General features: G+C 40.7%; 3 protein-coding genes and 4 long non-coding RNA genes across 19 annotated transcripts; 3 read left to right on the top strand and 4 right to left on the bottom strand.

Annotated features, from left to right (window-relative positions):
- Nucleotides 1–47,153: 47,153 nt before the first annotated feature.
- On the top strand, nucleotides 47,154–48,548 carry LOC138753097 (clumping factor A-like). The gene has a single exon (XM_069915686.1). It carries the CDS (start codon nucleotides 47,154–47,156, stop codon nucleotides 48,546–48,548), a length of 1,395 nt encoding a protein of 464 aa, XP_069771787.1.
- Nucleotides 48,549–271,908: 223,360 nt separating this feature from the next.
- Nucleotides 271,909–273,591, bottom strand: LOC138752640 (uncharacterized). The gene is made up of 3 exons (XR_011350799.1): nucleotides 273,485–273,591; nucleotides 273,244–273,306; nucleotides 271,909–272,074 (listed from the first exon to the last, which is right to left on the bottom strand). It is a non-coding gene; the product is annotated as an uncharacterized lncRNA (long non-coding RNA).
- Nucleotides 273,592–342,976: 69,385 nt separating this feature from the next.
- Nucleotides 342,977–1,034,031, top strand: LOC138753096 (CUB and sushi domain-containing protein 3-like). Its single transcript, XM_069915685.1, has 5 exons — nucleotides 342,977–342,998; nucleotides 343,772–343,994; nucleotides 525,944–526,056; nucleotides 855,676–855,870; nucleotides 1,033,820–1,034,031. The coding sequence occupies exons 1-5, from the start codon at nucleotides 342,977–342,979 to the stop codon at nucleotides 1,034,029–1,034,031; spliced, it is 765 nt and encodes a 254-aa protein (XP_069771786.1).
- LOC138755143 (uncharacterized) lies at nucleotides 679,906–803,190 on the bottom strand. Of its 12 annotated transcripts, none has more exons than XR_011352057.1 (6): nucleotides 799,845–803,160; nucleotides 796,402–796,475; nucleotides 757,998–758,093; nucleotides 744,822–744,926; nucleotides 732,819–732,991; nucleotides 729,177–729,593 (listed from the first exon to the last, which is right to left on the bottom strand). XR_011352057.1 is itself a non-coding variant. In XM_069920533.1 (6 exons), the coding sequence occupies exons 2-5, from the start codon at nucleotides 759,210–759,212 to the stop codon at nucleotides 732,960–732,962; spliced, it is 273 nt and encodes a 90-aa protein (XP_069776634.1). In that variant the 5' UTR covers nucleotides 759,213–759,266; nucleotides 760,778–760,897; the 3' UTR covers nucleotides 729,177–729,593; nucleotides 732,819–732,959. The 12 variants fall into 12 exon arrangements, 2 of the variants coding, with proteins under 2 accessions (XP_069776632.1, XP_069776634.1); XR_011352055.1 differs by lacking the exons at nucleotides 796,402–796,475; nucleotides 799,845–803,160 and adding exons at nucleotides 759,164–759,266; nucleotides 760,778–760,897; XM_069920533.1 differs by lacking the exons at nucleotides 796,402–796,475; nucleotides 799,845–803,160 and adding exons at nucleotides 759,173–759,266; nucleotides 760,778–760,897.
- On the top strand, nucleotides 803,342–805,031 carry LOC138755147 (uncharacterized). The gene is made up of 2 exons (XR_011352061.1): nucleotides 803,342–803,501; nucleotides 804,755–805,031. It is a non-coding gene; the product is annotated as an uncharacterized lncRNA (long non-coding RNA).
- Nucleotides 908,899–912,583, bottom strand: LOC138752639 (uncharacterized). The gene is made up of 3 exons (XR_011350798.1): nucleotides 912,417–912,583; nucleotides 911,317–911,454; nucleotides 908,899–909,215 (listed from the first exon to the last, which is right to left on the bottom strand). It is a non-coding gene; the product is annotated as an uncharacterized lncRNA (long non-coding RNA).
- On the bottom strand, nucleotides 967,212–1,026,361 carry LOC138752638 (uncharacterized). Of its 2 annotated transcripts, XR_011350796.1 has the most exons (6): nucleotides 1,023,387–1,026,361; nucleotides 1,019,530–1,019,686; nucleotides 1,015,933–1,016,089; nucleotides 1,002,409–1,002,461; nucleotides 987,256–987,346; nucleotides 967,212–967,443 (listed from the first exon to the last, which is right to left on the bottom strand). It is a non-coding gene; the product is annotated as an uncharacterized lncRNA (long non-coding RNA). The 2 variants fall into 2 exon arrangements; XR_011350797.1 differs by lacking the exon at nucleotides 1,002,409–1,002,461.
- Nucleotides 1,034,032–1,153,433: the final 119,402 nt, after the last annotated feature.

The raw sequence follows: 1,153,433 nt of genomic DNA, 5'->3' as shown, positions 1-1,153,433 counted from the left end.
CAGATCACGGGCTTCTTCTCTCAAGGTGGGGGTAGGGGTGAGTTGATGGTCATTCCCAGGTCAAGTGGTCTTCTTTGGGGAGGCTATTGAAACATGGCGGATGTTCCCTCCAGTCACAGCTGGTGAGATGCACAACTCCCGAAGTTTGAACAGGCAAGTTTTAAATGTCTGTGCTGCTGGCTGCAGACAACTTGCTGATAAACGACCACTTCAGTGAAATGGAGTATGGGGTGCAGTAACATTCTGGAAAAACTGAAGCTCTAATGCCAGGCTGCGTCAAGCAAAAACATGCAGCCTTTTGATGTTTGCAGACAGTTTAAAATGTTACTGATAACCATAAGATTGCTTAATAAATACAGATCTGGTTCCAAAGGAAAACCCACTTGTATAATTTTTGTCAAAATTTCTGCCAAGTCATACAAAAGGATCTTACATTCACACATAGCCAGGTTGATTGTACAAATGTTCCAACCTCCATTCCACACCTAAAACACAAGTCCAGAATTTCAGATTTTAAACTGTATAATTTTTGCAGTGTAAGGTATAATTGGTGCATAACATTGTATATCTGACATTAATAAATGATACCAAATTAACAGAGCAGAATTTTGACCAATATTGTTCTTGAATCCTTTTCCCCAAGTCCAACTCCCACCTTTCCATTGATTTGTGCCAACCCGGATTCAGGCTATTGATCTGCAATAGGAAATACATCTTCGATATAAATTTACGTGATCCCCTTAGGAAGAAGAGCCTTCATGTCATTACCCAATGGGAGGGTCATGGCTGGTCCTAAACTATCTCTTCAAAAAGATCTTAATTGAAAAATAGCAGAAGAAAATTCTATTTGACAAATCATATCTTTTTTTAGGTGTTCAAATGTCATACATTGTTTGTGTTCGTAACAATCCTTGATACATTTAATCCCTTTACATAAAAAAGGAATGAAGGGATTTCGGGAAAAGTCAGGTGAGTGGAATTTTGTCAATGATCAGATCAGCCGGGATGGGCCAAATGGCCTGGTCCTGCTCCTATTACTTATGTTCTTAATCATGCCAAGTGTCCAGGATTTTATTGCCTAATGCCGTTGGTATTAACTCAATTTGATACAAGGGTGTTTTTGAAGATAGCCCCGCTTTTAGACCTATACGTTTATTAATTTGTAAGAGTAAATTGGATAGGAACATGGATGTGAGAGGATTGGAGGGTTATGGTATGAGAGCAGGTCAGTGGGACTAGGGAGATGATGATCAGCAGAGACTTGAGAGGCCACATGGCCTATTTTCTGAGCTGAAGTGTTTGACGGTTCTAATCTGTTGCCATATCCAAATTATGTGTTTTAGATAAGGTTATCTGTCTTTCCAGACAATGTTAATATTCCATTTGTAAATTAAATCTTATACTATCTCAGAATGTTGTTTATTAACTATAACATAGCATCTGCAAATTTTCTTGATTCAGAGCACTGGTAGGACTGTTTCCCCAATTACAGTGAAACCTTATTAGAACGCGATTCTTTAATCTGCGAAATTGCTTATAGCGCGGGTGTCTGTGGACCCCAAACATTGATATTAGGATGTCAGGCTAACAGTGGTCAACAGCCACAAACTCAAACATGGGCTCTTATGACTCATTTACAAGATGTGTATGTTAATATGTGGAGTTTAAAGGTCTTATTAAAGGGTTTTATTCACAGTATTCTGTTTTCCTGCTTCCTGAATCATGACGTATATGCATCTATTCTGCGACTCTTCTGTAATGCAGTATGAAATCTTGGACCTCCAACTACCACGTTCTAACGAGGTTTTACTGTATCTGGTAGACTAACTACACTTCTGTGAGCAGCTTGTTGAAAGTGCAAATATGGTATGGCACCAAGGAAAGTGAGGCACAGGGTTGGAACATTGATACAATCTAATTGAACCCAATCTCCTGTGGTAGATCCACTGGTTAGAATCATTGCTTGCAATGTCATGTTGATGATGTGAAACAGGAAGGATTTTGTGAGTGCATCTCAATTTAAGAAGAATTCTCCACGTTTTCATTTACGAACACATACACATCTTCACACATGCAGAACACAGACATATTCAGATACTCAAGGCCCATGCACATGCGCGCGCGCGCGCGCGCGCACACACACACACACACACACACACACACACACACACACACACACACACACACACACACACACACACACACACACACACACACACACACACACACACACACACAAAACCAGTTTTCATTGTCTAGTCACAGATTTAAAATTAAATATTTACTAAAGTAGAACAAAATAACTAACACATTATAATTTCTCTAAGAAAAAATTGGACATAATGCATGAATGCAAAGTTTTATACTGTGTGCCATCATCAGAATATTATTGAAATCAAATTAAATTGAAATTAAATTTCCAGCAATAGGAATGTTGGCAGTAATCTGCATTGGAATAGTATTATTTTTCTTTTGAGAGCTTTTCCCAGTCTTGCCACAAATATAATCATCACTGAATCACGAGGTTAGCATTTTACCCATCTGCAAAAAAACGTGTTGATGAAACCTAGTTTTCGTAAGTGCATTCAATAGCTAAAAATAATCTCAATTTTAGCAATGAAGCTACCCTGGCAACTCTCAGTAATAAGTGGTATATTTGCCTTACCTGGATTCAAGTAACAGTTAAGAGGGAAATTGTAATCACAGTTGCAATAGCTGTCAGTGAAGAAGAAAAACAGATGTTAGTATATTTTAAGCACAGTCAATCAAACTAATCAAAACTACAAGAAGAATCTGCAGAAGAATCTTCATCCATTATTGCTCTCCAAAGATGAGTTGTTCCAAGTAATGACCAGTAATTTTATTCAAGCACGTGCAACTATCTGCTGCATGTATCCATATATTGATCTCTTTAATGGTAAAACAAAGAATGAGGAAGAATTATTTAAATTAATAATGGCTAATCTCCTCTGGTAATGGCCTTACATCTATGGACCATTTTAATTTTACTATGAAAATTCAACTGAAACCTCAAAAAAAAAGATTATATTTGAAGAGCAATTAGTTCCGAGACTAATTATCCAACTGCACGAAAACCAACAAGGTCGGGTCAGATACAGCAATGAGCTCTCTGAACCCTTCTCCATTAACAATGGCGTGAAGCAAGGCTGTGTTCTGGCACCAACCCTCTTTTCAATCTTCTTCAGCATGATGCTGAACCAAGCCATGAAAGACCCCAATAATGAAGACGCTGTTTACATCCGGTACCGCACGGATGGCAGTCTCTTCAATCTGAGGCGCCTGCAAGCTCACACCAAGACACAAGAGAAACTTGTCCGTGAACTACTCTTTGCAGACGATGCCGCTTTAGTTGCCCATTCAGAGCCAGCTCTTCAGCGCTTGACGTCCTGCTTTGCGGAAACTGCCAAAATGTTTGGCCTGGAAGTCAGCCTGAAGAAAACTGAGGTCCTCCATCAGCCAGCTCCCCACCATGATTACCAGCCCCCCCACATCTCCATCGGGCACACAAAACTCAAAACGGTCAACCAGTTTACCTATCTCGGCTGCACCATTTCATCAGATGCAAGGATCGACAATGAGATAGACAACAGACTCGCCAAGGCAAATAGCGCCTTTGGAAGACTACACAAAAGAGTCTGGAAAAACAACCAACTGAAAAACCTCACAAAGATAAGCGTATACAGAGCCGTTGTCATACCCACACTCCTGTTCGGCTCCGAATCATGGGTCCTCTACCGGTACCACCTACGGCTCCTAGAACGCTTCCACCAGCGTTGTCTCCGCTCCATCCTCAACATCCATTGGAGCGCTTACATCCCTAACGTCGAAGTACTCGAGATGGCAGAGGTCGACAGCATCGAGTCCACGCTGCTGAAGATCCAGCTGCGCTGGATGGGTCACGTCTCCAGAATGGAGGACCATCGCCTTCCCAAGATCGTGTTATATGGCGAGCTCTCCACTGGCCACCGTGACAGAGGTGCACCAAAGAAAAGGTACAAGGACTGCCTAAAGAAATCTCTTGGTGCCTGCCACATTGACCACCGCCAGTGGGCTGATATCGCCTCAAACCGTGCATCTTGGCGCCTCACAGTTTGGCGGGCAGCAACCTCCTTTGAAGAAGACCGCAGAGCCTACCTCACTGACAAAAGGCAAAGGAGGAAAAACCCAACACCCAACCCCAACCCACCAATTTTCCCCTGCAACCGCTGCAATCGTGTCTGCCTGTCCCGCATCGGACTTGTCAGCCACAAACGAGCCTGCAGCTGACGTGGACTTTTTACCCCCTCCATAAATCTTCGTCCGCGAAGCCAAGCCAAAGAGAAAAAGAGTTCCGAGACAAGAATCAATCTTGCTGCCTTTTTGAATATGGTTTCCATGCATGAACTTGTGCAAAAGAAATGTCAGAACATATTTACAGCTGCTCAGTAATTGTTACAACAACCAGGTGAATGCTTTGGTTCTAATTGAAGAGTGATATATTTGTTAAAATTGTCTTTTGATCATTTTGATACCACTTTAAATCTGCTGCAAGAATGTATCTTTAAATTAGGGTTGAAATAACATATCAAATCCCTTTTAGTCACGAACCTCAGATTGAATTCAGGGAATATGGAGAATTTTCTTACCCACTTCTATCAAATAATTACCCCACTAACTGTGCCTATTTTCTCACAGGTTTCAGGGAATAAGTTAATACAGTCAACCTCCAGCAACTGGCAAAACTAAGGAGCAAAATAAAGTAATTAAAATAAATTTTTAAATTGCCAATGTTCTCTGGTACCACATAAAGCTTTGGTAAAGATGGAAGTCAATATTCAGCCGGCAGAGGTCCTTGGTCAGGATTTGCTCATAGCAGCTGTTCCAATAAAGTTGTCTTCAAACTAAATGTCATCACGCAGAATGAAAGTGAAGTTTGTTCAGTGTAAGTACAGTGTAGTATTTTTGTCTTTTAAACTGTTTACTCTTAATGCAGATGTATTAATTAGACATTATATGAATGAGTCTCAAGCAACCAGAAAACTCACTATCCAGCATTTTCCAGTCCCTGTAGGTGTCGAATACCAGAGGATTTACTGTAATGCTTAGGTCATGGCTAATGAATGTGTGCAAACTTTATCATCTGCATACTGTTGTCCAGTAACTGACATTTTTCTCTGTTTAACTTTAATTCATATTTCTGGATGTATTGTAGCACTTTGATGAGACTCTCGTATTGTTTTTGTGTGGGTCCTGTTATGAAATAGGTTAATAAAATTAGGATAGAATATTATCTTAAAAATGTATAAATTGTGGGGGTTTAGTTAAGGTCACACTTCAAAACTAAGATCTCAAGTGCCATGGAGGAGGGACATCATGTCTCCAAATGGCTTTGCTGATACAATGGGAGAGTACTTGGAAGTTTCCCACGTAGGTGTTAATTGAACAGAACCCAGGCACAAGAATTGAAAATCTTTTGCTATTAAGACTGGTGCCAGAAGTTTAAAATTGCTGATTCAAAGTTGCTGTTCCAAGAGGGCTCATGCGGTTTTGCAAATAGAGAGAAAATATTGATTCTTTGGTGGGGGTGGGTGGGGGAGGGGAGAGAGAGAGAGAGTGTGTGTGTCAGTTTTTACTGCAGTAGTTGGTGTTGAAGTCTGCAAGATTTGCAGACCTGCTGCAAGACCCTATTTCAAAATGGGTTTTGAGTTCCAAGTTCAGCTTATTTTAAACCCTTATGGTCAATTACAAGAGGATGTGGCTGGTTAATGTCTTTCTCCTGGAATAGGGGAAAAAGAAGAACTCTTTGTGGTAACCTGAAAGAAGGGGGTTATCTCTTGGAAAAACCAACAAGGGGATGTGTTATATAGAGAATTTAGGTTAAAAAGACTTAAGTTAAAATGTGATGATTAATCATAAACAGGGAAGCCAGAACGGACAGAGAGTTTACTAGCAGTCAAGGACAGAAGGGTCTGCTGAATATGTTTTTTTAAACCTATCTTTTCATGGTCATAGTGAGAGACATGCAGGAGACAAAGGATTGATAAGAAGTGTGAGAAACAGAATTTAGTGAATGTAGAGTTCACAGCGTACGTAACGAACGTGATAATTAATAATGCAGTTATACTTAGAATGTTTTTGTAATACTAACCAATTAAAACAGTATTAATAAGAAGGGGAAGGGCAAATAATAAGGGTATAAAAATCAATGCACTGTATGTATCGGGGCTTAACTGGTGAGAAACCAGTTGAGTCCAACTCTGCAGACTTGTAAATAAAGCTTGTCGTGTCATCAGTTTTAAAGAGACTCATGTGTGAGAAGTTTTATTTCTGACAAATGGGGGCTCGTCCGGGATCTACACTCCGGCCGTGAGGGGAGGCGAGAAGAGGGACATCGGAGGCGGTGCACCCCGCTGAGTTCAGCGGCTCCTAGTCCCTTGCTCGTCGCTTCGGGCGGCTTGAGCGAGTGGTATCCGGACAGGGTGACACGACAAGACGGAGAGGAGAAGGGTGACGGTTCAATCCCCGGGAAGACACCGGTAAGTGACGACTTACGATTGTGGTGTGGGGATTGGGTAACAGGTGTAACGGGATACACCTGTTTGGATAAAAACCTAACGGAATAGATTAAGTATAGATCTTTTGTCGTGGTGTGAGGACCCTGTCGCGGGACTCTAGGATAGACCCCAGGGAAACCTCGGCGGTAACCGAAGGAGGGACAGCACCTCCGACGAAGTGCCGAGAAGAGAGGGGTCAACCCCAGGAAAACCTCAGCGGTAACCGAAGGAGGGACAGCACCTCCGACGAGGTGTCTGAGAAGAAGGGAGTAGGGTCCAGAACGAGAGGGTCCTCAGCAACGAAAAACAGATCTAGGTGGGAAAATGGGAGGATCAAAATCTAAGGGCTCGTCTGAAAATTCAGGACAATTCCTGGGAGTACCCCTTGACAGCCCTTTGGGGAGAATGTTTGAAAATTGGGATAGTAAAAGATATCGGGACAAAAACAAGAAAAAGATGGTCCAATATTGTCTCCTTTGGTCAAAACAACCTATTAAAGGTTCCTCGGTCTGGTGGCCGAAATTTGGATCTGATGAGGATTGGGTTAGACAAGCATTAAACATATATGTAAATTCGAGACCAAAGGTGAATCACGAAGAGTCAGCATATGCATTTTGTTGCGTTCCCTGGCCAGGATCCTTAACAGAATGTTTTAAATTGAGGATAGCAGGAGAAAAGAAATGGGAACCTCTGGACAACCTTCCCCCTCCTTATATTCCCCCGGTGCCTACTGCGCCCGAGGAAAGCTTATTACCGGAGGGGAAAGGTGATGAATCTGATTGCCCCGAAGGGGGCCGGGGAAAAAAAGGATGAATTAAGGGAGTCGGACCCTAAACTTCCACCGGTAAACCGACCCTGGACAAGATCCCAGACTGGTCCAGGACCATCAAAGTTTTCAATAAACCTAAATCCCCTGAGAGAAGTTCCTATGGGAGGACCGGGAGGGGGAACGGGATATGTGAATGTTCCCCTAACTAGTACAGAGGTGCGGGGATTTAAGAAAGAAATGAAAAAGTTATTGGAAGATCCTATAGGACTGGCTGAACAGCTTGACCAATTCTTGGGACCAAACACATATACGTGGGAAGAGATGCAGGCAATAATGGGAACATTATTTTCACCCCAGGAGAGGCAGATGATTCGACGGGCTGCCCTCCTCATGTGGGAATATGAACAACCTGGGGACCCTAGACCCCATGAACAAAAATATCCCTTAAATGAACCCAGGTGGGACAAACGAACACCCGAGGGATTGGCAAGTATGAGACGATATAGAGAGTGGACAATTAAAGGGATACGGGAGGCTGTGCCAAAGGGTCACAATTTTACCAAGGCATTTGGGAACCACCAGGGGAAAGACGAGTCCCCTACTGATTTTTTGGAGAGGGTGAGAAAGAATGTCCAACAGTATGCTGGTGTGGACCCTAGTACACCAATGGGTGAACAGCTTATTCGAATTGAATTTGTTTCCAAATCATGGCAAGACATTAGAAAGAAACTAGAAAAGGAGGAGGACTGGAGTGAAAAACCCCTAAGTGAACTGTTAAAAAAGGCACAAAAAGTATATGTGCAGAGAGAAGAAGAAGATCAAAAGAAGGCGACAAAGGTTATGGTACAGACTATCCGACAGATGAATGCTGAATCCAGAGGGGAAAGAAAACAAAACTTTCCTCTAAACAATCCAAGATATCCAAGAGAGGGAAGACCCCGGAGGTTCGTTAAGTGCTATTACTGCAATGAGGAAGGACACTTTAAGAGGGAATGCCCCCGATACAAGAGGGAATTGCGTGCCCTCGAACTTATGGAAGAAGATTAGGGGTGTCAGGGGTTCCAAATGTTAGGGACCAAATATAAGAGGGAACCCCTGGTAAAACTAAAAATTGGTCCCAAGGGAGAAGAGGTGGTGTTTATGGTGGACACAGGAGCGGAACGAAGTAGTGTAATAACTGTGCCAATCGGAACTGAGCCTATAAAAAGTAATTTGACAATTTCTGGGATAGAAGGGGCTCCCAGAATGGTATCAATAATTCCCCAAGTAACAGTGAAACTGGAAGAAAGAGAAGGGGTACAAGACCTCTTGTTATTACCTTCGGCTGGATTTAACCTCCTAGGAAGGGACTTACAGGCTCTCCTAGGTTTGGGTGCTCTCCCTGTGGACGGAGAAGTGCGAGTCCACCTCTGCGCTTTAAAGGAAGAGGATGAACGGCAGATTGACGAGAGAGTCTTGTATAAGGAGGGAAATCGAGGAGGTCTGGACATCCCACCTTTACATGTCACATTAATACCAGGTCATCAGCCGGTAAGGAAACGTCAGTATCCTATTTCTTTGGAAGGGAGAAAAGGACTACAGCCGGTAATTGAGACTTTAATACGAGACGGACTATTAGAAGAATGCATGTCACCTTATAACACCCCTATACTCCCAGTAAAAATGTCAAATGGATCCTATCGCCTAGTTCAGGATCTAAGAAGTTTGAATGCTATTGTTCAGACCCGCCACCCAGTGGTGCCTAATCCCTATACTATTATGAGTCGGATTCCCCCAGACCATGAGTGGTTTAGTGTTATCGACTTGAAGGATGCCTTCTGGACGTGTCCATTAGAAGAGGAAAGTAGAGATATGTTTGCGTTTGAATGGGAAAATCCATGGACAGGTAGACGGAGACAGTTTCGGTGGACTGTATTGCCCCAAGGGTTCACTGAATCTCCAAACCTGTTTGGACAAATGCTAGAACAAATCCTGATGGACTATCCACAATCTGATGATTCCCAACTAATGCAGTATGTGGATGATTTACTATTATCAGAACCCAAGGAACAAGAAATGAGGGGAGAGACCATTAGACTCTTGAATTATCTGGGGAAAAAGGGTCTACGGGTGTCCAGGAACAAGTTACAGTTTGTTGAGAAAACTGTGATATATCTGGGACACCAGATAAGTAAAGGACAGAAACGGATTACCCCTGAACGAATTGCGGGAATCACTAGAATGCCTTTACCCCGTAATAAGAAGGAAATAAGACAATTCCTGGGACTCTTAGGATACTGTAGGTTATGGATGGAGGACTACTCAGCTTTGGTGAAGTTTATGTATGATAAACTGACAAATGAAAATGACTATCCATTGAAATGGACCCAGGAGGAGGAGGGATGGTTCGAGGACTTGAAACATCGCCTAACACGAGCCCCAGTACTCACTCTGCCCTCTTTAAAACAGCCCTTCCAGCTATTTGTCACTCATAACCAAGGAACAGCTGTGGGAGTTTTAACACAGGAAAAAGGCGGTCAGCGACACCCAGTGGCTTTCCTTTCCAAAATGATGGACCCAGTGTCTCGCGGATGGCCGACGTGTATCCAGGGAGTAGCGGCTGCTGCTCTGTTGGTAGAGGAAGCATGTAAACTTACTTTTGGAGGAAAGATGACTGTGTACACCTCCCATTCTGTGAGTGTTTTATTAACACAAACTGCCCATCGATGGCTGACTGATTCTCGCATATTAAAGTATGAAACCATTTTAATGGTTGGAGAAGATTTACAGTTTGCAAAAATTAATAGCTGCAACCCAGCTCAGTTTTTATACGGCAGTGAAACAGAGAAAGAGGTGGAGCATGACTGTGTCGAGTTGACAGATCTTCAGACCAAGACCCGAGAAGACCTTTGCGATACTCCGCTGGGAGAAGGATATGAATTCTACATTGACGGCTCCGCCAGATGTGTTGACGGAATGAGAAGAAATGGGTATGCTATAATAGAAGGAAATACTTGGAAAGTAGTAGAATCCACGAGACTACCCGGAAGCTGGTCAGCACAATCCTGTGAACTATATGCCTTGCAAAGAGCCCTCAGAATACTGGCAAAGAAAATTGGAACGATTTACACAGATTCCAAATACGCATACGGGGTAGTGCATACCTTTGGTAAGATCTGGAAGGAGCGTGGTCTAATTACATCAAGAAGAAAGGAATTGGCACACGAACAGATGATTACTCTGACTTTAGAAGCCTTAACATTACCCCAAGAAATAGCAGTGGTCTACATACCAAGCCATCAAAGGGGAGATAACCCGACAGCAATTGGAAACAGACTGGCTGATGAAGAAGCCAAAAGAGCAGCCATGCAACAAGAAGTCCGTTTGCTGACTTTAATCCCAATAAGGCAAGGCATAAAGACAGCTCCCATTTTCACTGCTAAGGAAGAAAAGAACATGGATCAGCTGGGCGTAAGCCAGTTACCTGATGGAACATGGAAAACACCAGATGGAAGAATGGTTCTAAATAAAGAAATAACTCGCAATATTTTAAAACACCTGCATCATCAGAGCCACTGGGGCACCCAAGCCTTATGTGACACAGTGCTTCGAGAATATGTGTGTAAGGGAATCTACACCTTGGCCCAACAAGAAGTGCAAAATTGTTACCTATGCACAAAAATTAATAAGAAGATAATGAGGACAGGGACCATGGGAGGTCAACCATTAGCCATACGCCCTTTTCAACGTATCCAGATCGACTTCACAGAGTTACCTCAAATTCAAAGATGGAAATATCTGTTGGTGATAATAGATCACTTTACCCGATGGGTAGAAGCCTTCCCAACAATAAATACTACAGCCTCTACAGTAGCTCGCCTCCTCCTAGAGCAGATAATCCCCAGATATGGTATAATGGATTCTATAGACTCAGACAGGGGTCCACATTTTTCTTCAAAAATCCAGCAATTGATTTGTAATGCATTACAAGTCTCTTGGAAATTACATACCCCTTGGCATCCACAAAGCTCAGGGAAGGTTGAACGTATGAATGGAACACTAAAAATCCAATTGACAAAGTTAATGGTGGAAACTAAAATGCCTTGGATAAAGTGTCTGCCCCTGGCCTTATTGAGAATTCGTACTGCCCCACGAAAAGATGTAGGGCTGTCCCCTTATGAAATGATGTTTGGGCTTCCCTTCTGGAGTACAGTTGAGGGGTGTCCCACCTTGGGGGAAGGGGATATATTTGTTAGGAACTATTTACAGGCACTGTCACGCTCTCTTACAGATTTACGAAAGAGAGGACTATTGGCACAAACACCGCCTCTAGACTTTTCTTTACACAAAGTGGAACCAGGAGACTGGATTCTCATCAAGACCTGGAAGACTGAAAAACTCCAGCCCCAGTGGGAAGGTCCATACCAAGTTCTCTTAACTACAGAAGCTGCAGCACGAACAAGAGAGAAGGGGTGGACACACGCATCCAGATTTAAGGGACCTGTAGAGGCGCCTCAGGACCCTGATACGAACTCAGATTGGACTTGTATTCCTGGAGAAAATCCTCTTACCTTACGATTTCGCAAAAAGACTTAATTCACAATGTTATTGTTATGTTCTTTGATTTTTCTTAGTTTGCCTATGTCTTTATCAGGTGTGAAATGTAAGAAATGCAGAGATACAGTGGTCCTGTTTCAGGACCACATTTGGGGAAGAAAGGAAGGTAATTTCATTTCCCATACCTCAGTTCCTGAGAAATGCTGGGCAGAAAATACCACCCAACATCCATATACCCCTTGTGTGGAAAAAGAAGGAAATAATATGGGTCATTATATACAGATTCCTAATACCACTCCTTTCCCTCTTAACGGTTGGAAAGGTGACTCAAGCCCACCATGCCCTGATGGACTCTGGTTTTGCATACACCAACGTACTGTTCCAATGAAAAGTTACACTCCACACTCGAAATTGCCTGTCCCTTTAAGACAGCCGGACTTAGTTCGAGTCCATCCAAATAACCATGTAAGTTTCGGTAATGCAATTGGGGGAGATAACCTTTTTGTAGATCTGGCAACTAAAATTGCAGGAACTTTTAAGTAACCAATTGTTGGGTCTGCGGGGGTCCACGGATGTCAGAACAATGGCCTTGGTGGGGGGAACCCCTCAATTCATTGACCATGATTTCCCGGATTTGGACAACTAACCGAACGAGATCAAGAGAAACCTGGTCTCTCTCTAACATCCCCTCTGGTTTTTATTGTCTCTCACGAGCCGGCAAATACCCAGTAGGAGAAAGTCCCTGCAAGGCTGTATGGATTCGCATTTCCCCTGGTGTTTTCACTTGGTTTCCTAAACCTCAGACTTGGTTCTTATCCACTGTTTTTAAAACTAATTGCCTACCCCTGTCTAATAGCAGTATTCAGTTTTGGAATTGTACCACTTCCACCATCACAGGACCATACCAATCAAATCCCGTTCTTAAAAGAGTTTGGGAAAGGGGGTATGGAGTATCCCCAAATGGATTATTCTGGGTATGTGGTAATAAAGCTTATACTCGTCTTCCCTCACAGTGGAGTGGAACTTGTTTCCTAGGAATAATCCGCCCAGAATTTTTCCTTCTACCCCACGATCACGGTCATAAATTAGGCGTGAAGGTCTTTGATACATTACATCGTCAACCCCGCTCTACCACGGTACATTTGGGACAATGGAGAGATGATTGGCCTCCAGAACGCATAATTCAATATTATGGTCCCGCTACATGGGCTCAAGATGGATCCTGGGGTTATCGTACTCCTATATATATGTTAAATCGTATAATTCGCTTACAAGCAGTCCTTGAAATTGTTACAAATCAAACAGCTATAGCCCTGCAATTACTTGCATCCCAGCAAGGTCAAATGCGCTCTGCTATATATCAGAACCGTCTAGCCCTAGACTATCTCCTAGCCACGGATGGAGGTGTATGTGGCAAGCTTAATTTGACTAACTGCTGCTTACAGATTGATGATAATGGAAAAGCCGTTCGTAAAATCGCTGATAATATTCGTACATTGTCCCATGTACCGGTTCAAACCTGGCATCCTTTCCCACAATTTAATTGGATGGACAAATGGTTTGGAGGAACCTGGTGGCGTACCTTCTTGTGGGTCATCGGAGGTATTTTATTCCTCCTACTTATTTTGCCCTGTATTATTCCCTGTCTACGCAGCCTGGTGATTTCCATGGTCGAACAAGCTATGCAACCAGGGGGAATGGGAGACCCTGTAAGACTTTTATTTCAGCGTGAGATTAATGTATCATAAAACATTTCTCTTCCCTAGCTTAGAATCCCCATTCATATCTATACATATATTCAACACATTTTAAAGAGAGAAAGGGGTGGATTGTTATATAGAGAATTTAGGTTAAAAAGACTTAAGTTAAAATGTGATGATTAATCATAAACAGGGAAGCCAGAACGGACAGAGAGTTTACTAGCAGTCAAGGACAGAAGGATCTGCTGAATATGTTTTTTTAAACCTATCTTTTCATGGTCATAGTGAGAGACATGCAGGAGACAAAGGATTGATAAGAAGTGTGAGAAACAGAATTTAGTGAATGTAGAGTTCACAGCGTACGTAACGAACGTGATAATTAATAATGCAGTTATACTTAGAATGTTTTTGTAATACTAACCAATTAAAACAGTATTAATAAGAAGGGGAAGGGCAAATAATAAGGGTATAAAAATCAATGCACTGTATGTATCGGGGCTTAACTGGTGAGAAACCAGTTGAGTCCAACTCTGCAGACTTGTAAATAAAGCTTGTCGTGTCATCAGTTTTAAAGAGACTCATGTGTGAGAAGTTTTATTTCTGACAGGATGTTTCCTTGGCAAGCAATGAAGTAGCTGATTGAAGGAGATCAGTTTATGTAGGTCCAATGAACAACAAATATCCCTCTCTCTCTGAAACCAATGAAAATCATCCTTTGTGGAAACAATTTAAGTTAAAGCACCAGAGCCTGGTGAAGATCATAAATGTTAAATTCTGTGCACAGTGTGGACAATTCCTGATACCAGTGAACTTGGAGAAAAGTGAAATGTGAATGACTGAACAGTGAAACAAAGACCTTTCCTGAACACATAAACATTACATACACATTAGGGTGCGCTTAGAATTAGAAGAGGGTTAAATTAGGTTAAGTTAATAGTAGCAAGTTAAATATTTATCTTATTTTTATGGATCAAGAAAATTAAAAATATTTTTGTTTAAGTAACCATTGTCTTGATCAACTTCTGAGGCTGCTGGTTTTTGGGGTCCTCTAGGCTTGTAATAATCCCCATAGGATCATGTCATCCATGTACACACATACCCCATTTATGATGCACTCCATTATCCTGCAGAACACTTCAAGAGTTGAGGAAATTCCAAAAGGGATCCTCAAACAGAAGTATCAGCCAAACAGTGTATTAAGTGTACACCATTTTATGCTATCATCAGGCAGTTTTGTTTGCCTGAAGCCCTGGGATGCATTAATTTTGGTGAAAAAATTTGCAACAGCCATCTCACTTGTAATTTTATCCCTGGTTGGAATCTGATGATGATCTTTCTTTATATTGGCATTCAGGTCTTTTGGGTCCATGATCATGTGTAGGTCACCATTCTTTTTGACACTCACCATTGAATTCACCCATTCTGCTGGCTCCTCCACTTTCTTGAAGACCCCTTGTGTCATCATTCAGTCGAGTTACTGCTTGAGCTTTCCTTTTAGTAGGCTGGAACCTGCCTCACGGCATGCACTACTGGCTGTGTGTCCTCCTTTAACTGTATCTTATTGATGAATGGTAGAACTTCAAACCCCTTGAAGATGTCTGGAAATTGATCCAGTATTTCCTCTACACTGTTCCGTGCATTGTTACTGTTGATATGGTACACCCTCTTGACTAGGGTTAAGTTTTCACATGCTGTCACCAAGCAGTGAATAATGTCCATCTGGGAATACTGTGAATCCAAGGTGGTGCTCTTTTATCTTTAACTTTCACCTTGAGTTTATATGTATCTTTCATGACAATGCTCTGTCCATTATAGATTTTGAGCAGTATAGGATTTGCATGGATATATGAATGGATGTAAGGTTTTATCTTCATTGCCCTGATATTGTGCTCACAGATCAAAAGACCTTTGCCCGTGCCCAGCTTGAAAGGAATATTTGTTCCACTTTTATGTAATGACATAGTTCACTTATCCTATTTGACACAGTTCACTTATCGTATTTGACACTGTTCACTTCTTGCATTACCATGTATCACTAAGATCAGTTTCTTCAATAGTGTGTACAGTTTTACTTCTGTCTTGTTTCCCTTTGGAAAAATAAACAATGCTTTGCATAGTGATTCTACCTTTTGCACTTAATAAAGACTTTCCCATAAGATGGACATTGCTTTGGTGCAAGTTTATTGTCACATTGTTTACAATTGAATGTCTCTCCTTTTTGTTGTTTCCTAGGTCTTATGTGTGTGTGTGTGTGTGTGTGTGTGTGTGTGTGTGTGTGTGTGTGTGTGTGTGTGTGTGTCCAGACAGCGTGGGGACAAGTATGTCTTTATTTTCACTGAGTTTTACACTATCACCAATTTTTTTCCACGTGCTGCAGAGCTAATTCAATGGCATGGCATATCTTCACAGCTCCAGCTAAGGTAAGCTCTGATTCTTGCAGCAACCTCTCTCTCACTTCCTTATCATTAATTCTGAACACAATTGGATCACAGATTATTGAATCTTTCAGCGGTCTGAAATTGCATGTTTTTGGCTTTTAGTTTTAAGTCAGTTAAAAAAGTATCAGAATTCTCTCCTTGCATCTGCGTGGACAAGCAAACACATACCTCTCAAAGGTTTCATTTTACTTTGGTGAACCTTATTGAATTTGCTCTGGTCTTCTGCCTCAGTAAAAACAAATGTGTTGAAAACCTCTCGAGCTTTAGGACCTGTCACACTAAGTAGCATTGCACTTTTCTATGTATCTGGTTTTCTATTCATTCAAATGGCTTTCAGGTGCAGCATGAATCTTTGTTTAAACAGCCTCCACTCATGGTTGACATTTCCAGTGTTATTAATCTTTTAAACTCTCCATATTTTCCCTGCTGATATCGACTATTACTCACTATGCACACTGTGGTGTTTCTTTCATTGCTATGCACACTCCTGGTGTTTCATCCACTCCATGTGATGTTTTTTTTATTACAATAAAGAAACTTGGGTTATTTTTAAACAACTAGATTTATTAACTAAGCAAACAGCTCTAAGAACAGAACACACAGTGTCAAGACCACATGTGGAGGCCCCCATTTTTAATCTACCTGAGATTCAACAGCATTCCCAAGATGCAACATTCCCCAGATGCCACACACTCCATTTTCAACTCCTCATAGTGGTAAAGCTCTATCACTACACCATTCTTCTATTTACTTACATTTGCTTCCAGTTTCTGTTCTCCTGTTCACTTCCATTTCACGTATTCCTGTTTACCTACCTCTTCACCCAGTTCCCGTGCACCCTTTAAACTCACTTATTTCTGTTTCCCGCCCTCGTTTGAACCTGATCAATGCTAAGCTTTGTTTCCTGCACTCCCATTAAACTCATCAAGTTCAGTGGCAAATTTATTATTCCACCATGTTACATTGTTAAATAACAGGCAAATTGAAAGTAAGTTGGAGTATTTATTGGAATAACATCCAATCGTCTGATACCAGCAGAGTCATGGAATATTGGAGTTTTAATGTGGATGGTAATTGAAGCTGCAGAATGCTGCCTCTTAGTCAGATACTACAATTTGGCCAATGCTGAATAATTTTGTTTGGTTGCTTTAATAACCAATTGTTCAGTGCATTGAAGGAGCAGCTGAAGCCTTTAATGTTATTTTTGGTCATCTCTTTAAGTACAGCAGTGCACTGGAGATGAGGATTTTCCAAGGGGGTACCTTCTGATCTCATATATTGAACATATCATGGGACAATGGGTGGAGATATACATGAGGCAATTGATGAATGGATTCATTGAGAGTACTGTGACAGATTATGTTTTATTGTATATAGATATGTTTTAAATGGAGATAAATTGTGGCAGATTTTTTTTAGGCTAGGTCACATGCAAACACTTAAAACAGACCTCATTTAAAATGCCAGAGCTCTGCTCAAGCCAGACAGTTCAGGCTCCGAGTGCCTTTGCACAAACTTTGAAGGATGCCTGCAAGTAGGTGTTAATTAGACATACTGTGGAGTAATGGATTATTGTTTGGGAAAGAAAAGATAAAGTTTAGATCCGGAGCCACAGTCTGTCTGAGTGCAGTTGGCTAAGAGCATCATGTGGTTTTTTCTGAGTGAGAGAGAGAGAGAATTCAGTGCTACAGGTCAGTAACAGCTGCTGGGACTGGAACAGGACGAGCTGGCAAGCTTGAGAAAAACCCCATTTTGAAGATGGGTTGTGAGTTCTTAGTTCAATCTGGTCAAAGTCCTTATGGCCAATACAAGAGGAGAGGACTGGCTGCATAATGTTTCACTTGAGATAAGGGAAACAGAAAATAAATTCTGTGGTGATCGGAAAGAAGGTTATCTGGAAAACCCTGATGGGGAAAGATTCTTCAGCAAGACACCGAAGTGGCTGATCTAAAGGAATCAGTTGTGGGTGTCCAGTGAGCAACAAATCTCTCTCTGAAAACCGACAACAACCTTCCTGAGCGTTAACCATTTACTTATCAAGCACCAAAGCTGGTGAAATCCATACATGTTAAATTCTGTGCACAGTATAAGAAATGCCTGCAACCAGTGAACTTGGAGGAGTGAGAAGTGAGATTGGACTGTGAATCAAAGAGCTTTTCTGAACATTACATTATATAGATGTGCACAGAATTAGAAGGAGATTAAGTTAATGGTAATAAGTTAAAGTTTGATCCTGTTTTCATGATTAAAGATAATTAAAAGCAACTTTTGTTTAAGTGACCATTTGTCTTAGTGAATTTCTATTGATGTTGGGTTTTAGGATCCTCTGGGCTCATAACAGTACCTTCACCCATCATGTTTAAAGACCATAAATTATCTTGTTTTGAATTTTGTGATGCTGATGCTTTAAAGAACTGAGCTCTTTCTGGAGAATACTAGGAAATCTTATTAATTGTTGGAGAAAGCCTATCACACATTTCCATCAGAGAATCACAAGATCGTAAGAAATGGAAGAAGGGAAGGCTCATTCCACTGCTCCACTATTCATTTAAATCATAGCCGATCATTTATTTCAATGCCATGCACCTTTGCTGACATCATATCCCTTGATATCATTAATATCTGAGCATCCATTGATGCCTATTTTAAATATACTGAGTGATTTAATCTCTACCTCTCTGTGGGGTGGTGAATTTCAGAGATCCACCACCTTCTGATGAAGAAATTTCTTCTCATTCATGTTCTGAATGATTGTCCCTTTTTTGATTTAGACCCCTGATTCTGTTCACTCCAGTCAGAGAAATGTCAATTCTTCATCTACTCAGTCAAGCTGCATAAAAAAAACTTCTTCCATGTTTCAATTAAATTACACTTAATTCATTAAATCCAAGAGAGAACAGACCTACTCAGTTAAATCTCATACAACAATTCTGACATTCTGTTACTCAATATGATGAATCACATTTGTTGATTGAAGTATTCAATGTATTTGTGACTAATATAGTGATCATGGTTGCAAGACAACTAGCGATGCCTTACTGTTTGATTATACTTGGCTGCCACCAGGGGATGACACAGAGCAGGGAACACGCAGTATACAGATCTGTAATGGAGGCTTGCAGCATCATGTGCTGTTCATAACAACTTTAAAGTAAAGAACTTTTTCCTTCATCCATGTGTTGTCTTAAAAACTTACACAAACAAATGTGATGCCTTCCTGGCATCACAAAATGTCATAATGTCAAAATGTCATATTGGTTAGGAGTGCATTCAGCATTCAGTATTTCACTGATGAGGAGCTTAAGAATTCATATCCTTCTCAAAAGAAGTAACCGCACAGTTGCCTGGATCCATTGAATGTAACTGTTGAAGGAGCATTTGTTGGAATGGATATGGATCACAATTCAAATTGTATCTTTTGGAAATCATCTCATTTAATTTAAACTGAAAGATACTGCAGATGTCATAAACTTGATATTTGAATGAAAAGTGACTGAAATAGCCACACAAGCAGAAAAAATGTGAACATTTCAAGTCAAAAAACTTTTGACCAAATCAAGAAAAGTGAACACAACTTTACCTAAAAATCTGAGTGAATTCCCAAGTGTGTGTTAGACAATGAGATAGACAACAGACTCGCCAAGGCAAATAGCGCCTTTGGAAGACTACACAAAAGAGTCTGGAAAAACAACCAACTGAAAAACCTCACAAAGATAAGCGTATACAGAGCCGTTGTCATACCCACACTCCTGTTCGGCTCCGAATCATGGGACCTCTACCGGCACCACCTACGGCTCCTAGAACGCTTCCACCAGCGTTGTTGTCCGCTCCATCCTCAACATCCATTGGAGCGCTTACACCCCTAACGTCGAAGTACTCGAGATGGCAGAGGTCGACAGCATCGAGTCCACGCTGCTGAAGATCCAGCTGCGCTGGATGGGTCACGTCTCCAGAATGGAGGACCATCGCCTTCCCAAGATCGTGTTATATGGCGAGCTCTCCACTGGCCACCGTGACAGAGGTGCACCAAAGAAAAGGTACAAGGACTGCCTAAAGAAATCTCTTGGTGCCTGCCACATTGACCACCGCCAGTGGGCTGATAACGCCTCAAACCGTGCATCTTGGCGCCTCACAGTTTGGCGGGCAGCAACCTCCTTTGAAGAAGACCGCAGAGCCCACCTCATTGACAAAAGGCAAAGGAGGAAAAACCCAACACCCAACCCCAACCAACCAATTTTCCCTTGCAACCGCTGCAATCGTGTCTGCCTGTCCCGCATCGGACTTGTCAGCCACAAACGAGCCTGCAGCTGACGTGGACTTTTTACCCCCTCCATAAATCTTCGTCCGCGAAGCCAAGCCAAAGAAGAAGTTAGAATAATGACTATGCAGTGTTTTATTTTTTTGATATCCAAACATATCAAGCTTCTATTGCAATTGCGATTTAAAAAAAAAACTTATTTGCAGGAAAGTGGGCACTGCATATTTCTGCAGTTGAAAATACCTATCTCATGCTCCTGTCCTAAGGCCAGGCTCAGGATGTTGGGCACCATCCTCCCTAGTCATGTAACAGAGTGGATGTCTTTTGGACCAGCAATTGGTTAAATGATGGGAAGAGACTAGGCAAGGACAGTTAGTGCAGCATTGGTCAGCACAGTTAGTGTGATGTTATTTCTGCTCCAGCAACTTGGGTTTGAATCCAGCTCTTTCTGTAAGGAGTTAGTATATTTTCCCTGAGACAGCAAGTGTTTCCTCTGGGTGCTCCGGTTTCCTTCCAACCTTCAAAATTGTATGGGGATTGTAGGTTAATGACTGTAGTTGGGGAGCATGGGCTCGTGGGCCGGGAGGGCCAGTTTCTGAGCTGACCTCTAATTTAAAATTTGAACAGAGACACATGTATGCATGTGTTTTATCACAGTTGTTCCTCTGTGTGTAAATATGTAAATAGTCTAAGAGTAGCATTGTATTTAGGGGGGCTGATGAGGTCTAGGCCTGATGTCCTGCTAACCCTAGGAAAGTTCATGCATAATACATCGCCTCTCCTTTCTTGGTGTTGTGATCGCCGCGTGACAACTGTGTCTGGCTTGCCAGACAGGAGGTCACCGTAAATGGCCTCTCCTACATTACTGTGTCTGTAGCAACACATTCTTGTTGATGTCTCCCGTTTTCTCTGAGTTTACTACGACATGACGCGACCAAGTATCCAACGGTATAACTGGGTGGGGTGGGTTGGGCTCATAAGCGGCAGCCAAATTAAGAGAAGGAAAACTCTTATTTCAAACCTGGGTAGATGGGGCACATTAGCCTCATCAGCCATCCATCTAGGAGAAGGCCACTCTGACGTAACATCTATGACCTGAGGACCTGGCTGCCAGGTCATGGCAGATAAACCCCAGGTGTAAAGGGTGGGGGCCAGAACTGCTCACATTGCAATCCACCTAAAAATTCCATTGTGCAGCTTGAAGGACATGCCCAGGTCTACAATTCTTCCCAAATTTCTGTTTGCGAAGCCAAGCAATGATGGAGCATTTTATTTGTGATTATGTCACCACATGTGTCTCTGAAGTGACAATTGTGTTGGGGTTGCAAGATTGACATGGCGAGTGATCAATGCCGTTTTCCATCTTCTGAAAAATGACCTATAAATAGGGATTATTATGCTTCCTTTATGGGAAAATCAATTTTCAATTGCATCATTCAAAAAAATGGTACTGTGCTACAACAGAGTTTCTCAGCAGTTATGACATGCAGAGAAAGTGGTAGCAGAGAAACAAAAGGCTGGTCTATGACAGGGTGGCAGGGAGCATAGATTAAATGTTAAAAAGCATGAAGGTACAAGTGAAAATGTTGGGCAGAAAAAGCCCAAGAAGCAAAATATGTGTCTCGGGAGTGCGTAAATTGGAAAAGAAAAATCATGCTCTGGATTTAAAATTCACAGCACAGAAAAAGGCCCGCAGGCCCAGCTTGTCGAGTCCAAACAACCTATCCTCCAGCTTTAGTCCCATTTGTCAACATTAGACCCTGCCATTCAAGAGTTTCTGAAAGGAAACTGATGTTCCTGCCTCTATCATTATGTCTGACAGCTACTTCCACAGGCCCTCCACTGTCCCTTCATTTCCCTTCTAAAACCCACCAACTTATGCCTTTTGTTTTTGATTTTCCAATTCGACGAAACATACTGTCACTTTTCATGAAATTTATGCACCATCTTCTCTCAACTTTTACACTCTGAAGAAAACAGGCTGAGTTTTTTTTCCAGTCTCCCATGATAACTGAACTTCCCTTATCCTGGAAACAAGTTCATACACATCTTCTATACTTTTTACACCTTTATAATATCCAGCGGAATATCTATGCAAAATAGCGCCTATGGCAGAGGTGGTCAATGAGTCAAAATAAACAGCGACAAGATTTTGCGAGATTTGGCCTTGGTGGCCATTGTGTTGTATTTGCTGCTGTATAATTGAGAGTGAACGCTAGGAAGTGGAAAGAGGACAAGTGTACTGAGCATGGAAGAAACTGGTTTGTGTTCTTTGTATGTTCGGGATAGCTTTGGTGGCACTCGGCTGGGGTGGGGGGGGGAAGCACGTGTCATGCCCTAGATATACCCCTGATAATATCCTAATATCCTTACTGTAACAAGCTGAACACCTTTTGTGCTCGATTTGAGAAGGAGAATGCAACAAAACCTATGAGAATCCCTACTGAAACTAACGACTCTGTGATATCTATCTCTGAGCTCAACATCAGAACATCCTTCAAGAGGGTGAACCCTCACCAAGTGCCAGGTCCTGATGGCATACCTGGCAGGGTGCTGAAAATCTGAGCAAACCAACTAGTGGGAGTGTTCACGGACATTTTCAATCTCTCATTGCTGCAGTTGGAGATTTCCACTGCTTCAAAAGGGCACCTGTCGTCCTGGTGTCCAAGAAGAGCAGGATGAACTGCAAATAATGACTATTGCCCAGTAGCACTCACATCTACTGTGATGATGTGATTTGAGAGGTTCATCATGGCCAGAATTAACTCACACCTAAGTAAGGATCTGGACCCATTGCAATTCGCCTACTGTCACAATCACTCAAAGCAGATGCAATATCACTGGTTCTCCACTCAGCTCTGGATCACCTAGACTACAGCAACATGTACATCAGAATACTCTTCATTCACTACAGCTCAATTTTCGACACCATCATGCCGTCAGTGTGAATCAACAAGCTCCAAATCCTGTGCCACTGCATTCCCCCAACCCCCATGTAACTTCTTCATCAGAAGTCCACAGTCAGTACAAATCAGAAACAATGTCTCCTCCTCACTGATGATCAACATAGGCAAATCTGAAGGATTCATGATTAGCCCACTGCTCTACTTTTAAAATAAACTTTATTTATTCATTCAAAATACAGATAATAAATAACATATATAACAATAAACAAAGCATGAACATTATATTTTATATATATTAAAAAACAGAAAGAAAAAAAGGAAAGAAACACCCCCCCTCTGTCAGCCAATTCTCCTAAGGAGAGCCATAAAGAAAAAATAAAAAAATAAAAGAAAAGCATACATATTAAAATCTAGTCAATATAAGTCAAAATGTAAATATTCTGAATATAACAACCACCTATTAATAAAAAAAAACTACAGTTATCCACGAAACATATGTAATTTTTTCCATTATTGAACAATATTTCATCTCATTATGCCAAAAGTTTCAAATTTAATCATTTCAGGTAAAATCATATCTCTACCGAACACATGTTTTACCAAAGATCGAACTTGATAAAAATACGCTTACGCTTTATCGGACTGTTTAAACCCCGAACATTAAAAGTAGCAAACTTCCACTTTGACATATCCACTAATATTACTAAAAACTAATAGTATCAATATATAAAGACTCAGATCTTTATATTGGCCCTCCAATAGGAGAAAAAGAAACCACAAATTAAAGACTAAATAAAATGAAAATAAAAAAGGATAAAAAGAAAAAAAAACAAAAAATCTACCAAAAGGTAGTAATCCCTAAACAAAAGTTGGGTGTGGATCACCCACCAATGGCTGATGACTAGTAGAACATAGAGCAAATTTCTCTCTCCCCAGCCAAACAAAGAATAACAACAAGATATCATAATGACATAAAAAGAAAATAAAAATAAAAAAAGTTCTTCTATTCATCCAAGAAATTCCAGACTTGGCGACCCCATTTCAAGGAAACGGACTCTTTCCATTCCCATTTCTCCCATTTCTGCCATTTCTTCCATTTCCAGAACAACCAGATTTTTCTTTAGGAGACAATGATGGGCTACGTCTTTGTCCTCTTACATCTGGCAACGAGTCAGCAAAACTCATTGCTTCACACTCATTCTCAAAAAATTGAGATTGAAAGTCACCACAAAACACCTTCAACACTGCTGAATAGCGAAAAGTAGACTTATAACCTTACGCCACAAAACTTCTTTAACTGGATTAAATCAACGCCGATGCTGAATAACCTCTTGACTCAAATCAGGATAGAAAAAAACTCTACTATTCTGAATCATTAACGGAGCTTGTCGTTGTTTCGCCTTTTGCACTGCTAAACGAAGTATCATTTCTCTGTCCAAATAATTCAAACATCGAATTATCACTGGTCTCAGTGGTTGACCAGGCAGAGGTCTTCTTCTTAAGGCTCTATCAGCTCTTTCCAATACCAAACCTCCAGAGAAAAATTCCTACCTCAGTATTTGTGGAATCCATTCGGTAAAAAAACGAAAAGGATCCTGTTCTTCCATACCTCTGGCAAACCAACAATCTTCACATTATTCCTTCTACTTTGATTCTCCAAATAATCTACTTTCCTCTCTAACTCCCTCTCACGTTCTTGCAATTCTTTTACGGATTCTTCTACCTCCAACACTTTTTCTGTATTAGAAGCCACTTGTTGTTGACATTTCAAAAAAGCAGCTGAAATTGTTTAAAACCCTCACAAGATGCTTCCACACATATTTTAACTGTATCCAGTTCCAAACTGAGTCTCTGAGACATTTCATTCAGCATAGGCTGAATGATAAGGCTTGGCTGTTTACATTGTAATTCAGAAAAGCTCAGCCCTGCTTTCTCTTGCGTAGTGGCAGAACCAGGTAACTGCAGCTCCTGCTGCATCTCAACAGGCAGTTTAACAGTTTTACTACGGGTCTGGACTCCCAGCGACGGCACCCCGAATTCCTCAGGGGGCCGACGCTCTTCTCCCCCCGCAACCCGTTGTTGCTTCAAAAACTCACAAAAAAGACCAAAATATTCAGATTGGAGTATATCCTGGGGTATTTCAAGCAATGGAGTCGTCTTCTTGCGTGCCCCCTCCGTTAAAGTTGGCAGACTGCCAGAATCAAGATCTACATCGGGGGCACACGCATCTTCATCCTGAGAAAGGGTAATTCCAGCGATGTCCTTCTCCTGGTGAGTAGTAGTCAATTTTTTCAGCTCCCACAGGCAATCTCTGTGGTTTAGGTTTGAAAGAAATGAAACCTGAAGTTGTAGCAGACTGTTTATTCTCTAAATCTTCAACACTCCGAAAATGTAGTTTCTTCTGTACTTGAGGTTTAATATTTTTACCATTAATAGCCATAACAATTCCTTGATACTTTAAACTAAGTTTTAAAAAATTTAAACCTGAGAACAAAGAGTTAAAAATGGGTTCGTAAAAGTCTGGCCAGAGAGGTCGAGATTACATGTCTAGACTCTACGCCATCTTGCCACGCCCCCCCAGCCCACTGCTCGACTTGTTATACACTAATGCCATCTACAAATTGGCTGATGACACCACAGTTATTGGTAGAATAACAGATGGCAATGATGAAGCGTACAGGAGGGAGATAGATCAGCGAGTTGAGTGCATTCTGGCTGGTTGCATCACTGTCTGGTATGGAGGTGACAACGCACAGGACAAGAAAAAACTACAGTGTTGTGAACTCAGCCAGAGCCATCATGGGCATCAGTCTCCACTCCATCAAGGACATTTACAAGAGACGTTGTTTTAAGAAAGCAACCTGAAGTACTCTCACCACCCGGTCATGCCCTCTTCACACTGCCACCATTAGAAAGAAGGTACAGGAGCTTGAGATGAACATCCAGCAACACAGGACAGGTTCTTCCCCTCTGCCTTAAAATTTTTGAATGGACAATGAACCAGAGACCCACTCTCATTTTCTCTTATTTTGCAGTAATTTATTCATTTTTAAACGTAATTTTATTTCAATAGTTGGACTGTGACACAGCTGCAAAACAATGAATTTCGTGACATGTTCATGACAATAAATTCTGGTTCTAATTCTGAAATCTGCAAAGAATATTCCAAATGTGGCTTCACCCACATCTTGTCTAACTTCAGCATTACATCCCAAAACTTGTCGTCAATTCCTCAACTGATGAAGGCAAACTTTCCTCACCTCCCACCCCTGCTTATTCTGCTGGAATATTCATTTAAGATCTCAGTCAGAGGAAGATGAATCATACAGGGAGGAGTGGGTGATGAGAAGACCAAGGTTGTCAGTGTTGAAATCTGACAAGTGGAGAAAGTAAGTATAAAGTGAGTCAAGATGCAACTGAAAGGAATGGTGGGGTGCTGGGGATGCGTGGGGAAGAGTTGAAGAATTCGGTTGGAGTTGGGGATGCATAGGGAGATGAAACCAAAGTGGATGTAATCAAAGGGATTTAAGTAGGATTTTGGTAGTAAGGGATCGGAACATTTGGGAGTAATTTTAATGCAATTCTAGTCTATGTGCATGATATTAATCCACTGATGAAGAAAATCCACTTAACTGCTTGCCAGAATGGGAGAAAATTCTTCACGACCAGAATATTGATGCATCTTAGTTGGCATTCCTCTCCTCATCATTCATGGTCATCACGAACAGGTCACTTATGACATCAGTGTTAGTGGGACTTGGCTGTGTGCAAAGTGGCAGTGAATTCTGTACATATGGTTCAACCACTTCACTTGAATGCAGCAGATTGCTTGGGAAACATTTGTTTCCAAAAGATGTGACCGATCTAATTTCCTGATTTTTTTTTTGGGGTGGGGAGGTTGATGGCTGAGCCTGTTCAAAGTGGAATCTGCTGACTTGGCCTGCAGAAAAAAAACACTTAATTTTGGATTCATCCTAATGAAGCAAATACTCATGTGAACATACTGGCTATAGGCAGTGTGTGTTTGAAAACCTAATAGAGCAGTCAGCTCTGACTACATTTCAGGGGGGGCCTGCAGCAGTAATTTTTGAGCAAAGTGACAGATATTCCAAAAGAGAAATCCAAAAGATTCAACCAGGAATTAAAAGAAAGGCACAAACCTTCCACAATTTCTGCCCAATACCTTGCATTATTTCTCATCAGAAAATGCACTTTGGGCTTCTTTAATTTTCTACCTTTAATTTCAGGGTAATTACTTCAAAAAGCTTTCAGTTGTACCTGAGAAACCGTCTGGAGAAGCCATGTATCATTTCTGTTTCTTTACAGTCACAGGTTTTCAATGAAAAAAATCTAAAAACATTAACAATTATTTTTCTTCTGCTTATATATCACTAATTAACACTTGAAATGAATGCCCAAGTCTCTATCAGAAATCTTTGGCCTGTGGGTTTTTTATCCATTATATATTTATTATATATCAAAACAACTTTGATCACCTTCTACAGATTGATGTTATGCTTCCCCCCCTCCAGTTTTTAACCGAAAAACTAGCACACGTATATATGATTATAAAAGTAAATAAATACTGTCCCTATATAACTAGAATATTCAAGTAAGGAACAAAAACACAAAAAGAAATTACAAAGACCCGCAAATATATACAGAGACCCTACCCCCTGACCACCTTGTCTTATTTGCTGAACATCAGAATATTTTTCTTTGGCTTGGCTTCGCGGACGAAGATTTATGGAGGGGGTAAAAAGTCCACGTCAGCTGCAGGCTCGTTTGTGGCTGACCAGTCCGATGCGGGACAGGCAGACACGATTGCAGCGGTTGCAAGGGAAAATTGGTTGGTTGGGGTTGGGTGTTGGGTTTTTCCTCCTTTGCCTTTTGTCAGTGAGGTGGGCTCTGCGGTCTTCTTCAAAGGAGGCTGCTGCCCGCCAAACTGTGAGGCGCCAAGATGCACGGTTTGAGGCGCTATCAGCCCACTGGCGGTGGTCAATGTGGCAGGCACCAAGAGATTTCTTTAGGCAGTCCTTGTACCTTTTCTTTGGTGCACCTCTGTCACGGTGGCCAGTGGAGAGCTCGCCATATAATACGATCTTGGGAAGGCGATGGTCCTCCATTCTGGAGACGTGACCCATCCAGCGCAGCTGAATCTTCAGCAGCGTGGACTCGATGCTGTCGACCTCTGCCATCTCGAGTACCTCGACGTTAGGGGTGTGAGCGCTCCAATGGATGTTGAGGATGGAGCGGAGACAACGCTGGTGGAAGCGTTCTAGGAGCCGTAGGTGGTGCCGGTAGAGGACCCATGATTCGGAGCCGAACAGGAGTGTGGGTATGACAACGGCTCTGTATACGCTTATCTTTGTGAGGTTTTTCAGTTGGTTGTTTTTCCAGACTCTTTTGTGTAGTCTTCCAAAGGCGCTATTTGCCTTGGCGAGTCTGTTGTCTATCTCATTGTCGATCCTTGCATCTGATGAAATGGTGCAGCCGAGATAGGTAAACTGGTTGACCGTTTTGAGTTTTGTGTGCCCGATGGAGATGTGGGGGGGCTGGTAGTCATGGTGGGGAGCTGGCTGATGGAGGACCTCAGTTTTCTTCAGGCTGACTTCCAGGCCAAACATTTTGGCAGTTTCCGCAAAGCAGGACGTCAAGCGCTGAAGAGCTGGCTCTGAATGGGCAACTAAAGCGGCATCATCTGCAAAGAGTAGTTCACGGACAAGTTTCTCTTGTGTCTTGGTGTGAGCTTGCAGGCGCCTCAGATTGAAGAGACTGCCATCCGTGCGGTACCGGATGTAAACAGCGTCTTCATTGTTGGGGTCTTTCATGAATCAGAATATTACCAATTATGCTAATACATACAGATTTAGATTTATTGTCAGAATACATACTGTACATGACATCACATAAACATGAGATTCTTTGTTCTGCGGGCAAGGCAGAATTACCATTTACTGGTAGTGCAAATAAAACTGTACACAGCATATACAAGTGAATAAATAAAAAACTGTAAACAGATAATAAATGTAAACAGACTGTGTGATACAGAGAGAATTTTTAAAAAAATCAATAAAGTGCACAAGTAAGAGTCCTTAAATGAGTCCCTGATGGAGTTTATGGTTGAGGAGTCTGATGGTGGAGGGTAGCAGCTGTTCCTGAACCTGGTAGTGCGAGCCTTGTGGCATCTGTACCTCTTTCCTGATGGTAGCAGTGAGAACAAGGAGTGGGGATCCTTGATGATCACTGCTGTGTTTCAATGGCAGTGTTCGCTATAAAATTTTTTGATAGTTGGGAGGGCTATGTCTGTGATATCCTGGGCTGTGTCCACTGAATCTTTGAGGGCTTTATACTCAGGGATATTGGTATCCCCATACCAGATCGTGATGCAGCCAGTCAGCACACTTTCCACTACACTTCTGCAGAAATATGCCAGAGTTGCTGGGAGAGAAAGTGGAGGTGCTGACGTGCTTTCTTCACAATGTCATTGGTGTGTTGGTGCCAGTAAACATCCTCTTAGATAGTGACTCCCAAGAACTTAAATTTACTCACCTTCTCCACCTCTGATCTCCCAATGATCACCTGATTGTATACCTCTGGTTTCCTCTTCCAGAAGTCAACAGTCAGCTCCTTGGGTTGTTGTCAGTGCACCATTCAATCTCCCTCCTGTATGCTGACTCACCACCTTTCTTTATACAACCCACTAAAGTGGTATCGTCGGCAAATTTGCAGATGGTGTTATTGTCGTACCGAGCTACACAATTGTATGTGTAAAGTGAGTAGAACAGGGGGCTAAGAATGCAGCCCTGTGGTGCTCCAGTACTGATGGAGATTGTGGAGGAGATGTTCTCACCAATCCTCTGATTGTGTTCTGGAGGTGAGGAAATCCATGATCCAATTACAAAATGGGGTGTTGAGTCCCAGAACTTGGTTTACTGATTAGTTTTGAGGGGTGATGCTGTTAAATGATGAAATATTGTTGATAAAGAGCATCCTGATGAATGCATCTTTACATCTTTTTATCGAGCCAGTGAGATGACATCTGCCATAGATCTCTTGCTATGATAGATGAATGGGAATGTAACCAGACTGACATTCAGACAAGAGCTGATATGCTTCAACAGCCTTCCAAAACACTTCATCATTGTTGATGTAAGTCATCTTTATCCATATATTATGCATTCCCGTTTCGTTTAGTGTGAGTATCACTTTAAAGGCTAGAACAGGCTGCAACCATTCACAGCTGTGGAGAGACTGGATGGCAACATCTAGTACAGACTATGCCCAAAGTTGATACTCTGGAGAAAGAGAGAATATCTGTGGCTTTATCCAGGGACACAGGTGGTGAGAGAGTCATAGAAGTGGGACACTGGAGGAAACAGCATTCATTATTGACCACCAGCCAACTCATAAAACACTGAGGTGAAGTGAATCTGTGTGAAATGGACAATTCAGCTGATTTTCCCTGACAGGAATTATTGAACTGCACTTTGACCAAAGGAAAGGTCACTTCGACTGTCCCAAACCTGGGTTTTGGAAGCAGATTTGCTGCATTGAATTGTGATCAAGTTAATGGTCATCTTGATTGACCCATACCTGGGTTGTGAAACCATCATGGTGGTATTACGAGCCCAGAGGACTCCAAAACCCAGCAGCAACAGATATTCACCAAGACAAATGGTTACTTAAACAAATGTTGCTTTTAATTTTCTTTAAGTATGAATACAGGATCAAAGTTTATCTTATCACTATTAACTAAACTAACCTAACTTATCCCCCTTCTAATTCTAAGCGCACGTGCAAGTAATGTGAGTGTAAGTTCAGAAAAGTTATTTGATTTACAGTCCAATCTCACTTCTCATTCTCCAAGTTTACTGGTGGCAGGCAATTCTGATACTGTGCATAGAATGTAACATGTATGAAGTTCACCAGGTGCTTGAAAAGTAGTTACCGCTCAGGAAAGTTCTTGTCAGTTTTCAGAGAGAGATTTGTTGTTTAGTGGACACCTACAACTGATTCCTTGTAACCAGCCACTTCACTGTCTTGCCAAAGAAACTTACCCCATCAGGGTTTTCCAGATGATAACCTCTTTCTTTCAGGTCACCACAGAGTTCCTTTTTGTTTCTCTTATTTCGTGAAACATTAGGCAGTCAGTCCTCTCCTCTTGTATGAATCACAATGGCTTTGACCAGGCTGAACTAAGCACTCACAACCCGTCTTCCAAATGGGGTTTTTCCACAAGCTTGCCAGCTTGTCCTGTTCCAGACCCAGCTGTTGCTGCTGAACTGTCAAACTGCTGAACTCTCTGTCTCTCTCTCAGAGCCTGTTTGATTCTCTCTGCTTGCAAGTTTTAGAACTTTGCTTCCTCAGACTTGAGACTGAATATACTCCCGAGTTGTTAATGATATCCCCTCCCCCACCACGGCTCCCATTCTCAGCACTTTCTGTGCTTTCTCATTCTTGCCGTCCATGATTTTATTCTTTCCCAATTCCTCCTCCTTAGCTGTCCTCCCTCCAGGCTTTCTCCTCTTTCTCTCAAGGGCTGAACATCAGTCACTTCTGGGAATGCTGCAGCCCAGCATCTTCCTTTCGGAACCAGCATGATGGGCAAAATGCTAATCATATGTGAAAACTTCTGGTTTTCCCTCTCAATGTTTCATTTGATTCTCTTTTTACAATTCAAATTAGACTGTCACGTAGGAATGTTTCCATTTTCTTCATTGTGATCATGTTGGTATAACTTGTTTCATTTAATAAGATTAAGCAATTCCAAAAAGTCATAATGTTTGAGAAATAAACTTTCTGAATACATTTTATCAGCATTATGCATTTTTTCATTGATATTTAGAGCAGAAAGCAAATGATAGTAGTATATTGAGGAGAGAGTAAGAACTTTGTAATCAATTCAGAATAGTGAGTGATATTACACTTTCTACTTAGTTTATTAAAACTTCTGTGACATGGTCAGCACAGTTAGCGTAGTGGTTAACACAATGCCTTAACTGATTGGAACCGGGGTTCAAATCCTGCACTGTCCGTAAGGAGTTTGTACATTCTCCCCATGTCTGTGTGGGATTTCCCCCGTGGCTCTGGTTTCCTCCCATCATTTGAAACGTCCTGGGGATGTAGGTTAATTTGGTGCAAGTCGAGCAGCAGACACATGGGCTGAGATGTTCCCGTGCTGCATGTATACATTTTTAAACATTTAAATTGAAAAACAGTGTATGTGCAACTGACATTGTACAAAGAAACTTGTGATGATGGTCAAGATATCAAGAATATGGTTAAATGTTTTGATTAAAATATTATCTAATGTCATTTGGCAAGAAGTTGTTGGTTCATGTGTATAAAATATTTTTCACTGAGTGAGTAAACTTTTTTCTGTGGTATGGGTTGTGAATGGTAACAAGGAAAATTAGCATAGAAACTAGTTTAATAGCTGTTGTCAACAGAGGGCACCCAACAGCAAAAGGAATGTGAGAATTTGGTTATATTTTCTCTTAACATTTGTACGTTTCCTGAAATAATTGAACAAACTTCCCTTTCAAGCCATGGTTACAGTAAAATAGTGTCAAAAGGTATTGAAAGCTCTTAAACTACGATTGCATTGGGTTCCCGACAGCAGAAGAGATACGAGAACTGTGTGATATAAATAATCCACATTTCTTGTCCTCATTTATTGTCTAATTTCTTGAAAATATTGAGTGGATCCAAAATATTGTAATCAACCAGTGATTTACAGCCATCGTCTTGCATTATTCTAGTTATTTGAAACTCCCCGTGTTATACTAATCAGGAAAAAAACAATGTCTGCACTAAGGCACAGTGACTTTTTTTGCACTAGGTTAACCGTGAATATTGGAATAACTAATCAAAAGTGTACTTTTGCAGTTGCGTATGTCGTTTTTTTAAAAAAAATTACTTGTTCAGCCTCAGGACCGATAACTTTTCTGTGCACATTTACATTGTTCAATGTATTTGACAATAAACTTATTTCATACTTGAATGTTAGCTGCCTGACTGCAATCACGCTTGTAATCCAGACATTGTTCTTACGATAGAAGCACACAGGATAATGCTTGTCACCATGATATTCCCTCAGAGGAAGCTGAGTTCATCTTGTCCAAGGTGAAACCATTATTGTTCACTTCAGGGCAAGTTAGACTGGGACCTGTAATGATATGGTTTATTCTATGTACTCGCCAGTACAGGCATGGGCTGGCCCGTCCTCATGATAACATCCTCTCCTCGACTCCTCCTTGGACTCCTCTCCTGTGACCTAGGCCATAAAGATCGAGTCACTTCTTCCTTCCCTGCACTTCCCTAGCTTGGACCAGGGCCAGCCAGTCTTGTGTGTAATAAAGCCTATCATTCCCCTAAGTCTTTGTGATTATTGGGGCAACTGGTAGTGCCCAACAATTTATTACACACAAATATTTTAACGCCTCCAATAATGGAGAAGTTGCTGTGCCTCGATCGGCTAGAGGTAGATCCCTAAGTCCCTGGTGCATCAGAACTCTTTGAACAGTTGTGAACTGCTTCAATAACTTCCTCAAGGCCACCATTGGAGTGGTCAATTCAGACAAGAAGAGGCTGAAGGTCCTACAGGCAAGAGTGTCAGCTAGAGGGCTTTCCAGGCCATCAGAAGCAGCACGACCTACACTGAGGGAATGGCTGAACTTCGGGTGCTATACAAGCCCAAGGTTAACAAAGTCTACTCCTGTTACCTGCTGGCATCCTTAAAACAGCAGCCTGGTGAGTTGGTTGAAGAGTTTTTTTGATCTCTGGTCACACTAGGAAAAGACTGTTAGGGGAACCCCTCGGACGTTTGTGTGTTGGGGTTGAGGTTGGATTATATCTGATAACGTCTCCTCAAGAAGGATCAACTCCCACTAAAAAGGAGGATCCAACTGGCCAGAAGCTTAGATTCGGTCCAGCGCTATGTGGTCGATTGTGGGCAGAAGCGGGCCTACCACGTACGTACTGCCGCGAGGGCCGCCATCCTGGGAATCAGCATCCGGGGTGACTGAACTGACCACGGCTGTGGTGATGCTGGCTTCGTCGAGATGCAACTTCTGCAGGCAGGCTAGACACTTGTGATATCTCTGCCCAGCGAAAGGAGCTACCTGCTCGGCTGCAGGAAGAAGGGTCACTTCCAGAAAGTTTGTAAATCCAGAACCCCGTCCAGGAGCAGCACAGCGTGTGCGACCGAAGAACTTCCGGTACCGTCCGCATGCACGGTTAAGGGGGATGCCATCTTACTCACTACTGCCCCCATCCTCTATGCCGTGGCCTACCTCATTGATGATATAATTTTCACCCTCCATGATACTACTTCCGCCTTTTTCCTCGACGATGGCAGCGTGGTCAACATGGAGGCCACCATCTTGGGCGTTGGGCCTCCCCACCAACGACGACAAGGAGGTACCTATCCTGGCATCAGTTATCCTGAATCAAGCCAGCCCTCACCTGATCACGAACTCCATGATACAGATTGAGGTTAATGGGTGCAAGACGAATTGCCTCTTTGACAGAGGAAGCACTGAAAGTTTTATCCACCCCGAGGTGGTCCACAGACTCTCCCTTCCTGTCTGGCCAATGACTGGATCAGTATCGATGTCAACGAAGGACCAACAGACTTGTATCCGGGGGTACTGTGTAGCGTCTCTGACGGTGGGGTGGGGGTGGGGGGGGGGAGTGTTACAATGATTTTGTATTGTTGATCATGCCCCTGCTCTGTGCACCGATCCACCTGGGCCTCGACTTCCAGAGTCAGTTCAGGAGTGTGACAATGGCGTTCGGGGGCCCCCAACTGCCGCTCACTGTTCACAACCTCCAGCTTACATATCCCACTCTCCAACCAAGCACCCAGTCTTTGGCACCATCCTGCAGCCTCACCACCCCGTGGGTGGCCCCTCTGTTACTATTTGCAAACCTCACCCTGGACTGTAAACTGATCGCCACCAAGAGTAGGCGCTATAGCACTGAAGATATGGAGTTCATCCGGGCTGAGGTTCAGCGGCTCTTGATGGAGGGGATCATCGACCCTAGCTCCAGCCCCTGGAGGGCGCAGGTTCTCATGGTTAGAGGGGCAGGCTAGCCCCGGATGGTGATTGACTATATTCAAACCATTAACCGCTTCACTCAGTTGGACGCATACCCGATATGCCGGATAGCCGACTTGGTCAACAAGATCGCGCAATACAGAATCTTTTTGACCATTGACCTCAAGTCATCAACTCCCGCTCCGCCCGAGCAACTGAATCTACATGGGATTCGAGGCCGACAGCAAACTGTTTCACTTCCTATGGGTGCCTTTCAGAGTTACTAATGGTGTCTCTGTTTTTCAGAGGGTTATGGAATGGATGGTGGAGGATCACAAGCTGACGGTAATGTTCCCATACCTTGACAATGCCACCATCTGCGACCACGACCAGCAGGACCACGACACTAACCTCACAAAGTTCCTATGTTTGGCCAAGTCCCTCAACTTGACATACAGTAAGGACAACTGTGTGTTCAATACAGATCACCTGCCCCTTCTTGGATGCATCGTGGCACATGGTGTCATTGCCCCAGACCCTGACTGCATGCAACCACTAATGGAGCTCCCAGTCCCATACACCCTAAAGGCACTGAAGAGGTGCCTGGGGCTGTTTTCCTATTATGCACAATGGGTGCCCAATTACGCCGATAAAGCCCACCCCCTCATTAAATCTGCTACTTTCCCATTATCGGCGGAAGCACAGGCTGCTTTACACCAGAATCCGAGGTGCCACGATGTATGCCATGGATGAATCCATCCCGTTCCAGGTGGAAAGCGATTCCTCCAACTTTGCACTGGTCGCCACACTTAACCAGGCAGGCAGGCCAGTAGCATTTTTTTCCCGCACCCTGCATGGTCCCGAAGTATGGCACTCCTCCATCGAGAAGGAGGCATGAGCTATAATTGAGGTATTGCTCCACTGACAACATTGCCTGGCCGGTAAAAGGTTTACCCTGCTGACAGACCAGAGGGCTGTAGCCTTCACGTTCAATACAAAACAGCGGGGTAAAATAAAAAATGACAAGATTCTTAGGTGGAGAATCAAGCTATCCAGCTATAATTATGACATCTTGTATCGGCCAGGTAAACTCAATGATCCCCCAGATGCCTTAACCCAGCAGACATGAACCAGTGCGCATCTTGACCGTCTCCAGGCCCTACACGATAATCTGTGCCACCCCGGAGTCACGAGGCTGTACCACTTCGTCAAGACTTGGAACGTTCCATACTCCATAGAGGATGTCCGGTCCACGACAAGATGCTGCCAGATCTACGCAGAATGTAAGCCGCAGTTCTACTGGTCAGAAAAGGCACACCTCATTATGGCCACATGTCCCTTTGACTCGGTGTCGATTTCAAGGACCCCCTTCCTACCTCAAGTAGGAATGCCTACTTCCTGACCGTGGTGGATGAGTTCTCCAGGTTCCCCTTTGCGATTCCCTACCCGGATATGACCTCGATAATGGTTATCAAGGCGCTGCACAGCATCTTCACTCTGTTCGGGTAACCCAACTACATTCACAGTGACCGGGGGGTCCTTGTTCAAGAGCAAGTAATTGCGACAGTACTTCCTAGCCAGAGGCATAGCCGCTAGCAGGACCACCAGCTATAATCCCAGGGGTAATGGCCAGGTGGAAAGGGAGAATGCCACTGTTTGGAAGGCGATGCTCCTGGCCATCAGATCCAGAAGCATGTCAGTGTCCCGCTGGCAGGACATTTTGCCTGAGGTGCTCCATGCCATCCAATCGCTACTGTGCACCACTACTAACACCACCCAGCATGAACGCCTCTTTGCTTTCCCTAGGTTATCAGCGAACGGTTCCTCCATCTCTCCTTGGTTGAAAACCCCAGGGTCTGTCCTGTTACGGAAGAACGTCAGGGGCCATAAGACAGATCCACTGGTGGAAGCGGTGCACCTCATTCACGCCAACCCCAATATGTGTTCGTGAGGTACCCTGATGGCTATGAGGATACTGTACCAATCTGAGACCCCGAAACAGCCCCGCCTGCTGTCAACCAGCCTACAGATCTGATCTCACTACACTGAAGCACAATCCTGGAGTCCGAGCCGACTGGCTCCTCCCCCCAGGAGTCGGACCCCTGGGAGAAATCGTACCACCCATCCCCCTGGGAGTTCCCCATCATCACCCCGACCCAAGCTATTCCCACCCCGGCCTCTCCCGTGACAGCCTCCCCACCGAGGAGCAGCGCATGGACATGCCGCCCCCCCCCCCACCCACTCCATCGGTCCAGCAGAAGGAGGATGTCACCAGTGCGACTAGTCAGAGAGAGTTCTCCTTTTCACATTTTTTTCTTCTTCTTTCTCTCCCTTTCTCGTTATCGTTCCCTATAGTCTCTATTTAAAAAGATGGGATGAATAAAATGATATGGTTTATTGTATGTACTTGCCAGTATAGCCATGGGCTGGTCCAGCCTAATGATGACATCCTCTCTTAGTCTTCCCCACCCACCACCCCCCACCCCCCGTGACCCAGGCCATAAAGGTAGAGTCACCTCGTCCTTCCCTGGGTTGGACCCAGGCCAGCAAGTCTTGTGTGTAATAAAGCCTATTGTTCCCCTCAGTCTTTGTCTCTGTGATTATTGGGGCAACTGGCAGTGCCCAACAGGACCAGTGTCAATATATGGGCATTTCCCAATTACGCTCCAGCACTCTTCCCGCTGAAGCCAAAGGAAAGATTGACCCTCAAGCCTATGATTCACTTAGCATTTCCTTCAATCACCTGCCATACCTCAAGGGATATTCCTTTTAGAACTAGAGTTGTACAATGGGGCAGGGATAATAAATGCTGATTAAAAACAAAATTTTGCTGAATATTGGAAGTAAAAAAACCCCAGAAAATACACTTAACAGGTCAGGCATTATAGACATAGGGAGAGATGCATAAATATTACATACAAAACAACGCCGATTATCCGAAGTCGGATTCTCTAAAATCCTCACATCCGAATTTATTTCGGTCGAGACTGACAGGGGACCTCGGGCTCTCAGCAGCGGCAGCTCCTCAGACCTCGGGCCCCCGCAACGGACCTGGGGCTCCAAGCGGCAGACCTCGGCCCCCGCCCACCCCCGAAGGCGTCAGCTACGGCGACCTCGAACCCCTCAGCGGTGGCAGCGGCGAACCTCGGGCCCCCAGGGCATGAGCAGGGCCTCGGTGGTCGGCGGTGGCCAGCAGTTTTTTTTTGGTGAGAATTAAACTTTATTTTAATGGCTAAAAAGCCATTACCTTGTTGTTCGTTGATGTTGAAACATTGTTACCAATGGTTTGTTACTGGGCTGTTTTTTTTAAATGACCAGTTCTCCCCAGTACTGTGGGGAGAGGAGAGAAGGTGGGGGGGGTGAGAGAGGAGGGGGGGTGAGAGAGGAGGGGGGGAGAGAGAGGAGGGGGGGAGAGAGAGGAGGGGGGGAGAGAGAGGAGGGGGGAGAGAGAGAGGAGGGGGGAGAGAGAGAGGAGGGGGAGAGAGGAGGGGGGAGAGAGGAGGGGAGAGAGGAGGGGGGAGAGAGGAGGGGGGAGAGAGGGGGGGGAGAGAGAGGGGGGGAGAGAGAGGGGGGGGTGTAGAGAAGGGAGAGTGACACAGAGATAGAGAGAGGGGACAGACAGACAGACATGGGAAGGGGGAGGAAACAGCTTGATGCCCTGTTTCAGAAGCTTTCATCAGTTTTCAATAAAAGTTCATTGCGATGAAATAGTGTTTTTACTCCAGATACTCCCTGATCTGCTGACTAGTCCCAGCATTTTCTTTCTGTATTGCAAAGTTGGTGATAAAACATGAGATCTTCTGGGCAAAACTGGATAGGATATGCAAGTTTTTTTTTGTTTGAGCTTTGGTTGAATTAGGAACCATGGCTGTTACATTCTGTAATGTTAGTGTTTTCTCTACAATTAGATAAAATCCTGTGTATTCAAAAGAAGTTTGGAGCATTTATAATATTATTTATTTTTAGCCATGTTTAAATTTTTGACGCCTTTGGCAGATAGGATAAGCAAATAATGTGATCACTAAGAAATGCTTCTGCTGAAGTTCAACCTATTAATATTGATAAATGTATTTTGTGCTGTATCCCATGCATTGGATGTCATCCCAGAGCATTCTATTTGTGCCAGAAATGCTACCATTACTGACCAACAAAAATTTAAGAAAGCTGTATTCCAACTCAAAAATATCAAGCGAAGTGCAGAGTGAAATCTTAAAACTTGGTAGTCAAGAGTTTTTGTAACAAATTGAAAACAATCCATAATGGGGCAGAGGCAGATACATTAAAAATGCTCTAATTATGGCCATCTTCCAGAAAGGAGATGTCTGACCGTGGTGGAGACAGAGGCGTCACGCTGTTCTCTTCACAGGGTAAGTCATCACCTCCTCCACCACCTCCTTCCAATGACCAAAAAGCTGTTTCCTGAAACACTGAATGCAGTGGCACAGTAAAGATTACTTGCACCACACAACTTCTCCAAAGTAATACAAGGTGCAATGCCAGTCATAGCAATGGCATTTCTTAATTTCACTAAAGCCTTTGACTCTATCATTTGGAAAGAACCCTGGAATCTCTTCCTCTAATATTGCTGCCTATAGAAATGTATCTGCCCCTTGTAATTATTCCATGATCACATGTTTGATCTAACCAGCAGGTCTACCACAGGGCTAATCTTAGTGAAGACCCATGTCAAATCGAACTGCATCTTTGCTTCTCAATTATATAAGTTTCTATGGTTAGTAATCAGTGGTGAGCAGAGTGCCTGAGGACTCTGTGCTAGGCCTACAGCTGTTTATGATATACATTAAATATTTGGAAGATAGGACCAAGTGTAGTGTATTTAAGTTTGTGATGACACTAAATTGAGAGGAAAAGCCAAATTATGCAGAGAATCTGCAGAAATATAGGTGGGTTAAATGAGTGGGCAAAGATCTGGGCAGATGGAATACAATGTTGGTAAATGTGAGAACTTTCACTTTGGAAGGAACAATAGAAGATCAGATTTTGATTTAATTGTGAAAGATTGCAGTTGTTGTGCAAAGGAACAGAGGTGCTTATGCATGAATTGTGAAAGGTTGGTTTGCAGGTGCATCAGGTAATCAAGAAGGCAAGTGGAATGTTGTCCTTCATTGCTAGGGGAACTGGATTCAAGATGAGGAAGGTTCACCTGTAACAGTACAGAGTATTGTTAAAGCTGCTTCTAGTCTCCTTACTTGGCTTTGGAGGTAGTGCAGAGGAAATTCATCAGGTTGAATTTGGAGATAAGGGGATTTGACTAGGAGGAGAAATTGTATCACCTGTAACTTCTTCCTTGCTGGAATTCAGAAGAATGAAAGGGGATCTGAGAGACATAAAATTATGAAAGGGATAGAAAACAATCCTCCCCACTGATTGTAACTCTCCTTCCAAGGGAAAACAATACGATGTCTATGCCCCTTATCATTTTGTAAACTTCTGTGAGGTCACCTCAGCCTCCAAATCTCTGCTTAAATTAGATCATAAACATGATTATTGTTTTTATTAAGCAGAAATTGAAATATTATCTAATTGTTTAGAGACTTAAATCTAGGTGTAACAATTATCCAACAATTGTGTACATCAGCTTTCCAATTCAGTGTTTATGATGCCCTTTATGACCTTCCTGCTGACAAAGTGAAGTAAACATCAGCCCTTTTTACACAGAGGTCCAACCACACTGCCGTAAAGATGATCCGTCATTAAGATGGCTTTGCTTATATGCACTGAAGCAAACAATGCCAACATAATGTATTTTACACAGCAAGCTGGCATCCTAGGAGCAAAAGAGGTTGGACTTGTGGAGTCAAGTGTGACGTTTAACGTACACGCAGACATGCTTTCCCGTCCTGGTCCCAGCTTGACGGCTCTCCCTTTTCCCACAGACATCGATTTGGCGCTGTGACTACCTTCACTGCTGGCTTAAAGGCGGGACTACAATGGCTCCCCATTCTATTTTTGTACCTTTTACACAAAAGGCATGGTGCAATAAAGGCACAAAATTCCCGCCTCGAAGTGGTTGTGTAAAAGGGGCTATAAAAATGCATGTCTTCATTGCAGCATGTGTATTTAAGTTACCATAAATTGAGTTGGATGGACAAAAATGCAGCAAGCTGAGCACAGCATTTAGAATTGAGAACCCTGTTGTCAAGGCACAGAATAGGAATAGCTAATACAAAATTCTACCAATCATGATGCTCTTTTCAATGTGGATCAGTTCCCTTTGTTATATTTAATTATCATCTCATTTGGAAATTATAAATGTAACATGCATCTGGCACAACAAGCTGGTCACCTTAACACAGGAGAATTTTGTCTGTCATGTACTTGAGGCAGATGAAAAGATTGAAAATCTTCACATCCATTGTCACAGAAATATTATTCTGCTCTCTAAGTTTCTGAATATGATGAGTTATAGGATCCTTGAGAGGCAAAGCCTAAAATCTATACAAACAACACCAGATGCTTGCATCCATAAGACCATAGGATTTGAGTCTGCTACATCATTGAAACCACAGCTAATGTATTTTTCTTCCCAATCCCATACACTTGTCTTCTCCCCATCACCTTTGATGCCCACCCTATTCAAAAACCTGTCAACATATGCTATAAACATACTCAATGACAGACCACAGCTGCCCTATGGCAATGATTTCCACAGATTCACTGCCCTCTGGCTCAAGAAATTTCTTATCATTTCTGTTCTAAAGGGAAACTGTGTCCACTGGTACTAGACTGTCCCATGGAAAAATCTTTTCCATGTCCACTCTATCTATCCCTTTAAATATCCGGTAGGTTTCAAAGGTATCTTCCTCCTCCTCTAAAGTCCGCCTTCTCCATATGGAGTCAACCTCAACATTGTATGTTGAAGACTATGATCAATGGACAGGTTAAGAAGCCACAATCCAATGACAAGGACAAGCAAAGTGTCAAGAAGTACAGCAACTCTGCTATTGAAGGGCAGTATAGTCAATGCATAGATGGAATTTTTGGTTCCAAGCTTTGGGCTGCAGGTGAGCCGGGAAGCGAAGGGAACTCGAGCTTCCTTCAATATTGGCAGGTGAGCACATGAGGATCGTAGGAAGGTTTGCTCTTTGTGTAATAAAGCAGAAACAGCCAGCAGGTTGGATCGCATCTTCAGAAAGAAAAAGAGAATTTTAACACTTCAAGTTAAAAACATTTCTGACTTGAAACTCTGTTTCTCTTTTCATAAATGCTGGCTGGTCTGCTGTTTTCTGCTCAATGTCTTGTTTTAATTTCATATTCCAGCATCTGAAGACTTTCAATTTTCCATTTGCTGCTTGTATCTTAAGCACTTCAGCAAACAACCAGCCAGAATCCCAGTACCTCACAAGTCCAATGAGTTCCAATCAGGGAGGATAGAGACGAAGGTACAAAACTCTACTTCTCCACAATTGGCAATCAAGTGACAAACTGGTTAAAAATGGCATTAATTTTACAATATGAAGTTCTGTGTGAAGATTCTGGACATCACTGCTGAACATTTCTTCCGCATCACTGTTAAACTCTCTTGACTGACTGCCCTTCTCCTGTGATTCTATTCAGCTGACAAGGTGTAGGTGGTTTTTCTCTGCCTCCTCACAGAGAGGAGAGAATGATAAACAGAAAATGCTGCTGAATGAAAGCACGATCAGACACTATCAGTCAATATAGGCATGAAAACTGTTCATGCCTTTGCACAGTTCAGATGCGCTCTGCTTCATGCGCTCTTTCTATTTATTTGTGTTTTCTGAATTTGCCACAGAGCATTCCTCTCATTCAGGCCTATTATTTCTGCAAGGTTTTATCAAAATTACCCAACACAAAATTAATTTCTGTTACTTTTTATGTGTGATGAACGCCAGCCTCACTCATAATGGAACGAACTCAAAGAAGGTTCTAAAATTAAATTTATTTTTAAATCAAAGCCATCAGCAGGAATTTTAAAAAAGGCTTTGAAAATTAAAATGTTGTTAATTTACAAAGTATATCACCAATGTATACTTGTAGTTATCAACAATAGTCATCTATAATTAAGGTCATGTTCAGTTACTTAAAATCAGAATATGACTCAGTGGGACTTGTAGCCCACTTATGAAAAATGCTGAACTAATTTTCAGCATTATTAGTCAAAATGGCTTCTTAAAACTGCCAAAGATTCCATGATATCACATGGGAAAAACAAAATTATTTACCCTGCCACAGTGCCTGATTGCAGTGCTTTATGGAAATTTTTGCGCTTGCCATTATGAAATTATCTTTGTCCAGAATCTTCACACAGAACTTCATATTGTAAAATTAATGCCATTTTTAACCAGTTTGTCACTTGATTGCCAATTGTGGAGAAGTAGAGTTTTGTACCTTCGTCTCTATCCTCCCTGATTGGAGCTCATTGGAGCTGATTGGAGCTCATTGGACTTGTGAGGTCCTGGGATTCTGGCTGGTTGTTTGCTGAAGTACTTTCTCTGCCTTTTCAGTTAAGGGATCAGGAATTATAATTGTAATTTTAATTTTTAATTTGGAGATACAGCATGGTAACAGGCCCTTCCGGCTCACTCAGTGGTGCCACCCAAATGCACCCAATTAATCTACCAACCCTGTATGTCTTTGATACATGGAAAGAAATTGGTGTAAAACCCACACAAACACTGGAAGAACATATAACCTCCTTAAAGGACAGTGCTGGATTTGAACCTGGATTTCTCATGCTGCAATAGCATTGAACGATCTTCTAAGTTAACCATCTCGGCAAATTAATGGCTAAATCAATGTGTTCCAATGGGATTCATGATCTGGAAGAAGACATTTTCAGGTTCACTGACTGAAACTAGGAGGCAAAGAATAAAAGAAATCCAAAACCTTTAGTAGATGTTTGCTGTGCATTGCTCGCCTCCCTTACTTGGCTTTACCGGAGTTCTTTAAGCTTGAATGGTAACAGGTACTTCTCTGGTAACTGAGGGCTATCCCTTTACATACAAAAGCACATCAGACTTCCATGACTCCTGCCACCAACATGATTGTTACTGCATTATCATTTCTATTTCTTTTTCATTTGTTAATAGTTGCAGTTATTGGGAAGGATTTATTAAACTGATAGTTTAACTCCTTGCTATGCTTACATACTTGTATTAAATCTGTTCTGTGAAGAAATTATTTTAACTGTTTCTTTGAACAGAACGATGAAAAAAAAAGCCAGATAACAGTAATAAAACAAACAAATGTTTTTTTTTGAAAGAGCAAGGTCATATGAGGAGCAGGAGTCCATCTCCTCTTTGTACCTTTCTCCCCTCCATGAGTCTGTGTGTACGTAGAACATCTTTCAAGGATGGTGAGAACTTTCTTTGATTTTGTACTAATGTCTTTGATTTAGAGTGACTGCTAGACATGACCTAGACCATCTCAATCCTTTTGCAACCATTCTTCCACTAAAGGAAGACAGGGCTTCTCACATAAGCTCTACTGTTCAATGGCCTATCTGTCGAGTACAGGAGGAGAAGTGCCCTTTGCCGCTGGCACCCCTTGTGAATATTAATTACAATGAATAATAACTATGATAAAATCTTACTCTGTTTACACTTTAAAACATTTTACAGAGGACTCCATAATGTTTGTCAGTGTGTTGCAGGTGCACATATTATTCAGCCAAGTTTAGAGCAAGCCAAGAACCCTTCCTTTTTCGGGCCCTCCAAGGATAATTAACAACCCCTTTTCATGTCCTGAAAATCTTATTAGGAGACTTGGCATTAACTTGTATGAAGCCTCTAGCTTAAAGTAAACTCAGCACAAAGAGCAAACAGGATATGAAGTCCACTTCTGTGTGTGATGTTCATTTAAAGCAGTCCCACGATAATTAACTATCTCAAAATCTGGGAATAAGTCTACTTTCTGTAAATTTTTTGAATGGGTCCAAAATATCAGGGGACAGAAAGAACAGGACTTCCACGTCCCTCGATGTATTCGTATGACTTCCCAAACTGTGCATCCTATCGTTGTCTAGGGCCAGTTTTAGCTCATCAGGGTGCATTGGAATTTGGAAGAACTACTCACTGCCGGACTGGCCTCTTACACAGTGGGACTAATCACAGTCAAAACGTCATACAGCACAGAGACATGTCCACTTCAGGTACTTAGAAAAGGTCCTTCCATTTTATTTAGTTTTCTTACCTCCACACTTGTTATGTTGTGAGAGTTCTTGCATCCACCACTAAAATTTCAACCACAATAATGAAAAAATTCTTCCTCAGATCCCTTCAGAACTTGTTACTGACCTATACCCTTCTGTCTTGGGTGGAGGGGGAGGGGGGAATCCTACAGCTATTCTACCTTTGCCATCTTCCCTTCCTTTCCATCATGAGTGTCAGAATGACCTCTCTCTCACTCTCTCTGTCTTTCATTGGCACATTCACACCCACTGTTTGACTGAGCTTTCATTTCCTTCCGTGGATTGACCCCTCATATCCCATTGTCATGCCAATATCCACATTCCCTCCTATTGCCAGTCCACTTCTACTGTCAAATAGCCATCCCCACTTTCCCTATTCCAGCACCACATCTCCATTGTTGATGTTGAAAGTTGATGAGAAATGCCTGCTCTGCCAACATTGATTGGCTGTGAAAAGATGCAAGTTTTAAATGTAGTCTTGAAAGTTTTACAAGCCTGTGATTTGGATAGTGGAGTAAGCAAGGAATTGCTGGAAGAACTCAGCAGGTCAGATAACATCCATGGGCAGATGGGACGGCACAGTTAGCGTAGTGGTTCACATGATGCTATTGCAGCGCCAGCAACCCAGGTTTGAGTCTGGCACTGTCTGTAAGGAGTTGTACATTTTCCCTGTATATGCCTGGGTTTTACCTGGGTGCTCTGATTTCTTCCCACCATTCAAAATGTTTGGGTTTGTATGTGAATTGGCTGTAATTGGGCAGCATAGATTTATGTGGCTGGAGTTGGCTTCTACCATGTTGTAAATAATTTTGTTTTCAAATGGCCACTTAATATTTCAGTCTGAACTTTTTATCAAGGCTAAGAAAAAATTGGTCAAATTACATTCATACATGGAGAAAGCAGCTGGGAGAGGGGATCAGAGATTAGTATAGGACAGAAGGTGTGAGAAGCAGAGACGGATAGAGGGGGAAACCTACTGGAAGGGAGGGGGGTAAAATTTAAAGAGAATGGGATAAAAACCAAAGTAAGTAGAGGATTCAGTAAAGAAGAGAGGGAAACACTTATCTGTATGAGATTATTGAAAACCTTCCAAAATCTTGACATAACAAATCCACTCGCTCCCTCTCATCTCAATCAAACAGATATTCAATAGATACAAGAGATTAATCAGCCCTATAATTTTTATCACATTCTTCACTTTGGATTTCAACATTTTCCAAACTGTTGGTCAGGCTAACAGGTCAATAGATTCCTCTTTCCTCTTTCCTTCCTTCCTTAAGTAGTGAGGTTGCATTTGTTACCTTCTCATCTACTGAATTTTGTGAAGTGATCACCAGTATATCCACCATCTCCATATTCACCTCTGTCTAAACTGTACAGTGTAGACCAGCAGGTCATTGGGATTCATCTGATTTTACACGCGTTAACTTTTCTAATTTGTATTTTCTTACTAATATTAATTTCTTTAATTTTCTTATTCAGGATTGTATTTATGATTTTTCTATGAAGATAAACAAAAATATTTTGTCTTCCATTTCCTTATTCTTCATAACAATTCTCATCTGTTCATGAAAGACTCAGATTTGGAACTGCCATTCTTTTCCCCTTCCTACATACCAAATGAGGCTTTCAGAGTCTTTTTGGTTTTTCTCACTGTTTTACTCTAATCTTCTATTTTCTTCCTCGATTTATATTTTCCACATCAGTTTAAGATGCATGGTGACACTTACTATATTGAATCTCCCATTTAAAATTTAGAGCATAGTTTTAAGTGATGCTGATCATTCTTGATAGTGAGATCGCTACTGAGCTCGATAGTGAGATCGCTACTGAGCTCGATAGTGAGATCGCTACTGAGCTCGATAGTGAGATCGCTACTGAGCTCGATAGTGAGATCGCTACTGAGCTCGATAGTGAGATCGCTACTGAGCTCGATAGTGAGCTCGCTACTGAGCTCGCTACTGAGCTCGCTACTGAGCTCGCTACTGAGCTCGATAGTGAGCTCGATAGTGAGCTCGATAGTGAGCTCGCTACTGAGCTCGCTACTGAGCTCGCTACTGAGCACGCTACTGAGCTCGCTACTGAGCTCGATACTGAGCTCGATACTGAGCTCGACAGTGAGCTCACGACGGAGCTCGACAGTGAGCTCACGACGGAGCTCGACAGTGAGCTCACGACGGAGCTCGACAGTGAGCTCACGACGGAGCTCGACAGTGAGCTCACGACGGAGCTCGACAGTGAGCTCACGACGGAGCTCGACAGTGAGCTCACGACGGAGCTCGACAGTGAGCTCACGACGGAGCTCGACAGTGAGCTCACGACGGAGCTCGACAGTGAGCTCACGACGGAGCTCGACAGTGAGCTCACGACGGAGCTCGACAGTGAGCTCACGACGGAGCTCGACAGTGAGCTCACGACGGAGCTCGACAGTGAGCTCACGACGGAGCTCGACAGTGAGCTCACGACGGAGCTCGACAGTGAGCTCACGACGGAGCTCGACAGTGAGCTCACGACGGAGCTCGACAGTGAGCTCACGACGGAGCTCGACAGTGAGCTCACGACGGAGCTCGACAGTGAGCTCACGACGGAGCTCGACAGTGAGCTCACGACGGAGCTCGACAGTGAGCTCACGACGGAGCTCGACAGTGAGCTCACGACGGAGCTCGACAGTGAGCTCACGACGGAGCTCGACAGTGAGCTCACGACGGAGCTCGACAGTGAGCTCACGACGGAGCTCGACAGTGAGCTCACGACGGAGCTCGACAGTGAGCTCACGACGGAGCTCGACAGTGAGCTCACGACGGAGCTCGACAGTGAGCTCACGACGGAGCTCGACAGTGAGCTCACGACGGAGCTCGACAGTGAGCTCACGACGGAGCTCGACAGTGAGCTCACGACGGAGCTCGACAGTGAGCTCACGACGGAGCTCGACAGTGAGCTCACGACGGAGCTCGACAGTGAGCTCACGACGGAGCTCGACAGTGAGCTCACGACGGAGCTCGACAGTGAGCTCACGACGGAGCTCGACAGTGAGCTCACGACGGAGCTCGACAGTGAGCTCACGACGGAGCTCGACAGTGAGCTCACGACGGAGCTCGACAGTGAGCTCACGACGGAGCTCGACAGTGAGCTCACGACGGAGCATGCAGCCAATGAACTGGATAATTAATTACTGCAACATGCTGCAATCCTGTAAATGAATTGGATGCACAAGGGGCTACTTGGATCATATGCAATGGATGCAGATAATTCACACATCACTCTTTCTGATGTTCAGGACTACTTTACTATATGACCTTGCACTTCTTATTTTACTGTCTTATTGTCTTTATTTTGACTGACTGGTAAGCCAGTGTGATGAGTGCCCAAACAAGGGGAATCCATGCCATGAAGCCCACTTAGATATTGAGAACCACTGTCTTGGAATTTAGAGTAAGCACCTGTGCTCCTAACTGATGGTAATGATGAGCTGCATCGTGGCTATCACCAGTGGATCCCAAGACCAGAATGGCCTGAACTTCCTGTAAATAAGTAAAAAATTGTTAGGTGGGATTTGGGATTTAAAAATGGGTGTTCATTAGAGGACAAGAGTAATAAATTAAGATGTTAGGCTAAAAAAAAATATTGATTTGATGTGGATGGCATTCTAACTGCAATTTTTGAAATCCATTTATAAAAGGCCATCAAAGCAGATCGAGTATGTGGCAGAGATTCAACAGGATCATGCCGAGAATGTCAATTTATTTTATGAGGAAGTATGCTGAATACCAGGATTATTTACATGGAGTAAAAATGTTAAAAAAAATCTCATTATCTCATTATCATTATCAGAAATTAAATAAGGTAAAATAGAAGGAAGTTATTAAAAATGTTGCTTAATGATTAATGATTTTCTACAACAAAGTTTTTGGAAATTTCTTGGATTCAATATGAGGTAATGAGTTTATTATTATATACATTGTACAATGTGTATACGCATGCACGCACGCATATAAACTGAAATCCATACTTGGTGCAGCTGAAAAGTCAAAATTTGACAGAAAGGTTCGGAATAATATCGGGTACTCAGAACAAATACATTAACCTATGGGACCAAAAGTGTTTGAGCTTATTAGCAGGAATATGAACACCCATTCATTAACGACATCTGTGTTAAGCACTAACTTATTGTAAGGGTTCCCCATCACCGTTCGCAAACTCTTCTCGTTGCTACCTTTGGGTAAAAGGTACCCAGGTCTGAACACCAGCACCTTTAGGTTCTAGAGCAGTTTCTTTCCAAAAGCTATCAGGCTTTTGAGCCTCCCCATTATACTTACCATGGACTGCTCCGAAATCGCATAAAGACTGTCTGCACTATTCTAACACCATATTTTATTACCTCTTGCACTATGGTAACTCTAAATATATATTAACTACCTATTTTGTGTACTTATTATCTGTTTTAAAAAAAATTGATGCATATTATTGAAGCATTTTCATAAGTCACCTGTTCGGCTGTAGCAAGTTTCAGTCTATACATATATATTCTACAATGAATAAACATTACCTAATTATCTCATTCAAATAATTTTCCCTAAACTTTGTTATAGAAGATAATTAATCATTAAACTTAACATGTTTAATAACTTACTTTAATTTCTGATTATGATATTCTTCTTTTATATTTCCAGTGGCTATTAGGCTCTTGAACGTCTCTTTGTTACATTCATGTAACAAATGCCATGTGCAGCCGGTCATCTTGGACAAATGCTACAAAGCAGAGGACACAGTCTTCAGGAGATTAATATGACGCCGAGTACTATTGGATGGAAGGACACACCAGACTTGCTTCCCTACGCATGAATCAGGCGAGTCCACACAATTTATCTGATGCCACTGTGTGCATCAAAATTAATGATGTCTGGGTAAATTGCTTAATAGATAGTGGAAGCACTGAAAGTTTTATTGACCAGGGGTTAGTCAACCGCCTTGCCCTCCCCACGTGCCCGAGTGAGCACCAGATCCTGTTAGCAGCCAGCAGCCTTGTGGCTGAGTTAAAACTGTTTTGCAGGGTTACTCTAGAAATCCAGGGCACAAAATACGAAGGGTTCAAATTATTAGTATTCCCTCACCTCTGTGCCCCGGTACTATTGGGGTTCGATTTCCAGTGCCAGTTAGAAAGCATTACAATATTGCACAACGGGCCTCACCCATTTCCCCCCCCCCCCCACACCTTTCGAAGAAACAACACTGCATCCTGTCTGTCTTGAACATAGAACCCCCTCCACTATTCACACACCTGACCCCAGAATGCACACCAATAGCCACAAAAAGCAGGAGGTACAGCCCGAGGGACAGAGCCTTCATTAGGACAGAGGTCCACAGGATACTACAGGAGGGCATCATAGAGCAGAGCACCAGCCCCTGGAGAGCCCAGGTGGTTGTAGTAAAGTCAGGAGAAAAACTGCGCATGGTAGTGGATTACAGCCAGACAATCAACAAATTTGCACAACTAGATGCCTACCCCCTGCCAAGCATTGCAGACATGGTCAACAACATTGTGCAGTATAAAGTGTTCACCATAGACCTGAAGGCAGCATACCACCAACTGCCCATTAGAAACAGCGATCGCATTTACACGGCATTTGAGGCAGACGGCAGGCTGTATCAATTTCTGCAACTCCCCTTCGGTGTCACCAATGGAGTGTTCCTGTTTCAGAGAGAAATGGACTGAATAGTAGATGAGTTCCAACTGAAAGTGGTGTTCCCCTACTTAGACAACATGACAATCTGTGGCCACACTCAGGAGGATCATGACACGAATTTAAAATGTTCTTCCAGGCAGCTGAGGAAAGGAACCTAACGTACAACACGGACAAATGCGTCTTTAGCACCAGGAAGTTGCCAATCCTGGGCTACATAGTGCAGAATGGGGAAATCAGCCCAGACCCAGACCGTATGCGCCCTCTCCTAGACCTCCCAGTGCCACACACGCTGAAAGCACTAAAAAGGTGTTTGGGGCTTTTCGCTTTCTATGCCCAATGGGTCCCCAACTATGCCGATAGGGCCCGCCCACTTATAAAAGCCTCAGTTTTCTCACTGTGCCCAGCAGCCACCAGAGCATTCAGGGACATTAGGGACCATATCGCTAAAGCTACCATGCGGTCCATAGATGAGTTGATCCCATTTCAAGTAGAAACGGATGCATCCGATGTGGCTCTGGCAGCCACCCTAAACCAAGACGGACGACCGGTGCCCTTTTTCTCATGAACCCTACAGGGGTCAGAAGTAAGACACTGAGATCACTGAGAAGGAGGCCCTAGCCATTGTGGAAGCAGTAAGGCACTGGCGACATTATCTGGCATGCTAACACTTCACCCTCATCACAGACCAATGGTCTGTGGATTTTATGTTCAAAAACTAGAACGGGGGAAGAATTAAGAACAACAAAATCCTGTGCTGGCAGATAGAATTGTCTACATTTAACTACAACATTCTATACCGCCCTAGGAGACTCAACGAGTCTCTGGACGTGCTGTCCAGAGGCACTTGTGCCATTCTTAACCACATGTCCCAGTTGCAGAACTTGCACAATGAGCTGGGCCACCCGGGGTTGCTGGACTGTTTCACTTCATTAAAACCCAAAATCTCTCATTTTCAGTCGAGGAAGTGAGGTCAGTGAACAAGAGCTGCCCCATCTGTGCGGAATGCAAACCACAATTTTACCGGCCAGACAAAGCCACCCTGATAAAAGCTATCAAACCTTTTGAGCGCCTCAGCCTCAATTTTAAAGGCCCGCTCCTGTCCAATAATAAAAATGTCTATTTCCTAAACGTAATCGATGAATATTCCCGTTTCCCCTTCACAATCCCGTGTTCTGATGTATCAGCAGCCACTGTTATAAAATGCCTCCAACCCATCTTCAGCATATTTGGGTACCCGAACTACATACACAGACAGGGGTGTTACATTCATGAGTGCAGAAGTACAGCAGAATCTCCACGAGAGAGGGATTGCTACCAGCCGCACTACAAGTTACAATCCCAGGGGGAATGGACAAGTTGAAAGGGAAAATGCCACTATCTGGAAAACAGTCCTCTTGACTTTAAAAGCAAAAGACCTGCCTGTTATGAGATGGCAAGAAGTGTTGCCAGAAGCCTTACACTCTATACGTTCTTTGTTGTGTAATGCCACTAACATGACTCCACATGAACGTATCTTTTCTTTCACAAGAAAAGCCATGACGGCCATAGTGCTGTCTAAATGTATGATGACACTGGGATCTGTTCTCCTCTGGAAGCATTGCAGACCCTACAAAGCGGATCCGCTGGTGGATCAAGTGGAGTTGAGGCACGCGAACCCTCAGTACACCTTCATCACATTCCCAGATGGAAGAGAAGACTCGGTGGTCACCAGGGATCTCAGTTGGCCGGATGTGTGAACAACGCGGAGGAAACACAGATGTCTATGGATCAACAAGGAGCGCAACAGCAGTCACTAGAACAGTCGTCCATCAAGTCACCCCAGAGGACTATATCACCCACCCCGGAAATCAGGGCCCTGGGTACGCCTACCCCACAAAATATCAGCACCCTAGACTTGATGGCAGGACCTAATCCCATACAAGAGGATCCCCAGCCCACACGGCCACATGACCAACCAGTACTTCCCACTCCCACTCCTCCACCAAGAAAGGCCGAAAGGCAGACCACACTCCCCACCCCTATACCACTACCGAGGAGGTCAAGAAGGGAATGAAAGCAATGAAAAATTTGGACATGAACATACAAATAAGGGAATAAATGGTGGGGTGGGGGGGAGGGCGATAACAATTTTTAAAGGGGGGAGTGAATGTGGTGATATGTAATTACACTATTAGGTCACCAGGGGTCATCCCAGTGACCTTGTATATAAAGCAGTCTAGAGCGACAGTCTAGCCTTCCAGGTTTGTCTTGCAGAGAGACAAGACCTCTTAGTGTACATAATAGTTTATTAAAGCTGTCTTATACTCGCACTGCTGTTGTGGTTATTGTCAGTACACAATGGACTAGGCTCAGTGGCTGAAGGACTAACACAGGCTGAAGGCTGCTGGTAACTTGTGGTGAAAGGGCTCATTTAGACTGTGTGGTGTTCGAAACCGGCCCATGGGTCCCAGGCATCGGAACTGGGATTCAAGAGGGTGCTGAGGGCAAGAAAGGCTCCTGAAGGGCCTCAGCAGCTGAAGGCTTCCTGATCTTATCGGAAGTTTGGATGTGGAGCTCAGGTTGCCAATGGTTTGAACTGGAGTCTGTGCAGTTGCAGAGGTTGCAGGAGCGCTGGGGGAAAATCCACCATCACTCAGTCTCTGAAGGGACTCTTTTGCTTCTCTTGCTCCTATTGTTAGGCGTGCCGGACATTGCTTATGGAGACTCTTTGTTTGTATGCAGACAAAAGTTGATGTATATCATGTATATTACATTTTTAATGTATTATTATGCGACAATGAAAGGAACCTTTGACATTCGACTTTAGCTGGAACACCACAAACAGGACTGTTTTGCGCAACAGTAACTGTGAATATTTACTATTTATTTTAATTTAAGCTATACTTTTTTTGTTTACACAATACCTGTTTGTCTGCAGCAAGTAAGGATTTTGGTGCAAATATTTATGACACAATATAAATGACAATATTCTCATCATCATTAACCTTTCCTAATTAACACGGAAATATTTCAGAACATGGTCACAAACTGCATCAACTCATTCCAGTCCATAATGAATTCTTTCCAATTTTTTCAACACTTAGAACTTAGTTTTTTTTCTGACATCTGTCATATGCATATTTAACATCCACAACATTTGTCCAGAAGACTAGCAATATATTGTGTTTTTTAAAAGAAAAATCATAACTACACTGCCAATTATTTAATTTCTTGATGCACATAAATATTTATAAAATCCAAATCTTAATGTAATTAATGTTTAACTCACCATCAAGATTTATCTGCAGGTATTTCTGTGAAGATCATCCTAGGTATTCAGGCTTCTAGATTTAAATGGTGTGGGATTCCAACTTTAAATTCTTGATATCTAATAGATTTCTCCTTCACAACATAGATTTTGAGTCCACTATTAATCTGCCATGAGAAAGATGAGGGAAATTTCTTTATAATATTTATTGATTGACCATGAGAAGCTTTGTTACAGGGCTGGCTGAGCCATAGATGATTATTACCATTGAATTAAAATTGGATTCACTTTGAAGCAGTGGAAAACATGATGATATGGAAATAGAAAGAGCCTGCTGGGACAAGTGGCCTTCTCCCATGTCATGAATATTCTTTGAATCAATTACTTATCTATAACAGCATTCCATCACAATTGACCAGCATAGTAATACAACTGTTAGCAGAGAGTATCTGAAATACTGTTTGAACTTAGCAATCAACACACTGACCTTGTGTTGCAGAAGTGCAATGATTCATGATTATAATGCAGAGGCCATATTTCCCAGAAGACAGCTACTGAGTTTTCTAAACGACATGCTGCAATGCAACAAGACAAATGAATGATAGGGTTTTCTGCAAAAGCAATGTCAGTTTTCTCTGGACTGAAAATCACCAATCTGAGCATTAAGAGAATCAAACCCTTTTGAATTGTGCATTCCATACGACTGTTAATCAAGACTCCAATCATTACATGCATAAATTACTCTGTGATCCCCTAAAAATCAGCCCTTGTTGAGTTTGGCATTGCATGTGATGTTACATTAATAGTTAAGAATTTAGTATGTATGATTCTTAATGCAATAGAGCTCAGTTAATCCAACATGCTAAAGACTTTGCTGGCACTGGACTGGATGATGTTTTTGGACAATTAAATGTTGTTCCCCTTAATATTCATACACACGTTCAGTTCACTATTTTAAGATATTACATAGAAGTGCAAGAAATTTTCCAGTGAATGCCATGAATTTAAAGGAGGTGTGTGAAGCAGGGTTCCAGCATGTTTATAGGGAGTGTAGGAAATAGAACTCAATTTCAAAGGAATGCCGTGGGCCTGGTGAGCCATAGGGCTCTCTGAATAATCAAACAGTGGATTATCGGAGTTTTAATGCAGTAAATTAGCCAAATGACATCTGCTTTGACACAGAATTACAAGTGGCAGTTTCCTTAACTACCACAAGGAGTAAATTTCTGTTGAAAACCTCAGGTACTCGGTTTGGTGGAGAAATTGGTCAGAACAAAAACCTGTGGAGAGATTCTTCTTTTACAGGGGCTGCTCCACCATGAGTTAGCAAGATGCTTTTCAGCATGCACACATAAAATGTAGCAGCATACAGAGTGGATGCAAAGAGACTATTTAGCCTATCCTCCTATGACAGCCCTTTTAAAAAGCTACAAATTAGACTCAATTTATTTATAATCTTGAAAATTCACTCATCCATCCAATGCTTTTTTGAAAGTTAGATTTAAATTTAGACATACGGCACAGTTACAGATTCTTCTGGTCCATGAATTCCTGCTGCCCAAATACAGTAAAATTCCAAAAATCTGGATGCCAGAAATCTAGACCACCCAAGAATTGGGGCTTCTTGAAAACTCTCAAACTTTTTAAAATTTAGTAGGCTTTTGTGTGCAGGCATGCTTAGGTGCCACAGAAGCATAGAAATCACAGAAATGAATGAATAAATATATTCTGGTGTCCAACATGTTTGGTGTTCAGGCGAACAGGCTCTGAAGGTAACACGCATGCAGTCGGAGCAGCCTACACGAAGATGGCGCCAAGCATGTTCCCCTTCCCCTCAAGGAAAGGGCCCACACACACGAAGTATGAATAGATGCCAGTCAGCGATGCAACTTCCAGTTCCCAGCAGTAGGAAAAGGAAGTGCCTTTAAAACGCTCAGTGAGTAAATGATAAAGCAACGAGATTGGGAATGAACCTGCCGAATGCCAGTCTCATTATTCGCTCCTTCGCGCGAATGCTACATTAATGATCCCGCTGATCCAAAAGATATTTTGGACCCAACATCATGGATACTGCAGCAGTGAACTCTGTTGCATTCAAACTTCCTACCTTCTGAATGCTGAGACCCCACACTTGGTTCAGTCAAGCGGAGGCACAGTTTTGGATCAGACACATACCATTGGACTCCTCAAAGTACATAGTAAGCTTGGACCAAGAAACAGCTGCCAGGGTAGATGATTTCATCCATGCCCCACCAGAGGAATATGCAGCACTAAAAATGCTGCTGCTCGGCACCTTTAGACTCTCCAGATGCAAAAGAGCAGCCAGGCTGACGCACCTAGATAGTCTGGGCAACAGGACCCTGTCAGCTTTAATGGATGAAATGCTAGCACTGGCAGAGGGACACAAACCCGGTCTCATGTTCGAACTGGCATTCAAAGATAGGGTACAGAAGCCCGCTGCTGCCGACCACCCTGTGCATTTCATGGAAATGCCAGGGCCAACCATTGCTGATGGTTTCAGCAGCTGGCCACCCAGACAGCCTGCTGCTCGTGTGGGACAAAAGATCCGGGCACAGTTTCCTTCTGCACACGGGGGCAGAAATCAGTGTCATCCCACCCACTGCACGAGAGACAAGGACCAGACAGCATGGACCCGACTTGAGAGCTGCAAGCAACAGTTCTATCAGGACATCCGGCAAATGCAAGACCCAACTACAATTTGGTGCCAACACCTTTAAATAGGACTTCACATTGGCCGTAATGGACAAACTCTCCTGGGGGTGTACTTCATTAGGGGCCATGGTTTGCTGATCGATCTCTCTCTCGGGGAAGCTAGACTGCCTGCACTGTACCTGGACTTAGTCGCGTTGCCAAGCAATGAGTACAGCAAGCACCTTGCTGAATTCCAATCAGTACTCAAAGCGCAGTTCACCTTGATCATGCTGAACCACGGAGTGCACCACCACACCTCTACACAGCAGGGCTAGAAGACTACCTCTGAACAAACACCACCTGACCATGGAGGAGTTCAGGCACATGGAAGAGGTCAGAATCATCTGCAGGTCCAACAGCCCCTGGGCCTCACCGCCACACATTATGCCGAAACAGCCGGGGGTTGGCATCTATGTGGGGACTATAGATGGGTGAACAAAGCCACCATGCCAGACCTCTACCTCTTACCACACATCCAAGATTTTACAGCCAACCTATATGGAGTCTGCATCTCCCCCAAAAGTTGACTTGGGACATGGCTACCATCAAATCCCTGTGCAGCCAGACGACATCCAAAAAACCGCTTTGATCACCCCCTTTGGCCTTTTCAAATTTCTGCGGATGCCTTTTGGGCTAAAAAAACATGGAAGAGACTTTTCAGCACCTAATGGGCGCAGTGAGCTGGGATTTGGATTTCCTATTTGTATACCTGGACAACATCCTGATTGCTAGCAGGAACCGTACGTAACACTTATCCCACCTCTGCCAGCTGTATACCTGACTGAGTGGGTTTGGACTGACCATTAACCCAGCCGAATGCCAGTTCAGGTGGGAGACCATCGATTTCTTGGGCCACAGGATCACAAAGGACGGTGCGGCTCTGCTGCTGAACAAGGTAGAAGTCATCTAACAGTTTTACAGGCCTACCACAGTCATGGGGCTGCATGAATTTGTAGGCATGGTAAACATCTCCAACTGCTTCCTCCCATCAGCAGCTAGCATCATGCGACCACTAATCTACCTGATATTGGATGAAAAGAAAGACATCACTTCGAACCTGGAGGCCAAAGCAGCTTTCATCCAAATGAAGGAGCCCCTGGCAAATGCTGCCATGCTGTTAGACCCTAGGACCAATGTTCTGACAGCTCTCACAATGGATGCATTAAACAGGGCAATTGGCGGAGTACTGGAACAACTCGTGGATGGACACTGGAGGTCCTTGGCCTTCCTTAGTAGGTGTTTAAGACCACCCGAGTTGAAATACAGTGCTTTTGACAGAGAGCTGTTAGCACTCTACCTCGCGATACAGCACTTCAGATACTTTCAAGAAAGCAAACCGTTTACAACTTTCACCGATCACAAGCCCCTAACCTTTGCGTTCAACAGGTATCAGACCCCTGGTCATCCCGGCAGCAGCAGCAGCACCTTTCATATATATGTTTGAATTCACAACTACGATCCGGCTTATCTCCGGTTAAGACAACGCCGTGGCAGAAGCTCTACTCAGGTCAACCATCCAAGCATTGGCACAGGGGATCAACTACTCGGAGCTTGCAGAGGTGCGACGAGGAGACACACAGCTATAGGACTGCAGTCTCAGGCCTGCAGATGCATGACGTACCCTTGGGTCCAGATGAGCGGATGCTCTTTTGCGATTCAACCAGGGCCATCCCCATCGTTCCGGCAGCCTGGAGGCAGCATGTATTTGACTCTGTGCACAGCATAGCAAACCCCTCCATCCGAACCACAGTCTGAATGGTTTGTTGGTTTGTGTGGCACGGACTTGAAAACAAGTCAGCGACTGGGTGAGGACATGCACTCAGAGTCGGACAGCCAAAGGCCAGAGGCATAGTAAAGCAGCACACAGCCCCCACAGCAGTTCAATATGACCACATCCAGGTCAATATTTTCGGGCCACTGCTGGTATCACGGGAAACACGGAACTTCCTCACCCTGGTGGACCACTTCACCAGATGGCCAGAGGCAGTTCCCCTTACAGACACTACCACCAAATTCTGCACCAGGGCCCTAGTTGCAACTTGGGTAGCATGTTTCGGCATTCCAGCCCATATAACATCGGACAGAGGGGCCCAGTTCACATCAAGCCTGTGGGCCGCCATGGCCAGCTTTTGGGGATCCAGCTGCATCTCACCACTGCCTATCACCCGCAATCTATGGACACTTGAAATCGGCACTTTTGGCCAGGCTGAAAGGCCCAAATTGGGTGGATGAGCTTCCCTGGATCCTACTCAGGGATCTGCACAGTGTCCAAAGAAGATCTGCAATCTTCTTCAACCGAACAGGTCTACGGAACCCCCCAGCAGTCCTTACCTGCCCTGAGGGGGCAAGAAGCAGACATCATGGTGGCCCTGATCAAGCTCTGAGAAAGGCTACATAACCTGACACCTATCCCGACCTCCCGACACCATCGGTCAGCGACCTCCATTCCCAGACAATTAAAGGACTGTGAGTATGTCTTTGTTAGAAATGGTGCACATAGTAATGGCTATATGAAGAGCCGTTTAGAGTAGTGAAAAACAATAGGCCTACGTTTGTGTTCGACGTGGGGGGTAAAGAGGGGATATTCATGATTGACCAATTAAAGCAGGCGCATGTGGACTTAGAAAAGTCGGTTAAGTGCAAGCACACAAGCGTAGATGCAGGCCGCCCAAACAGAAGAAAGTGCAGACTTTGGGTTGTGGGGTGGGGGGGGGGGGAGGGTGAAATCGCAAGTTCTGGGGGGAGGGGTTGGTTGTGAGGTGACCAACGCATTTGGTGTTCAGGCAAACTGGCTCCGATTGTAACGTGCGTCCAATCGAAGCAGCCTACACCAAGATGTCACCGAGCATCTTCCCCCTTTCTCTCAAGGAAAGGGCCCGCACGCACGAAGTATGAATAACTGCCAGTCAGCGATGCAACTCTGGTTCCCAGTGGCAAGAACAGGGAGCGCCTTTAAAATGCTCAGTGAGCAAACTATAAAGCAGCGAATTTTGGAACGAACCTGTCGACTGCCTCCGTAACGTGAACGCTACAATTTTTTTCGTACTTACTTTATTCAAGAAACATTTTTTCTATATAAAATACAATCAAAATGTAGCTGTTTATCTCTTCTTTATTCTCCTTTTAAAATTTGAATTTTAAAAATCTTGCCCGAGAATTCGGAAAATCTGTAAATCTAGACTGACCCAGTCTTCAAGCAGTCCAGATTTTAGAACTTATACTGTAAATCAATTAACCAACAATCCCCATATGTTTTGAAAATTGAGAGAAAACCCACCCAAATGGGGAGAATGTATAAACTCTTTGCAGACAACACCAGATTTGAACCCGGGTTACTGGCACTGTAATTGCTTCCACTATTTCACAAACCATGCATTATTGTTGGAATGTGTTCTCATCTCCCCCTCCTGCTTTTTTTCCTAACTTTCTTTCATTAGTTATTCCTGGTTATGGTATCAGTCCTGGATCAGTGGGTACTGCTCCTTCCATCAGGTTAAAAGGATATGGGCTTCTGTTTGACATCAGAGACCTGTATACAGGAGTTTGGGCTGACACTTCACTCGGTATTAAGGGAATGTTCACTTTTTACAAAATCACAAGAAATAGGAGCAGAAGTAGGTCCATGATCCAGAGTCTGCTCCTCCATTCTAATCATGATCTGTTCCATCCTCCCACTCAGCCCCACTCCCTGGCTATCTCCCCATAACCCTTGATGCCCTGACTATTCAAATACCTGTCAATCTCTACCTTCAACACAACCAATGCCTTATTTTCCATAGCTACCTGTAACAACAAGTTCCACAGACTCACAACCCTCTGACTTTCTGCAACTCTGTTTTAAATTGACATCCTTTTATCCTGAAATTATGTTTTATGGTCCTTGACTCTCCTACCATGGGCAACATCTTTGCCACATCTACTCTTTCCAGGCCTTTCAGCATTTGAAATGTCTCTAAGTGGTCCCTGTTGATCCTTCTGTAGTCCAACAAGTACAGTCTGCTACTTGGAATGGTTCTTAATTCCTGCTCCTACGGAGAGGAATGAAAAATCCCATTGTCACTATTGCAAAAACACTGACCAAGTATCCCCTATGTCCAGGCAAATATTTACTGAGGAGCTAACATTACAAGATCACTTGAATGGGCATCCTGAAATGGATGTGTATCAGTTTCCCATCTACATTTTGCATGCTGAGTTTCTCATTATGCTGCAGTGACTCCAGGAGAAAAGAACTTCATTAGGACGTAAAGAGCATCATATTATCCTGCAGTTTCAAGGGATATAAAGTTTTTTTTTTGCTGTGTTCTTGCAAATGGGAACAGTTTCTTCCTATTTACTTCTGCAAAATAATTCAAAATGTCAGTTCATTTCTTTAACTCTCCAGTCCACCTTTTCTGCACAAAACCTACTTTATCAATCTTGGTCCCATTCCAGTACATCAGTGAATAATACAGTGTTGAAACAAGCCAACCAATTACTGTCCCCATGCCAGCCTTCATGTATCCTATTACTCTGCACTGGGCCCATGTCCTTTAATGCCATGTCACATTCAAGGGCTCATCTAAATACCTACATTTTGTGAGAGCATCTGGCTTCACTATACCTTCAGGCAGAGTGTACTGGATTTCAACCATGAGGGTGTAAAAATTCATGAAGTACCTTCTACATCTATCCTTCACCTTGAACCGATATCCTCTGGTCTTGGACACACCTGTTTTAGGGATTTGTTTCTCATGATCTCTCCTATTATTGCTGCTTTTCAAATTAAAATACCTCAATCAGGCTCCCATTTTACCTTCCAAGGAAAGTAACTACATCCAATCCGATCTCTCCTCATGGCAGAAATCATCCTTTCCAGGCAATATCCTCATAAGCCTCCACCACCCCCTCTCCAGTGGAATTCTGTCCTTTATATCATTTGATGACCAGAATCGCACGCAGTACTCCAGCTGTGACTGAACTAATGATTTATACAGTTATCCCACAATCTCACTGTTCTTACAATTTATGCCTTAGCAGTGGAGGCAAATATCCTGTGCCTCTTCTTCACCACCTCAATCTCCGATGCTGCTCTCTGCAGGGATTCCTGAACATATGCACCAATGCCCTTCTATGCCTCAGTAGCTCCTAAGATCGAAAGACCTTGATGCATACTGGGTCAAACTGTTCATTTTTATCCTTCCAAAATGCATCACTGGCATTTTTCAGGATAAAATTTGCATCTGAATTTTCTTTGGCTATTTTGTTCCTATTTATGTTCGGCTCCGAATCATGGGTCCTCTACCGGCATCACCTACGGCTCCTAGAACGCTTCCACCAGCATTGTCTCCACTCCATCCTCAACATTCATTGGAGCGACTTCATCTCCAACATCGAAGTACTCGAGATGGCAGAGGCCGACAGCATCGAATCCACACTGCTGAAGATCAAACTGTAGGTCACGTCTCCAGAATGGAGGACCATCGCCTTCCCAAGATCGTGTTATATGGCGAGCTCTCCACTGGCCACCGAGACAGAGGTGCACCAAAGAAGAGGTACAAGGACTGCTTAAAGAAATCTCTTGGTGCCTGCCACATTGACCACCGCCAGTGGGCTGATCTCGCCTCCAACCGTGCATCTTGGCACCTCACAGTTTGGCGGGCAGCAGCCTCCTTTGAAGAAGACTGCAGAGCCCACCTCACTGACAAAAGACAAAGGAGGAAAAACCCAACACCCAACCCCAACCAACCAATTTTCCCTTGCAACCGCTGCAACCGTGTCTGCCTGTCCCGCATCGGACTTGTCAGCCACAAACGAGCCTGCAGCTGATGTGGACATTACCCCTCCATAAATCTTCGTCCGTGAAGCCAAGCCAAAGAAGAATCAAAAACAGTATCAATGTTTCATCTGCAGACTCACTGATCAAACAGCCTCCATTCGCATCCAGATGTTTAGTGTACATAATAAATCATTTTTAGTGTGCATAATAAACAACAAGAGGCACAAGAACACTGGTCACAGGCTTCTAATTACAAAAATGACCATCTTCAGAATGTGTGGTACCTAGAATTGGTGCAATTGTTCACCTTGGGCATAATGTGTCATTTATGATGGCTTACCCAGTGTTCTGTCTTTTTTCTTCTATAGCATTATAAATAAAGGAAATATCCTGTTTGCTTTCATGACAATCTGTCAATTTGGCTTGTCATTTTCAAAGATATGTGTAAAACACTGCCATGTTTTTCTGTTACAACAAATCCTTTAAACCTCCATCACTTATGTGGTGTAAGGAAAAACTTTCCCTGGTATTTATGTGTCTTTATTTCTATCCTATCAATGTTTTGTCTCCAATGATAATGGAGGATTGCATAAAATTAAGCTGATTTGTGTTTGTTTTCAGTGAAGGTAAAATTATTTCAGTTGCAATTAGTGTTCTATAGAGAACACCTCTGTATAGCTCCTCACAACCCCCAATGGAGCAACAAGATGGAAACACTGAAACACACTACAGTCCTTGTCAATCATTTCATCCATTTGTTTTATGATCCAACATTTTGATTTCAGAAATTTAAAAAAAGTGATTAAAAATATTCAATCAATTGAGCAGCATCTGTGGAGTTAACATTTCAAGTCCATGACATTTCATTATTTTCTGTTTACATTTCACATTTCCAATATCTTGAGATCTCAACAAGCACAGCTCAAGGATGTGTACTTGGCCCACTGCTCTACTCTATACACCCATGACTAAGTGGCTGGGCACAATTCAAATGCCATTTACAAATTTTCTAATGACACCACAGTTGTCAACAGAAACACAGATGGCAATGAGGAAGCTTACAGGAGTGAGATAGATCAGCGGGTTGAGTGGTTTCCCAGCAACAGCCTTGCACCCAATGTTAGCAAAACTAAGGAAATGATTGTGGACGAGGAAGGAAAAACTTAGAAAACACCAACAAGTCCTCATCAAGGGGTCAGCAGTGGAGAGGGTAAAGAATTTTAAATTCCTGGGGGTCAACAGCTCTGAAGAGATCCTTGGGACATCATGTTTATTCAATCATGAAGGCTCTTCAGCAGCTATATTTTGTTTGGAGCTTGAGGAGATTTGGTATGTCACCAAAGACTGGTTGCATCCCTCTCTGGTATGGAGGACATACAGGTCAGGAAAAGGCTACAGAGGGTTGTTAAATCAGCCAGCGCCATCATGGGCATCCACTCCACTGAGATTTCTGAATGGGCAATGAACCAGACACGTCCTCGCTTTTTTCTCTTATTTTTCACAAATTTATTTATTTTTAAATGTAATTTATAACAATTTTTGCATATGTAGCACACAATACTGCAGCTGCAAAACAACACATTTTGTGTCGTGTTTCATGACAATAAAACCTGATTTGATTCTGATTTTTGATTTTGTTTCTTGCATCAGTTTTGCAAACACCTGTTGTTCAAAATTCCATCTTGAATGAGCCCATTTTGTAACATTGGATGTTCATCTTTATGCTCCTGAACCTCCTTCCTGATGATAGCAGTGAGAAGAGGGCATGGCCTCAGTGGTGGGGGTCCTCAATGATGGAGGCTTCTTTCTTGAGACACGGCCTCTTGTAGATGTCCTCAGTGGAGTGGATGCCCATGATGGTGCTGGCTGATTTAACAACCCTCTGTAGCCTTTTCCTGACCTGTATGTCCTCCATACTAGAGAGTGATGCAACCAGTCTTTGGTGACATACCAAATCTCCTCAAGCTCCAAACAAAATATAGCTGCTGAAGAGCCTTCATGATTGAATAAACATGATGTCCCAAGGATCTCTTCAGAGACGTTGACCCCCAGGAATGTAAAATTCTTTACCCTCTCCACTGCTGACCCCTTGATGAGGACTTGTGAGTGTTTTCTAAGTTTTTCCTTCCTCAAGTCCACAATCATTTCCTTAGTTTTGCGAACATTGGGTGCAAGGCTGTTGCTGGGAAACCACTCAACCCGCTGATCTATCTCACTCCTGTAAGCTTTCTCATTGCCATCTGTGTTTCTGTTGACAACTGTGGTGTCATTAGAAAATTTGTAAATGGCATTTGAATTGTGCCCAGCCACTTAGTCATGTCTGCAGGTAAATCCTCCAAGTTGTTACATTTTGTTTGTGAGGCAAGTTGAACATACTCATCCTGTGGAACATCACTTAATGTAACAGTTATCAAAGTGCAATGTTGCTTTAAATGTTGGGCCATGAAATGTTTTGTTTGAATGGGAACTTAAGATGTTGATTCTACTTTCAATTGGAAAGTGGGCAAGTGTGTACGGAATAATTAAAAAAATTAATCTGCAATTTCAAAAACAATGCTGGAAAGAATTAGCTGGCCATAAAAAAAATATTTCATTTAAATTTTTTTTAGAAAATACATGTAGTCAAATACAAAATTTAAAAAAAACGAATACATAAGTAGAAAAATTTATGCTGCATGATGGTTGTAACACAAACCCGCCCCACCTCAAAGACCCTGAAAAAAGTATTGTGAGAAGAGAATAAGAAAGAAAGATAGCATGGAAAAATAAGAAAGGTTGCTGGAAAGCGTGGCTCACTCCACAGATTTCAATTCATTATTTAACTAGTCTTCTTCTTTGGTCTCGAGGACTGGAAGAACTAAAGATTTACGCCTGAAATCTGTAAATAGGGTCTCAATATTTGCACAAATATGTCATACTTATTTCTTAGGTTGTAATTAATTTTCTTAGCCTATGCATTTCTGCATTCTAGCATGCCATACCTTGATGGGAGTCTGACTTCCGAGTAACTGCAATACATTTTCTCGTCACTGCCAATGCAATTTTAACAAATTCAACTTGATATTTACATTATTTCAATTTTGGACTTATCCCCATAATATTTCCCAGTAAAATGAATTATGGGTTTGTGGAAATGGAATTCCAATAATCTGTTCTAAAGTATTTCCTAAATCCACCCAAAAAAGTTCTCACTTTGGACCATGACCAAGTCTCTCCACATCTAAAACACTAATCTGTTAAGTCTGACTTTAACTTATTTACTTTCTGTGGTGTGGATTATAACTGATACAAAAAAATTATATTAATCTATGTCTTACATTTATTGTATTTGTCATTCTGTCCTTACATAAATCAGAGCAGTTTTGCTCATCAATACTTACATATAAGTCTGATTCACATCTCTGTCTAGACTTATGAACCCCCCTGTTAGGGGGTCCCATTTGAAGAAAGAAATACGTTGCCAAAGTGAATTTCTTTGTGATTCACTTCGGAATCAGAATCTCCACATCACTACACTTTGATTAAAACATTGTTGGCCCAAATTTTTCCCTGATGTATGCTCTTAATTGAAAATGTAGAAGATTGTGTTGTTGTATTCTATATTTATTTTTTAATTGTTCAAATGACCTAAGTTTCCTCTGCTCATAGCAATCCTCAATATATCTGATCCTTTTACGAGACCGTCTCTAAAATTTTATTACCCATTGTAAAAGGGGATAAGTTTGTTTTGAATCAGAGGTGTTTAAGGAGATAGGCCTCCTTTTGTCCCAATCTCATTATTTATTTTGTATCAAATATTAATTATATGTTTTAACAAAGAGGCTTCTTTCTCACCAGATATTAATTTTGCTTCCTATTTATATATAAAATTTTCTGCTATTCTCTCTCCTACTTTTTCAAGTTCTCTTTTCTATTTCTATTTCCTTCCTCAAAAAAAGGATGTAAGAAATCTCATCTGGGCAGCTGGTAATCATTTTTAAAATTTGGGGGTTATAAACCTCCCAAATCATATTTTCATGTTAATTTTTCTATGGAGATTTTTGACATCTTTGCATTCCAAAGGAATTTTCTGATATTTATTTAATTCCTGTAAAAACCTATTTGTTAATGGAATGGGAAATGTTTAAATTAGGTACTGAACTCTTGGAAATATATTCATTTTGACATAATTAACTCTTCCAACTAATGATATTGATAAAGCTGTCCACCTGTTCAAGACTTCTTCAACTGCTTGCAGAAGCAATTCAGCGAGATTCAGGCATGGTCAACCAGGAGGAATACAAGATAAATTTATTTGCTGATGATGTAGTGATATATTTGACAGAGCCAGTAACTTTGTTACAGAAACTGTACAAAATTGGAAGATTATGGGAAAGTATCATTTTACAAAATAAATTGGGATAAGATCAAAATTCTGCCACTTATAGTAGGGGATTATACTCAATGCCAAAGAGACAACCAATTTAAGTGGCCATTAAATGGGATAAAATGTTTAGGAATACATGCAGATAACTATTTAAAGAATTTATATAATTATTAAATTTGAATTAACTTTAATTTGAAGTTCTTGACTCAATCCACTAGTGAGTCCTTGATGAGGACAGGTTTGTGTTCTCCTAACTTTCTCCTGAAGTCCACAATAATCTCCTTGGTTTTATTAACATTGAGTGCAAGGTTGTTGGAATGAAACCACTCAATGAGTTGATCTATCGTCCTCCTGTACGCTTCCTCGCTGTCGTTTATGAATCTGCCGATATCCGGTGTCATCAGCAAATTTGTAGATAGTGTTGAAATTAGAACCATAGGACATTACAGCACAGAAACAGCCCTTCTAGTCTGTGCTAAGTCATTTTTTTTGCATTGTCCCACTGACCTGCACCAAGTCCATAGCCCTCTATAATCCTCCCATCCATGTACCTAACCAACTTCCTCGTAAATGTTAAAATTGAGCCTGCACTTCAGTTGGAAGCTCAATCCACGCCCCTATCCTCTGCATAGCCTTGATGGAGAATCCTGTCCTGAAACTTTCCTCACTTTGTTGTTTCCATGCCCTTCCTTCGGAAGTTTTTTTTCTCGCAAATAAAACATGAGGGAAATATGTGGTACAAACGCTGGAATTACTGAATATCTGTAACTGTTCTGTGTGTAATGTGCCTTGTCAGATGAGGAAGTGCAGTTTGCTTTAATGGAACAGTGCAGGAGTTTGTATACATGGATTAGAGTGTGATGGAATATTAAATTAACAGGAGACTGGAAGCATGACGGTTTTTGCTGCATTTGTGATGGCTCAGCATTTTCTGCCTGAGGTAGTCGACATAATCTTCAATGTTCTAGCCATTGTGATAACGTCATGAATGTTCATACTGCCCTAAACTCCAGATATAAAACTGCCTTAACTTGTATTAGATGATCTTTAAAACAATCCCTTGAGGTTTGGGGTCAGAAATTTCATTCTTCTTCTACAAGACATTTCTGAGGATGTGAGTAAGAGGTCAAAGACAGGTCACAAGGGCAACGCAGTTGGTGTTAGGGCAGCGCAGTTAGAACAATGCCATTGCAGTGTCAGTGATCAGGACGTGGGTTCATCCTGTGGTGTCTATAAGGAGTTTCTATGTTCTTCCCGTGTCTGTATGGGTTTTCCCTGGGAGCTCCTGTTTCCTCCCACTGTTTGAAACATACCAGAGGTGTAATTGGGTAGAAGGGGCTTGTGGGCCGAAATGGCGTGTTACTGTTCTGTATATTTATTTTTTTTTTAATTACATGTAATTTTTTAAAATTACATTTAATTTTTTTTAAATTAAAGAATGAGATTAGGGGGAGTAAAGAATAAACTCATTGTAGGTGTTTATTAAGCTTTTTATCCAATATTGGGGAGACCAATCTCCATGAATATTCCATGCAATGCACTAAATTGGATAAAGTACAATTGGAACGACTATTTGTTAGAAAAGGTAAAGTAGAAGATAAGCAGGCACTTTTTGTTTGCAAGGGAAAGTGCCACAAGATGGGTGTGATTGTTGAAGATGGTGAAAAAGTAAATGGAAATGTTTAACATTTGGAATGTTGAAAATGGAAGTTGCCCTCCTTGATCTCTGATCCCTGTATTATCAACATTTTCTTCAATTAAAGTTTTCCTGTTATATTTTTGAAATCACAATTCAAGTATGTTTTTATCTCTCTAACTCCCCTTGTTCCTGTATTTGGGTTCCTTCAGATAGATCATCAAAATTGTTTTGCATTCATTTTCTTTACCAATTCAACAGTGAAAGCAATTGTCACCAGGGAAACCTTAGATTTTTTATTTCTAGCATTCTTTGTTTTCTCCACCATTTTACTTCCTTGGCAATTTGAAGTTGCCTTGTTTTCTTTTTCTCATTCAAAAAATGGCAATTGAACTGAAATGTTGACTTTGAATATCCTCTATGATTGGTTTTTCTTGTGACAAGTGCACCAAAAAGTATGTACCTCAGCATGGTTGGCGTGTAACGGTTAGCACAACGCCTTCACAGCGGCAGCAATTGTGACTGGAGTTTGAATCCGCACTCCCCATGTCTTCATGAATTTTCCCCAGGGGCTCCGGTTTCCTCCCATCATTCAAAATGTTCAGAGTGTAAATTGGGCAGCATAAATTCATGGGCCAAAATGGCCTGTTATCGTGCTGTATATCTACATTTAAAATTTAGAACCAGATGTGGCCAACGTTGATGCAGGCGTTGATCACAATGAATACCTGAAGGTGTGATCTTGTCAGTAAAATTTCACAGACAGCAGTGGGGATGCTTCCTTCCAGCAAGTAAGGTGGCAGGCTTGCTGTAACATTGGAATCAGTTGCAAACAGTGACAATAGATGCAATAGTTAATTTTGTACCTAAACACAATAAAGAGGAGGAAGAATAAGCCCTTTCCCTCTGACCCTTTCCTGCCTGGTTTTCTATCACTGCTTCATCTTCCTGCACTACCTACACATCCATTGGTTGCCTTAAAATTAAAATTTCAATATACTTTGAATGAATTCAGTAACCAAACCGAAGTAGGCTTCTCGAGCATAGAAGTCCAAAGATTCACCACCCTCTGAGTGCAGAAACTTTTAATCTTAGTCCAAAATGGGACCTGAATATATAGAACTGTATGGGTCAGAAAAATCCTTCGACTTGTAATATGCTGAACTCTGCCAAGTTGTACACAATCCCATTAATGTAGCAATCTAGTAATGGATGTATGAATGTGACACCAAGGATGTGAAAAGACTTTGCAGAGTTTTCCTTTGTACACAGTTTAATTGTGAATAAAGTTTATTTTGAGGGTGGGGGGGAACCTTTTTTACCTGCACACCCATGAAAGCAGGCGAGCAAATATTCATTACACTGCTATGTTATCCAAGATGTTGTTGGACGTTGTTGCAGACAATGTACCTGAAATATGCCTCTTGCCTTGTGAACTTTTATTTATCTCAAACCTGATGATGAGCACAGTCCGTCTTGCCTAGTGGGACTTGTTTGTATTCCTCGGGAATGAAATCCAATACATGAGCATTGCAAAAAGTACATGGCAATACTTCTGTTAGTTAACTGAAAGAAGCAGATTCCAGCTATATCAGTCAAATAGTGTTAATGTGTTGCTGAGGTTGGTGCTGGATCACTTTGCTCCTTCCATTAAACTATCCATTATGCCAGGAATAACAGAAATGTCCACATTTCTGTCATGCACAGAACAAACTTCTTCTCAACAGCCATTTGGCACCCAAGGAGAAATGAGTATGAGACTGGTGTGCTAAATGGAACTTTTGACAATTACTGTTCCGTTACCCAGTGTTTCAGCTCATTGCTAATCACAATTAACTCTAACTTGGGTTTGAACTCTGAGGTGGAAATAAAGACTTTCATTGGAATAAAAGGTGGAAAATGGCATTAATGAGCTTAGTATAATGCCATTATAATAGTCATGTCAAATTAATCCAAAAATGTGATTGATAATGGTTGTTTGCCTTGTCAAAGCAGCTCAACCTGATGCTTGAAGTTTTTTTTTGCTCTTTTATTGTGTGCTATTTCTGCCTGCTTCAAGGGAAACTGCTTGATTTGGTGAAATGAAGAATGATGCTGACAAGGGAGGAATCATTCCAGTCTGGTGCCTAATTTGGTGCTCTCTGTACAGTGCTGATTTGTTTTTGTGCTCTTGCTCCTCTTGTATGAAGACTTGAAAGTAAATTTCCCTCTGTGCTGCTTTATAAAAGGCGATTGCTTAGGTTGTGTGTAACTGAATGAATGAATCAAGAATGAATCCCTGCTATCTACCTGGCACTCTCATGGATTTGAACTGCTCACAGTGGAGAGGCTGCTTGTGAACACTGGTGTTGGGTGAAGCAAGCTGAGGAGTGGGGTGTCCAGCATTGACATGAGTCAGTTGTCTGGATGGCAGTTCATTGGTGGGGACGGATTGGCTGCACGAGCTCAAAGAACGCCATTGAGCTGGTTGCTGAAGAGAAACCGTATCTCAGCAGAACAGTGTGACCAATCATGGGCAGGGGAGGCTGCTTCTATCACCTCCTACAGAAGGAAGTAAGTGTGACTGAATGATGTGGATAGTCTTTCCATACATGAAGCAGCTGCTGCCAATCCCGAGCAATGAGCACATTCTCCAGGGTACTACTGCTCTTATCCTTACAACTGCTGGATGGCTGCGCTGCTCCTTCAGCCTCATCAAGCTATGGGCTATTTATTGCTGGATCCCAGTTCCCCAGGACACAAGTGTTGTCATGAATGCATCTTTCTCTGTAAACAATGCTGTAATGAACCCTTCACTAATGATCCCCTGGTATTTTCATTCATGGAGGATGTTCCGAGCACCCAGTGAGGGACCAGCGCAACATGATGAAAGAATACAGACAAAAACAAGCAGTCTACAAAAGTTCAAGAAGCATTCCAAGAATGCTTGGAAATCCATTAGTTAAAGCAGCAAATGGTGTATTCCTTGATATAACAAATGGCACAAATCTAAGGGGCATATATTTAAATAACAATGGCTTATGGTGAAGAAGCTTTTTGGGATAAAAATTAACAGGACATTCACAAATGAATATTTCTTTTGGATCCAGTAACTTGGTTTTGGTGATGACATCAACCGTAAGATTTGGATTATCATTATTGTGTTCAATTGGCAAATTTCCTGAGTCAACGGGTTGCAAATTGCAAACCTTAAATTTTTTTACTGGTTTTGTGTTCATCAAGATGACAGGAAACATTGAACACTCTTTTATTGAATCAGTCTTTGGCATAGCCAATCCAGTGGACAAGATCCTCAATGTTTACTTGAACCCTTCAATACCTGTTTATAAAATCAAGTATCAATTTCCTTTTAGTTAGTCTTGATTCACAAACATTTTTGTGGTGGGGTTGTCTGCCAGGAATTTCCCAATCAAACCTCTTGAAAGATCAATGACACTGACCCAATCAAACAAAATTGAATGAAATCTAAATCTATTGAGGTGAAATAATCAGTGATGTGGGTGTGTTAATTTTATGATTGCTCCCAACTAACATGGCTTTTATGTAAAGAATGATGATTTAAAATGTTATTTCTAACTCTATCTCTTCACCTCTTAAGATTACAAATGTGTGCTTAAGACCAGAAATGTATCTGGGAGTAATACCAAAACGTGGATGACAAAGGCTTTTACAGATATTTGTGAAAATATTTTTGTACATATAATGAAGCACTAGTGGGACTTAAGTGGTGTTTCATGATCTTCAACTATTAAAGCTCAGACAGGCTGACAAGCTCATCAGAGTCTGATTTGTTCTGTGCATTGACATTCCTTTATGTCTGCAGAAACCAGCTGGACTATCCAACCGATGAAGCACCAGTATTTTTACTGTTTATAAAAACTAGCAAAAGGATGATGCTTGAATTTCTGCTTCATTCATCTGATCATGAATTTCAGGCTTTTCTTTTCAGGGGACATGGGTGTGGGTGGAGGCGGGATGGGGTGGGGGTGGGGGAGAGAAGATTTGAATGATCCATTCACTATACAAATTACTGCTAAAATTATAAGTATGTTGTAGTCTGGTTGCACAATATCTGAATTCTAGTTGGTCATGAAATACAAATCAACATCTTGGGCACAAATTATGTTTTCTGCCTGCTTTTTCTTTCCAGCAAAGTTGATTGGGAAAACAAAAACCAAACAGCAAAGAGTCTACCACTTTGTGCTCCGTGGTGAATTTCCTGGAGTAATGTTTTAAAGTATAGTTAACTGTAAATTGTAAGTGTGATATTTAAGCAACTCTCACTTGTCACACTGTGCTTTTTGTTAATGGATCAATATCAAGCTTTATATCTTCCAAAAACTTAAATTGTTTATTAAGATGGATGTGAGATCAGTATAAATTTGGCTTTCATTTTCCTCCTTTCTCTTGCTGAAGCTCAGTTTCAATCAATGAGGATCGATAGCAGTACTTCTATGATCATCCCCAACCCTGGGGCATCACATCACTCAGTCCCCTGCTATACACTCTGTAGGATGACAGCACAGCTGTAATCAGGATCTGTAACAACATGTACAGGAGAGGGACTTGGTGCCAAGACAACAACTCTCTCGATGTCAACAAGATCAAAGACAGGTGATGCTCACTCTCCAGTCCACATCAATATTGGAGATGGAAAACAACTCAAAGTTCCTCAGGGTAAACATTTCAGGTGATTTTTCCTGATTCACCCACCAATGCAATGACAAGAAAGTGCATCAGCATCTCTACATCCTCTGGCACTTGAGGAAATTGGTATGTCACTTGCATCCTTTAACTTCAACACGTGAGCTGCTGTTAGCCAGAATCAGACACACACAAGGTAAAGACTGTACAACAGGCTTTAATCCACAAAGACTTGCACAGAGCCAGGCTGGCTGTGGTTGCAGCAACTCAGTGTGATTGTGGACTTCAGAAGGAAGTCAAGTGAATACGACCCAGTCCTCTTTGAGGACCATAGTAGCGAGGGTCAAGATCATCATATTCCTGGGTGTCAGCATCTCTGAGGATATTCAGTGAACCAAAGATACTGCCTTACTTTTCATGCAGTATTATTATTTTTTATTTTTATTTATAGTAATGTTGTAAGATGGTTATAATATGAATGTTTGCTGCGGCAAAACACTGAATTTCATGACTTGTTCATGACAATAGATTCTGATTCTGATTAATGACAACAGGCAAAGACAAGAAAGGGACAGAGGTTGGTTAAAAGGACCAATTGATCAATGTTACATGCAAATATAGTGAACAGTAGCTGCACAATGCTTGTAATCTCATATATAATTGCTTTGATTGTTGTATGGATGAATGATGCATAAATGCATGAAGTGAGTTACACTTCAAGAATGAGAAATCAGGAAAACGACTTTAATATCTTGATTATAACTGATGTGTGCCATGTTTTAAAGACATTGAACAATTGACCTTTGTGTGAAAGCATTTGGTGTTCCTGAGCAAAGTTCAGGGGACAGCGCATCTTTGGTTATAAGTTTTCCAATTGAAGATTGCTCATTTCTGAGAATTACCATAAAATGATCACCTGTGGTTGAGGTGAAAATCTTTATAAACCTTTGGTAACACAGATCAACCTTAAAATGTCCAGAGCTGCTCGTTGCATGCAATAAATGGATGTCTAGGACTCAACCATCCTATCATTTTTTTTAACCATTATACCCATTGAAACCATACTGACTCCCAGAACAATCTCCTCAATCTTATTCACCCCCCATCCTTCCTTCCTTGTAACCCATTCTCTTGCACATGTGCCTTGTTGCTAATTCTCTCCACCTGCGCATATTAAGTGCAATTTACCCAACATCCAGTGCTGTTTTTGTGATGAGTGAAAACTAGAGAACCCAAGATAAAATCATGCAATAACAGGGAAAATGTGCTATGGAAAGTACTTAAACATAGTCAAGGGTTGAGATTTAAGCAAAAATATCGACTGGCTTGTGTATATTGCATTGATGATCTGGTCTTCCTTATTCTTCACTCAGTTTCTTGATAAGGTAAGTATATATATTTTTTAAAAATGCAATGCATCTTGCATTTGTAACATTGGATAAGTTACTTTCCTCTGTTAATATATTTTTCCAGAATATATTCCACAAAGAACTTTGTTTACTATATGATTTACCAGCTGGGAATGATAGTTCCTTGGTCTTCAGAATCTTAAAAGACATTTGTATCAATGTTGTTCTTTTAGAATAGAACTACTACCAAATTATTTTTAACTGGATGTACTTCTAACAACCATTTAAATGTAAGCATTTTCTCTCATCACGAGCTCAACATGAAGTTATTAGTTGAATTAACTTCTGTCCAATAACAATGGAAGAGGGTAATTGCCTCTAGGGTATTTAAACAGAAGATGAAGATTGCCTTTAAAAACAAAATATTGTGTAATTGTGAAATGCTATCCTAACACTATCCTCTTTAATAGTTTCATCAATCTCCGAAACACATTTTTCTGGTCCTGATCCCCATCATTGCCATGGTAATAACATAACACCAGTTTGTTATTTCCAACGAAAGATCATTTTTGTATCTTGTATTGAAATCCAACAGGCAATCTTGTTAATCTCAGCAATCAACCAGGAATTAGCAAATTAGCATCTTGTGAATAAATGAATCCACTTTCACCAGATCTGTTCAAACGAGTGAAAAATTGTGGCTAGTGTATGAAGCCATCACTGTCTAAAAATATTTATTTGCAAATGTTTTAGTTAATTTTGGATGAGGGTTCTAACTTGAATGTTGAGGAAACAGTTGAGATTAAGGTAAAAATTCATGAATTGGATCTGGTGGAATTTTTAGAATGCATTTTAAAATTAACAACGTGCAGTTGCATTGCTATAAATACAAAATATAATGGTCCTCAATAGATGCATTAAAGCTGATGTAACAGAACAACTCGTGAAGGAATGGGATGCACCAGAAGAGAATATGAATGCCATAGATGTACAAGAGCTCATTGAAAATGAATGATAATTAGGGCAAAATGTAGAAAGGGTTTTAATATCCTATATAACTCCTTTCAAACTTGTATGTGTTTGAGGCAAACATGCATACCAGCTATCAAAATTAGTGTAATATCATGTTTTAAAAGATAGCCAATTAGTTCAATATAAATGTTGGTTGTATTAAATATAATGCATCACATTTTGCTGCAGGATTTCTAAAGGCCATTAAGAGTACAGATAAACAGGGATTGAGTCACGTGATGGAGTAGTGGCCGGTAGTAGAATACCAGCCCTCTCCAGAAAAGAAGGAAAAAAGTAAAGAAAAAGCAAAGCTCCAGACACACAAATCACAACAAATAAAAAATAAAGGTGTGGAGGAAATGGCACCAAAGAAAGAAAAGCCAAAAACAACGGGAAGAAAAGAAGAAGGAAAGACCCATGAAGAGAAAGGTGAAGGTCTTACCTGTACGAACAAGCAGGGACCCGCAGTGGAAAGAGGAGCCCACTCCCTGAGGTCAGTGGAAACCCCGCAGGGTCACGACCCACCAAACGCAGGACTGCAAAGATGGCTCACGGAGCAAAACAGAGGTGCACAACTGCACACCACAAAGATAACACCGACGGGAGGGAGGGGGGAACCAGCTGTAGAATTCCCAGTGGGAAGATACAAAAAATAACAGGAACAGGAGGGATGAGAATGAAAAAAGGAAACCAGAGACACAACAGATAACAATCCCAGAAGAAGAGGACCAACATCAAGACATCATAAAAAAAATACCCAACAAACTGAGACAAACACCCCAACAAGAAAGTCAGAAGAGATACAGATACAAGGAAGAGAAGTAGAAGACACAAACCCTAGAGCAGACACAGAAGAAGAAGGAGAACATCAAGCTCTGCACAGAGAAATAAAAGATAAGGAGAATGGACAGTACATAGATAATAAAAAGAAGAATAAAAGGTACAGAAGAAAAAGTGAGTAGATTAGAGCTGGTCATGACAGAAATAGGGAAAAGAGTAGACAAGGTGGAAGAACAAGAAACCGCCTTAGAAATGGAAGTGGATGACTTAAAAAGAAAATTGGAAGAAACTGATTTAAAAAAAGTTAAAGAAACACAGGAGTTGTTAGCTCAGAGATGGATATAATGGAAAACTATAATAGGAGAAACAATATAAAGATAGTGGGCCTTAAGGAAGATGAAGAAGGCAAAGATATGAAAGAATTTATAAAAGAATGGATCCCCAAGGTCCTGGGAATGCCAGAAATACAGGAAGGAATGGAAATAGAAAGGGCACACAGAACATTAGTCTCAAAACAACAGCCACAACAAAAACCAAGATCCATTCTAGTAAAATTCCTGAGATATATGACAAGAGAAAATATATTGGAGAAGGCAATGAAAAAAATGAGAGAAGACAAAAAGCCACTGGAATACAAAGGGCAAACATTTTTTTTCTACCCAGACATAAGTTTTGAGCTCCTGAAGAAGAGGAAGGAGTTTAACGCAGCAAAATCGATCCTATGGAAGAAAGGCTATAAATTTATGTTAAGATATCCAGCGGTGCTTAGAATAGTTATCCCGGGGCAGCAAAGCAGATTGTTCTCGGATCCGGAGAAAGCACGAGAATTTGCAGAATGCCTGCAAAACAAAAAGAGAGACGAAGAGATAGAACAAGAATGATGACAAACTTCATATAAAGAAGAAAAATAATGTATAAGTAAGAACTAAGGAGGGGAAAAAAAGGGAAGAAAGGAAGTAAGGGGGGAATTAAGAGGGTGAGCTTTGTTATATGTGAAGATAAAAGTCTTTTCTGGAGGGGGTTGGGTGGGAGAGAATAAGAGTCACTGCGAAATCAGTTGACGCTTGCGAGTGGGATCGCAATCCAAATGGAGAGGGGAGTTGTGGTTGCCCGGCAAGGGACAATGGACAACTCAGAGGGGGGGGGGGGGGACATTTGGATTTAAGGGAATTTTAGATGTGGGAATAGTGGAAATATTTTATGTTTTAGAAGTGTTGTCTTCCAGTGCGTTCAAAAAAAGAAAACAGAAATGGATATGGGGGAAAGGTGGTGATGAGGAAGTGGAAATGAAAGGTAAACAATGTATGAAATGGCTATGTTGAACTATATGACTATAAATATTAATGGAATACATAACCAAATCAAAAGGAAGAGGCTGTTAAATTTACTGAAGAAAGAAAAAAATTGATACAGCATTCGTGCAGGAAACACATCTAACTGAAGTGGAACACAAGAAATTAAGGACAGACTGGGTAGGGCACGTAGCGGCAGCATCATATAATTTAAAAGCCAGAGGAGTAGCTATATTAATCAATAAAAATGTACCAATCAAAATAGAAGAGGAAATAATGGATCCAGCAGGGAGGGATATATAGTCAGATATATTCAGACTTTTGGAATTTGCTCAATATTTATGCACCTAATGAAGAAGATCAAAAATTTATGCAAGATATCTTTTTGAAGATTGCATATATGCAGGGGAATATACTGATAGGAGGGGACTTTAACCTTAATTTGGACTCAAAGATGGATAAAACTGGACAATAAACTAGCAGAAAGAACAAAGTAAACAAATTTATGGTTAAATCGATGCAGGAAATACAACTTTTGGATATATGGAGGAGACAACACTCAAAGGAGAAGGAATACTCATATTATTCGAGTAGACATAAAACATACTCAAGGATCGACCTGTTCTTATTGTCAGCCCACTTCCAAAAGAGAGTTAGGAAAACGGAATATAAAGCTAGATTGTTATCGGATCACTCACCCCTGTTATTAGCCATAGAGCTGGAGGACATCCCACCAAGAATGTATAGATGGAAATTAAACTCCATGATACTTAAAAGACAGGATTTTAGAGAATTTATTGAGCGCCAAATTAAAATGTATTTTGAAATAAACACGGAATCAGTGAAAGATAAATATATATTATGTGATGCAATGAAAGTCTTCATCAGAGGGCAGATAATAAGTTATGTAACTAAGATGAAGAAGGACCACAATCGGGAAATAGAACAGTTGGAAAGGGAAATAGTAAGTACAGAAAAAGAACTAGCAACAAGGGAAGATACAACAAAAAGAAGAGAATTAGCGGACAAAAAAATAAAATACGAAACACTTCAAACGTAAAAGGTGGAGAAGAACATAATGAAAATAAAGCAGAAGTATTATGAGTGAGGAGAAAAAATGCACAAAATACTAGCTTGGCAGCTTAAAACAGAACAAGCTAAAAGAATGGCATTGGCATCAAGGAAAAAGTACAAACAAATTATATTACAACAGAGATCAATGAAAACTTCAAGGAATTCTACGAGTAATTATACCGAACTGAGAGCGAAGGGAAAGAAGACAAAGTAGATGAGTTTCTAGCTAAAATTGAACAACCAAAATTGATAAAACCATTTTAAATAGAGGAAATACAGGATATATTAAAAAAAGCTACTGAACAATAAAACACCTGGAGAGGACGGACTCCCAATAGAATTCTATAAAACATTTAAAGACTTATTAATTCCTCCTCTCCTGGAAGTAATGAATCAGATTGAAGAAACACAAAACATGCCAGATTCATGTAAAACAGCAATAATTACAGTAATACCAAAGACAGGGAAAGATCCACTAACACCAGCATCGTATAGACCAATATCTCTACTTAACTCAGATTATAAGATAATAGCAAAACTATTAGCAAAAAGATTGGCCAACTGTGTACCAAAAATAGTAAAACTAGATCAAACTAGATTTATTAAGAAAAGACGAACAACAGACAATATCTGTAAGTTCATTAACTTAATCCATGCAGTACAAGGAAATAAGATGCAAACTGTGGACGTTGCTTTAGACACAGAGAAAGCCTTTGACAGGGTAGAATGGAATTATTTATTCAAAGTTCAAAGTACTACAGATGTTCAACCTACCAGAGAAATATATTAATTGGATTAAAGCATTATATAAGGGACCATTGGCGAAGGTGAAAGTAAATGGATATATATCGAACCAATTTAAATTAAGCATGTCAATTAGGCAGGGATGTCCACTATCTCCCTCACTGTTCTCTTTAGCTATAGAACCCTTGGCAGAATTAATAAGAACAGAAAATAAAATAAAGGGGATAAAAATAAAAGAGAAGGAATATAAAATCAGTCTATTTGGAGATGACATCATAGTATACTTAACAACCAGAATTATCAATAAAAGAATTTCATAAGAAATTAAGGGAATATGGAGAAATATCAGAGTACAAGATCAGCACAAATAAAAGTGAAGCGATGCCAAAGAATAATGCGGATTATACAGAATTTAAAAATGAATCACCATTTAAATGGCAAACACAAGCAATCCGATACCTAGGTATTGGACTAGATAATAATCTAGGCTATCTATACAAATTAAATTACCAGCCATTAATGAAGAAATTACAAGATGACTTAGAACATTGGAAAGATTTACCACTAACACTGATAGGAAGGTTAAATTGCATTAAAATGAATATCTTCCCAAGGGTACAATACCTATTTCAATCGTTACCAATTCCCTTAACAGAAAAATTCTTCAATGAACTAAAGAAAATAATAAGGAAATTCTTATGGAAAGGGGGGAAACTGAGAATAGCACTAGATAAATTAACAGAATGGTACAAACAAGGGGGCATACAGCTACCAAACTTTAAGAAGTATTATAGAGCAGCACAATTAAGATATCTATCAGATTTTTATCAAACAAGGGAAAAACCAGATTGGACCAGTTTAGAGCTAAATAAAATAGGGGAGAAGGTACCAGAACATATACTTTATAAGTGGGATGAAAAACTGGTGCAATATAGAAGTTCACCAGTACTGCACCATCTGCTCAACATTTGGAAGAAGAGTCACGTAGAAAGGAAAAAAACCGAATCACCAACTACCAAAATTATTATTGACGTAAAATCAACTAATCCCTTTCACAATAGATGACCTTTCCTTTAGAGAATGGGAGAGAAAAGGGTTCAAAAGAATAGAAAATTGTTTTTTGGGAAATAATTTATTATCTTTTGAACAAATGAAGTACAAATATGGAATAACTCATAGCACAATGTTTGCACTACCACCAACTGAAAATCTACTTAAAGGACAAATTGGGAAGCAGGCTGAGGTTACCAGAAGGAAGCAGCTTTGAATATGTGATTACAGATACAATGATAATTAAAAGATTTATAACAAACATGTACATCAAGCTGCAAGAGAAAGAGAATGATGAAATAAGCTGTAAACTCAAACAAAAGTGGGAACAAGACCTAAAAAAGGTAAAAAATGAAAAATGGGAAAAGCTATGCACCGGAACTTTGAGAAATACAGTAAACAAGAGGTTACACATGATACAATATAATTTGTTACACAGGCTAAATATAATGCCCAAAAAGTTAAATAAATGGGACCCAACAGTATCAGAGAGATGTTTTCGCTGTAAGAAGGAAAGGGGAACAAGAGTGCATGCAATTTGGGCATGTGAGAAAGTGGAAAAGTTTTGGGAAGATCTAAATCAGGTATTAAATAAAATCACAAAAAGCAACATACCAAAAACTCCAGAGATCTTTCTCTAAGTAATATAAGAAGTAAAGAATTAGGACTCAAGTTGGATGAAGCGCAAAAAAGATTTATTATGATAGCCTTAGCTGAAGCAAAAAAATGTATAATATCAACCTGGAAATCAGAAGAGAGCCTGAGAGTACAGCAATGGTACATAGAAATGAATAAATGTATCCCACTGGAAAAAATAACATATAATTAAAAAAATAAAGTCACATTATTCGAACAAATTTGGGAACCGTACATGGAACACAACAGACATCCACCCCCTAAAATGTTAGAATGAGAAGAAGACGAAATGAACTGACCCAGTGTGTAAAAGTAGATGATACAATTTTCTTGTTTATTTTCATTGTGTGATGACATTGTTTAATAGGTTTATTGTAAGGTATATGTTGAATGTTTAGTGGGTAGGGAGTGGGTGGGAAGGAAGGCGGGAAGGAAGGGGGGAAAAAGGGGAGAAAATGACACTGTGTATATTCAAGAGGGAAATGTTTGTGTGTATTTTGGTTAATGTGGTTCATAGTGTGAAAAATTAATGAAGATTAAAAAATCAGATTAAAAATTAATGATTAATGAAGGCCAAGATGCCAAAAGCTTTCTTTTCAACCCCATCTACCTATTGACGCAAAATCAACTAATCCCCTTCACAATAGATAACCTTTCCTTTAGAGAATGGGAGAGAAAAGGGATCAAAAGAATAGAAAATTGTTTTTGGGAAATAAATTATTATCTTTTGAACAAATGAAGTGCAAATATGGTATAAACTCACAGTACAATGTTTGCATACCACCAACTGAAAATCTACTTGAAGGACAAATTGTGAAGCAGGCTGAGGTTACCAGACAGAAGCAGTTTTGAATATGTGATTACAGACACAATGATAATTAAAAGATTTATAACAAACATGTACATCAAACTGCAAGAGAAAGAGAACGAGGAAATAACCTGTAACCCAAAGAAAAGTGGAAACAAGATCTAAACATAAAATAAAGAATGAAACCTGGGAAAAGTTATGCTCCGGAACTATGAGAAATACAATAAACATGAGGTTACGCATAATACAATATAATTGGTTACACAGGCTATATATAATGCCCCAAAAGTGAAATAAATGGGACCCAACAGTATCAGATAGATGTTTTCGATGTAAGAAGGAAACGGGAATAACAGTACATGCAATTTTGGCATGTGAGAAAGTGGGAAAGTTTTGGGAAGATCTAAATCAGGTATTAAATAAAATCACAAAAAGCAACATACCAAAAAATCCAGAGATATTTCTTCTAAGTAATATAAGACTCGATTTAGATGAAGCACAAAAATGATTTATTATGATAGCCTTAGCTGTTGCAAAAAAATGTATTATGTTAACCTGGAAATCAGAAGATAGCCTGAGAATACAGCAATGGTACATAGAAATGAATAAATGTATTCCATTGGAAAAAATAACATATAATTTAAGAAATAACATCACAGTATTCGAACAAATTTGGGAACCTAACATGGAACACAACAGAGAAGTCCTACTGCGGACCTCCACCCCCTAAAATGACAGAATGAGAAGAAGACAAAATGAACTGACCCAGTATTTAAAAGTAGATGACACAAATTTCTTGTTTATTTTCATTGTGTGATGACATTGATTAATGGGTTTAATGTATCATATATGTTGAACGTTGAGTGTGTGGGGAGGGGGGTGGGAAGGAGGGGGGAATAGGGGAGAAAATGACACTGTGTATATTCAAGAGGGAAATGTTCATGTGTATTTTGGTCAATATGGTTCATAGTGTGAAAATTTTTTTAGCAAGGGTACAGATAAACACATGGATAGAATAAAGAGAAATCCTGTTGGTACTGTATTTGATGTAAGATACCTGAATCCTTTAGTTCTGACATGTATACAAATAGCAATATTTTATTGTTAAATTGGCTAATATGGCTGTCTGATTCTTAGAAACCAAATACTACAGAACATGTGGAAATGATCAAAGTGTGCAAGCTTTTAGCTGATTTAGTGCAATGAAATAATAAAGTCAATGTAAATTAGTTGATTCCACTGCCGAAAATGTGCAGAGAAACCTTTACCTCCCCATCTCTGCCTCCTTTCACTATATAGTTGACATTTTAAAATTCCTTGGGTTGATCAATCATCATTTGGCCAGCTGACCAGACTTACTGCTGGTAGTTCTGCCCCTGCTGGCACTCATTCGGTCTGGATGTGAAACAACATCCCTCTGCCCCCCTCACCACCAAACTTGGAGATATTAGACAAAGTTTCAGTAACTCACAGATCTTGGAGCATGTATCAATGTGACCCTGCCTTCGTGCACACTGACAACATTGATTGAAGGAAGAGATGCTCATAAAGTGCTTTTTTTGTTTAAATTAAAATGTTAATAAATCATTCTTGACCACAGTACCATGAATCTATACTCCTTGCTAATATTGCTGCTCCTTTACCAAATCTTACTGGAGTAGAATATAAAAATAGCTTCCCACAATAGCTCTGCAAAAGAAAAACTGAAATAAAAGCAGAAATGCTGGAAACATTCAGCAGGTTAGGTAGCTTTGTGAAATAAACAGTTAATATTTCAAATCAAAGATCCTACATCAGAACTGTAGAAATGTGGATATATTTGGCATGACTGAAAGTGCAGCTGGTCTGATTGAGACCCACAGCTATTGATCATGCAGGGTCTATTGGATGTTTTTAACCTGATGATATGAATGATGACATGAAACTATGTATTTGGACTGACCTGCACAATTAGATTGTTAAGTAAATAATAAACCATCAGAACTGTACAATATCAACATTTAAGCAACATTTCTCCAGCAATACTTTGGCAAACCTTTTGCTTTACATTGTGAGAGGAGTAATTTAGTCAGTCCTTTGAGTCTGTTTTGCCATTTAATTGGTTCAGGCTGATTTGCTTCCTATTTTATTTATCCCCCTTGGTTCCATGTGCCTTTATTTTCCTTGCTTGAAAGCATTAATCAATCTATCTTGATGTAGGTTCTTTAGTACTTTCTTAAAGCATGGAATAAGTTCCAGGCTTGCACTTCACTTTGCATGAAAGGTTGCATTCTGACATGATTTTTATGTTCTGATGGTGTTCCTTTGGTCTTAACTCGCTCACTGGTGTCCTTCTTGCTTTTAATTTTAAATCTCAATTAAAACACCCCTTAAGGTGCACGAGAGAGCAGAATTTCATGGTTGCAATGGCGCAGCTGGTAATTCACTGCTCTTTAATTTATAAAAGGACAATTTAATCAATATCAAATCCATGAGGTCACCAGATAACTTTAATTTGTAGGCAAATACAAACATCACATACTTTTGTCGAGTAATTTCCTTCTACTAACCAGATTTACCAGTTTGTAGCTTCCTTGCTAATCCCTACTGTCTCTCTTTAATGTGAACAATATAATTATCCCACATACCTATTCCCCTCCTCATGAAATAAGGATATTATAAAAACCTGTCCTAGTAGGGAAAGGATTGGAGTTAAGGAAATTGGACATGGCACAGGTGATGTGCGTGCTTTCCTTTTAGCCCTTTTTCTGTTGGTTTATTTTAGTTTTGTCTTTTTTTTAGTTTTATTTTCTTTTATTTCTTACTTGGGTTATTCAGTTAATTAGGTTGTACCTGTTTTTTTTAAGGTCTTCGGTAGGGGCTCTGAAACTGTCTTGTATTTATTTGTATAATTGGTATGGTTATGTGTTTGGGGGCAGGGGAGGGGGTGGGTTGGGGGGGGGGGGAAGACAAAGCACAGGCTCTGTACGTTCCATGAATGTCAAAAAATATTGATTGTTGAAATTACTTTGAGTCTTAAGAAAAAAAATAAAAACAATATATCTATCATCTAGAATGTCACTTGTGGCTAAATATGATGCAAAACAGGGTCTCAGCTTACTCTCCCTTGCTTCCCATAACAAATAGGGATCTATTTCATGAGAGTCTTGGGATATACTCATGTTGTTGTGAATGCTATCTCTATCTTCCTCTTTTCTGATGCACAACTGCCCCAGTCTATCAGTATACTCCTCTCTTAAACCATTCTTTTCCAAGTTTCCTGTTCTTTCTTAATATTGAGACTCAAATTCTTGAGACTTTTTTTAAACAAAGTCCAGCTGGGTGGTGTGGTTTAAGTGTTCATTGCAGCTTTGCAATACCTCAGAGTTCCTTACAGATTCAGCCTGTCCTGTGGTCTTGTCTGTAGCTGTGACCATCGCAGGGTCTGCTGTGGCTCTGGGGTTACTGAGGTTGTTGTGGAGAATTTGGAGATGATCCAACTGCATGTTGGCACATGTTCCCCGGGATAGGGCATCAGGAGCCTCGTTGAGCTTCCCAGACTGGTACAAGATCTCTTAGTTGTAGGTGGATAGCTCAATTCTCCACCTCAGGATCTTGTCATTCTTAATCTTTTCCCTGCTGTTTGTTGTTGAACATAAAAGTGACTTCACATTGGTCAGTCAGCAGGGTGAACAGTGTTCCGGCCAGGTAGTGCCTCCAATAGCACACAGCTTCCACTATGGTATGGGTCTCTTTCTTAATGGCTGAGTAGGGGCCTGGAGGGTTCTGGAAAAGAATGCCATGGGACTGCCTGCCTGTTTCAGCATGGTGGCCAGGGCAAAGTCGGATGAATCACTCTCCACCTGGAAGGAGATGTATTCATCTTCAGCATACATCGCCACCTTAGTGATGTTGCACGATGCCATTTGGGCAATGCCAACGGGGGAAAGTGACTGATTTCACCAGCAAGTGGGCTTTGTCCACGTAATTGTGGACCCACTGGGTATAATAGGAAAAGAAGCCCAAGCATCTTTTCAGGGATTTAAAGGTCTGGGGTAATGGGAGTTCAAACAGGGGGTGCATGCAGTCCGTGTCTGTCCCTATGATGCCATTCTCTACCATGCAGCCCAGGATGGCCAGCTTTGAAGTGCTAAAGATGCACTTCTTTTGGTTATAAGTCAGGTTGAGCCTTTTGGCTGCCTGGAGAAACTCATGGAGGTTGGTGTCATGGCCGCAGATGGTTACATTGTCCAGGTAGGGGAATGTGGCCTTGAGACCATCGTGATTGACTATGCAGTCCATCTCCTTCTGGAAGACAGAGACCCTGTTGGTGACTCCAAAAGGGATGCGGAGGAAGTGGTAGAGGTAGTTATTTGCCTTGAAGGCAGTGTATGAGCTGGCCTCTGGCCAGATTAGTAGCTGGTAGTAAGCCGACGAGATCAATAGAAAAGAAAACCCAGAACTGGGCAATCGTGTAGACCGTGTTGGCGATGGTGAAAAGTGGGTAGGTGTCCAGCAGGGTGAAGCAGTTTATGGTCTGACTGTAGTCAATGACTGTGATAGTACAGACCTATCATCAATGTATATAGTTACAGTATCTAGAGTATAATGACTGTGCTTACAGCAATTGGCTGAGAGCTTAGCCACGCCTACTGTCTGGGCCTTAAAGGGTTGTGTCCCTAGCCAGGTCGGATCATTCCGGACTGGTCGGCCACCTGTGAAGAGCTCCTGTCTTTTGCTAATAAAAGCCTTGGTTTGGATCAACAAGTCTTTGGTTTTTTTCAACGAGCTCTACAATGACCATGCATTGTTTCTCTCTGCTCTTTATTACCACTACTTGGGCCCTCCATGGGCTGGTGCTGGGTTCTATGACTCCCTTCCACTCGGAGCCATTTGACCACTTTAATGAATGCTCTGTCTCCAGGGCTGTACTGTGCTCTTGGTGGCTGCCAGCTTGGAGTCGGGGGGTGAGGTTCTCAAACAGGGGTGGTGGTGAGACCTAGAGAGTAGCAAGGCTACAGGTCATGTTCAGGAGGTTTGGCTGGTTGGTGTTGCAGACCAGGAGGGGTGGATGTGGACTGTTGAACTGCATGCAGATGCTCTGCAGCTGGCACTGGAAGTCCAGACCCAATATGACTGGCATGATCAGGAGTTTAAAGTTCCTGTGCCTCTTTGTGCCTCGCATAGTCAGCATCACTGTGCAGCAGCCACTGATCTTGGCCAAATGGGATTGGGCGGCCAAGGAGACCTTGCGTCCTCCACATAGCGGTTGCATTACCAGAAGAGAATGCCTTGGTGCTTCGTTATGCTGTCTCCAGTGATTTAGTCAAGTCCTCTAATTCCTGCAGGTTCCAATCGTCCTTTTCTAGGAGTCTGTCTGATGTAGTCAGAGCTGAATCTGGCCCTGCTCGCGACCAGTATTAGGCCTTTGAGTTGGGTAGCAGCAGAGACTTCTCAGCAGTTGCAAGCCCGCTCCAGCTGCCACAGTGCCTCCATATACTCATCAATCGACTCACCCAGCGCTTGTTTTTGGCTGTCCAGGAGGAATCGTACAAATATGACTTTCGTTGGGGACCTGGACTGCTTCTACAGGAACTCCATCGCTTCACAGTAAGTAGTAAGGTCTCTTATTGCTTGGAAAACCCGGTGGCTGACTTGAGTGAAGAGCACTTCCCTCTTATCTTCACTCTGCACATCGTTATGCCTCATGATTGTGTTGAGGCAGTGAACCTACTGGTCAAATTTAGTCAAGGTCTTTGGATCCTTAGGTTAGGTGTCTAATCTCTTCACCTGTATTCCTTGTGCATGGTCTAAAATTAAGGTGATTAAATTGTACTATCATTCAGACACAATCAGTCATGATTAATAGGCTTTAATCACCTTAAAGTGTCAGTACAGCTTACATGTTCCTGGCCTGGTTCCAAGGCAGGTACTTAGGGAGGGGTTTGGTATAACAGCCTTTATGGGGATATCTGGGAGGGAGGAATCACAAGTTTGGGGGGGAGGGCAGGCTAGCCCATAAAGTGCATACATACATCTATATACATAGTGGTAGCACCACACTCCCCCATGCTCGAAATGGAAAATTAATTGGTCACTGTGATACTGTATAGGCAAATGATAGTATCTAATGGGAATGTGGCGATAATTGGTTATAGGAAAAATTAGTAATAGACACCAATTTGGGCAAAAAATGTTACCTTTAAAAGAATATATTGCTTGAGCTGAGTACTTTCAGTATTTTTGTTTTCTTTTTGATATCTTCAACAACAATCATTAAAAGGGAAAACTAGATATAATTTTTTTCATAAATTAAACTTATCATTGGATTTGTCTGTCAAATTCTACTTCAAACTAACGCATTGCTTTAGGACTGTTTGACTGAACCTCTCCCATCCATGTATCTGTCCAAATTCTTCTTAAATGTTACAATTTAGCCTGTGGCAACCCACCACCGTAGAGATTGAGCTGGCACATCGCGCGGCACGCACGGTAGTAAACAGCAGCATAACACACTTTAACATGTCCCTTAACACAGCGAACCGGCGTGGTTGAAAGCTGGAGCAGTACAAGACCAGCAGCCCTCAAATGGCACTGGCCAAGTTGCTCAGCTAATAGATGAATAACAGGCCGGGGAGGAAGGGTATTCACATGCAAGAATGTTCCTGCCCACTTATTCATGTGGCTGATGTCAGCCAATCAAACAAATGGCGAGAACTCCAACTGTATAATAAATTATTTTATTATACAGTCTCAATAAATTTCAGATCTTATTCTCCCACACTGCAAGTGTGTGTGTGTTTCTTTGTAGCAGTCGGCTACAAGCCCACCTTTAACACTGAGTTAGAATATAATATGAATTTAACATGGAGCTCATTCGCATTTCTGAATGGTGAAAATTGCACCAGAGCTGCTTTCACTTCAGCTCATGATTTTGGTCGTTTTTCCTTGACTCAAAAACCAAAATGAATCACATGCACATGTTGCTATTTCTGTCAAAATGGGTCAGTTTTTTTCTCTTAGAACAATAGTACATTTCAGGCCAAAAGCAGGCCCTTTAGCCCTTCTAGTTTATGCCAGACTATTATTCTCTCTTGTCCCACTGACCTGCATCCTGCCATAGTCCTCCATACCTTTCCCACCCATGTACCTGTCTAAATTTTTCTTAAATGTTAACATTGAGCCCTCAGCAGGCAGCTCATTCCACACTCCCACCAAATACTGCATGAAGAAGTTTCCGTTCATGTTCCCTCTAACCCTTTCCGTTTTCACTCTGGTTTGTATCTCACCTACCCTCAGTGGAAAAAGCGTACTGTGGTGGTCAGCAATTGTGGAGATCGGGTCGGCACATTGCGTGGCAGCAGACGTGAACAGAGATTGCTAAAATGACTCTCAGGATAACGAACTGGCAGGGGTAGAAGCTGGGGCAGCATCAGACCAACAGCCCTAAAATGGCATTGGTCAAGCTGCCCAGCTAACTCAGCAGAAACAGGCTGGGGAAGAAGGGAATTCATATGCATGGATGTTCCCGCCCTCTATTGTTATTCATATGGATGACTCAGTCAATCAGCAAAAATGGCGGGAACTTGAACAGTATAAAAGCAGCCTTTCTAGCCCTAATAAAGGAGTGAGCTTAACCTGCCACACTGTCTATGTGTGTGTGTGTGTGTGTGTGTGTGTGTGTGTGTGTGTGTTTGTGTTACTTTGTAACGGTTGGCTACAGTATGTACATTCACTCTGTCTATCTCCCTCATAATTTTAAATACCTCTGTCAAATCTCTCCTCATTCTTCTATGCTCCAGGGAATGAAGTCCTAACCTCTTTAAACTTACCCTATAACTCAGTTCCTGAAGTCCAGACAACATCCCAGTAAATCTTCACTCCACTCTTTTTATCTTATTGATATCGTTCCTGTCGTGAGGTGACCAAAACTGCACACAATACTTCAAATTTGACCTCACCAAAGTCTGATTCAACTTTGCCATGGCACCCAAACTCCTGTACTCAATACTTTAATTTATGAAGCCCAATATGCAAAAGCTCTCTTTACAACCCTATCCACTTGAGATACCACTTTCAGGGAATTATGTATCCATTTTCTCAGGTCCTTCTGTTCTACCTTACTCCTCAGTTCCCTATGAATCACTGTGTATGTCCTTTCTTGGTTTGTTCTTCCAAAATGCAACACCTCACACTTGTCTGCATTAAATTCCATCTGCAATTTTTAAGCCCATTTTTCTTGTTGGTTCAGATCCCTCTGCAAGCTTTGAAAACCTTCTTTGCTGTCCATAACACCTCCAAACTTGGTGTCATCTATAAAGTTGCTGATCCAATTTACCACATTATCATCATTATCATAGATGACAAACAACAATGCTTCCAGGATTGAACCCTAAGGCACACCATTTATCACAGGCCTCCAGTCTGAGAAGCAATCATACACCACTACTCTCTGGCTTCTCCTGTCCAGCCATTGTTGAATCCCATTCTCTACATCACTTGTGTCTGAACCTTCCAGACTAACCTCCCGTGAGAGACCTTATCAAAGGTCTTACTAATGTCGATGCAGCCAACATCCACAGCCTTTTCTTCATCAACTTTCCTGGTAACCTTCTCGAAAAACTCTGAGTTTGGTTAAACACAACCTACCCCACACAAAGCCATGTTGACTATCACTCATCAGTTTCTTGCTATCCAATTAATTGTATATCTAATCTCTTAAGAGCATCTTCCAATAATTTACCGACTACTGACATCAGGTTCACCGGCCTATAATTTCCAGGGTTAATTTTGGAGCCTCTTCTAAACAACGGTGCAACATGTGCTACCCTCCAATCCACTGGCACCACACCTGTGGCTAAGGACATTTTAAATATTTCTGTCAGAGCCTCCACAATTTCAACACTAGCCTCCCTCAAGATCCTTCCCTTATCTACTAGACCAGACTCAGTGCCAGAGAACCGATAGCCATGGCTTGTGCTAGTAAGTCATCGCTCACAACAGTATCCAAATGTTATACTTGTTATTGAAAGGATTAGCCATAGGGGTCCCTGCACTGCCTGCTGCCTGTTCCCTTTCCCTCTCCTGACTGTCACCTATCTATCCTCCTCCAGATCCTCAGTGTGATAGCGTCCCTGTCCCTGTAACTCCTGTCTGTGATTAGTAAAGGATTACTTAAGGTGGTATGTGAGAGGGGAAAAAAGGTTGAGAACCAAGACAGTTTTATTAGCCATGAGACTGCCAAAAATTATCCCTTGAAACAATTTCAAGTTTACATTTGCAAAAGCATTCAGTGTGCACATACTTCTTCACAGCGAAAAAAAATGCACAACATAAGATTTTTGCGTACACTGACTGCTAAATAATTAGAGCAAACATTGCCTGTGAGGGGTGGAGGGTAGAAGCAGATATAACAGTAGATACTTGGGATATGCAGGGAACAAAGGGAAATACTGTATATCAAGTACAAGCAGCAGAGTTTCAGTTTCATTTAGTTAACAGTGGTTCTCAACCTTTTTTCTTCCCACTCACATACCGCTTGAAGTATTCCCTATGCCATAGGTTCTCTATGATTAGTAAGGTGGTATGTGGGTAGAATTAAAAAGTTTTAAAACCACTGTTTTAATCATACCTAATTGACTCGTTATGTGCAAGGTTTCATAATTCCAAAGGAAATGGGCTAATGACAATTTTTCCTCAAGCAAAATATTTCAATAACAATTGAGTCAAGAGCAGTAATTCTCAACCTTCCCTACCCACTCACATACCACTTTAAGCAATCCCTTACTAATCACAGAGCACTGATGACCAATTAAATTGGTGTGCGAGTGGAAAGAAAAAGGCTGAGAACCACTGATTTAGTGTCATGTTCCGCAAAGAAAACATGGATGTTCTTGTATGTGGCTGAATCTCAGTGAACCAGGTGAATGGACGAGCACCAGCACAAGGCAGATATATGAATTGTTCAGTTTCAGGAATAGATTGTCCTGACTTTGAGAACTTGGAGGTCCATCATCCTGGTTGATTGCCCAGGGCTGATGTCATAAATAGGCTGTAAAATATAATAAAAATATAATCTGTCTATGAAAACAGTAAAATACTAGAAATACACATTAGGTCAGGCTCCATTTGTGGGGAGAGAAAAAGTGGTTTTCAAACTTATTCTTTCCACACACTTAGCACTTTAATTAATCCCTATGCCATGGATGTTCTGTGATTCGTAAAGGATTACATAAGGTGTGGGGTAGAAAAAAAGTTGAAAACCATTGCTCTAGACCCCATTGTTACTGAAATATTTTGCTTGAGAAAAATTGGCATTGGCCTATTTCCTTTGGAATAATGAAACCATGCACATAACGAGTCAATTAGGAGGATGAAGAAAGAAACCGACCAGTAGGACTTGAGGGCATCAGTTTGGAGGAGGTGAGATTGGAATAAGAGAGAAGAGTGGTGAAGTTGAGATGATCGATATCCCTGGGCAATTGGAAATAAAAAAGATGTGGAGTGGGCAACTGGCCAGGATGAGGAGTCCAAGTGAAGTGGGGGTTGGCGAATTCGATTTGTGGAGCCATCCCTCTCCCCCCCCCCACTCCCTGTTTGCTGGTGTTCCCTCCCCTATTAGCTCCTGCCTGTGGGACTGTGCTCCTCCCCTCCCACCATTTTGTTCTTGTGTCTACATTTTGCTCAAACATTGATGAAGGGCTCATGCCCAAAACAGAGGTTATGTATCTTTATTTTTGCTACATAAAGTACACTGTTTGACCAACTGAGTTTCTCCAGCTTTGTGTTTTTACTTTTTACGAAAACAACCAGTAATGTGCACAGGTTGAGCTCTGTTCAGTTATTTGCTCTTAAAAATAATTGAAATGAAAATTCTGATGTAGATAAGCCACATACTGGAGCATAAACGATTTATTTGTATGTAAGCAGTTGACATACTCTAATTACCAGGGCCTATGTTTAGTTCTTGTCACTCCTCCTGTGTGAGAGCAATGTCAGGTCTGAGACAAGTGTATCCACCTCATTCCAATTTACCTTGGCAGTGCACCAACATTCTCTGTGATTGTAGAATTGCAGTTATGGGTCTTTTTTGCCGCTCAAAGCTTGGCTTCCGTGTTTTCATGGCTTGTTTTTCTACGCGTGATCTATTTGGAGAGAGTTGTTGGATCAATCACCTTCATTGCGCATCAACTGATTTGCCCGGGGGAGGGGGGTGGAATCTCCACATCCTTCGCTCCTCATACTGGCCATGGAGATCATGCAATTTCTTTCCTCCAAGTTTAACTAACCCTTCCGATTCGGTGTTTCAAGGTTGCCACGTCTCCCCGTTGCAGCGCACCTGGATCTTGTGTATTCGGGATTCTGAGAATCCATTATTGTTTGAGCTGAACTCGAAACGCCCAATCAACTTCAGGACATTTACAAAAGACGAGACAGAATTTGGTGCAGGGTTGCAGACGGCAGAGGAAATAAGCCACCATCATTTGAATGGAACGACACGGTGACCCAATCCCATTTCTGTCAGTGAATGAACTTGTTGGGTTGCGGAACTTGCTGAATTGAAACGCGCGCCAGCGGTGGGGGGACGGAACAGGCATTTGCAACAATCCGATGAAGCGCTGTTTCTTGTGGAACAACTAGGCAAGAGAATGAGAGAAAGCATCGAGTCCTCCTGCAAATGCAAACTTCAACCCAATACCCGCTGAGTTCCTTCCTCAGATTGTTGTTTTGCTTCGGATTCCAGCAGCTGTCTTATGTCTCGCCAGCTCTTCGCTGCTTTCCGACTGCGCAGGCCCCAGTATGGGAAGTTCCCTGCGTTAAACTGTTGAGAATCGATATAACGGGTTCCCTTTAACTTGCAGCGCCGACTATTTTATGAGGCCAGTTCTGTTTCCACTTTTTCTGCGTGATTACATTGGCATGCACAAGGCAAAACCGGAGAACACGATGACATGTTCCTGGTTATATGGTTACAAAGTAGAGGGAATCTGTCATAACCAAAAAAATCTAGCTTGTCGAAGTTGCTTTTGAAACCTCCTTGCAGACTTTCTGAATGCTCGACTTCATCAAGACTCTATAAGGCAGTCTGGTATTTCATTCATTGCATGTTCACCGAGGCAACCAAGAACAATCAGAAATGTATTCCGTGAAGTCCATTTCAAACTGTGGGACCTTCATGCTTGGGAAATCTGTCATTAAACACAAGGTATATTAGAGAAAATAAACCCTACGCCACATTATTAACTTTTATGGTATTAGGGTCTTGCTATAGGAAGTAGTATCCCTTATCTCCGCACTCTTATCCTCGTTTTCATTCCACACTAATGAGGCAACATGGATTAAATCTGAAGGTTTCTACTGTAGTTTGTTTTGCGAAATTAGCTGACGTTCTTTCAATGAGAAACAATTCAAATTATTTGAGTGCATTGTTTATGGTAATACACCAACAAAATTAGGCAGGTAAAATGAGGCTCTGCGTGGATGATCAAGGACTTATTTTTTAAATCCACAATTATGCCAAGAAAGAGGTATTTGTCCAGAAATAAAGCGACAGTCGCTTCAACTAAGCAAATGCAACATTGCTCGAGGATATACACACGCTGTCAAAGGTGGGGTTCCTGTGCCATTCGAGGGTAAGTTTCTGCAGCGAATTCATTTTGTTGTTTCAGTCAAAGACCAATTTGGCAAAGAGGCAGAAAACATGTAGTCCCGCGAGAGACAGTTTCTCACGCTGTTGCATAGAAGCTTTTCCCGCAGGGGATTAATTTTAGAATCATAATTACTATTTTTTTTTGGTGATTTGAGATGGGCATGGAAAATGGGTGAAGGATCATTTCAAACTTTGCAGGTAACAAAACACCTGGGGATATAGAAGGATTTTAATCGAGTTCTGAAGGATAGAAGCGCATCATCGTTGCACGTGGATGAAATTTGATGTGTTTAACTGTGAGGCGATTTATTTTGGGAAAAACTATGAGCAAGGCGGTAATGTTTGAAACTGGAGAAAGGAATAAAGCAAACTTTTTTTTATCTTAAGTTTGGATTTAATATTTGATTTCTTTTGTGGATGAAGGATGTAGTTCCATCAATTTTTTTTGTACTTGCATTTTTATGACACGATTTGTTTTGTGCTTTCCTTAAAAACACTTTTTGAATGTAAGTTTATAGGTGAAACTCAATAAAAAAAAAATAAAAGATGCCAGACCTTGAGGTGGGATATAAATTGAGAAGGTTGTTTCAAGAAGCACATGTGAATTGTTGACTTCATAAAACAAAGTAAGAAAGCAAAAGGAATTCGCAAATTGTTCATAAAACTACCCGTTGTATCCAGTTTTGAGTCGCCCGCTTTATAATGGATATCGATTTACTTGGAACAAAGCAGATTTATTCTAATCTTCCCATGGACAGGGGTCGAGTTACGCGGGATGGGGAGGGAAGTACGAAGCATTAGATGAACTAAACTATGGCCAAAAAGCTGAAAAGGGCACGGTCAGAAGATCAGCGGCGTCTGACGATTTTCCCTCCACGAACACTCGTCTATCTGGCAGAACTTGTTCTCACACCTAATATTTTCCCTTTTCACGCCTCTCATTTCCTTCGGATCAGTGGTATAGCCATGTCCCTCGCATAAGTCCCAGCTATGCCTGGCTTTTTAGCTACGTGGAGCAGTCTTTGTTCCGATCTTATCTCCTCCTTACTTTCTCCGAGACGTTGATGACCGAATTGGGGCTGATTCCTGCACCCGTGCAGAACAAGTCAATTTTATTAACTGCAATGAACCCCTACCTCACACACACTGCTCCGAAATTAACTTGGACTACTTCTGAAACTTCTTTCCCCATTCGAGATCTCTCTGTCTCAATCTCAGGAAGCAAACAATATGCTGACATACAATGACACCTGTTGCTACCTCTACAACACCTCCTCCACACGATCTCCTGCGAGAATGTCGTTTCTCTTCCCCCAGTTTCTCTCGCCTTCGCCGCATCAGCTCAAGATGCGCCTTCCATTCCAGGACGTCTAAAATATCCGTTCTCAAGCAACGTAACTTTCCCTGTGTCTGTGCATCATCCTTAACTTTTCCATGGTCCACCAATCCTCCAGTCCTGGTCCACTTGCCCCAGTCTATCTCTCCCATCCTGACCTCATGATTACCAATTCTCTCTGCCCTGACTACAGGCTTCGTCCTGCACCATTGACCATTCTCTTCCACACCACCCTCCCCCCTCCCCACCGTTGATGCTGCTGGATCCATTGAATTCCCCCCCCCCCCCCACCCCCCAGTCGATTGTGTTTGGTTTCGGGACTCAGCATCTGCAGTCTCTTGGATCTCCAGAGGATAAAGTATGCCGGTAAAGGCCATATAGGGTCAACTCAATCAGCACAGGTTATTTTGCCAACGATAACGATACCGGTAAGTAATTTGTCACTTCGAACGTCTATTTAAAGAGAGCAACGACTCTGATTTGAATAGGCGAGGTAAATTCACACGTTTTGCAGCCAATAAAGTTTGTTTTTCACTCAAGATTACTTTGCATATTAGCAAACTCGTAATCTCCCACGAACAGATGCAATTTAATCGCCTATGTAAAATCAGTTATTTTTACGGTGTTTGAAGGGTGCAATTTGAGTGACTGGTGAACGTGTATTTAACACAAGAACAACATATTAATCAGTCTCCGTGTCATCCTTTTTGAATGATTCCGCTTTGAACAACTCGAAGAAGAACGTTTTGCCAGCTATATAATCGGCACTTTCTAAAACTGATTCCAGTTGACGTCGCTTTGGCGTCCAAAAAAAAACGTTTTGGTGTTATCTGAAGTTCTCCATTTAGGGGGGAAATTCCTTCGAGTGGGCATCAACTGCTTGGCAAGATGCGTTGTAAAATTAGCCACAGGAGGAGGTGATAATTAAGATATGTGTCCAAAGAAGCTACGAGGAGATAACAATTAAAATGATTGTCGTTTATTTCCAAAGGCTACCAGGCTCATGAATCTCCCCTTGTTAAATTAATCAGAACCCAATTTAGGCCACCCGCAAATTGGAGGAAAGATACCTCGTATTCCAGCTGGACACCCTCCAACCAGATGGCATTAACATTGACGTCCGATTTCCGTTGTTAACAGGCCACTCAAAATCCCATCTCTCTGTTTCTCTACCCTCATATCTCCTTTCCTCCACTCTCCTCTCCCCTTGACTCTTTCCCCATCCCTCTGAGCTCGCCCCCCTTCCCCATCAATCCTCAGCTTTTCTCTCTTGCCCCCCTATCCATGGCCTCTTGGCTCTTGGTATATTCTCCTCCCCCTGCTCCTTCTTCCTCCTCCCTCGACCTTTTCTGCTTTTTGCTCGCAACCTAAAGCAGCGCTCAGGCCCCGAAAGTTGGTTATATAACTTTGCCGCGTCTGGACGTGCTGGGTTTCCCACCACTTTTGTGCATTTATTCCAATCACAGACTTTCTTGTTCACAGGAATCATGATAGATGTTAATAGAACAGAAAGACGGCCACTTTTTTTCTTGAACAAGCGTCACTGTGAATTTTTTGTATCATTTTAATTGAATGAATGGTATTGTATATTACGCTGTAGCAAGCAGGAATTTCGGTACAAATTGTACAATATAAGTGGCAACACACGAATGATCAAAATTCAAATTAGAAATTTCCCGAGAAACGCTCAGTCAATGACCTGCTGACATATGCTACTTAATCTATTGAACAGATCTTTACCAAAATTTATTGTTTTCATGGTCCCCCCATTTGCCTGATATTTTCAGTGAAACTAAAAATAAATAACAGTACTAATATAAACCTCTCGCAGATTTTGACGTTGGTCTGCATTTTCCTGAGAGTAGCATTTTTTGAAGGTAAAGAGATGTGTAAAACGCTGCATCAGGACCCAACGATTCTTCAGCCATTTATTTTTTTTATCCAGATTACTTCAGTGCTGAACATGTACAGCAGGTCTTCACTCAAGTAGTCGATATGTTCTTGGGAAGTGCAACTTTAAATTAAACAACCTTAAACGAAATCAATTTTGCCAAAGGCTCAATGATTTTAAAAAAAACTAGAGTTAAATTCCTATGGTTTACTTCTGATCACAAAAACACCACAGAACTTCTAAATAACGAACCAAAACACTTATAATATCAAATAGTGACATAAATGTGTGCTGTACAGACACTTAAGAAGGATTAATTTAAAAAAAACATCCAAATTATATTTTATCAGTTTTGGTGAATCAGTGAGTGTTTGGTAGTTGCTTGGATGGGGAGGGAGGATACAGGGATCCCTCAGAGATCATCATGACTGAAGGGCAGAGAAAGATCTTGATCATTATCAGTGAGGGTGGGAGTGTTGCAGGAAATTCCTGTGGGCCCCGGTGTTGCCTGAGGTTGGGGAGGAGTGTTAGGTAGTGTTGATGATTGTGGTGTTGCTGTGGCTACTCAAACTTCTTGATATATGGGATTTTTTTTTAAAGAAGACCATGTCGAAGGTTTGTGGCTGTGCAATTTTTTTTCTTTGTTTATATAACTTCAAATTCCTGGGCGTCAACATCTCCAGGGATCTGTCCTGGTGCCTCCACATTGATGCAATCACAAAGAAGGCTCTCCAGCTGCTATAATTTGTGAAGTGTCTGAGACAGTTTGGTATGTCACCGAAAACTCCAAACTTCTACAGGTGTACTGTGGAGTGCATTCTAGCTGGTTACATTGCTGCCTGGTATGGGGGGGGGGGGGGTGGGGGGGGGGGTTCCAACTCTTAGGACAAGAATAAACTCCAGAGGGTTGTTAACTCAGTCCGCGACATCACTGGTATCAGACTTTACTCCATCGAGGACATCTACATGAGGGAGTGTCTTAAAAAAAGCAGCCTCTATCCTCAAAGACCCCACCACCCAGGTCATGCCCTCTCCACTATACTACCATCAGGGAAAAGGTACTGAAGCCTCAAGACAAGCACGCAGAGGCACAAGGTCAGATTCTTCCCCACTGCCATTAGATTCCTGAATAATTAATGAACCAAAGACATTTCTTTGCTTTTTATACACTATTATTTTTATTTTTAACAGTAATGACATAAAATGGTTATAATATGAATATTTGCACTATAATGCTGCCACAAAACACTGAATTTCATGACTTGTTCATCACAAATTCTGATTCCTTGTAGCAGTTGTATCCATTCATTATCATCCTGTTTGCTTCTGCATTCCTATCTCTTTGAGAATCTTTCTCAGTGAAAATGGCCATAGCTTTATCTAACAATTCTTTAGTTGATAAAATTTGTGATGTTCTTACTTCCTTAGTTTCATCACCTTCCTCTTCGGCATGTTGCTGTCCATCACCATAAGGTTCTTATTTGATGTTTCTTCCCTATGTGATTCAAGTAACTGCACTGCATTTTCTTCATTTATAAACCATTGGGATAAATAAAAAGGTTGTACAATTCCAAACAGCAAAGAGTGATATAAAGTAAAGGCTAAATTTTGCCATTGTATAAATGAAATTTTCCAATCTTAAACTTTTTAAAACTATAATCCCTAGGTGGTATTAAGAAAATATGGGAACAAGACTTTCAACAACCATTTGCCAAAACTACATGGGATACTGTTTTGAAATGTGTTCACTCATCTTCTCTTTGTACCAGGCACTGATTAATTCAATTTAAGGTAGAGCATCGAGCACACTTTTCTAAGGTTCAGTTAGCAAAATTTTATCCTAATACTTCTTCAAAATATGATAAATGCATAACTGAGGAAGATACTTTGTGTCACATGTTTTGGCTATGGCCTTCTCTCATTAATTTTTGGCAAGGGGTATTTTGTACTTTATCATTCATTCTTAATATTAATTTGACTCCTAGCTCTTTCATTGCTATTTTTGGTGTGAGTGGATCAATGGATTTAATACTGACTGTTTCACAATCCCATTTAGTGGCTTTTGCTTCCATCATTGCTAGAAGGACCATTTTGCTGAGATGGAAAGATGCTGTCCATCCAACTCATACTCAATAGTTGTCAGATGTGATGCAATATCTGTCTCTAGAAAAAAAAACAATTAGGTGTTGAACTACTAAAATGGATCTTAATATTCTTTCTCTTTGGGGTCATTCTCTTGATTATTTTCAAAACTTGTAGATCAATATCTTTGGTCTTTTATTTTCACTCATGACCCCATAAATATTACTATCAGTAGTAGACACCTTAACTTAACCAGTAACTTTCATAGGGTGACATTTGATTTGTAATAGACTTCAATAGGTATTTTATCTGAAGACGGTGCCTGGAAAATGGAGTCAGGTGACTCAGACAATTGGATTTGAAAGCTCAGATCAGCAGGAAGCTGAGCAATAAAGATCAAGTGATCTTGTGACACAGGGTGGTATTAATTCACTTCAACTCAGCAGTCTAGGGAGATGGTACTATTGGCTGGAGTTCACATAGTTCATGCATTAGTGAGTAGGAAATTTTCAATTAACTAGTTTTTTTCTATAAATTTTTAGACTAGGAGCATATGTGGTTTTTTTTTCTTTCCATTCAATAACATTGGTTTATATGTACCCTGTTACTTGAAATTTGATATTAATCTACTTTATCATTATTATTATATGTAGCTATGTATTTTTCATATGGTAAAGCTATTACAATTCTTAAGTGATAATTTTGGACAGTTTATGGCCCTACCTGTGTACTGCCTGTGTGTAGTGACATTGAGATTCAAATTAGAAAGGGGAATATGAATAATTTTATCTCTGTGATGTATCACCCATTCCAAAGTGAGGGCCCGAAGCCAGGTTTACACAAGTTGATCTAGAGGTGGGAGTCGGACTTGGGGACAACAATTCATGAGCAATGCTGATCAGACCTGTGTCTGGACAGTATGGCAGGAATTATTAATGTCGGGTGCAGGTTGGTTGGTGCAATACAATTTCCAGCATCAAATATACCTCATACCACAAAAATTACATAAAGCCAAACCAGAAATCTTGGAAATGTGCTTTAGGTCTGGTGTGGAGATTGTACACAGCCAGGTTAAATGGATAAAGGTTTCAAAGGTGAGATCCTTCTGGGAGGACCTGGGGGGGACATTCTGAAAATCTTACAATGGTGGATTTTCCATAGGATCTGGAATTGTACCTTCTGGAAAACATTATGGACATAAGTGTTAAACTGTCCAGATACCAAATTTATTTTGTGGAAGTGGCCTTGTCAGTAGCCAGGAAGTTTATAGCATTCACGTGAAATTCTGATTCCCAACTAAATATTACACGATGGAATATGGAAATGCAGAGTTGTATTCTCCTGGAGAAAATTATGTGCAATTTGAGGGGCAGCCCTATCTGCAGCACATTGGTACGCAGATGTAATTATACCCTTTTTAGATAAAGTGAATACAATAATGGTACCAGTAGTGGAATGCTTGAGATCAATGAAGTGGGGCATGATGCAGGTGATGTGTTCTTGTATTTTGTTCCTTAGCTTTTATATTTTAGGTTTCTTTGGGTTTTTCTTCATTTCCCTAAAAGGTTTGTGACTTTACTGATATTTGGTTCTTTGTATTTGTTTAATTTGTATAATCTTTTCTTTGTTGTATTAGGGTATGGGAGGGAGGAGTAGGGGAAAATATTCTCTGTATGATATTCATTATTGTTGGAAAAATGTTGTTTATTTGGATTTATGTCTTTGAACATCAAATATTAAAAGATTGAAAAGGAACATCTGAGTAATGTGATGGGAGGAACGTTTAGTGGAGAAATCAATGGTAAGGTTTTTTTTAGAGTATTTGGTGCCTAGAATATATTGATAGAGATAATGGTGGTTCAAGTTTAATGATTACAAGTACAACCTGACAAAACAGGTTCTCCGGTCCCCAGTATGTATTTACAAATGTTAAAATAACTAAATATTATTATCCAACAAATAAAAGAGTCACAGAGGGTTTGTAGACTATTGGAAAGGCAAATGGATACAACAGATGGGTTGTGATTCTGAGGTAAAGAAGGTTTAGCTTGTTGAGAAGGTATATATGAGTCGGCACAGCGTTATGGACCGAAGGGCCTGAAAATGTTATGTTTTATGTCGATGAGGGAGAACGGGTTTACCACGAGGGTAAAAAATTGCAATTCAAAAAACGTTCAAGTTATAGCAGGAAGATTATAATGGGAAAAGCGATCGAAGGATGCAATGCAGGTCAAGAGTAAATCCTTAGGACAGTTGGAATGAGTTTTAGTATGGCCAAATATTTTCCTTATTAGAATCATCAAACTGGAACGTTCTAACATTCTGACGTCGCTTGCAACATGTGGATTTTATTTTGCGATGAGTGTCCGGAAGAAGTCAACTGTCTGATCTCCTTATCAACAGTGTATGTTCCATTGTGCTCAGCAGAGGCGCCTCGGGTCAACATGTGAACTGCAGCACAATGGTTCGCTACCGCATGTTTAACAAGACGTGGACCAACTTGACCTCACTGCTCGCAGCTTTCGAACTGGATTGTTTAATATTCAATTATTCAGGCGACGCGACTACGTGCCTTCTGCAAGTAACCTGATCTCACTAATGTGGCTCGCTTCAGAATTTCCAATGCTTAACGTGTGGTATCTTCATAAAGGACCATTTTCTAAACTAATTGTGCATTTTCAGGCATTGTCACTGAAAATCTATTCTGCCATTTGATCTCTGAACTCTTTAGCAACGGGTTTTCATCCATTCGATCTGTTACTGAGCAATATTTATACCAGGAAGGGGCAATTGGCGCGAGTTAGGGAATAACGCTGATTAGGGAAATACGCTGATTCTGTGGAGGTGGGAGGTGGGGGGGGGGAAGAGCGAGCTCCATGTGCGCGCAGAAGAGTCACGGGAGAAGGGAAACAAAGGGTTCCGCTTGGGTCGAGGTAAATAACTTCATGGGTGGGTTCAGGGTAAAACCCGTCCGCGTGAAACAAACCAAATCAGGCGGTGTCTAAGACAGATACATGGATTTATGATGGAGACTAGGCTGTGTAAATGACGCAGATCATCTGGACCGCTTCAAACAGAAGTCAGGATGAGCTGCTTTAGATAAGTTGCTCTGAGAAATGGATTTGATCTGTACATCACTGAATGCGCGTCGGAACAATCGTGTTTTACTAACAACGGTGACACGATTGATTTTTTTTCTTACAGATTTCTTTATTATCTGATGCAGTACACAGACAACTTCAGGAAATCAATTGCAAAAATTGTTTTTTACGTCACAGAATGTTTTTGTAAATGGTGTGTGGATCAAAGTTACGCGATGCAATTAAATTTATGGATCTAAGAGCATTTCCATCACCAGTGTACAGCTAACCAGCCCAATACGGGTTCAAGTCAATAGAGATTATGCTCCTCGGTAAATCTGTGTGAACAACGGAGATAAGGATTTTTTTTAAAAAAGCTCCACTCATTTGTGGAATAGCACACAAGAACAGAAACATCGATTTGAAGATTTTAAAATAATGCAGAGACCACTATGTTCCAATAAAATCTGAACTTTAAACTGGGTGGCCGGCTGGGTTGATAAGGAATAGCGGGGCATTCAAAGATCCAGCACAGACGGAATGGGTTGAGTGGCCTTTGAGTAACCACTGGCTGCAGAAAATACGTTCCCGATTACTGTAACTCTCAGCCATTTCTCCGGCTTCACGTTGTTCAAAGGTATTTCCATTAAATATTTCAAGAGAACAGTACTGCACCTTGAACATGAATCCATTCAGTTTTACCACTTCGAACTCAGGATTGTTTGAAGGTCTCTTGCGACTTTTTGAATGTTTAAATTTTAATTTTACACCCAATTTACCTACAACCTTAAGGATGTAGACTCAGATTCAGAATCAAACCCCTACGTTTTTTTTTAAAGAAACCGGAGCACAAGGGACAGCATACACACTTCTCAGAGACAGGGCCGGTTTCGAACCCAATCACTAGCGCTGTAAACGCATCGCGCTAACCATACCTTCCCAAAGACACAACACGCTCTACCGGACAAACGTCCAGCTGAAGGGTCTCGATCCCCAGACGTAGAATGACCACTTTCACCTGTCGAGTTCTTCAACACTAAACACGGGGAGCTGCAGTGACCTCCAGCTTCTTGTTCATAGATTCCTGGGTGTCAACGCTGCCCAAGAGTCTATCCTGGAGCCTTCATCTATGCAATCACAAAGAAGACTCGCCAGCGGCTATACTTTGTGAGGAGTTTGAGGCGTGTCACCGAAGACTCGCGAAAACTTCTACCGGTGTTCCATGGAGAGCTATTTTAGCCGGTTGCATCAAAGGTGCCCAAAGCTCAGGACAAGAATGAACACCAGAGGGTTGTTAATTTGGGCTGCAGCATCACGGGCACCAGACTTCACTCCATGGAGGACATCTACAAGTGTCTTTAAAAAAAAAGCAACCTCTATCCTCAAAGATCCCCACCGCCCACTTCACTCTGCTACCATCGGGAAAAAGGTACAGGACCCTAAAGATGGGACATGAGCGGCATCTACAAGTGTCTTTAAAAAAAAAAGCAACCTCTATCTTCAAAGACCCCCACCGCCCACTTCACTCTGCTACCATCGGGAAAAAGGTACAGGACCCTAAAGATGGGACATGAGCGGCACAAGGACAGCTTCTTTCTTGCTGTCACCAGATTCCTGAAAACCTCGACAATGAACCACCCACACTGGCTCACTTTGACTTTTTCTTGCACTTTTAAAACATTAATTTCTGTTTGCACTACGATGCTGTCGCAAAACACATTTAGTGACTTGGTCTTGACAATAAATTCTGATTCTGGATCCCAACACCTGCGGTTATTGTTTCTCCAGCAGTTTGTTCTGTTATTGCTCCATATTCCAGTCTCTGCAGTCTTCTGTGCTCGGGGAAAGTCCCGTCGTGCCCTCATGCCCCCTTCCCCAGAGTGGGGGGGGGGGGGGGTCTGAGCCAGCGTATGCGCTACACGCTTATTGGAACAGGAAATCTGCGAATCGAGTCCAGGCGATTTCTCCACACAAGGACTGCGATCAGGTCATCGCTTCACAGCCTGTAGGTGGCACAAGTGTTCTTCTGCTGAACTCAGTTAACCCTTCGCACGAACAGTTGAAGCGTCGCACCTCGTCAGTTTATTTTTGTTATTTTCGAGCGGTAAGACCGACACAGGGATGGACATCGCTGTGATGAGTTATTTCCGGGGGGGGGGGGGGGGCAGTACAAAAAAAACTAATTAAAACACCAACTGCATATTATGAACTTGATAAATGCAAGACTTTACATCGGCTGACTGTTGCCCCTTCCTGCGCTCAGGAAACTTGGCAAGGGGACACTGGAGAAGCTTTAGCAGACGAACTAACGTTTCCACTTCATACTGACGGTTCGTTTGAGCGAATCCCACCCCTTGTATCCTCCTGCCCGTTTAGCGAGAGAGAACAGAGTTAAAGTGAACCATTCATTCTCACCATCACCCCTTTAACTTGCAGCACATTAACTCCCTTGTAATGGTTAAACTGTATCTGCGTGCTCTTTTAAAGCCGCTGGCACGGCGCTAGGGCAGAATCGACCCGCAGAGTGCATGAATTTTAAACATCTCTCCGCTTCTGCTTCCAAATTAAATGTTTAATTACACCCCATTATTTTCTCCCTCTCCCAGCCCTTTTGGGTTATCTTGGAGTTTGGCTCGTCACCAGTGAGACATTTCTCTCTCTCTTTCGGATTTAGACAGCCAAGCAAGAGGGAAGGAGCCTGGAGTTTGTGCCCCCGTTGGTTGAGATGGTTGAGTCCTCGTTCAAGGTTGCTGTGGTATCCCAGAAACACATTCACTCGCAGTAGTGTTGGAGCGCCGCGGACCAACAAGCAAAACTGATCGGCGACACACCACCACCACCTCACTACAACACGCACACACACACACACACACAAACACACCACGCACACGCGCACACCCACACACATACACCCCCCCACCCACACATATGCACACACATACACACACAATTACAACCGGTATGCAATCGAACTGCCAAATACACGGGATTTCGACTCAAGATTCGCTGACAACCATTTTTCGGACAGGATGCATTAAATGCAGCAGGCACGGGCTCTCTTTCGTCTGGAAGGCAATGGGCACGCAAAGTGGAGTTATATTTTCATACCTTGTCTTTTTATTGACGATCACATGTGTGAAAGGTAGGTTTTGTCTTTCACTCTTCTCTTTCCCCACCCTCAGCCCCAAATCCCATTATCCCTCAGACACGAGGGGACATGGGGAACCACCTGCGCCGAATGGGAGGGAAAATAAGGAAGTAGGGAATGTGTGGGGTTTTGTTTGAGAGGCATGGAAACCGGTAGAATGCATCCGATTTGCCTGGGCTGGCGTTCAATGCAGTAATCGGGCTTAGGCTCAATAAATATTCTTGCAGAATGCTCAGTCGGATACGTGAGTTGCCTCATATATCCCTTAACAATTTGAATTTCGTGCAGCATGTTATCGGAACCCGTTATCATAGATTTGAGGGGAGGGAGGGGAATTGGGGGATTTCCTGGGTTAAAATGCTTAATGACGGTTTACTGTGGTGATGCTTGATTTACACTATTTAATTACTGACGCGTGTGACATCCAATTTGGGAACTGATGGGAGAACGGATGGTGTGTTTTCGGTCAATTTTTACGAATGTGATGTTGTGAAGTCTATTGAAATATATTTCTGCATGGGGGGGGGGGAGAGAAGCTCTGTTACACTAAGATATCAGAATTCATACAAATTGCTTCAGCCCTTTTAATGAGACGTGTTTAGATCTCCTTTCAGACAGTCGAACGGTTTAGATACAAGCGTAAGGTGTCATGTATTAATGGACAAGATAAGAGATCGCCGAATCGAGGCTCCCAAAGTCGAGTCCTTAAAAAGAGATTGGGATCAGGGGAGTTTATTGTTAATATATATGAGCAGGTTCAAGAAATTAAAATTTAGGTTTTGTTGTGATTACGACCACGATAGAAACTGCAATAAAAAAATAACTTTGCTTTCTTATTACGAATCTTGGCATGCAGAATGTCAAATTTCTTCAATCCGTTTTTGTCTGAAAAAAAATCCAAGCAACAGGGACAGAAATTACAAAAGCATCGCTGGATTTTCATTGCATGTCGAGGTGCGGGATTCAGGATATATATATTTTTAATATCTGGGAGTATTTTGTGATTCGTGGATCCCTTTTCTGGTTTGTGTTAGTCCTGTCCTGCTCAAGGCTTGGTTTGAATTATCCATGCTTGGGATTTCTCTTTCTCTCTCTCCTGGCACAAGGGGCATCGTCTTGAACTGGATTCAAGTTGTTTCTGTATAAAGCGGGTTATTGTAATACTTGCAGCTGGCTCTTGCAGCGAATAAAGCAGCGTATTTGCCTTTCATCGCTGTCAGTCCGGGTTCCACGCATAGTGGGATTTGGGGAAACCAATGTAGGGAGAATCCATCAAATTATGGCAACGCATTGCCGCATATTATTGGAATGCAATTGAACTTTTAAAGCCAAAGTTTATAACATGCAAAGTAGGGGGATGGGTGGGGGGTTGAAAGGATGTCCAAATGCTGTCTTTGGCGAGCAATCGTATTTTATGGAATCAATGCTATTTACTAAACTGCTTAATAGTTTCATTTTAACACATCAGTGGGGGCTTAACGGAGATATCGCCGCCCGCTGGTTGGCAGATTATTTATTCACATCAAAAAGCGACACTCAACGATGCGACATCGGCACCTTCTCAAATGACAAGTTAAATAGTTGTGTCAAGCCGCTCTTGGTGGGCATGAACGTGGCTCAAGGACGAGTACCATTTTTCCCTTGGTAAAGTTCGGAAGCGCAGCGGATTGAGTAGGATTCACTGGTCTGCGTCTGGCTGACAGCAACTTCATTTTGCTCAGGATCTAGATGGTCTTGCACACCCTGCTCGAAGTTGACGTTGCCAGAGGAGCGCGGCTTTCCAGAATAGTTGTTCGCTTGGAGGCACCAGGTGACTCAGTCGGTCTCTTTCACCGGTTCATGTAATTATGTAGGAGGGAGGCCATCCCACCTCGTTTACTGGTCTTTGTAACCAGAATCCACAGCTCCAACCCACCCCTCTCAACACTTTAATCGTTTCAGCCACGGATGTCCAATATTATAACGTTTCCCCTGAAGTCAATTTAAATCAGTTAAAAAAAAGAGATTCTCAGTAATAATTTTTAACAGCTATTCGCCGGTGTCCGATTGGTTTCAAGAGAAGTCTTTGAGATCGCGGTATGCATACGTCTCACAGAGTTTATAATCTTTCCATACATATTGTCCTCTGCACCACGGTGGAAGTAATGAATACAGTCAATATGCCGACAAATAATGGGAAAAGTGTTACCTGTTAACTACTTCAGTGATCGTTGTTGTATCCTAACCTTTTCTCAAAACCACACTTCCCTAATTCCTCGATGCAAAGACACAGACACCCCCTTCTTTATTGTGCAGACATACAGATCCTCATCACACACATACAAAAACTCGCACCCTTATGCAATCGTAAAGACACACAGACTTTCACAACAGTCCTGAACAAGGTTCAAGCGGCAGCCAGGCTCGTAGTTATGCGGAAAAGCATGCCGAGAACGATTAAGCGGAGGAGTCGCGGAGGTCGACGAACAAACAGAAAGGAACTCTTCAGTGTCGACTGGAACAGGTAGCACTGAAACGGAATCTGACAAGGTAATACACGCAGCCTGTAAAGACAGCGATGGATTTCGTTGAGAGTGTTTATGGTGTCTTGGGGGCTTCACCATGCGACGTACTTTCGGGTTTCACGTACAATTTGATTGAGCGACATGAAAGTGGTTTTGACCATTGTGCCGTTTCTTGAAGGATACACGGCGACGTATGAAAGGTCGGGAGCGTTATCGCCCGCTACATGGCGACCAGCCAGTTTAATATTCCTAAACCACCCGCTGTAAATACGATTACAACTACAAGAAAAAACATATCAGGCGATGTATCTGGCTTGGCTTCGGGGACGAAGATTTATGGAGGGGTAAAGTCCACGTCTGGCAAAAGTGCAAAGCCAGATTGAACCCCTCTTAATTCATGGGAAATTATTTTGGCAAACATGAGAGGTCCATGCGATTTCCCCTGAAAAGACAGAAGGGACCAATTGTTCCAAGTTTGGTGCAGATGAAAGGGAAGCGTCTTCGTCTGGACCATTCGACACGTTGGAAGCCGCTTCAGGCCGCCCCATGCGACAAGATTCAAATCCACCAAGCAGTCTGAGTCCCAAACGCGCGCAGTCAGAATTAAGTTCACTATTTGGACAGGAAGGGGTCTTCTTCAACCTAAACATGCGGCCGTCTGCCTCCAGCCCCGGTTTGCTTCACAGCTACTGGTGTTTCCGCTCATGCCAGCAGATCACCTGGTGAACGTGCGTGGAAAGAGGAGGGGCAGATAAGGAAGACACTGGCAAACTGGCTTCTTCGGGGTGACGGAGCCAAATGCGCCTTTGACGCATTTTATAAGAGATGTTTGTGGAGAGCGGACAGCTTGCTTGAGCTCCATCACCAGGAGGGTTCTTGTACGCGGGCACTTTGCAATGTTATCTGCAAAAATCAGTGTTGTCACCAATCTTAGGGAGGATTTTCGCACTGTTGATGCTTCATCACCTTGTAAATGCGCTGCAGCGAAATGGGACCTGAAGGTTCATCGTCAATTAATGGATGCATGCAGGTCTAAGGAGCATTTGGGGATGCTGCGCCACGCTCAGCGGGAAAAATTACAAATGGATACAGTTAAACAGGAATGTCGGCGGATGCTGTGATTGTAAAAGTGGTGGAGAAACTCAGCAGGTTACGCAGCGTCCGGAGGAACCAGATACATAACCAAGGTTTCAGGCCTGAGCCCTTCGTTGAGGCGGGAGCAAAAAGCAGGGAGGCCTGAATAAAAATTAAAGTGGGGGGTGGGGAGGTCCTCCAGATGCCAGCCTTCATTTTGCTGATACCTTGACAAAGGAATCTGACCTGAAACCTTGGTTAAACATTTGTCCTTCCCAGGGACGCTGTGTAAACTGCCGAGTTTCTCCACCACTTTTGTGTATTACAATTGCATAAAACCTCTATCTCTGCCCATCACAGACATGATTCTCTGCAATGTTTTGTATATGAGTAGTGAAGTTATTAACTTGTATTTCGAGAATATTTCCAATAAAATAGAGTGGAGTCCAAGACTTCAAACCATTCATTAAAAAATATTTCCCAAATATATTGTCACTATTTGTCACCATTAACTCTTCCCCTGCCTTTTTCAAGGAGTGTATTTTTTTAAGACACTCGGTCACATGGCCTTTTGGCCCACGAGCCCATGCCACTCAATTACACCCATTTAACCTACAATCCTGGTACGTTTTTGAAAGGTGGGAGGAAACTGGAGTCCCTGGAGGAAAACCCACTCAGACAGGTGAACTTACAAACTCCTTACAGATTGCATGGGATTCGAACTCCTGTCCTGTTCGCTAGCACTGTCACAGTGTAACACTCTAACTGTGCCATCCATTATCTCCTCTCGTGGTCAAAAGCTCTGATCGTGAAAGAAGTTTAACATTTGTTGAAAAGTCTATTTTTAAACCAATAGATGACATAGCAGTTTCCAAAAGTAATTTTCTGTTGCATAAGTTTTAGAAATGATTTTTCCATAGTTAGAAACATTGCCAGGTGATCCATGTTTATAAATTATAATTAAATGCAAGTTGGCATCAATATAACATATTACAATATAACTCAAAGCTCATTATAACCAATTAACTGACCAATCAAACTTTCAAATGCATTAAAGTGCAAAAAGTAAGTCTCTGTTTTCTCCAGCAATGAGAGCAGGTAAGTTTTCCAATGAAAGAATCCAATTCAATACTTATTTTTAAATAAAAAAAGTTACCTTTTAAGAGAGATGAGAATATTGGAGGCAGCATGAAGCAGTTCACCAAGATAGTTTCTGGGATGAGAGAATTGTCTGATGAAGGAATTGTCAGCACCGTAGATGGTGCAGAATGTGTGAACTGCATGTAGGACAGTTTCTTGAAACAGTATATAGATAGTCTAATCAGAAAAAGGGGCTATTTGGAGTTTGTGCTGGGGAATAAGGATAAACCTGTAGCTTCTGGGAAATTATTAAAGTGGGGGAAAGATGAGCTAATTGAGAGCAGCTGTAATTGGCAAGTACACAACTGATATTTGGCATTGTTTACGGACCAGATAACTGGAGTCTAGGACTAGCATGTTTCAGTATGAACACACTGGATGATGAAAGAGCTTGTGAATTTAGTCAAAAACAAAAAGGAAGCATACCTGCATTAACCAAAGATGAGGTCCCAGAGTACCAAAGAGCATATAATATTATTTTTTGCCAAGCAGGAAAATATCAATTACCCAGGAAGTTACAGACTTGTAAACCTCACATCAGTTGCAGAGAAGCTATTGGAGAGGATACTTAGGGTTGGGATTTACACAGATTTGGATAAACATGATTAGATTAGGGATGGTCAGCGTGGCTTTTTGTGGGTCAAGCCGTGTTACAAATTTGATTCTGATTTTTTTAGGAGATGATAGAGGTGGATAGATGTTGTTGATATAGACTTTAGTAAGGCTTTTTACAAGGTTCCTCATGATCAACTAATGCAGATAGTACAAATGCATGGGAATACATTATTAATTGATGGTTTGGATTCAGAATTGGTTTGCCCATTAAAGACAGAGCATAGTGGTAGAAGGGTGTTGTTTTGGCAAGAGATCAATGGTCAGTGGTGTTCCACAGGGATCAGTGTTGGGGCCCCTGTTGTTTATGATATATATAAAAGGCTTGGATGATAATGTAGATTGATGGGTTAGTTAGTTTTCAGATGAGACAATGACTGATGGAGTTGTGGACAAAGAACACAACAGAATATAGATTAACTACGGATGTGGGCAAAGAAATGGCAAATGGAGTTTGATGGGCAGAAGAATGTGAGGATTCATATCTTTGCAGGAGGCCACACAGGTGATATATATAGGGTGGTAAGTAAGGCATATGGCATATGCTTGTCTTCATTGGTCATGGCATCAGTCATAAGAATAAAGTTCTATTGCAGCTTCATCAAACTATGGTTAAGCCACATTTAGTATATTGTGTGCATTTCTGGTCACTCCATTAAAGGAAGGATGTGGAAGCTTTAGGAAAGGCACTGAAAATGTTTACCAGGATGCTATTTGGTTTTGAGGGTATTAGCTATGGGGAGAGTTTAGACAAACTTGGAGGTGTTTTTTTTTTCTGGAGTGTCAGAGGAGACCTTTGTTCCATTATAAAAATTCCACACAGAATTAAAGTGAAGGGGAGAATGTTTAAAAGAGATGTGTCAGGAAAGGGTTTTACGGTGGTAGGTGCCTGGAATGTGCTGCCAGGGCTTGTGGTGGAAGCAGACAGAAGAGCAATATTTTAAGATACTTCAGGATATATGGATATGTATGTGGAGGAAGGAAACTTTTAATTTAATCTGCCATCATGTTTGCCGCTGACAGCATGAATCAAAGTGTCTCTTCATGTGCTATGCAACAATAGTTTAGAATTTCTCAGAGTTTTGTAAAACAAGGAGTGACTGTATTCAAAAATATAAGATCGTAAAGACTTTGAGGGTAAATGTTGATATAATGTCACTACTGGTAGAGTTATAAACAAGGAGTTTCAAAATAAGGGGTGTTAATTTAAAACAGGGGTGTGTAGCAATTTCTTCTCACGGAGAATCTCTGGAATTCTTCGTCTCCTCTAGGTTGGTGAAGGCCAGATATTTAAGTTGGAGATGGATAAATATTTGAAAGTTTGTGGGTTATGGGAAACCGGCACAGAAGAGCAGTTTGAGCCTCCATTGATCAGACATGATCATGTGGAATTGCAGGGATGTTGAGGGGCCCAGGGCTTCTGCTTGTGCTTTGCTGGGGTGGCAGGGAAAGAGTTGGTTATTTTTATTATTTTTTTGATTTCATTTCATTTTTTTAATGCTACATGTTGGAACAAACTGACCAGTTTGGAGAGTTTAGAAAGAATGTAAGCCAAAATGGCACATTATTGACCTGAAGTACCTTGCATTCACTGACACCAGTCACGACTGTGACTGTGAATCCAGTTTCCATTCTCTCACCTGATTATTACACCTGTTTATTACAAATATTAAAACTGTTTCTAAATGCTTAATTTAATACATTTCCAAACAATTCATTGCAACAATGCTGATTTCCAATCTGAAATATTTAGATGGTTAAGGAAAGTTTATTAAGGTTGATGAAGATCTGGAATAGGTATATTTTCAATGATTCACTAGATATTATATATTCAGGCTCACTGTAATAACATGTTTTGAAATAGAGACCACATATTCAACCCCATTAACCCCAATATATTTCCATGACTTTGTTCCTCTTTATCAATTTCTATGTTTGAATTGGTTCTATATTAGCAATTTTCCTTAATTTTTGGAACCCTCTCCACCCTCAGCAAAGTCCAATATAACAAGCCCTGGAACTGCTTTCCAACCAGTTCAATGGCACTGAAAAAAAATCTCAGCCTCCTACTTTGTATCCGATCCCTATCTCATGTATTCCTTTCTATCCCTTCCATTTTTATAAGATCTGAAAATGCAAGTACTTAACTAAATCACACAAAATGCAAAGTTCTGTTTATTCTTTTTACAAATTTTATCGGAAAATGCACTTCAACTCGACAAGTGGATGTATAAGAAGTCATGGAAGTTCTTGGTGAAAGCTGTCCTTTTCTATTATTTTTGTTATTACAATTATTACATTACTTTTATGTTGTCCAGGGTGAATTAAAATAACTTTTTTTTTCCATTGTTTTTCTCTGCCTTCTGCTGATATTAAAGAACTTAGTCTATGTTACAAAATGATAGGATGATAATTAAGAGACTTCAAAACAGCCGAGTTAACCATTAAGCTAAAGTATACATCATCCAATAATGAATGTAAACTAAGATATGATATTGGTTTGAATGGAAACATGATGAAGGTTCCTTCAATGTTCAAATTACCTCGGTTCTTAATTTTAAAGTTTAATTGAAACGCCAGATTCAATTCTAGATTCCCTACTTTTCTTGAATGCTACATATTTATATTTGTGATCAAACTTACAACTTCAGTTTTGTTCATTGAGGAATATTACAATAATATTTCAGGCAAGTCAGGAAAATAAGACTCCTTATGATAATTTGGCAAAGAAGAATTAACATAATGAAAACCAGTAGATTCTAACCGATACAGGGAATGACATTTAAACTATTAAAACATTTCATTTTACTGCTTTTGTTTGTATGTTGAATTTTGAGTATGACTGGATATCACAGTTCTTTTGTAAGTATTGTTTCATTGTATCTTGTTTAACTATGATGACTTTATGCATTAAATTTAATAGCTGGATGAAATGTGATATAAAGAATAAGTCGAATGTTGATTTGATGATGTTAATGCAGATTTGCAGATTAATAATTTTCAGCTGACTGTATCCACACAGTACGATTACATTCACTCAGTATTCATGTGGTATAACAAGTAAGATGGAAGACACGATACATTATCTCTTTCAATTGAAGCAAAATCAGTCCACCAATAATATTTGTATAACATAAACTCGAAATTCATAGGAACCTATGTACACATTACCTCAACACTGTAGTTATGTTTACACATTCCTCCATCTACACCATTTAAACAAAAAGAAATTGAACACTTATTGATTGGAATATATATTCTTATGTACAATTTCAGTGAAGGCATGAATTTATGGATTGTTGCAAATTACAGTGTTGCAACTTGAAGTAAAATTGTTCGGCTACGGGAGATCATGAATAAAAAACAATAGAAGTCCCAAAGTATTTTTAAGAGCTGTCAAGTATTATCCCATTTATTGAAAAAGAAGCGACTCCTTTCTGCTAGCTTCAACAATATCCTGGAAAGACATCTTCCTCATCATGTCATTTGTACAATTACATCTGCTTATGTGATGGAGACAAACATCATATTTCATTCTGATTATAGTATTTAGAACAAAACATCATCATCTTTTTAGCGCCAATTTTATATATTTTTGTTCCTTGGTCATCATGATGAAGAAAGAGCAGGGCTAGAAAAAAAATCTTCTTTAAAAAAAATTTGAGTACATATTGTCAGTATTTGATATACCAAGGTCGGACAAAGCTGTACTTGGAACAAAATTGAATTGTGCTTTCTAAGCTCTAGCATGAGTCTTTATATTTTTTTCACTCCAACCATAAATGTATTATTTATTTTTACCATTCTGACATAAATTAATCTAGTCATAAATGTATGTAATGAATGTCCTTGCAGCTAAATGACAAAGTAGGATCTATTTTAATAGCTTGTTTTGCATTTGATCACAAATCTCAAATATAAGGGCCAGTGCCAGATTAAGCTTGTTCGGGGCCTGGAGCAGATGTTATAAAGCGGCCCTAAATTTTAAAAAAATACACATAAATAGTAAAAAAAACACATATCTTTTATTTGCATAGTAAAGTTATTCTTTTTCATTTGCTATGCACCCACTGTACTACAAAGTCATCTTCTACTGCGTGCAGTTAAATACAAAAACTTTAGCCCTATATTTGTTACTTTTCTTGTCTCTGTGTCCCTGTTACATAGCAGCTCATCCCCATGGTTCTAATTTTGCCCTATCTGCCTGTCTTCCCACACAAGCTTTGCATGGTAGGGGGACAGCGAGACTGTGGCAGCGTCACCTGCAATGGAGCTCATCTGCATTCCATCCCCGCTCCACGTTACTCAGGAAGCCGCTGCTCATTCAGTCAGGGAGAGATCTTTCTGGCAAGAAATACCAGAAGTACCTTCTGCCAGAACTGCTGCAACCCTCAATCTCCAACAACAAGTGGGTGGCAAGTTAGTCTGGAATTCACTGCCTGGGAAAATCATGGGGACACAATCAATTGTGACCTTCAACAAGGAATTGAATAAACAGTCGCAAGGGGCAAAAGCAGCGCTATGCGGGGAGATGGAACTTTATATTTGCTCTATAAAGTAGGCTGTTTGACCTGCTGACTTTCTCCAGCATTGTGTTCTGACTTGTAAACTTTTGTTGGAGCAACATGAAAAATAGACCCACTGGCTGTCTGTGCTCTAACACTCATGAATGAATCTGCCATCAGTATTGGAGTAAAACATGAACGTCTGCAGACACTGTGTTTTAAGTAAGAACACAAATGTAGCAAAGATATAGACATACCAATGTTTCATTAAGGTATGATCAAGGGCTGAAGCCCAAAAGGTTGGTTATGTATCTTTACCTTTGCTGTATAAAGTATACTGTTTGACCTAAAACAGTGACACCTTGATTGAGGTAAAACACAACGTAAAATCTTCAATCACAGTGTGTGCAAACTTTTGTGTTTTACATTGTTTGACTTCCTGAGTTTCTCCAGCATTGTGTTCTTACTGCCTTCAGTATTGTACGTGTCCCACACAGAACCCAGTCTTGTTTGTATGCAACACTACATCAAGGCATTTCCCTTGGATGAAATACTAATATTCAGAATCCATTCTTCAAGTTATGTTGCCTTGAACTGAGTTTCAGACTCAATAGCGCTTTGCACTTCACATCAACTTCAGACTAATAACATTTCAGAGTTGATCCTTCGTTTCACTTTGAAATATCTGATTAAACTTTCTTTTCAACCTTCATGTGTTTTCTGGGTGACATTTAGACTGGCTGATAAGCAGATTTATCCCTGAGGCCAAGTATTGTTCATATACTTCACTGCGACTATTGACATAAATAGTACTAGGGAAAAAAATGCCCCTCAATCATAAGAACTTAAGAAAAAAATGTAGATTGTAGGTCGGGCTTATTAACAACATTGTGATGTGCAACATTGTTGGGGATACAAATTGAAGGCTTGTTTCATTTTCCTTATGGCTTTAGTATGAAGAAAAACAAAATTGAAATATTTACCCAGTCTGTAGATTGCTTTGATTACTTCTATGAAGTGGAAATAGATTTCTTCAGTGTGCACAATTAAGACTGGACAAATATTTTTATGTCCAGATGACCTGCGAAACTCATTATCCCCAGCTGTAGTGAGATTGGGCAATTAAACATTGTTAAATCACCCGATGTAGCCCTGAGATGAGAAAGACATCATGATGGTTACAGAAACGATGGATATTGAAATTGTTCTCTGTTAGTGGAAGAACATTGTAGTCTTGGAATTCTCGAAGAACTCGTACTCGAATTTTTAACTTGCAAGCATTCAGCGCGGGGCCCTTGAAAATGCGGGGCCTGTAGCATGTGCTACTTTTGCTACTATTTAATCCAGCACTGATAAGGGTAGTATTTAATGAGTGAAATAATTAGAATGGAAAGGAGCCATTTGGTGCAACTTCTGTTTATACGATTCTCAGGCTATTCCATCAACTATATCTCAGTCTTTCAACATATCTTTCTATTACCTTTCTCTCAAATATGTTCAAATTCTCTTTTAAAAGAAAATAAGGTAATGTCCTCAACCACGCTCTTTGGTAACAATTTCTACTTTCTATCCACTCTTTGTATAAATAAATCTCTGCTTATCTTCCTGTTATATTTAAGTTAAGTATCTTACATGTGTGTCACAGTTATATGTAACTCTGAAGAAATGAAAACAATCAGTTCACTTCACTTTGAATAGTCCTTCCCTAATTTGAAAGATGTCCAATAGAACATCACCTTCTGTCAAATGAATTTAGACAGACAAATATACATCACGGTAACATTCCGGCCCATGAGCCCATTCTGCCCAATTACACCCAATTGACCTTCAACCCTGGTTCATTGTGAAGGGTGGCAGGATACCCATGCAGACATGAAGTGTCTCAATCAGTTTGATCTTTCCCAAAAACTGCTGTCTCTCATTTCCAGTGCCACCTTTATTCATTTTGTTTTTTGTTTTACATGTGTTTCTAAATTTTGAAAATACACTGGCACTAACTCAGAACTCTAAGTGTAGTCTGCCTGTAATCCAACAGCTTCAACGTCAGCTCTATGCTGTTAGAAATAAATCCCGGGACTTTGAAAACAACTTGGTTATGTTGCAGATCCATGAAAACTGCTTCTAGTAATTTATTTACTTCTTCCTCATGCTCTGTTTAACTTCTCCATTTTGTGGATTATATTATTTTTCAACATGTAGGTAGTTTTCATGTTCCTTATCAGAATTTATCAACACTAAAGTTCACTTGCTAGTTCACAAGTGCCAAGAAAATAATAGTCATAGAGGGATTCAGTGCAGAAATAGGCCCTTCAGCCCATTGAATCCATGCATCCATATAAAATAATCAAATACAAATCTCATTTTTATTCTCTCCCCATTCCCATCAATTTACCTGGTATTCTAGCATACACCTACACAGAGTCCAACCGAATTGCACATCTTCAGGATGTGTCAGGAAACAAGAACACACGGAGGAAACCCTTGTGGTCACAAGGAGAATGTGTTGCCTCCACAGAGACAGTATCATGAATGAAGACTGAACCCAGGTCCCCAAATTTTCAACAATTCAATCGAAGTTCTGTCACAACAATATGAAGGAAAATTATTCTTATATATTTAGTATTTTATTTTGATCATTTCTGAGCATTTTAATTAATTTTGAAATATTGATTATTGCCAGCAATTCCAACAACATTTAAATATTTGAAAATGCAGATATCAAATATCTGCAATATGAAAATAAGGTGGAAGGATGAGCAAAATATAAACAAAGATGAGAAAGCAAATTGACAGGTTATTAAATACTCCAAGTTACCAGAGACAGATGAAGGATATAAAGAAAATATTTGTTTAGAAGGGACAAAAACAGATTAAAAATAAAATGAGAAGGATTAGTAAAGAGACCAGACAAACCTGAAGATGATAAAAACCACTGGTCCAGATCGATTTTATCTTCTCATTTTAAGAATCTGGACAAGTAATAATCTGTTGAACAAGTGAGTTAATTTGTTTGAAAAATGCCTGATGCTGTAGGACTGGCTGATACCTAAACTTGTATCTATTGTGTATTCTTTCCGTAAAAATACACTCGCACAAGGAGAAGTGTTGTGCCTTGTTCATTTTTTATTCAAAGATAAAAATGGTTCCCTGCAGTCCCACAATGCAATGCTGTTTGTGATGTTACAGACCTGCGTATACCCACAAAAGTCTTCCACCCGACCCCCCACAAGATAAATGTGTAACTTAATGGCTCATAGCAATAAGTATTCTAAACTATGATAAGACTAATTAATACAAATATACTAATCAAGTTAATTACTATCTTGCTCAATAACGTAAATAGAAGGACGTGAAATACACTAAGTCAGGATGCTTTGGAGAACATCTTTCCCTTTTGGATCTTCTTGGAGATGAAGAATCCAGAGGAGGACTTTTTGACTTTTCAACTTTTCAGGTAATGCCTCCTTGTCTGCTGGCTCTAGGTGCTGTGAGCTCAGTGCATGGTCAGCACCATCTGGAGTCTGGTTTGCATTGCCCTTCTGAGCAGCCCACAATGAAGGTGCTTCCACACTTGGTAACAGAGTTATCCCAGGAGTGTCACCATTCGAATGTCCCCAAATGGGGTGTTTTGGAGATCGTCTGTCTTTGAAATGGACACTGGATCATCCACTGGTCTTAACTGGTCAATGTGTCACTTCTATATCTTGCATCTCACCAGTACAGAATATGAACATAGCCTCTTAACCATGTTGCTTTATTTTTTTGGTAATTTCTTACCAGGACTTGATCCCCAATTTCCTGAGATCTGGTTGATATATTTGAAGATGTTGATTGTGTATAGAAAGGTTAATGTTTCAGTGCACTGTAGTGGGTAAGTTATGACCAAACATCAGTTCTGCTGGCATTCGTTTCATTGTGGAGTGCGGCGTGTTTATATACGTCAAGAGAAAATGTGCAGTTTTATGATTCCATGATATTTTTAGTGATTTCTTCATCTTCAGGCTTTTTAAAAAGTCTGCACAAAACATTCAACTTTGGTTGTAGGGTGCTGACAAAATGTGTCGAATATTGTTATTACGTAGAAATAGTTTAAAAGCATCTGATATAAATTGAAGTCTATTATCAGAGACTAGTTCTATCGGTAATCTACGTCCTGTGAACATATTCTGTAGTCTCTTAATTGTCTGTCCTGTTGTTGTTGTTCACGTATATGATACTACTGGCCATTTGGAGTGCTTATCGACAACAATAAGAAAATTTTCACCAATAAATGGACCAGCGAAATCAATATGAATCCAATGCCATGGTTGTGATGGCCATTTCCATGGGTTAGCTTCGATTTGGGGTGCTTTGAGTTGCATTTCCTGATAAATGTATCATCTTCTCACCAACTGTTCAATATCGATGTCAATTGATGGCCACCAGACATACATGTGTACGAGGGCTTTTATTCAGACCATCCCTGGATAATTGGTGTGGAGCTCTGATAACATGGTCACTTACCATTTCTTGGGAATGATTGTCCTCGTCCCTCACAATAAACAACCCTCTTCGATCGACATCTCATTGTGCCATGTTTAATAAGCTTTTAGTTCTGGAGAAATAGTTTTGACCTCGGACCACCCATTTAAAGTGAAGAACAGGACCTTTGACAGTATTGTTTCTTTCCATACTTCTTTGCTGTTAGTCTGCTGTAATCGGTAAGTGATGAATTCGTTCCTGATTAATAGCTGTTGCTTCTGTTGTCCAGTTAATCATCTCATCTCTTGGTTCAGTCTCAGGGAGAGGTAAGCACAATAATGCATCTGTATGGCTGGTATGTTTTAAATTGTAATCATATGTCACAAGCTCCACCTTTGCGTTCTTGTTGCAGCTAGCACTGGAGTGCCCTTTTTAGGGCCTAAAATTAAGCGCAGTGGTTTGTGAATGTCACTAAGGTGAACTTCCTACCATACAGGTCTTGGTGAAATTTCTAGAGACCAAAAATTATGGCAAGTCCTCCTTTTTCAAGTTGTGCAGAATTAAACTCACAAGTCATCAAAGAGCAGGAGGCACAAGCTGCAGGGTTGTTCTCCTGTTCCTATAACCTGCAAGAATGCAGCACCCAAACCTACTGGCAAAGCATCAACAGCTTGAGTCACTTCTTTTCTGGTTCCCAGTGGACAAGAACATTATCACTTGAGGTCAATATTTCCTTCAAATGATCGGACACTTTGTTCGTCTCCACCTTCCAGCACCGTTTCTGATCTTTTTTGACAATTGATTAAACAGATTGCACAGCCTTGACATGTTGGTGATGTGCTTTCGATAATGGTTAACCCAACCCAAGAATGATTGTAATTCAGCTCAGTTTGATGGGCAAGGGCCTTGGTGCCAGCCGCATCCATTCAGGCTCCTTCACTAATTAATTGCAAATCCCAAATATGTTACTGAGGGTGCCATAAATGTGCATTTGTCTTGGCGGAGATGGACTTTTGCTTGTTGAGGTCAGGCTAGGACCTTTTCCAATATTGTTCAATGCTCTGTGTCGTCACAACCTGTAATGATGATGTGATCGAGGTAGCATCCATCAGTTATTCTGTGCAATAATTTGTCCATAACTGCTTGAAACATGGCTGGTGCTGGTGATATTCCATATGGCATTCTAATTTAAGTGAACAATCCCAAGTGACTATTGATTGCCACATACTTTTTGACTTAAAATCCAATTAAATTTGCTGGTATGCTTGTGTTAAGTCCAATTCTGTGAACTTTATTCCCCCATTCAGAGCTTGAAATAATTCCTCCACTCTGGGAACGAGTTATTCAAGTATTTTCAGAGTTTGATTAATGGTGACTTTATAATCACCACAAACTCGAATTTCACTGTTGGGTTTTCTGACAGGCAGGATAGGAGCTGCTGAATCACAATACAGATGTTTTTCAATGATTCCTTTGTTTTCCAATCTGTTGAGTTCCGACTCAATCTCTTTTTTAATCACATAAGGTACTGTCCTTGGCTTGCAGAATTTGGATTCAACATCAGGATTCAATTACAATTTGACCTGGACTTCTTGAATTTTTCCCAGGCCCATTCCAAAAACTGTTTGGTACTTTTGAAGTATTTTCTCCAGTTTCACGTTTGCACCCCCCCCACCCCCACCCATCCCCAACTCACTGCTCCAATTTTCTTCCCATCCAGTTGGATGTGCGACAACCACTCTCTTCCAAACAATACAGGTATCTTTGTGTAGAGGAGTAATCCTTCAGTGTCTGTCCCTTATAGTCAATGTTTACATTTCTCTAGCACTTTGACGTTCTTCCCCTGTGACCATCTTCAATAACCATGTTGGACTGTTTCATTTTAAGATTGGGTAATAGTCTTGTTTTTAGATTTCCCGGCCTTAAGGACAAAGCTGCCTCTGTACCCAGCTCCATCTGATCAGGTTCATTGTTAATTTTAATGTGAACCAAAATTTCTGATTTCTTATCCATTACATTATTTCCATTGAACAGTCTTCCTCGGAGTCACTAGGGTCACTGCTAGGGTTTTTAATCATTCTCCACAACTTATTCATTTTGAACAACTGTTTATTTTGTATCTCAGCTTCTGACTTTTCTTCCTTTTCTCTACTTCCTCTTTTCCTTGAACATTTGGATTTGATGTGTTCCTCCTTGTCACCTGGCTGTTTTGAAATAACTGTTATCAGAACTATGGTTTCGCCTCCCACAGCGGAAGCATTCTCAGTGATTTACTTTTCCCACTACGTGTGGTTTCCCTTGTATAATATCCATGTTTTGGTTGGACATTTCAAAACTCAATACTGGATCATACGCAGACTTAATGTCTAAATTGTTTTTACTCAGCAATTGATGTTGAGCGTTGCGGTCAGCCAAACCAATTACCAACCTGTCTCTTAAAGCCTCATTCAAGAAATCTCCAAAATTACATTTTTCAGGCAGTCTACACAATTCAGCCAAATATTTACCCACAGTTTCACCTGGTTTTTGCTTTCTGATGTAGAATTTGCATCTTTATGCGATCACTACTGGTTTCAGGGGTTGATGCTTTCCAACAACGGCACACAAATCTTCATAAGGCCTCACGATTGCCAAGGGAGATTCCATCAGGCTGTATGCCCTTCTCCCCACCCTTGCTTAGAAACAGTGCCTGTTTCCTTCTGTGGGCATCTGTATCTCTTATATTACGGGCAACACAGAACATATTAAACCTTTCCACGTAATCATACCAGTATTCCGATTCTTTGTATTCTCCAAAACGTTCTTCCGCCATTTTAACTCTTTCTTTCTTTGTTCCCGTATCTTTTTCTTTGTTCCACTGTGAAAGAGCCTGTGTGGCTTAATATAGCTCCAGTTTCATTTCTCCACATTCTAATCTCCCCTTCAATGTTCAGAGTGTGGAATAGTGTATGTTTTTATCCTCATCACCTGTTTGTTGTGTATTCATTGCTTAAAAATACACTCACACAAGAAGTGTTGTGCCTTGTTCATTCTTGATTCAAAGATTAAAATGGTTCCCCGTAGCCCCACAATGCAATGCTGTTTGTGACATCAAGCACCTGCGTATACCCACAACGATATCCTCATTACAAAAATAATACATCCAATGAATCATAGACCAGTCAACTTGATAGTGACCATAGGAGATATATTGAAAATGATGATAGAAGAGAAAATTGAAAAATATCTATCAACCAAATATGAATATTTGCATAAATTTTAATGGGGAATGAACTGCTTAATTAGCCTAAACAAATTATTTGAATTGTAATAGAGTTTTTAAAAAAAATTTTTTTAGATTCCAAAAGACCATCAAAAAGAATCCTCTGGCCCACAATTTCTGAGCTGAACATGATGCCAGATATTGAGGCCACATCGAATAGAAAAGGTTCAAACTGACAGTGTCAGGCAACAAGTAGCTTGCTGCTTGACAGAAAGTGGAGAATAGGAGTAAAGGATAGCTGTTGGGCATTGCAGACAAAGAAAGGTCAATTAAGCAACAGTGCTGGGACCACCATTATGAGAAAGTAGCTTTCAGAAAATGATTGTTTTAGAAAGTTGTTTGGAAGCGAAAAAGGCAGCTGCTTATCCGCGCTGGATTCCTTTCTTGTTATCTGCTTGGGAGCCGATAAGGAGCTCCTTGTTCGGTTGGGTGGTTAAGGTAGAGCGAGACGAAAGAACAAATCCAGAGATAACTCTGGTGGAGTGTGCTTGTATGAAGCAGTCAGTTTGAATGTTCCAGCAAACTAGAGATTAAAAAATATAAAGGTGGACTTATGGAGTGAACTACTTTACTACAGTTATTTTTGTGTTGTATTTTCTGTTAATTTCCATGTAAATCATTTAAAAAATGTAAGGATTTACAATCCATACCATGATCCTTGTCAATTCACCTGCTTGTTTTAAGATGGACAAAATACGGAAACTTTGACTTTATCCTCTTTAAATGTTGATACTTTTCAGTGGTTTTAATCCTTCCATTTCTAACTATATCAAAACTCTGTCCAAGCTTGTCTTCTCAAAAAGTGACCTGTTCATTATTTTCTTTAGCGACAGTTTTACAGTGCTACCAATCTGATTCTGTGAACATATTTCAGTTTAATTGATTGGGGAGATTTTGTGTTATTTTCACAACTTACAACTTGCCTTTTATAATTTCTCGACTTGGAATGACACTAGGTTTGAAGAGATCTCTGCTGTCAGCAGGCCTGAACCGTATCAGTGAGATAACTGGCACCATTCCTTTTGTGGTGACTGTTAGATCCAGATTAATAAAAGTGGATTCCATTATTGATTGTACATATTAACAATACTTTCAAAAAATGGAAAAGAGATCTATTGACATCATGTATATTGTTGATTACTTTCATTTTTAAAAAAATTTGCTGACATTAGTGCGTGTTCGAGGCAGTGAACAGTTTTTTTCTGAAGTTGAAATTGCTTCATTTTTTAAGGTTACATAATTTAAAGCATTCACTTTGAAATAATTTGCTACATTTATTTTATAATATATGGATACATTGGTGAGGGAAGAACAGTAATTTTATTTATTCAAATATTCACAAGGCAGTCAGAACTTTATGCTTATCAGAGATTTTCATGCAATTTCAGAAATACTCTCAAATGTGCATTAAAGATTAAAATATGCTTCCATGTGGCACAATGAGTAAACTGTATTGTTTGGTTAATTTTGGAGCCTGCTTGAGTTTGATTCGTTATTTTTTTCTCAGCTGGAGATGTGGTTAAATACATGGGACAAACATATTATCTGACAAAGTCGGGTATTTGGATCGGAAACACTTGGCAGGATATGGACCAAATGCAGGCAAATAGGACTATTTTGGATATACAACCTGATTGTCATGGTGGGTTGGGCTACAGGGCCTGTTTCCATGATGTATAGGTCTCTAACTCTCTGACTCTCTGACCTAGATAGACAATCTCAGATGCACAAGATGATTAACATTGGAGAATTGTGCAGTGACACAATGAGGGATATTCTGTGGAGCATACAATTTTTGGAATGATAATAGATAGAACTCTATGTTGCATTCATGATGTGCCACAAAGTGAAAGCTTCATGTTGCCTTTGATGCCAAAAGTGGGTAAAATAATGACATTGACATATGGCATTTAATATATATTAAAAATTCCCATTGTGACAATTATGCCAGTCAGTTACAGAGAGCTGCAGAGACAATAGTAACACTACCTTTGGCCTTTCTCTAAATAAAAGTTCAATGTCGGGTGAATGTGCTTGTGAATGATTATTCATTACATTCATTTTTTGTGACGCAAGTGTATTTAAATGTACTGGTGGTGATCACAGACATGCAGATCCACAATATTTTTCCTCTCAGTGCTACTTAGTCATAATTATATATGTAATATCGAAGTTCAATTTACTATGTGGAGAGAAAAGGGAAAACTGAGTTTCAGAGTAGCGGCAGGTGGATTATTAAGATCCTCAGATTATTTAAATGATTCTGTTTTAACTTAAGTATAAATTAACTATTTCTGAAACTGTCATGCAATGGACTTCTCACTGGTAATTTTCCTGTGCCTTGTTGGTGTGGAAGAGGAGCAGATAGAGGCCAGTAGATAACAGGAACTGATCATTTATTGCCCACCAATACTTCCACATACATTGATCAATTGTATCAAATTTTGCTTCCAAAACTTTTGTATGTTTCCACCTCAAGCACCACATTATTTGGGACTAATAAGGTCACAATTGTTCCATAATTTTATGTGATCATTTGATTTAAGTCTTCATTGGGAATGCCTTTAACACTAACCAATCAAGCTGTGCAGATAGTGTTTGCAGAAACAAGCCCTTTCATCTAAATCTCTTTGGTATTCCTACCGATCTGAACAAAATCAATTCACTGGAACCAATGAGTTCAATGCATAAAGTGCTGACATTAATTATATTGCAGTTTAAATATAAGAGATCAAGACTCTGAAACATCATCTTTATGGAGGAACTGTAGTTTGTTAACTACTACTCCAGCCTGAAGATAGTTTTGCAAATGTTCATGGCATATCACAGAGCCAATTGCTATCTCACCTGGACACTGCTATTAAATTCCACAGGCAGACCTGCCATTTACTTTCTTTGGTGTTTGCATGTGCAGTATATATTAAAAGCAGGCTTTGTGAGTTCTTTTTCTCCCTCTCTGAGAGGGATCTATTCTTGCTCTCCAGTTGGAAAAGTTTTCTTTGTTTTTTTTTCAATCCCAGCTCATCCCAGTTATCCTATGTGGATCTCATCAATCTTGTCCTCCTACTCTATCCTTCTCTCCTACCAATCATTAGAAAATAGCCCTGGTTTTTGTTCGGGAGGAGTGTGGGAATGACAGCATGGAGTGTGGCAGTGTTAGATGCACTGGGACAGGTTTACCTCTGGACAAAGGATGATGGAAGTATCATGGTTTTCTTTTAAACTAAGCTTTCAATTTCAGTACTTTCAGATTTGGTTCGCTGATAATCTAAACAATAAGATTGAAGACATAAGGTTATAGGGAACTCACCGCTGATGCATGACATCCACAAGTTCTTTACCAGCTTTCGTCCTTATCGCCGCTGAAAGGTTACAGGCTGCAATTATTTCCGCCTTTATGGGTAATCGATTTCTAGAAGAAAGAATGGTGAAGAACAAGAAGATTTTTCTTTATTCCAACAAGATGCAATAAACTGAGATACTAATTTGTGGACTGAACACAGGCAGTGAAGTGCTGGCACCAAGCTGTGGCATGCATGGTGAAGCACTCAAATGAAGGAGGCACCAAAAGTTTGTGCCAAGGAATACTTCTGAACCATTGTGTAAATGGTACCATTATGGACATGGTTGGAAAACTATTCGAGCATCTTAATGATTGGTTTTATGTGGCAGATGAGATCATAGAAACGTAGAAGACCTACAGCACAATACTGGCCCTTCAGCCCACAACATTGTGCCAAACATGTCCCGATCCTAGGCTTACCCATAACCCTTTCAAAGGGTCCCAAAGGACCCTTTCATATCTGCCTCTACCACTGTTGCCTGCAGCCCAGTCCACACACCCACTACTCTCTGCATTTAAAAAAAAAACATACCCCTGACATCTCCTCTGTACCTACTCCCCAGCACCTTAAACCTATGTCCTCTTGTGATATCAAAATGCAAAATTTGGAAGTGTTTTGAGCTTCTCTTACTCTGTATAGCCAGGAAAGTTTTTTAAAAGGCCACCATAGAAGTAATAATATGTTGACTGTAATTAGCTGCCTCTTATTTCTATACTGTTTACAATGTGAAAGCTCTCCTCAATTTCAAAGAAGCCTTTTTCATATGTAACTGATAGTATTTATCTCCACCCCTTGCCAATCTTTCTCACAATTTGGCCTAAGTTATAGGTGGTCTACAGGAATGTGGCAAAGACAAGTATCACTAACAACAAACACTTGATACAAGGTTGTACATTTGACCACTGAAAAAGTGAGATACTTACAAAGTGTTCGAACCAAACTGAAATAATTATCCCAATGTTGGCTTGGGATGAGGATCAAGCTTCGCAGCCTCCTCTCTTCCACCCCTTTGGTGGTCCGTGGGTTTTGTAAAGGTGGATCACGGTATATAAAGGAAAACTTAGTGATCTGTTAGAGAGAAAACTTCGATAAATGCTGTTCTAGGTACCAGGGGTCATGTTGTTCTTGATCATTCTGCAACCTGAGAAGGAAATGCATCTCAGTCAAACAGATTACTATGACCTAGATGGGATTGAACATCTTGAATGGTGCTGGATGAATATTCAGCTGTCAAGTTGTAAGTCCTGTGTTAAATGTAGAAGCATCAAGAGTTTTTTCAAATGATCTTCTCTGTTTCCTGGCATCTATCACCATATGTTTGTCTGTATTTTAATCTGCATATGAGATATAACCAGTAGAAGAAACTTTTCTCCTGCAACAAATATATTTTTCTTTACAGTGAAGTAATGTACATGAACTTTCTTCATGGTCAGATATTGATTTGCCACTTGGTCTTTTGGGACCATTACTGCAATTGAATAGCACAAATATAACTGCTAGCATTGGGCTGTGGCGGCGCACATCTCTGTAAGTAAACCGGCCCCATTTGTATCGCCTCACTGGCGGGGCAGCTGCTGAAGATGGCGCCGTCGGGGCTTGCTCGTTGCCTCATGGCTTAGACCATAGCTTACACCCCGGGCCATTTGATGATGTCACATGGAAATTGAAATAAACAGTTCTACTGGAAACCCCACCAAGTTCAGTGGTTTGTTTCCTACGTTGTAGCAGCCACTACATTGATGACCCCGCAGAGCGCAGTCATTATCTGGTCTCCCAACATGGATTCATTAGTGATCAGCATTGTCTCTGTGAAACTCCCCCCCCCACCCCTTTGGACTCATCGGCCGTTTCAACTTCGGCAGATCACCTCGGACTCCATCATGTTCTACCACGTGGTGAGTGTCCTCGATGAAGAAATGGCAGCCAGAATGGACTACCTGATCCACGATCCTCCTGAGGAGGGCAGGTATATCACCCTCAAAACCCTCCTCCTCAGCACCTTCGGTCTTTCCCAGCGGCAGCGTGTGGCCAGGCTGATGCACATCGATGGCCTGGGGGACAGAGCCCCGTCTGCCTCAATGGATGAAATGCTTGCACTGGCAGAAGGTCAAAAACCCTGCCTGATGTTTAGGCAAGTCTTCCTCGAACAAATGCCAGAGGACATCCAGCTCCTACTAGTGAACGACAACTTCTCGGACCCAGGGAGTTTGCAGCCCATGCCGATGTGTTGTGGTGGACTAAACAAGAGAACGAGGCCACCATGAACCAGGTCACCCACCCTGGACCCAGCCGACCACAGCCCGCCGGCAGACAGAAGATGGAGGAGCACTAATCAACCTGGTGCTTCTATCACCAATGCTGGGGAGCGCAACCCCGCAAATGCCGCCAACCCTGCTCATACCAGGGAAACGACCGGGCCAGCTGCTGCTGATGGCTGCGACGGCTGACCACATGAACGGCCTCTTGCATGTGGTTGATAAGACCAACGGGCAGTATTTCCTGGTGGACACCGGAGCAGAGTTGAGTATGCTGCCCTCAACTGTCCTGGAGTCCCGCATGAGAGCATGAAGCCCCACCCTGCAGGCAGCGATCGGCACTGACATAAAGACCTTCGGCGCACGAACTGTTCAGGTACACCTCGGGCAGGATAAATACTGCTGGAAGTTTCTACTGGCCACCATGAGAACTGTGCTGTTATGAGCCGACTTCCTCTGAATACACAGCCTGCTGGTCGACCTGAAGGGTAAAAGGCTCGTGCATATCCGTACCTTCCAGACCCTCCGTCTAGAGCCGTCCAGCGCACACAGCCCAGGGATAGTAACTGTCTGCACACCCAAGGACAAGTACTCCTGCATCCTTGATGAGATCTCCATCATCTTATAGCCACATTTCACCGCCACCATGCCCCAGCATGGTGTCTGCCACCACAACTCCACGCAGGGCCCTCCACTCCACGGCAAGGCCAGATGACTGCTGCTGGAGAAGCAGGAGTTAACGAAAGAGGAGTTCTCCCACCTCCAGGAGTTCAGCAGAGTCTGCAGGTTGGACAGCCCCTGGGCCTCTCTCCTACACATGGTCCCCAAGGCCTCTGGAGTTTGGTGCCCATGCGGGGACTACTGCCGACTCAACAACGCAACCATGCCTGACCAATATCCCATCCCCCACATCCAGGATTTCACGGTCAACTTGTACAGTGCTAAAGTTTTCTCTAAGGTCAACTTAGTGAGGGGTTACCATCAAATCCCCATACACCCGGATGACTTTGGCAAAACCACCATCATCACCACATTCGGCCTTTTCGAATTCCTTCGGATGCCTTTTGGCCTAAAGAATGCAGCCCAGAGAGGAGTCACATGATGGACTAGTGGCCGGTTGAGAAAACCAGCCCTCTCCAGGAAAATAGGAAAAAAGTTAGGAAAAAGCAAAGCATAACAAAAATAAAATGTAATAAAAAGAAGATAAAGATACAGAGAAGAGAAAGAAGATGGCTCCCAAGAAGGAAAAAGTTAAAGCAACTGGAAAAAAAGAAGTAGAAAAGTCGCCAGAGAAGATAGAAGAAAGCCTTACCTGCACGAAGGAACAGGATGCTGTAGTGGCAAGGAGCACCTGACTCTCAAGGTCAGTACCTGCCCTGCGGAGTCACGACCCACCAGCTGGTGCACTACAAAAATGGCTCTCGGAGCCAAACAAAAGTGTACAGTGCATAATCAAAGGAGAAAGAGGACATCGGTAGGAGGGGGGACTCAGCAGATGAGCAGGCTGTCACAGAGCGAACAGCTGAGCAATGCCCAACACCAGGGCTCTCACCTGGAGGACAAGGAAGCCAACAGAAGAGGGAGCGATGAAACAGACGAGGGAGATAGCCAAGAAGATCAACGTCAGGAAGCACAACAGACGAGCAGCGCAGGAGGGGAGGACCAGCAAGAAGAGGCCCGACAAAGAGATACAAGTAGCTCATCAGGAAAAACAGAAGAGTAACAGACACAAAGAGAAGAAGACACAGAAGAAGAGGAAGAAGAAGACCAAGATCTTCACAGAGAAATAGAAGGTAAAACTGATGAACAGAATATAGATCAAGTCTGTTTTGAAGAACAAATGAGACCAGTAAAAGAATGGTTATCATGAGAGTTTAACGCAATTAAAAGGAAAATGAAAAGAACAGATAAAATGCAAAGGTTAGAACTGGTAATGACAGAAATAGGGAAAAGAGTTGAGAGTGTGGAAGAGCGGGAAACGGCTTAAGAGAAAAATTGGAAGAAAGTGACTAAAAAAATTAAAGAGACACAAGAGTTGTTATCTCAGAAAATTGATATGTTGGAAAATTATAGTAGGTGAAACAACATAAAAATAGTGTGCCTGAAGGAGGGTGAAGAAGGCACAGATATGAAGGAATTTATAAAAGGATGGATCCTGAAGGACCTGGGAATAACAGAAATGCAGGAAGAAATGGAAATAGAAAGGGCACACAGAGCATTAGCTCTGAAACCACAGGCACATCAAAAACCAAGATTCATCTTAGTAAAATTTTTGAGATACACGACAAGAGAAAATATACTGGAACGGGCAAGGAATAAAGTTAGAAAAGATAATAAACCATTGGAATACAAGGGTCAAAAAATATTTTTTTACCCAGACATAAGTTTTGAACTCTTAAAGAGGAGGAAGGAGTTTAATACACCGAAATTGATTTTCTGGAAAAAAGGTTACAAATTTATATTAAAACATTCAGCCATGCTTAAAATATTTATACCCAGGGAGCAAAACAGACTGTTCTCAGATCCATAGAAATTTGCAGAATGTTTGCAGGACAGGAAAAGAGATGAAGAGATGTTATAAGAATGAAGAAGGGCGATAAAGTATATAGATGTAAAAACAATGTATATGCAAAGAACTAAAGAGGGAAAAGAGAAGGGAAAGGAAGGAGTTGGGGGGAGGGGAAGAGAGAGCTTTGTTATGTGTTTTTAGAAAAAAAAAAGTATTTTCTGGACAGGGCTGGGCAGAGGGGGAATAACCGTCACTACAAAATCAGTTGACACTGCGAACAAGATTGCAATCCAAATGAAAAGGGGAGTTGTGGTTACCCGGCAAGGGGTATGGGGCAACTCAGAGAGGGGGGGGCTTTTGGGGTTAAGGTATTAGTGGATGTGGGAACTGTGGGGATACTTTGTTTTAAATGTGTTGTCGTACATTAAGTGTAATAAGAGAAAACTAAGAGATGAAAATGAGGAAAAGGGGGTGGAGGTGGTGAAGAGGTGGAAAAGAGGTATATGCAAGATATAAGATGACAATGTTGAACTATATGACTATAAACATTAATGGAATACATAACCAAATTAAAAGGAAGAGGCTACTAAATTTATTGAAGAAGGAAAAAAATAGATTAGCATTTGTGTAGGAAATGCATCTAACTGAAGCAGATCATAACAAATTAAAGAGAGACTGGGTAGGACACATAACTGCAGCATCCTATAATTCAAAAGCAAGAGGTGATGCCATACTAGTTAACAAAAATGTACCAATAAAAATAGAGGAGGAAATAATAGATCCGGCAGGGAGGTATGCAATGATAAAGTGTCAGATATACTCAGAATTTTGGAATTTGCTCAATATATATGCACCTCACGAGGAGGATCAAAAGTTTATGCACGATATTATTTTGAAGATTGGAGACACACAAAGAAATATATTGATAGGAGGGGATTTTAACCTTAATTTGGATCCAATGTTGGATGAAACTGGACAAAGGACAAATAAAAAGAATAAAGTAGCCAAATTTATGGTTAAATCAATGCAGGAAATTAAACTTTTGGATATATGGAGGAGGCAACACCCAAGAGAGAAGGAATTTTCATATTATTTGAGTAGGCAAAAAACTTACTCAAGGATTGATATGTTTTTTGTTGTCAGCCCATATTCAAGGAAGAGTCAGGAAAGCTGAGTATAAAGCTAGACTACTATCAGATCATTCACCCCTATTATTAGCAATAGAACTGGAGGACATCCCACCAAGAACATATGGATGGAAGTTAAACTCCATGCTACTTAAAAGACATGAATTTAGGGAGTTTATTGAATGCCAAATTAAAACATATTTTGAAATAAACACAGGATCAGTGAAAGACAAATTTATATTATGGGATGCAATTAAAGCCTTCATTAGAGGGCAGATAATAAGTTATGTGACTAAGATGAAAAAGGATTACAATCGGGAAATAGAGCAGTTGGAAAGGGAGATAGTAGGTACAGAAAAAGAATTAGTAAAAAGGGATGATATCACAAAAAGGAGAGAACTAGCGGACAAAACATTACAAACGTACAAGGTGGAGAAGAACAGAATGAAAGCAAATCAAAAGTATTACGAATTAGGATAAAAAAACAAATAAAATATTAGCCTGGCAACTTAAAACAGAACAAGCTAAAAGAACTATACTGGCATCAAGGAAAAAGGACAAAAAAATTACATATAATCCAATGGAGATTAATGAAAATTTTAAGGAATTTTATGGACAATTGTATCAAACTGAGAATGAGGGGAAAAATGACAAAATAGGGGAATTTTTAGCTAAAATTTTATTGCTGAAATCACAAGAAGAGGAACAAAACAAACTAATAAAACCATTTGAGATAGAGGAAATACAGGATATATTAAAAAAGCTGCCGAACAATAAAACACCAGGAGAGGATGGATTTCCAATGGAATGCTATAAAACATTTAAAGAGTTATTAATTTCTCCTCTCCTGGAAGTAATGAACCAGATAGAAGAAATGCAAAACTTACCAGATTCATGTAAGATAGCAATAATTAACACCAGCATCATATAGACCAATATCTCTACTTAACTCAGACTATAAGATAATAGCGAAATTATTAGCAAACAGATTGGCCGATTGTGTTCCTAAAATAGTAGAACAAGATCAAACTGGATTTATTAAGAAAAGACAAACAGCAGACAATGTCTGCAAACTTATTAATCTAATCCATGCAGTCCAAGGAAATAAGAAACCAACAGTAGCTGTTGCTCTAGATGCAGAAAAAGCCTTTGACAGAGTAGAGTGGAATTGCATTTAAAGTATTACAGAAGTTCAATCTACCAGAAAAATATATAAATTGGATTAAAGCATTGTATAATGGACCATTGGTGAAGGTAACAGTAAATAGATATGTATTGAGTCACTTTAAATTAAGTAGGTCAACTAGACAGGGATGTCCACTATCCCCCTCATTGTTCGCCTTAGCAATCGAACCTTTGGCAGAACTAATAAGAATAGAAAATAAAATAAAAGGGATAAAAATAAAGGAGAAGGAGTATAAAATCAGCTTATTTGCAGATGACATCATAGTATACCTAACAGAACCAGAGGTATCAGTAAAAGAATTATATAAGAAATTGAAGGAATATGGAGAAGTATTGGGGTACAAGATGAATGCAAATAAAAATGAAGTGATGCCAATGAGTAGCGCAGACTATACAGAATTTAAAAAAGAATCACCATTTCAATGGCAAGCACAAGCAATCCGATATCGAGGGATCAGGTTAGATAATAACTTAAGCCACTTTTACAAACTAAATTATCAGCCACTAATAAAGAAATTTCAGGAAGACTGTGAAAGAATTACCGCTAGCGTTGATAGGAAGGGTAAACTGCATTAAAATGAACGTGTTCCCAAGGATACAATACATATTTCAAACATTACCAATTCCTTTAACAGAAAAATTCTTCAAGGAACTAAGGAGAATAATAAGGTAATTCTTCTGGAAAGGGAGGAATCCAATGGTAGCATTAGATAAATTAGCAGAGAGGTATAATCAAGGTGGTTTGCAGTAACCAAATTTTAGAAATTATTATAGAACTGCACTATTAAGGTATTTATCAGATTTTTACCAGACAAGGGAAAGCTGGTGCATTATAAAAACTCACCAGTACTGTATCATTTACTTAATACATGGAAGAAGATCCACTTAGAAAGGAAAAAAAAATGAATTATCAAATACCAAAATTACTATTGACGCAAAATCCGCTAATCCCTTTTACAATAGACAATCTTTCCTTTAGAGAATGGGAGAGAAAAGGAATCAAAAGAATAGAAAATTGTTTTTTAGGAAATATTTTTTTAACATTTGAACAGTTGAAGTACAAATATGGAATAACTCACAGTACAGTATTTCCATATCATCAATTGAAAGCTTATTTAAAAGATAAATTGGGAAACAGCTTGAGATTACCTGAAGGAAGCAGCTTTGAATATGTGATTACAGACACAATGATAATTAAAAGATTTATAACCAACATGTACATCCAACTGCAAGATAAGGAAAATGAAATAAACTATAAACCTAAGTTGAAGTGGGAAAAGGATCTAAACATAAAGATAAAAAATGAAGTATGGGAAAAGTTATGTTTCTGGAACTATGAAGAATACAATAAACACAAGGTTACGCTGGATACAGTATAATTGGGTAAACAGGGTATATATTACTCCTCAAAAACTAAAAAAATGGGATTCAACATTATTGGATAGATGTTTTCGCTGTAAGAAGGAGATGGGGCCAACATTACATGCAATTTGGGCATGTGCAAAGATAAATACGTTTTGGGAAAATATTAAATCAGATACTAAATAAAATTACAAAAAATAACATACCAAAAAACCCAGAGATATTTCTTTTAAGTAGCATAAGAAGTAGAGAATCAGGCCTCTAATTGGATAAAATACAAAAAAAATTCATTATGATAGCCTTAGCGATAGCAAAAAAATATATAATGTCAACTTGGAAAATGGAAGAGAGCATGAGTATACAGCAATGGTACATGGAAATAAATAAATGTATTCCATTGGAAAAAATAACATATAATTTAAAAAATAAAGTCACAATGTTTGAACAAATTTGGGAACCATACATGGAAGATATCAGAGAGACCTTGCCTATGACCTCCATCCCCTAAAATGAGAATGAAAATGATAAGAAGACAAAACAACTAGATTCAGTGTGTAACGAAGAGATGGCGCATTTTTCTTGTTTATTTTCCTTTGTGTGAAAAAATGATTTTTGGTTTTATTGTATTGTATATGTTGAATATTTATGGGTTCTGGAGGGGGGGTGGGTAGAGGGGAGGGAGGGAAAGGGGGAAAAAGACCACTGTTTAAATTTAATGAGAAACGTTTGTACATATTGTGGTTGATATGGATCATCGTGTGAAAAATAAAAATTATTAAAAAGAACGCAGCCCAAACCTTCCAGTGGCTCATGGACGCAGTGGGTAGAGACTTGGACTTTGTGTTCATCTATCTCGACGACATCCTCATTGCCAGTCGAGATCACAGTGAGCACAAGACTTATCTAGCACACTGTTCACCCACCTGGCTGAATTCGGCCTCACCATCAACATGGCTAAATGTTAGTTTGGGAAGGAGTTGCTACAGTTCCTGCAGGAGTTCACCAGGATGGTTAACTTCTACTACCGCTTCATCCCGGGGACCGCACGCATAATGCGCCCACTGTTCACTCTGATTTCCACTAAACAAAAGATGCTCGAGTGGTTGAAAGAGGCCGAGACAGCTTCTGTGCAGACCAAGGCCGCCCTCGTGGGCACCATCCTACTGGCCAACCCACGACCTGACGCCTATACAGCACTCTAAGTGGACATGTTTTCCATGGCCATCGGGGGCATCCTGGACAGTGGGCAGTGGTGCACCCTGGCATTTTTTAGCCATCACCTCCGACCACCTAAGTTGAAGTACAGTGCATTTGACAGGGAGCTCCTGGCCTTGTACTTCTTGATCAGGCATTTCCACTACTTCCTGGAGGGCAAACCGTTCACCGCCTTCATGGATCACAAGCCACTCGCTCAGGCCCTCTCCATGGCTAAAGATCCCTGGTCGGCGCACCAGCAGTGACATCTTTCCTGCATCTTGGAGTTCACCACCGACATCCGACACCAGGCAGGTAAGGACAATGTCATTGCCGACACACTTTCCAGACTGACCATCTACAACTTGTCCTCTGGCCTGAACTACGCCTAATTAACTCAGGCCCAGAGGGATGACGAAGAGACACAGGCTTTCTGAACCACCATCACTGGCCTGTGACTCGAGGATCTGAAGCTGCCGGGCAGCCAGGACATGGTCCTGTGCAATGTCTTGACTGGCTCGCCGCGACCGATAGTCCCCCTGCAGTGGAGGCAGGAAGCATTCCGGACTATCGACGACCTGGCTCACCCTTCAGTCAAGACATCGGTATGCATGGTGGCGGAACATTTTGTCTGTCACGGGTGACAGTGGCCCAGGTGGCGAGGAACTGCACGCATTGCCAAGCATCCAAAATCCAGCACCATGTCAGAGCCCCAATCCAGCATTTCGGCCTGCCAGCCAGGAGGTTTGACCATATCCACATTGACATAGTGGGCCCCCTACCGGTGTCCAGGGACGGCCACTATCTCCTGACTGTGGTTGACTGGACGATGAGGTGGCCAGAAGATATCCCCATCAAGGACACTTCTGCCTAGTCCTGCGCCAGAGCCTTGCTCGCTAACTGGGTTGTCCGCTTCAGTGTTCCAGCCCACATGACGAGTGACAGGGGTGCCCAGTTCATCTCCGCCATCTGGGCACAACTGGCAAACTGCTTGGAAATCAAGCTCCACCACACTACAGCCTATCATCCCCAAGCGAATGGACTTGTAGAACGTTTCCATTGGCACCTCAAGGTGTCTCTCATGGTGTGGCTAAGAGGACCCAATTGGACAGATGAACAGGTCCTGCTTGGCATTTGAATGGTTCCAAAAGAAGACCTCCAGGCTTCATCCGCAGAACTCATCTACGGTGCACCACTGTCGCTACTAAGGGAGTTCTTCGGAACAGACACCGAACCCAGAGGTGAGACCCCGACACTGCTTGTGGACCTCAGCACCAAGCTCGCCTCGCTAGCACCCCTACCGCCCACCTACCACAGCAAGCACCCGGTGATCGTCCCCAAAGAGCTGGACTCAATGGAGTTTGTGTTCGTCTGGCGTGGCCCGCACCCCAGCCCCCCTGCAGTGCCCATACGAGGGCCCATACAAGGTAATCCATCAATCGGGAAAGACTTTTAGTCTGGACGTTGGGGGTAGGGAGGAACTTTTCACAGTCGACCGACTAAAACCGGTGCATGTGGACTTAAACCAGCCCGTGCAGACGGCCCAACCTAAACAGAGGGGCCGGCCGCCCAAGTGGCGGGATGCGTAAGCCGGTTCTGAAGGGGGTTATGTGGCAGGGCACATCTCTGTGAGTGAACCGGTTCCGTTTGTACCGCCGTACTGGCAGGGCAGCTGCAGAAAATGGCACTGTCGGGGCTTGCTCGTGGCCTTAAAGGGGTGCGTGCAAAATTCAAATAAACAGCTCTACTGGAAACCCCACCAAGTTCAGTGGTGTGTTTTCTGCATTGTAGCAGCCCTACAATGGGCCAAGAATTTCATAAGTCACAGAACCTTTTTCTTAAAATTCCACGAGAGAACATTCTCGCAACTTTTACTATTTTTTACTCCAATAATATGTGAGGACAGAAAAGTAAAAAGGCTTCATGAGGAGAAACACAAATGTTTGCAGATGCTGTAGTTGTAGAAAAAGCACAGAAATCTTGAGGAACTCAGCAGGTCTCACAGCATTTATAGAATATAAAGGTTTATAACCACCAATTCAGGCCTGAGTCCTTCATCAAAGTATGGACAAAATGCAGGCAGGTGTTTGAATAAAAATGATGGAGGAGTAGGGAAGAAAGGCTAGGAGGAGGAGCATAATCCAAAAGGCTATAATTGGACAAGTACAGGAGGACAGGAGAGGAAAGGTGAGAATTCATTAGGGGAGGAGGTGGCTGTATGAATGCAGAGCTGGAAGAAAGGAGACAGAGAGAAAAGGAAAGAAAGGGAGAGAGACACAGAGGGGAAAGGAGAAATAGGGATAGAAGTTGGGATGTAACAGAAACTTGAGAAGAGGATGTTAATGCCATCAGGTTGGAGGGTGCCCAGAAGGAATATGAGGTTTTGGTCCTCCAATTTGTCAGTGCTCTCTGTCTGGCAATGCGTGATCCTATGGTCATCCATGTCGGCATGTGAATAGAATGGGGAACTTGAAGTGGGTGGTCACTGGAAAATCCCCGCTATTGTGGTGAGCAATGAAGTGATCTCCCAATCTGTGTGCAGTCTTTCTGATGTAGAAGAGACCACGGTGGGAACACCAGATGCAGTAGAGAGCTCCACAAGTGAAGTATTGCTTCAACGAAAAGGACAGTTTGGGCCCATGTGCTGTGGGAAGAGCTGTGGATGCAAGTGTATCACTTCATGCAGTCACAGGAGTAGGTCCCAAGTGATGATTGGAGGGAAGGAAAGTGGACCAGTGAGTCATAGAGAGAGTGCTCCCTGTGGAAAATGGAGAGGGGAAGGTGTGTCTGGTGGTGGGATCATAAATTATGTGGCAGAAATAGTGGAGGATGGATTTATTGGTTGTGGAAGCTAGTGGGGTGGTAGGTGAGAACAGAGGGAATATTGTCCTTTTTGCATGTGTGGGCAGAAGGGGCCAGAGTAGATGTGCGAGTTATGGAGGATATATGGGTGAGGGCTGAAATTATGGTAGTAGAGGGGAAGTCACATTTTTTGGAGAATGATGACATTTCAGATGATCAAGCATGGAAGACCTTGTCCTGGGACTAGATGTGAAGGAGGTGGAGAAATTGTGGGAAAGGAATGGATTCTGACAGGGGACAGAGTGTAGTTAAGGTAGCTCTGGGATTTGTTGGGTTTGCAGAAAATGTCTGTCAAGAATTTCCCAAGACAAACAGACAGGAGAGAGTGTTGCTTGAGATTGCCCAAGTGAATTTGAGGTCAGGGTGGAAGTTGGCAGCAAAGTGGATAAATTCGATGAGTTCATCATGGGTGCATGAGCCAACACCAAAATAGCCATCAATAAAGTAGATGGCACAAATTTCTTGTTTATTTTCATTGTGTGATGACATTGTTTAATGGGTTTAATGTATCATATATGTTGAACATTGAGTGGGTGGGGGGGGGGTGAAGGAGGGAGGGAAGGGGGGAAAGGGGAGAAAATGACACTGTATATTCAAGAGGGAAATGTTTTTGTGTATTTTGGTCAATATGGTTCATAGTGTGAAAAATAAAAAAAATTATGGTTTATGGTTTTTCACATTTATATTCTGATTCATTCTCTTTAACGAGGCAGAAAATGTATTGACAGTTTCACAACAAGTGTAACTTTTTTTACACACAGTGTGCTACTAAAATTTGCTTTAATTGAAGTCAATGGGATTAAATGCAGGAATCAGAGCTCTTTGTGCAAATGGTGCTGTACACTGCACATTTAGTGTGTGAAATTGAGAATGAATTTCTATCTCTGTGTATTCAGATACGACTGGATGGAAATTCATCCTTCATTGCATATCAGCTTCAAGCACTTGGCCCAACTGATAACATTTCAGTTTTACTCTAATTCAAAATATTATGCATTAACCAGTTATCAATGAAACACTGCATGAATGACACACAATATGACTCAGAGCTTTATGTGGGTACACATCTCATTCACATTTTTCTTCATCAGACTTCCAAGCTGCTTCATGCATAGACACACATCTCTTGCCTCTGCAGTTTTTCCAATTCTACTTCCTCATGAACCTTTATGACAAAACCAGTGTAATAATATTGTATTTTCAATTAAAGCTTCATAGGGGGTTGAACAAAATTTGGCATCAAATGATAAATGGAGTTTTTTTGGGAAGATGATCAATAGGTTCTCCAAATTAAAATGCTTCAGACTTAAAAGAGCAAAGAGTTGTGAGGAAGCAGAGGGATTCAAGAGGAAAGTTTCAGAAATTCCATGGAAGTTCACTTTCTCCCCACTATTAGTAGTTATCACTTCAAGATAGGGGAAATGTCCTGAAGCATTCCCTTTCGGAAGTCTGTAAGTCATTACATTCTCTTTAAGGCTAATATCTTGGCTAATACTCTTTGGAATGAGCATTATTTGAGGTTTTAATCTTTGAGATCAGCGTTATTTTCCATGATGCTTGTGGTTTAAGGATTTGGGGCACTTTCCCATTGAGGCACTATAAATATAAGATTTTCTTTACATATATTATCACATCCTTTTCTTCCTTTCCATTCAAGATTTTGTGTAATATTAATCAATTTGGGACTCTGCACTCTTTTTAAGAGTTTACCAGGCCGAGATATCAGTATAAAAATTTTACTCAGCACTTAAAAGAGTAATTAATTTTTTTAAAATATTAAATACATTTAGAATTGGCATTGAATACTTTCCTATCCTGGGAATGTGCCCTCTCTTTGGATTGAAAGATCATGATAAGTGTTACTACAGTACCTGTGATTCATCTAAATGTGCAGCTTGATGTGATTTGCATCTGAGACAATGGTTGGAACAGAGAATGTTTGTAAGCAAATCTCCCATCATAGGATTTTGCACTGGAAAGATAATTTGATGTAAATTAATGCAGTCTTCGCAGCCTACTAGTCATGTAAACAAGTTTGATATGGAACGATAATGCGAACATTTGCTGTGATTTATCATTCTTAATCTAGTTTAGGTAATAATGTACAAGACCATAATAATCAACAGTACTCCATCAGACCAGTTTTAGTCAAGTGAATACAAATAGGTCTTGGGCAATGTTTTCAGTGTATGCAGAATTGAACAGGTCGAGGGAGGATGCTCTATTGTTGTCTTAGATAAAGTGAGTGTTGCCAATCTTTTGCCTAATTAAAGATGTTGTCTTTAAAAACAGCAAAATTATCTCATGTTTGCAACATACTGAAAAGTTCATCAAAATATTTTTTAAGCATTTAATTGCATTTATTTATCAATGCTACTCTGGCTGGAGAAACAGGCATGGTTCACTATTAAAATTCTCAGTCTACTGAGGTGAGTGATGTGATTGGTTGTAATGCCAGAAATAGATCTCTCAGGGCAAGAGTTCAGTTTGTGGGTGACAGTTGGTCTTGGTGAACTCTTTCTTAGTTTCTACTGGGGTTACATTTTCCTTGGCTTGTCATCAACTAGCTGAATGTTGTCCAACGTTGTCCTTGGAAGGGTAAAGCTTGGGAAATCTTCATGTGGCTGTACAAAAAACACAGAAATGCTGGAGAAACTCAGCAGGACTTGGAGCATCTGATGATATATTAGCGATGTTTCGGGCTTGAGCCCTTCACATAATTGGTGATGATTGCTATTGGCCAAGGAGACCCATCAATAAAAATGACACATATCCATTTGCTTTCTTTTAGGTTCAATGTTAATTTTATTGTCATATAATAATACACTAAGAATGTAAATATTAAAAATTTTGCCTGCTGTAAAGCAGATAAAGAATCACCATTAGGAGTGACCAGTGCCCCTTACAAAGCAAAAGAGTCCTTTCAGAGACACTGAGTGTTTGTGGATTTGCTTCCAGTGCTCCCACAGCTTTGATTCATTGGCTGCCCGAGCTCCAGATCCAAACCTCCAACACGATCCAGAAACCTTCAGTACCTGAGTCCCTTCAGAAGCCCTTCTTGCCTTCAGTGCCCTCTTGGATCCCGATTCCAATATCTAGTTCCCAGGAGCCATTCTCCCTGACCACCAGTCGCCAGCTTCTCACAGCCTGTATTCACTTGTGGGGGAGTACTTATATCTGATGCTCGGCTCCTTCCTTTTTCTGACCTGAGCCTCAATATTACTTGTCATGGCTGGTTCCCCAAAGTTGTCAGCCTTGCCTACACCCTAAGGAACATGCTTTTATTGGATGATTGGTCCTATATCTCACTTGTGGTGTTAGGTGGTAGAGTTTGTACTGTATCTTACTGATGGTGTGGGGGATTGTCTTGTGAGAGTGCCTGTATCACCCAGATAGTAGTGTTGGGTGTGCCTGTATCTCTCTGTTAGTGGTGCTGGGTGAATCTGCATCTGACTAAAGTGCTGGGTATGCTTGTATCTCACTGATGGTGGTGCTGGGTGTGTATCTCACTGATGTTGGTATCTAACCCAGATACAGAAGCTTATCAGATTTCAGATTTATTGTCAGAGTATATACATGACATCACATACAACCCAGATTCCATTTTATGTGGGCAAGGCAGAATTACCACTTATTGGTAGTGCAAAAAAACTGTACACATGTAAACAAATAAAGAGATGTAAACAACTGACTGTGCAATTCAGAGAGAAAATAAATAAAATGCACAAGTAAGAGTCCTTAAATGAGTCCCTGATTATGTTTATTGTTGAGGAATCTGATGGTGGAGGGGTACATCTGTTCCTTAACCTGGTGGTGGGAATCTTGTGGCATCTATTCCTCTTTCCTGATGGCAGCAGTGAGAACAGAGTGTGTGCTGAGTGGTGTGGATCCATGATAAATGCTGCTGCTCTCTGATGGCTGCATTTCCCATAGATGTTCTCAATAGTGGGGAGGGGAGGGTTTTGCCTATAAAATCCTGGAGTGTGTCCACTACTTTTTGCAAGGCTTTTTACTTGGGGGTATTGGTCTTCCCATACCAGACCATGATGTAGCCAGACAGTACATTTTCCGACACACATCTGTAGAAATTTGCCAGTGTTTCCAATGTTACACCAAACCTCCGCAAACTCCTGAGGAAGTGGAGGTGCTGATGTGCTTTCTTCCCAATGCTGTTAATGCAATGGGTCCACATCACTTACAAAATATGGAATTATTGGTAGACATTTCTGGTTTATTTATAACATATTATTTACATATACAAATAGTTAAAAAGACAGAAATTCTGGAGGAACTCAGCAGATATTGCAAGGTCCACAGGAGATTATGGTAAGAGAGGTACACATTATATTGTTTAATGGGATGGAGAATTAGTCTTTGCTGCAACAAAGTGGTGAGAAGACAACAAAGGCACCCTTTAAGAAACAGATATGAAAACTATAAATGCTGACAATAAAGGTGATATTAGTGGATTACAGTAGGTTTTTGTCTTCTAAAATGGTTTAGTCATAGTATTAATAGAGATGTTGGAGACATTCTAATTGGAATAAATGATTTTTTTTTAAAGTACTGAAAAGAGCATAATTTCCCTTGTTCCAAACCAAATACAAAATGATTTCTGTGGATTTGTTAATGCAAGTGTGCAGAGAAAACTACTGTTCAGCAAATGAATAATAGTGGACTCATTTTTAAAATAAATAACTTATTTGGTCACTTTAATTTGATCAGCAGAGATAACATCTGTACTTATAGAAAATAATAAAATGAGAATTTAACTACAGTCTATATTTTGCTTCATCAAATGCAATATTTTACTGAGCTGACAAAAGTAGGATATCCTGTATTTTAATGAATTACACCTTAAATGAATATCCTTTGTGACAGAACTGTGCTATTATTATTCTTTAGTTATAAAGTATATATTTTTCAAAAAGACATTTTTGTGGGTTTGGACAGAAGAACACACAGACACACACAATTACACTCAGAGAGAGAAGCCATTTTCAGGGTTGCAAAGTCTGTTAAGCAACCCCGGTAAAACTAGGGGTATTTGTTCATTGGAATATTTAGCACAATGGGGTTGCTCAAGGAAGATATCTAATTAAACAAAAGGCTCTTTGATTTTTTACTTATATTGTTAGAATGGAGACTCAGAAGGCATCTGTGTAAACAGAAACAGGCACTTGCTTGTGGTCAGCAGACATATTGCAGGCATTGGCTCGTAAAACCTTTGGAAGAAATAAATTTCAAAAGACAGGAATGATGTCATGTCATGTGGTAAAGGCACCAAGACAGAAAACATTTTTCAATATTAAGGAACTAATTTCAAACTAAAGCAGAAGATGCCTTACCTCCTTGTAGGTAACACAAGATTGAAATTGTGACAGAGTATGATCAAGTTGGGAAAGGTTTGTTAGAATAGATTGCATACAAACACTTTAAAACAGATCTTAATTGAAATACTGTAGCTCTGCCCATGTTAGACATATCGGCTCCACAGCTTTTGCAAGAGCTGTGAAGAGTGCTCAAGAGACTTCACTAATGGATTGTTGTTTACAAAAGGCAACAGTTGAAAAATCTTGTTGGAGCCACAGATTGTCTGGAAGAAAACTTGTTTTTCTAAGAGGGTCATGTGGTTTTGCAAGCAGAGATAGTCAATCAGGCTTTCTCTGAGAGAGAGAGAGAGAGAGAGAGAGATTAGTTGAACAGTGATACAGGGAGCAGAGGCAGCGGGGATTGGAACAGGACAAGTTTGATTTGAAAGCTTGTGGAAAGCCCCATTTTGGAAGACAGCCTGGTCAAAGCCTTTGTGGTTCATGCAAGAGGATAGACTGGCTGTCTAAAGTTTCACTTGGAATAAGGGAAACAAAAAGTAACTCTGTGGTGACCTGAAAGAAAGAGGTTATCACCTGGAAAACCCTGATGGACAAGTTTCTTCGCCAAGATACTGAAGTGACTGGTTACAAGGAATCAGTTGTGGGTGTCCAGCGAACAACAAATCTCTCTCTGAAAACCGACAAGAACCTTCCTGAGCAGTAACCATTTACCTTTCAAGTACCAAAGCCTGGTGAACTTCATAAATGTTAAATGCTGTGCACAGTATAAGAATTGCCTGCAACCAGTGAACTTGGAGGAATGAGAAGTGAGATTGGACTGTAAATCAAATAACTTTTCTGAACTTGCACACACATGACATACATGTGCGCTTAGAATTAGAAGGGAGTTAAGTTAGGTTAAGTAAGTCAATAGTGATAAGTTAAAGTTTAATTCTGTTTTCATGTTTAAAGATAATTAAAAGTAACATTTGTGAAGTGACCATTTGTCTTGGTGAATATATATTGCTGCTGGGTTTATGGGTCTTCTAGGCGCATAACAAAATGCAGTAACAAATGGCTGCTTGTCTTCTCCTTATAAAAAGGAGGAACAGCAAAAGAAAGTGGTTTTGAAGAAAATAGCACTTCCGACTGTCTCTTTAAAAGAGAGAGGACCGTCTTGTGTCCATTGAAATGGTCACTTTGGATTAAGATTATTTTGATAGCCACTTCTGACTGTCTCTTTAAAAGAGAGAGGACCGTCTTGTATCCATTGAAATGGTCACTTTGGATTAAGATTATTTTGATAGCCACTTCTGACTGTCTCTTTAAAAGAGAGAGGACCGTCTCGTGTCCATTGAAATGGTCATTTTTGATTAAGAAAGCAAAATTAATCTTGCATCTGAAGCATTACCATTTTTAAATGGTTACTTCATTAAACCCTTGCCTGGTTGCCTGGGTTTGTGAAATGATTGTGGAAGTAAAAAAACAAGTACTGAAACCTTCATGCAAGAGGTGAAAACCATTTGTATGAAGAAACATTCTCTGAAAACGACTCTACAAGAAATCTGTGAGTTTTGAGAAGTCTGACGCCTCACACTTACTCTATAATTACTGTTGAGCAACAATTTAAAGAAACTGAGTTTCAAAACAAAACTGACTGAACGTTAAAATTATCTGTTTGGAATTAAGGTTTTGGTTTTGCCACATGCACATACTGTATATACATTTGCGTAGAGTGGGGTTAAGTTAGAGTTAAGTTTAGAGTTAAGTAACAAGTGCTCTGTTATTAATAAAAAATGATTGTTTTGAAGATATCATTGTCTTGGTGAATTTATATTGCTGCTGGTTTGGTAATGTAACAACTTGCACAATCAAACTGTTTCATCTGCTGATATGCAGAAGTGTCAGTTGAAGATTATAGCCACACAAATTTGTTCAAGGCAGAATTTTATTGTACAACTTGTCATCTTATTGCATGTTCTTTTACAATTTGGCTTTCTAATAGGGAGATGACCCACAAAATTTATATATCTGTAAGGATATAAGTTTGAGCCCATTTGAGCAGACAGTATCCAAAGGATCGCTCACCACAATCATATGTTCAGATGAAGAGATTGGAGGATCCTCTGCAATATTGAGTACACTTCCTTGTTGGCACCTAATCTCAGATAAATCCCAGAAGAAGAGGTGGAACAGAAGATGATCCTGGTTCTTGTGAAGTTAAGGGATCCACCTTCTTACTCTTGACTCTATAATAGTGATAAGGAGAGGAAATGGAAGAGAGTTTACAATCTACACACAGACTGCCTGGATCAGAAATGGGTGTGATACATTTCATCCCCAAACAATTCCCTTTAACTGGCAGTCCCATGCTGTACTCTCTCCTTCGACATAGACCATCTCATTTGACATTTTGTTTTATCTGTTCATAAGATGCGGCATTTATTGTCCAATCGTTGTTGTGCTTGAACTGTAAAGACTATTTAAAGCCAACTATGTTGGTGGGTCTGGAATCAAATTGGTCAAAGGCAGAAAATTTGCTCCCCAAAGAGTATTAATGAACCAGATAATGGTTGACATAAATTTGAAGGAAACCTCATCAGCTTTAACAATATAAACTCTATTAATTCCAGATTTAGTTCAGAAACTATAAATTCCTCAGTAGTCATGGTGAGATTTGAACTTGAACCTCTGGTTCACTGAATGGTCCTGGATTCTAGATATTTGTCCTGTGGCTTAATCACTATGCCACAATACTTAGTAAATCAGATAAAGGAAATTGTTACTAAGGGTTTCTGAGGCTATTTGAGGATATAGGAGAGGTCTTAAAAAGAAAATAAAAGTCACACTAAAAAACCAAAAGATTTTATAAATGTATCAGAATAAAGAAAGCAGCTTGAAAAAGAGTAGGTACCCTCAAGGACCAACAGGGAAGTTCTTGGGTGGAGCCAGGATAGTGTCCATTTGTCTTCACCAGCGAGAAGGATGGGTAGGATTGACAGTTAGGGAAGGTGTATGTTGAAAATCTGCAGCATTTGTGTATAAAGCAAGAGGAAACATTTGACATATTGATGGTGGGTAAATCCAAAAAGTCTCATGAAATATACTGTATCCCATTTGTAATGAAAAGCAAGAGAAAGACATTTGGAGGCATTGATGAAAAGTTTTACATCATCTCTAGCCACGGGTGACATACCAGAAGGCAAGAAGGTGGTTAGAAATAAAATACAAAAATCTGTAGACACTATGGTTGAAGTCAAAACACAATGCTGGAGAAACTCAGTGGGTCAAGCATTATGCTTTATATAGCAAAGGTAAAAATTCATAACCAACGTTTCAGGCTCGAGCCCTTCAGCAAGGAATAGAAAAATGTCGGCAGGTGTTTGAACAAAAGAGTAGGGGGAGGGGTGTGGTTGCAAAGGCTGGAGAAGGGAGGGAGAGGACAGCACTAATCAAGCAGAGGAGGAATGGCCAGGTGAATAGAGGGGGGAAAGGGGAAGGCAAGGAGGGAGGGAGAAGAGGAGAGTAGGTTAGCAGAATCTGGAAAAGTCGATAATGCCATCTGTTTGGAGTGGGCCCAGACGGAAAACCAAGTGTTGTTCATCAAATTTGCGGGTGATCTTGGTGGGACAGTACGTAAGGCCATGAACAGACATGCGAGTATGGAAGTGTGACGTAGAACTGAAATGGTTGGCTACTAGGAGGACTCTGGCACTTGTGTGGAGGGAGTAAAGGTGCTCAGCGAAGCAATCTCCAAATCTGCGGCCAGTCTCTCTGATGAAGAGAAGGCCTCAAAGGGAGTACCGAAAGCAGTAAATCAGTCCTGCAGATACACAAGTGAAAAGTTGCTTTACTTGAAAGGCCAGTTTGTACTATTCTCATATTCAAGTAGGGCCATAGGGATTAGCCAAGAAATTATAGGATGATGAACCTTATATTAGTTGTAGGAAATTACTGGAAAAGATTCCTAGTGATAGAATTCATGATCACTTGGAAAAGCAGTAACTAATTAGTGGGAATCAGTATGGTTTTGTGCATGCAAAATCCTGTCTCACATATCTGATTATGATTTTTAAAATGCTGTTAAGAAAATTGATGAAGTTAAGGTGTTAGATATGGTATACCTGTAGCTGGATTTCAGCAAAATTTTTGACAAGGCCCCATGCTGAAGTCTGGTCCAGGAAATGAGAGCAGATGAGATCTATGCTGTTTTGTCAAAGTGGATCCAAAATTGGTTTTGCGATAGAAGACGCGGTTGAGGGCTATTTTTCCTACTGTAAGTCTGCATATAGGGGTGTATCACAGTGAATGGGAGACTGGTGCTGGGACCAATGCCATTTATATCATCATCACCATGGCTATCCTTCAAGGTCGAGGATGATGCCCTTCATTCTATTGACCACGGAGTGAAGACGGTTGAGTGTGCATTTGTTTAACATGTACTTGATGTTGCACTCCAAGAAGCACACGATACTTCACAAATCAACCAACTAATTCCAATACCATGAAATCATAAAGATTGGAGCTGATGGATTTGTTGAGGCCTTCATCAATCTTCATAGGCTTTGAGTTCAAAGTAATTTCATCTGCCTGCTCCACCATTGAGGACTTGGTTGGATTGTTCTTTGGCAGGGACCTCACCCTTGACTTTACTGCCATGGGTAACCCTACCAGGAGCATAGCTCAAGATGGGATCACTCTCAGGATCTCAGGACCACACATGCTTCTCCACCATGACAAGGTGACAATCCATGGAAAAGTCATTTATATAAACATATGGACAATATAGCTTTGATGAGAATATATCTGTGGACCGCTGAAGACACAAGGATTGGTGGAGTTGCCGGAGCCGAGGATGGCTGCTTCAAGATAGTTGGAGCAGAGGCACAATGTATTCAATCCAGACAAATGTGAGGCCATGCATTTTGGTTCATCTACCACTGGGCGGACATACACAGTAAATGGCAGGAACCCTAGAAAAATCAGAGATAACTCCCTGGAAATGGTGTAACAGTGAAGAACGCTTGTTTAGCTGGTTTGCCTTCAAGAGTTGGGTCATCACTTTGTATCTGTATAAGGCATTGGTTAGCCCACACTTGGAATTTTGTGTGCAATTCTGCTGTCAACGTTAGAAATGAGATAGCACTGGGAAGTGTGTAGGGGTTGCTAAAAAGAGGATTGGATGGAATTGTTCTAATGGGAGCACAGGAGGTTGAGGGGGTGACCTTATGAAAGTTCATCCTACTTTGAGTGGAATACATAGGGTAAATAGCCACCCTTCTCCAGTTTTAGAGTCCTCTACCTTTTCTAGCTGGAATCTAAAATAGAGGGCAGAGGCTAAAGGTGAGAGGGGAAATATTTAAATGGGATCAAATCAGTGAGTTTTTTTTACATTGAGGGGTTAGGTATATGGACAAGTTGCCAGATGAGGTGGTGGAGAGAGGTGTGATCACAGTATTTAAAGAGCACTTGGATAGGTACAGGCTAGAAAAGGGAGAGAAGGATTATGGGTATTTGTGGGAAAATAGAATTAGGTTGGAATGCTTCCATAATGTATGATTTATATAACATTGATTATTGTGCTTTTGATAGACTCCTCAGATCTCCAACGTTTATTGCTACCCTACTCCATAAACTTTCTCCAGTCCTCTGCAGCTGAACTAATGTCTGGTTAGACAATGCAATGTGGGCACTTGTATTATTTTGTTACTGGCTACAGGTGCAGCATTTTTGTTCCAATTGTCCCCCTATTGGCTTTTATGCTGCAATTGGAATGTGTCAATATTTGGATCAGTTGATGTGATATGAAATTATGAAGTCGTGTCATCACTCTCTGCTTGAACTCTCTCCTCTTGCATGCTATGATTATAATTCACTGAATTCTGTAATTAAATAAAAGGAAAGCTATAGTGCTATGTGAAGAGATGGGAGGAAAACATAACAGAAATAATAGCTCTAGCTTCAGGTTTTTTATTGAAGAATGAGTGGATATGAAGTTTATCACCTTCAATATATTCAGCTGTCTCTTGCCATGGCCTCAGTAATGACACCCTGGTAATTGGCAGCACCATTCTTGTCACAGGAAATTAGGTTTTGCAGGCAAGCCTCCTGCGACTGCATGGTGCATGTCACTTTGGTGTGCGGGAGATGGAGCACTGCCCAATCCATTCGGGGTTATGATGTGGAATACATGGGCATTGGGAGAAAATTGTAGATATGGGTGTCAACATTGCCGATAGTAAGGATAAGAATATTAAATGTGGTACCTTATTGAGAGAGATAATTGGTGAGGGTACTGAAAATAAAACTATAATTGGATCACTCGTCCATTAGCAGATGCAGCATTTGAACATGAAGTCACTGAAACTGGCTAATCTTTGCCATAGACTACTTGCAGCAAGTCTTGTGGCTGGTCCTTTGGAATTTACTGCTCTGGTTATGCGATGCCAGAACATCAAGTGTAAACTCAGAAAAAAAAAACTTGGTACTCATGATGTCTCAAAATCAACCATTGTTTTTCATTGAACAGCACTATTCCAATTGACACCAGCATGACCAGTGACCATAATGTTCCTCCCCATTGTAAACTCTAGGAAAACCTCAAGCACCAATGACGTTGGGAAGCTACACAATTTGCAATTTGCATATAATAATCATTATTATAAGGAGGCAACACAAAAATAACACCCTCTCTTTATTTCTTTGAAAGGCTGTGGTTCGCTATGCATTGTTTCAAGAGTTTATCCAAATAAGATCCCAGGATTTAGACTCATGTTTGTGTCAGTTTGATAGATTATATTACATTTTTAAATTCTTATAATTAACTGCACCCTGACCTTGACAATTGTCTCAGAGAATTAATCAAAGAATGAATTAATCACCATATTTAGTTTTAGTATGAAAAAGCATCATGAAGACCCAAATAAAATTGGAAAATTTCATTGAGTCAGGGAAATGAAGGATCAATAACCTAAAAATCTGACCACAGATGCTGCCGGACCTCCTGGGAGTTTCTGGCATTTTTAATTTTATTTTCCATTTTCAATACCTGCAGGTTTTTTTTAGCCACCTGTTGCTTTAATTAATTTAATTGAGTAAGATATAATACTGTACAAATGGGATAGATTATAGACAATATGACAGCATTAATATTTCAAAACAGGTAACATTAGTCATACACTAATGGTGCTAGCAATAACTCAGCTATTAATTTCCAAATATAAATGAGCAGAGTATCCACACTGCAATAATTGGATGTGCATGACCTCTCGAGGGATAACTGCATTGTAAGAATGAAACTTCATTCAGGTGAGTAAATTGTCTATTTCCTTCAATGAAACTTGATTCTACCCATAAATTGAAATTATATTAAAGTACTAAATCCAACATTCGTTCTTCAATTTGTTTTTGAGCCAAAACTTAATTTAATTCCAATTTGAATAGTTGAATGCCACGAATGATTGTCAAGATGTCTGTGGGTGGCAGACTTTCCATAAATTGTCTGTTCTAAGCATAGAGTATATTCTTAAGCGGAGTTGTACATGAAAAGTAAAAAGGAAGCAGAAAGATCAGATGTTAGCAAATCTCCATTGTAATGTAGCATTTAATTATACATTATGGTCGACATATTGTCACAGTTATGTACAAAGCTGAAGGAAAACATTTTACACAGCCATCAGCATAAAAGAACAAAAGTGGTTACAAAGTATTTCAACTTGATTTAATAAATTTTAGTAAACCTGTCAGTAAAGAAAATAATACTGCATTCTGCTATTAGTAATATGGAAGACCGGTTGAAATAATATTGCTATAGTAACTTTGGCAGTGGACTGATCTGGGCTTCACCTCTAGATCTGACCACTTTTTACACACTTTCAGAAACCTGAAGATCAATTCCTTGATCTTTTCTTCAATGAGAACTCATGTAGCCTCCTTTCTAAGACCCTTTCATTAAATTCCCAAGGTCATTTAATAAATTTGTATTCTCAGACTGTCAGCAGTCAACAATGCATTACCATCATTACTTTTCATTTTATGTCCATTAATTAGCCGACAGCTAATGGTCAGGGAAATACAATTCCTCATGATTCCCCAGTAAATTTCTTTGGCTGGGCTGCTTTTCAATGCCGCAACGGGAATATATGAATGCAATTTTTTTTGTGTGTGTGTGGAATCTACAGCTTGTTCTCTGAAAGTGTAATTCCTGATGCACAGTAAAGGCAGGAACTTTGTGACGGCAGGTGGTGCTTGAATTGAATAAGGCAGTTCAATGAACAACAATGTACGGAACTAAAGGATTTTCATTCTGAGCATAATGGCTCTAGAGCTTTGGTCCAAAAATATTTCCACAATCTCTACTAGCATGATCTTCACTCAAGGAAACCTCTCTCTGATATGTTTCCTCATTCCACAATCAACATTCTATAATTCTTATTGAGGGTATGTGAGTTTGGCAAATGAGATGGATAATGCACATTGGAAAGCAATGATATAGGTTAAATATTCTGTGACACATAATGAAGACAGATGAAAGCAAACCAACAGTCAGTTTTACATCTTCAATTGTTTTAAATAGAACACAGAACAATAGAGCACCGTACAGGTCCTTCAGCCCTTGATGTTGTGCTGACCCATATATTCCTTAAAAAAATATACTAAACCCTCCCTACCCCACAATCTTCTATGCTTCTCCATTCATGTGCCTGTCTAAGAGGCTCTTAAATGCCCCATCAGTTTCAGCTTCCACCACCATCCCCAGCAAGGCATTCCAGGCACCCACAACACTGTGTATAAAGAAAAAAACTTACCCCTGATATCTCCACTAAACTTCCCTCCCTTCACTTTCTGCACTCTCCTCTGGTGTTTGCTATTCCTGCCCTGGGAAACAGGTTCTAGCTGTCCACCCTATCTATGCCTCTCATAATCTTATAGACCTCTTAATACTCTCCTCTCATCCTTCCACACTCCAAAGAGAAAAGTCCCACCTCTGCTAATCTTGCCTCATAAGAATTATTTTCCAATCCAGGTAACATCTTGGTAAATCTTCTCTACACCCTCTCCATGGCTTCCACATCCTTCCTATAATGAGGTGACCAGATCTGAACACAATACTCTAAGTGTGGTCTCATCAGAGGTTTGTAGAGTTGCAACATGACATCTCTACTCTTGAACTCAATCCCCCATTAATGAAGCCCAGCATCTTATAGGCCTTCTTAATTATCCTATCAATCTATGCAGCGATCTTGAGGGATGCATGGATTTGGAACCTGAGGTCCCTCTGTACATCCACTCTTAAGTAACCAACCATTTACCCTGTACTCATCCTTCTGATTTGTCCTTCCAAAATGCACATCACCTTATCTGGATTGAACTCTATATGCTATTTCTCTCCCCACCCCCCCCCCCCAACTCTGCATCCTGTCTATATCCTCTTGTAAACTTTAGTTCCATCCACAACTCCTCCAACCTTCATATCATCTGCAAACTTTCTGACCCATCCTTCTCCCTCTTCATCTAGGTCATTTATAAAAATCACAAGGAGCAGGAGTTCAAGAGCAGATCCTTGTCTTCTTTGGCTTGGCTTCGCGGACGAAGATTTATGGAGGGGGTAAAAGTCCACGTCAGCTGCAGGCTCGTTTGTGGCTGACAAGTCCGATGCAGGACAGGCAGACACGGTTGCAGCGGCTGCAGGGGAAAATTGATTGGTTGGGGTTGGGTGTTGGGTTTTTCCTTGTAGTACTCTATTAATTGCTGACCTCCAGGCAGAATACTTTCCTTCCACTGCTACTCTCTGCTTTCTACCTGCAAGCCAAATTTTTATCCACATAGCCTGTTGTGTTGAGAAAGTGTCAGATTCAGTGTGTTCACAGAGAGACAAGTGTGGGCACAAGGGTTTGCAAACACACACATCTTTTACTATCACACAACAATTTATAGGAGAGTGTGGGAGACGTTATGGGAATAAAACACGTGCACAATTTATAAAAGGGCAAGGGAAAATGTTAAACAGTACACAATTATTAATTCACACAGGTGGTGCCGGTATTTGCATGCTATAAGCAGGGATTTTAAACACCCTCCTGGACCCCTGATCATCAGGAAGCGGCTTTGGCATAAATGGTACCCACAGGGGTATACACACACTCTCAGACCCCTGATCGTTGGGAGGTGCAGCTCTACTGTGAGCATCGATCTATAGCAATTTGAACTATAGCGGCACTACACATCAGCTTCACTGCACACCTTACCCATGATCCTTCCGAGCAACATTCACACAGATGACCTGGCTTGGAACGATGTCCAGGGCTGTCATCTTGAAGCAGAAGAGTGAAACATGCCCTGCATTGATGCTAAATAGAGTGATAATCTGTGTGTCTAGCCAATAGTGACACTGCATGATTTGAATTAGCCAACGGAAAGGTGTGCATTAATCAATGGCAGGAGCCCAACCTTGGTTGACAGATGATTTTAATTAATGACTTCTGAATATATTATAGACAGGGAGAGGACACATGACCACCTGCATTACACACATTCCAGACAGGGACGTGGCCACATTTCCTCCACACACAACACTCCACACCTTGGAAGCCACATCATTCTGGAATGACTATGATGACAAGCAATGACTTTATGTGTTTGTAATAACTAGAAAAAAAACCAAAAAGACGGTCCAACAGAAAAAGAAAAAAAAAACTATACTAATCAAGCAGAGCATATATATACATTGATTTCTAAATGTTCGACAAGGCACATAATCAAATTTAATTGCATCCCCTCACCAGCATCCTGCCCTCCCCGACCAAACAGGGTTGTGGTGTTACCAATGGAGCAGGGTGCTGTGGGAGCTGGTCCCCAGTGTTAGACAGGAGGGTAGCAAAAGGAATTTGTTTGGTCACCGACTCTTATGCCAGCTTGGCTGGCAAATGTGAGCACCTTTCCCACCAACGTCCGTGAACAGGTGCCAAAGCCCTCTCTTGGCTTGCACATCCCGCGCCTTGGCCTTCCACTTGGGCACTCCCTTCACACAGAGCCCAAGTGTCTGTCGACATGCTATCCATGATGAGGTTGGGTGGGGGAGGGGGTAGGGGTGGGCCAGCAGGCATTAATCCACGGGGTAACCGGAGCATCCTGTTTTTCTGGGTTCTTGTTTGACACTAGGATGCCATTTCTGCTCGCATTCTGTTCAAACGGGTGCCTCAAGTGCCTGTTGTATCCCTGTAAAAATAGCTAGGAGGAATCAGGACTGAAAGTTAGCAAATTTAGTGTTTTTAAATAAAAGTTCCCGAAGCTTCCACTTCATAAGGTGTTTTCTGTTAATGGGAGTTCTGGGATGATGTGTTTCTTTCTATGGTTTGATTAAACACACTCTGTGAATAAATGGTAACTTTGAATCTATAAATTGTAACTATGAAGCTATAACTAGTAATTCTGATTCCCTGACACTACTAATAAAACATCATGACTTCAGCTCAGGATGTTTGAAAAGATCATTAAAAAATCACAAAAGAACCTTTATAAAGTCCATGCTTGTAATGCAAATCACAATAGGTGCAATTGAATGTCCAGTGATAACATTTCCATGGCAAAAGCTGCTGCCCATCTTACAGGAAATTAATTTGCATAGTAAGTGACAGAGCTGGAACTTCTGCATAATTAGTGATTCAATCACAGTAGTCTGTTGATTTGAGCATTTTGTTGACCCTCACATCAAGAAGAACAGCTGAAGGCTGAAGGGGGGTGGGGTGGAAGCTCAATATATTTGTCGGTGGGGGGAGGGGGGGCATCTCCCGTGGGAGAAGACCAGAGTTGAGGCTGGATCAGGTCAGAGTGGGCAGCACATGGGAAGCTCCATCCCAAGGTGCTGCCCCCCCCTGCAATACGCTGCACAGAGAGCACACGTCTCTGTAAGTCACTGGCAGGGTGAATCAAAGAACCTCCCTCAGCCCTAAAACCTCAAGCAGGAGGTCTCTGCTTCGTGTACTCCATTCCCTCCAAGAGGGCAATGGCTTCCCAATGAGAAATGGGAGCTCTCTCATCTCCTAACTGAAGTAGCGGCAAGGCTGAGTGTTCACCTGGCCACTGGTGGTATTGGTCCCCTCAACCAGTTTGCCCCTTACCAGAGTAGTCTTGGGGCTCTGTTATGTCTCTGATGTTACTTGGGAGGCTTCTTAAATAACTCAGAGATGCAAGATTCAAATTACAAAAGAGACTTTACTTTCTGACACCTCCCACCATTTCACCACACACACACACACACACACACACACACACACACACACACACACACACACACACACACACACACACACACACACACACACAATTAAGCCCACAATGGTGCACTAGTTATTGAAAAAATTATTTTTCCATTGGCATAAAATTTAAACATATACTTCATCTTGAATAATACAATATAATAAAAAAAATGCAAAATGATACATAGTTTGAATTTTTATCCCCCCATCTTCCCACCTCCCCCCCCAATAAAGAAGAAAGAAAAGAGAAAAAGAAGAAACACCTGAATAATTTTACATCAGTCAATATTTATATTTTCTAACATATTAATTCTATCTTGAATGTATTAATTAGGAGGAGTGGGTGTAGCAGACGGTATGAATGGACTTTTATCAACAAAATCCACATAGGATTTTCAAATCCCATAACAATTTTTTGGTTTATTCCTTAAATTATAAGTAATTTTTTCTAATGGTATACAATTTTGTATTTTCACATACCTTCTATCCAACCCTACAATATTGTCTGACTTCCATGTTACCTACATACACTTCTTAGCCACCGCTATTGCTACATTCAGAAACTTTCATTGATACTGGTCTAGCTTCAATTTAATATCTGTTTTATATAATTCACCTCATAAAAATATTCTGGGATCTTTTGGTATTCATATCTTCACAATTCATCCTAATAATACACACAAATCTTCCCAAAACATTCCAACTTTTTCACACAACCAAACTGCATGCAGTAAGGTACCTATTTCCTTGCTACATCTAAACCACTTATCAGAAAATTTTGAATTAAGTCTATGTAATTTATATGGTAGAATAGCTGGTGCAAAAAATATATATTGGACCATTTGATATCCAACATTAATTGCATTATTTACACTCTCTTGACACATTCTTGATCATACCTCATCTTTTCCCACTTTTGTTTTGACTTTTATAAATCCTTTTTTTTTCATTGTCCGGTAATTTTATATATATATTAGTAATAAATGTATTTATAAATGAATTAGTTATTAAATATTCAAATTGGCTATGTTGCAGAAGTCTAAAATTCTCACCTTACTTAATTTTTAATTATGATTTGAGGTGAAAATATAATAAAATTGTATTATTTGGTATATTATATTTCTCCTTCATTTGCTCAAATGTTAAAAAAACCTAGAAAACCCAATCTTTTATCCCCTTTATACCATTATTATGCCAAATATAAAAAAAGATTAGTTAATGTTAAAGGAATAAGTGGGTTCTGCTTTAATATCATTTTGGCTATTTGATAATTCTTTATTCCTGGTTTCATGAGAATTCTGTTCCATATCTTAAGCAAATGTTTTAAAATTGGTATATCTATTCTTACTTTCAAAAGTTCTTTATGCCATTTATATAAAATATGTTCTGGATCTATTTTTCCTATTTTACTCATCTTAATCTGTAGCAACTCTATCTTTTCCCCAGTTTGATCACAGGAAGTCAAAAATCTTAATTGCACTGCTTTATAATAATTTTTTAAAATTTGGCAATCTTAGTCCTGCCTGAGCAAATTTCCAAGACAGTTTTTCCAAAGCTATCCTTGACATTTTATGCTACCAAATAAATTTTCTTACATTTTTATTTATTTCTTGAAAAAACTCCATTGGTATAGGAATTGATAATGATTGAAACAAATATTGTATACTCAGAAAGCTATTCATCTTTACACAATTTATCCTCTCTATTAAAGTTATTGGTAAATATTTCCATCTTTTTAAATCCTCACTAATTTTTTCAATAATTGCAAATAATTAAATTTTAAATAAATTATTTAAATTCCTGTCAATATTAATTCCTAGATATTTAATAGCTTCCTTTTGCCATTTAAACTTCATTGCCTGTTTACTTTTAGTATAATCCCCATCGTTCATAGGCATCACCTCACTTTTTCCTTCATTAACTTTGTAACCTGATATGAAACCATATTCTTCAATTGTACATTCCTTTCATGATATTTCTGGTTTTGTAAGATATAGTATAACATCATTTTTTATCTTCTATCTGAAATCCTTTAATTTCATTATCATTTCTTATCAGCAGCCAATGGTTCTATAGCCAGTGCAAATTAAAATGGTGATAATGGATATCCTTGCCTAGATGATCTTTCTGATAAAAAAAGGTTTCAATATTAGCTTATTCGTGACAACCTTCACTTTGGGGTGATTGTACAAAGTTCTTATCCAATTTATAAAAGTATTTGGAATTCCAAAAGCATTTAACACTTTAAATAAATAGTCCCATTCTAATCTATCAAACACTCTCCACGTCTAAAGCTATAGCATCAGCTGCTATCTTTGCTTTCTGGGCAACATTTAGTAAACTTATAAACTATTGTTTGCCAATCTTCTATTTTAATAAAGCCAGCTGATCCATATTTATCAATTTGGGTAAACATTTAATTAACCTATGAGCTAATAATTTGGATACAATTTTATAATCCATATTTAATAATGATATTGGTCAATAAGAAGATGGTAACAAAGGATCTTGCCTTTTTTTGGAATAACTGCTATTAAAGCTGTTTTAAACGATTCTGGTAAATCATTCGAATTTTCCATTTGATCGAATAATCCCATAAAAACAGGAATCAATAACTCTTTGAATTCTTTATAGAACTCAGCTGAATGTCCTCTACCCATGCCTTGTTATTTGATAACGACATTAAAATATCATATGCTTCAACATGCATAAAATAATTTGATAATTCCATTTTTTTCCTCCATATTTAACTCAGGTAATATAACTTGTGACAGACATTCATCTTTTTTCTCCATATTTCAAAGAATCAGATTGATATAATTTTTTATTAAAAAATTATAAAATCATCATTAATTTCCTGCATTTTATATGTAGTTTGACCAGATTTCCTTAATGTTGCAATTATTGTTCTTGATATTTGTTATGTTTTTAATTGCCATGCTAAAATTTAATGTGCTTTATCCCCAACTCATAGTATTTCTGTTGTGTACCTTATATATTTCTGCTTTATAAGATTGTTCTGTATTAAATTTCAATTTTTTTGATTCCATTAATCTTCTTTTCTCATTATTTTTCTGAACATGCAATTTCTTTTCTAAACACAATATATCCTTATGCAATTGATCAACCTCTCTCATGTACTCTTTCTTTATTTTAGATGTATAACTTATTATTTATCCTCTTAAATCAGCCTTCATCAAATCCCATATGATAAATTTATCTGAATCTTCGATAGTATCTAGAAAATATTTATCTGCTGTCTCAAATTCACAAAAATCTTCCTCTTTAAAAGTGCCACATTAAATCTCCATCTTTAACTTACATTTTGTTCTTCTTCCAATGTAATTGACATAACTTAAGATAAATGGTCTGATAATATTCTTGCTTGCTATTCAATCTTTTGAACTCTAGCTTGCAATTGTGTGGAGATTAAGAACATATCTATATGCGAGTATGTCTTGTGTCTGAAAGAATAAAACGAGTAATCTCTATCATTAGGATGAATTTTCCTCCAACTATCAATAAGCCTCATCGCCTTCATAGAATTTATTACTGTTTAACTACTTTATTTTTAACAACAGTTCCACCAGATCTATCTAATTTTGAATCAAAAGAAAGATTAAAATCTCCACTCATTATTATTTTCCCCTGAGCCTTCGATAATTGCATAAAATATCTTGTATAAATTTCCCATCATCTACTTTCAGAGCACATGTTCATTAATGTCCAATATTCTGAGTAAATTTGACAATTACTCATTACATATCTTCCTGCTTTATCTATAGTCATATCCAATATTTTAATTGGTAAATTTTTACTTATTAATAGAGCTATTCCTCTGGCCTTGAAAAGGTGTATTCTTATGCAGTTATAAAATAGTTCACATTATCCTGACTACATAACATCCCTCCTTTGCAAGATAAAGAAAAATTATTTTTATCAGTTTTTTTTAGTGCAACTTAAGTTACTGAACCTGTACACTAATTTATTTAAACAACTATTTTTAAATAGTTCTTATCAACATTGCTCTGGGGGCAGTATGTTGTTTTGCCATCCTGTGGATTTGGCTCTGACCGTTGGGCTCTGTGTTCCTGGTACATGTGTCGGTGATGTAGGTTGTTGTGCTTCACCTGACAACTGCTGTGTTGATGTTTCAGTATTAGTGGTTGTGGTCTCTTCACTGGATACCTCACTTTGAGATACCTCATATTGGTGTTGCAGGCTTTGTTGGTATTAAAGGTTTCTGCTTCATCACATTTTGTTATTTCCAAGAGCTGTTGCTCCTGTGCTGTCTCTTTAAAAGGGTCCCTGACCAAACAATGCACTGTGTTTACATCATGTTGGTCACATGGTCACTACATCTGTGCATCCAAGCTCTCCCTCTCTCTTCAGAAGTATCCAATTTGACTACATGCTGTCCAAGTCAGTCTCTCAAACTTGCAGCTTGATTTATTCTCTTAAAATGGCAGTCTCATGCAAATGAAAATGAACTGAAAATTGAAGCACGTGACATTAACACACAATCACTTATAGAAGAGCACGTGAAAATCATAACAGGAATAAAACACATACGTGCACAATTTATAAAAGGGTGTGGAAAATGTTAAACAGTACACAATTACTAACTCACACAGATGGTGCCAACATTCGCACACTATAAGCAGGGTTCTACACACCCTCCTGGACCCCTGATCATCAGGAGTTTGCTCTGGTACAAATGGTACCCACAGGGGTATACACACACCCTTGGATCCCTGATCATTGGGAGGTGCAGCTGCACTATGACCATCAATCTATTGCAATTTGTGCTGCACACCTTACATGCAACCCTTTCAAGCAACGTCCACAGTCGCAACCTGGCTATCCATGGTGTCTGTGGCTATCACCACAGGGTAGAGAGAGTGAAATGTGCTCTGTGCTGGTACTAAATGGAGTGCTAATCTGTGTGTCTAGCCAATAGTGACACTGAGTGATTTGAAATAGCCCAATGACAAGGTGTGCTCTAATTAGTTGCTGGAGCCCAACCTTGATTGACAGTTGATGTGACATCCGAATACATTCCAGAGAGGATGGGCATGTGACCACCTGCAAAACATACATTCCAGACAGGAATAGGGCCACATTTCCTCCACATACAACTCAGCCAAAGTTTCATGGATCCCATACCTCAAGATTTTCTGAATGAGTCTCACATTAAGGTTTCATCTATTAAATGCCTTTCTAAATCCATATAGACCACATCTCCCACCCTACCATCATTAATTTCTTTTGTTACCTCCTCAAAAAACTCAATTAGACTCATGAGGCACTAATTTTCTTTCACAAAGGCATGCTGACTATCCTTGAGTAGACTGTACTTCTCCAAATATGCATAGATCCTATCATTAAGAATCCTCTCCAATAGTTTGCACACCACTGAAGTAAGACTCACTGGTTTATAATTCCCAAGGTTTTCCCTATTACATTTTGTAAATGAGGGGACTACATTTGCCATTCTCTAATCCTCCGATACCTCCCCTGTGCCCAAAGAGAATTCAAAGATCATAGCTACTGCTCCAGCTATCTCTTCCCTCACTTTCCACAGCAACCTAGGACATATCGTGTCTGGACAATCATGATGTTTTTAAGAAGATCCAACACTTCTGTTCAATTTTGACCTCACCATGGTCAAGGTCCTTTCTATTGTGAATACTGATACAAAGTATTCATTTAGGACCTCCCCAATGTCCTCTGCCTATAGGCACATGTTGACTCCTTTATTCTTTAGTGGCCCCACCTTCATTCTTGTCATCTTTCAGTTCTTCATTCCTTTGGATTCTCCTTAATCCTACATATCAAGGCCTTCTCATGCCCCCTTCAAGCTCTCCTAATTCCTTTCTTAAGCTTCCTCCTGGCTACCATTTACTTCTCATGAGCCCTTTCTGTTTCCTGCTTCCGATATCTATTGTATGCTTCCTTCTTCTTCCTGACCAGCTGCCTCACCTGCTTTGTCAACCATGCTTCCCTGTTCCTACCATATTTTCCCTGTCTCAGTGGGACAAACCTATCCTGAATCCAGTACGAGTGGTCCCGATACTTCCTCCACATTACTTCTGTGCTTTCACCCTTCAACATCTGTTCCCAATTTACTCTGGCTAGTTTCTGCCTCATCCCAACATAATTTTCCATTCCCTAATTAAACATGTTCGCATTTTGTCTTCTTTTATCCTTATCCATAATTAGGCTAAAGCTCATGTCATTCTCACCAAAATGCTTCCTCACCGAGAGGTCCACCACCTGACCAGGTTCATGTTCCAGAATTAGATCCAGTGTGGCCTCTCCTCTCATGGGCTGGTCCACATACTGTGTAAGGAATCCATCTTGTACACACCTGTAAAATTCAGTCCCTTCTTTCTCTCTTGCAGTCAGGAGGTGCCTGTCAATATTAGGGAAGTTGAAATCATCCATAACTACAACCCTGTATTTCTTGCACCATTCCAAACTCAGCCTGCTTATCTGCTCCTCGGTTTCCCAAGGACTATTTGGGTGGGGGGGGGGGGGGGGAAGGGGCACTATAGACTACTCCCAGTGCAATCATCGCTCCTTTCCTATTTCTGACTTCCACCCACTCAGTCTCAGTAGACACTCCCTCTGCAGTGACCTTCCTTTCAATAGCTGTGATACTATCCCTGACCAATAATGCTACTCCTCCACTCTCCTACCTCCCATCCTTTTCCTTTTATGACACATAAACCCTGGTAACTGCATCAGCCAGTCCTGCCCTTCCTCCAGCCAAGTCTCTGTAATGGACACAACATTGTAGTTCCACATACTGATCCTTGATTTAAGTTCATCCCTTTATTCCTAATATTCCTAGCATTGAAATGGACACATTTCACTCCCTCTAACTGGTTACATTTATGCCTGTCCCTCCTCACAAAATTCAGAACACATCGCATCATAATTTTGTCCTTCTGCCCTATTCTCTGCACTCAAATTCTGGTTCACACCCCCTGTCAAACTAATTTAAACCCTCCCCAATAACTCTAGCAAACCTCCACACCAGGATATTGGTCCCTTTCCAGTTCAGGTACAGCTCATCCTTTTGTACAGGTCAGACCTTCCCCAGAAGAGATCCCAATGATCCACAAACCTGAATCCCAGACCCCTGCACCAACTCTTCAGCCATGCATTCATCTGCCACAACTTCCTATTCCCTCCTTCTCTAACACGTGGCATTGGCAGCAATCTCAAGATTACCACCCTTGATGTCCGGTCCTTCTTTTTAACTTCTTACCTAACTCCCTATGCTCCCTCTTCAGGACCTCATTCCTACTATGTCATTGGTCATCATGTGCACAACATCAGGCTGCTCATCCTCCCCCTCCAGAATGCTATGTACTCGATCAGAGACATTCCTGACCCTGGTACCTGGGAGTCAACAAACCATCCAGGAGCCTCGATTGCATTCACAGAACCTCCTATCCACTTACCTAACCAATGAGTCCCCGGTCACCATAACTCTCCTCTTCCCCCCCTTCCCTTCTGACCTAAAGGTCCAGCCTCTGCACCAGAGACGTGATCACCACGACTTGTACCTTGTCTCCCCAGACAGTATCCAAAACAGTTTACTTATTGTTGAAAGGAACAGCCACAGGTTTGCTCTGCACTGTCTTCCTATTCCCCTTCCCTCTCCAAATAGTCACCCAACTGCCTGCCTCCTGACATTTGGGGGTGACCATCTCCCAGTAGCTTCTTTCTATCATATCTCTGCCTCCTGAATGATTCGCAGTTCATCCAATAATGGGGAGAAGTGTAGAAATGTCTGCTCAAGAGGCTATCATTCATTGTAAAACTCTGAAAAAAAAAATTCTTACCTTGTGCGTTTAATACTGAACCTTGAACTTTTGTTATAAATAGGTATCTATTACCTGAATCCAGGGTGCACATTGATGTCTGTGGTAAGCAATTGTTGCTTCTCAGCAAAAAACATTAGTGATCCACAGTACTTCAAACTGTGAGGATTTAGATCGAAAGGCTTGGAATGCACCCAATATTTAAAAAAATTTTTTATGCAAGGTTAAGGGAATAAACATTTACTGAATGGTAATGAGATTGTAATGACGATCTAACAAAAGTCTAAACTGATGAATCTAAATAAATTATTTCATGATAGTAGATTGTAATATAAGTTTAATATTCCTCCTCCGATTTTTTTTCAGCCTGATTTTTTAATTTCAATTTTGAATACTTAATACAAGTGTGATGGTGCTTTGTTCAAAGGAGAATTATTCTTTTGTTGCTGTATGTCCACAATCTCTTTGTGGTAGGAATGGAAACTAATCAGTGAAATGTTATTAGGCCATTTGTTACATATTAAAAATGAGCAAGAACTTCTCATTTCAGATGCAGTCAAAAATGTGATAATGAAGTTGGGATTTAATCCAACCTGGTCACACTGCTTTACACACATTGCATCTGGCTGTCTGATCAAAACTTTAACTGGTTATGGATTTAATTGCTGAAATGGTGATGTGTTTTTTACAAAGCAAAATCAAAGGCAAGATATATGTTTAACATTTCTTCTTCAAAGTACATGCTTTAAAAAGTCCTGAACCAACATTTTCTGGAATAGATGCTGGCAAGTGGTTTCAGAAAATACCCTCAAATCTATCAGAACTTCTAAATCCACCAATATTTATCGTAATGCCATGGATTAACACAAGTGCTGGTGCAGCCATAGAGTTTGCAAGGAATCTAACTTTGCACAATTTAGAGAGGTCACCTTTACAAATGAGTACATGGAAATTTAATAGCTTTCCAGGTTGGAATGTCAAAAGCAAATGCTGTGACAGTCAAATGATGCAGTGGAAATACAAGCAGTCCCCATGTTACATAAGGGTTCCATTCCTGAGAATTGTACATCAAATGAATTCTCTATGTAAAAAAAAACCCAATTTCTATGGCTATCTTTATCACATCACTGTACATACGCATTTAGGAATTTACCTTAACTCTATCTATAATTAAATCATAGAATGTATACTATATCCATCAGTCATGGATATTTTTATTATTATTACCTTGAATTTAAAAAAAAATTGGAAAATGTACATAAATGCAGATGTATGTTATCTGGGGGAGATTGTATGAATGTGGTGAATAAAATAGGATTAGCATTGGATGATATAGTCATCTGATTTTATTGTCATCAGATGTAGTTGCATTCCCATGAAACCAGGAGTTTAAGCAGAGATTTAAAAAAAGACTAGTCAGGATTTAAATTCCTGCCTCTGCCAATCCTGTTAGCACCAATTTTTGTTCGATTGGCATTATGTGTTAGAATGAGTATTGCTTCTTTCTTTTAAAAAAATTAACAATTGGAGTTCTTTTTATTGTCATTATCTGTCATTCTGTGATGCTATAACTTTGCTGGTCCTTCTCTAGCTTCCAGCTGGGGGCTCAAACTCTGCTTCATGCACTTGCTCTGCTAACTTATGTGTGTGGCACTGTTGTTCCTGTGCTCCAACCAAGTTGATCCTCAAAACCTTACAACTCCTATTTGTGGGACACTTAAGTCTTTCTGCTCCTGCTGCCAGTTCAAATTCTTTCACTTAAACCTTCTTACTTACCCCTGTGTATGATTCTGTGGCAATGTGACACCTACTTCTAACTTGCTTCCATAGCCTCATTCTTTTGTACCATCTATTCCCATCAGTTTGTGTTTAATATGAATATTTTTAGGAACTTCTAAATTAAGACAATTTAAAAAAAAGTACAATAAATGGAAGGAAAGCAGTCTGTAGCATTCATCTCTGATTCCATATGCTGATGTAACTACAGTAAGTCCAGCCACCACCCAGACCCTGTTTACAGTATCCGGAATTTACACCTTGCTGTTTTCAGCCTTTCCAGAGATACCTCCAGTTCTTGTTTGGAAAAAGTACAGCAAATTAGTGATAACTGTACAAACTGGCATACTGTTCCCAATCTCTGGAGAAAAGGAAAAGGAGGAAAAATTTATTGTTTTTTCTAAATCTCCGGTTATATTAATAAAAGCCCATGATAGATTTTTAAAAAAATGAAAATAGAACCATGGAACTTCTAGTCTGTGCCAAACAACATTTTTGCTTCATCACACTGACCTGCATCCAGTCTATAGGCCTCCATACCCCTACCATCCATGCATCTTTTCAAATTCCTTTTAAATATTAAAATTGAGCCTGCATTCACCACTTCAGCTGGAAGCCAGTTCCACACTCTCTGTGTGAAGAATTTCCCCCACATGTTCCCCCTAAACCTTTCCCCTTTCACTCTTAAACCATGTCCTCTGGTTTGTATCTCACCTACCCTCAGTGGATAAAGCCTATCTACATTTACTCTGTCTACCCCCCCTCATAATTTTAAATACCTCTATCAAATCTCCCCTCATTCTTCTACATTCCAGGGAATAAAGTCCTAACCTGTTTTATCTTCCCTGTAACTGTTCCTGAAGTCTGGGCAACATCCTAGTAAATCTTCTCTGCATTCTCTCTTGTCGATAACATTCCTGTAGTTAAATGAATAAAACTGTACTCAATGCTCCAAATTTAGTCTCACCGATGTCTTATGCAATTATTACATAACATCCCAACTCCTGCACTCAATACTTTGATTTATGAAGGCCAATTTGTCAAAAGCACTCTTTACAACCCTATGCACCTGTGTCACTACTTTCATGGAATTATGTATTTTTATTCCCAGATACCTCTGTTCTACTGCACTCCTCAGTGCCCTATCATTTCTGTGTATGTCCTTTCTTGTTTTGTCTTTCCAAAATGCAACATTAAATTCCATTTGCCATTTTTCAGCCCATTTTCCATCTGGTCCAGATCCCTCTGCAAGATTTGAAAACTTTCCTTGCTGCCCACAATGCCTCCAATCTTAGTATTATCTGCAAACTTGCTGATTCAATTAAACACATTATCAACCAGATCATTAATATAGATGACAAACATCAGTGGTCCCAGCACTGATCTCTGAGGCACACCAATAACCACAGGCCTCCAGTCTGAGAAGCAATCATCCACCACTACTCTCTGGCTTATCCCATCGAGCCATTGTCGAATCCAGTTCAAGTCAAGACAAGCCAAGTCTATTTATCATTCATACAATGCTCACATGGTAGGACAAGATACTATTTATCCAGACCGTGGAGCATATTTATATAGATATAAGTTAGAAAAGCAGTTAACACATTAAAATATTAAGATATTAAAACATATGCTCTGAAAGTCCACAGTACCCTATACACATCTGAACTGGGGATTCAAGAGCATGATGGCTTTGGGGAAAAAAAACTGTTTCCCACTCTGGACTTGAGGGCTCGAGTGTTTTGGGTACCTCCTGCCAGATGGCAGAAGGGAGAACAATTTACATGCAGGATGTGTGGAGTCTTTTTCAATGTTTATTGTTTTCCTTTGAGTGTAGTAGATGTCCTTCATGCCAGGAAGAGGTTCCCCAATGATCTTTTCTGCTAACTTCACTATCCTCTGCAGGGACTTGCTGTCCAAAGTGGCACAGGATGATACAGTTGCACAGGATGCTCTCAATACATCCTTTATAGAGTCTAATGAGGATGGAGGGTGGAAGATGGACTTTCCTCAGCCTTCGTAGGAAGAAGAGGTGCTGCTGAGCTTCTTGGCTATGGAGCTAGTATTAAGGGGTCAGGTGAGAATCTCTGCCAGGTGCACTCCAAGGAACCTGATATTCTTGGATCTCAATAGTAGAGTCACCAATGATCAGGGGAGCATGATCTCCCCGAGCCCTCCTGAAGTCGACAACCTTCTCTTTTGTTTTTTTTAAATGTTCAGATACAGGTAGTTGCTCTGCACCAGTTTTTTAGTGTCTGCACTTCGTCTCTGTATGCTGGCTCCTCATTCTTACTGATAAGGCTCATAATGGTTGGTCTGTCATGAGCAAACCTAATGATGTGGTTTGAGCTGTGTTTGGCTGAACAATCGTAGGTCAGCAGAGTGAACAGGAATGGATAAAGCACACAGCCCTAGGGGGGCCCCCGTGCTCAGTTTCATGGTCTTGGAGGTGCTGCTTCCGATCTGGACTGCCTGAGGTCTTCTTGCTAGTAATTCGAGAACCCAATTGCAGAGGGAGGTGTTTATACCCAGCAGGCTCAACTTCCTATCAGATACTGAGGTGTTATCATGTTGAATGCCGAAATGAAGTCAATCAACAGCAATACGAGTCTTTATTTTCCATGTGGGTGAGGGCTGGATGGTGGCGACAACATCAACCGTGGTGCGGTTGGATCTGTACGTGAACTACAGGGGTCCATGAGGCGGGGAGCAGGTGCTTGATGTGCCCCATGATGAATCTCATGAAGCACTTTTATGATGATGGATGTGAGAGCGACAGGGCAGTAATGTTGAAGCATCAATGAGTTCACTAATTCACTGTGATTACCTCGCGTCTGAATTTTCTTGACTAACCTCCCATATGAGACCTTGTCAAAGGCCTTACTAACGTCCATGGAGATAACATCCACAGCCTATCTCATCAATTTTCCATGTAACCTCCTTGAAGCACTCTTTAAAATTGACGAAACATGACCGACCATGCACAAAGCCATGTTGTCTATCCCTTATCAGTTTTTAGATATCCAAATAATTGTATACTTTATCTGATCTCTTAGAACACCCTCCAATCATTTACCTAATATTGGCATCAGGCTCACTGGCCACTAATTACTTTTGGAGCCTTTCTTATACAACAAAACAACATGAGCTACCCTCCAATCATCTGACTCCACACCTGTGGCTAAGGACATTTTAAATATTTCTGCCAAAGCCCCTGCAATTTCTACACTAGCTTCCCTCAAGGTCTAAGGAAATTACTTCTTAGTCTCTGGGGATTTATTCACCTATATTTGCTTAAAGACAGCAAAAACTTCCTCCTCTTTAACCTGTATATGTTCCATGACCTCACTTATTGTTTTCCTTACTTCCCACGACTCTGTGGTCTTTTCCTGAGTGAACACTGATGAAACAAAAACTTAAGACCTCTCCCATCTCTTTTGGCTCCACACAAAGCTGACCACTGTAATCTTCAAGGGGACCAACTTTGTCCCTTGCTCTTAATATACCTGTAGAAACCTTTAGGATATATCAAAGTCAATTTGTTTATCTGACTATGTTTCTCCCAATTATTTTTTTTTAATTGTGTTCATTTAGAAGTTCTTAAAATAATACATATAAAAATGGGTAAAAAGAACCTGACAAAGTAAGGACAAGATACATGACTGATTTTTGCAGTTTTACCTTTCAAGCTCAGCTTTCAGCTGATCCGATAAACTTGCCAAAATCTGCCCTCCAAGTTATTTCCAGCATAAAATAAACTGGTGAATGATGTAGAAGTTAAAAAAAAAAAACCTGCACATTCTGGAAAGCTAACACAGAAAAAAAATGCTGGAAAGATCCTCCAAGATACTGACTCTCTCGAACTTAAATTTGCTCACCCTCTCCAACTCTGAATCCCTCTCCACCTCTCATTTCTTGGAGCGTAGAAGAATGAGGGGAGATTTAATAGACATGTTTAAAATTTTGATGGGGATCGACAGAGTAAATGTAGGTACTGAGGGTGAGTGAGGTACAAACCAGAGGACATGGGTTAAGGGTTAAAGAGGAAATGTTTAGTGGAACATGAGGAGGAAATTCTTTACACAGAGAGTGGTGGGTGTGTGGAACAAGTTTCCAGCTGAAGTGAATGCGGCTCAATGTTAACATTTCTGAAGAATTTGTACTGGTACATGGATGGGAAAGGCATGGAGGTCTATGGACTAGGTGCAGGTCAAAAAAATGGTTTAGCACAGACTAGAATGGCTGTAATGTTCTATGTTCCCCCCAATGATCATTGGATCCTACACCTCTGGTTTTCATTTCCAGATGCCAACCATTTCCTTGGTTTTGGTGACGTTGAGTGTGAGGTTGTTGTTCATGCATCATTTGGCCAAGTTTTCAATCTCCCTCTACTATACAGACATATCGCTCATTTTTATACAACCTACTTTGTAATACTGCCTTTGAAAGAATTATTCAAATTTGACTTACAAATTAAGATTCTGACTATTAAATGTTCTATCAACAGAACTTACATGCGACTTTGCTTCTGCAAAGATGCCACCCGCACTAACCATGTCCCTTACTATGGCTGTAGGTTGCTTAGAATATGTACTGATCCCACCTCAGGATCTTTTTTAGTGGGTACAGTATCTGAGCTTGATGTGCATGGGAAATAGAGGAACGGTATGTTTTCATCCTTGTGTTCTTGCTCTTCTGCTCTCCCTGGCTTAAATACATTGTTTGGCTTATCTGTAATGAGAACTGGACAAAACATAGCAGCTGTGGAAAGTAAGAAGTGAGCTTGCACATCTGGTACTCATGAGCATGAAAGAGTGCAGGTTTTTGGAAAGATGAGCTCTGAGAATAAGGATTAACGTGAATACTGTGTACTCCATAGGGCTTAAGGCATGTAAACATGCCTGTACATCCTGCAGGTAAGTCCTTCTATCTCTAGTGCTCAACCCTTTGCATTTTGAGAGTGGTGAGTATCTGTAAGAAATATTTTAATATCCAAAGTTCAGTTTTCAATTGATGTTGGCAGTATCAAATGTTAAAATTGTTGTGTCATTCTCAGTATATTGGCTCCCCTGGTTATGAATGGTCTGACTTAAGAAAATATGACTTTTGGCAAATTCTTTTGTACATTTTTAAAGCATTTAAAGCTACTAATAATGAAATGTTTCATGATATTCAGTATGCATTCCAGTCGATTAATAGTGAACAGTGTATGGGCGATTATTCAATGAAATGAAAGCAATGTCAAAAGTATCAAGTTCAAGTTTATTATTATCTGACTGTACATAAAAAAAACTGATGAAACAGGGGGTTTCTGGTTCACGGTGAGCAAACATGCGCACACATTGCACAGCAGTGTATACAGAAAGATACAACATTGTGGTAGAAAAAACAAACATTTCCAACTTATAGAAAAATCAATTTGTAGTTGATTCTCGAGAACAGAACCTTTGTGAAAAATGGGAACAACCTGTACCTTTTTGGGTATTAAATTCTAGAAGTGGCAGGGCTGTTTTAACTTTTAGAGGAACGAGAAAAAAAAATTGTCCAAAAATTTTGCTTGAAAGAAATGATGAAATAAACAAGTGCTCAGAATGGAATATTTTGTCAGTTTTATAATACAAATATAAAAGTAATGCATACACTAATAATGTTTATAATTCCTTGTTGAGTTATTTTTGCTCATTTTTTACTCCTGATCTTATTTTTTATTATAATTTTTAATTGCTTGAAATTCAATGACTTATTAAATGACTTATTAAATGAAAATGCATACAAAGAAAATCAGACTAACTGTCCCAGTGTTGAGGATAGACTACACTTATTCATTTAATTGTTTTCCACCTGCAGTGGTTAAAGGCCATGAGATCTCAGGTTTGTATTGAGAAACTACAGTGCCAATCTTAAGCACAGCTTAAGCATTTGAATTGATATAATTTTGCAGATGCCAGTTGCGCTGAGCCATATTTTCTCGTTTTACTGTGATATATGCCACATTTTGACCAGGTTTTCACAGAGGGAACTGATTAAAGAGACAAAGTGTTATTTTAGGAGGTATTTGTGAGCAGAAATTAAGGAATTTGGACGTTTTTCTTTTTTTTGTTATTTGCTGAAAAAAATAAACAAAGAGAATTGAGGCTGCAAGGCCTATCTTTTTAAGGGTAATATTTAAAGAGAGTTGGATGGATTGCAGTGGTCTCATATTGTTGAAATGATTGACTTCATCTATAATTTACAGCATCTTAAATTGGAAGAGTCCACCAAAGGAAAAAAGCGGAAAAATTGTATACAATTTCCTCAATCTGTTTAGATTTATGAATTTTGCCTTAAAATTGCAAAATATCAAAATCACCATTCTTTCAGAGAACGAGGGAGAACATTGAAAATGTAGTCATGTTCATTTATCAAATAATAGCAGGAGACATTTGAAAGAAGGGGCTTAGATAAGTAGAAGCTAATATAGAAAGCGAGTATGGTTATCATGAAGAAAGCAGATCAGCATCTCCATTTTCTAAAGAGTTTGTGGAGGTTTGTAATGACATTGAAAACATTGGAAAGTGTGTTGGAAAGTGTGCTGACATTCTTCATCACCACCTTGTATGGGGCACCAACACCTCTCAATGGAATACTCTGCAAAAGGTAGTGGACACAACCCAGTTCATCAAAGACAAAGCTCTCCCCACCATTTAGAAAATCCACATGGAATGCTGTCATCAGAGAGCAACAGCAATCATCAAGGATTGACATCACCCAGGATGTGGTTTGTTCTTGCTGCTACATCAGGAATGAGATATAGGTGCCACAAGCCTCATACCACCTCTTTCAGGAACGGTTGCTACCCCTCCACCATCAGACTCCTAAATAATAAACTCAATTAGAAACTAATTTCAGGACTCTTATTTGCTTATTATTTATTATTGAATATTTATTTCACCCAGTCAGTTTGTTTACATTTATTTCCTAGTTGACATTTTTCTCTTTCATGTGTGTATCTTTTCTTGATAAGTAAAACTTCTGCCTGACACCTGTAGGAAAAGAATCTTGCATGTGATGTCCTGCATGTACTACGGCAAAAATTTGATCTTTGAACATTTTTTTGGAATATTTTATTTTTGAATTTACAGACCCAACAAACCATAAATAAATCAACTTGATTACACATTTACAGAGTATGGTTTAATCCCATCTCCTTTCTTCCCCTCCCTTATACAATTAATGAAACAATCAATAAATTTATGTTAATACAGAATCAATGAAGAAAATAAAAACATACACATGATGTCTTCCCACATCTTCTTCTTCGCTAGTTGGAGGAAGTAATCAAACTGGGTGCTAATATAACTCAAATAAGGTTTTCATATTTTAAAATATGCATCATAATTCTGAACTTTGATGACAAATAAACATATTTTTTGCAATCATTTAACACCACCAAAACCTAGATCCTGAGCAGAAAATTTTATCAAACATATGCCAAGAGGCTAAAGAATGCTAGCCTTTTTCTCAATGAGCATGGAACACAAAGTTGAGAAGATGATAGTTCAGTTACAAAACATTTGGATAGAATTCATCTGGAATACTGAATTCAACTTTAGCACTCAGCCTCAGGAAGCATATGATGAGTTAATTCTTCAAGTATGCACACTCCAGATTAACCAAAATGGGAGAAATGGTTATTATGGACAAAGTGAGAAGAATAGGTTCTTTCAACTTCACTTGTATTCCCTTGAGGAGTTGGAGGATGAATTAATCAAAGTAATTATAATGATGGATGGATTCAATAAGATAGATACAGGAGGGCATTTTCCTGCAGCAGGAGGCATCCAGTATAAGAGAAGACTGTGAAAATAAAAGCCAATCAGAAGTGTAAAGGCAGGAAGCACACATTCACTCAGAGGTAGTGAAAACCAGGAATTCCATTTCAGTAGAGACTGTCAATCAAAATATTGAGACAACAACTCACAGACTTTTATGAGATAAGGGATTCTAAGATTTTCATCGGACAAGTGGAATTCAAGTGCTGTTCAGTTATGAATTAATTGACTGATGAATACATAACTGAAGACTTTAGAGACTAAATGGTCTATTCCAATGAATGTCAGTATCCATTATGCAGAAAAAAATATTGGATCTCTTGCCTCTGGTAGCCTCTCCACTTAGAGCATGAGAAATTGCTTTGAAATTTCATAACTCTTATTAAAATAGAAAAGCCCCAAAGCAAACAATGTAAATATGTTTTTTTTTCAGGTGCTCCTGTTTCTTCCCATATCTAATAAAGTGTGGGATAGCAAATTAATTAACCAGTGTAATTACCATTAATATACAGGTACTACAAGGTCTCATTTAATTTTTTGTGACTGTCACTTTAAGGGTTAACAAATCAAGCTGCAACCCTGCACAGCTTAAGAGAGACTGGAGGTGGCAACAATGTGTACAGAATGTACCAACTTCACTACCTCCAAGGAGAAGAGAAGAAATATGTTGCTTTTCCAGAGATACTGATGGGAAGAGTCATGTGAGAGACATTCTTAAAGGAACAGGTGCTGTGGTCAGGAGCCGTTTTAAAGGGAGCAACACTGAATGAGCATCAGCAATTTGAAGGAACACTGTGCTGGAGTGGTGCTATGTGGTTATCAACAATTTGTTTGTTTCTCCCTGTCAGGAGAATATTTGATCCCCAGCATGGCCAAAGGAAAGGTAATTTTTAAAGGGAAGTTAGTGCACTTCGCCCTAACCAAAAGAAAAGTCATTTTGAAAGGGAATTATTGAACTCCACTATGACCAGAGGAATGGACATTTTTGAAGGGGACTTGTTGAACGATTGTGACCAAAGTAAAAGTCATTTTGAATGGGACTTTTTAAACCACACCATGACCAAATGTAAGGTCACTTGATGACCCATATCTGGGTAAAGGAAGCAGTAGGCTTGCCTCATTGGATCGTGAACATTGTGCTGGTCATGTCGACTGGCCCTTGCTTCATAGAAGTCACACATTTTGGTTCCCCTATGAAATGAAAAGGGGTGTTGTGATAACCACACGTCTGTAAGGACATTCGGTCTGGAAGCAACTCAACCCTGATTTGTGAGTTTTCAGAAATACAATCCTTTAGTCTCTTCCACCACATTCGTAATTATTTCTTCGCATTAGTTTAAAAGTTTTTGTGTCAACACTGGAGGTCTAAGACCAACTTTGGAATGACTTTCCAGAATTGTGCCTAAGCTGTAATGGTTTTGGATATCACATATATAAGTCTATTCGCGCATAGTTCAGGGCTAAGTTTAGATAACTTAGATAAAGTGTTATATTATTAGTAATTAATAATAATGATATTTTTAAAATAACACTGTCTTGGTGAATTTCTATTGCTGCTGGTCTGTGATGTTACACAGGGGTGACTAATGATATAAGAGGAGAATTTGTGGGGATGTCTAGATAAAAATGAAATTTCAGTAGGGATTAGTTAGATGGACATTTGAAAGTCACCATGGACTTTTTGGGCTGTAGAACCAGTTTCCATGATGATGGGTGATAGAAATTCAATAAATTCAAATACATTTTAAGAGAAATGATGCAAACCATTAATACTTGCTTCATAATACAGTAAATGATCAAATTACATATCTCTCAATGAATGGTGGTTTTCTGAAGGGTAAAATGGTGTTATGCTGATCTTACCATACTGATGGTGTGAATGTGATATGGTTGCAGACGATGAGGATAAAGTTGATTTAGTATCATCTATTTTGCAGCAGGTTCTATATTATAATAAAAATGTAGCTCTTTTGGAAAATATAAAATTCCATACCTCCATGACAGCTGTTGTTTATACTCAATGAAATAAGTCCAGTATATACAGTGTGAATATGACAGAATTAATTTCTGGTTTATTTTTACTTGGCCAGCATGTTGGTTATCATAACTTCCATTTATTATTCAAAATAGTTGGGATGAAGCAGCTAATTCAATGCTTCCAAGAGAAATTCGGGCTTTGGCCAAATTTCTGTCTGTTGATATTTTTAATTAATGAGACAAACTCCAGTTTGGTGCTTGGAATTTCAAACTGGAGTGTGATGATAATATCCAAATGCATAGAGGAAACAAAATGATCAACCAGAGCCAACAGTAATTTATGAAAGGAAAATAAAGTTTTGTGGCGGCATGCCACGAGGCAGGAGAACCGGCCCCGCTTGTAATTCACACAGCGGAGCAGCCGGCCAAAATGGTGCCCTTCTTCTTAGCAACGGTCTCAGAAGCCCGCGCTGGGGGACCATGTGATGCCCAAGTGATGTTGGAGCCTCCCCCAGCGCGGTTCTCAGCCAGGTCCGGGCTGGGAATATAAGTCCAGCTTGGCAGGCAGCAATCAACCAGTTTTCTGCTCACTGAGCTCAACCCGTCTGGTTGTGTGTTCTTTCAGTAGCAGTGTAGCTGCCGCTACAATTGGTGACCCCGACTGGTTCAAACGTCTTTGAACTCAAAATGCGCCAACCTGGGATCAGTGCTATAGCCGTCAAGCTGTCTGACTTCTGGGTTCAGGAGCCGGAGACCTGGTTCGGTCACGTTGAGACCAAGTTTCACCTCCGCCAGATTTCGTCCGACACAACCAAATTCTACCATGTGGTCGCCACCCTGGACCAGGCCACCACCAAATGGGTGCTGCACCTCATTCAGCACCCGCCCGCCGAAAACAAATACGGAACCATCAAGCGAGTGCTCACCGGATCCCTTAGATTATCCAGGCGTCAGCGTGATGCTCGGATGCTGCACCTCGACGCCTTGGGTGACAGGTCTCCGGTGGAGCTGATGGACAAGATGCTCACACTCATGGGTGATCACTCCAACTTTGAGCGAAATTTCCTTGACCATCTATTCGACGACATCTGGCCATTACTGGCCCAAGAGAGCTTTACCGACCCGAGGAAGGTTGCTCAGAAGGCACAAGTGCTATGGCTCGAGGGATTCCCGGAGGGCTTGGAGGTCCAGCAGGTCACAAGGCTTGGGCATGACCACGCCAAGCCTGCCTCTAGCACTGCAATAGAACACCCAGCCCTTGTAGGGGCCACCAAGAGCATAACCAGGGGCACGGCATCCGCTCTGGGCAGTCTGCTTCTTCCACCAGCGCTGGGTAGCCAAGACTCAATTGTGTCGTCAGCCCTGCTCGTTCCAGAGAAATAAGCAGGCCGACCAATGTTAATGGCTGCGGCAGCTGGCCAAGGACAGCCTCCTCTACCTGTGGGACTCAGTCAGCTGCCGGCGCTTCCTTGTCGACACTGGGGCCAAGATCAGCATCATCCCAGCCACGGACATCGAGTCCAGGAACCGACCTCGAGGGCCTCCCTTCTTTGCGACCAACAGAACAGAGATCCTGATGTATGGGAACAAGACAGTCCACTTCCAGATCGGCCGGCAAAAGTTCTCGTGGAGTTTCACCGTCTTGTCACTTCCGACCGCCACCCTGGGTGTCGACTTCCTCCTCGCCCATGGCCTCCTGGTGGACATTTGAAGTAGGCACCTGGTAGATGCCCGGACTTTCCAAGCCGTTCGCCTCGACGCCTCCCGCACAGAGGAGCTGCAGATGGCCATGATCAGCACGCCCAGGGACAAGTTCCAGCGAATCCTGGACGTGTTCCCAGCCCTCCTCAGGCCACATTTCTCCCCTGCCTCACTGTGCCATGGGGTGTTCCACCACATCTCCACTCAGGGTCCACCGGTTCCCGCCAAGGCACGCCGCCTCCCGTCTGACAAGCTCCAGGTGTAGAAGGAAGTGTTCTTGCATCTGCTGCAACTGGGGATCATTCGGCACTCTGACAGCCCATGGGCCTCACCACTCCACCTGGTCCTGAAAGCCTCCGGCAGCTGGCACCCCTGCAGACAGTATCGACAGCTCAATGAGGCGACAGTTCCTGACCGTTACCCCATCCCTCACATCCAGGACTTTATGGCCAACCTGCATGGTGCGAGGGTTTTCTCCAAGGTTGACCTGGTGCGCGGGTATCACCAAATCCTGGTGCACCCTGAGGACATACCCAAGACAGCCATCATCACCCCCTTTGGCTTGTTCGAATTACTTTGCATGCCGTTCGATCAAAAAAACGCTGCTCAAACCTTCCAGTGCCTCATGGAGGGCAGGGACCTGGATTTTGTCTTAATTTACTTGGATGACATCCTTGTTGCCAGCAGGGATCGGGTGCAACACAAGGCCCACCTTCGTGCCCTCTTCTCCCGGCTGGCCGACTTAGGCCTGACTGTCAATCCAGCCAAGTGCAAGTTTGGGAAAGAGTCCATGCAATTCCTGGGCCATACCATCACGGCCGAAGAAGCCATGCTCGCCGCTACGAAGGTCGTCGCTATCAAGGAGTTCCACATCCAGGCAACCTCAAGGAGCTGCAGGAATTCATGGGTATGGTCAACTTCTATAACCGATTCATCCTAGGAGCCGCATGCATCATGCAGCCGCTATTCACCCTCATCACAGCCAAGCACAAAATGCTCACCTAGACCCCAGAGGCCTGCAGTGCATTTGAGGCCACCAAGGATGCCCTCGTGAAGGCCACCATCCTTGCCCACCCGCACACTGACCTGCATATGGCGCTCTGCATCGATCCCTCTGCCACAGCCACCGGCGCCGTCCTGGAGCAGCAGGTGAATGGACAATGGAAGCTGCTGGCATTCTTCAGCCGGCTTCTCCACCCACCAGAGAGCAAGTATCGCGCCTACGACCATGAGTTACTGGCCATGTACCTGGTGGTGTGGAATTTCCACTATTTCTTGGAGGGGAAGACTTTTACTATCTTCACTGACCATAAACCCCTCACTCAGGCACTTGCGATGGCAAAGGATCCCTGGTCGGCTCGCCAGCAGCGTCACCTCTCCTTCGTGTCGGAGTTTACCACCGACATTTGGCACAAGGCGGGGAAGGACAATGTGGTTGCCAATGCATTCTCACAACTGGCCATCTGTGAGCTGACACCCGGCCTCGACTTTGACCAGCTTTCCTGGGACCAGAAGTCTGACGTGGAGACGTGAGCCTTCAGGACTGCCATTACAGGCCTGCGGTTCTGAGACCTCCCGACTCCTAGCAGCGAAGGCAGTGTCCTGTGTGATATCTCCATGGGCACCCCATGGCCAGTGGTTCCCCAGCAGTGACACAGGCAAGTCTTCCATCACATCCACGACCTTTCACATCTGTCTATCAGGTCCACGCTCCGTATGGTGGTAGAGCGGTTCATGTGGCATGGGCTGCGGAAGCAGATCGCGGGCTGGGCCAGAACATGCATCCATTGGCAGATGTCCAAGGTGCACAGGCACACCAGCGTACCCGTGCAAGAGTTCGAGCACGTCTGGGAATGGTTCAGCCACATTCACGAGGACATAGTCAGGCCCTTTCCAGTTTCCCAGGGCAACCATTGCCTGTTCACGGTGGTAGATCGCACCACTCATTGGCCCGATGCAATCCTGATGCCAGATGCCTCCATGGACTCCTGCTCCCGAGTGCTGTTGCACAGTTGGGTCGCCCGATCATCAGCGATCGGGGCGCCCAGTTCACATCTGCACTCTGGGCACAGCTCGCCAACAGTTTGGGGAAAGAGCTACACCACTCCATGGCCTATCACCTGCAAGCCAATAGGCTGGTCGAGCGTCTGCACCGCCACCTTAAGTTGGCACTTACGTTCCCGACTGGGTGGACGAAATGCCTTGGGTACTCCTGGGCATCCACTCCACACCCAAGGAGGATCTGCAGGCATCATCAGCTGAGCTGGTCTACGGCGCACTGCTGGCAATGCCTGGTGAGTTCATCAATGTGCCTCACAACCCCCAACGATCGTCGCACGAGCTACTTCCCCACCTCTGGGCCCATTTGGACTCCTTAGCACCCCCACCGCCGCTCAGACATGGCACACGGCCATCTTATGTCCCCAGCGAGCTGCAAACCGCAGAGTATGTTTTTATTCAGTGGGGCCCGCCCACGGCACCTCTGCAGAGACCTTACGAGGGGCCGTACAGGGTTGTCCAATGTTCAGGGTCTATGCTCACGCTGGACATCAGTGGCAGGCAGGAGCTGTTTATGATGGACAGGCTGAAACCAGCTCACCTTGACCCCATCGAACCAGTGATTGAGGCCCAGCCCAAGAAGTGAGGCTGCCCAGCTAAAAAGGACATTGGTGCCGGTTCTGGGGGGGCGGGGGGGAGGGCTGTGTGGCGCCATGCCATGAGGCAGGTGAACCGGCCCCACTTGTAATCCACACGGCGGGGCAGCCGGCCAAAATAGCGCCGTCGGGGGTTTCCCCTTCTTCTCAGCACTGGGCTCAGAAGCCCGCACTGAGGGATCACGTGACGCCCGAGTGACGTCGGCGCTCCCCAGCGCGGATCTCAGCCAGGTCCAGGCTGGGAGTTTACGTCCAGCCCGGCGGCCAGCAATAAACCAGTTTTCTGCTCACTGAGCTCAACCCGCTGAATGGAATAAAAGATCAAATCCAAAATAAACAGATCCTTGATTAGTTGTATTCAGTAAGACACCACAGGGATTGATCATTGGGCCAACAGTTTGTATCAGTGATATAACTCTGGGGACCAAATGAAAGAATTCCAAGTTTGCTGATGGTATAAAATGAAATGGGATTGGAACTAGGTATACGGAAGCAAAAGCATTCAAGAGGAGACAAATAATCTGACTGACTGGGCAATGGGGTAAAATGAAGAAAATTGTGAGGCTGTCTATTACGGTGGTAAATGTAGAGAAACTGAACACTATTTAAAGATTTAAAGGAGAAATCTGAATGTATTGATGATGTTCAAAGGGATCTGCATGTCCCTGGACACAAGTAAATAATAGCTGCCATGTTGGTTGAATACATCATTAGGAAGGCAAAAAGAATGTCGAATTAATTGCTGGAGGAATTAAATGCTTTAGTAACAAACCTTTGGTTAAATTCTAAAAAGCCTTAGTGAGGCCACTCTTAATCTAAATCTTAGAACCTCCTTTCTAGCACCACCATTGAGGTTATTTCACCAACAGTGGCTCCAATGCCTTTGTGGAAGAGCAATAAATGCTGACCTTGTCAGTGAGGATTATTGTGACTGAAGACTGAAAGCTGATCGATAAACAAAACTTGTTTCAATTAGTATGCATTCACTTTTATATCTTCTTGATAGATTGGTTCTTCTTTGAATTTATGAGCTCATTAATTAACTCATAATTCCTGTGTGACCCCGACAAGGTCGACATCCTAAAAATGACTAAACAAAAACAACGTGTGAGTGCAATGGCTCAGTCATTGATTTCAATCAACACTGAGTTTGATAGATTTGTGGATAAAAGTGGAATCAAGAAATATAAAAATGGGGCAGAAAAAAATCTTGTTTCAACATCTTAGGGCATCTAAATAAACTTCTTCTGTTTCTATTTCTTAAGTTCTAATATAGCTTCTCCTAAACAATTAGGCAGAGCAGGCCAGAAATGAGCTGTAGTTGGTTCTTTCCATAACCATAAATTTGCCAGAGTGCAGCAGCGATCTCATTTACACATTCTGTATATAAAGTTACCGTGGTGCATTCATGAAAATGACAATGACAGAGCAAGAGTGAGTTGTGCGTTGAATTACTTAACATCAAAACTGGAATTTGTTCAAGCTGGTCTCGCTGATCTTTGCAATCCATGAAATCAGCTTTGTCAACTATTCTCTTCTCTCTCAGATGTTAACTTACCTTCCTCTTGGCACATATTTCAACAGACATATTCTGAATGTTAGAAAAGTGAGTATTCATTAAAACAGAATTATTTGTTTTTTTTTGTGAGTTCATATGAAGGGAGCTGATCAGATGGTCTGTATTAAATTAGCTGCTCACAGTAAATTTCAAGGAAGCAAACAAACATGGGTCTTGCTAAATTAGGAAAATAGATCAAAAGCAATTTAAATTGCATTCAATTTCAATAAATTCACTGAAAGACTAAGTGAACAGAAGTGGCACTTTTAAGGTGCTTCATTTGGGGTTTCAAAGATTTCTATAACTTCAAACAAATGGTTAGTGAGGTTAATTTTTAACTCTGAGAATTTTATAATTTATTGTCATTGTGTTGGGAATGGTTGTGGCTGTCACGTGACAGCACTGCCCGCGCCCCCCAACCAACCTAGTCAGAGGACACACCAGCTGCAAATCAAGGTTTTGTTCCGCCCCACCCATTAGTGCACAACTTGCTGTTGGGTCCAGGTTAATTACCTGCACTAGACTCTCCAGCCTGCTTATACTTAGCCTTGGGCCATTGGCTGTTGTAATTGGATTAACTCTTCTGGCCATTTGACCCAGCAAACTATCTGGGCTTGACCCTCCAGCTCTATAAAGGTGCCTGTCATGATAATGAATATGTATGAGATGTACCGGAAGTCATGTGGTATGAGAGAGAGATAAGAGCACAAGCAGGAGAACAAAGGAAAACTGGAGAATAAAGACACTGAGAAGATGACATGATAAAACTTGTGTTTGATGTTTTATTAACTTCACATTTCGGGCCACAAATGTGACATTGGCAACGAGGATGAAAGAAGCTTGAAGAAAATTAAAGACTAAACAAGATTACAGAGGATTACAGACAACTTCAAGGTGATAAGAATTTTCTGTTTAACTCAGTACATTTGGGACTGGAATATTTCCTCATGGCTAGTGCAGACGGTGACTTTCTAACACATAGTGGAATTGCTCATTTTGACCCAATGGGTGATGCAAGCATTGTAAGTGTGAAGTGGAAGGCATGGCTGGAAGAATTTGAATCCTACGCCGACAGTCGTGGCCTATTTATAGATACCGGTACAGTTGAACAAAAAGCGCAGAGGAGGGCGTTACTTCTTTTCACTGCGGGACCCGCAGTTCGGGAAACATTTAAGACACTTTTGAATACTGGAAGAAAGGACGAGTACCGGAAAGCGGTAGATGCATTAAATGCACACTATGTAGTGACACCGAATGCTACATTTCAACGCCATTTGTTTCAGAGAACGAGACAAGAAGATGGCCAGACAATTGCTCAGTACGTGACGAGACTACGCCAGCTAGCTGTTGGATGCAATTACATGCCAGCTGATTTGGACAACCAATTATTGGATCAAGTCGTACAGCACTGTAGATCAGATAAACTCAGAAGATGTCTACTGGAAAGAGGGAGTGAGTTGGAACTCACCGATGCTTTAACCATTGCTGCTGCATTAGAGGCTGTTGAAGGGCAATTTCATACCATGACCCTGAAAGACAACTCAAGCCAGCAAATTAAGAGGCTCTCACATCGCCATAATCAGCCAAGATATACGTTGACACAGGACGTGGAGTGTTATCGATGTGGAAACCGAGGTCACTTTGGAAAAGACCCATATTGCCTGGCCAAAGGCAAAGTTTGCGGAAAGTGTGGAGGTAAGGACCACTTTGCAAAGAAGTGCAAAAGCAAGTCCAATGCAGACCAGAAGAGGAAGAGTACAACTTCCAAAGGCAAAGCCTGGGGGAAAGGAAAGTATCCTGGAAAGAAAGATACCATTCGCCAGATAGACGGTGACGATGATGATACCCAGGAGGGACAGAGTTGTTACCAATTTAGGTTGAATGATATACATCATGAGAAAGTCCCAGTGATCATTGGTGGAGTGACAGTGCAGGTCATTGTAGACTCAGGCAGTGACAGTAATGTGATTGATCGACATTTATGGGAGAAGTTGAAAAGGAAAAAGATCATCTGTACCTCAAAGAAGTGTTCCAAGAAACTGTATCCATACACAGCAACCAAGCCATTGCAGACCATTGGATGTTTTACTGCACCTGTTGAAACTGGAGATAAGTACACCAAAGCAGAGTTTATGGTCATAGAAGAGAGGGGAGAACCATTGCTGAGTAGAAGCACAGCGCAAGACCTGGCAATACTTCATATTGGAGCTTGTGTTAATTAAATTCAGTCATACGAGGATATGAAGCAAGAATTCCCCGCAGTCTTTCAAGGAGTAGGAAAGCTGAAAGGTCGACAATTGAAGCTAGCGGTAGATGAAACGGTCAAACCCAAGGCACAACCAATGCGCCGAACTCTGTTTGGACTTCGTGGGAAAGTCGAAGCCAAAATTAAAGAATTGATAGAACAAGACATTATTGAACCGGTGGAACATTCGACACAATGGGTCAGTCCCGTAGTGATTGTGCCCAAACCAAAGGGTGACATAAGACTATGTGTTGACATGAGAATGGCCAATGAAGCTATAATTAGAGAACGACACCCTATACCAACAGTGGAGGAAATACTTCAAGAACTAACTACCAGCAAGGTATTCTCAAAAATTGATCTGAAATGGGGCTATCATCAATTAGAGCTGGATCCAGGTTCTCGAGATGTAACAACATTTGTGACTCACTGTGGATTGTATCGTTACAAGAGACTATCATTTGGAATTAATGCAGCTTCGGCGATCTACCAGTATGAAATCCATCGAGTGATTCAAGGCAATCCTGGAGTTGCCAACATTTCTGACAACATCATAGTCCATGCACCAATGAAGGAAGAGCATGACAAACGGTTGAGGCGTGAACTATCTAGACTACAGGAGGCAGGCCTTACCGTGAATGGAAACAAGTGCCAGTTCGGTGTGTCAGAAATGAACTTCATGGGACACAGACTGACACGGGAAGGACTAAACCCTGCAGAGGCCAAGGTGAAAGCTATCGCAGAGGCACGTGCACCTCAGAACACAACAGAGGTGAGGAGTTTCCTGGGATTGGTCAATTTTTGTGCAAAGTTCATTCCTAATTTCGCTACAGTGGCAGAACCACTAAGGAAACTAACCAGGAAAGTTGTACCATTTAATTTTGGATCTGAGCAGAAGAAAGCGTTCACAGCGCTAAAGCAAAGCCTGACAGATGCAAAAACTCTTCGATATTACGATCCGGCAGCATCAACCAAAGTCATAGCGGATGCCAGCCCGGTTGGTTTAGGAGCCGTGTTGGTCCAGATACATGATGGAGGACCAAGAATCATTGCCTATTCCAGCAGATCGTTATCAGATGTGGAAAGAAGATACTCTCAGACAGAGAAATAAGCACTCGGACTTGTATGGGCCTGTGAGAGGTTCCATGCATATTTATACGGCATTGAATTTGAACTCATCACAGATCATAAGCCATTAGAGGTGATCTATGCACCTAGATCCAAACCATGTGCCAGAATAGAGAGATGGGTACTCAGACTACAACCCTACAAATATAAAGTAATCCACATTGCAGGGAAAACAAACATTGCAGATCTGCTGTCCAGATTGGTGAAGGATGGTGGTCCACAATCCAAGTCAGAATTGGGAACAGAAACAGAGAGCTTCGTACGCTTCATAGTTATTCAGTCAACACCGAAATCTGTGACTACGAAGGAAGTTGAGAGAGAATCCGAACGTGATCCAGAACTCAGGGAAGTAAGAGAATGCATACAGAGTGGACAATGGGACAAGTGTACTGACAAGGCTTACATTCCCATTAGAGATGAACTTTGTTGCATCGGACAGTGTGTCTTGAGAGGTTGCAGATTGGTGATACCGCAACGATTGAGACTGAAGATCGTATCCTTAGCGCATGAAGGACACCTAGGTATTGTTGGTACCAAGCAAAACCTCAGGACCAAGGTATGGTGGCCAGGTTGTGATAAAGACGCAGAGAAATTTGTTAAAACTTGTCACGGATGTCAAATCACAAGTAGGAGTAATCCGCCAGAACCGATCCGGAGTACGCAACTTCCGACAGGACCATGGATCGACGTAGCTGTTGATTTTCTTGGACCTTTACCAACGGGTGAATCAATTATGGTAGTGATAGATTACTACAGCAGATACTATGAGTATGTGGTGTTGAAGTCCACAACCACTGAAAAAACAATACAAGCGTTAGCAGAGATATTCGCAAGATATGGATTACCTGTTACATTATACTCTGACAATGGTCCACAATTCATTTCAGAGACATTTGCGAAATACATGAGGACCACAGGTATCCACCATCATAAAGTAACTCCAAAATGGCCGCAAGCCAATGGAGAAGTAGAGAGACAAAATCAGTCCATTGAAAAACAATTGAGGATTGCACACGCAGAAGGACAAAATTGGCGAGAAGCATTGCTATCTTATGTGGCTGTCTATCGAGCAATTCCTCATGCAACCACTGTAAAAAGTCCGGCAGAAGCATTTTTTGGGAGAAAAATCCGCAGAAAAATGCCAGAAATAAAGGAAATCCGAGACGACCAGGAGATGAGGGACCACGATGCTGAAAAGAAAGGTGCAGCAAAGGTGTACACAGATTCGAAACGTGGAGCCAAGTACTCAGACATCATGCCAGGAGATAATGTTCTAGTGAGGCATGAAACTGGTGGTAAGCTAGACACACCTTATTACCATCAACCCTATACTGTCGTATCCAGAAGTGGCAGTATGGTGACAGTCAAGTCTCCAACTGGAGTCCTGTATAAGAGAAATGTATCAGGTGTAAAAAGGTACCAGTCCAGAGATACATCGAGCGAAGAGGTTGAAAGGCCAACACGAGATTCTGAAACTGAGAGACCTAATGATGTTCCAGAGGCAGTTACCAGCACTCCTGATGAAGTGACTAGAGCGCCAGAAACACCCGAAGCCGTGGCGAGCAGTATTTCCGACGCTGAGAGTGAACAGCTGAGAAGCGACGCAGGCAGGCCGAAACGAAACCGGAAAGTGCCCAAACGATATGAAGACTTTGTGCCATAGTTTCAATAAGAACTTTGGGAGAATATTTAATCTTATATCATAAAGTGCATGTATGAGTGCTGTTGGAAGTCAATTTTATGTAGTTGAGTTATAGTATTACCATTAGTTACGATGTTTGTATGTTTCCGAGGGATATTGGTAAGTGAAGGTAAAGTTTATTTCTGATTAAAGGAGGGATGTCATGATAATGAATATGTATGAGATGTACCGGAAGTCACGTGGTATGAGAGAGAGATAAGAGCACAAGCAGGAGAACAAAGGAAAACTGGAGAATAAAGACACTGAGAAGTTTACATGATAAAACTTGTGTTCGATGTTTTATTAACTTCACATTTCAGGCTACAAATGTGACAGTGCCATGTGCTCTTTGTTTTCTCTCTCTTTGTCAACTTCGGACCACCCTGCTTCACTCCAGCCCAAGAAATGTGGAAGGGTGCTGGAGAAACTGTTGGTGAGATGTGCATTGTTAAAAGGGTTGGGAGTGTTTAATTACTACCCCTTGTAGTATAGAGCTGTGCCTGCACTGAGCCAAGGGGTGGTGGGGCATCAAAATGATTTTCCTTGATAGTTGTATATACCAGTTCATTAGTGTGGGTGTGTGTGTTTGTGTGGTGGGTGTGTGTTTGTTCCCACACTATTTTCCCCATTTTTGTTATTAATTGTCCGCTATTTCTTTTATTTCTTTTCCACATCTGCTGTAAACTCTGTGTCTGTGTCTGTGTCTGTGTGTGTGTGTGTGTGTGTGTGTGTGTGTGTGTGTGTGTGTGTGTGTTTCCATTTCTCACACTTGACTTCTGTAAATAAAAATTGTTCCCTACCAAAACTATGTTCAGAGTCCTTGCCTTTGAGACCTACCAAACCTGTTTTCTCACTCAGAGCAGTTATCTATGCAAGTACAATGTTCCCAGTATCACTGCAGCCATACAGGTACTTAAGATAAACCAACTACAATTATTAATAGGAAATCCCCTCAATCACAAAGAGAACAAAGATAAAGAATAGATAGATAATACATATTCATAGTTGCAATTAGTGCAGGAAATAAAACTGGCAATTCAAAACTGCAAACAGGTCTATTTGGTAGTCTTGGAGTAGTTTAATTTGAGGGTTGAAAGGGGAGGTTCAAGAGCCTGATCGCTGTTGGCTAAAGAAATAAAGAACAAAATCTACAGATGCTGGGATGAAGTGCCATAAAATACAGCACTGGAGAAATTCAGCAGGTCATGCAGCGTTCTTTGGAATGAAATGGTATCCAATGTTTCTGTCCTGGGCCCTTCATCAGAAAATAATAAAGTATCTCCATCTCCAGATGTAAAAATATATTTAACTGCTTTGGGAAACTCTGGGGGGAAATGTCTTAGACCTCGAGTCTACCACGCAAACTGGAATCACCATGGTGGAAATTCAATGTGTCTGAGAGGAAAAACTACCTACATTTATTTTTAACTTACTGAATTCTTAATGGGTGCATTGGGTAATAACAGTTTATTCTTATTATTTTTAGCTTTTGATTTTATCTCACAATCCCATGTGGATCAAAGTAAATGTTCCATTTCATGATGTACCCAGGAGATGGGCTTTTAATATTGTGCAGACATGGCAACAGGAGTGCAATTTGCAGTCTATTTTGAAGAGACATGATTTTTTTGCTTGTTATTCCAGAGAGAGACAAGTGTTACCAAGAGTTATCTTTTTGCAATAGAAAGCTCTTTTTGGAATGTTTAGTGTTGTTTCGATATTTAACTGTTTTATTTGCGTGAGTGGAGACTAAAGTTCAGCTGGTCTGCTGAGGTTGAGGCAGCGCATGCTTGTTCAATAAATAATTTGTATATTATCTGTTCTGTTGTTTTATCATTGAACCATTGAGAAGTGTTTCCTAAAAAAAATTAGGGTCATTTTTAGTTTCAAATTTTGTCAATTTTGTGTGAAATGTTTGTCATTGATGATGACGTAAGAATGTAATTCCGATGGAATAAAACAGTCAGAGCAAGAATAGAGTCCAGACTTGCAGATTGATGTGCGATGTGTGCTGGATTTATTATTTTTTTCCCAACTTTAAGCATTGTTTTCTACCCACTGGTAGCTGTGGTGTGCATCCATTATGAAAGCCAAATAATGATCATCTACATATTGACTTTTAATTTCTATGATAGTCCATTTGGAAAGTCAAAAGAAATTAAGACTAAGAAGCTATTATTTTTAAATTGCACTTTTCTGAGTGCAATGTGATTGAAATTTCATTGAACCCAATGATTTGTGGGTCAATCTGCACCAAATGGAAAATTCCACTCAGGATGTCCACTTGAGAATTGCACTTGTGACTGGGATGTGCTGTTTATATTAGTGATAAGATCGTGCCATTTTCCAGGAAAAATTGTGAGTCGGATTTGCTGTTTATATTACTGACGAGATCGTACCATTTTCGAGAAAAATTGTGACAAGGATATGTTTTATATATTAGTGATAAGATCGTGCCATTTTCCAGGGAAAATTGGGACGAGTATGTGCTGTTCACATTAGTGACAAAGTCGTGCCATATACCATGAAAAAATGAACGATTGTGCTGCATATATTCTTGATGAGATCGTTCGATTCTCCAGGGTAAATTAAAGCAACGTAGTGTTTCTTTGAGTGACGAAATCGTTCCATTTTCCAGGGTAAATTGAAGCAATGTGCTGTTTCTTTGAGTGACGAGATCGTGCCATTTTCCAGGGAATAATATGACTAGTATGTGCTGTTTATATTGGTGATGTGATCATGCCATTTTCCAGGGAAAATTGTGACTAGCATGTGCTTTTTATATTAGTGACGAGATTGTGCCATTTTCCAGGGAAAATTGTAATGAGGATTTATTGTTTATATTAGTGACAACATCATGCCATTTTCCAGGGAAAATTGTGACTAGGATGTGCTGTTTATATTAGTGACTTGATTGTGCCATTTTCCTGGGAAAATTTTGAATTGGATGTGCTGTTTATATTAGTGATGAGATAGTGCCATTTTCCAGGGAAAATTGTGACGAGGATGTGTTGTTTTTATTAGTGATGAGATCATGCATTTTTCCAGTGATAATTAGATAAAATTGTGACTAGGATGTGGTGTTTATATCAATGACTTGATCGTGCCATTTTTCTGGGAAAATTGTGACATAGGATGTGCTCTTTATATTAGTGACGAGACCGTGCCATTTTCCAGGGAATATTGTTACTAGAATGATGTTTTTTTTATATTAGTGACGAGACTGTGCCATTTTTGCGGGAAAATTGTGACAAGGATATGCTGTTAATATGAGTGACGAGATCATGCCATTTTCCAGGGAAAGTGGAACCAATGTGCTTTTTTAAATTAATGACAAGACTGTGCCATTTTCCAGGGAATTTTATGACAAGGATTTTTTTATATATATCTTAGTGAGGAGACCGTGCCATTTTCACAGGAAAATTGTGATTTGCATGTGGTGTTAACATTAGTGATGAGACCGTGAAATTTTCCTGGGAAATTTGTGACAAGGGTCTGCTGTTTATATGAGTGACAGGTTCGTGCCATTTTTCTGGGAAAATTGTGACTAGGTTGTGCTGTTTATATTAGTGATGATATTGTGCAATTTTCCAGGGAAAATTGTGACTAGGATGTGCTGTTTACATTAGTGACAAAATCGTGCCATATACCATGAAAAAATGAACGAATATGCTATATATATTAGTGATGAGATCGTTCCATTCTCCAGGGTAAATTGAAGCAATGTGGTGTTTCTTTGAGTGACAAAATCGTTCCATTTTCCAGGGTAAATTGAAGCAATGTGCTGTTTCTTTGAGTGACGAGATTATTCCATTTTCCAGGGTAAATTGAAGCAATGTGCTGTTTCTTTGAGTGATGAGATCATTCTATTTTCCAGGGTAAATTGAAGCAATGTGCTGTTTCTTTGAGTGACGAGATCGTGCCATTTTCCAGGGAATAATATGACTAGTATGTGCTGTTTATATTGGTGACGAGATCATGCCATTTTCCAGGGAAAATTGTGACTAGCATGTGCTGTTGATATTAGTGATGAGATAGTCCCATTTTACAGGGAAAATTGTGACTTGGATTTATGGTTTATATTAGTGACTTGATCGTGCCATTTTCCTGGGAAAATTTTGAATAGGATGTGCTGTTAATATTAATGATGAGATCGTGCCATTTTCCAGTGATAATTGTGGCTAGTATTTGCTGTTTATATTAGTGACGACATTGTACCAATTTTCAAGGAAAATTATGACTAGGATGTCATGTTTATATAAATGACTCGATCTTGCCATTTTCCTGGGAAAATTTTCAATAGGCTGTGCTGTTAATATTAGTGATGAGATTGTGCCATTTTCCAGGGAAAATTGTGACATAGGATGTTCTCTGCATATGAGTGATGAGATCGTGCCATTTTCCAGGGAAAATGGAACCAATGTACCATTTATATTAACAAGACAGTGCCGTTTTCCCAGGAATATTTTGTAAAGAATTTTTAAAAATATTCGTGATGAGACCATACCATTTTCACGGGAAAATTGTGATTGGCATTTGGTGTTTATATTAGTGACGAGACTGTGCCATTTTCCAGGCAAATTTGTGACAAGGATGTGCTATTTAAATGAGTGACGACATCGAGACATTTTCCTGAGAAAATGGAACCAATTTGCCATTAATGTTAGTGTCAAGATCGTGCCATTTTGCAGGGAAAATTATGATTAGGTTGTGCTGTTTATATTAGTGATGAGATTGTGCCATTTTCCAGGGAAAATTGTAACAAGGTTGTGGTGTTTATATTAGTGACGAGACTGTGCCATTTTATCGGGAATATTTTGAAAAGGATAATTTTTAAAATATTAGTGACGAGACTGTGCCATTTTCACAGGAAAATTGTGATTTGCATGTGGTGTTTATATTACTGATGAGACCGTGACATTTTCCTGGGAAATTTGTGACAAGGAACTGCTGTTTATATTTATAACAAGATCGTGCCATTTTCCTGGGAAAATTGTGACCAGGTTGTGCTGTTTATATTAGTGACGAGATTGTGCCAATTTCCATGGAAAATTGTGACTAGGATGTGGTTTTTATATTAGTGAAGTGATCATGCCATTTTCCACAGAAAATTGTGACTTGTATGTGCTGTTTATATTAGTGAGCTGTTTATATTAGAGACGACATCGTGCCAATTTCCTGGGAAAATTGTGACTAGGATGTGCTGTTAATATTAATGATGAGATCATACCATTATCCCGTGATAATTGTAACTAGTATGTGCTGTTTATACTACTGACGACATCGTACCAATTTTCACGGAAAATTGTGACTAGGATGTCATGTTTATGTAAATGACTTGATCTTGCCATTTTCCTGGGAAAATTTTGAATAGGCTGTGCTGTTAATATTAGTGAGGAGACTGTGCCATTTTACCGGGAATATTGTAACAAGGATAATTTTTTTAATATTAGTGACGAGACCGTGCCATTTGTATGGGAAAATTGTGATTTGCATGTGGTGTTTATATTAGTGACAAGATCGTGCCATTTTCCTGGGAAAATTGTGACTAGGTTGTACTGATTATATTATTGATGAGACCGTGCCATTTTCCAGGGTAATTTCTGACTAGGATGTCCTGTTTATATGAGTGATGTAATCGTGCCATTTTCCAGGGAAAAAGGAATGAATGTGCCATTTATGTTGGTGTCAAGATCATGCCATTTTCACAGGAACATTGTGAATTGGATGTGCCGTTTATTTTAGTGACGATATCGTGCCATATTCTTGGGAAAATTGTGACTAGGATGTGCTGTATGAGTGACGAGATCATGTCATTTACCCGGGAATATTGTGACTAGGATGTGGTGTTTATATTAATGATGAGACCGTGCCATTTTCCAGGGAAAATTGTGACTAGGATGGGCTGTTTATATTGGTGATGAGATCATGCCATTGTCCTGGGAAAATTGTAACTAGCATGTGTAGTTTATATTATTGACGAGACCGTGCCATTTTCCAGGGTAATTTGTGACTAGGATATCCTTTTTATGAGTGACGTGATCGTGCCACTTTCCAGGGAAAATGGAACCAATGTGCCATTTATCCTAGTCATTTACCAGGGAAAATTGTGATTAGGTTGTGCTCTTTACATTAGTGACGAGATTGTGCCATTTCCCAGGGAAACCTGCGACTAGGATATGCTGTTTATATTAGTGTCGAGTCCGTGCCATTTTCCCGGGAAAATTGTGACAAGGATGGGCTGTATGAGTGACGAGATCATGCCATTTTCCAGAGAATATTGTGACAAGGATGTGCTGTTTATATTAGTGATAAAATCATGCCATTTTCCCGGAAAATTTGTGACTCAAATGTGCTTTTTATTTTAGTGAAGATACCATGCCATTTTCCCGAGAATATTGATAGTCGGATGTACTGTTTATGTTGGTGGTGCGTTCGTGCCATTTTCCAGGTAAAATTGTGTCCTGGATATGCTTTTTATATTATTGACGAGATTGTGCCATTTTCCAGTGAAAATTATGACAAGGATGTACTGTTATTATTATTAAAGAGATCGTGCCATTGACCATGGAAACATGTGACTAGTATGTGCTGTTTATGTTAGTGATGAGATCGTGCCATTTTCCAGGGAATATTGTGAATAGGATGTGCTGTTTATATTAGTGATGAGATCATGCCATTGTCCTGGGAATATTGTAATTAGGATGTGCAGTTTATATTATTGATTGGACCGTGCCATTTTCCAGCGTATTTTGTGACTAGGATGTCCTGTTTATATGAGTGACGTAATCGTGCCATTTTCCAGAGAAAATGGAACCAATGTGCAATTTATGTTAGTGTCAAGATAATGCCATTTTCACAGAAACATTGTGACTTGGATGTGCCATTTATTTTAGTGACGAGTTTGTGCCATTTTCCAGGGAAAATTGTGACTAGGATGTGTTGTATGAGTGATAAGATCATGCCGTTTTCCAGGGAACATTGTGACTAGGATGTGGTATTTATATTAGTGAAGAGATTGTGCCATTTTCCAGAGAAAATGGAACCAATGTGCAATTTATGTTAGTGTCAAGATAATGCCATTTTCACAGAAACATTGTGACTTGGATGTGCCATTTATTTTAGTGACGAGTTTGTGCCATTTTCCAGGGAAAATTGTGACTATGTGGTGCTGTTTATATTAAGTGGTGTGACCATACAATTTTCCAGGGTAATTTGTGACTATGTGGTGCTGTTTATATTAGTGATGAGACCATAAAGTTTTCCAAGGAAAATTGTGACTAGGTTGTCCTGTTTATATTAGTGTTGATATTGCGCTATTTTCTATGTAGAATTGTGACTAGTATGTGCTGTATATATTAGTGACGAGATGGTGTCATTTTCCATGGAAAATTGTGACTGGTTTTTCTGTTTGCATTAGTGACGAGATCGTGCTATTTTCCAGTGAAAATTGTGACAAGGATGTACTGTTATCATTAGTAAAGTGATCGTGCCATTGTCCATGGAAAATTGTGACTAGTATGTGCTGTTTATGTTAGTGATGAGATCGTGCCATTTTCCAGGGAATATTGTGACTAAGATGTACTATTTATATTCGTGACAAGATCGTGCCATTTTCCAGGGATAATTGTGAGTTGGATTTGCTGTTTACAATAGTGACAAGATCTTTCCATTTTCCAGAGCAAATTGTGACTTGGATTTGCGGTTTATATTAGTGACGAGATCGTGACATTTTCCTGCGAAAATTGTGACTAGGATGTGCTGTTTATATTAGTGATGAGATCATGCCATTGTCCCAGGAATATTGTAATTAGGATGTGCAGTTTATATTATTGATGAGACCGTGCCATTTTTCCAGGGTAATTTGTGACTAGGGTGTGCTTCTTATTGTAGTGAAAATACCATGCCATTGTCCCGGGAATATTGATACTGGGATGTGCTGTTTATGTTGATGTTGCCTTCATGCCATTTTCCAGGTAAAATTGTGTCCTGGATATGCTTTTTATATTATTGACGAGATTATGCCATTTTCCAGGGAAATTTGTGACTAGGATGTGCTGTTTATATCAGTGTCAAAATCATGCCATTTTCCATGGAAAATTGTGAATAGGAGGTGCTGTTTATATTAGAGTTTATGTCATGCCATTTTTGAGGAAAAATTGTGACTAAGATGTGTTGTTTTTTTTTTAGTGATGAGATCGTGAATTTTCCAGGGATAATTGTGAGTTGGATTTGCTGTTTATAATAGTGACGAGATCTTTCCATTTTCCGGGGAAAATTGTGACTATGAGGTGTTGTTTATTTTAGTGATGAGACCGTGCCATATTTCTGGGGAAATTGTGACTAGGTGGTACTGTTTATATTAGTGTCGATATCGTGTCATTTTCAAGGAAAAATTGTAACTTGGATGTGCTTTTTGTATTGGGGATGAGATCATGACATTTTCCAGGGAAAATTGTGACTAGGATGTGCTGTTCATATTTGTAATGAGATCGTGCCATTTTTGAGAGTAATTTGTGACTAGGTTGTGCTGTTTATATTAGTGACGAGACCATACAATTTTCCAGGGAAAATTGTGACTAGGATATGCTGTTTGTATTAATGATGAGATCGTGTCATTTTCCAGGGAAATTTGTGACTCATATTGCTCTTTGTATTAGTGAAGAGATCTTGCCATTGTCCAGGGAAAAATGTGACTTGTATGTGCTGTTTATGTTAGAGATGAGATTGTGCCATTTTCCAGGAAAATTGTGACTAGGAAGTGTTGTTTATATTCATGATAAGATCATGCCATTTTCCAGGAATAATTGTGAGTTGGATGTGCTGTTAGTAATAGTGACGAGATCTTGCCATTTTCCTTGGCAAATTGTGACGTGGATTTGCTATTTATATTAGTGATGAGATAGTGCTATTTTCTGGGGAAAATTGTCACTATGAGGTGCTATTTATTTTAGTGATGACATTGTGCCATTTTCCTGGGAAAATTGTGACGAGGAGGTGCTGTTTATATTAGTGTCAATATCGTGCCATTTTCCTGGGAAAATTGTGACGAGGAGGTGCTGTTTATATTAGTGTCAATATCGTGCCATTTTCCAGGGAAAATTGTGATTAGGAGGTGCTGTTTATATTAGTGATGAGTCCGTGCCATTTTCCAGGGTAATTTGTGAAAAGGATGTGCTATTTATATTCGTGACAATATCGTGCCATTGTCCAGGGATCATTGTGACACGGATGTGCTGTTTATATAAGTGATGAGATCGTTACATTTTTATGGGAAAATTATGACTTGGTAGTGCTGTTTGTATTAGTGATGAGATTGTGCCATTTTCCAGGGAAAATTGTGAACAGGATGTGCTGTTTGTATTATTGATGACATCGTGCCATTTTCCAGGAAAAATTGTTACTAGAGTGGGGTTTTTTATATTAGTGACAAGACTGAGCCATTTTTGTGGGAAAATTGTGACAAGGATGTGCTGTTTTTATGAGTGACGAGATCGTGCCATTTTCCAGGGAAAATGGAACCAATGTGCCATTTAAATTAATGACGAGACTTTGCCATTATCCCGGGAATTTTGTGACAAGGATCATTTTTTTATATTAGTGATGAGACCGTGACATTTTCCTGGGAAATTTGTGACAAGGATCTGCTGTTTATATGAGTGACGAGATTGTGCCATTTTCCTGGGAAAATTGTGAATAGGTTGTGCTGTTTATATTAGTGACAATATTGTGCAATTTTCCAGGGAAAATTGTGACTAGGATGTGCTGTTTATATTGGTGATGAGATCATGCCATTGTCCCGGGAATATTGTGACTCTGATGTGCTGTTCATATTAGAGATGAGATCATTCTGTTTTCCAGGGAAATTTGTGAGTAGGATGAGCTTTTTATATTAGTGATGTGACCATGCCATTTTCGCGGGAAAATTGTGACTAGGATGTGCTGTTTATATTAATGTCGAGACCGTGCCATTTTCCAGGGCAAATTGTGTCCAGGATGTGCTGTTTATATTGGTGTTTAGATGGTGCCATTTTCCCTGGAATATTTTGACTGGAATGTGCTGTTTATATTACTGACGAGATCGTACCATTTTTGAGAAAAATTGTGACTAGGATATACTTTTTATATTAGTGATAAGATGGTGCCATTTTCCAGGTAAAATTGGGACGAGGATGTGCTGTTTACATTAGTGACAAGATCGTGCCATTTTCCTGGGAAAATTGTGAGTAGGTTGTGCTGTTTATATTAGTGATGATATTGTGCAATTTTCAGGGAAAATTGTGACTAGGATGTGCTGTTTATATTGGTGATGAGATCATGCCATTGTCCCGGGAATATTGTGACTCTGATGTGCTGTTCATATTAGAGACGAAATCATTCTGTTTTCCAGGGAAATTTGTGACTAGGATGAGCTATTTATATTAGTGACGAGACCATGCCATTTTCACGGGAAAATTGTGACTAGGATGTGCTGTTTATATTAGTGATGAGGTCATGCCATTTCCAGGGAATATTGTGAGTCAGATGTGCTGTTTATATTACTGACGAAATCGTACCATTTTCGAGAAAAATTGTGACTAGGATATACTTTTTATATTAGTGATAAGATGGTGCCAGTTTCCAGGTAAAATTGGGATGAGGATGTGCTGTTTACATTAGTGACAAGATCGTGCCATATACCATAAAAAATTGAATGAATGTTCTGTATATATTTGTGATGAGATCATTCCATTTTCAGGGTAAATTTAAGCCATGTGCTGTTTACATTAGTGACGAGACCGTGCCATTTTCCCGGGAAAAGTGTGATGAGGATGTGCTGTATGAGTGACGAGACTGCCATTTTCGAGGGAATATTGTGACTAGGATGTGGTGTTTATATTAGTAACAAGATCGTGCTATTTTCTGGAGAAATTTGATCCAATGTGCCTTTTATGTTATTGACGAGATCGTGCACTTTCCCTGCATAATTTGACACTAGGATGTGCTTTTTATATTAGTGATGACACTATGCCATTTTCGCATGAACATTGTGACTTGGATGTGCCATTTATATTAGTGGAGACTGTGCCATTCTCCAGGGAAAATTGTGACTAGGATGTGCTGTTTATATTGGTGATGAGATCGTGCCATTGTCCCGGGAATATTGTGACTATGTTGACAAAGTCGTGCCATTTTTAAGGGAAAATTGTGACTAGTATATGGTGTTTGTATTAGTGACTTGATCATGCCATTTTCCTGGGAAAAATGTGACTGTGATGTGCTGTTTGCATTGGTGATGAGATCGTGCCATTGTCCCGGGAATATTGTGACTAGGATGTGGTGTTTATATTATTGACAAGATGGTGTCATTTTCCAAGGAAAATTGTGACAAGGATGTACTGTTTATATAAGTGAGGTGATTGTGCCATTTTCCAGTGAAATTTGTGACTAGGATGTGCTGTTTATATTAGTGATGAGGTCATGCCATTTTCCAGGGAATATTGTGACTTGGATGTGCCGTTTATATTAGTGACGAGATACGAGATCCTGCCATTTTCCCAAAAAAAATGTGACAAGGATGTGGTGTTTATATGAGTGTCGAGCTCGTGCTATTTTCCAGGGAAGTTTGATTCAATGTGCATTTTATGTTATTGACGAGATCATGCACTTTCCCTGCGAAATTTGACATTAGAATGTGCTTTTTATATTAGTGATGACACTATGCCATTTTCACATGAACATTGTGACTTGGATGTGCCATTTATATTAGTGGAGACTGTGCCATTTTCCAGGGAAAATTGTGACTAGGATGTGCTTTTTATATTAGTGACGAGACCATGCCATTTTCACGGGAGAATTGTGACTAGGATGCGCAGTTTATATTTATTGACGAGACCGTGCCTTTTTTCCGGCAATAGTGTGATGAGGATGTGCTGTATGAGTGACGAGATCGTGCTATTTTCCCGGGAAAATGCAACCAATGTGCCATTAATGTTAGTGTCGAGATCGTGGCATTTTCCCGGGAAAATTGTGACTAGGTTGTGGTGTTTACGTTAGTGACGAGACCGTGCCATTTTCCCGGGAAAAGTGTGATGAGGATGTGCTGTATGAGTGACGAGATGGTGCCATTTTCCAGGGGATATCGTGACTAGGATTTGGTGTTTATATTAGTGACGAGATCATGCTATTTTCCTGGGAAAATGCAACCAATGTGCTATTAATGTTAGTGTCGAGTTCGTGGCATTTTCCAGGGAAAGGTATGACAAGGTTGTGCTGTTTACATTAGCGACGACACTGTGCCATTTTCCGGGAAAAGTGTGATGAGGATGTGCTGTATGAGTGACGAGACGGTGCCATTTTCCAGGGAATATTGTGACTAGGATGTGGTGTTTATATTAGTGACAAGATGGTGTCATTTTCCAGGGAAAATTGTGACAAGGATGTACTGTTTATATAAGTGAGATGATTGTGCCATTTTCTAGTGAAATTTGTGACTAGGATGTGCTGTTTATATTAGTGATGAGGTCATGCCATTTTCCAGGGAATATTGTGACTAGGATATGGTGTTTATATTAGAGACAAGATCATGATTTTTTCCAGGGAAAATTGATCCAATGTGCCTTTTATGGTATTGTCGAGATCGTGCAATTTCCCAGCGAAGTTTGATACTAGGATATGCTTTTTATATTAGTGATGACACCATGCCATTTTCGCAGGAACATTGTGATTTGGATGTGCCATTTATATTAGTGACGAGATACGAGATCGTGCCATTTTCCCGCAAAAAAATGTGACAAGGATGTGGTGTTTATATGAGTGTCGAGCTCGTGCTATTTTCCGGGGAAATTTGATTCAATGTGCCTTTTATGTTATTGACGAGATCGTGCACTTTCCCTGCGAAATTTAACACTAGGGTGTGCTTTTTATATTAGTGATGATACTATGCCATTTTCACATGAACATTGTGACTTGGATGTGCCATTTATATTAGTGGAGACTGTGCCATTTTCCAGGGAAAATTGTGACTAGGATGTGCTTTTGAAATTAGTGACGAGACCTTGCCATTTTCGTGGGAGAATTGTGACTAGGATGTGCAGTTTATATTATTGATGAGACCGTGCCATTTTTCCGGCAATAGTGTGATGAAGATGTGCTGCATGAGTGACGAGATCGTGCTATTTTCCTGGGAAAAGCAACCAATCTGCCATTAATGTTAGTGTCGAGATCATGGCATTTTTCCAGGGAAAATTGTGACTAGGTTGTGGTGTTTACATTAGTGACGAGACCGTGCCATTTTCCCGGGAAAAGTGTGATGAGGATGTGCTGTATGAGTGACGAGACGGTGCCATTTTCCAGGGAATATTGTGACTAGGATGTGGTGTTTATATTAGTGACAAGATCGTGCTATTTTCCGGGGAAATTTGATCCAATGTGCCTTTTATGTTATTGACTAGATCGTGCACTTTCCCTGCAAAATTTGACACTAGGATGTGCTTTTTATATTAGTGATGACACAATGCCATTTTCGTATGAACATGGTGACTTGGATGTGCAATTTATATTAGTGGAGATTGTGCCATTTTCCAGGGAAAATTGTGACTAGGATGTGCTGCTTATATTGGTGATGAGATCGTACCTTTGTCTTGGGAATATTGTGACTTTGATGTGCTGTTTATATTAGTGATGAAATCGTTCCATTTTCCAGGGGAAATTGTGTCTAGGATGTTCTGTTTATATTGGTGAATAGATTGTGCAATTTTCCCGGGAATATTGTGACTGGGATATGCTGTTTATATTACTGATGAGATCGTACCATTTTTGAGAAAAATTGTGACGAGGATATACTTTATATATTAGTGATCAGATCGTGCCATTTTCCAGTGAAAATTGGGACGAGGATGTGCTGTTTACATTAGTGATAAAATTGTGCCATATACCATGAAAAAATGAACAAATGTGCTGTATATATTAGTGATGAGATCGTTCCATTTTCCAGGGTAAATTGAAGTAATGTGCTGTTTCTTTGAGTGATGAGATCATTCCATTTTCCAGGGTAAATTGAAGCAACGTGCTGTTTCTTTGAGTAATGAGATAGTTCCATTTTCCAGGGTAAATTGAAGCAATGTGCTGTTTTTTGAATGACGAGATCGTTTCATTTTCCAGGGAATAATGTGACTTGTATGTGCTGTTTACATTGGTGTCAAGGTCATGCCATTTTCCATGGAAAATTGTGACTAAGTTGTGCTGTTTCCATTAGTAACGAGATTTTGCCATTTTCCAGGGAAACCAGTGACTAGGATGTGCTGTTTATATTAGTGAGGTGATCGTGCCATTTTCCAGTGAAATTTGTGACTAGGATGTGCTGTTTATATTAGTGACGTGATCGTGCCATTTTCCCGGGAAAATTGTGACGAGGATGGGCTGCATTAGTGACGAGATCATGCCATTTTACAGGGAATATTGTGACTAGGATGTGCTGTTTATGAGTGATGACACCATGCCATTTTCTTGGAAAATTGTGACTAGTTTCTGCAGTTTATATTAGTGATAAAATCGTGCCATTTTCCACGAAAATTTGTGACTAAGGTGTGCTTTTTATTTTAGTGAAGATACCATGCCATTGTTCCGGGAATATTGATACTAGGATGTGCTGTTTATGTTGGTGGTGCGTTCGTGCCATTTTCCAGGTAAAATTGTGTCCTGGATATGCTTTTTATATTATTGACGAGATTGTGCCATTTTCCATGGAAAATTATGACTAGGATATGCTGTTTATATCAGTGTCGAAATCGTGCCATTTTCCATGGAAAATTGTGAATAGGAGGTGCTGTTTGTATTAGAGTCGATGTCGTGCCATTTTCGAGGAAAAATTGTGACTATGATGTGTTGTTTATTTTAGTGACGAGATCGTGAATTTTCAAGGGAAAATTGTCCCTATGTGGTGCTGTTTATATTAGTGATGAGACCATACAATTTTCAAGGGAAAATTGTGACTAGGTTGTCCTGTTTATATTAGTCTCGATATCGCGCCATTTTCTATGTAAAATTGTGACAAGTATGTGCTGTTTATATTAGTGACAAGATGGTGTCATTTTCCAGGGAAAATTGTGACTGATATTGCTGTTTGTATTAATGATGAGATTGTGCCATTTTCTAGTGAAAAATGTGACAAGGATGTACTGTTATGATTATTATTAAAGTGATCGTGCCATTGTCCATGGAAAATTGTAACTTGGATGTGCTTATTGTATCAATGACAAGATCGTGCCATTTTCCAGGGAAAATTGTAACTTGGATGTACTGTTTATATTCGTGACAAGATTGTGCCATTTTCCAGGGATAATTGTGAGTTGGATTTGCTGTCTATAATAGTGACGAGACCTTTCCATTTTCTGGGGCAGATTGTGACTTGGATTTGCAGTTTATATTAGTGATGAGATCGTGCCATTTTCCGGGGAAAATTGTGACTATCAGGTGCTGTTTATTTTAGTGATGAGATCGTGCCATTTTCCAGGGAAACCTGTGACTAGGATGTGCTGTTTATATTTGTGACGTGATTGTGCCATTTTCCAGTGAAATTTGTGACGAGGATGGGCTGTATGAGTGACGAGATGATGCCATTTTACAGGGAAAATTGTGACTAGGATGTGCTGTTTATATGAGTGATGACATCATGCCATTTTCGTGGAAAATTTTGACTAGTTTCTGCAGTTTATATAAGTGATAAAATCGTGCCATTTTCCAGGAAAATTTGTTACTAGGGTGTGCTTTTTATTTTAGTGAAGATACCATGCCATTGTTCCAGGAATATTGATACCAGGATGTGCTGTTTATGTTGGTGGTGCATTCGTGCCATTTTCCAGGTAAAATTGTGTCCTGGATATGCTTTTTATATTATTCATGAGATTGTGCCATTTTCCATGGAAAATTGTGAATAGGAGGTGCTGTTTATTTTAGTGATGAGATCGTGGCATTTTCCAAGAAAAATTGTGACTGGAAGGTGCTATTTATTTTAGTCGATGTCGTGCCATTTTCGAGGAAAAATTGTGACTAGGATGTGTTGTTTATTTTAGTGACGAGATCGTGACTTTTCCAGGGAAAATGGAACCAATGTGCCATTTATTTTAGTGTTGAGATCATGCCATTTTCAAGGGAAACCTGTGACTAGGATGTGCTGTTAATATTAGTGACGTGATTGTGCCATTTTCCAGTGAAATTTGTGACTAGAATGTGCTGTTTATATTAGTGTTGAGACCGTGCCATTTTCCTGGGTAAATTGTGACGAGGATGGGCTGTATGAGTGACGAGATCATGCCATTTTTCAGGGAATATTGATACTAGGATGAGCTGTTTATGTTGGTGGTTTGTTCGTGCCATTTTCCAGGTAAAATTGTGACTAGGATGTGCTGTTTATATCATGGTCAAAACATGCCATTTTCCATGGAAAATTGTGAATAGGAGGTGCTGTTTATTTTAGTGACGTGTTTGTGCCATTTTCCAAGAAAAATTGTGACTGGGAGCTGCTATTTATATTAGAGTCGATGTCGTGCCATTTTTGAGGAAAAATTGTGACTAGGATGTGTTGTTTATTTTAGTGACGAGATCGTGTATTTTCCAGGGAAAATTGTGACTATGTGGTGCTGTTTATATTAGTGACGCTAACATACAATTTTCCAGGGAAAATTGTGTCTAGGTTGTCCTGTTTATATTAGTGTCGATATCGCACCATTTTCTATGTAAAATTGTGATTAGTATGTGCTGTTTATAATAGTGACGAGATGGTATCATTTTCTAGGGATAATTGTGAGTTGGATTTGCGGTTTATATTAGTGACGAGATCGTGCCATTTTCCAGTGAAAATTGTGGCAAGTATGTACTGTTATTATTAGTAAAGAGATCGTGCCATTGTCCATGGAAAAATGTGACTAGTATGTGCTGTTTATGTTAGTGATGAGATCGTGCCATTTCCCAGGGGAAATTGTGACTAGGATGTGCTGTTTAAATTCGTGACAAGATCGTGCCATTTTCCAGGGATAATTGTCAGTTGGATTTGCTGTTTAGAATAATGACGAGATTTTGCCATTTTCCGGGGCAAATTGTGACTTGGATTTGCGGTTTATATTAGTGATGAAATTGGGCCATTTTCCAGGGAAATTTGTGATGAGGATGTACTGCTTATATTAGAGACGAGAACATGCCATTTTCCAGGGAAAATTGAACAAATGTGCTGTTTATGTTAGTGTCGAGATCCTGCCATTTTCCATGGAAAATTGTGACTAGGATATGCTGTTGATATTAGTGATGAGACCATACCATTTTTGAGGGAAAATTGTGACTAGGATGTGGTGTTTATATCAGTGTCAAAATCATGCCTTTTTCAATGGAAAATTGTGAGTAGGATGTCCTGTTTATATGAGTGACATGATTGTGCCATTTTCCTATGTGGTGCTGTTTATATTAGTGACAAGACCATACAATTTTCCAGGGAAAATTGTGACGAGGATGTCCTGTTTATATTAGTGTCGATATCGCGCCCATTTTCTATGTAAAATTGTGACTAGTATGTGCTGTTTATTTTAGTGACATGACCATGCCACTTTCCTTGGAAAATTGTTACCAGGATGTGCTGTTTATATTGGTGATCAGATCATACCATTTTGCAGAAAGAAATTGTGACTTAGGTGTGCTGTTTTGCTTAGTGACGAGATCATGGCATATTCCATGGTAACTTGTGATTAGGATGTGCTGTTTATATTAGTGACAAGATCGTGCCATTGTCCAGGGAACATAGTGACTAGGATGTGCTGTTTATCTTAGTGACGAGATCGTACGATTTTCCTGGGTAAATTGTGACCAGGATGTGTTGTTTATTTTAGTGACGAGATCGTGAATTTTCCTGCGAAAATTGTGACTATATGGTGCTGTGTATATTAGTGTTGAGAACATACAATTTTCCAGGGAAAATTGTGAGTATGTGGTGCTGTTTATATTACTGACGAGACCAGACAATTTTTCACGGAATGTTGTTACTAGGATGTCCTGTTTATATTAGTGTCGATATCGCACCATTTTCTATGTAAAATTGTGACTAGTATGTGCCGTTTATTTTAGTGACGAGACCATGCCATTTTCCTTGGAAAATTGTTACCAGGATGTGCTGTTTATATTAGTGATCAGATCATACCATTTTGCAGAAAGAAATTGTGACTTAGATGTGCTGTTTATCTTAGTGACAAGATCGTTCCATTGTCGAGGGGACATCGTGACGAGATCGTACGATTTTCCTGGGTAAATTGTGACTCGGATGTGCTTTTTATATCAGTGATAGGATTGTGCCACTTTCCAGGGAAAATTGTGAGTTGGATGTGCTGTTTATAATAGTGACGAGATCTTGGCATTTTCCATGGCAAATTGTGGATTTGCTGTTTATTTTAGTGATGAGATCATGCCATTTTCCAGGGAAAATTGTGACTAGATGGGGCTGTTTATATTAGTGATGAGATCGTGCCATTTTCCATGGAAAATTTTGACTCAAGTGCTGTTTGTATTAGTGATGAGATCGTAAATTTTCCAGGGAAAATTGTGACTATGTGGTGCTGTTTATATTAGTGATGAGATCGTGCCATTTTCCAGGGATAATTGTGAGTTGGATTTGAGGTTTATGTTAGTGACGATATAGTGCCATTTTCCAACGAATATTGTGACTAGGATGTGCAGTTTATATTAGTGATGAAATTGTGCAATTTTCCAGGGAAATTTGTGACTAGGAGGTGCTGTTTCTTTTAGTGATGAGATCATGCCATTTTCCAGGAAAATTGTGTCTAGGAGGTACTGTATATATTAGTGTTAATATTGTGCCATTTTCCAGGGAAAGTTTTGACAAGGATGTGCTGTTTATATTAGTGATGAGATGGTGTCATTTTCCAGGGAAAATTGTGACTGGTATTGCTGTTTGTATTAGTGACGAGATCGTACCATTTTCCTGTGAAAATTGTGACAAGGATGTACTGTTATTATTAGTAAAGAGATCGTGCCATTGTACAGGGAAAAATGTGACTAGTGTGTGCTGTTTATGTTAGTGATGAGATCGTGCCATTTTCCAGGGAAAATTGTGACTAGGAGGTACTGTTTATATTAGAGACGAGATCGTGACATTTACCAGGTAAAATTGTGTCCTGGATATGCTTTTTATATTATTGACAAGATTGTTCCATTTTCCAGGGAAAATGGTGATTAGGATGTGCAATTTATATCAGTGTCGAAATTGTGCCATTTTCAAGGGAAAATTGTGACTAGGATGTGCTGTTTATATTGGTGGTGTGTTCGTGCCATTTTCCAGGTAAAATTGTGTCCTGGATATGCTTTTTATATTATTTACAAGATTGTTCCATTTTCCAGGGAAAATTGGGATGAGGATGTGCTGTTTATATCAGTGTCGAAATCGTGCCATTTTCAATGGAAAATTGTGAATAGGAGGTGCTGTTTATTTTAGTGACGAGATCATGCTATTTTCCAAGAAGAATTGTGACTGGGTGGTGCTGTTTATATTAGAGTCGATGTCGTGCCATTTTCGAGGAAAGATTGTGACTAGGATGTGTTTATTTTAGAGATGAGATCGTGCCATTTTCCATGGAAAATTTTGACTCGGAAGTGCTCTTTATATTAGTGACGATATTGTGAATTTTCCAGGGAAAATTGTGACTATGTGATGCTGTTTATGTTAATGAGGCGACCATACAATTTTCCGGGGAAAATTGTGACTAGGAGGTACTGTTTATATTAGTGACGAGATCATGACATTTACCAGGTAAAATTGTGTCCTGGATATGCTTTTTATATTATTGACAAGATTGTTCCATTTTCCAGGGAAAATTGTGACTAGGATGTGCTGTTTATATTGGTGGTGCGTTCGTGCCATTTTCCAAGTTATATTGTGCCCTGGATATGCTTTTTATATTATTTACAAGATTGTTCCATTTTCCAGGGAAAATTGGGACAAGGATGTGCTTTTTATATCAGTGACGAGATCGTGCCATTTTCCAGGGAAATTTGTGAATAGGATGTGCTGTTTATATTCATGACAAGATTGTGCCATTTTCCAGGGATAATTGTGAGTTGGATGTGCTGTTTATGTTAGTGACGAGATCGTGACATTTTCCTTGGAAAATTGTGACTAGGATGTGCTGTTTATATGAGTAATGACACCATGCCATTTTCGTGCAAAATTGTGACTAGGTTCTGCAGTTTATATTAGTGATAAAATCGTACAATTTTCCAGGAAAATTTGTGACTAGGGTTTGCTTTTTATTTTAGTGAAGATACCATGCCATTTTCCCGGGAATATTGATACTAGGATGAGCTGTTTATGTTGGTGGTTTGTTCGTGCCATTTTCCAGGTAAAATTGTGACTAGGATGTGCTGTTTATATCAGTGTCAAAATCGTGCCATTTTCCATGGAAAATTCTGAATAGGAGGTGCTGTTTATTTTAGTGATGAGTTTGTGCCATTTTCCAAGAAAAATTGTGACTGGGAGCTGCTATTTATATTAGAGTCGATGTCGTGCCATTTTTGAGGAAAAATTGTGACTCGGATGTGTTGTTTATTTTAGTGACGAGATCGTGAATTTTCCTGGGAAAATTGTGACTATGTGGTGCTGTTTATATTAGTGATGAGATCGTGCCATTTTCCAGGGATAATTGTGAGTTGGATTTGAGGTTTATGTTAGTGACGATATAGTGCCATTTTCCAACGAATATTGTGACTAGGATGTGCAGTTTATATTAGTGATGAAATTGTGCAATTTTCCAGGGAAATTTGTGAGTAGGATGTCCTGTTTATATGAGTGACATGATTGTGCCATTTTCCTATGTGGTGCTGTTTATATTAGTGACGAGACCATACAATTTTCCAGGGAAAATTGTGACGAGGATGTCCTGTTTATATTAGTGTCGATATTGCACCCATTTTCTATGTAAAATTGTGACTAGTATGTGCTTTTTATTTTAGTGACAAGACCATGCCATTTTCCTTGGAAAATTGTACCAGGATGTGCTGTTTATATTGGTGATCAGATCATACCATTTTGCAGAAAGAAATTGTGACTTAGGTGTGCTGTTTTGCTTAGTGATGAGATCATGGCATATTTCATGGTAATTTGTGACTAGGATGTGCTGTTTATATTAGTGACAAGATCATGCCATTGTCCAGGGAACATAGTGACTAGGATGTGCTGTTTATCTTAGTGACGAGATCGTACGATTTTCCTGGGGAAATTGTGACCAGGATGTGCTGTTTATATTAGTGACAAGATCATGCCATTGTCCAGGGAACATAGTGACTAGGATGTGCTGTTTATCTTAGTGATGAGATCGTACGATTTTCCTGGGGAAATTGTGACCAGGATGTGTTGTTTATTTTAGTGATGAGATCGTGAATTTTCCTGGGAAAATTGTGACTATGTGGTGCTGTGTATATCAGTGTCGAGACCATACAATTTTCCCGGGAAAATTGTGAGTATGTGGTGCTGTTTATATTACTGACGAGACCAGACAATTTTCCACGGAAAGTTGTTACTAGGATGTCCTGTTTATATTAGTGTCAATATCGCGCCATTTTCTATGTAAAATTGTGACTAGTATGTGCTGTTTATATTAGTGACGAGATTGTAACAAGGATGTACTGTTATTATTGGTAAAGAGATTGTCCAGGTAAAAATGTGACTAGTATGTGCTGTTTATGTTAGTGATGAGATCGTGCCATTTTCCAGAGATAATTGTGAGTTGGATTTGCGGTTTATATTAATGATGAGATAGTGCTATTTCCCGGCGAATATTGTGACTAGGATGTGCAGTTTATATTAGTGATGAAATCGTGCCATTTTCCAGGGAAATTTGTGACTAGGAAGTGCTGTTTATTTTAGTGATTAGATCGTGCCATTTTACAGGGAAAATAGTGACTAGGAGGTAATGTTTATATTAGTGTCGATATCGTGTCATTTTTCCAGGGAAAATTGTAACTAGGATGTGCTTTTTGTATCAGTGACGAGATCGTGCCATTTTCCACGGAAAATTGTGAATAGGATGTGCTGTTTATATTTGTGACAAGACCGCGCCATTTTCCAGGTATAATTGTGAGTTGGATTTGCGGTTTATATTAGTGACGAGATATTGCCATTTTCCGGGGAAAATTGTGACCAGGATGTGCAGTTTATATTAGTGTCGATATCATGCCATTTTCCAGGGAAAATTTTGACAAGGATGTGCTGATTAAATTATTGATGAGATCGTGCCATTTTCCAGTCAAAATTGTAACAAAGATGTGCTGTTTATATTAGCGACAGGATCATGCCGTTTTTCAGGGAAAATTATGACTTGGATGTGCTGTTTATATTAGTGACGAGATCGTGTCATTTTTATGAAAATTTGAACCAATGTGCTGTTCTGGATCTGCTGCAAAGAAAAACAAACCTGCAGTTAGGTGTAAAATTTTCGTCAATCATTGGGCCCTTCTGTCACCTCACATCATTGATTCCCTGCTCTCTTCCAATTTGTTGATCTTCCTTTCTTCCAGATATATAGCCAATGTCACCCCTTCTCACCAGTAGCTCCTCTGCACATATGGAGAATTTTCAACTTCACTGATGAAGCCATCATTGTTGGCTATATTTATTGGGGATGGAACAAATTAAGGATACAAATCAAGGATGGAGATTGCGAATCTGGTTATGTCATGCCAGAACAACATTCTTGTTCTCCACATCAACAAGAACAAGTTGACCATGTAGTTCAGGAAGGGGAATGTTTGGGCCATATGTATGTCTTCAATGGTGGGGTGGTTGTTGGAGAGGGTATATTAACTTCAGGTATTGGATATCCACATATTGGAAGACCTTGCCTGTAGCTCGCTCACTGAAAGAACAATGCCTCTACTTTCTAAGATGTTTGAAGAAGGCTTGTCTACTGAGGCTATATGTGTGGAGCTGAAGAATGGGAACAGTATGACCACACTCATGCTCCCCCCCGCCACCGTTCCTGCTGTGAGCCCGCGGCGCCCCCGTTCCTGCCCTTGCAAATGCCAGTAAATACTCAATAAATCAGGAAGGCGAAAAGAAGTCATGAGGTTGCTTTGACAAAGAATGTGAAGGAAAATCTTTAGGATTTCTACATGCTTATTTTACGTATGGCTATCAGAAATTCACAGCAAAAATAGATCTCCTTTGATGGTTCAGAGCACACACGTCAAACTCTGGCCCGCGGGCCAAATTTGGCCTGCGATATAATTATATTTGGCCCGCAAGATCATATTAAATATATATTAGAGTTAGCCCGCTGGCCACCGCGCCAGTATAGCACATGCACACTGAAGGTGAAAATGAAGATGCCGGAGGTGTGGAGGGATCTCAGAGTCCCGAATCCCAGGGATCGGAGTGCCGCACTCAGCCCGCCCAGCTCCCGGACACACAGATGCGGCTGGAGTTGGGGACCATCCTCGCTGGGTCTGCGCTTCAGCGGCAACGCCAGACCGAACGTCTCGTTGGCAATGCTTTCCCCCTCACTTCGTGTGCGGCGGACCCTGCCTCCCGCTCCTTTTGTTGGAGACGAGCCTGGCACCGTGAGATCGCAGTTTAATCCCTCTCCAACCATGGGAGGGGGATGGGAGCAACACGCTCTTCTCAGCCAATTCCTCCACTGCTCCGGACGCCGGTGTTTCAACGGGGGGGTTTGGGTGTGTTCGTCAGGCGACCGACCTGTTGGTCCAAGACAAGGGGAGAGCGTACAAACTCCACACAGACAGCACCTGAACTCGGGTGAACGTGGAGCTGCGACCCCACATTCCACATCAGGACTGTGTGTAAGATTGGGAGCAACGAGAAGGAAGCTTATTTTGTTCCTGTGATTTAAGCCTTTCTTGGGGTGGGGGGGGGGTCCTTCTCTGACCACTTGCCTAACAATTAATCTAATCAGATGTGGAGTTACCACAATACAACAGTTCTCAACCTTTTTCTTTCCACTCGCGTCCCTGTGCCATTGGTGCTCTGTGATTAGTAAGGGATTGCTTACGGTGGTCTGTGGGTGGAAAGAAAATGTTTGAAGACCACTGCTTTAATCATCCCTCATTGACTCGTCATGTGCACGGTTTCAGAACGCTAAAGGAAATGGGCCAATGACAATGACAATGAAAGAGTTTATCCAAAACTATTATTAAACATTTATTTTAATAACAAAAAGTTTAACATTATATATGTTGAAAGAAGAGAAAACATGCAGATGTTGTTGAAAATTTTCAATAAATATTTAGTTCGGCCCTCGACTTAGTCCAAGTTTTTAATTTTGGCCCTCCGTGAATTTGAGTTTGACACCCCTGGTTCAGAGTAATCGTGTTTTCTTCTATCCGGATTTGAGTCAGGAAATTATGTTTCAACGACGTGAATTTAATTCTGTGAAAGAATTGCTGTGGAAAAAAGGATATAAGGCAACATTTAGGTACCCTGCGGTACTGAAGATTTTTCAGGATGGATATCAACCAAAGTTCTTTGACAATCCTAAAGAAGCTATGGATTTTACTCAGTCTTTGCAAATTACGCAATTCCAGGAACGACGTAGTCCTCCACGGTCTCCAAAGAGGGCAGAGCTGCAAGATGGGAATCAGATTTCTAGAAGAAATGGAAGAAACGGTGGTCGCAATGGCAAAGTTGATTAAAAAAAATAATTAAAAAAAATAAAAAAATTTTTGTTGAGAAGATTTCAAATAGTGATGGGAGTTGGAAGAGGGAACTGGGTGGGCACTAATTCCCAGAAGTCATCAGCTGCGTGTGAGTTATCTCACACCCAATATTTTGGGGGAGTTACCGCATTAGGCGGTTTAAACAGGAGGAGGTAATTGTGACCGCTGACCTGTTTTTTTTCTTTCTAATTTTTGGGTTAGGGAGTGAAGCCTTTTTTTATTATCTTTTTTTAAATAATTAATTTTTTTATATATAATTTTTTAAAAATTTTTTTGTGTCTCTGGTTGTAATTTCAAAGGGGAATTAAGGGTTTTTTCTTTTTTATTTCCTTTTTGGGGGTTTCTTTTTTTTCCTTTTTTTCTCTCTTTTTTTCCTTTTTTTTGTTTGTTTTTTGTTGTTGTGTTTTATTGAGTGTAGAAATGTCTAAATTGAAGATTGCTTCTCTTAATGTTCAGGGTTTAAATAATCCTATTAAGCGTAAGAAGGTACTTGCTTATTTAAAAAAAAAATTAAAAGTTGATGTTGCTTTTTTACAGGAAACTCATTTAACAGATAAGGAACATTTGAAACTCAAACATGAATGGGTTGGGCAAGTTTTTTATTCTTCGTTTAATTCTAAGGCAAAAGGTGTGGCAATTTTGGTACATAAGAATCTACCATTCCAGTTATAGAACAAAGAGAAAAATGGTGGAAGATTATTAAATTTAAATTGTACAATCTTTAATGAGGCATGGACTTTGCTTGATGTTTATGCTCCTAATGTTGAAGATACAGTTTTTGTTGTGGATATGTCTTTATTACTTAGACAATCGAACTCTAATGTGATGATTGGGGGAGATTTGAATGTAGTGTTGGAGCCTTTATTGGATAAGTATCCAAGAGTAATTAAGAAGTCTAAGATGGCAATTCAAGTGACTAATATGATGGCAGATTTGAATTTAATTGATATTTGGCGAAGAGTTAATCCTATAGAGAAAGATTTTTCTTTTTATTCCTCGCGACATAATTCTTTTTCTAGAATTGATTATTTTTTAATATCAGCACATTTGCAGGATAGGTTACATTTTTCTCTTTGTTCTGTAACTGGAATGGTAGTATAAGGCTAGATTGGTTTCGGATCATTCATTACTATTATTAGAATATTTGAGTTCACAAGATGTTCAGAAAGCTTCAAGATGGAGATTTCATATTATGCTATTGCAAAAACCAGAATTTATTAGTTTTTTAAAACAGCAAATTGAAGTTTTTATTGGTATTAATTGTAATTCTGTTTCTAGTCATTTTGTTTTATGGGATGCAATGAAAGCTTTTTTGCGAGGCCAAATTATCAGTTATGCCTCTAAAGTAAAGAAGGAGAGAATTAAAGAGATTGAAGACTTAGAGAAAAAGATAACTGCTACTGAAAAAGAATTTCAAAAACATGCTACCGAAGTGCAAAAGAATCAATTAACTAATTTAAAATTTAAATATAATGATTTACAAACATATTGGTTTGAATGTTTAATGAATCGAACTAAGCATAAGTTTTATGAATGGGGTGAGAAAGCTCATAAAGTTTTGTTATGGCAATTAAAAAAGGAACAATTATCTAGCATTGTACCAGCGATTAGAAAGAAATCAGGTATTACTTTTAATCAAAAGGAGATTAATGAGGAATTTTGTAATTTCTATAAAGAATTGTATACTTCAGAATGTAAAGATGTAACTGGAGACGCAATAGATTCTTTCTTGAAAATATTAACTTGCCACACTTGAATCAAGAAGATAGATAAGAGTTAGATAAACCTTTTACAGATGATGAAATAGAAATGGCAATAAGAGATATGCCAAATGGAAAGGCACCTGGTGAAGATGGGTTTTCTATAGAGTTTTATAAAGTTTTTTATGCTGATGTATCTTCTATTTATAAGGATTTATTACAACAAACTTATAATACTTTTCAATTACCCGAGTCTTGTTCTAACACAATAATTACAGTTATACCAAAAAAAGATAAAGACCCTTTACAGGTTTCTTCTTATAGATCAATATCGTTGTTAAATGTAGATTATAAAATTGTAGCTAAAATTATGGCTAATAGATTAGCTCAATATCTGCCTAAAATTATACATGGTGATCAAACGGGATTTATAAAAAATAGGTATGGGTCAGATAATATTTTACGGTTAATAACCTTGATAAATAAATCTAAATTTCAGTTGAATTATCCAATAGTGGTTTCATTGGATGCAGAAAAGGCTTTTGATAGAGTGGAATGGAAGTTTCTGTTCAAAGTACTTGAGAAATTTAGTTTTGGTTCTTCATTTATTGGATTGATAAAGGCTTTATATAATAGCCTGAAGGCTAGAATTGCTGTTAATGGCCAAATTTCAGAATTTTTTAGTTTGACAAGATCTACTAGACAAGGATGTCCGTTTTCACCTGCTTTATTTGCTATAGTTATTGAACCTTTAGCACAATTAATACCTCAAAATGAAAATGTTAAAGGTATGAGAGTTCTGAATGAGGAATACAAGATTAATTTATTTGCTGATGATGTTTTATTATATTTGGTGGATCCGGATAGTTCATTACCTGCAATTCAAGAATGTTTAGAAATTTATGGCCAATTATCTGGTTATCAAGTAAATTGGGCTAAAAGTGAAATTTTGCCAATTTGTAAATATGATTATTCAGTGTATAAAAATATTACAAATTTGAAGTGGACTACACAAATTAAATATTTAGGAATTAATGTTAATATGAAATATCAAGAATTATACTCAATTAATTATCTTCCTTTAATAAAAAGGATTAAATTAGATTTGATTAGGTGGAGGGATCTACCTTTGGGTTTACTAGGGAGGATTAATACCATAAAAATGAATATTTTTCCTAGAATACAATATCTGTTTCAATAATTCCTTATTTAAAAAAAAGTTTTTTTTAAGGACTTATATAAAGTGATTAGAGAATTCTTATGGAAGGGAAAATTTCCGAGAGTAGCAATGAGAAAATTGATGTGGGATTTTAAATTTGGAGGTTTCAGATTACCGAATTTTCAGCATTATTATGAAGCAGCTCAATTTAAATTTCTTAGTGCATTAATGAATATGGACAACCCACCTAGTTGGGTAAAGATAGAAATGGCGGTTATTTTAGAAAAATTTCCTCATGAGTTTTTGTTTCGATGGAATAAAAATTTACTATGAACTTACGATGTGCCAATATTGAAACATTTATTGAATTTATGGACAAGTAAACTTAAAAAATTGGGACTTAAAAATATATATTCTGGAAGATTGCCATTATATAATAATCAACTTGTTCCTTTTACGGTCTCCAATGCTACTTTGAAACAATGGGAAAAGAAGGTAATAAAAAATTTAATTGATTGTTTTTCTGAGGGTTGTTTTTGTTCCTTTGATGAATTACAAAGGAAATATGGTATTAGTGGAAATTCTATATTTGTATATTATCAATTAAGATCTTTTGTAAAACATTTATGTGGTCGACATATGATTTTATTACCTGAATCTAGTTTTGAAGAATATGTACTTTCAATACCAAAAAAGGGATATATATCTGATTTGTATTGTATTTTACAAGAAAATGATAGTAAAAAAAGACTGGGATAAAGATAAGTTGAAATGGGAAAAAGATTTAGGACATAAAATAGCTGAAGAAGCTTGGATGGAAATTTGTCAGAATAGTATTCAGAAATTAATTAATGCTAGACTAACAATGATTAATTATAATTTTATTCATCAGCTATATTTAACGCCAGAGAAATTTAAAAAATTTGGTCTTAGTAAGTTGGATTCTTGTTTTCGATGTGATCAGACGGCCAATACTTTTTTGCAGACTGTTTGGCTTTGTGATCGATTGCAACAGTTTTGGAAAGGTATTCAATCTATTTTTAACAGTTTATATAATATCCATCTTGTATTAGATCCTGATATATTTTTTATTAGGGAACATGCAATCATTAATTGATTTAGGTTTAGAGGATTATCAGATTTCCTTTATCTATTTAGCTTTAATCGTGGCTAAGAAATGTATAGCACTTACTTGGAAAGATAAAAATATATTAACTTTAGATAAGTGGTATTTGGAGATGAAATTTTGTTTGACTATGGAAAGGATATCTTTTTCAATTCAGGATAGGATGTCTTTTTATAGGTTGAAGTGGACTCCGTTTGATAATTATATGCATTTAAGTTTGATTTAAATATATGTTTAAGTGTGATATTTTAGTATTGATAAAAATTATTTTTGTTGTTAGAATTTTTTTTAGGTTAAGTTTTATCTTTTTTTGTAAGTGGGTATTTTTTTCCATATATAATGTTAATTTTATTAACTCTTCACTCTTTACTTTGGGGGGGAGGGTTGGACTAATTTTAAGTTAGATTACTAATATTGTGTTACAATTAACGGAGGGGGGGTTATTTTGTGTAGTTTTCTGATGTAATATTGTAATCATACCATTTTAATTTTTTAAAATTTTTCTTTAAATGTAATTCTCTATTGTATTCATGTTATAAAATTTTAAATAAAGTCTTCAAAAAAAAAGGAAGGCGAAAAGAAGTCATGAAGTTGCTTTGACAAACAATGTGAAGGAAAATCTTTAGGATTTCTACACGCTTTTTAAGAGCAAAAGGAAACTTTGGGAAAAAAATAATCTGCTGTGTATGGAGCCAGAAGAGCTGAAGGAGATCTTTAATGTTTTTTTGTTTTCATCAGTATTTACTTAGGAAAGTGGGACAGTATATAGGGAATTTTGGAAAATAAGCAGTGAGTTCATGGACACTATACAGATTAAAGAGGAGGAGGTGTTTGATAACTTAAAGCAAAAAAGGGCCTGACAAGATATTTCCTTGGACCTTAAGGGAGGCTCATGTAGAAATTACAGGGGCTCTGGCAGAAATATTTAAAATATCCTTAGCCATAGACATTGTGCAGGAGGATTTGAGACTAGCTCATGTAGTTCTGTGTTTCAAAAAGGCACCAAATGTAATCCTGGAAATGATAGGTGGGTGAGTCTAATGTAAGTACTAGGTAAATTATTGGAAGGTGTTCTAAGAGATCACATGTACAAGCATTTGGATAATCAGGGACTAATTGAGCATAGTCAACATGGCTTTATGCATGGTTGGTCATGTTTAACCAATCTTGTAGAGTTTTTCAAGGAGGTTACCAAGAACTTTAATGAAAGAATGGTAGAGAATGTTGTCTATATGGACTTTATGAAGGCCTTTGACAAGGTTCCAAATGAAAGGTTAGTCAAGAAGTTTCAGACGTTTGGTATTAATTGAGTGGTAGTAAACTTGATTTGACAGGTTTGTTGAACTTGGGGAAAAACCTGGTAGGATAAAGAAACTGTGTTTGAAAAATAGGTGAGGCAACTAATTAAGAAGAAGGAAGGATACACAAGGTTTGGAAGCCAGAGAGTGATGGTGGATGATTGCTTCTGAGACTGAAGGCCTGTGACTAGTGGTGTGCCCCAGGGATCAATGTTGGGACCATTGTTGTTTGTCATCCATACCAGTCATCTGGATGATATTGTTATAAATTGGATCAGCAACTTTGCAGATGACAGAAAAATTATTTCTTTCTAATTTTAAGTTATCTTTTCTCGAGGGGCACAACTTTGCATTTCCCTATTCCAGTGAGTAATAAGTAGAGGGGAGTCAGACTTCTGTGTAACAGCGATACATCTCCTGGCTACTGCGAGTGCAATCCCACGTATTTGTTATTTTAATAGTTTTGTGCCAATAACCATCAGTTTGCTCAATAAATACAGTTCTGGTTATAATGGAAAATCCACTTCTATATTTTTTGTCAAATTTCTGCCAAGTTGTACCAAAATTATCTTACTTTCAAGCATAGCCAGATATAATGTATAATTGTTTCATCCTCTATACCACACCTAAAACATGAGTCTGGAATTTCAGATTTTAAACTGTAATTTTTGCAGTGTCAGGTATAATTGGTGCTTAAATTGTATTGTACCGATTTATATCTGATATTATTCAATGACGTCATATCAGAGGATGATTTTGACCAATATTGTTCTTGAATCCTTTCCCCAAGTCCGACTCCCATCTTTCCCTCAATTTGTCACTGAGTGATTTTTAACCTTGGATGAAACGATAATATTAATGTTTCAAGCTATGTTCTTCTGGAAAGAGATGAAGTTGTCAAAATGAGTCTCAGGAAATTCCTGATAGGATGAAAAGGGAAACCGAAGGTGAACAAAGTAAAAGAGATAAACAAATTCTCTGCAAGTAAAGAGCAGACATCTTCAAGAGAGGCATGCAAAGAAGAAAAATTAGAGTGAATTAATCTCTTAAACAGTTAGTAGGTATTTGCTTGCACAGTTAGCTATGCCTTCTCCTTAGAGTGCTCCAGTAAGAACCTGCACTTGCCAATTAAATGCAAATAATTATCTCTCGCTTGTCAAAATCTTATAGGTTATGAAAGAATCGATGGCAATAATACATCCTGGATTATCCTTTGAGTCAGTAGTGATTTGTAAGCATTTAAATTGAATTGAAACAAGGCCACATTTTTTTTTTTGTTGAGACATCAAAAGTCAGGAGCTGATATCAGCTGAAATTTAATTAAATGAAGTGCAGATTAATCAGCAGATGGATATCATTCTATTACAACAATTCTGTAATTCTGCAAAGCCATTTTTGTTTTTAAAAGCATCTTTTTAAGAGATATAAATGGATAAAAACAATTGATATTACCTCCATTAAGTTGATATGTAATCACAAATAATTTTTAAAATTCTCTCAATTATTGCTCATGGTGAAGTAGTCAAATAAGATAACATTAAATATTTGTCGTTAAAAACACAAAATTCTGGAGAAACTCAGCATGTCAAACAGTGTCCTTTATATAGCAAAGGTAAAAATATATAACCAACATTTTGGGTTTGATGAGTGGTAATAAACTTGACAGGTTTGTTTAACTTAGGATAAAGGTGGTAGGATAAAGGAACTGTGTTTGAACAAATAGGTGAGGCAACTAATTAAGAGGAAGAAGGAAGGATACACAAGGTTTAGGAAGCCAGAGAGTGATGGTGGATAAGATTGCTTCTCAGACTGAAGGCCTGTGACTAGTGGTGTGCCCCAGGGATCAATGTTGGGACGATTGTTGTTTGTCATCCATACCAGTCATCTGGATGATATTGTTATAAATTGGATCAGCAAGTTTGCAGATGACAGAAAAAATATTTCTTTCTAATTTTAAGTTATTTTTTCTAGAGGGGCACAAATTTGCATTTCCCTTTTCCAGTGAGTAATACCTTCATCATGGTATGGAAAAATGTCAGCAAGCATCTGAATAAGAGTTGGGGGAAGGTGTGATCACAAAGGCAGCAGATGATAGGTGGAGAAGGGAGGAAGGAGCAATCAAGACGAGAGATGGTAAGTGAATAAAGATGGGAGGGGGAAGGGGGTGGTGGAAGAGGAGAGCAGGTCAGCAGAAACCAGAAACATCTATGTTAATGCCATCGGGCTGAAGTGTTTTTACTTGAACCTTGGTGTTTCCAGATTTTTGTGGTTTCCTTTTAAATATCTATAGCATTTTTAATATTTAAACTAAGAAAACTTCAAAACATCCACTCATGCTACCACAAACAACAATATCAATTTTGTAATTAAAATATTGGAAAGACTAGTAGGTTACCATCTATAATATTCAACTTTTAAATGTTTTCATCACCACCATTACAATATTTGCTTCATTATCAAGGGCCGAACTAAATATTTATTGAAAATTTTCAACAACATCTGGATGTTTTCTCTTCTTTCAACATATGTAATGTTAAACTTTTTCTTATTAAAATAAATGTTTAATAATAGTTTTGGATAAGCTCTTTCCAGAAGCATTAACAAATGAGAAATAAAATATTCAATAAATAATATTTCTCTATAGAGGATTTGTCAAATGTTGCTAGTGTGCTGTCGAATAGTAAAATCTGAGGGCTATTGAGAATGTGGGAGAATAACATGATTCCTGAAACAATCAAATGGGTGACTGATTGTGGGCATGAACTCTAGCAGGGTTATTTGCCATGCCCTTTTTCCATTGGTACAGATATCCTTTGATTTACACACTTTTCAAGTTTTATGCCTAATGAGCTTGTATCCAGGTGCAGGACCATTTTTAACCAGGAATATATTTATCACTGTGACATGAAACTATTGGAAGATCGTTTTATCCTGAGATTAAAGTTCATAATTCTTACTCAGGCCTGTGTGCGTGAGGGCGGGGTTTGCGGGCAATCGGGTTGGACAACGACAGTGCAGGGGCATCGGCTCTCGCTGCAGGGCGGCATCGCGGCAGATCAGCGGCCCCGTCACCGTGAGTCGTGGATCGGCCTGCGGCAGGGAGGGGGAGTGGGCAACGGTCCTGGCGAGGTCAGGCCCGAGGCCTCCGGTTCCGGGCGCTGGGAAGCGGCCTTGGCTTTTCCTGACACCAGCCAGGCCCCAAAACCAGAGTCCACGGTGAGACCCTGCAACGTAAACAGAGGAGGTGGGGGCGATTAGCAGGCTGACGCCAATGTATTCTGGGATTTGTTGTATTACTGTGCATGCGCTATACTGGCACGGCGGCCAGCGGGCCACCTCTAATACATTTTTGAAATGATCTTGCGGGCCAAATATAATTATATCGTGGGCCAAAGTTTGACATGTGTGTTGTAGATAGTTAATCATTTTTGGCATCTTGTTATATTTTATTGGGCTGATTAATGTCTTAATTTAAATCGCTGTAATATATTGCTTCATCACTTCATTTATGAAGATTTTAAATAATGTTGGTGCCCTCTTTTGTCATTTCACTTTGAAACCAACAAATCCTATCTGTATAATGTAATGTAACTAAATACAATTGCAAAGTAGGTGACAAAAGAGTTCAGGGCCTTATCAAAATGAGTACCTTGAAACAAACTTTAAATGCCTTCAGGTTTACCCATCCAATGTGAACAGGATTCTGTCTAGCTGGACAAAAGTGCTGTAAACACTCAATTGGTCACATATCTGTCCAAAGTCGAGGAGAACCAGCTTCTTGCCAGAGCCCTTCATCAAGATATGAGAAAAAAAGCAGGCATGTGCCTGAATAAAAAGATTAGGGAGGAGGGGAAAGGAGGGAGGAAGGGGCAAGGGGACAAATACAGGGTAGCAGATGGATGAGGGTGGGAGGATAAAAGAGGAAAAAACTAAGAAATGATGTGGGGAAGGGTAATTGAATTGAGAGGGAGGGGAAAGGTATGGGGAGCCTGAAGGAGGATATGGGGAGCCTGAAGGAGGGTGTGGGGAGCCTGAAGGAGGGTGTGGGGAGCCTGAAGGAGGGTGTGGGGAGCCTGAAGGAGGGTGTAGGGAGCCTGAGGGAGGGTGTGGGGAGCCTGAAGGAGGGTGTGGGGAGCCTGAAGGAGGGTGTGGGGAGCCTGAAGGAGGGTGTGGGGAGCCTGAAGGAGGGTGTGGGCAGCCTGAAGGAGGGTGTGGGCTGCCTGAAGGAGGAAAACAGAGGGAAAGATAAATATCAGGGGAAGGAATTTAACAGAACCAGCAGGTTGATGTTAATGGCATCCGACAGAGTGCCCAGATGGAATATTTGGCAACCAGAGGAGAAACCATACTGGATCTAATATTAAGTAATGAAGCTGGTCAGGTGACAGACCTCTCAGAGGAGGAGCATTTCGGTGACAATGACGGCAACTCCCTGATCGTTAGTGTAGTTATGGACAAGGATTGCAGTCGATAAAATTATAGTGTTTAATTGGGGGATGGGTGCATGACAATGGGTTGAGGCAGGAACTTGGGAGAGTAAATTGGGAACAGATTTTCTTAGGAGAAAGCACAGAAGTAATGTAAGGATATTTAAGGGCCACTTGTATCGGGTTTTGGATAGGTTGGTTCACTGAGGAAAAAGATGGTAGGATAAAGGAACTGTGTTTGAACAAATAGGCGAGGCAACTAATTAAGAGGAAGAAGGAAGGATACACAAGGTTTAAGAAGAAAAAGTCAGTAAGGGATCATAAGAATTACATGGTAGCCAAGAAGGACAATACAGCCAAAAGGAGGCATAAGAAGGCATTATAAAGAAAGATTAAGGAAAACCCTATGGCACTCTATGAAGAAGAATAGGATGACTAAAGTGAAGGAAGGATAAAGGAGGTTGCTGAGAAGGTAGGGAAGGATCTACGTGAACATTCGTTTCAGTGTTAATCAGAAAGAAGGGCCTTGGTCAATGAAAGGTCAATGTAGAATAATTTTATTTAGTGGAGCATGTTGAGGTTAAGATAGGAAGTGCTGGATCTTCCTAAAATTATTAGGATTCACAAGTGCCTGGGAGCGAGCCAGAAACACCCCAAGTTACAACGGGTGGTGAGGAAGGAGATTTCTGGAGCATTAGCAATGATATTTGCAGTTTCCCTGGCCACGAGAGGTACTGGAGGATTCATGAATGACAAATGTGATGTTTCTTTTATTGCAATAAAGAAACAGGTTCTTTTCAAACAACTATAGTTTATTAGCAATTGACTCAAGTCCATGTGGTACATCCATTTTGAATCTAATGGAAGCTGTAACAAACTATGACTCCATCTAGTGGTCAGGAGGAGCAATAGCATTCTATCACAACATCCCCTTTCCTTGAGATGTTTAATCTAACAACATGGCACATGTATACAGTATTCATTTCAATTTGAAGTTCAACACAGATGTAAATGAATATCAGCAGCACAAACTTATAAAGTGTGAAGTTACTTTTCTTTTAGATATTCAGTCTGTCAGGTGCTTTGATAACATGTGTGGATCTTCTTAACACAGGTTCTTGTTTCAGGTCTGCTGGTCCACTACTGTCCAGCACTGGTGGTGTTTCCTCTATTGTTATGCAGGCTGGACCCTCTGTATTTGTCTGTTCCTGCAATGTGTTGTCAGCAGGCTATTTTGATTCCTCCCCAGTATTTGTCCATTTGTTCCAACAATGTAGGATCTTGGATTTACTTCCTCCAGTACGGTAGTATTTTTGTCCCGAGTGTTGGAAACTGACTGTCACTGTGTCATGTTGGCCAGTGACATTAAGTTTCTTGTTGAGTTGTCATAACTTGCATTTTGTCTCCATTGCAGATACTTTTGTTTCTGTTTAACATCTTTGTTCTTGTTTGGGTCTGAAAAGTAGGGAAGTCTACATATCATCAGAAGCTTATCCATGTTCAAGGGCAAAGCTTTGTAATGCATTAGAACTAGATAAGGATCTGAGCCACTGTCTGATGCTTTCTTGAGCAGCTGTTTAACTACATGAACACCCTTTACTGCTTTTCCTTTCGACTGCGGATGAAGAAGATTTGAAGTCACTGGACTTCTGCAAAGTTCGGCAATTCTCTCCAGCTGTAGCATGGTCAATTGTCACTGTAGATTATTTGAGGAATTCGTGTCTTGCAAAGTTTGAATCCATATATTTGATCACACAAACAACAGACGTGTTAGGAAGCAACACAATCTCTGGACAGTTCGATAGATAATCAATAACCAGTAAGTAATTTAGATCAGTTCCAACTTCCAGCCATGGTTTTGCTGGTACGTCATTTATTATTATTCATTCCTTTGTCTGTTTTGTGTGATGTTTCAAACAGGTCTCACCACTGGAAACAATCCATTCAATGTCAGCATTTATCCCAGGTCAATAAACAGCAGTTCTGGCCCTCCTTTTGCATTTTTCCATTCCAAGGTTCCCTTCATGGACCCTTTTCACCAACTGAAGCTGCAACAAACTAGTCTCCAGTTCTCTATTGTGATCAGGTGTATAACTGGCACTCTATCACTACAGACGTACTGGATCTTCTTAAAATAATTTGGATTGATAAGTGCCCAGGAGCCAACCAGATGTACCCCATTTATGACAAGTGGTGAGGAAACAAATTGCTGGGGCATTAGCAATGTTCTTTGTGGCCTTCTTGGCCACAGGGAGGTAGTGGAGGATTCTAGTGTGACAAATGTCCACTTGTGAATAAAAGGTAATAGGGAGAATCCTGGAAATAATAAACTGATGTGTCTTTTATCAGTAGTAGACAAATTCTTGTGGAGCATTCTTTAGGAGAGGATTTCTGAGCATTTAGAGAAGTATAGATTTCTCAGGGATTGTCAACAGAACTTTATGATGGACAGGTCATGCCTCATGAGTCTAACCGAGTTTCTTTGAGGGAAATGACAAAAGAAATTGAAATTAGGCTAGTAGATGTGGTGTATATTGATTTTTGGTAGGCATTTGACAATGTCCCCCATCGTAGACTTATTCACAAAGGATCCATGAAAATTTGTGTGGATTCAGAATTGGCTTGCTTGCAGAAAGCAGTGGGTAGTAGTAGATGGAATGTTGTCTGCCTGGAGGTCAGTGACTAGTGAAATTCCAAGGGTGGTGGGGGGTGTGGAATCTGTTCTAGAATCCCTGTCCTTTGTGATTTTTATAAATGACCTGGATGAAGAAGTGGAAGGATGGGTCAATTAGTTTGCAGGTGACACAAAGGTCAGAGTTATTATGGATAGTATAGAATATTATATGTTTAAAAAGGATACAGACAGGATGCATACATGGGAGAAGTGGCAGATGGAGTTTAATCTGGATAAGTATGAGGTGAAGCATTTTTTGAGGGTTGAACTTGAAGGCAGGGTTTTTAACAGTTTGAAATGACAGAGGGACCCTGCAGTCAAAATCCATAGCTCTCTCAAGTTTGCCAATAGGTTGATAGGATATTTAAGAAGGCTTATTTCATGCTGGCCTTCATTAGTTTGGGGATTGAGTTTAAGAGCTGTGAAGTAATGTTGCAGCTCTATAAAATTCTGCTTGGACCACACATGGAATTGTGTTCAATCCTGGTGGCCTCATAACAGGAATGATGTGGAAGCTATGGAGAGGATGCAGAAGAGATTTACCAGGAAGTTGCCTAGATTGGAGAACATATCTTTTAGGCAAGGTTAACAGAGTTCTGGCTTTTCCCTTTGGAGCCAAGAAAGATGAGAGGTGACTTAATGGAGATCTACAAGATTATGGGAGGGATAGATAAGGTAGACAGCCAACATCTTCTCTGGGGTGATGGTAGCAAATATCAGAGGACATCTGTTCAAGGTAAGGGGAGGAACATTTAGTGGAAGATGTCAGGGATATGCTTGTTACACAGAGGGGAGTGGATACCTGGAATACATTGCCTGGGGAGATATGCATGCTGCTAAAAAAGGACATTTAAAAGACTTTTTCAGGTACCTGGATGCAAGAAAATGTGTTAAGGGTGTGAAGTAGGGAAGTTTTAGATTGTTGAGTAGGTTTATGTAGGTCAGCAGAACATTGTGGGCTGAAGGATTTGTTCCGTTCTGTAATGTTTCATGTTCTATCTTCATCCAATTAGTGGATAATCTCAGTGCATGAGCCCATGAATTGGATGAACAACACCTAATATTCCATCTCAGCACTCAACCAGACAACATTAACATCGATTTCACCAGTTACTGTTAAAGCCCTCCCTTGAGTCTCTTTTCCTATCCTTTGGTTTCTTTTCCTCCAGCTCCCTACCCCCTTCCCTCTCTATTTGGAGAGCAAACCCCCACCAGCTCAGCTTTTTACTCTTTTACCCTCCCACCCATATCCACCTATGACCTCATCTGTTAGCCTATACCCCTGCCCCTTCCTCCTCTCCTCCCCTCCCCTCCCCTCATCTTTTTATTCAGGTGCCTACCTACTTTTTGCTCAAACCTGGATGAAGGGCTCAGGCCCGAAATGTTTTGTTACCCTTCTGAAAGATGCTGCGTGACCTGCTCAGTTTCTCCTGCAGTGTTGTTTATTACACTACAACCACCGCATCTGCAGAATTTCCTGTTCCTCTCTACCTGATTGGATTCTGAATTGTAACCGTTAGTTTAGATGTTATCATATCTATCAACTGTCTCCTGCCAGGGAGGACAGGAGTTCCACTGGCTATAAGTGTTCAAGGGATGTAAGGTGAGGTACACCAGAGCAAAAATTTAGTAAGATTTATGCCAGTACATTTTGGTGCCAAAGAAATTATTTCCCTGTGTCAGCTAAAATTGTAAAACTAGGAAATAGGAGCCAGGGATTTTTTTGTAAAAAAAAAAATTAAGTGGACTAAACATAATCCATAAACTTTCCCAGGGTAGATGTCAGAGTGGTGCCTGTAAAGGTAACAAAGGTGAACTAATAATTGTAGACGTGAGCTGCTTTCCTGTTGGAGACCAGAAACTATTGTCAATTTTCTGCTGATGGAAATATCAAACAATATGAATATGAAAGTTTCTAGGCTTTTTCTACTCATAATAATTGTTTAATTGTACAGTTTCACATATCCAATCTCGTGCAGAATGCAATTGTATTTTGTGTGCAATTAACAGAAAAAATAAACTGCAATTAGACCTTTAGTATTTTGGAAAGTGAGCAAATATGAGCCGTCAATCATTATCTCTATTCTCTCATTAGAAAAATTAGCAAATACCCTGATATCTGCATAATAATGTTGAGATTCTTTGTCATCTATCAATGAATAAAATTATCAAGCATAGAATATTTATGGAAATTACAAGAAATTTCTGGATCTTCAAGTACCCTTGAAAGAAAATTGGTTGACACCATCTTTAGAGCTGGAGAATTATTTGACCTAAAATGAACTTAAATTGTAATCATTTGAATTTTAAATTTCAGAAAGTTATTGGAATTAAGTATTTTCTGCAATTCTTTCTCAGCACTAATAGCTGAGATCATTCGCGAGCAGCCAACATTTGTCACGATTGTTTTTGTTTTTTTTCATTTGAGAATTAAAAGCCATTGTGAGTTCCACTAAGCCAGGGAATGTTTTTCAGCTCAGAAGGATCGAGAACTACAAGTTTATTATTTACAGCATCAAACAATCCGCTGGAGGAAGTCAATGGGTCAAGGAGCATCAGTGGGAGAAAAAGAATGGTTAACATGATCAGCTAGGACACTTCCGTCCAGACTGATTTTTGGTTCCAGGCCACAACATCAACAATTCTTGTCCTCCCACTGATGCTGCTCGATTGAATTAGTTTCTCCAGCAGATTGTTTGTTGCTTCAGATTCAAGCATCAGCATGCTCTCGTGTGTCTCCTGGGTAATTATTTAGTTTGTTTTGACTTTATAATATTCCAGGAGAGAAACAATGGAAAATTTGGTCTCCAGTTTGGAGATAGAATCTCAAGCATCTTGTGTTTTCAGAGGTCAAACAGTTCTCCCTCCCCCATTCTGGCTTCCAACCATATTACTTCCAACTGTTAACACCCAGTAAATAGATTTTACTATTTAGGATAACATCATATTAGGTGAGCTATATTCAAACATACTCAGCATGAATGTGGTAACTGTCATCACAATATATCTTTGTAAGTAGCTTTATAAATTTTAAAGATTTCAATGGACCTATCCACTCAAAGGACTGACCTTGGTTACAGTAGGCTTTTAAAAATAACAACAGAATTCAGATCTGATGTAAGGAGCAGAATGAATTCAGAGTCTTGAAACTTTGAATGGGACAATACAATAAATTCATATCATGCAAATGATCAATTCTTGAGACCTTTAGATATCTCACTTGAATTAATTCTGCAATTATGCAACATGGTAATTAAATAGACAGGAAACACACTCTTCTCTCTCTTCGGCTTGGCTTCGCGGACGAAGATTTATGGAGGGGGTAAATGTCCACGTCAGCTGCAGGCTCGTTTGTGGCTGACAAGTCCGATGGGGGACAGGCAGACACGGTTGCAGCGGTTGCAGGGGAAAATTGGTTGGTTGGGGTTGGGTGTTGGGTTTTTCCTCCTTTGCCTTTTGTCAGTGAGGTGGGCTCTGCGGTCTTCTTCAAAGGAGGTTGCTGCCCGCCAAATTGTGAGGCGCCAAGATGCACGGTTTGATGCGATATCAGCCCACTGGCGGTGGTCAATGTGGAAGGCACCAAGAGATTTCTTTAGGCAGTCCTTGTACCTCTTCTTTGGTGCACCTCTGTCATGGTGGCCAGTGGAGAGCTCGCCATATAACACGATCTTGGGAAGACGATGGTCCTCCATTCTGGAGACGTGACCCACCCAGCGCAGCTTGATCTTCAGCAGCGTGGACTCGATGCTGTCGACCTCTGCCATCTCGAGTACTTCGATGTTAGGGATGAAAGCACTCCAATGAATGTTGAGGATGGAGCGGAGACAACGCTGGTGGAAGCGTTCTAGGAGCCGTAGGTGATGCCGGTAGAGGACCCATGATTCGGAGCCAAACAGGGTATGACAACGGCTCTGTATACGCTTATCTTTGTGAGGTTTTTCAGTTGGTTGTTTTTCCAGACTCTTTTGTGTAGTCTTCCAAAGGCGCTATTTGCCTTGGCGAGTCTGTTATCTATCTCATTGTCGATCCTTGCATCTGATGAAATGGTGCAGCCGAGATAGGTAAACTGGTTGACCGTTTTGAGTTTTGTGTGCCCGATGGAGATGTGGGGGGGCTGGTAGTCATGGTGGGGAGCTGGCTGATGGAGGACCTCAGTTTTCTTCAGGCTGATTTCCAGGCCAAACATTTTGGCAGTTTCCGCAAAGCAGGACGTCAAGCACTGAAGAGCTGGCTCTGAATGGGCAACTAAAGCGGCATCGTCTGCAAAGAGTAGTTCACGGACAAGTTTCTCTTGTGTCTTGGTGTGAGCTTGCAGGCGCCTCAGATTGAAGAGACTGCCATCCGTGCGGTACCGGATGTAAACAGCATCTTCATTGTTGAGGTCTTTCATGGCTTGTTTCAGCATCATGCTGAAGAAGACACTAAAGCTTACTTAAAAGTGTTGTGTTGTACGCATGCATATGGTGATACAGATATTGAATGTTGCAAGAGTTATAGTATCAAAATATAAAGCTATCCAAAAAAACAACCAAATGAATTGACTTTTTAAAAACTATGTTGCCTTGGAAACTGATGCTTTGGACTTCATTAATTTATTCTTATTAAGCAGTGGATGAAATTGTTCTGATATTTGGGTATGGCACCATAGAAATCTTTTGTGTGCAGAATTCTCTCCTGTGGCCATCTTAGAGTGAGGTAAACTAATAAAAGATAATGATACCCAAATTTCCTGACTTACTACAGAGATGCAGCCAATGTGAGTTGTAAAATCAATACCAGGACCCTATTTTCTGTGTTTCTTGGCAACACATTCTGAATACCTGCTGTCGTAGTTGCTGCACAGACCTTGACCAGACCATATGAGAGTTGCAGTATCTATAGTCTCTGCTTGACTTTAATGTGAACTGTTGGATAAATTGAGTAAGACCTTTGAGCTTCAAGAATTAACAACTCTAGGGGTGACTTTTGACATTTTCAACAACCCAAGAAACAATCACCCATCTACCATGGTAGCATCCTTAATACTGCAGGTATTGCAAGAATCAAGTAAAAAATATTCTTCTTGTTAATCAATCAAAACAGATTGTTTATTTTAAATCAGCCTATGCTTTTATCCTGCTATTAATTTGAACAGAAACAGAACTCATCTTCTGAGTAGTAATGGGGTTGGATAGGCAAACTGGGCTTTGGACTGAGTCCAGAATGATCTAGACCAATGTAGCAACTTCTAAATTCACTAGAGTATTTTATGATGATTATATACTGATAAAACAGTTTTATTTTTCAACATTAATTCCTTTTATTATTTAATATCATTCTTTTAGATCACCTACAGCTATTAGATCACCTCGAGCTTAACTAAACATTTCAGATTTATTGTACATATATGACATCACATACAACCCTGATATTCTTTTTCCTGTGGGCGAGGCAGAATTATCTCTGATTGGTAATACAAAAGTAAAAACTATGCACAACATACACATGTAAATAAACAGATAATGATGTAAACCCACTGTGCAACACCAAGTGAACAAAACATCAATAAAGTGCAAAAGTAAGAGTACTTAAATGAGTCCCTGATTGAGTTTGTCATTGAGGAGCCTGATGGTGGAGGGGTAGCAACTGTTTCTGAACCTGGTGGTGTTATTGTGGCAGCTAGACCTCCTTCCTGATGTTAGGAACGATTTCAGAGCATGTGCTGGTTGATGTAGATCCTTGAATGCTGCTACTCTCTGATGGCAGATGTTCTCGATGGTGGGAAGGGTTTTGCCTATGATGGACTATTTCCATTACATTTTGGAGGACTCGGGGGGTATTTGTGTCCCCATGCCAGACCATGATTTTCAGCACACATTTGTAGAAATTTGCCAGTGTTTCTGATGTCATACCAAACCTCAGCAAACACCTGAAGAAAGAGATGCTGATGTGCTTTCTTCATGATGCCACGAGTGTGTTGATCCAGGAAAGATTCTCAGAGTTGGTGACTCCCAAGAACCTAAATTTGCTCACCCTCTCCACCTCTGATCCCCAAATGATTTCTGGATTTGTACCTCTGTTAACTTCAAGAAGGGAAAATCAATCGGATCCTTGATTTTGGTGACATTGAGTGCAAGTTTTTTGTTGGTGTGCCATTCAGACAACATGAAAGCCATTTACATGTTTTCATGTTACTTTTCATCTGAATTTCTTGTATGGAAAGCATCTTTTAAGTTTTGTCCATATAATTGACTCATCCCTATTAAATAGAAATTCAAGATGTTAAGAAGATGCCAACTATGCGCAAGATTCATATAGATAGAATAATGCATTGCTAATGTTCCTGGTATAAAAGCTAGCATATGTTTGTGATCACTCAGAATTATAAACATGATTGTATGCATACTTCAGTCATCTGCATCTGAAGCCCACATTCTCACCATTGTTGCCTCTAGAATTGAATTAGCCCGTACATTTCTAGCTGTCCTCTCACGTGAACTTATCCAAAACTCTGCTCTTATCCAAATTCCTGCCATGATCTCTTCACCGTCACATTAGCACTCACTGACCTACATTGACTTAATTTTGAACTTTTGTCCTTCATTTTCAAATCTGCAAGATTATAATCTTCCTTCTCATGTCCTACTTCCTGTCCATCCCAAAAATGTCTGGGAAATTGATTGGGAAACAAGTCTTGTGAAGCAAGGTCAGCATAGCTGGGTTTTTTCACTTTGGAGTGTAGAAGGATGAGAGGAGACTATTAAGAGGTCTACAAGATTATGAGAGGCATAGATAGGGTGAACAGCCAGCACCTGTTTCCTAGGGCAGGATCAACAAACATTAGAGAGCATATGTACAAAGTTAAGGGAGGAAAATTTAGGGTGTTTTTTTGTTTGTTGTGGGAGCCTAGAAATGCTGTGGTAAGGATGGTAGTGCAGGCTGAAATATTGGGGGCAATTAAGAGACTCTTAGACAGACACATGGATGAAAGAAAAATAGAGGGTTTATAGGGTAGGGAGGGTTTAGTGCTTGTTTTACAGAAGGAATATATGGGTTGGCACAACATCAAGGGCTGAAGGGCCTGTACTGTGCTATATTCTAGGTCTGTTTTCTGATTTACACTCTGTGCAAATCCTGAAACATTCCTTCCTACCCTCAGCATCACCTTTCCTTCCACTGAAATGAATCACTGATTTGTGCTAAGTTGTGGTCTTTGTTTTGCAATTCACCAGTGATTGCTTCAGATATGGTCACGGCTCTGTGCTCGAAAGTGAAAAGTCAATAGATCCAGACGTATTCCTTGCCTGTTGCTTTTACTGGGGTCGATTATTTATTATTATTATTTTTTAAAGACATGCAGCGTGGTAACAAGCCCTTCAGGCCCATGAGCCCCAACCATCCAAATATTCCCAATTACCCTACAAATCCTGTACAATTTGTCAGATGGGAAGAAACTGAAGTACCTGGTGGAAACCCACGCAAACACGGGAAAAAGATACAAATTCTTTACAGAAAGCACTGGATTTGAACCCAGGTTGTCGATACTGTAATAGTGTTATACTAACTACTAAACTAACTGTGCCACCTTTGATGTCTTTTTCAAAAGGTATTCAGTGTCTTGTGATCCATACAAGTATGCTGAATCTGATAGGGGAGAGAGAGAAACAGCTCTCTTGCTGGTGAGTTTAAAACCAGTGGTCTGGGCTCAGGGTGGGGACCTGGCTACTTAGGAACGACATCAGAGGGAAGTCTCAACCTGAATATATTCAAGGCTGGATTGAACAATGCAAAGCAAAGGACTTGGGGATTTGACAGCAGTATCTATTTGAGGCACAGAATTCTCTCTATTCAAAATATAATGAAACAGCAAATTGGTTAGAGTCAACTCGATGCTCATGTTTTGAGGTTAAAAAAATAGTGAATTGTTCATGCTATGGACTTGGGGAGTCACCAAAGGTGTGATGGCATGGAAGGGAATAATAATAGATGCAAACCATGTTTGGTGTGAGTATTATTTAGAACAGAGCACAATGGTGGAAGGCAGGAAAACAAGTTTGAAGTTGTACACGCTGATCTTGATGTGAAACTTCTGGGGACATTGCATCCTTTAACCTCAGACATGTCAATGACTTTATTCATGAATTCTTAATTCTGCTTCTTTGCCATCTGCCTGAGTCTATTACAGGTGGAGAGTTTCCTTTTTTCCAGTTCTTCATCCATCTATAAACATGTCTGAAAATCATGAGTCCCATTCCCTCATTTGCCCAGCCCAATTATTCCTCCAAATTCCTGGAACATGGCAGGCAGGAGACTGATGACAGAAAAATGAATGATTGATGCTTTGAGCCAGAACCCTTCATTGAGATTGGGGTCAATTAAGTATTCGCACTTGAAACATCAACGATCCATTAGCTCCCTCTGATGCTGATTGACCTGCTGTATTCATCCAACAGAATTCACAGAACATGTGGAGTGATTTTCTGCATTGTTAGCAGGCACAGACAACATTTAAAGCTTCAATCGGCACTTGCTGGCATCAGTTGGTAGAAGCTATTTATAAAATTGGATCACATAGCTATGCACAAAGGAAACTCCTAAAGTAGAATAATGAAGCCAGAGTATACATTTTCTGTGCTTCCTGACCCCAATTAATTTTCATACCACTCCTGTCTTGTTATCTTAACTTTTGATTCAACAGAAAATTTAATTGTTTTCCAAATCCGAGCATCTGAGAAAGCATTTTTTCATGTTTCCTCTCTGCATATTTTTAAAATTGCATTTGAGATCCTCCCAACTCTAGATTCATTCATTTTTTTCTTGTAGTGATCTGATACATTGTCAAATACTCCTAAAGTCTACGCACAACATCCATTTTGTTTCCTCCCATCGACCATAATAATCATGTCCTTCCAAAACCAAAATCAAAGTTTTCTACCTTGAACTTCCCTCTGACATCTTCTCTTCATTGAAACATGGAGTCCACAAGTTACAGAAGTTTGCCAAAGTTTTTGATGCCATACTAAACCTCTGCAAACTCCTGAGGAAGTAGAGGCACTGATGTGCTTTCTTCACACTGTCATTAGTGTGTTGGGCCCAGGAAAAGTCCTCCAAGATGGTGACTTCCAAGAATATAAACCTACTCCCCCTCTACCCCTGGTTTTCCCAATGATCACTGGATCGTACACCTTTGGTTTTCCCTTCCTAACATCCACAATTAGCTTGTTGATTTTGGTGACAGAGTTTGAGGTTGTAACATTGTTGTGGCTGACACGAGGATAGGATTGGCTGATGCAAATACTGGGGTTTGTTTTAAAATGGATAGGATGGGTGATAAAAATTCTGTGGGTGGAGTTGAGGTAGTAATACTGGTTAAGGTATCCCAGCTGCGGAAAGGGAGGATGCTGTGGTGGAAATGTCTACTGAGTCAGGGTGGTTGTATTGGGAGCAGTCTTATAGCCCCCCCCCCCCCCAATAGCCTTTTGGAGATACTGAGGAACAGATCATTTACTAGGCAGATTTTGGAATGGTGAAGAAACAAGGTTGTTTTTATGGAAGACTTCAACTTCCCAAATTTTGACTGGCACCTCCTTGCAGCAAGAGGGTTTGATGGGGCTGAATTTGAGATGTGCAAGAAGAATTCCCGTTACTGTATGTGAAACAGCTGACAAGAGGAGAGGCCACACTGGATAGAGTACTCGCTGATGAATGTGGTCAGGAGATGGATCTCTCCGTAGATGAGCATTTCAATGACAGAGACTGTTGGCATCAGAGCAAGTATATTTGGAGACATTAGGTAACATTGGGTGGGGGGGGGGGCGCACAACTTAATGTTCGAAAACTCACTCAGTGGGGGTTGGGTGGGGGGAGAGGGTGCCATACCTGTCATGAACCTCCTCCTTGCACTGCCATCTCATTTCCCCCTCCCTTTGATGTAACCAGCAACACACATGCATATAGTACGTGGAGATAAACCCACATGGCATCAGTTAACTAGTGCTGTGGGTGGGTGGGGCTCAATTACTAATTTAGGGCAGGTATGGCCCATCAATGCCCTCCCTTTGATGTGCTAAAGCTCAGGGAGATGTGGTCTCTATCCACATCTAACACAATGGACAAAGAGAAAAGCAGACAAATGGTAAAGTGAGGAAGAGCTAATTATGAAGGGATGAAGCTGGATGTTCTAAAGATAAAGCACCAACATAATGTGGAGGATGCTGAGGGATCACACACAGGGTTTTGGATAAGACAGGAAAAGTGATTCATGTTGGAAAAAATTCAGGAAGAAAGAAGCATATATTAGGCTTAGGAAACAAAATAACAGGAAGGGCCCATGAGAATTATATGGTAGCCAGGAAGAAATTTGAGAAAGAACTTTGCAAAGTTGGAAGGGGGCATGAGAAGGCCTTGGCAATGAACAGGATTATGGAAAATCCTAATGTGTTCTATGCATTCGTGAAGAATGTGCCTGGAGGTTGGGGAGGTTCTAAATGAATATTTTGCTTGACTATACACCAGAGAAAAGGACCTTGGTCAAGGTGAGGTCAAAATCGAACAAGCTTATGCTGGACCATCTTGAAGTTAAGAACAAAGAAGTGCTGGACCTTCTTAAAAGGTTTAGGATTAATATGTCTCTGGGACCAGAAAGGATGTATCCCAAGTTGCTATGGGAAGGGAGAGAAGAGATTGCTGGGGCATTGGCAATGATCTTTGTATCCTCCTTGGCTACAGGGGAGGAGCTAAAGGATTGAAGAATGGCAAATGCAGTCCCCTTTTTTTTAATAAAAAGATAATGGGGTCATCTGGGAGTTATAGTGGGCAAACTATTGGAGATGATTCTTAAGGACCGAATTATGAGCATAGAGAGGTACCGTCTTCTTGGCAATAGTAGGTTTGGCTTTGTGAGGAGAAGGTCGTGCTTTGCAACCTTAATTGTATTTTTTGAGGAGGTAATAAAATAAATTGATGAAGGTAGGGTGGTAAATGTGATGTGTATGGATTTTATTAAGGCGTTTGACAAGGTTCCCAATGGGAAACTTGTTCATGATAGATGGGATCAATGGTTGTGAGAATTCAGAATTGGCTTAGAAACATAAAATAGGTGTAGGAGGTGGCCATTTGGCTCTTCAAGCCTTCACTGCCATTCATTTTGATGATGGCTGATCATTTACTTAGTACCCAGTACTTGCCTTCTCCCCATACCCACTGATCCCCTGAGCTACAAGGGCCAAATCTAACTCCCTCTTAAATATAGATAAGGAACCAGCTTCAACTATTTTCTGTGGGAAAGAATTCCACAGATTCACCACTCTCTGAGAGAATTTTTTTTTCTCATCTCAGTCCTAAAAGGTTTCCCCCTTGCCCTTAATCTATTACCTTAATCTATGGTTCTGCTCTTCCCCAACAATGGGAACAACCTTCCTGCCTCTTGCCTTTCCAATCCATTAGGAAATTTTGTTTCTATAAGATTCCCCCTCAATCTTCTAAATTCCAGCGAGTATAAGCCTGGTCGATCTAGCCTTTCTTCATTCCTGGTATAAATCCAATGAGCCTTCTTTCCTCAGATAATGAGACCAAAACTGTACACAATACTTTAGGTGTGGTCTCACCAAGGCCCTGTGCAACAGCAGTAGAACCTTTCTGCTCCTGTACTCAAATCATCTAGCTATGAATGCCAAAATACCATTTGCTTTCCTCACTGCCTGCTATACCTGTATGCCCACTTTCAAAGACTGGTGCACAGTGACACCCAGGTGTTGTTGCATCTCACCTTTTCCTAGCCATTTAGGTAATCTTCTTCTCTCCTGTTCTTGCCTCCAAAGTGGATACCCTCACACTTATCCACATTATTTTGCATCTGCCATGCATTAGTCCACTCACCTAACTTGTCCAAGTCATCCTGCATTCTTCTACACAGCTAACCTTGCCACCCAGCTTCGAGTCATCTGCAAACCTGGAGATGCTGGTTTCTATTTCCTCATCTAAGTCATTGATGTATATTGTAAATAACTGTGGTCCCAGCACAGAGCCTTGCAGTATCCCACTAGTCACTCCCTGCTATTCTGAAAAGAACCCATTTATTCCTACTCTTTGCTTCCTGTCTGTTAACCAATTCTCTATCCACCTCAATACCATGTGCTTTAAGTTTATACATTAATCTCCTCTGTGGGACCTTATCAAAGCCTTCTGAAAGTCCAGATATCCCACATCCACTGGTTCTCCCTTATCTGCTCTAATAGATACAGCCTCAAAAAAATTCTATAAGCTTTGTCAGACATGATTTTCTATTCATAAAACCACGCTGACTCTGATACGACTACTTTCCAAATGTGCTGCACTCGCATCTTTAATAACTGACTCTTGCATTTTCCCCCTACTGACGTCAGGCTAACTGGTCCATAATTTCCCATTTTCTCCGTCCCTCCCTTACAAAGTGGGGCTACGTTAGTCACCCTCCAATCCTCAGGATCTAATCCAGAATCTAAAGAGTTTTGGAAAATTATCACTAATACATCCACTATTTCTTGGGCTACTTCCTTCAGCACTCTGGGATGCAAACTACCCAGCCCTAGCGATTTATCCGCCTTTAATCCTTTCAATTTACCTAACCCAACCTCTCGACTTACATTTATTTCCTTCAGTCCTTCCCTCACATTAGATCTTCAGTCCCCTACTATTTCCTGAAGATTATTTGTGTTTTCCTAAGTGAAGACAGAACTAAAGCAGTTATTCAATTGGTGTGCCATGTCCTTGTTCCCCATGATCAATTATCCTCTTACTGACTGTAATGGACCCACATTTGTCTGAACTAACCTCTTTCTCTTTACATATCTATAAATCCTTTTACAGTCATTTTTATGTTCCCTACCAGCTTTCTCTCAATATCACTTTTACCTTTCCTAATTAATCCCTTTGTCCTCCTCCGTGGCACTCTGAAGTTTTCCTAGTCCTCAGGAATACTGTGTGTTTTTTTCTGGCTAGTTGATATGCTGCTTCTTTGAATTTGATCCTCTCCCTGATTTCCCTTGTTCACAGATGCACTACCTTCCTTGATTTATTCTTTTTTCCAAAGTGGGATGTACAATTGTTGTATTTCATTCAAGCTATCTTTAAATGATTGTCGTTGCATTTCCGCTGTTGGTCCTTTAAGTATCATTTTCCAGTCTATCTTAGCCATTTTGTGTCTCCTATCATCAAAGTTGCCTTTCTTTAAGAACCTTTGTATTTGAATTAACTATCACTCTCCATATTAATGAAAAATTCCACCATGTTGTGGTCAATCTTGCCCAAGGGGCTTCTCACAACAAGATTGCTAACTATCCTTTCCTCATTACTCAATACCCAGTCTAGAATGGTCTGTTCCCTTGTCGGTTCCTCCACACACTGATTTAGAAAACAATCCCACATAAATTTTGAGAAATCCTCTTCCTCATTACTCTTACCAATTTGGTTCACCCAATCTACATGTAGATTAAAGTCACCCATTATAATTGCTATACCTTTGTTGGGCTCATTTCCAATTTCCTGTTGGATGCCTTTAGAAAGTAAAGTAGTAGTAGTGGTTGCAAAGTATTCTGCCTGGTTGTCAGTGACTAGTTGAGTTCTCTGGGAATCTATTCTGGGACCTCTGCTCCTCATGCATTTTTTAAAATGACCTAGAGGATAGGACAGTAAGTTTGCAGATGATACGAAAGTTGGAGTTGTTGAGGATAGTATTGAAGATTGTTGCAGGTTCCAACAGGATATAGCACAATGCAGAGTTGGCCAGAAAAGTGACAGATGGAGTTCAATTCAGTTAAGTGTAAGGTGATGCATTTTGGAACATCAAACTTGAAGGCTAAGTTCATGGCTAATTATTAACAGTGGGCAGAAAAACCGAGAGACATTGGGGTCTCTCAAGGTCGCCATGCAGGTTGATAGGGTAGTTAAGAAGGCCTATGATATGCTGGTCTTCATTAGGCAGGAGATTATGTTCAGAAATTGTGAGGCAATATTGCAGATCTATAAATCTCTGGTGAGACCCCACTTACAATATTGTTCATTTCTGGTCATCTCATTAGAGGAAAGATTCTGGAGTTTATTAAGGCATCAGATAAGGCTGCACAAAACACCATTTTGTATGGCCTTTCTAAAGATTAGCAGAAAATTAGTTCCCAAGTGTCAAGAAAACAAAATACCATACAACCTAGAGTATATGTTGACAAATTAGATATTATTGGTAGGCTCCAATAGGTGGTGGTGGTGAAGGTAGTGAGGCATTGGTGATTGGCAACTTGTAATACTGGTGTGACTTGCATATTTACATAATCACATTATGAAATTATTCTTGGGAGAAATTTGCTTGTTTTTAAATGTATTTATTCATGATTTGTTGAACTTTCTCAGTATCAAAATTTATTGTTGAGAACACGTCACAAAATTTGGTGTTTTGTAGCACCGTTACAGTGCAAACATTCATATCATGAGCCATCTTACAACAATAAAATATATATTTAAAATTCTGTGATATTAATGGATATTATTAACCTATAGCTGATAAGAGTAAGACTAAAGATACTGAAACATAAGCAAAATGTTTTCCTAAAATTCATGTCCCCATGAAGGTGAAGTGATTTATGTACCAAGATAATTTTAGGTCAGTGATCTCCAATTTTAATAAGAGCAAAGAATTAAAGAATGGAAAACTCTATTAACAGAACAATCACTAAGCAATATTTCTGAGCAGGAAATGCAACATGATGAAAGATTAAAATTTATATTAAGTAAAAATACAAAAGTGCTGGATGAACTCAGCAGGTCATGCATCAGCCATAGGAGGTAAAGATTAATAAGGGGACATCCTGGGCCTGAACTCTTCAAGGACTTGGCAAAAAGCAGCCAGGTGCCTTAATAAAAAAGATGGGCAGAAGGGAAAAAGAGACAGGCCAACAGGCAATAGGCGATAATTGACAGCAGGGAGTGAAGAGGAGGAGCAGTGGGAGAGACTCTTGCACACGTCTCATGGAAGAGAGGAGGAGGAGGTCGTCTTCTGTCTTGACATCCCTTGAAGGGAGATAAAGTCTTGTTTTTATTTACAAATCCACTCCAAAGCATTTTTGGCTGATTTATTCACAACCTAGATGTTGGAAGTGTTTTGAATCTGTGTTTAAATAACTGGGATTAGGAAGGAAGGAAGACCAGGAGAAACAGTGCAGACTGTAGACGCTGGAATTGGAAGGTAAACAAACTCACTGGAGAAGCTCAGTGAGACCAATAGCATCCGTGGAAGAAAAAGAATGGTCGATGTTTTGAGCCAGAAGACTTGATCAAGACATGATAAAGAGTTTTGGCATGAAATGCCTACCATATTTATTCTCCTCCTGATGCTGCTAAACCCATTGCTTTTCCTCCCATGGAGGTTGTTTCGAGGAAATGTGGAAGTTGGCAATCTATTTTGAAGTAAATATTTTTTACTTGCTTGACGTTAAAAAGATGCAATAGGCTTTTGCCCAAAAATCCATTTTTGGAATTGAACCACTTGTGTCCCACCACTGCTGCGGATTCTGATATCTTGTCAGCAAATAAGAGGTGGAATTTACAGTAAAGAATCATTGAAAAGTAAATCACAAAATTCTGCAAACACCATGGTTGAAGTAAAAATACAAAATGCTGGAGAAGCTCAGTGGGTCAAACAGTGTCCTTTATGTAGCAAAGGCAAAGATACAGAACTGACATTTTGGGCTTGAGCCCTTCATAAAGTATTGATGATAATTGTTATTGATGTGTATATATTCCAAATTCATATCTCCAACTCTTAATATCTCACCCAGCACTTCTGGTTTACCTTACCCTGTGTTCCATTCCACCTCTTAAGAAATTGAGAGCAACAGCATTTGTGTGTCTTTTGTTTACTTAAGGTTTTCTTTCCTGAACTTGCATTATCAATGTTTTTATGGTTCCTTGAACACAAAGGCAAAATGCACCTGGCTTGGATGGTTCCACTAGTAACCTACTGAATGAATGAATTGCCATTTGTTTTCTTTCTTTTTTAATCTCCTTGTTTTTTGACAATTTACTTTGGCCAAGATTAATGTGAACCCAGGTTTGTGCCACTTGATGTCCAATTGGGCAATGTCCATCCTTAAATACAGCATGGTCCAATAGGGTTATAATGGAGTCCAGTCAGAAATCCCGATCAGAGAATGGGACATAGCAGATGTAACCAGAACTGATGAAGAGGCAAGGGAAAAGGAAACTGTAGAAGGAAAAGAAGAGGTTCTCTGTTAAAGGGTTAGCCAAATTCTTTGCAGATTTCAACAGCTTGCTGAAGAGATGGACCCAAAGACTGAACGCTTTTCACTGATAGAAAGAAATGCTCCTGCAACATTGTGCACAGGCATATAAAGAAATTTGAAGAAAAAAAAACAGGGATGTGAATGATCCTAATTCGCCTTTGAAGAAGACCACAGAGCCCACCTCCCTGACAAAAGACAAAGGAGGAAAAACCCAACACTCAACCCCAATCAACCAATTTTCCCTTGCAACTGCTGCAACCGTGTTTGCCTGTCCCGCATCGGACTTGTCAGCCACAAACGAGCCTGCAGCTGACGTGGACATTACCCCTCCATAAATCTTCATCCGCGAAGCCAAGCCAAAGAAAAGAGATAGGGTAACAGAGTTTACATCAAAATTTAAAGTGGAACTTTTAAAAAATTCAACGCAAGTTCAATATCCCATATAGTTTTGCCAAGTACTGTATATACAGTAATATGGTATTTGCACAACATCCACATTGCATAACACCCAGTTTTATGGAAAGTATCATGGATGTTAAGCAGCTCATACCTGTAGTTTAAATCTGTCCCTCCTAGATCTTGTTAAGACTAAACTTATGGATTTTCTCATCGCAATGAAAAATCAAAAAGCTTATTCCAAAAATCAGATGCCATCAGTTGTGATTAAGAGACAAAGGACGAATACAGAGCATCACTGCTTCTGACATTATCATCCATGTGCTCAGATAGCAACACTTCAGTCAGTGGAAAGTATTGTTAGGGCAGGATTTGTAACAAGGTGAGTTGACCAAGGCTAAACCCACAAGAAGGGTAGCATTTTTACAAGTATCCTGAAAGTGAGATCACATGCCATTTCTATTCTGAAGAACTGAGGAATATGGTGAGGCAGCAGGGAAATAAAGGTATTTGTGAATCATTTAGTCTGATAGGATGAGGTGTCCAGGAATGTTAGAACTCCAAATCCAACCTGGCACATGAAGTTCTGTGGGATTGAGTTTCTCCATCAATCCTGGTGCCTGTAGACTTTAGTGTTTTATGCCCATCCATTCGAAATGGCAATGACAGCAAACCCAATGCAAAACCTATGGATCTAACAATGGCGTAGTTTCTTATGGCAGAGGCCAAAATATGGGTGGAAGCCAAGAGAAGATCTGACTTCTGGAATCTAACCTGAATATGCTGCCCTCATGATGCTGGATTCCACCAGTGGTATAGAGGCTGTGACAGTACTCCACCAAGATTCCTTTCTTGTTATGTAAGAGCATAGAGCAGGTAATATCACACAGAATTGTATTCTGTCTGTTGTAAGGCAGACGAGGAGTCACTGTTTGGGTTGCCTGCCACACATTACACTACGAGAGAAAGGGAAGAAAAATAGTCCCTTCAGTGACTGAGTGTCAGTGGATTTGCCTCTAGTGCTCTCTGTCACTGTAGTTGCACAGACTTTCATTTGATTCCTTGGTAACCCAGACTCCCAGATCCAAACCTCTGACATAATCAGGAAGCCTTCAGCACCCAAGGGCCTTTGGGAGCCCTTCTTGCTTCAGCACTCTCTTGAATCCTGGCTCCGTTACCTGGTTCCCGTAAGCCAATCTACCACTGTCCACAGCCTGTGCAGATCCCCCAAGTGCAAGTCACTTGCAGCCTGTCTGATTTGCTTAGCTGCTAAGACCCTTGGTCACCTTCCCTGAAAGATCGCCTCCTCTCCTTCTCCTTCTCAATGTGAGGGAGAGGGGTGTTTTTCCCATTTCAGGTGCTCTGAGCCTGTCTGCTGCTCCCTGGAATCTATAACACCTCATGGCCTCTGCCAAACACAGGCTTCTGCATCTTGGGCACAGACCCCCCCCCAAGGTGGCAGGATTTTACATAAAAATGCTGTCAGCTCCTTGAATAGGTCATTTGAAGCTTGTAGGAAGCCACTGATATAGGAACAGGTGGTAAAACCCTTTGGAGCAGTGCTGTGTCTCCCAGGTCTGCACCAGTGGCAACATACCGGAGCTCTGGTAGTGCTGGCACTCAGAGATTATTTAATCTTCAATCCAAGCAGTGCGTCTGTGGACTTCAAATTTTTTGGTATTTCTCAGAATGACCGTATCTGTGAGTCCACCACAGCTACTCCAATTGTGCCTGTCTCATAGCCAGACCAGATTATTGTCGCCCATGACAAAGCAAATTGGGCCAACAAAACACACAACTCTTGAACCTACTTTGCTTAAGATCACTGACATTTATCAATGTTAATGTACATTTATACATTGAGTTTAATTGCTTTATTCTATTTACATTTAAATTTACATATACAGTGTGGTAACAGGCCATTTTGGCCCACGAGACCAGGCCAGCCAATTACACCAAATTAATCTGCAGCCCTGGTACATTTTGAATGATGGTAGGAAATTGGAACCTCCAGAGGAAACCCACACAGACATGGAGAATGTAAAAATTCTTTACAGATAGCCCGGAATTCAACCCTGCTTCCAATTGCTGGAGCTGTCAAGCATTGTGCTAACTGCTACACTAACCATGCCATCCAGAAATCTTACAAAATTTGTTCATGTGATCAGAAGAATGACAGAATGTGATTGTGTTTGTCTGATTTGTTATTACTGAGGGGTGTTGGGCATCCTAGCACAAGTTAGTATGTGTGGCTCATCATTCTTTGCTCATTCTTGGAAGAGGGGACCCTCTCCAGTATTTGTGGTGACATTGCTATAATGAGGAAAGTGGAACATTGTGAAGACTAAAGCCTCAGCAAGAATGAGAGATACATTAATCAAACTTCATTCAGGTGAGGGTGACTTGTTTCTTGGAGAATGACAAGGCAACAGCTCTGCTCATCTTCTAGAGAAAGAGAAAAGCTTTCATTTTGTTGCTAACATCCAGTTTGAAAGGTTAGTGTGGCTCATAGTGATAGCGTTGCAGTGGCTACTTTGCATTAAATGCAGCTGTTCATTCTTCATTATCTTCAAAGCTACACTTATTGAGGCAAGGATAGACGTTACTTCATTGTGTTCAGGGCTCCACTCATTGAGGCAAGGATAGACGTTACTTCATTGTGTTCAGGGCTCCACTCATTGAGGCAAGGATAGACATTGCTTCATTATCTTCAAAGCTACACTCATTGAGGCAAGGATAGACGTTACTTCATTGTGTTCGGGGCTCCACTCATTGAAGCAAGGAAAGATGTTACTTCATTGTGTTCAGGGCTCCACTCATTGAGCCAAGGATAGACGTTACCTCATTTTGTTCAGGGCTCCACTCATTGAGGCAAGGATAAAACAGTATTAATTGTCTTCTGGGATGTATGCAAAGTGTCCTTCTATTACCTTTTGAAGCTTGGCTGCTCGATACTTAATGCCAGACACCAGTGTTGCACAATGGTAACTTGCCACAAAAATTTCTAAACCAGATAGTGGCAAACTGCTTACTGTGCCCTCAGTGATTGGAGTACAATTTGAAAGTGAATTGCTGCTATTGGATTGATCTATTTCTCCTTGTCTTTAAACCAAGAGCTTCCATGACATTCGATTCAAATTAATGAACTGAAAACTATGAAATATGGCAATGCTGCTTGGAATGATCCAAAATGGACATTGACAATGATCTAGTACATCATCAGAGCAGTGGTCCCTGGTTTTCTTTGCTTCCATGTCATGAGTTCATTATATTTGAATGATGAATCAGTTTCACAGTCGAACTGAGTGCTTCAGAGTAGGTGCGTTATACACATAGAAGGACTGGATGGAATTGGGTTATGCGGTCTTGGAAATGTTTTGTATTCAATTTCTCACCTCAATTGACTTGCCCAGCAGTGCATAAAAAAAACACATTTCCTGAGTAACTACCTAGGCTACAATGAGGCACATACCAATAAAGGGTGAAAAGCAATTTTATCAACCAAATTTATTTTTTTTCATGCAATATTCTACTGTCACAGTAAAATGACACACAAATGAATTAAATTTCAGTGTCACATTATCTCAATAGATAATACTATTTGTTCCATGTTTCATATTCCATTCCTCTGGTACTCCAGAGTACAATATATCCATCATTCACAACTGTGCGACTGATGTCATTTTCACATTGGAAACAATCGCATTGGAAATAAATATGATCCTGAAAATAACATTACAAATTGCCTTAATTTTTATCTTACAAATTTCTTTCTCTCCATCATCACTGAACGGTGAGAACAATGAAGGAAGATTTGTGGCCGATTGGATCTAAACTTGTTTGTCACATTTCACCTCCCGTTGGTCAGCCCTGAAAATGCCATTCTTTCAACTCATTTATTAAAATATGTCTGCCTGATCCATTCTCAGCATTCTTGTTCCAAAGAGAACAGCCACAACTTCTCCAGTCTATGTACCTAATAGAAGTTCCTTATCCGTGTAATTATTTCAGAAACTCCCTTCTTCATTTTCATTGAAGTTGTCACATATTTTCTGCAGTGCTGAATGCAGAACTGCTCACAATGTCAAATTGTGACAGAATTAGCAGGTTCATAAAGTTTCCAAATGAGTTCCTTGTTCTTCGATTCAGTGCACCTGTTTAATGTCTACATTTGTCTCTACTTTTTAAAATTATTTCCTCAGTTCTCCCTGTCATTTCAATTAATATTTCTCCTCAGTTCTCTCTGCACTTGCACACCATTGAGAATTGTACTCCTTTCAGAATTATACAGATTAGTTGCATCAGGGTGTGAGGCACTGCCTTAAGAAGGCAAAAAGATCTTAAAAGACCCCTTCACCCTGGTCATGCTCTGTTTTTATTACAGATCTGGTCCTCAGGATGAGGGTCACATTGGGTATGTCATAGACCAGGTTGTTTGGTGACTTGTACATGACAACACTTTGGAGCAATTCTTCCTGGATCCCCAAATGAATCGGAAGATGACTCTTGTTACCATCAGGGTGGAGGTGTAGGGGATGGATCACACCTGCACCATCTACAACAGAACTGAGAGCACCTCACACCTGCTGGCCAGCTTCTTTCCTGTTATCCTGAGAAGGAGTGCAGTGCCCACAGACCCAATGTCTGATGGATCTTTGTGATCCACTTTGATCAATGTTTGTTGCATGCCTTGGCCCCTCCAAACCAGTCAGACTGCCTCCACTGCCTGGCAATGTAATTTCTCATGCCCCCGTTCTTATTGATGGATTCAGCAAAGGTTTCCATGCAGAAGAATAAGGATTTATTGTCATGAACATGTCACAAAATTTGTTTTGCTGCAACATTATGGGTGCAAATATTGCTATAAATTACCTTTTAAAAATAAATTGGTGCAAAAGAAAAGAAAGTGAGGTCATGTCTGTGCTTCGTTGGCCATTCATAAATCTGATAGCTGAGGTGCAGAAGCTGTTTCTGTGGCACTCGGTGTTTGAATAGAAATAAGACTGGAAAGAGCAGACAACTCTGCCTGAATACAGACTTGATGGGAAAGCTTCTGTTTCTTGGAGCTGCCATTGATTTGAACTGTGCTACCAATGTTAGTGCAGAGTGGTTTAATCCAATTTTGGATTCCCTCCCCAAAGCCCTTTCATCATGTACATGTGTGATATCTGGTTGAAAGCCATCTCCTGGTCTAAGTTGACTAGGCAAGTGCCCACTCCTCTTGTCCTGCCTGTTGGCAATAGTGCCTCTGAGCAGCATGAAGCTGTCAGAGATTTTCTTGCCCGGAATCATGCAAGTTTGGTCTGGGTTTATCATCTGCCCCAGAACAGACTTGACTCAATTTGTAATGGCTTTGGACATTATTTTGTTGTCAATGTTTAACAATAATACAGGCCTCCAATTCCTGATATCCTCGTTCTCCTCTTCTTTGTAAAGGTGAAGGCACTGACACCCTTCCTTGCCTCCCCTTCACCTCAGTCTAATTTGCTGCATAGAGTTGTATACTTACATCGGGTCCAGGCCCACGCAATCTCACAAGCCCATGTACAACTCAGCCAGTAGGCCATCACTTCCAGGAGTTTTACTTGATTGGATGGAGTTCGTCAGCTATCCAGAATAGTTGGTTACTCCAGATTCTTCCAATTATGTCCTCTAAGATGATGTGATAATGTACACCAAGTCTATGGAGGCAATTCTGTCTGTAGCCTTTGTGTCATTTAATTCGGCATTAAAGGCTTATCCTCTATATGCCCGTCTGTGAGGATGTGTCTGAGTCATCTTCCTTAAGGTTGTAGATCAGAGCTCCCTCTGTGAACCTTTCGAAAGAAATGCTCCACTGTGTGGACTCTGGATTGGAAGATGATTTTGGAGGTGAATAGCACAACATGCTAGCAATTCACATCTCGCAGTTCCTCTCTTTCATCCATCCCTCAGAACTGGAGAGTGGAGTAGTTACTCAGGTCTGTCTGGAGTTGGCTCAGTGGTCTCTGCCTCTGTGTTGCTCTCCAAACACATTTGAGGACAAAGAACTTCGATGTTCTCCTCTGTCGCTTCCCACCAGTTCACTGGGGAGTCAAAGAAGGGTTGACAACCAGTTCAATGGGGAGTGAAAGGACATTTATCCAATCAGCATGCTCCTTCTTTAGTTCCTCAACATTCTCTGGGGTCAGCAACTTCACATTTAGCTTCCATGTTCCCCTGCCCATTTTCTGCTCCTTGTATACGTGACAGAAGGCTTGAAGGAGCCAGTGGTAAAAGAACAGTACCAGCATGATGTCAGTGGTTCTGTCTGTGACAGCCTTCAGCACAAAGACAGTCTATCAAAGACGGTTGAGCCATCCAATCTCGACAAGGTGGGCTACGGCTGTGCTCCATCTATAGTAACAATGAAAGTGTAGCACAGCTGTGCATCCATTACCATCTGCATCAGATGTCTGAAGGAACTCTCCAGGCTGCTGAAAGCACCACCAGATTGTCCAGCCACATCAATGATGTAGTTGAAGTTACCAGCCAGAATGACCAGCCTGGACTTTGCCAGCAATGGTGGGAGCTGTTGGAAGATAGCCAGTCTCTCGCTCTATGTGGGCAATGTGTGCAGAAAACCATAGAACAATACAGAACAGAAACAGGCCCTTCTAGTTCACGCTGCTCAATTTTTCCGCTGTCCCTCTGACCTGCACCCAGTGCATAGCCCTCCATACCTCTCCCATCCATATGCTTGCTTTCATCACTTCAGCTGACAGCTTGTTCCATACATTTTGTCCTTTACTACCTTTTTGCTCTTAATATACTTGTAGAAACCCTTAGGATTTTCCTTCACATTGTCTGCCAAAGCATCCTCATGTCTTCCTGATTTCTTTCTTGACTTTTTTATACATTTTTTAATACTCCTCAACTTCCTCATTTGTTCCATGTTGCCTATACCTGCTATACACCACTCTCTTTATCTGAAGCCTAATTCCCCAATATCCCTTGAAAGCCAAGATTTTTTATGCCTGTTATTTAATTCTGACAGGAACTTATAAACTCTGTACTCTCAAAGTGTCACCTTTTGAGGTCTCCCACCCTTGCCCAAAAACATCTCAATTCTATATCCTTTCTCATTTCCTCAAACTTGGCTTTCTCCAAACCTGAAGCCTAAACCTATCCTTCTCCATAGTTAATTTTAAACTGTTGACATTGTGATCATTAGACCCAAAATGTTCGGCTACACATACTTCTGTTACTTGACCTGTCTCATTCTCTAATGGAAGATCCAGTATTTCACTTTCTCTAGTTGGTATCTCCATGTATAGATTTAGAAAACTTTCCTAAACACATTTGACAAACTCCTAGCCATATCACCCTTTTACAGTTTGGGAGTCCGCAGAGTTCACTCCCAGGTCCACATCAATTGTGGATATGTGGAGGTAGTAGACAGCTTTAAGGTTCCAGATATAAAGATATTGTTCAGCTAGATCAGGGTATTGTAGTATGTTAGGCCTATCATGAGGAGCTTTCCCCCCCCCTCCCCACAAGGGAGTTGCCTCCCTGCAGAAAAATATTGAGACCCAATACATGACATTCGTTCCTCCCTGACTGTATAGACAGATCATGGGTTCATGATCATCTCTTCTAGTTCGTGAGGTATGGAACCTCATGCTCTATTATGAAAGTAACATCATTTCAGGCATGTGTTCTTTGTCAAGGTATGACCAAATCTCAAATAGCCACCTGAAGAAAATTGCTGGGGGAGTTGGGAATAAAGGGCAGAGGGAGGAACACCATCAAACAGGCAATGGGGAAGGGGACGGAAAGGAAAGGTGAGAATTGGTCAGTGGAGGGGTGTGGCTCTGTGAATGCAGAGCTGGAGGAAAGGAGAGAGAGGAAAGGAGGTTCCAATACTCATATAGCATCTACAGATGTTTTTTTTATTGCTATGAGCAAGATCTCTAAAAACAATAAGTCGGAATAAAGAAGAGAAAGACTAAGGGATGGTGCCAGGACAACAACCTCTCCCTCAATGTCCAGAAGAACAAAGAGCTAGTTGTAGACTTCTGGAAGAGGGACAGATCCACATCAATTATGAATATTTGGAGGTTTCAGATGTAAACATCTCCAATGACATGTCCTGGTTCATCAAGTCGATGGCCAAGAAAGTACATACACACCTGTAATTCCTCCGAGGCCTGAGGGAATTTGGCATATCACCTGCTTCCTTTAACAACTTCTACATATTCACAACCAAGATGAATCCTTGTGTGGTACTGAACTATTCCACCCAAGACTGCAAGAAACTTCTGAAAGCTGTGAACATTGCTCAGGTCAACATGCACACCTCTTCCACTCCATCTATTATTCCCACTGCCTTCGAAAAGTAGTTAACATATTAAAAGACTCATCCTTACCCCACTTCTCCACACCAATACGAAAATTCATGAGATCACCCCCACCAGATTCAGGGACTGTTTCTTTCCTGCCATTACAGACTCCTGAATGAACCTCAAAATAGTAAAGTTCTACTGCGTAGCAGCTGATCCCATTCATTGTCTTACCTGTACTATGTCTGATTGACCTGCTCGCAAAACAAACACAATCGCTGCATATTCATGTACCATAAAATAAATTTGAATGGGAATAGACAAGACACAGGAAATAGCAATGTTAAAATAAAATAACCTTAAAGCCATTGCATCTGTGTCATTTTCCTTTAATTGTACTTCTTATTCCAGTATCTCCAGAAGGTCACTGTATTGAGCATACCATTGCAAACAAATCAACATGGAGCAACACTCTTCTCTGACTTCTTGTTAAATTTATTCACTCATCCTAACCTGTGTTTAACTGGGCAGTTGCCATCTTTTCTGATTGGTGGATTAACACTGATCTGGTTCAGAATGGATCAGATCTTAAAACATTATATTGACCTCCTATGATAATTACATTTTGAAACATCTAAGATATTTTTTGTGCTGATCTTAGCAGCAAAATGGTTAACATTGCAGTAACAATTCTGCCCAGCGCCTTTGGAAGACTACACAAAAGAATCTGGAAAAACAACCAACTGAAAAACCTCACAAAGATAAGCGTATACAGAGCCGTTGTCATACCCACACTCCTGTTAGGCTCCGAATCATGGGTCCTCTACCGGCACCACCTACGGCTCCTAGAACGCTTCCACCAGCGTTGTCTCCGCTCCATCCTCAACATCCATTGGAGCGCTTTCATCCCTAACGTCAAAGTACTCGAGATGGCAGAGGTCGACAGCATCGAGTCCACGCTGCCGAAGATCCAGCTGCGCTGGATGGGTCACGTCTCCAGAATGGAGGACCATCGCCTTCCCAAGATCATGTTATATGGCGAGCTCTCCACTGGCCACCGTGACAGAGGTGCACCAAAGAAAAGGTACAAGGACTGCCTAAAGAAATCTCTTGGTGCCTGCCACATTGACCACCGCCAGTGGGCTGATAACGCCTCAAACCGTGCATCTTGGTGCCTCACAGTTTGGTGGGCAGCAACCTCCTTTGAAGAAGACCGCAGAGCCCACCTCACTGACAAAAGGCAAAGGAGGAAAAACCCAACACCCAACCCCAACCAACCAATTTTCCCCTGCAACCGCTGCAACTGTGTCTGCCTGTCCCGCATCGGACTTGTCAGCCACAAACGAGCCTGCAGCTGACGTGGACTTTTTACCCCCTCCATAAATCTTCGTCCGCGAAGCCAAGCCAAAGAAGACATGCATTTAAGTGGAAAACACAAAAAAATAATCAAGCCCAGGTCACAGCGCCACAGAACAACAACAAAAGGATATTTACTATAATTCTTTTTCAAGAGGGTTTGTAAAGAGTTGTTGCAAGGTAGTTTTATTCTTTAATGACAATGAACCTCAAGGCATCAAATTGCGTTGAAACTTTCTGACTAGCAATAGTTCCCAATTTTTAGTTGCCTGTGTATAAGTTGATTTTATTATATGCTTTGTTTAAAAAAAAATTTTGTTGAGATTTCAATCTTCAACTGGTTGTGAATGGCTTCAGAGTAAGGCTAGCATTTCCCACAATTTCTTGAAATATTTGTCTGTTTGAGCATTTTAACAATGGGAAATAATTTTGGGGTGATGACAGAAAATTATACAATCACTCAGCAGGATGTTCAGGAACTTTAAGGAGGTAAAGAGAGGGTTAGTATTTCAGGAATATGGACTGAGAGTTTGTGTTTTTAGCCAACCATATGAAAACGCTGAATCTCCTGCAGCATTGCCAAGAGGGAGACAAAACCAGATCTAATCTTCAAGTTAAATGGGGTGGATAGATGAGATAATTGAATGAGAATCTGAAGACACAATTTGATCACTAGAAATGAAATTGTCTTTCAGCACTAAATGACCAAATATGAATCTAAAGCTCACTTTATATCTGTTTGAATTTTTTCCCATTGATTTCAAATCAAATTAACTAAGTCTGATTGTCTAAGTCACCAATGTGTTGCCAAGTTTTTTTGCATAACCTAAAATAATCAATTTCATCACTCTCCAAGCCCCTCCATTTTAGATTGACATCATGATTCTATTTACAAGATAGTTTGCACTGTTAACCAATCACATTGTAATTGCAAAGTTTTGCCATTTGTGGTGCTATTGAACATCCAGGTGGAATGCCTTCCATTTACTACAGACATATGACTCATTGAGAATCACACTACTACATTGCTGTTGTCCAATCTGTAATATCATTACAGATCAAAAGTGCAACAACTATCCTTTAACACACTCGAACATGTGGTCACAAGAATACATTTTGAGATGGTGAGGCTTTAGTTATATAAAGCTTTGGCTAGGCTGGACTTGGAATATTATGTGCAACTCTGGCTGTCCCATTACAAGAAAAATGTGGGACTTTGGAAAGAATGCAGAAGAGGTTTATCAGAATGTTTCCTGGATTAAAGAGTATGAGCTATGGGGAGTGTCTGAACAAACTCTGGTTCTCTCTGGAAAATCAGAGGTGGAGGGGAGACCTGGCAGAAGTTTATAAAATAATGAAAGGTATGGATAGGATATGCAGTCAGAACCTTCCACTCAAGATAAAAATGTCATATATGTCAAGACACAAGTTTATGTTTTGGGGAGATTTAAAGGGGATCTATGAGGCAAGATTTTTAACAAAAAGAGGCAGTTACTGGGAAAAGTATTTATGTAGGACATCAGGCACATATGTCTAAAGATAGGTTGGCCCATATTTTCTCAACCTTGTGATAGCTCAGTGGTTCTCAACCTTTTTCTTTCCACTCACATACCATTTTAAGTATTCCCTCTGCCATGGGTGCTCTGTGATTAGTAAAGGATTGATTTTGTGGGTGGAAAGAAAAAGTTTGAAAACCACTGTTTTAATCATACCTAATTAACTCATCATGTGCACAGTTTCATAACTCCAAAGGCCCCAAATGGGCCAATGACCATTTTTCTCAAGCAAAATATTTCAGTAACATTTTGTTCTTGAGCAATGGTTCTCAACCTTCCCTTCCCACTCACATACCACCTCAACCAATTCCTTACTAATCACAGAGCACTAACGGCATAGGGATTACTTTAAGTGAGAACAAGGAAAAGGTTGAGGACCACATTGATAGCTGAAGTAGTCCCTTTAACTTGTAGGTTCTAGTCATGTTCAAAGCTAGATAATTTCTGGAAAGTTTTTGGATTAGAATTATAATAAATCTGTTCACAGCTAGTTTTGGAATAATACATCTATTCGCAGCTAGTTTTGAAATAATACCAGTGGAGACTGGACATATGCCTGTCTCTGCACAGTGAATAATAGTCTTTCAACAGTATTGACTAGAAAAGCCATATTACTTAAATGGAAGGATACAAACCCACCTACTGTACTTAAATGGCTCTCTGCTGTCCTGTCATGTTTAAGTTTGGAGAAAATTAGGAATTGGATATTTGATATATCTTTTAAATGTGAAGTTTGGTGACCGTTATTCAATATTTCCAGATAATTTAAGAATCATAATTTTATACAGGATTATCTCCTAGTTCCTTATGGATAATTTGGTTTTAACCAGGAAACACTTTGTTTTCCTACTTTACTGTCAGAATGGACTGCCCAGTCCCTCTCTCTCTGCTGCCTCCAACCCTCTGGTCACTGACTCCACCCTCTCTCCATGAGCTCCCCCCCCCCCCCCAGACTCATGACCGCCATAGTCCACATTTCCTGTCCTGCTGCCTTCATCTATGCCCTGTCACAATCTGTGAATCTAAACAACCATACACTGGCAGGTTTACTGCCCATGAACCTAGTTGAAAAAAATCCTGCTGTCCTGATCTTACTTTGCTCAGAGCATCCAGGAAATGCACTGTTCCATTTTTCTTGTCTAGAAGTACTATGTCCACCCATCGAGGCCCATTTCACTTTGGCCTTCTAGAAATACTGCCAAGGCTCAAATATGCATTAATCCAAAACTGCAAGCTTGCTGTCCACATTCCAAACCAGGAATATATGTGGAAAATATCTGACTATTGATAAGATGCATCCTATTTCATATCTATTTTGAATAATTTATTGATCAAAACTGATAAATATTTCATGATCTCACTATACTTCACCATTATCCTCTATAAAATGTGAAATAAGACAAAGTCTATCCTGTCTGTCCTACTGCCTCACACATGATGCTAGACTGTGACAAAATGGGATATTCAGGCTTTACTCCAAATAATAAGTCAAAGTTCACTGGTCTTGTTCACTTTTTTCTTTATTAAGGAATACCCATTTTTTCAATTAAGATACTTTACAAAGTTTACTGTTTTTTAATCTATTTTAGCATCAAAATTGTAGCAAAAGTAAGATACCGGAGGGAGTGAGTGTTCCCTGGTATCATGAAATATCAGAAAATGCAGGAACTATTCAAAGAGAGGAAGAAGACATGTTATTGCTATGGGCAGGTGATTTTTATTCAAAGAACATTCATGGCATAAATTTTAAAATAATTTTCAGACATTGTGGTCATTTCACTGATTTTCAACAATTGTCAAGCAGTTAATCAACTTTTTAAAGAACCTTCAGCATCACCTCAGGGCTTCTATCTTGTGCATGATTTCAAGTACCACACCAAGACTTAATCAAATCTTAGGGGAAGGTGTACTGCAGTATATAAATAATTTAAAATATAACTGTTTGAAAATATGACTTAATTACTTCATCATATTTATATTTCTTGAATATTAATTACTTGAAATTACTGGCTGTGTATTTTCATCTAGTTTAAAAGGGAAATTTACTGGAGGTGCACACATTAATGAAAGATATTGATTGCAGTGGAGAGAAAAGAACTATTGGAAGATTGGCCAATTACCAGGCATCCCTGATTTATTGGCTCTGTAGGACTGGAGGAGTCATCTCTGCTATAATCTGGACTGCATTATCAGAAGGGACAATGGAATCGTAAGACCATAAGATGTAAGAGCAGAAGCAGGCTATTCAGCCCATCGAGTCAGCTCTGCCATTTCATCATGAGCTGATCCATTCTTTCACTCCACTCCACTCTCCTGCCTTCTCCTCATAACCTTCGATACACTAACTATTTGGATACCTATCAATCTGCCTTAAATACATCCAATGACTTGGGCTCAACAACTGCCCGTGATAGCAAATCCCAGAGGTTAACCACTCTCTGTTTTAAATGGGTACCCTTCAATCCTGGAGTTGTCCTTCACTTTTCTTACATGGGAAACAACTTTGCCATGTCCACTCAGTCCAGGGATTTCAACATTCAAAATGCTTCTTTGAAGTCCCCCTTCATTCTTCTGAACGCCAAGAGCCATCAAATGATCTTTGCACGCTAATTCCTTCATTCCGAAGAATAATTTCTGTGTATTTTCTCTGAATGGCAAAACATCCTTTCTTAAATAACAATCCAAAACTATATCCTGTACTCCAAGTGAGGCCTTATCAGTGCCTTAGAAAGCCTAAACATCACTTCCCTGCTATTGTATCCTATTCTTCTGGACCTAAATGCCAACATTGCATTCATATTCTTCACCACTGTATCAACATGAAGGCTAACCTTTAGGATATCCTGAATGAGGACTCCCAAGACCCTTTGCACCTTTGAATTTTCTCCCCATCTAAATAATATCTGCTCTTTTATTCTTTCTACCAAAGTGCATGGCCATACACTTCTAAACATTGTATTTTATTTGTCACTTCTTTGCCCATTCTACTAATCTAAGTTTCTCTCTGCCTTGTTTTCTCCTCACTACCTGTCCCCCCCCCACCTATCATTCCATCATTTGCAAACTTAGCCACAAACCCATTTATTCTTTAATTCAAACACTTAACATACAACATAATAAGATGTGGTCCCAACACCGATTCCTGCAGAACATCACTGATCATCAGTAGCCAACCAGCCTTTATTCCCACTCTCTGTTTCCTGCCAATCAGCCAATGGTTTACCCATGCTAGTATCTTTCCTGTAATTCCGTGGGCTCTAATCTTGTTAGGCAACCTCGTGTACCTTTTGAAAAGTGAATCAGAAAAACGTTGATAGTGGAGGAGTTTACTTGAGTGAGGGGAAAGAAAAATGGGCTGGAAGAAATGTATAAATCTTTCAAAAAGTCAGGTAGGCTCACGGGATTGAACGGTTTGCTTTATATGATTATGCTCCATTTTTCTTGTTAAAATCACCTCCTTAAGTAAATCAATGACGAAGATGTTTTTTTCTGATCAATTTGCATGCATGGTAATGACCCTTGGAAGCCAATTGATAATACGGAACCATAATTAGAAGATGAAAACGGCTCTTTAAATCATCAGACAATCCAGATTGGATGGAATGTACTGAAGTCCAGAAGCTTGCAGCAAAGTCATCTCATTCCAAGGATTTTAAATGTCACTCTTGCATTTGTTAGTTAATTCCTTAGCTGCATTACAGATTTAATTCAATTGATTCAATCATTGACTTGAAAGTAAGCAGTTTCTTTGCATTATGATCAAACAACTTGTAATCTAATTATATTTTAATACCAAACTTCAGCTTCTAAGGAATATAAAACAATAAGTCGCTATGTACATTTTCAGGAAATGGATTAAACTGTCCCAATAACAAGCAGCAAATGGTAATATTTCACAACTGAAAACTGATATCTCCATAAATCAGATTTTAAATTCATCAAAATGTTTATTATAATTTCTCATTAATATATATTTAAAATCAACATAATATATCTGAGTAAGTCTCTTGCCATTACATGTTAACTGTTGGTGGGAAATGTAAAGGCAAAGAAAGGTCTGTTTAAACCAATCATCCAATATAAAGCATTTCTCCTATTTCTGAATGATATAGACGAAGGCCCTTCGATCCCATCTATCAGGTCCACACACCCATATATCTCCTTGCCTCCTATTCTTTCTGACATGTCGATCAACTCTCCTCTATTGGTCTGGCAACATTAGTGGTAATTTACAAAATCTATTTATCCTGCCTTGATAAGAATTACATAAGCATTTTTCACTTAATTGATGAGATGATTCAATTAAATTTAGTCATGAACCAGTACTTTATATGATTGCTTAGTGACTTTCAACCTAATTCTCCTGACTTTGAGGTCATTGTGAAAATGGCAATTTTGGCTGCTTTCACCAACAAATGGAAAGATTGGCAGCAACTAATCTACTCTGGGAGGTGTCAATTATGTTATTTAGACTGCAGGCATGTAACAGCACAATCAAGGAATTTTTCCTACATGGGCAGTCTAAAAAGGAAAATTCCTGCTCCATGATTTATCCTGCAGGACCTGTACAACGTTTTGGAGGAAGCCTGCAGTGTAAATCAGACTGGAAAAGTTCATTGTCGGTCATCCACTCAACTGCAAGTCCAACCACCGGGACTGTTGAACTCAGGTACTTGCAGTCTAAAAAGGCACCCAGTGTGAATGACCACACGGGGAATAATTAGGTTAATTTTTTTCCACGATTTTCCCGACATTGCAGTCTAAAAACCACAAATGAAATCATTTTCCTGATCCATGTTCTGGAAATACAGGAAAAATGAACTGCTAGCAATGCATGCAAGCTGTGAAGTGTGATCTTGAAGGTATGTAGCAGTGCTATGTACAGTATATGACAATGTTATGAGGCCATTTTTTTTTATTGAACGAAATGAAAACAGAAAATGCTGTTCATATTCAGCAGGTCACACAGCATTTGTGGACAGAGAAAAGGGAGGTAATATTTTTGGATGGTGTCCATCAAAGAAGGTGGGCTAAAAGAACATTTAAAACAATGAGTTTTGATACATTGATGAGGATGTGAGGAGTTGGCAGTTGATGGGACAAGACATCTGAAGATGTATTCACTGAACTTAATGATGCATGCAGGACATTTAAAAATTACAATATTGCATTTAGTTTCTTGATGCACTACTCTCACATTTCAGGTTTCTTGCCAGAGTACATATATGAAACCCTGAATTTTTTTTTAAACTGTGGGCATGGTAAAATTACCTCTAATTGGTAGTGCAAAGCACAAAAAAAATGTACACAGCATATTCATGTAAACAAAGGACTGTAAACAAACTGACTGTGCAATGCAGAGAGAATAAAAAAAGTTAAGTACAGAAATAAGAATCCCTGATTGAGTTTGTTATTTAGGCATCTGAAAGTGGAGGGCAAGCAGCTGTTCCTGAACCTGGTGGTGTGAGTCTTATGGCACCTCTACCTCTTTCCTGATGGCACCAGCAAGAACAGAGCAAGTGCTGGGTGGTGTGGATCCCTGTTGATTGCTGCTGCTCTCCAACGGCAGTGTTCCCCGTAGGTGTGCTTAATAGTGAGGAGGAGTTTGCATGTGATGCCCACTCTTATCGTTGACCTGTGATATTAGTTGCTTTCAAAAACTTAAGACTGTATAGATGGGAATGGTGAAGGCTCTTGGTGTCAGGAGCATGGAAACTATCTCTCCTACTCACCATGTCCCTCATCAATGCCTCAATGGTGTCTGAGAATTCTGCACCCTCTTACATAGTGTGATGGAATATTTGGAAATGTTTTTGGGAGATAAATTGGTAAAATTAGAGTAGGTTTGAAGTACTGAAGAATTCATATTCAGTGACCTTACAGAAAATTGGAGAATGCTATGCACATTTCACAAGTAGGGTCTAATTGCAATGATGTCATGAAATGAATAGACCATTGTCTTGGAAGAACAACTGGAGTCAGATTGGCTGTGTTGGAGATTTTTTGGCAAGACGTTTGACCTCTCTGCAAAGTGCTCACTCAAAGGTAATTGAAAGGTTTGTTTACCTAAAACAACAGATGAGAGCAGAAGATTAACTCCTTTTGTTTACTGGAGAAGATGGGGGGGGGGTTACAAGTGAGAGGGAGAAGGACATGTGGCTGGCAGTTTGAATCTCAGATGGAGAGAGAGACACACAACTGAAACAAGCCAGGAGAAGCTTGTTAGAACTGAAACAGAAGCTCCAGAGTGGCGGATGGCTGGAAGTGCTATCTGTCGGTTTCTCTTGGAATAAGTGAAACACAAAGGTAGTCTGTGGAAGCCTGAAAGAAAAAGGTTATCATCTGGAGAATCCTGATGAGGCAAGTTTCATTGGCAAGACAATGAGGTGACTAATGGTGGTATCTCAGTTGTGGAAATCCTGGAACAACACATCTCTCTCTGCAAATCTACAGGAACCTTCCTGAGCAGTAAACATTTACGTTTCAAGCACCAAAGCCTGGTGAACTTTATACATGTTAAATTCTGCACATGGTATAAGAATTGCCTGCAACCAGTGAACTTGGAAGAATGAAAAGTGAGATTGAACTGTGAACCAAAGAACTTTTCTTAAATTTACACACATATGACATACACGTGCGCTTAGAATTAAAAGGGGATTAAGTTGGTAAGTTAAGTTAATAGTGATAAGTTAAAATTTGATTCTGTTTTCATGTATAAAGATAATTAAAAACAACATTTGTTTAAGTAACCATTTGTTGTGGTGAATATCTATTGCTGCTGGGTTTTGGGATCCTTTGGGCTTGTAACAACAGTTCAATTTGTTTATATCTGTCAGACTAACATATGTTACAAAAGGTACGTTACAGGCTACAATCACCCAGATAACAGACTTTACGAACTTTGCCAGTTACGTAAAACAACTCAGGTGGAACAGGTTAAATTTGCATCATAACATCCCTGTCACTTTCAGGGGCTATCTGCTTTAGTTCAGCATTTTAAATGTCAACTTCACACCTCCAATCGCAAGTGGCCCAGTCAGGAGCACCACTTTATGTTGTGCTCAGAATGAATATCAACAGCACATTTATTACTAAATGGGATCACCATGGAATTATGTAAGCATGAGCCATCACACCACAGTGGCATTTTAAGTGGCATTTAACCTTACAAATAGTCTGGATGGCAGTTCGTAGCAGTGACTTTAACTTATTTACCTAGATAGCTTTCTGTGCTAATTGCTTTTCCATATTTATACCTGATGTATCAGACCCCGTGTGTTGCACTGAAATGATAATGCTTTACTTATTTCATCATTTTGACTGAGTGGTTCTGCTTAACAATGCCAGTTTAATTGCAGAATCATTTCAAATTTCACAATGTAGTGTAATAGATTTGCGTTAATCTTTAGTTTAATGTTAAACTATATTTATCATCTATAAAAAATGTCTTAGTAAAGTAAATTAGAGATTTAAAATATTGTACTGTAATCTTACTTAGTTGTGGGCTGTTATAGGGTCACACACAGGATACAGACTCCAAGAATAAACTCCTTTTCACTCTATAAACATGCTGTTTCTGGGAAGGACAGAGCTAATGGATTTGAAGTGGGTCTTGATTATTTAATAAGAACTGCTGAGGAAGCTGTCTGTTTTTAAACTATATCACAAGGCCTCTCGAACAAGAGAAATGAAATTCCAACCATTTGAGTGATATACTTAAGCCTTTGAAGCAGAAGTGAGGTATCTTTCAGAGTTGTGCTGTCTACAGGACAAGTATGAATATCACATGGTTTACAAGAAACTGAGATTGGCAACTGTTTAGCATTCCAGTAACTGTCACATGATATGGAGAAATATATTCTCGAAATGAGAGACAAATAAAAATAGTTCAGTTTAGAGCTGACAGTCGTCAACATCCAGGGGTTGAAACCGTGTGAAAAACAGGGTTGAGTTACAGTAACCAGAATTGGTGCAGTTGTGTGTGTTATCCCTGGTAAAAGGGGAACAGAGAATCAGTGGCTTTTTAAACAAGGAAGACCATTTCACTGTCTCTTTGGAAAAGAGGACAGATTTTTACTGGGTCTATTTTTGTCTAGTCGCTTTGTTCAACCCTTCTCTGGTTTGTGACTTCATTGTGGAAGAGAATAACCACATTTGCTTAATCCTGGCCTAGGTTTGTGAATTCATCATGGAAGGAAATAGCCACATTGTGAATAAAGAGCCTGAAGATATGATATTTAAAAGCACTTTATAATGATTTCTGAATTGAGAATTTAAGATCTTCAAGCAAGACTAAAATTATGCTGAACTTTTAAAGATTGACTTTTCAGAGTGGGATTTTATTACACACAAACACATTTACATTTGCAAATAATGGGGTTAAATTTGAGATAAGTAAGAAATGTTATGTTATTAATAGTTCAATTAAAGAGAATAATTATTTTGAATTTACCATTTTCTGGTGAATTTTCCATTGCTGTTCTTGTGTTAGTACTAACAAAATAATAGTCCCAAAAATAATTAAAAGTGTTGTTAGTTCATAACACTAGAAACATAATTCATTTAAACATATTTTGTATTGTTCAATAACTATAATTTTAATCTGAAATGAGACTATTTGTGTGCTTTATTTTTTTTTTGGAAATGCAGCAGAGAAACATGGTAATGAGTCCATGCTGCCCAAATACACCAATTAACCTACAAACTCCATATGTTTTAGGAGGGTGGGAGGAAACTGGAGCCCCCTGAGGAATCCTGCATGGCAGAACATACAAAATCCATACAGATGGTGTGGGATTCGAACTAGGTCACTGGCACTGTACAAGCATTTCATGAACCTCTACACTAACTTAGCCTGTCTCTTTATTTTGATTATGAATCATTATCCAATGGGATTTTTGTCTTTGTTTCTTTTGTCTCTTTTTCACTTCTGACAAAATGTCTCCTACCTAAAATATTGATTGTATTTTTCACAGATTCAGCCTAACCTGACTGAAAATTTCTGATTTTATGGTCCTGGATTATCTGTTTGAATATTCTCTTAGTGATGGATTGGCAGTGCATATAATCTCAGCCCAATATTTACAAGGACCAAGGCAGGAACTGGGATGCATGTTTCCAGCTGATAAACATTGAAAGGCATATATTGGTTCTGCAGAAATTCCTGGCTGAATCCTGTTAGCATTGTTGTATTCAGTTTCCAAGCTAGGAGCTGGTGAGATTACTGAAGATCCTGGCATGAGAAAGCCAGCAATGGAAGGCCACAGGCAGAGACCTCATGGCTCAGATCCCAGCAACATTAGAGATTGGCAGGTGTCTGGAAGGATCTGCTTCAGAGTTAGTCGGTGTAGCAGAAGGGAGAGATCATGCACTCACTGCAGACAGTTGGGTTGAGGTAAATTGCTGAACATTCTCTTGAGGGATTGACAGTCTAAGTGTGGCCAGTGAATAACTGAAGGAGTCATCATCCTGCAGTCATATACTCTGCTTCAAATCATAATTCCCTGTTGGATCTAGTAGCTCCTACTAACTCCAATTTCTAGGGTTATAGGAATTCTCGCTCAAAGCCTTTTGAGCCAAAGGATTCCCAAAATTTTACAAATTGAGGCTCATCATTAAAAAAAAATGATTTCTTGATCTCACAAACCAACCCTCATCATGACCCTTTGCAGTGTTTAAATTGCACATTTCCTCTGTAATACTATACTCTGCAGCTTGATTTTATTTTTACATTGCCTATTGTACTTATGTATGGGTTGACTTGTCTCTGGAGGATGCTAACATGTTTTTCACTGTATATCAATACATATAACAATAAATTTCAAATTCAGAATTTATTTTCATGAACAAATTTGGTGTTTTGCGCCAACTTATAGTGCAAATAGTCATATTATAACCATCTTACAACATTTACAGTTAAAAAAAAATAAAAATAATAGGGCACAAAATATAAGGCAGTGTCTTTGGTTCATTCAGGAATCTGATGGCAGTGGGAAAGAAGCTGTCCTTGTGCTGCTGCTGAGTGATCGAGTTTAGGCTCCGGTACCTTTTTCCTGATGGAAGCAGTGAAGAAGGCGTGGCCTGGATGATTGGGGAGGGGGGGTGGGTTCTTTGAGGAGAGAGACTTCTTTTTAAATGCACTACCTCTTGTAGATTTCCTCAATGGAGTGGTCTGGAACCTGTGATGTCGCAGGCCAAGTTAAATACCCTCTGGAGTTCATTCTTGTCCTGAGAGTTCAATTCAATTTTGTTCATAACAGCTCTGACTTGGTCACACAAGGGCTCTTAAGCCAACTTCAGTTAAACCATTATCAGGTGTTTAGAATAGGATTCCATAAATTGCCAGTTAACTGATCCTTCACACAACCCTCGGTACAGGGGCAGGTAGTGTATAAAGTTATGCTTCATCAAAATCAAGGCTCATGGGATTGGGGGCAAAGTATTGATGTGGATTGAGAACTGGCTGGCAGGTAGAAGACAGAGAGTTGGGATAAATGGCTCGTTTTCTGAGTGGCAGGCGGTGACCAGTGGGGTACCACAGGGATCTGTACTGGGACCCCAGCTGTTCACAATTTACATTAATGATCTGGATGAGGGGATTGGATGTAATATCTCCAAATTTGCAGATGACACTAAGCTAGGAGGGGTTGTGTGCACGGAAGAGGGGGTCAGGAAGCTCCAGTGTGATTTGGATAAATTGAGGGACATGGCAAATGCACTACAATGTGGATAAATATAAGGTTATCCACTTTGGTAATACAAACCGGAGGGCAGATTACTATTTGAACGGCAATAGATTAAGAGATGGGGAAGTGCAGAGAGACCTAGGAGTACTTGTACACCAGTCTCTGAAGGCGAGCATGCAGGTACAGCAGGCGGTTAAAAAGACAAATGGTATGTTGGCCTTCATATCAAGAGGGTTTGAGTATAGGAACAAGGATACCTTACTGCAGCTGTACAGGGCCTTGGTGAGACCACACCTGGAGTATTGTGTGCAGTTTTGGTCACCTTATCTAAGGAAGGATGTTCTTGCAATGGAGGGAGTGCAGAGGCGATTCACCAGGCTGATACCTGGAATGGCAGGAATGACTTATGAGGAAAGATTGCGCAAATTGGGATTGGACTCGCTGGAGTTTAGAAGATTGAGAGGGGATCTCATAGAGACATATAAAATTCTGGCAGGACTGGACAGAATGGATGCAGATGGGATGTTTCCAATGATGGGAAAGTCCAGAACCCGGGGCCATGGTTTGAGGATAATAGGCAAACCATTTAGGACCGAGATGAGGAGGAATTTCTTTACCCAGAGGGTGGTGAATCTGTGGAATTCATTGCCACAGAGGGCAGTAGAGGCAGGTTCATTAAATATATTTAAGAGGGAATTAGATGTATTTCTTCAGTATAAGGGTATTAAAGGTTACGGAGAGAAGGCGGGGACGGGGTACTGAACTTTAAGATCAGCCATGATCTCGTTGAATGGCGGAGCAGGCTCGAAGGGTCGAATGACCTACTCCTGCTCCTATCTTCTATGTTTCTATGTTTCTATCAAAAACAAGGGACAGCAAACAATTTAGGCTCACAGTATGATGCCCTTCCTGTGGAGAGATTGACCTTTCATAACTCTTAACGAGAGGCTGCTCAGATGGACAGAGGAAAACTCATTGAGTACTTTTCAAAGACAACCAGGAGAGGCTCTGATAGCTCGGTGTTTCGAGCGCTGGCATTGTAAACCAGCGGTTGTGAGTTCGTTCCTTGCTGGGGCCTCATTTCTTTCAGGGGCATTAGACAAAGTTAAAGAATTTTATGTATGTTACATTCTAAATGTAGTATTACATGACAATAATTTAAAAAAAAGTTGGTAAAATCTATCCTTCAACCCACATTAATGATAAAAGCAGATAATCTAGAAAAAATGATCTGCACTAAAATAATTCACAAATTGAACGAGCAATCTCAGCACTACCTGAAAAAAGGAGTTGGTACGTTCTCCCCATGTATGCATGGGGTTCTTCTGGATGTTCCAGTTTCTGCTCACACACCAAATGTGAATGGTGATGGTAGGTTAATTGGTGTAGTTGGATGGCACAGGATTATGGGCTGGAAGGGCCTGCTGACATGCGGAATCTCTGAAATTAAAAAAATTAAGTTAACATTATCAAAGTTTTCATCCCTTATGCAACTGCATGAAACCCTTTTTCCATTCTTTCTGTGCTGATTTAAAATATGATGCCGAGACTTGAATATCAAAGCAGAGGGAAATGAATGCTGAGTGAACAACATTTCTTTGTGCTCCCATCACATGGGGAGATATGTGATATCAGATGTAGCTTCAGTCACTTGCAAAACAGATAAATTTGCAAGTCACTGAAGCTACAACCGATATCACATATGCTCATGTCAAAATAACAAAGCAATTATGTGAAAGTAAAGGTGAGTGATCTTCAAGGCTGCTCACTTTCAAACATTTTTGTTCTGTGATGTGAGAGAGTTGAAGTAATGGGCTTAATCTTGTTGCCCTCAGATCTGAGCCCATCTACAGATGGCTGGACAGCCTGATAGGGGCTGTTCTTGCTGAAGTCCAGCGGCAAGATCTGTTGGTGACCAACCCTCAGTAAAGTCGGATTAAGGGTCATTGCCAGAATCACATGACAGGCTTTGACAAAGGGAAAAGATGATGAAACATTGAGGAGAAAAATCCCAAGTTGGTCAGCACAGGTGTGGCTTCTTGTCACTAACAACTGGGACATGTGGATATGTCCCAGTTCTGCTCCACCGACCTGGAAAATCTCATGATCAAATGTTGCCCATTCTAACTGACGAGGGAGTTCACTGTGATCATCCTGGTTGCAGTGTACATTCAGGCTGGCACTGGAGGGACTGAGCACTAATAAACAGCAATGAGACAGCACATCCTGATGCCTTCCTGATCATTTGAAGGGGGGCTTCAATGAGGCTAACCTGAGAGTGTCTGACAAACTACCACCAATATGTCACGTGCAAGACCAGGGAAACTAACACACTCGACCACTGCTACACCACCATAAAGAATGCATACAGAGCCATACCATGACTGAACTTCGGCAAGTCTGAGCACCTGGCTGTACATCTACTCTCTGTGTACAAGCAGAGGCTGAGAACCACATCACCAGCTGTGAAGATGGCAAAAGTATAGTTAAGGGAGGCGGAGGAGCGACTGCAGGACGGCTTTGAATCAGTGGACTGAAACATATTTAAGAACTCATCCATAGACTGGAATGAATATGCAACAGGTCACTGACTTCATCAAGACCTATATGGATGAGTGTCTGCCCATACACACATACCGCATGTTCCCCAACCAGAGGTCGAGAACATTTAAGGCTGGTGATTGGGAGATATATATATATATATATATATGTCCAAATATGACCTGTGGTAGGCCATCTCTGAAGCAGTGTCAATTCCGGTGGAAGCAAGAGACAGAGTCATACACACCAGCTATGGCAGGGAGTGCAGGCCATTGCAGCTCACAGAGAGTGGGCAAAAACTATAGATGTCTGTGATGCTTCATTACCCGATGAGCTGAACACCTTCTAAGCCCAATTTGAGAAGAGCCAAACTGTGCTTTCTATAATCCTTGAACAGGCTGAGTATCCTGTTATATCTGTCTCTGAGGGCTAAAGCAGAACATCATTCAAGATGGTAAACCCTCCTGACAGTGCACCTGATAAGATGCTGAAAATCTGTGCCAACAATGTAGCTGGTGTTCATGGACATTTTCAACCTCTCATTGCTGCAGTCAGAGGTTCCCACCTGCTTCAAAAGGGAATCAATCATCTCAGTACCAAGAAGAATAGTGTGAGCTGCCTCAACAACTATCACCCAGTAATACTAACTTCTTCTTTGAGGAAATGCTTCGTGAGGCTGCTCATGGCCAGAATGAACTCATACCAAAGCAAAGATTTGGAACCACTTTTATTCGCCTATCGTCACAATCGCTGCACAGAAGAGACAATATTGCTGGCTCTCCACTCCGGTTTAGATCACCTTGAAAATAGCAGCTCAGCCCTCAATACTATTATTCCCTCAGAGCTGGTCAAGAAGACAAATTCTAGGCCTCTGTACCTAATTCTGCAACTGGATCCTTGATTTTTCTCATTGGAAGATCACAGTCAGTATGAATTGAAAACAATATCTCCTCTTCACTGATTATCAACACAGATGCACCCCAAGGATGTATACTTAGCCCACTTCTCTACTCATCCTACACCCATGATTGTGCAGCCAGGCACAGTTCCAATGCTATTGATGTTTGGCGATTGAATCACAATTGTTGGCAGAATCATAAATAGCAACGAGGAACCGCACATGAGGGAGATAGATAAGCTCCTTGAATGGTGTAACAACATCAATCTTGCGCTCAACATTAGCAAAAACAAGGAGGTAATTATGGAATTAGGGAGGATGTCAGAGGAATATGACCCAGTACCCATCCAGGACTCACTAGTGGTGAGTATCTAGAACTTCAAATTCCTGGGTGTCACCATCTCCGAGGATCTGTCCTGGATGTTGATTCAATTGCCAAGATGGCTTGCCAGTGGCTATACTTTGTGAGGTGTCTGAGGAGATTCAGTATGTCACTGAAAACTCAAGAACTTCTACAGTAGAGAAAATTCTGGCTGGTTGCCTCACTGCTTGGTATGGACGCGCTAACTTTCAGGACCAGAATAAACTTGAGGGTTGTTAACTTGGCCTGTGACATCACAGGCACCAGAGTTCCCTCCATTGAGTACATCTACATGAGGTGGTGTCTTATAAAAGCAACCTCTATCCTGAAATACCCCCACCACCCAGGCCATGCCCTCTTCACTCTGCTACCATTGGGAAAAAGATACAGGAGCCAAAAGATGAGCGCTCAATGGCTCAAGGACAGCTTTTTTACCCACTACCATCAGATTCCTGAATAATCAATGAATCAAAGACACCGCCTTACATTTTGTGCTCTATTATTTTAATTTTTTTTAAAGTGATGTTGTAAGATGGTTGTATATGAATGTTTGCTCTATAATGCTGCCACAAAACACCAAATTCCATGACATGTTCATGACAATAAATTCTTATTCTGATATGGTTTGATTAGTTTGCTAATTAGATGATTTTTCCTACAATGCTTTTTTATGGGGTCATCAAATTCTGTAAATTAACATAAAAGTCACTGAATGTAAACAGTGAAACATGAAAGTCTACAGACATCATGATTGTAGTGAAAATACAGAATTCCACCAGTTCTGCCTCTCTTTCTCTTTCTTCTTCCTTTCCCTCTGCCTCCTTTCCTCCAGATCTGCATTCACAGAGCCATCCCCTCTCCCTACCAATTCCCACCTTTCCTGTCCTCTCCCAATCATGTCCATTTATCATCTTTTGCCTGATGGTCTGTCCTCTTCCCCTGTCCTTTCTTTCCTTCTCCACAGCCTGTTAATTCAGGTACCTACCTGTTTTTTACTCATACCTTGAAAAAGGCCTCAGCATGAAATGTACTTTATATACCTTAACCTCCAATGGATGCCATGAGACCTGCTGAGTTCTCCAGCATTTTAGTGTTTTCACATTGAATACATAGTTAAAAATGATGAGCAATTTTGTCAGTAGGTGAACAAGTTGGTAATAATTTGAGACCCAACATTATAATTAGTTTCATTTAATTATTAATTTTTTGGGGGTAATTCAGGCAAAGTTGGCATCTGTTACCCATCTCTAATTGCATTTGAAAAGATCGTGTTAAGTTACATCCTACAATATTTCTACAAACTCAATCGGATTTGCAACAAACAATGTTAAAGGGACAACCATGTATTGCCAATTCTGGATGGAAGGAAATCTGCAGGTCCGTGGTTTTCCTAAGCAATATCTGTTCTTGTCTTTGTTAGTGATAAAAATCATGGGTTTGAGATGTGCTGAGTAAATGAGGCAGGTCACTGCAGTAGGGAGGTAAAACATGAAAGACTGCAAGCTAGAGGGGTCAAATAGCCTGTTTTCTGTACTGTAGCATTCTATAGTTCTATGGTTCTATGTGAGATTGGCATGATGTGCTCATTATCGCAACCTGAAGCATCTCTGTGATTTTCATGAGCACATGCTAAATTTAAGACTTTTATAGGAGCAATACTTCAGCTTTTATTCCCAAAAATTTACCCCACAAATTTAGTGAACCTTTGGTGGAAAAGTACACTTCAATATTAGATTACTACATCTGAATCTTGTAACTCCTACAGCATGTGTGCTATCATGAAATGTGGAAAGAATGACACACACACCCAAGAAGTCGAAGACTGTTTCTTTGCACTGGCATTTGGGCTTGCAGGAGTGACATCACGGCAGCGCCAGCCTCGGCTTGGTCGGAATTCTCGCCATTGCTCATTGCTTCCTGCTGTGTGGGTTGTCACCTGGGACGAAGGTCGTTGACTCCCGCGAGGACTGTGTAGTCACTGTGTTCATCAGTTATCTTGTGAACTGGGTCGCATCCCAGTTAGTGGGCCGCTACACTATTGTAATTTTCTATTAATATAAGAACATAATAAGTAGTAACAGGCCATCTAGCTCGTCAAACCTGCTTCGCCATTCAATAAGATCATGGACAGTGCCACCTACAGTAAAACCTCGTTAGAACGCGGTAGTTGGGGTCCAAGATTTCATACCGCATTACAGCTGAGTCGCGGAACAGATGCATATGCATATATGTCATAGTGCCCCATGCCGGCCGCCCCTGCCCTGAAGTCCGCTGCCTGTCAGCCCCCCTCTCTGCTGTCCCTGCCCCCCCGGCGTGGGACGTCGGGGCAGCGGCTGCCGGCGCCGGACATGCCTTTCCCTGTAATCCTTCCCTACTAAACAAAAACTAACTATGCCTTAAATATTTTTAATGAGGTGGCCTCTCCTGCTTTGGGCAGATAATTCTTCAGATTCACTACTCTCATGGCAAAGCAGTTCCTCCTTATTTTCATCCTAAATCTATTCCCCTGCAACTTGAGGCTATGTCCACTAGTTCTAGTCTCACCTACTCATGGAAATAACACTCTTGTCTTTATCGACATTCCATTAGCCTTTTTTTGATTATCTGTTGTACCTGCATCCAACCTTTTGAAAATTACGTACAAGCACTCAATGTGAATGGGGTAGTCCAAACAGAATGGACTAACTTTTATTCCAATTCTGCTGTATGGCTTGGATCCTGATAAATTGTTTATATTTATTTTTCACTTATAAAGTGGAGAGCAGAATTTATTCCCAAGGGGGAGATGAGAATGTGTTTTATAAGAGCAGCATCATTCTCTGGAGTTGTTTCTATGCATTAACCAACTAATCAGAAAGCTGACTTCACTATATCATACAAAGGACACATTGAACTTTATATTTTAGAATCAACTGACAATCACAAGCCAAGTCAACTTCCAATTAAAACAGCTAAAGTACATGTCACCAAAATCCTGCATTTGCTGACCTTACTTTCCCCCATCTGAACACTTGTTTATCAGATGCCAAATTTGATTTTATTGCTCCATAAAACCATTTAACCATGCAATACATCATACAAACCAATATTTTCTGAAAATGTAAAAACATAAACTAAACTTTGAAGCACTTGATTTTTGAATACAGGAAACAATTCGCTGCTGTAATTTTGCTTTATCGCCAGGACCTTTACAAATATACACAATGGATGCTAAATGCAATATGAAAACATATTGAGACAGATTTCCTGTTGCCCTGAGATTGTTTCCTGCCTGCAGGCACAAGTGTTCCACTGCAAGTTCAGCTTCTGGTACTTTGGTATGGCAGAGTGCAGTGTGGTGGCTACCTCAACACAGACAGTGGACCCAAGTGCCATAACCCTTGCGCATTCAGAGGTCTCAGTGTGCCCAGGTAATGAAGTGCCAATGAATTCCTTTGACATTAATGAAAATTTTGTCACAACTTGGAATCTGTTCAAAATAATTGATTTTGATTTAATATTTAACGCTAAAGATATATACATTCAACACTATTATTCCATGATCCAATCTACTGGACTACTTACAATGGTCACACTGTTATCTTCTCAACATTGGAGAACCCAAAACAGATCGGGTGCTCTGTGCTGAACACTTCCATGCAATCTGGAAGTATGATCCAAAGTTTCCAATTTCCTGAGTCTTTAATTTTTCATCCCACTGCCATTGAGTCTATCCAATTTTGATATCCCATGGTGTTTCAATTAAATCTAATATACGGTTGAAGAACAACACCTTATACTTTGACTAGGCATATGACTAGCTTCTCCTTTCAACACTGAGTACACCAATGTCCGTTAAGCAGTTATTCCTCCTGCCTCACTAACAATTTCAGCTTTCATTAATCCAATTATCTCATCTTATTTACACACCTACTTTTTTGATACTGGCCTGTACCTCCCTCCTTCAGCTAACACCAGCAATATTCCCTCATGTTCTCTTTTCTACCCTCTTTCTTTGCAACTTGTAACAATTCCTGTCCTGAATTATTCCCCAATTCCGACGATAGATCAATCAGAAATATCAGCTCTCTTTCTCTATTAACAAATTTGCCTGGTAGTTAAGAATTAATAAATACTCACACCATTAATACATTTTACCTCTAGACATTCTGCATGGTTACCGGGCTTTCTGGCCTACGAGCCTATGCTGACCATCTTTTCTTTGGCTTGGCTTCGTGGACGAAGAATTATGGAGGGGGTAAATGTGCACGTCAGCTGCAGGCTCGTTTGTGGCTGACAAGTCCGATGCGGGACAGGCAGACACGGTTGCAGCGGCTGCAGGGGAAAATTGGTGGGTTGGGGTTGGGTGTTGGGTTTTTCCTCCTTTGCCTTTTGTCAGTGAGGTGGGCTCTGCGGTCTTCTTCAAAGGAGGTTGCTGCCCGCCGAACTGTGAGGCGCCAAGATGCACGGTTTGAGGCGATATCAGCCCACTGGCTGTGGTCAATGTGGCAGGCACCAAGAGATTTCTTTAGGCATTCCGACCATATACTACATCTAAAACCCCTTGCATATTTTGAATGGTGGGAGGAAAGTGGAGCACCCCAAGAAAATCCCATACAGACATGGGGAGAAAGGTCAAACTCCTCATAGACAGCACCAGATTCAAATCCATTGCGCTAATTACTATGCTGACTATACCATAAATAACAATTTTTAAAATTATTTTTATTCAGATTTCAAGCAGCTGCAATATTTTATTTTGGGTTCAACAACATTGAGACTAATTTAAAATTGCAATGTAAAATAACTTCACTCACCATGTTAGCTTCTGCCATTGTTTTCCATTGGGAAAACCTGACTGGGATCAGCAATTTCAACTTGCAGGGGCTTAGCAGAGACCCTCTTTAGCCTTCAAGCTAGGAAACCTGCAGAAGATTGCAATGCCCCATTGGATTCAATGATGCAACATCACTAGAGCAACATCAGGGTAGTCACAGCCACTGTTGTAGAAGGGAGGAAGGTACCATCACTCATTTGAACCCATGCCAGTACTCTAAAATCAAGTCAAGTTGCCTTTATTTGTTGTTCATACCAAGGATTGCACGGAAAAGATGAAATAGCATTTCTCCAGGACCAGGAAGCAGATTCATATAAATATAAGTTTAAATATTAAGACATATACAATAAAAGTCCATGGTACACTATCCACATATAATCTGGAAGTTCAGGAGGCAGATGGTTTGGTGGACAAAAACTGTTGCCTACTGTGGACATAAGGGCCCCGAATGCTGGGGTACCTCCTGCCAGATGGCAGAAGGGAAAAATGTTTACGAGGAGTGTGTGGAGTCCTTCACAATGTTTATTGTTTTCCATGTGCTTTGAGTGCTGTAGATGTCCATCATGGTAGGAAGAGATTTCCCCAATGATCTTTTTCTGCTGACTTCACTATCCTCTGCAGGATCTTACTGTCTGAGGTGGCATAGCTTCCAAGCCAGGCAGTGATGCAATTGCTCAGAATGCTCTCAATACATTCTCTGTCGGATGTAGTGAGGAAGGAAAGTGGGAGATGAACTTCCCTCAGTCTTTGCAAGAAGTAGAGGCGCTGCTAGGCTTTCTTGGCTATGCAGCTGGTGTTAAGGGACCAGGTGAGATTTTCCACCAAGTGCACACCAATGAATTTGGTAGTCTTGATGACCTCAACAGAAGAGCTGTCAATGGTCTGTGGAGAGTGAAATGTGACTTCCATAGGGCAACACAGTGTAAGCAATTGCAATTATTTTACCCTAATAGCCTATTCATCATCTATAACACATTTCACTTTCAGAATTAAAATAACATATTAATTATTTTTAGGATAATTAAAAAAAATCAACCAAATAATTTAATAATGACATTCCATATAATGTGATATGCATTAAATATTTGTTAGGGAACTATAAATGTTTGAATAACATTCCAAAAAAATGATTGAGTGCCCATGAGAACAATGGCAGATTGTATCATTCTTAACTATTTTCGGAATTGTGCAATTGAAAATTATTCACTTTTTTTTTGATAGATTAGGACTGAGACAACATACCAGCCTCCAAATGGATTGATAATGAATCAAATCAAAACAATAATAAATCAAATGAACTTATCCCTGAACAATAACTTCTGCACTATGTACCTTATGAAGCCTTGCCTTCGTTCCTCTTAGAATTTGAAAGGTATGCATAGCCACTCGAATTATCTAAACAGGTTTGAAAATATAGTCATAATACTGTACATGGCTTTTTCTGTATATAACCTAACAAGTATTCACTGTCTCCTGCAGGGTAAATACATACAGAGGGTAAAATCAGACTGGATATTGAGGAATATATCATTGTTTATATTTTGAGATCATCTGCATCACCTCTCATCTTTACCTTTCATTACAACCTCCTCTGTAAAGGTCCAATTAGTCAGAATATTTTCCATCCCCACACATTAATATGTTGGAATATTATGGTCAATTTAAAAGTGCAAAATGACTTTGAACTTCTTTCATCTTTAAAAACATCTTGTTGCTTGGAAACTAATGAGTTTTGATGTTCCATGCCTTTGTCATAAAGTCTTTGTGATTCACTGTTAGAAGGTGCACATGTTGAATAACTTGGAACTGGTGTGTATTCCATAACATTCTCCATTCAATGTTGTTCAATCACTGCTTGTAGGTGTTTAATGGTGACCCTTCCTTCTTTTCCATAAAGCATTATTTCACTTTTGCCAGAGAAGAGATGAGGACTTAAGTAATTTCAACTGAGTCTGACTGGTATTCATTTCATAGAATTCATTTGAAATATGAATTGGAGCATGTCGGCATTCAGCTTGTTATTAATAAATTTATTGAAGACATTCATGTCGATGTAGTCAAACAACTTAATTATTTTTCACAGTTTGCAGTGCTAAGATGGCATATCTTCAGTTAACAGTAGCTGTAAGACACTAGATTGACAAAGTATTTTGTTTTGAACACATTAGTCATTTCTGGTATCCAAAGAAAGCTCATTCCTTTTTCCTTCTATCTTGTTCTTTTCCACAGATATGCATGCTTTTATGGGAAAAATATGGATCAACAACCAGCACCTTTGGGCTCAGGCCCAAGATGTTGTTGATCCTTTTCCTTCTATTGAAATCTTTCTATTGAAAGCCATGAGATCTGCTGGAGTTTCTCCAGTGCTTTTGAGTATTATACTCCAATCCTAGCATCTGCAGACTTTCCTGTCGAACTCCAGGGCCTTACCAAGGCAGAACTGCATTATCAGAAGTGCAATATTTGGATACAATGTGAAATCCTACAGGATGAGTCAACATTTGAAGTACCTTATTGATCTGTTCACCAAAATAACTAATTGTTATAGAATTTGTTGGCACATTATGCTTTACTTTCTACATCAATATCATGATGCAAAGTGTGGTACATCCAGTGTAGCTTTTGGTTGCTGTGGTTTTATACAATGCACCTGTGTCTATATTTTTGGGTGTAAAATATTTTGATGCAGCTCATCCAGGGACATGAAAGGTTCCACACTCATTCATGTTTTTAATGGGTTGCAGGAAGGTTGCTATTTTGGAGGGAGTTAATGATTAATTCAGAGCCAGCTCTTCAGCGCTTGACGTCCTGCTTTGCGGAAACTGCCAAAATGTTTGGCCTGGAAGTCAGCCTGAAGAAAACTGAGGTCCTCCATCAGCCAGCTCCCCACTATGACTACCAGCCCCCCCACATCTCCATCGGGCACACAAAACTCAAAACGGTCAACCAGTTTACCTATCTCGGCTGCACCATTTCATCAGATGCAAGGATCGACAATGAGATAGACAACAGACTCGCCAAGGCAAATAGCGCCTTTGGAAGACTACACAAAAGAGTCTGGAAAAACAACCAACTGAAAAACCTCACAAAGATAAGCGTATACAGAGCCGTTGTCATACCCACACTCCTGTTCGGCTCCGAATCATGGGTCCTCTACCGGCACCACCTACGGCTCCTAGAACGCTTCCACCAGCGTTGTCTCCACTCCATCCTCAACATCCATTGGAGCGCTTTCATCCCTAACGTCGAAGTACTCGAGATGGCAGAGGTCGACAGCATCGAGTCCACGCTGCTGAAGATCCAGCTACGCTGGATGGGTCACGTCTCCAGAATGGAGGACCATCGCCTTCCCAAGATCGTGTTATATGGCGAGTTCTCCACTGGCCACCGTGACAGAGGTGCAGCAAAGAAAAGGTACAAGGACTGCCTAAAGAAATCTCTTGGTGCCTGCCACATTGACCACCGCCAGTGGGCTGATAACGCCTCAAACCGTGCATCTTGGCGCCTCACAGTTTGGCGGGCAGCAACCTCCTTTGAAGAAGACCGCAGAGCACACCTCACTGACAAAAGGCAAAGGAGAAAAAACCCAACACCCAACCCCAACCAACCAATTTTCCCCTGCAACCACTGCAACCGTCTGCCTGTCCCGCATCGGACTTGTCAGCCACAAACGAGCCTGCAGCTGACGTGGACTTTTTACCCCCTCCATAAATCTTCGTCTGCGAAGCCAAGCCAAAGAGAAGGGAATGATTAATGAAGGGTGTGACTGCTTCTCCCAATTTTACAGATCAAATGAAATAAAACTATTTGCCTTTACTGACCTTTCTTGTAGCTTGGGCTGGTTGCACAGCAACAACAATTTCTTCACACAAAATATCTGTCAATTCCTCACATCGTCAGAATCAGTTTTGACATTACCATTCTGCCAGGCATCCTATCTGCTTACTTTGGCCAGCTGTCCAAAATCAGAGCCTGGAGGCAGAGCAAGATCTCGGTGGTTAAGGAGCATTGGTGATTCTAACAAGTTGGTTCTTGAAATAGAGCAAGCAGTGAGAGTTAAAATTGGAACCATTCTTGTTGAATGTTAAATAAGTGAATGTGAGAATCACTTTTCAAAGCACTTGCTTTATTGTGTCGGTTTGGTTATCTCGCGACATTAGCATTTTCAGGTGTCCTGCTATCAACTTAAATTCCTTTCCCTATTCCTGGAACAATGCCATAATGCATTGGATGGTGGCCTTTATTTGACGTTCAAAGTTGTCTTTTGAGGTGATAAAAGGAGGCGATGAACATCTGAACCATTTTTGTGGGCCACATTTTGCAGCTAATGTTAATTCTTAAATCTTTGAATGCAATTTAGAAGGAAAACATTGATTTTTAGTTCACTGGCCACCGATTCTGCTGATGCAGCTGTAATGTGCTATTGAGCATGCTGGTGACCACTGAGCATAAAACACCTAAAATTTAAAGATCAAAATAGTCAAATTACTTGTCTTATGATATAATTAACATCCCCCCCCCCCCCCCAGCTTTGAAGCAAAATGAAAATATTAACCAGTACAGGGAAAATCCTTGTTTGCATCTTGTTAAAAATGACGTTCAGCTTGGGAAAAAGATGGAGCTTGCTCAACGTGCAAATGTGTCATTTCTGCTTTGCCTGAGGGCACAGAGACCCAAAGGATCTTTGCTGAGGATGTAATATTGAAAGACGAACACTGATTTTATTAAAGCAGCTTCAGGGAATGGGTTAGTGATGTGGATCAAATTTTCCCTAAAGCTCTGTTAACACAAGTGTGAAATATACATATCAGTACGTTAAGTGTGCAACCCAAAAATGTTTACATTCTCCGTCAGCATGCTGAGAAGAAACCCATTACATCTCTTCAAACTGTTTCTCTCTGTTTGGTGTACCTATGGATGTAATAACATTTTGATGTAGTCACAGTACCAGAGCACATTGGTGACAGACAAACGTGGACAAGGAAACATGTGCCGCATTATCTTTGACTACCAATTGACCTAATACTACCTACTGCTTCTAGATTTTAATTGCACTTTAATTATGATAAACTTGAGAAGAAAGTATAGAAAATAAAAATTCAGATTCTTTGAACAAAATCTGGGTGCACTCAGAAAATCAGGGATCAATTATCGGGAAAAGAGAACATTCTTGATTTATCGTTGGAAGTCCTTTATCAGAACTGACCATTTCTTCTGTAAGTTATCCATCTGAAATAGTGGTTCAGTTTTATTTTGTTTTTATTTTCCCTTTCGATTTGCACATCCTAACCGCTTCTGTGCAACAAATCACAATTCTTCAGCACTCTTTAACTGTCTCCATTAATAACCCATTCCCCCAATATCTCCGGCATCACCTAATCAGAGGCAGTTCTTATTTACTAGCCATCCCTCCCCCTAACTTTTTGCAATTTGTTTTTCTTCTCAGTGCTGAAAAAAAATGTCTTCAATATGAAACATCAACCCTATTTCTAAATTTTACATTTAGACATAAACCATGGTAACACGCCTTTCCAGCCCACTCGCCTGTGTTGCCCAATTGCACTCAATTTCCACAGATGCTGTCTAAATAGCCAAGTTTTCCAACACCTTATGCCTTTTGCTGGAGAAGAAATATTGCTTTTAATCATCCAAATAATTGCATTGTAATTGTTATTATTTATGTGTGGACAGGAGAAACCAGATTTCTTTTGAAATTGAAAGTCATGGAGTAGTTTGTTAAAATCATGTCTGGCTTGAAACTCTGAATTTCACTGGGCTAGCAGAGGTTTCGCTAATCTTTCTTTGGCTTGGCTTCGCAGACGAAGATTTATGGAGGGGTAATGTCCACATCAGCTGCAGGCTCGTTTGTGGCTGACAAGTCCGATGTGGGACAGGCAGACACGGTTGCAGCGGTTGCAAGGGAAAATTGGTAGGTTGGGGTTGGGTGTTGGGTTTTTCCTCCTTTGTCTTTTGTCAGTGAGGTGGGCTCTGCGGTCTTCTTCAAAGGAGGTTGCTGCCCGCCGAACTGTGACGTGCCAAGATGCACGGTTGGAGGCGAGATCAGCCCACTGACGGTGGTCAATGGCGGTGGCTAATAGATTACTTATAATAAGCACACATCTGGCTAATGCCTGATCAAGAGCAGAAATCAGAGCAGTCTTTGAAATAATTTGATAATAGTTGATGACTTGAAGAGCAAATTAAGAGTCTTGTTTTAAGAAAGAAAGCAATGTATGGTAAACCTTTTTAAAAGCTTCTTATAATGATAAGTGTAGCAGCTTTACTGTGCCAGCAATCGGTTGCGGTCCGGAGTTTGAATTCTGCGGTGTATGTGAGGAGTTGGTACGTTCTCCCTGTGATTGTGTGGGTTTTCTCCTGGGGCTCTGGTTTTCTCCCTCTGTACAAAATGTGGTTAATGGGGTGTAAAGTAGGAGGCACGGACTCATGGGCTGCAATGTATGTCTAAATTTAAAACAAAGTCAACCAAGAACGAAAGTAATCAATCTGTTTTTGTCTCAGTTTAAGTTACAAATAAACTGATTTATGCAGATGAATCATATCAATAAATGTGTTTGTGCCATTTTAAAATTATCATGGTATTCAAATCAGATTCCTTGCAGACATTTGACACATCAATGTGTTTTTTCACAAAGCACATTTTCAAGTGTATTCTACTTGAGATGATCACTATTAACCCCTGTGGTGATACACCACTAGCCTACTGCATGGGGCAACCTGTGCACTGGAGGACAAGGGCCAGCTGTCAATCAGCCAAACTGAATGGACCAAGACCCACCCGGTCGGCTGCCAATCACCCTCCAGGATATAAGCTAGATCAGGCCCTTCGAAGCCAGACTCAGTGCCTGCAACAGCATTCTCACAGCCAGCTCTGTGGAAGGTTATACTGAATAAAGCCTGTAGAACAGAATTTATGTTTTGTGTGTTTGTTTCTGTTCGATAGTGCACCACAACCCCCCCACCCCCACCAATATTGGTGAATGCAAGAAAAAAAAAACAATTTTTTGTGATGAAGAAAAAATGAATTTGAACCCTAAAATCTCCTTGGAACTACACTCTTTCAAGAATTTGTTACTCCTGAATTGCAAAATACTTAGATTGCAATGATGCTATGCCTTTATTTATCTTCCATTTTGATGACTTTATCAACGCTTCTGTGATAGTACAGATGTATCACCAATGTACATAGTGTATATAGTTACTGTATCTAGACTGTGCTTACAGCGATTGGCTGAGAGCTAAGCCACACCTATTGTTTGGGCCTTAAACGGTTGTGTCCCTAGCCAGGTCGGATCATTCCGGACTGGTCGGCCACCTGTGAAGAGCTCCGGTCTTTTGCTAATAAAAGCCTTGGTTTGGATCAACAAGTCTTTGGTTCTTTCGACGAGCTCTACAATTTTATTAGCAAAAAGAATTTTTTTTGAAAGGGATGGAGCGTTTAACTCGGCCAGACAAACTTGATATCGACCCACAGTCAGCTACAGCCTTCAAAGCCTTTAAGTTCTGGCTGCTGAACTGAAAACTTCCTGAGATTCATTCAGGTAGAGGAGGATAACCAGCGTCTAACAGCATTGCTGTCTATGGTGTCCTTGAGAGTCTACGAGAACATCCAGGATGAGACCACTTACACCGCAGCCATAAAGGTACTGAAGGAACTGTATGATCAACCGGTGAACAGAGTTCATGCCCGGCTCATGCTTGCGTCGAGGAAGCAACAGCCCGGCGAGTCCAGCAGGGCATATTTACAAGTATTAAAGGCATTGGGCAAGGACTGTAACTGTGTGGACAAAACTGCTGCCGAGATCACTAGCGACCTCGTCCGGGATGCCTATGTGGCCGGGCTCCGATCGAACGAAGTGAGGCTCGAACAAGGGGTAGAAAAACTAGAGGACGTGGCCCGGATTGCAATCACAATGGAGGATGCAGCCTTAAAGTCCACCGAGCTCTCTAGGGACTGGACCCCTCGTTCTGATGTGAGTAGAGTGCCCTTCTACCCTACCCCTGACGGCCTGTCGGCTGCTGCTACCCTGCCCCCTGCGAACACAAAATGTTATTTCTGCGGGAGGGACAAGCACAGCAGATCCCAGTGCCCAGCAAGAAAAGCCAGGTGCCAGAAGTGCCTTAAAAAGGGCCACTTTGCTGCAGTCTGTAGGTCTAAAATGGCCGCCAGCAAACACAGTGCCTCGTGTGAAGCTCAACCGCCACTATCCCATTCAAACTCTTCTTCCCCAGAGCTCTCGTCCAATGAGAGCGAGGGCTCCCCTGCACGGCAACGCCTGACGTCACGGAGACGCCGAAACCGGAAGGGGCAACCCACCGTCGCAACCATGGTGATGGCCTGCCTCTCGCCCCCGTGCGGAACACTTGACACTACCGCCGCCGCTGTTCGATTGCCTTATATGTCTCATCCAGGGTGGGAACCTCATCCAGCTCTAGCCTTAGGGGCTGTTGAGGGAGCTGGAGCAGGGCGGAATCTTGGACTGAGCGGTTGGCACTGAAAAGAGATTGGAAGTGTTCAACCAGTTTACCTATCTCGGCTGCACCATTTCATCAGATGCAAGGATCGACAATGAGATAGACAACAGACTCGCCAAGGCAAATAGCGCCTTTGGAAGACTACACAAAAGAGTCTGGAAAAACAACCAACTGAAAAACCTCACAAAGATAAGCGTATACAGAGCCGTTGTCATACCCACACTCCTGTTCGGCTCCGAATCATGGGTCCTCTACCGGCACCACCTACGGCTCCTAGAACGCTTCCACCAGCGTTGTCTCCGCTCCATCCTCAACATCCATTGGAGCGCTTACATCCCTAACGTCGAAGTACTCGAGATGGCAGAGGTCGACAGCATCGAGTCCACGCTGCTGAAGATCCAGCTGCGCTGGATGGGTCACGTCTCCAGAATGGAGGACCATCGCCTTCCCAAGATCGTGTTATATGGCGAGCTCTCCACTGGCCACCGTGACAGAGGTGCACCAAAGAAAAGGTACAAGGACTGCCTAAAGAAATCTCTTGGTGCCTGCCACATTGACCACCGCCAGTGGGCTGATATCGCCTCAAACCGTGCATCTTGGCGCCTCACAGTTTGGCGGGCAGCAACCTCCTTTGAAGAAGACCGCAGAGCCTACCTCACTGACAAAAGGCAAAGGAGGAAAAAACCCAACACCCATCCCCAACCAACCAATTTTCCCCTGCAACCGCTGCAATCGTGTCTGCCTGTCCCGCATCGGACTTGTCAGCCACAAACGAGTCTGCAGCTGAAGTGGACTTTTTACCCCCTCCATAAATCTTCGTCCGCGAAGCCAAGCCAAAGAAGACCGCCGCCGCTGCTGCCGCCGCCACGGACACCCCCGGGGCCGACGCTACCGCCGCTGCTGCCGCCGCCGCCACGGACATCCCCGGGGCCGACGCTACCGCCGCTGCTGCCGCCGCCACGGACACCTCCGGGGCCGACGCTACAGCCGCTGCTGCCGCCGCCACGGACACCCCCGGGGCCGACGCCGCTGCTGCCGCCGCCACAGACACCCCCGGGGCCGACGCTACCGCCGCCGCAGCCACCCCCGCGGCCAACCAGGTGCTCACCCTAGCGTCCATCACTGACGACCGCCAGGGCCCGACCGCCGAATGCGAGCAACTACAAACCCCACTACTTACCATTCACCCGCCACAACAGCACTTCCGGGAGGTTCTCCAACCTGCTCCTCGAGCGTTGACTACGTCATCCCGTTGCGTGACGTCATCCCGTTGCGTGACGTCATCGCGCAAAACTCGCCTGTCAACTGCTTCAATAACATTAAACCAGCAATGCTCTCATCCCCTCACCAGAGCAATGGAACTGATTAAAGTGCATGGACACTACACCAATTGCTTATTTGACTCTGGGTCAACTGACAGTTTTATCCAGCCAGATCTGGCCCTCCGTTGGGGACTTGACATTATCCCCACTACCCAGAGGATCTCATTAGCGACGAGGTCGCACTTGACTGGGATAAAGGGGTATTGCATCGCCACGCTGGAAGTACAGGGCGTGACGGTCACCCACTTTAAATTATTCGTCCTTCCCCAATTGTGCGCCCCAGTGTTGCTGGGATTAGACTTCCAGTGTCAGTTCCAAACGGTGTCCCTACACTTTGGGGGACCCCACGCCCCCCTCTCGGTCTGCCATCGCCCCACTCCCGAAGCACCCGAGCAACCCGCCCCCGTGCCCCGGGGCCAATCCTGCGGCCTTTCCACACTCCGGATTGCCCTGCCAGCACTCTTCGCAAACCTCACCCCTGGCTGGAAGCCTGTGGCCACCAAAAGTCGGCAATATAGTTACGAAAACAGGCAATTCATTAGGAGTGAGGTGCGTAGATTGCTGGATGAGGGCATCATCGAACCCAGTTCAAGCCCCTGGAGAGCCCAGGTGGTGGTTGTCAAGAATGGGGAAAAACTACGGATGGTGGTCGACTATAGCCAGACCATTAACCGCTTCACACTCCTGGATGCGTACCCCCTGCCACGCATCACGGATGTGGTGAACCAGATCGCCCATTACCGCATTTTCTCCACTATTGACCTACGTTCGGCCTACCACCAGCTCCCGATCCGCTGCGAGGACCGACCATTCACGGCCTTTGAAGCGAATGGGCGGCTATATCAATTTCTCAGGGTACCATTCGGGGTCACAAATGGTGTCGCGGTCTTCCAGCGGGAAATGGACAGGATGGTGGACCAGAACGGGCTAACCGCTACCTTCCCGTATCTGGACAATATCACCATCTGCGGCCACGACATGCAGGACCATGACGCCAACCTAGACAAATTTCTTCAAACTGCCCGTCAGCTAAACCTGACTTACAATTTGGACAAGTGTGTTTTCCGGACCACACGACTCGCTATTCTAGGTTGTGTGGTGGAAAATGGGATAGTCATGCCAGATCCTGACCGCATGCGTCCCTTAATGGACTTACCCCCCCCACATACCCAGAAAGCTCTCAAACGCTGCCTGGGCCTTTTCTCGTATTACGCCCAATGGGTTCCAAACTACGCCGACAAGGCACGTCCTCTTATCAAGACCACCTCTTTTCCCCTCTCGACCGAAGCCACAGCGGCTTTCGATCGAATCAAATCTGACATCGCTGCTGCGACGCTGCACGCGATCGATGAGTCTGTCCCGTTTCAAGTCGAGAGCGATGCATCCGACTTCACCCTGGCAGCCACCTTGAACCAGGCCGGTCGGCCTGTAGCCTTCTTCTCCAGAACCCTCCAGGGTCCGGAGAGTAGACACTCCTCGATCGAGAAGGAGGCCCAGGCCATAGTTGAAGCGGTACGTCGTTGGAGACATTACCTCGCTGGGATGCGCTTTACACTGTTGACTGATCAACGCGCGGTCTCCTTCATGTTCAGCAACACCCAGCGTGGTAAGATAAAAAACGACAAAATCGCCAGATGGAGAATCGAACTCTCCACCTTTAACTATGACATCCTGTACCGGCCTGGTAAGCTCAACGACCCGCCTGACGCGCTCTCCAGGGGGACGTGCGCCAGCATACAGATGGACAGACTACGGAAACTCCATGAGGCGCTCTGTCATCCAGGGGTCACTAGGTTTGCTCACTTTGTCAAGGCGCGCAACTTACCCTACATAGTTGAGGAGATCCGCTCCATGACCCGAGCCTGTTCGGTGTGCGCCGAATGCAAGCCCCACTTCTTCCGTCCGGATAACTCCCACGTCATCAAAGCCACCCGCCCCTTCGAGCGTCTTAGCGTAGACTTTAAGGGACCCCTACCGTCGACCAACCGTAATACCTACATCCTTACGGCCATCGACGAATACTCCCGCTTCCCATTCGCTGTGGCCTGCCCAGACACCACTGCCACCTCAGTGATACAGGCCCTTCACAGTATTTTCACCATCTTCGGGTACCCCAATTCCATCCACAGTGATAGGGGGTCCTCATTCATGAGTGCAGAGCTGCAACAGTACCTTCTGGAGTGTGGTATTGCTTCAAGCAGGACCACGAGCTATAACCCACGCGGTAATGGCCAGGTCGAGAGGGAGAATGCCACCATATGGAGAGCGGTTACACTGGCTCTCCGGTCTAAAGGTCTCCCCACCTCTCACTGGCAGGAGGTTCTCACTAGTGCCTTACACTCCATCCGCTCCCTCCTATGTACTGCAACAAATGCCACCCCCCACGAAAGGATGTTCCTTTTCCCGAGGAAATCCGAATCGGGAACCACTGTACCGGCATGGCTCACCGTCCCTGGCCCCGTCCTTTTGCGACGCCACGTCCGGCACTCAAAGAACGACCCCTTGGTCGACCGAGTGACTCTACTCCACGCGAACCCACATTACGCATACGTGGAGTTCCCAGACGGGCGGGAGGACACTGTTTCGGTGCGGGCCCTAGCTCAGGACGCGGTAGACCCAGCAAACCCCCCAACTCCTTATGCTCCAGGCCCCGTGCCGCAACAGAAGGACCAACAGCTCCCCAATGACTCGGGCCACCCTGCCGACAAAACGACTGGGGAATTGAGCGACGGAGCAGTCGCACCCGATGAGCCCGCTGGCGACACCACTCCAGCGACCCCAATCCCGGCACCACGGCGGTCACGCCGGATGGTCAGACCCCCTGACCGCTACAGTCCTTGACCTACCCCTTCCTTTTCATTCTCTCCCTCGTTTTTGTTTTTTTTCCCAGGGTCAATTCTCCAAGAAGGGGTGAATGTGATAGTACAGATCTATCACCAATGTACATAGTGTATATAGTTACTGTATCTAGACTGTGCTTACAGCGATTGGCTGAGAGCTAAGCCACACCTATTGTCTGGGCCTTAAAGGGTTGTGTCCCTAGCCAGGTCGGATCATTCCGGACTGGTCGGCCACCTGTGAAGAGCTCCGGTCTTTTGCTAATAAAAGCCTTGGTTTGGATCAACAAGTCTTTGGTTCTTTCGACGAGCTCTACAGCTTCATGATATTTTCAAAGTTTTGGTTCAATAGAAAATTAATACTCAGTGCTTTTTTTACTGCAACTTATCTTGTACTGTAGGTTGTAGATTATTATACAATAATAAGTCTATTATCCATGTGAATGTGATTAGTTCACTGAACAGTAGTCAATACAAGTGAGGCTTGAGATGGTTAAAAAAGTAACTGTGTAACCATAAATTGCAACAGGTAGGCAGATTTGAGATTTAAGACCCTTTCTACCTTTTGATATTTAACGGATTTGAAGAGATGTTTACAAGTTTCTAAGGCTGTTAGGATGTATCGAGGCTGAGGGGAGCCATAGCTCCCACATGAAATATACAAAAGTGAGGGGAAAGTAAGTTTTATCGGGCATTATCAAGGAGCCCTTATTTGTATAGCTCCCCCTTCCTCCCTCCTCTCCTCTCCTTTTCCCCCTCCTTTCATTCAGGTGTCTACCTGTTTTTTTTCTCTCCACCAGATATGCAATGAAGGGCTTAGGCCCATAACATTGATTGGTTTTACTTTCAATGGATGATACATGACCTTTTGAGATTCTCCAACACATTTCTGAATTGCATGGGACCCCAGCATCTGCTGGTTTTCTTGTTTAATTCACAGTCACTTTAATGTTGATTGATAAAACCTTCTGAGAGCCACACCCCTGAGGTTTGAAGAAATGCACAATTAATTTTCAACTTGGCAGCATAGTGGTGCAAGCAGTCAGGGCAGCTGCCTTCAGCTGCATAGACCTTTCAATTTGTATCTATTGTGCTATCTGTGTGGATTTTGCACACTCTCCCTATGACTGTGTGGGTTGACTCCAGGTGCTCTAGCCTCGTTTTCCATCTAATGATCAGCTGATAGGTTACTGACTCCTGGAAATTACCCTAAGTGTCAGTGAGTGGTAGGAGAAAAAGGGGATACAGTTGACTGGCATGCTGGTAAGAATAGGTTACCGATAAAGAATATGTAGTGGAATTGGACTGATTGAATATTCTGAGAACTGACCTGACAGGTCAAATGGTTTCCGAAGTCGTAATGATATCTGAGAAACTGAGAAATATTGTGAATTATATTGAGGAAGATTTCAGGTTTTATAAGTGGCACACCCTCTCTGTAATTGCATTTCTCTCCGCATTCACCTCCATTTTCAATCCAAATGAGATTGCAAAAGACATCAATGAACATTTTCCAAGAAGAACTATTTCAACTTCCTTCATTCTACATGAATTGTGGACTGATTTCTGAAACATGTCAATTTATTTTTGAACAAAGAAATATATTTTCATTGAGGATCTTCATTCACCTGTTTAAATGCATGGCTTAAATGATGATTTACAATGGGCAATTAGAACAGGTTAATGGCAAAATACTTTGGTATGGGATTTGATTGTAGAATCTTCTGATTCACAGCCAAGACTGTTTCTAAATGCAATGCAGAAAGCAGAGCTTATCTCAGTTGGTAAGAGATGGCAGGAAGCAGTCAACAATGAGTGATCCTTCTTTTGTCCATCAAGTATGCATGTTGGTTTCATCCATTACCTGTACCTGCTGTGGTTTCTATATTCCAGAAAATTAAGTTCCACCTGAACAAGTACATCCATTATTTCATTTGTGCCTTGTGACAACCAAACCTATTCCAGAAGAAGCAAATTCACTGATATATCTGCTTTTAGTTGATGTCTGAACACAATGAAGGTTTTGTCCATCATGGTTGGATGGAACAGGCATCACATGCAGCACTAACTGTGCTCAAGAATGTTTCATTTGCCTTTGAAGCAAATTGAGGTCATAAAGAAATATGTTATTTCTTTTTGCAAGGCAATTAAAGTTCAAAGAAAAATATAGCCTTATTTATTACCAAAATCTTTTTGGATACATTAGTAAGGATGCCGTGAAATTAAATGTATGTCACTAATTCTAACAGTAATATGAAAATTCACCACTTAGTCCTTGATGAAAAATTGACTCAAAGTTGCCTGTTAAAAGTTAGCCTCATTGTGCAAATCTGTGAATAATACACCGACATGGATACAATGACCAAGAAGCAATTCAAATTAAGGCCTCCACTAATTCTACAGAACAACTCATAAAGAGTGATAAATGCAGCTTTGTCAATTCACCCACATCTTTGAAGTGAATAAAAATAATTATAATTTTCTACCTGGAATCCACATTTTCATTACATTACTTCTTATGGTATTTGCTGACTAGCAACTTATTTCTGTTGCCAAAACCTAAATAACTCTGGCGATGATGAAATTGTTTCTTTTTAATTTTTTTAAATTTGAGAGGTAACATTGGAAAAGATAAATAACAGTTACAACAAATGATTGGGGTGATTGGTGGAACTTTGGATGCATCGTTCTCTTTGATGTGTACAGGATAATGCTGGTCCACTACTAATCTTTCCTCTGGTGATACTCCCCGCAGGAATACGCAGAAACTCCCAGCAGAATTCACCACTGTGAGAGTTTACACCGACATGTCATCATCTGAAGTGGCCAAAGGAAGCTCCACTCACAAAGTGAGTGAGTGAAAATTGACAGCAAGCTAAACAGGCCCAAGCTGAGCTAAAGCTGTTCAGTCCTTAAATATTATTTAAAAATTTAATATTTCTGATACAGCATGTATCAAAGTCAGGAGTCAATAATTAAAACAAAACATCTTATAGGCAAAAAAATTCTCAATAATTTAAAACTCTTTTCAAAACCAGTGAAATGTTTAAAATATATAAATTAGCAAACCAACTTGAGATTGCAACAAAATTCTAATAAGTATTCTTAAACATTAAACTTAAAAACTTAATGTCTTTATACAGTTAGTACCATTCTCTATATCTCCAGGCTGAGAACATAACTTTTTCTTCACCTCCTTTGAGCTCCTTTAGATCTGGCACAGAGTTTTACAGCGGAATGAAAATGCCAGCATACGCTATTTAGTCTAAATTACATGAATTAGATGTGGGGATTTTGCTCTGCTTTGGGTATATTTCACTTTTAGAAACATAACTGAGCCATCAGGCCATGTTAGCTGCAAAAGATAGATTGACATATATTTAATATTTGCATTTTGTCTTGCTTTAATTCTGATCATGGAGATATTAAAAATGACAGGTATTGTCAGACATGCAATGCACCAGACACAAAATCTCAAATCAATAAACTGAAACATTTCAAGTTCTGTTGGGAATTATCTATTATGTGTGTAAAAAAAAACATAAATGCTTTTAAAATGCCATATACTGCCAATTCTCCAAATATCAGCATTTGAATTGCTTGATCAGATTGCTCATATGAACACAGAGAAAAAACATTCTGTTTTTGGAAAGGTGTGATAAATGCATGAACAGTTTATATTCACTAACCACCTGACTGAAAAATTCTCCTCATCTCTGTACTGAAGGAACACTCACTCTGGCGTTGGAATCACCTACAGTTGGAAACATCTCCACATCAATCCCACCTTTTCAGTATTCACCTTGCTTCAATAATTTGTTTTCTCATCCGTCTAAATCCCAGCAATGACAGGGCCAGAGCCATCAAACAGTCCTTATATGTTACCCGCTCATCCCCGGGATCGTTCGCGTAAACTTCCTCTGCATCCTCTCCAAAGCCAGAACATCCATCCTTAGATATGGAGCCCAAAACTGCTTGCAATACTCCAAATGGGGGCTGAACAACACCTTATAAAACCTCCGCATTGCATCCTTGCTTTGATATCCTAGTTCCTGTGATGCACAGTAAATCACTGAGTCACTGATCTACAGACTTTTATTCACAATGGTAAAGGACCTCGTCCTGTGCCATGACCCGGGCTTTCTGGGGAAGGGTCAAGGTGTTAGAGGCTTTATATAAGTTCTAAATAGGGATGGGCCACAGGTACAGTCACAAGACAGGGCTGAACCAGGCAATCAGGAATACAATAATTCACCATTTTCAGCCCTTGTTTTTTTTTAATTGTCTGGTGCGGTGATGTGAAGCACAAAGTCTTAAAGGTTAAGCCAGCCTGGTGGCTTGATCTTCCATATTGACTTGCAGAGCGCCGGTTGTGGAGTTGTGGCCACTGTCTTATCTTGGACCTCCAGTGCTGTGTCGGTCTGCTGGGGACATGACAGCTCGGCCAGACTGACTGGGATGGGGTGAGGGTGCAGTGGTATGTATGAATGTCCACAGAATGTGGGGGGATGCTGCCAGGTGAATGTGGTCCTCAATGGGGCCCCCGTGTCTGCGAGGTCCTGGAAGAAGACTATTTTGTCGCGCCCATCCGGTTAAACTATTTGTACGTTTTGTGGGTTCGCGTGGAGGAGCTGAACCCTTTCAACCAGGGGGTTGGTTTTATGGCCTCTCATGTGTTTTTGTAGTAGGACTAGTTCTGGAGTTGTCAGCCAGGAGGGTCGGGTGGTCCTCGACGTGGACTTCCTGGGGAAGGAGAAAATTCTTTCGTGAGAGGTAGTGTTAGTGACAGAACATAGTAGAGATCAAGTGGCATGGAGCACCTCTGGAAGGACTTCCTCCCAGTGAGAGATGGTCAGCCCCCTGGACTTTAAGGCAAGGAGGATGACCTTACACATGGTGTCATTTTCTCTCTCTACCTGACCCGTTCCCCCCGGGGGTTGTAATTCGTGTTTCTGCTGCTAGCGATACTGCTAGCCAGAAGGAATTGGTGTGGACCTCTTGTTGCTGTGGATGTAGGATGGGTACCTAAACAGGGTAAAGAAGTTGTGCAGGGTCCCAATGACTGTGATGGTGGTCATGTCAGGGCAGGGATGGCAAAGGGGAACCACGAATACTGTCGATAACCATGAGGAAGTATGTATTGCGGTTGGTGGTGGGAAGGGTGCCTTTGAAGTCCATGCTCAGGTGCTCAAAGGGGCATGTGGCTTTTATCAGGTGCTCCCTGCCCAGTTGGTGGAAATGAGGCTTGCCATTCTCACAAACCCTGATGTCCCTGGTCTTGTCTCTGACATCTTGAATGGAATATGGCAGATTCCGAGATTTGATAAAGTGAAAAAATCTCAAGACACCGGGGTGGCAGAGGTGTTTGTGGAGGGCTTTGAGGTGATCCACCTGTGTGCTGGCATATGTGCCTCATGACAGGGCATCCGAGAGTTTGTTGAGCTTCCCCAGCTGGTACAGGATGTCGTAATTGTAGGTGGAGAGCTCGATCCACTTTTTCAAAATTTTATCATTCTTTATCTTACCCCACTGTTTATTGTTGAACATGAATGCCACGGCCTGTTGTCTGTGAGCAGGGTAAAATATCTGCTGGCCAGGTAGTGCCTTCAGTGCCATACTGTTCAACTATTGCCTGAGCCTCTTTCTTCATAGAGGAACGTAGGACTTCAGGGCCCTGTAGTGGGCAGGAGAAAAAGGCAACATGTTGGCCTGCCTGAATAAGGGTGGCGGTCAGGGTGAAGTCAGATGCATCACTCTCCACTTGGAAAGGGGCAGATTTATCCAGCGCATATGTTGTGTGTTCCGTGAAGTCCTCCTTTATGCAGCAGAAGGCTGCCTGTGCTTCATTTTGTAAAGGAGGAAGGAAGTGGACCTGATAATGGGACAGGCTTTATCTGCATAATTTTGAACCAGCTTGGCATAATAAGAAAAGAACCCCAGGTACCTCCCTCAGGCTGTGGGGAAAGGGGATGACGAGCAGAGGCCACATGTGGTCAGGGTTGGAGCCAATGATCCCATTCTCCATGACACAACTAATGATTGACAGTCGGGTAGCGTGGAAAACACACTTATCATTTATAGTTCACATTCAGCCATTTGGTGGTGATGAGGCATTTCTGGAGGTTCGCATCATGGCCTTGCAGATCGTGGCTGCAGATCATGACATTATCCAGATATGGGAAGGTGGCGTGCAGCTCATTTTGGTCTACCATCTGGTCCATCTCATGTTGGAAGATGGAAACGCCATTGGTGACACCAAAGTGGACCTTGACGAAGTGGTAGAGGTGACCGTCGCTTCAAGCTGTGTACTGGCGATCCTCAGGGTGGATGGGGAGTTGGTGGTAGGTGGATTTCAGGTCTACTGTGGAGAACACACAATACTGGGTGATTTAGTTGACCATATCCGCGATGTGAGGGAGGGAGTATGCATCCAACTGTGTGTAACGATTAATGGTTTGAGTGTAGTCGATCACCATTCTGCATTTACCCCCACCCTTGACCACCACTGCCTGAGCTCTCCAGGGACTGGTGCTTGCCTCAATAATCCCCTCATCCAGGAATTGTCGTACTTCCATCTTTATAAACACCCTGTCCTCCTTACTGCATTGCTTGCTTTTTGTAGCGACTGTCTTACAGTTGGAGGTAAGGTTGGTGAACAGGAGCAGGTGGTCAATGCAAAGTGTAGAGAGATAACATGGTGGTTTGGCCAGCGGGGGAGGGAGGAAATGGGGGGGGGGTGCAGAGCAGCTGGTTAAGGAACTGCAAGTTGCTGAACGTGAGGAGTGGGAGAGGGCCGTCATATTGCATAGTGATACTCTTTAATTGGTACTGGAAGTCTAGCCCAACAGTACCAGCGTGCAGAGCTGCGGCATAATGAGGAGCTTAAAGTCTCTATGTCATGTCCCGCATGATCAGCATCACCGTAGAGTAGATGTGTATTTCTACGGAGTGAGACTTTGAGGCTAGGGCGATTTTGTAGGCGACCAGTTTTGCCTCAAGGGAGTAATGTTGGACAGTTTCAGGATGAATAAAGCACTTGGTGCTCCCGCTATCAAAAGGACATATAGTCATCTGGTCATTGACAGAGATGTCTATCATGGAGCGGGCGATTTGGTGAAGGCTGTTCTGGACCAGCACCGCTGAGGCCAGGTTCAATCTGTGGTCTGACATGTGCAGAGTCTCCATCTGGGGACATAATGGCAGCACCCACACAGTATTTTGGATCTCCCCGGAAGATGGTGACCCCCCCCCCCCCCCCCATGTTGTGGAATGGGCATCCCTGGAAGATGCCAGCATCCAAGATGGTAGCTACCATGCCACACACACACAGCAGTGCTGGGGCTGGAGGGCTGTGATTGGCTTGCTCTTGCATAATAGCCCTTCTTCCTGCTCTTGGATCACATCACATATCTCACTGGGCAGCGTTTTCAGGGGTGTTTTGCCAGGCCACAGAAGTAGCACTTCGGGTCCTCCTGCAAGGCAGTGGCTGTGGTGGGCTCATTGATCGGGTGCGGTAGCAGACCAGTGGCCTGTTGACCCGGGTCCTAGTGTGGGCCCATTTGCAGAGAACACTTCTGCATTGCAGAGGGCGATTTCTTGCCACTTTGGAAGATCGATCGCCCCTTTTAAGTCTAACTTAGTCTGCTTGAATAATCTCTGGAGCATGTAGTCAGACCTGATGCCTGTAACATAGGTGTCCCAGATCATGTCCTCCATAATTTGGGTTGCCAATACCACCTGGAAGTTACATACCTGCGTGAGTCCCCGCTGGGCCCGGACGAACTCATTGCCTGATTCGCCCAGTCGCTGACTGAGAGTGGCCAGCATGTGCCTGGCTTATACTTTGTTAACTTTCTCCCTGTATTGCCCCTTGAGTATATCCATTGCTTCCATGTACATGGTGGCATCCCTGATCATTGGGAACACTTGGGGTCCGACCCAGGAGAAGAGTAGATGCAGTCTGTTTGCACCGGTGGCCACGATACCAGCTGAGTTTTGTAGGAAGACATTGAAACAGCATAGCCAAATTTTGAAGCTGTCTGAGGCATCAGGCAACTGTGGATCGATCTCCATCATGTCAGGTTTGAGGAATTGGTCCATTGTTAGCAATGAAAAGAAAAAAATTGTGAATAAAATTGACACGCAGTAAATAAGTCGAGAGAGCCACTGATTTACAGGCTTTTATTCACAATGGACAAGAACCTCATCCTGTGCCATGACCCAGGATTTCTGGGTAAGAGTCAAGATGTTAGGGGCTTTATACAAGGTCAAAAGAAGGAGGGACCAAGGGCATAGTCAGAGTACGGGGCAGAACCAGATAATCAGGAATATAGCAGTTCACCTTATCCTGCGAAATGAATACCAACATTGCATTTGCTTTCAATGTGGCACTTTTTAACTGTACCTCTGCACAGGTGACAAACACAATCAAATCAATATATTTAATAAATATGATTGACATGGGGAGACATGGAAAAACTGAATTAATTGAATTAATAAAATATTTTCATTATTAAAATAATGAACAATTCAAACACATCAATGTATATGTCAGTAGATTAAAGTTAAGTGTTCAAAAATAGAAGGTTCTGCCTCCCTAGTATTTGTGCTGCAGATCATGGTCCATGACCCTGCAATTAAACTGAACTGGCACAGGATCTAAGAGACAATTTCCTGGTGAAATGCTGAGGAAACTCAGCAAAATTTGGCCCCATCATGAGAGTCCAGCAGCTCAGCAAACTGACAGACTTGGCTTTCTGGAATTGTGAACTACACATTTGACAGTGCATGCAGAATGCCCTAGACTTGCTGCTGTTTCGACAGCTGAACAGCCAGGCTTCCGATCAGGGCCATCTCCAGGAGTCGGCAAGATCCAATCTGTCTAGCAAATGGAAAATCAAACTGAGATAAGCCTCAACAGTTCTCCCATGTCAGAGGATTCACTAGGGAATTATGTGCTCAATGTTATTATGGAACATCTGATTTTCATTTCATGCCCCTGTCGCTGGGCAGCCTCCTTATATTTCTAATGGTCAATTTGTGAAGAGGTTACTGGAAAGCAATGGATTTGGTTTCATTGGAGATTTCAGACTTTAGACCGGATTGATTGTGATTAAAATTGCAAGATTAATTTCATAGTAATTTTTATAAATTGTACACATTTTTCCAAAGGTAAACATGAGAAATACTGATATAGGAGATCAAAATTAAAATCTGACAATTAAAGATAACATTGAGTTTTTAACTTTTAATTTTAACTCTGGTTAAAAAGCAAGTCATAAACAATTTTGCGGTGCTGATTGGAAGGTCGGTGACCATTAAAGAAAACTATGAATTTGGTACATGGTTGTTGGTTGCCCATTGATCATTTCCTTCCTATTTTACTCCCCACCCCCACACCCCAATTTTTCTAAACATTTAATATTCCTTCGGAAGCATTTTACATTTAATTCTTATACAAGTCCCCTGAACCTCCTCTTCATATTTAATTTGAGATAGAAGCTCAGGTATCTTTTGTCTGTATTATTACAGTGTATGGTAAAATTAGATTATTACTTCCCATCAGTACAGGCATCAACCATCTACTCAAAATCTCTTCAACAATTCGCACAACTTGAAAACTGAAAGTTATTATCATTTATCTCTTTTCAGTCTCTTAACTACTAATACAGTAATACAACATTACAATTACACCAGAAGTGTAATAAGTATTGGTGCATGTTCCAATGTTGACCATTATGTCCTTTTGATGTGTTAGGTTTGATAGTTTATCCCCTTTTGTCATCAAGTGATGTTGGCTCTTTTCTGATATCCTTATCTGGTAAATACAATGTACCCAAAACTGAAATGGCTACAGCCATTTCAAAAAAGCTGATGGTGTCCTTGAAAAGTTGAAACTCTTCCAAAATTGTGCTTCGTTATAACTGCCCTAAAATAACTTGTTTATTAAATTTCACAATTTACTATGTTTCACAGTGAAAGTGAAACCTGATGGCCTTAAGCATAATTTATGAAAATTGCCCTTTCATGGTTAGGAATTATTCAATGGATAAATATACCAGACCAAACAGATACTGAGATGTATAAGCCTGAAAAAACTTTCAAATCCATCAATGGCAGCTGTAAAATTTATATTTGGTTAATAATCTGGAATTCCATAAACAAGGAATTGAGTTATTAGTGATAAAAATAATTAAAACACTAGATGGTTGAAAAATCAATTTGGTTCAATAGTGCACCTTGGAATTTTGAATTTTATCCCTATCTCAATAATAGTTTTCCTGTCTATTTCTTGTACCAAAGTTTATGATTGTATACTTCCCAACATTGTATTTCATCTTCCACCTCTTTGCCCATTCTCCTAATCTATCCATCTCTCTGCAGCTTTTGATTATCCTCAGCACGGCCCACCCTACCGCCTACTTTGGTATCATCTGCCGATTTTGCCACATGATCAACAGTTATCATTCTGGTATTTTGCTTTGTGCACAGCTCCACAAAAACCTTCTGACTGGGTGGATTGGCACACAATTGTGTTTAAATTAAATTTAGCCACCAAACAAAATCTTTGGAAAAATTAAAGCTTCCAATTTTAGAAAAGTGTGGGGAAAAATTACCAGAGCAAGCTGGAGATATATCCCAGACCAGGCAGGATCTGAGGAGACAGAAACAGAATTAACGTTTCAGGTTGATAACCTTTCATCAGTTGAAAACTCCTTGATAGGAAACATTAACTGATTCATTCTCCAACAATTATTTTCATTATTTCCGAAGGAATGAAGAGTGTAGTTTTGTTTGGATTTCAATGGTATAGCTGATTCAGCTTTATAATTCAACACTGTGTTCTGCTCAGGTTTATACCATATGCATTTTTGAATTACATCCAATCTTATCAATCTTATGGATTGACTTAATCCATCATGCGTTATAGAAAGATTAGCTCTGGCAGTTGTGGCTCAGTGAAACTCTGAAATATTAAATATTCAGAAAAGAACAGTAATTGGGGTTTTACTTCTCAATTCAGAAATAACAAAACAAAGCTTTTTTTTGGAATCCACATTTATTCATGAGCCGTTCCCGAATTAGGTATCAAGTCAAGTTTAGTATCATCTGATTGCACAAGTACATCCTGATGAAACAGTGTACTCAATGCAAAACATAACGACACGAAACCAGACATAATGCACATACAGATATTCAGTATGCAGTATTCATATGTATAAATAAATAGTTTCATGAAATTGAGAGTCTCGGATGGTTACTATGAGCTGTTCCTTTGGCCGTCCAGCATTCCCACTGCCCATGGGAAGAAGCTGTTCCTCAGCCTGGCAGTGCTGACACTGATATATCCTGTATCTCGTGTGTGTGTGTGCGTGTGTGTGTGTGTGCGTGTGTGTGTGTGTGTGTGTGTGTGTGTGTGTGTGTGTGTGTGTGTGTGTGTGTGTGTGTGTGTGTGTGTGTGTGTGTAGAAGGGGTCCTCTGTAGCAGTGCTATAGATAGACTACCACCCCCAAAAGTCCAGCGAACTGGCACAGGACGTCATTACGTGGCGTGCGTGGTTCATTGTCTTAAAGGAATATGCGCATGACTCAAGTAAACGAGTTCTGATTTACTTGCAACTGTGCGTGTCATTATTTCGCATTACTGCGTTTTCAGTGGCTACAATTGATGACCACAACAGGTCTAAAATGAGCTTTTGGACCATATGGATCCTGCATCTGTTGCTGTTAAGTTACTGCCCTTCTAGATGGCAGAGCCAGAGCTGCGGTTTCGACAGGATGAGGCAAATTTTCACCTCAGGAAGATCAAGGTGGATTCAACTTGCTATGACCACCTCACCAGTGCCTTGGACCAAGCCACTGCCAAATGAGTCTGTGACATCGCGCAATACATCAGATCCTGGAGAGCACAAGTATGATACTTTAAATACACTCCTGTTGTGAATTTAAAGCATGTCCCACAGAGAGAGGATCAACAGACTGTTACACATGGAGGAGTTGGGTGACTGAACCCCATCTGAACAAATGGATGACATGCTGTGAATGGCATCTGGCCAATGGCTGGATATGTTATTTGAACAGCTCTTCCTGGAGAGGATGCCACAAGACATTGGACTCTTATTAGCACAGAGTTCTTTCAAAGATCCCAGGCCAGTAGTGGCTGGCAAAAAACACACCAAAATGTCTTTGGACTATGTCACTGCATCACAGCTGTCCACACCCAGCACCTCTGTTGTTGGTACTTCTTCTCAAGCCATCACTTTAAACACACCAGCTCCTATAATGAGGCAACGTCTCAAGTCAGACAGACAGCCTGTAAACACTTCCACCTGGCGTTTTTACCACTAGCGTTGGGGAGTCCGTGCACATAGGTGCCTGCTACCCTGTGCATTCTCGGGAAACACCTCATGAATGGCTGCGACAGTTGGCCGAAAATCTTGAACCTTCTATATGTTTGGGATCAGCAATCCCAACATAAATTTTTGGAGGATTGGAGGTGAGTGTTTTTCCACCATCTGGTTTTGATACATGTTATCCTACCCCTAACCTCAGCAGTCAATAGTTCCAACATACCCACGTACGGCACCAAAAAAAAATGAATGTTCAGTTTGAGGAGAACATGTCCTTTTATTACAGTGGTAGTATCATGACCTGTCCTGCATCGGACTTGTCAGCCACAAACGAGCCTGCAGCTGACGTGGACTTTTTACCCCCTCCATAAATCTTCGTCCGCGAAGCCAAGCCAAAGAAAGAGTATCATGACCATTACTCAGGACTGATTTCTTTCTAGCTCATTCATTCATGGTGGATTTAAAATGGCATCAGCTGGTGGATAGTACCACATTTCAAACTAATCGCCTGGCAGAATTGCATGTCCTGTGTGATGCCTTCAAGCCCTGCATAAGACTGTGGATAAGGTCTCTAGACTTGTAGAAGATTTTCCCGAAATTACAACTCTGCAGTTTTCAACCCCCACCATGAAACATGGAATAACTTACCATATTTCAACCAAGGGTCCTCCATTGAAGCTAAGGCATGTCACTTGCCTCCCGAGAAACTGTAATTAGCTAAACAAGTATTCCACAAAATAATTTACGGGTCCAATAGATTTACATTACATTTAGTCCAAAAATGCACCAGAGGGTGGAGACCTTGTGGAGGTTATAGGCAGCTCAACGATACCACTATACAGGATCACGACCCTATTCCCCATATTCAAGATTTTTCAGTGAATCTGAATGGGGTCAAATCTTTTCAAAAGTGGACTTGGTGCACGGATGTCACCTGGTGCTAGTGGAACGAGACGACATCCCAAAAACATCAATAATTACACCTTTCAGATTGTTTGAATTTTTACATATGCCTTTTGGGTTAAAAATGCAGCTCAGACCTTTCAATGAGTTATGGACGCAGTAGGACATAGCGTGGCCAATGTCTTCCTTTATCTAGATGATATATTAGTCACCAACAAAACTAAAGAAGAGCACATGGAACATCTGTGTACACTCTTTAGACGTCTGCAAGAACTTGGACTGACCATCAATCCAGATAAATGTGTTTTTGGACAACAGTCCATAGAATTCCTAGGGTATACAATCACTGACAAGGGTGTGATTCCTCTTCCTTCCAAGATCAATGACATTACAGAACATTCCAGACCAGCCACAGTCAAGAGTTCTTGGGTATGGTTAATTTTTATCGTCGATTCCTTCCAGCAGCAGCTCACTTTATGAAGCTTCTGTTCAATCTGTTAATGCTTAAACTATTCCGTGTACAGATAAAGACAAATGAACTATTAGTTCAAGCAACTTTGCTTAGTTATCTAGTCCTAAACACAACCACTGCCCTTTCCACAGACGTGTCTGATGTGGCCATAGGGGGCACTCTGCAGCAGTAGGTAGATGGACGATGGAAGCCATTGGCATTCTTTAGCCGCCACCTCCATGAGGTTAAGAAAAAATACAGTGCCTTTGATAAAGAGCTCCTAGCCATATATTAGTCCATCCGCCACTTCTGTTACTTTTTGGAAGGCAGGCACTTCACCATGTTTACAGACTATAAACCCTTGTCCTTCACATTTTTGAAGGTGTCAGAGCCCTGATCAGAGGTAAGGCAGAAAAAAGTAGCAGATTGGAGGAAAAGAGGTCAGGTGCCCTGAGGAGTGGCAGCAGAGAATTTAAAAGGGGGCAAGGCAGCAGCAAGAAACTGATTTTGGATTCCCTGCCAGAATAATCCACATTTCTGGAAAAAACAATGTCGTGGCTGATGCACTTTCCCATTCAGTTGCACTTAAAATATCAGCTAGGGACCACGGTATTGACTACACAGATCTCGCCACTGCCAAAGCACAAGAAGGAAAGATGGAGTCGTATCATACCTTGATAATGCAAATCAATGGGGACAGCAAGCTGCTTTTTTGCAACATGTCAACAGGATATCCACAGCCAGTGGTTCCATCTTCATGAAGACATCACATTTTTGATTCTGTCCATGGTCTTTTTCATCAATCCATCAGATTGACCATTCATCTAATTTCAGACAGATTTGTTAGGCATGGTCTGAAGAAAGATGTCATGCAAATGACCAGATCTTGTGTAGCTTGTCAGAAAGTCAAAATCCATCAACATACAAAAGCACTCCTCCAACCCTTCCCACCAGTAACTCGCCACTTTGATCATGTCCACGTGGACATTGTGGGACCATTTCCAGTTTCAGGAGGCTTCCGCTATCTCTTCACAGTGATCGGTAGGTTTACAAGATGACCTAAGGCAGTCCCCTTGGTGGATGCTTCTACGGACTCTTGTGCATGAGCAGACCTTAATCTCTGGGTGGCTTGCAGTCTTAGGTGTAAAGCAAGTAGAGCAGGGGGCTAGGAATGCAGCGCCATAGTGTTCTGGTACTGATGGCGATTGTGGAGGAAATGTTCTTAACAATCCTCATTGATTGAGGAAATCAAGGATCCAATTATAGAGTGAGCTATTGATTACCAGGTCTTGGAGTTTGGTGATCAGTTTTGAGGGAATAATGATGTTAAATGCTGAACTGTAGTTGATAAAGAGTATCTTTATATATGCATTTTTGCGAAGAGACCTTCAGAGCTGAACATCCAAGGATACACAGTTTATCAGAAAGGATAGGCCTGGGTCTGCAGGAAAACAACAATATCAAATCATTGGAGCAAAAGGATCAGAGCAGGTACAATCCTTATGGGTTGAGTTAAGGAAGACCAAATTTAGGAATATTGGGAGCAGTTTTGACCCCTATATCCAAGAAGGATGTGCTGATATTGGAGAGGAGGTTTACCATGATGATCCTGGGGATTAGTGCAAAAGGAGCATTTGATGGTTCAGGTTTTGTACTCTCTGGAGTTTAGAAGTTGTCCTCCCAGCTAGTGTATCTTTCCATTTTATTTTGGCTAGCTCCTCCCTCATAGCTACATAATCCCCTTTATTTAACTGCAGTACAGATGCTTCCGACTTCCTTTCTTTTTCCCTTTCTAATTGCAGCTCAAAAGTAACCATACCATGGTCATTATTCCCTAATGGCTCCCCTACATCGAGGTCACTTATTAACTCTGCGTCGCTGCACAGCACCAAGTCCAGAATCGACTTCCCCCTGGTAGGTTCCTCCACTAGCTGCTCCAAGAAAGTATCTCGTAGACATTCAATAAACTCACTCTCTTGTGTTCCTGCCCCCGTCTGATTATCCCAGTCCACCTTCATGTTGAAGTCCCCCATAACTACCGTATTGCTACCACTTTGACATGCCACTCTTAATTCCCGATTTATACTTCTACCGATATCTGAGCTACTTTTCGGAGGCCTGTAAATGACCCCCATTATGGTCCTCTTGCCTTTACAATTTCTTAATTCTATCCAAACAGACTCTACCCCACCTGTTTCAATGTCTTTCCTTTCAAACGCCTGAATTTCATTACTTACCAACAAAGCGACCCCACCTCCTCTTCCTAACTTTCTGTCTTTTCTATAGGTCGTGTACCCGGGAACATTTATTTCCCAATCCTGCCCTTCCCGCAGCCATGTCTCCGTTACTCTGACAATGTCATAACCTCCCATTGCCATTTGCGCCTCAAGCTCATCCATTTTATTCCTTACACTCCGTGCATTCATACACAATACCTTGATACCATATCTCCTTTCTCCCTCCACCTTTGTTCTCGATGCACTTGCCCCTACTCTCCTATCACTTTTAGTTCCCTTTTTCCTTATTGTTTCACCGTCTAACGGAACCACCCCTATATTCACTCTCCTATCTGCTTCCCTGTCAGTCCTGTTCCCTTCCCCCTGCCAAATTAGTTTAAATCAAATCCGACAGCATTATTAAACCTAACTGCCAGTATATTGGCCCCCATTGCATTCAGGTGTAAACCATCCCTCCTGTAGAGGTCTTGTCTTCCCCAGAAGAGATCCCAATGGTCAATGAACCTGAATCCCTGCACTCTGCACCATTCCTCCAGCCACACATTTAACCTCCTGATTTTATTATTTTTCCCCCCACCCACGCACAGCACAGGTAGCAGCCCCGAGATTACAATCCTGGAGGTCCTGCTTCTTAACCTCCTTCCGAGCTCACGGTAGTCCCTCTTCAGGATCTCCTCCTTCATCTTATCCACGTCATTTGTACCCATGTGTATCAGGACTTCTGGCCGATCACCTTCCCCCCTATCCGAGACGTCTCGCACCCTGGCTCCTGGGAGGCAACACACCATACGGGAACACTTGTCAGGTTTGCAGAATCTTTTGTCTGTTTCCCTGACGATGGAGTCCCCAATGACCACCTTGTTCCCCTTCCTTCCTTTCCACACCACCGGTTCCCTTGGTGCAACCTCTGGCAGGTCATCTTCCCCAACTACATCCAATACACTATATTTGTTGCTAAGAGCAGTAGCCACCGGGGTGCTCACCACAGAGCTAGCAACTTTCCCCCCTCCCCTGACAGTAGTCCACTTACCTGACCCCCCCAATCCAGGGGTAAGCACTTCCCTGAGCGTTGTATCTATAAATTCTTCACTCTCCCTGATAAGCCTCAGATCGTCAAGCTGCAACTCCATTTCTTTAATTTTATTCTTTAATACTTGTGTCTCGTTACATCCCCTGCAGGTATGTGCTGTGGGAAGATTTAAGGTCCTGTCACTTACCTCCTCACTCTCTCTTGCGAGCCTAAGGTCATCAAACTGGAGCTCTAGTTCATCAACTCGGCCCCTAAGGAACCCCACCTCTTCGCACCTGGCACAGATATGGTCATTTGGGAGGGTGGAGGCCACCCATGGCTCCCACATCTGGCAACTTGAGCAGAGCACTAACCCCATAGGCATGGCTCAGCCTTTTAATGTAATGGAATGTACAGTGCACTCACCTAGGAAGGGCTAATAAAAACAGCCAACCTGCAGGAGGGGCAGCAGTTGAACTTTAAAAAAGGGGTGAGGCAACAGCAAGATATTGATTGAAGGAAGAAGTTGAGTATCATTATAAAAGTCATGTTCAGTGGAGCGGTAAGGTTTTTGCTCAACAGGCTGTGGTGAGGACCTGCAAGAGTTATAGTGTGGGTAAGTGACTTGCATATTATTATTATTAAACTGTTAACAGACTAGGCTAAATGTCTATAAGGCTAGTGCTCTGTGGTGAAAACTCCAAGCTTTCATGATGCCAACATCTGTGCCAGGTAAATTGAGCTACAGCTCCTCAGAAATCACTTTAATGAACTGTAGCTCCAGCTTGATGACCTCGTTGTCCACTATCAGTTACCCCAATAATTACAAAGACAAAGACTGAGGGTAATGGTAGCTTTATTGTACATAAGACTTGAGCAGGCCTGGATCCAAGCTAGGGAACTGCAGGGAAGGGAGAGGTGGCTTGACTTTTTTGGTCTTAGCCACAGGGGAGGAGTCCAGGGGAGAATGTCATCAGGGGGCGGGCCAGCCCTTGCAACTTCCTCCTTCTGCGGGACCTATGGGGGTCTTAGCCTCTATGTGGGGTGGTCTGCTCCGTGGGAATGATCGGTGGTGGGCAGGGTAGTTTTGGGATCTCTGGCCTTCACCAGGTCTCGGATAGGCACAGTGTCCTCGTGGCCATTTGGGGTATCTCACAAATGCGTATTGAGGGTTGGTGTGTATGAGGTGTATTGCTTCCACCAGTGAATCCGTCTTATGGCCCTTCGCATGTCTCCATAGTAAAACCAACCCTGGGGTTGCCAGCCAAGGAGGAATGGAGGAACCATTCACTGATCTCCTAGGGAAAGCAAACAAAAGTTCATGCGGGGTGGTGTTAGTCATGGTATACAGGAGCGATTGGATGGCGTGGGGTTCTTTGGGCAAAACGTCCTGCCAGCAGGACATCGGCATGTTTTTGGACCTAAGGGCCAGGAACACCGTCTTCCAGATGGTGGCGTTCTCCCTTTCTACCTGGCCATTACCCCTGGGGTTATAGCTAGTGGCTATGCCACTGGCCAGGAGGTACTGTCGCAGTTCCTCACTCATGAGCAAGGACCCTTGATCGCTGTGGATACAATCAGGGTAGCCAAACCATCACCGAGGTCATATCCATGCAGGGAATAGCAAAGGGGAACCTGGAGAACTCTTCCACCACTGTCAGGAAGTAAGCATCCATATTTGTGATGGGTAGGGGACCCTTGAAATCAACACTGAGCCATTCAAAGGGTGTTTGGCCTTAATGAGATGTGCCTTTTCAGGTTGGTAGAACTGCGGTTTACATTCAGCGCAGATCTGGCAGCGTCTGGTCATGGACTTGACGTTTTCAATGGAATACAGAAGGTTCTGAGTCTTGATGAAATGGTACAACCTTGTTACTCTGGGGTGGCACAGACTGTTGTGGAGGGTCTGGAGGTGTTTGAGATGCATGCTGGCTCATGTCCCCTGGGATAGGGCATCTGGTTGGTACAAGATGTCATAATTATAGATGGAGAGCTCAATCCTTCACCTAAAAATCTTGTAATTTTTGATTTTACCCATTAAATATGAAGTCAATGGCCCTCTGGTCTGTCAGCAGGGTAAACCGTTTACCAGCCAACTAATGTCGCCAGTGTCGCATCGCCTCAACAATCGCTTGGGCCTCCTTCTCGGCTGAGGAGTGCCGTACCTATGGACCATGCAGGGTGCAGGAGAAAAATGCTACTGGCCTGCCAACTTGGTTAAGAGTGGCGGCCAGTGCAAAGTCAGAGTCATCAATCTCCACCTGAAAAGGATGGACTCGTCCATGTCATGCATCGTGGCCTTTGCAATGTCTCCTCGGATCTGATAGAATGCAGCTTGGGCTTCCGTTGATAATGGGAAGGTTGTGGACTTAATCAGGGGGTGGGCTTTATTGGCATAATTGGACACCCATTGTGCATAATAGGAAAACAGCACTTCTTCAGTGCCTTTAGGGTGTTTGGGACTGGGAGCTCCATAAGAGGTCACATGAGGTCGGGGCATTGACACCATGTGCCACGACACATCCGAGAAGGGCCAAGTGGTCTGTGTTGAATGTATTGTCCGTTAAGTTGAGAGACCTGGCCGTACATAAGAACTTTGCAAGTGTGCGTCGTGGTCCTGCTGGTCATGGCCACAGATGGTGAAATTATCAAGGAATGGGAACATTGCCTTCAGCTTGTGTTCCACCACCATCCGATCCATAACCCTCTGAAAAGCAGAGACACCGTTAGTAACACTGAAAGGCACCCGCAGGAAGTGAAAATGTTTGCTATCGGCCTTGAAGCCCGTGTAGAGCCGATCGCTCGGGCGAAGGTGAAGTTGATGATAAGCCAACTTGAGGTCAGTGGTCAAAAAGACCCTGTATTGTGCAACTTTGTAGACCAAGTCGGCTCTCCGGGGTAGAGGGGTGAAGTGGTTGATGGTTTGACCACAATCACCTTCCAGGGCTTGCCTGCTCCTCTGACCATGAGGACCTGTGCCCTCCAGGGGCTGGAGCTAGGGGCAATGATCCCCTCCGCCAAGAGTTGCTGAACCTCGGCCCGGATGAATGCCATATCCTCAAGCTCTAGTGCCTGCTCTTGGTGGGGATTGATTTACAGTCCGGGGTGAGGTCACGAATAGTGACGGAGGGGCCACCCGCAGGGTGGTGAGGCTGCAGGTCGGTGCCAGAGGCTGGGAACTCGATTGGGGGGAAGGGGGTCTGTAAGCTGTGGTTGGCAAATGGTGAGCGGCGGTTGGGGGCCCCCGAACTCGTCAAACTCCTGAACTGACTCTGGAAGTCGAGGCCCAGGAGGATCGGCGCGCAGAGCTGGGTATCCTGCACAAGGACTCCTTGTGCAGGATACCCTAAAGATTAACCTCCAGGTTGAGTTGGTGGTGAAGAAAGTGAATGCAATGTTGACATTCATTTCTGGAGGAATAGCATTCAAGAGCAGGGATGTAATATTGAGATTCGATAAGGCACTGGTGGGACCCCACTTGGAGTACTGTGTACAGTTTTCAGCACCTCATTGGAGAGAGTTCAGAGAAATTTTACTAGAATGATACCAGGGATGAAAGGGTGAGCATATAAGGAATGTCAGCTCTGGACTGTACTCGTGGGAGTACAGAAGAATGAGGGGGTACCTCATAGACATTTCAAATGCTGAAAAGCCTGCACAGAGTAGATATGACAAAGTTGTTTCCCATGGTAAGAGAGTCGAGGAGAAGAGGCCACAATTTCAGGATAAAGGCGTGTTAATTTAAAAGAGAAATATCTTTAGCCAGAAAGTCGTGAGTCTGGAAATTAGCAGGTATTTGATTAGTCAGGATATCAAGTGTTATGGGAAGAAGGCCAAGGAGTAGGGCTGCTAAGGATCAGCTCATGATTAAATGGTAGAGCAGACCCAATTGCTCCTAGATCTTGTGACATTTACATTGGGCATGCCATTAAAAAAATTCTTGCACTTCGGAAGGTATGAGAAGGCATTATAAGAATCTTTCTTTTCCCTTTATCCCTCATGGCTTGGACCTCAGCCAAACTCCATCACTTCTGTATTAATTACTATCCTGCGAGTTAATCCAGGAGTTCTGGAGAACCAGTTGGTCATCCTTTCCACCCCCCCCCCCCACCACACCCCTCCTCCGCCACACCCCCCCCCCCCGCCAACTTTAGCCTTGGTCTTGTTTGACCACCAGCTGACATTTGCTGCTAATTACCCAGGTTGCTCTTCCCTCAAGGTTAAGTGACATGACATTGAAAACAAAAACTTATCAGCCATTAACAATTGAATTTTTATTTTTTGATCCAATGCTGTATTTTAAACTGTCTAATTTAAGTTTTATTTTAAAGGACTCTGAATATGAGCTCTGATTTTTATAGTCAGAGACTCGTGTGTTGTGAGTATTATAAACTTGTTAATAGGCAAAAACTTGATAGTAAAGAGAAAAAAATAAGACATGGTCAAACTGGCAAATACAGTCTGTGTGCCTCTGAACTGCAGTCATGTTCCTGATTTGAAATTTGTGGGAAGTCATTCAGGTGTCAGAATATGAGATGCTTCTGGCCTGTTCACCCAATCAAACAATTTACTTGGCAGCTGAACAATGACGCAGAAGTTGTTTGTGATACCGTTGAATTTGAGGAAAACATGGTTAATGCCTTTTTTGCTTGAGATGGCCATTGCTCACCATTTATATAATACCAATGCAAATGTTATTATGGTGACAGAATTTTGCTGAATTATCAACAAAAATCTCCTCTTTTGGCCATAAGATATCAGAAAGGTCATTGAGGCAACTTGACATTACTCACAGGACGTTACTCTAAGAAACTTGTGCATCAAACTTCTGAGACATGGCTTCCAATGCTGAGTCAACTGATTTCTGGCGGAAAACTGAAGTGTGAAATGATTCCTACTGCTTCCTTTATGACTTTCTGTACAAGTAGTCAGAAATTAAGAATTTTTGTGCTGGTGAGGCTATTCATGATCATGACCTCATTTCTCCAGGCTTCATCTCCTTTTCTCTGCCAGTTCCCAGTTGCTCTTTAATTTCTAACCCCTCAAATGTATACACTTCCCTTTTAAATACCACTTATTTTCTAAGCTGATGTTTCCATTAGTTGTTAAAAGTCTTCTTGTCTACAGTAGTTGATTGATGGCACAATTTTGCATGAGGTTTGTGCCAAACCTTTATTGTAAATTCGTAAGTTCATTAATAATGGAACTACTTGTATTATGCTCCACTTACATCCTCTAATTGCAGAATCATTCTGATGCTGTGGTTAGATTTGTTTCCTTGTTTCCATGCTGTTAATTAGAGTTTGGCCTTCAATACATTTTCAAGAAGTTTATTTTTATTTAAATAATTTCTTCCCTTGGTTGGTATCCACCCATGCCTTGCCCCATCTCTTTATCTGCATCCATACATACTGATCCAAACCTGGGCCCTTTTGTGATCCCATGAGGCAGAATGGGATACAAATGCAGCTTGGATTCATGTGGCAGATCCTGAGACCCACTTCTTCACTATCTGATGACATTTTGATAACTCACTATTAACGGCCTATTTTATTATATTTCTCACTTTCATAAACATAGATCAAATACTGTTTGAATATTTTACCAACTTAAATTAATCATTTAATGATCTCATAAATTTAGAAATAGACAAACTTTTAAACCTACAGCATGGTAATAGGCCCTTATGTCTCTCAAGCCCATGCCACCCAATTGAACTACAACCCCCAGTGTGTTTTGAGCAATGGGAGGAATCCATAGCCCCAAGGGAAAACCAATGCAGACACAGGGAGAACATACAAATCCTTTAAGATAGTGTGGGATTTGAACCCAGGTCCCTATCACTGGTGCTTTAAATGCATTACACAAACTGCAATGCCAACCATGCTGCCCTGAATAAATGACATAGCAATATTGGTCTTTTTGCAGGCCACAACCTCCTACCCTCCACTGATTCCATCTATAACTTCTGCTCCCTTAGAAAATTAACCAACAAGCTGAGTCTCAAATGACCCTGGCCACACACTTTTTCTCTTGCCTTCATGAGTATGAGATCGCACCTCCAGATTCAATGACAGTTTCTTCCCTGCCACTATCAGACCCCTGAATGAACCCCAAAATAATACAATGTTATGTTTGTACCAACTGAACTCTCTCTGTAAATTTGCATCTTTAACTACTTTTCTTTGTCTTGTACTATATGTGTAAAGTTTCACTGGCTTGCTTGCAAAACTTCTTTTATTGCTATTGGTACATGTGGCAATAGACAAATGAACTTGAAGTAGGTCGGCATTTCCATTCAGGAAAATTCCATCACAAATTCAGTGCTGGACATGACTGAACTGGTCTCTGAGCTCCGCATGTTAGCACTCCACTACTGGTCTCGTACTTTCTTATGACATGAGAGGCCATTTGGCCCACCATTTTGACATTTAGAGTAATGCAATCAATCCCATTGCTCATCTTGTTTCCCTGCAGCTATTCTCTCTTACATGCCAAATAACTTGCCCCAATTCTCTTGCCAACCATTAGTAATTTTTGCAATAACCAACCTGTATGCCTTTTGAATGTCAGAAAAAATGGGGGAATTGTCACAGGGATAACATGCAAGGTCCATACAAACTGCACCTAATGTCAGGATTGAACCTGTGTCACTGTAGCTGTGAAGGGCTTTGCTGAACAAGGATGGCACAAATTTTTAAGTTGATGGCCTTTCAACAGCTATTGCCTTTGAGTTATCTTGTTTTTCACTCCAGATACTGCCTGACCTACTAAGTATTTTTCATATTTTATATTTTTATTTCAAATTCCCAGCCCTAAATTTTAATTTTTTTACTTTTCAGTTATCTAATGAATAGGTGAAAGTGTATAAATTGTTAATCATCTGTACTGTACTGATGAAATTCACTGATATGTATCAGCAAAAGGTTGACAACCCACTGATTAAGCATTAGGTTTCTCCTCCAGTAGGGAGTTCTTTGCCTTGATGTCAATTTATTCTACGAAGCTGTTTGGTTCATCTTTCATCACTACAATTGTTATTAGATGCAATTTTCTCAGCATGAATGAATTTACGCAACTTGCAAGGAGTACTGCAATGGAATATGAAAATGAAAGCATGAGATTGGATAATTTGACAGGTCAGAACCTAAATGAGCTAAAGCTGATTGAAGCATGGAGGATGGGAGGGGAGGCACAGTTATAATCATTGTCTCAAGAAGGTCTTAGAATGGTAAGTTCTTGATACATGGACAAAGTGGGCAGTGGATAATTGTGGTGGTGAAAAGAGGCAGGTTTTCCAATGGCGAAAATACAATGTTAAAAGCTTGGCACAAGGCTGCGAAACAAGCAGTGGCAGGATCTTCCTGAAATTTATAATTCAACTTGACCAAAGATGGGCATAGATAATCATTCTTACCAACACAATGGAGGTGGGAGGTCAAGGAAGGGAGTGCACAAGTAGAGTTCAGTGTACATTTAGTGGCCACGAAAGAGTAAAATGCTTGAAGAAAAGGAGGGGACAGTGCTTTCAGACTTGGTCAGCAGAAATTAATAAAGCGAGGAGTGCTAGTGAGGAATGGATGAGTGTGGTCGTCCACACACAGTTACATAATGGAATGAAATTACACCTCAAGATGTGAATGAAGATGGAGCTTGTACCATGTCTATGGAAGTGATGGGTGCAATTTACAATTTTGTAAATGATCTTATCTGTGCAATGGTTCCTCGGGGATGGAAATCTGAATGGAAAACTTCAACTAGGGAAGCTGCGAGAATAACAGTTATAGATGTGAAATAAGATTTTAGAGGGAAAGGGGGATGTTTCAGATCTGCGAGGATAAGCTTTTGAGGATGGTTTTGTTCAGGATCAGCTGAGTGAGACTTCTTTGAAAGGGAAGGGAACAATAATTGAGAAAATCAAACTATTTTTGATGTCAAAGTAGAGGCCAGAATGGGAAGCTGGGATGTCAGCAGCAGAGATATATTGGTCAAGAGAGCATTATGTGGATGCACAATGACAAAGATCAAAGTTCCATGGAGTCTCCTGTGACAGCATAGCTTAGCTGAACTCTTCCAATTAATGATCCCCCACTTCCCATCATCATCTCAGCAAGTATCAGTTTTATCAACTTGCAGTCTTAGCAAATTCTTCAGTATGATTTGTCTGCCAATAGAGATTTCCTTCAGTTCCTTTTTCTCAAGTTTCTTATTTCTACTATATTTTTGGAGGTTTTTAATGATATTCCCTTAATTTCTGTTATTTCCTTATTTCACACCTGTGTTGTCCAGTGTGTCTGCAATGGACTCACTTCTTCATGTCTGTATACCTGAGGAACCTTTTACACATGATTTTCATGTTACTCATTTTCTATCCTTTTTGATGAACTTCTTGATTGTTGTTTGTTAAACGCAAAAATTTTCTGCATCCTTGATTTATGTTTATTTTGCCAACTTTAGAAGTACTTCCTTTAATTAAATGATCTTTAATTTCTCCATTCAGTTTCTTGTTCAATATTTGAATTGAGGGAGTATATCTATTTGTTAATTATGTATTATTTATTTGAATACTAGCCCTTTCTATTAATTTAGTTTCCTAATCAATCATATCTTAGCAATAGCTTATTTAGCAGTCAGATCTGCGTTGCAATTTGAACAAAAGAAACTGGGTGTAAAATTCTGTCAATTAATCTTTTCTCGTTGAATAATAATGGTTGTAAAATAGACTTTCTCCTTAGTTTCTCAGTGTTAAACTACTTTCCATGATTTCATCCTCTACCTGTTTACTAATTTGGTTTGTCCCGATGCAGACTGACGTCCCCATGGTTACTATATTATCTCTATTTCATGCATCTAATTTCTTGATTTGCATCTAATTTCTTGATTTACGTCGTGCCCAGTATTCAATTACTATTTGATGACCTCTAAATAACTCGCATTAAAGTTTTCTCCCATTGCCTGTTTCTGACCTTCAGCAAATTTGATTTTAATTGAACTTTAAGATTTACTGAACAAAGATAATTTCTCACAATTGTTAATCTCCACTCTATTTGATAGCATTTCTCTTTTTTTCCTTGGATCTGTCTTCCTGAACGATAAACTTTCTTAAGCAATAATCTCCCAGCTCTAGCCACCTTGTGGCCATGATTCTGTCGCTGAAACATGATTACATCCATTTACAATGATCCCTGCCAACATCATTGACCTTGTTGTGAATGTTGCATGCATTTTTTACTTTGACAAATTAGCATACTTTAACCTTATTTACTGATACTTTTGTTTCTCCTGTGCTTACAGTTTTAGCAACTTACATTTTCTGGTTTGTTTCTCCTTCCTAAATTCCCTTTAAGCCTCCTATTGCTCACTTCAACCTTCCCCGACAGCCTGACAACCTTTTCTTCAAATGCCTGTCTCTCGAGTTGTTAGTGGTTTGATTTTTTTTTAACTGGTCACTTGCTTACCCAAGAAATGGAATGAATGGACAACATTTAGCATCCTCTAATGTCTACCTCTGCCACTATTTGCTGTCCCTTTCTACTTTGTACTTGCAGTACAAAGTAATCCTTAGATTCTATTATTAGTCTTGCTTTTTAACCTCTTGGTTCCCTAAAAGCTGCACGCATGACCTCATTTCTTGTTCTACCTTTGTCGCTGGAAATGATATTTACCAAAATGTTTGGTTCTTCACCCTCTTTTTTAAGGAATCTGCAATTGTCCATTAACATCCTTCGACCAGGGATATAACATTTCATTCCGGAGACACATCGATGGCAGCAGAAATGTCTTTCTGACCTCCTAACTATTGAGGCCCAAACATTATTCCCCTCTCAGTTTTTTTCCCCTACTTTCAAATAATTCAAAAAATAAATGAACACATTCTAATTAAATAAAAATAAGCTAATATCAAATTCATAGGAAATCTACTCGGCTCCACGAGTGCTTGTCACAGATCCAAATTAAATTATTCTCTCTACACAATTTAAATGTGCATAGTTTCAGTGCACTTGGTATTTATAAGAGACTTGACTCTGCATTTTTTTAAAGTGTTTTTGGATTTGATAAGACCCAAGTAAAAAAATTTCTGTCATTACAATATCCTATCCCAAAATCTTCAATTAGCTTGTATTCAGAAAAACAATCATGAACCACAACACACTGGCATGACTGCAAAAGAAAAAACAATTGCAAATAGTTCCATGTAGGTGCCATGAAAATTTATTTTTGTATTCAGCAACATGAACACAAACATCATCAAATAAGTAGGTTTTAATAGAGCAGGAGACAGTGAGAAAGCACATTTCAGGCCATGTAATACATGGGAAGCAAAATATTAAAATGTACAAGAGGTTAAGTTGAATGGATGAGAAGGAGGTGGGGATGAGTACACTTAAAGCTATGATGCCATATTACTTTTTTTTTAAAAGCAGCAAAACCTAGTTGAAAAGAACAATACATGACAAGCATGGAGAATTCAGGAATGGACATTAGGCCTTGAGCTGTTTGCAAGGATTGCAGGTTAAATTAAAAGCATTGCATATATTTCATTATTTGTTCCCTGTACTTTAATATCAGACAAGGTGCAACAAGTCAGGCTCCTCTTTTTTCCATTTAATTCAATTTAACAGCTAGTTGGTTTCACCTCCTCTTGGAGTTTGTATATTTTATTTCTTCACTGTGGCTGGACAGAATCTTCAAACAGATTTGCTTCTCATATGCATCCATCGTTGTTTTTAGTTTTCAGTGTTTTGTTTTGTTTTCCATATGGCGAAGTACAATTGGTGCTCCTGGAGAAGTTCCCTCACTTGCCAATTTAAAAAAAAATTTTAAACTGGAAATAAATGGCACTGGAGCATGTCTGATTTTAGTCAGCCCTCAATGAGCATGTTGATATCTCACATTCCCTCATAAAATTAGAGACAAAATTGTTGCTTAACGGCAATAAAACATAATAATAGAAGCAAGTTGCACCAACTGACGCGATTGAGTGATATTTGATGTTTGAGGATCCAGCAATGAAAGAATGTGCTGTGATGATCATCCAGTGATGCATTGCAGGCAGAACCTACTTATCTGCACTGATTCATGTTTCATAGAATCACTGAAAAATGAATATCCTTTAGTGTTTGCAATGATTTGGTCATTGGGAGGTGGGGGTTTACGTTTTGAATTTTGATGACGGAGATGGAACCAGAGTGCCCAGACGGAGACCCACGCAGATACGGGGATAATGTACAAACTCTTTACAGACCTGTGCCGGATTCGAACCTGGGTCACTGGCACTGCAATAGTGTAGCGCTAAGCTAACCATGCTGCCCTACTGACTCAACAATTTTTTTCTTGTCTGGTTAGAGTGACAAATCTAAAATACTTCGGAGAAAGCAGAAGAGCGAGAGGAAGAAATAAAATCAATATGTGATTGTAGAATAATAAAACTGTTCCATTGAGCTAGAGGGTGGTCATCTAAAACAAACTACATCTGTTTGAACACTATCACAATAAATCTTTATGCCACTTATGAGTCCCTTGGCATTGTTTAGAGAGGTCCTCCTGCTTTGACTGATGACTCAGACTTCCTGGCAATTCTGAATTCACTGATTTGCTGTTCTCTTGTATTTTCTCCTGCAGAAGCACGTAAATAAGAGACAATTACCCAACAATCAGAACTTCGTGAGAAATAAAAATTATCCAAAATGACAAAACAAATAAGAGGGCAATACAATGCAGTGTGATCTATAATATTTGCAGTTATATAGTGAATTTACTTATCTAAACACTGCACAAATTCAATTTTGTTTTGAAGCACGGTGATATTTATAGTTAAAGGTAAAAGTCACTCTCCACATACAATGTCTCAAACTAGATAAGATGAATGACCATTAGATGGATTTGGTAATATCTGCTGGGGGGAGGTGGAAGAGAAGAGAAAGGAGGGAAATGTGTTTGCCAGGTTCTCCCAAGGAAAATGGCTACCCTGCCCCCACTCATGATTTTCAAATGCAATTTGAGGAATATCTGGTGTTCAGACACAGTTTCACTTGCATCCTCTTGACAAACACTTTAATTTCTACCACATGATGTTAAACTCAAATTATCGAGAAATGATGGTTTTTCATCATCTCAGACCAAATCTTTAAAAATTTAACAATGGCCTGCAATTATGCTTGTTGCATTTTAATAAATTTAACATTTTATTACATTAGTCTTTTATCCCATGTTTTGGCAAACAGAACAAAAATGGTAGGTGATCATTTTTCCTTTGAAGAACCAAATTTAAGTAAAATATCCTTAATTTGCAAGAATACAAATGTACACCATCACAATGAATAAAGAGTCGGCAAAACTATTTCAAATATTTCAAAATATTTGAATCATGATATTTATCAGCCAGCACTCTACAAGATGTCTCTAATCTTATTCACATGGTGATTTTTTTTTCAATTTATGAATGTTTTGCTTAATTTGTAATGTTTTTGATTGGTCCCACAAGAAAACAAAACAATTGTTAACTCTCACTGACCATAGGCTACAGAGGATTGAATTGTGAAATTTTTATAAATAAAAACAAAAGGCGTGTCACTAGCCTGCCTCCCTTTTTGTGTCTTTTGAAAATGACCTATCTTGAAGTGGTGGGGCATGATTTTTATAATCCTAAAATATCCTTCCCATTGTTCATTTGGATCCCTAATTTAAATTTCATGGCTTTTTTTGTTGAGCTGAGGAAAACCTGTGGCAACAAAAAATCAACAAATGGGGATGGGATGTACCCAGCTCCTGAAGACTGCTGTAAATAACATTTGTTCCTTGTGACTCAAAAAGAGAAAGACAGCTTCCGCTTGCCCATCTGGGAAATGATCTCTGCAGTCTTTGTGGCTGGAGGGGGCATAGGTATATTCATGAGCATTGTCCCCCCAAATGAGTTATTGTATCCCCAGATGTGATATAAACAGCACATTTGTCGGAGGGAGAGGGAAGTGTAACAGCGGTGCATGGAGGAGATTCAAGGCAGGTAGGCATCAACCCCCCCGCCACGATTAGACTTGTTCTGACGCTGACCCTGACCATCTTGTTTGAGTCATGTGCCAAATCACATGTAGTCGTGTGAATCAGCAAGCTAAATGAATGGTTCAAAGAGTGGTGAGAGAAGCTGTGCATGGGAGAGTGATGCAAGGGCCAAGAAAAGGGAGAGGGAACTATTTAATAGGGAGCTGAAAAAGTGGACAACTTGAGCTGCACGTAGTTTTTTTTTTAAAGTGGATAAATTTCAGTGTTGGGGAAGTGTTTTTTTTTTAAATGGCCAAAGAACTACTGTGTGTTATGGCAGCAGACTGTGTCCTGAAGTTCAGAGTTTAATGGTAATAAGAGAAATGCCCTACTGCTGCAATTAAAACTTTCTTTGTGGGTCAGTTGAGTAGAGTGCAGTGTCCCTTCTGCAACTTTAAAACCCCTTTTGTCCATCAGTAGTGGGTTTTTTTTTTAGCAATTACTGATGAATGCTATATTAATATAAAGGTTAAGAACCTGGTGTTTTTGATTCTTTGGAGGTGGTCTCATTCCTCTAAGTAAAAGGAGGAAATCTAACAATTCCTTCTCTAATCACACAATGAGGCGAAGTAGGTTTCTCAATCCTACCGGGGAGATTGAAGAGATGTTTCCCTTTTCTGCCTTCTTAAAATGGCCCCTGAGCAAAACCATATATTCAGCCTGAATTTGTTGATCACGTGGTCTCTGCACCTGGGTTTTGGAGACACTGCCTTGTTTCTCTTTAAATGTATCCATTTATGAATGTGATGTGTTCAAAAGCTTCCTGCTAGTTTCACAGTCACTTCAATCCTGCAGGCAGGTTGTTAAATCTGTTCTCTTAAAGGGACAGTCCCACACAAATAAAATGAACTGGAAAATAGGGGAAATGTCATAGTACCCTTATGGATCCCAGACATGTCTGTTTTGTTGGCTGTGTACAGCAATCCATGCTGCAAGGCTGCACAGGCAAGGCTCCTAAACCCTTCCTCCATTATTGATGATGACTTGGTATGGCCTCATGTACACATGATGAGCTTGTCAACTTTATCCATTTCACTGCTAACTATCTCCCTGACCTCAAATTCACTTAGCCAATCTCTGGAAACATTCTACTCTTTCTCCATCGCTAGTTTGGAAAACAAAAAAAAAACCTGGTATTCCATTTACTGCCATCGACTCAGCCCTTACCTGCATTTCCTCTATTTCACTCACATATGCCCTTGGCCCCTCCACCCCTAGATGTAACTAGGTAAGGATTCACCTACCTTCTCACCAGACTCCTCTTCCATTCTCAACCCCTTTCAATGAATGCATTAGAGACTACTGTATGGATCAAGACATCATGAATTAAATGGTGAACAGGCTATTTTAAACAATATCTTGCATGGTGAGGATGTAAACTACCTATGATTCTAAATAAAACAAGATAAGAAAGATAAATTGAGCAAGATAGATTTGAAAACTTGATTAATGGTAGTTTGTAGTGAACATAATCATCTATCTTTTCGGGCTTTGCAAAAATTGGTGGAACACAGTTTTTTATAATGGTCATATCGTAAATACTTGTGTAATCGTCAAATTTCTTGGGACCACATCTTCAGGCGAAAAAGGGTGGTGGGGGTCAACTTTTACACAGGTCAAACTTTTGACCTCCTAACTACCTGAGTCATTCTGGGATGGCTGGGACCAGGTGATAAGTCTGTGATCGGGGAATCGGGAGGTTGCATGGGTGGGCAGCTGGGTTGAGTATCCATGGTTGGCAGCTCAGATGGCGGGTGGCCATGGTGTCAGGAGTTCAGATAGGCAGGCAAGCAGGCAAGCTTGGATGGGTGAGTAGCTGGGGCCAAAAATTGGGGGGGGGGGGGTGGCAGGCAGTAGGGGGAGGGGTTGATTTTTACACCGGTCATACAAAAACACCCTATTTTTGGACCAAAAAAAGGGGAGGGGGTTGACTATTAACACAGTATTGATGATTACATGATTATATGCAGTATTTTAAGGAAGACGATGAAAGGCTACTGCAGAGGCTTATTTCAATCGCTGACTGTGCTAACTGTAAAATGTATGAGTAGTATTTGTTGTTATGGCAGAGCTCTGCTTCTTGGTCCTAGTACATTGGAAGCTTTAAAATGTGTGGCTTATTTTTAACAAAATAGATGGAATTTGGCCAAAAATGTGGATGATCACTTTTTCAGTGCAATGGATAGTAAATTCCATCATGATATTGTGTGCTGCTGTTCATGTGTCAATGTACTGCCAAAGCAGGTCTTGCCATTCCTGTCTACACCAAATAGGCAGGGGAGATCTTGTGAATGACCATGGGTGGGAGGGCAGAAGAGAAAAATCTGAGAAGTGATATCTACCAATAACTGGCCATGTTAGGACTTTGTACAACCTCTGTGTGTTAATTATGTGGTATTGGCTTGTGGGCCAAAAGGGCCTGTTTCTGCGCTGAATGTCTAAATTTAAATTTAAAAAATACATCTTGCCTGACAGCCTGTGCCCTTCTTCCTTCCTCCCCCCTATCTTTGTATTCTGGTGCCTACCTTGTTTCTGCTCATACCTTGACAACGGGCTCAGAGCTGGAACATTGGTTGGCATGCTTTGCTTCCTATGGATGCTGCCTAACTTGATGAGTTTCTCCAGCACTTTTGTGTATTGCACTACAACCATAGTATCTGAAAACTTTCCAGTGTAACTCTGGGAGAAGAGGTTCCTCTGCACTTCAGTTTTAAAAGATTATCCCCTAATTTTGTAATTCTGTCCCCTCATTTGCAATTCAAAGTGAAGATTTATTTTAAGAGGACATGTATGACATCGCATACAACCCTATGATGCCTTTTCCTGCAGGTCAGACAGAATTTTAACTTGTTGGGAGTTTGGGTAAAAAAAAATCAAAAAAAGTTTAAATATAAAAAATGTAAACAAGAAGGCAGTGTAAACAAACTGTAATACAGAAAATAAATATCCAATAATATATAATTTGCTAAGTAAGAGTTCTTAAATGAATCTGAGGTTTTGTTGATGAGTCTGACGATGGAGGGGTAGCAATTGTTCCTGATCCAGATGGTACAAATCATGGCATTGATACCTCTTCCCTGATGGGAGCAGTGAGAAAAAAGCATGTTCTCGGTGGGGAGGATCCTTTGTTTGCTGCTGCTCTCTGACAGCAGCGTTCTATGCAGATGTTCTCAGGTGGGAAAGTTTTGGCTGTGATGTTTTTCAGGACATTCTGCTCAAGCTAGTGATACAGCTGGTCAGCATGCTTCCCACTACACATCGAGAAGTTTGCCAAGGTTTTCAATGTCATACCAAACTTCCAAAAAAGTAAAGGTGCTGATGTGCTTTCTTCATGATGATATTAGTGCGTTTTGTTCAGGAAATGTCCTCAAAATAGTGACTTCCAGAAATTTAAATTTGTTCACCCTCTCCACTTATGAACCCCCAGGGATCACTAGATCTTACACCTCTGAGTCTTGCCTTCCTTTTCTTAAATTTTTTAAAAATTTTCACACTATGAAGCATATTCACCAAAATACACACAAACAGTTCGCTCTTGTATATATGCAGTGTCATTTTCTCCCTTTTTCCCTCCCTCCTTCCCACCCCCTCCCTACCCACTAAATGTTCAACATATACAATACAATAAACCCATTAAACATGGTCATCACACAATGAAAATAAACAAGAAAATTGTGTCATCGACTTTTATACGCTGGGTCAGTTCATTTCGTCTTCTTCTCATTCTGTCATTTTAGGGGTTGGAGGTCCGCGGTAAGCCCTCTCTGTTGTGTTCCATGTATGGTTCCCAAATTTGTTCGAATAATGTGACTTAATTTTTTTAATTGTTTGTTACTTTTTACAATGGAATACATTTATTCATTTCTGTGTACCATTGCTGTACTCTCAGGCTCTCTTCTGATTTCCAGGTTGACATTATACATTTTTTTGCTACAGCTAAGGCTATCATAATAAATCTTTTTTGTGCTTCATCCAATTTGAGGCCTAGTTCTTTACTTATGTTACTTAGAAGAAAGATCTCTGGATTTTTTGGTATGTTGCTTTTTGTGATTTTATTTAATACCTGATTTAGATCTTCCCAAAACTTTTCCACTTTCTCACATGCCCAAATTGCATGCACTGTTGTTCCCGTTTCCTTCTTACAGCGAAAACATCTATCTGATACTGTTGGGTCCCATTTATTTAACTTTTGGGGCGTGATATATAGCTTGTGTAACCAATTATATTGTACCATGTGTAAACTCATGTTTATTGTATTTCTCATAGTTCCGGAGCATAGCTTTTCCCATTTTTTCATTTTTTGTCTTTATGTTTAGATCTTGTTCCCACTTTTGTTTGGGTTTACAGCTTATTTCCTCGTTCCCTTTCTCTTGCAGTTTGATGTACGTGTTTGTTATAAATCTTTTAATTATCATTGTGTCTGTAATCACATATTCAAAGCTGCTTCCTGCAGGTAACCTCAGCCTGCTTCCCAATTTGTCTTTCAAGTAGGTTTTCAGTTGGTGGTATGCAAACATTGTACCATGAGTTAAAACATACTTGTATGTCATTTGTTCAAAAGATAATAAATTATTTCCCAAAAAAACGATTTTCTATTCTTTTGATCCCTTTCCTCTGAACTATTGTGAAAGGGATTAGTTGATTTTGTGTCAATAATAATTTTGGTAGTTGGTAATTTGTTTTTTTCTGTTCTATGTGAATCTTCTTTCAAATGTTGAGCAGATGCTGCAATCCTGGTGAACTTCTATGTTGCACCAGTTTTTCATCCCACTTATAAAGTATATGTTCTGGTACCTTCTCCCCTATTTTATCTAGCTCTAACCTGGTCCAATCTGGTTCTTCCCTTGTTTGATAAAAATCTGATAGATATCTTAATTGTGCTGCTCTATAATACTCCTTAAAGTTTGGTAGCTGTAAGCCTCCTTGTTTGTACCATTCTGTTAATTTATCTAGTGCTATCCTTGGTTTCCCCCCTTTCCATAAGAATTTCCTTATTATTTCCTTTAGCTCATTGAAGAATTTCTCTGTTAAGGGAATTGGTAATGATTAAAATAAGTATTGTACCCTTGGGAAGATATTCATTTTAATGCAATTTACCCTTCCTATCAGTGTTAGTGGTAAATCTTTCCAAGTCATCTTGTAATTTCTTCATTAATGGCTGATAATTTAATTTGTATAGATGGCCTAGATTATTATCTAGTCCAATACCTAGGTATCGGATTGCTTGTGTTTGCCATTTAAATGGTGATTCTTAAACTTTGTGAAATCCGCATTATTCATTGGCATCGCATCACTTTGATTTGCGTTGATCTTGTACCCCGATATTTCTCCATATTCCTTCAATTTCTTATGTAATTCTTTTATTGATAATTTTGGTTCTGTTAAGTATACTATGATTCCATCTGCAAATATACTGATTTCTTATTACTTATCTTTTATTTTTATCCCTTTATTTTATTTTCTGTTCTTATCAGTTCTGCCAAGGGTTCTATAGCTAAAGTGAATGGTGAGGGAGACAGTGGACATCCCTGCCTAGTTGACCTACTTAATTTAAATTGGATTGATACATATCCATTTACTGTCACCTTCGCCAATGGTCCATTATATAATGCTTTAATCCAATTAATATATTTCTCTGGTGGGTTGAACCTCTATAGTATTTTAAATAAATAATTCCATTCTACCCTGTCAAAGGCTTTCTCTGCATCTAAAGCAACCACCACTGTTGGCGTCTTATTTCCTTGTACTGCATGGATTAAGTTAATGAACTTACAGATATTGTCCATTGTTCGTCTTTTCTTAGTAAAACTAGATTAAACTGGATTTATTATTTTTGGTACATAGTCGGTAAATCTGTTTGCTAATAGTTTTGCTATTGTCTTATAATCTGAGTTAAGTAGAGATATTGGTCTATACAATGCTGGTGTTAGTGGATCTTTCCCCATCTTTGGTATTACTGTAATTATTGCTCTTTTACATGAATCTGGCATGTTTTGTGTTTCTTCAATCTGGTTCATTACTTCTAGGAGAGAGGAATTAATAAGTCTTTAAATGTTTTATAGAATTCAATTGGGAGTCCATCCTCTCCAGGTGTTTTATTGTTCGGCAGCTTTTTTAATATATCCTGTATTTCCTCTATTTCAAATGGTTTTATCAATTTGTTTTGTTCCTCTTGCAATTTCGGTAGTTCAGTTTTAGCTAGAACCTCATCTATTTTGTCTTCTTTCCCTTCGTTCTCAGTTCTGTATAATTGCTCGTAGAATTCCTTGAAGTTTTCATTGATCTCTGTTGGGTTATATGTAATTTGTTTGTCCTTTTTCCTTGATGTCAATACCGTTCTTTTAGCTTGTTCTGTTTTAAGCTGCCAAGCTAGTATTTTGTGTGTTTTTTTTCTCCTAGCTCATAACACTTCTGCTTTGTCTTCATTATGTTCTTCTCCACCTTATACATTTGTAGTGTTTCGTATTTTTTTTTTGTCCACCAATTCTCTTCTTTTTGTTGGATCTTCCCTTGTTGCTAGTTCTTTTTCTGTACTTACTATTTCTCTTTCCAGCTGTTCTATTTCCCAATTGTAGTCCTTCTTCAGCTTAGTTACATAACTTATTATCTGCCCTCTGAAGAAGGCTTTCATTGTATCCCATAATATAAATTTATCTTTCACTGATTCCGTATTTATTTCAAATTACATTTTAATTTGGCGCTCAATTAATTCTCTAAAATCCTGTCTTTTTAAGTAGCATGTAGTTTAATCTCCATCTATATGTTCTTGGTGGGATGTCCTCCAGCTCTATTGCTAATAACAGGGGTGAGTGATGCGATAACAATCCAGCTTTATATTCCGTTTTCCTAACTCTCCCTTGGATATGGGCTGACAACATGAACAGTTCAATCCTTGAGTATGTTTTATGTCTACTCGAATAATATGAGTATTCCTTCTCCTTTGGGTGTTGTCTCCTCCATATATCCAAAAGTTGTATTTCCTGCATTGATTTAACCATAAATGTGGCTACTTTGTTCTTTCTGCTAGCCTTTTGTCCAGTTTTATCCATCTTTGAATCCAAATTAAGGTTAAAGTCCCCTCCTATCAATATATTCCCCTGCGTATCTACAATCTTCAAAAAAATATCTTGCATAAACTTTTGATCCTCTTCATTAGGTGCATATACATTGACCAAATTCCAGAGTTCTGAATATATCTGACACTTGATCATTACACATCTCCCTGCTGGATCTATTATTTCCTCCTCTATTTTGATTGGTACATTTTTATTGATTAATATAACTACACCTCTGGCTTTTGAATTATATGATGTTGCCGTTATGTGCCCTACCCAGTCTCTCCTTAATTTCTTGTGTTCCACTTCAATTAGATGCGTTTCCTGCATGAATGCTATATCAATTTTTTTCTTTTTTCACTAAATTTAATAGCCTCTTCCTTTTGATTTGGTTATGTATTTCATTAATATTTATAGTCATATAGTTCAACATGGCCATTTCATACTTTGTTTACATCTCATATCCGCTTCCTCACCACCACCTTTCCCCTTTTCCCCATTTCAATTTTTCAGTTTTCATTTTTGAACGCACTGTATGACAACACTTCTAAAACATAAAATATTTCAACCATTCCCACATCTAAAATTCCCTTCACCCCAGGTGTCCCCCCCACCTCTCTGAGTCGCGCCTTTTCCCTTGCCAGGCAACCACAACTCCCCTCTCCATTTGGACTGCGAACCCATTCGCAAGTGTCAACTGATTTCACAGTGACTGTTATTCTCTCCCACCCAACCCCCTCCAGAAAAGACTTTAATCTTCACATTACAACAAAGCTCCCCTCATTTCTTCTCTTTTCCTTTTTATGTTTTATTTATTTATTATTTTTTAACCCCTCCTCTTTTTTCCCCCCTGCTCCCTTACTTCCCTTTTCTTCCCTCCTTTAGTTCTTACTTATACATTATTTTTACTTGTTTATTTGTAGTTTGTTGTCATTCTTTGTTCTTGTTACATCTTTTCATCTCTCTTTCTGTCTTTCAGGCGTTCTGCAAATTCTCATGCTTTCTCCGGATCCGAGAAAAGTCTGTTTTCCTGCCCCGGGATAACTATTTTAAGCACCGCTGGATATCTTAACATAAATTTATAGCCTTTCTTCCATAGGATCGATTTTGCTGCGTTAAACTCCTTCCTCTTCTTCAGGAGCTCAAAACTTGTGTCTGGGTAGAAAAAATAATTGACCTTTGTATTCCAGAGGTTTTTTGTCTTCTCTAATTTTATTTATTGCCTTCTCCAATATATTTTCTCTTGTCGTGTATCTCAGGAATTTTGCTAAAACAGATCTTGGTTTTTGTTGTGACTGAGGTTTCGGGGCTAATGTTCTGTGTGCCCTTTCTATTTCCATTCCTTCCTGCATTTCTGGCACTCCCAGGACCTTTTGGGACCCATTCTTTTATAAATTCTTTCATATCTTTGCCTTCTTCATCTTTCTTAAGGCCCACTATCTTTATATTTTTTCACCTACTATAGTTTTCCATTATATCCATCTTCTGAGCTAACAACTCCTGTATTTCTTTAACTTTTTTTGATCACATTCTTCCAATTTTATTTTTAAGTCGTTCATTTCCATTTCTACTGCCATTACACATTCTTCCACATTTTCTAATATTTTCCTACATCTGTTATGACCAGCTCTATTCTACTCACTCTTTCTTCTGTACTTTTCATTTTACTAAATTCTAGTGACAACCATTCTTTTAATGTTTTCATTTGTTCTTGAATTTTTTTAAAATCTATGTACTGTCCATTCATTTTGCCTCCTATTCCTCTGTGCAGAGCTTGGTGTTCTCCTCCTTCTTCTTTTGTGTCTGCTCTTGTGTTTGTGTCTTCTATTTCTCTTCCTTATATGTCTCTTCTGACTTTCTTGTTGACCTGCTTGTCTTAGTTTGTTGGGTATTTTTTTTCCTTTGTGTCTTGATGTTGGTCCTCTTCTTCTGGGTTGGTTATCTGTTGGGTCTCTCATTTCTTTTTTTTCATTCTCACCCCTCCCGTTCCCATTGTTTTCTTTATCTTCCAGCTGGGAGCCCTGCTGTCAGGTCTCTCTCAGCTGTTCATGCTGTGGAGTTACACTCCACAGCTGGTCCCCCCTCCTGTCAATGTTGTCCTTGTCGTGCGCATCGTGCATGCGCAGTTGGGCACTCCTGTTTGGCTCCGTGAGCCATTTTTGCAGTCCTGCGGTTAGTGGGTCGCAACTCTGCGGGGTCTCCACTAACCTCGGGGAGTGGCCTCCTCTTTCCACAGTGGGTCCCTGCTTTTTCGTGCAGGTAAGGCCTTCACCTTTCTCTTACGGTATCATTTTTCTTTTCTTCCCGTTTTTGGCTTTTCTTTCGTAGGTGCCATTTTCTCCACACCTTTATTTTTTTATTTGTTGTGATTTGTGTGTCTGGGGCTTTGCTTTTTCTTCACTTTTTTCCTTCTTTTCTGGAGAGGGCTGGTATTCTCCTACCGGCCACTATTCCATCACGTGACTCCTCTGAGTCTTGCCTTCCTGAAGTCAATAATCAGCCGTTTGGCTCTGGTGACATTGATTGTGAGTTTGTTGTTGGTACACCATGCATGGTGGTTCATTGCCCCCTTCTATGCAACCCCCAGAAAATTTATAGATGAAGTTATTGCTGGGCTGAGCTACATAGAGTAGGTGTAAAGTGAGTTGAGCAGGAGGCCAAGAATGCAGCCCTGTGGTGCTCTTGTACTGATGGAGATTCTGGAGGCGATGTTCTCACTGCGACCTTGATCTCAGAAAATCCAAGATCTAATTACACAGTGGGGTATTGAGGCCCAGGTGTTGGAGTTTGCAGTTCAGATTTGAGTGGTGGGGTGGGGGGGTGGTGGTGATGGTTTTGAATGCCAAACTTTCGTCAATAAAGAACATCCTGACGTTTGCTTATTTGTTGTCCAGGTGTTCCAGAGGCTTTGTGTAGAGCCAGTGAGATGTAGCGTCTGGCGTAGACCAGCAGGCAAATTAGAACAGATCCATATCACCACTCATACACCAACCTCTCAAAGCACTTCCTCTCCATGGATATGAGTGCCACAGATGAATAGTCATTCAGGCAGGTTATTAAGCATAGGTACACTTGAGGCCTGTTTGAAACAGGTGAGTACCACAGAGTGAAACATTAGTCAGTTGGTCAACACAGGTTTTCAATACTCAGCTGAGTACCATTATACTCTTGTCGCACTCTCTCAATAATATCACCTCCCATTCTTCTTCCTTCCATCCATCACTAAAATAAACAGATGGCTGACAATGTGTTCTGCTTCTGGTACTTGATTTGACACATTGCACTTCTTCCATGGATTTGATCATTGGTCTCAGTGAAACTATATTCTGTCATTTTCCCTTATTTGCTGCTAAAAATTGCATGTCAAGCCTTAATGCACAAGAGGGCACAGTAAGCTGTGTGACACCACGAGCCCTATCATGAAAGAATTATTTCTCCACAATCTTGTTTAATGTTTTTAATTATTGTACCATGACAGACAGGGTGTCACATAGAAAAGAAATCAGATCAACGAGGCTTGAGCAGAAGTAGTGGCTAGAGGAATATTCACACTTGGTTTACAGTAATGTAGAGGAAGTTTACATTGTCAGTGGAAAGCTGGAGTAAATAAATGGCGGAGAATTCGTATGTGTTAGAAGCACATTAGGATTTTTGCCATTTAGTATGCTGCTGTAATCTCTTAACCAGGAAATAGTGGACTCCTCAACAAGGTCTATGATATCTGAATCCCTGGGCACTTAGTGGAGAAAGGATTTTAGTTGACCCTTTGAACACTGGCTTCCCTTCAGAATACTGGCTGCACTGGTACCATTCTGCTCATTGGCCCTCTTCCTCAAAGAAATTTTCAACATCGCTAGGCTCTACATTGGGAATGTCATCGATTTGCAGCAACTCCTATAGAGACCCTCCATATTTATGCCTGAACTTTGTGTGTCAGGAACACTCCTGCTGAAGCTCAATCCCCTACTTATGGTCAATAAAGGGGAATGAGTTGAAGCAGATGCAAGTTGGTAGCTTCCTCAAGTATAATTTTGTCAGTTAAATGTTTTGAAGTTAGAAGCGAATTGTTAGAAAATGTGACTAAAGGTACAAGGGGAACGAAACTCCTAAATGACAAGAGCTGCATCAATATTTCAGACTTCCCTGCATAAAGTTGCTGCAGCATGTGGACGAATCGTTTCACATGAGTTTAAAGTGTTGCCTCAGTCATATTTTTCTCAGGCTGAAGGGAAGCCCATCGTGACATAAATAATTTGCTCATTGTTTGGGATCACACATGAAGGATAATGAATTGGAATAAGGTGGAAGAGAAATCATTGAATTGCACTCCAGTATGAGACACAGTTTGCAGAAGAAAAAATGTCAGAAATAAAATATTTACAATGTGTGGTGCGCAGTTGGTCAGAAGCAAACACACAAAACCAAAAGACTGTACAACAGGCTTTATACGATATAAACTTCCACAGAGCCAGCTGTGAGGAGAGCTGCTGTAAACTCTGAGAGCAACTTCGAAGGGCTAGCTCAGGCTTATATCCTGGAGGGTGATTGACACCCAACTGGGTGGAGCTTGGCCCATTCAGGTCAGCTGATTGATAGCCGGCCAGGTGTTGTTTTGTCCCCATGATCCTCTGCAGGTACAGAGGTTGCCTCTTGCAGTAGACCAGTGGTGTACCACCACACAATGCATATGAAGATGAATTTGATAGAGTATAATAAACCTGGGCAGGCAATTGCCTTTTGTTCCTATTTGTGGGCATGGTATTAACTCTGCCTGTTGACTCGTGCAAAATAGACTGGGAAGGTGACCAAAATTCTGAAGATGACAATCCCTTTTATTGTTCTCCTCTTCCTTCAACAGCTCTAGAATAAAGATCACTCTGTCTGCCACAGGGATCTCCCAGTGGCTAATCATTTTAATTCAATGCCCCACTTCTGTGCTGACATGTCTATCCATGATATCGTACTGTCAAGCCAAGATCACCCTGAAATTGGAAGGCAACACCTAATTTTCCATCTCAACATTGACAACTTTGGTTTCTGGTAGTTGATTCCCTATTCTTTTCTCCATCTCTCTACAATCTTCCCTCTCCATTCACAGAGCCATTTCCCATGCACCCCCAGCTTACTGATGTTCCCTCTCTCTCATCAATCCATTGCCTCCTGCCTGTGGGGCTGTGCTCCTTTTCCTACCCCTACCCCTCTCTCCCCACCATTTTGTTCAGACATCTGCCCACATTTTGCCAATACCTTGATGAAGGGCTCGTTCTATTATCAAGGACCACCATTCCTTCTCTGAAATAATAATATTGCTAGACTCTACTCCCCCCCCCCCCCACCAGTGCACTCCATGTAATATCAAGAAATGGGTAAAAGCATTGGATGCAGCAAAAGCTATGGGTGCTGGTATTTTTGAAATTGCCCTAGAACTTGGTCAAACTGTATGTTTCTCTATACAGAAACATGTATAACTCATCTGATGACTTTTGAGATCTTAATTCACTAAATGAACCATGTGGTATCCTCAAGCAAGATGGAAGATGTCTGTTCCTAATCAATGTCTTGTGATGCTTGAACATGGTAGTCCATGTTGGCTCCTGTTCCCTGGGACATTTAATGGTCAGACGTTGTCCCTTCTTCCTGCCACAAAAATTCCACTCAACTCTTCTGACAACAGGTCATATTCACTGCCAGGCAGACATAAAGCTAACACTCAATGAACTTTCCAGCATTACCAATAGTCTTTAAATAAAGTATTCCAAACTTTGTTCATCATAGCTGGGGACTTCAACCAGATCAAGAGTAGCCATTCTCAATCTTTTTTTTGTCTATACCCCCTCGAGGATTCTGCTCAATGTTTATAGGTCTCCTGAACTGTGAAGCAGTCACATTTTGTTTTCTTCTGTACTTTTCTCCTACTGAATATATAAAAAAAGTTATGCAAGGTAATTATTTTAAAAAAACACAAGGCTTTTACATAAATGTGCTGTGATCACACTCCCCATCCCCCACCTTGGGCATTACAAAAGTACCAATAAAATATGTCCTGTACCACCAGAGGCCCAGTCTGCCTTGACCATTGCCAAACAGCCATCAAAAATGCCTGGAGAAGGGAGGAGAAATTTCTTCACCCAGAGGGTAGTTAACTTGTGGAATTCATTGTCACAGATAGCTGTGGAGGCTGTCATTGAGTATATTTAAAAGAGGTTGATAAGTTCATGATAAATAATGGTGTCAAGGGGGATTATGAGGTTGAGAAGAAAAAAGTGATTTGAATAGTGAAGCAAACTCAACGGGTCAAGTGGTCCAATTCTGATCCTATGTCTTGTGGTCTTACTGTGGTCTACCATTCAATTCACTGACCACGTTTTGGAAAATCAGACAATTGGGCTGCCCCTCCTCCATCCTTGTAAGCAGAAGTTGAAACATGGATTCAGGGGCAATCTAAATGAGCCACCACAAACCACCAGCAAGAGTGTAGAGGACTGTGGTAGAAAAGAAAATATAAGTATCCCAAACAGAAACCATGACTGAAGACAATCAGGTATTCAATTTGGGTGATCCTGATCTCAACAATAAGTGCTTCATTAGGCCAAGGATCCATACCAGACCAAGGTGGGTCCCAGACACATCTCAGATACCCAGCTTTTGTGATAAGGTGCATGCTGTGTCAGGCGAAAGAGCAAAATTGGACAGAATAGTGGGCAATTGAACATCTGTCACTGATGAACTTGGCCTTTTTGTGCTCGGCTGAGTCACTGTCAATCACTACAATTGTCTCAGGCACAGGTATATCCACAGTGATGCCACAGACATCAGATCAGTCTTCCTGAGAGTGAACCTGTGGAAAGCACATGCTCTAAATGGAGTCCCAGTTGTGTCGTTAGAACATGTATGACCAGTTTCACAGACATATAGTATTTTTCAAAAGTCTTCAAGCTGAACATTAAGATGATTTCAGATTTGTTATATCACGTATGAAGTTGGAGAAACATCAAATTAACTTTTATTGAATTTAACATCATTAATAATGATGCTGACACATTGTTTTTTCAACTAACCTGAAAATATTTTGTAACTAATTTTCATTTGTACTCATCATCTGCTGCCTCTTGCATCAGTGTCCAACAATAATCAACAGCATTGATGGATTCCCATTGCTGATACCGTGTTTCCATGGTCTCAATGTGCTGATAAATGTTCGTCACTGACTACACCAAGATCAGCAGGGAAGAAGTCCAAATGTGAATGTAGAAAAAAAAATTCAATTAAATGTTGCAGGAAATCACAATAAATTATATCTAAAAACTGGTATAAGATTTTTTTTTAAATTAAAGTAATTTTTGTGATCAGCATCCCCAAATCCATAATATTTACACAAAAGTGGTCAGGAAGCAAAATCTTAATTGTCCAGTGTAATCTCTCCATCCTACAGTCTGAAGTTCCCACCTGCTTTAAAAGGACCCCTATCATCCTGGGGGCTCTGACATCTATCATGAGGGACTGGTTATGGGCCACAAACTCCAGCTACCCAAGTAACCTCAATTCACTCTAATTTGCGTACTATCATTGCATTACCACAGCAAACAACATTGATCTACACTTAACCCAGAACACCTGGAATAACAGTAACACCTATTTAAGATTCCTATTTATTAACTGTAACTCAATTTTTTAACACCATTGTTCAAAACAAACGTGTTTCTAAACTCCTGGACCTAGGTCTCAGCACTATCCTTACTTCCCGCTCCACAACTGGATCCTCAACTTCTCGATCTGAAGACGTCAATCAGTGAAAACTCCCTCCACACTTCCTGCTGCCTGCAGAAGGCACCCAATGAATTAAAAGACCCATCCCACCCCAGTCACACTTCACCTCTCTCCTGTCAGCATGAAGAAACATGATTTAATAGACCTCTTGTGTTCAGAATAGGTTTGATGGGTTCAAAGGGTGTCAAGGCTGGACAACCATTATCAGTGAACAGTGGTCTTTGTTTATGCACAGGGGAATTCACAAAATGTCACAGACCACTCTGGAATATTACAGAAATAACTACATATCAGGTGCAAATAAATTGCTGCTAAACATTGCTGAATCCCAATAGGGAATGCAAGGGTTAAGCACACAATACCCATCTATCCACAGGCACAGCATACTAATGAGCACAAAATGAATTGCAACTCACAGGTATGAACATGGTTTCCAGCTTGGACTATGGCTTGGGATCTGGGATAGGCCCATCAAAGTTGGCCCTCCAGTGCCACCCATGGCTGGCAGTCTGGACTTCACTAATGATCTCAAGGCAGCAGCAAAATTACAGATCAAAACTCCACATGCTCTGCTTTTTCAATGCATAGCCCATCCATGTGTCTTGAGAGGACCAATAATGTGTCAGCCTCACCTGTGGGCAGAATTACCCATTGATTGGCACCTGGGGGACCAATCACACCTCAGCCTCACAGGGAGGCAGATCTAACCCTTGATTGGCAGGTGAGGTGACATCTGACTAGCTTCCAGATGGAGAGGTCACATGATCCTCAACAATCCAAACTACACCTCTTTATTTGTGAAATGATGCCATATTTGCACTGTTTTAGCTTAATATTTTCTCTGTAATGCTATACTACGCACTCTTTTTCATTTTATAACCCTTTTGCAATTCAAGACTTGCCTGAATAGCACATGCAAAAGAGCTGAACTCCAGCAGGGTATCAACGAGCCCTAACTAAACTTGAGCTAATTGGAATTAAGGCGAACACCCTCTGCTGGTTGGAATAATTCTGCTAGCAAAGGAACATGGTTGTGGCGGTTGGAAATCAATCTTCTCATCCATAGCACATCTCTGCAGGAGTTTCTCAGGGCAGACTTGGCCCAACCATCTTTAACTGCTTCATAAATAACCTTCTTTCAGTGACAGGGTTGAAACTAGGGATATTTTCTGATGGCTCATCACAATTTATAACTCCTCAGTTAATGACACTGCTCACATCTAAATACAGAAAGATTTGGGAAATAACCAGGCCTGAACTGATGAATGGCAAGCAACATTCATGCTACACCAGCAACAACAACCAAGAAGAGAAAATCCAACTATCCAGCAACACTATCACAGTGCCAGCAACCCAGATTTGAATCTAACACGGTCTCTGAGGTGTTAGTATGTTCACCTGGTGACTAGTGTGAGTTTACTCTGGGTGCTCTGGTTTCATCCCACCCTCCAAAACATACGGATTGGTAAGTTGTCGGTTTGAGGCTGGAAGAAACTTCGACTGTGCTGTATCGCAACAACAACAACCAAAAAACCCCTGATATTCCATTTCATTGCCATCAATGAATCCCCCCACTTCAATATCTTTGGCGGGGGTGGGGGGGAAGGTGGGGGGGGGGGGTTAGTTGAACAGAAACTGAACTGGAGTATACCTATCTATACACACAACCTGGCCAAGAAAGCAGGTCAGAGGCTAGATATCCTGTGGGTTTTTTTTAAACTCACTTCTCTCTAAAACCTGTCCACCATCCACAAGGCTCAAGTCAGGAGTGTGATGGAATACACTCCACTTGTCTGGAATGGTGAAGTTTCAAGAATACTCGATACCACAAAGGACGTTGCAACCATTTAATTGACACTCTACTCATAACCATCCCCTCACCCCAGTGTGGACCATTTACAGAAACTCACTGACTCCTAAAACTGTATGTTCTGAACCCAAAACTCCAGCTGGAAAGGCAAAGGCAGCAAAAGCATAAGGTACACCACCAGTTGGAACTTGGCCTCACTGTCTCACAACATTCCTGACTTGGAAACAAATCAATGTTCCATCATTGTTGTTGGACCAAAATCCTTGAACACACCCATCCCCAGCACCATTGTGGGTATACCCCCCTCCTCAGGGAGTGTAGTGATTCAAGAAGGCAGCTCTCCATCATCTTCTCAATTGACAATGGACACACAAATGTTGTCTTGGCTTGTGAAGCCCATAAAAACCGTTTTTACTGGATTAACTCATTTGACCATGCTTCATTATTTCTTAAACATGAGAAAATGGTTGCCACTCCCTCTAGATCTGAACACCTAGTCCATCCTAAATCCTAGTATTCCCAAGTTTTTGAATACCTTCAATCATTCTCAAGCCCTGATATCCTATCCTGACAAAGCAAAAATGAAAACTAATACTGACTTGGCATAACACGAAGGTTTAAATCATGTCTTGTGCTCACATGCACATGTGAAAGCTCCTCATTAGAACTGTGTATTGAAAGTTAAATAATTTGTTCATGTTGATCAGTTCATTCATTTTTCCATTAGCAGAGAACAGCTCCACCAGGACTGACAAGAGTTCTGTTCTGCCTTCTGAAGGATCTTTTTTTAAGAACTGGCCCTTGTATTTAGACAATTTTAGATGGATTCTGAGGACTATTTGCATGCTCAAATTTGGAAACTAGTCAACTGCATTTTATCTGATCACTAACCCTTTGAACATTTAATATTTTGCGTATAATGAGATGTGCACCTTAAATATTAGGTTAAACAAACTCACACATCACCATTTTCATTGGGGAGGTGGGGGATAAATGTTTGTTTCAAAACCAAACAACAATTTAGCTTATTTAATTTTGCATGAAAAAGAACATTTGTGCATCAGGAATCTGTAGTTTCATTCCTTAATTCAATTAATGGAAATAAATTACCATCTATTATATGAACAATCAATAATTATAGATCAGATTGAATTGATTACAAAATAATTAATGTGTTGGTGTTATTGTTTAATATCCAATCCTTCCAAAGTGTGACAGAGAGTCAATGCTCTGCATTTACATAATAACAGTACTATCAAAAGCAACTCCGCTTGATGAATGTTGGTATCATAAGCTGAACTAATTATTTTCAGACTTGGGAGGATATTCTCACTGTACACAAAAGCTTTATGGATTCAGTTATTTAAACGCATTCTATAGAGAGCTGCATGAGAGCATAAAATGTACAGGCTCAGTTAAATTTTTATTAATGAACAATTTACTGAGATACTTTAAACAAATGGGCATTATTTTCAACGCTCAACCTTGAACTTCAGTCGATTTTTGACAATTAGCAACATTGTGACTGACCCTTATCATACATAACTTGAATAGGATTTCCATTTAGTCTTGTTAACCAATATGTTTATTGTCATACATTGTACAATGTGCATTTGCACCCAATTCTTATTTGCCGCAGCTGAACTAGTACTCTGATAAAAAGAAAAAAAGAAAAAATAGTATTCGTTGATTTAAATTAATACAAAAGATAGATTGATAGATAGTAAATATTCACAGTTACCATGGTGCAAGAAATAAGTAGCATTCCAATAGTATAGACTGGCCTTTTTTGGTGTCAGAACAATCCATGATTAGTGTAACAAAGGTTCAAGAGCCTGACAGCTGTTGGAAAGAAACCGAACTTGAACTGGGAGCCTTCAGGCTTCTGTACCTTCTACCCAAAGGTAGCAAAGACAAGAGGTTGCGACAAGGGGAATGGACGTCTTCAAAGCCTTCAATGGATGAGAGTTCAGAGACTGTGATGGACCCGGCTATTTTTGCTACCTTCTGCAGCTTCCTGAATTCCTTGGCACTTGGGGTCTGTGCCAGACTGAGTGTTAGAGGAGGGCATTAGGGTAATTGGGTGGGGCACAGTCCTGCAATCATAAACTTGCTCAGCAGGGGTGGGAGTGGGCTGATGGCGGCAGCCTACCTGCTAAGCAGATGTAAACCTCCTCCGTCCCTCTGAAGTAGCAGCCAAAAGTACTGCTTTTATTGCATGGAGAATCACTAGCTTGCATTAAGATGGATGTTAGTGATGCTGGACTAGTGACATGGGTGGGGGAAGGTCTGATGGTGAACGAGGGCCATGCCCGCAAATACCCCCTTGGTGCTGACCATGTCAGCACTTAAATTACCAAACCAGGCTGTGATGCAACCAGACAGTATACTTTCCGCTGTGTACCTCGAAATTTGATAGAATAGCCAACTACACATCAAACTTCCTCAAACTTAATTAAGTTATTGTAGTACCTACTTTGTGAATGTTTGGGGGGGGAGTGGGGGGAACCATTCGAGTGGATTATTTTTCTATCTTTGACTAAACTATAAGGAGACAAAATGAAGCTCAACTGATAGCTACAATGACAGAGAGATTTTAGGTTTATTATTAATTGAAAACTTAACCTGAAATTAAGAAATGCATAAAAATCAGATGGAGGAAATCCACTGGCTAAATTAGCAGTTAATGTCCCTGAACAGCTGTGCAACATTTTGATAAGTATTATAGAGAAATATATAATATATATAATTCATATTCAAGGAGTTTAATTCCCAGAATAATTTGAAGTAAATAACTTTTTTAAATATGTAATTAACTGGATGGGCCATCTTTAGTTTTTTTTTCCAGTTCATGGATTGTTAATATTAGCTGAGTTACTAATTAACTTTGTAATTGAATGGAGAACCAGCTTTAATAAAATTGTAGAGCTCGTCGAAAGACTTGTTGATCCAAACCAAGGCTTTTATTAGCAAAAGACAGGAGATCTTCCGACCAGTCCGGAATATCCAACCTGGCTAGGGACACAACCCTGTAAGGCCCAGACAGTAGGCGTGGCTAAGCTCTCAGCCAATCGCTGTAAGCACAGTCATTACACTCTACATACTGTAACAATATATATTGGTGATAGGTCTGTACTTTCACACTTACATAGCGTCTATTCTTTGTAAATTGGAGAAATATTTAATTGCAGTGGACTCTGTTTTTGATCTCTCTGTGACATTCCTGAAGAAGGGCTCAGGCCCAAAATTTTAATTGCCTTTTGCTTTTCAGTGGATGTTGTGTGATCTGCTGAGTTTCACCAGCACTTTTGTGTATGGATAGCATGCATAATTTGTACTTTTGTTTGTTGATGTATCTTAAATATCTGTTTGACTGCAGCCAGTTAGAATTTTGATGGATCTACACATTGTATTTAAGCACATGTCAAGAAACTTGTACTCCTCTCCTACCTTGAATGTGAAGTGACATGATTACCATGGTAAGTATGATAAGAGACAAAAATGGCATCTCCAAGCTTATCCTGCATTTTACTCAAATTCAATCTGGAATGTATAGTTGAAAGGCAAGTGCCATTTTAATCTTTGCCATTCTGCAAACAAGTTCTGTTGTCTGCTGTAATAGGATTTAAAAATTGTAATTGATCACAGGCAAGAAGATTTCAGATTTATTTTGAGTTATCAGTTGGTGATCCAAACATTACTTTACCAAACCCCAGTCAAAAATCAGAACCAGAAAGGATGGTTATGTTTGGGAATCAAGAGAAGCAAACTTTAATTTTAACCAGAGTTTGGAATAAGATGAAGTACAGTGGTTTAAGTTTTAAATGTTACTTTAAATTAAGATTCAGTGTTGCATATGCACAGAAATATTAATGAAGCTCTGAATATTAGAATAATGAACTTACTTTTCGTGCCTGAACTGACAAGCTAAATGGCTATTAAAAGGATTTTCCTTTTCCTTAGTGTGCTGATATACAAAAAGATTAATTTAAATGGAAATCAAATGATGCATGAATTGCTGATACCTTTTCAATTGTAAAATTACCCTGCAATAGAAAAAATAATTCCTGAATTATTTAAAAGGGAAACCAAGAAGAAAGGCCAGGGGACAGAATGCAAAATGAGGTGAGATTGATCAGGAGGTGGTCCAGACAATGGCAGGTTTAGGTTTTAAGAATGAATGAGAATGATTAAATACACATTCGTGAATGTGAGTGAAAATAGAAGAGAGAGATTGTATGTGAGTGAGAGAGAGAAATTAGATCAAAGCAGAAATTGCAGGTTAAACTGCAGTTTCCATTGTTTGCGATGTTTGCCATAAAACTTCCTGTTACAAAGAGTGGTTCTAAAAGGATAAAATTAAATGTACACAAACATTTGGCAAACCTAGAGAAAAGGTAATCTTTGAACAGATTGAAGAAATTGAGAGAAAAATCATAAGATGGAACTGTCCTTGGATCTTGTTTCAACAATGAAGAATACATTTTTTTAGACCGAGTAAAATAAAAAATCATTTAGAATTTGCAGCACAGATAATTGCCATTCAGCTCCCAGTGTTGTTCACAAACAAAAATGGATTTTAGGTTGATTGTACCATCAAAAAAGGTCATATAATTTTGCTGGACATCTCCAATAAAACCTTCAGAAAGAGCACTGTGTGCAGAACTTGCTGAAGGATGGAGATGAGAAGCATAGAGTTAGTGAGTGAAAAAACAATCAGCAACAAATATCCCAAGGGAACAAAGGGGAGATTGAAAAGATGGTATGAAACTGCAAGAAATTCAGAATTTCGTGCAGTTCTTCTGAATGATTGGAGAGTATCCTCTATATCAGAGTTTCATATGATGAATTAATTCAATGTTAGTCAAATTTGAATTAACCAAGGCATTGGAAGAAATTAGTAGAATTATTAAGAATCGCAAAGGAAAAATGGACATGATTGTCCAAAGGTAATGCCAGACCCATAGAAAGGTAGCAATCAGTGTCAGATAGAATGTGGCTAATTGGCCTTTATAAATCAAAGTATTTGAGTATAGGAGTTGGGATGTTATGGTAAAATTGTATAAGACATTGATGAGGCCAAATTTGAAGTAGACTGTGTAGTTTTGGTCACCTAACTAGAGGAAAAAATATCAATAAGATTGGAAGGGTGAAGGAAAATTTACTAGGATTTTGTCTGGATTTCAGGAACTTAGTTACAGGGAAAGGTTAAACAGGTTAAGACTTTATTCCTTGGAGCATAGAAGAAATAGGGGAGATTTTTAATAGAAGTTATGAGGGGGATTGACAGAGGGTAGATGAGATACAAACCAGAGGACATGGGTTAAGGGCTAATGTTTATGGAGAACATTAGGGGATCTTCTTCACACAGTGCGTCGTGGGAGTGTGGAACAGCTGCCAGCTGGAGTGGTGAATATGGGCTCAATTTTGGGCTACAGACTGGGTGCACCTCAGTGGGACAAGGCAGAAAAAATAGTTCAGCATAGTCTAGAAGGGCCGAAGGACCGGTTTCCATGCTGTAATATTCTATGGTCCAGAAATTGGTACCACAGACCCACAGATCATGCCACAGAATCTGCAAAGTGCTGGCTTTTCGCCATTGCTTTTAAAATCAGCATTCATTATTCATCTTTAAATGCATCTGCAGTTAAAAGTCATCATCGATGTTCCTGGAATCATGGTTAGACTGTGATAAGAGAGGCAATGATCCTTCCCTCAAGGGCACAGTGAATCAGTAATAAAGCATTCTGTTTTCTGTTTCCTGAGATTATTTTTCAAATTTCTGTTCGAATTTGGATCTCTGAATGTGTGATCCAGACATCCACCATGCAACATGAAACTAAAAAAAAACGGATTAGAGTAGGAATTTCTTTTGGATGTTTCAGTGAACTCAAGGATTTCCCAAAGGATAATTGCTTCAAAGGAATACAAATAAGATGTGATTGAGAAATTAGGCAGATCAGGTCTGTGAATGATTTTCTGAGATGCCCTCCATTACTAATCTGCTGACTTTATTCAGAGATGCAGGATCTCTCTTCTTCTCCTTTCCCCTCAGGTTTCTGAATGGACAATGAACCACAAACACTATGTCACTTTATTCTATTTTCTTGCACTATTCACTTATTTGTGAAATGCTATTTGTAGCAATATTTGCATTGTGACGCTGTTGGAAAACAACAAATTTTGTGACATGTTCATAACAATAAATTCTGATTCTTCAAATACCATCTCAACAACAGATGTGCTCAGTGCTCCGACTGACAAATGCAACAACTCAGTGCTGCCTTCTGTCCACCTGTGTTTTGTCACTTTTAGGGAATAATGTCACTGTACCTCTAGGTCGCTTTGACTGCTATTTACCGTAGAAGTCCTTGCTTAGTTTGATTTACTGAATTGTTCAAATTAAATTCCATTTGTTTTGGTTTTTTTTTGTCGACTTCTCCTGATCCATTTGTATTCCCCATATAGCCTTCTTCCCCACCCACTGTTCCACCAATTGTGGTATGATCCATATACTCATCAACCATGATGACGACATTGTTATCTAATAAGTTAACATACATAACAAACCACAGTGGAGCCAGAACTGGCCCTTCAAACAAATGAGAAGTCACAGGTCTCCTATCTGTGGAAAAAAACAACCCTCAACTACCTCCTTCTACCAAGCTAATTTTGATGCTAATTGGCTATCATGCCTTGGATCCAATACAATGTGACCTTCTGAACAAGCCTACGATGCAGAACCATTTAGAAGGCATTCATAATATCGACCACCTTGCCCTCATTACTTCACTTCATAACCTTTTCAAAGAATGTGTGAGACACGATTGTGAGACACTAACCATCTTGCCCATCTGAAGATTGGTAGATTCTGTCTCTCAGAATCTCCTCCAATAACTTTACCACCACTGAAGTTAAGCTCACTGGCTTGCAGCTCCCTCACTTGTTTTGCAACCCTATGTGACAAATATCTGAACAAAGGGCCAACATCACAAGAATATTCTGCTTAAATCTAATGACAGGTTTTAAAAGATATGTATTACAAGAAGACCAGAAATCAGAGAATCGAAGTCAATATCATATGGAATGAAGACCTTCATCCCACTGATTTCAATGCTAACGATACATTTACACTCATTCTACATTCATTTTTTTAAAAATTCTGATTAATTCTTCCTAAATTTAACAACCCACCTAGACCTTGTTCAACCTAATCAATCAACCCACCTTCTTAGGAGATGGCAGGAAACTTGGGCATCTAAGAGGTCGCAGAAAGGCAATGCTGGAGGTCAGGATTGTGCATTGAAAGACCTATTTGAGGAGGTGGAAATGAGGACTTGTTAGATATCAGCCTTGTAATTGTTATTCCTTGCCACCTGGGGCTCTGGATACACTGTCAATGAAATCATGAAAATATTCAAAGCCACTGAGTACCTTCTCACCGTCAGTAGCACTGATGCATTCAGACACAACTCAACTTAACGCACCACATCACTATTCTTCTTTGGCTTGGCTTCGCGGACGAAGATTTATGGAGGGGGTAAAAAGTCCACGTCAGCTGCAGGCTCGTTTGTGGCTGACCAGTCCGATGCGGGACAGGCAGACACGGGTGCAGCGGTTGCAAGGGAAAATTGGTTGGTTGGGGTTGGGTGTTGGGTTTTTCCTCCTTTGCCTTTTGTCTGTACTATATCCAAAAGGTAAATGGGCATGTAACGTTTATTCAATCCTGTGTGCTCAACTCTTCTTTTTCTTTAAAAAAAGGAATAATTTAAAAAAATGACTGTTAAAAATAACAAATAAAGTTTATCAGAATGATATCTTCTTTGGCTCGGCTTCGCGGACGAAGATTTATGGAGGGGGTAAAAGTCCACGTCAGCTGCAGGCTCGTTTGTGGCTGACAAGTCCGATGCGGAACAGGCAGACCCGGTTGCAGCGGCTGCAGGGGAAAATTGGTTGGTTGGGGTTGGGTGTTGGGTTTTTCCTCTTTTGCCTTTTGTCAGTGAGGTGGGCTCTGCGGTCTTCTTCAAAGGAGGTTGCTGCCCGCCAAACTGTGAGGCGCCAAGATGCACGGTTTGAGGTGATATCAGCCCACTGGCGGTGGTCAATGTGGCAGGCACCAAGAGATTTCTTTAGGCAGTCCTTGTACCTTTTCTTTGGTGCACCTCTGTCACGGTGGCCAGTGGAGAGCTCGCCATATAACACGATCTTGGGAAGGCGATGGTCCTCCATTCTGGAGACGTGACCCACCCAGCGCAGCTGGATCTTCAGCAGCGTGGACTCAGAATGATATAGAGAGGTAATTAAAAGCTTGGTAACCGTTTGAGGAGATTGAATTATTTGTGAGGTATGCTCTGTACAGGAGATGCAGTTTATGCTGACCCAGATGGAGTCACTGTTCCTGGAAAGGTATGATCCATTCTGCTGATGTACTGTCTTATCAGCAGAAGTGAACAACTGGTGGAACAGTATAAAAATAATTGTGAGAGTAACATCCTCAGTGTGAAAATGTTTCCACCCCTATCCCTTATATTGCTGTATGGCTGACAAGGATAGCAAGAAGATAATCGCCAATGCAGCCCTGTGTGATTACTTGTCAAACTAATTTAGAGAGAAGATTACATTGAAAAATTGAATAATAATAGTCCCCAAATTAATAGCATTGAACTTTAAGGTCATGTCTCTTCAATATTTACATAAATTTTCTAAGCCATTGCATTCTTTGCTTGACATTTCATTGGAAATAATTCTTCTCTTTCCTCTCAACCCTGGCCAGACTTTCAAAAAAATATAAGAGCTCCATTTTCAGCTGTATTTGCAAGGAAATTTGTAAGATTGTCTATCACAGAGTCAAATTGGTATATGGAAATCATTGGACTGGGAGAAAAATGACATGAGTGTTTTGCATGCTTTTCAACTTTGTTAACACTTATTGAAAAGACAAAATTGTTAACATCATGGGGTATGATGTTGTTTCTTCTTTCAGTTGTTTAATTTCTTTCTTTGGCTCGGCTTCGCGGACGAAGATTTATGGAGGGGGTAAAGTCCACGTCAGCTGCAGGCTCGTTTGTGGCTGACAAGTCCGATGCGGAACAGGCAGACCCGGTTGCAGCGGCTGCAGGGGAAAATTGGTTGGTTGGGGTTGGGTGTTGGGTTTTTCCTCTTTTGCCTTTTGTCAGTGAGGTGGGCTCTGCGGTCTTCTTCAAAGGAGGTTGCTGCCCGCCAAATTGTGAGGCGCCAAGATGCACGGTTTGAGGCGATATCAGCCCACTGGCGGTGGTAAATGTGGCAGGCACCAAGAGATTTCTTTAGGCAGTCCTTGTACCTTTTCTTTGGTGCACCTCTGTCACGGTGGCCAGTGGAGAGCTCGCCATATAACACGATCTTGGGAAGGCGATGGTCCTCCATTCTGGAGACGTGACCCATCCAGCGCAGCTGGATCTTCAGCAGCGTGGACTCGATGCTGTCGACCTCTGCCATCTCGAGTACTTCGACGTTAGGGATGAAAGCGCTCCAATGGATGTTGAGGATGGAGCGGAGACAACGCTGGTGGAAGCGTTCTAGGAGCCGTAGGTGATGCCGGTAGAGGACCCATGATTCGGAGCCGAACAGGAGTGTGGGTATGACAACGGCTCTGTATACGCTTATCTTTGTGAGGTTTTTCAGTTGGTTGTTTTTCCAGACTCTTTTGTGTAGTCTTCCAAAGGTGCTATTTGCCTTGGCGAGTCTGTTGTCTATATCGTTGTCGATTCTTGCATCTGATGAAATGGTGCAGCCGAGATAGGTAAACTGGTTGACCGTTTTGAGTTTTGTGTGCCCGATGGAGATGTGGGGGGGCTGGTAGTCATGGTGGGGAGCTGGCTGATGGAGGACTTCAGTTTTCTTCAGGCTGACTTCCAGGCCAAACATTTTGGCAGTTTCCGCAAAGCAGGACGTCAAGCGCTGAAGAGCTGGCTCTGAATGGGCAACTAAAGCGGCATCGTCTGCAAAGAGTAGTTCACGGACAAGTTTCTCTTGTGTCTTGGTGTGAGCTTGCAGGCGCCTCAGATTGAAGAGACTGCCATCCGTGCGGTACCGGATGTAAACAGCGTCTTCATTGTTGGGGTCTTTCATGGCTTGGTTCAGCATCATGCTGAAGAAGATTGAAAAGAGGGTTGGTGCGAGAACACAGCCTTGCTTCACGCCATTGTTAATGGAGAAGGGTTCAGAGAGCTCATTGCTGTATCTGACCCGACCTTGTTGGTTTTCGTGCAGTTGGATAATCATGTTGAGGAACTTTGGGGGACATCCGATGCGCTCTAGTATTTGCCAAAGCCCTTTCCTGCTCACGGTGTCGAAGGCTTTGGTGAGGTCAACAAAGGTGATGTAGAGTCCTTTGTTTTGTTCTCTGCACTTTTCTTGGAGCTGACTGAGGGCAAAGACCATGTCAGTAGTTCCTCTGTTTGCGCGAAAGCCGCACTGTGATTCTGGGAGAATATTCTCGGCGACACTAGGTATTATTCTATTTAGTAGAATCCTAGCGAAGATTTTGCCTGCAATGGAGAGCAACGTGATTCCCCTGTAGTTTGAGCAGTCTGATTTCTCGCCTTTGTTTTTGTACAGGGTGATGATGGTGGCATCACGAAGATCCTGAGGCAGTTTTCCTTGGTCCCAACAAAGCTTGAAAAACTCATGCAGTTTGGCATGCAGAGTTTTGCCACCAGCCTTCCAGACCTCTGGGGGGATTCCATCCATACCTGCTGCTTTGCCACTTTTCAGTTGTTCGATTGCCTTATATGTCTCATCAGAGTAAACTGCAGTACCATGAATTTAATAACATATTGTAATGGATTTGTGCTAATATTAATCTTTAAAGTTAAGATCTTTGGTTATAAAATATATTATTCTTTAGTTTTAGGTAGACAAGGCACATTTTCATTTTACAGACACTATAGACCCTAATACACTCAGAGAAATGGAAGCTGGCATATCTTGAAGATGAAAAGTGTGACGTATTGTTCTGCTGGAAGGTAGTTTGCTCTAAAAGACTGACTTGGTTTCTTAATTGAAACTCAGTGGGTGTTAGCTGAAAAGCATTCTGCTGGCAGCTGATCAAACAAGCAGGACTTTTAATTCAATGGTCCGCAGACTGACCAAAGTGATTTCATAAGGCTATGATTCATGCTTTTGGAGATGTGAAATAGAAACGATGTCATGTGATGAGACTTTTGGAGAGAAAGATATTACTGGAACCAGAGGCATTTTGAACGTAGTTGGCCATCCTGTGAGTAACACAGGATTGAAATACAGAAACCATAAAAGGTACTATTGCATGTTACTCCTGGTCAAAGATGAACACAGAATAAGTGGCTTTTGGAGGAGGAATACCCCTTCTGACTATTCCTTTAAGATAAAGAGGACAGTTCAACTGTGTCCTTTCCTATGTGGACACTTCATTTAACCCTTGTCTGGGTTTGTGAAATCACCGTGGAAGAAAATAGCCTCTTCACAAAATAGGATAGACTTTATCTTGTGGAATACAGATTCCAAAATCTCCATGCAAGAGTGAACATTTTTTGTATGAAGAAACATTGCTCTGAAAACAACTTTACAAAAAACAAATTGAGAGTTTTAAAGAGGTCTGATGGACTTGGTGTTTCAACAGACTTCATTATTGCTTTTGAGCAACAATTTAAAGAAATTTGATGTCTCACACTTATTCCATAATCGCTTTCTGAAAATAAACTTTAAAATCATCTTTAGAATTACAGTTTAAATGGTAATTGTTTGGGTTTTAATGTACATACATTTGCACATAATGAGGTTAAGTTTAGAGTTAAGTAAGAAGTTTTAATTTTAATAATAAAAATTGTTTTGTCAATACCATTGTCTAGTCATTCCCATTGCTAACACCTATAAACTCAATATTCTTTTTTTTTCTTTAAAAGTGCTTAGTTTGCAAAATTTACCCATGTGTCGGTATCAGACGTAAAAACAGAATGTTATCAACAGTCAAGGCAATGAGCAGATTGGTGGAAATTATTCCTGTGAAATGTTTGTTTTGCTTTGTTGCTGTGTGGTAATCATATCTGTGCTTTGAGAGGTGAAGAGCAATCTTATTGAGAGATAAAATGTCCATCAGAAGACTTTGACAAATTAAAAACCATGGTAGCATTCCATAAAGAGAGCCTTATGTTGTAATTTCATTATACAGGAAATACAATATTTATGATTTTAAAAATATGTACGATACAAGAGCTTCCATTCAGATGCTCTTGCTATGTGCATCAGTCATGCAGGGCTCATTTCTGCATACTAATTCATAGACTCTGTACCAACCTATTCACTGAAGGTGTGACATTCCCATTCAGTGTTCATCAACTAAAACAATTTTAAGAAAAATGAACCATCAAATTATTTGAATTATAAAAGGTATCTTGTGCAGTGCCATGAGGAGATTGCAGAATTACTTTAATTATTTTTTTTTAATGAATGGATTGGTGGCAAAGCTATCATAAGTTGTCATACTTCAAGATTAAATAAGATGCATTAGGAATTAACCTAGTTGGCCCTATTAACCTCAATCCATTTTCTCATCTCCTTTTCATTGCAGGATTTATTTATACATGTGGAGGGACATTACAAGGACTAAATGGCACGATAGAAAGTCCTGGCTTCCCATATGGGTATCCAAATGGTGCAAACTGTACATGGATCGTTGTAGCAGAAGAACGCAACAGAATACAGATTGTGTTCCAGTCATTTGCTCTGGAAGAAGAGTACGATTATCTGGCATTGTATGATGGACAGCCACATCCTGCAAACTTTAGGACAAGGCAAGTAATAATTTACAATGGATTATGATTGTACCATAACCATATAAGATTCTGTTATTAATCAGATCAATTTCTCCATTAAGAGCTGCATCCATACAACAAAAAGCTGTACTGCACTTTTTAAAATTTATTTTCTCATTGAATGTATTTGCATGTTTCAAGGGATTCATATTATTTTCTTAAATTACACATTCTCCAGTGTTCTTTTTAAAAAGAAATCCTGATTAGTTTCTTCTGTGTTAGCTTGTGGAATTGTATTGTTCATAATTTAATTAAATTTTGAACATGTTAGCTTGCAAGTATCACCTTAGAAAATAAATCCACCTGTAATTTAACCATTTCAAATGATCTATGGCAGATACAGCAATTACTTGAATTTTGGAAATTCTCTCTTGTTCACAATCCAATCCATCGGATGTAGGGAATATTCTCAAATTTAGTGAGAAGTTTTATCTTGTAATTAGAAATTTGAAAATCTGAATTTTTTAAAATATCTGTGCACCATGATGGAGGTGCATTTGTAATCATTGACCATTTTTTAAATTTAGACTTGCAGTATGGTACAGGCCCTTCTGGCCCACAAGCCCATGCCACCCAAATACTTCAATTAACCTGCAACCCCTATACTTTTGAAGGGCAGGAGGATAGCGGTTACACCCAGAAGAAACCCACACAGATGAGGGGAGAACGTTAAACTTGTTACAAACAATGCCGGATTTGATCCTGGGTCGCTGGCACTGTGATTAGTGTAATGTATAACTGTAATAGTGTAACTGCATTGCCCTCAGTTTGATGTGACCAAACATTAGATGACAGAACTGATTTAAATCAATTAAGCAAGTAACAGTTGTGATATTTCTCTTTGATTAAAATTAGTTTTTGGCTTGCATTCCTTTTGCAGTAGCTTTGAGAGCAAATGGTAAAATAAATTTTATTTGTAAGAACTGTTGAAGCTTAATTTTTGTCAGATAGTACATTGAAGTCCTAATAAAAATAAAACAGGGCATCAGGAAATCTCACTGATTTACTCATGGGTAAACATTAGATGGTTGAAATATAACAGACTGCTGGAAATATTCAGTGAATCTTTCACTAAAACTGGACAAAGTAGAACTCCCAAGAGGGTGATCCTCAGAAAATGTCCTGCCTAAATTGTGTTCCTTGCCACATCTTCTAAACATATGTGGACTGAAACTTTTGCAGGCAGATTCAACCTCCTGATTGCTAAAGTCTAATGTTCCCACCATTTCAAAAGAACATCCATCATATTGGCACCCGGTAAGAACAAGGTGTGGGTAAAGGAAAAAAAAAACAGGATGAGGTCTGACAAGACAAATTTTGGGAGCTTAAGAGATAAATTAAAAATTAGAACCTCAAAGATAGTCATCTCAAAATTACTACTTGTGCCATGTGCTCGTTAGAGTATGAAAAGCAGAATAGATTGGATGAATATGTAGCATGAGCAGTGGTGCAGGAGGGAAGGTTTCAGATTCCTGGGACATTATAACCAGTTCTGCAGGAGGTTAAACCAAAACAAACCAGACAGTCTATGCCTGGGCTGGATCAGGATTAAATCTCTTCAGGAAATTGCTTACTGTGCTGTTGGGGGTGAGGAATTCATGTAGAAAGGCAAAAGATGTAATGCAGTGACCAAAGCAAAAGTTAGAGAAGTGAAAAATAAGAGTAGAGTACCTCTTAAACCACCAGTTTGCTCAGGAATACTTCTTTGGTAATAGTGATTGTATAAGAGATTCTCAGCACCCATCCATAACATCTGTCTTTGGCATGATAGATGTCCTCTACTGTGAAGACTGATACAAAATACTCATTCAAAGCCTTGACCATTTCCAGATTAACCAATATTAATTTCCCCTTCTAATCATTCAAAGGACCTACATTTATTTTAGCCTCCATTTTCTGCTTTATCTAATTATAAAATTATAATTGTAAAACTTTTAATGTGAGATTTTAGATTTTGTGCTAGTTTATGATCATAATCTTTCTTATTGCTTGCATAGTAACTCTTTTTAAAGTTTTCCCAATTTTTCAGTTTCCCACTGTTACGGATTTAAAAAAAAATACGCGGCACCTTATCAAATGCCTTCTGAAAATCTAAGTGGACAACATCTACCTGTTCTTCTCCATCCACAGTATTCATTTTTTCCTCAAATAACTCTGGCTAATGTGTCAAAAACGATCTGCCCTTCCTGAAACCAGGTAGTATCTGCCTGATGGAACAATTTCTATCCTGGATGTCTCGTTTCTTCCCGAATGATAGCTTCAAGCATTTTCATGTTAAGCTAATTGGCCAAAAGTTACCTGGCTTTTACCCACATCCTGTTTTAAACAGTGCTGTGATGTTTGCTCTTTTCCAATATACCAGAACCTGCCCAGAGACAAAAAAAAATGATAAATTATTTGAAACACTTCTAATATAACTCAAGCCACTCTATTAGGACCAGCGGACAGGTAGCAATTCCATTGCGATGAAGTGCTTTCAGAGGGTGAAATGCTTAAATCAACTCCTGGCTCAGGAAGGTTTGGACCCATTTCAATTCACTGATTGACACAACAGTTCAGCAAAAGATACCATTTTATTGGCCATCCTCTCTACATTGGACCATAAGAATAAATCCATCAGGCTAAGGGGAAGTCGAGGAACCAGGAATCTCTCCTTATTTGGGGGGAACAGTGGTGGTCAGCAAGTTCATGGGTTTCCACATTTCTGAGGATTTCTCCTTGGCTCAGTACACCAAGCCAACTATTTAAAAACAGCCACATCAATGCCTCTAATTTTAAGGAGATTTGACATTTCATCAAATGCCCCATCAAGGTTCTACAGGTGCAGTGTGGAAAGTATACAGACTGTTTGCATCACAGATTGGGAACTCAATTACCCAAGAATGCAGAAGACTGATGAAGTGACAGATGCAGCCAATTCAATCATGAGTCACATTATACTCCAAACAGTGAAAAGGGTTTGTTTGGTTAGCAGTCTAGAAAGTCAACTCAAAGATGCATATATCAGTCCAAAGTAGAAAAGTAATAGAACAGAGTAAAACTCTTTCACTTTACACTGTGCTCTTACTTTTCTACTTTGGACTGATATATGCATCTTTGAGTTGACTTTCTAGACTGCTAACCAAACAAACCCTTTTCACTGTTTGGAGTATAATGTGACTCATGATTGAATTGGCTGCATCTGTCACTTCATCAGTCTTCTGCATTCTTGGGTAATTGAGTTCCCAATCTGTGATGCAAACAGTCTGTATACTTTCCACACTGCACCTGTAGAAGCTTGATGGAGCATTTGATGAAATGTCAAATCAAATGTATTCCATTAGAAAAAATAACATATGATTTAAAAAATAAAGTCACAGCATTCGAACAAATTTGGGAACCGTACATGGAACACAACAGAGAGGGCCTACTGCAGACCTCCACCCCCTAAAATGATAGAATGAGAAGAAGACAAAATGAACTGACCCAGTGTGTAAAGTAGATGACACAATTTTCTTGTTTATTTTCATTGTGTGATGACATTGTTTAATGGGTTTATTGTATATGTTGAATGTTTAGTGGGTAGGGAGGGGGGTGGGAAGGAGGGAGAGAAGGGAGGGAGAAAAGGGGAGAAAATAACACTGTGTATATTCAAGAGGGAAATGTTTGTGTGTATTTTGGTTAATATGGTTCATAGTGTGAAAAATAAAAAAAAAAGTACCAAACAAGAGCAGCATGGGTCACTATGGTGAGATTTATTCAGGAACCTGATACCATTCTGTTTTTCAGATTTCAACCATCTGCAGTATGTGAAATTTTCAAAGCTTATAGAAATGATTAAATACTTTACAAATCAAAACTTATTCATGAAACCTGTATTATTAATAGGTTAGGAACCAACATAGAGTTATGGAGCTGTACACCACATAAACAGGCCCTTTGACTTACCAAATCATCTCTGACAGTTACATGCCTCTTCACATTAATCCCATATTTTATTCTCACACATTTCCATAAACTCCTCTCGCAAATTCTACCACTCACTTAGAAATCAGAACCGATTTACAGTGGCCAATTAACCCACCAACTCAGAGTTTTTGAGATGTGGGCAGAAAATAGAGCACTTGGAGGAGACAGACACAGGAAGACCATGCAAACTCTAAACAGACAGCATCCAAAGTCAGGGCTGAGCTCAGATTACTGTGAGGCAGAAGCTTTACCAACTTTCACCACTGGGTATGCAATACCTGATCTAATTCCATTCAGTAGACAAAAACTACCTGCTTGATGAGCTCAATTTGAGCAGAGAGCGTAATTGATTTATAAAGAATATTTTGAAACCAAGTGAATAATTTAATTATTGAAGTCAAGTGGTGGGTTAACTTTCAGTCAGTAAAGTAATAATTATGCTAAAATTTGTTCAATGGAAAATGCTAGTAATTTGTTTTAATTGCTGGATATAATACATAGATTGGAAATCAAAAGCCTTCAAGCTATTTTGGGGAAAAAAAAAGAAACATTTCAAAATAGATTTGGTAATTGATGCAAGCCGAGAAATTACCTTTTGTGATAATAGCTTGTGAATGCATCATAGGGTTTGTATGGAATTAGTTTGTGACTTTAGCAGAGTTATTAACCAATTTGAAATTTACCATCTTGCATCTGTTAAAATAGGATAATAGCTTCACATGAATGAACTCTGTCAGTAATCTTGTTACCTGTTTTAGAATGTACACTATATCTTGTTTTTGCACCTTTGAATGATGACATTTCAAAGTGCTTCCATGATTGCTGTAATGGAGCTGACTCATGACTTGATAAAATACAACTCATTATCTTCAAAATTATTAAAAAGCTTCAATATCTCAATTTTGTATTCAGAATAGGAGGTTTACATGAAATATTTACCCCCATCTCTGTCTTCCATTGACATAACTATATAATGAACTTGTCTATAATTTTTTAAAAAATTACATAATTGATGGCAATTTTCTGAACGGGATTATTGTGCGTCGATCTGGCTGTTTCCTGAGTAAGAGCACAGTTCCAATGGAGGGAGTGCAGTGGAGGTTCATTAGTTTGATTCCTACGAGGAGAGATTAAGTGGACTGAGCCTCTGCTCTTGAATTTTGGGAGATAGCTTTTTTGCCAGAATTGATGTGGAGCTGTTGAGAACCAGGGATCACATTCTCAAAATAAAGGGTTGGACATTCAGGACCGCAGTTTCGAAACCCAGCGAGTAATGACTGGAACTTTCTGTCCAACGTGAAAGATTTTTTGAAATTAATGTATTTTGGGAATATATGATTAGTGTTGAAGTAAGAGATCAAACACGATCTTGTTGAACATTGATGTTGAGGGGATGAAGGTCCTCCCCCACTTCGAGCTCTTATTTCAAATTCATTCAGTATATTATGTAGGATATTCATTAACACTGAAGCAAAATATTTTAGAGTGTTACATGGAAAAAAAACAAGCCTTAATTATTCATCAAAATGAATGTAGATGCTGGGAATCTGAAATGAAAGCAGAAAGTGTAGGAAATATTCAGCAGGTCAGATGGCATCTGTGAAAAAGGAAAAAAAAGCTTATCTTTCAAGCACTAACCCTTTATCAGAACAAAATTCAATGTAAATAATTCTACTGACCCAGTAACCAACACACTAAAATCAAAAATGGTGTCGCTGCTTAGATTTGTGCATGGATGAAGTTGACATTGAAATCAGAAGATTGTGGCGGCACACCACTAGGCAGGCGAACCGGCCCCGCTTGTAATCCATGCGGCGGGGCAGCCGGCCAAAATGGTGCTGTCGGGGGTTTCCCCTACTTCTCAGCACAGGGCTCAGAAGCCTGCACTGGGGGACCACGTGACGCCCGGGTGAGGTCAGCGCCCCCTAGCGCTGTTCTCAGCCAGGTCCGGGCTGGGAGTATAAGTCCAGCCCAGCAGCCTGCAATAAATCAGTTCTGCTCACTGAGCTCAACCCGTCTGGTTGTGTGTTCTTTCAGTAGTAGTGTAGCTGCCACTACAGGATGTTATTTTAAATTTAGATTGATGACCAATATTTCAATAATTGAGTATGTGGTATGATGCGTAATAGTAACATGTTAATGAGATAGACAACAGACTCGCCAAGGCAAATAGCGCCTTTGGAAGACTACACAAAAGAGTCTGGAAAAACAACCAACTGAAAAACCTCACAAAGATAAGCGTATACAGAGCCGTTGTCATACCCACACTCCTGTTCGGCTCCGAATCATGGGTCCTCTACCGGCATCACCTACGGCTCCTAGAACGCTTCCACCAGCGTTGTCTCCGCTCCATCCTCAACATCCATTGGAGCGCTTTCATCCCTAGCGTCGAGGTGCTCGAGATGGCAGAGGTCGACAGCATCGAGTCCACGCTGCTGAAGATCCAGCTGCACTGGATGGGTCACGTCTCCAGAATGGAGGACCATCGCCTTCCCAAGATCGTGTTATATGGCGAGCTCTCCACTGGCCACCGTGACAGAGGTGCTCCAAAGAAAAGGTACAAGGACTGCCTAAAGAAATCTCTTGGTGCCTGCCCCATTGACCACCGCCAGTGGGCTGATAACGCCTCAAACCGTGCATCTTGGCGCCTCACAGTTTGGCGGGCAGCAACCTCCTTTGAAGAAGACCGCAGAGCCCACCTCACTGACAAAAGGCAAAGGAGGAAAAACCCAACACCCAACCCCAACCAACCAATTTTCCCCTGCAGCCACTGCAACCATCTGCCTGTCCCGCATCGGACTTGTCAGCCACAATCGAGCCTGCAGCTGACGTGGACTTTTTACCCCCTCCATAAATCTTCGTCCGCGAAGCCAAGCCAAAGAAGAAGAAGAATGGACAGAGGCAAAACACTGAATTCTTCCCCTGGATCGAATGACAACTGTACAAATTGTATGGGTTGTGTTGAAATGAAAATTGACTGAAAGATATTTCTTGAGTGGCTCGGTTTAAGGTAATATCATTTTGCTTGGGGAACCAGCTGCAAACTCAGAATTTCAGATCAAATGTTTTCTCAAATAACCTGTTCACACTTGGCTCAATTCATAAATTTTCTTCCAATTTCTCTGATGACTTATGCCAGATAAATGAGTTCAGAATTGTCATGTTTCAAAAAGCACCTCCCATTCTTTTAATCTGTTTTACACCTGTATGTCCTCCATTCTTTATTTGAACAAGTCTTTTTTATTTATATAGCTTACTTTAAAAATTGAATGATCTGATTGTAATTATGAAATTTGGTTTTTTACAAAGCAATTAATGAAATTCATTCATTTTTTTGAAATATTGTCATTTTTACAGAGCTAATGTTTCCGAATTTAACACCGATTTAAAGATAAAGTAGGCACAGTAGAATTTACATCAGCTACAAGGTATCAAATATACTTGAGGGTGCTGTGAATGAAACCCTGCTCTTCTACAAGGTGTGCCTGCTGAACTATAATCAGGTGGAATCAATTTTTAATCACTGATTTGATGACACCTTCAGCTGTTAACAAAATTGAAAGCTGAACATTCAGACTCTTCCATCGTGATAAAAGAGATTACTTTTTGATAACATCCACAAAATAAATGGACTGCTGAATAAGCTCCCTGAACAAGGACAACCAATGGGGCTAATTTTCTGTTCTAACATGCAGATTTAATAACTATTTCCAAATGAGTTGCTGTTTCTTTCAGTGGTAGCGGCCCAAATTGTTGCTGGCATCTTCTCTCCTGCTTAACAATGGCTGTTTCAACCCTTGCATTGAACTGAGAATTGTATACTTCCATGGGTTTCTCTTTGTCTATTCTGGTAAATCTGCTCATTGAGCCTTATATTGGCTTCAGTCTTGTACAAGCTATTCAACTCAGTGAGGAACAAGTTTGTTGGAAGAAAGGAGAGTGGATGTCCTTAAAATTTAATTTATTTTTAATATCAAAATGTTTAACTAAGTTTAATATGAATGTGTTTTCAATGGTTTACCTTTGTATAACAGTACCTTTGTTTTGAATATAGATCAATAATGTCATGTAATTAAAGCAAAATGTAATATTACTAGAAATTGCATTTTGTCTGTCATAACACAGATAAAGATGCTTCATTATCAATGTCTGATGACCCTTTAACCATATAATCGTTTACAGCACGGAAACAGCCCATGTCGGCCCTTCAAGTCCGTACCGGTTCACTTGAACGACTCCACTAGCTCCTCCGCAAAATCCAGAGATATGAACTTTGGTAGTTTATCGTTGTCTTCTGAATAGGTTCGAGAGTTTCAAAGAGACCTGTATAATTACATGTGTTATGAACAAACTTTATTTACACACAGAAGTCACAGACTAACATATACAGGTCACAGGCACAGTACACCAAGAAATAAGGGTTTATCTTGTTCACCACCTACCATCTAGAGGAAGGGAATACTGAGAAATGAGGGTTTAACTTGTTCAGCACCCACCACCCACAGACACAGTATACCACATGATAAATAAACCTCACTAGAATGCAATTTGTTAATCCGCCGAATCGCTTATAGCTGAATATGGACCCCAAACTTTGCAAATAAGTTGATTAAAATTCAGAATACCAATGTTAAAAGAATGTGCTTGCTTTCTTTCATTGAAATTGTTAGTTATAGATAGCGGATCCTTTTAAAACTGGTAATATTTGGGTTTGATTAACCGTGGGCGCTCTGAGATATATGCATCTGTTCCGCGACTCGGCTGTAATGCGGTATGAAATCTTGGACCCCATCTACCGTGTTCTAATGAGGTTTTACTGAAAATTAATAAACCTGGTCTCCAGTGTAGGTTCTGCTCGGGATCTGGGACAGACCAATTGCAGTCAGCCTTTTGGAGTTGTCTGCAACCGCATAGGCATGCAATACTAATATTTTAGGCACTGGAGGTCACCAGAAACAGCAAAAAGGAGATGCCCAGGTAGCACTCCGTTGAGCTCCAGCAGTGCTGCACCCCTGAACCAAGCTGATCAATGGTCATAACTAATAAATACATAAATATAAACCTAGTTTCAACTATTGACCACTGCTCAGGATCCGGGACTGCCGCATTGCAGTTAGCCCTCCAGAGCTGCTTGGGCATCAAAGATGTTTTTGTGGTGGGGGTGGGGGGGGGGGGCGTGGAAGAAGAATGAAAGAGAGATTGCATATGCTAGGATTTTCTTATGCAAGACTCATCCATGTAACCTATGAAGACCAATTACGCATCAGCCTCACTTGTGGGCATTGATTGGAACCTGGGGGAACAATCAAATGTCAGCTGACAGGGCCATTCATTCACAGGTGGGCAGATGATTGTAGGTGAGGTGACTTCTTACCAAGCTCTATCTGGAGAGGTCACATGACTCTCCATAATCCACACTACACACTTACAGTCAGTCAATCAATGTTAAAGATTGATAGCATCCAATGACCACCATCAAGCTATCTATTTAAAAAAAACTGGCAACATAATTCTCAGTTGGACCAGATGGGTCCTACGTGGTACTTTAATAGTGATCCAGAGCTGAGTGGAGAGCCAGCATTATTGCATCTGTTGTGGAGCAATTGTGACGCTAGGCAAAAGGGCCATGTCAACCAGTGTGGTGGTACACCACCGGCCTACTGCAGGGGGAAACCTCTATACCTGCAGGAGTGTAAGGGGACAGGACAACACTTGGCCGGCTGTCAATCATTCGGCCTGAATGGATCAAGCCCCACCCGGTCGGGTGTCAATCACCCTCCGGGATATAAGCCTGCGCCAACCTCCCGAAGCCTCACTCAGAGTTACTGCAGCTACAGCCAGCCTGGCTCTGTAGAAGTCTTTGTGGATTAAAGCCTGTGGCACAGTGTTTACCTTATGTGTGTCTGATTCTGGCTAACAGCGCACCACACATAGGTTTCATCCATATAGAGACAGGATGCATAGTTGCCAGAGAAATGATAGATGAATTTCAATTTGGATAAATGTGAAGGGATGCTTTTTGGAAGGTGGAACTTGATATGGTTAATGGATTCTTAATAGTGTCGAAGAAGAGAGGGTCATTGGCGTCCAAATCCATAAATCTCTGAAGGTTGCTATGCTGATTGATAGGGTAGTTAATGAAGGTGACCTTCATTAGCAGAGGATTCAGTTCAACAGTCGCGAGGTAAAATTACAGCTCTGGTTAGACATCTGGAATATTGTAATTGCCTCATTACAGGAAGGATGTGGAAGCTTTAGAGAGGGTGCAGAGGCGATTTATCAGGATGTTGCCTGGATTGGAGAATGAGTCTTATGAGGTAAGGTTATTCTCTTTGGAGCAAAGAAGGATGAGAAGTGACTTAATAGAGGTCTATAAGATTAGGAGAGGCCTAGACAAGATGGATAGCTAGCACATTTTTCCCAGGGTAGTAGCAAATACCAAAGAATGTCTGCATAAATTGAGGGGAGGAAAGTTTAAAATTTAACATTCAATTTATGGAATAAAAAGTGTCATATTACACAAAATTGCTTTTGCCTGCTGTTAGAGATTTATTACCAAATCCCTCTAACTAATCTAAAATAAAAGAGGGACTGGGCAGTCCATTCTGAAAGTAAAGTAGGAAAACAAAGAGTTTCCTGGTTAAAACTACGTTAACCTTAAGGAATTAGGAGAGAATTCAGTATAAAATTATGATTCTTAAACTACATGGAAATATTGAATAAATGGTTGCCAAATCTTCAAATTTAAATGATGTATCAAATGTCCAATTCCTAATTTTATTCAAACTTAAACATGACGAGACAGTAGAGAGCCATTGAAGTAGAGTAGGTGGGTTAGTATCCTTCCATTTCAGTAATATGGGTTTTCTAGACGTTAATGTTGAAAAGACAATTATTCGCTGTCCAGCGACAGGCATATGCCCAGTCTCCGCTGGTATGATTCCAAATATAGCTGTGAATAGATTTGGTTGTAATTTTAATCCTAGAACTTTTGTTAGGGTTTCAAAGACCCCTTTCCAGAAATTAGCTCGTTTTGAAAATAACCAGAAAATATGAGTTGAAGTGGTTTTTGCTCCTATCACAAGAAGGTTTTATATTGGGAAAAATATGGACCAACTTATCTTTAAACATGTGTGCCTGATGTACCACCTTCAACCGAATAAAGGAATGGCAGGCACAAATTGATGAAATATTTACCGGTCAAAAAATATGATCCCATTGATCGTCTGGAAGCAATTCTTGAAATTCCAATTCCCAAGCACCTTTAGTTTTATTGTTGGAATTCTTGGATAACCCTTTTTAAAGGGGATACACCTCGGAAAGGGTCTCTATCGTATCAAGAGTTAGCAGTGGGAGAGTTTGGAAGTCAAGTATGCAGTAAGTCCCTAATTTTCAAATTCCTAAAAAAAAATATTTGTGTCATACTCAAATCCTATTTGTCTGTTAACTGATTGAAAGACATTAAGCAGTCTCCTGCAAATAGGACTGATAACATTATTACTCCTTTAGTTTTCCATATTGAAAATGCCTGATCAATTAATGATGCTTTAAAAAAAGAAAATAAGATGTATTTTACTCGATAAAACAGAATGATTAAACCCAAATAATTTACAAAACTGGAACCAAATCCTTATTGTATGTTTAAGAACTGGGTAGAGGAGCTTATTTAATGAGTATCTAGACGTTAATGTTGAAAAGACAATTATTCGCTGTCCAGCGACAGGCATGAGTATCCCCTAACTGAATTCCTCCCCAAATCTACCCATAAAGGATATACGTACACATCTGACTAATAAATCCAAATTCTAATATATCAGATATTAATAACCCAATTTTAAAAATCTAAAATTAGGGAAACCCATTCCTCCATCTTTCTTTTGTTTCTGCAATAAATGTTTGCTCAATCTAGGATTTTTGTTATTCCAAATGTAAAAAGCTGTCCTTGTAAAAAAAAATTTAGGGATGAAGGAAGGTACTACTTGAAAAGTATATACCTTCAGCCAGTTTTGAGACAGTCTCCAGCCCTCCTCAGCCTGGTGAGAGTGCCTTAACCATGGTCTCCAGCAGTCCACAGCCTCCATGGGTTTTTTGTGTCTCCAGCAGCCCATACCTGTGTGGTTTCTTCAGCCGCAGAACCTGTCACCGGACAGCCACTATGGTCACTGTCCTGTGAGTTGTCTCCTTCGAGATGGAAGTTGGTCTCCCTGTGTTTTGGGGCCCTGCGCCAGTCTTCTGCTTCCCTAGAGTCTGGAATCCCTCGCCACTGCTGCTGATCATAGCTGCTACCATCTTGGGTCAGACCTCGCAGTTGCAAATTTTTAAATTAAATAAAGAATATGTTTAAATAAATTAAAGGATATGTCAAGGGTAAATCTTTTAAGACAGAGAGTAATGGGTGCCTGGTATTTGTCCAGTGTGGCAGTGGAGGTTGGTCCAATAGGGACACAAGAATGTAAGAAAAATAAAGGGTTATGGGATTGAGGTAGGGAACATTAAGCATTGAGCAGGCTTTTGTAGATTGGCACAATATCATGGGCTTTAGGGCCTGTACTAAATGTTCTATATTCTATCATGTTTAGTGCAGACATTGTGGGCCAATGGGACTTTTCTTGTGCTGTTTGTTTTATGCCTGTTATACAAGTTGAAGAAACAGATTACTATTGCAAAACTATCAGAAGTCTATGCTTTTGTGATGGACCATGTGAAATTCAGTAATGAGGTTCGGTAAGACAGTCAGATAATCACTCTGAAACTTCTTCACTTTCATATTCATGTCACTGGCTCTGAGATTTTTTTGGTTCATGGGTCCTCTACCGGCATCACCTACGGCTCCTAGAACACTTCCACCAGCGTGGTCTCCGCTCCATCCTCAACATTCATTGGAGCGACTTCATCCCTAACGTCGAAGTACTCGAGATGGCAGAGGCCGACAGCATCGAGTCCACGCTGCTGAAGATCCAGCTGCGCTGGGTGGGTCACGTCTGCAGAATGGAGGACCATCGCCTTCCCAAGATCATGTTATATGGCGAGCTCTCCACAGAGGTGCACCAAAGAAGAGGTACAAGGACTGCCTAAAGAAATCTCTTGGTGCCTGCCCCATTGACCACCGCCAGTGGGCTGATATCGCCTCAAACCGTGCATCTTGGCGCCTCACAGTTCGGCGGGCAGCAACCTCCTTTGAAGAAGACCGCAGAGCCCACCTCACTGACAAAAGGCAAAGGAGGAAAAACCCAACACCCAACCCCAACTCACCAATTTTCCGCTGCAACCGTATCTGCCTGTCCCGCATCGGACTTGTCAGCCACAAACGAGCCTGCAGCTGACGTGGACATTTACCCCTCCATAAATCTTCGTCCGCGAAGCCAAGTCAAAAGAGAAAAAGAAAAGATAGATCTACAAACAAATCTTTGAGGACTGCTGTAAAAGATTTACAAAATTAATTAACAATAGTTCGACTGTTCTGGCTGCTTGGTGTACATCTTGTATCTACTGGTGAAGACAATAAATTTTTGGGATTTATGACATATGCAGCTTCCCTGTTGACCACAAAATCTGGAGCACGAAGATCTCAGCAATCGCAAAAGAATGGTGATACAGGAGAGGGTGGTGAACAAAATACTCCAGTCCAGCGTGGATATTGAACTTTGTTTAAGGCCCTTTTATTCAGACATGAACTCTTGACAAGTACCATGTGAGCCCAAATATAAATAAATAAAGAAAAGAATTATTACAATTGTTCACGAACTTTTGAAATGAAGGTTAAAACATTTTTATTGTAAGTTTTCTCATACATAGAACAATACAGTACAGTACGGGCCCTTTGGCCCTCGATGTTGTGCCAATTCTTGAAATAGTACTAAACCCTACCAACCCCATAACCCTCTACTTTTCTGTTAAATATCCCCAATGTTTCAACCTCCACCACCATCCCCAGGAAGGTGTATGTGTGCATTTGTTTGTTTGTCAATGGTGAATTGAAATTAATAGAAGTGATTTTAACATGAGTTTAGGCATGGGGGTGAAAAGAGTGTTCAAAGTTAGATTGTAAGAATGTGGGGAAGCTAGCTCCAATTTACCAATAAGTTCAACCTGATTATGTTGGACTGGTTGTGAGCTAACACTTGGGAGAAGTGGGCTTCCTGTTAAACTCTGCTAATTGCACAATTGAAGTAATACTTCAACACAGTTAAATTCAATGTTTCCTTCAAGGGTCTCAGTCTTCCTAAAACTTGCCAGTAAAAACAAGACCAGAGTCCAACAGCAAAAGTCCTGATTAAACATTCTGAAAGTCTTCAGTCAATATTCAATGAAACACGAATGTCTGTGTGATAGTACAGATTCTATCACCAATGTGTTTATGTAGTGTAGGATGACTGTGATTGGCTTAGAGTGTGGCCACACCTACTGGCAGGTCTTAAAGGATTGCTCCTCGCCAGACCAGGTCATTCTGGACTGGTCGACCTACTTGTGATGGTCAGGCCCCCTGACCGGTACAGCCCCTAACCTCCATCCACCCTGGGGTCGGTTCTCAAAGAAGGGATGAATGTGATAGTACAGATTCTATTACCAATGTGTATATGTACAGATGGAAGTGTAGGATGACTGTGATTGGCTGAGAGTGTAGCCACACCTACTGGCAGGTCTTAAAGGATTGCTCCTCGCCAGACCAGGTCATTCTGGACTGGTCGACCTACTTGTGATATGCTCTAGTCTTCTAGTTAATAAAAGCCTTGGTTTAGATTAACAAGTCTTTGGTTCTTTCGACGCGCATTAGAGTCTGCAAATGCTGTGATTGTAGTAAAAACACAGAAATGCTGGAGTAACTCAATAGCGTCAATAGGAGTATAATATGTAACTGATACTTCTGGCCTTTCTTCAGAATATGAGTAAAAACAGCCTCTTTACACATAACTTGATGAAGAGCTGCGGCCTGAAACATCGGTTATCCTTCCATTGACACTGTGGGACCTGTATGAGTTTCTACAGCTTTCTTATCTCTCTGAGGGAAAAGAGTTTGTTCCCTTTTGGCTGATGTTGAATTTTCTCCAGTATGGTATTCTGGATATAGAGTATGGTATATGGAGTCCCATTAGAATTGGTGTATTTTTGGCTGCTTTTCACTGAGACCTCACATCAGGAGAGATAGCAGCTATTGTTGAGGTGAGACATTAATTGCTAGTCACTGATGCCTCTTATCTACTGAATATTTACAGGACCTTCTTTATCATGCTTAATGAATGACCATGCATTTAATGTCAGTGGCTGACTTCCTATTTTTGCAGGGTTTCATTGAGTGGACATAAATTGCCAATCTCCATTAAGCCTTTACTTCATCAATATGCAACATGAAAATGACATTTATATAGGCGTGCGTAAGACTCAGAAAGCTGACATGACACTTTCCTGGAACACTCCAATCTCTGCAGATTTGAAAGTACCCTGAGGCAACTCAGACGTCCATTTAAAAACTTCGATGATGGCACCAATTAGAAATAAAAATGGAACCCACTGGAAGTGCTCAGTGGATCAAACCGCTTCTGTAGAAGCAACTTCAGTCAATGGCTCCGTTTGTTAATACTCTAGCTTGTGGTTTAGATTTCTGCTCCAATTATATCTACATAGGGCCAAACTGTTCATCAAGACTAAAGGTTGTTCGGGCAATACTGAACAAGAGGAGGAATGGGAAATAATCTGATCATTAATTTGTGTGAATGCCAGGTTTCCTCCTTGAATGTGATGTGAACCAGATGGGATTTTATGATAATATTGTAGAAGATGCTCATTTTCTACTGAACATCTACAATCTGAATTTAAATTGTAATGATCTGAACCCTGATCCTCAGATTGTTATTCCAGTCCAATGGATAATCAACTTGTCATTTAGTGATTGCTGATACTTTGCTTGTGAATATTGTGGTGTTTTACAGCCAAAACTAAATCAGGGATCTGACTCCTGCATGGTGAAAATTGGTTCAGATTGTACTGCACGAAGTTTATTACAATATCCATGGATAGTAATGCCATGACTGTAACCATGAAATATTAGCCCATTTATGCAACAGGCTTAGTTTTCCATCTGCTGCAATCATTGAGTTTGCAATTTGATATTGTCACTTGAATGTGACATGTTTTGTCCAGCTCAACAGAGGTTGGAGATGAATGTGTCTCAGGAACTCTGCAGTAATCTATGAAACCATATCTATTTTTACTTGCTTCTGGCCATGTGGTGAGGATCTGTTCTAATTGTCCAAAAAGATGAATTGAGTTGGGGCTTGATATGCATGAATTCTCTGCACTCTCTCAGGATCTTCCTGCTCTGAACATTTTGGCTTCAGAGCGCAATGACCAAACACACCAACTTGTTGGGCAACACAAGGGCTTCAGTGACCCATGCGTGATCATGATGTCTGGAGCTCCCTCCGAGGAGTTGCACATACTCCCTGTGACCACGAGGGTTTCATCTTGCACCCCAAAAGACTTGCAGGTTGGTAGGGTAGTTAACAGCACTAAGTTTATCCTGTTGTGTGGTGAGTGAAAGATCTGGTGGGGTTTAACAGGAATATGGGGAGGATAAAATGCAACTGATGTAGGATTAGTGTAAATGTGTTTTATTTATTCTTGCAGATTTGAGCCTTGATGCTGTGATTTTTGCATTTATATCATAATCCTCAACTTGCTGGTATTTACTGATGGATGTGTGAGCATTATCAGCCATAATCTTATTCAATAGTGGAGCAGGATAAAGTGGGCAGAAGGACTTCTCCTACATCAGTTGAACACTAATTGTGCAATGAGAGCTGCACTGTGCCACTCCTATCATGGGACGATATTTCAATTATAGTTCAAATATAACCATGTCCAAATTTTATTTTTTAATATTAACCTGGCCAAGAGATCATTCAGTTGTGAGTTGTTGCAAAGAGTTCCTCGAGAGCAGAAGAGCATAACCTGAATGATCCTTTAGTCTCTTTGTGTTTTGCCACCACCTTTGTACGAGGTTTATTATTTTTAATTTAAGTTTAATTAAATTACGTGAGCATTTGAAGAAGTACAGAGTACTCAAGGATAGTCAGCATGGCTTTGTGAAGGAATGGTCCTGCCTCACGAGTCTAATTGAGTTTTTTGAGGAGGCAACAAAAGAAATTTATGAGGGTAGGGACATTGATATGGTCTACATGGATTTTAGCAAGGCATTTGACAAGGACCCCCATGAGAGACTCATCTCGAAAGTCATGAGGCACAGGATCAGTGGAACATTGGCTGTGTGGATAAGAAAAATGCGCTTGTAGGAAGAAAACAGAGAAGGTATTCTGCCTGGAGATCAGTGACTAGTGGTGTGCCACAGGAATCTGTTCTGGGACCCCTTCTCTTTGTGATTTTTTATAAATGACCTGGATGAAGAGGTGGAAGGATGGGTCAGTAGGTTTGTAGATGACACGAAGGTTGGAGGAGTTGTGGATGGAGCTATAGGTTGTTGAAGGTTACAAGAGGATATTGACAGGATGCAGAGTTGGGCAGAAAAGTGGAAGATAGATTTCAATCTGGTTAAGTGTGAGGTCATGCATTTTGGAAGGACTAACCAGAAGGCTGAGTACAGGGTTAATGGTTGGTTACTTAAGAGTGGATGAACAGAGGGACCTTGGGGTGCAAATCCATACAAACCTGCAGGTCGTCTCACAGGTAGATAGGATAGTTAAGAAAGCCTATGGGATGCTGGGATTTGTTAATGGGGGATTGAATTCAGAAGTAGAGAGATCATGTTTCATTTATATAAATCTTTGTTAAGACCACACTTAGAGTATTGTGTTCCTTTCTGGTCACCTCACCTCATTATAGGAAGGATGTGGAAATCATGGAGAGGAGATTTACCAGGATGTTGCCTGGATTGGGAAACAAGCCTTGTGAGGCAAAGTTAGCAGATCTGGGACTTTTCTTTTGGGATGAGAGGAGGTCAACAGGATTATGAGAGGGATAGATAGGGTGGACAGCCAGCACCCATTTCCCAGTGCAGGATCAGCAAACATCAGAGGACATGAGTACAAAGTTAAGGGAGGGAAGTTTCGGAGAGACATCAGGGGTAAGTTTTTTTTAAATTACACAGTGAGTTGTGGGTGCCTTGCCAGGAATAGTGGTGGAAGTTGAAACATTTGGGAGCTTTTAAGAGACTCTTTGACAAGCACATGGTACGGGTTGGCACAACATCAAGGGCTGAAGGGCTTGTACTGTGCTGTATTATTCTATATTCGCTATTTGTGAAATTGTGATCATAGTTGATCGCCCCTTCCTTCATTGCTACGTTCTAGAATTGAAGTAATATCCCAACTTATTGTTCATCATTGTTCTGATACAGGCACTGCTAACTTCGTAAGCAGTGGTTTACATGGATTATGGTATTTTAAGACCTTGCATATGAGGATTAAAACAAGTCATGTTGAGTCCATTGTCATGAAGCTACAGGGTGGAATAGCAATTGAGCCTACTTTTGGTTGTGGTCAACTCTAATTTTAAAAGATTCCAGCTGTGGTTGTCTAATAACAGTCTCCTGTTAATGAGAAAACCTACTAGTATTCATTCTTTTTTTTTAAATTAGGAACTAGTCAAGTGTGTGATGTGCAGGCAATAATTAGTTCATTGAGAACACATGGAAAGGGAGGAGAACCTATGAAGGTAACTATTCAATCAATTTGCTCAAAAATAATCTGGACTTCCCAGCATCTTATTTAGCTGGTAGTTATTCCATTCTGATCTTTGGGCTTCAGACTGATGAACTGAGTGGGTGGGTCACTTTGTTGGTAATTTGCAGCTTCCCTGCAATACATAAATGTGCTGGAGAAACTCAACAATTCATATAGCATCTGGAGAAAGTAAAGGGTAATTTTCAACATATCAGGTAAGGATTAATATCCTGGTGATTTCATATTCCAGAGACATTTAATGATGAGAGCTGTAAATATATAGGGTTACCTCAAATACTAAACAGATTAAGTACATAGCAGAAAGTCAGCCATGCAGTTTTATACACTTAGTTATCAGTGCCTTTATACAGTTTATCATGGCATTTTAATTCTGCTTAAAATAACTGCTCATTGTAATGAAGTGCAACATTTTATTTTCAGTTTGAAATCTGATACTTTGAATTGAATTGTTTATTGTTACATCCACCAAGGTACATGAAAGGTTTTGTGTGTTACCTAGGTAAGTCAACCTATTCTTGCAGTTAAAAAGGTACAGAAACATAATCTTTTGCAGATGATTACTTCAGTTAAACCCATCAAAGGATGCCAGGGTGAATCTAAAAATGATCCCCTTGTATAACAACCTTCATCTGTTAATCAGCTATTTTCCACTTTTGTATATTATCCTATTTAATTCATTGGGAAAAGTTAAGACAGAGAGGACCAATTGTCAAGAAACAAATCCTTGTAATTTCATTAAAATTCAAATAGAATATGTATTTGAGCAAGGAATTACACAGACATGTTTATAGTTTCTCAATGCAATGTCTAATCTGCGACAGTTTTAAATTTTACCCACCTCTTCTGAGGCAACCAATTCAACAACATAATTTGTACTAATATTTTTAATTTAAAAATTATATCGCAAACCATGAAGGACAAGCCAAGGAAGGACACGTATGGTAACTAGTAAGGTACTGAGGAGTGCAGTAGGACAATGGATCTGGAAATAGTGACAAATAATTCCCAGAAAGTGGTATCATATGTAGATAGGGTTGTAAAGAGAGCATTTGGCACACTGGCCTTCATCAATCAAAGTTTTGAGTATTGGAGTTGGGATGTTATGGTAAAGTTGTATAAGACATTGGTGAGGTCACATTTAATTTTTTTTTTCTTTGCAGTTTTGGTCACCTAACTTCAGGAAAGATATCAATAAAATTGAAAGAGTGCAGAGATTTATGAAGATGTTGCCAGGATTTGAGGAATTTAGTTACTAGGAAAGGTTAAACAAGTTGGGAGTTTATTCCCTGTTGTATAGAAGGATAAGGGGAGATTTGATAGAGGTATACAAAATTCTGATGGGTGTAGCTAAAGTAAATGCAAATAGGCTTTTTTTCCACTCCGGTTAGATGAGATACAAACCAGAGAACACGGGTTAATCATGAAAGGGGTGAAGTTAGGGGGGATTTTTTCACAGAGAGTGGTGGGTAAATGGAACAAACTGCCAGCTGAAGTCATGAATGAGGGCTCAATTTTTATATTTAACAAAATTTGGACAAGTACGTGGATGAGAGGGGTATGGAGGGTTATGGACGGAGTGGGTTAGTAGGCCTAGGCAGAATAATTGTCCAGAATAAATGAAAAGGTTTGAGTGGCCTGTTTTCTGTCTTCAAATTTTCTTTGGTTTTCCATTGTGTTTATGGAGGTACAAGCAAAATCTGGGTAATGCAATCCAGAAGAATCTAGGAAAAGTACAAATTATGACTGGATGTATTGGGCCATTTTGTCCATTTTTTTTATTCATCACAGCTCTCGAGCAACCATTACCCACCAGCAATATTTTAGTGGCTCCAATTTCTTTATCATCATACTGTTTTAATCCCACTTTCTTGTCTTGTATAAAATTGATCTCCCGCATCTCTTCCAGTTTCCAAGAAGTTTAATTTTTTTTCATTCCAAAGCAATTCAATTCTAAACAGGAACATTTCATATGTGTCTTCTATTGATAGTTCATCCAATAAATTTGCCACTCTCACCAAAAGATGCATTAACAAAATTAAGTAAAGTATGACAGACTGAAGTTATCAATAGCATCTTTTACCATAGTAATTATATTTTATCCACTTCATCTTCTCTGCAACTTGTGTATGGTGACTATGCAATGCATCACTTCTCTATTTATCTAACACATTCTGTGACTGTAGATTTTTCCAATGAAGCTCAAAATCTGCTTGGAAAAACACTATCAGATTTTTTCATACATGGCTTGATTTTGAATTAAACAGTTTCAGATAACTAGGTTTTCCAGTTTATATCACAGTAGCCAATTATCTGTAATATTATCCAAGCACAATATTAACTTTGTTTTTCTTCTACTGCATTCTCCTTTTGGTTTCAGATTTGACCCGCATTTCCAGATTTTACATGCTCCTTTGTTTGTATTCACTCTCGAAATTAACTCATGAAAGTTAGGAACAAGGGGCTTGGAAAACAACGCAGGAAGATGAACAACTCTAGCCTCACCCTATTGCAAGTATTCCATTTGCCCAATCAATTCACCTTGCTATCTATCAATCCGAAACATTGTTTGCAACAAGGATGCTGCCTGATCTGCTGAGTTTCCAGCTGTTTCTGGTTTTTATTTCCGATTTCCAGATTCTGCTGTTCTTTTATTTTCAATTAGCTTACCTCCCTGTTACCTCACTAAGTAGAATTCCCCTAATTTTGGATTTGTATAGAATGAAAAAGAGCTTCTCTTTGTTTCTAACATTCAGTTTCACCTAAGACACTGTGTTCTCCAGTTAAATATAAATGTTAAAACTAATATTTTCAGTGCCTGGTTTGAATATTTATATTGATTCTCTTTCTTTCCTTGGCTGTTTTCTCAGACTGAACTGGACTAATCATTGCCAACAACTTAATTATTTGTATTTGCATAATGGATCCATTCAACCAATGGGACAATGTGGATCAATTTCCTTAGTTACACGCTCCCTCAATTCCTTCTATCCATGTAGCCCAATAGTGGAAGGGTAATTTAACATGGCTAATAAACATATCAACACATATTTTAAGAAGTGGAGCATTGAAGTGACCAGATGGAGCATAGAGCAGACAGGCGGGGTGACCAGGTGGAGCATAGAGCAGACAGGCGGGGTGACCAGGTGGAGCCTGGAGCGGACGGGCGGGGTGACCAGGTGGAGCCTGGAGCGGACGGGCGGGGTGACCAGGTGGAGCCTGGAGCGGACGGGCGGGGTGACCAGGTGGAGCCTGGAGCGGACGGGCGGGGTGACCAGGTGGAGCCTGGAGCGGACGGGCGGGGTGACCAGGTGGAGCCTGGAGCGGACGGGCGGGGTGACCAGGTGGAGCCTGGAGCGGACGGGCGGGGTGACCAGGTGGAGCCTGGAGCGGACGGGCGGGGTGACCAGGTGGAGCCTGGAGCGGACGGGCGGGGTGCGCAGGTGGAGCCTGGAGCGGACGGGCGGGGTGCGCAGGTGGAGCCTGGAGCGGACGGGCGGGGTGCGCAGGTGGAGCCTGGAGCGGACGGGCGGGGTGCGCAGGTGGAGCCTGGAGCGGACGGGCGGGGTGCGCAGGTGGAGCCTGGAGCGGACGGGCGGGGTGAGCAGGTGGAGCCTGGAGCGGACGGGCGGGGTGAGCAGGTGGAGCCTGGAGCGGACGGGCGGGGTGAGCAGGTGGAGCCTGGAGCGGACGGGCGGGGTGAGCAGGTGGAGCCTGGAGCGGACGGGCGGGGTGAGCAGGTGGAGCCTGGAGCGGACGGGCGGGGTGAGCAGGTGGAGCCTGGAGCGGACGGGCGGGGTGAGCAGGTGGAGCCTGGAGCGGACGGGCGGGGTGAGCAGGTGGAGCCTGGAGCGGACGGGCGGGGTGAGCAGGTGGAGCCTGGAGCGGACGGGCGGGGTGAGCAGGTGGAGCCTGGAGCGGACGGGCGGGGTGAGCAGGTGGAGCCTGGAGCGGACGGGCGGGGTGAGCAGGTGGAGCCTGGAGCGGACGGGCGGGGTGAGCAGGTGGAGCCTGGAGCGGACGGGCGGGGTGAGCAGGTGGAGCCTGGAGCGGACGGGCGGGGTGAGCAGGTGGAGCCTGGAGCGGACGGGCGGGGTGAGCAGGTGGAGCCTGGAGCGGACGGGCGGGGTGAGCAGGTGGAGCCTGGAGCGGACGGGCGGGGTGAGCAGGTGGAGCCTGGAGCGGACGGGCGGGGTGAGCAGGTGGAGCCTGGAGCGGACGGGCGGGGTGAGCAGGTGGAGCCTGGAGCGGACGGGCGGGGTGAGCAGGTGGAGCCTGGAGCGGACGGGCGGGGTGAGCAGGTGGAGCCTGGAGCGGATGGGCGGGGTGAGCAGGTGGAGCCTGGAGCGGACGGGCGGGGTGAGCAGGTGGAGCCTGGAGCGGACGGGCGGGGTGAGCAGGTGGAGCCTGGAGCGGACGGGCGGGGTGAGCAGGTGGAGCCTGGAGCGGACGGGCGGGGTGAGCAGGTGGAGCCTGGAGCGGACGGGCGGGGTGAGCAGGTGGAGCCTGGAGCGGACGGGCGGGGTGAGCAGGTGGAGCCTGGAGCGGACGGGCGGGGTGAGCAGGTGGAGCCTGGAGCGGACGGGCGGGGTGAGCAGGTGGAGCCTGGAGCGGACGGGCGGGGTGAGCAGGTGGAGCCTGGAGCGGACGGGCGGGGTGAGCAGGTGGAGCCTGGAGCGGACGGGCGGGGTGAGCAGGTGGAGCCTGGAGCGGACGGGCGGGGTGAGCAGGTGGAGCCTGGAGCGGACGGGCGGGGTGAGCAGGTGGAGGCTGGAGCGGACGGGCGGGGTGAGCAGGTGGAGCCTGGAGCGGACGGGCGGGGTGAGCAGGTGGAGCCTGGAGCGGACGGGCGGGGTGCGCAGGTGGAGGCTGGAGCGGTCGGGCGGGGTGCGCAGGTGGAGGCTGGAGCGGACGGGCGGGGTGCGCAGGTGGAGGCTGGAGCGGACGGGCGGGGTGCGCAGGTGGAGGCTGGAGCGGACGGGCGGGGTGCGCAGGTGGAGGCTGGAGCGGACGGGCGGGGTGCGCAGGTGGAGGCTGGAGCGGACGGGCGGGGTGCGCAGGTGGAGGCTGGAGCGGACGGGCGGGGTGCGCAGGTGGAGGCTGGAGCGGACGGGCGGGGTGCGCAGGTGGAGGCTGGAGCGGACGGGCGGGGTGCGCAGGTGGAGGCTGGAGCGGACGGGCGGGGTGCGCAGGTGGAGGCTGGAGCGGACGGGCGGGGTGCGCAGGTGGAGGCTGGAGCGGACGGGCGGGGTGCGCAGGTGGAGGCTGGAGCGGACGGGCGGGGTGCGCAGGTGGAGGCTGGAGCGGACGGGCGGGGTGCGCAGGTGGAGGCTGGAGCGGACGGGCGGGGTGCGCAGGTGGAGGCTGGAGCGGACGGGCGGGGTGCGCAGGTGGAGGCTGGAGCGGACGGGCGGGGTGCGCAGGTGGAGGCTGGAGCGGACGGGCGGGGTGCGCAGGTGGAGGCTGGAGCGGACGGGCGGGGTGCGCAGGTGGAGGCTGGAGCGGACGGGCGGGGTGCGCAGGTGGAGGCTGGAGCGGACGGGCGGGGTGCGCAGGTGGAGGCTGGAGCGGACGGGCGGGGTGCGCAGGTGGAGGCTGGAGCGGACGGGCGGGGTGCGCAGGTGGAGGCTGGAGCGGACGGGCGGGGTGCGCAGGTGGAGGCTGGAGCGGACGGGCGGGGTGCGCAGGTGGAGGCTGGAGCGGACGGGCGGGGTGCGCAGGTGGAGGCTGGAGCGGACGGGCGGGGTGCGCAGGTGGAGGCTGGAGCGGACGGGCGGGGTGCGCAGGTGGAGGCTGGAGCGGACGGGCGGGGTGCGCAGGTGGAGGCTGGAGCGGACGGGCGGGGTGCGCAGGTGGAGGCTGGAGCGGACGGGCGGGGTGCGCAGGTGGAGGCTGGAGCGGACGGGCGGGGTGCGCAGGTGGAGGCTGGAGCGGACGGGCGGGGTGCGCAGGTGGAGGCTGGAGCGGACGGGCGGGGTGCGCAGGTGGAGCATGGAGCGGACCAGGCGGGGTGACCAGGTGGAAGCACATTCTCCACACATACAGCACTTGAGGTTAGAATCAAACCCCACACCTGGAACTGTGAGACGACAGCAGTAAGTACTAAGCTTGGCTTCAGGTGTCTCAAACACTACCTCCGTCCGTCTCTTACCAAAGTCCATATCCTTGCTTTGGATTCATTCCCTACAGGCCCTCCCAAGTGATGAGTACTCGACTGGATATCATTTGCACCATTGGGTTAGATGGCAAATATATGGAAGAAGATTCACTAAGAAAGGGATAAAAATAAATTACCAGCTACCAAAATTATTATTGACACAAAATCAGCTAATCCCTTTTACAATAGATGAGCTTTCCTTTAGAGAATGGGAGAGAAAAGGAATTAAAAGAATAGAAAATTATTTCTTGGAAAATAATTTATTGACACTAAGAACGATCTGTTGATCTTGCAAACCTACCTAATTGCAGCCCTTGCACATTTTATCTGTCCATCCACAATTTTTTTTTTCAGTACTTTTGCTATACTTGCCTATTGGTTGATATCCCTGAATGGCAGGCAAAGTTTTTTTAAACTGTATCTTGATACTTTTGACAAGAGTAAAAATATTCAATTTGTTGTTTTTATTTATTATTAAAAATCTTGAGACATTCACTAACCGCAAGCGTCATTTATTTAGCAATTTCAAAGTAAGAAAAAACATCAATTTTGGGACATTATTTCAGGAGATCACAAGTTTGGTCGAAGAGTTAGATCATGAGATAATTAATGAGAAAGGGCTGATGGGGAGAGGGATGGACTTGGTAGGGTTTAGAAGTATGGCTATCAATGATAGACAGAATTTAGCTTTTGACCTTTGCTGGTCCCTGTCCCACAAGGAGTGTTTTCATTCACAATTGCCTTTAGCTTTCTGTTGCCAAGTCAGGTCTGACTTGCTAATGTGTTATCAGATGGGCCATAATCTTATTTAAAACCAGCTTGTCAATTGCCTTGAGAAGTGTACAGGAATTGATTAAATTTACTAATTTATAATGCATGTTGAATGGATGCTGGCAGATTGTGATCAATGATATGTTTGTGGCAGCAGACTTGTTTGCTACCTTTAAGAGTACTCTGCAACTGAGCTATCCTTGCATCTGATGAAATGGTGCAGCCGAGATAGGTAAACCAGTTTACCTATCTCGGCTGCACCATTTCATCAGATGCAAGGATCGACAATGAGATAGACAACAGACTCGCCAAGGCAAATAGCGCCTTTGGAAGACTACACAAAACAGTCTGGAAAAACAACCAACTGAAAAACCTCACAAAGATAAGCGTATACAGAGCCGTTGTCATACCCACACTCCTGTTCGGCCCCGAATCATGGGTCCTCTACCGGCACCACCTACGGCTCCTAGAACGCTTCCACCAGCGTTGTCTCCGCTCCATCCTCAACATCCATTGGAGCGCTTACATCCCTAACGTCGAAGTACTCGAGATGGCAGAGGTCGACAGCATCGAGTCCACGCTGCTGAAGATCCAGCTGCGCTGGATGGGTCACGTCTCCAGAATGGAGGACCATCGCCTTCCCAAGATCGTGTTATATGGCGAGCTCTCCACTGGCCACCGTGACAGAGGTGCACCAAAGAAAAGGTACAAGGACTGCCTAAAGAAATCTCTTGGTGCCTGCCACATTGACCACCGCCAGTGGGCTGATATAGCCTCAAACCGTGCATCTTGGCGCCTCACAGTTTGGCGGGCAGCAACCTCCTTTGAAGAAGACCGCAGAGCCTACCTCACTTACAAAAGGCAGAGGAGGAAAAACCCAACACCCAACCCCAACCCACCAATTTTCCCCTGCAACCGCTGCAATTGTGTCTGCCTGTCCCGCATCGGACTTGTCAGCCACAAACGAGCCTGCAGCTGACGTGGACTTTTTACCCCCTCCATAAATCTTCGTCCGCGAAGCCAAGCCAAAGAAAAGAAGAACTGAGCTAATATCCTATCAAATACTTTCTGACAATTACTTCTCATCGATGATTTGGTCATCTTAATTTCATATTGGAATTTTTTTTTTTAAATGTTAAAATTTTGTTGCTCAGAACAATAGTTGGTGCGGAAACAGAATGTATAGCCAATATTTGTGTAAAAGCAATGACAATTATTGGTGAACAAGGAATTATCTAAGTTGATCAGAATGTTCTTCTGTTGTGAATATCTCCAAAATATAAAATTGCATCAAGAATTCACCGCTGAAAGCTCTTGCCTCTCACTACACTCCTGTTAGTAGATAAACTTCCACATTATTTCAGCATTATTTTCTGTGACTCTCTGTAAATGATCAATAATACCAAATTATTTCTGATTACTAAAGTTAAACATTATTGTAACTAATTTCAGCATAATCCTGTTGAATTTAGACCAGGTATTGATTTTTTTTTAAAATTAATACCTGCACCCTTCAACTGAATATTGGTTTATATTAGGTAGTCCAGTCCATGTAATGGAAGGCACGGCAGTCAATGGCCTTTGTGTCAGGTCTGAGGCCTTGATCTTTAAATGCACAAATTCTTAATGGTCTAAATGGTATGCTGGTACATTGAAGTTGGTTGTAATTTTCATCTTTGACTGCCTTTGTAGAGGTGACTCTCATGATAGTGAATGGAATATTTTCCAAGGACTCACTGTGAATCTTTGTCAGAGAATAAAGTGATGGAGAAGAGGCAGATTAAAAGTTTGTGTTACAAATGGCAATCATGAGGTCTACCTTCTAGTATGTGTCAGTAGGAACATTGATGGTGTGTTCTAGTATGTGTCAGTAGCAACATTGATGGGGTGTTCCAGTATGTATCAGTAGCAACACGGATGGGGTGTTCCAGTATGTATCAGTAGCAACATTGATGGGGTGTTCCAGTATGTGTCAGTAGCAACCCTGATGGCGTGTTCCAGTATGTGTCAGTAGCAACATTGATGGCGTGTTCCAGTATGTGTCAGTAGCAACATTGATGGCGTGTTCCAGTATGTGTCAGTAGCAACATTGATGGCGTGTTCCAGTATGTGTCAGTAGCAACATTGATGGCGTGTTCCAGTATGTGTCAGTAGCAACATTGATGGCGTGTTCCAGTATGTGTCAGTAGCAACATTGATGGGGTATTCCAGTATGTGTCAGTAGCAACCCTGATGGCGTGTTCCAGTATGTGTCAGTAGCAACACTGATGGCGTGTTCCAGTATGTGTCAGTAGCAACACTGATGGCGTGTTCCAGTATGTGTCAGTAGCAACACTGATGGGGTGTTCCAGCCTGTATCAGTCGCAACACTGATGGGGTGTTCCAGCCTGTATCAGTCGCAACACTGATGGGGTGTTCCAGCCTGTATCAGTCGCAACACTGATGGGGTGTTCCAGCCTGTGTCAGTCGCAACACTGATGGGGTGTTCCAGCCTGTGTCAGTCGCAACACTGATGGGGTGTTCCAGTCTGTGTCAGTAGCAACACTGATGGGGTGTTCCAGTCTGTGTCAGTAGCAACACTGATGGGTGTTCCAGTCTGTGTCAGTAGCAACACTGATGGGTGTTCCAGTCTGTGTCAGTAGCAACACTGATGGGTGTTCCAGTCTGTGTCAGTAGCAACACTGATGGGTGTTCCAGTCTGTGTCAGTAGCAACACTGATGGGTGTTCCAGTCTGTGTCAGTAGCAACACTGATGGGGTGTTCCAGTCTGTGTCAGTAGCAACACTGATGGCGTGTTCCAGCCTTTGTCAGTCGCAACACTGATGGGGTGTTCCAGCCTGTGTCAGTAGCAACACTGATGGGTGTTCCAGTCTGTGTCAGTAGCAACAGTGATGGCGTGTTCCAGTCTGTGTCAGTAGCAACGGTGATGGCGTGTTCCAGTATGTGTCAGTAGGAACGGTGATGGCGTGTTCCAGTCTGTGTCAGTAGCAACGGTGATGGCGTGTTCCAGTATGTGTCAGTAGCAACCGTGATGGCGTGTTCCAGTATGTGTCAGTAGCAACCCTGATGGCGTGTTCCAGTATGTGTCAGTAGCAACCGTGATGGCGTGTTCCAGTATGTCAGTAGCAACAGTGATGGCGTGTTCCAGTATGTCAGTAGCAACAGTGATGGCGTGTTCCAGTATGTCAGTAGCAACAGTGATGGCGTGTTCCAGTATGTCAGTAGCAACAGTGATGGCGTGTTCCAGTATGTCAGTAGCAACAGTGATGGCGTGTTCCAGTATGTGTCAGTAGCAACAGTGATGGCGTGTTCCAGTATGTGTCAGTAGCAACAGTGATGGCGTGTTCCAGTATGTGTCAGTAGCAACAGTGATGGCGTGTTCCAGTATGTGTCAGTAGCAACAGTGATGGCGTGTTCCAGTATGTGTCAGTAGCAACAGTGATGGCGTGTTCCAGTATGTGTCAGTAGCAACAGTGATGGCGTGTTCCAGTATGTGTCAGTAGCAACAGTGATGGCGTGTTCCAGTATGTGTCAGTAGCAACAGTGATGGCGTGTTCCAGTATGTGTCAGTAGCAACAGTGATGGCGTGTTCCAGTATGTGTCAGTAGCAACAGTGATGGCGTGTTCCAGTATGTGTCAGTAGCAACAGTGATGGCGTGTTCCAGTATGTGTCAGTAGCAACAGTGATGGCGTGTTCCAGTATGTGTCAGTAGCAACAGTGATGGCGTGTTCCAGTATGTGTCAGTAGCAACCGTGATGGCGTGTTCCAGTATGTGTCAGTAGCAACCGTGATGGCGTGTTCCAGTATGTGTCAGTAGCAACCGTGATGGCGTGTTCCAGTATGTGTCAGTAGCAACCGTGATGGCGTGTTCTAGTATAAATGTCATCAGCTCAATCCAGCTCCACTCATTTGTGTAGTCTTGGTATTTGAGCTTTGGATTGAACAGTTTTCAAGATCCACTCTGCTCCCAAGGGAGGTTAATTGAAGATGAGATGAAACATTGGGATAGAATGATTGGAACAATTTACTGGGAACCTGATTGTCTTTTTGATAGTCTTTACTGATGTTTGTTCCATGATCTGCACAACCCACAATGGACTTATCAAGTGTTGAAAACTATCTCCACAAATTCTCCAAGTTCACTGGAAGTCAATGAATGGAAATAAAAAGAACACAGCAGCAGTTGCTGGAAATGTAGATGTAAGGGTTAAAATGATTTGTAAAGATATTTTTGCAAGAAACCAGCATCTAGAATATTGTTTATGAATTCTATGAGTATGTCTCCATAGTATCAGCCTTAAAGCCAATATCTCTTTCTGCTTATTTGAGATAAACAATTTAGTTTTGCATTTTCTTTTGTACTGAATGAAGTCAGTCAGAACAATTCTTTTTGACCATTCTTTTGAATGTATTAACATTTCATTGTCTATTTTATTGTTTTAAGTATAGTTATTTTAAGAGTTCAAATAAACAGTGAAAACTCAATGCTACTTTAGAATGGAATTTTTATTTAACAAATAAACAACACCATCTGTATGCTGTCCAAGTGATTATAGTAGAAATAAAGCAGAAAACCTTTGAGACACTCAGCTGGTTAGGCAGTGTGTAAAATGAAACAGAGTTAATCTTAATGAGAACTGTGCAAGATCTTTTTCTGGTTTCCTATGCCTTCTATCACTTTCTCAATTCTGACAAAATGAATTTGACCTGATATATTAACTCAGTTTGTCTTTCCACAGATGTTGAAAGACCTGCTCAGTATTTTCAGCATTTTCTGTTTATAATTTGATCCAGTGTCAACGTCCTCATCAGCAATGAGGCCCTGGTTGCAATTAATTATTAGTTTCGCTGGGCAAGCAATATCATTGACATTCCTAACACCAGTCTCCTGAAACATGTACTCTGGAATCTGTCATAGGAAAAGGTTATCTGGTAAATGGAGGAACAATGTGCTCAAAGCTTCCTTGGAGGCATAAAACAAAAAATTAAAACTGGGTTTTAGAACATCACTCTGACAAAGTTAGTAAAAATTGCAAATGACAGATACAGGTAGGAAAGGATTTTATAGGACATTAGCTTCACTATCATCATCTACTTTCACCTCCAGAACATGGCCTTTCTCTGTCCATGCTAAACCCTTGTCTTGACTTGACTATTTCACTGCTTCCCTGGCTGGTTTTCTCATGCTTATCATTCACAAACTTGAGTTAATATTAAAAATTTTCCCTTCAGCCACCTTGTTCATTGACTCTGTTCACTGATCTATATTGATCTAGCAATACACTTACTTTAATATTCTTGCTCCTTCAATTCCCTTCTGTCCCCAAATATAAAAATTACAGAATTCTCTGACTTCCTCCGTTCCGATGGAAGATCACTGTACTCCTCCATTTCTGACATTTTTCCATCTTTAATTTTAATAATTTAGCAAACTTCAAAGGCCGATAAATTTTCTCTCCAAAAATCTCTCCATTACTGTATCTCATTTTCTCCTTCATTAAGAGTCCACAGAAATTATGCTCAGGCAAGGATCATCAATTTGCTGCATTGCCTGCTAAATATCTCTAATAAAATAAAATTTTGGCTTAATACTTAACAACTTCTAATTTTTTGATAAAACAACGACAAATAGGATAGTTATCATTAAAATCATAACTGGCAGGTAGCTATTAATTACAAATGGTGGGGGGAATCTTTGATGCTTAATTACATAAGCATCTGATACAGATGAGTTTGTTTCTCTGCTGTGGGTTCAGTGATATTAAATTAATTGGTTGCCCATATTTTTTCCTTTTGCAATCCTTATCAATCAACATAAGTTGGAGCCAAACAGAAGGCTTTTTTTTAAACTATAAGATTGACTGTTCTCTACTGTTGACCTGCAAGTGTCATTTCAGTATTTGCTAACAGCATAGAACTAAGAATCTAAAATCAAGATAAATTTATTGAATCTGTACAGTCGAACCCTGATTCAATGCGAATTCGGATATAACACGATGAGTCATTGGACTCTGGCTTCAAGCTGCCGCCAGGGGCGAATACAGGTGCTTTGGCCTCGGGCTGCCATAAGTAGTGGGGACAGTACTCATAATTTGTGTTTTAATTTCAACTGAATCTACAATGATTTATTGAAACCCCGATTTAACGCGACCCCACTTTTTCCGCAAAGTTATTGTGTACCATTGTGTATAATAGGATTCCTCTGTAGTTCGCAAAATCACCAAAATACTTGGGGCACTTCAAGAAATTGCCAGAAGCAAACTTGAACTCAGTTTAGCTGATGGATCCATCATAGAAACATGATGGCAAGGTGGGCATGATTGGGTATCAGGTAGTACGAAAAGATAGACAGGAAGGCAAAGGAGGCGCTCTTAATTAAGGATGAGATCAGGGCAATAGTGAGGGACAATATAAGATCTAAGGAGCAGAATGTTCAGCTCATCTGATAGAGATTAAGATCAGTAAAGGAGAAAAAAATCACTGGTGGGAGTGGTCTTTGGCCCACCAATTAACAATAGCACAGTGGCACAGACAATTGACCGAAAGATAACTAAGGCATATTCGTTGTCGTGGGGGATCTTAATTTCCATGTAGATTGAGGAAAATCAAGTTGGTCAAAGTAGTCTGGAGGATGACTTCATAAAATGCATCAGGGATAGCTTTCTTGAGCAGCATGTTAAGGAACCAACAAGGGAGAATGCTATTTTAGATCGCCTATTGTGGTAACATTTAACAATCTAGTAGTTATGGACCCTCTTGGAAAGAGCAATCATAGTTTGATTGAATTTCTTGTGCAAAAGGAAGGTGCAATAGATATATGGAAAACTAGGGTGTTATGCTTGAACAGGGGAGACTACAACAGGATGTGAGGAATTGGTCAGCATGGACTAGGAGCACAGGCTAGTTGGCAGAACAGTAGGGGAACAGTGGAAGACTTTCAAAGAGATTTTTCACAGTGTTCAACAAATATATATTGCTGTGTTTTTTTTTTAAAAAAAAAAAAGGGCAGTTAGAGGGGAAAGAACCAGCCTTGGATAACTAAGTAAATGAAGTATAAAATTAAAAGCTCGGGTACAAAGTCACCAACAGTAGTGGGAAATTGAAGGATTGGGAAAACTTGAAAGGGCAACAAAGGACAACTAAACAAAAAATGAGAGGAGATCTTGTCGAAACATAAAATTATGAAAGGGATAGATAAGATAGATGCGGTAAAATGATTTTCCCTGTTGGGTGAGACCAGAACTGGGGGACACAGCCTCAAGATTTAGGGTGGAAATGAGGAAAAACAGATTTTCGAGAGAGTAGTGAATCAGTAAAATTCTCTGCCCAGGGCAGCAGTTGAAGCTACTTCATTAAACATATTTAAGGTTCAGTTAGATAGATTTTTACATTAAAAAAAAAAAAAAAATATTAAGGGGTATGGGGAAAAGCCAGGTAGGTGGAGTTGAGTCAATGATCAGATCAGCCATGATCTTATTGAATGGAAATGCATGCTTGATGGGCTGAATGGCCTACTCCTGCACCTATTGTCTTCTTATAGCACAAATAATCCACCTTTTGTTCTTGTGATGACCCACGCTTTTGCAATAATTTTAAGTCTGCCAAATCAGACAAAAGAAATATGTCCTGCTGTTGCCATCTTACACTGATAAACAAAAGGATTTCTGTGGTACTTCATTCAATTCATTTTCCCATGCTGATATAACACCTGCTGCAATTACTCCCTCACATTATTTATCCATTTTTTAAAATCCTGCTTCCAGCAGGCTAAACCTGTTAGCCAATTGTGTGCTGTATTCAATTGATTTTAATCATGAGGAAACTGGCAAGCTGCAGTCAAGAGCAGATATGAAATGCAAGTTTAAATTATAAATTTAGACATATAGCATGGTAACGGGCCCTTCCTGCCCAAGAACCTGTGCCTCCCAATTCACCTACAATCCCCGTACGTTTTTGGAAGATGGTAGAAAATCGAAGCATCCGGAGGAAACCCACGCAGACATTGAGAGAGTGCATATACACCTTGCAGTGCAGGGTCTGAACCCGAGTCGTTGGTGTAGTAACAGCATTACGATAACTGCTGCACTAAATGTGCTGCCCTGGTCTGAATACATGGCCTGAATTTGAACCTTTGATAGATTATTCATTAGACTCAGCTGCTAAATAATGTGGAATCAGTGCAGATGAATAAAAGTAAGGGAAGGTGATCAGTAATCAAGTGAAAGCGAGGGCATGAATGGTTTCCCCAATTCATTAGTCTGTTTGATGCCCACAGTGGGCAAAGTTGATAAGGGAGCTGGGTATGTTATGTAGAACTAGGTGTTAATATCCCTTACTGCATTCCTGAGACTTGCTGCCTACACTTGGCAGGGTAGCCAAGTGAGTAGTGGCATCTTCTGGGCTATCAAATGGGCACCCTCCTTCCTCAGTGTTTTGCCTCTAGATCCACGACCCCTTCAGAGGGTCAGCAGTGAATCCCAGTATCCTGGGCTCACCCTCACTCAGTTGGGGGCCCAGGTAGAATCCTTTCTCCTCATCCAGACCCTCAGCCTCCCCTTTTCAGCAGTCTGGAGAGACCTTTGACTGCTTTTGGTGTATATTTCCTTGCACTCACAACTCCCAGAGTAGTCTTGATGTCGCTACAAATCCTCTCCAGCTCATTTCAACCGGTCGGACCCTTGCCTTCCAACCATGATGCTGCACATCAGCTGCAAGCTCAGCGTACCTCAGTTTCTTGCATGCATAGGGCTCCTCCACTGCATCCTCCCAGAGCACTGTAAACGCGATAATATAAATGAGATGGAACGAGGCCGTTCATAGCACAAGGTCTGACATAAGGTTTCTGCTATTTCATTTAGGAAGCAAGGCCTATGGCTTAAGTCTGCCTCCATCTTCCAATCACATGCCTCGGCTTACTGCCTGGAGCTTGATATTGATGTGGCAATTCTGGTTTGCCCCTCACCTTCTCACACAAATGCTGTTAACGGTCAGTGAGATAAAAGGGGAGATGGAGAACTTGTCTGCCGAATTTTTTTTTTCCCCAGCACTACTACAAGACACCATAGCACCTGCTTGTGACACCAGGTGTATTGTCCTTGAATGAGGCTCAACTTGCAGCCCACCAAAATACATTTTAGTGTTGCTGAAGTCAGCCAGCTCTCCAAACCACTGTCTGAGATTCGTGGCAGACAGCAAGACATCGTAAGCTTCCCTGGTGGTGAAGCTCACTCTGAATTTCTCAATCTTCCACAGCTCTTTCCAGGTGATCTTCCTTTTCTCCATTCCCTCCCATCGCATCCATTTCCCTTGCCTGAGTGATGGCCTTTGCGTACCCTTGCCACCTCCTCCACCCGAAGCATCTCGTGCATCACGCCTGTGTCTCTGAGATGGAGCATCCTTGTTCCAGGCTGGTGTACTGACCCCAAGGCTATTCCTTCCTTGCTTCACTCTGCCCATGAAGTCCTTGTGCTTGAGTGCAACCTTTGCTTGCTTAATTGCTTCTGATGGAATCTATTTCCTCCCAGTATTTATGAGCTATATATAGATCACTCACCTCTGTTAACTTCATCTCCAGTCTTACTTTGGTGCATTTATACTCCTCTGGAAGTTGGTAGCTTGAGGACTCTTTTGCCATAAAGCCGATGATGCTGAGGCACCTGGGAATACCAAGCCACTTCCTTGCATATGAGTTAATTGGGTACGATTTTAAAAAAAAAATGGTTCTTAATTTCCACTCAAATGCCACTTTAAGTATTCCCTATGCCATAGGTGCTCTGTGATTAATAAGGGATTGCTTAAGGTGGGATGTGATTGGAAAAAGGTTGAAAACCACCTTTTTAATTGAATTGTTATGTGCAGTTTCATAACTTCAAAGGGAATGTGCCCAATGACTTTTTCAAGCAAAATATTTGCGTAATAATTTGTTATAGAGCAGTGGTTCTCGACCTTCCCTTTCCATTCACATATCACTTAAAGCAATCCTTTACTAATCACAGAGCACTTATGGCGTAGGGATTACTTAAAGTGGCATGTGAATGGAAAGAAAAAGGTTGAGAACCATTGGGTTCGGAGAAGGAACAAAGAAATAGCAAATGAAATACATTGTTGGAAAGTGTATGATCATGCACTTTTTGTAAAAGGAATAAATGGGCAGGCAATTATGGGGAGAAAATTAAAAATTCAGATGTGCAAAGCACTTTGGAGTCCTCATGCAATATAGTCTAAAGAATAGCTTCCAGTTTGAGTTGGTTAGTGAAGAAGCTGAATGCAATATTAGCATTCCTATCTAGAAGAATAGATGGGAGTAGGGATGTGATGTTGAGGCTTTATAAGGCACTGGTGAGACCTCACTTGGAGTGTGGATTGCAGTCTTGGGCTCCTTGTATAGGAAAGGATGTGTTGGCATTGCAGAGGGTTTGGAGAAGATTCACAAGAATTTCTGCAATGAAAGGGTTAGCATTGCGGGAACATTTCTCAGCTCCTGGAAGTACTATTTCAAATTCAGAAAAATTAAGGGAGAGGCATCATAGATTGTAATGTTAAATGCCTGGACTGAGCAGGTGTAACAAAGTTGTTTACCATGGTAGGGGAGTCTAGGAGACGAGGGCACAACTTCAGGATGGAATGGTGCCTATTTAAAACAGTGAGCCAGAGAGTGGTGGATCTCTGGAATTTGCTACCATGGGCAGCTGTGGACGCTGAGCTATTGGGTGTATTTACGCCAGTGATTGATAACCTTTGATACCCTGTCTATTCTGATAGTTATGGCAGTGGAGTGGGGCTGTGTGGGAGAATGAATCAGCTCGTGATGCAATGGAGGTGATCCAAATAGCCTACTTGTGCTCCTGCATCTTATGAATATTTGGCACACTTTTATAATATCCCTTTGACACCCAACCCAAAGGCATTCCCCACAATGTAAGTAGCATCTGTTTAAATATTTTACAAATATAAACAATAGGATCAGGAGTGGACCATCTTGCCCCTCAGATATGCTTGCCATTCAGTAAGATCATGCTTCTCATCTTGGTGTCAACTCTACATCGCTGCCTCTTCCACATTACCCTTGACCCTATTGTACTATCTTAGTCCAATAAAAAATTAAATCCCTGCAAGATATCCAGTAGCTCCACTTTTAAAGCACTCTGGATGGAGAATTCCAACAATTTGTGAACTTTTCAGAGTTTATTCCTTCTCAACATGTGAAATTATGTCCGTTACTTCTAGGTTCCCACATGAGCAGAATCCTTCGCTTAACTTGGGACCAGTCAAGGACCTTTTAAGTGTTTTGTTTCTCATGTGTATTGACCCAATCTACATTACATTTTCTGTTGAACAATAATTCAATCTTGAAGATCAACCATATGAATCCTCTCTCAACTGCCTTAAGCAAATAAAGTAAAACCCCTGTTATCTGGCACCTGAGGGAATTGGTAATGTCAGATAGTGTATTTTCCAGATCATTGAGACTATTAATACAATTCCTATTGAATATATTTGCATTAAAAATAAACAATTTAAAAGACAAAACACAAGAATACTATACTGTATTTACACTGAACAAACTTCACTTTCATGAATATATAAACCTTAAAGCATTTTACTTTATTTTCAGTCACATTCTTTGAAAGCATTTAACTGCCAGTGCATCTGCAGGTTCTTCCCATTCCACAGAGTGGGAAGCGAATCATAAAACCATAGAATACTACAGCACAGAAACAGACTCCTTTGACCCTTCTAGTCTGTGTCAAATCATTTTTTTTGGTCTGGTCCCACTGACCAGCATCCAGTCCATTGCCCTTCATCCCTCTCCCATCCATGTACCTGCCAAAATTCTTCTTGTATGTTAAAATTGAAAGACAAACAATAACTTGGGGATAGTTTAAACCAACCCCTACCCTCCAATATAACTGGGGTGACTCTTACTAAGCAGGAATAAGGAGACACTTTAAGTGAATCACTCTTATGGCAAATTGGCATCAACCAGCTCTTCATCCTGGGTGAAGCCACTGCTGTTTTACATAAATTTATTCAAATAGCTGCTATGTGCAAAGCATGACCAAGACACTCCGCTGGGTGAATATTTGCTCTCATCTTCACTAAAGGTTTATGTTACTTCAGAAAACATTTACTTTTACAATTTTAAATGTGTACTTTTACCTGTTATTATTTTAATTAATTTTAATATTTTTCATTTATTTTCCTCAATCATTTTTTTGAAAGTTGCATGATGCTGCCAATTGCTAAGTTTCTTAATACCAGAAGTTTCAAAAAGATGCCTCAACAGTTTGTTGCATTTCATGCATTTTCTGACTAATGCTTTGCCCAGTTGAAGGAAGGCTATCTTTTTTCATCTCATCCCAATTGTGCTGAAGCCAGCACTGTATCTGTCTTCCTATTTGCTTGCATGTTATATGTGCTTCCTGTGCAAGAACACTCAAATTCCATGATACAGTACCATTCTGCAGTCTTCTACCATGGTAATATTTTGTAATATGGAACTGGTGCTGTCATGTGCAGGAGTGAGATCATTGCTTTAAAGCATATGCTGTAAATCAATAAAACTTTTTGTACTTCGAATAAATAGAAGTTATTGGATGGCTTTCAGTTTTTTTTTGCCAATAACTCCATTGTAGTTTTACAATCAGACCATAAAGTGCAATAATGATGTTTGGATAAGATGTCCATTAAATTTATAAATTGTGCAACAGCCTGAAATTCTAAGAATATTATGGTTCTAGGAAAACGAAAAAAAATTTGTGCATAGATGTTGACATTTTAAATTAAGAACGTGATAAGACTAAAAGTGATTGTTTCTGCGTGACAAATAGAAAAGCAAATTCTGGCAATGAAGTGACCGTTTCAATGTTTATTGACAAGCTTGCACCATTCTTTTTTTTAATTGACTCTGCCGATAAATCCGCAGCCACTGAAATTACCACAATCTCCTGAGTGTGGGCTTTTGCCTAGTAATTCTGTATTTAAGTCAAAGATTCAGGCTTGTGCACTGAAGATCACATTGATTTTAACAGAATGAGAAACTGTTGTGTCTGAACCACTTTGCTGTGAGTTTGGAGAAGAGAAGATTTCTTATTCTACAATTAATATTCGAGATTTTAAAGTAGAAATAAAACAAATCTGCCAGATCATTCATATAAATGCCAGGAGCACTACTGACGCTGATCACTGGGGCTTTCATGGCAACTGAAGCTACTTTGCATTTCGTAAACTTCCATTACCAGCAATGACCAGATAATCTACTTTGTGGATGTTGTATGAGAATCAAATATTTGCCAGAATTCTTGGGACAATTAATTTAGTGTTTTCTGAAATGTTTTATAGGGTCCTTTAAGTTGACCTATAACACTTTTTGAGAGAGGCAAGAATGTGACCGAAAATTGATGAGCATTTTTTTTTTGACGTGTAAATGAACAAGGAGTACAGCAATAGGATAAAAAGATGACAAGAAATAGGAGCAAGTATCAGTATCTAGCATGTTGAGCCTGTACCATTATTCAACAAGATCATGGCTGATCTGGCCACTTTTCCACTGCAATACAAATAAAAGTGGTCTCACTGAAATGTATAGCGATGGGCCTCTTGCTGAAAGTTTTAATGGCGGCGTTGTTGGCTGCACACAGGGTGGGGCTGTGCGGTCTCTTGCGTGTCTCTAGCAATGTTGGGGAATGATGCTTATCTCCACATCAGTGTCCTTGATGAATCTGTGGCTCGAGATTCTGTCCCAGACGTGGAGTAGGCTGTTCAGCTGACCAGTCGCCAAGGCCACTAATGGCTGCTGGCACGGTAGTTTTCCTGAAGCGAGCATGGTTAGTGGCACCTGCATTCTCTTATGCTCCACTGTTGATGATAGAAGTACCATTTTGGGGTAAGACTTCTCATTTCGTGGGTGTGGGTTTTCTGGTTCACATGTTGGGCTGGCCTTGGTTGTTGGCTTGGGCGACAGCCTTATAATGCGGTTGATTGTCTCTGCGGGTTTGTTTTTTGAGCATTAAAGGAAGTCTGCCTGTGCTGCGACCTTATGTTGGTCACTGGAGTCCATATTAGCCAACAGCAGGTTAATGTCTTTGAGCATTTACATGAGGAATGCTTGCTCAAACATGAGGCAGGGCCTGTGCTCCTCTGCCAAGGTGAGCATCTTGTCCATGAGAGCGGATGGTGTTCTGTCCCCTAGGACATCTATTTGAAGGAGCATGGCTGCCCTGTTACATCTTGAAAGCCCGTTAGCATTATTGAGGAGGTTCTTTAGAGCTATGTATTCGCCTTCCTCTGACTAGGTAATCTGATCAGGAACTCGGCCTGTTCATCCAGAATGTGGGCAGCTTTAACATAACAGCACCTAGAGCTGCAAGGTCCATTGTGCAAAATCTTCAGAATATGGAGACTCATCAGAGTCATTAATGTATTGGGTGTGCGCGAGCGCAGCATAAGAACTGAGACAGCAGGCTGTAAGCTCGTTTAGCGCAACTGATTTTCTTTGAAGTTTGTGCTGCAGCCTTCAAGGACAACTGGACCCAGCCCCTTGTGTACTGGAACTTGTGTCATGCTAACGTAACCGTGTACACATACCAGAAGAGAATGTCGTGCGACACCATCTTTGCCATGGCTGCCCCCTGACCGCACATGACAAGCGGGGCCAGTTCACCGCTGGAAGTATGCACACCATTGCACCATAATTAAGACAATCACTTAAAAATTTAAGTGGATTTTCAGGGAAAACTTTGAAAATGGGATTTGGTGGAAGTGTGAAATAAAGTAAGATGGGAGGATGATCTTAAAATGTATTCAAAATCCAGGCTCAGTATTGATGTATTATGTACCAGAAACTTATGTATTGCTCATACACAAAGATAAAACCAGTCTTAATGATGAATCAGATGTGCGTAGAAAGCTCATCTTGAGAATAAGGGTCAAACCTTGTATCCATGTCTCTGAGAAACAAATAGATTAATTTATATTGCATACATTTGTTGAGCTGAGAAAATTAGCATTTGATGTTAAATGGAATGACATTTGACTCCTTCATGTCCTAATGTCACATAAGTACTTTGCAGAATAATAATATCTGCAAAGCTTGACAATAATATTGACTCATTTGGCTATGTAAATTATGTAAGCCAGAGGTGACCTTTCAAAAATAAAATCCTTGAACTGTGTAATGACTGTGGTATGATAGATGGGTGCAAAACAATGTTGAGAGCAGGACTATAAAAGTTTAAATAAATTAACAATTTTTACTCCATTAAAAGGAAGATTGTAATAGAATATTATCCATCATCTGTGTACGTTTAAATATTTATTTCCCCACCTGTTTTTAGTACTATTGTTTATTTTTTTCCTTTTTAGATGCAACATGATAATTAGTCTCACAAATATCACAAAATGTCTGCTTTGTATCCCAGTGAGACATTTTGACCTGATGTTATTTTACTGAAGCAAAAGCTCTGTGTTACAATAAAACATATTCATTAGTAATTACATTTTATAACAGTTAGATACATCAGTCCAAAGCTGCAGTCTGCAAAGATAGTAAGCCCTACAATTTGTGAGATTGATTCATTTTTGATCAGTTTCTTTGGCTTCAATATAGGACAATTTAATTAGCAGATTTATCATAAATTAGAAATTAATATTTTTATATTGCCATTTGATGATGGTATACTTCATTCTCATCAGATGTATATTCATCATCTACCAGGTCTTATTCAATGTAGGTTAAGCAAATGCTTCACATTTGTATCAAAATGCCTCCATGAATTGCAAAAAAAATTTGGAAATGATGCAAACAGTCAGTGATGACTCGAGAGCCACCACAAAGTATGTTCAATTGAATCTATATGCATTTGTACCTGTGGTAAATCACATTCTCCATTATTATGAAGGGCTCGATGAAGCAAGACTAAAAATGTTTTTTTTTCTCCATGTACAATGCTCAATCTTTAGTAGAGGATCATCGGCAATAAATTCCATGGCAAATTTTAGAAACATGAAATCATCATTGTGTATATGGAGACTTCCCAGCCCATTTAGTTGAGATGGGTGTTTCACATCCATCCAGTCCAATCCATTACCCAGCCCTTAATATATCACCCCCAATTTTTCTCATTCATTTATCTGTTAAATTTATTTTCAATTGATGATGCTTCCACAATCCTGTTAGGCAATAGGTTCAGACCATTGTTCCATAGAAATTCAGCATAACCTTCTTGTATTTGTACTCCTTCCTGATATTAATAAAGTCCTGGATCTCATTTTTGTTTTAATTGTTCTTACCTGTGCTGCTACCTTTATAAAATTGTGCACATATGTATTCAGCTATTTTGATATCTTCCTCTTTGCCCTCCCCCAACCACACACCAAACTTTTGAAATCGTAGCTACGTTGTATTTTTTCATTTTTTCTGAAGAGGTATCATTACATTTTTTCTCTGCACATATTACTACATTTGGTAGCCTGGTCTGTTTTTGTTCTACTAGCCTATGTCCTCTCAGATATATCATTATTATTCAGTAAATTATTATTCTCATCACCATGAGTTCAGGTTAGTCGTCTGAGAGCTACTGGTACCATGTAATCTGGCACTACCTGTCGCATGGTCAGGTGGTTGGTGACTAAACTGGCTGCCCCACCAGGCTTGACTGTGTGGAGGGTGGCTAGACACCCTGCAGGATGAAAAACAAAACCTATCAAAGGGTGGATAGGGTCAATGGCCACCTAGATAACTGGTGCAATGAAATGTAGATTCTTTAGTAATTACATGTTATAATAGTTAGATACATCAGTCCAAAGGGCACAGAAAGGGCATCTCTTGCATCGAAACTTGGTCTGGCCATTCACTACAACAGAACTTCCCCCAGCTGTTTTGGTCCTCACCATACCGCTGGTGTCAAGAGAGTGGGTGTAGATCTGTGTAAATACTACTTGCCTAAAATCCATTCACGCACATGCTGTTCCTTTCATATCAGATCCCACAAACTGACTGAAAGGGATGGATAGCCAGAAGAAGATGATTCTCGTCATATTTCCAACTTTTGTTCCACTTGTACATTTTGAAATGGTGACTAAAACTTACCCAGATCCAAAATGTCAACATAAGCAAACAAAAATATTGGTCATACAATGAGTTTATTTTGAACAGCATTGTATGCCTTCCCTAAAATGTCAAACTAATGACCCTTTGCCAAGACTCAGTTTTCTGTCCAGCATCCAATCTACATTCATACTTCTGCCCAATGTGTTCCATTGTGCTTACTAACCACCCAAAGTAGTACAGGTACACGATCCTCTATCTGTGTTCTGAATTTCTGATTTTTCAGGATTTCTGAAAGCCCATCCGAATTGTGCTGCCATATCCACCCCACCCCTTTCCAGTTGCCTGGCCGCCTCCCTCAACTGCCAATCCCTTGGCCATCTGACAGTCTTCCCCCGACCACCGTCCCCACTTGCTGGATTTTGGAGCTTTCCAGATTTTAGATGACCAGATAAAGGATCATGTATCTGTAATGAGTATGCACAATTTCCACATGGAGTAGGTGAAAGAAATGTCTTCGGTATCTTGAGTGGGTTCACATGAAGCAAACCATCAGAATAGACTTGTGCTCAAAGATTAGATGATCCTGTATTTTCTTACTATTCAGTATAAAATAAGAACAAGCAGACACTGAAGCATAGAATCAGGTCTGTTAGACATTTGGTCTGTGCCAAAATGTTATACTGCCTAGAACTGCTGATCTACACCTGGAGCATATCTGCCCATAACCCTCCATTCCATGTACCTGTCCAAATTTTTCTTAAATGCCATAATCGAGCCCGCATATCCCAATTCAGCTGGAAGCTTGTTCCACACTCCCACTGCTCTCTGCGTGAAGATGTTCCCCCTCATGTTCCCTTTAAACCTTTCCATTTCATCCTTAACCCATGTTTCCAAGTTTTTTTTCCTCTTCTAACGTTAATGAAAAAGCCAGCGTACATTTATTCTATCTCTACCCATCATAATTCTGAAAAATATCTAATCTCCCCTCATCTTTCTATGCTCCAGGGAATAGAGTAGTAGTCCTCATCCTTTTTTCACCACCCCCCGCCCCCCATGGGTGCTCTCCGATGAGTAAGGGATAACTTCTGGTGGTGTGTAAATGGGGAAAAAAAATGTCAAGAACCACTGGAATAGAGACTTACTTTGTTGAACATTTCCCTGTAACTCAGTTGTTGTTGTCCTGGCAATGTAAATCTCCTCTACACTCTTTTAATTGCTATCATTCCAAGAGTTAACTAATCAAAACTACTCACAATACTCCAAATTTGTCCTCACCAATATGTTATAAACTTTACTATAACATCCCAACTCCTATATTCAATTCATTGATTTATGAAGGCCAATGTGTCAAAATCTCCCTTTGGCCCTTGGATATCTGATTCAGTTTTCAGTGAATTATGTCTCTCTATTCCACAATGCCTTTGTGGAATGACACTTCTGAGTGTCCTACCATTTACCATGCATGTACTATCTTGGTTTGTATTCTTAATTTGTATTTTTGGCTTGAATTATTTGTTCTTTTAAAGATTATTATCAGGTCTGTAATTTGCCGGGCTATTGATCTATAAAAAGAAGTGCAGGTTTTAAAGTGCAAGCATTGGTAATTTTCTTTGAACAGCATGGCTTGGAAAATATTTCATGTTAGGTTTGAAAATTTCTATTTACTCTTAGTTACTGTAGTAATAGAGTGCTAGTGATCCTCCCGACCACTAGAGGGAACTGGAGACTAGTTTGTTACAGCTTTGTTTGGATTCAAGATGGGTGTTGCCACAAGGTCTGTCATGAGTTCTTTCGCTTACAAAAAAAGATGTTTTAAAAGAATCCAAGTTTCTTTATTACAATAGAAAGAAACTTCACCTGGTACCAGAATTGGAAGAAACACGAGAATATTCAGAGAATAGTCATTATCTGCAGAGAAATGGAAGGTGTGAGGGATCCTGATGCAGTAAGTTGGACTGGAAATGTTGGCCATGAGTGGAGGCTGTTCAAATTAGCCATTGGAGTTAATAGCAAAACTGATCCACAGAAGATTGCACTGCTACTTACCATGGTGAGATCTAAAGCATTCAAGGTTTTCAATACATTTGTATTTTCCAAGGTAGAAGACTAAGGCAAGGTTATCAAGATGTTTGATGAACATCTGTTCACCAAAGAAAGATTGTACTTTTTAGATGTATGTTTTGCTCACACATGCAGTTGCGTGGAAAGGCTTTTGATACTTTTTCAAGGACTTGAAACTAAAAGTAAAATCATTCAATTATGGATCATTGCAAAATTCAATGATCTGTGGTCAAATTGTGTTCAGAATTAGTAATAAGAAAGTGAGGGAGATGTTGCTGTGAGAGCCAGAGCTTACTTTAGCTGGAGCTGTGAAGATATGCCACACCAGAGGATTAGCTCTGCAGTACATGAAAAAGTTAAATGAGAGTGCAAAACCCAGTGAACATGAAGGCATAGCTGTAGCCACAGTTTTTTGTCCACATACACAAACAAAAAGATGAGACTTTGGAAACAACTAAAAGAATGATGTGGCACTCAACATGCACCAAAACAATGCCCCACCTATGGAAAAGTCTATAATAAGTGCAAAAGGCAGAATCACTATGCAAAGCAATGATTTTCCAAAGAGAAACAAAACAAGTGAAAGTGTACACACTATAGAAGAATCTGCTCTCAGTGATGCACTCTTCATGGGCATGGCAGTGCAGGAAGATTCTAAATCAGCCGACACTGAAGAGCCAAGCATGAAAAGATTTGAGCAGGACAAGTGAATTATGTCATTGCATACAAATGGGACAAATATTCCTTTCAAGCTAGACACGGGGACAGGTCAATTTGATCTGTCAGCACAACATGAGGGCAATGAAGATAAAGCCATACATCCATGCAAATTCTGTACAGCTCAAACCTAAAATGGCCCAAACATCGACACCAAAGGTACATGTAAACTCAAGGTGAAAGTTAAAGATGAAGAGCACCACCTCAGGTTCACAGTACTCCCAGGTGACATGAGTCACTGTTTGGTGACAAATCATGTGAAAACTTAAAACCTAATCAAGAGGGCATATGCACCTGGGAAACCTATTATGTTAGGTGATGTGTTATCCAGGTCAATGACACAGAGAAGCACTCAATAAAATTTCCACAGAGACAGATGTCAATCTCCACGTGAACCAGATCTTTGAATCTATTCCTGTATCTGACATGAAATCCAAGTATATCACAGCTGAAACAGAAAAAGGAAACCGTTCTACTGAAGGTCGTCAAAAGTCAGAATAAAGAATTGCCTAGAGGTGAATGTCGGCCATGCTGTAACAGAAGAGCTGAGCTGAGTGTTGTCAATGGGCTTTTGCTCAGACAGAGCAGAATTATCATTCATCAATCACAGCGACAAGAGATGCTGAAAAAGGTTCATGAGGGGCACCTTGGAATAGAAAAATGCAAGAGGAGGGCCAGAACTGCTGTTCATAATTCTGGCTTTGACAGGATGGTTTCCAGCTGTGAGACCTGTTTGAAACATCATACACAGCAGACAAAGGAACCCATGATAATAATTGACATACTGGAAGAACCATGACAGTAAGTTGGGACGGATCTGTTCCACATGAATGGAAATGATTACTTGATGGTTATTGATTGTCTATCAAACTATCTGGAGATTGTACTGCTTTCTCATACTGTCCAACTTTGATTATCCAAAATCAGATTCTCTGAAATCTTTGTTTATCTGAATTTTATCCATCATCAAGTAGAGCTGCCTCCTGGGCCGGGCCGGACCAGGACCTTCAGCTCAGTGGTGTTCCCACCCTTCCCCTTCCCTTCCTCCTTTGCACACCTGAGCTGCTTGCGCCAATTCTGAACCCTCCCCTCAGACGACTACCACACACTCACACTGGACTCCCAGTGTCTGGTGCAGTAGGCCTGGGGAGGATTTGGAGTCAGGACTTGGATGTCGGGAGCTCCAGTGACTGAGGAAACGGGAGCCCACCGACTCGCCAGTGTGTGTTCCACTGGTCCGGGTAACCTCCCTGGAGGTCAGCAGCAGTGGTGGGGATGTGCTGGGCATTGATAGTGGTGATTGGGAGGCCTCAATAATTGGTGGCAGTGTTGTGGCCTCCATTTTTTAGGTGAGAATTAAAAATTATTTTAATGCTTAAAAAGCCTTCCCTTGTTGTTTGTTTGTTGTTGCTACTGTTTTTTAAATGACCATTTATGTGGTGGGGGGGGGAAAACATTTATCTGACATTAGTCTGGTCCCGACCATTTCAGATAATCACAGTTGTACTGTATGTCTGCTGCTTGTGTGATTAAATATATGAAATAGATCTTTCCAAGATTTGGAATTCCTCATTGTCTTCAGTGACAATAGACCATGCTACAGCTGTGGAGAATTCCAGGTCTTTGCAGAAGAATATGATTTTTGGCATGTGACTTCGAATCCTCTGCATCCACAGCCAAATGTTAAAGCAATGAAGGGAGTTCACATAGTTAGAGTTGCTCAAGAAAGCACAAGACACTGGCTCAGATCCATATCTAGCTCTATTGAGTTACGGAGATTTGCCACTTGAATGTGACATGTCACCCGTTGAATTTCTGATGGGACGTAGACTATGCGCCACACTTCCCTACTCTGCAGATCTAAACAAGAACAGAGCTGTTGAACAGAAACAAAAGTGTCTGCAAGGGAGACAAAAAGCAAATTATGACAAGTCAGCAAGAAGTTTAGGGCCACTGGTACAACATGCCACAGTGAACACTCAGATTCCAACATTTGGGACAAAAAGGCCACTGTTCAGGAGGAAGTAAATTCAAGATCCTACACTGTCAGAACAGAGGATGATCAAACACTGAGGAGGAATCGAAAGAGCCTGCTGAAAACATGAGACACTGCAGGAACAACAAATGCAGAGGATCCAGCCTGCACAACAACAGAGGAAACCCCATCAGTGTGAGACAGTAGTGGACCAGCAGAACCCACACAAGTACCTGGGTTACCTGGTATGGGACTGGGAAGGGAAACTTGAGAATCACAGCTCTAGACCCAATTATTACTGAAATATTTTGGTTGCGAAAAATTGTCATTGGCCAATTTCCTTTTGTGGTGGTACACCACTGGCCTACTGCAGGGGGCAACCTCTATACCGGCAGAAGAGCGTGGGGACAAGATGACACTTGGCCGGCTGTCAATCAGCCAACCTGAATGGGCCAAGCCCCACCCAGTCAGGTGTCAATCACCCTCCGGGAGAAAAGCCTGAGTCGACCCTTCGAAGTCGCTCTCCAAGCTCACAGCAGCACAATCTCATTCCTGGCTCTGTGGAGTTTTATGTCGAATAAAACCTGTTTTACAGTCTTTTGGTTTTGTGTGTTTGCTTCTGACTGACAGCACCCCACACCTTTGGAGTTATGAAACCATGCACAGAACGAGTCAATTAGATGCAAACTTTTTCTTTCCACCCACATACCACCTTGAGCAATCCCTATGTCATAGGGAATACTTAAAGTGGCATGTGAGTGGAAGTAAAAAGGTTGAGGATTGCTGGGTTATTGCATTCCTGACTTCAGATTTTTGTATTTCTGAAATGTCTATCATATGAAATCACTGCTGTCTTTTAAGTTTCTTCAGAAGTATAATTCAAAAGTAAATGAATTCTCTCTATCTATTGGCCACTGAATCAAAAGTCCTCTTTGTGTACACGGGTCTTTTTGTTTCAGCAATTGAATGAATCATTCAATTCTAATTTTTATTGATCAACACAATTCTATCACATTTATGATGGACAAAATCTCCACTAAAGTTGCAAAGGAGCTCTTTACTATTGAAGGGAAGGGAAACCCTTCAGTTACAGTCGTTGGACATGTTCCCTTCTTTAAAAATGTTCATGGTAAGGTTCTCTGTTGTTTCTTCATCTCCTATGCAATTACTGCTCATGAAATCCTTTATGCCCAGATAAATAGGAATATATAGTTGATAAAGTATACCTAGAAATTGCTTGTTCAAACACATGGTTTAATTACTTGCACCATATTTTTGAATTGATGCACATTCACGCAGAGAGAACCATAAAATTCCAAATCTTGTATAATGATATCTCTGTAGTTCTGAAGTTAGTTTCACAGTTTGTCGAGTAGAAGTAAACTAAAATGGAGTTAGATCCTCTCAAATAGCTTGCGATTGTGCTTGACTTTGTTTTCATATTTGAATGGTTTGGAATGTCACCAGGAAACCATTTCCCTTATTGGTTTTCCTTTAAAGTAAAATGGTCTACTGATCAATTTATCATAAGTTAGTAATCATAATTGGAGCATGGAATAAAATAGAAAATGAGAGAATTATCATCAGGATGGGCATCTGTGTTGTGCACGAAAGAAAAGTTGATGTTTACGATCAATGAACTGAGTTCTGATGGAAGACTAATGTTGACTCTTTTATTCGCTCCACATTAGCTGCCATGACCAATGTTTTCAGTTTTTTCTGCTTTATTTCAGATTTTCTGCATCGGTCATGTTTTCACTTTGAATCACCTTGGAAATGCATGCTATTTCCAATAATATCTAGTTGACCCAAGCCTCCTGAAGCAGTGGGTCATTGCATACTCCTTGATTCTTCAAAAAATCATTTGTATTCTGAATGAATAGTCAAATTTAAGCAATATATTCAATGATATTGTTTCCACTTCTCTCATGCTTACATATTATTAGGTATTAGCTGATATTAGAATAGTAGTAGCCTGACTCCAATCTATATTATAAGTAAAATGATTATGAATTTATTAATTCCAGAGGATAGTTGTGTATCCATTTGTATTTCTGCCTCAAAACATGAGCAGAATGAAAAATTGTGGGCATGTTGCTAACAGGCAGCACCAAATCACATCACATAAAATGGCTGCTCAAGAAATATTCAAATAGCTTTTCAATGACATTCAAATAGAAGAATGACAGGTAGAAGGATTGGATGGTTATCGTAGCAGTTAATGCAGCGCTATTACAGCGCCAGCAAACTAGGCTCAAATCCGGCCTCTCTGCAGGAAGATTGTACGTTCTTCCTGTGTCTGTGTTGGTTTCCTCTGGGTGCTCCTGTCTCCTCCCCACTTTCCAAAGAGGGACAGGGTTTGAAGGTTCATTGGCTGTATTCGAGTGGTGGAAGGGCCTGTTACTGTGCTGTGCAGAATCGCTAAACTATATTTTAAAATGAAATGATCATTTTAATTTTGCTCACATTTGATTATATTGTAATTTTCTGGTGGAGTGAAACTACCCACGCTCCCTATTCCTGACGACTTGTCTGCATTTTCTTCTGGTGGATCATTAAGCAGCAATTTTCTGTACAAAGCTTCCTCAACCCAGTCGGCTCACTTTGTACAGAGTGTACATGATTTGACTATTAAAATTAATCACACTATTAAAAATTTAAAATTGATTTTCTAAAATTATTAATGTAGTTGAAGCATTTAATTTACTTGAATGTATTTAATTTTAAAACCGTGCAACTGATGCATACCTCATCTTTCTCCCACATGTGAAATAAATGAAATCTCTGCTGGGCTCATTGAGGAGTCAGGAAATCCTCCTCAGATGTGACTCTGGAAATTCAGAACTTTGGGTTCACACAAATTTTCTGAGGAAACCCATGGAGCTTCCTGACACTATGGAGAGAGGTGGTAGTGCTTCCACACTGAGGTGTTATTATTTCACAAAAATGCGCAGCCATTATCTTGTGTTTGGGAACATGAACATCTTGCAGGTTTCCATCCAGGTTCATGTTGACATTCTGTTCCACTGTACAGAAGCCCCTTTGGCTTCCACATTCTTCTCTACGCAAATCTTGAGAAGCACCTATTTGTCAGAATCCTATTCAGTAAAATTCCCGCTATCCGGAGTTCAAGCAACTGGGAAAAATATTGTAGAAATTAAATAGGTAAAAAATACAAAAGTTTAAAATAAGCGCCCCCAGCACTTAGTTTGCCAGTCATGCAACACACAGTCTCAAGCAACTGAAAAATTCACTTCTCTGGCATTGACCAATCCTTGTAGTGCTGGATACCAGGGGTTTTACTGTATCCAATTTCTGTCATCAAGACTTATACTTTAGACTTCACATCTATTGTTAATAGTGTGGAAATATTCTCTCCTTTCTCAGTATATATTTCCAGTCTCCACCTATAAGCTCTGTTATTAACATAAATATACACAAATAAACAAACACTCTATTGAGCAATTATATTTTATCTCTTTTGCAATTTTGAAGGTTTAAATGACAAGATCATTAAACCTCAGAAATGGTTTTGTGATTATCTGTGTGTGTTGCATGATCAGTTTTAAAAAAAAACAAAACTCTGATGAATAATCTGTTTTCTAATGCCAAGCAAAGGAACATGTAATATATTTTGCTGTCAATCACAATACAAGTGCTTTTTTTTTGTGCTATATTTTTTTGTGTGCTGCTTTTGTTTCAGATATTCCTTGAACCATCATTGTGATACCTATTTATATTACTGTTTGATATTGGAATCTAAAGCAGCTGTGAAATATTTTAAGAAAAATAAAAATACTGAATTCTCACAGGAGCAGAAAATGGAGCAGCAGTTAGTGCTGTCTGGGTGGAGTTTACACATACTTTCTGTGACTGTGTGATGTTTTCCAAGTGCTTTGGTTTACCCTCCCACAACCCAAAATTTTTAGGTTGAACAACCACAGCAAATAATCCCCTTGTATTTGTGGATAGTTTAAGAATCGGAGGCATGTAACTGGAAAATAGATGGAGGAAGTGGATTGCTCTGAGGGGCAGCATCATCTCAGTTTGAATACCCACAATACCCCTGAGTGCAAAGCCCTGCAAAAGGTGGTGGACACAGTCCAGGACATCACAGGCAAAACCCTCACCACCATTGAGAACCTATACAGTGACCACTGCCATTGGAGAGGAGCAGTGGTTATCAAGGATCCACGAATCAGCACACGTTCTGTTCTCACTGCTACCATCAGGAAAGAGGTGACACAAGACTCACACCAGCAGGGGTCAGGAACAGCTGCTACCCCTCCACTATCAGACTCCTCAACAATAAACTCAATCAAGAGCTCATTTCAGGACTCCTATTTGTGCACTTGATTTTTTTCCTCTCTATTTGTTTACATGTGTAAATTGTACATAGTTTTCATTTGTACTACCAATAAGTGGTAATTCTGGCTCTCCCACAAGAAAATGAATCTTGGGGTTGGATGTGATGTCATGTATGTATTCTGATGAGAAATCTGAAATAGTCCTTCAATGCCATAGGGAAATATGAGAAAAGTCACACTTCCTTGCATTTGATTGATTGGTAAGTTGTTAAGAAGCACACACACCTTTTGAGTTGCAAAATATTCAGTGAAAGAATTGTAATAATTTAATGGATGTATTTAACTATTATTGTGAATGCTCTTGGAGTCTTAAATATTAGCAGAGTCATTGCCAAAAAAAAGGCAATATAAATAATTTAAAAACAAGTTTTTGGGAGTCTCGAAGGCTGACGATACTATCCCAAAGTAATATCAGAATTTATTGTCCTGAACTAGTCATGATATTCAGTGTTTACAGCTGCAAACATATTTTCCATTTCTGGTAATGTATGATGGTTATAATAAGGGAGTGTCTTTGGTACATTGATTATTCAGGATTCTGATGGCAGTGGGGAAGAAGCTGTCCTTGTATTGTTAAGTGCTTGTCTTTAGGCTCCTGTACCTTTTTCCTGATGGTACCAGAATGCAAAGGGCATGGCCTGGGTGGTGGGGGTCTTAGAAGATAGAGGCTCTTTTATTTAAAAGACAACACCTCATGTAGATGTCCTCAGTGGAGTGAAGTCTGGTGCCTGTCATGTCGCAGGCTGAGTAAACAGCCCTCTGAAGTTTATTTTTGTCAGGAAAGTTGGGACCTCCATTCCAGGCAGTGATGCGACCAGCCAGAATGCTCTCCATGGTACGCTGGTAAAGTTTTCCAGCATTTTCAGTGTCGTGTAGAATCTCCTCAGACACTTCACCAAGTATAGCTGCTGGCGAGCCTTTGTGATTGCATCAATGTGGAAGCTCCAGAATAGATCCTCAGAGATGTTGACACCAAGGAATTTGAAGTTCTTGACCCTCTCCACTACTGAGCCCTCGAGACTGGGTTGTGTTTTTATGACTTCCTTTTGAAGTCCACAATCATCTCCTTGGCCTTGCTGACATTGAGCGCAAGGTTGTTGTCATTACACCATTCAACGAGCTGATCTATCTCCCTCCTGGATGCTTCCTTATTGCAGTTTGTGATTCTGCTGACAACTGTGGTGTCATCGGCAAACTTATAGACCATAGAGTCATGGGCGCATAATGAGCAGAACAGAGGGCTAAGCGTGCACCCTTGGGTGCATCTGTATTGATAATCATTAAGGAGGAGACATTGTGACTGTGGTCTTCCAATGAGAAAGTCGAGGATCACGCTCGGAGACAGATATCACAGGGTCCTCAGCCTTTTCAGGGATTATAGTAGGCACTGTTTGTTTCTTCTTCTCAAAGCCAGCATAGATGGTGTTCAGCTCATTGGTAATGAAGCATCACAGCCAACTTTAGTGTCTGCCCATGTTTTGTTGGCTGTAATGGCCTCCACTCCCTGACATAGCTGGCATGTATCTGTCTCAAGCTTCCTCCGGAATTGCCATTTTGCTTCAAAAATGGCCGCCTGCAGGTCATAACTGGACATTGTAAAGATTCCGATCCCCAGCCTTAAATGTGCTTGTTCTTGCCCTCAGCAGCTTGCAAATTCTCTGATTAATCCAGGACTTCTGATGAATATTACTTTATCAATAAAAGGTGAGCTTTTGTGTGTTGTATATTATGACATATTTAATATGGAAATGACAAATTGGAGCAACATCTTCAACTTAATTAATTATGGTGTGTACTTAAAGAAAATTTCTAAATGAAACATTAAATGTGCATATAAACCCAATGCCTAGCTAAACATGGAAAAGACTCAATCTCCTATCCAAATGGCTTCATTCCTTTAACTATTTATTTCTCTGCACCATGAGCCAAAACCATTTGTAAGGCAAGAAGTTTGGACCATTTCATTAAATCTCATCTGTGATGTGTGGATCCAACAGGGACTTTGAATCACGACTTGGCTGGCACATGATAGGGAGATTATAAGATAGCAGGTGTTTCTGTGGAGATTGAAGAGAATATTCTGTGATATTCTGCTAAGTGAGGGAGAGGTTAAAACTGTTGACGGTCAGGTAAGGGGTCATCGGAGTGTTAGTGAATAATTTCTGTTTTCACTGGTGGTACTCCTGGTAAGTAATTGAGCTGAGATGTTTACAGGATAGAGAATATGCATGTATTAATTGTCAAACTTACTTTGTTTGTATCACTAATGATTCTTTTAATATGGGTTGATGTGACTAGTGATTGCAACTTCCTTTCACTTTGCATTCAATTATAATCCATTCAAGAACTATCATAACCTTAATCTGACAGCTGGCAGCTAAGCACAATGGACAATGATTCTGGGCAATAGATGAGATCCAGAAGCTTCAACCCATGTTGCATAATAGGTCAGAAACATAGGCTTTACTCTTGGGTCAGAGATTTTAAAAAAACATATTAAGCTTCATTCCATGCATTTCAAAAATTACTGCACTATTGTACCCTACAAGGAATGGACTAGTGATCATGAAAGATTCAGGGATTCAAAGCCATGAACTGGGATGTTCAATATATTTAGTGGTAATGAACCTATAACAAAAATGACTTGCAAACATATTTTTGCAAGAAACAAGCAGCAAGAATTTTTGTTTGAATTTCATAAGTATGTCTCCACAGTAACAGCCTGTAGCCAAGGTATTTTTTCTGCATGTTTGAATGTATTAATATTGTTTGCTTTATTAATTTAAGTATAGGTTAATTGTTTTAATAGTTCTTATCGCATAAAGTTCAAATAAATTGAAAAAGCTCAATGATACTTTAGAAAGAACTTCTCATTTAATGAGTCAAAACAAAACCATCTATATGTTGTCTGAGCAATTATAAAGGGAGATTAGTCAGAATAGAATCTAATCTGCTGAAGGACCACTTGGAATCATTGCATTGCCCAGGCTTGGTTGGAAGAAATTGGGGAATTCATTCATGCATCATTCATAAATGGTCTGTAGCTCCTTCCCCCATCTCCAGAGGAGAACCTGAATCATGAAGTGTGAACCAAATGTTTAATGTGTTCCATTTAGTGTTTGTAATTATTTAGACAGCAAATATCAGGAAGGATACTGAAGAAATTCCAAGTATATTAATGGAAAAGAACACAATGACTTTTGATAGTTTTTTGGCAAGTAAATATTTTTCTTCACTTAACTCCAGAAGCACCCCTGATAATATGGGATGACCCTTTAATTCTTCTGCCAAATCTTTGAATGTTTGCTGGACCCTATTTCAAAAACTTAAACTGTAAGTCAGTAGAATTGAGAATGGGAAGGGGTGATGGGGAGATGATGGATGACAGTGCAACAGGTAAATAGAATTTGTTCTGACTGAACTGCAGCTTAATGTTGAAACTCTTTAGTATAATTGTATTTATGTGGTTCAATGGCCAAACAGAGCAATAGATGATACAAGTATGTGTCTGCATATACACATATACATGTGCATAAAGGGGGCGGAATACTTTTGTATTAATGTCTAAACATCATTTTGAGTTTCGCTTATGATCCATTTAAAATCAATGGTGATGTATGGGTTTGGATGTAGTCCAAAATCGGCCCTCAAGACTGATTTTTTTTTTAAAAAGCTAAATGGAATTTAAAACTATTTTTGTGAAAGGTAAAGTCGTAAGCCATGAATTCCTAGACTTTTATAAGGAAATCATTATTACCTTTTAATTGTTTGGGAGCCATTGGAACACAACTTTAATATTATTCAGCATTTAAGGTTTACTTTGTGAATGATTAAAGTAACCTGTGTCTCGTTGTGTAGTTAATATAAAACATAGTTCATGTGAATGGCCCGCCACAGTCAATCTGGCTCTATCCCACAAAATAGTATTAAAAAGTGTCAATTATTCACAAGAAATGGCAGCGAAGAACATTGCCTGTTTGACCCCACATGGTCATTATTGTGTAAACACTTCCGGTAAGCCTTTATACTATTATTTACAAAATCAGCTTCCAGTACTTGAAGTGCAGTATTTCTGATTCTGACAAGTCTTGCTGTGGTGGAAAAAAATCTCCTCGACTCCCTTTATAACTTTTTTGCCAATAATTTTGAATCTACGATGCCTGCATTTAGGTTAATGAAGGGAATTGCATTTTGATCAATTTACATTATCAAGTTCTTTCATCTCAAAGACCTTCTTGAATCAGTTTTGTCTGCCTTGTTTCGAGAAGAAAACTCTTTCATACATCACTTCATGGTTCATTACATGAATGCCGTCTGCCATGGTGTTTCAATTGTATGTGACACTATGAAGTCTATCCCTATCCTCTGCACCTTCTAATAGTTGATAAATATCATGTCATCTCTAAACTTTGTGTATGATTTGGGAATTAAATATGTTTATTTAAAAAAAAAGAAAGTAGGTGCTCAGACAAGTAAATAATATTGTAAGAGGATCTGAATGCAAGAGAGCTATCCCATTGTTGTATTGGTCTTGGTTTTATTGCACCTGGAAAATTATGTACAATTTTTGACCCCTTTTAAAAAAAAAATAATAATAAAATAAAAAAAAATTTAAAAAAAAATTTAAAAAAAAAATTAAAAAAAAATTAAAAAAAAAATTAAAAAAAAATAAAAAAAAAAATTTAAGAGTTTAAGAGCCATAGCTGCAGCTCCACAAAGCACTTGTGTGACCACACTTGGAATGTTGTGGAAAGAAAAACTCAGAAATGCTGGAGGAACTCAGCAGGTCTTGAAATGTCCATGGGAATTCAAGATGTATACCAAATGTTTCGAGCCTTGGCCTATCCTCAAAGTATGAGCTTAAAAGAAGACCAGACAGTCACCTGAATAAAAAGACTGGCAGAGGAGGGAGTAGGAGTACAGGAATGATGTGATCATGGGAGGGGTTTTGGTCTGTGAATGTAGAGCTGGGCAAAGCGAGAGGGTTAAAGTGAGAGGAAAAAATAGGGTAAGTGGAAAGACTGGGGAATTGCTTAATGAAAACTGGAGATGTTGATGTTGGTTCCATCCAGTTGCAGTGTCCAGACAGAACATGAGGTGTTGTTCCTTCAATTTCGAGTGGTTTCAGTCTTGCAGTGTATGAGACTGTGGGAAGATGCATCAGCATTGGAATGAGGTGGGGAATTTGAAATGGATTGTCATTGGAAGATCCGTGCAATTGCAACAGACACAATGAACAGCTAAATGATCTCCCAGTCTGCACCCAGTTTCTCCTCTCTGGTTGAGATGACAACGGGAGCACCAGATGCAATAGATGATCCCTGCAAATTCATAAGTGAAGTGTTTCTTCACGGAAGGACTTTTTGAAGCTCTGAATGGTAGTGAGGAAGGAGGTGTGGGTGCAAGTGTAGCATTTCTTGTGGTAGCAGGGGTATGTGACAATGGGGCAATTGGATGAGGGAGTCACAGAAGACCAGTCCCTGCAGAAGGCAGAGAGTGGAAGATGCATCTGGTCATGAGATCATGTAGTAGGTGGTGGAAATGGTAGAGAATGATGTGTTGGATGGGGAGACTAATGAGGTGTAGGTGAAGTAGAGGAGAAATCTTACCCTTTTTGCTTGAGGACAGATCAGAGGTTAACAGAGGATAGGGGATGAAAGCTGAGTTGATGGTCATAGTGAGGAGAGGGACATCTCTGACCTTATCCTGAGCCAGATGCAATGGAGAAGGAGGTATTGCAAGAAATGAGTGGAATCCTTACAGAGAACAGGGTTGAAAGAAGTGTAGCTGTGGGAGGTGTTGGGTTTGGAGAAAATGTTGAAAATGTGTCTCCCGAGATAGAGACAGAGATCAAGAAAGAGGAGAGTGTTGCTTGAGACAGACCAAGTGATTTGAGGTCAGGGTCGATTTTGACAAAGTGAATTAAGTCAACAAGCTGGCAAGTAGATTTGCTAGAGCTGTGGGGGTAGGTTTAAACTAGTTTGGCAGGGGGGTGGGGAACAGAGGGTGAGGGCAGTGTCCAGGGAGTATGGCCACCTAGCTAGGAATAAAAAAGATAACAAAGGTAGGATGGAGATTAGGGTAGAAGTTAAAAAAAGAGAATATATGTGAGGGTCATTCTCTGAGATGCATATATTTTAATGCAAGAAGCATAGTGAACAATGTAGATGAGCAGAGAGCATGGATAGATACTTGGGGTCACGATATTGTGGCAATTAGTGAGACCTGGCTACAGGAGGGGCAGGACTGGCAACTTAATGTTCCGGGATACATTTGTTTTAGATTTGATAGATCAGGGGGTAAAAAAGGAGGAGTTGCTCTGCTTGTTAGGGAGGACATTACTGCCGTGAGGTGGCAGGATGGTATGGAGGGATCGACCAGTGAGGCTGTTTGGGTGGAATTGAGGGGTGGAGGAGGCAAGAGGATGCGAATAGGGGTGTATTACAGACCACCAAATGGGCCAAGGGAATTAGAGGAACAAATTTGTAGGGAGATAACGTATATGTGTGAAAATCATAGGGTAGTGATCATGGGAGATTTCAACTTCCCACACATTGATTGGGATACCCATACGGTTAGAGGGCTGGATGGGCTGGAGTTTGTTAAATGTGTTCAGGATTGTTTTCTAAATCAGTTAGTAGAAGAACCGACTCGGGATGGTGTAATACTGGATCTCCTGTTAGGGAACGAGCTAGGTCAGGTAGCGGACATTAATGTTGGAGAACCAACTGGGTCTCGTGACCATAATTCTGTTAGTTTTAGGGTAGTTTTAAGGAAGAGCAAGGAGAGGCCTAAAGTTGAGGTTCTGGATTGGAAAAGAGCAAATTTCGTAGGAATAAGAAGGGATTTGGGGAGTATTGAGTGGGACAGGATATTTTCAGGTAAGGATGTTAATGAAAAATGGAGGATATTCAAAAAATAAATTTTGAGGGTACAGAGTAGTTATGTCCCAGTCTGGATCAAAGGAAAGGCTGGAAGTCATAGGGAGGCTTGGTTTTTGAGGAATATTGAAAATTTGGTTAGGAGAAAAAGGGAGGTGTACAAGAGGTATAAAGAGCAGGGAGCTGAGAAATTGAAGGAGGACTACAAGGAGTGTAGAAGGAATCTTAAGAAAGAAATTGGAAAGGCCAAAAAAAGGCATGAAGAGGCTTTGGCTGACAGAGTAGAAATAAATCCAAAGGGTTTCTATAAGTACATTAAAAGTAAAAGATTAGTGAGAGATAAAATTGGACCCCTTGTAGATAGCGAGGGTAGGCTGAGTGAGAAGTCTGAGGAAATGGGGGAAATTTTGAATGATTTCTTTGCCTCGGTATTCACTAGGGAAAAAAATGTTGAACCAGTTGAAGTAAAGAAAAATAGTGGGGAGGTCATGAAGCATATTGTGATAGTACAGATCTATCACCAATGTACATAGTGTATATAGTTACTGTATCTAGACTGTGCTTACAGCGATTGGCTGAGAGCTAAGCCACACCTATTGTCTGGGCCTTAAAGGGTTGTGTCCATAGCCAGGTCGGATCATTCCGGACTGGTCGGCCACCTGTGAAGAGCTCCGGTCTTTTGCTAATAAAAGCCTTGGTATGGATCAACAAGCCTTTGGTTCTTTCGATGAGCTCTACAATTTTATTAGCAAAAGAATTTTTTTGAAAGGGATGGAGCGTTTAAATGATCACAAATGATCTCGTCTGGGATGCCTATGTGGCCGGGCTCCGATCGAATGAAGTGAGGCTGCGCTTGCTCGAACAAGGGGTAGAAAAACTAGAGGACGTGGCCCGGATTGCAATCACAATGGAGGATTCAGCCTTAAAGTCCACCGAGCTCTCTAGGGACTGGACCCCTCGTTCTGATGGGAGTAGAGTGCCCTTCTACCCTACCACCCCCCGAGATACTGACGGCCTGTCGGCTGCTGCTACCCTGCCCCGTGCGAACCCGAAATGTTATTTCTGTGGGAGGGACAAGCACAGCAGGTCCCAGTGTCCAGCAAGAAAAGCCAAGTGCCAGAAGTGCCTTAAAAACAGCCACTTTGCTGCAGTCTGTAGGTCTAAAATGGCCGCCAGCAAACACAGTGCCTCGTGTGAAGCCCAATCGCCACTATCCCATTCAAACTTATCTTCCCCAGAGCTCTCGTCCAATGAGAGCGAGGGCTCCTCTGCACGGCAAAGCCTGATGTCATGGAGACGCCGAACCCGGAAGGGGCAGCCCACCCTCGCAACCATGGTGTTGGCCCGCCTCTCGCCCCCGTGCGGAACACTCGACGCTACCGCCGCTGCTGCTGCCGCCACAGACACCCCCGAGGCCAACGCTACTGCCGCTGCTGCCGCCGCCACTGCTGCCGCCGCCACAGCCACCCCGGGGGCCGCCGCAGCTGCCGCCGCCACGGCCACCCCCATTGCCAACCAGGTACTCACCCTAGCGTCCATTGCCGATGACCGCCAGGGCCCGACTGCCACGACCAATGACCTACCCACCGCCAATCGCGAGCAACTACAAACACCACTACTTACCATTCACCCACCAACGCTGCCACAACAGCACTTCCAGGAGGTCCTCCAACCTGCTCCTCGAGCGTTGACGACGTCATCCCGTGTCGTGACGTCATCCTGTGTCGTGACGTCATCCTGTGTCGTGACGTCATCGCGCAAAACTCGCCTGTCAACTGCATCAATAACACTAAACCAGCAATGCTCTCATCCCCTCACCAGAGCAATGGAACTGATTAAAGTGCATGGACACTACACCAATTGCTTATTTGACTCTGGGTCAACTGACAGTTTTATCCAGCCAGATCTGGCTCTCCGTTGGGGACTTGACATTATCCCCACTACCCAGAGGATCTCATTAGCGACGAGGTCGCACTCGACTGGGATAAAGGGGTATTTCATCGCCACGCTGGAAGTACAGGGCGTAACGGTCACCCACTTCAAATTATTCGTCCTTCCCCAATTGTGCGCCCCAGTGTTGCTGGGATTAGACTTCCAGTGTCCGTTCCAAACGGTGTCCCTACACTTTGGGGGACCCCATGCCCCCCTCTCGGTCTGCCATCGCCCCACCCGCGAAGCACCCGAGCAACCCGCCCCCGTGCCCCGGGGCCAATCCTGCGGCCTTTCCACACTCCGGATTGCTCCGCCAGCACTCTTCGCAAACCTCACACCTGGCTGGAAGCCTGTGGCCACCAAAAGTCGGCAATATAGTTACAAAAACAGGCAATTCATTAGGAGTGAGATGCGTAGATTGCTGGATGAGGGCATCATCAAACCCAGTTCAAGCCCCTGGAGAGCCCAGGTGGTGGTTGTCAAGAATGGGGAAAAACTACAAATGGTGGTCCACTATAGCCAGACCATTAACCCCTTCACGCTCCTGGATGCGTACCCCCTGCCACGCATCACGGATGTGGTGAACCAGATCGCCCAATACCGCATTTTCTCCACTATTGACCTATGTTCGGCCTACCACCAGCTCCCGATCCGCTTCGAGGACCGACCATTCACGGCCTTTGAAGCGAATGGGCAGCTATATCAATTTCTCAGGGTACCATTCGGGGTCACAAATGGTGTCGCGGTCTTCCAGCGGGAAATGGACAGGATGGTGGACCAGAACGGGCTAACCACTACCTTCCCGTATCTGGACAATATCACCATCTGCGGCCACGACATGCAGGACCATGATGCCAACCTAGACAAATTTCTTCAAACTGCCCGTCGGCTGAACCTGACTTACAATTTGGACAAGTGTGTCTTCCGGACCACACGACTCGCTATTCTAGGTTGTGTGGTGGAGAATGGGATAGTCATGCCAGATCCTGACAGCATGCATCCCCTAATGGACTTCCCCGTTCCCCCCCACCCCCACATACCCAGCAAGCTCTCAAATGTTGCCTGGGCCTTTTCTCGTATTGCGTCCAATGGGTTCCACACTATGCCGACAAGGCGCGTCCTCTTATCAAGACCACCTCCTTTCCCCTCTCGACCGAAGCCACAGCGGCTTTCGATCTAATCAAATCCGACATCGCTGCTGCGATGCTGCACGCGATCGATGAGTCTGTCCCGTTTCAAGTCGAGAGCGATGCATCCGACTTCGCCCTGGCAGCCACCATGAACCAGGCCGGTCAGCCTGTAGCCTTCTTCTCCAGAACCCTCCAGGATCCAGAGAGTAGACACTCCTCGTTCGAGAAGGAGGCCCAGGCCGTAGATGAAGCGGTGCGTCGTTGGAGACATTACCTCGCTGGGAGGCGCTTTACACTGTTGACTGATCAATGCGCGGTCTCCTTCATGTTCAGCAACACCCAGCGTGGTAAGATAAAAAACGACAAAATCGCCAGATGGAGAATCGAACTCTCCACCTTTAACTATGACATCCTGTACCGGCCTGGTAAGCTCAACGACCCGCCTGACGCGCTCTCCAGGGGGACATGCGCCAGCATACAGATGGACAGACTACGAAAACTCCATGAGGCGCTCTGTCATCCAGGGGTCACTAGGTTTGCTCACTTTGTCAATGCGCACAACTTACCCTACACAGTTGAGGAGATCCGCTCCATGACCCGAGCCTGTGCAGTGTGCGCTGAATGCAAGCCCCACTTTTTCCGTCCGGATAACTCCCACGTTATTAAAGTCACCTGCCCCTTCGAGCATCTTAGCGTAGACTTTAAGGGGCCCCTACCGTCGACCAACCGTAATACCTACTTCCTTACACCCATCGACGAGTACTCCCACTTCCCATTCGCTGTGGCCTGCCCAGACCACAGTGATACAGGCCCTTCACAGTATTTTCACCATCTTCGGGTACCCCAATTCCATCTACAGTGATGGGGGTCCTCATACATGAGTGCAGAGCTGCGACAGTACCTTCTGGAGTGTGGTATTGCTTCAAGCAGGACCACGAGCTATAACCCATGCGGTAACGGCCAGGGCGAGAGGGAGAATGCCAACATATGGAGAGTGGTTACACTAGCTCTCTGGTCTAAAGGTCTCCCCACCTCTCACTGGCAGGAGGTTTTCAATAGTGCCTTACATTCCATCCGCCTTCTCCTATGTACTGCAACAAAAGCCACCCCCCACGAAAGGATGTTCCTTTTCCCGAGGAAATCCGAATCAGGAACCACTGTACCGGCATGGCTCACCGTCCCTGGCCCCGTCCTTTTGCGACGCCACGTCCGGCACTCAAAGAACGACCCCTTGGTCGACCGAGTGACTCTACTCCACGCGAACCCACATTACGCCTACGTTGAGTTCCCAGTCGGGCTGGAGGACACTGTTTCGGTGCGGGACCTAGCTCAGGACGCGGTAGACCCAGCAAACCCCCCAACCCAACCTTCCCCAACTCTTTATTCTCCAGGCCCTGTGCCACAACAGAAGGACCAACAGCACCCCAATGACCCGGGCCACCCTGCCGACAACACGACTGGGGAATTGAGCGACGGAGCAGTTGCACCCGACGAGCCTGCTAGCGACACCACTCCAGCGACCCCAATCCCGGCACCACGGCGGTCACGCCGGATGGTCAGACCACCTGACCGCTACAGTCCTTGACCTACCCCTTCCTTTCATTCTCTCCCTCGTTTTTGTTTTTTTTCCCAGGGTCAGTTCTCCAAGAAGGGGTGAATGTGATAGTACAGATCTATCACCAATGTACATAGTGTATATAGTTACTGTATCTAGACTGTGCTTACAGCGATTGGCTGAGAGCTAAGCCACACCTATTGTCTGGGCCTTAAAGGGTTGTGTCCCTAGCCAGGTCGGATCATTCCGAACTGGTCGGCCACCTGTGAAGAGCTCCGGTCTTTTGCTAATAAAAGCCTTGGTTTGGATCAACAAGTCTTTGGTTCTTTTGACGAGCTCTACACATACAAGGATAACCGAGGAGGTAGTGATGGCTGTGTTAAAAAGGATAAAGGTGGATTAATCTCCCGGACCGGACAAAATATTCCCTTGGACACTCAGGGAGGCTAGTGGACAGTTAGTGGGGCCATTAACAGAGATATTTAGGATGTCACTGGCCACGGGGGTGGTACCAAAGGATTGGAGGGTGGCGCAAGTGGTTCCTCTATTTAAGAAAGGGTCCAAATGCAAACCTGGGAATTATAGGCCTGTAAGTCTGACGTCTGTGGTGGGCAAGTTGATGGAAAGTGTTCTGAGGGATGCTATTTACAAATTTTTGGACGTACAAGGATTCATAGGGAGTAATCAGCATGGTTTTGTCAGGGGTAGATCATGCTTGACAAACCTGATTGAGTTCTTCGAGGGGGTTACAAAAAAGGTTGATGAAGGGAAAGCTGTGGATGTTGTCTATTTGGACTTTAGTCGAGCTTTTGACAAAGTTCCCCACAGGAGGTTAGGAAAAAAGGTAGAGACATTAGGTTTCAATAAGGAGGTAATGAAATGGATTCAGCAGTGGTTGGATGGAAGGTGTCAGAGAGTAGTGGTAGACAATTGTTTGTCCAATTGGAGGCTGGTGACTAGTGGAGTTCCTCAGGGTTCGGTCCTGGGTCCACTATTATTTGTTATATATGTTAACGATCTGGATGTAGGGGTAGAGAATTGGATAAGCAAGTTTGCGGATGAGACAAAGATTGGTGGTGTTGTGGACAGTGAGGTAGATTACCGTAGATTAAAAGGTGATTTAGGAAGGCTGGAGGTGTGGGCTGAGAAATGGCTGATGGAATTTAATACAGATAAATGTGAGGTGCTGCATTTTGGAAAGGCAAATTTAAATAGGTCATATACATTGAATGGTAGACAATTGAGGAGTGCAGAGCAACAAAGGGATTTAGGAGTTATGGTAAATAGTACCCTCAAGGCAGTTCGTGCAGTTGGATAATCATGTTGAGGAACTTTGGGGGACATCCGATGCGCTCTAGTATTTGCCAAAGCCCTTTCCTGCTCACGGTGTCGAAGGCTTTGGTGAGGTCAACAAAGGTGATGTAGAGTCCTTTGTTTTGTTCTCTGCATTTTTCTTGGAGCTGTCTGAGGGCAAAGACCATGTCAGTAGTTCCTCTGTTTGCGCGAAAGCCGCACTGTGATTCTGGGAGAATATTCTCGGCGACACTAGGTATTATTCTATTTAGTAGAATCCTAGCGAAGATTTTGCCTGCAATGGAGAGCAACGTGATTCCCCTGTAGTTTGAGCAGTCTGATTTCTCGCCTTTGTTTTTGTACAGGGTGATGATGGTGGCATCACGAAGATCCTGAGGCAGTTTACCTTGGTCCCAACAAAGCTTGAAAAACTCATGCAGTTTGGCATGCAGAATTTTGCCGCCAGCCTTCCAGACTTCTGGGGGGATTCCATCCATACCTGCTGCTTTGCCACTTTTCAGTTGTTCGATTGCCTTATATGTCTCATCCAGGGTGGGAACCTCATCCAGCTCTAGCCTTAGGGGCTGTTGAGGGAGCTGGAGCAGGGCGGAATCTTGGACTGAGCGGTTGGCACTGAAAAGAGATTGGAAGTGTTCTGACCATCGGTTGAGGATGGAGATCTTGTCGTTGAGGAGGACTTTGCCGTCTGAGCTGCGCAGCGGGCTTTGGGCTTGGGGTGAGGGGCCGTACACAGCCTTTAGAGCCTCGTAGAAACCCCTGAAGTCGCCAATGTCCGCGCTGAGCTGGGTTCGTTTGGCGAGGCTAGTCCACCACTCATTTTGGATCTCCCGGAGTTTGCGCTGAAGATGGCTGCATGCGTGACGGAAGGCTTGTTTCTTCTCTGGACAGGACGGCTTTGTAAGGTGAGCCTGGTAGGCAGCTCGCTTCTTTGCCAGCAGCTCGTGGATTTCCTGGCTGTTTTCGTCAAACCAGTCCTTGTTTTTCCTGGAGGAGAAGCCCAGTACCTCTTCAGTGGATTGCAGTATGGTAGTCTTCAACTGATCCCAGAGGGTTTCAGGGGACGGGTCCGTGAGGCTGATTGCATCGTTGAGCTTTGCTTTGAGGTTTGCCTGGAAGTTTCTTCTCGCTTCGTCTGACTGCAGGTTTCCAACATTGAACCTCTTTCTGGGGGCTTTATTGTTCCTGGGCTTTGGTTTGAAGTGAAGGTTGAGCTTGCAGCGAACCAGCCGGTGGTCAGTGTGGCATTCCGCGCTAGGCATGACCCTGGTGTGGAGCACATCTCGTTTGTCACTTTCTCGCACCAGGATGTAGTCCAGGAGGTGCCAGTGTTTGGATCGGGGATGCATCCATGTGGTCTTAAGGCTGTCCCTCTGCTGAAAAAGGGTGTTTGTAATGACAAGCCGCTGTTTTGCGCAGAGCTCCAACAGGAGGCGCCCATTGTCGTTGCACTTGCCGACGCCATGCTTGCCCAGGATTCCTGGCCAGGTTTCTGAGTCTTTGCCGACACGAGCGTTGAAGTCGCCCAGGATGACAACCTTGTCGGCTGTAGGGGTGCGTTGGATGAGGTTGCGCAGGTCGGTGTAGAACTTGTCCTTTTCTGCTGGTTTCGCCTGGAGGGTTGGAGCATAGACACTGATGAGGGTGATGTGACGCTTGTTCTGAAGGGGGAGTCGCATGGACATGATTCGGTCCGAGAGGCCTGTCGGAAGGTTTTCGAGTTTGGAGGCAATGAAGCTCTTGACCATGAAGCCTACACCAGATAGGCGTCGTTCATCCGAAGGCTTGCCAGACCAGTAGAGTGTGTAGCCCGCGCCGCGTTCTTGGAGGCTGCCTACATCTGCCAGGCGGACTTCACTGAGAGCGGCTATGTCGATGTCAAGTCTGAGGAGTTCATGTGCAATGAGGGCAGACCGACGTTCAGGTCGGTGGCTGTCAGCCTTGTCTAGCATGGTTCTGATGTTCCAGCATGCTAGCTTGAGTTTGTGAGCATCTTTTGAGGGGGAAGGCGTGGAGGGAGAGGACGTGGAGGGGGAGGACGTGGAGGGGGAGGACGTGGAGGGGGAGGACGTGGAGGGGGAGGACGTGGAGGGGGAGGACGTGGAGGGGGAGGACGTGGAGGGGGAGGGCGTGGAGGGGGAGGGCGTGGAGGGGGAGGGCGTGGAGGGGGAGGGCGTGGAGGGGGAGGGCGTGGAGGGGGAGGACGTGGAGGGGGAGGACGTGGAGGGGGAGGACGTCCAGTTTGGCCTGGAAGTCAGCCTGAAGAAAACTGAGGTCCTCCATCAGCCAGCTCCCCACCATGATTACCAGCCCCCCCACATCTCCATCGGGCACACAAAACTCAAAACGGTCAACCTGTTTACCTATCTCGGCTGCACCATTTCATCAGATGCAAGGATCGACAATGAGATAGACAACAGACTCGCCAAGGCAAATAGCGCCTTTGGAAGACTACACAAAAGAGTCTGGAAAAACAACCAACTGAAAAACCTCACAAAGATAAGCGTATACAGAGCCGTTGTCATACCCACACTCCTGTTCGGCTCCGAATCATGGGTCCTCTACCGGCACCACCTACGGCTCCTAGAACGCTTCCACCAGCGTTGTCTCCGCTCCATCCTCAACATCCATGGAGCGCTTACATCCCTAACGTCGAAGTACTCGAGATGGCAGAGGTCGACAGCATCGAGTCCACGCTGCTCAAGATCCAGCTGCGCTGCATGGGTCACGTCTCCAGAATGGAGGACCATCGCCTTCCCAAGATCGTGTTATATGGCGAGCTCTCCACTGGCCACCGTGACAGAGGTGCACCAAAGAAAAGGTACAAGGACTGCCTAAAGAAATCTCTTGGTGCCTGCCACATTGACCACCGCCAGTGGGCTGATATCGCCTCAAACCGTGCATCTTGGCGCCTCACAGTTTGGCGGGCAGCAACCTCCTTTGAAGAAGACCGCAGAGCCTACCTCACTGACAAAAGGCAAAGGAGGAAAAACCCAACACCCAACCCCAACCCACCAATTTTCCCCTGCAACCGCTGCAATCGTGTCTGCCTGTCCCGCATCGGACTTGTCAGCCACAAACGAGCCTGCGCTGATGTGGACTTTTTACCCCCTCCATAAATCTTCGTCCGCGAAGCCAAGCCAAAGAGAGAAGAGAGACCCTCAAGGCTGATACTCAGGTAGATGTTGTGGTGAAGAAGGCATTTGGAATGTTGGCCTTCATAAATCGGAGTATTGAATTCAAGAGTAGGGAGGTTATGATGAAATTGTACAAGGCATTGGTGAGGCCAAATTTGGAGTACTGTGTACAGTTTTGGTCACCAAATTATAGGAAAGATATAAACAAAATAGAGAGAGTGCAGAGAAGGTTCACGAGAATGTTGACAGGATTTCAGGGTCTGAGTTACAGGGAAAGGTTGTGCAGACTGGGGCTTTTTTCTCTGGAGCGTAGAAGATTGAGAGGGGACTTGATAGAGGTGTTTAAGATTTTTAAAGGGACAGACAGAGTAAATGTGGATAGGCTTTTTCAATTAAGAAAAGGGGAGATTCAAAGTAGAGGACATGGTTTAAGATTGAAGGGGGAAAATTATAAGGGGAACATGAGGTGAAATTTCTTTGCGCAGAGGGTGGTGGGGATGTGGAATGAGCTTCCGGCAGACGTGGTCGAGGCGGGATCATTGGTTACATTTAAGGAAAGACTGGATCGTTACATGGATAGGAGGGGACTAGAGGGGTATGGACCGGGTGCTGGTTAGTGGGACTAGGAGGGTGGGGATTTGCTACGGCATGGACTAGTAGGGCCGAACTGGCCTGTTCTGTGCTGTAAGCACATATAACATATAACGGTTATATCGTTATATGGTTAAGCTCATCATAGGTGCATTGAGAGAGCAGCAGTTGAGTCATCAATGTAGTGGAGGAGGTGTTGTGGAGCCTTCTCTGTAGGTTTGTACCATGAATTTTTCCACATAACCAACTAAAAGGCAAGCATAAATGGGACTACTGATACTGGTTTGACCTGGAGAAAATGGGATGAGTTGAAGCAGAAGTTATTGAGAATAACGACAGGGAACAGACTGGTTGTGTCTGTTGTTGAGGAAGAAACAACACACTTTGAGACCTTTGGTTTCTGGATGGAAGTGTATACCGAATGGATATCCTCAGTGAATATTAGATGGTCGAGTTCAGGGAACTCAAAGTTATTGAAATGATTGAGGGTATTTGAAATATTGTGGATGTAGTTGGGGAGAGACTGAACCAAGGGGGAATAAAATGGAGTTGAGTTAAGTGGATACCATTTCAGTGGGTCGGAAGCATGCAGAAATGATCAGTTAATGGGACAATGGGGTTTGTTGATTTTTGGGAAGGAAGTGAAATTGGGCGGTCGAGGGTTGGGAAATGATGACCAGAAGGGATGAGCTCAGAGATAAATGTGTGAGAAGGTGGTTTGATGGTTTCGGTGGGTTCCTGTTGAAAGGGGCAAGTTAGAAGAGGTGTCTGGATGTTGTCATCTGGATTTGGCAACAGCACCACCCTTGTATGTGGGTTAGATGGAGAGGTTGGGATTGTTGCGGAAAATGGAGAACAAAGTGCTCTGAGAGGGTGAGATTCGAATAAGTAAGGAAATGGTGAAATCAAAATTGTTGAAGTTTCGGCAGTGTTACGAGCCCAAAGGATCCCAAAACTCAGCAGCAATAGATATTCACCGTGACAAATGTTTACTTAAAAAAAGTTGTTTTTAATTATCTTTAAACATGAAAACAGAATCAAACTTTAACTTATCTCTATTAATTTGACTAAATCCAACTTAACACCCTTCTAATTCTAAATGCACATGTATGTGATGTGTGTGTAAATGTAAGAAAAGTTCTTTGGTTCATAGTTCAATCTCACTTCTCACTCCTCAAGTTGCAGGCAATTCTTATACTGTGCACAGAATTTAACATGTATAAAGTTCACAAGGCTTTGGTGCTCGAAAGGTAAATGTTTACTGCTCAGGAAGGTTCTTGTAGGGTTTGCAGAGAGAGATTTATTGTTCCAGGATTTCCATAACTGAGGTACCGCCATTAGTCACCTCAATATCTTGCTGATGAAACTTGCTCCATCAGGGTTCTCCAGATGATGACCTCTTTTTTTCAGGCTATCACAGAGTTTCTTATTGTTCTTCTTATTCCAAGAGAAACATCAGACACTTGGCACTTCCAGCCATCCGCCGCTCTGGAGCTTTTCAGTTTCAATAAGCTTCCTGGTTCAGTTGCTTTCAGTGTTACACACACTAGCTGAGAGTGCTTGTTTCACCTGCTTGAAAAGCCCATGTGACTCCCTCACTTGCACCAAACTCCCACCTTCTTAAGCAAACCATAGGAGTTATCCTTCTTGGTCAAGCTGTTGCCTTTAGGTAAATAAACCCAGGAGTGACCTTTCTGTGGGCACTAATGATACTTGCAAACGGCCAGTATGTCTTCATTCCAAAACAAAAATGGTCTATTCATTTTATGATGTCATTTCAATTAGCACCTACTTGTGAAATGTCCATAGTTTCTGTAAAGTCCACTGAATATGAATTCTTCAGTATTTCATACAAGATCTGTTTTAAAATGTGCATGTATGTAACCGACCCTGAATTTTACCAAGTATCTCTCAAATGTGTATTCCATTACAGCAGCAGTTGGAAATGTTAAGATCCAGAGTGGGCAGATGGGCAGATGTCAAGGAGGAAGAAGAAAGTTTGTGGGGAAAGGGGTCTGTAGTGGGGATTGGAGAATCCTGGTGGAAGGAGTAGATGGAGCTCTTAAAAGAACATCATGGCATGACTGAACTCAGAAGTGTGGGTGAAGGATGACTAAGGTGAGGACAGAACATGCCATCTCTGGGAGGAAGGCCAGAGGGGATGATGAAGACCAGGCAGTGGTTAGAGTGAGGGGAGGAGGATGGGGTGGAGAGCGTTGAGGGGTGGAGGATGGGGTGGAGGATGGGGTGGAGAGCGTTGAGGGGTGGAGGGCGTTGAGGGGTGGAGGGCGTTGAGGGGTGGAGGGCGTTGAGGGGTGGAGGGCGTTGAGGGGTGGAGGGCGTTGAGGGGTGGAGGGCGTTGAGGGGTGGAGGGCGTTGAGGGGTGGAGGGCGTTGAGGGGTGGAGGGCGTTGAGGGGTGGAGGGCGTTGAGGGGTGGAGGGCGTTGAGGGGTGGAGGGCGTTGAGGGGTGGAGGGCGTTGAGGGGTGGAGGGCGTAGAGGGGTGGAGGGCGTAGAGGGGTGGAGGGCGTAGAGGGCTGGAGGGCGTAGAGGGCTGGAGGGCGTAGAGGGCTGGAGGGCGTAGAGGGCTGGAGGGCGTAGAGGGCTGGAGGGCGTAGAGGGCTGGAGGGCGTAGAGGGCTGGAGGGCGTAGAGGGCTGGAGGGCGTAGAGGGCTGGAGGGCGTAGAGGGCTGGAGGGCGTAGAGGGCTGGAGGGCGTAGAGGGCGTAGAGGGCTGGAGGGCGTAGAGGGCTGGAGGGCGTAGAGGGCTGGAGGGCGTAGAGGGCTGGAGGGCGTAGAGGGCTGGAGGGCGTAGAGGGCTGGAGGGCGTAGAGGGGTGGAGGGCGTAGAGGGGTGGAGGGCGTAGAGGGGTGGAGGGCGTAGAGGGGTGGAGGGCGTAGAGGGGTGGAGGGCGTAGAGGGGTGGAGGGCGTAGAGGGGTGGAGGGCGTAGAGGGGTGGAGGGCGTAGAGGGGTGGAGGGCGTAGAGGGGTGGAGGGCGTAGAGGGGTGGAGGGCGTAGAGGGGTGGAGGGCGTAGAGGGGTGGAGGGCGTAGAGGGGTGGAGGGCGTAGAGGGGTGGAGGGCGTAGAGGGGTGGAGGGCGTAGAGGGGTGGAGGGCGTAGAGGGGTGGAGGGCGTAGAGGGGTGGAGGGCGTAGAGGGGTGGAGGGCGTAGAGGGGTGGAGGGCGTAGAGGGGTGGATCCTCTCCACATCTTCCATTTCCTTTCAATTGTGAGGTGATCAAAGTTGAACAAAATATTCTTCGTGTGGTCTTACCAGAGATCTGTAGAGTTGCAAATGACCTCCTTACTCCTGAACTCAATCCCCCAGCATTCCATAGGCATTAATTATCCTATCATCCTGTGTGGTAACCTTAGGAGATGTATGCATTTGAACCCCAGGATCCTTCTGCACATCCACACTCCTAAGTAACCGACCATTAACCCTGTACTCAGCCTTCTGGTTTGTCCTTCCAAAATGCATCACCTCTGGATTGAATCCCATCTGCCACTTTTCTTCCCATCTTTGCATCCTGTCTCTAAACTCTTGTCAACTTGAACAACCTTAAGCTCCATCCACAACTCCTTCAAACTTCATGTGATCTGAAAAATTACTGACCCATCCCTCTGCCTCTTCTTCCAGGTCAGTTATAAAAATCACGAAGAGCAGGGGTCCCAGAACAGATCCTTGTAGTACGCCTCTAGTCACTGACCTCCAGGCAGAATACTTCTGTTCCACTCCTGCTCTCTGCTTTCTTCCTGCAAGCCAATTTTTTATCCACACAAACAAGGTTCCATTGATCCCATGCGTCATGACTTCTGGATGAGTCTATTATGGGGAAACTTGACAAATGGCTCAGTAAAATCCATGCAGACCACATCTACATAAGAGGCATAGATAGGGTGGACAGCCAGCACCTGTTCCCCAGGGCAGGAATGGCAAACACCAGAAGACATGTGTACAAAGTATTGGGAGGGTGGTTTAAAGGAGACATCAAGGGAAAGTTTTTTTTTATACACAGCTTGTGGGCACCTGGAATGCCTTTCAAGAGGGATGGATGGGGCTGAGTTTTCCAGATGTGTTCAGGAAGTATTCTTGTCACAGTATATGGATCGGAGGCTAAAACACTGGAGATATTTAAGAGACTTTTAGACAGACACGTGGATGAAAGTTAAATGGAGGGTTATGGGGTAGGGAGGGTTTGGAACTTTTTTCAGCTAGGGGTTTATGGGTCAGCACAACCTTGATGGTCAAAAGGCCTGTACTGAGTTGTATTTTCCATCCTATCCTTGTCAATTTCTTTTGTTATATACTCAATTAGGCTCGTGAGGCATGACCTTCCCTTCACAAATCCATGCTGACTATTCTTGAGTAGACTGTACTTCTCCAAATGCTCATAGATCCTATCCTTAAGAATCCTCTCTAATAGTTTGCACACCACTGAAGTAAAACTCACCAGTCTATAATTCCCAGAGTTTTCACTAATATTTTTTTTTAAACAACAGGACTACATTTGCAATTTTCCAGTCTTCCAGCACCTCCCCTGCAGCCAAAGAGGAAAAGACCATAGCTACTGCCCCAGCTATCTCTTCTATCACTTACCACAACAACCTGAAGTATATCGCGTCTGGCTCCAGGGACTTATCAAGATATTATATTGTCAAGGGACTTATAAGATCCAACTCTCCCGCTTCCTTAATCTTCACATTGTCCAGCACATAAGCCTGCTCTATTCTGACCTCACCCTTATCAAGGCCCTTTTCTCTTTTGAACACTGAAACAAAGTATTCATTTAGGATCTCCCCAACTTCTTCCACCTCCAGGCACATGTTGCCTCCTTTATTGGCCGCACGTTCATTCTCGTCCTCCTTCCATTCTTCATATACACATAGAATAGCTGGTGATTCTTTGTAATCCTTCATGCCAAGGGCTATCATGCCCACTTTGAGCTCTACCAAGTTCTTTCTTAAAACTACTTCCTGGCTACCATGTACTTCTCATGAGCCTTTCCTGTTTCCTTCTTCCTTTATCTAATATATGCTTCCTTTTTCCTCTTGACTAGTTGCTTCACCTGTTTTGTCCGCCATGGTTCCCCTTTCCTACCATCTGTTCCTTGTCCCAATGGGACAACCCTATCCTGAACCCAGCACAAGCATCCCTAAACTTTCTCTACATTACATCTGTTTTTATCCTTTTCCATAGCTATGATGAAGCTAAGGGTGTTGTGACCACTCTCCCCAAAATGCTCCCCCACCAAGAGGTCTGCCACCTGACCAGGTTCATTATGTAGAAATAGATCCAGGATAGCCTGTCCTCTCATCAGCCGATCTATATACTGTGTCAAGAATACTGAACACACCTGGAAAACTCAGCCCCATCCATCACTCTTGCAGTCATGAGGTGCCAGTCAAGATTAGGGGTGTTGAAATAACCAATAAGTACAACCCTGTATTTCCTGCACCATTCCAAAATCTGCCTGCTTAACTTCTTGGTGTCTCCAGGGCTATTTTGGGACCTATAGATTATTCCCTTCCTATTTCTGACTTACATCCACACTGACTCAGTGGATACTCCTTCTGCCATGTCCTCCCTTTCTATAGCTGTGATACTATCCCTGACCCGTAATGCTACTTCCTTCCTCCACCCCCCCCCCACCTTTCCCTAAGCCTTTTCTACCTCCATTCTATTCCTTTCAAAACACCTAAACCCAGGTACACATATCAGCCAGTCCTGCCCTTACTCCAGCCCTTACTCCAGCCAAGTTTTTGTAAAGGCCACAACATCATAGTTCTAAATACTGATCCACACTGTAAGTTTAACCTCTTTATTCCTAATGCTTCTAGTGTTGAATTAGGCACATTTCATCCTCTCTAACTGTCTGCATTTATATTTTGTCCCCTGCCTATCCTTCTCACAAACTCGGAATACATGGAATCATGCGTTTGACCGGCTACCCTAATCTCTGCACTCACATTCAGATTTCCCCCACCAAACAAGTTTAAACCCTCCCCAACAGCTCCAGTAAACCTGCCCACCAGGATGTTAGTTCCTTTCAAGTTCAGATGCAGCCCGTCCTTTTTGAACAGGTCAGATATTTCCCCAGAAGAGATACCAATGATCTACAAACCTGAACCTCTGCCCCTTGCACCAACTCCTCAGATACACATTCATCTGCCAAAAAAGGCCTGTTCCCACTCTCTCTGGTGAATGGCATAGGCAGCAATCTGAGATTACCAGCCTGAGGTCCTGTTTTTTAACTTCTTTCCTAACTCCCTATATTCCCTATTCAGGATCTCGTCCCTATCTATGTAATTGATCCCCATGTGGACCACAACATCTAGCTACTCACCTTCCAGAATGCTGTGAAATTGATCAGAGATGTCTCTGATGCTGGCACCTGGGAGGCAACATACCATCCTGGTGCCTTGATCTCATTTACAAAACCTCCTCTCTGCTCTTCTAACCAACAAGTCCCCAATTACCATAGCTCTTCACTTCTTTCCCCCTCCCCCCACTTTCTGAGCCAAAGAATCAGCCACTGTACTCAAGAAATGACCAGCAATGGCTTGTCCCTGTTAGATTGTCTTCCCACAACACTATCCAAAAGAGTATACTTGATGAGGGGAATGGCCACAGGGGAGCTCTGCACTGTCTGCCTACCCCTTTCCCCTCATAACCGTCAACCAGTTACCTGTGTCCTGGCTTTCAGGAGTGACTGTCTCTCCAAAGCTCCTCTCTATCATTGTCTCTGCCTCCTAAATGACCTGGAGTTTATCCAGCTCCACTTCCTTAACTTGGTCCCCCAGGAGCTGGAGCTGGATTCATTTCTTGCAGGTGTTGACATAGGGGACAATTGCACAGTCCCAGATTTCCCATCTCCTTCAATTGGAGCATTCTACTACCCTAGCTGCTGTCTCCATTAACTCTTCCCAATTTAAAATCAAAGACCTTACCTTACTGGAACCAAGCTTGTCCTCCGTCTCTGCTTACTGAAGTCTTGCGAGCCAAAGCCTCCAAGTCCCATTCCTACCCTAAACCACTCACTCACTGGCCACCCTCCTCTTTAAGACAAAATCTCTAACCTATTCAACAAGGACAGGGATCACTTAGGCATTGCATTTTTTTTAACCTTGTTAATCTGCTGCAGAAGAAAATAATTGTTTATATTTTTTGGCCAATATAGATTTAGAATATCACAAAATTTACTTGGATTAATTCAGATATTTACGTGAAAAAGAACCCTCTCTGTAGTGGAAAGGCCAATATTTGGAGTTAAAAGTCTTTTCCCTTTTTTCTCAATGGAGTATTGAGCAACTTTTTTTTTGTTTAGAATAATCTCCTATTAGCCAGAAAGACTGGCAAATGTTCAAAAGTCTTTCTCCAGGAAGTTTCTGCCAGGGCAGTTTGATGAACCTGCCAAAGAAGGTGCATTAACTGCAGAGGTTAAGTTTGTACAAATAGTTTTAGAAGCTGTATCTAATGGTTTACCTTAATATGTGACAAGCTGAGGTAGCAACTAAAGAGTTCATTTTGTATGTGTTGATATTTAATATAATGAGGTAAAAATTTATATGAAAGCTAATACACTATATTTGTTTATTAATCTGCTCAGTTTGATTTCTGTAACATTAAAACATGTTTTGAGGATTTGGTTCAATGATCAGAGAAATAACATTTAGATGATTCAAAGCTACAAGAAATATTTTTTTATTGTATACACAATTGGAGTAATAGATGTATATTGCTAAATCAGAAGAGATTTATATATGTCTGACAATGGATGGAGTAAATAAAGTAGCAAGTCTCATACCATCTGCCTATCATCAGACTTTGGCTTTGTAACAGTTGGTCTGGAGATTCTTAATGGTCTTTGGTACCAATCATGATTCTAGTCCAAGAAGAATTCCATGGGTGGACTTCCTGCCCTACCATCATTAGAGATCTATTCAAGAACCTCCACATCTCTACATCTATTAATCACATGGCAGAGCTAACAAGCTGGAAAGTGATTTGTGCAGCTCCCCGATTAAATATTGTTTATCTTCTACATCTCAAGGCTTCAAGCTGAACTGTGGTGATTTTTTTTTTTCCTAACAGGCTTGGTTCTTCAGTCAAGCTGATAGTTTCATTTAGCAATTCTGAAAGTTAACAACTCCATGACAGTTGGATTTAGCCTTGCCATTACTGTTAAATTGTTAGAATGTTCAGTAGTATTTCTCTTCAAACCAGCAATATAATTGGCATGAACTTTCATTTGTACTTTCTCATCATTCTTGTTTTAACTCCACTATTGGAGGAAATAAAGCCTGTGATACTCTTTTTTTGTTTTGCTTTTAACTGTGGCTTTTTGATTAGAGGGGCAATATATCTTCCTCTGCTATATCGATGACCACTTTGGTGCTTCCTCATGAACCCACAATGAGCTCGTTGACTTCATTCACTTTGCTACCTTCCACCCTGCCCTCAAATACACTTCATCGATCTCTAGCAACACTGTCCATTTCCTCGGATTGCTCTCTCCATCTCAGGAGGAAACTCTCTCACTTCTTCTATAAGCCCATCAACTCCCACAGCTACTTAAACTAATCCTTTTCCCACCCTGTCCCCTATAAGGATTCTATTCCAATCTCTCAGTTCATCTGTCTCTGTCGCATCTGCACCCATGGATCTGCATCCATGCCAGATCATCAGAGATATCCCCCTTCAAACAACATGGCTTTCCCTCTATCATCATCAACTCGGCACTCACCCTTGTATCCTCCATTACCCGCACATCAGCCCTGGGCCCTTCAGCCCCATACACAAGGACAGGATTCCCCTTGTTCTCACCTACTGCCCCACCATCCTCTGCATCCAACACATTCTTCTACGACATTTCTGCCCCGACTACGTGATCCCACCATTAGACTCGTATTCCTCTGTCCTTCTCTTTCAGCCTTCTGCAGGAACCATTCCCTCTGAGACCCCCCTCATCCACTCCTCCCTTCCCACCAATCGTACCCTTGGGACCTAACCCTGTGACCACAAGAGATGCTCCATTTGCACTCACATGTCCTCCCTCAGCACCATTCAGGGCCCCAAACAGTCTTTTAAAGTGAAGCAACATTTCACTTGTGAATCTGCAGGAGATGCATACTGCATCCAGTGCTCCCACTGTGGTCTCCTCTACATCAGAGAGACCGGATGCAGACTGGGAGATTGATTTATTGAGCACCTCCGTAATAGTGTGGATCTCCCAGTGGCCACCCATTTCAATTGTCCATCCCATTCCTTTGCCGATATGTCTGTCCATGGTCTCGTGCACTGCCAGATTGAGACCACCTGTCAATTGGAGGAACAACTTCTTACTGGGCACCCTCCAACTGGATGGCATTAATATTGACCTCTGGCTTTGTTAACCTTCTCCCCCTCCACCCCCTTGCTTTCTCTGTTGTCTTTTCTTTCCCTGTCTCCTTTTGTGCACAGACATCATAAATGGTCATGTCCTGTATTGTATTCAATTACCACCTTTTGTTGGTCTGGATTCCTTCCCCATTGTTTGAATTCTGAGACTTGCTGATAGATCCTGCTCTGATTATTTTCATTGAAGAAGGAATCAGGACCAAAATGTCAACAATATAACTTTGTCTCCTACAGATGCTGAAATGATGGTCTAAGTTCCTCTAGCATTTTGGTGTGTTTTTTTGCAATTGCAGCATATGCAGCCCATTGTGTTTCTCTCAATATGTACTCAGCTTACTATTATTTAATTATATTGACATACAATATGTTAAGAGCAGATCAAGAATGACCAATATATTTTCATTTAAAACTGTGGACAAAGGAGTAAAAAAATAAGTTGCATTATAATCTGAAATCTATCGAACTGCCACATACAAAACAAGTTTATCAAGACTTCCTTCAGCCAAACTTACCAAACCCTTGAATTACCTATTCTTTAGTCATTATACAGAGGCTCCTCAGCATTTACACTAAAATGCTACAGGCACTACATTCATTATTAATTTTATCTGTGTGGGCTGAGAAAAATAAAATCTGTCAATATTGCTGTCCGCCAGTGAGGCATGACTATTTTTCTGTCAGAGATACAGCTACGGTATTTAAAAAAAAACACCATTGTTGAAATGTGCCAGATGGAAGTAAGAAGCCAGAAAATTGTCACAGGGTCAATGAAAATTTCCAACTTTCTGTAAATGGTATAACATTGAAAGGAAGATTAAAAAATTTAGAAGGTATTTATTTATTTTAAACATTATCAGGTCATGGAAGTGCAAAACAGGAGTGTAAAAATGATGCATTGTATGAAGGGAGGGAAAGAAAAATTAACCTGATTCTGCTCAGACAAAATGCAGTTATACAGCATTGAAGTTCAGTGACATACCAGAGTGAATAGAATATTCTTGATAAAAACCAAGGAGGTTTTAATTGAAACAGGCAGAATTTATGGGAATTCTCTGCCTGATGTAAGTGTTGGCTTTCATTTGGGAAAAGATCCATGCTGTTTCCCAGCTTTTGTCTGGATCAATTGCCTGCTTCTCTTTACAAGTGCCACTGAGAGATGCTTAGCACATAAGATGCTTGGTCAAAGAGCACACCAACATGGGAAGAAATGTAAAGTACCCAGGATAAAGTTGATGGATACCAAAAAGAAAAGCTTCTGGAAAGTTGGCATGCTTCAGTTTACCTTTTACGATACAAATGAGGCACCCTGGTACTCTCTTAGATTCAACACCTGAACCTACCAAAAATAGCAGAGCATAAATCAACAAAATTAATTTAATGATGATCCATGTTGTCAATACAGTTGCAGAAGGTCAAGGATACACTGTGTGGGGCACTGATTCCAAGATGCTGATTAATAGAATGGACATGGGGCCCCATTTCAAGAAGCCTGAGACAAATGGAGGCTCTTGCATTAAATGCCCATGATCTATTTGTGGTAAAATCAAGTAGGACTATGTGGAACCATACAAAGCTTTGCCTCTGATCCAGACAGCAGCGCTAAAATTAAATTAGACATCTCTCTCTCTCTCTCTCTCTCTCTATTTCAGTAATAGTAAATTTATATAAGGGAAGGGAATAAGACTAATCAGGAGAGGAAAATTTCTGACACTTATTTGAAGCCTTTAGCTCTCACTCTAAAGATAGAGATTTCATTCTATATTTATACAATTTCAAATAGGTAAGGGGAACAAGTGACCCCCATCTTTGCATTATATCAATTTTTTTAAAAACATATTCTCAGCTCTATTTTCTGGTGTTAATCTTGCACAAAAGAATGGTGTGTGTTTTTGTGGTAAATGATCAACATTACTGTAATGGATACTGATAATGATTACAAGGCAAATTGCAATGCCTTACTATTTGATTATACATGGCTGCCAGCAGGCGGGGCTGACAGACAGTATGTGAGATCTGCCATGGAGACTTGCAACTTCGTGGTATGCCTCATGGTGCTGTTTACAACTTTAAAGAAAGAACCTTTTCCTTCATCCATGTGTTGTCAGAGAACTCTCACATACGAATATAAGATTAAACAATTACCATGAAGAATACCATTTTAATGATGTTTATGCCAGCTTTTTAAATTTTAATTGTTTATGCAAGCCATTTCTCATCTCTGTCTTAGCAAGATCTACAACCTATTTTCCGTAAAGTTTGCAGAATGAATTTAGCCATTTTCTGACACGCTACATGATTTATAAGGTACCTATCAGTAAAAACTTAAAGCACTGAGATATAAACTATACTTCCACAGTTGAGATTGAGGAAAAATAAGTTTAGTGCTGAATAGGTGTATGGAAACATCTGACTTAAATTATCCCAGTTTAAGTTGTTCACATGTGCAAACCTACAGTGAGCAAATATGATTTGTGAGTGATTGAGCTTGTCAGCTACATAGAGTATAAAATAAGAATAGTGCAGAATGCAGAGTCACAGAGAGATCTGTTAGAAAAGTGAAAAGGCAATGAGTGTGAGGTTTGTGCAGTCTGAATACAATGGAGCACACCTGAAGACATGACTGAGTTTAATGGAATTCCAGTTGAGTATTTTCAATCCGAAGCTTGTGAAATGCCTCTGTGCATACTCTTTTGAGCCATCTTTGAGATGATGTGTTTAGTTCAGGTCATTTAGGCACAGAGAATGACAAAAGAAATCCACTGCTTGACTCTTCAGGACCACAAGGAAGGAGAAATGGTGATCAGATTCATGTTTTGGTGCAAGCTTGCACCAATTAATTACTGTTGTGTCAGGCATTCACCAAGTACCAAAGATCAATACATTCTTATTCACACATCAGATGAAAATAAGTAATACTTGCTATTTTGAAAAAAATAAATAAAAAGTTTACATGAAGCCCTTAGAAAGGAATGGGAATTATTAAAAAGCCAATTTCACCTGGAAAAACTCAAATATTTTAATAACTTCTGCAGAGCTCAAAAATCCATGCCAGTCATCCAGATACCCAAGGAAACAGAAGATGCCTAAAATTCAAATGAAGTTAAAGGTTCAAATTTATTGACAGAACATACATGACATCACATACAACCCATTTTACTTTGTGGACCAGGCAGAATTTCTACTTGTCAATATTGCAAAACAAAGACAAGATATGTGTACAAAAGAGTGAAATGTAAACAGAGAAAGATATAGAGTACATTTCTGATGATCCCAAATGCTTGGGTCTGGACATTTTTTGGTTAACTGGATTTTTTGCATATCTGAGAAATTGCTTTAAGCAGCCGAGTAGCATCGACAGAATACTTGTATCAGCGGTTAAACAACAAGAAAAAAAACAATGTAAGGTTTTTAAAGCATGAGATAATGTTTAATACTTATTTTTTTAAAAAACCATGTGATCTCTGCTTACAAAATAAGATAAATGCATAAATTTAAAAATCACTTTTTCATCATGTGATGTTGCAGCAGAATTTTTTTCAAATAACAATTTACCTCTTTCCTGATGGCAGCAGCGAGAACAGAGCATGTCCTGGGTGGTGTGATTCCTTGTTCATTGCTGTTAGTCTCCAATGGCAATGTTCCATGTCGATTTTTCTCAATGGTGGGGTCAGTTTTGTCTGTGATGGACTAGGCTGTGTCCACTATGATTTGCTCAGAGCTATTGGTGGCCCAATACCAGGAAATGAGGTATGTTGTTAGCACACTTATCTTTACAAACCTGTGTAGAAGTTGGCCAAGGTTTTCAATGTCATGCGATACTTTCACAATCTCCTGAGGAAATTAAGTTGCTGATCTGCTTTCTGAATGATGACTTTAATGTGTTAGGTCCAGGAAAGGTTCTCTGAGATGGTAATTCCCAAGAATTGCAATTTTCTCACCTTCTCCACTTCTGATCCTCCAGTGATTACTGGATCATTCATCTTTTGTTTCCCCTCCTGAAGCCTACAATCAGCTCTTTAGTTTTTGTGACATTAAGTGCAAGGCTGTTCTTAATGCACTATTCAGCCAAGTTTTCAATCACCCTCTTGTATGTTGAATCATCACCTTTTTATACAGCCCATTTTGATGGTGTTGTCTGCAAATTTGTAGATGGTGTCATTGTCATACCGAACAACAGAGTCATCAGTGAAAATTGAGTAGAGCAGGGGACTAAAACTGTAGCCCTGTGGTGCTCTTGAGAGTGTGAAGATATTCTCACCAATCCTTACTGATGTGGTCTGGAGTGAGGAACAACTGAATGAAGGTATTGCATGAGTTTGGGCACAGGCGATTCACTAGCTCCTCAACGGACTTCTGTTTAGATTAAAATTTGATTATTTTGTGGACTCTTTTAGAATTGGTTTGTTACACATCCCAAATTCTGCTGCTGTCAGTTTTGCATGAAAGTTTGAAAATTGGACCCTTCGTTTTCAGTTTGAAGGTAATGAAGAGTTGATTTGACTAAATATGTGAGATAACTGAGTAAATGCCACACATGAGGTGAATATCAAATAGTTCAACTAAAATGTTTGTTGAATGTAATGGACTCCATTAGGTCTGATGGAACCCGAGCAGCATTGCCAGTGCATCTCCCCCCTCAAGAGTGGGGAATAAAACAATCATTCTTGTTGATTGTTGCTGCTCTCCAACCTTCTGATTTTATGATCCCATCATAATGAAAAAGACCAGGAGATGGACATATGGCGGCACAAGCCTACTTCTTTATTAAGCTAATCGCACACCCTGTATTTCAAGTCCACTCTCTTGCCCAATTTCTCTCTGCAGTAAAACTCCAATAAACCAGCGTGTTCAGGACTTTAGTGGGGCTGGAGCAAGAGATTTTCCAACTACAGTATTGTATGCCATTTCTATTGCATGTTGAATTCATATTATTTCGGATATCAAGCAGTATTGTAATGCATTTTCCAGTGAATTAACTGAGTTTATTGGAATGTGGGTATCAGAACCCCAGTGATGAAAAGAAGGAAGGAACTACAGGAATCAGAATCCCAGCGAGAAGGAAGAGAGAGTGGAAACAGTAGCCCCACTGATTAGGAAGGGAAAGCAGGAACTGGGGCCCCAGTTAGTAAGGAGGGAGAGCAGGAACTGGAGATCTGGTGAGTAGGAAGGGAGTTCAGGAAAAGGAGCTCCAGTGAGTAGTAGGGGAGTGCAGGAACCAGAACTCAGGTGAGTGGGAAGGAAGTTCAGGAACTGGAGCCCCAGTGAGTAGGAAAGGAGTGCTGGAATCAGATCCCCAATGAGTAGGAAGGAAGAACAGGAACCAGAATCACAGTGAGTCAGAAGGGAATACAACAATTAGACAGACGCCAAATGTTGCAAGTTTCTGAATAGATCATGGGTTTTCAGCACTTTAATGTATTTTGATGCCTAATGCATTCAATAATTTTATATTCACAATCCTCAGAGGTAGACAGTTGCAGACATTTGAAACTGATTTTGTTAAGTGGCTCTTCTCCAAAAATTAATTTTCAATTCAACCGTGATCTAGCTTCTCAATACTACAGTAAAATCCTCCAAGTTGCTACTGGCAATCCCTCTTAGAATAATGTGATCTCCCTCTTAGAATCATGTAATCTCCATGAGTTTGTTTAATGGGGATATTCCTCATTGGCATGTGTGGGAATTGTTTTAGCAAGTTGTGTAACAAGACTGGGGATTGGATAAAATGAGCATGTTCATTTTACTTGATATTGCTGGAAATAAAATCACCTGCACTATCTATTAGCCAGTTAAATCTTGGCAGTATGAACCACCATAACCATATTATTATTTTTAGCTCTTATATCAATAACACAATTAATACACTTTCAGAGGAAAGACAAGACTTTAGTCTTTATTTTTGAGACCAATATTATTTCTCCTCAGAACATGAAAATAAAAAAAGCACATGTTGGAAATTCTCAAAATCTGAAAAATGCTGGAAATGTGCAGCAGGTCAGACAGCATCTGTGGGAAGAGAAACCGATAATGTTTCAGGTCAAAGACACTTGGGAAGGTGACAAAAGAACCTTGTTAATCTGTGGTGGGGGATGGGTGTAGTATACTGTAAAATCCCTGGTATCCAGCACCTAGGGGGATTGGTAAATACCAGATAAATGAATTTTCCATTTGCTTGGCATTGCGTGTTGGGTGATTTGTGAGCTAACAGTGAAGTGAGCCAATTTTAAATTTCCGTATTTTTAACACATTTATTTTCCTCAATACTTTTTCTTGTCTGTTGCTTGAGGCTTCTGGCTGCTTGAATTCAGGATAATTGGGGGGCTTACTGTATTTCTGTTATAGTAATTTGGGAGACAACCTGGTAGGGAGAAGACCATCTAGATTTAGAGAGGAAAGGTTAGAAAGGAAAAGTAAGAAAAAATGCTTTTTTAAAAACAATAAATATCTATTTTCTGGATGCAATAATGAAACAAGATTTTGCATTGATACATCACAGTACAGAAATTAATTAGAATTGTTGACTTTTCAACAGGTAGAAGATGCATAAAAAATTCTGAAATAAGTTTAATGGGCATACAGTTTGCAAAAGTTCTTTGAAATAAAGAGGAGGCTGAGGGCCAGTTACTGTGAGGCAAATGGAACCATGCCTACTATTGATCAGTTTAATATGACGCTTCATTCCCTGAACCTGAAGGTCTTTTTGATTTCTGAGAAGACTTTTTTCATCGTTTTTTCTTAGCAATACTGGTAGAATTCCTTCAGATTTAATGTCAGAGTACATGACTTAGAACCCTGAGATTCCTTTTTCCTGTGGACATGGCAGAATTTCCATTGATTGAATAAAGTGCACAAGTAAGAGTTCTTAAGTGAGTCCCTGATTGAGTTTGTTGTTAAGGAGCTAGATGGTGGAGAGGTAGCAGCTGTTCCTGAACTTGAAGATGTGAGTATTGTGGCACCTTTTCCTCTTTCCTGATGGCAGCTGCGAGGACAGAGTGTGCGCTGGTTGGCTTGGGTCTTTGATGATTGCTGCTGCTCTCCGATAGGAGTGTTGAGGCATATCATTAGATATATTCAAAAGGTTGGATGTGATGATCTTGGATAAAAGGATCATGGCTATGGAGAGAGGGCAGGAATAGGGATCTGAAATTGTATGATCATAGTTAATGGTGGAACAGGATCAAAGAGACAAATGGTCTTCCTTTATTTTGATTTTCTATGTTTTTGATAAAATCCTATTAATTAACAAAAACACATTTACCTTTACCCTCTACTATGCTCTGCAGGATTGCCTTGAGAGGTGAGGTATAATAACTGAAGGTTTACATCAAATTCATGAACTACTCTCTCTTCAATTTTATTGCCTGAATTCTGGTCTCGAGTTAAAGGAACAGTCATAATTATTGGCAGTGCTTGTAGTCCAATGACATCACTGAAGTGCACACATCAATTTAACTACTGGACTTTTGGAAACTACGGGAAGTTCCATAAGTGTCCGGCAGTCACATTGTAGCCATTGGATGTATATAACCGTTAGATCTATCCAACTCTTTGATGGGGGCTCCACCACCTTCTTTTCTATAAGGAATAAAAGTAAATCAGTCTTTAATTTCCAATTGGATATATTCAACCTAGAAATGACTGAATGATTTTTCAAGCGTGCATTAACGAGACAATCTTTTGCTTTGATCTCAAATGAGGATCATGGCCAGAGTCGGTTGAAACATGCATTATGAAGCATTTTATTCAGTACAGCTTCTGAATCTACATCCTTTTTGAAAAACTGCTGCAAACTTCACAAATTAATTCAAGTGTGTATCCACATGTTATTTCCACGTCAATGCGAATGAAATTGTGCATACTGATACTGCTCTTCCAAATTAAATTTAGGATATTGTTTTTTGTGTGTGGAATCCTGCTGAGCACTGGATATTGTTGCAATATCATGGTAATTTTCTGTTACAAGATTCTGCTTCATCAAATAAATTAGATAATAGCCTGTGAGATCTGTGACCTGTGGTTTCCCAACTGTTTTTTTCCATTGTAAAGGTAGAGGGTTAGGAGCGAATAACCTTTATGTGCCATAATGAATATTAATCTGCCTAATCTTATATTTACATGACATTCAGTCCATGCCTCATGTGGCTAAATTAATTAATATCATACTTGGGGTTTTCGTTGCTTTGCTAATTTGCTCTGATAGGCGCCATTTGGTTACATTATTATCAATATGATGCCCATGTTCTGCAGTGTCATTGAGAAGAATATCTTTGGATGAGCAAGTTTAAATTAGACAATTCCCACCAAAAATGCTTTCAATGTTCAAAGAAATGGTTTATATATATTAGATCTTGAAGTAAGATGTTAAATTTGTTAAGAGAACCCATAGTTTTCATGATTGATCAGATCCTTTGGATTTGATTTATAATACATGTTCAAACATTCTTAACATTTTTTTCTCTAAAAGTGAAGATTTAACACAACAAAATAAATTTTAGCCTATTTCCCACCAGAATACATGAAAATAGTTTGTCAGAAACATTTTTTTGGGAATGTATAAGCCCTTTAAAGGAAATAATTCTATAACTTTGTTTTGCAAAAGAATAGGAAGTACAGAAGAATATTTGAAGAATTGTAATCTCTGAGATAGGAAATGCATCAGGCCAGTTTGCATGAAGCGACATTCCACAGCCAAGAAAATGTAAAACAAAATCAGACTTTGTTTTCCAAAGAAATGGCCGAAGTGATTAATTTTACTCAGAATATGACTAACAGAAAGATATTTGGAAATTTAAAAAAATGTATTTTATAGCCGTTGGGCTCAACTTCTTATCTGCAAAGTGGCACTTCTTAAGGATCCAATATTATTTTCCACGATTCTAACTCGCGTTTTCGGTCATGAGCACCATCATCAAGATAAGTAAGTCGTTATGAAGTATACTCGGTTCTTTTTGTCACGTTATTTTTTAAGATACTTCTCATTGTTTTATTGAAAAAAGGATTATGAAAGATAATGTTTAAGAACATATTGTAAATTATAATGCAAAATTGAAAACAATAAGACTTTAAATTTTAAAAAAGTAAGCGCATTTATTAGGAATGATTGTACAAGTACTTTCTGTTGGTTAAAGGTAATTTGAACCAATGATGCCCTTATGAAGTGTGGACTAAATTTTTAGCAAAATCCAAGATGCAGAAGTTGCTTTCAATGCCATTGGTATAGAAATTCCTTTGTCTGACCACTAAAATTATTATTCCGACAAAAGGTTTCATTTGTAGTCAACAATAATTTCTGACAAATCAAGATGAAAGTCTTGTGATTCTGTGGGCAGAGTCATTTTTTATTTGGCTTGCTGCACCGAGCTATCAGCCTGGAATGTGTGAACCTTTAGTTTCTTCGTGGCTGAACATCTCTTGCATCAAACAAGGGACCTTGAGACAGGACAAACACAAGTGGCAGGCGACGTGAGGTGCTGTATCACAAAATCCCCTTCTGTATCGCTCTGAGAGAAAACAATAGATTTTTAATTGAGATATTTGAATGAGGACTAAAATTCTTTTAAACATTAAAATTGAAAATTAATTAAATGCTAAACATTTAAACAAAACTCCTTGAAATATTGAAACAAAGTAAAGCAAAATCAGTAATATATGGACTTATTCTTAAACACCTTAGAAGGTGATAATATAGGGAGATTCAGACATCCAGATTTGGCTATGTATTTGTCCATGTACAGCTTTGCTGGAATGTGAGCAACTTAACTTAATAAATAAATATTTAATATCATTAAATGCATTGGAAGCCAGCAATCCACTTTAATTGTCACAACAAAGGCACAAATGATTTGTCAGAAATTGAATGGAAGGGATCTAGAACATTCCATTGTAAAATGAGGAAAGAGACAGCTGAAATGTTGCAACATTAATTAAAATAAGGTGCCAGTGTTCTGTGCCTGCTGACCTCCCTCTATGACTCTTCACTCTGCATTGCATCCTTCTTGCTGTACTATGTATGAGATGTCTAGATGGACTGCTCACAAAACAAGGTTCTGAACCTTGGCACATGTGACAATGGACTTGAACTGAACTAAAACAATTGCAGCAGATACTCAGCCATCCAAACAGCACACATGGGGAAAGAAAAAATGTCAAGAGGGCTTGATTACAACTGGGAAAGTAAAATGAAAGTTTTGTGTTGCAAGAGACGATGGAAAAAAAATCAAGATGTCCTACATAAGGTGGAGACTAAAATTGCCCAAGTGAGAACATGCTTTCTAATGTGGCCCTGTAAATGAAATGAATGTGGGCAGTTGGGGTGGGGGGGGGGGGGGGGATGGAACTGTGAGGATTTGTTGGAAAACTGAAACCAAAGAAAATTCTGGGAATAATCAGATTGAGTGATATCTGTCGAGAGTGACAAATTGAGTTAATGATACAGGTGGATGACCTTGCAACCAAATCAGCCACATGTGAAAATACACAGTTATCAAAAATTGGTATGTTTACAGCTGAGTTTTGGGGGCTGAAAATTGCATTGGTGTAAGATGATGATCTGTTCCTCAACCTTGTGTTGGCTTCATTGCAATAATATGAGGCCAAATAACATTAGGATTCCGAGTAGGAGTGGGATAGAGAAATAAAGTGGCTGAGAGTTTAGAGAGTGGTTTTCAAACTTTTTCTTTCCACTCGTATACCAATCACAGAGCACCTATGGCATAGGATTACTTAAGGTGATATGTGAGTGGAAAGAGAAGGTTTGAAAACAACTGGTTTAGTCACCCATATTGACTGTATAGAGGTTTTCCACAAAGTAATCAACTGATCTGCAATTATTTTCTAAATTCCAGAGAAGGCTTTATCAGGTGCACTGAATGCAGTACACTTCAATGGAAGAAATGCAAGTAAATTACTGCTTCACCTGGAATAGATGCTACATAGGACTTAACATGTTAAAAGGAGCTGCAATGGACTCTTTAATTCTAGCTTTCTATTCTGTACAATATATCCGCCTATTATTCCTATCTTATTCTTTTAAAATGTTCCCCTCTTTAAGCATCTCCTGTAATTTGGCCTTCACAATCCATTTAATATGTTTCTCTTCTCTGTTTGGATCCCTTGATGAGGCAATGTACAGTTGACTAAATGGCACTGGGTAGGACAGAAACCAATCATTTTATCAAGAATAAAAATATGGAATTGATGTTGTCATTTTAGAATGAAGGGAAGGCAAATATATTCCTGGAGGAAACCAACATTGGAACAAGGATGCAGGGACGGTATCTTGAGTTGCTGAATATGGTTGCATTCATTAAATATTGTATGAATACTTGCATGCTTTTTAAAAGAAAAATAACCTACATAAATAATTGAACTTCCAAAATACTATGTGTGTTTGATAGCAGCCAAGCGTTTCCAAAAGTCAAGTTGTATCATCCAAATGTACGAAACCGCCTTCTCCTGTCCATGGTGCAACACTGCAAACACACATGCAGACGTAACTCGCATACAGACAAATGCTACGTGCCACAGAGCAGTAATAGAAATGAACAAAGACAGTATGATATTTAAAATATTATTCTAATGATTAATTAACAATAATATAGCACTTTATCAAATTCAGCTAAACTTAGCTAAATGTATCTTCCTAACCCCCAACTATGAGCGAATATATTAGGGTATGTGTGTGTGTGGAAAACCCCAAGTTACTTCAGCTCAGGCACAGTTCTTGAAAGGCAGTTCAAAGTTCAGTCTCAGAAATTCAGTGTTAATAAGTCTAATTTAAATGGAGGCAAAGACATTCATGAAGAAGATAGGAGAAGGTGGTAATAGACGGTTAATAAACTTAAAATCCTTGTCAAGTTTTCTTTAGATCACACATGTCAAACTCAGGCCCGCGGGCCAAATTTGGCCCGTGATATAATTATATTTGGCCCGCAAGATCATATCAAATATGTATTACAGCTGGCCCGCTGGCTGCCGCGCCAGTAGCGCATGCACAGCTAATACTACAAATCCCAGAATGCTTTGCAAATACATTGGTGCCGGCCCGTCAGCCCGCTAATCGCCCCCACCTCCTCTGTTTACTTTCATTAGCGACCTGTTGCCCAACTCACATGTAATAAACCCCTTACGAAAAATGGCCAAACGAAAGACAGGAAACAGGACCTTTCAAGACAGGTGGGAGGCAAACTCTGACCCCAGAGTTTGATGAACTTGCATCTAAGAAGAGATGCCAAGTATCTGGTTTTGACCCAGGTACATCAGAGTAAATCACAGTGTAGCAAGCTAAGCTTGGATTCATATTTTCTTTGGTTAACTTTGGACTGTTCATAGTTGAAAGATTGGATTTTCATTGAAGCAAATTGTTATTTTTTTGACTTGTTGGCTTGTGAAAAAAAATACATTTAAAAGGAGCTTAAAGGCTATAGAGAAATATTATTGATTGAATATTTTATTTCTCATTTGTTAATGCTTCTTCTGGAAAGAGTTTAACCAAAACTATTATTAAACATTTATTTTAATAAGAAAAATTTTAACATTACATATGTTGAAAGAAGAGAAAACGTGCAGATGTTGTTGAAAATTTTCAATAAATATTTACTTTGGCCCACGACTTAGTCCAAGTTTTTAATTTTGGCCTTCTGTGAATTTGAGTTTGACACCCCTGCTCTAGAGGAATATTCTTTTCAGACAAATGGCAATCCAAACTCCAATTTTCTTTACATAGGGGACATGAAGCAAGTGATTATCGCAAAGCTTCTAGAACACTTTTTCATGAGTCAGTTGAACTGCAGTATTCTGCTTCCAGAACTATTTTGTGGGTGAGCTGTTCAAAGAGACCTTCCCTTTTGGTCATGGAGTTAGAATACTCATTCCCCTCTTACACAGAGAAATCAGAAAAATTGTCTATTACCACATAAGGCCCTTCAGCACAGTATCTCTTCCAAAGATGCTTCTCCAAGTGCCTTCTCTTTAAAATGGCCCCCGAGCATGTCTTTAACTTGTTGGTCACATGGTCTGTTTCCAGTCTCTCCAGAAGTATCCAATTTGAGTACATACTGTCCGCAGCCTGCCAGCTCAGTCCATCTCCCATATCTTGCAGGTTGATTTGTTCTCATTAAGTGACAGTCCCACTCAAATGAAAATGAACTGAAAATGGGAGTGTGTGTGTAATACCTCCCACCAACAAAGAAAATATTGAGCTGTAAGAGAAAAATTGTAGCTGAAACCTGCAATGCTTGAAATAATACAGTCACTATTTACATGATGTAATATAGACAAATTTAACATTTTCCAGTAATGTTGCAAAACTTAACATCCTGAAAGACAACCAGCATCCACCCTATCAGTGCCCTGATCAACTACATATCCAAGATAAGCTACAGTAGCATGGCCAAATTCACTTTTAGCAAAATTCACAGTAAGGTTTGGTTTTGAAAGTTTGTCAAATAATTTCTCTAACTCAGAGATGTGTGCTTCTCGGGTGTCATTCTCTGTAACCAAATCTTCAGTATAAACATCCGTATGCTGTAAACCTTGAGTTACAGAATTAACCAATCTTTGGAATGTCCCTGGAGCATTCTTCTTTCCAAATGCCAAAGCATTCATATAACCATGATGAGGTCACAAATAAAATCAATTCCCTATCTTTCCCTGATAAGGGAACATACTAGTAACATTTTAATAAATCCATTTTCCTAACAAACTTAGCTTTTCCAACTTTGTCCACACAATCATCCACTCTAGGGAAAGGATAAGCACGTGTCTATGTTACAGCATTCATTTTCCTATGATCAGTTCAAGATCGAACTGTCCCATCTGATTTTGGCACCAAGACAAAAGGTGAACTCCATTCTGAGGAAGAATATCTAATAATATAATTCTTTTAGATAAATTCATTTTCTTGATCTCCCAGTTTGCACTTTTTTAACTTCATGGGTGTTGTTTAATCGGTTTGGCATCTCCAGCATCCACATGACAAGTTATTGGGGTTCTCTTAAGCATGTCTGGAAACTATTCCTAATTTTCGAAGTAGGTTTTTCATTTGTTCCTTTTTCTGGGGATGAAGATGAGCCAACTTAGCATCCAAATTCTGCAAAATACTCAAATTAGTTGGACGAACTGGGACATTGTTTTTGACGTGACCCTCACAAGAGTCAGCTTGTGCTACCTCAGTGTCATCAACTCCTCAGTTTTCTAAACAACACCTTGTCTAGTGAAGGTTGTTCCTTGCTATTGGCCAAGTTTTCAAAATAAAGTTTTAACACGTTGGCATGGCAACTCTGTATTTTAAGTCTCTGATTAGGTACTTTAACTTGGTTAACCATTCACCTTTGACTCTTTTTCATATGGGCCTGAAAAATTTGCCCTCGGGATTAGAATTTGTTGGGTAAAGAAGTAACATTTTATCCCCCTTAAAATAATACTGGCACTTTCTTAATTTTTTCCTCTGAGATAGCCTTGTCTCTCACCTCAGCAAGATGAGGATCTCAGTTCTGTCCTGCTATAAACTTTTTTTGGGACAATAACAAGCCCTTGCTCTTGGTGGGTTTACCACTAGAGCTCTGGTCCAAATTGTCTGACATAGCCCACATTACTGCTCTGGCCAAATCTATATCTGAATCTGTCTTTGTTCCCTCAATTACTGGCTTGGCAAACAACCTCACAACAAGGACAACTTTACCCTATGTTAGGTCATTTCCCAATAATACAGAGACCCCCTCCACTGGTAAACCTGACTGTATCCTTATTGCAACAGGTCCATTAACTATTTCTGATCTCAACTGTATCCTGTGCAGAGACATCAACTCTTGATCACTCCCCAAACATGGAATCAAATTTATGTCACCTGTAGCAGTCTCATTGCCAAACTCCAACATGAGTGACTGGGTGGCCCCAGTATCTCAAAGGATTTTTATTGTCACTTTACTGAGCCTTCCATAAAACTTGACCCTCTGACATAAGATATTTGAACTCCTCCTGAAGGTTACCAGCAGAACTAGAACCCTCTTGGTTGATGTGTTTTTCATCTTTTTGAATTCAGGCATCTGCTGCTTCCTTTCCCTCAGCGGGAGCAATTTACTACCACGTGACCAGGTTTCTTACAACAATGGTAAAGGGAATGCAAGGTTTTTTCTTGCTTTCTTCCTTCTTTATCCTTTGCACCACTTCCTGATTTATGGCTTGCATTGATCTTCCACATTACTCCTCTGGAAGGTTCTATTTGGTGCAAATTTAACCTTTGGGTTAAAGCAGTTCATCTACTAGTATAGCAGATTCTTGCCAAGTTTCCATTCTCTTTTCATTTAAATAAGCTTTGATGTATCCAGAATGCATCTTTAATCTCCTTGACTAACACTAGCTCTCCTAGTCTATCATACTCCCTATTTGTATTTCTTGATGTGCACCACTGGTCAAAGCACACTTCTTTATCATATGCAAAATCTCTCTATCTATGGTTCCCTGCTTTTCTCAGATCCCTAAATTTTTGTCTGTAGTCTTCTGGAACCAATTCATAAGCTTTGAGTATGGCTACCTTTTCTTTCTCTTCATGAGCTGCCTGCCGAGTTGTAAGGGCAGAATAAGCTTGCTGGGCTTTCCCCTTCATCTGTAATATGAGAGACCATTGGTCTTTTGGCCATTTACAACTTTCAGCTACTTTTTCAAAATGCTGAAAATACATGTCAATCTCTGCCTCATCAAAAAGAGGGACCAACTTCACTTCCCTACTGTTCATAAACCTCTCGCTAGTTCTAGAACGTGGACCTCCTTCACTCCTCTCTTACTCTTTATTCAAAGATTTTCTAACACAAACTGCCTTTGACTCTAAGATTCCTCCTTTTCAAATCTAACTTTTCCCTCTGCAAATCTAATGCTAGCTCCATCTGCTTTTGTTTCCTGCTTCCTTCAGTCTACATTTTTCCAGCTCAATTTGTTCAACTGGTGATCTCTGCTAATTGAGATTCACTCTGAAAAAATAGTTTTACCTTCTCCTCTCTAAACTTCCCTTTTATTACATAATAGTCACCTATAACATTCTGGATCTCTGCCTTTTTCATCGATTGTTTGGCCACAAGTTCCATCTTTTGTGCCATAACCAACAACTCCATCTTTCATTGTCTTTGCAAATCTTCAAAGGTGGGCAATCGCAAGAATTTATTAATGTCCATTGCTTTTATTGTTCCACACACAAGCCTTTGATTTGGCTTGAAAAAAAATTGAGTCAATCAAATTGAAAATTAATCAATTACTCAGTTCCCAATCTGTGATTCCCAAATGAGCCCCAAATGTTGTTACATACCAGACAGCAGCAAAAGAAATCAACCCAGACAGCCTGGGATTTAAAATAATATTTTAATTATTAATTAGCAATAGTATAGCACATTATCTAATTTAACAAAACTTGCCTAAATATATCTACTTAAGCCCCAACTTTGCACGAATTACTTGTTTGTGTGTGGAATACCCCAAGCCACGACAGCTCAGATATAATTCTTGAAAGGAATTTCAAAGTTCAGTCTCAGAAATTCAGTGTTGATGTGCAGATTTTAAAACGGCAAAGACGTTCATGAAGTAGGTGGGAGAGAACACGGTGACACTGTATATAAACTCATAAAATCCTTGTCAAGTGGTTGCAGACAAATGTTCATTTCAAATGAGTCAACCCACAGTTGGTCTCCAAAGCTTTCAGCTTGATTTATTCTCTTAAAGTGACAATCCCACTCCAATGAAAATGAACTTGGAGCATGTTATACGGTCAATGACATAATCATGGATGAAAAGTGTGAAGTGTTCACAAATAAATTTGCATAGTGAATGTGATACAGACACTCTTTTACTTGTCTTTAATGTCTTCAGCTGTAGTAATTCCAGATATAATTTCAGGCATCATGGAGTAAAGGATTAAGTTTCTTCCATGTCATATATGGTTTGAATTCAAATATTCTATCATTCTTTTGTAGGTGTGAGAATTGTTATGGGAATAGTGTTAAATTCTTTACATGCCACAAATAATCTGAAGAGCTATTCCCTTGAATGAAGAAAATCTGTAAATTGTTATTTAATGTACTTTCTGTGAATGCTGATATTGTTGGTTTATATAAACAGGACAGGTAACAGAGGACTTGAACTAAGTAACCAATGAATATTTCAATGCGCACTGCTATTACATGGCTGCATTTGGTAATTAACTTTGATCTCTTCAAGCAGTATGATACAGAAATAATCCATTGTCGTTAAATTGGCAGTGAGGAGAATAAAACTGGCATATAGCTTAGGAGTTGTGCGACATTAGAATCACATCACTGACTTTGTTTGGACACCATATAATTTGGGAAAGCATGTTATAAATTGGATTTGCTTGGTAAATCCATTTATATTCAATAGCTGAATGGAGCAAATGTCAGATTCTGTTCACTTACAGATTGTCATTGACAGAATGACATACAACTGTTTAGTGTGAGAAATTGGGCTGAGTTATCCTGTTGGCATCTTTGAAAGCTGTCCTTTCAAAACCTTGTTCCCTCACTTTTGGACTCGAGAGATGTTGAAATTTGAAGGAGCATCCATTACTTGTGGGTCTTTGGAAGAATAAGCCAGTGTTTGTTGACCTACCCCCAGCTTCAGGTCGAGACCTGGAATGTTAATTGATCATTTCTACCCATGGATGATGTCCCACTTGTTGAGTTTTTCAGTAGTTTTTAGTCTGGTGAAGATGTCAGCATCGGCAGCTTTGATGTTTGTCTGGAAAGCTTTATGTCAGTGGGTAGAATTTTATACAAAGTACTAAGTTAAAATTTGTCAGAGAGTATTCATGACATCTGTCATGTTGGGAGGAGTACCAGGCTCAGAAAGATGAGTTTGAACAGAAGTGTTAGAATTGCATGTAACTTTTATTTACACATTGGAAATAAACAGGGGAGAACGTTAAATGGTACTAGATCACTAATTCACTTAAGTGACGATATAGACATTCATCTTGGCCATCGCTTAGACTCCGCCAACAGTAAACCTGTACTTGACCCGCTCACACACTACAAACAGGAACTCTTACAGACACCAGGTTCCCTAAGCAAAGTAGGTGCAGCTCCCTGCAAGTATTGATCTATTGCAATACTACTGCTCAGTTTCAGTGTAGTGTACACCTTACCCATGACATTTCCAGTGATGTCCACAGTAACAGTATCTGGGGCTTGAACCAAGAGTCAAAGAGAGAGAATGTGCTATGCATTAATGTTTTTTATACAGTTCGGCTGTGTTTCTATCCAAAAATGACCTTGGGTGATTTAAATTAGCCAATAGCAAGGTGTACACTAATGGCTGGATGTATCATAGTTGGAACAATGCTTGCAGCATCTTGAGCAAAATGGATCCATCAGGCAGATGCAGTGTGGATTCAGCAAAGATGGATCCTGTTTAACAATTTTAGTTGAGTTCTTTGAGGATATAAAGAGCGTGGGAGATCGAGGGGAGCAGGTGGACGTTGTTTACCTGTTTTTTCAGAAAATGTTCGATAAGGTGGCACAGAAAGTGAGTCCAATCTAGATTGACAGGTGATGTGACTTCTGAACAAGTTTCAGACGGTGAGGACATGTGACCACCCACAATACAGGAAGGAGGCCATGTTTCCTCCACTCACAATAACATCTTGTATAATAAATCTGAGATCATTCTTTCCTGCAGCTAGATAGCATTTGTACTTATTGGTATCTGTAAACTGTACTCAGGAAAAAAATTGTCTGGACAAAAGGGAGATATGTAAAGAAAGAAATGTAAACATTCCTGGACCTGGTGTCACACATTGTGGCAGCTGTATTCTCTTCCTGATGACAGCAGCAAGAAAGGAGCATGCGCCTGATAGTGTGGATCCATGATAATTGCTGCTGCTCTGCAACAGCAGTGTTTCCTCTAGATATTTTCAGTGGCAAGAACATGAGAAATAGGAGCAGAAGTAGGCCATACAGCCCATCAAGCTTGTTCCACCATTCAATGTGATTATGGATGATCTGATGATAGGCTCATCTCAACCGATGTACCTTTTCCTTCTATCCCTTAATTCCCTTGCTATGTAAAAATTGATCCAACCTTGCCTTAAATATATTTATTGAAGTCTCTTTCATTGCTTCAATGAGAAAAGAATCCCACAGATTCACCACCCTCTGGGAAAAGCAGTTCCTCCTTGTCTACATTCTAAATCTTCTTCCCTGAATCTTGAGGTGATGTCCCTTAGTTCTGATCTCCCCTATCAATGGAAATAACTTACCTAGCTTTATCTTATCTATGTCTTTGATAATTTTGTTTCAATGTTCCGTTCTATTTCTTCAAAATTGAGGTGCGTATAGTCCCAGATGACTCAATCTCTCCTCATATGCTAACCACTTTATCCCTTGAATCGTACCTGCTGAACCTCCTCTGCACCACTCCAAAGATGGTATGTCCTTCCTCAAGTAAGGACACTAGAACTGCATGGTCCCATCACTGCCTTGTACAACTGCAGCATAATTTTCCTGCTTTTAAATTCAATTCCTTTAGCATTGAAGGCATACATTCCATTTGTCTTCTTGATGATGGCCTGCTGCACCTGGAAACAAACCTTTTTGTGATTCATGCACAAGCACTCCCAGTCCTTCTGCATGTCAGCATGCTGAAATCACTTTCCATTTAAATAATGCTCTGATCTTCCCTTTTTCCTTCCAAAATGGATAACCTCACATTTGTCAACACTCTACTCCATCTGCCAGACTCTTGCCAGACTTAAGCTATCTATAACTTGACAGACTCTCTGTATCCTCTGCACGATTTGCTTTTCTACTCAATTTAGTGTCGTCAGCAAAATTAGGGACACTATATTTATCCCCTCTTCCAGATTGATCATAATCAACTACTAGCCCAGCACTGACCTTTGTGGCACCCCACTCACCACCAATTGCTAACCAGAAAACACCCCTGTACCACAACTCTGCTTTCTTTCAGTTAACTAATCCTCTATCCAGACTAATACATCAGTCCCAACTCCATGTATCCTTATCTTTTCATAAGTCTTTTATGTGGCACCTTATTGAACATTTTCTGGAAAAAAACAGGTAAACAACATCTACCTGCTCCCCTCTATCTACCACGCTCTCTATATCCTCAAAGAACTCAAATAAGTTTGTTAAACAGGATCTACCTTTGCTAAATCCATGCTGCATCTGCCTGGTAGATCCATTTTGCTCAAGATGCCTCAATATTTCTTTAATGATAGCTTCAAGCATTGTTCCAACTACAGATGTTAAAATAACTGGCCCATAGTTCCCATCCTTTTGCCAACATCCTTTTTTGAATAATGACATGACATTTACCATCTTCCAATCCATTAAGACCTGCCAAGAGTCCAGAAGATTTTGGTAAATTATCACCAAAGCCTTGACTATAACATCTTCCCCTTGAATGCATTCCATTAGGACCAGTGGATTTATCTATCTTCAAGCTTTTTTGAGTACAATTTCAAGACCCTCAAGTTTTTCTTGTGGACAACCTCTTTAGTGATGCTTATTACATCTAGGTCCTCACCTCCTATCACATCATAACATATGTCTTTGGCATGTTCAATGTATCCTCCACTATGAATACCGACACAAGATGGTTATTCAAAGCTTCTGCCAATTCCCCCTGCTTCCTTTACCCAGATATGGGTCAATCAAAATGACCATTTCAGTGGTCACAGTGGTTCCATAATTCCCCTGACAAGGAGAATCAACAGAATTATCCATTTCTCACAGAGTCACTGATTAATAATGAATCTTGTTTCTTTTACTGTCCCAATCAATTGACTCTCGGACATCACGCGATGATGTAGAGCCAGGATGGGAGATCTGGCTCTTCTGAGAAAAAGTTTAAAAAAAAGACCCGAAAATTAACGTGTTTACACTAAATAAAAAAAATAGGGAAGAAGAGTGAACTACCCTGGAATGTAAAAAATGCCACTCAAAAAGGACAGAGAAGTAGAAGAGAAGAAAGAAGATAGAAAAGAATTACAGCTGGAAGAAAAAGAAGGGCCTCTCTTGCAGAGGACACTGGGGGCTGGAGTGGGCCCAGCTCTCTGTCCAAAATTAGCTCCTTGGCATCAACCGGGAGAATGGCAGCGATACAAATTATTAAAGAAACAAGAATGTATGGAAGAAGAGGAAAGACGAAGAATTGGAAGAGGGTGTTATACAGGAAGAAGAACTGGCAAATCTGGAAGAGCTGTTGGAAGAGGAAGGGGTGAGGTTGATTCTTTAACTAATGGAAGAATTAAAGTTGGTAAGGAAGACATTAAACTGTCTGAGGTTAAAATAGAAACTAAAATGAATGGGAAGATAGATAAAGTATATGGACTAATTAAAGAAGTTCAAATAAAATATAATGTAGTAGATGAAAGAGTTAAAGTACTGGGACAGGAGAACCAACATTTTCAAGATAGACTGGATGACTTCTCTGAAGTATTTAAGCATGTTAAAGAGAAAAATGAAGAAATAATTCCAATCACATGATTCTTGCCATCTGTTTTTTCTGAATAAATAACCATTGTTCTTCTCCCAAAGTATCAACTTTTGTTTATAGTCAATACTTAATCGTACCACTCCATCTCAGCATAAGCTGTGAATGGCTGCAGCTTGCACTAATCCTTAAAATGACAGTCATAAAAGGAAAAAGTGTGTATCATGGTTAATGCGATTTATGGTGTGGAAAAAAAAAAATAAAAAAAAAAATGACAGTCACGAAATGTGAGCTTGTAATATTTGATTTCCTTAGCTATCCAAAACTAAATCATCCTATCTTTACTCTTGCTTTTAGCTGGAATAATTTTTTGTTGAGAACCATGAAAAATCACTTTGAAAGCTCTCCACTGTTCCTCCATATTATTTGCATTCCCAGTCTACCCTAGCCAACTCCTCCCTGCCCCCTTATCCCATTGTAGTTTCCCTTGTTGAGGCATAACACACTTGTTTTAAACCAAACTATTGTACCCTCCATTGGTATTATAAACTGAATAATTCTGTGATCAATCTTAACAAGATTAAAACACACACAATGCTGGAGAGACTCAGGAGGTCAGACAGTGTCCTTTATGTAGCAAAGACAGAGATGCGTAACTGATGTTTTGGGTTACAATGCTTCATCGAAATATGAGAAAATGCTATTGAACATCAGAATAAAAGAGTGGGAGGGGGAAGGGGGTGTCAGAACAGGAGATGATAGGTGGAGAAGGGAGGGATGGCACAGCAGTACTGATTGGGAGGGGGGTGGAAATGCAGGGTTGTGTAAGTCAAAGAACTGGAAAGGCAGGAAATGGGGGGAAGAAAAGACCAGCAGGTTTAACGGAAAGCAGTGAAGTCGATGTTCATGCCTTCTGGCTGAAAATAAGGTGTTGCTCCTCTAATCGTAGGGTGGTCAGGGTGGGCCAGTACATAAGGCCATGGACAGACAAGTGAGTGCAGGAGTGTGAACCAGAATTGAATTGGTTGGCTTCTGGGAGATCGCTGTGGTTATGGATGGAGAGTTGCTGAATGAAGCGATCTCTCAGTCTGAAACCAGTTTCTCTGATGTAGAGAATGCCACAAAAGGTGCACTGGATGTGGTAAGTAAGACCTCTGGCTTTCTTGAACATCAAGTGTTGCTTAACATGGAAGGCTTATTTGGGGCCCTAGACAGTGGTGAGGGAGGAGGTGTGGGTGCAAGTGTGGCACCTCCTGTGGACACGGGAAGGTACCAGAGATGTGATGGGTGGAGAGGGAAAAGTGCATGAGGGGATCGCAGAGGGACCGGACCCTGAGGAAAGTCGTGTGAGGAAGAGTGGGAAAAATGTCTAATGCTGGGATCCTGTAGTAAGTGCCTCATATTCTAGCAGATGATGGGTTGAATGTGGAGGCTGGTGGGGTGGTAGATGAGGCTGAGGGGGATTCTATGTTGGTTGCATCTGGGGGCAGATGAGTAGGAAATGGAGAAGATGTGACTGTTGATAGTGGTGGAGGAGAAGCCACATTTGTGGAAGAAGGCAGATATTTCATAAGCTCTTGGGAATAGGTGCGGTGGAGATGAATAAATTGAGAGAAGGGGATGGAATCCTTCCAGGGGGCAGGGTATGAAGTGTGGTCCAGGAAATTGTGGAAGTTGGAGGGTTTATGGTATATGTCAGTGGAAAGCTAGTCTCTCAAGATGAAGACAGAGAGATCCAGGAAGGGGAGAGTGTTATTGGAGATGGACCAGATGAGTTTGAGGTCAGGGTGCAAGTTGGATGCAAAGTGGATGAAATTGACAAGCTCATCGTGGGTGCATGAGGCAGACCCGATATAGTTGTCTATATTCTGGAGGAAGAGTTTGGGGGGGGTGGTTTCCTGTGTAGGCTTGCCGCTTGGATTGTATAGATTCAAAATAGCATGTTCCCTTGTAGGTTCAGTAACATGCTGTTCAAGAAAACCATTATATATGCATTCTGTGAAGTTCTACTCAAAGTTTGCCTTGATCAATATCATTCACCCAATCTATGTGCGTGTTAAAGTACCCCATGATAACTTTTGTTTCATCCTTGTGTGCCACCAATATTTCTTGGTTAATTGCCTGTGCCAATGTAATATTATTATTTGGTGGCCAATAGCCAACTCCCACTCATGAATTTTTTTTCCATTTGCTATTCCTAATGGACCCAAATGGACTCAACATTTTGCTCATTAGATCTTGCATCATCTTTCACTATTGGCCTGATCTCATCCCTCACTAAGAGCACTATCCCACTTCCCTTACCTTCCTGCCTGTCCTTTCTTACTACCTGATATCCTTGGATATTTAATTCCCAATCCTTTCCATCCTGCAACCACGTTTCTGTAATGGCCACAAAATAATACTCCTTTATACTGATTTATGTCACAATTTCAGTGTTGTTTTTTTGAGTATTAGAAGCATTCATATAAAGTGCTCTTATTCCCATTGTTCTTTTAAAATCTGGAAATTTTTACCTCATTTGCACTTGAATTTTATCCCCTTTCCTCTTACTTTTCTCTTTTTTAGAACTGTTGCTTTTATATTATCCATACTTTTCTTGTTTACCTTATTCATCCCTCTCCAATCTGTTGAACCCACCCATGTACTATTTAGTTTAAAGCCCTATCCACATCCCTAGTTATGCGATTCACCAGGATCCAGGTCTCATCATGGTTCAGATGGAGCCCATTTCCTTTGAACAGTTCCTTCATTTCCCAATACTGGTACCAATTTCCCATGAATTGAAACCTACTTCTCCCACACCAATCCTTGAGCCACGCATTTATCTCTCTAATCTTCTTGACCCTTTGCCAATTTTCACGTGGCTCAAGTGGTAATCTAGAAGTTATCACCTTTTTGGTTCTGCTTTTTAATTTGGTACTTAGCTCCTGAAATTCCTTTTAGCATAACTTATTTCCTCATCCTACTGATATTGTTGGTACCCACATGGACCATGACAAATGGATCTTTTTCCTCTCACTGTAAATTCCTCTGAAGGTCAGATAACATGTCTAATTTGATGACTTTTATATAAACATTGTAAAAGCCTTATCTGCTCCTCTCCTGTGCCTCCTTGATGTCCCTCTCCTACACCAAGCCACTTACACACTGGCTGCTCTGCTTGAGCTTCCCCTCTTTATTTATTATTACTGCCCCTGATCTGTTGCACTCACTCCAACCAATGACCATTTCATTTAACATTTAAACTGACTGCTGGTCCCTTTTTAAACTTGCTTCCACTAAGCCCAGTCCTGACACTCTCTGGTCAGCAAGTCCTCACTCCACCTCTCCGCAATAGTCCTGGCACTTACCAGTGGCTGAGTTCCTTTTTAAACTTGCACAAATTTTTGCCTGTGATGAACAGGACAGTGTCCATTTGCTGGGCATTCTGGTCCGAGGTATTGATGCCCCCGTACCAGGTGGTGATGCAATCGATCAGCACAATTTCCACTACACATCTGTAGAAATTTGCCAAGGTTTCCAATTTCATACTGAACGTCTAGAAACTAGCATGCTTTCTGCATGATGACATTAGTGTGTTGGGTCTGGGAAATGAGCTCTGAGAAAGTGATTTCCAGGAATTTAAATTTGCTTACCATCTCCACATCCCCCAATAATCATTGGTTTTTCCTTCCTAAATTCTACAATCAGCTCCTATATTTTGGTGATACTGAGTGAGAGGTGTTATTTCGCTATTCAATGGTTTGCTGAGTCTTTACTCCTTTTTTTATACAGCTCATTATTGTGGTATCTTCAGAAAATTTGTAAATGATGTTGTCGAACTGAGACTCAGTCATAGGTTTAAAGCAAGGAGAGCAGGGAGTTAAGTGTGCAGGCAGCCCTGTGGCGCTCCAGTGCTAATGACGATTGTGGAGGAGATGTTCTTGCCGATCTGTGCTGATCGGGGTCTGTTGGTGAGGAAATCCAGGATCCAATAACATGGTGGGGTGTTGAAGCCCAGGTCTTGCACTTTGCTGATTAGTTTTGCAGCCCACACTTCACCTTTAATACTGACCAAAAGATACAAAGAAGTTACCAAGTAAAAAATTATGTCTTCCTTTCTATAAGTTTATCAAGAGACTTGGCCAAACTTTCAATCCTGAAAATTGAAATTTCCATCATTTTTGAATATATTTTAGGAATATTGAACCTATTGCTGAAATCGGATCAAAGACCAGTTTTAGCCATCATAATTTTTTGTGAATAGTTACCTGAGCATGAAAGTCGCTTTTTACCTGCATCTCTTTGACACTGCTGAGTTATCTGTTCTAATGTACCATTTGTTTTATTTTAATTGAATTTTATTTGATTGCCTCTTTCTGAAGCCCCGAACATCTGCACCAGCCCTTGCCCACTCCACTCGCTGAGAACTACAGCAATGTCCCTTGTGGCTCACGGCGTGACATCACTTCTGGCTAATGTAACGACATCACTGCCACTGGCTGTGATGGTGTCACTTCCCCGTGTGCAGCGGACACAGCTGGGGAAGGAAACCAGCTAGACAGTGGCTCTCCATGTGCCAGCGCCATCTTTGGCCAGGCAGTGCCCGACATGAAAGGCACCCGACGATGTTGAGAACGGCGTGGTCAACACAGGAGATGACCAGGCCACCCTATTGACGCTCCCCATCCCTCTGGATAGCGACAACTCCGACTCTGAGATGGTCCTGGCCGCCACCAAGCTGACCAGAGACATTCCTCACGATTTCGGGCACTCGATGATGGATGTGCGAGTCACTGGGCAGGTAACAAAGTGCCTGTTGAACAGTGGCAGCACCGAGAGCTTCATTCACCCGAGCGTGGTCCACTCCCTAAGGTTAAAGTTCCATCCCACCACCTGCTTGATCATCATCGCCACCAAGGATAAGACTGTTGGTACCCTCGGGCGCTGCTCAGTCGATATAATGGTGGGAGGGGGGACTTGCACAAAATTCAGGCTCCTGGTCATGCCCAAACTCTGCGCACCACTCCTTCTGGGCCTGGATTTCCAGTGTCACCCTTGCCTTCGGGGGGCTCCAACATCCACTCATATTGCACAGCACACCAACCTACCAGCCCCAGCCAACCTGCGGCCTCTCCATACCGCGCAACACTCCACCGGCACTCTTTCCACATCTTGTGCTAGGCTGCAAGCCGATTGCTGCCAGAAGTAGGCACTATTGCGCTGCAGACAGGGACTTCATCAAGGTGGAGGTGCAGTGACTCCTGGCGGAAGGAGTTATAGAGCCCAGTAACAGCCCTCGGAGAGCCCAAGTCCTGATGGTTAAAGGGGGAAGTAAGCAGAGGATGGTCGTGGATTTCAGCCAGATCATTAATTGGTACACCCAGCTGGATGCTTACCCCCTGCCGAGGATCACCGACATGGTCAATGAGATTGCCCGCTACCGGGTTTTCTCCACAATTGACCTGAAGTCAGCTTATCACCAAATCCCTATTCACCTGAAGGACAAGCTCTACACCGCCTTTGAGGCGGATGGGCGCCTGTACCAGTTCCGCCAGGTTACTTTTGGGGTCATGAACGGGGTCTCCGTCTTCCAGCAGGAGATGGGTTGCATGGTAGACCGGCACAAGCTGAAGGTGACGTTCCCATATATGGATAATGTCACTATCTGCGGTCGTGACTAGCAGGACCCCGATGCTAACCTAGAAAAATTCCTCCAGGCGGCCACGGAGCTGAACCTCATTTACAACAAGAAGTGTGTGTTCAGCACCACCTGCCTTGCCATTCTGGGGTACATCATGGCCCATGGAGTCGTCGGCCCAGATCCGGAAAGGATGCACCCATTAATGGAGTTACCATTTCCTCCCCTCCCACCCCCCACACTATAGGCCCACCGCAGGTGCCTGGGCCTGTTCTCTTAACTCGCGATGGGTCCCTCACTTCTCAGACAAGGTCTGCCCACTGGCCCAAGCCACAACTTTTCCCCTTCCACCTGAGGTGCAGGCAGCCTTCACCCACATCAGGCAAGACATCGCGGATGCCATGATGCAGGCTGTGGATGAGGACTTCACCTTCCAGGTGGAGAGTGATGCCACCGAGATGGCCCTCACTGATACCCTCAACCAAGGGAGGGGAGGCGTCCTGTCACCTTCTTCTCCAGGACCCTCCACGGCTCTGAGCTAGGGCACTCCGCCATTGAAAAGGAGGCCCAGGCGATTGTAGAAGCAGTCCGCCACTGGCGTCTCTACCTGGCTGGCAGGAGATTCACACTCCTCGTGGGCCAGCGAGCTGTGGCATTCATGTTTAACACTACCCACAAGAGCAGGATAAAGAAAGACAAGATCCTATGCTGGAGAGTCAAGCTGGCAACCTACAGCTCCGACATCCAGTTCCGCCCTGGGAAGTTTAACGACTCCCCTGATGCCCTCTCTCACACCTGCGCGTCTATGTATGATGACAGTTTGCAGGCATTGCATGAGTCCCTCTGCCATCTGGGTGTCACCTGGTTGTACCATTTCGTTAAGTTCCGAAATCTGTCGTACACCGTCAGGGATGTGACCGAGACCTGTCGGGTCTGTGTAGAGTGTAAACCCTGTTTCTTCCACACCCCCAGACCCACATTGTAAAGGCTACTCGGCCTTTCGAGCATCTCAGCGTGGACTTCAAAGGGCCCCTGCCTTCTACGAACCAAAACATCTACTTCCTCACGGTAGTGGACGAGTTCTCACGCTTCCCTTATGCCATCCCTTGTCTGGTTACCTCCACGGCCACCATCATCATGGCCCTGGGGTAGATCATCACCATGATTGTCTACCCCGCCTTTATCCACAGTGAACGGGAGTATAGTTCAATGAGCAACGAGCTGGTGTCAGCACCTGACGGCAAGGGGTATCATGACCAGTCGCACAATGAGCTATAACCCAAGAGGCAACGGGCAAGTGGGAAGCGATAATGTGGTGGTCTGGAAGGCAGTCCTCCTGGATCTCAAGTCAAAAGGGTGGGCCGTTGAGTTCTGGCAGGGCGCCCTGCCTGAGGCACTCCATGCCATTCGGTCACTGCTGTGCACAGCTACCAATGAGACCCTTCATGAACATCTGTTCTCATTCCCCAGGAGGTCGGCGACTGCAATGTCACACCCAGCATGGCTCGTGTCTCTGGGACTGATACTTCTGCATAAACATGCAAGGACACACAAGGCCAAAGCCCTGGTGGAGCAGGTTTTCCTCCTTCATGCAAACCATAAGTACACTTACATTAGGTTCAGCAGTGGCAGGGAGGACACAGTCTCAACCAGGGACCTGGCACCAGCAGGACCACCCACCACACCATGCCACCCTCCAACCCAGGATGACGCTGACTGGGCGTACATCCCCGTCCCAATGCAGCTATGGGGCATGCAGGGCCTCCTTGACCACTAGGGGCCTGCTTCAGCCTTAGGAGATGAACCCACCCCCCCCACCCATCCAATATGACCCGCATACGTCGACCCTGGCCACCCCTCTGCGTGGCACCACACCAGCCAAACACACCCCTGCCACCATTCTCCCCCCCCCCACCCCCCACTTCACCTCTGACCAGGAGCCAGTCATACGACAGTCACAGAGACCCCGGCAGCCACCGAATTGTCTCAACCTGTAAATATTGTATGTACATAGTGGGTGAAATTTCTTGTTACTGCCCCCCTGGGACAATTTTAAAGAAGGGGGTGAATGTGGTGGTACATCACTGGCCTACTGCAAGGGGCAACCTCTGTGCCTGCAGGAGAGTAAGGGGAGAGGACAACACCTGGCCGGCTGCCAATCAGTTGGCCTGAATGGATCAAGCACCACCTGGTCGAGTGTCAATCAACCTCTGGGATATAAGCCTACCCTGGCCTCCTGAGGCCTCACACTGAGTTGCTGCAGCCACAGCCAGCCTGGCTCTGTGGAAGTCTTTGTGGATTAAAGCCTGTTGTTCAGTCTTTACCTTGTATGTGTCTGATTTTGTCTAACAGTGCACCACACAACCATAAATTCCAATTTGTAGAATCTGCTTGTAAAAACCATCCGCCATCTGTAATCCTTGTCTTAATGTGATATTGATTAGGGCCGAAGCAGGTACTACACCTTGCCAAAGGTTGACCTGTGGGGTACCAGACACCGACATCTTTTTTTTATAATATTAGGGAAGGGAGAGTAGATTTTGTTTATTAACAGGGGAGCATTTTTTTTGTATTACGTGCTGCTATTCATTGTTTATTAAAATGTCTCATTTGAAGTTTGCAATTTTTAATGTTCAGGGATTAAATAATCCAATTAAGCGAAAGCGAGTTTTAGCTTGATTTAAGAAAATGAAAATCGATAGTGCTTTTTTATAAGAAACACATTTGACTGAAAAAGAACATTTAAAATTGAATAAAGATTGGGTTCGTCATGTTTTTTCTTCTTCATTTAACTCTAAGGCACAAGGTATAGTGATTTTAGTTAATAAGAATCTATCTTTTGAGTTACAGACTGTAGAGGGGAATGCTGGGAGGGTTTTAAAAGTTGACTGTAAAATCTTGAATGAACTTTGGACCTTACTTAATATTTATGCACCTAATGTAGAATGTTTTATTTCAGATGCTTTTTTTGTTAATAAGTCAAGCTAATTAAAATATTCTAGTTGGGGGGGATTTTAATTGTGTTTTGGACCCATTGATAGATAAATCCCCCAAAATGTATTAGAAAATCAAAGATGGCGATATAAATTGGGGCTTTAATTAAAGACTTAAATTTGGTAGATATTTGGAGAAGGATTAACCGTACAGCGAAAGATTCTTCTAGGCATGATTCCTTTTCTAGAATAGATTTTTTTTAAAATATCGGCACATTTACAGGGAAAGGTATTTCAGGCAGACTATAAGAGTAGTGAAATATCCGATCATTCTTTATTATTTTTTTCTTATGAAAGTTCGGAGGTGATACGTCCATCTTATATATGGAGGTTTAATACAATGTTGTTGAAAAAACCGGAGTTTGTTGCTTTTGTTAAGAAACAGATTGATTTTTTTCTTAACGAAAAATGTTAACTCTGTTCAAAGTAGATTTGTAGTATGGGATGCGTTAAAGGCTTATTTAAGAGGACAAATAATTAGTTGCGCTACTACGCTACTAAAGTTAAAGGGTATATGGCTGAAAGTATTAAATTAGAAAAGCAGATTGATGAACTAGAGAAGGAATTTCAGAAGGGAGTGACAGAAGATCAGAAGATGGCTTTGACTAGATTGAAATTGCGATATAATACATAGAAACATAGAAACATAGAAGATAGGAGCAGGAGTAGGTCATTCAACCCTTCGAGCCTGCTCCGCCATTCAACGAGATCATGGCTGATCTTAAAGTTCAGTACCCCGTCCCCGCCTTCTCTCCGTAACCTTTAATACCCTTATACTGAAGAAATACATCTAATTCCCTCTTAAATATATTTAATGAACCTGCCTCTACTGCCCTCTGTGGCAATGAATTCCACAGATTCACCACCCTCTGGGTAAAGAAATTCCTCCTCATCTCGGTCCTAAATGGTTTGCCTATTATCCTCAAACCATGGCCCCGGGTTCTGGATTTTCCCATCATTGGAAACATCCCATCTGCATCCACTCTGTCCAGTCCTTCCAGAATTTTATATGTCTCTATGAGCTCCCCTCTCAATCTTCTAAACTCCAGCGAGTACAATCCCAATTTGCGCAATCTTTCCTCATAAGTCATTCCTGCCATTCCAGGTATCAGCCTGGTGAATCGCCTCTGCATTCCCTCCATTGCAAGAACATCCTTCCTTAGATAAGGTGACCCAAACTGCACACAATACTCCAGGTGGGGTCTCACCAAGGCCCTGTACAGCTCCAGTAAGGTATCCTTGTTCCTATGCTCAAACCCTCTTGATATGAAGACCAACATACCATTTGCCTTTTTACAATTACAGACTTATCAATTTGAATGTTTACTCAATCGAACCAAACAATGATATTATGAGTGGGGTGAGAAGGTGCATAAAGTACTTGTGTGGCGGTTAAAGAAGGAGCAGACATCGAGGGTTTTTCATGCCGTTAAAAAGAATTCAACAGTATCCTGTAGCCAAATACTTAAAAGTATTTTTGCTAAACGTATAAAATGGAAAAAATATATCCAAAATCTCTCCTCATTACCAGCCCAAGTTCTATTTAATCATCCTTTTGGCTAAATAATTAACAAAGGTTAGCATTCACAATACTAGAAAGATAATCTTTTTACTAGTTTTAATTTTCAGAGATTCAATAGATGAGGTTCTGGCCCCTTGCAACTCTGTCCATCAATGCAGAGAGGTGCGTGGTTCCTCCGCCTCGCCTTAAAATGAATGATAGGTGTAAGAGGATGCAGACTTCTAGAGGTACGTCAGGGTTGGGGGGGCCAGGTGACGGGTGAAATGGGGGAAGGACCAGAATATTCAATTTTCGAAGAGTAGCTATGAAGTATTGAACTGCACTTTTCACAAACATTTCTTCGACTGATTCCACCTGCAGTGAATTTGTCCATCGTTATTGAATGAAGATCTACCGGGACCAATGCCTGAGAGGGCGCACAAAATCAGTGAACCGGTGCGGACTCGAAAGGCCAACATGGCCTGTTTCCACCCCATAAATGGTTATATGGTTATAGTTACTTATAAACCTTAGGAAATCAATGAACAGTTTTATTCATTTTATAAAAAAATTATACTTCTGAGGGCAAACAGGATAATGGATCTATTGATTATTTTTTTTAATCTACATTAAAGTTATCACATACCATTTTAAGTAATCCCAATGCCATAGGTGCTCTGTGATTAATAAGAGATTACTTAAGATGTTATGTGGGTGAAAAGAAAAATTTGAAAACCACAGTTTTAATTGTACCTAATTGACTTGTTATGTGCATGGTTTCATAACTCCAAAGGAAATAGGCCAATGACAATTTTCTCAAACAAAATATTTCAGAAGCAACTGGATCTAGCGCAATAATTTTCAACCTATTCTTCCCCCACCCCCCCCCCCCCCCCACCTTACATAACACTTTAAGTAATCTCTTACTAATCACAGAGCACCTATGGTACAGGGATTATTTAAAATGGTTTGTAAGTGGAAAGAAAATGTTTGATAACCACTCCTTTAGAATTACATGAATTTGAAGTTCTCTATCTCTGAAATTCTTCTTATTGAATAGCATGGTTTGTTAGAAAAGTACCATACACTTAGTTATCATTTATCATTTTAGTTCTACAAACCAGAGATTATATATTTGCATACAGGTTGATACCTGGATAGAATGATGATCCTTATAATGATATTTATAGTTTCCTTTCCTCATCAACAATGTACCTTAATATTCTCTCAGGTTTTACTATATATCATCTCAAACTTTTCAGGATCAAACTCCATTTCATCAATTCATCATATTTCATTCTGCTGCATATGGTCACCCTCCTCATAATTAATGGCACCAACAATTTTAATGTCATATTTTAAATTTTTGTTTTTCTTCATTTAAATATTTAAATTTAAATTTCCAAAAAAGAAACTTAAAAATAGGTAGTCCTTGAAACCAGAACTAAGCAGCTTTCAATCAACTACCTGTGAAACTCAAAGACACAGTGAGACAAATCAGCAAACAAACCATTGGATTGACTGGTCTGAATCCTTCTTCACATAACTGCAAGAAAGCTCTCTGACTGCACAATCATTGTGCTGAGGGAATCTGAACACGGTTCCTTTTTAACGCTTTAAATACTGTCACAAATTTAATGATGCCAATGTTTCATTAAATTTTGGATGAATAGCTGAATTTATGCCACTGTTGGATAAACATATACAGAAATGTGTTTATGAATTACAAGGATTTTTGAAGATTTCCTTTTTTTAAATAACATTTAAATGAATAAAGCAAAGATTAGGCCATGAAAGCCAGAAATTTCATTTTCAGAAACATGAGACCAAGTGCAGAAAATTGAATCTATGTGTAATGTTTATGAAATAGTTGGTTCTTTGTCTTTTCCTCTCACGCCAGTGTTCTTAAATCAATGATAAAAGAACTCTGGACCATCTTCAGCTCATTGTTTCCTCCAAATAAATATTTTGTGTTGGACCAGTTATCCATGTCGCACTCTATCTGTGTGTGCTTCTCTTTTTTTTTTCACACCATAAATCACATTAACCATGGTACACACTTTTTCCTTTTTAGACATATACAGTGCCATTTTCTCCCCCCCCTCCCTCCTCCCAACCCACCCTCCCTACCTCCCCCCTCCCGTCCATTCTGTGTGTGCTTCTCCAAGAGGTCAGTTTGAAGAGGGCGACCGAGTCAATTCATCTGCTCTGCTGAAAAAGAGGAATTTAGTTTAGATAACGGAAGTGACAGTTAGATTTAATCTTGTCTGAACATCACATAGATCTTTGGAACAGAACAATGTCAGGTGGTTTCAGCAAGGTTGCCAAAATAGTTGCATGAACCACCAATACGTTATCAGAATCCTCCCTCAAGAATGGATGGATAATACCAGTAATTTGTTGGTATCGATCAGTTTGTGTAGTGTAGCAATAGATTGACACTAGACAGCTAAAATGTGTGTGTACTTGTGACTTTGCCTGCCTTTTGCAGATCGAGCCCTGCAATGCGTGCAAGGTGTACATGTGCTTGCAGCAGTTGGAACATTTTACAGAAAATTTCAATGAATTCCCAATTCATATCTTGTAGTTTGATAGTGAGGCAAATGATGGGATTGCGGGACACAATTTATCGACCTTTTCAGTATTCTATTCTGCCAAGCATTTGGAATAGTTGCTATCACGTAAGATTCCCTTTGACAAAGGTAAAAATAAATGTGGTGCACAGCAGTGATCTGAGGCCATCCCATGAGAAGTGAGTGCAGTTTTGATTTCTGGTGTAAAATGGTGCTATGTAGGTTTGATGACTTGGTTGTTTTGCAAAGCGTTTGTCTACAAGAGAACATCCATTGTCAAGATGAAAATAATAATTTTATTCAAATGTACAAATATCCTAAAGCAGCCATTCTTAATTGGGGGCCCTACGCACCTTGGGGCCACAGCACATTTAAGTAAAAACCTTTTTTTATTTTCACCTCTCATAACAAATATTTTTTGATGTTTCTTGTATGGTCAGTCAGAGAGAAGTACAGAAGAAACAAAAACTTCGCCGCTTCACAGGGAACGAGACCCATAAACTTTGAGCAGTGTTCAAAGAGGGCCTTAGCCAAGAAAGGTTGAGGATGGCTACATTATGTGCATCAATATGGTAAATAATTAGAGAGTGTCTAGCCTGAAGAATCGAGCAGTGGGGATAAAGACCACCTATTTATAACTGACATAAGGAGCCAGTTTTGTTGGAATTCTTCTCTGAGGTGTGTGAAGACTCATTTGTGTTGGTATTTCAAGTTATTTTTGGACCACAAAGGAAACGAGAGGAATGTGGAGAGGTGGAAAACTGAACATGAGGCATGAAATAATTCAGATTCTTACTGAATGGCAGAACATGCTTGAAAGATTCTATGGCCTATTCCTACTTCTATTCTATTCCTTATATTCCAGGAAGATGTACAATCCTGTAGGATGTAGAAAATACAGAATATGAGATGTATTAACTCAAACACAAATCATATATTCAATATTAGATGAAAATTAATTGGTAATGAGATCCATTGTGTGTTTCTTACTTCCTGTCTCTAGGATTTCAAGAAACATTTCTTTAATGATCCATTATGGAGATTAGGATTTTTTAGCAATACTTGAAAATAAGCATTAGCGCACAATTTTAAGGCTTTATTAAAAATGAATGATTATACATGGAAAAGCAATTCACCCACGACAAAAAAAGAGTGTTGATGCTGGAATCTAGAGCAGCAGCTGTGGAAGCAAAAAGTGTAAGTCAATGTTTTGGGTAGAGATATCACATTCTCCCCGAGTTCTTCTAACATTCTCGTATTTTTTATAAACAAATTGGGTCTGGATTGTGTGAAAATTATGAAGGAACTAATATTACTGAATCTTGTGATTCTTTCTTGCGTTTGTGATTTTGTTTGTCTTTTCCACTTGCACTGATAGTCCAGTATCCTTTTATCACTGATTTTGACCATCGACAGCAATATTTTTCCCCATGATCGATTGCTGAGTAAACATCCTGTTTTGGACTTGCAGTGGTCTCAATTTGAAGTTAATCCAATAACACATATTAAATCATCCATAAAAATAAGACTAAATGGCACCAGGGTGTCTGCTGTCATGGTGAGAGGCCACACTGGATTCCAGAAGGATGACAATAGCTATATAGAATATACAGCACAAAATCTGACCATTCAACACAAATGAGCTCAACAGTCCTTCAGCCTCAAGCATCTCTACTTCAAGGATACCTTTTGCTTCCTTGTTGGCCAATTGATAACATTCACACGAATGAGTCAAAAAGTTATTGGTTGAAGACCCACTCTGGAGATGTGTCTCATTATGTCCAGGCTGCCACCCTGCTCAGTATTGTTGCAAAATCAATCTGATGGAGGAACTTAGTAGACCAAGCAGGACCAGTGGGAGAAAAGGAATTGTGGACATTTGGGCTTGAAATCCTTCATCAAGACTGGATGTTATGGCTCCAATGTGAAATGTCCACAATTCTTTTTCTCCTACTGGTGTTGTTTAATCCGTTGAAGTATTTCTGTGCTAATAAAACAGAAAGGTCTTCAGATGCTGTGGTTGAAGTACAAGCATGATGCTGGAGAAACTCAGCAGGTCAAACAGCAAAGATTTAAAAAAAGTAACCAACTTTTTACATCAAGGTGTAATGGCTGCATGATGGGCATAGCAGTGAGTGCAATGCCTTTACGGCACCAGTGATAGGGACCAGGGTTTGAATCCCGCGCTGTCTGTAACGAGTTTGTATGTTCTCCATGTGTCTGTGTGGGATTTTCCTGGGGGGTCTGGGTTCCAACCACCATTCAAAACTTATCGGGGGTGTAGGTTAATCAGGTGTAAATTGGGCAGCATGGGGACATGAGCCGAAATGGCCTGTAACCGTGTTGTATGTCTAAATTTAAATTTTAAAATGTAAAATTTAATTCAAATTAAAAATGCAGGACAAAACAGGGCAGGTTGGGCAGCATCTACAAAGAGAAGAATAGATGGCCAGTGCTGAATTTTAACTCCCCAAGCTTGGTGAGATAGGACTGGCATAGAATTTTAAATATTTTAAATCTGTAATAAGAACACAGTCAGCTTTTAATTATTCACTTCCAGTTTCTTCAGAAGTAGAGCAGGACTTTGTGCCTCCATTACATTTTAAACTTATTTCTGCACATCTCCAGAAACCTTGAGTTTTAAATACGATATTTATGGAACTGCAATTTATTGCCATTTTGCACCTGTCGTGCACATAAATGCTGCCGCAAAACAACAAATTTCATGATACATGGTCATGACAATGTCAACTTTCAGAATCAGATTCAAAAAAAGACCAAAAATAGGAAGGTAAGTTCCTATAACACGTGGAACAGAACAGTTTACTGTCAAAATATATCCTTTAAACCAGCTAGCCTATAAAATGCTATTCACATCGCCATCATTCCTTCAGCTCAAAAGAGGTCACCATCAGTCCCTGACAAACAACATCCATTTCTTATTTCTTTCTCCCTTGGAGGTAGGCACTGCCCTCCTCCACGCTAACTCTCACTTCAATCAAGTCAACAATTTATAGAAACATACAACTTAGAAGCAAGAATAGGAAAATTATTCCTTCAACGTTGTGATGATGGGTCTCGACCCAAAAGGTTTCAGTCCAGCAAAGCCTTTTCTGCAGTGCTTCCAATGAAAAGCATCTTTCATTAAAAAAGGAGAGCCATACTGAACTTGATCTGTAAATTCACCAATGCCTTCTGATATGGAATGAGGTCAGAATGAACAAAATATTCAAGGCTGTACTCAAAATATCATGGAAAAAATGCAATATTCCCATTAAATCCTTGGAATCTCTGGCCTGTGACCATTTAAAGTGGAGAATGAGCATCCTGTCTGATATTGAGAGCCTCGTCCCTGCACCAGCAACATATGGAAGCCTTGTTTTAAGTGGTAGCATGAGATGAACATCCCAGAAGCCATTCATCCTTCTGTGCTGCCTGGCACCACAATTAAAGCAAGTCATCCTTGTTCCTGAGAAGAAGATGCAGCTGACACACAACTTGCCTATGTTTGTATTTTCTAATCCCTTTGCAATAAATAATACCATCCTGTCAGCTTTTTGTGATTACAAAGCACCCTTTAGATCATGGCACCCCATCTCAGTTTTGAAATCCACTCTTACCATTTTTCTAACTCCCACCTCACACATCTGCTCTCATGGGCTGCAAACCTCTGAAGCCCTTTTGAAAATCCTCCAGCTTATCAATTAAGCTACTTTTGAGCGACATAGTTTGTATTTACAAGTTCAAGTTGTTTATTTGTCTTTCGAGCATTTTCTGATCCATGGTGCCGAACAGTGCAAACACACATACAGAAATTACACATGTACAAACAAATGATATATGCAATGCATGTGTACGTACATATATTAAATAAATATTATTAATAAATAATAGAGTCAAGAAGAGTTGTTTTAACAGTTCAATAGTCATTCAGTAATCTTGCTGCCTGTGGGAAGAAGCTGTTCTTCAGCTTGGTGGTTCTGTCTCTAATACTTCTGTACCTTTTTCTCAATGGCAGTTGCTGTAAGATGCTCCGTGCGGGGTGCAAGGAGTATTTCTATTTTGTGAGCTCTCTTTGAGCAATAATCCTGGTAAATCTCCTCAATAGAGAGGAGGGAGAGCCTAGTTATCCTTTCTGCCACTTTCATAAACCTGTGGATTGACAGTCAATCCAATGGTTAACAGCAACCATACCACATTGTGATGTAGCCAACCAAGATTCTCTCAATAGAATTTCTGTAGAAAGATGACAGAATGGTGCCCAGTTGCCTTGTCTGCCTCAGACTTCTAAGGAGGTGCAGTCACTGTTGCAACTTCCTGACATGAGGAGATTCCATATGTCCAGGACGAGTTACTTCTTAAGCAGACTCTGAGGAACTTGGTGCTCTCCACTATTAATGTGTAGTGGACGGTAGTCTTTCCTGGTCCTCATGAAGTCTAAAATAATCTCCTTTGTATTGTCCACATTAAGACTCAGGTCATTAATCTCACACCATTTTATGAGATTTTCAACCTATTCTCCAAACCATTGTTGTTGCTGATGAGGCCAACTACTGTCATGTCATCTGCAAACTTGATGATTCTGTTGGAGTTGGATCTGACACTGCAGTTGTGGGTCAGTAGCATGAATAAGAATGGGCTGACCACATAGCCTTGAAGTGCGTGTTGGTGCTTGTCATTCTGCTGCCAACCCGGACAGTCTGTGGACAGACATTGCATTTTCAAAAGAGCAGAACACCCCAAGATATTTCACAAGCGATTTCAACCGCCAAAATTTGACCGAGTTCCTCCAGGATATGTTAAGACATTACCAAAAGACTCAGTCAAAGTTGTTGGGTTTGAATAATCTTTGTGAAGGAGGTGAGAAATTTACAGGAGATATTTCAATGACTTGCAGCCATCATATGGTTTCAAGTGATAATGTGAGCAACGAGCAAAAAAAAGGCAGATGGTGTGTAGGAGCAAATAGAAAGGCCATGTAGAGTTGGCATTCAAAACAGCATGATTTTTTTTTTAAAAATGATGTGCATGAAGAGACCAGTCAAAGTTGAACTCCCGAGCATTTTTTTGGTGCAGGTTTCATGGCTGCTCCTCGTCATGATGACAGAAACTTGATTAATAGCAAATCTAAGTTTTAATTATAGAATTGTAGTTACAAAGACATACTTAGTGACAGCATGAAGGTTCTGTTACAACAGTGGGCACACACAATAATTAATTAATGAAAATCCTGAAAGTTGCTTATCATTGCCATGTTCCATTGCTCCACTTGCATGGCTGACTGTAGTTCCCTGTTACCACAGTAGCACAATAATCCAGATCCATTTTTAATAGTTATAGCCCTCGCCATTCTTTCTCCTACAACAGGTGGTGGAAACTAGAAGTCAGAAGTTAAAACAGAAAATGCTGGAAATGCTCAGCCTATCAGCCAGGATGTGTGGAAAGAATAGAGGCAGTGTTGACCAGTATAAGAAAAGTGAGAAAACAAGTTGCAGAGAATGGATAGAGCAGTGAATTGAGGTGAGGCCAGTCAAGACATTCTATTGTTTGCAGAGCAATTTGGTTGATTGATGAATGGAGTGAGAGAGAGAAAGTACAAAAGCAAAGTGTTAAAACACTAAGTAAAAGCACAATACTGGATATATTCAGTAGGTCTAGGTTAAACATTGAAACACAATGCTGTAAAAACTCAGCAGGTCACATATTGTACTTTATATGAAAAGATAAAGAGATATAACCAATGTTTTGGGCTTAAGCCCTTCATCATGGTATGAGGAACAAAACTGGGGAATACAGGAAGGAACTGGATTCTGAGATCTGAAACCTAAGGGATCATTCCAGAAGGCCCAGAAATTTGCACAGTCCGTGGAGAAGAAAATAAACAAAATCATTATTGGATGGATCAAGTTAAATGATGAGATGATGAAAATTCCAGTTTTGGAGTCATTGTGATGTCTTGGAGAGATTAGAGATATAGTGAGGGTAGTGTCATAGAGGACTTGCAAACAAAAAAGTGAAGATTTCAAAATGGCTATATTGATTACCCAGAAGCTAATGTGGATTAAAAAGCACAAGATGTTGTCTTTTTTTTTAAAGAAAGGATTTGGTGTTGAATAGAACTCCGGCAATGAGAGGTTTGAATGGCTGGGTGTTGATGGAGGATAGAGGAAGAAAGGCTGTTCATCAAGCTGATGGGTGACAAAGGAACAGATGAGGAGCTCAACAGCAGTGAGATGTATCAAGGCAATGTGAGGCAAGGATGGTGTCAAAGGTCTCATGGATAACTTCAATAGGTGATCCACAGGAAAAGGGTTGGAATAAGAACAGTAAGAGATTATTATTCTGGGTCACAGAGCCCAGTCTGTGATCAATCGCAGTACAATAATAATCAAAATATGCATTTTTGATTACTCTGCCACAAAAACAGAACATTTTTGTGGGAATTGCGTACTTGGCCATAAACTGATGATTGAATGTATTCTATAATGGTGATAGGAAATGATGTCTGCAGGAGATCTCAGCAGTTGAGCAGCTCAAAGCATTCCTCAACAAATGCAACATTCCAATAGAGCAGTGTTTTTCAAACTTCTTGTTTCCATTCACATTCCACTTTGAGTAATCTCTTTGTCATATGTGTTCTCTGACTAGTAAGGGGTTACTTAAGGCAGTATGAAAGTGTGGAAAAAAGGTTGAGAACCACTTCTTTAGACTCAATTGTTACTGAAATATTTTGTTTGAGAAAAATTGTCATTGGTCCATTTCCTTTGGAGTTATGAAACCATGCACATAACGAGTCAATGAGGTACAATTAAAACAGTGGTTTTCAAACTTTTTCTTTCCACTCATGCACCACCTTAAATAATCCTTTTCTAATCACAAATCACCTCTGGCATAGGGATTACTTAAAGTGGTGCATGAGTGGGAAGAAAAAGTTTGGAAACCACTGCAATAGAAGGATACAATTTCTAATAAAAGAGAATTGTGAAAGTGCTTAGACAGGTGAAAGAAATTAATATGAACAGTGAATCATACATATCTCGATAAGGAAAACATTAGCAAAGGCATTTAGGAAAGTGTTCTATTTAAAAAAAAATGTTAATAAACTGTATTCCTCCTGCTTACATATAAAGCACAAAGATTCTGGGATTGGGGTGTGGGTGAAGCTCAATAATTGTGGTAATTGGAGGCATGCATTTTAATATAATAGAATTCTAGGAGGATTCAGAAGTTCATAATAAATAAAAACGTGTGAGAAGTTTTTATGATGAGTAAAATTCTGTGAGCATTCTTGCCAGTAGATATAATTCTTAAACGAGAAGACATTAGTTTTAAGGTAAGTGGGAAAAGATTGACATGTGACCTGAAAGACAATATTTTTCACTGAGGGTCGTCTATATTTGAAACAAGCTTCCAGAGTCTTTCATTCACAAGAACGTAGCATAATTCTACTGTTTGGCTGTCCTACAATGAGTTGCAGGGGGATGTGGAACAGTCACCTTTATACAGGAGCTTGTTTGTGGGGAGAGGCCACAGGTACAACTAGCCAATAGATAGATGTATGCTCGACCAGATAATTGTACATAACAGTGGTTTACCACAATAGGTATGGTCTCTTAACTGTCATCCATAGATATAGGTGGGACAGTAGAAGAGGAAAAAAAGCTGAGGAGTGATGGACAGAAAGTAGCTTTCTTAATGGAAAAAGGGAAAGGCATGAAGAAAGATAATTTTGGTTGGGATTTAAAAAAAAATATTAGGTGAATATTTATTTCCACTAAATAAAGTTATGAAAGGTCAAAAGAAGTTTGAAGAAAATTAGTTGCCGGGAACTAAGGTTTATTGGAGTGTGCTCCAGGATTGCAGAGGACTTGAGGATTTATTTTCTGACACAGCATGATAGGGTCTTCAACCCACTTTGTGAAAAGGATGCTCACAGAGATTCTTATTCCACTTTAAAAATTGGATGATGGTTTCTATCTTACAATGGAAGTATACAAGAGCTGGAAAGTGAGATAATGTTGATATATCTTTCACAATTGACATTTGAATGAAGAAACAAATGAGCTCCTTTGTCTGTAAGATTCCATAATTATGTAATTATCTGACTTCTCATATTTCATTGCCATTGCTAAGTACCCAAGATGTTTTATTGAGAAAGCAGGAATGTAATAGAAATAGAAGCAGAAAAAAGAACATCTGGGTCCTCACACCTGGCTGCCATTCACAGATTTTTTTTTTGTTTTGTCACAGCACTTCTTTCCCAAACTCCCTGATTCCATCCAAAAAATATTTCAGTATTCAACTTAAATTAATTCACCGTCTGTGCTTCCTCTGTTCTCCTGGATTCCAGATTCATCACTCTGATAGGAGTAACACCATTTCCACATCTACCATCAATTTGTTCAATTCAAAGAGATCACCTCTCTTATTTCCAAACCCAAATCAGTATAGATCCAGCCTGCTTAATCTCCCCTCATAGAAGAGTCTCATCATACTAAGATTCTATTTGATGAAACTTGAATACAACCCTCTATCACATCTTTGAGAGACTACGTCTTTATGAAGTATATTAAATATGGTCTCATGAGTTCTTTACAATCAGACATCTCTGCCAATAAAAAGTCATTGTATTTTTTTAAAAATTCTTCCATTAGTCTGTGGTTGATTTAACCTTTATTTATTTTAATCTACTTGTGGTCTATAATTCAAACCAAAGCTTTTCTGAGTTTCTGTTTAGAAGTTTGATTTCAGAGAACTAGATGCACAATAATGGTGGGCAGAGGGCAAATTAGGAGAAAAATATAACTCTTAAATAAATGCAAAACTTTACATTTCTTTTTTATATTTGGCACAAGTACTTTGGAGACATGCAAAATCCTTGGCCATCAAATTACCCAAGGATCTGAGGGAAGATGAGTAAACTGAGGATGGTGCACCACATAAAATTATCAATGTGGCATAAAGGATGGGAAGTACTCTACTAGATATTAAAATAGCTTTCAGTGACTGCATTTGAAACAAATCTGGTTTAAGATGTAGCTGTGAGCTCTACAGGTGCTCCTCGACCGACAACCGGGTTGCATTCCAATAAACCCATCGTAAGTGAAAACAAAATGTCGGAAAAGAATACAGTAGCGCTCCTACCAAACATCATCGCCTAGCCAAGCCTACCTTAAATGTGCTCATAATATTGACTGTAGCCTATAGCTGGGCAAATTTATGTAAAACAAAACCTATTTTATAATTAAATGTTGAATACCTTTGATTCCACTGAAAAAAAAACAATTTTTAATCATAAAATATAGGCATAAAATCCATTGTAACTTCAAAAATCGCAAGTCAGACCATCGTAAGCAGAGAAGCATCTGTAGATTATCAACACATTTCCAATTAAAGTTGATGTTACTAAATGTCAGGGATAAGAGTACAAGTGGCTGTTCTATCAGGATCATCTGCAAAGAACACATTGTTCCACTGAAATTCCTTTCTTGCAAATCAGTATTATTCTCAATATGCACAGTCCCCACTTGAGACGTAATTTGTGGTGCATGTAACTGATATCATTATCTTGCAGTAATATTATTCCCCAAGAATCATGAGTCTGAAGAAACAATTCATTCTATTCATGGGACATTTTACTAACTTTTTCCTGTCTCATTATTTACTGCAGAGTAATCACTGAGATGTAGGATTTATGAACTTAAGGTAATTCACCACATCTTAACATCCTAATTCTTTGTTACTGAAGGCTGTTTCATTTCTTTAGATGGCCAAAATCATTTCTGGAGATTGCTTTCAATCCTTGAAGAGTCAAAATAATTAAAGTCCATGAGCATTAACTCAGTCCAAAACCTCAAATGACTCACTTTAATTTCATATTAACTGCTCTGGGATTTCTATGGAGATACCACATCATCACAAAGTCAAAGAGTCAATCAGATCATGCTCTTTAGCTCGACTAGTCTATGCTGAGCAAGTAGGCATTCTGGGCTCATCATATTTGCCTGCATTAAGTCCATATCCCATTAATCCCCTCCTTTCCATATATCAGTTCAAATTTCTTGAATGTTGTTATTGACCTCACTTCTACAGTTTCCTCTGGAAGCTTGTTCCAAATATAGACGACCCTCAGTGAAAAATATTGTCTTTCAGGTCACATATCAATCTTTTCCCACTTACCTTAAAACTAATGTCTTCTTGTTTAAGAATTATATCTACTGGCAAGAATGCTCACAGAATTTTACTCATCATAAAAACTTCTCACATGTTTTTATTTATTATGAACTTCTGAATCCTCCTAGAATTCTATTATATTAAAATGCATGCCTCCGATTACCGCAATTATTGGTTTCTCCACAATAGTGATTGATAGTGCATCATCTATGACCTCTTTACTTGTCAACCTCTCATCCTCCCCTTTCCTCTTCTCTGCTCTCTCCACCCCACCCCCTCCACCTTTTTAATCAGGTGCCTGCAAACATTTTTCTCCTAACTTGACTGAAGCCTCAGGACTGAAATATTGCTTCCCCATTACTTTCTATCGGTGCTGTGTGACTGCTGAGTTTCTCCGGTACATTTGTGTATTGCACAATACATTTGATGTGTTTTCAGAAATGCTTCCAAATGCTGTAGCCTGACTTCACTACTTTTGTACTTTGGTCCCTAAGAATTAAAAAGAAGTATTCCATTGGCCTTTCTGATTATTTGCTGCATCTGAATTTTTATACTATAGGTTTCACGTGCACAACCCCTGAATTCCTTCTGCCTTCTTAAACAATTTAAACAATACTCTTTTTTAATTGGCCTTCCTTCCAAACTGAAACACTAAAACTCCATTTGTCAACTTTTGACTATCATTCACCAAACAATTTGACCATGGATTACAATAAAAGTCCAATATTTTGGCACAGTCATGACTTTGGTGATCCCAAATTGTCAGTTTTTTTAAACATTTATTATTATTAATGATTGAAAGTTATTTTTACCAATGCTCCAACACAAATTAGTTCACATCTTTAAAGAGATGATGGCGTATGATAAATTTGCTAGGAGACAATGTATGTTGAACCATGCTTTGGATAATTTGAAATGGAGCACTGGTCCCCGGGCCCTGGTGTGTTGGGGGGACTGTGGGAACTGAAACTACTTTGTGCTGACCTACTATCCAGGGTCCTCTCTGTTTTTCTCTGCCTTTTAGCAACCTGCCAATTTTATTTTGTACTCTATTCCATTGTTTTCCTTTCCAAAATAAAAATACTTCCGCACTGAACTGAATTTATTTTCTATTTGTTGCCTTCTTGATTGGTCCATCGATTGAAGACCCAAGAGCCATAATGACTATTTACGCTCTTGTCACACTTACCAGAAAGCATGCAAGAACAGTTTGGACAGTCTTTTCCGCAGTTCTAAATTGGTTGAGCAATTACCTAGTTTTTTGAGTGGGGTATATCCTGGGGGATTTCAGAAGCATGACCCACAATCATCCTTTCCGTAACATGCAGCAGTGAAAAATGGAACAATATAAAAATGTGATCTCACTCCTGAGGAGCAGTATTTATGACTACAGAGTTTCCTTGATAATATTTTAAGATTTTAGATTACTTTTTTTGAATTAAACTTAGACAAATTAAAGTTGTTTTTGTTGGAATTGAAAATTGAAATGATTCACTTCTCTTCTTCATTGCCATTAGTCACTTGCAGATTACATAGTACACTGCACTGCATTATTGCTTGTATGAGTCTACCTTGAGGGCTTTGACTGCAACCACCTTGTTTCATTGTCATTTTTTGTTGGTTATGAACAGGGTTTATACTGTGGCTTTATAGCATTAGGGACTGTTATTTTATCAATGAAAACTCAATATTTCTTCCAAGAATTCAAGAGGTGAAAGATTGTATTTGCACTAAAGTGAGAGATATGGGGATTTAATCTTTTTTCTGTTGTGTGGTTTTATTTGTTTTCGTGTAATAACAACCTCATCAATGATCTAGATGGCATAGTATAATTTTCAATTAATGTATACAACAAGAAAAAGTTTCATGGGAGGTGTGAGGGTGGATATGGAGGGTTATACTAACATTACCAGTGAAGTGGGACAGGTTCAATCACAAGTATTACATTATCTGTAAATTGTAGTTGAAAAGCTGTCATCTATCCAATCCACTTATGCTGACTAAAGAGTTGAAAGAGGAAAGATGGAAATGTTCCACGTGAGTTCACACTAGCAATGATAGTTGGGGTGATGCAAAACTTGGCAAGGGAGCCAAGGTGACCAAATACTAAGCCAGTTGAAGGCATGAATCCAGTTTGGAGACCATTCCTACCAAATTAGAGTCCCAGGACACTTTTAATTTGGCAAGATTGGAGCATATTTCAATTATCTGTCTGAAATATTCATCCATTTTGTGAAGAAAGGGTAAAATGACAGTGAGCAATAGGAAGAAAATAATTAAATTTATAATTTTTAGCTTGTATGTCCAATAAGTCTATACTTTTATTATCTTTCATAACAATGTGAAAGATTCAACAGGATTTTTAAACTGCAGGAGCAGCCTGCAGTGTTTGTATCTTTTTGGATTTGGTACAATGTTATTGGAGATCACTGTATCCAGCATTTGAAATAATAAAATGTGTTTTGTGCCCAAAAAGAGTCATCTGAATTTTACTTTAGTGCCAAAGCTCAATTGTTCAGTGGAGTGGAAATACTTCAAACAAAATTATGCAAACCATCTTCTGTTAATCTATTAAAATTACCTGTTAAAATGTTTTGGGTGTGAATTTGTGATGAGCACTTCTATCCCATCAACCTCTTGAGCCAAAAACTGAAGAGGAAGATTGCCTTTGTGGTATTTGTGCGAGCAATGAACTTTCCAAAATAGGTCCTAATGTAAAAATACATCAATGCTCTCTTTTAGTTGCACACCTATTCAAAAGGAAAGTGTTTCTCATTAACACTTACTCTGCCAAATTAATAGTCTGTAATCCTATCTTGGCCATAAGTGCTCAATACCTGGAAATTCGTTGCTCAGTGGCAGAAAGGAAGCAACATTGTTTTCTCTCCTACCTCTTTTCCACAAAGATGATCTTAGCATTGACGTCCTTTCATTGATTGCGTTCACTGGTGGAGAGAAAGGTGTACTATTTTGTTTAGAAAATTTGGGGATGGACAGTTTCTCACAATCTGAAACAACTTTAGTTGAAAATTACCCAGAAAATGAACCTGTCAAGTAACACTATTGTTCCACCAGGTCACATCAGAAGCAGTGAATTATGCACCACTTCTGATTAGTTCATCTAGCCTGATAGATGAGGATAGATTATTAAGCAAGCCCACTGTCTCCAATTTCACAGCAACCTATTACAGATAGATAAGTTGCTGTGAAAATGAAGTGTTGAGACAACCTCCTCAATTTCATAACTCACCCTTCACTGGAATTCAATGAGCAGATTGTAATTTGCATTTGATTTTTCTTCATATTTTGCATAAATTTGATTTAGTTGAATTACGCTGAATAAAAATGCATTGTAAAAGGATTCATATTTTAACTTCTAAAGAGTCAATTATGTTGTTTGAAAAGCTTTGCTGATGTTGATTACTGAAGTATTTAACATGATAAATTTTCTCAAATTGTTGGATATGGTGACTGAAATGCAAGTTATGCAATGAATAGTGATGAATTTTATAACTGAGAGCTTGTGATTGGTGGTGTGCCACATGGATCAATCCTGAATTCACTGTTGTTTGCATGACAAGTTATTAATGTTGATACCAATACAATGAAAATGATTGGTAAATTATCTGATGACACCACAATTAATAGTACAGTATGGAAGGAGATTTATGTTTACAGCAGAATCAAGATCAGTTGGGAAGGTGGGCCAAGGAGTGGCATATATAATTTAATTCTGACAAATGTGTGATGTTGTACTTGGGTAAGTCAGTAAATGTAAACAGTAAATGCCCAAGATCCTGGAAAACCAAGAGACCAAGGATACAGGGACATAGTTCTAGGAAAGTGGCAACTCAAGTGAACAGGTTGATGAAAAAGACAAAAAAAAATACTGGAGAAACTTAGCATGTCAGCATGAGTCTGCAGTTTTTGTCTTCCTCTATTGATCTCAAGGTATGCCTGTTTTGAAGACTTATTCTTTTTCTCTCGAGGGAGTTCTGTGAATCTCTCTCAACTGCATTTTCTATTGCCCTCCAGCTCCATGACCATATTCTCATCTGTCCTGTCTGACCTGCCAAGTTCCTCTATCAAAAATTCATATTTCTGAGGTACAAAGGGACTTTGGAGTCCTCATGCAGGACACCCTCAAGGTTAATCTCCAGGTTGAGTCTATGGTGAAGGAGGTAAATGCAATGTTGGCATTTATTTCCGAGGAATAGCGTATAAGAGATGGGATGTAATGTTGAGACTCTCTAAAGCACTGGTGAGACCTCACCTGGAGAAATCTGTAGCTTTGTTCACTTTATTTGAGAAAAGATATGCTGTTGTTGCACAGGGTTCAGAGAAGATTTACTAGAATGATAGCAGGAATGATAGCTAATGAGGAAGTTTGGCAGCTCTTGGGCTTAACTCATTGGAGTACAAAGAGGTGATGGGATCTCATAGAAGCATTTTGAATGCTGAAAGGGCTGGGCAGGGTAGGTGTGGCAAGGGTGTTTCCCATGATATGAGATGCTCTGACTAGAGGGTGCAACTTTAGGATAAAAGGGTGTCCATTTAAATCAGAGATAGAGACAACATTCTTTAGTCAGTAGGTCATGAATCTGTGGAACTTGTTACCACAGGTGGCAGTGGAAACGAAGTTGTTGAGTGTATTTAAGGCAGAGATTGACAGGTGTTTGATTAGTTGGGGCATCAAGGGTTATGGTGAGAAAGCTGAAAAATGGATCAGCTCATGATTAGAATGGCAGGGCAAAGTCGATGGGCCAACTTCTGCTCCGATATATTGTGATCTTGTGAAATCTGTGTCTGACTAAGATTCCAGCATCTGTAGCTTTTGTGTTTTTCTGGATGGTGAAGAAGATGCTTTGCACACTTGCCTTCATTGGGTGGGGTACAGAGTACAAAAGTTGGGACCTTGCAACGTAGCTGTATAAAGAATTGGTGAGGTCATACTGAGTTTTACTGTGTGCAGTTTTGGTCACCCAGCTGGAGGATGGATTTCAATCATTTGAAGGAGTGCAAAGGAAATTCACCAAGATGTTGCTGAGACTGAAGAGCTTGAGTTATGGGAAAAATGTTGGGTATATTTATTCAGATTTCCAGCATCTCTGGTTTTAATTTAATTTCCCAGCAACCTCTATGGTGTTTGCTTTGGACAACTCATGCTTGAATTTTCATCCAAACAATATTCCTTTTAATTAATCTATATCAAGTAAAACCCCTGGAATCTGGAATTCAAGTAACTGGCAGCCTCAAGCAACTGGCAAAAAAAAAAAGGAAAATAAACCGGTTAAAAAATATGCAAGTTTAAAGTCAAGTTTATTGTCATCTGATTACACAAGTACAATCTAATGAAACAGTGTTCTCCAGTCCTCAGTTCAAAACATGCAGAAAAAACACAACCAGACATAACACACATACATGCAGACAAACAATACACATGCAGGGCATATTTAATCTCTCTATAAATAAATAAATATCACCTCATAAAAATGAAATTCTCGGATGCTTAGTGTAATCAGTTTCTTTGGTCATTCAGCATTCCCACTGTCCGTGGGAAGGAGCTGTTTCTCAGCCTGGTGGTGCTGGCTCTGATACTCCTGTATCTCTTTCCTGACGGGAGAAGCTGTAAATGCTGTGTGCAGGGTGGAAGGGGTCTTCTGATTTTATTGTCCATCTTCAGGCAACAATCCCCATAGAACAAATCAATGGATGGGGCTGGGGGGGTGGGGGCATCAGGGAGAATCTAGTGATCCTCTCTGCAACTCTTAGGGTCCTGTGGATTGACATACAATCTTTCTTTGCAGCAACCATACCAGACTGTGATGTAGCTGGCCAGGACGCTCTCGATAGAGCTCCTGTAGTAGGTTGGCATAATGGTGGCCAGTAGCCTTGCCCACCTCAGTCTGCTCTGATGTGCCTTCCTGACAAGTGAGAAATGTGTGTAGGTCACTAGTTCAGTGAACTCCAAGGAACTTGGTGCTTTCCACTCTATCCACTACAAAGCTGTTGATGTGTAGTAGAGGGTGCCTTGACATTACTTCACTAATCCACACAATCTCAGGCAACTGGAAAATACATTTATTCACATCTACCAATCCCTATAGGTGCCAGATGCCAAAGCTTTTACTGGATAATCTATTTGCCTGATGAATATTTGTAAATCCAACAACCTGATATAAAATAATCAGTATTACCAATACTATAATACTATACCCCACATTGTAGTTGATTTTTCAGTTGATGTAATATAGCTGATTTACATACCAACCTGTGACGTGAGCTCTGCTTTTTTCCCACACACATGCTGTCTGACTTGATGAATATTTACAGCATTTTCTTTGTACTTTCCTTACTACAGCCAGAATTTATCGACCACCCAGTTGATTTGACCATAAATGGAATCCTTTTACACAATCTCAATTAATCAGTTAAAATAAAATTTGTATTTTTCAATAGAAATAAAAATATTATCACCTAAGAAAAAAATTAAACAGAGCACAAACCTACAATTCATATCATGGTTTTAAAAGAATGACATTCTTTGTTCATGCACTATTTGGCACTTAGTCAGTTTTAATTTAAGTCAGGGCATGGTATCACTATCTGAAATAATTTTTAAAAATTATCAAGCCAGAATATTAAGTTTCAGTTCTGTGCATCAAATCAGTGAACTCAAAAGTTTATACTTGAAATTATAAAGCAAACTAGGAGAGAACAGGTTGGATTTTAGATCTTTAAATTTCATTAAAGAAATCCAAAATGTATTGCTAAAGAAAGTGTGTTCTGAAATCATTTGTGACCAGCACAGATGGATGGGGAAATGCTAACACAGGTCAATTACCATTGTAGAGACATGAGGTCACCATTGTTGAGACAATATGAGGTCATCTTGGTGTAATTGATGTCATTTGAAATTTTGCACGCAGCTTTGTTAGTTCACATTCTATTGTTAAACTTTGCCTGTGGTATTGAAGAAGTGAAAATGCAATTACACCAAAGGTGAGTTATATTTCAATAAAAAAATATTCGGCAATTTACAAATTGTGTTTGAATGCCTTGAGTCACCCGAGGGCAATGTTTCGTGCAGTCTTTAATTAGAAATTCTAGATTGGTGACTATTAACTGACGACAAACCTGGTGGTATATGTCATGACTCCAGAGTGATTATATGTAAAATATCAGCAATGTTATTATTGGAGACACCGCTCTCAGCAAAATATTTATTTTTTTACCAAGGTAACTTGCTGAGATAATTTTTTTAATTATGAATTTTGCCAATGGAAATAAGCCTACCACGGCTGTTACTAATTGTGAAAGGCTACAATTTCATGAAACGTATTTGAGATTATCAGAATGTCAATGAATATAATTGACAAAATATTTTAACCTTTAGAAAAGGAATGCAAAATACTTTACATTAAATCTTACTTATAGGCCGCTTTGAATTATATCAAATAACCTGAAATTTAAAAAAAAGAAACTTAATGGCAAGATATATATTTATAGATTTCAAATGATGATCAAGTAAGGGAAATGTGTTCAGTAACTGTACAGAATAGGAATGTCCCCTCTGCCACATCAATTGTATTATATTTGGTGCACATTGGTCTCACATCCAAAATTCAGCTCCACTGAAGTTCAGTTATATTAAAGGAATTGATAGGTCTGAAGGACCATGGATGTTGCTTGAAGCATTTTCTTTGTTTTTAGTGCTTGGATGAAATGAAGGCAGACTGTCAGAAGAGAGCTGCAGTCTTGAAGACAGAAAAAAGACAATTTACATCGTCTCTAACAATGATGTTGATGCTGTCCAGTACCACTCTTATACACTTGGAGAGTTTTCTACAGACCCTCAAACCCTGCATGCATTATCTGAGAACACTGTCTGTTCAAGCCATTTTACTCAAGAATATAATCTAAAATGTTTGTGACCACGCCATTCCAGTGGATGTTGAGGATGGTGCAGAGTTGTAGGTGGTGTCTATAAATGATCTACAACTTGGAGCCGTACAGGAAGGTGGTCAGTACCATGGCCCTATGTGCACTGATTTTTGTGTCTTTTTTCAGAAGCTTGTTGTTCCAGACCCTTTAGTACAGCTTGCTGAATGAGTTGCTTGCCTTTGCCAATCTGTTGTCACCCTCCTTATTGATCTTGGCATCTGACAAGATGGTGCACCCCAGGTGGCTGAACTGGTGGACTGTCTTCAGCTCGGTCTCGCTGATGGTAATGTGGGGAGGGTGGTACTTTCATGAGATGGAGAACTTCTGTCTTCTTCAAGTTGACTTCCAGTCTGAAGAGCTGGGCAGCCTTTGCAAAGCAAAATGTTCTTCGGTGAATGCTGTCGCTGTATTAGCCACAACGGCAGCATCATTGGTGAAGAGTAACTCTCGAATGAGTTGCTCCCATGTCTTGATGTCGGACTGTCAACACCTCAAGTTTAACAGGCTGCGATTGGTGCTGTATCAGATGTACACACTGACCTCATCACAAACATTCAAATCCTCAAACAGACAGTGATACCAGCATCGAGGCCGTGCTGATGAAGATGCAGCTCTGCTGGGCAGAGCATGTCTCTAGGATGGAGAATCATCGCTTGCCTAACATTGTGCTATATGGTTGAATCTCCACTGGCCACCATGACAGAGGTGCTTCGAAAAAGAAGTATAAGGACTCTCTGAAGAAATCCCTTGGTGCCTGTCACATTGACCATCAGTAGTGTCATGCTCCAGCCTCCGATCACACAGCCTGGTGACGCATCATTCACCAGTCTGTCTCCTCCTTTGAGAACACGCACAGAGCTGGCCTTGAGGACAAAAGGAGATGGAGGATGAATTGTGATGCAGCACCCCAAAACCCAGAACAAAATTTCCCTTGCATCTGCTGCAGCCAGTCATGTTTGTCCTGTGCTGGCCTCGTCAGCCACCTGCGAGCCTGCCACAAACGTGTCCGGCCCCCTTCCTCAATCTTGGTTCACGAAGCCAAGCCACGATAATCTTAAAAATATCGTGGAGTTAGTTTGAATGTGAAGCAGAAAACTTTGAAAGATAATTCATGTAATTAATTTTAGCTTGACTATAAGGAAATGACAATTAGTTTCTACTTGACAAATAAAGAATTCATCACGTAGGTTGTAATATTCTATGTATGGCTACCATTGTGTTGCACCTTACCAATACTATTTTTTGGCATTTTGTCAGATTTTGCATATATTGCAGGCAGTTTATTCCTGTGATGTCCCATCACCTAATATTTCAGACATAGTGTTTTTGAACTTACCTCAACTTCACAAGAAGTCATGGAATTGTACAGCATGAAAACAGGTCCTTCATCCCAAATTGCCCATGTCAATCATGCTCGCCCCCTTTGTCAGTATTCAGCCCACATCCCTCTAAACTTTTCCTCTCCATCTATCCATCTTCATGTCTGTTAAATGTTTCAATCATCTGCAACAAATAATAGGATGTCTATTGCACCATTCGACTTTATTTCTGCGATATTATTTCAAGCAGAATCACACGGTATAACTTTGGAGATCTTGACAGGCTCCAAGTTGAGTTGTTAGCGTCATGTCATAGACTTTGTCAAAACAGTTGCTTCCCATAAAGATGCACCATTGACTGATGCTTCCAACCCAACTTTCGACTCAGGCAGTGCTTTTTTTTCCTCGTATTTGTCAATTACAAATAAGATGACTACGTTATCCTGGCAGTATTACCTGTTCTGAATTTCAGCACCAGTATTCAGATGAACAATATTTGAATTTGTATTCATTTTCCCTTTTGCTGATTACCAATCAACTTCACTGGATTCCTGTTGTGCTTGTGTCACCCAAAGAACCCTCAACCCTGTTTTTTTTCCAGTGTCTATCATTTGCTTCATTCCAGTTTGTTGAATCCATTGCAATGATTAATCTAGACAAAACTCACTTCTGTAATTGACCCATGAATAATTGTCCTTAACTGTTTTATGTAAAATGCAGAGTGCTCATTCCACCTTACACCTGCACTGGTGTCTTGATTGCACGTTACAAACTGGATTCTGATGGATAAGATCCTCACCAGCAACCACATTGGGCAAATTCCCCCAACGTTTACAAAATCTTTCTTTGATTTGGCTCATTTAATAGATAGTCACTGTCTTTGCCTCTTGGTCTGCAAGCTGCATAACACCCATTGGGAGTTAAGAAATGAAGGCAAATAATCAACAAAATTGCCCCACAGACATTTTGTAACCATTTTTCATCAAGAAATAAATTGTGCCAATGCAAAAATAAAGGATTTTGAAAGTCTTGGTTATTGAAGCAGCAAATAGTTTAGAATTGGCCTAATGTAAATCTGACTCAACTGTAAGCTAATATGAGGTTGATCGGAATAATTTGTGAATCAGCTCTTGTATGTTTATATCAAATATTAGTCATTTTAATTTTCACTCAATGCATAAATAATTTGGGCTTAACACCATGACAAATTGGAAATGTTCTTAGAAGTGTATGGGGAAAATTGCAAAAGCAACTGAAAATTATTTTTAATACATCCAGTAACCATATCGGGATGTGCAAAGGACAATAATAAACTCCTAAATGAAAGGATGAAACTATAAATTAAGTTTTAAAAAATATTGAACAGAAATTTGGAAGTGCTGAAATTGCTTTATCAAAATCTTCAAGTTCAAATTTATCATCATCTGATTGTTCAAGTGTTATCTGATTTCTTTTTTAAAGTGTTCTCCGGTCCTCTGTTCAAAAACATGCAAACACACATCCCCAGGTATAACACACATTCAGACAAATAATACATATGAAGCATGTATAAACATATATAAAAATAATTATTTGTTTCTTAAATGGTAAAGTATTGGAGGGTTTGTATGAGCAGTTTATTTCAGTCATTCAACAGTCCCACTGTCTGTGGAGAGAAGCTGCTTTTCAGTCTGCTGGTTATGGCTCTAATAATTCTGTTACCTCCTTCCCGATGGGAAGTAGCTGGAAGATGTGTATGGGGAGGTAGATATCCTTGACAATTTTGTGACCCCTCTTCAAACAATGATCCCAATCACGTTGATGGTGGGGAGAGAGATGCCATTGATCCTCTCTGCCGCTCTTATTGCCCTGTGTATTGACCTCAAATCCAGCAACTGTACCACTCTGTGATGCACCTGGTTAGGATGTTCTCGATAGAGCTTCTGTAGAAAGTTGACAGGATAGTGCTGGTAGTCTTGTGTACCTCAGTCTACTCAGAAAGTGTATTCTCTGTTGTCCCTTCCTGACCAGTGAGGAGATGGGTGTCCACGGCAGGTCACTTCTTGAGTGGACTCTGAGGAACTTGGTGGTCTCTTTTCTCTTCACTATCGAGCTATCAATTTGTAGTGGAGGGTGGTTATCGAAAGCCCTCCTGAAGTTCACAATCATCTCCTTTTCCTTGTTCAGATTGAGAATCATGTTGTTATTCTTGCATCATAACATGAGGTTTTGCACCTCTTCTCTATTGTGTGACTTATTGTTGTTGCTAATGAGCCAACAACTGTCATCTCCTCTCCAAACTTGATGACACTGTTGGAACTGGATCTGGCATTGCAATAGTGTGAACAGGACTGTGCTGAGCACACAGCCCTGAGGTGCACCGATGCTCGATGTTCTGCTGCCAACCTCGGACAGACTGTGGTTTTTCCATTAGAAAGTCAATAATCCAGTTATAGAAAAGGATGTTCATTCCTAGTGAGGACAGGTTTTTCATCAGATTTTGGAGCATGATCATATTAAATGCCAAGCTGAAGTTCATGAACAGCAGCCTGGAATATAAGGTGTCATTCTCCATCAGGATCCAGTTGGAGTGGAGGGACAAGGATATAGCATCATCGGTGGAATGGTTGCCTCTGTAGGTGAATTGAAAGGGGTTCAATCTCTGGGAGGTGTGGTTTGAAATGTTACATCACCAGACACTTGAAGCATTTCATAATGGTGGAGGTCAGTACCATAGTGTCACCTTCCTTGGTACAAGGATAATCGTGACTGTCTTGAATATCCCAAGGATGATTTTCTACGCAGAGACGTGTTGAAGATTTCCGTGAAGTCCTCCTTCAACTGCCCTGTGCAGTCCTTCACTACCTAACCAGGTATTTTGTATAATCCCACTGCCTTTTGTGGGTTCATCTTGGATAGAGTTTTCCTCATATAAGCTGAAACTCTGCATGGGGCCCATTCATCAGGGAGCTTTCCTTGGCGTCAGCTGGTTCTTCTCATTGAACTGTGTGTAGAAAATGTTCAGTCTGGGATGAAGGTGTCATTTTCTTATGATCTTGTGAGCTTTTGATCCCTCGCCACACATGCCTTGTGTTACCAGTGTTGAACAGCTGTTTATGGGTCTTCTGTGTGCAATCGTTCTGGATTGCAGCCATAGCTGATCTTAGTGCCATCTTGTCTCCTGTCCTGAATGCAGCATTACAACCTCTGAGAAATATCAGGACCTCTGCATCCAACCATGGTTTCTCTTGAGCCCTGGCTGTGAAGCATTTGATCTCGATGGAATCCTCAATGCATTTGCTGATGTAGCCTGTCACTGAGCTTGTGTACTCCTTGATATTTACATGACCATTGTAGGTGGCTGCCTCTCTGAAACAGCTCCAGTCCATGGTCTCACATTTAGACATTTAGAAGCGCTGAAATGTCCTTATCAAAATAATCTTTATTGATAGAAATGAAAGATTAAAGGCCAAACCTGAGACTAAAAGAAATGTATTGCCTTCTTATGATGAATGGAACAGCAATGCCAATTGTTCTTGCAGTTACAGCAGAAGGACCATAAAAGTTGAAGTAAAACACAAAAAACTGTAGACACTGTGGTTGAAGTTAAAACACAATGCTGGAGAAACTCAGCAGGTCAAACAGTGTCCTTTAGTAAAGGTAAAAATACATAACTGCCATTTCAGGCTTGAGCCCTTCATCAAGGTATGGAAAAATGTCGGTAGGCATCTGAACATGAGTGGAGGAGGGGGAGGAGTGGTCTCAAAGGCAGGAGGTGAAAGGTGAAGAAGGGAGAAAGGGGACAGCAGTGATCAAAGGGAGGAAGGATGTCAAATTGAAGAGAGGGGAATGGGAGGGAGGAGAACTGCAAAAGGGGAGGGGGAAGAGGAGAGCAGGTTAGCAGAAACCAGAAAAGTCGATGTTAATGCCATCTGGCTTGAGAGTGCCCAGATGGAAAATCCTGTACTGTTCCTCCAATCTGAGGGTGGTCTTGGTGGGACAGTACATAAGACCATGGGCAAGTTTGTGGAATGGGGCATTTTGTGTGAGGCAAGAACGATCTTGTAGCAGTTTAAAAAACAGTTTTGTAATTCAAAAAAGTGCCTTGCAATGCTTGATGCAGAGTATGTAAATACAGTGTTTATATAACCATATAACAGTTTATGCATGGAAACAGACCATTTCGGCTCTTCAAGTCCACGCCGGTTCACTCAAAACAACTCCACTAGATCCACCCACCTATTCTCCGCCCATAACCCTCCTATCCATGGATATATCCAGCCTCCTCTTAAATGAAAGAATTGACTCTGCCTCAACTATTTCCTCCTGAAGAATATTCCATTCAGCCACCACTCTCTGACTGAAGAAGCATCCTCTGTTTCCCCTAAAATTTTGCCCCCTTATCCTCAACTTGAGTCCTCTTGTTTCAACCTCCCCTGCTCTCAGGGGGAAGACTCTACTTGCATCTAGTCTATCTATTCCCTTCATAATTTTAAACATCTCTATCAAATCCCCTCTCAACTGCCTATGTTCCAATGAATAAAGTCCTAACCTCTTCAATCCTTCTCGGTACTCTATGTATTTTAAGCCAGGCAACATCCTTGGAAGTCTTCTCTGTACCCTCTCCACGTTATCTATATCCTTCCTATAATTTGGAGACCAGAACTGAACACAATACTCCAAACCTGGCCTCACCAATGCCTTAAATCATACATGTCAAACTCTGGCCCGCGGGCCAAATTTGGCCCGCGATATAATTATATTTGGCCCGCAAGATCATATCAAAAATGTATTAGAGGTGGCCCGCTGGCCGCCGCGCCAGTATAGCGCATGCACAGTAACCTCTGTGTCCCAGGGTGAGAGAGAGAGAGAAAAATCCTGGACCCTGAAAAGTAGTGGTGGGTGGTTTTATAAACACGCTGTCGTGTCCCCCAGCCCACCCCCCACCGCAGCGCGACCTGGCCGGTGTCAGGGGAAGCCAAGGCCGCTTCCCAGCGCCCGGAACCCCAGTGGCACAGCGTTTTTTGGAGCTGCAGATGGAGTCGGAATGCCGGAGGGAAGATTGGGGCTCACCGCTGGGCGATGGGGGCGCCGGCCGCCGGCCGCCCTGCGCCTTCCCACCGGACCAGCGGCAGGTGCCCAGAGTACACGTGGAGAGCGAGACTGGTCGGGCAGGTAGGGTGGAACTCCCCCACCAATCTCGGGAGTGGCGTGAGCTGGATCGGGATTAGGCACGCTCACCTGCTCCTCCACCGCTGACTGGGATCCCAGCGCGGTCCTGAGCGTGGAGACTGCCCTGGAAATGTCCTGGGACACCGGCACGGAAAGAAAAGGGGGTCCGGGAGAAACTCAGCAGGTCAAGGGGTGTCCGGGAGAAACTCAGCAGGTCAAGGGAGGTCTGAAAGAAACTCAGCAGGTCAAGGGAGGTCCGGGAGAAACTCAGCAGGTCAAGGGGGGTCCGGCAGAAACTCAGCAGGTCAAGGGGGGTCCGGCAGAAACTCAGGGGGGGCCTGACCTCGCCAGGACCGTTGCCCACTCCCCCTCCCTGCCGCAGGCCGACCCGCGACTCACGGTGACGGGGCCGCTGATCCGCCAAGATGCCTCCCTGCAGCGAGTGCCGATGCCCCCCGCACTGTCGTTGTCCAACCCGATCGCCCGCAAACCCCGCCCTCCTGCACACAGGCCTGAGTAAGTATTATGAACTTTAATCTCAGGATAAAACGATCTTCCAATAGTTTCATGTCACAGTGATAAATATATTCCTGGTTAAAAATGGTCCTGCACCTGGATACAAGCTCATTAGGCATAAAACTTGAAAAGTATGTAAATCAAAGGATATCTGTACCAATGGAAAAAGGGCATAGCAAATAACCCTGCTAGAGTTCATGCCCACAATCAGTCACCCATTTGATTGTTTCAGGAATCATGTTATTCTCCCACATTCTCAATAGCCCTCAGATTTTGCTATTCGACAGCACACTAGCAACATTTGACAAATCCTCTATAGAGAAATATTATTTATTGAATATTTTATTTCTCATTTGTTAATGCTTCTGGAAAGAGTTTATCCAAAACTATTATTAAACATTTATTTTAATAAGAAAAAGTGTAACATTACATATGTTGAAAGAAGAGAAAACATGCAGATGTTGTTGAAAATTTTCAATAAATATTTAGTTGAATTGAGTTTGACACCCCTGCCTTAAACAGTTGCAGCATCACTTCCCAGCTCCTATACTCTATGCTATGATTTATGAAGGCTAGCATACCAAATGCCTTCTTAACCATCCTGTCAACATGGAAATCTACCTTCAAGGAATGCTGCATCATAACTCCAAGATCTCTTTGTTCTTGTGCATTCCCCAATGTCCTCCCCTTTACTACACGTCCTATTTTGATTATTTTTACTGAAATCAAGCACCTCACACTTCTCTACATTAAATTCCATCTGCCGTCTTTCAGCCCAACTCTCCAGACAAACCAAATCCCTCTGTAATCCCTGAAAACCTTACTCGCTATCCACCACTCCCCCTATTTTCGTATAATCTGCGTATTTACTTACCCAGCCATTATCCAAATCATTAATATAAATTTTGAACAACAGGGAACCTAGCACAGATCCTTGAGGCACGTTGCTCGTCACAGGCTTCCATCCTGACAGACAGTTGTCCACCATGACCCTCTACTGTTTCTCCTCCAGCCACCTCTGAACCCATCTTACTATATCTCTATTAATCCCTAGTGACTGAACCTTCCTAACTAACCTTTCATGTGAACCTTAGCAAAAGCTTTGCTAAAGTCCAGATAGACTACATCAACTGCCCTACTTTCATCCACCTTTCTTGTCACTTCTTCGAAAAACTCAACAAGGTTCGTCAACATGACTTCCCCTTCACAAACCCATGCTGGGTGCTCCTGATCAATCCCTGCCTATCCAGATATTTATACACACCATCTCTAAGAATACTCTCCATAACTTTCCATACCACCGAAGTTAAGCTTACAGGCCTATAATTACTTGGCCGACACCTTGTGCCTTTTTTAAACAATGGAACTACATTAGCAACCCTCCAATCCTGTGGCACCACACCTTCCTCCAGTGATCATTAAAAAATCACTGACAGTGCCTCCGTTATTTGCTCCCTGACCTCCCTTAAAGTCCTGGGGAAAATTCCATCAGGACTAGGAGACTTATCCGCTTTTTCTGACCCTAGAAGCTCCAAAACCCTCTCTTTAGAAATCCCTATCTTTTCAATAACTTAGCCATTTGCCTCACTTATATCACGTAGTCCAATGTCCTTTTGCTTCGTGAACACGCATGAGAAAAAAATCATTTAATATCTCTCCCATCTGATACGGTTCCTCACACAGTTCACTGCTCTCATTTTCCAGTGGTCCTATTTTATCCTCAACCCTTCTTTTACTATTCACATATCTGTAAAAACCCTTTGGATTTACTTTTACCTTATCAGCTATTGACACCTCATACCTTCTTTTTGCCTTTCTAATTTCCTTCTTAAGGTTTTTTTTCTGCAATCTAAGTAATAATCATACATGCTCTTATCTCAAACCAACTTCCTAATTTTTCCAGAAAACCACAATTCCCTTGAACTTTTGACTTTGCCTTTCGATCTGACTGCAACTTAAAGATCCTGTACTCTCTATCTCTTCTTTAAATACCCTTCAAATCTCCTCCTCTAATTTTCTGTAAATCTCTTCTCATTTCTTCAAATCTGGCCTTCCCCCACTCAAAGACCCTCAACCTCGGACCTGACCTATGCCTTTCCATAATTAAGTTGAAGCAAATTGACCCATGATCATTGGATCCAAAGTTCTCACCAACGCACATTTCTGTCACGTACCCTATTCCATTCCCTAACAATAGATCTAACACTGCCTCCCATCTAGTAGGCTCCTCAACATACTGCTGTAAAAAGCAATCCTGAACACAATGTACAAAGTCTGAGCCATCCTGGCCTCTCACTGATCGTGTTTCCCAATCAATGTTAGGACAATTGAAATCCCCAACTATCACACCCCTATTTCAACTACACATCTCAGCTATTTCCCTGCACATTTGCTATTCCACTTCTCTATCCTATTTTGGTGGCCTATAATATACCCCTATATTTGTAGCCTCACCTTGCTTATTTTTTAGTTCAACCCACAGAGCTTCGCGTGATGAGTCCTCCAGTCTATCTTGCCTCAGCACCATTGTAATAACTTCCCTGACAAGCAATGTCATACCTCCCCTTCGTACCCTACCAATTCTGTCATGTCTAAAGCAGCGAGATCCCTGAATATTTAACTGCAGTCATAAACTTCCTTCAACCATGTCTCACTAATTGCTATCACATTATAATGCCACATGTCAATCCACACCATTAGTTCATCCACTTTATTCACCACACCCCTTGCATTGAAATAAATGTATCTCAGAGATCTTCCACATTTAACTTTTTGCCTCTCACCCACTCTACAGTTGTTAACTATGGCCACTATTTATTACCTGCTGCTATTCCACCTCCAGATTGTGCAAAAAAGCCTTTTTTCTTTGCTTAATGACTCTGTTCTTACTCTCCTCCCTGACATGAAACCTTGTCATCAATTTTACTAGTTTAAAGCCCTAGCAAACACCCCTGCCGGGAGACTGGCACCTCTATGATTTAGATGTATCCCATCCTTATTAATCACTTGATGAACTGATTAGACATCATTAAATTTCTCCAAATTCGAACCTTTTCTACAAAGCTTTATAACCAAAACAGTTGAGCTATTTGTCCAGTATATTATTCTAGGATCCAAATATATAACTGTAACATTGAATACTCTGCTACCCAGAATTTAGTTTTTGGATGTTAGGATTAAATGTGTTTTGTTGTACCAGAAGCACGTTGTACTTTGCGTCAGATTCACTGAGTTTTTTGGCACATTTGCATGTCATGTTTAGGATGGTTTTAGAGGTATGTTTTGTGGTTGTGAAGATTAGATCTTTCTGCCCTTGGTAATATTGGGGAATCCAGAATCACAGGGTTATGAGTGGCTGGTGTATTAAATGAGGGGAAGATAATATGCGTTGCCAGGTGCCTCCAACTTCCCAAAATATGGATGTTACTTTGGGACAAGAGGTTTACAGCCATCCTGCTGCCTGAATGTGGATACTCAAAATATCAACTGGTGGAGAGTACAAACATTAATGGGGAATTATTAGAGGTTGATATTTTATCTGCGTTCATTCCTGTTTCGTAAAAGCATTTGTTTTAAAAAAACTGGATTTTCATAAATTTTAGTCTCTATTTGACACAAGTAATTTGAAATTAGTACTAATAAGCATGCACTAGTTCCTGCTTTACTCTAATTACTTTGTTAACAAAATCATCATGTTCTTCTACCAACCACTGACATCTTCTCTTTCTCTTTCCATTAGTGCCATTCTTTAACTCTTTTAATACACATATATACTGATGAAACTTAGCAGGGTATGCAGCATCTGTAGGAAGTATGAGAAACCAAAGTTTCAGGCCTGGCCCCCTTCCTCGTATTCCACTCGACTTCAGCTTCTGCAGACCTTGTTTAATGAACTCTTTCAGGCTTTTGGCAGGAAGGAAATCAAAATAACTTAGATGGAGATAGAATGCAGAGTTCGGAGATACAAAGGAATCTGGGTGACCTGGTAGATAATTCACAAAGAAATTGTTTGGCAGAAGCATTTAAATATTTTAAAATATAATATAATATTGTTTATGCTCTGGGAAATTAATTTTAAAAAGTAGAGATGTTAAACTTCATTTATGTGGCACATTGGTAACATAAAAGCTGGACCACTGTGCATAGCTTTAAGCTCCTTATTTAAGAAATGATGTAAACATGTTGTAAGCAATTCAAAAAGAACTTCACTGAGTCAATTGTTGGAACACTGAGGATGTCTTCTGAGGAAGAGTTGAACAGTCCAGGTTTGTGACTATTGAAGATGGAAAGTTAAGGGGGATTTTGATGAGGTGGACTATGAGCGGATATTGCCTCTTGTAGGAGAATCTAAAACTGGGGTCATACTTTAAAATATGACGTCAATCACTGAAGACAGGTGAGATGATTTCCCCTCTTCACCCTCCCACCACCCCCCCCCCCCCACGCATCCCCACACAACCACTGCCCTCAGAGTTGCGTGGTGTGGAATTTCCTTCTTTAACTGGGCTATAGAGTATTTGTAAGAGGTGAATAGATAGACAAGACATAAGAGCAGAAATACTCTCTTCAGCCCATTCAGCTGCCATTTAATCATGAGCTGATCTATTTTCCCTCTCAGTCCCACTGCCCGACCTTCTCCATGTAACCTTCGATGCCTTGGCTAATCAAAAACCTATCTGCCTTAAAGGCACTCAATGACTTGGCCTCTACAACTCTCTGTGTCAACAAAATCCACAGATTTACCAGCCCCTGGCTTAAAAAACTAGCCTCTGCATCTCTGTTCCAAGCAGACACTTAGAAGGAGCTGAAAGGTTGGGAATGTTGAGGAGTGCGTATAGGTATGATCATGTTAAATGGCAGAACAGACTGGCAGGGTGGTCTGCTCCTACTTTATATATTCATTTTTCACCAATTACCACCAACTTTCCATTGGATGGTGTAACCTAGAAACAATGAGATTGGTCAGTAGCAACACAGGAACATTGAAATCCACATACAGCATTCTTGAAGCAATATGAATGAAAATGTAAATTCTGCATAGTTGGCATTGATTGCCAGCACAGAGGGTTATTTGGCAGTTTATTGCTTTTATTAATTTAATTTGAGCATTTTGGGCTTAACTATCTCCATTGTAAATATGAAACCATGGATTTATAAACTCAGAGATGCACATTGAAAATTTAGATAGGAAGGGAAAAATGGATAGGAATTTGAGTTGTCAAAATCAAAACCATTTCAGGAAAATAACATTCAGAATGGCTTCTATCCCATCACTGCACGTGGAAACAAATCCCTCCTGTCAACAGTGATAATTAACTCAGTGGAGGTTTTGAGACTTTGTCAAGGAGGCCAAGTAGCCATGAATTAAATCTGAGAGACCCGCAGGACTGTATGACATTGTTATTTCCTTCTGACATGTTTTCAGACATGTTGTTGATGCATAACCTGAAATTATGCAATGTATTTCTTTAAACTGCCAACCCTGCTTTTCATGCATATTTCAGATTTCCTTCCTTTATTTAGATGTCTCTGTGAATTATTGCCCCCATCCCCCCCCCCAGACTTCCTATTTTAAATACTAAATACATTTCTCTAAAGGCAATTTAATAGCATGTTATCAATCATTTATCTAACATTTTTAAACATTATTTTGATATTATATTCTGTAAAAAGGATTCCTATTCTGGTCTAATACAGTCTACTTTAGTGATTTAGCCCCATCTTCACTCAGTTCAGCTGCCACTGACATATAACCGAGACACCTTCTTCCATTGTTCAGTCCAAGTATTCTCCTGACTATATCTCTCTTCTTGTGTAATTATGTGAATCTCAATTTGTAATTTGGATTTGTCTCTCATTTGGTTCTTTACCCTGTTTTTTTTTAACTCTCATCACACCCATCTGTGAATCATAATAAGTGGATTCCATTCATTTTTAAGTTCATCTCCAATTTCTTTCAGATTCATTTATGGGAGTGGGGCAATGGTCATCTCACTCTCTTCAACCTTTTTCTTACTCAAAATTGCAGAGGATAACTTCTATCCCCTGATTTAGCAAAAGTTGTCATTGATGGTGCATCAATAACAGTACAACATTGTGTGCTGAGTTGTCGAACAATAGATGTTGTCTGTAGCAGAGTTTGAAACTTTACTCACTTTTGAGCTTCATAATTGGCCTCCTGAAAAGCTCTACATTTTAGTCTGTTCCCAAATCAAAGGAAAGATATTTGTCCTTAGTTGCACATGTTAAAAGTGCTATAAAACTAGCTTACTACTTTGTAATTTAATCTTCCAGTTGTGCAAGCAAGCATTCATTTAGCATTAAAGGAAATTAACAAGGCACACAGCATGCATGAAGAGAGAATTCAAACAACATTTCTGGTGAAAGGTCCTTTGATCTGAAATGTTGACTCTTTCACTTTCTTGGATGTTGCTTAACTTACCCTGAATTAACAGCACTGTTCATTTTGATTGCATTAACGTTCTTGATGATTTTCAGTAAATGTCCTTTATACATTTTACAATCATTTTAACTTCCAAATTTCTCAGTATTTCCATTCTTCTCCTGTCACCACCAGTGACAATGAATTATTCCATAAGCATGGATGTGTGGGTTCTTATTCCAATAGCTGAACCCACAAAAGAAATCCTTGAGTAGAAGTGGTGCAGCAAACAGAGCCTCAGTGTGCCAGGGAACCAGCTTCACACCAGTGAAGTTTGAACATGCTTTCTTTTACTATGTGGGTATCCTCTGTATGTTTCAGTTTCCTGCCACACCCTTGAGCCATGTGGGTTAACACACCTCTAGTGTGTAGGCGAGTGTTAGATGGTGGAGATGAAATGGTTACAGCAATAATTAGTGGGGGATCAAGATTGCTCTGTGAACCAGCAGAGATTCGATGGGCCAGAATGACCTCTGAACTTGTAAAGAAATATGGAGAATCTTCACCAGACACTATCAGGGTGGTATGATTATTATGGGGCTTAGCATAATGCTATTACAGTGCCAGCAATCCTGGTTCAAATCCAGATTTTTCTGTAAGGAGTTTTTAGGCTCACCCCAAGTGCTCCAGCATCCACCCACATTTCTTTTTCTGAATATTTTATTTTTGATTTTCAAAAACTTGTATACATCCAGTTAAACAATACATTCTTTTTCAACAATGGTGCATATTACACAGATTATTTTATCTCCCACCTCTTTCCCCTTCCTCCTATATCCTAGTATAATACAAAAAAAATCATATAAACTAAAGAAATACAAGGAACAAAATATAATTAAAGCCAACAAAACTCTTGAGAATTTAAGAGCCCAAAAGAAACATAAAATGAAAGAACAAGGAACAAAATGCAAGAGTACATCACCTACGCCTTCACCCACTCACCTTACTGATCTCAAGCATTCCACTACTGGCATAGTTATTGTATTCCCTTTATCTAAAAGGGGTATAATTAATGTAAATGCATCTCTGCATTTCTGCACAGTTTGGAGTCTGTCTTCCACATGACCACTATACACTTCCTGGCAACAGACAAAGTGACCTTCACAAACTGAATTTGGTATCTTCCCACATTTCAAAGAAGTGCGGGTTTTATAAGTTGACTGGTCACATGGGTGTACTTGGGAAACATAGGCTCATGGGTAAGAAATGCTTATTAATATGCTGCATCTCTAAAATTAAAAGAAAATAAGAGTAAAATTAAACTCCTTATGAGAGAACCCATTAATTAACCCTACTCTTCCATTGCCTGCCACTCACTGGTTTCTCAACCTAATCAAAGTTCTCCATCCAGTGCCATCACCTGGAATCATAAATGTCCACAGCTGTTTTGTAATCACTTCTTCTTAACCTGGGCCTCAGTTTCTCTTGAAAACCAATGTTCATTATATCTATTTGTCTTACCTTCAATTCTGACAGCAGCATACGAACTCCATTCTTTCAAAATGTCACTGATGAAGGAGTCCCACTTTTCCAAACGCACCTTTGCTCGAAAACATCATCCCCCAATTCACACTTGCCAGGTCCTTTTTGATACCATCAAATTTGGCCTTTCTCCAATTTAGAATCCCAATGAGAGGACCAGACTTATTCATGTCCATAATTTTATTGAAACCAAAGACATTGTTTTCCCACACACACACTTCTGTCACCTGCCCTGTCATGGTCCGCAACAGGAGATCCAATGTTGCATTTTCTCCAGTTGGGACATCTTTCTATTGATTTTTAGAAACTATCCTCAACACATTTGACAAACTTTAACCCATTCAGCCCTTTTATACGAGTCCAGTCAATATGTGAAAAATTAAATTACTTACAGTCACAACTTGATATTTCTTGCAACTGTCTGCCACCTCTACAAATTTTCTCATCCAATGCCCATTGGGAGGTCTATAATATAAACCTGTTAGTGTGATCATCTGGTTACATCCGGTACCGCACGGATGGCAGTCTCTTCAATCTGAGGCGCCTGCAAGCTCACACCAAGACACAAGAGAAACTTGTCCGTGAACTACTCTTTGCAGATGATGCTGCTTTAGTTGCCCATTCAGAGCCAGCTCTTCAGCGCTTGACGTCCTGCTTTGCGGAAACTGCCAAAATGTTTGGCCTGGAAGTCAGCCTGAAGAAAACTGAGGTCCTCCATCAGCCAGCTCCCCACCATGACTACCAGCCCCCCCACATCTCCATCGGGCACACAAAACTCAAAACGGTCAACCAGTTTACCTATCTCGGCTGCACCATTTCATCAGATGCAAGGATCGACAATGAGATAGACAACAGACTCGCCAAGGCAAATAGCGCCTTTGGAAGACTACACAAAAGAGTCTGGAAAAACAACCAACTGAAAAACCTCACAAAGATAAGCGTATACAGAGCCGTTGTCATACCCACACTCCTGTTCGGCTCCGAATCATGGGTCCTCTACCGGCACCACCTACGGCTCCTAGAACGCTTCCACCAGCGTTGTCTCCGCTCCATCCTCAACATCCATTGGAGCGCTTACACCCCTAACGTTGAAGTACTCGAGATGGCAGAGGTCGACAGCATCGAGTCCACGCTGCTGAAGATCCAGCTGCGCTGGATGGGTCACGTCTCCAGAATGGAGGACCAGCGCCTTCCCAAGATCGTGTTATATGGCGAGCTCTCCACTGGCCACCGTGACAGTGGTGCACCAAAGAAAAGGTACAAGGACTGCCTAAAGAAATCTCTTGGTGCCTGCCACATTGACCACCGCCAGTGGGCTGATAACGCCTCAAACCGTGCATCTTGGCGCCTCACAGTTTGGCGGGCAGCAACCTCCTTTGAAGAAGACCGCAGAGCCCACCTCACTGACAAAAGGCAAAGGAGGAAAAACCCAACACCCAACCCCAACCAACAAATTTTCCCTTGCAACCGCTGCAATCGTGTCTGCCTGTCCCGCATCGGACTTGTCAGCCACAAACGAGCCTGCAGCTGACGTGGACTTTTTACCCCCTCCATAAATCTTCGTCCGCGAAGCCAAGCCAAAGAAGAAAGAAGTTCCAACCAGAGAGCCTCAGTACAGTAACCTAGACTAGCAATGCTGTAATTTCCATTTTCATTCCTTCCTTTATCAAATGTGAAACACAAGTCCACAAAATTGAGATACCACCACTTATCCTCCTACAACTGTTTCACTAATAGCCACTATATCACCATTCTACATAGGCTCCATGCTCTAACCTGATTCCCTTTTACTATAATACACCTTGCATTAAAATAAACAGAACTCGGAATATTATTCCCACCATGCCAACCCTTCATTTTCTGCATATTTTTCTACAACTACTCCACTACCTGCACTCTGGTTCCCATGCTTCTGCAACTCTAATTTAAACACCTTGGAGCAGACTCTGGACTTTAAATTTTTCATGCTTATTGCAAGCAAACATGGTATATTATCTCAGGATAATTACTTATTTAATATGCTGTTAGAGCAGTGGTTTTCAAAATGCCCCCCTGAAGTCACATTACACCTTAAACAATCCCTATGCCTTGAGTGCTGTCATTAGTAAGGGATTACTTGAGGTGGGATGTAAGTGGGAAGGAAGAACAGGTTATGAACCACTGCTCGAGACCCAACTATTACTGAAATATTTTGCTTAAGAAAAATTGTAATTGGCCCATTTCCTTTGGAGTTAGGAAACCATGCACATAACGAGTCAATGAGGAATGATTAAAACAGTGGTTTTCAAACTTTTTTATTTTGACAGATATCACAAAGCATCTGCGGCATAGAGATTCCTTACTGTGGAATCTGAGTTTAGGAGGGAAGTTTGAAAACCGCTGTGTTAGATTCTTGGTCTATCATCATTAAACTGTCTCTTTAATCTCAGAATTTTTGTTACTATCTAAATCTCAAAATGTCCCCTTTCTCACCCCCTCCTTCTTCTCTCCATTTCTTTGCTTCTTTCTTTCATTTTTCCTCTCTTTCTGTCTGTCTTGCTCTCTCTCACTTTTTCTCTTTGTTTGGTGTGTCTATTAGGAATTCTCCATGTGAGTGCAGAGGTTTTGCCCAGATACTCTGGTTTCCTCCAAAGCATGTGTGGCTAAGTAGGTTAATTGGTCACATTCAATTGTTATGGACCATGAACTGACCTTTTGGACTGTGGACTGTCATCATAAAGAATGCAATTCTGCTGAGAACTCTTTGTGACTTCTGCAGTTGGGTTGAGTTTTGCAGTCAGAGAGAATGGAATATTCAGAATGGCAGTTGGAGTGGTGGAGACCAACTAGAGAGCTGTGTGAAAGGCACATTCTTCATAAGTTAATGAAAGTTAAAAACCACAATTTGAGGACTGAGGGAAGTCACTTAAGGAAACCTTTACAAAGGATCCATAAGCTTATGGCAACTCAACATCAGTCATTTCTCTCTCCAACCTTCAATACATTATTCAGTTGAGGGAAATGAATTTGGGAATTGAAATGTGAGATTGAATTCTATGGATTGTGGTTTCGGACTGACATTCTTGGCTGACTGGCCTGGGGTTTTTTGGAGATTTTTCTCTTTTTGAATATTGGGCACAGACTTTAATAGTCTGGGTTTTTTTTTTACACAGTGTTACAAGCCCAAAGGACCCCAAAACCCAGCAGCAATAGACATTCATCAAGAGAGGTAGTTACTTAAACAAAAGTTGTTTTTAATTACCTTTAAATATGAAAACAGAATCAAATTTTAACTCATCTCTATTAACTTAACTAACCCAACTTAACCCCCTTCTAATTTTAAGTGCATGTAATGTGTGTGTAAATTTAAGATAAATTCTTTGGTTCACGGTTCAATCTTACTTCTCATTCTTCCAAGTTCACTAGTTGCAGGCAATTCTTATACTGTGCATAGAATTTAACATGTATAAAGTTCACGAGGCTTTGATGCTTGAAAGGTAAATGTTTACCACTCAGTAAGGTTCTTTGTTGGTTTGCAGAGAGAGATGTGTTGTTCCAGGATTTCCACAACTGAGGTACAACCATTAGTCACCTCAATGTCTTGCTGATGAAACTTGCTCCATCAGGGTTCTCCAGATGATAACCTCTTTCTTTCAAGCTACCACAGAGTTCCTTTCTGTTCGCCTTATTCCAAGAGAAACATCAGACAGATAGCACTTCCAGCCATCCGCCACTCTGGAGCTTCTGTTTCAATTCCAACAAGCTTCTCCTACTTGTTTCAGCTGTGACACTCTCCATCTCAGATTCCAACTGCCAGCCACATGTCCTTCTCTCTCTCACTTGCAAAAAAAACCCTCCTTCTCCAGCAAACAATAGGAGTTAGTCATCTTGGTCAATCTGTTGTTTTTAGGTAAATAAGAACCTAGGAGTGACCTTTCTGTGCATTCTGTCAAAGCACCTGGAAAAAGCTATCAACAGCCAGTGTCTCTTTCTTGTTGCTTTACAGACAACACTCCATTCATTCATTCATGATGTCATTTCAATTAGCAGCTACTTGTGAAATGTTCATAGCATTCTCCATAATTTCTGTAAAGTCACTGAATATGAGTTCTTCAGTATTTCAATTAAGATCTGTTTTAAAGTGTGTGTATGTATGTAACCTACTCTAATTTTACCAATTTATCCCCCAAATACATCTCCAAATTTTCTATCACGACAGTTTATAAAGATATGATATCTATACATTTTATAGGATACTTGTAGTGGGGTTAATCGAATTATGATGTTATATTATTAATAGTCATTAATAAATTTAGAGTTAAAATTTAACCATTTTGAATTGCATCTTCCGTTGTTGCTGGTTTGAGGGATAACGCAAACATGTTGGAGACACTCAGCAGGTATTGCAGCATCCATGGAAAATAAAGGCCCAATGTTTTGGGCCTGGTCCCTTTGCATCCTGTGAATGCTAGTGACCTACTGAGTTTATTTGGCATGTTTGTATATTGCAGTGGACCCCACCACCTGTAAACATTCTTGTTTAATAATTGGCCATATGGGTATATTTGGGCAGTGTGGGCTCATGATCTCTAACCAGATATTATACGACTGTCATATTAGCATCAGTTTCATATAAACAGCAACAACTTAGTTATTTTATGCTCAAAAGAAATGTTCAATACTGGTAGCTGCTTAACTGCTAGAAAACGCCTGATAGGATCCACACTCATCTCTCACTTTGGCATGGATGCTGTTAGCTATTTGTGTTGAACTGGAGGACAAGCACAACTTGCAATTGCTCAGTTGCCCTAAAGCAGGACAGTGAGCATGTATCTGGCACAAGGGTGACATCCACGTTCACTGCACAGTTTTTAACCAGGATCCTCTGACCATTTCCCTCGGTCTCCATGAAATACTTTACTTATTTTAACAATAGCATACTCAATTTATTTAAAAAGATGGAGTTAGTGTAGTGGTTATTGCAACCCTACTATCGCCCCAGTGACCGGGTTCAAATCCAGTGCTGTCTATCAGGAGTTTGCACATACTCCCCTTGTTTGCATTAGTTTCATCTGGGTGCTTCCTACCAACTTTCAAAACATATGGGGTTGTAGGTTAATTGGGGTATCTGGGTGCCATGTTACCATTTTGTATGTCTAAATGTTATAATTTACACAATTCATACAAAAATATAATAAATATTCACAGATACACAAGTGAAAAAATGTGACTTACCAATAGTGCAATCAGTCCTTTAGTGATACTGGGGCAGAATTTGATTAATGTGAAAAGGGGAGGTTCAAGATCCTGATAGCTGTTGGAAAGAAACTGTTGAATCTGGAGGTGCTGGTCTACCCAAAGTTAGCTGTGAGAAGAGGTTATGACCATGATGATGGAGGTCCTTTATGATATTGGCTGCCTTCTTGGAGCAGCATCTCTCATTAAAACATTCAATAGATGGGAGACTTAGCTATGTTTGTTACTTTCCAGATCCTTTTGTGTCAAATTCCCAAACCAGGCTTGATACCACCAGTCAGTATACTTTCCACAGTGCACCTGGGGAGGTTTGATAGAGTATCTATTGACATGCAAAGTTAGGGTGACACGGTTGGCGAGGATGGCGTAGTGATTAGCATCACGGATTTAAAGCACCTGCAATTGGGACCAGGGTTTTTAATCCCATGCTATTTGTAAGGAGTTTGTACATTCTCCCTGTGTCTGCATTGGTTTTTCCCAGGGGCTCCGGTTTCCTCCCACTTTTCAAAATGTATCAGGGTGAAGGTGAATTGGGTGTTAATTTGGCAGCAAGGGTTTATAGGCCAAAATGTCCTGATCCATGCTGTATGTTTATTTTTTTTTAAATTATGCCAAATCGCCTCATATTCTTTGCTGAATAGAGGCATGGTATACCTTCTTTGTGGTTGGCTTGATGTGTTGGCTCCAGGAGAGGTCTTCTGAAATATGGACTCCAAGGAAATTGAAGGTTCTAACCCTCTCCACTTCCGTCTGATCAATGCAGACAGGTGTGCGGTCCATCAGCCTAAAATCAATGACCAGCTCCTGGTGACATAGAGAGCAAGGCTGTTGTTCTGGCATCACCCATCCAGATTCTGCTGTGCAATCATGAGTGTACACTGAGTCTAACAGAAGACTAAGCACTCAGCCTTGGTATGGTCAGTGCAGAGCAGTGGATGGTGTAGATTCATAGCAATTGAAGTTTGCCAATGAATAAGTCGAGGATCTCATTGCATAGGAACAAGCTGAGTCCCAGATCCCTTAGTCTGGTCATAATTTGCTGGTTTAATGGTGTTAAACCCTGAATTATAGTCAATGAACAACAGCCTCATGTTCCTGTATTTATTGTCTCTTTTTAATTGAATTAAGTATATTTTTGTGGTTACTTTTGCAGTCGTTTATCTATCAGCTGCAGCAAGTAAGATCTTTTGTGCACATGCACATTGTACAAGGTAAATGGCAATAAATTCATAATCAGTATCATAATCCCATTTTGTCTGGTCACACGTAGACTCCAAAGAAATTGGTTCTTGCTGGCCCAATTTTCCTTGTCATTCTCATGCACTTCCTCTCATCTATTTTGGATAAATATGTTACGCACTGTTTTTCATATGTGATCAAATAGAGCTACCAATATACCCTCTGCCACCAATTCCTGCAGCACCTTCCCTTTAAGAGATGCATGCTAGCTTTAAGCCTTGCAACTTCCTGGTGCAAGACACAGCTAAAATTATGCCTTCTTCCAGAGACATTGCTCAACATATAGCAGAGTTGATGTTAGATGGAGGTTACAATGACGATAGTGGGCCAAGTGAAACGTGCCTCCTGCCAGATCCATGTAGCTTTGGTGCCAGTTAATCACGTCGGGTCTGCAGGGATGGTCCCTGCTGACATTCATTTCATCTGAAGAGTTCTAAAAACTTTTTGGTTCAAGTTGATTGATTTTTGAACAAAGCAGTCTTAACTCACAATAAGGTGACACGTAATTATTTTAAAACAAAACTTGTCATGGTTTGGCCTTCATTCAGTAATGAAAAATGGCACAACTGGATGCACTCAAAATAATTAATGCTGCCCATGACCAAAGAAATAAGGACCATTATTATGAGCGTAAAAAAAAAGATAATAACCATCTATCAATCAAAAATGGATTATTTTGAAAGATAAATCAAAAGGAAGCAACTGAAGTGCATAGAAACTTGATTGTAATTCAGAAAATTACTCAGCCATTATCTACCTTTACAATTAGAATCTCTTTAACTATCACTTGCCCAAAGAATACTGGAAATAGGAAGTAGGGTGTGCTCAATTTGATCCTGTCAAAATGAATGGTTTCAAATTGCCTTTTACCAAAACCCTTTAAAAAATACCATTTTTCAACTTGTTTAGAGACTTTACAGTGGCCATTTTTGGTCAAGTGCTGTCTGCTATTGTTGATTTGTAACCAGTACCACGTTGTTAAGAGTTTCCAAACTTCCAATATGCAATCATCCAGACGTTTTTCTTTCCACCCACATCCCACATTAAGTATTCCTCATGCTCTGTGATTAGTAAGGGATTTCTTATCTTAAGGTGGGATGTGGGTGGAAAGAAAAAGGATGAAAACAACTGTTGTAATCTTACCTCATTGACTCGTTACTTGCACGGTTTCATAATTCCAAAGGAAATGGGCAATTTTTTTCAAGCAAAATATTTCAGTAACAATTGGATCTAGAGCAGTAATTCTTAACCTTTCCTTTCCACTCACATCCCACCTTAAGCAATCCCTTACTAATCACAGAGCACTGATGGTATTGGGATTACTTAAAGTGGTATGTGAGTGGAAAGAAAAAGGTTGGGAACCAGTGATCTAGACAAATGCTCCATGAACCCATCCAATCCCCAAACCACCTGAGGTGTTTCCAGTGCCTTAATCATTGGGCTTCTCATCCTCGCTATCCAAACATCTTCAAGTCCTGCATTAAATAAATTCCAGTACGCAGCAAGATCCCTTTAACCTGATTCAAATATATCTCAACACAGTGGAACATCAACCACACCCCACATTAACATTTCTATTTCTTCTGGGTTTTACTTTCTCATTTGAGAAGATTGTTTACTTGTTCAAGTGAGCAAGGATTTTACTTACTCGCTTGAATAGGTCTATTAACCTTTAAATATTATTGCAAAGGCACTAGGATCAGTATTTTGACAAATATATAGAAAGGAACCACAAGAGTGATTGATGTCAGTTTTTTTTTGTCTCAGACTCTCTTCATATACTCACTTCAGTTTTAATTCAACTCTGCTTAACCAGTTCCCAGTGATGATATCCAGATTCACTGAATGGATTAATTAGTAATTTCTTGGCAGATCATCAAATCAGGCAGTAAATTAAATACTTACAACTGGTTTTAGTTTATTTGTAATCTTTAATACATTGCATTCAATAATTAGTAGGTATATCCAGTTAAATAATCCATCCAGGAAATCTAAGCCTGATCAATCATTCTGACACTTATACGTAATTCTGATATCAGCCATATAAGATGAATGAACCATGTCCAATACATCCAAATCTTCACTAATTTCAGAACTATGCACTGTTCTCTGCGTTTAATCAACCCAAGGTCATGATAAATTTAACATGAGGAATTTTGTTCATTTGGGAATAAATCACAATATTTTGCACCGGTTGTGGCTGTTTACATGCATTGTGTCTTTAATTACTTCTGAATCAATTTACCCAAGGGTAATGAATGTTCCAATGTTGTTATCTTCTATTATTATTGGATCATTTTTCAATATAACAGGTTCAGATTATTCAAACTGTCGTATCTGTGCATGCATTATACAGGGCAATACAAACTTCAGGTGTGCTTACAATTAATTCCGTGCATTTCAATATATACTTTTGATTTGTGACACTTTGAGAAAAGACAGAAAACATGCTGAGACAGGTTGAAATAGAGATGTACTCTGTATGAAAACTGATTGAATCATTCCTGAAAAATGCAAATAATGGACAAATACTTTGCTAGCAGAAATAGCATCAATGAGCTGGACTGTGCTAAATTCAGCAAGCCGTCTGGACTTGTCACTCTCACGATTCCAACAACCAAACAAGTCTTCTATGTGTGCATACATAGACACTTGCTGTGCCTCTGGATCCTGCTGCTATACTAAGAGACAATGTGATGTTTCAGTTGTAATCATGCTTACTTTGCAATAAACCTGGTTCCCTGGTCCTGAACTCTTGACGGGGTTTAATGGGTCATAAAGATAGGGGCAAAGTTCTGCCTCCTAGCACAGCTGTGAAATAACATAGTGGTTTTTAAAACTTCTCTGACATTCAGAGATATGTTAAAATATTGAGACTGACTTAATTTGCAGGTACCATGAAAAGGCATTTGGACAGATATTGGGTTGGAAGGATATGGACCAAATTAAGGCAAATGAGACTAACCCAGAATACCCACTTGGTCGGCATGGAGGAGTCGGGATGGAATCCCATTCTGTGCTGTATGCCTCAATGACTTTGTTCCAATAATCTCATTAAAAGCATAATGTCGCACATTCAAATTGTAGATTAGGATTATAAAAGCAATTCTCCTCTATAATAGACATCAGCACTGGACTCCACGTGGTGTTCAGTGGCAGAGGAGAGAGACAGGTGGCACGCCATCTGCCAGCCGTGGATATACAGCAGGACCAATGGCCTAAGCAAGAACAATTCAGTTCATTTTTAATGAAAGCAAATTCTAAAATTTAGTTTTTGGCACATATTTAAAAAATAATGAGATTAAATAAAAGATGAGTTATCTTTATCCATTTAAAGCCACTGTAAGTGCAAGTTTAATGCATATGCACAGAATGTTTGCAATGAAATTTTCAAATCCCTTTGTTCGTTTCAGTATTAGCATTCTTGATACAAGAATATAAATTTAAAACATGTTAGGTTTGCTCATGTTCTTCAGGGAAAGACATCTGCTAACCTTACCCATCTTGCCTATACGTGGATATTGTTGATTGTGAATGGGCAACAAGTGCTAACATTTCTAGTAACATCCTCTCATAGTGTTTGAAATTTTTAAAAAAACAAAGAATTGTGTTCTTTTGTATTAAAACTGAATAGGTCTGATAGTCAGAGCTGTCTTACCACAGATTCTGCAGCACCTTGTGTTTGACAGTGCTCTTAGTGTATTCCCTATTACTTGCATTGATAGGTTGAGAATACTTAAAACATTATCCAACCATATTTTTTTATCAAACATACACAATTAGAAAACAGGCTAAATATCTGATATACAGAGAGAATATATTGCTACTGCTCAGTGTGACCAACAGCTTTTCTGGCGGAAGAGGAAAAGTTAACACTTTATTTCCATGATGCTCTTTCCCACCAATCCTAAATCAGCTGAATTTTGGTAACGTCATTTCACTAGAGGACAATTTGTGCAGCTAATACCATTTAAAACCTGAGTTTATTTACATTTAGACATACAGCACAATAAGAGTCCCTTTCGGCCTCTGAGCCTGTGCTGTTCAGTTACACCCAATTGATCAATAGCCCCTGGTACGTTTGAATGGTGGGAGTGAACAGGAGCCTCTGGGGAAAACCCCACCATCATGGGAAGAATGTACAAACAGACAGTGTGGGATTTGAAGCCTGGTTCCAATGCTGGTGCTGTAACAGTGCTGTGTTAACCACTACGCTAAACTTGACACCAATTTGTCTTAAACTGAAGCTACAGCAAATGGCAGATATTTCTATTAATGTCTAATTCATCTGCAAACCTTTGAGTCATGGAAGTGCATAAGAAATTAGCTGAGAGATTCTCTGACCCAGCACTGGTGACGACAGTCGAAATTAAAATGCAAGGGAGGGGAAATGTGCATTGCTCATGGAGATGAGAGACTTATAATGGAGTATGAATAAATTGTAGAGCAATTAAATAAACTGAAGAGGATCAAGCAACTTCCAAGCATGCTGGTGAACATGAGAGTTCAATGAAAAGAAGGAATTGAAAGAAATCAATGTTAATTATGAAGACTACTAGAGAAATTAATGATCATCTAGACCCAGAATATGAGGAGAAATAACCATGGATGTCTCTTTTGTCATCTTCCAAAATCATCCAGATTCTGGAATGATTCATGCAGATTAGAGAATGACATATATTAACAAATATAAAACAATTTAAAAGGAGAAAAAGGAGGAACCACAGATTGGTTAGCCGACCATCAGTAACAGGGAAAATGTTAGAGACCACCTTAAAGGATGTAATAACAGGATAGATAGACAACATCAACAGAATTTACAAAGTCGATGTGAATTTATGTAAAGGAAATTGTGTTTGACAAATTTCTTAGTGATTTTTGTGGATTCAGCTGGTGGAATTGAAAAAGGATAATCAGTGACTTCAGTGAGTATCAATTTCAAGAAATTTTTGATAATGTCCTCAGGAGAAATTATAAAGAGAATTTTAAGCGGATATCTTGGCAAGATCAAAAATTGGTTGAAAGATAGGAAATAAAGAAAGAAAAACGATGTTTTGAGACATGGCAGGCAGTGACCAATGGGTTGAGAGGGATAGGTGCCTAGGTTCCAGTGATTGACAATATGTATCAATAATTTAGACAAGGGAATTGAATGTAACATGAGCAGTGGAGGCCAGGCCACCCAAATTTTTTTTCAGAGACAGAAGCATAGAGACATATGGCCACCCAGTTGTGTCCCATTCCCAGATCTCTCGGTCCATTCTCTGCCTTCTCCACTGCCAGAGTGTAACACAACACAAACTTGAAGAACAACACCTCACATTCTATCTGGGTAATCTACTGTTTATTGCTATGAATATTGAATTTTGTAATTTCAAACAACCTTTCCCAGCACATGATTTTCCAGCTTAACACTCTAAAGTAGCTGTCTCAACCTTCACCCTTGCCTCTCCCCACCTGATCCCATCTGCCCTTTTTCTCTCTGTTTGCTTTCAACTGTCTCTGTTGCCCTCCTCCTCCCCCACCCAGCTCCATTATCCTTTACCTTCAGTCCACCTCTCATCTACTGGCCCTGGTCTTCCCCTTCCCCTTCTCCTCTTTATGCTGGCTATATTCCCTCTCCCAGTTCTGATACAGAGTCACAACCCAATATATCAACAGCATCTTTCCACCCACAACTGCTTCTCAACCTATTGTGTTCCACCAAAAAGTTTTTTTTTTGGCTCCCATAATCTTGTCGAGCAATCACTTAACATTGTCATACCCATAAAATCAAATCTTATAAGCATTGCACATTGCAGAAGATTCTTCAACGTAATGGTTGGGTGGGGATAGCTACATGGCAGGACAGGCCTACAAGAGGTGGCAATGAAATGTAAAGCTGGACAAAGTGGAAATGTTAAAGAGTGCCTGAAAATAGTATTTAAAGTAGAAAGGGTATAGTATATGTTGAGTGAGAAACACCAATGGCCACTGTCAGGGAATGATTTGGTAGAATTATTAGTAACCAATCCTCCCGAGAGCTGAAGGACACAATGTTGTACTTGGTCTGTAGTGATCTTAAGTGATCATTCATGAGGAATGAACACAATGCTATTCACCATGAACTCACAATTGAAAATGCATCAATCTATAACCGCATTGATGAAAATTATAGGACATGATCATTGAGAAGACATAATGTTTCATGATACTCCTTCTTTGGCTTGGCTTCGCGGAAAAAGATTTATGGAGGGGTAATGTCCACGTCAGCTGCAGGCTCGTTTGTGGCTGACAAGTCTGACAGGCAGACACGGGCAGACGCGGTTGCAGCGGTTGCAAGGGAAAGTTGGTTGGTTGGGGTTGGGTGTTGGGTTTTTCCTCCTTTGTCTTTTGTCAGTGAGGTGGGCTCTGCAGTCTTCTTCAAAGGAAGTTGCTGCCCGCCAAACTGTGAGGCGCCAAGATGCACGGTTTGAGGCTACTATAATCATAGTAAATAGGTAGAAAACAAATGAAGAGCTAATAGGAGGAACATGCTCAAAGACCTCTGTCATTAATGACAGCAGGTGAGTCCCATAGACAAAACTGAAACATTTGCAATGATGCAGAGTTGAATAAGATCGACAGAAATGCACTTTGAGGAGCTAGTATTAACTTAATGAACTTCCAGAGCAGTAAAAATAATAATCCTCTTATTTGACAATAGGGGCTGGAGTCGGCCAATTGGCCCATTGAGCCAACACCACCATTTATTGGATTGTGACTGATCTTTCCCTTTCAATAACCAATCCCTGCCTTATCCCCCATAAACCTTAACTCCCCTGCCCACCAGAGCCTTATCCAACTCTCTCTTAATTTTATCCAGTGAATCTGCCCCCACTACCCTCTGTGGCAATGCATTCCACAGATCCACAGCTATCTGGGTAAAAACATTTCTCCTCATTTCTGTATTCCTAAACTATGCCCTCCAGTCCTAGTCTCTCCCATCATTGGGAACATGTGCTCTGATTTCACCCTGTCAAGTCCTTTTTTAATCCTAAATACCTCAATCATGTCTCCCCTCATCCTTCTCTGTTCATTTCAAATTACCATTTTATTCACAAGTAGGTTCGATCGCACAACAAAAGTGGGAATTAATACGCGTTTCCTCTGTTATTGCTGCTACACAATGTAATTGCACTCCAGAAAAATATTTCCATTGAACAGCATTTTCTGTCAAGGAAAAAGGCCGAAAAAAAAATCTTAAGTTGCCATCTGGAAGATACAGACATGTTGACGTTGGTCAAAACTGCTGATGTTTTGGATCATCTCAGAGAAGTCACCTCCAGGAAGACGAACTGTGGTCTGCAACCACCCACATGATATCATAGCTCTCTACCAATTATTATTTGTCCCTGTTACGTGTCCTATTTCAAAGTTTGATATTTGATTTGTTCTATAATTAAAGATCTTTTTTGGGGGGGGAGGGGTCATAGAGCATGCATATATGAGATTTCTAGTTCTTAAGGTTAAATTATTCTATGAATTGAGACACTTTTTCAACTTCAATTTTTGCTATAATCCCAGTTGCATGAATTAACAATAATGACTTAATTATGGTAAATCTGCATTAATTTTTTAAATACAAGTTTATGTAGTGCTAATAGATAGCAACTGATAATATTTACAGAACAGGATATGAATATGAGGTAAACAACAGTGTTTGCTCCAGTGCTGAAATTAATGTTGACTGAAATGTATTGCTCCAATTCTTTGAGGAAGTACTCTGCAGCTACATCAATCACTTTCATTTAAAACAACCTTACCTCAAAATCCTGAGTTTTGCTTTGAACAAAAAATGCTGTCTTTTCTTTGAAAGGAGAGACATTCCCTTTGCTTCTTATTATGCAGGCTTATTGCAAAACCCCACTAAACTACTTCCCTGGTGTGAATTCATTCCATAAATAGAATTAAATGAGTGCTTTATTATTCATCTTTTAGTACTAACTTCCTCTTTGTGTCACTGAGTGAAATTGATTTCGAGTTGCACAGTGCAACAAATTAGCTGTTGTGCTGCCATCAGAAGCTACCAGAAAATATCCCCAATAAGAGTTTTTCTTGTCTAACAAACATGAAATTTTTTGTGAATTTTAAATAGAGACCATGTTAACTTGTTAACCTGTCATTTGGTTAATATTTTATACAAGGTTCGTGAATCAATTAAGAGACAACATGGGTTTCCTCTGGATGCTCCAGTTTCTGTCCACATTCCAAAGTCATGCATGTCAGAGGTAGAATCTGGAGGGAGTTGATGGGAATGTGGGGAAAATAAAAAAAAAATTAGGATTAATGTAGAATTAGTTTAACATGTATCATCCCACTGCCAAAGAAGAATGTTATCAGCGACCTCAATGACTACCATCCGGTAGCACTTACATAGGTCATCATGAAGTGCTTCAAGAGGTTGGTCTTACAACATATAAAACCCAGCCTCCCACCCACCTTTGATCCATATCAGTTTGCCTACAGGGAAAACAGGTCCACAGTGGATACCTTTGCCACTTTTCTTCACACTGCACTAATCCACCTTGAAAACCAGGAGAGTTATGTGAGGATGATTTTTATAGACTTCAGTTCTGCCTTTAACACCATCATCCCAAGAAGAATGGTTACAAAGCTTGCTAAATTAGGATTTTCCAAATCTATTTGTCTCTGGATTAATGACCCTCCAATGAACTGCCCCCAGACTGTTAAAATTGGCACTCATCTCTCCTCTACCCTTTTTCTCAGTACTGGTTACCCACAAGGGTGTTTATTGAGTACCATCCTCTACTCTCCCTTATACCAACACTTTCAAGTTTGCGGATGACACAACTGTGGTTGGACTTGTTTCAAGAGGAGACGAGACAGCATACAAAGACTGATAGCGTGGTGTACAGTGAAAAATTGCATCTTTAACTCCTCAAAAAGAAAATAACTTATAATACACCAGGAGGAATGGTACAGTTTCAGACCCGTTATACATCAGTGGGACCATGCGAACCAGGTCACTGCTTTCAGGTTTCTGGGTGCACACTTTGCTGAAGATCTCTCCTTGACTACCAATACCATCGCAGTATTTAAATAGGCACAGCAATGACTCTATGCCCTGAGGATTCTTAAGAAGGTCAAACTGCAAGAGAAACTGCTGGTGTCCTTTTATCGCTGCTCCATTGAGAGTGTGTTGGCCTACTACATCCTGACATGGTTTGCCAGCTGCTTGGCAACAGACAAGAGGGATCTTCAGAGGGTCATCAGTATGGCTCAGAAGATGATCATTTTTGCACTGTCCTCTTTGGAGGATTTATACAGATCTTGATGCCTTAGTAGAGCAACCAAAATCCTGAAAGACCCTTAACACCCTGGTCATCACCTGTTTGAACTGCTGCCCTCCAGTCGATATTTTAGGTCTATTAAATCACGGACGGATTTAAAAAGTTTTTACCCTGGACCTATACATGAACAGAATACTGCCAAACATTGAATATTGTTGTGTTTTTTAATATTTTATTGTTTGATGTATTTGTGCACCGTCATAGCACTTGTGCAATGACAATAAAAGGTTATCAATCTGAACTTTATGGGTAGAGATGGCTTCTTCTACACTAATTTCTTCACTATCTCCTTGAGTTTATTTGGGTGCTACAAATATTTTAACATTAGAGCATTGACCTGTTATCCTCAGAACTTGTTGTCTCATTAAGTTAATTCATTTAATATAGGAACTGGTAATACATTTGTCAAAGGAAAGAGTTTTATTTTGTTCTATAAATATGAAATAATTGTCATTTGTTAGAAGTGGTGTGTATGGCACAATATCGATGAGCAAAGTCGAGGAGAGAGTTGAAGGAGAGATTATGCAGGGTATCTGTTCCAGGATCTGCCACATCAGAATATATAAAAAGAAGTAGGATGAGACACTCCATTCTTTAAAGCCTACCCTGCTATTCAGTCAGATAATGCTTATTGTTATCTTGCCCTTAATTCCACTTTCTTGCCTGCACCCCATAATTCTTAGTTTTGCCAAAGAAAATTGTGGATGAGCTATAATTTCTAAGGAGGTAGTGATGCAGGAACTGCAAATGCTGGAATTCTCAGCTATAATTGAAGGCTTGTGGGACTCAACAAAGCAAGCCTGATCCATGGAACGAAAGAGACGATGAATGTTTCAGGTCAGCACCCTCTCTCAAAACTGAGGAAAGGGATGATAGTGAACATTGAAAAGGAAGGAGAAGGGGCAAGAGGTAATAGGATGCAGGATGGATGAAATTGGGAATGATGGAGTGAGGAGGCTACAAGATAGGTGGTGTGAAAAATGAGAATGGAATGGGCTAGAAGGGAACAAAAAAGAATAGATTCCAGCTGGGTTTCCTCATTGTCAACCACTCAAATTCCTCATCCCATTCCCACACAGATCTTTTTGTCCTCAGCTTCACCCATTGCCACAGTGAGGCCAAACACAAACTTGAAGAACAGAACAAATGCATTCTGCCTTGTAACCCAATTGTATGAACATTTGAGCTTTATGATTCCAGCTCACTCACACCCTGACCTTCTCCACATTTTCCATCATGTTCCTATTCTCCTCATCCACCCCAGTACTTGCTTTTCACTCACCAACCCAGTGGACACCCCCTCCGCCCTCTAACCCGTCACTGCACTCCACCTCAACCACTTTCATCTGTCCACTATCCCTTTATCTCTTGGCCCTTCTATCCTCATTTCTTCTGCTTGCTATTTCCCCCTCCCACCTGAGTCTCAACAAAATGTTCCAACCTGAAACGATGACTGTTCTTTTCTCTCCATGCTGCCTGCCCCAACGAGGGCTCTGGAATCTGATGTGTTTTTCACGGAGATGGTGATGAGGATGAGTGAACTGGTCCAGGAAGACCTGGAGAGATAGGTCTGAAAAACCCCGGTCTTCAAATTTTATTCATTTAGATATTCACAGCAATCGGCAATATCCCATGTTGTTCTCCATTAAAATGATGATTGAAATGTTTTCCACTATCCATCTGCTTCATTCACTGTAGGAAGTACCAGATGTCTACATGCGGTGAGTCAGATTTCAACTGTTTTGGTTCCCATTTCGACAGTTCTCTGGGAAAAATAGGATGCGTTTCTACTTCTCTGCATCATTAGGATCACTCCATTATTTGCCACCTGATGATGTCTGGAAACTCTGTCATCTTCTGCCCTTTTAACAGAAAAAGGATGTGTTTAGATTTTCACAGTGCAGGTATTCAGTGTATTTCCTGATTATCTTTTTCCTCAATTTCTCCCTGGTGGCTTTAAAGTGCTGCATGACACTATATGTTCAGAATCCGAATTTATTGCCATGAACACATCATTGTTTCGTGGCAGCATCATCATGTAAACATTCCTATAAATTAAAATTTAAAATAAATAAATAAATGTTGCAAAAAGATAATAGGAGAAAGGGAGAGAGTGTCTTTGGTTCATCGTCCAATCAGGAAATTTGATGTCAGCTGGGAATAAGCTGCCCTTGCACTGCTGGGCATTCATCTTCAGAGCCCTGTCCCTCCTTCCTGACAGTGGCCGTGTAAAGAGGACATGGCCTGGCTGGTGAAGATCTGTGAGGACAGAGGAGTGAAGACTGGTACCCATGATGTTGCTGGCTGAGTTGACAACCCTCTGGAGATTTTTTTTCCTGCCCTATGCATATCAGACAGTAATGCAACCAGTCAGTTTTTTTTAAGGCAAAGGAGCAACATATTAGAGAACAGATTTACAGTCTATGATTGAAAAAAAAAGTTCTAACAGGCTAAATTTCACCAGAAATAATTGAAAAAAAAAGGTGTGAATTAACTTTACCTTTACCTTTAATCAGTACCAAATTGCAATCTTTGGGGAAAAAAATTCATGAGGGCACAAGACATGCCTTGGGTAAATCTCCTGCCAAATGCTCAAACCTGATTCTGCTATGTCTCCATCCATTCATGACAGTAAAGTTAATTAAGCACACCATCTTGATAGGCCTCAATATTGATGATCAGCAAGGAGAATGTGAAGTTGTAAATGGACACTGATTGGGATCTGCTAACGATGAAATTGAGGATCCATTTTCAGAGGCAGGAACTGAGTTGTAATCCATGAGTTTGAGAATTAGTTATTTCTTTTTCAATATTTTTTATTGGATTTAACATACACATATGATAATAATGATAAAGTAAATTAATACCAAATTACAAATATCAAATAACTGTGAACAAGACACATATGAACTCATATTATTAAAATGAAAAAAGGAAAGAAAAAAAGAAAGCATTGATAAACTCAGAATCTAGCCCCACTCTGAGGTTTGTTGACCAAGTTCAGGAGATCACTACTAATAATATTAATATCATTGGGGTTGAGAACAAAAAACAAAAAGAATCGGTCTATAAAATTTTTAAATAATTTAGAAAAGGATCCCAAAGAGAAATAGACTTAAGATCCATTGAAGTTATAGATACCTAATTTTTTTTCAAGAGAAGGACATGACATCACATCTGACAATCATTGAGTGTGAGTGGGAGGGACAGCATCTTTCCATCTCAGAAAGAGGGCACTTCTGGATGGGATTGAGAAGACGTCCATGTTAAATCCACTGGCCCACTCACTCCAAAGATAGCTAAGAAAGGGATAGGAATCTAGTTAATTTCAAGAACTACTGATAAAGAGAACATAACCAAAACATATGATACAATGTACCTTCCTCAGTTATTTCTACTAAATGTGATAAATGCATATTAGGATCAAATTTAGCTCACTGAACCCTGGTAAATTGGGCCTGATGGACTCTTTTAAGTTGTATAATTGAATGCCTTGCACAAAGTAATAGCAGTGATAGTAGCTTATTTATATAGCGCATTTAATACAACACACGTTGATCCAAAGTGCTGAACATACAATAAGGAATAATTTGGTTACTATCTAAATGACAAAGGAAAGATGAGTGAATATGTTTCAAAACAGAATCCCATGTAGCTTCAGCAAATGGTTGTTGAAAGTCTTGTTCCCATAATTTCTTAATAGCACTCAGGGAGCGATCCCTAGATCTTAAAAGTAATGTGGAAAGGACAGAAAGCAATCCTTTATGATTGGGTTTAAAATTATATACTTCCCAAATAAGATGGAGATCTAAGTCCTGTGGAAGTTTCAACGCTAAAGAATTTAAGAAACTCCTAATCTGTAAATGATGAAAAAAGTGGTGTTTAGGTATTTTAAATTTAATAGATAATTGTTGAAAAGAAACAAGATTTTGTTCAATATCTAAATCTAGAGAAGATTGGATACATAAACTTGACCATTGAGTATAACCAATATCTTGGACCAAAGGTTAAAAAGGAAGGAATTATGGTACATAAAATAGGGCAAATCAATAAAAACCTCTGGTGACCAAAATGTTTTCTGAATTGAAACCAAATTCCCAAAGTTTGATTATTAGTTCTGTTAGTCTCATTATGTATAACACTGAGCTGTTGTCAATGAACATGTTCTTGTTGTCATAGTAATTTAACGCAAACCAGAAGGTCAACAAAATGGAGTCCACTGTTGACCTGTGGTGATGGTAGAGACATTTAAGTGCGTGAGCCAGTAGTTGATTTGCTCCGTAATCAACCTATTGTGGTAGCTGTAAGTGACATTTGGTTGCTAGTCATTGAGGTAGGACACCTAGCTCTTCTTGGGTACCAGTAGGATGGATGGACTTTTGGAGCAGGTTGGCATATTCATGGACTGGTGGGCTATAATTATGACATGCATGGGCATTGAAGTTTATTTTCACAACTTCAAATAAAAAATGCTGCGGTGCATTTGAAAATTTGCATGATCTGGAATAGAGCAACGTTGCACTCATATTTGGGTATCTCAAGACCTATCAGGAAGTTTACAAGCTATCATTTGATCAGAATGTTTGTTTGTCCAACCACATGTGTACCTGTGTGAACCTCCTTCAGATTGGGTTTGTGCAAGGGTGAACTGTAGAGTATTTCTACAGTATAATTTTCCACCTTTTTGGTATAGATTACAATTCTTTACTCATAGAATAAACAGATTTTACTAAATATTCATTTTGCTTCTCCTGAAACTTAAATTTATAGAGCAAACACTTAAATTGGATTCCTCTACTTGTTAAAATCCTTTAAGTCTAACATTATGACACAAATATGTCTGTTCAGCTTTTTCCATTGAGACTGCAGTCCATTGAAATTCTTCATTTATTTGGGCCTAAAAATTATTTCTAGGCTGTTGATGATAACGCCTGGTGCATCTATCAAGTTTTTGTTCTCTGCTACATTTGGATTGGTAACCCAGAATGAAAGAACCTTTTCTTCAACTTACAAGAGCAGCCAGAATGGTCACAAGGTGTCCTACCATTGGAGACTTCTCTAAAGGGCAGAATTCATAGCCTTCCTCAAGAACTGCCTGCCAGGAGTGGCTGTGGGTATCATGTGGGTTTTGTTTGCTGATCATCCTATTCTGGCACATGGTTCCAGCTCCTCTCAACCACCTGCTACCTTCATCGAAGCAACCATTCAATCAGTAACAACACTCCACTTCAGCTCGAAGTGCTTAACATGTACTGTGTTTTGTTCCTTTCAGTGGGAGCTGTAGTGTCAGCAACTTTGAAGTTAAGAGCTGGCAGTTTCTCAAACTTGTAGATCAATAGATTATGCCATGCAGAAACTGACACTCTGCTGGAGAGAAGGGAACTTACTGTTCTGTTAGCTTTGCACTTGATCTTTTGCAAAGAACATACTGTGACACACATAAACACACTAGTATAAAAAAAGAGACATTTCTAAATTAAGATCTGTTAAAATAGATAAATACACTTTATCAGCATAATTGATTTCACAGTTTGCTGAGAGAGAAGTCAGTTGACTTGATGGTCAACTCGTAGGGTTGCAGCATCAAACTTTGTCTGTGAAATCCCATCTTTGTTCAATATTTGTCAGCAAGCTGTGGTGCATCAAGGAAGTACGGTATGTGATGTCCTCCATGAGGTACTCCTGATCCATAATTCAATGTGTCTGAAAAACTGCAGTGTTTACTTATGAAATCAGCACTAAACTTGAAAACAAAGAGTAAAATGCAAGGATAGTAAGACTTGAAGGAAATATATTCAGACATGTGTTGATAGTTAACTGGTGAAATACAATGAAGAAAATCATCAGGTGTTATTTCATTGGAAGAGCAAGGAAAGGCAAGAAGATTTAAAGAGAAAAATCTTAAAAGGAAAAGAGAAACAAAGCTTCAGTGGCATAAGTACATTCAAAGTAGCAGTATAAGCTGAGTTTAAAAAAAATCAGATGGGCTCCTAGATTTAGAGTTCAGCTATAATGGAAGTCCTTGCAAGGATCGACAATGAGATTGACAACAGACTCGCCAAGGCAAATAGCGCCTTTGGAAGACTACACAAAAGAGTCTGGAAAAACAACCAACTGAAAAACCTCACAAAGATAAGCGTATACAGAGCCGTTGTCATACCCACACTCCTGTTCGGCTCCGAATCATGGGTCCTCTACCGGCACCACCTACGGCTCCTAGAACGCTTCCACCAGCGTTGTCTCCGCTCCATCCTCAACATCCATTGGAGCGCTCACACCCCTAACGTCGAGGTACTCGAGATGGTAGAGGTCGACAGCATCGAGTCCACGCTGCTGAAGATCCAGCTGCGCTGGATGGGTCACGTCTCCAGAATGGAGGACCATCGCCTTCCCAAGATCGTATTATATGGCGAGCTCTCCACTGGCCACCGTGACAGAGGTGCACCAAAGAAAAGGTACAAGGACTGCCTAAAGAAATCTCTTGGTGCCTGCCACATTGACCACCGCCAGTGGGCTGATAACGCCTCAAACCGTGCATCTTGGCGCCTCACAGTTTGGCGGGCAGCAGCCTCCTTTGAAGAAGACCGCAGAGCCCACCTCACTGACAAAAGGCAAAGGAGGAAAAACCCAACACCCAACCCCAACCAACCAATTTTCCCTTGCAACCGCTGCAATCGTGTCTGCCTGTCCCGCATCGGACTGGTCAGCCACAAACGAGCCTGCAGCTGACGTGGACTTTTTACCCCCTCCATAAATCTTCGTCCGCGAAGCCAAGCCAAAGAAAGATAATGGAAGTATAGTGGATGTGGATGGCCAAGAAAGGATGCAGAAGGTCTAATGAGAATGATTCCAGGAATAAGTGCTTTTTGCTTTGTGCATAGTCTAAAGAATAGAGCTATGTAAAATCATGAACGAACTCAACAGAGTGAGTTGAAAGAGTGGCAGGAGGATCAAACACCAAAGGAGAGCAATTAAGGTTAATGTTGAAAGGAAACAAGGGTAAAAAAACAATATGGTGGCTTTGCTAGAGCTGCTGTAATGGCAGAGCCGCTGCTGGTGCAGACCTGAAGAAAATGGAGAGCAGAGAGACAGCGCTGCTCCGAAGCACTCAACTGCTCGATCATACTGTCGATGGCTCCGTACAGGCTGTAAATGGTCTGTTGAAGAAAACGGTGGTGTTATATTTTAAAATCCTGCAACTGCGGAATCTGTGCCCAGGATGCTGGTGCTGGTGCTCGGCGGTGGCCACGAGGGTTTGCAGATTCTGGGGAGCAATGGACTGATTCAGGGCACAAAAAAAGGGATAATACCTGATGTTGAAAAGGAGAAACAGAGAAGATAACCCTACAGGATAGTAACCATGGCGGCAGACCAGCCAGGGTCTCCGTGGGAAAAGGACCCCACAGGAAGGTGGTGATGATGATGGCGGACCAGCGAGGTTCACAGCGGCTGAGGAATTAACACAGGCTGCGGGCTGCTTCCAACTTGCAGCCGAAGGACCGGCATGGGCTTCGGGCTGATGGAGGCAAGCTTATGGGAAATGGGTATCGGAACCAGGATTCAAGAGGCTGTTGAGTGCAAGAGGAGCTCTCGAAGGATCTTGGGTGTTGATGGCCTCCTGATCATGTTGGAGTGTGGAACTAGAGCTCAGGTTGCCGATGGATCAAACAGGAGTCTGTCCAGCTGCAGACTGGAGGATAGCTGGAGGCAAATCCATGGACACTCAGTGGCTCTGAAAGGACACTCTTTTGCCTCTCTTACTGCAAGGGCACCAGGTGAAAACAATGGGGTCTCTTTGTCTGCCTTAAGGCAGTTAGAAGGCAATTTCATGTAATATTACATTCTCTGCATTATTACATGACAGTAAAGGAATCTTGAAATAAGAAAAACAAATTAAAGTCTGGAATCCACTGCCTCAGGAGTGGTGGAAGGTGTCCATTATGCCTAGAAGGCATTTGGGAAGAGGATGGAGGAGTGGGAGTAGCTAGATTGTTGTGGTACTCAGTTGGCTTTGACTCAATGGTTCAAATTTTTTTTTCATGTTCTACTGTTCATGTGATTCCTTGCAGCCTACAAAAATAATTCAACACCCTTTCTTGATATTTTTCGATTGAACCTTCTGTGAACTATTTGCAATGTTCATGCACTCTTTCCCCTTGATCTACAGCATATGTACACAACTACAGTGAATTGCCTTTCACCAAACCATTATTCTGATCACATTCATTTTTTTTCTCAAAGTGCCTTTTACCTTCAATAAAAGCTTACATTTTCCCTCATGATAAATATTTTGTGAACTGACCCGTAGTTTCCTGCTTTCTCTTCTTCCTTTATTAAAATAAAAGGGGTGACATTTGATATTTTCAAATTTAATGGAACCTTCCCGAAATCTAGGATATTATGGGCAATCAAAGCAAATGCATCAACAATCTCGTGTGTCATTTTTGTTAAATTCCTTGGTTGAAGTTCATCTCTGACAATGGGCTCAAGTTTGTATTTTCCCTGAGTTCTTGCCAGTTCAACAAACAGATATTTCTCTAGCTGGAAGACCAATGTAAAATATTGTTTCATTTATCTACCATCTCTGCTTTGTTTTTAATTTCCCAGTTTCTAAAGGGCCAACACACTTTTTAACCCTTTTTTAAAAAAAAAATAATTGTGGAAAGTGTTACTAGATTTCAGATTTCAAATTTTTTAGTTAGTGTACATACATGATATCATTTACGACCCTGAGATTCTTTTTACTATTAATACTTATCATGATCCCTCTGAGGGTGAATTCCGATATGAAGCAGAGATAGGAGGAAGATTGCACGATGAGATGAAGTATCTGCTCTGTGTTGCCCCTCCTTTAAGAGTCCACATTGTACAGGAGGTAGAAAGCAATAGGATTGCATGAGAGAATTTTGTGAGAAGTAATGTCTTGTGAGCAGTGATGTCTTGTGAGCACAATGTTATTTTTGTGAGCCAAATGAAACTAAATAAATTACTCCTTTTAGTTAATCAGTTAATTATTGTGAAACTTGACATGGACAGTAGAATTGGTTGAAATGGCATAAAATGAACTCTCATACCCTCTCTTGGGTAATCCTAATCCAAATTCTAACTATAGCATCAACCTTGACCCTAACCCCAAAGGATTTCTTATTGAAAACTCATTGTAGATTTGATTGACTTAAAATGCTTAAGGTGGTATGTGAGTGGGAAGGGGAGAACCACTGCTCTAAACCCAATTGATGCTGAAACATTTTGCTTGTGAAAAATTGTTATTGGTGCATTTCCTTTGGAGTTATGAAACTGCACAAAATGAGTCAATTAGGTATGATTAAAACAGTAGTTTCCAAACTTTTTCTTTCCACTTACACATCAATTTAAGCAATCTCTTACTAATCACAGAACATCTATTGCATAGGGAATACTTAAGGTGGAATCTGAGATTTTTTTTAAAGTTGCCCACCCCTGTGCTTGAGCCTCAGTTCATTGCCCTACAGTTGAATTCCAATCTGATCAATAAGTTGTAATACACTTGTAATACACGCTGTTGTCAATGCTGCAGTGTTGACGAGGTATCCTTGATATTATGCAGCATCCAAACATCAAAGATTTTGACCAAAGTTTAGACCTGCAGAGTGGAGTTGATCTGAGTAAGATGCATTTTGTGCAGGGTTGGTCATTGTTTAAGCAAGGGGCCACTCAATTGTAATGCAGAGACTTGATTTAAATCCAAACAATTTTTCAGGATCAGGAGATCTCTTCTTAAGAGTTTATTTCATTGTTGATTCATTTGCACTGCCATATTTGAGGAAAGTTCTACATCATCTGAGCTTTCACAGCTCTTTATTGGTGAACAATATCAGTGTTTTGAGTTCACAATACTTCTTATTAAAATAATTTATTTATTAGCAAGCAAAATAAAGCCTGTGCAATTAATGCCTGCCTCTTCATCTAATCTGCGAGACTTTATTTATTTATTCAGGGCAAAGGTTTCACAAGCCAGCATTCCATTCATCAAATTGCTCTTGAGAAAGTGATGGTGAGCTACCTTTTTGAACCAAACACTGAAAGAAAAAGAGAGGGAAATAAAGTGCAAATGTAAGAGTCCTTAAATGAGTCCTTGATCCCTGATTGAGTTTATTGTTGAGAAGTCTGATGGTGGAGGGGTAGCAACTGTTCCTGAACCTGGTGGTGTGAGTCTTGTGGCACCTACACCTCTTTCCTGATGGTAGCAGTGAGAACAAAGCATGTGCTGGGTGGTGTGGATCTTTGATGATTGCTGCTGCTCTCTAATGGCACAGTTCCCTGTAGATGTTCTTGATGGTGGGGAGGATTTTACCTGTGATATCCTGGGCTGTGTCCACTACCTTTTGCAGGGCTTTTTCACTCAGCAGTATTGGTGTCCCCATTCCAGATTCTGATACACCTGGTGAGCACACTTTCCACCACACATGTATTGAAATTTGCTAGGGTTTATGATGTCATGCCAAACCGCTGCAAACTTCTGAGGAAGTAGAGGCGCTGGTGTGCTTTCTTCATGTGTTGGGTCCAGAAAAGCTCCTCCAAGATGGTCACTCCCAATAACTTAAATTTGCTCACCCTCTCCACCTCCGATTCCCCAATGATCACTGGATTGTATACTTATGGCTTCCTCTTCCTGAAGTCAACAATCAGCTCTTTAGTTTTGGTGACATTGAGTGTGAGGTTGTTGTTGTGCACATTTCAGCCAAGTTTTAAATCTCCCTGCTGTATGCAGACTCATGAGTGTTTTTATACAACTTACTACTGTGGTATTATCAGCAAACTTAGAGATGGAGTTGCCGTCATTCCGAGCCACAATGCTGGTATGGAGAGAGTGCTAGGATTTTGACCCAGTGACACAGTGATATATTTCAAAGTCAGAACGGTGTGTTGTTTGGAGGGCAACATCCAAATTATGGCATTCCCTTGCTTTTGTAACCCTTGTCTTTCTAGCTGGTAGAGATCATGAGCTTGGAATTTGCTGAACAAGGAGTCTTAGTGACTGCTGCAGTGGTCCTGAAGATTTGACAAATTACTGCCACTTCACATCAGTGATGGACTAAGTGTGAAGTTGTGGATGGGATGCCTATCAGCAGGCTGTTATTGTGTGTAGTGTCAAGCTTCTTGATCATTTTCGAAGCTGCATACATGCAAACAAGTAGAGAATATTCCATCACATATCTGATTGAGTCTTGTAGAGGGTGAAACCATTGCAAGATTCCTCATCTCTCAAGCGGTGGTTGCTGAGTGGGGACGTACCTTGACTAGATTCTGCTTTCTTCCTGGTGGTCTTGCTCCCACTGCTCTCCTTCCTCATGGTCCTCACGCTCTGGGCTCCTTGCTCCTTTTCCTTGAGCACCAGCTACGGCCTTTGGGTTGCAAGGTTGTACAAGTTTACATCTACTTGACAAGCACTGCAAGTTGACAGCAGACCAGGGCAGACCACAAGACCTCAACCTTCACAGTTCCATAGGATTTCCCACTGTGGCCCAGTTACTGAATGGTCTCTTATTATAGTGAAATGTCTTTCACAGTTAGCTTGCATTGTGACCATAGAAACATAGAAGATAGGAGCAGGAGTAGGTCATTCAGCCCTTCGAGCCTGTTCCGCCATTCAATGAGATCATGGCTGATCTTAAAGTTCAGTACCCCATTCCCCATTCCTCATTGCCCCCCTGTGCCCCATTGCTCATTGCCCCATGCCCTGTTCCTCGTTACCCCGTCAAAAAGAGGTTAAAATGTAGAAGTATTTCTCTAACTCACTCACTCGTAGCTCAAGTTGATAGATACAGGATGAGATTGTCAGCTTTCACATTCTTGGCACATGTCTGGATCACACATTGGGACAGCCTGCAGCCTCAGTCTGTGATTTTCTAACTGAAACTCAATAGCTAGAAAACAACAGGCTGGATTTGTGGAACACCCTGATATCTGCAACCAACATGTGCCAAAAGCATTGACATAGAATATCCCAGCCACCATCCTTCCTAGCTAAGGGTCTTCCTTATAAATTATCCAGATGTTTAAACATCAGACTCAACATTCTTTCCACCATTACCTGACTGTACAATTCTATTTATGTCCCTTGTTTTTGAGTGTGCAGTAATTATATGAGAACGATAGACTGTGCTTCCTTTTATTGGGTTGATCAAACAAAGGCCAATTATAAATGAACTTCATTTGTGCTTATTAAATACAGAATTTATATTATGACCATATATTGTGCTTTTCAATTTCATTGAAGCTAATTGAACTGAATATTGGATGTCTTGAACATGTCTGAACAGTATATTTTGTGATTTCTAGTCACCTACCCTTACTCAGTTTTATCTCTATAAAACTCCAACCTTTTATGTTGCAATGAAAATATAAAATGCTGAAAGTGTCATAAATGGACCCCCATTGTCTTACAAACTCCTTAATTCACTTCCTGGCAGAAGGCAGACACAGTGTCTGAAAATGTGTAATCTATTAGAATTTTCCTTTTGAAGTGTTAAATGGTGTTGAATTGATTTTAAAAACATGGACTTAATTTCAGAAATACTTTGACAAGCATTAAGATTGCCTCCAATAAGGTTACCTGGTACTCTTCCTTGAAGAATTGTAATAAAGTATCAACCTTACACAGCACTATTTGTGAACAAAATAAAATATCAATTTCATAAATAATGTGTCATTTGGATCAGAATGAGGAAACGTGGATAGGCTTTTTCAATTAAGAGTTGGGGAGATTCAAACTAGAGGGCATGGTTTAAGATTGAAGGTGGAAAATTATAAGGGGAACACGAGGGGAAATTTCTTTACGCAAAGGGATGTGGAATGAGCTTCCGACAGACGTGGTCAAGGCGGGATCATTGGTTACATTTAAGGAAAGACTGGATAGTTACATGGCTAGGAGAGGACTGGAGGGGGATGGACCAGGTGCTGGTCAGTGGGACTAGGAGGGTGGGGATTTGTTACGGCATGGACTAGTAGGGCCGAACTGGCCTGTTCTGTGCTGTAAGTGGTTATATGGTTATATGAACCCTGTAATAACTAAGATGAATTCTTCAAATAAAAACAAGAAAGTACAAGAAACATTGAGTCAGTCATAAAGAAAGATTTGAATTAGACTTACGAAGAATGGGAGGTATGAACTGTGCACAGAATTTCATAGGAGCCAGATAATAAGACAGAGATTCTAGAACAAAAGTGGAGGTATATTTCCAGGAATACCCGCGCATAGTTCTTGGGAACTATGATGTAAGAATAACAAAAATAGGGGAGATCAATCTTGTCCTTAATGTTTTGATCGAGATAACAAATGCAAGCTCTAAAAAGCAATTGCAGCAATTTCGTCAACATGATAAAATTGGCAATTTTAAACAAAGGATATCTCGCTAATCTCACTAATGAAAGTCATTGTGCAGAATTAAGGTTGTTACTGGGAATCTTTCTTGTTTACTTAAGTCTCCTGCAGCACTTATGATTATCACCTATCACTCTTGCTCTATGTTGAAGCAAACATGAGACATCAGCAATGGAAGTGATGGCAGAAAACATTGCTTGGAGAGTTTAAAATCAGCTAATAAAATTAACCTATACTCCATATTGTTTTGTCCTTGTTACTATTTGAAGGCATGTACTGTAAAATGGTGCAATAATGATGAAAATTGGTTTACAACACCAGCTCAAAATTGGACAACACCATATCAGACTTGCTGTGTAAAAAATGATGAATAGTCCAGACTTCTGAGTAAAGTGTCAGAGACAAATGCAATGGAATCACTTCAGAAATAATTTGATTCTTCAAAAAGCTTCAGATGCCACGATGTGAGTCTTCTTAGCATTATGAACTGAGGTTTTGTTGCATTTTCCTGTGACCCCTTGAGCTGAGGTCACCAGAAGATAAAGGTGTCAGATATGAAACACTAGAAAATTGGGGATAATCTTTTTGTAAGCTCCTGTTCTATGGTGTTTTCAAGATAATTGTCCCAAATCACCTTTCTTCTCACAATACCTGCTTCTGATAGTTTTAGTTACAATTGACCAGAGGTGACAATGTTGGTCTAAAAACTCCATCCATTTCCCTATGAGGAACAGAATAATGCGTAAAACCTAAAATTTGGCCAAAAAACAATCCCAGCTCTGTACGAGTTAAATTGAGAAAATGGATTAATAGAAATGAAGATAATTAAAGCAAATGTTAAAAGAAATAATTCCTCATTTTGATCAGCGATCAGAGTAAAAGGTTACAAAGAACATATTTAAATTATATTCAATGTAATCTTATGATAAAGTGAAACCTTTCTTATTGGAATTAGGATTTTTTTTAGAACAAATTACAAGAGTCCAATTCCTACAAAATCCAGAATTATTTTTTATTAGGTAACATAATAAGGATAAGACTTAAATTGAAATTAACTTGATATCAGATAGAATTTGTTAAAATTGCATTAGTAGTGGACTGAAAGTGTATTGGAGTTTCTTGGAAATCTGATTTACATCTAAGTTTGGAACAATATAAAGTTGTTCCCCTTGAGAAAATTACATATAATTAACGTAAAAATGATCTTTTTACAAATTTGGCACCCGTATTTACAAAAAAGGATTACATTTTAAAAGTGTTTAGGTTCTTCTTAGCTTCTAAGACCTGCATGGAACCCTATTAATGATGAAATAGACATGAATTTCAGCTTTGAACGATTTCAACTTTCAGCAATCCATTCTTATTTTTTTTCTTTCCTCATCATTTCTTGGGACTGTAGGGGGTGGTGGAAGGTTATTGGAGTATTATCATCAAAATTCAAGATTAAATCTATTATCATAGTAATAAAACTGTGTCCTATTACATGAAATTCCCTTTTGCTTGCTGCAAGGCAGATAGATTCGCCACTGGCATTTCTTGCAGTCAGAGAAAGGGAAGCAAAAGAGACTATCATGTATTTGATACTCAATATATTATTATTTAAGTATTTTGAAATATATTTGAATGTATGGTTAAAACAATAAAATATTTAAAAAAAACATTTAAATGATTGCATATTTTAATTGTGAGGAATGTAAAATGATTAATATTGGTAATTAAGGGAGGGCCTAATGTTGTTAGAAATCCAACAAGCCTTTCTACTATTATGCATGATATTGTGTAAGCATGGAAATCTGGAAATCATTGATTTGCACTACATCAAGCCAGCATTTACTTTGCAAGCCAATTGGCTGGCTATCTGGACAATCCAGTCTTTAATCCTGTCAATGTTTTAACAGATGCTGCCAGTCCTGCTCAATATTCCCAGTATTTTCCACTTCATGTTTGAATTCCCTGAACCTGATAGGCTGGGACTTAGTGTTTATAAAACTGATGGCTATACTGTTGATCATGAAACTACTAGCCTATGGACATATAGGCAGAAAATTTACCTTGCCTTGCTCTATTTGACTGCAACCCCAAAGCAATTAACACTAAATTGCACCATCTGATTGGATTTCAAGCCACTTGGCTGTTTCCAACTTGTGCAAAAATCAATAACAAGAGTTAAACCAGAATGATCACCCTGCATCAATACCAGTACCAGGCAAGACAACCCTGTACAGCCATCTTTACTGTGTTTGAGAATGTGCTGGAATGCAGGAGGTCTTCCACCGACTAATTCAACGAACAATATGGCATAAATCATCAAATTGTAGAATATTTTTGTCAGCCCACCAACCCGAAATTTTGTGTTTCTTATTTTTTTTTATGATGCTGACTTCGACGAGCCAGAGAGCTTGTAAATTCATTGCATATGTATCAGGCACCTTAATCAGTTTCAATGTCAACATAACGTGCATCTTCTCGATTGGTTTCCTTCTTGTTTGCTTACAGATGATGCAGAATTGCATTCTAAACAGATGTACTTTGTGAAATATTTTTAATAAATATTGATGCTATATATTTTTACTATGCCACCTCTGCATGGCAAAAACCCTAATCTCTATACATCCCCATTCCCATTTGGAAGGTTTTAACTCCTTTGGTTCATTCTCAGCAACCAACCCAACCAAACCCTTCCACCACCTCCTTCCTTGGCCTGGCAGAACTTGTTGTTACCCTCAATTACTTCTTTGACTCATCCCACCTTCTACAAGTCAAAGAGGTAGCCATGGGTAACCACATGATATTAGGTGACACTTATGCTAATATATCCTAATTTTAAAGCATCATCTTCCAAAGTGTGAGCTGCAATATCCCAAATTTAGATCTCTTTATTCTATTAAATCAAATCTGTTGCTTATTGATAGAACAGATGAACATCTTGCAAAGCATTGCCACAAGTCTTAAATAATGATGAGTGACAAAGCAATTATTGTCGACTGCTATAAAATACAAAGATATATAGAGATACAAAAATTCAAAGAAAAAATTATCATGTTCACACTTCCTTCACATCTTGTGGAAAACGAACAAACACTTAGCTTGGGCAGATATTATGGCATATTACATAGTCACTAAGGTAACACTGGCAACAGTAATTCTCTTAAAGAGACAGGCACAAAATTATCTAAGAATCAATAGCAAGGTTTTAACCTTTACACATGGGTTCCAGCCATGTCTACTTTTTTTGTTAGCTATACAAGCCTATACAAGGCACCTCAAATTCTCCTCTGCAGCATTGGTGATGCCTTGCATGCCCATAATGTGCTCACCAACGGTTTCTACTTTGTCGCTAATTTTCACCCTGACCTCAGATTCACTTGGTTCATCTCTGGCAACACTAATCCCATTCTCGATCTCTCGATCTCCTTCTCAAGAGAAATTCTCTGAAGACATTTTCTACAAACCCACCAACTTTCACATTTAACTCAACTACACCTCTTTATACCCTGTCCCCTGGAAGGATTCTATTCCTTTTTCTCAATGTCTCCATCTTATCTGCTCCCAGGATGTGGTCTCCCATTGTAGTTCATCTGAGATGTTCAAAACTTATGGCTTCCCCTCTCCTGCCAACAACGTGGCCCTTACCCACATCTCCTATATTTCCTTTGCCTCAACAAGGGCAGGATTTCCCCTTGTCCTTAGCTACCATCTCACCTGCTTCTGATGCAACATGTTATCTTCCACAATTTCCATTACCTACAACATGATCCCATTATCAGACACATCATCTCCTCTCCTCCCCTTTCCACTTTCCACAGGATTTGCTCCTTTGGGACTGCCTATTCCACTTATCCTTTCCCAATAATGCCTCCTCCTGTGACTGCAAGAAATACTCCACTTGTGCCCACACTCCTCCCTCATTATCAAGTGAAGCAACACTTCATTTGTGAATCTGCAGGAGTAATCTACTGCATCTGGCACTGACATTGTGATCTCCTCTACATCAGAGAGACTGGAAGCTGACTGGGACATCATTTTGTTGAGCACTTTCACTTTGTCCACTGCAATAATGGGGATATCCCATTGGTAGCAATTTCATTTCCACAGCTCAGTCTAACTCCAATGTCCGTCCATGGCCTCATGCATTGTCAAACTGAATCTACATATTCTGTCTAGGAACTCTTCAATCAGATATCAATTCCAATTTCTGGTTGGCCCCTCACCTGTCTCTATCTTTCTTTTCCTATCCATCTGTCCCCCTTCCTTCAGCTCCCCAGTCCCTTCCCTCCCCTTTCAGAGAGTTATTCCCTCCGTCTTTTACCTCAGCTTTTCTATTCTCCCCTTCCACACTTATCCACCTCTGACCTCTTGCTTGTTGGCCTGTGCTCCTGCCCCCCCCCCCCCATCCCTTCTTCCCTCCTTTTCTCTCCTCCTTCCCATTTCAATCAAGGTCCTGCCTGCTTTTTGCTCATATCTTTATGAAGGGCTCAGTCCCAAGACATTGGTTAAATTGTTTTTCTTTTGATGCTGTGTGACCTGATGAGTTTCCGCAGTACTTTTGTGTATTGCATTCCAAGCCTAGCATCTGCAGGCTTACCTGTTTCACTTATTAATACTATTCTTATTGATTGCATGTACATTTCCATTGGATTTGACAAGGAAATGGTTAGAAAGTCATTCTAATCATTCTTTTTATGGAGGTATTTACTTTCTGTGCAATGCCCAATCAGTTCTCAGGCAAGTCTTAATCAAATTGTTAGAGCGTCACATAATATGTCAGTTACTATTATAACTCAGGTGCTATGAATTAGATTATATACCTTGTCTTTGGCTGTTATTAGAGCAAAATGCAGATAATCATGGTGGTGCCAGATAAGCATATTTTCTGAACGATTCGATGTTATACATGTAACTTCAATGCACTTTTATTTTACTTTTTTTTAACATATTACATTATAATATAACATGTTTTCCAATGTATGTAATGCAAACCGGTGACTGAGCTCTGGTGAGTTTAAAGTTGGGGTGGGAAATGAGACCCAATGAGATTCAATTTGTCTACTGTAGCTTTTGAAATCAGTTTCAATTCTTTCAACTTCCTGACCCAAGTCAGGTCACCTTTATCATTCATATCATGCTCGCACGGTAAAGATGAGATCGTCTTTCTCCAGGACCATGGAGCATATTTACATAATACTAGAATAGAAGTTGGAGACAATAAAATATTAAGATGTATACAGTAAAATTCCACGGTACACTATCCACATATGTTCTGGGAATTCAGGAGTCTGATGGATTGGGGGAAAAAAAATGGCCCAATCTGGACATTAGGGCCGGAGTGCTACGGTACCTCCTACCAGAGGGCAAAATGGATCACAGTTTACGTGAGGGGTGCATGGAGTCCTTCACAATGTTGATTGCCTTTTGCCTGCTGTTTCCAAACCCCACTCTGGCTTCCACTGCATTCTTGTGGTGTTACATATATGTTCTTGAAAATGTATAGAACTTTGAAAAGTAAGATGGTGATTATAAGGATTTAGTGAACAAATAATTGAGCCAAATATTGAACAATTGGGATTTCCAAATAATCAGATGCTGGATTATCAGAATTAATATAGGATGAGGTTGTGCAATATAAATAAAGAACTTGAATCTCTGACATTTCAGTATTGGCTAGATTGAGCTTCTCTCATTGAGTTAGTATGGTCGGTTGTCTCAATTACAATAATGGAGGATGACCACTAGGGAATATTAACCAGTATCGGACTCACCTTCAGTTGTATTCTCTGGTATCACTGGGTGCTTCAGACACCCTCTGCCAAGGCAGGCCTATCGCAGACTGATCAGACTTGGGTGTGTGTCCCATATCTGTTTTTCCTAAGTTATTTAGAGTCAAGATAGGATCATGAGCTTGATCTTATAGGACTTTGACTGCCACCAAGGTCTCTGCTCCTGGACTCCACCTGCCTCCATTTATCTGCGGCAGATGGGAGGCTGATCAGTCCTTAGTGAATGCATCCAAATTTCCATGGATTGGACAAGGAAACAGAAAAAAAAACCATTCCAATAATTATTTGTATGAAGAAAAAGCCAGAAGAACTCAATGGGTTGAGATGAATCCTGTTGTAGGGCCTTGACTCAAAATGCTGCCCATCCCTCTGCTTCTACAGATATTTCCTGACCTGCTGAGTTCCTCTTGCAGTTGTAACTTTTGCTTCAGATGATAGTATCTGTAGTTCCTTGTTCTCTTTAATCTTCATTCTTTATCTGGAGGTATTTACTGTTCACTTTCTGTGTAATGTGTCATTCAAAGTTTTCCAGGCACTTTATAATGAAGTAGCAACATGTTATTGATGGGTTACGTGAATAAGGCTTTTTTTAAAATCTCCCTATGGCTGACTACTCACTGAAACCTCTCCCTGCCATTGCTTGGTGCAATCATGTTTGGGTGACAATGAGGTTGCAGTGAATGTAGTTAAAGCCTCCTTCCCAGAGATACCTTGGAGGTTTTTAAAGGAATCATGTCTTGAGGAGTAGCTTTAATAAATTTAGACATATAGCACAGAAAGAAGCCATTTCGGCCCACGAGTCTGTGCTGCCCAATTTATAACACCCCATTAACCTACAACCCCCTCCCCCCAATATGTTTTGAATGGAGGGAGGAAACTGGATCCCCCAGAGAAAACCAGCACAGACACAGGGAGAACTTACAAATTCCTTACAGACAGCACTGGATTCGAACCCTGGTCTGGTCCTGATTGTTAATGCTGTAAATGTGTTTCACTAACTTCTATGCAGTCACTCAAAGCTCTGAGGCATTTTCATTACTTTCTAAGGTCTCTGGTGTTCAGAGATATTTAAAGTCTTGCTATCATTAAAATATTTTAAAAATAATTGAACATAAACTAAATTCAACAGGCTAGGAAATAGTTTCTCTGTGTTTAAGAGTTGGTTGAGGAACTCAACTGACTCAGGATCAAAGGAGCAGTCTCACAATGTAGGGATCCCAGTAGGGATGGCTCTTTCATTGGACAAATCCTGAACTGACATCAATTTCACAGATGGCTGAGGCTTGCTTAGTTGATACATTGGTGACACAAGTGACAGCAGATGCTGGAACCTGCAGTCACTTACCTATGGATATGTAACTCCATATCTTAGAGGAATTTAGTGGGTCAAACAGCATTAGTGAAAGGAAAAGAATTGTTGACTTTTCAGATGGAGCATCTTTCTCAAGATTGAGAATGCAGAGGAGAGATGGGCAGTACAATGTGGTTTGGGTAGGTGGGGTTTGAGGGGAACATTCGGGGATTTGTGAACCAGGAAGGGGGGGGGGGATGAATGACAGACAGATGGGGAGAATGAGGATGGACTTGGGGAACAGAAGCTGATGAATGGCAGGTGCCAGACAAAGGGAGAGGAAGGGGTCAGGGGGGAATAGGTGTGTTATGCAGGGTGAAGCTCAGGATGATGATTGGAAACAAAAGCTACCAGTAGTGGAATCTGATGAGTATAGAATATGATCATTGGTCAAAAATAGAAATTATTTGCATAATGTGAAACAATGGAATGAATTGGACACCAAGGTACAATTTCTGCATTTGTGGTCATCAAAGAATTCTGTACTTGCCATCATAAGTAACTCTGAAACTTTCATCCATTTCAAATGCCATGTGATAAATATTCTACTATTTTAGCAGTTTCAGTTTCTAAAGATCTTCAAAATGTTCAGGCTTTCTTTACTTCATTATATGATGATGTCTTTCACAGATGAAGGAGAGGGCACGTTAAGTGAGAAATAGTGCTAATATGAACCATTTTTAAAATGTTGAGCTTTCATTTTGAAAGATGATTCGTTCTAAATTTGATATGGCTCTGTGTATATGATTTTAATGAATTGTGTTCTATTTTTCTCTGATGTAGGTTAACTGGCTTTCAGATACCTGCGCCTGTGACAAGCACTGGTTCTGTGTTTGCTTTGCGACTTACAAGTGACTTTGCCGTCAGTGCACATGGATTCAAATTATTCTATCAAGGTAAGACAAGGAAAATGTCAATGTGTTCTTCAAAAGAAATAGGCAAGTCACAATGCTTTCAAGTTGTTATACATCTCTTTTCATTCTTGCAATCATATTATCAGTACAACTATTCAATGCTAATTTTCTGTGTGCATCACATGCTGTTGCATTCTGTGTTGAAAACAAAATCTGCAATACTCTTTGTCATTTTATACTCTAAATTGGAATGTGCTTTTGAGGATTTGTGTGTTGTTGTTTCTGCATGTGAATCTTTCCACTGGAAAAATAAAACGTGCACTTGCATATTTAATAGTGCGACTACAAAATCTAACCTGATGGATATTCAGCATGTGGTAATGAGATGTTATTTGTTCTGAAATGTGATGAGCATTAATGGATTATGTAAAGAACTCGCTGGAAGAAGGACTATGTTTCGGCTGCTTTTTCTGCTTATCTTGTGTAGGTATAGAACCAACTGAATTTTACGTTTCAATGTGTTCGAGCACTGTTTGTGATGTTTATTTTCATCAGGGGGGTCTAAGAATTCATGTCAAATCTGCCTGCTTTTCTTAAGTACCTGTGAGTCTTGATCCCTGAAATAGCATATACTCAGGCATTGTATAATGCCATGGATGTGATAAGTTGATCAAGATTGAAAAGAGCAGGGTAACTCTGGGGAAGAGCTCAGACTTCTGATTGAATTCTTCTCATGGATTTGAAGTGTTCCAGTGCTTTATCAAATGTACATGATCAATCCAATCGTAGCTTGAATCATCAGGTTTTTTAATGAGCAGTTGAAGAAAGGATTCAGTATTAGGTCTTCATTGGATGGTCTCTTTTCATGAAGAACAATGCATTTCTTTGGCAAGATTCACCAATCTGTCCTACAGGTATTAGAAAATCAATAATGTTTAAGGCTTTCTAGGGGTTCAACTGATTTGCTTCTATTCAAGGAGTAGCTCTTATTCACTACTTCTACTCAAGCTTGACCAGATTGGCTTTGATGAGACAACTTATTTGTCAAAACTAGGTATTTGGGTATTAACTCATCAAATGGAGATAATTTCATTTTATTTTATTTGTGCTGTTCTCTTTATTCATTTGAGTCAATAACAATTTTTTAAAATTAATTTACCATATAACCTGCTTTTGATGCAATATGGTACTAACAAACAAATCAATAATATGTTTGAGGTCAAAGTGTAAGCAAGTTAGACATTTTCCTGTTGATTCATAGGTATTTAGAACATGTCACGTCCAAAATTGAATTTTAACGTTTTCAACAAGATGAACCATAAGGTTTGTGGCAATATTTCTTCCTTTACATCAAAATGATTTTAGGGGAAACAAATTTAAATTCTTCATGGGCGTGCACTTTTATGTTCTTGAAAACTTTTTCATGATTTTAATAAAGGAACTGATACAGAAAAATAAAATATTTTTTATTGATGTGTTCTTCATTCATTCTTGATAACTTCTATATGAGAATGTATGGATCGATTTTGTAACTGCCCTTTCAAAAGACAAAATCCTGTGAATAATGTGCTCAGGAAATTTGCATAAAGGAGGTTTGCCACAAATATAAAATTTGATATTTTTTTTAATGCATAGTTAATTGCAGAAGTGGATAAGCTGCTCTGTGAAATTCACTTAAATGTTGATGTACTTGGTTTTTATCTGGAAATATTTGCATTCTTTATGTTGGATATACTTCAAAATGTTTGTGTCTATTTCCCATATATTGGGCAAAGTGAAAAAGGTCATTACAAATGATGAAGTGCGATTTTTAAAAATATTCTCATTATTTACCTGCAGAATCTCTTCTCTTTTCAAATCATTCTGTTATTGGTATTCATTATAAACTAAGACACTTGACAGTTGAGTTACAGCAATTGATCAGTAATCTCCTTCATCCTGGCACCAGAGACAAAAGACTGTCCTGGAGAGATGTTTGTGACATCAGAATTGCTGGTCTTTTCTACTAACAATAAAAGCACTGATTATTGTTTCTCTTGCACTCAAATGTACAGCTTAACAACTCTTGATACCATTCCACTGGCTCAAGATTTACTTCGCAGGAGAAGCTTCTTCCTAATAAGTATTCAAAACTCAGGAGTAAACATTCTCTTTTGGGTTTCCTGAATGACTTGCCTGCTTTTTTTTTAATGCCTCTCTGGCAATGGTGAATTCCCTCTCTCTGCACATCCTTCAGACCCCTTTTAAAGTGTGATGTACATGAAATATGAACCCTCATGGATGGGCTGTGGCAATGTCAGCTGTGGCTTAAGCTGCAAAACCTGGAGCTCAAGCTCCTCTAGGTGACTAAGCATTCTGTACCTGGGACTGTCCAACATGGAGCAGACCTCCTGAAGTTCCCACCGAGCACAAGATGTGTACTTCAAAAGTGTGAGGAGTTTTTTTTCTTGCTTGTTTGTATTAGCCAAGGTCACCTAACAGAAATAAATGAACTCCTGCACTTTGTAATCACTTATCTATCTTGCAAAGCCTCTCTCTCATGTTGTTTTCAAACTTTTACTCTTTCCTTCTCTTTCTCCCATGTTATTTTCTGAAATTACTGCAATTGACACCCTTTCATGAATCGGTAGCGTCTTGCATTCTAATATTGAAATGTTTTAAAGCAAGGCAGCCACATCTCAACAGGTTTTTATTTTAATTTACAACAGCCAATTTGGCATTTAGGCAAAATGTGGCACCTATTTAACATGCTAACTGGCGGTGAAGAGGCAAACGGATTCTAAGCAGGAAGCTGCAGTCAAACAGTTCACAGACTGAAATCAGGGCAACAATACATTTTCCTGAATATGAGTACAGATATCAGCTTGGAACACACCAAATGTAATTTGACCTTGTGCTTCCAAGACCCATTCCTCCCACTTCTGTTTCTCAAAACAAGTCTTCTTCAGTTGGATAAATGGAACACAGAACTGTGAATCTGAAGTGTGGTGGTAATTTCTGTTTACACTGCACAATCAGCAAATTATTTAACCAGCAAGGCAAGGACAAACTGAATAACTAATTGCAAACACTGATTTATCCAACCTTGATGGATGGATACCTTGAAAAAATGTATCCATCACATGTTCGTGGGATACTTCATATTAACAATAGTAAAAAGTGTTATTAAATTTCAAGTGTTTGCAGGGCAAGTGTATTTATACTTGATAGGAACTGAGCTGGGCAATCCTTGAAACGGTTCCTTCTTTTCATAATTTGCCACAATTTGCTTTCAAAAACTTGGGTAATTGTTCCTCACTATAGTATGCCAGGTATAAAATTGCTACCTTGTGCTAAACTACTGATGTTGTAATTATAGTTGATAATAATTAATTTGGTTTCTTTTTCATTGCAAAGAATGTGCTGTTTAAGAGGCCAAAAAAAAAGGAGAGAAAAGAAACTAAAAAAGTAAAGGTAGGAAAATAGCTGTGATGAATTCATGTAAAGGAATATTGATAGCAAAATTGACAATGGAGTATAACATGGGAGAATTCTTGCATTATGAGAAGCAAAGGAAAAGTGTATTATTTCAATGGTGAACAATTCAAGAGCTAAGAAATCCAGAGGAGTTTGTGTATCCTGGTACACAAAAAGATCTAGAGTGTTTGTGTCATACCCACATGTTGGAAAACCAAGAATGTGTTATAGTTTATTAGTAGGAGAAATTAATAAAAACCACATTTAGAGCACTAGTGAGAGAACTTGATGTGATGCAAGTAATATTGAAATCCTTTTTAAAGAAAGGTGTTGATACATTGGAAGCATTTCAGAGAAGGTTCACAAAGACTAATATCTGAAATGAACGGCTTATCGGATAAGGAAATTTTAGAGAGGTTCGTTTGTGAAGGGACATGAAATATAAAAGAAAAACCAAGAAGCTGTAAATAGTCAGCCATCATCTATGGAAGGAGAAACTGTTAATATTTCAGATCCAAAGCTGACTGTCAGAAGTGAATTGTATCCTAAATTTGGAGGGGTATCGGATAAGATCTAATGGGGGTCTTTCCAACGTCCGTGAGGAGACTATGCTTCCATTTGTGGGAGAATCTAGAACTCAGATCCTTTGTTTTAAAATAATGTAATCCTCTGTCTTTTAAAGCACAAGAGGCAATTATTTTTTTCTCAGAGGATAAAGAGCATTTAGTACATTCTTCCTCAAAGAGTAAACAATACTTTAGGTCAGAGGTAGATATATTCTCGATAGGCAAGGAAATTAAAGATTACTGTGGGTAAGTAATTATGTGGAGCTGAAGATGTGAGTTTAATAAATACTGGGATGTGACTTCTAAGCTTAATTCAAATGATCGTCGATATGATTGCATCAACCTATGCAAGTGTGTTGGGAATTTTAGAAGTGAATTCGGTGGTTGTGGCAATCTTTCAGAAATCAGTAACTGATTGATCAGCAAACATTTAGAATTATTGTAATAGGTTCCATTTAGTGCAATAATTCAAAATGATCTTTCCTTAGTGTTAATAGGTTGTGTCAATAAATGCCAGGACTTGTGCTTACTGCTGATCCTCTGCTGTCCACTGAACTGAGGGTGTCAGTGACATTAGTTGAGGGAGAGCAAACAGAGATTGCATGCTTTGGAAGAAACGGACAATGGAAGATGGTCATTCACTTGAGGCAAACTGATTTAGATTAGTTGCGGTGATGTTTATCATAAGGTTTCCTGACTGCTCTATTAGTCTGGTGCAATGAGAAAGGAAGATTCAAGGGCATGCTTTCTTGAAGAACATTTGCACTGACTCCTGGGAATCTTAATGGATTTTAAAAAAATGAACTATAAATTTGTTTCCATCAACTATTTTAATTTAAATTATTGCTCATGACAAGAAAATACATTTGACAGTGTAACTCAAGTAATGTTCACATCAATTACAGTATATTTTATAACTTGTTTATCATGTGGGACAACAAAACTATCCACCAGCATAATTCACTCTTTTGCTTAGTTGTGAAAAATTATTTGTTGAATGTTAAATGACTGTACTTTGCGCATATTTTGGCATCAGGATATTTATTATAGAATCAATCCTTCCCTAGTATAACAGATTTGTTTAATGCAATGTTCCACTTTTTAATAGCATCACTTAAATTAGAGTTGGAATAAATACATTTCCTCCATATTTTTTGGAATAAAGACACTTATTTCTCCCTGTGTTCCACAGTTTTAAATTTGTAATCAAACAATTCACATGTGATTAAAGTGCACATTCCAGATTTTATTCAAGGTTATTCGTATACATTTCAGTTTGACCATGTTGAAAATACAGCACTTTTTATACATGGTCCCCTCATTTCAGGGCATCGCAATATTTGAGACATTGCAAAGGTATGTATAATAAAATAGTCATGTTGAGTACTTGGTTGCATGTCTCTTTCATGTAATGACTGCTTGAAGTCTGTGATTCAACGACATCACCAGATGCTGATGCTCTGCCAGGCATCTACTGCAGCCATCTTCAGCTCTGCTTATTTCGGGGGTTTGGCCTTGTGTATTCTCTTCAACATATGGAAGGCATGCTCAATTGGATTTAGACTGAATGACTGACTTGGCCATTCAAGAATTTTCCATTTTCTAGCTTTGAAAAACTCTTTTGTTGCTTTAGCGGTATGTCTAGGATCATTGTATTGCTGTAGGATGAAGCACCATCCAGTGAGTGTAGGAGGATTTACTCAAAATTGAGTAGATAGGTGTTTCTATAAACCTTAATTTATTTTACTACTCCCATCAGCAGTTACATCATCAATGAAGATATGTGCACCAGTACTTGTGGCAGCCATACATGCCCAGGTCATAACACCCCCACCACCATGTTTCACAGAAGAGGTGGTATGCTTTGGTCCTTGGGCAGTTCCTTTACATCTCCGCATTTTGCCCTTGCCATCACTCTGATGCAGGTTAATCTTGGTCTCATCTATCCACAAGACCTTATTCCAGAAATCTCCAGGCTTTTTTTTAAATACCTCTTGCCAAACTGAAATCTGGCCATCCTGTTTCTGTGGTGAACTATTGTTTTGCATCTTGCAATGTAACTTCTGAATTACTCTTCATGAAATCTTCTGCGGATAATAGAAATTGACACATCCACACCTGCCTCCAGAAGGATGCGCTCTTTCTTCTTAATGATATTCCATACAGTTGATTTTTAGTAATCCTATGATTTGGGTGATGCCTTTCTGTTTTATTCTTGTTTTTTTCAGCCTCTTAATGGCTTCTTTAACTTTCATTGGTGGAACTCTGATCCTCCTATTGAAACACAATGCTGGAGAAACTCAGCAGGTCAAACAGTATACGTTGTCTTTCTTCTTTGGCTTGGCTTCGCGGACGAAGATTTATGGAGGGGGTAAAAGTCCACGTCAGCTGCAGGCTCGTTTGTGGCTGACAAGTCCGATGCGGGACAGGCAGATACGGTTGCAGCGGCTGCAGAGGAAAATTGGTTGGTTGGGGTTGGGTGTTGGGTTTTTCCTCCTTTGTCTTTTGTCAGTGAGGTGGGCTCTGCGGTCTTCTTCAAAGGAGGTTGCTGCCCGCCAAACTGTGAGGCGCCAAGATGCACGGTTTGAGGCGATATCAGCCTACTGGCGGTGGTCAATGTGGCAGGCACCAAGAGATTTCTTTAGGCAGTCCTTGTACCTTTTCTTTGGTGCACCTCTGTCACGGTGGCCAGTGGAGAGCTCGCCATATAACACGATCTTGGGAAGGCGATGGTCCTCCATTCTGGAGACGTGACCCACCCAGCGCAGCTGGATCTTCAGCAGCGTGGACTCGATGCTGTCGACCTCTGCCATCTGGAGTACTTCGACATTAGGGATGAAAGCGCTCCAGTGGATGTTGAGGATGGAGCAGAGACAACGCTGGTGGAAGCGTTCTAGGAGCCGTAGGTGATGCCGGTAGAGGACCCATGATTCGGAGCCGAACAGGAGTGTGGGTATGACAACGGCTCTGTATATGCTTATCTTTGTGAGGTTTTTCAGTTGGTTGTTTTTCCAGACTCTTTTGTGTAGTCTTCCAAAGGCGCTATTTGCCTTGGCGAGTCTGTTGTCTATCTCATTGTCGATCCTTGCATCTGATGAAATGGTGCAGCCGAGATAGGTAAACTGGTTGACCGTTTTGAGTTTTGTGTGCCCGATGGAAATGTGGGGGGGCTGGTAGTCATGGTGGGGAGCTGGCTGATGGAGGACCTCAGTTTTCTTCAGGCTGACTTCCAGGCCAAATATTTTGGCAGTTTCCGCAAAGCAGGACGTCAAGCGCTGAAGAGCTGGCGTTGTATAGCAAAGATAAAGATAGATACTAACATTTCAGGCTTGATCCATTCAACACGATATGACATAATGTGCTGCCCCAACAAAATGCTGGGGAAGCAGAGGCAGAGGGCCTGCAGACTTTTGTGTTTTACCTCTTCATGTTGAAAAATGGCAACTACAGGCTCCAAATGTGATCAAAAGCTTAGAAGTTAGGGGGGGGGGGAGGGGAAAACAGTGGCAGAGTGTGATGGCATAGGTACAGGAGGTGAAACCCGTACTCTCCCAGGGATTTAATCTAAATACCCGAATTAAAAATAATTTTTGGAAAAAATTAATTATTTTAAAATCTTTGGAAGGTACCAAGACAAAAATTGCTATGGTCGGTAAAGGGAAGAAAGCAGCTCGAGTGAGGAAAATCTAGAAATGAAGATGATGGAAGAAAAAAAAGCCTACCTCGAAGTTGGAGCTGGAGGCTCAAATTCTGAAGACTCTCAGGTCAGTTAAATCGATCTCTGAATCCATGCGCCCAACATCAGCACCACCTCCCAGGGAGCTGGGGAAGATAGTGCTGGAGTCAGACCCATCTCTCTGGAGGAATATGAGGAAGTTCTGTGCAGGTATCATGGAGAACACCTGCACATATATGGAGAGGAGGAGAGAGCCCTGGAATGGAGACTCAATAGTGCCACAACTGGTGATGCTGGCAGATGAGTGGAAGTGCAGCTGGAGAAAAGCTGTCAGATTCTTCACAATCATTATTTGGCAGAGAACAAGAAGATGAAGGAGAGCATCAAAATTCAGAAGAAATGGAATGTAAAGGAGTGGTAAGAGTCCTTCCAAAGGATAAAAGACAAAGTTCAGAAATTTAAAAAAATAAATTAATGGTGGAGTGATTTGATAAATTACAAGATAATATGCAGACTATGCAGTTAATGTAAATGACATTAGATTTGATTGAAAAATGTGGATTCTGATATTGTTAAAGTTAAAGGGAGAGTTAAGAAGGTTGAATTTGACATGAAAATTGTAAAAAATTAGGTGGAATTTTGCATGGAAAGGGTGGAGAATTCAGACATGCTTTGGGAAAAGCAGAAGAAAGCAGTGATGGAAAGAATGGCTATATTGGAAAACCATAGTAGACATAATGTCAAGACTGTGGACCTTAAGGAAGATACTGAAGAAAATGAGAACACTGGACTTTTTTGAAAAATGGATTCCTAAAGTTTTGGGAGAAGAGAATTTTCCAAATGGGATTGAATTAGAAAGAGTCAATAGCGCATTAAGGAAGAAAACCGCTGGCACCCTAACCACCTAGACCAGTATTGATTAAGTGCCTTCGCTATCAAGACAGGGGAAAAAAAATTAAGACTGGAAATTGAGAGGGCAAGACAACAAGCTGGACCTCTGGTGATTGGTGGAAATAAAGTTGTGTTTTTTCTGGATTTGAGTAGAAATGTGTAGAGAAGGAAAAACTTGAATTCAGCAAAAGTAATTTTGGAAAAACGGTTATAGATCTAGTTTTCGATTTTTAGCAATGTTGAAGGTGTTTTTCCAAATGATCTTCCAAAAATTTTGAAGATGAAAGAGAAGCAAGGTTTTGTGCTGAATCTCTTCCTTGGATTATGGAGGAAATTCAGAAAAGTTTAGAAGGTTCTAGTCCTGGTTGAGAAAAGATCTGCAGATACAGATTTCACTGAAGGGAACTGCACCACTTCAAGTTGTAAGCCATGAACAAGGACCGTATAGTGATTTGAAGGAAAAAACTTTGTCAATCATGAAAATATATTTGATGTTTTTTAAGAAACTGTCCTTTTTTGATTTAAATTGTGAGAAAATTTTCCCCAGGTTGGGGGTGGGGGTGGGGGAGAGGGATCAGTCTACTTGTTTGTTTCAACCATTATGTGCCTTTTTGTGTCTACTGCCACAATTTATATAGTAGAGAGGGGTAGTGCTGTTTGCTATAATCAGCATTTTTTAGGGGGTATTTTTATGTTTTTTACTGTTTCTTTTTTTTCTCCTTTGGGACAGAGTGTTTAGCAGGAGTTCATTGTTTTAGGAAAAAGGGACCTGGAAGATTTAGATGGGGAGAGACAGGATTTTAAGATAACGGATAAGGCTAATGATTTAATTTTTTTTTAAATTTCAATGTTAGCGGGCTTAACAGTATGATCAAAAGGAAGAGAATATTAGCTTATATTAAAAATTGAAAATGGATATTGCTTTTATAGAAGAAACAAACTTGACAGAGAAAGAACATTTAAAATTAAAGAGGGATTGGATAGGTCAAGTCGCAGCTTCATCTTTTAACTTCAAAGGTCGAGGAATAGTAATTTTAATTAAGAAAGCATTACTGGTGAAAATTCAAGAGATTATAATGGATATGTTATAGTTATAGTTCATTGTCAAATTTATAATGTAATCTGGACACTGATGAGTATTTATGCACCAAATATTGATGAGAATTTTATAAAAGAAACTTGCTTACATTGAGCAGAATCACATGAAAAGATATTAATAGGAGTGAATTTTAACTTTTGTTGAGATCCAATATCAATGTCAGTAGTAAGAATGAAAGCAGCTAAGAGGACACTAAAGCTGATGAAAGAATTACATTTAATAGATATATGGCAGAGGTTGAATCCTACAGAAATGGATTATTCATATTATTCTTATAAACATTATTCTTATTCAAGAATTGATTTTTTTTTCCTGATATCAGCACATTTCCAAGAAAGAAATAAATGTTTAAAATACAAGGCAAGAATTTTATGTGATCATTCTCCTCTATTAACATTTTCAATATATTTGGAGGTTTAACTCTATCTTGTTAAAAGATAGTGGATTTTTGTGATTTTATAAAAGAACAAATCCAATTGTTCTTTGAAATAAATATTAATTCTATGGAAAATAAATTTATTTTCTAAGATGCATTTAAAGCATACTTAAGAGGACAAATAATGTTATTCTGCTAATTAAAAAAAAGACTATATGAAAGAGACTAACCAATTGGAGCAAGAAATGGATAATTTGGAAAAAGAGATACAGAAGAAAGCTACTGAAGAAATCTTTAATTAATAAGAAACTTTGATATAATACTATTCAAACAGTCAGAACAAAAAAAAAATAATTCTAAGAACTAAACAGATATTATGAATTTGGAGAAAAAGTACATAAGGTGTTAGCAAGGCAGTTAAAAGCAGAACAGATGTCTGGAACAATAAATGTGGTTACAAAGAAATCTGGAGTAATTACATATAAGTCTCAGGAGATAAATGATTCTTTTAAGGATTTTTATATGGAATTATATCAATTGAAATCAGTTCAAGATGAGAATAAGGTAAGTAGATTTTTATCTCACATAAATTTACCTAGTTCACATGATCAAGAAGAAATCATTAAAATTGTGATTTCACAGTAAGAGAAATTATGAATGTAATGAATTCCTTTCAAAGCCATAAATTGCCAGGAGAAGATGGATTCCCAGTGGAGTTTTATAAGAAATTTATGGATCTTTGGATACCTCCTTTTCTAGAGGTATTAAATCAAGCAGTACAAATTAAATCTCTGCTGAATTCCTTTTCATATAGCAATTATTACCATGTAACTGAAGAAAGATAGAGATCTGTTGAAACCAACATCATACATACCAATTTTATTGTTAAATCTAGATTAAAAGATACTAGCTAAAATGTTACCAAATAGACTGTTAAAATATTTACTGAAATTAATACATCCGGATCAAACGGGTTTTGTTAAGATTTGGAAAGCTGCAGATAATGTTGAAAGATTGATTAGTTTAATACAATAGGTTCAGAAGAGAGGAGGTTTGAGTATAGCTGTAGCTTTAGATGTAGAAAAAAGCTTTTGATAGATTAGTATGGCATTTCTTGTTTGGAGTTTTGGAAACATAAATTAGGATCAATATTAGAGAGTGGGCTAAAATATTATAAGGAACCTCGTGCAAATTTTGTGACTAATGGTCAGATTTCAATGAAATTTTATTTAACTAGATCAAGTAGACAGAGGAATCCATTTGAAGTGCCAGTTGATGAAGTAGACAAAGACGATGTGGTCAAACAATAATCATGGCTTTTATTAGCAGAAACTCATGGTACAATAATGAAAGACAATAGATGCATATACAGTTATACCCAAGGGGATTGTCCTTAACAGTAGAGATAATGCACAGCCAATGTTAGCAAGGTTCACCAGAGGGGAGACAGGCAGCTTGGTAGACATTCACCACAGACTTCACCCCCCCACCCCCCCATCGGCAGAAGAAGGTTTAAATTCAAAAGAACAGCTGCTAGGAAAGACTGAGGCAAGTGATACATGATACCATATTTGGCCTTGAGAGATTCCAACAGCCAAAATACGCCAGAATCCAGCAGGCAATCGAAATATAATGAGATGTTTTATGAATATGTCAGCCTATCAGGTTGTTTATGAATTCTGGTGATTTGTCTCAAAACAGATGGCTCCTTTGCAACCTTGGGAATTGGTACAAGTCCTGGGTCTGTAGTGTGGGAAGGACTGGCTTCTGGACCCACTCCAGAATCTCCAGCGTGAGGCAGTGGAGCCTCAGCATGGCCATCTGAAAGCTTACTAGGGGTCACAGGCTGGGGGGGCGAGTCCAACCTCTCAGGCTCCCTCTGAGTAGGGGTGCGAGGAAGGGGCGAACGAGGTGAGGCCACATCTCTTAGGGGTACAGTGTCAGTACTCCCATCTGGGAATTTAACATGAGCGTAGTTGGGGTTAGTATGCAGTAGCTGAACTGGTTGGATTAGGGGGTCTGTTTTACGCGCCCAAGCATGGCTCTTCAGCAGCACGGTTCCAGGCTCCGATAAACAGGCTGGCCAGTCCATCACAGTTCCTGATTTCCTAGGAAAGGCAAACATACGTTGATGAGGTGTTTGATTTGTTGCAGTACACAATAAAGTCCAAATAGAATGTAATACCTCAGGCAGCAACCGGGTAACAGGGTTACCATGTTTTTTTTAAAGCAAAATTAACTGTCTTCCAGACTGTAGCATTAGCCCTTTCAATCTGCCCATTGCCCTGCGGGTTGTAGCTTGTGATAAGGCTGGTGGCAATACCCTTTCATAGCAAGGCTCGCCGCAGTTCAGTCATGAATACTGAGCCTCTATCTGTATGAATGTAATTGGGAAAACCAAAAATGCTGAAAATTCGGTCAAGTGACTTAATGACAAACGCTGACGAGATGTCAGGGCAGGGTATCGCAAAGGGAAACCTGGAATATTCGTCAATTACAGTAAGGAAATGTACATTTTTGTTGTTGGAAGGTAACGGTCCTTTAAAATCTAAGCTAATCCTCTCAAAAGGTTGGGTTGCCTTGATGAGAGTGGCCTCCAGAGCTTTGAAGTATTGCAGTTTGCATTCTGTGCAAACAGGACAGCTTTTAGTCATTTTCCTGACTTCTTCCAGAGAGTAAGGAAGGTTGTTAGCCCTTACGTAGTGGAAGAATCTCGTGACTCCTGGGTGGCACAGTCTGCTATGGATCTCTTTTAGCCCCTCCAGCTGAGCACCAGCAGCAGATCGTGACAATGCGTCAGAGGGATCATTTAACTTGCCCGGTCTGTACTGGATCTCATAATTAGAAGTTGAGAGTTCTATTCGCCAGCGTGCCATCTTATCGTTCTTGATTTTACTTTTGTGTTTAGTACTGAACATGTAGGCTGCAGATTTCTGATCGGGGACCAGAGTAAATTTTCTGCCGGCTAGAAAGTGTCTCCAGTAGCAAACAGCTTCAACAATAGCCTGGACTTCTTTTTCAATGGCAGGATATTTAAGTTCAGGTCCGTGTAATGTGCGGGAGAAGAATGCCCTTTTGATTAAGGGCATTCTTAAGGATTAAGGGCATTCTTAATCCTTAAGGATTAAGGGTTCCTGCTAAGGCACAATCCTTGGCATCAGTTTCCACTTGGAATGGGACATCCTCGTCAATGGATGAGAGTGCAGCTTTGGCAATATCAGGTTTAATTCTCTCAAAAGCCTTCAAGGCCATTGGAGAGAGAGGAAATGATTTAGTGTCAAACAGAGGGTGTGCCTTTGTGGCATAGTCCTGAACCCATTTGCATTAGTAGGAAAAGAATCCCATACACCTTTTAAAGGCTCTTACTGAGTTTGGGGGTGGTAACTTCTTAAGGCGGGCCATTCTTTCCAGGTCGGGGTGTATTTTGCCCTTTCGGACAATGTAGCCCAGAATGGGTAGCTCTGTCGCGTTGAACACACATTTGACCTCATTAAATGTAAGGTTGAGTTCTTTAGCTGTTGCTAAAAATTTCTTTAAGTTGTTGTCGTGCTCAACCTGCGTTTTCCCACAGATAGTGACATTATTCAGATAGGGAAACGTACCCTGTAACTCATACGTCCTAACAATCTTATCCATTTCCCTCTGAAACACTGACACACCATTAGTGACTCCAAAAGGTATCCTTTTAAACTGGTATAACCCCCCATCAACCTCAAAGGCTGTATAAGGTCATTCCTTTTTTTTAATGGGGATTTGGTGGTAAGTTGCTTTGAGGTCGATAGTGGAGTACACTTTGCATTGCGCTATCTGATTAATCATTTCATTGATGCGTGGCAGGGGTTAGGCATCCAGGTTAGTGTAATGGTTGATTGTCTGGCTGTAGTCAATAGCCAGTCATTTCTTAGTGTGATTTTTTACAACTACCACCTGGGCTCGCCACTGACTCTTACTGGGTTCAATTACTCCCTCTTTAAGCAATCTCTGGGTCTCCGCTTTCATAAACTCATTATCCTCTTTGCTGTAAGAATGGGTCTTAGTGGCAATCGGCCAACACTCACGGGTTAAATCACTGGGAAGGAGCTTTGATCTTTAAAGTGGACAGACCGCAGTAACTAGCGCGGGGGATAGTAAGTGTGTGTAGTGGCCCACCAAAATTTAACACTACACTTTTCATCTGAGATTGACTATATAATCCCAGTACCACAGGGGCACAGAGCTCCAGCATAATAAAGAGCCACAGATCAGCCAAGCAATGTCCCTGCAAATTTAAAGTAACTTTACACTTGACCCGTACAGTTTTTGTAAGTTCACTACAAGCCATCGATATCTTTCGGTTCACTGGATATCTCCGCAAATTTTAAGGCTCTGGCAACTCTCTTGTGAATGTAGCTGTCAGCACTCCCCAAGTCTATTGGACAATCAAGAGTCTCACCATTCATCTCCCCCTTCATAGTCGACCATTCCAGTCTGTAATATCCCCCAAGCTTTGGAGTCAATTGAGCTATCACAGGGGATCTCACCTCACCGTCACTTGAAGTCGATTCAGCCTGCTTGCTTGAAGATTCCCCCTTTTCACAGTTGTCTTCCATTCCTGCAGCTCCAGGATGCATTTTCTTGGTGCTTCCCTTCTTCTTATCAGTGGGAGTACTTCTCACCTTACACAAAGTGGCCAAGTTTCCCACAATAGCTGCAGGTAGCAAATCGAGCCAGGTACTTCTGTCTGGGGTGCCAGCTCTCAGCACAGAAGTAGCATTTTTCAGGAGTTTGCCTTTTTCTTTCCTTTGGGATTCCAGCACTCTTGGATGTTTCCTTTTTAGTTTCTAGCATTTCACTAGACTGCATGGCACTTCTCAGTGTTTTGGCTAGAGTGACTGCCTGGTCATAGGTTAAGGGCTCCATCTCCAGCAGCCTCTGTCAGATGTAATGGAGTCAATCCCATTGACTAAAGCATCCAGCTTCAAGGCATTGCGGCATTGTTGCACATTGACTACCCTGACATCATATTCATTTGCCATTGAGTCGAGAGCCAGTGCATAGGCAGCATCACTTTCCCCGGGTTTCTGGCATCTAGTCAGCAACTAGTGTCGAGCAAGCACCACATTCTGTGGCACTGCATAGTAAGCAGTCAGACGTTCCCGGGGTATAGCCAGAGTGGTAGCTCCTTGCGTTACGGCGAAAAGGACCTCATCCAGCAGAGAGTTCAGGTGGCCCCACTGTATCGCCTCATCAACCACATTGTTTCGAGCCATGTAGTAATTGAAACAAGCAATCCATTGGTTGAAAATTTCTTTGGCCCTTGGGGCAGACTGGTCGATTATCAGCCACTCTGGCTTGAGTGTTGCATCCATTTCTGCTAATAAAATTGAAGTGCCAGTTGATGAAGTAGATGAAGACGATATGGTCGAACAATAATCATGGGTTTTATTAGCAGAAACTCATGGTAAAATAATGAAAGACACTAGATGCATATACAGTTATACCCAAGGGGAGTGTCCTTAACAGTAGAGATAATGCACAGCCAATGTTAGTACAGCAAGGCTCACCAGAGGGGAGACAGGTAGCTTGGCAGACATTCACCACACCATGATCACCAGCTTTATTTATTTTAGCAATTAACTGTAATCTGAATTAATAAAAAATCTGAAGATTTCTGGTATAAAGATTAATCAAGAAGAATATAAAATAAATTTATTTTCAGGTGAGGCTTTGATTTATTTAACAGGTCAGTTAAAAGTTAGATTAAAAGAATATGGAGAAGTGTCAGGTTATAAAATTAATTGAGATAAAAGAAAAATTAAGCTGCTCGTTAAAGGGAAATATGCACAGTATAAAAAAAATACATTGATTTTGGATGACAAGATATACGCATAAAATATTTAGGTTTTTGAGTAGATTCAGAATTTAAAAAAAAAATTAAATTAAATTATTTAACATTATTTAAAAAATTAGAGAAGATTTAGAAGGATGGGATGTATTGCCTATTACGTTGATAGGTAGGGTAAATTGTATTAAGATTGTTACAAGATCAAACCAGCAACCACAAAGAAGGCATATCACACAGGGTTAAAGATGAACAATTACTTTATTAACAAAAATTCACCTTGAAACTTTAATTCAAAATTCCCCCTTTTATAAGAGTGCCCACTGGTTACTATGCAAATTTCTATAACACTGTAAAACTAATAAATTTCCCAGCCTAAAAATAACATACGTAATCAAAGTCTAACCTACACTTCCAACCAGCCCACAGAAAAACATAGGCACAAAGCACACAAGACTCACAAAACTTAGATCTCAACTGAAGCAAAGATCATAAACAAAATTCAGTTTGTTTGGTAAACTGAAACCAAAAGAGAGAGGAACAACTGGCTTGGTCCTTATCCTTCTGGCTACCTTCGGAATGTTCATCCTTTTTGGAATCCCAACATTCTAAACTGTCCTCCAGACCATGACTCATGCTCCATAGCATGGCACCATGGTGTATCATCCAAGTCCAGAAATATCTTTCATTTTCTGCACATGCTCAGTCTGTCTCCCACTCTCTCAACAGTCCATCTTCATCTTGCCTTTCTAAGGCAAACTGTCACTTTTTAACATAAAACCACACAACACATAGGCCAATACACAACACAGAACTCTGTAACAAGATGAATATCTTTCCTAGAATACAATTTTTTTTCAATTGATTCCAATTGATATTCCACAATTTTTTAAAATAATTAAATGCTTATGTAGAAAATTTTTATGGAAAGGAAAAATGGCATGAGTATCATTAGAAAAATTAACATAGAAATATGATCTGGGAGGTTTGAAGCTCCCCATTTTTAAGAAATATTAAAAATCTGCTCAACTGTGGTTTATTAATGCAACATATGACCCAGAAAATATTCCAACTTGGGTAAATAAGTAAATCAGTAAAATAGGGGAAACAAACCCTCAAGACTTTATTTATAAACAGAATGGGGGAATGTTAATAGCAAGGAAGGAAACTTTTAAAACATTTATTGGTATTATTGAATAAAGTTGATAAAGTAGTAGGAGGATCTGGTCAGATGTCCAGAAAAACACTGCTATTTTGAAATAGATTTATTCCTTTTTCTATGGGGAATCGATATCTAAAGATTTGGAAACAGCGTGGCATTAATAAGATTGGGTATTGTTTTGAGAGAGGTAAATTTATTATGTTTAATAGAATGATGAAAAATTTACTATATCTGAAAATACTAGATTATGTTATTATCAACTTCATATTTTTTTATGAGAAATGTTTGGTCAAGATTGTCACCAGAAACAGAAATAGAGACATTGTTCTATCATGGGGATAAAAAGAAATTTATTTCAGTCTTGTACAAATTATTACAAAATAAAGCAAACAAAAAAAATGAGGAATTCATAAATCAAGGCTAAGATGGGAATTAGATTTGAATATACAAATAGATGAGAGAAAATGGATTGATACATGTAAAGAAGTTATGAAAAGTACCTGCACAATAAATGTGAGATACAGACTGGTTTAAAGCAATTTTATTCAACAGCTATATCTGACATCTCAAAAGATAAATAAATTGAATCAGATTTACTCAAATTTATGTTTTAGATGTTGTTAGGTCTGCTTTGTTCATGAATGAGTGAGTCAGACACCAGACTGAGTCGAAATCAAGGTTCTTTGTTCTTTATTACCGGATTGTAACACTTGCAACTAACAGTGTTAGTTGGAGAAGGCGCATTCTGCCGTTATCAGCAAGTGGTGTTTTTTTATACCTCAGGATACGTACTTAGTAAATTATCATACCATTACATTGTCCAATGAATAAACTGTTGCTATCCTTCTCTGTTAGTCTGCTGCACATCATTCTTGTTAATGCAAAGCTTATCTTGAGTGTACAAGGTCACATCTGCATTCTGTTACTCCTTAGGACTGGGTGACTCCTTCTCCGGTCCCATCTCATGATGTTTTTACCTTACAATGTGAACAAGAAGTTTGTACTTGTCTGCATTCTGCTTGGCAATATTCTAAAGTTATACCTTTTTGGTAGAAAATAGGTAATTTTTTAAAACAAATAACCAGGATTAAATTCCCACAGGATCCATTGTTATTTCTATTCGGAAATGTTGAAGGTAAATTAAAACTGAACATTTATCAAGTTAAATTTATGCAAATTGCATTAACTCTCGCTAGAAAATATGTAACCATATCTTAGAAATCAGATATAAATTTGGGAATGGAAAGATGGCATGCTGAGGCTTGGAGTTGTATACCACTTGAAAAAAATAATTTAAGTGAAAAAAATTATATATTTTTTTGAAAATATGAAGCCCATATTTACAAAAGTCAGGTTTAAATATTTGTGAATTTTTGATATTTTATTTATTCTAAGGTATCTCTCTCTCTATACATGAAGAACTCTGGTCCCTCTATTCTTTCTTCTTTCAGTAGGGGATTAATATGGGATTGTCGGCGGGGGGGTGGGGGATTCTGGGGAGATCATATTTCTTTATTTCTTTTTTTAAATGCCACATGCATTGGGATTTGAATTATATACTTGTAAAATGAACTAATCTATTCTGGCTTTAAATCTATAAATAAAATATTTTTTTTAAAGTTTAGAAGCAAGGCAAGCCCCCTATACCTGCACCAATGAAGCAATTAAGAACACCTGAGTAATCTCAAATACCTGTTAAGACAAATATCCCAAACATTATGGTGCCCTGAAATGAGGGGACTATATATAAAAAGTGCTGTAATTTCTACATGGTCAAACCAAAATGTATACAAAAAACCTTGAATAAAATCTGGAATGTGAATAATTTGATAACAAATTTAAAACTGTGGAGCACAGGGGCAAATAAAGGAAAAAAATGTCTTTGTTCCAAACAATATCCAGGAAAATGTCAAAATCTATGTAAACACACACACACCTCTTGACTCTAAGTGTGGTAAGTTCCGAGTGATCAAGGTGTCCTAGTACATGAATCACAAAAAGCTACCAGGCAGGTCCAACAATTGGATTAAGGAGTCAAATGACATTTTAGCATTTGCTACAAAGCAGTTGAAATTTAAGAAGATTGAGGGGTGCACATGGTGTTGGTGAGGCAGCACCTGGAATACTGAGAATGGTTTTGATTATTTTCCTTTTCCCAAACAAAAGATACTTTAACATTGGATATAGTTTTAAGGAGATTCAACAAGCTAATTTCTGCATGAGAGGATTGTCCTATTAAGAGAGGCTAGACAATTGGGGTTGTATACCTCAGAGTTTACATGTAATATTCTGAGGGGGTTTGACAGGGGTCAATGTGGAGATGTTTCCATCATTGGGAGAGATGCAAAGAATGGGACACATAAATATCCGGTGATGTGCTCAGAAATTTCCTGACAGCTTTGTTTGAATTCCTCAAAGATAACAACAGAGCTATGAATATTAGAGGCTTTTTTTTTAAATCTGAGAATGTGTTTCCTCACTCTTTCACATCCCCTTCAACTCCAATATAATAACACAAAATATTACAGAAAATCAGAATTGGTTCCTGCTGGTTTTCCAAGGAAGTAGACACCTTGTGCATTCCATTTATTCATGGCTGCTGGTAGAGCATAAGCTGCAAACTGAAGCCAATAATGAGCAATGATAATATACTCAACATGATCAATAAACAGCCCGGCTCCATCTCACTTACTGCATTTTCTTCAAAGGTCACTTTTTGCCAAAACTTTACATGAACTGTCAATTCATCTTGTCACTTTCCCATTATCATAATCACTTTCTGTGCACAAATTCATGTAAAGCAAGCATTTTACTCAGCCAAAAAAAAAGATGACCACCCTTCCTTAACAAGGTGACATGGTCCCTGAAGAATCAAGATGTGATGGGTTGCATGAATCTTCATGCTCTTAGCACCAGAACCATCACATACATCAAAGGGAAAGAATATTCTTGCCACAAGAGCAACTCGCTTTAAGTCAACAACAGGGAATGATACAAAGGAATGCATACTTCCTTAATTCCCATAACAGTGTATTTGTTTCAAGGCTAATTATTTCAGCATTCACAATATAGAAAGCAAGCCTTCAATTGGTTCCTGGAAGATCAACCTCACTCAACCAGGTAATTACCCAATTAATGTGTGAAAACAGGCTGGCCAGGCAGCAGAAAAAAAACCAGGGCAGGTGGCATCTGTATCATCATCAATCACGATGGTGCACAAACGTGATGGTCATGTCCAAGTCCAGGTTGCCCTGACAAAAATCATCTAGCGATCTAATGCTGCCATTGCATTTGCCGAGGGAGTTCACCACCATCATTCTGGTTGCAGTGTACATTGTGCCTCAGGCTAACATCAAGCTAGCACTAGAGGGACTGAGCACTTTGATGAGCAGCCATGAGACTGCACCTCCAGATGCCTTCCCAATCATTGTAGGGGACCTCAATTAGGCCAACCTGAAGAAGTCTCTAACAGACTACCACCAGGAGACCCGAGGAGCCAACACACTCAACCACTGTTACACCACCATGAAGGACACCTACCAAGCCATACCATGACCTCACATCAGGAAGTCTGATCATTCTACTCCTGGTATGTATACAGAGACTGAGGACGATAGCATAAGTGGTGAAGACAATAAGAGTATGGTCAAAAGAGGCGAAGGAGTGTCTGCAGGATTTCTTTTAATCGGTGGACTGGACCAGATTCAAGGACTCCTCCTCAGACCTGAATGAATGTGCAACATGCATCACAGACTTGTATGGATGAGTATGTGCCCACACACACATACTGGGAGTTCCCAAACCAGAAGCCTTCAGTGAATCAAAAGATTTGCAATCTGCTGAGAGCAAGAACAAGGGTGTTTAAGGCCAGTAATCCAAACCTCAACAGGAAGTCCAGGTGCAACCGATGGAAGGCTATCTTCGTAACAAAGAAGCAATTCCGGTAGGAGGCTGGATTCAGAGTCAATTACATGCCAGCTATGGCAGGGATTGAAGGCAATTACATCCCACGAGGTGAGGGAAAACTCCATGAATAGCTGTGATGTTTCAATACCTAATAAGATGAATATGTTCAAGACTGGCTTTTAGAAGGAGAACTCAGTGCCTTTGAGAATCCCTGCAAAGGCTCAGGACTCTGACAATTTTCTCTGAGGTGAACATCAGAACATCATTCAAGAAGGTGAACCCTCACAAGGTGTCAGGCCCTGATGGCATACTTGGCAAGGTACTGGAAATCTGTTCCAACCAACTAACCGGAATGTTCACGGACATTTCCGATCTCTCTCTGCTCTCTTTCATCGTTGCTGTGGGAGGTTCCCATCAGCTTCAAAAGGGCATCAATCATCCCAGTGCCCAAGAAGGACACCACAAGATTCCAAAGGCATAGATACCCTGATTTTCATGGAAATTAGCAATCTGGTTAAGAAGAGAGAGGTGCATAGCATGTATAGGCAACAAGGGGAAAATGAGTACTAGAAAATTAAAGAAAATACTTCAGAAGCAAATCAGGAAGTCAGAAAGAAGACGAGGTTACTTTGGTAGATAACATGAAGGTAAACATGAAGGGTTTCTACAAGTATGTTAAGAGTAAAAGGATAGTAAGGGACAAAATTGGTCCGCTAGAAGATCAGAGTAGTCAGGAGATTGGGGAGATCTTAAACAGTTATTTTGCAAATTTCCAGTAACATTTTGCCTTCCATTTTTGCTGCACTTTTCTGCTCTGTGAAGTTTTTTCTCACCTTCTCAATGAAAATGTTCTTCAGTTGCTCTGTGACATCTTGACCCTATAGTACCAGGGAGCCAAAATGCCATGTTAGAACCGCAAAAGCAAAATTTGAAACCTGTCTCTGCTTTCTTATCCACTAAATCCCTAACATCTAACTTGATTTTTCCCCAACCATCCTTCCCTCTCTCCACAACTGATATCCTTGATATGAGCCTTGACTCTACCTCTGCACCGACGTGCTGCTCAACCTGCTGAGTTCCACTGCAGATTGTGTTTTGCTCCAGATTCTACCACCACATGCACTGTCTTGTGTAAATCCCAGAACTTTTTCTCCCATTTGTATTCAGAAATGTATGCTGATTTGGAGAGAAGAATGGCCTCAGGGAATTCTTGGTGTCTGCCTCCCACAATCATTCTCTCAAAGCACAACCAGGATTCCATGCGCTGTTGCTTGAAAAAGAGAACTTGCTTTGTGAAAATCACAAAGAGGCCTGAATCATCTTCTTCCATTGGGTCCTCTTCCTCTGCCATATTTGAAAGATGAAGGCAAGTTGGAATGGATTTCAGGGGTTGGTTTTGGAGTAATTTAAATTTATATGAAAACTTATTTGTGGTGCTGTATTAGTGAGTTCAGTATATTAATTTTTCAAGCTGAAGCTGCAACTGTCAAACTCTGATCAAAGTTTATTGACCTGCTATGTTAAGATGTTCCTTCCTTCATAGATTTAGCAAAAAACTGTTGCGCTTTTCTGACATTTTCTGTTTTATATTTTGGACTTCCTGCATCTGCAGTTTTCCTTCTTAATATTATCAACTCGTTGGTCTCACTTCTGGGAGATCTGCTCTTTGTTATGAAGGGCGAACCTTGGAGAATGACCATATGATGCCACAAACCCTTGGGAGTATGAGCTATTTTTGCCTTTCAAATCATTTGTCATTAAGAAACTGTTGCTCTTAGAGGGGCGTCACAGTTAATGGTTAGCACAATGCTATTACAGTGGCAGCAAATCAGGTTCAAATCTGGCACTCTCTGAAAGGAGTTGATACATTATTCCCTTGTCTGTGTGGGTTTCCTGCGAATGCTCCGATTTCCTCCAATTCTTCAAAAGGTATGGGGGCTATAGGTTAGTTGGAGATTTTTGCGTACAGGCTCATAGGCTGGAAGGGCCTGTTACCGTGTTGAATGTCTAAATTTAAAAAAAAATAGATCCCATTCCTCAGTGCAGAACCAGAATGGAATGATGCCACAAACAATTATCTTTTATTCTGAGCATGTATTTTGTGAATGTTTGAAGAGGTAAATAAAGATCAACATTCTGCTTCATTAGCGCAGCAAAAAAAATAAGTGCTTAAAAGATGCAGGTTTATTAATAAAAGATTGAGCTGACTCTTCCAGTCTCACATGCTATTGGTGAGGTCATAAAATGTACATATTTAACAATGGTGTCTCGGGTAGTTGAGTGTCAACTGGCTGAATTTGTTTTTAAACTTATTGATGTACTTATGCCTTTGAATCATGTATTAACACAATATTGTCTGTCCAAAATCATTTAAGATAATTTCCAATCGCATGAGCATTCTCATACATATAAAATGTTATGAAACCTCTCCCATATCCCAGATCTACTATGAGATTAAAATGACTGATGCCATGTGGATAAATGTCACACCTTCATTTATGTTTAATCATTTAATATTGGGAAAACTTAAGAATAAAATTCCTGAACACAGACAAAACATTCCTCCATGAATGCTTTTTTAAAAAAAAAAATTGTGACCCACTTTGTTATCTTTCTGGCTGGGTTCTTAAATAGTTTCAAGACTTCACCATATTACCTCTGCATCTGATTGATCGAACCTAAATCTTTGCATTTAGAGGCAAGATTTCCACTCATCTCATTGCTCGTTTCAGAACCCTTATTCTCCAATCCTTTTGTCATCACATGGCACTTCATCAAGTGCATTTTCAGATTCGATAGGTGTTTCTCTGATATTTAGAACAGAACTCACCTACGGCTCCTAGAACGCTTCCACCAGCGTTGTCTCCGCTCCATCCTCAACATCCATTGGAGCGCTTTCATCCCTAACGTCGAAGTACTCGAGATGGCAGAGGTCGACAGCATCGAGTCCACGCTGCTGAAGATCCAGCTGTGCTGGGTGGGTCATGTCTCCAGAATGGAGGACCATCGCCTTCCCAAGATTGTGTTATATGGCGAGCTCTCCACTGGCCACCGTGACAGAGGTGCACCAAAGAAAAGGTACAAGGACTGCCTAAAGAAATCTCTTGGTGCCTGCCCCATTGACCACCGCCAGAGGGCTGATATCGCCTCAAACCGTGCATCTTGGCGCCTCACAGTTTGGCGGGCAGCAACCTCCTTTGAAGAAGACCGCAGAGCCCACCTCACTGACAAAAGGCAAAGGAGGAAAAACCCAACACCCAACCCCAACCAACCAATTTTCCCCTGCAGCCGCTGCAACCGTGTCTGCCTGTCCAGCATCGGACTTGTCAGCCACAAACGAGCCTGCAGCTGACGTGGACTTTTACCCCCTCCATAAATCTTCGTCTGCGAAGCCAAGCCAAAGAAAAAGAACAGTAAAGTGAGTTGTCATTTTCTTCAACATCACAAAACATATTTAATAGTTTTTAAGTATCCATGGTGACAGAATTTGCATGGGAGATTTGCTTAAGCCCTTTCCTCACCTTTAATGTGTTCTAATGAGAGTACGTGGAGTCTAAAATGTCAATTTGATGAATCCGTCCAGAGTTCCTATCATATAAGACCTGCATTTATTGATAAACCATTGGTTTCCTTATCACTTGCAACTATGTGCTTGAGGTAGTTTTCAATCATCTGCAGACAATCATTATAACATGCATGGAATAAAAATATGATGAACCACATTTGATTTAAAAAAAATCAACTGACATAAATTTTTTTTATTTTTCAAATATTATCTGTAGGAAGATATATTTTGAACTTCATCTTGCTTTAATCACAGCAGAGAATTATGTGACATAATCCAAACAAGTAAGGATTATAGTTTATCACTCACATGATGACATAGTGGGGTCATAATGAAGAAGCACAGATCATTTTGTGTGTATTTGGGTTTCATCTGTGAGGCCAGTATTTCAACAAAACATAGTACCAATTCAATAAGCGAGTGTACTCTTTGTCCTGGAGAAAACAGGTTGCATAATTAAATCATTCATCTGCTTTCTCCCTGGAAATGTAAAGTTCACATGGCTTCACTCTCATTTCAGAGCAATGAGGCTGTTGATACAGTTGTTCTTGGGATATAATTTTTAACCTTCTCTGTTTGCTTTGAGATGATGACTGTCATCGTCCTCTTAACATTTTGGGTTCATGGAACATTCACCAAATTATGAAGTTATGAATTTCATATTATGAAATTCTGACTATTGGCAATGAAGTAATTGGTTCTCTTGATTTTCCTGATGGTTGCGGTCATAGGAAATGCTGTTAGAATGTCTTTGGTGAATAACAAGAGTGTATCCTGCAGGTTTGTAAATTGAAGTCACAACAGAACAAAGAGAAAGATGTTGATGGGCTTGTTCATCTATTGAACAGTTCTGTCCTGCACACTTTTGAGCTTTATGAACCCTGAACTTGGATTAGTCTAGCTTAGATTATGTCCAAAAATAATTGGTGCTGCCTTATGCACCCATGATGAGCTTGTCAACTTTATCCACTTTGTTGCCAACTTCCACCACAATCTCAAATTCACACGGTCCATCTCTGGAAACCTCTCTCTCCTTTCTCAATCTCTCTGTCTCTATCTCGAGAGAAAAATTCTTGACAAACATTTTCTAAAAATCTACCAACTCTGTTTCCTCAACTTCACCTCTTCCCACTCTGTCCCCTGTAATAGTTTTTCACAATTCTACGTGCCCATCACATCTGTTCCCAGGATTAAGTATTTGACTTGAAATTTCCTCATTCTTCAAAAAAAAATGTCTACATGTCTACCTCTTCACTACCATCAGCTTGGGTCTCACCCACATTACCTATATTTTTTACTCCATCCTCAGCTGCAATAAGGACAGGATTCCCCTTATCCTCACCTACTCCTCACCCCCTCCACATCCAACATATTATTCTGCACAATTTCCACTGCCTATGTTATCCCATCACCAGGCATATCTTCCCCTCTCCTTCCTTTTGCAGGGACCACTCCTTCTGTGACTCTCCTCATACATTCCCACTAATTGCTCCCTTGGTTCCTTCCCCTGTGACTTCAGGAAATGCAACACTTGCACACATCCCTCCTCCCTCACTGCCATCTGGGCCCCAAAAAGCCCTTCCAAGTGAAGCAACACCAATTGTGAACCTGGAGGGGTCATCTACTGCATCCGATGCTTCTGTTATGGTCACCTCTACCCCTGAAAGGCTGGACATGGACTGGAGGATCATTTTGTGTGTGTAAAACATTTGAAATCTTAGTGTAATTTTATGGCTCCTCATGTTCAACTGAACAAGAGAAGTTGACAAGAACGCACAACTATTTAGTTGAATAGAAGGTCAAATTTCTACACTTTTCAACAATAAATCAACATTTGCTCCACTAAAAAGGACATGGAGGTGCAATTTCAAGCACACATTGTCATCAAGTTAGATTGAGAAAGCCATATCCAGTGTTGCAATCTATAAAGAATAGCTATTAGTCGTGTGTTCATATGAAAACAAAAAATACTGAGTATACTCAGTGGGTCAGGCCACATCTGAGGAAAAATGGACAGAGTAACATAGAATTCACAAGTGCTGGAGAAACTCAACAGGTCACGCAGCATCCAGAGGAAGTAAAAGGTGGTCAATATTTTGGGCCTGAGCCCTTCTTCAGGAATGCTGAAAATCTGAATAAAAAGGAGGGAAGCTGGAGTGGAAGAGAGAGGAACACAGGTTAACAGGTAAGAGGTAACACGACTGTAAGACTTAGGAACAGAAATAGCCTATTCAGTCCATCGAGCCTGCCCCACCATTCATTCATGAACTGATCTATTTTTCCCGTTCACCACCACTGCCCGGCCTTCTCCCCATTACCTTTGTTGCCCTGATTAATCAAGAACATATCAATCTCTGTCTTAAATACACCCAACAACCTGGCCTCCACAACCACTTGTGACAACAAATTCTATAGATTTACCACAATCTGGCTGAAGAAATTCCAATGCATCTCTGTTCTAAATGGATGACCTTGAAACCTGAAATGATGCCTTCTTGGCCTAAACTCTCACATCATGGGAAACAACCTTTCTACCTCTAATCATGCCTTTCAACTTCTGAAATTTAAGAGAATGAGGGGTGGGGAGGGGTCTATTCTACTAAATTCTAATGAATATAGGTCAAGAGCTGTCAAAATCTCTTCATATGATAACTCTTTCATTCCTGGAATCATCCTAGTTAATCTCCTTTGAATCCTCTCCTTCAGCACATTTTCATAAACGAGGAGCCCAAATCTGCTCACAATACTCCAAGTGTCTTATAAAGACTCAACATCACAGTCCTGCTCTTGTATTCTATTCCATTGAAATGAATGGCAGCATTGGATATGCCGCCTTCGCCACCGTCTCAACATGCAAGTTTACCTTCAGGCTGTCCTGCACGAGGACACCCATGTCCCTGTGCATCTGGGTATTTTCAATTTTCTCCACTTTTTTAAAAAAAAAGATAGCCTGCTCATTTATTTTTTTCTACCAAAGCACATGACCACACATTACATTTTGATTGCCACTTCTCTGCCCATTCTCCTAATCTCTTTAAGTCCTTCTGCAGCCTTCATGTTTCCTCTACACTACCTGCATATCATCTGAAAACTTGGCCACAAAACCCTTCATTCCATAATCCAAATCATTAATATACAACATAAAAAGAAGTGGCCCAACACTGACCCCTGTGTAACATCACTAGCAACTGGCAGCCAATTAGAATATGATATAATAGGTAGATATAGGTGGGAGTGCAAAGTCAGAATTAACTTGGCAACTTATTTATTTCTACAGATAGTGATTCTCCACAATCCCTTTGCTCCTTTACCTTACTTGTTATTATTACAAGTAGAATGTGGGTTTTCCAATCAAAGCATGCTTTTTCACAACTTGTACTTTAATTAGTACAGTGTAATAGGAGGTATAAATGTGCTGGGAGTTCATTCACATTCATATTTAAGCAATCAAGTATTTGGCAGAGGTTATTGTTATTGCTTACTGGAAACAAAATGCATCCATTGTGTTTGTTTACAAATAAATGCTGTTAGCCTGTTGCGGTGCTGACACAAACAGAAATTAAAGCATTCAGTCTTGTGATGCTAATAGAAGGTATCAGGTTCAGCGTTGAGTGTGTAGTCTTGGAATAAATAAAGCTATGCATGATACTAAAATAATCTGGCTGTATTTCATTGGAGCTCAGAAAATCTGCATCCATTGAATATTTCTGCTTCACAAACCCAGGTAACTGGAAAATATGTCACATGTGGAAGATAAGAGATTGCTGAGATTACAGCCTTTGCTTTCAGTGGACTCTGCAGTTGTTTTCCTGCTATCCTCCATGTCTCCTTCCATTCCTGCCCCCATCCCTCCCTACTAACTCCATTCCTGCCTGCAATCCTGTCCCCTGCTCATGCCATTTCTCCTCCATCTGGTTCCATTCCTGCCTCCACTTTGAGCTGCTCTCCAGTACCTGCCCCTCACAATACTCCTGCCTCCAAGCAGCTCACCTGTACCTGCCCCTCACAACACTCCTTCCTCCATTCCTGGCCACACTCTGTCCTCTTTCCCCTGCTCCTGGCCACATTCCTGCCCGGGTTTCTGCTGCTCTCTTGCTCCACCCACTGCCCTCTGCCACCATTGCAGTCATGATCATATAGTCATGGTTTTCTCAGCAATTTATTGATATTTACTCAACAATTTGCTGGTGCTGAGAAATCTGAGGCAGGGCAAGATAAACAGGCCCATTAATAGTTGCCACCGTGAAAATCTAAAAAGGCAAGTTCTCAGACAGACATCAACATTAACTGCATAAATGTAACAATGTCCTCTATTTCCACCATATTTTGTATCATAATTGTAGCTGCAGGGTTAAACTTTGAAGCAGTTGTTTAAGGCAGATGAACATCTATCATTTATAAAGTCAGATGATTGATTATTTCTTTTAAAACATTGATTATTGACAACTATGGTGTGTTTTCCAATGGTAAGGTATAAAACAGAGCATCAATTCTACATTGTTTTGCAAAACAAAATGAAATTATACTGGGAACTTGAATGTACTTGCATGAAATACATTTGATATTACTGCACTAGCGACATAGGTTCGAATCCAGCACTGTCTGTAAGGAGTTTGCATGTTTTTCCCGTGTCTGCGTGGCTTTCCTCCGAGTGCTCCAGTTTCCACCCAGCATTCAAAACATACAGGGGTTTTTGTTTATTTGTGTGTAATTCGGTGGCATGGGCTCGTGGGGCGAAAGGGCTTGTTACCATGCTGTAAGTCTAAATTAAAACTAACAATTACTATTGACTTGGTCCATTTCCACTCCTCAGAATTGGTACAAACTTCAAGAATCAACTTCCTGGGACTGAGAGGTCTAAGAAGAAAAATGTCAAATTCAAGAGCAAATTAACTAAATTGTCCAAAGCTTTACCATATAATTTGGTAGAAAATTACAATAAAAAATTGGAGACTTTTGGCTGCACATTACTATATTATATTGTGATATTAGCATTGTAGTTATCTGGCCATTCTTCATTCCCTGGAAGAGGTTAATGCATGAAGAAAGGTTAATCAGTTTGGTCCAATGTTCACTGGATGAGTGATGATCTTATGGAAACATGAAATTCTGAGGTGGATTGACAGTTTATATACTGAAAAGACATTTCCCCTTCAAGAGTCAGGAGGCACATGTGGGGATCACTCATTTAAGATGGAGAGATGGAGATTAGATTAATTATTTTTTTTCTTCGAGGTTGAGGAATCTTTGGAATTCTTTATTCCAGAGAATTGTGGAGGTGGAATCGAGTGACTGTTGCATAGGCATGGGTGCTGGGTCTGCTGTTTTTCATGTTATATGTTAATCATCCAGATGCTGGAACTGATGGCTTGATGGCTAGGTTTGCGGATCATGCAAAAATATGTGGAGGGGGAGCTAGTGTTGAGGAATCAGGGAGTCTGCAGAAGGACCTTGACAGGTTAGGAGAATGGCTTCCGCCCATCAACGTACTTGTTAAAAGCTGTTAGCAACTGTGCCTTTCAGGCAGTATATCCCAAGTGCTCAGCAATCTCAAAGTGAACAATGTCCCCTCTTTACATCCCCTCTGAGAATTGAACTCATTGACTGTTGGAGTGGCTGGGACAGGGGTGGGGGCTGTTGATTGGCCTACTCTTCTTGTGTCTTAAGTTCTAACAACTATACAAAAGCTAGGTGATGAAAGAATATTTGTGGAGGCAATTCTTGCTAGCAAACAATAAAAAGACAGTTACAATAAAAAGCTTGTGGACATAACTAACAATGGTAAATGAAACACTACAGTGTTCATCGTTGATTATCAAATGACATTTGGGGATAGAGTTCGACTTTCACACAGTGAGCAATATTACTGATAATTACACTACATTTCCAAAATGAAGTTCAGTTTTAGGTTTATACCAAAGATAATTTGTGCAGTTGTGCATAACAATCTTCCACTCATCAGTAAAATGAAAATCATTTCTACATTTAGAATTGTAAATCAGAGCATTTTGATTAATTGAGCTGAAACTTGGAGCAGGTTTCAATGTTATCACGGAGAAGTAGTCTAAATTGAAGTAAACAAATTGGCAAATTGTTCAAAGTAGTTTTGTTTTATCAGTGTCCATGATGCCACTCCCTTATATGAATCTGCTTTCTTGTGGTTTAATACTCTTCAAAGCCACTTTTATATTCATAAAACTTGATCGAAAAACTCTCTTCAAAGTGAGAGAAACAATTGCAGGGAACTTTTAGGCATGCTAATCCAATGTTGGATGAGTGCAATTTTAGACAAGAGGTTGACTTTAGACATGGTAGATTACAATCTAATATTAAAGTTCAAGGATAATCAACTTAAGTTGCAAATGACACTATCTAGAAATTTACCCGTCTGATAAAATATAGCAGTCACATGCCATTGGGTACAACTTCCAAGATTCAGTTTCATTGATTCGATCAAACTGAATTTTAAAAGAAAAGAATAAAATATTGCTGCTTCTACATAATGTTTGGCTCCACCAACCATGAAAATCATTTTGAGGGGAAAAAAAAACTATTTTGTTTCTGAATAGAAAATGATCCTTGGTCACTTATGCCTCATCTTCCATTTGTAAAATTAGTTCTACTGACTACAACATAGGTGAAATTTTGGAGGAGTTACATTATGCACAAACTCATTAAACCATATATTTTGCTGAAGTGACCAAGGGCAGTTTTTTTAGCCATGATGCCTCTACTAGGGTGGTATGGTTAGCATAATAGCTAGTGCAATGTTGTTATAGCACCAGCTGTAGGGGCCGGGGTTTGAATTGCGTGCAATTTGTAAGGAGTTTGTACATTCTCCCCATGCCTGCATGGGTTTTCTCCAGGTGCTCCGGCTTCTTCCCACCATTCAATTCGTGCTGGTAGTTGTAGATAAATTGGATGTAATTGGGCGGCACAGGCTTATGGGCCGAAAGGGTCTGTTACTGTGCTGAATATCTAAATTTAACAAAAAAAATCATATTGGATCAATTTAAGCAAAATGCAGGAATTCTTCCTTGCATATAACTAAAGTAGAAACACCATCTTACTGTCTAAGTATGAAAAACAATGGAGCAGAAACGCTAAAAAACCATCTCATAATAAAGGAGAATGAAATCTAAGTTTCACATGGTAACTGGATGATCTAGAAATAAATTTATCCATTCAAGCAAATTTTTAAGTTCATGTTCACAAGCACCCAGCCAAAACTATGTGGATACTGAGGTGTAAAATTCAAGTATCTCAGTAGAATCTTGAAATTAGTTTTCATAAAATGTGCATTGTGCGACCAATTGTGACAGCGAAGGACATGAAAGTGAAAGATAACAAAAGCATTGGTACACCCTGAGAAGAGAAGAGCCAAAAAATAGAATTTATCCTTGGGAAACAAATGACTAATTCTTGTGTGTTTCCTGAAACTGCCAAAGGTTCAGACGTTTCACACTGACGAAGGAATTCAGATATGAACTGTACCAATTAATACTACTTGATTTAGAGGGGCTTTCAGTGACTCCAGTCACTGTGCCTATGGCTGTTAAATTGACAGCAACCATAAATTTCTTTGCTATGGTGGATGATCCACGTAGCAAGGAATAATTTTGTTGGCATAAGTCTGAACCTTTGCTCTCTATAGTCAGCTGGTGATTTATGAAGTGTTCTGGAAGAGTGGCAGGCTTATTCATTTTTTTTTTCCACGAATGCTGAGAGAAATTTAGTTGGGCATTTGGTTTGTCAAGAGATTGGGATGATCCATGATATGTCTGTGAAAAGTTGTGAATACTCAATAGTTTTATTTTTATTTTTTTAAATTATTTTTATCTTTATTTATTTTATTTTTTTAACTTCATTTATTCATTCAAAATACAGACAACAAGCAACACATCCAACAACAAACAAAGCATGAACGTTATATTTTATATACATAAAAAAAAGAAAAAAAAAAGGAAAGACCCCCCCCCCCCACTTTCAGCCAACTTTCCTAAGGAGAGCCATAAAGAAAAGAGAAAAAAAAATAAAGAAAAGTAAAGCATACATATTAAAATCTAGTCAATATAAATCAAAATGTAAATATTCTGAACTTAATCACCACCTACCAATAAAAAAATATAGCTATCCACGAAACATATGTAATTTTTTCCATCATTAAACAACACTTCACCTCACCATGCCATCCACTATCATCGACACTCGCATCCCTCCACACACCAGCAATACACTCCTTTGCCACTGACAGCACCAAACACACAAAAGCAAATTGAAGTTTATCTCGTCCCAAACCGCATGAAAAAAATTCCAACAGCGTTACCACATCCAAAACACAAATCTGATTCCTCAAGACCATATTTTTTCAATTTTTCAGGTGTTAAATATAATTGATGCAAAAAATTATAATTAATCATCGCATAACGTGCATTAATCAGTCTAGTCACACTATTACAACAAATATCCGACATATCATCCTCGGAAAAAACAAAACCAATATCGACTTCCCATTAACCTCTAGATTCATCCCAACCTTTTTTATCCATACCATCCTGTAATATTTGATACATAACTAAAATATGACCCTTCTCTGGTACCCTTATAAGAAAAGTCTCAAATTTAATTATTTCAGGTAAAATCATATCTCTACCGAACACATGCTTTACCAAAGATCGAACTTGATAGAAATACGCTTACGCTAAATCGGACAGTTTAAACCCGGACCATTAAAAGTAGCAAACTTCAACTTTGACATATCCACTAATATTACTAAAAACTAATAATATCAATATATAAAGACTCAGATCAACATAAATAGGCCCTCCAATAGGAGAAAAAGAAACCACAAATTAAAGTCTAAATAAAATGAAAATAAAAAAAAGATGAAAGGAAAAAGAAAACAAAAACCCCAAAAACTACCAAAAGGTAGTAATCCTTAAACAAAACTTGGGTGTGGATCACCCACCAGTAGCTGATGACTAGTAGAACATAGAGCAAATTTCTCCCTCCCCATCCAAACAGGATATCATAATGACATAAAAAGTAAGTAAAAATAAAAAAGTTCTTCTATTCATCCAAGAGATTCCAGACTTGGCGACCCCATTTCAAGGGAACGGACTCTTTCCATTCCCATTTCTCCCATTTCTGCCGTTTCTTCAATTTCCAGAACAACGAGACTTTTCTTTAGGAGACAATGGTGGGCTATGTCTTTGTCCTCTTACATCTGGCAACAAATCAGCAAAACTCATTGCTTCATGCTCATTCTCAAAAAACCGAGATTGAAAGTCTCCACAAAACACCTTCAACATTGCTGGATAGCGAAAAGTAGACATAACCTTAACGCCACAAAACTTCTTTAACTGGATTAAATTGATGCCGACGCTGAATAACCTCTTGACTCAAATCAGGATAGAAAAAAACTCTACTATTCTGAATCATTAACGGAGCTTGTCATTGTCTCGCGTTTTGCACTGCTCAACGAAGTATCATTTCTCTGTCCAAATAATTCAAACATCGAATTATCACGGGTCTCGGTGGTTGACCAGACAGAGGTTTTCTTCTTAAGGCTCTATGAGCTCTTTCCAATACCAAACCTCCAGAGAAAAATTCCTGCCCCAGTATTTGTGGAATCCATTTGGTAAAAAAACAAAGAGGATCTTGTTCTTCCATACCTTCTGGCAAACCAACAATCTTCACATTATTCCTTCTACTTTGATTCTCCAAATAATCTACTTTCCTCTCTCACTCCCTCTCACGTACTCGCAATTCTTTAACGGATTTTTCCACCTCCAACACTTTTTCTGTATTAGAAGCCACTTGTTGTTGACATTTCAAAAAAGCAGCCTGATATTTTTAAAAATCTTCACAAGATGCTTCCACACGTATTTTAACTGTATCCAGTTCCAAACTGAGCCTTTGAGACATTTCATTTAGCATAGGCTGAATGATAAGGCTTAGCTGTTTACATTGTAATTCAGAAAAGCTCAGCCCTGCTTTCTCTTGCATAGTGGCAGAACCAGGTAACTGCAGCTCCTGCTGCATCTCAACAACAGGCAGTTTAAGTTTTATTGTGGGTCTGGACTCCCAGTGATGGCACCCCGACTTCCTCAGGGGGCCGACGCTATTCTCCCCCCACAGCCCATTGTTGTTTCAAAAACTCACAAAGAAGATCAAAATATTCAGATTGATATATTTCATGGGGCATTTCAAGCAATGGAGTCGTCTTCTTGCGTGCCCCTCTGTTAAAGTCGGCAGGCTGCCAGAATCGGGATCCACATCGGGGGCACACGGACCTTCCTCCTGAGAACGGGTAATACCAGCGATGTCCTTCTCCTGGTGAATAGTAGTCATTTTTTAAGCTCCCACAAGCAATTTCTGTGATTTAGGCTTGAAAGAAAGCAAACCTGAAGTTGTAGCAGGCTATTTAGGCCCTAAATCTTCAACACTCCGAAAATGTAGTTTCTTCTGTACTTGAGGTTTAATCTTTTTACCATTAATAGCCATAACAATTCCTTGATACTTTAAACTAAGTTTAAAAAAAATTTAAACCTGAAAACAAAGAGTTAAAAACGGGTTCTTAAAAGTCTGGCCAGAGAGGTCGAGATTACACGTCTAGACTCTACGCCATCTTGCCACGCCCCCCTCGTGAATACCCAATAGTGTGGAAAAATTCTCATATATATGTCAAAAAAACCTGGTGTTGGTACAGATTATGTTCATAAACATTAGGGAACTGACGACCTTGATGCTGTTCACCGCTCACAATAGCTCAACAACCCAATGTCACAGGAACCTGGTGAAGATTCCAACTACCTCAAACAGATTCCAGCTGTTTATTTCTCTCCATGGTTGCTGCTCGACCTGCTGAGAGACCCAAGCTTCTTTTTGGTTTGTTCAAGATTCTAGCATCTGCTGTTCTTGTACTCTCTCGTGTGTGCCTTGTGATGGACACAGTATCATAAATTATCTGTAATGTGATGATTGGATCGATGGATGCTCATAATTGTTTTGTATAAAAGGGTACTATGTTTACTTTCAAGCAACACAGATCATCAAACAGAATAAATCTCTGTTATCAAAAAAGCTGGTCTAGCAATTTGTTCTGAGTGGGTAGAAATGTTCTCCAACTGAAAAGTGGAAGGACGAAACTTTGTTCCTTAGTGCCTAATACAAATCGTATTCTCAAGCCAACTCCACCCCTGCACTTACAACAGCCAGATAACGAAACACGTTCTCAATCTTGGTGTCATGCATGTATGAGGTCATCTTTGGACAGCTTATGCCATGACTTGGATTGTTGATTTTCACTGGTTATGTCATCTGACTCTGCCTCTGCTCTCCTGCCAATTAATTATATTTCATGAATCTGTGTCTCACAAATGGGATCCAGTGGTGACACACTGATTTTCACTGCCTTTCAGAACATTTGCTTTAAGTTCTTTTCAACGAACAGTCTAATCTTTGCTTCATGAGGAAGGCCTTATCTGGATTTATTGCTTGGACCTCCAAATAATAGTGATTTGGCAAAAGATTTTGCAGCTGGATGCTCTTCCTGATGTTAAACATTGAACAGTTTCCACATTTTATCCTTTATTGATTATAGCTTTTTTCCTATTTACAGACATCATCACTCTATTGTGTGCTCAATTTCCAAGTCTCTAAACTCTTGAATAACCTCCAAGAAGCACTCTATCTCATTTCTCTCTCTTCCAACCACCCCCCCCATGTCTGACTGTCTCTCTACCTCTCTTTATTTTTGTCTCTTAGGATCACTGAAATCTCTCAATGTGGCTTATTGTCAGCACTTTCCACTACCTCACCAACATGTCTGTCTCTGATTACAATTTGGTCTCTATTTGTTTCCTTGTGCTGCAGTTCCTCCTACACCTGAAAGCCAGGCTAACATAAACTTTCCCTTGCAACCGCTGCAATCGTGTCTGCCTGTCCCGCATCGGACTTGTCAGCCACAAACGAGCCTGCAGCTGACGTGGACTTTTTACCCCCTCCATAAATCTTCGTCCGCGAAGCCAAGCCAAAGAAAGAATCATCTCCAGGATATAATGTGCCCAGACCGTCATGGTCCATCCTCTGCTCTTCCCACTCCACATTTGTTAGTGTCAGTCCTGATTTCAGTATTATGATCACGAGTTAATTGAAATGCCATTTCAGAATCTGCATTGTGGTGTTTATTGATGTTCAGTTGTCTGCCTGTGGCAACAATCAAATGTGACTTGGATACTGATGAAAGTGAAAAGGAACCTGACAATATAAGTAAACCATGCAAATGATTTAAGTGTCATGCATTCTCACACTGGTAATCACTTCTGTTTGTCCGTCGCCTTTTTTTGTTGGTTTCTTTTCTGTGTACATTTAGAAATTTACCTAAGCCAGTGGACTGGACCTCCAGATATCTGTCTACCAGGATATCTATAGCAAATTGAGTGTGGATTGCTTCCAGCTGCTCATTATGCATGAACGCAGTATAGGAAGGGAATGCTGTGAATGTGTGCTTTTGTGACTTGAGAAGGATCCATGTGGCAAGGTTAATCTTTCTTCAAAGATTTAGTCCCAGAAGAGACTTATGATGGCAGACTGTAAAATATAAAACAGAAGGCAGAAGTTCAGAATGAATGAAAGGTGGAGAATCAGACAGCAACACAAACAGGAGTAAACAGGGCTAAAAGCTTAACCATTGACTGAGAAAATGTTTAGTCCAGGGAAGCTAATGGAAGTTTGTCAGATCATTCGTGAAACCTGCCAGATAAATTCTTAAAATGGACCACAACAGTTTTATCATCTTTTTTTAATCCAGGTTTTCTAAACAATGTCACAACAGAAATTTAACGTTAACCAAGACAGAATTCAACAAAATGAATGAATGAGACTTTATTGTGAAATACTCAAGTACAACATACAGATGAAATGAGACCACAATAGTTTTATCATCTTTTTTTAATCCAGGTTTTCTAAACAATGTCACAACAGAAATTTAACGTTAACCAAGACAGAATTCAACAAAATGAACGAATGAGACTTTATTGTGAAATACTCAAGTACAACATACAGATGAAATGAGACCACAATAGTTTTATCATCTTTTTTTAATCCAGGTTTTCTAAACAATGTCACAACAGAAATTTAACGTTAACCAAGACAGAATTCAACAAAATGAATGAATGAGACTTCATTGTGAAATACTCAAGTACAACATACAGATGAAATGAGACCACAATAGTTTTATCATCTTTTTTTAATCCAGGTTTTCTAAACAATGTCACAACAGAAATTTAACGTTAACCAAGACAGAATTCAACAAAATGAACGAATGAGACTTCATTGTGAAATACTCAAGTACAACATACAGATGAAATGAGACCACAATAGTTTTATCATCTTTTTTTAATCCAGGTTTTCTAAACAATGTCACAACAGAAATTTAACGTTAACCAAGACATAATTCAACAAAATGAACGAATGAGACTTCATTGTGAAATACTCAAGTACAACATACAGATGAAATGAGACCACAATAGTTTTATCATCTTTTTTTAATCCAGGTTTTCTAAACAATGTCACAACAGAAATTTAACGTTAACCAAGACAGAATTCAACAAAATGAATGAATGAGACTTTATTGTGAAATACTCAAGTACAACATACAGATGAAATGAGACCACAATAGTTTTATCATCTTTTTTTAATCCAGGTTTTCTAAACAATGTCACAACAGAAATTTAACGTTAACCAAGACAGAATTCAACAAAATGAATGAATGAGACTTCATTGTGAAATACTCAAGTACAACATACAGATGAAATGAGACCACAATAGTTTTATCATCTTTTTTTAATCCAGGTTTTCTAAACAATGTCACAACAGAAATTTAACGTCAACCAAGACAGAATTCAACAAAATGAATGAATGAGACTTTATTGTGAAATACTCAAGTACAACATACAGATGAAATGAGACCACAATAGTTTTATCATCTTTTTTTAATCCAGGTTTTCTAAACAATGTCACAACAGAAATTTAACGTTAACCAAGACAGAATTCAACAAAATGAATGAATGAGACTTCATTGTGAAATACTCAAGTACAACATACAGATGAAATGAGACCACAATAGTTTTATCATCTTTTTTTAATCCAGGTTTTCTAAACAATGTCACAACAGAAATTTAACGTTAACCAAGACAGAATTCAACAAAATGAATGAATGAGACTTTATTGTGAAATACTCAAGTACAACATACAGATGAAATGAGACCACAATAGTTTTATCATCTTTTTTTAATCCAGGTTTTCTAAACAATGTCACAACAGAAATTTAAAGTTAACCAAGACAGAATTCAACAAAATGAATGAATGAGACTTTATTGTGAAATACTCAAGTACAACATACAGATGAAATGAGACCACAATAGTTTTATCATCTTTTTTTAATCCAGGTTTTCTAAACAATGTCACAACAGAAATTTAACGTTAACCAAGACAGAATTCAACAAAATGAATGAATGAGACTTTATTGTGAAATACTCAAGTACAACATACAGATGAAATGAGACCACAATAGTTTTATCATCTTTTTTTAATCCAGGTTTTCTAAACAATGTCACAACAGAAATTTAACGTTAACCAAGACAGAATTCAACAAAATGAATGAATGAGACTTTATTGTGAAATACTCAAGTACAACATACAGATGAAATGAGACCACAATAGTTTTATCATCTTTTTTTAATCCAGGTTTTCTAAACAATGTCACAACAGAAATTTAACGTTAACCAAGACAGAATTCAACAAAATGAATGAATGAGACTTTATTGTGAAATACTCAAGTACAACATACAAACGAAATGAGAGTCAAACATACTGCAGCTGACTAGTTGTGGTACTCAAAATAACACAAATGAATTACAATTCAGATGCCATAGAGAGAAAAAAAATATCAAAGGTAAATTAAATAAAATCATTCAGTTTCTGGGCTAATTGTGCAAAAAAACACACAAGAAAAATAAATGTTACTTATAAAAAGATAACCGAGCAGGAAATTACTACAATAAAGACCTACCCTCTTCAAAGAATTCAAAAAGCCACCTCTTCCAATCTTGTTAACCTGAAGAGCATTGGTTATGCATCTGCTTAGTAACCCTATGATGATATTTGTTCCTGAAACTTCAATTTCTGGGAGGAACACTTGGCTCTTCAGAGCCTCAAAATGCTTTCAGCCATGTCCATGATGAATATTTACAGTTGGATGTAAATTCCTAGATGATAGTCTCAGGTTATAACTTTTAAATTTCTTTGGGCAGAGAATGTTCAGGTACAGATTTAAAAATTAAGATGTGAGCGGTAAAAATTCATTTAATTTTCTGCTGAATATTAGTGTGATTTTGAAATTATGGAAAGTCAAATCAAGTGTGGCACATCCATTCCTACTGTACTTTTCTGAAGAGTTTATTGAGGAGAGTTGATTTCCAGGGCTGTTACAGCTGAACTTATTCCTTTCTACAACAAATTTAATACACAACATTTTTAGTAAATTTTGCTGAACACCAGTCAGAACCAAGTTCCTTGGAAAACATTCCCTTCATGCACCCAGGAGCAACGAGGGGAATATTAGTAATTCAGCAGCGCCCCTTGAGACTAAAAACTAATCTAATAAAAAGATAACTAAAACCAAATTCTGAAAACTTAGAACAAAAATAATGGACAGATCCAACAGTGTTGATCTGCTTAGAACACTGCAGAACCAACTAATTATTTTATGACATGCAGTCACAACTATAACTTAGAAAGTAATGAGATGCTGTGATCTGAATCTCTTAAGAAAAAGAGAACTAAATCCAATGTGAAAATTATAATTTTTAATGGAGATGGGATGGTTACTTGAGGTGAAATGTCAAATACGTAGAAATCAGAATCAGAATTTGTCATTATCAGGTCACGAAAGTCGTTTTGTGGCAGCATTACAGTGCAAACATTTATGTAAACCACCTTACAAAATAAAGCGTAAGTCAAAAGTAAGGCAGTGTTCATTCAGGAATCTGATGTCAGAGGGTAAGAAGCTGTCCTGGCTCATCTTCAGGCTCCAGTACCTTTTTCTTGATGGTAGCAGAGCAAAGAGGGCATAGCCTGGGTGGTGGGGATCCTTGAGGATAGAGGTTGCTCTCTGAGGACATTGACTCTTGTAGATGTCCTCGATTGAGTGAAGACTGGTGCCAATGATGTTGCAGGCAGAGTTAACAACCCTCTGGAGTTTTATCTTGTCTTGAGCATTGGCACCTCTTCACCAGACAGTGATGCAACCAGGTAGAATGCTCTCCACAGAACCCCTGTAGAAGTTTTTGAGTGTCTTCGGTGACATACTGAATGCCCTCCAGCTACTCACAAAGTATAGCCACTAGTGAGCCTTTTTCATAATTGCATTAACCTTGAGGCTCCAGGCCTGATCCTCAGACATGTTGGCACCTAAGAATTAGAAGTTCTTATGCTCTGTTGCTGATTGGTTAATTTTCTCCTGATTTCCTGTTGAAATCCACGACGGTATCCTTGGTTTTGCAAGCGTTGAGTACAAAATTATTGGTGTGATACCACTCAACCAGCTGATCGATCTCCTTTCTGTACACTTCATCATTGCTGTCTGTGATTTGCATTTATTTTCATTCTACTTGAAAATTCTATCTGAAAATCCCAGTAGTGACTTCCTTGTTTAAGTTATATCTGTGTGTCTGACTTAATTTCTGTACGGACCTGGGAATTCCCAATGTTGGGCACTTCCAGGATAACAATATTTGCGTTGTACAACATTTGACTGGTCCCCACTAAATTAAGTCTCCTCACCCAACTCTAATCATACCAGCTCTTCTCCAAATCACACTAACCATGAATATCAATCTCTTACCTCTTTTGATAACTTAGCCCCAACCCCTGATTGTCCAAAATCCAATTTCCCAGGTCCAGAGTGGTCTATGATCAATTCTCGAGGGAGTTTGAGTTTTGCTGTCTACAAGTTTATGGCTTCTGGGATTCAGTCCTCCATCAGAGGGGCCAGGCCATCAAAAAGGCATTCATCTGCAGACAGCGAACTCCCCTTCCCTCCATTCAAAACCCTAAATATATTAAAAAAAACCCAAGTAATGTAGCAACCTTCACCCAAGGCCCTTTGTTAACTCTGCATCCCTCTCTGAACTCCTGGAATGGAAGATGCATTGCAGCTGATAAGAAGTGTTCAAGACATTGGAACTTGAGTGTTTGAGGTCTGTGGCGGCAAACTCACAATCAAAACTTGCTGGCATGGTGAGAAGCAGTATACAGCAATTTCTCAGCCTGATATTGTTTATACTGCGAGGAACACTGAATAAAGTTATTCCCAATTCAGATCTGAGCAAAATCTCCACAGGTAGAGAAGTGTTGCACACCATTCTTATTTTAATTTCTTTATTCCAGTTATGTGCTCATTCTATGCCTGTTAAAGTTTTTCAGTTTAAGCTACCAAATACATAATTTTATTTCACCAAATTTTTCAGAATTTAAAGAATTGGATTACACTGCTGGCACCATTGCACCCAGTGGCAGTAATATAACAGTGTGTTTAAAAAAAATCTCCTTAAAAGTACAATATTGCTGAGGCAAATAACTTGATAGCTTATTTCCCAAACAGCTTCACTTCATCTCCTTGATCTGTTAGAATCTTGATTCTTGGCCTTTATCATTGTTTCCCATTATTAGCATAAATCCAGGTATTTAGAAGGAATGAAGTTCCACCATTTGGATTTGTGACATGTCAGGTTATCCCTTCTCCCTCAAAGGTTCTCGAGGAAAAGTTAATGCCCAAGTGCACTGTCTATTTTCCAGAAAATTTAGCCTACATTCTAGCTTAGTTTGCCCTTCATTTATAGATTTTCCAAAAAGTGTCTTGTTTCAATTTATTCTACTTTTTTTGAAATGGCCACTTCACTGAATGTATGTTTTATACTTGCCACACTATTGCACCATCTGATGTAGTCAAAAAACATAGATTAAAAAATGCATAATTACTTTGTGTCAATGCTAAACTGGTACATGTATCAATCCAACAGCACTTTGTTAATTTGCATCTAAACCCATAGCAGGCAAGTAACAAATGTTTATGTTCAAATAGCATTAAGAAAAAGCAATCCCAGAAAATCTTTCAGCCCCATCCCTTTAGCCATTTGAAAACCCCTCAGATATTCCTTTTTGATCATTTATGAGGAACTGCTAGATTTTTTTTAAAAAAAGCAATGCTAACTTTCCTGGATCAAGATTTTGACCACAAACAATCTGAGGGACATGATTAAATTGATAATAATTATAATTGATAAAAAGGCAAGAACTAGAAATGAAAGCTGGTGAAAATAAACCTGCCTGTTCTATTTCTGACAATCTTATTTACTCCTTCATAAGAACATGATTTTTAATTGTAACAAATATTTGCAAAATCTTAGCATATGAAAAAAATATTGCAGTAAGTCAATTGTGCCCATTTCAATTTCATCTTTCAGATGCAACACACAATTTGCTTGCCATTAAGATGATGTCCAATTGAATTTGTTAGTCATGGCTTGATATTGTTAACTGCTTTCTTCATATCCCATCAAAAATGATACCTCAGTCTATCTCAGCCACAGTTCTGAGACTGGCTCTTGTGATTATGTCCATTTCTGTGGATTCTGAATTGCTGCTGAGGTATTGCTGAGGTAGACTTTTCCAAGATGGGAGTAGAGTGTGCCTGACAGGGGAGGCAGGTAGTCACATTTTTACAGGTATTTGTGTGTTTCTGATGCATAGCTCAGGGGTTCTTAATATTATTTCAAATGCTTATTCTTGACCTTAAGTGGGCAGGGACTGATGATTCCCCGAAGTCACTGCAGATGCAGCCTTTTTTCAAGCCTATTTCACCTGGGCAACCCGCTAAATAGGCATGGAAAAGACCTGTGTTGAAATAGCGGGTGAACTATTCATACTGGACCATGAAATCCCAAGTTTGTACGCCCTTATCTGCAATCATGGATTTAAGGAGGGGACCAACCTCCAGAGGTGATGTATAAAGTACATGCAGGACAGTGAAATCATAGCGGGAATAAAGCACACATGCGCACAATTTGTAAAAGAGCGCGGGAAAGAATGATGCACAATTTAATAAGACGTGTTCAATGTATAAAAGAGCAGGGGAAAATCTACTGCAGTGGGCATCAGACTATTGAAACTGAGGACAAACTCACAGAGCAGTTCCTCTCACTATCTGGCAGACCTAGTGTCAAATCTAGGTTTCTGAGCCTACAGGTGACAATCTCATATAACAGGCCACCCTTCACAATGCCCATTATATGTTCAGAGATTTCCTCCTCGGCCATTATCGAGAGGCGCTCCCACACCTTCCGATCTCACCAGATGGCCACCATTATCTCAACATTAATACTAACACTAAAACTACACTAATACTGCATGTGTCATGTTGTTAAAGTCAGACCCCACTGTTAAAAACAGAAAAATACACACAGAACCATACAGCATATGAAACACATTTATTTAAGTCACACTAGTGGAAATGAGGGATATTGATGTCAGATAGACCATGTCACTCCTTTCAATATCAAATCTATTCAAAGAACACAGAGAAACAGTGCAATATTTAAGGCATTTTTGACCATACAAATCTGATAGGTATCTCTTTGAATTCATTGTTACGTCTTGGTTTAACAACTGGCATTGCCCTTTTCTTAATTCAAGGAATTGGAGTCAATTATTTATTCATGTGAACAAGTCATAATGAAGAGAAATCACTTTTTGCATATGATATTAGCAAAGGTCAGGAAGGATTGGTTTCAATACACCGTAACATCAGCGTTCTGTATACCCGAGATTTAGTCAGTAATTAGCACATGCAAATGATCAATCTCACAATAATATTAAGCAATCAACATTCACAAAGGGAAGGGAAGTTTTGAGGCTGCGGTTGAATTGGAGCAAAACTCTTCTGGCACCTTTAGAGTTGATGTGTGCGCTTTACGGCCATTGGCAAGTCAAATCACGGATGATGGTTGTCAGGCTTAATCAGCTGTATTAGTGTGGGAAACTATTTATGAATGGGATTGTTGTTGACAGCTCTCGACTTGATTAACTGAACCATTTAGCGCTTCTGTGTTAAAATCCATTATCACTTCTGTGAGCTTGCTTGAGGACTGTGCGCCCAGCAAGTGGGTGAAGTGATCAATTCAAATGACTTTAGGTGATTAGATGATTTGTTTAATGATCTGTCTGGAAGGTGAGATGCCCAGTAAACGTGGCTTTCTGTAGCCCCAGTTTTGAAACTAGGGACTGGTGTTTTTGATAAAGACAAAATCACAACACTAATACTAAAACCACTCTAACACTTCATGTGTCATGTCATGTCAATGCTACACTAACACCTCCACTAAAAAAAAAACCTTCAAAATATAACTGCACTGATATTAAAATTACCAGACCAATGCATGCACGTCACTAATGCTCCCTGGTAGAGTGAGTGGCCTGTTCAACTTGGCTCAGTTCAGATACAACCCCCTGGGATTTTCCTCTCAGATAGTTTTTCATCTCTGCCATGACAGACCTTGCATCAGGGTATATTCTACCCATAGGGATAGAACCATCATAGCCTGTTCAACTGAAAGTAACCAGAACAATGCTGGAAGTATTGGCCTGGGAAAAAAAACCATGGACAATAATTCATATCTTTGCCAGTTTGGAGGGTTTTTTCAGTCACAGCATTGATAGTGTCTTTCCAGTGCCTTGAATTGTCTGCTATAGGATTCAAAAGCATTAAGAACAATAAATATCACGTTAGATTTTAGCTAGGTGTGAGGTCTTGATATTCACATATCTCACATGATCAAAGGCTCTGCTGGCACATTGAAGGTGATGGTGAATTTCTGCCTTTGCTGAGAGCTGAGAAATGGTCCATGTTTTCTTGTATCATGTTGTAAACTCTTAATATCAGAGGACAGGAGCAGTGTTGTAGGGTTAGTCGAAGATGTTTGTCCAAAGGATGTGGACTGTCAGGCCTATTCCTTCATATCCTTAAAGAAATTAGTGAATAGTGGCTTAATACTTGGCTTGCAAGAATACACAAGTTCAAACTGTAGCTCACTGACTGACTGCAATCACTGTAGATTGAAAAGTTTTCCATCAGCCTCCATTTCTTTGCAAACCTAGCAACTTTCAGAAGTAAAAAAACAGCCTTCCTTGGCTAAAAACCTTTATCAGAATAAGAATCAGAATTTATTGTCATGAACATGTCACAAAATTTGTTGTTTTGTCGCAGCATCATAATGCAAAAAAAAAATTAAATTAAAAAAAAAATATATATATATATATGGTCGAGGTTGAAAGAAGACTCAAACACCAAGGGAGTGTAATAAACTCTGGCTTTTATTTGGCTACAGCTCTGCCTTTTATATACCGCTGGCCGCGTCACCACCAGCGCGTGGCTTGAGTGTGGCCGGCTGTTGATTGGCTGTCCCGATGCACGGGCCTGGATTGGATCCCCTGTGATCAGCTAGCGGTGATTGGTTGATTAAAAATTGTTATTCCTGCAGCATATGGGAGCAGGCATTTCATCCCACATGCTGTCTACCCGATCGTCATGTTCGAACGCCATTTGCTGTGTTGGCCTGAGGAACGGGCTGCAGGCCACTACATATTAAAACTACCTTAAAAATATATAAAAATAGTACAAGAAAAAGTCAAACTAAAGCAATGTCTGTAGGTTATTGTTCATTCAGAATCTGATTGAAGAGGAAAAGAATCTAACCTTTTGCCACTGAGTGCTCGTCTTCAGGCTCCTGCACCTTTTCCCCAATGACAGCAAAGTGAAAGGCTGCTTTCTTAAGACACTGTCTTTTGTAGATATCCTTGATGGCATGAAGTCTGGTGCTCATTGGCACCTCTGTACCAGACAGTGATGCAACCAGCTTGAATGCTTTCCATGGAACACCTGTAGAAGTTTTCGAGTGTCTTCAGTGAGATACCAAATCTTCTCAGTCTCCTCACAAAATATAGCCATTGGTGAGCCTTCTTCATGACTGCATTGACATGGAGGCTCCAGGACAGAGATCTACAGTGATTGCAGTCAGTAAGTGAGCTGCAGTTTGCATTTGTGTACTCTTACAGACCAAATATTAAGACACTGCTTGACCTGCTGAGCTTCTCCATCATTTTGTGTTTTTACTTCAACCATGGTGTCGACAGATTGATGTGATTTATTGAGTGCAAGATTGTTGGTGTGATGCTATTCAATGAGCTGATCTATCACCCTCCTGCATACTTCCTCATTACAGCTTGTGATTCTGCCAACAAACATGATGTCATTGACAAATTTGTAGATCGTATTGGAATTGTACCTATCCACGTGGTCATGAGTTGAGCAGTGGGGTAAGCACGCATCCTTAGTGCACACTAATTTTTAAAATTCAAATGTACTTTGCTAAATCTTTCCAGACAAAACAAAAATAAGTCATGTCATGGTGGTAACTTTAAAAAAATGCTTATTTCAAGCACTAACTGAAAGACAAATTTTATACAATCAATGAGGAAAATAACATTGAGGGAATAAATGCTGTGTGGCAGAAAGATGGAATAAAATTAGGAGAAAGTTCACAAATGACAACAAAACCACAGAAATAACCTCAAAGATCTATTCTGTGCATTCCGCATGCAGCACAAATTGTTCAAGCAAGACTATTTTTTCATATCCCTATCTGAATTGATAGTTTGATTCTGTATGTTGCAAATATCTGAAGAGCATTTACATTGAGTTAAGAATTTAAAGTCTCAAAGCTACTGATTTTCAAACAATTGAAAAATCTCAAAACTTGTGTGAAGTACTTGAATCATTCTTCCCCGAGATTCCTGCATGGAGCAGCTCAGATGTAATATATTGAGCGGTATCACGATTGTTAATGACCCTTGATGCATGAACACAGAAAAAGTTCTGTATGCAGACTTACAAATGTACTTTGATAATTTCAGAATGTGATACAAGACTTGTTGCATTTTGTCAGAAGTTAAGACCTGAGAGAAAAGAAACCAGCCAATAGATTCCCAACTGATAGCAATTCTATGATGCTTCGTGGATGCTTAACTTGTGTGTAAACTGCTGAAAGGTTTGGGCTTGAATATAATCTCAATGTCCATCACTATCTTCCCTCCATCCCGATGACCCCCCACAGCCCCTGCCGCACAGTCACCATCAAAAGGCATTGGAACGTGACCAAGTTACCAAAATAATCATTGTCAAAATGACCGCAAATGAATAATTTACAAAGGGATGGGCAGTAAGAAGCAAGCGAAGACATCTAGTATTAAAAGTTAAAGTTAAACAGGAAAGTCTGTAGACTGCTGAGTTTCTCCAGCGTATATTTTTTCAAAACTTTGATCCACGATTGGATGATTGAAGGTACAAAAAAATGATTGACCGTGTGGGAATTGAATTCAGTTGAGATTTGTACAATGAAATGTGCTGACACATGGTAAAACATATATGACATTGTCTCAGCCATTTACTTACTATACCAAATCAATGTCATTGCCAAAATGGTAGTAGTCATTAGATCAATGGCATTTGGAAGTAAAAGGGAACAATAAGCAAGACAGTGACGCAAATTAAATTGTCAGTGATGGAAGGAGGTCCATGATGTAACATCGTTTTAACTTCCATGTTACTCTGCCGTTCACAATTGTTTGTATATTTATCACCACAACTGTTAGAAGAAGTGAATCTCAGTTTCTCTGTGTTATCACAGTGAACACTTTAAAACACTTTGTCAGGACACACCGGAGATCGCCTGAAGATCATTTTCCATTTGCAGCACAAAACAATTTAATTATATTGGGAATTTGAGTGACAGTGACTGGCATTGTTCATACTCAATATGGAACATCGAAACTTGTCAACTGTTAGGTCATTCTCTCCCTCATGTTTGTTCCTTCATCCAATAAGACCATAGCTGATCTTTAATCTTGACACCATTTTCTAACATTAATCAAATATACTGTACTTGATTCCTTTAATATTCCAAAATACCAATTGATCTCCATCTTCAATATACTTGACAAGTAAATGATATTGGAAAGAGTTCAGCTGAAGCAATTTGCTCTCAACTCCATCCCTCAGCACTTGACCCTTGTTCTGAGGCACAGGTCCTGGTTCTACCCTTCCTAGCCAGGGAATACATCAACTTTGCCTCTCCCCTGTCAATTCCTCTAAGAACATTTCATTTTTCAATGAGATCACCTGTCATTCCTCAAAACTCCAAAAAAAAAAAAATGCCTAAAGACCAGGTACAGATCAAGACCACTCAACTTTTTTTTGTTCTGAGGGATGCTATTTACAAATTTTTGGAGGTACAGGGATTGATAGGGAGTAATCAGCATGGTTTTGTCAGGGGTATATTATGCTTGACAAACCTGATTGAGTTCTTTGAGGGGGTTACAAAAAAGGTTGATGAAGGGAAAGCTGTGGATGTTGTCTATTTGGACTTTAGTAAGGCTTTTGACAAAGTTCCCCACAGGAGGTTAGGAAAAAAGGTGGAGGCATTAGGTATAAATAAGGAGGTAGTGAAATGGATCCAGCAATGGTTGGATGGAAGGTGTCAGAGAGTAGTGGTAGAAAATTGTTTGTCCAATTGGAGGCCGGTGACTAGTGGAGTTCCTCAGGGTTCGGTCCTGGGTCCACTATTATTTGTTATATATATTAACGATCTGGTTGTAGGGGTGGAGAATTGGATAAGCAAGTTTGCGGATGACACAAAGATTGGTGGTGTTGTGGACAGTGAGGTAGATTACCGTAGATTAAAAGGTGATTTAGGAAGGCTGGAGGTGTGGGCTGAGAAATGGCTGATGGAATTTAATACAGATAAATGTGAGGTGCTACATTTTGGAAAGGCAAATTTAAATAGGTCATATACATTGAATGGTAGACAATTGAGGAGTGCAGAGCAACAAAGGGATTTAGGAGTTATGGTAAATAGTAACCTCAAGGCTAATACTCAGGTGGATGGTGTGGTGAAGAAGACATTTGGAATGTTGGCCTTCATAAATCGGAGTATTGAATTCAAGAGTAGGGAGGTTATGATGAAATTGTACAAGGCATTGGTGAGGCCAAATTTGGAGTACTGTGTACAGTTTTGGTCAACAAATTATAGGAAAGATATAAACAAATTAGAGAGAGTGCAGAGAAGGTTCACGAGAATGTTGACAGGATTTCAGGGTCCGAGTTACAGGGAAAGATTGTGCAGACTGGGGCTTTTTTCTCTGGAGCGTAGAAGATTGAGAGGGGACTTGATAGAGGTGTTTAAGATTTAAAAAGGGACAGACAGTGTAAATGTGGATAGGCTTTTTCAATTAAGAAAGGGGGAGATTCAAACTAGAGGACATGGTTTAAGATTGAAAGGGGAAAATTATAAGGGGAACATGAGGGGAAGTTTCTTTACGCAGAGGGTGGTAGGGATGTGGAATGAGCTTCCGGCAGACGTGGTTGAGGCGGGATCATTGGTTATATTTAAGGAAAGACTGGATCGTTACATGGATAGGAGGGGACTAGAGGGGTATGGACCAGGTGCTGGTCAGTGGGACTAGGAGGGTGGGGATTTGCTACGGCATGGACTAGTAGGGCTGAACTGGCCTGTTCTGTGCTGTAAGTGGTTATATGGTTATATGGTTATATGGAAAAATCTGCCAACCCAGGAATCAACCTTTTCTGTGCCACCACCATAGGCAGGGAGTTCAAACCTATCTACAATATTCCAGCGGCAGTCTCACTCGAACGCCATGCAATTGAAGCAAGATGTCTCAACTCATACTCACTTCTTCTTCCACGTTTCTCAGTTCTCAAAATATATTAAAAAATTGTAGGTTGTTGTCTTGCCTATTTTGAGGGATTGATCATCTGCAGACCCTCTGGATAATGACTTGAAAAGTTTGTCTCCTTTCTGGGTGAAAATAACTTGTTATTCCAATCTTGATGGGCTAATACATTAGCTTGATACAGTAATTGCTGGTTGTAAATTCAGCAGGTCGCGCAACATCAATAGGGTAATCAATGTTTTGGGCCTGAGGCCTTTGTCAGTTATATGCAAAAATAGGCTGGCACTTGAATGTAAAGGTGGGGGAGGAGAAGAGATAGGGAGGAAATGGCAGCAGGAGGAGCATGGGATAGAGCTAGAAAAGTGGAAAAGATAAAAGCTGAGAAATGATAGGGGAAGGGCATAGATCTCTGTTAGGAGAGAGGAAAGGAGGCAGAGGAATCGAGAAAGAGATAAAAGCAGGGTAGAGGGTTGGTGATAATTGGAGAAGATGATATTAATGCCATCGTTTTGGAAAGTGCCCAGACAGAATATAAGTTGTTGTTCTTCCAATTTGTCGGAAGCCTTGGTTTGGCAGTGCATGTGGCCGTGAACAGATATGTTGATGTGGGAATGTGTTGTGGAATTTAAATGAATGGATACTGGGATGTTCTTGGTTTTACTCTTCTCAATCCATGCTATGTGCGCTATCTATATTTATTAACCACATTTGTGTGTCTTCCAAATACAATAATCTATGCAGCATCATTTAAATTTATGTACCCTATTATCAATCTGAAAATTATAACAGATTTATCAAAACGGAGATGAAAGGTTTGATATGGGACCACAAGTAAAAATATGAATTTGTCAAATCATGAATTATTATCAGGGTTTTAAAAAAAGATAAATAATTTAAAGAGAAGAAAGATCCCATTCTTGCTCTGTTTGAACAGTAAATCAAAGAGGAAGGTCCTGAGATGCAAGAGCTGGGAGTATTATTTAAAAAATTGAATTGATTTGCAAATTATGCCCCACAATTCAGATGCGTTGAGGTAAGGGTTTAGAGTCAGGCATCAGGAGCTCCGGTCACTGGAGTTCCCGACTCCCGAGTCCTGACTCCAAACCCTCCCCTGACCCCTCGGCCTACTGACCGGAGTCCAATGTTCCTGTGCAGTAGCAGGCTAATCCCTATCATTTTTAATTCAAACATTAAAATAATTTTAATCAAAAAGGTGTTGTTTATACACTGGTGATTTAAAATGTAAAAATTGTGTGATTTTATTAAATAATAGCTAATTTAAAAAGCAGTAATCGCTTCAATAGTTTAAATTTTTGGTGACTCATTCCATTTGAATGGGATTTGATCAATTAAATGCAGAGCCTGCCTGTGTGTAGGGAGAGGCTCTATGCTTTGTTACTTCCCCTTCCCTCTCCGTCCCAATGCTCTGTTGTCCTGCTTGGGGTGGTGGTGCTGGTGAATATGGGGAGGGAATTGGGATATGAAAAATGCTAATAAAGCAGATGGTCTCCTAGATCAATGGAGGGGGAGAGAGAAAGAGCAGGGGTGGGAGAGAGAGAGAGAGAAAGTTGAAAGTAGCGGGGAGAGGTTTGGGGGGTGTGGTCGAGGCATACCAGTCTGCACTGCGAACCTTGTCTGCACAAGCACCATTTTCAACACCACCAAGCAAAAGACAGGAGAGATCAGAAAGTATTTCCCCATGCCATGACCGATCTGAACGATAAACACACATACCACCCCCCTCCCCACCCAACCCAGAGCTTCCTGCACCACTTTGTGATCAACAGAAGCAAAGGTTGCTTGGCTGTGGCTGCCAACTTAAGAGTGTGTGTGTGCACGCACGCGCACTGGTTGCATAGCGTGTGTGCACAAGTGTGGTTGTGCGCCTTTTTTATGTGCTCTCGCTTCCCCTCATGTTAAAACCTGGCTATAGCCCAGGAACAATACCAGGGATGAATAGGTTCGTAGATGAAGAATGATTGTTGGCTCTTGGACCCTACTTGTTTGAGTACAGAAGGATGAGGAGGGACCTCATAGAGGTGCTTTTAATGTTGAAAGACCTAGACAGAGTAGATGGGGCAAGGATGTTTCCCATGGTAAGGGATTCTAGGACAAGAGGGCATATTTCAGGATAAAAGGGCATCAATTTAAAACAGAGATGCAGAACATTTTCTTCAGTCAGAGGACTCTGAGTCTGTGGAACTTGTTGCTACAGGCTGCTGTGGAAGCAAAGTGGTTGGGCATACTTAAGAAAGAGATTGACAAGCATTTGCTTCGTCAGGGTATCAAAGGTGAAGGGGAGAAAGCTGGGGAGTGGGGCTGAGTGGATGGATGGATCAGCTCATGATTATAACAGCAGAGCAGACTCAATGGGCCCATGGATCTACTTCTGCTTGTATATCTTGTGAAATCATTAAATTTATCACCATAGCTGTAAATTATACTTTTCAATGTGGTTTGAAATTGACCAGGGATAAATAAATAAAACAGCTACTCAAATGCAACCCTGATTGAAACATCCTTTTTGAAATGAGTGGAATTGTCTTAGCTGTCCTGCAGACTTAAGGCCTTGCAAATGCTTTCACTTTGCATCATACAATGAAATACCCAATTGAAAATATGATTCTGTCTTCTTTAAATCAGAATATAGGATAGAATAAACCAACAACGTACTGTAAAACGTAAAGGGGGACAAAAAAACCCAGAAATTCTCAAAAGAAACCACTGTATTGTTGATGAATATTGTGGAATCATATGGTTAGTTCTGTGCATGTCATTTGACATCGTGGAAGCCCATGACAAAATCCTTTCTGGTATTGTTGAGAATGTTATGAGTTCTATATGGAGAAAGCGATGGTGAGTAATTCAGACAATTCAGCAATCAGCTGAAGGAAGATCTCAGTGGGTCAGGCAGGATGCTGACTCATGGTCAGAGTTTATTGAATGACAACATTGTCTGACTGGTTTAATGTATCCTAGATTTTATACCTTAAATGGACGGGAGGGGGGAGGTGGGAAGGGTGGGAGGGGAGGAGGGGGGGGGGGGGAGAAAATGACATTGTATATGTGTGAAAAGGAAAAAATGTGTATCATGGTTAATGTGATTTATGGTGTGAAAAATAAAAAATTATAATAAAAAAAAAGAAATGGTCAGAGTTTCAGGGCAGTATCCTCTATCAAAAATAAAGTAAAAAGGGAAGCAATATTTTATGATGAAGCTGGGAAGGGCCAAGAGGTGATAGGGTTGTGAACAGAAAGTGGAAGAGTTAGAGAGTCAGGAAGAAGAATAAACCACCAGGAGGAAGAGGAGAGCATTAGAGCTTTTGTTCAGATCCTGTATTACAAAAATTAAACCTTGGTTGAATGTAATTCGTAAACCTATAGATTTCTCATCTTGGAAATATAGAAAAATCTGAGTCAGGCACTTCTTGTACTTGAGAGATGGGAATCCATGTTTAATGTGGACTAATTTAAAATCCATTGTTCTTTAATTTTATTTCAATATATTAAGGGGTTGAGAGGGTCAGTGGTCAGATCCAGTTGAGCTCTGGGTAAGGTTGATAACCAGCTGAAGTCTGTGGAGGAAATTGGGCCTGCCAAGGGCAGCGGTCAGGTCATTGTTCAGTGACAGGAGAGATTAGAGCAGTGGTTTTCAAACTGCCTCCCTAAACTCACATTCCACTTTAAGTAATCCCTATGCCAAAAGTGCTCTGTGATTGGTAAAGGATTGCTTAAGGTGAGAGGAAAGAAAAAGTTTTAAAACCACTGTTTTATCGTACCTAATTGTCCCATTATGTGCACGGTTTCATAACTCCAAAGGAAATAGGCCAATGACAATTTTGCTCAAGCAAAATATTTCAGTAACAATTGGGTCAAGAGCAGTGGTTCTCAACCTTCCCTTCCCACTCACATCCCACCTTAAGCAATCCCTTACTAATCACAGAGCATTTATGGTTTAGGGATTACTTAAATTGTGATGCGAATTCAGGAGGCCAGTTTGAAAACCACTGGATTAGGGCATCGATTGTCATGTGTCGAGATTGTGGTTTTCATTAGAGATATCAGTGGGACGTTGAGACAGTCAGAAACTCCGGAAGGAAATATGTGGTTGTGGGGGCATGGCATTTAGGCCATCTGGGAGTTAAGGTGGAAATAGTTGAAGTGAGGTGTGGTGAAGAAAATAAAATATAAGAATGGGAATTACATTAGTGGGGTCCAATCCACTCATTGTCACTAATGAATTGGTTTAATTGCCACCAAAGTAAGAATAATACAGGAAATGGAAACACAAAAGACTGCAGAAGCTGAAATCCTGAACAAAGCACAAACTGCTGGTAGAACTCAATGGGTTGAGTACCATCTGCAGAAGGAAAGGGATTGCCAATGCTTCAGGATATGATCCTGCATTAGCACTGAGAGAGTAGAGGGAAGATAGCCAATACATAGAGGAAGGAGGGAGGGGCAAGACAGGGGTAATAGGTAAAACCAGTGATGACGGATGGAGTTATAGAAGAGGGGGAGGGGAAAGTAACAACTGGGGGGGGGGGGGGATGGGGTTAATGAATAGAACCAGATAAAGAAGTGATCATGGAAAAATAGAACCAGAAAGGGGTCCAGGGAGAAGAAACCCATTTTAATGTTGTTTCTTTTATTGTTGCAGGGGCAAGTGACAAGGACAGGGAGGGAAGGGTAAAGAGGGAAGAACAGACCAGAGAGTCACAGAAAGATGACTCTTCTTGTCCTAGTTGATAGAAGAGTGTGGAGAGGGCAGGGGAAAGGTGTAACTGGAGCTCGAATTTCATTGTAGCTGTCAGAAATGGTGAATGATGATGTGAAGAGTGGCTGGGTGAAATGTGAAGACCAGGGAAAATCTATTTCTGCTCTGTTTGCATTCAAGGTTCATTTTATTGTCATGTTGTAGGTAGCTGCTACAAGCTATGGCTCTACAGAGCCTATAGCGCAGGAGAGGTAATAGCTGTATGCAGGTTAGCACAGAAAAAACACGCTGTTACCAGAAAGAACGACACAAACCCCAGTTGGGTGTAGTTAACACACTCGGCTTTATTGGGCTCACGGCCCTGATTTTTTTCTCAAGATGAGGGGCATGGTCAAAACCCTCTAAGCACTGATTGGTGTGTTTGTGATCCGCTTTCCCTGATAGGCCACTTAAGCTCTTTTGGGTGTGGCCAATTAGAGGGCAGCGCTGCGGGCCTCGTGCAGCCTGCTGGATTATCGTGTTTGTCCTTCATTTTGTGAGGTCCTGTGGGTGAGCTGCGAAGGGCCACCACAATATAATAATAAAAATAAAATGTAATATACCTGCCATGAAGGCAAACAAAGAGTCAACATTTGCATTCTCTGGTATCTCAAATAATAAGAGAAAGAGAAGCAAAAGAAAGTCCCTTTATAACGCAACTGATTGTATTCAGAGACAAGTGAGGAGTATAAACACACTTTTAATAGCTTACAATCAAAGACTGGTGGACACAATAGTCCTCAGGTGAATCTGAGGTAAGGCAGGAAAACCAGGGTTTATATTGGGGTAGGTGAGGATGGAGCCAGGGGAGGAGCCAGCCATCTGAATAATACATAGACAGTGAATTCTAGTTCATTGCACTCATTCCTTCCTTCAGAATTGAGCCTGTGGGTGAAAAACAGAGACTATTCATTAAAAAAAAACTAATACTTTACAAATATTTACAAGTCTGTCAGGGGGTCTAGTTATTCTGGTTGAGCACCTCGGTACTGGAGGAGTTTGGGTTTTCTGAACTTCTTGGACCCCCCTGAGGAACAGGGTTATTGGATCTCGAGGGCTCCGACTCTGGTCGCAGAGTGGATTGACCCACTTCCTGAGCAATGTTGTCCGGAACTCTGGGTGGGGTACTTGGTGGTTCCTGGCTTGTTTGAGGCATTGGACTCTCAGTTCTGTGTGGTGCCAGGTCTCTGATTGAGATGGTGTCCTCTCTTGTCATCGGGGTATGTCACTTGGTTGGTGGGTTGGCGTGCAGCATGTGCACCTTCTCGATCAGGGGGTCTGCTTTGCTCCTCCTCGTGGTTTCTCAGCAGGATTGGCAAGATGGGAGGGTGGGACCAGTCATAAATTTCCTCTGGAAAGTGAATATGAGCTCGTGAGGAGTTGTGTTGGTCGCGGTGCAGAGGAGCGACCTTACGGAGTGGAGTGCTGTGGGTAGGATTTATTGCCAGTGTGAGTCTGGAAGGCCTGTTTAAAGCCTGCATGGAGCCTTTGGCATCATCGCCAGGCAGTACAGCCCTTTGGAACAGCACTGTCTCTGCTCCTCACTCTCCCTGGTCTACACCTGCTCCGGAAGGGACCATTCAGAGCAGACATCCAGGAAACAGAGGAAATGCAACCAAAGACTTAATCAAAACACAAAGGCTGTTTTCCTGAAAAAGGAGGACATTTTAGAGCTCCTGGAACAGAAACCCAAGTCATGAGAATAGGTATTGGAGACAGAAAAACTGAGAGGAAGTGATAGTGTCCTTACAGGAGACATGGTGGTTGGAGGTGTAGTCGAGGTACTGCAGGAAGTTGTGGGCACCGGGTTCAAAGATTGCACGATATAACTAGGTGCAACTCCAACTGTCAAAAAAACATATTTCCGGATTTAGGGAGGGAGGGATCAACATAAGAAATAGGAGCAGGAGTAGACCATTACCCCATCGAACCAGATCCCTCATTCAGTGAGATCACTGCCTACCTGCCTTTTCCCCATCTCCCTTAATTTCCTTATTATGTAAAAATCTATCCAACCTTGTCTTAAATATATTTACTTTGGTCACTTCCAATGCTTCAATGGACAGCGAATTCCACAGATTCACTACCCTCTGGGAGAAGCAGTTCATCCTCATCTCCAACCTCATTTACTACCCTGAATCTTGAGGTTTTGTCCCTTAGTTCTGGTCTCCCCCACTAATGGAAACAACTTATCGACATCTATCTTATCTACGCCTTTCATAATTTTATATATTTCTGTAAGATCTCCCTCATTCTTCTAAATTCCATCGAGTACAGACCCAGATGACTCAATCTCTCCTCATAGACTACCCCCCTCATCTCTGGAATCAACCTAGTGAGCCTCCACTGCCCACCTCCAAAGCATATACATCCTTCCTTAACTAGGAATACCAAACCTGCCTGCAGTACTCCAGATATGGCCTAAACACCACCTTATATAGTTGCAGCATAAACTCCCTACTCTTAAATGCAATCCCTCTAGCAATAATTCATTCTAGAGGAATTGGGCCTCCATCTATCCAAATCATGCTTCCTTCAATGCGCCACTTCTAGTCATCAGGGGAGGTACAGGGACTACCGAGGGCACAGGGCGGTGAAGGAGACCACCGGGGGCAGAAAATGCCAAGTGGCATCCCCTTCACATGGCACCCATGACACGTGCCATACCTGCCATACCCTGGATATGCCCCTGAGTGGCCTGAATGGCAATGAAGCCTTGCTGACATTATGACTTTTTGAAGGCAATCCAGAATAAACTCTGCCATGAATCTGCTGAGGCAAACTTACTGCTAATTGGGTGAACTAGCTCTCAACATTTTAAAATCATTTTGAATATGCATTAATTCCAAAACTAAGAAACATGAAAATTTAACAAAAAAAGTACAAACTTTTAAAATTGATTAAAATATTTGATTAAATTCTATTTATTTAAAAAGAAATGTAAATTATGTAATTGAAGTTGTGGCTCTCTTGAAGTCATTTATCTCTGGTCAGTGGGACTAGGAGGGTGGGGATTTGTTACGGCATGGACTAGTAGGGCTGATCTGGCCTGTTCTGTGCTGTAAGAGGTTATATGGTTATATGGTTATAAGTGATGTCCCAGCAGTAGAGTTATAGGATTTCTACAAATTTATATGGCACTGCAGAATTTCATGAAGAGCCCAATGTTAGAATGGAATTACAAAATGGTTCGCAAGGAGTTGCCACAAATTCTGGACTTTTCCATTTAAATATTGCATGTGCCCCTTCCTTCCCAAAATTTAGATCTGTGTTCAATTCAAAATGATCAACGTTACTCTCTCCAGTATTAGTATTTGAATTTTTTTTCTCCAAAAGCAGAACATTTGGAAAATCCACATATTGTATAACTCCTGGTATCCGGGAGCACCTTTGGGGGGTTGGTAAATGCAAATAAATGCATTTTCTGATTGCTTGAGATTGCATGCGACTTGATTTGCGAACTAATGGCAAGGCACGTCAATTTTAAACGGATGCTTTTTTTTACCTATTCATTTTCCTCACGTTTTTGCTGGTTGCTTGAGGCTGCCATTTGCTTTAAATCCATATAACAGTAGTTTTACTCTATTATACCAGGACTGTGATCACAAAAGGCCTGGATATAAATTAACTGCAAGTAATTACAAGTACATTATTAAACCAAGTTCTTCCCCAGAGTCAAAGCAGACAATTTGTCATTTTTCAATTCAGCACACTTGTCAGACATGTCTTGTAGGCCTTTGCCACAATTTCAGTCCTGCCACGTTGTAAATTACAATTCCACATTACTGTCACAATCAATGGATATTAATCAATGGCATCACCTACGGCTCCTAGAACGCTTCCACCAGCATTGTCTCCGCTCCATCCTCAACATTCACTGGAGCGACTTCATCTCCAACATCGAAGTACTCGAGATGGCATCGAATCCACGCTGCTGAAGATCAAACTGCGCTGGGTGGTGTCACATTTGTGGCCCGAAATGTGAAGTTAATAAAACATTAAACACAAGTTTTATCAGGTAAACTTCTCACTGGCTTTATTCTCCAGTTTCCTTTGTTCTCCTGCTTGTGTTCTTATCTCTCTCTCATACCACGTGACTTCCGGTACATCTCATACATATTCATTATCATGACATCCCTCCTTTAATCAGAAATAAACTTTACCTTCACTTACCAATATCCCTCGGAAACATACAAACATTGTAACTAATGGTAATACTATAACAACTACATAAAATTTACTTCCTACAGCATTCATACATGCACTTTATGATATAAGATTAAATACTGTCCCAAAGTTCTTATTAAAACTATGGCACGAAGTCTTCGTATCGTTTGGGCACTTTCCAGTTTCGTTTCGGCCTGCCTGCGATATTGTCGTCGCTTCTCGGTTGTTCCCTCTCAGCGTCGGCAATACTGCTCGCCACGACTTCGGGTGTTTCTGGCGCTCTAGTCACTTCATCAGGAGTGCTGGTAACTGCCTCTGGAACATCATCAGGTCTCTCAGTTTCAGCATCTCGTATTGGCCTTTCAACCTCTTCGCTCGATGTATCTCTGGACTGGTACCTTTTTACACCTGATACATTTCTCTTATACAGGCATCCAGTCGGAGACTTGACTGTCACCATACTGCCACTTCTGGATACGACAGTATAGGGTTGATGGTAATAAGGTGTGTCTAGCTTACCACCAGTTTCATGCCTCACGAGAACATTATCTCCTGGCATGATGTCTGAGTACTTGGCTCCACGTTTCGAATCTGTGTACAGCTTTGCTGCACCTTTCTTTTCAGCATCGTGGTCCCTCATCTCCTGGTCGTCTCGGATTTCCTTTATTTCTGGCATTTTTGTGCGGATTTGTCTCCCAAAAAATGCTTCTGCAGGACTTTTTCCAGCGGTTGCATGAGGCGTTGCTTGATAGACAGCCACATAAGATAGCAATGCTTCTCGCCATTTTTGTCCTTCTGCGTGTGCAATCCTCAATCGTTTTTCAATGGACTGATTTTGTCTCTCTACTTCTCCATTGGCTTGCGGCCATTTCGGAGTTACTTTATGATGGTGGATACCTGTGGTCCTCATGTATTCCGCAAATATCTCTGAAATGAATTGTGGACCATTGTCAGAGTATAATGTAACAGGTAATCCATATCTTGCGAATATCTCTGCTAATGCTCGTATTGTTTTTTCAGTGGTTGTGGACTTCAACACCACGTACTCATAGTATCTGCTGTAGTAATCTATCACTACCATAATTGATTCACCCGTCGGTAAAGGTCCAAGAAAATCAACAGCTACGTCGATCCATGGTCCTGTCGGAAGTTGCGTACTCCGGATCAGTTCTGGCGGATTACTCCTACTTGTGATTTGACATCCGTGACAAGTTTTAACAAATTTCTCTGCGTCTTTATCACAACCTGGCCACCATACCTTTGTTCTGAGGTTTTGCTTGGTACCAACAATACCTAGGTGTCCTTCATGCGCTAAGGATACGATCTTCGGTCTCAATCTTTGCGGAATCACCAATCTGCAAACTCTCAATACACACTGTCCGATGCAACAAAGTTCGTCTCTAATGGGAATGTAAGCCTTGTGAGTACACTTGTCCCATTGTCCACTCTGTATGCATTCTCTTACTTCCTTGAGTTCTGGATCACGTTCGGATTCTCTCTCGACTTCCTTCATAGTCACAGCTTTCGGTGTCACCTGAATAGCTACGAAGCGTACAAAGCTCTCTGTTTCTGTTCCCAATTCTGACTTGGATTGTGGACCTCCATCCTTCACCAATCTGGACAGCGGATCAGCAATGTTTGCTTTCCCTGCTATGTGGATTACTTTATATTTGTAGGGTTGTAGTCTGAGTACCCATCTCTCTATTCTGGCACATGGTTTGGATCTAGGTGCATAGATCACCTCTAATGGCTTATGATCTGTGATGAGTTCAAATTCAATGCCGTATAAATATGCATGGAATCTCTCACAGGCCCATACAAGTCCAAGTGCTTCTTTCTCTGTCTGAGAGTATCTTCTTTCCACATCTGATAACGATCTGCTGGAATAGGCAATGATTCTTGGTCCTCCATCATGCATCTGGACCAACACGGCTCCTAAACCAACCGGGCTGGCATCTGCTATGACTTTGGTTGATGCCGCCGGATCATAATATCCAAGAGTTTTTGCATCTGTCAGGCTTTGCTTCAGCGCTGTGAACGCTTTCTTCTGCTCAGATCCAAACTGAAATGGTACACCTTTCCTGGTTAGTTTCCTTAGTGGTTCTGCCACTGTAGCGAAATTAGGAATGAACTTTGCACAAAAATTGACCAATCCCAGGAAACTCCTCACCTCTGTTGCGTTCTGAGGTGCACGTGCCTCTGCAATAGCTTTCACCTTGGCCTCTGCAGGGTTTAGTCCTTCCCGTGTAAGTCTGTGTCCCATGAAGTCCATTTCTGACACACCGAACTGGCACTTGTTTCCATTCACGGTAAGGCCTGCCTCCTGTAGTCTAGATAGTACACGCCTCAACCGTTTGTCATGCTCTTCCTTCGTTGGTGCATGGACTATGATGTCGTCAGAAATGTTGGCAACTCCAGGAATGCCTTGAATCACTCGATGGATTTCATACTGGTAGATCTCCAAAGCTGCATTAATTCCAAATGATAGTCTCTTGTAACGATACAATCCACAGTGAGTCACAAATGTAGTTACATCTCGGGAACCTGGATCCAGCTCTAATTGATGATAGCCCCACTTCAGATCAATTTTTGAGAATACCTTGCTGGTAGTTAGTTCTTGAAGTATTTCCTCCACTGTTGGTATAGGATGTCGTTCTCTAATTATAGCTTCATTGGCCATTCTCATCTCAACACAGAGTCTTATGTCACCCTTTGGTTTGGGCACAATCACTACTGGGCTGACCCATTGTGTCGAATGTTCCACCGGTTCAATAATGTCTTGTTCGATCAATTCTTTAATTTTGGCTTCAACTTTCCCACGAAGTCCAAACAGAGTTCGGCGCATTGGTTGTGCCTTGGGTTTGACCGTTTCATCTACCGCTAGCTTCAATTGTCGACCTTTCAGCTTTCCTACTCCTTGGAAGACTGCGGGGAATTCTTGCTTCATATCCTCGTATGACTGAATTGAATTGACACAAGCTCCAATATGAAGTATTGCCAGGTCTTGCGCTGTGCTTCTACTCAGCAATGGTTCTCCCCTCTCTTCTATGACCATAAACTCTGCTTCGGTGTACTTATCTCCAGCTTCAACAGTTGCAGTAAAACATCCAATGGTCTGCAATGGCTTGGTTGCTGTGTATGGATACATTTTCTTGGATGATCTTTTTCCTTTTCAACTTCTCCCATAAATGTCGATCAATCACATTACTGTCACTGCCTGAGTCTACAATGACCTGCACTGTCACTCCACCGATGATCACTTGGACCTTCTCATGATGTACTTCATTCAACGTAAATTGGTAACAACTCTGTTCCTCCTGGGTATCATCATCGTCACCGTCTATCTGGCGAATGGTATCTTTCTTTCCAGGATACTTTCCTTTCCCCCAGGCTTTGCCTTTGGAAGTTGTACTCTTCCTCTTCTGGTCTACATTGGACTTGCTTTTGCACTTCTTTGCAAAGTGGTCCTTACCTCCGCACTTTCCGCAAACTTTGCCTTTGGCCGGGCAATATGGGTCTTTTCCAAAGTGACCTCGGTTTCCACATCGATAACACTCCACGTCCTGTGTCGGCGTATATCTTGGCTGATTATGGCAATGTGAGAGCCTCTTAATTTGCTGGCTTGAGTTGTCTTTCAGGGTCATGGCATGAAATTGCCCTTCAACAGCCTCTAATGCAGCAGCAATGGTTAAAGCATCGGTGAGTTCCAACTCACTCCCTCTTTCCAGTAGACGTCTTCTGAGTTTATCTGATCTGCAGTGCTGTACGACTTGATCCAATAATTGGTTGTCCAAATCAGCTGGCATGTAATTGCATCCAACAGCTAGCTGGCGTAGTCTCGTCACGTACTGAGCAATTGTCTGGCCATCTTCTTGTCTCGTTCTCCGAAACAAATGTTGTTGAAATGTAGCATTCGGTGTCACTACATAGTGTGCATTTAATGCATCTACCGCTTTCCGGTACTCATCCTTCCTTCCAGTATTCAAAAGTGTCTTAATTGTTTCCCGAACTGAGGGTCCTGCAGTGAAAAGAAGTAACGCCCTTCTCTGCGCTTTTTGTTCAACTGTACCGGTATTTAGAAATAGGCCACGACTGCCGGCGTAGGATTCAAATTCTTCCAGCCATGCCTTCCACTTCACACTTACAGTGCTTGCATCACCCATTGGGTCAAAATGAGCAATTCCACTATGTGTTAGAAAGTCACCGTCTGCACCAGCTATGAGGAAATATTCCAGCCCCAAAAGTACTGAAGCAAAGAGAAAATTCTTATCACCTTGAAGTTGTCTGTAATCCTCTGTAATCTTGTTTAGTCTTTAATTTTCTTCAAGCTTATCCCATCCTCGTCGCCAATGTCACATTTGTGGCCCGAAATGTGAAGTTAATAAAACATTAAACACAAGTTTTATCAGGTAAACTTCTCACTGGCTTTATTCTCCCATTTCCTTTGTTCTCCTGCTTGTGTTCTTATCTCTCTCTCATACCACGTGACTTCCGGTACATCTCATACATATTCCTTATCATGACAGGTGGGTCATGTCTCCAGAATGGAGGACCATCGCCTTCCCAAGATCGTGTTATATGGCGAGCTCTCCACTGGCCACCGAGACAGAGGTGCACCAAAGAAGAGGTACAAGGACTGCCTAAAGAAATCTCTTGGTGCCTGCCACATTGACCACTGCCAGTGGGCTGATCTCACCTCAAACCGTGCATCTTGGTGCCTCACAGTTCGGCAGGCAGCAACCTCCTTTGAAGAAGACCATAGAGCCCACCTCACTGTCAAAAGACAAAGGAGGAAAAATCCAACACCCAACCCCAACCCACCAATTTTCCCTTGCAACCGCTGCAACCGTGCCTGCCTGTCCCGCATCGGACTTGTCAGCCACAAACGAGCCTGCAGCTGACGTGGACTCTACCCCTCCATAAATCTTCGTCCGCGAAGCCAAGCCAAAAAAGAATCAATAGACATATTATGGCCAGCAGGCGGCACTGTGTAGCAAATTAATTAACCTTCATGTGAACTTTAAACCTCCATCATTTTGTCAGCAACTAAATTTTAAATAAAATTTAGGTGCATTTTAAATGGACCAATGTTCTGTTTAAATGATGCCTAACTGGTTTCCAAAAAGTTTTGATTTGAAGGTCTGCCTCAAAAGGCAGGGATCTGACAGAAGAATTGTACCCCACGATACTTGAGAGTGATTTACACTGTGCAAAGTATGTCTCGCCTGTCAGAGGAAGTGCATCTCCCAATTCTATGGGGAACTGAGTTTCAGAAAGACATTGGAAAAATAAATTAAATTGTTGTTTCCCTTCTGAACTTCTTACATTAAAAACACTGTAAATTTTAAGAGAAATAATTGTAATCATTTGAAATGCAACAATAAAACTGAACAGCTTTTGATTTTCTTTTCATGGTAATTAATGGAAAAGTTTTCTTTACAAAGTAATTAAAATATGCCTTTTTATAATGTACAAATATATAATGCGGTTAATAAAAAGGTGAAGAGATAGCTAATTATTCTTAACAGAAGTATTCAATATTCTTATCATTGCAGTTCAAATTAATTCCTACCAATATGATGTTTGATATCAGCGGCACGAGGTATTCAATTAATGAATGGCTTAGATGGCAGATGCACCAAAATACAGTAAGAAATTTGTTTTACACGTGATCCAGGGAATCCTACTCATAGAGCAGTTAGTGCAGTAATAACAAATAGACAAATTTGTTGGGAGTTGTGTAAGAACAATTAAATAGTTCAGGGTACAGAAAAAAATTGCAAAACATACCACAGAGAATAGAGAAAATATTTTTCTCATTTCTCAATGGCAAAAGATATTTTGCCATTGTGAGATCCATTCAAGTGTCATATTAAACAAAGAAAGAGACTGTCCCCGAAGCTAGAGATCCACGTATCTTCTTTCCTTTGAAATTAACCAAACATCACCACAAATATAATTCTGACTGCATGTGTAGTGATATTTATTGTATCACGATGAGATGAGCAGAGTGGCCATTCCAAAGGAGGATATGGTCATACTTTTCCATATCATACCATTTAATTTAAATGGTATGACCATGTCCTCCTTTGGAATGGCCACCCTAGAGCAAAGTAGGTGCATAACAGAGTTGAAAAAGAAAATATGCAGAGGCTGTGATTGTAATTTATACAAATATGCTGGGAAAACTCATCAGGGTTGGCAGTGTTCTTTAAGGGGCAAAGATAAAGATACATAATCAATATTTTGGTCCTAAGCCTTTCATCAATGTGTGAGCAAAAAGCTGGCAGGTGCCTGAATAAAATGGTAGGAGGAGGTTCAGGGGAGGACCACCAGCCCACAGGTCATTGGTGGCTAAGAGTAAAATGCTGAGAATTGATGGAGAGAGGGAATAGCTCTCTGAATGGAGAGGGAAGGGGCGGAGGGCTGGAAGAGACAGGGGAATGGGGAAGAAAGTGAAGCAGGAGAGTGGCCAAACTGAAACCGGAGTCCTTAATAAAAATTGCTGGAAGCACTGAAGAGGTCAGCAGTATCTGCCAAGAGGAGAGGGCATCGAGCTAAAATTTTATCCCTCTTTCTATTTTCACAACATGACCTGCTGAGCATTTTCAACATTATTTTTGGTTTATTTCAGGTTTTCAGTACTTCCAGGCAAAATTGAGAATTTATTGGGTTTTGGTATTTTGTGGATTGTTTGCTCTGGTATTGGAAAGGAAATTTGGGAATTTGTTTCTGATATCGTTCATATCGATGTCCTATGACTTTTCTCGCACATTGAAAAAAAAAATGTCTTTGGTCAAGTTGCAGATGAAAAACTATAATTTGAAACATATAATTATTCTACTATGCCATAAATGCCTGTTAAATGGATCACAGTGAGCTAACTTGATGTGTAATAAGTTGTTAAAATGAGTTTATGGATGAATTTACATTGTGGATTGAATATGTGTGCTTGGAGCAGTGATGTTTAGGATTTTAATAAACTCTTTGTTGGGTCACTTAGCAGCTGCTGCTCAATGGAAGTGTGAAGTTATTAGGAGAAAGTGTGATCCAGACGCATTGGAAACAACGCACTTGTGATAATCTGCCTGAATTTTGGTCTTCTGAGAATGGAAAGGAAACTTTGCTGAATAGGGGAAAATGCAAAATGTAAATGATCTCATTTAATTAAAATGGTTATGATCTGGAGTGCAAATTTGAATGAGAAATTGGGGCTCTAAGGTGAACATCAGCATTGCCAGGCCTAGAAATTGCATTCTCTCAAATGGTGGCAACAGATTGGCAATGACTACATTGCCCTTGAGGTTCCAACTGGAAATTTCAATAGTACCTGATGTCCATTTGAAAATGTGCCTACACGCAAGAGATTACTGATATCAAATAAACCACAGATGTTGGAAATTAAAATGTCAGGAAAATTCTGGGCTCACTCAGTAGGTCCAGCAGAGCCTGAAGAAAGAGAAATGGGCTTAACATTCCAATGGTTTCTACCATTGGCAGCAAAGAGTTTGTTCAGGGTGGCGAGTGGAAGGAAGGTGAGCCTCAGGCTTTGGATTTGGGCTTCGGCCAAATTATCGACTCAAGAAAACAAGATGAGGTATGGAGAGGGTATCCAATAATAGGTTAGGAACCTGTGAGCAGTTGGCCAGGGAGGTTTAGGTACTTTGGGGTCAAGTGCGGGTTTGTCAAGTATGTGAAGGATCAATGCATTGAATGATTTGAGGATAAGGCCTCTGCTTTAAGGCATCAAGAGCAAGATGAAGTTTGGGGGCCATGGTGCTAAATGCATGGGGAGAATGGGCATGGTTGATTTAGAACCTATTATAATTAAAGGGCCTTAATGGAGTACTCATCTAAGAGCTTGTCCCAAAATACTAACTGACGTTGTATTGGAACAATTAGACTAATTCTCCTCCCCACCCACCCCCCCCCCCCACCACCGAATCTAAAATAAACCATGATATCATTCCTTGTGCAACTGCTAAGGATGCCATCAGGATCATAAAGGGAATAACTTTGAAAGGTTTCTGGTCTGATACATAATGATATGCAAATAATTCTTAGCCATGTTACTCTCTCCCAAACTACATATTGTTGAAGAAAAAGTAACATGATTAAATCTGCATAAATAATGCTTCACAGGAATTCATGATTTATAAGCATTAGATTTATGATTGTTTTTCTTCAATTACTTTTAGTTTTGCTTTAATGGTATGGCCCTCCATACACGGAAGTATCTAAAATGCACTTAATTCCGTTTTTTCACTCAATTAATTTTCACAATCAAAACTGTTTCGTGAGCACATTCCTCAAGTATGTTGAGACAGAAAGTTGTTCTCTTCTCTAAAAATGCATGATGTGGAATGGTAGTCGTACCAACGTCCATTTCTGAAATTTAATGTTATTCAAGTGAACCGAATTGAATTTCGCACTGAAGTTCAGCACATATGTGTAAGTGTGCAACAGTGTGGAGAACCAACTTCAACCCATTTTATTGCCTGAAATGCACAGATTTCAAATATTATGTCAGCAAAAGGGTATCTGAAATTTATCAGATAAACAGTTGACAACTGATTAATAATTTAACTTCAAAGGATAAGCCCTACCAAGCAAAAGAACATGAAAACTATTATTTGCGCGTTTCAGCAATATCAAACTGCATAATGTGATTTATGAAGTCCTATTGCTTACACATACCTAATACATAAAATCTAAATTATCAGTCTTGAGCTGTGTATATTAAATGAACAAAATAAAAATGTATTTGTTTATGTTCAAAGAGGAAAAAAAAGCAACAAAGAAATTGGCCATTTGATAATAAATTAATTTCCTGGAGACTCCAGCTTTGTGCAAAATATTTAGCGTTGTTTTGGTTGGAAGGGTTGGAAAAATCAGTCACATATTACAGTTGTTTTATATGTAGATTCTGTTGGCAGCTGCAAGTTATATTTTATATAAAGCAGAAGCCAACATGCTTCAAATGTGAGCTTAATGGGATTGCTGTACGCTATCATCAAAACAAGATGGTGGAAAGTGTCCTCATCACTTTTAGTGGTTGACTTTTGCTCATGAGCATCAGTGGAAATGAAAGGCTCTGTGTGTATCACGAACGTCCACCTGGCAGAGAGAATTCCTTGTTTTATGTTATGTTTCCATTATTGGTCCAACATCCTATTTATCCATTAAGCTGCAGTTGCTCAGATAATTGACCGTATAAAGTCAATGATCTGCAGTCGCTTAAAACATCCACTTCAAAGATGAAGTCTGAAAGGTGCTGACAGAATGCCAAACTGAACTTGTAATATCATAACATAATGCCTCCTGGCACAGAGTGGACCCTTTCACCATGGTTGCAGTGCTGGAGATTCTGCAGTGCAAATGAATAAAACTGAATCGACAATGTTCTGCCTTAATGGTTGCTATTGAACTTAATTAGTACATTCAAACTGAGAAGCTATGCTCTGATTAGATCCTAATCCTTGTTAGTGAAATCTCAGCCACTGAATGTGACAGGAAAAGAGATAATTATTGCTTATGGTATTGTGATATCTGTTCACTCTGTTATTCAAACACAATTCAGCAAAGTAATTTGGACTCTATCAGGCATTTTTTTTATTTAAAAAGGAATTAGAATCCAGAGTATTACTAGTGCTGTGGGCAAATTAAGTTGTGGGAAAACAGTGCAAAAGCTCTATGGGCCAGATTTTAAGGAGTTGATCACTGTCCAGGGATGCTGCTGGAACTTCCTTCTTCCAAACCAAAACCTCAGATAACACTGGACAAAAAAAAAATCTGTTCAAAAGGTTTGCTTCCTGAAGAAACATTGGGGATTAGGTTAGACAACTTTATGATGAACACAGGAGATCATTTCAGATTTGCTCCATCACGTAGGAAGTTGGAAAAACATTAAATTAACTAACTTTTAGTGAATTTAGCATGTTTAATCGCATGATGATGCTGACAGATTGCATGAGGTCAACTGACTTAAAATGTTTTGGCGCTGATTTTTGTTTGTACTCAGCACCTGATGCCTTTCGTGTCAGTGTCCAACAATAGTCGGCCACCATTGATGGATTCCATTCACTGTGATACTGCTTTTCCATGGTTCCAATGTACTGGTGAAACCTTTCCCCACGTTTATTGTGATAGTACAGATGAATCACCAATGTATATAGTGTATATAGTTATAGTATCTAGACTGTGCTTACAGCGATTGGCTGAGAGCTAAGCCACGCCTACTGTCTGGGCCTTAAAGGGTTGTGTCCCTAGCCAGGTCGGATCATTCTGGACTGGTCGGCCACCTGTGAAGAGCTCCTGTCTTTTGCTAATAAAAGCCTTTAGTTTGGATCAACAAGTCTTTGATTCTTTCGACGAACTCTACACTTATCACTGACTGCACGAAGATCAGCAGGGAAGAAATCCACGTGTGAATGCAGAAAATGAATTTTCAATGATATGTTGCACAAAGTACGATACATCTAAAAAAAGCTATACATGATAGCCATGCATATTCTAAAACCCTTCAGACAGTTGTAAAGATTAAAAATAAAATAATGAAAAATAGTTACATTGACCTATAAGCAGATTTAAACACACAGACAAATAATTATTTGTCAAATATTAATTATTGGAATATCTTTTTTTTAACCATTATTTGTCCATTAATGTGGTTGCACATGAGTAAAGGATCAACTGTTGTTTAAATAAGTGGAGTAACCTGCTAACTCTAGCCATAAAGCTGAGTGGGCAGTCAGATCTGACCCTTTCACAGCTCACACAGAGATCTGGGACTTGTTGAGTGGTTGATTTCCAATGATTCCCTTCAGAATTACAGCTTTTAATCGGCAGATATGGGCCAAAAGTACAGTATGCAATATTAATACAACATGTGGATGCATGATGAATTATTGGGTCTCAACACAGCATACTATCTGATGATTATGAACTTTGCTAAGTATTGCAGTCTTCACGAATAATCAACGCAATTAAATTCATATGTACAGGCAGAAGAATATTTTAAGTGCTCCTGAAATTTGAAGTCAAGATGAGGTATAATAACCAAATTTAATTTTTACACAGCACTGTGTTCGTTGCAAAACATTATTAGTGTTAGTATTGTGTAATAATCCCATTATATAATAGCACAATTACAGGATGTGCAAAAGGATACAATTTGTATATACTCTGCATGCAATATTGGTCAAGAATTTTAAGATGTGTATTGTTTCCATTCGTTTTCTTTTCACCTGCAACATCTCAGAGATTTTGCTCACTGCTGACCTCTTAAGAAGATGTGCACTTAACTTATGAGGTGCTCTCAGTTGCATTGGATAAACAGACATCTCAAATTTCTATACTGCAAAACTGGGATGCTTCAGCACTTGAGATATTATTTAGGTTTTCTTATGGGCTAAAAATTGATAAAGTGAAAGTCTGAAAAGGCCAAATGTGCCTTAGTGGATCTGTTCAAAATGGAATACATCCTAAGTTGCTGAGAGAAGCAAGGAGGAAAATTGCAGAAGCTTTGACCACAGAGGTAATAAGTGAGGGAAGGAAAATTGCCAACACGATATCCTTGTTCCTATCAAGAATGGAGAAGTAAACCCAGCAACTTCTTTCACACAACTGGAGAAGATGGACAAAGCGAGCATTAACTTTTTGAAGGAAAATGGTTTCTATCCAACTTGATAGAGATTTGTGATTGAAGATCAAGAGAAGGTTGGTGAGGGAACCACAGCTCTTGAGATGCGTGTGGATTTTAACATGGTGATGGACTAAGCTTTACATAAATAGGCTTGTCATTTACATTGGAATCCACAAAGTAAAAGTGATGGAGTCACAGAAAATAGAAAATGAAATGATTGTTTTTCAAGATCAGAGCAAGTGCACGGTGGAAATGACTTGGTGTGGGTACACTAATAAATATATATTTGTGACTTGGACAGTTTTTACTGGATACATTTTTCCAAATCAATAAATAACAAGTCAAATGGAGTTTAATGTAAAGCAAGACAGTGCCTTATTTTGGTTGGAAGAACAAGAAGAGGTAATATAAGCACAAGGGCACAATTGTAATAAAGGTAGAGAAGTAGAGGGATCAGAGAAATGTTGGCATAGATTATTGAAAGTGGTGAGAAAAATGAAGGATACCTGCATTAACGCAGACACAGTTCACAAGAGAAAAGGCACCATGATGAACATTTTATGAAACCTACTTTGAAAAAGGCCCAATGCATCAGTTATGTACTTTTAACATTTTATGAAATATAGGTTAAGCAACAACTGGGATATTATGTTTAGTTCCAGTCACTATACTTTTGCAAAGATTTTTTTAAAAACTCTCAGGAAGAGTACTGAAGAGATTTCTAGAATGATTTCAGGCATGAGTATTTATATTTATTTGGATAAGCTGAAGAAGCAGGGTTTGTTCATCTTGGATTGGAAGGAGACCTGATATTTAAAATCATGTAGGATTGAGACAGAGTTCATGGAGAGAAACAATTCCCTTTAGTACACAAATAAAGATGCAAAGAAGATGGAAGTTGAAACAACCAAATGATATGAAGAAAAAATGTTGAAAGCGGAATCTTGCGTGCCCTATCAAAGATAAAGTTAAAGGCAGTTTCAAGGAAGATTATGGTTTTAAAAGATAAAAGTATCTATATTTGAAAGGAAGAATTTGCAGGGCTTTGGGAGAGGGCAGAGGTGTGGGATAAGATGAATAGCTCTTGCGAAGAGATGGTCTGGATCAAGAAACAGCCTCAATTTGAGCTCTCATTTTTCTGGAACCCTGCATTAATTTGGAAGTCAAGTTCTTCATAAACTATAAGTTTATTTGGTTGGCACAAAACTACAAATAACACATGGGTAATGATCACCCATAGATATCACATTGATTCATTTGGTCTCACTCCGTCAGAGATATTTATTTTCTTCTATGCATCTGCCCAAATTCTCTGCCACTGAGGATGAACTTGCTTCCTCTTTTTTCTGGAGTCCCAGACCTGAAATATGAACTTCTACTCTCCGTAGATGCTGAGAGGCTTGCTGACTGTTTCCACCATATCAATGCCTCTCACTTATTTGATGTTATCTTTTTAACACCCCCCCCCCATCCCTTTCCCCAGCAGAAATTCTGAGGACTTGTCTTACACCACTGAAATCTGCCTTTTTCAGTTGAGGTCCAAAGATTGAAAATTAACTTTTCTGTTTTTCTTTTTTTGGGACTGTCTTAAGGCTAATGAACTTTGGTCATTTTCCCCCCCAAAACTTCATTCACTTGCTTGTCATCATTCTTTAAGATACTCAAGCAAGATTCTCCAGATACCAGTTCAGACAATCCTCTTGAATGCATTTCATGAATTTCTCCCCAGCAAGACCCCTAGGACCAGCAAACCAATTGCTTTTATATCCTTTCATAATCTGCCTAAATATTTTCTAATTCTTATTGAATATTGAGCGATCCACAGAATAATCCAATCAAAGGGATCACTTTCTTATTCTTAAATTCTATCCTCAGAGCTTAATTGGTGGATCCCTCTAGGATATATTTTCTAACTACTGTCAGAATGTTCAATGCTACAATATCACAATTATGTACATTTTGCAGCTCAATATATTACTCCATTGTATATTGTTCTTTTTTTTATGTCCAGAGGGAAAATGTGCTAAATATTTCCATGTATACCAAAATCAATGAGAACTTAATTATTTCCTTTGCAAGCATGGGTTCTGGCTACCTCTGGAGTTTCACACAGGAATATTCGAGAACATCTGTTTTCCCAGCAAGGTCCTGGACATTTTCCTTCATTCTCTCTCATGTATTATATGCTTCCCATCGAATGTCATGCTTTTCACAATGGGAAAGGTGAACTTAACATCTGCTAATGTTCACCGGGTACTGGATATCTTGCTGAATGGTTTTCAACCAGTTGAGTTGTTTCTGAAATATTTGCTATTTTTAGCAGATTCACCCTGCAAATATATGTTTAAAAATAACACAATTGGAGATCATCAAGTATATTTAATTTAAAGTTTGTACTGCTTAATTTCTGGAATGTTATTTAATGTCTATATGAAAAAGGAAAATGATCTTTAATTGTTCAAAGAGAAGTTGAAATTGTTCTTCTTGGAATATAAAAGGTGGTGAAGAGACTTGCTAGATTTGAAAGTAAATCTTGATTTGCACACAGTGCAACACAAGGAACACAAATCTTATATTTGTTCGACAGCATTCTAAAATGCCATGGTTGTTTTAAAATTGTTGTTTAGTCCAATTAGTTGCACCCTTCATTTAAAATTAACATCTCTACAAAATTTTCACAAAAATAGTAAAAACACCAATATATTCAAGATGCAAAAATATGTGTTTTCAGTTTTGTTTCCATTTAAATTTCCTCCTCCAGCAATGTATGTCAATCTAACTGCCAGAAAAGATGTGTGACATATTCCAAATCTGCACAAAAACAACTCTGTCATCATCAGCATGGCTTGGCTTCCCAAACAAAGATTTAGAAAGGGGGCTGTCCATGTTTGCTTCAGGCTAATTGGTGGCTGACGAGGCCAATGGGGGACAGACATGCCCGACCACAGCGACTGCAAGGGAGATTCTGTTCTGGGTTTGGGGCTGAGTCACGGTTCGTCCTCCATCTCCTTTAGTTCTCAAGGCCAACTCCGTGTGCGTTCTCAAAGGAGGAGACTGACTAGTGAATGGTCTATCACCAAGCCATGTGATCAAAGGCAAGAGCAGACCACTGTTGATGGTCAATTTGACAGGCACTAAGGGGTCAGGGAAGGTGATTGAAGATGTGGACATGTCCCTTGAGCCTGCTCAATGGATTTTTTAGGGGGAGTGCAGTGTGTGCAGTACTGGCCCCCACCCTTTCCACCCAGGTATTAATTGCATTAATCACTCTTGAAGCCTGTTCTGATTTCAATTGCCATGCAAGTACTTTATGTGCTTGTTCACCCAACTCATAGTTCCTCTGTTTACTTCTTGTAATCGTTTTTTTCATTCTACAGGTTTGTAATGTGCTGTCCAGGTATATAATCCTTTATCTGGAATCCTTGGGGGACAGTGTGTTCCAAATTTGGATTTTTCTGGATTTTAGAACAAAAGCCATCTGCCCCAGATTTAAGCCTACCCAAATTGTGCTGCCATATCCACCCCTTCCAGTCATGATGGCGTCTCACCCCCACGCCCACCCGAGTCGCACTGCCATCTCTCCACCCCTGCCTGCCTGTCTCGCACTGGCATCTCTCCCACCTGCCCGCCCAACTCATGCTGCCATGTCTCTCCCCCTCCACTCAAGTCGCACTGCCATCTCTCCCCCCCACTCAAGTTGCACTGTCATCTCTTCCCCCCAACCTGAGTCATACTGCTGTCTCTCACCCCCTCCCCCCACCACCTAGCCTGCTTTCTCTTTCTCTCTCACTCCGCTGTACCAGCACAGGAAAAAAAATACCGGTTTTTGGAGCTTTCGGGTTTTAGATGTCTGGAAAAAGGATTGTGTACCTGTATTGAATTTTTTTTTTTATTAATTAGTTCCCTATGCTGATCTTTGGAACTTTGCTTCGGAAGATCTTTTTCTATTACTTTTATTTCTTGTTCCAATTGGTCAACCTCTTTCATATCATCTTTCTTAATTTTAGAGGTAAAACATAATTAGTCCTCTCAAAGAAGCTTTTAAGGCATCCCAACTGAATTTGTCTTTTAATAATGTCTCAAAAGTCTTTTCTTTTTAATAATATTGAATTCAGTCTGCATCTATATACCAATTTCTCTTTATCTGCCATTATAACAAAGGTGAATGATCAGATAAAATTCTCATTTTATTTCAATGTCTAATATCCTGCCTTGTACCTGACTCAGATGATTCATAACGAACAATTCTGCATGGTATGGAAAATAAACTTCTGGTTGATTTTCAGTTAACCTTATGATAATTAATAACAATGGGGGTGGAAACATTGTTGTCCAGTTCCTGAATTTATATCCAGTGACCTGGGGAACAATTAATCTGGAGAAAGGACTCAATGGAATAAAGAGAAAGTAAATATAAATAATTTTAAAATATGGGACGTAAACCAAGATGACCATGAAGCAACCAGATAATTGTAAACATTAGTTCAGAGATGTCCTTCAGGGAAAGAATTGTGCCATTCGATACAACTCAAGGCAATTAAGGAAGCGTTGTTAGCTCCCTGCTCTGCTCACAACACCTACGACTGCAGCTAGATATGACAATAACACCATCTACACATTTGCAAATGATACCATGGTACTGGGTTGTATAAAGGAATGGGATGAGCCAACATACAGGAGGGAGATCGAAAACTTAGCTGAATGGTGCACCAACAAAAGCCTTGCACTCAATGTCTTCAAAACTAAGGAGCTGAGTGTTGACTTATGGAAAGGAAAGCCAGAGGTATGCAATCCAGTGATTATTAGGGTCTCAATGGAGAGGGTGAGCAAATTCAAGTTCTATGTGTCACGATATTGGAATATATTTCCTGGATCCAACAAACCAATGGCATTCTGAAGAAAGCACATCAGCACCCCATACTTCCTCAGGAATTTGCAGAGGTTTGGTATGATGCCAGAAACACTGGTGTGGTGGAGAGTGTGCTGATCAGCTGTATCTCGATCTGATATGTGAACACCAATACACTGAGTGTAAAGCCATCTAAAAGGTAATGGGTGCAGCCCAGGACATCTTTAGGGATGCTGCCATTGGAGGGTAGCAGCAATCTTCAAAGACCCACACCACCCATCACATGCTCTGTTATCGCTACTACCGCAAGACTGCCCCACCAGTTTCAGGAACAGCTACTATTCCACCACCATCAGACTTCTCAATGACAATCAGTTTGTTCACATTCATTATCTTTATTTACAATTCTTTTATTTGTTTACATGTTTACACTGTGTACAGTTTATTTTTGTACTACAGGTACACAATCTTTTATCCGGACATAATCTGGAAAGGTCCAAAATATGGCAAATGGTTGGTTGGAGGAGGTAGCCGAGGGACTGGCAGTTGGGGGAGACTGCCAGGTGGTTAGGAGAGGCAGCCGGGGGAGGCAGCCGGGCGGCTGAGGGAGACAGTCGAGGGACTGCGGTTGGGGAAGGCGGCCAGGCGGCCGAGGGACCGGCGCTTGGGGGAGACTGCCGGGTGACTGGGAGGGGGTGGGGTGGATACAGCAGCACAATTCAGGTGGGCTTTCCGAAATCCGGAAAAATCTGAAATTTGGAACACAAGGGATTGCGTACCTGTACCAATTAGTGGTTGTATGTGATATCATGTATGAACTCTGACAATAAATCTGAAGAGTAATAATTGTCCGCTGAGCCAATTGCAAGCACTTCCAGAACCTGAAAAAAAAACATCTTTGGGATACTTAAAAATATGATAAAAATTGACAAAATTGAAGTTACATCTATCGTGCCTTATTGAACATTTGACATTTATCGAAACATTAATGGAGCTAGGAGACCATGTGTGACAAAGCAAAGAAAGGAAAATGTTAACAAAACTAACAAGCAAAAATAAACTTCCTGATGATAGCAGTGCAAGGAGGGCATGACCCAGGTGTTGACCGGCTTTAAGGATGGAGTCGTGTTTGTAAAGACCACCGCTTCTCGATGTCCTTGATGGAGTGGAGAATGATGCCTGTGATGAAGCTGGCAGTTTTTTTCTTGTCCTGTGCATTGGCATCTCCACACTGATGCAACCAGTCAGAATGCTCTCCACGCTACACCTGTATAAATTTATACATTTTTGGTGACACACAAAGTCTCCTCAAACCCCTCACGAAGTATAGCTGCTGGCGAGCCTTTGTGATTAAATCGACATGGAAGCCTCAGGACAGATCCTCAGAGGTGTTGACATTTTTGTTTTAATATTTTATTTAAAATTTTAAATTACATTGATGTTAAAAAATTATATATACCTAACATTAATAATTTTAGTCATACTTTGTTTACATATCTCTTTCCAATGATTTTCATCTATGTTAACATACAAATCACATTCCCATTTTAATCTTGATTTATGAATTTCCAATTTAGGAGCTTTTTTCCAGAAGTAGTCTACATTTCTGAAATATATTAATTAATACCTACATTAGTTATTAAGACTTCAAATTCATTATCTCTTGGTAAAGTTAAATTATGACCTTTTTTTTACTTAAAAAAGCTCTAACTTGATAATAAGCAAAAAGTGTATTATTTAGTATGTAAAACATCTCTTTCATTCTTTTAAAAGTAATCAATTTGCTAACTTCAAAGCAATCATATACTATTTTCATCCCTTTTTGAAACAAATTTTTGAGTTGATTATTCAATGAAAATGAAATGTTTATTTTGATATAAAGACATTTTACGAGAAATTAAGCCTTTTCCTATTTCATAATCAATTTTTTTCTAAATTTTTAGCAGATGTTTTAAAATAAATGAACTTTTGTCTCCCATTAATAATTTAGTATTCCATTTATAAACACGATCTTCCTTTGAAGTTTCTCTTATATTATGTAATTCTGTTCTAATCCAAGCTAAAGATATTTCTGAATCAAACATTCCTTAATAAATTTCAATTGAGCTGCCTTATATTAATTTTGAAAATTAGGCAATTGTAAACCTCCTAATTCACATTTCCATGTACATTTTCCCATACCAACTCGTGCCAACTTCCCTTTCGATAAGAATTTCCTAACAATCAAATTTTAATCTTGAAAAAAATTTTGAGGAATCCCATATAATACAGAATTGATTGAAAAAGATATTGAATTCTGGGGAAAATATTCATTTTAATACTATGTACTCTTTCTATTAAAGTAATAGGTAAATCTTTCTATCTTTCTGAATCATTCTTAATCTGACGAGAGATAATGTATACAGGTATTTAGATTTTTATCTATCTTCATTCCTAATTGTTTAATTACACCATCTGACCATTTAAATCATATAACAACTTTACATTTAGTATAATCTTCATTTGTTAAAAATATAATTTCACTTTTATCAGAATTAATCTTATGACCAGATATTTCACCATATTCTTTTAATCTTACCGATAAATGGGTTAGAGTTTATTGGATCTGTCATGTAAATCAATACAGAATTTGCAAATAAATTAATTTTATGTTCTTCATTTACAACTTTTACTGCCTACAATATTATCTCATTAATTCTGCTAAAGGTTCAATTGCTAAAATGAACAACAAAGGTGATAGGGGACATCCTGGTCTTGTGGACCTAATCAATGGAAATGTTGAAGAAATGTGTCCATTAGACAGCACCTTAGCAGAAGGCCTTTTATAAAAGTTTTATTCAAATCAATAAGTACAGATCCAAAACCAATTTTTTAAAAGAACTTTAAATGAATAATTCCACTTCACAAACAGACATTAACATTTCACAAAAGACATCTCATTTGAAATGCAATAGCTATGCATAAGCAGAAACTTCATGGCAACAAGGACTTTACAGAAACTTTGAGGAATGCCTATGGAAACTTCATAAGTAAGTGTTAATTGGATTGATGTTGTGGAGTAAATAGACTATTGTCTTTAAAGCAACAGATGCCCTACTGGTTGCAGTTTGCTGTTCTAAGAGGGGTCATGTGGTTTTGCAAACAATAGGCACTTTCAGGTGGCTAAATGCTCTGCTCGTAAAGTCACATATTTCGGCAATATGCGGCTGTTGGGAGGCCATGTAAATGCGCAGAAGGTGCCTGCGAGGCAAACTTTGTAACCCTCCTTCGAGAATGATAATTGCCACAGCACAGTGGCCTCCCCAGCCATCTGAATGCAGCTGCCTGAAAGTGGCTGTATTCAGGATGACAGTCAGCTGGTGAGTGCCTGACAGCTCCTTTCCCAGCTGCCCCTTCCCCCAGTGCAGGACATTGGGGCAGGGGCAGCTGGCTGGGCTGTCAACGCGGGGTCTGCAGTGTTAGAGTGGCCGGCGGTGGAGTACAGGGGCTGGAGTGGCTGACGTGGGGAGTATGGGGGCTGGAGGGGGGACCGGCGGTGAGTACAGGGCTGAGAATTCGGGGATACTGCATCCGTGTCCTTGCTTTCCTCCGCCAAGGCTCGAGCATGCTGACGCTAAGTTTGTTACAGGTGCTCGAGTCGGGTTTCGGCTGGCCCCCTTCTCACCTGTTGGCTACCCCAGCCCCTTCTCCCCCATCGGCCGCCCCAGCCCCCTTCTCCCCTGCTGGCTGCTCCAGCCGCCTTCTCCCCTGGCAGACCCCTTCTCCCTCGCTGGCCACCTCAGCCCCTTTCTCCCTCGCCAGACGCCCCAGCCCTCTTCTCCCCCCACCAACCGCTCCAACCTCCTTCTCCCCACTGGGGGGCAGAACGATCAGTGTGGGGACGTCAGCTGTCCGAGCTGACAGCCAGCCATCCTAACTTTTTAGATAATTTTTTTATTTTTTGCCCTGTGAACCATATCAACCAAAATACATACAAAAATTTCCCTCTTAAGTATATACAGTGGCATTTTCTCCCCTTTCCCCCCTACCTTCCCTCCCCCTTCCACCCCCCTCCAAAACCAATAAATATTCAACATATACAATACAATAAAACCATTAAACAATGTAATCACACAATGAAAAATAAACAAGAAAAATATGTCAACTCCTTGTACACACTGGATCAAGTCATTTTGTCTTCTTATCATTTTAGGGTGTGGAGGTCCAAGGCAAACCCTCTCTGTTATGTTCCATGTATGGTTCCCAAATTTGTTCAAATAATGTGACTTTATTTTTTAAATTATATGTTATTTTTTCCAATGGAATACATATATTCATTTCCATGTATTTGCAGGCTCTCTTCCGATCTCTTCCCCATCTCTGGTATTACTGTAATTATTGCTGTCTTACATGAATCTGGCAAGTTGTGTGTTTCTTCTATCTGGTTCATTACTTCCAGGAGAGGAGGAATTAATAACTCTTTAAATGTTTTATAGAATTCCATTGGAAATCCATCCTCTCCAGGTATTTTATTGTTTGGCAGCTTTTTTAATATATCCTGTACTTCCTCTATTTCAAATGGTTTTATCAGTTTGTTTTGTTCCTCTTCTCGCAATTTCGGCAGTTCAATTTTAGCTAAAAACTCTTCTGTTTTATCATCTTTCCCCTCATTCTCAGTTTGGTATAATTGTTCATAAAATACCTTAAAGTTCTCATTAATCTCCATTTGATTATATGTAATTTGTTTGTCCTTTTTCCTCGATACCAATACAGTTCTTTGAGCTTGTTCTGTTTTAAGTTGCCAGGCTAAAATTTTGTGTGTTTTTTCTCCTAGTTCATAATGCTTTTGCTTTATTTTCATTATATTCTTCTCCACCTTATATGTTTGTAATGTTTTGTATTTTATTTTTTGTCCACCAATTCTCTTCTTTTTTTATATATCATCCCTTGTTGCTAGTTCCTTTTCTATACTTACTATCTCTCTTTCCAACTGTTCTATTTCCCGATTGTAGTCCTTCTTCATCTTAGTTGCATAACTTATTATCTGCCCTCTAATGAAGGCTTTCATTGCATTCCACAATATAAATTTGTCTTTCACTGATTCCGTATTTATTTCAAAGTACGTTTTAATTTGACGTTGAATAAATTCTCTAAATTCTTGCCTTTTAGTAGCATGGAGTTTAACCTCCATCTATATGTTCTTGGTGGGATGTCCTCCCATTCTATTGCTAATAACAGGGGTGAATGATAAGAGAGCAATCTAGCTTTATATTTAGTTTTCCTAACTCTCCCTTGAATATGGGCCAACAACAAAAACATATCAATCCTTGAGTATGTTTTATGCCTACTTGAATAATATGAGTATTCCTTCTCTCTTGAGTGCTGCATCTTCCATAAGTTTCATTTCCTGCATTGATTTAACCATAAATTTGGTAACTTTTTTCTCTTTGCTAGTCTTTTGTCCAGTTTTATCCAACATTGGATCCAAATTAAGGTTAAAATCCCCTCCTATCAATATATTCCCTTGCGTATCTACAATCTTCAAAAAAAAATATTGCATAAACTTTTGGTCCTCTTCATTAGGTGCATATATATTGACCAAATTCCAGAGTTCTGAATATATCTGACACTTTAACATTACATACCTCCCTGCTAGATCTATTATTTCATCCTCTATTTTGATTGGTACATTTTTATTAATTAATATAGCTACACCTCTAGCTTTTTAATTATATGATACTGCCACTATGTGCCCTACACAGTCTCTCTTTAATTTATTATGTTCCACTTCAGTCAGATGCATTTCCTGCACAAATGCTATGTCTATTTTTTCTTTTTTCAGTAAATTTAATAGCCTCTTCCGTTTAATTTGGTTATGTATTCCATTAATATTTAATGTCATATAATTCAACATGGCCATCTCCTATCCTGTTTACATCTAATTTCTGCTTCCTCACCACCACCATCCCCCTTTTTACCATTTTCATCTCTTAGTTTTCCCTTTTTAAACTCAAAGTATGACAACACATTTAAAACATAAAATACTTCAACAACTCCCACATCTAATATTCCCTTAGCCCATATTCCCTTAGCCCCCTCTGAGTTGCCCCTTATCCCTTGCTGGGCAACCACAACTCTGCTCTCCATTTGGATTGTGAACCCGCTCGCAAACGTCAACTGATTTTGCAGTGATGGTTATTCTCTCCCACCCAACACCCCCAGAAAAGACTTTTTTTACACATATAACAAAGTTAACCCTCTTTTTTCCCCCTTACTTCCTTTCTTCCCTTCTCTTTCCCTTCTTTAGTTCTTACGTATACATTATTTTTACATCTTTATATACATTTTATCGCTGTTCTTCATTCTTGTTACAACTCTTCATCTCTCCTGTCCTGCAGGCATTCTGCAAATTCTCGTGCTTTCTCTGGATCCGAGAACAGTCTGTTTTGCTCCCCAGGGATAAATATTTTAAGCACAGCTGGATGTCTTAACATAAATTTATAACCTTTTTTCCATAGGATCGATTTTACTGTATTAAACTCCTTCATTTTCTTTAAGAGTTCAAAACTTATGTCTGGGTAAAAAAAATATTTTTGACCCTTGTATTTCTAATTTTATTCCTTGCCCGCTCCAGTATATTTTCTCTTTTTGTATATCTCAAAAATTTTACTAAAATGGATCTTGGTGTTTGATGTATCTGTGGTTTCGGAGCTAGTGTTCTGTGTGCCCTTTCTATTTCCATTTCTTCCTGCATTTCTGTCATTCCCAGGACATTTGGGATCCATTCTTTAATAAATTCCTTCATATCTGTGCTGCCTTCATCTTCCTTTAGGCCCATTACTTTTATGTTGTTTCATCTACTATAAATTTCCAACATATCAATTTTCTGAGCTCACGACTCTTGTGACTCTTTAACTTTATCACTTTCTTCCATCTTCTTCTTCAGTCATTCACTTCCATTTCTACAGATGTTTCTCGTTCTTCCACATTTTCTAATCTTTTCCCTATTTCTGTCATGACTAGCTCTAATCTATTCACTTTATCTTCTGTACTTTTCATTTTTCTTTTAATTTCACTAAATTCTAATGTCAACCATTCTTTTAATGCTCTCATTTGTTCTTGAAAAAAAACTTTATCTATATTCTGTTCATCTGTTTTACCTTCTATTCCTCTGTGCAGAGCTTGGTCTTCCTCTTCTTCTGTGTCTATACCTGTGTTTATGTCTTCTTCTTCTCTTCCTTGTATCTGTGTCTCTTCTGACTTTCCTGATGAGTTGCTTGTCTCACTTTGCTGGCTTCTTCTTGCTTGGCTTCTTGCTGTTAGTCCTCTTCTTCTGGGCTACTCATCTGTTGGGCCTTCTGCTGCTGCTCTTCTTTCCTTTCATTCCCTTTCCTGTTACTTTCCTCTTCTTCCAGCTGAGAGCCCTGGTGTCGGGCATCCCTCAACTGGTCGCGTTGTGTTTGCCCGCTCCTCGGCTGAGCCCCCCTCCCGTCGATGTTCTCCTTCTCCTTAGTAAGCGCATTGCACACTTTTGTTTGGCTCAGAGAGCCACTTTTGCCGTCCAGTGGTCGGGGGATCGCAACTCTGCTGGGTTGTCTCCAACCTTGGAGAACGGGCTCTCTTCTCCATGATGGCTCCCTGTTTCTTCATTCAAGTAAGGCCTTTTCCTTTCTCTTCCAGCATCTTTTCTTTTTTTTCCTGTTGTTTTTACTTTTTTCTTCTTGGGTGCCATATTTTTTCTTTTCTCTACAACTTTATCTTTTATTTGTTATGTTTTGTATTTCTTGAACTTTGTATTTTCTTCATTTTATTTCTTCTTTTCTGGAGAGGGCTGGTATTCCCCTTCCGGCCCCTACTCCATCACGTGACTTCTCCCCAGCCATCCTAACTTGACAACCCAAGGGACAGGAGCAGGAGTGCGCTCAGATGTGCATCCCGGTGCAGCTGGCCCTTCAGGTGGCCAGCGCTGCGCTTTTAGCACTGCCACCTGAATGGCAAGTCAAAGAGCCACTTCCTCTTCTTCAGGTGCATTCTTAGCGGAGAAACCTAAAGAGAAATGGAGAGAGAATTCAGTTTGACAGTTCTGCAGTGTCTTTTGAAGACTACAACATGATGATCTGGCAGCTTGTTGAAAACCCCATTTTGAAGACGGGTTGTGAGGTTTGAGTTCAGCCTGTGGAAAAACCCTTGTGGTCCTTACAAGAAGAAATCACTGGCTATGATACGCAAATTGGAACAGATCCATGTTGACAGTCAGGCAAGAGCTGATCCATTTCAACACCAGCCTTTTAAAACACTTCACTGTTGATATGAGTGCCACTGGTTGATATTCCTTTTGGCAATACACAGGTAGTCCCCAACTTAAGACCTTAATGGGTAATGAAGAATTGGTTATATCTCAGAATGGGCATAAGTCAGAATTATGCCCGCGCACATGGAGTACTGAAGTCTTAAACCAAACTTCTTAATCAAATCTTTTTTTCATCATCGATTTGACGATAACAGCTTAAAGCTTTCTGAATTTGTTGATCAACCTTGGCGAATCTTTCCATGTTCTTGTCCAGGCAAACCTTGTAAGTCGGTGTTCTGGAGTCCCAGGGCTGGGTGTGGCTATCTTTATTCCCACACACAAGTTTTGGTAGGTTTGCGTATTGGAGTTTGGTTGGTGCATGCGTGAGAGTTAAGCGCCCTGACGATATTGAATTCACGCCCTTAACTTTCGCGCATGCACCAACTGAACTCCAATCTGTGAATCCACCGCACATGCACCTACCAAAGACTCGCATATACATATAGGAATCAAGATGGTCACACCTAGCCTATTGACCCCAGAACGCCAACTAACAAGTTAAGTGTGCATATTTGGGTCCTTATATGCCTGTATCCCCGTTATATTTTGTGAAATACAACATAATCAATCTAAATTTATATATATTTTTTAAGAAAACAGTTGTATATGCAGATGGACATTTGTCACATAGGTTTCAAGTCAGGGAGTACCTGTACTATACTCCTCTTTTTCACTGGTTGGAGCCACACCTGCCGGAGTGAGAGGATGAAGATACCCATGTACCCATAAACACTTTGGTAAGTTGTTCAACTTAGAATTTTAATATTTGGCTGGGAACTCCATCTGGACCAGATGCTTTCCTCAGATTCACTCTCCTTAAGGCAGCTCACATGTCATCCTTGGATATAGACAGGAAGATCATCAGGGTACATTGGGTTTACAGTGGTGATTCTTTCTTGGTTGTGATCAAATTGGGTATAGAAGGCGTTGAGTTCAATTGGGAGTGAAGCTTTGGCATCTGCTTATTTTTAACAACTGAAGTTGTTGGTTGGCTCTTACTAACGACATTTAGAACCAATTGCACAATATGAGAATGCGGCAATACGTAGGTCGATTTCAGGTCAGTTTTCAGTTTCAAAGGGGAAGCAGGAAACTCATTGTTTTATTACCTAATAATTAAACTTCTTTTATGATTATTTTCTCGTGCTGTTGCACAATTCACATTTCATTATATTTTACACCATGACCTCATGAAATTTGAATTCCTGCTTGCTTTGTACAAGAGAATCTCTTCATATTTTTGATGTGCAGGAATGATGACTAATTATAATTATAATGTTTCCTAATAACTTTTATGTCAAAGAATAAGCAATTGGAATTCTATGGATATCCTGCCAAAGATTAATTGAAGCAAACAAATAACTTCAAAGGCCATGTATTCTTCTGCAAGAACAATAACAAAATTTTGAGTAAGTTTGGTATCCTAAATTGAATTTAAAAATCTTGATGCTGAAGCTTTTATGGTTCTTTCCTTCAAGGGAGTAGGTCAAAGATATGGTGTAATCTTACATGCCAATGTAAAAGAATCAAATGATATAATCTTTCTGCACTGGAATTATAAATGGATTTGACAAATTAATGGTATGAACAAACCAGAGGCGATGCTGAACATGATTTGGTGGATATGACTGAGTCTATAATGTGTTTGCTTTGCACAAATCAACCAAGTGAATGATCTATTAACTAATTTTGCAAAATATTAAAGAAGGAGTGAGAGTAATGAAGTTCAAGTCTGCAGATGCTGTGATTGTGGTGCAATACACCAGAGTGCTGGATAAACTCAGCAGGTCACAGTTTCTATAAGACGTTGTGGGTAACTGACATTTCAGACCTGAGCCCTTTGTCAAGTTATAAGCAAAAAGCAGGCAGGAGTCTGAATCTATTGGGGGGAGGAAGAGGTAGGGGGAGGAGCGTGGCTAACAGGTAAGAGGTCAAAGGTGGATATGGGTGAAGGGTAGAAGTGAAAAAAGCTAAGAAGTGATGGGGAGGGGGGGAAACTCTCTGAATGGAGGGGAAGGGAAGTGAATGGGGAGCTGGAGGAAAAGAACCAATGGGATAGGGAAAGAGAATGCTTGGAAGGGAGGATTAATGGAAAACTGGAGGTCAATGTTAATGCTGACTGGTTGGAGAGTACCCAGAATATTTGGATTTGTTTGTTTTATGTGTGTGTAACCTAAGTTTGGCAGTGCGTGGGACCATGGATACATTCTGGTGTTGGGATCGTGTGCGGAATTAAAATAGTTGTCTTCTGGAAGGCCTCTTGCAATGGACAGAGTGAAGACGCTTAATGAGACAATCTCCCACCTGCGATGTAGAGGAAGCCACAGTGGGGGAATCGGATTCCTGCAGATTCACAAGTAAGGTATTCCTTCAGTTGAAAGGACTGTTTGGGGCCCTGAATGGTAGGAAGGGAGGAGATGTGGATGCAGGGGGTGGGGGGGAAGCATTTCTTGTGGTCACATGAGTAGGTGCTGAAGGGGTGATTGGAAAGAGATAAATGGAGGAGGGAGTTCTGGAGGGAGCGGTCCCTACCTAAAGCAGAGAAGTGAGGGCAAATTTGTCTGGTGGTGGGTTCAAGTCATGTCTGAGGATAATATGTTGGATGCAGAGGCTGGTGGGGTGGGCCAGGGCAGATATGCAGGAAATAGAGTAGATGCAGTTAAGGGCTGAGTTAATGGCAGTAGATGGGAAGCATGTTTTTTTAAAGAAGGAGGATATCTCAGATATTCTGGAATGGAGAAGCTCATCCTGGGAAAGATGCAATGGAGCCTGAGGAATGGAGAGCAAATAATATAATCTTTACAGGATCCAGGATGTGAAGCGGTTTCCTTGAGTTAACTGTAGGGGTTGGTAGATTTTTAGAGAAACTATCTGCAGAGATTTTGTCTCCCGTGATGGAGAAAGAGAAGAGCATTGCCAGCGATGTAGCAAGTGAATTTGAGGTCGGTGTGAAAGTTAGCAGTAAAGTGAAGAGAGTTGACAAGCTCATCATGGGTGTGTTAGGCATATTCAATGTAGTCAGGTCCAAGTACCAGCCTTTGCATTGTTGTGCCAAGTCATCTCATTGTTGAGTCTGTAAAATATGATTAAAGTACTCTTAACAAGGTTGTAACAAGGCGTTCAATATGACACAACATAAATGGCAGTCTGGCAAATATGATGTTCATTCCATAGCCACAGGGGTTTCTGTATTTTGTTGCCAAGCATGTTGTCAGGAGATATAATTTGCATATTGCTTATTGCAAGTTAACAAATTCACAGAAGGGGATGATGACTCCTGCACTCGATCTGTTAAACACATGAGATGAGTTTGTTAGCTTGCAGTTGAAGTATTAACCTTCCAGAAAATAGCACATGAACATGAACACATCATACAATCCATAAACCTTGATGTCTGATTTGGTCAGGGGACAACATAAAAGAAATGGAAGCACCAGACACCAGCATCTGCAGATCTTCTTGTTTACTTCCATTCAGAAGCTTCCAAAGCAAAAGCAATGTATATTCTATCCTAATCTCGATCCCCAGTTAATTATTTTCTCATTACACACCACACAGGCAGTTTTTAAAAAAATTCACTGGTAGATATTGCCACGTAAATACGATTTTAAAGGGATGTGTTACTCACATTCCATGTCATAGAGTCATTGCCCTTGTCTTGTGTAGCATAGAAACTGATCCTTAAGGCCACTTTGTTCATGTACAAGACCCCATCTACACTTAACTAATTTAGTGGTCATTGGCCTGGAGTCTTTTATACTTTTGTAATTCAATTTCATGTCCATCACCACTTTCTCAGACATTACATTCCACTGGGTGAGAGGAAAAACTATTCAGATTCCCTCTCACTCTCTTATTTTTATCCTTTGCCTTCTTGATTTGGACATCTCCAATGTGGAGATATGCTTCTCATTGTTCACCTGATCTATCCACCTCATAACTTTGCAAACATTTATCAGGTTCCACTCCGCATCCTCTACTCCAAAGGTAGCAAACCAAGTCTATCCAAACTTAGTTACTCCTCAGAACGGAAAAGTTCCATCCAAGACATCATTGTAATACTCATCCTCTGGACCCTCAACAGTACAATTACACCCATCCTGTAAAATTGTGAGCAGAACTAAATATGGTTCTCCACGTGTAGCCACATCAATATGTTATCAAGTTGCACTATGACCTCCATGCTCTTGTATTGCTTGCCCTGATATTGAAGCTAAGTATCCATGTTAACCACCCCATTTACCTTGTAACAACTTCAAAAACCAAATTCAAATTGGATAGGATCCCCCCCCCTCCCCCGTAATAAAGCTATGGCAATTCTCTTTGCTTTTTCTTAACCTAAGTATAGATCAATTTAATGCATCATTCCAATGAATTCCCTATCACTAATATTAGACTCACTGACTAGTAATGCTGGTTTGTCTCTGCTGCCCTTCTAAGATTGCTATTAATAGCCCCAGTAACCACCTCCCGTGCCTTCCGTAGCAGATTGGTTAAATCTGAAAAGACCCTGGAGTTTATCACCATTATGCCTCCAAAGACAGCTAATGCATACTCATTTTAAAAAAATCACTGTACTCTCAGATATCCTTGTCTCCTTCTATAAAACATGAGAATACAGTGACTTTCTCCATGGTGAATGCAAATAAGAAGTAATAATTTAAAGCCGACCATTTCCTCTGGCCCCATGATTAGAATGCTTTTTTGGTCCCAAATGGGCCCTATTCTTTCCTTATTACTTAAAAGCTAAATATATTGAAACAAAGCCTTGGGTTTTTTGTTCTTCTCTGCCTTTGATATTTAATGACCTTTCTTGGCCCTCCTAATTTCAAGTACAGCTGCCCCCACTACATTTTCCACGTTTCTGAAGAACCTCACCCATTTCTTGTCATCTATACCTGCTTTATGCTTCTTTTTTTCCTTTATCAAATTCTTCATATGCCTTAATATCCTGGATGCCCTTATCCTTCATCCTCATAGGAGCACCTTGGCACAGAACTCATATGATTTAATTTAAAAACAACCTCAGTTGTCTGATGCAGACAAGTAACTCCTTTTAGTCCACTTTGTCAGTGCCTATCTTCTACAATTGAAATAAACCAATTCAGTTTATTAATTTCCAGAGCAGACTTAGCACCTTTCCTAATTACCTTAAAAGTTAGAGTTATTATTATTGTCTCCAAAATGCTTGCTCACAAACACTTCAAAATATTTGTCCAGTTTTATTAGCAAGACTACTTTTAGTTCAGCTCCTTCTCTAAGAGGTCTATCAATGTTCTGCCTCAAAACTGAATGAATATCGAAGCAGCTTGTTTGACAACTGCACCTCTCCCAATCTTTTGAAGGAGCTCTTTAAACGATTTAATTTTCTTTCTCAAAGAAGAACGACAGTGTGTGGTGTGTGGCTTCAGCCAACATTACAAATTATTTAATTTTACCCAATTTGACAATGATGTGTAGAAGAATGAATAAAGATATTCTAGTTTTTCCAGAATCAATAAAGGTTTAGCAGGAAAACTTGATGCAACACCACACATGATTAAAAATTAGTCATGGTCTTCAAATTTGATATCCAAGTCTCTAATGCTTGCAAATCTTAAATATCTCTAATACATAGGAGGTATGTTAAAATTGCTGTGCCCATATTCTCCACTGAGGCAAATCACTGGTCAGCAGTTCATGCTATTGTTACGAGCCCAGAGGACCCCAAACCCCAGCAGCAATAGATATTCACCAAGACAAATATTACTTAAATAAAAGTTACTTTTAGTTATCTTGAAACATGAAAATAAAATTACACTTTAACGTATTTATTTTGACTTATTTAACCTAACATAACCCCCCTTCTAATTCTAAGCACACATATATGTAATGTGTGTGTAAGTTCAGAAAAGTTCTTTGGTTCATAGTCCAATCACACTTCTCATTCCTCCAAGTTCACTGGTCGCAGGCAATTCTTATACTGTGCATAGAATTTAACATTTATAAAGTTCACCAGACTTTGGTATTTGAAAGGTAAATGGTTACTGCTCAGGAAGGTTCAGGAGATTTGTTGTTCCAGGACATCCACAACTGATGTGTTTCCATCAGCCACTCCAGTGTCTTGCTGATGAAACTTGCCCCTTCAGGGTTCTCCAGATGATAACCTCTTTCTTTCAGGTCACTACAGAGTTCCTTTTTGTTTCTCTTATTCCAAATGAAACATTGGACAGCCAATTTTCTCCTCTTGCATGAACCACAAGGGCTTTGACCAGGCCGTCTTCCAAATTAGGGGACTTTCCCTAAGCTTGTTCTGTTCCAGTCCCATCTGCTGTCTGTAACACTGTATAAGTGATCTCTATATGTGTTTCTCACTCTCTCTTTCTCCCAGAGAGAAAGCCTATTTGACTCTATCTGCTTGCAAAACCACATGACCCTCTTACAACAGCAACTCTCTTCCAGACAGCAGTGGCTCTTGCATGCTCTTTCATCTGTTGTCTTTGGGAAACAACAATCCATTAGTAAAGTCACTTGAGCACTCTTCAAAGCTCTTGCAAAAGCGATGTAGCCGATATGTCTAGCATGGGGTGAGTTCCAGTATTTCAGATAAGATCTGTTTTTAAGTGTTTGTATGTGATCTACTCTAACAAACCTTTCTCAATGTACCTCCTAAAAACATATCTATATACTCTGTCACACTATTATTGAATGTACAATGTCATGTAGTTTGAAAACCTTGTGATTTACCCAAAGACAAAGTCCACAGGCTATCTGCCTCTTTGTAGAAAGAAAGTTATAAAATATAGATCCAACCACTGTTAGCATTCTGCTGTTGACAGTTATGGTGGAAACAGAGTTCAGAACAATGGTTTGGAAAGAAAAATAATTGAATAATTTTGTTGCTTTTTTAATTTTAATAAATATAAATTGTGACTACTTGAGTACCTATCACTTTCCAAATGACTTGGTACCTTAAAATTCTTCCGATCAGAGCTGAAAATTTTGTGTATATATGTGTAGGAACAGGAATATATGCCACTGATTGAGGGTTAAATTGAAAGGTTATTGAATAGATGGGAAATATTCCTTTTGGTTGTTCTCCAGGTTGATTTTTCTCAAGATGAGACAATTTTATGACAAAAATGGCAGATTCTGTGCCAGCTGCACCTGTGGGTTCCAGTCAGTTAGTTCAAAACCGATGTCAGTCCAGCAGAAAATGAAGAGTATGAAATCAGCAGTAAAAAAAAAATCAGGGAGTAAAGTAAGGACAGGCAAAGTTGATGTTTAAATGTCACAAGAAAGAATGGTGAACTGTGGAACAAAATAGAACACCTGTGATAGAATATTTGTAGATGTATTTGGGATAAATTGGTAAAATTAGAGTAGGTTACATACATACACACACTTTAAAACAGATTTTATTTGAAATATTGAAGAATTCATATTCAGTAACTTTACAGAAACTATTGAGAATGCTGTGCATGTTTCACAAGTAGGTGCTCATTGAAATTATCTCATTAAAGCAACACGCAGGAGACGCTCTGGCTGTTAAAAAGCTCTTTGCACGGGTTTTGACAGTGCACAGAAATGTCACTCCTGGGTTTTTGTTTACCTAAAGTCAACAGCTTGACCAAGAAGTATGACTCCTATTGTTTGTTGGAGAAAGTCAGAGGTTTTGCAAGTGAGAGAGTCACATGGGCTTTCTGGCAGTTGGAGAGAGAGAGAGAGAGAGAGAGAGAGACTGAACAGACAGGTGAAACAAGTTCTCTCAGCCAGTGTGTGTGACACTGAAAGCATGCTGGAACTGAAAGCCAGCAGAAACTGGTTTGAAACAGAAAACTCCAGAGTGGCAGATGGCTGGAAGTGAGATCTGTCTGATGTTGCTCTTGGAATAAGGGGAACAGAAAGGAACTCTGTGGTAGCCTGAAAGAAAGAGGTTATCAATGGGAGAACCCTGATGGGGCAAGTTTCATCAACAGGACATTGAGGTGACTAATGGTGTTACCTCAGTTGTGGAAATCCTTGAACAACAAATCTCTCTCTGCAAACCCTACGAGAACCTTCCTGAGTGGTAAACATTTACTTTTCAAGCACCAAAGCTTGGTGAACTTTTTACATGCTATATTCTGTACACAGTATAAGAATTGCCTGAAACCACTGAACTTGAAGGAATGAGAAATGAGATTGAACTGTAAACCAAAGAACTTTTCTTACATTTACACACACATCACATACACGTGATCTTAGAATTAAAAGGGAGTTAAATTGGGTTTAGTTAAATTAATAGAGATAAGTTTGATTCTGTTTTCATGTTTAAAGATATTTAAAAACAATTTTGTTTAAGTAACTACTTGTCTTGGTGAATGTCTATTTCTACTATGTAAGGGGTCCTTTGGGCTCGTAACCCACCACAGAAATATACTGAGAGCCCAATGATCTTGAAGCCTTCCTTCCTGAACCATGTCTTTAGCCACATGTTAAGGTGCATTATCCTCCTTTTTCTAATCTCATTAGCAATCCTGAGATCACAACCCTGAAGGTCTCGTCCTTCAACCTAGCGTCTAACTTTCTGAACTCTCTTTGCAGGACCTCCTCACCCTTCCTACCCATATCATTGGTCCCTATATGGACCATGACATTTGGCTGCTCACCCTCCCTCCTGAGAATGGAGTGAACTCGATCAGAGATAACTCAGACCCTGGTGCCAGAGAGGCAACATACCATCCAGGATACTCAATCTCTTCAACAGAACCTCTGCCCCCCCAACTATGAATTTCCCTATCAGCTTGCCTTTTTTCCTCCCTTCGGTTCTTAGCCACAGGACCAGACTCCATGCCAAAGACCTGATCAGCATGGCTTGTCCCTGGTAAGCTGTCCCCCCCAAAAAAGTATCCAAAAATTGTATACAAGTACAGGTACACGATCCTTTATCTGGAACCCTTGGGGACAGTGTGTTCTTAATTTTGGATTTTTCCAGATTTTGGAAAGCCCACCCAAATTGTGCTGCCTATCCACCCCAACCCCCTTCCAGTCACTCAGCAATCTCCCCCAACGCTGTCTCCCCCAACCGCCAGTCTCTTGGCCACCTGGATGCCTCCCCGACCGCGGTTCCTCGGCTACCCAGACGCTTCCCCCGATCGCCGGTTCCTTGGCCACCCGACCGCTGGTCCCTCAGCAGCTTGGATGCCTCCTTCAACTTCCAGTCCCTTGGCCGCCTCCCCTGACCGCCCGTCCCTCGGCTGACTCCCCCGACTGCGGTCCCTCGGCCACCCAGATACCTCCCCTGACCGCCGGTCCCTTGGCCGCCTGGCCGCCTGCCCCAACTGCCGGTCCCTCGGCCACCCGGATGCCTCCTCCAACCGCTGGTCTCTCGCCCACCACCCCCAACCGCCAGTCCCCACTTGCTGGATTTTGGAGCTTTCTGGATTTTAGGTGCCCGGATAAAGGATCGTGCACCTGTACGTTATTAAGAAGAACTTTTTTCTATCATGAGAGTCATCCACCTATCCTTCTCCCGCCTCCTAGGTGTGATAATATCCCTGAAACTCCTGTCTATCCCCCCCCCTCGACCTCCCGAATGATCCAGAGTTCATCCAACTACAGCTCCAATTACTTAGCTTGTCAGGAGCGGTATCTGGTTGCACTTCTCACAGATGTAGTCGTCAGGGATACTTTTGGTTTCCCTCATGACCCACATTCTGCAAGAGGAACATTTTCTGCCTTGGCTGCCATTCCCACTGTTTATGATTAGAGGGGAATAAAGATGTATATTCATTCCCATTTGCACCATTCCACCAGTTGTTACTTCCACTGTGGTATCTTGTCATCCCACTAATCATTGAGACCTGAGAAATGCAGGCTCATCTGATGAAATATCCCTGGCCATGCTGCTGCCATTGGCAATGAGCTAGCCATCTGTTATATTTGTTAATATATTCCTATTGCTCTTTATTGGACGAGTGGTAGTATCTGGTTTGTAATCAAGCATACCTTGTTGAGGGTGAACAACAATCAACCAACAGTAGTGGCTGATAAAACAATGGATGATAGAAGTCATGCCAGGGATACTATTGATCTTAAAAGTACTTGTTCGGGCACACACTCAATAATCCTGTGATATTCTTCTCCACCATTGGGCACTCTTACACATCCCTACAAATATTCATTTTGTAATTGCAATTAATGTTCAATTTTCTAGATCCACTTTGGAGTTCAGGGAAGTGAATGGTATATGACTATTGATGAAATGTGTTTATCTTTGTATATTAGATTGCACTGAGTTGTTGCTGGCAGTTTGGCATGTTTTTGGTAAATATGCAACTTATTCCATTCCATTCTTCATTCCCACCAGCTGGGTAGAGTAAAAGTGACCATGGGAAATCTTTGTTGATGTAAGATCATCACATTACTTGTCACCAATTTCAATGGAAGTGGAAGTTGAACCAATCTTGTCTCTTGGTCTGAGTGTTAATATTTTAATCAAGACTGCACTTTAATTTGTCCCCCATTCCTCATCCCCAGTGATATAATCAGCATCTCGGAGCCCTATTTTTTGTGTTTCATTAAAACTGATTTCTACAATGTCTTCCAATTCTGTTGTTAGACAATCTGGCTTCATAGTCATTCAGCTTTGTTGCCTGATACTGTCTCAACTTGAATTCAATCATTGAGGAGTTGGGAATTTCCTAATTCTCTCTCAAACATGGATAATAAAAGGAGCTGAGCTGAAGAACCAGATACGCCTCAGCTTCACCAGAATCAAACCTAGTATATCTGGTGTGTCTCTATTCATTTGAAAGTGAATATGTATGCCATTACAAAAAAAAAGACTTAATTTTTCTAACCTTATTTGAAATAATATAAATATTTTGTCGTTTATAGTTAATTTATAATTTTAGTTGGTAAGGCAGCTGGAGGCATGCAAAATCTTTCTGATGAAATCCATGTGAGCCACCTGAAATGGATTTGGGAAGTGAATCGTGAAAATGGGCACTCGACTACTGGGCCATTGAAGAAGGAAAATTAAGCTATAAATTGTTGAAAGCAAAATTATTCAATGGCAAAGATCGAGTTCATCACGATTGAGCAAAAATTTAGTCATTTTTATAAAATCTTATTTTAAAAGCATCATTCTTATCAAGTGATACACCATGGAAATTGATGTGACTAATTAACTAACAGACTCGTATGTCATTAGAAAGTGGGAGGCAGCCAGAGGAAAGTGGAGCACCGAGAAGAAACGCTTGTGATCACATGGAGAACATATAAACTCCTTACATACAGTGGTGAATTCGAACCTGAGTCATTGGTGCTGTAATAACATGGCGCTCACTGCTACACTCCCTGAGCCTCTTTAAATTTGTCCGATTTTGAAAGGAATTAAGATCAGTGATGGGAAAAGGATGTTTCTTCTGGTGTTAGGTATCAAGAGTTGGAGGAATGGATTCTGAATAAGGAGACTTCCCTTAGAAGGTTATGAGCATGGAATTCTCCATCTTGGAGAATGGTGGGGGCAGAGTCATTAAATATTTTCAAGCTGAAGATCAACATATCTTTGAAATGCGTGGGATGCAAAGGGAATGAAGGCAACACTAAGGCTCTAAAACCCATGAATGGTCAGCAGATTTAAAAGGCTGTTTGGTCTGGTTCTGCTCCTTTTTCTTATAATGGCTAACTTTCCAGTTTCTCAAAAAGAATTTAAAAAGGAATTGCACATGCACTTGAGAGAAAATAATTTATATAGCTTTAGGGTGGGGAGGGTGGTGAAATCGAGGGGAATGGGGCTGATGTAATTGCTCAACAAATGATTAGCATAGATCCACTCAGCTGAAAGCCCCCTCCCCCCCGAGCTGTAACACTTCTATGTTTGTATGTGTGAGGAGCAAGGCAAGAAGAATATCCCTGTGGTTCTCTTTGTGAGATTCTTAAAAGCATTTGTTAGCTTGTGACAGGCATCGGAAGGGGCTATCAAGTAATTCATGGAGCTCTTCTCACAGCAGACTCTGGATATTAAATGATAAAATGCAATGGATTCAGTCAAAACGTCTGGGCCATCAATCATCTCTTTTACCCACTTTTAATGGAACTATACTTAGGAACATGGTTCAGTGGGTATGGAACACAAGATTAATTGTCTTGGGGATAAAGTAGAACAACCATATCAGCATGCCTTTTTCCAGCCCCTTAAGCTCAGCAGAATTTACTATTTGTGAAAGGAGTGACACTCTGGATAACAATATTCGCTGAATTCTGACAGCAATTATCAACAATATTTCAAGTAATGGTAGAGATAAAAACAAATGTTGTTTGGGATGGTTGCTGCTCCAAGAGCAGCACATTACAATATTGTACAGGAAATTTTACTCCTAAATATCATGACACTGTTTCACTTACCACATAGACAGGGAACTAAATTTAACAAGCAATACGTTAGCATATGCCTATTCCAATATAGCTACCCTTATGGTAAAGTAAGCAAGCAATACTGAGGCTTAATAAGCCATGGGTCAGATTGCACTTGGAGTATTGCGAACAGTTTTGGTTCCCATATCTCAGAAAGAATATGCTGATGCGGGAATGAGGCCAGAGAAGGTTTATGAGAATGATCCTGGGGAAAAGTGCATTAATGCATGAGAAGTATTTGATGGCTTTATGTTTGTACTCACTGGTTTGGAAAGATGAGGGGGATTCACAGTCTACGACTAGAGGGTAAAGCCTCACAACAATAGAACAGAGGCGAGGAGAAATTTCTTCAGTGAGAGGGTGGTGAATCTGTGGAATTAATTGCCACAGATGCATGTGGAGATTGTCATTAGATATATTTACAGCAGAGGTTGACAGGTTGTTGACTACTAAGGGTGTGAAAGTCACAGGGAGAAACCATGAGGAGAATGGGGATAACATTTTTTTTGTAACATAACATAACAATTTTACAGCACAGAAACAGGCCATTAGGCCCTTCTAGTCCACACCGAACCAGACACCCCTCTCTAGTCCCACCTCCCTGCACAATGCCCATAACCCTCCATCTTCTTCTCATCCATATACCTGTCCAACTTATTCTTAAATAATACAATTGACTCCGCCACCACTTTGTAAAAAGGTGCAAGATATATTTGAATCAAAGGCATCTTGGATGATATATTTCCTTTTGTTCCAATTTTGTCATTTATCTTATTCCAAACAGTAAATAAATGTTTCAACAAAAGTGTTTCTTTAACACCAATTATTAATTTTGAATCCCATTTGTATATAAATTTCTCAGCTAATCTCACTCCTATTTTAACCAATGCCAGTTTTTTTGCTCCTTTAAAAAAAGTAAGAAATCCCATTTAAGTTGGTAATTATATCTTAAAGTTAGGAAGCTGTAGGACTCCCAATTCATATTTCCACATTAATCCTCCTATAGAAACTCTTGACATTTTACCTTTCCAAAGAAATTTCCTTATATGTTTATTTAATTCTTGAAAAAATAACTTTTTTGGTAATAATATAGGTAAGGTTTGAAAAATATATTGTATTCCTGGGAATATCTTCCTCTTAATACAGGTATAGGTAACCCTTCTTACTAACATTTTAGATTAAATCAACCATTTTTTAAAAATATTCAACCTTTTTAAGTCATGAAAAATAACTCAAATTTACTAAAGATTTTTAGATTATTATCTACATGAATCGCTAAATATTTAATCCCTTTTTTTCTCCAATTAAATTGAGTATTTCTTTGACAATAACTATAATCTCCTTCTGTAAGGGACATAATTTCACTTTTGTCCCAATTTATTTTATAACCTGAAATCTTACCATATTCTTACAAATTAAAATGCAATTTTTGCAATGAAGTCTCAGGTTCTGTCAAATATATTAAAACATCATCTGCAAATAAACTAATTTTATGATCTTCTTGACCAACCTTAAATCCCTTAATTTCCAAATCACTCCTAATTGCCTCTGTTAGTGGCTCTATAGCTAGTATAAACAAAGATAGGGATAAGGGACATGCTTGTCTACTTGATCTTGTCAGTTAGAATGGAGCAGACATTTGTCCATTAGTTATTACTTTAGCATTGGGATCATTATATAATGCCTTATAAACCTATAAAGGTTTGACCAAGCCCAAATTTAACCAACAGCTTGAACAAAAGGTCCCACTCCAATCTATCAAACACTTTTTCTGATTCTCAAGCCACTGCAACACTTATTCTTTTTTGTGCTAAATATATAATACAAGTGAATTTAGTCACATTGTACACCGATTGTCTCTTTTTTACAAAGCCTCCCTGGTCCATATTTATGAGTTTAGGTAATAATTTAGCCAATCTATTCACCAATATTTTGGAAAGAATCTTATAATCTCCAATTAATAATGAAATAAGTCGAAAAATGAATGTTTTAAAGGTTTTTTTGGTATCACAGTGATTATTGCTGTTGAAAATGATTCTGGGAGACTACGAGTTATTGATACTTGATCTAGCATTTCCATAAAAATAGGAATCTTTAAATTCTTTATAAAATTCATAGCAGAAAATCATCTTCTCCAAAAGATTTATTACTTTGCAATGAACTCATTGCCTCCTTCATTTATAGCTGTGTAAAATAAACACTCAATTCTGTTTCTTCTTCCATACTCAATCTAGATAAATTTATCTGAGATAAATATCTATTTTATTATCATCTTTTAAAGACTTAACCTATATAACTTTGAACAAAAACTCTTTAAAGATTCATTTATTTCTTGAGATTTGTAACTAACAACATTAAAATTATTTTTAATTATATTCATGTACTTTATGCAATCATTTGCCTAACTCATAATACCTCTGTTCAGTTCTTGTGGTTGCTTTTTTGTTCTGTAAGTTTGTAATGTATTAAGTTTTTTTATTAATTAATTGCCAACGTTTATCGTCAGAACTTCTCTTTTGAAGATTTTTTTCCAAAACCATTATTTCTCATTCTAATTGATCTACCTCTTTCATATATTCCTTCTTATTTTTGGAAGCAAAAGTTCTAATTTGCCGTCTCAAATATGCTTTTAAAACATCCCCTTGTGGCGACCCCTTGCAGACCTCTTAGAGTGCCTCACAAAATGAAGTACAAACATGATGATCCACCCGGCTGCATGAGACCTACAGCGCTGCCCTCCAATTGGCCACAACCAAAGGAGCCTAACTGGCCTATCAATGAAACATATATCTGCCATGATTTAATGGCAGAGCACATTTTATGAATTGAATGGCCTAATTCTGCTCCTATATCTTGTGTTATTATGGGGCTGGGAATTATTACATTATTCAGTTACCACTCTGGCACTGAAAAGTCATTTTCAGAAGAAAAAAATCTTATTATTTTACATTAATATTTTCAGGAAAGAATAGCCTTTTTGATTTTGTCTCTTTTTAAAATCTCTTAATACAATCTCTCTTTCCACTTCCAACAAACATTGTGGGTGATAGAAATATGAAACATTATTAAGCCAATGGTCAAACTGTCTTATCTATTCAAAACACCAATTTATTCATTAGGGATAAGAGGTATTGGGACATTTTTTTGTGCAAGATGAAGAGCGTGGATGAATGGCCTTGAATGACATTAAATTCCAGCAAAATTTAATTTCAGCAAGTCAGCAACTAGGGCTTTCCTTTTCATTCTTGCATCAAAGGCACACCTTTTTAATGCAATTTAGCAGCCCTCATAATTGCATGCAGAACAGCTTGATATTGATGTCCATTCTTATGCAAATCTAATTTAGTGCTAGTATTGTCAATTGAAGTCAGATGCTCCAGAAGCCTCAACTTAACTATTCAATTATAGCATGCTTAGCTCTGCCAGCTCAATGGACATTTCATTGTACACAGCTTATTTATTAAATTTCCTACCACAATCTTCATTATTCTCTGAGTCAGAGCTATATACCTCGAGAGCTGTCACCTAAACTTCCCTTTTCCTTGTACCTAACTGAAAACTACTTTTGCTTAAAGCTTTGTTGCATGCAACCAAACAACACCTTCACAACCACCTCTTGTACAGGAGCTTGGCAGTCTTCACCTGTCCAAGTCAGACTAGTTGGTTACCTAAACTTCTCAAAAGCATTTATTTTTAAAAATATTTTATTCACAATTTTTTTTCCCAAGCTCATTTACAATAATTCACAGTACAACAATCACGTTCATCAAGTATATTTGGATTTCTTCTACTAAGTCTGGTTTTATTCCCCCCCCCCCCACCCCCCACTCCCCCACAACATCCTTTTTAATGTTAATAATTGTTTTTGTCTTTTCATGCAAGCCAAAAGCATTTCTTAGCATGTGACAGGCATCTGAAGGGGCTATCAATCTTTCAGAATCAGAATTTATTTTCATGAGCGTAGCACGTCGAATGATTCAAAGAATTTTTGACTCAAACCAAGGCTTTTATTAACAAAAGACTGGAGCATATTACATCGAGGTCAACCAGTCCAGACTAACCTGGTCTGGTTAGGAGCATCCTTTATGACCTGCCAGTAGACGTGGCGAGAGCTTTCAGCCAATCACAACTACTTTATGTAAATATATACATTGGTGTTATTATTCTGTACTATCACAATGAGCAAGTGTTTTTGTGGCAGAATCATAGCGCAAACATTCATATTATAACCATTTTACAACATTACTATAAATAAAAGAGTGAAATGCATGAAAACTATGGCAGTGTCTTTGGTTCAATGATTCTCCCGGAGTCTGATGGTGGTGGAGAAGATGTCCTAGTGCCACTGAGTACTCGTCTAGACTTCTATACATTTTTCCTGATGGTAGCAGAGTGAAGAGGGCTTGGCCTGGGTCCTGAGGGTCCTGAGGATAGAGGGTGCTTTTTAAGACAATGCCTCATGTCCTCAATGGAGTGAAGTCTGGTGCCTGTGATGTCACAAGCCGAATTAACAACCCTTTGGAAGTTATTTTGTCCTGAGATTTTGTGTCTTCATACCAGACAATGATGGAACCAGCCAGAATGCTCTCCAAGGTACACATGTAGCAGTTTTCAAGAGATTTCGGTGACATACTGAATCTCTTCAGACACCTCAAATGATTGAATCAATGTGGAGGCTCTAGGACAGATCCTCGGAGGTGTTGACACCCAGGAATTTGGGGCTCTTTACCCTCTCTACAACTGAGACCTTGATGAAGATTGGATCACATCCCCCTGACTTCCTTCTGAAGTCCACAATCATCTCCTTGGTTTTGCTAATGTTGAGCGTACTGCTGTTGTCGTTCACCATTCAATGAACTGATCTGTCTCCCTTATGTACGCTTCCTCATTGCCATTTGTGATTTTTCTGACAACTGTGGTGTCATCGGCAAACATGTAGATAGCATTGGAATTGTGCCTGGCCACACAGTCATGGGTTAATAATGAGTAGAGCAGTGGGCTAAGTACGCATCCATGGAGTTCATCTCTGCTGATAATCAGTGAGGAGAAAATATTGTTTCCTTCTACTAACAGAAGACTCTGGATACCAAATGACAAAACATTATGGATGCAGTAAAAATATCTTGGCCATCAATCATCTCCTTTACACACTTCAGAATCAGAATTTATTGTCATGAACAAGACACAAAATTTGTTGTTTTGTGACGGCATCACAGTGCAAACCTTTATATAAACCAGCTTACAAAAATAAATAAAAATAGTAAACGAAAGTCAAATAAGGCAGTCTCTTTAGTTTACTGATTATTCAGGAGTCTGATGGCAGCAGAGAAGAAGTTGTCTTTGCACCGTTAAGTGCTCGTCTTCAAGCTCCCGTACCTTTTTCCTGATGGTAGCAGAATGAAGAGGGCATGGCCTGGGTGGTAGGGGGCCTTAACAATAGAGGCTACTTTTTTAAGAGACCGCCATTTGTAGATGTCCTTGATGGATTAAGTCTGGTGCCAGTGATATTGCAGGCCGAGCTAACAACTCTCTGCAGTTTTTTCTTGACCTGAGCATTGGCACCTCTGTAGCAGACAGTGATGTAACCAGCCTGAATACTCTCCACAGAACACCTTTAGTGTTATAGATGTGTTGAAATTATAGATGCTCTAAGCCTTCCTTGTGATTGCATTGATGTGAAGGATCCAGAACAAATCCTCAGTGATGTTGCCATCCAGGAATTTTAAGATTTTGACCCTCTCCATTGCTGACTTCTCAATGAGGACTGGTTCTTGTTCACCTGACTTTCTCCTGAAATCCACAATCATCTCCTTGGTTTTGCCATCAATGAGCATAATGTTGTTTGTGTGACACAACTGAGTAAGCTGATTTATCTCCTCCTGTACTCTTCCTCAGTTCTGTGGTATATCAGCAAATTTGTAGATAGCATTGGAATTGTGCCTGGCCATGCACTCATAGATGTATTGTGAATGGAGCAGTGAGCTAAGCATGCATCCTTGAGGTACACCTGTGTTGATAATCAGTGAGGAGGAGACATTGTTTCCAATTCATACTGACTGAGGTCTTCCATTGAGAAAGTCAAGGATCCAATTTCATGAGGGTTGCAGAAGCTTTGGGTTTGGAGGTTGTTGACCATCACTGAGGAAATAATGGAGTTGAACGTTGAGCTGCAGTCGATGAAGAGCACCCTTATTTATGAGTTGCAGTTCTCGAGGTGATCCAGAGCTGAGTGGACAGCCAATGATATTACTTCTGCTGTTGAGCAATTGTGACAAAAGGTGAATTGCAGTGGGTCCAGTCTTTTGCTAATGTAGATGTTAATTCTGGTCATGACCAACCTCTCAAAACATTGCTAATGTAGATGTTAGTGCTACCTGGTGATCATCATCAAGGCAGCTCACTCTGCTCTTCTTGGGCACCATGAACACTCTGGCTAGTTTGATGGCATAGATTTTCAGTAACCTGTCAAGTTCTCCCTCAGGGCCCAACACCTTGCAAGAATTCACCCACTTGAATTTAAAAAAAAATTTAAATTTAAACATACAGGCCATTTTGGCCTACGAGTCCATGCCTCCCAATTAACCTACAACATGACAATAAGGAAACTTTACCTTTTTATTACCCCATACGTTTTGGATGGTGGTAGGAAACTGGGACCCTTGGAGAAAATCCATGCAGACATGGGGAGAATGTATCAATTCCTTACAGACAGTGCAAGATTCAAACCCCGATCTGGACCTGATCGCTGGAATTGTAAAGGCATTGCCCTAACTGATCTTCTGACATCGACCTCAGAGACAGGTATCACAGGATCTTCAGCCTTTGCAGGGTTTCTTGTAGGAATTGTTGGGTTCTTCTCAAAGCGGGCATAAAAGATCTTCAGTTCATCTGGTAAAGTAGCATCACATCCATCAATGTTGTTCAGCTTCACTTTGTAGGCTGTAATGGCCTGCACTCCCTGCCATAGCTGGCATGTAGATGTCTCTGTCTCTAGCTTCCTCTGGAATTGCCACTTTGCTGAGAAATAGCCTTCCGCAGGTTGTACCTGGATGACTTGTAGAGATTTGGATCCCTGGCCTTAAAAATGTTTGATCTAACTCTCACAGGCTATGAATCTTCTCATTCATCCACTTTTGTTGGGCGTACTCATTGGTAGAAATGTATGAAGTTGGAAGGGTAGCTCATTTAGTCTGATCTGCTATCATTAATATTGTGGCTGATCATCCAAATGTAGTACTTTGGTCCAGCTTTTCTTTTATATTCCTTGATCTTTTTAGCCTTTTGAACCCCATCTATCTCCTTATTGACCAGATTTAATGGTTTGAACTTAACAACTTTCTATGGTATAAAATTCCATGGGTTCACCTCTCTCTTGGTTTTCTTAAATCAGTACTAACTAGTTAACTCTGAACTTCCCCACTATCAGGGTCATATTTCATTCATCTCGTCTCTTGAGTCCTCTCAGGATTTTATGAATTTCAATGAGCTCCTTTCATACTATTCTGAAGTTGAGTAAATACAAATCCATTTGTAAATATATACAATTATTTACCTCTCTTCAACAGTCAACCCTGAATCCCAGGAATCTATGTAGTGAACCTTGGCTACACTTATTCTTCAGAAAGAGTAGCCTTCCTCATACACGAGTTCTAATCTCAATAAGGCCCTATTTTTTGACTCAAAGCTACACTTTTAAAAGCCAAAATACATTTTCCTTTTGTAAGGCGGAGAGAGATCTTCCACCAACGTGCTACAACTATAAATGGTAATGGCAGTTCACCAAACTGGGTGCAGTAGGTATGTATTGATCAAGTGATGTGTTGCTCACACTGAATAGACATTAAAAGGAAAAGGAAATAAAGTTCTACCACAAATACTGTGTTTCTATCTTATGTGGGTTAATTGAAGATAATGAAAGTGAGGGACACAAGTACCAGGAGAGTATTAGAATTCGAGCTTTTATTGATGTGTGGACCTCGGGAGTTTGTGTTGTTGCATTCAGAGGGCAAGAACATGTCTATGGCTTTTGTGTAGCACTGGGCTTGGCTGTCAGGGTGTGAAGAGAGCAGTGCAAGGTTGGCGTCAGTAGGAGTCTTAGCGGAGGGCATTAGGGTAACGGGGGGTGCACAATTTGCTGCTCAAAAACTCGCTCAGCAGTGGGAAGACACCATGTTAAATGCGGGCTGCGTGGGCCATATGCAATCATGTTTCTTCTTGTGTGCATGCGCTAGTGTGCAATGGATTTGAGTATTGGGGCCTAGCATCACTTCTCCCTTCCCTCCGACAGAAGTAATGCTAGTGGCCCCGATACTCCAGTACATTGCGCATGTGCCAGCCAGCACTAGTGCATGCATGTGAGAAGAAACATGGCCCAGCATGGCCTATGGACGCCAGGACATGGTAAGTGTCCCCTTTCTGTCCAGACACTCCAAAATAGGGGACAGCAAACAGTCTGGCCTAAAGCCAGATGCCTAGCCACCCTGTAGGGTCATGATACCTCATTTGGGGAGGACAATGCCCACAGATGCACCCCCCTCACCCACTCCCCCCCCCTCCACTCCACCCTTGCTGCTAACACTGGAGTAGTAGCTTGAGAAATGCTGGATATTTTAAACATACCAGTAATTCAGGTTGGGTCTGAATTGTGAAGGATGGAATTTCCTTTGGAATCTGCATGGGACGAGTTGGAACCAGAGACATTTGCAAAAGAAAATGATGTAATTGACTCTGGAATTTGATTTCACCGAATCCTGTCTTCAGTCTAAATTTAAATTTAGACATACAGAAGAGTAACAGGCTACTTTGGACCATGAGTCCATACTGGTCAACGTAAACTCAATTAACCGACACCCCTAGTAGGTTTTGAATGGTGAGAGGAAACCAGAGCCCTTGGAGAAAACCCACGCAGTCATGGGGAGAACCAACTCCTCACAGACAGTGCGGGATTTGAACCCAGTCCCAATCGCTGGTGCTGTAAAGGTGTTTGCTTTGCCTGTCTATCTCTCCCCAGATTCCTTGAAGCTTAAAATTAAGTAGTTTCCTTTTCTACAGTTCTGACAAAGGGTCTTCAACCGGAACCATTGTTTCCTAGACAATAGTGTGCTGAGCATTTCCAGTATTTTCTTTTAGATTTCAAATTCATAACAACTGTAGTTTTAGATTTTTATTTTGTTTACACTGTGGCTTTTTACAATGATGTCCACCCAATAGTTCCTGTGGTTTGGGGCAAAGAGGTAATAGGATTCCAAATTCATCTGACAGCAAACCTTTGATTAATTTGTTGCTGTTTAATGAGAAGATTTGCATGACCGACCTAAATACAAGTTGGCTGCCTTTTTCACAAGTCGATCACAATTCATTCATCAGAGATCATGAGGTCAGAAGTGATTTATACACTATTGAAAGCATCCTATTAAGGGAGCATCACTGTGTAATACAGGAATTGCACTGCCCAACCATAAGAAGGTGCAGAGGGTTGTTAATGGAGCTTAGACCGTCTTCTGCCATCAATTCCATCTATATTTTCCAATGCTTTGGAAAAGCAGACAACCTATTAAAGGACTCATCCCACTCCTGCCATGGACTCATCATCTCCTTCCCATCAGGAAGAAGATTCACAAGTATGAGGTCACACACCACCAAATTCAAAGACATATGGCTGCTCTTCCCCACTGTTATTAGACTCCTGAATATCCACACAGCATTAAAATCATGTTGTATTTGCTCTGTAGCAACTAATCTCTCTTTGTAACTCTTCATCTCTGTACTTTCTCTTTTGCTGCACGATACATGGGATGTCAAAATGGACTGTACCCAGAACAAATTTTTACCACTGCAGTTTGGTACATATGACAATAAACTTGGATCTGATAGCTCAGTGGTTAGAGCACTGGCCTTGTAAACCAGAGGTCATGAGCTCGTTCCTTGTTGGGGCCTCATTTCTGTGAGGGGTGCTGGATAATGTGGTGACACTCTATCTTCCTTACAGTAGGCAAAGTTAAAGAATTTCATGTTTGTTACATTCTAAATACATATTACATGACAATAATGGAACCTTTACCTTTGACTTGATATGATTCTCTACTATCTAGCAATGTTTCTCATTGATTTAAAAATTGGGTGCCACTGCATTGATTGTAGCCAAACCACCAAGGTAATTCTGGGATGGAAGCTTGTCATTAACAGTTGGAAAGGCTTTGAGTTCAGCAAGACTTTCAATCAGGTAAGATTGGCCTCTACTGGAAAGTCAACTCCTGTGGACATGGTGATAGAATCAGTAGGTTTCACATGTGTGACTGGCAGGCTTAGGATGGAAGATTATTGGAAGATTTACCCCTGTGTTACAAGCATAGGAAAAAAAAATCCAAATGTTCCAAAGTTTCAGCTGCTCAGAACTTGAATTTTGAAATTCTAATTTCACTGCCTCATTTTACAAAACACAATCTCTATTTGCTTCATTTTATTTGGTATTTAGGAAAATGTGGGGTGCTCGAGAGGATTAAGCTGGCAATTGCCATTTTACTTCATGCAGTGTTTACTTCTGGCATCAACCCTGATTGTAATATCTTATACTCAAAAGTTTTGGAAATGCATCAAAGAGACAGTCTCAAGTGGGTTATGCAGATTGTCATTTTCAAATTAAATGAAAGGCAATTCAAGCCTTCAGTGAATTCCTATTTGTGACAGAAGTAGGCTTCTGCTCATCAGTTAACTATGAATTGACATTTGTTGAGAGTTTGCTGCACAATATGACATTTGGCCAAGTGTAAAAAGCCAGTTATTGACTCTAATTGGATTTTGGAAGAATGCCTTTAACATCCTCAAGAGTGTAGAAGGAGAGTACGAAGTGGACGATTCACATAATGAATATAATTAGTGATACAATGCTCATGGTTGAAACAAAGAGTAAACAATGGAAATTTGATGCCAAAAGCTTTCTGTGGACTGCTCTCTTTATAAATTCTGAAGGGCCGTCTTTTCCCAATACAAACGGATACTAGCACCAAACATGTGAAAAGAAGTAATATTTTGGATGCATTGTTTTGTATCAGCAATAACACTTGGGTGATCATAGAGTCAGAGATGTTGAAGATGGAAACAGGCTCTTAGGCCCAGCTTGTCTGCTGACCAAGTGCCAAACCAAGCTAGTCATTTTTGTCCATAAACCTTTCCTGTCCATGGACTTATCCAAATATTGTAATTGTACCTGCTTTTACCACTTCTTCTGGCAGCTTGTTACACATACTTACCACTTTTGCGATGGAAAGCATGCCCCTCACGTTCCCTTTAAATATTTTCTCTCTCACATTAAACTTATGCCCTCTGGCAAACTCGCTTCCATTGAGACCATCCATCTTTGTCCCTCATGATTTTATAAACTTCTTAGGTCACCCCTCAACATCCATGGAAGACAGACCTAATCTCTCTTTATAACTGAAGTTCCCTCACCCTGGTAACACGTGAATCTTTTCTGCGCCCTCTCCAGCTTAATCACATCCTTTCTACTGAATGGTGACCAGAAGTGCACACAAATCACAGAAGGGTGTGGAAAGCAGCAAACACTGCTAAATCCCTATCACGGAATCTGATCTCCTACCCACAGAAAGCTCTGCTTCAAGAAGCCAGCCAGCATCATGAAGGACCCCCATCACCCTGGTACAACCTCTTCTTGCTGCTACCTTTGGGAAGAAGGTAGAGAGGCTTAAAGTCTACACCTCCATGTTCAGGAACAGTTTTGTTTTTTTCCACAATGGCTATCAAGCTCCTGAACCTCTCTTTACTACCCGAACCACCCATATTCAGGACCACAAAAAAGACCTGTCTGTACTATTGAAAATGTATTTACCTCTGCATCTTTTATATTTATTGTCTCTTTCCATATGGGAATAATTTAATGTGCACAAAAATACCTGTTTTGGCTGCAGCAATCAAGATTGGTGCATATTTGCATTGTATTTATGTGGATAAGAATAAACAAATTATTAACATTATCATTACTCCCAGTGCAGTCTCACCAAAGTCTTGTACAGTTCTAAGATAACATCACAGCTCTGTACACCATGCTCTAACTGATGAAGGCAAATGTGCGATAAGTGTTTATCACCACCTTTTCAACTGCCCAACCACTTTCAGGGAACTGTGCAGTTGTACTCCCAATCTCTCTGTTTTATAGCACTCTTCAGGGCTTTGCCTTTTCATTCTATATGCTCTCATTTAGCTTCCTAAAATGCATCACTTTGCACCTGACTGAGTTAAATCCTTCTGCCATTCCTTTTGCCACTTTCCCAATTGATTTGGATCCTTTAGTAAACTAAAACTCTTTTCTCTCTATTCACTGATCCGATACATATCAGGATAATGGGAGGATAACTTAAAATCTGGCTAATCTGACCCATTTTTCAGAATTATTTGGCATTTTTCAACTAGTCAAAAAAAGTTTTCCATTAATTTTTGCAGAGTTAAATTTTTCACTTTGACATTTATAATCTCATGTCAAATATAAAACATCCTTTCTGGATTTTGACCTATGAGAAGCAATTAATTCAAGCTGGGATTGGTCCTGGTCCTTGCCACCTGCACTTACTTGGACCATTACTGCTTCATTCAATGTTATAATGCAACTGAGAGTCAGACAGCAAGGAAACACCTCATCAGTGAATAGGTTAAAGGAGGCATACTGATAAGGCTTCATCACAATACGTGTATCGCCTTTAGGGGTTTTTATGCACAAAAGCTGCGTTATTGCCTGCTCATGTTTTTTTTTAAAAAGGTGGATTTACCATTTATGTTGAGGACTGAAAAGGCAGATTACACAGTGCTTTTATGTCACCCAGATCAGCGCATCAGCATCCCAGGGCAAAAGGGGGTGAGATTTGTAGCACAGCAACCTGTATTTAGCCTTGCAACCCTGCTGCCTGACAGCATCCCCCGCCCTGCTGCCTGACAGCATCCCCCGCCCTGCTGCCTGACAGCAACCCCCACCCCCCACCCCCCCCCCCCTTCCCCACTGCTGGCTGACAGCTCTGCCCGCTCCTCTGCCTGACAGCCCCATCAGGAGTGGGATGGTGTGAGGGAGCAGGGTGGCGTGAGCTCTACCGGCCACTCTGTGACAGCGCTGCAGGTCAATGGTGCTGTCAGCTCAATGTCACTCATCTTACCTCCTGTTTGGAGCTGCTTTTAGTGGCAATCCTTTTATGTAGGAAGTGGAGAAACTTTGCTCCACCTCTGATACAGCCACCCTGGGTGGAGTGAACATGGAGCAAGTTGGACCATCCAATCCTTTGGATCTTTCATGGAGGTCAGTGGAGTGATTTAAAGGCAAAGGAAACCTGTCTTTACAAATTGCTAATTTTCACTATAAAAGAGCCTTTAGACAGAAGGCAAGTCTATGGGAGCAAACATATTATGGTTTACCATGTTAATATTCCTTTGGACTCCAGCCGTTTTTAACCTTTCATTATATACTCTGGACTGGGTCCATGGATAAACCTTTACAGTATGAACCAGCAGGTGGTTGAGTATAAAACCAGACCCAGAAAACTAGGACATGGTTATACGTGTTTGTTGTTAGTCCCAGAAAAGTGGGACAAAGTGTCCAAAGTGTTAAAACATTCATTTTAATGTGAGCTTCATTGCCAAGCCCTGCATTTGTTGCTCATCCCGAATTGACCTTGGGAAAGTAATGTTGACCCATTTTCGTGACCCGTTACAGTCCTGCTGAAGATACTTCCAAAATATGTTGTGCAGACAGTTTAAGGATTTAGTCCCAATGACAATGAAATCGTCATAATTTGCTTGCAAGTCAAGAAGGTGTGCATCTTGGAAGAGAAGCTGTAGGTAAAGGGTTTCCCAGGTAGGTGGTGAAGTGGTTTGATTTGGGAGATACTGTTGTTTTAGCCTAAGCATGTCACTACATTGCATTTTGTAAAGGGCACACATCAGTAAGAGAGGATCTGAATGTAAATGTTTTGTGTGATGAATGGGAACCAATTCAAGTGTTTTGGTCCTGGTGGTCATACATCAGAGAAACAACTACTTCAGCCCACTGAGTCAATGCAAGCCACCTGACAATTTTTATTCTCTCCATGTCTTCACCATCCCACTCAGGTAATACCACCCCCTGCACATTGAGGCAAATTTGCAATGGGCAGATAATATACCAATTCACACTATGTGCAAAGAATCCAGAATTACCAAAGGAACCCATGCAGTCACAGGGACAACAAGCAAGATCCACATAGACAGCACCCGACGTCAGGATTAAAATAAGTCATTGGAGCTGTACTGTGCGAGGTGTTTGTAGTTGAGCAACCAGAGACTATTCCATTACCTGCCTGACTTGTGCATTATGCGTAGTGCACAAGTCTAGGTGTGAAGAGATGACTGTACAAGTCTTTGACCTGCTCTTGTTGCCACTATTATTTTGTGACTAGTTCATTGAGCTCCTGGTCATGTACTACACCCAGTATATTTGGGATGGGAGATTAGTGACAGTAGGCCAAGATCACAAGATATAAGCCCATCAGGTCTGCTCTTCCATGTAATCATGAGCTGATCCTTATCAGTCAGCCCCAGTCCCTGATCTTCTCCCCATAGCCCTTGATATCCTGACTAATCAAATACCTCCCATTTTTGTCTTAAATACTCCAATGACCTTGCTTCCACTGCTGCCTGTGGCAACAAGTTCCACAAACTCAAGACCCTTTGGCTAAAGACTTAGATATTGAGGGTAGTGGTCAGGGATCAGTGGTTTTTGACCTAAAATGCAGAAGTATTATCTTCCCTGCATCTAGCCAGTAAAAGTCGATATACTTTTATTGGCAATTAACTCATACCCAGGAATCAATGTTGTTCACCATAATTATATTTCCTCTTTCACGTGGACACATTTTTTAGAAGGGAGACTAAATTTCCAGATGGGGTCTCACCAGGGGCCCAAATAATTGCAGAATGGTGCCCTTACTATTGTCTCACATCCCATTGCAATAAAAGCCAACATTCCATTGCCTTCTGAACTGGTTTCTCAAACACCAAAGTGTTAGTGCTACTTTCTCAGGGTGTCATCTGCAACTCACCTAAGATGTTCATGGTTTTAAAACACATTCTGGAGGTTTTGGTGTGAAATTTAGCTGTCACTTTGCAGAGCACCAAAGGAACATTGCTAGAGTTTATTTGTCTATTGCACAATCCTGTACTCTTTGGAATTCACAGTTCTTGCTTTTCAAACACCAAATACATTTGAAAAGATCCAGCAATGCTGGGAATTATGGCTATGTTTTCTGGAAATGTTCGCACCCATATAAATCCTATCTTCTGTCATTTGCCTTCAGGTCACTCACACCCTAAACTTCCATTAATTAATGTCGGGTTTATAATCTTCACCAATGGTATTCCATCAAGCTGGGCACTCACACAGTCGGTCTGACCAGTTAAAAAAAACAAGCTTTATGTTCCTTGATCAGCTCATCACTTCACAGTCCATGGCAAAATTACGGCTAATTTTGGAAGAATTGTAAATTTGCCAAATTTAAAATCAAACAAAAGCAGGATTGGTGCGAGATATGGTTGATCAATGTATTGGCTCTTCATCTTCGTCTCTCTCTTTCTTTCTCACTCCCTGCCTCTTGTTTATCCTTGCCCATCTTTGACCCCCAACCAAATCAAGACTGTGACTTATTTTACAAGGAATGTGTAAAGTGGAATTAGCATTTCAGAGTTTATTTTATAAGTGCAGAAGATGCTTTCAGAATCCATTCACATTCCCTGGCAAAGAAAGCATTATATATATAAACTACTTCCAAAGTGGATACAGTATTACATTTCCCAAAACAAAAGTAATCAATCTCTTGGTTACCTCGGTTTGTATCTAATTTTAGCACTTCCCCACAGTGAGAAGAGAGGCAGATAGTATATCAGGCTTTGGCACTAGTCCAGTTCAAACACTGGTTCAATTTTGTAGTAGCTTTCATTTCTCTTTTATCAGGTACAGCATATATAGGGAGATCAGACAAGGACATTAATCTAGTTCAGTGGTTTTCAAACATTTTCTTTCCACTCAAATACCACTTTAAGTAATCCCTATGCCATAGGTGCTCTGTGATTAGTAAGGGATTATTGAAGGCAGTATGTGAGTGGAAAAAAAAAGTTTGAAAACTACAATTTTAATCGTACTAATTAACTCATTATGTGCACGGTTTCATAACTCCAAAGGAAATGGGACAATGACAATTTTTCTCAAGCAAAAGATTTCAGTAATTATTGGCTCTAGAGCAGTGGTTCTCAACCTTCCCTTCCCACTCACATACCTCCTTCAGTAATCCATTACTAATATCAGAGCACCTATAGCAGTGGTTCTCAACCTTTAGCTGCTTTCAGGTGCATACTCTGCTTTAAGGGCAGCTGCAGAAGCAGATCTCAGCCTGAAGACTCACCTTTCATGTGGCAGCCCTAAAAGGCTGCTACAGCCCACCTGAAAGGGCCTTTTTTTTCCAGAGGTGCCTCATAGCGCCTCTGCAACTGAAGGAGACGGGGAAACTGGTGCTACCATCATAAATGACCGTCTTCCCTACCGATAATCCCCCATGTATGTGTAACCATTCTGTGTTTCCCACACAATTCCAGCTGCGTGGGGGTTTATGGGGGGAAGACCGTCATTACTATGCCAAATTTTGAGCAGCAGAGAGTGGCCCCACTGCAGGAGCAGCCAGCAGGGCTATGACACCCTCCGATGCCCCCCCGCCACCTGCCTCACCCTGCTGCCCAACAGCCACCCTCTCCCTGCTGTCCGGCAGACCCCCTCAACGCTGCCCAACAGCTGCCCCCCTCCCCGCTGCCTGACAACCACACCCTCCCCTCTGCCCAACAGCTGTCCCCCTCCCCGCTGTCTGACAGCCCCCCGCCCTACTACCTGAAGCCCCTCACCCTGCTACTGACAGACCCTACCTTACTGAGGATGGGAGGTCAGTGCTATGTCGGGGCAGGGGTAGCTGGGAGGGGGGCTGTCAGGTCATGTGGCAGGGGGCTGTCAGGCAGTAGGGAGTTGGGCCGCCGGCTGATAGTGTCATCAGTTCGCCCCGTAGCAGCCAATTTCAGGCGGCTATATTCAGGTGTGTTGGGGGACTTTGCTGATCCGCAGATTATCCCTCCCGAAGGAGGGTTGCTGAGTGCGCCTTGGAGGTGCATCATGCTCTTTCAGTTGGATTGGAGTAGAATATGCAGCTTTACATTGGGGTATTCTGGCCACCTGAAGAAACCTTTTATGTTTCCACTCACATACCCCTGTGATTAATAAGGGATTGCTTAATGTGGTATGTGAATGGGAAGGGAAGGTTGATAATAACTGCTCTAGACCCAATTGTTACGGAAATGTTTTGCTAGAGAAAAATTGTCATTGGTCCATTTCCTTTAGAGTTATGAAACCGTGCATATAATGAGTCAATTAGGTATGATTAAAACAATGGTTTTCAATGTTTTTCTTTCCACACCTTAAACAATCCTTTACTAATCACAGAGCACCTCTGGTGTTGGGATTACTTAAAGTGGTATATTAGTGGAAAGAAACAGGTTGAAAACCACTTATCTAGTTTATCTGAATTTCTGCCTTTGTGAGTAGTTTATAGAACTGCATGGATGATTAAATGTGTTTGCTCAGGAAATCCAAACACAGGAAATTGTGAAATAGGTTGCATATCGCCATAATGTGATTGTTATTTGAATGACTGCACAACTTAGAGGGAGAAGGATGGACAATGAGGATAGGAAGGGGATCTTTGAAAGCAACATGGAAAGGTTGGGTGTTAAGTGAGGAGATCAAAAACGTTGAATCAAAAACAACTTTAGAAGTTGGCTGGATATTTGAGAGTTCTAGTTATACCAGTAATCAAGTATCAAGGGATTGAATGAGATTTCAAAAAGGACCATGATCTTTTTCTTTTAATTTAAATTTAGACATATAGTGTGGCAACAGGTTCTTTCTGCCCACAAGCCAATACTGCCCGATTATACCCGAATGACCTATCACCCCCCAGTACATTTTGAAGAGTAGGAGGAAACCAGAGACCCTACGGAAAACCCACACAGGCATGGGAAGAATATACAAACTCCTTACAGACAGCACAGGATTCGAACCCCAGTCCCAATTGCTGGCGCAGTAAGAACTGTCCCACTCTAAATGATCTATGACTCACTCTGGAACGAGGGAGTGAGTTGCAGATTTGAGTATGCTTCTTCAAACTTGCAACAGCTTTGTTGACATGCAAACAGAAAGAAGTTACAAAGATTTTGTGATGGTATCCATTTGATTACAATGGACAATGAAGATTTTGCCTCCTGAGCACTTTTGGGTGTTTGTTAGAGATTTTGGGCTGCTGATCAGGAAAATTGTCTTAAAATGTTCATATTGTGTACAGATATTTAGATATACCCTATTTTTGTGATTCTCTGTTACATTTTAAGTCTAGTTCAAGCATACAAAACCATGAAGAGCAACATGTCATTGAAAATTCATTTTATGTATTCAAATTTCTCCAGCGTCCTATGTGATTCAGAATGTCTGAAATTATCTTAGTGTTCAGGAAATGAATCTTTTGGGGAAAAAAATTGTTGTCCAGTGTTACTGTTCAGGGACACTCATGGCTAATGATGTTAAATGCACTGATATCAGAATATGTGCCTGTTTTGCTTCAGTCATCTTCATCCTCATAGGCAATGCAGCCTTAAGCAAAACTAACCCTTCTTATAATGAAAAGGTGCATATAAAACACGCCCTTATCAGGTCTGATACTGGGTCTCAAGCTGGAACATAGGCCATCTCTACCTCCACTGATGCTGTTGTCCCTGCTGAGTCTCTGCAGTTAATTGATATTGCTCCATATTATAGCATTTGGAGTCTATTATGTCTCTATTTTGTAACTTATTTGAATGCTCTGAGGTTTTCAGTATCAATTACAATGAACTCCTCTCCTGTGTTCTTATATCCATATTCCTTAATAATAAAAATAATTCATGTGTGAAAAACTAATGTCTGCAGATGCTGTGATTATAGTCAAAACACACCAAAATGTGAGAGAAACTCTGTCAGTCTTTTAGCATTCATAAGAGGCTGGTATTCTTTGGTATATTGCCAATATTTTGGGCCTAAGACCTTCTTCAAGGAATAAGCAAAGAATAAGCCCAATATGCAGAATACAGGATATCTCAGAGACAATGATGGATGGGAGAGGAGCTCAGACCAACAGAGGGTGTTAATTGGATATGATAAAGGGAGAGGTGAGAATTGATTATGTCTGCGAAAGGAGACAGGGAAAAGGGAGAGACCGAACGGGGGAAAAGGTGAGGTGAGGGGGTGTTTAACAAAAGCCAGAAAAAAAATCAATATTAATGCTGTCTGGTTGAAGGGTGCCCAGTCGGAAGATGAAGTTTTGTTCTTCTAATTTACGGCTGGTCTCAGTCTGGCAGAGCATGAGAGCATTGGCAGACATGTCAGCAAGGGAATGGGATGGGGAATTGAAATGGGAGATCCACGTTATTTCGGTGGACAGAGCTAAGGTGCTCCATGAAGTGATCTCCCAGTCTGACCCCTGTAGATTCACAAGTACATCTTCTCCAACTGGATGGCACTAATATTGACTTTTCTGGCTTTCTTTAAACCCACCCCCACCTCCCTTCTTTCCCTGTCACTTTACCCCAGTTCTGTCTCTCTCCCTTTTCCCTCTCTTTTCACATAGACATAATCAATTCTCACCCCTCCCCTGATCACATCAAATTACCACCTTTTGTTGAGCAGTCTCTATTCTGAAATTTCCTGTTCCCCACCCCCATCTCCCTTCTTTCCCTGTTGCTTTACCCCAGTTCTGTCTCTCTCCCTTTTCCCTGTCTCCTTTCACATAGACATAGTCAATTCTCACCCCTCCCCTGATCACATCAAATTACCACCTTTTGTTGAGCAGTCTCTATTCTGAAATTTCCTTTTCTCTGCTCCTTCTGGTTATTCTTTTCTTATTCCTTGAAGAAGGTCTCCGGCCAAAAATGTCAGCAATATATCTGTCTTCTAATGGATGCTGAAAGACCTGCCGAGTTCCTCCAACATTTTGGTGTGTGCTTAAGAGAATGCTGGTATCCTTTTTCAGTTGCGAAGTTGAGTGTTTTGAAGTGAGTTAAAGTTATTTTAATGCTGGTGTGCAGATAAGGGCCATTCCTAGGATCTCCTGCATACACTGATGAGACCAGTACAATAGAGAGAAGGGAGTTCACTAGTAGAAATGACTGCAGGACACAAGTGTATCAGTGTGGTGTTGCGAAGAAATATGCATGGCTATCATTGCCATCAGGTGAAATGCTAGTTGATCCCGGGTCAGAATTTCTGGCTTACAGTATGAAGAATATTTAAAGAACAGATACCATCTGCTGGATTGGATTTTTTGGATAAAGGACAGGTTTTGGTTATCTGTGCAGGATAACTGGCCATTACCTACTATCATGTTTTGTTTAAAGGCAGTGCTGTTCATTTTGAATGTTGCCTGTCCTTTTGCATGCAGACAAGTTGGGCTGTAGAATTGAATGCACTTCAGACACTGGAAAAATAGAGCAGTCCTGACAACAGATCCCAAGTTGCACTCCTGACAACTGGAGGTCACATTCATTCGGCCTTTGTGTGCATTCTGCTCATTACCTTTTGAGGTTGAGTAAAGGGCAGATTGTTCTGCTGAGTTTCGAAGTTACCTTTGTCCTGTTTGTGATTGCACTGTATCTGCCATGCAGGCACAGTCTGTTCGTCTGACACGCTTGGTGCTGAACCAGCAGATTTTCTGGACTTCTAACACATCTGTTTTTTTCATTTTCTGGACCAACAAACTTTCATTTTTTTTCCAATGTTACACCACATAACAATCAATTTTACAGCATTTAGTAAATTCAATGGGTGCATTAGAAACAATGCCCTGGTAAATTTGAGGTGAGTCTGGGAATTGAACTGGGTAAGTTTCAGGGCACCACTTGAACTGGAGCTGTGCACATATTTGGATCTCAAGAAGCAGTTGAGCTTCAAGAGAGTGCGGACACTGGGTCCTTGGCGAATTTAATGTGTGTAGTGCAACTGAATCCACTCAGAGACAAGTGAAGAGTACAAACATGTTTTTAATAGCTTTCAATCAATGGCCAGTAGACACAATAGTCCTCAGGTGAATCAGAGGTAAGGCGGGAAAAACCAGGGTTTATATTGTGATAGGTGAGAGTGGAGCCAAGGGAGGAGCCAGCCATCTGAACAATACATAGACTGTGAATTCCATTTCACTGCAATGTGAAACTGGAGTCACAGTTTGTGAAAGGGAACATGTGAACCAGGGAGTCGTTGAATGAAAACAAGTGCAAGATCTGGGTGTCTGGTATGTGAAAGGAAATGCAGGAATCAGCACTTATTAAGCCAGAAGTTGAACCACTGACATCTCTGAATAATTGGATAGTGAAGGTTTCCATTTCACTCTGTTGAGCAATGCTGCAAGATCAATTCTTTCATATGGTCTTCCCGCCAATAAGAGGTTTGTGATGATGACAAGATTGCAAAATGCTTCCAGTGATATAAAGTGCAGGATTGCAATGCATCGATGCAAGTGTTTTCACAGATGATATCTGCACAAAACTGCATTTAATTGTTTGATCAATTCCAGTGTCATAATTCATAAAGTAGGACAAAATTGCAGATAAATATTGCCAGAAAATGTTTATTTCACAAATTGCAAATTTGGGATGCATTCCACCTTATTGAATTACTTTTTTCATATAGATGTTTTTTCATGGCTTAGGATTTTTCCAAAGAAAGACTTTAAGGACAGAATGGGTGTAAACTTCAAAATACCATCTTTTACATCTTCACTTATACAAGCAAATTTGAAAAATCATCCTTGAAATGATGGGGAGTTAAGATGTATTAACATGTATTAAGATGTATTATGGCCTGTTTTGATCTTATACATCTCTAAACCATAACTAATAAGCAATTCATATGCCTGTCTCAGTTAAGATTGAGAACAGAGAAAATGCACACAAATATGAAAAACATTTTTATGCAAGTCCTAGCTTGTAATAGTTTGTTATACTTTCAAGATTTAATTAAAAAATTTAAGAGATATGTTCATGACGACAGCAAATCACTCTGGCAGAGGTATATTAGTTATAAGTACAACAAATGTATTGAAGTTATATTCAATGGAAAGAACTAATATTTAGCATAGACAATTGTCAGTCTAACCCAAGGGGTTTTCAAATTGCTCTCTAAACTCACATTCCCCTAAAGCAATCTCTGTGCCATAGGTGCTCTGTGATTTGTAAGGGATTGCTTAAGGTGGTATGTGAGTGGAATGAAAAAAGTTTGAAAACCATTGTTTTAATCATATCTAATTGACTCATTATGTGCAAGGTTTCATTATGGCTTGACTTTGCAAATGAAGATTCAGGAAGGGGGCTGTTCACATCTGCTGCAGACTCACTGGTGGCTGATGAGGGCAATGTGGGACAGACATGCCCGGCCACAGCGGCTGCAAGGAAAATTCTGTTCTGGGTTTGGTGCTGCTGTGTAACAGCTCTTCCTCCATTTTCTTTTGTCCTCAAGGCCAGCCCTCCATGGGATCTTGAAGAAGGAGACAGACTGGTGAATGGTGTGTCACCAGGCCATGTGATCGGAGGCTAGATCAGATCACTGGTCATGGTCAATGTGACAGGCATCAAAGGATTTCTTGTACCTCTTTCTTGGAGCCCCTCTGTCACAGTGGCCAGTGGAGAATTTGTAGGCGATGATCCTCCATCTTAGTGACGTGCCCCGCCCAGCGAAGCTGCTTCTTCATAAGCATGGTCTCGATGCTGGTAACCTTTGCCTGTTTGTGGTCTTCAGTGTTAGTGATGAAGTCACTCCAGTGGATGTTAAAGATGGTATGGAGGCAGCGTTGGTGGAAGCGCTCAAGGAGTTGTAGATTTCATAATTCCAAAAGAAATGGGCCAGTGACAATGTTTCTCATGCAAAATATTTCAGTAACAATTGAGTTGAGAGCAGTGGTTCTCAACCTTCCCTTCCACTGACATACCACCTTGAGCAATCACAAAGCACATGGTATAGGGATTACTTAAGGTGGAATGTGAGTTTTTTAGGGAGGCAGTTTGAAACCACTGGTCTGGCCCTTTCAACTTCACAGGCTTGCCTTCTGATTGACTGCAGCACATTCTCTTTACTTAATGTGTTCTCTTGTCTCTGTAGGTTATCTTCCTTCTAACTGAGCATCTCTCTCTCTCTCACTCACTTATTCACACATCATACTATATATTCTTGTCTTTGTTCTAACATGCAAATTGTCAATTTTCAGTGACTTTGCTCCTGTTCCTTTCATAATGTCTTGTGATTCCTTTATTATTGGTCTTGACTCGTGTATATTGAGCCATTCCTTATTGCCTTTTGTTTTATTACTCTCACTGACCATAGTCCTCCTTGAATCTGATTGTTTTAAAATGTTACGCTTTAATAATTCAACCACTCCCTTTTAGCCTCGATCACTTGATCAGTGTTCTGGCATGTTTTGCCCCATGTTACCTGTCTGCTTGAAAAAAACACTGCAGTCTATATTAGAATCCTAATTTGCAAATGCTGCATGACTTAAGTGTGTTGCAAAACTTCCTTTGCTCGAACATCATTTTGCCTAAATTAATCATCGTGCTTTAATTCTCGACTTTCCACGATGGTGATGCAGACAGTGCAAGTGGTATTTACTTCAACAGTCTTTACAAAACTGTTCCTTTATAGCAATGAAATTCAAACAATAATAAATGAACAAGTAATATTTTAAGCTTCGATTTATCCCACCCAGTACTGAGTAGGTTACCTTCATTTAAAAATGATCGCTGAAAGAAAATATGAGCAGAATGACTATAAAAGTTGACAATAGAAACTCCTCTTTATTTGAGATGAAGACTTGAACTTTATTGAATACTTACTGGCTATTATGACAAACTTGATATGGAGATGTTTAAATCTTACCTTATGACATAAATACATTTTAAATACATTCATGATCTTTTCTGATTGTTTTCAGAGCTACCCATTTTATTTTAAATCATGTTATTTTTACACCATTTTTTATCTATAATAATGTGAGTAATTTTAATTCATACAAGAAAATGATCAATTGTCAATTACAGGTGCAAGCTTATAAGATGAATGTAACAGATAATTAAAAGCAGATTTGAAACGTATTAAACAAAAACTAAGATAGATTGAATCTTCTTACATTTCTGAGGAATGTAAATTGAAACTGATCAAATGCTACATTTACAGAGTTACTCAAGTCTAGTTTATTGTCATCTGATTGCTCAAGAACAAGAACAACCCAATGAAACAGTATTTTCCGGTCCTCGGTGCAAAACACACGGAAATACAACCAGACATAACGCACATACAGACAAACTACATACACAGGACAAGTATTCATTTGTATAAATAGATAAATATGGTTTCATGAATGAGGGGGTTGGATGGTGAGTGTGAGCAGCTATTTTGGTCATACTTATTGCCCATGGAAACAAACCTGGTGGTGCTGGCTCTAATACTCCTGCATCTCTTTCCTGATGAGAGCAGCTGAAAGATGCTGTCTGCAGGATGAAAGGGATCCTCAATGGTTTTGCATACCCTCTTGGTAGATCATGTCGATTCTTGTGGGGGGTTGGGAGTTGGAGGTGAGTGGGTGGAGAGGGAGACTCCATTGATCCTCTCTGCTATGTGTATATTCCTGTGGATTGACCTCTGATCCATTTCTCTTTTGCAACTGTACCTCTCAATAGAGGACCTATTAGAATGTTGATATAATGGTGGCTGGTAGCCTTGCCTGTTTCAGTCTTCTTAGGAAGTGCAGCACCTTCCTGACAAGTGAGATGTCGAATGTCCACGATAGGTCACTAGTTAAGTGAACTCCAACTAACTTGGTGCTCTCTAGTTCAGAGTTGTTGATGTGTAGTGGAGGGTTGTCATTCCTGGTCCTCCTGAAGTCCACAGTCATATTTGTCTTGTCCACATTAAGACTCAGGATGCTACACTCTCGGCTCTCTTACACAAATCTAGTTTGTGGCATCTTAGCAAATGTAACTCTTGTACTGGTGACATAATATGTAGTTCAAAATGAAAAATTTACTTGGCCGGGGAGCCTGGCCTTGCTAATGAGCTGAGCTAAAGTGTTTTGAAAGATCTCTCCATAGAAAATATTTGAAAAGATGGTTTAAAAGCTCAAAAACCATAGTTTTATTATCAAAAATGAATAAACCAAGTACTAAATGACTGAGGCAGCCGAGACCAAAAACTGAAGTCACATCTCAGCCAGAAGCATTGAGTGGAAGCCTGATGAGGAATGACTTACTAGGGACCTTGGGATTGGTTGAAGCCTGCAGAACTGGGGAATCGACCCGATATAGCCTCCATCCTGAACATGATGGAAATTTTATGCAGTCATTTTACATATATGAAATCAGTGATGAGAGATATATCAGAAAAGGTCATGGAAATTAAAGAAGTTGTGGAAGACTCAAGTGAACGAATGACTCATTCAGAGGCTGAGCTGGACATAACAAAAGACAGGCTGAAGGCACTGGAAGAAAAAGCAAAAATATGGGACATAGAAATGAAAGGACTGATGGACGTGATCGATCATAAGGAAAATTTTAGCAGATGTAATAATATAAGAAAGAATAGTGGGAAACGACGTGGTGAGTTTCTTTGAAACATGGATGCAACAAATACTGGGGCAAAATAAGTTAAACGCAAAGCTGCAAATTGAAAGAGCTCATTGGATCCTTGGACCAAGAAGAAATGGTGAACAGAGAGCATGACCAGTCCTGGTAACACTTTTCTTTGGCTTGGCTTCGCGGACAAAGATTTATGGAGGGGGTAAAGAGTCCACGTCAGCTGCAGGCTCGTTTGTGGCTGACAAGTCCGATGCGGGACAGGCAGACACGGTTGCAGCGGTTGCAGGGGAAAATTGGTTGGTTGGGGTTGGGTGTTGGGTTTTTCTTCCTTTGCCTTTTGTCAGTGAGGTGGGCTCTGCGGTCTTCTTCAAAGGACGTTGCTGCCCGCCAAACTGTGAGGCGCCAAGATGCACGGTTTGAGGCGTTATCAGCCCATTGGCGGTGGTCAATGTGGCAGGCACCAAGAGATTTCTTTAGGCAGTCCTTGTACCTTTTCTTTGGTGCACCTCTGTCACGGTGGCCAGTGGAGAGCTCGCCATATAACACGATCTTGGGAAGGCGATGGTCCTCCATTCTGGAGACGTGACCCATCCAGCGCAGCTGGATCTTCAGCAGCGTGGACTCGATGCTGTCGACCTCTGCCATCTCGAGTAACACTTAAGTTACCAGGAAAGAGATGCAATCTTGGGAGCTGCATATGAATATTCAAAAAATAATAATGGCCCATTAGTGGTGGAAAATACAAAAGTAAAGTGTTTCCAGGAGTTCAGCCCTGGCTTAGTCAAAGAAATTAATTTGACGAGGCAAAAAGACAAATGCAATCTAAAAACTTTAAATATTCAATGACTTATCCAGCAAAGCTGAGGGTGGATGTCTTAGAAGGTAATCGATGAATTTCCAAGAATAAAGAAGAAGTGGAAGAATTTTTAAGAAAGTTATAAAAAGTTTAAAGTCGCCAGCTGAAAGGGCTGAAAAAACCATTTCAGAATGGGACTAACTGAAAGATGTATCTTTATTTATACTAATAGTACTGAGCTGTCTTGTTTTCGCTGTTAAAAGAAAAAAAATGTTTAAATGGAGAGCTCTGAAAAGATATAAAGGTGGTAAGGAAAGCAGCAAGGTGAGAACTTCAACTTGTGGGTGGGGGGGGGGTGAGATGGCACCAGGAGAGGACTGATTTTAAAAGATGTCACCAAAGGGAGGGTTTCTTCTTTGGAAGAATCCATGGGCTTTTTTCGTTGGCTTCTTGGTACTATTGTCAATGTCACCATCAGAGTTAGGATGTATGTGTTTCTTAAAGGGGAAATGTATGTGTTGGAAATGTCTTTTAATAGGGAAATGTTAGGAATGAATTTAGAATGTTGGGAAGATATCATTGATAAATAAAATTTGTGTGAAAAATGGTATGGATAAAACACTAACCTTTTTTGCCTTAATATTAATGGGATAAATGGGTCAGTGAAGGGACGTGTGTCTTGGTTAACTTAAAGAAATTAAAAGTGGATATAATTTTTTTGCAGGAAACACATCTTAACAAATTGGGACATGATAAATTAAAAAAGAGGATGGGTGGGACAAATAAAATCATCTTCCTTTGGTTCAAGAGGGGTGGCTATTCTAATTAATAAAAATACACCAGGATTAATATCATTATCATTATATAGCCGGAAGGTATATAATGATACACTGTAAAATTTATGGAGAAGCATAGACATTTATGAATATTTATGCCCCAAATTATCATGATGAATCCTTTATGAAGGAACTTGTCTTAAAAATGGCAGATATATATTAGTTGGGGGAGACTTTAATTTCAGCTTGAACACAATATTAGATAAATTGGCAAGAACAATAACGAGGGTGAAAGCAGCAAAAATGACAATTTCATATATGAAAGATCTAAATCTTATTGATGAATGGAGGCATTTAAATCCCACTACTCTTTTTACTCAAGGGTGTATGACTCATACAAGGATTGGCATATTTTAAATGTCTACCAAGTTAAAAAAAATAGTGATGAAACAGAATGTCCTGTGAGGCTTCTATCAGACTATTCTCCATTAATATTAACTATATCAAGAAAATGTATACAGATGGTGTCTCAATATACATTGCTTAAAAGAAGAGTTCTGTGAATTTATGATATGGGACATGCTCAAAGCATATTTAAGGGGAGAAATTATATCCTATACAAAGAATCTTAAGAGGTAACATATGGCAGAAGTAAACAGTGTGGAGAAGGATATGAAAGAATTAGAAAAAAAATAAGGAAAAGGACTACAAGAAGAATACAGATTACTGGAGAATAGAAAACTAAGATATAATACAATGCAAACATATAGAAAAATAATATAGAAAAATCTATATTAAAAATGAAACAACAATACTATGAGTTGGGTGAATGACTGCACAAAGTTTTAGTTTGGCAGATTAATAGAGAGGAGTCATTAAGAATGATAAGTGCTATAAAAACAGAAAGAGACACTCTAGTATATAAGGAAAAAGGACATTAACAACACATTTAGACAATATTACAAAAAACTATACAAATCAGAATTACTAGGAGATGAGAATGAAATGGAAGAATTTTTGCTGAATGTTGAAGTTCCAAGGCTGCAAGAAATAGAAAGGATGGAATTAAATACTCCCTTCATAGGAAAGAAATCGAAAAGGCCCGGGGCACTCATTGGGAGAGGATGGGTTTCCAGCTGATGTTTTGTAGTCAATACAAAGAATAATTAATGCCCTTTTTAATGGATGTCCTGGACCAAGCTGTGGAAACACAGACCCTCCTGGAGTTATTCTCAACTGTGAAAGAATAGGGATCCACAAAAAAATCTTTTAATACAGACCAATATCCCTATTAAACGCTGATTATAATTTACTATTGAAAGCACTGGCTAATAGGTTAAGCCAATACTTGTCAAATTGATACATAAAGACTAAGCAGGATTTGTTAAAGAAAGGTCTTCTTCAAATAGTCCAGGAAGATTATTTAATATGATACACATGGCTAAATCTGAATGAAATCCAAGTATTACAGTCTCCCTAGATGCAGAAAAAAATTGACCATTTGGAATGGTCCTTTATATTTAAAATATTGGAAAATTTGGTACAGGCAGAACATTTATAAATTGGAGAAAAACTTTATGCCATAAACCACAAGCTTAAATAATAACAATTAATCAGATGTCAGTGGTGTTCCCCTTGAATACATTGAGCAGACAGGGATGCTCCCTGTCCCCAGTACTTTTTATTTTAGCGATTGAACCACTGGTGGAGATAATAAGAAGGGATCCGGATATAAATGGCTTCAAAGTAATGCAAGAGCACAAAATCAATCTATTCATCGATGATATGCTGTTGTAAATCTTTGGAAAAATTACAAGTAGCACTCAAAAATATGGAAAAATATCAGGCTACAAAATAAATATAGATAAAAATGAGATAATGCCATTATCAAATTTTGAATATGAAAGGTTCAAAAAGAAAGTAAATTTAAATGGAAGACAATGGAATAAAATATCTTGGAATAACAACTGATGATAATTTGCAAAATATGTAGAAACTAAATTATGTTCCTCTCCTTGGAAAGATAGAAAAAGATTTAGAGAAATGGAGAGACTTACCGATCACTTTGGTGGGAAGGGTAAATGGTGTCAAAATGAAAATGATGACAAGACTGCAATACCTTTTTCAATCACTGCCTATTCCGTTACCTAAAAAAAATTTAAGCAACTAAACAACATATTAGACAGTTCCTATGGAATAATAAGCTACCAAGAATTGCATTGGAAAAACTGACATGGGACTACAGACTGGGAGGACTTAAACATCCAGATTTCAAAAAAAGATTACCAAGCTGCACAGGATAGATTTGTCGCAGCCTTCTTCACTGAAAACAACCCCTATCTTGGGTTCATATGGGAATGTACTGAATGGAGGAGGGAAAAGCAAAGGACTATATCTATAAATGGAGTGTCAAATCAGTAATAAAAAATAATAGATAATCTCATTTTAATACATATGATTAGACATGGCAAAAAAATTAATGAATATATAGGGGAAAGAAAGTAGGGATATAAATAGAAGCACCATTGTGTAAAAATCTGTTATTGCCTGTGAATATATTACCAACTGCAGAAATGAACAGCTGTAAACCTATGGAAAGAATAATCACATACAACTTAAAGAATAAATATGACACTTTTGTAAGGGCCTGACAACCATACATGGACCAAATAGGGGCCCAGATACAGTAATAGAAAGGAACAAAAAACGTGCATAAAAGTAACTATTATATATATGAAAATATAGTTCCCCAACTGTACTCAATATTCTTAAAATATATATAAGCTCTGACAGTGAACAGATCTGTATGTATGGAGGGGGAGGAGGGAGGGACTTTCTTTTTGTTTGTTGTGTTTGTGAGAAAAAAACTTTAATATATTGAATTTTTAAATGTCATTGTAATTTTTTTGAAATAAATTAGATGATGCAAATCCAGATAAAATAATTGATAAATGTGGAAGCTTCATTGGGACAAAATGATGGGCCTCTGGCTCATTTGCACTGAATATATTGCAATTCATAACTGTACATCAACTGAGGACATAACATTAAAAAAATATTAGTAGGAGGTGGCGTCATGAGCTTTTTCCGCTGTTTAATAATATCATAACTGATCTGTCCTTGCTCTAAACTCCTTTCCTGCCTGTTCCACGTCAGTTTTGATTCCCAGAACAACAACAAAAAAAATCCTAAGCTCAATATAGCAAAATACTCAACTTTAACAGCTCTCCAGTTTGATTAAATCTATTTGCAACAATAAATATCTTCTTATCCTACTTAAATAGATAACCATTAACTTTTTGCATTATGGACTTCTGTGTAAATCTGGACATTATATTCTGATTTTTCCAGTGCCTCAAATGTAATCATAATGACCAAGACCTGTTCAATTGTGCTTCTCACTGTCTATCTCTAGTGGAAGATCTTTCCTTCTCCCTCTGGAATATTACCGAGCCAAATGGTGATGATAATAATATCTTAGACAAAGCGCAGGAGATTCTTCAAGGTGGGAGAGGCGAATGTAGTGGAATAGTTACTGGAGCAAGAGCCATGGAGGGGATGGGGGTTTGATAATTCTTTGTGTTGTCTGAAAAGCACTTCTAAATATTGTGATTGGACATGCAATTATATACCTTAAAATTGTAATCTGGAGACAACTTTAAAATCCATCCATAGAGAATCATAATTAAATTAACCGAATAATAGGGACTATGAAATCACTGTATTTGTGCACATGACCTAGACATGTACCAAGGTTAGCCCTTTTGGACGGGACTAGACAAAGGCCTTGGGACAAGTATAGGTAAGGAATTCTCACAGGGCCTGGAGTTGTTCCTGTTGGGTAATATGATGGACATGAGACTTAAAATTAAGCTGTCCAAATTTCAAATTCAATTTGTAATGATTGCATTGGCGGTGGCCAGGAAGTACATTGCAGTTACCTGGAAGTCTGACTCTTGTTTGAGCATTGCACAGTGGAGCAAGGAGAGGCAAGGCTGTGTTCCCCTGGTGAGGTATGTCACTTTCCAAAAGATTTAGCAACCATACCTAAACTTTATAGGAGCACGGTTGTAGGGAGGACTGCTGCTCGTCACTGCTCTGCCTTCTCTGTTTCCTCCTCAGTTATGGGGGTGGGGGTGGGGGGGGCAGGCGGCCCATCTCATTACAGTTGGGTAAAGTCAGGAAAAGAAATTGGCCTGGACCCGGTCTGTCATGCCATGACAAACCTATAACTCCCTGATACATGATTTATTCCTTGGTTGTGAGTGTTTTTATTGTCCTTGGTGTATTCTTTTTTTTTGATGATGAGTTAACCATTATATGTCATGTGTCATGGGAGTGGGAGGAGGGGAGGGTAGGGTAGGGAAGGGGATAAATTTGGACTCAACAGAAGAATCTGTATAGTATTGATTTGGATGTTGTAAACAATGTAGATTGTACTCACTGACAATAATATTGTTGAAAGCTTTTTGAATCCAAGACTGGAAAATTATGAATAAAATATTTTTTTTTAAATCCCATCTGATTCAGATGGCCTTTTAAGGAACAAAATCTGTTGTCTTGTTTACCTGGCTTTGTGATCTGAAATGTGGTTGGCTTTTCTAAATGGCTTATCAAATTACACAGATCAAGCAGATTCAATTCATAATAATACATGTTGTTCATGTTGCATCCTCAAAATTAAGAAATAAATAGAAAAGATGGTAGCAATAAAAATTGTTGTGGGCATTTATGTATATGCAGTGATAAATCCCTGTTAACTGGAAATGAAGCAACTGGAAACCTCAAGCAACTTGCAAAACAAGTAACAAAATTAACATGCAAATAATGCAGAGGTTTAAAACTGGCACACCTCGCTTCTATTCATATAACACGCAGTCTCAAGCAATTGGAAAACTCTCTTATCCGGCTTCTAACCAATCCCCATAGGTGCTGGATACCAGATGTTTTACTGTAATTATATTTTTTTTGCATATTCTTTGTTAGTTCTAATTAGACACTCTGCAGAGAGATGAATAGTGAGCATGTAATGGAATTGATAAAGTGGATATATAGTCAACTAGTAAAGAAATGGACCTTCATCCCAGCATTTCTGTGCAAACCATCAAGTGCCCAACAGTATCAATTTAATTACCAGTACTAAGTCCAAAGCTTTCAATGCTTTGGTGAATCAAGTGCCCATCCAGGTACTTTTTAAATTTTGTGGGTACCTCCCACCATCTTCGCAGGCAATGCATTCCAGTTTGCAACTCCCCTTTAAGTGAACAGATTTGTCCTTAGTTCTCCTCTGACCCACAACCCTCACTTTACCCCATGTTACCCCATAATAGGCAAGAGATGATCTTGAGAATGGGGCCGTCACAGATTATGAATCAATGTAATGGTTTTCTTTGTTGTGGGGCACCCATTTCACAGTCTTTGCTCCATATTTTCTTTTCATCTTTTTCTTATTGGGTGTCATTGACAATTCCAATATCTACTCCCTTTTGAAAATAATGGTAAAAGGATCCCTCACTGGTGCTGGGTTGTTAGTTCTAATGACATTGAAGCAACAGTGATACATTTTCAATCCATGTAGTTCCCATGAGCATGCTGCCATTGTTCTCCAATTTGGGAAAAAAACTGAGGCAAGTAACTGCTGTGCATTTTGCTGATAGTACACACTGCAGCTACCAAAGGTGGAGGGGATGAATATTTAGAATGATGGATGGTATTTCAATTAAACTGAAAGTTCATCCAGATTATTTCTGTGTGAACATAGGTGAGGAAACGCAAAATGATATTGGTCAATTGACTTGACATGCATTCAGGTGCCTGAATTTAGAATCTAGAGATACGAGCCAGAATACTTAAGTTCAACAAAATTGAATGAATTTGAAATTAAGAAGATAATTTAGTTTTAATAGCAGTTCAGATAAAGCTACTAGACAGTCTTAAAAACCCAGCTGATTCTCTAATGTCCTTCAGGGGAATAATTGTCAACCTTAGCTATCTGGAGAAGATGTCAATCTCGATCTGCCAATGTGATTGACAGTTAACTGCCATCTGAAATGAATTAGCAAGCCACTTAGTACAGGGAGCAATCTTAATAGGCAATAAATGCCCAAACATTGTGAGTTACGTGCACTTCCTTGGGATGGAAAAAAACCTAATGTACAGTGGTTTTTCTTCAGTGCTACCATAGAGTTCATTATTTGCAGAATGAGAAGCAATTGTGACTATTTCCTGGTTAAATCTCATCCCATAAACTTCACCAGTGTTTAAAGTAAAACACTGATGATCTACTCTCTTATCATTCAACTATCCCAATAGTGTGGCATTTTGCTCATAGGGTAATATTTGCTATGCTCCCTTCCTATTCATTGTTCTGCATTTTCCATGCTCTTTATTTGTGCAGAGTCAAGAAAATAAATAAAAGGCATTCAGTTCTGAGAAACATCCAATATGGGAATTTTGGCCCTGGTTTCCAAATTTCCATTCCAACTTATCAGAGCTGTAATTCCCATGTTGATGTTTCTTAGAATGCCTTTTTCTTTGGACTTGGCACTGCCCCTCCTTGAAGTCCAACATACTCTGCAGAGAAACAAAGCAAAAAATGAGTGTTATGTCCATAGTATATTCCAATGAGATCATAGTCTGAGCTTTTTGTTATCTCACCCAACCACCTCACATCTCTCCCCCCCCCCCCCACCCCAAGATTTAAGAGAAGTGGCAAAGGCATTGCAGATGAAATACAATGTTAGAACATGTACATCATACACTTTGATCACAAGATTGCAAGATAAAGGAACAGAAGCAGGCCATTTGGTCCATCAAGTCTGCTCCACAACTCCACCCTGAGCTAAACTGTTCTCACAACTAGTTCCAAATTCCAGCATTTTCCCCATTTCCCCATGTTCCCATATACCCTGACTAATTAGAAACCTATTATTTTACTCCTTAAATTCCCCTCATACAGCTGTATTTGGCAGAAAATTCCACAAATCCACAACTTTCTTGCTATAGAAATTTATCCTCATCTTTCTTTTAAATGGGTGCCTTCTAATTCTAAGAATGTGCCCACTTGTCCTGGATTCAACCACCAAGGGAAACATCTTATTCACATCTACTCTGTCCAATTCTTTCAAAATTTGAAATGTTTCTATAAGGACTCCTTTTATTTTTTTTATAATCCAATGAATACTGTCCAAGAGCCACTAAACATTACACATATGTTTGCCCTAGCATTTGTGAAATCATCCTGGTAAATCTTCTCTGTAATCTCTTCAACATCATTACATCCCTTGTGAGGTAAGAGGCCCAAACTGCATTTAGTTCTCCAAATGAGGTCTCACCAGTACCCTATAAAGCCTCATCAACACCTCTACTCTTGTACATTATTCCTCTTGAAATGAATGAAAACATAGCATTCATTTTCTTTACTGCTGACTCAACCTGGTGGTTAACTTTTAGAAGGAAGAAATAGACAGACTATTATTTAGATAGGGATAAAATTCAAAATTCCAAAGTGCAAAGGGACTTGGGAGTCCTTGTGCAGGTTACCCTAAAGATTAACCTCCAGGTTGAGTCAGTGGGGAAGAAGATGAATGCAATGTTGGCATTCATTTCTAGAGGATCAGCATATATGAGCAGAAATGTAATGTTAAGACTCTCTAGGGAGCTGGTGAGACCTCATCTGGAGTACTGTGCACAGCTTTGATCGCCTTATTTGGGAAAAGACGGGCTGGCTTTGGAGAGGTTTCAGAGAAGATTTACTGGAATTATACTAGGGATGAAAGGTTTAGCATATGAGGAATGTTTGTCGGCTGTTGGACTGTACTCGTAGGAGTACAGAAGGATGAGAGATATCTCAGAGTCATTTCAAATGCTGACTGGCCATGATCACGGAGTCAAGGACAAGACGGCACAACTTCAAGATAAAAGGATGTCAATTTATAACAGAGGTACAGAAAAATTTCTTTTGCCTGAGGGTCATGAATCTGAGGAATTTCTTGTCACAGGCGGCTGTAGAAGTGAGGTTGTTGGGTGTATTTAAGGCAGGAATTGACAGGTGTTTGATTAGTCGGGGCATCAAGGGTTATTGGGAGAATGATGGGAAGTGGGGCTGAGTGGGGGGGGGGGATGATTCAGCTCATGATAGAATGGTGAAGCGTACTCTGTGGGCTGATGGGCCTACTTCTGCTTGTATATCTTCTGATCTTGTGATTTAGCTCTATAAGCAGTTTTGTTCCTGGCCAGTATTTTTTAGTGATTTTAGCACTTGGGCATTTATCTTCCAGATCCAAAGGGGATAACCTCATATATCTCCAAATTATACACCATTATTTTGCCTGGACATTTAATGTATCAATTTTCCTTTTCAATTTGCTTTTCCTATCTATGCTATGTACCATACTACCTAATTTGGCCCTGTCAGCACACCTGTTTATATAGCTTACTATTCCATTATCCATCTTATTGATATATTAATATAAAACAATTTATATCCGATAATGAAGAATGTGTGAAGGTGGTACAACTTTACAACTTCACAAACAAAAAGTGACATTTTCTTTGTTTGTTTTAGTGTATCTGATAGTGGGGTCTTATTATGTCAGAACAGTGTGATGGCAGGACATTAAAATCAAGACATTTCTCTGGTTTTATTGCTCACAATTTAGTAGATCATGTCCATTCCAGTTTCAGAAAAATGGTGGTGTGCAGGAGCTGCTATAATGGCAACGCTGCCACTAGTGTGAACCCATGGGGAGTGAGGAGTGGAGGTACAGCGCTCCCGCGTAGTGCAACTGCCTGGTCAACTGCCATTAGCTCTGCCCAAGATGGCGCACCTCTGATCGGCAGCAGTCATGACGGGTTTCAGACTCCAGGGGAATGGAGGACTGGTGCAGGGCACCAGAAAACAGAAAGACCATTCCCCATCTGAGAAGGAGAAACAGAGAGATGACCCACAGGGATGGTGACCACGGGGCGGACCAGTGAGGGGATTCTGTGGCTGAAAGAGCAATTCATGCAGCTGGTTGCTTGTGACCCGAGGCGATGAACCCACGGAGGCTGTGGGCTACTGGAGACTGCTATTGGTAGACTTGTGCTGGGCTGTAGAATGTTGGAGACTGGCTCAAAACTTGCTGAAGGGGTACCAGGTATTGGAACCGTGATGTGAGGGGGTGTCGAAGTCACTGAAGGGTTCTTGATTGTGTCAGGGATTTGGATCTGGAGGTTGGGTTGCCAATAGTTTGAACTGGACTTTGTGCTGCTGCTTAAGTACTGGAGATAAAGCTATGGACACTTGATGACTCTGGGGGGATTCTCTTTCTCTGACTGTAAAAGGCGCTTCAGACAATTTCTGCTGATGACCAATTGGTCTCCCAGACAGCAGACAAAAAACAAATTTGTCTAATATTATATTGTTTTATTACAATAACAATAAATTGAATCTTGAATTTTGACATTGTGAAGACCTATTCAAAGAAATTCACTCATGAATTTGGAAGTATAAGGTTGTTTTCTGAAGTATACAATAATGTGAGACAAGTAAATCTTGCAATATTTGTCAGGACAGCATGGGAGAAATTAAAATTTATAGCAATAAATGTTATTATATATTAAATAGATATTGCAATAAATAGTTCAATGATTTCAAAAACCAAAATAATAATAGAAAGTGAAGTATAGTGGAGCTGTTTTTTTTTAACATATTTGTAGACTTTTGTCTTCTGGGATAACTAGCCCAGTGAGGAAGAGAGGAAAAGTTGGAACTGTTGTGAAAGTTGTCTTCAATTTAGCTAATATAATTCTAATGGTGTTTGTTTGGACGGGGCAATACAATGAAGTAAATTATGAATATAAAATAGTGAGAACATGGTTGGAAAATTGTCATTTTGAGGTGAGATATTAGAAATAGAAGAATGGGGAGGCTATCTCCCCAAGCTTGGTCTACATTCTTCTTGCCATTTTCCACCATTTTCCACCATTATCCACATATCCCTCAACTGATTTAATATTCAGAAATTTATCAATCCCTCTCTTGAATGAACCAAATGATGACTCTGTTGTGCAAAGGTATACCGCTCTCTAGATGAAGAAGCTTAGTCCTCATGTGATTCCTAAGTGATCCACCTCTTATTTTCAAACTGTGCCACTGGTCCAAGTCTCTTGAAATAAGAGGAAGCATCTTCCAAGAATTTCAATCGTTCATTCGAAGTGTTTGAAAGTACAGTTTCATTCTATTAAACTTTTTCATTTTTTGCCATCACTCCATCTCTGTTGGGCGAGCAAATCTTTGCTTCACTCCCTCTTTGGCATGTCCATAATTTAATTAGTAAGGGGAACAAAATTCTATATACTTCTCCAGTCTACAAATAACTGACTTCCTTACATGGCTCTCATGTTGGTCTTCAGCAACCCATGGTCAAGCCCATCCAGGGCATTTTAAAGATCAATGCTGCCCACTGTCTCGTTTTTTTTAAACAATTTTTCTTAAGTTTATTGAAGTGGGTGACTGCACATTAAAATTTCCTCTATATTCTCTTGATCCTCCTCTATACTCACAATACTACCTGGTTTATTGTCCACAGCAAACTTTGAAATATGACACTTGGGCTCCCCAGCCAAAGTGTTAGTACAATTTGTGAATAGCTGGGGCATAAGTACCCATCCTTTAGCATTACACCTGTCAACTGGGGAAAATTGTGTGTTTGCATTTATTGTTTTCTGTCCAATAACTTTCTTTTTATTCACATCAATATATCTTCAAGATTCTACATGCTCTGAACTCGTTAACCAACCATCCTTGATGAAACCTCATGATCTATTCAACTAGTTACATTCTCAGTCTTTTGGTTAGTCTCCTCATGTCACTTTTGAATATGTTATAAATCACCTTCATTCCATGCCCTTTGGCTCCTGATTCTTCCACTATGAGTGGAGAAGAGCTGGATTGGAAAAGGGGAATATTTTTGATGAGGTGAGAGTTGCTATGAAAATTTGCTGCAAATAATGTGTAGTAGTTGATGCAACACTATTACAATAGACCCTGACTTACGATGTACAGATACTTCAAAGTTATGATGGTCAGAATCAGCCAGTGCATACTAACTCCCCTCTCCTGGCTGTGTCGACATTGAGTTTTAAACTTGTCTGGTCATACATGCAACCTTTCTTCCTTCTGCACACTCCTTGTGTATCTGGAACTACTCCACTCCTAGTTCACTTCAGATCACTCCATCACTGGGTGTGCATTCTCCACCAGGAGAACCTTGTAGTGGACCTCTGGATGAAGGAAAGCTTTCCTCAACCTTGTCTGGGACCCCAATTGTTAGACTTGCCTTGAGATAAAGGAAAGATTTCCTTACCTTTCCAGCAGCGCCTGGCTTCTGCAGTGAGACATTAACAGTTTCTGCACCCTCAAGAGTTTTCGCATGAGCACAATCCTACAACCCCTGGAGCTGTCCCGATGGGAAATCCCCAGCTCTTGGGGCCATGCCGGTCCACTCTCCCTGCAGAAATCAGTACCCCCATGTGTTGGCACTCCAGCCTAGCTTCCCAACACATAGAGCCACTCACTGGACTGAGACAGCCAACCTGTAGGCACTCATCATCCAGGCACATATGCGGCTTTGACTTGGACATTTTGGTGGCTTCTGCCTCAGCTTCAATCCCTCAGCTGATTAGCACTTTCTGGTCTGGTGCCAGCTCCCGGCATGGTTTTTAAGGGAGTGGAGTGGCAGATAAGCAGCTGCAAAGCCGGGCAAGGAGGAAGTGGCAGGGAGCAGGCTGAGTTAGCAGCTGCAAAGGCTGATCTGTGCCCATCCATTGCTATCGCAGCATGGCCCCAACCATTGCTATCGCAGCATGGCCCCAACCATTGCCCAACACCTCAAGGTTCTCCGCACCGCTCGCCTGCCCACGCTGTAGATTTCCATTGTTCCCCCCCCCCACCTCCCCTCACCTAGACCCCAAGACCCAGGGAGATTGCCTCCTGTAAACATGAAGGCAAATCTCTGGTGAGGGTCACACACTCAAACAGTTGCAGTGCCTAAATATACCGCAGACCAGAGAGCAGCTCCTGCGCCAGGGATCCAGGCAGGAGCACCAGCGCAAAGGGAGGGGGGGGGGCTGTATTGCAGTATGTTTATTTTTGATCTCTAAAGATAGACCATGACTCACGATATTTTTGACTTACGGTAGAAGTCCTGGAACGGAACCCCATCGTAAATCAGGATCTACCTGTGCAGTGCCAGTGACTGGGTTTGAATCTGCTGCTGTCTGCAAGGAGTTTATCTATTTCCTCTGTATCTACATGGGATTCTTCCATGTGCTCAGGTTTCCTCTCCTGTTCCAAAGACGTACAGGGTTAATTGATCACATGGGTGTATTTGGGAGGTGTAGATGCATGGGGCAGAAGGCCCTTTATCTATATCTCTAAATTAAATTAATCACATTATTGTCACCCACCCACTCTCCAATTTAACTTGATCATTTTTTTCTTGTCTTGATGAAGTCTTCAATTTGAAACACTATTACTCTTTCCACAGAAGCTGCTTGATGTGATCTTTGGTTATTGGGCTATTGCTAATCCATCAATGTGTTATGTTCAACTAACTTACTGGACAACCTTGAGGATCTGACCAGTGCAACAATTTACAAATATCCAGTAGTGGATACTTAGATTTTCAGAAGGCTTTTGAGAACATTTCATGCAGGATGTTGATGAATGAGTGAGTGTTTAGGATCTGGAATACAGATTCAATTGTTGTGTTCAAAATTAACCTGGATATGTTCTTGAAAAGAAAGCATTTGTATGGTATTGGAGGAAAGATGTGACCCTGTAACTTGCAGAGAGTTGAGCAAATTTTTTGCATTGAGCCAGAGAGTGCACAAAGATCTGAATAGTTGCCTTCTGTGACTTCTGATGGACCTCCTCACAAACCATGAGTGAACTTTACCAAATTCAATGGGTCAGAGTTTCACTGAGCCCATACTGAATTGAACCCTAGGCCGGTCTCCCTTTCCATCTACCATGACAATGGCCTTCCACATAATTTTGAACAATGACAAACCTCCACACATCAAGGGCAAATGGGTGTGATCTCAAAGCATTCCACCAATCCCAGGAACTCCAAAATTTAGGGATCCCATGATAGTTGCCTAAGTCCATCTCTAAGCAACCTGTGAATTAAATTCACTACCTCTTTGAGGAAAGGCCATTGAGGACCTTAACCTCTTACATGATTTTTTTTCAGCATTTGTTAATCGATCTTGTGTGTTCTTCTGGATGCTGAAGAAATTTCATTTTCAAAATGTTAGACCAAATGTTGATCTTTTGAAAGTTTATTGTTCATAATCTTTAAAAACATTGAATTACGAGTCTTGTCAGCCTAACCTTCGTGATGAAGGATCTTGACTGAAATGTTGACTCCCCATTTTCCACCCCAGATGGTGCCAAAGCTTTTTTTTTCCTCTCTCGAGATTATAGCATCTGCAATCTCTTGTGTCTCCACTTAATTACGTGATGTATTCTTCTCCATCCTTGTGGACAAAGTTTACAAATCAGAATTTTTGCACAAAGAGACACAGCTGCTAATGTAAAGAGGGAAAGCATATGTTTTCTGGTATGGGCAAATGCAGGTAAAGGATTTAAGACTGCTTAAAGTTTTCCCATTAGGATTTAGTTAACAAACAAAATTGAACAGACTAAATGTCTGGAAGATCATGAGTTGATTTTCATTCACGAATAATGCATAATCTAACTTCTTTAAAAATGCCTGATGGTGAAAACATTAATTATTGTGAATAAATATAGTGCCTGATTATTTGATCTTGTGTTATGCTTGGCAGTATTTCATTTTCTTCTTGCAACATTTTTGTCAACTTTACTTACTAATGCAAAAATTATGAAACAAAAGACACTCAAAATGTTGCTTCACTTTTGATGAATCCTCCAATTAATGATCACATTTTAAAAATCAGACATTTATTTCATTTGGTGTACTATATTTATTTTATCTTCATAATATTTTATAATTTCAAACCCATGCTATAAAAAATAAATTAAGTTTTCAGGGACCAAGTGAATAGCAATGATGGCAGGATTTCTCTGCCAACAGAAAACTCTTGTACACCATGTTGACAATGGTGGCTCTTGGCTCATGAATGGCCATGATGTGAATTCTCTTGAGCTTTTAAAATGTGTGAATGTCCATTGTCTGAATGGAACAAACACAAAAAAAAATGCAACAGTATGCTAATCATTTGAATCAAATTGATCATCCAAGTGCTCTTCATGAAGAAATTACCGAGCATAATATTATCTTTTATCCCATTAAATTCACTGTCTTTTATGTGCTTATGGCAGGAGATACTTGACAGCCTAAATTATAAATAAAGAAAACTATTGTTGCGCTTGAGAAGGTGAGAGATATGTTGAAATATACGGAGTGTAACACAATGCAAAAAAATGGCAAATGACTGAATAAAAGGGAAAATGTAGGATCATGTGGAAAGAGAATGTTTTCAGGTGAAAGAAAGAACATCAGAACAGTAAAAAAAAATGAAAGAGAATGTTTGTTTTATGTTGCAGCAGGCAGAGGTGGGAATATCTCTGGGCAAAGCCAGGCTTGCCAATATATTCAAATGTTTACAGTGCCTTGCAGATTGTAGTGTGATATTACTGCTGAAATAATTCACTAGCGAGTTTCATGGAGGTTTGCAGTAATTGTCACCTTCATAGCTCAGTCTTCTCATACAGATCTGATTTTTTTTATAATTAAAAATAAATAATGCAAGCAGAGAGAGAAATATTGTTGCAACTGGAAGACTAGATGCAACAATGGTTTATTTGATCACAGTGCAAGCATACAAGCAGTGGAGATCATGTGTATGAGCCTCCCTGAGAGTTCAAGTACATTGTGATTTGCATTCCAAGGTGAAGCATAATAGCTGATTGATTGAATACGAGAGACTGTGGATGCTAAATTCCAAAACAAGAAACAATCTGCGGAGAAATTCAACAGGTCGAGTAGCTTCAATGGGAGAAGAAGAATGGTCAGCTTTTTGGGTTACAACCTTTCATCAAGATTTCTTCCAAGGTGAAAGAGCTCTCTAGTCAAACAAGGAGACAGAGAGTCAACACCCTCCATCACAGAGCACTATTTCCCTCTCTGACTGCATTGGCTTCCACTGAATACTCCAAAAGACCTGATGGTAGATTGAATAACTTTACTATACCCCTCATAAATTATGCAAGAAAAGTCAACTGCGAGTTGAAAAATTACAGGGGTGCAGGGAAATGAGGAGAGTTGGACAAATTTAATTTGCTCCCCTGGGAGCTGATATGAACTCAATGGGCTGAGGAGCCATTTTTTATAAATAAGATAAAGCATCCAACACATCTGAGAGCCCAGAATGCCCAACACCATCCCTCCCATTGTAGCTCACTCCACTCTGAGTAATGTTGTGACAAGATTACTACAAGTGCTGCAGTGAGCAAAATTGGCAACTAGATTTCTGGCACAATTATATGCAATGGTGAGAAAGACAGCAGTTCATATCAGATTCACAATAGAAGATGTAATCAATGATGTATGTCTACATGTAAAATGCAGTATTGAGCTGAATGGATCTGAGTTGATGGGCCTGCTATCAACTAGTTTTTTTTTGTTCTCTTGAGATATTTCCCTTCCAATCTCGTGCATGTCTGGCCTAGTAACTACATCAATTAGAACTTGTTGGACTGCTGCAAAAGCCCAAATTCACTAATGGAATGGAAGTCCGTTACTCTTGGACTGGTTTATGCATGATTGGAGACCCAATGAGGTGGTCAATTCATTTGGTTCTTTGAAATGTTCTGATTATACTAGTTGTGTAATTGAGTTAAGCCCTGCTGATGTTGCAGCAAAGAGAAGACCTCGAGGGGATCGCCAACCCCTTCATATTCAACTAATTTGTTAGAACCTTAGAAATAGCAGGAACAAGGATCTGTGGTTGTTTATGGATAAATTGAGAGGGAACGATCAGAAACTATTGAGAAATGGTTTGCTATCTGAGAGGTAGACAGCAGTTCAAGTAACAATTGACTTGTGAGGAAAGAGATGTTTTCTGGTTAGGATTCAACGTTTGTTTTGATTCATTCTTTAGAATGTGGGCATCACTGGCAAGGCCAGAATTTTATTAGCCATTTCAAAACAAGCTTGAAAAGGTGGCACTGAGCCAACATCTTGGAATGCTGGTGAAGATGACTCTACATTGCTTTTGGATTTCCAGAATATAGATCCAGGTTTAAGAATGTACCAGCAATATGTTATCTTTCCAGGATAATGTTTGACTTGAAAATTGTTAAAGAATTTATCGTCATGTCCTGTAGAGCTCGTCGAAAGAACCAAAGACTTGTTGATCCAAACCAAGGCTTTTATTAGCAAAAGACAGGAGCTCTTCACAGGTGGCCGACCAGTCCGGAATGATCCGACCTGGCTAGGGACACAACTCTTTAAGGCCCAGACAGTAGGCGTGGCTAAGCTCTCAGCCAATCGTTGTAAGCACAGTCATTACACTCTTGATACTGTAACTATATACATTGGTGATAGGTCTGTACTATCACATGTACATATACACCAAAACTCTTATCGCTGAAGTGAAACAGGTATTATATTTTAAAAAATACATTACAGTGAACCCAATTGAATTAAAAGCAACAAAATGTATATCAGATGGATAGAGAAGAAATATTCACGGCAATCTTGGTGCCAAAAATGTGACTTGTGATAGTGCAGGTATAGTCCTTTTATGCAGTACATGATTAAGGCAGGTTCATGAGTCTGACAGCTGTTGGAAAGAAAATGTTCTTGAACCTTGAGAATCTAGGTAGCAGTGAGAAGAAGTTGTGACCAGGATGAGTGGGTTCCTTTATGATGATGGCTGCCTTCATGAGGTAGATCCTCACATAGATGTCTGCCATGTGCAGGTCAGAGACTGTAATGGACTTGGCTTGGCTATGTTTGTTACCTTCTACAGCCTTCTGCATTCTTGGGCACTTGAATTCCCGTGATGCAACCATTAAGTGTTCTTTCCACAGAGTTCCTTGAAGAAATCTGACGTACTAAATCTCCTCAGGCCTTAGGGGCAATGGTATGCCTTCTTTGTGGTTATGTAAAACATTCCTTTGAAAAATTTCTGAAATGTGGTAACATCAATTTGGTGAACAGATTGGAATACTCCACTAGGTGGAGAACTAGATGCTTTAATGTTGAGTTTGTGGCTAGCTTGTGTTTGACAGAACAAAACATGATCTAAAAATTCCCAGAATATTGTCTGATATCATTTCACTTACTATTTTGACTTCAACTTTATTTCCATTGGGGTAAAACCTTGAATTAAAAGATAAATCTGCAATAATATTACTAATGTTAGCAACTATAAAAAGAATTTAAATTATTGCTATTTACTTTCTTTAATTGAATGTGTCTAACACAATTTATCAACTCTTGCAAAGTGTTGAAAGTATCACTTAAATAAAAGCAGCGTAAGAGTGGAGGAGCAGTTCTGTTGTTTGCTATTGGCCAATTAGTTTCACATCTGTAATTGGAAAAAAATGCTTGAAGCTATCATTAAGGGAGAAATAACAAGACATCAGGATAGATATTGTTCCATCAGGCAGATGCAGCATGGTTTTAGGAGGGGAAGGTCTTGTTTGACAAATTACTGGAGATTTTGAGGATATTAAGAGCACAGTGGAAAAAGGTGAACCGGGGGTGGGGGGAGGGGGGGGGAATGTTTTATGCCAAAGTTCAAAGTCGAAATACTGATTTCCAGATGTGTTCAATAAGAATGCTTGTTCATGAATCACAAAAGGTTAATTTGCAGGTGCCACAGTAATCAAGAATATAAATAGAACTTTGGTCTTTTTTTGCTGGATGGAATGAATTTAAGAGCAGGGAGGTTCTGTTACAACTGTACAGGGACCTGGTGCCACCGCACCTGGACTACTGTGTACAGTTATGGTCTCCTTACTTGAGAGAAGACTTATTAGCTTTGGAAGCAGTGCAGAGGAGGTTAACCAGGTTGATTCCAGAGATGAGAGACTCAGGTTCTGAGGAGAGATTGAGTTGCATGAAAGTATACTTGCTGGAATTCAGAAGAATGAGAGGGGACCAACAGAAACATAACATTATGAAAGGGAAAGTTAAGATAGTGGCAGGATTTTTTTTTCCACCAGTAGATGAGACTAGAACTGGGCAACACAGTCTTAAGATTTGGGGGAGTAGATTTAGTATGGAGATGAGGAGAAACTGCTTTTTCCTGAGAGTGGTGAATCTGTGAAATTATCTGCCAAAGGAAACATCAAAACAGTGGTTCTCAACCATTTTCTTTGCACTCACTTACCACTTTAGATAATCCCTATGCCATCAGTGCACTGTGATTAGTAAGGAATTGCTTAAGGTGGTATGTGAGTGGGAAGGGAAGGCTGAGAATCACCACTCTAGAGCCAATTGTTACTGAATTGCTTGAGGAAAAATTGTCACTGGCCCATTTCCTTTGGAGTTATGAAACTGTGCACATCATGAGTCAATTAGGTATGATTAAAACTGTGGTTTTCAAACTTTTTCTTTCCACCCACCTTAAGCAATCCCTTACTAATCACAACACACTTATGGCATAGGGAATACTTTTTTAAAAATTTTTTTTATATTTTTCACACTATGAACCATACTAACCAAAATACACACAAACATTTCCCTCTTGAATATACACAGTGTCATTTTCTCCCCTTTTTCCCCCTTCCCTCCCTCCTTCACCCCTCCCCCTCCCCTTAGTGGCATGTGAGTCGAAAGAAAAAGGTTGAGAATCACTGCATAAGAGGTTGTCTTATTTAATATAGTTAAGACAGAGTCAGGTAGGTTTTTTTAGAGAGTGGCATTAAAGTTTGTGGGGGAAAAAGAGAGGCAGGCAGATGGAGTGGAATCTGTGCCAGATCAGCCATGATCTTATTGAATGGTGGAGCAGGTTGGATTGGCCAGGTGACTCCTTCTCTTGCTTATGTTCTCAGAGTTCAATATCTTACATGGTTCAAGTTTCCCTAGAGAGGAATTTTATATTTTCAGTTATTAAACTGAGGGATTTCCTTGGGATGTTTTTCTTAACTAGAATTAGGAATCCACTAGTATAGAATCCATTGAGAAAAATACTGTAGATTTGTTTAAAGGGAAAGCCAGAATAACACATGATAGCAAAAAGAATGGAGCCTACATGGTCGGGGATAGGGTAGACACCTAAATCAGCCAGTTGGGCTATAATGTCCATTTATAATCTTTCACATTGTTTGGCGATTAAACTGTATAACTACTAGATACACTGCTGTTAAATCCATACTGGACATTGATATTGTTTTGCTTTCAGGCCTCAAAGTGGCACAGGGGGAATGTAAAGAGTATGTTCAATACTTTTTTGGGGGTGTTAGGGCACTGTGTGTAATGATATTAATGCATTTATTTTATACAGTGGCTCCATATGAAATTACCTTGAAAAGCCACCATCTTTAGACCTGAACTTCCTTAAAATAATTTTGGTTTAGTTTTATAATGCACCTGGAAATTTTCCAGAGCTAAAAATAGAAATGATATTTTGAGTCAGCAGGTCATATGTGAATTAAAAAAAACCATTTAAAGCTAATGACCTTTCATCAGAAGTTCTGAGCAAAAACCATTAATCTGAAATAATATCTTTTTCCTCTCCATATGGCTTGACCTGCTAATATTTCCAGAAATTTTATATCCAATTTCCAGATTCTGCAGGATTTTACTTTTGAATTCTTTAGAGCTGTATCTGTAGGACAGAATTGACGCCATTGGGAAAATTGCACAAGCCAGCTTAAAACTGGTGCATTGGGACTAATTGTGACAAACTTTGAACTGGATAGGTTACTCTTTAATTGTAATTTAAATTTTGATCCTAGTTTTCAATGTTTGTATTTAACCAGCTTTTCCTCTGTTTTCCTCTTCCCTCCTCCAGGTCCGCATTCAATGAAAATTTCCAGTTAAAAACTCATAATGCTATCAGTGTATGTTTTCTGTTCAATATCAGTTTTGTCCGTCAGTGTCAAGTTGAGACCAATAATATGCCCTGATCTGCTGAGTATTTCCCACATTTTTATTTCCAATTTCGAGACAAATAATTAATTACCTGTTGTGTCCATCGTCAACATCAACCAGTGATTGAAAAATGACTTGCTAGATAGAGGTATTTGTTACAATTGAGGCAAGCAAAGAGATGATGAATGAAGTCTTGTTTCATCGACTGTTAACAAAGCTTACACCAAGTCAGCACAGGCGTTGTAGACTGTACCTGCCTTGAAGCTGCAGTCAATCTGCTCTCAGTTCTGACCACTTTCTTGAATTTCCTTCAGGTGCTTTGCTTTCCCCCAGCATCCCAAAGGTATGCTGGTTGTTCAGTTAACTGGAGGGGTGGGTAATAAATAGCCTCTGCAGTGAGTGACTGGTGGGAGAATCATGAGCTGTTCATGAGAGAGAATAGGTTGCAGGAAAATAATGGCTTTGCTCTGAGAGCCAACTAGTCATTTAATTAGAAATTAAACCCTGCAATGTCTTTTGTATTTATCCCTCATATTTTATTTCAACAGACTTTAATGATGAGTAAAATGGGAATAAATATGTAATTACTACTGATTTTTTTTGTAATGTGGCTTGAAAGTTAAACTTGCAGGCTATTTATTTATTTATTTATATACAGGTTTCAATAAGGTAAGGGATAGTAATGCTATTAATTTAAATATTTCCCAAGTTTAGTATTGAAGATTTCTTCCTTGTTATGAAATAAAACAGTGTATTATTACATGAAATTGCCTTTAGTCAGCTATAAGGCAGACAAATTTGCCATCAGCAGAAATTTCTGGGTGCCTCTTACATCCAGAAAAAGAGAAGCAAAGAGATACACCCCCCCCCCCCCCCCGCCCCACCTTCCCAGAGTCGCCATGTCCATGGATAGGCCTCCATGCAGTCCCCGTAACCACACAAACTCCAATCCAAGCTCAAGATCCAAACCTCTGTCATGCTAAGGAACCCTTCAGTGGTCCTTTCACAAGCCACTTCCGATACCTGGCATTCCTGCAGCCAGTCTTTAGCAAGCCTCCTGCAGTCTGCAGCCTGCTGTGAATCCATTAACTGCAATCTCCAGCAGCCTGCAGCTTGCATGGGTTCTTCACCTTGGCCAACATCCCAGCCCTGAATGTCCTATGCCACAACATATCTTCTGGAGTATTGTTATGAGCCCAAGGGACCCCAAAATCCAGCAGCAATAGAAATTCACCTAGACAAATCTTTACTTAAAAAGAATTTAAAAAGTTGCTTTTAATTATCATTAAAGAATTTAAAAAGTTGCTTTTAATTATCATTAACCATGAAAACAGGATCAAACTTTAATTTATTACTATTAACTTAACCCAACTTTATCCCCTTCTAATTCAAAGTGCACATGTATCTTATGTGCATATAAGTTCCGAAAAGTTCTTTAATTCACAGTCCAATCTCACTTCTCACTCCTCCTCTAGTTGCTGGCAATTTTAAACTGTGCACAGAATTTAACATTGATGAACTTCACCAGGCTTTGGTGCTTGAAAAGTAAATGGTTAACACTCAGGAAAGTTCTTGTCAGGTTTCAGAGAGAGATTTGTTGCTCATTGGACACCCACAACTGATCCCTTCTAAACAGCCACTTCAGTGTCTTGCTAAAGAAACTTGCCCCCTCAGGGTTTTCCAGATGATAACCTCTTTCTTTCAGTTCACCACAGGTCACCATGTTGGCTAGATGCATCTCTTTCAGGACACCTTTTTGTTTCCCCTATTTCAAGTGAAACATTATACAGCCAGCCATCTCATCTTGTATGGGCCACAAGGGCTTTGACCAGGCTAAACTAAGAACTCACAACCCGTCTTTAAAATGGGGTTTTTCCACAAGCTTGCCAGCTCGTCATGTTCCAGTCCCAGCTGCTGCTACTGAATTCTCTCGTTCTCTCTCAGACCCTCTTATTGCAGCAAACTGCATTCAAACTGCAGCACAAGACCTAATCTCCTGAGTTCATTCATCTGTTACTTTCCAAAACAATAATCTATTACTCTTCTTCTTTGGCTTGGCTTCGCGGATGAAGATTTATGGAGGGGTAATGTCCACGTCAGCTGCAGGCTCGTTTGTGGCTGACAAGTCCGATGCGGGACAGGCAGACACGGTTGCAGCGGTTGCAGGGGAAAATTGGTGGGTTGGGGTTGGGTGTTGGGTTTTTCCTCCTTTGTCTTTTGTCAATGAGGTGGGCTCTGCGGTCTTCTTCAAAGGAGGTTGCTGCCCGCCGAACTGTCAGGCGCCAAGATGCACGGTTGGAGGCGATATCATCCCACTGGCGGTGATCAATGTGGCAGGCACCAAGAGATTTCTTTAGGCAGTCCTTGTACCTTTTCTTTGGTGCACCTCTGTCTCGGTGGCCAGTGGAGAGCTCGCCATAGAACACGATCTTGGGAAGACGATAGTCCTCCATTCTGGAGACGTGACCCACCCAGTGCAGTTGGGTTTTCAGCAGCATGGATTCGATGCTTGCTGTCTCTGCCAGCTCGAGTACTTCGATGTTGGTGATGAAGTCATTCCAATGAATGTTGAGGATGGAGCAGAGACAGTGATGATGGAAGCGTTCTAGGAGCCGTAGGTGATGCCGGTAGAGGACCCATGATTCGGAGCAAAACAGGAGAGTGGGTATGACAACGGCTCTGTACATGCTGATCTTTGTGTGTTTCTTCAAGCGGTTGTTTTTCCAGACTCTTTTGTGTAGTCTTCCAAAGGCACTATTTGCCTTGGCGAGTCTGTTGTCTATCTCTTTGTCGATCTTTGCATAAGATCAAATGGTGCAGCCGAGGTAGGTAAAATGGTTGAACGTTTTGAGTTCAGTGTGCCCGATGGAGATTTGGGGGGGCTGGTGGTTATGGTGGGGAGCTGGCTGATGGAGGACCTCAGTTTTCTTCAGGCTGACTTCCAGGCCAAACATTTTGGCAGTTTCCGCAAAACAGGACATCATGCGCTGGAGAGCTGGCTCTGAATGGGCAACTAAAGCGGCATCGTTTGCAAAGAGTAGTTCACGGACAAGTTGTTCTTGTGCTTTGGTGTGAGCTTGCAGGCGCCTCAGATTGAAGAGACTGCCATCCGTGCGGTACCAGATGTAAACACCGTCTTCATTGTTGAAGACAATGGAGTTCATTATTACTCTACAGCATATCCAATTAACACCTACTTGTGAAGTCCTTACAGGCAATCTTCAAAGTTTTTGCAAAGATATCCAGAGCCTGGACTGTCTGGCTTGAGCAGAGCTCTGGCATTTTAAATGAGATCTGTTATGAAGTGCTTGTATGTGACCTACACAAAAAAACCTCCCACAATTTATCTCCTTTTAAAACATGTACAATATAAAATATAACATAATCCGTCGCAGTATATTTTAAATAATGTCTTAAAACATATATAGTGTTGGTCTTATGAGACTGTTAATCTTTAAAATGCTGTTATTAGAAATAAATCACCCTCACTCCCTGAACAGACTGTTTTTACCAAATAAATTTGTTTTGTCTTCTGAATCTAATGAAATTTAAACTAATGTGTAAGAAAAAATATATTTTTCTTTAAATCTGTGATCAAGGTGGCAACTTTAGCCGAGTCCATCAAACATAAAAATGAGGAGCTCAGGAGTAAGTCAGTATTTCAACTTCTTTGGTAACTCTCCAATTAAATATTAGCGGGGTACAGTGAGTTTATCCAAATAGATGGTCTTTTTTTGTGCTTCTCAGTTAGTACTATAAATAAACAAACGTTGATTAATTTTAACTGGTTTGTGCATCTTTACAATCTGGTCAAATATTATGTGGTTTGTTGTGGAATATTTATTTTACGTGAAAATTAGCTTAAATTAAAACCAAATATGAAATTAGCTCTAACAGGTTCATTGCAAATTGTCTCATGGAAAATAAGTGCTAATTTCAGCAGCTTTAATACTTCAAATTTGAAGAACTTGGTTCCCATTCTTAAATTAATTCCCCTCTTTAATTTTACCCAACAGAGAATGGAAGATTTTATCTCTCAAATTTTCATTGGATTCAATCCAACCACCTAACTATAATACTGTTGATATCCTCTAAATAAATAGCTGAATTACACATGGCTTTTCTTGAATATTTGTAACTGAAAATGGACTTACACCAAAGTGGAACAGTGAGACTGCATTGGTAGTACAGGGTGTCTTGCTAAATTCATAAAACAGCCAACAAGAAGAACTCTGTTTAATTCTACCATTGGTTCCATCACATGGATCAACTTGATCTTCCCCATATTTTTATTTTATTGGTGATTAACTTAGCTTCTTTGTCTAGAAAAGCCATGTCAATTATGAAACAAAATTACATGGTATTATTATCCAACTTACCTTCTGACTGGGCATCCTCCAACTGGATGGCATTAATATCGACTTCTCTGGCTTTCGTTCAACCCTCCCTTTCACTTCTTTTCCTATTACCTTCCCCCAGCTCTTTCTCTCTCCATTTTTCACACAGATTTCTCACCTCTCCACTTATCACATCCAATGAGAAACTTTTTGTTTCTCTGGATTCCTCTCCCAGCAAGCATTGGCCGCACAGGTAGACCCCGATTTACAATGTCCCAACTTGCGATATTTTTAAATTACAATCCTCACAATATGTTTCAAGTTGCGATGGTTCCCCACACTTACGATACCTGGCGCAGTGATGCAATGATGCTACTCTTTCACAATGCTGGGAGTAGCGCTAGAGTAGCGTTTAGCATTATGTGTCACGTCAAGTCAGAGTTGTGTGGTGTCAAATGTGCAGATTTCAGTCACTGGGGAGAAAAAGCGAGAGCCTACTCAGAGTGCTGCCACTGATAAAAGTACCTAGGGTCCTTAAAACAGCATTTTCAGCTGTGTGTCTTCTTCGTTCCTCCAACCAGTTTGAGGAGATGTGCATGACCATCCTCTTCCTCAACCTGTTGGGCCACATATTTTCTGGAGACACAGGATACCATGTTGGCTAGATGCATCTCTTTTCCACACGTATACCAAAGTGATGTTGTACTTTTGAAGCCTGAGCATCATTCTTTGGAACCTCACTGGCACTGCATGTATCGGCTTCTTCAATATCGTGACCAGATCGGTCTCTGTGGTCACTTGTCTACCATAGGCATAGTAATTGAACTTGGAACAGGCAAAAGGAACTGCCAATAACTCCTTTTCAATCTGCGCATACCTGGTTTCTGTGTCAGTGAGTGACCTAGATGCCTAGGTCTCAGATGTCCCGTCTGGCAGGTGTGCTGCACCTAGGCCATACTGCGATGCATCACAGCTCAGCAACACTGGACTTTGTATGTCGTTGTACGACAAAACTGGTGGGCATGACATATACATCTTTAAAGCGTTGAATGCATTCTGTTGCTGCTCGTGCCACATCCGCTCCACATCTTTATGTGTCGGTTGTCACAGTGGAGTTGTGAGTTCACTTGAGCTTGGGATGAACTTGCCCAGGTAGTTAACCCTACAAAGGAATCTTTGTAGGGCTGTCACGTCTTCTGGGGCCGGCATCTTGCTGATTGCCTTGGTTTTGTCCACGTCAGGCCTCTACTAGTAAACACCCGGCTACGTAACTGACCTGATTCAGCCAGAATTAGAATTAGCACTTAAGTCTTCCTGGCTCGGTCAAGTATCTTCTTTAAATTTGTGTCGTGTTACTCTAAATTCTTGCCACCTATCTTGCCGTCAATTATGATGGCACAAGGGTACCCAACAAAAATTTGCACTATGGATCTCTGGAATACTTCATTGGCCAAATTGATCCCGAATGGCATTTGCAGAAATCTGTATCAACCGAACCCAGTGCTAAATGTGGTCAGTAGTGATAATTTGTAATTGAGCTTGATCTGCCAGAAGATTTTCCGTGTCTAAAACAGAGAACATAGTTGCGCTAACCATTTGTGTGGCAAATTCCTCCATGGTGCACATCAGATGGTGCAGACTCACAGGATTGTATTGAGGTCTCACAGGTTTATATCTATCTGGATCTTTTGACCATCTTTCTTCTTGGCAGTTACCATGGAGGACATCCATTTGGTCAGCTCATAGACCAGGGTAATCACACCAGGTCTTGCATTCTGTCCAGCTTGGTCTTGACCTTGTCTTTTATCACCACTGGTATATAGTGCGCTGGACTAACCACGGGTCTCACTTCTGGGTCAAGCCACCTGGAATACATTACTGGCAACTTCCCTAGCTCATCTGTGAAAAGGTTGATTTATTCTGAAAAAAATTCTCTGGGACAAATCATCTTTGGAGGGGCTCATTTGGTGTATTTCTTTGCTAAGCGAGACAAGTCCCATGTCCATGCATGCACTCAGGCCCAACAGAGGCATGAGATCTTCGTGAACACGAAGAACATTAGTTCGTGTAATTTCAGCTACACCATGCCATTGGTTTTGATTTGCTGCCACTATACGTCACTAGACTCGTTTGATCTGACATATGGCTTAATCTGTTCCATTTTCTTCAGCCAACTGAATGTTCTGTGACATGATGATTCTGCTCTTGTGTTAACCTTCATTTTTGCCATCTTGCCATTGACTTTCATAGTCACAAAGGCTTTATTGTTTCCTCTGATTTGCATTTCTGCTGAGTTCCCTGCCATCCGCAGAGTTAGCCCATCAACATAGTACTCATCATCTGGGCTGCTTCCCTTTTGCTCCAGCTCCAACTGGTTGATCGTACTCCTAGGTCTGGGCCTAGTGTTGGTTTGCTCTCTGGCTCTGTAGCATCTGCTGAAATGGTTCCATTTTCTGCAGGATCTGCACAACTGGCTGAATGCCAGCCACATTTCTCATCTTGCCACGTGGTCGCCTCTGCAGTTCCTGCACTTTGCTCTGGATGATGTATGGCATGGTCTGGCTGGCTTTTCCTCCTACCTCCAGCCATTGTCTGTTTGCAGGTCCCACCTGGACTGTGTCAACACTCATGGCATGTTGGTGTGGAGGGGCTAGCTCTCTGCTATTGTCCTCCATGGTTTCATTAGCCAAACAGGTAGAGATAGGCTTTGCTAGCATTGTCACACAGAAGTGCCTTCCTCATACTGTCATCACAAGTGCCACAGACCATCCTGTCTTTAATTACTTCTTCACAGAATGTTCCCAAAGTTACAGGTCTTTGCCCTGATTTTCAAATCACTGACGTACGCGTTAATTGACTTGCCAGGCTTTTGGTCTCGATTGTTAAACTTGTATTTCTCCATCGTTACATTTATCTGTGGGTTGCACATTTCCAAGTTTTCATTTTAGACACTCTGGGTCCTCTCTCAACTCAGCCAGACTGGTACCAAGTTCCCCTTCATACACTTCATCTGTGTGCACAAATGACCTCTCCCTTTCAATGGCTTCCTGGCCCACTAAATTCAATAAAATATACTCTCTAGTGTGGGCAGGCTTGTCGCTATGTGCTGCTGCAATAAATTTGTTGTACTCTTGCTCAGAACTATGCTAGTTCTCAGTTACATTGCCCTCAAGCACGAGTGGGTCAGGCCTTCTAAATCTGTCTGCCATTATGGCACCTGCTGCAACGTGGTGTTGGTCACTCGATTTTGGACGGTTGGAAGGCCTCAGGCTTGGGATGCTTGTGATCCCACTTCTGACACCATGTTTTCTATTGTGTGCTGAGACTTGCCAAAGCAAGTCCTTTGCAGCACTTGTTCATGCATAGAGCACTGTTGCGAGTACTGTGGCTGCAACACAATTGCAGCGGGTGCAGATCAACTGATGGCAGTGGCTGTCTACAGTCCCCGAATGGGAGGAAGGAACAAAAGAGGGTGTGGTTGGTCTTTAAGTATGTTGGCTACATTTCTAGAGCACTGGAAGATATAAATGGAGTCATGGAGGGGAAGGAAGTTTGCATTACCTTCTGAGCTGCATTCACTACACGTAGTTTGTTTCGATTTTTAACAGAGAAGCTCCCAGACCAGGCTGTGATGGATCCAAGTAAATAGGCTTTCGATGGTGAATCTGCAGAAGTTGTTGAGGGGAAGGTGGGACATGCCAAACTCCTTTAGACCAAATAAAATAGAGATATTTACGCACTTCCTTGATTGCTACTTCATTGTGCGTGTCCCAGTTGAGGTCACTGGATATATCTATTCCTAAACATTTGAAGCTGTCTTCTCTCTTGACTTCAGTGGCATTAATGTGGTGAAGGATGTAGACTCTTCCCTTCTCTTGAATTTAATGATCATCTCCTTTGTCTTATCGAGAGGTGGCTATCTTGGCACCATGCTAAGGGGGACACAGTTAGCATAGTACTTAACACAAGCTGTTACAGTGCCAGCAACCTGAGTTTGAATCTGTTGCTGTCTGTAAGGAATTTCTCCCCATGACTGCATGGATTTGATAATACAAGTGATAATGGGCTTATTGTCATACACTTGGACAATATACATAGGCATCAAAATTTTTACTTGCTGGCCCTGAATATTTTTTTCTTTTTAAAAAAAATATTGGAGGGAACTTAATTGAATTTAAAAATAAAATAGGTATGTTGGGTGGATAGATAATTAATGTTTTCAGCAAACCAAGTGCAAAATAAGTGGCTTGCAATAGTGCAGACATTTCTTTTACTGTCCATTATTATTGTATTTGAGAGCTGTGGGAAAGAATCTCTTCTTGAATCTATCAGACTTCTGTGCCTTCCACCTGAAGATGGCAATGAGAAGAGGTTGTGATCCTGGCGGCCTTTCTGAGGCAGTGCCTCACAAGGATATCTGCAATGGACTGTGATGGATTTGGCTATGGTTGTTCCCTCCTGCAACCTTCTGCATCCCTGGACATTCAAATTCCTTAACTAGGTTGTGGTGGAACCAATCAGTAAACTTTACTCAGTGCACCTGTAGAAGTTTGAGAAGTTTGACGTTTGAACTCTCCTCAGAAAGTTGAGACATTAGTCTGCCTTCTTCACGGTGGTTTTGACTGTGTTGGATCCAGGAAAATTCTTCTAAAATATGCACTCCTAGGAATTTGAAGGTTCTAACTTTCTTCACCTGCACACCATCATGCTTGGTCTTCCTTCCAAAAGCCAACAATAAACTCTTTGGTCTTGGTGATGTTAACAGCAAGATTGTTGTTCTGGCACCACACAACCAAGTTCTCGAATTTCATCCTGTTTTCTGACTCCAGTTATTCTTCCAATTTGTCAATTGAGTTGAAGAAAAACTTGGCAACATAATCATAAGTGTACAGGGAGTAGAGTCAGACAGAGCAGTACAGCCTTGAAATGCTCCTGTATGGATTGTCTGAATGGAGGAAATAATGTTGTTTCTCCACACCATTTGGGGTTTGCTGATGAGCAAGTCAATGATCAGTGGCAGAAGGCTGAACGGAGTTCCAGATCCTTTAGTTTGGTCATTGGTTTTGCTTGTATGATGGCGTTGAATGCTGAGCTCTAGTCAATGAACAACAACCTGGTGTAAACTTTATTTTGGACTATCAGCCATTCTTAAAATTTCTTTTGGGTTTGGCACGTTTCAGAATCTCCTCAAAGTTTTTAAAAAACCCACTTCCCTGAGCAGAAGTCAAGTTTTGGTTTCTTCCATACTTCTACTGACTACACTCAAAAAAATATTAAAAGTATTTATGGTATGTCAAGTGGAAAGACAACAAGGTTTTTACTTAAATGTGCTGAGAGGTCTGGTGAATCCCCTGTTGAGAAGGGGAGTATGCAGAGTAGAGGGCCAGCAAGATGGCTCTTCATTGACCTGTTTTGATGAAAAGTGGATTGACATGGATCCAGGTCCTTGCTGAGATAGGAGTTAGTGCACCATAACCAATCTATAAAACTTTATCATAACATGGCAGTGGCCATAAGATTTGGCTGCAAAGCATTTTGGAATGGACTAAGATCTTAAATACGAGCATGATACTCCAAGCCTTTTTTTCTCTTTTATTCTGAAGAAATGGAAGAAAAATTTCCTCAGATTTTATGGCAATATTTTTCTCTCAACCAATTTCACCAATACAAATGGATGAAGTATTTCTAATTGTTACCATTTTCAAATACATCTTGGATCTTCAGTAAATTGCTTTATTACATTTTGTGGTCTTAAAAAGGAATGCTATAAATGCAATTTTTTTTTCTATTGAAGCTTCCGCAGATGTGAATGGGGAAATTAGTGATGTTTAAAACTTGGATCAATGAATAAGATGTTGTTATGTGATATGCATTTGGAGGTGTTGGTAGTGATTGATGCATGGGAATAATTGAATGTAATTGAAGTTATTTCCTCATTCTTAAATGGAAATTATACTCATGAAATATAATGGCATGGATCTGAGAAAGTGAATGTGAGAAAAAAAAGGGTAAATCAATGAGAAAATGCATTTTTTTTAACATCTAAAATTATTAATTTTCTTGGGGGACCTGCCCAGTTCTTGGTATTCCTGATGAAAGATTATTAGCCTTAAACACTGACTGTCTATTCTTTCCCATGGAAGCTTCTTGACCTGTTGAGTTTCTTCACCAATTTGTGCATTTTCCAGTTTTCCAGCATCTGTGGACTTGCTTACCATGGGTGATGAATGACCGTCATCCTGTGGCCATTCGCAAAAGGTTCACTGGGCATGTGAGAACTTCTAATATGTTAGTCGAAAAGAGCTGTTGAGCTGAGTCATGGTAGCTTCCTCAAAATGAAGTGGAATCTGCCTGATAAGATCATGTTCAAAGCCATCAGTTTCAGACATACTGCACTTCCTGCAAAAAAGAAAGTGTGTAATTGTTCACCGTGTCTCTCTTCAAGGCATTAATAATGGCACTTTTACAACATTTTCATTCAATCTTTCAATTGATCTTCTATATGCTGATTGCATGACACATTTAATTTATGGCTTGGAGGTGTTTACTTCTAACAATACATGCTGAATGTGGGGAGAAATAAGAAAACATCCAATGTTATGTATGTTCTGATCATTTTGGTGTCCCACATTGCTTGGCAATTTCTCTTTGCAAAGGATTTACTCTGTATGCTCTATAATCTAAAGGATTTTGTTGATGCAGTTAGGAAATGTGAATCTTTAAGTAAAACATTCATTAAGCAAATAATAATTCACAATTGTGACTGGATATATGCTCAACAAAAAAATGTGATAAGTGGATTGCTTGTTTCAGGCATGTCAGAGCCATGTTACATTTATATTTCTCTTAGCTTTAGGAAGATCCAATCTAGTTTGTTTTTCAACATTACGGAGAATTTTTAACATTTTAGGATGTTGTTTACTGCTAAATTTAGCACGGTAGTTTGGGACAGGTAATAAGATCAATTAAAAATTGGAACGCCTCCATCTTCTGGTATGTCATTTACCAAATTAAGTTATTTCTTCACAGTCATGATTCTGAAGAGTAAGTTGTCTTTTCCCAGAGTTGATTTTCGGCAGAAAATGGTTGAGTTGGAAAAAGCACTATTTTACATGAGCACTCTTTTAACAAGATCCAATCAGATAGGGAAAAAGGAAATGACAGTTAACATTGGATCATCAATTGTAAAAAGAAATATCTGAATTAATGGGCATGTCACTAAAATGAATATGAATGTCTCATTAGGATCTTCTTTGCAGATGGAAATGGAGAAATAAAGAATACTTTTACTTGGCAAATTTTAAATTAAATTATGGTATTTGATTTTTGAATATTTGACATGTGATGAGGAGGGAAAGTGTGTAGTTCTAAATTAAACCAATACTGTGAGATATGGATGCATGCCACTACTGTATATATTCATAAGAATGTACACACTTATTTACTTGTGAGTAATTATATTGATAATGTGAAGAATTGTGGTCTTGATTGACAGTGTTGTTTCACAGCAGGCATCATCATTTTCATTACCTGATTATCAGTCATTTCCAGGTACTCTTTAGTGCAAAAGGCTGAAAATGGGCAAAATGTGTTTGGAGTCTTCAAGAGGGCCTCCTGAAACAGGATGTTGAAGGGGGCAGACAAAACTTTGTGTTGGGAAATGAGCCTGGCAAGGTGATTGGAATTTCAGTGGGAATTCATTTTTGGAACAAGTTCAAATTCATTATTATCATACAGTTGTAAAGTACAATTGGATGAAGCAGCATTCTTCGGTCCTTGGTGTAAAGCATGCAAACATGTATGTTGACATTTTACACATAGTTACAAGTGATTTATATGCAATACCTATATAAAAATCAAAAATTGTTCAATAATAGATTCTTGGAAGGTTTGCATAAGCAGAATGAGCAGATCGTCAGTGATTTAGTCTCACTGATCGTGGGAAGAAGCAGTTTCTCAGCCTGGTGGTGCTGGTTCTGAAGGGAGATGCTACGTGTGGAGAGGAGTTCAGAATAATTTTGCGAGCCTTCTTCACACAAAGATCCCGGTAAATCATGACAATGGCCTGAGAGAGAGAGTCCACAATGATCTTCACTGGCTAAAAGTTCCTATGGATTGACCTCCGATCCAATGCTACACAGAAGTCTGATGCAGCCAGCCAGGATGCTCTTGATAGAGCTCTTGTTGAAAGTCAACAGGATGGTGGCTGGTAGCCTTGACCGCTTCAGTTGCTGTTGCACCTTCTTGACAAGTGAGGAGCTGTTGTGTGTCCACAATAGATCACTACTTAAATGGACTCTATGGAACTTGGTGCTCTCTACTCTCTACATTACAGTTATTGATGTGTAGTAGAGGATGGTCATCCTTAGTCCTGAAATCTACAATCTTCCCCTTTGACTTAGCCATATTGAGAAGCAAGTTGTTAATATGAGAATTTCTCCTCTTCTCTGAAGTGTGACTCATAATTGTTGCTGATGAGTCCAACTACTGTGGAGGGAAAAGGGTATAGCATCATCAGTGGAATAGTTCTGTCTATAGGCGAACTGAAATGGGTTCAGCGTCTCTGGCTTCATTAACAACAAAGATAATCACATTACAGAGAAGAGGTGAAAAATCTCATGAACCTGATTCTCAACATGGAGAAGACAAAGGAGATGATCGTACTCTTCAGGAGGACCAAGAATGACCACCCTCATCTAAACATGAACAACCTTGTAGTAGATTGAGTGTAGAGCACTACCTTCCTTGGAGTTCACTTAGCTAATGACCTATCATGGACACTCAACATCTCCTCACTTGTCAGGAAGGCACAACAGTGACTGTACTTCCTGATAAGACTGAAGTGGGCAAGGCTACTGGCCACCATGATGTCAACTTTCTTTAGGAGCTCTAGCGAGAGCATTCTGGTGACTGCATCACAGTGTGGGTATGGAGGTCAATCCATAGGACCATAAGAGTATTAGAGAGGATCACTGGTATCTCCCTCCACCTTCAACTCCCCCCCACCCCCCGTCAATGTGATCTAACAGGATTATTGTCTGATGAGTGCATGCAAAATCATTGAGGACCTCTTCCACCCTGCACACAGCATCTTTCAGCTGCTCCCATTGGGGAAGAGTTACAGGATATCAGAGCCAGCGAGCGCGTATTTTCAGATGACACAAAAATGGGTGGAGTTCTGTATTGTCAAGAAAATTGACAAAGTATACAGCAGGAGCAAGATCAGTTGGAGATATAAGTGAAAGATGGAGTTTAATCCAGACAAGTGTGAAATGTTTTGCATTCAGAGATCAAATTTAAGAGGAACTTATACCATAAATTATCAGTCTCTTAGGAGTATTGATGTCCATAGATATTGGCGTGAAATTCTCAGCTCCCTGGAACTAGCAACCTAGGCACATGGCATACTTGAATTTAATGATTGGGATAATGAGTGTAAAAGTTGGAAATTCATATTAAATCTAAGTCTTAGGTGAGGCCCCATTCAGAGTATTGTGTGCAGTTTTGGGTGCCACATTACAGGAAGGATATAGAGGGTTTGGAGAGAGTGTGGAAGAGGTTGAGCAAGATATTTTCAGTTTAGAGAGTATGAGCCAGAAGAGGTAGGACAGACTTGGATTATTTTCCAAGATTACCAGAGGTGAGGAAAACCCTGACAGAAGTTTATAAAAATTATGGAGTAATAGATAGGGATCTATCTACATTAATTTTATCTTTTTTTCATTTGGGTAAACTTATTGCATTGACTGACTTCCACTTATAATGAACAGTGACTGAATGTGTTGGGAGGAATAAGAGAGTATTTCAAGGCAGCATTGATATGACATTGATAAATTAATTGTGCTTTGTTATCTAAACACCTCAGTATGTTACCACAATAGATTGCATTCCATATCATCCATTATCCGATGTGCTAAGGATATTCATTGCATCACTTTTATCAATACCTTTATTAACTTTGGGGTGGCAGGATCATAAATGACAACAAATTACAATGAAAAAAATCATCCCTTATAAATACCAAAATGAGATTTAACCATTGATAATTTAGTTTGCATTTAAAATGTTTATCTTTTAGCCTACATTATTCTCATCTGATATTGTGTATCCAGTGATGTGTCAACCAAACAGCATGGATTTTTAAAAAACTTGCAAGTATTCTCTTCAATATTTCATCGTTATATGTTATATTCCTTGGAATATTTGCCTTTGGACATTAATTTTTACCCAGTCTCTATTTCTCAATTTTAAGACACAATAATACGGTACTTAAAATATACAGCAGTATATTTTGGCTGTAACAAGCAAAAAATTACGTATCTTTATGTGCAATCCATACATTATGCAATGTATACAATACAATAATTATTATATGAAATGTATTACTGTAAATAAAATAATCATAACAAATTTGCATGTAATTTCAACCTTTGCAGCAAACTGCTGCAACATGTTGGAAGTTGTATCTTTTAGTGTTTTTATTGGTAACATTGAAGTTCAGCAATTGTAGGAGAAGATAGAAACAGATTAATGTCTTATTTTCTATTTGACATCACTGCCAAGAAAGTCACAATAACTGTGTGATCAACAATGGATTTTATTCACACCCGTCAATCAAAATAAATTAGATAAAAAAGGAAATTTGTGAAATGTCAGCCGTATTCAAGGTGGCATCTGTGAAATATTGTGTTGATGCAAGTTTGATTATGGGAAAGATAATTTTGTGTAATAGGTTTGCTCTGGCAATAAAATACACAATTAATTTAAATAAATTTTAACTGTAAAAGAGTAAAATACTAGAAGAGTGATTTTCTGTTCTTATACTTCTCATAACTTGGTAGTTACATAAATCAAATTCCAATCGAGGACAATTTCAAATGATTGTTTTTCTTCCCTTATTTATATGAATATCTTTGGCTGTGGAATTTCAGATGAAGAAGAAAATCAATGCATGATATATTTTTCTCTAATCAGATGTAAAAGTTTTTGTTGTTAATCTTTCCCCTTCATCTTATGAATTTGTCAATGCCACCTTCCTTGTGCATCCCAGAACAGATGCCCTGACCGCCTTCATCACAGCAGTGGGAGTGTACTTGAGCAGCTAGTTGATGGACACTGGCAACCGCTGGTCTCTTTCAGTAAATACCTCAGACCATGAGAGCTAAATTACAGTGCTTTTTTGATAGAGAACTGTTTGCTTTCTACCTGGCAATTTGGCATTTCTGATACTTCATGGAGGGCAGGAAGTTCAAAATTAACAAGGAACACAGACCCCTTCCCTTCACTCAGACTTTAATAGTGAGCTTGGCTGTGTCACCACCAGGGCTTGGCTTGAGCCCATCGATTGGTTGGTTCTAGCATCTGGGCCCCGATTGGGCCCCCTGGGATTCTCTGGTGGTGATTGGCCAGTTTCAACATTCTTCCAGTGGCTTATGGAAGCGGGCATCTTAGACCATGCGAGGTCTTCCTGGTTGCTGTGTTCAATTATCATAGATTTATAAACAGTGTGTTTGCAAAAACAGTATTCAAAAAGGAAAATTCCCCAAAAACCTAGGTCAGTGAGTCAAGTAAGTCAGTCCAAAAAACAATCTCAAAGTTCAATGTCCAAGTTTAATTCTTTTATCTGATATGAAAGGATGTTGTCTTGAACGTCGGAGAGAGAAATGACTGAGGTTGCATTACAGTTAACTTCTGAATCCTCACTTATGAGGCATGTACATTTCATTCAGCTCTCCATCTGCCTCTGAACATCCAACTGCTGCTCCAACCGCTGCTCTCTCTTTCACAACTGGATTCTCCCTCTGTTCTTGAAAGTTCCAAGCAATTGGTGAGTCAGCACTCAGCTGCAGCACAGGTTGCACAGAGTTCTTAACAGAAATCCTTCCTTTATAATGACAGTCCACAGTCAAAAAGGACAATCCATGGTCCATAACACTGTGTAAAAATTGCTTCTCCGGGAAAAACAGTTCCTCCTCATCTCCTTCATAAATCTACTACCCTGAATCTTGAGGCTATACCTCCAAGTTCTCGTCTCACCTACCAGTGGAAAAAAAAACATAGCTACCTTTATCTTATCTATGTGTTTCATAATTTTATATGTTTCTATAAGATCCCCCTCAATCTTCTAAATTCCAGTGAGTACTCAATCTCTCCTCATAGGCTAACCCCCTCATCTCTGGAATCAACCTAGTGAGCCTCCACTGCCCCACTTCCAAAACATGTACATCTTTCTTTAACTAGGAAGACCAGATCTGCACGCAGTACTCCAGATATGGCCTAAACAGCACCTTGTACAGTTGCAGCATAAACTGCCTGCTCTTAAATTCAATGCCTCGAGCAATAATGGCCAACATTCCATTTGCCATCTTGATAGCCTGCTGTCTGCTGAACCTGCAAGCCAACCTTTTGTGATTCATGCACAAGCACTCCCAAGTCGTTCTGCATGGCAGCATGCTGGAATCGTGTGCTATTTAAATGGTGTTCTCATCTTCAGGGTGTTCAGGTTGTGCTGGGAATTGTTAAAAGAACCTGAAATAGATGGTTGTTTTCACTTTTCAAACCACACTAAATTATTTTTCAATTATGTAACACTGAAACAAACAGTTCCAACTAAATAATTTCATGGAACTGCCACAGACAGAAAACATGACACATGTGGAGTCTCTCAGTTCAATGCATCTTGCAACCTTCTGTAGTTTTCACTTGTTTCCCAGCTGGACGTGGATGAATGAGCACTGAAATATTTGACATGTCATAAAAGGGACTACCATTTGAATGGGGTAACATGACTTTCAAACTATTTAGTGTGGAATGAAAACAAAATAAAAAGAAGTTTGGGAATTTGCTGTCAGTGGTCGGCTGCCCACATGGCTCCTGACCTTGATTGTATGTAAATATGCATTGAAGAGGGTCGCCAGGGCATACACTAGGATGATTCTTGATGGTAGTAGCCTCAGGGGCATATCTACGGAAAATAGCGCCTATGGCAGTGTGGTGCACTGTCGTACAGAAAGCAGATGCAAGATTTAAAGACCGATCAACAGGCTTTATTCCACTTAAAGTCCCTGCTGCAGTTAGCTGTGCTGGCTCCGTGTGACTGACCTCGAGGAGCCAGATGTGGCTTATATTCCTGGCGGATGATTGGCAGCTGACCGGGTTAGCTTGGTCCATTCAGGTCAGCTGATGGACAGCCAAGTTTTGTCTTGTCCGCCAGTGCTCTTCCTGCAGGTACACAGGTTTCCCCCTGCAGTAGGCTAGTGGTGTATCACCACATTCAACCCCTTTAAAATTGTCCTTGTGAGGTGGTGGGGGGGAATTTACATCCAAAGTTCCACAAGCCCCAAACATTTGTATATATTTACAAATTTAGACAGTCCGGCAGCCGTTGGAGTCTCTGTGACCATCGCAGGGTGGCTCCTGGTCAAGGGTCGGCAAGGGTAAGCGGTGGCTGGGGCAGGGACCGGAGCAGTAGGGTGGCTGGGGCGGCCAGAGTTAGAGCATGTGTGAGGTGTTGGATGGGTGGGGGAGCGGGGTCATCCCCCACGGTTTGAGAGTGTCTGGGGGTGCCCAGGGTAGGGAAGGCATGGCAGGCTGATGTGGTCCTGGGTGCCCCACAGCTGTCCAGGGCAGGGGAGAAGCCTCGGGCCAGCATGGCCCTGGGATGAAGGAGGCTGTTGTTGTGCTCCCGCTGGTGCCAGGTCCCTGATTGAGATGTTGTCCTCCCTACCGCTGGGATACCTAATGTATGCATAGTTGTGGTTGGTGTATAGGAGGAACACCTGCTCATCCAGGGGGTCAGCCTTGTAGGCCCCCATGTGTCTATGCAGAAGCACCAGTCCCAGGGACGTGAGCCATGTTGGGAGTGAGATTCCAGTCACCACTTTCCTGGGGAATGAAAACAGGCGTTTATGAAGGGTCTCATTGGTAGCCGTGCACAGGAGTGACCTGATGGCATGGAGCGCCTCGGGGAGGGCGTCCTGCCAGTACTCTATGGACCAGCCCTTGGACTTAAGGGCCAGGAGGACTGCCTTCCACATTACCCCATTCTCATGTTGCACTTGTCCATTACCTCTCGGGTTGTAACTAGTTGTGTGACTAGTTGCGATGCCCCTTGAAGTCAGGTACTGGCGTAGCTCCTCACTCTTTAAGCTGGACTCCTGGTCGCTGTGGATGAATGTGGGGTAGCTGAACATGGTGAAGGTTTGAGTCAGCACTCTGATGATGGTGGCCTTGGAGGTGTCTGGGCATGGGATAGTGAAGGGAAGTGGGAGTACTCGTCTATGACAACGAGGAAATAGACATTCTGATTCGTGGAAGTCAGGGGGCCCTTGAAGTCTATGCTGAGGCATTCAGTGGCCTTTATGAATTGGGCCTGGTGCGGGCAGATGAAGTGGGGCTTGCATTCCGCGCAGATCTGACATGCCTCTATCATGGTCCTCACGTCCTGGACGGTGTATGGGAGGTTTCGGGACTTGATAAAATGACATAGGCGAGTGACACCTGGGTGGCAGAGGGAATCGTGCAGGGATTGCAGCTGGTTGTCATGGAGAGATGCGCAGGTCTGTGAGGGGGCATCAGGGAAGTCGTTAAATTTCCCCAGTCGATACTGGATGTCATAGCTGTACATGGCTAGCTTGACTTATCAGCGCAAGATCTTATTGTTCTTGATCTTGCCTTTGTGGGTGGTGCTGAACTCCACTGCACGCTGGTCAGTGAGGAGGGTAAATCTCCTACCAGCCGGGTAGTAGCGCCAGTGGTGGACGGCTTCCACGGAGTGCCCTAGCTCAGAACCGTGAAGGGTTCTAGAGAAAAAAGCAACATGGCGTCTCTCCTGGTTAAGGGTAGTGGCAAGGGCCACATCAGAGGCATCGCTCTCCACCTGGAAGGGGAGAGTCTTCATCCATGGCATGCATCGTGGCGTCTGCAATGTCCTGCCTGATGCAATGAAAGCTGCCTGCGCCTCAGTTGGGAGGGGAAAGGTGGTGGTCTGGGCCAGTGGATGGACCTTGTCCGAGAAGCGGGGAACCCACTGCATGTAATAAGAGAAAAGCCAAAGGCTCCTGCGTACGGCCTTGAGCGTGTGTGGGAGGGGTAGCTCCATTAATGGGCACATTCATTGTTGATCCGGGCCAATGACACCATGTGCTACGATGTACCCCAAGATGGTGAGGTGGGTGGTGCTGAACACACACTTCTCTTTATTGTACGTGAGGTTCAGCTCCTCAGCCATCTAGAGAAATCTCTCCAGGTTAGCATCGTGGTCCTGCTGGTTGTGGCCGCAGATGGTGATATTATCCAGGTACAGGAAGGTCAAATTTGTGCCAGTCTACCATGTGATCCATCTCCCGGTGGAAGATGGAGACCCCATTAGTGACTCCAAATAGAACTCGCGGAACTGGTAGAGGTGTCCGTCCACCTTGAAGCAGAGTAGGACATGTCCCGTGGGTAGATGGGGAGTTGGTGATAGGCCGACTTCAGGTCAACTGTGGAGAAGACCCTATAGCGGGCTATATCATTGACCATGTCTGCTATCCTCAGTAAGGGGTAGGCGTCCAGCTGTGAGCACCAGTTGATGGTCTGACTGTAATCTATGACTATCTTTGGCTTACTTACCCCTTTGACCACCAGGTCTTGGGCTCTCCATGGGCTGTTGCTGGGTTCTATCACACCTTCCGTCAGAAGCCGCTGCACCTATGCTTTGATAAAGTCTCTATCCGCTGCGCAATAGTGCCTACTTTTTGCGGCTATTGGTTTGCAGGCTGGGATGAGGTGTGAGAAGAGGGCAGGAGGGGCGATGCGCAGTATGGAGAAGCCTCAGGTTGGCTGGGGCTGGTTGGTCGGCGTGCTGTGGAGCATGAGTGGGGGTAGGGGCCCCCTGAAGGCAAGGGTGATGCTATGCAGGTGACAATGAAAGTCTAAGCCCAGGAGGACTGGGGCACAGAGTTTGAGCATGACCAGGAGCCTGAACCCACAGTCAGATCGGGAGAGGAACACACAAGAGTTTTAATGGTTCGGTCCTGGGTAGCAAAGGCGATAGAGAAGGTGGTGGGGTGGATTTTGAGTTTCAGAGAGCAGGCCACATTTGGGTGAATGAAGCTCTCGGAGCTGTCACCATTGAATAGGCACTTTGTTACCTTCCCAATGATCTTGACATCCATCAAAGAGCACCCAAGGCCCTGAGGGATGTCTCCTGTCAGTTTGGTGACAGCAAGGACCATCTCGGGGTCCAAGTCGCATTTCCCCGATGGTGGAGGCGAGTTGTGGCTGGTGTCATCCTTTGCAGGAGTGGGGTGGTCAAGAAACGTGAGTGTTGGCCAGTGGCACTCTCTGAAGATGTGGAGTGCATTGGGTAGGCAGCCTGGTCAGCGCCCGTGTTGACCATGTCGTCATCGTCGTCGTCTGTACTGGTGAGGTCGGCAGTCTGCGCTCTGTAGGCCTGGGTGGCTGTGGTGCCTGCGCCCACCCGGCACAAGATGGCAGCGCCGTGTGAGAGTGTGAGGTGGCAGCATTGCTGGCCTTTCTCTTTGGCTGTGCTGATTGCGCAGGAGGAAGTGACATCATGCCGTTGTCCGTCTGTGCCAATGACATTGTTGGGGGTGGCAGAAGTGACATAACTTTGTGAAGAGGAAGTGAAGTAATTGTAGTCTGCGGACGTGGCGTCTTAGCAGGGAGGTGCTGGCGTGGCTGGGGGCTGGTCTGGATGCATGGTGAGTATGCGGCGATTGTTGCCGGAGAGGCCAGAAGTAGGGCTACTGAGGCTGGGGAGGCCGGAATTAGCTTCAGGGGCAATGGTGCCACCCGGCAATCGTACATGGCTAGGACTGGGAGGGAGGAGGGTTGGTCAGAGAGGGCTGCTGAGCTGCCGGCAGGCTTAAAAAGGCAGACCTTGGTGTAGTGGTCTTTGCTGCTGCATTTTGAGTAGAATTGATTCCTGGCCAGGCAGTTTCGTCACAACCATCAATCAGACCCACATCGAGACCCACAGTACTTACAAGGACGTGGAGTCTCCGTGGCAGCGATGCTCTTGTTCAGCAGCTGCTTTTGGGCCACAGCTGTGGTCTGTGAAGTCCACAAGGAGACCTGGGAGAGTCTGGAGTCGAAGGCTCCGGCGTGTAGAATTGGTGCTTCCAGGGCTTGGACTACCTCCAGTTTTGGCCAGGGAGTAAATATTATCCTCCAGCATCTTTTGCCTTTGATGGCTCTAGCGTGCAGACCTCAGATGCAGGCATCCCTGATCAACCTTTCAACTTCCTTTTCAGACACCCCAGGTTCTGACATGCATGGTCAGGCCAACTCATGCAGGGCTTCCAGGTAGGACTCGGCTGTCTCTCTGGGCTGCTGGGCACAAATACTTATCAGGTACCTGGTGAAGACCACGTTTGTTGGGGGTTTATACATGATTTCCAGGGTGTTCGTCTCCTCTGAGTACTCAGTGCAGTCCTTGAGGGCCTGGAAGGCTTGGGGACCCAACTTCGAGCGGAGCAGTACAGCTTTTTCTTGTCGGAGTCTAGGATGTTGGTGTGTGCCTCGATGATGGCTTCAACCATATGCCTCCAGATTTCGAAGCGTGCTTGCACTTCCAGGTGACGTGGGTCAACATCGAAGCTCCCGGCACTTTGCAGCTTCTCCATGGTAGCTTAAAATTTTAAGTGGAATAAATTGTGGTGCGCTGTTGTGCAGAAAACAGACACAAGACTTAAAGACTGATCAACAGACTTTATTCCACTTAAAGTCACTGCTGCAGTTAACTGTGTTTCACTGTGCTGGCTCCGTGTGACTGACCTCGAGGGGCCGGATGTGGCTTATAGCCGCGTGGATGATTGGCAGCCGACAGGGTGGGGCTTGGTCCATTCATGTCGGCTGATTGACAGCTGGCCAGGTGTTGTCCTCCAGTGCTCTTCCTGCAGGTACACAGGTTGCCCCTACAGTAGGCTAGTGGTGCATCACCACAGGCAAGGGTGGCCAACCTTTGACATTCCATTCATCAAAATAAACGGCGACAAGGAGCTCTCGTGAGAGCTGGCATTGGTGGCCATCATATTTTACTTGGCTTCGGCCTTTTAATAAGTTTAGAGTGATCAGATGGATGAAGTGGAGAAGAAAGAGATGTGTGTTCTGGTCTCACTTTCCAATGGAAACAACCAACTTAACTCTATCTTTGCCTTTCACAATTCCATATGCTTCTATAAGATTCCCTCTCATTCTTCTAAATTCCATTGAGTACAGTCCTAAATGACTCAATCTCAGGAAGTCATTTGAAGGTTAACCCCTTCATCTCTGGAATCAACCAGATGAACTTCCTCTGCACCACCCCCAAAACCAGTACATCCTTCCTCAAGTAAGGAGACCAGAAATGCATGCAGTACTCCAGATGCAGTCTTGCCAGTATCTTGTAAATTTGCAGCATAACCTCCCTGCTCTTAACTTAAATTCTTTTTGCAATGAAGGCCAACATTCTTGACAGCCAGCTGCACCTGTACAAGCCCTCCCAAGTCCATCTGCATGGTGGTATTCTGCAATTACTTTCCATTTAAATAATATTCTGATCTTCAATGTTTCTTTCCGAAATGGAATACCTCACATTGTTCAACGTTGTACTCCATCTGCCAGACCCCTGCACAACCTGACTATATCTCTCTGTTGACACTATCCTCTGCACAATTTGCTTTTCCATTCAATTTAGTGTCATCAGCAAACTTATTCCCCTACACTCTGTCCCCTCTTCCAGATCATTAATATATATTGTGAACAATTTTGGGCCCAGCACTCATCCCAACTCTTTGCATCCTTATCTTCTTTATGTTTTTTTATGCAGCACCTTATCGAACGCCTTCTGGAAATCCAAGTGAACACATCCACCTGCTCCCCTCTATCTCATTATATCCTCAAAGAACTCTAGTAAATTTGTCAAACAGGACCTTCCTTTGCCACATTAATGCTGTGTCTGCCTGATGGATCCATTTTTCTCCAGATGCCTTGCTATTTCCTCTTTAATTATAGTATTTCTCAACTACAGATGTTAAACTAATTGGCCTATATTTCTCTCCCTTTTGCCTACATCCTTTTATGAATAGTGGTGTGACATTCACTGTCTTCCAATCCACCGTGACCTGACCAGATCCAGAGAATTTTGGTAAATTTTCACCAAACCCTCGATTACAACCTGCCATTTCATTCAGTGCCCTGGAGTGCATTACATCAATACTGGGGAATTTAGACCCTCAAGTTTTTTTTGAGGACAACCACTTTAGTGATAGCTATTACATGCAGGTCCTCGCCTCCCATCACATCCTTCTTTGGCGTGTTGGACGTATCCTCCACCATGAAAACCAACACAAAATAGTTATTTCAAACTTCATTACCCAAGATCAATTCTGCTTCTCATCTTCCTGGGGACCAACCTTCCCTTGAGGTACCCTTTTTCACTTGATATAATTATTAAAGTAAATAAAATCCATATTTTGTGCTAATATTTTACATTCATTCTCTGTGGCTGGTTTCATGGTTCTTTGTTGCTTCTTAATGTTTTTCCACTCTTTTAGTTTCCCACTGCTCTTGGCCAATTTGAACGCACAAACTTTTAGTTTGATGACTTCCTTGATTTCCTTCGTTATCCAAGGCTGGCTGCCCCCACCCGCACTGTCCTTGCTTTTAAACTGGAATACACTTTTGTTGAGCACTGTGAAAAATCTCTTTGAAAATCTTTCACTGTTCCTTCAAATGTCCTCCCATATAGCTGGTGTTCCCAGTCTACACTGTCCAATTCTCCCCCCATTCCTTTTAGTTTACCATGTTTTAAAGCACACTGGGTTTTAGACCAAACCATTTCATTTGTATGATAACACACATGGGGTAAGACTCTAGGGCTTATGAGACAAAATCAAGGGTTGAGGCTCCTCCTGCACACTCTCTCAGATCCAACAACCTGCCTCACTCATCATCACCCCTTCTTGTCCCATCACAGGCAGAATTTGGGGCAGGTGTTCTAATGGGTATGACTGCCTCCTGAGACACTGTATCCAGGGACGTCATCCACTCTACGATGTGTCACCGTGTTTGAAGCTCAGATTCCCGGTCATCAATTTTGAGCCTGAATTTGTTGAGCAAACAACATTTGCTGCAGATTTCGTCATCATGAATTACAACAGGGTCCACCTGCTCCTGCATCATGCGGCTACAACACAGCACCTGATTCTGCATGCCTACTTTCTTTAATTACCTCAAATTCAATGTAATTAATTGTCCTTATTCTCGCACCTGGACTCTGAATTTGCACTAAAGGAATGCTTGAAAAGTATCACACGTGAATCGTGAAAATGATATATCATATGATGTACTTTTTTCTCTTTGTATCAAATGTGGAGTGATCTGTTTCGCCTAGTGTGCACTGCTATTACAAGAACAAAGCTAAAACTGATTCCTGGTAAATTCCTTGGGAGATACCAAGGAAATGACCAAAAAATTTCAAATGATTTGCAGTTGGTGCTGTAAAGAAATATGGCAAATTGCCAACAGCAATCAGGTATAATCAACCTTGATGATGCTGGTTGAGGGACCAATATTGGAGACCATGAGGAAAGGCTCCCTCTCTTTTCTTTCAAATGGCTCATTGAAGAGGCAACTATGGAATGTATTTCAACCAAGAGGTCACTTTTCTTTAATATTTTATTTACTAATTTTAAACCACAACCTTCTGATTCAGAAGTATATTGTATCCTAAACCAAAACTAAATGAGTCTAGAAGAGTCTTGAACCAGAGAGATGCATCTGTGTGGTGGTTGAATGCAGAGCCCCTCCACTGCAGAATATCTGAACAAGGGTGCTATAACACTGTGAAATCTTGCAATCAGCTTCAGGGGATTATAGCAGTTGTAAAATACCAAAACCAAATTGCTTACTGGAAAAGATCCTTTGGCGTGCAAGCCTGCTCACTCTGATATGTGGCAGATCTGTACTATGATTATAAGCAACAAGTTGACTCAGACAACCTGTGTTGATGGAACTATTGGAGGGCTGCTCTGTTGGAAGTGTCATTTTAATTGTTGAAGTTGTGTTGAGTGCTCCAAGTGGCAATAATGATCCTCAGGCTCCAGTTGAAGGAAAACAGGAGATTTTGTCTTAATGCCTGAGCCATTTTTCATTACACAGGCAAAATCATTCGAATTAGATCACTTGGTCCCAGTACCGTTTCTGGGATTGTGTTGTGTAAAAATCCACGGATGTGTTTCACTACATTACTGCAGTGACTGGCAGCCAATGAAGTGCAAAGTTCTCGGCAACATTTTAAGAAGTCAAACAGTTCAATATCGGCACTATCTTATTTAGAGCAGATTTACTGGTGAAACTGCAGCCATTTTGTTTTATTGAGGTAATTAAAAATATACTAGCAGAGTTCAGGTGGTGCTGTGAACAAGGTACCATAAATGGCAATATTTTACACTGCAACAAAAAAGCCTCCATTCAATCTTTCTAATGCTTGCAGTGCATCCTGCAAAATGTTATCACAGTAATTATTGTCAGATTTACAATTTAAGAGGAAAACGATAAATAAATAATATGGGCTTCTGCGCCAGAACACAGGCATTTAAATCTGGAGATCCAGAACACTAGAGATCAGCGGGTACGACCTATGAAAATTAAAGTGGAGATTCCAGACAAGAAAGGAAACAACAAATGATACCCGACAACTGTGGCAGGGCCAAAAATGACACAACCTGCGACAAAACCAAATTTGGTGAAGGGGGAGACAGCAAAGCATCACTCCAAGATGAGCTCAATGTCCAATTTGACCAGCAGAACAAGGAAGAACCCACATGTATCCTGAGAATCCTCTACTGTCAGTATCCAAAGGTGACCTGCAGACTGCCGTCAGGAGAGTAAATCCGAGGAAAGCATTCAATCCGGACTGAGTATCCAGCCGAGTTCTAAAAACCTGAGCTGACCAACTGGTCAAAGTATTCACGGATACTTACTCAAGCCGGCTGCATGAAGGCCTGGTATGTGGGCAGCAATACCTCAGAGCAGAAAGGCTTGCAAAAGGTAGTGGACACAGCCCAATACATCACACCCACCATCGATGACATCTGCACGAAACTCTACGTCAGGCAGCACCAGCAATCATCAAGGGTTCACACCACCCAGGACATGCCCTGTTCTCTCTGCTGCCATCAGAAAAGGTGCCACAAGACTTTTATCACCAAGTTTAGGAACAGTTGCTACCCTCTACTATCAGACACCGAAACAATAGACTCAATCAGAAACTCTTTTAAGGACTCTAATTTTGTACATTATTTACGTCTGTATGTTTATTTATTTTCGACTTTGAACAGTCAGTTTGTTTACATTTCCCTCTTTTGTGTACCTTCCTTTTCTTGATTGCAGTTTGTTTGCACTATCAAGAAGTAGATAATCTGCTTGGCCCACAGTAAAAAGAATCACCAGGTTGTATGTGAACCAGAATTTATTGTCATGAACAAGTCATGAAATTTGGTGTTTTGCAGCAGCGTCGTAGAGCAAACATTTATATTATAAACATCTTTCAACATTATTATAAAAAATATAGTGCACAATAAGTAAGGCACTGTCTTTGATTCATTGATTATTCAGGAATGTGATGGCAGCGGGGAAGAAGCTGTCCTTGTGCTGGTGAATGCTCAGCTTTACGCTCCTGTACCTTTTTCCCAATGGTAGCAGAATGAAGAGGGCATAGCCTGGATGGTGGGGGTCTTTGAGGATAGAGGCTGATTTTTTAAGACATCCTGTCATGTAGATGTCCTCGATGGAGTGGTCTGGTGCCTGTGATGGCGCAAGCCAAGTTAACAATCCTATGGAGTTTATTCTTGTCCTGAGAGTTGGTGACATACCAAATCTCTTCAGATACCTCACCAAGTATAGCCGTTGGTAAGCTATTTTTGTGATTGCATCAACTTGGAAGCTCCATGACAGATCTTCGGCGATGTTGACACCTAGAAATTTGAAATTCTTCACCTTCATTCGGCTCATCAGGTAATGAAGCATCACAGCCAACTATGGTGTTGGCCCTCACTTTGTAGGCTGTAATATCCTGCACTCCCTACTATAACTGGTGTGTATCTGTCTCTGTCTCTAGCTTCCTTCATAATTGCCACTTTTTTTCAGAGATGGGCTTCTGCAGGTCATATCTGGACTTCTTGTAAAGATCCCGATCCCTGGCCTTAAACGCCCTTGTTCCCACCCTTAGCAGGTTGCGAATTCTCTGACGCTTGCAGGGGTTCTAGTTGGGGAATACCCGGTGTACGCGCATGGGCACACACTCATCCACACAGGTCTTGATGGTCGGTGATACCTGTTTCATATTCATTCAAGTCTATTGGATGAGTTCTCGAATATGTTCCAGTCCACTAATTGAAGGCAGTCTTGCAGACGCTCCTCTGGCCCCCTCAACCATATTTTCACTGTCTTCACCACTTGTGCTGTGGTAAATTGGCCAGGAGGATGGTAGGGTGTCTCAGCTTGACCTGTAGCCCCCTTCACCCCCCTCTGCGTCCACATGGTCAGGCTTCTTTATCATCCCCATGGCGCCACTGCTGATGCCACGTGTCTACTCTTACATCCGGTACCGCACGGATGGCAGTCTCTTCAATCTGAGGCGCCTGCAAGCTCACACCAAGACACAAGAGAAACTTGTCCGTGAACTACTCTTTGCAGATGATGCCGCTTTAGTTGCCCATTCAGAGCCAGCTCTTCAGCGCTTGACGTCCTGCTTTGCGGAAACTGCCAAAATGTTTGGCCTGGAAGTCAGCCTGAAGAAAACTGAGGTCCTCCATCAGCCAGCTCCCCACCATGACTACCAGCCCCCCCACATCTCCATCGGGCACACAAAACTCAAAACGGTCAACCAGTTTACCTATCTCGGCTGCACCATTTCATCAGATGCAAGGATCGACAATGAGATAGACAACAGACTCGCCAAGGCAAATAGCGCCTTTGGAAGACTACACAAAAGAGTCTGGAAAAACAACCAACTGAAAAACCTCACAAAGATAAGCGTATACAGAGCCGTTGTCATACCCACACTCCTGTTCGGCTCCGAATCATGGGTCCTCTACCGGCACCACCTACGGCTCCTAGAACGCTTCCACCAGCGTTGTCTCCGCTCCATCCTCAACATCCATTGGAGCGCTTACACCCCTAACGTCGAAGTACTTGAGATGGCAGAGGTCGACAGCATCGAGTCCACGCTGCTGAAGATCCAGCTGCGCTGGATGGGTCACGTCTCCAGAATGGAGGACCATCGCCTTCCCAAGATCGTGTTATATGGCGAGCTCTCCACTGGCCACCGTGACAGAGGTGCACCAAAGAAAAGGTACAAGGACTGCCTAAAGATATCTCTTGGTGCCTGCCACATTGACCACCGCCAGTGGGCTGATAACGCCTCAAACCGTGCATCTTGGCGCCTCACAGTTTGGCGGGCAGCAACCTCCTTTGAAGAAGACCGCAGAGCCCACCTCACTGACAAAAGGCAAAGGAGTAAAAACCCAACACCCAACCCCAACCAACCAATTTTCCCTTGCAACCGCTGCAATCATGTCTGCCTGTCCCGCATCGGACTTGTCAGCCACAAACGAGCCTGCAGCTGACGTGGACTTTTTACCCCCTCCATAAATCTTCGTCCGCGAAGCCAAGCCAAAGAAGAAGAACTCTGACAATAAACTTTGACACTCTTTTAACAAATACCTGAGAGGCAATGATGTTGAAATGATGATGTAGAAATTATTTTGCGTAGTACAAATTTTTTATGACTTACAAAACATAATTGTTCAAATAATAATTTGGACTTTGCACACTCAATTCTTTGTTCCTGGTTCTCCATGGATATGCTGCGCACATACATAGATGGCTTTGGGCAGGGACACTGTTATCAATTTTGCAAAATGTGTGGTGACATTAATTGGATAAAATAGAATTAGAATTTGACCTTAAAGCAGAACTTAATTGGAGAGTTGAGGCTTATTTTAAGCCCCTTTCGCACTTGCATCCCATTAAATAGGCCGTTCAGTGACCCGGGATAGGAATGGTTGGGGGGGGTGTTGGCTTTTCACACTTGTCCACTCCTAACTGGGACACTGAATGCTTTCATACTTACAAGGAGCCATCCCCGGGATTAGGACTGTTCTACCTTCTACCGGTGACGTTATGATGCATCAAGCGATGGTGGACTTGCCGTAAATCCTGATCAATGTATTATGATCTTATATTTGAACAAAATTAATCATGTCTAATTATAACATAATTAAGCTTTATGTACAGCACAGTATGAGCCCCTCAGCCCCTGTTGTTGTTGTGCCGACCTATATAAACCTTTATAAGAAACTGTGGGAAAGTCCTAGCAATAAATAGCAATAGCGGTCAATTTTTAAATGGAATGGGAAAGTTGGTAGTGGTTTAGCGCTCAATTTATACAGCATGGGAAAGTTGGTAGCACTATCACATCTGCCCTCACGGAATTCCATGTAGCAGAGAAAAGGCTGCAGCGATGGAGCATTTATGGATGGATTTCTCTGCCGCACGGCTTCCTGGGAAGTTAACTCCACCAATGCTTTTCCCCCGGTCTTTATAAATTATGTGCAAAGTGCAACAAACTTTCCCACACTGTTTAAAGATTGTTCACTATTGCTATTTATTTCCTCTCTCTCTCTTTCTCTCCCACTGCGATTTTCCCATGGCAAAGTTTATACCTTCATTTTAATCTTTTCTTCCTTCACGTTCCTGCACTCACGTAAAAAATTGGGTCATTTCAATCCCTCAATGCAATTACCTTTTTCACATGCCAGAGATTGTACTAGGGATCGAGGCCATCAATCCCCGACATGAGAGGAAGTCATCTGATGTCAGCATTGAGCTGATTTTGCTTTCACATTAGGCACTTTAAAGGTCGATGGCAGTTAATTCCTGGGATCACTTGTAATTGTGAAAGGGACTTCCGCAGGTCGTATCTGGACTTCTTGTAAAGAAGCCCAACATGACCAGGTCAGCTGCTACAGCAATTTTCAGTACTGCATTCTTAAACAATGAAACAATGTTGTTTGTTCTGAGGTAATCTCACAGATCTTCCTTGAAACAATCTTCATATATATGCGAAAAACTTATGAATGCAGCAGATGGATAATAAATAAAAGTAATCATCCTAAATATCCACCACCAACATCGTCTGGAAATTCCAGAGTTTCACTACACTCAGCAAGAAAATGTCTGCAAACTTCAATCTTAAATTATTGTTAATTTTGTGGCTTTATCCACTGGTTCATAATTTTCCCATCAATGAAAACATCTCGACATGTAGCTTCGAGAGTTCTTAGGATCTTATGTGTTTAAATGAGCACTTCCTCTATTATTCTGACCTCTAGAGATTGCAGACCTAAACTATTTAGCGTCTGTGGTGGTACCCCACCTGCCTACTGCAGGGGACAACCTCTGCACTTGCAGGAGTGTAAGGGGACAGGACAACACCTGGCTGACTACCAATCAGTCGGCCTGAATGGATCAAGCCCCACCCGGTCGGGTGTCAATCACCCTCCGGGATTAAGCCTGCGCCGGCCTCCCGAGGCCTCACACTGAGTTGCTGCAGCCACAGCCAGCCTGGCTCTGTGGAGGTCTTTGTGGATTAAAGCCTGTTGTTCAGTCTTTACCTTGTGTGTGTCTGATTCGGCCTAACAGCGCACCACAGTGTCACTTGATCAAACAACCCTTTCATCCCAGGAATTAGGCTGGTATATCTCTTTTGGAATGCCTCCAATGCTATTATATCCATTTTAAATAAAAAGACCAAAACTGTGTCAATATTCCAGGTATGTCCTCACAATCCCTGTACAACTATGACAATAAAACCAAGATGACAAGATGGCATTGAACTTTGACCACACAGGAGAACATCTTGATTCTGTTGAACGTCAAATATTTGGCATCTCTCTCCACTTAGATGTTAATTTGCCTTTTGATTCTTCGTACCAAAGTACATAATCTCAATCTATCACTATCTCTATCTCATTGCAGAATCATCATTTCCTTATGCCATTTCCTTCCACCTATGCTTGCAAACTTGGAAATATTACTTTGTTATGAAGCGTGTTAACAAGCAGCAATAAACAATGAACCAGACAGTATTTAATTTTAAGACAATAATTTTATTTCCAATTCTTAAACTATAGTCTTAACTTTTAAACTGTCCTTAACACTAAAACTATCCCCAACTCTGCGCAGGTCTACTAGTGTGTGTGTGTGTGTGTGTGTGTGTGTGTGTGTGTGTGTGTGTGTGTGTGTGTGTGTGTGTGTGTGTGTGTGTGTGTGTGTGTGTGTGTGTGTGTTTATATGTGTGAGATATACCCAAAACATTACAGTCCAGGAAGTTACTTGAAAGTTCTGTCTTTTAAATTCAGTGTTGAAGCATAGGCCTTTTGTTGGGCGCTATCTGTAGCCCCAATAATGACACAGACAAAAAGCTGAGGGGAATGATAGGCTTTCTTGTACTAGAGACTGCTGGCCCGGGTCCAGGCTAGGAAAATGAGCGGGAAGGAGAGGGGTCTTGACCTTTATGGCCCAGGGTCACATGGGCAGGACCAGGGAGGAGTCAAGGACAGGGAGACACCCGGAGGGCAGGCCAGCCAGTGCACACAATCATATCACCACATTCACCCCCGTTTTCAAAAATGGAACCCACCTGAAAAACAAACAACAAACCGGGGGTAATAACTAACAACCATAATAATACAGTAGCAATATCAATAATTATCACAAAAGGGGGCAGGAGAAGCAGATGCACCCACCGGCTAGAGGTTTAGCCACACAGGTGACCTCCTCCTTCTGCTGGACCGCTGGGGAACCGGTGTGACTGTGTGGCCCTCCTCCAGAGAGGGGGCTGACGGGGAAGAGTCTGCTGCAGGAACTGTTAGGGTTGGTGTGCTGGCAGGGGCTCCCGTGATGATGGGGGCTCCTCCACTGCTTCACGGGAGGGTAGAAGCCTCGACGTCCGGCAGCAAGGCAGGTGGCTCGGACTCCAGGGTCGAGCTCTGATGCAGCACAATTGGATTCACAGTGTGGTCGGCGACCGGCAAAGCAGTCTCAGGGTCTCCGGCCCTTTCCAGGACTCGTATTGGTACAGTGTCCTTGTGGCCATCCGGGTAACTCACAAATGCGTATTGAGGGTTTGCATGTATGAACAACCAGTGGGTCTGTCTTGTGGCCCCTGACGAACTTCCGAGGCAGAACCTGCCCTGGGGTCTTCCATGGAGGGATGGATGAACCATTCACCAATCTCCTAGGGAATGCAAAGAGGCATTCATGTGGGGTGGTGTTAGTGGTGATGCACAGTAATGTCTGGATGGCATGGAGTGCCTTGGGCAGGATGTCCTGCCAGTGGGACACTGGCATATTTTTGGACCTAAGGGCCAGGAGCACCGTCTTCCAGATGGTGCCGTTCTCCCTTTCCACCTGGCCATTACCTCTGGGGTTATACCTGGTGGCTATGCCTCTGGCCAGGAAGTACTGGCGCAGCTCCTCACTCATGAACGAGGTGTCCCGGTCACTATGAATATATACGGAGTACCCAAACAGGGTAAAGATGCTGTGCTGGGCCTTAATAATTGAAGCAGAGGTTATATCCGGGCAGGGAATTGCAAAAGGGTTCCTGGAGAATTCATTCATCACTGTGAGGAAGTACACGTTCCTATTTGTGGTTGAGAGGGGGCCCTTAAAGTCAATGCTGAGTCGTTCAAAAGGGCGGGTGACCTCTGATGGTAGAACTGAGGCTTACACTCGGTGCAGATCTGGCAGTGTCTGGTCGTGGACTGGACATCCTTGATGAAGTACGGGAGGCTCCATGTCTTAACAAAATGATGCAACCTTGTGACTCCGGGGTGGCACAGACTATCGTGCAGGATCGGGAAATAGTCGAGATGCATGCTGGCGCATGTCCCTCGGGATAGGGCATCTGGGGGATCATTGAGTTTATCCAGCCGGTACAAGATATCATAGTTGTATGTGGATAATTCAATCCTCTACCTCAGAATCTTGTCATTCTTGATCTTACCCCACTGTTCAGCACTGAACATGAAGGCCACTGCCCTCTGGTCAGTTAACAGGGTAAACGTCTTACCGGCCAGGTAGTGCCGCCAGTGGTGTATCGCCTCAACGATTGCTTGTGCCTCCTTCTTGACGGAGGAATGCCGGAATTCAGGACCGTGTAGGGTGTGGGAGAAAAATGTTACCGGCCTGCCTGGCTGGTTTAGTGTGGCGGCCAGTGGAAAATCGGAGGCATCGCTTTCCACCTGAAAGGGGACGGATTCATCCACGGCATGCATCGTGGCCTTAGTGATGTCTCCTCGAATTTGGTTAAAAGCAGCCTGGGCTTCCACCGATAATGGAAAGGTAGTTGATCAAATCAGGGGGTGAGCCTTATCAGCATAGTTGGGCACCCATTGTGTGTAATAGGAAAACAACGTCAGGCACATCTTTAGTGCCTTCAGGGTGTTTGGGACAGGGAGTTCCATGAGTGGTCGCATGTGGTCAGGGTCGGGCAATGCCACCATGTGCAACGATGCATCCAAGAAGGGCCAGGCGCTCCGTGTTGAACACGCACTTGTCCTTATTGTACGTCAAGTTGAGGGACTTGGCTGTACGCAAGAACTGTGCGACATTTGCATCGTGATCCTGCTGGTCATGGCCGCAAATGGTGACATTATCGAGGTAGGGGAACATCGCCTTCAGCTTGTGCTCCTCCACCATCCGGTCCATTACTCTCTGAAAGGCAGAAACACTGTTAGTAACAGCAAAGGATACTGCAGGAAGTGGAAAAGTTTTCCGTCGGCCTCGAATCCCCGTGTAGATTGGATTGCTCAGAGGGAGGGGAAGTTGATGGTCAGCTGACTTGAGGTCAATGGTCGAAAAAACTCTGTACTTTGTGATCTTATTGACCAAGTCGGCTATACGGGGTAGTGGGTACGCCTCCGGGTGAAGCGGTTGATGGTCTGACTGTAATCAATTACCATTCGGGGCTTGCCCACCCCTCTGACCACGAGGACCTGCACCTTCAAGGAACTGGTGCTAGGGGCTATGATCCCCTCCACCAGGAGTCACTGAACCTCAGCCCGAATGAATTGCATTTCCTCCATACTATAGCGCCTTCTCTTGGTGGCGATCGGTTTGCAATCTGGGGTGAGGTTCGTGAACAGTGACGGGGGTCGCATAAGGTGGTGAGACCACAGGATGGTGCTGGATGAGCGCTGAGACCACAGGGCGGTACTGGGGATTGGGCATCCGGTTGGGGATGGGCATCCGAAAGCTGGGGGTTGTGGATGGTCAGTAGTGGTTGGGGGCCTCCAAACATCATCGTCACATTCCTGAACTGACTCTGAAAGTGGAGGCCCAGGAGGATCGGCGTGCAGAGGTGAGGCATAATCAGCAATACAAAGTCATTATAACATTCCCCCCCCACCATGAGCAACGCTACACAATACCCCCGGATACTAGTCTGTTGATCCCTCACTGACATTGATACCATCTTGGTCATCGGTCTAACCAGGAGGAAGAGTCTCTGGACCATGTTGGGATGCATGAAACTTTCCATGCTGCCACTATCAAAAAAAAAGTTATTTTATACCCATTCACCACGATCTGCATCATGGAGTTCGATATTGGGTGAGGGCTGGCTTGGTTCAGCATCACAGATGCTAGGACAGACATTTCTTCATCGTCGTTGGTGGGGAGGCCTGCCCAAGATGGCATCTTCCATGTTCACCATGCAGCATTTGATGGAGAAGAAGGCGAAAGTGGAGTCGTGGCGGTCAGAAGTGACGTCATCAGAGCAGTAGGCCGAGGTGCTGAGGTTGGGAGCAGTGGCCGGTAAGATGGTACTCCCCTCACCGCACATGCGGTCAGCACTGGAAGCTCCTCTGGAATAAACGCTGTGCTGCTCCTGGACTGCAGTCAGGGCCTGCAGACCCTTTGGTAATAGCCCTTCTTTCTGCAGCCCGAGCACGTGGCTCCCCTCGAGGGGCAGAGGCGTCTCGTGTGCCTGGCCTGCCTGCAGAAGTTGCATCTCGATGATGGAGACGGCGCTATTGCAGCCACGGTCGGATCCGTAACACCCGACGCTGAGTCCCAGGCCAACGGCCATCGTGGTGGAACATACATAGATGGCCCAATTCTGCACGCAATCGACACCGCATGGCGCTGGGCAGAGTCCAAAGTTCTGATCAAGTCTGTGGCCTTTTTTGAGTGGGAGTGGGTCCTCCTCAAGAAGTCGTTGTCAGATATAATCCAACCTCAACCCTGACACGCAGGTGCATTGGATCAAATCTTCCAAGCACTGGGTCAGCGGTATCGTGGCCGTGGGATCCCCCAGACAGTCTTTTCCCAGTGTGACCAGGGACCCGACAAACTCTTCAGTGGACTCACCAGGCTGTTGTTTTTGGGATGCCAGCAGGTAACAGGAGTAGACCATGTTCACTTTCGGCTTATCCAGCGCCCGCAGCTCAACAATCGCCTTATTGTAAGTCACGCTGCCTTAGATGGTCAGGTAGGCCCTCTAGGCGACTCGTGCCTGAAGGATCTTTAGTTTCTTTTCGTCAGAGTCGACCACCTCAGCAGCAGCGTTGAGGAAGTTGTTAAAGCATTTCACCCACTGTTCGAAGAGCACTGATGCACCCGGGACTTGGAGGTCTACTTCCAGCTGTTCTGGGCGCAGCAATTTCTCCATTACCGGAGACCTCCAAAATCTGGTACAATAAATTGTTGGGTGCTATCTGTAGTCCCAATAATGACACAGACAAAAGGCTGAGGTGAACGATAGGCTTTATTGTACGAGAGACTGCTGGCCTGGGTCCAGGCTAGGAAAATGAGCGGGAAGGAGATGGGACGACCTTTATGGCCCGAGGTCACATGGGCAAGACAAAGGAGGAGTCAAAGACAGGAAGACTCCTGGATGGCGGGCCAGCCAGTGCACACAATCATATCACCACACCTTTGAAATTTGATTTCCAGAATTAATCTTGAACTGATGGGGAGACTGGAGTTGTGTCTGCTACAGACTCACGAATTCTTCTTGCATTGCCTTTGAAGAAATGTCCATCCACACGACCTTTGGACATAACACTCCTGGTCCTTTTGTAAGCAAGACTTGAACTGGGCGGACACCATGAAGCTTCCAAGACACTAGTACTGGTCTCTCCAAGTGACCTTCACTGTTAGTCACAATCTAAACGAAGCACTTTGCTTCCCAAAAGACCCTCCTGGCACAGGTCAATCCACCAAAAAGGGCCAGTAATTCACAGAGCATGCTTTGTTCTGAAGTCCACAAAAATGGTTGGCCACAAGAACTGCTTCAAAAAGTTGTTTTCTCTTCAGCAGTCAGAATTGTTCTCTTGCAGAATGTCTTTGCAGATGTATCGAATCTGGAATAGACTGTGACAAACCTTACCTCACTTCTTCCAATATATTGAATTGTTGCTGGGCTGAGACTTGTGTTGTGATGGTGCTTGTGTGAAATGTTATATGTTAACTGTGACCATTCAGTTCCTACTGTCTATACTATCCTTTACAGTGATAATTCAATTTTTCTAAAACAGGAGCTCATAATAACATGATGTGCCTTCCTCTCGGTCATTGATGTACATTGTGAACAGGTGAATCAGAATCAGAATTGATTGCCATGAATAAGTCATGGAATTTGCTGTGTTGTGTAGCATTGCAGTGCAAACATTCATATAAACCATCTTACAACAATAAACAGAAACTGCATGGAAACTCAAAGTAAGGCAGTGTCTTTGGTGCATTGATCATTCTGGAATCTGATGACTGCAGGGAAGAAGCTGTCCTTGCTCCTGCACCTTTTTCCCAATGGTAGCAGAGTGAAGAGGGCAAGGCCTGGGTGGTGGAGGTCCCTTGAGGATAGAGGCTGCTTTCTTAAGACCACCTCTTGTTGATGTCCTCAATGGAATAAAGTCTGATGCCCATGATGTCACAGGCTCAATTAACAACCCTCTGGATTTTTCACTTGTCCTGAGCAAACCTCCAAACCAGACAGTGATGCAACCAGCCAGAATACTCTCCACGTTACAGATTTAGAAGTTTTTGAGTGTCCTCGGTGACATATAGAAAAGTATAGTTGTTGATGAGCCCTCTTCACGATTACATTGACTTGGAAGCCAAGACCAATCACTGATAAAGGGTTCTGGCTCAAAACAATAACTGACTATTTCTACCCATGGATGTATTCTCTCCATCCACACTGTAGTGCCAGCATCCTATAAATCAGAACCCATTTCTATACACCTCGCCTTAATTCACCCATTCACCATTCTAAATATACCCTTTGCAAATTTGTGTCCACTAACCTGTGGTTTTACCTTTCTCTCTACCTTTATTTTGCTCCAGGCTCCTTATAATTCTTCAGTACAACCCTTTTGTTAGTCATAACCTACATTGTAACAGTACAATTGCTGTGTTTTGCTTCAAGTGGGGTAGCCCAGCATGTATATACATTGGAACACTTGTCTGCAAACTCTTTAAGTTGTTTGGGGTCATCTTCCTCCATGCTACAACATCAACTAGCCCCATCCACCATCAACACCTCTCACCAACTATATTGTCTGTGAAGACTTGCATTTTGTGATTGACAGCTGATTGCTGAGATGCCATTATTATTTTAAGAATGATATCCCAAATATACAAATGCTGAAATTGCAATACATTTTAATAAAATTACAGCAGTTCTGATGCACATTCACTATCTCAGCTTAGGGTAATTAATTATAATCAATACACACTAATATTATTGCTGAAAGTCACCTGATGTGGATGAATAATCAAAAATGCAATTGACACCTTCCACAACCAACTTGGATATTAGATTTACAAGCCTGTGTGTCACCCATAAGGGATTTCTGGATATTTAAATTCATTCATTCGTCAAAGCCAAAGTTAGTAAATTTTAAATGCAATGTAATCTAATATATGATCATTTAAACAACTGATGCCATAGATTGGATATTTATTTCAATAATAATTTCAGAGAAAAGAATCAGAAGATGGATTAATACAATCTTGTGATTTGACATAGTGTCCAAGGTCAAGTTCTAGTTGAAATAGTAAGATCCTGAAAAGTACATTGCAGTCACAGAACAAATATAAATCCTAGGGCAAGTAATTTGCCAATTTTAATGAAGATTACTATAAGTTAATCATATAGTTGGGCCAATGGGAGTTGTTGCTTCAGATTAGTCAACTGAAATATACAGATTTCTCATTCATTGTAGAAGTGAGACAATTTGGTGGACGTTCCTCACTTGTTTTGTTAAAGATATATTGAATTTCCATTTACACCTTGCAATATCCTTGGGTGATTTACTATTTATTTAAACTACTTTGAAAATATAGTATTGTGATTTTTGTTTTCAATGAAATTGTTTTAGAAAAAATATCATTTTTGAATTTTTCAAATCATTTCTGATCTTGCTGCCAGGCAGAGGAGGGCTTGACAAAAAGTCAACTGTTTTATAAAATAGCTTGGAAACAAGCTCATGATTTTATCAAAATAAGCACCAATACAAATGAAGGAATGTCAATAAATCTTATTTTGTTTTGAAATAATTAGAAAAAATCAAATCAAGAATTAATTATTTTGGATAATTACATGAATCGACCTGTCAGCAATAAATTCATCCTTAAAGAATAGACATTCATGAATAGCAACATCCCATATATTGATCTTCCTGAGCTAAAATTAAAAAAAAGGTTATTATTATCCATGCAATACATTCAGAGATTATCAAAAGAAATATTATAATATAAAATGAGTACTATTCTGGAATTGGACAAAAAAAATCAACAGTTCAGTTAAACTGTAGAATTATGAAACCATAATGTACAGGCCTAATTCATTTTCCATTTTAATTAACATTCTAGGTCTTTTCCTTCTGATACTGATTTGAATTTACTACTTAAAAATTAAATCAAAAAAGTCAATTTGGTAAGTGGAGAAGTAAATGGAAAAAATACTTGCATTGAAACATTTTCAACTTCTGGAAATCCCATTACTTGCAAAAAGTCGGCATGAAATGAATACGTGCAGTGGGTTGTAAGTCAATAGATTCTCTGCTTCTATGATTAGAACCATAGAACACTACAGCACAAAAGCAGGCCTTTCACCTTACCTAGTGCAGCCTGAGCTATTGATTCCACCTAGTCCCAGTGACCTGCACCTGGACCACAGTCCTCACATTCACGTTCCGATCCAATTTTCCATTAAATGTCAAAATCAAGCCCACATTACCTCCTCCACACTCACCAGCCTCTATTTGAAGAATTTCCCCAAATGTTCCCTTTAAACATTTCACCTTTAACCCATATCCCATTTTCTTTAGTTCTTGTCTCACTCAACCACAGTGGAAAACTGTGCTTACATTTGTCTATCTGTATCCCTCATAATTTGTATACTTCTTTCAAATCTCTCCTCATTATCTGACACTCCATGAAATAAAGTCCAAATCCATTCAGCCATTCCTTGTAACCCAGCTCTTCAAGTGCCAGCAACATCTTTGTAAATTTCTTCTGCACTCTTTCATTCTTCTTGGTACCTTTCCTCAAGTGAGGTGCTCAATGTTGCACACTCTACCTCAAATTTGCCCTTACGTCTTACATTGTTGTATTGTGGTTCTTTGCAAAACTAATTGGAGTGTGGGGAAAAACCTTTCTATTTTGACTTTCTATAATATTTAGACTTTCTAAAAACCTTTCTATAATAACAGTTGTTATTATCAGTTAGGATTAACAGCCATTACCCTTCTCTGAAATAATATTAATATAAAAAACTAATATTTTGAAATCTTAACCAGAGTTGAACAAATACTGTTAGCCAAGTAAACCAAGCTGACAATAAAAATACAAAATTAAAAAAATCTAAACCAATGGTTGCAACTTTATTAAATCCATCAAATTAATCTTAAATGTAGAACACTACATGCACTGGACATCTCAATGAAAGTGAGTGAAGAGAGAAATACTCTACCACTGGGTTTTTCTTGTCATTTCTTGCCATGTGGTAGCCTAGTTGATTGCCATCAGCCATTATCCATTCCACATATCATGAGGTAAAAGCTGAATTAGACACACCTTGGACATGTTTCATTGAGTGATATCATTGTTCCAAGCATTTAATATTAATCGCTTGCATGTTCTATTCAGCTTTTCGTTCTCTCAGCTGAGAGAAAATTCCCAAAGTAAAAATAACATTTTAAATTTGGTAACATGCCATTTTGGCCCATGAGTTCATGCCACCCAATTTACGCCCAATTAAACTAACGTTACATTTCGAATGGGGGAGGAAACCGGAGCCCCTGGGGCAAAGCCATGCAGATGATGGGAGAATGTACAAACTCCTTACAGACAACACGGGATTTGAACCCTAGTCCTGATCGATGTTAAGGCATTGTGCTAACTGTTGTAATAGGCTATTGAATTTCAGCTTGGTTCGTAATTGTTCATGAAGTTGGTATTTGTGCATTTAACATCTGTATTAACAAGGTCTTCAACTTTAAGGCATTTAAATCTTGCAGCTTTGTCCAGTTAATGGTGAGATACACCGAACCATTAAGTTTGGGTGGGTGAGAATTATTTTGCTTTTTTTTGCAAACATTGTGACTGAGTTAATATTTCATTGGTGAATAATTGCTTGCAAATGCTTGTGAAAAGAACTGTGATTGCTATATTGTTTAATGGCTGATCATTGAATTGGCAGAGACACTCATCTTGTGCCAGTTGGCAAAACGAGATGGGCTGGCTGTAATTCAAAACATGCCCAATGATGTTGGCTGAAAGCTTGAGCCAAATTCAACATCTGTCCATGTCAAAAAAAGTCTGTGAGTTGCGCGTGTCATTGGCACCTTCAGTGTTTTCACTGGCTGCAAAGTTGGAAGGACATGCCATTGGAAGAATGGAAATAGCCTGAAATATTTTCATTACTTTGTGCAGGAAGCCTCATTTATTGTTTTTAGCCAGAGGACAAAGTATTCCAATATGGGCTAGTGCAGATTACTGGTAAAATAAAAGTGGCTGAAGTATCTGGTATAAAATGGTTAAATCACTGAGGTTACTGCGATAAACTTATCAGAAGGACATTTTGGCTACTTTCACTCCATTTTCAGAACTGGAACCAAAATGAATGAGAGGGAAGGATTCATAGACTCGTGTCCACTCAGAAAAGAAAAAAAGCTGCACAATGATCCAATAAAAAGCTTTAAAATTTAACAAGGATTTAATAGATACAGTATATATTTCTAATTATGGGGAATAATAAATTCAGAAGTTATCAAAATATATCTTCTAGAAACCCATCAACTCCAACACCTACCTCAACTACAATTCTTCCCACCCTGACCCCTGTTAGGATTCCATTTCATTCTCTCAATTCCTCCATCTCCATTGCATCTTCACCCAAGATAAGGACTTCCATGCCAGATGTTCTTCTTCAAACAATGTGGCTTACCATCATCAACTTGGCACCCACACTTTCTCTGACCACCATTCAGGGCCTCAAACAGTCCTTCCAAATGAAGCAATATTTCACTTGTGAATTTGCAAGGGTCATTTACTGTATTTGGTGCTCCCGTTGTGATCTCCTCTACATCGGAGAGGAGACTGAATGCAGACTGGGAGATTGCTTTGTTGAACACCTCGGCTCTGTCCATTGAAATAGCGTGATCACCCATTTCAAATCTCCATCCCATTCTCTTGCCAACATGTTTGTCTATGGTCTCATGCTCTGCCAAACTGAGACCACCCATAAATTGAAGGAACAACACCTCATCTTCTGACTGGGCATCCTCCAACCAGATGGCATTAGTATCAACTTCTCTGGCTTTCGTTAAACCTCCCCACTCTTCCCCTGTTGCCTCTCCATTCCCTGTCTCCTTTCACACAGATATGAAAAAATCTCACCTTGTCCCTTATCATATCCAATTAACACCTTTTATTGGTCTGGATTCCTCCCCCATTGCTTAAATTGTGAGACTTTTTGATATATCCTGCTTGTGCCTTTTCTTATTTTTCCTTGAAGAAGGGCTTAGGGCTGAAACATTGTAAGATATCTTTGTCTCCCATAGATGCTGAAAAGACCACCCGAGTTCCTCCAGCATTTCAGCGTGTTTACTACAATTGAAGTGTCTACAGCCTATTGTGTTTTACATATGTTGCAAAACAGGAAAGCATGCTGTTGCAGTTATTACATTGCTACATGTGTTCATATTTATCTCCAAACTGACATAATTAACTAAAGCAAGTTGTTAGTTGTAAGTTAATTGCAGATGATTGAATGTCTTCTTGCTGCTTAATCCAAAATATGCAATTCAGCCTGTGGACAACTTTTCCCATCTTCTTTTCTTTGGCTTGGCTTCGCGGACGAAGATTTATGGAGGGGGTAAAAAGTCCACGTCAGCTGCAGGCTCGTTTGTGGCTGACAAGTCCGATGCGGGACAGGCAGACACGATTGCAGCGGTTGCAAGGGAAAATTGGTTGGTTGGGGTTGGGTGTTGGGTTTTTCCTCCTTTGCCTTTTGTCAGTGAGGTGGGCTCTGCGGTCTTCTTCAAAGGAGGTTGCTGCCCGCCAAACTGTGAGGCGCCAAGATGCACGGTTTGAGGCGTTATCAGCCCACTGGCAGTGGTCAATGTGGCAGGCACCAAGAGATTTCTTTAGGCAGTCCTTGTACCTTTTCTTTGGTGCACCTCTGTCACGGTGGCCAGTGGAGAGCTCGCCATATAACACGATCTTGGGAAGGCGATGGTCCTCCATTCTGGAGACGTAACCCACCCAGCGCAGCTGGATCTTCAGCAGCGTGGACTCGATGCTGTCGACCTCTGCCATCTCGAGTACTTCGACGTTAGGGATGAAAGCGCTCCAATGGATGTTGAGGATGGAGCGGAGACAACGCTGGTGGAAGCGTTCTAGGAGCCGTAGGTAGTGCCGGTAGAGGACCCATGATTCGGAGCCGAACAGGAGTGTGGGTATGACAACGGCTCTGTATACGCTTATCTTTGTGAGGTTTTTCAGTTGGTTGTTTTTCCAGACTCTTTTGTGTAGTCTTCCAAAGGCGCTATTTGCCTTGGCGAGTCTGTTGTCTATCTCATTGTCGATCCTTGCATCTGATGAAATGGTGCAGCCGAGATAGGTAAACTGGTTGACCGTTTTGAGTTTTGTGTGCCCGATGGAGATGTGGGGGGGCTGGTAGTCATGGTGGGGAGCTGGCTGATGGAGGACCTCAGTTTTCTTCAGGCTGACTTCCAGGCCAAACATTTTGGCAGTTTCCGCAAAGCAGGACGTCAAGCGCTGAAGAGCTGGCTCTGAATGGGCAACTAAAGCGGCATCATCTGCAAAGAGTAGTTCACGGACAAGTTTCTCTTGTGTCTTGGTGTGAGCTTGCAGGCGCCTCAGATTGAAGAGACTGCCATCTGTGCGGTACCGGATGTAAACAGCGTCTTCATTGTTGGGGTCTTTCATGGCTTGGTTCAGCATCATGCTGAAGAAGATTTTTCCCATACAGTGTCATGAATGAAGCATGCCTCTAAATTGTCTGCAAGATGTTGTATGAGGCAGTTGATCAGTGATCCATTAAATGATTAAAAATGTTGAAAATGTTAACCAAATTGATTTATCATCAATTTCTACCTGATTAGGGTTGAGACATCAGCTAAAAAATGGGTGACACTGGAATAATGATGGGAGAATTGGCTTTCAAATTAAAACCCTGCTGGTTGTCCTTCAGAGCTACTTCTTGTACCATATGTGCAAGAGAAGATTTTAAACCTTGCAACAAAATTTAATCACCGTAATCTAGATGCCACTGACTTGGACAAATAAATGTCATGTTACACTGGTTCTCCCAGAAAATATGCTATGCGGAAGTCATTTAGAAGAATTAGTTTAAGGATTCTCTTTCAGGAGACAAAACAAATGGTGAGGATTCCCATCTTCCTAATTCAAAACTGGAACCAATTAGATTTTAGGTAACAAAGTAAATATCCTGTACTTCTCTGTTGTGTTGTGGTGACTATTTGTTCCCTGTAGTCTCCAGAGTACAAGTTTATCTTCAAGAATTATGCATACTATGTTAAATAACTTTGTGAATTGACCAGTGAGAGACGATGTAGGAGTTCATGTGGGAGATAAGAACATGACTCCTGCAGATAAGATCAAGGAGAATCCTTGAGATTCTGCAAGTGTATCCAATGCAAAATAGTAACTGAGTGATTGGTCCTCTTAAAGATTAAAAAGATAATCGAAGTCTGGAGGTACAGGAGAAGGATGAGGTCATCAATGATTATTTTTCATCTATATTTATCATGGAGAAAGACATGAGAGCGAGGGAACTCAGTGAAGTATCTTGCAATGTATTGAACAGAGTCCATGTTCCAGAAGAGGAAATACTGGAAGTCAAAACTTTATTAAGGTAGCTAAATCTCCAGGGCCTAGTCAAGTGTATCCTAGACATTATGGGAAACTTGGGATGAAATTGCAGGAGCTCTGACAGAGATAATTATAATACAGGTGCATGGACAGGAAGGGTTTAGAGCAGTGATTTTCAAACTTTTTCTTTCCACTTACATCCCACTTTAAGAAATCATGACATAGGTGCTCTGTGATTAGTAAGGGATTACTTAAGGTGGGATATGGGTGGAAAGAAAAGGTTTGAACACTACTGTTTTAATCGTACCTCAATGACTCATTATGTGCACGGTTTCATAACTCCAAAGGAAATGGGCCAATGACAATTTTCCTCATGCAAAGTATTTCAATAACAATTGGGTCTAGAGCTGTGATACTCAACCTTTTTTTTTCCACTCACATCCCACTTAACTAATCACAGAGCACCTATGGCATAGGGATTACTTAAGGTGGTCTGTGAGTGGAAAGAAAAAGTTTGAAATCCACTGATTTAGACGGTGAAATGCAGGCAAATGCATGAAGCTTAGTTGATATGGACAAGTTAGGTTGAAAGGCCTGTTTCTGTGCTACCGAACTCCGTGACTAATTTTGATTTGAGTTTCAACTTCATTACATTTGTGCTCTTATTGTGCCCTTGCTTCTTGCACTGTTGCAATGGTTGTTTTGATCTCCAGTTGCATTGCCAACACACTGTTAAAAACAATGGCCTTGCAGAAGTATTGTGTGGAATGCATTCATTCCCAGTACCTGCATACCACAAAGAGTATGAAACTAAAAATAAATAGTCTCTTTTTTCCAGTGGAACTATCAAATATGAGATCCTATGGAGGGGTGGAGTTTAAAAGAAATACAATCAGATTCAGATTTCAAATTATTTGTCAGAGTACATGTATGACATCCCATATAACTCTGAGATTCACTGTCAAGGAAAGAGTTGGAAGCAGATACACTAGCAATGTCATTGGCATTTAGACAGACATGTGAACAGGCAGGGAACTGAGGGATATATGTTCCATGTGCAGGAAGATGGGAATAGTTTAAATGACATCATGGTCAGGACAGACGTGGTTGGCTGAGGGCCTTTTCTGTGTCGTATTCTATGTTCTATTAAAAGAAAAAAATGGTAAATCAGAATCAGAATTTATTGATATGAATCCGACATGAAATTCATTGTTTTGTGACAGCCTCAAAGTGCAAGCATTTATATAAACCACAACAGTAAATACAAACGATGCACGAAAAGTCAAAGTAAGGCATGATCTTTGGTTCACTGATCATTTAAGGATCTAATGACAGTGGGGAAGAAACTGTCTTTATGCTGCTGAGTGCTTTTCTTTAGCCTCGTGTACCTTTTCCCCATTGATAGTAGAGAGAAGAGATCATGGCCTGGGTGACTGAGGTCCTTGAGGATAAAGGCTGGTTTCTTAAGACATTACTTCTTGTAGATGTCCTTGGTGGAATGAAGTCTGTGGTCTGTGATGTTGCAGGCTGAGTTAACAACTCTCTGGAGTATTTTTCTTGTCCTGCGCATTGGTACTTCTGTACCAGAGAGCGATGCAACCAGCCAGAATGCTGTCCATGGTACATTTGTAAAAGTTTTTGAGAGTTTTTGGTGACAGTCCAAATCTCCTCAAACACCTCACTAAGTATAGCTGCTGGTGAGCCTTCATGATTGCTTTGACATGGAGGCTCCAGGATGGTTCTTCAGATATGTTGATACCAGAAATTTTAAGTCTTGGCTCTCTTCTCTACTGAGCCCTCGATAAGGACTGGATCGTATTGACCTGACTTCCTCCTGAAATCCACAATCATCTCCTTGGTTTTTCTAATGTTGAGCACAAGGTTGTTGTTGTGACACCATTCAATAAGCTGATCTATCTCCCTTCAATATGCTTCCTTATTGCCATTTGTGATTCCGCCAAAACTACGGTGTCATTGGCAAATTTGTAGATAACATTGGAATTCTGACTGGCCGCTCAGTCATTGATATATAGTGAATAGAGCAGTGGACTAAGCAAGCAACCTTGAGGTGCGCCTATGTTGATACTCAGTAAGGAGATGTGTTTTCCAATTTGTACTGATTGTAGTCTTCTGATGTGTAAGTCAAGGATCCAGTTGTAGAGAGAGGTACGGAGGTCCAGGGTTTGGAGCTTGTTGGCTTTCACTGGGAGAATAATGGTGTTGAAGGCTGAGCTGTAGTCAATGAAGAGCAACCATATGTATAAGATGCTGTTTTCGAGGTGATCAGAGCTGAGTAGAGAGCCAGTGACTTTGCATCTGCTGCAGAGAAATTGTGACAATAGGTGAATTGCAATGGCTCCAGACCCTTGCTTAGGTGCGAGTTAATTCTAGCTACGACAAAACTCAATGCAATTCATCATAGTAGATGTTAGAGCTACTGGCCAATAGTCGTTCAATAATAAATAATATTATTCTCATTTTTTTTTCTGTTGTAAAAGTGCCTCTCAAAAAATCAATAGAGGTGAAATGCGTACAATTAATCAGCAATGAGATTTTCAATTCACTTGGGACTGACAGTTCTCATCAATTTATAAAATAACATTTTTTATAAAAAATAAAGCTGCACCATTTAAAGAGACAACATTTTTTGCCCTCCAATGAACCTGAAATTGAATTTTATACTTTGACAGCTTTTCTTGTGGGCGATGCCTTCAGCTTCATGACGTCAGGATCATTCCATCTATTGCTCCTAACATCTGCCAGATCTCGCATGCTTTGCTGTGTTAGGGAGGTCAACAGACTCAAGGAGTGGACACTTTGTCTTCCTTTACTTTAACCTAAAAGAGCAGCCAGAACAAGCTTTGGACTTCCTAAAAGTACAAGCATTCACTCACTGCATCCAAGACTCCCATTCTCTACAAACTGACTTCTTTCAAAGACCCTCTGACTCCATGGCAGTTCCTCGTTCCATTACAGCAGCATCCATTCCCTCAGAAGCACCCCGTTCCAATCCCTCCCACTACTCTAAACCCCACACCATTGCTGGAAGAGTGTTATGTCCCTTTAAAAGCTGGCTGCCGAAAGCACACCTGCTTGAACTGAAAGGGAGCATTGTGCTGAAAATAATAGTGTGGCATCACACAGAAACAAAAAATCAAAACTGTCCGTGACCCTCACAGTTCAATTCTCACTCTTTGTGCAACTTTCACAACCAGCACCATGGTGATCCACAATGCGATTGAAGTTGAATTCTGAATAATAATGCAGAAGTATTTCTAGTTCAGAATCACTTCTTAACAACTAATTTGGGAAATTGTGCAGTACTCCCTCGGGACTGCACTTAACTATCAGCTTTGACCTTTGTCCTCACAAGGCAGGTATAGAATTTCATTATAGACCCACTCTCATAGACAATTGTTTTCCACTTCACCTAATCATATCTGTAAGGATGAACTAATTTGTGGAGAGCATCGAATTCATTTTGCTGATGCAGTCCAGTTTAGCAAATAGAGCAGTATAAGCCCATTCTATAAAATGGTTGAGAAAGTCTTTGACAAAGAACATGACCAGAGGGAAACACACAGGAGACTTCAGGTGGTGGAATTTGAAAGCAGACACACTCTAACGAAGGAGCTTAGTGAGAGGAGCTCAGTACCACATGGGTCAGTGCTTGGCACACAAATGTTCACGATATACATTAATGATCTGGAAAAGGGGACAGAGTGGAGTGCATCTAAGTTTGCTGTTGGCATTAAATTGAGTGGAAAAGCAAATTGTACAGGGGATTTGAAGGGTCTGACGAGAGTTTAAGTGAGTGGGAAAGGGTCTGGAAGATGGAGTACAATGTTGGTAAATGTGAGGTTAACCACTTTGGAAGGAAAAATGAAAGATCAGATGATTACATTACAACTCCAATGATCCAAAAATGGATTCTCCGAAATCCTCAGTTATTCAAATTTTAAAAAAAATTTAGCAATCTGAAATCCTCATTTATCTGAATTTTTTTCGGAGCTGAACTGACTGGGGATGTCAGCAGCGGCCTCGGGCACCCAGTGCCAGCAGCAGCTGACCTTAGGCTCCCGGTGGCAGCGGGGACCTCTGGCTCTCGGCATGAGCGGAGCCTTGGTGGGGAAGTGTCGGTGATCAGCGATGGCCAGCATTTTTTTTGGTGAGAATTAAACTTTATTTTAATGCTTAAAAAGCCTTACCTTGTTGTTGGCTGTTGTGTAAAAAACCATTACAAGTGATTTGCTGTTGCCACTGGGCTCTTTTTTAAAAAAATGACCAGTTTTCAAAAAAAAACATTAATCCGAAATGTGCTCCGTCCAAACTATTTTGGATAATTGGAGTTGTACTGTATTTAAATTGCATGGAGTGCAGCATGCTGCCATGAAGCAGGACTTGGGAGTGCTTGATCTCTAAGATTCCCCTCTAATTTTTCTAAATTCCCCCAAGTACAGTCCCAGAGGCCTTAATCTCTCCCCATAGGCTAACCCCCTCTTTTCTGGAATCAATTTGGTGAACATTCTCTGCAATCCTCCAAAACTAATAGATCATTCCTCAAGAAAGGAGACCAGAACTTCATATCTTACCCCAGATGCAGCCTCAGCAGTAATTTGAATAGTTGCAGCATAACCTTCCTGCTCTTGAACTCTATTCCTCCAGGTAGATAAGTTGCTTCCATTGGTCGGGTAGACTAGAACAAGAGTATGGGGGAGTAGTTTTGTGCCCTATATCTTGGAAGGGATGCAATGATGTTGGAGAGGGTACAGAGAAGATTTACCAGGATGATTCCTGGAATGCAATGGCTAATGTATGAGGAATGTTTGGCGGCTCTTGGACTGTATTCATTGGAGTATGAAAGAATGAGAGGGGATCTCACAGAAGCAATTTTGAATGCTGAAAGGATTGGACAGGAGATGTGAATAAGATGTTTCCCTTGGTGGGTGAATCCAGGACAAGAGGGCACAGTCTTAGAATTAGAGGATAAAACAGAGATGGTTAGAAATTTCTTTAGCAAGAAGGTCATGGATTTGTAGAATTTGCTGACACAGACAGCTCTGGAGGCCCAATATTATGGGAAGAGTTTAAGGATGAGATTGATAGGTATCTAACTGATCAGGGTATCAAGGGATGTGGGGAAAAGGCCAGATGTGAAAAACCGAATAGCCTACTTCTGCTCCTTTATCTTGTGATCTAGGACGATTTAGCCTCAGGATTTTAGGGAGTAGATTTAGGGTGGAGATGAGGAGGAACTGCTTTTCCCAGTGGGTGGTGAATCTATGGAATTCGCTGCCCATTGAAGCAATGGAGGATACCTCAATGAATATATTTAAGACAGGGTTGGATAAATTTTTACATAGTAGGGAATTAAGGGATATGGGGGAAAGGCAGATAGGTGGAGATGATCTGATTGGATGGCAGAGCAGGCTCGGCAGGCCGATTTGATAACTCCCGCTCCTATTTCTTATATTCTTATGTCAAGTAGCATCAGTAGCAGAATAAGAAAGTTTGACATTTTGACCCCAAACTCTTTCTCAATAAAGGATTTCCACTCAAAATGTTGGCCATTCATTTCCTGCCATTGATGCATCTTGTCCTACTGAATTCCTCATATTTCAGCTCTGCTGCCTCCCAAAGTTTTCATGGTGTCACCAAAATTCCAAATGCTTCTGACACACAAGAGCAACTAAAATATGTTAGAAATCAAGTAAGCAATCAAAAAAGTTCATTAATAATTTAATATTAATATTTTAAAAAACAAATCAGCTAAGTGCTTAAAACACATGTTGAATGATTAAAATTTTACACCAGCAATATCAAATTGTTTGCTTTCTTATTTTCATCTGTAACATCTCCACCAAAGTGAATGAGCCAGTGGATACCATGTAAAGTCTAAGATGGCAGAGGAATGCATGTAGATTTCCAAGAATAAAACACTTATGAAATTGGGCCAGTCCAGTGTTTCTCTTCAAGTCGATTTTTTTTTGATAGTCCCTCAACCATTGACTTTATTTTGATGGATAAATGCAAGATAGTGGAGGTTTAAATTCAATGTATGCTTTACGGAGAAATTATAGCTACAATGAAATGAAAGGGTCAGACTTGGGGGATCAGCAACTTCCAGTGAATAAGTTGATTTAAAAGAAAAATGTATTGAATGAAATAAGTTGTGCAAATAGAAATCATGAAAAACAGAATTTTAAATGGAGGCCAACAAAATGGAGTCATAAAAGCCCTAGATTCAATTTTCACCCTGTTCGGGCATTCCATCTATATTCATAGTCACCGGGGCTCATCCTTCATGAGTGACGAACTTCATCAGAACCTGCTGGCAAGGGGCATCACATCCAACAGGGCTACTAGCAACAACTCCTGGGGGAACAGGCAGGTTGAAAAGGAGAACGCCACGGTCTGGAAGGCTGTCAAACTGGCCCGGTCAAAAGGCCCTCCAGACTCACGCTACAGGAAGTCCTTCTTATGGCACTCCATTCCATCTGGTTGCTACTATGTGCCGTGACCAACGCTACTCCTCACGAGCTCCTTTTCAATTTTGAAAGAAGGTCAGCATCGGGGACTACACTCCCAACCTGGCTCACCACTCCTGGTCTAGTCCTCGGGAACCACATGCAGAGAAGTAAGCCCGACCCCCTGGTGGGAAGAGTGAAACTACTCCACACAAATCCCACTTACACCTCTGTGGAGTAACTGGATGCAGTGAGGACACCATCACCATCAGGGACGTGGCATCCGCCGGAACAGAGGGACCATTACCTCAAGTGCCCTGTGAGCCACAGAGCTCATTCTTGCCAACCCCAGTCAGGGCCTCAGGGAATCCTATTCATGAGGAAAGTTCATCCCCCTCCACCTTTGAGCCAGAGATCCAGCCCGCCTCTTCTCCCTCAGAAGGGAACCAGGACACTCAAGGAGTCCAAGGAACTCCCATTAGGATCTCCAGACCCCCGGACTGCTTAAATCTGTAAATATGTAGATAACTGTATATTTTTTGACTTTTATTTCCTTCTCTGAACCCATGTTCCCTGTCTTCATTCACGGACCCTAAATTCTGCAGGAAAGGGTGAATGCAGTGAACTGGGATTCACTGGTAGTGTGTTATGCTGATGGCTGGCTCCTCCCTCATCTGCTCATCTATAACCCTGGTTTCCCGTCTAAACCCAGAACCATTTTGAAGACTACTGTGAGACCCTACCCTCTGTTATAAACTAATAAAAGCGTTTGTTCTCCCTCCAGTCATGAGAGCTTTTATTCACACTACAATAGCACTGGAGAAAAATAGAAGGCATGATTGTAACAGACGTGTTAAATTGATAATCTATTGTAAAAAGAAGCATAAAGGTAGAAAAGAAGCAAATGAGAGTCAAGCAAAGAATAAGAGTTCTGGATATATTTACAGGGGGGTTCTAATTTTTCTTTCCACTTGACTGAATTTGATGAGATATTTGATTATATCCACTTGCACCCTTTCGGCACAGCGTGTAAATTGAATGGTAATTACTTCTTTGACCAAACAATGGATGAGAAAAGCAGATTCTGAATGTCTGTCATTCAAGTACTTCATGTGTGCATTTTAATTTTATGTTGTTTGCTCGTATTATCAAAGTATTTCAGTGAAAGCAAATAACCATTTAACCCACTGATGAAGGAAAAGTCAGGAAAATGCAAATTTTATCAGGGGTGATCAACTTTTTTGTGATATTTTGGAAAGCTGAATTGAAAATATACTGGAGTGCAGAATTAAGAAGGAGGTTAACCTCAAAGCCTTCAGCGCCCATGGTTCCCTGTCCTAACAATCAAGAGCTGGAATCATGTCAAAAATTAGAATTTAAAATGTATAGCACAAGAATCAAATCACACTTGTAATTATTATTTTGTAATTTTGAAGCCGGACTAGAATGATACTATAATGAGCTGCTGGATTTTATATTTAGTTTACTTTCTGCCACACCCACTTAATTTGCTAATCTTCATGAAACTGGCCACAGAATGGATTTGAGAAGGTCTGAAATCATGAGGTATGTGTTTGGAAAAAGGACAGTACTTTCTTTCTCCAAGCACTCCAAGCTCACCAGCGAACATTTCTTGACCATAATGTCTTCAAAACCTCCATAAACCTCATATGGACCATTCTTATCCTAGCCAAACACTCACACAATTGTGAACAGCAGCTCTAACAAGTGAAATCTATAGGCAAATGAGAATATACTTCAATAAATGGGAATTCTCTGTCATAAGGTCATGAATGAAGTGGTCCACACAGCCTGTTTCGATGCTGCGCTATTTTAAAACTGACACCTTTATCCAATGGAATTATATCTCTTTCGCCAGTGGTTTTTTTTTTATTTACGGCACAGAAGAAGCCAATTCTGGCCATTTAAACTTGTGCACCCACATTAACCTAAAACCCTTTTCTTTTGGATAGTGGAGAACCCAAGGAAACCCACACAGAAACAGAAAGAACATACATACTCCAAGGACGCTGACACTCTAATAGGGTCAAACTTAACATTACACTAAGCCTGCTGCCCACTTATATTCAGCCAATGTCAATGTAGGGCTGAAGGTATTTTGGAAAATGTGGACCATGTCTAGCATAAAAACTCTGCTGTCTTTCCTCTCCCCTCATAGTGATTGTTTCCTCTAAAGTTAATGAATTCCCATACAAATCTCATTTCCTGCACACAGTGGTGCTGTCTGGGAAAGCATTATTGATTAAGTTAAAATATGATCATATTTTCTTCTTCCAACCAACCACCCACCAACTCCACAAACATCTAGTTTTCAAGACTTCACTCCTTGTGTCAATCTTAAGCCCATCAAGTTACCTAGTTACATTTGACGATTACCTTATTTTTCACACTTCTGCAAGCTCTGGTCTTTTGTGTTAACCCTCTGCTCTCCTCTCCATTCTAGATCCCTGCTTTCAGCCAAAAGCAATTATCTCGAACTTCACAAGTTTTAATTTCCTTCTCTTGCTCCACATTTTTGTTGAAGCTTTTAGTCACCCAAATCTTTCACACAAATGCACAATATCCTTAAGATGATCAAATGGGTTATATAAATGCAAGTCACTTCTGTTTTTTTTTAATAGCTGCTTCTTTCCAGCTCTTTTTTGAACATGTAGAGATAGCTCCGCATATAATGTTTATATTTATCTTAGTTGGTAATTGTATACTTTTCCTTCATGTCAGAGATTAACATCGAAATAAATAATGATCTTGCATTAATTTCCTTTAGCAATTTAATACTCAATTTTATTTCCACCAAAGAAAACATAATGAAACTTTGATGCTTTATGAGTGGAATGTTCATTTTGTTCATGTTATGAGCAGTATCAGAATTCCTTCAATGTGAAAGCATACAATGTATTCCAAGTAGGACCTTGTGCAAAACCAAATGCATTTGCTTAACTGCCAATTACGTGGGACTTGATTACCAACTTTGCATGGAATTGAAAACCAAACTACTGCAGATGTTGAATCTTCTAAATGAAAGCAAAACATGCTATAAATTCCTTCTGGAAATGCTGATGAAGCAGAATCTGTAGAAAAAGAAATGGTTAATATTTCAGGTCATTGACATGACAACTAAGCTGGGAGATTAAACACCTGAAACATTTTATGATGCAGGGAGTGATCAATCAAAACGTCCGCATGGTATTTCAATAGATCTGTCTTATTTTATTACTAATTGGTTGTTTTCATTGGATGATAAAAAACTGATTCCAATTCTATCTTTGTTTTTATTATTGAACGCCCATTTCAAGATGAATAAAATGAATTATTTTCTTTTGTATCCATTGTACTTTAGTTCATTATCTTCAGCTCATATGATCAATTTGTCTTGATTTCTTTAAATGTGGAGAGCCTTCATTACACACCTGGACATGAACAAATTTTAGTAAAAACACCAAAATGCTTGCCTATTGTGTTTCTCTATGAACAAATTTTAGAATAGGTTCAATAATTTAGGAATAGTGCAAACAGAAGATAAGAAGAGATGAGGGATCTTCATCCATCATTGTTCTATAATTTAGAATTATTCATTTATCCTCATTTGATTTTGCTTCTGACATTTTTTTAATTAATTCAATGAGCCTAGTATAAGTCCTACATTGAATATTATGAGAGAAAATTGAAGTACATTATCTATCAGATAACATCTTATCTATGGATAACAATCAACTACTAATTGAACATGTTTTAGAACCACTAATGAATTATGTGGGAGAATTGCAAAAGAATTATGAGGCGTAATGTGTAACTTTGAAAAGACCTCAGCCTAATAATTAGTGTGACACATGCACATTGGATGAATGTTTTTAACAGCTGGTCTGATTAACTTAAACATTAAGATAAAGTTTACTTGCCTCCAATTGTTAAAGGCATTTTCTTTATTTGAATCAAACTTAAATTATGAATCATAATTAACACTAATTGCTCTGAAGATCGTGGCCATACCTTGGCTGGGTTGCATGCCTTCTGGAGATTTAATTTTATGGATCTACGTCAGGATGTGTATTTTACTGATTTCTTTTTCAATATTAAATAATTCCACAAAATGACAATGAAACTTAGAAAAGAACTTTTAAGTCGGCATCGATAATTTTCCAGTCACTATGTGTGATCATTGTAGCAGAGAAAGATCTCAGTGATTTAACCAAAAGGCAATCCAAGCGCACAATCACACCTCGCCTTTATCTCCTGATGACCATATTTCCCAATATTTTCCTCTGGTCCCTCTCCCACCTGCTTCCATCTGCCTATCATCTCCTCTCCATTTGGTTCTATCTTTCACTTCCCACCTCTGGCCAGCTCTTCCTCATCCCTCTATATACTAGTTATCTTTCATCTTCCCTCTCAGCCCTGATACAGATCTCGTTATGAAACTCACACCTTTTGTCTCTACGGATGCTTCTTGATTCATGGAGTCCTTTCAGCATTCTATTTTTTGGTTCTGGATTCCATCATCATCAGTTCATTTTGCTGCCTTAACTTACAACTTGTTTGTATCCTCACCTAGTTCATAATCTCACATAATAAGACACATATGCTGAGTGAGTAAAATTGTTGTGGTTTCCAGTTTTTTTGATTATTCACTTTAATTATCTGATGCTGCTGCCCCGTAGTGTTCATGTTGCTGTTTCATGTCGTACTAGAACTGAAGAATGATATCAAAAGTTAATGCTTGCTGCTATCATCCTTTTGTTAGATGAACAATGAATGAAGCATCCAACACAAACTTGCACAAAGAATGAAGGTTTGACCTAGGCAAGACTTGGCTTCATTTTTGTGGAGCAGCTGAATTCTGCCAGGCCGGAGAATGTGATGGTGTATGGGGTCTGGTTGGGTCTGCTTTTGCCAGGCAGAGGAGAGTTTTTGTGGAATGTATGATGAGCAATTTACACAATTACCACTCAGGTAGCTCTGGATGTAAAAGCTGACAATAGACTTGAAAGAATAATTAAATAACATCTAAAAAGTTTCTTCCATTTAAAAAGTTGCAAAAATATTTAAGTCAGTATTCCAGACTACTAGTAGACTGTGAAAAGCAACTAATGCATTTGTTAACAACTGAGAGAATATAAGTGATATTTACATTATTCATTTCCTTTCTGGCAGCTCCTCTTCATTGAAATGAATGAAATCACTAAACCGGTAACCTCAAACTATTCAATGTTTCTCAGATTCCTTTTTTTGTTGCATTCTCAGATTCAAGCTCAATGCCATTTGTCAGCTCATGCGTGCTCTTTATTTCTCTGCAACAGCCCAAATATTTCTATTTCAAAGCTGTTCTGGTCCACAGTTTCACATCATCCTCAGGAAGATTTAGTGCTCATCCACACACTTCTCTCTTTCCTTTCAGAAAGCAAATATCACAGCAACATAAGTATTCCAATACGCTCTGAACTTTTCTTTCCATTCACTTCCCTCTGAACTCTGTTCGCTCCCCAGTTCTACTGTCTGCTGTGTTTTCACTCTCCTTTCTGATCAACCCCTTCCTGATATCAAATGATCAGTCCTCAGCAGATGAAGACTCAGCTCCAAAGCTTCTTTCCATGCAGAATGTCTCCTTTATTCTGTGACTTATCTCTTTGGATAATCACAGCCTCCATCATCCCCACATCCCCATAGCCGCCTTCTCCTCAAGTTTCATGTTTCCTCTGACCTAACTGTATTCTTTCTCCCCTTCCCCATCTTATATCGGTAATGTCACTGATGTTCTTCACCATTTTGTCAATTTCTAATGTCCTGGTCCAAACTCTCTCAACTTCATCATGGATGTCCAATCACAATCTATTTCCATTGCACATTCGGAATGTTTGATGGTTCTTCACATCTCATTTGAATGTCGATCCAAACTGTTTTCTTCAACACCATCCTCTTTCCCCAGGCTGAATTTCAAATTTCCTCTCTTTCAAATTTTCTGCAACTCAATGATGTATGTGGTAATATGAACTTGTATGGAGCCAAGCTATGCCTGACTCATTGTATGTCAAGCATTCCTTGCTTAATTCCACTCATATCCCCTTCAAACTTTTTTCCAGCGCATTGATTCTTGCATCCTCAACTCACAGAACTCCAATATTTCATTACTAATGTTGCCAAAATTTCAAGGCAGTTGTGATTATAAAACATGCATTTGGAATTTCCACAAGTCATCTGAATTCCATAAAAGATATTTAGTGCTCAAAGGTTGGCAATAAGAAATTTAGTTACAGAACTGCAAAGCTAAGTTTTATATCAAATTAAATGTGTGCTCCACTAGAAACCATTGGTAGGGCTGTTCTCCATTCAATGTTAAATATGTGGTAAATCCACCACACATTAAAATACAATGTCTTGAGAACTGATGTTCTTATACAATACAGTAATGGAAATTTGAGGATTATAAATACAATTTCATGTGGATCAAATTAAAAAGTATAATTTTCTTTTTTTTGAATATTTTATTTATAATATTAAAGTCATATAATATCAATGATAACATACTCATATAGAAAGTATATAATTGAATACCCCCCCCCCCAACCTCCTTCATCCACCCTACTAACACCCATCCTCCTCCCCCTTCTACCCACTAAGAAAGAAGAAAGGAGACCATCACTTAAAAACAACAATATTCAACTTCTTAGCTGTGGAAACCAAGATATCACACTGGTGTGGATTGAGAGTTTAAATCTTAAAACCAAAACATTTTTAAATATAGGCTCCATACTTTAACAAAAAAATGACATTTATCCCTCAAATTATACATTATCTTTTCTAAAGGAATGCAGAATTTAATTTCAATATGCCATCTTTGCATTCCTAAAACTAAATCAGATTTCCAGGTGATGACCAAACATTTTTAGGGGATTAATAAAATTCAAGATTGTTTTGAATCCGGGAAGTTTGTATCCTTTAATTGAATGAAGGAAAAATTTAAAGTTCATAGTAATACTTTTTTTTTGCTATTATCAGGTAAAAAACCTTTTTATTGGAAAAATTAGGTCACAGTTTAAAATTACCTAGACCATCTGCTTTGGAATTATTACTAAGGAAGAAACAAAGAAGTTTATTTCTGAAATGTATGTTATTACAAAATAAAATGTCTAGGTTTAAGTGTTCATAAATCAAGATGACAATGGGAATCCGACTTAAAAAGTATAATTTTCAATAAACTAATTATGTCAAGATTTCACAATATTTCAAAATTGGAGGAGTGTTTTATGGATCAAAATATAATACAGTATTAAAAAAGCATGTCAACCAAAAACTGTATTCCTGTGATTACAAACCTATCCTTATATGGCGAGCTCTCCACTGTCCATCGTGTCAGAGGTGCACCAAAGAAGAGGTACAAGGACTGCCTAAAGAAATATCTTGGTGCCTGCCACATTGACCACCGCCAGTGGGCTGATATCACCTCAAACCGTGCATCTTGGCACCTCACAGTTCGGCGGGCAGCAACCTCCTTTGAAGAAGACCGCAGAGCCCACCTCACTGACAAAAGATAAAGGAGGAAAAACCCAACACCCAACCCCAACCAACAAATTTTCCCCTGCAACCGTGTCTGCCTGTCCTGCATCGGACTTGTCAGCCACAAACGAGCCTGCAGCTGACGTGGACATTTACCCCTCCATAAATCTTTGTCCGCGAAGCCAAGCCAAAGAAGAAAAAAAGGTGATGTAGCTTTACAGCAAAATAGTTGGTTATTCAGCTTGTTATTTATGAATTGACTATGTTGGAATGATGTAGTATTTTTCTGGAGAATGCCAGGAATGTTTTAAAGTAATGGTATGTAGATACCATTACACTTTTCTACTTACTTCAGCGAGGTTGCTACGGCTACAGCTAAGGTATAGCTCTCGGTTTTAGCCCTAAGGCTGTAGCTTGAATCCACAGGAGAAGGAAGACACACACACACACACACACACACACACACACACACACACACACACACACACACACACACACACACACACACACACACACACACACAGTGTATTCAACACTTGGTTTTTTCAGTGGCAGCTCTGCCTTTTATAGTCAGCTCAGCCGTGTAATCACCATGTCGTGGCTTGAGCGGGCCGGCTGCTGATTGATTACCTCAAATGCCCGGGCCCTGATTGGGCGGTGATCGGCCAGTTTCACCGCTTTGCTGGGAGCCTATGGAAATGAACGTTTCAGCCTGCACGATGCTTTGCCAATCGTTGCGTTCGACCATTTGTTGTGTTGACCCAAGGCGCGGGCCGCTATTTGACGTCCCCCTCACCCCAGAACTGGCGATCGGGGAGCTGTTTTTAGGAGGCCGACCCCTGCAACATGGGGTCGGGTGAGTGATGGGCTGGTCAAAGTCTGAGTAGGCCGGTTTCAACCTGTTGAGTGTGAAAGTCTCTTTACTGCTGCCAATGTCCAAAATACAGGTGGAACTGTTGTACCTGAGGACACATTATGGCACCTCGTTAGGCTGCTGAAGAGATGGCCAGTTAGCTCCACTCCAAACAAACATGTATTTACAATCAATAAAGTTCCTTGGGACATAAATGCAGGGTTGGCCATGGGGTCTAGGTTTAGCGGGGACCAGAGTTCCTAGGCGCTCACGTGGTTGTAAAAATGTGGTCACTTTGGGCTCCCCTAAGTCCTCAGGAGCTGTCAGGAATTTGCCCGGTATAACTAAGGGTAAACCATAGACTAATTCAGCAGAGGATGCCTCGAGATCCTCCTTGGGTGTGGTGTGGATGCCTAACAGGACCCAAGGGAGTTTGTCGGCCCATTTAGGTCCACTAAGCTGTGCCAATAAGGCTGCCTTAAGGTGTCTGTGAAACCTCTCCACCAATGCAATGGTGTGTGGGTGATACGCCGTGGTGTGGTGGAGTTGGGCACCCAGGGCATGGGCTAAGGTGGTCCACAGACTGGAAGTGAATTGGGCCCCCCTTTCCAATATAAAGAGTTTGGGGACCCCGAAACACGCTACCCAAGTGTTGAGTAATGCCCGTGCGCGTGCTTCTGTGAAAGCCTCTGAGAGTGGCATGCCTCTAGCCATCTGGTCATCCAGTTGACCATTGTGAGAAGACAACGTGCACCTCTGGATATGGGTTGGGGCCCCACAATATCAATGTGCACGTTGATGAAGCGGCGTGTGGTGGCTCCATGTCTGTGATGGAGCTTTGGTAGGTCTCTGGATTTTGGATGACTGGCACTGAGTACAAGTAGTCCTGGCCCATAAGGCGGCTTCTTTGAGGAGGCCATGTCAGACATACCTGTTTGCCACCATTTTGACTGTAATTCTGATGTTGGGGTGAGCCAAGTTGTGGACTGAGTTGAAAATCCACCTCTTCCATTCAGCTGGAATGACAGGGTGAGATTTATCCATCAAGGTGTCGCAGAGCAGTGTGCGATTGCGAGGGGCGATCTGGATGTTTTCCAGTTGTAAGTTGGTGAGTGCTGTCTGGTACGCCAGAATGTCAGGGTCTGCTTGCTGCCCAAAAGCCAGGGCTGCATAGTTGATGCCAGGGGTAGGGTTATGCATCACCAAGATAGCCGGACGGGATAGAGTATTGGGCACCATGTTAGATTTGTCGAGTATGTTCAATCTCCATTGTAAATTTGGAAATGTAGGGCTGGTGCCGCTGTTGCCTGCCTGACCATGGATCTGGCACCTTACAGAAGGTGAAGGGTTTGTGGTCTGCGTAAATTTTGAATAACTTGCCCACCAGGAAGTAACGAAACTGCCAATTTGTCAGGTATATGTCTAACAGTTCTCTATCAAAGGACCTGTATTTGAGCTCTGGTGGCCTGTGGTGTTTACTGATAAAGGCCAGTGGTTGCCACGATCCATTCACCAGTTCTCAAGTACACCCCTGACAATTATGCTGGAGGTGTCTGTCATGAAGGCCGTCAGGGTGTCTGCCCACGGGTGTACGAGGATGATGGCATTGGCTAGGTTGTTTTTGGTGCCCTGGAAGGCCTCGGTCACCTCTTGGGTCCATTGAATGTTTTTACTGGGTCCTGCTATGAGGAGAAAGAGTGGCCTCACTATGCGGGCCACTGCAGGTATGAAGTGGCGATAAGGTTGACCATACCTGCAAAATCTTGTAGTCCCTACACCATTGATGGCATGGGGCAAGAGCGAATAGTATCCATCTTAGTCGGTAGTGGTCTGGCTCCATGTTGGTTGATACAATGGACCAGAAAGTCAATAGTCTCTGAGCCAAACTGGCACTTGGCTGGGTTGAAATCGCTCAGCTTGAAGAATAATTGTTTTAAGTGGGCGACGTGCTCGGTGCAGGTATGGCTGGCGATTAATGTCATCGAGATAGACAAAGGAAAAATGCAGATCCCAGACCACTGCATCCATCAGCCTCTGGAAAGTCTAAGCTGCGTTTTTTAACCCAAAGGGCATGCGGAGAAATTCAAACAATCCAAAGGGGGTTTTTGGGATGTCTTTGGGGTTTACTAAGATCTGGTGATAACCCCTGATGAGGCCCACCTTTGAGAATATCTGTTCCCCTTGCAGGTTAGCGGTGAAGTCTTGGATATAAGGCATGGGTTATCTGTCCATTATGGTGGCCTCGTTGAGGCAACAGTAGTCTCTGCACAGCCTCCAACCACCTACTTCCTTGGAAACCGTGGAGAGGGAAGGCCCAAGGACTATCAGAGTGCCGCACAATGCTGAGTTCCTCCATCTTTTTGAAATCGTCCCTGGCTAGGTTGAGTTTCTCCGGGGGAGACGCCATGCCTGGCATGGAGGAGAGGGTCCTCAGTAACAATTTGGTGCCTCACCCCATGTTTGGGTTCTGCCAAATGGAAGTGAGGTGTGGCGATGGAGGGGAATTCTGCTAGGACCCCAGCAAATTCGTTGTCGGCATTACTCACCGAGTGCAGGTGGGGGCTGGTGAGTTCATTGTCCTTGAGTGAGTGTGACTGAAATGTCCGGGCATGCACCAACCTGACCCCCTTGCTATCCACCAGCAGTGAGTTGGCCCTCAGGAAATCTGTACCCAGTAATGGTTGTTGCATGGCATCCACTGTAAACTTCCAAGTGAATTGTCTGTCACTGAAGCAAAGGGGAATGATGCGGGTGCCGAATATTCAGATGTTGGAGCCATTTACCACTCTGAGCTTCTGGCCCACTTTGCCACAGTGGGCCTCCAAGCTGGTCAGGGGAATGACACTGTATTGTGCCTGAGTCCATCAAGGAACATCGGCCCAACAGGGAGTTTTGAATGTGTTGCAGGCTATGCAGTTGGTTGGTCGACGTAGCCATTAATGACGGCTGGCCTGGGCATTTCTCTGGAACGCGCAGGGGGAGTGGCATCAACAGGCCTCAGAACCCCCACCATTGGTGATAGAAACAGTACTACTTTTTTTTGATAAACATTGAGAATTTCCAGAACCTTCTGCAACTCCACAGTTTTTCGATTTTTAAATATCATAAACGAGTTTATACTGGTATGTGGTGTATTCCTCAAGCGTAAGGCTGGTTAACAAGGTGGCATATCATAATATGATTGGTTATGGTATTTTCTCCTCCTTATTTTTATCCACTTGTTCAGGTGAAAGTTTCAACCTACATTTTTTAAAAATGATGATAGACTTCTACGTGAAAGTTTCAGAAGACCAGCGAAAAGAAAACTGTACAATTCAATGAATCAATGATTTACCTTACTGTACTTGATGAACATACATGGATCATCCACCCCAGGGAGGTGCATGTTGCAAAACTTATTTGCTGTCTTGAAGGACATCATCGATTGAAAGAAAGTGGGTTACATGGTGGCACCGGTATCTGTCTCCTTTGTAATTTACATCCCACAAGCATGCTGCATGTTCTTTGCTGTGAGGCAATAATCATAAACTGAAAGTTATGACAAGCATACTTAATCAGAGTTTTCATCATTGATATTTTGTTCAGCTCGAAATCATTTAAATTTGCTGAAAAATATGGATAAGATTGGGGGGGGGGGGCACGATGAATAAACTTGAACCTAATTTAAATTTGCTTTGAATGAGGTTGAAATTTATTCATCATGCCCCCCCCAATCTTATCCATATTTTTCAACAATGTGGTTGCACCCCATGGAGACATTGGATATAAAGTGATGCCAATATTTAATTACATCAAGGTTAAGTGAAAGTTTGATGGGTGGAAGTATCTCAGAATGTATATTTTGCTGTTGCGATTGAATTGCAATTTTTGTGAAGATGTATAAATACTATTTGTTTGAATATATTTCCCTGCTTTTTATGATCGAGTCAGTTACCAATTACTTATGAGTCATTAATTTAGTCACATTGAAAGTTTGACCACAATAGTTTTAAACCCCAGAAAGTAGTGGATTATGTTGTTTACATCGATTTTATCATCACTGGGGAATGGAGTGATTTGCAACCTCATTTACTCCATTGAATTTATTTCGTTTCGGAGATTAAACCTGTCCTCTACAATGTCGTAATTATACACAAATCTACCTCTTCACACAAAGTTTTAACTGTAGAATGTGCATTGTAATTATGTGGAAATCTATTCCCTATTGTACATGAATAACTTCAGAGGAAACCAAGGCAAATGCTCAACGAAATTACATCTATTTTTAATGCACTAAAACACTTTTGTGCTTAATTCAAGCACCAAGTTTAGTGCCATTCAAAAATAAGTTTGGAATTTGGTCAATAATAAACTTGCTGGCGATTTGGAATGGTTTATGCCCAGAATGAAACGTTAAAATGAGATCTGGTCAGTTTGTGATGGGGCCACAGTTCTAGTCTTTCAGTGGATGGAAAACGGGAGAGCAACATGATTTTCGAAAAACACTTAGAATTTATGATAAAGTAATACATGCCAGGAGAGAGGTTCGACAGTATGCTCAGTGGGAGAAGAAAATACACGATAGGGCCACTTCTCAAGGAAGTAATTTACTACAGGAGAGAGAATCCTTGAACCAGAGAGAAAAGCAGCAATAAATTTCATGATCTCACTATATGTGTGAAAATGAACTGCACATCGATGACACGAGAAACAATGACTCTTCCCTGCAACTGTAAGAGTAAAATGTGTCTGTTAAGTACATACACATATTATAGTCATGCACATGTATGTACACACATGCACACACTCCCACACACACACTCCCACACACACACACACACACACTCCCACACACACACACACACTCCCACAACATTCCTCCACAATTGAACTTTAGCTGAAAAGCATAGATAATTAAAAGGTTACCCAATATTTCTCAGTTAAGAACGAAAATACATTTGAAAAAGGTCACCCTTCTCTGTACCTCAGTATTTGCAGAGAGGTCTCAATGTCCAAATCATCTCATGAATAGCTGCAATATGTCAGGTTTTCTCACTAACTATTTCCACAATCCTTTAGGAAACAGCACTGCAATGACATGAGTCCCAGCAATGTGTTGCATTGTTATCAAATTAGTGATGTCAGAGTTTGCCTGGAATGTATGATCCCACCCCCTTATCCTCATCCCTCTACAACTCCCGCCCTCCCCCAACCCCCCCCCCCCCAAATCCCCACCCCAATTGCTAAGATAGTACAATTTCAGACTGTTATGTTGGAAGCAGCCTTAAGGTCAAATGTTGAGAAAAGATCTTCCCGTATCATCAAAAACATCTTTGGACTCTTTAAAAAAAAATGCCACCAGTAGTGACACAGGGGGCAAAATGACATTGGATACAAAAGTTCACAAGCAAGCTTATAAAATAGAAAAGAGCATTGCTGTGCCTAACATTGCAGTAAAATAGACGAGTGTTCATTTGTGTGCAATTTTACTTTGCTTTGCTATGATTTGTCCTCAAGACTCCAGAACTGTTGAGAAGTGCTCTCATTTGGAAAACAATAACACACCTCATTGTTCAGACCTAATTCTCACTGTTATGGCAATTGCTGGCATTAATGTATAATTTGCCTGGACTGGTTGCTAATGTATGGCATTGCTCAAGCTTGAATGCAGCTAGATATGTTTCCCCTTACAAAGTAATAAACTGCATGATTATGCAATAGTTAGACTCTCTCCATTGCTGATGTTCTATTCTTGCAATATCTCCATAAGACATCCAATGATGCAAACTTTTTTTTTGTCATTTTTAAAAATCTCCTTCTTGTTCTGATCTTATAAAACTTATTGTGGCCTTCTCTGGAGGAGGTACTCAGATAAGAAACAGAAAAATATGAGAGTGGTTGCATGATGAAATGATTTATGCTTTAAACGGGTGTTGTTCTTTCTCTAGAAGACCCATATACACTGGAGATAAGAAGCAGGGGAGTGATGCGAAACAATATGCGATGAGAGATGGCTTAGTGAGAAGCCGTGAGACTATATTTATCAGATCCAGATGTTATAAACTGAGTGGATCACAGTGCTTTCTACTGCTGATTCTTCACCAGATCTGCTCCAGTGTGAATTTTAAAATGGACAATTGGTGCAAAGGTTCAAAATGAACATCAGATGGAGGGCCACATTGAATGCCTGTGCACGTCGATAGCTTAAAATATTCACCACTGTGCTGATGGTCTACAAATTCTGTCGATAAGTTCTGAATTATATTGCGCTCCGTTGCTGCAGTAATTACAATACTGGCCACTCGTCATCAATGATGAATAGCAAACCAAAAAACAAAAGTTTTGACCAATATTTAAGTCTTTAAAGTGGAACTGAACTGAGTAATTTAGTGCTGGAACATAGTTGTGACATCGATATTTAATTGCAATCATCCAAGTATAGTCAATCATTCATTGATATATTGTATTCAGTGTCAGGGGACCTCCACAGCAAGATGTGAGGGATATTATGTATTTTTTGAGCTCTCCCATTTGAATACAATGGTTGGTATTATGGAATGTAGTAAGGACCAACCACTCAATCTGCACACAGCTTATGAAAGTCGTATCTCCAATAAGTCCCTTGTACCCAGTGTCCTTCAGTGTCCACCACCTCTGAGTGATAAAGCCATGGATCCTAATCAGGACATGGTCTCTGGAGTTACTGCCATTCTCCTACTCCTCTTGCCTCTGGGTTTTCCTTCTTGGATCATAGCATCCAATTTTCTTGCTTCTCTTCCTCTAGCACTGGCTGCTCTCTTTGATTTGGCAAGAATGTGCAATATGGGCACCAAATCAAATGAAACGAGACTGCTGCAGGCAACAACAACGTGCAGGAGACTAATATTTTTCTCTAAGAATTTGAAACTTCTTTTCGTCTTGTCGCATCTACCACAGCTTCTGGAGAATCCATGGAGTCGGGGGGGGGGGGTCAATAACTGAGAGGGCAATAGTTCTGGAAGATCCCAGTGCAGTCCTCTTTTTTTTTATTTTTATTTTTTTAATATATTTTTATTTTTCACACTATAAACCATATTGATCAAGATACATACATTTTCCTTCTTAAATATATAGTGTCATTTTCTCCCCCTTCCCTCCTCCCCTCCCTCCCTCCCTCCCTCACCTCCCCTCCCATTTATTTAAAGTTCAGAATATAAGATACATTAAACCCATTAAACAATGTTGTCACTCAATAAAAATAAACAAGAAATTCCACTGAGTCAGTTCTTTTCATTATCTTCTCCTTCTGTCATTTTAGGTGGTAGATGTCCACGGTAGGTTTTCTCTATTGTGTTTCATGTATGGCTCCCATATTTGTTCAAATATTGAAATGTTATTTCTTAAATTATATGTTATTTTTTCTAATGGAATACATTTATTCATTTCTATATACCATTGTTGTATTCTCAAGTTATCTTCTAATTTCTAGGTTGACATAATACAGTTTTTTGCTACAGCTAGGACTATCATAACAAATCTTTTTTGTGCTCCATCCAAATCGAGTCCAAATTTTTTGTTTTTTATATTACTTAGGAGGAAGATCTCTGGGCTTTAATTTTGAATATGTGATTACAGACACAATGATAATCAAAAAATTTATAACAAACATGTATATTAAACTACAAGAAAAGGAGAACGAGGAAACAAATGGTAAAACCAAACAAAAATGGGAACAAGATCTAAGCATAAAGATAAAGAATGAAACATGGGAGAAGCTATGCTCTGGAACCATGAGAAATACAATAAACATGAGGTTACGTATGATACAATATAACTGGATACACAGGCTATACATTACATCTCAAAAGTTAAATAAATGGGACCCAACAGTATCAGACAGATGTTTTCGCTGTAAAAAGGAAACGGGAACAACAGTTCATGCAATTTGGACATGTGAGAAAGTGAAAAAATTTTGGGAAGATCTAAACAATATACTAAATAAAACCAGTGCAGTCCTCTTGATGCTACTTTTGTCCTCTCTGAAATCTTCAACCTTCCGTCTTTAAAACCAATTGGATACATGTAATCAGTGATGAAAGTTCAGGAGATCCTGAAATTCCTTGCATCTGTCAGCAGATCGGGTAAAAGAGCAATGAATGAATTCCTGATTATAACAAATGGGTTGATCCAACATGTATGTATGTTATGCTAAGTTACACTGTGCTCAGATAATTGTGACTCCTTATAAAATGCACTTTCCTCAGATCAGTTCCACTTTTCATTGAGTGGTGAGCAGCAAATCAGGAAACAAGGAAAGACTTGCTGATGGCTGTGCCTGTAACTAGGAAGTTCAGAGGCAGTGTCAACTTGACCTTCATGTCGAGAGTGGTCCAGCCATGAAAACTTGGCAACCATCTTCCCAGAGAATATCACAATGTTGAAAACCTCTAACAACAGGCATTTGTGAATGTATTGTTCTTTGAAATATTCAAGTAGACATTCTCTGGGATAGCATGGAAGTGAGATCAGCAAATCACTAGACATGTGGCCCGTAACAATGAGCGTCACTGAGAGAATTTATGTGACTAGGCCAGCTTTTGAGAATAATTCCATGAGACCAGCAGTCTTTTGGAGATAGCCCCTTTTTCAATTGTTCCACCTCGCTGTGGTATACAGTTATTTTAAAACAACATGTAATAATATGGATGGCAGTATTTTATTGCCAACAGCTCATTTGGCCCAATTTTCAAAGTGCATTCCAGAGATGCATATTCAGTGGAGTAAATGTGTAAATGAATTCTATGAGGGATAATTCCTTACAAAGTTCATGCACATAAGTGAAGTTTCACACTCAGTAACTTTGAAGACTTAGAAAAACTGTATTTTCATATCCAAAACACACCTATTTTCTCTTTATTGATCACCTTTAAATGACAGGTTATACATGATTTATTTATAAATCTAGAGAGCCATTCAACTAATTTCCATTGTCAACCATAGATAATGGACTATGGGAATCTTTTAAACCACAAAAATGTAGAAAGATTTAACAAATTGATGCAATTGTAGCAGTGCGCTACTCGAAAGAAGACACACACACACATAGTATAGTCAGGTTAAGCTCTGAGTTTCATTAGGGACCAGGCCCGACTTTTCCCACTATGCACCTGTTCCCACCATGGCTTCCCTTTGCTGATGTCAACACATGCATAACAAAAGCAGTTTTCCCTCATGCAGGTATTTGCCTGCATAACAGTACTCTTCTTCCCTGTGTGCTGTCCCTGTTGGCTGTGCAGCAAGACCAGCGCCGGTTCGCTTGTGGGGGCCAGTGCTGCTGCATGGGCTGCTAGCCTTTGGTTGCGCTCACTGCCAGGAGTGCCAGCTCAATTGCCGCAGCAGCAGGTCGCCACACAATTACATTTTTGTATAACATCTTTTGTTGGGTTATATCCCTCTAACATGAATATGATGGAGAAGATGATTTGGTACAGGATGTTTTTTTTTATGCTCTATGCTAATGACTGCAAGGGGAGAGATCAATTTCACAGTGCATGCATTCGAGTTAAACTGATTGTCTGAACACATTTCTCATTGGAAATGCCAGCAGTAACCAACAGGAATGATTGCAAAATATTTTCCTGAAAAAGTGGGGTGGCGTGGTTTGTGTAGTGGTTAGCAAAGCACTATTATGGTGCCAGTGACCCAGGATCAAATATGGCACCGTCTCTCCATGTTCACTCCATGTCTGTAAGGATTTCCTTTGGGTGCTCCGGTTTCCTCCCAGTTTTCAAAATGTATGGGGGTTCTAGGTTAATGGGGATATTTGCGTGGCACAGGCTTGTGGGCTGGAAGGGCTTGTTACCTTGCTGTATGTCTATATTTTTTTTTAAAATGACTTAAAACATTTATGCCAGGGAAAAATTTTATGCCTCAAAAAAAAACTTGTAAGTGAAATTATGCCTCTTACAGTAGAGGATTATACTCACTGTTGAAGAAATACTTAATTTAAATGGCTGACAACTGGGGTAAAACATTTAGGGATTTGTATAGATAATAAATTTAAATGATTCATATAAACTTAATTATTTGCCTTTGCTTAAAAAAATTGAAGAAGATTTGAATAGGTGAATGGCCCTGCCATTATTATTAGTGGGTAGAGTTAATTGTGTTAAGATGAATATATTCCCAAGAGAACAACATCTTTTTTAACCATTGCCAACATCAACACCTCAGAAGTTCTTTCAGCAATAAAATAAATATGTAAGAAATTTTATTTGGAAGGGTAAGATGTGTAGAGTCTCCATAGAAAAATTAATATGGAAACATGAATTAGGAGGATTACAACTTCCCAATTAAAAAATAAATATGATCAAATGGCACAAATGCGATTTCTTGCCTCCTTTTTTTGAGGAAGGAGAAAAACCTGCATGGGTAAGAATAGGATGAGGGAAAATAGGAGAGAGAATAGTAGAGGACTTTATATATAAATGGGGAGTGAAATTAGAAACATAGAAACATAGAAGATAGGAGCAGGAGTAGGTCATTCGACCCTTCGAGCCTGCTCTGCCATTCAATGAGATCATGGCTGATCTTAAAGTTCAGTACCCCATCCCCGTCTTCTCTCCGTAACCTTTAATACCCTTATACTGAAGAAATATATCTAATTCCCTCTTAAATAGATTTAATGAACTGCCTCTACTGCCCTCTGTTTTAATGAATTCCACAGATTCACCACCCTCTGGGTAAAGAAATTCCTCCTCATCTCGGTCCTAAATGGTTTGCCTATTATCCTCAAACCATGGCCCCGGGTTCTGGATTTTCCCATCATTGGAAACATCCCATCTGCATCCATTCTGTCCAGTCCTGCCAGAATTTTATATGTCTCTATGAGATCCCCTCTCAATCTTCTAAACTCCAGCGAGTACAATCCCAATTTGCGCAATCTTTCCTCATAAGTCATTCCTGCCATTCCAGGTATCAGCCTGGTGAATCGCCTCTGCACTCCCTCCATTGCAAGAACATCCTTCCTTAGATAAGGTGACCAAAACTGTATACAATACTCCAGGTGTGGTCTCACCAAGGCCCTGTACAGCTGCAGTAAGGTATCCTTGTTCCTATACTCAAATTCTCTTGATATGAAGGCCAACTTACCATTTGCCTTTTTAACCGCCTGCTGTACCTGCATGCTCGCCTTCAGAGACTGATGTACAAGTACCCCTAGGTCTCTCTGCACTTCCCCATCTCTTAATCTATTGCCATTCAAATAGTAATCTGCCCTCCGGTTTGTATTACCAAAGTGGATAATCTCACATTTATCCACATTGTAGTACATTTGCCATGTATCTGCCCAGTCCCTCAATTTATCCAAATCACACTGGAGCTTCCTGACCGTGAACACAACCCCTCCTAGCTTAGTGTCATCTGCAAATTTGGAGATATTACATCCAATCCCCTCATCCAGATCATTAATGTAAATTGTGAACAACTGGGGTCCCAGTACAGATCCCTGTGGTACCCCACTGGTCACCGCCTGCCACTCAGAAAATGAGCCATTTATCCCAACTCTCTGTCTTCTACCTGCCAGCCAGTTCTCAATCCACATCAATACTTTGCCCCCAATCCCATGAGCCTTGATTTTGGAAGCCAGTCGTTTATGCGGGACCTTATCGAAGGCCTTTTGGAAGTCCAGGTACACCACATCCACTGGCTCTCCCCCATCTATTTTACCTGTCACCATCTCAAAGAATTCCAATAGATTTGTCAAGCACGATTTACCTTTTGTAAATCCATGTTGACTCCGTCCGATCCCTCCTCTGCTAGTCATATGCTCCGCTATTACATCCTTAATAATGGATTCCATCATTTTGCCCACTACTGATGTAAGGCTCACCGGCCTATAATTCCCCGCTTTTTCTCTACCCCCCTTTTTAAATAGTGGGGGAACATTAGCTACCCTCCAATCCATGGGTACTGATCCTGAGTCTATCGAGTTCTGGAAAATAATTCTTAAGGCATCTGCTATCTGAATGGCCACTTCCTTAAGTTCCCTAGGATGCAGATTATCAGACCCTTGGGATTTATCTGCCTTCAATTCCATCAATTTCCCCAAGACCATGTCCTTAGAGATACTGATTTCTTTCAGTTCCTCCCTTGCATTAGTCTCTATGTTTCCCAACATCCTTGGGAGGTTATTTGTATCCTCTCTTGTAAAAACAGAACTAAAGTAAGAATTTAATTGGTCTGCCATTTCCTTATTCCCCATTATATATTCCCCTGATTCCGACTGCAAAGGACCTACTCTGGATTTCACCAATCTTTTCCTCTTGACATATTTATAAAAGCTTTTGCAGTCGGTTTTTATATTTGCCGCAAGCGTACTTTTGTAATTTTTTTTGCTCTCTTGATTAATCCCTTTGTCCTCCTTTGCTGCATCTTGAACTGTTCCCAGTCTTCGGTTGCGGTACTTTTTTTGGCCAATTGATATGCTCTCTCTTTGGACCCAATGCTGTCTCTAATTTCCCTTGTTATCCACGGTTGAGTCACCTTTTTTGGTTTATTTTTATGCCAAACTGGTATAAACGATTTTTGCAATTTCTCCATTAGATCTGTGAATGCTTTCCATTGTCAACTCCCCCACAAACACCACCCAATCAATCTTACTCAACTCCCGTCTCATACCATCATAATTCCCTTTATTTAAATTCAGGACCTTAGTCACGGTTTTAATTTCAACACTCTCCATGTTGAGAAAGAATAAAATAAATGTTGAAATTGGAACAAGTAGGATGGGGTGCTTATCACTTAAAATGCCTTTGATTCAAAATAGACTTATCCCTTTTACATTGAATAATCAATTCTTTGATATCTGGTCTCGTAAAGGGATCAGACATATTAAAGATTGTTATGAAGGAGGACATTTGATGTCACTTGATTAATTATAAAATATAGCATACTTAACAATACACTCTTCTGCTATTTTCAATTAAGAACATATCTAAGGGGCCCAACAATGCTATTACTAAAGTGTTGTGATGTGGAAACTTTGATCCAAAAGTGAATTTAAAAAAAAAAAATTCTGCCATGTATCTTCTACTTAAATTGGGAACTTCTAAACAGGGGTTTCATAAATTTAGACAGAGATGGGAATCAGATTTATAGAACTGATGAACAAAACTGCTGTGATCTTAGTAAAGATAGTATGACAAATTCAATAAATATAAGGTACAGATTGGTCCAATACAGTTTTCTTTTTCATCAATTGTATCTCACATCACAGAAATTAAATAGGTTGAAGTCTTATTTATCAGATCAATGATTTAGATGTGGTGAAGAGATAGGTACTTGTTTACATTTGACTTGGTCATGTCCCAAGACCTTTTTGGATAGATTTAGAAAGTTTTTTAGAACAGGTTACAGGAATTAAGTTTTTTAATGGGGAATATCATAGGGTCAAGACCAAAATTGAAATTATCTAAACACCAATTAGAATTTGTCAAAATAACATTTGAAGTGGCAAGAAATGTATCGCAGTTACTTGGAAATCTGAATCACTTTGAGGCATGGCATGATGGAATGCCGGGATGCATAGTTGTGTTTCCCTTGAGAAGATTACTTAAAATTAAAATATAAATATGATATATTTTTGCAAATTTGGTGCCCGGTATAAATGTGTTGACATTTTTCTAAAGACTCCAAACCATTTCAAGAATTAATAGAAAACAAAAGTGGGAACAAGATCTAAACATAAAGATAAAGAATGAAACATAGGAAAAGCTATGCTCCAGAACTATGAGAAATACAATAAACACGAGGTTATGCATGATACAATATAATTGGTTACACAGGCAATATACCACACCCCAAAAGTTAAATAAATGAGACCCAACAGTATCAGATAGATGTTTTCGCTATAAGAAGGAAATGGGAACAACAGTACATGCAATTTGGGCATGTGAAAAAGTGGAAAAGTTTTGGGAAGATCTAAATCATGTATTAAATAAAATCACAAAAAGCAACATACCAAAAAATCCAGAGATCTTTCTTCTAAATAATATAAGAAGTAAAGAACTAGGCCTCAATTTGGATGAAGCACAATAAAGATTTATTATGATAGCCTTAGCTGTAGCAAAAAAAATGTATAATGTCAACCTGGAAATCAGAAGACAGCCTGAGAGTACAGCAATGTTACATAGAAATGAATAAATGTATTCCATTGGAAAAAAATAACATATAATTTAAGAAATAACGTCACAGTATTTGAACAAATTTGGGAACCGTCATGGAACACAACAGAGAAGTCCTACCGCAGACCTCCATCACCTAAAATGACAGAATGAGAAGAAGATGAAATGAACTGACCCAGTGTGTAAATGTAGATGACACAATTTTCTTGTTTATTTTCATTGTGTGATGACATTGTTTAATGGGTTTAATGTATCATATATGTTGAATTTTGAGTGGATGGGGAGGGGGGTGGGAAGGAGGGAGGGAAGGGTGGGGGGAAAAGGGGAGAAAATGACACTGTATATTCAAGAGTGAAATGTTTGTGTGTATTTTGGTTAATATGGTTGATAGTGTGAAAAATTTAAAAAAAAAGAATTAATACAATATGTATTGGAGATCCGTGCAACGAGTGGCACTTTCTTGGCAATCCTTTTTGCTTTTCCTTCTTTTCTTTTTCTCTTTTCCATTCTTGTCTTTTTTTTCCTATGGGGTTTTTCACTTCATGAAGTGTAGAATGGGTTTATATTCTTTCTATTAATATCTTTTAAATTTTGTAACTGGCTTAATGTATGGACAAATATTTAAATAAAATATTTTTTTTAAAGTCCTGCTGCAAAGTTAACAGTTTGCTTCTCATAGCGCTGATGTCATTTTAATGTGGAGCCAAATGTTGCAGAGGACTTCTACACCAATGAATGGTAACATTCAAACCATTTTAAGTACTCTTTCAAAACAGAATGAAGATTAATAGAATAAAACAAATAAAATCACAGAAGGATAAGAAAAAAAAATAATTTGTAACTGAAATTATAGTAAATAATGAAGTTAATTTCTGAGGAGAATCTAAACACAAACAGATGCACGTGCCTAATGATGCAAAGAGACCAGACATAGCTTGGCTTCATCACCATCCTCCAGATAGATTTTGCATCGATTTCTTGGAGCTTCAGATCACCAGGAAAAACAGACAGAAAGGCTGAGAGAAACATTTATTAAAAGAAGGAAGCTTCAAGAAATGCCAGTGAAGGGGAAGGGCTTAGGAAAGGAATTGCAGATAGCCAACCCAAAATTGTATAGCTGAAATTAGAGTAATTGATAATGAAGAAAGGGAAGAAAACTGTCTGAGGTGCCATCATAAAATATATGGATAAAATACCTGGAATGTGCAAGCTTCCAACTGTTATGTGGAAAAGATTGAGGGCATTCCTTTCCTTTCCTTTCCTTTCCACTTCGCATTCACTGGAACTCGGACGGAATTTCACTGAAAATGAAAATTAATTGAGATACATAAAGAGAGACATTATTGATTATGTAAATGTTAAATGACCTCCAAAGCCTTCATAGTAAATGGATTTAAACAGGTAATAAAAGAACAAATTGAAAGGATTCATACAAACAGAATGTAAACGTCATGTTGATACACTGGAATTGCCGTGACATTAAAACATTTGTGTAACTAGAAATCATGGAATAACAGAGATACTGAGATGCTATTTTTTGGTACAAGTAATGTTGATGTTTTAAGGTAAATCTACAGAATCTCCCACTGATCCAATGTCGAAACAAAAAAAAAATCACTAACTCAGGCTACCTGTCTAAAGCAAATAGTTGGTGTCCTGCACGTATCAATCAGGATTGGAACATGAGTGGTCAATTCAGAGAAGAAAAAAAAATGAGTGCTGTTTTCAGCTTTAAAAGCTTAAAGGGTTTTACATTTTTTTGACTTCCACAATATATCTGTGAAGGACAAACCTCTTGAGTGCTTGTGGGAGCAAACATCAGAAAATCTTGATCCTTTATCTAGCTTCTCAATAATTGTATCTCTGAGGCAGTAATTCCATACTCTAGCCATTGTTGGTCTCAGGACATTTTATTCTGTATATACTGTGGTCACCTTGAGTAAATGTTAGCTCAGCTCAGAATTCTTTTGAGGCAGATTTGTTGAGTAATGAGACCCTATGTCAAGCAGGGGCTTGTATTATACTCTCCCCTTACCTTGGTTGTGGGTTATTTATGACTCGTGATATGCAATATGTAAATCACATTTTAAGATAATCCACAAAATGTGTGACACAACAGCAATTAAGATGTTAGCTGCCTACATGAAATTAAAATGCAGTGTTACCTAATCAACATTGTTTTTGTGAGCCTAGTTGATTTCCAGTGAATATGAAAAAGAGGTGAGACGGTTAGTGTAAGGGCAACATGCTTAGCGCGATGCTATTATCGTGCCAGCCACCCAGGTTCGAATCCAGCACTGTCTTTAAGGAGTTTGTACACTCTCCCCGTGTCTGTCTCAATTTTTCCTGGGTGCTCCAGCTTTCTCCCACATTTCAAAATGTACACGGTTGGAGGTTAAATTGGATGTAATTGAGATGCATGGATTTCAATGGCTGGATCAGCTTATACCATGTTGTAAATCATTAAAAACATGTTGGCATTGAGAGATGTGGAGGGAGTGGGGAGTATCTACAAGTTTTAGGTTTGTGCAGTTTCATTGGATTTCTGGAAGGCATTGCATCCAGGACTCTGTTCTTCCAAAGCATCAACTTCAGGTTAAGGTTCTTATTGCAGTCCTGAGAGCTGCATTTCCATGGATTAAAGATTCCTCAGAGTCAGTGGCAGTGTTTTTCTTTCTAAAGAGGTTTATGTGAACCTCTGCAAACCTTCTCTTCTATCCTTCTGACAATCTATCCACATGATGTCGTCAGATTGGCACATTTGTTTTTGAGACTCTGGTATCGTGCTTGTGAATGTTGCAGCATGCCCAGTTAAATGTGATAAGGTCTTAATGGTTACAAGGATGGACACTATTATTGGTTTATTTAGGCTGCACATTTGAAGGATTTTACAGAGCTATCTCTCCAGTGCTTTGAGGTGCCTACTGCAAGAGCTCTAAGTCTCTGGAAGCATACAGGAGGGCAAGGATTGCCATCCTCACATTCACCATGAGCTTTGTACCATGGTTTGAAGACCTAATCATGTAAGGCTGCCCTACAAACAGCCTGAACCTGTCGTGGTATATTTCCTAATTGGTGTCTGTCATTACTGCTGTGGAAAGTGTACTCGTTTTCCAAGAAGATGTCATGGATCTTTATTATCAGGGTATGGTGTTGTCAGTTGGGGGTGGGTTAGTAAGGGAACTTAGTTCTGTGGATGTGGAACAAGACCCTTCTCTTGCATCAGTAAATGAGTGTATTTTTGAGATAATGAGTATATTATCACATGCATTAGGCAATGTACTTACACAACAAAATTTACTGCAACAAAACAGGTATTTTGTCAGAAAAAAATAAATAGAAAAATGAAATCAACTACAAAATATACATAATTAAATAAAAAAGAAATAACTAATACAAAAATATGCAGTCTTAATGCAAAAGGAAGGGAATTAGCAGTAGTACAGACAGTGCTTTTGTGGTATTGGAGCAGTCCATGATTTGTGTAACAAGGAGAGTTTCAAAAGCCTGATAGCTATAAGAAAGAATCTGCTCCTGAACCTAGAGGAGCTAGTCTTCAGGCTTCTCTACCTCCTGCCCAAAGTTTGCAGTGAGAAGAGGTTGTGAACAGGGGGTTGAAAGTCCTTTAAGATGTTGGCTGCCTTCATGAGGCAGTGCCTCACATAGATAGATTCAATGGATAGGAGGCTGAAACTGTGATGGACCTGGCTATATTTGTTATCTTGTGCAGCCATTTGCATTCCTGGGCAGTGGAATTCCAAAACCATGTTGTGATGCAACCAGTCAGTATACTTTCCTCAGTTCACCTGTCAAAATTTGATAGAATCTTCAATGGCATGCCAAATTTTCTTGGACTCCTTACAAAGCAGAGGCTTTAGTGTGCCTTGTTCACCGTTTCTTCAATGTGCTGGTTCCAGGAGAGATCTTCTGAAATATCGACTCCCAGGAAATTGAAAGCTATAACCCTCTCAATCTTCAACCCATAAACCTGTCCACGTGTCCAATTGACCAGTCCTTCCAAAAACCAGTTATAAACTCCTTGGTCTTGATGTTGATAAGATCAAGACTGTTGTTCCATCATTACCCAACCAATTTCACAATCTCCATCCTGATTTCTTACTCACCAGTTATTCACCCATCCACGTTGGTGTTGCTAGTGAATTTGTAGATTGAGTTGGAGCCAAACTTGGTTACACAGTTATGGGTGCCCAGGAAAGAGATCAGAGAATTAAGCACACAGCCTTGGGGTGTCCTTGTTGTTGATGGTCAGCATGGAAGAAGTGATATTGTCAATTCACTCTGATTGTGGTCTGCCGATGAGGAAACCGAGGATCCAATTGCAGAAGGATGAACAGACTTTCAGATCCTTTAGTTTGGTCCTATGTTTTGTGAGCAGGATTTCCCAACTGTATTTGGATATTTTTTGTTGACTACTGAGGAAGTCTATGGTTGATTATTATGGACCAGCACCAGTAACATGACTGTAGTGATTTATAAACAAATGATTGATAATTAATGATCAAACATTTAAATTGGCAGCTTTAATACCTTTTCTTTAGTTGAAGAACATCAAGAGAAAGGATTTTCAATGTCTAAAATTAGCTATTTATGGGTAAGGCAACAGATGGATGGGACTCGGAATAGACAGGCTGATAAAGAATGTACTTGATTCACCAGCTGGCCATTTATCTTTGCGCACGTGATACTGATATGATTAACTTTTCAGTTGTTCCAGTGATGCCCTGAAGTTTAAGAAAACTACTTCCAAATGGTTTTGTTACACTACAAGCAATTGCTAAATGTGATTGAATTGTATTTGATCCCTGAACATTATGTTGTTTTTGATGGTCCGATGCTTGATTGTTGATTACAGATAAATCTTTCCTTGGACTATGGTAAAATCAGTGCTTTTCTTTCAAAAGGCAATGTGCTTTGTGATTGAGCAAAGGTTGTCATACTCACACTGAAATTACAATAGGTACCTCAACCTCCAATGGCTGCAGTCAGAGCTTCCCACCTGCTTCAAAAAGGCATCAATCATCCTGGTACCCAAAAAGAGTAGTGTGAGCTGCCTCAACAACTATCACCCAGTAGCACTACTTTCTAATGTGGTGAAATGCTTCAAGAGGCTGGTCATGACCAGAACTAACACGTACCTAAGCAAGGATCTGGACTGGCTGCAATTCCCCTATCGTCACAATTGCTCCACGGCAGACCCAATATCACTGGCTCTCCACTCAGCTCTAGATCACCTCAAAATCAGCAATTCATTCATATGGCTACTCCTCATCGACTACAACTCGGCATTCAATACCATTATTCCCTCAGTGGTGGTCAAGAGCGACAAACTCGAGACCTCTGTACCCCTCTCTGCAACTGGATACTTGACTTTCTTAATTGAAGACCATAGTCAGTGTGAATTGGAAACAACGTTGTCTCCTCATTGATCACCACACAGGCTCACACCAAGGATGCATGCTTAGCTCACTGCTCTACTCCTATACACTCATTCGCCAGGCACAATTGCAATGCTATCTACGTTTCCCAATGACACCACAATTGTCAGCAGAATAACAGATGGCAATGAGGAAGTATACAGAAGGGAGATAGATCTGCTCATTGAATAGTGTAACAACAATAACCGTGCACTCAATGTCAGCAAAACCAAGGAGATGATTGTGGACTTTAGGAGGAAGTCAAGAGAACATGACCCATTCCTCACTGAGGGCTCAGTGGTGGAGAGGGTCAAGAACTTCTGATTCCTGGGTGTCAGCATCTCCAAGGATCTGTCCTGGAGCCTCCATGTTGATATAATCACAAAGAAAGCTTGCCAGTGGCTATACTTTGTGAGGTGTCGGAGGAGATGCAATAGGTCACCAAAGGCTTTTGTAAATTTCAACAGGTGGAAAGCATTCTGGCTGGTTGCATCATTGCCTGGTATAGAGGCACCAACTCTCAGGACAAGAATAAACTGCAGAGGGTTGTTACTCAGCCTGTCACATCACAGACACCAGACTTCACTCAATTAAGGACATCTATATGAGGTGGTGTATTAAAAAAAAAAGCCTCTATCCTCTAAGTCCCCCACCACCCAGTCCATGCCCTCTTCACTTTGCTACCATCGGGAAAAGGGTACAGGAGCCTAAAGACGAGTACTCAATGGCACGAGGACAGCTTCTTTCCCGCTGCCATCAGATTCTTTAAAAATCAATGAACCAAAGACACTGCCTTACTCTTCATGCACAATTATTTTTTTATATAGTAATGTTGTAAGATGGACATTATATGAATGTTTGCTCTATGATGCTGCCATAAAATATCAAATTTCATGACTTGTTCGTGACAATAAATTCTGATTCTGAAGATATATCAATTAAAATAGTATATTGTAACGTGCGTTGTATGTGAAGTGTGGAGTAAGAACGACACAAACAGTTGAGTCGATGTCAAAGTCTGATTTATTACACTGGCAGCTCTGTTTATATTCAATCCCTGCCTTTGATGACAGGAGTGACGTCATTGCCCGCTGTTTCTGCTGCGCGGGAGGTCATGTGGGATGATGCCCGTTGATCCCTGCGGGGCCCTTGCGATCACTGCATTCTTCTGGCCATTTTGTGAGCTGGATTGTGACTTGGTTCATGGGCTGCTATCTGAACCCCTCACTCCAGAACCAGCGATCAGAGTGTCCCTTGATGCTTTGGGCAGTCAACCTCTGCGTCGCGGGGGCTGAGTCTCGACTGGCTGGCTAATGTCTACACGGGCCAGTTTCAGGTGGTCAAGGGTGATGCTTTCATCTTTGCCAGCAATGTCCAATACACATGTTGACCCATTATGCCTGATGACTATGTATGGCCCCTTGGAGGGATGCCTGGTGCACTCAACTTCACACAAAAACATACTCAGAGGTGTGCAAGTCTTTGTGGACAAAGGAATTTGTCTGGCCATGTGGCGGGGGCTGTGAAGGGGCTAGGATACCCAGTCTTTCCCACAGCTGTTTCAGTGACACTGTTGTGGGGTGGGGGGGGGGGTCTAGAACTTTGGCAGTGGCCAGGAACTACCCTGGGATCACCAAGGGTGCACTATGGACTATTTCTGCTGCGCCAGGCCATCAGGGCTGCTTTTAAGTGTTTGTGGAACTGCTCCACCACCTTGTTGATCTGTAGGTGATATGTCATGGTATGGTGGAGTGGGGTTCCCAACAGTTTGGCCAGCATCACCCAGAGCCCTGAGATAAAAGTACTCCCCTATCGAAGGTGAGATATTCTGGGATTCCGAACCTGGACATCCAGGTGTTGATTAGTGCCCTGGCATAGTTCTCCATGGATGCATCGGCCATCAGAATTGTCTCTAGCCACCTTGTGGAGTGGTCAACCATAGTGAAGAGGTATCTCAGCCCATTAGAAACCAGTAGTGGCCCCACAATGTCCATGTGGATGTGTCTGAACCTATGTCATGCTGGCTCAATAGTCTTGGGAAGTGCTTTAGTGTGAGTTTGCACTTTGGATGCCTGGCGGAGCATAGAGGTCTTGGCCCACTGACTGATCTGTTTGTGTAGCTTGTCCCAGAAAAATCTGCTGGCCATCATCTTCACCGTGGTTCTGAATGCCAGATGCACCAAGTTGTACACCATGTCGAAAACCTACTAGCTCCATAGTGCTAGCACGATGGGGTGGGGTTGGCCATTGGAGACATTGCAGAGTAGCCAGGGGTGAAGGTGAAATCCTCCAGCCGCAGCCCAGAAAGCACTGTCCTGTACGCTGGGAACTCATGGTCGTCATGTCGTGCCCTAACTAGGCCTAAATAGTCTATGTCCTGGGATAGGGTGTGGATGGACTCAATGGCGGGACAGGAAATTGCATCAGCCATCACATTACTCTTGTCGGCGATGTGTTGGAAGTCTGTGGTAAATTCAGACACATAGGAAAGGTACCTCTGCTGCCTGGCCAACCATAGGTCAGACACTTTGTGGAAGGCGAAAGTCAATGGTTGGTGAAGACCATTGTCTGCCTTTCAGAAAGTATCAGCAGTGCCCAACCGCCAGGTGCAGTGCTAATAGCTCCCAGTCAAAGGCGCTGTATTTAAGTTTAGGTAGCCAGAGGTACCTTCTAAAAAAAGGCCAGGGCTGGCATTGCCCATTGATCAATTGTTTGAGGACCCCTCTGACTGCTGTGCTGGAGGCATCCACCATGAGGGCAGTTGGCACCATTGGCCTGCGGTGAACCAGAAGGGGGGGATTGGCAAGATCATCCTTCACCTTCTGGAACACCTCAGAGGCCTCCCCGTCCCAGGCAATGTATTTATTTTTCCTCACGATGAGTGCAAAAAGGGGGCGCATGATGCAAGCTACTGCTGGCATGAATCTTACTGGCGAACTCCTGCAGCCCCTTCAAGGTGTGAAGTTTGGTGTACGGCCGAATGACCTCCACCTTCCCAGGCAGTGGTTTTGCCCTGTACTTTTTGATCTGATGCCTCATGAAGTCGATTGTGCCCCACCCGAACTTACACTTGGCGGGGTTGATGGTCAGTCTGAACTCCTGGGTGAATAATTGTTTGAGGTGGGCCTTGTGCTCTGAATGATTGCGGTTGGCAATAAGGATATCATCCAGGTAGATGAACACAAATAGGAGGTCCCAGCCCACCGTGTCAGTCACTGAAAAGTCTGAGCAGCATTCTTAATCCAGAAGGGCATCTCATGAATTTGAACAGGCCGAAGGGGTGATCATGGCGGTTTTGGGGATGTCCTTGGGGTGCACTGGGATTTGATGATAATTCCTGATTAAATCGACATTTGAAAATACCCGCGCCCCTTGTAAGTTGAAGGTAATATCTTGGATATGAGGCATAGGGTGTATGTGTGGTCTGGTGGCCTCATTGAGGCATCAGTAATCACCACAGGGCTTCAACGCTCCTGCTGCCTTCGGTACTATGCACAGGGGGGAGACCCAGGGACTGTCCAACCTCCGCACTATCCCTAACTCATCGGGGGTGGGGGGAGGTGGCACACTCTGGCATGGAGCAAGGAGCTCTTGGTAAGGGTGTGGTGCCTTACCCTGTGCTTTGGTTCTCCAGATCGTAGGGAATTCCTCCAGGATGTATGTGTTGGTGTTGATGAACAGCATGATGGAGTTGACTTGGGTGGCCAGTAGTTTGGTTTGAAAAGTTCTGCCCTGCACCAAAAGCTACTCTTTCAAATGTCGCAGTAAGCTGTGGGCACACAGGAAATCACCCTCCAGGAGCAGTTACGCCACTGCCGTGACTGTAAAAGTCCACTTAAATTAGTGGCTATCAAATTGTAGGGGACGGTGCAGTGCCATATGTTCATATAGAGTTGCAGTTCGCTGCCCTCAGTGCCGAGCCTGGCTTTGTGTTCTGGGTGTCATAGGCCGTGGGTGGAAGGACTACCTTCCCGAAAAAGACTCCCACATGATGGCCAACCGCCGCAGCCATTAACGAAGGCTGGCCATTGCGTTTCCTGAAAACATGAAGGGTGGGCGGCATCGATGATAATAACAAAATGGCTGGGTCGGGGAGGTCCACTAGCCTCCCTGTCTGCTATGGCCTTGTTGCCGGCTGGGGTCAGGGCTTGGTGATCTGTTCCACCTAGGCGCCGATTTCTTTCTTTGCTCTCCAAAACAAGTCCACCCAGGTTGCGATTTTCCTGGGGTTTCTGAAGTCCTCGTCGGTGAGCAAGAGTCTGATGTCATCAGCCAGCTGCTCCAGGAAAATCTGTTCAAAGAGCAGGCAAGGCTTGTGCCCCTCAGCAAGTGGAAGCATTTCGCTTATGATGGTGGACATGGCCCTGTCCCCCAAACCATCTAAGTGCAGCAGACCGGTGGTGTGCTCCCGCTGTAAGAGCCCGAAAGTGTGGGTTAGTAGCTCTTTGAGGGCACCATAATCACCTTGCTCCAGAGTCTGCCGTAGGAAATCGACGACCCTCAATGTCGAGCAAGTTCATTACGTATTAGTAACGGGTTTTGGTGGCGGCGATCTGGACCTCAGTGGAACTGGGCCTCAGCCTGTTCGAACTACCCGTGTGGCTGCGACACCCAGAAAGTTGGCAGCTTGAGTGAAACCATGTGGAGAGCTGCTTGGTCCATTATATTTGGGTCCAACTGCCGGTTCGACCTGTCGGATTCACCAGTGTAGCGTGTGTGCTACTGCCAAGTATGGAGTAAGAACAATGCACACACACACAGTCAAGTTGAGGTCGAAGACTGATTTATTGCTCTGCCAACTCTGTTTATATTCACTCCCTGCCTCTGACAGCAGGAGTGACATCACAGTGCCGGCCTCCAACTGGCTGGCATTCACACCGTTGCCCGCTGTTTATCACCATGTGGGAGGGCACATAGGATGATGGCCATTTGTCCCTGCAGGGTCTTTCGATTCCTGTGTTCGCTAGCCACTTTATGAGCTGGGTCACAACTTGGTTTGCGGTTCGCTACAATATATTAATTTACGAAAATATGCCAAGACAGAAAATGAGATAACAAATATAAAAGGATGGATTGATAAATATTCACAGTTTCAGATGGTACAAGTGATGTTTCTATCATGCTTTGGCTGGATACAGACTAGCTTAAAATTAAGGATAGGGTCGTCCAGGGGTAGGTTCAAGAGCCCGAGGGCTGGTGGATTAAAAAAAACTATTCTTGAACCTAGGAGTGCTGGATTTCAGGCATTTGTTACGAGTTCAAAGGACCCCAAAACCCAGCAGCAATGGTTTTTAAAATGAGTTTTTTTTTAAATAACTTTAAACATGAAAATAGAAATAATCTTTAACTTATCTCTATACTTAACTAACTCAAATTAACCCCCTCTAATTCTAAGCGCACATGTATGTAATGTGTGTGTAAATTTAAGAAAAATTATTTGGCTGACAGTTCAATCTCACTTCTCCTTCCAAGTTCTCTGGATGCAGGCAATTCTTATAATGTGCACAGAATTGAACATGTATAAAGTTCACCATGCTTTGGTGCTCGAAAGGTAAATGTTTACTGCTCAGGAAGGTTCTTGTAGGGTTTGCAGAGAGAGATTTGTTGTTCCAGGATTTCCACAACTGAGGTACCACCATTAGTCACCTCAATGTCTCGCCGATTAAACTTGCCCCATCAGGGTTTTCCATATGGTAACCTCTTTCTTTCAGGCCATCACAGAATTCCTTTCTGTTCCACTTATTCCAAGAGAAACATCAGACAGATAGCACTTCCAGCCATCCACTGCTTTGGAACTTTGTTTCCAACCAGCTCTTCCTGGCTTGCACTGTTCAGCTCCTTTAGTGTCACACACACACACACTAGCTGGGTGAGCTGGTTAACCTGTCTCTCTCTCTCTCTCTCCATCTGAGACTCCAGAAAGCCCATGTGACTCTCTCACTTGCAAAACCCCCCACCTTCTTCAGCAAACAACAGGAGTTATTCTCCTTGGTCAAAGATGTTGTTTTAAGTAAACAAAATCCAGGAGTGACCTTTCTGTGCAAAAGCAAGAGTGTCTCCACTCCATTCATTTCATGACATCATTTCAATTAACACCTGCTTGTGTAATGTGCTTAGCATTCTCCATTCTTTCTGCAATGTTATTAAATATGAATTCTTGAGTCTTTCAAATAAGATCTGTTTTAAAATATGCATCTATGTAACCCACTAATCTTACCAAAATTCTCCCAAATATTTAAAATCCATTACAGTACCTTTTGCCTGACGGTAGCAGTGAGAAATGAATGTGACCAGGGTCCTATATGATTGTGTGGTCAATATTCATTGATGTTTTCCATCATCCCTTGTACTTTATCTTTTCTATTTACTGATTTTTCCGTTTTATGTTTGCACCATCGCTTGTAACACTACTTTCTAGATGAGAGTTGCTAATTAAGAAACTGAAACTGAAATCCCTCTATGGCCATTTTTCAATAATGAATACAGTTAATTAAAAACTCAGCATCAGTATCATTAACTACAGAGGTGACAATTTATCATTAAAAACCTAAACAGTTCAATTATGGCATTTCAATTAAGTAATGTAACAAAATGTTTCCCCCAATATGACTGATCCTAACTTCCTTTTAAGATAGGCTGATGAGCCTCTCAGTTGTCAGAAATCATACCAAAAGATCACATAACACCACTACTTCCAAGTGCCCTTCAAGTATGTGTAAAAAAAATAACTTGGGAATATTGGTCAAAATCTTGCACCTTCCTACACACAGATAACAGCTCCTACTCAAACCCCCCAAATAAATCAAGAGTTTACTAAAGTTGTGCCTTTACTTATTTTCAACATCCTGACATTTAAATGTGCAAATACTACCACTTTGCAGGCTTAAACCTGCTTAATGGAGCAAGGCTTCTTCCTTGAATTTACTAAATTCACAAAAGTACTGGTGTGATAGTACAGATCTATCACCAATGTATATAGTGTATATAGTTACAGTATCTAGACTGTGCTTACAGCGATTGGCTGAGAGCTAAGCCACGCCTACTGTTTGGGCCCTAAAGGGTTGTGTCCCTAGCCAGGTCGGATCATTCCGGACTGGTCGGCCACCTGTGAAGAGCTCCAGTCTTTTGCTAATAAAAGCCTTGGTTTGGATCAACAAGTCTTTGATTCTTTCGACGAGCTCTACAACTGGTGAAACTCAGCAGGCCCTGCAGTGGCCAATGGAACCTTGACAAAGGACTCAGGCTCGAAACGTTGGTTATATATATTTGCCTCCTATTGTTGCTGAAGGAGCTACTGTGCTCCTCCAGAACAATTGTGTATTTACTACAATCACAGCGTTTGCAGACTTTCATGTTTCGCTCCTTGAATTTACTTGCGCTCTACTCTACGATTTGTAGTGATCAGCAGGGTAAATTTAACTGATCAAATTTAAAGACAACTAATTCATTTTATTATCTTTGAAATTTTAGTTTTTCTAAGCTTGTGTAACCTCACAATTACAATGATAATGAAGTATTCTTGGAGTTTTTAAGCTGATTGTCACAGCATTGCAAATCTCATGTACAATTTCCCTTAAGTCTCCCTGTCACAGATGTATATGGTATTTAAATGAAGGCATTAATGAATGTGGCTGTGCAACTGGTTACAAAGATGCCGTCTGAAATTTGCAAATAGAATTCTGATATTTCAGACCTTTCGTAATTGGTCAATTTATTTTTCAAAAGTTGCAAATGGGACTATTAAAAATTCTCCATCCAAAGGATTTTGACAAGTAGAAATGATGATCCATGAAGAAAACCGAGAATTGTTCTAAAGGATCATTCCATTTCCTGATTTTACATTCCTCAACAATGATTTTTGAATATTAATCTGAAATAATCTAGTATTGTGTTTATTCAGACCACTGTTCTGAGAACAAATGAAGAGTAACTCCTGGTGATTCTAACGGACATCATATTCTCAGTGACTAAATAAGGGTTGACCAATGTGCTTTGATTGACATCATTTTCAAGATGTGTGCTCAGACAGACAATGCATCGGCAAGTGCCACAGCCTTCATTTCAGCAGGGCATTTCAAGGTTTTCTTACAACACCTTCATTTGCCAGCCAGTGAGGAACCAGCTTATTTCTTGTTTGGTTTGCTTCACATTTCCAGCCAAAGCATCTGTCCCTCAGATAATGTTTTGATTCACATTTGTATAAAACAACATGGGTCAAAATTCAAATGTCTACCAATAGATCTTTTAATTAGAAACAAGACTGCAGCCCGATTGAAATGTGCTACTATAATTTACGGCCATTATGTGTACCTTTACAAATTTAACTGGATATTTCCTGGAATGATTCAGCCTTGCTCACAATTTCTGTGTCAGCCATTCATGGGTTAAGTCATTCAATTTCCAATTCTCCTTTGGAATATTGCATGTAAAATTTGACCCAATAGTCTTGACCACAACAATCACTGGAATAACAAATGAATAAGTCAGTGGTCGAATAACCCCTAAACGAACCTGCTTCCCAATTAACTGAGCTCATGTCTGCACCTCCTCCATTCCCTGGTGCCCCAAATCTTTCAGTCCATTCTCTCACAGCCTCTGATTCTGTTTAACCCATCTCCATAACCACATATTTTTTTGCAAACTCAATCCCAAGTCCAGATCCTTGGCCTCAGGATGAACTGACCCTCTTCATCAGGTAGGTGGTATCAAGCATTGTCTCATGAAATTCCTTACCCTAACTGGCCTGACCTTCTCTAGCAGCGCAATATCAATAAAACTTTTTCAAACATTATGATTAATTTCTGCAGGATGGAAACAAGCTCTAGTCTATGGCTTAATTCTGCTATGTGACCAAGATGGTTCCATTTACCTGCATTTTTCTATATCCTGTAAATCTTCTCCATATATGCACCTGTCTAAATGCCTTTTAAATATTACCTTTCTCCATACTGTTAACTCCGTATACCCAGCACCATCCTTGAAAGCACCTTTCCCATCTCCTCGTCAATCCACACCTACTACCTTTACATTCCCCTGCAATGAAAAAAAGATAATGATTATGTTCCTTATGTATGCCCTTTATTATTTTATAAACCTCTATTAGCTCCTTCCTAAACCTGTTACAATGCACTTAGAAAAGACCCAACCTTTACTGCCTTTCTTTATAATATTGGGGCAGCATGGTTGGCATAACAGTTATTACAATGCCTTTACAGCACCAGCGATCAGGTCGGGGGTTCGAATCCCATGCTTTCTATCAGGAGTTTGTACTTTCTCCCCGTGTCTGTGTGGGTTTTCCCTAGGGGGCTCTGGTTTCCTCTCACCAATCAAAATGTACTGGGAGTATAGGTTAACTGGGTGTAAATTGGGCAGCACAGATTGATGGGCCAAAGTTGCCTGTTACCATGTTTAAAAAAATATAGATATATATAAATTAAATTTTAAATTTAATGCTCATTCATCCTGGTAAAATTCTGCACGTTTTTTTTTGCACCTTTTCCAATTTATTGATCGATCTTTGAAAGCTGTATAATCAGAATTGCACACACTGCTCCACTATTCACAGTGTCGTCTCACCAACATCTCGAGCTGTTATAGCATTATGCCCCTTCTCCTGCACTCAGTGTCCTGATCAATGAAAATATCTGTGCCAAACATCTTAACAAGAACTTTCCTACCTCCATCACCATTTTCATGGAATTATGTACCTGAACCCCCAAGTCTCTGTTCTCCACACTCTCCAAGGCCCTACAATTCACCATGTAAATCATACGATGGTTTAACCTATCAAAGTGCAACATCTCACATTTGTTCATGTTGAATTCCATCTACCATTCCTTGGTGTATTTTTCCAGATTATCTAGATTCTGTTGTAATCTGAGGTAATCTACTTGACCGTTCACTTTACCATAAAAATGTATCTGTCAGTTTCATTAAAATTAATCCAGATAGATGTAGAAATCATTTTACTTTTTTTAAAGTAAGAAATGCAATTAAACATTTTATTTAACAAACTAAAAAATAAATATATTTTTAATAAGAGAAGGTTCTATCTTTTTTAACACAATTAGTGATGCATTCAAATGAATGAGGTTTCTGCTCACATTACCAACCCTTCTTGATATAAAGCAGAGGCTTGAATTCAAAGTGCATCAGGACATTTTAGGAAGGTTTTCACTGCACCACCACAAAGATCAATGTGAACTCCTACAGTGGAACAGACAACTATATAAATCTGACTTCTTCCTTTGGTAGTACATGCAATAAATTGATAGGACACTTGTTATCAGTTATCAAGTATTCAAACCATTGTGTACTGCACTACATCACCGTCATTTTGGAATGTTATTTGTCTCAATAGTCTTCAATATCCCACAAGCAGAACAAAGATATGAACTGCCCTCTAGAAATCAGGCTTTTGAGATAGAACCAATTTTGACTAAGGCACTTTTAAGGAAATGTTTTGGTGAAGTCGGTTAATTCATGGATATCTGATTAATAAATTGACTAATTTCAGGAGCTTATACATTCCTTTCATCCTCCATAATTTGGGTGACCCACGAAAGGTCAGCATTAATGGTCTGTTTATAATTGTCAAACCACTAACATCCACAGCAAAAGGCATTTCTTTTGTGTGTTGCTATTACAAAGCTCTGCCAGTTCAGGTGTCAACCAGAGTCAACAACATAGATGGGGTCAGAATTTGAATTCGATGTGGAAAATAGATTTATTTCTCTTAAAGATATCACTAAACTGGTCAGATTGAAGCAATCTGATAGATTCAGGGCCTTCATACTTTATCTCACTTTATATTCTATATTTATGTCATTAGCTGAATTTAAATTGACCAATCACTGTGCTGGGCTGTAAACTCAAATTCTTTAGATCATTGGTCCAGGCTAAAGGATAACAAATCTTATCATATGACTACAATGCCTCTGCATCTCTCGGCATTCTGTCAGAGTGAAGAAAGGTTGGGAAGAGGGGTCAACACCAAAATATTGATGTTTTTATTTGTAGAATCCATATCTCCCGTAAGAAAAAAAAAGCAGCTCTCCCAGCGACTTAGCTGGAAGTCAGCCTCTTTACACTCACTGCCTCACGGTATCGAAATGTATCTGAACACAATGAGAACTTGCTATGTCCAAAAGAGCCAAGATTATAACTACCTGTGAGCATATTACTGACCATCTGGATTTCTCCACTATAGGAAATAATTTATTTTGTTTTGCATAGCAAAGCAAATGAAAGGTAGCGAATGGAGAACTAATTATGAAAGAATTCTGATTCTATCTGAATTTTCTACCCATTCGATTGGATAAAATGATGCCTGCCGTTTTGGGTTCCTGGTTAATCATCAAGAAAGTTGTTCATATGGAGGAAGGGGAATGCATGAAACACAAGATTCCATGTCAGGAGGGTGAGGTTAATATCTTCTGGGCCCAGGATGCGTGCAAGCTTCCTTGATTTCCGGACCACTGTGGTCTCAGTGAGACCTTCTGGAATGTTTCCAGGCCTCTACACAGAAATCATTTTACTCTGATAGTTCAGTGGTTAGAGCACTGATCTTGTGAACCAGGTGTCAGGTGTATGTTCCTCGCTGGGGTCTCATTTCTGTGAGAGGCGCTGGACAAAGTGGTAACTCTCCGTCTTCCTTACAGTAACCAAAGTTAAATCCTAAATGTAGTGTTATGTGATAATGGAACCTACATACTGACCATTTACATTGTGATTAAATTGATGGTCATCTCATACTTGATGGTTTGAATGGCTTGGTTCTGAGCTGCATGACTCCAAGCCAAATCTGTGAGCCAGAAAATTTGGCACAGACCCAGAAATGTTGACAACTCAAAAATATCCCTGACAATGGGCTTTATGACAGTGTAAGATGTAACTTTCCACTAAATGTGTCATTGAACTTGGGCAGGTGATAAATTAAGCCTACAATTGATCACTTTTATTGAAAAGAAAGCATGATTTACAGTGACAGTAAATAGAAACTACTAAGCCTGGAAGCATATGTCTGGATTTTTTATTCTTTTCAAATTTTCAACCATTTTAGAGACTGAAAATAAAAGTTGCAGTGAATTCAATAAATGAATTCAATAAATCTCAATTACACCATTCAATAGAATCAGAATGGAACAAAAATATTAATATGTATATTAGACAATAGACAATAGGTGCTGGAATAGGCCATTCAACTCATCGAGCCAGCACCACTATTCATTTAGATCATGGCTGATCTTCCACTTTCTTGTCCCTGCCTTTTCCCCATAACTCTTAATTCCACAAGAACCTTATCCAACTCCTTCTTGAACTTATCCGGAGAACCCGCCTCCAACACCTTTTGTGGCAAAACATTCCAAAGATCAACAACTCGCTGGGTAAAAAAAAAAAAAATTGATCTCTGTCCTGAAGGGCCTTCCCTGCATTTTTAAACTATGGCCTCTAGACCAAGTCTCCCCCAACATCAGGAACATGTAATCAGTTTCTATCATGTCCAATCCCTTAATAACCTTATATACCTCAATCATATCTCCTCTCATCCTTCTCAATTCCAACGTATACAACCCCAGTTTATCCAACCTTTCGGCATATGTCAATCCCGTCATCCCAGAAACAAACCTTGTGAATCTACACTGCGAGAATATCCTTCCTCAAATTAGGAGACCAGAACTGGACACAATACTTCAGGTGTGGTCTCACCAGGGCCCTGTACAACTGCAGAAGGACATCTTTACTCCTATACTTAATTCCCCTTTTTATGAAGGCCAATGTGCCATTTGTCTTTTCACAGCTTGTTGAACCTGCATGCTAGCTTTTAGTGACTTATGTACAAGTACACCTAGATCACATTGCACTTCCCCACTACCTAGCTTGACTCCATTTAAATCATAATTTGGCTTCCCGTTCCTGCTACCAAAATGGATAACCTCACATTTATCCTCTTAAACTACACCTTCCATGCATCTGCCCACTCACCTAACCTCTTAAGTCACCCTGCGTTTCATTAACCTCCTCCCCACACTTCACACTGCCACCCAGTCTCGTGCCATCTGCAAATTTGCTCATGTTATTTATAATTCATATTATCTAAATCATTAATATATATGATAAACAACTGAGGACCCAGCACTGAGCCCTGAAAGACCGCACTTGTCATATCCTGCCATCCTGAAAGTGACCCGTTAACTCCAACTCTTTGTTTCCTGTCTGTCAACCAATTTTCTATCCATGTCAGCACCCTACCTCCAATACAATGCTCTCTGACTTGGCCTCCTAAGCTCCTGTGTGGGATCTTACCGAAAGCCTTCTGAAAGTCCATGTGCACCACAGCCACTGGCTCTCCCATGTCCACCTTCCTTGTCACATCCTTGAAAAATTTCAGATTAGTCAAGCATGATTTTCCGTTCATGCTGACTTGTAATGATAATATTTATTTCTGTCTAAGTGTTCTGTTATTTATTGTTTTATAATAGATTCTAATATTTTACCCTCCACTGACTTCAGGCTAACCGGTCTTTAATTGCCTGTTCTCTTCCTCCCTCCCTTCTTAAAAAGTGGCACAACATTTTCCACCCTCCAATTCAATCAACCAATGTGTCTACAATTTCAAGAGCAACCTCCCTAAGCACCCTGGGGTGTAGTCCATCAGGCCCTGGGGACTTACCGGCCTTCAGTCCATTCACTTTACTCAAGACCACATGCTTCCAAATCTGGATTTCCATCAATTCCTCCATTACCATTGGAATTTCTATCAATTCCTTCGATACCATAGGACCTCTATCCTCTATCTAACCTTTACCTGTATCCTCCCTGGTGAAGACAGATCCAAAGTATCTGTTAAACTTGTCAGCCATTTCCTTGCTTCCCGTAACAATTTCACCCGTTTCTGTTTTTAAGGGCCCAATTTTGGACCTATTTTTTTCATCTTTACATACCTAACTAAAGAAGCTTTTACTATCCCCTTTTATATTATTGGCTAGTTTACTCTTGCACCTCATTTTTTTCATCCCATATAGCTTTTTTTGTCATCTTCTGTTGCCCTTTGAAGGTTTCCAAATTCTCTAGCTTCCCACTCCTCTTAGCTATATTATACATTCTCTCCTTGGTCTTGATACTGTTCTTGACTTCCTTTGTCAGCCACAGTTGCCCTTTGCTTGCCTTAGAGCCTTTCTTCCTCTTTGGAATGAACTGGTCCTGCATCTTCTGAAAAATGCCCAGAATTACCTGCCATTTTTGCCCAGCCAGGGTATCCTTCCATTGTATTTTGGCGAGCTCCTCCTCATGGCTGCATAATCCTCTTCATTCAACTCTAAAACTGATACTTGTGACTTTCTTTCCTTCTGCCTTTCAAATTGCAAATTAAAACTCACCATATTATGGTCACTATTACCTAATGGCTCCCCTACTTCAAGGTCCCTTATAAAATCCGCATTGTTACACAACACCATACCCAGAATTGTATATTCCCCTGGTGAGGTCCATCACAAGCTGCTCTAAGAACGTACCCTGGGGACTCACTTTCTTGCAGTCCCGCACCTGCTAGATTTTCCCAGTCTTCCTACATGTTGAAATCCCCCATAACAATTGTATCATTACCATTCTGACATGCCAATCATATCTCCTGATTTATTCTGCCTCCTATATCCAAGGTACTCTTTGGGGGCCTGTATATGACTCCTCAACTCTATCCAAACAGATTCTCTCCACCTGCTTTTATGTCACTCCTTTCAAGGGAATTAAAATCATTCCTCACCAACAGAGCCACCCCACCCCCTTTACCCACCTGTCTGTCCTTATAATAGGATGTATACCATCGAATATTAATGTCCCAATACTGGCCCTCCTGCAGTCTTGTATCTGTAATTCTTGTAACATATTAGATATTCATCAAAATTCATCACCACTGATAATTTATGGCTTACTTATTTTGAACATGTTAAAAACTTTCATCTTACTTTTTTCTGAATATCGATGCTAGTTAACATTTATGGCACTGAAAATTGTAAAAGATTTGTGGATCAATATTGCACGCAAAAATCAGTAAGGGTCATTGTGATCCTTGAATTCTATCCACATTATAACAAGAACAACTTACTTATCATCTTTAATGCCGTATACATTTGAATCATGTTCCTGGTACACTTGAGAAACAAGCTTGATCTAATTGGCTGATAGGTGAATGTTTCAAAGAAGAACATTCAAGTTCTTCCTGCAATGCTCCAAAGTGAAGGAGAAACTCAGCAAGTCATGCAGCACATTTTGGGCCTGAGCCCTTCATCAGGAATGTGGAAAAACAGGTAGACCCACCCCCCCTCAATAAAAAAGTTTGGGGTAGGAGGGAGGAAAGAAAAGAGCAAAGGCTTACAGGTACGAGGTAATGTGGATGCAGGTGGGAGTTCTGTTTTCACTCTTGATCCCAGCATCTCCAGTCACTGCATAATTAATGGGAAGATTTATTCATGATAGGTGGGGAAGACAGGCACATAAAAAGACCAGAAAGAATTGTAATTTACAACTCAATGCAAGGCTTCAGTTTACTAGCATATTGATCACAATGGAACCTTTTCATTACATTGAGTAGTACAGTATTACAATCCATTCAGAACATGGAAGTGTTAATTCTCCCGTAATGAACATATCTGACATTATTTTTGTTTTAGATTTTCAGCATATTTTTTGCTTCAAACATTGAAGCAGAGAGAGAGAGAGAGAGAGAGAGACAGTGTAAAAAAAACTATACCAAGGACCCAATAAAATACTGCATAAAGAAGAATCTCTTGCTGACATGATCATATATTTATTCTTCAGAGAGAAGTTATTTTTGATTAGTGTTAACTTAGGTTAAATGTTAAATGCCTTTTGGATATCTCCTTCACCATTCTGTCTGACATGGGCTAGCTAGGGATTCACAAGAGTCAGTGATGTTGTATTTTTAAAAAGCGGCATTGGAAGTCATCGCCACCATGGCCAGAACTCAGGAATGAGTGCCTGCCTCAGAAATCAGCTGAAAGCAATGTAAAAAATGTGGACTGCCCACAGAAGCAGACTGAATGTAATTGAAGGCCTCACTGACCTTGATGAATTTATCTTGCCAATGGATTGAAAGGATTTTTGCCATATTGGTGATATTTGACCAGTTGTTTTTACAAGTATCTGTTGTGGATGGAACATGCCTCAAAAGGGACCACTATAGCTTTCTGCACCTGGGGTTTTGCTGGTTTAACACTGTGATACATCAATCATCAATATCTGCCTTAATTGAATGGTGATTACCACATTATTGATTATGTTATCTCAAATATTAATTGTTCAAAAATGTAGATTAATAGGGGTCTTTATTTTGCAAGTATTAAGATTAAGACCCATTCTCTTGAACAGTTCAGCAAACAATTTGACTGTGACACAGAGCTCAGCCTTTGACATGCTAATCTTTGGCTTGGCTTCGCGGACGAAGATTTATGGAGGGGGTAAAAAGTCCACGTCAGCTGCAGGCTCGTTTGTGGCTGACAAGTCCGATGCGGGACAGGCAGACACGATTGCAGCGGTTGCAGGGGAAAATTGGTTGGTTGGGGTTGGGTGTTGGGTTTTTCCTCCTTTGCCTTTTGTCAGTGAGGTGGGCTCTGCGGTCTTCTTCAAAGGAGGTTGCTGCCCGCCAAACTGTGAGGCGCCGAGATGCACGGTTTGAGGCGTTATCAGCCCACTGGCGGTGGTCAATGTGGCAGGCACCAAGAGATTTCTTTAGGCAGTCCTTGTACCTTTTCTTTGGTGCACCTCTGTCACGGTGGCCAGTGGAGAGCTCGCCATATAACACGATCTTGGGAAGGCGATGGTCCTCCATTCTGGAGACGTGACCCATCCAGCGCAGCTGGATCTTCAGCAGCGTGGACTCGATGCTGTCGACCTCTGCCATCTCGAGTACTTCGACGTTAGGGATGTAAGCGCTCCAATGGATGTTGAGGATGGAGCGGAGACAACGCTGGTGGAAGCGTTCTAGGAGCCGTAGGTGGTGCCGGTAGAGGACCCATGATTCGGAGCCGAACAGGAGTGTGGGTATGACAACGGCTCTGTATACGCTTATCTTTGTGAGGTTTTTCAGTTGGTTGTTTTTCCAGACTCTTTTGTGTAGTCTTCCAAAGGCACTATTTGCCTTGGCGAGTCTGTTGTCTATCTCATTGTCGATCCTTGCATCTGATGAAATGGTGCACATGCTAATACGCAACCATCAAGTATGCATTTGAGTTTGATGACATAAGATGGGGGTGAAAGTTCATGAGTGGATGTGATGCAAGCTCAACGGTTTTGGATTTGCCCTGTTGATTAGCCCCTCTCCGTCAAGAATGTTGATGGAAGTACAACATGATGGAGAGCAAATTTACAGCACTGTTGGAACAATGACACAACTTTTTTTGTTAACATTATGCCCTAAGATTAGAACTCTTGTGGACTGATTATTATGGCTGGCATGTCATCATGAAGAAGATGAGGGTATTTTTGTAGACGGCCAATTTTGATAAGGATGCTCAATCTCTCCTCTCAACTGATGGTCCAAGACTTTTCAGTGCTGGTCGATGCTTGGAGTTATTGCACAGTGAAAAACCTATCCATATTTTCATTGTGTGACATTGTTTAATGGGTTTAATGTATCATATATGTTGAACATTGAGTGAGTGGGGAGGGGGAGGTGAAGGAGGGAGGGAAGGGAGGGGGGAAAAGGGGTGAAAATGACACTGTGTATATTCAAGAGGGAAATGTGTGTGTGTATTTTGGTCAGTATGGTTCATAGTGTGAAAAATTTTAAAAAATTAAAAAAACAAGTTGCTCCTCAGGCATTGGAAGAAGGTGGGTGAGGAGGATCTTGGCAATCACTTTCTCTATCGAGAGAGCAAGGAAATTCCCTCAGATTTACTGTACTTTTGAAAATGTCCACAATCCAAGATGCACCCCAAGGACATGTGCTTAGCCCTCCGCTCTACTCATTATACTCCCATGACTGTGGGGCCAGGCACAATTCCAATGCTATCTAAAAATTTGCTGCTGATATCATAGTTGATGGCAAGATCACAAACGGCAATGAGGAAGCATGCAGGAAAGGGATAGATCAGCTCGTTGAATGGTGTAACGACAGCAACCTTGCGATCAACTTCAGGAGGAAGTCAAGGGAACACGACCCAGTCCTCATTGAGGGCACAGTAGTGGGGAGAGTCAAGAACTTCAAACTCCTGGGTTTCAACATCTCCAAGGATCTGTCCTCGAGCCTCCAAGTTGATGCAATCAAAAAGAAGGCTCGCAAGCAGCTATACTTTGGGAGATGTCTGATGGGATTTGGTATGTCACCAACGACTCTTGTAAACTTCTAAAGGTGTACCAGGGAGAGCATTCTGGCTGGTTGCATCATTGCCTGGTATGGAAGCACCAAATATCAGGACAAGACTAAACTCCAGGGAGTTGTGACTCAGCCGTCGACATCACAGGCACCGGACTTCACTCCATTGAGGACATCCACATGAGGCAGTGTTGTTAGAAAGTAGCCTCTATCCTCAAAGACCACCCAGGCCATGCCCTCTTCATTCTGCTCCCATCAGGGAAAATGTTCAGGAGCCTAAAGATGAGCACTCAGCGGCACAAGGACAGCTTCTTTCCCGCTGCCATCAGATTCCTGAATAATCAATGAACCAAAGACACTTCCTTACTTTTATGCACAATTATTTTTTCTTGTTGTAAGATGGTTTATCTGAATGTTTCCACTCTCATGCTGCACAAAACTCCAAATTTAAATTGTTCAAAACAATAAATTCTGATTCTGATGTATTTTGGCTTCTGAATGTTATGTATTAGCATGTTTCCAACTTATTGAATCCTTCCATAATCTTGAAGATTTTCTTCTCCAGACAAAATACAAACCTTCCCTATTATTCAAAATTTAAAAATGCTGACTCAGAAACACCAGAAGACAGAAAGTGAAATAATTAACACCATGTAATATACTTTTCTCTTTGCCTTTAACTTTAAAATGACCAGTGCAATCAATAACATCTTGAGCCTATTTCTCAACTTGTATGCTGGAAAATTCCAGTAATTCTGGCTCTCGTACTTGGTTCCATGGAAAATCTCAGACTTTCTGATTTGACAGGGCATGCGCAGGAGTCAAGACTTTGTGCCATTACAGCGGAACTGCCTTTAAAAGCCAAGATAATCCATCTGAGTATGATCATTGTATTGTGGCTTCTAAGCAACTTGCACATTCACTTCCAGATGTTCTTGCTGACACCAACCCTTTTTGAAAAAAAACATGACCACGTCAGAGGGTAAGATTGTTTCCAAAGTGCGCAACTACTGAAATCAATGGAACAACTCTCAGGAGAGATGTAAATCTTACTAACAATGAACTATTTTACAAAAATAGACCTTTATCTCATGCACAAAACTCCATACCCTACACAAAATCAATCAAGACTGTGCCAATTTAAATCTGAGTTGCTGAGGATCAGATTACAAAGAGCAAGAAAGCTTCCATTTTAATTTGAAATTGAATTACACCTGGGACAATTCGGTATTCACCCACCAATATGCGTCCATAGTGCAATGTCACTTTGTTTAAATGGGTAGCATTATTGGAAAAATTGTGATGCCAATTAATTTAATCAATTTTGTTAAGATCTAAGTTTGTTTTTATCTGACATCATTAGATTAAAGAGGCAGAATTGTAACAGCAAATTAGTTTTAGTAACAATTTGATAGAAGAAATTATGTCGCAATACATAGAAATTGGCAAATTTATCTATTGAAATACAAAATTAGAAAACACCAGTGGCCCATTATTTCTTTCACTTGCCTGTTATTAGGTTTGCAGTTCTTGGCGAGCTTTCCGGTGGCAAATGATAAAAGATGATTCGATAGCATTGAAGAAAAAGAAGAAATCTCAAAGCCTGTTTGATGGGGCATTAGAAAGGGATTGGTGGATGCGTTAAAATGTATTGTTTCTAGTCTTAACCTTTTTTTATTCTGACAAAATGTCATGCAAACTACTCCATATTTTGACTAGTTACGACACTTTTCTAAATTGTTTTTCTATCTCTAAAGTTAAAGCTAATTTTTATATATACATTGCAAGTTGGTGCAGGATGAAATCCTTGGTTTATTGGAGACTTACAAGTTATTTTGGAATATAAAAAGATTATTTACTTTGGTATCTCAGCTTTGAGGACAGGTGCTAACTGCATGCAAATTATACTGGTTTATTGAAGTGATTTGCTTGTTGCTTAAGGCACTTTCAGGTGGCCAAAATCCCCCGATATAAAGCCACATATTATGCCAATATGCGGCTGTCGGGAGGCCACTTGAAAGCACAGGAGGCGAACTTTGTAACCCTCCTCCGGGAGGGATAATCGCCACAGCACTGTGGTCCGTCCCGTCACCCCTGGCACCTGAATGCAGCCGCCTGAAAGCGGCTGTTGAGGGGATGATAATCAGCTGGCGAGCAACTGACAGCCCCCCTCCCCAATGCCCCTGCCCCTGCCCCCCAGCGCTGGACATCAGAATAGGGCAGCCAGTGCTGGCTGTTAGCACTGGGGCGGCTGGCGCGGGCTGTCTCCATACTGATCCCACTTATGAAGGACGGATTAATTTGTTGCTTTCCAACCCCTACAACCCGTGCTGGCTGCCCCAACCACTACAGCCCGCGCCAGCCACCCCAGCACTGACAACCTGCCGCCCCAACCCTGACAGCCAATGGGACAGGAGCCAGAGTGCGCTCCGAGGCACCTCAAGTGAAATCGTCCCTTTCGGGTGGCCAGCGCTGTGCTTTTAGCACTGCCACCTGAACGACCATTCCACAGGTCTGAATCCCCTTCTGTGGGCGCATTCTTAGTGGAGAATGTACTTGAAGAAGCCTTAAGATTTCCTCTTGACTTATTTGATAATCATCTACGTGTATATTTTTCAGTTGTGAAAACAGCGATTTTGCAACTCCCTCTGTCCTATTAATGACAGTTTTGCAAATGATATCAGATCAGCTGATGGGCAGAATTTCATAGGATGCTCCCTTGCAGGAATTGGGCTTGCTTAGAAAGACATAATTAGCTGAGGATTCTTGATGATTTATTGTAGCCAAACCAAATTATGTTACCAAAGGGGATTTTGTTTTTCTTCCAAGCTGGAATTATTTCATAACATTGTTGATGAGCAAAGTTAAGCAGGAATGTAGTTTAAAATCCAAGCATAATAATCTACCCTTCTCATTGGTCCATTGAATCAGAATTGAAAGATTTGTTATGTCATCAAAGACCCTTGCAAGTAACTATAGATTTATTTGGAGAGCATTTTGACTGGTTGCGTCACTGACTAGTATGGAGGTGTCAATGCACACAACACGAAAAGACTACCGAGAGTTGTGAACTTGGCCAGCGCCATCATGAGCATCAATCTTTACTCCAGTGTTCCTCAACCTTTTTCTTTCCACTCATATACCACTTTAAGTATTTCCCATGCCATAGGTGCTCTGTGATTAGTGAGGGATTGCTTAAGATGGTATGTGGGTGGAAAGAAAAAGTTTAAAAACCACTGTTGTTATCGTACCTAATTAACTCATTATGTGCACATTTTCATAGCTCCAAAGGAAATGGGCCAATGACAATTTTCATCAAGCAAAATATTTCAGTAACAATTGGGTTTCGAGCAGTGATTCTCAACCTTCCCTTCCCACTCATGTATCATCTTAAGCAATCCCGTACTAATCACAGAGCACTGATGGCGGAGGGATTACTTAAAGTGGTATGTGAATGGAAAGAAAAAGGTCGAGATCCATTGCTTTGCTCCTTCAAGGACATTTGCAAGAGGTGGTGCTTTAAGAAAGTCGCCTCTATCCTCAATGATATTCACCACCCAGGCCTTACACTCTTCACTCTGCTACAATCAGGAAGAAAGTAAAAGAGCCTGAAGATGAGCACTGAACAGTACAGAAATAACTTCTTCCCCTCTGCCGTCAGATTTCCGAATGGACAATGACCCACAGGCGTGACCTATTTGCACTAATTTACTTATTTTTGATTTTAACTTACTTTTTTGATATTTGCACTTCTAACGCTGCCCTGCAGCAACAAATCTCTTGACATATTCATGACAATAAATTCTGAACTGATTCTTCCGAATAATTGGAACATTAATTCAGTCAGCAATGCATTCATTGCTGAAGTACAATGGATATTTTTAAATTTCACATGTGGACTTGATTTCAGAGAGTAATAATGACTTTGGGTTGATCTAGAACATATTGCTAAAATAATGAGAAGATTAATGGCGGAAGTTGCACACATGCAAGAGTTGATGTCTTTTATGATCAGAAAAGCTGCAGAATGTTGGATGATTTGTACCACACGACACTGCTTCATTAAAAAAAAACAAATGCTTGTCAATGCTTTTCAGTAAATTAGTTGCTCATTAAATTTCTATTAAACTTTCTGCAAGAAATTCTGGTTACTACTTTGCAATCCAACCACTATTTAAATGATGATGCATTTGATCGCGTAGTGCCATTTAATCTTTTGGCCCATGAATGGAATATCTGAAACTATGAAATATCACTCCTACTGGTAGTAAGTAAATTGTTGCTGAAGAATTTTGAAATTTTAGCTGATCATTTTTCCTCTCTTAATATGGTCTTCCTTTGCTTGTATCTCATTTGACTTCAATTCATCCAATTATTTTTATACAACCAATTTTTTAACCCTAAATTCTCATTATTTAGACTCAGGCTGGTGGTTCTCTATTTCACACATGCTCCCACTTGCGTTCTGAAGAAATAATTAATTGAGCTGTTATCAAGTGACACAAATCATCCAGTAATCTCCGTGATTCACAAGTTACACACTAACTGCATCTTTACATTCTGAGTCAATCTGAATTTGCTTTACTTTCCAAAATCAAATCAAATGTTCAAGTTTAATTGTTCAGAAAAGTATGCAATGAGACTTGGAAGAATTTTCCAAGCCAGAAAAGATCGAGTTTCAAGTTTCAACCTTATTTCAAAAAACTAAAAACGTGCAGACGTTGGAAATTGAAATAAAACTGAAAATGCTGAAATATTCAGCAGATCAAAAAGCAGCTCTGGAGAAAGAGTCATGTTAATGAAAATTTTTCATGAAAGTTATTAACTTGAAACATCATTTCTCTCACCAGAGAGAATTTTCTTTCTTGGTCCTCCACACTGCTCTACTCAGTGCGGTCCTTAGAGCAATGAAAGGTTTGTCAGAATAAAACTCAGCATTAAAGTATCATTTCTTGCATTCACGGCTTTTGATATCAATGCAATTTATCATGGGCATTTTTTTTGTTGTATTTCTATTCAGACACCTTTTGCCCATGTTAATTTAAAAGGAGCATTCTGGAATGAGTTGGTACACAAAACTGTTCATTTCAGAAATTTACTGTGACCAGGGAAAAAAAAAGAAATGTAACCCTCAGGCAAGCTTCAGAACATCAGGAGTTTCATTAAAAAAAAATCTTTTGAGTATTTGACTCTGATGCTGTATTTTTATCTGACGGTTGTTTCTATCAAGAGAGAAACTACAAATTTCTTTAGTATAAGATCAAGACTTGACAACAGAAATTATATTTGCATGTGAAACTCACTGAAGTTTTCAGACAAATCTGTTGTCTTTCTTATTCTCTTTCTGTGCCTTGATTGATGCAACATTGACTGACAAGTCTTCTGTTTTATGTTCTTTCAATTGTTGTAGCCAAAAACAATGATACATTTGATGAACAATGTCATGGAAAACAAAAGGAAAGTTGCACAGAATTCATGGCAAAACTATTTTAACATATGTCAAAAAATGTTTTACCATTACTAGATTGTTTTTTGACAGTTCACTTCACCTCTACAGTCTATGTTGAGAAGTACTCCTGCAATGCTTTTGAATTGCAGCTTTTTAAAAGATGTCATACAATATTTAATTGGTAGAGGCACTTTCAACAGGATCTTCTTGTCAATTGTCCAGATGATTTCCCTTCCATCCTAATATGACAATGGAAATCATTTTCTTTCCATTGGCACTTTCTGCCTCCCTGTCAGAATCAGGCTTAAAATATCCACTTTTCATTTAACAGTTCTTACAAACTATTGTTCCATTTTCGAATCTCTTCTTAATAATGCTCAAGCTTATTTCAGCCTCCCAGATCCATGTCTATCTCTCTGTTACTTCAGCTAATTCTTCCAAAGAGTGATTGCCCTTTCTACAGAATCAAAAAATCCACGCCATAAGTGACATCTTTTCTTCATAATTAACAGTCAGTATACCGCGAAAGGTGTGCACACTCGCGAATCGGCACGCAAGCGTCAAATCACCCTGGGGATGAACCATCCAGGTCGGATGGATCATCCCTGCAGTCATCTGATGCCTGCATGCTGGCTCGCCTAGTGTGAAAGGTGCACGGATTCTCCAGGGACAAAGTACTGATGCATCAATGTCATTTTTGTGTGAGTGTAGGAAGTTGACAGAAACAAAAGAAAGGTATAAACTTTGTATCATTTTACTTAATCCTGATCAAGATATTATGATCTTGTATTTAAACAAAACTAATCATGCCTAATTATAACATAAATAAGTATTAAGTACAGCAGAGTAGGCATCTATTCCACAGGAAACTTGCTTCCATGAACTTACGTCCACAATTTCACATTGGTTAGCATTTTCAGTATCTTTTTACCAGGATCACCTCAACATTAAAGGGATGATGATCTTCAGGTAGTTAAATCTCTAAGTCATAGACTTAGTGACATGAGATGTGATGAAGCGATATTAGTATTCTCAGAATTGTTTCTGACAAACAAATCCTCATTCCCACAGATCAATATTCAGCAAAGATCCCTGCTCGTATAAACTATTAACTATATTCATTCAATTATAAATGTGTCATGAGATAAATAATTAATGTATATTGCAGCGCTGAAATCTAAACAGTGTAAAAATCATTTTTCACATTTATAACATTTTAAGCATATATGCTTGGTTTTTAATGTTGTTGAGTCATTGTTCCTTGCTTTCTTTCAGTGGTAAGCTCGTGCTTATTGATTCAACCAGCTAAAATACACTGAACAACTCATTCGGTATTCAGGAGATTACATTGCTTTTTCCTCATCTGGGGTATCATGGTTCTATTAATGCAGTGGTTTTCAAACTTTTCCTTTCCACTCACATACCACCTTAAGTAATCCCTATGCCATAGGTGCTCTGTGATTGGTAAGGGATACTTAAGGTGGTATGTGAGTGGAAAGGAAAAGTTTGAAAATCACTGTTTTAATTGTACCTAATTGACCCGTTATGTGCATGGTTTCATAACTCCAAAGGTAATGGGATAACGACAAGTTTTCTCAAGCAAAATATTTCAGTAATAATTAGGTCTAGAGCAATGGCGTCAACATTTTTATTGTCCCACTCACATAACATCTTAAGCAATCTCTTAAGGCATAGGGAATACTTAAGGTGATATGTGAGTGGAAAGAAAAACAGTTTTAGAACATCTTTCTATTAATTTATTTATTTAAAAAATTTTCACACTATGAACCATATTAACCAAAATACATACAAACATTTCCCTCTTGAATATACACAGTGGCATTTTCTCCCCTTCCCCCTCCCTTTCCTCCCTCTTTCCCACCCCCCTCCCCACCCACTCAACGTTCAACATATACAATACATTAAACCCATTAAACAATGTCATCACACAATGAAAATAAACAAGAAAATAGTGTCATCGACTTTTACACACTGGGTCAGTTCATTTCGTCGTCTTCTCATTCTGTCATTTTAGGTGTATGAGAATTTTCCACCACACTTGGATATGGCAGCAACAGTTAGTCAACAAATTCAATGTACAAACGTTGACAAACAGAAAAAGTCCCAGAGATTGATTATGCCCATATGTAATTGGACTCTGATTGAAACTGCAGCACATTCTCCTCATCCCACCACTGTTGAATTTTTCCTCCCTTCCAAGTGGATGATCCCTTACACCTTCCCAAGATTCAAAGTGTCTCTTTGCGAGTCGAGGTCAACATTTGCATCCCATCTGTATTAGTACTGTCATGTGAATGTGGCCTTACTGGGTTACACAAGTGCTTCAAAAAATTAATGACATTGAAATGCTTTGTTACTCTGATGTCAAACATAGTTGGACCTTTTTCTCTGCACTCACAACACTTTCACAAATAGAACTGAGAAAAATGATTACTTTTTTTGGTATTTTTGGGGGTGAGGGTAGGTGTAGATCGTTTCCTTTGAATAATGCTGCATAAAATGACAAACAATTGTGATAGTCCACGGTGTCAAAAACAGAAAAATACACATTGACCATAAAGTATACTGAACACATTTATTAAGTCACGCTAGTGGGAATGAGGGTTATTGATGTCAGGTAGACCATATCACCTTTGTCAATATTGAATCTTATTCAAAGATCAAAAGGAAACAGCCCCATGTTTAAGGCATTTTTCTGACAGCATTTGTCTTACAAATTGAAAAGCATATCTCTATGAATTCTTTTGAGGTTCACTGCGACAAATCCTGGTCTAACACGTCATTATGTTCTTTCCTAAGAAATGGAAGTGATTGATGTCAAACAGTTATTCACATGTACAAGTTAATTTGAATAGATTTTACCTCTTACATACAAATGAGTTAATGTATTGGAAGTGCGGTCCTTTTATACTTTGAGTATAAAAGTGCTTCAGGTATACTTTCTGTATACCTGAGATTTAGACTTTAATTATCACATGTAAATTACCAATCTAGCAATAAAATCTTAACATTCACAAAGGGAAAGGAAGCTTGTAGGTTGTGGTATAAACAGAATAAAATTTTATTGGCGCCTTAGCGTTCACGTGCATCCTATGGCCTATGTGTAGCTGACAGCAGTTGTAAGGTTTAATTAGTTGTCTTTTGCCCGGGAAACTATTTATGAATGGAGAGTGCCTTCTTGACAGTTTCAGTTCGATTGTCAATGTCATTAGCCATTAGGAATTGGCTTTGGATGATGGCATTGAATAATTAGCTTAATCGGTGATTTCGCTTGTCTGGAATAAGCAGTGGATTGCTCAGTCAGCATTCACATGAGGCTTTTTCTAACACCAGTTTAAAGGCTAGGAAATTCTGTATTTAATAAAGACAAAATCAGTGGTGCTTTTTCTTTATAAATGCTCTTTCTGGATGGCTCAAAAATAGAATTTTTTATACAATCTCAATAGCACCTCAGCTGGTGAAGTATTGAACTCTTGTTAACCAGAACTGTCAGCTAGTTTAAACTTATATGTTTTTTTTTACATAGAATCCAAGTGATTTTTTTTTTCATTCTGTAGATTCTCTCACTACATTCCAGGAGTGGTAGTTCACACAAGAACAGCCAAAACTCCAAATATCTGTATCATACCACAAGTTTGGACAGAATACCTGAAGGGTGTTATTTAAAGTCCTATTCATTAGCTCATTGTTCACAGATCACTTGCAGCTCAGATTAGATTGCAGGCAATCCATGAAAATTAATAAAGGTTGAGGAGGTAAAATGTTGGAACGGGAATGAGTCCTTTTTTGTCCCATTCTTATCTTTTTACACAGTCTGCATTCCTGGAAATTGGGAATAATTTCCTGGAATGCAGCGGCTGTGTAAAAAACATATTAGATGCAGGTTTTGAACTTGAACATGGATGTTTTAATCTAGAGGTGAGACTGCTCCTCACTGAGCCAGTGTAAAGTTAAATGGTTTTCTCAATTCTACCACCTCAAACCAAATGTTCTTCAGTAGACAGACTGTCTTTTTATCTTGGAGACATGCTAAATTCTTGAAGTTTATAAGAAGTTAATGATATTACTATGGGCTCAAGGAAGTCTATCATGTTCAAGATATGTAACAGTAAATGACAGTGATTTGCTTTGTGGAGTGCAGTTATTATATTTCATATTTTACATGTTTGAATCCATATTGACAAAGTTTATCTTCAAAAGAAAACTTATTAAACTATTTGTAGATTAATAGGGTATTTAGTGGTTTTATAATTTGTATTACACATCCATAAATGGACATTTAAAAGTATGTTAGTGTTCAAATATTTAATATTGAACTGAAATGTTGGTGTTTCCACTGCAGTATCTTCAGAATTAGTATATCACATCATGTTTTTTTCAACATTTCTGACTTCAGCAACATCCACTTCAAAACATCATTATCAGATTCCTGCTCTTCATCAGATGTACACAGTTTAAAACCAGACACACTGATGGCAAAATGTCCTGTTTGTCTCACAATATCAATGTTAATAGTTGAGTTACATTTATTTTGCTTGTAAAGACATTCTTGGTATTTGTTTCAGTTGAAGATTGTTCCTTTGTAATGATCTATCTCTGTTTCAGAACTGAATCACAATTTCACTCACCTTAACCATTGGGTATCAAGAATCGAAAAAAGTATTGAGTTAGAAAATAGAGCAGGATAATGAGGTCGGAAAATGGAAATAGGTAAAGGTAAAGGTTCCATTATTGTCATGTAATACTACATTTGGAATGAAACATACATGAAATTCTTTAACTTTGCCCATTGTAAGGCAGAATGAAAGTTGCCATTTTGTTCAGCGCCCTTCACAGAAACCTACAGCATGTTGTGTTCCAAGGCAGACTCCCCTCCAAGTACTGACCAGTCCTATGTCTGACTAGTTTACAGTTGAAAAGGTCAACATTTGTCCATGCCTGGCCTCATGTCACCTTGAACTATAAACTGGATATGAGTCTCCTTAACAAAATCTGATTCACTCTCACATAGTTGTATTTCCTGTATACTGTTTGGTCTCGATAATATTAATTCACTGTATATATTAGGCTCAGACTATATTGAACTAGTCTACATTTATGTCCTTCCCAAACTATCTGATCTTAAACAATGCCCAAACACTTCATGACAGCCTGCTTGTCAGAAAATACTTAATTATATTTATATTGCTACAAATTATCGATCACTCCTTCATACTTGTTCACAGCTAAGGTACCAATTAAGAACTTTCATTATTCCTATGTACCTCATTACTAAAATAATGTGACTTCCACAATTCCTAGATGTTAATAAATCACTTTCTATCCCTGTTGGAAAGTAATGGTCAATTTTTGAACAAGTTTCCCATAATGCAGAACCATGAGATATTTGGGACAATCCTGATGTCCTTGTTCATATTATTTCAAATGATAAGCACACGATCCACCTGAATTTGGAGCTGTATTGTGTATGTAAAGAATGAAGGCTTTGCATTCAGTCATGAATATTGTTTTACATTTTCCTCACAATTAGGGACTAAAGATTTTTTTCCTCCTTATGTTGGCAGAGATCTTTGGAAGCAGGAATGTAGATGTTGACAGGCAGGATGTTAAAATTAATGTAACTCTCTTAACCTGTCTGTCAGAACTGATGTTTCTGCATTGATAGGTCTGTGTGTTTACTGAGCAAGTGAATTCTCCCAGGAATAATCACAGTTCTTCTGCCTTCATCTTTGAAGGCACTGTTTTTTTTTAGAGTGAATGTAAAATGACACAGTGACAACTGGGAGTTGTTCTTTTCCCCCTCTCCATTTACCTATGATACCTCAGTAAAGATCCATTTTATGACAATCAATATTAGTCTGTCCAGGTTTCTCTGTCGTATTCTTTGCCCTCCATTCCAACTAATGATTCAATCAGAATCTGCACCATTCTCTTCAACTTAAAAATCTTTTTTTTCTTCTGAGCATAATTAATTACTATTAATATTTAAATGTGGCACAACTAGTGAAATGGTTAGTGCAACGTTGTTATCGCACCAGTGACCTGGATTCTAATCCTCCACCATCAGTCAGGAGTTTGCACATTCTCCCCATGTCCTGTGTGGTTTCCTCTGGGTTCTTCAGTTTCCTTACATCCTCCCAAATGAATGGGGGTTGGTCGGTTAATTGAGTGTGACTGGATGGTATTGATTTTGTGGGCCAGAAGGGCCTTCTTACTGTGCTGTATTGTTAAAATTAAAAAAAATAAAATTAAAGCTGAAAGTTTGTTAAGTATAATTAGACTCTTAAAAGCTGCAATTTTATTCAGTTAACTTTAATTTACTTTGGGAATAATTAGCTTTCTAATGGCCATGTATATTATATTAGGATCCATTTTCTTAAGATCCATTTAATCCTGTTTCAAAAATAAAATAAAATTAAGATTATTTTGGCAGTATTGGTTTAGACTTCTAGGTGGCCTTAACACTGACACATGTAAAAGGCTGGCAAGCCAAAACTGTGGATGCTGAAAGTCTGAAATAAAAGCAGAGAACAGAAAGGGAGGGGCTTGCACTGAACATGCACAAGAGAAATAAAGTTCCCTGACATCTCAAACACTAAATGCCAGGGACACACAGTAGGTAAGTCAGCATTTGGTCCTGCTGAGTATGTGCAACATTATTTGTTTTATGTATTTATACAAGAGCCTTTCAGTATCTTTTGAGATGATCCCAAAACACATTGGAGACAGTAGTTAACCTTGAAGTACAGTGAATACTATAATAAACTGAAACCAATCACACAGAGAAAGAACACCCAATTTTTCAGTCGTTGGTAGTAATTCTGTATTCACTGCTCTTCACGGAAAAAAAAATTGGATTATTGCTCAGGATACTTTGCTTAAATAGAACAATGACATTCTTGGCATTCTAAATAGACAAAATGGGCGTTCAACCTGATGTAAGAACACCAAAATGCTGGACGAACGCAGTTGGTCTATTTAGCATCTATAGGAGACAAAGATATATTGCCGACATTTTGGGCCTGAGCCCTTCTTCAAGGAAAAAGCAGAAGCAAACAATGGGGGAGGAATCCAGACCAACAAGAGGTGCTAATTGGATATGATAAGGGTCTATTTATCATGTCTGTGTGAAAGGAGACAGGCAATGGAGAGATGATGGGGGAAAGCAAAGGGATTTAATGAAAGACAGAGAATTCAAAATTAATGCCATTGGCTGCAGGGTGCCCAGTTGGAAGATGAGATGGTGTTCCTCCAATTTACAGGTGGTTTCAATCTGGCAGTACATGAGACCCTGGAGAGACATATCTGCAAGTGAATGGGATGGGAAATTGAAATAGGTGGCCACTCAGAGATCCACGCTATTGCGGCAGACAGAGCCGAGGAGCTCAACAAAGCATCACCCAGTCTGCGTCCAGTATCTCCGATGTAGAGTATGGGTGGTCTCAGTCTAGCAGTACGAGACCATGGAGAGACGTGTCGGCAAGGGAATGGGATGGAGAATTGAAATGAGTGGCCACTTCATTCTGATGTCCCAACCAAAGTGTGTCATCCGAGCAGATCCTTCAGTAGTAAATGAGCTTGTCATCTTAAATATTATTCTGAAATCTTGGAATGACATTTGAACTCACAATCATCCAACTCAGAACTCGACTCTTTTTGCCTACTTGATGAGTTAATATATATTTGCAATCAGTTTAGAATTTGTGGATTCCAGAGTAAATAATGAATACATGTCACTTCCTTTTTTCTTATTTAAAATTACTGTTCTAAGCATTTTGCAACAGCAAATACACTTCTGTGGTGGTGCATGAACATTTACTGATAACTCTCACTTAAATTAACTATGTGCAACAAATCAAGATACATGTCACCCCATAGTATTCAACATAGAGGTCAAAAAAAAAGAAACACATCTGCTTCTTGTATATTTTAGTGAAAATTGGAGTTATATTTAATCCTCGCCAAGTGCTTGTCAAAGAATTTGTATAATATTTTATTCAGTGGAGAGTAATTTTGAAGGAACTTTGTCCTTTGTCACTGGAATGGCACTGAGGGAGAGAATACAAGAAACAGCTAATATTTTCTCAGGTATTGAGCATTTGTGATCAAAAACTTATTTCCACATGAAAGTGACAAGGAGTTGGACTGTTTTATCATCAGTCATGGTCTTTGGATAAAAAAAAAGGTCTGAAAAAATATCTTCAATCTTGGAAAAACAATACCATTCACTTAAAAATGAAGTGACTGGACAATAAATGTGAAGTATCAGGACACATTTATTTTGTGGAGAGGGCGTATGCAAATAAAAAAAAAATGGACAAAGTGCACATAGTTTGTCTCTCTTGCCTCCAGTTGCTTGTGTAAGGAGTGTTCAGGAAGTGGGTGAAGGAGGCTACAATGGCTGCATGTCTGCCACAATCAATTGGAGTCTTCAATGTTTTTTCCAACAAATGGACTCAAAGAACGAGAAGCCGTGTTTTAAATAACATTGTAAAGTTTATTCTGGCCCTTTTATTTATCAATTATTTTTTTAAAAGCAGAGGGAATAGTTGAAATTTTCATTTCAAAACTTTACTTTTTCAATTTGGTATTCAGTGGGAAATGTGCAAGGACCCACCTTTCAATTCAAATTGCACATCTACCCTTTTTTTTTGAAGACTTTATTTAAAATTTTATAACATGAATACAATAGAGAATTACATTTAAAGAAAAATTAAAAAAATTAAAATGGTATGATTACAATATTACACCAGAAAACTACACAAAATAACCCCCCCATTAATTGTAACACAATATTAGTAATCTAACTTAAAATTAGACCAACCCTCCCCCCCCAAAATAAAGAGTGAAGAGTTAATAAAATTAACAATATTATATAAGGAAAAAAAAATACCCACTTACAAAAAAAGAGATAAAACTTAACCTAAAAAAAATTCTAACAACAAAAAATTTTTTTATCAATACTAAAATATCACTTAAACATATATTTAAATCAAACTTAAATGCACATAATTAGCAAACGGAGTCCACTTTAACTTATAAAAAGACATCTTATCCTGAATTGAAAAAGATATCCTTTCCATAGTCAAACAAAATTTCATCTCCAAATACCACTTATCTAAAGTTAATATATTTTTATCTTTCCAAGTAAGTGCTATACATTTCTTAGCCACGACTAAAGCTAAATAGATAAAGGAAATCTGATAATCCTCTAAACCAAAATCAATTAATGATTGCATGTTCCCTAATAAAAATATATTGGGATCTAATATAAGATGGATATTATATAAACTGTTAAAAATAGATTGAATACCTTTCCAAAACTGTTGCAATCGATCACAAAGTGCACAGAGTTTGTCTCTCTTGCCTCCGGTTGCTTTTGTAAGGAGTGTTCAGGAAGTGGGTGAAGGAGGCTACAATGGCTACATGTCTGCCAGAATCAATTGGAGTCTTCAATGTTTTTTCCAACAAATGGACTCAAAGAACGAGAAGCCGTGTTTTAAATAACATTGTAAAGTTTATTCTGGCCCTTTTATTTATCAATTATTTTTTAAAAGCGGAGGGAATAGTTGAAATTTTCATTTCAAAACTTTACTTTTTCAATTTGGTATTCAGTGGGAAATGTGCGAGGACCCACCTTTCAATTCAAATTGCACATCTACCCTTATCTCCAATCTCATTTGTTCAGAATAAGGATCAGAATTCATTGTCGTGCAGGTCATGAAGAAATTGGATGCTTTGTGGCTGCGTCACAGAGCAAATACTTCTATAAACCATATTTGAAAATAAATAAAATAGTGCAAGACAAAGAACTGACCACAGTTTCAGAGCAGTAACATCGACCTACTTGTTAAAATAAAAATAGAAAATGCTCAAAATACTCAGTAGGATAAGCGGCATCTGTGAGAAGAGAAACAGGGTGAACATTTCACATTGAGGACACTTTACCTCAGCTTGTTCGACTATTTAGTTGAATACAGCAGCATTGTATTTCTAGACCACTGAAAGATCAATGGGGCCAAGGGATTGACTCCCTACATCAGCAGTTAAAATATAAACTGTCTGTACATTGACCTGATGCCAAGTATGAAAGATCTTGACATCTGAAATCAGAATGGGAGTTGATTGTATAGTTTTGGTTCAGAATATGGTGAGCTGAGTTTGACTTGTGTATATTTTGCCATTTTCATGACTAGTTAAAGAATTTTTGAAGGCTGAATATAAAACAAAGTCTTATTCTAATTTATATTGATGTAAAAAAATGCAACTGGAAAGACATGGGAAGGTATGAAGCTTTATCTGTGGACTGCCCTCTTAGCTGTACTCCTCCAGGGTCCTTGAGATTACAACAGACACACCCATTGGCAGTGGTTAAGCTGAAATGACAGTCTGATGATGAATCCAGACACTGAACTTGACTACTGAGCCCTGCAGAATTTCTTATGACTGATGAGCTACTGCCAACAATCTGACAGCTGCCCAGGCTCTAAGATCCATCTTGCTGGAACTCAGCACCCTACCTTGTCAGATTACTAACAGACCCATGACACACGCTTTCTGAAGCATATTTGTATGAATATTACAGAAGAAAGCCCCAAATGTCATTACTACTTATTGTATAGTAATAGTTTTAAATTTTTGTGTGATTTTTGAGGAAAGACATGAATGAACGAATTGTCTGAGAATCACTTGTCTGCAAAAAAAGTTCAGAGGTGTTGCTTGTTTTTAGTTACCTTGTTGTTTATTGGACAGTTTAAGTAGCATGGGTTATTTCATGCCAAAATAACTACTATTGTTCGAACCGTGGAATGAATATCTGGAAACAATTCGTAACATTATCATGTTATGGAGGTTGAATACCAAGTTATAAATCAAAAGGATATCCTTGTCCTCATGTAAAGTAGAAGCGAGTGAATTAACCACTTTACATTTCTAGTGGCTGCTAAATCTGTATATTTATACTGTTGCCTGATGAGCAGAGAAATTCACCTTTTATCATAAATATTTATATTCATATAAATATTGGACACCAGTTGTTCTCCCCTCCCATATCCAAGTGAATAGAGCCAAATGTTTGGCAATTACTATTGACTGTTAGGCACATGTGATGTTATACACTTTATTGTCATTATGCTGGTATACCAGCAAATGAAACATGATTAGCATTGACCGGAATATATAATACAATACAATACAATAATTGCATACAATAAAAATAAACACACAATAAACCATGTACGATAAGACAGCAATATTCTAAAGTAAGCTGTTAAAAAAAGATTACTGATTCTGAAATATGAGTGCAGCACCGCTCAATACCAGGAATTGGTATTTAACATTATCATTTCATGAATAAAAGCTCTTTTTAAGTCTGGTAGTTCTCGAGCGGAGGATCCTATAAAATTTGCTCCGATCATAGGAGAATAAACAGTTCATAGTGTGTTGCATCTTTAATATTTCTCGCCCTGTCCAAACATCGTCCCCTACAGATAGATTCAATGGTAGACAACTGCATTCCAACAAAGTGTTGGGCAGTTTTCGCTTCTTGCTGGAATCCCTTCCTATCTTGTGCAGAACAATTCCTGTACCACACCGAAATACTGTATGTCAACACCCTCTCAATAGTACATCTACAGAAATCCAACCACACACTGGGGCGGAGGTAACTTCCTCATACGTCTCAAAAAATAAAGGTGTTGTTGTGCCCTTTTGATCAACATTGATGAATTCAAAGACCAAGTGAAATATTCAGAGATATGGACCACCAGGAATTTGAACCTCTGTAACTACTCCACCACTGCTCCAATGATGTAAATTGGGACGTGCATGTGGCTTCCTGCCCATCTAAATTCCTCAATGATCTCTTGTCTTCTGGGTATTGAGTAACAAATTGTTCTCAACACACCACAAAGTTAGGTGCTGAACCTCACCCCTATAGCCATTTCATCATCTCCTGTGATCAGGCCTACGACCATTGCGTCAGCTGCAAAATTAATAATTTAAGTTTGAGTTGTACATAGGAATGCAGTCGGATGTAAAGATGGAAAAGAAAAGGAGCCTCAGCATGCAACTCTGGGGCATTCTGGTGTTCAAGGTGATACAGGAAGAGAAAATATTGCCCAGCCAACAGACTGTAAGGAAATCCAGAATCCAATTACAAAGGGCACATATGTACCAAATACAAATTACTTTTCCCAACATCCCCAGAGGTCATCAGTGTTGAATTGGAACAACTAATATTTATTTGATAAGACTGTGACTGTAATATTTTCATATGTCATTACAATGTGGCAGGAGTCTGTTCTTATCATCTAGTCCCTGCTGCCTCTCAGCAATCCCATCAATCCTATTCTCCTTTTATTTCCTTTAATTCATTCTCTCTCACAAACCAGTGACCTCCACCCCATCCTTCATAACTCTGATTTTCTGCGAACCATCCACAATATCCAGTAACTGAGAAACCAGCTTGTCATTACAATGTGGGCAGAAATCAAAGCACCTCAGGGAATTCCACACAGTGACAGAAAGAATGTAAAAAAATTCCTATTGTTTCTGCACAAAGGGGAAACACTCAAAAGTGTTATAAATCCTACACTTTTGCAGATTAACACTGAGTGCAAACTGGTTGAAAGACTCATGATGATTTCACCTCAAGAAGTTTAAAGTTTAAAACTTGTAGTGATGTCACATGATGTCATAGATTTAGCTCGTGGAAATATAACCCTCCTGGGAAAGTTGTAAAAAAGTTAAAATAAGTATTGTTTTTAAGAATTAAAATTTACTGAGGGAGATTTTAATACACCTACAATACTTCTAAACATGTCTTCAAAGAAAAAGAAAACTGCTGCAGCCTTACCTGCAGCATGATCTGAAGAGAAGACATTTGAGGCTTACCGCTAGTGAAAAGCAGGGAGCTAGCATTCGAACTGCTCCATGGGTGAGTGGTCCAGTTGAGGGGACTTCTTTCAATGTTGCTTTCCTGCAGCGATGGAGCGATGGCGTGGAAGATGAACCTGGAAGTGACATGTGCATGCAAGAACAACGAGGGCCGTTAGAGATGCCTTTGGAGGAAAAAGACTCGGGCTCGCAGGCATACAGCAATGAAGCGGATTAAGACCAAGAAGGAATGCAGCAGCAGGAAGAGGAGATAACAAAAAAAGTTTAAAAATTTTAAAAGTAGAACCGAAAGTAAAGCCAAGGACATACCCAATATTGAGTTATTATCAGAATTTCAAGGTATAGAAAAGGGAGAAATAAATAAACTTTTGGAGGCCATCAATAAAATGAAGAAAAAATTGGATAAATTAGAAGGGAGAAGGAAAAAATAATGCACAAGGATATGCAACATGTAGAAGACAGAGTAATTACAGTAGAAGATACTATCACTGTTTTAACTGAGAAACCAGCTTGTGACTGTAATATCTTCACGTCATTACAATGTGGCAGGAGTCTGTTCTTATCATCTCGTCCATGCTGCCTCTCAGCAATCCCATCAATCCTATTCTCCCTTTATTTCCTTTAATTCATTCTCTCTCACAAACCAGTGACCTCCACCCCATCCTTCATGCCTCTAATTCTCTATGAATCATCCACAATCGGAATCAGGTGGATATATTGGAAAAATTGGGAGAAGAAAAAATATCAAGATATTGGGTCTTAAAGAAGGTGTGTAAAAGCAAGATCCAATAGGCTTTTTTATGGAATGGATTCCTGAAATGTTGGGAGCTGAATATTTTGACCATCCCATAGAGATTGAAAGAGCACACGGAGCTCTCAGAGCAAAACCGCTTCCAACTCAGATTCCATGATCTGTATTAATTATATTTCTTCGATACCAAGAAAAAAATCTGGTCTTTGGTAGCAGAAAGGGTAAAATTAAGAAGAGGACTGCTTGAGTATGAAGGGGGTAAATCTTTTATTCTACAGATTTATTAAAAAGAAGATAATTTAATTTGGTTAAGAAGATTCTGTGGGAGAAAAGATATAGGTTTGTATTGCACCATCCAGCGACTTCAGAGATCTTCATACCTGCTGGAAAAAATAAGTTTGAGCTTTGTGCAAGCTGAAGAATTCACACAAAATCTCCCAAGAGTTCAGGAGGAAGGAAGAATAAGGAGACTTGCTGATGGCATTGTTTCTTTGATGGACTACATTTGTCTGGTACTTCTCACAAACCAACTAATTCAAAATATGGCATACATGATAATTTTTTGTCAATTATTTCTTTGTTTTGTTTATGTTTTTTAAATAAAGCTTAATTCAGTTTAAAATAAATAAAGAAAAATGAACCAGGGAGTGGTTGGGGAGGGGAGGAGGTCTGACTTCTACTGGATCATGTGGGTAATTGTGACTCTGGACACGCCCCGTAAAATAAAGGGAGATGGTCTTGGGCTTTATTATCACAACACTTCTTGGTGAGGGTTTATTTTGTTCATATTTAGTTACAAGTTTGATTATAAATGTGCATTAATTTATTTCTTTTTTTCTTTCTATCTGGATTTCTGGAGAGATATAGTCGATCCACCATGCCAGTTTGGATCTGGCCTCACTTGTTAGCCTCATAGGCCTGTCAAAATGTCCTCTAGCTGCCTTAAGAGCAGTTATTTTTTCCCTTTCCAGGAACCTATAATTTAGCAGACCATGTTGTACTACCGGGAATGCCGCCACCAGCTTCCCAATCAACCTGGCCACCTTTTTATGGAGGTTCAACACTCCACCATGAGCCCTCTGCTGTCCTAATCTCTGCCACTTTATCCTCTGTCTTTTGTATCAATAATGAAGTTGATGAATTTTAACCTCTTGGTAGGCACCAGCACTAATTTCACAGGATGTTTAAGAAACCCCACATGGTCTAATAATCTCGAGGTGGCTGCTACTGTCCTTTCTGTTTCCTCGAACAATCTGCCCACAATAAAAGTATCATCTAGGTTACCCATAATCATGTGCCCCTCTTTCCTGAGCCTTGCAAACACCAACTTCAGTAACTTTGTAAATGCCCTGGGCGCTGAGCTTAGCCCATTTGGCAAAGCCTTATACTGCCATAGTTCCCCTTTCCAGAAATATTTCAAGAATTTCCTGTACTGTGGGCAGATCACGACCAAATAGTGTGTGTCTTGCAAATATATCGAGACCATGTAATTGCTCTTACATAACAGGCATCACAGAATATATGTTAACCATTTTAAAATGCTGTGCCAGACATATTCGTTAAGATCCGATAGATCCAGTATCACTCTAGTGCGGCCACTTCTTTTGGATCATGCTTTTCATGGCTACAACATTCAATTATGCTTTTCTTTTTTAATGCCGTGATCTTGGCATGTATAGCCTCCATCAGTTGTGGTCTGCATTTGTATGTATGTATATAGACCCTTCCTCCTTATGGGAGGGGTTTATTGTGGATCAAATTTAATTTTATACCCCTTTACTGTCTGTCAAATAGAAGCATCAGTGGTAATATTACACAACCTATCGACCGCCATCTGTTAAAGCCTTGAAATTATCAAGGCAACTCAACTGTAATTGCGTAGCGTTCACTTCCTCTACCCGCCTTGTCTGCGAGCTGGTGCATTCTGGGCCCATCTCAGCGAAAAACTTTGAGCAGGAAAGATCTTCTGCCACTGTGTTCATGGAGGGCGTTGCCCTAAAAAAGACCCGCTGGCTGTTTCCACTTGGAGCGGGAAGCTGCCTCCGATAATCCATTTAAGTTGCCCTGCATACCTATGATAGGGATGAAACATAATAGGTTCTCTTGCCTGTGCTCTCAAACCTCTGACCGTGCCAGCTGCTGCCTTCTGCTGCACATTCAAATCTTTCACCACTGCTGAGTTCGTCACCAAATAGAAATTTCATTACAATATTAGATGGCCTGCACAAATGAGCATATCTTACATTTAGGTCAGGCTTAATCAGCTCCTTCCTGAAGGCTTTCAGTTCATAGTTTGCATGGGATAACAGCCCCAGAGCATCTTGTTGGGTCTCTGATAAATCGTGTGAGAACGTCTTTGCGAATGCAGTGATACCTTTAACCAGAGTCCCCTGTAGTCTTTGAAAATTCATGTCTTTTGCCTTTGTGGCAACCTTCAAATTGTCCCATATCATGGCATTTACCTTCAACACCTCCAACAGAGGGTAGTTAACAGGGAAGGGGTACTTCTTGATTTCTTTTAGTACTATCTCCTGAAAAGTGTTCGATACCATATAAGTCATTGACCCCGCAAAATCATCCTATTGTGCTGGCCGATACCCCTCGATGCTGCAAACTTCATGGCAATAGTTGGTATATTCTCCTCCTGGTTGGCTGAGCAGTGTATGGGGATTTGTGTAACTCGGTCTCCATTACTGGCCATTCATCGTTGTCCCATGCATAATTATAAATGTCCTCCCCCTGCTCTGAAGGTGTAGGAAACTTACACACCATGGCCGTCACCAATTCCTCCGATTTGTCCAGATGACTTACAATTTTGTTGCTAGTTGAGGCCTTGTTTGGGCTGCTCTTGTGCGGGGTACACCCCTTCGCTGCCACTTGAAATACTGAGGTCCGATCACCTCATGCAGTGACTTAGTGGTATCACTGCTTGCATTTTGAGAGTCAGACTTCCACAAAACCAGGTCGTTGCAGCCAGTCTTGGACCCCACCTTCAGCGAAGGTAGATCTGTCGCTTGATCCCACCCCCCAGCAGAGGTAGATCGGCATTGCTGCTATCGTTTTCAGACCATGACTTCCACAAAGCCAAATCAGTGCAGCCAGCCTTGGGCCACACCTTCAATGAAAGTTGATCTCTATCACCTGATCCCACCCACAACGGAGGTAAATCTGTATCGCTGCTCCTCAGCTGGCACATTGCACCCCGGCAGATTTTTGGTGCTGACGAAGCACTGTGGGGGCTCTTCTTGGAGGCCTTCCTCCTCAGGCTCTTGCTGCCCTGCCTCTGCCCCAATCCCTCATTAGGACCTGGGAACCTCCCGCCGGTTGTCCTGGACCTTTTCCAGTACACCTCCACCTCAGGAGGGCTACATTTGGGCCTTTCCTCATCGGGACTTGGGAACCTCCCACTGGCAGTCTAGGAATTTTTACCACTACTCTCCTCAGGAGAATTCGTTCAGGGTTTGAGTCCATTTTTGTCGATCACTCTCCTGCGATCTCCCTCAGGACTCTGCTCCTGCAGGCCCACTAACAGCGCAATTTTGGGTTCACTCTACTACGATTCCCCACTAATTCAGTGCTTTTTTGCCTCTGTGCCGAAAACATGTGTTCTCCTCATAAGTCAACGGATGTAATGGCTGCGTATGTGCAGATGGGATCACACATTGGCGAACCAATGTACATTGTGAAGAATAATAATTCAATATAATTACCTGCATCAATTATATTTAATGCTGCAAAAATTGAATAGAATGAAATGAGATTTATCAGATAAATGTTTATACAGGTACAAAATCCTTTATACGACAATCTAAAATCCAGAAAGCTCCAAAATCCGGCAAGTGGGGAGAGAGACAGCAGTGCGAGTTGGGTGGGCGAGGGGGTAAAGACTGACAGCGCATATCGGGCAGGCAAGGGGGAGAGACTGACACCATGAGTCGGTCGGGTGAGGGAGAAAGACCGGCAGCGTCAGTCGGGTGGGTGAGGGGGGAGAGACTGGCAGCGCGAATTGGGCAGGTGTGAGACGGGCAGAGTGAGTTGGGTGGGTGAGGTGGGGAGAGAGTCCAGCAGCACGAGTCGGGTGGGTGAGAGGAGGGGGAGATGGCAGCACGACTGGAAGGGGGCGGGGGTGGATAGGGCAGCATAAATTGGGTGGGTTTAAATCTGGCTTTCGAAAATCCGAAAAAATCTGAAATTCTGGACATACTGTCCCGCAAGGGTTCCGGATAAAGGATTGTGTACCTATATATGGTGAAGAGATATGAACTTCTTTACATTCTGCGTGGACATGTTCTAAAGTAGGCCTTTGTGGGTGGACTTAGGAATTTTTTTTAGAGCAAATTACAGGTACTGTATTTCACAAAACCCAAACTTATTTTTATTGAGAAATATAGAAGGAACAAGACCGAAGTTGAAATTATCAATGTATTGTATGGGTCCAGAGGACCCCAAAGCCTAGCAGCAATAGAAATTCACAAAGGCAAATGGTCATTTAAACAAAAGTTGCTTTTAATTATCTTTAAACATGAAAACAGGATCAAACTCTAACTTATTATTATTAATTTAACCTAGCTTAACCCCCTTCTAATTCTAAGTGCACGTGAATGTAATGTGCATATAATTCTTTGAAAAAGTTATTTAGTTCACAGTCCAATCTCACTTCTAACTTCTCCAAATTCACTGTTGTCAGGCAATTCTTATATTGTACACAAAATTTAACATTTTTGAAGTTCACCAAGCCTTGGTACTTGAAAGGTAAATGGTTACTGCTCAGGAAGATTCTTGTCGGTCTTCAGAGAGAGATGTTGCTCATTGGACACCCACAACTGATTCCTTCTTAACACCCACTTCAGTGCCAGCTCGTCATGTTCCAGTCCCCAGCTGCTGCTAAACTGTAGAACTAAATTCTCTCTCTCTCTCCCTCTCTCTCTCTCTCTCTCTCTCTCTCTCTCTCTCTCTCTCTCTCTCTCTCTCTCTCTCAGAGAAAATCACATGACTCTCTTAGAACAGCTAACTGTACTCGGACAGACTGCGGCACTGGACCTAATCTTTCGAGTTCATTCATCTGTTGCTTTCCAAAACAATAATCCATTACTCCACAGCACGTCTAATTAACACCTACTTGTGAAGTCCTTATAGGCATTCTTCAATCTTTGTGCAAAGGCATTTGCAGCCTGAACTGTCTGGCTTGAGCAGAGCTCTGGAATTTTAAATGAGGCCTGTTTTGATGTGTTTGTATCTGTAGGTGACCTAAACTAAAAAAAATCCTGCCACAATTCATCTCCCTTAAAACATATCTATATACAATATAAAATATAACATAATCTGACACAGTACCAAACAAAATTTGTCAAAATAGCTTTAATGTTGGCAAGGAAGTGCATTGCAGTGACGTGGAAATCAGACGCATCTTTTAGTATGGAGAGATGAAAATTACATACAATTTAAGAAATAAATATGCTAGCTTTGTTTTAAAATTTGGAACCTGTATATGCAGAGTTTACAGGTAAATATGTAAAACTGTACCTCCGTCCTCTTGAGACCCAAGTTAATCTTTTTCCCTAAAACAACCACACAAACACTGTGGGATCTCAGTGTGTGAATCAATCCTTTGAGCAAACCAGAAACTATTTTCTTTTCCATACTTCCTATATGCCTAATTTATATTTTTCGTATAATTTTTGTGTGGGAAGGGATATATTGGGATGGAGGGATGGGAGGGTAAGGGCAGCATAAAAACCATCACGTAACCATTGTAATTTTAGAAAAGTAATCATTACTGTTTTATTTTACTGTTTATGAATGACGTGTGGAAAAGTTTTAAATAAAATATTCACAGAAAAGAAGTTTAAAGCTTTAAGACTTCTCAGCTGCAGTCTTAATTTTATGTTGAACTTTATTAAAAATAATTCTATCTGGGTGAGCAACATAAATGGATCAATGCTTTATCCATGATGAAAAACTGTGATAGAATGTTTTAGCTGCTTGGTGATATGCTCGATATGATACAAAGTTAGAAGGATCTGAGGTATTCCAGAAAATGAAAGTATGAGACACTCACAAATGGAGAATTGAAATTTTGAAACCTGTGTAATATTACATAGTTATCCTTAGCTGATCTTCTCCGCTCCTCTTTTGGAATTTAGAATTTAGAACGCGCCTTTCTTTTGAATTCTAAATGTAACTGTAAAATTAAGTTGAGTAAAACTTGGAAAGCAGCCACCAAGTGTTTCATTCTCACAACAATTTACTCAACTTAATGGACAAGAATTGAGATGGCATGGAGACCCATTTACTTAGACATCGACCCTAACTCACTGAGAGCTGCCAAGGAGTGGAAACAGTTGTGTACCATTTTCATGAACTACGTTGACAACTATGGGGACAAGGTATCAAACAAGAACAGGCTGTGTGAGTTGCAACATTTTTGAAGACAGAAGGAAGTAAAAATTTTGACTTTGCTATCTCGAATTAGGACAGTTTTTTTTAATGTGAAGACTCCCAATGAGGATTTTGCCAGACATTTACCGGCTACCAGGCGGCAGAAGCCAGGAGAATTATTAAGTGATTTCTTCAGGGAGTTGGAAAAATTAAATAGAAACTGTAATTTTCAAGATCATAGTGCGGAGCAGTGTGGAAATTAGGCAATGTGTGACCTGTTCAATGCTGGCATTGCCTCACTTGCAATACGCCAGTGTTTCTTCAAAAACAAAATACTGGACTCACAGTCTGCTTATAGCCAAGGTACTACATTAAATATAGCTCAACACAATAAACCCCAGCAGCCCATACAGCTGCAGCAGTGAACCCTGTACCATCACAGGTACTGCAGGAGTCTTTAGCAGGGCTGGCTGAAAACCTTCCACTTGGTCCTGAGAACTCAGCTGTGGCTGCTACTTGTAATACAAAATGGAAATGTTTCTTCTGTGCTTTCTCTTACCATTCACGGGATAACTGTCCAGCACGTGAGACTACTTGTTATAAACTTTCCAAGAAGGGACATTATTCCTGGGTGTGCATATCCAAGGCCTCTCCGAGTTCAATGGCAACAGTGGTTAATTCTCAGGTACTGGCTGCACTTACTAATGGGCCACAAGGACGCGTTCAAGCCGCAATCTTTGTGTCTGTGAATGGTAAAAGGTTAAGTGCTCTGTTGGATTTGTGCAGCACTGATAGTTACATTAGCGAGAAAGTCACACGGGAACTAAAACTAAAGGTTTACCCATCCAGTAAAGACATGGCTCATAAAATTTGAAACAGTAGTTCCCAAGGATATGTTGTTGTTGACCTAATTCTTGGTCTTAATACCCAGTCTTATGCTGCCACATGACTTGGTGTGTTGAAGGACCTATGATCTGACTTAATACTAGGCCAGGATTTCCAGTGTCAGCATCTGAGTGTGTAATGAATATACGGAGGACCCTTGTCTGAGCCAACTGTTCTGATCATTACTGAGCACTGATAGCAGCAAAAATAGAAGAGCTATCCCTTTTTCCAAACCTATTACCAATCTGTGAACCAATTGCTGCCAAATGAAGACGCTTTAGCAAAGATGATCAGGACTTCATTGCAGAGGAAATTTGCCAATTTCTTTCAGAAGGCATATTTGAGATGTGGATATCACCATGGTGAGCCCAAGTGAAAGTGGTGAAGGATCCAACTTACTGATACAAGAAGCAAATGTGTGTGGGTTATTCACAAACAATCAATCCACGGAATTGGATGCTTACCTCTTGCCAAGAATAAGTGAATAGTGAAAAAAATTGGAAAATATAGTGTGTTCTCTCGCTTTGATCTGAGAAGTGCCTACCACCAAGTGTCAGTGAAGGAGTCAGATAAGAAGTATATGGATTTTGAAGCCAATGGACGATTATACTAATTTTGCAGGATGCCATTTGGAGTCACAAATGGGGTAGCCACCTTCCAGTGAGCTATGGACAAGTTAGAGAAGAAAAACAGCAAGGTGCCTTCCCTTACCTTGGTAATATCACTATTGCTTCACATGCACAAGAGGGACATGATTAAAATATAAAGAAATTCCAAATGACTATCAGTCAGAAGCACCTAACACTTAATGGTTAAGACTGTGGAGACTGTGCATTCCATTAAAGTCCTTGGATACTGTGTGGGGAATGGTATTATTTCACCAGACCCTGAGAGACTTCGCCCACTACAAGAACTGCCTCCACCTGAAAATTTGTGATCCTTAAAAAGGGATATTTGCTTATTACACCAAATGGATTCATTGGTTTTCTAATGGGATTCAACTGATGGTAAATACAGAGAAGTTTCCAATGGAAGAAAAGGCTCTGGATGGCCCCCTGTACTCAGTGGATGAAAACATACCCATTAAGGTAGAGTGTGACGCATCTGATGTGGTTATTTCTGCTGTCCTTAACCAAGGATGGCAGCCTGTTGCATTCATGTCAAAGATATTACAGCAGTAGTTTTCAACCCTTCTCTTTCCACTCACATACCACTTTAAGTAATCCCTATGCCATCGGTGCTCTGTGAGAAAAATTGTCATGGTGTCGCTGGCCAGGTCAACCCCGCACATAATGGGACGAATCGCTGTAATGAACAGCCAGCTTGGCAGGGCACAGGGGCTTTACCCCCACCGTGCAGAAGTTCCAGGCTGCAGGAGCGCATTGCCAAGGGAACGGCCAGGCCTCACAGCAGCATTATGACATCATTCCCATGAGCCTGTTGCCTCCCCTAAAAAGGAACATGCACGGTTTGAATAACCGGCAGTTACTAGTTTACTCACTTGGTGTGGACGGCATTTATTTCAGCTGCTCTGCCTTCAGCAGTGCAACAGTGATGACCCTGAACGGGTTCTAACGGTTTTAGAACCCACAACACACAGCAAGATAAATACTGTCGACTCATCCACAACCCAAGTGGCTGTCACCAGTAGATCTACCACTACAGTTTACAACCATAAGTGTCCACTTGCTGCCATTCTAGGCAAACCAGCCACGCAGCTGGCTGCAACTTGCAGAATCACTGTTCACCCTGCGAGGAATAACAGCCGAGGACACAAAGTTCTAGCACGTGGTCAGCACCCTGGACCCCTCCACATCATCGAAAGTTGCCCCAATTGTCAACAACCCACCCATGGATGGCAAGTACATGATGTTTAAATATTTTTTTTTCTTGAGTCATTTGAACTTAGCCAGCACAAATTGGCCATTGGCGTGCCTAACACGCAGGGCTGAGGTGATCACAGCCCCTCAGAACTAATGCAGGAGCAAGTGGCTCTTGCAGACAGACACACAGAATACTTCCTGTTTGAGGCCCTGTCCCTTTCCAAGTTGCCAGTCCATGTTGCCTCTGTCATCTCCAACATGGACTTTGCCAAACCACACTTCGTGGTGAGAGAAGGAGATTGATTCTTCTGCACTCTGCAAACCGACTCCGTCTAGGTGCAGCCCATTTGTGCAGTGGGAGCATCAGCACAAACCTCGGCCACCTCAGCCATCGGAGCAGCCCAGCTACAATGCAACGACAAAACAGCTACTACCACTGTTGGAGGGACCACGATGCCCAGCGGTGTGTACTGCCTTGCACCTTTTCAGGCAGCAAACCCAGTCTGATGCAGGGAAATGAGCAAGCTAGCCACCATTAGTGGCCTCAACGGTTGGCACCAGAAAAGGCTTGAAGGTTTATATATTCATGCTTTAGAGTATTTTTTTTTTTTACCTTTTAAACAGTTTATTCTTAATGCAGGTACATTAGTTACACATTTTCAGAGTTGGTCTCAAGCAAGCAGAAAATACACTTATTCAACTTCTACCACTCATCAGAGGTGCTCAATACCAGGGGATTTACTGCATATAGAACAATTTCTATGGTGTAAATAATTCAGGACTTGAAACATTGGCCTCAGAATTACCTTTTCCTGTGGTGAAATTCACATTGAAAACATGATCTTCCACTGATGGTGTTGAATTTCCTTGTCTGAAACCACTGAAAAAAAGATATTGTTATTTTAATTGCAGTGTTCTCTCTTTTTTGATGTATTTTGAGCTCTTTCATGCAGTTACAGAAACTATTACTTCAAGGGACATATCAAATGGAAGCAGTTTCATTCAACTTATTAGAGTTTGTTGTTCCTTAATGAGTGGATAGTATATTGATGGCTAGATGGGACTGTGCTCCATGCAGGTAAAAAGGACTCGCATGTACTTTTGAAAATCAATACCTGTGGGTGGTTATGTCCTGTGAATAAAGGTCAAGAAGACTCTTCCAACTAAAATAAGGTGCTCCTGGCAGACAGTTGCAGTGAGATAAGGATAACACTGCAGTAATTAAAGGAATGAGGTTGATAACTAATTGCCAGCTAATGTTATGAGCACCCTACTGCTAACATTCTTTGAGGGAGTATTACTTAAGAAAAAATGAAATGATCTTTTACCAATGCATTAACTAGAGGAATAAATTCCTCAAACATTTCAACCTTTGTTTGAGAACTAGGGATATTCACCTTCTGATTTTTGTGAATAAGCTGGAACTAATAGAAAAAAAACTATAATTTAAAACTGATGCACAAGGCAGAAAAGTAAGAAAACAGGTTTAAACAATATCAATATTATATTTCAATGTAATTCCTTTTTGCATTTACTGGGAAACTAATGGCACCCATTCAGAATGTTTAAGCTCATTCTCTCACTTGTGTTTTAAAAAAAGGATGGCACCTTGCATTGTTATTTCTGCACAAAGTGTGCATTTCTTTTAGCTTTAATGTTGATTTGGCATAGGTTTTATTTTGAATATTTGAAGACAAGTAATTTTCTTTTCTTAACACCTCATATCAAAATGGGTCTCCATTCCCCAAGGCTGAAGACCCCAATCAAAGCATATTTAGAATTATTTGTACAAAACATGTACAATCGCAAAAGATATTTGAAGTATATCTTATGAGGAGACCAGGTGGAATGTTTCTCTTGCAAATTAAAAGCTTCTAATCAGGTTTCTTTGTGGTGAAATGTCAGAAGAATAATTCAGTCTGGACAGATTTAAAGGAAATGTAGTTGCAAATTTTATTTTAGGTCAACAAGGCACTACGCAGCTTTTATTTCAATTCCACTGACACAATGAATCAGGAACCAAATCTATAATTTCTGTGAGGAAAATGTAAAATTCAAAATCATATTACTGGAATTAAATTCTTTTCTGTCTGTTGAGTCAACTGTTAAATTAGACTGGACAACTTTGTTCAGCTTGGGGCCTCAGCAAAAATAATAAAATAATTTATACAATTTGATCTGGGATTGGAAATTTCTCTTGTAGATGCCGGAAATGTCCATTGATGGTTGATGAGGATGCTGTACATTCTATGATTCAACTAAAATTCACAGAGGGAAAATTATAGCTGCTCAATTCAAGTTTAGTGGAGAAAATCAAATGAAGTGGAAAATCAGACATTTAGTTTGTTCACACTTCTGGACCCTCTGTGTGCTCAATGCACCAACAAACAGAAATACAGATGCATTATTCAAGAAGCTGTGCCATGTGGCTGGACACTATCACTGTCATTCACACATCTGTGAGCTGCACATGCTTCAGAAATAAGTCATCGGATTTCCTGCAGCATGATTTAAAAGACCTACCTGAACGGGCTGGGACAGTGCAGTGAACCTACTTCAGGTTGGTGCTTCTTCGGGACAATCCTGGCTAACAGTCTCTCTCTTTCCCTCATATCCCTCCCCTTCCCTCACCCCTGCAAATCACACCGGACAACGAAGATTTTTCTTCCTGAAAACTTTAGTGTGTATTTTATGGATTTTGGACTGCCGATTGCAAAAATCACCTTAAAATTCTTCTATTGGGTACCGTTTTTTTTAGATACAACTATTTTTGAGATTTCCTCTCATATTTTAAGTATATTTCAAGCCTACAGTAAAATACAGCATCACTGAAAATTTGTTTCCTACATTCGCACTTTGACTTCTTCCCTTCTGATCTTGACGTAGTCAGTGATGAACATGGTGAAAGATTTCACCAGGATAATGTGACCATGGAAAAGCTGCATCAGGGCAACTGGAATCCATCAACGCTGGCTGACTATTGTTGGACACTGACACCAGAGGGGATCAGATGTGGAATACAAATGAAAATCATCAGAAAAAAATGCTTTGGTCAGTTGATCTAACGCTAAGTGTCAGCACCATTATGCGATTAAACATGCTAAATTCAATAAAAGTTCATTTAATATTGCTCCGACTTCCAACATGATGCATCAAATTAAAATTATCTTTTGTGTTCAGCTTGAATTTGCCTATCATTATCCCCAATGTTTTTTTCAGGAAGCAACCTTTTGAAAAATATTGTGGTCCAGTGTCATTACCATCCCCACTCCCATCAGCAGTCAACAATATTCTCTCCTGTGCTCGTAAACCTTTGAGTCCTTTACCTGCAAATACTTCCAGTCACCCTTTCCCTTCCTGCAAAGCTTCACCCATCCACCAGTCTGCTCCTGCCCCCACCACTAACGGACAACCAAATCTTCACTCATTGAATGAACGTTAGAAGATGATCTTTCTTTTAAGTCCAATAGATACTAGTCAATCTCCTTCTTATTCACGCTGTTACAATTCTGACTCCCCTCTGGAGTCACCATCCACTTCTGTCACCCACAGTCATCCTCCTTTGCAACTCCAATACCAAACCCAGCCACAGACTTTGATTTCCTTCATGTACTCCAGGAACCTAGGTGCATTTAATGGAGCACCTGTGGCGATTGCAGGAGCTGAAGGAAATCACTGCTACCACACCGATGGTCGTTAACAACTGTTTTAGTACAAATTCAGCACACCCCTTTAAGGGCAGCATGAGCTCAGTCACCTGGTACATAGTGACATCATAATCGCTACCCAGAGCACGCGTTGGAAGGGATGCTGGAGTGAGAAATTTCTGAGCACGCCATTTCCCCATGGCTGCACCGCCACATGGTGATACAAGTGGGGATGAGGATGTGCGCTGCCACACAACCCTCCCAGAACCAGCAATGCGTCCTGTCACTTTGGCGGCCAGCGCTTGGGCACGGCTGTCTGCACCGGCTGTGATAAATTTAAATGAGCAGCTATTAAGCGGTTTACAGTAAACAGTTCTTCCCTGCCCCCACATCTAAAGTAAAAGTTCCACCCAACCACTGGAGAACCTTTTATGCCCCTTTGAATGGGTGCTGCAGCGGGGCCCTCTGTGGTCCTCTAGGGATGAACTCAAATTGCGCCACATCCAGATTTTTTGGTCGATGGGATGGTCAGGTGCTGTAGTGCGGTGGGGGTGGTGGGGTTAGGTTTCCCAATCATTTACAGAGGACCGCAAGCTGCTCACCTTCATTGTGCATCGTTTCGGTCTCCAGGCCGAAGAATTCACCTGGCAGGGCGAGTGGCATGCCATAAACCATTTCTGCTGATGAGGCTTGCAGGTTCTCCTTGGGCGCCATCCTAATCACAAAGAGAACCCAGGGCAACTCGTCCACCCAGTCAGGGCCGGAAAGTCTTGCCATCAGAGCGGACTTTAGGTGTCAGTGGAACCTCTCTACCAACCCATTAGACTGTGAGTGGTAGGCCGTGGTGTGGTGTAGTGTTACCCCTAAAAGCCTTGCCAGCTGCAAATATAGTGCGGATGTAAATTTGGCACCTCTGTCACTCATGATGTGTGCCAGTACACCAAAATGAGCGATCCACTGGCTGACCAGGGGTCTAGCACAGGTCTCCGCTGATGCCTCATGGACAGGGATGGCTTCCGGCTACCTGGTTGCTCTGTCCATTATGGTAAACAGGTACCATGACTCCCTAGACACCAGCAAGGGGCCCACGGCATCCATGTGGATATGTGGAACCTCCGCAATGCCGAGTTGAAATGTTGAACAGGGGCCTGCATGTGCCTGTGGACTATAGACGTCTGGCACCTGATGCATTTGCGGGTTAGCGCTGCCATCTCCTTCTTGAGGCCATGCCAGACAAATCGCTGCACCACCATACGCACGGTAGTCTTTAATGAAGGGTGGGCAAGATCGTGGATAGATCTGATGACCTTAGTCCTCCACTCCTGTGGGACTACCGGGCGCAGTGAGCCGGTGGAGGTGTCTCAGAGCAATGGCTGGATATCCTCGAGCTGGAGACCTGAGAAGGCGGTCCAGAGATCTTGAGTTTTGGTATTGTGCTGCTGGGCCTGCGCTAGTTGCATGTAATCGAGGCCGGGAGCTAGCGTGCTAATGTCCCGGTGGGAGAGAGCATCTGCGACTACAATGTCCTTGCCTGCCCAGTGCCGGATGTCTGTAGTGAATTTGGGTCCATAGGACAGGTGGCCTTGTGGCCTGGCTGAGCACAGGTCCTTGGCCATAGCCAGTGCTTGTGATTGGTAAAAACAGTGAAATTCTGCCCTCCAAGAAGTATCGTAAGTGGCGGATGGCTAGGTACAGCACCAGGAGCTCCCGATCCAACGCATTGTATTTAAGCTCTGGCAGCCACAAATGCTTACTGAAAAATGCCAGCGGGCGCCACTGTCCATATAGCCACTGTTCCAGTACTCGCCAAACCACCGTGGTGGAAGCGTCAACCGAGAGTGCCGTGTGTGCTTCCAGATGTGGGTGCACCAACAAAGTCGCCTCTGCGAGGGCCTGTTTAATTGCAGCGAAGGCCTCATCTGCCTCCTTCAACCAGGCCAGGGTTTTCTCTTTCATCGCGATCAGCGTGAATGGAGGGCGCATGATGCGGGTGGCATTGAGGATGAATCTATGGTAATTACCATTCCCACAAATTCCTGCAGGCCCTTGAGGGAGGAGGATTTGGGAAAATGCTAGACGGCTGCCACTTTCTCTGGTGCCGGAGCTGCCCCAGACGTTAGATGGTGTGCCCCTGGAACTGCAATGTCTGTTTCCCAAACTGGCTTTTGGCCTTGTTGACCGTGAGGCTGAATTCTGCCAGCCAGGCAAATTGGGTACAGGGATGGGCCTTGTGCTCTTCGTGGCTGCGGCTGGTTACCAGGATGTCATCTAGGTAGAAAAAGACAAAGTCCAAATCCCTACCCACTGCATCCTTGAGGCACTGGAATGTCTGGGCCACGTTTTTCAACCCAAATGGCATCCGGAGGAATTCGAAAAAGCCGAAAGGGGTGATTATGGCGGTCTTTCCAACATCATCAGGGTGCATAGGGATCTGGTGGTATCTGCACACTAGATTGACTTTTGAAAAGAACCGTGCGCCGTGGAAGTTGACCGCAAAATCCTGGATACCTGTCTGGAGTGGTAGCATTATTTAGCCATCTGTAGTCTCCACAGGGCCTCCAACCCCCTGATGACTTCGGGACCATGTGCAGTGCTGCTGCCCAAGTGATGTCTGACCGCCAAACGATGCCCAACTCCTGGAGCCTGGAGAATTTCTCCATTGCCTCTCTTAGTTTCTCCAGTGGTAGCGGTCTAGCTCTAGCATGCAGATGGGGACCTTTTGTGGGGATGTGATGGAAATCTCCATGGCAAGGGGAGGCAATGTTGAAGCAGGGCTCCAGGATGGCAGGGAATTCACTGAGGATCTCGACAAACTCATCTGTGGCAGTGGCCAGACGCACTGAGTGCAAGGTGCAGGGGTTGAGCAGCGTCCTGGCCCTCAAGTCTACCAGCAGACTGTGAGCCCTTAGGAAGTCAGCGCTTAACAGTGCGGTGCCCACAGAGGCCAGGATGAACCTCCAAATGAACTTTTCATCCCTGATCTGTATCTGTGCCCTATGGGTGCCATAGGTCTTGATTGCAGAACCATTGGCAGCCCGCAGGGTTGGACCGGGGGTCTGGGTTCGAGTTTCCAGGGCTCAGCTCTGCTCCTGTGACCACCAGGAACCAGCAGCCCATGGACTTGTCAGTGATGTAAAGAAGGCTGTTCACGTTGCCAACCGTGGCAGCCATCAACGGCAGTTGGCCTGGCCATTCCCCTAGAAGTTGCAGGGCTAGCTGTAAGTTGCAGGGCTGATGGCACTTGCGGGCTTTCACTCCCCAGCGCTGGTGATAAAAGCACCATGTTGACTGGGTTTCCTCCAGCTTGTGCTTGGGGGTATCCTACGGTTGGTGGACCCCGGCTTGGAGACTTGGCTGAGGGCTACCTCGTTCTCCTGTTTTGTGTGCCAGAGGACATCTGCCTGGGCTGCAGCCTTGCCGGGGTTGGAAAAGTCCTTTTCAGACAGATGGAACCGGATATCTTTTGACATGTTAAAGGAATATCTGGCGGAAGAGGAAACAGGGTTCATGATCCTCTGCCAGGGCCACCATTTTGTCCATGAGTGTTGAGGGGCTGCGAACATCCAACCCATCCAGGTGTAAGAGCCTGGAAGCAAACTGCTGGGGAGTGAGGCCAAACTTCCCCAGGAGTAGATTTTTGAGGGCGGTATACTTGCCCACTGCTGGTGGCCGGTGAATGATGTCGACCACCCTCGCCGCCATGTCCTGGTCCAGCACGCCGACGATGTGGAAAAATTTTGTGGCATCGACTGAGATGTTGTGGAGGTGAAATTGAGCCTCTGCCTACCTGAACCATGTCCGTGGGCAATAAGGCCAGAGGGAGGGGTGGGGGAAAGCTTGAGGGCTACAGCATTCACCTCAGCTGCATCCATCATTTGCTGGGTCCAGATAGATGTCTGAGCCCGTCAGGGTCACCACTGTGGCAATTGTAGGAGCTGAATAAATCACTGCTGCCACACCGATGATCATTAATGACTATTTTTATTCAAATTCAGCACGCCCCTTTAAGGGCACCATGAGCTCGGTCACCTGGTGCATTGTGACGTCATAATCGCTTCCGAGGGCACGCGCTGGAAGGGGGGCTGGAGTCGGAGAGAAACCTCTGACGTCACCATTTCCCCATGGCTGCCCCATCACGTGGTGTTACTAGCAGGGCTGGTTTGCCATGAGGATGTGCGCCACCACATTCCAACACCCTGGACCTCATGCATTTATGAATTTCCCAGTGGTAGCTCTTTGATTTAACCATTCGGAACCAAGTAATACACCATGATATCAACCTTCCAATTTCTGTGCTGCTTATTCAATTATGTAAATGTTCAATACATCCCTTCATTCGCATTTATATATTTATCATGAATATATTTTCCCATAGTTGGCAAAGAACTAGATGTTTTTTAATGAAGATCTTCAAAAGTACCACAGGAATGCTTAGATAGGGTGGATATGGGTAAGATGTTTCCCTTGGTGGGTGAATCGAGGACAAGGGGTCATAGTCTGAAAATTAGAAGTTATCCATATAAAACTGAGATTTGGAAGAACTTCTTTAATCAGAGGGTCGTGGATCTGTGGAACTCACTGCCACATACAGCAGTGGAAGCCAGATGACTGGGAATATTTAAGCAATAGACAAGTATCTCATTAGTGAGGGCATCATATGGGGAAAAGGCCGGAAATTGGAACTTGTATAGAGTAGCTTAGTGTAGTTTTACGGAACAGACTTAATGGGCCTAGTGGCCACCTTCTGTTCCTTTGTTTTGTGATCTTGTGAAATGTTTAAGTAAAAACACAAAATGCTAGAGAAGCTCGGCAGGTCAATGTCCTTTATGTAGCAAAGGTAAGGCTACATAACCGATGTTTCGGGCTTGAGCCAATTCATCAAATTATGAGAAAATCCCAACAGCGTCTGAACAAAAGAATATGGGGAGGGGGGGGGAAGGGCAATGTTCAATGCTACATTTTATTGATTCACAGGGAGACATAATGTTTATCATTCGGAATTTAGGAGTTTTTTGTCAAACAGCCCATTAAATATATCTTTGATGTGATAAATCAATGGTTCCTGATTACATAAATTACAGTATTACATTTGTTTAAATGGGTGCTTAAATATATAAATGCACTTGACAGAAAAGCAAAAACCACTGGAATGAAGCTCAATGGGTCCTGTATAAGATAGAAGGTCCATTCTCTCATCTGCCTGAAGCGAACAAGAATCCATCTTGCACTTCATTTGTTTCCTTAACATGTGCACATTTTTATATCCTTGGAAAGTAGGAAGGCTGGGGGAAAGAACATGATCCCAGTTGGAAAGGCTGATTTCAGTCATTTTGTGGGGACTTATTGCACTGAGGTGATGCCAGTTTTAAATGCACAGCATCATTAAACTGTTGGTGGCTTCTGAGAAATTGCCTCAAATTTTAGCCACTCCTCGTGCAGTACATGAGGAGTTATTTCAAAGTTTGTGAAATGAGGACTTTTCAATAATATCAGATTTTTTTTTCTTTTGTAGAACCAGAATTAGTCTGATGAAATTGTTGCTTTCCACATTCATCTTGTGCCTCAGACTTGATCTTCAATCAATTCTGGTTCTGTGAGAGGAAGTCTCAGAAGATATTGCTCTGTTCTTGTGTTGAAGCATTGTGGAGTTTTAACGTTGCCATGGTGCTGCCAGCATATTCAAATGAACGTCTATGTTCATTCTGTGTGCGATTGTTTCTTTTCAAAATATTGCTGAGTTGAAATGCCAATGAGATGCATCAGTTTACATTAAATGCTGTCTTGAATTATTTTAGATTTCATCCTTTGATATAACACAATCTTAAAAGCTTCTTTAAAGTTCATCTTTTCATAAATCATGGACAGGCTGGAAGATGACCCCCCCCCCCCCACCCATTTACTCACATTATGGAGTAAAAGGACATTGTAAAACATTTAAACAGAGCCTGAAAAGAAAAGGTCTAAATTCAGAAACTGGATTGCATGATGTTTGGTCAAACACTGACAATGTTCTAAGTTCTTATTTAATGTAAGAGTATCTACGTGAGGTCACATACAACTCTGAGATTCTTACTTCTGCTGGCCAGGCAGAGTTTCTAATTATTGGTAAATGTACTCAGAGAGAAATGCAAACAAAAGAAAGAAATGTAAACAAATTGTCTATGGAATTGTATATTCAGCAATAAATAATGAGTGAGGTAAGAGTACTCAAAGGAGTCTCTGAGTTTTTTGCTTAGTAATCTGATGGATGAAGTGTAGCAGCTGTTTCTGAACCTACAGATACAAGTCCTGTGACATCTGTATCTCTTTGCTGCTGGTGTCGATCCTTGATGATTGCTGTTGCTCTCCAATGGCAATGTTCCATGTAGATGTTGTCAATGGTCCAGTGAGTTTTGCCTGTGCTGTAAAGGGCTGTGTCCACAACTGATTACAGGGCATTCCACTCAGAGGTATTGGTACCAGGTCATGATGCAGCCAGTCAGCACACTTTCCACTATACGTCTATAGAGGTTTGCTGAGGTTTTTAATGTCATACTGAACCTCCGCAAACTCCTGCAGAAGTAGAGGCACTGACTTGTTTTCTTCACGATGACATTAACATGATAGGTCTGGGAAAGGTTAGGGTTAGGTGACTCCCACTTCTGAACCCCCAATGATCACTTGATCACACAGCTTTGGATACATATACCCTTGATGAAGCAAAATGCTCCAAGTGGCTTTACAGGACATATTGCAAATGAAAAATAAGAAATTTTGGAAATATTCAGCTATCCAGGTCATCAGAAATATTTGGAAGGATGATCAAATCTTGGTCAAATAAGTAGTTTTTGAGGAGCATTTAAAAGAGTGGTGTCTGATGTGTACAGTAGCGTCATTGCAAAACTGAGAATTATCGAAAGGAGGAAAAATGGGAGTATTTCTCAAAACAAAGTGTGAAAAAAGTTAAGTTTGAAAGTTGATAAATTCCAAGCAGGTGAAGAGCTATATCCCTGAGTTTTGAAAGAGATGGTTTTAAATATAATGAATATACTGCTTCTCATCTTTGAGAATCATTACATTTTGGAATTGTCATTGTTGATTAGAGGGTAGAAACTTTGACTTCACTGATTAAAAACAGAGCATCTGACCAGAAACAGGGAAGCTGCTGTGCTCTATGGTAAAGAATGTGATAACAGAGCAGATTGAAAGAAATAATAGGATTGATCAGAGTTGACGTGGATTTCTTAAGAGAGAAGCATTTTGGAGCCCCTTGACCGGTAGCATAGATAAGTGAGAACTAGTGGATGGCATTTGGATTTCTGGAATGCATTCAAGATGACCTTGCACGATAATTTGGTTGACAAGATACTGTAACAGACTTTGAAATTGGACATAATGTACAGCCATCGTCTGAAAATTAATTGTTAGACAAAAAGAAAACAGTGCGAATAAACAGATCCTTCCCAGGTTGTCCAGCATTGACTAGAGAGTGAGGGCAGGAATCAGTGCTGGGCCCTCAGCTATTCAGGATCTATATGAATGTTTTGGCTAAAAGGAATAAGATGTCATATTTCCATGTTTGCTGATCATATTCAACTTTGTGGAATTATGGTAAAAACACAACAAAATGCTGGAGGAACGTCAGCATTATTGGAGACAAAGATATATTGCTGACATTTTAGGCCTGAGCACTTCTTCAAGGAAGGCATTATGGATACAGATGAGGGTGTGAGAGGCTGCAGGGAGAGGTGAACAACCAGAGTAAGTGGCAAAAATAGCATATATTATGCCATTGTTATCTAATTTGGTGCACATAAGAAAAGCAGACAATGTATTAAGTGATAAGGGATGGATATACTGGTGTTCAAAGGGAACTAGGTATACATGCAGATGCATAGAGACAGAAGGGATGTCAGGTGCTGGAATTTGGAGCTAAAACCAAACTGCAGGGGTAACTTGGTGGGCGAGGTGGCATATCTGTGGAGTCTCAAGGATGGCTGGTGTTTCAGGTTGAGAACCTTGCCTGTCCTGAAGTTGAGTCTCGACCTGAAACATCAACTATCCTTTCACTTCCCACGGATTCTATCTGATCTGTTGAATTCTTCCAGCAGCTCATTTTTTTGATAAATGCAGATGTAGCAGTTAGACTTTTAGTTAGTAGATGCTTTGACTCCAGAAGTAAGGAAGTCATATTGCAATTGCATGGTCATCACTTAGACCTTTAAAAAAAATAAAATTGCAACACAGTAGAAGCCAATTCTGGCCATTTAAATGCATGCTGCCCAATTACACTCAATTAACCTATATCCCTGTTCATTTTGGAGGGTGAGAGGAAACAGGAGCACCCAGAGAAAACCCATGTAGACATAGGGAGAACATACAAACTCTTTACAGACAGCACCAGATTCGAACATGGCTGGTGGCACTGTAATGGTATTGCACTAACCGCTACGCTAATTGTGCACTCTGGTGGTCTCTTTTGTGACATGGAAAGCATGTCCATGCCATAGAAAATAGTGCAGTGAAGATTCATGAGGCTGGTTTAAGGGATGGTGGGTTTGCTGTATGAGAAGGAATTAAAGGTACTGGGACTGAATCTTTTAGCGTTTAGAAGAATGAGAAGGATTGCATTAAAACTTATCAAATACTTAAAGAGTCTGATGGATTAAATGCAGGGTGAATATTTTCCCTGAGTGAGCAATTTAATTCCAGAGGCCAGGTTTGAAAACAAGGTGTTTGCTTTTTAGGAGTGAGATGAAAAGTTTTTTCATCATTCAGTGAGAGGTGAACTTGTGGAGGTCTTTATCCCAGAGGACTATAGAGGATCAAAACAGAGATTGATAGAGAGCTGGACATTGGCTGAGGAGCTGGGTGAAGGAATATGGGTACAATCCTTGAAAATTGCTCTGTTAAAAATCAGTCATGATCTCGATGAGTGGGAGATTAAATATCATGTAACTTTGACTCCTCTTTCTGATGCTGTTAGAATAGGTTAGAATTGGGGGACTGCAGATTACTGTTAGGCATTGGAATTGGGTTGCAGTGGTTTCTGGGCTGGTTGAAGCAGGAGAGTGTTATTAAAATTGAGATATTGCTTTGTAAGATATCCAGATAGATTGACAACCACAAGATGACCATTAAAAAAGGCAGATGAATTAGGAAAATGGGGGAAGAATTTTTGGCAGCATTTTTTAGGACTTGTACAAGTAATAAAAGCATAGTTCAAGGAGTCAACAATCGATGATGGATTGGTGGAGGTGGAATTAACTAGTGTTCATGATGCTGAAGAGATACAGTCTCAATCTCTTGGAGACAAACATGATATCACTGTTGTGTGAAGTCTAGTTCAGTTTCAGCAGCTGCCAGCGCGAGGCTTAGTGAAGAGGAAAAGGAGTTTGTTTTGGGAACTGGACTATTCATAAATTCTGAGTTAAAATAAATTTCTTCTCAACCACCCTCACAGTAATTGAAGAATCATCTGAAAATCTAGAAATCAATGCTTTTGGATGATCTTGCCAAGGATTAAAAAAATATGGGAAATGAAGACCACAATGTTGAGAGATGAGAGACTATGACAGGGCATGGAGGATTTGATGTATATTCAAAGAAATAATGAGGTGTGTTAAAATAATTAATGTCGATATATTTCATAGTAACTTCATAGCACTGTGCAGCTTGTAATTTTAGAAGGATTTTATGCATTATTAAGCATGTTGTTAATTTTCAGGTGAACAGTGCTTTATTGAAAGAAATAACCTATGTTGACATTGCTATGACAACGTTTTGCTTCACAGGACAGCTTAAAGGCAAATGAGAAGATGTAGATTTTTAAGAGAACTGAGGGTACTTCCATTAAACATTGGTAACATACAGGTGCAAAGCTCTTATTTTTTCCAAGTTCATCAGAGGAGAGACAGGTAAACCTGTCAAAAGGGTCGATATTAGAATGTAGAACACATATGATGAAACAATTTATGTTGATCATGACTTTAAAATTGGATTAACTAGATACTAAAGGAAGAAAAATGATCAGAAGCATGATGAAAGGACAGGGAATTGGGTTCCATATAGGATCTATTTTTGATCAGTGTTTACTTCATGATAGTGGTGGCTTGAGTGACAAGAATAGTTAACATGTAACCAGGAACTTAAAAGCAAGAGCATTTGTATGCAGTTTAATCCCTTCCTCCGTTGAAATTGCAGTGATTCTATGATCGCAATTTTTTAATGTCATTGAATAGTTCTCCACAATACAGCTTGAAACTAGAAGTTTAACATTATATTTTCAATACCTTCATTATAACTAATCTATGAATGCAATGGTGATAATCCACAATCCTAAATAAATCTAAAATTATAAAATATATTTTTCTTTCAATGCTAATCTAATGGATTGTTGTTGAGTTTACTAAGAAATTGAACTTTGGTCAGCAGTTTAAATTCTTACTTCTATGCCTTCTGCATGTTCCTAATAAGAATTTTTTCAAAGCATCATTTGTTATTGATCTAACTGCAGAGTATATGATGGAGATCATATTACTATATGGTCTAATACTAAATTAGACCATATTAGAAACAATAGAAGTGGTCAGAGATAGGCTTGCTTGGTGTTACTTAAATGCAGACATGATAAATGATAAATGTTGAATGAAGTACACACCCGAGATTTTTTTTTTAAAAGCAATTTAGTAATCAGTGATAATGGTGAGAAATCAGAAATGGAAAATATACAAATTTGTGAGATGTTTTCTTGGAATTAACTATTTGTATATTTGTTGGAATCATTTTTCTTTGTTACAAAAATCATTTATAGCTTCTTGATTTCAGCATTGCGGTTTGTGTCACCACGTTAAGGCATACATCGACAAGCGGGAAATACATGAAGCATTAAAGCACATTTTTAAAACAATAAATATTTTTGAAACATTATCAGTTAGAACTGAAAATCATTTTTATTTTAATGCATTAGTAAATACCAAAAAAAAATTAGACTCATCAATAATTTCCTAACATTGAACATGCAGGATTTAATTATTTCAGATACAATTTCGTTTTGAATGGCAACAGAGATATAATTTAATATTGGATAAGCTATTGTTAGTTTCAAAATGTTTATATTTAAATAGCAAGACAAAGGGATTGGAGTTCTTATATTTATTTTAAAATGCTTATTTTTGTAACTAAAATACTCATCCACAGCTCCATATCATAATATGATTGGTTTACTTCAGTCAACAAGTCATAGAATAAAACAGGAATCCTTATTACTGTAGAAATGAGGGACAATACCCTGGAAGGGTATTTAAATGAGTTCATTAGATCAAGCTTAGGAACAGAAAGGTGATCACATGACTGGGATTTATTTCAGTCCCCTAATCATTGGCATGAAATATTGGAGAGATGCCAGAATAATACGGTTATGGTATTCAAGGAATTTGAATTTTCCAATATTAATTTGTAATATCTCCATGTGAATAGTGTAGAAAAGATGGATTTTCTTTAAAATGAGCCAGATGGTCCTGCAAAAGAAAGCACGGTATTGGATCTAATCTTAGGGAACATAGGCAGTCAAGTGGTTCACATGCAAGTGGGAGAGTTTGAGATAACGATCGCAATTCTGTCAGTTCCAGGATTGTAATGTAAGGGAGAAGTTAAGTCCTGAAACTGGGGGAAAGGCAAATTTTAACATCATAAGACTAGATCTCATTTAGAGGGTGATGAGACTGTGGAACAAACTGCTAGCTGAAGTGGTGGATGTGAGCTCAGTTTTGTCATTTGAGAAGATTGAACAGGTACATAGATGAGAGAGGGGTATGGAAGGTTATGGTCTGGGTATAGGTTTTTAGGTCTCAGTGGAATAAATAGTATGTCACAGATGAGATGGGCTAAATGGATTGTTTCTGTGCTGTGGTGTACCAGATATAGTTTTATCTGGTAAAAAAATAATCTGGGTGCATGGGCATGGTACACAAAACCAAAGAGTTTTAAGGAATTCTGGATTCAGCATATTTCAGCGGAGAGTTTTTGAGAAGTTTGGATCTACAATGGGACATGTGGGAATCATTCAAATTAGAAATAATGTGTTCCTATTAAGATAAAAGATACAACCAGTGAGTTAAAAGAATCTGGAACATCAGAGGATACTGAGGGCTGAATGAAGAAACCAAAGAAAGCTCATGACAAGTGCAGTAAAAGTCCAAAAACACAGAATCCAGAAATCCAGACCATCTGAGAATCTGGATATCAGAAACTCTCAGCTGAAATACAGACCACCCGAGAATGAGGAATTCCTGAAAACCCTTACATACGTGTGTGCACATGTAAATGCCACAGATGCACAGCGACAATAAGTAACTATGCCAAAATCATGGAAATGTAAGAACATATATTTACAGTAAAAATCCCATTATCTGCCACCTATGGGGATCACAAATATCAGAAATGCGAATTTTCCAGTTGACTGAGACTCACTCTTCCAATGTCTAACTAATACATCTGGATTAAGAATACATAATTTTAAAGAAAAAAAAGGCAGTGCTAAATATAACCTCATTTTAAATAAAAATTAGTACTTTCATCTTTAATTATGTAAAGTTTACTTTAATTAAGTTATTCCCGTGACTTATAAAGTTTAAATTTGAACTTGGGTCACTGGTTCTTGAACAGTGTTGTGCTGACCCCTTCGCCAACAAATCAACCATCATAATTTTTATGTTTAGTGATAAAAGCTTACTAATATACTTCATAGAGATGAAAATAAGGACATATTCAGAAGGGATAGTGAGAATCTTTGGGAGAGTCACCTCAGTGGTGAGCGGCATTGACCGGCTCTTCACCCTGGTGTCCTGGTCAGACCTTCAGTGCAACCTGATGTACTTCTGCTTTCAGTGTCCCGGTCAGACACTTGCTCACCTCACTTGAGCTGATAACCCAACTTAGGCCCACGCCAGTGTCCTGGTCAGGCCCTCGGTGCACCTTGCTTACGCTGACAACCTGCCTTGCCTCCATTCAAGTGGTGAAAGCGAAAAGAATGCGTGCACATTGAGGGGCATAGCCTGTTCAGCAAGGCAAACCTGTGTGAGTCCAATGAAGTCTCAGTACTCCCCTATGGGGTCCATCTGCCTAGTCTTATTTATTTGAAATTTATTTATTTCCTTGGGTTTTATTGCCAGTTGTTTGAGTTTCCATTTGATGAATTCCAGATAATGGCAACTTTACTGTATTTGTTTTTTTGTACCTTCTATTTTATATGAAAAAATGTTTTGTTAATAAACTATCAAAAATTACGTGTCTATTCTCCTTAAATTTGAATTTTAAAAGTATTGCTCAATAATACAGAAAATTCAGACTGACCCAATTTCCGAGCAGTCTGGATTTTAGGACTTTTACTTGTATAGAGAGCTGAAAACTGAGGAGGTCCATAGGGGGTATAGAAAATATATTTATAAAAGAAATTGGGAGACCAAAGAAGGACATTTCAGTCCCAACGTTTTTAATACTGTAAATATATTGAGGGGAAGTGATCACCAGGGATAGAGTGGTACCCATGAGAGAGCCAGTCTGTGTGTGCAGCTCGACATGGTGAGATATTAAATTAATATTTCAAATTTGTGTTCACTAAGGAGAAGGACACTGTAGTTTGAGAATTCAGTTGTTGGAGGGAGTCAGTGACATTCTGGAACAAATCATGAAAAAAGAAGGAGGAATTAAATCCCTGGGCAGTCTCAGGTAGATAAATTTCCAGAACCTGATGAGATGTATCAGAGGCTGCGATAAGAAGCAAGGGAGGAGATTTCAAAGCATCTGGCAGAAATCTTTAAATCTTCGCTAGATACAGATGATCAACAAGATAACTGGAAGGCAAAAAAAGCAGCAGGGATAGGCTAGATAATTTAAGGCCTGTGAGACTCGAGTGGCAAGGAAATGATTGAAATCAATTCTGATGGACATTGTTCATTGCAATTTTGCTTGACTTCACTTTGGAGCCCATGATCACATGTTTTACCACAATTGATGGGTGTCTGTGAAGTTTGTCTGGGAGTCCAGCTTGGTCTGGTATTGTCTCTTGGTATTAGATTATTTATATGCTTGAAACAAGTAGTTAAGAGAGAATGTTAAATGTGCAGAATAGAAGCAAAGTGCACTGTTAAGAAATCAATATTTGAAAGAAATAAATGGCAATGGCTTGGAGGAGTAATTTGATATTGAGTGACAATAAAATTGGTGCTCGGCATTAATAGCTCACTGAAGCCAATTGAAATGAAAATCAGTGGAGATGTTGGTTGACCAGCTTTACACTATGTCTCAAAGTCAAATATACTCCAAATGCTACTGTAAGCACAAAGTAGGAGAAGGGGCTCATCAATGTCGGGCCTCACTCTGACAGTGGAGAATGCACAGGGCAGACATGTTGGTGTGGGAGTGGAAATGTTATGCAACTGGGTGACCAAGATTGCCATTGCAGACAGAGCGTAGATGTTCTCTGAAACAGTCCCCAAGTCTATGTTTGGTCTCTTTGATGTAGAGGTTACATCAGGGGCAGAGGGAGCCCAAATTTGGAGACTATAATAAATTATTAAAAAAAATAAGGAAGGTATCAATGTGAATGACTTGATAGATAGAGGAATAATTCACTTGCAGAGAATTGTAAATTTTGGGAATAGATTAAAATGCTCTGATCTTTATCAGAATTGGGGAATGCTTAGATTGTTATTGGCAGGAGAGCAGGTAAAATGGGTCATTGGGATTCTAAGCTGTGGATCCTGGAACACTGAATTTAAAAAAAATGTATGGATGTCATTTTATATTTTAGAAAGCAATGCAGTTGAAAGGCTTCAAATTAAAGAAAGTTTGTAAGTTATTACTTTAATTAATCAACAATGTATAAAAAAATGCAATAAGTGATAGAGATTGGTGAAAGGAAATTGTAATGGTAAACTTTGAAAAGTTAAATAAATGGATTGAAGTGAAAGCCTCCACTTTGAAGATGCCAGCTGAAAATGCTACAGGCTGAATGATGTTCTTTGCCTTTCTAATAAATAAGATCACCTGCCTGTTCAAGGTACATTTATGTACAATAATTATGCTTGTTTCCATTTGTCTGGCAGTGGTTCAATCTTGTCAACTCTCATTTAAAATTTGTAATATGAATGAATGTGTGTTCTGGTCGCACACACCTGTCACTATTGTATTGTTAAAGCAACTGAAAAGTTTTGTATTACTTGGGAGGGAGAGATTATGTTAAGGCAGTTCAAACAAGGTGTGGAATGTCATTTTAAATGATGAACATAAACATATGGAGAACCTAGAATTAGATTCAAACATATAGAAAGCAGCATGGAGATTTTATAGAGCATAACGACAAAGGCAAGATCAAACATCTATTGGCCTCAAATTAGTTCAAAACCATTTTGAAGATGAGCTCTTTCCTGTGAAATGACAGAAATCAAAAAATAAAATCTTTCTGACCTTCATGTGCAGTACGAGAATGGTGACAAGACAAAAACCTCCTGAGTCCTAATAAATCTAATAACATTTTCATCGGCAAGGTTTTACCAAATTAATTGATTCCTGAAAAAAAAAATAGACAATATGTTCAGCTCCTCAGAGCTGGAGTGGTGTTCATGAGAAACTTGTCTGGTGAATAGTCAGACCATGATTTTTACATTCATCAACATTTATGGTTTAGGAATCCTAAGTTGTTGCTGTTTGTCGTGCCAGTTTCTCACCTGGTGAAAGGTGACATCAAAGTGATGGCTGCAACTTGAAATAATTCCTAAAACACAAATCAGATTCTTTTTGAAGCCGAGTTTTAACTCTGTCTAGGGATTTTAACCCTCAAACGCACTCAAGCAATGGAAATTCATATAACAAATCTGAAAGAAATATACTTTGGAAAGGATTTAACTTTGTAAACTGACTTTATCTTTCTTGTTTTTAATAATGCCGGTCAGTGATTTGCAGAGCTGTATGTATACTAGTTATTACAAGCCTGAAAATAAGTCTGATTAATCGCCTTAGCTTGTAGACTTTAGTTTTAGGATGTAGTCCAGAAGGAATAGATTGAAAACTGTCTGCTCTGGTCACTTTAAGAATGAGAATGCCAGTCATAAATTTAGAGTTTATTAATTCCAGTGAAGTGTCAGGAAGCCGGGTAAATTTGAACTTATCCTTCCTCTGAAAATGTTGTCAACTGAAAATGATTAAATCAAGAGCAATGTCTTTCAGGTGCGAAAGAGCCTTTTCCCTTTTGCCACTGCATGGCAGCTTGCCAGAGATTAAAGATTCTCTGCATAGCCAGTACTTGACAAGAACTTTTGCCCTCATTACAACATTGAGCCACTTCAAAAACAATGAACTGGGTAAAATGAAGGATTACACAACCAAGGTGAATAAATGGATTCAAGGTATTTGGATCATTACAATCAATTGAATGGCAGATTCAGCCAAGTAAGAATGGCTGTGAGTTAACCATCAGTAATAGCCATCCCTTGTTAGCTCAGTACATGATTAAGACATGCAGGTAGGGGGATGTCAGTGATGAGGTAGAGTCAGGAAGTAGAAATCTGACTCTCCAGGGAATTAGTTAAAAAAAATGCTAAATAAGCAAAGTACATTTAACCAAAACCGTTAAAACTACTTAAGAATGACCTTACAATGATCCAAGAATGTGGCCTAAAAGAGGGAAGACCGTTGGTGGCCAATCATGAACACAGACAGAACATCAACAAGACAGAGAAATAAGGCCTACTGTCTTGATGGATCTGGGAGTTGAGGTGAGAGCTCACCCCTGGATGAGTTGGGACCCTATGGGAGGGGGGGAGGGGTAGTCTTGGACTCTCCACAGTGCCATAGAGTCAAAGAAGAAGATGCACGTGCAGACTGGAAGAGCTCCAATATATACCAACCGTTGCAACAAGAACAAGAAGAAATTTCTTGATCTGACTCACAGGCCAGCGATGAAGAGGAAGAAGATCGAGAAGAGGAAAAAGCAAAGCAGATAAAAGTTTCCAAAAATAAAGATAGGAAAATTAAAATGCTACAGGAAGAACATTGCACAAATTCTGAGCTATTAAAAGGACTGAGAGAGATGAGAGCAGACATAAAAAAAAATCAGATACACAGATGAAGAATTACTTTGCTTTTGCACATAAATTGCAAAATGAATTGGACAATGCAGATGAAAGAGTTAAAACTGTACAGGCTGGTATGGAGGATGTATAGGACAGAATGATGAAAATGGAGAATGATATTGATGCATGGGACGTTGAAAAGCAGCAACTTTGGGGGAAAATTGATTTAGTAGAGAACCTTAATAGAAGAAATAGTATTAAAATTGTTGGTCTTAAAGAAGATGAAGATGATTATGATCTGATAAGATTTTTTCAGAGATGGAGCCTTGAGGTCCTGGAACCAAATAAGTTTGAAAATATTATTGAAATTGAAAGGGCGCATAGAGCTTTGAGATCCCAGCCTACACCAGATCAAACGCCAAGGTCTAAACTGATAAATTTTCTTTGTTATCAAGATAGAGAGAAAATATTGGCTCTACCAGCGCACGGTGCCAAAGAGAGACGAGGTGGACTTGAATTTCATGGAACCAAGATATTTTTATATCCTGATAGATAAGTATGGAATTGTTGAAGAGAAGGAAATAATTTAATACAGCAAAGCTCGTTTATGGTTAAAAAAAAAGGCTGCAGATTTGTTTTGCGCCATGCTGCCACTCTGAAGATTTTCTTGCAAGGAGGACAGAACAAGTTCTTTACACATCACGTCTATGCAGAAGAATTTGTCAAAATACTGCCAGTTAATGAGCAAGAGGGAGTTTTAAAATGCTTTAATTAATAAAAAGTGGGTTTTTTTATTTTTAATTTTCTGCATATGTGAGATATGCATATTAGACATCCAGGTGGAGGTTAGAGGAGTTATAGACTGACTACTATCAACTCATGTGTGTATTTGTGGCAGATGCTGCAACCCATAAAATGGAGGGGTTGTGGATAATTGGCATTTTTTTAAACAACATTCATGGGAGGGGTTATTATTTTCATTTTTTCTTTTTTTTGAATATTATAATTGTTATAAATATAAATTTACTATGTACAATTCTTCTTTCTTTTTATTAACATGGTAGAAAATAAGTACCAGTTATCAAGGAGGTGCGAGGAGGTGCTCTCCTTAGCAGAGAGCAATCCGACAGCAACAAACATCAGGTCAGGGAAAACCCATGTCACAAATATCTTTGTCTCCGGCGAAAGCTTTTTTCTTTAAGTCCACTGATGGCAAATTATGAACTATTTCATATTCAAGTGATTTGTGATGTTGTCTATTGGAAAAGGAAACCTATTCCCACATTGTTGCCACCTTGGACTGTTGTTTGGTTTTTAACGGAAGTGTTTTAGAAATGGGCCATTGGTATAGTTGGAGAAAAAAAAAGTTCAATTATTTGTATTTCATATGGGAAGACCTTTGCTAGTTTCAGTTCTAACTCCTTAGATTGGTTTCAACCTGGGAGATCAGGTGTGTGATTAATTTAAGTAAAGTAACAAGTAGATCAGGAAGCATAATATTTATTCAAGCTGCAAGCAAACTATGAACGTGCTTGAGTGAATTGTGGGCTATCTTATATTATTACTTAAGCAATAATATTGTACCCTTCCTGGACATATAGACAAATTAGCAAACAAATATGATATTACATGAGATGAAACAGCCGAATTTGATTAAATTTTCATAATTAAATTCTTACCAGATGTCCACAAAAAATCTAGAAATTATTATTTCTGATTAGTGATAATTTAGGGTGACATGATTGATGTAGTGGTTAGGGCAGCGCCTTTACTGCTCCAGAGACCGGCTTTGAATCATGCACTCCCTGTAAGGAGTTTGTACGTTTCTCCCACGTCTGCATGGGTTTTTCCCAGGGGCTCCCACCGTTCAAACACATACTGGGGATGTAGGTCAATTGGGTGTAATTTGGCAACATGGGCTCATAGACCGAAATGGCCTGTTACCATCCCATATGTCTACATTTAAAATTTTTAAATGATGCCACTTGAGATGGATAAATCAAGCTTCATTATCTGGTTGAGGAGAGTTTGCATGTTCTTTTCATCTTTACCTTATTCTGTGCAGACAACAATCTGTTTTATTATGCAATTACCATACTAATGCTTTAAAAATGGCTATGTGTGTGGGATTTCTTTTTATATACGAGAAAAAGAATTCTCGATTCATGTCCCAATCAAGCCACTTGAGTCCTATCCTGTTGGCAATGTTTTTGTCCACCAGTGAAGGGGTTCTCCCTGGACATAGGTCCCCTTTTTCAGATGAGATTACATGTCGAGCTCCTGTCTGTTATCTTGGGGGAATGTAAAATGTTCTGTGGCAACATTTTAGAAATAATAAAAGAATAATTCCCAGTGTCACAGCCAATATTTATTCCATAGTCACATCACAAATCTCTATTATCTGGTCATTAACTTGTTTCTTTTTGGGAAATTTGCTTTGTAAAAATTGTTGGCTATATTTCCTACTTTGTGATTATATTTGGAGTAGTTCATTGGCTGTAAAGGCCTTTGGGGCATGTTAAAATGGGTGAGATATAAATGCAACTTCTCACTCAGCACAATTGTACTTTATAGAAAATAATTATGTTGATATTTTAACAGATTTAATTCTCAGAGAAGAATGATACTTGTACTTTGATAATATGTATAAAGTTGTTGCTTTTGCCTTGCAGAGGATAATGTAAGGGTTCACTCTCTCAGGAGAAAAATTGGGAAAATTTCTTCCACGTGTTAGGAAATGGAACATGCATGGGCTAGCTAAGGTTTACAAAGTGTGGCAAGGCTGTTCTCTAAATTCAAATGGGTTAAGGATTTTGTCTCAAATGCGTTGGAAAAATTGCCCTGCATACTTTGTGGAAAACATTGCTATAAGTAAAGCACATGGTATTGTTTTATTTGAGTTGGAATTTCAGAGAGGGATAAAGCCTTGAGGTGTGAAAGGGCTTTAACAGTAGTAGGATTGTATGATTTTGCTGCTTTAAAATTGATATGGTCATCATGTATATTTTAAGTTGGAGTTTATTGACCAAACACATTGGAAATCAATTTAATTCCGACAGATAGTAAATACAGCAAGATGGCATTTGAGGATATTGTGTAACCCTGAGCCGCAGCCTGATGAATATGCATGACTGGACATAAAACTGTTTGGGGGAATGTGCTATTTTGTAATGGGCCTTGCAGGCTTAGAATTTTTCATGGGACAAAGCAATTGTGAGGATGGAGTAGATTGCTGTATTGAATGGAGTTGAGGGATCAAAAAGAGGTGGAGTTTCGACTCACCACGTCATGTAGATGGACAAGATGGAAACTAAATTACTCAATAGAACTGGAAACAATGTTCAAGGAGCTGCCTTTCCGGTTATTGCCAATATATTTTCTAATGTATTTTTGTTAGGTTGCACATTGTTCCAAAGACACCCCTAATTCATCAACATTCATTGTTGCTGCAGAGCACATATTTTTGGTGGTAATTTTCAATAAGATCTTTTTTGAGTCCTAAAAGTGCACCTCAACTTGATTCACAGAGGAGGACTGCTAATACCACAAATTATGCAAGTTGTACCCCATTTGCATTTTATATATACTTTGTGTGGAAATCATACACTGGAGCGTAGAAGATTGAGAGGGGACTTGATAGAGGTGTTTAAGATTTTAAAAGCGACAGAGTAAAGGTGGATAGGCTTTTTCAATTAAGAGTGGGGGAGAGTCAAACTAGAGGGCATGGTTTAAGATTGAAGGGGGAAAATTATAAGGGGAACATGAGGGGAAATTTCTTTACGCAAAGGGTGATGGGGATGTGGAATAGCTTCCGACAGACGTGGTCGAGGCGGGATCATTGGTTACATTTAAGGAAAGACTAGATAGTTACATGGATAGGAGAGGACTGGAGGGGTATGGACCGGGTGCTGGTCAGTGGGACTAGGAGGGTAGGGATTTGTTACAGCATGGACTAGTAGGGCCGAACTGGCCTGTTCTGTGCTGTAAGTGGTTATATGGTTATATGGTTATGTGGTTCAACATCTGTAAATTGAAGGAGCAATACCTATTTTTTCTGTCTGTGCCCTCTCCAACCGGATGGCATTAACATCAACTTCTCTGGTTTCTGCTCGCCTACTCTCTGTTCTTCCCATTCCCTCTGTCTTCTTTCCTCCAGCTCTCCGTCACCTTCCCTCACCATTCGCAGAGCCATTCCTCGCCCCCCTATTTGCTTTTGTGCCCTCCTTCCCTGAACTCCACCTTCTACCTCCAGCCTGTGGGGCTGTCATCGTCCCACTGCCCCTCCTCCCACAATTTTGTTTGGGCACCTGCTTACATAACGCTCATACCTTGATGAAGGCTGGTCCGACATGTTGGTTTTGTATCTTTATCTTTGCTATATAAAGTACAGGTATCCCCCTATTTTTGAAAGTTCGCTTTACACCACTTTGCTTTAGCAAAAGACCAATATTAGTGTTAACCAAAAGAAATCCAAAAAGGATTTTTGATTTTAGGAAAAAGAGTGAAAATTGAAAATAGTGTTCAGCATTTGATTTGCAGCGGGCACCTCGAGCAGCAAGAGTGGCGCCACCAAGCACATTCCTCAGGAACTACACGCAACATCTCAGCATCAAGCCACTTTAGCTTTGAACTCTGTGAGCATCTGTGTTTTTATCTCGATTTATTTTGTGCATCCATTAGCAAGATGTATCCTAAGCTATCATAAAAATCTAAGAGAGCTTGAAGGGTGTTATGCTTAGTGTAAAATTGGATGTAATTAAGAGAGTTGATTATAGTGAATAAAATAAAGACATTGTGCGTGTGTTGAATTTTCCTGCATCCACCATTCATACTATTTACATGCAGAGAGCAAGATTAGGTTTTATATATGAAGTAATTTAATACATTAGATTTTATGTGTGATTTGATATGATTGGGTAGGATATTTTTGGGGCCTGGGAATGCTCTAAATTATTCCCCATACAAATTAATGGTAATTGCTTCTTCACTTTATGCCATTTTGGTTTACAAAAGGTTTCATAAGAAAGCTCTACTTTTGGATAGTGGGCAATACCTGTACACTGTTTGACCTGGGAGATTTTCCTAGGAACCCTCCTGTGAACCTGCGGTATGAAAAGGTTGGCCCAAAAATTTTAAACGGGCCTGTGGACCTGGGTAATTTTCCTGGATCACTCTTTCCCTTCAGTGTGAAAAGGCAAATGGCCGAGCAGGGGAAACCTTGTAACATCAGCACTTGGGTGCTGCGTCACGTAGGCAATTAAAATGAAAAGATTCATACCGCATGACAACAGCGGGGCGCTTCAAAACATCACAACTTCAGCATGATCTGGGATGAATGGCTGTCCTCGTTAATCATAATCCCTCACGCGTGAGGGTTCTGAACTCCTGGGAATTTCACCAGGTCCTGTGGTATGAAAACGGTGACTCTGTGGGGACTCTTGCTTCTTTTTCTCTGTAAGGGGCACTAGGCAATATCCGCTGATGGAGAATCTTTGTCTGGCTAGTGAAGACGAAAGGAAATTTTGTGTAACTTTACACCTGTTTTATTACATGACAATACAAGAATCTTGAACTGTATCTTTCCAGAGCAGTTCCAGCTGTGAGGGATTATGGGAAGCAAAGTTAGCAATTCATCCTGCATCATGCCACCATCATGACATGTCAAAGCGTGGGGGGTGGGTGGGTGGGTGGCAGGCGATGGACTGACTGGATGGGGGGGTGAACTTACTCCTGTGAACGTGTATTGTGTCATCAGTTGAGGGTGGGACCCCCCTAAATTGCTGGGGAGGGCAAATTCCCAGGAATTTGGACTGTGGTGTGAAAGGCCCGTGAGGTTCTGAACTCCTGGGAATTTCACCGGGTCCTGTGGTGTGAAAACGGTGACTCTGTGGGGACTCTTGCTTCTTTTTCTCTGTAAGGGGCACTAGGCAATATCCGCTGATGGAGAATCTTTGTCTGGCTAGTGAAGACGAAAGGAAATTTTGTGTAACTTTACACCTGTTTTATTACATGACAATACAAGAATCTTGAACTGTATCTTTCAATCTTTCCCATTCTCTACTCCAGTCAGAGATATTTCCTTTAATTCTTTGTCTTCCTCTGCAACTTGGTTTCATTTCAACTTTTCCCCAGTTCTTTCAAGCTGAAAGATTGTTCTTCTATCTATCTCTGATCCATTTTGACCTGAATGTTTCCAGAATTCACTGTTTTTTTTTTATTTTGCTTTGCCACCATCTGCAGCGTTTGTCTTGGATTTCAGTTGCTTTTTCACTGTCAGCTATAAATTCTGACATAAGATTTTAATTGAATGTTTTAATATTTATTTTTCTAATTTAATTTTTATTTTTAGCTGCACAGCACGGTAATGGACCCTTTCAGCCCACTAGCCCATGCCAACCACTTACATCCAATTGACCTACACCCCTGATATGTTTTTGAATAGTGTCAAGAAACTGGTGCACCTGAAGAAGATCCATGCAGGCACAGCATGAATGTACAAAAGCCTTAGACAGCGCCGGGTTCAAACATGTTCGCTAGCGCTGCAACAGTGTTGCGCTAATTGCTATCCTATCCGTGCTGTCCAAATGGAATTGAAAGTACATATCCAAAAAAAAAATAATAATTGACAGCTTTGTTTATTAAATTTCATTTTTATGAAGCTAAAATTCACCAAAGATACAGACTGGAAAGAGGATAGTTGCATTGTTATCAGGATTTATTGATAACGAATGCAATAGGATTGAAGCAGTTCTGTGGTTGTGGATTTATATTTTCCGAAAACTAAAACACACAATATCCATTCTTCATGTTTGATTGAATTGCAGCATTATTGAATTGTTCTGAAAGAAACTGACATGCAATAGAATAGCAAGATCGAAACAAATAGAAAAAGTTTGAAATCCACTGTTTTAATCGTACCTAATGGACTCGTTATGTGCATGGTTTCATAACTCCAAAGGAAATAGGCCAATAACAATTTTTCTCAAGCAAAATATTTCAGTAACAATTGGGTCTTGAGCAGTGGTTTTCAACCTTCCCTTCCCACTCACATCCCACCATAAGTAATCCTTTATTAATCACAGAACACCTATGGCAGAGGGATTACTTAAAGTGGTATGTGAATGGAAAAAAAAAGTTGGAAAACCACTGTTTTAAACGATCAAATGCCATTAAAAGCTCTGATGAGACTGCAATCGTATTTATCAGTTTGAAATTAGTACCTCAACATGATCATTTTATGAGGAGAAATACTCGATTGTCATGAAGAAACAGCCTCCAAGATGACAATCCTGGAGAACTGAAATAATCCATGTGGCCTTTGGTTTTGTAATAAATCCCACAGTTTAAGAGAAGTAAACCCATTTCAGATGAATTTAACTGGTTTTATAAGCTGACCAATTGAAAGATTTATTTTTATTTAGAGATGGGTACAAACTGCATTATAATCACTGCATTATAATACTACCTAATGCTTGTCAATTTTTTTTTGCAATTTTGAATTCTCTTGTTCTTTCCTGAGCACAGATCTGTTTATTTTGTGTGAAATGATTCATCGATAGAGTAGTTCTCACTTCTGAGATTTATACAAAAACCTTATTTCTGACTGGTCCTTCCCTCAATTTGAAAACTCCTGAACAAATTATGAATTACCAACTGCTGATATAATTAATAGGCCCACTGTTTTTCAGAGCTGTACAAGGCAAGTTCCTGCTTGTGCAGAACATTCTGATAAAGTGGAAAGGTGGGTGGAGTGGCAATCCAGCTCGAAATTTTTAAAGTTTAAAACAATCATTGGAGACTGCTTTGACAGTTAAAGCATTTAAAAAATAGAGTAATGCTGCCAAAATATTTCAATATTAATGGAGTAACTTCAGCAGTAATTTTTTTTGTTTAAGGGATCTTATTTGAAGATGGATTTAATGGGCTTGCCTCTCTTGACAAATAACCTCTGATGCTGTATAGGATTTTATTGATTGTACTACAAATGGGAATTTTAAAAACTGCAAAGCACTGAGGCAAAAAATTATTCCTTTCAAACATTTTATGAAACTGTCAAATTCTAATTTTCTCTGCTCTATATAAAAAAAACTTGCCTCTGGGAACCTCTATGTATGACACAGTAATCCTACGTGTATCACATAGTGTCCAGCATTTAAAATGAAAAAAAAAGATCAATAAGAGTTAATAAAATGATGTAAAATATGGAAAATCTAAGGAAGTCTGAGCAAAATTTCTTGTTGGGAGCAGATAGCTGCCAGAGACTGATAAACAAAAATCACAAAGGTAAATGTAATGAGATTCATAAATGAAGTTAAGCAGATGCTTGAGGCAGTCAGAAATCATATATTGAGTGGATGGTTGATCCAAAATTTAACTGGAGAGAATGTTACTAGAAGAAAGTAGCCATTGCTGGGAACAATACAATACTGATAGCTTCTGCACTAATTTCATAGTAGTAGAGTTTTATAGCACAGAAACAGACCCCTCAGTCAGTGTTTGGTGGTTGCAAACTGAGAAATATTATGACATTTAAATTATTGATTTTCACAAAAAAAAAATGATGCTCAATTGACTGGAGGGTTTCAGGTGGCAAGAGGGAAACTGAGAGTTTACTAACAGCCAACGTTTCATTGTGTCTACAGATGTTTGGGTTTTACTTCAAGGTTTCATTGAAGTTTGCAGATGGTTGCAGTCCATACAAAATTTAGATTTTAGATTTAGAGATACAGCACGGTCACAGGCTTTTCAGCCCATGAGTCCGTTCCATCCAATTACATCCACTTGGCCTACAACCCCCAGGGCATTTTGAATGGTGGGGGGGAAACTGGAGGAAACCTTCTCAGACACAGGGGGAACATACAGAGTCCACGGGATTCAAACCCAAGCTAGAGCAGTAACAGCATTGCACTAACCACTAAGCTAACCATGCTGCCCTGTCTGGCAAGTAATTTAGAAGTGGCAGTATGAAGAAGTCCACCAGTTGTGGGAACATTATACAAGCTCCATGTACAGAATAAACTCAGCAAGTGAAAGACCAATTACAGGAGTAATAAGAATTAAGCAGGACTCATTGCCAGTAACACTAAAAGAAGATTCTTAAACTCAGATTATCCATCAGCATTCATTAATCTCCAGTAAAATGAAGACTGGAGGTGGGAGGGAACTCCCCAGTGATTTCACAAAAGAAATTTATTTAGGATGCTGAATGGCATGGCAACTTCTGGGCAGTATCCTTGGACCCAACCCACACTGGGTGACCCCTAACAACTCCATCCCCCCAGCCTGCTCTGGGTCCCCCTTCACCGACCCTTGTATGTTCCTGGTGGCCCACTTTGGGTGTCCCCTGACCTATTCTTGATGTACCCTGGACCACACTGGGTGTGACCCCACCCCTCCACCTGGCCTGCTCTAGGTGCACCCCTCATCCACCCTTGGCCCGCTCTGTATGTCTCTGCCTGGCCCACTCTGGGTGTCACCTGGCCAGCACTGGGTGTACTCTGGGCTGCTTACTGTGGAACCTGGCCCACTCTGGCTGTTCTCCCTCCTCTCCTCCCCCCAAGCCATCTCTGGGAGGCACCCCACCACACCCCCACCTCATCCACGGCCCCCCCACCTCATCCATGGCCCACTCTGGATGTGAGCCTGCTGTGGGTGACCCCACCCAGCCCATCTGGGTCTCCCCTTCTGGCCCTCTCTGGGTGGCCTCAGGCCCTCACCTCTCTGGGTGCCCTTCCCCCACCCTCACTTGGCCCCACTCTAGGTTGTTCATTTTTTTCCTCAATAATGGAACCGACAATACCAGAAATGCTGGAAAATCTCAGCTACTAGCTAATAGAATATGTGCTATTCAAGGTAGAAGGAGGACATCTCACATGATCTAAACCAGAAGACCTCATCTAGGGGAGGTTTTGACAGAGACAAATAAATTGTGAGGAAGGAATAGAATCCTTACAGGGGATTGGGTGTGAAGAAGTGTAATTGAGGTAGTTGTGGTAGGCTTTTTAAAAATGTCTGTAGAAAGCTGGTCTCATGTGATGGAGACAGAGAGATGAAGAAAAGGGGAGAGTGTCACCAGAGATGGATCAAGTGAATTTGAGGTCATGGTGAATGTTCGCAGCAAAGTGAATAAAGTTGACGAGCTCTTCACAGGAGCATGAGACAGTACCAATGTAGCCATCAATGAAGCGGAGGAAGAGCTGAGGGGCCTTGTCAGCAGAGACTCACGGCAAGGATTTCTCCACAAAGCCTACAAAAAAGACAGTCATAGCTGGGTCCCATGCGGCTATGCACGGCTGCTCTGATTTGGTGAAAGTGGGATGAGTGAGGGTGAGAACAAGCTCTGACAGGCGGAGGAAGGTGGTGCTGGAGGGGGGGATGGGATTAAACATTTGCTTCCGTCAGAACTTCTGCACAATGGACTCGCTGTTTCCCATCCACTGAGTCGACTGAAACAGCTATTTTAGTCAACTTCAATGCCTCCTTACTTGCAATGTCCTCTGTCACTTATAAAAGTAGGATGGTAAAGGAATGCTTCAATCCTCTCTAAATCCTGCTCTGTTCTGATTCGGAAATGTATCAGTCTTCTTTAGACAAGTCAGAATCACTGCCAATCAGTCCCATGAGGGCAATTTCATCTCAGAAACTGCTGTAGTTCTTTTCTTTTTAAAATATTTTATTGATGTAAATTGAACAGTGGAATTATATATTGTATTAAAAATTCAAAAGTAAAAATAAACCAAAAAATCCTTATAATCCAAAACCCCTACCACGAAGCAAGGTTGAAAGCTGGCACATAGGAATCAAGTGACAACAACCTGGAGATGGACGGAATGGCATCAAAGCTTCAGAACAACCCAAGTTATTTAGGTTGTGATTTAGTCCATAAATTGGCCCTCCAACTTTTTGAAAGTTAATATTTGACTCTTTAATGGAATATCTATTTTTTTTTCTAAACTTAAAGAGGACATAGTATCACTTAACCATTGTCTACATGTAGGTGGAGTATTTTCTTTCCATTTAATCAAAATTGCACGTCTGGCTGTCAATGAAGTAAAAGAGAAAATTCAGTTTTGAGTTGGAGTCAGTAAAACATCGTCATTTTGAAATGATCCGAACAGAGAAATTAGAGAGCAAGGTTCTAATTTGAACTTAAGAATCATTGATAACATTTGAATTATATCTTTCCAACATTTTTTTCTAAATTAGGGCAGGTCCAGAAGATGTGAACCAAAGAAGCATCAGCAATTAAACATTTTTCACATAGAGGATTTACATCTGAATAAAAATGAGACAATTTAAAGACTTTTTTATTTTATACAATTTTTCTCTCTTTGAACAATTGAAAGTAAAATTTAACTTACCAAACATCCATTTTTTAGACATTCAGAAGTTAGACATTTTGTTCAATCTCAGATCCTGGACTTTCTGCGAATTCTTGAGGTAAATATTCTTGATTTACAACTTTCTCATAAAGGTTTAGTATCTCTGATTTATAATAATTTATTTAATTTAAGGATAACCCCATTAGTTAAAATCAGGAATGACTGGGAACAGGATTTGAATCTTTCATTCTCAGATGAGGCGTGGGATTCTATTTGTAATTTGATTAATATGACCTCCTTTTGTGCACGACACTGTTGCAATTTAAAGTGGTCCATAGAGTACATGTGTCTAAAGTTAAATTGTCTCATTTTTATTCAAACTGCTGTAGTTCAATGAGGCAATTCTTCTTGTGAATTAAGATGGCAAAAATTACTGGTCATGTCAGCAATGTCTTCATCTTGGGAATTATTTTTTTCTTTTGTGTTTCAATTTTTGGCAACATGAGATAACTTAATTGTTGAGGAGCCTGATGGTGGGGGTGGGAGGGTGGTGGTCGCAGCTGTTCCTGAGCCTGGTCATTTGAGTCTTATGGCATCTATACCGCTTTCAGTGAGAACGGGGCACGTGGTGGATGATGTGGATCCTTGATGATTGCTGCTGCTCTCGGACGGCAACGTTCCTTGTTCTCTATGGTGGCAAACAGCAACATGACAAACAACAGTAGACCAAACAGTCGTCTCTACAGCACGCTACTGGTCACAAGCCTCCAATTTGAAATCTGACCCTCCACTATCACCTTCCACCAAGTCATTTTCTGTAAAATAAAATAATGGCAGCACTGCCATAGCTGCTGTAATGGCAGTGCTGCCACTGGTGTGGACACACAGAGAGTAGTGAGTGAAGATACAGCATTCCTGTGGGGTCCAAGCACACAGTCCGACTGCCATTAGCTCTGTACAGGTGTTGAACAGCCACAGCTCTGGGGAAGTGGAGGACTGATGTAGGGGATCAGAAAATAGGGAGACCATCCCCTCCCACCCCCTTTCCCACTATCTGAGAAGGAGAAGCAGAGGAGACGACCCATGGGATGGTAACTATTGTAGTGTACCAGAGAAGGATTTGCGACTGGGGGACCCACACAGGCAACGGGCTGTTGGTGATTCGAGGTGAGGAATCGGGAAACTTGCACCAGGCTCCGGACTCCTGGAGACTGGCTCCAAACTGTCTGAAAAGGTGCCAGGTATCGGAACTGGGATGCAAGAAGGTGCCAAGGATGTTGAAGGGGTCTTGTCAGAAGTTCGGATCTGGAGTTTGATTGCAGATAGCTTGGACTGGACTCTGTGTGGTTGTGGTGGCTGCAGGAGCACTGGAGGTGAATCCATTGGCTCTAAGTGACTCTGGGGGAAATCTCTTTTGGTTCTCTTTCACAAACTGTAAAAGGCACTTCAGGCAATTTCTACCAATGGCAAACCTGTCTGCCTTACAGCAGACAAAAGGCAATTTTGTGTAATATGACATTGTTTTTATTACATGACAATAAATTGAATCTTAAATAAACTGGAATTAGGGTGTGCTGCCCAAATGGAAATGGGACTGACTTGGTGAAAGGCATTAGATTGTGATAGTGGAGGGTCAGCTTTCAGATTGGAGTCTGGTGACCAGTATTGTGCTGTATGGATCACTGATTAGTCCCCTGTTGTTTGTCATGTTGTTATTTTCCATCATCATGAATATCTATAGGGAACGTTGCCGTCCGAGAGCAGCAACAATCATCAAGGATCCACATCATCCACCACATGCTCTGCTCTCGCCACTACCATCAGGAAGGTGATATAGGTGCCACAAGACTCAAATGACCAAGTTCTGGAACAGCTACTACCAATCCAATATCAGACTTCTCAGCAATAAACTCAATCAGGAACTAATTTAAGGGCTATTTTTTTTTTCCTTTCTGTATTGCACAGTCAGTTTGTTAACATTTCTTTATTTGTTTACATGTGTACATTGGGTATAGTTTTTCTTGCACCACCACTAAGTGGTAATTCTGCCTCACCCAGAGGAAAAAGTATCTGAGGGTTGTATGTGATGTCATCTATATACTCTGACAATAAGTCTGAAGTAGAAATATCTGATGGTAATCTGGATGAGAATAAAGGAGCCGTGGCCCCAAAACAAGTGATGTGATGGACAGTGAAGATTGTCAAATGGGACAGTCTTATGAGGGCACTTTGGTTGGCATGGACAAGTTGGACCAAAGGACCTGTTTCCATTGCCACTAGATTTTCATCTAAGCAATTAAAAATTAATTGCAAAAGGTGGCCAAACCAGTGGAAGTTAAAACAGGCTGGAGAAAAATGTGCCAGTGGTAGCTGTCATCACTTAATTTTACTTTTATTCTTTTTACAGCTTTTGTGTCATGTTTTAAGTGAAAAGGCAATAGCACTTTCTCAAATTTTATTTAACTGTTATGGGTTTGACATTTTGTGTCTTTGTGCGAATATAAAGGGGATTCAATCTCTGTGCCTGAGGGTTGTGCCCTTCCATTAGATTTGTTGCAGCTTTTTAATGATTGACATTAGTATATTTTATAGAGATAACAGTGAGGCTTATTTTCTCGCGGTTCTGAGGAGAAACATTACCATTTATTTTTGTATTTGCCCTCAGCATCAGCCACATAAAATGAGAAACTTACTCCTTCCCCCCCCATTTATCCCCCACTCCATGCCCCCCCCACTCCATGCCCCCCTCACTGAAAAGCATCATCCTGTCTCATTGCATCAATGGATGATTGTGAGATGTACAGAGGCCTTTAACTTTGCACAGCTTTACATGTTATTCGATTGGTTCCAATAATTTGCATTATTTATGCCACATTTGTAATTGTCCATGTGTTGCTCCAGTTTAGGAAACAATTATTATTTTATTTGATTTCAATTTATTAAATCAGTAAACTAGTTTTAAAGCAAAAAGAGAACTGAATATTTTGAAGTGAGAGAAATTGTATCATAATAATAATATAAGAATGGAATAGAGCAAATTGGACAAATTATCTTCATTGGGCCATCTTCTCCTTATTGAAGAATTAAATTATACCATCTTTGAGCTCCAGGCATCCAGTGATATCCCCAACTGAGAAATGAGAACACAGTCTGCTATGTGACTGGTAGCTAGATTAAAAAAGTGTCAGATCCATTGATATTTTACAGTTTATGAATTATATAATTGTAGCAAGGGATCTGGAGATTTTCTAGAATAATATTAAAGGCAGGAAAACATATTAAAAATGAAGATTACTACTTAAGCTTTTATTATAATTGAATAGGAGGTATTTGTTAAATCCATTTGGACACAAAATAAAGCAGTGGAAAGATTTGCATTCTAATTATTTAATTCAAATGAAGAATATTGGATTATATTTTCAACTTTCTTCTTTGGCATTGCTTATTAGCGTGGTCATAAAATTAGCTCAGTTTGCTTCAAGGAAAATGTAGAATTTTCCAGAATAAGGTTTCTATTTTCATTCTATATTGTAATGAGTTGTGAAATCTGCACAATGAAGCTCCTGTGTATTGCACGTATTAACTCGATGATCCTGAAATAAGAGCACAGATCTTGCTGGTAACTGTTATTGATTCTATTTCATTTGGGACCTCTGTATGAGTACTTTTGGACTTTCTGACAAATTTAAAATACTTTATCTGCCTGTTTATTTGATTGCTCATTGGCTCTCACATGCTGGAGATTTTGTTTTTATTAGATCTCGCACTTTTCCTGGGGCGTAGTCTCTCGTACGCTGTATAGGTTAAATCTTTTGATTCCGTTGCAGATCAGAATCAGAGCAGACATCCCTTTTGTCATTATTTTGGATTTCAATAATATTTTAAATTCTGTAGCTAACAGTAATTTTTAATTTTTTTTGCTGCAATTGGGCAACAGATAGTCTCAATGTCATGTGATAGTCAGTTTCACAGCTGTATTTTTGCACTTGAACTTTGAGGCAAGATCATATTCACATGGAATGAATATTGTGAAAAAAGCACCCTTCGTAATCAACATTACCCCTGAAGCCATTTTGTCTTCCATCATCAGTTCCAGATTGCCACAGTCATATACTGAAGAATTTCCTCATTTCTATTTGTGCATAAGTTCACATCTCCCCATGATTTGAGAAATTTTGATTTTAAAAGTGACCATAACTACAAGTGGGAGATCAAACCTGCATGTTGAATCTGACACTTAAATTTATGTTCAGACATTTATCTTTTATCAGGGTTGAAAGGATCTTGCTAGAGATTCTAGGTGTGCAAATCTAGATGGCACAATTGTGCAGCTATAGAATTGATGTCTCACAGTTCCAGTGACCAAGGTTTGATTGTACCTTCTGTGAGTTGTGTGGAATTTGCATATCCCCCCCCCCCCCCCCCCCCCCGTAGTGGTGCAGATTCTCCAGTTATTCCAGATACCTCCGACATTCCAACAATTTATGGTTTGATTTCCCACAGCTAACTGGCCCAAATGTTTCACTGAGTGACAGAATATGAGTGGAGTGGATGTGAATGTGAAGAGAAAATGGGGGTCAGGGAGGATTAGCATAAATGTGGAACTGGGCTACTTTCTGGCTGTATCTTTCTGACTTTATTCAGAAGGGCACGTGTTGCAAGTGCACAGAAGTGACATTCAGATCTTGGTGAAAGGGGAGTTATTTAATTTCTTCAATTCAGTAGGGTTGCACCCTGATGGCGAAGCTATGTTTATCCCCATTGAGTCCTTATTAAATCTTTGAATGTGCTTCAGCCATACACTATACAAATTGGCAATTTGTATGCCACTGAGGAATAGATCCTTAGGTCACTGCTGTGTGGCAAAATGCTGACAAAAGCATGATATTGCAATGTGGATATTTTATGTTAAAGTAGCCAACTTCAGGGACTATCTGTTGTTACTCCAGAATTCCATTGGAGAAGGCAGTAAAGCAATGGTTCTCAACCTTTTACTTCCCACTCACATACCACTTGAAGTAATCCATATTCCATCGTGCTCTGTGATTAGTGAGGGATTACTTAATACTGGCATTTGGCAGGACTGACAGCCAGTCCGTATTTGCTGAGGTGCTGGTAGAGCTGGTGCCGATGCGTGCTGTGCTCCTGATGGGAGCGGCTAGCAATAAGGATATCACTCAGAAAGATGAATACAAAGTCCAAGCTGTGGCCTATCAAGTCCATTAGCCTCTGAAAGGTGTGCTCCGCATTCTTTAACCCAAAAGGCATACGCAGGAACTTGAGTGATGAGTGGCATTTTTAGACCTCATTGGGGTCCACCGGGATCTTATGATATCCCCTAACCAGATCAATGTTTGAAAAGATCTTCATGCCATGATTATTGGCGATGGAATGCTGGATATAGATAACTGGGTATTTGTCCGCTGTTGTAACATCGTTGAGCCGGCAATAATCACCACAAGGTCTCCAGCCACCAGATGCTTGGGTACCACGTGCGGGGGGGTGGGGGGGATGCCCATGAATTGTCAGAGCATCATATTATCCCCATTTCTTCCATCTTGCGGAACTCCTCCTTGGCAGGTGGTCTCTCTGTGGTGCTGGACACCATGCTTCAGCATGGCTGAGGAGAATTAGGGGGTGGAGTGACGATGCTCAGAAACTCCACTAAGATTTTGGCATAAGCATTGTCAGAGAAAGTCATCAAATCGTACTGAGGTGCCGGTAGAGTGACCTGGCACAGGGCAAGTGACTGGAAGGTCTTTGAGTTCACTTAGTAGTGCCCTTTCAGGTCCACGAGGAGGCACTGGGCTTAGAGGAAGTCTGTTCCCAGCAGGGTTTGCAATATGTCCGCCAGTATGAAGATCCATTTAAACCAGCAGGAGCCAAATTCCAGAGGGATGGCCGCACTCTGTATTTTTGTATATTACTGCCGTTAGCTGCAGTGAGGCAAGACCCGGTCTATCCAGGATAAATGTCCTGGCTTGTGGGAGGCAATACACTGATCTCTGCTCCCATGTCAACCATGAAACACTGACCGGAATGCCGGTCTCAAAGTTAGAGCAGGCTGACTCTGTGGCTGACTTTCATAGCCATCAAAAACGGCCAGCTAAGGCGTTATGTGGATGCGAGCAAGGTGGTCGGCAGCAGTGGGCAGTGGATCCCCATCGCTGATGGTAGTAGCACTATTGCTCCTTCTCTGAGCTGTTTCCAGCTGCACTAGGCTTCCTCTCAGGCACCCTGGTGTGATGCTGCAATTGGTCAATGGCTGTTCCACCATATTGATTGGCTTGTAACGCAGCAAAGTAGTCAATGGAAAGTCCACCATGTTGCTTAGCTTGCCATAGGGTGTCAGCTCAGGTAGCCAACCTGCGAGAGTCGCCAAAGTCATCATCAGCCAATGTCCTCCAGCATCTGTTCTAGGAATATCTGCTCAACCCAACAGGTAGGGTCACTGGCTGTCCATCAGTACCAACATGCCACTCATGAGGGCGGATAGTGTGTGTTTACCTGAGATGCCCATATGCAGCAGACCTCGTTGCTCATTTGAGATGGGAGAGCCCAAAAATGCGTATAAGGAGTGGTTTGAGTGCCTCCTCTCTGTCTTCAGTGGGGGGGGGGGGGCTACTGCAGGAGATTAACAATCCTGCTGACTGTCTCCTGGTCAAGAGAAATGACCACGTAATAGAATTTTGAGGTATCAGAGGTGATTTGCCTTACATGAAACTGAGCCTCAGCCTGCTGGAACCAAACCACAGGCTGAGAGGTCCAGAACATAGGTAGCTTCAAGAGACTGTTAGTATCATTCATTGTGAAGTCCAAATTCGGCTGTCAGGATCACCAAATGTAGCAAACAAAATACAGTAGTCAGTATGAACCGGTTTTAATGATTTTACTAGAACTCCCCTGTGAGTTTATAATCCAACCCCCATGATACTTTGCTGCCCCCAGGACCACTGTGACATCAGCCTGGAGGGCAACGCTCCCAGTGCTCTGTGATTAGTGAGGGATTGCTTAAGGTGGTATGCGAGTGGGAAGGGAAGGTTGAGATCCATTGCTCAAGATCCAATTGTTACTGAAATATTTTGCTTGAGGAAAAATGTCATTGGTCCTATTCCTTTGGAGTTATAAAACCATGCACATATGAGCCAATTATGTATGATTAAAACAGTGGTTTTTCCAACTTTTTCTTTGCCCCCCACAAATTACCTTAAGCAATCCCTTAATAATCACAGAGCACCTATGGCATTGTGAATACATAAAGTGATATGTGAGTGGAAAGAAAAAGGTGGAGAACCACTGCTCACTATCCCTTAATATGCTTTTGCTGCTAATCTATCTATATTTTGGATTTATTTTCATCTGACTTGACAAAGTAGCCTCATGTCTCCTCTTAGCCTTTCTAATACCCTTCTTCAGATTCTTTTTACATTCTTTATATTCCGCTCTCATTTACATCATGCTGTCTATACTTTTTGTACACCTCTCTCTTGTTCTGAACCATATTTCCAATAACCTTTGAAAACCAAGGCCCCCAAAACTTTTAACCTTTCCTTTCATTCTAACAGGAACGTACCGTCTCTGTACCCTTAAATTTTCAGCTTTGAATGCCATCCATCCTTCCCATAAAACAATTTATCCCAGTCCACACCTTCCAAATCCATCCTCATGAACCACTTTTGTAAGAAGCAAATGTTAAGCGAATTGTCAAATTAAATCAGTGCATCTGACAGGAAGAAATTATACTACCTTTATCTGATTACATTATTGAACTTTTATTTCTTGATAAACAATACAATTTATTATTATTAAATACAACCTTGCATGTCCCAGAATGGAACAAGTTAAATAAAACATAGAAATGTACCATCCCACATCACTTTCATAAGATATGGTTAAAATACACAATTCTTTACAATCATTTTCTCATTTAACTGATAGAACCAATAAAGTTCAGTATCAGCTTGACTGAAAGTGATATTGAACAGCATGTACTTTATCTACATACTCGGCAGAAAATTTCAAGGTCTATATATTTTTCACTTGTGAATTCATCCAAGCCAATTTGGCTTATTACATATTATTGGCCAAGAGAAATCTGTCATGATCCGCTGCATTTATGATGGGATTGCAAGCTGGTGCTCCAATTTATTCCAAATTTCATATAATGCATCAAGACACATGGAATTTGCCATTTAATTTAAAATTCTACATAGCTTGTCCAGCTCTCTTAAAGTTTGATAGATGTTAAAATTGCATCGGTTTTGCATTTATACGGCTTTCAAAAATGGCAAGCTGAGATATGTCCAAAGTTACTTAATTCATATTTACAGGCAATTGATTATCAGTTAGGGCAGCATAGTTGGTGTAGCGGTTATTAAAATGCTGATGGGACTGGAGTTCAAATCCCCCGCTCTTTGTAAGGAGTTTGTCCATTCTCCCCTTGTCAGCATGGATTTTCCCCAAGGGCTCCAGTTTCCTCCAATTCTCCAAAACAGGCCTGGGGTTGTAGGTCAATTGTGTGTGATTGGCTGGCATGGGCCGATGGGCCAAAAGAGCCTGTTACTGTACTGTATGTATATTTAAATCTAAATCTAAATTTAATTTATGTTTGTGCATTTTTTTTGTATTTTTAGCACCAGTATGCATGCAAAATCATTAAAAAAAACATTTTTAATTATATCTTGACATACTTTATTACTTTAGATCAGGTGCATAACATCTTAATAACAAAATTGATGTTACTTAATCCTGACCATTGCCAAAACTCCATAATCCAAAATCTCATTCTTTGAATGTGATCCTCTGAGCTCAGTGAATTACTAGGTTATTAAATCTTATGTTGTCCCATCTAACATTTATATTGTCACTGATTTATATCAGAGACAATGGAATTTCCAAACACAAAGTTGGAAATAGATACAATACAGTGCCCTTCACACTTTTTTCCTTTATTTGTCCTTGTGCTCTGCAGTTTTAAATTTATAATCAACATTCATATGTAATTAAAGTGCACATTCCAAATTTTATAAAAGTTTAATTGCATTCATTCCGTTTGGATCATGTAGAAATTACAGCATTTTTTATACGTAGTGCTTATATTTATTTTCATGAAGTTTTCTGCGGAAAGTAGTCATTGACATGCCTCCTGAAAAGTGTTTCTGATCTATCGGACATGTGGCTGTGGATTTTTCTTCATTATGATGAGAATTCCTCCATCATCAGTAGTGGGAGTCTTTGAAAAACCAGTCCCTCTGCAACAACTGAGCTCAACAGTATGCTTTCTTAATGACATTCCCAACTGTTCATTTTGGTAACCCTAAAGTTGGGCTGATATCTCTTACTGTTTTATTCTGGTTTTTCCAGCTTCATAATGGTTTTTTTTGACTTTCATTGGAACAAATTTGGAACTACAGACCCCAAATGTGATTAAAAGATTAAAAGCAAGTCAAACATAATGATTCCCTGAAATGAGGGGACTATATATAAAAAGTGCTTTGATTTCTACATGGTCAAACCATTGTATACAAATAACCTTGAATAAAATCTGGACTATGCACATTAATTACATGTTAATTGTTTGATTACAAATTTAAAATTATGGAGCACAGGGGAAGAAAGGGAAAAAAAATGCCTTGGTCCCAAACATTATGGAGGGCACTGTACATTATATATTTTATATACATATATATATATTTTGAGCAATTTTAAAATTAAAAAAAAATAATCTCAAGCTAGATTCTAATGGAAGATGATTATTACATTTTACATTTCTCACCTGATCGACCACTTGCATTTCTTTTTTTAAAATGTGACATTTCCTAAATATTGATGTTTGACAATTCAGCAAAAGTGTATTAGTCAAGGAGACTGATGGATCACCCAGCCTTCACTTGGGCATTCCTGTGTGATCAAAGGTGCCTTGCTTGCCCTCTCCATTTGTGGATTCTGAGTGGCTGATGAGACCACAAGCTCTTCTTCAAAAGGGGAAGGAAGCCTTTCCTTGAAGAAGGGTTCAGGACCGAAATATTGGTAATGTATCTTTACCTCTTAAGGATCTGGGAGACCGGCTGTGTTCCTCCAGCAGTTCTGTGCATTTTTAACCCATAAAGTATTTGAACAGGCTGTTGTTCACAGGTTTTCCATGGGTTGCTGAGTGAGGACAAATGACCTTTTAAGAAGACTTTGAGAATTTCCATAATATCTTCATTGAAAACCCAAATAAGCATCCCTGTGTGGTGTAGATAAAAGCTCACACTTGACTGGAGGGAGAACAAATACTTTTATTAGCTTACACCGCAGGTAGGGTTCACAAATAGTCTTCAGAGGGGTTCTGGATTTAGGCGGGAAACCAGGGTTATATATGGACCAGGAGCCAGGAGGCACAACCAGTCATCAGTAGAGCACACTTCTAGTGAATCCCAGTTCACTACATTCACCCCTTCCTTCAGAGGTAAGGGGCTGTGGATGAAGAGAACAAGGATCAGAAGCTGGTAATAGACACAGAAGAAAAATATTTAGAATACTATTTACAGATTTAGGCAGTCCGATGGTCTGGAGATCCTGACATTGGGCTCCTTGACTCTCCTGGTTTACCTGTCATGGAGGGGAGAGGTCACTCAAAATCAATGCTGAGCTGTTTGAAGAGTCTGGATGATTTAATCAGGTGCGTTTTCACAGGACAAAAAAAGTACGGCTTGCACTCAGTGCAGACCTGGCACGACCTGGTCATTTCCCTGACTTCTTCTATTGTGTAGGGCAAATTGCAGGGCTTGACAAAATGAGCCATGCAGTTGACCCCTGGATGGCAGAGCTTTTTGTGTATGGTCTGCAGTTGGCTGGTGTGTGTGCAGAGGCACAGTATCCCCTGGACAAGGCATCTAGAGGGTCATTAAGGGCCCCTGGATGGTAGGTGATGTCAAAACTGTAGGTGGAGAGTTCAATCCTCCACCTAGCAATTTTGTCATTCTTGATTTTGCCCATTTTGGGATTGCTGAACATGAATGCGACAGAAGTGAGAAGCATAAATCTTCTACCAACTAGGTAGTGCCTTATGGCTTCTATAATGGCCTGAGCCTCCTTTTCCTCAGACGGGTTCTGGAACAAGTGGCCTTGAAAGGCCACCTGCCTGCCTGTCTGAGTGAGAGTAACGCCCAGGGCTATGACTGAAGTGTCACTTCCTGCTTGGAAAGGTACATTCTCGTTCACTGCATGCATGGCGGATTTCACAATGTAATGTTGGAGGTAATTAATAGCTGTCTGGGCCTTGACCAAAAGGGGGATAGTGGTGGCCTTTAAACAGGGACCAACCTTGTTGGGGTATTGAGGGACCCACTGGGCATAATATGATTAAAAACCTCAAAGGCTTTGTGGTCCCAGGGAGGGAAAGCTCTAACGGGGGGTGCATCCTTTCAGGGTCGGGGTCAATGATGCTATTCTCCATCAGGTGGCCAAGAATAGCCAGTCGTGTAGTCCAGAATACACATTTTTCAGAATTGTAAGTGAGATTCAGGACTCTCATCGTGTGAAGATTGGTGTCATGATCTTCCCCAGAGTGGCCACAGATGGTGACATTGTCGAGGTAGGGGTAGGTAGCCTTCAACCCGTAATCATCCACCATCTTGTCCATCTGCTGCTGGAAAATAGACACACCATTAGTAATACCGAAAGGGACCCTCCGGAACTGATAAGTCGACCGTTAGCCTCAAATGCTGTGTATGGCTGGTCTTCGGAATGGATTGGCAGCTGGTGATAGGCAGCTTTCAATAGACCCGATACTGCGTGATGTCGATCACCATATCTGAAATGCGAGGTAGGGGGTATGTGTCCAGGAGTGTGTATCAGTGAATTGTTTGGCTACAATCAGTCACTAACCTGGACTTATTTTCCCCCTTTACAACCACCACTTGTGCTGTCCACGGGCTGGTGCTGGGTTCAATGATCCCCTCCTCCAGCAGGCGCAGGGTCTCCGTCTTTATAAACTCCCTGTCTGCCGCACTGTACCTCCTGCTCTCAGTGGCAATGGGCTTACAGTCGGCAGACAAGTTTCGGAACAGAGGGGGGAGGGCCAATGTTCAGTGTGGAGAGGCTGCAAATGGATCCTGGTTTTAAGGGCCCGCCATTCCGAACTGTTGCTGAGGAAAGATGACCAGAAAACTCCAAAGTCACACTTTTAAGGTGACAGCAAGTCCAGACCCAACAGTACTGCAGCACATAATTCATCTAAAATATATATGCAAAATTCCCCCCAGCCCCCAAATGATGGATGAACTATACAATGTTTCTGTACACATGCCGAATGGGACTGGAACACTAAGACGATTCGGTAATTAGAGGGGTGAATTTTTAAGCTAGATTTTTGCACAATCCGTGAGTCTATGAAACTTTCCTTGGAGCCTGAGTCAACCAGGCACATGGTCAAATGTCCACTTACCTTCACCCTCACCATCAAGTTGCAGAGCAGGTGAAGTCTATTCTGGTCGAGATGTTGTGTTCTTCCCTCCATTGGCCCCCTCTGTTCTGTGTGAGATGGCACCAAACTTGTGGCACGACAAGATGGCCGCCCTACTTCCTCGTCTGACAATGACGCCAAATTCAAAATCGGGCCATGGAAAGATGGCCGCTGATCCATTTCACATTGTTTCCGTAGGCAGTGGGTTGTCCAGCAGACAATCTTGGGTGGGTCCAGGGCAGATGGCTGGGGGTTGGAATCGGATCCAGGAGCGTTACAGGCTGTGGACTTCCCTGGATCTCCCTTCGCGCGGCAGACCCTCACTCAATGTCCCTTTAGAGCACGCTGAATCTTTGGCCAGGCAGCGGGCACGGGAGTGCTGCCCTTGTCACAGTGAAAGCACTCCCAGGTTCGGGAAGCGGCAGCTCTTAGAGCGGGGGCTGCTGTAGTGGGAGCAGCTGATCCTTGGAAGTACTCACCCAAGAGCATGAGTTCACTGTCCTCAAGGTCGTCGTTCTCGAGACTGGCCTGTTCCAGTGATTTGGCCAGGTTGATGTGGCTAGTGAGGTCCTTCCTTCTCGACTCGAGCAGTCGTTGCCTCATGTACCTTGAGCGGACCTCTGCGACTTGAGTGTCCCCGGATCTGTTCAACTTCCTGGACATGGACCAAAGCGGTCTCATACCTGCACTTCTTAGCCAGCGACCGCAGACCCAGCAGGTAGTCGTCAATCAACGCTCTGGACTATTGGCGGTTTAGGGTGAGCCAGTGCCTCGCTATGACCTGATTTGGGGCCTTCATAGAGTGGGCCTTCAGCGCCTCGATGGCAGCCTCATTCGTCAAGCAGTCTCAGATGACTATGTACCCCTTCGTCCATACCCTTGAGATGAGCGCCAACCTTTGGTGCTCGTCTGTATGGAAGATGTCCCTGGTTGCATTCAGGTAGGCCTGGAAGCAGTCTAGCCTATATACGAACTCCTCAGCTGCGTTGGGGGACTGGGAGGTCTATTAGTAGTATACTGGGCTTGAGCAACACCTCCATCCTTGTTCATAAGCTAATAAAATTGTGGCCTAGATAAAAGCTCACACTCAACAGGAGGGAGAACTAACATTTTTATTAGCTTACAACACAGGTAGGGTTCATGAATAGGCTTCAGGGGGTTTCAGGATTTAGGTGGGAAACCACGGTTATATATGGGCCCCAGTTGGAGGAAACGGGAGGCGGGAGTCGTTAGTACAGCATACTTCTAGTAAATCCCAGTTCACTGTCAACTTCAGAAATTCAAAAAAATATATAATACTATACACCATCATAATGTAGCTGCAGAGCTATGGTCTGGTGGCACAGTTTGTATAGTGGTTAGAGCAATGGTATTACAGTTCCAGCAACTCAGGTTCAAATCCACCACTGTCTGTAAGGAGTTTGTACGTGCTCTCCATCTCTGCGTGGGTTTCCTCTGGGTGTTTTGATTTCTTCCCAATCTTCAAAATGTATGGGGGTTGTTAGTTGATTGGCGTATTTAGGTGGCATGGGCTTATGGGCCAGAAGGGCCTGTTACTGTGCTGTATATCTAATTTAAATTATTAATGGAACTGGGAAGAATAATAGTTCAGCACACACGAGTTGGACTAAAGGACCTGTTTCTGTACTGCAGTGTACCATGGTTTTAAATAATAAATTCAGAAGGCAGTTGTTTTGTTTGAACCAAGCTCTCATATAATCCTAAATGTGGAATGTGCTGAAAGGAGGCAAAATGTGAATTATTTTGCAAATTCAGTTCACCAAGCTCAAGATTTTGTGGAAAGTTGGAAGTTATTGTGGGAAGTAGTAAGAATACCTTGCATTCATTTGCGCAGTTATTGGAAAAAAATGATTTAGGTCATATTTAATAAAATTGAGATATGTCGTTGCCCATTCATTGCTTCAGATTGAGCTGGGGCTTTTGTTTAGCATATTTTCTGAGACAGCAGTGTTATCATCAACAATGCACTGATTCAAAAGCATTTCTTGGGTGTCTGAGCTGGGATATGCACGTGCAAACATCAGCCACAAATGTTAATATTGCGAGCATGGTGAGGTTTATGGATTCAGATGATTCTGACAAGAAGCCATGGTGTGTTGCTCCACTCACATTGTAGATAATGTGCGCAACCTCCCCTGGTTTGATGCTCACCTCTCACCTGGGGGGAAGCAGAGCTTATGGCATAAAAAGGTTTGGTCTTGGGGATCTATGGAAATGAGCCATGGAGAAAAACAAATTTGCTTTTGGGTAGACTGTAGGAATCTTAATTGGCTGTGTGAGAAGCATTTGATGTGACACTAAATAATAAAGTGGTGTTCTGACAATATTAATTAAAAACAGAGCATACTAGAACTATTTGGGTCAGCTTGCTTCTGCCAATTCAGGTCAAAGAGCTTTTTCAGACCTTCGGATGAAATCAAAGAAGCTTATAAATTTGCAGGGAGGATGGGGGGGTGGGAGTGGGGGGGTTGGTTTGCGTAGGGGTGATGTCTCTGTGGTAAAACCAGGATGACAATAGAGATACACTATAAACAATATAATCTAGTCAGCAAATGAATTGAAGCAGATGGGGGTGGGGGGAATCCAAAAGGAAATAGGAATGGCAAAATGCAGAGCAAGATTATGGCATATCTTCCATTCTAAAACCTTCAATTCCAATGATTCAGCTTCAATTGTTTCTGAAATCTCCATTTCGATGGCATCTCTGATTTAATATTTTCTTTTGAATTCTGAAGGAACCATATGTCTCAGGGTTACACCTCCAGCTTTATCAAACATACTCTTTCCTTGGCATCTTCTCTTGCAATTGTATGTGATGTAACCATGTAAACACAAGAGCATGGCAAAAAGAATGGACCATTTGTTTCTTCAGAATCTGTTCTGCCATTAAGATCACAGCTGATCTTCCAGTTCAATGCTATTTTTTTCTACATTACCACATCCTTTGATTCTCCAAATATCCACATCAAACCCAGTGAGCCCTCTATGAATTTTGTCTATTTCCAATGCCATGATCTCCCATTATTTGAAACTAGAATAAAAGGCCCAATGTGCTCCTTCAAGTGAAGTAGCAATTTTTCCCCCCCAATTTTAGCTGATGTGTTTCTGACAATGCATTCTGGTGTTTATTGGGGATACCAAATGCAGACTAAATGACTTATATTTTGAAAGCCTCCATTCAGTTCATTGATGTTATTCTGAGCTTTAATCACCTGTCACCACTATGCTTTTGTGTATCACAGACATTTCCTTCTGTCCTTTTCTCCCTTTCTTGGGACCTCAGATGTTGTTTTAGCTCAAAAATGCACCATTTCTGCTGATGTCACTGAGCTGATATTATTCTTTTCCAAAGGTACTATTTTCTCAGCATTTTCTACTTTTGTATCTGTTTCTTGTCATGAGATGAATAGTGTTCATTCAGTATTAGTGTCTTCCTCCCTCTACCAAAAGTATAATTTGTTTTTTTGTAGTTTATTGATCCTTCTGGATGTATTCTTTCAAGCTTGTTTTCTTTGACTTCGAAGATCTAATTGTCATCCCATATTCCACTTCTCTTGTTCCTCGCTGTTGCAATTATAACTACTCATTCTCCTGGTCTACCTTTCAAACTGTAGCAAAGAAATGAAAGTCTGCACACACTGTGATTGAAGTAAAAACACAATGCTGGAGAAACTCAGCAGGTCGAACAGTATAATTTATGTAGTCAAAATAAAGATACATTTCAGGCTTGAGCCCTTCAAACTGTGAGCAAAATTACCATTTTGCTTGATGAAGGGCTCAACCCCAAAACATTGGTTATATATCTTTATCTTTGCTATATAAAGGACACACTTTGCCCTGCTGAGTTTCTCCGGCATTGTGTTTTTACGTAAAACCTTTCAAACTGCTAGCTTTTATAACAAAACAAGATATATCCTACTAATTCCTTCTTTCTAGGACCATCTTTGGGATACAGTGACTTTTCTATGTGTGGGGGTGGAAGATGAATGTCCTGAGGATACTTGATCTGTAGGGAGCTGGTAAATATGCAGCTCAAGTGAGATCATTTTTTTTAATGAAGTAGATAAGATGAATAGAAAAGATACACTGTGAGCAACCTGGCTCTGGAGAATCCTTGAAAATGTATGATGAATCAGTAAAGCCAACAGCCTAAGGATGAACAGAGAAATAAAAATTCCAAATTTTTATTTGAGATTTCCATTCACATCATTTTCATATTCCAAGTTTCCAAACGTAAGTATTCATCCAATTCCCACTTCAAAATTGCCATTGAAATCCTGCTGCCTCCCTTTTAAGGGAATGCATCCCAGGCTGAGTTCAAAACATTTACCCATGACTTTTATTTCACATATCTTAAATTATTGTCCACTGGCAGTTAACCTTCCAGCCAAAGGAAGCATGTTCTCCACACTTGTCGAGGAATATGCCTTAACCTTCACTCCTTAAATATTTCTGAATGCTTTATTTGAAAGAAGACAATCCTAGTTCATGTGACTGCTTTCAAAATATCTCATCTGAATTCTCCCTATTACCTTCACATTTTACTTTGTGAGAATGCTAATAGTTGTATCAACTTCACCAGCAATTGTCAAAGATTTATGTGCTTTCACCCTCGGTCTCCTTGTTTTTGTGTCGCCTTCAGAATTGTCATTGAGCCGACATTGCCTTTTGGCATTCTTCCTGTCAAAATACATTATTTAAAACTTCTCTTCATGAAATTTCATCAGTTGTCTATCTCTCAATTTCACCAGTCTGTCTCTTCTAGGGACATCTGTGACTATCTTTCAAGCTTTCTGTCATTGAAGCATTTCAAAATTATATTTTTGCACCCTTGTCTAACTCTGTATATTTATAAAAGATGTATAAAGTGGAATGGTCTGAGTACTGACCCTGTGCAGTGAACTGCAATTCACTGGGAGGGTGCTGTATTGATGAATGGCCCCACATTCCGGCTCCACCCAAGTTTACCCATATATAACCCTGGTTTCCTTCCGAAACCCAGAACCCCTCTGAAGCTGACTACTGTTGTTGAAAGCTAATAAAAGTGTTGGTTCTCCCTCCAGTCGTGTGAGAGCTTTTATCTACGCTACAATTTTATTAGCTTTCAAAACAAGGATGGAGACATTACTCAAACCCAGTATACTGCTAATAGACCCATAGTCATCCAATGCAACTGAGGAGTTCGCATATTGGCTAGAGTGCTTCCAGGCCTACCTGAATGCAACCAGGGATGTCCTCCATACACACAAACTCTGTAAGATTGGCATTCATCTCCTGGGTAGGAACAAAGGGATACGCAGTCGTCAGAGACTGCCAGACATACAAAGTCGCCATCAAGATGCTAAAGACTCATTACATGAAGGCTCTGAAGGAAGTCCTAGCGAGGCACTGGCTTGCTCTACATCTCCAATGGCCCAAAGAGCCGATTGACGACTACCTGCTGGATCTGCGAATGCTTGCTAAGAAGTGCAGGTATGAAGTGGCTTTGGGCCACTTCCACAAAGACGAACATATCCATGTCACTCTGGTTGCAGGAATCTGTGAGGCAGCAACTACTCGAGTCAGGAAAGAAGGAACACGCTAGTCATGTTGAGCTGGCCAAATCACTGTAACAGGAGAACAAACGCTTTTATTAGGTTTCAACAATGGGTAGGATTCACCAGTAGGCTTGAGAGATGTTCTGGGTTTAGGCGGGAAATGAGGTTTATATATGGATAAGCGGGGGTGGAGATGGGTGGCGGGGCCAGTCATCAATGCAGCATTCTCCCAGTTCACTGCATTCACCCCTTCCTGCAGAATTAAGGGTCTGTGGATGAAGAGAACATGGGATCGGAAGCCGGCAGAAGATGGAAAAAAAAATAATACAAACATACCTTACACATTTAGACAGTCCTGGGATCTGGAGATCCTGGTGGAGCACCTTAGCACTGGGGGGACTTGGGCTCCTTGGGTCTCCTGGGGCTCTGGCTCAATGATAGAAGGGGGGTTCATTCTCCTTCTGAACCGGATCCCCTGAGGCCCTGAGTGGGGGTGGAGAGAAAGAGCTTGCAAGCTTGTGGGGCACCTGAGGTAAAGGACCCCCTGTTCCAGTAGATGCCAGGTCCCTGATGGAGACAGTGTCCTCCCTGCTATCTGGTTACTTCATATAGGCATACGTGGGATTGGCATGAAGCTGCTTCACCCTCTTCACCAGAGGGTTGGTCTTGCTTCTTCATATGTGCTTCTTAAGAAGAACTGGATCAGGACTAGTGAGCCAGGCTAGTTCTTGATGCCAACCTTCTGTCAAACGTGAACAGTAGCTCGTGAGGAGTAGCATTGATCGCTGTACAGAGGAGCACCCAAATGGAGTGGAGTGGAATGGGGAGGACATCCTGCCAATGCAGGCCTGGAAGGCCATTTTGGTTTAGGGCAAATTTGACAGCCTTCCACATCATGGCATTCTCTTTTTCAACATACTAATTTCTCCAGGGGTTGCAGCTGGTAGTCCTGCTGGACATGATGCCCCTCACCAGCAGATACTTATGCAGCTTGTCATTCATGAAGGATGAGCCCTGGTCACTATGAATATAGCCAGGATACCCAAGCAGGGTGAAAATGGAGTCTAGGGCCTTCATAACTGATGAGGCAGACATATCTGGACACGGGATGGTAAACAGGAAGTGGGAGTACTCATCAATGACTGATGGAAAGAAGATGTTCCTGTTCGTGGAGGGGAGAGGTCCATTAAAATTGACGCTGAGCCGCTCGAAGGGTCTGGATGACTTGATCAGTTGCGTTTTTGTGGGTGATAAAAGTGCAGCTTGCACTCAGCGCAGACCTGGCATGACCTGGACATCTCCCTAACATCTTCTACTGAGTAGGGCACATTGCAGGACTTGACAAAATGAGCCATGCAGGAGACCCCTGGATGCGGAGCTCATTGTGTATGGTCCGCAGTTGCCAGGTGTGTGTGCAGAGGTACAGTATACCCTGGAAAATGCATCTGGCGGGTCATTAAGGGCTCCTGGCTGATACATGATGTCATAATTGTAGGTGGAGAGTTCAATCCTCCACCTAGCAATTTTTTCACTCTTGACTGTGCCCATCTTGACATTGCTGAACATGAATGCGACAGCGCTGGTCAGTGAGGAGTGTAAATCTTCTACCAGCCAGGTAATGCCTCCAGTGCCTTACTGCTTCTACAATGGCCTGAGCCTCCTTTTCAACTGACGGGTTCCGGAACTCATGGCCTTGTAACATCCGTGAATAAAAGGCAATCGGCTTGCCCATCTGATTGAGGGGCATTTTTGTCCACCGTATACATAGCGGATTTCACAATGTGGCTTTGGAGGTAATTGAAAGCTGTCTGGGCTTCAGCCGAGAGAGGGAAATTAGTGGCCTTTAAGAGTTTGCGAACCATATTGAAGCATTTCAAAGTGATATCTTCTGCACCCTTGTCCAAGTCTGTATATTTAAATAAGATATATTGTATAAAGAGGAATGGTCCGATATTGACCCTGGGGAAACCATTAGATGCTTTTCATCAGGCTAAAAATAATTATTTAAAGCTTCTCTTTGTCTCAATTATGCATCCATTCTATCATCCCCCTCAATCATTTTCCAAAATTTATTCAGTAGCACAAGAGGATAGTGGTAACATTCAGAGACCTTAGCTTATTTTTGCTGAAGAATCCCAGCACGGCAGCAGGGAAATTTCATTCAAATAAAAAATAGATCTGGAAATTTCTTTTCAAACCTCGCATTCAGTTCATAAGATAGCCCTGAAACATTGAGATTATTGCAAAGTGGACAATTAATTATGCCAATAATGTCATATTCTGTGAATGACCAAAACTTGATAAAACACCTTATTAGAGCTTAGATTATGTAATGTGTAAAATAAAAGTTATGAGCATGGATTTTTCAACTGACATTTTCATTTTAATTCGACAATTAAAATAAGTGTTGTTTAGGACCGTTTTCACTTTGTCACATTTTCAGAAATTTACAACAGTGAGGAACATTGTTCGTGAGTAGCCATGAAGGTTTTTTATCATGTGGAAGATACATTAAAAGCTTTTTTTAACGTGCATTTCTCCAGCAGTTATCAATTGAAACACAAAGACTAAAAACATACCTTTCCATAAAATGAACCAAATGTCCAACTATATAAATAGTACCCTCTGTGCATGATGTATGAGTTATGTATTTAGATTTCTACATGGCATTACTGATATTTAGAAGTAGGTAATTGCTATCTGATTAATCCAGGCTTTGAAAATATTTCACATGATAAAATAACCCATTGCAAAATCTGCACCATTTATGCTAAGTGTGTAAGAGCACCACCGTGGGAAGGTGCATGATAAATATACAGATAATTGAATTTATTTTCCTGTTCTCTCCTGTGAATTTTTATATATTTTATCCGTTTCATATTGTGACCTTAGATTTTGTCCTGTAAATTCTAAGGCACGTTAAAGAATGTGATTTTGGTCCATTTCTATGCCTGTCCTTTGCTAACTAATCCCACTGCCCTGCTCTTGTAATATAGGCTTTACAGAAAGTAATTTTCAAATGACTTTACAGTTTAATTTTGCTTGTTTAAAAAAATATAATTAATGACATTGGTAGGAAGGAAGAAATGGTCCTGCAAAATGAATATAAGGAGTTAGACAGGGAGCTCAGAAGAAGGACCGCTAAGAGTGTAATCTCTGGATTACTTCCTGTGCCATTCGATAGTGAGGGTAAAAATAGAGTCAGGTGGAGATTGAATGTGTTGCTGAAGGGGTGGAGTGAAAGACAGGGTTTTAAGTTCTTGGACCACTGGGACCAATTCTGAGGGAGATGGGACCTATAATGTAAGGATGGGTTACATCTAAATCCCAGATGCCAGTCTTCTGGCAGGGGTGTTTGCTAGGACTTTAAACTGATAAGGTTGGGGACAAGGGTTCATGTCATGGAGGAGAGCAAGAAGAGAGTCTTGAGGCAAAGATAAAAGGCTTTTTCACACAATCTGGAGGTGGCTATAGTAACAATTGTTGAGAGCCAGAAAGTTAAATGTGGAAGATCTCAGAGATGCATTTATTTCAATGTAAGGAGTGTGGTGAACAAGGTAGATGAACTAATGGTGTGGATTGACCTGTGGTGTTATGATGTGAAAGCAATTAGTGAGACATGGTTGAAGGAAGGTTGTGACTGGCAGTTGAATATTCGGGGATTTCCCTGCTTTAGACATGACAGAATTGGTGGGGTACGAGGGGGAGGTGTGACGTTGCTTGTCAGGGAAGGTATTACAGTGGTGCTGAGGCAAGATAGACTGGAGGACTCATTGCGGGAGGCTCTGTGGGTTGAACTAAAAAATAAGAAAGGTGAGGCTACAAATATAGGGGTATATTATAGGCCACCAAAAGAGGATGGAGAACTAGAAGAGCAAGTGTGCAGGGAAATAGCTGAGATGTGTAGTTGGGGATTTCAATTTTCCTAACATTGATTGGGAAACACAATCAGTGAGGGGGCAGGATGGCTTAGACTGTACAATGTGTTCAGGATCACAGTTGAAGCAGTATGTTGAGCTGCCTACTGGAGGAGAGGCAGTGTTAGATTTATTGTTAGGGAATGGAAGAGGGCAGGTAACGGAAGTGTGCATTGGTGAGAATTTTGGATCCAGTGATCATGGGTCCATTAGCTTCAACTTAAATATGGAAAGGGTTAGGTCGGGTCTGAGGTTGAAGGTTTTCGAGTGGGGGAAGGCCAGATTTGAAGAAATGAGAAGGGATTTGCAGAAAATTGTATGGGCTGATCTTTTTTCTGAAAAGGATGTAGAGGAGATTTGGAGGGTATTTAAAGAAGAGATATTGAGAGTACAGGATCTTTACGTGCCAGTGAGGTCGAATGTTGGTGTGCTGAGGATGTTCATATTTTTGAGATTCAGAAATTAATCATGCAGTTTACTGACTGGTTGCATCACAGCCTGGTTTGGCAATTCCAGTCTCCAGGAATGCAGATTCTTCTTTGGCTTGGCTTCGCGGACGAAGATTTATGGAGGGGGTAAAAGTCCACGTCAGCTGCAGGCTCGTTTGTGGCTGACAAGTCCGATGCGGGACAGGCAGACACGGTTGCAGCGGCTGCAGGGGAAAATTGGTTGGTTGGGGTTGGGTGTTGGGTTTTTCCTCCTTTGCCTTTTGTCAGTGAGGTGGGCTCTGCGGTCTTCTTCAAAGGAGGTTGCTGCCCGCCAAACTGTGAGGCGCCAAGATGCACGGTTTGAGGTGATATCAGCCCACTGGCGGTGGTCAATGTGGCAGGCACCAAGAGATTTCTTTAGGCAGTCCTTGTACTTTTTCTTTGGTGCACCTCTGTCACGGTGGCCAGTGGAGAGCTCGCCATATAACACGATCTTGGGAAGGCGATGGTCCTCCATTCTGGAGACGTGACCCATCCAGCGCAGCTGGATCTTCAGCAGCGTGGACTCGATGCTGTCGACCTCTGCCATCTCGAGTACTTCGACGTTAGGGATGAAAGCGCTCCAATGGATGTTGAGGATGGAGCGGAGACAACGCTGGTGGAAGCGTTCTAGGAGCCGTAGGTGATGCCGGTAGAGGACCCATGATTCGGAGCCGAACAGGAGTGTGGGTATGACAACGGCTCTGTATACGCTTATCTTTGTGAGGTTTTTCAGTTGGTTGTTTATCCAGACTCTTTTGTGTAGTCTTCCAAAGGCGCTATTTGCCTTGGCGAGTTTGTTGTCTATCTCATTGACGATCCTTGCATCTGAAGAAAAGGTGCAGCCGAGATAGGTAAACTGGTTGACCGATTTGAGTTTTGTGTGCCCGATGGAGATGTGGGGGGGCTGGTAGTCATGGTGGGGAGCTGGCTGATGGAGGACCTCAGTTTTCTTCAGGCTGACTTCCAGGCCAAACATTTTGGCAGTTTCCGCAAAGCAGGACGTCAAGCGCTGAAGAGCTGGCTCTGAATGGGCAACTAAAGCGGCATCGTCTGCAAAGAGTAGTTCACGGACAAGTTTCTCTTGTGTCTTGGTGTGAGCTTGCAGGCGCCTCAGATTGAAGAGACTGCCATCCGTGCGGTACCGGATGTAAACAGCGTCTTCATTGTTGGGGTCTTTCATGGCTTGGTTCAGCATCATGCTGAAGAAGATTGAAAAGAGGGTTGGTGCGAGAACACAGCCTTGCTTCACGCCATTGTTAATGGAGAAGGGTTCAGAGAGCTCATTGCTGAATCTGACCCGACCTTGTTGGTTTTCGTGCAGTTGGATAATCATGTTGAGGAACTTTGGGGGACATCCAATGCGCTCTAGTATTTGCCAAAGCCCTTTCCTGCTCACGGTGTCGAAGGCTTTGGTGAGGTCAACAAAGGTGATGTAGAGTCCTTTGTTTTGTTCTCTGCACTTTTCTTGGAGCTGTCTGAGGGCAAAGACCATGTCAGTAGTTCCTCTGTTTGCGCGAAAGCCGCACTGTGATTCTGGGAGAATATTCTCGGCGACACTAGGTATTATTCTATTTAGTAGAATCCTAGCAAAGATTTTGCCTGCAATGGAGAGCAACGTGATTCCCCTGTAGTTTGAGCAGTCTGATTTCTCGCCTTTGTTTTTGTACAGGGTGATGATGGTGGCATCACGAAGATCCTGAGGCAGTTTTCCTTGGTCCCAACAAAGCTTGAAAAACTCATGCAGTTTGGCATGCAGAGTTTTGCCGCCAGCCTTCCAGACCTCTGGGGGGATTCCATCCATACCTGCTGCTTTGCCACTTTTCAATTGTTCGATTGCCTTATATGTCTCATCCAGGGTGAGGACCTCATCCAGCTCTAGCCTTAGGGGCTGTTGAGGGAGCTGGAGCAGGGCGGAATCTTGGACTGAGCGGTTGGCACTGAAAAGAGATTGGAAGTGTTCTGACCATCGGTTGAGGATGGAGATCTTGTCGCTGAGGAGGACTTTGCCGTCTGAGCTGCGCAGCGGGCTTTGGACTTGGGATGAGGGGCCGTACACAGCCTTTAGAGCCTCGTAGAAACCCCTGAAGTCGCCAATGTCCGCGCTGAGCTGGGTTCGTTTGGCGAGGCTAGTCCACCACTCATTTTGGATCTCCCGGAGTTTGCGCTGAAGATGGCTGCATGCGCAACGGAAGGCTTGTTTCTTCTTTGGACAGGACGGCTTTGTAAGGTGAGCCTGGTGGGCAGCTCGCTTCTTTGCCAGCAGCTCCTGGATTTCCTGGCTGTTTTCGTCAAACCAGTCCTTGTTTTTCCTGGAGGAGAAGCCCAGTACCTCTTCAGTGGATTGCAGTATGGTAGTCTTCAACTGATCCCAGAGGGTTTCAGGGGACGGGTCCGTGAGGCAGGTTGCATCGTCGAGCTTTGCTTTGAGGTTTGCCTGGAGGTTTCCTCTCGCTTCGTCTGACTGCAGGTTTCCAACATTGAACCTCTTTCTGGGGGCTTTACTGTTCCTGGGCTTTGGCTTGAAGTGAAGGTTGAGCTTGCAGCGAACCAGCCGGTGGTCAGTGTGGCATTCTGCGCTAGGCATGACCCTGGTGTGGAGCACATCTCGTTTGTCACTTTCTCGCACCAGGATGTAGTCCAGGAGGTGCCAGTGTTTGGATCGGGGATGCATCCAGATGGTCTTAAGGCTGTCCCTCTGCTGAAAAAGGGTGTTTGTAATGACAAGCCGCTGTTCTGTGCAGAGCTCCAACAGGAGCCGCCCATTGTCGTTGCACTTGCCGACGCCATGCTTGCCCAGGATTCCTGGCCAGGTTTCTGAGTCTTTGCCGACACGAGCGTTGAAGTTCCCCGGGATGACAACCTTGTCGGCTGTAGGGGTGCGTTGGATGAGGTTGCGCAGGTCGGTGTAGAACTTGTCCTTTTCTGCTGGTTCCGCCTGGAGGGTTGGAGCGTAGACACTGATGAGGGTGATGCGACGCTTGTTTTGAAGGGGGAGTCGCATGGACATGATTCGGTCTGAGAGGCCTGTCGGAAGGTTTTCGAGTTTGGAGGCAATGAAGCTCTTGACCATGAAGCCTACACCAGATAGGCGTCGTTCATCCGAAGGCTTGCCAGACCAGTAGAGTGTGTAGCCCGCGCCGCGTTCTTGGAGGCTGCCTACATCTGCCAGGCGGACTTCACTGAGAGCGGCTATGTCGATGTGAAGTCTGAGGAGTTCATGTGCAATGAGGGCAGACCGATGTTCAGGTCGGTGGCTGTCAGCCTTGTCTAGCATGGTTCTGATGTTCCAGCATGCTAGCTTGAGTTTGTGAGCATCTTTTGAGGGGGAGGACGTGGAGGGGGAGGACGTGGAGGGGGAGGACGTGGAGGGGGAGGACGTGGAGGGGGAGGACGTGGAGGGGGAGGACGTGGAGGGGGAGGACGTGGACCTGTCCTCGGGCCTGCGCAAAGGAGCTTTTAGGTGGAGTGCAGTGCGCGCAGTACTGGCCCCACCCTTTACACCCATGGTTCGTGTGCCGTGGCCAAGCAAGCTGGGACGTGGCAGCGAGGTCCTTGGGTCGTAGGTTTTATATCGGAGTGGCCTTCTCCTATGCAGGTTTCTTACCCGGGCTGGAGGGGCCTGCCTCCCCTCCTAGGTCGGTCCATACTGCCCGGACCGGGGCCGAGGCCGCCGCAGCTCACCCTGTGCCTGGACTGGGGCCGCCGCCTCCCACTCTCTGCCCGGATCGGGGCCTCCGCCTGCCTCACTCGACCGAGGCCGGGGCCGCCGTCTCCCCCTTGCTCCTGCCCAGATCGGGGCTGCCGCCGCCTACCCTTCGCCCGGACCGGGGCCGGGGCCGCTGCTGCTCTCCCTGTGCCTGGACTGGGGCCGCCGCCTCCCACTCCCTGCCCGGACCGGGGCCTGCGCCTGCCTCACTCGACCGAGGCCAGGGCCGCCATCTCCCCCTTGCTCCTGCCCGGATTGGGGCCGCCGCCGCCTACCCTTCGCCCGGACCGGGGCCGGGGCCGCAGCTGCTCTGTCTGTGCCCGGACTGGGGCCGCTGCCTCCCACTCCCTCCCCGGACCGGGGCCTCCGCCTGCCACACTCGACCGAGGCCGGGGCCGCCGTCTCCCCCTTGCTCCTGCAGATAGTAGCAAACATAACCAGGACTTCGACCCAAGGGTGCAGTGCTAACAGAGCTCATTGTTCCACTACTCTGGTACCTCATGGGACTGCTCTGGCACCTTATGGGGCTGCTTCACTCACCTCCTTGTCACGGTTTTTAATGAGCTCTGGCACCTAAAAGATTAGCACTGCACCCCCCACTGCTTCAACTTTCCTTCCATTGAATACATCTATGTGAGGCACTGCCTCAAGAAGGCAGCTAATGTCATAAAGGACCCCCATCACCCTGATCACAACTTGTTTTCATTGCTAACTCAGGGAAATGATACAGAATTGTGAAGACAGGCTCTTCTAGGTTTGATTTTTTTAAAAATTCCCCAATGTCTCTCAAACTCTTGTATCTCCCCTTTTTACAGTAATCAAGGACGGCTCTGACACCACAAAAAGGTTGATGGTAATAAGTGACACTTTCATTTACTTTGTATGATGGTAACTGAATATTTAATAACTATTGGTTTAATTATCGCTTTTTGATTTAAGGTGTACTATTTTTTACAGAGTACCCGTTCGGCTACTCCATGCAATAAATTTGGTGTATGTGCACTTTGTGTGATGTACATGACAATGAACTCATTATCCATGTCATTGTCACAAAGTAAATCTTGCTGAGATTGTAAAGATCACATTTGCAATGTTGAACTTGATACTTACAATTTCAATACATTCGATCTTCCTGTGCGTTACCTTTAAATGTTTTGTCTCTGTAATGCGCGTCAAAAGAACCAAAGATTTGTTGATCCAAACCAAGGCTTTTATTAACTAAAAGACTGGAGCATATCACAAGTAGGTCGACCAGTCCAAAATGACCTGGTCTGGCTGGGAGCAATCCTTTAAGATCTGCCAGTAGGTGTGGCTACACTCTCTGCCAATCACAATCATCCTACACTAGCATCTGTACATAGACACATTGGTGATAGAATCTGTACTATCACAGTCTGCTTCATCAATTGTCTGATTTTGGCCAAAACTCATCTATAGTTGAAAGGTCTACGGAGTGGGTTGAGAGGTGCCTTACTGCACATCTTCATCAATGCTGTATGATATCAACATCAAATTTCTTATACAATGATTTTGTGTAAAAAATATATAAACTAAGACTCTAAAATTGAATACAATTACCAAAAAGTTCAATAAAATTGAAAGATCCTTCAAATCCTAAATTTGAGAACTAATGAGAAGGTATAATAGTTTGTGACAAATTGCCCCCCAAAAAAAAGCATTGGAAAAGAGGCACATAGAGGAAAAGTAGTAAAAGATCAAAAGTGATCAATTTAACTCTGATTGTTAATATGCTGCCTTCCTAACCACAAGTAACTCTATCATGTGTGGAAAAAATTCTTGTAGTTAAAAATTGTTATTAAAAACAAAATTATATTTTCAGTAACTTTATAATAAATACAAATATCAAAAGGAAAGTAGGCCCAGATGTATTTCAGAGGTTGAATCAATTTGGAAGCTCTTGTGGGAGATGATCCTCATGTTATTTTAATTTTTCTTCCATAGAGTTGCAGAGCAGTACTTGTGGGAATCCTGGTGTGCCACATGGAGGTATTGTTCATGGCTCAAGATTTGATCTTGGAGACAAGATAATGTATTCCTGTGTGCAAGGTTATATACTTGATGGACATCCCCAGCTAACCTGCATGGCCAGCTCAGGAAATACTGCAGCATGGGATTTCCCTGTTCCAATTTGTAAGGGTGAGTAAAATGAATTCCATCAAAGTTCATCATTGATTACTCAAAATCTTGGCTCACTGCTGTCTAATGTTGTCTATTAGGTTTTATGGTGCTACTTTATTTAAGTATAATAAGATTTAAGATTTCAAGATTCAAGATTCCTTTATTTGTCAAGTAACAGTATAGAACATTTTATACAAAATTGCCTTCTGCCTGTCATAAGACAAAGAATTGCCATTAGTATTGCCCGATGTGCCTTGTATTATGAGAGAAAGAGAATCAAAAGAGACTCCCTTCAGAATCACTGAGTCTCCGTGGATTTCCCTCCAGTGATCCCACAGCCCCTGAAGCCACACAGATTTCTGTTTGATCCATCAGCAACTCAAGCTCCAGATCCAAACCTCTGATACAATCAGCATCTGAGGCCCTTTGGGACCCCTTCTTGCACTTAACACCCTCCTGAATCCTAGTTCTGATACCTGGCTTCATGAGCCGGTGTAAAGCAGCCTGTACAGGTCACCCAACTGCAAGTCGGCCACAGCCTTTGTGGGTTCCTCAGCCACTGAACCCCTGGCTGGTCCATTGCTGTGGTCACTGTCCTGTAGTGTTGTCTCTCATGCTTCTCCTTCTCAAATGGTGGGGGACGCTCTTCCCATTTCTGGTGCTGTGCACTGATCCACTCCTGCCCGGTGACTGCAACCCATCGTGGCTGCTGTCGACCATAGGTGCTGCTATCTTGGGCACAGACTTCCGTGGTTGCAGGATTTTACTTACCAACACTGTTGACTCCTTTAACAGACCACTTAAAGCTCATATGGAGCCATCAGCATTCGGACTGGGCAGTTGAGCACTTTGGAGCAAACCACTCTCTCTGATCTGCACCAGCGGTAGTGCTCCCATTACAGCAGCTTTGGCAGTGCCGCCAGTTGAATTTACCTGAAAATAATGTGCTTTAAATTAAAACAAATCCTTCTCTATTGCATCAAGGACTTTGTTAGATATTGCAAACCATATCAAATGCAGAATTTGAATCCTGAATATACGCTATGGATTTTACTAACATGACTGTGATTCCCCTTGTTTTGTGAGAACTTTTAACAACTTCTTGAGTCATGCAGATATTATTGACAGCAGAGCTAGTTTAAGATGTGGAGAACAAATTGAAAAGCAGCAGTAAGAATATGTAATCAGGACTAAAAACTCAGTTGATGATTTCAATGAAGTGGTCCATTACTTGGATAAATTTTTACAATAGAAGAGTGAACTGAGATATACTTTCCATTGGAGGAGGTTTAATAGTGATTATTTGTCTTCAACAGTAAACAACAGATATTTTAGGCAAGATTATAAAAAAATGTACATTGATATTGAGTTCAATTTATAAAGAGGCAAATGAATCTGTCATTTTGCTGAGGTATCCCAATGAAAGAACTGAAGTAAATATTTCAGAATTCACGTCTTAGGCTATCAAGAATGAGCCAAATATTAAACAACCTTATTTACCAGAAAATTTTCAAATGATGATATTGAGTGCAATGCACAAATGTGCTGGTGAAACTTAGCAGATCCATGAAAAAGGAAGGAAAACCAACATTTCAGGTTTCAGCCCTTTGTCAGGAATTCCTTTTACTTCTTATGGTGGTTGCATGACCTGCCAAGTTTCTCCAGCATTTTTGTGTATGGCATTGTTTACAGATTATTCCCTGTGTCACTGCAGACATCCCTCTCTCAACTTCTTTGCAGCTTTACAAGATTTTTTAAATTCTCTTTTGCAGATCTAATGAATGATCTCTGACCTGAAATGTTGACTCTAATTCTCTTCCCAGGGATATGCCCTGACCCATTGAGTATTTCTAGCATTTTCTTTTCTCTAGTTGGTGTTTGGCCAGATATTACCTCTTCCCCTACACCTCCAAACAATTTATGATAAAGTTTCTAAATTTCCAGATATGCTTGACATTTTTATTTCAATGTATTTTTCTCAATAAGTCACAACTATATTAAAGCACCGCATTTCTTCTGTGGTCATAATTTTAACACCCTCTATTAGAGGGATGGAAAGAAAGATTATCCACAAAGGCACCAGTTATCCTTGAAATCTTTAGAAGCTGGGACAAAGTCTGACCTAAAGCCATAGAATTAATTCAAGCCATCATTCTCATCTACTAAATCTATTGCCATACACGTATTTGGTTTTCAAGGCATTTTCTGAATGGATGGATCCTCAGTTTACTTATATTAGCCAATGGAGGTAAACAAAGTTCAGTTCTGTATGTATAATAAGACCAAATGTATTTATTATAGGTCATATGAACAGTGACCTGAATGTCAGGAATACCTTAAAATGAGGAGCCAAACAGGGGAAAAATTTTTTCTTTGGTAATTGCAATTAACTAATTCATAATTGTGTGCTCCCTCCAACACTGTGCCTGCAAACATTACACTTTCTTTATTCCCAAAGCTTTCAATGTACCAGTGTTACCATAATAACCCTGATTATTTCATGACTTATAATTGAAATTGGTAATTGCATAGCCAGTTTATTTTATAGAAATTCTGTGAAACTGTTTGATTAAGTAGCTGTGATGGGACAAGACAATTCATGCCTACAAATACATCCCTAGTGTCCTTTACTAATTGATGTACATTAGTGAATTTCTATATTAAGTGGGTTGTATTTTGCCTCAAATTCATTCATTCCATTAACTTCTGACAATCATTGTTTTAGATGGATACGTATTGTTGAAATTGATGTGGATGCATTTACACAGATGAGGGTTATTCAACCAGTTTGGAGGGTTGTTGTTTGAGATTGGAGTGGGTGGCATTGGCTGATTAGTCAGAAAAGTGCACAAACTTTGGGCACAGTAGAATAGGCTGTGAAAAATGTGACTTTTCAATGGGTGCAGATTGAATTGTGGAAGAGGAGAAGGGTAGAGTTGAGAAAACCTGGGTAATGGGATGAAACAAGGTTTGAGAGATGGCACGAAAGGATTCAGAAGGAGAGAGTTGGAAGGATTTTTATCTTTGGAATACCAAACCCCCTGGGCAGAAAGCTCTGCAAAAGATAATGGACACAGCCCAGGATATCACTGGCAAAACCCTCCCCACCATCAAGGACATGTGCAGGGAATGTTGCTTTCAGAGAGCAGCAGCAATCATCAAGGATCCACATCACCCAGCACATGCTCTGATCTCACTGCTAACATCAGGAAAGAGGCATAGGTGCCACAAGATTTGCCCAACCAGATTCAGGAACAGCTGCTACCCCTCCACCATCAGACTCCTCAACAACAAACTCAATCAGGGACTCATTTAAAGACTCGTACTTTTGCATTTTATTTATAATTTTTTTTCTCTTTGTATTACACATTCAGTTTGTTTACATCTTTTACTCATTTATATGTGTATGTTCAATCAATATTTTTTGTAGTACCAATAAGTGGCAAATCTTCTTCACCCACAGGAAAAGAAACCTCAGGGTTGTATGTGATGTCATGTATGTACTCTGACAATAAATCTGAAACTGTAAGTAATTCATTCAGGAAGATTGTCTTGGGGAAAGGGGGCTCTGCATGCAGATATTGGCACAAAGTGTTTACAGGAGACAAGATCATAAACTCATGTGTAGCAATGGAAACTTGGCTAATATTGGATGACTTGGAACCTTTAACAACCAGAAATGAGCCTGAACCCCTCTTGTAAGTCCAGCTTCAAGAATTAAGACAATCACTTTCATTAAATGATGCATCCCTTGGGTGTGTGAAAATTTACTCATTAAAAAAAAATCCATTTCATAGCATTTGTGGTGCATAATGGGATAGGGCTTCTTGGCTAACAGATTTTAATGCAAAAATAATTAATATTTCATAATAAATGTGCACATTCATGCAAAAATATCATTCCTTGCTAATATTAACTAAAATCAAACTCGTAAATGAACAGCTGCTTTATTCTGCAAGCTTTTTTTTTGTTGTGTGACCAGCAGAGGGTGTTTACAAAACTGTTACAAACATCTTAAAAACTTTGCTTCATTGATCCTGCTTTCCACTAAATTTTTTAAACCTTTAAAACACAGGTAATAGCCTTTCCTTGTTTACTTCTGGTGAAACTTTCTCACTGTGATTGGCTGCTTTGTTCACTGTATGCCATTCACAATTATTGCAAATTAACCATCCCATTGACCTGGACTGACAGGGATTAAGATTAAAGAAGGGTTCAAACTCCAAATATCTACAGAAACATAGAAGATAGGAGCAGGAGTAGGTCATTTGACCCTTCGAGCCTGCTCCGCCATTCAACGAGATCATGGCTGATCTTAAAGTTCAGTACCCCGTCCCCGCCTTCTCTCCGTAACCTTTAATACCCATATACTGAAGAAATATATCTAATTCCCTCTTAAATATATTTAATGAACCTGCCTCTACTGACCTCTGTGGCAATGAATTCCACAGATTCACCACCCTCTGGGTAAAGAAATTCCTCCTCATCTCGGTCCTAAATGGTTTGCCTATTATCCTCAAACCATGGCCCCGGGTTCTGGATTTTCCCAACATTGGAAACATCCCATCTGCATCCATTCTGTCCGGTCCTGCCAGAATTTTATATGTCTCTATGAGATCCCCTCTCAATCTTCTAAACTCCAGGGAGTACAATCCCATTTTGCGCAATCTTTCCTCATAAGTCATTCCTGCCATTCCAGGTATCAGCCTGGTGAATCGCCTCTGCACTCCCTCCATTGCAAGAACATCCTTCCTTAGATAAGGTGACCAAAACTGCACACAATACTCCAGGTGTGGTCTCACCAAGGCCCTGTACAGCTGCAGTAAGGTATCCTTGTTCCTATACTCAAACCCTCTTGATATGAAGGCCAACATACCATTTTCCTTTTTAACCTCCTGCTGTACCTGCATGCTCGCCTTCAGACACTGATGTACAAGTACCCCTAGGTCTCTCTGCACTTCCCCATCTCTTAATCTATTGCCATTCAAATAGTAATCTGCCCTCCGGTTTGTATTACCAAAGTGGTTAACCTCACATTTATCCACATTGTAGTGCATTTGCCATGTATCTGCCCAGTTCCTCAGTTTATCCAAATCACTCTGGAGCTTCCTGACCCCCTCTTCCGTGCACACAACCCCTCCTAGCTTAGTGTCATCTGCAAATTTGGAGATATTACATCCAATCCCCTCATCCAGATCATTAATGTAAATTGTGAACAGCTGGGGTCCCAGTACAGATCCCTGTGGTACCCCACTGGTCACCGCCTGCCACTCAGAAAATGAGCCATTTATCCCAACTCTCTGTCTTCTACCTGCCAGCCAGTTCTCAATCCACATCAATACTTTGCCCCCAACCCCATGAGCCTTGATTTTGGAAGCCAGTCATTTATGCGGGACCTTATCGAAGGCCTTTTGGAAGTCCAGGTACACCACATCCCCTGGCTCTCCCCCATCTATTTTACCTGTCACCATCTCAAATAATTCCAATAGATTTTTCAAGCACGATTTACCTTTTGTAAATCCATGTTGACTCCGTCCGATCCCTTCTCTGCTAGTCATATGCTCCGCTATTACATCCTTAATAATGGATTCCATCATTTTGCCCACTACTGATGTAAGGCTCACTGGCCGAAAATTCCCCGCTTTTTCTCTACCCCCCTTTTTAAATAGTGGGGTAACATTAGCTACCCTCCAATCCATGGGTACTGATCCTGAGTCTATCGAGTTCTGGAAAATAATTCTTAAAGCATCTGCTATCTGAATGGCCACTTCCTTGAGTACCCTAGGATGTAGATTATCAGGCCCTTGGGATTTATCTGCCTTCAATTCCATTAATTTCCCCAAGACCATGTCCTTAGAGATACTGATTTCTTTCAGTTCCTCCCTTGCATTAGTCTCTATGTTTCCCAACATCCTTGGGAGGTTATTTGTATCCTCTTGTAAAAACAGAACTTAAGTAAGAATTTAATTGGTCTGCCATTTCCTTATTCCCCATTATATATTCCCCTGATTCCGACTGCAAAGGACCTACTCTGGATTTCACCAATCTTTTCCTCTTGACATATTTATAAAAGCTTTTGCAGTCGGTTTTTATATTTGCCGCAAACTTACTTTTGTAATTTATTTTTGCTCTCTTGATTAATCCCTTTGTCCTCCTTTGCTACATCTTGAACTGCTCCCAGTCTTCGGTTGCGGTACTTTTTTTGGCCAATTGATATGCTCTCTCTTTGGACCCAATGCTGTCTCTAATTTCCCTTGTTATTGTGTTAAACAATATTTATTGTCATTCCATGATGGATATGTCTGAGATAAATGGTCACCAAATACAACTGCTTACCTGTGGCATCTGCAACAAAGCTGTGACTCATCTTTCAGTTTCATTGTTAATTTTGATTTTGCATGCACAGAATTAACTTGTGTAAATGCAGTCCACAGTGCAACCCATTGTGTGCAGAAGTCAGCATTCAATAACAAGGCCTGCTTTCGTGCTACTTAAAAGACTTCTCTGCCATAGCAGATCCCAGCCCTTAAAGGAATGAAAATAATTTAGTTTCTGCTTCAGAACCATTGTTCTACTATTGCCTAACAATGGTGAGTAGAGGAAGGCCCTTCTACATGATGGCTGTTCATTGCACACTGGACATATAAAACACTTTTTGGGGGACAGGGTCCCATCCGCCCGCATAAGTGAGATGCTTGCACTCCCTAAGGGGCACAAGCCTTGTCTGCTTTTTTGAGCAGATTTTCCTGGAGCAGCTGCCTGAGGATATTCCACTCTTGCTCGCTAATGAGGACTTCAGCGACCCGAGGAAAGTCACAGCCCAGGCAGACGGGCTCTGGAGAGCGAAGAAAGAAAATGGCACCTCAGTGGAACAGATCACCAAGCCCTGACCCCAGCCGACAACAAGTCCACGGCAGAGAGATAGGAAAGTGGACCTCCTTACCCAGCCATATTGCTATTATCATCAATAATGGGGTGCAGGAGCCTGTCGTTGCCACCTACCCTGCGTTATTAATGGCTGAGGCAGTGGGCCAATATGACAGCCTCCTCCACGTGTGGGACTTTCGGTTGGGAAGGCGGATTCTCATGGAAATCATTGCCATAATAAGTATCCTTCCCCCACCGCCCACCCCCGAATCCATCATGCTGTCTCCGACAACACCTACACATGCATCCTAGCAGATTTCCCCACAATCGTGGTGCCACAATTCTTCTCCTTGGAACCAAAGCATGGGGTAAGGCATTGCATCTTAACTGAGGGCGCGCCACTTTTCCCCTGATAAACTTGCCCTTGTCAAAGAGGAAATTAAGAAAATGGAGGAGTTGGAGATAGTGTGGCAGTCAGACACCCCATGTACATGGTTCTAAAGGCAGCAGAAGGGTGGAATCCCTGTAGTGTTTACCAATGCTTCACACTGGACAGATACCCCATGACTCATATCCAAGACATTACCACCACTTACAATGGGCATGAGTGTTTTAAAAGGTTGATTTAATCAGGGATTATCATCAAATCCCACTGTACCCCAAGGATATACCCAAAACTGCCATAATCACCCCTTTCAGCCTGTTCGGGCTTAAGAAAGCTGCTCAGACCTTTCAACGGCTGATGGATGCAGTGGGCCAGGACCTTCCATTTGCTTTCATCTACAGAGCACACGGCCCACCACAGCCAACTATTCATCCTCCTGCAGGAGTTCAGGCTGACCATTAACCTTGCCAAGTATCAGTTTGGGCAGGAGAAAATTTACTTCCTGGGTTGACAGATATGCGGCAAAACCACTGGTTGAGAAGGTGGAGGCCGTTCGGCAGTTCAAAAAGCCTCACACCGTGAAGGGCTGCAGGAGTTCACCACTATGATCAACTTCTACAATCGATTTATATTGGCAGCAGCTTGGATCATGCACTCAATTCTTGCGCTCATGGTGAGTAAAAATAAAGACATTGCCTGGAATGGGGAGGCCTCAGAGGCAGTTCACAAGGCAAAGGATGTTCTGGCCAATGTTACTCTTCTAGTTCACCCAGGCTGGAGGTGCTGACCACCCTCATAGTGGACGCCTCCAGCACAGCAGTCAGAGAGGACCTCAAAGAGCTAATTGATGGGCAATGGCAGTCCCTGGCCTTTTTTAGCAGGCACCTCCACAGCCCCCGCCGCATAGCCAACCTAAATTTTACATCTCCAAGGACTTGCACATGTGAATATATTTTTGTGTGAAGGGAAGTGCACTGAGCACCCGTCTAATAGCCATATGAGGGGTCATACAGTGTCGTCAGGCATGTTGGGTCGATGTGTGTATTGGACATTGCTAGCAATGAGGAAACCTTCACCCTCAACTGCCTGAAAACAGCACATGTAGAAATTAGCCAGCCAGTTGAGACTCAGCCCCCGTGACACAGAGGTGGGCCGCCCAAAGCGGCAACAGACACTCTGATCGCCAGTTCTGGGGGGAGAGGTCGCGGTCGTGTAATGGTGCACATACTGAGTCGTGACCTGGCTCACAAAATGGCCAACAATCGTGAGGGCCCTGCAGCTACCAACGGCCATCATCAACATGGCAGGAAACAGCAGGTAATGGCGAGAACGCAGGCCAGTCAGAGGCTGGTGCTACAATGATGTCACACTGACGTCAGAGTAAGGGAGTGAATATAAACAGAGTTGGCAGAGCATAAATCTTCGACCTCAACTTGACTCTGTGTGTGTGTGTGTGTGTGTGTGTGTGTGTGTGTGTGTGTGTGTGTGTGTGTGTGTGTGTGTGTGTGTGTGTGTGTGTGTGTGTGTGTGTGTGTGTGTGATTCTCACCCAAAAAGCTATTTTGTTAAATGGAATAGTTACAATAATTTGTCTGGGTTATTTCTTCATCCAAGTAATTTGTTTTGTGAAATTAATAAGAATGATTGCTGGATGTACTTGTGATTTTAATTTCCTGCCAAGTGGATATTTGTCGTGGTGTTCAAAGATAGAAATACCAGTAAAAATATTCAAAATCAGAAATAATATCAAAATTTGAACAATGAAGGGCATAGATTATCAATTAAGAGATGTGTCACCCTGACAACGGGCATCCATTTTAGTGATTTTATTTAGGGTGTATTTGGTGTTGGATTAATAGCTGTGAGAAAAGTTGAAATCTGCAACACATGGTGATAGGAAGATCAAGAACACACATTATTTTTAATAATGAGGAGTTAAATGAGCACTTCACTGCATACGTTTGATGATTATTATTTCATCAATGTGTGTTGGTGAGTCAATATGAGATCCCTTCCATGCATGCACAGCCATTCCTTTAGAGCCCAGAGGAGAGAAGCCACTGAACTTAAATGAGCAAAACTAGATGAATGAACCATAACACAAACCTGTGATTGAACATGTTTATTGCAATCAAAACATCTTTATCCATAAACAAGACAAAAGAGGGTGAGGGAGAGGTGGGAACGTTGAATAACCAACTCCCATTGCTTAAATAATAATCATCAAATTTTGCACAGATAAGTGTGAGTTTAACTCCTCCTTAAACTTGGCAATGTACGTTGGTTCGCCAATGTTGAGGTTTTGTAGATCAGTGGTTTATCCTCTTCAGATGGTCAGACAGACCATAATCAATTCAATGGGTCCCCTTCCCACGGTCTTGTTCAATCCGCCACATATAGGATGGAAGCCGTGTAACTTAGCCCCTTTGAGTTTAAAGGTTTATTGTAGAACCTATTAAAGGTTCTCTCATTACTCCATCCCACCTGGCGAAGATATCCCATAAAGGGACCTCGGCCCTATTGCCTGCCGAGGTCGCTTCTGCTCTAGTTGAATGGGACCCAAACTGAGAAATATCCACTCCAGCCACTTTCATGACCTCCATCCGCCATCTAACCACTGCTGCGGTTTCTTATAGCATATAAAGAGGTATTTCTCATTTAGTCTAATATGTTTTGTACATATAACGTTTCTTTTTAAACAATTCAACGCACATAATCATTCATCTTCCCCATACGCAAACAATGAAATTCATGTCCCAATTCTCACTTGCCTGTTATGTTTCAAAATGTCTGTAACTTAAATGCTTACACAGTCCTCCTCCTAACAGATATGATCCATATGAATGTGAGACCAAGTTTGTACCCTCTGGGCCGATGCCAAGGCCACCAGCATTATCAGCTTATGGGATAGGCTACATAAATCCAAACTGGAAGTTGGTGATAGTAGCTTTAGATAGTCCAAAACAATTTTCCTTATATCAGGGTACTGGGGGAAGCAAGTGGAACACTCCTTTCATGAATCTTTTGATCAGAGGGTGGTTCATCATCTCATTTTCAGAGTCCTGGAGCATCAAGAAAGCAACCAGTGCGCACTCTGCTGTATTCACCATGCTGTAGTTGGCCCCCTGCACATAAAACATATTGGTTAGAAAACTCAATACACCTTCAATAGAGGCTGACTGGTCATTCATTCTGATTTGTGCACAGTACTTTTTTCCATTTCTCCACATAGGAGGCATTCTGTTTTTGAGTAGACTTTCTCCAAGATGCCCGCAGAATGTCCAGAATTCTAAGCTGCAGAGTGTTTATGTTGATCCTCACTCTCCGACCCTGCAACCTAACAGACTTAAGTGAGACAATGGATGAGATATCTTTGACACCGGTTGGGTAAGCAGACATTTGCTTTACATGAATACCAATGGACTCCCCACCATAAGCCTAAGGAGTATGGGGAACCAACGTTGGGAAGGTCAATTAGGCACTACCAGCAATACTGACGCATGGTCTTCCTGTACCTTATTCAGGCACTTCGCCACTAAGGCGAACGGGGGAACAAATAAAAGTTAAATTTTAACCTGTCTAGGATAAAGGTGTCAATGGCCTCAGCTTGGGGATCCGGCAGCCAGGACATGATCTTTGGAACCTCGGCATTCAGCCTGGATGCAAAGATATTGATCTCCGGCATGCCAAAGGTGTCTGCTAGCCATTTAAAGTATTTCTTCCCCAGAGTCCACTCAGTGCTATCATTGAATTTCCTGGATATCAGACCCAACAGGGTATTGATCTGACCCAGCAGGTTGGTGGTAGTAACCCAAATGCTCCTCTGAATACATCAGTGCCAAGTCTTAATGGCTAACATGTTAAAGGAAGGAGATTTAAGGCCTCCATATTACTGATGTAGGCCACTGCTGAAGTGTTATCTAACCTCAGCAGTACATGAATGTCAGCTTCCCTTGCACAGAAAGACTTTAGCGCTAGAAACCCCACTAGCATTTCCAAATAATTGATGCCTCATTTTGAGGCCTCCCTGAGCTCTATGTCCATCCATCTACCCCCCATTTGAGACCTATAGATTCGTGGCTCCCCAACCATCACCACAGGTGTCTGACCTGATCTCCAGGTCCACCTTCCTGAGCTTGATATGGCCAATCCACCATACCAGGTTGGATCTTGCCTCACTTGTTAGCCTCATGGGCTTTTCAAAATGTCCCCCGGCTGCCTAAAGTGCAGAGATTTTGTCCCTTTCCAGGAACCTATAATTTAGCGGGCCATATTGTACTGTTGGAAAAGCCGCCACCAGCTTCCCAATCAACCTGGCACCTTTTTTATGGAGGTTTGACACTCCACCATGAGGCCTCTGCTGTCCTAATCTCTGCCACTTTATCCTCTGGCAAGGTAACTTTCATGTCTTTTGTATCAATAATGAAGCCGAGGAATTTTAACCTCTTGGTAGGCACAAACACTTCTTTCTTGGAAGGTATGAGAAACCCCACGTACTTTAATAATCTCGAGGTGGTTGCTACTGCTCTTCTTGTTTCCTTGAACGATCTGCCCACGATAAGAGTATTGTCTAAGTAATCCATTACCATGTGCCCCTCTTTCCTGAGCCTTGCAAACATTGGCTTCAGTAAATGCCCTGGGTGCTGAGCTCGGCCCATACAGCAAAGCCTTGCAAATCTATTGAGGTCATGTAATAGCCTTTATGTAATATAGACAACACAGAATATATGTTATCCATTTTAAAATGCCTGTACAAGACATACTTGTTAAGATCCGATAGTTCCAGTATCACTCTAGTGCCGCCACTTCTTTTGGGTCACGTGAAGATATTTGATACAAACTCATGTTTTTCTTGGTTACAATGTTCCATAAAGTTTTTCCGTTTTAACTCCAGGATCTTGGCATGTACAGCCTCCATCAGTTATGGTCTCTGCATGGATGTATATAAACCCCTTCTCCTTATCAGAGGGGTTTCTGTGGGTAAAATTCAATTTTAAACCCCTTCACTGCCTGCCGAACAGAAGCATCAGTGGTAATAATACACTATCTGATCCCACCTCCAACAGAGGTAGATTGGCCTTGCTGCTCCTCAGCTGGGATACTGCACCCTGGCAGGCCAGCTGGATTTTTGGTGCTAATAAAGCGCCACAGGCACTCTTCTTGGAGGCCTTCCTCCTCAGGCTCTTGCTGCCCTGCCTCTGCCCCAGCCCCTTATTGGGACCCAGGAAACTCCCGTCTGCTTTCCTGGGCTTTTTCTGGTATACCTCCGCCTGCAGAGGCCTACATCGGGGCCTCCCCTTATTGGGACCTGGGTTCCTCCCAACGACAGTCCCAGTATTTTTACTCCTCACCTCCTTTTCCGGAGGGCTCGTTCAGTGGTTCGATTCCATTTTGTGGATCACACTCCTTTGACCTCCCTCAGGTCTCTGCTCCTGCAAGCCCACTAATTTAATGCTTTTTTTGGGATCACTCTACTGTGATTCCCCACCGATCAGCGCTTTTTTTTGGTCTCGTGCCTCAAATGTGTGCTGCTCCTCTCAAGTCAATGGATGTAATGGCTGCTTATGTGTGGATGGGATCTCATGTTGGCGAACCGAACGTACATTTGCGAAAAATAATAGTTTTTCCTCTGAAATATTTTCCATTTTGAGAGCCACAAATCAGAAAGGCAAAATGTAAATCAAATCTATTAACATGAACTAAATATAGATTGTATGTATATTTCAGATATGCTGAGGACAAAATCAATCCAGTTGATTCCTTTCACTGTGATTGAGACCAAAGATTATATTCCTGACAGTTAAGCTGAATTTATTGCACAACCATGGCTAATTTATGCAGAATAAATTCTCCATTAAAAAAAATTGTAAACAATATTAAAAGGTAGAGAATAGGCCAAATTAAAGACCAATGTGGTTATCTTTACCTGTTATAAACTCAACTTCTTCTCAATATTTACCTCCTTGGAGGCCAAGGAGCTCTTGGAAATAAATAGTGCTGTTTGAAAGAGTGTCCACATTGCAGAAACACACAAGGTAGATAAATCCATGAGGCCTGACCAAGTGGACATCGTTGGAAGCTCAGGACTAAATTGTTGGGGACCCAGCAGAGGTAAAATACTGGGATTGGCTAAATATTAAGAAAGGCTGCAAGGATTGGCCAGGTAACTGCAGAATGAAGAGCTCAGATTCATCATTTGCAAATAACAAATAGAGGTTATGATGGTCAGGATCTACTTATTGGAAAAGGCAAGAAGCTGATTAGACACAGACAAAATTGATTTTTACATTGAAATAGTGTCATGAATTTATTTGAATAACTAAGAATGCTGAAAGTAGGGCATTAGACATTGTCTAAATGAGTTTGGCTAGGCCTTTAACAAGATCCAACATGGTAAGCTGGTCAAGTGGATGAGATTATGTGGGATCAAGGGTGAGCTGGCAGTCGGAAACAGAGTCATGGTGAAGGATTGTTCTATCACATTGGAAGCCTGTGACATACCCTTTGGAAATAGGCCTCTGACCCAACATGCCCATGCTGACTGAATTGTCTATTCCAGCCTGTCCATTTGCCTGCATTTGGCCCATATCCCTCTGGTGAAAATGTCAAATATTGAAGGGCATCGATTTTAAGTGTAACGGGGAAAGAATATAGGAGATTTGTGAAGCAAGTTTTTTTGCATTAGTGTTAGTTGTTGGGGACACTATCAGAAAATGTGGTAAAAATCAGATAGCGACAGTTTTAAGAGGCGATTATACTGGCACATTAACGGGCAAGGGATGGAGGAATATGTACCAGGTGCAGGAAGATGGGATAAGTTGGAACAGAAATAAGGGGACAAATAGCCAGTTATTGTACTGGACCTTTCCATGTATGTATGTTTAACATCTATGTTTCATGCCAATGCAAAAAAAAATACAGTATTTCAGCACTGTCTAATTCAGCCACCTCTGCATTACATTTCAAAAATTCTAATTTCCATACCATACATACTGAGAGTAAAAGAAGAATATATATTGCACTTAGAGATCACTGCTTGTGTTCTTGCCATTCAGGTTGTTTACAGCCGTGGCAATAAGAGAATCCTGAATAAAATATCCTGTTCCTTTTGGACATCTAATCACATCTCAGTGGGAAAATGAAAATTCAAGCATAGCATTTGCACACATATTTCACTGACAAAGTAGAATTCATTGGAGCTTATTTTTGAGGACAAAATGGACCCTGCATAGCTGATTGAGGAATAAACTATCTACCAAGTTAGCACAAGTGAAATCTCACAATGCAGATGTTTCTAAATTAATGAGAAGTATAGGTATTGCAGACAGAATATTTTTCCCAGGGTAAAAATGTCAAATACTAGAGGGCTTGCATTTAAGGTGAGAGTGAGGGAAAGTTTGTTTGCACAGTGGAAGATGCTTGGAAACTTCTGCCAGGCATAGTAATAGAAGCAGATAAGAGAGTAATGTTTTAGGAGGTTTTACAGATGTGCAGGAAAGGCAGGGATGTATATCATGTACCAGCAGGACATTTAGTTTAATTTTCCATGATGTTTGGTACAGACATCATGAGCTGAACAGCCGGTTCCTGTCCTGTGATTCTGTTCTATGCTCTATTTCATCATCTGAGGCTCAATGCCTGTGCCGGCTTCTCAAGTTGGTTTGCTGCGGTCATCATTTGTGGAGGCCAGAGACCAATGGTTGCCAAGGGCTGTAGTGAAGGTAGGTGGAACAAGATTTCTCCAGCCAGACATGCAAGTTTCTGTACATGTATAATGGAAACATTTTCCATTAACAGCTGCTGCTGTTCACCTTGAAGTCAAAAACCCAGTATTCAAATAATTTTTTTTTAAAAAAGGACTCCAAATCAAATTATTTCCACGGCTGACTACAATAAAAGTCTCTTATAAGTGTGTTAGAGGTGGAGGAAAGCCCCTACAACAGAATTAATTTTTCAGTTCATTAGACCTTTTTCTTCATTGAGCATCATTCCAAATTGAAAGCAGAATAATTTTTGTCATACTATACCACAGACCAGCAGCAATAGAAATTCACTAAGACAGTGTTATTGCTTTTCTTTCAAAACAATATATTTATTAATAACTACTAATAATATGACACATTAGTTAAATTAACCACAACTATGTGCGAATGTGTGTGTTTGTGAGATACCCAAACCATTACAGCTTAGGGACAATTCTGGAAAGTCATTAAGAAGTTCAGTCTTAGAAATCCTATGTTGAAATGTAGACTCTTAAACTGATGCCCAAAAGTAACCACAAAGGAGGTTGAAGAGACAGAGTGACCAGACAAATGAAAACTCAAAAATCCTTGTGGAGTTTCTTGCTGAGAAGTATCCTTTTGGACAAATGGTTGTCACCACTCCCCTTTTCCTTCATGGGTGAATGAAATGCATGACTTTGATGATGCTCCAAAAACCAAGGTACGGGTCAGTTGAAATGAACATGACTTTGTCCCTGGAAAAAGCAACACATGTTCTTTCTCTTCTTCCAGTGTATCAACTTTGGGTATAGTCTGTACCAGTTGTTGCCCAATCGGTACACAGCTATGAATAGTTGCAGCTGGTACTAGCCCTTAAAGTGATACTCACACTCGGTGAAATGGGAACTCATGATAATTAAAATGTATTAGTGCAATTAATACATTATTATCCTTTTGTATAATTGCTCTATACAGTTGCCCTTTGTTTGTTGGCAATTCAAATCAAGAGAATTAATTCTTGGCACCTTTTTTGCCCGTCATAGTTCAAATGATTTCCATGCATGAGAACACTGATTTAAAAGACAGATTGGATCTTAGTTTTATATCATGAAAGCAGGCCCTTTGGCCCAACTTGTCGATATTGGCAGAGTGCCTCCCTGAGTTAATGCTATTTGCTTGCTTTTGGCCCATTTCCCTCTAAATTAATTCCCTCCTTAAACGTATCTAAATGTCATGTTGCAATTGTACTGACGATTTATTCTATTTACCCACCAACCTCTAGTCTCATTTAAATCTTCTCCCTCTCACATTAAACCAATGATCTCTTGATCCTCAAGATAAGCACTGACAATCCATCGCCCCAGTGATTCTATAAACTTTTATAAGTTTATCCCCTTGCCTCCTTTGCTCCCAGCCTATTCAATTTGTCTTTATACCTTGAGAAACTTTCTTATGACTGGTGAGTTGATCAGTGGATGCATAATACATTCAAAATTTGGAATAATTTCAATGAAAATTCTAATTCAATGTCAATCATCTGATGTACATGAAAAAAAACCTTGTTTATGTCTATATTAACATGGATAAAAATAATTTTCATTTGCTGTTTATGGCAATGATTTCATAACATGTTAAAGAAACAGCATTGCAAAATCCTCGTACGTTATGAAAGAACCTCCCTTTAATTAAGACAAAAAACCTTTCTGCTAGGTCATAGAATGTGCTCATAAACATTAATGACATCTCACTGTTGCAAATTTGTTGAATATCATTTAAAGAATGGGCATTTATTTTTTATAATTTGTTATTTTTATAAAGCACCTGTACAGCAAGCAAGAATTTCAGTGTGTATATGCATATCTATGACAATAAACCATCTCATTATTATCTCTTGACAAATAATCTCAATTATATTCTAGTAGAATAGATTTATCATCTATCTCCATCTTACACAATATACAGCTTTATGCCCTATGACTACAATTGTCATATTTTATGATTAATTCTCAATTTTGCAGCTGATCGGGCTATTATGCAAATTTTTTTTCCAATGAACATTTTTCAAAGAGTAAGACAGTTTGAGAATTTATAATTGTGAACTAAACAAATTTAGTTCCTTATCCTATGACTTCAACATGATGCAATAAACCATATTTTAAATAATATGAAACACAGAAATGCATGAAAGGAGGCAACTGAGCCGATAAAGTTTAGTCCAGATTTATTTGCCCTCTCTAAACCAGTCTTAAACTTGTAAAACCTTGAATAAAATTTGTCTGAACCTTGGTTCCAAAGGGAAAAGCAATCATCAGCTTCTTCAGTTATAACCTCTTCATTCTCTAAGCTCTCAATATCTTTACTGATGTTTAATGACCAGAAGTAAATCTCGTACTCCACTTAAGGTCTAACCGCTTTTAAACTGCTTCAGTGCAACTGCTCTGCATTTGCACTCTGTCCCTATTTATGAATAACTGGGATTTTGTATCCTTAATCAGTCTCTCAACTTGTGTCTATGCACACCTGCCAGCCTACATTCAGTCTGAAAAAAGATCTCTGCTTTCTGCCTGTTGACGCAGAATTAGAATTTATTGTCATAAACAAGTTACGAAATTCAGTGTTTGCAGCATCAAAGTCCAAACATTCATATTATCACCATTGTACAATATTACTGTAGAAAAATAAAAATAATAAAGCAGGAAAATTAAAGCATTGAATTGGTTCATTGATTATTCAGGAATCTGATGGCAGCGGGGAAGAAGCTGTCCTTGTGCTGTTGTGTGCTCATGTACCTCTTTCCCAGTGGTAACAGGGTGCAGAGGGCATGGCCTGGGTGGTGGGGGTCTTTTTTAAGACACTGCCTTTTGCAGACGTCCTCGATGGAGTGAAGTCCCTGTGATACCACAGGCTGAGTTAGCAACCCTCTGGAGTTTATTTTGTTCTGAGAGTTTGCGCCTTCATATCAGATAGTGATACAATCAGCCAGAATGCTCTCCATGCTCCACAGGTAGAAGTTTATGAGAGTCTTCAGTGACATACTGAATCTCCTCAGACGCCTCATAGAGTATAGCTGATGGTGGAGTTTCTTTGTAATTGCATCAATGTGGAGGCTCCAGGACAGATCCTTGGAGATGCTGACAACCAGGAATTTTAAGTTCTTATCCTCTCCATTACTGAGCCCTTGATGAGGACTGGGTCATGTTCTACTGACTTCCTCTGAAGTCCACAATAATCTCCTTAATTTTGGTAATGTTGAGTGAAAGGTTGTTATTGTTGTTACACCATTCAACGAGCTGATCTATCTCCCTCCTGAACGCTTTCTCATTGCCATTTGTGATTCTGCCAACAACTGTGGTGTCTTCGGCAAACTTGGAGATAGCATTAGAGTTGTGTATAATGAGTAGAGCAATGGATTAAGCATGCATCCTTGTGGTGTGCCTGTGTTGATAATCAGTGAGGAGGAGATATTGTTTCCAAATCGTACTGATTGTGATCTTCTGATGAGAAGGTCAAAGATCCAGTTGCAGTGGGGGGGGGGTGGGGTACAAGGGCCTCGAGTTTGTAGCTTCTTGACCAGCACTGAGGAAATAATGGTATTGAAGGCTGAGTTTTAGTCGATGAAGAGCAGCCACATTTATGAATTGCTATTTTCAAGGTGATCCAGAGCTGAGTGGAGAGCCAGCAATGTTGCATCTGCTGTGGAGCGATTGTGACGATAGGCGAATTGCAGTCGATCCAGCTCTTTGCTTAAGTACGTGTTAATTCTGGCCATGACTAGCCTCAAAAGCATTTAATTCCAATAGAAATTAATGCTATTGGGTAGTAATCGTTGAGGCAGCTCATGGTTACCAGGATGATTGATGTCATTTTGAAGCAGATGGGAACCTCTGACTTCAGCATTGAGAGGTTAAAATTGTCCGTGAACACTCCAGCTAGTTGGCTTGCACAGATTATCAGTGCTGCCAAATACACCATCAGGGCCTGGCACCTTGTGAGGGCCTACTCACTTGAATGATGTTCTGACGTCACCCATGGAGATAGATATAACAGGGTTCTCAGCCTTTTCAGGGATTCTATTCAGCTAACTCTTTAATTCCATGTTGCTTGCCCTTTCATTCCATGGGCCTCAGTTTTGCTAATTAGCCTTTTGTATTGGACTGAATCAAATACCCTCTGAAAATCCATACTGTCTAATCTACTTCATTTCTTTCATAAACCTTCCCTTATACCTCATTAATAAATACAATCAGATGAGTCAAGCACAACTTGCCTTTAGCAAAGATTTGCAAGCTATCCTTTATGAACTAAACCTCTCCATGCAGCTATTAATTTATTCCTTGATTGTTGATTTTCAAAACTTTTCACAACTGAAGTTAAGCTCATTGGGCTGTTGTTGCTTCGCATTTATTCATCCATTTTTGTCCAACAATTTGTGCTTTGAGCCTCACTTTATGTATTTTCTACCTGCTTTTATAACATTAGCTCCAATGTAATAGTCACTGCCAAATCACAATGAGCTAACAATGCGGTGATTAGCAATAAGCAAACAGGCTTGAAAATCAGCACATAGGAAATTTTTAAAAATGCTAATTAAAGTTGGATAGATGGCTTTCGCCATCAGCCAGAGAAAAGACAAAACAAAAATATGTTTTAAAAATGCTGGACAAATGTATTTTAGAAGCTTCCGTGGGAATACTGGTAGTTGAATTTGTGTTGCTCTTGGAGCTGCCCTTGGCACCTCAGATTAAGATCTAGATCTTGCTGCAATTACATCTGGAGTTTTCACCCATGCAACAGAATGAGCATGTTCAATAATTGGGAACAATTGCTGGCATTCACCCTATGCAAAACATCTGCACAAATAAGCTTGAGATGAATAATAATTTAAACCATGAACACTGGAGGTTTTGAAAATATTTTGATCAAGGTGAGAGACAGAGTGTTTCAGTTATTTGCATTTGCCAAGAATTATTTGGTTTGTGGTTAGCGAATAAAGGCACCAAGAAAACCAGAAAAATAAAGAAAAAAAATTAAAATTCTAAAAGAAAATCAAGAGCACAAATAAATGTGTCGATACAATGAACACAAAGGGAGATATTTCATATTTGGTCAATATTAATTTGGATTATTTCATGCAGCAAAAATAATTATGCTTGTGGAATGATGATCTAATATAATTGTGTTACAATATTCATTTTATTTTACATTAAAGCAGCATTTCAATTTTAATCAATAGATTGACGTGCAAAGCTTAGCTTCTGTTCAGTCAGTCTGCCTTAAACTGAAGCAGGTTCCCAATTGGTGACAAACAGCTTGCTGTACATTTGGCAGACAATGAATTCAAGGACACTGTATAAAAATGAGAGTTCGCATTAAATTGTTACTGAACAGAGCACATGTTATCAGCACATATAGTTGTTGAGGTAACCAACTCGAACAGGTTTCATTCATAAGCCAACTATTGGAGACAGCATGTGATCACTTGTAAATAAATGACTCATTCAAGAATTTATGTTTCATACAGCATATTTTAGATCTTTAAAGAATACAGATAAAATGACAAAGGCATACTGTCCCTCGTTTTTATTGACCTGTCGGTAGAATTTGATGCAGTGGATTACCATTCTGCCTGAACATTGTAAAAAGGTGTATCCCTACAAAAAACAGTTTAATCCATTTTCCAGATGGTTGACTAAAAGATAATTGAAGGGCTTTGAATCAGGATTTCTCCAAACAATTTTGGTGACTGAACCAGAAGGCATGTTTGAGTTATTTAAATGATATTTGCTTCATCTTTATTACCTTAAAGAAGGACTCAGCCCTGAATCGTCAGTAATGTTTGGGACAAAGACAGTTTTTTCTTTTATTTGCCCCTGAGTGCTGCAGTTTTAAATTTCTGATCAAACAATTCGCATGTGATTAAAGAATATATTCCACATTTTATTAAAGGTGATTTGTATACATTCTGATCTGACCATGTACAAGTGTTTGTGATTATTAGATATGTTAATTACTTCACTGTTGCAGGTATAAGAGGGTTACTTCTAACCTTTTGATTTCATTCATATCTGAGTTTCAAATGCAGTATTTTGATGCACCCACTGTTCACAAAATGTAGGAGAGTCAGCCTATTGGGTCATCAAATATGTTGCTCCACGACTGTTCTCAATACTGGATTGTATTTTTATTTGTATGACATTCTGTTAGGTCCTTCAGATACTTTCTGGCATAACTTGTAGATAGTAGTACGCATGTTGTGTCATTGTATGACAGACTGTGTATGCTATTCCTTATGCACTATTTCTTGCACGTTCTTTCCCTAATGTTGTTCAATTCTTTTTTAAGTGAACATTATCTTTTGTTAAAAACAGTGTGTGACTTGAATTCTTTGGATGTGGACATGGTCTTGTTTTCTCCTTACCTCTTAAGGTTCAATAGTTAGCAAACACAGGAACATTCTCTTTGGGTCATGTCTGCATTGACGTTGATATCACTCTAAACTCCTCCCATCTGACTGCACAAGGTCCATATCATTATATTCCCTGCCTGATCATGTTGTGTCTGAATGATTTGTCAACTTCCTAACTCTTCATCACTTTTCATTCCTGTAAAATTACTGTTTACAGAAAAAAAATAGAAGCATATAAGAACATCTCAACTGAGCTAGGAGGCACTTCACTAGAAGTGTTCCTTTTACCGGCTGTGGTTTAGGCATCAGTAGTGGATTCATTTTTCATTAGAAATACTAAGATATTAGAATAAAATTATGTGGCATTTCAGCAGACACTCATTGTTAATGTAGAACCAGAAAAATGAAGAGTGAATTATTCTCATCTGTAAATTTTGTAGTAAGGAGTTAAAAAAGCAAGCAAAAAATGAAACAAAATTTATTACCAAATATCTTTCTTTGGCTTGGCTTCGTGGACGAAGATTTATGGAGGGGGTAAATGTCCACGTCAGCTGCAGGCTCGTTTGTGGCTGACAAGTCCGATGCGGGACAGGCAGACATGGTTGCAGCAGTTGCAGGGGAAAATTGGTTGGTTGGGGTTGGGGGTTGGGTTTTTCCTCCTTTGCCTTTTGTCAGTGAGGTGGGCTCTGCGGTCTTCTTCAAAGGAGGTTGCTGCCCGCCAAACTGTGAGGCGCCAAGATGCACGGTTTGAGGCGATATCAGCCCACTGGCGGTGGTCAATGTGGCAGGCACCAAGAGATTTCTTCAGGCAGTCCTTGTACCTTTTCTTTGGTGCACCTCTGTCACGGTGGCCAGTGGAGAGCTCGCCATATAACACGATCTTGGGAAGGCGATGGTCCTCCATTCTGGAGACGTGACCCACCCAGTGCAGCTGGATCTTATATTGGTGTGTTGACTGATCTAGTGGCTGGAAGGTGGGTGCTATCATGGAGCCTCCAGCAAAACAAAGAAAGAATGAAACAAGTTTGAATTTAAAAGTAATTGATTTGGCCAAGGAATCTGCAAACTGTTCTAATGCAAGTACATTTGACATAACTGAGAAGATGGTAAGAAAGTGGAGAATGAATGAAGAAAAATATCAAAGAAACAATGTTTGATGATAAGAGGAATCATTCATTGGCCAGAGTTGGAAAACCATGTTGCAGAATGGGTGCTCAAACAGAGGCAAGATTGCGACATATTCACAAGTAAAATCAGAGCATCTGCACTGAAGTGGGCAAGGTCAAACCGAGAACACAGTCGAGATTTTAAAGGTATGGTAGGCTAGTGCAGCCATTTCATGAACAGGAAAAGTCTGGTAATACAACATTGATGATGAAGTGGAAGCCATCTCATCAGATTCAGACTGGGACTTGTTTGAGACAGTGTAAACAGTGAGACTCTGGATGTGCTTTGCTGAGTTCTTTGCCTCAGATAATGATTGTGATTTGGAGGATTTTAGATGTGTTTTTTTTTCACAATAAGGGTCTGAGTGGTATTTTGAGTAAAATTTTAAGGTCATGTTTTTGTATCTGGCCTATCAGACAACCTTTTTACTGTTGTGTTTTTTGGGTGCTTCAAGGGTCGTCTTATATGCCAAAATATATGGTAATTCTGGAACATGTATTTGCTCAAACAATCAGAGCACGTCCAGCTGAAAGAAACAGCGAATAGTTCTGAAGGGAAAAATGTTCCAATGCATTCCATGAAGGCTGAATATTTAAGACCATGTCACCACACGGATAAAATTGAAGCAGAGAATTGCACAATTGCAAAGCCAAGTGCTCATGCATCTCTGTTCCACAAAATGGTGAGAGTTCTCTGGAAAAAGAAAAAGTTGAATTTGTTTTCAGTTTTTCTTTTTAACTGTATGTCAAATATTTCTTATGGAAAACTGCAAATTGTGAATAAAACCTCTTCACTTAGCTATTTTTTGTATGCTCTAAATCAGTGGTTTTCAAACTGCCACCCTAAACTCACATTCCACCTTAAGCAATCCCTATGCCATAGGTGCTCTGTGATTAGTAAGGGATTGGTTGTGGTATGTGAATGGTAAAAAGAGGTTGAGAACCATTGCTCTAGACCCAATTATAACTAAAATATTTTGCTTGAGAAAAAATTTGCCATTGGTTCATTTCCTTTGAAGTTATGAAACTATGCACATAGCGAGTCAATTAGGTGTGATTTTCAAACTTTTTAATTTCAACTCACATACCACCTTAAGTAATCCCTTACTAATCACAGAGCACTTATGGCATAGGGATTGCTTAAGGTGGAGTGTGAGTGTGGGGAGCAGTTTGAAAACTACTGCTCTAAATCTATCAATTGTATTTTATGTGGTTAGCTCTCTATAAAGGTCAGAAAAGCATGAGATGGATGATCTTGGGTGTTTAATAGAAATGTACATTTGAAATTCTGTCTGCTGCTGTGAAACAAAGGAGAAAATATCATCAAGAAGTCTACCTTTTCACACCGTGTTTTTGATATTATTCGATTTCAATCCATGTGTGTGCAATGAGAAATTATTCATGGAACTCGTGCTCCAAAATTGTTCTTAAACTAGTAGTGAGATGGTGGCAAGTAATTTCTGTGTAGATGTATGACAAGCACAGTTTAGCTTTCAGTTGGTTTCAGTAGAAAGGTTGATCACCTAGTAACTCTGGTGATTCCAAGTATAGGAAGAAAATGCTTTCAAGCATTGCCCTTGCAATGCATTAACCTCAGTGTTGTGAAATTACACTTTCACAGTCTGACACATGAATGAAGATGCAGCATTTTCACTGTTGGAAATTTGTGCATTGAGTGAATTAATTTTCATTTGGTTAAAAAGAGATGAAGAACTGTTGCCAATCCTGAGCATTGAAAGTGAATATTTTGCAGAGGTACAATGTAATCAATTCACAGAATCACAAAACATTAGTGCAGTGGTCATGAGTGTTTCTAGTGAAATTATCCTCAGAAGGTCTGATGGAACTAAATAATCATTGTATTTTAAAGATGCACAAGACATCATAGAATATTAATTTATTTTCCAATCTTTTTTTATTAATTTTTAATTTAAGCACAAAAAAGATAAACATGATAGATAGAATGGAAGGTTACAGATTATAAATCAATGGGTTAAACATCATAATCAAAGAGTAATTAACTTCCCACATCTCTAATGTTCAAATAATAAAAAAAACTGCAGAAAAGATATATGATCTAAACTAACAAACTAGTCCTGACTCCTGAACCTAATAGTAGAAATAATAATAAGATTCAATAATAAGCAAGAATTTTTTCTGTAACATGAATAAAATAGTTGGCATGAAGGGGAAAAAAAATAAAGAAATGTATTTTATTCAAGCGGATTTAAAAATCATGAAAAAATTCATGAACAGCACCACATTCTATCAAACTTAATATCAATATCAGTTATAGCAGATGTGATTTTCTCTAAGTTTAAACAGGGTCAAATTTGGCACATCCACTGGACATAGGAAGGTGGAATTCAATCTTTCCACCTAAGCTAAATCGATCTTCTAGCCATAAGCCTTATGAATGCAACAACATGGTGATCGGATGATGACAGATGTCCACCTCCCATCACCACTCCAAGTAATGCCGTGATTGGATTCAGCTGTAAACTAACAGCTGAAATTGTAGATAAAGCATTAAAAAAATTATTTCCAGTAAGATTCCAATACCAGGCAAAACTAAAATAAGTGAACTAACAATGCCACCCCATTGTTACACCTGTCGCAACAGGGATTGACATCTGGAAATATTCTTGACAATTTATCTTTAGACATGTGGGCCCCGTGTTCACCCTTAAATTGGATGAGTGAATGGTGGGCGCAGGTTGAGGATGTATTAACATGTTTAAATATCCCTGCACACAAATCATCATAAATAGTTAATTGTGAATCCTGTTCCCATCCCCTTTTGATCTTATCATTGGAACCTGACATAATTTTGATATAATATCATAAATGTGTGCAATAAAGCTCTTCTGGGAAGGATGCAAGAGAAAAAATACATTGACAGCATCTACTTCCTGAGCACGGGGAAAAGTTTAAATTTCCGAATCATAAAAAATTGTGAATTTCGAATATTAAATTTAATAGATAGTTGCTCAAAAGCCATCAACAAATAGATCTCAAAAGCAACTGATACCTTTCTCTTTTCAGTTAGAAAAAGGCCTGATCTATCCAGGAAGGAGAAAAAATATATAATTAAATGGTATTAAACTGAATGAAGAGAAATTCTTTAGTCAAAAAAATCTGTGAAATTGATACCATATATGTAAAGTGTGTTTAACCATGTGTCTCTCTCTCATCTTATTAACCTTCATTTAAAGAAAAGGAAGTGCAGCTCTAAGCAACAATACAAAAGAAAATTACTTTATTGATTTTAATGCCAAAGTTACCCATATAGAGCAATCTAATATATTGAATCCAAAAAATATTAATAGCCCAATAATAAAATCTGAAATTGGGCAAAGCCAACCCTCCATCCATTTTTATTCTTGTAAAAATATTTTATTCAACCTTGGACTCTTATTTTGCCAGATTTAAGATGAAATAATGGAATAATATTCATTCCATAAGTTTAGACTGCTCTGTCAAAGGAGCAGGAGCTTTCTGAGGATCTTTTTTCCCCCCTATTTTTAATCACTCGGATTTAAGAAACATCTTCCAGATTGAGTAGACATACCATGAAGAAGACAAAATAAAACTCCAACAAGAGACAATTTCAATCAAAAATTGAAATAGATGATAACAGGTTTGTCAAGAAAAAAATTATAGGAGCAGTGCCTCTAACAACGATCTAGTGCCAACCAAGAAAAGGAATTTTAATTTCAGTGGAATTATTAGTATGCACCGTTATATCAGGGTAGTTGTTCTTCAACCATTTCATCAACAATCAAGCTTTTTTGTCATCAAATTCTAGATCAGAATGTTGAAATACAGTTCTCTGTGTACCAAGCATGCGTGCAAAACATGAGGTGTCAAGTGCCAGCAAATGCATGCTGTTTACTACTGGTAATAATGCACTCACTGGCTTTTGAAAAGAGGTCTGCCACTGGAATTATAGTTTATAAGAGAAAGCCAGCCATAGAGCATGTGCTTTCGATTCAAGAACACTTACACTTTTTTAATCTTTATGTTTAAATCTTTTTTCCATATGGGAAATGTTATGCTCTGGAACTATGAAAAAATATAATAAACACTAGGTTACGCATGATACAATATAATTGGTTACTCAGGCTACATATCACGGCCAAAAAGTTAAATAAATGGGATCCAACATTGTCAGATAGATGTTTTCGCTGGAAGGAAACCGGAACAACAGTACATGCAATTTGGGCATGCGAGAAAGTGAAAAAAGTTTTGGGAAGATCTAAATCAGGTATTAAATAAAATCACAAGAAGGAACATGCCAAAAAATCCAGAGATCTTTCTTCTAAGTAATATCAGAAGTAAAGAATTAGGCCTTAAACTGGATGAAGCTCAAAAAAGATTTATTATGATAGCCTTAGCTGTAGCAAAACAATGTATAATGTCAACTTGGAATGCAGAAGAGAGCCTGAGAGTACATCAATGGTACATAGAAATGAATAAATGTATTCCATTGGAAAAAATAACATATAATTTAAAAAAATAAAGTCACATTATTCGAACAAATTTGGGAACCGTACATGGAACAACAGAGAGGGCTTACCTCGGACCTCCACCCCCTAAAATGATAAAATGAGAAGAAGACAAAATGACCTGATCCAGTGTGTAAAAGTAGATGACACAATTTTCTTGTTTATTTTCATTGTGTGATGACATTGTTTAATGGGTTTATTGTATTGTATATGTTGAACTTTTAATGGGTTTGGAGGGGGGTGGGAGGGAGGGAGGGAAGGGAGAGAGGGGAAAATGGGGAGAAATGCCACTGTGTATATTTAAGAGGGAAATGTTTGTGTGTATTTTGATTGATATGGTTCATAGTGTGAAAAATTTTAAAAAAATTAAAAAAGAACACTTACACAATTCTTTAAGATAGATTCAGTCGCGGGTAAGTTTAAGCAGGGCAACTCCAGGTTCAGTTTCCTGACCATATATATATATATATATATATATATATATATATTTCAAGTATTCATCACGGCCAATTATTTCACCACTCATTTTCACTCCTCCAGGGTTTGCCAAGCAGGAATATCATCCTTCCAAAATTAACAACTTGGTTGGTTTCAGAGTGACATCTGGAAAAGCCATGGATTTTAAGATTAAAAGTTGCAGGGAGATTATAAAATATTCTGTTCCATTTGCTTATTAAAAAAAATTATTATTGTAAATGGTCACTGATAAATTAGCCCCACCAAAAGCTGAGATGAATAAGAATATCTGCAGATGCCAGGATGCCATTTCACAAAAGTGCCAGAGAATCTCAGCAGGTCACACAACATCCATCAAAAGCAAATGAGGGAGTAGAGGGAAACCAATGAAAGATTCCTGTTGAACTTTCAGAAAATTGTATCAGGATTAAAAATTGTTGGATATGTGTTCTGAGTATAATCCAAAGGGTAAAAATGGGACCATGCCATATCGATTCCTTTCAGCTGGATTCTGACTTGAAGAAAGGAATTGAAGAAGGTGGGTTCAGTTGACCACTCAAAAACTGACAAAAGTGACTGTGACATGGTAATTGTTTAAATGTCGAAACATTTCGAGGTCAACTGTTTGGAGAAATGTTTGAGATAGCTGATTGGTAAAACGAGGGAGAAGCTCAGAGAAGGGGGAAATACAGAGATACGGATTCAGTACCTGTACAGGAATAGGAAAAGTGATCAAACACAAAAAAAAATAGTGGCAAGAAACAGATGGTCTCAATCTCAGCGACCAAGATCCTTGAGTGTCCTGCACTCTTTCGGAACAAGGAATTTATAGCAGTTCAGAATTTGTCTTGCCGGTGAGCAGCATTAAAGTGGCCATATGAGATGGAAAGGCTGAGGAAGCCAAATGCGATATAGTTTTCTCCCTGATGTTTGGACATGCAGAATACAAGAAATCAGTATCTCCAATGTCACATCTACAATTGTTTTGCTTGCATATTCATTGTTAAAACAACATATGAAAGGAGCTGACATGCAATTGCTGTCTATTTAATTATACCTTGAATCCTCTACCGGCATCACCTACGGCTCCTAGAATGCTTCCACCAGCGTTGTCTCCGCTCCATCCTCAACATTCATTGGAGTGACTTCATCACCAACATCGAAGTACTCGAGATGGCAGAGGCCAACAGCATCGAATCCACGCTGCTGAAGATCCAACTGCGCTGGGTAGGTCATGTCTCCAGAATGGAGGACCATCGCCTTCCCATGATCATGTTATAAGGCGAGCTCCCCACTGGCCACCGAGACAGAGGTGCACCAAAGAAGAGGTACAAGGACTGCCTCAAGAAATCTCTTGGTGCCTGCCACATTGACCACCGCCAGTGGGCTGATATCGCCTCAAACCGTGCATCTTGGCGCCTCACATTTTGGCGGGCAGCAACCTCCTTTAAAGAAGACCGCAGAGCCCATCTCACTGACAAAAGACAAAGGAGGAAAAACCCAACACCCAACCCCAACCAACCAATTTTCCCTTGCAACCGCTGCAACCGTGTCTGTCAGTCCCGCATCGGACTTGTCAGCCACAAACGAGCCTACAGCTGACATGGACATTACCCCTCCATAAATCTTCGTCCGCGAAGCCAAGCCAAAGACGAATACAATAAATGAATTAACCAAGTAATTTTATTACTCAAAACATATCATTGTCTCCAGTCTTAAATCAAACTGTGTGATTTATAAATCTCACTTGTGCAACAATTAATCAATTTCTGTACTTCGTAGGGTCAGGCTTTCTTTGGCAGCCATTTCCCTGAGCGAGAAGGTCATGGTTTCAGAAACATGTAATCCATGTGGATACTGACAACTTACTGTCCTTTGGAAATGCCTTCTCTTTGTTACAACATATGGCAAGGCCTTTCCTATCCCCAAAATGCAGACAAGATTCTATGAGAATAAAGTTAAACCCCCCAGTATTCGGTATCTATGGGGATTGGTAGATGCCAGATGTGCAACACACTCTTTCAATGCCTAACTAATACACCTGCATTGAAAAATAAACAATTTAAAGGGAAAAATACTATGCCATACTTACACTGAACAAACTTCGCTTGCATGAATATATAATCCTTCAAGAATTTTTATTTATTTGCAGTCATATTAGTTGTAAATATTTTACCATTGCTGCATCTCCACAGACCCACCCAAATAGATAGATAGGGCTCCTTCTCCCCCGAGCTCACAGACAAATTCTTAATAATATGCTAATAAAGATAAAGACTCTTACTAAGCAGGGAGCAAGCTCTTACTAAGATTTTTACTATATCAGTGAGTGTCATCCACCCAGCTCTTCATCCTGGGTGACATCATTTTCTTTAAACACAACTTTTTCAAACACCTGCTATGAGCAATGCACAATTAAATCACGCCACTGGCTGAATATTTGCTCTCATTTTCACCAAATGTTTATATGTTAAATCTGGGAATATTTACTTTTACAATTTTAAACTTTTATTTAAATTTTTATATATTCTTATTCAATTAATTTTTTTTATCAAGTCAAGTTTATTGTCATCTGATTGTACAAGTACAACCCAATGAAGCACTATTCTCCAGTCCTCAGTGCAAAACACACAGGCATATAACCAGACATAACACACATACAGACAAACAGTACACATGCATGACATGTATTAATTTGTACAAATACATAAATAAATATTGTTTCATGAACATGAGAGTTTTGGATGGTGAGTGTGAGCAGTTTCATTGTTCATTCAGCAATTTCACTACCTGTGAGAATAAGCTGTTCCTCAGCCTGGTAGTAGTCATTCTTATACTTTTGTATCCTCTTTCCTGACAGGAGTAGCTGAAAGATTCTGTATGCAGGGTGGAAGGGGTCCTCAATGATTTTGCACACCATCTTCAGACAGAAATCCTGGTAGATCACATCAATGGGGGGGGGGGTGGGGGGGGTGGGAGGAGGAGAGTCCATTGATCCTCTCTGCAATTCTAATTGGTCCTGTGGATTGACTGCTGATCTATTTCTCTGCAGCAACCATAAACATTGTGATGCAGCTGGCCAGGGTGCTCTTGATAGAGCTCCTATAGAAGGTTGACATAATGGTGGCCAGTAGCTTTGCCTGCTTCGGTCTTCTCAGGAAGTGCAGTCACTGTTACGCCTTCCTGACAAGTTATGAGATGTTGAATGTCTACGATAAGTCACTAGTTAACTGAAGTCTAATGAACATGGTGCTCTCTACCATATAATTTTTGATGTTTAGCGGAGATTCACTGTTGTTGCTGATGAGGCCAACTACTGTTGTGTCATCTTCAAACTTGATGACACTCTTGAAGCTGGATCTGGTGATTCAGTCGTGGGTCAGTGGCATGAATAAGAATGGGCTGAGCACACAGGCCCAAGATACACCAGAGCTCAGCACGATGATGATGCTTGACATTCTGCTACCCACCCGGACAGACTGGGCTTTCTGTTAGGAAGTCCAGGATCCAGTTACAGAGAGGAGCATTGAGTCCTAGCGAGGATGCGTTCCATCAGCAGATGGTCAAAGCATTTCATAATGGTTGCGGTCAGTGCCACTTGGAAGTAGTCATTGAGGCCTGTTGTTGTCACCCTCTTGGGTACTGGGATGATGTGGCTGTCTTGAACCTTCTGGGAATGATGGACTGTTGCAGTGTGGTGTTGAAGATGCCCATGAAGACCTCTGTCAATTGGTCAATTTTTATTTACTTATTTTCTTCATTTTACTTTTGCTGCTTGAGGTTCCTGGCTGTTTGAATTCCAGAAAATGGGAATTTTTTTAACTGTATTTAAAAAAAATGTGCCTTGACCAATACCAGCAAAATCTAATTAACTGTGAACTTATCTCATTGCTGCTTGTTTGCCCTTATTATATGTTAATTAGCTGCTGTTTTTTCTTGTATTACAAGTGTGTACATTTCAACACTAGGGTGTCCTAACTATGTTAAATGAGCTTTGCATCTGTAGGATCTCTGTCTTCTCTTGTACACTAATATATTGACAGCAGGCAGGTAAGTTAGATGCTGTTTTTATCACAATGAACATTTCAAATTAGACAGTCTTTATTTAGAACAAATATAAATCATAATTACATGGAACATAATACAGTATGGTGCAGGAACATGTCCTTGACGCGACAATGTGTTAACCATGACCCAATTAAAACTATTCCTTCATGCTGCAAGTGGAACACACACTGCCTCTTTTGGCCTCCTGTAACCAACAGGAGGCCCAGAAAGTGGGCAGGGAAGCATGGAAGCTGAATGCAAAGTTGTTGACTCCAGAGATTGTAGAGAAACGTTGGAGAACTGTGAAACCCTTCTTTGATTCCCCAGTGAATGGCTCGGAAGCAACCAAGTAGAACATGAAGAGGTTGTCTATCCTCAAAAGTGTTTTGTCGAGTAAAAAGGCAGCAGGGAGAAATGAGCCAACTCCAGGGAGACCTGCAGCAACTCCTTCTTCTGCAGCTGAGAGGGGCGGATGTGAGAGAGGATCTCTGAGAGGTGAAGAGCTGACAAGCACTTTATATAGCTGGGACTTGTCCAAGATCATCTTCCAATTCAGACTCTGCACAGTGGAGCAGGATGAGTCGAGCTTACACTTCTTTTTAAAATGTACAGGGGTTGTAAATTAATTGGGGTGTTTAGGTGGAATGGGCTTGTGGACCAGAAGGCTTGGTTACCATCCTGTATGTCTAAACATAAAATTTTAAACCAATTAAAATTTAAATTTAAATGTAAAAGGTTCACAGATGGAACTCTGTGATTCACTGCCTTAAGGAAGAGGATGGTTCAGTCAAACCCTCACAGACAGGCATGTAAAACATCAGTAGATCCTTTTATGCCGATCTCTATGACACAAAGCCTGCAGACTCCCAAATTGAATGTCCTTCCGAAACTTCCTATCCTCAATCATCGAGGTCTTAGATAACAGCAAACGGGATGCCAGGATAAACCAGAAGAAGAGCGAGGCACTGCTCATTGGTACCTGGTTCGACTGGTTCACCATCCTCTTCACAGTCCGATCAGACTACCTGAAAGAGTTGGGGATCTGGTTTGGAGGGACCAGGGCATGCAACAAAAATTGGGCAGAGCAGATTACAAAGGTCTACCAGAAATTGGGATTGTTGGGTACTGTGCTCCCTCTCAATAACAGGGAAGAACCTGGTCATCAGGTGCCTGGTGCTTTCATTACTGCTATATGTGGTGCAGGTGTGGCCCATCTCCCACACCTCTCTGCAGGATGTACGTGGAACCAAAATACAACTGTACCAAGTGCTGCTATGTGTTGATATTCGACTCATCCCAAGTTTTGCAAAGGATTGGCCTGGCTCGGTTACTGCACAATGTCCCAGTTAGTTGGACTTTACAACACCACCTATACTTCATGGAATTTTTTTTCAGACCCCAAGGATATCAGGCAGTGGTTAGCACTGAACAGCCTGCAGACACTAAGAGACAAGAACCCAATGGACCTGGTGAGGTGGTTCCTTGAGCAGGCCGATCAAGTAATCTGGCGGAATGCTTAATTGCATGGCCCACAAACAAGCTCCAGGATTTGGTCTGGCTGGTGGTGAGAGGAGCCCTCCCATTCACATCTTTCCTGTACAGTAGGAACATCACCCACAATACAAGTTGTCCCCGAGATAGCTGCAGTGGAATGGAAACAGTCACCCACCTCTTTACAGAATGTAGATTCACTAAGAGTGTGTGGAGAGGGATATAAGGGCCCTTATCATGGTTAATCCCCAACAGCCACATGACAGAAAACTGTTTGATTTATGGGCTCCTCTGGGGACGCATACAGAGATAGAGATCTGGAGCTGCTAGAACTCCATCAACTTGATAAAAAGACTTCATTTGGTCTTCCCAAAACTTGTTGATGGATATGTTGGTGATGTCATGCTGCCAACTGGCATATACCAGGAAATGTCAGGAAATCATACATTCCAGGCTGCAAGAGTACATGCTGAGGGATGCATTGAGGCTTGTCAAAGCCAGCATCAGGGTGCAGTGGAGAAGGAAAACAGTCTAGAGTTCTTCTGTCTCTGGGTATTGAGGGACTGCGACTGACAGGACATCAGTGCAGCACGGTTGGTGTAGCGGTTAGTGCAATGTCTTTACAGTGCCAGCGATCGGGATCGGACCAGGGTTCGAATCTGGCACTGTCTGTAAGGAGGTAGTATATTCTGCCTGTATCTGCATGGATTTTTTTTTCCTGGGGCTCTGGTTTCCTCCGGTTAATGGGGTGAAAATTGGGCAGCATGGACTCGGTCGCCGAAATGACCTGTTACCATGCTGTATATCTAAATTTAAAATCAGAGGGGTGGGGAGGGGGGTGAGTAACAATGGTGGCAATGTATGTCAAAATGTACAATGATGGGAATATATAGACATGACAGAAAGGCACAAGGAGACGGAACAATATTCCTTTTTGTAAATAATTTATTGTGTATAACAAGTATTTTTGGTAAAATAATACATCCCTCTGGTTTGTGTAAATTCCTCTCAAATGATTCACCATATTTGCTTTTACCTCCGCCTCTAGCAGCATATTCCAGCCACCTACCACTATGTGCATAAAAAAAAACTTGCAAATATTCTTTTAGACTTCCACCACCTCTCAACGTAATGCTTTGCCCTCTGGTATCGGATATTTCCACCCTGGGAAGATGTCACTGACTAGTTAACCTATCCATGACATTTATATTTTTTACCTGCTTCCACAAGTCCTCCTCAACCTCTGCACCAGAGAAAATAATTCAACTTGTCTAATCTCACCTTTTGGCTAATACATTCTATTCAAAGCAACACTCTGATAAACTCTCCAAGGATTCCACATCTTTCTTATCACGTGAATTGCTCCAAATATGGCCGAGCTAAAATTTTATAGAACTTCAGTATGATTTCCAGACATTCACACTTAATGCTCAAACTAACAAAGGCAAGCATGCTATTTGCCTTCTTAATTAACCTATCCACTTACTTTGCCAATTTCAGGTAGATGTGGACTTACAGCCCATATTTTCATGACAACATGGTCTTGACCCAAAATATTGACAGTTCCCCGCACCACTATCCCTTCCACCCACCCATGGAGCTGCTCAACCTTCCAAAATCCTCCAGCAGTTTGCTGTAGATTCTTGGATCAGTATTCTCTTATGTCTCCATATATTAATGGTTCTAAGATCCTGCTCATTGATTATATTTTCCTCTTGTATTTGTCCTTGCAAAATGGACCACCTCATACTTGCGTGGATTGAAATGCCATTTCTCTGCCCACTGTGCACATAAAATGCTGTGGGATACTCTATAATCCTACATGCTAAAGACCTTTTAGTCCTTCTAATTCCTTTAAATAAAATAATTTGAGGTGCTGACCTGCAATATCAAAATTATGCCCGATCTTTAAGAGTTAGTCTTCAATTGCTAACACTTTTGGCACTATTTGAAATCTTCAGCTTTGAATTTTCTTGCTGACTTCAATTATCATTAGAAAGTGAAAATGCACATTTCAATGCATTGGTTCAAGACCTCACTTTTCCGCTGAATGGAAAAATGGCACAAATGTGGCTAACAAGAGAGGTGAAGGCTAAAATAAAAGCAAAGGGGAGGGCATACAAGAAGGCAAAAATTAGTGGAAAAACAGAGGACTAGGAAACTTTTAAAAACTTACAGAAAGAGGCAAAGAAAGTCATTAGGAAAGAAAAGATGAATTATAAAAGGAAATTGGCAAATAACATACAAAAGAATATTTATATTTTTAAAAAATATATGAAGAGTAAAAGAGAGACATGGATTGATATAGGACCAAATGAAAATGATGCTGAAGGAATTATCATAGGTAACAAAGAAATGGCAGAGGAACTAAATGAGTATTTTGTGTCAATCTTCACTGAGGAAATCAATAGACTCTGGAATGGTTCCGGAGGATTGGAATGTCACAAAAGTAGCTCAGCTGTTTAAAAAAGGAGGGAGGCAGAAAAAAAAGGAAATTATAGGCCTAATAGTCTAACATTGATAGTTGGAAAGTTATTGGAGTTGATCCTTAAGGACAAAGTTGTGAAATACCTTGAGGTGCATGATATGATAGGTCCATGCCAACAGGGTTTCATGAAGGGAAGATCCTGCATGACCAACCTTTTGGATATTTCTGAGGAAATCTCAAGTAGGATGGACAAGGGAGACCCTGTGGATGTTGTGCATTTGGATTTTCAAAAGGCCTTTGATAAGGTGCTGCATAAGAGGCTCCTTAATGAGAGACAATGGAATTACAGGAATGATGTTAGATTGGGTGGAGCATTGGTTAATAGGCGGAAAGCAAAGGGTGGGAATAAAGGGATCCTGTTCCAGTTATTTGCCAGTTACTAGTGGTGCCCTTCAGGGGTTGGAGTTGGGGCCTCTTCTTTTTACAATATATATTGTTGGTTTATGGACTAAATTGTTTTGTGGCCAAGTTTGCAGATGACACCAAGATAGGTGGTGGAGTAGGAAGTGTTGAAGAAATCATAAGGTTGCAGAGAGACTTGGGCAGTTTAGGAGAATGGGCAAATAAATGGCAGATGAAATACAATGTTGAGAAATAAATGGTTGTACATTTTGGAAAAAGAAATAAACAAACAGACTATTATATTAATGGGGAAAAAACTCTAAATTCAGAAGTGCAATGGGACTTGGGGGTCCTCGTACAGGATAACCTAAAGGTTAACCACCAGGTTGGATCGGTGGTAAAGAAAGTGAATGCTATGTTTCCATTCATTTCAAGAGGATGTGTATAAGAGTAATGAGGTGTTGATGAGGCTCTATGAGGCACTGGTTAGACCTCATTTGGAGTACTGTGGGCAGATTTGAGCCCCCTATTTTAGAAGGGATGTAATCATATTGGAGAGAGTATAGAGAAGATTTACACAGATAATTCCTGGAATGCAAGGACTAACACGTGAAGAACGTTTATCAGCTTTTGGAGTGTATTCATTGGAGTATAGAAAAATGAGAAGGGATCTCATAGAAACATTTTGAATGCTGAAAGGATTGGACAGAGTAGATATGAATAAGATGTTTCCCTTGGTGGATGAATCCAGGACAAGAGGGCACAATCTCAGAATTAGAAGATATCTATTTGAAACAGAGATGAGAAGAAATTTCTTTAGCCCAAGGGTTGTGGATATGTGGAATTCATTGCCACATACAACTTTGAAGGACCAATCACTGGGAGAGCTTAAGGAGGAAATTGATAGGCATCTAATTAGTCAGGGTATGTGGGAAATGGAGAAAAGGCCGGAATTTGGAACCAGATGTGAGAACAGTTTAGCCAGGGTGGAGTTGTGGAGCAGACTCAATGGGCCAAATGACCTACTTCTTTTCCTTTACCTTGTGATCTCAATACTTTTAAGTCTGAAAACTTAACATGAACCTAAACCTCTTGACTTATTTGCATAAACATCAATTACTCAAAAATACAGACTGCACCTGGTTAAAATATTTACCTTTTGAAATAAGTTAACTCTCAAATGTCACCTGATGCCTCCGACTCCAAATCTATACTATGATTAATTGTGAAGGAAATGTATGTTTCCCTATGCAAACGCCACCTTTGGCTATATAAAAAAAAATAGAATAATCCAGCATGAGGTGAATTAAACATTAAGCAACTCACCAGACATCATCCCTAAATGTGTACAAGCTACACGCTTAAGAGCTCTGCAGCCATTTGTTATGACGAAGGTCGCACCTTCTTCCCTGCTCAGCATCCAGGTTCCAAAGAGTATTGCCTCAGCATCTCTGCCCAACATGGAAGTTTAAGGAGGAACAGCCATCAGTGCTATTACCCTGATCACCTGGGAGTTGTAAGAATGCTTAAAATCCTGATAATGGGAACCACTTTCATGCAGCATTTTGACTTCCTGTTTGGTCAATGTGCTGAGGTTTCTACATAACACCAAGAGTATTAACCACAGGAAAGCTGCTTGTTGTTGCTTTTGCCAGTGTTTATGGATGACTTGGAATCCATAATCATCAGATAGGCAGGAGTTTATTTCAAGTTGTGTCCTTACACAATTAATAATGTTGATCTGTACCTCTGCTGTGGATATTTGCTATGCAAAGAAGATTATTTTTCCCATAAGCAGCAAATGTATTAATACAGGAGGAGTCACTCCTGACATTGAAGAAAAATCAGCACACATCATTCAGATTGTTATAGATGGAACAATAAATGGCATATTGAAGAGATGTTAGTAAATCTCTTCTTCCAAGCACCACACCAGCAGATACACAGGAGAGAGGTTGTGGTATTTGACACTTGTGAGAGGAGTAGGGCTTGGTAAACAAAAGGCTACTAAGCAGAAGGAAGCCAAGTCATTGAAAAGCACTTCCTGCAGCCTGCTAAAATCTGAGGAAAATGCTGTAAACACTAGAAGTGGCACATCAGTTCTGCTCTGGAATAGTTGAGTTAAGCTATGCACCTCCCAAACCCACCAGTTTGATGACTAAAAAGAAAATGGAAAAGATGAGTGTCACATTTGTGGCCCGAAATGTGAAGTTAATAAAACATTAAACACAAGTTTATCAGGTAAACTTCTTAGTGTCTTTTTATTCTCCGGTTTCCTTTGTTCTCCTGCTTGTGTTCTTATCTCTCTCTCATACCACGTGACTTCCGGTATATCTCATACATATTCATTATCATGACATCCCTCCTTTAATCAGAAATAAACTTTACCTTCACTTATCAATATCCCTCGGAAACATACAAACATCGTAACTAATGGTAATACTATAACTCAACTACATAAAATTTACTTCCTACAGCACTCATACATGCACTTTATGATATAAGATTAAATACTGTCCCAAAGTTCTTATTAAAATTATGGCACAAAGTCTTCGTATCGTTTGGGCACTTTCCGGTTTCGTTTCGGCCTGTCTGCGATATTGTCGTCGCTTCTCGGTTGTTCACTCTCGGCGTCGGCAATACTGCTCACCACGGCTTCGGGTGTTTCTGGCGCTCTAGTCACTTCATCAGGAGTGCTGGTAACTGCCTCTGGAACATCATCAGGTCTCTCAGTTACAGCATCTCGTATTGGCCTTTCAACCTCTTCGCTCGATGTATCTCTGGACTGGTACCTTTTTACACCTGAGACATTTCTCTTATACAGGACTCCAGTCGGAGACTTGACTGTCACCATACTGCCACTTCTGGATACGACAGTATAGGGTTGATAGTAATAAGGTGTGTCTAGCTTACCACCAGTTTCATGGCTCACTAGAACATTATCTCCTGGCATGATGTCTGAGTACTTGGCTCCACGTTTTGAATCTGTGTACAGCTTTGCTGCACCTTTCTTTTCAGCATCATGGTCCCTCATCTCCTGGTCGTCTCGGATTTCCTTTATTTCTGGCATTTTTGTGTGGATTTTTCTCCCAAAAAATGCTTCTGCAGGACTTTTTCCAGTGGTTGCATGAGTCGTTGCTCGATAGACAGCCACATAAGATAGCAATGCTTCTCGCCAATTTTGTCCTTCCCGTGTAAGTCTGTGTCCCATGAAGTCCATTTCTGACACACCGAACTGGCACTTGTTTCCATTCACGGTAAGGCCTGCCTCCTGTAGTCTAGATAGTACACGCCTCAACCGTTTGTCATGCTCTTCCTTTGTTGGTGCATGGACTATGATGTCGTCAGAAATGTTGGCAACTCCAGGAATGCCTTGAATCACTCGATGGATTTCATACTGGTAGATCTCCGAAGCTGCATTAATTCCAAATGATAGTCTCTTGTAACGATACAATCCACAGTGAGTCACAAATGTAGTTACATCTCGGGAACCTGGATCCAGCTCTAATTGATGATAGCCCCATTTCAGATCAATTTTTGAGAATATCTTGCTGGTAGTTAGTTCTTGAAGTATTTCCTCCACCGTTGGTATAGGGTGTCGTTCTCTAATTATAGCTTCATTGGCCATTCTCATGTCAACACATAGTCTTATGTCACCCTTTGGTTTGGGCACAATTACTACTGGGCTGACCCATTGAGTCGAATGTTCCACAGGTTCAATAATGTCTTGTTCGATCAATTCTTTAATTTTGGCTTCGACTTTCCCACGAAGTTCAAACGGAGTTCGGCGCATTGGTTGTGCCTTGGGTTTGACCGTTTCATCTACCGCTAGCTTCAATTGTCGACCTTTCAGCTTTCCTACTCCTTGGAAGACTGCGGGGAATTCTTGCTTCATATCCTCGTATGACTGAATTGAATTGACACAAGCTCCAATATGAAGTATTGCCAGGTCTTGCGCTGTGCTTCTACTCAGCAATGGTTCTCCCCTCTCTTCTATGACTATAAACTCTGCTTCGGTGTACTTATCTCCAGCTTCAACAGTTGCAGTAAAACATCCAATGGTCTGCAATGGCTTGGTTGCTGTGTATGGATACAGTTTCTTGGAACACTCTTTGAGGTACAGATGATCTTTTTCCTTTTCAACTTCTTCCATAAATGTCGATCAATCACATTACTGTCACTGCCTGAGTCTACAATGACCTGAACTGTCACTCCACCAATGATCACTGGGACCTTCTCATGACGTACTTCATTCAACGTAAATTGGTAACAACTCTGTTCCTCCTGGGTATCATCATTGTCACCGTCTATCTGGCGAATGGTATCTTTCTTTCCAGGATACTTTCCTTTCCCCCAGGCTTTGCCTTTGGAAGTTGTACTCTTCCTCTTCTGGTCTGCATTGGACTTGCTTTTGCACTTCTTTGCAAAGTGGTCCTTACCTCCACACTTTCTGCAAACTCTGCCTTTGGCCGGGCAATATGGGTCTTTTCCAAAGTGACCTCGGTTTCCACATCGATAACACTCCACGTCCTGTGTCAACGTATATCTTGGCTGGTTATGGCGATGTGAGAGCCTCTTAATTTGCTGGCTTGAGTTGTCTTTCAGGGTCATGGTATGAAATTGCCCTTCAACAGCTTCTAATGCAGCAGCAATGGTTAAAGCATCGGTGAGTTCCAACTCACTACCTCTTTCCAGTAGACGTCTTCTGAGTTTATCTGATCTGCAGTGCTGTACGACTTGATCCAGTAATTGGTTGTCCAAATCAGCTGGCATGTAATTGCATCCAACAGCTAGCTGGCGTAGTCTCGTCACGTACTGAGCAATTGTCTGGCCATCTTCTTGTCTCGTTCTCCGAAACAAATGGCGTTGAAATGTAGCATTCGGTGTCACTACATAGTGTGCATTTAATGCATCTACCGCTTTCCGGTACTCATCCTTTCTTCCAGTATTCAAAAGTGTCATAAATGTTTCCCGAACTGAGGGTCCTGCAGTGAAAAGAAGTAACGCCCTTCTCTGCGCTTTTTGTTCAACTGTACCGGTATCTAGAAATAGGCCACGACTGTCGGCGTAGGATTCAAATTCTTCCAGCCATGCCTTCCACTTCACACTTACAGTGCTTGCATCACCCGTTGGGTCAAAATGAGCAATTTCACTATGTGTTAGAAAGTCACTGTCTGCACTAGCCGTGAGGAAATATTCCAGCCCCAAAAGTACTGAGTCACAGAGAAAATTCTTATCACCTTGAAGTTGTCTGTAATCCTCTGTAATCTTGTTTAGTCTTTAATTTTCTTCAAGCTTCTTTCATCCTCGTCGCCAATGTCACTATGATGTCGTCAGAAATAAAACATTATACACAAGTTTTATCAGGTAAACTTCTCAGTGGCTTTATTTTCCCGTTTCCTTTGTTCTCCTGCTTGTGTTCTTATCTCTCTCTCATACCACGTGACTTCCGGTACATCTCATACATATTCATTATCATGACAATGAGAAGTTCTGAAAATGCTCAGCAGATCAATCAGCATATGTGAAACGAGAATTCAAGGTGATGCTTCAGGTTGATGGTTCTGAAGAGGAAACTTCAACCAAAAAAATTAATATTTGCTTCTTTTTCCATAGATGCTGCAAATTACTTCAGCTCTTTTTTTTTCCTTTTTGTTTCCTGTTTGCAGCATCTGCAACTGTTCTTTTTGTTGATACGATGAGGACATGAGATCACCACTACCTGCAGACATCCATCCAAGTCGTGCCCCATCTTGACGTGGAAATATCCTGCTGTTAATTTATCATCAGTGGATCTAAACACTGATACCTCTTTCCCAGCATCATTTGAAAAGGTCAATGCATGTCAGGGAGATGACTCCCATCCAACTGTTAAGAAATGTTCACGCCTCAAAAAAGTGCAACTGAGTAGCTTGCCTAGGACTCTATGAAAACAGGATGTTCATTTTGTGTAAATAATAATTTCGAAGAACTTGCCAACTCTGGCTGTTTTATTTATTCAGGATAGAAAAGGATGAACAGTATGTAATGAAATTGCACACCGTGAAATTTTTATATTCAAGGTCTTAAAATTGAGCAGATGAGAGAATGCCTGATTTCCTGAACAAGGTCTTAATAGCCAGAGTAAACTAATCCTTCAATTAAGGCAAGATTTTTTTGTATACACTTCATGGCAGAATGACATTTGGGTTAAATGCCACTGCTATCATTATTACAAAGGATGAGCTTTTTACAAGTAACTGATTGTGTCATCTTCAAAGTGCAAAGCAGCTTGTTTATAATGAAGTTACTTTATTTACAAGAAAATAACTCATTTTCTCCTCAACAGCCACTTGGGGTTGTGCATAATTTAGTTCCACTCTAGTTCTGCAGATTCTCCGGTGATTGATGAGGCCAATGTCAAGATTAGTGGAGTTGAACCCTTGATGAAGGGCTCAAGGCCGAAATGTTGGTTCTGTATCTTTATATTTGCTTTATAAAGTACACTGTTTGACCTGCTGAGTTTCTTCAGCTTTGTAATTTTTTTTTCTTCTTTGGAAGTTTTGTATCAGGGGTGTGAACCATGTGGCCTGGTCATGGGAGACGACAGAGTGTAATTATGACCACAATACTGGTGCTGCGAGAGATTAGTTTGTTTATTCTGATGGCAGATTTGGAGAATTTTGTGGTTTCAACATGGATAATTGTATTTTAAAGCATGGAAGAACGTTTTATTATAGGTTGTCCTGACTTGGAAGTATGGAGCAGAAAATAGTTCAGGGCTACCCAGATGATAAACTTTGTTTCAAATTTGAGATCTTGAATTTCAAACCCCCTTTGACTTAGTTTATTTGCATCTGACAGGCAATTATGAATTTCTGCCCTTGTTGCGAGGTAGCTTCTGAGCGATGGGAAGGAGTCTACATTTGCTTGGGTTGCTTGTAGATATTTATTTCTGTGCACTGTGTTGTAAAGTGAGGGCAAATTAGTAGAAAACAGTTATTTTGCATCAGTTATGACTTTCTCTCATATGTTTCAGTGAATGAGTTAACAGTGCAGGAACTCCACCTTTGACCATGTGTGCACATAACTTGACATCTGAAACAGTGATCTTGGATGTGATGCAGGTTAAATATTTTTTTTTAATATTCATCCTGAAGATGAGCTGCTGTGTATTAAAATTAATGGAGTTGAGGTACAATGTTGTAGTGAGAAAGTCTGCGAGAGTCAAAGACAACTGCAGGAGGAACACAATGGGCTGAGCAGCATCTGCAGAGGTAAAGAGATGATTGATGTTTCTGGTCGAGACCATGCTTCAGCATTGAGTGCCTAGAGGGGAGGTAGCTGGAATAAAGAGGTGAGAGAGAAATGATGAGGGAGATGTCAGGTGGATCAATGTGAAAAGAAAGGATGATTGACAGAGAGAATCATGTGGGAGAACATTTGCAGTGAGGAGACAGCACCCGGCAGGTGAAAGGTAGAGACATAAGGAAAGGGGAGGAAATGGGGTTGATATAGCCAGGTAGGGGAGAGGGTGAAGGTTGTAGAGGCAGAATGGAAGCACAAGAGGCTGCAGATGACACCAGTCTGTATGGTGATTGGGGCTCCCAAAGACCTAACTGGTTAAGATCATGATTTGTTTGCCATTGTGCAGCATACATAAGACAAATTAGTGTGAGATCAAATCATGTGGACATTTTATAGTCCTGTCTGATTGACAAAGTCAAAAACTTTTATAAGCTGAAGAAAGGCAAGGTATTTTGTAGGTTATTGCTGCTCTCTGCATCTCACAAATTGAAAGTGCATTTTGTATCTGGAGATACAGATTCCACACTGTTTTGAGGATCAACTCTTTAGGCAATAGGAATAGATAGTTGAGGAGGACTCAAGTGATGACAAGAGGAGACTCCTCTTGAAGAAGAGACTCCACATTCGGATTTGTCTCTTGAAGATGTTTATGGTGATAATATTTCCATCTCCCATTGTCTTTTCCTAGATATGGAAATTTAGTTGACAATTTGCTCTCCACATTTTAGAATTTATGTGAATGGTTAGTGTAGAGGTTAACACAACACTGTTACAGCACCAGTGACCTGAGTTTGAATCTGATGCCACCCTCTTGAGCTGTAAATTCTCCACATGGGTTTTCTCCGCATGCTCCAGTTTCCCCCCACATTCCAAAGATGTGGAAATTAGGATAATTGGTCACATTGGTGCATATGAGTGGCGCGGGCTCTTGGGACGGAAGGGCCTGTTACTGGGCTATCTCAAAATTAAAATGGGGTATGCTCCCAGCACCCCTCTTACCCTTCTCTTCTTGGTCTGATAGAAAGAAGATGAAAAGTAATCAAAAATTCAAGTTTTTCACTTGTCTGCTCAGGTAGCAGACAGATAAATAAAGAAATAAAGATGTGCCTTTGTAACACTTTTTACACAAACTTGCAAGTTCTCACTTGGATGTTCCACATCCAATAAAATGGGTTTAAATTGTGATTATTGAAATCTAGAGCCAAGAATAAAACACAAAATTGTTTTCCAAATTTTTATTTAGGAAAAATACAATTGTGGTTGGTTGGAAGGATAGCAGAGTCTGGTCTCAGTGCACAGGTTGTCTTTCAAGGGAGCATGGGGAGAACTTGAATGGTGGGAGCAGAGAAGTTCAAGAGGGTGGCCAACAGAAGGTCACACAAAGTAGAGATGGAGGAGGGCCCAGTGTAATGAAAGCCGAGGAGGGGCAGATAGCAAGATAGAGGAGCTGGAAGCTGTATTCCTATCAGACACCCACAAATTATAGGAAGAACACCACATCTTCTATCAGGATGTCGTTAACATAGACTTCTCCAGTTTCCAGTCAAACCTCCCCTTCTTCTTTCCCCTCCCCCACCCACTCCTTTCCTCTAGTTCTCTCTCTCTCTTCCCTCTGTCTACTTTCACAGACGCAAAAGCAATTCTCACCTTTCCTCTTATCCAATTAGCACATTTTGTCTGTTGGTCTGCCCTCCTCCCCCACCCATTCTTCCCCCAGCCAATAATTCAGATGCCTGTATTTTTTCACTCATGCCTTGAGAGAAGGCTGAAGCCCGAAACATTGATTATATAACTTTACTTCCTCTGAGTCAGAGACGGTGCCAAGGGCACATTTGCTGGCACTGACCCACTAAATGACGTATTGTGATCCCCCAATGGCTCGTGGCCATTGCCCCTCCACCCGTAGCCTAGCGTCACTAGTGTCTCGCATTACTAGTCCGCAATATAAGCAGTGCATTTGTCTGTCATGTCGGAGGGAGAGGGAGGCAGGTGGCTGCAGCACCCAGATGTTCATGGTAGGTAGCACCACCACCCCCCCTTCCCAGCTGAGGGAGTTTTCGAGTGTCAGATGAGCCTCCCCGCACCTCGCAGTGGTTACCCTAATGTCCCCTGCTAAGCCTTGTTCTGGTGCCGACCCTGCTCTGAACAATGTGAGACAGAATTTCTGTGACTACAATTACTGCATCAGCAGATGTTTGTGATTCTGGCATTACCATGAACAAGGCAATTCTTTGTTATGCTCTGCAAGTTTGTACACTACAATTGGTTTCTAATCACATTTATGTCATGACTTTTACAATGACTTGAAAGCAATCTAAAAATAATATTGGCATTTTTCTTGATGTCTGAATTACATTTATTACATTGCTGGAATTACTGCACTTCAAAGGTACTTCAATGGCCACAGAATGTTCTTCTTTCTTTCTTCATGAGCAACATAGCAGACAAATTAAAATTGTATTTTTGATTCTAGTTTTAATATCGTGGTTAAATCCGCTCAAGAAGAACAGTCACTTAGCATACCTTCGAGCAGTTAATGTGATCGTGCTTAGTTACATCTCTATTGACTGGAAAGGAGATAGCTCGCTGCACTCTTCTTGAAATTTATTGTAGTGCCTGAATGCTGACGAGATTTCTATTGATTGAAAAGGATTAACAGGATTGTCAGCTCCTTTTAAGTTGCTGGAAACGAATGGTGCCATAAGCGAGGTGCCTAAATTATGTATATATGTTCATTTTTAAAGTTTAGAATCAAAGTTGAATACAAGTTTTTCACAAACATAAAACAATAAGGTTAGCAGCATTAAATTATATAATGTGCTGTACAAAAGAAGATTACTTTCAAATACTGTATAAGATTTGTGCAGTAATAAACGTTAAGTAGATGGCTTGCCATAAAAGCAACCTATTACTGTATTTAAATGGAAAAATTGGGTATGTCTGAACAACAAATTAAAATCAAGATTTCATATTTTCAGCATCTTTCTAGCTTTTATTTTCATTTATGATTGATTACAACATTTGCTGTTTCCTGTGTTGAACATACATTTGTAGGCCAGTCATAATGAAGACATAGCATATTTTACACAGACAATTTATTGGAGTTTGTTCTAGTCCATTTCAAAGATTATTCCACCAATGTCATTACTAATTAAATAGTCTTGTTTTTTTTAAATTTATTTACACATTTTGTGTTACATTCCTTCTATTTTCTTGCTGTCAACCTGCTGAGGGAACAGGAAAAATTGCAGGGCAAGCTGAACCTGGTTCGCACTTCACCATTTGCATGGAATTCTACTACTCAGGATTTTAAGGGGGTCCTGCCTCCAGTGGTGACGTCGTGAGTGACATATTATGTACAGAACTCTGACAGTCAGCTGACTGCACAGTGATATTACACAGCTGTCAGAGCTTTAGAAATTATGATCTTCTTAAACACAAAATCACAATCAGATTCTTTTGTCAAATGTTTATTGTTGAAATTAATCCCCCATCCCACTCCCCTCACACTCTCTCACACCACTCGCTCCATTATGCTGCCCGTTCCCATTCGCTGCCCACTTCCCTGACCTGCTCCCTCATGCAGCCCCCTCCCCTTGTCCTGCACCTTCACACCACTCTCACATGGCTGCCCACTCCCCTGAACCGGTCCCTCACGCCGCCCGCTCTCTCACACCGCTCCCCTGGGTAACATGATAGCAGGGGTCTGTCAGAGCAGGATTCAGGCAGCAGGGTGGGTGGCTGTAAAAGGGGGGGCTTAGGGATGGGGTGGAGGATTGTGAGAGCAGGGCTCATGCAGCAGGGCTCAGGCAATGGGATGGGGGGCTGTCAGAACTCAGTTGGCTGCACTGTGAAATTTATCTGCCATACTGATGCAAGCACACAGGCACTGATGTCACTAATCATTCCTGGTTGGTCTGGTTGTCGTTTCGCACCGCCAGAAGGCAATTGGTGAGTTAACTCAGCTGCGTCGTCAACTCTGCTCGGAGCAGAGTTGAGAGCCTGGTTGAAATTGACTCACCCCTGCCCAGTTATTTCTTTTCACACTGCACAATTCCCGCAATTTGACCCTCCAATTTGGATGGTTAACTCAGATGTACTCAGCGATTTGAAAAGGCCTACTGAAGCTCGGCACCATTTCACTGAAAAACATTTTTATTTAATAATCTGCACCAGTTATTTTTTTTATTTCTCTGTGCATTTTTATTTGCACTTAATTCAGACACATTGTCTAAAAGTAAATAATATGAACAGAAAGAATCTAAAGTTAAATTTTACTTTGAGATCTCCTTCAATCAATAATGAACTTTCTTAAATAGATTTTATGAATGTGTGTATTTTAAGTAAACAATGACTTGCTGGAGGAACCCAGCAGGTTAGACAACATCCAAGAGTAGAAATAATCACTATTTTGGGTTGACTAAGAATAAAAAAAAGTGCACTTCTATATATCAAGAGCGAAAGACTCTGAGGATGGGCTCAGCAGTGATTGTGCAATGTCATGTTGGTAATTGGAGATAAAAGGTTGGCAACATACTGGAAGTAGCTATCCTAGAGGAGGAGGATGCTTCATCTTACACATGATCTATCTTGTACTCAATCATCTCTAGACCCCTCTCCCAGCTTCTTTCCCCATTTCAAGTGCAATTTTTTTTTGTCAGAGAACATACATGGCATCACATACAATCCAGAGGATTTTTTTTTTCCTGTGAACCAGGCAGAATTTCTAATGACTGGTAACTGTAAACAGTACACAAGAAAAGAGAAATGCATACAAAAGAAGAAAAAAGACCTGTAAACAAAAGAAAAAATATAAACAAACTGATTGTATTAATTAATCCAGAAAATAAATATTCTGCAATAAATAATGTGCAAAATAATAATCTTTATATAGACTTTCAACGAGTCTCTGGATGAGTCTGCTGTTTAGGAGTCTGATGGTTGAGGGGTAGCAGATGTTTCTGAACTTGGTGGTATGAATCATGTGACCCTTGTACCTCTTTCTTGATGGTAGCAGTGAGAACAGTGCATGCCCTGGGTGGTGTGGATCCTTGATGATTGCTGCATTGATGACAGCATTCCATGTTCTTACTGATGGACAGAGTTTCGCCTGTGATGTACAGGGCTGTGCCCACTTGTATATATCAAGATGGAAAGACATTGGGGAGTTTTTCTGTGCCCAAAGGATCTGCTCAGAGTTATTGGTGTCACTTTCCAGCCAGTAATGTAGCTGGTCAGCACACTTTCCGTGACACATTTGTTGAAATGTGTCATTGTTTCCAATAATATACTGAACTTTCACCAACTCCTGAAGTAGAGGTACTGATGTTCTTTCTTCATTATGCCCTTAGTACCATGGGTCCAGGAAAGGTGCCAGGACTCCCAGGATTATAAATTTGCTCATCTTCTCCATCTCTAATCCACCTCTAATTCTCCAATGATCACTAGACCTTATACCTTTAGTTGTTCTTTTATAAAATATGCAATAAAGTCCTTGATTTTGTGACATTCAGTGGTTTTTAGTACATCAGCAAATTTATTTGTGGTGTTGTCATACTGAGCCACACTGTTATAGGTGCAAAGCAAGTAGAGCAGGGGGCCATGTATGCAATCCTGTTGTGCTCTGGTGCCAAAAGAGATTGTGGAGGAGATGTTCTTGCCAATCTGCATTGATTGGGGTCTGGAGGTGAAAATAATCCTGTATCCAATTGCATAATGAGGTATTGATGCCCAGGTCTTGGCATTTGTCGATTAGCTTTGAGGGGATGATTATGTTGAATGCCAAGTTCAAGTTCCTAAAGAGTATCTTCCTGATGTATGCTGTCCAAGTATTCCAAGGTTTTGTGTAGAGTCATTGATTGGCATCTGCTGTAGACCCGTTGCAGTGGGGGGCAAATTAGAAAGGATCCATGTTGCTGGTCAGACAGGTGCTAATATGCTTCGACACCAACCTCACAAAAAGCTTCATCACTCAATGTGAGTACCACTTGTCAGTCGTCGTTTAGGCAGGTTACCATTCTCTTCTTGGCCACCAGTACGATTGAAGCCTGTTTGAAACAGGTGGGTAGCACTCCCTGTCAGAGTTAGACGTTGAAGATATCCATGAATACCAGTTGGCCAATTGGTCAGCACATATTTTCTGCACTTGGCTGAGTACTCCATCGGGATTCAATTTTTTTCCCTTGGATTCACTGTCCTGAATTTATACATGAGAGTTCACCTTTATCTCAGTCTTTATAAAGGTCACTGGCCTGAAGTGTTTACTGACCTTTCCTACACATTAATTCTGTCTGACTCACTGAGTTCCTCCAGCAGTTCATTGTTTGCTCCAGATTCCAGCATCTGTAATTTTGGATTTCTCACTGATGGTTTTTAATGTTGCTTATTGTGGAACATTACAGATACTATTATGACAATTGAGTATTGCTGAGCTTTGTGGTCCTCTCTTGAATCATACGTTTACCTTAGAATGTCCCTTTATCGCAAATCAACTTTGCACTGAAGCAAAAACACACAAAAAAAGATTCCCCCCCCACCCCCCATACCAAATTAATTCAACATTCATTGGGAATGTGGGTAGAATTCATATGGTCCATTGAGTTATTTCCCTGTGCATATTGGATTAACTTCTCGAGAGGTCAACTTTGAATCAGAATGTCGAATATCACAAAAGATCAAGATCAGTTCACAAAGAGAGTTCAGACTAAAAGGTTCTCCAATTGGTGTCACAATATATTTTGGCAGTGAAACCAAATATTCTTTGCACTATCCATTTGGGTCACTGAGCAACTTGAGAGGAGAGAATGAGCAATTTAGAACTTGGACTACAGACTCTCATATTTTTAAGCACTACAGATTCAGATTATTTAAATTTTAGCTGTAAGTTAAGCAACACAATTAAATACAATTGCTACAGAAAAGTGGATCCGAGCTCAATCCACGGGAGTGGCAGAGAGGGTCACTGGAGTCCCCCTCCCACCCATCGATGTGATCTGCTGGGATCATTGTCTGAAGAGGGCACGCAAAATCATTGAGGACCCTTTCCCCCCCGCACACAGCATCTTTCAGCTGCTCCCAGTGGCAAAGTGGTGCAGGAGTAGCAGAGCCAGCACCACCAGGCTGAGGAACAGCTTCTTCCTATAGGCCTTGAGAATGCTAAACAACGAAAGGAGCTGCTCACACTAACCATCCAAACTCTCATATTCACGAAACAATATTTATTAATTTATTTGTATTGACGAATACTTGTCCTGTATACGTATTGTTTTTTCTGTCTGTGTGTTTTGTCTGATTGTGTGTGTCTGCATGTTTTGCACCGAGGTCCACAGAGCACTGTTTCATCTGGTTGGCCTTGTGCAATCAGATGATAATCTTACACAAGATGTCACATTGAATAATATAGGCCTGTTGCTTCATTCACATGCTAGAGATAGAAAAAAAAAGATGTAGATGTTGGCAGTAGTAAATAAGCAGTGTAGAATTGATGCCAAATGTATCAAATTAGACCTTGTTATCCAATTGACACAAAGTGTGATACATGAATAAGAAGCATTTTCTTAACAGCAAGAATACATCATCATCCACCCAATATTGCAATGCATCTTGATGTAACTGCACAATTTAAAACTATTTTCAATTCCATTTAGAGCACTTAGTTATTTGGTTGAAAGTCTGAGCCTTCATCAGAATAGTGTGGTGCCGCAATTATGAAGGAAGATGACAAATCCAATTTCTAACGATGCTGTTCTGAGGGAGAAATTAGAATTTAGGTCACAGTTCCATTGGCCAATAACAAGGAGGAAGTAAAGAGCTGGAACATTGTCAGGAATACCTACCCTCTGTGAGTTTTAAAGGAGCAAATGTCATGTTCTCTCTTGACAGATGAGCCATCAGTTCAGTGGTTGGCTATCCAAGGAAATGGTTATGACATGATGGTTGCTGCACTTGGACCACGTTGCTTGCGATAATGTTGGTCACATCACCACAGAACATGTTTGCCTCAGCTTCGTTTCAAGGAACTGTGGCAAATTTTCTCTCTATGTTATCATTTGCTGCTCTCTGTTGTGCATCAGGAGTCTCCCTGTTTAAGGAACAAATCCAATGTCCTGAGGGTAGACTAGCTGGCAATCAAGTGATATAATTTTCTGAGGAAACAGGTTTATCTTGGATGCAGAGATACAGGCAGCACATGCAAACTGTAGATGGCTCGACAGACAAACATGGTTCAGTTCAGGAATGGCAAGGATTTTTATCCCTTGAATATTCACTGAGACTGCAACTACCAATAAAAAATATGAACAGTGAATATTACGGAGAACTTAGAGTTTGAGTGACTTTTTCAATCTTAGACTGAACATTCTCAGACTTTTTAAGTCTCAGAGTAAACAGGTCCTTGGAGGAGAGGGTGGTCTCATTAATCCCTGGATGCCGACTAAGACTCCCTTAATGTGGCTGAACATTTCTATAATGAAGTAGTGGAGCCACCTGCAAATTCATCAGCAAGTCACTGGGGTCCAAAGCGAGAATGATTGTTAATGGTGGGCTACACTGGTAATCATTTCAAAGATAATTAGAACAACGCTGTGCTTACAACTTTGTCATTATTTAGGCATTAGGAGTACAAATTAGGAGGACAAAACGTAGAGGCACTGACATGAAATACTTTCTGGAAATGCTAGGTGGATATGAATGATCTTGTTTCATCTTATTTAATAGAAAGGATGTAGAGGCTTTGGAGAGAGTGGAGAAGTTCACTAGGATAATGCCCAGATTGGAGAGTATGAGATCAAATTTGGTTTATTTTCTCCAGAGCACTAGAAACCGAGAAATAGACAACATTACGAGAGGCAATGGATAGGGTAGATATAGCTGTTTTACCATGGCAAAAATGTAATATACAGGAGGGCATAGCTTTAAGGTGAAGAGGGAAAAGTTTGAAGGAGCCTTGCAAGGCAAGTTTTCTTTTAACACTGGCTAATAGTGGCTAAAATGCACTGCCAGATGAAGTGATAGATATATCAGCAGCTTTTAAGAATAATTTAGATGAAACCTGAACATGAAAGGAATAGGGGCACACCAACCAAGTGCAGGGAGATGAGATGGTTTTAATCTGGCATCTTAGTTGACATGGATATGTTGGGCCAAATGATCTGTTTTTGGACTGTACTGGTCTATGATAAAGGTTCACAGGTTCATTTTGTTGTCAAATAATAATACATTAAAAATGTAATGGACATGATACACTTCAACTTTTGTCAGTCGTAAGGCAGCATTACCCTAACAGTAGGTGAAAGAGAATTAAAAGACAATCAAATCAAAGTGACAGAGTCCAACATCATGCATTGACTCAGACAGTCTATGTGCAGTAGCAGGAATTGCAGTGCCTTCCAACTCAGGCTGAAAAGCGGTAAGTTTCAGTCTTGCCAAACAGGTGCCAGGATATGAACATCTTCAATAGTACCAAGCCAACCATGATGCGATACCATTAGACACGATTAACATTCTGGGGACTCTGGGGACCAAAACATACTTTGACCAGAAACTTGATTTTTGTGCATGCATGTCTTTTAGAGGCTTTGTATTCTGCAGCAAAAGACTTTGCTGTCTCATTTTAAAGTTTTCCCCCCATTTACATGGCACAATTCAGGATTGTGAAGCAATATTCTCCAGTTGACTGGATGAGAGCAGCTTCAGTGATGCTGAAGAACTTTGTCTTTTGCCTGGATAACTTCAGTTCCAATCATATCAAGCTTGACTTTGTCCAGTGTGCATCAGCCCACATAATTTGTACACACAGTAACCAAGTAAATCCATCAATTGTGATGCATTGTGATGCAGATTCATGAACAGGATGAACAGCAGAAAGTTACAAAATTGAGTTGGACAATGCCTGGAAAATGCATCATTATTTAACCTTGAAGGTAGTGGTAAAGGTCAAGTTTATACATGCAAAAAGTTTACAAATAAATTTTGGTGTATTTTGCATACCCGCAGCAAGAATGAATGCCAGTACATCTGTAAATTGATCTTGTGTATATGACAATAAACATTCACATTAATACCTATGGTTATACAATCACCTTCAAAAATTTCTCTAAAGTTGTACTACATCTTTTAATGTCAATAGATCCATTTGTCTCCTTTTCTGCTTGTTCAATGCCTTGGGAACTCATCACCTATTTTCTCAGGCCTCCACATGCCCTGCAAATAGTCAAGAAGATGGCAAATTATCCTCACCTTTTGCCCTTTGGGAATAAAATTAACAGTATCATTCTTGTTGAAGCTTAGTACCCATCCTCCTGCTGTTGACTGTCCAATCATCCTTTTCAGCATGTTATGGATGCAAGGCCAAATCAACAACTTTCTCAATGTATTTATACATTTTTTAAAGATACAAGCATAAAACACAATGTTATCTTTTTGCACATGAATGCAGACAATCTCTTGATTAGGCTGGCCTCTATTTTGTGCAGTGTCCTTTAAATGGCTGCAACTAAGTAGGTGAAAGCCTACTCTCCTACACTGTAAAATGTTGAATAAAAACTGAAGGACAGTGTGGGGTTGAACAACAAAGTCTGCAGACACTATGATTGTAATTTAATATGCAAAAGTGCAGGAGAAACACTGCAGGTCATGCAGTGTCTATAGGAAGCAAAGATTAAGAAAACAATGTTTCGGGCCTGAGCCTTTCTCCAGGGTATGAGCAAAAAGCGGGCAGGTGCCTGAATAAAAGGTGGGTGGAGAAGGGAAGAAGGAGCAAGGGGAGGAGCAGAGGCCAACAGGAAAGAGGCCATCAGTTAATATGGGTGGGAGGGCAGGAGAAAACGGCCGAGAAGTGATAGCGAGAGGGAGAGACCTTCTGAGTGGAGAGGATGGGGTGAGGAGCTGGAGGGAAAGAGACAGAGGGATTGAAAAAGATAACATGGCCCCTTTTGTATGGAATATGAAATGTGATACCACTTCATTTCTGAAAGTTGGTTTTGACTGTTGTCCTGGGGCTGGATTTCCATGCTCAACTTATTCTCATCAAAAAGAGAGCAATTGTGGAACAGCAGAGTAAGAATTGTCACTGAAGGCGAGGTGCTGTGCTTCCATCTCAGACACCAGAAAATCAAAAGGATACATGGCTAAGGCAATTGCGTTTAATTCCAGAGAAAGAAAATATTGATTTCTTAATCATACATATGTAATTTTGTTAAGTCATGTGAAGGGAAAGAATGGTGAATTTGGGTCTCTAAAAGGCAGAGGAATATAAAATAAGGAAATAACAAATGCCCTGTTCAAGTATTTGTCAGGATTCCATTCCTTTCTCGCAAATCCTCTGTCTCTGTAACATCTACTCCCAGGACAAGGTCTTCCAAGCCAAATCATCAGAGATGTCCTTCTCCTTCAAAAAAAATCGCTTCTCCTCTACTACCATCAACTCAGCCCTCACCCGCATATCCACCCATCGCCACAACAAGAACAGGATTCTCCTTGTCTTCACCTACCACCCCACCAACTTCTGCATACAACATACCATCCTCTGCCACTTCCGTCACAAAAAAACATGATTTGTATCACCAGACACATCTCCCCCTCTCAACCTCTTTCTGCCTTCTGCAGGGATTTCTCCCTTTGTGACTCCCTTGTTCACTCCTCCTTCCCACCAATCACCCCTTTGCTACCTACCCCGGTGATCATGACAAATGCTATGCTTGAGCCCACACCTCCTCCTTCAGCAATATTCCGGGCCCCAAATGTGCATTCCAAGTGAAGCAACACCACTTGAGTGCCTTTCAGAGATCATCTTCTGCATCTGGTGCTCCCGTTGTGGTCTCTTCTACATTGGAAAGACTGGACACAGACCTGGAGATTGCTTCATTCAGCGCCTTCGCTCTGTCTGCTGCGACCTCCCAGTGGCCAACCATTTCATTTCCCCAACCATTCCCATGTCTCTCCATGTCACATGCACTACCAGAATGAGATCACCTGGAACCAAAGGAACAACACCTCATATTCCGTTTAGGCACTATTGACCAGATGGTATCAACATGAACTTCTACAGTTTCTGTTAGCCCCTCCGCCAACCCTTCTCCCCGATTCTCTCCTTCCCCATCCCTGTCTCCTTTCCTCTAGCTTTCCCTTCCCCTCTGTCTCCTTTCTACCAGCTCTGCATTCACAGAGCTCCAACCCTCCCCACATCAATCAAATCTCATGTCCAATTGTGGCCTTTTGCCTGTTGGCTGTCCTCCTCCCCTTGCCCTTTCCCCTTTCCTCCCACAGCCCATTTATTTAGATGCATACCTGCTTTTGCTCATACCTTGAAGAAGGGCTCAGGCCAAAAAGATTGGTCACGTATCTTCACATCTTATGGATGCTGGGTGACCTGCTGAGTTCCTCCAGCATTTTTGCAGACTTTTGTGTTTCACTCCCAAATTAGATGTAGGCTGCGAGTTCTCTAAAAAAAAATTGTTGCATTTGTGTCACAGTAAAAATCAAAGTAAATGTTGCAGAAATAGTGGGGAACTTAGAGGAAATAAGCAAAAATAATTCATATGACTTAATGAGAAAATGGTGGAGAAATTAATTGCACTGATGTTAGATATATCAATGGTTCTAAAAAATAATGTTGCCTGCAGATTATGCATGTTTCAGTGATGATCTGCCAAAATTATTTTGGTGCTGGAACCATCTGAACATATTGGAATTTATCCAATGCAACATCCCATTCAGAAAATAACAGAGAGAAGATATCAGGAACAACAATATCATTAGTCTGACACCTATTGTCACAATCAATTATTTTGGATGCAGTGAAAGGACATTTAAAAAAAATGTTTGGACGTTGGTGTTATGATGGGGATACGTGTTGGAAAATTTCAGAGAGCATATGACCAGCCACATAAGACAGAGGAGCAGAAATAGGCTATTCAGCCCATTGAGTCTGACCCACCATTCAATTATTTTCTCTCTTAGCCCTACGCCCCTGCCTTCTCCCCATAACCCTTGATGCCCTTGCTAATCAAGAACCAATCGATATCTGCCTTATGTACACCCAATGACTTGGTTTCCACTAGTGCCTGAGGTAATAAATTCCATAGATTCACTGTAAGAATTTACTCCAATTCTCTGATTTCAGATTTATTGTCAGAGTTGTTACAAGATCAAACCAGCAACCACAAAGAAGGCATATCACACAGGGGTAAAGATAAACAATTATTTTATTCACAAAAATTCACCTTCAAACTTTAATTCAAAAACCACCCTTTTATAACAATGCCCACTGGTTACTATGCAAACCTCTATAAAGTGTAAAACTAATAAATTCCCCAGCCAAAATATAACATATGTAATTATAGTCTAAGTTATATTTCCAACCAGCCCACGGAAAAACTTAGACACAAAACACACAAGACTCACAAAACTTTGATCTCAAGCGAAGCAAAGATCATAAATAAAATTCAGTTTGTTTGGTAAACTGAAGCCAAAAGATCTTTGAGAGAGAGAGAGAGAGAGACAGAGAGAGAAAGAGAGAGACAGAGCACAAAATTCAAAGTTGACTTGTGTTGCTTGCAGAGAGAGGAACATTTGGCTTGGTCCAGATCCTTCTGGCTGCCTTCGGAATGTTCATCCATTTTGAAATCCCAACATTCTAAACTGTCCTCCAGACAATGACTCATGCTCTGGGCCTCCTTCCACTCCACAGCACCAGCCAGTGCTGGTTTATCATCCAAGTCCAGAAATTTCTAGATCATTTGCTGCACATGCTCAGTCCGTCTCCCACTCTCTCAGCAGTCCACCTTCACCTTGGCTCTTCAAGGCAAACTGTCACTTTTTAACATAAAACCACACAACACATAGGTCAATACACAACACAGAACTCTGTAACAGAGTACATACATTACATCACATACAACTCTGAGATTTTTTATCTGTGGGCGAGGCAGGATTACCATTTGTTGATAGTGCAAATAAATTGCTCCCAATGTACACATGTAAACAAATAGATAAATAAATAAAAACAAATTGACCGTGCAATACAGAGAGTGCAAAAATAAGCATCCTTAAATGTTGAGAAGTCTGATGGTGGAGGGGTAGCAGCTGTTCCTGAACCAGGTGGTGCGAGTCTTGTGGCACCTATACCTCTTTCCTGATAGTAGCAGCGAGGTGGTGTGCATCCTTGATGATTGCTGCTGCTCTCCGACGGCAGCCTTCCCTGAAGATATTTTTGATGGAAAGGATTTGACTGTGGTGTCATGGGCTATGTCCATTACCTTTTTCAGGGCTTTAGGCTCAATGCTACTGGTGTCCCCACACCAGACCATGATGCAGTCGGTCAGCACACTTTCCATCAGACATCTGTTGTAATTTGCCAGAGTTTCTGATGTCATATAAAACCTCCAGAAACTCCTAAGGAAGTAAAGGCACTAAGATTTCTTCATGATGCCATTAGTGTGTTGGGTCCAGGAAAGACCTCTGACTCCCAAGAACTTAAATTTGCTCACCCTCTCCACCTCTGATCCCCCAATGATCACTGGATTGTACACCTCTGGTTTTCCCTCTCTGGTTAACAATTAACTTCCTAGATTTGGTGACATTGAATGTGAGGCTGTTGTCGGTGCATCATTCAGCCAGGTTTTCAGTCTCCCTCCTGTACTCTGACTCATCCCCCCTTTATATACAACCCACTAAAGTGGGTTATTATCGTACCGAACCATGCAATATCATAGGGGTAAAGCAAGAAGAGCGGGGGCTAAGATTGCAACTCTGTGGTGCTCAGGTACTGTTGAAGATTGTGGAAGAGATGTTCCTATCAATCTTCTCTGATCATGGTTTGTAGATGTGGAAATCCACGATCCAATTACATAGTGGGATTTTGAGTATCAGGTCTTGCTGATCAGATGGTGTTAAATGCTGAGCTGCAGTTAATAACCAACTTTATGTATGCCTCTTTGTTGTCCAGGGCTTTCTGTAGAACCAATGAGATGGCATCCACCAGTTGCTACGATTGGCAAATTGGGACGGATCCATGTCACTGCTCAGACAGGAGTTGATAGGCTTCAACACCAGTCTTTCAAAACACTTTATCACTGTTGATGTAGGTGCTACTGGATGAAGTCATTTAGGCAGGTTACTACACTCTTCTTGGACATTGGTATGATTGACACCTGCTTGAAACAGGTGGTGCGATGCCCCGCCAGGGTGAGATGTTGAAGATATCCTTGAATACGTTGGTAAATTGGTCAGCACAGATTTTTAATACTCAGCCAGGTAATGTATTGGACCGGATGTTTTCCTCAGATATGCTCTCCTGAAGGCAGCCTGCACATTATCCTTAGATATAAACAGGAGAGGGTCGTCAAGGGACATGGGTGTGTGCAGTGGTTTTTCTTTTTTATGGTTGAATCAGGCATAAAAGGTATTGAGTTTGTCTGGGAGTGAAGCTTTGCCATCTCCTCCTGTACCAGATTTTGTTTTACAGCTTGTTATGGTATTTAGGCTCTGTCACAGCTGTTGGATATCCTTTATGATTTCCAATTTGGTCCAGAAACTCCACCTTGCCTGGGGAGTCATTCCTGCTCCTTCTGCAGTAATCTGTATCTTTGGACTTAACTATATGTGATCTGGCTCTCAGCAGGTTCTGGATTTCATTCTTTATCCAGGGCTTTTGGTTGGGGGAAAACCCTGAACAATTTGGTGGGGACACATTCATCCACAGCTGTTTTGATGAAGTTAGTGACAGCCCTGGTGTAATCATTCGTATCCTCAGATGAGTCCTTGAACACCCAATCTGCTGATTCGAAGAAGTCCTGTAGCCATTCTTTACATCCTGCAACCACCTGGCTGTCCTGATCTCTGGAGTATCTCTGTTTCAGATGGACACCCTTAAATCCTGGATTTGCATCCTCTTTCCCAAGATTCTCCCATCATGGGAAATAAACTTCCCACATCTACTCTATGCCTTTCAACATTCTAAATGTTTCAATGAGACACCCTCTCGTTCTCCAAAATTTCAATGAGTACAAGCCAAGAGCCCCCAATCATTACATATGATAACCCTTTCATTCCTGGAATCATCCTTTTGAACCTCCTCTGAACCCCCTCAAATGTCAACACATCTGTTCTTAAATGAGGAGGCCAAAACTGCTCACAATACTCCAAGTGAGGTCTCATTCATGCTGTATAGAGTATCAATATCACTTCTGTGCTCTTATATACTTTTCCTCATGAAAGTAATGGCAGCATGCCACAAACTCAAACTGAAAATTTACCTTCAGAAAATCCGGCACAAGGATTCCCAAGTCCATTTGCATCTGGGAATTTTCAATTTTCTCCCCATTTAGAAAATTCACATTCATTTCTTCTACAAAACTGCATGACAGTACACTTTTCATCATTGTATTTCATTTTCCACCTCTTCCCATTCTCTTAATCAGTCTAAATCCCTCTGCATCCCCCCCTCTCTTTTCTCAACACTACCTGCTCTTCTGACCTTCATATTATCTGCAAACTTGGCCACAAAGCCATTAATTCCATAATCTAAATAATTGATGTGCAACATAAAAAGAAGGAGCTCTAATTCTGATCCTGTGGAACACCACGTGCACAGGCGATCAACCAGAATATGATCTTTGTATCCCAACTCTCTGCTTCCTGCAATCAGCCAATGGTCTGCCCAGTCAATATGCCTTTATCTAGCTTGCTTGCCACTTCTTCACACACACACACACACACACACACACACACACACACACACACACACACACACAAAAGAGCAAGAGAGAGAGGGAGAGAGAGAGATTTTGTCTGGATTTTGAAAAGTAATTTGATAAAGCACCAGACAAAAGCTAACTCATTAAATTGATAAGTTGCAAGGTTGGAGGTGATTATATTAACATGGATAGGAGATTGGTAAAATAAAATAAAACAAAACAGTGGAGAAAAAATATTGTGTTCTGGATGGTAGGTGGTCACTAATATAGAATTGAAAGAATAAGTTGCAACCTCAGTTATATAACATAAGAACAAAAGAATAATCTAATGCATTGTGGCAAACTGCACCACCCAATTATCGAACTGGCATTTGTAGTTTCTGGACCTCGCAGGGTCGGGATTCCCGGTGGCTAGGGGGGGTCGCAAAGGACTCTGGGAGGCACATGACTTCCGGGGTCAGGTAATGGTGATAGCACACCAACAGTATTTATTTTAAATCCTGCAAAGTTTCTATAAAAGCATTCTGTTGGTTCAGGTCACAGACAACTTCCATTGTGCTTTTTTCACTGCACCACATGCTACAGTGGTGACCCCAATGGTCGAAAATAATTTCTTTGTACCTAGCTATGGATACACAGAACACCGTGGTGGTCAATTTCAAGTTTTTTGGATCTCACAACCACAGGTTTGGTTCGAGCAGGCCAAGGCCCAGTTTCACCTTTGTCAGATTGTCATTGACTCTACTAAATATTGCTATGTCATCACATCCCTCAATCAGGACACTGCGGTAAGCATTGTTGAGTTCTTATGCCAGCCTCCAGCCAACGATAAGTACAAAGCTATCAAAGCTCTTCTTACTCGTACTTGTAGACTTTTCTGCAGCAACAAGGTGGCAAGGCTCCTTCGTATGGAAGACCTAAGCGACCGTATCTCCTCTGCACTGATGAATGAGATGCTGGTGCTCATGGACGGGCATAGGCACTGTTTTCTTTTCAAGCAGATTTTCTGGGAACAGATGCCAGAGTACATCCATCTGCTCCTTGCACACGATGAGTTCAGCAATCCCCATCGACTGCTACCCACGTGGATGATCTATGGCATGCCTAATAGCACGGGGAAGCAACTGTTGATCTTGTGGTGGTGCCGTGCCAAAGGACGCAAGCTATACCTACCCCTGATGGAGGTGCAGGTTCAGACTCGGCTACGAGGCACCGGGATAGACTAATGGTGCTACTATCAGTAAAGGTAGGGAGCACCCCCTGCACACACTGGGGTAACACCGAGGCTGGCTGTTGGTGGTAGCATCAAGAGAAAGGTATAGGTGCCACAAGATTTGAATCATTAGATTCATAACAGCAGCTGTCATTCCACCATCAGACTCCTAAATAATAAACTCTATCAAGGACTCATTTAAGGACTTTTACTTTTGCACTTTTTCTTTTTCTTTTTTGTGTTGTACAGTCAGTTTATTTACATTTCTGTATTTGTTAATGTCATCCGAAAGACATTCCTAAAACAGCCCTCATTACCCCATTCGGGCTTTTCAAGTTTCTCTGTAAGCCATTCAGTTTGAAGAACACAGCCCAGACCTTTCAATGACTCATAGACATAGTGGGCCACGGTCTGGACTTGTCGCCAGCCACTCTCATCAGGAACACCCGGCACATCTTCATCAGCTCTGACAGCAGTTCAACGATCATAGCTTAGCAATTAATCTTGCCAAATGCCAATTCAGCCTCACATCCATTGACTTCCTGTGTCATCACATTGATCGACATGGGGTGGTTCCACTACTATCTAAGGGCGAGGCCATCCATAAGTTCCCAAACCATCTACCATTAAGGGGCTGCAGGAGTTTGTTGGCATGATAAATTTCTACCACCATTTAGTACTGGCAGCTGCCTAAATAATGCATCCGCTTTTCAACCTCGTCTAGTCAACCTAAAGAACTGAAATGGGACAAAGAGGCCGAAGTAACAATGCTTCTACCACCATTTAGTACTGGCAGCTGCCAAAATAATGCATCCGCTTTTCAACCTCGTCTAGTCAACCTAAAGAACTGAAATGGGACAAAGAGGCCGAAGTAACAATGCTTCTGGTGCACCCACGGATCGATGTGCTGATGGCTCTCATGGTTGATACATGATAGAATACCAGAATAGCTGGTCAATGGTACCTGGAAACCCCTGGCCTTTTTCAGTTGCCACCTGAGGCAGCCAGAACAAAAGTACAGTGCTTTTAACAGAGAACCCCTCACTCTCTACCTTTCCATACGACATTTTTATTATTTTCTGGAAGGCAGAGAGTTCACAAGCCACCCATGTTTCCTTTAGCCAAAGCTTCGGATCCATGGTCAGGTCGACAGAACAACATCTCTCATATATTCTGAATTCACAACTTCTATACTGCACATCACGGGGAGAGACAATCTGGTCATTAGCATGTTATCTCACACAACCATTACGTCAGTCCATTCTCCAGTTCTGGAATAGACTATGCGGTTTTGGCAGCGGCTCAGCAAGAATACGATGAAACAGTTTAATATTGCACTGCCATCTTGGGCCTGAAATTAATGGATGTGAAGTTTGGACCAGCAAATTCCATGCAATGTCGGGTATTCAACACCATATATGGTTTGGCTCATCCTTCTATTCAGGCAACAACAAGGCACGTGGCAGACAAATTTGTGTGGAACAAATTCATGTGGAAGCAAGTTGGCGTTTGGGCAAGGACATGTATTCTGTGTCAAACCTCCAAAGTTCAACACCACATCAAGGCTCCACTGCAGACTTTCGCCTCGACACAGAGATGGTTTGATCATATCCACATCGACATTGTCAGGCCGTTACCCCCGTCCAGAAGCACTACTCACCATTTTACTGCGGAGGACAGATTTACGAGATGGCCAGAGGTTATTCCGCTCTTGGACACCTACACTACAGCTTGAGCACGAACCCTCATCGCTCATTGGATAGCCCATTTTGGTTTACCTTTGGACATCTCCTGTGACAGAGAGATACAGTTCATGTCCGGGCTTTGATTGCAAATGTACAGTTACTGGGCACGCAGCTGCACTGTACTATGGCTTATCATCCTCAGTATAATGGTATACTGGAGCATTTTCATCGACACATGAAGACAGCCCTCATGGCATGCCTCAAGGGTCTAGACTGGATGGACAAATTACCCTGGGTGTTATTAGGTATACATATTTTGCCAAAAGAAGATCTGGCTACTTTCTTGGCCGAATTGGTGTATGGAGCTTCCCTAATGATCCTTGTTCAGAAATTATGTAAAAATGAAAATTAATCTGCTTTTTTTGTGGATTGGAGAAAGGAAGGTAGTCAAATATAAATATTTTCTGATTATTAAGTTTTATTTTAAATTCTTGTGGTGCTTGGCATGAGAATGGATGATTTTTGAAATTTATTTGGGGCATGTAGAGAGCTTAGACAAATTAAATAAGTCTTATGATCTGATTCTCAACCATTTTTCAAAGTTCTTTATGCATGTCCTGATTTTTTTTTTACATAAATACTGCTGGTTGTACTTTATTAAACTAAAAGGAATATTTATAGATTTTCATGGTAACTCATACAAGGGCACTGAGCAAATCCATGTGTAAATGTTAACTACCATTTTCTATATGTATTTTGTTGCATTCTTAAACAAAGGAAATTGCATTCAAACAATAAGGAAATATTTGCTCATAAGAATACAGAAAATAAGGGTTCTTAGAATTCATGAATTAAAATTCAGTTCATTTAAATTTATGAGCAGTCCTTTGATAATCTGAGGAAGAATGAGTTGGAAGATTCAGAAATTGGCCCTGGACAAAGGAACACCATATCATATCCTTGCCTGCAATTTTCCGTGGACTTGTTTGGGAAAGAAACAACATCTGCTCCAAATAAGGGCATGCATGTCATACAAAATCTTTAAGTGGGGAAGGGAACTTTCAGTGAATAAATGTGTCTCATTAACTGATGAAATTTTTTCACTAAGATTGAAAGAATAACTTTCTGCTCTTTCATGGCCAATCTTCATGAGATCTTGCGTCCACCTGAGCATATGTCTAATTTAATTCCCTATACACACCAAAATTAATGGTGTAGTAGTCCGTGAAGAAACTTCTCAGCGATTATTTCAAGAACTAGATGAACCAGGAAACATGGTCACGGAATAGCAGATGAAATTTAACTTGGATACATGTGAGTTTTTAAACATGGGAGGTTAATCCAGGCTAAATCTTGCTGAGTGAATGTTAGGACTCCGGAGAGTATTGTAGAACAAGGAGATTTGTGAGTCCAGGGATATATTTCCAGAAAAGTGGTGATGAGATAGCCTTTAGCGTATTTTGTTCAGTTCTGCTCCTTCTAAAACAGGTTAAAAGGTTGTAAAGGATGCAGAATGGTAAGGATTTAACCAGTACCGGCTTGAATTATGAGGAGAGACTGAATAGGCTGGAACCTTTCGCTTTGGATTGAAAAAAGCACATAATCAAGGTTTATAAGTTCATGAAGGGAATAAATATGGTAGATATTCATCATCTTTTTCCCCAGAAAGGGAAATATAAAACTAGTGAGCAGAGAACTCATGTGAGAGGTAAAAGATATAAAAAGGATCTTTATCATACAGAGTGTCATGGTCGCATACTAACCTGCATCGGGAGTGGTGCCGATTGTCGCTGATGATGTAACTGAAGCGAGACACAGGAGTAATAATACGCACGTTCTTGCTCATTAAGTAGTCAGCATATGGACAATGGATCTCCCACGCAGGAAGAGGAAAGAAACAGTGTCAAGATGACCCGTGCGGTGGTGAGTCAGTGAGAAGGTCAGGGCCGTTTGGCTGGGTGATGTTTGGGGAGTTGAAGAATGCAACATTGTGTCTGAAGAGAATAAACAAAATCAACTCCATTTTGTGCTGAAAGAAATAAGTGAGGGTATTCTTTAATTGTGTGTAAACCAGTGCAGTTACAAGAGAATATGTAAATATGGAATAAGCTATCATAAGAGAGAGGTACAATTAGTAACATTTAAAAGCTATTTATACCAACACATGGGAAGGAAATGTTTTGAGAGAGACAGGAAAATCAGCCAACTGGGGAGAGAACTTAATCAGCATGGACAAATTGGGTCGAAGGTCCCATGTCTGTGCTGTAAACTCTACAGCACAGCACTCCAGTGGAGTTTCATATCAAGTTTGTCTCATCTGTAGATGAGAAAATTCAACTTTCTGATTTAGGCCAGGATATTATTGCCTTAGTCCTGTGTGACAACATTAATGTGACGACATGTAGCTGCAATAATAATTCCCCATTTACATTATTATTTTCATGACAGTGGATATAAATCATTGCTAAGAATAAGTGTAAGATTTTTGAGTGATAATTAGATAAGAGCAACAAAAAATTCTTCAGTCCTTCTGTTGGTGAAAAGACTATTGTAATGATTTCTTTATGGTATGGAAATACAGGTGTTCATTACTGTGAAATTACCTGTTTTTCTTAGTGAACAGTGTAACTTCCAAACCATTGAGAATATATTTGAATTTGTATCTTGAGCTCCAGCCAGATCCTCAATCATTTGTCAGTATCTCAAAGCAGTTGGTAGAGTCTTTACAGATTTTGGATTAAAATGATGTATTGAACAGCAATATTCAGATATTTTAAATGATATGAAATCAACAATTATCCAAGAATACTGCTGCTGGCTGTAACACTGTAGAAGTGATCTCTCTCTCTCTCTCTCTCTCTCTCTCTGAGAGAGAAATTCTGTTTGACTCTCTCTGCTTGCAAAACCACATGGCCCTCTTAGAACAACAAGTTCTCTTCCAGAATTTGTGGCTCCAACAAGGTCTTTCATCTGTTGCCTTTTGGAAACAATAATCCATTTTTGAAGTCTCTTGAGCACTCTCAAAAGCTCTTGCAAAACCTATGGAGCCGATATGTCTAGCATGGAGTAGAGTGACAGTATTTTAAATAAGATATGTTTTAAAGTGTTTGTATGTAACCTACTCTAACATACCTTTCCCAATTTGTCTCCCCAAAACATATCTATATACTCTCTCACAGTAAAGCCATCATCCCCTGGAGACTTCCCATTTGGCATAGAACAAAGTGCATCTATTACCTCTCTTGAAGTAAAAGGAGCATCTAAATCTTTAATATCCATACTACTCAAAGAAGGTAAATTAAGGTCAAATAAAAAATGATCAGTTTTAACTTCATCTTCCTCTACTTCAATAATCTTGCATAAAATTCCCTAAACACGTCATTAATCATTGAATTTTTCCTGATAGCATTTATTGTTGTTGAAACTTGTTCCATTTTTAATTGTCAAGCTAAAACTTTATGAGCTCTTTCCCATAATTTAATACCTTTGTCTAGTTCTCTGTAATAACTTCTCAAACTGAGAAATTTGATATGAATTATATTATAATTTCATATTAATGAAACAAGCTTTCATAATTTCTGTTGAATTCTGCTGTAAATCTTTTTTTCTAAAATCTCTATTTCCTTCTCTAATTTATTTATTTCAGCAACATGTTGTTTCTTAATTTTAGTCATAAAACTAATAAATTGTCCATTCAAATATGCTTTTAAAGCATCCCATAAAACAAATTTACTATTAATTGAGTCCATATTGACTGAGAAAGAACATTTGAAATTGAAAAGGGATTGGATTGGTCATGTTTTCTCTTTTTTCTTTTAATTCTAAGGCAAGAGGAGTAGCGATTTTGGTTCATAAAAATTTACCATTTGAATTGGAATCTTTAGAGGTGTATGTTGGTAGAGTATTAAGAGTGAATTGTAAAATTTTTGCTGAATCATGGACTTTTTGAATCTTTATGCCCCTTATATAGATGATGAGTGGTTTATTTCAGAAGCTTTTTTCATTGTTAACTCAAGCTAATGAAAATGTTTTAGTTGGTGGTGATTTAATTGAGTTCTCAACCCTTTATTGGATAGAAATCCAAAAAATATAAGGAAATCAAAGATGGTATCACAAATTAATGCATTAATGAATGATTTAAATTTGGTGGACATTTGGAGAAAAGTTAACCCTACAGAGAAGGATTTTTCTTTTTATTCTTCAAAACATGATTCATTTTCTAGAATTGATTTATTTTTGGTATCAGCACATTTACAAGGTAGAGTATTATGAGCTGAATATAAAAGAAGAGTTAAATCAGATAATTAATTATTACTTTTCTCTTGTGAAATTTCGGAGTTAGTACGTCCGTCATTTAGATAGAGGTTTAATGCAATGTTATTGAAAAAGAAACAGAGTTTGTTACTTTTAAAGAATAGATTCCTTTATTTCTGACTGAAAATGTTAATTCTGTGGATAGTCATAGTCATTTTGTAATATGGGAAGCTTTAAAAGCTTATTTGAGAGGGCAGATCATTAGTTATTCTGCGAAAGTTAAGAAAAAATATATGGCAGAATGTTTAGAGTTAGAAAATAAGATTGCTGAGTTAGAGATGGATTTCCAAAAAGGAGTAACAGAGATAAAAATAAGTTCCATTGGAGAGGTTGAAGTTATGTTATAATACTTTACAAACTTATCCGTTTGAGCACTTAATTAATTAATCTAAACAATCTTATTATGAGTTGGGAGAAAGAGCTCATGAGGTACTTGCTTGGCATTTGAAAGCTGAACATGTTTCAGAATATTCATGCTATTAAGATGAATTCAATAATAACATAAGCATCAGGAAATTAATGACAAATTTTATTCATTTTATCAAAAATTATGTAGTTCTGAGGGTAAACAGGATAATGGTTTTATTGATTCTTACTTATCTAAATTAAAGTTACCAGTATTAGATGGAATTGATATTCAGGAATTGGAATCTCCATTTACGGATTTTGAAATTAAGGAAGCTATTCAGGAAATGTCAAACGGAAAGTCCCCAGGGGACGATGGATTTCCTGTGGAATTTTATAAATTTTTTAAAGATGATTTATCTAATGAATTTGGAGAGGTCTTGAATCAAGTTACTGAAGATCAGAAGCTATCAGAATCATGTTCTAATGCTTTAATAACTGTCATTCAAAAAAAAAGATAGAGTGTCATTAAAAGTGTCTTTGTATAGACCTTTTTCTTTATTAAATGTGGATTATAACATTATAGCAAAAGTACTAGCTAATAGACTTGCTAAATATTTGCCTAAATTGATACATATTGATCAAACAGGTTTTATTAAAATTAGAAATGCATCAGACAATATATTTCAATTAATTACTTTGGTCAATGCATATCGGAAGCAACCTAACCATTAATTGCATTAGATGCAGAAAAAGCTTTTGATAGGGTTGAGTGGGATTATTTTATTTAAGGTGTTAGAGAAATTTAAATTTAGCCCTTTTTTATTGGTTGGGTTAAGGCTTTATATATTGATCCGATTGCTAGGGTGGTGACGAATGGACAGATTTCTTTACCATTTAAATTGACTCATTCAACTCGACAAGGCTGCCCATTGTCACCAGCCTTATTTGCATTGGTTATTGAACCGTTAGCTCAGGCTATTAGACAAAATGAAGAAATTAGAGGGATGTGGGTTAAGAATGAAGAATATAAAATTAATGTATTTGCGGATGACGTGTTGGTATATATGAAGGAACCGGAACGGTCATTAAAACAATTGCAAGAGTGTTTGTTGAAATTTGGAGAATTATCGGGATATAAAGTTAATTGGGATAAAAGTGAAATTTTACCAGTTGGAATGGGAGATTATTCTGAATTTTAAACAATTACAAAATTAAGATGCACAAGTAAAATTAAATATTTAGGTGTGTTTATTGATATGAATTATCAATCATTATATCAATTAAATTATGTACCTATACTAAGATGGATTAAATCAGGTTTTATTTAGTGGAAAGACCTTCCATTAACTTTGATTGATCGGGTTAATTGTATTAAAATGAATATTTTTCCATGAATTCAATATTTATTCCAGTCACTACCTTGTTTACTTTCTAAGGGTTTTTTTTTCAAGATTTGAATAAAGCAGTGAGAGAGTTTTTATGGAAAGGGAAATTAGCTTGAATGGCGCTGCATAGACTTACATGGAAGTATTTATTGGGTGGATTACAACTACCACATTTTTGAAATTATTATGAAGCAGCCCAGTTGAAGTTCATCAGTAGATTGATGGATTTAGATCAGCCTCCTAGCTGGGCTAAAGTGGAGATGGTGTGTATTCCTAGGGTTGAAATACATGAATTTATATTTCTTTGGAATTTGAATTTGTTACAGCAATATGATATGCCAATATTGAAACATTTATTAAAGATTTGGCTAAAAAAATGGCGTTAGGGTTGAAAGATAAATGATCTATTTTAACTGCACTGTATAATAATCAGCTTATTCCTTTTTCAATGTTTAACAATCATTTAAAGATTTCTTTCTTTTAATCAATTGAGAGAAAGATTTGATATACCTTTAAATTCTTTGTTTGCGTATTATCAACTTAAAGCTTTGATAAATGATAATTATGGTAGAGATTTGAATCTTTGATTTCCTCTATACCGAAAAAGGGTTATATTTCAGTTACGTATAATTTGTTACAAGGTAGTATGGATAAGACAGATTAGGAAATATCTAAACTTAAATGGTAGAGTGATTTAGTATATATTTTTCCTGAAGAAAATTGGGCAAGTATAATGTAATTAAATTGACCAATGTGCAATATGGAATGGTTAATTATAATTTTTTTCATCAATTACATTTGACCCTATAAAAGTTTAAAAAAATATGGATTTAGTCATTCAGATTCTTGTTTTAGATGTGGTTCTTGTATTGGAACTTTTTTTACATGCTATATGGAATTGTGTTAAAGTTCAATAATTTTGGAAAGGAATTAAAGTAGTTTTTGAGAAATTATATAATTTTACTCTACCATTAGATCCAATTTTTTTTTGTTGGGAAATTTATATTCGGCAAGAGGGATGGGATTGGATAAAATTCAAATTGCTTTTGTACATTTGGTATTATCAGTAGCATGTAAATGTGTTGCTAGTAACTGAAAAGATGATACTGAGATTAATATAGCTCGTTGCCATAATGAATTGAAAGTATATGTTGTTATGAAAAAAATTACTTAAACTTTACATGATAATTATTCTTCTTTTGTTAGTAAGTGGCCTCTGTATTTGAAATATATGCATTTAGATATACTTTGAAATGTTCCTAACATTTAAAAATCTTTTTTTAAATATATATAATTAATATTTTCTTTTTTTTTTGCTCCCCTTAAGGGAGCTGGCTGTAAGGGTGGGAGGGTGAGGGATGGGATTTTCTTTGACATTTTTATATTGTATGTTATGTTTCTGTTTTCTTTTAAATAAAGTTTGGAAAAAAGGAACCCCAAGAACCAGTGATCATAATATGATAAAATGCACCCTGCAGTTTGAGAGGGGAAAGCAAAAATTAAATATATCTGTATTACAGTTGAGTAAAAGCTTTAGACAGTTGCCGGCCAAAGTTGATTGGAAGGGGACCACACCGAAAGTTCTGGAGGAGCTTAGCAGGAAAAGGAGCAGAATGGGATTCAAAGGGGTTCTATAGCATGGATGATGACAGAGCAGAAATGGCAGGAGCTTCTGGAAGTAATTCAGAAGCCGCAGGATCAGTTCATTTCAAAGAAACAGAATTTTAAAGGGAGGATGAGGCTGACAAGTGGTCAAAGACCTCATAAAAGCAAAAGAGAGGGCCAACAATATTGGAAAAATCAACGGGAAGCTTCAGAAGTAGGAAGAAGAAAAGTGAAGTCTGAATTTTAGCAAGCTAATAATATAAACGAGAAGAGCAAAAGTTCCTTTTTCAGATATATATGAAGAATAAAATAGAGGCAAGAAATTTGAGAGTGTCAGAGAGGAGAAGTGTGAGCAGTCAATATTACTGAGGAGAAAATTCTTGGGAAACTGAATGGTCTTAAAGTGGATATGTTATGTTTCAAGATTCCTTTATTAAAATATACTAAAAAACAAAATGCAATAATACACAAAATAATTCAATTTTGCCTGCCATAAAGGCACATAAAGAGATGCTATGAGCATTGCCTGGAGCCCCCAAAAATAAGAGAAAGATTATCAAAAGAGAGTCCCTTCAGAGACACTGAGAGCTCATGGATTCGCCTCCAGTGCAGCTGTGCAATCCTGTGCAATCCTGTTCAATCCATTAACAGTCTGGACTCCAGGTCCAAACCTCTGATACCATCAAGGCCATCTGGGAATCTTTCCTGCTCTCAACACCCTCTCTAATCTTGGTTCTGATACACGGGCCCCATGAATCAGTCATCAGCAGGCCTGCAGCCTGTATGGATCATTCACCACTGAGCCCTTCCCTACCACTGCCACCTTCTGTGTAGGGTTATCTGCCAGACTTCTTCACAGAAGGGATGTTCCCCTCATTTCTGATACTCTTTGCTGGTCCGCTTCTCTTCAAAGTCTTCCACCCTCGTGGTCCATATGCAAGCACAGATGCCATCATTTTGTGCCCACACCTCTGTGGTTACAGGGTGTAATAAAAACATTGTCATCTTCTCTAATAGGAAGTTCAAAGCTTGTACTGAGGTGCCCACATCACGACTGGGCAGTAGGACACTGTGGACTAGTGCCATGTCTTGTTTCCTGCTCTTCTGGGTCAACACCCAGAAGAGGGTGTTACAGGTGCTCCAGAAGTGCCACAATTTTTGGTTCACCTGGACTGGATGGATTGCACCCCAATATTCTGAACAAAGTTGCTGAAGAGATTGCGGAGGCAAGAGCAGTGACCTTTCCAGAATGACTAGACTCATGAATGGTTCCAGAAGATTGGAATATTATAAATGTCAGTCCACTCTCTAAGAAGGAACAGAAGCAAAAATACAGGAAATTATAGGCTGGTTAGTTTGATTTCAGTCATTGGGAAGATTCTGGGATGGATTATTTAGCATGAGTTTTCAGGATTCTTGATGCAATTAGCTGAAGTCAACAAGGTTCCCTTACAGGAAATTTTGCTTGACAAACCTTTTGGAATTCTTTTAGAAAGGAAAAAGCAGAATAGAGAAAGAAGTCAGTGGATGTTTATTTGGATTTTCAGAAGCCTTCGACAAGATGCCAGACATGAGGCTACAAAACAAGATAGGAGCCCATGGTATTACTGGAAAGGTACTGACATGGATAGAAGATTGGCCCACTGGCAGATGGCAAGTAGTTGGAACACCAGTCAACTACTGGTGACCCATAATGTTCCAGAGGGATTAATGTTGAGTCTGCTGCTTTACACATTGTGTGTGAATGACCTGAATGATAGAATTGATGGCATTAAGGCCAAGTTTGCAGATGATACAAAACAGGTGGAGGGACAGGTAGTGTTGAGAAAACAAGAAGTCTGCAGAGGGATTTGGAGAGGGTGAGAAAGTAGACAAAGAAGTAGCAAATGTAGGGAAATGTATGGCAATACACCTTGGGGGGGGGGGGGATGAATAAAGGTATAGAGAGTTTCTTCAATGGGAGAGAATTCAGAAAGTGGTGGTCCAAAAAAATTTTGGAGTCCAAGTGCAGGATTTCCTCAAGATTAACTTCCAGTTGAGTTAGAAGAATGGAAGGTAAATGTAATTAAACCATTGACTTCAAGATGACTAGAATATAAAAGCAAGTATCTGTTGCTGAACCTTTATAAGGCATCGATCGGACCACATTTAAGTGTTGAGTGGTTTTTGGGCTCCAGGAAGGATGCAGTGGCTTTGAAAAAGACCAGAGGAGCTTTAAGAGAATTATCCTGGGGATAAGAGCCTGAGCATATGTTTGATGACTCTGGGCCTGTACTCTCTGGGTTTTAGAAGGATGAGGGAGGATCTCACCAAAAACCTACTGAAAATTGAAAGGGCTGGATAGAGTGGATGTGAAGTGTCCAATAGTGGAAGAGTCTAGGGCCAGACAGCACAATCTCAGAATAATGGGATGTCCCTTTAAACAGAGGTGAGAATAAATATCTTCAGCCAAAGGGTGTGAACCTGTGGAATCATTGCCACAGACAGCTGTGGTGAACAATTCATTGGGTATATTTAAAGTGAAGGTTGATAGGTTCTTGAACAGTAAGGATGTCAATGGATGCAGGGAATGGATAGGAGGATGGGGTTGAGAAGAACAAATAAATCAACCATGACTGAATGGTGAAACAGACACAATGGCAATTGGCATAAGTTTGGTCCTATATCTTGAGGTTTTATGATCTTATGCCATTCATTCCTCTGTTTATATCAAATTACAGTAATCTTTCAGGTTGCAAGGTTGTTTTGATACTAAAATATTGCAAAGTAGTTTTATTGCAAATATTAAATTGCAAGACAGAATGATGGCACATTTGCACTTCTACTCGACCTTTCAGTCATTAACCTTGCATCCAATAACTTAAAAAGTTTAACATGGGGAAGATTGGTCATCAACAGGTCAATGAGATGATGATTAGTGGAAACAAAATAACTTGCCAGTGGAGGAGTAGCATAGTAAGTATTACAGTTCCAGCAATGGAATCCCGTCCCTGATCTCCAGTGCTAACTGTGTGGAATTTATATATATTTCCTCTGATCATATACTAAGATACATATACAAATTGTAAAAATGGTAAAAAGAGTAATCAAAACTTTCAGAGAAGCTCTGTGAATGGGTTGAAGGCAGGGGAGGTTAAATAACATAAGTAGTGTTACTAACTGAAGGAGCCTTAACCTGCATCTGGGCAAGGTATAATTCGGAAGAGATGAATGAAATATAAATCAATTGTTTTTGGTCTCTTGTAGTGAGATAACGTGGAAACAAGATCTGTTTTTATGCTATCCAGCCAAGTTAATCTATTCATTTTAAAACAGGTGGTGCAAATGAAACACAGGTGCAAAACATCAGTTCAGGGTACACTATCATGGAGGACAAAGTGCAGGATTAAGTCTTAAAGAGAAAAGTACAGTTAAACAGCACAAGTCATCATCTTTTATTTATGAGAGATCTGTTATGAGATACCCATTATGAGAGATCCATTATGAGACAGCCATTATGAATTCTGATCACAGCAGGAAAGGACCTGTCCTCGAATCTGGAAGTCTATATTTTTCTAACTCATGCACCATCTGCCTGTGAGTACACCTGGGATGGGATATGACCTTTAAAAAAATCCTTTGGAACCTATAAAAATTGGTTATGCCAATTTAATTTGGCTTCTAGGGAAGTTGAGGCAAATGTTGACAAGAGCATAAGAAAATATGTATGGTTGGGGGGGGGAGGGGTGGTGTTTGTAGTTGGTGGTGGGATTGTGAAGAGAAATACAAGGCTGAGGTTTCAGGCCAATAATCAGCTTTGATTTGATTAAAAAAAACATGAAGCCCAAGCCTAGAATGGCTGATTATCCTAAATTGATGAATTCAAAACTAATCTTTGACAACTCTGTTCGTTTAATCACAAATGCTGCCTGGAATCCTGAATATTATCTACATTTTCTGCTTTATTTCATTTTCCCATCATCTCAAGCATTATGCTTTTGGGTTAAAATTGTGATTTCTGTTTATTTTCTTTAAAAAAAAATATTTTTCACACTATGAACCATATTGACCAAAATACACATAAACTTTTCTCTCTTCAAATGGTTTACTTCATTTTTTCTTCTTTTTATTTTTATTTTCTCCATTTTTCAATTCATTTTTAGTCTTGTGGGAATTCAGAAGTGTTGATAGTGTGACTCTATGATCCATGTATATATTCTAATATTAGGAAATGTGATAAATACTTCCATATTTTTATATAGCTTATTTAAATCATCAAAATTTTTAAGTGAGCAAGTTTTCATTAATGTTTGCTAACAGTTTATTTTCTGAAACTCTATGCTTTTCAATAGAATTTCCCATTCTGAAATTTTGGCCAAGCATAAATGTCCACACAAATTTTAAATAACATTTTAAATGTCATTGGTAAAATAAAGGCATGAGAGCATCTTTACGAAGGATCCATTCAACTCCTGCAGTCTGTGCGACCATTCAACAAGATCAAGGATGATCAATATCAAAATTCAGTACACCAGTCTTGGTTCAACAACTTGTTACTTATGCCCAATAGCCATCTATCATTCTCAGTTTTGCAATTTTCAGTTTGCCTAGCCACAACTTTTTGTTTTGGAAAGGAGATTTCAAGGCATGTATGAAGAAAAGCTATCATTCATTATCTAGAAAAATCTCCTCTCTCATCCAAAAGAATTATCTGGAATTGAAATCAAATTCCATTCATCTATGGTTTTGTGGTCACTGAAGTGAGGACTGCAGTCGAGACTCTGGCATTTGAAGATAAGGATTCAACTATATTTTGTTCTCCTACTTTTTCTGAAAAACGTGGAGTAAATTTATTTCTCATTCAAAGCTTTGTGTGGAGGAAAACAAAAATATTTTTTGATGTATCACCTTTTGTGATAATGAACTACAGTATATTGTAATCTGCAAAGAGTAGTTCACGGACAAGTTTCTCTTGTGTCTTGGTGTGAGCTTGCAGGCGCCTCAGATTGAAGAGAATGCCATCCGTGCGGTACCGGATGTAAACAGCGTCTTCATTGTTGAGGTCTTTCATGGCTTGGTTCAGCATCATGCTGAAGAAGATTGAAAAGAGGGTTGGTGCGAGGACACAGCCTTGCTTCACGCCATTGTTAATGGAGAAGGGTTCAGAGAGCTCATTGCTGTATCTGACCTGACCTTTTTGGTTTTCGTGCAGTTGGATAATCATGTTGAGGAACTTTGGGGGGTATCCGATGCGCTCTAGTATTTGCCAAAGCCCTTTCCTGCTCACGGTGTCAAAGGCTTTGGTGAGGTCAACAAAGGTGATGTAGAGTCCTTTGTTTTGTTCTCTGCACTTTTCTTGGAGCTGTCTAAGGGCAAAGACCATGTCAGTAGTTCCTCTGTTTGCACGAAAGCCGCACTGTGATTCTGGGAGAATATTCTCGGCGACACTAGGTATTATTCTATTTAGGAGAATCCTAGCAAAGATTTTGCCTGCAATGGAGAGCAGCATGATTCCCCTGTAGTTTGAGCAGTCTGATTTCTCGCCTTTGTTTTTGTACAGGGTGATGATGGTGGCATCACAAAGGTCCTGAGGCAGTTTTCCTTGATCCCAACAAAGCTTGAAAAACTCATGCAGTTTGACATGCAGAGTTTTGCCGCCAGCCTTCCAGACCTCTGGGCGGATTCCATCCATACCTGCTGCTTTGCCACTTTTCAGTTGTTCGATTGCCTTATATTTCTCATCCTGGGTGAGGACCTCATCCAGCTCTAGCCTTAGGGGCTGTTGAGGGAGCTGGAGCAGGGCGGAATCTTGGACTGAGCGGTTGGCACTGAAAAGAGATTGGAAGTGTTCTGACCATCGGTTGAGGATGGAGATCTTGTCGCTGAGGAGGACTTTGCCGTCTGAGCTGCGCAGCGGGCTTTGGACTTGGGGTGAGGGGCCGTACACAGCTTTTAGAGCCTCGTAGAAACCTCAGAGGCGCCTGCAAGCTCACACCAAGACACAAGAGAAACTTGTCCATGAACTACTCTTTGCAGACGATGCCGCTTTAGTTGCCCATTCAGAGCCAGCTCTTCAGCGCTTGACGTCCTGTTTTGCGGAAACTGCCAAAATGTTTGGCCTGGAAGTCAGCCTGAAGAAAACTGAGGTCCTCCATCAGCCAGCTCCCCACCATGACTACCAGCCCCCCCACATCTCCATCGGGCACACAAAACTCAAAACGGTCAACCAGTTTACCTATCTTGGCTGCACCATTTCATCAGATGCAAGGATCGACAACGAGATAGTCAACAGACTCACCAAGGCAAATAGCGCCTTTGGAAGACTACACAAAAGAGTCTGGAAAAACAACCAACTGAAAAACCTCACAAAGATAAGCGCATACAGAGCCGTTGTCATAACCACACTCCTCTTCGGCTCCGAATCATGGGTCTTCTACCGGCATCACCTACGGCTCCTAGAACGCTTCCACCAGCGTTGTCTCCGCTCCATCCTCAACATTCATTGGAGCGCTTTCATCCCTAACGTCGAAGTACTCGAGATGGCAGAGGTCGACAGCATTGAGTCCACGCTGCACTGCGTTGGGTGGGTCACGTCTCCAGAATGGAGGACCATCGCCTTCCCAAGATCGTGTTATATGGCGAGCTCTCCACTGGCCACCGTGACAGAGGTGCACCAAAGAAAAGGTACAAGCACTGCCTAAAGAAATCTCTTGGTGCCTGCCACATTGACCACCGTCAGTGGGCTGATATTGCCTCAAACCGTGCATCTTGGCGCCTCACAGTTTGGCGGGCAGCAACCTCCTTTGTAGAAGACCGCAGAGCCCACCTCACTGACAAAAGGCAAAGGAGGAAAAACCCAACACCCAACCCCAACCAACCAATTTTCCCCTGCAACCGCTGCAACCGTGTCTGCCTGTCCCGCATCGGACTTGTCAGCCACCAACGAGCCTGCAGCTGACGTGGACATTTACCCCCTCCATAAATCTTCGTCCACGAAGCCAAGCCAAAGAATTGCAATATTTCTGAATTACTGCAGTCAGAAATTCAATCCCTGACCCAAATCTCTTTTATAAGTATAAACCCAAATATTTTTGGAGTCTAATTTTGATTATAATTTTCCATGAAGAAAACTGGTTCAAAAGTTCCATTTTCAGCGACTTGCTTTCTGGCACTGGCCCAGATATGCCCTCAATTGTCATTATCTATAAATATCAAAGTTTGAAAATTCTACTTGGACACCAGAACTTCGCATTTTAATTTATTTCATTGAGTTTGCTCATATATAATTAAAAGATTGAATGAATTTTTCAATATTTTAATTGTGCAAACATATAACTGCATTGGAGAAACATTCAATGCTATTAAAAATTAATGGGATAATGTTGGTGAAAGTGAACATTTTTTAAAGTCTATGGGAGGTTTACAGGCAGCAAAGTCTGGTGTCATGGTTTAGCCAATTGTTATCTCTCCCTCAAAGAAACTTTCATCCTTGACATCATTTTTGTCACCTTGGATGCTCAAACTGAACTTAATATTGTATGGTTGAAAACCCTATAATTACAACTTTTATAGCACTATACTTCACTATTATTCAAACAAAAATATGTGTGCTTATGTATGTGTGTGCTTATGTGTGTGTATGTATATAGTCTGGAGCTTAGGATATGCATCCTCTCCCTTTTTTAAAGTTCATATCAGCCAATTGCAAACCTCCCATTTGTCTGAAAATCAAATGGTGTACGGTGCTCAGTTTGATGACACTTGCGCAATAATGTACTCTCCTGTGAGATGTGACCAGCATAGTCTTGAAACAGTGAAACTGGTCACAACCAGTTAACAATGGTTTCGCTTTAATTTAAAGGGCTGGCCTTTTCCGAACTGAAACTCTAAACCCAAAGCATTCATTTCCTTCCAAATGGCATCTTTTCTTGTTTCTTGTCTAAGTTCATGCAACTCCACCACACCTTTTGTATATGTCCTCATGGCCTAAACATCTCAACCCCACTTCTATCCCACCTCTGATGATTGCTAAACTCCTTCTAATTGAACCTCTTACAACCCCAGCCAAACACAGTGATTGAACCCATATCATGGCTCTCTCCACTTTCCCTGTAGTATCATCCACAATAATCCATATCCCTCACACTATCATTCTCACACCATCGTCAACCCACTTTTTCTGTGATCTGCGCTATTCTCAATGGTAAGTGGTCTCTATAAAAAGTTCTTCATTCCAGTTTAATCACATTGAGCTTCAGTTGATAGAATATCAGTTTGTTAACTTAGATCAGAAAATTGATGGTCCTGAAGAGGCCCTTTAGGGGCTTTACAATATCTCAACCAGGAAATTTAACTCAAGAAGGGATTTGTAAATAGTTATTTCTTTTTTTTTTTTTTTTTTTTTTTTTTTTTTTTTTTTTTTTTTTTTTTTTTTTAATTCTGCAAAAAATATATTTTTTTTTACAAACCCAACATTTGTATTCTTTTTAACAGAGATGCACAGTTCAAACAATGTTGACTTCTGATCAAAACAGAGACAAACAATTCTCAGCTAAAGCCTTCATAATTAACAATGTTCTTAGTTTTCCCACCTGGAGCATTTACATAAAGACTGTTTGGGTTATTTCTTAATGCTAAAGCTGTAAACCATCATGAATTTATGCACACCAGGAAAGAGCTTATTGGCTGCCAGAAACTACTAAATATTTTATGAAAGGCAAATAGTGGGTTGTCAGTTGAGTTCTACTGTGCCAGCACAGTAATAGGCCATTTCGGCCCATGTGATGTGCCGCCCAATTTACACTCAATTAACTGACACCCGGGTACATTTCAAACAATGGGAGGAAACCGGAGCCCCCAGAGAAAACCCACGCAAACACGGGAAAGACGTACAAACTCATTACAGACAGCACGGGATTCGAACCCCAGCCTTGATCGCTGATACTGTGAATGCATTGCGCTAACCAGGGTTTTGATCAAATATTCATGAAATAAAAGTGAAGATCTTCCTGAGAGACTAATTTGGGGGTAAAACCAGGAGACTGCAGATGTTGGAAGGCAGGGATAAATAGCTGTATTTGGGTGATTTGGGAGTAAAATACTGCATTGAAGATGCAGAAAAGGCAGACACAGACAGCAGGAGATCTGGTCTGAGATGGTGGACAAAAATAGAGAAATTTATGCTATTTGACAGAAGTAAAATGTCTTGTTGAAATAGTAAAATGTGTCATATTTGCTGTTTCCCAACATTATGTGAAAATCAATTACCATGCAGTAAGTGAATTTTATCTCAACTCCTGTAAAATAATTTAATGATTAATTCAAACACTATCACCTTTGCTGGTAAATCAGTCTATTTTGATACAGTACTGAGGAAATATGTTTGCCAAAACATATGCATAAATCCACATTGCATAAACTTGAACTTGGGATTGCTATCAACATTAATGGTTTTAAAGTTGACAAAGTATTAATTAAAATTTAACAAGATATTTTGCTAAGTAGCCGTGTATTGAGTTTAAGACAAAGATGAGACTAAACATGCAGTAAAGCAATTTGATATTTGCAATTTTCACACATTTATGGAAATGAATCCTCAAAAGACCAGCAATATATGTGTGGTTCTTGAATATTTGAATGTAGGTTGATTTCTTCAGTCTGTTAATCAATAGCTCTGTAAAGCAAAAACAGGAAACTTTAAAGAATTACAATAATTAATCCTTATGAATTATAACAGCAGAATTATAATGTTCAATGTTGCAAATTAAAATTAACATCTCAATTTTTTTCTAACAAACCATACATTTTCTGCAAATATTCATTATATCTGAAAGGATAATATGCACATTAATCTTCGTTGTGGTAATGCTTTCACTGATTGCTTGTTAACAAGGAGCAATTATTAATGTTCTCTACACATTACAAAGATTGGGGGAAAATGGATCAAATTCAAATCAGGATATGTCAAAATAGAGTAATCATTGACCTCTATTTTTTACACCATCCTCTTACTCATGCTGAATTTTTCTCCAACATTTTCTTCACTGATTTTAGCATTTACTTCATATCAGTCTGGAAGTCCTTTCACTATTTTGCTGAACATTAGTTGATTGGAATCCCTGAGACAGACACCAAACAAATGATTGCATTCATGCTTATCATTCGCACATTCACAGAAACATGCAATTTATTTTCCTAAAAACCTACGGGCAACTTCGAATTATTTAATAGAATTTGATTTTTAATGAGTTCCATTTACTTTTGTTATAATTATACTAAAATACTTCACACAGGAGACATGTTCATTTAATTCTAATTACTTTTGACCATTGTAACTTTTCTTTCAGTTTCTGATTAATGTTTTAGATTGTTTAATCACTTCATTTGGTTTAAAACTGCAAGCGGTTCTCATAAAATTCCAAATGATAAAAAAAAGGTCAATTTGTATTACAATATTTCAAACTCAATGTGTTTCAATAATTTACATTTTCAAAGAATGTAGATATGTTTTTTTGAATGTTTCACAGAATACACAGGGATGTGGATGGCAGTGACAATTTTCAATTCAATGCCGATCTCTATCTGTTCTTGAATGGTGTATTGCCCTCTTGAACCATCCATCTTGTGGAGGAAGTACAGTACTCTCACTGTGCTCTTTCCAGAGAATCTGTTCCAGCATTGTGAGAGGAACACAGGGTCAGAATGGATTATGACTTGGTACAGAATTTGCAGATGCACTAAGTTTCCCATTAAATTTGTATCCCTCCAGCAATGAGGAACCTCTGTCAAGATATTGATAAACCTCATGATTAAGAAATAAGTCTTATTTGTTAGACACAAGTTCCAAGCAATACCCATCACTAATATGATAGAGTCGAATCACCCATCATTGATATTCACTGGTAAATCCCACCATCAGATTCCCTCAGGAGCAGCATCCTGGCAAGGAGTAGGTCAATCACCATTCACTGGACCAACTGCACAAATGCTGTGGCTACAAGAGCAGGTCAAAGGATGAGAATTCTCTTGAGATCAGCAATTACAGGGTCTAAATAAGGAGTGTGATGTGTCTCCTTTTGCCTTCTACAGACTATAACTGCAAAATAATTGAGTGTGTCTAGATTTCATTCCACAGAGTTAGATAAAGGTTAGAACTCAATTTTTTGATTGCATTTTAGAGGTAAAACTGTTGACTCCTTTTTGGAATGACAATGCATGTTGAATACTCTGTGGGGAGAATGAAGGACAGTTAACCTTGAAGAATAGGGATAACAGAGAAGAAAGAAAGTAAAGAAGTACGGACCATGTGGCAGAAATCCAAATAAAACTAGACAACCAGAAATAAAACTGCTTCAATAGGGGGAAAGGCTACCTTGTCAGTGAATAAGAGGTTCATTACATTGTCTGTGTGTTTCTGGACCATTCAAAAATATTAGGAAAAACACAATGTACAAAAATCTCCAATTCTGTGGGGTTCTTCAATATATTATCTTTCTCGAAGGCTTAATGATAATGGATGGCGAGGTGGGTGGTACTGAAAATGCACTTCCCTTTGTTGTCCATGAGGTTCAGCTCCTCAGCCATCCAGAGAAATCTCTTCAGGTTGTCATTGTGGTCCTGCTGGTCATGGCCACAGATGGTGACATTGTCCAAGTACGGGAAGGTTGCTCTGAGGTTGTGCCTGTCTATCATGTGGTCCATCTCCCTCTGGAAGAGAGAGACACCATTCATAACCCCAAAGGGAACTCAGGGGAACTGGTAGAGATGCCTGTCTGCCTCAAAAGTGGTGTACAATTTATCCCGGGCATGGGTGGGGAGCTGGTGGTAGATCGACTACAATCATTGAGAAGACCTGATAGCGGGCTATCTCATTGACCATGTTGGCTATTCTAGGAAGGGGGTAGGCATCCAGCTGGATGTACCGGTTGATGGTCTGGCTATAGTCGATGACCATCTTCGGTTTGATGCACCCTTTTGCAACCAGGACCTGGGCTCTCCAGGGGCTGATGCTGAGCTCTATGGTACCTTCCACCAAAAGCTGCCTTGCCTCTGCCTTGATGAAGGCCCTGTTGGCCATACAATAGCGCCTGCTCTTGGAAACTATGGGCTTGTAGTCTGACGTTAGGCAATTGAAGAGGGATGGAGCGGGGATCCACATTGCGGAGAGGCCGCAGGTGGTCTGGGGGTGATCACTGGATTTTATGCTGTAGACCAAGGCTTCCCAACTGTTTTGTTCCTCTGTACCGCTTGGGCATTTTTATAGGTTCCCGTATACCCCTAAAAATTAAGGATAAAAAAATACGACATTGTGCAATCTGACTGCAGCTTACAACACCATGTATTGTACAGTAGTGGTTATTCTCTCAGACCCAATGTACCACCTGAAAAGTGCAAATATACTACTGGGCGTGCATGTACCCAAGGTTGGGAACCCCTGCTGTAGACGGAGAGTGGGAGAAGTGGGCCACTGAAGGCAAGGGTGTGGCTTTGGAGGTGGCACTGGAAGTCCAACTCTAAGATGACTGGAGCACGGAGCTTTGGCATGATTAGGAGCCTGAACCCTTGATAAGTTTCGCCAAACGCTGTTAGATCTGCTGAGCAGTGCACGAGTGCTGTGATAGAGTGATCCTGGGCAGCGAAGGCCATAGAGATGTTCATGGGGTATACCTTTAATTTCAGTGTCCGGGCTATGTTCAGGTGCACAGAACTCTCAGTATTGCCGCTATCAACAGGCATTTTGTTACTTTGCCATTGACAGCGATGTCCATCATCAAGCATTGGAGTCCATGGGGAATGTCCTTCTTTAGCGTGGTGGATGCTAGGACCATCTTGGGATCAGTGTCACTGTTCCCCGATGGTTGTGGCAAATAACAGCCAGCAGCTTCCCTCTGATTGTGGGGTGCATCTGTTGCGTGATTGTGTACTCACACATGTTCACCATGTCGTCCCATCTGTGAGGTGAGCAAGTTGCGGCAGTCAGGGGCTGGTAGGCCCATGATGGTGGTGCCCAGCAGATGCATGTGGCCTCGCTGCGGTTGGGTGACCCATCCGGAAGTGAAGCCGGAGATGACGTAATTTTTGCGGGCGGACATGATGTCTTCAGTGCGGGTGGAAGTCGAGCGGAGGAAGATGGTGACTCCCGAGGAGACCACACTGCGGCAGTGCGGGTGGGTGGCCAGGCTGGAAATGATGTTGGCGTTGTGGGCAAAAGTGGTAGGCTGAGTAATGGTGGTGCCCAGTCCTCGCATGTGGTGGCATCAGGGAGGGCTCCCAGCTGGTTGTGGAAGGCAGCAGTACTCCCGGTGGTTCTGAAAAGGCACACCTTAGCAAAGTGGCCTTTCTTACCGTATCGGGAGCAATGCGAGTTCCTCGCCGGACAGCCCTTTCGGGAGCACCTGTATAACCCACACTGAGACCCACAATATTTACATCAGCAGACTGCATCGGCAGTGGCGATCGTTTCCTCATTTTAGGACCCTTCACTGACGATGGTCGTTAGCATCAGCCAGGCAGGAGGATGGGGGCGTCCAGCCTTGAATACCTCCACATGGTGGGCTGCAGCCTCCAGAAAGCAGACTACCTCCATTATTCTGGTAAGAGAGGCAGTATTTTCCTCCAGTAGCCACTGTCGGGTGCCCCGTTATTGAGGCCATCACACACAAGCATCCCGGATGTGTCGCTCCTCCTGCCCTTCGGTCATCCCCATCTCGGTCAGGCACAGGTGACTTAGCTCACGCAGAGTCCACAGATACGTGTCTGTCATCTCATCTGGCTGCTGCACCCTGATGCTGAGCAGTTACCGGGCATAGAGCATGTTCATTAAGAGGCCTGTACATGTTTTCCAGTATGGCCATAGCAGGTTCATAGTCCAAACAGTCTCTGATGGCTTGGAAAGTGCAGGGGCCCAATTTATTCCTGAGTACCATGAGGCCTTTCTGGTTCACGTTAATGACCTCAGCCTGCATCTGGATTATCAATCGCATGCTTCCAGATCTCGAAGGACGCCGGGGCATCTGGGTGTTAGGGGTCGTTTCCTGACTTCCACTGATGACGAACTTTTCTATAGCCTTTAAATTTTTAAGTGGATTAAATTGTGGTGCACTATGGGGCAGCAAACAGACACAAAACACAGAAAGACTGTACTATAGGCTTTAATCCACTTAGTGTTGTACACCAGTTTCAGCCTTGATGGTTCCACATGTGACTAGCCTGGGAAGTGTTGGCTCAAGGTCTATATCCAGGTCAGTTGATTGACAGCTGGCCAGATGGAGTCGGCTTCCCAGGTGGTCTTCCTGCAGGTACTAAGGTTGCCCCCTGCAGTAGGTTGGTGGTTGTATCATCACATTATTTTCAAATGAATGGTTGTTCTCTGGAACTTTTGATAAAGGATTGCATGTCGATTAGCCCAAGTTGCTATCTGAATATATTTGAATTTTTCTAATCCAGCACAATTACCTGGTTATATCTTTGATCAAGTATTTATTTGATAAAAATCAGGTTCAGTCAATGTGGAATTTGATTGACAAATGCCGTCCAGCTCAGAAATAACTTGCATACTCAAAGATGGCAATAATTTGAACTGGAGCTTGAATGCAGAATTCATTTCCATTTTTCTTGTCCTTTTCATTCAACTTTGCCTCAAGTTCTTTACTCTAATGGCAGAAATAATGAAGAACACAAATTAATCTTGATTTCTTTTTCAAAACTTATAGAATGATTTAGCTTCCACCATTAATTTCTGCAGGCAGTAAAGCTCAATGTTCTGCAGCCGCTCTTTGCAGCTGGGACCTGCAGCACTGTAATGGGCACTGACCCCTGTATTTGGACTTAAATAAACCAGAGTAAATTATTTGAAAGACAGATGTAAATAGACCATTGGTAGCTGCCACCACCAATGGAATATGTGTAAATATCTCTGGAGCCTGAAAGTCAAAGTTAGTACATGTTAAAAGTAGAATATGCTTTATTCATCATACCTGCTCATTTTTCCTTTCATTGCTCATGAGTTAACCAATCCAAAACACCCAGCTAATTGAATGTAATCCCAATAAAACTGATTAACTGACAGAACTCGTTTAATATTTCAGGGGCTTTGTTTGCCATTGTGAAACCAACAAATGGTTTTTTTCTAACATTTTAGCTTTGTGTACAAGTAGGAAGATGCATTAAATTATTTCATTCATAAATTTTGTATTACCTTTTGATATCAAAGGAGGTGGTTCAGATGATTGAGTTAAATTTAGCTCTCAGAGACATCCCATTAATCCTATTCCCCATTTTCCCTGTAGCCTATTTCTCTGTTGTTAACCCATGTGCAGGAATTAATACTGGGGAAAATGGTAAGAAGGTTTAAACTTTTAGTCTTGCAGGTATTATAATTCAGATGGTGCATTTAACATCCCAACAAAAACAATGAATATTAAAACATTTCTATCAATAAAGGAAACTGTTTTGAGCATTCTACCAGGGTTTAAGATTGATGGTGTATCCAGGCAACTGGGAATTAAATGCACATTTCAATATGTTGTTTCAGAACAGCAAAATCAGTAGGTTCAGATCGACCCAATTCAATCACCATGACAACGTATTCTAAATTGTCAATTATCAGGAAATAATAATCCAAGAATAGGCATAAAATTTGGTTTATTCTTGGGATGAATCAATCTTTGGCAGTCAATTGCCTTTGTGGATGGGAATCTTTAATAGAACAGATTTCAAGTTTATTGTCAGAGTAAATACATGATATCACATACAACCCGAAGATTCCTTTTTTCCTTTTGGACTTGTGGACATGGCAGAATCACCACTATTTGGTACTGCAAATACAGCGTAAACATGTAAACAAACAAAGAAGTGTAAACGGATAACAAATTTACCAAACTGATTGTGCAATATAGAGAGAACACAAAGAAACTCAATAAAGTGTACAAGTAAGAGCCCTTCAATGAGTCTCTAATGGAGTTTGTTCTTGACGAATCTGATGGTGGAGGGGGTAGCAGCTGTTCCTGAACCTTGTGGAGTCTATATATCTAATTTTATGCATATTTTATGCATATCTGGCAGTGATAATAAATCTGAAATTTGAATCTGATATCAGCTTCTGTCTAAGCAGTAACCTGGATTTGTTCCAATTCATCTACAGTAGCAACAGGTCTATGGCAGATGCCATCTCACTGGCTCTTCACAAAGACCTGGAACACCTGAACAGCAAAGATACATATATCAGGATGCTCTTTATCAACTACAGCTTGCCATTTATCACAGTAATCCCCTCAAAATTAATCAGCAAACACCAAATCCCTGGGTCTCAACAAACCTCTGTGTAATTAGATCCAGGATTTCCTCACCTCCAGACCACAATCAATGAGGATTGGTAAAAACATCTCCTCCACAATCTCCATCTGTGCAGGAGAATCAAAGGGCTGATTCTTAGTTCCCTGCTCTACTTGCCATTTACTTATGTCTGTGTGGCATGGTCGGACAATAACACTATCTACAAATTTGTTGATGAAACCATGGTAGTGGGTTGTATAAAAAGAGATGATAAATCAGCATACAGGAATGAGATAAAGCTTGGCTGAATGATGCACCAACAACAACCTTGTACTCAATGTCACAGAAACGAAGGAACTGATTGTTGACTTCAGGAAGGGAAAACGAGAGGTGTATGATCCAGTGATCACTGGGGGATTAGCGGTTGAGAGGGTTAGCAAATATAAGTTCTTGAGAGACACTATCTCAGGAGGATCTTTCCTGGACCTAACACGCTAATGCATCATGAAGAAAGCATATTAGCGGTTCCAATTCCTCAGGAGTTTGCGTAGGTTTGATATGACATCAGAAAATCTGGCAAATTTTGACAGATATGTGATGGAAAGTGTGCTGACTGGCAGCATCACGGTCTATTATGTGGACATCAAAACCCCTGAATGTAATGCCAAAGGTAGTGAACACATCCCAGGACATCGAAGGCAAAACCTTCACAACCATTGAGGACATCTAAAAGGAACGCTGTTGTCGGAGAGCAGCAGCAATCATAAAGGATCCACATCACCTGATCTCATTGCTATCATTTGGAAAGAGGTATAAATGCCACCAATCTCGCACCATCAGGTTCAAGAATAGCTGCTATCCGTCCACCATCAGGCTCCTCAACAATATTCTCAATCAGGGACTCATTTAAGGACGTAATTTTGCATTTTATTGACTTTTTTCTCTCTGTGTTTCACAGTGAGTTCATTCATATTTCACTATTTATTTCCATTTGTCTGTTGAAATGTTGACTACAGTTTTTTTGCACTACCAATAAGTGGTAATTCTGCCTCATCTGCATGAAAAAGAATCTCAGGATTGTATGTGATGTCTTAAGTGTAATCTAAAAATAAACCTGAATAAATCTGAAATCTGAAAGTGTATACAAAGATGAAGTAGAAAGGGTCCAATCTTTAGTTGAGTGTATTCTCACAATGCTTGGGATTAATTATACAGCACAGCACTGCAAAGACTTTCATCACTTGGTAACTTCAGACAGATGACTGTTAAGATGCCAAATGATTTAATGTAGTTTCCACAATGTTATGCAATGTGACCCACAGCACATTGTTAAGGTCAACCAGATAAGGGACACACTTCGTTTTTAATTTATTATATAGGCCTTCAAACTTCTGATTGGGTAATGGAAATAAATAGTTTTTCCGAGTTCTGTAAAGGAACAAAAATATTAATCAGAACAATTAATATAAAAGCTAACTCTTGAAAATTCAATAGGTTTTACTTTTGTTTAAACTTGCTATGAAATGGAAATGTTTTTGTAATTCTAAACTCATCATGCCTTGACATTTATGAAAAAAGTTTGCAAAAATATCTTTTGAACAAAATTAATGAAATGCACACATAATTGTATTAGTTTGCTGCTTTCAAATGTATGATAATGAGGCTGTAAATTCATTAGTGGCAATAAAAATTAATTGTTGTTTCAGAACACCACAAATGATTTGTTAATGCTTTTCAAGAAGCTGATGTAAGCTTAAATATTACATGAGTGCATAATCCAGCTGTGTGGTTATTGGCAAAAGTACCTGAGTGTCAACACAGATGAAGTTTATTGAGCTCCATTGTCTCATAAAGGATTTTTTAAAAATGTTATAGAGCATCAGAATTTTTCATAGCAAAGAAAACAGAATCTCCAGCATACAAAATATGAATATATCAAACCATCTGGATCATTCCTTGCCTGACATTTGGGTCACTGAGTAGGAAGTGAGAAGAAGTAAATTATAAAAGAGTGCACAGGAGTGGTGGGGGGGTGGGATGTTGGGCAAAAACATTAATCCCACCCAAACTCTCTTGTTCAGCATTATGTAAAACAGTTGAGAGCAATTAGACATGTCATTGTGTTAAATAGCACAGAAACATTTTTTTTTATCAACCCACCCTCTCCATACTGATGGTTCCCATTAAATACCACTCACATTTACCAAGAAATTAATAATATTGAAAGGTATCAGTAAGACTGAAATACGATATCGACAAGATTGAAAAAGTAAAGAGAAATTTTGCAGAAATGTTTCTTGGACTTGATAGGTTAGGATTTTATTCCTTGGAGCATCAAACAATGAAGGGAGATTTTTTGGAGGTATTCAAAATTATGAGGGTAAATGCAAGCAGGCTTTATCCACTCAGGTTGGGTGACATTCAAACTAAAGGATATGGGTGGAGGGTAAAATGTTTAAGGCAAACCTCTACACTCAGAGGCAGGCGAGAGTGTGGAATAACTGCCAGTGAAAGTGATGGATGCAGGTTTGATTCTGGCATTTAAGAGAAGTTACCCAGAAAAAAGGCTTTTTCACACAATCTGGAGGTGGAACAGCAGCAGGTAATAAATAGTGGCCATAATAACAATTGTAGAGAGGGTAAGAGGCAGAAATTTAAATGTGGAAGATCTCTGAGATGTATTTATTTCAATGCAAGGAGTGTGGTGAACAAGGTGGATGAACTAATGGTGTGTATTGACACGTGGCGTTATGAAGTGATAGCAATTAGCGAGATATGGTTGAAGGAAGGTTGTGACTGGCAGTTAAATATTCCGGGATTTTGCTGCTTTAGACATGACAGAACTGGAGGGGTACGAGGGGGAGGTATGGCATTGCTTGTCAGGGATGTTATTACAGTGGTGCTGAAGCAAGATAGACTGGAGGACTCATCATGCAAGGCTCTGTGGGTTGAAGTAAAAAATAAGAAACGTGAGACAACAAATATAGGGGTATATAATAGGCCGCCGAAAGAGCATAGGGAACTGGAAAAGCAGATGTGTAGTATAAATAGGGTTGTGATAGTTGGGGATTTCAATTTTCCTAACATTGATTGGGAAACAATCAAACAGTGAGGGGGCAGGATGGCTTAGACTGTACAATGTGTTCAGGATCACAGTTACAGCAGTATGTTGAGGTGCCAACTGGAGGAGAGGCAGTGTTAGATTTATTGTTAGGGAATGGAAGAGGGCAGGTAATGGAAGTGTACGTTGGTGAGAACTTTGGATCCAGTGATCATGGGTCCATTAGCTTCAACTTAAATATGGAAAGGGATAGGTCAGGTCTGAGGTTGAAGGTCTTCGAGTGGGGAAGGCTAGATTTGAAGAAATGAGAAGGGATTTGCAGAAAATTGTATGGGATGATCTTTTTTCTGGAAAGGATGTGGAGGAGATTTGGAGGGTATTTAAAGATATTGAGAGTACAAGATCTTTACGTGTCAGTCAGGTCGAAAGGCAAGGCCAAAGGTTCAAGGGAACCATGTTTTTTTGGAAAAATTAGGAAGTTGGTTTGGGATAAGGGGGGGGTGGCATATGCTAAATTTAAGAAGCAAAAAATGGATAAGATATATGATTATTACATAGATTGCAGAAAAAACCTGAAGAAGGAAATTGAAAGGCAAAAAGAAGGTATGAGATGTCAATAGCTGATAAGGTAAAAGAGAATCCTAAAGGTTTTTGCAGATATGTGAATGGTAAAAGGAAGGTTAAGGATAGAATCGGACCTCTGTAAAATAGGAGTGGTGAATTGTGCGAGGAACTGTATCAGATGGGAGAGATATTAAACAATTTTTTCTCATCTGTGTTCACGAAGGAAAAAGACATTGGACTATGTGAGATAAGTGAGGCAAATGGATTAGCTATGGAAAAGATAGGGATTTCTAAAGAGAGGGTTTTGGAGCCTCTTGGGTCAGTAAAAGTGGGTCTCTCCTGGTCCTGATGGGATTTTTCCCAGGATATTAAGGGAGGTCGGGGAGCAAATAGTGGAGGCATTGTCAGTGATTTTTCACTGATCACTGGAGGAGGGTGTGGTGCCGAGGGATTGGAGGGTTGCAAATGTAGTTCTGTTGTTTAAAAATGGTGCGAGGTGTCGGCTGAGGAATTATAGGCCTGTAAGTTTGACTTCGGTGGTATGGAAAGTTATGGATGGTATTCTTAGAGATGATGTGTTTAAATATCTGGATAGGCAGGGATTGATCAGAAGCACCCAGCATGAGTTTGTGAAGGGGAAGTCATGTTTGACGAACCTTGTTGAGTTTTTCAAAGAAGTGACAAGAAAGGTAGATGAAGGATTTTAGCAAAGCTTTTGATAAGATTCCACATGAAAGGTTAGTAAGGAAGGTTCCGTCACTGGGGATAAATAGAGAAATAGTAAGATGGGTTCAGAGGTGGCTGGAGGAGAGGCAGCAGAGGGTCATGGTGGACAACTGTCTGTCAGGATGGAAGCCTGTGATGTGCGGCGTGTCTAAAGGATTAGTGCTGGGTCCCCTGTTGTTCATAATTTAAATTAATGATTTTGATGATGAGGTAGTTAACTGGGTAAGTAAATACTCAGACGATACAAAAATAGGGGGAGTGGTGGATAGCGAGGAATGTTTGCAGGGATTACAGAAGGATTTGGTTTGTCTGGAAAATTGGGCTGAAAGATGGCAGATGGAATTTAATGTTGAAAAGTGTGAGGTGCTTAATTTCGGAAATAATAATCTAAATAGGACATATGTAGTAAAGGGGAGGACATTGGGGAATGCACAAGAACAAACAGATCTTGGAGTTATGGTGCAGCGTTCCTTGAAGGTAGATTCCCATGTTGTTAAGAACCCATTTGGTTCATAAATCATAGCATAGAGTATTGGAGCTGGGAAGTGATGCTGTGACTCTTTAAGGTGTTGGTGAGGCCAGGTTTGGATTATAGTGTTCAGTTCTGGTCTCCAAATTATAGGAAGGATATAGATAAGGTAGAGGGGGTGCAGAGAAGATTTACAAGGATGTTGCCTGGCTTAAAATACGTAGAGTACAGAGAAAGATTGAAGAGGTTAGGATTTTATTCATTGGAACATAGACAGATGAGAGGGGACTTGATAGAGGTGTTTAAAATTATGAAGGGAATAGATAGACTAGACATAAGTAGACTCTTCCCCCTGAGAGCAGGGGAGGTTGAAACAAGACGACATAAGTTGAGGATAAGGGGGTCAAAATTTTAGGGGAAACATTAGAGGATGTTTCTTCACGCAGAAAGTGGTGGCTGAATGGAATAATCTTCCGGAGGAAGTAGTTGAGGCAGAATCAATTCTTTCATTTAAGAGGAGACTGGATATATACATGGATAGGAGGGGGCTGGAGGGTTATAGGTGGAGAATAGATGGGGGGATCTAGCGGAGTTGTTTGAGTGAACCGACGTGAACGTGAAGGGCTGAGATGACCTGTTTCCATGCCATAAACTGTTATATGGTTATATGGATAGGAGGGGTATAGAGGGTTATAGTCCAGCTGCAGGTCAATGGATTTAAGTGGAATAAAGAGTTTAGCATGAACTTGATGGGCCAAAAGGCCAATTTCGGTGTTGTAGAGTTCTATGCCTTCTAGTTATAGAAGTCTCTGGTACAATGTACCATAGTAGTAATTTATTGTGACATAGCTGGAAGCATCCATGTGCCTAAATCAGAAAGGTTCAGGGTACCACTTCAGGCATAAAGATTCTCCTCTGAAGAACTGATGGAGCACTGTATTTTAGGAGGTTTTATCCTTTGGATGAAAAATTACACCTGAAAGAAATTAGAAAGATGCCACATAATTCCAAATCTGTCTTTTCCTTCAAGCAATTATGTATTCTATCTATCTCTGGAATGTGACCATCCTTGAGAATATAATGGTATTCCTCTATCTTTGCTGCATCCATCCACCCCCAGTTGAAGGAAGGTTGAAGAGGGATGGATGGAGAAAGTTGAACTGAGGGTAAGATGGGATCAGAGATGGGACATTGAATGGGAAGAAAAATGTAAGAAAAAAATTTAATGCATCAGTCCATCCGAATGATTGTCGGAGTACATATATAACATCACATGCAAACCTGAAATTCTTTTTTTCTGTGGGTCAGGGAAAAATTCTACTTATCAGTAACTTTAATTTCAAGTTCAGGTTTATTGTCATCCAATTCTACAAGTACAAACTGACGAAACAGTATTCTCTATTCCTCAATGCAAAAACATGCAAACATAACACAGACAGAAAAATGAAACATATGTATATACAAAAATAAATAGATATTGTTAATAAATAGTAGAGTCTCATAAGGTTCGTATGAGCCTCATCTATCCAGTTCTCATCGAAGGCTCAGTAGTGGAGAGGGTCAAAGCTTCAAATTCTTGCATGTCATTGTCTTCATGGATCTGTACTAGAGCCTCCATGTCGATGTAATCATAAAGAAGGCTCACCAGCAACTATACTTAGTGAGGTGCTTGAGGAGATTTGGTGTTTTAGCATGAAGAGGATTCTGGCTGGGTGCTTCACTGCCCGGACAAGAAAATACTCCAGAGGGTGGCTAACTCAGCCTGCAACATCACGGGTACCATACTTCACTCCATCAGGGACATCTCCAAGATGTGGTGTCTTAAGAAACCTGCCTCTATCCTCAGGGACCCCCACCACACAGCCCATGCCCCCTTCACTCTGCTACCAGTAGGGAAAAGGTACAGACAGGAGCCTGAAGATGAGCAATCAGTGGCCATCAGATTCCTGAATGATTAATGAAGTAAAGGCACTACCTTACTTTGACTTCTCGTGCAGTACTGGTGGCCCCATACCAGGTTGTGATGCAGCCAGTCAACACACTTTCCACACCACATCTCTAGATGTTTGCCAAGGTTTCCAATGTCGTGCTGAACCATCACAAACTCTTGAGTAAGTCAAGGCACTGACATGATTTCTTCACAATGACATTAGTATGTTGAGTGCAGGAAAGTTCGTCCAAGATAGTGATACCCAGGAATTTAAATGTGCTCAGCCTCTTCTCCTCTGATCTCCCAATGTTCACTGGATTGCACACCTTCCTAACATTTACAATCAACTCCTTGGTTTTGATGACATTGATTGAGAGGTTGTTATTGGTACACCATTCAAGTTTTCAATGTCACTCCTGTATATTGATTCATCATCCCCTTTTTATACACAACTGTGGTATTATTGGCTGATTTGTACATGGTGCTGTGGTTGTCATGAGCCACACAATGTAAAGCAAGTAGAGCAGGGGTACCTACACAGCCCTGTCGTGCTCCAGTGCTGATGGAGGTTGTGGACATGTTCTTGCACATGCTAATAAACTTTTGATACTTCATTTAAGTGAAAGCTAATCTTTTTTCTTATTGCAGCGACTGTACTAACAAAATTAATAATGTTCTTACTTGATATATTTGGGTTTGATATGCCTAACAAGATTAAATTTTTTTGAATAGTACCTGTACTTGTATTTTTACAAATATTGTGAAAAATCTCTTCATTAAAATATGTGCGGTAAAAGGCAGATAATCATCTATTAAATATCCAAAATTTGTGGAGATGAAATCAGCAAAACTATGATTCATCATCAGTCAATGTTATTCTTTCATGTATTTCTGATTCTCTTTGGATTGTAAAACTATAATTTAATAACCAATTACAACATAAACTATCCAGTTCTGATTTAACAAGTTCAGCATTTTTTGATGAAGCATATTAATCTACAGGATTTATCGAATTCTTGTATTTTTGTCAAGCCTGGTATTAAAAAAAAGTTGACGATTGAATGGTTTCATCAATTAGATAAGTTGAAAGTCACATTAAATTCCTCAAATAGCATTAGCATGTAATATCTATGCTAAAACCTGACGTTTAAATAGTCCCTGTAGGATGAGAAAAAGGAGGACATTGCAGAAAGAGAGAATGTTGTGGAGGGATTGTCTACAGTCACTGCATGGGGAGTAGCCTATTGGCCCTAAATAACCTTTGTGACATGCAGAAGCATATAATTAGGCAGGTTTAGGAATGGTGCAGAAATAACAGGGTTTTGTTGTTATGGGCAACATAGACTGGCAATTTCTTACTGTGAGGTAAATAGATTGGGGCATGAAATGTGTGGAACCCTGGCTGTATGGATTCAAAATTGGCTTGCTGTATGAAACAGAGGGTCATAGTAGATGGAATGTATTCAGCTTGGAGGTCAGTGATTGGTGGAGTTCCACAAGGATCTATTCTGCGATGCCCTGCTCTTTATGATAGAGGGATGGGTCAGTAAGTTTGCAGATGACATGAAGATTGGAGGTGTTGTGGATAGTGTAGAAGTTTGTAGGTTACAATAGGATACAGACAGGATGCAGAGTGTGGTGGAAAAGTGGCAGTTGGAGTTCTATCTGGATAAGTGTGAAGTGATGCATTTTGGAAGTACAAACTTGAAAGCAGAGTATATGGTTAATGGCAGGATTCTTACATGTGGAAGAACAGAGGAACCTTGATGTTGAAATTCAAATATCACTCAAGGCTGCTGCACAGGTTGATCATGTAGCTAAGAAGGCTTATGGTATGTTGCACTTCATTATTCGGTGGATTGAGTTCAAGGGTCATGAGGTAGTGTTGCAACTCTTCAAAACTCTGGTTAGACCATACTGGAACATTGTGTTCATTTCTCATCACCCTATTACAGGGAGGATGTGAAAACTATGGAGGGGCTGCAGTGGAGATTTACCAGGAGGTTGCCTGGATTGAAGAACGTGTCTAACGAAGCAAGGTTAACAGAGCTAGGATTTTTTTTCTTTGAAGTGAAGAAGGATGAGGGGTGACTCAATTGAGTTCTTCATGATTATAAGAGGCATATATAAGGTGGACAGATGGCACCTTTTTTCCTGGGATAAGATTAGCAAACACCAGAGGACAGTTGTACAAGGTGAGGGGAGGAACATTTAGTGGAGAAATCAGAGATACGTTTTTTTAAGCATAAAACACTGAGTGCCTTCAATGCATTGCCGGGGGTAGTGGTGGGGGCTGGTATAATTGGGATATTGATGACTCATAGAAAGGCACATGGATGCAGGAAAAATAGAGCATTATGGGTGTGAGGTAGTGAAGATTTAATTTGTTGCACTGGTTTACATAGGTCAGCATAACATAAAGGGCATGTGCTGTGTTCTGAATATTCTGTGTTCTAATTGTCAGATTGTGAAATTTACCACCAACAAATAATATCTTTTAAAAACAGTAATTAATATTCCAACATCTGAGGTACTTGGACTGCAGTTTACATCACAATTATCATGTATATATTTCCTTGGTATGCTATGAAGCAGTATAGTCCAAAAAGATTCCAGTGATTTTTGCTGTTGAACAAAATTAATGATCTACAAATCTCTCAGGTAATGGCTGAGTCAAGAACAGGCTGGCTAGAAGGCAGAGGCCCTATAGGGGCAGGATACCACCAAGCTCGAGGTCGAAAATGTGGAGTGAGGGCTGGGATCCAAACAAAAATGAAGTGCAGGGGTCTGAGATCTTATTGGATTATTGGAAAATGTCCAGTCACTGGAGAATAAAATTGACAACCTAAAGGGAAGTTTGCTTTATCGGAGATATGTGTATCAAATCTCAGTTGCTTGCTGCTCCGAGACCTGGCGAATAGAGAACACCCCGGACCTCAATATCCAACCAGATGGTTTCACCATTCATAGACTGGATTGGAACTCAGGTGCTGGAGTTATGTCGACTTCCTGCTCTACTGTATTAATGCAAATCTCGATTAAATGCCGACCCTTCTATCTACCCTGAGAGTCCTCATCAGTGATTCTCACCACAGTTTATACACTTCCTGATGCCAATTACAAACAGACACTTGCAGAGCTGCATGATGTGATCAGTAAACAAGAGAGGTGCACTACAGATCTTAGTCGCCGTCTTTAATCAGGCCTGTGTCAAGAAAACCCTGCCTAACGACGATCAGCATATAACCTGCTGTACTTGAGGTCCCAGCACACTCGATCACTGCTACACCAAGATAAGGAAGCCCTACTGTTCTTTCCCGAGACTGCATTTTGGCAAGTTAGATCAACTGGCTGTGCTCCTTCTGCCTTCATACAGACAGCATAAAAAGAGAAGCTCTGGAGATCAGAACATCTAGAACATGGTCACAGGAGGCTGAAAAATGGTTACAGGCCATCCTTGAGTCAATGGATTTGGCACTGTTCAAGGATTCAGCTGAGAATCTGAATGATTACACCAGGGCTGTCACAGACTTTATCAAAACAGCTGTGGTTGAGTGTGGATTCCCAACTAAAAACCTGGATGAACAATATAATCCATAACCTGCTGAGAACCAGATCACAGTCCAGAGTCTGGAGAACTAAATCAATACAGAAGAAGGAATAATCTGCGAAATGCTATCTCCTGGGCAAAGTAGAGATTCTGGATGAAAACAGAAACAAGGGACACCTGACAGCTGTGACAGGGCTTAAATGCCATTACCTGCTACAAAACCAAATTGGGTGAAGTAGCAGACAGCAAAGCTTCACTCCCAGAGGAAATCAATGCCTTCTACACCCGATTTGATGAGAGCAACAACGAAGAATCACCCCTCCACACTCCCACATCCCCTGATGATCCAATCCTGTCCATATCTGAAGATGACATGTGTGCTACCTCAGGAGTGTGCATCCAACCCAGACGGAGTGCCTAACTGGCCAAGTATTAAAAATCTGTGCTACCCAAATCACCAACGTATTAACGGATATCTTCAGTATCTCACCCAGCAGGGCATGGTAACCATCTGTTTCAAACATGTGTCAATTATACCAGTGCCCAAGGAGAGTGCAGTAACCTGCCTTAATGACTATCAACCAGCAGCACTTCCATCAACAGTGATAAAGTGTTTTGAAAGGCTAGTGTTGAAGCAGATCACTCCTTTCTGAGTGGTGACATGGATACATTCCTGTTTGCCTATTGTAGCAACACCTGGACACTAAAGATGTATTCATCAGGATGCTCTTTATTAATTACAGTTCGGCATTTAACACCATTATCCCCTCAAAACTGATCAGCCAACTCCAAGATCTGAGAGTTAACACCCCAGTGTGTAATTGGATCATGGATTTCCTCACCTCCAGACCAAGATCAGTGAAGATTGATATGAACATCTCTTCCACAATCTCCATCAGTACTGAGCTCATAAGGCTGCTCTACTCAGTTTACACCTATGACTGTGTGGCTCAGTACGATAATAACACAATCTACAAATTTGTTGATGATTCCACAGTAGAGGGTTGTATAAAGAAAGGTGATGAATCAGCATTCAGGAGGGAGATTGAAAACTTGGCTGAATGGTGCACCAACAACAACCTTGCACTCAAAGTCACCAAAACTAAGGAGGTGATTGTTGACTTCAGGAAAGGAAAGCCAGAAGTACACAATCAAGTGATCATTGGGGGATCAGAGGTGGAGAGGGTGAGCAAATTTAAGTTTGGGAAATCGGCGTCCACATACCAGACGGTGATGCAACCAGTCAGCACACCTTACATCATGCATCTGTGGAAATTTTCCAGGGTTTCTGATGTCATTAAAAACCTCCACAAACTCCTGAGGAGTTGCTATCTTGAAGGATCTTCCCTGGACCCAGCACTAATGGCATTGAAAAGAAAGCACTTCAGTGCCTTTACCTCCTCAAGGGTTTGTGAGGTTTTGTATGATACCAGAAACCCTAGCAAATGTCCACAGATGTGTGGTCTAAAGTGTGCTGACTGGCTACATCACAATCTTGTATGGGGACACCAATATCCTTGAGTGTAAAGCCCTTCAAAAGGTAGTGGACACAGCCTAAGAAATCACAAGCAAAACCTTTCCCACTATCAAGAACATCTGCAAGGAATTCCGCCATTGGAGAGCAGCAGCAATCATCAAGGACCCACACCATCCAGCACACACACTGTTCTCGCTGCTGCCATCAGGAAAGAGGTCTAGGTGGCACAAGACTCGCACCCCCAGGTTCAGGAATAGCTGCTGCCCCTCCACCATCAGACCTCTCAACAACATACTCAATTTTGGACATCTAAGGACTCTTACTTGTGCACAGTCAGTTTGTTTACACTCATTATCTGCTTACATATCTTTATTTGCTTACATGTGTACGTTGAGTAGTTTATTCTTTGCACTACCTGTAAAGGTGATTCTGCCTCGCCCGCAGAGGAAGAATTTCCAGATTTGTGCGTGACGAATGTATGTACTCCGACAATAAATCTGAAATCCAAGGAATAAATGTTATAATCTCTGTCTCAATGCTTGTCTTTCTTCATGCACTCCATGTTCTAATATCTCTGCCATAGGGGAATATTATTTTTTAACCTCTTGTTTTTTGTGTTGTCATATTTCTTATGGTTCTGTAGTGTCCTTGTAGAAGGCATTAACCATTCACTCTTGGTTTTCCAACTGCAGTGAAATGTAAGCTCTCTTTGCCTGTAATTAACTTCCTATTTTCTGAGGAATGGATTCAATTCACCACCTGTAAAATAAGCAGTGTCCTCCACAAATTCAACATGACTTTTGTGTTGGTTTTAATTGCCACTTCCACCTTTGCTCGAATCTACACTGGGGTTATTAAAAAAAAATTCTACGCAAACCTACAGGAGCAATTGATCAATGTAATAAAACCTGAAGTTAATGTTGAAATCCCAATCTGAAATCAGGCATTTTACATAATTTATGCAAGTCATCATTTGCATGTCACGGTTTTTTGGTCTTTTCTCAAGGTAATTCCATAAATGGCAATTTCATCGATGGGGAACAAATAAAGTGTGAGACACTGAACGCTCACAGTTTAACGCTGCTCAGCAGCACGTTTGAATGCATTTTGAAGTAGCAAGAACTACATTCATGGAGAGAGCACCATCAACTCTGCCCTGTAGTTGGTCAGAGTAACAAGTAGCAGACAGGTGTACTCAACCTTCGAAGGGTTGAGCACTTTTGTGTCATAGTGTTTCAAATCTCTCTGCAATGCTGGGAGCCTGATGTCCCTGCTCCTGCTGAAAGTCCAACGTCTCCACTCACGCCGGGAGCCCGACATCCGAGTCCAATAACTCATTGCATTATATTTGAATTTGCGTTAAATCAGGGTGCATAAAACGGGGGTTTCACTGTAACATATCTCTCTATGTGATTCTCATCCTCACATGAGTGCACAGTTTCATAGGTTAGAAACCCAATTTCACAGAGGCTATTAAAGTTAAAATGGAAAGTACCTTTTGCATGCCATGGATGATGTTAGCAGAAACAATTTAATTCAGAGGTTCCAGCTGGTTAACAATAATTATTGAACCTGTTTGGAAAGAATTTTGAGCAGTTTTGCACTGACTTTGCCTCCGATAATTTGTCAGGGTTGTAAGATTTCTGGCTAATATTTAATCTTGGAGAATTGAGAGGCCCGACCCGAGTCATTTCAGCACCTTTTGATTTTGTCTCTATTTTCCGGAGACAATGTGAAGTTTGAAGTAAATAAAAAGTTTTCTTAATGAATCTGTAGTGCCGGTTGATGAAGTAGACAGAGATTCACCGCAGTATCTCAGGCTGTACCAGTTTCTGCAAAAAAGCAACAGCCAAAGCTTATTCACTCTTGTGGTGGAAGTTGCTCTGGTACAAACTTTTCTGCCATCAACTCATTTTATGAAGGTGCCATATTATAGAATTGAATCTGTCTCTTGCACTGAAACCATAATGCTGTTGTCACTCCTGTGTTGCTTCCAACTTTGGCTTCCATTAGTTTAGAATTAGATATTCTATTATGTTCCTGCCTTGTGCCTTGTTGATGGGAAAACAGGGGGAGAAAGGAAGAAAGGGCAGGGGGAGAAACACAGGCCAACAAACAAAAGATGATCATTGGACATGGATAAAAGGGCAGGAGAGATAAGATGAGAATTGATCAGGTGCGAGGCTTGCTGGAGGAAAGGAGACAAAGGGAAAAGAGAGGGAAAGTTAGAGGAAAAGAGAAATAGGGCTAGGGGAAGGGGAGAAATTGGAGAGTATGGTGAATGGAAAACAGAGAAATCAAGGTTAAGTCAATGCCTCGATGGAATATAAGGTGTTGTTCCTCCAGTTTGTGGGTAGTCTTGGTTTGGGAGTGCATGAGACAATGGACAGACATGACAGCAATGGAATACGGCATGGAATTGAAATGGGTGACCACTGACAGATCCCTGCTATAGTGTTGGATAGACCTGAGGTACTGAATGAAGTGATCTCCCAGTCTACGTCCAATCTCTCCAATGTAGAGGAGACCACAACAGGAGGAGCAAATACTGGAGCTGATCTCTGTAGATTCACAAGTGAAGTGTTACTTGAAAGTGCAGTACAGGACACCAAATGGTGGTGAGAGAAGAGGTGTGGGCACAATTCACAGTGGTAGGTGCCAAGGAGGCAATTTGTGGGAAGTGAGTTACGTAGGGAGTGGTCACTGCGGAAAGTGAAGCAGGAAGGAAAGGAAAAGATGTGTGTGGTGGTGGAATCACATTGTACATGGAAGAAATGGCAGAAGATGATATGTTGGATGCGGAGGCTAGTGAGGTGGTAGGTGGCAACAAGGAGAATCCTGTTAAATATGAAAGATTGTAGTAAAAACACAGAAATTCTGGAGAAACTCAGCCAGTCTCATATCATTCATAGGAGGTAAAAGATACACTGTATTAACAACATTTTAAGCCTGAGCTCTTCTTCAAGATAGCCCTTCTTCAAGGAATCCTGTCCTTGTACACATAGGAGCAGAAGGATCCAGGGCAGTTTTGCACTTGTAGCCTCATTACTCATGTGGCTTGTCCAAATAAGTCAATTCTAAATTGCATTTAATCAAGAATTGCAATTAAAGAAGTATATCGCCACTGCTTTGATAAATATGGAAGAGCCTGATATCATTATCTTTCTTAAGATTACACCTTCTACAAAAGAAAAAAGAGCCCAGTAGTAACAGCAAATCATTTGTAACCATGTTTAAACAACAACAAACAACAAGGTAAGGCCTTTAAAGCATTAAAATAATGTTTAATTCCCAGCAACAAAATGCTGGCTACTGCCAATCACCAACACCTCCCACTGAGGCCGTGCTTCTGCAGGGATCCTGGGGTCTTCGCTACTGCCCAGAAGCTTGAGGTTTCTGCTGCTGCCATGAGCCTGAGGTCCCCATCAGTTCAGCTCCAAAAAATTTCAGATAAATGAGATTTCTGATTTATTTGTAATATCCTCATTTATCCAAAATAAAAACAAAAATTTGGGCAATTGAGGATTCCAAAGAATCCAATCAGAGTTGTTTTGTATTAGTGTTCCACCACAGGTTGAAGAATAAAATACTTTATAAACAAGAATAGAAATGGAGACAATGTCCTTCAATAGTTTTCAAATCTATTTGGCACAGAGTAAAGCTCCATCCACACATCAACTTCCAGTGCAATTATTCTCTAACTGGAATGTATCTGCTTGTTGGATCTATTAGTTATAATTTTACTTTCATTTTAACTCTCAAATCCACAAGCAAGAGCATCCTTCCACAGAAGATGGGGTGTTTCTGTACTGGTCAGCAATCAATACATCAAGATCCACTTATCAATATATGGCAAGACACATGCAGCTAATATTTGCAGCAATGGCTTTGCTGAAACTGGTGAATTTCTTTGCTTCTGACTGTCACTACCTGGGCCCGTGAAGACTGATGATTTGTTGGGAAATGGTTTTTTTTTTGCTGTGATATACCTGAAGAAAACGGAGGTCCTCCATCAGCCAGCTCCCCACCATGACTACCAGCCCCCCCAAATCTCCATCGGGCACACAAAACTCAAAACGGTCAACCAGTTTACCTATCTCGGCTGCACCATTTCATCAGATGCAAGGATCGACAACGAGATAGACAACAGACTCGCCAAGGCAAATAGCGCCTTTGGAAGACTACACAAAAGAGTCTGGAAAAGCAACCAACTGAAAAACCTCACAAAGATAAGTGTATACAGAGCCGTTGTCATACCCACACTCCTGTTCGGCTTTGAATCATGGGTCCTCTACCGGCATCACCTACGGCTCCTAGAACGCTTCCACCAGCGTTGTCTCCGCTCCATCCTCAACATTCATTGGAGCGCCTTCATCCCTAACATCGAAGTACTCGAGATGGCAGAGGCCGACAGCATCGAGTCCACGCTGCTGAAGATCCAGCTGCGCTGGGTGGGTCACGTCTCCAGAATGGAGGACCATGGCCTTCCCAAGATCGTGTTATATGGCGAGCTCTTCACTGGCCACCGTGACAGAGGTGCACCAAAGAAGAGGTACAAGAACTGCCTAAAGAAATCTCTTGGTGCCTGCCACATTGACTACCGCCAGTGGGCTGATATCGCCTCAAACCGTGCATCTTGGCGCCTCACAGTTCGGTGGGCAACAACTTCCTTTGAAGAAGACCGCAGAGCCCACCTCACTGACAAAAGACAAAGGAGGAAAAACCCAACACCCAACCCCAATTTTCCCCTGCAACTGCTGCAACCGTGTCTGCCTGTCCCGCATCGGACTTGTCAGCCACAATCGAGCCTGCAGCTGACGTGGACATTTACCCCCTCCATAAATCTTCATCCGCGAAGCCAAGCCAAAGATATCATGGTTTAATCCAAGTGATCTGGCCTCGGCTCAGAAGGATGCACAACTGCACGAAACCTGTAGCAAAAGGATAGGCCATTCAGCCTGCTAATCCATCTCAAACCTTGTATCACATTTCTATGTCTTCAACATGCTTAGGAGTCTCAACCATTCATATGTTTGTCTTCTTGAAGCCTTTATATTTTGCAGATCAATGCTGAGCGGCAGCAGGGTAAGGTTCGGTGTGAGGGTGTTAGAATGTAAGGGTTGGAGTTTGCAGTGATTGCTTATCTTTTCAAACATGACTGACACAGACCATCACCATGACTCTAATGTGCCATTTTTACTTTAATTTGCCCAAAGTTTTTTGGAAAAATTGTGTGTGTGTGTGTGTGTGTGTGTGTGTGTGTGTGTGTGTGTGTGTGTGTGTGTGTGTGTGTGTGTGTGTGTGCGCGCAAAACAAAATGCAGTTTCATTCAACATTTTAATTGAGGAAAACTTGAATTGAAAGGATTCAACTTTCTTTTTGCAGTTGCTCCCTTTTGTGCTTTTCTTCCACCCATATAATTTCCTTGAATAGAGTTCTCACTTGATGCATCACTCTCTGAATAATTATGAAAGGATGTGAAAATCCTATAAATCCACTTCAAGTATTTAGTTTCTTAGTTCAAATATACAAATTCACTTGGCAATTTATCTGAATTTACCTTTTTTTTATTAATCTTGGATGCTCTTCGATGTTTCTTGCCATTATTGATTCAACGTAACAGGGACCTGCTATTTTAAAGACTAAATTAATTTAACAGGGAATTAATAACAAACAATGTACAATTATAAGGATTTGCATCTTCTGAGCATTTTAAAAGGTATTTTATCGGAGGTTCTAATAGTTTTCCATCTTAAATTTGCTACAAATATTGTAAAATACATAAACTGAAACACCTCTAATGAACTCCCTGATGGTCTAAAAGTAATCAACTGAATTAAGAATTCTGTGTTGCCACTTTGTGAACTGATACAAATTGCTGTGTGGTAAATTTAGGCATTTTTCTCATTAATTTTCCCCAGCTCTGGTTTAACGGTTCAATCAAAAATGTGTTCTGAAAAATGATATGTGTGACAAATTATACATTCAGCTCACCTGAATGCTAACATTTTAATATCTCAGTGACCTTATGGAGTTGATAAACATGACATAACGTAATCATATCTGAATATTCTTCCTGCACTGAAATTATCAATGACTTTTTCTGCCTTACTTGCTGAACAGAGCAGGAAGACTAAGAGTAGCTCTGAAAAAGTTCCTGGTCAAAATAGACAGAAGGTACATACCATTATAAAGGAGCCATTTGGTGCAACTTTGCATTGGTTTTCCTGTCAGACTAACAGAGAATAGCATTTCTTCTTGAGCACTTATCTTAAAATCAACTCTTGTTATCTTGAAATGAAGGTACTGATTAGCAATATGTGCATGCATTCTAAGCAGAGTGAATGATTAATGTTGGAGATAATAATATTCTCATTTCTGTGCAGATGATTGAATATAATGATAAAAAAAAACTAACTGGTAATTCATGAAATGATGAGAGATAACTACAGGACAGATGTTAACTTCATAGTGAGTTTTAAAGGGTGTACTGGATTTTGGAAGAATTCATACTTTCATTTAAAAAAATATTAAAAGTCCCCAATGTGACAAACACATGAGAATTATCACAGGTTGTGATTATGAGTTTTCTACAGATACCTGTAATTAATTATTTTATCTGGACCTGAATTCCATTTCCTGCCTGATCCAGAATCTAACAAGTTGGTTTGTATTTACCTTCGTCCCTCTATCTACATCCCTCCCACCCCACTAAGATTTTCCTATAACTGACTGTGCCACAGCAATCAACCATGACCTCTGTTGTGAGTCATGAACGGCAACTTGAGGGACAATTGTAAAATGTCCCTGTGATCTTACATAAGCCTTTAAACTATTTTCATGAGCAGAAACATTTTGAAAACTATTCAAATGGAAATAAATATTTTTTTTATTTTTGCCCACTCTTGCACAAATTAATTGTAAACCTATGCATTAAACAACATAAATTAAATATATATAAAACACTTACCAGTACTTAATATTCTTTCAGTGATTTATTTCAAATGAATGGGGCTGACCTACTTGCACCAGCCATTGCTGGCATACAGTTTGCATCCAATCGGTCAGCATACATGTGTTTTACCCCCGGACTCAGTGGTGTGCCTAGCAGTCAAGCAAATGCCACATCCAACCTCCAACTTATCTCTGATTTCTGCATTACAAATTGCAGGTAGGGAAGATGGAGTTGAAAGTTAAATAACTGGATGTTTCCAAACCCCCCAAAATCCAAATTTGCCCAATGATTCCACTTTTCAACCTCGCATTTGTACATTAAGAATCACAGCAGAGGGGTAAAAAAATTGCAAAAATTTATAAAAACAAAAGAAAAGAATTCCCCTTTATCTCGACAAATAATTGGTGTTCCTTCGTATTGAGACATTGCCTTTTGGTTTAAGATTCCTATTTAGGATAAATCCTGCAAAGATTTTTATTCATTACAAATCCTCTCTTCTCACAACACCATAAAATATATTTGAACATTATCAGAATACACTCTGGATTTAACAATTTGACATTTAGCTTTTGTGTCAGAAACTGATAAATGTTTGCACTCCTACACCAAAGTGTGTTAATGATCCTAATGTCTATCTTAGTTATTTCACCCCCTCTGCATGCTGCATGTTTTGATAAGATTACTGCTTATTCTCCTCAGCACCAGAGTGTTGGCTGATCAATGTGACTAAAATAAAGACCTTTATCTTGGCTGACTTGTTTGTCTTTTCAACAAGTTATCACGATTCAGTTTTGAATCACGAAGATGTAAATGTTCATTGTTTGTGGAGATGTAGTTAATTTTGTAAAAGTTATTTTAAATATATATTCTTCTTCTTTGGCTTGGCTTCGCGGATGAAGATTTATGGAGGGGTATGTCCACATCTGCTGCAGGCTCGTTGGTGACTGACAAGTCTGATGTGGGACAGGCAGGCACAGTTGCAGCGGTTGCAAGGGAAAATTGGTTGGTTGGGGTTGGGTGTTGGGTTTTTCCTCCTTTGTCTTTTGTAAGAGAGGCGGGCTCTGCTGTCTTCTTCAAAGGAGGTTGCAGCCCGCCGAACTGTGAGGCGCCAAGATGCACGGTTGGAGGCGATATCAGCCTACTGGTGGTGGTCAATGTGGCAGGCACCAAGAGATTTCTTTAAGCAGTCTTTATACTTCTTCTTTGGTGCACCTCTGTCTCGGTGGCCAGTGGAGAGCTCGCCATATAACACGATCTTGGGAAGGCGATGGTCCTCCATTCTGGAGACGTGACCCACCAGCGCAGTTGGGTCTTCAACAGCATGGATTCGATGCTTGCGGACTCTGCCTGCTCAAGTACTTCGATGTTGGTGATGAAGTCACTCCAATGAATGTTGAGGATGGAGCAGAGACTGCGCTGATGGAAGCGTTCTAGGAGTCATAGGTGATGCCAGTAGAGGACCCATGATTTGGAGCCGAACAGGAGCGTGGGTATGACAACGGCTCTGTACACGCTGATCTTTGTGTGTTTCTTCAGGTGATTATTTTTCCAGATTCTTTTGTGTAGTCTTCCAAAGACACTATTTGCCTTGGTGAGTCTGTTGTCTATCTCTTTGTTGATCCTTGGATCAGATGAAATGGTGCAGCCGAGGTAAGTAATCTGGTTGAGTCCTCCTCAGTGACAAGATCTCCATCCTCAACCGATGATCAGAACACATCCAATCTCTTTTCAGTGCCAACCGCTCAGTCCAAGAATCTGCCCTGCTCCAGCTCCCTCAACAGCACTTAAGGCTAGAGCTGGATGAGGTCCTCACCCAGGAAGAGACATATAAGGCAATTGAACAACTGAAAAGTGGCAAAGCAGCAGGTATGGATGAAATCCCTCTAGAGGTCTGGAAGGCTGGCAGCAAAACTCTGCATGCCAAACTGCATGAGTTTTTCAAGCTCTGCTGGGACCAAGGAAAGCTGCCTCAGACCTTCGTGATGCCATCATCATCACCCTGTTCAAAGTCAAAGGCGAGAAATCAGACTGCTCAAATTACAGGGGAATCACGCTGCTCTCCATTGCAGGCAAAATCTTCACTAGGTATCTCCTAAATAGAATAAAACCTAGTGTCGCCGAAAATGTTCTCCCAGAATCACAGTGTGGCTTTCGCGCAAACAGAGAAACTACTGACATGGTCTTTGCCCTCAGACAGCTCCAAGAAAAGTGCAGAGAACAAAACAAAGGACTCTACATCACCTTTGTTGACCTCACCAAAGCCTTCGACACCGTGATCAGGAAAGGGCTTTGGCAAATACTAGAGCGCCTCAGATGCCCCCCAAAGTTCCTCAACATGGTTATCCAACTGCGCGAAAACGAACAAGGTCGGGTCAGATACAGCAATGAGCTCTCTGAACCCTTCTCCATTAACAATGGCATGATGCAAGGCTGCGTTCTCGCACCAACCCTCTTTTCAATCTTCTTCAGCATGATGCTGAAACAAGCCATGAAGGACCTCAACAATGAAGACGCTGTTTACATCCGGTAGCGCACGGATGGCAGTCTCTTCAATCTGAGGCGCCTGCAAGCTCACACCAAGACACAAGAGCAACTAGTCCGTGACTACTCTTTGCAGACAATGCCACTTTAGTTGTCCATTCAGAGCAAGCTCTTCAGCACTTGACGTCCTGTTTTGCGGAAACTGCCAAAATATTTGGCCTGAAAGTCAGCCTGATGAAAACTGAGATCCTCCATCAGCCAGCTCCCCACCATAACTACCAGCCCCCCCCCCCCCCCACCACATCTCAATCGGGTACACAAAACTCAAAACGGTCAACCAGTTTACCTATCTCGGCTGCACCATTTCATCGGATGCAAGGATCGACAACGAGATAGACAACAGACTTGCCAAGGCAAATAGCGCCTTTGGAAGACTACACAAAAGAGTCTGGAAAAACAACCAACTGAAAAACCTCACAAAGATTAGCGTATACCGAGTCGTTGTCATACCCACACTCCTGTTCGGCTCCGAATCATGGGTCCTCTACTGGCATCACCTACGGCTCCTAGAACACTTCCATCAGCGCTGTCTCCATTCCATCCTCAACATTCATTGGAATGACTTCATCACCAACATCAAAATACTCTAGCTGGCAGAGTCCACAAGCATCAAATCCATGCTGCTGAAGATCCAACTGCGCTGGGTAGGTCACGTCTCCAGAATATAGGACCATTGCCTTCCCAAGATCATGTTTTATGGTGAGCTCTCCACTGGCCACCGAGACAGAGGTGCACCAAAGAAGAGGTACAAGGACTGCCTAAAGAAATCTCTTGGTGCCTGCCACATTGACCACTGCCAGTGGGCTGATATCGCCTCACACCGTGCATCTTGGCACCTCACAGTTCGGCGGGCAGCAACCTCCTTTGAAGAAGACCGCAGAGCCCACCTCACTGACAAAAGACAAAGGAGGAAAAACCCAACACCCAACCCCAACCAACCAATTTTCCCTTGCAACCACTGCAACCGTGTCTGCCTGTCCCACATCGGACTTGTCAGCCACAAAAGAGCCTGCAGCTGATGTGGATATTACCACTCCATAAATCTTCATCTGCGAAGCCAAGCCAAAGAAGAAGAATTTGCCTTGGTGAGTCTTTTGTCTATCTCTTTGTCGATCCTTGAATCAGATGAAATGGTGCAGCCGAGGTAGGTAAACTGGTTGACCGTTTTGAGTTCTGTGTGCCCGATGGAGATGTGGGGGGGGGATGTAGTCATGGTGGGGAGCTGGCTGATGGAGAACCTCAGTTTTCTTCAGGCTGACTTCCAGGCCAAACATTTTGGCAGTTTCCGCAAAACAGGACATCATGCGCTGGAGAGCTGGCTCTGAATGGGCATCTAAAGCGACATCGTCTGCAAAGAGTAGTTCACGGACAAGTTGCTCTTGTGTCTTGGTGTGAGCTTGCAGGCGCCTCAGACTGAAGAGACTGCCATCCGTGCGGTACCGGATGTAAACAGCGTCTTCATTGTTGAGGTACATAGTAGAGTATAAAAATACAAACATTTATAAAGTTGCATTTGGCTACCTCTTGACCGATTTATCCAGTTGTAAACTCATTTCGTATTTCAGTTACAAGTAAAGTTTCACTGAGGCTAATCTAATTGCACTAATTTCCCATTAGGCAGATTTGATTACAGTAGCACACCATGATTGGAATGTATTTACATGACAACTTTGATATCAGTTCAATAGGGACAAACTTTGATTCAGCCTATGTTTCACTATTGCAGTGCTCCAGGGTTGATATAGACAGAGCCCACAAATGTATTAAAGACATTGTTAAATTAATGATTTTTTAAAAAACGTGCTTATAAGCATCTAAAGTGAATAATTAAAAGACCAATGTATACATTGTCGTATAATTGTTAACCTGTAAATAAAAGCCATGGTGTTTCTCACTGTCCAGATGTTAACAGAAATATAACGGTGTGTGAATGGTTCAGACTTTAGATATACATAAATGGTGAAATGGTATTCTAGTTGTACCTGCCATGATTCAGCTTGGTTGGCTCCAAGCATCAAACGAAACATTAGATTTGAGTACAGCAGTAAACTTTGGGAGAAATGTCACACAAATAAGTTCAGAGCTACTTCAAGGCCATCTCTTAATGTGCAACCTAGTATCTTGAGAGGGACTGCAAACTTAGAAGAATAGTGTGACCTAAAAATTATCCACAAAGTTGTATCCACCCTGCCTCAGATTTTCTAAGTGGATTTGGTAGCATTGGAGGCAGTGGAAAGGAGAATTATCGTACTCATTTCCAGGATGAGAGTGGTGTCCCATTAAGGCTGGTTGATGATTAGGGTTGAGACAGAAGAAAAGTGTCTCTATTCAATTATATAAGATCCAAAGTGGGCTTGATGAGGTAGGTGTTTCCACTAATGTGACATTTACGAAGAAGAGGACGTAGCTACAAAATAACGAGGAACATCAAAAGAATTTCTTTCAAGCATAGTGAATCTCCGAATTCTCTGTATCTGAGGCTGGTGGAGGCTGAATCATTTGATTATATTTAAGGTGGAAATAGATAAATAGAAGAACGATTGAAGAATTGAGGGTTGTGGCAAACTGCAATGATCACACTTGAAAGGTGGGGCAGACTCGAAGGGCCAAGAAGCCTACTCCACCAGTGTTTCTGTATTCTTGTGCCTCTGGTATCATTTTTTAATTTAGAAACTCGCATATCCACAGCCCCCACCATTCAAGAGAATAGTTAGATTCATTCAGGAAGAAGCTTCAACACCAAATCTTCAAATGCAGTTGGGACTGGGCCGTAAATTATTTGCTTTTGTCTGATCACAACATTCCATAAGCAACCTTTTGTCTTTAAATCTGAAGCTTTTAAGTTCAAATTTCCCTCTGAGCTTTGAATACAAAATTCCGGGCTGATATGTCACTGCAGTATTGAAGAGTGCTCATGTTGTGGATGAGACATGGGTAAATACTTTTTTTTAACCGTGGGTATCTCCAGAAGATCTTATGCTATTAATTTGAGGAGTAAGAGAAATGATCCCTGCAATTCCCCACAGCATTTGTCACTCACTCAATGTGGCTTTTGTGGGATCTTGCTGAACATGTTAGTTGCTGCATTTCTTCCCTTGTAACTTTCACTAAACTTCAAAACTATTTCATCATTTGTAAAGCAGATGGGATATCCTGAAGAACAATCAGTCTTATCAATACATTTTCCTCTTCCAATAATTTATTTTTGTTTCCCTTAAAGAAGGTATTTTCCTTCCACGAGAAATATGTCCTCCCATGCTGCAGAAATGATCAGTCACGTGAACAATATACATTGAGCAAGTGACTGATATTTCATAGAACCTTGTAATTTAATGACATTGAGAGTATGTAATATTAAGCCAGATATATTAATTCTCTGGAGCAAGGATTCAGATAGACTTTCTGACATCTCAAAAGTGTACTGAGAAAGAACATAACATTTATTTGAGGTGAGGTTAATTGGTTGAATTTCCTTTACATTCTTTACACAAGATGACTTAGGAGATCAGAGTTACATCTTTTAATTTAATACTCTATGCACAATCTGGGGAAAAAGAACCTTAGAAAATTAAAGCTTTACACAAATCCTCTTATCAGGTTTGGGATTTGAATTTTGTTTTCATCTGTCAGTCCCTCTTTTTCCTTTGTGATTTCAGACTACTGAAATGAAAAAAAAAACAATTTCTGTTGAATCCAATAACCAAATTTTATTATATTTTGTCAGTAAGATTTTAAATATATACTTAATGAAGAATGCATTTTATTACAGCTAGCATGAATAAAAAAACTAACTTCAAACAATCATATTTTGTAACATGATACTTAAGTTCACAATTTATCTTTCTTTGTTAGTTATTTATTTTGTTCTAAATGGAGAAAATATCTTCATTGTGTGTTTATTTCAATTTTCCTTGATGAAGCTAAGCAATAACACAATTATTTCTTTCAGGCCAAGGAGCTATACCAAGATTATTAAAAAAAACAATAAATTATTTTCAGAAGTTGTTAAAAATTAAATTTTCATGTTCAATAAGGTAAAAGATTTACAGGAATGTTCCCTCGACCTGAGGGGTTGGGTTGTAAGGACAGATTTGATCGATGAGACTTTTTTTTGCCCTGAAAGAAATGAGGCTGAGCAGAAATCTTATCAAGTTATGTAACCTCAGGTAGGAATATAGACAGGTGTTGTGTTTGAAAAGTATCAGGTACAGTAGGTTCACAGAGAGATGAGATGGGACAAAAGTGTTACAAACAAAGGTTAACTTTATTGAACTCACTGGAGACAAACAGGTTAAGACATCAAAAGATACTTAATTATTCTACTACTAAACAGCTATATAGACATTGACATCAAACCTGCGTTAGACTCTGATATACCTTTCTTCAACATGCTCCCGCATGTGTATACACTTCACAGACAGGGACTTTCAAACACACTCCCTATTCCCTGTACCAATGGGGGTGCAGCAATCTGCACTGATCTATCGCTGTATTACCGCTCATCTGAAGTGGTAAAGGTGCACCTTACCCATGACTCCTCTAGAGATGTCCACAGTAGCGACCTGGCATGGAGTGATGTTCGGACTTGGACCAACAGGCAGAGAGAAAGAAATGTGACATGCATCAATCTTTACACTGTTCTAAGCTGGGTGTCTGTCCAAAGATGACACTGAGTCATTTAAATGAGTAAGGTGTGTACTCTTGGGTGGCCTGAATCCAACCTTGATTGGGAGGTGATGTGACTTCTGAATGTTTCAGACTGGGAGGACACATAGCCCTCCACAATCTACAATATTCCAGACAGAAAGGCCAAGTGTTCCTTTACAATCCACATGTAATATTCCACCCCTCGGAAGTCACATCACTTGCCAATCACTACAAACACAATGAATAACTGGTTTCTAAACTATAAAATCTAAGTAACATGTTAAAATTTAAAAAAAATTTAAAATTATGCAAAATCCAGTGGATCAATATATACACAAGTGCCTTCTGAATGATGGAAAAGGCACATAATTAAACTCAATGACAATGCCTTATCAGCTCCCCTCTCAACCATGCAGGGTTGTTGTGTTCCAGATGACGCAGGGTGCTGTGGGAACAGCTCCGCAGCGTGAGAGGGGAGGGAAAAGGGGAAAAAAATTGTCCGTTCATTGACTCATGTGCCTGGTTTCCTTGGCATGTGTAGGCACCTTTACCACCATCTGTGAGTAGGCAGTGCAAGGTCAACCATCAGGTGCCAGAACCATTTCTTGGCATGCACATCTCTTGCATTGGCTTCACATTTGGATGTTCCCTCGGCACAGAACCCAGTTGCCCATTACCATGCTATCCCATGATGAGGCAGGCATGCATCCAGGGTGTACCTGTGTTTTCGAGGGAGTGCCCTGTTCTTCTGAGCTATTGTCTGACACCAGGATGCTGTTCCTGTTCACATTCCCTTTAAAGGGGCATCACATATTCCTGTGTTTGTTCTCTGTAATGATAAGCAGGAGGAGGATTTCCTCACCTCCAAACCACATTCAGTGAGGATTGGTAAGAACATCTCCTCCACAATCTCTATCAGTACAGGAAAATCACAGGACTGAGTTCTTAGACCCTGCTTTACTCACATTACACCTACGACTGTGTGGCTCAGTATGACAGTAACACCATCTACAAATTTGCTGATGTTATCACAGTATTGGGTTGTATAAACAAAGGTGATGAGTCAGCATAGAGGACGAAGGTCGAAAACATGGCTGAATGGTGCATCAACAAAAATCTTGCACTCAATGTCATCAAAACTAAGGAGCTGATTTTTAACTTGAGGAAGGGAATGCCAGAATTAGACAATCCAGTGTTATACAATCCAGTGATCATTGAGAGATCAGAGGTGGAGAGGGAGAGCAAATTAAGTTCTTGGGAGTCACAATCATGGAGGATATTTACTGGACCGAACACACTGAAGGCCTCATGAAGAAAGCACGTCAGCCACTCTACTTCATCACGATTTTGCGGAAGTTTGGTATGACTGAAGAAACCCTGGAAAATTTCTACAAATATGTGGTGGAAAGTGTTCTGACAGGCTGATTCATGGTCTAGTATGGGGACACCAAATCTCCTGACCATAAAGCCCATCAAAAGGTAATGGATACAGCCAAGGACATCTCAGGCAAACCCCTTCCCATCATTGAGAACATCTATAGGGAGCGCTGCTGTCAGAGAGCAGCAGCAGTCATCAAAGATCCACACTGCCAAGCACACACTTTTCTCACACCAGGTTCAGGAACAGCTGCTATCCCTCCACCATTAGACTCCTCAACAACAAACCCAATCAGGGACTCATTTACATGTGGACTTGATTGTTTTTTTTTGCTGTCAGTTTGTTTACATTCATTATCTGTTCACAGTTCTTTATTTGTTTACATATATATTCTGCGTAGTCTTTTTGCTCTACCACTAAGTAGTAATTCTGCATTGCCTGCAGAAAAAAAAATCTGAGTTGTATGTGATATCTGACAATAAATCTGAAATCTGACTCAGAACTGAAAGTTGGCTAAATTAGTAGTTTGTAGCGGCAGCTACACTACTACTGAAAGAACACACAACCAGACGGGTTGAGCTCAGTGAGCAGAACTGATTTATTGCAGGCTGCTGGGCTGGACTTATACTCCCAGCCCGGACCTGCCTGAGAACAGCACTGGGGGGCACTGATGTCACTTGGGTGGCACGTGGTCCCTCAGTGTGGGCTTCTGAGCCCTGTGCTGAAAAGAAGGGAAAACCCCCGACGGTGCCATTTTGGCCGGCTGCCCCGCTGCGTGGATTGTAAGCGGGGCCAGTTCACCTGCCTAATGGTGTGCCGCCACACAGCCCCCCCCCCCCCGTCCAGAACCGGTGGCAATTACCTTTATAGCTTGGTGGCCTGGCTTCTTGGGCTGGGCCACAATCACTGTTTCGGTGGGGTCGAGAAGCGCTGGCTTCAGCCTGTCCACAGTAAACAATTCCCGTCTGCCACCGATGTCCAGTATGAACATAGAACATGAATGCTGGACAACCTTGTACGGCCCCTTGTAAGGTCTCAGCTGAGGTGCCACAGGCGTGCCCCTCCAAATAAAAACATACTCTGCGGAAAGCAGCTTGCTCGGGATGTGAGATGGCTCTGTGCCATGTTTGGGTGGTGGTGGGGGTGTAAAGGAGTCCAAGCGGGCCTGGAGGTGGGGAAGCAGCTTGTCCGGTGACCGCTGGGGGTTGGGAAGCGCATTGATGAAGTCACCAGGAAGTGCCAGCGGTGCGCCATAGACCAGCTCAGCTGATGACGCCTGTAGATCCTCCTTGGGCATGGAGTGGATGCCCAGGATCACCCAAGGCAGTTTGTCAACCCAGTCGGGACCGGTGAGGCAGGCCATATGTGCCGACTTAAGGTGGCGGTGCAGGCACTCGACCAACGCATTGGCCTGTGGGTGATAGGGCATGGTGCGGTGTAGCTTGATTCCCAACCTGTTGGAGAGCTGTGCCCAGAGCGCAGAGGTGAACTGGGTGCCCCGATCATTGGTGAGGTGATTTGGAACTCCGTACTGGGTGACCCAACCGTGCAACAGTGCTCGGGACTAGGAGTTCGGCATTGGAATTGCCTCGGGCCAATGAGTGGTGTGGTCCACCACCGTGAACAGGTAATGGTTGCCCCATAAAATGGGTAAGGGCCTGACTATGTCCACGTCAATGTGGCTGAACCATTCTTGTATGTGCTCAAACTCTTGCATGGGCGCCCTGGTGTGCCTGTGTACCTTGGACATCTGGCAATGGGCGCAGGTTCTGGCCCAGCACGCGATCTGCTTTCACAGCTCATGCCAGATGAACCACTCTGCCACCATCCGGACTGTGGACCTGGTGGACGGGTGCGAAAGATCATGGATGTAGTGGAAGACGCGTGCGCCACTGCTGGGGAACCACTGTCCGCGGGGTGCCCATGGAGACATCACACAGGACGGTGCTTCTGCTGCTCGGAGGCAGGAGGTCTCAGAACCACAGCCCCATGATGGCAGTCCTGAAGTCACGCGTCTCCTCATCGGACTTCTGGTCCTGAAGGCTTGCGTCTCCTCATCGGACTTCTGGTCCTGGGCGAGCTGGTCGAAGTCAAGGTCGGGCATCAGCATGCAGATGGCCGGTCGCAAGAGTGCATTGGCGACCACGTTGTCCTTCCCCGCCTTGTGCCAAATATCAGTGGTAAACTCCGGCATGAGGGAGAGGTGATGCTGCTGGCAGACCCACCAGGGGTCCGTCGCCATTGCGAGTGCCTGGGCAAGGGGTTTGTGGTAACTGAAGATGGTAAAAGTCCTCCCTTCCAAGAAATAGTGGAAATATTGCACTGCCAGGTACATGCCCAGTAACTCGTGGTCAAAAGCACTATATATGCACTCTGGTGGGCAGAGAAGCAAGCTGAAGAATGAAATTGCCTTCCATTGTTCATTCACCTGCTGCTCCAGGATGGTGCCGATGGCTGTGGCAGAGGCATCGATGGAGAGTGCCATATGCAGGTTGGTGTGTGGTGTGCGAGCATGGTAGCTTTTGTGCGGGCGTCCTTGGTGGCCTCGAATGTACTGCAGGCCTCTGGCATCCAGGTGAGCATTTTATGCTTGGCTGCGATGAAGGCGAATAGCGGCTGCATGATGTGCACAGCTCCTGGGATGAATCAGTTGTAGAAGTTGACCATACCCACGAACTCCTGCAGCCCTTTGAGATTGTCCGGACGTGGGAACTCTTTGATAACAGTGGCCTTCGTAGCGGCGGGCGCAGCTCCCTCGGCTGTGATGGTATGGCCCAGGAACTGCATGGACTCTTTCCTAAAGTGGCACTTGGCTGGGTTGATGGTGAGGCCGAAGTCGGCCAACCGGGAAGTGGGCCTTATGTTTGCCCGATCCCTGCTGGTAATAAGGATGTCGTCAAAGTAAATGAAGACAAAATCCAGGTCCCTGCCCATTGAATCCATGAATCCATGTTAAGCGGTGTTCTTGAGCCCGAACGGCATGCGAAGGAATTCGAACAAGCTGAAGGGGGTGATGATGGCTGTCTTGGATATGTCCTCAGGGTGCACTGGGATTTGGTGATACCCACACACCAGGTCAACCTTGGAGAAAGCCCTTGCACCATTTAAGTTGGCCGTAAAGTCCTGGATGTGAGGGACAGGGTAACGGTCAGTAACTGTCGCCTCGTTGAGCCATCAATAGTCTCAAAAGGGGTGCCAGCTCCTGGAGGCTTTCAGGACCAGGTGGAGCGGTGAGGCCCATGGGTTGTCGGACTGCCGAATGATCCCCAGCTCCAACAGATGCAAAACCTCCTCCTTCGCCACCTGGAGCTCATCAGGTGGGAGCCGGCATGCCTTGGCGTGAACCAGTGGGCCCTGGATGGGGATGTGGTGGAACACCCCATGGTGCGGTGAGGCAGCAGAGAACTGTGGCTTGAGGAGGGTCGGAAACTCATTCAGGATTCGCCGGAACTCATCTCTGGGCACGCTCATCGTGGCCATCTGTGGCTGCTCTGTGCGGGAGGCATCGAGGTGAACAGCCTGCGAAGTACAGGCGTTCACCAGGTGCTTATCCCGAATGTCCACCAGAAGCCCGTGGGCGAGGAGGGTCAGCACCCAGGATGATAGTCCGAAGGGACAAGCTGGTGAACCTCCACGAGAACATTCGCCGGCCGATCTGGAAGTGGACTGTTTTGTCTCCATACGTCCGGATCTCTGTTGCGTTGGCCACATTGAGGGGAGGTCCTCGAGGTCGGTTCCTGGACTCGATGGCCGTGGCAAGGATGATGCTGATCTGGGACCCAGTGTCGATGAGGAAACGCCGGCCACTGACTGAGTCCCACAGGTAGAGGAGGCTGTGTCCTTGGCCAGCAGCCGCAGCCATTAACAGTGGCCGGCCTGCTCATTTCCATGGAATGAGCAGGGCTCACGACACTTCTGAGCCTTGGCTCCCTAGCGCTGGTGGTAGAAGCAGAGGCCTGGAGCGGATGCCATGCCCCTCGTTATGCTCTTGGTGGCCCCTGCAGGGGCCAGATGCTCTACTGCAGCACTAGGGGCGGGCTTGGCATGGTTATGCCTGTGCCGCATGACCTGCTGGACCACTGAGCCCTCCGGGAATCGATCAAGCCATAGCTCTTGGGCCTTCTGAGCAACCTTCCTTGGGTCAGTAATGCTCTCTTTGGCCAGTAACGGCTGGATATCCTTGGGGAGATGGTCAAGGAAAATGCACTCGAAGAGTGGGCAGTTGGTTTGATCACCCATGAGCATGAGCATCTCATCCATCAGCTCATTCGGGCACCTGTCCCCCAAGGCATTCAGACAGCTTGATGGTTATAGCACTGATCCCAAGTTTGATCATGATGGGTTCAAAGGTGTTTGAACCAGTCGGGGTCACCAATTGTAGCGGCAGCTACACTGCTACTGAAAGAACACACAACCAAACGTGTTGAGCTCAGTGAGCAGAACTGATTTATTGCAGGCTACTGGGCTGGACATACTCCCAGCCCAGATCTGGCTCAGAACCGCATTGTGGGGCACTGAGGTCACCAGGGCATCATGTGGTCCACCAGCATGGGCTTCTGAGACCTGTGCTGAGAAGAAGGGGAAACCCCTGACAGCGCCATTTTGGGCAGCTGCCACGCTGCGTGGATTACAAGCGGGGCTGGTTCGCCTACCTAGTGGTGTGCCGCCACAAGCTTTTAAGAACTCCTGAAGCACTTACCCTATGGGGAATTAGTTTCTATTATTGGGGAGGACTGGAGGAACATGGTCATTACTGAGTGGTCACAAAATATATACAACATTTCTTGCAAGTTGATGATCAGCAACATTGTAATTAAAAGCTAAAACTACAGTTTCCTGAGTGTGTGTTGAGAGACATTAGCAAAAAATAAATACCACAGCTCAGTCTTCAATTAAGAAGGTCCATTATAAGAGCTGTAATTGAAAGGTGCTTGATAAATGTTTTGGATGTTGTTAAACTGGAATTTCCTGTGATAATATGTTCATAGCCACAGCTCTTACCTGTTTGCTAAATATTTTCTGAATGACAAGAGCTCCTTGATGCTTAAACAAGATGGCTGGAATCAGTGATGGGATCACTCACAAGCTAGATTATTCGGACAATCTCTGGTGGGGGAGGACTAGATGAGAGCCTGGTCCAGGTTAGAGTAGGTAGTGTACGGGAAGCTCCTAACCCATGGGACTTATGCCCAGCATTCTGCTCCCATTATCCTTTTTCCTCCATCAAACCGATGATGTGCATGTCCATCAGTGATAGATGTTCAGTCCCATGTAAATGAAGATGATTAAGATAGTTAATGAATAAAATACACTTTGTGTTAATTCTGAAGTCAATCTTTCAATATTTATAATGCCTGATTATTTTCTTCACAAAATCACATGAGATAGGAACAGAAGTAAGCCCATTGAGTCTGCTCTGCCATTCTAATCATGAGATGATCCATCCACCCACTCAGCCCCATTCCCCAGCTTTTACCCTATAACCTTTGATGCCCTGACTCATCAAATTTTGTCAATTTCTGCCTTAAATACTCGCAATGACAAATTAAGGTTAAAATCCCCTCCTATTAGTATATTCCCTTGTGTATCTGCGACCTTCAAAAAGATATCTTGCATAATTTTTTGATCTTCTTCATTAGGTGCACATACATTGAGTAAATTCCAAAATTCTGAATATATCTGACATTTTATCATTACATACATCCCTGCTGGATCTATTATTTCCTCTTCTATTTTGATTGGTACATTTTTATTGATTAATATAGCTACTCCTCTGGCTTTTGAATTATATGATGCTGCTGTTACATGTCCTATCCAATCTCTCTTTAATTTCTTGTGTTCCACTTTAGTTAGATGTGTTTCTTGCACGAATGCTATATCAATTTTTTATTTCTTCAGTAAATTTAACAGCTTCTTCCTTTTGATTTGGTTATGTATTCTGTTAATATTTAAAGTCATATAGTTCAACATGGCCATTTCATACTTCGTTTATCTTTCCTTTCCGTTTCCTCATCACCACCTTCCCTTCTTATCCATTTCTGATTTCTTTTATTGAACACATTGTAAGACAACATTTCTAAAACATAAAATATTTCCACTATTTCCATATCAAAAATTCATCAAACATGGATAAAACTGGAAAAAAGACTAACAGAAAAAACAAAGTAACCAAATTTATAATTAAATCGATGCAGCAAATGCAACTTTTGGATATATGGAGGAAACAATACCCAAAGGAAAAGGAATATTCATATTATTTGGGTAGACATAAAACATACTCAAGGATAGACCTATTCCTGTTATCAGCCCACATTCAAGGAAGAGTTAAGAAAACAGAATATAAAGCTAGATTGTTATCAGATCACTCACCCCTGTTATTGGCAATAGAGCTAGAGGACATCCCACCAAGAATGTATAGATGGAGATTAATCTCCATGCTGCTTAAAAGACAGGATTTAGGAGAATTCATTGAGTGACAAATTAAAATGTAATTTGAAATAAATACGGAATCAGTGAAAAATAAATTTAGACTATGGGACGCAATGAAAGCATTCATCAGAGGACAGATAATAAGTTATGTAACTAAGATTAAGAAGGACTACAATTGAGAAATAGAACAGTTGGAAAGGGAAATAACGAATACAGAAAAAGAATTTGCAATAAAGGAAGATACAACTAAAAGAAGAGAATAGACAGACAAGAAAATAAAATATGAAACACTACAAACATATAAGGTGGAGAAGAACATAATGAAGACAAAACAGAAATATTATCAGCTAGGAGAAAAAACGCACAAAATACTAGCGTGGCAGCTTAAGACAGAACAAACTAAAAGAACGGTATTGGCATCAAGGAAAAAGGACAAACAAATTACATATAACCCAACAGAGATCAACGAAAACTTCAGGGAATTCTACGAACAACTATATCAAACTGAAAATGAAGAGAAAGAAGACAAAATAGATGAATTTCTAACTAAAATTGAACTACCAAAATTACAGAAGAGCAAAATAAATTAATAAAACCATTTGAAATAGAAGAAATTCAGGAGATATTAAAAAAACTACCAAACAATAAAACACCAGGAGAGGTTGGATTCCCAATAGAATTCTATAAAACATTTAAAGACTTATTAATTCCTCCTCTCCTGGAAGTAATGAACCAGATTGAAAAAAACACAAAACATACCAGATTAATGCAAAATAGCAATAATTACAATAATACCAAAGACGGGGAAAGATCCACTAACACCAACATCGTATAGACCATATCTCTACTTAACACGGATTATAAGATTATAGCTAAACTATTAGCAAACAGATTGGCCAACTGTGTACCAAAAATAGTAAAACTAGACCAAACTGGATTTATTAAAAAAAGATGAACAACAGACAATATCTGTAAATTCATTAACTTAATCCATGCAGTACAAGGAAACAAAACTCCAACAGTAGTGGTTGCTTTAGACGCAGGGAAAGCCTTTGACAGAGTAGAATGGAATTATTTATTCAAAGTACTACAAAAATTCAACCTACTAGAGAAATATATTAATTGGATTAAAGCATTATTTAAGGGACAGTAAATGGATATATTATCAAAACAATTTAACTTAAGCAGATCAACAAGGCAGGGATGTCCACTATCTCCCTCAATATTCGCATTAGCTATAGAACCACTAGCAGAACTGATAAGAGCAGAAAATAAAATAAGAGGGATAAAAATATAAGAGAAGGAATATAAAATCAGTCTATTTGCAGATGACGTTATAATATACTTAACAGAACAAGAAATATCAATAAAAGAATTACATAAGAAATTGAAGGAATATGGAGAAATATTGGGGTACAAGATCAATGCAAATAAAAGTGAAGCAATGCCAATGAATAATGCGGATTTCACAAAGTTTAAGAAAGAATCACCATTTAGATGGCAAACACAAGCAATTCAATACCGAGGTATACAACTAAATAATAATCTCAGCCATCTATATAAACTAAATTATCAGCCATTAATGAGAAAATTACAAGACGACTTAGAGCACTGGAAAGACTTACCACTAACACTGATAGGAAGGATAAACTGTATTAAAATGAACATCTTCCCAAGGATACAATACCTATTTCAATCATTACCAATTCACCTAACAGAGAAATTCTTCAAGGAGCTAAATAAAATAATAAGGAAATTCTTATGGAAAGGGGGGAAACCGAGGATAGCACTAGATAAATTAACAGAATGGTACAAACAAGGAGGCTTACAACTACCAAACTTTAAGAATTATTATAGAGCAGCACAATTAAGATACCTATCAGATTTTTATCAAACAAGGGAAAAACCAGATTGGACCAGATTAGAACTCGATAAAATAGGGGAGAAGATACCTGAACATATACCATATAAGTGGGATGATAAATTGGTGCAATGTAGGAATTCACCAGTATTGCATCATCTGCTCAACATTTGGAAGAAGATTCACGTAGAAAGGAATAAAATAAATTATCAACTACCAAAATTAATATTGACACAAAATCAACTAATCCCTTTCACAATAAATAACCTTTCCTTCAGAGAATGGGAGAGAAAAGGGATCAAAAGAATAGAAAATTGTTTTTCAGGAGATAAATTATTATCTTTTGAACAAATGAAGGACAAATATAATATAACTCACAATACAAGGTTTGCATACCACCAACTGAAAACCTACTTGAAGGACAAATTGGGAAACAGTCTGAGGTTACCAGACGGAAGCAATTTTGAATATGTGATTACAGACACAATGATAATTTAAAAATTTATAACAAACATCTACATCAAACTGCAAGAAAAGGAGAATGAGGAAACTAACTGTAAACCTAAACAAAAATGGGAACAAGATCTAAACATAAAGTTAAAGAATTAAACATGGGAAAAAGCTATGCTCCGGAACTATGAGAAATACAATAAACACAAGATTACGCATGATACAATATAATTGGTTACACAGGCTATACATCACACCCCTAAAGTTAAATAAATGGGACCCAACAGTATCAGACAGATGTTTTCGCTGTAAAAAGGAAACGGGAACAACAATACATGCAATTTGGACATGTGAGAAAGTGAAAAAAATTTGGGAAGATCTAAACCAGATATTAAATAAAATCACAAAAAGCAATATACCAAAAAAAACCAGAGATCTTCCTTCTAAGTAATATAAGAAATAAAGAATTTGGACTTGATTTAGATGGAACACAAAAAAGATTTATTATGTGAGCCCTAGCTGTAGCAAAAAAATGTATGATGTCAACCTGGAAATTAGAAGACAACTTGAGAATACAACAATGGTACATAGAAATAAATAAATGTATTCCATTAGAAAAAATAACATATAATTTAAGAAATAACATCACAATATTCGAACAAATATGGGAACCATAAATGAAATACAATAGAGAAATCCTACCATGGACCTCCACCACCTAAAATAACAGAAGGAGAAGACAACGAAATGAACTGACTCAGTATATAAAAGTAAAAGATAAAAAAAATTCTGTTTATTTTTATTAAGTGACGACATTGTTTAATGGGTTTAATGTATCTTATAGATTGAATAAATGGGAAGGGGGGAGTGAGGGAGGGAGGAAAGGGAGGGGAAAAAGGGGAGAAGATGACACTATATATTCAAGAGAAAAAAGTCTGTATGCATTTTGGTCAGTATGGTTTATAGTGTGAAAAATAAAAAAAATTATTTAAATACTCGCAATGACCTCACTTCCACTGCATCAATTCCACTGATTCACAACCTTCTGACTAATTTTTACATTTCTGTTTTAAATTGACGCCTTTTTTTTCTGAAATGATGCCCTTTTGTCTGAGAATCCACTACCATGGCGAATATCCTTGCCACATTTACTCTGCCGAGGCCTCTATGAGGTCCCCCCTCATCCATCTGTACTCCAACGAGTACTGTCTAAGAGCCAACAATCGTTCCGCCTTTCATTCCTGGTATCATTCTAGTAAAGCGTCTGTGAATCCTCTCCAATACCAGCATGACTTTTCTCAAATATGGCACCCAAAACTGTACATAGCACTCAAAGTGAGGTCTCACCAGTGCTCTCCAGAATCTCAACATTACATCACTGCTCTTGTATGCTATCCCTTGAGAAATGAATGTCAACATTGCATGGGCCTTATTCATCATTGACTCAACCTGGAGGTCAACCTTTATGGCATCCTGCATGAGGACTCCCTTAAAACAAAATCCTTGTATGCTCTCCATCTCCACAAATATTTGAAATGCAACATCAATTTCTTTGTATCCAAAGGGAACTGTTGATTTATGTTGATGTAACAAATATTGGCAAAACAATCACTTGTCTGTTTCTGGTGAATGTAAAATAGTGATAAATATGCCATGAACCAATTAAGATGTCAGATTAATTCTAGTGAACAAAATAAAGTTATTCATCGGTATGGTTGACTGGAAGCAAATCTCCTGAAAACACTCTGTAGGGGGAGCATACATTATAAACATAAAAAGGTCCTGTGTCTTACATGTAGATAATATGTACAAATCAGTTACATGGTATGATCTACAAATTTTCACCAATGTTCAGATGTTGATATTGAAGACAAATCTTCATGATGTTCTACAGAACAATACTGGTTTGTTCTACATCTGCACTTCATGTTGGTTTTGTTATTTTATGTAGTGTGCGCGATTGCATCTTTTATATTTTTAAGCATCATAAGATCTTTTGAGGTTACCTTTTTTTCCTGATAATTAAAATTTCTTATCTTCTGTGTACAATGGAGTTGATTAATTCATTAAATGGTCTTGCATTTCGCAGTTCAGTTTTATTTGGGCAGCTAACTTTGATCTGGGGAGATTCAATGTGAAGGAGGACACACCTCTCTTTGGACAACCAGATTGTCATAAAGAAAATACACTCATGTCTTTCAAAGGAAGAAATCTGCCATCCTTACCTTCTCTTGACCAGGTTTTGATACCAGACCCACAGCACGTCACTCCAATATATCAGAATCACAGCAATGAACACATAACTCGAATGAATGGGAAAAAATGACCTCTGACAAATGCCTCTCCTTTTTATCTCATTGTCATTACAGAAATACTTCCAGGATACATCACTGGCTTCTTCTTTCTCATTGATGTGATTCCTGACTAACATCATTTGCAGACATGTCGTAGCTCCCATGTTAAATATAACAAAATCCCACTTTCATCTTTGCAAGTGATACTGCCCTTCATTTTCATTCTTGAAAATCACTATATATTTGCATCCAAGATTTAATAGTTGCTTTCTAGAAATCTGCATCTATTCAATCAGATTTTTGACTCCATTATATTTTAATCAATTTTCCATGGTCTCGTTGTTCTTTCTCGCAATGTCATTTATTGTCCATTTACTCCCCTTGAGAAGAGTTGGAAAAGAACTGCCTTGAAGTAGTGCAGACCTTTTGGTGAAGTTCTTGCTCTGTGAGACCCAGGAATGATTTAGACTTTGGCAATTGTGCAAAGTGATATACCTCCAAGCAAAATAGTGTATGACTTCGAGGAAATCTGCTGATGGTTTTACAGCCATGCGTCAACTTGCGTCCAGGTTACATTCTGCAAGTGAGGACGCAAATCGATTTGGGCTTAATTTGATCATTATCGGTATAATATACTGGACAACATAAGATAACATGACACACATAGATATTTACCTAAAACTCTATATTGTACATACTTCTTCTTCTTTGGCTTGGCTTCGCGGATGAAGATTTATGGAGGGGTATGTCCACGTCTGCTGCAGCCTCGTGGGTGACTGACAAGTCTGATGCAGGACAGGCAGGCACGGTTGCCGTGGTTGCAAGGGAAAATTGGTTGGTTGGAGTTGGGTGTTGGGTTTTTCCTCCTTTGTCTTTTGTCACTGAGGTGTGCTCTGCGGACTTTTTCAAAGGAGGTTGCTGCCCGCCGAACTGTGAGGTGCCAAGATGCACGGTTGGAGGCGATATCAGCCCACTGGCTGTGGTCAATGTGGCAGGCACCAAGAGATTTCTTTAAGCAGTCCTTGTACCTCTTCTTTGGTGCACCTCTGTCTCGATAGCCAGTGGAGAGCTTGCCATATAACACGATCTTGGGAAGGGGAAGGCGATGGTCCTCCATTCTGGAGACATGATCCATCCAGCGCAGTTGGATCTTCAGCAGCATGGATTTGATGCTTGTGGACTCTGCCAGCTCGAGTATTTTGATGTTGGTGATGAAGTCATTCCAATGAATGTTGAGGATGGAGTGGAGACAGCGCTGATTGAAGTGTTCTAGGAGCCATAGGTGATGCCGGTAGAGGACCCATGATTTGGAGCTGAACAGGAGCGTGGTTATGACAACGGCTCTGTACACACTGATCTTTGTGTGTTTCTTCAGGTGGTTGTTTTTCCAGACTCTTTTGTGTAGTCTTCCAAAGGCATTATTTGCGAGTCTGTTGTCTATCTCTTTGTCGATCCTTGCATCAGATGAAATGGTGCAGCCGAGGTATGTAAACTGGTTGACCGTTTTGAGTTCTGTGTGCCCGATGGAGATGTGGGGGGGCTGGTCGTCTTGGTGGGGAGCTGGCTGATGGAGGACCTCAGTTTTCTTCAGGCTGACTTCATTTACATAACTCTATGATAGTTTTCAATTGCATATATGTACTGTAAGGTCAACAAAGGTGATGTAGAGTCCTTTGTTTTGTTCTCTGCACTTTTCTTGGAGCTGTCTGAGGGCAAAGACCATGTCAGTGGTTCCTCTGTTTGCGCGAAAGCCGCACTGTGATTCTGGGAGAATATTCTCGGCGACACTAGGTATTATTCTATTTAGTAGAATCCTAGAGAAGATTTTGCCTGCAATGGAGAGCAACGTGATTCCCCTGTAGTTTGAGCAGTCTGATTTCTCGCCTTTGTTTTTGTACAGGGTGATGATGGTGGCATCACGAAGATCCTGAGGCAGTTTACCTTGGTCCCAACAAAGCTTGAAAAACTCATGCAGTTTGGCATGCAGAGTTTTGCCGCCAGCCTTCCAGACCTCTGGGCGGATTCCATCCATACCTGCTGCTTTGCCACTTTTCAGTTGTTCGATTGCCTTATATGTCTCATCCAGGGTGGGAACCTCATCCAGCTCTAGCCTTAGGGGCTGTTGAGGGAGCTGGAGCAGGGCGGAATCTTGGACTGAGCGGTTGGCACTGAAAAGAGATTGGAAGTGTTCTGACCATCGGTTGAGGATGGAGATCTTGTCGCTGAGGAGGACTTTGCCGTCTGAGCTGCGCAGCGGGCTTTGGACTTGGGGTGAGGGGCCGTACACAGCCTTTAGAGCCTCGTAGAAACCCCTGAAGTCGCCAATGTCCGCGCTGAGCTGGGTTCGTTTGGCGAGGCTAGTCCACCACTCATTTTGGATCTCCCGGAGTTTGCGCTGAAGATGGCTGCATGCGCGACGGAAGGCTTGTTCTTCTCTGGACAGGACGGCTTTGTAAGGTGAGCCTGGTGGGCAGCTCGCATCTTTGCCAGCAGCTCCTGGATTTCCTGGCTGTTTTCGTCAAACCAGTCCTTGTTTTTCCTGGAGGAGAAGCCCAGTACCTCTTCAGTGGATTGCAGTATGGTAGTCTTCAACTGATCCCAGAGGGTTTCAGGGGACGGGTCCGTGAGGCGGGTTGCAACGTCGAGCTTTGCTTTGAGGTTTGCCTGGAAGTTTCCTCTCGCTTCGTCTGACTGCAGGTTTCCAACATTGAACCTCTTTCTGGGGGCTTTATTGTTCCTGGGCTTTGGCTTGAAGTGAAGGTTGAGCTTGCAGCGAACCAGCCGGTGGTCAGTGTGGCATTCCGCGCTAGGCATGACCCTGGTGTGGAGCACATCTTGTTTGTCACTTTCTCACACCAGGATGTAGTCCAGGAGATGCCAGTGTTTGGATCGGGGATGCATCCAGGTGGTCTTAAGCCTTCGACACCGTGAGCAGGAAAGGGCTTTGGCAAATACTAGAGCGCATCGGATGTCCCCCAAAGTTCCTCAACATGATTATCCAACTGCACGAAAACCAACAAGGTCGGGTCAGATACAGCAATGAGCTCTCTAAACCCTTCTCCATTAACAATGGCGTGAAACAAGGCTGTGTTCTCGCACCAACCCTCTTTTCAATCTTCTTCAGCATGATGCTGAACCAAGCCATGAAAGACCCCAACAATGAAGACGCTGTTTACATCCGGTACCGCACGGATGGCAGTCTCTTCAATCTGAGGCGCCTGCAAGCTCACACCAAGACACAAGAGAAACTTGTCCGTGAACTACTCTTTGCAGATGATGCCGCTTTAGTTGCCCATTCAGAGCCAGCTCTCCAGCGCTTGACGTCCTGCTTTGCGGAAACTGCCAAAATGTTTGGCCTGGAAGTCAGCCTGAAGAAAACTGAGGTCCTCCATCAGCCAGCTCCCCACCATGACTACCAGCCCCCCCACATCTCCATCGGGCACACAAAACTCAAAACGGTCAACCAGTTTACCTATCTCGGATGCACCATTTCATCAGATGCAAGGATCGACAATGAGATAGACAACAGACTCGCCAAGACTACACAAAAGAGTCTGGAAAAACAACCAACTGAAAAACCTCACAAAGATAAGCGTATACAGAGCCGTTGTCATACCCACACTCCTGTTCGGCTCCGAATCATGGGTCCTCTACCGGCACCACCTACGGCTCCTAGAACGCTTCCACCAGCGTTGTCTCCGCTCCATCCTCAACATCCATTGGAGCGCTTACACCCTTAACGTCGAAGTACTCGAGATGGCAGAGGTCGACAGCATCGAGTCCACGCTGCTGAAGATCCAGCTGCGCTGGATGGGTCACGTCTCCAGAATGGAGGACCATCGCCTTCCCAAGATCGTGTTATATGGCGAGCTCTCCACTGGCCACCGTGACAGAGGTGCACCAAAGAAAAGGTACAAGGACTGCCTAAAGAAATCTCTTGGTGCCTGCCACATTGACCACCGCCAGTGGGCTGATAACGCCTCAAACCGTGCATCTTGGCGCCTCACAGTTTGGCGGGCAGCAACCTCCTTTGAAGAAGACCGCAGAGCCCACCTCACTGACAAAAGGCAAAGGAGGAAAAACCCAACACCCAACCCCAACCAACCAATTTTCCCTTGCAACCGCTGCAATCGTGTTGGCCTGTCCCGCATCGGACTTGTCAGCCACAAACGAGCCTGCAGCTGACGTGGACTTTTTACCCCCTCCATAAATCTTCGTCCGCGAAGCCAAGCCAAAGATATGTACTGCAATATAGGTTAGATGTATACTGTTTACCATTATACTGCTAGCAGCGCAATTGCTTTGTTTTGGCTTTTGACCCCACGCGTTTCATTCGTGATATGTGACTTAACATCTATTAATGCCTGCCAATGTCAGTTCCAGTGTTTTATTAAGCCCTCATGGTGACCTTGGATGTATCTGCAATCAGACGTTACTCGATCAAAAGTCGAGGTATGGTTGTATTCCAATTTGCCTTCTGTACTTGTAGACAGGGAACACCAGCTCCCATACACCCATGTTCGGTGGGGTGCTGATCAAGCAGGCTGCTTTCCTTTGGCAGTTTTCAAGCTTCCTGAGAGCTGATAGATCTACACTCCCTAAGACAAGTGAAGAATATTCTTGCACACTTGTACTTTGCAGAGGGTGGAAACCTTCAGTATGTCAGGAGGTAAGGCATATCACAATTGTTGTACAAGTCCTGACCAAGCTTATGAAAACCATAAAAGGACACTTGCTAAAATAGATTCCACAGCTCTGTTGATTCCTTTGTGCGTATCCATGTTGATTGTCATGTTCTGACTAAATTTCATAATGTAAAGACCCCAGAATAATATCTTAGCTCTAATGGTTGAGCTGTGGGAATGTAATTGTAGATAATTATATACTAATAAAGTAGATCCAGCACTTTCATGATTGATATTCAGTGACAGTCTGTGGGAATTGCTTCTACTAAAGTCAAGAACATATTCATTTGGTCCTGGAGATGCTTACAGCTGTTACAAGATCAAACCAGCAACCACAAAGAAGGCATATCACCCAGGAGTAAAGATAAACAATTAGTTTATTAACAAAAATTCACCTTCAAATTTTAATTCAAACCCCCCCTCCCCTTTTATAACAATGCCCACCGGTCACTATGAAAATTTCTATAACAGAGTAAAACTAATAAATTCCCCAGCCTCAATATCACATAAATAATCAAAGTCTAAGCTGCACTTCCAACCAGCCCACAGAAAAACTTAGACACAAAACAAACACAAAACAAACAAGACTCACAAAATATCGACCTCAACCAAAGCAAAGGTCATAAACAAATTTCAGTTTGTTTGGTAAACTGAAGCTAAAAGATCTTTGAGAATGAGAGAGAGTGCAAAAAATTTGAAGTTGTCTTGTTGTGTTGCTTGCAGAGAGAGGAACAACTGGCTTGGTCCAGATCCTTCTGGCTGCCTTCGGAATGTTCATGCCTTTTAAAATGCCCAACATTCTAAACTGCCTCCCAGATAAGGACTCTGCTGGCGCCTCCTTCCACTCCACAGACCACCCAGTGGCGGTTTATCTTCCAAGTCCAGAAATTTGTGGATCATCTTCTGCACATGCCCAGTCCATCTCCCACTCTCTCAGTAGTCCACCTTCACCTTGGCTCTCTAAGGCAAACCATCACTTTCCAACACAAAACCACACAATCACAATACATAGACCAATACATAACACAGAACTCTGTAACAACAGCAAATCAATTACATAATAAGGGCAAAGTATCCATCAAATTGATGAAAACTGCAACTAATTGCTTAATTTGAATTACTATGCAAATCTATGGGCTATTATGAATTAGGAGACCTCATATGCTGCCCACTTTCAATGATTCCAATTGAAATTACTGGTGGTCAACTGTTTAAACTACAGTGAATCCTGGAATTCCATGCACATGCCATCAAATGCAAAAATCTTGGATTTGATGACAAATTCATGTGGCCAAATTTTCCAGTTTGTTCCTTTGAAGCTTCCATAGTTCTACTCGATTTGAAGAAGAATCTGAAACCTCACTAACTTTAGTGGCCATTGCAGACTGAAAGATTATGAAAAAGAAGAAACCTCTACCCAATCAACATTAGGTGAAGATTTTAGAAAAAAATATTTAAAAAAAGTAACTTCCAAATTTTGTAAAGCTGAGAAATATCTGTGTACCAATCTTCTATAATAATTCAACAATCATATGATTATCGACCAATAAAACATTGGGACACAATGGAAGATTTAGTTGAATGACTGGACTAATATTTTGGAGGCTTAATTCAGAAATCCGGAAGCAAAAGTTCAGATTCCACCATTGCAATGGGAGTATTTAAGTTCAGTTAATTAAGCAAAATGTGCAATAAAGTAAAAACAACTGGATTCTCACAAAATCTCACCTCGTTCTGTATTTCCCTTCAGGGAGGCAGGGTTGTCATATTTCCCTTGTCTGGACTGCAGTAATATGCTGGAAGTATCCACTGAAATGATCTAGTTGAGAAGGAAATGAGGGAGGTGCTATAAATGCTGGTCTTGTCAGTGCTAACCAGTGTCTGTGAATGTAGAAAAAATGTGGATTCCAGTAGTCATCCTTTATTTCCCAATATTTTCATCCAGATAATTACAATTGAAGAGAGATGAGGTTGAATGTGGAATTGGGTCTTGGTGTTGAACATTGGAAAGGATTCACTCTGAAAGCCTCAGTTATTGGAATGCTTTTTACAAAGGTTGAACTGCAATCTATTGGTGTCAAAATTCCGAACTGATGGTGCTACAGCTCGTCACGATTCTTACATTTGACAAATATTGGTGTGACTCATTTCCTGAACTCTCATCTCAAGATCCACTTTTAAAGCCAAAACAACTTGGCTGAAGTAAAACGATAATTTAGTTGGAACATTTTCAACACATTTACAGTATGTTTCGTTGTAAATATATTATGTGTTCCTTTCATTAACAAAGGCATGACAAATGTATACACAAGGTTGATTCATCTTTGTGGTATTGTTCTAAAGCATTTCAGCAACATTATTTATCCAGACTTATCAGCTTTTACCACATAGTGTGTTTTTCTATTGCTACACAATCACTCATGAATACAGGCACCATTTGACAGCCATTTTGTGTGGCTGATGAAAACCTATGTTACAGACAGTTACTATCAAGTAATATTGGAATATTGTCAAGTAATATAATAATATCAAGTAATACTGGAAAAAAAATCTGTGAAAGTATGCATTTCATGATTTGCTGAGGTAATTTGTAATAACTAGAGTCGTGGTTCTTAACCTGTGGGTCATGGCCTACTGGTGGGCCACAGTGTGTTTTCATGTTGGTCTTTAAAAATGTTATATAAAATACTTTAAATTATATAAAGATATGTTTCTTACAGAGCTACCTTTGACTTGAAAATATTGCTCAGTCATTGCCACCAGTGGGCCATGGCATGTTAGCACTGGCATTGATAGGGGTGGACAGGAACGCACTGGATGACACCATCATAGGGAGTGACACCAAGATGTCTGTTCTTCCACTATCCCCTCACCACCCACTCCCCCACACTCAGTGCTGCCACCAGCCCCGCTTAGCGCCACCACCACTACCCTCCTCCGCTAAGCACCACTACCGCCCCCCCACTAAGCACCACCACCCCTATTCAGCACCGACGCTGACCCCCCAACCCCTCCCCCCTCCCAGCTCCACTAAGTGCCACTGCCCTTGCTGCCACACCAGACATATGAGGAACACACACCTGTTTCTTCTATGCTTGGTTCACTCATAAGCTCGATCCATGGTGGGGAAGAGGCGGGTGGTGGTGACACCATGAGTTACTGCACTGGGTGACATCAACCCAACTGATGCCACTACTGTTCGATGCCAAGTGGGTCTTTGACCAAAAAAAGTTTGAGAACAACTGAACTAGCATTAAGACTGGACAAAGCTAAATGATAACATTTATATTTGCTGCTTGAATTTCACTAATATTGTGTATGTAACAATATTAAATAAGCATTGGGAGGATGATTTATAGAATGAGTATTGATATGAATTAGAATGCTCAGAGGTGTTCAAAAGAACTAAGTGATTAACTGCAGTCATCACAAATATTGACATGGCATGGTCTTGAAATAAGTAATTTTGGGGCATCAAGGGAAAAACATTCCAATGGTTGGATTCATAGTATTTACAAAAAAAAAAGACCACTGTGGATGTTGAAGCATTAACTCAGATTCAGCAGTTCCTTTGTGACCATATTAGGGAACTTGAGCTGCAGTTCGATGACCTCACTCTGGTCAGGGACAGTGTGGTCGTCATAGATAGAAGTTATAGCCAGATTGCTCACCAGGGACACGGGAGGAGGATCAGTGGGTTACAGTTAGGAGAGGGAAAGGGAAGAGACAGGTACAAGAGAGAGGTCTCTGTGACTTAATCATCAACAATCGGTACACCTCCTTGAGCACTGTTGGGGGGACAGGCAAGTTGGGGAAAGCATCAGTGGCTGTACTTCTGGCACAAGGTCAGCCTCTGTAGGCCAGAAGGGTAGGGAAAGGAAGAGGAGGGCAATCATTATAGGGGATATGATGGTCAGGAGGACAGATAGGGGATTCTGTGGATATGATAAAGAAAACCAGATGGTGGTTTGCCTCCCTGGTGCCCGGGTCCAGGATGTAGCATCACGTGTCTTTGACATTCTAATGGGGAAGGGTAATTAGCCAGAGGTTGTGGTACATTTTGGAACCAATGACATAGGGAGGTAGAGTGAAGTGGTCCTAAAAAATGAATATAGGGAGTTAGGTAGGGAGCTAAAAAGAACTGCAAAGGGGGTAATCTCTGGATTACTTCCTGTGCCATGTGATAGTGAAGGCAAGAATAGTATCAGGTGGAGGATGAATGCGTGGCTAAAGGGATGGAGTAAGGGGCAGGGATTCAAGTTCTTGGATCACTGGGACCTTTATTGGTGAGGTGGGACCTGTACCAAATGAACAGGTTGTATCTGAATACCAGAGGGACCAGGATCCTGGTGGGCCCATTTTCTAGGGCAACTAAAGGGGGTTTACACTAGAATGGTTGGGGAAGGTGTCCATATAAAGGAGAACAGCAAAAACACAGTTTGTCCACAAATAGAGAAGGCTTGTAGTTAAAGTTTTGGGGTGGAAAGACAGGCGATCAAGAAGGAAAAAATGATTGATGCAGTGATGGAGAGGGGTTGATGGTAATAAATGATAGAGTTGACCGTAAAGATAGGGACAAACAGATGGAAAGGTGTGGGAAATCTGAAATGCATTTACTTTAATGCTAGGAGTATTGTAAGGAAGGTGGACAAGCTGAAGGTGTGGATAGACACATGACAGTATGACATGGTGGCAATTAGTGAGACATGGTTGCAGGAGGGTTGTGACTGGCAGCTAAATATTCCGGGATTTCGCAGCTTTAGGTGTGATAGAATGGGAGGGGTAGGCAGGGAAGATGTGGCATTGCTTGTCAGGGAAAATATTACAGGGGTGCTGATGCAAGATAGATTGGAGGGCTTGTCAAGGGAGGTGGTTTGGGTGGAATTAAAAAATTGAAAATAAGTTACAATTATAGGGGTGTATTAGAGACCACCGACTGGGGAGCGAGAAATAGAGGAGCAAATGTGTAAGAATATAGGAGAGATTTGTAATAAGCACAGTGTTGTGCTAGTGGGAGATTTTAATTTTCCTAATATAGATTGGGAAACACATTCTGTGAAGGGGCTGGATGGATTAGAATTTGTAAAATTTGTGCGGGATAGTTTTTTTGCAGCAATAATTTGAGGTACCCACTAGAGAAGGGTTAGCGTTGGATCTACTTTTGGGGAATGAGATAGGGCAGGTAACGGAGGTTTGTGTTGGGGAGCAGTTCAGATCCCGAGATCATGGTACCATTAGTTTAAATATAATTATGAAAAGGAATAGGTCTGGTCCAAAGATTAAGGTTTTTGAGTGGGGGAAAGCCAGATTTGATGAAATGAGAAGGGATTTGCAAAGAGTGGTTTGGGCTGATTTGTTTTATGGGAAGGAGGTAGAGGAGAATTGGAGGCAATTTAAAGGTGAGATTTTGAGGGTGCAGAATCTTTATGTTCCTATTAGGATAAATGGCAGAGCCAAATGTTCGAGGGAGCTGTGGGTTTCAAGGGAGATTAGAAAATTGGTTTGAATTAAAAGGAAGGCCTACATTAAATATAAGAAATAAAGTATAAACAACAAGATGCTTGGAAAATTCATGGATTGTAAAAAGAAACTTAAGAAAGAAATTAGGAAAGCGAAAAGAAGGTATAAGGTGGCTATAGCGAACAGTGTGAAAGTAAATCCAAATGGTTTTTACAAATATGTAAATAGCAAAAGGAGAGTGAAGGATAAAATTGGTCCCTTAGAGAATCAGAGTGGAAAACTGTGTGAGGAGCCGATTGAGATGGGGGAGATATTGAATGAGTTCTTATCTTCATTATTCACTAGTGAAAAGGAAATGGAATAGTGTAGGATAGAGAGGCAAAAGGGGTGATTATGGAAAATGTAGGGATTAGGAAAGAGGGAGAGTTGGAACTTTTGAGGCATATAAAGGTGGATAAGTCTCCAGGTCCTGACGGGATTTTCCACAGGACCTTTAGAGAAGTCAGGGAGGAAATAGCGAAGGCTCTGACAGTAATTTTTCAAAATTCACTTGAGTGGGGTGTGGTGCCACAGGATTGGCTTGTTGCAAATGTGGTTCCTCTGTTTAAAAAGGGGTCCAGGTGTAGGCCCAGCAATTATAGGCCTGTAAGTTTGATGTCGGTGGTCGGTAAAATAATGGAAAGTATTCTTAGAGATAATATGTATAAGTAACTAGAGAGGCAGGGACTGATCAGGGACACTCATCATGGGTTTGTGAGGGGAAGGTCATGTTTGATAAATCTTGTTGAATTTTTTGAGGAGGTGACTAGGAAGGTTGATGAGGATAGAGCAGTAGATGTAGTCTATATGGATTTCAGTAAGGCCTTTGATAAGTTTCCACATGGAAGGTTGGTAAGGAAGGTTCAGGTGCTAGGTATTAATGTTGAGATAGTCAAATGGGTTCAATGGTGGCTTGAAAGTAGATGCCAGAGAGTCATGGTGGATAAATGTCTGTCAGGATGGAGGCCAGTGATGAGCGGTGTGCCTCAAGGATCGATGTTGGGTCTGTTGTCATTTGTCATTTTCATTAATGATTTGAATGATGGAGTGGTAAATTGGGTTAGTAAATATGTGGCCAATACAAAAATAGGGGAGTTGTGGATAGTGAAGATCATTTTCAGAGACTGCAGAAGGATCTGGACTGCTTAGAAGAGTGGGCTGACAGATGGCAGATGGAGTTTAATACTGATAAGTGTGAAGTGCTTGATTTAGGAAGAATCTTCAAAACAGGACATATGCAGTGAAGGAGAAGGCATTGAGGAATGCAGAGGAACAGAGAGATCTTGTAATAACAGTTCATCATTCTTTGAAAATGGAATCTCATATGGATAGAGTGGTAAAGAAGGCATTTGGTATGCTGGCCTTTATAAATTTGGTATGCTGGCCTTTATAATATAGGAGTTGGGAAGTGATATTGAGACTATTCAAGGCATTGGTGAGGCTAAATTTGGAATACTGTGTGCAGTTCTGGTCCCAAAATTATAGGAAGGATATCAATAAGGTAGAGAGGGTGCAGAAAAGATTTACCAAAATGTTGCCTGGAGAGCAGTATCTAGAATACAAAGAAAGATTGACAAGACTGAATCTTTATTCATTGGAGCATAGAAGGTTGAGGGGGATTTGATAGAGGAATTTAAAATTATGACGGTGATTGATAGAGTAGATGTGAATAGGCTCTCCTTTTTTTTGTTTTTTATTTATTTTTCACACTATAAACCACATTGATCAAGATACATACATTTTTCTTTTCAAATATGTACAGTTTCGTTTTCTCCCCCCCCCTTCCCATCCCACCCTCCCTACCTCCCCTCCCATTCATTTAAAGTACAGAATCTAAGATACATTAAACCCGTTAAACAATGTTGTCACTCAATAAAAATAAACAAGAAATTCCACTGAGTCAATTCTTTTCATTTCCTTCTCCTTCTGTCATTTTAGGTGGTAGATGTTCACGGTAGGTTTTCTCTATTGTGTTTCATGTATGGCTCCCATATTTGTTCAAATATTATAATATTATTTCTTAAATTATATGTTATTTTTTCTAATGGAATACATTTATTCATTTCTATATACCATTGTTGTATTCTCAAGTTATCTTCTAATTTCCAGGCTGACATCATACATTTTTTTGCTACAGCTAAGGCTATCCTAACAAATCTTTTTTGTGCACCATCCAAATCAAGTCCAAATTCTTTGTTTTTTATGTTACTTAGGAGGAAGATCTCTGGGTTTTTTGGTATATTGCTTTCTGTGATTTTATTTAATATCTGGTTTAGATCTTCCCAAAATTTTTTCACTTTCTCACACGTCCAGATTGCATGAATTGTTGTTCCCATTTCCTTTTTGCAATAAAAACATCTTTCAGATACTGTTGGCTCCCATTTATTTAACTTTTGAGGTGTAATGTATAGCCTGTGTATCCAGTTATATTGTATCATACGTAACCTCGTGTTTATTGTATTTTTCATAGTTCCAGAGCATAACTTCTCCCATGTTTCCTTCTTTATCTTTATGTTTAAATCTTGTTCCCATTTTTGTTTAGTTTTACCATTTGTTTCCTCATTCTCCTTTTCTTGCAGTTTAATATACATTTTTGTTATAAATTTTTTGATTATCATTGTGTCTGTAATCACATATTCAAAATTACTTCCCTCTGGTAACCTCAGACTGCTTCCCAATTTGTCCTTCAAGTAGGATTTCAGTTGGTAGTATGATAGGCTCTTCTCCTTGAGGGTAGGTGAGATTGGAATGAGGGGTCATGAGTTAAGGGTTAGGGGGAAAAAGCTTAGAAGTAACATGAAAGGGAGCTTCTTCACTCAGAATGGTGGTTGAGTGCGATGACCTTCTGGAAGAGGTGATTGCAGCAACGTCAATTTTGTCATTTAAGAAAACGTTGGATGGGTGCATGAATGTAAGGGGATTGGAGGGTTATGGGCAGGGGGTGGGACTCGAGGAGATCACTTAAATCGATACAGACTAGGGGAGCCAAGATGGCCTGTTTCCATCCTGTAATTGTTATATGGTTATATATGGAAGCATCATGGATCCAGCCATCTTCAGCTTCCTTATGATTGTCTTTGCCATAATGAGATCAGAAGTGAGGAACATTGCAAAATTGTTCAGCTGGTGAGGAGCCAAGAGAGTCACTCCAGTGTAAACTTTTATTTTTTTTTATTTAGATGTGCCAAAGGTTAAGCATCTATTTATTTATTTAGACGTGTAGAGGAACGAGGGAAAAGCAGAGTTTAAGGGTCTGCCTATTTATTTATTTATTCATTTAATCTATTGATATATTTCCCTAGAATTGTAAGGGCCAAAGGTGGGGGAAGGGACCTAGTGCGCAGGCGTGTGACATCAGTCAGGCGGCTGGTTTAAAAAGGGCAGGACAGGTTACCTTGCTTTTCAGTTGGTGAAGAGCCAAGAGAGATGCTGCAGTAACTGTGATCAAAACTTTTATGTATGCATTTAGTTGTGTAATGGTATGGACTGAGAGGAGCTGGTGCTTTGTGAGTGCTTATAAAAAGAGAGACAGCTGTGAGTTTTATTTGTGGGAGACAGTAATTGGATAATTAGGTTAATTGGTAGATGGCCAATAAAAGGAGGGAGCAATAAATGAGCAGCTGCCCAGGGATGGGCTCATTGAGGTCAGGTAAGTTGTTTGTTTTTAAAAAGTTTATCTTAATTGCTCTAATTTAAATTGGAGAGTGGTTGATGGAGGCAGTTGAGTGCTCTGATTGCAGGAGGTCACGGTCAATGCAGATGTTCCTAATGACTACACCTGCAAAAAGTGCATCCAGTTGCAACTAATGGAAGATTAGGTCAGGGAACTTGAGTTGCAGCTGGATGGACTGTGGATCATAAGGGAGGCAGAGGTTAGAGTTACAGGGAGGCAGTCACCCCACACAATTAGGGAAATGGGTGACTGTGAGGAAAAGCAAAGGGAGGGAGGGGAGAGACAGGCAGTGCAGAATACCCCTGTGGACAATCCCCTCAACAAGGTATACTGCTTTTGATACTATTGGGTGGGATGACTACAGGGGATGTCATGGAGGTTGGGTCTCTGGCACAGGGGCTGGACCCTTGGCTTAGAAGGGAAGGGGAAAAAGAGTTAGGCTCTTGTAGTTGGGGACTTGCTGGTTAAGGGAGCAAATAAAAGGTTTGCTGGATGAGATTGGGTCTCCTGGTTGGTATGTTGTCTCCTGGATGCCAGGGTCAGAGATGTCTCTGACCAAGTCCACAACATTCTGGAGGGGGAGGCTGAGCAGCCAGAAGTTGTGGTCCATGTGTGGACCAATGACATAGAAGTGGGGCTGAGGTCCTAAAGAGGCATTGTATAGGGAAAGAGTTGAAAAGCAGGACCTCAATCTTGGGATTGCTATCTGTGCCATGTTCTAGTGAAGGTAGAAATAGGATGTTGTGGAGAATGAATGTGTGGCTCAGGAATTGGGGCAGGAGTTTTAATTTCTGGATCATTGGGATCTCTTCTGGGCCTAGTCTGACCTGTATATTTTTTTTCTTAAAAGGGTAGACTGCATTTGAACTGGAGGGGGACCAATATCCTGGTGGGTAGGTTTTCTGGAGCTGTTGGGGAGGGTTTAAACTCATTTGGAAGGGGGATGGGAATCAAAATGAGAGTATGGTGATTAGGGAGGAAGAACACCTAGATTGGATGGAAGGGAGGGAACAGAACTTAAAAATAAATGGAGGGAAGAAAGTAAAGGTAGTTGGTAACAAAAGGAGTTTATGTGGAGAACATTTTCTCAAGTGCATATTTTTAATGCAAGGAGCATGGTAAACTAGGAGGATGTGCTTAAGGCATGGTTGGCCACATGGAAATATGATATTGTGGCTATTAGTGAAACTTAGTTGCAGGAAGTGCATGTCTGGCAGTTAAATATTCCAGGATTCCATTGTTTTAGTCATGATAGAGCAGGGGGGATAAAAAGGTGGAGGTGTTGCATTGCTTATTAGAGAGAACATTACAGCAGTGCTGTGGCAGGATGGTTTGGTGGGATTGTCCAGTGAGGGTATTTGGGTAGAAGTGAGGAATGGCAGAGGCATGAATACATTAATGGGAGTGTATTTTACACCACCTAATGGGCTCAGGGAATTGGAAGAGAAAATTTGTAAGAAGCTTGCGTAGATGTATAATAAACATAAGGTTCTTGTTATGGGAGATTTCAATTTTCTGAATATTAACTGGGTTGTCCATACAGTAAGAGGGCTGGATGGGTTAGAGTTTGTTTGCTTTGGAAAGTTTTCTTAATTAATACATAGAAGAACTAACTCAAGAGGAGGTAGTATTGAATCTCCTATTGGGGATAGGTCAGATGACATGGGTTTGTGTTGGTGAACATTTTGGGTCTTGTGATCACAATACTATTAGTTTTAGTCTAGTAATGGAAAAAGAATAGAGGTTGAGATTCTTGATTGGATGAAAGCACATTTTAAGGGGATGAGAAGATTTGGAGGGTGTGGATTGGGATGTTATTTTCAGGGAAGACTGTAACAGATAAATAGAGAAGTTCTGATAGCACAGAGTTAGTATGTCCTGAGGATTAGAGGAAAGGCTAGAAACTGCAGGGAGCCTTGGTTTTCATATATTTAAGAAACTAGAAAGGCTTAAAGGAGATGTGAAGCTGCTTTTGCAGGCAAAGTAAAAATAAATCCAAAGGGTTTCTATAGGTACATTAAAAGTACAAGAATTGTGAGGGATATAATTGGACCCCTTGAAGATGTGGCGGGGGGGGGGGGGGTGGGAGTGTGGAGGTCAGCTCTTTGAGAAGCTGGAGGAGATGGGTAAAATTCACTAAGGAAAATTATATTGAGCCAGACAAAGTGAAGAAATATAGTTGGGAGATCATGGATCATTAAGGATTAATGATGAGTTAGTGTTGGTCATATTAAAAAAGATCAAGGTGGATAAATCTCCAAGTCCTTACAAAATATTTCCTCCGGCCCTGAGGTTGGTGAACAAATAGCGGGAGAGTTGACAGAAATATTTAAAATGTCACTGGCCATGGGAGAAATGCTGAAGGACTGGAGGGTGGCTTATGTTGTTCCACTGATCCAAAAAAAATGATTCATAAGTAAACCTGGTAATTAGCCTGTAAGTCTGGTGGGAGGTAAATTAATGTAAAGTGTTCTTAGAGATGGTATATACAACTACTTAGAAAGACATGGATTGATTTGGGGTAGTCAGCATGGTTTTGTATGTGTAGATCATGTCCAGCAAATCTTAGAGTTTTTCGAGGAGGTTACTAAAAAGATTGATGAGGGGAAGGTGGTTGATGTTGTCTATATGGACTTTAGTAATGCTTTTGATAAGGTTCCTCATAAAAGGTTAGCAAGGAAGGTGAAAGCATTAGGTATTAATGATGAAGTTGTGAGATGGATTCAGCAATGGTTGGATGGGAGATGCCAGAGAGTCGTGGCTAAAATTGTTTGTCAAATTGGAGGCCGGTGATAAGTGTCTCAGGGATCAGTACTGGGTCCACTGCTGTTTTTCATATATATTAATGATCTAGATGATAGAGTGGCAAATTGTATCAGTAAATTTGCAGATGATACAAAGTTTGATGGTGTTGTGAACAGTGAGGAAGTTTATCAAAGCTTACAGGGTGATATAAGTGAGTTAGAATAGTGGGCTGAAAGATGGCAGATGGAGTTAAATACTGATTAATGTGAGATGTGACATTTTGGTAGGATTAATCAAAATAGGTCATACACATTAAATGGTAGACAATTGAAGAGTGCAGTGGAACAAAGGGATTTAGCAGTTATGGTATATAATTCTCTGAAAGTTGAATTGCATGTGGATAGGGTGGTGAAGAAGGCATTTAGTCTGTTAGCTTTCATAAATCAGAGAATAGAATACAGGAGTTGAGATGTAATTTTGAAATCATTGTTGAAAGGTATTGATGAGGCCAAATTTGGAATATTGTGTGCAGTTTTGGTTGCTGAATTACAGGAAGGATATAAACAGTTTAGAGAGAGTGCAAGGGAGGTTTACGAGAATGTTTCTGGTGTTTCAGGAAATGGTTGAGCATGCTGGGACTTCATTCTTTGGAGCGTAGGAGGTTGATGGGTGATTTGATGGAGGTATTCAAAATTATAAGGGGGAAACAGAGTCAATGTGGACAGGCTTTTTTTCCCACTGAGAGTGGGGGAGATTCAAATGATTAAGAGTAAAAGGGGAAAAGTTGAGGGGGAATTTCTTCACACAGAGGGTGGGTGGGTGGGGGTATGGAATTAACTTCCGGCAATGGTGGGAGAAGTGAAATTGATGTTAATTTTCAAAGAAGGGTTGGATAGGTATATGGATGGGAGAGGTGTCGCAGGTTATGGGCCAAATGCGGGGTAGTGGGACTAGGTGGCACAAGATGTTTGGCTTGGACTAGTAGGACTGGACTGGACTGTTTCTGTACTATAAATGGTTATTTGGTTTAATCTCACTTGCAAGTCAACATTCAAGCATGGAGTGGTTTGTGGCAAATAACATTTGTCAAAAGACTTTTGAGAAGAGCATCTAATCATTGTTCTTTCACATTAAATGCTCTTGTCCCTCAGTGTCAATATCCGAGCACTCAGCATTGCCCAGAAGCTCAGCTGAACAAACAACATAAACATAAGAGCAGGCCAGGCTGGGTATTCTGCACTGAATATGTCTCATGCTGATAATCTAAAACTGTTCTACCATCTGCAAAATATTAAGTCAGGAGTGTAAAGGAATACTCTGAACTTGAACGGTGCAGCCACAAGCAAATGTCAAGAAGTTTGAAATCATCAAGGACCAGGTAGCCCTATAAATTTGACACCTATTGTTAGCACTTATAATAAGCTCCCACCACAATTGCGTGAGGTTTATCCATAAAATACCATGAAATTGCTCACTGGGGTTACACTTCAGACATTTTTTAAAGCCTACAGGTATACCACCTCATGTTGGTTTCCCCTTCCAGTTACAACCCATCCTCTTTGTGAAATACATTGCCAGTCCTCCTTTATTGCTGGGTGGAATTACTGTCATCTTAACTCAGAGGACTGCATCAGTTTAAAAATGTAGCTGATCACTAGGATTTAAAGAACAGTTTAAAAATGGGAAAGAATGTTTGATTATTTTTAAATTTAGACATACAGCACAGTAACGGGCCCTTTTGGTCCATGAGCCTGTACTGCCCAATTACACCCATTTGACCTACAACTCCCAGTACATTTTGAGGAATGGGAGGTAACTAGAGCTCTTGGGGGAAATGCCAGGCAGACATGGGGAAAATGTACAAATTCCTTGCCCACAGTGTGGGACTTGAACCCTCGTCCCAATTGCTGGTGCTGTAACAGCATTGGGCTAACTGTCCTTTGCCAGAGATGTTTTATCATTAAAAATAAGTTTAAGAAAAACTTTTAGTTATAGATATAATTATTAATGCAGTAATTAATTATGTTGACTTACAAGCATTAAAAATGAAAGCATCAATTCATTGAGATTGACATGAATAAGTGAATGATTTATTAAAAACACAAAGCTTAAAGTGAAGTACATGAAAATACACTTCAGATTGGTTCAAGCATATCTCACCAAATAGAGGTAAGGCTGAAAGAACTCAAGTTGGCTTCAAAGACATATTTGCAGTAAAAGCAAAACTTGTCACTTTTTGATAATTATTATTCATGCTTAGGTTAACATCAGCATTTGGGTCAATGCTTTTTGCATTATACTAATATTTAATATTGGAAAAATGTAAGATATTTTGAGCAGATTGGTGATGATCTTGCCAAATTTCAATGGGGCAACTCTCACTGAATTCATTAACCAGCATTCTTTAAATACTACTTTTAAGGGAAGCATTCTCTTTATTTGTTCTTGCTAAATGAAGTTTGCTGAAATATTTGGTAGCTGATTAATGCATGTGACTGTTCCCACTACCATCTCTCCATTGCTCTTCTGGTAAATGAAGTTAAACAGTATTTTGAGTGATTGGTTGGGAGAATTCAGGTGGCCAAAAGTGATTTGATTATCCTGAGAAGTGAACAGTTATTGGCAGAGTTACACATTTCAAATTTATATTCCTGATTTAACTTAACAAAATCCAGATTTTTATTTTATATCATTTGTTGTAATAGAAATGCAAAGTGGTCCAGGACAAAATACATATGGCTAATTTACCATAGATCATACAGCAAACATGAGCATTGTATAAGAAATTATTTTGAAATGAAAATCCATTGATTTCATCATGACGAAGAATAAGCAATTACCATGGAAATAAATGTGTTTATTTCATGACACAAACATTAATATTTAACTCACTCTATGGTTTTCTACAGCTATTTAATTAATCAAACACAATGGGCCTGTATCAAGTCACTCCCAGAAATTTTCCCACCAGTTAAAGAACAAACATAGTTATGAGTTGTACAGTTGATAAATGGCAGTAGAATTGGTAAAAGAGTGAGACTTTTTATGGCACTTTAGAATAACTAAAGATTATGAGAAAAAGAATGGGGTCAGCTCTTGCTTTCCAGAAGAGCAATGGAGAGATGGCAGTGAGAACAGGCATGTGCATTAATCAGCTACCAAATATTTCAGCAAACGTTGACTGGCAGATAGGTCAACCCCACCCCCACCACGCTTTCTTTAGCTTCATTTTAATGGTTTTATGGTATATCTGGTGTATGTCGATCCCCCATTTTTTGGGGGGCTTTCTGGGTCTCCCAGGAGCAACCCAAAGATTTTTAAAAACTCCCCAATCGCAAGTAACAAAGCTGTAAATTAAGTAAGTAAAAATAATAACCTTGGCCAACTGGGCAGGAGCAGTGATGGTTATGCCAGGGTCCCAGGTAGGAGTGGTTATGGTGGGGCCCAGTGGTGGGGATGTGCTTCCAACACTGACTTCTATGCCGAATCGACGACAATGTTTTTTTTCAGTGTATATAAGGTCTCCAAAGTATTACTGGCAGACAAATCAATCCCCATTTTAAAAAATTTTGATGTATTTTTTCCGAAGGTTTAACGACTCAATGTATGCTGACATACACAGTATTTAATTTAGAATTGTAGCACAACAACAAGCCCTCTGGCTGACAAGCCGACAGCACTCAAATACCCCCATGTGACCAATTAAACGACATACCCGCACACCTTTGGAACATGGTGGGGGGGGAGGAAACCCACATGCTTACAAGGAGAATGTACAAATTCATTCCAAACAGTGGCTTCAAGCCCACATTGCTAATGCTCTCATCATGTTGCACTGATCGCTAAAAGAATAATTTTTTTAAAAAATAGTCCAAAAGAAGCCTGGATGGCTTTGTCTCTTGAGTGGGTTAGAAATTTTACAGACTTCGGACTTTCTGTTGAGCATTGAAAAATACTATTTCTGTGTGCAGACTGATTGGGGAAAAATAATACTCCCTGACTTTGCAGATATTGACTGAGAGAGCCCACATATGTTTTAGTTATGTAAGGTTCCAAATGTATTGCCCCAATTCCTGGAAGTAAGATTCATCCAAAAATTCTAATTTGGCAAAATAAATGCTTGAAAGCTTGGGAAAAAAATGAAAATCAGTCGTCCTAACTGTTTATTACTATAGGCTAGGAGGGAAGAGGAGTTGGAGACCAACAAATGAAAATAATGATGAGTTGTAAAGTGTTATGCCATCAATAAGTGTTCAGACAAGTGAATGGAATAATATTTGGCTTTTATTGACAGTCTCAATGCTACCTTAGTCTGGCCAGTGGGACACTGAGCACCTTCTGTTATACCAGCTAGGCAGACGCTCCTACAGCAGTGGCCAATACACAAGTACATCTGTGAGTGACAGTCACCATTGTCTCCAAGAATTTGGCGAAATTCAAAAAATACTGACTGGAAGATAAAATGGCTGTGAAATGCATTTTAAATTTTAGAAACCTGCAGTAGCAAAGTTTGTTGGTCAAATGCATAAATATGTTTAACACTAATTGGAAAGAAATTCCATAAAATTATAACATTGAGGAAACATTGCATTAATTGGAAAAAATATTCCACAGACTCATAACATGAAACAAAAAAAGAACAATTCAGTGGTCATGGTCACTATCGGATTAAGAAAATTTTCTCAGAGCTTTGTATTGTAATTTCTGCGGGACCTTGGAAATGTGGGTTGAACGTCAGAGTGGAGCCTGTGGGGGTGAAATTGAGACTTTGGGAGAGACTGTTCATTCCCACCTGTGGCTAGAGGTTGAGGTTCAGGGTGAGGAAGGACATGTTCCTGCTGTGGTGATATTTTCTGGGTTGACACGGAACCTTGCAACAGATTGTTAGATCATTGAGAAAAGGCTTGTCTGCGAGTAGCAGATGGTTGAGACATGTTATTAGCTTGAGGAAAGAAGTTAGTTACCTGCACACTAGGTGAGACAAGGTCACGGAGGGAGACGGTGTCTTTTCTTCCATCTGGATATATAAAAGTAAAAATATGTTGGTGAGGGCTTTTGTTAGTTGCCGTATATGGTGAGGAGCAAATTGAGTGAGGTGCTTCTGGCAATGCGTCTTGCCAGTGGCTGGTGGGATAACCTTTAGATTTCAGTGCAAGGGTGATAGTTTTCCAAACAATGGCATTACCTGCTCCACTTGCTTGTTACCACGTAGATTATAATTAGTGGTACGGGTGGTAGCGATACCTTTTGCCAGGAGGGCTTGTCTTAGCTCAGTGCTCATAAAGGCATATCCTCTATCACGATAAATAAAGTCAGGATGACCAAAAATGCTGAAGATTTTATCAGGGGAGAAAATTACAGTTGAAGCTAACACATCAGCACAGGAAATAGCAAAAGGAAAATGTGAGAATTTATCTATAACATTAAGGAAGTAGACACTTTTATTGTTAGATGATAGTGATCCTTTGAAATCGAAAAATGAGGTGCTCAAAAGGTCTGGTGGATTTAATAAGTCTGGTCTTGGAAAGCTTGTAAACTGGGGTTTGCTCTCTGCACAGACTACACATTCCTTAGTCATTTGCCTTGTGTCTTCAAGCGAATACAGCAAGTTGATATCACATAATGATAGTCTCATAACGCCAGGATGATATAAAACATCATGAAGTTCTTTGAAGCGATCTGATGGTATGCTTGCACAGGTCATGCGAGATAGAGCATCAGGAGGATCGTTCAGCTTCCCTGGGCGGTAGAGGATATCATAATCATAGGTAGAGAGTTCGATCCTCCAGATCATGATTTTATCATTTTTAATTTTGCATTTCAATTTTGTGTTAAACATGTAAGCTACTGACTTCTGATCTGTCAGCAAGGTGAATCTTATCCCTGTTAAATGGTGTCTAAAATAACAAATGGACTCTTGCCTGTGCTTCTTTATCAATGGAGGAATACCCCCATTCCAGCCCTTGTAATGTCTGTGAGAAAAAAGGCTATGGGCCTACCAGCTTGGTTTAGTGTGGCAGCTAAAGCACAATCAGAGGTGACAGATCCAACTTGGAAGGGCAAATCCTCGTCAATAGCAGACATTGAAGCTTTGGCAATGTCTAATTGAATTCTCTCAAAAGCTTTTTGGGCTTGCTCTGACAAAGGAAAAATAGTTGTTTTAAAAAAAGTGGTTGTGCCTTGTCTGCATAGTTAGGCATGCACTGTGCATAATAAGAGAAGAAGCCTAGACAGCGTTTGAGAGACTTGGGCTGGGGGAGGTAGTTCCATGAGGGGTCTCATTCTTTCAGGGTTGGGGCTGATTTCACCCCTTTTGACAACCTAGCCCAGTAGAGCCAGGCGCTTAGTGCGATTATACGCACTTGTCTTCGTTTAAGGTTAAGTTTAGATCTTTAGCCATCTGAAAGAATTTATTCGTTAAAATCGTGATCCTCCAGGGTTTTGCCACATAGGGTGACATTGTCCAAATAGGGAAAGGTGGCCTGAAAGCCGTGTGCATCCACTAACCTATCCATTCTCTCCGAGAAAACATACTCCATTAGTAACTCCAAAAGAAACTCTTCTACACTGATACAGCCTGCCATCAGCTTCAAACACTGTGTACTGTCTTTCCATTTTGAGTATAGGTACTTGGTGGTAAGCTGAATTTAAATTTATTGTGGGGTATATTTCATATTGGACAATTTGATTCACCATATCAGAGATGCAAGGTAGGGGATCTAACTGAGTAAATCTGTTCACTCTCTGGTGTTTTGCCCCTTTTTTGACAACTACAACTTGAGCATGCCAAGGACTCAAGTTTGGTTCAATGATGGTGGTCTAATTTTAAGAGTCGATAGCCGACAGATTGTCTCCTGGTGTGCAGTGATTGAAGGTAATAGCCTGTTAAATGCCAATAATGTACACTTCATTTTGCACTGGAAATCTCACCCCAATAACATCTGAGCGCATAAATCGGCAGTACATGCAATTTAAAATCTTTGTACTTGGTTCCTTGCACATTTAACGTTACTCTACCTCACTGACAAAAGGCAAAGGAGGAAAAACCCAACACCCAACCCCAACCAACCAATTTTCCCCTGCAGCTGCTGCAATCGTGTCTGCCTGTCCCGCATCGGACTTGTCAGCCACAAACGAGCCTGCAGCTGACGTCATAAATCTTCGTCGGCGAAGCCAAGCCAAAGAAAGGACAGCAGTTAGCAATTTCGTCCTTGAGTCCATAACATGCCATTAAAATTCTGCACCTTAAAGGATGCAGTTTAAGCCCCAAAGAGTTTGCTGTCGCAGGGTGGATCTAGCTGTTAGGACTCCCAGAATCAAATAAACAGTCAACAGTTTTCCCATTTACCTTCACCTTCATCGTGGAATGTTTCAACTGGTGGGGTTTCTCTTAATTGAGGTTGACAGACATTAGGACGAGACCATGCAGCTGCGACATCCCACGGGAGCTCGCCTTGTCACTGGTCGTTCCGCTTGCAGTCTCCGAGGAAGAAATGTCAAACGAGTTGTCAGTTCTCCAGGTAGTCATCACTGCTGTCTTGCTGCAGCATCTCATCTTGTCCTTGGTGCCTGTCTTCTTCGTCTTTCTTTTTCTAGCCTCTTGGCATGGGCTGGGCGATAACTCCCAAGCTTGTCAGGCTCTCACAAAATGCCCCCTTTTTTCACATATGTCACAGTCAGCTTGTCGGGCAGGGCACAGTGTGCATGAACGCAGTGTCTGCCCACAGAACTAGCACTTTTTGAAACAGTTCCTTTGTGGTTTCTTGGTTACACTCAGCAACGGGTCATCACGGGAAGCAGACTTTGAGGGGGTAGCTTCAGCACTTCATCCCACCTCATCACCTAGGGCTTGAGCACCCCGCAGTGCTACCCTGATGGTCTTTGTCTGCAGTAGGGCGGCATTAAAGGTCAGTTCAAGGGTCTCTAGTAGGCATTGTCTAACGTACCACGAGTACAGTCCACTTGTAAAGGTGTCCAACATTAGAGCATTTCTGAGCTTCAGCTGTAACAGCAGAGAAGGTATAGGCTCTTAACAGCCCCTTCCGTGCAAGAGCAAAAGCATCGTCATTTTCATTGGGTCATTATTTTCGGGTGTGAAGTTAGCGCCTAGAAAACAATGTGTTCTGTGGCATATCATAGAAGGATCTGATTAGACCCAGGGCATTCTGATATATGTCTGTCTCCCCGATCATTGAGTTGGGAAACTCTCCTAGGAGAGCAACAAGATGACCCATCTTCACGGGGCCTTGAATCACATTGTTCACTTGCATGTAAGCTTTGAAGCACTGGAGCCATTGATGAATATTTTGGTGGCTCTCGGAGCATCTTGATCTATCTCCAGTCTTCCAAGTTTCAAGGAAGTATCCATAATTGAGTTTGTTAATAAAATTGATATACCATCAATAAGAATTCATACACGTGAATGAAATAATACTTGGCTTTTAGTAACAGACTCAATGCTACCTTAGTCTGGCAGTGGGACAATGAGCACCTTCTGTTATACCAGCTAGGAAGACGCTCTTACAGCAGTGGCCAATACACAAGAACATCTATGAATGACAGTCAGTAATAGTACAGAAAATGAAGCCTGCAATGGGAATTTTGAAGTGTCAAGGAGTTAGTTCACACTTAGTTCATGAGGGCTTGGGGAGAATGGTAAGATCAATAATTTGTAAGTGGCCTAAAACTTTCCCATTCTTCATTGCCAGAAACTTGCTTACATGCAAGGATACATGGGTGTTTTAAATCTCCAATATGGAAATTGATTCAGGGAATAATATTTCACAATTTAGGAACTGAAATTTCAGAATGACCAAACAATCTGGAATTGGTTGTTTTTTGGAGTTCACTTGGGGGGGGGGGGGGGAAATAAAATATTTCTAATTAGAACATAGAACATTGTGGAACATGGCAGCACGATACAGGCCTTTTAACCCTCAATGATGTGCTGACACATATATTCATTAATAAAAATTACTAAACCCTCCCTCCCTCAGAACTCTCTATTTTATCTATCCTAATTTTTCAGCCTCCACGATCTCCCCGGCAAGGCATTCCAGGTACCACAATTAGTTTTGTTTTAAATTCAGTCTCCCCTAAATTTCCCTCTCTTCACTTTAAATAAATGGCCTCTGGTGTTTCCTATACCTGTCCTGGGTAAAAGTGGCACTTGATGTCCACTCTATCTAGACCTCTCAGAATCTTGTATCAAGTCCAAGGTCTTCTAACCTTGCCTCATAAGATTTATTTTCCAATCCAGGCAACATCCTGGTAAATCTCTTCTGCACCCTCTCAATAGCTTCCACATCCTTCCAATAATGTGGTGAGCAGAACTGAACACAATACTCTTAAGTCTGGTCTCACCAGAGATTTGTAGAGTTGCACATGACCTCTTGACTGCTGAACTCAATTCCCCTATTAATAAAGTCCTAACATGCCATAAGCCTTCTTAACTGTCCTATCAACTTGTGTGGTGGCATTGAGAGATATATGGATTTGGACTCTAAGGAGGTCCCTCTGTTCATCCACTCTCCTAATTAATAGTTCAGATGCCTTGTTAACCCTCCTAATTAACCAACAATTAACTCTGTACAAATCCTGATTTGTCCTTCCAAATTGCATCACCTCACACTTATCTGGATTGAACACCATCTCCCACTTTTCTGCCCAAATCTCCGTTCTGACTATATCTTATGACAGCACCATTCAGCACCATCTACACACCTTCAACCTTAGTATCATTTGCAAACTTACTGACTCATCCTTTCACCTCTTCATCTAGGCCATTTATAATAATCACAGAGAGGATTCCCACTTGCCACTGACCTCCAGGCAGATTACTTTCCTTCCACTACCACTCTCTGCTTTCTACACAAAAACCTTTTTTTTAATTCTCACAGCTAAGTTTCCATGGACCCTAAGCATCATGACCTTCTGTATGAGTCTATCATGGGGGACTTTGTCAAATGCTTCACTAATATCCATTTAGACCTCGTCTATTTCCCTAAACATCAATTTTCTTTTGTTACTTCTCTTCACAAAGCCATGATGATTATCCTGGAGTAGACTGTACTTCTCTAAATGCTCATAGCTCCTATCCTCAAGAATCCGCCCAAATAGTTTGCAAACCACTGACATAAGACTCCCCAGTCTATAATTTCCTTGATTCTCCCCATTACCTTTTTACACAAGGGGACTACATTTGCCATTTTTCAATACTTTCCCTGTGGCAAAGAGGACTCAGATCTTAGCCACTGCCACGGATATCTCTTCCCTCAGCAACCTTGCGTATAACCGCATCCAGTCCCAGGGACTTGTGAATCTTAATGTTTTTAACAAGATCCAACACTTCCTCTTTTTTTAATCTCAACATTGTCCAGCACACAAGCCTGTTCTATCCTGACCTTACCCTGATCGAGATCCCTTTTTTTGTGTGTGAATGCTGAAGCAAAGTATTAATTTAGGACATCCCCAACATTCTCTGCCTCCAGGCACGCTACCTCCTTTATCCTTCTGTGGCCCCACCTTCATTCTTGTCTTGCTTTTGTTCTTCATGCCTTGGGATTTTCCTTAATCCTACATATCAAGGCCTTCTCATGCCCACTTCAAGCTCTCTTAAGCCCTTTTCTAATCTTCTTCCTGGCTACTTTATACTTCTCATGGGCACTTCCTGTTTTCTGCTTCCTCTATCTTGTATCTGCTACCTTCTTCCTCTCGACTAGCTACCTCACCTGTTTTGACAAACACAGTTCCATTTTCTTGCTGTCTTTTCCCTGTCCCAATGGGACAAACCTATCCTAAACCCAGTGCAAGTTGTCTCCAAACTTCCTCCACATTATTTCTGTGCTTTCACCCTTGAACATCTGTTTTCAATTTACTCTCACTAGTTCATCATAATTTGCCATTCCCCAATTAAACATGTTCCCATTTTATCTGCTTTTATTCTTAGCTATAGCTCAGGGAATTGTGGTCACTCTCACCAAAATGCTCCCTGCACAGAGAGGTCCACCACCTGATCAGGTTAACTACCGAGAATTAGATCCAGTATGGCCTCTCCTCTTGTGGGCTGGTCCACAAACTATGTCAGGAAACTTTCTTGAACACACCTGACAAATTCAGCCCCATCTATCCCTCTTGCAGTCAGGAGGTATCGGTCAATATTAGGGAAGTCATTCTCCCATAAGCACAATGCTGTAATTCCTGCACCATTCCAAACTCCTCCATTTAAAGAGATGGTTCCAGATCTGAATTGGTACTGTTTTTGTTGAGCAGTTATTTGATTGCAGTGTTTGAAAAGAAAATGACAAAATCTGCATTTCCCTTTTTTTGCCACTTAGTTAAATCTTACGATGTTACTTAAATTACACACAGGGAAGTGAATGAATTCCAATGAAGATAGTTAATGAGCCTTTTGAGAATGAATAAAACAGAAACTGGGAAAAAAAATGTGCCATATGCTGACTTATTGGGGTATGGGAGGTTTTGAAAATTTTTGTCCAAAACCTGACCTAGACATTAGAACATTGAATAAAATCTAATTCCCATGATGAACAAGAGTCTAAAATGAATCATGGCTGTGGCTACATCAGTATTCACTGTTCCCTGTTGGTACTATAAAAATGATTAACAGATTGATACAATGCCATGACAGTGAGAAACAAGGCATCTGAATAAAAGATGTGTATGACCAAAGGCCAACAATGGTTATTAATTGTAAATTTATAACTGAGTGCAAGTTTCACTCACTTAGAAGTGCATAATATAAATCACCAGGATTGTATGAGGGAGGAAATGAAGGATGCTCTTACCATCATGCTTTAATTGCTTTGGCCACTGCTCTGCTCTGTTGCAGGAGACAACTAAAGTATTGTATTTTTCCCCCTCAGAAGAGCAAAAGCTTTAGACCAACTAAATGTGAAGTGCATGTCCATGAATCCTTTAGTTCAGCAGGAACGCTTGATTAGATGGCAAGAAGTTATACTTGAACTACATAAAATACTTGTTCAGCGACAACAGGAGCACGACAAGAAGGAAGTGATAGTTCTCAAGAAGGTGCATGATAAATTCACAGTTAATTTTTAGCTTTGACCAGATTTCTAGTTTTGAAGAGAGGCAATTGAGACTATTCTGAGTGAAAGGATTTAACTGAAGCAAGTAAGATTATTAACCCTGGATGGTATGAAGAGAATGAACTATATCCAGTCAGAAAGAAGTAAATCACTTGGGGCGATAGTTATAAGTTTAGTTGGTGGAAAAATTGGAGAAGACTTGAGGAATATGTTGATTTGAATGAATATAGTATCTCTTGTCCCATTCAAATAAAACCCTGGAAAAAGACTTGAGCAGTTGGGTAACAGAAAACTGAGAATTAGGATGATCACATTTTGCTGCTGTGGCAAGTCGAATCACATTTTTGTACTACATGTTTCTCTAATTTTTAAGTTTTTAAAAAAACACTATCTGTGAGCTGGATAATGCTTTGCTTATATATTCAATAAATTTTTAATTTTTTTCTAAAGCTGATGTGAGCCTCTGAATTGTTATTTGCATATTGAGACTGTTCACAATCATGTATGTAGTTTGACAACATGGCTGATCTTAAATAATATTGGCTTTAAACAAAAAACATGATATCAGATTTTTTAAATCAATTCTACATTGATGATTGAAAACTTCCTCCTTCAAATTTTATAGATAATACTTAAACAAATTGTAAATGTGAACTGCTTATAGTCTGAATCACAGATCTCATGCCAAATGATTTATTTTTCTGATGCCCAGATTTCCCACATTAATGTTTTCAGTGACAACCACTATTAAGATGGACTGTTTTGCACCTTGATCTTCCAGCTGTGAACTGCTGTTTAATTTTACTGGAATAATAGCTTGTGTTTGCAAAATGAGTGCTGCTGGCTAGTAAAAGAAGATAACCATGAAAGGCATTTTTCATTCACTAATTAAATATTAAAAATCGTGATAAGATTTAAAGTAAAGTGATATCAGAGTATGAAGGTTCAAATGAAAAATTAAAATATTTTTTGGGGGAAATCTGCTCCACTCTTTAATTGCAGGAAACAAAAAAAAAAGAATCTTAAATCTTACCATTTTGCTGGGTTGCCTGATGCAGGTTGAAACATGTCCCAACTGCATACAAACAGATTAAAAACATTGGGTTTATGCAGTTCCAGTGAAAGACAAGTGCTCCAGGGACTCACAAGGTGACTTGCAAACTTTTACTAGCTCATACCACTTCTATTTGTGTTATCTTCTAAATTTCCGTTGGTTTTCTGCCTGCCCAAGATGTGTTGTGTTTGGACAGGACAATCTGAAGTCAGGCTTTTGGCCTATTAGACTGAATAATGCCTGTCAGCAGGAAGAAAAGCAAAGGAGAGAGAAATAAAATAAACTGTTATACATAAAAGATGATAAAGAATGGGATATCAATTGGTTAAATGAAAACCTCAAAACAAGCATTATTGAAAAGAAAACATACTTTGATGCTTTTGACGGGATTAAGACTACAGATTGCGAAATAAAAATTTCAGGACCCAAGAGTTTGTCGGCAGTAATTATAACTTAATACAACATTAAATATATAGATACTCCTGATGGAGCTAGACTTTATAGTTGATTCCTGCTGTGTGAACAGTTTGTAATTAGTTGAAGTTCACATAAAGTGAGTGCTTTCTGAATGTTCCAACTGCAACCATTATTGCTGACGGTAACTTAAGACTGTAACTGCTTGTGAGTGAGCAAATGCTGATATCTTAAATCGTTATCTCACATTATGAGCCATTAATTTTAATCAGGGATAAGGGCAGAACTATGATAATTGCCCTTTAATTCAAGAGAGTAATGAAGGATAGCTGCAAAAGATTTCTAGGAAATCTAAAGGACATAGTTCATGCCACAAGTTACCTGCTACATAATTTTCTCTTTTGCACTGTTAGTGACGTTTCTGCTTCCAGTGGGCTCCCACGAGTTTGTCGGGTGATCTGGATGATTTTTCGAGTGCAATATCAGACTTTGCAACATTAAAGATGAAACGTAGCAGGAAAGTTTATTAAAAAAATATCATCTGCAAATCTAGAAAAAATATATTTTTGAGTTGATACCTGAATATTGCCTTTTCCTATCTGTTCTGTGAGGTGAATGCTGAATATTCGTGAAGTTCACGGTATGTAGGAAGGTGTGATGTTATTATAGATGTGTGTTGTATTAGTGTGGTGCGAGTGATTCTTTGTAAGTGGACCTACATCTAATTCCTTGTTGTGAGGCAGCAAATATAATTTTGAAGCTGGTTTTCCAGGTAATGAGACTCAAAATGTTATATTCTCTTGTCTGTGTAAGAGATGGAGTTCTACAGTAAATGAGAACCCAAGGTAAATTTGCCATAAATACGTACAGTGGAAGTCCGAAAATCCAGATATCAGAAATTTGGGCCACCCAAGAATCTGGACTTTTAGGCGTGACAAATTGTTATATTTTGTATTGTATATAGATATGTTTTAAAGGAGATAAATTGTGGCAGGTTTTTTAGTGTAGGTCACATACATACACTTAAAAATAGAACTCATTCAAAATCCCAGAACTTTGCAAAAGTCGAGTGCCTTTGCAAAAAATTTGAAGGATGCCTATAAGGACTTCACAAGTAGGTGTTAATTGGACATGTTGTGGAGTAATGGATTATTGTTTTGGAAAGGAACCAATCAACAATCTTGGAAGATTAGGTCTGGAGCCACAGTCTTGTCTGAGTGCAGTTGGCTATTCTAAGAGGGTCATGTGCTTTTCTGTGAGTGAGAATTCAGTTCTACAGTTGAGCAGCAGCTGAAACTGAAACATGACCAGCTACAAGCTTGTGGGAAAAACCCCATTTTGAAGATAGGTTGTGAGTTCTTAGTTCAGCCTGTTCAAAGCTCTTGTGGTCCATACAAGAGAGATGGCTAGCTGCATAAGGTTTCAATTGAAATAAAGGAAACAAAAATGAACTCTGTGGTGACCTGAAAGAAATAGGTTATCATCTGGAAAACCGTGGTGGGGCAAGTTTCTTCAGCAAGACACTGAAGTGGCTGATCGGAAGGGATCAGTCGTGGGTGTCGAACGAGCAACATATCTCTCTCTCTGAAAACCAACAAGAACCTGACTGAGCAGTAACCATTTACCTTTGAGGCATCAAAGCCTGGTGAAATTCATCAATATTAAATTTTGTGCACAGTATAAGAATTGCCTGCCACCAGTGAACTTGAAAGAATGAGATGTGAAATTCGACTGTGAACCAAATAACTTTTCTGAACTTACTAACACATTACATACACATGTGCTTAGAAGGGGGTTGTTAGGTTAGGCTAAGTTAAAAATAACGTTAAAGTTTGATCCTGTTATCATGTTTAAAGATAATTAACAGCAACTTTTGTTTAAATAATGATTTGTCTTGGTGAATTTCTATTGCTGCTGAGTTTGGGGATCCTCTGGGCTCATAACATAGGAAACTCTTAAACTTTGAAAATTTAACAATCTTTTGTGTGTGTGTGTGCACACATAATTGTCTGTTGGTGCACAATGGCAACAAGCAACCACTTTATTTTTCTTTAAAATTGCTTGTTTTGATAAATGAAGCATACTATATATGCTAATAAATAAACTATCAAATTTTACCTGTATTGCTTGTTTTGATAAATGAAGCATACTGTATATGCTAATAAATAAACTATCAAATTTTACCTGTTCATATCTTCTTTATTCCTCCTTAAATTTGAATTTTAGAAGTACTGACCGAGAATCAGGAAAAATCAAAATTCCTGCACGACCCAATCCCCGAGCAGTCCATATTTTCAGACTTCTACTGTATCATGGAAAATCAGCTTTTGCAAATGAAAATTGTGTACAAAAATTTATAAGTTATATGGATATTCAATTTTTATTAGATTTAGACATGAAAGAAGTGTATGGGAATGATTTCTGGACATTTTAATTGAAAAGAAACTATATGCTGGTCATGGCAATAATAGCTTAGAAATTTAGATTATCCACTCAGACACTGAGATTCTAAGTCTAGAAATATATTAATCAACAACTTGTGCCATCCTTGGATAATCACCCCAACTTTTCAGCCCTGTATCTTGGGTTACATGCTGATGTACCAAAAATGAAAAAAAAAAACATGTTTTATTAGGAAGTGAATGAATAGTATAATTAATTAAAGGTGTAAATGAACGAAAGGGAGGCCTGTAAATACTTGGAGTGATTGCAATACCAAAGGAAAGGCAGTGCTTCTTGCTGGACTGGTGGTTTCCCTGCTATCTACATAAATTAGAGTGAGTTGTTGGTGCCTGCCACATTGACCACCCCCAGTGGGCTGATATCGCCTCCAACTGTGCATCTTGGCGCCTCACAGTTCGGCGGGCAGCAACCTCCTTTGAAGAAGACCGCAGAGCCCACCTCACTGACAAAAGACAAAGGAGGAAAAACCCAACACCCAACCCCAACCCACCAATTTTCCCTTGCAACCGCTGTAACCGTGCCTGCCTGTCCCGCATCGGACTTGTCAGTCACCAACGAGGCTGCAGCAGACGTGGAGATACCCCTCCATAAATCTTCGTCCGTGAAGCCAAGCCAAAGAAGAAGAAAGAAGAAAAGAAAGAAATATGAGGAAAGGGATACAAATTCCTTATTCTGAGGCAATTAGTCAAGAAATTATAGTAACTTTAATGTGACAGATAACAATCCTTTCATTTTTTTCCCTTATATGGTGAAAGCTATCCTCTGGACAATCACCCTAACCCTAACCCTAACCATCTTCTGTGATATGATGAGGCCCAACCAGATGTCGTCTTTTCCTGTGGCCTCAATTTCAGTCGTCCTGTGACTGTTGGTGGTGACTGACTCTGTCACTTTTTTTTTCCACCTTTCACGTGAGGCCTTTGTATCCAAGGTAAAACCATGCATCCACTGATCGTCATTATTGGAGCTTCCCCTTGAAAGTCACATGCCTCCCCGTCCTCCCTGTACTGACACTAACCACAACAGCTGTGCGAGTATAAGATAGCTTTAATAAACTAATACGTACACTAAGAGGTCTCGTTTCTCTGCAAGACGAACCTGAAAGGCTCGACTGTAGCTCTGGACTGCTTTATGTACAAGGTCACTGGGATGACCCCTAGTGACCTAGTGGTGTAATTACATATCACCACACTCCCAACCATAACTAGTGTGACCATAAAATCTTCAGCACTCTCCTGACTTGACAATCTATGCCTGTTCTTTGATAGAATTTTAATTCACAAAAAAATAAACAATTGTTAATTACCAATACATGGATATTGCAGTGGGGTTTTAGCTGGGAAGAGAATAGCAATGAATTTTTGGATTTACAATGGGGTTTTATTTAATGTGCTAGAATCCAACAATAAAACTTAATCCTTTTGTTTGAATTGTGCTAACCTGATACGAGTATGGAATGCCATGTGAAATCAAACAAGTCCTTCAGAGCCATATCAGCGTTCCCACATTATAACTCTTCTTTAGAATGCTCGTGTTTTTTAATGGTGTTTGTTTAACTCAACAGTTTCTATTAAATTAGCATTTCCAAAGGATTGAAATACAAAACTCAAGCATAGCAAACTGTTTTATAATTGAGCATAAATGGATTCCACTTTCCAATCACCTGACCTGTTAATATAGGTAGATTTAGTCACATTTTCCTGAGATATAACAGCATTTTAAAGTGAAAATACTTTCCACTTCAAGTCTGGGAATGATTTTTGTTTCCTTAGGGGTAATACATGATAGGACCATGAAGATATTAATTTATTAAGTGTAGATTATTTTGAAAGTTATTGGAATGTATTTGAAAATTGAGCTAAAAAGTTCAATTGAGCAAGAGCTAGTTTTCAGAGATCTGTTATTTTTTTTAAATTGCACAACTCATTTTACAAATGTGAGTAGTTTTATAAATATATATATCCTGCATTCATTTAGGCATTGTTTTTGGTTGTGGTCATTTTGTACTTGAGACTTAAATGATGTAGATTTCAAGATGTAGACTGAGGATGGTAATTGCCTTAAATTCTGTAAAGAATTGCTGACATTCACACTCATAAACACCCACACTTAGAAATCCCAAACATGACAAATTTCTTGCAGGGTTCCAATCAATCTGCCCTGCCATTGAACCAGTCTGGAGAGTAAAATGACTTGAATACACCAGCATTTACTACAAGTTAGAAAGTCCATGTGTGGGCCTTTGGTGAGGTTATTTCCAAAACAGGATCCATGGGGACATATTTGAATGTTTTTTTTTATGATTACAAGAAAAAAAGATTAGAATAAAAGGTAATTTGTTTTTTTTTAATTTCAATGGATTGTGAACCTTTTTGTCTGCCAACAATTCTCAGTACTGAAGTAAGAGAGCATTGGGAGAATGCAAAACAGCTGGTTTTGCCATGTCATAAATTTTCTCAGCAGTTTTGTGGATGGGGATTTGTTCTTACCTGTTCTAGTGAATCAATTAAGAGGTGAAGGGTTTTGCCAATCAGGATGTGAAGGTTTTCATCCAGCAAGAAAGTATCTTATGGAGAGTGTAGAGCTATACTTTGTCTCAGTCAGAATGTGCAGTTAGCTGCAATCAACAAGTTCTGAGCCATACATCTGCAATTGATGAAACAGAATAGGAGGTTCCTCCATATATATTCTTTTTACCACCATTAACCAGGAATGCATTGCAAATGTAGTTTTGAAAATACACATTTAAAAAAAATTAAAGTTCTGCTTCAACGTTAGTTGAAATTGCTTGGATACAAGCAAATATAATTACTATGGCTGGCTGGAGGAAACATGTCTCAAATTGTTACCAGATTAACTAAGATATATTCTTGTTAGCTGCTGGGAGATTTTCCCATGGTTTAGTTCTATAGCAATTCTAGCTGTAGATTTAGTCAATTCTCTTCAACTCACAAAATTATAGTAACCAGGAGAAAATCAAAGTAAATATCTTGCTTTTTAAGAAATAGGCATGAAATGTTCATGAACAGATAAAAATTCATCAAAATAATTTGATAACAATGTGGATTATTTTAAGTATTAGATGCCACTGCACGCTTTATGCCAGAATCATTTTCAGGCATCATTATTTTATGTAGTTGTTTCACTAATGAGTAAAAGGGCATTAAAATTGGATGAGGGAATTATCTTGGATCGCTTGATTGCTTTCCTTTTTTTTTTAAATTGTTTTATCAACTCATTTTATTTTTCCAGAATACATATTATAAATTGATGATCATTGTTCCCACTTTCTGATTAGTGCTCACATGGAATGAATTTTTATTGTTGCATGTACTAGGATAGAGTTTAAAAAAATATTGCTTTGCATGCTGTCCAGACAAACAAACTCGTACAGCAGGTCATGCAGCATTAAACAAATAAATAAACAAACAAACAGTGAAAATATATTGTTGGTTAACCTGTGGTTCAATCTAGATGTGCTAGCTAACTTGAGCCTTCACTTCAGCATCTTCCTTGTTTTTACATTACTGCCCTGTATTGTGGAAATATAGATTGTTGTGGAGGTCCAGAGTAAAGATAAAGATTCTATTATTGTCATGTGACACTTAATTTAGGATGTAACATGCATGAAATTCTTTAACTTGGTCTACAGTAAGGCAGGTAGAGAGTCACCACTTTGTCCAGTACCCCTGACAGAAATGAAGATCCAGCAAGGAACAAGCTCACTGATTTACAAGACCAGTGCTATAACCACGGAGCTATCAGAGCCTGTTCTCCGGCTCAGTCCTTGGGCCCAGCACTATGTCCATAAGTGCTTCAATTCCTCAACCTTAACCTGACATTTAACACAACTGCATTCATCTCTCTATGTGGGTGAGTGCTTAAACTCTTGAGGATGAGTTTATTGTCACACAGACTACAACATTGGCGTGATAATAGCAAATACCCGAGGTAATCTCTTTAAGAGGAGGAAAGTTTAAGGAAGATGTCAAGGATAAATTTTATACAGAGTGATGGGTGCCTAGAACACATTGCCAGGATTGGAGGTGGCAGTTGGTACAATAAGAGCATTTAAAAGACTCTTGGATAGGCACATGGATGTGAGAAAGAGGGTTATGGGTGCGAGATCAGAAATGGTTAGATTTTTGTGGGGTCGGTTTACTTAAGTTGGCACACATCATGGGCTGAATGGTCTATACTATGCTATAATGTCCTGTGTACAATGAGAGCACCAAGTTCCTTTGAGTTCACTTAACTAGTGATCTATCATGGACACTCAATACCTCCTCACTTGTCAGAAAGCCACAACAGCGACTGCACTTCCTGAAGACTGAAGCAGAAAGGCTACTAGCCATCATTATGTCAGCCTTCTATAGGAGTTCTATCAAGAGCATCCTGGCTGGCTGCATCGTACTGGTATGGCTGCTGCAGAGAAATGGATTGGCGGTCAATCCACAGATCATATGGCAGGGAGGATCACAGGCGTCTCCCTCCCTTATTGATGTTATCTGCCTATCTACCAGGATCATTGTCTGAAGAGGACCCCTTATACCCTGCACACATCTTTCAGCTGCTCCCATCAGGGAAGAGATACAGGGGTCTCAGAGGCTGCACCAACAGGCTGAGGGAGTAGCTTTTTCCCATGGGCAGTGAGAATGCTGAGCAGCCAAAGGAACTGCCCATATGAGCAATCTAACCATCCGAGCCTGACATATGAATAAAACAATATTTATTTATTTATCTATTTATTTGTAAAGATTAAATGCTTGTGCTTATGTATTGTTTGACTGTCTGTGTGTGTGTATGTTATGTCCGGATGTATATCTGCATGCTTTCTACTGAGGACTAGAGAACACTTTCATTGGGTTATACTTGTAATATCAGATGACAATAAACTTGACTAGATTTAATGCACCCAAACTCTTGTTGTAGCCAAACAGGTACTTGTAAAGATAAACTAAAATGTAAAATAATTGAATTTAATTATGAGACAATTCACAAGATCTTAAATATAATTAATGTTTCAGTGATATTTTTCATTTCATTTATTGTTTTTAATTAAAATTAATTTCTAAGGGTCCTTGATGATTATAGATGTGTGGAATTGTGATGTTGTTAAAATGCTCCTGGAGTTATCTGGGGTGGAGCCTCAGTTTGTCATCGCTGAAACTTACTAGCCTCTTGCCTGTTGTGGCTGTGAGTGAGAACACTGCATCCCACGTGAAATGTATGGTGAAGCTCAATCTGTCCATCATCTTAAATAGAAAATTGTAAGTGATCATCTGGAAGCTATTGATATATGGGGAAAATAACAAATTTGCACAAAGCGCCAGGGAAAATTGAATGTAAGAAACATTAAAGTACAGGTGATGGCTGTTGGGGCCCATCAGGATTATAAATATCTCCTTCTCCAGGGAGCTATCTAATCAGAACTTGCCTTGCCTTTTCCCTATAGTTTTGCAAATCATTTTCTCTCAAGTCTTTCTCATTCATCTACCTCTCCAGTTGAATGTTCTGAATGGCTTAAGTAATTGAAGGTAATGGTTCTGATTCAGGTCTAGAATTTGCATAATTCGTTGGGTGACTGTTTCTATAGAAAACTGGAATCAGTTGAGGTTTCAGTCAGATTGACCTTGACCTAATAGTGATCTGGATGGGTGGGTGGGGGGCGGCTCAGTGGCCTCCCCATTTCTAAATCACATATTTGCATGACTAGAGGTCTTTTCATTGGTCTATTTGTTTCAATGTTGAACACATTTTTAAAATTGGAACAGTTCTGCAAAATGTACTCTTAAAATCTATCATAAACTGGTACATCTCTATCAAGTCTCCCTCAAATCTCTTTGCTTCAAGAGAACATCTTGTCTAACTTTGAAGCTGAAAATTTCAGGAGTATCCCCTCTGGAATTTTCACAACCGCAAGTATAAATGAAGTAAACAGAAAGCATTCCTGGTCGAGCTTAACCACTATTTCAACACATTCTCCCTTTTATTTTGTCATCTATGAACCAAAGGGCTCCTAAATGCTCTAATGACAGCTCCTCTTACAAATCCTGTCAGGTTCAAAGACTTATGCAGGGACTCACCTTTGTTGACTGTTTAATCTTCCCTTGTTCTGTCCGTTAAAATGTATAATTTCACTGTTAAATTTCTTCCAATTTCCTGCAAATTTTGCCAGCTTGTGTTGATGGCCTTCTACCTTCCAGTTGCCCCACTCTACCACATCTCGAGTTTTTATGTAATCTGGTGGCATGGTTTTGTAGCAGTTAGCAAAACAGCATTGAGACGCTTGCAATCTGCATTCTAAACTATCACTGTAAAGCGTTTGTACATTCTCTGTGTGCATTCCTCTGGCTGCTCTGGTTTCCTCTCACATTCCAAAGACATGCAGGTGAGTAGGTTTCATGGCTATAATGAGCTGCATGGGCTTATGGGCCAGAAGGGCCTATTACCATGCTGTATCACTGCACTATGTTCACATCTTTGGCCTGCTGCAATATCTGTGACCCACTGATTTAATAGGAGGGAAAAAAAAACTTAAAGAAATGCAAAGGCAAGATGACTCAAGAATTCTTTGCTTTTCTTAATACTTTTTAGAGATCACTTTCATTGATCTTTCACATATTTTCCATTCTTTTGTTCCATTTCATACACATTAAAAAATCTCTGACTGTCAAATATGTTTACAATTGAGCCTATTTCAAGTACTTTGGAATTTGGGGTTTGGGGTGCTCATCAAATTTGCTGAAACTCTGTCCTGAAACAACCACAGCACATCTGAAGAAGTAAATGCAGGTGTCGGGGTTTGGTCAGTACCAATTCTAGGCTGGGGACTAGCTCTGCGTGATCTGGTTGAAAAGTCACCTACCTTTGCATTTGCCTTGATCCATAGATCATCTTCCCAATTATGAATCCACCTCAGCCTTCATCTTACCTTCATGTCATTTGCATGTCCATCAACATCTTTGAAGTTAGCTTTTATCTTTCTAACTTTTTTTAAAAAATTAGGAATATAGCACAATATCAAGTCGTTTCAGCCCATGAAAAAGTTGCTGCTCAAATACACCCATGTGACCAAGTAACCTACAAACCCAATATGTATTTGGAGTAAACCCATTCAAATTCCTTCTTCCTCTTTGTCTGCCATAGAACCATTGAACATCACAGCATGATAAAAGGCCCTTCAGCCCATCTAGTCTGTGCCAAACTATTATTCTGCCTAGTCCCACTGACTTGCACCCAGTCCATAGCTGTCCATAGTTCTCCCAACCATGTAACTGTTCAAATTCTTCCAAAATGTGAAAATTTAGCCTGGATTCCCCACTTCAACTTACAGCTTGTTCCATATCCTCACCACTCTGTGTGAAAAATTCCCTCAAAAACCATAGTGGGGTGTAGTTGAGAGGCATGGGTTTGTGTTACCATGCTTCATGTCGAAATATTTTTTTAGAAAATAACTTTTCCCCTTTCACACTTAACCAATGCACTCTGGTTAATAGCTCACTTAACTTTAGTGGAAAAATCTTACTTGGATTTACTCATCTATACACCTCATAATTTAGTATCCCTCTATCAAATCTCCGCTTATTCTTCTAAATCCCAGGAAATAAACTCCTAACTTGTTTAACCTTTCCCTGTAACTCAGTTTCTGAAGTCCCAGAAATAGAATCATAGAATATTACAGTACAGAAACAGGCCCTTCTAGTCTGTGCCGAACCATTTTTTTGCCTAGTCCCACTGACCTTCACCCAGTCTATAGCCATCCATATCTCTCCCATCAATGCACCTGTTCAAATTTGTCTAAAATGTTAAAATTGAGCCCACGTTGACCACTTCAGCTGGCAGCTTGTTCTACACTTCCACCACACTGTGAAGAAGTACCTCTTCATGTTCCTCAAAAACATTTCCCCTTTCACCCTTTACCCACGACCTCTGGTTTGTATCTCACCTACCCTCAGTGGAAAAAGCCTATCTGCATTTACTGTCTATCCCTCTCACAACTTTAATGCCTCTATCAAATCTCCCCTCATTCTCCAGGGAATAAAGTCCTAACCTGTTTAACCTTTCCCTGTAACTCAGTTCCTGAAGTCTGGGCAACATCCTAGTAAATCCCCTCTGCACTCTTTCAATCTTATTGATATCTTTCCTTTAGTTAGGTAACCAAAACTGCACAAAAAAAAAAGAAATATGGTCTCACCAATGTCTTCTGCAACTTTACCATAAGATTCTAACTCCTGTACTCAATACTTTGATTTATGAAGGCCGATATGCTAAAAACTCTTGACAACCCAATCCACCCAAGATGCCACTTTCATGGAATTATATATCTTTATTCCTAGATCTCTGTTTTACTGCACTCCTCAGTGCCCTATCATTTACTGTATATCCTTTCGTGTTTTGTCTTTCCAAAATGCAACACCTCACACTTGTCTGCATTACATTCTATCTGCCATTTTTTGAGCTGGTCCAGATCCCTCTCTAAGCTTTGAAAACCTTCTTGCTGTCCACAACCCCTCCAATCTTAGTGTCATCTGCAAACTTGCTGATCCAACTTACCACATTATCATCCACATCACTGATATAGATGATAAAACAACAATGGATCCAGCACTGATCCCTGAGGCACACCCACTTGTTACAGACCTCCATTCTGAAAACCAATCATCCACTACCACTCTCTGACTTTTCCTATATAGTCATTGTTGAATCTAGTTTTTTACTTTACCTTGAATACCTAGCATCTGAACCTTCCTGACTAACCTCCCATGTAGGCATTGTCAAAGGCCTTACTAAAGTCAGTGGACAACATCAACAGGCTTTCTTTCATAAACTTTCCTGGCAACCTCCTAAAAAAAAAACTCAAGGTATATTAAACATGTTGACTATCCTTAATAATTTCCTGGCCATCCAAATATTTGTACACCTTATCTCTTGGAACACTTTCCAATAATTTACCTATGACTGAGATCAGGCTCACTGGATCATAATTTCCAAAGTGACCTTTGGAGCATTTTTGAAACAAAGGAACAACATGAGCTACCCTCCAATCCTATGGCAGTCAGAACCTTTCTGACTAACATCCCATGTGCGATCTTGTCGTCTTACTACACAACATGCATGGCATTTCCTTCATCAACTTTCCTGGTAACCTCAAAAAAATCCTTAAATTTGCTTATGCATCACTTACCACTCACGTTGACTATAACTAAAATCAGTCCCTGTCTATCCAAATACATGAACATCTGATTTCTTGTGACACCTTCCAATACTTTATCTACCGGACAGTGATGTCAGACTCACTGGCTTATCATTTTTTGGGTTATTTTTGAACCAATGGAACAATGTTGGCTATTGCCCAATCCTCCAGCACCACAACTGTGGCTAAGGACATTATTAAATATTTCTCTCAGGGTCAAGGTCCAAGGGAATATCTTGTCAGCCCCTGGGGATTTATACAGCTTATTTGCTGACAGACAGCAAGTATCTCTGCCTTTTTAATATGTATAAGTTCCCTGTCCTCACTGCTTGTTTTTCTGACTTCCCTCAACTCTATGGCAGTTTCCTTATTAATAGTGATGCAAAATAAAAATCAATTTTAAGATCTCTCATCTCTTTTGGTGCCATTCATAGCTGACCACTCTGATTTTCAAGGGGACCAATTGTGTCCTTTACTATCCTTTTGTTCTTAATATACCTGTAGAAACCCTAGGATTTTCCTTCACATTGTCTGCCAAAGCAATTTCATATCTTCCTTTAGCCTTGCTGATTCCTTAAGTTTTTTTTCTTGCATTTTTTGTACTCTTCAAGTATATCATTTGATCCTTATTGCCGACACCTGCTGTGCACCTATCTCTTCTTCTACCCTTTAAATTTGAATAATTCGGATGACGTGCCATATTTGTTTTATTTCATGTCTCCCTCAGAATCACTTTGATTCACCTACCTTTTCTGTTGTAGGCATGTTCCATTTAGCCCTCTTCAGGGAGCAAACATTTGAAATTGCAATTGCATAACTTTGGTTCGACTTTGCTTGGGCTGAATCCCTGCTTAATCACGAGTCATTTCTCTCTACACTAACTGTGTTGCAGTGCAAAATGAAGAACGAGAAAAATGATCAGACGTAGTCAAGTCAAAGTTAAGTAAAAGTTGTTTCCTCAGACAGTCACACAGCTTTTTAAAACCCCACGCTTTCCAAGTGACGTTATCACATTGTGACATCATGACGTCAATCGGAACCTTCCGAGCCAGTTCAATTAAGCCTCGGGTGAATCGCTATGTGCCCTCCCCCTCCAGAACCAGCGATAGGAGGCTAAACCTCTGGTGCCATTACTGTCCACCACTCAAGCGGTCATCCATGCCTTCACTTTGGGGGTTGTCACAAGGGCCAATCAAGGTGGAGATGAGGGAGCTTTAGTCGGTCAATCAAAAATGTCTAAAAATGCCCCCAGTGTATAGTACACAAGTTGTACAATTGTTTTGTAGCACTCTGAAGGGGCCCTTATATGGCCTCTATGAGGGTGGGCCATCTGCACCTCCACACACAAACACAAATTCACAGTCCCAGAGTTCCTCTGGGATGAACGATGTAATTGGCCCCAGTTCCCACATCAAGGAAAGGAGCAATTCTCCAAGCCACTACCACAGTCTGCCAAAGACTTCGTTCAGTGGCACCTACTGTCTGCACGCTGCGGGCACGAACTCCCGAGGTACAATGAGAAGGGCTTCATAAACCAACTCTGCTGAAGAGGAATTGAGATCTTCCTTGGGTGCCATTCTTATTCCCAGGATGATCCAGGACAGCTTGTCCACCCAATCTGTTCCCTGGGGGGTGGGCCATCAGTGCAACCTTCATGTGCCTATGGAACTGCTCCATCAGGCCATTCAACTGCAGGTGGTGGATGGTGATGGTTGTGTGGTAGAGGTGTATTCCCATCAGTCATGACAAAATGTTCCGGAGAGCAAAGGTAAATTGTGGGCCTCAGTTCGAGGTGATGTGTATGGCTAGGCTAAACCGTGATACCCAAGTAGAAATAAAAGCTCCAGCGCATGAATCAGTCAATGAGTCCATTGAAGGAACTACCTCTGGCCACCTAATTAATCTGTTGATGACTGTTAACAAGTATCTGGACCTTCATGACACTGAAAACGGGCTGACAATGTCGACATGCACGTGGTCGAATCTGTACTGGGGTGGCTGGAAAGGATGAAGTGGTGCTTTTGCAGATTTGCAGTCTGTGCACGTCTTTAGAAACTTGTCAGCTATCAGGTGGACCATCGCTCGAATGGAGGGGTGGGAGAGTCCATGAATGGCATCGAAAATGCAACATCTCCATGCAGCAGGGACGATAGGGTGAGGTTGACCTGTGGAGACGTTGCACAGGAGAATGCTACCTTGCAGCCCAAAGGCTTCATCCTCAAGTTTTAGGTGAATGACAGCAGTTCTATAAGCCGGGAGTTTGTCGTCCAGCCACTGAGCTTTGGCAAGCACCATGTAGTCTACCCCTGGAGAGAGAGCACGTTCTGCTTGAATGAAGGAGCAGGACAAGGAATTAGCCACCACTTTACTCTTACTGGAGATAGTTTAATCCCAGTTGAAAATTTAGACATATAAGATAAATGGTGTTGCTGCCGGGCAAGCCAGGGATTTGATTTCTTTGTGAATGTGAATATTACTGGTTTGTGGTCAGTAAAAACTGAAGTTCCTACCTTAAAAAAAAAAGCGGAAGTCTCTGGCCGCTAGGTACAGCACCAGCAGTTCCCTACTGAATGTACTGTATTTCATTTTCAGAGGGCAGAGGCTTCCATAGTCCATTAGTCCATAGTCGGCCAACTGTTGTGTGCAATGCATCTATCGTCAAGGCAGTTGGCACATCCATTTGCGGATGGACCAGCAATGTGGCCTTCATTAGGGCATCTTTGGTCTGCTGGAATTCTATCGTCGTCTCCTTTGTCCACTAGTTGTTTGGCACCGTTGGATGAGGTCAAAAAGGGGTTTCAGAATATGAGCTGCAGACGGTAGAAAGCAACAATAGAAATGACCATTGCCACGAATTCTTGGAGTCCTTTGATGGTATCGGGCCTCACAAATTTGAGGATGGCTTCCACCTTGCTAGGCAATGTTACAGTAGGCTGCTACAGGTGTCCAGTCGCCATAGCCATGAGCCACAAAAAGTGCATGGGGTCGGCAATGATGAGCTCCAGAATCCTAGCGTTGATGGTAAAAGCACCTGGTGGTTGCCACAGAGACAAGCTTATCTGGGGGCACGTGCGCTTTGTCGTCTCTACTCGTGGAGGCTGGGCCTTTCAGTGTGATGCAGCACTAATTTCTGTGGCCCTTGTGCTCTGCTGTTTTACATGCCACAAATGTCTGCACGGGCGGCCACTGTTTGAGGGTTATCAAAGTCCTCATCACCCAACATGAAGTTGATGTCTTCTGTCACATGCCCTAAAACAAACTGCTCGAAGAGCAAGAAAGGCCTATGGTCATCTGCCAGTGCCAATATATTGTTCATTTACACCGAAGGGGTACAGTTCCTCCAGGCCATCGATTATGGAGGAGCCGTGCAGCTCGCTCGTGTCATGAGAGACCCTAAATCTGGAGAAGGAGGGCTTTTAGGGCTTTGTTCTTGCTGGGAGCTGGTGGGTCCCAAAGGAAATCCACTACTCCACCTGCTGTGTCCTGTTCAAGGGCACTTACCACATGATAATACTTAGTACAAATGTGGAACTGCGCTTCAGCCTGCCCGAACCAAACTTCAGGTTGAGTAGTTCAAAGGATGGACAGTATGAGCAAAACCGCTGCATTGTCCATTTGGGCCTTTTTGGATCATTAGCACAGCAACAGTGTCACAGTGCGAAAGGAAGAATGAAAAAATGATCAGACGTAGTTGAGTCGAACTTCAGTAAACGTCGTTTATTTAGTCCACCACAGACAGCTTTTGAAAACCCCACGGGTTCCAAATTAGGTAATCACATTGTGACATCACGACATCACTCGGAACCTCCCAAGCTGATTTGATTAAGTCTCTGGTGAGCCACTATACCTCCTCCAAATAAGAAGCAATACCTTGCATTGTTCCCTTGCCCATCTCTATTTCTAATCTGAACACTTCACATGTTCCCACTTCATACTCCAGAAGCAGCTTGAAGAATACCTCCTTCCTCAATGAATTTTAAAATTCCTCTCCTTGGCCCTTATTCTAACACCCTTATTCTTCATGGAGTGAGTGAATTCTCTCAAGAAAATAAGGCAAGGATTCTTGCAGATTTTATTAAATGTCTGTCAATATTACCTCTATTACCTATTATTCCAACATGTAAAATAGGTTTATATAAAAAAAAAAGACATCCCCCATATATGTTGTAAGGGATATATTTTGCTTGGAAAATTCTCACTCACTATTATCTTGGATACATTTTTGATGCCTGATGCACCACCAATAATCACAAAAAACTGACGTTGTGAAACCTTTGGGCTTTTATTAACTATAGACTAGAACAGCCATCACCCTCATTGACTGATCAAGGCAGAGTGAACTGGGAACATGCAAAGGGCTATGGGTACGATCAGTCTTGGGAAGCATATCTAACTGCAGCAGCCAATCATCGCATAAAAGTGGTTTACCACATTCACCCCTCCTTTCAAGAAGAGACCTGCAGGGTGAGAAGAAAAGAAAACAAAATAAATATACATATATAGATTTTAGATTGAGCAGAGACCGGAGTGAAGAGGCATCATGTCAGGCAGAGGGAAAGGAGGTAAAGGACTGGGTTACAAAAAAAAACATATATAGATTTTACAGATGAAGTCTATCGGGGGTCTCCTTCGCCACAGCGAACAACATAGTAATTTTGGGGGGCTGCCGTAGCTCTCTGAGCATCTTGTGGAGTTGGCCTGTCATCACCGATTATAATTCATCAGGTGGGGGCAATAGGTGAGGGGGTAAGGGAGTGTGGTGCTGGGACATCATGGGTGGCAAAAGTAGCCAGAGGTGGAGAGTGGTCAGCCACAGAATTGGGGCCCCAAAGGTAGCAGCGGTGGGGGGAGTGTCTGTTGGTGGTCAGTGGTGATGAGGAATGCCAGATCCCAGATCGAGACTCTATCCTCGCGCCCATCGGGGAAGACAACCTAGGGGTTTAGTGTGGAGAAGTTGGACTCTCTTAACTAGTGGCTCAGATTGTCTGGCGTGCTTTTGAAGCAGGACCAGTCCTTGGGAGTTAAGCCAATTGGGCAGCTTGGTCCCTGACGCAGACTTTCTCTGCAAAGCAAACATCCATTCATGAGGCATGTTGTTATTGACCGTACATAAAAGTGACTGGAAGGAGTGGAGAATGTCTGTGAGGATTTCTTGTCATTGAGAGACAGGGAGGTCCCGTGACCTCAGTGCCAGGAGGTTAGTTTTCCAGACTGTGGTATTCCCCCTTTCCATTTGCCCATTCCCTTCAGGGTTGCAGCTGGTGGTCCTGATCATGGCAATGCCACCTGGCCAGCAGGTACCACTGCAGCTCATCACTCATGAATAAGGTTCCCCAGTCGCTGTGGATGAACCCGGGGTTCCCAAAGAGTGTAAAGATATTGCGAAGGGCCTTGAAAATTGTAGCTGCGGTTATGTCTGGGCAGGGGATGGTGAAAGGGAAACATGAGTATTTGTCAATGATGTAAGGAAGTAAACATTCCAGTTGGAGGTGTGGAGGAGCCCTTTGAAATCAATGCTTAGGTGCTTGAAGGGGTGGGTAGCTTTCATCAGGTACTCCTTGTCCAGTTTGTACAATTGTGGTTTGCATTCGGCGCAATCTGGCAATTTTTAGTCTTTGTACAGACTTTCTTAATGGCATATGATAGGTTCTGAGCTCTGATAAAATGGAAAAGCCTAGTCACTTTGGGATGACAGAGGTTATTATGGAGTGTTTGCAGTATGGCACAAGCGATGGAGTGTCTGGAAGCTCATTCAGTTTACCAGGATGTTGTAGTTGTCAGTGGACTGTTCGATTCTCCAACTGAGGATCTTATCATTTTTGATTTTGCCCCTCTGCTTGTTATTAAACATGAATGCTACCACTCACTGATCCACAAGGAGTGGTGTACTGCCTCCAGGATGGCCTGAGTCTCCTTTTTGACAGAGGAATGCCGAATTTCAGGGCCTTGGAAGGTGCGTGAGAAGAAGGTGATGGATCTGCCCACTTAATTGATTGTGGTAGCCAGGGCAAAGTCAGACACATAACTCTCCACTTGGAATGGCGTGGACTCATCTATAGCATGCATGGTTGCCTTGGCAATGTCATCTTTGATGCAGTCAAATGCAGATTGGGCCTCTGCTGGCAGGGTAAATGTGGTGGCTTTGACCAATAGGCAAATTTTGTCTGAATAGTTGGGGACCCATTGAGCATAGTTTGAGAAGAACCTAAGGCATCTCTTCAATGCTTTGAGAGTATTTGGGAGAGGTAGGTCCAGCAATGGATTGATGCAGTTGGGGACAGCCCCAATGATACCATTCTAAACCACGCAGCCAAGGATGGCTAGTCATGCTGTCCAGAACACACATTTGTCCTTGTTATAAATAATGTTCAGGCATTTTGCTGCCTGGAGGAATTTATGGAGATTTGCATCATAATCTTGTAGATCGTAGACACAGATGGTCACATTATCAAGATATAGGAAAATGGCCTGCAGTTTATAGTGGTCTACCATGCGGTCCATTTCCCGCTGGAAAACGGAGACCTCATTGGTGATGGCGAAAGGGACCCAGAGGAAGTGATATAGGCAGCCATCAACTTCAAATGTGATATACTGGCAGTCCTCCAGGTGGATCAGGAGCTGATGATACACTGACTTTGGGTCGATGGTGGAGAATACCTGATATTGTGCGATCTGGTTGACCATATCGGATATGCAGAGAAGGTGTTAAGCATTGAGCTGTGTGTAATAGTTGATGGTCTGTCTGTAATCTATGACCATCCTATTGTTTTCCCTGTTCTTTATCACAACCACCAGAGCCCTCTAAGGGCTCTTACTGGCCTCAATGATGCCCTTGCCCAACAAACACTGAACCTCCAAATTAATGAATGCCTTCTCTGTGGCACAGTATTGCCTGCTCCTGATGACTACCACTTGCATTTGGTGGTGAGGTTGGCAAACTGTGAAGGTGGGGGTTGACCTCAAGAGTCAAGAGGCCACACATCGCATATAGAGGACTCCTGTGAGGGGAGGGATGGGGTCCGTCAAATTTCAATGTAACTTTCTGAAGTTGGCACTGGAAGTCCAGCCCCAGTAGCAAGGGGGCACAGAGTTGTGGCATGACAAGTAGCCTACAATATTTGTAAACTATGCATCCAATGGTCAGGGTCACTATTGCAGGTCCCATGGATGGCTGCTGTATGTGATTTGGACATGAGTGACATCTTGTGTTGGTGGGCCATACCTTAAGGGATAGGTGCTTAGTATTGGGGTGCATAAAACTTCCTGTACTCCTGCTATTAAATAAACAGTTCATAATGCACCCATTTATCTGTGTTGTGTGGTCCGTCTTGGTTCAGGGTGACAGAGGCCAGTATAAACTCTGTCTGAGTCCAATGGGTGCTCACGATCCCAAGATGGCCACCCTTGCTGTTCACCCGTGGTCCCACAGGCCTGAAAAATGCTGTTTGCCATTCAGTCCAAAATGGCAGCCCTCGTAACTCACAAATGGCATCTCTAGTTCTCAGAGGAGTTCATGCCAATTGCCCTTTCTAGAGTGGCAACTGTTGGCATGCAGCGCTGCTAAGTTTCGCAGATGGTTTGGACTAGAAGACTTTGGCATAATGTCCTTTATCTTCACCTAGTGTATACCACCTCCTTGACATGGCAATGTCTCCTCGGGTGCTTACCCTACCTGCAGAAGTAGCAATTGGGGTGATCACCCGCAGCAGCAGATGAAATCAGGTCACTCGAGGAATGGGACGATGTCAGTGATTAATCTCTCATTGTGCGGGAGGATCCCCCATCCCAAGGTAACTGCGCCCATGGCGACCGAGAGGCACCAAGTAATCATTCGAGTTTTGGAAGGACACTTTCAGCATTTCTGTTAGCTCAACCTCTGTAGATCTACCTCTGAAGATCAAGTATCTTTTGTTCCAAGAATCTCTGCCTTATGTAGCTGGAGCAGATGCCGGCCACATAAGAGTCCTGGATGAGGTCCTCAGTGATTTGAGTGGCTGTCACGGCCTTGCAGGTCTCACACTCTGTATAGGTTCCAGAGGGCCCCCAAATACTTGGTGATTGACTTTCTGGTGGCCATGAGGTGCCTGGCATAGACCTCGTTTACCTTCTTGTGATGCTGAGCCTTCAGTATCTCCATGGCCTCCGTGTATGAGCTACTGTCGCTGATCATCAGGAATCCCTGAGGTCTGACTCGAGAAGAGAAACCTCATTCGTTTTGAATCCGTGGTGGTAACATTTGCAGCTGCCATCAGGAAGCCCTCCAGACAGCGTAGCCAGAGTTTGAACACGTTCGGGGCATCAGACGAACAAGGGTCGATGTTGAGTTTCTCATGTTTCAGATACTGCATCTTTCTTGAAAATTTATAGTTAATAAAATTGATCCGCCCTTAATAATCACAGAAGACTGAAGTTGTAAAACTGATAGGCTTTTATTAACTATAGACTGGAACTGCCATTGACTGATCAAGGCAGAGTGAACTGGGGATAATGCAAAGGACTATGGGGATGATCAGTCTCAGGAGCCAATCATCGCCTAACAGTGGTTTACCACAATGCCATAAAAAGAACATGCCCTGTGACAAAAATAATTTGTCCTTGCAGATTGGTTAACTAGTGTATTAAGGGTTAATTTAAAATAAATTGGGAAATAGATGGGTATCGGCATGTGGCAACAGAAAGATGAATATATTTAAAGCACACAATAGCACTAAATATTTGTGCTGTTGTTGCAAGTGTTTTTGTTTTCGATGGGAGAAAATTAAGAGTGGCTGCAGGACAGATCACAAGTGGTGGGGTAAATATTTTCCTTGTCCTGACCAATTTTTAAACATTTTCAAACAAAACAGTTGCTATTTGAAAGAGCTTAATGTGTACAAAATGGTTGTGACACTTACCATATTTAAGGAGTGATTGTATTTCAGAATGGCTTTGGGAAATTATAAAATCTGGCCAAAGAGCGCACATTAGTTTCTTTCATAATTTTCAAGACTTCCTTTTAAAAGTATCATTTCACCAATGAGAGGCCAGATAGCCAAAGCTTGTCCTTCATCAAAGGAGATTATGAAATTCATGCAGTGTAACAGTTGTAAAATGAAATGTTTCTATTTTGCGAATAGATTATGAATGTAGTCATAATTTTAAGTAAACTTTTTATCAAACGAATTCATCCTTGGAAATCTCCAAAAGCTTATGTGAGAATTGTGTGCTCACTTGTATATTAGAGTTTAGAGCACTCCCCAAAATAAGGAATATAATAATATATTGCAGTGACCTTGTCTAAATCCCATCCTATCAAGCCAATCAGAACTCTTTCAAAATGTAAGTATCAAGGTAGAACAATAAATCTATAATAACTAGCTTCATCCAGATACAAGCTTCTCATCAATTGAACTTGGATTTAAGAATTAACCAGCATCTCAGTTGCACAACAAATTAAAATCAATACAAAAAATATCTTGTAGTATCCATTCTTTTATGGTTTGTAATGAAAGTGACACCTAATGCATGGAACTGAAACATTGACCCTGTAGTGTACACATTTTATACTCTGATGCGGTGTTTTAATAATAAAGATTTATGATTAGTTCCACTTGAGAAGTAGAATTTTGTTTACAGGTCATTATTTTTGCCGTACTATCAATGCCTTGCAGTAATAGATGATCATTGTTCTTCAGAAGGTCAGATTGTGGTTCCGTGTGGAAAAAGCAGAACTGTCACAAAATAACCCAGTGTTACACATTTCTCCGGCAATTAGCGATTGCTGCCTTGGTCTTGTAATTTGATTTCTGAACGCTTTTCATATTCTCACAGATTGCATTGCACTTGCAAATTAAAGACATTGTTCAATGTTATTAATTATTAAGGACAAGGTGACAACAATCAAACAGTGTTATTCATTTTAGAAATGTACGAAATTTGGACCGGTAATGTCAAATATTTAAATGCTCCAGGTACAATGCATGGAAGAATTGTTCTGATGTCCCCTTGGTGTCAGAGTCATGGAAGTAACATAATAGCAATGACAGTAGAAGATATCAGGGTTGCATTGTGAGAGTAACGGTGGGTGCAACACTAATAGCGCCAGCGATTGGGACTGAGGTTCGAATCCCATGCTCTCTGTGAGGAATTTGAATGTTCTCCCTGTGTCTTCATGGGTTTTCTCCACCCTTCAAAAAGTAGGTCAATTGGGTAGAATTGGTCAGCAAGGGCTCGTGGGCCAAAAAAAGGCCTGTTACCGTGCTGTTATGTCTAAATTTAAAATGCAGAATTAACTCATTGCAAATAGGTGGAGCCTAGCTAGACCGTGACACCAGCTAGCATGTAATTATGATTAGGCCCTGCTTTAGCCATCAGCCATCCAGCAGATACTCTCATTTAAATATGTGTGACCAAACATATATGATCAAACATTTTCCCTGACAGGAGGGACTATTTTGATAGTTAGAGAACTATTCATCAGGATCTTTGACCATTTCTAAGATATTTTCTGGATGTGATTCAACAAACCATATATGTTTTCTGCTATTGACATGGCCTAAAGTTCCCACAGTGTGTGATGCCACGTGCTGAAATGCCTCTGCTCAGTTTCTGCACATAGACAGATGTGAAAGTGTGGGAAACACTCAGCAGGGCAAGCAACATCTATGGACAGAGTTCATCTTTTAAGTCTAAGATCCTTCATCAGAACTGTTCTGACATAAGATTTTCAATCTGACATTCTAACTCTCTGCAGCCTGACCTGTTTCCAGCACTTTCTGTTCAAATTTCAGAAAACCAGTCACTCAGTCTATCTTCATTCTGTAAGAATAAACATTGCTGTTAAATTCCTCCTTTGCTTTTACCTTAACTGGCATCTGAATCTACTCAGCTTTGCCCTGATCTCCTTACCACCCCTCCCCTCCTCACCACTACCCTACACCTCCTCTGCAACCACAAACTTCTCCAATTCTTTCTCTCTTCCTTTGGCTTAGTCTTGCTTCCTTTCTCTCTTCAGATTTGATCTTTTTAAATGTTACAACAACCTGAAAAGGCTATGCAGACCATTGCTGGTTGTGTTTCATGTGTATCATTATTCGGCTCCCATAAACAATTTTAATCGACTTCATTAAGTTAAAGACATGATGATTTCCTGTGATATGTCAGAGCTCTAAGCTAACAAATGCCTTTCTTTTCCTAACCAGCTGAAGATGGCTGCGGAGGAACTCTACAAGGATCTAGTGGCATTATTTCCAGTCCAAACTTCCCTGGCGAGTATTACAACAATGCAGACTGCACCTGGACAATTGCCGCAGAACTTGGGGACACCATCTCACTCATTTTTACAGATTTCCAGCTTGAAGAAAAGTATGATTATTTGGAAATTGAGGGATCAGAGCCTCCATCAATATGGTAAGTAAATAACATTTCCAAAAGACAAGTCTTACGTCATATGTTCTGATAGTTATCTGAATGCATTTGAACAAAATTCATTTTGAAAGGAATAATTTAAGCATTCAATGCTTTTTGCACTTAATGGTGACTGATATTCTCTCAAGCTCACCTGATCTTCGCACAAATAGAAGAACAAGTCAAGTTTTACAAATCATAGAGAGTGTAAGGGGTGTGTATAAAAAAAGCTCATCAGTATGAAAGATATTATTTACTTCAACTGAAAATTAACAGTTAGGTCAGGTTTTAATTGACTTGCCATATTAATTTTCTGCTATCCAATTAACTGATAAACATTAGTTTCATTGTGAGAACACATTTCTTTAGGATCACCAATATTGATGAATGAAAAGTCTTCCTATTGTACACAGCTTCCATAGTTCATTAGTAATTATCTGCTACTGTATTGTATGAACAGTGTATGATGCATCCAGGCTCAAAATGTATGATACAATCTTTGTGTAGAACACAACATATCTTAATCTATAATTCTGTCCGAGGAATCACTTTCAATAAGGCGGGCACTTTTCCTGGTTTCAGCTAATAAAGTGAAGCAAACCATTCTACAGCACACAATTCCTCAGATGTCAGGTGTAATTTCACTTTAATACTTGAATTTCAAAATATGCTTCTTTTACTATTTTGAATACTATGCAATCTAAAATGCTGTTATGTCTAAATTTAAAATGCAGAATTAACTCATTGCAAATAGGTGGAGCCTAGCTAGACTGTGACAATGCCTTCATATGTAATTATGATTAATGCTGGTATCATTTAAAAAAAAAATCCTTCATATCCCACACATCTCACTGCCATGTATAAAGGTAATAATACCAAAGATGGATTTAAAGAAAGAAGGAGATCTGCAGAGATGTTTGGGGATTTTCAGAGCCACAATGGGTTAACAATAGCTACCGGAGGTGTAATGATTATGTTTGGCTGCGATCAGGAGACCATCTCTGGAGGAATCCAGAGGACGAATGTTTGTAAAGTTAATTACAGAAAAAAATCCAAGACAAAGTATTAAATTGCTAAAACTTGTATTTTACAAATGCTGAAGCTGATGTAAATCAATGGACACAGAAGTGATAGTGAAATGTGACTTTACAACTTTGGACAAACAGCAGACTTTGATGACCTCAGATTAACAGATATTGGGACTTAGAAAACAAGTCAAGAATGTGTTGCAGTATCATGCAGAGATATGAAAAGAATGGATGGGTGCAAGAACAGAAGTGGCATTGAATCCGGATCAAAGTTACGTGAGGATTTGGAGGGTGAGATCGCTGACTTTAGTCATGTGTGAATGTGTTTGAAGTACTCCTCCAGGTTAAATATGTCAATGAGGCTCTGTTTCAGAAAATTGTTGGAGAGAGTAATAGAGCTACTGAGAAGAGGAAAGAAGATCAGAGAAATGCTATTTAATTTAAAGAACTGCCGACCAGTATAGGTGCTAAGATGCTGGGTGATAATCATCTCGGATTATTGCCTGGATTTGAATTAATTGGATATCAAAAAGAAACTTCAGAGGCTACTATTTCTTTGGAAGTTGTATGATTTGATAGATAATGGTAACTCTGTGATGGTGCAGGTGGCTTTTGATGCAGGGTAACATCTCTATACATATTCTCTTGTGATCCACTTCTACCTCACTGCTTCTTTTATTTTGTTTTTTTCAAAGTGAGAATGTTTTAGAAACCAAGCAGTTGAATCACCTCCCAATACCTTAGACAATATAACTCTTTCCTTTACATTGGAATCTTCTTCAGCAACTTGTTTGTGAACCTTATATTTCCAGGGGTTTGCTTCTCATGAAATAGTTTTGAAAAGAAACATGTCAAAGTTAAGAGATGATTTTTAAAATAAACTGTTCGAATTATGTATGCTTTGATGTGAATGTGTTTGGAGAAAATGCTCGCAGGGTGCTTTGAGAGGTGAACCTTTAACAGGCAGCTAAAGTGGCTGCAAACAAAAACTCACGGTAAGACCAAAGGTGGACATGCATCTTATGGTGAGAGTGAGGAATTTTGGAGTGGGAGTTTGGGTATTGAATCTCTTTGGAGATGAGGAGAGGGGATTCTGAGGAGCATTAAACACCAAGATGCTGTGGTTGAAGGAAACCATTAGAGCTTTGTTAAAGGCAAGTTAATGAGCAAATATGATTTCAGAATTGGTGCAATATAATCAGCAGAGCTAAAGATTAACTAAAAAATTAGGCAAAATAGAGAGGAGGATGTTTGACAAAATGCAATGGAAGAATTGATTTGGATCTGATCTACTGTACACACGAGACTAATAGCAAGAGGTGGGTGTTCTCACAAAGGGAAAGACAAGGGTTCTAATGTTGTAGAACGAAGAATCCTGAAAGATTGGAGAACACGATATTTTAGAATGTTACATATATAAATTCCAGTCCCTGATAGTCACCTTGGCAAAAATAAAGAAAAAGATTTTTTTTAATATTTGCAATACAAACAGGCATTTTACCTAAAAGGATGAAAAAGCACATTGCGGTTAATACCTTCTGTGGTGTTCTTTAATCCAAGATTAAAAGCAGAAATGGAAATGAAACCTGAATTTTTGATTCTCATTTGGGATTGTATCCATATCAGGTGGACGGCAGGGTTCTTGAAATACTATGGAATCTCTTGCCGCAAAGATCTTTCCACATGGATTGGAAACTTCCATGCTGCTGTTTGGGATCATATCCTCTCAGAGGAGAGTGCAATTCTTCAGCAAGCTTCAGTAGTTGTGGTTGGAGGCGGGGTGGGGTGGTGGTGGAGAGGAGCGAAGGGAATGAGAATCAGGAAGCTGCATAATCATAAAGATAATTTCAATGCAATCATTGTGCAGCAACACTCAAATAATATTTGTATGTTAGCTGTTCTCGTTGATTTGTCCTTGACCAAGATTCAACACCAAGTTCTGATGAGTATCCTTAGCGTTGTAAAAAATAAAATTGTCAGAGCATTCACTGACTGGTGTTCCCTCTCATTTTCTGACAAAGTTACAACCAGAGTTTGGGTGTGCCTTATTGAGATACTATGAGATGAGAGTTTAATGTCATATGCAAAAGTAGCATAGATAAATGCACTGAAATTTTTCTTGATGTAAAATATACCAAATAAAAAATAGGTTTCAATTAAATTATCACATTAGAGAAGACTAGATAATAAATATAAAAGGATAAATATTCACAATTGTAGTTAGTATAAATCCATAAACAACCATAAATATCAAACTCCATCGGGGCTGAAGAAGAGATTTATTACATTAGATTTGAGAAATATAAGTTATCAGATTGCACATCCTGATTACAATCTAAAGGGAAAGAGTATGTTCAATTTAATATCATATTGAAAAGATCCATTGATCATCCTACAGAATTATCCCTGTGATTTTGTGATTCTGAATATAAAAAATCTTTTGTATTTTCATTGATGTCTAGTGTAATATTCCATCAAAATGGAGGCAAATCTTTCATCTGCAGATGTCTGACAAAAAAATCTGGTTGATGTCAGGAAGGTCAAATTGCAAATCTGCAACAATAAATACTTCCTTATCACAGCATTCACCTGTTCTAAATTTGAAGTGTTTGTAAAGATTCCTATTGTTGCTTTGAAGTTGTGCCAGGATTTAAAACTTCTGCACTTCTTTTTTTCTGTGTTCGGTCTTCCTGATTGCCTTTTAAATGTGAATAACCTCAGTTTCTCCAGTTTAACTTTTCATGCTTCGAAGTCTCGTACGGGTTTTGCTGGTTTTAAAAATGTGCATCATGCTCAAGATGTGTTCTGAATAAGTAAAGCTCCAAAAAATTTGGATGCCCGAGAATCTGGAGTTCTTGAATATTTCAAAACTTTTTTTAATTGAGTGGGCTTTTCTGCACGTGCCTGCATAGGTAAGCACCATAAATGCGCAGAAGTCACAGAAATTAATGAATAAATATTTATTTAGTTGTTTTGTACTTTGTATTTTATATAAAAAATGTTTTGTGAATAAACTATCAAGATGTACCAGCTAGCCTCCTCTTTATTCGATTTAAATTTGAATTTTAAAAGTATTCCTTGAGAATCCTGAAAATCCAAAAATCTGGACCTACCCAATCACCAAACAGTCTGGATTTTAGAAATTTTACTACAAAACTCTGTAGAGTATAATTGTTCTACCGCTTACAAATTTGTGATGCAATTCCCAATTTGTTTGCTTCAATTAAGTTCTGTCATCTTTGGACATGCGGAAAAAAACAATTTTGAACCCCCCTCGGCCACTCCTCGTTATTGTGATTCAATTCACAGAAGTGCTTATTTATTCATACAGTGTATGTTACACATAAGTTTTTTTTTAACTATTATCATCTCTTAAAGGATTTAATCCACTTCATTTTCAATTTTTCAGCCATGTTTTGAATTTATCAACCCTTCATTCTCCCAGCAAATTGCAGAAGATTTGGATTGGGCTAAGAATCTGTCATAACTCCAAGTGAGAGAGAATGGTGGTGGAGGGGGTGGAATTCAAACTACGGAGTGCTTTTGAAGAGTCTCAGGACAACTTAATTTATTGCCTCAAGTATTTGGTCCATCCTTATTTTCAGGTACTTTCATACATGTTCCCTGGGTTTCAGTTTGAATCCTTATCACAAAGTTCAATCAACCATCTCCTGCACAGCATTTTGCCAAAGGCTGTATGAAAAGGCAGTATATCTGATGGTATGAGATTTCAGAGACTACTTGGTACTTCTGCACATAATTTGCAGAGGATTTGTCAGACCCTTTGAATTTTCTTCCGCTACTGTTTAAATGGTATTGACACACAGGTAATGCTTAAGGTTCTACTTGTTGATTAAATTTATACTTTATTTAAATGAACTGCAATTATATGAGCTCCCTTTGATGTTATGTACATTTAGCTACTGGGAGATGTCACAGAGACGCACGCTTCTCTTGATCATGACAGGAAAGTATAAAAAGAGTTAACTTCCATATGCCATGATATCTAAAAATAGAAGCAAAATCTTTGTTTGCATTTGAACAGGATTGGAATATGTTCAGTTTTGCATCTTCAGTTTCTCAAAGGCCTGTAGCTATTCTCCATGTCTTTTCATTCTGCCTACATTACTGAATATTTTATTGATAAAATCAATCAGGAAAAAAAAATTGAGTGTGTAATTTCATCAAACAATTGTGCTTGAAGTCTGCTAGTTTTCTTATTCTTTCATATCAGAAAAAAAATGAATAATCATCTGAATATTGATAACAGATAAATGTTGTCAACTATAAAGTGGCACAAAACTAACATTTATTCAAAAGAGCCTGTCTTGATTGAGAACAGAACAGCTGGTGTGGATTCTGAGGGAAAAAAAATACATGTTGCATGTTTACCACTCCACTCATGTGACTGTTCCTGAAAAGAGTTTTGAATCCCATTCTCTCTTTGCAAGAATTCTTAATGATGTGACATCATGTAGGTCTAATAATGTCCCTTGTGCTCATCCAATCCCTCCATATGCTCTGAAAAGTGGACTTAGATTGAGAGCTGAACATCACCAGCTTTCATTCTTTTGTGTAATTTATTTTAAACAGAACACTTGAACTTGTCTATCAAAACATCCATGAGATAGCTTTTTAAATCTCTCATCATAATTGAAATTGTGTGTGTGCGTGCAGCAGGCTTTAGTCTCCCAATCTCTGTGCATGTAGCATTTTGGAAAGATAGTCTTCAGTCGGAAAGCAGCTCCACTGTGAAAGCAAAGGGAGGTGATTAGCCTTCTTTCCCATTGAAAGCAAAGTGCTGTTAGTGCCTACTGCAATAACATTAAGTTTGTGGTTAGATTAATAAGGACAATGAGTACACAATATTCTGAAAGTAGCAGAAAAGATGTATGTGTAGTGGAGGAGAGAACTGTTTGGTTTTGGGAAAGGGAATGCTCTTCTGAGGGGCGGGGGGAGAAAGACGGAGAAATAAGATTTAAGAGCACCATTGTCACTTACATTGTCCGGGTAATGTTAATGGTATAAAGATCAGATCTTGGGACATGTGCTCCATTGGTTGACCTTCCTGGTCTGCTGCAAAGTTGTCTTGCTACCTTTTTCATCTGCGGGGAAAGTGTTACCCTTGTTCCATTGTTCGGGTTCAGGTATTGTAAGGATCAAGGTGCAAGGATGGGCACCTAATACCTCACACCCGCCTTTCCATTCAATATGATTGTGGCTGATTTGCCCTGTCAGCCTGTTCTCTTCTGCACCTGTTACCCATCATTCTCAATTCCTTGATCTTCCAGAAATGCTTGGAGTTCCTCCTGGCATGGCCCCAACAATCAAGCCTCCAAAATCCTTGGAAGAGAATTGCAGAGATTTACCACCCTCTGCAAGATGTAGCGCCTGTATACCTTTGTTTTGAATGACAGCCCCATAATCTTGAAACCATGTCCCCTCGTTAATTTTTCTAACAAATTGAAACATTTTTTTCTCTCAACCATCTCATGCTCCCAAAGTTACATGTGTTTCTATTAGATATTTATTCCTTCCTTTTTTTAATATATAAAAATATCTAATGAGCATTTCAACAAATTTTGGGGCGGAACTGTTGCACTTCCCACTTTGTAGTTCATGCATAATTTAAATAAGTTATTGTGCACTTCTGAAAGTTTGTTTATGTAAGGGTGTATGCAGAACCATTTGAAGTCAGACTCCTGAATTAACCTCACACCAGTAAGTAAAATAATTGCCTTTGCTTTGCTTTAACTGGTTTTTCTCTATAATTCTGGTCATTGTTTTTAACTGTTGGACTATATGTGAATTAAACTGCTGGACAACTCACAAAACATGTTCTCACTTTATATCAGTATATGTAACATTAAATGAACATAATTGTTACAGCTCATGATCAAACAGCCCATTTAAAGCAAATGATGCTAGATTATGAAAATCAAAATACCAAGAAAAATAGAGGGTTGTGGGTGTAAGGTAGGGATGCATTAGATTGCTGAGTAGGTTTACATAGGTTGTCACTAAAAAGAAGTCAATCCTTGAAAATGATTCATGTCTAGATGAATAAAAGGAAAAATCTTTCTCTGTTGGATTAAGACGTCTCCAAATATCTACTAAATTAAGATCTTTCATCAACGTTTGGACCTGAATTGCCATCTTGGATTTTTTAACTTTCTTCGGAGATTTGTCCAATAAAGGTTCCAAAACACAATTAACATCACCACCAACTAAAATATTATCATTAGCCTGACCCAAACATAAAAATGCATCTGAAATAAATATTTCATGATCTGCATTTGGGACATAAATATTAAGTAAAGTCCAAAATTCACTAAAAATCTTACAATTCAATTTAAGAATACATCCTGCCTTTTCCTCCATTGATTGTAAATCAAAAGATAATTTTTGATGTATCAAAATTGCTACAACTTTAGCTCTAGAATTAAATGAAGAAGAATATACATGCCCAACCCAGTCCCTTTTTAATTTCTTGCTTTCCTTCATATTCAAATTGTTTCTTGTAAAAAAAGAACATCAATTTTCATTTTCTTAATATACACCAAGACTCGCTTACGCTTAATTGGACTGTTTAATCCTCGAACATTAAAAGTAGCAAATCTCAACTTTGACATACTTACTTTTATTACTAAATACCAATAATATTTTTATATAAAAACTCAAATCAACATATATAGGCCCTCCAGTAGGAGAAAAAAAATCACAAATTAAAAACTAACTTAAATGAAAATAAATAAAAAAAAGAACCCCCCCAAAAAAAAACTACCAAAAGGCAGTAATCCCCTAAACAAAAATTGGGTGTGGGTCACCCACGAGTGGCTGATGACTAGTAAAGAAAAGTGCAAATTTCTCCCTCCCCAGCCAAACAATCAATAACATCAAAATATCATAATAACAAAAAAAATATAGAATAAGAAAAGTCTTCTTTTCATCCAAAAGATTCCAATCTCGGAGATCCCATTTCAGAAGGAGGTAGACTCTTTCCATTCCCATTTTTCCCATTTCTAACATTTCTTCCATTTCCAGAACAACCAGATTTTTCTTTAGGGGATAATGGTGGACTACGTGTTTGTCCTTTTATATCTGGTAATGAATCAGCAAAAATCATTGCTTCATGCTCATTTTAAAAAAACCGAAATTGATAGTCTCCATAAAACACCTTCAACACTGCAGGGTAGCGTAAAGTAGACTTATAACCTTTACACCACAAAACTTCTTTAACTGGATTGAATCCACGTCGAATGACCTCTTGACTCAAATCAGGATAAAAAAAGACTCTGCTATTCTGAATCAATAATGGGGTTTGTCGTTGTCTCGCATTTTGCACTGCAAGTCGAAGTATTGCTTTTCCGTCCAAATAACTCAAACATCGAATTATTACCGGTCTCGGTGGTTGACCAGCTGAGGGTGTTCTTCTTAAAGCTCTATGGGCTCTTTCCAGTACCAATCCCCCAGAGAAAATTTCTTGCCCTAATATTTGCAGGATCCAGTCTTTAAAGAAACGAAAAGGATTTTGTCCTTCTATACCTTCTGGCAAACTAACAATTTTCACATTATTCCTTCTGCTTTGATTCTCCAGGTAATCTATTTTTCTTTCTAGCTCCTTCTCACGTTCTCTTAGTTCTATGATTGATTTTTCCACCTTCAACACTTTTTCTGTGTTAGAAGTCACTTGTTGTTTACAGTCCAAAAAAGCAGTCTGACATTTTTAAATTCTTCATAAGATGCATCCACAAGTGTCTTAACCATATTTAAATCTGAACTTACACCAGCATTCATTTGAACCATTTCATTCATTTGAGATGTCAACAAAGGTTTTATAACAGCTTGAACAATAGCATTTAATTGCATACACTGTGATTCAGTAAAGCTCAGCTCTGCTCTCTCTGACATAGTGGCAGAACAAGGTAACTTCAGCTCCTGTTGCAACTCAACAGAAGGCATTTTAAAAGTTTTACTCCGGGTCTGGACTCCCAGCGACGGCACCCCGACTTCCTCAGGGGTCTCCCCCCTTATCTCATTGTTTTTTCATCAAATCACGAAGAAAAGCGATTTCTTCAGATTGAAATGCTACCTGATGCATTTCCAACAATGGAGTAATCGTTCTGCATGCTCCCTTCATTAAAATCGAAAGGTTTTCCAAATCGGGGTCCACTTCTTGGGAACACGCACCTTCTTCCAGAGAACGGGTAATTCCAGCGCCATCCTTCACTTGGTGAGTAATAGGTTTTTTTTTTCAGCTCCCACAGGCAGTCTTTGGGGTTTAGACAATGAAGAAATTGAGCCTGGGGCTGTATCAAGTCGTCTAGGCCCCAAATCTTCAACACTTCGAAAATGTAACTTCTTCTGCACTTGAGGTTTAATCTTTTTACCATTAGTGGCCATAATAATTCCTTAATACTTTAAACTAAAATTTAAAAAAATTTAAACTTGAAAACAAAGAGTTAAAAAACAGATACTTAAAAGTCTGGCCAGAGAGGTCAAGATGACACATCGAGACTCTACACCATCTTGCCATGCCCCCCGACAAACTAGGCTTCTGAAAATTCAGTTATATTGTTGTGATAGGATGACCTTATCTGGTCATCCCTCAGGATCAAGGATGACTTGCTTCCCCTTTGATTTCTTAGGTTCTCAGTGCCGAATGAGGACAATTCTGAATTGTAGATTTTTCCAAATAGAGCAGGAGATACATGATAGGACAAGTCTTTGGCTAGTTTATGATGTGGTATGCTCTTTCCACCATCTGTGTATCTCCAATGAGTAGAAATGAGGCACTAAATATCATTTGAACTGCTGCTTCTGCATTTTATGTCAATTATATACTTTTAAAATTTCTGATATTCAGCATGGTAACAAGCCCTTCTGGCCCATGAGCCCAATTGCATCCATGTAACATATCAACCTACCAACCCATAGACCTTTAGAAAAATGATAGGAAATTGGACCACCTGCAGGAAACTCACATGGCAATAGGAAGAGCTCCTTACAGACAGTGCTGGATTCATACCTGGTCTCTGGCACTCTAATAGCATGGTGCAAATTTAGCCCCATTTGAGGGCCATGAATTCCCTGCCAGATTTGGTGGAGATGCTTAATTACTTTAAGAAGATTCAGGAACTTCGTGGAATCTTTTCCTCTCTCAGATTGGTAATCCCTTTGCAGGGTAGAATGTCGCCTCTTTTTTGGAAATGCTCAAAGTAACTGAGTGGGTATAGGCAGCCCTCCGTGCTTTAAGCATTGGGCTGAGGGATAACCCTGATATGTTCATTTCACCTTTCAGTGAATTTAGAGGATTTAGTGATATACTTCCAGTGCTTTGAGGTGCCTGTGAGAGTCTGGGTGTTGGAACCTCAGATGAGGCAGAGATCATTGTTGATTAATGAGTTTTGGGCCATGTCAGAAGACTTGATTTTAAAATACTCTTTTTTTTCCCTAATCACCAGTGACTGTTGGTGAATTTTATTACTGTCTGTTTTTGGTGAGGGATCACTCATGAGATCCAATTTTCCAGGATGTCATCATGAACCATAATTGTCATGGGGCTGGTGCAAGCCCATCATGTAAACTTTCTATAAATTAGTTGGTGAGTGGCTGGAATTTGACCTTCAAGAATGCAATTCTATGACCACATATATGTATAAATACAAGTATTGTTTGCATACTGCTGCTCAACACTGAAGTGTGATTAACCTTGGTCAAATTACCTTGCAGTAATTTGAACAGTGTCCCATTAGTTCTCAAGAATGAATCCATTCCCACAGGAAATTTGTTGGTGATGATGCGCAATATTGTGGTGTGAAAGAATGACATTAACCCAGCAAAGCCAATCTTTGTGCAGACTAGTGTCAAACAGAACAGCCATCGGGGCAAAGATGCAGCTTCATTTTATACAGGCCAGACCCATGATTAATTTTGCTGAAACCTTTGATCAATATCATGGCTTACATCCATTGTGGATCAATGAAAAGGTGTATTTAAGGAAGGTGTTCCACAGACCTTCCTGATTGCTAGTCAATAAATTTAGAAAGGTCTATAAAAGTAATTCTTAACTAACTAATGCTGTTATTGGAGTAGTTGCAGAGTGATGATTATATCTAATTTGGGGCTCACTCTGCAACTATCAGGAAAAAGATATAGGACACTAAAGACAAGCACACAGTGGTACAATGGCAGCTTCTTCCCTACGGCTATCAGATTCCTGAATGGTCAATGAAATGCAGACACTGCCTTACTTTGACCTCTCATGCACTATTTTTGTTTATTGTTGTAAGGTTGTTTATATTATTGTTTGCACTGTAATGCCTATACAAAACAATGAATTCCGTGACTTGTTCATGACAATAAATTCTGATTTGGATTCTGTAATTCTGTAAAGAGCAGTATTTCCGTTTTGTAACGATGACTACCTAACTTAGTAAATCACCAAGGAGTTGACTGTGATCATTAACCAACACTATGGCTGAAATGGTCTCCTTTATTGAATATAGTCATTATCACAGCACCTCAGTACTCCACTTCCCAGATGTGAACAATGAGATTGTGGGTTAGTGACAAGTTCTTCACCACTGACATTTGGAATGCTTTTCATTGCAAGATATGTTTGGTGCAGGGCTTTCCTCCATTTCTAATCCTCTGCATCTGATTGGTTGTGTGTGGATAGTACTAGCCTGAACTATTGGAACTGTTTTTTGTAAAAGTGAAGAAGACTAATGCAGGTTGATCAGCATTAGTGGGTGAAAAAGAATTGTTGACATTTTGTGCCTGAACCCCCTCATCAAATGTGGAAAGATACGTAGCTGTGCCTTGGTTAGAACATACATGAAGAGCTCAACTCACTGAGCTCCTCCAGCACATTGTTTATTGCCCCAGAATCATTGTTGCTCCAGATTTCAGCATCTGCAGTCTCTCATGTCTTTTGTTGAGGTGAAGTTTGGCTTCCTCAATTCACTTAAACTTTTGTCAGGGAGAGAAAAATGTATTTAAGTAACCCTGTCTGGCTCAATAACTAATAAACAAATTTTACTTGGGAAAAGATTGAAGCTAAACATTGACCTGCTGCACATTTAGTACTATGATTTCCCATCAGTAAAGAATAAATAAACACCACTGGAAGAATTTTAACTTGTGTCTGGAAGAGGTCAGGAGAAGATATAGTTTGATAATGAATTATTACCACTTTAGTGACACTCCAGTTCATACAAACTGAATCTTAATTTTAATTTAACAGTCTACCCTAACAGTAACTATTGGCCTAAGAGCCTGACCCGCTCAATGACACCTAATTGACCTACGCAGTACGTTTTGAACCATGGAAGGAAACTGGAGTACCCGGAGGAAACCAACACAGAAACAAGGAGAACGTACAACCACCTTACAGACAGTGCTGGCGCAGTAACAGCATTGTGCTACTTGCTACACTAACTGTGCCACTCTCTATGCTAACCATGCGACACCGGTTGGGGAATACTGTGGAAAATCTCTCCATCTTTCACCAAAAACACTATTTCTACTGTGACTAAATTGTATGCTCTTGAAGTGTGTCATCCATTGGCTTTTACTCATTTCACTGATATTACAATAAGCTTTGGATCACATCATTCATCCATTCATAATATAATGGATTTATCTCAGGCCACATTCATTGATTGTATGGAGGTGTTGCAGATACACTCACTTTTTTTTGCCAAGCTTAATTGCTCCTGAGAATACAGTGATGATCTTTCTTCTTGACCTGCTGCAATGCGTTCAGTTGATTTATGCTAAAATGCTGTTAGGCTGGGAGTTTCAGGACTTTGACCCAGTGACAATTAAGGAACAGTGTTATTTTTCCAAGTCTTAGTTATGCCCAACTTGCGGAACTGTGAGACATTGGCATTTGCATGCCTCTTTTGCTGTTGACCTTTGTGATAGAGGTTACTAATTTGAGAAATACTGTTGAAGGATCCTTGCCAAATTGCTTAGTGCACTTTGTTGATGAAAAAGAAATTTCCACAGAACTCTGGGCTTTAAAATGTTAGATGAAAGTCAAAGGTAAGCGACAGCTTGGCTTTATTGTTCAATTCTCCCTGCTTGGCCTCATCAAAACATATTTTGGCAAATGAGAAAGAACAGACTTCAGCAGGTTGACATCTCTGCAGATTTTTACACTTTCCACCGACCGATGTACATCAAACCCAGATGAATTATCCAAAATTTTGATGTCAAGGGTGAGAAGTTTAGAGAGGACTTTCGAGAGAAAGAAATGTTTCATATAGTAGAAGGAATTTTAACTTAACACCCTCTCTGACCTTCCCCACCCTTTCCTGCCCTCTCTGCCCTCTCCTCCCCCCCGCTCTGTTTTTCTCTCTCTGCACTGTTTTTATAATAGTACTCTGTATGGGTTGACTAGCTGGACTGCTCACAAAACAAGCTTTCTCATTGCAACCTGGTACATGCAACAATAAACTAAACTTTAGTACTTGGCAGAGGTCAATCATCTCGCAATGCTAAAGAAGTGTCAGGACAAGTATTGGCAGAGAAATGTGACTAAGTACTGGTTTATGAAATTAGTTTTGATGGGTACTTGAACTGAAATATCAGTTTCTAGGTAGTATTATTTTGTGAGTCACCTGTCAATGCAAAAGAAACATCTAACATGGAAAATGGAAAGTCTTTCTGAACAAACTTCTGCTACCTTCATTCGGTGAAAAAAATCCAATTTTCTTTTTATCTTCGCCTGCGATTGTTGTGCCATCTGAATGAATTACTTGTCAATTTTCCTAAGTTCTCATTAAATTTAAAGACTATTAATTTTGATTCAAAAGCAAAATTCAACTCTTTTGGCTGGATTAAAATTACTAATTAGATCAAAGCTACTCAAGGCACCTTTTTTGTTGGACAATCTCAAATACTGTCCCATTCTTTTCCTGTTCAGATTTTCTTTATACATAGGTGTCGGCCATCAAGTCAATGCCAGGTCTTATTCTCATCATGCATTTCCTGTGGACTATTACATTTCACAAGCGCATCGACTACACCCAGATCTTCTGCCACCTATTCGAACCAGAGGGGATTTACAGTACTTAGCAATGTGTCCCTTGGTATGTGGAAGGAAACCAGATCAATTGGTGTGCAGCATGGCGGGAAGAATAATGCAATCACTGCAAGACTGTGAAAACTCCACAGTGTTGTAGTGGTTTGGATTCGTTTTCAGACCTGAGAGGCAGCAGAATTACCAACTTTACCCTTCTCTCATTGCTTTTCAGGTCAGAAAATATTATTTTCCTTTAAACATTTGGTGATACGAAGCAGGGAAAGTTAAAGCATTTCTCTGTGACCCTCAATGATAAGATTTAATGTTCAAGAAAGAAACAGAAATGATAAGAAGGAGGTATTATTCAAAAATAAATTAGGAGATGAAAGCAAATTATTGATGTTAACAATAAAGAGGCAATTTCTCCAAAATAACCACTGCAAAATCCAACAAACTTTCAGAGAGGTGAAGCAAAGGAAAGGATACAAAATTATCTTGCAATTTCTAATTATTTACAATATTTTTTTCCTTGTAAATGTTCAACAATGTATGCCTTTAATAAAGAAGGGAGCTGTAGAGCAGTTCACCTCACCTTAGTGATGAAGGGAGCTCTGAAGCCTGTTGTTAAGGAAATAGTAAACAGGACACTTAATTGAAAAGAACATTTCAATTAAGCAGCGTCAACAAATCATGGTTGATAATCTATCAGTGTGTATTGTTTTGGAACTAGCACCAAGAAGAATTGATGAGGAGGGTTGATGGATGTGATTTATATGAACATTCATCAAGTCTTTGATAAGGTGCCAAACAAAGCGTTACCAAACAAAATCAGAGCACATCAAATGGAGCTGACATTCCAAAATGGATTGAGAATCAGTTTGTGGACAGAAAATTGAGAGTAGCAATAAATAGGTAATTTAGGGTTGGGGATTATGACTACAAGCCGTTGTTGAGTTCATTGCCAAAGATCTATCAGTTCAGTCGACATCACTGGTTTGAATGATGATACCAAGCTATGTGGCAATGAAGCAGGTGCAGAAGGCCTCCAAATGAATATGACGATGTTAAGTGAATAGGTAAGGACATGGCAATTCGAATAAAACAACTTCAAATTTGAATTAATTGAGTTTTGTACCAAGAAAAAATGAGAAGGCAGTGTATTTTTGAATGAGGAGAGTTTGAAAGGTATTGATGATCCTTATGTATCCTTGTATCTGAATCATTGGAAATCAACGATTAGGTACAACAAGCAATTTGGACCACAAATGGTATTATCGACCTTGGATTATTTGTTTACAAGAGTAATGTCTTTGTGTTGCAATGAAAGAGTGCTGAAGTAAGATTGCACCTCAAATATTGTGTACAACTAAGGAAAGATGGATTTGTAATAGAGGGAGTGCCTCCATTCACTCGTCTGACTTTGGAGAAGACTTTGATTGTCCAATGAGAAGATACAAAAGTACTGTCACCTAAGTCTGCATGGGTTTCCTCCAAGTGTTCCAGTTTCCTCCCACTGTTCAAAAAATATTCCAGAGGTGTCGGTCATTTGGGTGTAATTGGGATGCACAGACTCGTATGCTGAAAGGCCTGTTACTGTGCTGTATGTCTCAATGGGTGGCACGGTTAGGGTAGCGGTTACTGCAATGTTATTACAGTGCCAGTGACCAGAATTAGAATCCGGCGCTGTCTGTAAGGAGTGTGAAGGTTCTCACCAAAGTAGAGGACCTTAGTAATTGTGAGGATGATTTAGGGCAGACTGAGGCAGACACTTTGACATTTGGAAAGATGAAGAAAAGCATGAAGTTAGATAACTCACCAAGACCAAATGAGATTTATCCAAGGCTTCTGTGGGAAGGAAGGAAGAAAATTGCCGAGCCACTGGTGGTAATTTCTGCTTCATCATTGTGGACAGGCGGAGTACTGGAGGATTGGAGGGTCACAAATTGTAGCATGGCGCAGTTAGCAAGAAGTTAGTGCAGTGCTTTTACTGCGACAGCGATCGGGGCCGAGATTCGAATCCTGTGTTATCTGTAAGGATAAGTTTATGAAGGATGTAGGTCATTTGACTGTAATTGGGTGGCATGGGCTCACAAGCGGAAAGGGGCTGTTACCGTGCTGTATTTCTAAATTAAATTAAAGGCAAATCTGTCTATATTCTCTTGAGTTCAGAAGAATAAGAGATGATGTCAATGAGATGTAAAATGTTCATAAGTGCTTGATGAGGATCAGGTTTCCATGACTGGGATGTGAAGCACTTGCTGTCACCGTCCCAAATTAACATGTTAAATTATTCACAACTGAGATGAGAAGCACACTCTTTTAACTCAGATGTTGTGATTTTTTGGGGGGGGGGGGTGGAATTCTCAGCCCAAGGTTGCTATGGAAGCTCAGACACAAGCCCTTTCCACACCACCGATTCCGTGTGGATTAACCGGCTAATTTGGCGGGTCAGTTCCCAGTAATCATGCAATGTGAAATACCCCAACCTGGCAAGGCAAGTTAAATTCAACAAGTCTCTGAAATTCGGTGGGGAGAAGTGTCAGAGCCTGGTTGAGTTAACTCACTAATCGCCTTCTGGCAGTGTGAAACCACAGCCTACTCTTGCATTGTCAGTGCTGGAGGTGGGACCCCTCCCCTCTTAAAATGCTGCATTGTCAATTAACCAGGTTAATCGTTTAAATATACAAAATCAGGATGAAATATGGTCCAAATTATGTCAAGAGAGTGTTACAAATACAGTTATTGTTAGATAGCAAATGGTTCAATATAATCAACTATATTATACTCCACATAAATTAAATGGACTTAATTCTAATTATCTGTTTAAGTGTTTTTGATGTAATAAGGAAATAGGGACTTTTTATGTTCAGTATGGTCCTGTGAGAAAGTGGAAAAATTTTGGAAAGATTTGAGTGTATTGTTAGGACAAATTGTGAAGGGAAAGATATAAAAAGAACAAAGAATATTTTTACTTAGAAATATATATGAAAAAGATATAAAACTGAAATTGGATAAATATCAAGAATTTTTTAAAAATATATCCATAGTGACAACCAAAAAATGTATAGCAGTAATGTGGAAAACTGAGAACGTGGAAAACTGAGAGTATGGTAAAAATAGGCAGGTGGCAGATTGAAATGCAAAATTGTATACCTTTCGGAAACATTATATACTGTTTAAGGAATCAAATTGAAAACTTTATAACATTTTGGAACCATATATGGATTTTATGAATAAAACTCCATCCACTCTTCCCACCCCGCTCAGTTCATTATATATATATTAATGAAAAACAGTCAATGAATATTATATATGTTTTATGTGTAGAAATAGGTGTTCTTTCTTCTTGTTTTTCTTCTTTCTTTTGGGGGAAGGGTTTGGGGAGAATTTTTTTGTATAATTTTGTATGACTCATAAGTTACTGTATTAGTGAATTTATACTTTGTATTGATACAAATGATAAATAAAAATTTCAAAAAAATTAAAACCAGGTAAATCATGGTTCAGTGGGAAAGGCTCCCAAGTGCAACATGCCCGGTAAGTTTTCTCGCTTCCCAAGAGGGTTGGCCGTGTGAAAGGGGCTACTCAGTAGATTAAAGGCAGGAATCGATTCATTTGTGGAAATCAACAGTATCAAGGGAGTTTGGGTTAGTGCAGGAAATGGGTGTTCAGTTAACTTGTCAGCCATTATATTCATTGAATGGTGAGCGGGCATACAGGGCAAAAAGATCCCTTTATCCTTTTGCTCCTCAAGAAAAATAAATACAATTTAACTCTCTATCATTTTGACAGTGTTTTTTGTTGTAATCATGCTTGGGCAAATGTGCAATTCATTATTTAACTTAGAGAGATTGAAATTGTGTTCCCTAGCTTGTGGACTGTCAATTTTTGTTTTACTCATTTGATGTTAACCATTGCATCTTTGCAGTTATTTTTTTTGCAATGTACGCAAAAGAAGCTCTGATATAATGAACCTGTAAATGTTCTTACAGCTCATTCAACCCTGAGCTTTTTAAATAAAGTGAAAATTAAATGCATAAGTAAATTCATGGGACGTGATGGTATTTTAGAGTGTGAACACTCAAAATAGGAAAATGGAAAATGCCAATTTAGAAGGCAGTTGTTTGTGCATTATTTTTATTTATTTTTATAAGGTAGTTTATATGAATGTTTGCACTGTGTGATGCTTCAGCCAAACAACAAATGTGGTGACTTGTTCATAACAATAAATTCTGGTTCTGAATGGTTTAAAACAAAGGCACAGTAAAAAAGGAGTCAGAGAGCTACATGGAATTGAATCAAGCTCTTTGGCCCAACTCATCCATCCTGACCAAGTTTCTCATCTGAACGCCTTCTGTTCACTTGCACTTGACCTTTATCTTCCTAATCCTTACAAATCCATGTGCCTGTCTCAATGCATTGAATGTTGTCATGCTTTGAATCTCCACCATCTCTTCCGTCAGATCATTCTTCACACCTCTGTGTGGAAACCTGCCCAGAGATCCCTTTGAAATCTCCCTTCCCCCCACTTTACATTTATGCCTTTAAATGTGTGATTCTTTCACTGGGGAAAAAGACTATTTGCCATTAATGTTGTTGATTCCTCTCATTAGTTTGTGCACATCTCGACCTCTCCGTCTCCACTGCTTTAGGGAAAACAATCCCAGCCTATCCAGCCTTTTCCTAAAACTCAAGCCTCCACTACCAATAACATCCTTGTGAATCTTTACTTGCTTTGAACCTTTCTGGTGTATGTAACCTTCAATTACCTCTATGGATTGTTGAGATTTATTTCCCTATTAGTTCACAGCTAATGAGCAAAATAATTATCTTTCAAATGGTAAGCGCATTCACATTTCAGCTGCAATGTTGAGATTGTACTTTTACTCAGCACCAATGTGAGTGTAAAAACTGCCCTACTTCTGAATCACCAAATCAAAGGTCAGAAGGAGGCAGGATTCTCATTTAGCTTTTGAATCACATTTAAGCACATGACAGAACGTTGCTTCGTTAAAGAAGTTTATTCATCACTTTTTAACATTTTCTCCTTGGCATCCACTCCAGGTGTATTCAAGTTGACCGCATGACTGGGGAGACAGAGGGGAGAAACAGGAGACAGTTAACATCTGTTAGGACTCCAGTGATACATCAGGTTAATCCAGTGACAGATTTCCATGGCTTGTTGCTGTTAAAATAATTAAGTTCTCACATTACCGTTGCTATTTTGTGCTGCAAATACCCTTCAGTTACATTTTGAATGAATTCAGATTATCTGTTTTAATACATTTGAATTACCAATTAGTATTAGATGGAGAGAATAGTAAAAAGCCTTGTATAGGTTGATTATTGAGTGTCAATTTAAAAACAAATTGTTGGGCCAGCTTTGGAGTAAACAAGGAGATGCTGAAAGGACTTGATGGGTCAGGCAGCATCCATGGGGAGAAATAGACAGTGAGCAGTTTCCGTCAGGACCTGTTTTCAAGATTGGGATAGACTTGTCCTGTCAATTTCACCCCCAATACTGACATACGTAATCCTTCAGCACCCAGACGAAACAGGTCCAGATCTCAAAGGTAAGATTTGCAATCCCAGAATATCCTGCTCCAGAATGAGTAACAGAGCCTCCAGGTGCATTCTTACTGCTGGTTAAATAGTTTAATGCAGCATTTGCCAAACTGCAGTTCCACGGAAAGGCGTAAGGATTCAGAAGAAATGGATAATAATAACTATAATTAGTAATAGGTATTTTTCTTTAAATTACTTTTTACCTGTGCCTTTAAATCTCTGTGTTTCTGCGATGGCAGCAAACATTTGCATCAACCCTAACAAAACAAAATGGCGCCTTGAGGCCTGATGTCAGCAGTGCAGACGTCCGCACAGATGTCAGGCATCAAGACACCATTTTCAACCAATGAGACTCAGATTTCTTTTGCTGCTAGGCCAGCCACATTTTTAAAATTTAACCTGAAAGACATTCCATGTGTGCAGTTCAACAGGAATGGCTTTTGCTAAATCTGTGGTTTTTGTGTTGGCCCTCGCTCCCTCTCATTCACACTCTCTCACTCATTTGCTTGTTCCCTCCCCTTCCCTCTCTCTGAGGATGGTGTGGAAAATGGTGAAGGAGTCGGAGTGGGCGCTGGAATGGTGTCAGCCTGGACCAACCCAGAAGGGTTCTGCAAGCTTCAAAAGTTTGGGAAGCCTTAGTTTAACGAATGGAATTGTCGGCAAAATTGCAGCCCTTTAATTTTTAGGGTGAGAGCAAAACCTCACTGCAACCTGCTTACTTAAAAGTATTAAAAACAGTCATCCATATATCAAAGTCAGAGTCTTCATGAATGAATGTTGGTGGAGAGTTAGTGGTTCCTATTAACCTAATTTTAGGCCACTGCTGATAGACCACCGCCACTGATCATGTACTGACAATAACCACACCAGCAGTGCGAGTATAAGACAGCTTTAATAAACTAATATGTTCACTATGAGGTCTTGTCTCTCTGCAAGATGAACCTGGACGGTTAGACTGTAGCTCTGGGCTGCTTTATATACAAGGTCACCGGGATGACCCCTGGTGACCTAGTGGTGTAATTACATATCACCACAATGTGTAAAGGCACACCCACATCTTGGTCATGGACATGCTTTGAAGTGCTTGAAATAGGCCTTGTATGACTGAGATGCTTAAACCCATCAGGGATTTCCTCAAGTTCAAAATAACTCTGATAGAAATATTTGAAAGCTATTTGTAACTTAAGTTACTAAAATTAATAGATTATATTTTCTCGTCCACAAACGTAATAAAAAAAATATGAAGTTTAGCACACATTTAAAAAAACCACAAATGAATCCGCTGTATTTATCATTCCAATCCAATTTACAGAGCCAGGTATTCCCACTTAAATCATGGGGGTTAGCACCAACTCCCCATTGCAATGCTGAATCACATGACTCCGTTTGCCACTTAACAAGTACTGAACATCAATGGATTTGGAGCAGTCCAGGCTATACCTGAGCATGGCCAAATGCCTGCAGTTTTCTCCAGATCGACAGCCACAGCCAGATTAATTTTGTCCATTGATTCCAATTAACACCTTTGGGAAATGCAAGTGAGGCATGTTTAAATTGCATTTTGCTTTGCATTTTATTTTCCTGTGACTCGATAAATTTCCAGTGAACCAACAGTAGGTTTCAGCAGCATTTCTGCTGTTTATTTCCAGCATCATTGTCCCAGCTGAATAAAAACACACTCAGTCCAGCTGCTGCTACAGGTACCTCTGGGAAATGTCTAGCAGAGTTTGTCCACTTAAGCAGTTTATTTTTTCCATCTCTGAGGATTTGATATTGACAAGATCAGGATAAAATGTGCCCTGGATGTGCAAGAAGAAGGAGACTTTCACTGATGGGAAAGAGAATGCAGTGGAAGTGAACATTTGGAAGGTAAAACAGGAAGAAGAGGCTCAATGTTCAAATTTGGATATCATAAATGTGGACGAGGAAGAGAACGAGGCTCCTCAAGATCAACGACTTGGAATGCTGCCTCGGTTGTCAAAGGGGTTGTGAGCAGCTTTGAGCTCATTTAAGAAAAGATGGGCTGAAGTTGGAAAGGGTTCAAAGGAGATTCACAAGGATGATTCTAGGAATGAAACGGTTATCAAATTAGGATAGTTTGACAGCTCTTGATCTCTATTTGTTGGAATTTGAGAGAATGACAGGATCTCATTGAAACATTTTGAATGTTGAAAGGATTGGACAGTGTAGATGTAGAAATGTTGTTTGGCATTGTTGAAGAGTTTAGGTCAAGAGGACACAACAGGATTGAAGAAGATCCTCGCTAAGAACAGAGATGTGGATGAATCTCTTCAGCCAAAGGGTGGTCAATCTGTGGAATTTATTGCCACAGACAGTTGTGGAGGCCAGGTCATTGGGTGTATTTAAAATGGAGGTTGTAGGTTCTTCATTAGCCAGGGTATCAAAGGTTATCGGGAGAAGGCTGGACAGTGAGTAAGAAAATGTATCAGCTCGTGATTAAATGACACGGTCGATGCGATGGGCTGAATGGCCTATTTCTACTCCTATGTCTTATGGTCTTATACAGTGTTCCACCCAGTGTGAAACACTGCAAATAAAATCCTGTGGAGAAACACAGAAGCTGCAAATGCTGGAAACTTGAGTAAACAAAGAATTGCTTGATGCCCTCATCAGGGAAGAACGACATCAGGACTGAATTTAATTAGAATATTAAGATTGAACTGGTCAAATTATATCTATAAAGAGGGTAAGAAGCTGGAGGAGAGGACCAGAGGTGATTGTGCAGAAGGTGGAGAGACAGAAACGTGAGCATGATCCCACTCCCAGCCACAACCTCCTCTTTTCACCCTTATCTCCATAGTTTCCTTATCTCCTTATTTCCCTTCCCACCCTCTGTTTCACCCCTCTATGGCATTTCCCATTTTAACGACAGATAGTGCAAAACTTGGCCCTGCATCTCCTCCCTCTCCTCTCTCCAGGACAACAAACAGATCTGTAAGGTGAGGCACAGCTTTACCTGCACACCGTGCAGCTAGTCTAGTACATTCGGTGTACCCAGTGTGGCCTCCTTTACATCGGTGAGACCAACTGCAGATTTGTAGCCCCTAGCCCCCATCTGATTCTACTTTTTACCATTTTTGCTGCCCTTACTCCAATACTTATTTTTTTTATCCCTAATTTTTATTTCACCACCCCTTTCGAATGATTTCTCTTTCCACCTATCACTGTCTGATACTCAATCACCTCTGGATCCTCCCTCACCTTCTTCCACTCTTTATGTATGTGATTTCACTTATTCTCTCTTAATCTTGATAAAGGCTCTTAACTCAGCGTTTAATGATTAGATCCATCTGGCCTGCTGAATGCCTCAGCAATTCTTGGTTTGTTCCTGTAGTTTGCTCCTGCCTTCAGCACCGACACTTCATCAGCATCAAGTGGAAAGAATTCACCATCATCCTAATGGGTATGGACACTTCATGTGGAAATTACTGAAGCTGGACTGACTCTGGATAAATGATTATTTGTGAACTAGAATCATCACGTGGGAGAATTAAATTATTTAACATTAGACATACAACATGGTAACAGGCCCTTCCGGCCCACGAGCCCGTGGCCCCAAATCCCCTGATTACCTTATTACCCTCGCACATATTTTGCAGGGTAGGAGCAAACTGGAGCACCCAGGTGAAATTCACGCAGACATGTGGAGTACCTAAAAACTCCTTACAGACAGACTTGGTTTGCTGGCATTGTAGTAACATTGCACTGTGCACTAATTTCAAGCATTTTGAAAATCTGGAACAAATATGTGCTTGTTACTTAAACCAATATCTTTATTAGATATTGTCCTAATATTCAAAGTTACAATTCTTGCAGAAAAGATGGTGAAGAGCCAAATCATACTAAACTCTCCCTGGCAATCCATAGGGGACTTCATGTTTTATCTGAGCCAAAGACACAGGGTTGATCTCTCAGGTCAGATCAGATAGTGAGGTCTGTGTGATGGTCGGCCTCAGACCAAGTGCAGCTGTGAACCCCACCCCTGACAGGCTTTGACAGAAGGAAAAACTGGGTGTGAAAGATTTGCCTCCTGCTGAAGTTGCTGTTGAACTGCACTTTGCAAACGTCTTTAACATTCCTGGCCAAATGGCCTTGTCCTTTTTGATGGTGCAGGATGATGTTTCAGGAGTTGCTAACAGAGCAGACAAAAGGAGCATTTGTTACAACCACATTGATCATATCCCAGGATTTGGCCAGGGCCACTGCTGGATCGTTCTCCATTGCACAAATTCTATTTTCACAGTGAATAAGATTATGCATATAGAAGAAATAATAGATTTGCAGATCAGGATATGAGAAAAAATATCATTTAAAAAAGATCATTCGTCCCTATTTATGAGAATAACTGATACTACTAAATCTGAGCATCTGCTGAATAAAAGTTTAATATTGTAACATTTTGTTATGCCAGTCTGTTGGTGTTTTGTGGTTTGAGAGAGAAATCTGCATTGTAACACAGAGGTAAGAATAAAGCCCGTTTCTCCCAGCTGCAACCTTCAAGTGTCACAGCTGTGAATACTGGATCAAGTGCATCCTGTATGTGTCCACTCAACACCACAAGGTCTCTTGATGTTTGAGTGTTTCTAAGGATGAGGTTACTCCACCTCCTGCTTTGTAGTTGCTACATATGGCACAACAGATGCTGCTGTTCTGCACGGACTCCCATTTGTAGTAGGTATCCTTGAGGAGTCCCACCTCTTTCCTCAAAGCTTGTTTCTGTGCCTGTCACAGCTGTTGGCCTCTCTCCCAATGGTTCAAGTGTTTCTGCTCTGGAAACGCTTGTCACTTGCTCGGAAACTGCAGGAACAAAAAAGCAGGTTATGTAATGATGTCAAGAAATGGAATTGGATTAGAGATTTGTAGGTGACCTGACAACAGAAACACATGGCCAACCAGATCCGCCTTCCTTCCCTTCCCTTCACTATGATCATGGCTGTTCTATTACTTCAGGGATTTTTTTCCTTCCCAACCTTATGTTACGAAGAATTTTGTATTTTTAACATCATCCCATCCTGGTCTCGACCAGGAGTCCTGATCCGAAGTGTTGAATGCCCATTTCTACCCATGGATGCTGCCTGATCCACTAAGTTCCTTCACCTTCTCATTGCTTGGTGGAAAAGCTCTCAAATCTGACACTATCTGGAAGGAATTTGTCCAGTCTCCCCATATCTGTGTGGGTTTCCTCCTGGTGCTCCGGTTTCCTCCCACCCTTAAAAACCAAATGGTTTTTGCTTAATTGGGTGGCACAGGGTCATTGGCTGAAAGGGCATGTTAACATGCTGAATGTCTAAATTAAAATTAAAATTTAAAATTTAAATGTTCACATGACATTCCATTTTACGCACATTTGTCCATTCATTTCAGGAGGTGAAGGGTGGGCACTCTGCATCCTTCTCTCATGTAAAATGGGGTTAACTGGGCAATTTGCCCGGTTAGCACCCCACTCACATGGCAGTTAGAAAGGGTCTGACCTGGTCAGCGTGATACTAATCCAACTGGGTCCCTTACCTACCTCAGAGGTAGTTAGGGAACCTTAACTAGGTTGCATCCATTGGGGACTTAAACAGGAAGATGGCCAACCCGGTTACTCCTGTGACACAATGCTTGCATGCTGGTGTCACAAGGAAACCCCTGGCTGAAGTGCCTGCTGCGATCGGGGGGGGAGAGGGGGGGTCACTGCCCCGGGGCCCGGGGTGGTGGGGGGAGATGCCGTTGCCATGGAGGGGTGGGGGCCACAGTCGGAGAAGAGAGGTCACTGCTGCGGTGGGAGAGAGAGAGAAAGGTCACTGACAAGGGTGGGGGGGGGGAGGGGAGAGGAGAGAGAGTGAGAGAGATCACTGTTGTGGGGGAGGGAGAGAGAGAGAGATGGAGAGAGAGGTCGCTGCCACGGGGGGGAAGAGAGGGTGCTGCTGTGGAGGGGGGTGAGAGTAGGGGGGCAGTGAACTGCTGCTGCTGTGAACACCACTTCAGTTTGCAGTGATGGCTCAATGTTTGTGGCAGCAATATGTTGCTGGGGGGCTCACGATTGACGAGGTGGATGTCGATTGAGAGTGGGAGTGCCAACTGACGAGGGAGGGTGACTAATTGGGGGGGGGGCGATGGACGGACAGTGAGAGGGGCGGGGAGGCTTACTGATAGTTCCCGTGAGTGCATCATTGCGGGGTCAGGATCCCCCTTAAATCACTTGGTTGGTGATTTAATGGGTCGAGTTCCCCCTGCAGTTTAAAAGGTGTCTCCAGCACCTTTGCCCCAGTAATTGCACCTGGGTCCCAGGAGGGCTATCCAGGTGCTGCAGTTTAAACTTGTCTACTGACTGTACCTGGCCTTGGAGACAGATAATTCGGATGTGACCATATTGTGGTGATATGTATTGTCGGAACACATATAATATGTTTAGTGCTGCCAACCAGGGATTAATTTCAGGCAGCTTTCTCCTGTATGGAAAAACAATCTGTTCCAGCACTTAACCTACTCCAACGTCAATTTTCTTTTCATGTACAATAGGTTCGGTCTGTTAAACCTGGAAAGTGTTATCCACATCTTTTTTTTCCTAGTAGCTGCTGAACTGTTTGCATTTCTACTCAGTTGTTCGTTCAGTCACCTTGCAAAAGTAATTTGTTCAGCAAACTGCTTGGGTCTACAAGTATTTTCTTATGTATCAGATGGAGCTGCTTTTTTGCATTTCTTCAGGAGGGTTTTTTTTAAATTGCAGATCTTCCAATTAATGTTTGGAATAAGTTGCTTTCTGTAACCAAATGCAAGAGAAGCAGAAGGGGTCTGGCATTTGGAAATCACCTTTCCAGAAGCATGCAGAACTATCTGCTGACCGCTTGGTGACCATTTGTTTGTGTGGTGCTATTTTTCATTCAATTTATTATATTTAACATTAGCTCCTACATACAGACACAGAATTACTGCTGAGGCTGCTTGCAGAAAAGAATGAGACAACTATGGTTGGAAATTTAATGCCTACTTCGGAGAACAGGAGAATGTGAAATTAAAGTTCATTTGTTAAGATGTTACCTAAGAATTTAAAAAAAGTGTTCAATGATCTGGATCTGTTTACATTTTGATTTCTGCCAGTGCTCTTTATGTTGTATTCTTCTAAGTAACCTGCTGCTGTTCTTATACATATCTTCCTCAACTTCAACATTTACGCTTCAGCAATCAACTTCACTTAGCACTTCTAAGATTCTACAAACCTAGCATGCAGGAGGAGGACATTTGGCCCCACAAATTCATGCCTCCTCTTTGTGGATCAATCTTGTTCCCCAGTTTTTCTCCTCATAGTACTGCAAATTATTCACTCCAGTGCACATGTAATTTCATTATAAAGGTCAAACAGAATCTTTAATGACACAAAGATAAAATGCGTAATCGACATTTTGGGTCTGAGCCCTTGGATGAAGGGCTCAGGCCTGAAACACCACTTGTGTTTTGTCTTTGCCATATCAAAGACACTGTTTGACCTGCTGAGTTTCTCCACTATTATGTTTTTATTTCAACCACAGAGTTGGCAGACTTTCGTGTTTTACTTCTGACTACTGCAATAACTTTGTAAAATTTCTTCGAGAGATGCCTACCCTGAAGAAGTTCTCCTTTGTTCTCTGAAGGGAGTTTATTGAGAGTCTCTCTCACTGCTCCCTGTGATAGTACAGATTCTATCACCAATGTGTATATGTATAGATTGTAGTGTAGGATGATTGTGATTGGCTGAGAGTGTAGCCACACCTACTGACAGGTCTTAAAGGGTTGCACCTTGCCAGACCAGATCATTCTGGACTGGTTGACCTACATGTGATATGCTCCAGTCTTCTAGTTAATAAAAGCCTTGGTTTGGATCAACAAGTTTTTGATTCTTTTGACGTGCTCTACAATTTTATTAACTAGAAAGTTTTAAAGGGATGGAACGTATGCTGCAGCTGGAATGCCTCGACTTCGACCCACAGTCGGCTACAACCTCGAATGACTTTAAGCACTGGGTGAGGTGCTTCGACACATACAACTTTATGACCCTGCTGTGATGGAGGACAGCCATTGACTACTAATATTGATGACTATGGTGTCCCCAAGAGTCTACCAGAGCATCCAGGATGCAACCACTTACGCCGCAGCCATGAAGGTGCTGAAAGGGCTCTACGAATGACTGGTGAACAGGGTCTATGCTCGGTACAAGCTAGCGACAAGGAGACAACAGCCCGGAGAGTCCTGTAGAGCTTGTATTCAAGCATAAGGGCACTGGGCAGGGACTGTGCCTGCACAGACAGAACTGCTGGGGAGACCACAGACGATCTCATTCGGCATGCCTACTTGACCGGGGTCTGATCGAATGAGGTGAGGCAGCGCCTGCTAGAGCACGGGGGAGAAAACCTAGAGGACGTGATCCGGATTGCAGAGACAATGGACGTGTACTCTCAGGGCTGGACCCCACGCTCTGATGTGAGTAGGATGCCCTACCTCAACCCTATTACCCCCCAGCACATTGACGGCCTGTCGGCTGCCGCTACGCTGCCCAATGCAACCTGAGGTGTTATTTCTGTGGGAGGGACAGGCACAGCCCATCCCAGTGCCCGGCGAGAAAAGCCAGGTGCCAGATGTGCCTTAAAAATGGCCACTTTGCTGTAGTTTGTCGCTCCAAAATGGCCACTGTCAAACACAGTGCCTCATGTGAAGCCCAACTGCCACCCTCCCATTCAAACATTTCTTCCTCAGTGCTCTTGTCCAATGAGATTGAGGGTTCAACCACGTGGTAGAGCCTGACGTCACGGGGCAGACGCTGAGCGCGGAAGGTACAACCTTCCCTTGCTGCAATGACGTTGGCCTGGTTCACCCTCCCTCATGAAGCAATGTCCGACCAGGCCCCAGCCCCTACTTCAATGGCTGCCGCCATCACCGCTGAGCCCGCCACTGCTGCTACTGATGCTGCTGACCAGGGACCTGCCACCACTGCCGACCAACGACACTCCACACCCACCGCTGCTACCAACACTGCTGACAGGGGACCTGCCACTGTGACTGACGCTACTGACCCAATACCCACCGACACTGCTGACCAGGGACATGCCACCGCGACCGATGCTACCAACCCGGTACCCATGGCAGCACCCACTGATGACCACCCGACTGACCGCCCCACTGCCGACGGCAAGCGGTGACCCCCAGCACTTACCGTTGGCTGACCGACACTCCCAGCAGGCTGCAGGCAGCAGCACTAACTCCTCGACTGCTCCGGCCCAACAGTTTCTGTGACGTCACCACACACACGTTGCATGATGTTATCACATAAGACTACACTGTCCCCATTACAAGTTACTGCATCAGTAACCCTAGACCAGGACTGCCCCCATCCCCTCACAAAAGCAATGGAACTGATTAAAGTGCATGGATGCCGTACCAATTGCTTATTTGACTCGGGGTCAACAGACAGTTTTATCTGCCCAGACCTGGCCCACCGTTGCGGACTGGCTATTCTCCCCACTGACCAGAGGATTTCATTGGCTACCAGATCGGACTCGACCAGGGTAAAGGGGTATTGTGTGGTGACCCTGAAAGTCCAGGGCATCACGTTCACAGACTTCAAGCTATTAGTCCTTCCCCAAATGTGCGCCCCTGTATTGCTGGGACTGGATTTTCAGTGCCAGTTCTGAACCATTTCCCTGCATTTTGTTGGGTCTCATGCTCCACTCTCTGTCTGTAACCACTCCACCCCAGAAGCCTCCTTCCAGTGGCAGCCCAAGCCACCTGCCCCCATGCTCCTGGGCCTCATCTGTAGTCTCTCCACCATCCAGGTTGCTCCTCTTTTCAAACCTCACCCCTGGCTGGAAGCCTGTGGCCACCAAAAGCCGGCAATATAGTTATGAAGACAGGAAATTCATCACAAGCGAGGTGCGCAGACTGCTGGACGAGGGCATTATCGAACCTAGCTCGAGTCCCTGGAGGGCCCAGGTGGTGGTTGTTAAAAATGGGGAGAAGCTGCGGATGGTGGTTGACTACAGCTAGACAATCAACCGCTTCACGCTTCTGGATGCGTACCCCCTCTCACGGATCATGGATGTGGTGAATCAGATTGCTCAATACCGTGTGTTCTCTACCATTGACTTTCGTTCAGCCTATCACCAGCTCCCGATCCACCGAGAACACCAACCTTTCATAGCCTTCGAAGTGAATGGGCAGCTGTATCAATTCCTCAAGGTACCCTTTGGCATCACGGTCTTCCAGCGGGAAATGGACCAGATGGTGGACCAGAACGGGCTGACTGCTACTTTCCCGTATCTAGACAATGTCACCATCTGCGGCCATGACATGGAGGATCATGATGCCAACCTTGAGAAATTTTTTCAGATTGCAACTCGGCTGAACTTGACCTACAATTTCGACAAGTGTGTCTTCCGGACCACTCGGCTCGCAATTCTAGGTTGCGTGGTGGACATGCGTCCCCTCATGGATTGTGTCCCCTCCCCCACACTCAGAAGGCACTCATACGCTGCCTGGGCTTCTTTTCCTACTATGCCCAATGGGTTCCACACTATGCCGACAAGGCATGGTCACTCATTAAGACCACCTCCTTCCCCCTGTCAACCGAAGCCAGAGCAGCCTTCGACCGCATCAAATCGGATATTACCGCTGCAACGCTGCACGCTATCGACAAGTCCATTCCGTTCCAAGTTGAGAGCGATGCATCCAACTTTGCACTGGCAGCCACTTTGAACCAGGCCGGCTGGTCGATAGCCTTCTTCTCCAGAACCCTCCAGGGTCCTGAGAGCCGTCACTCCTCTGTTGAGAAGGAGGCCCAGGACATAGTCGAAGCTGTACGTCATTGGAGACACTTCCTCACTGGCAGGCGCTTTACACTGCTGACCAACCAACGCGCGGTCTCCTTCATGTTTAGTAATACCCAGCGAGGTAAGATCAAGAATGACAAAATTGCCATGTGGAGAATCGAACTCTCCACCTTTAATTATGACATACTGTATCAGCCTGGTAAACTCAACGACCCGCGAGATGCGCTCTCCAGGGGGACTTGCACCAACATACAACTGGACAGGCTGCAGAGACTCCACGAGGAGCTCTGTCATCCAGGGGTCACTAGGTTCGCGCACTTTGTCAAAGCTCGCAACATGCCCTTGGTCGAGGAGATTCACTGCATGACCCGAACCTGCCCAGTGTACACTAAGTGCAAGCCCCACTTCTTCCATCTGGAGAACACCCACATCATCAAAGCCACCTGCCCCTTTGAGCATCTCAGCGTGGACTTCAAGGGGCCCTTACCGTCGACCAACCGTAATACCTACATCTTTACGGTCATCGACGAGTACTCCCACTTCCCTTTCGCTGTGCCCTGCTAGGACATGACCGCTTCTTCAGTCATAGAGGCTCTGCACAGCATCTTCGCCATCTTCGGTTACCCCAGTTACATCCACAGTGACAGGGATTCCTCGTTTATGAGCGCTGAGCTGCAGCAGTACCTTCTGGAGCGTGGTATTGCTTCAAGCAAGACCACCAGCTATAACCCACGTGGTAATGGGCAGGTCGAAAGAGAGAATGCCGCCGTCTGGAAACCTGTTACGCTTGCCCTCCGGTCCAAAGGTCTCCCCAACTTTTGCTGGCAGGACATGCTCACTAGTGCCCTATACGCCATCCGTTCCCTCCAATGCACCGTGACCAATGCTACCCCCCCATGAAAGGATGTTCTCTTTCCCGAGGAAATCCGAATCGGGAACAACCATACCGGCGTGGCTCATGGTTCCTGGGCTGCTCCTCCTGCGACACCACGTCCGGTACTCAAAGAATGACCTCTTGATCGACCAAGTGACTCTGCTCCATGCGAACCTGCATTATGCCTACGTTGAGTACCCGGACGGGCAGGAGGACACAGTCTAGGTAGGGGACCTAGCCCAAGCCAGATCAGGCCCAGCAGTGCTTCCAACCCAAACTCTCCCAAATCCTTCTCCTCCAGGTCATGTGCTTGAACAGAGGGACCCAGCACCACCCCACCAGCTCAGGCCAGACTGTTGACGATGCCGTTGGGGAATTGAGCGGAGCAGTGGCCGCACCCAATGAGCCTGCCAGCGACACAACTCCAGCGACCCCAATCTTGGCACCATGGCGGTCACGCGGATGGTCAGGACCCCTGACCCGTACAGCCCCTAACCTCCACTGGGCCTTTCTTTCTTTTTCTTTATTTTTTACAACCCTCCACCCACCCCGGGGTCAGTTCTCAAAGAAGGGGTGAATGTGATAGTACAGATTCTATCACCAATATGTATATGTATAGACTGTAGTGTAGAATGATTGTGATTGGCTGAGAGCATAGACACGCCTACTGGCAGGTCTTAAAGGCTTGCTCCTCGCCAGACCAGATCATTCTGAACTGGTCGACCTACATGTGATACGCTCCAGTCTTCTAGTTATTAAAAGCCTTGGTTTGGATCAACAAGCCTTTGATTCTTTCGACGTGCTCTACACTCCCCAACTGGTATTCCTGCTGTTCTCAATTTCTATGACCATGTACTCATCCAGACTTGCTTCCACTGCTACATTGCCTTCTTTGCTGCTTTATCTCCATCACCATCTTGTGCCTCGTGGTTTCCAGTTCCTATTTCAGTCCTCCCAGTTTGACCCCAGCAAGGATTTCTGGTACATGCACAGGACTGACTGCTGATCTCTCTGCTTGTCCCAGACACTCCTACACACCACCCTCACTTCAATGCAGAGATATCAGTGGCATTTTGCCCTTGCACTGCCACAGCTCTGGACCTCGCTGGCCATGGCCCACAGCAGTCCCCTCCTGTACTACATCCACTGTCGATCCACATGTTCAACTGCAGCTCTACACCAATTTGGCATCCATCAAGAATCACAGCTTGCCTCCCTAGAGACAGCGGCCTCTGCGACCCTCAATGCGTATTCCCATCGTGGCACCGGCCACCTGCCCTCTGGAGCTCCCCATGCCTCCACCACAGACTCCAGCCAGTGCCCTGACCGCCCACCCATCAGACCCCCTCTAACTTGGCAGAGAGTAGGTGGAGCCAGCGTCCCAGGTTAACTCCCTGCAGGGACAGTGGGTTGCCTCCTGTATTAGGCAGGCAGCAATGCAGACAGCCACAGGCAATGACAGACAGTCCAATGACTGTATCACCACAAAAGGCGTTGATCAAATGTTTTTACAACCCCTACAATTAATGAATCATTTGCTGTTTTCCTCTATTTAAGTTCTCTAAATCAATCAAGACCTTATAAATCACCATCAAATTTTCTGACTACTTATTTTTCAAACCTCTCACTTTTGAAACAATTGGACTAAATATTTTCTGATTCTTCACCAGGACTGTCTCACATTTTCTAATGTGTGTTATAGCCAGAATTGGATGCAATCGTCCAGTTATGTCAAGCCAGTGCTATCCAGGTAAAGAACTTTACCAAAGGCCTTCTGTACTTTGCGAAAACCTGAATACTTCTGCTGATGCTCAATTAACCTTTCCCCCTTCAGTTGCTTCCCAACAATGTGACTACTTTTTGAAGTTGCTATCTCTTTGAATCCCCCAAACCAGTTGTTACCACTTAGAACAAATATTGTTCTAATGAATTGATAGATACCATCCTGTCTTTTCATTACCATTATGCATATTCCTCTTTGCAGTTCTTGATTTTCTTCTGGCCTTTTCCTCAATGCATTTTCATGTTCCCTTCAGACAAGCTGTGGTAGAACTTTTGTTTGGAAAGAAAAATCTTCAGCTCTGCCATTGTCTACACTTCATATCCTTAATCTTTGAAATCCTTCAAAATGTCTGACTTTGCCTCATCTCCTTCTGTTACCTGGCATCATCATGTCCAAATGAGTTGTCTTTTGAGTGAATAAATGGGGTGATTAGTTTGGTGAGTTTTTATGTCACATATCGTGAGTAGGGTTCTTCTATGAGGAGTCTGACAAGTGAGCTTTAATGTGCAGCCATATAAAGTAGAAGAGCACAGTTTACAGAATATAGTGTTACAGTGAAATAAAAAAATAATTAATACCAAGCAAAGAGAGCATGATAAATACTGTTGTGGTTCATTCAGGAACCTCAAGATTGTGGCGAAGAAATTGTCTTTCAACCTGGTGGAGCATGTGTTCACACACTTGATCGATCTCCCTGTTGTGAGGAGGGCAAAGAGGATGCGATGTATCCTTCAGTGTGTTAGTTGCCTTTCCTTGGCAGCAGGAGATGTAGATGGAATCTCTAAAGGGGAAAGGTTTATGTGTAGTTCTGAGCTGCATTCACTATCATCGGCAGTGTAGGACACCACCAGTAACCACAGAGACAAGCTGAGGAAACAATAGGCTTTAATACACAGAAGAATGTTGCTGGCCTGAATCCCAGGATAGGAATGATGGCAAGGGAAAGGTGGCTCAACCTTTATGGCCCAGGGTATGAGTCATCTGTGGGTGGGCCAGCTCCATATATACAACCGACAATGATAACTATATTCTTTCTTTTTTTTCTTTGGCTTGGCTTCACGGACGAAGATTTATGGAGGGGTATGTTCACATCTGCTGCAGGCTCGTTGGTGACTGAAAAGTCCGATGCGGGACAGGCAGGCACGGTTGCAGCGGTTGCAGGGGAAAATTGGTTGGTTGGGGTTAGGTGTTGGGTTTTTCCTCCTTTGTCTTTTGTCACTGAGGTGGGTTCTGCGGTCTTCTTCAAAGGAGGTTGCTGCCCGCCGAACTGTGAAGCGCCAAGATGCATGGTTGGAGGCGATATCAGCCCACTGGCGGTGGTCAATGTGGCAGGCACCAAGAGATTTCTTTAAGCAATCCTTGTACCTCTTCTTTGGTGCACCTCTGTCTCGGTGGCCAGTGGAGAGCTCGCCATAGAACACGATCTTGGGAAGGCGATGGTCCTTCTGGAGATGTGGCCCACCCGGCGCAGTTGGGTCTTCAGCAACATGGATTCGATGCTTGCGGACTCTGCCAGCTCGAGTACTTCGATGTTGGTGATGAAGTCATTCCAATGAATGTTGAGGATGGAGCGGAGACAGCGCTGATGGAAGCGTTCTAGGAGCCGTAGGTGATGCCGGTAGAGGACCCATGATTCGGAGCTGAACAGGACTGTGGGTATGACAATGGCTCTGTACACGCTGATCTTTGTGTGTTTCTTCAGGTGGTTGTTTTTCCAGACTCTTTTGTGTAGTCTTCCAAAAGCGCTATTTGCCTTGGCGAGTCTGTTGTCTATCTCTTTGTCGATCCTTGCATCAGATGATATGGTCCAACCGAGGTAGGTAAACTGGTTGACCGTTTTGAGTTCAGTATGCCCGATGGAGATGTGGGGGGGCTGGTGGTCATGGTGGGGAGCTGGCTGATGGAGGACCTCAGTTTTCTTCAGGCTGACTTCCAGGCCAAACATTTTGGCAGTTTCCGCAAAACAGGACGTCATGCACTGGAGAGCTGGCTCTGAATGGGCAACTAAAGCGGCATCGTCTGCAAAGAGTAACTATATACAATGGAGGAAACATTTCACCGCAGGCAGCTTCTTCCAGTCTTGAGCAGAGCATCTCCCATACCACTCACAATAATAATGGATATCTGAATCAAGCATTGGTCACCATTCAAGCCCATTATTATACTCTTCTACGGTGCACCTACAGAACGTTGAATAACCAAGAGGACATGTTGAACTTCCTTCGTCTTCTCAGAAACTAAAAGCTTTGGGATGGTACCCTGATCATACCATTGACGTGCCTGGCGCAGGTTAATTCAATAAAGATGTTTATTTTGTACTCTTTCCACTTCAGTGAATTGAATATGGTGGTCTCTTCCCCTTCTTCTAAAGTCACAAATCATCTATTTCGTTTTATTAACACTGAGAGAATTTGTCAACTTTGCTCCATGCCTCCAGATTTCCTTATATTCCGTCTTGTCATTATTTTTATGCATGGCCATTACTTTGGCATTATCAGTGAATGTCAAGATGGAATTGAAACAATATTTGTCTGTACATTCATGGGGGTGGAGGGAGTAGTGTTGGCAACTGATGACACATACTTGAGGAGCATTAATATTGATTGTGATTGGAGAGGAAACATTACCAATGTGCACTGATTGCAGTCTGTTAGATAGTATGTTAAGGATCCAGTTCCAGAGAATGCTGAAAACTCAATGCCAAAGTTTGATCTTGGATTTTCTTGGGACTATCTTATTGAATGTGGAACTACAGTCAATGAATCCATCATAGATGTCCTTGGTGTCCAGATGTTCCATGGCTGAGTGGAGAGTGATAGAGATAGTATCTACCATGAATAGTAGATAAATTGAGGCGGCATGTTAGTGTAGTGGTTAGCATGACGATATTATGTGCCAGTGACCGGGGTTCAAATCTGGTACTGTCTGAAAGGAGTTTGTACCTTCTCCCTATGTCTACATTGGTTTCCCGAAGAAATATCTGAAAGGAGTTTGTACCTTCTCCCTATGTCTAGATTGGTTTCCAGAAGGAGTGTCTGAAAGGAGTTTGTACCTTCTCCCTATGTCTACATTGGTTTCCTGAAGGACTGTCTGAAAGGAGTTTGTACCTTCTCCCTTTGTCTACATTGGTTTCCCGAAGGAGTGTCTGAAAGGAGTTTGTACCTTCTCCCTATGTCTACATTGGTTTCCTGAAGGACTGTCTGAAAGGAGTTTGTACCTTCTCCCTATGTCTACATTGCTTTCCCGAAGGACTGTCTGAAAGGAGTTTGTACCTTCTCCCTTTGTCTACATTGGTTTCCCGAAGGAGTGTCTGAAAGGAGTTTGTACCTTCTCCCTATGTCTACATTGGTTTCCCGAAGGAGTGTCTGAAAGGAGTTTGTACCTTCTCCCTATGTCTACATTGGTTTCCCGAAGGACTGTCTGAAAGGAGTTTGTACCTTCTCCCTATGTCTACGTTGGTTTCCCAAAGGACTGTCTGAAAGGAGTTTGTACCTTCTCCCTATGTCTACATTGGTTTCCCAAAGGATTGTCTGAAAAGAGTTTGTACCTTCTCCCTATTGTCTACATTGTTTTCCCGAATGTGCCCTCCCACCCTTCAAAAAACATATGGGGTTAATTTGAGTGTAATTGCACAGCACAGTTTTAAATCGCCAGAATTGGCTCCTGCCGTGCTGTAAATAAAATTGAAAAAAAAAATAGAAATTGAATTTGTCAAGGCTAGCTTATAGACCAGAGTTGATGTGGCCCATGACCAGCCTCTCAAAAAATGTTATAATAATGGATATCTGAATCAGGCATCGGTCACCATTTAAGCCCATTTTTAAGCTCTTCTTTAGAGATTATATGATGGGGGAACTGTGACTATGGCCTTTTTCAGAGATAGATTTTAAAAAATCCCTGTGAATAAGATCTGTGCAGCCTCTCAGGACAAATCCAGGGACTCCCTATTGGCCAGCACTCTCTAAGGGTTCACCCAATGGAATGCCATCCTGGCTTCATCAACAGTACTCATGTTTGTTGATTGTAGCTTAGATAAAAACTCTCACACGACTGGAGGGAGAACAAATGCTTCTATTACTTTCAACAATTTGTTGGGTTCACTCGTAGGCTTCAGAGGGGTTCTGGGTTTAGAAGGGAGACCAGGGTTATATATGGCTAAATGGGGGTGGAGCCGGGAGGCAGGGCCAGTCATCAATACAACTCTCCCCCAGTGAATCCCAGTTCACTGCAATGATGTAGATGATGCTTCCTTGTTACTACATATTTGAAACAAGTATAGAATATATGAAGCTCATTAGAAGTGTTGTACTGTTACATACAATCCTGCCCAGCTTTGCTTTATACTCAGCAATAACATGCATACCCTGCCATGTTCCCTTGGGACTCGAGCATTGCGCAGTATGCCTCTTGGCTTCCATGTTGGCCTTGTAAGGATTATAGTTGAATTTCATGTGGAGGACTGGGTACCCTGAATTGAGTGGCTCTGATCTGGCTTTCAGTAGCAATTCAACTTCATGCTTCATCCATGATTTCCAACTAGCGAATGGCCTTTATCATCTTCTAGTCACTCAGTCTTCTGCACACATGCTGAAGAAGTCAATGGCAGCAGTGGCATGGTAATAGAGGTTGTTTTCTGAATTATTGAACACAGACCAATCCACCAACTCAAAGAGGTCGCATAGAATGTTGTCTGTAACTTTCAACCATCAGTGAATGACTTTCACCATTAGTCACTCCCTCCTCAGGTTCTGTTCAGATAGCATCAGCCCAGCCTAATGATCTAATTTACTGAAATGTGAGTGGAGAATGGAACAGTGGGCATTCTTTATGGTTGTGTAATGATAGTTGAGGATAGAGCCTTTGTTGGGACAGGAGAGTTGCGGCTGGCACTTGGGTCGGTTGAAGTCCTTCATTTCAAGATCATTGTTAGAAGTAAATTACCATGTTAATTCTTGCAACTTTCTCTTCAGATTAAGCTTCAGAGTATTGAATATCAGATGTTAAAATATATGTTTTGCTATATTTATAAAGGAAACCTTACTAAGTTCAACTGGAGAACTCAAAATTATTTCAGCTCTGAACTGAATCATTGATTGGAACATTCATTCTACAGGACACATTTATATCATCTCCTTCTATATTGTCAAGACTGATAGATAATATTATTAAACACAAGTACCACCGTTGAGGCAGAAGATAAATATTCCTTTATTTCACCATCACTCTAATTTTCTGGCTTTAGGCTGTGATATTTCTAAGACATTTGATAACTTACATAAAACTAAGGCTTTTCTCTTATTAATAAGAGAGCTTCACAATCTGTATTCTAAATATTCTGTTAATACCCTTCTCTTTTAAACTTTTATCAGCTTCAGGTTTGCAACTTCATAAAGAAATATATTTTAATGTACATCACAGTCCAACCATCAAACTTTTCGTAACATTAAAATTGATAGACCCATTACCACAGCACATTTCAAGTAGATCTGATTAACCCTTCACTATCAATCGTACAAGAACTGATGGCACCTGTTCTGAATCCCTTTTCATCCATCAGTTTGTTGAGCTTGTACTTTTCCAGACTTGTCGCCATCTTGCCTTAAATTAGCTGCAAGTTTGTTTGATTTACTATTAAAATAGTTAATGCATTGTCATAAACTCCATTGAACCCTCTGCTACATTCTCCTCTAATTTTAAGCTCATCCTATTGATTTTTCATTAAAATATTCACTCACAAGCTGATTTTCTGACTCTTGCCCCCTCCCCCCAATAAGTTACCACTGGTACTTTTAGTTTTGTTTACATCTGTTATTAAATCAGAACCCTTACAACATGCATTTATGCCTGGCAAATTCATTTTCTGTAATGCTTTATTCAACAACCCTCTCGTTTTTCTTTTTGTAACTACCTGGACATCTCAAACTCTTTTTGCATCCTATTCCAAAGCATGATCCATAGGCAAGCACTTCCATCCCATCTCCAATGAACCTGTTTTTTTGTCCATTTCCCTGATGCTTAAAATTTAACCTTTTTACTGCTGATTCAAACAAGTCTGTAGATTTTTGTCTCCATTTATGACTCCTAAATTTATGTGATCACTCGTTCAAACACTTCTGATGCTAGGATTTGGCATTTCCTCCTTTCTCTACCTTCTTAATGTTATCTTTTCTTGGTTGGATTTAAAATTTATTTCTGAAAACTTTCTCTTCTATCTCATCTTTTGAATCTTCTTGAAATATCTCTGTGACCAAGATATCTATTCCCCTCCCAAAATTTATGTTCTTCTGATCGTGCTCCTGTTTTTCTTAAATGGCATTTTAGAATTGAGCCTGTATATTTCCTCAAAGATGTTATCTAAATACAACTTGCATTTGTTTGTCAATTATATAAAGTCTTTTCTAAACATATGATAAAAATTATTTGGAGGGGAAAAAAAATCCATGGAGATTGATCAGGTCAACATCAAATTTTAAATCATGATTCCCAAGAACTGCTTATTGTTTGAGCTCTTTTCCCAATCCATGCACTAAGCCACTAAATATTATTCAGTATACATATGATCTTTTTCTGCCTGAAAGATCCATGAGAAGCCATGTGAATTGTCTTCCAGTTTACAAGTTGGTGCAATCTTAAAAATGGCATTCGAGAATTCATTTGGCTTTCAAATCAGTTTCAGATTTATTATCAGACTTCATCCATGAGATCACATAAAACTCTAAGATTCTTTATCCTGCAGGTGGAGCAGAATTACATTTATTAGAAGTCCAATTAAAAAAAAACTGACTCAATGCACATATGTAAACAAATAAAAAAGTTGAATAGTTGGCAACGCGGTAAGCATAGTGGTTACCGTAATGCTGTTACAGTGCCAGCGATCAAGATCATGATTCAAATCCCGTGCTGTCTGTAAGAAGTCGGGGTACTAGTTTCCTCCCACTGTTCAAAATGTAATTAGGTGTAATTGGGCGACACTGGCTCGAGGGCTGAAATGGTCTATTACCTTGCTGTCTGTTTATCAATTTCCCGCTGCTAATTTCAGGCCAATTTTGCCCTCTGAAGTTCCATAGCTTCTGGCTGGCTGTCAGATCCTAACTAATAATAAAAAAAAAACATTTTTCAGCTTGTCGGTGTGTATAACATAGTAACAGCAGTTCATTGGATTCAAAAACTTAGGTCCATTGAAGTAAATGGAAATGAACATAAGAGGCAGACAACAAACTGTCAGTGTTCTATTCGAGAACTTCTCAGTGATGAACTTTATTTGAGTCTTTCTCTCTGTCCAGTGGTTGTGATTTGAGATTCATTCTTCATTCTAGTCATTGTATTAAATGTAACATCTTCAGGACATTCGTGTGAATCAAATTGTTATTAATAATGAGCTGACAATTGTAATAGCAATTATAACTAACAATACAAGACATTTTTCCACTCTAATACTGGCTTGTTGTTTCTCGTGTTATTTGCCTTTTGCCTCTGTTTTAGAGAGTGTTAATGTACAAATATTTTCCATTTCACAATGTTTTTGAGAAATTTCTAGTTTGCTAACCTATCTTGATTAATGACCTCTGATTGAACCTAAACTTAACTCATTTTTTTCTGAATCAAATTAAACTAATTCTCTGTGACATTCAAATACAAGTTCCAGTTTGCAGTTTTTTGATACCCATGGGCCTATGTAATCTCAACACGTATCTGTTTGCAGTAACGCTTGGCACGAGTGCAGATGCATCATAGTTGAGGCTTGAAAAGTAGGGTATTTTATGTTCCAAAGTTGGATTGTTTTTCTCCCCTCAATTTAGCCAGGAAAATTCTCTGAACTTTCTCTGCTCCTTCTCTTGAAAGGTTTACAGCAAAGGAGTGGACAGATGGAAGGAAGTTCCAACCATAGTGCTGGCTCTCAGAAACATGGTCTCACAGTAGCATCTTAAAACCTTGCATCGTTTTTTCTGTGGGTATTGTTGTGGGTTGGCGAAATGAAATCAAGCAACTTTACTTTGAGATTCCATCGCCTGGTACATGATTGTGCATTCTGATGAAGTCATCCTCAATATTTAACTTCCCAACATGTCACAAACCTGTCATTAGAATGTTATAACATTAGAATTTTCCTGGTACAACTTCACCTCAGATCCCACATATTTATAGCTCACAAATACTTGGAGGGTTAAGCAAAGAGTGGATAGATAATCAGGACAACACTATTTCCAAAAGCTCTGCTTCGTGGTCCTCTTATATGGAAGGATATACTGAAAGTTGCACAGTTATTTCCAGACATATCATTATCAATGTGGAATAGATTTTGGAAGCAGATTAATGTTGATGTGAATATATATCACTTTTGGTCAAAAAGGTAAAGGTTCCATTATTGCCACATAATACTACATTTAGAATGCAACATACATGAAATTCTTTAATTTTGTCCAGTGCAATTACCAACCAGGGTTGAATTTCTGGATGTACAACTCTCCTGTTATAGCGTTTAATTGACTGAATGATCGTGTTTTGTTGACTACCCTGCTCAGGACTTAATTGTGCTTGTTGATTACACGTGATTACTTGAAATTGATCCCTCGACTCCAGAATTGTAGTTTCATTTAAAAACATATTTGTTTCTTGAGTTCTGAACAAAATATATATCATTCTAAAAATTTCAGATGTCTATGTATTCCTAATGCAATGACTTAGTAATTTTAATATTGTACCCTCTCTTTCCATGGCTCTGGAGTTTATTATGCATTTTACTTTGTGATTTCTCTTCTGTACAAGTGATATATTATTGAAATAAATTGATACGATATCCCAAGTCACTTTAAGCATCATTCTTTCCAACTTCAAGACCATTTATGCATTTCACCATTTTCTTTCTCCTATACGCAGTACTTTTCATTGAATACATTAAATTTATTTCTCCTTACATGAGTCACTTAAGTAATTTGGATGACTCAATCCATAATTTGTGACTCTTCTTTTAATTCCATTGATTGATCTCATTTGGTATCATTTGTAAATTTCACCAATTTGGATTGCATTGCTGAATCCTGGTTGGTTATGATAATTAGCAAACTTGAGGTTTTTAATTGAGCGCTTCTCCGTGAAAAGACATAAACACAGATTAGGTGTATGAAGTAAAAACAGGAATAATCCACTCATCTATTTTGCCAATGAAAAAATTCACAAATGTAACCTTTGTTCAGAATTCCCATCTAAACATCTCATGTAATTCATTTCAGAGTCCATCTTTTATTTATTATTTGATGAATGTATTATTCATTCCTATTGTTTGTACTGTTTATCTTGACGGCTAAAGGCCTTAGCTTTAATTGATAGCTTTGCATGTTTTCATAGAATATTTGTGGGTCCATATACCTCAGAACTCCACAATAGATCAGATGCAGAAAATTGTGGAGCAGCTGGAGCCACAGTAACAGCATGGCTGCCCCTGGGGCAGACCTGTGGAGAGCGAAGAGCAGAGATACAACACTCCCACTGGATCTGCACAGCCTTTGAACAGCCCATTTAAGGAGAAAATGGCAGTTTTACTTAAAATCCCACGACTCCTGGGTCTGCGCCCAAGATGGTGGCCCCCCTGATCTGCAGCAGCCACTAGGGTTTGCAGTCTCCAGGGGAGAAGAGGGCACCAGAAAATGGGGAGGCCATCCCCATCTGAGAAGGAGAAGCAAAGGAGATGACCCATGAGACGGTGTCCACTGCGGCAGACCAGTGAGGGGCTCTGCGGCTGAAAGGTGAATGCATGCAGCCGGCTGCTGGCAGCTGCTGGTGTGATGGTTATATTACATTTTAATTTGTTAAAGGAGATAGATTATGGGTTTAGTGTAGGTCACAAATAAACAAAGACTTTACAAAACAGATCTCATTTAAATGCAAGAGAGACAGTCCAGGCTCCGTGTGCCTTTGCAAAGACAAATAAAATATGCTTTGCTAAAGAACTTCAAAAGCAGGTGTAAATAGATTATTGTTTTGAAAGCAACAGATGAACAGGCTCAGAAGATTGGATCCAGTTCCACAATCTGTCTGGTTGCAGTTTGCTGTTCTAAGGAGGTCATGTGGTTTTGCAAGCAAAGAGAGGGGGGAAAAAAGACCAAATTGGCTTTTCCTAAGAGAGAGAGAGAGAGAGAGAGAGAGAGAGAGAGAGAGAGCTGACTTCTGCAGTGGCTTTTGGAAGCTTTTTTAAACTCCATTTTTGAAGACAGGTTGTGAGTTCTGAGTTCAGCCTGTTTAAAACCCTTGTGGTCCATACAAGAGGAAATGGCTGGTTAGAGTATTTCACCATAAATAAGGGAAACAAGAGGAACTATGTGGTGACCTTGAAGAAGAGGTTATCATTTGGGAAACCTGATGGGGCAAGTTTCTTCGGCAAGACACTGAAGTGACTGATGGAAGTAAATCAGATTGTGTGTGTCGAGCGAGCAACAAATCTCTCTCTGAAACTGACAAGAACCTTCCTGGGTGGTAACCATTTAAGCACCAATGCTTGGTGAAAATTCATAAATGTTAAATTCTGTGCACAGTATAAGAATTGCCTGAGACCTGTGAATTTGGAGGAGTGAGAAGTGAGATTGGACTGTGAATCAAAGAACTTTCCTGAACATATACACATTTCATAAATATGCACTTAGAACTAGAAGGGGGTTAGGTTAATAGGAGTCTTAAAGTTTGATCCTGTTTTTATGTTTAAGGAAAATTAAAAGTAACTTTTGTTTAAGTAACCATTTGTCTTGGTGAATTTCTATTGCTGCTGGGTTTTGGGGTCCTCTGGCAGGCAGCAGACTGCTGGAGACTGGCTCAAAACTGGTATCAAAACCAAGTATCCGAAATGGGATGCGAGGGACTGCTGAAGGCACTAAAGGGTTTCTGACCATGTTGGAGCTTAGGTTGCCAGTGATTTGGACTGCAGTCTCTGTGGTTGTGGAGGCTCCAGAAACACTGGAGGTGAATCTATGGACACAGTGACTCTGGAGGGAACACTTTTTGTTTTGCTTCTCTTTCTCTGACTGTAAGAGGCAATTTCTGCCAACGGCGAATCTGTCCGTCTTACAGCAGGCAAAAGTAAATTTGTGTAATATGACACTGTTTAAGTACAATGATAATAAATTGAATCTTGAATGGCTTTTTTAAGCTTTGTTCTATTTTCCCTACGTGACCTACATTCGCATGCATTTATGAAAAAAAACACGAAGTGCTTTTGCCCTGTCACTTTGTTGAACATATGGAAAACAACCACCAAATATTGCCTCAAATGGCTTTACACTGGTTTCCTTTTTATATTGTAATGAATCCCTTTCCTTCTCAAATGTTACTTCTTTCACTTGATGTTTTGTTTCCTGATTTTGATACCTGATTTTCCAATTCCTCCTTTTATTCTTCTTCACGTGCGCATCTTCAGAACGGAGAGTTGAAGAGTCAATGGGCAGCTTGGCACGGAACAAACCCTTTGGCCGCAGGTGTCCCTAGCTGTCTAGTTGACATTCTGGATTCATCCTATTTGCCTGGATTTGGTAATGTCCTTCTGAACCCTTCCTATCCAGAAATTTGCCCCATGTTTTCTGTGCACTGCAATTGCAGTGACTTCTTTAGCTTCCTCTGGCAGTTTCCCCAAATACTTTGCAGCCTTCCATGACATTCAATCACTTTGGAAAATATCAAGGATCCACTTAGAGTATTTGAAAAGGAGCAGTATCTTGGCCCAGGACCTTGCAATCATTTTACTCTCAACAAATAAATGCAAAGTAATAGATTAACTTGAAATTAATCTTGCCAATGATGTCCTGACTGCCAAAGTGACAACAATTACTGCCTTTCCAAATGCAATATATTTTGTGGGGAGCTTGAAGACATAATAGTGTGATGAGATGCTATACAAATGAATGTAAAATTGCAAAGCTTTACCCTTTTCTTCGGATGCAGCAGATTTTCAATGATCTAAGGTGCCCTTGTGCTCTAGTTGCTTGTGATTGGTTCATTAATCAGCCCTTAGTGATCCATGGTAACGCAGCAAACCCCTTAGAATGTGTTAATGGCCTATTCATAAAAGATACCAAAAAAGCTGATGTACTATTTTTCACTGTGTTTATTGCTGCAGGACTTTCCTTTGTGTATTCTGCCGTCTGTCAGCTAATTAATAGTGTGATTTTGAATCATTAATGCTCTATAAATTATTAGATTAATCTACTTAAAAATACCAGTATTTTACCTCAGTTTGCATGGACAGAAATGTACCTTGCTTCATGAGACATTGTTTCCAAAAGAAACTGTAGAATAAAAAGGATGTTTGTTCATTGTCAACTGATTGTACGCGTGCAACCCAATGAAATAGCGTCTCTACAGACCATGATGCATAGGCAAAAACATATAATAGATGGTACATAATGATCTCATAAACAATCAAAATAAATGTATCAAATAAATATTTGGGATGATTTTCAGTTACAGGACACGGCTGTGGGACGAAGCTGTTTACCCAACCTGGTCGTCCTGATTTTGATGCTCCTGTACCTCCTGTTGAGGACTTTGACAAATTAAAGTTAGGCTTCTCGTAACATTGTACAAATGATTTTTGCTCTTCAGTTTATGTTCACTGATAAGGGTTAGGATGTTTTTGCTGTCATCAACACTTTTTTTTCCCTCTATCAACAAATCAGTATATTCCCAAAAGATTTCATACTAATAACATGGGCTATCAATATGATTTCACTCAATATACCAGGCCAGATTTGACTCAATGTTAATACACAAAATTGTTGGAGAAACCCAGCAGGTCCATTGGAGGCAGATTTATAACCAATATTTTGAGCGTGGGTCCTTCATCAAAGGTTGAGTGAAATGTAGGCAGGTGCCTAAATTAAAAGGCAGGGATGAGGGGAAAAAGGGCAATAATCAAGAGGCCATAGATGGACATGAATGGGAGAGAAAAGATGAGATATGATCGGGGAAGGGAAGTAGATATGTGAATTCAGAGCTAGAGGAAAGGAGACCTAGGTATTGGGGGGTGTGGTTTTCTGAAACCTGAGAAGTTGATGTTAATTACATCTGGTTGGAGGGTACCCAAATTATATATGCGATGTTGTTATTCCACTTTTCTGGTGGTCTCAGAGTGAATGAGACGATGGACAGATATGTAGGCATAGTGATGGGGCATGGAATTGAAATGGCTGGCCACTGAAGGATCCCTGCTATTGCAGAGTGAATGTGTTCAATAAAGCGATCTTCAGGGATGCGTCCAGTCTCTCCGATGCAGAAGAGCTCGCAGAAGATGTAGTAAAATCACAACTAGCTGTTGATTCATTCGGAAGGACAGTTTTGGGGCCCCACATGGTGGCAAGGGAGGTGTAGGCGCAAGCAAGGCATGAGTGAATGAGGGAGTCATGCTGTCGGCAGAGAGGAGAGTGGAGGGGATGATATGTCTGACAATGGGATCACATAGTAGGTTGCAGAAATTGAAGAGAGAGTGATATGTTGGATTCAGAGGCCGGGTAAGGAGAAGGGAATCCTGTCCTTGTTGGCAGGGCAGATCTGTGGGAAATGGACAATATGAAGGGATGAACTGATGGAAGTGGAAAGGAAGCCAGGTTATTTGAAGAAGGAGGACATCTCAAATAATCTTGTTTTCAAGCCCTTGTCCTAGGAGCAGATGCAATTGAGGGGAGTAATTGCAAGAAAGAAATAGAATCCTTATAGGGGACAGGGTGTGAAGAGAAGTAGTCAATGTCCTTCCAGTCAGTCTGCTGTGATAGTGGTGATCACCCATTTTCAACCCATTTGAATAATTCCATACTCTATTACCATTACATCATGTCAGTCTAGGTTCTCATGCATTGCCAAGCTAAGACTACCCATAACTTGGAGGAACATCACCTCATATTCCAATTGGGCACCCTCTGACCAAATGGCATTAACATTTACTTTTCTGGTTTCCCAAAGCCTGACCCCACCTCCCACCCCCTCATCTTTCTCTTTCCTTATCCCTCTGTCTCCTTTTCCTCTACCTCTACAGGAGAGGTACCCTCCCCTGATCAATTCTCAGGGTTTCTTTCCTGCCCTCTTATCCATAACTTCTTGGCTGTTGGGTGATGCTTCTCCCCTTGGGCCTTCTTCCCTCGTGCCCTACCTTTTAATTTCCCGCACCTGGTCATATCTTGACAAGGGGCCCAACCTGCAACCATTAGTTATATATCTTCGCTGTCTGCAGATGCTGTGGAACCTGTTGAGTTTCTCCAGCAACTACAATCAGAGAGTGCACAGACTTTCACATTTCACTTTGTCTGAATCTTATAATTTCTCACAATATAAACATGCTAAAAATGTGACAACTGAGGCCAATTAGAGTAGAGGCAAATCTGGACCTGGTGTTGGGAAATGAACCAGGTCAGATCTAACAGTGGGTGAACATTTCATAGAAAATTATCACTATTCTCTCAAGAATAGACAATTTGGGAAAACATTTAATTTGGGTAATGGAAAATATGATGCTATCAGGCAGGGTCTTGGGGGGGCATACCTTTAAAGCAGAAGTACTCAGGAGAAAAGTACTGCAGAAATGTGGCAAAGATTGGGGAGGGTATAGTTTATTTAGATTACTGATACTGTATTGTAATTTTATTATTTTATTCTTAATTTTTTAATGTAATCCTATATGTTATTCATGTTATAAAATCTTAAATAAAGTTTAAAAAAAAAGAAATGTGGCAAAGGTTCAGGCAACATTTTCAAGACACTCTGCACAAGTATATTCCATTAGGTCAGGAAAGGTTGAGAAGGTGAAAGTGGCAATGTGTACAAAGGATGTAAAACGTTGAGCAGAGAAGAAAGGTAAAGCTTATGAGAGATTTAGGAAGATAGGAAGGAATTGAGAGAATTCTCGAGATAGTTACAAGATTGCCAGGAAAGTGTTTAAGCAAACCTTTAGGAGAGCTAGAGGGGAGCATGAGAAAACCTTGGCAAGTACGATTAAAGAAAACCCCAAGGCATTCTACAAAAATGTGAAGAACAAGGGGATGAGAGTTGTTTGAGAATAGGACCAATCAAGTGTATTAATAGAAATGTGTGCATGGTGTCAGAGGAGGTAGCTGAAGTCCTTCATGAATACGATGCCTCAGTATTTACCAAAGAACCTGAGCAATTGTGAGGATGATTCAGGGCAGACTGGGGCACTAGGTCATGTTGACATTGAGAAAGATGGTTTGAGCTTTAGAAAATCATAAGGTTAGATAACTCACCAGGACCAAATGAGGGAGGAGATTGCTGAGCCACTGGTGATAATCTTTACTTTATCATTGTGGACAGGAGAAGTACCAGAGGATTGGAGGGTTGCAACTTGTCAGGTGGCATGATTAGCATAGCGGTTAGCACAATGCTTTTACAGCGCCAGTGATTGGGGCTGGGATTTGAATCCTGCATTGTCTGTAAGGAGTTTGCACATTCTCCCTGTGCCTGCATGGGTTTCCTTCAGGTGCTCTACTTTATTGCCACCCTTTAAAACATATTGGGAGTTGTAGGTCAATTGGTCATAATTGGGGGAATTGAGATCATGTGCCAAAAAGGCCTGTACTGTTCTGTATGTCTAATTTTTTTTAAAAATTGAAATTATTATAATGTTATTCCTCTATTCAAGAAATGGAGTAGAAATAACCCAGCAAATTATAGATCAGTGAGTCTTGTATCAGTGGTGGGCAACCTGTTGAAGAACAGAGACAGGATTTACAAGCATAATCTGATTTGGGATAGTAAGCATGGCTTCATCGGGCAAAGGACATATCTCATGAGCCTGATTGAATTCTTTGAGTGGTGGATGTAGTGTATATAGAATTCAGTAAGGCATTTGATAAGGTTCCCATGCATGGCTCATTTACAAAGTCAGCAGGCTTGGAATCCAATGAGGCCTTGCTTTGTGGACACAGAAATGGTTTGTCCAGAGATGGCAAAGGGTGATCATGGATGGTTCATATTCTGCATCAAGGTAAGTGACTATTGCAGGGATCTGTTCTGAAACCCCTTCTCTGTGATTTTACAAATACCTGGATGGGGAAGTGGAAGGGTGGGTTGACAAGTTTGCAGATGACTTGAAAGTGGCTGATGTAGTAAATAGTCTGGAGAGTTGTCAGAGATTACAAAGGGACATTGATAGGAAGCAGAGCTGGGCTGAGAAGTGGCAGATGGAGATTTTTGAGGTGGTTCAGTTTAGTAGGTCAAATTTGAAGGAAAAATTACAATGTTAAAGTGAGGACTCTTAACCAGTGTGAACGGTGTCTTGGGATCCATGTCCATAGGACACAAAAAGGTGCTGCACAGGTTGATAGCATTGTTAAGAAAACGTATGGTGTGTTGGCTTTTATTAACTTTGAGATCGAGTTCAAAAGTTGTGAGGTAATATTACAGCCACGGAAGAGCTTGGTTAGCCTCCTCTTGAAATATTATGTTCTGCTCACTTCATTACACAAGAGATGTGGATGCTATACAAAGGTTACTGAGGTGATTTAAAAAGATCCTGTGAAACAAATAAGTTTGCAGACACAATGATTGAAGTAAAAACAGAATACTGGTGGAACTCAGCTAATTGAATGTAATTAACTACTTTCCTCTCTTTATTTAATTTCTAATACATTTTTTCTATTATCTCTATATTCTCTTTATTTTAAAAGAGAAAACATGGATTTTTAAGAATGTCCAGCAACAATTCACACCTAAAGGAATGAGACTCCACAGATGCAGCAGTTAATTTTCTGTCACAGAAAGGTTAATTAGCCATAAATTTGAAGACTTTTTTGTGATAATTGTGTACTGCAGATAATTAGACACTTTGCTAAGTTTAATTCTTACTTCGCACAAAAATATTTTAATTACACATCACATAAGGTAAACTCTGGCCTTTTTGAGAAAGTAACAGTGCAGAATTTCAACTTGTCCTGTTGTGATTTGTTCACATTCCATCAGCTTGGTGCTTAATAAGTTAACATTTATTCAAGGATCTTTAATTCCACATTATAAAGTGAATGCTGGGTGGACATTGCAACCACTCCTCTAAGCTCCACCACAGATAGAAGAGTAGCGACACCATATGTTTGAGTTATTTTAATTTATTGTAATGCTTTCATTATTTGGATAACTGTGAATAGTTTTAAATATCTCTCATTAACAGAATCTATCAGTGTTCTTGTCAAGTCAACTTTATTATCATTTGATTGTACAAGTACAACCCAACGAAACAGCATTCTCTGGTACTCGGAGCAAAAACATGCAGACACACAACCAGACAACTCACATACATACATATGCAGGACAAGTATTATAATCATAAAAATAACCAAATATACAATGTTTTGTACAAATGAGAGTCTCAGATATTTAGTGTGCAGTTCATTTGATTGTTCAGCATTCTCACAGGTTGTGGAAGAAGCTGTACCTCAGCCTGGTAGTGATGGCTTTGATACTCCTGTATCCCTTCCCCAACAGGAACAGCTGAATGACGCTATGTGCAGGGTAAAAGGGTTCCTCAATGATTTTGCATGGCCATTTCAGACAACAATCTGATAGATCACGATAATGGGAGGGGATGGAGATTCCAGTGATCCTCTCTCCCACTCTTATAGACCTATGGATTGACATCCAATCCATTTCTCTGCAGCAACCATAGCATATTGTGATACAGCCGCAAGGATATTCTCGATAGAGCTTCTATAAATGGTTGACATAATGATGTCAAGTAGCCTTGACCACTTCAATCTTCTCAGGCAACGCAATCACTGTTGTACCTTCCTGACAAGTGAGGAGATGACAAGTGTCCACGATAAGTCACTATCTCTCTCCACTACAAAGTTATTGATATGTCGTGCAGTCCATTCACATCTCCTTTGTCTTGTCTACATTGAGATTCAGATTCTTATCTTTGCATTATTTCACAAGAATTTCCACCTCTTCTCTATAGTCGTTGTTGCTGATGAGGCCAAATACTGTTGTGTCATTTGCAAACTTGGTGACAAAGTTAGAGCTGGATCTCGTGATGCAGTCATGCATCAGTAACCTGAGCAAGAGTGGGCTGAACACAGCCTGAAGTGTGCCAGTGCTCAGTGTAATGTTACTTGATATTCTGCTGCTGACCCGGACAGACTATGGTTTTTCAGTTGGGAAGTCGAGGATTCAATTACAGAGAAGGGGCTGGAGTCCCATTGTGAACAGCTCTTCCGCCAGCGTCTGGGGAATGATTGTATTAAACGCCGAGCTGAAGTCAATGAACAGCATCCTGGCGTAAGAGGTGTCATTCTCCAGGTGGGCCAGGATGGGCTGAAGCAGAGGTTCTGGTGTAAATGAAATGTCGCACCTCCTTAATCAGGTTGTAGAGGCAGCTAGACATGTACTTGAATGAGGAGAGCATAATAAAGGGATGTGGAATTAATGTGGGCAAGCGGAATTAGTATTGATAGACATGATTCAGGTTGGCTGAAAGATATGTTTCTCTTCTGTATGATTCTTTGACTCTGTGCCTCTAATTTTATAAGCTTCAGCCTTTAAGAATCCTGTCAGACAATATCTGTGGAAGCAGAGGGACAGTCGATGTTTTGAGTGAAGACCCAGCGCAAGGACTGTAAAGAGAAGACAGCTTGTCTAATTAAATGAGAGGGAAATAGTGAGGCAGAAGCTGGCAGGTGTGGTGGATTTGCAAGAGAGGAATGGTTGGATGGTAAAGTATGGATAAACATGAGATACAGCAAGTGCTGAAATCTCATGATATCTGATGATGGATTGATCTGGGTGACGGTGGGAGTATTGGGAGGATGGAGGTACCGACAGAGCCTGGGGGGCAATAAGTGAAGACACAATAGGTGTAGATGCTGAGATCTAATAAGAAGGTAATAATTGGAACTAGATAATGGAGGGATTTTGAGGAGTGGTTAGGGTGGGGAATAGGAGACATGGGCAGTATAGTGTATGAGTGATTGGCAGATAGATCTAGGTAAGGCATGGGAACAAAACTGGATAAACAGGCCAGGGGTGGGTTAGAACAAATGTGTGGGAGAACCTGGTTGAATCTGAAGGAGACCAAACAGAACTCTGGGGCTGTGGTCACTTGAAAATTGAAAATTCAATGTTCATACCATTGTGTTCCGGAAGCAGAATCTGATTTTCCTTCCAATTAGTGTATGGCTTCAACTTGGCAGTGGGGAAGGCTGAATATATACAGGTTGATGGAGGGGAGAAGAGGGGAATTGAAATGGTGCACATGCGAGACAGAGCCATGTGGCCACTGGACAGAGCACAGGGGTTCTGCAAAATGATTAACTGGTCTTGCTAATGTTGAGGAGGTAATGGAGTCACAGAGAGCAGAAGAGGTGGGGAGAAGAAGGTGACTGATGGAGGGATCCCATTGCAGTTGGCAGAAATGACAAAGGACGATGTGTTGGATGCACAGTTGATAGAGTGAAAGCTATGGATCAAGGGATTTCCCTTTTTTTTATTTGCAGAAGGCTGGGTGAGAACAGGAGGAAGTGTGAATGATTTTTCCAGAAACCCACATTTCCTGAAAAAAAATGAGGACATACCATCTTGAGATCAGATGTGGCAGAGATTGAGAAACTGAGCTAAAGAGATTGAGTCCTTTCAAGAGATATGGTGAGGGGGTGGGGGAAGTCAAGTTATATGTAGAAGTTGCTGAGATGGAGGCAGTGAGCCAGGAAAGGGAGTAAGATGTCAGAAAATATGCAAATAAATTTAATACCAAAGATGTTTCTTTTTCCCCGCGTGAGTCTGGGAAGCTGTACTAATGTCATCATTAATGTAACAGGAAAAGAGTTGAGGAGTGGAGTCAGTATAAGTTCAGACAACTCCACAGACCAGAGCTGTTTCAGGAAGACACCCACCTACAAAGGCTACGCAAAGTACACAAGCTCAGCAACTGGTTACAATAGCAAGTGCATCAAGGATGTCATGGAGGTAAAATGCTACAAAGCCAGGGCTAAACAGAAACCATAGTTGAAAGCAGAGGTCTTTGCACTTCTCACAGCTTGAGATGCAGCCTTCAGGGCAGGAGAAAAGTTGGCACTAAGATCAGCCAGAGCTGAACTCTCCTGTACAATGTGGAAGATGGAGCACGGGCATGCACAGAGGATCCAGTCAATTGTGCAACATGAGGTGAATGTGGTAAGGTATTAAAACAAAAATATATTGTGAGGGAAGACATCAATGGCTCCTGTTTGGACAGGCAAAACATTTTCTACACATGGTTTGATGAGAAGTCATCTGGGAGCAAAGAAAGCTCCTTTTCCCCCTGAAGAACAGATCCCTTGCCTAACTGTGGCAGAGATGAAGAGAACCCGATCCAAGGTGAATTCACACAAGGCAATGGAACCAGAAAACATACTTGGTCAGTTGCTGAAGAATGGCACAGCCCAACTGATAAGTGCCCTCATGGACATCTTCACAACTTATTGTAGCCATCCATCACTTCATGGGTTTCAAGGCAGCCACTTTCATCCCAGTACCAAAAAGGTCGACAGTAACAGCCCTGAAAGTCTACTGTCCAGTGGCACTGCCAACCACTATTATGAAATCCTTCGAGCATCTGGTGATGGAATGTTTCAAAGTGCACCTCCCTGAGACACTGGACTCATTTCAATTCACCTGCAGATATAATCACTCCACTGACTTGCTACAGCCTTGTCCCTCCACTCCTTCCTGTCCCACCTGGAGAATAACGCTTCATATGCCTGGTGGCTGTTCATTGTCTTCAGTTCGGCATTTAATGCAATGATATCCAAAGGCTGGTGGAGAAGCTGCCTTCGCTGGGATTCGACACCCATCTCTGAAACTGGATTATGGACTTTCTAAAGGAAAGACTGCAGTCTATCCAGGTTAGAAGCAGAGCAATGGTGCATCTCAGGTTGTGTGCTCAGTACAGTCCTGATTATGCTACTGACCCATGACTGCTGCACGAGTTCTATCAAGTTTGCAGATGATACGACAGTTGTTGGCCTCATCAGAAACAAGATTGATTTGCAATATAGAGAAGATGTGGAAAATCTTGCGTAATGGTGCAAGAATAACAACCTGAGTCTCAATGTGGATGAGACAAAGGAGATGATTGTGGACTACAGGAGGACCAGGGGTGACCAACCTCCACTGTACATTAATACCTTGGTAGGGGAGAACATTAAGTTCCCCAGAGTCCACTTAAGAAATAACCTATCCTGGACACATTACAACACTTCCTTGGAAGAATGAGGTAGGCAAGGATTCTGGCCACCATTCTGTCAACCGAGTTCTATCAAGAATGGCCTTTTACATCACAGTGTAGTGTTGTTGCTGGAGAGCATTGGATCGGAGGTCAATCCACAGGACTATAAAAGTGTTAGAGAGGATCACTGGGGTCTCCTTCCATCCGCCACCCCATTGATGTGATTTACTGGGATCATTGTTTAAAAAGTGTTCACAGAATCCTGAGGACTCCTACCAGCTGTCTGTAGCATCTTCCAGCTACTCCCTTTGGGAAAGTGATACAGAAGTATCATAACCAGAACCCACAGGTTGAGGAACAGCTTCTTCCCAGAGGCAATGATACTGCTGAATAACTACGAAAACAACTCTCTATAACTCTACTATTTATTCATTTTAATATACATACATGTGTACTGTGTATATGTAGCATTTTCTGTATGTGTTGTGACTATAATGTGTTTTTCACTGCTCTGCATCATGGACTGGATAATATTATTTCCGCAGGTTGTCCTGGAACAATCAGGTGACAAATAAATTTGAACTTGAACTCACAAAAAAAACGAGCATAATGAGGACCCACGTGAGTCCCATGGCCACCCTATGATTTGTAGAAAGTGAGAGTTTTTCTTAGAAGAAATAAATAGTATTGTGTCCTCTCGTAAGATCAGGTTCAGGAGAAAGTAATTTGACCTTTCCAACCTGTTTCTTTGTTCATCAAAAGGATGGAATCTTGCACTTCAATGCTATTTTTTGCACGATCCTCTTTTCCCTTGATTTTTAAAATCCAGAACTTGATCAATCTCTGATCTGAATAACCTCATCCCTAGCCCTCCACAGCTCTCTGGGGAGAAAATTTCAAAGATTTATCCTATCCTGAAGGAAGAAAGTTCTCAGCACTGTCTCCACTGGCATACCTATTCTGAGCCTGGCCCTGTCATCCAAGACTTTTCAACTGGGGAGGCATCCCCACTGCATTCACCTTTTGAGCTCCATCAAAATTCTGTAAGTTTCCCTCATCCTTATCAGCTCCAGGCAATACAAACATAGTCCACTTGATCTCTGCTTCAATAGCATACAGCAGTGAGTATTCATTGGATTTTGCCTGTGATAAGTACATTTTATACAGAGGAAAGGAGACCAAAGCTGTGCATAAGACTGAATGAGCAGGCTCACAAATGCCTTTAATTACAATAAAACATATTTACTTCTGCCTTCAAACCTTACGAGTAGTGAAAATAAAATCAACATATCACTTGTCTTCTTCATTGTTTGTTGCAATTTCATTGACTTGTACACAACTATTTTCAGCTCCTTTGAACACCAACATTTTTCATGCTGTCACGATTTAAAAAAAATACTCTACCTCGGTGTACAGAAATTGGTAATCTCACATTTCTTCCCCATTTCATCTCTCATGTTCCTATCCATTCAATAAACTTGTCAATAATCCATTGAAGCCTCCCTATTCTCAATCCTAGCAATTTTTGTAACAACAACAAACTTTGATATGTGATATTTGATGCATCTGTGGAATGACACAACTACCCAACACAAGGCATATTTTATGCTGGTCGGTCCTCTCATACCTCTGTCATGTAATCCACTCCTCCCTTAGCCAGCAATGGCTGTCCTCTTTTACCACACATTGTCTGTTCTAGTCATAATCCCTTGTGGGAAGTTCTACCCTTTCTTCACAATACATTATTGGATGGAACATTACCTTGTTTCCTCATTCTTCCCAGCAAATGAACACCTCAATTCCCTTCAGATCTTCTTGCATGTTCATTGAGGTCCAGCAACTGTCATAAACTATCATGCAAGCTTGAAGTTCAAAGTTCAGATTTATTGTTATACATATATGACATATATACAACCCCGAGATACTTTTTTTCTGTGGGCCAGCAGAATTTCTACTCATCGATCGTGCAAAAAAGTACTCTATAAAAGATAATGTATACAAAAGAGATATGGAAATAAACTGCAGTACAGTAAAAAAAATTCAGTCATCATTAAGATGCAAAGTAAGAGCCGTTAAATAAATCACTGATTGAGTTTGTTGTTTAGGAGTCTGATGCTGGAAGGGTGGCAATTGTCCCTGAACCTGGTGGTACGATTCTTGTGGCATGGAGGTACATTCATCTTTCTTGATGGCAGCAGCGATAACAGAGTGTGTGTGAGTTGTGCAGTGTTCCACGTAGATTTTCTCAATGGTGGGGGGAGTTTTGGCTGTGTCCACTACCTTTTACAGGGCTTTCGGCTCCTAGGTCTTGCTGCCCCTTGTGATGCAGCCAGGAACCACACATTCCATTCCAGTGCTTTCATTTGTACCATTCCCAAATATTTGTGGGGCAGTTCAGATAATATGGTAGTTTTCCATTTGGCTGGAATAATTGTACGGGTGACTGATAGTTAATGATAATGTGTGTGGTAAGGTTTTAGATCTTCTGGAATGACTTCAGATTTGGGCCTGCCATTAAGGGTGAAGTATAGGATCTTGTCCCCCCAGAGGTCTGGAAGGCTGGCGGCAAAACTCTGCATGTCAAACTGCATGAGTTTTTCAAGCTTTGTTGGGACCAAGGAAAACTGCCTCAGGACCTTCGTGATGCCACCATCATCACCCTGTACAAAATCAAAGGCGAGAAATCAGACTGCTCAAACTACAGGGGAATCACGCTGCTCTCCATTGCAGGCAAAATCTTCGCTAGGATTCTCCTAAATAGAATAATACCTAGTGTCGCCGAGAATATTCTCCCAGAATCACAGTGCGGCTTTCGCGCAAACAGAGGAACTACTGAAATGGTCTTTGCCCTCAGACAGCTCCAAGAAAAGTGCAGAGAACAAAACAAAGGACTCTACATCACCTTTGTTGACCTCACCAAAGCCTTAGACACCGTGAGCAGGAAAGGGCTTTGGCAAATACTAGAGCGCATCGGATGCCCCCCAAAATTCCTCAACATGATTATCCAACTGCACGAAAACCAACAAGGTCGGGTCAGATACAGCAATGAGCTCTCTGAACCCTTCTCCATTAACAATGGCGTGAAGCAAGGCTGTGTTCTCGCACCAACCCTCTTTTCAATCTTCTTCAGCATGATGATGAACCAAGCCATGAAAGACCTCAACAATGAAGACGCTGTTTACATCCGGTACCGCACGGATGGCAGTCTCTTCAATCTGAGGCGCCTGCAAGCTCACACCAAGACACAAGAAAAACTTGTCCGTGAACTATTCTTTGCAGATGATGCCGCTTTAGTTGCCCATTCAGAGCCAGCTCTTCAGCGCTTGACGTCCTGTTTTGCGGAAACTGCCAAAATGTTTGGCCTGGAAGTCAGCCTGAAGAAAACTGAGGTTCTCCATCAGCCAGTTCCCCACCATGACTACCAGCCCCCCCACATCTCCATCGGGCACACAAAACTCAAAACGGTCAACCAGTTTACCTATCTCGGCTGCACCATTTCATCAGATGCAAGGATCGACAACGAGATAGACAACAGACTCGCCAAGGCAAATAGCGCCTTTGGAAGACTACACAAAAGAGTCTGGAAAAACAACCAACTGAAAAACCTCACAAAGATAGGCGTATACAGAGCCGTTGTCATAACCACACTCTTGTTCGGCTCCGAATCATGGGTCCTCTACCGGCATCACCTACGGCTCCTAGAACGGTTCCACCAGCGTTGTCTCTGCTCCATCCTCAACATTCATTGGAGCGCTTTCATCCCTAACGTCGAAGTACTCGAGATGGCAGAGGTCGACAGCATCGAGTCCACGCTGCTGAAGATCCAGCTGCGCTAGGTGGGTCACGTCTCCAGAATGGAGGACCATCGCCTTCCCAAGATCGTGTTATATGGCGAGCTCTCCACTGGCCACCGTGACAGAGGTGCACCAAAGAAAAGGTACAAGGACTGCCTAAAGAAATCTCTTGGTGCCTACCACATTGACCACCGCCAGTGGGCTGATATCGCCTCAAACCGTGCATCTTGGCGCCTCACAGTTTGGCGGGCAGCAACCTCCTTTGAAGAAGACCGCAGAGCCCACCTCACTGACAAAAGGCAAAGGAGGAAAAACCCAACACCCAACCCCAACCAACCAATTTTCCCCTGCAACCGCTGCAACCGTGTCTGCCTGTCCCGCATCGGACTTGTCAGCCACAAACGAGCCTGCAGCTGACGTGGACATTTACCCCCTCCATAAATCTTCGTCTGCGAAGCCAAGCCAAAGAAAAAAGAATAGGATCTTGCTTAATGTTGCCTCTTTTCGGGTTTCCTTTGCGATCCTCTGGGCTGTAATGGGCGGTTGTTGAAGTTGTTATTGGTTGATGGTTGCTGCCCCTGCTGCCCATTTAATAATTTCTTCTCGTTGTTCTGTCTCGGGTAGTGGCCTGTGTGATAAGGCATCTGTATGGCTGTTGAGTGTTTCTGATTTATGTTTTATATCAGTTAAAGGCTGTTAGTAGTAGTATGGGCCATCTTAAATTCTTGCCACACCTAATACTGTTTTACATTTGTGTGGCCCCAGGATTAAACTAAGAGGCTTGTTGTCTGTGATCAGGGTGAATTTTTTCCATAGAGATATTGGTGGAATTTTAAAAAATAACATCAAAAATGAGTTGAGTGTAATTGCGTTCGCTTGTGGTTAATGTTCGCGAGGTATACGCTACTGGTTGCTCACCTTTTTCTGTGATTTGGGATAGTACCACTCCTAGTCTCACTGGTGAAGCATCCACAGCTAGTGTAACTTCTTTACTAGGGTCATAGTGGATCAGCACCTTATTTGTTTTTTTTAATTTTTTTAAATTTTTCACACTATAAACCATACTGACCAACATACACACAGACATTTTTCTCTTGAATATATAGTGTCATTTTCTCCCCTTTTCCCCCCTCCCTTCCCTCACTCCCTCACCCCCCCTTCCCATTTATTCAAAGTTCAAACGATAAGATACATTAAACCCGTTAAACAATAATGTTGTCATTTAATAAAAATAAACAAGAAATTTTTATCTTTTACTTTTATATACTGAGTCAGTTCATTTCGTTGTCTTCTCCTTCTGTCATTTTAGGTGGTGGAGGTCCATGGTAGGATTTCTCTATTGTATTTCATGTATGGTTCCCATATTTGTTTGAATATTGTGATGTTATTTCTTAAATTATATGCTATTCTTTCTAATGAAATTCATTTATTTATTTCTATGTACCATTGTTGTATTCTCAAGTTGTCTTCTAATTTCCAGGTTGACATAATACATTTTTTTGCTGCAGCTATCATAATAAATCTTTTTTGTGCTCCATCCAAATCGAGTCCAAATTCTTTAGTTCTTATATTACTTAGAAGGAAGATCTCTATTTCTGGGTTTTTTGGTATGTTGCTTTTTGTGATTTTATTTAATATCTGGTTTAGATCTTCCCAAAATTTTTCTACTTTCGCACATGCCCAAATTGCACGTATTGCTGTTCCTGTTTCTTTCTTACAGCGAAAACATCTCTCTGATACTGTTGGGTCCCATTTATTTAACTTTTGGGGTGTGACGTATAGCCTGTGTAACCAATTATATTGTATCATGCGTAATCTCGTGTTTATTGTATTTCTCATAGTTCCGGAGCATAGCTTTTCCCATGTTTCATTCTTTATCTTTATGTTTAGATCTTGTTCCCATTTGTTGATGTTAGTATTTCCTTTAGTTGATCAACTGTGTTTTTAGTTTGAGTGTTCCAATACCATGTTTGATCTTTCTTGAGTAACTGGTTCAGTGGGCTGCATAGTGTGGACATATTACGGATACGCTTTCGGTAATGATTAATAAGTCCGAAGAAGGACTATCATTTCGATTGGTTGGTTGGGTATGGGGCATTGGGAACGGCTTCTGTTCCTGCTGGATTCATTTACAACCCTTTGCTGTCAATTGTAAACCCAAGGTATGCTATGAAGGGCATATGAAGACACATTTGCTCTTTTGTATTCGTAAGCCTGTTGTAGTCTGGTTAAAACCTTTTCAAGATTTTGTAAGTGTTCACTGACATTTTGGCCCTTGATGATGATGTCATCTAGGTAACGCCCAACTGAGAGTCCATGTTGTAATTTGTCCATTGTTGCCTGAAAAATCACAGGTGTTGCTGAAATTCCATAAGGCAGGTGTGTAGGTGAATAGTCCCAGATGGGGATTAATTTCATAAATTCCTTTGAATTTTGTCCAATTCTATCTGCTGATATGCTTGTGACAAATCTAGTTTTGTGAATTTTAGTCCTCCGTTTAGTGCTTGGAACAATTCTTCTGCCTTGGGCATTGGGTGTTCAGCTATTTTGAGTGATGGATTGATGGTGACTTTGTAATTGCCACAAATGCAAATTTCACAGTTTGCTTTTCATACGGCTATGATGGAAGCTGCCCATTTGCTGTATTGTATTGGTTCTAATATGCCTTCATGTTTTAATCTGTTTAATTCAGCCTCAGTTTTCCATTTCATAGCAAATGGGATTGTTCTGGCTTTGAAGAATTTTGGTTCTGCTTTATCTTTCACTTTTCCCCCAATTCTTGTTGGATTGGTTGAGTTCAGAACTGATTTCCAGCCATTCTAGGGGAATGCATTATAGCTAGTTTCTTTCAAAAAGTGCTGGTCCCAGGGTAGAGTGTGTGTTTTTGGTTGCTCTTTGTATTGTACTTGCACCATACATTTTCCAAACACTTTGATTCTGTCTCCTGTAATAGATCTTAGAGTTATTTCAGTTGTTTTTAACCAGGAGGCGTGGAAGCAAGTGTTCCTTTACAGGTAACAGCATTAGGGACACCTCTGCCCCTGTGTAACTCCATCTTTAGGGAGTGTCTGTTTAGTTTTAGCTGAATTTTCTCCATTTATTCCTCAGATGTGTAATATTTTAGGAGCATGAGTGCTTCACCATCACCAAAACCAACTTAAATTTTAATTGAAAATCTGATAATAACTTAGATGTGACACTTTCCAAATTTCCCAATGAAAGTAATTTAGGATTTAAAGTTCACTCCCGTTATCCATTGGAAAAATTTAATAGAAACCCTAAAAGGGTTTATCTTTGAACAAACCGCATAGAATGAAGTTCCAATTTCTGTTACACAACTAAAACATTGACCCGATAAATCCAATATCCATCTACTCAATTTATAAGGAGTAATATATAGTTGATGTTAAAAATTATGATGGTAATCTATATTGTACATTATTATTTGTCATAACTTATTTACCAGTCTTGTTGATCTATTGTTATGTCCAAATCTCATTCCCATCTTTCTTTTGAATTAAAGAAGCCGACTTTAGGGTCTGTTCTTGTAATAATATATATGCAATGGAATACCAGTGATTTTTTTTCCCTTAACTATTCTTAATCTCTACCAAGATAGACTCAACATTCTGTTCCTTAGATCTTATATCATCTCTCACTATTTCCCTGATCTCATATTAATTAAGAGCACCATCTTTACCTTCCTCCCTATCTTTTTGTATTACCTGATACCCCTGAAAATTTAATTCCCGATCATGCCCACCTTGAAACTATGTTTCTGCGATGGCCAATAAATCACAAACCTGGCTACTGATTTGCACCTCAAGTTCACTAGCCTTGTTTCTAATACTATGGGCATTCAGATAAAATGCTCGTTGTCATGTTAGAATCTAGTGACCTCTGCATCATTTGCTTCTGACTCTGCCTTCTATATATTTTTCCCTTGACGAACTCCGGCTTTGGTCTCTGTACCAACTTCTTCATTCTTTGGAGGTTTCCATCAGCCTTCACAATAGTTTAAATCTTCCCCAACAGCACTAGCAAACAATCTCCCTAGGACATTGATTTGTACTGGTCGCATCTGCCACAGAACCAGTTCTAATGCACCAAGAAACTGAAATCCTCCCTCCTGCACCACTGTTCAAGCCACATATTCATTCTTACTATCCTGCTATTTCTACTCTAACTAGCTCATGGAACAGTAATAATCCTGAGAATATTACTATTGAGGTCCTACTCAATTTATCTTCTAGCTCTCCAATTTCAGCTTGTAGAACTGCATCCCACTTTTTTCCTCCATCATTGATAACAATATGGACTACAACAGCTGGCTGTTCACCCTCCCCTTTCCGAATGTCCTGCAACCACTCCGAGACATCCATGATCCTTGCACCCAGGAGCAACACAAACTGGGAATTCCTTTTGCAGCCAGAGAAGCTCTTATCTGTTCCCTTTTCTATAGTATTCCCAGTAACTATTGGTCTACCACTCTTGTTCCCTTCCTCTTGCACAGAAGAGCCACTCACAGTGCCAAGATCCTGGCTACTGCTATCACCTTCCGATGGACCACTTTCCCCCAACGATTTCCAAAGTAGTATATCAGTTTTGGAGAGTGATGACTACAGGAGACTCCTACACTTCCTTCCTGTTGCTGTTGGTCACTTTGTCCATATCTTTTTCTACTCACTTAACTGCAGTGTGGCCAACTCACTAAATGTGCTATCCACCACATTTTCCGCATCCCAGATGCTCCAAAGTGAGTCCCCACGCAGCTCCAGTGTTGTTATGCTGTCTATCAGGAATTTCAGCTAGACAGTTCCTGCACACACAATCCTCAGGAACATGGCCAGGAGGAGCATGACATGGGCCAGAACTCACCTGGCATGCCAGAAACAAACCCAGTGATTATATTAAATGAAAAAAGAACTTGCCCCTTTTACCTGTGCCTCAGCCTCCCCATGCCAAAGCCTCTTGAGCCAAAGCCTCAGTGCTCCACTCCTTCTCTGTGCCACTCACTTACTGGACACTTTGACCTTCCCCTCCTTTTATTGGCTCCTGCCAATTAATCCTGTTTCCAAGTTGCTCGCTCCCTCTCCTTGCTGCTTCTTCACCTCTAGCCTGAAGAAGGCCCAACACCAGTAAGTGTGCCCTTTTTACCTATTAGCCCTGTCACTTGCTCCTCACTCCTCCTTTGCCCCTCTCCCCAACTAGGACTGAGACTGGTAAGCGCAACCTTTCAGCTACCAGCTCTTTGCTCGCTCCTCAGACGTCCTCCTTGCTATTCCTTGGCCTCTCGCTAGCACTAGTAAGCACGCCTTTTTACCTACCAGCCCTCTGGCTTGCTCTTTGCCTCTCTCCTGAAAGCCTTCTTTTGCTAATTGAGAAAAAAAAATGTTTTCAAATATCTCCGAAACTCTGACTATGCGATTTTCTTTTTTATATAAATGGTCTATGATGACCTGACAAACATTAAATAGACAAATGTTCTTACACAGGGCACCCAAAGCCATGGACCTTTCTTCCTCAGGAATCAAATAAGTTCTGTGCAAAGGTCTGTAGTGTTTACACACTTAACGTATACACATTATGTCCTGCAAAAAAAAAAAATCTGGACCAAAGATGGTGTGACTTTTGCGAGCAGCTCTGATGGGAATAATAAAATATTCCTGTTCAGAACTTCTAAAGGTTAAATATTGCCCTATGATGCCGCCACACCGAATTTCATAACAATAAATTCTGATTAAAACATTTAACAATGAAATGTTAATGTAATATCATTAGTTTCCATAAACATGGCATTATAAAATTGCTTTGTGTAGTTCTGGATTGAAATTTTGTCTTGACCTTTGAGGTCACAAACCTCTAAAACAAGAGACCCATGGAAGCAAAAGGATCGTACAACCTCAACCTCTGAAATGGATTGTTTTTTTGTGCCCTTGTACAAAATCATTGGTTTCTTCAGCAATACTCAATCAGATTTGGGGTCTAAAAGTAAATGACAGTAGCTGTGGTACTGTTTTAAATATTAGTACATTTGAAGGTTGACTGATGTATTTTCCTTCAAGCCTCTAAATCATAATCAGTTTGCTGTAGATTCTGGAATTAATGATCTTTGCTTTTTGCCTTCTATCTTTGGAAATGTTTACTTGTTTTTTTTTGCATCTTCAGGGATATGCAAATACATGATTGAGTGTTGTCTGGGATTGAAATATTTTTTTTTCTCTTTGCTCCTGAAAGGGAATGTCAATGGATGATAAAGCACCCTGAGTTCAGCCTTCTGGTATTAGTATCAAACACCACTAAACAAGGTAGTGTGAGCAGTGAGAGAGACAGCCACCACATTGAGGGTCATTAATGACTGTCTTTATTCAAATTCAGCGTTCCCCTTTAAGGGCAGCATTAGCTCAGTCACCTGGTGCATTGTGACATCATAATCACCGCCCAGGGTGTGCGCTGGAAGGGATGCTGGAGTCAGAGACAAACCTCTGACGACGCCATTTCCCCATGGCTGCCACATGACGATACAACAGGGGCCGGTTTGCCATGAGGATGTGCGTCACCACACAACCCCCCTAGAACCGGCTACGTGTCCTTTTGCTTTGGTAGCCAGCCCCGGCGCTAGGGCGCGGTCATCTGCACCGGCTGTGATAAGTCCAGATGGACTGCCTTCAGGCGGTTCACTGTAAAAAGTTCCTCCCTCCGCTCAATGTCTAGGGTGAAGGTTCCTCCGGTCTGGTGCAAGACTTTGCACGCCCCCTCGTACGGTTGCTGCAGCACTGCGCCCTGCAGCCCCTTCAGCATGAAAACGAACTGAGCTGAATAGAGTTCTTCAGTGAGGTGGATTGGTCGGGTACCGTGGCGTGTTGGGGATGGAGGAACCAGGGAGCCCTGTCTTCTGTGGAGGTCTGCCAACAGGTTTGCATCAGTAGCGCAGTGTCGGGGTCTGAGGCGAAAAACTCACATGGTAGGGAAAGCAGTTTGCCGTACACCATCTCCGCTGCCGAGGCTTGTAGGTCCTTCTTGGGTGCCATCTTAATCCAGAGTAGGACCCTGGGTAGCTCATCCGCCCAATCTGGTACGGAGAGCCTGGCCATGAGCGATGTCTTCAGGTGCCTGTGGAACCTCTCCACCAACTCGTTGGACTGCAGGTGGTATGCCGTGGTATGGTGGAACTTCACCCTCAGGAGTTTCGCCATCTGGATCCACAGGGCAGATGTGAACTGCACGCCCTTGTCACTGGTGATGTGTGCCAGGAATCCAAAGATCCACTGGTTGACCATAGTCCTGGCGCACGTCTCCGCAGAGGCTTCCTTGATCGGGATAGCCTCCAGCCATCTTGTGGCGCAGTCAACCATAGTGAGGAGGTAACCAGCCCCCCTTGACACTGGCAAGCGTCCAATGATATCGACGTGGATGTGTTGGAACCTGCGAGCCGCTGAGTCAAAGATCTGTAAGGGAGCCTGCATGTGTCGGTGGACTTTGGAGGTCTGGCACCTGGTGCAGTTCCTTGCAAGTTCTGCCACCTCTCTTGAGACCATGCCACACAAACCGGTCTGTGACCATACGCACTGTTGTCTTCACCGGTGGGTGAGCGAGGTTGTGGACTAGACTGAAGACCCTCACTCTCTAGTGCGGCGGGACTGCCGAACGCGGTGTACCTGTTGACATATTGCAGAGCAGTGTGTCCGGGCTGCTGGGCAACTGGATGTCTGAGTTTGAGGCCCAAGATGGCGATCCACAAGGCCTGCGTCTCTGCATCGTTCCTCTGGGCCAAGACCAGTTGACTGTTGATGGCGGGTCGTGAGAGTGCACCTGCCACCACGTAGTCCTTAGCAACCCTGTGTCGGATGTCAGTCATGACCTACGACACGTATGAGAGATGGTGCTGTTGTCTGAAAATATTCTAATTTATCTCTCAATTCTGTTGCATCTGTTCACAGGATGAGGTCATCCATTCTAGAAGGTATGGGATGTCATCATCCTTCAAAAAAGTGGTTTTTCCTCTTTCTGCATTTTACTTAGCCCTTACACACTCTTCTAATTTCCACCCTCCTCTACTGGGAGGACTCCCTCCGTGACTTATTCCTTCCCATTCATTCCCTCCTCAGTACCCACCACTATGACAGTAAGAAATGCTACACTTGTGCCCACACTTCCTTCCTCACAACTATTCTGAGCCCCAAAGAGTCCTTCCAAATGAAACAATACTTCAGTGTGAATCTGCAGGGGTCATCTACTGCATCCAGTGCTTCCATTCTTGCCTTCTATATTCTTCATAACATGAGTCATTACACAAAATTGCCTTTTGAGTGCCATTAGTGTCCTGTCCAGAGTCATGTACTTCCAGACAGAGACCATCTGTAAATTAGAGGGACCACACCTCATCTGACTGGGTACCGTCCCACTGCATGGCACAACCCTCAACCTGACTTTCATTAAACTATACACCCACACCCTTGTTTCCCCCATCATCTCTCCATTCCTTGTCTACTTTCTCACAGAAATTATCAATTCTACATAGTCTCTTATCACATCCAGTTCGTACCTTTTGTTGGTCTGGATTCCTCCCCCTTTGTTTGAATTTTGAGACTGATATATCTTGCTTCTGATTTTTCCTTGAAGAAGGGCTGAGGCCCAAAATGTCAGCAATACATCTTTATCTGCTATGAATAGACCAGCTGAGTTCCTCCAGCATTTTGGTGTTTTTAAGTCACCATTAATGTCACCTGGCACCCCTTACACAATGAGAGAAAGCAGCAAAAGAGTCCCTTCAAAGACATTAAGTGTCTGTAGATTCATCTGCAGCACTCCCGCAACCTTTGCAGCCTTCTGTTTAATTAATTGGCAACCCAAGCTCCAGATCCAAACTTCTGACCTGATCAGGAAGCCTTCAACACCCATGGCTCTTCGGGAGCCCTTCTTGCCCTCAATGTCCTCTTGAATCACTGCTCAGAGACAGTGTCCAGAAGCCTGCAGCACCTGTGCCCCCTCAACCGCAAACCACCCTCAGCCTGCGTGGTCCTTCAGCCACTGAGACCATTGCTGGTCTGCTGCCAGGGTCACTGATCTGTAGGGTCATCTCTTCTACTTCATGGTTGGGGGGTGGGGGGGTGGTCATGTTACCTGTTTCTGGTTCACTGCAACCTGGAGTCTGCAACCCCTCATGGCTGCTGCAGAGCCCAGGTGCTGTCATATTGGGCACAGACCTCCATAATTCCAGGTTTTTTTTTAACTGGCCATTTAAAGCCTATATGGAGCAACTGGTATTAGAGCCCATCAGAGCAGCACTGTGTCTCTGCTCTCCGTCCTCCTTAAATTTTCATGAAATTCATGGTTTTAAGGTAATATTGCAGGTGCAAACATTCATTACAGGTGCAAATATTAAACTAATAAATTACATTAAAAAATTAATAGATGCATAAAGCAGAAAAAGTGAGGTGGTGTCTGTGGGTCACTTTCCATTCAGTAATCCAATGGCAGAGGGGAAGAAGCTGTTACTGTGCCATTGAGTGTTTGTCTTCAGGCTCCTGAACCTCCTCCTTGATCGTAGCAGTGCGAAGAAGACATGGCTTGGTTGGTGACGACCCTTGAGGATAGAGGCTGCTTTCTTAAATTAGCGCCTCTTGTAAATGTCCTTGATGGAGTTAAGACTGATACCCATGATGATGCTGGCCAAGTTCACAACTCTGTAGTCTTTCCTGTCCTGTGCATTGGGACCTCCAAACCAGATGGTGATGCAATCAGTCAAAATGCTCTCCATGGTCCGCCTGCCTGTAGAAATTTGCAAGAGTCTTTGGTGACAGACACAATCTCCTCAAACTCCTCAAGTCGCAAGCGGTGAGCTTTCTTCATGATTGCATTGACATGGAGGCCCCAGGACAGATCCTCAGAGATATTGACATCCAGGAATTTAAAATTCAAACCCCTTTCGACCGCTGGACCCTCTATGTGTACTGGTGTGTTTTTCAGATTTTCCCATCTTGAAGTCCGCAATCAGCTCATTAGCTTTGTTTATGATGAGTGCGAAATTGCTGTTGTGACACCACTAAATTAGCGGATTTATCTCCCTCATTGCCCTCTGGGATTTTGCAGATGGCAATGAGGGAGATAGCCATAAAATCATGGGTGGAGAGCGAATGCAGCAGTGGGCTGAACATGGATCCTTAAGGTGTGCCTGTGTTGATTGTCAGTGAGGAGATGTTTTTTCCCAATTCGTACTGGCTGTGGTCTTCTGATGAGGAAGTCAATGATCCAGTTTTATAATCTGGTGCAGAGACCCAGGTTTTGGAGCTTATTGACATACCCTACAACTTACGTAGGGTATGATGGTGTTGTAAGCTGAGCTGCAGTCTGAATAGTTGCCAGATGTAGGTGTGGCTGTTGTCCAGGAGATCCAGAGCTGAGTGGAAAGCCCATGATATTGAATCTGGTGTGGAACAATTGTGATGACAGGTGAATTGCAGTGGATCCAGTCCTTTACATAGGTACAAGTTCATTCTGGCCAAGACCAATCTCTCAACGCATTTTATCACAGTAGATGTTAGTGCTACTGGCTGATAGTCATTGAGGCAGCTCACACTACACTTCTTGAGCACCAGAATCATTGTTGCTATTTTGAAGCAGATTGAAATCTCTGATTGCAGCAATGAGATAGAAAATATCCATGGACACTCCAATTAGTTTGATAGCACAGATTTTCAGTACCATGTCAGGAACGCCATTAAGGCCTGATGAATTAGAGGGTTCTCCCTCCAGAAGGATGTTCTGATGTTGGCCTTAGAGACAGGTATCACAGGGTCATTAGCCTCTGCAGGGATTCATATTGGAACCATTGAGTTCTCCTTTTCAAAAGGAGCATAAAAGGTGTTCAGCTCATTAGGTAGTGAATCATCACACTTTATAGTGTTCAGTCTCAACTTTTCAGATGTAATGGACAGCAATCTGTGCCATAGCTGTCGAGTATCTGAATTCCTTCTGAATTGCTTGTTTGCTGTTGAGGATGGCCTTCTATAAGTCATATTCAGACTTCCTGTAGAGATCTGGATCACTGGTCTTAAACACCTTTGTCCTCACTCTCAGCAGGTTGCAAATCATTTGATTGATTCACAGCTTCTGGTTGGGGTCGTCATGGTATGTATGCATCAGCAGACTCTTTGCCCATCTGTGGTCTCATGCACTACCAAACAGAGGCTACCTGCAAATTGGAGGAACAACACCTAATATTCCATCTGGTCACTCTCCAACAAGAGACATTAACATCAACTTCTGCAGTTTCTTTTAGACCCCTTCCCATCTCTCTTTCCCTACCTGCCTCCTTCCCTCTCCATTCATCCAGCTATCTCCTCCCCATCACTTCTGAGATTTTCTTTTCTCTTCTACCTTCTTGCCAGTTAACCGGTGCTCTGCCCCTTCCTCCCTCCTTTCCACTCCTTCCCCCAACCTTTTAATTCTGGCACTTGCCTGCTTTTTGCTCATCCCTTGACAAAGGGCTCAGGCTCTAAACATTGGCTACCCTTTACTTCCTATAGATTGTATAGCTGTGCATGACACATTGAGTTTCTCCAGCAATTTTATTAATTATACTATAAATAATCGATTAATGACTGACCAGAGAGCTGTTTCACAATGAAAATAAGGAAAAAAGATTAATTCCACTGCAGAAATTAAATACTTGTCAGAAAGTTCTTTCACCTATTTTAATAGTACTATTCTATTAATTTCCTTTATTATTTGTATCTATTTTCTGTGAGACTGCAAGTGACTGCAAGTTCATGGTCTGTACTTCTGCCCAGCGAGAACATAGAGCAATTTTTTTTCCCACCTCTGCTTCAGACAGAATTTGTGTCGGCATGCTACACAACTGAATACAATGCACTGCTGAAGAGATTAATCCAACCTGGATCCTGGAATAAACTTGATTGATTGTCATTAGAGTTAGAGATGTGTGCAAACTTATTTTTATTCAGTTTCTAAATGGATAAAGGAACCAGTAATTCTGGATGTGAGTCAAACATCAGCTCCAATTTAAGAAATGGAATAAGTGAAAACTCTGTCCAAAAAGCCCAAAAATTATGCCTACATCCTTTGTTTAAGTCAAAATAATTGTTTCAAAACTGAAATGAAGTTGAAGAATGAAAAGTTTTATTAAAACCTTGGCATATATTTCACTGAAGTTTTAATTTATTTTTTTGTTTCCTCTCAACGTTCATGAAAGATTGTTTCAAGGGAGATTAATTTTCATGGGTTTGTAATGGAAAACAGGCAATTATAAAAGATCTGCATGATACTTACAATAATAATTATATAATCAGCACACATTCATCCAATAGTAAAAAAAATTTTGAAAGGAGATAAATATTTTAACAATAGTTATATTAAGCTTCAGGTGAAATGTTATGAATTAAAGATGCAAGGCATGGTCTTTGAAAGGATAGCAACATGGCAACACATTGGAAATAATGCATACAGCAAATTCAGCTATATTAAATTTTTAAAGCAATTAATTCTTAATCAAATGCCAGCAGTAAAGAAATAACTGTGTGCCACAGGCTTTTTGATTGAAATGCAATGGTACATCAATGAAAAAAACAGAAGAATGTCCAATCTTGGGAGACTGTATGGAAGTTGAGGTCAAACAATTTGTAAACAAACCTGATGGTTTGTTTAATGGATCACAGTCCATTACTGTGATGGCTCCCAGCTAAATAGGGCTAGTTAAATATCAACAAGACCATTGGTCAAATAGTAGAGATGGCAACACAATGAAACAATAAAAAATGATCTTGGCAAGTTAAAGCCAATTTCATTTCAGTTGCCTGGAACAAATCTCAGCAAATTAATGATGATTGACTGAAAAAGTGAACAATTCAGATGTACTCTAGCTGTTTGAATGTAAATAACCACCAGGAACTAATATTCATGTAATGACAAATAAAAAGGGTAATCAACAGAAGGGAAGTGATTGAGAATTTGAATAAATAAATGCTTTGAAAACAAATTTCTTAGAACCTCAAGATATCCTGAAAAACTTTACAATGTTTCAAGTAGAGATTATTCATTGTTGTGGCTATTTATTCCAAGTTCATTTATATATATCCAATTTATATATATATATATATATATATATATATATATATAAAATTATCGCTACGAGGAAGATCATTTCAAGGCAATTTATATTGCTAGACATGTTAGTTAATAAGTTTCAGGAACCAATAGGAAGGTTTGGATTAAATGCTTAAATTAAATACTTTGACATGAAATACCCAATAAATGGTGGTCAAAAGAGATTAAAGTAACATACGATTTTGATATGCATCTGACAAGAAAATATTTACAAATTGGAGGGAAATTATTAAGGGGTGGTGGTGCTGGTAGATGGTGGACCACAGGAGCTCAGACCACAAACTGGAATTTTTTTCAGGAAGACAGCCTCCTACAACAAACTACAGTTAACGTTAACGAGGGTAGAAGTAATCATCAAAGACCCACACCACCCAGCACACACTCTGTTCTCACTGCTGCCATTAGAAAAGAGGTATAGATGCTTCAAGACATGTCCCACCAGGTTCAAGAACAGCTGCTACCCCTCCACCATCGGACTCTTCAATAACAAACTCAGAGACTCATTTCAGGACTCTTATTTGTGCAATTTATTGATTTCCTTTTGTTCTTTGTGATGCAGTTTGTTTACATTTGTTATCTGTTTCTAGTTCTTTTAATTTTTTACCTGTTTACACTGTGTACAGTTCATTTTTTGCCGTGCTTGCAGGAAAAAGGATTCTCAGGGTTGTATGTGATGTCACGTATGTACTCTGACATGAAATCTGATCTGACAATGTAAACATGGAAGAGTACACAAGTTCAGTGATGGCTACATCAGAAAATGCATGGAGAATGTTATTGAGATCAAATGCTTCACAACCAGGGCTAACAAAAAAATACTATATTTGGATGCAGAGGTTCCAGGCATTTCTCAGAGCTCCTGATGCTGGAGTACAGGAGACAAAAACGTACAAAGATCAGCCAGGACAGAACCTTCCCATGCAACCTTGAAGGCAAAATGTGGGTACACATGGAATATCCATATTCAGCTGTGCGACACTGGAGATACGAGGCATGTGTGACAAGGTATCAAAACAATAACTGACCACAGGACAACTTTGCGATTAAAAGACAATGACACCACCCCTTCTGGGTAGACTAAATATCTTCTATGAATGGTTTGATGAGACACTAAAGAAAGCTCCCTGTCCATCTGATGAGCAGGTCCCATGCATAGCTATTGTTGAGGTGAGGAGAACCCTATCCAAGGTGAACCCACACAAGGCAGTGGGACCAAATAACACACCTAGTTAAGTAGACCAATTGACAGAGGTCCTGACAGGCATCTTCAAAACATCACAGCAGTAGTCCATTGTCCCTGTGGATTTCAAGACAGCCACCATCAATCCTGTACCAAAGAACACAATGTTACAGGCCTCAATGACAACTGCCCAATGGCATTGGCTTCTACCATTATGAAATGCTTTGAGTATCTGGCGATGGAATTCATTAAGAGTGCACCTTGCAGAGACACTGGACCATTTTAATTTTCATGACTGCCTCACCAGATCCAGCTCCAATAGTGACATCAAATTTGCAGATGCCACAACATTAGTTGGCCTCATCAACAAAAGCAATGAGAGTTGCAAAGCTTAGAAGAGGTAGAAAATCTCATGAAAGAGTGAAAGAATAACAACCTGAATCTCAGTGGGAACAAGACAAAGGATAGGATTGTGGAATTCTGGAGGACGTGCAACAACCACCATCTACTACACATTAATCACTCAATAGTTGAGAGTGTAGCGAGCACCAAGTTCTTCGGAGTCCACTTAAGTAGTGACATATCCTGAACACAACTTCTCATTTCTCAAAAAGGTCCAACAGCAAGCACACTTCTAAGGCTAAGGTGGGCAAGGCTACTGGCCATCATCCTGTCAACTTTCGACAGGAGCTCTATCAGTAGGATCCTGGCTGGCTGCATCACATTGTGGTACAGTTGCTGTAAGCATTGAATCAGAAGTCAATCCACAGGAGCACCAGAGCAGCAGAGGGGATCACTGGGGTCTCCCTCACCCAACCCCTATGATTGACATGGTCTACTGAGATCATTGTCTGAAGAGATCTCAAAATTGTTGAGGACCCCCATCATCCTACATGCAGCATCTTCCAGCTACTCCTGTTGAGAAAGATACAAAAGTATCAGAGGTAGAATCATCAGGCTGAGAAGCAGCTTCTTCCCACGGGCAGTGAGACTGGTAAATGGCCGGTGAACTGCTCATACAATCCCTCTAAGACTCCACTATTTATTTAACAATGTTTAAATATTTAATGTATACATGCACTGCATATGTATAATTTGTCTGTGTTATGTCTCCATGTATGTTTCCATGTTACTGCACAGAGGACCAAAGAATGCATTGTTAGCTTGTACTATTACGAGGCCAGAGGACTCCAGAAACCATTAGCAACAGAAATTTACCAAGACAATGGTCACTTAAACAAAAATGTCTAATTTTCTTCAAACATAATAACAAGTTCAATATTTAACTTACTTCTAATGAAACCCCCTTCTAATTCTAAGCGCACTTGTATGTATTGTATATGTGTTCAGGAAAGTTCCTTGTTTCACTGTGCAATCATTCACTTTTCACCTCTCCAAGTTCACTGGTATCAGGCCATTTTCCACACTGTGCACAGAATTTAACATTTTATGATCTTCACCAGGCTCTGGTGCTTTCACTTAAATTGTTACTGCTCGAGAAGGTTTCAGAGAGATATTTATTGGACACAAGCACACACAAACTGATCTCCTTCATCAGCCACTTCAGTGTCTTATTGAAGAAACTTGCCCCAAAAGATAAGCTCTTCTTTCAGGTTACCACAAAGAGTTCTTAATTTTCCCCTATTTCAGGAGAAACACATTGACCAGCCACATCCTCTTGTAATTGAGAACAAGGGTTTAGAATAGGCTGAACTCAGAACCGGTCTTCAAATGGAGGTTTATAGCAGGTCTGCAAAAGTTGCAGTTTCCAACACCAACACCTGTTATAAACTAACTGTCTCTCCCTCTCCTAAGAGAATAGCACATCTTTTTGCAAAACCACATTTCCCCTTTTAGAACATCAAACTTCAACCAAACTGATTGCTGGGACCAGCAAAAGGTTAATCAGTTTCTGAGCCTGCACATCTGTTCCTTTCAAAACAACAGTCCATTTTGATTCCACAACATCAGACCAATTAACATCTACTTGTGACATCTTCATAGGTACTCTTCATGGTTTCTATAAAGACACTGGGAGACGTGAACGCACCATCTTAGGCATAGCTCTTGCATTTTAAATGAGATGCCATGTGTGAAATGTTAATGTCTCTTATTGAACATAAACTAAACCCCCACAATCTCTACTTTAAAAAAAAAATATTAATCCATTCCGTAATAGTACTTGTGTAATTGGATGATAATAAGCTTGAACTTGTAATATCAAATGGGGTAGGATATGTTCACAAAATGCTGGAACTAAAGAAAAAGGATGATCAGAAGGACGTTAAAGTAAAAGTCCATCGATCCATGAAAGTAGCAATGCAAGTGTTCCTGCATCAAAGATGTGTGGGGAGAAGGGCAGATGACATGCTTGTCTTCTTAGATCTGGGTACAGAATATAAAAGTTAGAATTTAAATTTCAACTTTTTAAAACATTGGTTAGCCCACACTTGGAATATTGCATGCTAATATGTCACCACATGGTGGGAATGAAGTGGATCTGCTGGAGAGTATGCAAAAGAGATTCACCAGTATTTTGCTTGGATTGAGATGGAATTGGATGGACTGACATTGTTTTCCTTGGAGTGAAGAAAATCTGAGTTGTGACCTGATAGAACTATAAGAGGCATAGATGGATGAACAAGAAATCTGCAGATGCTAAGCTTTATGCAAGACAAATTAGATAGACAGAATCCTTTTCCCATTGTATTTCTAACAAAATCAGGAAAGAAGATATTTAAAGTGAGAAAGGAGTTTTAAAGGAGATTTTAGGGGATTTTTTAAAAACAATATATTAAGAGTGTGGTTGATATTTGAAACTTGCTGCCAGAAGAGGTAATGCAATCAGATGCGAACATTTTGTTTAAGTGACATTTAGACGGACACTTTAATAAGCAAAGCATGGAAAGATTTGGGAATATCCCTCGTGGACAAATGGGATTTGTGCAGAAATGCAAAATGATTGGCGTGGATGTGGTGGTCAAACAGGCTTTACAACGCTTATGAATATGATCATATATTTCTGATTCTAGGTGAAAGATCAGGTTAGATTAAATTTCAGATTTATTGTCAGAGCACATACATGACATCACATACAACCCTGAGATTCTTTTCCTGTAGGTGAGGCAGAATTACCACTAGTGATAGTGTGTAAAAAAAAACTGTACTCAATGTACAAATCTAAACAATTAAACAATTATAAACAAATTGACTGTGAAAGAGGAAAAAAAATCAAAGTGTAAAAGTAAGAGTTCTTAAAATGATTGAACTTGAGGAGCCTGATGGTAGTGAGGTTTCAGGTGTCCCTGAACCTGGTGACGCAAGTCTTGTACACCTATACTTCTGCCCTAATGGTAGCAGTGAGAACAGAGCACATGCTGGGTGGTGTGGAAGCTTGAAGCGCAGGCCTTTGAAATTTGATGCCCTGAATTAATGATGGACTTGCAGTTATCAGTGCGACAGATTCACAAATTTTCCATGTGCTGCCTTTGAAGACATGTCCATCCACACGAGCTGTGGTCATAACACTCCTGGTCCCTTTGTAGGCAAGACTCGAACTGGGCATACTCCCTTGCACCCGCCTCTCCAAGTGTTAGTCACGATCGAAATTAAGCACTTTGCTTCGCAAATGACCCTACTGGCACAGGTGAATCCACTGAAAAGGCCCAGCCATTCACCAAACACGCTTTGCTATGAAGTCCACAAAAATGGCTGGTCACAAGAGCTGCTTCAAAAAAGCTGTGTTCAGCAATCACAATGTCTTTGCAAATTTATCATATCTGGAACAGACTGTGACAAACTTTCCCTCAAAGTATCAAATTGTCACTGGGCTGTGACTTGTGAGGTGATGGTGCATGTGTTAAATGTTAAATGTTAATTGTGACCATTGAGTTCCTCTTGTCTATACTATCCCTGAGAGATAATACCATTTTACTAAAGCAGGACCTTATAATAAATTCAGCTACTTATGATGTCAAGCATAATGAAAAAAAAATTGTAGAAACAATCTAAAGCTGGAATTCAAGCAAAGGCATTATTTACTTTATACACAAGGAACAAAAGAAACAACAAGCATTGAATGTATAAATAATGTGTTAAAGAACAGAAACACAGGAATCATCACAGCGTGGAATATTATGCTTGTTTTTAAACTGATAAATTATGGAAGTGAATTATTTAAATAGAACGAGTTCAGTGGAGCTTATAAACAAGGAGTCTGCGGATGCTAGAGCTTTAGAGCAATGCACAAAAGTGCTGGAAGAACACAGCGGATAATAGGCAGTCAACATTTCAGGCCTGAGCCGTTCTCTGGAAGGCTAAAGATCAGGGGAACATCTGAGTAAGATGGGGGAGGAGTACAGTAAATACTGGGGAAGAAGGAAGGAGGGACTAAGAAAAATGCTCTGTGACTGGATGGAGGAAGGGAAAAGTATGGGGAGCAGGATGCCAGAGGCCAAAGGGTCAAAGGGTGCAAGAGAGATAACATGACTGAAAACTCAGAGGAGAAAACTCAGAAAGACTTCCATGAGCCAAAACCATGCACCGTGAGTGACTCTGCAGTGATTGCTTGCAAAAATTGAAAAGATGGAAGAATTAAGACTCAGACGTTAGATCTGACATTTATGGTGGCAATAAGGAAGCATGAGATGTCTGAAACTGTGGCTGAAAATGATTATGGCACTTGATTCAACACATTCAAAAAAATGCTTTTCAGGAAGATGGGAAAACTACATGGTAATGGCAATATTGGTCTTTCAGTCATATAGGCCTAAATTAGATTGAATCAGATTATGCCTACTTCAAACTTCAATTCCAGTTCCTCATATTGAGTCACATTTTTTGTCACCTTAACACACAAAGACAAACATTTGTCCAGATCAATTTTGAAAGTGTCTATCACTCAGCAATGGCAGAGCAATTTATAAAAGAAATCAAGAAATAAACGTTAGGTCCATCACTAACTTGGGCCAAGGATGCCTGGAGAGCTGTTATTAGGATTCCAGCAGCAACCAGAACATGACTGGAGATTGACCGTAACATTCTGGGTCTGGGAAATTATCTCAGTAAGAACTAAGTTTGGAAAAAGAGAGATACAACAAAAATGATAGGCAACGTACTGGTGAAACTCAAGAATTGGTAACTGTGATGTGCTATCGAGCAGAAAAGCAGTCACAAACAAAGTCTGCTCAACAGGCCTTATTTCACACAAACTTCCACAGAGCTGGCTGTGAGAGTAGCTGTGCTGGCTCTGAGACCGAGCTCGAGGGGTCAGATGTAGCTTATATCCCGGAGGGTGATTGGCAGCCGACCAGGTGGGGCTTGGTCCATTCAGGTCGGCTGATTGACAGCCGGCCAGGTGCGGCCTTGGCCTCCAGTGTCTTTCCTACAGGTTGTCCCCATGCAGTTGGCTAATGGTGTATCATCACAGTAACAATTGATAACCAGTTGCTGCCTCTCTTCTACACAGTAGAAGACAAAACTATAATGGTGCAAGCAGGTGCATCGGGCTCAAGCAAGTCCAATACCAGTGGCTGCTTACACTATCATATCCTTCTGCATGCGTACACACTTCATAGAGAGGGACTTTAAAATCATGCACCCAATTCCCTGTACCAACAGAGGCCCAGCTCTCTGCAAGCACTGATCTATTGCAGTACTACTGTGTAGTACACACCTTTCCTGTGTCTCCTCTCGCAATGATTGCAATATGGACCTGGCATGGAGCAATGTCCAGGACTTGGACCTAGAGGCAGAGGAAAAGAAATGTGGCAAGCATCAACCTATATATTGTTTTCAGCTGGGCATCTGACCAATGATTACATTAAGTCATTTAAATGAGCCATTGGTGAGGTGTGCACAAATCGGTGGCTGGAGTACAATCTTGATTGGCAGGTGATGTGACTTCTGAATAAGTTTCCCCATAATCCAAGAGAAAAAAAAGTGGGTTTCTGAGACATAAACATTCCGAATCGAGAACAACATTTTCATTTTGCTCACAATTTCAAAATAGATTTCCACCAGAAACAGCTCAAAATATCAAAAAAGGAATACTATTACAGCAAAATCCCTGTTATCCAGAATTCAAGCAACCAGCAGCCTCAAGCAAACAGCAAAACTATCACCAAAAAAATAAAAAAGATATACAAAAGTTTAAAATTGTGCTCCCTAGTGGTCAGATCACCAATCCTGAAACATGCAATTGGGAAATTCACTTATCCGGCATCTATAAATACCTACAGGCGCCGGACAGTGAGGGTGTTGTTACTGTATTTAAACCTCAGGATAAAACTAGAAGAGTTGACCAGGGCAGTATCCAAGGCCAAAGATCTTCACTTCGTTCGTGAATGATATATCCATGATTGATTCAGAAGTGGAGAAGTTTGCTGTTGGTTGTGCTATGTTCTTTTTTTTTAAACTTTATTTAAAATTTTATGACATGAATAAAATAAAAATTGCATTTAAAGAAATAATAAAAAATAAGATAATAAAAACTACATCATTAAACTACACAAATTAACCCCCCCCAATAATTATAACACAACATTAATCATCTAATTTAAAATTAATCCAACCCTCCCCCTAAAATAAAGAGTGAAGAATTCATTAACAATGTTGTAAATAAAATAGAAAAAAAACCACTTATGAAAAAAAGGATAAAACTTAACAACAAAAAAAATACTAACAACAAAAAAAATATCAATACTAAAATAATACCCTTAAACATATATTTAAATCAAACATAATTCATGTATTTAACAAATGAAATCCACTTTAAAACTAAATTCAAATATTAAAATCATATATCAACCACATATCTGTTATACAAAAAATCGTAATTAATAATACATAAATACAGAATTTCCATTAATAGGTTGTGCTATGTTCAATTCCATTTGCAACTTCTCAAAAAAAAATAGAAGTCCATGCCCTCTTGCAGTAAGATTTGGACAACATTCGTCCTTGAATGACAATTGCCAGACAACATTCATAGACCACAATGGCTGTCTCTAAAAAGAAAAGATGTAACCACCTACACTTGATATTCAAAACCCAATACTGTATATTCCATCTCTGTAGTCGCCAACCAGATGGCATCAATTTCAATTTCTCCAATTTACGGTAGTGCGCCCCCTCCCACTTCCCCTTTTCTCTTTGGCCCTATTCCTCTTTTTCTCCCTTTTTCCTCCCCACTCTTCTTCCCTGAATGTCACCTACACTTTCTTTTTTTCTTTTAATCAGATTGAATCTTTCTTAGCCCTCTGCCCCTTCCCTATAATTTCTAAGCTCTTTTCTTCCCCCCACACCTGTACACACATTTCACCCAGCAACCTGTGTCTCTCCCCCAACCATTTTATTTGTGAGTCCACCCAGTTCTTGCTATTCCTGATGAAGGGTTTTCAGTCCAAAATGTCTGTCCATTGTTTTCTATTGATGTTTCCTGACCTGCTGAGTTCCCAAAAGACTTTGTGTTACACCATTGGCATCCCATTGATCATAGAAGATACTCATTTCCTCCTATATTAGAACACCAGAGTTATATTGTGAACTATCTGTAAAATGTACTGATGGTTGTTACTGAGTCTTTTTGATGGGAATTCTTAATCCCTTAACTTCTACCACAGAAAAAATCAAGAATAGCAAGTGCATGGATATAATGTCTCTACAGGTTCCACACTGAGCCACTCACCATCTTGACTTAAAAGTATTCCACTGCTCCTTCATTGCTGTGTCTAGTTACTTGGTCTTCCAATCCAAAACCCGTCCAAGAGTTCTTTCAAATTTCAGACTTCAGTGGTTCATGAAGGTTACACATATTTCCAACACTTCCAGAATCTTAAAGGCCTCTATCAGGTGCTATCAAATAAGAACCATCCACAGCCTGTTTTGTCTTTCCCAATAGATGTATGAACATCTCTAGAATATCTCTGAAATCTTTTTTTTGATCTTTCTCCATTCCTCTAAATCTCTTTATAATGCAGATCAGAATTTTTCACTGTTCTATGACTATTCCTGAAAGAAACTACAACAAAGGTGATTTTCTCTTAATTTGCTGGCGTAAGGTAAACTTGAAATAATAGCTCAAGAAGCTGAAAAATTATGGAAGGACATCTTTCACTCTGTAATTATTCTGACAATTCCGGGATCTTAGCCATGTAGCTCAGTGGAGGTGGGATGGCTGTTGAGGCCAAGTCATTGGGGATATTTAAAATGGAGGTCAGTACATTCTTGATCAGGAAGGGATTCAAAGTTACATGGAGAAGGTAGAAGAATAGGATTAAAAAGAAGAGTAAATCAGCCATGATGAGGTTGTGAGGTGGCTTGGTGGGCTGAATGGCCTAATTCTGCTCCGATAACTCATGGTCTTTTTGTTTCAAGTCTTGTTGAATAACCATTCAGTTCATTCAATTGTGAAGTTAACCATTTCACAGCAGCACAGTGTAAAGGAAGAAAATCAGATAATGCCCAGGGTTAATATTAATGGTAGATATTTTGGTGATTAGATTGAATATCCTTTTATGAAGACTTCCTCATTATCATTTTACTTTGAGCTTTTTTTTGGGAAGTGACCTTTCAATTTGATCTCTTTAACGCAATCAGAACAACAAAGATGTGAAATTCTGATTTTTCAGCACTGAATGCAAAACAGAAGTCATATTCTGCAACTTTATTGAATTTAGCAAGAAATACATTTATCGGAAATATGGTTAAAGCAGCAATGACAATATACTTTTTTAGAAAAGGTAACATTTCCAACGTGATCTGTAGCATTGGAGAAAAAATAGTTGCTGCTGGCCCTTATTCTTTATAATCTAATCCCTGTTTTTAATAAACTATCTACAAATAATAAATGGTTCCATCATGGGACACAGTTACTATCAATTGATTAGTTAAGTTTAAATCTGCAATTATGCACTATACAAGTGCAGTCTCCTTTTAGCAATGGTTTTCCAGATCTAAAACCCTGTGATCCCCATAGGTCTTTTAGCTGAGCATATTCATCCAATAAAAAAAAATATCGTTATGATTTATGTCTAGATGTGCAAGTGTGCACACACACACATACACCCTTAAATAAAAGTAATGGTCTACTGCAAAGTGGCGGAGCTGGATGAGGATGAGGTGGAGGTACTGATAATGTTGAGAGTAGAGTTATGGGACTTCTTGGGGCATTGATCAGAAAAAAGAAGTGAGGTTCATCCAAAAACCTGAAAGTGGCAGAGTTGGTTGTTGCTATCTGAAGTCTTTGGAACATTATCAAGATTAAGATTCAATTTATTGACATATGACAGTGTCATATTACATGGAATTGCTTTTGCCTGCTGTAAGGCAGACAGATTTGCCATTGGCAAGAAATTGCCTGAAGCGCCTCTTACAGTCAGAGAAAGAGAAGCAATAGAGCCCCCTCAGAGTCATCGGGTGTCCATGGTTCACCTCCGCAGCCACATAGAATCCAGTCCAAACCATTGGCAACCGAGCTTCAGATCTGAACCTCTGATAAGATCAGAAAATTTTGCGAGCCGTCAGCACCCCTTCGCCTCCTGGTTCCAATACCTGGGACCCCTTCAGCCAGTCTCCAGCAGTCCACAACCCAGCGTGAGTCCCCCGACAGCAGTCTCCAGTAGCTCACTGCATGTATTGGTCTTTCAGACGCAGAGTCCTATCACTGGTCCATTGGTCCACCTCTGTGGTCATCTCCTCTGATTCTCCTTCTCAGGCAGGGGATGGTCTCCCCATTTTCTCGTGCTGGGCGTGCTATATAAAGGAACATTATTTCCACTTATACACTAACTGAGCAGAGAAAACTTTATTGATAGATATTTAGGGATAAGTGATTGGGTAACATTGAATTTCCAACACAAATTTTACATTTTTTCTGGAAACCTTATTTTTATTGAATTATATAGATTTTGGCCAAGAGCATATTACCTGATCACTTAATGTATTTAAATCATTGTTTGATTATTGTCCTGAATATAAAATTCTTGTTTCTGCAAATATAACGACTAAAATTGGAACATAGTTTCTAACTTAATGAGTTTACTTTGTTAATGCTTTGGTGTTATATAACAATTTAAGGAATATATTGCATGATTTCCCAAGTTGTGTTATATACTTGTCAAATGCAGTTATCCAACATAAAATTTAAATTGTCTTTCCATATCATTTACAAGGATTCCTGAAACTTCGGATGATAATTTGCTTCCATGTCTATAACTTGCTCTCAATTATCTACAGCTATTTTAACTCTGCCCCTGTACTAGGCTTCCCTAATTTGCTGAAATTAATTTTTTGCATTGCGACAGAGTATATAGATATGTTTTGGAGCAGGGTTAGTTAGTGTAGGTCACATACAAATACTTTAAAACAGATCTTATTTGAAATACTGGATCTCTGCTAATATGCTAGGCATATCAGCCCCACAGCCTTTGCAAGAGCTTTGGAGAGTGCTCAAGAGACTTCACTAATGGATTGTTGCTTACAAAAAGGCAACAGATGAAAGAGCTTGTTGGAGCCACAGAGAGTCTGAAGGGGAACTTGCTGTTCTAAGAGGGTCATGTGGTTTTGCAAGCAGAGAGAGTCAAACAGACTTTCTCTCAAAGAGAGAAACAGAGATCAGTTGTACAGTGTTCCAGCCAGCAACAGCAGCTGGGACTGGAACAGGACAAGCTGCCAAGACTATGGAAAACCCCATTTGGAAGACGAGTTGTGAGTTCTTAGTTCAGTCTGGTCAAAACCCTTGTGGTTCATGCAAGAGGAGAGGACTGGCTGTCTAATGTTTCACTTGGAATAACAGAAACAAGAAGGAACTTTGTAGTGACCTGAAAGAAAGAAGTTATCATCTGGAGAACCCTGAGGTGGGTGGGGGGGGGGGCAGGTTTCATCAGCAATACAATGAAGTTGCTGATTAAAAATGAACAATGAATCTCTCACTGAAAACTGACAAGAACCTTCCTGAGCGGTAACCATTTACCTTTCAAGCACCAAAGTCTGGTGAACGTTATAGATGTTAAATTCTGTGCAGAGTATATGAGTTGCCTGCAACCAGTAAACTTGGAGGAATGAGAAGTGAGATTGGACTGTGAATCAAATAACTTTTCTGAACTTACACACACATACACGTGCACTTAGAATTAGAAGGGGGTTAATTTAGGTTAGTTAATTCAATAGTGATAAGTTAAAGTGTGATTCTGTTTTCATGTTTAAAGATAATTAAAAGCAACTTTTGTTTAAGTCACCATTTGTCTTGATGAATATCTGTTGCTGCTGGGTTTATGGGTCCTCTGGGCTTGAAAGAGCATTTATTTACAGGACAATATGAGATGGTGAAATTGTAATGCTGCTATATGATTGTCACTGATGTGGTCCTCAGGGAACTTTACCAAACTTAGAGCCTTTGATATCCAGCAAATGGAACATCATCCTCCTATACAGTAATTTGATAATCAAGTTCAGCATGGAAGTGCCATATAATCATTTATCTAGAGGCATGATACAGAAGCGCACATGTCCTTAAGCTTATCATGAATGATCAACTGTTCTTGAACCACAGTATCTGCATAGAATTTTATTTGTTGGAATAAATTGTAGAAATTCTGGAAGTTGGTTCATTATGAATCTTTGATGCCTTCTGTTTGCTGTTCATATATTTCTTTTTTCTGGTCAACTGTGTGATATTAGCTATTATGATGCATTTAAGAAATTGGTTGATTCCGAGGAACAAGGTGGGAAAAGAAAGTTTGGAACAAGGTGGGAAAAGAAAGTTTGATAAGATCAGACTATCATTTCAGGCACTCCTTTCCCCAATGCAATCTTTATGGTAGAGTTGGAAGTAATTGATATTTAATGGAGATTTCTGAATTGGTTCAAACCTTGAAAAAAATCAGATATGGTAAATATTTTGATCATTAAATATTATTTGCTTTGTGTGCGTGTGTGTGTGTGTGTGTGTGTGCGTGTGTGTGTGTGTGTGTGTGTGTGTGTGTGTGTGTGTGTGTGTGTGTGTGTGTGTGTGTGTACTTTCAAAGATAAAATCTCTTCATCAGTTTTAATTATTTAAAGTTTACATTGTGCTTGAATCATCTCTTCATGTCACCCAATGTCATCTTTCTTCTTATTAGAAATGTTAAATTAACCAGGTTCACTGTCTTGTTGCAAAGGTCAGCATTTCTCACCAAGATTTGCATTTGGGCTTGCACCTTTTACCATCCCTTTGTGTTTTTCTTTGCTCAAAATTCCAGCATCATCAATCTTTTGTATCTCACTGAGGGACTAAGGTGGTGAATATATGTGGCAAATGAAAGTGAATGTTACCAATTCTACAAATGGATAATTTAAACAGATACCAGCAACTAGTTATCAACATAAGAAAATTCTACAATCCATAAGGTATCATAATTAAATATATGCATTCATTTGTTAACCCTGAAGGAAACAGTAATGTAAGATTAATCTATGAGACAGCACAATGTCTTGACAGTTAGACCCACATACTATGTCTGACAGTGAGATTCATTTCCACTTTAATTTACTGATAGAAAAGGTAAATAACACAAAAACAGATAAACATGAAAACCTTTGTTTGGCTGCTCGACTGGAACAGAATTTAGTTCTATATTGAATAGAGTGGAATTGAATTGATTGAAGTATAAAATTGATAAAGTCACTCAGGAGTAACAAATAGATGTGTGACTTTTAGAAACTAGAAGAAGCAAATTATGGTAATGTGTGAGACAATATATTGAATATGCTGTCAAAAATTTACTCTAGCATTCTCTCTCTCTCTCTCTCTCTTGCTCTTTTCCTTTCCCTCTGTCCTCTCTCCTCCAGCTCTGCATCCATAGAGCCATCCTTTCCACAATTAATTCTAACTTTTCCTGTCCTCTTGTCTATGTCCAATTATCACCTTTCACATGTTGCCCTGCTCTTCTCCCCCACCCTCCCTCCACCATTTCTTCACTTCTCCCCAGGCTTTTTTATTCAGGTACCTGCCTGGTCTTTGCTCATATCGTGAAAGGCCCACAACATTGGTTATATATCTTCACCTCCAAGGGATGTTGCAAGATCTGCTGAGTTCCTCCAGCATTTTGTTTTAACTTTTTACTGAGGCTTATTCTGCTGTTGCTTAAGGGGGACCAACCTTACCTGGTCTGTCATCAATAAATAAGTGGTGTTGATCCTCATGGACATTTGCTTGAAACATTTTTCTTATTCTTTCATCATGCTCCATTACTGTTGAAGTCTCTCAAGCTCTCTGATCATAACTTTAACCTCCATCCCACCACAAACACCCAAATCGAATTTGACCTGATTGCTTCCAAGACCCATTAAACTACTTTGCACCTGATCACTTTTCTTTGAGCCTTCATGCCTTGCCCTCCTCCTTGATGTCCTGATTAACATCCCCCCTGATGTCTCAATATGTAAAAAAGACAAGACTCATCATACTCTTCATTATCCTAACTCCTTCCCCACTCCTCTTCCTTGTCCATGATATTACTGTGAGCCACACACACAACAGAAATTCTGGGGCAAAGAATTTCTAGGCTATCAACTTTATTAGAGCTTGTGGATTTGCTGTCCATTGGATGTAACCAAAATATTTCTTGTGATAAATACAGAAGTCTGTTTAATATATGGTCACCTTGAGCAGAATAGTCCTGCTAATTCATTTACAGAACATTAATGTTCATGATAAATGTAGACAAAGTATGTCCCAGTATGACAATCATTCACATGTACTATTTTAGAACAGTGAATTTAACTGGAGCTCAGGCTACTAAACATGATTATAATATCCTGTCACTGATTGTATGCAGGCTTTGTTCAGAATTTATGTTGTTGATCATAATAAGACAAGACTTCCATGTTCCTTCACTCAACATCTCCCTCTCAGTGAAATATTATTCATGAATCTAAAAGTGCAACATGCTAGCAAAAGAGATTTCATGTTTCAAACCGATCATGAAAATTTAATAATTGCCATCTTTCTTTAGCAAGGTTTTTGTCTTGGTCATCAGAATCTAATGAACAGTTGCCACATTCCAAAATGTTTCCATCTTTGTGCTTGCTTTTGAAATGGGTTTCACTGATCCATATATTATATCCGACATGATCAAGTCCAAACAAAATAAAATTGCATATATGACAATAATGGCTAACTCTAATGTGCTTCCAAATGCTTAAAAAATTTACAATGGAGACATTAATTTCACAGCAAAATTGAAAACTTGTCATCAGAAATCTGGCCACATTACTAATTAGGATAATTATGAGTGGCTGCCTTCATCTGGCATTTACGTTGCCCTCTGAATCATTTCCCCTGCTAATAATTTTCCTTTTCAGTGCATTGACAAAACATTGAATTTTTATATTTTGAGAAATATGTTCCTGTTTTTGAATATGGAATGAGGTGGGAAAACTAGCACTGAACTTGAGAGTTGACACTGGTGTGGGAAAAAATGTCCCATTCAAACTTTGAAGTAAATCACTTCCTGTCAACATTTCAGAATGTTTAAGACTATACACCCCTTACATTTAAGCTCCATCATCGTGCTTTGCTTGCATTGGATCTTGAGAGGTGTGGCAGAGAATTTCATCAGACATATCTTGGTATTTGGGATGAATATTTGCTGATATTGTGCCATAAATCACCTGCAGATAAATTTCCCCCCAGAAATAAATCAGCCGCATGTCACATTGAAGCCAAAATTGAGGTATGACGTACCAGGACTGTTGCTTTAGGTTTTATTTTTAAAGTCGATTCTAAAAGTTAGCAGCCAAACAAATAATAACTGAACTTCAATCTTTTAAATACTGATATTTTCACTAACTTAATAGTTACCTATGATCAAACTCATTAAACCATTCTGGAACTACTCTCATCATGCAAAATATAAGCCTGAGGAAATGGATAGTTAAAATTAATATTGGCTTTATTATATAATTCAGGAACAGTTTGTGCTGATTACTGCTATGCAAGAAGAAATATACAGAATCTAATGAGATTTTTAAAGGTCAATATTCTTCACCGTAATTTTATTTTATTTGTATATGGGTGTAATCTGATTTTCTCAAAGTTATGATATGTATCAATGGCGCCAGCAGGGAACATTATATATTTGGTGTATAGGTGCAAGGCAATGGGACAAAAAATTTAGTGGTGGGGTTGAAATATTATAAATCCTGAAGTACACAAGCAAAGATTGTTAAAAGGAGAATAGGAAAGACATAAAATTACTTTGCAGAAATAATTGAATTAAATTTCCCCTCTTCTTTGTGCCTTTTGCTTGCTTGCATGTGGTTTTGATCACGTCAACCACAGTTATCAAGTGAAAAACTCTTTATACTACCTCAAAGACCATTTTTATTAAATATTTTATTAACTAAAATACATTCACTGTAAAACACAGAAGGGCTACAGTTTGTGCTCTGATGTGCATTTTTGTGTTGAGAGTTTGACCATTTGGGCTTTTACCAATTGCAGTTGCCAGACTATTCAGGGAAACCTCTGAAAACTGTTCATTGCACTTTTTTTATGGAATGAGGTTAAGGAAAGGAAGATTCTCACTGTTTTAGGGCAAACATAAGAAATATAGGCCAAGAAGTTTTCACACAAAGTGCAAATGTTGTCTGCCTGGGATTTCATCCAAAGCTAGCCATTAATTATAATTGGATACTCTGTGGGCAGGTAAGCATGATTTGTGAATTCATTTAGTGCCTTCATGGTGCGTGGAGACCACTGGATGCTTTTCAACAACCTTAACCAGTGTGCAATGTGTAACTCAACTCTGGTGTGGGTTTGCAGAACATTAATGATTGTGTCTTTACTGGAGGGTGGAGGTCTGCTCCTGCTTCATATAAAGATCTGAACCCACTTGGCAGAGAGTCCAGCAGAAAGATTCTGCAAAACAAATTGTTGTTTCACAAGATGATACATTCCAGATTTTTTTAAAAACTGGAAATACAGGCACCATCTATCCAATCTGAGAGTTTTCCTCTGATAGCTGAAACATGTTATTTAAAGAGTTTCCTTTCTGGTGGGCCTTTGCAGAGCAAGGGAGTGGTTTGCATCAAAAAAGCCTGGGACTTGAATTCACAAATGCACGATGCATTGCATATTACAGTATATGAGCTGTCTCATTAGGGCTGAAGTGTTTCTAAACTATTTTGAGTAATCAGATTATTGTGTCTTTTGAAATTTTAAAGCATTCAGACATTACTTCATCTGATCAATCTGTCGTGTTTATTCAATTCACTGCCGGATCCCGATGCCAAATATCCATTAAATTCCCTTCAGTGAGCAAATAATGTCACATCAAATGCATTAGCAATAGGATAACTAGAAACAGAAGCTCAGGAATATGGTGGGTCTCTGTCAGGAATTAGAACCATACAACATTACAGGACTGAAATCTGCCCTTCTAGTCTGTGCCAAATCATTTTGTTTGCCTTGTCCCACTGACCTGCACCCAGTCCAAAGCCATCCATACCTCTTCCACTACGTACCTGTCCAAATTCCACTTAAAATTAAAATTGAGCCTGCATTCACCACTTCAGCTGGAAGCTCGATCTATGCCCCTATCACCCTCTGTATGAAGAGGATCCCCCTAAACTTTCATCCTTTTACTCTTAACCCATGTCCTCTGGTTTGTATCTCACCTACCCTCAGTGGAGAAAGCCTATCTACATTTACTCTGTCTTTCCCCCTCATAGTTTTAAATACCGCTATCAAACCTCCCTTCATTCTTCTACTCTCCAGGTAATAAGGTCTTAACCTGTTTAACTTTCCTCTGTAGCTCAGTTCCTGAAGTCCAGCAAGATCCTAATAAATCTTCTCTGCACTCTTTCTTTCTTATTGATATCATTCCTGCTGTTAGATGACCAAAACTGCACACAATACTCCAAATTTGGCCTCACCAATGTCTCACACAACTTTATCAAAACATCCCAACTCCTGTATTCAATACTTTCATTTGTGAAGGCCATTATGACAAAAGATCTCTTTACAACCCTATCCACCTGTGATGCCACTTTCAGGGAATTGTGTATCTGTATTCCCAGTTCCCTCTGTTCAACAGCACACTTCAGTGCCCTACCTTTTCTTGGTTTGTGTCATGCAAAATGCAACACTACACATTTGTCTGCATTAAATACCATCTTCTATTTTTCAGCCTATTTTTCTAGCTGGTCCATATCCTTCTACAAGCTTTGAAAACCTTCTTCACTGTCCAAAACGCCTTCAAACTTAGTGTCATCTGCAAACTTGCTGTTTAATTTACCACATCATCATCTAGATCACACATGTCAAACTCTGGCCCGCGGGCCAAATTTGGCCCGCAAGATCATATCAAAATTGTATTAGAGGTGGCCCGCTGGCTGCCGCGCCAGTATAGCGCATGGACAGTAACCGCTGTGTCCCAGGGTGAGAGAGAGAGAGAAAAATCCTGGTCCTTGAAAAGTAGTGGTGGATGGTTTTATAAACACGCTGTCGTGACCCCCCGCCCAACCCCCCCACCGCAGCACGGCCTGGCCGGTGTCAGGGGAAGCCAAGGCCGCTTCCCAGCGCCCGGAACCCCAGTGGCACAGCGTTTCTTGGTGCTGCAGATGGAGTCGGGACGCCGGAGGGAAGATTGGGGCTTCCCGCCGGGCAATGGGGGCGCCGGCCGCCGGCCGCCCTGCGCCTTCCCACCGGACCAGCGGCGTGTGCCCAGAGTATACGTGGAGAGCGAGGCTGGTCGGGCAGGTAGGGTGGAACCCCCCCTGCCAATCTCGGGAGTGGCGTGGACTGGATCGGGATTAGCCACGCTCACCTGCTCCTCCACCGTTGACCGGGAACCCAGCGCGGTCCTGAGCGCGGAGACTGCCCTGGAAAGGTCCTGGGACACCGGCACGGTAAGAAAAGGGGGTCCGGGAGAAACTCAGCAGGTCAAGGGGGGTCCGGGAGAAACTCAGCAGGTCAAGGGAGGTCCGGGAGAAACTCAGCAGCTCAATGGGGGTCCGGGAGAAACTCAGCAGGTCAAAGGGGGATCCGGGAGAAACTCAGCAGGTCAAGGGGGGTCCGGGAGAAACTCAGCAGGTTAAGGGAGGTCCGGGAGAAACTCAGCAGGTTAAGGGAGGTCCGGGAGAAACTCAGCAGGTCAAAGGGGGATCTGGGAGAAACTCAGCAGGTCAAAGGGGGATCCGGGAGAAACTCAGCAGGTCAAGGGGGGTTTGGGAGAAACTCAGCAGGTTAAGGGAGGTCCGGGAGAAACTCAGCAGGTCAAGGGGGGTCCGGGAGAAACTCAGCAGGTTAAGGGGGGTCCGGAAGAAACTCAGCAAGTCAAGGGGGGTCCGGCAGAAACTCAGCAGGTTAAGGGGGGTCCGGCAGAAACTCGGGGGGGGGGCCTGACCTCGCCAGGACCATTGCCCACTCCCCCTCCCTGCCGCAGGCCGACCCGTGACTCACAGTGACGGGGCCGCTGATCCGCCAAGATGCCGCCCTGCAGCGAGAGCCAATGCCCCCGCACTGTCGTTGTCCAACCCGATCGCCTGCAAACCCCACCCTCCCGCACACAGGTCTGAGTAATTATTATGAACTTTAATCTCAGGATAAAACAATCTTCCAATAGTTTCATGTCACAGTGATAAATATATTCCTGGTTAAAAATGGTCCTGCACCTGGATACAAGCTCATTAGGCATAAAACTTGAAAAGTGTGTAAATCAAAGGATATCTGTACCAATGGAAAAAGGGCATGGCAAATAACCCTGCTAGAGTTCATGCCCACAATCAGTCATCCATTTGATTGTTTCAGGAATCATGTTATTCTCCCACATTCTTAATAGCCCTCAGATTTTACTATTCGACAGCATACTAGCAACATTTGACAAATCCTCTATAGAGAAATATTATTTTATTGAATATTTTATTTCTCATTTGTTAATGCTTCTGGAAAGAGTTTATCCCAAACTATTATTAAACATTTATTTTAATAAGAAAAAGTTTAACATTACTTATGTTGAAAGAAGAGAAAACATGCAGATGTTGTTGAAAATTTTCAATAAATATTTAGTTCGGCTCTCGACTTTGTCCAAATTTTTAATTTTGGCCCTCCGTGAATTTGAGTTTGACACACCAGATCTAGATCATTGAAGTAGATGACAAACAACAATGGCCCTGCACCAATCCCTGAGGCACACCGTGAGCCACAGGCCTCCAGTCTGAGAAGCCATCATCGATCACTATTCCGCAGCTTCCCCCATCCAGCCATTGTTGAATCAAGTTCACTACTTCACCATGAATATCCAACTTGTGTACCTTCCTGACTAACCTCTCATGTCGGACCTTGTCAAAGGTCATACTTAAGTCCATGCAGACAACATCCACAGACTTTCCTTTGTCAACTTTCCTGGTAACCTCCTAAAAAACTCTTAAGATTTGTTAAACATGACCTACCATGCACAACGCCATTTTGACTATCCCTAATCAGTTTCTGGTTATCCAAATAATTGTATATCCAATCTCTTTGAAAAACTTCCAATAATTTACCTACTACTGACATCAAGCTTACTGGTCCATAATTGCCATGTTTACTTTTGGAGCCTTTTTTAAACAACAGAACAACTTGAATTACACTCCAATCTTCCAGCATCACACCCCTGCAATTTCTACACTAGCCTCCATCAATGTCCAAGGAGTATCTTGTCCAGCCCTGGCAATTTATCCAGTCTTATTTGTGTTAAGACAGCAAGCACGTCCTCCCCTTTAACCTGGATTGGTTCCATGACCTCAATGCTTGTTTCCTTACTTCCCACGACTCTGTGCCCATTTCCTGAGTGAAAACTAATTAAAAAAAAACATTTCAGACTTCTCCCATCTCTTATGGGACAGTTGAAAACTTGACCATTCTTATCTTCAAGGGGACTAATTTTGTCCTGTACTATCCTTTTGCTCTTAATAGACCTGTAGAAACCTTTAGGATTTTCCTTCACATTGTCTGTCAAAGCAACCTCGTATCTTCTTTTAGCCTTCCTGATTTCTTTATTGAAGTTTTTCTTGGACTTTTCATACTCCTCAAGTACCTCATTTGCTCCATATTGTCTATACCTGCTATACACCTCTCTCTTCTTCCAAACCAGATCCCAATACCCCTCGAAAACTAAGGCTCCCTATTCCTGTTAAACTTGCCTTTGATCTTGATGGGAACCTACAAACTCTGTACTCTCAAAATTTTACCTTTCAACGTCCTCCACTTACCTTGCCTGAAATCAATTTATCCTGATGCATGCATTCTACGTTCTTTCTCATTTCCTCAAAATTGGCCTTTCTCCAATTTAGAATCTCAATGCGAGGCCCATAATTAACTCCAGGCTCGATGCCAGAATAAATGTTAGAGGGGGCATTAGCATGTTAGGGGGGCAGGCACAGTGCAATGATTGTAAACTTACTCAGCAGGTGTGGGGGGGTGGATGCTGGTCTTACCTGCCAATGAACGTTAACATCCTCTATCCCTCTGACGTAGCAGACGAAAGCACTGCTGTTATTCAGACAAGGATCACAAGCTAGATGCTAGTGACACTTGATACATGCCAGTGATGTGGCCAGGGGCATTTGAGAGTCACTGGCGTGCATCAAGCTAGATGCTAGGGACACTCGACACACGCAAGTGACATGAGCAGGGGCAGGTCTGACAGTGAGCTGAGACTGTTTGGGGGTAGCACAGCACCTCGCTTAGGGGAGCAATGCCCTCGGATGCCCCCCTTGGTGCTGACCCTCATTTACTTGAAACTAATGGCATTATGATCACTGGTCCCAAAATATTCCCCTACACTTATTTCTGTAATTTTTCCTGCCTTGTTTCTGAATCCAGCATTTCACTCTCTGTAGTTGGTACTGCTATGTATTGATTTAGAAAACTTTCCTGAACACATTTGACAAACTCCAAGCCATCCAGCCCTATTACAATATGGGAGTCCCAGTCAATAAGTGAAAAGTTAAAATCTCTTATTATTACAAATTTATGTTTTCTTCAGCTATTTTCTATCTCTCTACAGATTTGCTCCTGTAATTCTCACTGACTATTGGATAGTCTATAATATAACCCCATCAGTGTGGTCATACCTTTCTGTTGCTCAGCTCTACACATATAGCCTCAGTAGACAAGCCCTCTGGTCTGTACTGCCTGAGCACAGTTGTAATTTTTTTCAGTTGTAATACTGATGAGCAATGTCACTCCTTCCCCGTCCCCCATTTTATCGAGTCTAAAGTAATGGAAGCCCAGAACATTGAGCTAACAGGCCTGCCCCTCCTACAACCATTTCACTAACAGCCAGAATGTCATAATTCCACATGACAATTCATGCTCTAAGCTGGTCTGCCTTTACTACAATATTCCTTGCATTGAAATGGATGCACCTGAGTACATTTCCACCACATTCAATGTTGACTTCTAATGGTACATGCAATTTTAACATAATCTTTTCCACTCCTCTATCTGCTCTAGCACTCTGGTTCCCCTCCCCCTGCATTAGTTCTGGAAATATCTGCAAACCATCCCACAAGGCATCACAGCAGCTCGGGTTTACCACAAGAATCCCAGCTGTGGAATTGCTGAAATCTATTCATTCTTCATGAATACTGGTACTTCAAACAAAGGCTATGCAAGCTAAAGGAAACTGACAGGTGCGACATTGGTAAGAACACACTTGGAATACCATGCTTCATTCCAATTGCCCAGGAGGTGTTGAAAGGGATGGAGATGTGGGGTGTCATCTAGTGATTAATGGTGGATCAGAGGTGTAGAGGGTGAGGAAATTTAAATTCCTGGGAGTCGCTCTCTCGGAGGATCTTTCCTGGACTTAAAGCACTAAAGGCATCTTGAAGAAAGCATGGCAGCACTTTACTTCCTCAGGAGGCTTGGTATGATATCGCAAATCCTGGCAAATTTCTATAGATGTGTGGTCAAAAGTGTGCTAACTGGTGACATTAGAGTCTGGAATGCAGACACCGCTACCCTGGAATGGAAAGCCCTGCAAATGTTAATGGGCAAAACCACCATTGAGAACATCTACAGGGAATGCTTCTGTCGGAGAGCAGCAGCAATCATCAAGGATCCACGTCAACCAGCTCACACTCTATTTTCGCTGCTACCATCAGCAAAGGGGTATAAGTGCCATAAGACTCACACCACTAGGTTGTGGATCAGCTGCTATCGTTTAAAGTCTCTTACTTTTGCACTTTATTGATCATTTCTCTATCTGCATTGCTTTTAATTTCTTTATTTGTTTACATGTGTCCGTTTGTTTTCATTTCTTTGTTTAAATGTGTACATTGAGTCCAGTTGTTTTGCATTACCAATAAGTGGTAATTCTGTTGTGCCCGCAGGAAATAAAATCTCAGGGATGTATGTGATGTTATGTATGCACTCTGTCAATAAATCTTAAATCTGAAAACTGAGATTTCCAGGATGTTGCTGTGACTGAATGGTTTGAATTAGAGGAATAGATTGGTAATGCAGGGTCTTCATTTTCCAAGCATTAGAGGCTGATAGGTGACCCTTTCATGGTTAAAAAATCATGTGGTGCATAGATAAAGTGAATGCTTTTAGTCTTTATCCCAGGGTAGATAATTCGAGATTGAAATGAGAGGGGAAAGGTTGAAGAAGGACTTGAAGGCTTTCTTTCACTCAGAGGCAGTCCTTATCTAGAATGTACTGCCAGAAGTAACTATAGATGTGGTTACTGATGGCTTACAAAAGACATTTGGTCAGATAGATGAGCAGGAAATTTTTCAAAGGTTGTGGACTAAATGCAGGTAAATAGACCCGCCTATAATGACTTGGTCAGCACAGATGAGTTACACTAAACACCAGAGTTCTTTTCTGCTTGGTTCCATGACCCTAAACACCAACTGATTAAATGATTAATAAAGAAGGAAAATTTAGAGTTACAGAAATTTTGGAGACACTCAACAGGGCAGGCAACAGTTTAGGAAGGAGATGCTGATTGAAAAATTGATGCATTTACTTCATTTTTTTTTAATTGTTCTTCAGGTTCAGGATAGTTTCTTCTTTTCTTTGGCTTGGCTTCGCGGACGAAGATTTATGGAGGGGGTAAAAAGTCCACGTCAGCTGCAGGCTCGTTTGTGGCTGACAAGTCCGATGCGGGACAGGCAGACACGGTTGCAGCGGTTGCAGGGGAAAATTGGTTGGTTGGGATTGGGTGTTGGGTTTTTCCTCCTTTGCCTTTTGTCAGTGAGGTGGGCTCTGCGGTCTTCTTCAAAGGAGGTTGCTGCCCGCCAAACTGTGAGGCGCCAAGATGCATGTGCATCTAGGATAGTTTCTATTAGATTGAAAAATAGCAATGTATTTTTATTTCATAAAGGGAGACTGAAAGCAAGAAATTAAAGGCCTGTAATTAGGATAATGTCAAAAGTTATTATTGAAGATATTCTGACACAAAAATAATAAGGTTATTAGACAGTCAACAATTTTGTGAAAAACAACTCATATTTTACCAATTCATTGGAATCCATTGAAAGATGAACATGTGCTTTATATAAAGATGAATCAGAGAACATATACATGGATTTCCAGAAAGTGTTTGATAAGTTGTCACATCACAAGTTATTTTGGGAAATGAAGGATCATGGCATAGCTGGTAACATTTTGGCATGGATAAAAGATTGACGGACCATTAGGAATCAAAGAATAGACATGAATGATATTTTTTCTTGGAAAAAGATGTAATGAGTGGTGTGTGACAGTGTTTGATCCTAGGCCTTCATTTGTTACAATTTATCTGAATAACTTGAATACTGCAACTGAAGGTATGATTTGTAAATGTGCTGCTGATGCATGGATGATAAACAGTAGCGAGGATATAAGGAAGCTACAAAGGGATAGTGAATGGTTAAGAGAGGAGGTGGGCGGAATGATCCAAAAATGTGGCAAATGGAGTGGTTTGTGAGAAAATATGAAATTATCTGTTTTTTTTTTAATTGTTCCTCAGGTTCAGGAAAGATTCTGTTAGATTGGAAAATAGCAATGTATTTTTATTTCATAAAGGGAGACTGAAAGCAAGAAATATATATTAAATAATATGTTCTCATTGTGAGAGATTGCAGAATTCTGAACTACATGAAGATTGAACTTTTCTAAAGCATTACTTGCAATAGGTTACTATGCAAATACAGTAAGTAATTAGAAGATTAACAGAATGTTTTTATAATTGTAAAGTGAATTCAATAAAGAAGGATCTTATACTTCAGTTGTATAGCATGTTATTAGATCGCATTGGGAGTACTGTGCTGAGTACTGGTCTCTTTACTTAATGATCTGAATGTTTGCAAGCAGTTCAGAGGGAGTTATAATGTTAATACCTATAAGGGACTGGTTATTTTATGAGGAGAGGCTGGACTTACTTGGCCAGTTTAGCAGAATGAGAAGAAAGATCATGATGTGGCTCATCAGATGGATGTGTCGAGATTATTTTCTCTTTGGAAAAATCTAGAACTGGAAATTGCTATTTCAAAATAAGGGATCACCTATATCATATTGAGTTGAAGTTTTTTTTTGTTCTTTCAAGGGTTATGATTCTTATGAACTCATCCTCAGATGGCACATTTGAAGCAGATTTTTAAAAAAATATTTTAAGGTAAGTGTACAAAGGTAGTTATTATGCAAGGGGTTGAGATGTTACCACAATTTGGTAGGATGTAGATTTGAGGTCATGATAAGGTAAACTGTGATCTTACTAAAAAGGTGGATAAGGCTGAAAGGACCAAGTGGCCAGTTTCTGGTGCTAATCCTTTGTATGTGTGCACATTGTGGAAATTGAACATGGAAAATCTGACTTAGTGCTAAAGCAAGCAGCACTTTCACCCTTTGAAAAATATAATGCAATCCTTCTTGCTTTACACTGCCTCTTTCAAGAGGCAATTATGTTATCCAAAGTAATTTTGCTGGCAGTTAATTCTATTCCCTTATGCTCTAAAACCATATGATCAATGGATTAGTGAATATGGTTCATGTTTCATATACAGGATTTCAAATCATACCACTCTCAAACAAAAAGAATTGGTTGTGATATTAGTGAAATTCCATGGTCCTCTTAATTTATCACAGTCAGTCAGCTGTGGTGAAATTAAGGTGTTACTTTTTACAAAACGTATTTGAACCAATCCACAGCTAAGAAGGGCAGACATAGAAGTCACAAAATAGATATTGGGAGAAAATTTTGAGAATGGAAACAATCCATTAGTTTTCCAAATTATGATGGATTCTGAAAGCTGCTGACTTGTCTCATGCCTTTGCTTTATCTCAGAAGTTCTCCCTAGTAATGGTGGTAATTTGGATCCCACATCAGTTACAGCACTCACCGCTGCTTGCTGGACATAGTCCAGCCATATGTTTGAAATAGCAAGTAGTCTCACCAGTGGTCCTCAAAGGGATGGCTCAGTATCATTCCAAATGTGATCTGGAACATTTTCTTGTGTTTCAGGCAGATGTGTGTACTCAAGCAGCCAATGTGTGGGATCTTCACTTTAACTCCTCCCTCATTCATTTTGTAATATTAGTTTCACCAGTAGATCTCATCCACAGTATTCAATTTAAGGGTGAAACTCAATCTGAACACCAATAAAAAGCATAGTGAATTCATAGCCAAATTTCATTTTTTAATGTTGTCTGATTTTCTTTTCCATTAACCATGAGATCCAATTCAATAACCACAATCTGCTTCAAATCCACAAATCCCTCCATCCCTGTCTTCCTGCAGATGTTAGTTCTCTTTTTTATAAAAAAATGACTCAGTGAAGCTGTAAAAAAAAGAAAGGCTAATTTTCCATTGCTGAATGTTTCCATGAATCTTTGATTAAAATGTCTAGCCAAATGAACTGTGAAAATAATTCCTTTGAGAAACTAAGAAAAATGAGTTGTTCACTCAAATGCAAGTATGGAATGTGACTCTTTCCTCGAATACAATAGACTGGAGCACAGATAAATGCACCTAGGCATTGGCTTGTCTTCGTGTCTCAGAAAATTGCTGAGTCTATGAAATACATCCATTTTAATTTTATATTATATTCTCAGTAATTATATTTGGAAAACTTGTGATCTTAATGAAGCTATTTTTGTTTCATAGTAATTAATAATTTGCTAAGGCTAATTTATTTCTCAAAAGAGTTGCAGGTTGTTCTCCTCCCTGCTGTCTCACTTAGCAAGGGTGAAAAACATCTGAGTGACACCAATTGACTGAACCAGACAAATGAAAACTTTTAGAACAGCTTGATTAGGTTTAACTTTCAGGATTTAAAAAAAAATCACTGTGCAAGAACTAATATCCATATTAAAAGGACTTGGAAGATTAAAATTCTCCGATTTATTTTGGTTTCTGACCTCTGCATTTTCCACTTGTGTATCATTTTTTCGCATTGAAAATCATCAAACAGTTTGTGTTTTCTCATTATTGCAGATACATTGCTGATAAAAATTGACTTCATTGTTTGTCTTGACAAATAGGCCCATTATTAAAATTACTAAATTGTACAGCTCTGCTTTAAAAGAAGTCAGTGTTTATTTGTAAATTGAAGCATTTTTCTGGCTCATTAAACCTGGTTTGGAAGGGTATAACTGCAGTTTTATTTCACATAGTGTCCATCAGTATTGAAATCTGACTGACTGTGTGCAACATTTGAGTTTGAGCCCAATATTGCATCAGTCCGTTGTAGTTAAGGTCAACTTTATTGTGTTGTCTAACAAGATACAGTGATACAGGTGGTTTTGTGAGCAGATCAGTGGACAACCCATACATAGTACAAGTTAATCAATACAGAAGTACTGAATTACAGAGGAATATTAGTTAGTATGGAACAAAAGCAGTATTTTTAAAATTATTTTGAGGTTCATTCAGAAGTCTGAAAACAGTGTGATAGAAATCTAGTGATACATGATTTCGTAGTACAATTGACAGGTTCTGCACCTTCTGAGCACTCCTCTCTTCCATGTTACTATTTGTGAAGTAAAGGCATAAATTTACTTCAGTCTTTTTGATGTCTGCTTGTCAGGAAAAATTGCAAATGTTGGAAATTAAAAATATAAGCAAAACATGTTGCTCTTCCCACAGATATCACTTAACTTGCTGAGCATTTTTAGCTTCATCTCATTTTTAAGTCTGGCAATGTTACAACCTGAAACATTGAATCTTCTTTTCTTCCCACAGATGCAGCCTGACTGACTACTTCCAGCATTTTCAATTTTTGTTTTTAGATTTCCAACATCTGCAGATTTGTATTAACTTTCAAGTCTATTCTACATGTTTTGAGGCAATTTACCAGAATAGCCTTCTAACTTATTAACAAATAATTTGAATGGCTTAATGGTTCCTCCGCAAAAATTGGAAGTCATAGCATGTTTTAACTTTGCCAAGTAAACTTGCATGTCAGTCAATATTATTTCGATGTTTAATTGTGTCATGAAATCGTTGTGGCACAGAACAGGCCTATCAGATTGGAGCCAGTCCAAATAATCACATCAACCCACTCTTACAGCACAAGTCTGCAAATTATTTACCTCTAGGACTCCATGTTGCTGTTGAAAATCTCAGTTGACTGTTTCCACGAGCATCACCAGCATAAATCTTAAAAATGTTCAAATTATATTAACTTCACCTGCCCACTTCCCCCCACTGAATCTTTGCTGAGCAAGCATCATTGATTTATTCAAATCTGGTCCCCTGTTCATTGACCATCATCATGATCTTTTAAAACCCCATCAAATGTTATCAGAGCCATCTTTGCACCATGGAGAACAACCTCAGCTACTGCTGTTTGATCTTAAAGTTAGAAATCTTTTTTTGGAAAGTTGCCATTCTTTCTCAAGTGTTGTGACCACAATTGGATGTGATTGACCATGAAGGCTCAATAGAGTTTGTGTTTGCTGTCTTCACATGTATTAAGTCAAAATCTAATAGATTTTACAAATCACTCAGTCAAGGTGTTCTTCCATTTTTAAAGGGATATTAAGCTAAAATGTAATTCTTCATGTTTTGCAACATTGAACTTCAACTGTCCTTTTTGTCAGATGATCTATCATCTGCCAACATCTATCCTCATTGATTACCAGACAAGAGATTTTGTATGAAATGTGAATTTTGAAACTTTACCCTGCATATTTCTGTCCAATTTACGAGTACAGATCAAAACTACATATTAATCCCAGCATTGATCCTACCAATCTGAAAACCAGACAGCAGGTTACCATATCATAACATTAATCAACATGAAATGTTTACCGTAACTCTGCTTTCTGCTCTTAAGCCAATTTCTTGAGCGGTGAGGCAGCTGAAATCATGAGTGCTCGTGTCAGATGAGGATTTGCTCACCAACAGTCCACAATGGCTGCAATGTGGACCATTTGTAAAGTGTACTGTAGTGGCACTGCAATTACAACCAAGGACCAAAAAAGCATCAAGGGTGTTGGATCCTTGAAGCTGCACATTCCCCGCTGAGTTGCGCATCATTCTGATTTGGAATAATATCACCTATTCACCATCATCACTGAATTTAAAAACTGAAACTTCCTCCAATTGGATTTTAATCAGAAGGACCACAATAGTTGAAGAAGGTGGTTTGATCCTTAGAGGAGCTAGAGGACAATAAAAATAAGCTTTGCCAATAATGCTCAGACACTGAAAATCATTAACAAAAAAAAATTGGAACAAGTAATTCTAGGAACGTTGTTCATGCCCCACAATTAGAATCAGCTCTCCGTCCTTCAGTAAAAGCTTCACCATTCCCAAAGAGATATGTCTGTCTTTGACCTCATTTGCCAGAGAGGGAAAAAATGTAGGCACCAACCATAATTTGTTCCAATTTCTATCTCTTCTTTGCCAAATCTAACTTTACTCTCAACTTCTTTCTCTTCCCATCACCAAACTGTATCACCACTTCTCCCTCCTTCCTTTGTCCAGCAACCCCTGGTAAACCCCCTCCCCTTTTTATGCTCACCATCTCACACTATAGTCTGAACAAAGAGTCCCAACCCTAAACGTTGACTGACCATTTCTCATTATTGTTGTGGCCAGACTCCCTTGAATCCCTTCATCTTTTCATTGTTCAGTTAAGATTGCACATTTGCACTTATTGTGTTCCACATGTTTCTTGTGATCCATAATTAATCAGTGTTGAGTGATTGAAGAGGTATATATAATTTTGAATGGTACAGATGTTCTTTTGCCTCCCCACCCCTGACCCCAGTTCAATAAGTTCCACCAGTATGCTGCTTGATACATAGTGATGAGACTCAACTTCCGCACAATGCAAACAACCAGGCTGCTTCAAAGACAAATTTTGAGCAAGCAATAAACACATACTATTTATCAGCTTTGTAATTTGACTAATTTTCTGTGTGTAGCTTGGAATGGTCAATGCCGAAAGGCACAAATTGAAGAAGAAATTGTAAGACAGTGTGAGTCAGGAATTTAAAAAAAATTGATACTTCAGGTTGGTCTACTTACTGGGTCTATCCTATTTCCTTTTCTGGGTTTTGTATGAAATAGCCAGAAAGATGCTGCTCAGTTGAAGATGGCTTCGAGTTCAGGACATCAGTGATAAACTGAGAAACACAGAATGACTGATGAATGCACTAATGCACTGAGATCATTTTAATGTCCTGTTTCTGAGTTACTCCTATTCACTTTGCAATCTATTTCACTCTGACAGCATTAGTTCTGACTACACTTTAAAATGGTAAAGCACTTGAAACCATTCTCAAGTCTTTTCTGGATTTTAACATGTCTTTCCTTTATTTTACTTTGAACAGACGACAGTGGGAGTGGGAGATAGTGAGTATAAAAGGGGAGGGGTTGAAAATTGCATTTTTCATTTACAATACAGAATAATAAATATTATTTAATTCCACCATTGGTCTCTACACAGACTATCTTGTAGAGCAACAGTACTGTACTATGGCTTGGTTCAGTCTCTCATGAAGTTCACTCAGAACAACTAACCTCAGTAAATTTCTCTTTATTTTGTTATTTTTAGGTGAACAGGTATGGGTGGATTTCTTAAATTCTGACATGCTTTCGCATCATTCATGCTGTTAGTTTGAGATGGCACCATGTAACTATATTGCTCATTGTACGCTGTCAACACATCTAAAAATATCGGCAAAGTGAATTAATTTATTGAGAGTTTGGCCCAAATTGGTTATTTATCCTTCATCACTCTACATGCTGAAAAAAAAACTCAAGTGATCGCAAATGAATTGAGTTCAAATCTAGTAGGGTTGGTATCGTGCAGTGAGAGTGATGCTCTACAGCAAGGGAAGGTTAGTGCAGGATTTCTGTGTTGAGGGTGTTGAATTTAATATCCAGTGAACAGATGACCAGTGATGAGAGATTGGCATTCAAATGCATGCATGTGTAAATGTACTGCAACACAATAGCTGCCATTGGCATTACTTTGGTTCTGGAATGATGGTGAAATCACATAAATGGCTCTTAACTGTGGGTTAGCTCTACAGTGGGGAGAAACTTCTTGGAGTGAGGTGCAGTATTACAACAAATAAATAATGTTAACAGTGTTTGGGAAACAACTTGTCCTTTCTTGACAGGTGCGTGGAGATATAGTCTTCAGTTGACCTGTTTGTTGGTTCATTTATAATTATGCAGAGAGCTCCTTCCTCATCATCACTTCTCAGCTTTTATCTCTTCTACCCTCTCACCTATATCCATCTCTGAACTCTTACCTGTTAAGTCTGTGCTTCGCCTCACCCCACCCTCCCCCCCACCATTTTATTTCAGGCATCTGCCTGTTTTTCATTTGGTGAAGAGCTCAGATCCAAAACGTTGATTACCCTTTACTTCCTACAGATGCTATGACCTGCTGAGTTTCTCCAGCCTTGTGTATTCCCCTGCAATGTAAAATCAATGGATGTTTTGTAAAATTTCCCCAACCTGAATATTGGCTGAGCATATATTGCAGAATGTATGCATGTGCCTTTCAGATCCACATTATAAAAAGATGTATCCATGTGTATTATGTGTATTAACATGATATATTGTTGATTCAAGCATTAGTTAGTAATTTTCCTTCAATAAAGGACTTTTGGTTGGAAGACCCATTCTTGCTGTTATATAATGTCAAAAAACCTAAAGGTGGTATGTTGATGTGTTTGTGATATTGCTGCTGAGCTTTTTGTCAGTTGGACAACTGGTGTTCACAATTGGAATCATTGTTGTATGGCTTTGAGGTGTGATAGATGAAGAAGAGGTGAGACTTTTAAGGATGTTTGATGTCAACCAGTCCAGGATTGGTTGATGACAGACTAATTATTTTTCTGTGAGAATTTAGGTCATGCTTGAATCAGAAAACTTATCATTCAAGGAAGTGCTCGGGATAGATTTTGTCATGCAAATAACATTGCCAACTGGGAAATTTTGTGTGAAGTGTGATTCTGGAGTGATGATGTTAGAATTACAAATGGTGGACTTTGTTGTGGCACCACCCTTGTCCACAATGTTGTGAGGTGTTTACAAGAAATGTATTGGCAGGAAATCTTTGTGTTGTGAGAGCCAAAGACTGAAATAGCTATGACAGGAAGCAGCCAGGGTGGGATGCCCTGTGCATTGGGATGCTAAAAACTCACAAAGCACTCTCAGAAATCAGTGGTATCGTGGCAGTTTGTAATGCTTGTCTGTAGTCTGGCAGTGATTATAAGATCACTGGCTAGATGGTGGTTGATGTGAATGCAGATCTCACAATACACTTGCTCTGTGGAAGACCAAGAAATACTGAGTAAAATGTTGCGCATTGTCTGAGTACAAGAACATGGTTAGGAAGCTGCACATAATTGTGCCCAATGACACAAGACGGCTGATATCAATCAGAAAGGACTGTCTCAATGTACTACACGTTGACTGGACAGAAATAATTCTCGATTATTATTCAAATATTTTCTTTATTACTTCTGGGATGCATTGTGGCTGTTCATATAATAACTCCGGCCTCAAATACATTCTCAGTACATGCACACTTTATGAATGAAGGCAATATCTAGTGGATTTACGGATTGTCCTTGGAGTCTTGCTATGTGTCTGATTAAGATTTGGACTAAAGCACACTCTGCCATGCATTTGGTGCAGCATCGCTCAGAAATGCAAACAGAGGGCATGAGAGGACTAAAAAGTCTGATACTGAATGCATCTGACATTACATCTTTCAAAGTCATCACTTTACAAAAAATTGCACCTCAAAATTGGAGAGCATACAAGTCATAGTTGATTCACATAAGCTCAAGTAACAAAGCCAGTTGACCCAATCTCCCATGGACTGAACAAATTAATCGTAAACCAATCGCATTCAGAGGACATGAAGAGAAAGCTTCAAACCGAAAGCCAATAATCCAATGTGTGCATCAACATCACCTCGATGTCTGTGAAACAATGGATTCTGTAAAGTTACTGCTTTGAGGTAAGGGGAGATAATGGCTTGAGGAAGCTGCAGACATTTGCATTATTTCCCATGAGTGGTGACAAAGGATAGCTACCATTGGAAGAAAGACATGTGACTGTTTGATACTGAAAACAAAAGCCATGATTCATCTTTAGATTTGAGAAAAGTTATTTGCTGCTTAAACTCAATTGTTAAAATCCTGACTGAAAATGTACTTTCTTTTATCAAAAAAGTGATGATTCCACCACTCAGCTGCCTGCCAATTAAGCACTGTACTTAAAATCTAAAAATACCAATATTCTAACACTATTCCCTCAGGATCATTTTTTCTTATTCATATATGTTAGGGGTCCCAGTACTTGATTTAATCTGCATGTTTCTCAGGTTGTCCTATTAATGAAATTGCTAATACCGTATACTCATTTGTCAAATTTTTGGGGCACAAATAAGGAAGGTGAACTTTTGATCTCGGAAAGTACTTGCGTCTTTCATAGCATCGGAAGCATGGATGGGCAGGCAGCTGGGCATGGGGAGTTAAATGGGCAGGTGGTTGGGACGAGGATCCGTGGTCAGGTGCTCAGATGGTGAAATGATCAGGGGGTCAAGAGCTCTGGTGGGTGGGTGGTGGGGGCATTGGGATATTGGAAGGGCAGGCAGTCGGGACAAGGATCTGTGGTCAGGAGCTTAGATGGTCGAGAGGCTGGTGCATCGGTAATCCAAATGGGCGGTGGCAAAGGTAGCCGGGGTAAAGATCTGCAGTCAGGAACTCAATGGCAAGTGGTTAGGGTGAAGAGAGCTCTGGTGGGTAGGCTGCGGGGACATCGGGAGTTTGGATGGGTGGGCAGTCTGGGTGATGATCTGAAGTTGGGACCTGAGATGGGCAGGTGGCCAGGTCATTGGGAGTTTGGATGGATGGATGGCCAGGGCATTGGGAGTTCAGATGGGTGGGTGGCTGGGGCATCGAGAGTTCAGATGGGAGGGTGGTCAAGGTAAGAATCCATGGTTGATAGCTCGGATGGGCGGGCACTTGGGGTATCGGGAGCTCTGGTGGGCAGCTGGGGTGAGGGTCTGCAGTCAGGGTGGCAGGAGCTTGGATGGGCAGGCATTCGGGGACAAAAATAGGGGAGGGTTTGACATTTACAGAGGTCATACAAAAACCCAATTTTGCGGGCAAAAATGGGATGGGGAGGAGGTCAACTATTTCATGGGATTGATGATTGCACGAGTATATATGGTGGTGTGGCGCAATTTTTATATTACCATATTGGGCTTCTTTATTCAATGTAAGAATTAGGTGAAAATACTTTGATACTCAATCTACAATTTTTTTTATGATTACCCATATAAAGGTGTTTTGCTCAGAAGTACTTTTGCAGAGTTCTTCATTCTTTCTCTTCTCAGTCTTTTCCAAAATACAAATAAGGATACAAATTTACAATGGAGAAAGGGTACAGCACATTCAGTTTTTGTTTGGGAACGAATATCATCTGACACTGCTTTGTGAGCTCTTGTGCCTCTTGATAAATTAAATGATGACCACTTCATGTAAATTAAACCAGTGGTTTTCAAACCTTCTCTCTCCACTCACAGACCATTTTAAGAGATCCGTATGCCATAAGTGCTCTGTGATTAGTGAGGAATTGCTTATGGCGGTATGTGAAAGGAAAGAAAAAGTTCAAAAAACTGTATTAAACAGTCATCTTTCAATTTCATCATTTTGCTCATCGAATTACTGGAGGCTTCTTTCATCTCAATTTAGGAGAGGGAAGGACAGATCTTTATTTAACAAAGGTAACAGACCAATTGAATACAAATAAAAAATACTATTTTTATGCAGAATAGCTCCTCTGGAGCTGGATTTGTGATTATGTCACAGATGAATACAATTTTTAAGATTTTGTTTAAATTACAGAGAGAATAGTACAATAAAAAATAAATGAAAAGATTATCATTGAATTTTGATGGAATATAGAAAGCAGCAAAGTTCTGTCGGTACAACTGTCGATATAACTGTTTTAAACAATGCGCAATCTGTTTGAGGAACTTGGCAGGTGAAGCAGCATTAGAGGGAGAAAAAAAGAATGGTTGCAACCCTTTATTGAGAGAGGTTAAATGTATTAGAGAGGCCAGTGAAATGAGGACAGGGTCGCAGCGGGGACCAATATGGAATTGGTAAACTAGGTGGAGGAGAAACATGGATAAATGCAGAGGAGTGACAGATGGAGGGAGAGAGAGGGAAGAAAGCTAAGGGGTCAGGAGGAGGAAGATGAATCCATCGCACAGGATTGGGTGGGTGATTAGAAGACAAAGGCAGCCAGTGCTGGAATCTGAAAGAAGGTGAAAGTAATGCAATAAAGAGAGACCATGTAGAACTGAAGGAGTCGGGCAGTATGGAGGACCCCCACCCATTCTCATCCCCCCTTCCTCTTCGATTCCATTCCCCTACACTCCTATCTCTCCACCAGATTTTCCACACTCTCATTTGGTGTCCAGTACGAGATATGTACAAGAATGTAATCATGGCGAGGGAAAATTCAGGTGAGCGAAGTATGTTGAACCATCTGGCTATTATAAGACAAATGAAGGAAGAAGGGTTTGTGAGAATAGGGCAAACACAAGTTTGCCACCCACTTAATCACATAGTTGTTCATTGATGGGAAATGTTATGATGGCCAGAACACTTGCCTCTAAACAAGTGACTTCAATATGTGTAGTTGCCAGCATTTTGATCTAACCTTGAGAAGGGAGATAGCTGGTGGCATCATGCAGGCATGACTTAATTCACTCGACGAAACAGATGAACATGCCATTTGTATGAATGTGTGTTGAAGTATCAGTAAGTTCATAAGTACAGATTCATTTCAGCTGTTAGAAGATTCTTAGGACGTCTCTCCAAATGTCCAAGTCTTCAACCACCGAGATTTCCTGATCGACAGTAATGAATCTTGGAGTTTCTTGTTTTGTCTTTGCTGCCATTGTTGCATGTGACTTCTGGCATTGTTGGGTTTAGTGATCACTTCCTCTTTAAAGATGAGAACAAAAAGACAATTATCTCTGCTTAGGTTGATTGTATCCAGCAAATAAAGCAACAACATTGGTCCCTTCAAAAGGTGCAGGTCTATGTATACACAATGGTCACATGCAAATGACTTGAGAACAAATTTCATGGATCACTTGAAACATGTTTTCAATTGAATTGAATTATCTTGTGTTTAGTTTTGCAGATGTTCCCTTTTCAAGTAATGAATAGAAAAAAAAAGTCTTGGAGTCACAATTTACTGCCAAAAATATTGGCATGTTTAACATCCATGCTGTTGTTCATATTATGTAAGACTTTCAGTAATGTGATGTGGAAAGAAAGAGAGCTTATGACTAACGAACCAAAACAAATTGATGAACAATTTGCTCTGCTTTGTGGTTAGCTTCCTGAAAATAATCGGACACCCTTAACCTCGACACGAGTTTCAAGAAATCGCTACATGTGCACTTTAATTGGCAATTTAAAATTAGACCTTTTAATGAACACATTCATTTTCCAATAATGTTTGAAATTGCATTCTAATTTCTTATCTAAGTAAATTACTATTGGAGACTTAGAATTTAAATGTGAGGTTTCAATGTATTTTGATTACCTGTTTTTTTCTCTCCCTGTTACCATTCTTATTCTTGTTTTATTGCTCAACTTCATCATGTCTCATTCTGGCATTCTTCTGCTGGCTTCCGCAAACTTTAAACTACTGTCCTTAATTAGTTCATCCAGATACAAATGACACAAACATTAATATTTGGGACTATAAATTGATAGTAATTTTAGGTCTATGTCTTTTCACCAAAACTCATGCTCCCGTTTCCCTCTTTGGGTATATTCCCACCACAAAGTCTCTCAAAATGACACTGAAAGTTGTATTTCAACTGAAGCTCAAGCTGTCTATTTTAATTAGTGCCAGACTTACTGTTATAGTCAGTCACACTTCATACTACCTGATTCTAAATAAGGGATCCAATAAAATTATTTTTGCCAAGCAAATTTATGATATTTCCATAAATGTAGTATAATTTTATTATGATGATCCAGAGGGAAATTTGGTAAAGGTAATTAAAATGTCAATTTTATATAAAAAAAAACATTTTTCTAACCTAATTATATTATTATTGAAGGTTAACATTTTAATTTGTTCTGTTATATGACATTTGGAAATGTAGTAATTAGGACTCTGGTTTCAAATGCAAATATATTCAAACACTATTTGCTGAATTACATCACACACCAACAGAAATAGAACTTAACCAAGATATTGTTAGTGTTTTTATCTTAAAACAATATATTTATTGATAACAACCAATAATATAACACCTTAATTAACTTAACCCCAACTATGTGCGAATACACTTATGAGTGTGTATGTGTGTTTGGGGTGTGGGGTGGGGGTGGTGGGGGAAATACCCAACCCATTAGAGCTTAGGCACAATGCTGGAAAGTCAGTCCGAAGTTCAGACACAGAAATCCTGTGTTTGAATGCAAACTCTTTTAAACCGATGCACTGAAGTAATCACAAAAGAGGTGGGAGAGACCGGGTGACCAGACTGCTAAAAACTCATGAATCATGAATCCTTGTTCAGTTGCTTGCTGAGAAATATCCTCTCAGATGAATGGTTGTGTCGACTCCCCTTTTCCTTGCATAGGGGAAATGAAACATGTGACTTCCACTAAGCTTCCAAAAACCCCGGCACGGGTCCGTCAAAGTGACTTTCCTTTTGGTCACAGTTGATTCATTACCCCAGGATGGCGAGGCTGGTGAAGCTGAACACACATTTCTCCTTGTTGTGAGTGAGGTTCAGCTTCCCGGCTGTCTGGAGGAATTTTTCCAGGTTAGCATCGTGGTCCTGCTGGTCACGGCCGCAGATAGTGATGTTAATCAGATACAGGAAAGTCGCCTTTAGCTTGTGCCGGTCTACCATGCGATCCATCTCCCGCTGGAAGACAGAGATCCCGTTCATGACCACAAAGGGAACTTGGCGGAACTGGTACAGGTGCCCCTCTGCCTTGAAAGTGGTGTAGGGCTTGTCCTTCGGGTGGATGGAGATTTGGTGATATGCCGACTTCAGGTCAATCGTGGAGAAAACCTGGTAACGGGCTATCTCATTGTCCATGTCGGTGATCCTCGGCAGGGGGTAGGCATCCAGTTGGGTGTACCGGTTAATGGTCTGGCTGTAATCTACATCCATCCTCGGCTTATTTCCCCCTTTGACCATCAGGACTTGGGCTCTCCAAGGGCTCTTTCTGGGCTTTATGACACCTTCCACTAGGAGTCACTGTACCTCTGCCTTGATGAAGTCTCTGTTTGCGGCGCAATAGTGCCTACTTCTCACGGTGATCGGCTTGCAGCCTAGTGTAAGATGTGGGGAGATCACTGGTGGGGTGATGCGTAGTGTGGAGAGGCTGCAGGTTGGCCGGGGCTGGTAGGTTGGCAAGCTGTGTAACATGAATGGTTGGGGCCCCCTGAAGGCAAGGGTGACACTCTGCAGGTGGCACTAGAAATCTGGGCCCAAGAGGACTGGGGCGCAGAGTTTGGGCATGACGACGAGCCTGAACCCCGTGTATGTCTCCCCTCCCACCGTTATATTGGCCAAGCAGTGACCGAGGGTACAAACAGTCTTATGTTTGGTGGCGAGGGCGATCGAGCAGGTGGTGAGGTGGACTTTTAATCTCAGGGAGTGGGCCAAGCTCGGGTGAATGAAGTTCTCAGTGCTGCCACTGTTGAACAGGCATTTTGTTACCTGCCCATTGACTTCCTCATCCATCATAGAGTGCCCGAGATTGTGAGGGATGTCCTTGGTCAGCGTGGTGGCAGCCAGGACCAGCTCGGGGTTGGAGCCGTCACTCTCCAGTTGTTTAAGGCAATTTATGGTGTCTGGAGGTGTGGGGAGTGTTAGTAGAGCAGCCTGGTCATTGCCCGTGTTGACCATGTTGACGTCGGTTGTGGGGGGAGGCGTGCAGCAGTCGATGGCGTCCAGAAGTGTGGTGAGCATTGGTAGGGCGGCCTGGTCATCGCCTGTGTTGACCATATCATTCTCATTGTTGTGGCAGTGGCACGTGGGGTCCACTGCGTGGCTGGCCTCTTCCCAAGTCATGTTCATTGCACTGGGGAAAGTGATGTCATCGCGGCTGGTGGCAGTGACGTCATTACATCTGCCAGAAGTGATGTCATGCCATGAGCCGGCTGTGACGTCGCTGCAGTTCTCGGTGAGCAGCGCTGGCGAGGCCGGGGGATGGTCCAGGTGTTCGGGGTACATGCCGCGATCGTCGCTGGTGGAGCTGGATGCTGCACCATTGGAGTCGGGGAAGGTGGAAGTTGTAGCGGGGACAATGCTGCCACCCGGCATGTGCATGTGGAGTAGTCCGGAGGGGAGGTGGGGAGGTTCTTAGAGGGCCGCTGAGCTGCCGGCTGGTTTTGAGAGGTACACCTTAGCAAAGTGGCCTCTCTTGCTGCATCAGGAACAGTACTGGTTTCAAGCCGGTCAGTTTCACCGTGATTGTCGGTCGTACCCACAGTAGTTACAGGGGCACTGGGCACCTGCCACAGCAATGTTCTCTTCCCCACCTTGGTCTGGGGCTGCAGCTCCAGTGTGAGAGGGCCATGAAGGAGCTTGGTGGAACCTGGAATCGAAGACTTTGATGTGCAGAGCTGCAGCTTCCAGGATTCAGACCACTTCCACTGTCTTGGTCAGGGCATAGATATTATCTTCCAACAGCTTCTGCCGGATGGCCCTCGAGTGTAGCCCTCGAACGAAGGCATCCCAGATCAGCCTCTCAACCTCCTCTGCGCCTACCCCGGGTTCAGCCAGACACTGTTGGGCCAACTCTCACAGATGTCCCAGGTAAGACTCAGCTGTCTCCCTGGCTTGCTGGGCTCAGGTGTTGAGGAAATACCTTGCACAGACCCCATTCATGTACAAGTTCTCAAGAGTGTCCATTGTGCTCTTGTACATGGAGTAGCCTTTGGTTGCCTGGAAGGCGTGGGGACCCAGCTTTGACCGAAGTAGGATCAGCCTCTTCTGATCTGAGTCCAAGATGCCGTCTGATTGCGTCTCGATGATTGCCTCGACCACATGCTGCCAAATCTTGAAGCGTGTCTGGGCTTCCGGGTGATGAGGGTCGACTTCGAGGCTCCCTGCACTTAGGAGATTTTCCGTGACAGCCGTGGCAACATTTTGTGGATTAAATTGTGGTGAGCTGTTAGCCAGAATCAGACACACACAAGGTAAAGACTGTACAACAGGCTTTAATCCAGAAAGACTTCCACAGAACCAGGCTGGCTGTAGCTGCAGCAACTCTGAGTGAGGCCTTGGGAGGACGGCGCAGGCTTATATCCTGGAGGGTGATTGACACCCGACCGGGTGGTGCTTGATCCATTCAGGCTGACTGATTGACAGCCGACCAGGTGTTGTCCTGTCCCCTTACACTCCTGCAGGTCGAGAGGTTGCCCCCTGCAGTAGGCCGGTGGTGTACCACCACAATTTCACACAGTTATTCCAGCACAGTATTCATGAGTCAACTGCTGATCACAAAGTGTGCTGTTCTTTTAAATGTTTCTTTCACATGTCTCTCTATCCACTTGTTAAAGCAACAATTGTTCTCTCTCTTCCTCCAGAGGATCAACTTTGGGCACAGTCAGTACCTGATTTTTTCCACTCAGTTCTCTCCACTGTTGTGAATTGTCATAGCCAATACTAGCCCTTAAAGTGACAGTCACTAAATGAAACAGGAGCTTGTAATAGAATGTACGATATATTTTGGCATATAAGCCAACCTGCAGATGGGTCAAGACCTCTTTTTTAAATTTATGTTATATGAGGTGTAAAGTTGACCTCTATTTTTCAGGCTGTCCAGGCCTCCTAGGAACAACACATAATTTTTAAAAACACCCCATCACAAGAAACAAAGCTATAAATTAAGTAAGTTAAATTAAAAAAATTCTCTGCCAACCAGGCAGCAGTGGCGACGGCCCACAGAGCTGGAGTGGTCACATCATGCTCCCAGCCGGGACGGTGGCATTGGCTTACCAGGCAGGAGCGGCGACGATGACCTCAGGGGTCCAGGTTGGAGTGGTTATGGCGGCACCCAGCGATGGGGAGGTGTTGGGAAGCAGCGGCGCCAGTGGAGGGGAGGTGCTTCCAGCATCAACTTGGATGCCGAATCGAAGTCAATCTTATTCTTTTTGGTGAATTTCAAAAGTATACCTGGCGAATAAGTTGACCCCTACTCTTTTGAGAAAAGTTTTAGTGTTTCACAACTCGACATATATGTCAAAATATGTGGTATTTTCCAAAATGTCATTTCATTGAACAGTGCCTGAGACTTTGACTTTAAATATTCCACATATCAGCTCATCTCACAGATGGCAGAAATTCAAATTGATTTAAATGGCAATATCTTTGATGCTGTTGATCATGTTCACTGTTTACATGATGTTGACGCTGAAAGCCTTTTTGTAAAAGATGAAATTAGTTACAATGAGGAAGTTGAAATAAATGAAAATAATTTACAATAATAAACACATTGCATGCCTGTTAATTATAAACAAGTGTACAAATAAGAAAAGTGAAGAAAAATATAGATAAATTAACTTTTCAAGAGATCGACGGTGCGTGCATCCAGCTGCTCAGCTCAATATGTTCTGGAGCTCTCAATGAGCCTGCAGATTTGCAGTCCTTTGGCACAATAAGAGGAATTGTGTCCAAAGAAGGCTCAACTGTGCTTGAGAGTTACGTCATGTCAAAGGTAGCACTTGATATTTTCTCAACTCAGCTGGATCATGCTTCATTTTGAGTGTCGGCTCCATGACTACCTGTCTGGCCTCCAGAGTTAAGTGTATTTTTGATTTCCTTGTTTGTGATCACAACACAGGACATGGGTTGGAAGTCAGGTATCGATGTGATAAGCCTCACCTGTGGATTTGAGTTGCAAGAACAACCACAAAGTTATAACAGGACCTGTAAAATTTCCCAGATAACTAAGACATAATTTCAACTTGTTTTCTGTGGCCCATGTGGAATTATTCTGAACAAATATTTGAAAACAATGGTGCATAGTGACACTGGTATCCTTGGCTGTCTACAAGGGCAATACTCTTGTTCCGAGCAATTGTTTTTGGAAAAGTGAAGAAAATCTAGTTAATTGATGATTGTTGATACTGTCTCATCTCACCAAAGGCAATACCTAAATCTTGACAATCCAGTGGTTTTCAAAACCTGCTCATAAAGATTAAATGAGAGGCCAGAGGTGGCAAATTGGGGATCTGCCTTGGATAGCAGTGATATTTTCACCATCAGTCACCAATTTGTAGTTGTTCAATGTTCCTCTCTTAAATGTTTCTTGGTTGCCAAAGAGAAACAGCAAGGTGATTCAGTCTCATAAGTTCTGATGAGGCTTTGCTGTATACGTCGACTGTGAAGCCCACAGAAAAAGGTAGGAAGGAGGAAAACATGAAAGCCTGTGGACATCGTGATTGAAGTTAAGATACAATGCTGGAGAAGCTCAAACAGTATACTTTATAGAACTATCGAATGTGACAGCACAGAAATAGGCCCCATCAGTTCTGCTAGTCTGTGCTGAACCAATTTTTTTGACCTGCACCCAGTCCATAGCCTTCCATCCTCTCTCATCCATATACTTGTTCAAATTGGTCTGAAATGTTAAAAATTGAGCCCACACATTACTTCAGCTGACATCTCATTCTACAGTCCCACCACTCTCTGGGTGAAGATGTTCCCCCATCATGTTTCCCCTAATCACTTTCCTTCTCACTCTTAATCCATCTCACCAATCCTCAGTGGAAAAAGCCTATCTACATTTACCGGAGCTCCTCAACTTACGATAAGGTTACTTTTAGGAACATACATCGTAAGTCGAAAAAGAATACCACACATACCATTTTTTATATTTAAATTTTGAATACCTTTCTCCACACTGAATAAATGCACACAGCTGAAAGCACACTGGGCATGAAGAATGTTTGAAGCATTGAACTAAAATTAATTCCTGGATGGTGAGGAGACACACATGGGTGTTTAGTAGATATGATGGGTTGTTTACAGTGTACTTGTTTGCGTGATTGCTACAGAGATTGCGAGCATGGTTGAGTCAGCATCAGGAGAGAGTATGCTGTACAATACTCTCACACAATGCTGCCATCACCCAGCATCAAGAAAGAGTAGAGTACCAGATATCACAAGCATGGGAACAGATCGGAATTAGAAATTGTCGTACGGATTTGAACTGTTGTAACTTCAAAAATTTTAAGTAGGGGAGCACCTGTATTCAGTCTATCCCCTCATCTTTTTAAACATCTCTATCAAATCTCCCCTCAATCTTCCACACTCCAGGGAATAAAGTTATAACCTGTTTAACCTTTTCCTCTAACTCAGTTCCTGAAATCCAGGCAATATCCCAGTAAATCTTCTCTCCACTCTTTCTACCTTATTGATATATTTTCTGTAGTAAGGTGACCAAAACTACACATAATACTCCAAATATGGTCTCACCAATGTATTTTACAACTTTACCATAACATTCTAATTCCTGTACTCAATACTTTGATTTATGAAGGCCAGTATGCCAACAGTTCTCTTGACAACCCTATTCACTTATAATTCCCATTTTCAGGGAATTATATATATGTATTCGCACTTCCCTCTGTTCTACCACACCCATCAGTGCCCTACTATTTACTGTGCATGTCCTTTCTTAGTTTGTCCTTTCAAAATGCAGCACCTCACCATCTGCAATTTTTTCAGCCCATTTTTACCAGCTGGCCCAGATCCCTCTGCAGGTTTTGAAAACCTTCTTTGCTGTCCACAACACCTCAATCATAGTGTCACCTGCAAACTTGCTAACCCAATTTACAACATTGTTATCCTGATCATCGATGCAAATGACAAGCAACAATGATCCCAGCACTGATTCCTGAAGCACTCCACTCATCACAGACCTCCAGTCTGAGAAGCAATCATCCACCATTACTCTCTGGCTTCTCCCCTCGGTGGCCATCGTCGAATGGTTCACTACTTCACCATGAATACCTAATGTATGAACCTTTCTGACTAACCGCCCATGTGGGACCTTGTCAAAGGCCTTACCAAAGTCCATGTAGATAATATCCACAGCCTTTCTTTCATCAACTTCCCTGATAATCTCCTTGAAAATCTCTATAAGATTGTTTAAACATGACCAACCATGCACAAAGCCATGTTGACTATCCCTAATCAGTTTCTTGCTATCTAAGTAATTGTATATCCGATCTCTTAGAACACCTTCCAATAATGTAGCTACTACTGACATCAGGCTCATGGGCCTATAATTTCCAGGTTTACTTTTGAATCATTGTTAAACAATGAAACAACCTGAGTTACCTTTCAATCCTCCTGCACCTCACCCATGGCTAAGAACATTTTAAATATTTCTGCCAGAGCCCCTGTAACTTCTACACTAGCCTTCCTCAAGGTCTGAGGAATATCTGATCAGGCCCTTGGTATTTATTCAACTGTGGCAACTGTGTGGCAATGCGAAATGAAGAATGAGAAAATAATCGGACGTAGTCGAGTTGAAGTTCAGTAAAAGTCATTTTCTCAAACAGTCACGCACAGCTTTAGAAAACCCAGCATGTTCCAAATGACATCATTGCATTGTAACGTCATGAGACCACTCAGAAACTCCCACGCTTGTTTGATTAAGCCACCAGTGAGCTGCTACATGCCACCCCCATCCCAGAACCAGTGAAAGGAGGCTAAACCACTCGTGCCAATACTGTCCACCACTCTTGAGTGGTGTCACCTCCTGTCCAGATGCTGTGGCACGAACTCCTCAGGTACAATGAGCGAGGCTCCATACACCAATTCTGCCAATGCAGAGTTGAGATCCTCCTCGGGTGCTGTTCTTATTCCCAGGAGGATCCAGGGCAGCTTGTCAGGTCCATGGGGGCCGGGCATCAGTGCAGTCTTCTTGTGCCTATGGAACTGCTCCAGCAGGCCATTCGACTCTGGGTGGTAGGCTGCATTCCCAACAGTTATGACAAAACATCCGAGAGTGCAGATGTAAACTGTGGGCGTCTGATGGAGGTGATGTGTGTGGGTGAGCATCATGTAGTCTATGCTGAGAGAGAGGGCACGTACGAAGGAGTTGGACAGGGCATCAGCCACCACTTCAGTCTTACCAGAGACATGTTTAATCCTGTTTGAAAACTTGGATACATAAGATAAGTGACATTGCTGGCAGGCTGACAAGAGATCTGATGTCTTTGCAAAGGTAAATGTTAGTGGTTTGTGGTCAGTAAAAACCATGAATCCTCTGCCTTTCAAAAAATAGAGGAAGTGTCTGACCATTAGGTACAGCTCCAGCAGTTCCCTATCGAATGTGCAGTATTTCATTTCCGGAGGGTGAAAGTGCTTACTAAAAAAATGCTCGAGGCTTCCATTGTCCATTGGTGTACTGTTCCAAGACTCCACCTAGTGCTGCGTTGGATGCGTCTATTGTCAAGGTGTTTTGTGCATCCATTTGTGGATAGACCAGCAATGTAATGTTGTCTTCGCTAGGGTATCTATGGACTGCTGGAATGCCACCATCATCTCCTTTGTCAACGTGAGTTCTTTGGCATTGCTGGACATGAGGTTGAAGAGGGGTTTCATAATATGAACTGCAGAGGGTAGAAAGCAATGATAGAAATTGACCATCCCTCAAATTTCTGAAGTCCTTTGACGGTATTGGGCCTTGCGAATTTGAGGATGGCTTCCACCTTGCTAGGCAATGGAACGACACACCAGCTGGTGATCTGGTCCCAAGTACTCAATAGAGGACTGTCTGAATTTGCACTTGGCAGGATTCACAGTTAGCCCGAACTCCTGTAGGTGGCAGTGGCAGAATAAATGCAGGTGCCTCTTTGTAGGAGTAGCTGGTGACAAGTATGTCATTCAAGTATATGAAAATGAAGTCCATGCCATGCCCCACTGTGTCCATCAGATGCTGGAATGTTTGTGCAACATTTTTGAGCCCAAATGGCATTCTCAAAAATATGAAGGGGCCAAATGGTGTTATGATGGCGGTCTTGGGCACATCCTCTGGGTTTACAGGTACCCACGCACCGTCAATTTTAGAAAAATTGTTAACCATGAAAGTTAGCTGTAAAGTCCTGTATATGGGGCACAAGGTAGCAGTCTGTACTGTTAGTTTCATTGAGACGCCTGTAATCCCCATAAGTTCACCAGCCTCCCATGGCTTTGGGCACCATATGCAGTGGGGAAGCCCATGGGCTATCAGACCTGTGTATGATTCCAAGTTTCTCCATTTTGTGGAACTCTTGTTTTGAAAGCCGCAACTTGTCGGGCAGCAGATGTGTAGAGGAGGTCCTTGGGTGAGGATGTGGTGTGCGATGACATGCTTGGTGTGTCAGTGGAGAACTGGAGAGTGGCAATATACAGAAACTCCACAAGAAATTTGGCAAATTTGTTGTTTGAGTACTCCACAGCTTCTAGGTTCAGGGCAGTTGGTTTGACTTTTCCAAGGCAGAAATTCTGGAACTTTGTGGTATTCATCAACTGGCACCCTTTTAAGTCCACCATCAAGTGAATGGACTCTGAGAAAGCCGGCACCCAGCAACGGCATAACAGCAAAATGAACTTCCATATGAACTTATTGTTTTCCTTATGTCATACATACAAAGTGAACTGTTATTCACTGCAGTGAGCACCAGATCCTTGCTCCTGCTATGATTGTCAAAGCCATAACGAGGAAGGACACTAACCTCCACACCCGTGCTGATTAGAAATTTGCACTGGGAGAGTTCAAAACAGATGTAGAGTAGGCTGTTATGGTGACCAGCCACTGTAGCCATTGTCATGGAGTCATGCCTGTCTGGGAGAACATGCATTCTCATTGCCAGTACTCATGGAACCTGGGCCTTTGGGTGTGACACAGCCTAATTTCTTTTACTTGTGCCTTGCTGTTTCACATGCCACAGAATGTCTGCACAGGTGGCCACTGTTCAAGGGATATCAAAGTCCCCATCAGCGAACATGAGGTAGATGTCTTCTGACATATGCTCAAAAAACAACTACTTGAGGAACAAGCAAGTGTAGAGGAGACAAGAGAGATAAGGGAGATTGTAAATATTTTTTTTTAATCAGTATTTATTCAGGAAACAGGCACAGAGTCATGGGAGGTAAGGGAAGCAAGAGGAGGACATGTTAGCTACCTTAAAGCAAATAAGGGTCTGCCAGAGCCAACATGACATTCATTGACTCTGAGGGGGCACTGTCCCCCAAGCCTTTGATATGGTGGAGCCGTGCAGCTCTCTCACATCATGAGAGACCATAAGTCCAGAGAAGGAGGGCTTTTTGGGCTTCATACTTGCTGAGATCTAGTGGGTCCCAAAGAAAATCCACCATTCGAACTGTTGTGCCAAGGTCGAGGGCAATAGTACTTAGTGACATCCACTTCTATCTTGCGAATGTGAACTGCACTTCAGCCTGCCCGAAGCAAAAGAGTGGTCCAAAAGACAGGCAGTTTGAGCGAAACCTCTGCATTGTCCATGTTGGTCCAAAATCTATTTGGATCTGT

The sequence above is a fragment of the Narcine bancroftii genome, chromosome 2 (genome assembly GCF_036971445.1).
Source record: "Narcine bancroftii isolate sNarBan1 chromosome 2, sNarBan1.hap1, whole genome shotgun sequence".
Taxonomy (NCBI): Eukaryota; Metazoa; Chordata; class Chondrichthyes; order Torpediniformes; family Narcinidae; genus Narcine; species Narcine bancroftii.
This window is presented reverse-complemented; position numbering and strand designations above follow the sequence as displayed.

What these genes read in the sequence shown, in the direction of transcription:
- LOC138753097 (XM_069915686.1), top strand. Translation starts at nt 47,154, where the DNA reads ATGCTGATCATTCTTGATAGTGAGATCGCTACTGAGCTCGATAGTGAG.
- LOC138753096 (XM_069915685.1), top strand. Translation starts at nt 342,977, where the DNA reads ATGAGGTTAAGTTTAGAGTTAA. An exon ending in GAGGTTAAGTTTAGAGTTAA is followed by an intron (nt 342,999 to 343,771) that starts GTAAGAAGTTTT and finishes TTTTCATTGCAG; the next exon opens with GATTTATTTATACATGTGGA. An exon ending in ATTCAAATTATTCTATCAAG is followed by an intron (nt 526,057 to 855,675) that starts GTAAGACAAGGA and finishes TTTCTTCCATAG; the next exon opens with AGTTGCAGAGCAGTACTTGT.
- LOC138755143 (XM_069920531.1), bottom strand. Translation starts at nt 730,723, where the DNA reads ATGGTGCCCAATACTCTATCCCGTCCGGCTATCTTGGTGATGCATAAC. An exon ending in GTCAAAATGGTGGCAAACAG is followed by an intron (nt 729,594 to 730,415) that starts GTATGTCTGACA and finishes ATGTGTCCTCAG; the next exon opens with GTACAACAGTTCCACCTGTA.